We start from the raw sequence: 1,153,433 nt of genomic DNA on the forward strand, positions 1-1,153,433 counted from the left end.
AAACTGGCAGCAGCATTTGGCCCCAAGAGCTTAAATAAACTAGGTTGCTTGCTGCTTTAAATTCACCCAAACAACTCTGTGTTCTAGATCAATGGTTTTCAACCTTTTGATTTGCAAGTGTGGGTATTCATGTACTTTTGATTCATCATTGTCATCTTTCATGGACCCCTAAGACATAGTCTGTGGGCCCCCGGGGGTGTGTGGATCACAAGTTGAAAGCCACTGTTCTAGATAAAGAGCCTGCTCCTGTGAAACTCAGTCTGCCTTTTGCTATTGGCATTACTAGAAATGGCAAGGTGGCAAGGCTGTTATTTTGAAGACTGAAATGACCCAATATTTAGAACTCATATTCCCAACTCTTGTTTTCCAAGCAAACAGGAGCTTCTCATGGCAGTACTTGAGTGGAAGTCAACTCCAGGCTATAGGATGTGGTGGGCCAGCAGCAGGTATATATAACATAACAGGGAGGCCAAATGAGCCAGATGGAAACCTAACGGGCAAACAAAAAGGTAAGACTATATTTTTTTATTTGAAACTACAGGGGCTTGTTTAACAGTTGATTCTCTGCCAGACAACTCACTGTACCTCTAAAAAAATTGCCCTACTCTACAAAGTCATCTGAAAGATCCCTGGATTACAGTCAACTTAATATCATACATACCTGCTTCTTCAAAGCATTCTCTGTGGCTCAGCATAGTAGCAGGAACATAACTTTTAACAGTTAGTTCAACCTTAGGGTAATTGCTGGTCCCACAAGGCCTCCCAGAGAGTAAAAGATTTTGTTGTAATTTGAATATGACAGAAAACAATATGACAGAGGAAAAAAAACCACTGTAACAGGCTTATATTTATCTGGGTGAAAAAGATTATCTCAAAAGCTGGCAGTTAAAAAAATTAATACATGGTATAAAAATAGTATCAACTCTCCATTCCAGCTCTGTATAAATCCACATATATACAGCATCTCTGATGCAGAAGTTGACTCTTCAAAACAATGCTAATGGGCACAAATAGTAAAATAGCTTCCTATTGTAGCACATAATTCTAAAGATGTTCATTTTAGCTAAAACCAGAATAATGTAACTGAACAGGCTACTCGGTGGGGTTATATGCAAGACAGCCATCCAACCCTTCTGACTGTGGGACACCAATGCACTAGTCTACATCTGCAGCAATAGTTAAAGCAAAAGTGGCTATGAACGCAGTTTCTAATGCCTCCTGGGTTTATTTTTGTTGGCTAGTCTATCTCGCTGTGGACCTACTGCCCATGCCTTAAACCCATGGTATATTTCTACCAAAAATTCTAAGGCTTCAAATGCTATTTTATAGAGATGGGACAGGAAGACAATCTCCATACTATTCAGACTTGTTAAGTAGTTTTCCACAGCCTAGTTACCCTTTCCCCTGTTACATCTCTACTGTTTTAGGATTTTCCACAGCTATAGCCGGGAACAGAATTTCACCTTAAATGAATATCCCAGCATTGGGTCCATTATTTGTTAATAATTGTGGTGTGATGGCAAAATAACAGAATTAGGAATCTCTTATAGTGTCAATTACAGTAGGAGAAATAATTCTGGCAAAAATAATGCCAAAAATGCACTTTCACTGGCACTGCAGAATATAATTATATTTTATTACTTCAATATGCAAATATTTAAGGTAAATAAATGGTGGTGCTTCTGTATGATTCATCACTAACTCTTTTCTTTCACGTGCCACTCTGTGCTAGATACATTTTTTAAGTTAAACAAGGAAAGACTTAACGCCATACCTAGTATTTTATTGTGCATTGTCTTTGTATAACTTAGATACAAATCATATGTTGCTAATGAAAATACTTGATCTGAAGTAACTTTTTAAACAAAGATCAACTTGCAAATAGTACCAACAATGTCATACTCTGTGTGTGTGTGTGTGTGTGTGTGTGTGTGTGTGTGTATTTAAAGCACACTTTCAAATTGCTACATGTAAAAAATATTAAGACATTTGGGACTATGATACATAAAAATAATCTAGTGGTGAAACTGGAGTGATGAATTGCACATTTGCCAGCATCAGCTACAGCAAAACTATAATTAGCCACATGGTTTTTCATCACTTTTTAGCATATGCTTTAACTTTTTAGTCTTTGATTTTAAAAAAACAACAAACACACATGCACCAAAATCCAATTTACAACTTAACTGTGTACAGCAAAAACAACAGAAACAGCATATGGACTTAAATGATACATACTGAAGACCCTGAACATGTGAAGCAGAAATTATGATACACCCCATATACAGTCATTTTACTATAGAAGACATTTGACCTGAACCTGCTTTTATTAAAGTCTCTGGCAAAACTTCAACTGATGCCCATGGAGCGGGATCAGTTTCATGAATTTATGAATTTTAAGGCTATGTTTCTATACAGACCTGTCATGGACACTGTAAGATCCACATGTATGGTCTCTATATACAACAGGATCTGTCAGGATTAATTTAGTAGATAACCAAATACTGATATTTTCAGTATATTGTTTTTGGATTACAGTATAATCACTTCTGTCAATTTACTGTGAAATCTACTAGAGACAGAAACCGGCCTATAATTTCCCCCTTTAATATAAAGGACCTTGGCAGGAAAAAACCTTAAAAGGAAATTCAGAGATACAATGTAAAACACTACCTTCTGGTGAGAGGACTATTCACATCTCAGTTGGGGATATAGGCTGCCAACTGGATGGAATTCAAGGATCCATGAGCAATCCTAATCCACTGGCCCCTCCTGTTCTTCCAAGGAGATGTTTTCCCTATGTACTGTGGGGGGCCAGGAGGACTACAAACATTTGTTAAGTTGGGCAGAGAGGAGCATACCACTGAGCTCCCTTCTGACTCAATGTGTCCCCATTTTAATGCTTCCTGCCCCTTGGTTCCCTTCCACAACACCACTGTGTGAGGAAGCAGCCCTGAATGCTGACTCCCTGAAAGTGGAATCTAATTTTTAAAAAGTTTCCCTACATTTCCTGGCACTTCTTCTCCACATGAAACCACATCATGTCCTATTAAATCATACATGGTTGTATCAAAACACATCAGGAACTAGTTTTGCGGTTTCCTTTTCCCTTTCTTTTTTTAAGTATTTGTTTAAAGTCACATATTTATAGTCATGTTAAAGCCAGGTCTTGCAGTCCTTGTATGCCTGGAGTGGGTGTTTTTCCTGAATAAGCACTGTAATACCAGACCCTCAGATAGCAAGCATTTCACATAAATTCACAGCAAGTGCGATTTACAAAAAGGGAAAATACCTTCCTGACTTAAAGTTCAGATTCAGGAAAGCACACAAACACATGTTTAAGCAACCTTCTTGACCTGGGACCACAAACTAGGCTATGTTAAAATATTCACCATCTATCCATGTTCCACTGGGATAGTATATTCCATCTTGTTTCAAGATAACCTAATATCTGTATTAGTTTTGAAATGTTTATTTTTTCTTTTCCTTTCAAGAGAAAACATGGAAAAAATATGTGAATTAGCTGTAAAAACTACAGTTCAAAAGCTGGTACTGTACATAAAATAGTAATATGTGTCTGAAAAACACACAATATAAATACTGAAATAGAAACAGAAATATTATTATATTGCTGATGAGGTAAGCTCTTCGGTATGCAATAAAAACTATTTAAAATGGAATGTAACCCATTGCTATATACAGTATAATGTAATACATATATAGACAGGTAAGACAAAGAGTTCAGGCAGTCCTTTTCAAATACTTCAAGTATTTGTCTCTTGTTACCAGCATAATCCACAGTTGCTTGGCGTACAGCTGTTCTAGTATTGGATAATACTTCAAGTGACTTCCTTCGCTCTTTACATCTGTCCATCTTCCATTTGAAAACCACAAGTCTACAGACGCACATCTTGATTGCATAACATTTAGGACAAGTGTCAAATGTCTCCAGTTCTGCTGGTACATATGCAGCCAATCTAAGAAGCATGTAATAAATTCAGCATGGTCCTTGGACTGTCACTTGGAGAAGTGGGAATTACCAAGCCCTAAACCTTCTGAAAGGTGCTATGTTCCCATAGCCTTCCTTTTATGTGCACATATCCTGCTGAAAAGGATTTCAGAATAAACTTGATTTATTGGACCTCTGACATGATACGGTGACTGAGAATTCATTGCATAGTCTTGCAGTTGTGACAGCTTGCTTTGACTGTTGAAATATTGCCCTAGGGCATAGTGCATTGACAATTTCATTGTTACACGAGGATTTTCTTTAGAAGTTTTAGATTTTACCACCTGCAAAAGAAGAGTGACATTTGTAAATGTTTCTATGTGCCCCGACCCAATATTTCATCAGATCCATGTTTGCCACTGATAAGATAAGCATACTTTGGTTCTTCCTGGGCTAGATTTTCATACACTTACCTTGATAAGCAATATACTCCACAATTAGTTCCATTTAATATAGTGCAAAGCTTATGGTGCTAAGTAGTAAATAATGAGTAAGATGCTTTTCACTCCAGCCCTTAATAGTCAATGGAACAGAACCCAGCTCTCTGGGTACAAAAGTCTGTGACAGCCTCAGAAGTGCCATGTTTTAAAACATTTAAGGCCAAATCCTATTTCACCTTTACATGCTGAGGGAGTACTCAGGTAGCTGCGTAAGTGCAATTATTGACACTCATGTGGATTTTACATTCTCTCTCTCTCTCTCACTCCCTCCCTGCAACAGAACACAATCACCCAGGTATGCACGTGTGCATCTGAAGTTTTAAAAAAAGCCAAAAAAACCCCAACCCAACAGATAGGCCCAATAACGTACTGGTGAAGGTACTTGCCCAACAAGTGAGAGTCCCATATTCTAACCCACATCTCACTCCCATCATCAAGAGACAATCTGAACCTCCATGTCACAATTCCTAGCAAAATGCTTTAACTGCCATGCCATGGACTAGGCCAGTGAGGCCAAGTTTTCTGGCCTACATGCTATAGATTAATCCTGCCCTCTCTGCAAATGCAATTCTGATCCCCTTCTTCTGCTTTCTGCTTCCTGACCAATCTGTTGCATACCACCCACAAAGTCTGCATGTGCCACTTGTATTACAGTTGGCCACTCCTGGACTAGGTATCTCCCAAGCATCCTCCAGCTCTGCTCTTGAAGTGGGCCTATAGAACAGCCCAGAGGGGAAGTATTGTGGGGCCAAGACTGTGGTTCATTGAGATGGGCACTGTCCTACTGGTTTATTTTTATTTTTATTTTTTTGGATCTTGCATTTAATTAATTGGGTAAAGAGCAGTGAGATAGTTTCTGCTCCCTCCAAAGCCCTGTTCCTTTCACTAAACCACATGCTCTCTGGTCTTGTTTTTTCCCTGACTTCATATATCTTCCCCTCTTGTCTGCCTAAGTGGAAATAAACACCACCATGGTCACCCTGAAGCAGGATTCTTGTAGTAGGAAAAAAACAGAAAATCAGCTTGATTCCAGGAAAATCATCTAACCCAAAATGAAACAGTTAACCTACTGAGTCTCTGGACCCACTCAAACTTACTTATAAAATAGCAAAATAAACAAACAAACATAAATAAAGGTTCTTAGGGAAAACAGTGTTCATGTTGCATCCTAGCTCATCTAGTTCATTCTATTCAGCTTGTTTCTATATATAAAACATCCTTTATTTGATTGCCTGACTTGACAGCACGGAGTCTTAGGCTGCTTATCTGTTTTAAGAATAATGCTGAACTTGTGATCTAGTGTTCCTCAATTTGGCTGTAGGTTTTTTGTAAGATGAGACATTCAAAATAAAGTAGCAGATATCTAAAACAATGTGTCATTTAAATAAGATCATAACACATATAGAGGCACTCATACAAAGTGAAATGTAAGTGGGAAAACACAGGTGAAATGTTTAAAGACTGACCAGAGTGAGTGAGAGGGATTGGCTATGTTTGCAAAGGAGCAAGAAATGTCTGTTTAGAAAATTAATACATTCTAAGACTAATTTGATAGAGCAGATCCAAGAGAAGTATTTGTTTTTATGCAATTAGGACAAGCTCATTTGTCTAAATTAGTGCCTTAGATCCAGTAACTGTTTTAAAGTTTTGCTACCTCAAGCCAGTCACTGAAACTGCATTCCTGTAGACAGCGATCTTCACAGAATGCAGCTGAGTACAATTGAGTACTCAACCTGCAGCTAGCCACTGATTAAAATACTAAATCCAAAGGCTGACAGTTTCTCTTCTGTGTACATTAGGGCATTACTATTATGTTATGGAAGAACTCAAACCTGGATGCAGTAAATGCCCTTTTTTGTTCTTGGCCCATCTGTTCTATTCCAAAGCACGCTGAGAAAAAGAAATTAGTTAAAAACTGAATTTATATAGGTTTCCTTGTATCTAACAAAACTAGGAGTAGCTGTGGGTTGGTGAGGAAAGGAGATGTCAGGGAACAGCAAGATTTTGTACTCATCTCTACCCCTACATGGCCTGCCCACATGCACTTGTGGCCAACACTCGAAACTTGGAGACATGCTGGTCTTTGGTGGGCCTGAGAGCAAGTACTGGGAGTAAGTCTGAAGTAACTTCACTGGCAAACTTCCAAGTTTGGAGCAAGTCAGCAAATGTGAGTTTCACTAGCAAACTGGTTTGCCAGTGGTTTAAAGCAGATACAGGTGGGCAGTGCATGTACACTGCATGCTCAGGCCCCTTGGTGCCAGGACCATTGTTGCGGTGTTAACGACAAGCTCTCGGAAGCATGAGTATCCATGGTGCATTGCAGCCAGGACCAGAAAGATTATTTGGAAAGAGTTTTCAAGAGGTCAGTACTGGAGAGTCCAACAAGCAATAAGGAGAAGTGGCAGCATGTGACTACTCAAAGAAGGAGGGCCCCCAGAACTGAAGAACAGTAGACTGAAGTCAGCAACCACTTTCAAGCACTCTGTAGTGGAATTGCTGAGGAAAAGGCGGAGGAGAGGATATCTGTAGGCATAAGGCAAAATAGGCAGCAGACTAGAGAGCAGGAAGTGCAAAGCCCCAAGGACAAGGGCTCCACAACCATTGCACCAAGGAAAAGAAGAGTAGTGGTGGTTGGTGACTCCCTTCTGAAGACAGAGGCACAAAATTGTTGTCCAGATTGGGGGGCTTCGGAGGTGTGCTGCAAGCCTGGAGCCCGGATTCAGAATGTCACAAGCTCTGTCAAAGCTCATCCATCCTTTGGACTGCTACCCCTTCCTTGCTTCTCCATGTAGGCAACAATGCTACTCCCAGGAATGACACTAAGTAGATTGGAGAGGTGACTATGGGACTCGTGGCAGGAGGATTAAGGGGCTTAGAGCACAACTGGTGCTCAACTGGTGTTCTCATTAATTCTTTCTGTGGAAAGCAAAGATCTAGGCAGAGACCACTGTATCCTGGAAGTGAACGTGTGGCTAAGACAGAGCTGTCAACATGAAGACTTTGGATTCTGTGACTGTGGAGGAAGTAGTGGGAAGCAACAGCAGGTATCAAATTAGGTGCGAAGAACTAAAGCACCTTAATACACTTGTAGACATGCTAAAGTGTATTAATGCTGTGTATGTCAACTGACTTTAGTTCCAAGTTGGTCCACACACTGTTAATGCACCTTAGCATGTGCACATGTAGATACATGCCTAAATCACCTTGATGCACATTAAGAAAATGCACATTAAGTTTAGGCATGTGTAAAAGCATGTGTAGACATGGTCTTTGAGGCCTCTAACTTGGGGATGCAACTGGTCACATAAAGGGATTCCTCTTTTCAGCCATTCCAGCTCCCTTTTCAGCCACAGCTAAAACTTCTAAAACTAATGATATAGACCCATTTGGGAATCTCCTTGGACTTTTCTCAGTGACACAGATAATTTCCTTGTGGACAGTGAATCCTATATTAACCTGTTCCTCATATGCAAAGCTATTCCTCTTCCAAACACAGAGACCTCTTATCATCAGTAACAGTTTTTAAAATAAAAACACCCAGAGCCAAAGACACCAAACTTACACAAGACTTCAGCTGGGGACACTCAGTCCTGGCCATATCTGGGCTCTGATGGTCATTTCAATGGAAGCTCAATGTGAGATTCTATCTCCCAATGAAAATAATAGTAAGAGGCATCAAAAAGAAACATGGTAAAAGCCTGGAGGAATAGCCAGTACATGCTGTAGCCCCATTGAACAACCAATCTGAGTTCTGGCTGATTAAGGGCCAGATAATGGCCTGTATCACACAGATGCATGGGGGAGTAAGGGGTCAGAAGGTCCTCTTGCTGTACGAGGCCAGCTACCCATCCCACATGTGGAAAGTGAGGGAGAAACTCTATGGAATTCCTTGATAGCCCCCCACAGATTAGAGAAACTGGAGAGGATTAGAAATGAGCAGAAATGCTGATGAAGGAGTTAGTCTGGAGAAAAGAAGTTTAAATGGGGGATGCGTTCACATTTTTCAAATATTTGAGTCTGCTGTAAAGAAAAGGGAGAACAATTGTTCTCCTTTATCACAGATGGTAGGAGAAGGCAGTAGTTTAAACTGATTTAGATTAAAACCCTGGGAGGAAAAAAACCCTTTAAAACTGTATAAACAGTAGGGTAATGAAACAAGCCACTCAGGAAAGTTTGGAAATATCTTCCATTGGGGGGGTTTAAAAAGTGGCTTCACATGCATTTGTTTGAGTTGGCTTACAAACAGTAAATTCTGCAGTTGTGCAGGGGGATGTACTAGGTGACCCAGCTGTGATTTTATATCACATGGGCAGGAAGGGTTGGGGAAATGCATGGAGGCTTGGCTTCAGCCCCTAAACTACTTGTCACCACTGCCTTGGATTCAGCCCCCAACATACTTATCAGCACTGCTGCACTCCACCAGTGGTCTAGGACTGGTGCAGGGTATGTGTCTCTGGAATCAAAAAGCAAACTGTAATTCTGAGTCTCTGTCTGATTCTGAGACCGCTCCTAACCTGCCTGCCCTAGAGCCATGCCACAGCTGGACTCTAGGACAAAGATCCCAAAAATGCCTGGCTGGTGGTCCCTCTGATTTAGATCAGAAGACTACTAGTAACAGGTGACTGCAGTGCTCACTGAATCCTCCAGAATGAGAGCCCTGAAATTATATGGTGTTTTGCTACCATGGGCCCCTGAACCTAGAAAGAGAACCAGTGATATCAGGACAGGATCACAGCCCAAACTAATTAATCACCCGCATCTGTCTCCTTCAGAAGCACAATGGTCATAAAATCTGTTGTGCTTCTGAGGATACATCTGTGTCAGTGGAACTTAAGCAGAAAAATAAAATTTTTATTTTGTTTTTAAATGGCATCATTTGCATGATGCTGCACCTGGGAGGATTAAATGGAACTTATTGGCTAGCAGGAAGTGGTCAGAATCACTAAGTAAAATGTAAGGGGGGATAGTAGGAAGGCGCCATAAGGACACTCTCGAATCTTTGCTTGTTTGTTTTCAACTGTTGTGACACTGAATTGCTGTTTGCTTGCTTAACATATTCTTAGGTTTGATTAGCCACAGAACAGGATTTTTTAGTCTGTGAAGTGGGCGTATGATGAAGGAAAATCTTATTTCTGGATTTACTTTTTACAGAACTTTTTGGAAAAAAAGATGACACACAGAAAAATCATGACTTTCATTTAGCTCTTAAGATCGCATCGTGCCTTTATAACAGCATGCGTTTCAAGCAACTTCAATGAGAGGCTTGCATGCACGTGTTTCTAGAGAGGGGGCTTCTAGGGAGGGGGGCTGGCTCGAATGCAGGTGAATCGCATGAAAATAGGTGGTACGTTGTTAAACAAGCAGGTGGCATTTATTCCTCTCCAGGCATCCAGAACACATTTGGCAGTCCCCATTATTTGGTGCTTTTTTTTGACTGTAAACACATTCCTATGGATTTTGTCAGAAAAAACAGCTAACATTTCAGTCAAGTGTTGGCATACTCCCCTTCTTTCTTTTTCCATTTTTTTAACCACAAAATAATAATAGCTCTAATAGGAAAACTTATCTAGGTTGTTATCCAAAGGAAATAGCTTGTGGGTCCCTGCCTCTTAAATCAAGAGCATTTATACCGCTATTCTGGTCAGTAATGAAACCCCTCAGTTTTTCTTCAGCTGTTGGTTTATATCTGATGCAAAGTCCCTAAACACCTCAAGAGTCTGGTTATCATTTGCTTAGACACATGTGAAGCCTCAGATGTTAATGGACTTGTGGTTTGCAAATCACATCTTCTGTTACATTAGCAAGCCAATTTTCCTGCAGCTTTGACTTTTCATCTCTCCATTTCTGCCCATACTTTATTTCTGTACGTTATTATCAAGGACTTGCATCTGTAACCTTATTTTAAGGCATGCACTATGAAAGTAATCTGTACACACCTGACACTTTTTGACAGTTCAAGTTTTTAACCTGGAAGGTTAATTTCCCTTGTCAGTAGACTAAAACTTGGTCACCTAAAATGTTTTGCTAGGCAACAACCCTACCCCGTCTATAAGGTTGAGGTGGCATGTATCCTCATAAGAAATTTCACCTTCTGTTGGTCTAAAGATTATTCTGTCTGTAAATGTTTCAGAAAGCTTTTTTGAGCTATAAACCTGGCAGTGAATTGAGGCAATAAAATGTAATCAGAATTTTCACTGTCAACTTTGAGGTAAAAGACGTACCTTTCAGTGATTGTCACAAAAGAAAAACTTGTGATTTAATACCAAGCAATGCTGAAATCAGTGAAGGCTTTCTTTTTGATATATTTATTGTACAAAAAGTGCAAAAGCATAACTGATCTCTCTCTGATTCCTCACTGTAAAAGGACACAGTTACCAACTCAAAAACACACCCTAAGGGAAACCAGAACAATTTTAAATATCTTGTTTTTCAAATTTCCTGCTTTCTCTGGACATTGGTTTGGCAGCTGCCAGGTGATTTTGGGCTTACTTGCAATAGACTGTTTGCTGGTTCTTTTTGGATTTAATTCACTGGCTCTTATGACCGTGATATTGTGAGACGATTCTAGGACTCTGAAAAAAATCTGAAGGAACTGAGTCCTTAACTGCCCCCATCAGAGGTTTTATAATATTCCTATTTCATTTAGTCCAACTGAGCAGATAATGCCTTCCGCTATACATACAGCAGGAAAAAAAACAACCCAAAACCGAGGGCCAGAAACAAAGCTATGTACAGAAATGTGAAAGAATGACTCGCAACACATTGCCAATACAACCACTTTTCCAATATGCATCTACCACACAAAAGTTATAAACAAAACCTACTTATGGCTCCTGATCAACAAATGAAAACATGAGCCATAGACCAAGGTACAGGTGGTAGATTTTCTGAATTTTCAGCTCACGGGGAAGTTAATGCCTAAATATCCTGCAAAATGGAAACTCTGGGGAAAGAAACCTGTTCTAGAAACATCACCACAATGTGGTAAAATCCCTCACCATTCAGTAGCTTTCCAGCAATCGATGAGCATTACATCAGTATTGTCAGAACTGGAAGATCTGACCGAGGCTGAGGCAGTCCAAAGTGGAGGGTGGCCATTCGGTCACTTGGCAGAGCTGTCTCAGAGCCGTGGACTCAGAACGCCCTGGTTCCAAATACATCCCTATGGCAGGGCTGCTCCAAAGTCACAGGCCCTTAGAGCCCATCCCTAGAAGTACTGAGTGCTCCTTGGTTTTCAGGACCCAGATCTTCTGAGTGCCCTGGTAAGAGGGACCCTGGCTCCCAGCTCTGTGGCAGGGAACCCAGAGATCCTGTGGCAATCTGTGTAGTTGTACTATTATGTCTGACTGAGAACTTCTAGGTTCCCAGATGCATGGCATGTACCCCTCAGAGCTTTGGGCTCCTGGCTGCATGGCAGGGATCCCAGGACCCTGGTATCCTACGGTTCCCAGAGCTCTACAGCTAGATCCCTCTGTAGATCTACAGGTCCTAAGATCCTTGGCTCAAGCTGGACTCCTCGGGGGCTCTAGGGGCTCTGTCATACGGAAAGACACCTGGACCCTGACACCCCAGCTAGAGTGGGTCTCCAAGGTCTTACAGGTTTCTGGTTCTATAGAAGGGGGCCGGAAAGCTTTGGGGTCCCTAACCTTGGGACAAACTACATCACTAGGCTTTCCCAAAGCCTAGGGCCGCCAGCAGCTCAGTAGGAAGCCAGATAGAGTATTTCTATCAGAACTTTGCCTATAATTCAAAGAAAGTCCATTGAAAAAATCCACTTCAGGATGAAGTCAACAACGCAGCTAGGGATAAAGTTAGATTAAAAAAAAATGTATGTTGATGAGTATGGTCAGAGTACTTACATCAAATTCAATAGCTCCAGAAAAAAATAAAAATATTCAGTGCAAGTAAGAAAAGCATAAGGACCTGGAAACTATGCAATGCATCACGGAATCCATTTCTAACAGAGGTAAATTTTTTAGATGAGGCACTCATTTTACCTGGTTAGGATCTATAATCCTTTGAGTATTACTCTTTTACCTTTTACCATTACCCAGCTTTTGTTTCCCTCCAAATAGTGAGACATAACATTCAAGTTTGATTCAGTAGTGCATTCTATATTGTGTACATTTTATTAAGGATTTTGACAGTCAAACCCCTTTTAAATTGAGAATGGCATATAAAATAAAGTTACCTCATGGAAATGACATCCACACTTTCCTTGCAGAAATTCTTTATATCGTCCCATTGTAAGGATGAAAGTGTCAACCACTTCATAGCCATATCTTTTTGCAGTGTCCAGTATAACCATATTTTCATTCCATAAATTTTGTACTTCAGTCTGTAACCCAAAGGAAAAACACTGAGGAAATTATACCTTTTTTCCTGAGATGAATTGTAGGAATTTCACTACTAAAAATAGCTATTATTCTAACATTTTCTTAGATTCTGAAGCAATTTTTCAGCATGTTTATTGAAGTACACCAACAACTAAAATTGGACTTAGTTTGTGTCTGTACAAAAGAAAATCACTGGACAAATCAGACCCATTCCACTCTACCCAGGCTCATTCTCGCCATAGTTAGTCTTATGTTGGAGAGCTTCTGGAAGTGCTGGACGTGTTCAAACCAGCAGGTCCAGATGCTCTCCACCTCAGGGTGTTAAGGGAGCTAGCAGGGGTTATTGCAGGGCCCTTGGCACGGCTTTACAAGCACTCGTGGTGCTCGGGCCAGGTGCCAGATGATTGGAAGATAGCCAGCGTGGTCCCCATTTTTAAAAAAGGAAGGAGGGAGGACCCGGGCAACTATAGGTCCGTCAGTCTTACCTCAGTCCTAGGGAAACTCTTTGAGAAGATTATCAAGGAGCACATCTGCGATGGGCCGGCTTCAGGGATGATGCTTAAGGGCAACCAGCACAGTTTCATTAGGGGCAGGTCATGTCAGACCAACCTGATTGCCTTTTATGTTCAGATCGCAAAAGCATTGGATTCAGGTGTCGCCGTGGACATAGTCTTTCTGGACTTCAGCAAGGCCTTTGACACCATCTCCCACCCCATCCTCATTAAAAAACTAGGCAACTGTGGCATTGATGCCTACACAGTCAGATGGACTGCAGATTGGCTGAAGGGTCGCACTCAGAGGGTGGTGGTGGATGGGTCATATTCAACCTGGGGAGCAGTGGGCAGCGGAGCCCCCCAGGGCTCGGTCCTTGGGCCTGTGCTGTTCAATCTCTTTATCAGCGATTTGGACGATGGGGTGAAAATCATCCTGTTTAAATTTGCTGATGATACCAAAATTTGGGGTGAGGTGAGCACGCTAGTAGGGAGGGAAAGACTGCAGCAAGACCTGGATAGGTTACAGGGGTGGGCTAACAAAAACAGGATGCATTTCAATACTGACAAGTGCAGGGTGCTATACTTGAGCAGTAGTAACCAGCAACACGCTTATAGAATGGGAAACTCCCTTCTTGAGAGCACAGAGGCAGAAAGGGATCTTGGATTAATTATGGACTCCAAGATGAACATGGGCCAACAATGTGAGGTCACAGTTGGCAGGGCTAACCGGACCTTGTCGTGCATCCACAGGTGCATCTCAAGTAGGGCCAAGGAGGTGATCCTCCTCCTCTATGCAACGCTGGTCAGGCCACAGCTGGAGTACTGTGTCCAGTTCTGTGCACCCCACTTCAGGAGGGATGTGGACAACATAGAGAGGGTCCAGAGGAGGGCCACCCACATGATCCGGGGACAACAGGGCAGACCCTACAATGACAGACTGTGGGACTGGAACCTGTTCAGCCTTCACAAGAGAAGGCTGAGGGGGGACCTGGTGACCGTCTGTAAATTCACTAGGGGGGACCAGAAGGGTTTGGGAGAGACCTTGTTTCCCCTAGAGCCCCCTGGTATAACAAGGAATAACAGCCACAAGTTGTTGGAGAGGAGGTTTAGATTAGACATCCATAAGAACTACTTGACAGTCAGGGCGGCTAGGATCTGGAACCAACTTCCAAGGGACGTGGTGCTGGCTCCTACCCTGGGGGTCTTTAAGAAGAGGCTTGATGCCTACCTGGCTAGAGTCATTTGAGCCGAGTTTTTCTCCTGCCCAGGCAGGGGATTAGACTTGAAGATCTACAAGGTCCCTTCCAACCCGACTTCTATGATTCTATGTCTGCTCATTACTGATCAAGCAATTTCTGCAGGCAGCTAACCGGAAATGCTAGTTAGAGAGGTATGTACCTCCTACTCCTGAAGAACCTGACTGTACATTACCATGCCTTCATCTGAGGAATCAAATAACATGATCAGGGAATATTTACTCAAAGAAAAAGAAGACCCATCTCCTTTTTTCCCAGTAGTCTACTGGTTAGAGACACAGCAACAACTGAAAACATTTCTTTTATAACAACCTTTTACATACTGAAAGACTATCATTAACTCCCTTTTACTTAGCCTACTCTTTCCTAAACTAAACACACCTATTTTTTCAAACTTTTCTCATGGCTCATGCTTTTATTAACGTCTTATTTGTGTTGCTTCCTCTGGGGATTCGCTCCAAAATGTCCACACCTTTCTTCAGGGGTATCGAAAACTGGACACCACACTCCAACTGAAGTTTCACCAGTGTTGACAAGACGGAATAATTACCATCTTTTACACCTAACACTACTTTTAATACATTCCAAAATAGCATATGTGGATTTTGCAGCAACCTCAGATTGTTGACTCATAATCAGTTTGAAATTCACTATAACCCCCCCAAGATACTTTTATGCAGTTCTGCTGGCTAGTCAGTTATTTTCACAGGTTTCATAGATTTTCAGGGTCAAAAGGGACCTTAGTAGATCATAGATTCCGACCCCCTGCCTTGGGCAGGAAAGAGTGCTGGGGCCAGATGACCACAGCTAGGTGCTTGTCTAGTCTCCTCTTAAAGACCTCCAAGGTAGGGGAGAGTACCACCTCCTTTGGAAGCCCATTCCAAATTTTGGCAACCCTCACTGAGGAGAAATTTTTCCTAACATTTAATCTAAATCTGTTCTCCATCAGTTTATGGCCATTGTTCTTGTTCCTAGTAACCCCAAGGGGTGCCCTGGTAAACAGAGTATCCCCTATTCCTTGCTGCCTGACCCTCCCCCCCCAAATGAATTTGTAGATGGCCACAAGATCCCCTCTCAGGCTCCTTTTGCGGAGGCTGAAGAGATTCAGGTCCCTCAATCTCTCCTCGGAGGATCTTACCTGCAGGTCCTTAACCATACGAGTAGCCCTCCTCTGGACCCTCTCAAGGTTATCCACATCCCTCTTGAAGTGCAATGTCCAGAAATGGACACAGATTTTGCATATCTACACAAATTTTTCCTTTTCCAAGTGTAGTACTTAGAACTTTATTGGATTTCATTTTATTGCTTCCAAATCACTTCTACAATTTATTAAGATTATTCCTAGTTCAGTCCCATCCCCCAAACTACTTGCAGCCCTTCCCAATTTGGTGTCTTCTGCAAGTGTTATAAATATACTATATATTCAGTCACTGAAATGAAAACAATGAATCGCACTACATGCAGGACAGACCTCTGCAGGACAAAACACATTAACATGTGCCCATCTGTTATTCCTGAAGTCTTTGACATGGTGCAGACAGAAGTGCAGTTCCCCATTGTAACTGAGAACACTTTGCAGGAAGCGTTCTGAGTTACAATGGTCTCCTAGAACAAACAGAAGTTCACTGCTGGTTCCACAGGGGAGGGGAATCTAGCTGCTGGGTGGGAGCCTGCAGCTGGCTTCCCCTAGCAATGGCCCCTCCTCTCTCCCTGCCTGCCTGTTTCAGAATGGGAGAGGGGAAAGGGAACAGAGGGGTTCTAAGGGTTCCCCAGCTAACACTGAAGGGTGGGGTGGGTGTATTGGAGTCCTCCTCACCTTGGGGAGGGGCCTCCAAAACACCTCCCCACCCTTCAGCAGAGGCTCAAAAACCCACAGGCTGAACTCCTTCCATTCCCTTTCCTCCCTCCCATTCTGAAAACAGTTTGAGGCTGGCAGCCAGCAAAGACAGAAGTTACAGAACAGGCTCTGTCTTGAAATATCTTCATCTGATCCCTCATTCAATGAGGGGTCAGATTTTTCACCTGATCAGCCATTTTTTAAGCTGTCTGCCACTGTGCACTTGTGTTTGGCCATGGCTATAAACTGCTTTCTGTGGCTAGATCAAGTGGAAATGTTCACTTCTGCCTGCACCCTTAAAATAACTATAATGTGCTATAAACATAAATCATGGTCCAGAATCACCAATACATTCCAGCTGCTTTGCAATGTTCTGGCTTAATTAGCTTGTTAGACTCAATTTATAGACAAAACTGAAAAATGGCTAGAGTGTATTGATGAATCTGACCCAGTCAGCTGCAAAGAGCTTAGAAAGGTTCAGCTATCCAAATGAAAGGAGTGATCTGTCTATCACTCATCCACCTTCACAACTTGGTACTTGGCATAAGGGAGTATGTGCTTTTAGCTGAAATAGTAAATTTAGCAGAGAGCCTGGAGCAGTACATTGCAATCTGTGAAATAAGGGATAATTGCTTTAAAGCCATTATCAGCAAACTATATTAAAAAGTATGCATATTTATCTTTGACTTATTAAATCTTGCTTAGCAAAGGGGAATGTTTTGTAAACAGGCAGCAAAATCATTGTTTAGATAAGTGATTCTTAACCAGGATGCCTCAGTACCCTGGGATGCCTTGAAATCCTTTTAAGGGTGTAGCATGATGCCATGCAATTAGCACTGGTTGGTCTACAAATATACACACGTGCTTCAGAAGATAAACCCAGACATTTCAAACAGGAATCTATAATGTCAGAAAACATTTTTGACCTTTTGTGGTGTTTCTGAGTTCTTTGCAATGGAAGAAACGTTCTATTATTCTTCAGTCAAAAAATGAGCGCAAGCTAAAAGCTGGCATTATCCAATCAGGTGTGCCTTTAATCTAGTGACTGCAGTCAAAACTATCTGTGCCTTACCTGTGATAATGAATGTATTCCATCCACTGGTAGATGAAAGCCCATTCCTACAGATTTGATAACTACCAGGATATTTGATAGATTTTCCCTGTTTAGCAAGTAGAGTAAGGCATGGACATGTCATTTACAGATCTAGAGGGACATTACAAAATTATTTCTTTTATAAGTCACACTAATATGTAAAAACAAATTAAATATGTACATTTGACACACTTTTATCATATCAAGATTTTATGGGGAATAATATCAACACACATAGCACTAAACTTTACCTCTTCAACACCTTTTGGATAATTTGCAGATGATTGGAATTAAGCCACTGAACACCACCTACGACTAACACAGTCTGGTCTGTGTTCTCAAGGGGATGTGATCTGAAACCCAGGAAGAAAAAACAACACATGTTGCCTTAAAACAGATGGCAAATATTTTAACAGCATTGCATTACATTTCAATGAACCATATCTGGCATCCTGATCAGGGGCCTGATGTCAGTTTCGACTCCTTTTCAACCACACAATGTGGCCTACATATCTTATGTTTAATTATTTACTGATTTTAATTGTGAAAATCTGTTAAACACATTTGTGGATGGAATGAGAATACAAACAACCAACAACAGACACTGTACCTTTGGAGCAGTTGTTCTAGTGCTTTTTCAAACGTTGGTCTCTGTTTTACACTGAGCCAAAACCGGGGATAGTAGGAGTAGCTAATAAATGTTTTCCCTTCATTTATATTATGATAAATTTTAACATCATGCGTCTTTTGCCATTCCTGAAGGGTCTCATTCACTCTTTGTATCAGATAATACATAATTCCTCTATTAGTTGAATCACCAATGAAAAGGATCTACAAAGAAAAAGAACACAAAAACTCACTCATGCTGGATATCAGGCACTGTAAAAATATAATGTTATTAAACAACTACAGGTAAATAAATGGCTTATATCCTTTTTTTGAGCCTGTAGACCACTGCTTCAGAAATTCTTTTATGGACCACCATTCCTCCCACCTCCTAATCCTACCATAACAAATTTCTCTCAAAATGTATGTCATTTGGCCAAAGGGAAAAAGGAATATTAGAACAGCATTACAGACATAATAACTGTGGGTAAATAGAATGGTTTATCCACATACAATATTTTATCCTTACTTCTTCTCCATGTGTTTACATTACTTAAGTGTATTGCTACTAAACCTCCTACCATTTCTTGCAGTGTATTGCTAGAATTAGTTATTTCACAGTTGGCTTTTACACTCTATATTTTTGCTACCCTACAGACTTTTGTTTTGCCCTCACCTTTGATCATAGTAGAATTTTCAAAGAAACAAGCAGTAGAGAAATTAAGTAGCTCTATTAGCTGTAAAGAGCTACTTTGTTAAGTTTAGTTGATCAGAAAAGCTACTGGAAATTCCTGGAATCCCACAGTGACACAGCTAGTATGAAGCAGATCAGCTGCATCAATACAATGTAGTAGCTTTAAAGATTACTCACATTTGGTAAGATACCCTAGGTTTGCACTAATTTCAGAAAGCAAAAGTTTAGCTCAAGATTAGGGGGTGTTGTGACAGAGGTTTTTTCTGGGGTTTTCAATGCATGTAACTGCAATGAACAATCAGACAACATGAGGTAGCTCTAACCTGAGACATTCTTTGTTACAGTAATTACAGAATTTGTCACAGCTTTCATATGATGGAAGTGTCCTGCACTGATCTCACTTGCAGCCTCCACCCTATTTTCTAGCTGGCCATCAGAGTACTATTCTTTAAGTCAGATTCTAGTTCCAACCGTTGCTCTGTAACCCATGGAAAATTCCTCTGGTCTAGAAGCAGCTTAGGGCAATGGTTGTGACTCTGAGCTCCCCCTCTCTCAGCGCCAGGCACTGACATGGGACCAGAAATAGGCATGTTCAAGACTGGAGCACTGTGTACTCCAACAATTCTGGGTTACAGAGAAGCCTACATTAAACCAGCTTTTGCTTCCCTACAGCCTCCTTTTGCTTCCCAGTTTCCAGGGCTTCTAAGGATTGCACTACACAATATGGTCCTTGTCAAGTGTTCTGTTTGTCATGGCATCATACTACAAAAGGCATCTGCTTTGTCTACAAGCAGCTCCCCATTTTTATAGTGTATTGTGATATCTTGTATCTTGACAGTATCTCTTTATTCCACAGTCCAGAACTCACACATGCAGAGATCCGTGGTTAAGATAAATCATGGACTGAAACACACATCTGCAGATATTTATAATCAGGCAGATGTTCCATTCTTATTTTAAATTATTTTAAGAAAGCCAAATATAGTACTTAAAATATAAACTCTACAATTCTTTTATTTTTTGAAATACTGTAATCTCTTTCCAATCTGTCTTTATTCATTTTTTCTTAGTTTCCATCTCTCACAAGTCCATCACAATAGTAAATAGTACTTGTACATCTAATTTAAAAGAAAATTTCAGAGTGATATTAACAAGAAGGAAAAGTCACTACACCATAGCATTTCCAGAGAAATGCACCAGGTTTCTTATCACAGGTGGTAGTCTACCAGTGAAAAGACTTATTTGCTCATTAGGCTGTATAGCCCCTATAGGCACTGACAATTTTTTGTTATTCTTGACAGAAGCAAGCCCCTGAACCCTAAACTAGTACTTGTACTTGGCAGGAGTAGTATTTCATTTTTAATTCTGTTGAGACTAAGGTTCTGATAGTTTATTTTCTCTACATAACTATGTTTTGCCATTTTCTACCTACCACGGATTTGAAATCACAGAAGATGCCTCACTGAAAGATCAGAGTGAAAGAATGGCTAAACCAAATAAGCATGGTATGAAGATGCATAATTTTTCATTATGGCTAAAATTATGGCTTGCATCATTTTAGCTAAGATTTGTCTAAGTGCGGTATCTCAACCACTACAAGGCACCAGGGACTGAAACACATCTGGTTCTTTTTTAAAGTGTGATTTTTTTTTCCCTTTTGTGAAAAAGAAATAGGTTACTCTGTTAAATCCTGGAGAGTTCTAGAGCTTTAAAAATGATATCTCCTCTCCACATCCCTTCATAGTATATCTGAATTTGAATTCTGAAGTCTTCACTTTGCAGCATGGGCTGCAGAATTAGAGAACAGCAATATACATAATGCCAAGGTTGGACATAGTTGCTGGGCTGTCATGGTAATGTTCATAATGCCAAGGTTGGACATAGTTGTAACATCATAACACCAGGGTTGGACACAGTTGCTGGGCTTTCATTCTGTAGCCCATACTTGCTCTGGAACTCTGTAGAACCTGTTGCATATGATTAGTGTGGCCATGCCTTCCATGAGCATGAAGCCAGGCCAGGTTGCCCCATGCCTCATCTGCATATAACATTTTGGAGGATCCCAGGACTCATGAAAACAGTAACCTGGTACCTGTCATGACTGGGGGCTAATTAGCACTTGAATCATTTGTGAGGGACACTGAAATAGACCCACATACTAAGCAGTGCTGAGTTGTACGGTCACAATGGCTTGAAATTCTGTTGACTCTGCTGGGGGTCAGCCCAATTAACTATATGGTGAATCATGAGCCTAATGGCTTTAGACTAATACCATGCAACTTTTGTTCTATATAAATATGGTGCTTCTATCTACTGTGAGTATCATAAAACCTGACATATGCACAGAGGCAGAAGCCAGGCAGGGCCTTCTTTGTAGGGCTAAAGAAGACTTGACTTAGAGACAGAGGTTATTGTGAAGCCCCAAAGTAAATTCAGATTGCCATACCAGGCTTTGATCACAAGATCTTTTCTTCTGCAGAGGAGCTAACAGGATCATGCCATTTCTTTATGTAATTTCATTTTATTCCACCTATTTCACAATGAAAGCAAAACATTTTGGAAATGGGTTTTGTAAAATATGGGATTTAGTCAAGCAGGATACAAAATCTGTGCCCTAGGCCCACCAGCCATGGCGTGGAAATGTTGACACCTGCTTGCTGTCTTCTTTAAGGGTTGCCACCAGTCATCTTTCAGAAATGCCACACTCTCATCGAAACACATTAAAATTAAGGCCAACACACAGTGAGGGCTTTAAAGTGTTTTTTTTTTTTTAATCAATCCCAATTCTTCACACTTGGCCACTATAATGTTTACTGGGCTGTACACTGGGACCCTCAGACTGTAAGAATGTATCCTTTTCACAACAGGTTTGGAAACCCAAGAGGCCACTGAAGAGGAGAATATGGCCTACCCAGGAAATACTCACAAACATCAGTTAGCCAGGATTTTTAATTAATCAGTATTCATTAAATGCTTAATAGTTATAGCAACATTTACTTCATTTGCACCACTCTACCATAGATCTATGTCTGACTTCTAATGTTTAATAGAAAATCTTGGCAGAGGGACTCTGGAAGATCATATGCTTAGCTATATGGTATTCACAAATAAAATGATAATTCAGGTTTTCAGGATAAGCTGCATCTCATTTACTTTAGTTAGGCTCACTGCATGTTGGCAGTGCTCAGGTTAGTGCAAGTTCTGTCCACTTGAAGAGTACAGGACCATGCATGAATAAAACTATATTTTCAGTTGATCTAGTGCAATGGCTGTGTAAAGATGGATGTGTTTCAATGTCTTTTGTTGGGAAAGTTTGGTGTGAAAAAAACCCATTATAACTTACATACTTCTATAAATTGTGTAAGCATAGTGGAATTCGCTTCTTAGCCAGACCTATCATTATAAATTAACCACATGTAGGAAATTTAAACACCTTTAAGTCCAAAACACTACTTAACCCAAAACATTTTAAAGAAAATTCTAGCTAGAATTCCTGTAATTCCTGTTTTAACAGCTGAATTTTTAAGTACTTCAGTAAATACTGCCTTTTCATGTTTCCTGTTTTTAATTTACACATGGCTCACTAGTATTTTATTGCGGGACTAAACTCTGAAGAGTATTTTCAAATTATAAACAAAATATATGACTTTTTTGTTAATGCTTTTTAGGTCAGATTTCTATGTACTGCTAATTGAAAAACACAGTCACCTTTTTGAACCTTTTTCCCATGACATATTTTTAAATGGTACCTTGTAGAATAATGATGGCGTTATCCTTTATGTAAGGTCTCATACATCTTAATAAAAGCTTATAAACCATAAAGTTAAATGGGTTTTTGTCACACAAATATAATACAACTTTAACCTTTTTACTGTGCACATTTATGTGATATAATTAGGTTATATACATATAATTCCCTAAGTGACCAGAATATACACTGCAATGTAATCTGCATCCTGTTTGACTTAATAAGGAATTCAAAGGCAAAAAAACTATAGATGTTAAAAGCTGAATGAGTGAAAATCCTCTCCCTTAACCCCTGTCAGACCAGTCACAGAGGGAAGTGGAGCAAGTGAGGCAGTCTCTGTTCTGGACAAGTATGGAAAACATTACCCTGGTGCCTCAGGAGAGCTTCCTTGGTCCCAGTTCCAAGCCTGGCCAGCTTCCCCTTGCCAACCTTGCTGCAGGTGGCAGATGCAGCAATGTGAAGCTGGGGATAGGGGGAAGCAGGCTCAGGGAGAGCTTCCTCAAGCGCAATTCCCGGCTTTGAAACTGCCACCCCTGCTGCACAGTTCAGTGGCAGGAGCAGCAAGGGGAAGTTAGCAGGGCTGGGAACAAATATCAGGGAGAGCTTCTCAAAGACCAGTTCCTGGCCTTGCTACTGCTGCTCCCACCACCCAAGTAATAGTGGTGGGAAAGAGGTGAGGAGCAGCTCCTGCTGCTGCTCCCCACCCCTCCTGAACCAGTCCAGGAAGAAAACATGTACACATTCATTCTTTGAAGGGAGGTTCCTCCCAGAAGGGATATCTTCCAGGTTGATGTTTTCCCCATAGGGGGCATGTTTCCCCAGGAGAAATTGAATGAATACTTGTATGCTTGCAAGGTTCTTTGCGTAGATGTGATATCTTTTATTAGACCAACTGAGTAGCTTGAAAAATAGTAATAAAACCAGCAGATAAAGGAGGGGATATAGTCATCCCTAACTGTGAAGACTACATAAAAGAAGCCAACAGACAACTTTCTGACACTATCTCCTATAAAAAACTTGAGAAAGATCAACTCCCCTTTTCACCTCAAAACTCAAAACCACCATCACATCATTTCCATTTGAACTACAAGAAAAACTTCAGATCCCGATCCTTCCACTACCCAGTCCAGGGACTTTTTACCCACTCCCTAAAATCCACAAACAAGGGAACCCTGGCAGACCTATCATTTCTAACCATGGAACCCTAATGGAAGAAATATCAGGTTTAATCAAATCCATCCTAAAACTGCTTGCTCCCAAAGACCAAGTTTTATCCAAGACACAACAGACTTCCTGCAAAAACTCAAAAACATAGACAACCTTCCTAGCAATACCCTCCTAGTCACAGTGGATGTCACTAGCTTATACACCAACATCTCACACCAGGTTGGCATCCAAGGCTATCTCACATATCTACAAGAGCAAGATTACAACTCAGAGTACAGACCTCAAGATATCATTGAACTCATATACTTCTTCCTCACACATAACAACTTAAGTTTTAACAACCAACACTTCCTCCAAACCATGGGCACAGCTATGGGCACCAAAATAGCCACACAATATGCCAACCTTTTTATGGCCCACCTGGAAACCTGGAAGAAGAATTCCTCAAGAACTTCACTATCAAACCCATGCTATACCTGAGATACACAGATGACATCTTCATCATTTAGACTGAAATCCTGTAGTCTCTGATCAATTTCCATAAAAAAAATCAACAATCCTTCCATCAGAATACTCTACTACCAGTATTTCCTTTTTGGACACCATGATCAATATCCAAAATAGTAAAATACAAATTACCATCTATAAGAAACCCATAGACCATCATATATATCTACACAGAACCAGCAATCACCCTGAACACACCAAGAAGCCTGTAATATACAGCAAAGCCCTCCAATACCATAGAATTTCTACTGAGAATACCTATGATCACCACCTCACAAATCTCAAAAGGGCCTTCACCCAACAAGGACACTCATTCATAAAGATAGATCATACTTTTGAAAGAGCTACCCACATACCACGTGAAGATCTGCTGCAGTACAAAAAGGAAATCCCCACAAATTGCACACCATTAGTTATGACATAACACCCTTCCTTAGAACCTACATGGAAAATCCTCAAACAATTGTAACCCATACTAGAAGAAGACCCCTCTCTTAAAGAGATCTTTCCAGAACCACCCATCCCAGCCTTTAAACAAGCACCAAACCTCACTAACCTCATCACCAGAAGCAAAATCCCTATGACCCAAAACACTCCAAATGGATCCAGACCGTGCCAGGACAAGAAATGCAAAACTTGCCAACACATCTCCGCCACCCCCACAATAACTACACCCCATAACAGAACCATCACAGTTACAACCAAAAACCCAGCTACTTGTATGCTTGTAGTTTCTATCAGGAGAGTAGCAATTCTCAAACAGTGGCCTCACGTTTTCATGGAATAGAGCCCAATTAAGAGCAAACACAATTTCATACACACAAAAGGTAAACAGTAGTTAAATGGCAAACCAAAAACAAATGGAAAATGAAGCTGACAACTAGATTATGCTTATTGGAAAAAGGGTGGGGAAGAGAGAGAGAGACAGAGACAGAAAGTGACAGACAGACAGACCATACTTTATAAATTACCTCTGAAATGCAAACGAATTTTAATACAAGAAATGTCACCAGACTGAAGTTTGGAAAACTAAATAATTTCACATTCCTTCTGTAAGTTTTATTCATAACTAAATTGTGGCATAGGTAGCTAAAGGTCTTTTTGGCTTTACTCTCTTAGAAAAGTGAGTAAATACAAAAAAAGTATGTTAGGGATAATATGTCAATGGATGTGTTCTATTGCTTCTCTATGAAACATGGGTAAACCAGAATTTTTTTTTTCCTAAAACATACCCAATGCTTCTATATATGTTTATTTTCACCCCAAAATGGCCCCAAGATATTTGCTGTACAAACTCCGTTAACCTATTTCTGGTCACCTGTCATTGAAATGCAGCTATGCCATGGGTAAAGTTTAGGAACTATTAACAGTGCTTAATCATATTTCATAAAGAAAAGAAATCAGGAAGACTTTATTTCTTGTTGCATAAAGCTGCAGGATGAATTTAAGAAATTATCTTATAGTTACCATAGCTGGCATTTGACAAGGATACTACAATACTTACCTTTTTTTTAAGTGCCATGTAATCTCAGAAGACCTGCATGTACCAACCCAGAGGTAAGGGCCATAAACACCCCTCTCTGCCTAACCTGGATTTTCCCATTCAGATCTAACCTCATTTTAACCTGTTTATATTGTGCAATATGACAAGACTAATATTATTCCAGAGCCAAGATGGGTCAAGCTAAGTTATTATTTTCATGCAAACCTGGCAAGAGCAATTCATTTGAGGTCATTGCACAGTCTGAGTCAATTACACTATCTGCATGCATACACATGTAGCAGCATTAAAAATGGACCCCCCTGAAAGAACAGGAAGGGCTGCAGTGCTGGGCAGGAGAAACTGTTACAACCTGCAGCCCACCCACTGCTCCATGCCAGGGAAGGGGTCTGGGCAAGAATAAGCTGTCTTGCAGGGACTACAGGGGAGGAGCCACTGCCTGCTGCATGGAGACCCCTGAAGCTCATTCAAAGGATGCCGGCACCAGGCACCACCCACATATCCTGTGCAGGGTCACAGACACAGTTCTGCTCCCTGAGACACCCAGCCAGGGGCTGTGCACACAAGGTCCTCAGTACCCACTATATAGGTTACAGACTATGTAAATAAGTTCTTGATGGTTTATTAGATGGAGTATCAATGTATTTATGTATTTATGTATTGGTTCCTTATTTATCATGGGTAATTTATATACCTTCCCCTAGTGTAACGTATATCCAAGAAGCATCAACTCTTAAGCCACTATCACCAGATCATGCAGTGTAACATTTGTTCTATTGTAGTGGTCATATGTTTACCCTGTAAATAATTAAATCCTGTGAATAGTTTTTTAACGGTCTGCAAGGTTGTTTGATTGTAAGGGGAGGTTCTCCGCTCAGGGACCCTGCAGCAGCTACCCAGGGAGCTGGGTGGGGCCACTTCCTACCGGGTACCCCAGCATCAAACTATTCAGGTGAATGCACGGGTAGTATCGTGCCTAGGGTTACACACATGAGGCACATAGGGTGATAATTTGCTATTGTATATAATACTATGACATTTTACTGCCATACGTTTGAAATTAACTTTAAATAGCAGCTCAAATACTGTGTGATCTATTAGACGGAGCACTAGACTGAGATGTAGGATTTACTTCAAGATCTGTACTGGTTTGCCGGATGATTTGGGGCAAGTCACTTATTCTCTCTATGCTGCAGCTTCCCAAATGTAAAATACAGATGATTAACTTCTTGGTAAAGTACTTTGAACTCTAAAGGTGAAAAGTGATATACTGAAGCTACATTATATTAATACAAAATCCTAGAAAACCAAAGTTAGGTTAAATGAATATATACTCTGGTGGTAGAATCATTAGTGAATTAAACAGATGCTTTGTTTATCTGCAATAGCAATAAAACTCGCACAGTATTCTATACCATATTCACAGGGACCATGCCACAAAGACCATGCCATCATAGAGACTGCTCCACTGGAATTCTCCTGGTTAAATGAATTAAACTGAAAACAGAATATATTCTGTAAATGAAAAAATCACAATGCAAGCCAGCCCTATTCTTGGGGGAAAAATACAGGGGGGGGAAGAAGCTAAAAAGCAATGTAAAACCCTGTGCTTGAAAAGGAGTGACCAGATAAGAAGCAAGTGTCAAAAAACTGATGATTATGATTTTTCTTCTATTTGTCTGAATAGATAAATTCTCTGGGTTAATCTAGAATTTAGTGAACTCCATAAGTGCTTAATGCCAGAATATATAATTAATAGCATGAATTGGGAAATATAAATATGTATTGGATGGTTACTATGTGTATGTTCACTCATATCTATGTGTATGTGTGCACACACGTGTATATACATACATATATACACGCACTTTTATATCTATAAATGTAAGTATATATATAGATATAAATAGATAATTTTTTTTTTGAGTGAACATACAGATGGGCCTATGGATGGATAGGTGCCACCCTGTCCCACAGATATAAATATCTCTTTATCAATATCTTTCTATATCTATGTATAAAGATAGATATAAATATAGAGATATCTATATCTATCTTTCTATAGATATATATATCTGTAGGAAATACTAAGCACAGGCATATGTCAGGATTCCCATTCTTCTGAGGAATTAAGGTACCTGACTTAGGCTGTCCACTAGGGTCTGGTGTTCACTTGGGGTTCACAATACCTAACCTCACTTTTGATACTGCTGTTGAATGAAGCATGCTCACTTTTGCCCAATAGCTTAGTAGTTAAAAAACATTTGATGACTTGATGATAGGAGACATGGGTTATACGTCTTCCTCACCCTGAGGAAATTCAAGCCCATGTCTCCATTCCCCAGAAGAGTCCCTTAATTACCAGATTATAGAAAAGACTAGGTGAGGGCACACTCCGAACACTTCTTGTTGAAGCTGAGGCACTGTAAATCACGGTGTACTTATGAGCTCTACCTGCAACACTTTTGAGCATGCTCAGAAGCCCTGGTGTATATACATCAAGAGTATTTTGAAATCCCAAATGGAAGTGTTTTAGGAGACTGCTTTTTAGGAGTCTGCTGTATGTCTTGTACACTGAGCATCAGACCAATGAGTCTTCCAAGCAGCAAATCAGTTACAAAACTGGAACCTATGAACCACTGTTAGAGGTTGTGGCTAGAGACAGGCATTCAAAAAGCCAGAGCCTGAATTGATTCAGTCTTTGCAGGTTACTCTACCCTGCCTAGTTCGAACCAATTTGCAAGCGAATAGACATTCACTTATAACTCAGGAAATGCAGGCACATGCCTGCAGTGGGTCAGGCCAGAAGCCAGGGGGTGCTAGAGCATGCCCTTGGTTGCAGAGAACCTATGCTGGGGGGGCATGGCCAGCCCTGGCAGTAGCCTCAAGTGACCTGGCCAGGGAGGGCCTTCAATTCCCCCTTCCTTGTCCCACCCGCACAGACCTCAGCTGGGGTCTGCCTGCCGCTCTCCCTTCGCTGCCGCAGCAACAGTGAAGGAGGAATGCCAGACAGCCCTGGCTTGGATCTGTGCTGCTCAGACAGGGAAGAGGGAATTAAACCCCCTCCCTGGCCAGTTCATTTGAGGCTACTGCTGGGGCTGGCCACCCCCCTGCCACTGAAGTATCAAGCGGAGAAATGCCTGACAGGCTGCTGTGCCCCTGCCTGGCAGATCACGCTGGGATCTGTGCTGCTGGGCCAGGGGAGGGAAGGAAAATAAATCTTCCCTTCCCCTTTCATTTTTTGAGGGTCAGCATCCACTGGAGCAGACAGCACAGCCCAGTCCAGGGCTGCAGAGCATACTGGGATGCTGGAGGACTCTGATTTAACTTAAAGCCAGAAGGGGTCTGGGACAGAAGTTCCATAAACTTGTTTGAGCTTAATCTGTAAAACCTGATACTACGTTCAACCAGGTCTCTCTCAAACCGGTATTGTGAAACTGGTTTATGTGTACTGAACTTATGTTCTGTTATAGGTTTAAACCAGTTTCTGATCACTTAAATTGGTTTATGTGTAACTTCTGTCTGTAGTCTGGCAACGAAGGAATCTGCAGTGGCTTGAACACATCGTGAGAAGGTCAGACACCCTTCCCAACACCATAATGCAGGGTGCAGTGGGGGGAAAGAGAAAAAGTGGTAGACCCAAGGAGAGCTGGGGAACAAATATTAAGGACTGGACAGGGCTTCAACTGACAGAGTGCACAAAGATAGCCAAACCCAGGGCAGAGAGGAGAAGGTTTGTTACAGCATCAAAGGTGCCTCTATGGTCATAGTGGCCTTGGAACTGACTTGACTTGATTTGAAATGGAGGTACCTAATAAATTCTAGCTCCTAATGAATTTTGTGTTGGCAGAGGGCCATTTTATTTCTCTTCAATTTAGGTGCCTATATTTAGCAGAAGCCCCATCTAGGCATTGAAGGGACCACTTTGAATTTTGCCCAATGCTCATTTGCATGAAGGCCTATCTGCAGTGCTCTGACAGGGTATAAATTTCATTTACATTCACTTTGAAGCTGGCTTTCATTGCTCTGGCAGAGCAGTATTAAGGGTCCAACAGGATATTCAAGCCCTAATAATTTAATGCAACATACATAGCCATCAGACATTTAGAACCCATGGGCTGGATCTGGCCCCCAGAGCTGTTTCTAGCAGACTAACTAGGGCTTAGTAGTGACAGCACCATACTCAAGCACTAACTACTTCAGAGTCACCCCTGACTGCAAAAATCTTTGCCACTGTGCTGTCCCTTCCCAACCACTGGAGCCAGACGGGGCAGCTGGAGGAAATCTTTTTCAGAACCTCCAGTGCTCCTCACTACCCCCAGGAAGTCTTTGCCATAGCAGCCCTGTACCCAATAACATACTTGGCGTATGGGGAGAGTGAATGATTGCACTAAGGGCAGCTTCCACCAGGGAGCCTGGCCATGGGGTTGATCTGCCTGAATCAGTGCAGCTGTAGAAAGCAGCAGCAGGAGCAGCAACATCAGCAGCCTTCACTCTGTGGAGAGTAGTGGCAGGCAAGACTTCACTCCCCCTCCTCCACCCCCACCAACTCTCCAGGGTCAGCATATCCAGTGCCCTCCTCCTTCCCTGGCACTCAAGGAGTTTGTTACGTCTCTGGCTATTTCATCCACTACTTGCTGCTGGGGTAACCATAGTGATCACTGCCACTGCCGCCAAGGTAGTCACTACAATTTGCCACCACAACCCCATGCCCCAGGCTGAATCCAGACTGCAGGGCTTCTCATGTGTTGGATCTGTACCTGGGCAGCAGCCACTTAGGCAGTTGTGACCACCATGGCAGCAGCTACTTTGGTGCCAATGGCAGCAATGGCTATTATGGTTACCTTGGCAGTAGTGGATCTGAATTGGACACCCCTGGTTTAAAGCAATACAAATTTGGGTCTGCTTCTGCTCATCTAACTTACAAATGAAGTTCCTTTTGCTTCAGAGGATCTACTCATATAAAAAAGGTAAACTAGCATCTATTGCTAGTTAATTTAGTAAGAAACACAAATTTTCTCTCAAAATGCTTCATAGAGCTAAAAGTAATTCAAAGTTAAAGGAAAAATAATACCAGAGGGGAAAATACAATAAAATTAGGTTTAATAAAAGAAAAGACCTCTGGGGAAAAGTCTCAGATATACCTGCTGAGACAAAAGTATTCATTAAGAATATTGTTACCGCCTATGAAAACTATTTGATAAAGCTTCTGGATTTAATACATTTGCAAAGAAAAAAACAGAAATCCAATTAGCTAAATAAAAGTTTTTGTTTTCTTCTTTGGACTGTACCACTAACAGAGACACTGTAGTTCACATAGGGCCTGAGTCTTATCTGATACTTCAATAAATCAGTGCTTTTCCTGGCAATATTCAAGATTTATAACAGTATAATGGAGATCATGTGAATTTTAAATATATATCCTTTGCTTTAATGATGCTTTAACAAATGTTTGTCCGATTTGGCTTCTGGTGACAAAAGGCATGGCAGGGTGGCACCTTAGGGCCCTTCTATAGGTTATATTTGTGCAGCAGTTAATGTGTTAATCTCAGCATAAATGGCAAGGGGGCTACATGTGCACCCAATTTAAAGCACCATAAAATAGAAAACCAACCACAAAAGTGTTCTGCATGAAATGTAGAAAATTTTTGTGGCTGCTTTGTATAGTGCTTTACATTGCACATAGCTTGTCTGGGGGTGCCCTAGAACTGCCCCAGAGATATATGTCTCAACCCATTTTCATGTAAACTAAGGACTGGATTGAGATCAGCCAACTCCTTTGCATTTGTAACCTCACTCCAGAGCTATCTGTCTTATACATAAAACAAAAGTCCATATTCAACTCAATACATTTGCTGTACATATAAAAATAAAATTTGACGAAGCCTTAGAAACTATGCACACTCACTGTCTCACATGGAGTTTAGCTACATGGAACCTCACAATTCAGCAATAGGCAGTAAACTGAAAGAGAGACAGAGACTCTAGCAATAGAAAAAGTACATGAAGTCTCTATTGAATGAATTCTGGTGTGGTCTACAGCTTGAACTTGTGGATTGTTCCTGGTTACATTAATTTAACTAAGAACAGAAGACAGTTTGTAAATGAATCATCACAATCCAAGACAACCCCATTCTTGGGGAAAAAACCACAGGGGAAGAAGCCAAAAAGGCAATGTAGAACTCTGTGCTTGATAATGACTAACTAGGTAAGAAGAAACTATCAAATAAAATATCAGAGGAATGATGATTATGATATCTCTTCTACTTGTCTGAACAAATAAAATGTCTGGGTTAACCTAAAATACATTCATTTTTAAACTTGAAAATATATTTTCATAGATCTTTATAACAATTATTTACTTACTTTCTGGACACTTGTATCCCCAGTTAATGTACCTGAGTCTCAGATCAGAGATCACTCTCTCAAATGTTATACAGTCATATCATGCCTACTAAGGAGACATTGTATTTCCAAGCAATCACCTTAGAAGCTTCACTATAAGAAAAGAATGTGCAAGAAGACTTGGTAAGATTAGTATGCACAAGCAATGCCATGCATTAGGTATACAGCAGAAGAAACAGAGCTTGCATGCAAAGTATATGTCAGTCTTTAACAATTAAAACTTATTTTTCACTTCCTGACAAATACACATTTTTTATTCTGAAATCCCACCAGTGCCAAATGATGGCCTATGTTACTTTCCATCTGCTACTTGGAACAGCCACAGACAAGATTACTAGGCTAAATAAAGAATGCAACACTATTATAATATAATGGACTGAATAATGCACAATTACTTTTTTTTATCTTTGTGGATTAAAATAAAAATAAATAGTTATTTCTTCTTTAATCACAATGTGTATATTCGCACCAGTACATAATATCCGGAATATATATTTCGAAGCGACTAAAAATGGAATCTTCATCTTTTGCTACAGATGCAGCAGATATAAAGGTTAAATCCACCACGTACCTTTCTGCCTTCAACACATTGCTGGAGCTCAGGTTTAGTCAGGACAGCATGATGACAGTTTTGTGGCTGCCACGTTATTGCTCGCCAGTCACAGGTTCTGTTGTCCGAACAGCTGAGGCAAGGGACGATCCACTGCCCTGTAAAACAGCAAAAAGCCTTTTGAATCTGCTGTGTATCACTGTCAATTTTTGTCATCTGTTTAATCTTCCTAGTTTAGCAACATATCATCAAGCACTTTCTTACAGAAATTTTAATCATTGTGGATTCTCTATTATTTGTGATACAGTTTGGAAACTTGATATTACTATTGCTTTTTCCTGTGCTACATTCCTTTTCTTTTATCATACTTCACTTTGTCTGCAAAATGTGGAAATGTCCAGATCTAGTGTTTTTGTTTGGGTCATTTCTGTTCAGTTTTCCTTCCTTGTACCCAGTAAATTAGGTGAGAAAACATAATCATAATGGGTGCATTTACATGTGACACTATGTCGCCATACAAATACCATAACACTGCAGCTGCATTGCTGTAATGATGCACTCCCTTGGTATAGCGCGTCGCTACTGAGGCGTACCAGCTAAAAATAACAGTGCGTCACATGGACAGCACAGTATGGGCTGTTCCAAAAGGAAGGACTAAATGACAGTGCAGTAACAGTGGTGCTATAGGGGCATGTGTAGACGCGCCCACTGAGGGTCAAGCACAAGAAGTGGGACAGAAAAAATTCAAAAGTTCATAAGTGACATAGGGCATATAAAAAACTAGAACTCTTGGTTCCAAAATGATACCTTTTATTAGACCAACTGGAAAATGGCAAGAAAACTGTCCTTTTCTGCAAGCTTTCGGGATCAAAGTCACTTCATCAGGCTCTGCGGAAAAGGTAGATGGTACAAGATGGTAAAAAGTCCCCATGGGGGACTCAGACCAACACAGCTACCAAGTACACCCCTGAAACATGGAAGATGCTCCCTCTGTGCAAAAATGAAGTTTATTTCCTACCTATGGGGACTTTTTACCATTTTGTACCATCTACACTTTTCCCAGAGCCTAATGACAGGACTTTGATCCTGAAAGCTTGCAGAAAAGGACAATTTTCTTGCCATTTTCCAGTTGGTCTAATAAAAGGTATCATTTTGGAACCAAGAGTTCTAGTTTTTTGTATGTCTTTTTGTCTCAGATGAACACAGATACCATGTACACCCCTAAGTGACATAGGCTCCTTCATCCAGGTTTAAAGAATGATTGATACTTTGGAGTTTATGGCCCCACTGTAAGTCAATGGGGCAGTGATTTCCAACCTTTTCTGGGCTGCAGCCCCACTTCTAGACTCATGACCCAACTTCTGGTCAGCTCATATGTGCTTATGACCTTGCTTCTGTGTAAGCCTATCTACAGTCTGTGGATTCTACAAGCCCACTCAAAGTGCAAAGAGGCCCCAAATGGGTTGGAATAGCCCTTTGTTTGGTTTGGCAACTGCTGGAATATGATTTTGGCTCATAAATACCTAAATCACTCTGGAAAACAGATGCCCAATCATTTCAGTGCTTCTGAATACTTTACACTTAAATCTCATTTAAAATCATCCACATCTATTTTCTAGAGGGAAATGAAAGGAGTTGGGGGCATCCAGCACTTCTAAGGCCTAGTCCACACTAGAAATATGCTTTGCCACCATAAGCATGCCAAGACAATGCAGCTTATGCTGGCAAATCCCCAGACAATATAAAAAGTAATTTTGCCAGTATACTTATAGTGGGGTTTCTTTTCTTTCAGCATCACACTTTATCACATCCCTTATCAACATGACTATACAAGTTTAAGTGAAGACTTGGCTTTAGTCTCTGTCTGTGTTTTCCCCTTCAGCTTTCTTTTTCTCACAGTAGCTCCTGGTCAGCAAAGGATGCTGGCAAACTGTTTCTGTGGTGGCAAAAATAACATATTAAATTGAGTTTTGTAAATAGTTGTTGTTTTATTTATTCTAACTTCGCAGGAACAAATTATGTTAGAACTGATTGGCCTTTCCAACCAGATTCCTTTAAGAATAAAATTAGACCTTTATTTTTCAGGCTAGAGGGGACTACTAGATCTTCTGGTCTGTCCATGTTTAGAACACAAGCCATATACAGATGTGGACACATTTAACAGCTGAACATTTCTCAGATGTCACTGATTGGGAACAAGTTCACAGTCATTGCAGGTCAGAGGTGTCCATACACGATTCACTAGCATTCCAGGTGGAACAGCCACCTTTTAGGAGTTGAAGTGCCGTGGTTCTGACAATAGGGCATAGGAGTGAGCACCCAACCCAGCATACTTCACAGGGCCTTGTTACATGTCACAGAGAGCCATACAAATGTTGATCAGTGTTAGTGCTGGCTTGAGTTTGAAGCAATCATGTGTTCAGGCCAGCAGAATCCTGGGGGACTGAAAGGTAAAAATCCCTAACCCCCCTCCCATTCCAGGCTTCCCCCCCGTCACTTGCCCCCCACCATCCAGGGTTCCTCCCTTGACTCCCCTGCCCCATTTACTTGTGGCTTGCCCAATCTGTCTGTCGTAGGGGAGCAGGCAGGGAAGGGAAGTCACTGTTGGGCTGCTGCTCTTCTCTGGATTGAACCCACCCAGGATGCAGCAGTGGCAGTCACTGGGCAGGCAGTTTAATCCTTCCCTGCCTGCTTCCCAGTGTGGGCAGCCACAAGTAAGGGTGGGGTAGGGAGGCACTTAGCGGGGATCTATGGTGCTGAGGAGTGCAGTCTGGGCATGTGGGGGAGGGGGAATGTGGGCCTAATCCTGGCCAGTGGGGGAGGGGGCTGTGTAGAGTGTTTATAGTAGGTGTAGCCTAGAGTGGCTACACCTTAGTATAATGCAAGCTGGGTAACATGGATTGGAAATAATCCTACCCTGGAGTGGTACAGCTTTGAGCCACATAAGGAGTGCTTAAAACTAACTTCAGGTGTTAATATGTTGACAATGCAGGTATTAAGAGCTTCAGAAGCCACCCAAAATTACCATGTAACAAGGCCCTCAGTGGATGAATTGGGGTGGGGAGGTAGGTGCTTTCATCCATGCTTTGGCAGTTCCAGAGGGTGGGTGACATGTGGCTGGGACAGGGGGGAGAGCAGATTTTTCCACTTCTTTGTGTTCCCTTCTCTTCTAAACATAAGCACAGTAAAATTCAGTAGCCTATACTTGACCTAACTCTGCAGCCTTGTTGCCTGATTGGGGTTCCCGGGAGGGGAGGAAGTGCTTAGACCTAGATTTTGGGGTTCCCAGGAGATGGGAAGGCATGACGAGGGGCCACAGTCAAGTAGGAAGTGAGGGCACTGCTAATTGGAAATATAGTTTTTCTTGAACAACCAATGCAAAGAAGCTCACTGACAAAAAGTACTAACAAAAGGGAAAAAAGAGGCAGTAGATTTTTGGCTACGTACCAGAGTGGCCAGTAATAGGTGGGGGGGAGGGAGCAGGGTAGGGAAGCAATGCAGTGTGGGATGCCTGGAGGACCAACTCATGTCACAAAACAGGTGATGTCCACATATAAGATCAACCTGATTCACAGTGAACTTGTCCAAAAAAGTACTTCATTTTCCAGGCACACTTATGAACCTTTCCAGGAATCTTTAAACTGGTTTAAGAGGCTTGTGAATCTATCAACTTCAGATTTAACCTGCACTTAAAGGCCAGGTACAGACATTACACTTTTACGGGTATAAGTGACTGGAAACCGGTCTACATCCATAACAGAACAGAAGTCTTGAACATATAGACTGGTTTAAAAATGGTGGAACCTGGTCTAAGATTAGCTTCCCCTAACAAAGGGCAAATGTGTGCTCTATTTGCTACAAATAAAAATTACACTGCTTACAAAAAAACATGTAATTTAGATAGATTCTGCCTTGACAAACTGGCCTAAGTGTTACTTGTATCCATATTGCAATTTCATTTAGTTACTCCTGTACTGAGCCCAATACCTTAGTATTTGACTAACAGAAATTACTCAGGATATGGACAAATGTACATTTTAGACTCTTTAAAGAGGGGAAGGGGAGCTGCAGCTCAGGAGCATGCAGCAGCTCTTACATTGTTACATCAGTCTGAGTTTGTAGTGATCCAAACCATCCTACCTTTGACCCTGAATGCAACAGGGTTAAAGTTAGATCAGTTTTGCTATACTTGTATTATTGTAGAATCATGCAAACATTAAGAGTTGCATCCTAACAACTTGTATTGGTATCCTTTGACAGCAATATAATTGTTAGATCTGTCTATAATATTAGGTAGGCAGTTACAACATTTGCTCCAGCTCTCATGCTATTTCTGTACGGGTAGGTAGCCATTCACACAGGTAGAATAGAATGCCAATCTGCATGGGGCTTAGAGATCATCATCTAGGCACCCAGAAAACAAACAAACCAGAATGCTACCCTAAGGGGCATAAGCCTTGAAGCACCTACTGCACTTGTCTCTGACCCATCATACACATCCAGCTATTAAATAGCTGAGGTCATCAGTGATAACGATGACCTCCTGCTTTACTGGCCAAAGCTAATGAAGCCACACAGACACACTATGAAGTACAGGACCTTCCATAATACATCTCTCTAGCTCAGGGGTTGGCAATGTTGGCTGGAGTGCTAAAAACATCCCAACTTCAACCACACCTCAACTTGGTGTGCAAATGGCTAGGGAGCCACAAGACGCCTGATCCTCATTGCTGGCAGTGGGTGCATATGTGCCTCCAGGTGGGGGGCTGGGGTTGTACTGCCCTGGCCCCTTCCCCACTGTGCACCCTGAGGCACATGTGCAGCTGCCCCCACCCACGGAGCCAGGCCAGGGCTCGAGACCCTGGTGTACTAGTTGCAGCCTCTCGGCTGACTGCCACAGCTGGCCTGGGCTCTGGGCAGGCCCCTATTGCCTGCCACAGATCCTAGACTGCTCGCAGCAGGGCTTGCAGCCTTCTTTCCAGCTGCTGCAAGCAGCCCAGGTTCTATAACCAGTGGCAGCTGCCAGCTGTGGTGTGCCGAGCAAAATAGCCTCATGTGCCATGCTCTGGCACACTTGCTGGGGGTTACCGACCTCTGCTCTAGGCCAAGATACCTGGGAGGACTCACTGGCTGTTTGACAGAGAAGGGCAGGGAGCATGGTGCTGTAAGTAGACACAAATATTCAGTGTGTGAAGGCCCATAGCTTACCAGAGCAAGTGGGTAAAGACACTCAATAAACAGAGGTCAGATCAGGCCCACTACACCTAATCTAGTCAAGGTAAATAGAACAAAGTCTTGGCTTCAAGTCTATCTAGATAAGACAGAGCGTAGTGTATTTGTTGTACAGTATGAGGGAGGAATCTTTGAAGATAAGTAAATGCCTGTGGATTGTTCAGTCCCTTGCTCAGTACAATTTTTCCTCTTGATTGAGGACAGGAATTCATTCAGTGCTGGTTTATCTGAATGGTTTATTTTAAAACTGTAGGCATATGGGGTTGTGATTTTTAAGAGACCTTTGAACAAAGGCTACATATGCGTGTGTTAAGAAAAACTGAAAAACCGAAGAACACCCCAAAATACTTAAAAACAAATGGGTACTGAGTTACAGTAAAGCAGAAAGGAGGGAGAGACTGGAACAGGATTGGAAATGGGATTTTAGTGTAAGGCTTTTCACTTTATTTTTTTAATCTTGTAAAGGCTGTAGTGACTGGGCCCCTTCCAGACATTACATTTAAGACATGATTAACCAGTTTAACCCAATACACATTAATGCAATAAATGGTGTAACAAAACAAGAAATAAGTCACAACACTATTATATAATAGATGTATAATAACTTAGTGGCTGGTTCCCATCATGCCTTCAAATGTACATGTGGCCTGTGCTCCCAGCCTCAGAAGCACATGGTAATCAAAGGTTCCATTGTGTCCCCGAGACTGGGAGCCATGAACAGCTGCTGTGCCTAGCCATGGGGGAGAGGGATGCACTGAAGTGCTTGACTGCTACACCCTGGCGGCTCGGAGCCTTAATCACCTAATCTGTTCTCCAAGCCTCTGTGGCTGTGTAGCCATTGACTTCAGCTGAAGTCTGGAGGCTGGAAGCAGCAGTTAACTGGGACTCCCAGTGGAGGCATTGATTCCCAGCTCAGAGGCACAGAGTCAAGGGCTCCATGATCCCAGGTCTTCCTTGCATGGTGCATTAGGGATCTGATCCCCAGTCCCGAAATCATGCCTCCTGCCATGCATGAACAACAGGGGCCCAGAAGTTATAAAACAGTTGATCAGGGTCTCTGTGTGAATGACTTGCTTTCTCAAGTCAGTCTTACTGGACAGAATGGCTGCATAAGTACCTGGTAAAAGTGTCCGTCTCAACATAGAGGCCAAGAGAAAATGGGTACAGAAGCCAAGTTGCTCTCCCATGCCTGAGAGTTGTTCTCCCAGATAAGTTCTGAGGCAGTCTTGCATTGGCTGTAACGGTGCTCTTTGAAGAAACTCCTTACATTTCCATCTCTATTGCTGTCAAACCATTTTAAAGAGACTGGCCTGAATAAAACATATGGCCTCTCTGTGCTGGCCCCTCTTTTGTTTGCTAAGTGCTGGCACGGCTTGGCTCTGGGAATCCTATAGCATCAGAGACTATTCCTGTCACCACGTACTTTGCAGCTTGTGGTAGGAGATCAAAGGAAATGTGGTAAATGATCAAATCTCTGGAGCTGCCTGCTATGACAACTGCACCAGGGTGTTGCAAATAAGAGTAGGGAAAGAGAAACAAGAGAGATGAGGCTTCGAAAGTACTGCCTGCCACTTTTCTGGCTCCACGCACTCTAATCTACTCACAGGGATACCCTCTAAAGTGCAAGCTTATTCAAGTAGCTTAACTCCCATTATGCTTATATACCAGATGCCCATGCAGGACTGTATACATTTTGGATGCTGCTGTGGGCATGTTTAATTTCAGCATATAAACCACAGTGCAGGTTGAACAAGATCTAAAGTAAACCAATACTACTGGGTTGTCTACACATGAGCTTAACCACAGAGCAGACTAATTAGCAGTGTACAGCAGTATTGTACAGCAGTGTAAATTAGTTCATGTGCCCTAATAGTGTTGCATGTGTAGATGGCTACACATATCAAGGACAATAAAAAGTCCTTTTTTAGATACATGGGGAGCCAGAGGAAAAGCAAGAGGAACACTGGACCCCTGCTAAACCAGATGGGACAGTTGACAACCTATGCCAGGGTAGTGGTTGACAGAAGTCAATCATCGTGGTGCGCTGTGACAAGTTGAGTCCCTCAAGGCTCTGTCCTTGGGCCTATATTATTCAACATCTTCATTAATGATGTGGACATTGGACTCAGAAGTGGACTGGCTAAGTTTGCCAACGACACCAAACTTTGGGGTAATGCGTCCACACCTGAGGACAGAAGGGTGATCCAGGTTGACCTGACAGGCTCAGGAAATGGGCGGATGAGAACCTGATGGTGTTTAACACTGAAAAATGCAAGGTGCTCCAACCTTGGGAAGAAAAACCCACAGCATGCTGGCACTACAGATGAAAGGAACTTGGGGGTCATGATTGAACACAAGATGAACATGAGCCTTCAATGTGATGCTGTGGCTAGTAAAGTGAGCAAATCCCAGGACATCATTCTCCCCTTGTACTTGGCCTTGGTGAGGTTGCAGCTGGAGTACTGCGTCCAGTTTTGGGCTCCACAATTCAAAAAGGATGCGGAGAAGCTTGAGAGAGTCCAGAGGAGAGTCACACGCGTGATCAGAGGTCAGGAAAACAGACCTTATGATGACAGGCTGAGAGCTATGGGACTCTTGAGCTATGGGGTGATCTGATGGCCACCTATAAGTTTATCAGGGGTGTTCACCAGTATGTTCGTTCACCAGAGCGCCCCAAGGAATGACACGATCGAACGGTCACAAACTCCTCCATTACCAATTCAGGTTGGACATAAGGAAGAACTTCTTTACTGTCTGAGCCCCCAAGGTTTGGAATAGACTGCCGCTGGTGATGGTTCAAGCACCTACTCTGAACGCCTTCAAGACACTTTTGGATGTTTATCTTGCTGGGCTCCTATGATCCCTTCTGACTTCCTGCCCCTGGAGCAGGAGGCTGAACTCGATGATCTTTTGGGGTCTCTTCCAGCTCGAATGTCTATGAAATCTATGAAATCTGCCTACAGATTGTATTTGTATGATACTCAATACCCGTATCTAATCACTTGGGTGCCTAAAGTATTTCAGCCAGTAAAGTTTCATTCTGTGCATGCCTGGAACTGCCATCATTTGAGTAGGGCTAAGCAGCTCAGCCCTTATCTCACATGTAACCTTGATTGTGATTCATAAACTCGGTGTTCTGAGCCTGATCCAGTAGATTTGTACACTACCAGACATGAGCTTCACATAAAATGCAGCGGCCACAATCACTTTTATTCAAAACCACAGCTAGAGAAGAAAGTGATGATGGTTCAGAGAACAAGAGGGAGCATGACATTGCAAGGCAATGACTGGTATTTAAGTGGGAAATGTGAGATTTGGATTCCTGCTCCGTGCTCAAAAACTTGATGATGCTTTTATCCAATGACTTAATTGTAAGATACATAAATATCTTGGTGGTTAAGGCACTGTCCTAGAGACTAGAATACACAAATCCCTTTTTAAAAAATTTTCTCCCAAGCCCTATGCCATCGAGTACTACTGCTTCCCATTTATAAAATACAGTTAAATAGTAATTCCATCCTCACATGAATGCTATGAGGATGAATATGTTAAAGATTGTGAAGTGTTCAGAAACTATGGTAGTAGGTGTCATAAGTATTTCAGAACTCTTACTTATGCTGTTTGCTACATTATGTTCATCCTTTGAACAGGACAGGATGGCTGTCTGTCTTTAAATTTCCTGATCAGTTAATCTGAGCTTAAAGAACATTTATAAATATAACAAGTTCTTAAAGATTATCCTTCAAGTGAAGTCATTTTGGGTGGCGGTTTGGATTTAACAATTATATAATAACTGGGCACTTTATTTCCTGACACTGCAATTTTTCTTTCAAACCAAATACATAACAGCTTTGGCAATGACTGTAACATCTGAGATCTCTCATCTATTACTGAACTTTGTTATTAACATTACATATGTTTATGAACTGCTCTGTTTTTAAGTAATAAACTGAAAAAGCAGAACTACATGAAGTGAATATTATGGAACTGAAATGGTTGAACAATAAAAGCTTAAACTTGGTGACTGAAAGTGATAAGTTCCTTAAGAAAAGCTTCTTTCAAACAGTTTGTGTAATGTATATTCAATAGCACTCTACATATATTAAGAAAGAACTAGATCCATCTTGTGGTGTATGCTAAAGATTAGTGGTAAATGTAAAAAATTAGAGAGTTACAGCCATAGACAAATGCATATCTGTAGGAAGCACTGTTCAATGCTAACAGGATTGCTGGAAAAATAAAACTGGTTACAAACATACACATTTTAAAAAGCTGAAAGTTAATGTATTTTTGTATCAAATTATTTATTCCTTTAGTAATTATGAGTTAGTAATACCAGATGAATTTGGCATCTGTTGAACAATGCCAGATATAGTTTTTATTTAAATCTGAATAATACCAGCTATTAATAAGATTTTGCTAGAGTAGAAGTTTATTTTATGTATAAAAAGAACAGATCCAGAGAATCAGTGTTGGAAGGGACCTTGAGGTTCACCTAAGTCCTTTGCTTTTTGCCAATCCTAAACCATTACAGAATCACAGACTCATAGGAAATTAGGGTTGGAAGGGACCTCAGGAGGTCACTGAGTCCACCCCCCCGCTCAAAGCTTCTTTGAGCAGGGGGTAGATTATATTATTCCAGCCCAGGCTTTGTTTACCTGGGTCTTAAACACCTCCAAGGATGGAGATTCTACCACCTCTCTGGGTAGTCTGTTCCAGTGCTTTAATACTCTCCTCATGAGAAAGTTTTTCCTAATACCCAACCTAAACTCCCCTTGCTACCACTTGAGACTTCTGCTCCTAGTTCTGTCATCTGCCACTACTAAGAACAGTCCAGCTCCATCTTTGGAACCCCTTTCACGTAGTTGAAGGCTGCTAGTAAATCCCTCCATCTTCTCTTCTCTAGACTGAAAAGCCCAATTCCCTCAGCCTCTGCTCAGAAGTCATGTTCCTCAACCCCTCACCAATTTTGTTGCCCTCTGTTGGACTCTCTTCAATTTGTCCACATCCTTTCTGTAGTGGGGGGCCCAGAACTGTATAAAGTACTCCAGATGTGGTTTCATAAATGCTGAAGAGAGAGAAATAATCACTTCCCTTGATCTGCTGGCAATGCTCCTACTAATACAGCCCAGTATGCTATTAGCCTTCTTGGCAACAAGGGCATGTTGTTGGCCCATATTCAGTTTACTGTCAGTTGTAACCCCTAGGTCCTTGCTACATCCCACTACAAATCAAAGGGCATGGAGAAGTTACTGGAGATATTTTACAGTGAAATATTTCAAACGTCTAGCACAATCTGTGAAATTATGTTTATTTTCTATTTGTAATTGTAATCATTTTTTTTGTGAATACTACAATGTCCAGAGAAGCTTTAAACACAATTATAGTTAACAATGTCTGCGTATATGGGGGCAAAGGGGCAAAACCATTTCTGTCAGTTTTACATTGTAAGGCACAGCTTTGCCTCTGCTCCATCAGAAATGAACAACCGAAGGAGAGTAAGAAACTGCGCTGGAGTAAGAAAAGGGCTGAAATAATTTAAAAGAAAGAAGGATTAAAGTAGTTAAAGCAAACTGCTTACATACAACATGGCATTATAAATTGACAGTATCCCTTCAAACTACTACTTAATAATGGCATAAAAATTAATACATTTAAGAAAGTTAGATGGCCTCATACACGTATTTCAAATTATGTAACCATTTGAAAGATCAAGACCTAAAATTCAGAAGTTCTAACTGAAATATGAGCAGCATGCTCCTGTTAAAGGCTCTGCACTTACCTGAGTTAGTTTTTTATCTCTTTCAGTTAATATTCTAAAACTGTCTTCTTACTCAGTATTTTAAACATGATAAATTATATTTAATTAAACCACCAAAAATCATATTTCACTGTTAGAAGCAAAAACAACTAGTTTTAAAGTGGCAGTTGTTACCACCTTTAGACAAGGGGTCATTTAAAAAAAATTCATATCCAATTTAAACCCTGATTTTAATATTTAACCTCAGTCAATACAAACTACAACTTGTTGATTTATGTCTAACTTTTTTTTTTTTTAGAGTCAATATACATTTGAGCGTCTTCAAGTTTCTTTATGAGCATTTGCTCTGTGAACAAGATACGGAAATATTTATTTTCCCTCCATCTTAGTTAATGTTAATGAAATTATAAAATAAACTATGTAATTCATAATAATAATTCAGAATAAAAATCGCAGAGATTGAGGCACATGCTAAATTTTATTCTTTATAGTCAATGAAAACACATCACAGTAGATATTGTAACACATGTGTGTAAGTCTTTGCAATACTGGGACCTAAATCAAGCGAGATTTACAGAAAATATAGAGCCCATAAAATTATGTGATACAATGTTATGGAAATGGAATACAGTTAAAATATGCAAGTATTGATAAGATATACTAGAAGTTAAGCTATGATTAGCTGCTAGGCCTGTTAGGACTGATTCTGCAACTGTCCATGGAAATGCAATTTCCATATACTACAGTGCATATAGTGTATATATGCTATATCCGTATACTACAGTGGCCTGATTTTTGCAAATTGAGTTTGTTTTTTAAGCCTCTGTGGGCAGCTGTTGCATTTCCTCTATGTTCTGTACAGTGCTAAACATGCAGAGGCACTCAAAATCAGCAACAACAACAGTAGTTCTGGATATACAGCTACATTTTCTGATTCAGAAGCTGTAACAGTCAATGGAATACAGATTTTTTCTCATAAATGCTATTTTTTTTCAACCTTTCATCCCAAACTGAAACAGAATTCAGGAAAATGCCCCGTTCTAATTTGAATACATCACATTTATCAATGGAACAAAATGAGAAACAGCAAATTAGGTCTCTGTCCTAGAAAGTGCTCAGCATCTCCTTGATAGTGCTGAGTCCCCTCAGTTCCCACTAAATAATAGCTAAGGGCCTTAGCACTTCTTTAAAGCAGACCCTAAAGGACTTGCCTATGAGCACAGCAAGGGAACAGAGCCCCATCTCTTTTGAGATAGCAGACTCAATTTTTTCCAGCAATCTCCCTAGATGCAAGACTTCATCACAAATCTCTGATTCCAAATCCTTTCTTCCTGACTATGAGCATATCTATACTATAAATCTTTTCCTATCAATATATATCCAACAGGAATGTGAAGATGTGTGCTCTCTGATTAATATGACTGAGCCAGATTAAACCTCTGCTATAGATACAGTTATAGCACTAGTTACTCTGTGCCTTTACCAGCAGAGCTGATTTGACTACTGGAAGTTCTTTTATGGCACTGGGACAGCTTTGCAATACCTCATTCACCTTAATAGCACAGAATATGGTATTCCTATATTCATAAAGTGTAAAGATGGCATTATAACATCATCTTGCCTCTGTAGGGATCTAAAGGTGAGTCAGGATTTCAGTTTGTTTCTTCAAATGTTTTGTATATTTAAAAATAGAAATAATGTTCCAATGATTTCAAAGGATCGTGATTGCCTGTCAAGACTTCAGGCTTGCTCCCAATAAATATGCCTGCAGAGCAATCTCTGCCAGGATCAGGCAGTTGGCAATTACACATTTGGTACAAATTTACATGCAAAAAAAGTATTTATCTACTTAGAGTTGTCAGTTTGTAAAAAGGCACCATAGCTACAAGGAATCAAAGCTCGTGGCATAGGTGACATCTTTTATTAGGCCAACTAGATATTTGCAAAAAATATTCTTTATTTGCAAGCTTTTGGGCACAGGCACCCTCCATCAGGCATAAGAGACTATAAAAATTGTAAAGGTTCTCCTAAGTAGAAATGAAAATTCAGATTTCACAGGACAGCTGCAGGTCTGGTAAAGTCACACAGCACCATAACCTCTAAGTGCTGCAAGCTCAGCCCTGCGGCTGAATGTTATTGTTTAGAACCTACTGGCAACGATTGCAGAGTTAATGAGGAGGGATGCCTCCACTTCTTTTAGGTTTGCACTTTTTTCCTTATATACCAAATTCTGTTTCAATTTTAAATATTTTATTGTATATTGTACTTCATTTAGCTAGACACAGTATTCAAAAATATCCATGGTGTATCTCAGGGGAGACAAACTACTGGAGGAGTCATTGTGGGACAACTCACACTTTTGAGTTATGTCTCGATTTATGAGCTGAATTATGCTTTTTGTGTAAACTGCTACATGGCAAAAATGTTTCAGTAGACACATCAATGCCTCCTTTGTATGCCCCCTTCATTTACTTCACAGTAACAATAAAATGTATCCACATATTTTAGATATAGTGATAACAGATCACACATTGTGATATATTCAGTTAACACATATCTTCATATTGAATATTCCACTGGTTTCTGCAACTTCTTTGCAATAAAAAGTTGCTTTATCTAATTGGTAGACATATCCACAAGCAGATCTAGGATTTTGAACAGGGGGGTGTAGATAGTGTGGTTCATCATGACATAACACAATTTTAATTTTTCTCCAATTAAAAAGAAACTAGAAACTTTACTAATAGGCTAGGGGCCTAGGAATATATTAGAATTTACGATATCATATATTACGTATAAAAACACAACACAATAGGCAAAAATAACTGAAAGACATTTCATTAGTCCTAGAATCGCTGGAATCAAATATATATCTCTTTCAGATTCATAAAACAAAAATCTAGCCTCCCTAAGCATCTTGACAGCATGTCCATTGCTTCACTGAAAATTATTTCCACGCCATAGTTAACGTTTCTAGCTAAAGTAAAAGCAGTCTGCAGGGCTGTGGAATAAGGGCCTCATTATCAGGAGCAGCTAACAGCAGAATTGCAGAACAAAGGATGGCTTGATTAGTGGAACCATAAAAGACCATTAAAGAGATCATTAACGCCTGTGGAATGGAGAGTTTAGGAGGAACCAGGTATAATGAGCCACTACCAATTGACCCCCTCACTGCTACATGAATAGAAATGCTGCTGCAGGCAGTGGAGCTGGGGGAGAGTAAGGGGGGAGGGCAGGAGTGGGGAAGAGAAGTGCATGATGGCACCACTATAGCCCCCTGGAGATATCTGTCCTCAGGCAGAAACTGCATTGCATCAGTAATATGATTTTATTTTCCATTTGTCAAATAAAAAATAATAAAGACATAGTTATGTTCTGATCTTGAAAAGACTTAAGCAGTGTACAACTTCATGTACATGAGTAGTCATTTATAAGCATCCATGTTTGTTAAAGTACACATGAATAAATTTCAGGTCTTGCTCATATTAGCATGCTCCATCTATATTAATGATTTTAAATATAGATATTTCAACCATGATTCCTGCTTTGTGCCTTATGATATTTAGACCTCTCTGCACCAGTTTATATAAAATAATTGTATTCTAGGTTGCTTCCTTGTTTCTTTAAATGTTAGTTTACTTTTTTGTATATATTCAAGATATGAAATAGAAACATAAAACTCAGATTGATCAAATCTATTTATATATTTTTAAACTATTTTTAGTTTTTTCAGAAAACAAAATTAATTTAAAGAAAATGAACATTTTCATAAATAAAAAAATAAATTTCAATAAAAATATTTTGGGTGAGAAATTTGCAATGAACTCTACTTATAACAATGACCCATACAGTAGCAAATAAATCATTTGTGTGTAATTTGCCACAAAAATGATTAAACTAAAATATTACTATATAAATGCACGTTTTATTTTATTAATAAAAATGTAAATAAAATAGGATGCAATAGCTATAATAGTTATTATAGTTTCACTAGTATGTGTTTGCATGCCTGCACAGAAGGAGATGTTCTGTTTTCTTTTTACCAGGCTGCTTGTGGTTGTTTTCAAAGGTAAAAGAACATACTAAAAACAAACCTTTTGGGTCCCCAGTTTCACAAGTCTTAAGTTGTGTCTGTGAAATTGCTGAAAAGTACTCAGGAGACAGAGGCTTCAATCCACAGGGCTCCTTTGGCTGAATTAGAGAACCACAGTCCTGAATTAGAATGAAATAAATTAAAATCAGAATAATACAGGCTATCTTTTTTGAGAACAGTTAAAGGAGAAAAATGGTATTTGGATCTATTCTGAAATCTATTTATCTTTCTCCAATCAACAACATTTCAGAAGAGAAATTTTAACATCCTTTTTCTAATGAAGTATATAGTGATTGACAACAAAATTTGCTAACCCACAATCAATGTGGGAAAGACTGAATTGAGCAGTTCCCTGCACATCATTTGCTGATGATGTGGGATACTGTACTACGATTTATATATATATCTCAGATTGTATTGGCCATGTACTGTCTACTTATCTGTCCATACTAATTTAATGCAAACCTATACACAACCTATTTCTCCCCAGGCAAATGTTCCAGTTTAGTCTAAAAAAGAAAGGAAGACTCCAAAAGAGAGAAAACAGAAAAGAGGGATTTAAGGAAAAAAATGTTTGAACTAACATGAGAGATTTAGAAAGATTATTACCTGGCATAGAAGAGGGAAGTAACTAAATATATCATAAATATAACCACTGGATTAGGTCACACGCAATATAGACAAAACTTAACTTCCCTAACTGCCCCTAAAAGTGTAACAAGAATTAGACACTATGCCAAACAGTGAGCAGCTTTCCTGATAGAAATAGCACTGATTATTGTTTTTCATATCAATGTATAACCAACAGAAATATTAAATCTATGTATGCAGAAATACAGATAATTTATTCTATCCACGTAGTACAATGAAGTATTAACTGCCGTTAAAGGGAAGGTATACACTACAAATACATTTTACTGAACAGCCTGGTTTCTTGCAACCTGATCATTTCTACCAAATTTTACGAACCTCAGCAAAATGCATAATGGAATTTAATGACTGCTTGGTGCTTTAAAAATGTGGCAGTAACAATCTGACATAGGAACCATTTTAAAATCAACATTCTTGAAGGTTCAAGGTAAATACATTTCAGGGATTTAAGAGAAAGAGGCATATTTGGAAATTCCTTTAGCGACCTAATCTGGAGAGATGCTGCCAACTTCCAAAGTTTGCTGTGAGATTATTCAGGTGAATGTTTGTTAACTTTAGTAATGTTTAGCAAGCTCAACTTCATATATTTTAAAAACTCTTTTGTACTGATATTGCATCTTGCTAATGTAAAATACCGCTATCTATGTGATGGCATACCTGACATAATTTGTGTGATGTTTTTTCTGACATCAGATATATACGAGTATTTATATACAACTACTGAGTCAATCACTCTGCTGCAAGGCAGAAGATTTCTAAAATGGAAGTTAGTTCAAGTCATACTGTCCTGTATCTGTACAACATGCTCAACTCAAAATCTTTACACACTTAATTCAACCCTAATCATGATATCTTACAAGTGCCTCCAAAATATATTTATTGGTACCATAACTATGGAGCTAAAAATATAGCATTCTACAAAAAACATTAAGTTATACTTTTATGACATGAAAAAGTCATAGAAATCTGATTGCAACGGCCATTACTTAATTTGTTTCTATATTTAAATATAAAATGAAACATATTTTCTGGATCAATTAAATATTAACTAATGTTAGTTTCAGTACTCTGTAATTTGCTTTTTAATTCTTCATGAGTGATTTACTTTAAAAAAGTTATAAATATACTATGGAATTGCAAACATACTTTAAAGCAATTAAACCTAGGCAAGCTGTTCGAGAAAATTATGCTGGCACACATCCAGGAGGGTCCAGCAGGGGACTGCATGCTTAGGGGCAACCAACACGGGTTCATCAGTGGCAGGTCCTGTCAGACCAACCTGGTGGCCTTTTACGATCAGATCACCAGATCATTAGACGCAGGGGTAGCAGTAGATATAGTCTTCCTGGACTTCTGGAAGGCTTTTGACACTGTCTCTCACCCTGTTCTCATTAAGAAACTGGGGGGCTGTGGTGTAGACACCCACACAGTCAAATGGGTCGCCAACTGGCTGGAGGGCCTCACCCAGAGGGTGGTAGTGGATGGGTCCTTCTCAACCTGGAAGGACGTGGGCAGTGGGGTTCCGCAGGGCTCGGTCCTCGGGCCTGCACTGTTCAACATCTTCATCAGTGATTTGGATGAGGGGGTAAAAAGCACCCTGTTCAAATTTGCTGATGAAACTAAGATGTGGGGGGACGTGGGCACATTGGAGGGATGCAACAGGCTACAATCAGACCTAGACAGGTTCCAAGGGTGGGCGGACGAGAATAGGATGGGCTTCAACACAGACAAGTGCAAGGTGATGCACCTCGGGAGGAACAACCGGCACCATTCCTACAGGTTGGGGAACTCTCCTCTTGTCAGCACAGAGGTGGAAAGGGATCTGGGGGTCATCATTGACTCCAAGATGAACATGGGCTGGCAGTGTGGAGAGGCAGTTAGGAAGGCCAACCGCACCTTGGCATGCATCCACAGATGCATCTCGAGTAGGTCCAAGGAGGTGATCCTCCCCCTCTATGTGGCACTGGTCAGGCTGCAGCTGGAGCATTGAGTCCAGTTCTGGGCGCCACACTTCAAGGGGGATGTCGACAGCATGGAGAGGGTCCAGAGGAGGGCCACTCATATGATCAGGGGACAACAGGGCAGGCCCTATGAAGACAGGCTACGGGACCTGAACCTGTTCAGCCTCCAAAACAGAAGGCTGAGGGGGGATCTTGTGGCCTGTTATAAACTAGTCAGGGGGGATCAGCAGGCATTGGGGGAGTCACTGTTCCCCCGAGCACTGCCAGGAGAGACCAGGAAGAATGGTCACAAGCTGGCAGAGGGTATGTTTAGGTTAGATATCAGGAGGCGCTACTTCACAGTCAGGGCGGCTAGGGTCTGGAACCAGCTTCCAAGAGAAGTGGTGCAGGCTCCTACCCTGGGGGTGTTTAAGAGGAGGTTAGATGAACATCTTGCTGGGGTCATTTGACCCCAGTATTCTTTCCTGCCACGGCAGGGATTCGGACTAGATGATCTGCTCAGGTCCCTTCCGACCCTACCAACTATGAAACTATGAAAATAAAAGAATGCGCTGTCCTCATATGAAAGACATTTTATATTTTGAAATTGAGCAAAATAATATAATGAAATTTTAAAAGGTTAATGTATTCTGTAGTTTCCCTATTCACTGAACTATATTGCTTTTTGTTAGATTCCTTTTAAAGCTAAAGTGAATAGGACTGCTAATGTGTATTTAAAATGTTTAATATTTCTACTGAAATACACAGTAAACATACTAATTTAGGACAGTGTTTACTTTGCCCCACATTCAAATTAAAATCATGAAGAAATAACCATTAGATACTTAGACATTTTCATTAAAATTCTTGGCTTCATATGAGTTCATAGGAATTATGCCACTAATATAAATAGAGCAGTGACTTCACCCTTGAACTCATTAGGTACTCATTAAGTCCCTAATTTTTTCCTGAGGTTTTTTAACACTTCAACACAAAATGAAATATATTTTTCTTGTCAGATCCAATCCAAAAGCACTCAGGTAGACTTTCACTGACTTCAAAGAATTTTGGATCATCTTCATGCACAATACTCATAGTATAGCAGAGGACAGCTACATCTCTGTGCTCTTTTGTACATCCTGCTCCCTTTTTAGTGTTACATCAGTTTTCCTAACCATATAACAAAATGAAACGAGTGGCACTCAGTTCTTCTAGTGTCAAACTGTGATGTCCACTTGGAGCCTCATGGTCTGGACACACTGTGCAGATATTTGACAGTATTACTTAAACTAACATTAACATTAGGAAGCTTCTACCTTGCCGCACAACAATTTGCACAAAGCTTCACAAGGAAGCCCTAAATTCCTAAATAGTCTGCTACTGCTCTCAACAAAGTGTCATAAAATAACAGAACAGGATTTTCTTGTTCATGTTTGTGCACAGTGTAGGTGTATAAACAAAAAATATTCTTTGATTTTAACTGCATTCACCAGGTGATACTATCAAGACCAAATTTGGCTGGCTGGCTTGCTTATATTCACCTGATTAGTTTCACTTGTTAACAAACGTGATCAGAAATGTAAAACCAGTCTTCATGTATTACTTTAAATCTTTACAAGATGTAGAATATAAATATTCAAGGAAATTATGTTTGCTTAATAACAGAATTTCAGTCTTAGAGCTGGTGGATGTAAGAGGTAAGGGTACCTGGATTAAATTTCCTCTTACAGTTTTGTAGACGTACAATCATTTATGATCATGGGCACATATCTCATTATAAAAATTGTTCAGCAGCAGCCAGAAGTCAAACAAACATATACCATGCCTCCACATACAGTACTTTAAGGGCTTTATTAACAGGTTTTCAATTTGTCAAGTTCCCTACAGGTAGTGCAGTGCCATGATGAAAAAGATGAAAAAGCCTTGTGATCTTAAGTATATTTACAAATGATCACTCATTGCAAAGATGAGAGACGGACAAGTAAACTTCAATGATAGTTCTTCCTCGTTGTCTCATTTTCAAAAGTCAGACAAATCGGAGCCTTGAAAATGTCTGGACTGAAATCAAAAGAAAACTCTACGGAAATACGCACTTCAGTACATAGCTAGAATTGATTCTTAGTAAGACTGGTTTGGCATTTTATTAGTAACTTCACTTTTATCTTACAGAAGATTTTCTAGGCACTAGCAAACGAAAAAGAGCAAAACATTCCCATATATATCTAGATAGCTTTCTGTCAACCTCAATTACTATTCACAGAAAGAGCATCTCTGGAGTCCATCTGTTGTATGAAGACAGAACATTTTTCCTCTAAAAGGTCAATAGAAAATCTTGTTTCTTCAAAAGCAACATCAGCTCAGCTCCATGAAACCCACAGATTTTCAGCATGTTACCAGATATTTACATCAAATTATTAATTAGGAGCTTATATTAGGAGTTTATATACATCAAATTATTAATTGGGAACATTTGGATGCTCTCTTAATTTTCTTATGGTCTAGATGCTTGATATAAAAATATTTTATAAGTAAGCATTCAGTAATTATTCTATACTTCACCTAAAATTAAAAGTTAGCTTCTCATTCATTCACATGAACACAAGAGCTAGATTCTTACTATAATCTAGACAGATTAAGAAAATTGCTGAGTGTACATTGAGAATAAATAAATAATAGTTGCACTTTTTGAACACTGATGAAGGTTTATTATATGAGATATGTAATCAGTATGTTATAAAGATGATCTATACTGATGTAATCAGTAGGGCTATGTGAAGCTTTGGTCACTGATTTGATTCAGCAGAGATTCAGCCCAATTAGGTGGCCAAATCTCTGAATCTGAATCCAATAAGGAGACCTTTTAATCTCTCTGAATCAAATCGGAATCCTCCGAATCGATTTGGAGTGATTCAGAAATATTCGATGAGTTGGACATAGAAACAGCTTTAAATGTTTCTTCTACATACCTCAAGACCAGTGTGTCAGAATTTACTAGATTAAACAATAAGACCAGTATTAATTAAGCTCATGGGAACTGCTTTTTAGCATTACAGACCATGGACAAGTAGCCAGAAATGTAATTCTACATCATTCTGAGATTTAAACCAAAGCATGTGGAGACACTAATGGACTCAAAAACGTCATGTACTAAGTCAGGGTTGCCTATCCAAGCCACAGGGCTGCAAAGACCCTACTCCCCACCTTCCCTGTTGCATCAAATATCTGTTTGGGCACCCCCTCCCCTCCTGCCCCCTGCTGTACCACATGGATGTGTGAGAGCAATTCCCACCCCTACACTCAACATGCATGTGTGCACGCATGATCCTCTCCCTCTGCTGCAGTGAGCAGGCACATGAGCACAATTCCCATTTCCCCCCTGGAGAACTCACACCCTCATGGGCACCCCTCTTACCAATGCACCACATGAGCATGATCCCACAGGCAGGGGCCCATTCCTTTGCCTGTATGACCCTGTACTCACCCTCAGCTTCCCACATCACTCAACACACTGCCATGCTTCTGGGGTGGAGGCAGGGAGTGGCAGCCAAAGCAGAGAGAGGGAGCCTGGAGACTCCAGATACTGTTGCAGCCAGAGCACTGCAGTGGGTGGTGGCTAGCAGGAGCCCAGGGGTTACAACCTAAACCTTTGCAGACCTGGCCACTAGTTGGACGGACCTGGACTGGGTTGTGGCAGTAGAATAGAATCATTGCTTATAGTGATAACCCTCAACTAAACTTCCTCTGCCAACATTAGTCATTCATCCTTACAAATTATATCAGCAATGATTGGCTGGAAACAATTATATTTCTTCTAGAGTGGCCCTGGTAAGCCTGTCCCCAATTCAAAATGTTGACATTTCTGACCTCTTATATTTAGCTTGATTTAGATTTTGGAAACAAAAAAATTAAGCTTCTTGAGAAACAGTTACAATATCACATCAACACTTGTGAAACAGGTAATTTTGAAGGCTGACCGACTTCACTTTCTTTGATCTGATTCTATTTAAATTGACCCATGTTTCTTATGAAGTCCTTTCATCTCTCTCTTTAGTCTGTTGTTTTCTACTTGTTTCTTACACATAACTAAAGCTAGACAAAAAGTGATTAAAAGGATACTATGAAAGGAATGTTAATAACTTTAGTCAAAGAATGAGCTCATAAGAAGTGAAACTGTATCTCATTGCAAGGAAATAAATTGTGAGCAGATGGATTAGTTCTACTCGATCAACTTTATTAAAATGGCATTAACAAATGAAGGAAGAGTTGGCATGTTGACTTCTAGTCAGTTTACTCTCTGTATCTGGCTGCATTCATCTATGATAGATAACTCTCCAAAGGTTTGGTTTGTTAAAGATTAATGCCCTATCATTCAGCTGATTAAACACAACCTTTTGTGTCTGCAAAGTTGGGCTGGAAATCTCATGCAGAGGAAACCTCCTGAAAAATTTTAGTTTATTTCTGTTTCTGCAGAAAAACAATTACCAGCATCATTTATTAAGACTGTGAAAGACATAATTAAAGACAATGCCCGTGCCACCACAATTACAACCTAGAAAATAAATAGGTAAAACAGGATTATCTGAAAGATCCAAAGGGAATTATCAATTTTTTTCCCTTCTTCCTTTTTTGACTATTACAAAACGTTGGTGTTAACAACCTGCAAATTGTCTGTGTGTTGAATGTTATTGGTTGGGGAATATTCTGGAAGACAACAATCTTTTGGAATGAGAAAAGGAAGAATGGTGGAGCAGTTAGGTCATTGGGCCATGGGACACATCAACATCAGAGTGCTGTTACAGGTTACCCTTAGAATATTTTATATCTGTAGCGTGTTATGCCATCATAAAGTCAGAACAGTTTCAGAGCAGTCACAGGTAAGGCTTAATGCTGCCTTGGACCTGCACAACTGTGACCTGCCACTAGAGCAGTGGTCTCCAGCCTTTTCAAGTACAAGATCACTTTTTGAATTAAAGTGTAACCCAGGATCTACCTCAAAGAAAATGTACAAATAATAGTTTATATTTATATTTATATTATATAAAGCTGAGATCAAGTGCTTAATATACATAATTATACATTTTTCCGACTTACTGAGTCTTAGTGTGACACTTGTGACTGCACATTATCTGCTGCTCCAGACCAGGCTGTCACTGCTGCAAGGAGCCAGGGCAGAGCCATGATCCCCTGCCTGCCTGCCCCTCCCCGGAGTGTGCAGGCTACAGACTGCGGCTCTGCCCTGGCTCCCCCATCCCAAGTTCCCAGTGGCTCCAGAGCAGCACCCTGCCGCCCTGTCAGCATGGCTCAGGCTGGTCTCCATGGCAACCCCAGCCTGAGCCTGAGCAGATGGGGCTGGGGTCTCCATGGAGACTGACCCAGGTCATGAGGACAGGGGCTGCTGGGAAATGGAATCTGGCTGCTGGCCAGATCGGCTATTTTGTCCAACCCTGTTTTATGCCTAACTGTAGCTTGAAAAAAAATGAGATGGGGGACGCAGACTGAGATTGAGTTTTAGAGGCTCCACAATCGAGGTTGGTGACTACTGCACTAGAGAGTCTGGTGAGCAGGGGTGGGGGCAAAAGCCAGGACTCTCTCTCTCCTCTGGGTTTGGAGAGGAGGAGGGAGGCTGGCATTTAGCTTGGCATGTGGTGGATATCATCTGTGGGCAGAGTTGTGGCTTCCCTCACTTTGCAGCCAGAAGAAGCCACAGGTAGGAATGGAAAAGTTTTGAAAAAAACAAAAACAAAACCTGTTTGAAGTAAACGGGACTGGCGGAGAAGTAAAGAGAAAGGAGTGAAGCTGGCAGGAAGCACAAATACAAATTACAGAGGAGGCTCTGTTTGAAATATCTTCATCTAAACCCTCATGCAATGGAATCCATTGCTTTCAATCTAAAGAGTTCAGATTTTCGCCCAATTGGCCATTTTTGAAGCTGTCTGCAGTAGTACACTTGTGTTTGGTCATGGGTATAGACTGCTTTCTGTGACCAAATCAGGTGAAAATTATCTGTCTGCATCCTAAAATGTTTAGCGGTGTACCTAGCATGAGTTAACACCCTTTAACAGGTGAATACTCCTGTTTTAAATGCCTTTATGATGTTTTAAAGGTAACCTGTAACATCACCCTTACTGAGGCAGGACTTGGAACCCTTGCCATTCCTGAGGTGAGCACTATCATAGAATCAAAGGCTGGGAAATGGATGACCAGTATCATCTACTCCAACTCCTTGTACAGATGCAAGATTGCTGTTCCTGAAGCAACCCAGAGAGATACCTATCCAGCCTATTCTTGAAAAGATCTTGAATAAAATTTGACACCTTCCTTCTGGAGTTTGTCCTATTGTCTTATGGTTAGGCAGTGTCTTCTTGAGATTTGATCTATATCTGCTTTGTTGTAGTTTAAATCTATTGTCTTGAGTTCTGCTGTCTTATAGTAAGAACAGTTTTAATTCAGCCTTAGGAGGGCACGCATTCAAAACTTCAGATATCTTTCTCTACTTTCCTCCTCTACATAGGCCTTGCTTTCCAACATCTTCATTATTAACCCCTTGATACTCTCCAGTTTCTCTACATCAGTGTTCCCCAAACTTTTTAGACTCAAGGCACGCCTCAGAGAATGCCAGCTCCTAATTTTCACTTTTTGACTACAGAAAAATAATAGATTAATACTTTTGTTGCAAAAAATCTCTGAAAGACTTTAACAGGTGAGAATATTTTTAACACAAAGTATACCTATTTGAAATCTCTGGGTATATCTCATAAATTATGTTTGCACACCTAACAAAGCTAATACTGTGTGGTATCTTGTGTCACCCTTGAAAGAACCTGAAGGCACACTAGGGAGTCACACCACCCTGCTTTAAAATCACTGCTCTACACCTTCAAATGCATTGTTTAGACTGAACACGGTATTCCAGCAGAGATCTAACCAGGGCCAAAAAGAGTTATAGCATCATCTCTTGTGATGTAATACTTTTCTTAATGCAACATAAAACTGCAGCTTGTTTTTTTATGACAGCATCACACTGCTGCCTAAGGTTAAGTCTGTCATCCATCACAGTCCCTGGGTCCTTCTCTTAACTTCCAAGTCAATTTTCCCCTATTCTTCATTTGTGCATCTGCTTTTTCCTTCTGTTTACCTGTATTTGTCTTTACTGAATTTTGTGTTTTGTCTACAGTGCATTCTCCAATTTATCAAGCCATCTTTGAATTTTAATCATATCCTCTATTTTTACAACCACTTCCACTTTTGTCTCATCTCCAGATTTGGAGATATGTTTTGTCTTATCTCCAAGTCATTAATAAACATTAGTGGACTAAGAGTAGAAGGCTTTTCTTTGCTTGTAAGTATACAACCAATTTCTTTGCTTGTAAGTATACAACCAATTATGTATTCACCTAATGGTAATTTTACATAGGTATATTTTGTCTAATGCATGCAACAAACTAGCTACCCTGACAAAGGAAATCTAGTTAGTTTGGCAAAATTTGTTCCTAAGAAACCCATGTTGGTTACTAGTGATCACCCCTTTATCTTACAGATATGTACAAACAGAATGTTTTAGAATGTCAGTGATTTCTCAGATATTTAAGTCCCTCTTTCTCCCATTTTAAAGGCTAGTTAGCCCTTCTTCAGACCTCTATGACCTTGTGGCTAGGGACATACATTCAAAAAGCCTGAGCCTGAATTGATTCAATCTTTGTTGCTTACTCTAACCTGGCTAGGCTGAATCAGTTTGTAATTGCACAAAAATCCCAGACATGCAGGCACATGCTTGCAGTGGCTCAGGCTAGAAGCTAGGGGGTGCTAGAGCAGCCCTACCTTCCCTTCCACAGTGCTGAGCTGAGGGGGGCATGGCAAGGCCCTGACAGGATGCTCTGATTAGGGAGGGCCTCCCCTCCACCAGCCCAGCAGGAAATTGATAACAGTGTTTATCACCCCAAACTCATTGTTTATCACCCCATTAAGAAAACAACAGAGGGACTTTACCAGCTACACACTGATTCTGCCTTTGTCCCATCTGCCACAGCAGGGACCGTAACCAGCATGTGGTCTGCTAACTAATACACAGACACCTCTCAGCAAGGCAAGAGGGGAGGGGGGAATTCCTGTTTAGCAGGGAGTGGTGAAGGGGAGGGGGGGAGCAGCCTGCAGTCTCTGCTGAAGCTCCAGCCAGAGAGCAGAGGGGAGGGGCCAGCTCTGCTGTGGAGCAGAGAGCCCTGCCCAGCCCAGCCCAGAGAGTATGCCGGGATGCTGGGGGAGTCTGGTTAAACTTAAACAAGCAAGGGGTCTGGGGCAGACATTGCATAAACCAGTTTGACCCAAATCAGTTAAGTCTGATACTACATTCAGCCGGGTTTATCTTAAACCACTTTCAGCCATTTTGAAATGGGTTTATGTTCACTGAACTTCTGTTCTGTTACAGGTTTAAGCCAGTTTCTGATCACTTAAACTGGTTTATGTGTAATGTCTTTCCCTAGCCTGTTTATCTTCCATGAATTTGCCAATATTATTGTTGGTGGCTCCAAATTCTCTTTCTTCAGCAATGTAAGTGAATTCCACTTAAATTAGTAGTAATTTCTCTGCTGTGTATTTTATTTATCAGGAAGTATGGCTTCTCCCTTTGTTTATTATATCATTATTTGTTGTTGTGGTTTCATTTAATGAAGACTGAGACATATGCATTTAGCATCTTATACCTCTTTGCATCTTCTATTAATAGCTTACTTTCTCCACTGAGTAGCAGATCCAAAATTATTTTCTGTCCTCCTTTTCCATCTGGCATATTTACAGAACCTCTCCTTGTTTTCTTTGACATTTCTTGATGGCTATAACTTATTTTCTGCCTTTGCTTCCTTGTTTTCCTAAGTATTTGTGTTATTCCTTTATATGCTTCCTTAGTGTCATGCTCTTACTCCCACTCTGCCTGTATATAAAAAGGAGGCGCACACCCAATGGAAGGGAGGGGCCATCACCAGGGACGATTATACTGCAGTTGCTCAGGGATGCAGTGGGCCAGTCAGGAAGGCCAAGGCAGAGATGGAACTGGGACTAGCTTCCCAGATTAAGAACAACAAGAAGTCCTTTTTTAAATACATAGGGGGCAAAAAGAAGGTTCCGGGTAATGTAGGGCCCCTGCAGAAGATGCTAGGAAATTTGGTCGTCACACCCTGTTCAAATTTGCTGATTATACTCAGATGTGGGGGGATGTGGGCATGCTAAAAGGAAGGAATAGGCTGCAATTGGACCTAGACAGGTTACGGGGGGCGTGGATGAGAATAGGATGGGATTCAACACTGACACGTCCAAAGTGATGCACCTGGGGAGGAACAACCGGCACCATTCCTACAGGTTGGGGAACTCTCCTCTTGTCAGCACAGAGGTGGAAAGGGATCTGGGGGTCATCATTGACTCCAAGATGAACATGGGCTGGCAGTGTGGGGATGCAATCAGGAAGGCCAACCGCACCTTGTCATGCATCCAAAGATGCATCTCAAGCAGGTCCAAGGAGGTGATACTCCCCCTCTATGCGGCACCGGTCAGGCCACAGCTGGAGTACTGCGTCCAGTTCTAGGTGCTGCACTTCAAGAGGGATGTGGACAACATGGAGAGAGTCGAGAGGAGGGCCACTCACATGATCGGGGGCAGCAGGGCAGACCTTATGAGGACAGGCTATGGGACCTGAACCTGTTCAGCCTCCACAAGAGAAGGCTGAGGGGGAAACTAGTGGCCTGTTACAAATTAGTCAGAGGGGACCGGCAGGCACTGGGGAAGTCCCTGTTCCTGTGAGCATTGCCAGGAGTGACCAGGAATAACGGCTATTAATTAGGCTAGATATCAGGAGGCGCTACTTCATGGTAAGGAACCAACTTCCAAGAGAAGTGGTGCTGGCTCCTACCCTGGGGGTCTTTAAGACAAGGCTAGACAAACACCTTGCTGAGGTCGTTTGACCCCAGTACTCTTTCCTGCCATGGCAGGGGATCAGACTCGATGATTAGAGGGTCCAGAGGAGGACCACTCGTATGATCAGAGGACAACAGGGCAGGCCCTATGAGGACAGGCTCCGGGACCTGAACCTGTTCAGCCTCCAAAAGAGATGGCTGAGGGGGGATCTTGTGGCCTGTTACAAACTAGTCAGGGGGGATCAGCAGGCATTGGGGAAGTCACTGTTTCCCCGAGCACTGCCAGGAGTGACCAGGAATAACAGTCACAAGCTGGCAGAGGGTAGGTTCAGGTTAGATATCAGAAGGCGCTACTTCACAGTCAGGGCGGCTAGGGTCTGGAACCAGCTTCCAAGAGAAGTGGTGCAGGCTCCTACCCTGGGGGTGTTTAAGAGGAGGTTAGATGAACATCTAGCTGGGGTCATTTGACCCCAGTACTCTTTCCTGCCATGGAAGGGGGTTGGACTAGATGATCTGCTCAGGTCCCTTCCGACCCTACAAACTATGAAACTATCTGCTCAGGTCCCTTCCGACCCTAGAAACTATGAAACTATAAACTTTTTTTTTACTTTTAGAAAACCAAAAATCTCCTTGAAAGATCTTTTGTGATTCTTCTCCTCTTTCAGCCATGTTCAGCAAACTATCCTAATGCGATGGAAATACAATGGGAGACTAGCTTGGCTAGACAGGAATTTCTTCAATGATTTGAAATGTAACAAAGGAACCCTATAACAAGTGGAAACTTGGTCATAATACTAGTGAAGAATATAAGAGTATGACATGGGCATGCAGGGAGAAAATTAGGAAGACCAAGGCATGATTTGAGATACAGCTGGCAAGGGACATAAAAGGCAATAAATAGGGATTCTGCAAATGTGTCAAAAGTAAGAGGAAGACCAGAGAAACCATAGGTCTCTTATGAAATGCAAAAGGCAATCTAGTTATGGATGATGCAGAGAAGGTTGAAGTATTTAATGCCTGTTTTACTTTAGTCTTCACAAACAGGGGCAGCTACCAGATGATGAGTGCAGTTGGCAGCAAAGATAGGGAAGGAGACAAATCACCTACATTAGTAGAAGAAAAGGTTAGGGATTACCTAGTTAAGCTAGATGCTTTTAAGTTAGCAGAGCTGGGTGGGATGCACCCTAGGGTACTGAAGGAATTGGCTATGATAATTTCAAAGCCATTGACTATCCTCTTTGAGAACTCAGGGAGATTCTGAATGACAGAAAAAGGGCAAACACAGTGCCTGTCTTTAAGAAAGGGAATAAAGAGGATCCAGGGAACTACAGACTAGTCAGCCTGATTTTAATATCTGGAAGGATCATGGAGCAGCTCCTCAAGGAATCTGATGTGAAGCACCTAGAGGAGAACAAGGTGATCAAGAACAGCCAGCACAGATTCATCAAGAGCAAGTCATGCCTGACCAACTTGATTTACTTCTATAAGGTGACAGGGTCTATGGATGGGGGGAGAGCAGTGGATGTGATATACCTTGCCTTTATCAAGGATTTGGACATTGTATTTCATGACATTCTCATTAACAAGCTAAGGATATAGAGACTAGATGAAAGTACTATAAGATGGATACATAACTGGTTGGATAATCCTACTCAATGGACACATCTACACATGCAAGTAATGTAACTGAATAAACTCTGGTGCAGTTCATACCAGAGTTTATTGCTCCTGGGAGCTACATTTACCTGCACCAAGGACCACAGCACGCTGAGCTGGCTTGGAGCTGCTCCAGCTGGCAGGGGGCCCAGGGAGTCAGCCTACCAGCTTGGGGTTGCTCTGACCTGGCTCAATGTGCTGTGGAGGGGCTGGCTAGGGCACAAAGTTGCTCCAGTCTGGGACTAGCTGGCAGGCAGCCCCCACACTGAAGCACCCTTCTCCCTCAGAAAGCCCTGTCAGTGTCTACATGTGTACTGCGGTGCACTAAATAATGCTGCCATAGGATAGTACTTATGTTGACAAGTCCTATCCTATGGTGGCATTTATTAATTTACTGTGGCCTACTAGGGCTGCAAGTGTAGATGCTGAGACTTTACTGTGGAGTTAATTATGCAACTTGGCAGTAAAAGTCTTGTGTAGACATGCCCAATGGAGTAGTCATCAATGGCTCAATGTCTAGTTGGAAAGAGATATAAAGTGGGGCTCCCCAGGGTTCTGTCCTAAGTCTGGTATTGTTTAATATCTTCATTAATAATTTGGACAATAGGATCAATGTATATTTAACACATTTTGGATGAAGCCAATTTGGGTGTTGCAGACCAAACCCAGAATACTGTACAGTTTTCAGCCCCTTCAAGAAGGGTGTTGACAGTTTGGAAAGAGTCCAGCATAGAGCAACAGAAATGCTTCAAGCCTGAGAGGCAAAACTTATGAGGAAAGACTAAAAGAGCTAGGGTTATTTAGTCTGGAGAAGAGAAGACAGAGTGGGGATTTGATAACAATCTTTAAATATCTGAAGGGGAATCACAAAGAAGATGGAGATGAGCTTTTCTCCATTACAATAGGAGACAGAGCTAGGAGCAATGACCTCATACTGCAGCAAGAGAAATTAAGATTGGAAATTAATAGGAACTTCTGACTATGGGAGTCTTTACATGTGCTCTGGTGTGAGAGGGACTTTGGTTAAAATGCCTCCACTGTCATTTTGAAGCATGGAATGCTGAATACACATGACTCAGAAGCTGCTGCAGCATGCTAATTCAATCATAAGTGTGATTAATCAAGTCTGCTCCGATACATGCTAATCTTCTCTAATTAGCACATATCAGAGCAGACGTCCAGCACATGTATAGGTGCCATGTGGGTTTGGTTAAGCATTGGAACAAGCAGCCTAGTGAAACTGTGGCATCTCCATCCATGGAAGTTTGGAAGAGCAGGCTAGATAGACACCTGGCTCGGATGGTTTAATCAAGAATGATCCTGCCTTGAGCAATGAGCTGGACTAGATGACCCTACTTTTCTATGATCCTATAAACACTGAAATTCTAATATTGCATCCTTTAGGAAATGTTGGCGCTCTTGGACTGTTCTTTCTTTTAATTTGTGGGACCTCAACACTATTCTTCTGAATTGGTGGAGATGTGTTTTAATGTTTGGTGTTGAAGTTGTTTTATATGTTTTGTGCCTTCCTTTCCTTAGATACCTGGCAACTTTGTGAGAAGCATTTTAAGTGCCTGTGGAACATTAGTATTGAAAACTGAGATGCCTGTGGAAGTTAGGTATCCTTGCGGGTATCCAGGTGAATCTGGGGTTTAGGAGATTGCAATCTTAGTCATAAAAACCTGAACTGGGAATTAGGCATAACTTGGCCATATAAATACTTTTGGAGATGAACATTAACAATTCTGAGGATCTCAGATTCTACAGAAACAGAAGAGAGGCCATAAAAGTCCTTTAACTACAGAGAAAACTTAGCAGGCTAAGACTTGGAAGTTTTTTTCACACTGCATGTGAAAAACTGGAAGACTGGTAATATTGGCAGCGTAATAAGAAAAAACATGTGAACAAGATTTGAAATGTGGACAGGTTGAAGTGATACAATTTTATATTGTTTCCAATTAAATAATATTATTGATAATTTACATTAGATTGTGAAAAATTTTTGTCTAAAATCTTCATCATGGCATTTCTTTTCCAAGCCTGTATTTTCACATAGGTTATCTCTAAAATAAGTTTATGTTGATAGAATATGATATGACAGAAATGTGACCCTCACATGCTATTTAGGCGTTTCTGAAAACTTCACTGACTTCACTGCAACTGAAGGTACAAAATGTCTTTGAAAATCTGGCCTAAAAAAACACTTGGCTGCATTCACCTTTCATCTTGATGCCAGAGCAGATGTGCAACAATTCCCTTTATAATGAGAATGATATGCTTAGAAAACAAACAAGAGCTATTTTGATGAGTTAGTTGAATGTTTCTGTTGAAAAGCCAGACTGAGTCAGGGATGTCAAACATATGGCTTGTATGCAGGCAGTAGAGCCACTCAAGCCAGCCCACCACATTTCCAATGGGCTACTGGAAGTTCGGGGTGTGGCTACAAAGGGCCATGACCTGACACAAAATTCAAGGCCTCTGGGCCTTGCTGGACATGTCCCTTGGCAGCAGGAGGGTGAACATAACTAACTTGGCAATGGAAAAGCAGAGGTAATTCATTGAATGAAAGTGATAAATCTCTAAAGGTTTTTATTGTGCTATATTGCGTTGTATCATATAGCCTTCAGTTGCCCTGCAGCCATGTTGGCCTGATACTGCCTGGTACCTCTGCCATTGCCAAACTCCTGCCACTGGCCCATCACTACTGTCCCTGGAGCCTTTCCACTGGGTCCACTGCAGCTGTTGGCTCGGGAGCAGCTTTGTGGTTTGGATCTGGCCTGGGGCGCAGGGTGAATTTGACAACCCTGCAATAAGTCATTTGGAACTCTGTCATTCCAGTGAAGAAACAGAAACTCATTTTAATAGTACATCAGTCTTGTACTGAATTAATTAGATATATTCATGATTAAAATACAAAAGAATTATACAAATGAGGACTAATAAGGCAGCACTCTTATTTCACTACAACCTTGGGACTTCCTTGAAAAGCTCAGGAATAATAATTCAAATAAGACTGACTAAACATCAACCTCTCTATTAAAACAAATTATTATATGCACATTTTGCAGTGTATTTCTAGTGATGTTTTTAACTATTGGAAGGTTTTTCTTCATAAAAGGTAACTTTGACAAGTTTTCAACAGGTTTTTCTTAGTAGTCACTGCTTTTTAATTCAATTAACCTTACTTTACCTCTGCAAAAATAAGTCATCATTCCCTATGTGCTTTCATTAGAAACAACTGAAAAGGATTAAGTAAAAAAGGAATGAGAAATAACTTCAGATCAAATATTAAAGGAAACTAGAACATGAGTGACTGACAAGGAAAGGACTCTGCCCTTATATTTTTGGTAAATATTCATATATTCAAATGAGAAAACAATGAAATACAGCACAATATAAACCTTTAAGAGCTTTAGCAATTTCATTCTATGAATGAATACCCTGCTTTTCCACTACCCAGTTAGAATGTTAATTGACTTGAATTTTGAGAAACTGTGATTGAAAGATGAATATCAGGGTAAGAACATCATGTAGTTAGACAGATTTGAGGATACATACAGAAAAGTAAAAATGTTGTATCTTTAGCCATCGGACTGGAAAGATATATCTATTGCCACACTGTCACCAGCTGACCCGGAAGCTGGGGAAGCCCCAGAGCAGCTCCTGCCCTGCTCCAGTTGGGACTTCAGTGAGTGGCTATTCAGGATACTGGGCTTAGCTGGGGACAGCACCCCAGAGTGGGTTTCAGGAGAATCACCCGCCATCACTGAAGTCCCAGGTCAAACCTGGCACCCTGTGTAGCTACTCCAAGCAGCTGGAGCCCCAAGGATTCTGGGGGAAATGCAGTGGAGGGGGAGGGAGCAGGAAATCCCCTGCTGCCACTTAGCCTGGCACCCTGCACAGCCACTCCCCACAGCTACCTACTGGTACAGGATAGGAGTAGCCCTGGGGCTTGCCCCACACAACTTCCTGTTAGCAGCAAACAGGTTTCCCCATTCTCACCTGCTTCCTGCTTGGTCTCTCCTTGTGTCCCATGCCATCCCATCTTACACTGTGGTCCTGCATTCCTAATGCTCACCGGAGCTACCATTGACTCAAACTGGATTGCCAAATACACTAATAACTAACTTTAGCCAGACAACATTTAGAAGTTTGGAAAGGAAGAATGTTCTAGTGGTTGGCCAATAAGCCTATCATTTAGGACACTTGAATTCCCTGCTTGTCCACAGACAACCTACACAAACCTGGGCAAGTCACTTAGGGGACTTAGATGCCCAAGTCCAAAAGGGACATCCCTAAAAATTGCCACTTAGTTGCCAACTGATCCCTGAGGCACCTAAATAATTCCTGCCACAATCTCTCAAGTCCTGCCCCAGCCCCGGGCATTCACAAATGAGGCATGCCTCTACCTATTACACTTATGGGACCTAATCCAGTAGTGCGAAGTACTGCATATGCACACAGTGAGATCCAGTCTTGCTCTAAATTACTTATTAAATATGTGTGTTTTTTATTAGCAAACCACCAATGGGTAGATTGCCTCAGTGTTTGCTTCTATGTTTACAGTACACAAGATATTATCACAACACAGTGGCATCTTACAGAATGGGGTAGAAAGTAGTTAAAATATTTAAATCTAGCTATAGAGGAAATATCCTAGAGTACCGGGGTATTTATGTTCAGAATCCAATTCCAAACCAAAGTCATCTATAAGATTCATTTTAAATATTCATTATGTGACCTCAGTATATATTAGCAGTGGTGGTATTCAGTCAGTTTACGTACAAATAGTTTTTATGTAGAAACTACTCTCTATAGGATATGCAGATCTGGAGTATTTCCTTTGTGTTGCATAAAGGAGGAGAAGGCAGGTCAGAAATATCAGCTGGATCAGAGTGTTTTGAGTTTATTGTCTCACACAATGCCACAAAGCCAATTAGTTCCTGCCTTTCATGAAAAGACAGAGGCTACATGTGCGTTGAGGAATCACACTAATGGAAAGCATACTTTGCTCTGTTTGACAACAGGAGGCATTTCCTTTTGCTCGTATTTACAATCTGTGTGCTGAAGCACATGTTTGAACAGACCTGCACAGAATCAACTGTATACAGGCATGGACTTTGATGTTATTTTTTATAGATATTGCAGAAACTATATAGGGCCAGCTCCTGGTATCAGTTACAGTGGTGAAAACTAGAGCCATTCTACTGAATTCTGAGTTGTACACCATTCTACTGCCCTGTAGAAAAATTAAAATGCAAGATGATTAAAACTCAATGAAAAGGACCCAGGGTGATTCTACAATAAAAGGGTCAAACACCATTGTAAGGACTATCCTTTACTTTCAGTTGTGTGAGGCTGGAATATCTGCTTGATACAGCAGTATTAGTCTCTTCAGTAGGCAGTTAGCACTGCTGTGGAAAGCCAGAACAAAGCCTCATGCTGCATTAAGACGCAAGGATGTACAGTAACACCACAGAACAGACAAAGCTAGAACAGGGGCATTACATTTTATGAAAGGCCTATCCTGTGTCCATACCTCCCCATACAAGTGTTACAAGAGGAAGACCAGGTTATGTATATACGGGTGTGTGTGTCAGCAGCATTCTTTAAAAGATGTGGCAACTGAGAACACGAATGAACCCTAATTTTTTTTCCAACTACAGTAAAAGCTGTTTTCTGGCACCCATGGAGAATGGAGGGTGCTGAATAATAAAATATGCTGGATAACTGAGCGGCCCAAACAGGTGTCTTTGCCTGTTCAGGCCACTGCCTGTCCCGCTACATCTGGGGTGTTGCCGCCCCTCCCGCCATGTTGCCGCACCACCCATGGGCCCTGTGGGCCCTGAGGGACAGGGAGGAAGGACCCGCACAGGCTGCTATGACCTGGGCCGTGGGGGCTTGGCAGCACAGGCTGCTTTCCCTTGGGACACGGGGGCTCCACGAAACCAGAAGTGCTATGGTGGCCACTTCCGGCTTCACTTTTCCCTTACAAGCCCTTACAAGTCGGCATGCCGATTAACAGAGCTTGCCAGCTTGTAAGGTGCCGGATAACTCACCTTTTACTGTATTTAAGTTGGTCTAATAAAAGACATCATATTCACCCAGTGGACCTTGTCTACGTATGTCCTGAGACCAACATGGCTACAACCTACACCCCTAACCACTTATATTTTCGTAAGGATACACTGGGGCACAAACCAATATAATGTATATGACACTTCATAAATAACTTTGAAGTGCAACAAAATTGAGTGGATAGATGTCACACAGGGTTACAATGCTAACAATTGGCCCAAAACAAAAATCACCCTGGCTGAAACAAGCATAACCCTGAAGCATTTCACAGCAATAATTTAGCCTAGAGGCTACAAAACATAGCTGGGAATATGTCTGCATTCTACTGAAGTGCTACAAATTAAAAGCACTTCTAGAAAAGATAGAGTTTGAAGCAATGTGCATGTCTACATGGGCAAATCTAGGATTTCGAAAAGGTGAATGCAGATGGTGTGCCACATTGTCACATATAAACAACAAATTTTTCTCCAGCTAAAGAGAAACTAGAAGGTTTACTAATATGTTAGGAACCTAGCTCTATAGTATTTACTTTAAGATCAAAGCAAAAAACTTTAACTGGAATGTGCACTAATTTGCTAGCTAATATAGTAAGTTTCAGAAGCACAAATTAGGCAAAAAATAGTCAAATAATCAAGATATTAGAATCATAGAAGCACAGAATAGAAGGGTCGGAAGTGATCTGTAAGATCATTGAGTCCGGTCCCCTGCCATGGGCAGGAGGTAACTAGGCTCAAACGAGCTCAACAAGGTGCTTGTCCATTCTCCTCTTGAACACCTCCAGGGATGGCAATTGCACCACCTCTGCTGGGAGTGTGTTCTAGATTCTAAATACCCATACAGAAAAGAAGTTTTTCCTTAAGTCCAGCCTAAATTTTCCTTAACTAGCTTGTGCCCATTGGTCCTCATCTCAAGGAGTGCCTTTCTTAAGAGTTGCTCCCCTAGATCTAGGTGTCATCAACAAACTTTATCACTGTGCTTTCCACTCCCTTATCCAAGTCATTGATAAAGCTGTTAAAGAGCATGTGTGCAAGCACTGATCCCTGGGGGACACCACTGGAGACAGCCCTCCAGAATGAGGCTGTCCCACTGAGTACAATTCTCTAGGATCAGCTTCTGAGTCAGGCCAAGCCTCGCCCCCTGGCGATCAGCTGATCTTACCCAGATCCAACAGCTAACACCTGCTGCCTTACTAACTGGCAGCTAAGCCATTTCCTATCTTCAGCAGCAGGCACCCTAGTGCCCTGCTACAGTTAGGCATGACCGCCCCTTGACAAGGCTGTGCTCGTTGATTCTTAATACCCCACCAGTTATGGGCTTGTGGTTGATGGCCTCCTCGACAATTTTTTCAAAGATTTTTACCAGGACTGAGTCAGACTGACCGGAATATAGTTAGCAGAGTTGTTCCTCTTCCCTTTCTTAAAGATGGGAAGATGCTACATTAGCATTCTTCGAGTCATTCAGGATCATTCACGAGTTTCATGACTCTTCAGACAACTTCGCCAGAGGCACTGCTATAAGCTCAGCCAGTTCTTTCAGGACTCTTGGATGCAAGTCATCTGGCCCAGCAGACTTGAAGATGCCCAAATATTCTAAGAGTGTCCTTGCCTGTTGAAGACTGATTTCATATGGACTGCTGTCTTCCCTGTATTCTTTGGACTTGTGATGAGTTCCCATTTGATTTCAAGAATACTAATGTGAAATATTTAGGAGCTCTGGCTTTTTGCAGAGATCAGCTGTGGGCTGCCTCCCTCTTCTCCCCCTACCACCCCGTATTCAGTAGGGGTCCTACAGTGGAGCTTGATTTTTTTTTTGCTCCCTATGTACCTATAGAAGGACTTTTTGTTGTCTTTTATTTCGGTTGCCGGCTTGATTTCCATGCATGCCTTGGTTTTCCTTGTCTCATACCTGCAGACCCTGGCCATATGAGTGCACTCCTCTATGAATGTTGAACCATTTCTCCATTGCATGTACACTTCTTTTTATTTTTTCAGAAACTCCCTAATGTCCCTCAGGAGGGACATTAGGGAATTTGTGCCTAGTGGGTCTCCTGGCCCCTTTTCCTCTTTTTGACCACGTGGGAATTGTGGCGGGCCAGTAGGGGGCACTCCTGCATTGAGCCGCCCACCTCCCTGCGCCCGACCACCTTCCAGACTCCGAATGCCTCCCTAGGGGTGCCTTATGCTTGGCCGACCCCTCTCCTGGAGCACACTCGCTAGCCTGGGGGTAACATCGCCGCCACCACCCCGAGAAGGGACTGTCTCGGCCCTGTGTCCTCGGGGAAACACAGGCCTAATAGTCCGAAGGGTACTCGACCCAGTACAGGCACTTGGGGCACTTCCCCAAGTCAAGGGGGCAAAAAGTAAAGTCTCCCTTAGTCCGCAGACCTAAGGGGTCTCTCTGGGGTAATTTAGACCTACCCCTCAATAAGTCTCCCACACCGGTCAAAAAGGAGAACTTATTGATTACAGGGGGTAGGGGAAACTAGGGTACAGGGTTGAGTAATATCTTAGAAATCCTAAAGAGCAAACAGTGTGGCTGTGGTAGCCTTTTGATTACGCATCTGTATTACTGCCAGCTAGATAGCTAATCAGACTGAGTAGCTTACTCACAAGCATCTTCCAGAGTTCTTCCGTTTCCCCTCTGGAGTCTTGGGGTGAGAGAGAGAGCTAGGTCCCGATGGCAAGGCTCCTCTGTCTCCCCTGCTTTGCTGCTGCTTCACCTCATGGCCGAAGAGAGAAGAACGAGCCTCCTCCCCGTCCCAACCTATATAGCCCCTGTGACCTCATTCACCTGGTCCAGTGGAGGTCAGCCCCAGTTAGCTGTCAGCCAACCAATTTGAAATGCATCACCTGTTACCAGGCAGATTCCAGCTCCCCAGGTAGAAACCCCCCACCGGGTAATTGATGCAAGTCATGTAGGCAGAGGGAGCAGGTTTCCCCCCTCCCTCAGGAATGCAGCCAGTTCAAGTTACCTAAAGAGACCGGCCAGGGTGTGGTCCCCTCTGTGCTGACCCACCCTAATCAAATGGTTGCTGCTCAGAGATTTTAGTCACAGTGTCACAGGGCAGAGATTTTGGGGAGAAACAAGGTGGCTTTCTGCCACAGGGATGGCATCTTTCTGAGCAGTGAGAATTGCCTCCCTAAAGAAGCACCACTGTTCCTGAACTCCCAAATCATTCAGTCACTGGTTGAGAAAGGCTTTTCTACCTAGACACCTAATTTTACCAAAGTCTGCCCTTCTGAAGCCTAGGGCTTCTGCTCTGCTGACAGAATTCCCAGCCTCTCGGTGGATGCTGAATCTAATCAGATTGTGATCACTGTCTCCCAGATTACCTGCAATCTTCAGGTCACTTAACATGTCTTCCCCTTTGCACCAAGTCCAGAGTGACTTTACCCCTAGTTGGTCCCTCCACAGCCTGTGTCAAGAAAAGGTCATCGATAGCTGCCAAGAAGTTGGTTGACCCGCTAGAGCTGGCTGAATGGTCTTCCCAACAGATGTCGGGGTAGTTGAAGTCACCCATGACAATCAAGTCTTTAGTGCTGGCTGTCTCGTTCAGTTCCCTGAAGAATGCCTGGTTGCTCTCCTCTTCTTGGTAGGGAGGTCTATATTAGACTCCCACCACCAAGTCCCATTCTCCTGAGCCCCCTTGTATCTTGAGCCAGAGGGTCTCAAGGGGCCTCCCTATGCAATCAAATGTGACCTGCAGGGAAGGGTACCACTCTTTCACATAGAGGGCTACCCCTCCGGCCTTCTTCCCAACCCAATCTTTCCTATAGAGTCTATAGCCCTCAATAACCACTGCCTGATTATATGCATCACCCCACTAGGTCTCTGTCAACCCAGTGAAGTCAAATTCCTCATCTCCTAGAAGGAATGGTAGTTCTTCCAGTTTATTGCCCATACTTCTGGCATTCCCATAAAGCCACCTGAGTTCAACCCTAGTCATCTCAGGTTTTGTATCACTGTGCAAGTGTCTCAGGGTGTTGGTACTCCTCTGAATGTCCCCTATGTAAATACCTACCCCTGGATTTATGCCCAGCAGTGGAATCTACCCTCACCCCCCCCAAGACATGCCCAATTTAAAGCCCTCCTCAGCAAGTCGGAGATTCTCAAAGAGAAGAGCTTCTTCCCTCTGCCCGTAAGGTGGATACCATCTCTTGCATGCAGACCAGTGTCATTGAACTGCATACCAAGGTCAAAGAATCCCAAACTAGCATGGTGACACCATCTCTGACTCTTTGATTTCTTTGATGCATTCCTCCTTCTGACAGCTATGGCCTCTATTATTTCATGAGTCCTGTACTTATTATAGTTAAATGCACATCTCTTATTCAGATTCATAAAACAAAATCTAGTCTTCTTCAGTGTTTTGATAGCTCCTTCAATAGTTCAGCATCTGTCATTTCTATACCTGAGTTATAAGCACCACACCTGAGCTAAGGTTTTTAGCTAGAACTGAAAAACAGCCTATAGGGCTGTGAAATAGCTGTTCCTGGTAATGTCTCTAACAGACAGCAAAATTACAGAAGAAAGGATAGTTTCAATGGTGGAATATCAAGGTGATTAAAAAGAGGGAGGGTCATTAACAGCTGTGAAGTGAAGAGAGATTAGCAGGAATCAGGTAGATTATAATGAGCAAGAAGTCAATTGACTCCCTTGGCATTGCCTGAATAAAAATGCTGCTGACCCTCCCAGGCAGTTAATTTTAAATTTGGAGTGAAACCAAAGTAGTGCCGCTGCACCACTGCCTCCTCCCTCTCCCCTCCTCACAACAGGTCTGTATTTCTATACCCTATGATTTATATATTTTATTCACACTGCTTTTAGTGGCACCCCAGGGCCCATGTTCCCATGTAGAAATCCTGCAATTCTAGATACACCAGGCTATATTTTAAATGGGCATTGAAGAATGAGAGGGGTGTTTGTCCCATAACAGGACTGCTAACTTCTGGCACAGGCCAGATCCAGCCTACGGAGTTTCCCATGGGTCCAGAAATTTGGCAGCAAGGAAGTGGTGGCAGTGCTTTCCTGTTGCCTATTTTCCAGTCCCTTGGGAAGCCCCAGCTCTGCACGTAGGACTAAGTGGAGGAGGTACCAAGCCACAGGGCCCAGTCTTGGCATATGGGGACAATACCAGGCTATAGGGCCCAATCTTGGCATGAGGGGGCCAATCCTAGGATGCAGGGATGGAAATGGGAAGTGACCAGCCCCCAGGACCCAATCCCAGGGTACAGAGGTGGGAGGGGGCAATGTTAGGCCCCAGGACACAATCCTGGTGTTCAGAGTAGGAAAGGAGTGGCACAGGGCTTCAGGGCTCAATCCTGGTGTGTGGGACTCAATCCAGCCAGTGGACCAGCCCCATACCACTCACCTGACCTGTGGAGCCCAAACACTGAGCACCACTGTTCTATCACATACATGCACAAGCTCACAACCACAGCTATACAAACACAGACCTTGTGCTTCTGAGTTGGCTTTTGGATCTTCTCTTCCCTCTCCTATTCCCTGACAGTCCAGTTTCTCTGGAGTCTCATTACTAGGGATTTCCCCTTCTGCTGTTTCTCTGCAGAACTTTTTTTGCACTATGGAGTGTCTCCACAGAAAAGGTATGATAGCCATTAGCATCTTTTCAGCAGATAAAGTATTAGATTTGTACATCAGCAGAGAGAAAATCTGTAATCTTCAACTATATTATTTATTTTGTTAAACCAGCTATAGTCTGTTATCTTCTCACAGCCACAGGCATCATTCACTTTAAGATTTATTCAAAATAGTATAATCTTTGGGGCTTTTGAGACTAGCAGTCAGATCCTGTTCTTGCTGATGTCTGTAGGAATTTTGCCATTCACTTCAGTGGAGGCAGGACCAGACCCCAAGTTCTAGATGAAGCACACATGTAAACTCAGCTCAGATGGGCTGGAGGGTTTGCTCTCTTGGGTAAAATAGGTAGTCAGGCAGGGTGGAAGAAGAGGACTGAAGTTTGAGGATACTGACTATGGAATCTGTTGCTGTTTCTTAACAATGGGGTGTTTGTTATTGTAAGGTTGCTCTGAGATTTTCTGAATAGGACAGGATATAAGTCTAAATCATAACATTAGTAACAATAATAATAATAATCACATACACATACTATATCATGTGGTGAAAAGAGAGAATGTACATCACTCTTTCAAAATGACTAGTAAAATGCATTCAAATCTCTTCAAGAGGCAAGGATTTCTTACAGTGATATCTTTTATTGAAACAACTGTACAGCTGAGACAGAGTTAGACAAGCTTTCAAATTCTTCATGAGGTGACCTGAAGAATGCCTTGCATTATAAAGCTTGTCTAACTCTTTCCCAGCTATACAGCTGATCCAGTAAAATATAGCACCCTACAAATTCCTTGCCTCATTTTTTCTGAACCATCACACTTACACTATGATCCAAATCCCTGTAATTAAAACAAAGGTTTAAAAGCCATGCTGCATAGGAAAAGAATTGGAAAGCTGAAACAAAGGCAAGTAAATGACTGACCAGAGTAAGACATTTGGTGAAGGCCTGTACAAATGCACAGAGTATATGCATGGCATATATTCCAGGGACAAACATTCCCCTCAGGGGAGGAGGCCTGTGTTGGACTCACCATATTACTTTTAGAAGCATTCAAAATTTAAGGTGGCATTGTGAGCCTTAAATGTGGCAGAACATTTTGTTTTCATCATTTTTCATCATTTTGCTTTCAACATTTTGTTGTCATCAGTACTGGAGCCCCCATGCAAGGTGAGTGAGGCTTTACCATCTCTATCTATGTGATATTCAGGGAAGTAAAATTTTTTTCTATCTGCTTATAAAAACAATGGTAAAGAAAAATAAGATACTTGAAAGGAAACTTAACCATGATTGTCTCTGAAGATTAGTCTGTAATGAATACAAACCGTGATGTCTGCATCAAAACAGAAAAACAAATGCAAACATCTTATTGTTTAAAACTGCTCTGTTAGCATATAGGCTTAGGTGGCAGCAGCAGTCCCTCAGAGTTGAGGATGATGTTCATCCGGCTTGATGGGTCCTCAGGTGACTGAGGAGCCCGGTTCTGGATACACACATTCTTTGGCAATGGGAGCATGTTGTTGCATGGGGGAGTGGGATTTGCAGCCCCAGGTTGGTCTCCTTCTCCTTCCTCTGCCACCACTGTTCCGCCTCAGTACTGAATCATTGGGCCTGAAGTGGTGTGTGCCTTGGTGGACCAGGTGGCACCACACTGAACGGTCAGCAGTTTGCTCCTCCCAGCTATTGGTGTCGATGCCTCCATGTTTGAGGGTGACCTTGAGTGTGTCTTTGTATCATTTCCTTTGGCTGCCCTTTGAGTGCAGGCCAACAGAGAGCTGGGAAAAGAGAATCTGGTGAGGGAGGCAGTTCTCAGACATCCAGACACAGTGGCCCTTCCATCGGAGTTGATTTCCCAAGAACAAGGCTTCAATGCTGGTGGATGCAGTTTCATAGAGGACGCTTGCACTGGTCTGGCAGTCCTCCCATTTGATCCCCAGGATTCGACGCTAGCGCTGCTGGTGAAAGCTGTTGAGGGTCTTAATGTGGCATCAGTAAATGGTCCAGATTTCACTGCAGTAGAGGAGGGTGGTCAGCACAACAGCCTTGTAAACCAGGACCTTCGTCGACTTCCAAGGGTCTCTATTTTCAAACATGTTGTCACAGCTTGAAGAGTGCAGTTGACCTAGTGCTGGACTTTTTCATTGATGGTAGGGTATCGTAAAAAGGACTGCTCAGTTGTGGATGCAGCTGCTGAAGGACACTCCTGTCCTGACACAGGTGCCCAACGATGATCGCACATCTGCCGCCTATATGCAGATTCTTGGCTGGAGGCCTCCAGGTATCACAGCCCTGCCTCCGTCTCCAATTCTCCATCGCCACAGGGCTTTTGGACCTGATGGAAGTCTGCATGTGGCATGTATAGCATGGGGACTTCGGTGCACGGTCAGGCCCACAAGGTCTTGGAAGTTGGTGGCCAGGTTCAGTGGCATAACGAACCACAATGACTGGGGTCACTTGTCCACTGCAGCCTTCTTCTGCCCTCACAGCTCTTGGAGCCGCAGCCTTCCTCCGCCTGCTCCACCTTTGAGGACTTCTTGGATCATTCTTTGTCTGGAACCTTCGCTCCACCTTGCCACCATGGGTGGCCCTACCAAGAGCATGAGCTCCAGACAGCATCACTGTCAGGGTCACTGTAACATGCAACCCTCTCCACCACAACAAGATGACAATCTTTGGAGAGGAGTAGGCTTAGTAAAACACCATGAAAAAACTGACATGATGAACTATTTTGCCTTTAAATAAATTAAGTTTTTAAGTTATTTAGAAGACAACATGAGAAAATATCCTATAGCTTGCACTAAACTGAACATACCCTCAGACCCTCATTTAATATACACAGCTAGGAGACCGGAATAAAACATACAGATCTGATTTTCTAGAACACCTACAAATCTGCCCTTGTAGTCATTTATTTTTTAAATTATAATGATGTCTAAATTGGCTCTAATGGATTTGCAGCACACTTGCTGCTTTAATCACAGAAGAGAATTCAGTGGATTTTTATTAATCAACTCTTTCACAAGGTACTGATTAAAGGTTTGCCTTATGGTGCACAGCAGACTGAAAATACAGGCTCCTTATAGATCGATGGCTCACTGAACAGCAGACTGCATGCAGGTAGCTTTCACACATGGACAGAAACAGATTGCATGCAGTTAGTGCCAAATGAGCATACTGAAGTTAGAAATTACCCCTGCTTTCCACATCAGACCACTCACAGCAATCTCCTTTTTCCTTTCCATTTTATTAACACAAAGTAATCAAGTGGCTAATGACTGAATGAGTCCACCATCCCAAAGCCAACCAATTATTTCTGAAAACTGAATAATGTGCTTAGCGGCAGCACTTCCACCACTACACAGACCTTGATAAGCACTACTGAGCTGCAGCTCTGTTTTGTTCAATACTGGGATCAGACTAACAACTTTAATATACTCAATTATTTAAAGTACTACCTCTACAGGATCAGAACCATTACATTAGGGCCTGATTCTGAAAGGTGATAAACAGAAGCAGCCCTCATCACTTCACAGAACTGATCCCTTGTACAGTTATGGGCTTCTCTGCACTTCAAATTGTTGTGGCTTAACCTGAGTTGTTTTATGTTAACATGCCTTGTACCAACAACAAAACATTTCTGTTGAAAATGACCTGCCACTTCAATGGACATTCTTAAGCCCACTTGGCTTAATACGTGGGATAAATTTATTTCAGGAAAAATACATATAGATGCATCTGCTCCCTGACCTTTGGGGTCAGGAGCTTTTTTTTTTTGGTCCTGTTGTCCAGCAGTAACCCAGCATAGGTAAACAAATGAGTATCACAACAAATGATAAATAAATTACAAAGCCTGGACACTCTCCAGTGACAGAGTAAGACAAAGGAGCTCTGGCTGGACTACAGAAATGCAGAGTATGATTTGACAATGGAGAGATACCACAGTCTTCTCTACTATGAGGAACCTGACCATACTCTTGCTAGATGCACCACCACTATATGACACTATGACTAATCCGCAGAAACCAGAGATCACAGAGATCCTAACTTACCTCCAGATCCTAACCAAGCATTGGGGCGGGAGAATGAACTACTGGCAGAGACCCATACTGACGATGAGACCAATCCCAGTAAGTACTGAATGATATATTACAATACAACTTAACTGGGGCAAGGGGTTGAGCTGGGAATGACAGCTTAGACATGCCTGCAAGGATGCTGTCATGTTCCTCTACCTTTTCTTTGACTCAAGGGCATTTACAACCCAATTACCATCACAACCTTATAATCAATGTAATGGTTGTGCTCAGACTACTTATTCTCTATTCCTTTTATGGCAATATACTACATATCACCCTACCAGGCTGCTTATTCATCTTTTTCTTTGTGCTTGGTCATCATTCCCTTCCTGCACAATAAGGCATAAAAAGTCATATCACCACCAAGGGAGTTAAGGAGGGGGAGAGACGCACCACCTTCCTAAAGCACACAGCCGAAGTTTGCATAGCATTCTAAGTGTATGAGGAAAGCTTTTCATCCTGACAAATTTACTGTAGCACAGGGGTGCTCAACCCCAGGCCTATGGGCAAAATCTGGCCTGCAGTGCCATGTCATCTGGCCTGCCAGGTTCCCCACAGGACCAAAGGTTTGGCAGTGAGGAAACAGTAGTAACATTAATAGCTGTTTCCCTACTGCCAAATTTATGGACCCACAGGAAGTCCTTTGGGTTGAGCATACAGGACAAGGTGCGGCAAGATCTGGGAGGCATGAAGTGGATCTAGGTAAAGAGGCTAGATCCAGGTAGCATGGGACCTGACCAACTGTGTGGAGCCCAATCCCAGCACTGCGAGACTGGATCTGAATGCACGGGATCTGATTTGGGCAGGGCAGAGTCCAATCTGAGTGATGACCCTGAGGATCTGGCCCATGAACTGGCCCTGTGATACTCATCTGGCCTGTAGAGCCAAATATTTAAGCACCACTGCTATAGTATAGAACAGTGAAAGTCCACACAGGTGCCATATTACTAGAGGTGAGAAGTTTCTAGAGGGTTTGAACTCTCAAACTTGGTGAAGTCATGACCTACTTTGAAGGTCTGGGTATTTGCAGTGTATAATGGTAACGCAACTGTTGATCAATGTTGATATGTTAATCAATAAGGCAATTATGATAATGTTGCTTTTACTGAGTTGAAATGTTTTGAATTGATTGGTCCTTTTAAGTACTGCCCAGGTTTGAATTTGATTGGGTATTGTGCGACGAGCAATGCTTGGACCATTGGGTGAGTGACAGGTAGCTGTGGCAAAGTGAGGGTCTCTGCCCAGATGCAGTGCTAGTTTCCCCACCTGCCTTTGGGCATGCCACCCACATGTCTCTCCTGCCATGCCTTGTTGTTAATTAATTACATTGTTAATTAAGGCAGGAGGCTGGCCATTCTTGCCCCAATGCCAGGGGACACTATCTGTGGCTCTGCTCCTCCCCTACATCACAGCCCAAGCCTCACAGATGGCATCCAGATGACAATGCTCCCGGCCTATAGCTGGACCAAGCTTAGCCCTCATCATCAGGCCTCAGACACACACACATTCATACTGCCGTCCTCTCACTAGGGCCTCTCACACTCCACCCCCTCCCACAGGGTCTCTTTCATGCCTTGACAACTTATACTGACTTGCTCCCTTTTGGAGCGGGCCCCTTAGGCCATTGACTTTAGCTAGCTCATACCTTGGGTGCCAAACATAAGGTCTTTTGGGCCTCTCCCACAACCCTTACTGGGGTAGTGGCCAGCCAATTACCTGACCGGGTCTAAGCTTGCCCTGGCCCCTTCCCAGGGCAACTCTGTATACCCAGACAATACTGGGCTCCCAGTCCTCTGGTTCCCCCCGCCCTCTCACTGAGGCTCCACATCTTGACCCAACTCACTGGGCCTCCACATCTTAGCCCCCCTCACTGGGGCCACGGGCTTCCCTCACCATGGGCTCAGGTGGCCGCAGCCATGCCTGGCCCCCACTTTTGTTGCTCAGGGTCTTGCACCCCAAAGGGCTCAGGTGTATCAGGGAATTATCTTAAAGCTGGTGCTGCCATTACAGGGAGTTGAAACAGTCCAACTCAGACAGGCCTCCAGCACGTGCCCTCTGAACGACCTCCCAGCTGCCAATCATAAGTGACCTAGTTTCTGGTGCTGCAGACTCAGTCAGCTCACAGCTTTTGCTTTCGCGCAAGCTCAGTCAGAACTCCTGTGAGGTAATCAGTCTGGAACCTTCTCCCTTGGCGGTTCCCTGATTGGCTCAAGGAGAATTATAAAGGGCCGGGGGCCCTCAGTGTGGTGGTGGGCGTTTTTGGAGTTGGTGGGTTGTTCTGGAGTGTGAGCGTTATAGGAGTTGGAGGTGTTGTTGGTGTGAGGATTGTGAAGGACAGCTACTCAATCTCCCAACAGAGGCTGCTCTGAGCAAGGACTGTGGGAGAGCGAGGTCGGGATTTAATACCCCGGCTCTTCTCATAGCTTCGCGCTGCAATAAACCCCTCCGATTTCCTTCACCTCGTGTTGATATCTTCGGTTATTGAATTGTTTCAGCCTGGACTTGGACTTTGACTCTGATCATCCCTTCGGCACTCTGACTTAGACATCGTTCTACTTACCTGGCTTTCAACCGACCTCAGCTTTGTCTTCTTCATCTTCCTGGATTGTGGACTGTCCTTTGGACTGGCGTCACACTCTCGACTTTAACATCGCTTCGTCTCGTTGCGTTACAGTTCCTGTGTTGTTATTTGTTCACCCCTATATAAGCTGTTGACCAACTCTGGGACTAGCCAGCAGGCAGCCATAGCAAGGGTCTGCTGGTGAACCCCGTGAGCCAACAGTCTCCTTTGTTGTTTGTTCAATACGTTCTTAACTGTAACTGAAGAAATCACCTGGGCCTCCACTGCTAAGCATGAGTAAAACAAATCATCTTTGTTTTCAACTCATACATGTGTCCCATACAGCTCGTACTCCACCACCAAGACTTCCGCCTGTTCCGTGTCCAATCCGCCACCACCTGGCCGTCCCACCATGACACCGTGAGCTTGGCTCCCCAGCTCCGGGACAAGGTGGCCACAGCCGTGCTTGGCCCCAACTACCGCTGATGTTACATGAGCCACCCAAAGGTGAGGGCTGGGGTTAAGGCACCCCTACCCACCTCTAACCAGGGTGGTAACTAGCCTGCCATTTCCTGGAGGTTCCTGCACCACTGAGAGCTCCACCAGGCCATCCACTCCTGGGAAGGTGCAGTTCTAAGTGATGCCCAAGACCAGGAGCCTTGTAGCCACCCCCTGCAGGTCCTGCCCTTACCTCCAGGATGACTGCATGCAACCTTGCAGTCAGGCAATGTTTCTGCCTAGCCTGCTAGCAGTAAACTGCTCTATTTATATTGGTGGCCAGAGATCTAAAATGACCACCACAGTCAAGCACTTGCTGGATGCTTGGCTCTGCTCTTAAAGTGGCAGGCACCAACAGTGCCCTGACACACACTAAAATAGTTAAATATAGTTAAAATAGTTAAATATTTAAAATAGTGCTGCCCCTTAAAATAGTTCCTGAGGGAGGTTTCATCTGCTGCTTCTTCAAAGCAGGCTCCCCTCAGAGCCTGTGAAAGCCCTCAAGGGGCGAGCCCCAAAAGGTGCTCTGCCACCTCCCCCCTTAAAATTGACATTCCGGGGTTACACTTGGTGGCCGGCTCTGCTGGCTTTGTCCCAGCCTACTGCAGCCCCTGCCACATGGTGAGCACTCCAAAGGTGCTCCGCCACAGTGGCGTGATTAGAAGGCTATAAATCCTGTCTTGTGCAGCCAACAGGGGCTTGGGCTTGGCCTTGCTCTCACCCTGGCTGGACAGTCCTGACTCCAGGCTCTCAGGGTGCAGGCGTTGTTGAGTGCAGGTTTCTTGCTGTGACCTGGTCATTAGGATTGAGCTTACCTGTCTCACGCTCTTTCCTTTGGGGTTTGGCTGTGGAAGCTGCAGTTGGGTAAAGTATCACCTCTTCCCTATTTGAGGTGCTGAGTACCTAAGCAGGGAAAAGCTAGAAATCCTCAGGGACTGTCAGAGAGCTTCTCCTGCTGACTAGACCCAGGGTGTCCTTGCTGCCATCTGTGCTTTCTGGGTTGTCTATGAAGTTGCATAGCAGTTAACTGTGTAGTGACTGAAGCTCATTGTAACATGTAGTTGATTGGTTATGTGACCAGGGACACTGGGTTTGGGATGTGCATCAGGTTATTGTTTCATCGGGTGTATTTTACTGTGTTGCGACTCAGGTGTTACAGGAATATTGCATTGGGTAGTTATAGTGTGGGTTTTGTTGTGCAATACAGCTTACATTGCTCAACCTACCTGTGTTGTAGTGTGTAGCTACTCTTCCTAACTCTGCATGGGGTCAGGCAATAGATCAATGCTCAAGGAAATTAACTTTAATGCCCTGAACCTGACTACCTGTGGGTCATAGAGGATTAACAACGCTCTGGATTAATTAGTTAATTGGCATCCTCATGGGCAGTCCTTCAGTTGTGCATTAACTGTTTAAAGATATCATATGAATTTTGTATTGATGGTTCTGTGTCTTAGACCTATTCCTATCGTTATACTAGGAGTCACCCAGACTAGTATGAGCATGAAACTAAGCACTATATTAAAAGTAATGCATTACAAAGTCTACATATTGTTATCTTAATAAATATCTAATATATTGCACATAACTGGCTCCTAGACTCAAAATTTGAGCGCTATGTATTCCTCACTTAAGGGCTTGGAGCCGCTGAATCATTCTACAGAGTTTTCTTCTCAAGTTGTACAAGTGTATTCACTCCTTTCTCCCAACCTATATGCAAAGCTCACTCTAACAACAATTTTGCACCACAAAGGGGTCTTCATCAGCATCCAGACTCAATATGTGGACCCTCCATCTACCTGACAATCTTCCAAATACATATTTACAGTCATTCTGCAACTACTTAGGATATAGTGAAAGAGTGCATTCTTCTAACCAAGTGCCTAATAAAAAGTTTCATACCCAGGCAACCACGTGGCAAGCTGGGTTTCCAAAAAAAAAAAGAAAAACTAAGGAATTGCAGCATCATGATATTCACAGAGATCTTTGAGGCAGAAACAGGCTACATAAGTACTAGTGAACTTTCCCTGATGATCAACCAGGCCTTACAAAAGGATGAAAACACACCCTTGTCCTATGGTGCACCCCAAAAGTCTGATGTGAGATGCAAAGAGCATGAATATGAGCCCCACAAATAGCCCCACTATAGTTAAGGAACCCACAACATGTAAATCTACCAATAACTACCTGTGTATTATGGACTAATGAGCAGGTCAACACCTTATTAGCAGCAGCATACACCTCTTATAACAGCCTTGATAGCTATCTACCCAGAGCAAACTGTTTTGCAACCAACTGACAGCAATTCAGGGTGATAAGCTTTCAGCAGTGATGACTGCATGCTTCTGCACAGCTTTAAAGCAGTTTTCATGCAGGCACTCTGCAAGATGTTGCTCTTTCAGGTTTGAGGAATTTGGTTTTTGACATCCTGAAGTTCTGTCACCAGTGCTGCTTACCCCAGATCTGTAGCACTGTACTGTCCCAACAGCCACTGCAAGGTGATCCCCAAAATAGCAATTTAACAAGCCATTCCACAACCAGAAAAGAAAGAGGAAAAATATTTGATTGTTTTAATTCTCCTCAGATGCCTTTACTGCCTGGGTTCCAAACCATGAGATTCTACCAGGGACCTGTTTATATTGATTCCTGTGAGGACTGCAATATTCATCAGTTCTTCCTCTCTGCTGACTTGCAGCACTTTGATAGTGGCACTGGTTCAGAAAAACAAGGACAGTGGGATAAAAACAAGAGGACTGCTATGAATTATGTTAAAGGCCATGCCCCAGGATTCCATTGCTTTCCAGAACCAATCGCATGATGGTGCAGTGCAAAAAATGCAGTGCTGCCCATGAAACAATGGAGGAGCAAGGCACCAAGGACTGTATGACCATAAAGCTAGGTATTTATTGCCAAACATGACTCTCCTGTGTCACCACAAAGATACGAGGCAACGGTAACATGACTGACACAAGTGAACAAGTGACCTCTAGAGTTCAAAATGCAAGCTGTTACAGCTTGATCTAAAGAGATACCCAAAGCTTTGTAAGCTGAGGGTTGTCACATTTCATGAAACCTTCACAGTTTTACAAAAAGGAAGCCAAATTCACCACCCTGGAACCTGAAAGCTGACACCCTGCCTCCTGCCTTTTGTTCAAGCTAAATCAGCATGTTCACAGAGCTCAGAGCTGCCTCAGCACAAAAGAAATTCCTTGCCCAGGAGAGCTTCCCATAATCCCACCCTCCTGTGAAATATGAAACAACATAACCAGAAGGAAGGAAACAAACGAGAAGGAAAGGAAATTCAATATCCTGCTTGACACCAGACAATTTTGAGGGAAATTTTTTCTAATTTTTGTTCTAATTTTTATCTGAGCCTAATTTGCACAAAATGAACTATACCAACCAGGAGATCTTACAATGCCTTCATCTCTCCTGTGAAATATTAATTTTTATTTCCACCTAGGAGAAATTTTACAATCTTTGCATTCTCCTATGCCCAAGCAAGGGCAAATGTGCCTGAAATCTTGCACATAAAGACATTTTTTGGCAAATATCTAGTTGGTCTAATAAAAGATATCACCTCTACCATGCATTCTGATACCCTCTGTGGGAACTTCATAGAGTAGGACTTGAAAAAACACATTTACCAGTACTTAAGAAAGCACAGTCGTCCTAGAGAAGCTTACACTGGGGCTGATTCAGATTTATATTAGGGTTCTAGTGCTTTGGCAATGTAATTTCTACTCACTTTAAAGTCCCTTTACACTGCCAAAGCAGTGACCATAAGAATCTGGTCTATTGTAAAGCACTACTTGTAAGAGTTCACATAATTAATATTTTTTGTCTTAACCCACATTCTGTGCAATCAATTTAAGCTGTTTGAAGTCAGAAGCAGGAAAACCAGGTAAGAGGTTATTAATTAATTATCAACATCACTTGTTGAGTGTTTACAGTCCACTGGCACTATTAGCACTGGCAATAAAATGGCTTAAAGTACTGAATACTTCTCACAAGTAATCTCATTGACTTTAGTGGGAGTTAGTGGCTAGGGACAGAAGTTGTGCATAAACTGGTTTAAGTGATCAGAAACTGGTTTAAACCTGTAACAGAACATAAATTCAGTGCACATAAACCACTTTCAAAATGGCTGAAACTGGTTTAAAGTTAACCTGGATGGACGTAGTATCAGACGTAACTGATTTATGTCAAACTGGTTTATGGAACTTCTGTCCCAGATCAGTGAGTGCACTGTACCTCCCAGACTTAGGCCTACAATTGAGAAGCACACAGGCCAGGAAAAGAATTTCAAAAAGTTCCAAAAGGAACTGTTATTTCCTGGTAATATCAAAGAATATTTGAGAGTGAAATTCTGATATTACTATTAAATTAGCAATGGAATACTGACCATCAAACTAATTGGGGAGGGTTAGTTAGGTCTGGTAGTCTGGAGTCAGGCAAAAGGCAGGGTAGAGATGCACCTTATAGACTAATTGAATCACAGGTTCATAAGTTTTCATGTGCATGAGCTCACTTCATCAGATGCTATGAAAGGACATGCATGTGACCCATTTTTTCCCTTTGGGTTTATTACTTGTTTGCCTCTCTTAGCACTGCTTCCCCCAGCTCTTCACTGTCTTTTTTATTCAAATCACTCTGTTTGATAGCCTGATCGTCATATGTATTTTCATAACATCTGATGTGAGCTCTTGCTCACAAGAGCTTATGCATCTCTGATTCAGTTAGTCTATAAGGTGCATCCCTACCCTGACTTCCACCAAACAACCACTTTAAGGGAGAGTGACATAAATTTATTAAGATATAAAGTTCAAGATGTCTATAATTTGGATGAGAAGTTTTCTGAATGCACACATTGGATTGTGTGACCCTGCCAGATCTCACTGTGGCTTTTGGAATATTGGGCATTCTTTACGCATTCAAAAATACAGCTTTACAAAAAGCCTTCTTCTGCAAAGTGCTGGGGATGCAGTGCAAATTGCTGAGTCCTCCTAACCCCATTGACTGCACACTACACACAATGCTTAGCATTTTGGAGGATCTGTCTTACAAACCCCACTGAAATGAAGTCTTTTTGTATCATGAGCAGATCTCCAGATCGATATATTATTCATTTTTTAAGTATGATAAGGCATTCAAATGAAGCTGCAGTTGCACTGAACATGGAAAAGATCATTAACAACACACTGTTAAACCATGATATGCTACTGGGGGGGGGGAAATTAGAAAAGGAAGAACTTGCCATTTCAACATCCGCACATGTAGTCACTAGGGAGTTTCCTTACCACATGTCTTTACTACACACCTGTCAACTAAAGCACAGAGCTGTTTGCAAAATGTAGCACTCTGCAGCATTATGCGGATTTATGATAGTCTCTAAAGTATCTGGTGCCAATAAAGCTAGACATAGGTTACCTTGAGATTGTAGATGCTATTGGTCTAATACTGTTCACATTAAGTAAACTACACTAGTTAGACCACCTTATAAGATTTCAAAAGCAAAAAGCTCTTCCAAACATTAATAAACTAACAATGTATATTTTAATCCTTCACACCATAATGAAGTATCACAGCTAAGAAGCATGTCTCACTGAAATGCATGACAAGTTCTATTACAAAATATTCACGTCAGTTCAGGTATAGTGCTGTGCAGTACAATTTAGAAACATCTTAATTTTCAGTGTAAGCTTTTCACAGCCATAAATAAAAAATACTGTGATTTTCTTAATACACTGCCATATTTATTGGACACTTTGAAAAGCAATCTATGGTCTAAGAAAGTTTTGTATGATTGTTTAATTTCCAACTAATGTTCTAGAGATAATTCCATTCCTTTTTATGGTATTTTAATGTAGAAAATAAACTGGAGAGAACATCATGTTTTCAAAGATCAGGAAGGACCTGGGGTTAAGGAAAACAAAGCAAAAATATGTTAAACCCCTGAAAATCCTGCTTCAGGTATTAGAAGCAGGATGATCAAATGCCTAACTACATGTAAATGTTTCTAAAGATGAACTCTGCAAATCCCTCACTGGCATCCACGGAGTAAAGTCCACATTATTAAAAGGTCCAAATATGAAATGTTTGGGCAGTTCCTGTGACACTAGTAAAGAAAGGATTGCTAAGAAGTTGGCTTAAACATTTTTCTTCCATATACAACAATTTTTATGTTAAACCCAAAGGCTGTGGGTTATAATCACAAAGAGACTTAGATACCTAGACCACATTTGGAAAAGAATTTAAGTGGCAAAAGTGAGACTTAAGCAAAATTGAGGTCTGTAAGTCCAAAGCTGTGTTCCTGAAATTTCCACTGAACTGGCACCCAAACCTAGAGGAGCCTGAATTCCAGAGGCATTTCAGGGTTGTTGGTTGTAGCCGTGTTGGTCTAAGGACACAGGCAGACAAGGTTCTTTGGGTAGATGGGATGTTTTATTAGACCAACTAAATAGTTGGAAACATTGTTCTTTGCAAGGTTTTGGCCCCTTCTTCAGGCATATAGACAGAGTCAAAGAGGCACAGAAGTGTTTCAGAGTGCAGACAGAAGTACAGCTGCCCACTGTAACTGAGAACGCTTTGCAGGAAGTGCTCTGAATTACAATCATCTCCTAGAACAAACAGAAGTTCACTGTTGGTTCCAGGAGGGAGGGGACTCTAGCTGCTGGCTGCAGCTTGCAACCAATTTCCCCTAGCAGTGGCCCCTCCTCTCTTCCAACCTGGCCCTGTTTCAGAATGGGATGGGGGAAAGGGAGCAGAAAGAGCTTGTTCTTTGGGGTTCCCCAGCTGGCTCTGGAGGGTGGTCTGGGTGAACTGGAGCCTCCACACTTCAGGAGGCAATACACCTACCCCACTCTCTAGCAGGGGCTGAAAACCCCCCAGACTGAACTCCCTGAGCTCCATTTCCCCCCTCCCATTCTGAAAACAGTGACAGGTTGGAAGGCAGCACAGACACAAGTTACACAAGGTGCTCTGATTTGAAACGTCTTAATCTGACCCCTCTTGCAATGAAGGGTCAGATTTTTACCTAATCAGCCATTTTTGAAGCTGTCTGCAGCTGTGCACTTGTGTTTGGCTATGGCTATTAACTGCTTTTTGTGGCCAGATCGGGTGAAAATTGTCATTTCTGTCTGTGCCCTCAGTTTTTGACTGTAAAATTCCTTAAGTCCTAGGGTTGTGCTTTTATGCATGTCCAGAACTGCCACCATCTCTGCTGCACAGCTCCTAGCAAAGATCTAAGCTTGGGCCAGAAAGCTGAGACTTTAGGGCTAGGTACAGGCATTCCACTTTTACTGGCATAAGTGATTGGAAACTGGTCTATACCCATAACAGAACAGAAGTTTGGCATGCACAGAGTGGTTTAAAAATGGCAGAAACTGGTTTAAGATTTGCCTCCCTTCCACCAAAGGAGGCAAGATTTTGTTTGCTACCAATCTAAACCATGCCACTTATAGAAACCCACGTAACCCTCAGGCATTTTGAAAATTTGTACCTAGTCTAGGTCTTCTACCTCAATTCCCTAAGACAGAGTCTCCCACACACTTTCTTATTGTGTACCCCCTTCCAGATTTACCAGCTGCCTACATATGCCTACCAGCATACATTTTATATTTTAATCCCTTAAATGCCAATTATTATTATAATGAAAATTAAATCTGCCATTACACAATTTCTCCCACGTACCTGCTCCCCCAGAGCTGTCTTGTATGCCCCGGGGGGGTACATGTACCACAGTTTGGGAACCCATGGTCTAAGGGGTTCAGTCCCATAAGTTGGTGTTGAAAAGACACCTCTAACATTCTTTTAAAACAGGGCCATGAGAGAAAGAGACATTGTACTTAGTTATTAGAGTATTCACCCAGGAAATGAGAAACCCAGGTTCAAGTCCCTCCTCAGTCTGAGAGGGTTAAACTCCTCCATCTCTAAGGGCCAGGAAAATACCATAACTGCCAAGCTATAGACAGAGTTGTGACAGAATCACCCAATACTCCTCCGCTGAATCCAGGCCATTGTACAGTTGGGAATGCAAGATTTGATAGAGAGATGAAGAAGAACAAGCACAATTTTCTAACTGGTGGTTTAGGGTATTCACCTGCCAGAAGTAAGCCTTACTTACCTAGCAGGCATTCTCAGTACATATTTACTGTATCAGACCATGCACAAAACACAACCAGTGGAAGGTGTTGGCCCCTCTCTACCTGATAGCCTAGTGTCTAAATTATTTGTAACCAAGTACTGGCTCCAAGTCCCTAACCATTATACTGTAAGGTCAGTCTCTTTCCTGTTCCACTGTATTAAGTACATAACAATTCACTGGAGCAGGGATTGCAACTGTGGTCTCTGAGGTGAGAGCACTAACTACCAGGCTATAGAGTTACTCTCATTCTCTCTTCTTCCAAATGCTTAATTGCTCTATACAAAGCAGGACGGTTTTAACAGGGGACATCAAGAGCTTTCCCCACCCTGTGAAACCCAATAACCTACTAAGAAGGACATTCTCTGTCTAGGAAGACTGCAGTTTAAATCCCTGTTTCAGGTCAGGTAGAGGAGTGACTCAAATCTAGGTTTCCCCTAGGCCTGCTGAGGGGTCTAACTGCTGGAATCCTGGGTGTACAGAGGAGATAGCTCCTTCTCACCTTTCCTTTGCGAGTACAAGGTGTCTATCTGCAAGTACTTAAATTTTGGATGGTTCATAGCTGTGAATCCTGAGAGGGGGGAGTGTAAAGCCTCCACTCCAAATTAGGCACCTAAATCCCAAAAACAGTTGGAATGCAGAGCCTATCCTTCTTCTCAGCATTGCTTCCTGGATAGCTTAGACAACTACCTACCCAGTTTGTTTGCTTCTGTGAATCCCATTTTTGGGCATCTAACTCTCCCCCCTTGTATGTGGAACTGAACTCACATCTGTGGATTTCACTATACACAAGGAACCTAAAGTCCTTTTTTTAGATCTAGACTTCAGTGCCTTAACAAAAGTAGATAATCTAATAATTTATCTAAAAATGGTAATACATAAACATGGTACAAATTCCATCTATTAAGGACAGCAAAGAAATGCACGACTCCCACTAAATTTAAATACAAAAGTTTTGTTCAGGGGAATGAATGTTTGGCAAGTGCCTACTTGGACTTACTAGCATTTAAATTTTTCAAATCTCAAATGAAGACACTCCCAGTTAAATTATTTGGCAACTTCAACTAAATAAATAGCTATAATTTAACACTTTAAGCTTAGAATTAAGCCTGGTAATCAGTCACAGTTTTGGTATGTAAAGGCAAGATATTTTTAGGTTTGAAAATGTGTATTCATTTATACTAGCCTCATCTGCCTTGGGAAAAGTGCTGAGGTAGTGAGTGTAATGCTGAGTCTGTCAGAATGTAGTTATTAGAAGACCTTTCATAAACTGTATATCTCAGGCTACATCTTTGAGTTCTATCCTGTTACTTGGTATTATACTCAAGCTGCAGTAGGACATGAAATAGCACTCTACCAAATATAGAGTACTATTATAGAAAAGCAAACAAATCCACGTGGCATTCATCATATGTGAATTCTCTTTTACAGGTTCAATTAAATCAAGGGCCTCATAAAGTAAATGATAACAGAAACAACCTGGCATTACAACCTCACAGAGTGGCACTTCATAATATTAAACTTCAGAACACAGAGCATCTGATCACTGGGTCAACCTACTGGGTTGCAAGTGCTACACCTGGCAGGGATACAGCTACTGGGGGAGTACAGGTCTTCTGTAAATGGGCTACCTGCCTCATGCAACCATATTTTTCTTACAGTGGGTGGGGAAGGGTTGGTTTCCTGGTTCTACCTCAAATCTTCCTCCTGCTAAAAGTCCATGGCATTACTGCAGTGAAAGAGCTAAAATCCTGACACCCCCCCTCAAGATCCCTTAGATCACCTAGTTAAACCCCATGATTATTCAGGTTTGTTTCCTATAGCAGTTTTCAATCGGGGGGTAACAGCTGAGCTAGTCTGTCCTTCCCAAATCCCTATAAGGGAAGGATGTCCTGGCTAGGTTGGTCTTGAAGGAAAGAGAAATAGCATGGTGTTGGTACAGCCAAGGGGCACTAAGAACTGGTGTCCTACTATATATTTTACAATATTTTTTTCACTTTTTTTTTTTAAACATTATATTGAAGAGGCTAACTAGTATGTATATCATTGTCCTCTATTAGAGAGAATGCTGCTGAAAGCTAAGGAAAGACACATTTTTCTCAAATTCTAGGGTCTGTATTTTGAAGTTCTAGGCTCTGCCTCTGCATTTATTGTCAAGTTGCAAATGATATGGATATGCGGCAGTGACAGTTACGAAGTCCAAAGTGGCGACTATGATAGAAATGCATTGAGCTAACTAACTTCACACAAGGGTTCCCCTCGTCTTCAAATTTATTTATACAAAATTGGCACCTTTTTGCCATTTACTTCTTTAAATCAAGTCTCCCAGTTTTTCAAAAAAGCTTTACTTCCACATCTAAAAGCAGGCTGTACCAAATGTTTTTTCTACCTTTTAGACAGACCCCTATCCTATAAGAAACACAAAACATCAAAGTCACATGGACCATATCTTTCATAACACATGGCCCTAGCTTCCAGTCAGCCTTGAAATTTATAGGTTAAAGAACACATTTGTAACAGCCAACCCAGGCCAGACTGGGATTTCAAATTAAAAAAAAAAAAAATGAAGAGAGGATAAAAAGAACCCAAACTTTTTCATGCCCTTGAATTATAGATAAAAGTGAATTTGCTGTGCTGTTCACATTATTGTATTGCAATATAATGAAAGCACACTCAATAACATTCACAGCTCAGACCTTATGCTTTAAACTGTTTTGGACCAACTCAGTCTTTTTAAAGCCTAACTATCTAAAAACAGTGTCATGGATACGTAACTTCAGGAAGTTTTAAAACTTCAGAAAGTGAAATGTAATGACATAAAAATCCCTGATTTCACAGAGACTTAAGTTTTTAGTCTTATCTGAAGTGATTTTCTTTCCTTATTGTTTATTTAAATGAGAAATTGCATTCCTAAAAAATGATAAAATCCTGCATAAAGTATAAAAACCCCAAACAGACCAAAAATTGTAAGCACTGAAAAATGCAAGTCTGTACTTGTCAAAGAGAACTGCTATACGGAAAACCGTGTCATTGTTTTATTTATTTCAGCTTCTTCACAGTTTTCTTTACCCTGGATTCTTTTTTCTCATCAATTTCCCATTTCACAATATGTGGAAAAATACATCTCATGAAGTCTTGATCCTATACTGCTAAAGTCTATCAGAGTTTTGAATCTAACTTTGACAGAGGAGCTGCTCAGGATGAACCACTTAGGACCTTAGCCTTCCATTCTGAAGTAGCATACACATGAACAACATTTTGCATCTTTCTAATCATCTTGTGTCTCAAGGGACTGCTACAGCAGTTTTGTCCTTCGAATGTTCAACTCAGAATTCTGATAACAGGAATAAAATACTGTCGATTTAAAACATTCACATTTCAATAAAGAAGCAAAAAGTCCTATTAACAGAGTTCATTCTACATTAGACACCTGATGGTACTTAAGCAAATGAACAGGCTCGCTAACTTCAATGGGGTTGCTCAGGTATAAAAGTTACAGGGAATGTAAACTGGAAAAACTACACAGGGTAGATAGAAAAATCTTTTCCATTTTGTTTCTTGGCCATGCTTTCTTCTGGTAAAAAGAAGAGAAAGAGAGACTCAAAATGCTTAGCACTGGGGAATATAAGGATGAACAAACATATGCTTATTATAACACCAGAACCATAGAGAAATGTACCACACTAGTCCTGAATGTGCCATCTCAATTTTTGGCACCTTTAAGTTTCTTGCAGAGCAAACACAGAATCCAACTACTGCAATTAGTTTTACTCCTGTTAAAGACACACACTATAGAAGAGCCATTTAATATATATATTTTTTTTTTTACAGAAAACAGAAAATAAAACTTAATGGATAACTTTATACAGCAATTTCTCTCAAAAAATCTGTAGCAGAAGCAGTTAAAGACTGTAAGAGCTTTGAAGGGCCTTACACATGGTTAATAGTAGGCAATAAGTTGCAATAATAAAAACAGTCATAAGGTTAAAATGGAACATTTTACAAATTTCAGATTTCTTGTTTTAGTGTGGAACAACAAAATGCATTCTTAGCAGATGATATACTTCCACATCTTTCTCATATATATATATATATATATATATATAAATTGCTGTATAAAGTTATCCATTAAGTTTTATTTTCTGTTTTCTGTAAAAAAAAATATTAAATGGCTCTTCTATAGTGTATGTCTTTAACAGGAGTAAAACCAATTGCAGTAGTTGAATTCTGTGTTTGCTCTGCAAGAAACTTAAAGGTGCCAAAAATTGAGATGGCACATTCAGGACTAGTGTGGTACATTTCTCTGTGGTTCTGGTGTTATATATAAAAGATCTTTTCTAAAGCCTTAGATTTGTGAAATGAGGCTAATTTATATATTCAAATAAATAAAATGTTAAAGTTTCTGAAGTTTTTTCTACAACAACCTGATTTCCAATTCTGTCAGTTACAGAACAAAATACTTATAACTAGACTCAGTATCAGGAAAATAAAAACCTACTAGAGTGGAAATAAAGAAATTTGGCTCTACTACTTCCTAAAATGTATTTAAAAACTGACCTCATTTTCAACCTTGATCAAAGTGGTTCTGCTTTCAATAAATTAGCAAACACCTGATGAAATGCATTCAGCTCACTTGGTACATACATGTTATTTCATGTTTTTCAAATCAGGAAATGTAGCATAATTAAAACTGAGAAGTCATCATTTATGTATTTGTATGGAGCATCAGGTTCTATTTTCCTGTAGCTTTTACAGCAATTTTTGTTTCAGTTCTGCCCTATTGTTTAAAAAAACAGAATCTTTTATGTGCTCTGGATTTGTTCATTGTACTAGATCTTCCTATAAAATTAACATGTGTGACACAGCTGAGGCTGACTGACATAAATGTCCCTGAAGGTAGATTTCCATATTTATTTTGGAACAGATGTTTTACCTCTTGGTGTCCCTGGATACTGGCCATTCACTGGTCACTGGAATCCAGCTTTAAAATGTAGTAACAACTAAGTGGCTAACAAATATATCTCCCTTTTAGATTGGATCCACTTCCCCAGATTGGTAGTAAATTTAAAATTCCTCCTTTGCCCTAGCAAAGGATAAATAGTGAATAAGTTCTTAAATTTTACAAACATTTGACCAGAAATGCAGCAAATATGTTAAATTCAAAAAGTAGAACTGATACTTTGAAAACACCACTTCACTGGCTCGGAATGCTCTCATACTCTTTAACTAATTTCTCTCTTACCTCTATCATTTTCATGTGATTCAAATTTTTGAGGACAGGTCTCTACTCTGGTATGTGTATTGGACAAAAATAGGGGAAATGCCAAAATGTCATTCTTTGTATGTGAGCATGTTCTCAGATGGAAAACTGGATGAGATTTATAGGTCTAATGAGCCTCACATGGAGAACTTTCATTGTCATCTTTGTTTCACTTTTGTAAACCAATCTGGGATGATACACATTTCTAGTCACAGCTGGTGTAAATCAGTACATCTCCAGATTTCAACTACAGTTTATACTGGCCGAGGATGAGGAAAGAAATGGAGTTAGAATAAAAATTGTAGAGCTAGAACAGACTGCAAGAGGACACCTATTTTATCTCTTTGCTCTGAGACAAGATCAGGTATCCCAGCCCATCCCTGATAGGTACTCATTTCACCTATCTTCTAAATCTCTGAAGATGGGCATGCTACATGTCTAGACATCTTGGACGAAGCCACCTTGTGATTTATTACTCAAGAAAGTGCAAAGGAACAAAGACATATGAAAGACAACTACTATGCATATTTTTTACAAAACACCTACTTCCCATCAGTTTGTCTTTGTAGGAACCATCCATAATTTCACAGATGGATATATTACCAGCCTAAAACATTCAGTTCACCACTGATAGAGTGTTATAAAATTCGTTTAAGAGCAAGAGGGATGGACTTCATTCTACCATACGATATACCATGTCAAGCACTTGCAATAGTAGTAATGATGCTTCTACCTCAGACTTCCATACCCTATATCAGTTGTCAAATAATGTTCTGGCAAAGGTGTCAGGGATGGACTCGATGGTGGCAGCTGAGATCTCAGATTCATGGTTGAGCAAAATCTTGAAGTTCTCTTTACAGCATTGTTTGATGGATATACTATCTGTGAGAAGGGTGGAGCCATCCTGGGATCACAAGGGGGTTGGGCTATTAGAACATGGCCTGTGGATGGCTTTCATTGCTTAAAAGAAGCTTCTCATGTCATGTTGATCAGCGAAACTCTGGATCTCCATGACTTTTGCTTGCCACCATTGGTTCTTAATGTCCTGTAACCTCCTCTGAATGACAGCTTTAAGCCAGTGGTAAGCCTCTTGTTTCTGCTGGTTGGAGGGTGTATTTTGCCAACTGCAGAATGCAGTTTTCCTCTGATGGAAAAGTGCTAGGATTTTCTCATTATTCTCGTCAAGCCAATCTTGGTGACGGTAAGCAGAGTATACAATTGATTCAGAGCATGCCTTGTGAATAACATTCTTAAGTTCCTTCCAATGTGCCTGGATGTCCTTGACATCATCAGATAGGCCAGAGAGCCCCTCAGTAAGGCGATGCTGAAGAGCCTCATATCTAGCTTAGTCTTGGAGTGCCTTGATGTTAAATCTCCTCCTCATTCCTTTTGGTTGTTTATAGTGTTGTGGTGCATGTCCATGATTGATCTAACTAAGCACTGGTCCATCCAACAGTCATCTGCACCTCCCAGGACTCAGGTGATATGGACATCAGTACATCACAGGCTGTGACAATAATATAATCAAGAAGGCCGTGTGTAGATAAAATGACAGGCATGTGTGCACGACACTATAAAGCAGACTAAATACTTTTACACCGCTTTAACGGTGTTGGTGTTTCACACCTTGGCAGCATATTGTGCATTAATTTCAGCCGCTGAAGGGAATTTGGCGGTGTAGTGCACCTTAAATGACTTGGGGCGCAGCAAACTAAAACTCCTCTGAGGAGCTCTAGTTTGCTGCCCTACCAGCCACGGAGCAAAGCACCAGGCTCCATGCAACTTAGGGGCTCTGCAGGAAGACCTGCAGGCAGCCTGGCAGCAGCCCAGGAAAGTTATAAAAATCTTTGTTTTAATAGTTTTATCATAAGTGACAGACATGCATGATCACCTGAATATTATTAACACAGGTGTTATGGCACCACAGGGGAATTACTAGAATTCACTCCTTGAATGGCAACAGTAGATTCCAATGGACCCAATTTATCCAGGTTCTTGCACAGAAAACCTGATAGGCTATAGATTAGATCATGGCTCCATTCAGACTGCCTGAGAAGCACTTAGCACACAGCAAAAGCCAGGGAGTCACTACTGTTTTTCTAATCAGAGGAAAGAGTAAATAAAATAAAATAAATAGATTTATTTCAGCATAGGAAAAGAAAACTGCAGAAGGATTAAGAAACAACAGGAGATGAGTTAATCAGCATACAGAGAGGCTGAGAAGCCACTGCACCGGAGATGGAGAACAGAGAAGCCATGGATATCTTTCACTACAGGTGAGCTTGATTGGGCAGATTACATTTTGAGATGCATTCCAACCAAAAAACTCAGTGTAAAATTTGAGGTCTACAAACCAACCCTCTAATAAAAGATTCCTCATGTCTGAACCAAAGCTCTAAGAACAAAATTTTTAAACTTGTGGACTAAGCCAGGCACCACTATTTAGCATTAAATAAGTGTTCAGGTTTTCAGAGATGCTGGAGTTCCACTGACACTGATGGACTAATCAGGTCTTCCATACCCAAGGCAATATGACAATGGGGATTTTTGCACTAGGCTTGCAGGATAATCTGCGTATTTCGGGTCCATATTTAGAGAGTATATATAATAAAATATAGAGTGAATTTTGAGAAGAGCATTTTGAAAATCTAGGTGATTTCAGATTGATTAAAAATAAAATCATCATCACAAAAATAGCCAAAACTATGGATAATACTGCAAACAATGAAAAAGACCTGTGAGGATCTGCTGAATTTATCAGTGCTCCCAAAGACAAACTAGAAACACAAAAAAGTTATTAATCTTGCTGCATTCATTTTATAGCCGAGTTGGTTTCAAACAGGGATTTCAAAGTTCCTGGTCAATTATATTAGTTAGGGGGGTAACTCTGTCTTTCAGAAAGTGAATGAATGATTTCAAATAGGCTTGATCCTTTGCAAATGTTTCTGATTCAAGGTCAGGTGTGGTATCTGAACTGGTAATGCAGCGTGTTAGAAGCTGGCTATGGGTAAGCAATAGATTCATCAGATTCATTATATTAAAAAAAGAATCCCAGAGGAAGGCAGGCTAAAGTTAAGGACAGAACAAAATCTGTTCTATCGGCTTTGCAATTAAAAGATTAATGTCTTTGGAGGAAAAAAAGAAAATAGCTTTGTTTTATTACATGCTGTAACATTGTCACACAGTAACAACAATATTAAGGAATATTATTTATTTGGTTCCTATCCACTAAAGTTTCCAGATGTTATACAAAATGCACAAGGCCACAATCTGTACTCTGTTATACTGGCATGAGATCCAGTTACTTCAGTGGAGGTCCTTCAGATTGGTATGCAGGCCACTGATCAGCTACAACAATGGAAAATGTGAAGCAGCTTAAGAAAAATGAAAACACAAGTTTATCAAAGATTATGGCGAGTGCTTCAAAAGCATTAACATAAAACACACAAACCAAAGAAACCATTCACAAAACACAAATAAATGTGAAATAAGCAAGCTTCCATTCTGCTACCAATATCTCCTAAAGTCTGAAAACACGTGCTATGTGGAATATGCTGTCAATCACAGCTAGAATTTTCAAAGCTTGGGACCTGAAAGCCTGTATTTTGCTTCATTCTGGGAAATACATTGTTTTTCATATGTATTTTCAGATGCTCTTTTGGATAGTTATTCACTTTGGAAGTCCAGTCCAACACCATAATTATGTGCTAAAGATTTCTGCAATCACACTGGCCAAAACTGAATGAGAGATTAAATCAGTGCTTACAAAACTGATTCAGACAGGGAATGTGCAGGACAACTCATGACACATATAAGGCTTTGACAACATTTAAAAAACCAAAACAACCCAAACATGCTTACCAGTGTCATCGCTGAGTTTTCATTTTTTGGCCGAAAAAGTTAAATTTCCCCCAACATGCTTTGGATTTTTCCCCATAACTAGAGCCTTCATTATAATATCTGTGCTAAACTGTACACATAACCCCATTTTTTTGGTTTAGAAAGACTACCATACTAACAGAGCAAGGCCAAGTTACATTATGTTGAAACTACTGGCAGGTGGAAAATGGGAGGCCTGGATATGCTGAAATGACAGCAGCTGCACAGGCAGACCACTGTATGAGTCCTTGCAGGCTAACAGAACTTCCAATTACAGACACATAAACCAAGCTTTTCTCCCACCACGGGTGTCCTGCCTGGCACGTGAGAGCTGCTCTTCACTATAGTTAATGCTAGGAATTGTCTATTTCTACAAGCTTTTGCCATGTTTCTCCCCTTCTTCCCCTTTGCCTTAGTTCATTGCTTGAGTAAACAGGCTAACCACTGAGGAGTTCTTAATCAGACATAGACAAGTAAATGGAACAGCTGCTTGCATATTGGGCATTTTTGCACCATCTATGCATCTTTCCCATACAGTGGACAACTGGCAAATCTATATTGCCATGGATTCACAAACTGTGTTGTCACTGCCCTGGCCTCCAAATCCTTTGAAGGCAGTGTGGAAACTCAGCCCCTTGGGAAGGTGGGCCTTCTGATGTGTGGATTCAGAATGCAGAAGCTCCCTCCAGCTTAGAAGCATAGCATGAGAACAGTTTGGCAGGCTTTGCCCACAGAAAAAAAGCAATGAGCCTAATCTTTTTTTTTCCAATAAAGCCTGCCTGCCTGAGCTGCTTGGGGGCCTGGTGCTTCCCTCTGCAGCTGCAGTGCCCCCTGGTACCGCCCAAGCTGAGGGCAGGTGCCACCTGGTGGGGGGCTGCCACTGCTGCTAAGGGAAGCACCAGACCCTCCGCCCCCGGCAGCCCAGGGACTGCTCCACCCACTGGCAGTTCGCCCTCCCCTCCTCCAGAGAGGCAGGTAAGTTCAGGAGTGTGCACGACATGGGGGTTTAAAGGGCCTTAAATTGAAGCGGCGTTTTTAAAAACCTATCACTTCAATTTAGGGCCTTTGTTTTGTCTGCACATGCCCCCAGGTTTCAGTGCTCATCTTCAGCCACTTGATAGGACTGGCCCAAAAGTACTGGAACAACACCCTTAAGCTTTGTGATTACAACCTGGGCATGCCACCTACTTTCATTTTGAAAAATAGTGCTATCAGCCTTAAAAATGACGCCCATGTGTAGAAATGCAGTTCTCTCAGTGACTGGATCATGAATTTTTAACTCACTCCCAGAGACTGGAGTGACCATACAAAGGAAAATGCAAAACTCATTCCTTCAATCTACCTACATGTATCTGTCATGGGGGCACTAAGGTGCCCCGTGCCTGAAGAGAAATCAAGGAGAGCTGCCAATCATCAGGGCAGCTCAGGTGCCGGTTGCTGGGGCAACCAGGCAGGTCATGTGGCCAGAAGGGCGCAGGGCCGGGCCTTTATAAACAGCCCAGGCTGGAGCCTAGTGAGCAGTTCCTTTCTGGCAGCTGCAGGGGCTGTGTGGGAGAGCTGAGCAGGCCAAGTTGAGGGTTGCAGCCTGAACACGCTGACTGGCTGTAATGATGCGGGAGAGTGCAAACCCTAAGCAAGGTATGGTTGGGAGCCAGGGTGGCTTGAAGTTTATGCTATGAGCCTGGAGGCTCCTTGTTGTTTATGTTGCAGCCGTTTGCTTCGTGGTTGAGTTATTGTTGAACTGGAGGACCGAGTGAGGCTGTAGGGGTGTGAGGAGGCCTCATGGGAACTCCCCAATAATCTGGGGGTTCCTGGTGCCCAGCGGGGGATAGTGAGCGGTGCCGGGCGGGCACAGCTGTTTGCGCCAGTGAGGCACGTGTTGGGGGGGTGTTGACCCCTGCCCTGTGGGGCGAGTCAGGGAGAAGCCCTAGTAGGGCAAGTGACCTAGACAGTGGTCCGGGGGGCCGGGCACGGCTGCAGCCACCTAAGCCTCAACCGGGGTATGTGCAAGCCCAGGGGCACCAGACAGGGGGCGCTGGTTGTGGGGACAAGCCCAGGGGCACCAGGCAGAGAGCAGTGCCAAGGCGGCACAGCATTAGGTGCCGCAGTGGGCACGGTGAGCGCGCGACGGAGAGGCGCTCGGTGTGTAGGAGCGTAGGCCCCAGAGGGGGCGAGAAGTGCGGGAAACACAGCGTAGGCCCCAGAGGGGCGAGAAGCGCAAGAAGTGCGGTATAGGCCCAGAGAGGGCAAGAAAGCCCAGGGGAGGGCCAGAGGCCCCAGAGAGGGCAAAGAGCGTGGAGAGTGCAAGACAGGCCCTGGTGGGGAGTTGCCTGGGTGAGGCAATCCCAGGGACCCCGATAGAGGGGCACAGGCTGCGTGACAAGCCCAGAGGCGCCGGTAAAGGGGCGCGGGTTACAGGACGAGCCCAAAGGGTGCCGGTAGAGGGGCATGGGTTGTAGGACCAGCCCAGAGGTGCCGGTAAAGGGGCACCAGGTACGTGAACGGCCCAGAGGGGCGCTAGTTGCATGAGCAGCCCAGGGGCGCCAGTGAAGGGGCACCAGGCGCATAATAAGTCTAGGAACGCCTGAGAGGGGTGTCAGGGCGTGACAAGCCCGGGGCGCCAGGAGTGGAGTAAGCCCAGGGGTGCCAGACATGGGCACCAGGGCGTGATGAGCCCAGGGGCGTCAGAGAGGGGCGTCAGAGGGCAAGGACATAATAACGTCCAGGAACAGCTGCAAGGCTTGGGGTGTGCTGAAGGGGAGGTAGGAGGCACGCATTGCCTATAAGGCTGGGGGTGTTGGAGCACCCCACTGGGAATGGAGGTAACACCGGCGCGGTGTCTAAGGTGAAAGTAGGCAGCCTCCCATACTGAACTTCATAACAGCAAAGACGTGGCAGGCGAGTTGAGGGTGCTGAATCACCTAATTGACATGGCAGGAGGCACTAGCGAGCTCACAGCCGCTCCTAGGCCCCACTCCGTGACAGTATCCAACTGTGGTTTCTACCGACACCACAGAAACTCAAAGTAAAGCAAAAAAAGAAAAGGAGAAAAGGAAAAAGAAAACAGAACAGTAGAAGTGGAGAAAGGGAGGAAAGAAACATTTTTTATTTTTGTTCTGTCCATGAACTACCATTTTTTTAAAACCTGTTTGAAGCAGCCACAACTCCATTGTATAACAAAGAATGCACAAAAGAATGAGCAGCAAGCAGCAGTGATGGAAGTCATTCCTCCTGCACAGTAAGGAAGCTTAGAATACCAGCAAACAAATACTGGAATACCAGCATGAGCACACCTGCCAGCAGCTGGGACCTAGTGCTGTAAAAATCTTTCTGGCCTCACTATCCTGTTTATGTTGTGTTCAGCCAACTTGCCATTTGTAGGAACAACTGTATTTTCCTTCAGGGGCTATAACCCGCCTAAGTGTTTTGATCTCAAGGTTACTGAAATATAAATAAGTTCTTCAGTCATATGTTCTTGCCATTTGTTTAAGTGTGTATAGTATTTGCATTTCAAAGGGTCCATTAGGAGACGTATATGCAGAACACATTCTCCGAAAGAGTCCTTGGCTCATGCTTTATTTTGGTCAATGTCATTCTACTGAAGTCTGTGGAACGAGCCAAACTAGCACCATCTTGCTAGTAGCTCTTTTATTGCTACTTTAGTATCTCTCCTCTTAATTTGCTGGCACAGCTAGCAATACATGCCTGAAAACACAACCATCCAAGTAAGCTATTACATTAATTTATAGGGCATATTTTTGTGGTGCATTATTGGAATTATTTTAAGGTGAAATAAACAATTTAGTGTTTAATTTTATAGAACTGAAGAGAGACATGCTGAACCTGCAACTAAAACCTGAGACCTTCCCACCTGGGCATCAGCAATTTTCTAAAGAGAGCAGGAATAAGATTTAAACTGTTTGTATTTACATGCTTCACTGATGTTTCATGTGTTTGTTTATTTTGTAATACCTAAGAGATTTCCAGTAATGTGTTCTTTCTAGTACATAGATAAGGATTAATTTATTGAAGATATCAAAAGAAAGGGTGAGAACCCTCAATGCATTACCTATTACTCCTCCAGCAAAAAGACTTTACATACACACCTTTACAAGACTTTGGACAGATAGGCCACATAGGACCTTAAAAAAAAAATGTTCAGGCTGATATAGGGAAAGCACACTCTTGTACATGGGTATCAGGGAAAAGTACCTTTATGGACTTATCACTGAACAGGTGGTTCTCACAGAAATTCTCAGCAGTAAACAGTAGAGAGGTATCCAAGCCAATCGCCCAGTGCCAAACAATACTTCAAACTCTGGGGCAAAGGAAATCGAATGCTAAATCAGAACCAAGATTCAAATCTCCCAATATTTCTGTACATGAAGTAGAACTGATCTGGCTTTCATACCACAGCCTCAAAAGGAACATGTGAATTTTGAATTCTTCAAAGGTTGCGGCTACAACCAAAACATGCCCTCAGTACCCAAAGTTCAAAATGTACTTTGTGAAGACTAAGAGCAGTTTATCTACTACCTACCTGAATTTCACTTTTCCCCCCTAAGTTCATCAATGGTATATGGTGGTAGTCATAGTTCTTTATTGCAGAGATTCTTAAATATACTAGCACAGATGTGTGATAAGAACAGAAGCTAAACTAACAATAGGCTGCAACTTTCCACATGCTGTGTTTACTCCTAGTCTCAGCTTCTTAAGTCATGAAATGTAAAGAATACAAGGGTTTGGCAGAGAGAAAACGTGAAGAATTTAATTGCAAACAAAAAGGAACAGTGGCAGGAGTGGCTGTCTTCATAATAAATATGAATATACTACAGAAACCTAACTTCTGACCATTCTCCATTGGCAATGGAACAAATGAAAAAGAAAAGAACACATCTAATTGCCAAAATACACAGTGTATTGTGCAATGCTTCAGGGGACTTTACCACTCAAAAACAGAAATTGTTTCAATCCGCAACTGGCCAGGTAATGACCTCACTGAATAACATACTATCTTGGCCTGTTCTGCAAAATTACTGTAGCATAATTGAAAACATTTAATCAAAACTTACTAGCAGATATGCTCTTCAGAAGTTTTAAAATCAAGGTTGTACAGTATGTGTTCTGACTTCAGTGTTCACAATGATTTTGTCCAGGGAACTTAGCCCTTTCTTCTATTCATAAATGATCTGAAAATAGATTGCGATTGTTATAAATTTGTTTACTACTTGAATTTGCCCCACTGTGTCAGGTGAGCAAACTTAAGCTTGGGATTTGCACACATGTATGGCTTGATGCAACTATATACTAAAGTAGGAGATGCGTACAAGCTAAGCTTTGAGAGCAGTCACCTACATCTTGAACTTGTGGGGCTTAATTCTGTCATCAAAGAAAGCAGACACAAGGCTGAATCTTATTTCACCTTTACTCACCTGAGTGGAATTTGGGTAGCTACATAATTGTGTAATTTTTGCACTTACATAAACTGGACCCTATGAGCATTTGTGGAGCTATATTCTACTTGTGCTTCTCTTCTGAGTATGCTCAGAAAGCTGTGCTATAACCACAAAAGCTCCAGAGTATATGAGAATCACCCATGTACAAATGTAAGTCTGTGTAGTTTCCAGAACCTTAGTCAAACAAAAGCTATGACTCATGACTGACAATGGAAATCAAGGAGGGCTGTTTCACCCTTTAGTCCAAGAGCCAAACGATTAGGGCACTTACTTAGGGAGTGGAAGACCTAGACTTTAGGGGACCCCCTTCATCTTCTACTTCCCAGCAAAATGCTCTAGCCACCAGGCCATAGGCTAAAGCTTCCCTGCACACCCTCCAGCCCTTCTCTTGGTTGCCCAATAGGCTAGCTTCAAGAGGAAAAGATAAGTTGGGCCACGAGGAGCAGAGCCAACCAGAGGATATGTGTTTGGCTCAGGGAGCTAGACACTACTTTGAATGGAAGAGGTCACAGAATTTTGGCCCTGATCCCAGCCCCCAGTGGAGGACAAAACTACTCTTTATCCACTGCATCCAAAAACATTAAAAGTAAGAAGTCTTCAGGCACAGGGACCAGAACCCAGGGACTCATCTTTCATAGCAGTGGCCAACACATCAAGCCATACCCGTTTATACTCTTCCTCTTGGCCCTAACCTGTAGTCACAGCACCCCCTACCACGATCCCTCTAGCGCCCCCTACCGTGTCAATTAGGCGATCCAGCACCCTCTTATCTCGCCAACCACATCTTGCTGGTATATATAAGGTTCTATGGGAGGCTGCCTTTTATCTCCTAGTGTACAGTGTTATGCTGAACTATCCCCCCGTTCCGCATGAGGTGACTGGGTACACCCCAGCCTTATGGGCAATGCGTGCCTCCTACCTCCCCTTAAGCATGCCCCAAGCCTCGCAGCTCTTCCTGGACATTATCCGGTCCTTAACCTTCTGTGCCCTACCTGGCACCCCCTGGGCTTGTCACGCAACCGGCGCCCCTTATCTGGCACCCCCTGGGCTTGTCACGCAACCGGCGCCCCTTATCTGGCACCCCCTGGGCTTGTCACGCAACCGGCGCCCCTTATCTGGCACCCCCTGGGCTTGTCACGCAACCGGCGCCCCTTATCTGGCACCCCCTGGGCTTGTCAAAAATAAGTATCCAATCAGGCTCAGGTGACCTAAGCCTTACCTGGCCTCTCTGGCCCTTCTGGGTTCCTGTCAATAATATGTGTACAGCTAGGCTCAGGTGGCCGGAGCCTTACTTGGCCCCTTCGGTTCCTCGGGGTTCCTGCTACAGTGGAAACCCCCCGGAGCACTTTCTAGGCTGCACCCCTCTTGGGGTGTCCGTCAATAATCCACACCCCTCTTGGGGTTGCTTCCCTAAACGTGCCCTCCCCGGGGCTCCTCTTGAGTATCCATTCACTTCTGTGGCTTCTCTCTGCTTTTGCCGGTCTTTCCGTAATCACCGACTCTGCGCCACCTGGCGCCAAACAACTGTGCCATCCCTGGCACCACTCGTTTGCCCACACAGGGCACCGGGAACCCCCAAGCAACTGGGGAGCTCCCGTGAGACCTCCTCGCACCCCTACAGCCTCACCCGGTCCTCCGGTTTTAGCAATATCAGACAGGGAACACAAAAGCTATGAGCCAACTGGCTGCAACATAACAATAAACCTTCTGGCTATAACATAAGGTCCAGGTCCCACCTGGCTTTCCAGTAAAGCCTCCTAGTCAGGGTTCTCTCCACCCACGCCGTGATGCAGCTGCTCATTCTATCAATCTGCTCACCTCAGCTCAACTTCCCTGCAGAGCCCCTTGCTCCTCCGGCTGCCAGAAAGGAACTACCAGCTAGGATCCAGCCTGGGCTGTTTATAAAGGCCTGGCCCTGCCCCTTCTGGCCACCTGACCAACATGGTTGCCCCAGCAACAGGCAGCTGAGCTGCCCTGGTGATCGGCAGCTGTCCTTAACCCTTTTCTAGACACAGGACACCTACGTGATCCTGTGACACCTATCTTTCTCCCTTGGCTGCCCAGTAGGTCAACCACAAAACGATGGCTATAAGCTACTCTAGGCAATGTCTAGTCATGGTCTGGTGATTAGAACAGGGAGATGCAGGTTCAAATTCCCTCTCCCCTAAGTTCCAAGTCTTCTACTCCCTGAAACTAGTTTACTCAGCACTACTATTGGGCTAAAATTAGGTGGGTCCTCTTCCTTCTCGCCCTCCATTTTCATTCATTCAGTCTATGTACCTGACAGACCCTATTTTACTGTAGGTGAAAGTAGAAATTTAAAGTCTGCATAGGTTCCACAAATTGCATTTATGAGAAAAGCAAATGCTACTTACTCATGTAAAAATGAAATAGCATTTGGCCCATTTCTCTCTCTCATTTGATTAATTATCAAGACTATATCCTGGGGGGTTATGAGGACATGCACATACATATATCCTATATTTACCAAGTGAATTGACCAAAATCATAGTTCCCCATTTTATATTTTCATATCATTAATATTCATGGTCAATCTAAGTCACAAATGTCAGTGTGAACTGGGTCCTTCTAATTTGCCTCTTGCTTACTTATGCTCATTACCCATTTCCCTTTTCTCAATCAATTTTTCACTCTTCCATATCTTTACCCTGACTATCCTAGCTCCTCTGTCAGTCGAAAGGCCTGAAAATATATTTCTAAGATAAACATAACACTACATCAAATGGAAGCACGTTTTTCTTTCCTGATATAATAAATTCTTCTATGGGCCCAGATTCATTTGAGGCAAATATTCAGTATACACACTAAAGTTTACCATACAACTGTTCACAAAGAGAAAACAAAAAAAAGTAAAGGGGTATTCTCTCCACTGTATTACCTACTTCTAATTAATATCTTAATGACTTAATATTGTACTTGCAAAGACCACATCAAAAAGTAAGAAGTTAAAACCGGAGCCCCAGAGTGCATAAACATGACTCATTGTGAAAAATGGTAGCTATCTAAAAATAATAAAAAGACAAGCCACAAACATTGTTTATCATCTCAAGCAATTTTTTACAATTTCAGTGGAGTATATTAAACTGGGCTTGTCCAGTTTCATAGTTTCATTTGACAGTTGATCTTACGATACAGGATTGAGACTAAGTGTACTGTTACAGGTTACCTTTAAAACATTTTCAATCTGGTACGCTATCAAAGCTAGAACAATTTCAGAGCAGTCACAGGTTAAGGCTTGATGTCATCTCAGACCTCTAACTGTGACTTGGAAATCGCTGCAGGGAAGGGGCAGATTCCAGCCCCTGCCCCGATTCGCTAGTTCCCTGACTCCCCCGCCTGCTCCACCCCAGCTCTGTGTTCATGGAGCTGGGTGGGGAACAGGCTCCCCTGACCCCACCAGAAGGGAGCTCCTAGTGCCAGCTCCATGATGCAGGGCCTGTGCTGGGAGACCCTTATCTCTCAGCGCTGGTTCCATGTGCTGATATGGGTCCAGAGATAAGGGTCTTCCAGAGCCAGCCCCGTGGTTGCAAACCTGGCACTGGGAGATAAGCATTTCCCAGCACTGGCCCCACAGTCACACTGCCAGTGCTGGGAGATAAGCATCTCCCAACCCCTTACTACCCAATCCTGATGGCAGAGCAGGACCTGTGAGATAAGGATCTCCTAGCCTCCACTCTCCAATTGCGATCTCAAAGCAGGAGGCTTGGAGCTCCCTGCTGCCAGGGAGAAATCTCCTGCCCCTTGGCCGATGGATGACCAGGTGCAGATTTTATTCCCAGTCAGGTGTCTACATGAGCACTACTGTTCTGTTGCTAATCTCAAGTAAATTTGCTACTTGCACTTGCAGGTAGCAAATTTACTCAGGATTAGGGAGGTTTACTGTGTAGTAATCATGTGCATGTGTAGATTTTGCAGTGAGCTATGCTAATGTGCAGTTAAACGTCTTGTGTAGATACACCCTTTGTGATGGTTTAAAAGTAACCTATAACATCACCCTAAATAAATCTGACTTAAAAGTTCCATTTCTTTAAAGTATACATGCATTGTTTATTCACAACAAGCAATCCCAGTGATTTCAATGCAAATGTTGAATGAAATGTCAATACAAACTTGAGCACATATGTATATTTCTGTAGAATAAGATACTAAATCTATAGATTATATTTATATGAAATGTCATCAACCCTTAGAGATTAAATCTTTCCCCAAGAATTTGTTGGAACTTTTTACTGTCACAGTACTTTTGCTGAGTTCTTAGGTGCCATGTTACCATTAAGTCTGAGTCACAGCATCCCAAACATTTTAGGATATGTATGAAGGTGACAGATGGAATCTCCTCTAGTCTGCAAGTCTTGATAAGGGAAGCATGCTTTTAGGGGCAAACACTGTTTAAGTTTTACATGTTTAAGTAACACTTACATAGCCACATAAGTGCCATTTTTGGCACTTATGCAGAGATTAGATACCATTTCTAACTGTCACAGAATAGGATTCCCTGGATATGCAAGTTGCTAAACTAGAACTAAAATGGAAGAAGAACACCCTTCTGTCTTAACTGAGACCAATAGTTCAACAGTCAGGGCACATGCCCAAGGAGCGGGACACCTATTTCTAGGCAGCTCTCACAAGAGAGAGGGGAAAAGTTGACGTTTCATCTTCTACTTCCCAATCTGCTCTGTGCACCAGATCACAGGCTAGGCATTGCCCAAAGCACTATCCAGTCCTCTTCTTAAAGGTGGCCCACTAAGCAACTAAGAAGGAAAGATACATGAAGCAGGATGAGAGAGACTTTAGGGTCATGGCCAAAACCCAGGGTCTCCTGCTTCCAGGGCAGTGGCCAAATCAGTGAGCTACACATACTACCCAGTTTTCTGGTACTCTCTTAAGCCTCTGAAAACTATTGCTAGTGATGAAATGAGAGCTCAGTTCTCTAAAAGGGAAGGTCCTCTATAGTCATTTAGACCTTCCAAAGAATGTTGGACACCTGGAAGAAGGAAGAGCATCATGGAAGTTTTTTATTTCTTTTACTGTTCTCTATATAGTTTGTCCATGACAAGTCAGTTATCCCAGAAGGTACAGTATTAATGTGCCACTTGTTGTTTGAGCTAACCATACTTTCAACACCTGCTTTAAATAAATGTGTTGATTTTGGGATCCAAAAGAGGTAGTTCCTTAAACTTGAAAGCATGGGCATGCTTCCAAATTTGCCACCCACTGGGCACATTTACACATGCCCCCAGCTGCGCAGTTGTCACTGCACAGTAACCACTGTTATTACACAGTCCCAGTTACGCACGGGTCATTTCTGACCCTACTGCACAGTAGCATTGCTGTCACTGTTTGTGACCATCAATATTACATTACCATAGTTTTGAGCAATGTTATCACAGCTCATTGCTACGGTGACATTGTGTCTCATGTAGACGTGCCCACTGAGGAACATTTTTCATATGTCATATTTGCCTTCTTATTGATATCCTGTCCCCCTATCCAAAGATCAAGAGCAATTTATTATTACCTTTCCCAAAGGAGAAAAATCATATTTAGAGAGCAAGACCTAACTACTAGTTACCTCATCTGATGATTGGAAGATGAAACACTCGTTTGTTTTTAATGCTTTCATGAGAAGTGCAGTCTTAGCAGCACTCTATCATTTAGACATTTTCTGGACATGTCCAACTACTACAGAATCAGGTGTTTGTAGATATCTTTAAACCCCTTTTCTGGTTCCTGGTACTTTCTAGTCACCCATTCTGGGGTGCCAGATTGCTTCAGTCTGTTCAAGGATGCCTTACTGTGACCCTGCTTACTGCATGTATAATATGTGGCAATTTAGACTGCTTTTCATGAAATATCTCTTTGATTTCCATAAGGAGATCTTATAAAAAGTCATAAACTTATCCTAGATGACAGAAGAAGATGACAGTGTTTTAAGCCTAATGAAGACCAAGGAGTAACTAAATGAAGAAAATAATTTTTCAATAATTTGAGGCTCAGAAGTTTGAGGAGCCATGAATGTTCTTCCATAAAAAGGGGACATTGATTAGGATTTGATTGATAAAGGCTTCCTGGATTCCTACCACAGAAGGCTAATTCTGGATTCTTAACTAAGGATTTCCTTCTTTCCTCTCTCTGTAAACAGAACTTCAACTGCCCAGTGACATGATGGATTGATTTTCCATGGTCTTTTCAAAGGCAGGAGTTGTGACCACATTGACTATTCCAACAGAAATAATTTCAGCTGGTCTTACCTGATTTTGAGAGTTTTCCTGGAGATTGAATTGTTCATTTAGCAATGGCTGAAAACATCACTCTCTCCGAGAGAGTGTCCATTGTTCATCAGTACAGTGGACCTGACAGGTCATTCTTGAAACCAAGACTAATTGAAATGTACCACAAGGGATACAGTATTCCTCTGTGCAAGGAACTTGGGATGATCATAGTCAAATTTCTCAACCCTTTTTACTGTTCACCAATAGCCAGAACTCAAGACAACCGAATAGGAGAATAAGAAAACTAAGTAACTAAAACCTTAAACTAAAGGAAAATGGTCCCACAAGTAAGCTATATTACAGAAATTGCAAATATTACCCATGCTTTCATCTCAAAAGAATGAAGAAGGAACTCAGTGACTGCTACAGCCACCCCATACTTTATGCTGTAACCACCAGGAATCTACAAAGCATGAAAGATGCTCTGGAGTAGCCATAACAGATAGTATTATTAAAAAAAAAATTAATCATGTATACATAGAGCACAAGCACAATAGTGACTTCTGAGCTGACAATCTTTTGAGGAAGCCAGGTAGTTATAACAGTGCCAATATTATGATCAAAGATACCACAGGAAAGAAATTTCACAGATTTGTGGAAACAACTTTCTTGTTAAGCTAAACATAAAAACAGGAGAACATAAAACCTCTTCAATGAGTGCTGCCCTTTTATGAATGATGCGCTCTATTATCCCCCTGACAAGAAATCTTACTTTCATAAAAGACAGCTAGACCTGGAAGGAGGGCAGTCTTCATTTTACAGAGAAACAAACAGAATTGGTGGGTGACACATAGTACTCATACTCCTACAGAACACATACTCTGCATTTGACTTGGTATCACAGGTGTTTCACTTTTCATACCGTGCTTGCACATTAAGCCATTCACAAGTGGCCCTCCTCAAATATGCTGCAGAAGCCTTTGATCTGGTTCCCACAAGGCTTCAAAGGAGATACTAGTAGCTACTGTGCTTTGCAGATGACACTGCTGGAATGAGGCTTATAGAGAGTACTTCTGGCATCTGAGAAAGACCAGTTGTAAATGGCAGAGCAAACCCAGTTCAAAGGGAGATTCAAGATACGGAATGGAATCTTGCTTAAGATCCCTTCTACCTAAACCTTTTGGGAACAAAAATTTGGCATGTTAAGAATGACTGCCAGGTTGGCTGGAACATACAAGATTGATATTTTGAGTGGAGAACCCAACACCGAACATAGCTTGAAGTCGACAGTAAATACTTTTACCCTGATTATGATGTAAAGGGTCTCCAAGAAGGCAGCATGCTACCAGCTAGAATAAGAAATTCAAGAATTTCACTGTAAAACAATGACGTCGACTTCAGATTAAGGAATTGCTTGGTTCTCAAGATTTGTGACACGAATGACTACCGAGATAAAGGAAAAATAAATTACATATATATTTCAAATTAACTGGCCAAGCACCAGATATTATTTCAGCTTTTCCCATATTGTTACCTTTCACACATAGAGAACCCTGTGTAAAGAGGAAAAATACTTACAGCAACTGAGAGGGAAAGAGACTCCAAGTGGAAAATGCACTTCATCCAACACAAGAAAATCAAATTTTTAGTTCTGTTTTTCGCTTATCATAAATGTAACAAAACAACATTATGCAAGTGAAGTACAATATAGTAGCTCTGAACCAGGGAGACCTCAAGCTATAAAACCTAAGGGAAGAGAGACAGCTTAACTAAAATGTTTTTATCTTCTTTGAAGTTTAGTGAAATATACCTCTAAACCTTGATTTTCAGCATCTTAGTTCAAGCCTTGCAGAAACCAGACAGCAAAAGGGTAAAAGTTCATTTCAAAGATATTACTGTATATTTGAAAGTTATGCAAATGGCTTTCAAATTCTATTAAAAGCTCAGGCTAGATTTATCTCCATAGCTGGTCATACCCCCTACTTGTGCTTACCTATATACTCATACATTCCAATCCTTTCTTTAAAATGAATTCCATCTTTTCCCATTTAAACTGGAAACTGGTTGTATTACAACTTTGCAAATGATTTGTTCAGATTAGTGTAGGTTTTTATATTATTTCAATTAAATTATTTTGAAAGAGTTCATCTAAATAGTTTTTCATTCCTTCCCATTAAGCCTGTGAATTAACGTAATGATTGTGGGGTTTTTTCTTAAAAGAGCTGTTGGCTAACAGCACAACATAGCCTCAAGTCTGTTTTTACTGCTGTTACTGTAATTCCAGTGGCTCAAAGTGAAGTGACTCTTGATCTACACCAGTGTATTTTAATCCACAGTTAAATCAGAACCCACATATCTTGCTTCAGACTTTCCAATTTATTTCCAATAGACTGCAGTTCATAAATACCTAACTTGATGCAAATCACCTTACAGTCAGATATGTTGTTTAGATATTCCAACAGAATTGGTCAAAACAACTAGAAATGATAAAAACATGAGACTTGAATTCTGAATGGCTCATTTTTTTTCCTGCAACTGTATCTGTTGTCATAGTGTTGAAGTTTTTTTCCTATGCCAACCACATGTAGTAGAAAGTTTTGCTCTGCTCTTTTGTCATCATCTTTGGTGCTCTCTTATTTCATGACCTCCAAATTAATCCTTCTATTCTTCCTATTAGCAAGTTTAAGCAGGCAAACTTCAAAAAGACTAGCAACGGGTCACAAGGTTTAATAGGCACATAGATAATCATCTAAATTACATTTCTGGGACTGATGGGCCAGACAGGCTTAGAGAGTAACTTTACTAGCTTTCACTGTTAATCAGCAAGGATTGTGTGTCTCCGTATGTATCTGCCTTTGCCTGCCTCCCTGAGGAGCTGGGTCATACTGACTGATTAGTAAAGGCAGCTGCATTAGTTTTCTTCTCCCACAAAGTGCTTTGTGGAGGCCCAAATGACATGAAAGGCAAATGTGTCCACAGCTCAAACACGAAACACTCTTCTCATCACTGTGGAATTATCAGCCCTCTGCTTGAAGATTGTGATACTCAGCACAACAGTTGTTGCCAATTTTCATGATCTGTTAACACTTAGGAACTCACAGACTGAAGGATCTTCTTTCACAGTTATTGTGTGCATCATACAGAGGGAAAATGCAACAGGCTACTTTACATCTTCTGATGAGTTTGAGACCAGTAACTCTAAACGAACTGAAAGAGCATAGTCAATAGTTAATGTACTAGATTTCATCTTTGAAAATCAAGCTTTCAGTCTCCTACAGTGGGGATGGATAAAGTGACTGTGGATCCCTGTTTTCCTTAGCTAGAGATAAATCAACAGGCACCAAAATGCCTGTACACATTAGACTTGATTCTTATCTACCTTGAAACTTATGCAGCCAATATAGAGCTGTGCAAAGTGAATGGATTAAATCAAAATTCTCCAATGATTTACACTAGAGTTTGTATCTTACACCAACTTTGTAGAAGGAACAAGGGCAATACATAAAAATGGAAAACAAAACCCTAACCACCAAAGAAAAATAGCTTTAAATAACCAATATTATTGCCTTTGGCCACTTTTTAAACAACAACTAAACCAAACCAGCTGAAAAATAAGCCTTTAAATGCCTTAAATGTATAAAACACATCTAGATATCAGCACATGAATGAATATATCACTGAACATGTATAACACTACACAGCAAAGAACCTGCTTAATCTGTAGACAAATTAAGCAATTTGCTATTCTTAACCTGAATTAAGAACATGTCACCATAATATCAAACTCGAGGACTATTCAAGTAAATAGGATTAGAACACTCATTTTATTTACCTATTTACCTTTTAGATACCCTAACTGAAAATGCATGTAAGTTCTACAAAGGTTGATGTTGCCAAGGCAACTAAGCAGTTTACAGAATAATGCAAGTTGAGCAAAAAGATCTGAAATTGGAACTCACATCTTGAACCAGCATCCTGAAGAGCTGACCATGGCAACACAGTCTAACCAACAAGTCAGTTAGACTCATCTCATTTGTTGTGTGCAACATCTCAAGGTCCCAGGGGTGGCCACGATGCCCCCGGTGGCTCTGAGACCATGCCCTGCTCCACCCCTAGGGCACCTTCCTGTCTCTCCTGCCATGCCTTGGTATTATTTATAATACATAGGGAGACTGCTCACAGGCCTTCGCTAGGCCTGAATCCTGCTGGACCCCATCACTCTGGACCCCCACTGGACTGGGAGGGTCACTAATTCATGGCACTTTCTGTGAAGCACCAGGAATTAGAGCAGGATGGTGCACATCTGCCAGTGCCCTATACAGGTTCTAATCCAAGCCCACTAATGTAAGTGGGAGTCTTTTCACTTAGGACAGGGTTGCAATACCATTCTAGTCATGCACATCACAAAACCACCACAAAATTTAGCAGAAGTGGTAGCCTATTCTCAAGAGACCCACAAGTGGAATAATTGAGGAACATTTGCTAAGTTCTACATTCAGTTTGTAATATTAGTCACTCCTAAGCCTGGCTCTACAGTGACACCACAAATTCCTCAGAATATATTTACATGGCAGAAAGCAGAGCTATGTAAGGAGTAGACAGGTGAGCTTGGGTGTCAGAAGCAGGAAGCATCATAAGCACAGTGCCCCATCTGGACTAATTACCCATGCTGAGGAGTGTATTAGCCTGGATCGAGCACTGCAGTAACATGGTATACAGCTACTGGCCCTCAGGCAAGCTTGTTCAGAGTCCTGTGCCATATAGACCCACCCTCTTTTCCATGAACAGCAACTTTCATACACAAAAATATAACCAATATCCCACAATACAATTTCACACACCTGATGGGGCACTTCACACAAACCTACTTAAAGTTAGTCATAAAGAACCATCTTTTCTTCAATATGCACTGCAATTAAGCATTTAAAATGTGTCTCTCACAACGCATGGTAATAGTACTTGTACGCATTTAGTAAAAAATATACCTGAAATGTGCCCCGCTACCTACAAGCCAACAGCTTGATCACTGCTTTAACACCCCTTTGCCTACTATCACACAAATTAAATCACCTAACTGATTAATGAACTCTCTCTCCAGGAATCAAGTATGCTGGGAGAAAATTAAAACTAACACTACTCTCTTTACCCAAAATACAACCTAATATTTCTATGAGGTTTGAGAAACTTTGGATGACCCTCTCCCTCTCCCCACACTCTCCCTATTATTATACTTTTAAATACATTCCTGCACTTCCTGGCCCTAGACAAAGGGAAACGCTGCACTCACACTTCCCAGTTCTTGTTCTATCTACCTGATCCAAACATCTCAAAGCAAATGTTATTGAACTAATTCTTAGACCACCTTATCAACATCATCATTGTAGAAAAGGGAAAGCTCAGACACAGAACAGTTTAAGTGATAACCCAACCAGGCAACTCATGTCACTGAATCTCGATATTATAATAAAAAACTCAAGTATGTAATGTGGTTCATCCTCAGTCAGAAATACTGTATAACAGGTTTAACGCTTTAAATACATAAATGGGCAGGATAGGAAGACACTAAGGCAGGAAGAAACAGTCTTTGGGAAGAGGGTTGAAGTATAAAGAGAAATTCCATGCTGCTGACCCCAGCTACTGCTGGAGGCTAGAATGCCACAAGACTTCCCTCTCCCTCCAGTGGTGAGGAACCAAGCTGTGCCTTGATCAAACACTGATAATAGAGCAGGCTGGAAATGACATTAGTTGTAGCCTGGAGAAAAGAATACTGGAAAACAGGAAAACTATATAAAGCTTTTTGTCCTTACCACAAGTTAAGGCAAAAGTTGGAAGGGTATAGACTCTGCAAAAGTGTCTCTTATACAGTGCAGAATGCACATATTCTTTTCTGAAACTGAATTTTACTTATACAAAGATTTGAGACTGACTTCTTTAACAAAGGCCTATCCTGAAGTGATGTGGAGGTGGTATATCAGTTTCTATGAGCACCTCAACCCTGGCAAAGAGGATATGGTGAGGTCAAAGGAACATGAAATTCCAGTGCTGTGTTGTCCAAAACTGCTATAATAGGCCACTGCAAACTGCTGCAGATGGCACAGAATTCCAAGCAGAAAGAGGCCATTCTGGCAGCTGAGGACAGAAAGACAATAACAAATTGATAACATGAGGCCATACTGGGAGAAAAACTATACAAATTTGATAACACCAGTCAGAGATAAGTAACATCAAGCAATGCAATTTGTGCCCAATCTCAGGGACAGAGTGATGATGATCAATTTACTGTGGTAACTTTGCACTACAAACACATCCTTGCCACTTCCAGCTAGATATGTATTCTTTAGGGCTGCTTCCTGCCAGTGGTGAGACCAGATCCAACCCCATCATGAATCTGCTAAATTAGCCATGAAGTAGCATTTTAAGATTTTAGATCCTACATTTCCCAGGAATGTGCAAAACACAAGAATGGAGGAGGATGAGGAGAGGACCCTCCTACATTTTAGCCAGGTGGGAAGATATATAGAGCCAGAGAACAGTAAGCCAAAGGGAGTGTGACTCAAGGAAATGGGCTGTGCCTTTCATTGCTTTGAGTTCTTTTGATGTCTTGTAAGACACCCTCAGCATTTTGGGGAAGAGTGGCATGTAAATCTAATACATACATATATACATGCATACAGATAAAAAAAAAACCAACCAACCTTGTATTTCCTTTTGATATATTTTCAATCTAAAATCCATATCTCACAGTTTAGAACAAAGACCATTTTCTACTGAGCTTCAAATCGAACAGAACTAGGTCAACAACTGAATAGCTGGGTCAGCTTTTTGGACCTCAGAATAAATTAATAGTTTATATGGTTAAAGAGAAATTGTAACAATAAAGAAATACAGCAATTTTTAGCTGTTTTTTAAAACTTGCTATTATAAAGTGAGTCATTTATGAGCACAAAATGGAAAGGAAAGATGCATAAAAACTACTGTGCTATACTTGGCACTACCAAAGCTCTACCAAAATGTAACTGATTTCAGCACTGAGAGTGATCATAGGTTATTTTAAAAGCATTTGAAATAACAGCAAAAAAGAGGGTAAGCAAAAAATTTATTGCCTGATAACTTAAGACTAAACAAACAAAAAACCATAGCTAACAGGAATTACACAAAAATAGCTTATATGATCCACTTTTCCTGAAACAGCATTCTCTCAGGACCTATACTACTTACCCACTATTTATTATTGTCGGTCTCCCATCACAACCACCCACAATGGTCCATTGATATTATTCATGGCAAAAGTACTGTCTTGCGGTTAAAAACAGGGAACCAGAAAATATGGGGTCTACTCCAGTCTTTGCCAAAGATTCAATACGACTTTGGAGAAATCAATTTTCTCTGTACCTCAATTTCTTGCTCTGTAAAATGGAGTTTAAAATACTAATCAACCTTGCAATGCTATTGTCAGACAAGTGTCTATGTACTCACTAAAGCTAGCTGCATCTTTGTTACCAAATTCACTGACGCTAGTGAATAAATACTGTATAAATACTGAATTACATCTGTACAGGACTTTTGGATATAAGCTTCACACCAGGTGCTTTAGACAAGATTTTGGAAGTATATGTCTCTAAACCAATATCATGCGTGGATCCTGGGGGAAGGCAGGGTGCAGCTGCACCCCCCTTTCCTGTCAAAAGTCTCAGCCAGAGGGTACATGGACCACTGCACAATTTCCACCACGGCAACTCCCTTTTTAGCATCCTGGATCCACTCTGAAGCAACATGCATACCCACGGATGATATAAATAAATAATCAGATTAAGCACAGAATTTATTTAGTGCCTGATAAATCCATTAGTTCTGGGGCAATACAGTGAACATGAAAAGGAATGGAACTTATCTGTTGGTGTTTTTAACATGCATTTTTTCTAAGCCAATTCCCAAGTATTATCTTGAGATGCTAAAAACATTTTAACATGGCAGCATAATAGCAACCAAAGGTCTTTTGTTAATAAACAAAAAAAAAAATGATTCATCTGGTCAGAATCATGAGGCCTAGTACAAGGTTTCTTGAATGGGATGTCTAAAGGCAGCCAGCAAAGGGTAGAAAGAGAAGGAGATATATATAAGAAAGCTCTGGATTGCTGAACTGTGAGGTGCCACAAGGAATGAGGCTCACTGGCATGAATATGAACTGTGATGAAGAGTGAGATCATTGCTAATTATAACTAGTTCTTCACTACAGCAATGCTGTTGCCTAAGGAAAGAGAGGATAAGAGAAAAAGAGGCTAAAAGCCATACACAAAAGGATCTTAAGTGAGGTAAGTGATGTACCAAATTAATCCTTCTACCAGCTGCTGATTGTAAGTGAAATAAGTTAGCTGATGTCACTTCAATCATTAGTAACAATTTAAAAAATAAATAAATAAAATCACTGAAAATTAATCTTATTGTCTGGCTTATAGAGTAGTACTTGCATGAGGACATGGCAAATTAATTCCTTGCATATCCATTGAAGCAATTGGTTTTCCCAACATTCTCAGTACATACATGTGCCCTCAGTTGCAACAATGAGGGTTCTATGCAGGACTTTTGCACCCCTTTCAATCTCTGCCTATGACTGTGAACAAGAAAAGATGGAATATCTGTTTTATTGCAGTTCCTTTTTTATATTTGGTAATAATACTTCATCAAATGCTATACAGGAAATTCCTCGAGTACACAGCTGAAACCAATGAAGTACAACATGTATAATGGGATCTAAACAACAACTCCAAGCATACCATTTTTATACTGCTATCCCCAGAACTAGGGGTGAGGTCCCTAGTAACTTGATTAAAGCAACTATAGACATCTCCCAGACTCCTAATGGATGTGAACTACAAAGACTGTGTTAAGATCCACATCCAAATTATTTACAATTAAGAGGTGCTAGGTTTGGGGGGTTAGTTTTAATCTACTGGAGAGAAGATCTAACTCCAAAGTATGGAGTTGTAGGTTACCATTGATTACAGGTACTTCATTCCTACATACGATCTACAGAAAATCTGACCACAAGAAATGCAAATAATACAGTTCTGTGTTCCTATGTAACAGGTCTAGCGTGCTGGAGCCTTCCTGTTGGTGGCTCTGCCTTCCTGTCTTGGGCTAAACGCCTGCTTACTCACCTGCCATGCCTTGATCTTAATTGATTGAGTGATGTAACTAGTGGGAGGCTGCCCACTTTATATGCCCGGTGTCAGGGGGTGCTACCTGCGGCTCCTTTTTCCTCCCCTACATCGCAGCCCAAGCCTCACAGATGGTACTTGACATGATTTGCCCTATGCCTTGGCCCTCTTCTTTACTTCTGGGGCCCCTCTCTGCCCTCTAGCTCTGGGCTTCTCACTGCCCCCTAGCTCCAAGGCTCCTCGCTGCCCCCTCTCGCTCCGGGGCTTCTCACTGCCCCCTCTCACTCCGGGGCTTCTCACTGCCCCCTAGCTCCGGGGCTCCAGGGCTGGGGCCAATGAGCCCCCAAACAATGCTGAGCCCTCTCCAGTGCCAGAAAACCCCACGCTACCATGGCGTCCCTATGAGGCCTCCTCCACCCCAATAGCCTCACCCGGTCCTCCGGTTAAATAGTAAACACAAAACACAAAGCCCCTGGGCTATAACCTAAACTAAACCACCCGGTCAAAAATCCATGTTCTGTCCCTACCAGTAAAATACTTCAACTCAGCTGCAACCAGGGGATGCTCCTGCAGTCCACCTTCCCCTTTCCCTGTGTACTGGCTGAGCTCCCCCCTCCTTGGCCGCCAGAGGGGAACTGCTCTCCTGGCCTTATGCTTGGGCTTAAGAAGGGGCCAAGCCCTGCCCCTTCCTGTCAGCTGACCCCCTTGGTTTCCCTGGCAACCAGCACCTGTGCTGCCCTGGTGACTGGCAATTGAGCCTCCCCCTTCTCACCACTAGGGGGTCTCTCCTGCCATTTCTGCTTTTAGGCGCAGGGCACCCGTGTGCACTGTGACAACCTATTATTCCAAAGAACTACATTCTAGGCATCTTTAATAGCAGTGTAATGACTGAACTAAAATACCCACTATACATACATTTTTGCCACTATATTGCACTGATCTTTTAGAAGACAACTGCTGGAGCCAGGTATGAAAGTGACTAAGGTATACTGCTCCAGCTCCAAAGGCGTGAGTTGGAATCATACTCTGGACTTGTGTTGAAGTGCCCATGCCCTCTTCCCCTTCCAGTCAACCAAGCAGTAACTGGATAGGTGGTCAATCAGGCTGGAGAGTAAAAGGAAGATGAATGTAATGTTAGCCACATAATTCCCTTGGGGGTCACTGGCTACAGAAACACTTGTGCTTTAATGATGCTGGCACAGTTGACTGCTTGGCTTGGGCAGACTTTTGACTTAGGAAGAAAGCATGTATTAACAAGTTTTATTAATAGTAAAAAAGTTACTTTTACCCTCTGTGATATGAAAGATGGACATTTCTTTTTTCTAATACAATCCCTAAAACTAACACAGTTCTTATATCTATTATCTTATATCAGCCAGAAAGATTTTCCTTCTGCTCTCTTTTCATGCTTAATGAAATGTACAATAAAACACAGAATAATCCATTCCCCTCTTTTATGTTTGTTTTCCCTATTTTACACCTCAATCCTGCAAGCAAACCTACCCAAGCAAACTCCTAAACCTGTTCAGAGCCCCAGTGAAGTCAAAGCTCTGTATTGGCACTACACACTATGATGTAAAATAAAAATATGTATAATGTAGAAGTGTAACTGTCCAGCTGTGGAAAGCAGGCATTTGCTCCTTACCAAAGTAGAAACAAGCATGACACTAATTCCCAAAGCAAGGTGGCTTAATCTACTGCTGCAGGGATTTTCTACATTCTGTTGGAGCAAGCTTTATTGGCCACTATTAGAAGCAGGGTGCATCTACATGAGATGCTTTACTGTGCATTTGACTAATCTAATGCACTGTAAAGTGTCATTGTCTACACATGCACAGCAATTACTGTATATTAGTCTAATGTGGCGTTTTCTAGTGCCTGTATATACAGGTACTAGAAAACCAGTGCAGTAATGTGCCCTAATGCATGTAATGTAGACACCAACCAGGAGCAAGTTACTCCCAGTCAGCCTAGGGGGTTAAACCTCTAAGCTAAAAGCTAAGCCCCCATGTCCCCTACAAGCTCAGGGATGACACTCAAGGTAAGCCTGGAGCTTCCCTTAGCTGCTGTAGAGGGAAGAGCAGTGCAGGAGCAGCTCCCCCTGGGCTGCTCTGGTCTGGCTCAGTTTGCTCCCAACAGGGAGGCATGTGTAGACTTGTGCCAGAGAACACTTTAATGAGCCTGAATTTTCTGTGCAGGTAATTCAGGCACATTAATTGCATGTGTAGACACACCTGCAGAATAGCAAACTAAAATAGTTCACTTATCTAATCTAAGACAATTTCTGTTTCAATTGGAATTCAGTGTCTACTTGCATCATGTGTTCATCTATACAGTTCTGTATCACAATGGTTGTTTCTCTGATTCATCTACAAAGTAATATTTTAAATCATCATAAGAAAGCATGGCTATTTATTTTCTTCCAAATGGTTCTGATGAAGCCAACACATACTGACTTAATGAAATATTCCATTATCTGGAACTGGGACAAAATTAACCCTATAAGCAACAAGCAGTATATTTATAATTGTCATATTTTCCTTTATATCAGAATGTATATACAAGATACATTCACTTCAGCTCAGTTTTGCAATGTTAAATTGAACCTTTAGGTGCCCCTAAGAGATTCCAGGTACTTACATTTATAATCAATAGTATACACTTTAAACAGTCATAGTTTTTTCTTCTTTAAATATTTCAAATACAGGTTAAATGGTCTTCATGTTATCCTGAGTTTTCATTCAACCAATTCATAAATAAGCAGGGCCTGTAATAAATAATTACTGACCTGACAAATACTTCATGTCTATCCCAGTAGTTATCATGCAAGTTCAGGAACTCAGTAATAAAGCATGGAGTATGGGGCTGAGCAGATATGTATCTCTCTCCTGGAACAATACTCAGCTGGTGTAATTTATATAGTTTGACTGAAAATAATGGAACCATGAAGATTTACACTAGCTGAGAATATTTCCCATGTGACCAGCTTTTCCATTACTACTAAATTATTTTTTGGCTTTTTCCTGAATTCATTCCAATTTTTGTAGGAATGAGGTTTTGTTTGTTTGTTTTTTGTAGAAATGGGTTCAAAACTATTTATTTGTCTTCATCGGGTTTATATGAACCAAATTTTCACTGTCTTAGTCAATGTCTTAAACCATATGAGATTTGAGAACTTCATATGTATGATTTAATTTAAAAAAAGTAATGCAAGCACATTTTAGCCTGTTGTTCTTTTCCACCACCACAGCTATTCAGCAGCAATGATTTCCAAACGTAATATTTTCTCTACACATGAAAGTCCTACTCATTAAAAACTAGATATCTAGGTTTTTGTCAGGTATCTATCACTGGAGTATCTTTTTATCTTACAAACTTATTAAAATGAACAGTGAAAATATTGTCTTTCCCTCCCTGTCATCCTTGAACAAAAATCTAAGTTGGAGCATTCACCAGCATCTCACTTCTAATAACCTAAGACAGGACTAACTTCTGAGGGGCAAGGGGCTGCTGATGAATCACATGCTTCATGGCCTCCATCACAGTGGAGGGCATGTTATTATTAGGACTGATCACAAAATTTTAGTTGGAAATTTAAGTTCTCAGCCAAACAAAAATTTTCATGTGAAGTTTCCACTTGATTCAATTTTTTTTCCCCATCAGAAAACTGACCCTTCACTCTCCTGTCCCCCCACCCCAGTTTTTTTATGGCACAAAACCATTTTGTTACCAACCATTTAGTAGCTTAGGAACAACTTTGTTTTTTGACAAGCATTAAAAAAATTCTACAGGACAAAATCATTTTATAACCAGTAAAAGTGATTACATTACTATTACAGACTGTCTAATACAGACTGTGCCAGAAGGAGGACGGTCACCAAAACTTGTTAAGTGTCCCTGTACTGGATGCCATGTTGTAGAGCATCCAGTACTTACCACCACCCACTTTGCCATGCAGTACTTTATACTCATTTCTGATAGATCCTTTTATAATATGAACTGCAGGTTCTCTGATGTCTAACAACAAATCCTATATTTTGGTCTCAAATCCCTCTTACCCTCTATCTTTGCTTTAACTTATCTCTGGAAACAGGCTGTTCCTGTGCAGCTGTATTTAAACTCTCAGATCCTGTCTACACAATTTGATAGTAAAGCTGCAGATCCTTCAAATATGCCAGGCAGGCTGCTTCTAAAAGAAAAGTAGTACATCCATTCCTCCACAGCACTACACATGGGCTAATAACCTTCAAGGTCACTCAACAGGGCTGTCCAACTTCACTGTGGTCAAGGGCCAGATGTGACAGCAGCATTCAGTCCCTGGGATGCACGCAGACCCCCTGGCTCATGGCCATGCAGGCTGTGCTACCAGCACATAGACCAGCCCCCACTTCTGGTAGTACATGGACCCCCTCTGTGTAGGCAACATGTGAACCACTACAAGAAGCAGCTGGTGGGGTCCATGAACCACATGCCATCTTCCTAGACAGCCTTGAATGGGTCCACCTGAAAGCCCAGACTCAACCACTTGGGTGGTTAAGCATGCTCAGAGGCCCTGCTGTCAAACATTTACTGTGCACACATGAATCCATTTTTTTTTAAATTCTTTTTTGACAAACCACTTATATTGTTACCTTCTTTTCATGAGGTTTTCATCCATTTCTGCTCATGTATCTCTTGTTGCCTGTCTAATAAATTATTCTCACTAGGAGTACATTCCTCATTCAGTTTTGGAGCTTGATCCAAGATTCAGTCACTACAACTTCTCTCATATATTTTGCTGTCATTTACACACTTGCATGACATCCCGCACTGCTCTCAATCCTTCCAATCAGTTTAAAGCCTGTCCACATCAGTGTTCATGTTCATTATCTTATACAGTACTAGCGTCCCCATACTCTTCTATACAACTTCCGTCCTATACAATCATCCTGAAGTTTACTTCTGCAGATGAATGCAATTTGTCCTGAGTGGCATATATACCTGAGGTAAGATCCTATTTCTTCTTCTTTATACACCTAACTGGCACTTATGCAGCCATCTAACTGCAGTTAGAAAATTCACAAAGGTTAGGATTCAGCATAACTTTGGTCTCCTCATATTTCCCTTCCAAGTAGCCTGGCGCATTACACCCTGCCCCCAAGTGCTGCCTGCTGCTGGGATGGGGACAATGTCCCCCCGTCCTGGCAGCAGGGTGCTCCTGGCCCTGGTTTCCTGATCAGCTACTTTGTTGCTAATTGCCCCACCGGCACATTGAGGCAGGGGGCTGGTTCCTACCCCATCCCTGCAGCTCTTTCCAAGCCCCAGGCCTCAATCACCCGATCAGGGCATGGGGTTGGGATCTGGCCCTGGCCAGGACAGTTTCCAGCCCCGGCCCCACATGTGGGGCAGATGCTGGGGAGCCTGTTCCCCACTCAGTTCTGGCAATGCAGAACTGAGTGGGGAACAACCTCCCCATCCTGCCACAATTGCAGAGCTCAGTGGGGAACAGGCTCCACACCCCTGGCAGCAAGGAGCTTCCAGCACCAGCTTCACAGTCACAGGGCCAGGACTGGGAGATCCTTATTTTCCAGCACCAGCTCCTCAACCATGGGGCTGGCACAGAGAGACCCTTATCTCCCAGCTCCTTGCTCCCCCAATCCCCTACTCCCCGATCTTGATGGTGGAGGCGGGGCTGGGAGAAAAGCATCTCCCAGCCCCCACACCCCAATCGCAATCTTGGAGCTGGGGGTTTGGAGCTCCCTGCTGCCAGGGTAGGGGAACATAGTCCCCTCTCAGGCTCTGGTGGTGAAGCCTGTCCCAGCAGCAGGCAGTTCCTGGGGGCAGGAAGAAATTTCCCACCCCCTGTGGGCGGCTGACCAGGAGCAGATTTGCTCCCAGTCAATTGTCTACATGAACTCTATCTACGTCATCGTTACTAATCGAAAGCAAATTTGCTACTTGCATTTGCAGGTAGGAAATCTACTCACTATTAGCGAGGTCTACTGCATAGTAAGCATGTGCACATGTAGACGCACATGCTTATTTCACAGTAAACTACACTACTGCACAGTGAAAGCATCTTGTGTAGACATGCCCAGGAAGTAGTAAAAGCATTTATAGTTATGTATATAAGAAATAAGAAAATCTAGGTACAATGCCTGCTCTTTAAAAAATTATACCAGCTGGAATGATTCTCAAGGCACCTGTATAGATTAACTAAATAAAATATATAGAGAGAGCACAAGTGAACCAAAGTTCACTTTAGTGATTCCACCATTATTCCTCATTTTACACATAGGAAAATACTCTCTCAAAACAGTAACAACTTTCAAAGAGGTAGAAACTTATTCTTAGCACTAATCTTTTATACTTTGTGTTTTACAGAAATGTAACGATAATGATAAACACTAAAACTCGCAAATACTACAGTAGCTAACCTTTGCCTCACAGCACAAAATTGTAGACAACTAAATAATAATATTAATAAATATACATGAAAAATAATAAAATATGATAGGAAGATACTGCAGGTAAAAATCCCCAGAGTATTACCATATCTAGTCTTTGCATCTCACTAATCATTTCCATGAAGATATCTAAACCTATATGAAAAGTGAAAGAGGTAATAGTAAGAACATTTTAGTGAGATAAATGAATAATTCGCCAAATACAATGCCTAACATAAAAAATGACTGAACTGGTTGTCTCCATTAGCCCTGCCTTTTACATCAATGCAAGACTACAATATTTACTTGAATATAAGCTGACCCCGATTATAAGATGACCCTCCCAATAAGTAGATTCTATACCTGGAAAATTTATAAATTGTTATAATTTTCCAGGCATGTTATCTAATTATTGGCAGTTTGCCTTGAATATGTCCCCCTCCCACTGCTACAGCTCAGAAAATAAATCTAGAAGAGTCAGGGGGGGCCCTTGCCCTCTGCCACCCCTCTATTTCTTCCCCCTGTCTCCCACACTGTCAGGCCCTGCTCTCACTAAGCACATGGGAATGAGGAGCAAATCTGAAAATACTGACTGATGAACTAATGCATTTTATATATATATTTAACTGATGAAAGTTTTAACACAGGTACCCAGCAAACATACTTTTAAGCAGTACTTTTGTACCTCCTTATATAGAGGAGAGTACAAGCCATATATCATATTAGCCCAGAGCCAAAAGGTTCATGATTTTCTATGAAGTTCATTGGGTGGGCCCCAGTAGAGACAACAGCATTTCAAGCCATGGTGACCTCATAGCTCAGCACTAATCAGTATGTGTAAGGATTCATGTGCTAATTAGCCCCCCAACTCAGTACTGGAACCAGGTGTTCTTGCCATGAATCCTGGGATCCTCCAAAAACATCTATGCAGGGCAACCTAGAAATGGGAAAGAAAGGAATAGCTCAAATGTGGGAGTGAAGAGAAAGTATAAATGTATTCAATGTGGTAGTTCACTGTGCCTTGAAAAAGAGTTAGTGCTGAGGGGGACTGCATGCAATGGGCACTACCATATCATATTCAGACGGGCTGTACTAACATCTTTCTGGTAGGTTCCCATCGGTATGTTTTCTCAATATGGGCCATGTGGTTTATAGTCATTGTCCTGGGGAGAGTGAGGGGCTGGGAAGCCTCACCCACAGGGCTCGATGCGGGAAGAAACAGTAAAATAAAGAAAGAAATACAAAACAATCACTTACCTGCAGGAGGAGCGACACCAGAAGTTCTAAGAGAAAAGCCTGCGCGGTTTACAAACCAGCCTTTATGCAATTAAGGCCAGCGGGTGATGTACAAGGATGCACCAGCTGACAGGGATAAAACAGCCGCCAGCAGTAGGGAGGGGAGAGCCAGTGAGGAGGTGGAGGCTCTCCGTGCCGGTAGTAGGTGGGGCCAGTGCAAATCTGGAACACCCGGGCAATGGGCAGCTGGGGAAGTACCGAGAGCTCCTCATACCAGGGGCACTGAGATCAAGCCCCAAGAGGGGCAAAGTGCTGGGAGTGACTTCCCCCTAGTGCTGCCAAGGAGGTTTGTCGAGGGAGATGCCCAGCAGCAGTGCAACCAGGACAATAAGCTCAAGGAAGAGGCTGAAGCCAACCCTGGGGAAACAAAGGTGTCCCCACACTCGACCGTTCCCAGGTACCAGGTCTGGGAGCTGGGCTAGGGGTGGAGAGGAGAGAGGAACCCCACAGGACCAGCGTTGGGGGAGCACTGCCAAGTTCAGGCAGGAGGGCTGGGAAAGCTGACCAGTAGGACACCAGATAAGAAGACCTTTTTAGGTCCTTTTGGTTTCTTTTCTTCATTTTATTCCTTTACCCCTGCTCGATAGGGGTACCCTCGGACGCCAAGAAGAGAGCCAACCAGCTCATGGGGATTGCAGGCTTAGAGCCTGGGCCAGCTAATTATCCTTCCCCAAAGATAAAGAGGTATACAATAGGGCACAAGGAATATCAACACTGGAGAGGCAGCCGTGTCAAGATCTGGCGCCCCACCAGAGGTTGGTGTAAGGCTGTCATGTAGGGGAGGTGGAGCCCCACAAACATCCTGCAAGTGGAGTGATCATCCCTAAGGGGAACGTCAAGGCCAAACCCCATACTGATATAACATTCAAAGACATGGCAGGAAAGTTTGGGGAAGGCCAGAGGCACAACCAAAGCCCACCTCAGGGAACCCATGAAGCTGGAGAGCATATACCCTCTACCATCCGGACCAAAGCAGCACATGAGCAGGCATTTGAAGTCAGACGGGCACAGTCATGCTTGTGTTGACCATAGTTTAATCATAGTTTTTTTTCCATTCCTGAGCATGTACTGTTTTTGGCAGCAGTTTAACAACAGATGATATATTTAATGAGGTTTTCTTGTATGCAGTTGTAAGCTTTCTTCCTCCATACTGATGAGGAGGAGGGACTTCATCTTATATTTGAGTAAATACAGTTGCTTTGTATTCTTTCATAGGTCAGTTATGCCAATAGCCCTGTATTATAAAAATAATCTCTTGTTTCTACCACCTTGTATTGTGTATTTCTTATACAGATATGGACAAGAGCACTGGAAATATAGCAGTAGTGTCATGGCAGTCAAAATGCAAATACTTCAAATGTTATTAATAATCATAAAATTAAACTAAAAACAAAACAAAAACAACATGTTTTCATTAATGGGTAATACAGAACTGCAAGACAGCAGAATGCACAGTGAAAGGGAACAGAAATCTCTTAAAATGGTGATTCTCCCATTAATTTGGTTTTAATGAGGATATTATGGCTGCTATCAAAAAAAGTGAAAGGACAATAATTTGGTACTTAGACTCTGCAAGGCTCAGAACGACACACTTATTAACTGAATAACCTTGAACTTAATCCAGGATTACTCAAATGCATGAGAATTGTTAGAGGACTGGAAACAACATCCCCAACTCTGTCTTTGTATTGTAACCTTCATCATGGTATCAGCTTGCAGTGAAACTTGAATATCCTAACGGGATTAAACATAAAAGAAAGTTTAAAAAAACCTCTCTGGATTAGAATTTTAACTGAAGTTTACTGTGAGAAAGACCACACCACTGTCATTGACCTTTTCTTCCCCATGCATGATCCCCATTGTGCCTAGTCAAGTGTCCAAAGGAGACTTCATCAGTTCATGCTGTATTTATCCTTTTGCTCCTGAAACAGGTGTTTGGTTTCTAAGAACAAGCACTGAAGCCATTGATCAGTGACTATTAACACACTGAGCTGAAGTGTGATGTACTTGGTGAGACAGAAAGCATAATATACCTACAATATTTAGAGTTCTTCAAATGTGTTTTCTGTCAATAAATAAATCTAAAGAAAATACTGTATAACCTACCTTAACAAACATAGAAAAAAATCAAAAAAGAATTACAATGCTTTGGGGCTCTTTGGGTGCCACTTATATATCTCCAGTTCTAAACCACTGTTTATCTTTTTTTAATTCAACAACATGGTTACTGATAGGTTTGCCTTCAGCATACCTAAAAGAAAAATGCTATTAAAAAAATCACATATGGAATCATCATCCCCATGAGATACCTCAGAAATGCTTTTCATCTCATTTTTACTCTAAGCTATTAAAGCTCTTCCTAGTTTGGAACAATTATGTAATATATTGTTTAGAAAACACCATCTCACATCTGTGCATCAAATACAGTTCAGTCAAAAAAATCTTACAAAGCACTTTTCATTTTAATCATTCCAGACCTCTTTACCACGACAGTACTTGAAAGGTTTTAACTTGGGATCATAAATATGAGAATAAAACCTTAACAGCAGCGTAAATACTCATATGGGAGGACATGCAATAGCATGAATTCCTGTTCCTAATACCAGATACATTCTCCAGACTGGGGGGGTTATAAAGGGGTTGATTACAAGATGAAAGTTTAGTTTCTTAACAGCATGACCCATACTCACCTATTGCTATTCTTGTTTCATTACAACTTGCTCCTGATTACTAAATCAAGTCTGTCACTGAGCCACCTCCAACTGCAACCTGATTTTAGACTTTATAGAACTTATGCTGATATTATTATTTCTACTACTGTAGCACGTAGGAGCTCCAGTCATGAACCACAGCCCCACTACCTTATGTGCTCCACAAACATAGGCTCCTAAAACCTTAAAATTTAAGTATAAGACAAGAAACAACAGGATATAGACAAATGGGGAATCACAAGGAAATAATGAAACCATATCAATCAGAATGGCAAGCAGTGATCATAGGACATCAGCAAACTATGCTGTTGAACTTGAACAATCTTGAAGGAGCACAGTGAGGTCACTGTGTAGAGAAAGGGAGCACTTCTGAGGTATGAGGGACAGCATGGAAAAAAGCATAAAGATTCTTGTTTGAAAATCTATTTTTAATCAGTTCTTGATCCTCTCCTGACTATAAACTAGCCAGATATACTTGTCACTTATAAAAGTAAACCATAGCCTTCATTTAAACAAAAAAATTATGAAAACAGGAAGTAGTATACATCAAGAAAAGTGGAAAATAGAAAAGTCAATTTTTACATTACTTGTATATTTCATTTTATTTTGAGGCTATGTGCCTGTTTTGCTATTGTACATTGCCTAAAATGTTTCCGTGCTCATATTTTTAATAGATTCTTCCCTGACATGCTATCACAATCACTTCTGGTATTGATTAAGAAAACTGATCACTTCTTAGGATAAGCATTAATTCCCGCCCCCCCCCGAACACAGAACAGACCTACCTACGAAAAACATATTGATAGGCAATAAAAACTTAAAAATGAAGGTTTACTGCACAATATATCTTCATTGGAGTATTTGGCTAAGTACAGACAGCCAAAAAGCCAGAGGCTGAATCAATCAAACCAATCAATTAAACTGCATAGATTGACCTGACAAGCAAGTGAACAGACATTCGCTTTTGATTTCAGAAATGTAGCCACATGCCTGCAGTGGCCCAAGCTGGAAGCCAGGAGGTTCCAGAGCATGCCTCCCTGCTTGGCTGAAGCAGACAGCTTGCGCCAAGGCTCTCTCACCTACCCTGAAAGGCAGAGCTTCCAGAGGAGGTACAAAGCATCCTGGGATACTGGGGAACTGCAAGTTAACTTGAATCTGGAGGGGATCTGGGATTGAATAAACCAATTTAACTTAACAAATTAAGTCTGATACTATATTCATCCAGGTTTATGTGCACTGAACTTCTGTTGTGTTACAGATTTGAACCAGTTTCCAATCGTTTATACCAGTTTATGCATAATTTCTGTCCCTAGCCTTTGAGAGCTTAAACAATGAAAGCACTTTTAACATAAGCATGGAAGATGTGCAAGTATAAACCATTTTAGCAGAGATTGTCCCTGGATCCCATAGTTTCGCAACAGATTAGATTAGGCACAGAGACATTAAACTCTGTGAAGAGCTGACTGTTAAACTTTGAGTATGCCAGGATAAACTTTGGTACTATACCAGAGCTCTGTGGCTAGTGCTGGATTTAATTTCAATTTGAGAACCATGCTGTCCTCTCCCATCTATAGTGTAGATCCATGGCACATTATGTACTTGGTTCACATAAGGATTAGAAAAGAGAATTTTGCCATATATTTGTTCTGATTACTTCGTTTTTAATGACTCTGTAGACTGGGATAGTTACTGACAACCATGCAATTTTCTATCCACAGGGATAGTCTCTGGCTTTTGTTCCAAGCTCATCTGTTTATTTCTTCATAATATTAAAACAAATACTCTAACACATTTGTCATCTCCCACTTCAACTACTGTGGCCTCTTTTGTAGTATGCTGAGAGGCTTAGGGAAAGAGAATTAAGTGTTTATGAAAAAGAGACACATCGTAAAACTGGAGGCTTGTGACAGGAGCAGAAATAACAGTCTGCGCATATGATATTGTGTTCAAGAAAATATTATTTCTTGCAGTTCTGCCTGTTTGCTTGTCACAATTTCCTGAGTCTTCATTCTTCCCAAAAGCTCACAGACCCTGGCCCATTATATCAAGTTTCAATTTTTCTAGTCTTTAATCTTCAATCTTCAAAGGTCTGCGTAATACTGTTTGGGGCTGTTTCACACCCTATACCTGTTCCTTTATCACTTTTTCTCCATTAAAAATTAAACCCTCAGGCTGCTGACATATGTGAAACTCCTCACCCCCAAAAAACAAAAACCAGCAATTTACTGGAAGAGGCATCACATCAGTTTGACTTGGCTTGCCCAACATCTGTGTAGATCACATGCTTCAGTGGGGGGTTTTGGCACTTCTATCTAATAGCCAATTCAATCAGCTATTAGATAAAAGTGACAAAAAGCCCTACTGGCACATGCAGTCTTTACAGATGTTGGGCAAGCTGGGTCAAACTGACACGATGCCTCTTTCCAGGCATGCACTGCTGTGCTCAGGGGAACACTGAGCTAAAAGTAAAGTGCTGTTTTGTTTTGGTTTTTTTGTGTCTGTAAGCAGCCTCAGAGTCTCTTTGTTTCCTTCTTTAAAAGTCTCATTAGTGCTACATACAGATTATATTTGCCTATACAAGGAGTTGAAACAAGCACCATCTAAGCTACAACCATTCCTTCCTGTAGCACCTCTAGTAAGGTTTTACTTGTTTGTCTTGGTCTTCAAGTCTAGTTGCATTCAAAAACAGCCTCAATATCTGTCCTGGACACTGTTAAGCATGGTGCAACTATAGCTGAATTGCCATCAAAAAGAACTGCCATCAATTTCACCAGTGGGCCTAGCTACAGAAACTATACCATATCTGCATTAGTACCTTGTTAACTCTAACTCTTCTTCCAAAGAAAGCTACAATATTATGAGTAGGGGGTTGACCAAGGTCATATCAACTCAGCTTGAAGTTTTCAATACTGAATACATAAATACAAAATTGACACTTACAACCAATAGTGCTGTAATGCCATAATTCATTCAATAGGTGGATCAGTGGATTGAGAATTCCTAGAGATTTAGGATCTTGAACTCATTCCACTGAAACTGGTTCTACAATGGCTTCCCTCAATTTACTTCTGACTAAGAAATCAGAATTAGGCTGTACACACACACACACACACACACACACACACACACACACACAATATTAATTTAAAAAAATGAACAGTACCTGCACAAAACCACACACCATATAGTCATCAAACAAAGGCAGACTTGGGCGGTCTTCTCGATAAACAGTGATTATATAGCTGCTCACAATCTCAGGGTTGGGTTGAGATTCATCTGTTACTAGAACACTGATTTTGTTAATTCCCAAGCCAAGAGGGTAATTAGCAACACTGCAAGGAAAAACAATAAATGAGACAGGCTCAACATTAAACCAGGCTAGAGCTGTACCATATTTTCCATTGCAATTTACATATATTTTGGTTCATAATAATGGTATCAAACATGGTTGGCAAGGACATTTTTTTAAAATTACAAAACAAAATAGTACCAGAATCAACCTCAAGACATAATTTTAGCTTTGCTGCTTAGACATGAGAGAGAACTTCAGACTCACTATCAGTGACAACAAATTTGGCAAGAAACCTATGGATGATGCCGCTAGAGTCAATAGTTTCTGGAAGATTCAAGTCAGTGGTTAAGCCAACAGGGAGACAAATGAGATTAGAAGCATTAGCTAATCCTTGAAATTGTGTACCATCCAAACATGACAGCATCCTAGAAAGCCCTTTAGTATGCTAGACAAGCAAAACTGGAGAGGTTTTTGCTGTACAGTAAGCTAAGAATGGCTGAAATGGATGGAATTTAACCTTTCAAAACTTCTCTCTCAAAAAATAGCTACATATTTGTATAATGCCTTTTTCTGAAAAATCTCACAGTACTTTGCACACATGTCTATGTGTATCAGTAAATTAGAGTACCGAGCTCTGTAGTATGATGTGGCAACAGCCTACATCAAAATCATTATTTAACGGGATTTTGCTCATGCTTGTTTTACCACCTATAGTTTTATGGAAAGAATGACAAAATGTCAGTGATTGTGACCTAACTAGTCAAGCCCTCCAGCAGCCCAACCAAAAAAAAAACAAAAATGAAAAAAAAACCAGAACAAAACAAAAACAGCAGGCTTAAATCTGAAAGGCAAGTCTGAAGTGCAAGAACTGTATATTCTCTCCAAATTTGTGGTTTGAGTGCTTAGATTTTTATAAAATGCTGGAATGAGACCCTAGCACTTCTGTGTTTTAACTGGAGTTTAATAGAGACTACAACAAATTATAATGGATACATCTTCAATATAGGGATAAATAAATACAAAATGTAAATGAATAGAGACTGGAGAATACCAGTCTCCTTTTGTAATTTTAATTTTTCACGTGCTCCATGCTTTTGAAAATGCAGAGAAGTATCTGAAAGCCTTTGCCATTTCTCCAGCTTTAAGAAGGTCTAGCCTAGCATGAGTTTTTCAAACCCCGCTACCTTGGTCCTTTCTTCTCATCAAGGTGCACTTGGCACTGACAGTTAGAAGGTTCTGCTCCAATCTTCACTGTCACCATGTCAAATGGGACTTCAAAGTAGTATTCTCTGATCCTTGGGTTAAATTTAGGATTCAGGTCCACATGTGGACTGGTGAAGATCTGCCTGATATGAGACAGTGTATCTTTATCTGTACCAAGAAGGCATCAAGAAAGAAAACTGAAATATATGAACATTTTAAAACATGCAACAGTTGCGACGTTATTAAGCTACAATTCATAAAAGCAGTCTTTCACTTGAACTACAACATGTTAAATGATTTTGTTCTGCCATTTGAGATAAATTTTCAGACCACTACAAGGTTTTAATCAATCACTGGCTAATTACCTCAGTAGGATTCATAACATTAAATATCTGAATAAGACTTTGGAAAGTTAGGGATTAGGATCATGAAACCCTGTCTCCAGTGGGTTAATTGAAACTTACATGGGCATTATGACAAAAATTCATAACCTGCTTAGGTATGTACCAGTCTGTGTGCAGACTTTATATAAAAGTGTAGTTGCCAGGAAAACTCAGTCTGTTGGAAACACCCGTACAGAAGAACTGATCACATGGTGATTTAGACTCTGGGGTCATTTGTAATACAGCAGGATGATTTTTTTTTAAGAATCCTCATTCAGCAAATTCTGCCTTCTCTCCTGTTTGTGAATTATCTACAAATAGATCATAATTTTCAAAACTGTACTCATTATTTCATTATATCTACCAGCTGCTTTCTGAGAATAATTATTTGCCTGGAGAAAATTTGTGACAAAGCTGGTGAAATTATTTCCAGCTGACCTGCTAGAATGATATACTTACAACTTAATTTTGCCTTCCAATATTCTCCAATATTTTTTAAACATCAGTGACTTCTACAAACATTCCAGCCAGTGAATTCTATCACCAAAATATCTGAACAAATCTGGAGGCTGAATACATGGCCAAAGTGGGGCTTAAATGATGCACGTAGTCTATGTTTACTGTGGTACAGACTGAAATGCAGTTTCTCCCATGTTACAGAGGTTTAACCAAGAGCAGAATTTAGGTTATATTTTTATTCAAAGCATCCAGCACAAAGAGTTGAGGTAATACAAGTGGTCAAAGGATATTATTCTTAAGTACAGACCAGTCTCCAAGATGTTATATGCCTCTGGTAGAGCACACATTGTTTCTGATACACTCTGCTTCCCTGAGAAACCATGAATAGCCTTAAGAAAAAGTAGCTCGGGGAAAACCTTAGAAGAAAAATCTTATAATGGGAACAAAACCATGGGGTCAATCACCTAAAATAGGAATGTTCATGGTTTGGAATTAACATCTTCCTGACTGACCTTTGAGTTTAGTAAGAGAGAGGAGATGAGACCCATTGGGTTGAAGATTCCTCACCACTAAATAGCAATTTGTCTTACCCTGTGTAACAGGGGACAGCTCAGGGCCAAGTCTCAACGTCGGCCCACCCAATTTTGTCATCATTCCTGTCTAGGACAGTCTGCCCTGTCTCGCCTGCCACAACTTGTTGTATAAATAACTGGTGTTGAATACAGGAGGCTGGCCATTAAATGCCCTGATGCTTAAGGCATTATACACAGCTCCAACCTCTCCAATACCTTGTCCCATGCCTCACAGATGGCATTGTAAGTTGGTTATAGCACCGGCCCAAAGCCGGGCCAAACTCTGCCCCTTGTAGGGCCTCTAGCATTCAGCTCAAACACTCTACCTTCACAGGGTCTCTTTCATACCACCCCCTCTCACACAGCCTCTGACAAGGCCTCTTTCATACTCTTTCATACTGCTCCTCACTGGGCCACTCTCAGCCTGCCCAAAGGTGTTCTGCCATGCCCTGTTAGAGTGATTTCTATATATAATATAGCACAGTTAAGGAAACAGAGGAAAAGCCCCAGCAGCTGTAATATCACAACATACAGAATCTAAGGAGCTAATTTAGACAAGCTCTTCATCTTCTGAGCAGGTCTATGACATCCACGCATAAAATGAAGTTTTATTTCTTATCTTTGCTTTGACCCACAGAGCTCATTGTACCCCATAATGAACCAACCACCATGTAGCCACATGTAGCTCTTACATAATTTCATCTAGCTATAAAAATAAGAAAGTATATTTGTAAAATTACGTATTAATGCAGTTGACTAGGAAACTGCCTGGCTAGTGATGGCAAGAGATGTTAAACAAGTGAAATTTAATGTTGAAAGGCAACGGTTGGGTTTTAGTCTGATTTTATATTTAAACATCTCATTCCACATCACAGGAGGACCATAAATATTACATTGTACAGAAAATATTTGATCAGGAAGGGTAAAGTACTGAACTAATACTCTTCAGGATACTAGGGAACCCAAATTACTAAAATCATAGAATCATCCATTTTGATTACATACAATGCTGAGCTAAGCCTTTTCAAATTATGCCTTTTCAAACATAAATGGTGATACTCATATCTCTATTGTAGGCAAATAAATGTAATCCATACAACTAAATTTACAAGACCTCTTTATAAAAAACAATTCTAAGTGAATAGAGAAACTGCAATTGTCCTTGAAAAAGTTCTATGTAAAAAACAAATGGTATAACCATAGCATAAAAAGCAACCAAGGCTTTTGGATCATTAGAATATCGCCATTCCAAAAAGCATGATAATTTCTCATTTTGCGCTTGAGGCTTATTTTACATACCTTGTCCTATTATTGACTGATTCAGAAACATTTCTGTTTTAAAAAAAAATCCTTGGTTTAGTTTCTAAGGGCCAAAAGGTACCCCAGTCCCTAAAGAACTGTATACCAGAGCCAGATCCGGCTCCTGGCCCCGTGGCATTTAGCCTGTGAGCCTCCCCAGGGTTGCAGAAGCTGGGTGATGGGACAGCAGTGGCACTGCTCCCCCACTGCCAGTTTCCAGACCCAGGGAGCCCCGGTCCCTGTGCAATGAATCAGACACCTGATCCTAGTACAGGCAGGGCCAGTGCAAGGCGCTAGTGACTAATCCCAGGGGGAAGGGGTGCTAGGCCTTAGGGCCTGATCCTGGTGCACTGGGCTCGATCTGGCCAGTGAGCTGGGACCACCCCACTCACCTGGCCTCTAGGGTCAAAAAGCTGAGCACCACTGCCATATACAGACACTGAAGGAAAATTGTTGAAATGCATCTTTCAAAGCCCACATTCTGCTAATACAAAGATCTTGGCTTACCATGACTGCAGCGTCTTTCTTTAGTCTCATTGAAAAAGTGCAACACTAAAAGACAAACAAAAACAAATGAACAATGTTCTGCTGTACAGACTACATGCAACTACTATTCACAACCCACAATAAAAGAAAACCCACATTGAGAGTTAATTAAAAAATATTAAGTCAAGCTTATTCATTTCAGTTTGGGGTACATGTTACCTGTATTCATTGCAGAAATAAAACCACAAAACCAACTCACTAGAGTTTTTCCCAGTAACACCTGGTGGCTTTTATGTTAAGAAAATGAGTCAGTTCTTTTTAGTTGGAAAGCAGGGATGGAAGAAACATCAGACATATTATCAGAGTTGTACAGAAGAAATATAGGTTCTGATTTCCTACCTTTACTACCCCTTGTTTGGTTGAAAGGAGCTCTCTGTTTAATACTCTCATTTTCCAGGGAAGAATTCCTACAAATGGAACAGAAAAGATGTTTCTTGCTCAATGAAAAGAACAGAACCCCCCAAAATTTTTTTTACAAATCCCTATATATCCAGTCTTAGCATAATGATATTACTTTTGGATATAAGTTCCCAGTACTAACAATCTCATCTGAAATTAACTTCACAGAACAATCAAAGTTCCTAACAAACAAACAGTAGTCCACAGCAAGAAAAAGAGGAAAAGACAAAGTATATCACAAAAGAGCAGCTAAACAGTAGAAGAAAATAAGGGAAAATTGAATTCAAGAATGAAAGCAAAATCCCTTTAACTGTTTGTGTCACTTTTTTTACGAATATGCAGATCGGATTACAATTTGTACACTCTCCCTCGTCCCCCAAACAAATGAAGAGTTGTGGAATGGCACACTCCTAGATTGAGGTCAGTATGGGTTTATACAAAGGAACAAAGCAAACACAAGTAATATTATCCCATGCATTTGTACGTATTGGCTAATCCAAAACTAAATTATATGTTTAACTGTTATGAAACATGAAAATCTGGTCTTTAACAAATGAGGACTAGCTATTTGCAACCACTAATAAATATGTCAGCAGCTCCAGATATGTTAAATCAGCACATTTCTTGTTAAAATTAGTCAAACCCATTTTTGGACATGATTGGAGGCTGGCAATAGGCTTTGTTCTATTTGCACACTATATGACTGATAGCAAGAAATGACAAGGAAAGAGTTTGTATCTTTTTCCCAAAAATGATTCCCTGTGAGGTCCCCCTAAGGAAATTCACTGTCACAGAAACCTGTATCATATCAGCTTAAGATCTAAAAAGACACAAAACCACTGTGAAGGGTGGGGGACATCATAAAAAGTTTGTGGCTAAATATCCTAACTAATATTTTAATGTAAATTGCATAAAGGATTATTAAAAGAAATTGCTGAAATTTTTCACTGCATAATATTAAACCATACAGAATTCTGAGACAGGAAAAGAGGCTACTAACACTTTCGTTGCTGGCAAATCAGGATCAGTAGGTGTGAACTTTGATCCTGTGCTACCTAGATGCTGCCTTATAACTGTTCACATTCACAATCTCCTTTAAATGATGATTACAAATGTAGTGATATCCATGAAATGTTCCTTCTCACCTAAGCTTAGACCGTTTCATAATCATTCTGGATGAGTTTCTGGAACTCTTCTTGCTTCTCCTGTAGAAGGAATTCAGAAAGCTCACTAACTTCGCTACAATAGTTAAAACTGTACAGGGTTCAGGCTAAGGCTCTATTCTCTGGATCCATGAGCAGTAAGCTGCAATACTACATAAAGTCAGTAAAAACAGGACATTTTTCAGTGATTTCCCTTACCTGTCATCTTGTAATATAAAATGAGTAGTTGACCATACAACTGGAACAAAATGGAAATAGATTTTACACATACAGATACAAAGAAACAATTAAAGAGATTCACTGAAAACCTGGCCCCAATTCTGTAAAAACTAGAACAGTCCTGATGAGATACTCATCAAAGCTCTGAACTTCAGCTTAATCAAAGTTTAAAAAAATGCTTAAATAAGGTATGGGATGAAGCTTGACTTACCTCTTTCCACCTTTCCAGCACTCCTAACTATACCCATACAGATAACACCAATGGCAGATGGTTACACACTTGGAACAATGAGGTAAAAAGATCAAGATTAACCATTTCCAAAACAGAAGCATCTATTCAGTGAATCAGCAGAACTTCTCTTTTAGTGCAGCTACTACAGGTAATTTGTGAATAGGCAGGCTGACCTATGGCATGTAATAGAACAGGGGGGTTGACCTTTTTGGCAAGCATACTACAGATCAGCCCCACACCCTTCCTTTGATCCCTTTTCCCTGCCCAGTTAGCTGTTCTGCATTCTGCTCCCTGACTGATCTACTGTTTTGCTTTCTACTTCCTGCCCTGTGTTCCCTGCTCAATCTGCCCCTGTGCTGCGTGTCCCCTCCCCAGTGTGCCACGTTACACACAGAGACTGCCCATGCCACTTGTGATGCACAAGCTGCAAGTTGGCCACCCCCGTAAATAGGTGACAGCACATGACCATACACAAATGTCCAACTTGAAGGAAAAAAAAGTTATGTCACTTTATCAAAGTTGATAAGCGGTGCAGCCTAAATTAAAAAAAAACCTGATGATGACTGGTAAGCTTTGATAGACAAAGCTAAAATATTTTGGCAAACTGGCAGAGATCATATCCCATATATTCTCACATACCATACTCCCCCAGTTAAGACATGTTCCTTGTTTTTGGATTATGGGGGGACGGGGAGTGAAGACGCTATTAATTTCAGATGCAGCATCTTTGACTTGGTTTTTATATATGGGTAACAAGAATAATAAAACTTATTACTTATAGCAATTACTCAGAACTTTACATTTTCAAACTGCTATATAAATATTAGATAACCTGTGCAGTGCCAAGTCACTAACAAATTAAAAAATAGGCCAACTGAAATTAACTTGCTGAAAGTCACCCCTTGAGTCAGTACCAGAGGCAGAACTGGAACAGAAATTTCTGTCTATCCCAAGGTAATCTCTACGAACTCTGGTAAATACTGTACCTAGTTCTTATGGGAGTCAAAAAAACCTTGCATAATTCTGTTGAAATTTTCTAAAAGAAATCCATCACAGTTCCATGTTACTTTCTACACCAATACTACTTGGCATTAGAGGGAAAAGTAAAGAGGCCAAAAATGCACTTTATGTGGAAACAGTTCCAACCTTAAAAACGGAATGGCTTTCATAATTAGTCACAATGACCAGCATCTCATGTTGCAAATAACCACTGAAGTAAAAAGTACCACTGAAGTTACTGGAGCCACACACTATGTAGAAATATTATCAGAAAGCTGACTTACCATCCAACCAAATTTGTGTGTGCCTCTTTATTCCTGAACTGGAACTGTTCAAGTAAACTGGAAAGAAGCCAATGTGTTGTCAGGACTGAACCAAGTCTTCTCATTGGGTCCACCATGTGGTAAAGGTCATGCAGCAAATTTTGAATCTTAGGCACAGAAGATGGGAAAAGCTGAGAAGAGAGATGTTGAATAGGAACTAAATTAATAAAGTAAATTACTACTTATGGCTAAGTACAGACAGTCAAAAAGCCCAAGGCTGAATTGATTCAATCTTTGCAAGTTAGTCTAAACTCTGCAGACTGAACCAATAAGCAAGTGAACAGAGGTTCACTTTTGATTCCGGAAATACAGTCACATGCCTGCAGTGGCCCAGGCCAGAAGCTGGTAGGTGCTAGAGCACACCTCCCTTTTGGCTGGAGCAGACAGCTTGGGCCAAGCCTAACCTGCCCACCCTGCAAGATGCAAAGCATTGTGGGATGCTGGTGGACTAAAAATTGACTTGAATCTAGAGGGGATCTGGAACAGAAGTTCAAAAAACTGGTTTAATATAAATCAGTTAAGTCTGATACTAAATCCATCCAAGTTTATTTTAAACTGGTTTTGACAATTTTGAAAGCAGTTTATGTGCCCTGAACTTCTGGACTAGCGACAGACATTCAAAAGGCCTGCGCCTGAATTGATTCAATCTTTGCAGGTTAGCCTAACTGCTTTGCAAGTGGATAGACATTCACTTTTGATACAGGTAATACAGGCAACATGCCTGCAGTGGCTCATGCTAGAAGCTGGGGGGGTGCTAGAGTGAGCCCTCCCTTCCCTTCCATAGTGCTGAGCTAAGGTGGGGTATGGCCAGGTCTGACTATGATTAGGGAGAGGTGTAAAACCCCATCCTGGCTTGCACAGTCCCCAGCCATGGTGTGCCTGGAGGAGGAGGGGGAAGCAGCCCTCTCCAGACTTTTTCTTCTGCTTACTGCTCAAGGGGTGGAAGTGTTGCCAGACCCCGGCCCCTGGCTAGCACTCTGAGGCAAAGGACAGGGGGTGGGGGTGAGGAAGGACGGCTTCTGTAGACTGAATGCATCTGTTGATGATCCTGAGCTTTTCAATTTCCCTCTCCCTGCCTTATCATACTGTCTATGGGTAAATCTGATATCTTTTATTGGACCAACTAGAAGATATCAATACCCCTATATCTAGCCATGAACTCACTTCCTTTACCAACAATCACCTCCATCTGTCCCATGCCTTTTCTTAAACTGAAATCCCTTACTGGTGTGACAGACTAGCTGGCAGTGACTTAGCCCAGGGGTTTTGAAATGGCAAAAAATGATTGGAGGACTTGGGATTCCCTTTCCTCACCAATCAGGCCCCAGAGACTCACCCCTTGTGTCCCCTGATTGGCCCCTTGGGTCACCTGGTGGGGGGTAAAAAGGGCAGCATGGGCTGACTCAAGAGAGACCAGCGAGGGACAACAAGGAAGGAGCTTCACAAAGCTGGCAAGAGCTGAGTCAGTGGGGCAGAAGCAATGCCCTGGAAGAGCCTGAAAGAGCAGGACCTGCAGGCAGCAGTGGGACTCTCAGCAATGTGGCGTGCAACCAGCAAGAGAGGCTCCCCACTGGGCTCCAGGATCCCCTATGAGAGGCTACAGCCAGCAGAAGAGGCTTCCCTGTTCTAGCAAGGATCTGAGCAGCGACCTGAGAGGTTCCCAGCTCTGCTTCCAGCTCCTCCAGTCAGAGGCCAGGAAGCTCGACATGAGGCTGGGGCTCCAGGAAAGCCAAGACCCCTAGCAGGCTGATACAGTGCCACCACTGGTGGCTGTGTGGCAACATTTCTGCCTACCACATGGGCGATCTGAGTTTAAGTCCCAGCTTCCCTTGCACATCTTCCTCCCCCTAAGCCCATATATTTAGTTGTTAAGCCAATCTATATCATCTATCGCTACTCCCATTTAACTCTTCTTTCCTTCCCTTCCCACTCCGCCCCAGTTTATCATTTCTCTGCCAATCCCAAAATCTGGTATTTAGCAGCCCTGGAGGAGATTCAGAGACCATGTAGACTTCCTGTAGCCCTGATATGGGCTTTGATAATTTTTTTCTGCTTCTTCCTTGTGAAGTCACTTTGCTTCTCCCCTCATTGAATCCCATGCCTATAAATGCCAGCATTTTTTCATATCCACTGATTCTTTCCTAAAGCTGTCACCACTCCTACATTCTCTTCACTCTGCAAAGGATCTCATTGACCAGTCAGTCTTTTCCTTAGACAAAATCTTTCATCATCTCCACTCCTCTTCTCCTCAGAACTTATTTCTCCTGACACTGACAAGTTTGGTTTGTACTCACTCTAGTCTCTTCATCTACCCTATTTCTGCTCCCACTGCCACTCTCTCTTCATCTCTCCCTGAAAGTCTCAATTCTTCTGGGGAAGGTCTTTGAAAAAATTATCAAGGGCCACATTTGTGAGAGCCCTGCAGGGGAAGTGATGTTGGGGGGTAACCAGCATGGGTTCGTGCAACGCCAATCCTGCCCGACTAACCTGGTCTCTTTGTATGACCAGGTAACAAAGACCTTAGATGGGAAGAAAGAAGTTGATGTCATCTTCTTCGACTTCCAGAATGCCTTCGACACAATGTCCCACCCAATTCTGGTGGGCAAGCTGAGGGACTGCGGCATTGACGAATGCATGGTCACATGGGTGGCAAACTGGCTCCAGGGGCGAACCCAGAGGGTGGTGGTGGACGGGTCAATGTCAACCTGGGAGGGTGTGGGCAGCGGAGTCCCACAGGGCTCGGTCCTTGGACCGGTGCTGTTCAACATCTTCATTAGCGACCTGGACGAGGGTGTGGAGAGCACCCTGTTCAAGTTCGTTGATGACACCAAGCTGTGGGGTAAAGTGAATACACCGGCAGGCAGGGACTGCATTCAGGCAGACCTGGATAGGTTAGAGAATTGAGCAAATGCGAACAGGATGCGGTTCAACAAGGACAAGTGCAGGGTGCTGCACCTGGGGAGAGGGAACCAGCATTATGGTTATATGTTAGGGGTTGACCCTCTCAGTAGGACAGAGGCAGAGAGGGATCTTGGAGTCAGGATTGACTCCAGGATGAATATGAGTCACCAATGCGATGAAGCAATAGGCAGACCCAACGCACCCTGTCATACATTAACAGGGGCATCACTAACAGGTCCAGACAGGTGTTGCTCCCACTCTATGCGGCGCTGGTCAGGCCACAGCTGGAGTACTGTGTCCAGTTCTGGGTGCCGCACTTCAAGAAGGATGTGGAGAACCTGGAGAGGGTCCAGAGGAGGCCACTCGTATGGTTGAGGGCCTCCGTGGCCAGCCCTATGAGGAAAGGCTGAGGGACCTGAATCTCTTCAGTCTCCACAAGAGGAGACTGAGGGGGGATCTTGTGGCTGCCTACAACTTTATCAGGGGCCAGCAGCAGGGACTCAGGGAAAGTCTGTTCACCAGGGCCCCCCTTGGAGTCACCAGGAACAATGGCCACAAGCTGAGGGAGGATAGGTTTAGGTTAGATATTAGGAAGAACTATTTCACTGTAAGGGTGGCCAGAGCCTAGAATAAGCTTCCCAGAGAGGTGGTGTTCTCACCTTCCCTGGAAATCTTCAAGAGGAGACTGGATAGGCACCTGGCTGGGGTCTTATGACCCCTGCCACCCCCAGGGCTCCTTCCTGTCCATGGCAGGGGGTCAGACTAGATGATCTGTCTAGGTCCCTTCCAACTCATTGATTCTATGATTCTCTAGCTCCTTCCCTGCTAACCACTAGTATATTTTTGATTTCTTCATTTTCAGGAAATGACCCTTCACACCATGAGCTCCTGCCAGCTCCTGTTTCATTTCCCTCTCTCTTCCTCTCTACTCACTGGGCACATCTACACAAGCTGCGCACCGTGCAGTCATTTAGTATTTGCATAACCAAGTACTAAATGACTGTGCAGTAACCAATATTACTGTACAGTAGCAACCTGGCATGCTCGCCTAGTGACAAGTACTGTGCAGTAGCTCATTACTACTGGGCAGCAGCGTCATGTCACAGGTCATTCCTGGCAATGCTACTGTGCAGTAGTAATGAGCTACTGTGCTGTATATCTCATATAGACACAGCCACTGAATCTGTGTTTTATAACCATTTCCTCAATGTCCTTTTTTTTACCCCGAGCACCCTTTTTTCTCCACCCCATGGAACACATACTCAAAGAGGTTTTCAATTAATCAGTTTCCACCCTCTTAATGGAGTAGTAATACGATACCCTACATCTTCAAAGTAGGAAATACAATAGACAGTTAAGGGCCCCAGGTGCCACCAATGACTGGCAGATCCATGTACCTGTGGACTCAAGGGACTAGATCCTAAAGAGAAGTAAACTGCTATAAACCCCTAGGCGAGATTGGTCTTTCTTCCTGGAACATAGCTGGATTGTCAAACAAATTACCTGACCCATTTTGGAGAACTTTAATGATTTTGATATTGTGATTTTACAAAAGACATAGTATACAGAAATGGTATCCATTCCTCAGCTTATTTCATTTTATAAAAGTGGCTGGAAGGACAGATCCCAAACGGTACCTGCAGGAAGGCTTCATCATTACACTTCTCTCAATAAGGAGTCTGACCGAAGGATTAGAAATTAAAATAGATTCTAACTGTCCACCAACAGTCTTCATTACATTTCATGGTAGACCTCCCTTAATTCACGTTAATGCTTACTTCTCCTCACTCTCACTAAAATCTGATGCAAATTTGAAATGGGAATTGTTATATAATGCTCTTGAGTGTTGTAGATGAATCTTGTAGGGCTAAAAGCAAGGCTTTGTAATGCTAAAAGTAAGGCCATTTCTTTTTACCTTTAACCTCAATACATAGAAATGGACACAGCACATACTAGATGGGTGAGAAGAGAAGTGCTGTGTAAAGGGTTACTAATGAGATATGAAACTAGCTGAATCTGGTCAACAGAGGAGTCTCATCAACAGAGAAACCTTGACGGTGGGACAAGGACTGTTTTCTTTCAAGCAGACAGACTACTTGGCAAGAATGTATAAAACATGTAGTCACGAGAGTTAAACGTCGGTATTCACATGCACAGTGCTACTTAATTAGATAGAATAGTGATTTAGTTAATAGATGATTAAGTATTTTTACGAGCACGAGCTAATCATGAACTAATGCTGACATCCTAACAAAGTATAAAATAGTATTAGAACTAGTAGGTAGAGTCCCTCTCCGGAGGCACCTCGCTCGAGCAAATGAAGATTCTGTATCTGACTTTAAATACTTGCTCTGTGTGCTCATTGCCCCAGCTTAAAGTGAACTACACGTGACTTTAAGAGCGTAATTCATAACATGAGATGATCCAAAACAAATGTCCAGAATTAGAAATAATAGCAGGAGATTTTAATGCTAGAATGGGTGGCACAGACAATCACAATAATGAAGATGTCACTAATGAAATATGGGGAATCCCTGCGGCAACCTTATGTGATAAAAAGCTAAATGAAGGAGGAGGATGTTTCCTGAAATTCATTGCAGAAGAGAATTTTAAAATGCCTAATGGATGAACTGGCAAAGATGTACCTGGGACATTCACATTTGTTACAACTTAAGGAGCAAGCATGATAGATTATGTCATGAGAACCATGTATGTGGCTCAAATATAAATCACTTGAAATATTACCATGTATGGAAAGCAACCACTTCCCTCTCTCTCAAAATTCCATTAGAATCCTATGGGCAGCCTCCCCCAAAAACTATACACATAGCCTCCAGTTTAGAAATAATAAATAAAAAGAGAATTAGTTACAAGAAAAATGTGTTGCTATACTTAAAAACACCTTTTAAGGCCACTCATCTCATTCTCAAAGGACAAGAACACTAAGATGTAATTACCCAATATGAAGCAGTTATCCAACAGCTGGAAAATGTCCCCACAAAAGAGAACTTCTTTGCTGGGAACAGGCAGTATTGGTACCACAAACCCTGGTTTGAATAGGGATGCTCTAAAGTTAAAGATTATTCAACAGAGGCTTTGGAGGAATACAAGGCTAAAATGACTGTACTAGCTTCCAACAGATCAAAAAGACTAACAGGACACAAGAAAATAACGGAAAGAAAAACAAAATTGTATGTGTTAAGCTACAAGCAGATCACTCTCTCATCTCTGATTCTCAAATAAGATCATATATATCCTTACTGAGAAAGGGAAATCAGGCTCCTGGCCTGATTTTCTTCCCTTCAGAAATCTTTGAGGAATTAACTGAGTGGTGATATTCAAATGACCAAAATTTCTAATATATTTTTTTAAAAGACATTTATCCAAAACATTGGGATGACAATAGAATAGACCCAATTTTTTAAAATGGTGATAAGAGATCCTGCATCACATTGCCCCATTAGTCTTATATGTATTCCTGCCAAATACTTGGGAGACATTTGCTTTCTTATCTGCAGACATGGATCTCCAAAAATAATACTTTTTGGAGAAAAGCAGACTGGTTTTAGAGAAGGATTCCTGTAGGGACCACTTGTTAGTCCTGCACTATTTAGCATCTAAATAAGTAAAAAGACAAAAGCATTTGTATGTAGTTTCATAGTTTTCAAGGGAGCTTAAAATTATGGAAGAAACTGGCTCTCCTACAATTAATCATTTTACTATTCAAACACAGCATCTAGGGTGTGTTATGGGACTGGCAGTGCCTTATCCAATAGTTTCCCAACAAAGATAGGGGTATGACAAGGATGTTTGCTTGATCTGCTACTTTTTAATTTATTCTTGAATGATCTAAAACAGGTGTTAATAGGGAATCAGTTCCATGCATCTATGATTTTGAATGACCCCATCCCTGTCTTGCTTTACACAGGTGATACATTAATAATGTCGCAATCCCAAATAAGCCTCCCAATATTACAGGATGCTTTTCAACAGTAATGAACCTTAAGTAGCTTGGAAATCAACACAGTTTAAACCAAAATATTGTTTTTTGGGAATGAAAGGAGGAAACAAAATTGTTATTTACAGGAAAAAGAAACTAGAGGTAGCTTGTTCTTTTAAATACTCTGGGATCTACTTTAGCAAAAATCCAAGCTGAGATAAGCACATTGAAAATGTAAATACAAGAGCAAAATCATCTTTTTACAATAAAACAGGCAGAAGAGTTTTCTTGAAGCAATAAAGATCTATAGATCCAAAGTGGAATCCATTTTATTGCATGGAGGAGAACTTTGGGGTGCTGACCTTATGGTTCACCCCAAACCTAAAAAGATTTATAATTACTCTTTAAAGGATGCTTTTATCTCTACCTAATTTTATGACAGGGGCTCATGTGCTCTGAAACCAGACTGATAAAGGTGAGCACCTCAGTTCAATTAAGAACTCTAACCTACTGAATGAAAATTAGATCTGTTATGCCTACCCAAGAAGTACCTTCTAGAAGCCTTTACTTTCCCAAATAAACCCTGGTCTGAATGGTTAAACAGCTCTATAGCCTCCAAACAAATGACCTGAGAAATGTCTTGAAAGTCATTGACCCAACATTTCCTCTTAGCTTAAAACAAGATATCAATTTAAGAATCAAAGATGTGAGCACGAAGACAGATACGCTGGCAGTGATATTATCTCAAACTTCCAGTTTCCCCCCACCACCGCACACACACTTTTTTTTTTAGATTAATAAAACACTCCTTTGGCCTACCAGAAAGCTGTCTGACTGTGGTGCAAAACTACAAACAATGAGACGTTGTACCTAAATTGAGATTCACTCTTCATGGTGTCAGACCCAATATGCCGACAGAGTACAGTCTTGTGGGAAAAATGAGACTGATGGTTTAAATCCTTGTCTTCTTTTTTTAAAAAAATAAGAGGAAAATGAATCTCTCCATTAATGGGAAATTTCAAATACTGAGCTAATGAAGGTAAAATAGTCTGGCTTCTCTCTAATATTTAGGAGCCTGTCCTGTACTCTGTAGGAATATATGCATTACTTGCACAAAGAAAAAGGGCTAAAATCAAATGGAGTTTTCCTATTTTGTTTTATTGTTCACTACTTCATACTATTTTATCTTTTATATCATCATACACTACGTCCTGTTTTAATTTTGTGTAAGCTTGTGAAATGGTCTGTGTTTCTTAGTAAGAACAGTATATTGTATGCTGTTTTGTGAATTGTTTTAATGTCTGCAGTTTTTATTGCTGATTTTATTGTACTGTTTTGGTAAAATTCATAAATAAACTGCTACTACTACTAGGGGTAAGGGGTTTTTTCATGATATCTTTTATGAGACCAACTTTATACTTGGGAGAAAAGTTAGATAAGACATCAGACAAATTGCTTTTTCTCAGGTCTTGGACAGAAGCAGACACAGCTTGAGGTAATAACAGCATCCTAACCCTTCCTAAAAATTGCATACACATATACTGCCATGGTTGAAAGATGGGTCCTAAAGATGTCTCTCTTTGGTACCCTGCTTTCTTTCCATTACTCTAAAGTGGTGTTGTTTTTTCATAGTTTCATTCATGATATCCATGCCGCAGACTTTCATAACTACACCTAGCTTTCTCTCTTTCCAGTCTTTCAGCTCATCCCTCTGCCTTCCTCTGACGCTTCATTTTGGATATCTCTTGTCATCGTCTGTCTTCCCCTTCCCCACTCCCTCCCCCAGTCCATCCAGAACATAATTCGCCTTCCCCCAGCTTCCAAAATTCTGCTTTGTTTTGACCATATCACACTAATTCAACCGCTCTGCTCACACTTCTTTCTCCATTTCTGGTCATCATGATTAAAAGGTGCTGTGTAACTACTGATCCTGATATATTAATTGCACCATCTTTTGCCTCCACTTCTTCAGGGATGCCACCCTCAGTGCCATATTTATTTACTTATCTCAGAAGCATCGTCACATCTTTTATTTTGCCCTCAATGCCCCCTTCACATTTGATCTGCCAAGCTGCTATTCTCTCCTCACTGAAACTCATCTTTTCCATGAGCTTCAGTCAGTCAGTGAAGTGAAATTCTGTTATGTTATATTCTTCTTGCACTTATTTTCATTTCTAAAAAGATTAACAGAATCCCCCTCAGGACCAAGCTAAATAACCCTTATCTTTTCAGCTTGTTTGCTTTATCCTTTTGGGCAGTACCTTATCAGCCTGTTTGCTGCCCACACATGGCATCAAGGCTAAAGTAGCAAGACTGGTCCTGCAAACACATAAGCACTTAACCTTAGGCATTTCATAGCATCCTTCAAATATAACTGTAAGAGACTTTCACATGATAATATTCTAAAAAGGCAATAAAAATTATTTACACTACCAGCTCAAAATGGCCCAGATTCTTCAACTCTTTTACAAAATCAACGATTGAATTGATTTCTGCCAAAGACAGGCATTGCTCATGTTCCTTCTGGAAGTTTCCATCCTGTAAAAGAAGGGACAGATTAGCTGGTAGACTGGATAGAGAGCAGTAGGCTTTGTCTATTCTTAACTGGCACATGGGAATCACAGCCAGCAAATACAAACTGGATCCCAATTTGTTTGCATCCAGGCCGGGGGAGAGAAAACTGGGAAAACAAAGCCAGCTTCCTGATAGCTCTTTCTCTTCCTCAGTGTGCTACACAGTATTAGTTTCATATAGGAGAGACACTAGGAGGATACAACCACAACAAAGGGGCATAGAAAAGGTATACAGCAGAATGCTGACATGCTGAAATAGTCCTGGTTTTGAATTTCATTGATAATTTGAAATCAGTTCTACATTTGCAAACTTTTTACATGACTAATTCATCATAAAAGACCATGTTAGGGGAAACTGTCACACTGGTAAAAAAACACTAGTTTTACTTTATGTAAAAATTCAAAATACTGCAGTTTTGAGAATTTGATGTTTTAATGGTACAAGATTAAAAAAAAGAAAATTCCATAAGAGATGGTATCATTAAATCTTTCTCATGGCTACATACAGGTCTGGCTAGCATGACATCATACTTGTTCTAAATTTTAATTTTACTGGAAAGCAGAAATGCCCACAGAAGAAAAGGTTTTCATTTAGACTTTCATATTTCCAGTTAAATCATAATAACTAAATCACTTAAAAAATCTCCTCTTACCTTATTCACACTTAGTTTGTGCATGTTTGCTAACACGTCAAAGAAATTGGAAGTTGAAGAGTTATTGGGTAAAAGAAATTTGAAAGCATCTTCAAGGAGAAATTGTTTTACAATTTGGTCCTGAGAATTCAAGTCATCACCAACTTGCAAGTCAAAGTGTTCATGCACCTTAAAAAAAATACAAATTAATTTACAGTGTTTATACCATGTCAATGCTTCAGGATCAGGCTCTCAGAAAACCGGAGATATTTATATACAAGGCACTGTTGTGAATAAGAATAAGATGTATACAGGAATACAAATAAACTAGTAGAATTTGACATATATAATTTCTAATAGATTAGAGGGAAATATAACATGGCAAATACTATTCTTCATACTGTGAAACTATCATACAACACAATGTTTGCTGACATCTAGTGGACTAAGAAGAATATAGCATTGTCAGATCAATGTTTTAAATCTCTTTTTTTAAAAATCTACTTTTTATATACCCAAAAAAGCAGTAAAAGATGTTAGGACAGCTAAAAAAATCCCTAATAAAACTCAATAATTTATGGCTAAGTATAGACAGTCAAAAAGCCCAAAGCTTAATCGATTCAATCTTCACAAATTAGTTTAAGCCAAAGGTTCCCAACCCCTGGGCCATGGTCTGGTACAGGTTGGCTACCAGTCCGCAGGAGGTTGGCTGCTGGACCAGAAGTCTGGAAGTGACCAGCATACTGCAAAGTATAATACTCAGTATAAAAAAGGGTTGGCTGCTGCTCCACAGTATGCCGGTCACTTCCAGACACAGTTTGCCAGTCCTCAGTTTGCCAGTCCACGGTCACTTCTGTTCTACAGTTTGCTGGTCCGCAATTTAGAAAAATTTAGACCCCTGGTCTAAACTGTGTAGATTGAACCAATAAGCAATTGAACAGATATTCACTTTTGATTCTGGATATACAGCCACATGCCTGCAATGGCCCAGGCCAGAAGCTGAGGAAAACTAGAGCATGACTCCCTGCTTGGCCAGGCTTGGGCTAAGGCTAGCCCACCCACCCTGTGAAGGCGGTTTACAGGGGAGATGCTGGGGGACTGTGAATTAACTTGAGGCTGGAGGGGATCTGGGACAGTAATTCAAGAAACTAATTTAACCTAAATCAGTTAAGTCTGATACTACATCCATCCAGGTTTAGTTTAAAGCAGTTTTGGCCATTTTGGGTGCGTCCACACATGCAAGCACGTATGCTTTCAGCAGCTCAAAAAGAAGTGGTGCAAATCTGAGCTGGGGCTTTTTGTCTCAGTGCACGTGCTCGGACTTGCACTTTGGTGTGGAGCAAATTGTGCCACTTGGGGCAAAATAACCCTGCCTGGCTCCTCCCAGATCTGCAGCCAGGGGGAGCTAGAGCCCGGGGCCAGTACCTGTGCTGTCCCCAGCAGTATAAAAAGCTGCCCTGTCCTGGCCCCCTCCATACAAAAAGCTGCCCTGGCAAGCAACTCAGGGCTGCTCACTCTCTGGAGCTTCTGGGGCCCAGCAAATTGATACCTGGGGACACTACCCCTTGTGCCAGCTGGACTGCTGCATCAGCATCCCAAATTAATTTTTTAAAATACCCCAAAATCCATGTTCTTCCACATTTAAAACAAAAAACCACTCTACATATACACATATCTCGAGAGAGAGAGAGAGAGAGAGATAAGTTGGCTAATGCTTTATTGGTATATTTAAAATGTTAAAGCAACTTGGAAGCCTACCAGTGTCTCTATCATCATGAAAAAATAAATTCTAAATACCTATATGTGCTGATCTGTGCTGTTGGTTTTCTTCATACATGATGGGTGTGTGATGGGGGGTTTTGGGGTTTTTAGAAAGGGGGTGATAAGGAGTGTGGGGGAGGTGGGTGGGTGGATGTGGAGGGATGTGGGTTGGTCTGTGGGTAGGAGTGGAACAATTGCTGGGGGCACTGTGTGAGGGCTGCTCGGAGGGGTGGGTCCCCTGGCCCCCACAGGGTGCAGCCCCCCACCACAGCACATGGAATGCCCCCCCACCCAGAGTCCCAGCTCCCCCCTGCAGGGCCACAGCCTCCCTGCCCAGGGCCCATAACTAACCTTTAACCACAGCAGCAAGTGGAACATGTGCCAAGCCCAGCCTGGTTCTGTCGGCCCTGGGGCTGCTCTTGCCACCCAGCCATTCTGGTCTTTTGGAAACAGGACCCAATGAGGCACGAGGGGACTGCGTGCCAGGCCCAGCCAGGTCCTGGGCCCCCTCTCGGGCTGGGTCCATGGTGACAGGACTCAGTGTGGCATGTGGGGACCGTGTGCCAGGCCCAGCTAGGTCCTGGGGCCCCTCTACAGCCCAGCTGGGCTGGGCCCAGATCCCTGAGGCTTGCTAGTCTGGGTTTGCACCACAGTGGGTCACACAGCTCCAGGAGGTGCACATAGGAGCTGCACCTCCTACAGCCCTGTGACCCGCTCCAGTGCAAGGCCAGACTAGCAAGTCACATGGGGCTGGGCCAGGTCCTCACCACGCCACAGGCACAGGGGGCAGAGGCAGGAGCTGGCTCTGGGGTCCGGCCCATGCTGACAGGAGCCAGCGCGGCATGCGGTTCCTGTGTGCTGCGCCGGGTCCTACCCCCTGATCACTTAGTTGTGGCAAAACACAGTTATGAAATTGTCATTGCCTTCTTACCTTGAGAACTATGGGATATATGGAAGTATTGAACCCAATGTCAAAGGTTAACATCTGAAAACAGAGACTGCATCTGAAATAAAATATTTCAAAAATCAAACTTAGTGAGGCGCAGAAGGTAGGGCAGAGTGGCACTTTAAAGACAAATTGCTTCAAAGAGGCATAACTTTTCATAGGCAACAGCTTACACTATGAATGGATTTGCAATAAGCAGGGGTTCTAAATAGAAGGGAATTTAAATAAAAAGGATAGGGGGATGAATCACTGCAAAATGAGGCTAAGGTATATCCCAACAGGAATAAACAAAGTGGGTTAATAGGTCAATAGAAATAAACAAGGCAATCCATGATGTCTGTTACTGCTGAGCATTATCTTTATGAAATATTACTGTATAATAATTTAATAAACATGCATCTTGTAAAATACACCTTAGAATCATAGAATCATAGAAAATTAGAAAATTAAGGTTGGAAGACACCTCAGCAGGTCTAGTCAACCCCTACTCAACACAGGACCATCCCCAGCTAAATAATTCCAGCCACGGCTTTGTCGAGCTGAGCCTTAAAATCCTCCAAGGCTAGAGATTCTACCACCTCTCTAGGTAACCTGTTCCAGTGCTTCTGAGATACTCTACATAAAAGAAAGAAAGATCAGTAGTAATGCAGGCAAACATGTGCAAATAAACAGCTGGTGCATTCTTCCATTGGAGCTACTATAATTTACACAGCTGGGGTGCAGACAAATGGTGGGCTATAGGCTCTGTTACTGGGTAGAGGGGGCAGTTAAAGCTTCTTGTTATAGACTCACAGGTGGGAGTTCTGGCCATACTCTGGATTCATGCTAAAGCTGTCCTCAGTCAACCCAGCTACAATAAATAAATAATCCGTAGCTGGTCATTTAGAATGAGGAGTTGAAAGCAATTGGACTGGATGTCACTCCCTTCTGTTGTACAGACTATAGAAACCGGCATGCTTGAATAATAATTTAATAAACATGCAATAATTTAATAAACCGGTATGCTTTAACACCGTGCCCAGATGGGTCACCTAAAGTTTGGCCTTTGATACATCCCCTTGTGTTATCCATTTTTTTGTTATTTTGTTTTTTAAACTTTTAGTAACTATCATGTAAAGAAGTTAGAGAGAACGAGAAAAGGTCTTGGATGCCATGGATTCCGGCAAGCAGCCACCTGGCATTCTAGGTAAACGTATATTGTAAGAGGGTGAGAGCAGCAAAACTCATTGGTTTCATATGATCCCACTGAGTTTTGTTGCATAGTGGGATTTAAAGAGGCTTCACATCATTCATATCACGTGGGTCAAGAACTCCAAATGGAACATGAGGTCATATACTGGAGGCCACGTACACAAACACATCCGTTTTGTTTGTGTAAAATTGTGTAAACCAAAATTAGCAGCTTTTGCAGAACTCAGAAGATAGCTCTCCAGTCATTACAACTCTCTCTCTCCTTCTCTCTCTCTCTCTCTCTCTCTCCTTTCCTCCCTCCCAGGAGGAGGGGAGTTCAGGAAGAGTGGTTGCTCCTCAAGGGAGCGAACCTCAATGCACAAGCTAATTCTATTCCATCTCGGAGGAAAGGCAGCAGGAGGGCACAGCAGCCCCCCTGGCTCTCCAGGGATCTAGCAGACCTCCTGAGGCTAAAAAGAAAGGCCTACAAAGGATGGAGGATGAGATTCACTTCCAAGGAGGAATATTCTTCACTGGTCTGGTCCAGTCCGGTTCTGCAGGGAGCAAACCAGGAAAGCCAAGGCTGCAACTGAACTCCAATTAGCTCTGAGTATCAAGGACAATAAAAAGTCCTTTTTCAGATATGTGGGGAGCCGGAGGATAAGCAAGGGCAATACTGAACCCCTGCTAAACCAGATGGAACAACTGAAAACTGACGCCCAGGAAAAAGCCAACCTATTAAATGGGTACTTTGCATCAGTTTTTCATCAGTCCAAAGGGACGCCCATGCCCACTATGGGACAGGGAGGTCTGGGTGAGGGAGATTCCCTGTCCTCCATCAATGCTGACCTTGTGAAGGAACACCTTGAGAGGCTGGATACTTTCAAGTCAGTGGGTCCTGACAATCTACACCCCAGGGTGCTCAAGGAGCTGGTGAGCATTATAGCCCAGTCCCTGGCACAGATCTTCGAGAACTCCTGGTGCTTTGGTGTAGTGCCCAAAGACTGGAAGAAGGCCAATGTAGTGCCTATCTTCAAGAAAGGGAAAAAAGTGGATCCGGTTAACTATAGGCCTATCAGCCTGACTCCTATCCTGGGGAAGGTCTTAGACAAGTTTATTAAAGAGGCCATCCTTAATGGACTGGCCGACACCAACATCCTGAGGGATAGCCAGCACGGGTTTGTTGCGGGAAGGTCTTAGTTGATCAATCTCATTTCCTTCTACGACCAGGTGACCTGTCACCTGGACAAGGGAGAAGAGATTGATGTCATATAACCTCACTTCAAAAAAGCCTTCGATCTGGCGTCCCATGATCACCTCTTGGTGAAACTGGCCAATTGTGGCCTTGGGTCCACCATGATCCGCTGGCTTGGAAATTGGCTCCATGGTTGGACCCAGAGGGTGGTAATTTACCAAAGTCAATTGTCATGGTGCCCTGTGACCAGCAAGGTCCCCTGAGGCTACGTCCTTGGACCCATATTGTTCAACGTCTTCATTAATGATGTGGACATTGGAGTCAGAAGCGGACTGGCCAAGTTCATCGTTGACACCAAACTTTGGGGCAAAGCATCCACACCTGAAGACACGAGGGCGACCCACGCTGACCTGGACAGGCTCAGCAAATGGGCGAACGAGAACCTGATGGTGTTTAATGCTGAAAAATGCAAGTTTCTCCACCTTGGGAGGAAAAGCCTACAGCATCCTTATTGGCTCAGCAGTGCTACGCTGGCTAGCACTATGGAAGAAAGAGACTTGGGGGTCATCATTAACCACAAGATGAACATAAGCCTGCAATGCGACGCTGCCACTAGTAAAGCAACCAAAATGCTGGCTTGCATCCATACATGCTTCTCAAGCAAATCCCGGGACATCATTCTCCCCTTGGTGAGGCTGCAGCTGGAGTACTGCATCCAGTTTTGGGCCCCACAATTCAAAAAGGATGTGGAGAAGCCTGAGAGAGTCCAGAGAAGAGCCACGCTGTCCCGGGGAGACAACTAGTGAACTGGGCTTACCTGCAGAACCCGAGGAGGAACACGCAACGCCGCCAAGAGGACCCGTGCGGCGCGTCCACCGCTTGTTTATACAGGTGCGTCCAGCCGGTGACGTCAGGGAAGGACACCAGCTGGGGAAGTTAAAAGCAGCAGCTGTGGCCGCGGAAGGGCTGGATAGCCGCAGGACAGAGCAATTAACAGCTCCGCCAGCAAGAGGGGCTGAGAGCCCCAGGGAGGGGCAGCTACCAGCTCCACCAGGGAGAAAAGCGGTGGTGGTGGCCGACAGCGGGGCTCCAAAGGAGCAGAGGCAGACAGCGTGGCTGTAGGCTGCTCCTGACATAAGAGGAGCAGGAAGCACGGCCATGGAGGGCCCAATGGGATACGAACCCGAAGACAGCGTGACCCACAGGTGGAGTGCCGGGGCAGCGGTGCAGAGACTCTGCCACACAGAGGGGGAGAAGACCCAGGAGAGCCCTGAGAGGGTATAGTCAGGGTGGGGATCGCCGCCAAGCCACCGTGCCAGGAAACTGTAACGGCACTAGGGAGATTAGGGGCCAGGGACAACCCAGGAGGACTGAGGAGGTCCAGATAGGATCCTCAGGCTGTAGAGGGGTCAAGGAGCTGGTCTTTAAGTCTGTTTATGGTTTTGTTTTCCAGATGGCGGATACCTTAGCTGGGATAGCTGAGGGGGCATCTTCACAGAAATAGGGTTGAGGGTGCTTTAGGTGAGTCCAAACCTGTGCTGCGACCTCGTACAGGGTCAAACAGGGAGAAGGAAAGAAGGAACGTGGGTCAAGCTGGTCGGTGAGCACCCGGACAGGGACAGGCCAAGTGGAGAGGGAATATTACCCCACCACCGAAAAATCGGACCCACAGAAAAAGAACGCACTAGAGGTGGCGTTAGGCCGGGATGTGACTGCTGAGGGACCTGGCCCACAGAGTATACAACAAACCAACCTTGACACTGAAGAACATCAAGTCGTGGTGGGCGAGAACAAGGTCGGGGACTTGGGCGAAAGAGAGCTGCTCTGATACCGAAGTGGTCCCAAGAGGATAGTGACACCTACAGGACTACAACTACCTGAGAAAGGGGAATCACAACCCAGCAGTCACACATGCGCATGATCAGAGGTCAGGAAAACAGACCATACCACGACAGGCTGAGAGCCACGGGGCTCTTTAGCCTGGAAAAGTGCAGGCTCAGGGATGATCTGACGGCCACGTATAAGTTTATCGGGGTGACCACCAGTATATGGGGGAACGTTTGTTCACCAGAGCACCCCAAGGGATGCCAAGGTCGAACAGTCATAAACTACTGCAAGACCATTTCAGGCTGGACATAAGGAAGAATTTCTTCACTGTCTAAGCCCCCAAGGTCTGGAATAGCCTGCCATCAGAGGTGGTTCAAGCACCTACACTGAACACCTTCAAGAGTAAATTGGATACTTATCTTGCTGGGATCCTATGACCCCAGCTGACTTCCTGCCTTTGGGCGGGGGGCTGGACTCAATGATCTTCCGAGGTCCCTTCCAGCCCTAATGTCTATGAATCTGTGAATTATGTTTATGTTATTGCTATGAAAACAGCTAGGCTCTCAAATAGCTGTATAAAGCATGCATATTTAATGTCAAAAAGTAAAGTGCCTCCTCCATATAAAACTAAAATCCTATACAAGTGACTGTAGTAGCTTAGTGCCTGATCCAGTTTTGTCTTAAAGGCACCTAGAAATAGGTTAAATGGGATTTAGGTTAAATATACGTGCACTGAAAGAGTAATCCACTTTGGGCATAGTCCATATGGCACAAAATTCATTAGGAGATAAGCTTAGATCCAAGCAATGCCTCCAGTTCAGATTGCAAAATTCCCTAAGCTTCTTTAATTGGGCTTCTGGGTATGAATAAAAACAATATCGTTTGATCAGGCAGACTCCTAACTTTTGCCTAACCCTACTGGAATCCAGTCTGATGCTGAGGTGAAACCCAAGCCCCAAGAAGGGCAAGATAAATTAGCTAGCTTTGTGATACCTTCACCTGAAATCTAAGTTCTCTCACCCTGAGGAGGTATAAATCTATATTTCCAGTTTCCCAGGAAAGTGCTCTAATCACCCTGCTATACAACAGCCCAAATGGGGGCATCCTCAACACTGCTAGTTAATACTGGGCTCCTGGGCAGCTGAGATTACAAGAACCATGGGGTCAGGAGAACAAGAGGGAGCTTAGTGATTATGGCACTCCCCTGGGTAGGGAGAAATCTGGGGTCTGGTCCCTGTCAGTCACTGAGAGGTATAAACCATGTTAGTTTGAAATTAAGCACAAAGCAGGGCATGGTGGCACCTTAGAAAATAAGTGGTTCCGAGAGGCATAAGCTTTCATAGGAAACAGTTTACTTCATTCACAGCAACCAACAAAGTAGGCTGTTGCCCAAGAAAATGTATGCCTCTCTGAACCAGTTACACAGCCACTAATTAAAAAAAAGAAAGCAACCGTAGAAGCACAGACAGCTTCATGGACAAGCGTTCCAAGCACTAAGCAGTTTGGGCACCATAACTGAAGGAGGACGAGGCATTCTGAATTCCAAATGTACAGGGAGCCTAAATATATAGTATGAGTCAAACATGAAAGCACTGATGATGGGTAGGAATTGAGACATAGCTCTGTACTTATATTTCTGTTAGCTACCTGTAGGTACCTCTTGGCTTTCTTGAATAATGCTTTAAATGGACCCTATCTCTGGACAGACAGTCTAGGCATGCAGTAGGCTGTTTGCAGACATTTAAAAAAAAAGTGGCGCTTTACTTTAAACTCAGTGCGCTCCTGCACCAAGCACACTGCATGTCCAGAAGAGGCAGCATGTTAGTTGGAACCGGCTCTGCAGCATCTGTATAAACTGGGAGCTTTAGTGAGGGTTTTTTGGTGCTTTTATCTAACAGCTGATTGAATCAGCTTTAGTTAAAAGTGAAAAAAAGCCCCACTGAAGCACCCAAACTATACAGACACTGCAGAGCCAAGCCAAAGTAATGTGCTGCTTTTTCCAGTAAAGTGCGTGTTTTTTTGGTTTTGTTTTTTTAACATCAGCAAGCAGCCATAAACCAACACTAAATAGTTCACTCTCCCAGGCACACTTTTAGGTAATCAAATGCCTAAATGTAGGCACCTCCAAGGTAAATCTGGACCAGGGCTATAAGCCTCAGAAGCTTCTCATGTGTAGTACTCAACAATTGTGCTAATATCCAAAACAAGTATAATTCCTTAATTCAGCCCAAGTTAGAGCAGCCCCAGCCAGCTGTCTTCTGAACCACGAGTAATAAATTTTTGCATTTCTTTAAGGTGGTGAAGCACTGGAGGTACCTAAAGGTGGCTTTATGTATGTTGGGACTCTTTCATTAAATAGAGCACAATGAGGAATAAGGAATAAAACAAGACAGAGTCTGCCCCTAAGTGCTCAATGAACCTCTTTGACTTTTTTTGAACACCAATGGCATTGGACACCATCTGGTAAACAATGCAGATGTCCTTAATTCAGTCTAAAAGCAGTGTAAAATATAGATTTATTTGTTATATAAGAAGTTCTGTACTCTGTGTTACTCTTCACAATATTCTAAAGAACAACTTGACAATAGCTAATTTGCTTTTTTATTGCAAGCTACTTACCGACTGAAGGTCTTTGGTCCTGAGATGGATGATTCACTCAGTACTTCAGCTATCAGTAAGAGTTTGCTTATAGTTTCTTTCATATTATCAAAGGCCTGCTGAGGAGAACTGGATCTAAAGAACATCTCAAAAAATGTTTGCAGCTGTAAAAGATAATCATAACACAGATTCTTAAACACATATCTTGATTCACTTTTTAAGATCATGTATTAAAGGCTGGCAGAAGTCACATTGTTTAAAATACTCCCTTTGTTTGCTACATGTGCCACATTAAAGAACAATATTAAATATTCCACTCAGTGTGCTAACAGAGACGTATTTGCATTTATAAATAAGCAAATTTGAAATAAGCTGTGCAATAACTGCTATCAAAGAGCATGGCCTGGAGATGCAATAGTCTCTCAGCCTAAATTCATTTTGATAAAATTTTCTGATATCAATCGTGTGTGTACAGAAGCAGCACAAAGTAAAATCCTTTCTTCTTGCTAATGTATTAGGCCAAAATACTGTTCTGCTTCTCCTTTGAATATGAGTAAACAAGTTTAATGAATGGACAGGGGCAAGGATAAAAAGAACAGTTGTCAAAGTAAAAGGAATTTCTCTTTTATGAAGGCTGGTAGCCAAGTAGCTGCTCAGTTACCAATGCTCATACCTTGCAACAATGATGGAGCTCCTGAATGCACCTCACAGGAGGAATTTAGCCTCATGAATCCTCATACACAGGCTCTGTATACACTGCCCTTTTATATACTTCTATCACTCAGCCAAATCCATCCATCACATCACTGAAGCTCAATCCTGCTGTATTAGGATCCTCTGTGCCCACAGAAGGGGCTGCACGTGTTCCATAATTACATTATGATTTTAACATAATACTCTGTAGCAATGTTCTACAACAGAAGTGGTCAATCTGAAGCATGTAGCAACAAGTGGCACGGGCAGCCTGTGTGTGGCATGCAGGAGCTTGGAGAGTGGGCAGGCAGAAGGCAGAAGAGCAGCAGATCAGGTAGGGAAAGGGGATCATGGTGGCACAAGGGGATCATGGTGAGGAGGGAGGCATGAAGCTGAATTTGTGGCATGCCTACTAAAAATCTTGACCCCCACTGGTCTATAATAATTCTATACAGATAAAGGGCTTAGTTCATCTGTCTGTGCGTCTTTCTGTCTGTCCATAATGCTCTTGGAGCACTCTGATTGGTTGTCTTGGCAGCCAATCACAATGCTTACTGAAACAACCAGAGTGCTCCTCACAGACAGACGGCCAAATGTGGGGAAGAAGAAGGGGAGGAGGTGTCGCAGTGCAGGGCCCGGAGCAGGGGGTGGAACTCCAGGAACTCTTGAACTTGAAGGCAGCGGTGGCTACGTGGGGTGGTGGAGAAGGGGGACGGAGAGGACAGTGTGGATGGAATGGGGCAGTGGAGTGCCACCACAATGGCAGGGATGGAAGAGATGGAGCAGGGGGGCAAGACCAGAATTGCTGGCCTTGCTTTTGCCCCCTAGCCCTGCTCCTTGGAGGTGGTGGCAGCGTGGGGTGCTGGCGGAGGGGGACAGAGGGGACAGAGGGGACAGCGAGGCAATCTTCCCCCCTCTCCACCCCCGGCTCCTGGGAGGCAGTGGCGGTGTGGGGTGGTGGGTGGCCGTGCCCATCTCCACCCGCCCCCCTCCCCATCATGCTTAATGGGCAACTTGCTAGTATACTATAAAAACACACATTGTAATGCAATCATTTATTATAAAAGCATTGCTGAGGATCTTCTTTAGAGAATTATTGCACACAAAAAAGCACCAAAAAAGCTATATGTTGATGCCCAAGGATGGCAAATTACTGCTCTGAACCTTTCAATAGCCTCTCTCTATATATAAATATGGATATGGCTACATATTACTACACTGACACTATACATACAGAATTTTCTAGACCGTTTGGAACCTTTCTCCAGTTTGATCATGTAAGCAGTACGAATGATGGGAAGTAGAATTTTTTTGTAAATGTCTTCAGGCACACTACTGCATTTGAAATTGCAAGGGGCTTCCTAGTCTAAATTCATTTTGAAGACACTGGATCACAGACTACATAATTAGTTAGGGGAAAAACTCATTTTTGCATCTTACATAGAAAACATATTTTCCTTCATTGCCAATGATTCCCTCCTATTATACTTGTTAAATAAATGTCATATGGTTCACCTGTTAATCTGCTGTTTTGTTTCAATATAAGCAATTCTCTTTTTCAAATTTTAGTGACTACAAGAAACATGTGCCAAGCACATGTATTAACACTTTGTACATGCTGAGTATTTTAAACAGCTGGTACTCTTCATATTATCATAAATAAATTGTTCTATATTCCTATAGGGAAATTTTAAAAAGGTGACAATGGTAATATATCAAGGCTGTAGAAGTAAATCTTCTATGCACAGGAAGTCACAAAGTTAAAGTTGGGCAGGGCAGGGGGAGGGGCTGGCCAGGGCAGGGGGAGAGGGCCTCGGGGGGGGTCTGGGGCTGGCCAGGGCGGGGGAGGGGGCCTCAGGGGAGCTGGCGGGTAGAGAGGATGGCCAGGGCAGGAGTCGGGGGGGCTGAAGGAGTGGGCAGGTCCATTGGGGGTCCTCCCATGGTCCCCTCCCCCCTTCTCCAGCCCCCCCAACCCCTTACTCACTGACACTGGAGCCCTGGTACTGAAACACGTGGCCTGGCAGCCAGAGTGTCTCCATGGAGGACCCAGCCTGCGATTGTCTCAGGGCACAATCCGGGACTGTGCCCTACTCCACTTTTTTAAACAGCGATTTTTTTAGACCTAATTTTAGGTCTAATTTTTTCCCCATGCTGCAAACTTTTTCGTTCCTGCATGTACCTGTTGCCCTGCCTCAAAGAGGGTTGAGACAGGACAAGAGTCACACGGACACTCGTCTGGATGTGCTCATAGAGTCCAAATCCTCAGAAGCAGGTATTAGATTTTATAGAATCATACAGAAGGGCTGGAATGGACCTCCAAATGTCATGCAGTCCAACCCCCCCTGCCTGACACAGGATCATCTCTATCCAAACCATCCCATACAAACCATAATCTGAATTCTATATAAGACTACAAACAACCATGACAACACAGACCCAAACTGCCAAAGGTAAATCAGGGGAACCATGGCAGCCAATGTCCTGCTTCTATGATATGTTATCAATATATGCTCAAGAGATCTCAGATAGAGGGACTTACCCCCTACAGATGAAGGCAAAACCCCCCCAGAGTCTATACTAATCTGACCATGGGGTAAAATTCCTTCCTGACCCCAAATATGGTGAACAGTTGACCTTGAGTAGAGGGGCAAGACCCTCTAGCCAGGAGCTTCCAGCTTTAGTTGCAGCAGGAGCACTGGCACACCCCAGTTGAAGTCCCCAGCCTTGGCTGTAGCTAGCACCCAATGTTTCTGTGGAAATTTAAAAAACATCCTGACCCAAGCTGCAGAAAGTCAGGGGGGTGGGAAGCAACCAGCAAAGCTCAGAAGCATAGAGATACCCAAGGTAGAACATCCCCTACCAGTGGCTGTCCAACCTCTTCCTGAACACCACCAGTGAAGGAAAATCCACAGCTTCCCTAAGCAGTCTGTTCCACTGCCTCACTGTATTAACAATGAAGAGGTACTTCCAGATATTCAGTCTAAACTTACTTTGCTGCAACTTCATGCCATTGGTCCACATCCTCCTCTCTGCAGCAAGAGACAAAACGTGCTTTCCCTCTTCTTTATGGCAGCCCTTCAAGTATTTGAAGACTGAGATCATGTCCCCTCTTAAGTGCCTTTTCTGTAAGCTGAACAGGTCTAGCTTCTTCAGCCTCTCCTCATATGACTTGCCTTCCAAGCCTTTAATCATCTTTGTTGCCTGCCTCTAGACCCTCTCTCGCTTTTCCACATCCTTTTAAAGATGTGGAGCCCAGAACTGCACACACTACTCCAGATGAGGCCTAACCAGCACCAAGTAGAGAGGCACTATCACCTCCCATGTCTTTCACCTAATGCTTTTATCGATGCAGCCCAAAATCACATTCATCTTTTGTGCAGCTTCATCACACTGCAGACTCATACTGAGTCTGTGGTCTACCAAGACTCCCAAGTCATTTTATATAGAGCTGCCATCCATCCAGTCATCCGTTTTGTGTGGGGGGTTTTGTTATATCTCCTGACGTGTAGCACCTTGCATTTGTCCACATTGAACTTCATCCTGTTAGCTCCAGCCCAACTTTCCAATCTGTCAAGATCCTTCTCATTAAGCTCACATCTTCCAACACGTTCACAATCCTTTTCAGTTTTGTACTGTCCACAACTTGCTCAAGAAGCTTTCTCTCCCAATATCTACATCATTATTAAATACACTGAACAGCTCCAGGCCCAGGACAGACCCCTGTGGGACTCCACTCGAAACCTCCTGCCATTCTGACATGGACCCATTAATAATTACCCTTTGCTTGCAGCTATGCAGCCAGTTATCTACCTCCTTATAGTAGATTTATCCAGTCCACATTTCTCCAATTTGTTTAAGAAAAGGTCATGCGGGACCTTGTCAAAAGCCTTGCTGAAGTCCAGATACACTAAAGCCACAGCATTCCCATTCTACCCAAGCTGTTACTTTGTCAAAGACAGAGACCAGATTTGTTTGACATGATTTGTTTTTCATAAATCCATGCTGCCTGCTTGGATCAGCCTTCCCTTCTCCAGATGCTTATACAAGGCTTTCCTTAAGGCCTTCCTTAAGTAACTTCCCAGGCTGAAGGACTGCTTTGCAAACAGTGTGTCTCTAAGTTGATGAGTGATGAGCTGCTTCCAAGTAGCAACAAGAGGACCCCTGGTCATTCAGTAGAAATGGCATGCTACATGGATTGTGTGTACACATCTGGAAGTGATAAAAGAAACCTCAGCGTTTGAGTGTCTCTGTGTGTCATATGGCTGTGCCCCCAAAAGCCCAAATATTAAAACCTGTACATCTGCAGACCTATCCTCTTAGCTTGCAAAGGCAGTGGACTGTCTGTTTGGGCAAGGCTCATATCACTCCATATCAGCTATTAACATCTAGTTAAAAGTAGTACTGATGAGTATGAAACGCAGGCCTGAAGAGAGATATTTTTTATGCTAATCTTGGTTTGTTGACCAAAAAGTAGGAATAAAGTGTTAAAATTTGATGGCAATCCCTGGTATTCAGTCTAGAAAAGAATAACTCCACTGGCAAAATGTTGAATAGAGAGTAGAAAAGGATTAAGGTTTAGCAAGTTAATCTTCAAAGTGCACTGATTTTGTGGGCACTGAGGGCTTTTGCGAAGACTGATGTGATACAGGTGTGGGAAGCAGGGTGTGGGAGAGGGGAAGAGGAAGGAAGGGGAGGGGGAGGAGTGCACTTGCACAGATGTAGGCATGCTACAGGGCTTTCTTGTACAGGAAATTCCAAAGTTTCCCAGGTGCCTGAAAGTGTTCATTCACATGCTGAATGGATACAGATCCAATGAGTATGTTGCACACATTTATGTAAAATGCATGCCTCTGAGAAAATTTGCAAATTGATACATTTTTCATTAAACCAGTAAACCAGCATCTTCTTTAAAAGAAATAACATCTCAAGACAAATATTCTTAACAGGGATTTAGCTCATTAGTTTTAGCGCACTTGAAAAATAAATCAATTGCCTATGTCAATATTAATATTAAAATGTATTTTCTTATTCCTCTTTGACATTAGATTTAAAAAAACAAAAATATGAATTGCCTTTTCTTAATTCCTCTTTGACATAAGATTTAAAAAAAATCCACAAACCTCCAAGTCATTTAAAATAAGCTTTGTGATTTCAGTGCCATAAATTATTTCATTCTATTGTACTCTGCCAGAAGTACACATCAATTAAAGGCCCGAAAGGAAGACTACATTTGATTTAATCACATAATTCCTATTTGCAATTTCATGCATACATGCTCAAGGAGGGATTAAAAGTGAGGCATACACAGGTCTGCAGATTATTTTAAATTTAGTTATTCCTTTGAGATAGCTTCTTCTCCTGCATGTTCTTTGTCAATGAACCTGCGGGGACAGATTCTTAGGCAAGGTAGTGCCCCTTTGTGTCACCACAGCAGTGTAAAGTCTCACGACATTACCTTAATTAAGGATCTGTCCGATGAACAATAATCCTGCCAGGATTAAATTGGTTTTAGCCTATGCACACTTTCTCCTTCTATCTTCACTTCCTCTTTATGGGCATGTTGAATAGTATGTGTGACTTTTGTTCTGCATACTGAACTTTAATGCCCTCTGGCTGGCATAACTGGCAACACTTAGTAGGTACAAACTGTAGAAGCTTTGCTGAAATACACTGCATCCAGAAGTCTTTGGGACTCGTAATTCCACATCAGCAGGATAAACAGGTCAGCCATATGCCTAATTGTTCTTTGCCTCCCTTCTCGCCTCCTTCCTCTCATCTAGCCCCCACAACTGTTCATTCATCCATCCATCCCCAGACTTGGCTGGCTGGAAGATGAGGAGGAAATGTCACTCCTGCCTTTAATGACCAGTCCATCTCCTTTTGAAGGAGAGGAGTTTGTTACAGAGCAACTGGGGTCAGCAACTGACTTCAGGACATCTAGTTGGTTCTGGGCCAACCAGCTGACATAAGGACAGAATTTGGGGCAGATAACAACAATAGCCTCAAAGAAAGCTAGAGCCCAGGACTGGGAAATCAATGCAAGGAGAACACTTCATAAACAGATACACAATGTTGAATAAGAGTATCTCATCTCAGCAGAGGAAGCCTTCCTTGATCAGCATCATGGCCTTAAGGACCAATTGCTAGGGATGCAACTACTCCAAGAGCACATTAATACGACAAGAAACAAGGTATACTGTTCTAGGACTGAGCACGGAAAACTATTTAGGCTCTCTGCTAAATTATGGTTAAAAATTTGAAGGCGCAGTGCTTCATATTTTTGTAGGATTTATATATGATTTCTCAGAGAAGCTGCTTTGCTGGTCCCTTTTACAAAACACTGACTGTGACCTTCTAGATTAGATGGCAGACAAAACCATTATTATATCTGAGTGTGGTGTTCACTTCTTGTTAAATACCTAAACTTCTGAAGGTTGTAGAAAAATCCAAGAAATTATGTCAATAAGAGTCAAATGGAGGTTTTTCTTCCAAGATGCATGGATTGGAAGTTGGAGATAGTTTTTCAAACCAAGGTGCCCTCAATGGAGAATTCATCTGCGCAGTAGATCTGCCAGTATCCCACCACTAGGGGGATCTGCATAACCACACAGGCTTGTCAGCGAAAGCTTTTCTTTAAATGTGTCTGTGTTTTATCCTACTACAGAATGAATCTTTGGTAAGAGGCTACGCTTCATTTTCCACGTCAGTCTTATATCTGCAGTTAGCTTTCCTTTATCATTGTCTATACTTGATAATTTTTTTTCACCCATGTCTACAAAGATTTGTGTGTGCTGGGGCACACAAAACAACACTGCCGCAGGGTAGTACTTGTGTTTAGCAGGACGACCCTGCAGAGGTGTTTATTAGTCTACTGCAACCTAATAGGGTTGCAGGTGTAGACAGCAATGTTTTACTACACGGCTAATTAGTCTGCTGTGCAGCAAACATCTTGTGTAGACATGCCTCGTACTGCCTATTACTTATCATACACAGGTCTACACGCTGCCTCCTTATCAATCACTGTAGATAGAAAAAGTTGTGAAGTGGGTAATGGGAGAAAAATGTACCCATAATCGAAAACAATGGCTCCTGAATACATCATAAGGAAGACAGTGCAGTAATGTATCACAAGTTTATAGTGCTAGCTGTTGAGTATGTCTATTTATTCCACCCCAAGATTTATTATTATGTGAAACCATTTCCCTGCATCTTTGAGACAGGACTTGAAGAAGGTGGAAGCCAAGATATTATTCAGATATTCTGCATAGTAAATATCTTATTTATGCTATTTTTTCTACATAATCTATTTTTAAAGGAAGACTATTAAATAGTTTCGGCCACAAATTTTCACTGCCTTAAACCCGTTTTAATTCACTTGAATGGAAAATGTTCTGTGGCATCGTTTTATCATTTATGGCATACTGGTAGTCACCAAGGATTTAGTTTTTAAAGCTGCAATACAGGAAGAGAAAGAGAAGTCTTCCAGCAACATTTTCTCTATAGTTCTTGCTAATTAAAGACAAGTCTAATAACGAATGAAGTCAACAAAAATTTTCCTGGTGAGTTCAATGTCTTCTACATTAGTTTTTTGAGAAGTGAGAGGATTAACTGTGGTTTCTTGGACACAATAGTAGTTTTTGGTGGAGTACAGGTGACAGACTAAGAGTTTTCTTCATATTGCTCCTAAAGCAGGATATGGGCCTTCCAAGAATGCATGGGCAGACTTCCAAGGACCCAATTCCTGGAAGGAGAAAGACCTGACAAGTGTTTATCCCCAATTATTAGAAATGCTGCTTCTTTCAAGAATCTCAGATGGACCTGGCTCTCCAGGGATCTAGCAGACCTCCTGTGGCTAAAAATAAAGGCCTACAAAGGATGGAGGATAGGATTCACTTCCAAGGAGGAATATTCTTCACTGGTCCGGTCTGGTCCTGCAAGGAGCAAACCAGGAAAGACAAGGCTGCAACTGAACTCGAACTAGCTTTGAGTATCAAGGACAATAAAAAGTCCTTTTTCAGATACGTGGGAGCCAGAGGAAAAGCAAGGGCAATATTGAACCCCTGCTAAACCAGATGGGACAGCTGACAACTGACGCCCAGGAAAAAGCCAACCTATTAAATGGGTACTTTGCATCAGTTTTTCATCAGTCCCATAGGACACCATTCCCACCACAGGACAGTGAGGTCCAGGTGAGGGAGATCCCCTGCCCTCCATCAATGCTGATCTTGTGAAGGAACACCTTGAGAGGCTGAATACCTTCAAGTCAGCCAGCCCTGACGATCTACACCCCAGGGTACTTAAGGAGCTGGTGAGCATTATAGCCCAGCCTCTGGCACAGATCTTTGAAAACTCCTGGTGCCCTGGTGTAGTGCACAAAGACTGGAAGAAGGCCAATGTGGTGCCTATCTTCAAGAAAGGGAGGAACGTGGAGCCGGTTAACTATAGGCGCATCAGCCTGACTTCTATCCTGGGGAAGGTCTTAGACAAGTTTATTAAAGAGGCCATCCTTAATGGACTGGCAGATGGCAACATCCTGAGGGATAGCCAGCACAAGTTTGCTGCAGGTAGGTCTTGCTTGACCAATCTCATTTCCCTCTACGACCAGGTGACCTATCACCTGGACAAGGGAGAAGAGATTGATGTCATATATCTTGACTTCAAAAAGCCTTCAGTCTGATATCCCATGATCACCTCTTGGTGAAACTGGCCAACTGTGGCCTTGGGTCCACCATGATCCGCTGGCTGGAGAACTGGCTGTGTTATCGGACCCAGAGGGTGGCAATTGATGGAAGCCAATCGTCGTGGTGCCCTGTGACCAGTGGGGTCCCCCAAGGCCCTGTCCTTGGACCCATATTGTTCAACGTCTTCATTAATGATGTGGACATTGGAGTCAGAAGCAGACTGGCCAAGTTCGCCATTGACACCAAACTTTGGGGCAAAGCATCCACACCTGAAGACAGGAGGGTGATCCAGGCTGACCTGGACAGGCTCAGCAAATGGGCGGACGAAAACCTGATGGTGTTTAATGCTGAAAAATGCAAGTTTCTCCACCTTGGGAGGAAAAACCTACAGCATCCTTATAGGCTCAGCAGTGCTACGCTGGCTAGCACTATGGAAGAAAGAGACTTGGGGGTCATCATTAACCACAAGATGAACATGAGCCTGCAATGCGATGCTGCCGCTAGTAAAGCGACGAAAATGCTGGCTTGCATCCATACATGCTTCTCAAGCAAATCCCGAGACGTCATTCTCCCCTTGTACTCAGCCTTGGTGAGGCCACAGCTGGAGTACTGTGTCCAGTTTTGGGCTCCACAATTCAAAAAGGATGTGGAGAAGCTTGAGAGTGTCCAGAGGAGAGCCACGTGCATGATCAGAGGTCAGGAAAACAGACCTTATGATGACAGGCTGAGAGCCATGCGACTCTTTAGCCTGGAAAAGCGCAGGCTCGGGGTGATCTGATGGCCACCTATAAGTTTATCAGGGGTGACCACCAGTACTTGGGAGAACATTTGTTCACCAGAGTGCCCCAAGGGATGACGAGGTCAAACAGTCATAATACAAGACTGTTTCAAGCTGGACATAAGGAAGAATTTCTTTACTGTCCGAGCCCCCAAGGTCTGGAACAGCCTGCCAGCGGAGGTGGTTCAAGCACCTACATTGAACACCTTCAAGAGCAAATTGGATGCTTATCTTGCTGGGATCCTATGACCCCAGCTGACTTCCTGCCCTTTGGGTGGGGGGCTGGACTTGACGATCTTCCGAGGTCCCTTCCAGCCCTAATGTTCATGAAATCTATGAAATTAAATGTATATAACTCTTGGAACCTTAAAGAGAGAAAGAGAGCACAATGGAATGTGTCAGGATGCTCAAGTCAGAAGGCCAAATCCTATTCCATGTATTAGGTACGCAAGTGAACATAAAAGTGCCAAACTGGGTCAAACCAATGGTCCATTTAGACCAGTCTCCCATATCTGACAATACCAGAATGGAGAATGGATGCTTTGGACAGAGAGTACTGAAGTGGACCTACCCCTACAACACAAAGAATGATTTTTATTTCATCCTGCTGGAAAAACATTAACATAAAAGCTGGCTGAGTCCTCTTCCCCCTTGCTGCTTGTAGGCTAAAATGATGATAAATTAATATAAAAGAAAAGGAAAAGATCCTGAACATTTCTATTGCGTTAAACTTTTGCTGACAGGTATTCTGTTTTACATTAAATATCATTGAGGCAATATCAGAAGACACCACTTGAGGGCAGTACAGCAATCTGATTGTCACAACATTAACAAACCAAAATCAGATTAAAATGTGTATTTTCCAGCAGCACTCTGTTTCTGGGTTTTGCACCCATCTTAACTTTAAAAAATATTTTGTAAAAATCTTCCAATGTACAAGACGTGAGTTTCCATGGGAGATCATATTAGTTTATATCATGCCCTTATTATGCTACAGGACTTAACTTCAATAATATAGCCCACTTCATGATCTGAAATTCACCTGTGAACAGTATCTTTAATAGAAGCATCTGCAGCACAAAAAATATAATAAGAATCACTAATTACCCCCAGGAAGCCCTGTTGCACCCAACACTGATATAAGTTAATCTAATTCTTTGAATTCTATGAATAGAATCTTTTTTAAAAAGTCTTTATTAACGCAATACAATTCTTAAGTGATGCCAGAATTCAAAATCCTGTAACTCTGGTTACCTAGCAGACACAATCAGGGTCTTAAATAGCAGTAAGGGGGGGTACTTCTCTAGAGCACAAAAGTGCTAATGTACATATTCGTTAAGTACTATACGAGATAGCATAAAGCAGCACTTGATAGGAATAGGAATCTGTTTCCCTTTGAAGGTTTGGATGGTGGGGGGGAGGGGCGAGGAGCTGATGAGGGGAAGAAAGGAAAGGATGCAGGCTACATGGCCTACCAATCTAAAAAGTAATTTGCTAGTGAGAAATGGTTCACATGCCAGCACTCATACCAAACAGAAAAACCATATAGGGGTTAATTTTCTGCTCAATATGTATGCATAATGGGAAATATTATTATACACACTGACTGGGGACCGACTGTCCTTAATACATATAACATGTAATTATCATTGTGGTAGCTTTCTAATTTTTTTCTTCTTTTTTAGCACGGATGGTTTAGAGAATCATTCTAAACCCCAGTCCCTATCATCAGATTAAGTAAATGTGATTTGCAAGAATAATTTTCAATAGTTATTTTTTTGTTAAGAAATCTTGCAGAAGCTGTGCAATAGTGCTTCACTCTCTACATTTTAAGTCTGTAGATATCTCTTCTGATCCACTGTGTATTTAACAAATGTCAGGGATTTTTCAGCACTCAAAAACATATTATGTATCACATGTAGTAAAAAAATGTTGTGCACATAAGGTCAGATGTTACTGTAAACAGTAATAGGCAATTTGTAGTATATTAACTCTACTGCTCGGGCAAGTCCATTCCAGTAATGAACTAAAAGTAGTTCCAGACTTGCTAACCGGTGAATCTTTATTTCTACTTGAGTAGGTATGCTGTACTTTGCAACATTATTCAAAAGGCAGTAATACAATGCAAAAAACTAATGCCCTCATATCTACATTAAGTTTTAAATAAGTGAGTATACTCATCTCTTCTAGGGGAGAAATCCATTTCAAATAACAATGCCAGCAATTTTTCTCCAGGCCAGAGTCTCCTGTTGTCCGCATGCTCAGTTCCTAATATTAACAGTGGCATAACTGGTGGGGTGGGAGGGGGAGGCAGTGACTGGAGCAAGCCCCCTTGCTGCTGACTTGGCAGGGAGGAGGGGGAAGGCACAAAAGCAATTGCTAATGCTATTGCATGGTGCAGCAGCAACTAGAAGTTGTCCTGTGGGTGGCAGCTGCCCTGGGTGCCCAGCTGTGTCATTATGCCTCTTGATATCACGGGAATTATGACAGACAGACTTCTGAAGATCCATTCTACCATTATCAGCTATTGACAGGTTAGAGTAGTTAGAGTAGGTAGAGTATGAAACAAGCAGTTTTTTCTTCATTCACATCAGAGATAATTCATAGAAATCTTAATCTAAAAAAATGCATAGCTGAAGTTAATAGAAATGTTTTGGACCAAAATTCCTCAGATGGTGTAAACTGACATAGCTTTACTGCCTTCACTCTGGCTCCCTGCAACTAGCACTGGCTGAATACTCCATGAAATGTATTTGCAATATGCATGAAGATCACTGCAAAAGAGAATCGCCAATTTATGGACAGGAAGAACAGTGTCTTTCAATTAAATCTGTAATTTCCCAATATATTTTTCCCAAATGAACTGTCTGTTTCAAGGTCTTCTACATGGTACGATGGCTCGTGGAATTCAGCCTAAGTTCACTTATTTATTTTCCATAAATACTGGCTGATCACATCTACCGACTTCCCATAGTACCTGTATGTTTTATACACATGTTCACATACTCTGGAAAGGGCTGTGTGCACCCCTAGAAAGATTAATATAGACATATCCAAATGCCCATTTTACTTGTACTGATTATATCTTGCTCTCAAGCTCTACATACAGTACATTGTTTATACTTAGAGGCAGCCTTATACATCCTGTTTTCCATCATTTTGTTAATCTGAATTTAAATCAACATCACTATAGAAGTGCTTTTCTGGTTTTTGTATAATTCTTGCTATTCTGACAACTCTGTCTCAAAGTGCGGAAGATATAGTACCACAGGCGCAGTAACCAGATTGGAGCGACTGTATGTTGTGCTGCTATTTCTATCTATCACTTTTATTGCTGCTTCTGCTGCCAGAATGTTCCGTAAGTGGTGGCTGGCGCCCTCTCTCACAGACTTCTCTCAGCGGTGATTATTTTCTAGAGTGCTGTGCCACAATTACTAATGATTATTATCCTCAAAACTAGCAGCTACTTAAGAAATTATAGTGATAATACTGGATGCCTGTAATATTTTTAATAAGCATAAAATGAAACTAAGCCTAGTGGATACAAAAGTTTTGAAGTGACAAAATTCTGTTAGCTGGTTCCCATACATGTAAACCATAAAGTTAAACAAAAACAATGCACATGAGTGCACATGCACACACAACCCTTCATAGGCTCCAAGATCATTCAAGTTCTTAGCATTATCAGCCCAGGATTCACATTTTATAGTGGTATTGGCACACATGTGAATTCAGACCCAAGTCCTGCCCCCTGCCCAAGAGACTCAGCCAGGCTACTTTTATCTTCCTTTGGGCATACAACATGAAATGTTCCCTGACCCACAAATGGACATGTGGGAATTTTGCTATTCCAGAGAAGATCTGAAGAAAATAGCCTGCCACTCTAGAGTCTTCCCCCTGTGACACATAGCACTAGATTTTCAGTCCCTTCATGAGTATCAGCTGTGTTACTTCATGAGTATCAGCTGTGTTGCTGCTTGCATTTTTATGCTGTTTTGTTAGTTATTATTAGACACCATTGCTGCTCATTAAGCAGAACAAAACAGGAGAGAGGTACCCATGAGTAAGCATGTGCCTACTGGCCCAAATTGATCGGGGGGAGGAGCAAGGATTCAATTGTGTCACGTCTAGCTACCTTGAAGTAACAAAATCTGAACATTTAGACATTTCTAAAGCATCTGTCCTCGTAAAACCTAGAATCATTAGGATGGCTCTCAGAAGACCTAGGGCTCATGTACATGATTTTTGCCCTTTCATGCACTGCAACTGCATGTCTGTGTATGAGCAGGATTTCCCAATGCTTTAAAAAAGTCTTTCCTGTGCATTAAACTAAAATTCCTGGGACGTAGTTTACTTTGGCTCGCTGGGAATTATAACGTAGCATCCATGGATTTATTGCAGGCAACCACAAAGGCACTCAAAAAAGTGTAATGAGCCCTTTGTCCAGCAGATGGCACTGTTACTTTTTTGTAGTTCACCCCTTCAAATTGCTTTCACTCATGAATTGCTTCCCCTTTTATTTTTCTTGCGTGGCTTTTTCTGTTTTTTTCTTGTTTGCTGACTCCCTGCTTCCACAGCTGCATAGCAGGGCACGGGCACGGGCTGGGTGGGGGGCCCTGGGCCGGGGGGTAGCACTGGACCATCCCACTCTCCTGTGGCGATAGCCAGGGACCCGTCTTAATTCATTTGAAAACCTAGTGTGTGTAAACACAGATGAGATGTTCCAAGGCTTAATTTATTTGAAAACCTAGTGCATGTAAATGCAGATGCAACGCTCCAAAATAAACAAGTTAAATTTTTATAAACCTATTTAAATTTAATAAGGTTTAAAGCCTGTGGTGTGTACAGGTGCCCCTATACTTCAGCTTAGAGATCATTTACCTGAGTTTCAAGGCCTCTGATGACCTCTCCCAGGAAATGCAGCTCCACAGTATCTAAACAAAATATGGAAGCACCATGGCACTTTTCTTTAATCATGGGATCAACACCAACCCAGAAAAACCTCCAGCATTACAGTACTCATACAGCTGTGCGTTACAGCATAAGAACACCGTTGAACATACTCTCATACCACAGTACTAAAAACTGGAACTGAAATGAGTAATCCAGAAAAACTGTTTCCATGTGATAACTACACTGTGCATAATAGTTATTTCACTTCCTATGTGAACTGCTCTTTTTTTAACTGTATCCAATAAGAACAACAATGAGCAGCAATAGTGTCCAATAAGAACAACTAACAAAGGAGGGAAAAAAAGCAAGCAACGTATTTGGCTTTGGGGACATATAAAGTGACCTCTCAGGTCACTGAGCCAGATGCCCCATCACATAAAGAGGATTATATGATATGGTGCCTAGGTTTACCAATAAAAGAAGAGTTTTACCTTGACAAAAAAGTATTTCCTTTTGAAGGAATTCCAGACAGAAGCATTTGAATGAATAAATGCCCGTAATGGTGTTAAGGATGTCACTAGCACGTATGCTTTGATGATGACAGAAAGGTCTTGAGCTTTAAAGTCATTCTTGTGGTCAAGTTGAGTTGGTATCTGATGCCTAAAAAAGTGAGAACAATATCTATTATAAGAAAAGTGCTGCTGCTTCTCTACTGAAAGAAAAAGGAGCTACAAGAAAACTAACATTAAAGAAAATATTGCCCTATTTTCCAGTTAATATCATTCTGGCATATTGTTTAAGTTGGCTAAAACAAACTTTTCATTAAATCTGCTTTTATTGCTTTAAAATATTTTTTGAACTTAGTTTCCAAACCAAAAAATTAAAAATATTTGGTTAAGATGCAGTTATTGCTAAGTATAAATTTCAGGAACTTAAGGGTAAAAATATTACAGGGATGTTTGTAATCACTCCAAAAACAAGCATTACTAACCCGGGAAATTCAGAGTAAAGGTGAAAACTTTAATAAAATGAAAACATCTTAAGTAATGGAAACAAAGTTAAGACATCCAAACCATGGTAACCCTGCTTGGTGATGATGCTTTAAGTCTGGTAACAAAAACTGTACTATCATTAGAAACTACTTTACTTAAATTGGAGGCTGAAAACAATTGACACTTCTTACTTCTGCTCACGCAGTTATGGCACTGAACCCCTAAAGAAAAGTTCTGACCAGGACCTCCGGAAAATATTACAGGGATGGTGTGACAGGGCACTTGGTGCATCTGTCACTAAGCAAAGGGCTGAGGGAGAAGCAGCTCGCAGGTGAAGCAGAGGCTGATTAGGGAGTCAGCTGCCCAGAAGGGGGCTGGGCCTGAGGCACATAAAACTCGGGGCCCAAGCTGGTCAGGTGTCTACCCCTGAGTACCACAGAGAGGAGCTCCTGGTACCAGGGCTCCCAAGATACTCGCTGAGCAGGCCAGGTCTTGAACAGATAGGCCTATGAACAGGAGTGGAACAGCCCATAGCCTAGAGGAGGGCAGCAGAGAGTGGAAAGCCAAGGTGCCCAAGGTCAGCTAGCACGCAGAGCAGCACCCAAGAGGGGTAAAGCAGGCTTTAGAACAGATAGGCCTGGGAACATGGGCCAAGGGTCTGGTGCTGGAGAAGGGCAAAACAGGTCTTGGAACAGATAAGTCTGAGGATGGAAGTAATGGTCCGAGAGGGCTGCTGATGAAATCTGGTGGTTGAGGAAGGGACTGAAAGGGAGGTATGGAAGTCTCAACTGGCCCAGCAAGAGTGAGAGAGAAGAGCCAGAGGAAGAGAGGGGCCTGAGGCCCACAGAGAGAGCTTGAGCCCAGGAAGGACTAGGTACTTGGGAAAAGGTCCAGTACCTGGGGGGGGCAGCAGGAAGGGTGGAGGGCACCAGGAGGGTCCTGTGCCCAGGGGAGACTAGGGTACACTGAGGAAAGCTCCAGTCCCCAGGGCTTGCAAGAGGGCAGAGTGTGGGGCCAAAGAGCCAGAGCCCAGAGAGAGGGCAGTGTGTCAGAAGGGCTAGAGAGCCAGAGGTCTTGAGTCTAGGAGGGGCAAGAAACCCATAGCCCATGAGGGGTGTATGTCTGTAGATCACCTGTGAGGCATGGAAGTATGTATTGAGGAGAATGGAGCTCACAGAACTAGCCTTTAAGGCAATGACCATGAATAACTGTGGTCCTAAAAGTAGGATCAGGCTTGGCAAGCCCTGGGGCAGCCTCCCTTTTATCAAAAATTAATAACATCAAGGTGTGGCAGAAAAGTAAAAGGGAGAGGTCCCCTCAGGGGAGCCTGGTTGGCAAGGGCTGAGCAGCTACCACTGGGACAGGCACTTGCTACAGACTGCAATAAATGACCCTCCATAAATCAGTTAATAATAAAAATATTTGGGCAGGTTTTGACTGAGAAGTAATATAACTGTTCAGGTATTTATCTATTACTACAACAGTTTGCAAAGAATTAGCTGCAAAATTGGAGTGGGAAGCAATAAAAAACTCATAAAAATATTATTTAAAAAGCTATATTATAGTTACATTTGGCCAGAGTCACCTATTTATTATTCCATCTATTAAGCACTATGCATCTTCATAGTAATTCAATTAAATACATATGCACCTCATAATAAGGAAAAGGTGAAGATGGCTTTAAAAATTATAGATAACTTAGATCAGGGAGGCCAAGCTGTGGCGCACATGCCACAAGTGGCACTAGCAGCCCTTGTGTGTGGCATGTGCAGCAGGGCAGCAGATAGGGCAGGATAGCAGATCAGGCAGGAGAAGGGGATTGGCATAGCACTCAGGGAGGAGGTTGGGCTTATTTTTGGTATTTCTGTCAAAATGTTTGGCACCTACTGGCTTCAATACACAACCTATGTGTGGTTCAGTTTACCTACGTATTTGTTAAGGGAGATTAAAACAAACAAACAAACCCTAAATAGCACATACAAGCTCTGGTACTACAGTGATGATCAACATGTAAGTACATTTCTTGGTGGAACAGTGCTGGATTTCTGAATTTTTTTCCATGACTTACTTCACTGCCTGTTGTAAGAATGTATCATGAAACGTACAAATATAAATAATACTGTGATACAAAAGTATTAACTTACGGCTGTGCATTATTGGTTTGGTTCCACCAGCGCCACAGATGGGCAAAATTTGTCCTTTCTTCCCTTCTCCCAAACTGAGAAAGGTCACTTGCTTGCTTAGATTCTGAAAATGCATGATGATTTGGGCATTCCAGGAAAGCTACTGGAACATGCAGTTCTGAAAACGTTTCAACAAAATAAAAATATATATAGTCAATGTAATGGTTTAAAAAAAGATTATGCATCCTGTCGGTAAAATAAAATACATTCAATAAAGAGGCAGGCAGGAGCTACAGTTATCAAATGACATGGAAAAAAAGAATAAACTTTTCAGCTCTTTAGCTGAAGTTGAACCAAATAGTAGGATCAAAGCCTGTTTCAGCTTTGAAGCTGTATTTTTTCCCGTTCATTCCCAGTTACTGTACTAACACAGGACTCTGGATTCTAAAGTAAACCCCTACATACACGCCACTCTAAATATAGAACACATATGCAAGAGATCCCAGTCTCATAGCTGATGGGGATTTTGTCTGAATTAAAACTGTAGGACTCTCCCCCCTCAAAAAGATATAGAACACAAAAAATTGTTGTTTCTTGTTGCAAAGATTAAGGCTTGCTTTTATAAGTACTGAAATGTATGCCATTTGAGTTTTTACATTTAATTCATTGGGAGCAGAACTACAATACCAGAAATCAGTCATTGTTATCGTCTTCAAAATACTGTGATATGATAGCTACTAGTGGGCACTATTTTCTATTTTTACTTTGCTGATAAAAAGCTACATAGCCCTTACGTTATTACTTTATTTTATCCTGTGTGGCTTTCATTACTTCCAACATACTTCATTTTAGCCACTTTAAACACTTAAGTAATAGTCAGGGAAGAGTCAAGCTGTTCATATTATTCCCAAACTTCATTACTCAACATTTTAGTGTCAGACCACGCTGTGCTAAACTTATTTAGTTATTTGTATAGCTTTCCCTGTAATGCCAATTCATTCCATTTCAGTAGATCAAATTAAAAGTAATACTGACGTTGTGTTTATAGTGAGATATTATCAGCCCTTCAGTAAAAGTACAGCTCATCTCCCCATAAATGGCATTGTGATATTCCATTTAGTGACTCCTTATCACATGAGTTCAGTTTATATTCCTGCAAGCTCAATGGGGATCTAAAATTAAGTTGGGTTTTTTACTTCACCTCTTTATTCACCAAAAATACAAGTTTCAGGGGGGGCTTGTACACATGATGAAAATTGGCCATTTCTGCAGTTTAATCACTTCTGTGGGGGTGTCTCCCCTGGGCGGGCAGCTAGCAAGTGGGCGCAGGCCCATCTTGGGCTTAGGGAACAGTTGGATCAGACTGGGTGCTGCGTAGGAGCTGGGGTATTATCCACCTTATGCCCAGGTGGCCCCAGGGGACACTGCCACCATAGAGGGAATGTCCAGGGACCCCGCAACTCGGGGCTTGCTGGCAGCTTGCTCCCTGCCCATGGGAGAGGCAGGCAGGCTTCACTGGGTTGCGCCCACTGGGCTGCAGAGGCCCTGGGTGAGGACAGCAGGGCAAGATGACCTGCTCACGGCCCTATTCCATTCCCCACCAGGGGCCTGAGGCTGTGCATGCCAGCCCTGAGCCCCAAGCCCCACACACCCCGCAGCTGGGTAGCAGCCCCAGCCCTGCCCAACTCCCTCCCTCCCTATGGGGGCCTCAATCCCCACCCTCCACTTAGCTGTGGGAGCTGCTCTTCAGGCTTCTGGGTGGCCATGTGCATAGACATGCACATGGCACCCCCTGCCTGACCTCCCTTCTCCTCCTCCCCCCAGCCATTTGCAGGCTGTAACACTGCCAGTCTGCGGAGAACTCTTTGCAAAATTGCAAAATCCATGGGTTACTCCGTTAAAATGAGAAATCTGTGTTTTCCTTCAGTAAACAGGAAAATCCACCCTTTTCTCTGGTTTTCCACGGGAAATGGAAAACCAGGATCCCTGCTTATAACTTATCCTGCTTCCATTGAGGCAAGGGGCAAAATTCCCATTAATTCTATTGTGCAGGATCAAGGCCCAACTGAATATCTGGAAATATTTTCATGTCAAAATTCTGTTGGAAAGAAACTATTAAAAGCATTAACATGTAATAATATAAATATTCAGTGACAGAGGCATAATGTGATGAGTACCCCTGGGAAAAGCAGCGCATGGGCAGGGAAGTACAGGCACTTCTTTTTTTAATCCCTCCTCTTCGTTATGCTATTGTTCAGCAACACAAAGCAATTGCTTTAGTTAAGAAGGATTCATAGAAGTTACACACAGTACTCAAATTGAAAGAGGATCTTAAAACATAATTTCCCTGATTCTAATTAAGTCAATATTTCAATGTGAATGAGGAAGGATAGAAGGAAGGGCAGTTCCCCTTGTTTACACATTCCCTGAGAGAGAGGTTAGCATTTCTCTCTTCTAAAATATGGTTTTAATTCTGTTGCTACAGCAACTAACCCAACTGATGCACGGTATGGGCTCATAGTGCTGAGTTTGAAGAGAACATGGGATGAATTTTGTGGCTAAACTTACCCCTTAAAAACAAGAATTTTAGTTGTTTTGAAAAAAAAAAAGAAAATAGAGAAGTTATCTTATCTACCTTGATTATTTTTGCACTATGCAGTGAATCATTTTATTGGAGCAGTGTTTAGCAGAAATGAATTGGGACCGTTTGAAAATTAGAACCACCCTGAAACTGGACATTTAAACTCACTGCAAAGCCCCATAACATTGTTATAATGACAAAATGACCCCAATGTAAAAAAGACATCTTGGTGCTTTTTGAAGCAAAGGAAGTTAAAATCCATTGCCCTTAATTATTAGAACCTTATGTAAATAAAAATTGGACACAATTTATAAATTATATTTTTTTCAAGACAAGCACTATTCCTTACTTCGTACAGCACCTTGAAAAGGAGTTGGTATCTAGTGCTACCATAATAATGTAACCACTATTATGACAGCATAATAGTGATAACAACAGATGAAGTCCTCTTTTAGTATACTGCAGAGAAACCCTTTGATTTGTTCTTCAACTAGAAGACAAAAATGATGTTTTCCAGAGTTAGACTTCATAGACATTAGGGCTGGAAGGGACCTCGGGAGATCGAGTCCAGCCCCCTGCCCAAAGGGCAGGAAGTCAGCTGGGGTCATAGGATCCCAGCAAGATAAGCATCCAATTTACTCTTGAACGTGTTCAGTGTAAATCAGCACTGTTATCAATGAAAATTAGTTACAGGGAAGAAACTGCTTGTTAATACATGACCTTCTTTCAGTCTTCAAAACACTTTATGAACCATAACTATTTAACCAGTTCTTACAAAATAAGTAGTTATTATCATTTATAATAATGATAATATATTATGATAATATTAAAATACTTTAAAATATTAGTATTTTACAGAAGAGAACCTCAGGGAGGCAGGTTAATTAATGTGTCTGGGTCAGTATCAAAGACAGGCCTAGAAGTCCCAGTCTGGTGTCTGAATCACTTCTCTCTCTTACAGAACCAAAATCCTGATGCCAATTACTTCTAGGGCAAATATCCCCCAGGAGTCTGGACCTTTCAGACCTGGAAACCAATGGACAAACTAAAGAAATGCAGGTTAAGAAGAGTAGAATTCTCTTTTCAAAGGAGAAGTCCCGCACTCCACCCAGCCCAGCTGACGTGTAACAGTCTAGTTCTAGGAAATGCAGTAAGGGGAGAAAGTCAAAACTGTAGTCCTTTCTTTAACTCTCAGTTGGAAGCAGGTATCAGTGGTTGGCAGCTTTGAAACGCTGTGTTTGGAAAGACAGTAAATGAGTAAACAAAAGGAGAAGACAGATCTCCAGGGAGCTGCCACAAAAAGTTGAATGCACCCAACCCAGCTAATACTTCACAAGCCTAAGTACTACAGTTCTCGTCTCCCTAATGAAGTCACACAACTAGCCAGAGCAGTGACAGGCCTGGGACACAGAGAACCGAGGATCTACCAAAGCAAATCTACATCTGTGGTCATTAAGATGAACTGGCTCATGAAATACAATATCCATTAAAATAGCAGGAGCCAAGTGGGTAAGGTAATCACCATTATAACAACTTCTAATGGTGACCATTCAAATATTACTGATGCTTTTCAATTATGCTCTTCTATCCCCAGTGTTTAGCTATTCCTAATCGCTCAGCATTGCCGGGCCTATATTGAGGCTCAATACTTTATACAACTGGTAATTTAACAGTTATTATGAACAACAGCAAAGCTGATAAAAAGCTGATCAAAATCTAAAACTGACAGGATTTAACTAAGATTCCCTAAGCACAGCTAGGTCGTTGTTTACATGCTATAGGTGTGACGGGTTATATGGTTTGTTAGATATATTAAATATTCACGTCAAACGGTATTACTGATGATCCTGCTTACTTACTATTAGGGGTGCGTGAAGCAGACAGTATTTGATTTGGATTTGGCCCAATTCGGGGGACAGTGATTCCATTCGCTGATTTAGATCACTGTCCTGATTCGATTCAGCCAAATCTGAAGATTCAATTCTGATTTGGAGAATCAGCGATTCAGCCATAGACACAGCTTTATATGTTTTTTCTATGTACCTCGAGGTACGAGGTGTGGCTCATGAATGCTGAGATGGTGGGGCAGATGGCGCATCCCATGGGAGTGTGGGAAGGTCCCCCATGCACTTGGTGGCAGACTCAGAAATGGACTAGAAGTACTTCCAGTCCACTTCCAGGTCTGCCACCAAGCATGTGGGGGAACCCCCGGTGCCCCTCCTGGCTCAGCTATCAGTTGCAGGGGTACGCTGGGTGCCTCCCCAGACCCAGGAGGCACCAGTCGCTGAGCCAGGGGTGGGAGGGGGGGTCCCCCACACACTCCGCAGTGGGTCTGGAAGTGGACCAGAAGTACTTTGGGTCCACTTCCGCGTCCACCGCTGAGCATGTGGACCCTCCCCCCATGCACTCCTATGGGATGCTCCATCTGCACCATTCAATTCTGAGGCAATTCAGCCCGATTCAGAGAGATTAATAGGTCTCCTGATTAGGTTCGGAGTTTCAGCCACCGAATCAGGCTGAATCTCCTCCAAATAGAATCAGCGACTGAAGTTTCACACAGCCCTACTTACTATCAGTAACAGAATATTATTTTTAAGTTCTCTCTTCTCGATATGGAACTGTAGTTAATTGACTGAGAGCGTGACCTACATACTCAAGTAAATGATCAACAGACTCTGAATTAACAATGTTTAAACTGCAGAAGATAAATGAAACACTGCAAAGGTGTTACAGGTCCTCTCCCTTATCCTTCATTATTATTCTTAGACTTTGAGAAAAATATTTTGGTTTGGTTTGTTAAACTTTTTACACTGTTCATGACGTGAGTTTCTACAGCTGACATTTGAATCTCAGGGCAAAGAATGATTAAGGCTTCCATCTCTGCAGGAAAAAGGCAGTTTTGCTTCTAAAGTGTCCATCAGCTGTCAGGCTTGTTAGAAATGTTCCAAGACCCACTGAGACACCTTGGGAGCTCATGGTTGTTTAATGAAACACAAAGCGGACGAAGAGAATACAAAACTGAACTGAAGATTTTGCGCTTCCCCCGGCTCATCTTGTAAATTGTTTTCCCCCTACACACATTTACACAGAAAACCATAAAATCAGTACATTTAGACTCACAGTTTCCATCTGCCTGGGATTTGGGAGATTTTAGTGGGAGTCGGGGGAGAAAGATATGACAAGGGCTAATGCTAGAATCTTCTCTGCCAGAATTTTGGCCTGTGTAGTTGATTTTCCGTGTGTTTGGGGACTTCACGTCACATACAACTTGGATTCTTCTTCTTCCTGATCAGTGGAACCTACTGGACAAGATCTATTTCTTCCCTGGTCTGCTCCTTGGGCAATGCAGCCTTCATTCTGCTTTGATTCTAGGTAGAGGTGGGTCATATTGTTATAAACTATCTGTCAACTAATAGTTACAGATGGGGCAAAATGTCCAGAATGTCCAAGTCTGCAAAAAACTTTGTATAGATGAAAATACTGGACCACATGAGAAGGTACTTATTCCACCTTCATTTATTCTCTATTGAAGCAGACTCCTGAAACCACGAAAGTAAAACACACTTTGCTTACTCATGTCTAGAAGCCTGATCTACTTCATATAGCAATGTAGATTATGACTACTCAAATAAAAAGGCATGCCAGTTACACAGACCACATGGTAATAGTTGAATAATTAGAACTAAATGGATTGAGGGCATATTGTGTATGTCAATCAAAAGTAGCCTATTCCAGGGTTTCTCAACCCATGCGTCACAACCCAGAAAGTGGGTCTCAAAAATTTATGAAAGGGTTTTGAACAAACTTTAAAAATGGATTATCCTTTAAGAGAATGAGAAAAACATGGGAAACCATGGTTTTTCCCTTGCAGGCTGGCACAGTTCCAGGCTTCTCCCCTCCGCTCCACATGCTTCTCTACCCCACACACTGGGGGATTGGGGCCTGGGGGCAGTAGGGCAGTGAGTCGTGAGTGAGGGACACTGGGTCAGGACTGGCCACTGATGTTTACAAGTGGGTCCTAGTACAAAAAAGGTTGAGAACCACTGGCCTATTCAATTTAAATATCTTCCATGAATCTCTTGACCTCTCTAGCAAAGAGGTCAACAGTTCTGAAGCAAAAAGCCATAATTTCCCCAAGGTTTCTACAGCAGAATCTAAGGGTATAAAGGAAACTGGAAACATCTACAGTTCTGAATTAAACAAACCATATGTCTTAAAACATACCAACTGAATCAGTGTTTCTGATTACGACACAGCACTGGATGTGCCTGTCTCTAAGAAGAGGGGCAGCATGCAAAGCAGCTGGTAGGTGGAGAAGGGAGCCAATGAGGGCATCATCTGACCAGGAGAGGGTCGGTGGGTTATAAGCCCATGTCCTGGTCAGACAGTGTAGCCCAGGAGCCACAAGCAGTGGTGTTCCTGACACCAGGTTTGCAGCAGGGCTTCTGCCTGAACCTGTGAGCTTGGGGGGTAAGCTTTAGAGAGAAAGACAGAGACCTGAGGGGTCTGATATGAACCTGAGAGCTGGGGTGTAAGAGGAGAAGAGACAGAAAGAGAGACAGAGAAAGACCTAAGGGGTCAGCCTAGAAGGGTTGAGTGTGGAAGAGTCCAGTGCCTGGCGGGAACTAGAAACACGAAAGGCAGGGAGAACCAGGAGAGTCCAGTGCCCAGGAGAGGATTAGTGTGCATGACCAGAGGCGGTCCAGGAGCCTATTAGAAAAGCTGAAGTGTGTTGAGATCCCAGAATAGGGCTGAGTAAAAACTAGTGAACATCAAGCAATGACAACACCTGGAAGGCATGGGGCATGGTATAGGGGTGAACTGGAGTAATATTTTAAGGTGAGAATCACAAGCCCCTGGTGCTTGTTAGAGAGAGCAACTTGGGAAGCCCTGGGGCAGCCTCCCTCGTATATAAAAACATAACATCAAGGCATGGCAGGAAAGACTGAAGGGGTGACGGGCCAAAGACAGCAAGGGCCAAAGGGACTTCAGGGGCCACCCCTAGAGTTACTACTGCCTTATACTGACCATGAAAGAGGCATCAACTAGTGCAAGATCCTGGCCCTACTCAAGTGAACAGCAAAACTTTCATTGACTTTACTGGGACCAGGATTCCACCCCTGATTTTTAATATTTTCCTCTGTGTTAGCCCAACACACAGATGATGTTTATCATATATCCCACCTAAATCTTCTAAACTGCTTAGTGATTCAAATACCCTTAAAAGGGCCTTGTACCAAATTACCTTCCATTACTGAAAATTTAAGCAGTCACTCTCTTAATTACACTTAAGTAGAGGGGGAAAAACAAACAAGCAAAAAAAACCCAAAACAGTTCACAACTAACCATATGTAGACTGAAAAAAATTAAAATTCCTGGACTAAAACACACTGAAATCCACTCTAAATAACATTTTCAAACTTTGAGAGTGATAAAGACAGCCACAAATATTCAGTACATCATTTCAAAACTTTAAAAAATTTCTTCCTTAATATTATCAGCAAAGTACCTCAACTTAGACTCAGGCTAAGTATAGACAGTCAAAAAGCCTGGGGCTGAATCACTTCAAACTGGGCAGCTTCCTCTAAGCTGTGTAGGTTGAACCCATAACCAACTGAACTGATGTTCAGTTTTCCACTAGAAAAGGTAGGGGGAGGTCTGCTCTGACCTAGGCCAGCAGGCAGGGAGTGCTAAAGCACGTTTCCCAGCCTGCTGGCCATTGCCAGACCAGTCTAGTGTCCCCAGTCCTCTGCTGTCCCCCCACAGGGGGTTCAGGAGCTCCCTGCCCAGGTGCTGGCCCACCTTGAGGGAGCCTCCCCCTCAGGAGGTTCCCTTCAGTCTGGATTCCCCAGCCCAGGCAGCCCTGGGGAGTTCCCTTCCCCACTGCTAACTGCTTCAGCTGCTGCTGTGGGAGCAAGGGAGAAGAGGACTGCTTCTCCCTTCTTCCTGTGGCAGCCGCTGAAACAATCAGCGGCTGAGAAGGGGAAGGGGACAGGGGTTCCAGGATCTGAAAAGCCAACAACATGTGCTCCTGTCCAGGAGGGCTGGGGGTCTCTTCCCCTGTCCCCCTGTCCCTATGGGCTGACAGACACAGTCAGGAAGCAGGCCAAGAAGCAGAGGGGCAAAGCAGTCCCTGCTCCACTTGAGCAGGCAGCATAACCCAGGGTTAAGTTGAACCAGGAAGGGATTTCAGACTGAAGTTTCATAAACCAGTTTGACCTAAATCAATTGTCTGATACTACATCCAACCAGATTTATCTTAAGCTAGTTTTGATCATTTTGAAAGTGGTTTATGTGCACTGAACTTCTGCTCTGTTACAGGTTTAAACCAGTTTCTGATCACTTAAACCAGTTTATGTGTAACTTCTGTCCCTAGCCAGAACCTACCACATTTCTTGTTGTTTCCAAGATATATTTTGAGCAACTGATGAAGGAAAATGTACCTTAAAATGCAAATCTGTTTCTTTTTACTGTAACATTCATGGTTACAGTGAAAAAAAAAAGATAGTTTTCTTGATATTTCCCCAAAAAGCTTGGTCCAAGAGTAGCTTTCTGTACCATACTGCCAAAAACCAAGTTTTAAAACTCTGGAAAGAGTGACTTAGAATAAAAATTATAGCTCATAGTTAACTAGAGACACATGCACAATGATATACTAATAACAGAGTAGAAGATAGAATGATACATGAGTAAAGACGAAGTAGTTAAAAACACTAATCTTTTTTAACTTTTTGTTTTCAAACTTATCTCATTTATTTATTATTTCAGCATGGCTTCAACTGAGATCAGGGACCCTTGTGCTGACACTGTAAAAATGCATACAAAGAGGGAATCCCCACCCCAAAGTTTCTAATCTAAATATGATAAAACCTGGAAGGAGTTCAGAAATCCTGAGTTACTACAGAGCTTCAAAACAGCCAGTAGTGACAAAATTGTGTTTATATGGAGACATTTGTAAAGGCACACTGGCAAAATAAAGCAATCTATCTTTAAAAATCCTGGTCTTGTCACTGCATTTCAGATTATTAAAGTGGAAAGAATGTTTCATTTATAATTCTGCAATGGAAAGCTCTGCAATAAATCTTTGGATCCAGGGCCCAAATATTAAAGGAAACCTAACACATGGTCAGTTGAAGCAGCTGGTAGTGAGTCACAGCAGTAAGCAGTGCCTTGCAGCAGATTACTACAAGTGAACCACCCACCAGCTACTACAAAACCACAGCTGGGACCCAAGGGGCAATGGATGAGGAATGCGCCCTTGCTTACAACCTCATATACTCGCATCCCAGGGCAAAGGGAGAGGGAGGAAAAGCATTAGATTCCATCCTGCAGCTAATTACTGATAACCAGCTGCCTGCCACAGCAAGAGAAGTGGGAGGATCAGCTAACATAAGGGACTGCACAGCACCCTGCTCCCACTAACTTGTTACTTCACTAGATGACATTTTGAGCACAGAGCAACCAAAGGGACAAGGGAAGATGAAGGCCTGTGGCAGCTGGCCAGTCTTAAGTGACTGCAATACATGAGTGAGTGAGAATGTGGAACACGCTGCCAGACTGCCCAGAGAAGAACTGAGCAGTTGGCAGTCCCTAACACAGAAGGCACAACAATATCAAAAGATACATATGGCAAAAGCATTGAATAAAAAGAATGAAAGCGATGCTGGTTGCGGAGTGAAGAGAGATGTCTAGACTGAAACCCAGCCGAAAGTGTGTGAAACCAGTGTGTTTACAGAGGGGCTGCTTAGGCAAAGGGGAAGTCAGGGAGCCTGACTCATTATTCCCAACATTCCCAATATTGTACTAGAGAAAGCTCTCAAAAAGATAACATTGAGTGGGAGTTATGACTTCTTTCCTGTGATCTATCCACAGAATGAGCCACAGGGTTGCTCTACCTCTTTGCAGGCCTTCTCTGTCTTTTTCCGTGGGATGAAGGATATATTCCTGACTCAACCCAATACAGCTTTGACAACACCTTGCAGCACCAGACACCCTCAAAGTGAAAACAGGCAGTGGCCAAGGGTGGTCTCCTGGATTCTTCTGAAAAGGGATCTGACTCAGAACCCCTTGAATTCAGCATCAGCAGTACCATGGAGGTAAGTGGCAAGTATCAAAGCCTTCCCTTGATTATGCAGCAGCCATGCCAGAGATATCACCAGGGATCCTGTTTTTTCCCCAATATAAAAATTGGCAAATTCTCTGATAAAATCCCCCAAATCCACAGTTAAAATGAAAGGCCCCTCACTCCCCCCCTCCCCAGCCCCCCAACCCTGCTGGTTCCCTTCACTCCCCCCATAGCCTCCTGACCCTACTACTTATGGCCCTCACTCCCCCCCAGTCTCCCAGCCCTGCTGGTGCTCCTTGCCCCCCACCCACAACCCTCTGCCCACCCGAACCCTGCCAGAGGGCCCCCCAGCTGCCAGAGCTACAGGGCCAGGGATCCAGGTGCACAGCCACCTGCCCCAACAGAAGGCAGTGGCTGCTGCAGGGAGCAGAGCCTGGCTCACCCACACCAATGCTGCCTGCCTGCTGCAAGCTTCTCTGCACCTGTGCACACTCCTGGGAACTAAAGGGGGACCCATGCCCCACAGGAGTGTATGGGGTGGTCATGGGCTGCCCGCTGTGGGCTTGAGCTCCTGCCCTGCTGCCCTCTCCTGGGGCCTCCACAGCCCAGCGGATGCGACACAGTGCTGTAGGGAACAGCAGGGTCATGCAGGAAAACTGCTTGCCACTGCAAGCTCCATGCTGCCCTGGCAATGTGTCCCCTGTGTGCACTGCAGCAGCAGGGGCAGTAGCACAGGGTTGTGCCCTACACTGGTGCTGCGCAGGCAGGGGACACTTCACCAAGGCAGTGCAGAACTCACAGTGGCAACCAGTTTTCCTGCATGACCCTGCTGTTTCCTGCAGCACTGGGTTGCATCTGCTGGGCTGTGGAGGCCCCAGAAGAGGGCAGCAGGGTGGGAGCCTGAGCCCACAGTGGGCAGCCCATGCCCACCCTGCACACAGATCTGGGGGGCACAGGTTCCCCTTGCCCCCTGGGAGTGCGCACAGGGACAGGGAGCTAGCCCCCCCTGCCTCCTAATGAACCATCTATGGCCCCATTCAATGCCCTGCTTCTGTACATTGCAGCCCCAGGCCCCAAGCCCCATGCACCGGGCAGCAGCCCCAACCCCAGTCCAAGTCCTACCCAACTCCCTCCTTCCATCCCTATGGAAGCCTCAATCCCACCCTCCCCTCCCCCACTTACCTGCAGGAGCTGATCTCCAGGCTGCTTGGCAGCTATGTGCATATACATGCACATGATGCCCCCTCCCTGACCACACTCCCCCCACTCCCTCCCAGGAACTCTACCAGCCTGAAGAGTGCTCTTTTCAAAACTACAAAGTCTGTGGGCTTCTCCACTAAAATGAGAAATCTGTGGTTTCCTCCCATGAAAGGGAAAATCTGTGTTTTTCTCCATTTTTCTATAGGAAATGGAAAACCCGGATCCCTGGATATCACAGGCCTCCAACCATTTACATGCATCTGAAGCAGGAAGCAAGCTGGAACAGAACTACTATTTAAAAGCTCCCACACTAGAACCCTCTGTAGTCAGCCACCACCAGCAGAAACAGCAGAGGTACACAGTCTTCTCAGCCCAAGGTTTTCCACACTGGACTTTACAATCCATTGTATTACTATTCAGGAGCAACCTGAATCCACCTCTCTCCATCCCCAGGCCCCATCCTCTTCTCTATCCAAACTCTACCTCCCAGCTGTCCCTCTTCTCTCATTCCATCCTACCGAGTGCCATACACAAGGAGGGGACAAACAAGTCTGTCCAGAGTTCAAAGCCTTTTAGCATGGCTCAGGTTGGGTCACAAAAATATCTTTTACATAAAGCTTAAGATTATATTTACTTGAATCTAAGACAAGGATTTCCCCCCAGTCAGCCCCTCATCTTAGATTAATGTACAAAGCAGGGGGGTGGGGAGGGAGGCAGGTGGCTGCTGCAGCTCTAACTCTGGCCTGAGAACAAGTTGGAGCCCAAGTCAGACCCACAGCAGCTTCCTGACCCCTCCTCCTCTTGCCCTCTGCAGCTTCTTCCCCACTACCATCCTCTCTTCCCCCCCCCACCCTTACTGTCAGGCATAGTTTGGCTCAGGCTCAAATCCCTCTCAGGCACAGAGTACACAGAAACTCTGTCCCCTAGTCAGACAATCAGCGGCATTAACAATGCTGCATGGTCCCTGTCCAGCCAGTCAGCAGTGTCGACAGCAGTGTCGACGCTGCTGCATGGCCGGTGGGGGCTGTGCTCCCACGTGCTGTGCTCCAGAAGGGAACAGAGCATGAGCAGCCTAAGGGAGCAGTGGGAGGGGCGGGGGAGCAGAGGTTGTGAGGAGCTTGGAGGGAGAAGGCAGGAAGGCTGAAAGGGGAAGAAGTGGGGGGACAGAAGACAAGGGGTGGCCTGACCTCCCCAGCCACTACTTTCCCTGCTATAGCAGCATGGGGGAGGGTAAATTTAAGATAACCCTCCAATATTTAGATTCTTTACCTGCAAAATTATAACACATTTATACATTTTCCAAATACAGAATCTAATTATTGAGGGGATGACTTAAATTCAAGGTCAACTTAGATTTAACTAAATGCAGGGGGTTTGTTTGGGGTTTTTTGCATTAAAAATCATGATCAATCCACATTACCCTTACTTAAAATACAGAAACAAAACTAAAGACATAATCCTAAATTCAATAGCCCAAAGGAGTGTTTTGGCATCAGGCAGATAGAGGAGCTAGACATAAGAACTTGTCCCAGGCCCAAGAATTTCTGAGTGGAGGACTGATATCACCATCTACTCATGTCATTCTTCTTTTTCTCCCCTGACTTTATTCTCCCACTGCACAATCTGATCACTTTCCGTTTTACTCCACTTCACACCCCTGGGCTTCTGTCTCTCCCAGAAGGAAGTCATTATTAACACTTCTAACATGTTTTCCAAAAGAAAAAGTTCAAACATAGGTCTTCAGCCTAGCTGATGCTATTTTACATTAAAGAGAAACAAAGAAACAAGAACTACTATGAAAGTGGCTGGTAACAAAACAAGGCACAACAGCTTGCAGGCAGGCCAGTGGGCCCCATTTTTAACAAACCTATTGTTACAGTACTACAGCTTTGGTATAGGAACCACAACAAAGAAAATACATCATTTGTAAAAATAAATAACCATTATAAAGTCTGCAAAATATAAGCAATCTGTCTGCTCTAAACCTGTTGCCCCCATCATCTCAACCTTATTGACTACCACCCTTTGCCCTGACTCAGCTTGTCTTTTATTAGACTTCATGCTCTTCAGAGCAGCAACATTGTGTTTGACTTGTTCTGAAAATTACCTAATACCCTTGAGGGGCTGAATAAATGGCAAATATAGTAATAACAATACAACTGCCCATCACCATCAATAATGGGAGAGTTCCCCCATAGGCACAGACAAAATGGGAGCCTAACACTGATTTAAAAAGAGAAATGTGCTTTTGCAGGGAGACAGCCTGGACAGATATTGACCAAAACTGTCTATTCCTAGGATAATTTTAAAATCCCAGCCACTCAGCCAAACCCAGATTATTGCCAGTTCTGTTGTCTGGTCTGGGAGGAAAACTCTATCAGAAGTTCCAACAAGGCAGAAAGAATTAGCTAGCTAGGGGTGCTGTTATAGATTACCTTTAAAACATTTTAAATCTTTGGAATATTATGCCATCATAAAGTTAGAACAGTTTCAGAAGGTTAAAGCTTAATGCTGTCTCAGACGTGCACAACTGTGACTAGCCACTCAAGGGCCTGGTGAGCAGGGACACAGGCACAGATAGGAGCCAGGACTCTCTCCCTCCTACCGGCTGTGAGAGGAGGGTGGAGGGTGGCATGTAGCTCAGTATGCTGTGGCTTCCTTCTAGGGTAGGGGCAGGCCACATTGGGCCCATGGTAGACACCATATCCCAGCAGCTCCTGCCTGTGTTCCTGCAGCCAGTTGCCACTGAGACCCCAGGAACGGCGGCACTGTCACAGCGCAGGGACCAGGGTTTCCATGGAGACCAGCCCGAGCAGTGCTGGCAGGTCACGCAGCTGGGTGAGAAGCTGCTCTGGGGCTGAGATCTTGCAGTGGTGACAGCATGGTCTGGAGCTGAGGCAGAGCTGCAATCCACTGTCCAAACTCTGGACACGCAGGCAGCAAATCATGGCTGTGTCCTGGCTCCAGACCACATTGTCACCACTGCAAAATCCCAGCCCCAGCCCGAGAACAGCTCCCTGCCCTCTGCCCCACATGCCCTGCCAGTGACGCGAGGGTTGGTCTCCATGGAAACTCTAGCCCTGCACTGTCACAGTGCCACCACTGCTTGGGTCTCCATGGAAACTAGCCACAGCGATGCAGGCAGAGGCTGCTGGGAAATGGGAGTCCAGCCACCAGCTGGATCTGCCATTTTGCCCATTGCTGCTCTAGGAGTAGAGTTGTGGCTTCCCTTGTTCCACAGCCAACAGTAGCCAGCTGGAGAAGTAAGGAAAAGTAAAGATAAAGGAGTGAAACAAATAAAAAAGACCAAATTCTTATATGGGTTTCAGTGAATTGGGATTTGGTCATGGAGGTGTAGCCATGCAGCACGAGCAATGGCTTCAACAGCACTATAACTGGAATCAAACATATGCTATCCAAAGAATAACCAAAGTGCAGGGATAGTGTGGATGTCAGGCCTGGCCATTTTCAGGGAACCTAAGTCAAAGCTGCAGAAATATGACTGAACAGCAAGCCAAAGGCTTGTATCCTACATACTCGCATTACAGTTGTGTTACCTAAAACAAAGGTAACCAAATGTATTAATACCTATTTTGTTATAATAAGTGCATTTTGCTAACATGTTCAAATGATTATAGACACAAAGGTAGTCTTGAGGATGGAAAGAGCAAAACAGCCTTGTCAGGCCCACAGGCCACAGTTAGTAAATAACTGACCAAGGGCCAAAAGGCAAGGCATAAAGAAGATAAGAAACCTTTCCTTCTACTCTCTCAACAATATAAATTTCAATTGATTAACATGATCCTGAGTAAAGACTACCAGACTGGGGTCAGACACCTAAAAATAAAGAGCCTGAGCTAAGGTGATCCCTTGATGTCTTTCCCAGGAACACTACCATCTGGTTCCATCCAATTCCAAAAATTCCAATGAAACAAAGAAATTTAAATAAAACCAATCAGAAGTCAGTTATTAGCACATCAAATCAACCACGTATACATATTGTTCCTGGGGCAAGCAACAAATTGGATCTTTCCTGAATCAGCAGGAAAAAAAAAACTCAGCAAGAGTGCCCAGGAAAGCAGAGATGCCTGGCCAGCAGACCTGTTCTTCCTGAATCCAAGGCTGCATAAGCATTGTTTTTATTAGTAGCAATAAGTCTTTGCTATTGCATAGCCTACTAAAGCTTTCAAGTTGTGACTGGAATGGTCAAATTGATCAATTATTCTCACTGCTAAGCACAAGTCCAACAAAAAGATAACAGAGGAGTTGGGTTAACACTCACACCAGGGCAGAGCTGAGAGCCAGTGAGCTCACTGCACGTATGCCACATCAGGCAGAGTTGAGACCCAGCAGGTTCGCAGCATCAGTTGGCTAAGGGGGTTGCTGACAGAACCATTTCAAATTATAGTGGTTCAGTTCAAATCAGTACCATGGAGGAGGGGAAACCATGCCATGGTGCACTGGCCTGAGGTGAGGTGAGGTGGATGGATGCCTAACTCTAAAAACTAATTGTCCATGCTCATTAGTATTTCATTGACATTTTAACTGCTTCCCTTGCACCAACAGCCAGCCAGCCAAGTGACTGGGGATGCCAGAGCAAGCAGCAAACTACTGAGCTGCACCTGGGTCAGGTGTTCTGGGGTCTTTGTGGTTAGGGTGATATGGTACTGGCTTCAAGTGAAAACCTCCTCCTTCCTCCATAACACCCCCTTGGAGGAAGGAGGAGGTGTTCACTTGAAGCCAGTACCACCCCCTTGAGCAACAGCATTTAGAAGGGTTGAAAGTCTGTCCATGGAACAAAGGAGTGGGAAGGGCTGGGAATGGTGCATCCTGGGATGCTGGAGGAATGAAAACAAAGCATTTTATTTCCCCAGAGTGGACTAACAATACCCTGGAAAGGCCAGGGTAAAATGGATCAAGGATAACCCTTGTTTGATTTGGCATAACTTTAAAACATTTAGAGAGTACTTAGCACAGGTTAACACCCCTTAATATGTAAATGATCCTGTTTTACATGCCTTTATGACTGTTTAACAGTAAACTATAACACTACCCTAGGATGGGGAGTCTATTGTCACTATTTATGCTGTTGGTTTATTTCATGTCTTTCACTCCTTTTGACCACTAAATCCAAATGATTGGATTGGGTTCAGTTTCTGAATCTCATGCACAAGTGCAGTGCTGTTGTGTTTGGTTTCCAGAATTGCATGGCAATGTTTAAAGTAAAAAAACTCACAGATTAAACATGTTTCACGGGTTTTTTGTTTTATTTTCAGTCTTGGCAAAAACCTTCTTATACAAAACTTAATGTATGCCACTTGAATAATGAACCCCTCCTCGGGTTTATTTCATCCTCAGATACTGATGTAGGGACCTGACTCCTGAACACCCACAATGCCTAACATTTTCAATAGGACTTCAGCATCTAATAATCAAACGACACGGAAAAGGGACCAATATGGTACCTGTAAGAGAAGCGAAACACTGGCCAGTTTACCACACAAATTGAATGTAGTATGAGAGTGGTCGATACCACAATTTATGAACACCAATGAAAAAGTACATGGGTGAGGGGGAAAGCTCTCTGTGCGGCGAGTGCTTCCTGTGCTTGTGGTTTTGTGGTAGCAAAGCAAGAACACAGTTTTAATTGGCCTTTCTCCAAATAGTACAACATAGTGGACCAAATGGAACAGACCAAACTGTTTCAAAGGCAAACTATTACAAAATGAATATTAATTTTCATATCCTAAAATACTTGACACTTTTACAGGTGCATTCTGACTGTCCAAGATCTAGTTTGTAATCAGGATAGCCTCCAATTCACATCCCAATGCAAGAACCCACACAAAGCACTGTGTCACTGAAAACACAAACATGAACTCAGCAAAAGAACTGAGTGTGATATCAATTACATTGTGTACATCCAGAAGAGCAGCAATAATGTTGGGCATTCCCTGGTATAACTGAGCTCTGAATCCAATTCCATGGGGTTTAACTAGTGCTTAAAACAGCGCATAGGGCTTTTTGAAGCCCCTTAACACTGGGCTAAATTTTAACCATAGTAAATTATGATTCTCTGGCAACAGGCCCAGAACCTTTAACTTCTCTGGTTGATGAACTTAATATACAAAGGCTTTTTTATCAGTAAACTATGTCTGGACAGAAACCAAGCTCCAACTCCTACTCCTTCTCCATGCCACAACATTTTTGTAAAGCTGGATAAACTTACAGCATTGAACTAAGGATTTCACCATGAATACATGATATTAACACATTATATTTTGTATCCTAGAAGCATCAATTTCCCCAGTATGCTCCAGTTAAGTAATGCAATATCTTTAGTTAAAAGGCTACTATGGCCTCATCTATAATACCTCCATGCCAAGCCTAGGACTGCTGCCAAGATAATAAACTCTACCCACAGACTCCCACACAAAACGCCAGCAAATAATCAGCAGAGATGGTTCAGTGTAGCCTTGGGTGCATATCCTAGTGTTGCTCTCCAGTTCTTTGCCTTAGAAAACCCTGAGAGCTATGTTGGGTAGCATATTTGGACCTGCTCTGACCATCTCCACTGTCTGACTGAAGAGCCTGAGTGCACCTGGAGTCCAGGGCTTATTTCCTCAGGAGTGATAGCGGGTTTAACTGGAAGGCAGTTTAGATACAGTTAGGGGTGGATCTAGGGAGACTGCACTGGTACACTTGTATACACCTTTGATTCCTGGTCTACCCAAAGTTTAATAACCAACTCCCTGACAAGTGTCAGCAGCATTTCTAGTGAGGCCATGCTGACAGAGTCAATTTACTTTGTAGTTACTTACCTAAACTTTTCATTCCACAGGTGTTAATGACCCTCTCTTCTTTTTAATGGTCTTGATGGTCTACTGACCAAGCTACCTTTTTTCTGCAATTCTGCTATCTGTTAGCTACTCCTGAAGCTTCTGTTTAACAGAAAATTGTTTTTAACTCACTCCAATGAAGTTATATTTTTTGCTTCAATATTAAACTGAATAATCTAGCCCTAGGCCCCTAATATATTTAATAAAGTTCCTAGTTTATTTTTAAGTGGGGAAAATGTGGTTTTATGTGACATGCACCTCACCACCTGCACTCCCCTTTTCAAAATTATAGCTCTGCCCACAGACAAAGCCTCTAATAAATGCAATTCACTTTTAAGAGATGTGCAAAATAGACAAATACTCTTGTACTGGTTTAATTAGTGTCTAAACAATACTTATACCAGAAGCATGAAACTTCACATTCCAACACACTTTTGCATTAGTCTCACTTCTAAGAAAATCAAAGCACTTTCAACATATATGCAAATTTAAAAAGAAATAAAGGATTACCTGGAAATTTTCTAATTATCTGGCATAATCCTTCTTTTCTGCAAAGCAAATGTTGAATTTCTGGGATTGTATTTACCTGAAAAGAATAAAAAGAAATGCTAGCAACCTAATTGGTAAGTTCATGTTCTTTTAGGAGGTTAGCACAATTTCATGTATAATTTGTCAGGGACAACTCAGGCATGGAAGTGCTGTTATGTTCTTATAACTCCTTGCCACAGCCTGTGACCTGGAGAAAGGACCAATTTAGGCAGTCTTTCTTCACGGCCATCAAATGGCTGTTCCTTCTCCTGCTTACTGGAGTTTTTTAATCTCTCTTTTTCAGTCTCCGTAGCTTCTTTCTCTACTCATCTACCAATCATTCTCATTCACAACACAGGGGAAAAAAAATGCACAGAGCAAAAACAATTCCAGTTTTAGGGTCTAATACCACAATGTGCATGATCTGCCCGAATGCCACTTAAGGAGTTTCGGTGAGCTGCCGCATGCCAGATCAGCAGTCGTGTCCCCACCTCCCCACAAACAGCTCACCAAATCTCCCTAAGCGACTCTGCTCCACACTAGGCCAGGCAGCGGAGGTAGGGCAATGGGCAAGCAGGGGAGCAGTGGAGGGAAGAGGGGCATCTGGCAGCAGCACAGGTGGGCGAGACCAGGTCTGGGTTTGCAAAACAGTGACAGCACAGAGCCAGGGCTTGGTGCACAGCTATTATCCACTCCCTGCACGCCACTGGAACAGGTGCCAGGTCTGTGGGCAGGGGCATAAGAGGACAGATTGTAGCCCTACTTCAGGCCCCAGCCCTGCGCTGTTACTGCTCCATAATCCCAGGGTCTCTATGGAGACCAGCCAGGGCACATGGCCAGGCAGACAGGACGGAGCTATGGGAGGGTGGGGAGCTGCATCCAGGATCTCCCCTAGCACCCCCTACCATGCCAAGGTGGTGTTAAAGCACCCTCACATCTTGCCCGCCACACCTTTGGTGTCGACTATGTATAAGGGGGGCTGCCTTCTGTCCCTTCTGACATGGTGCTCTGATGTATCTCGGTCTCGGTTCTATTCTGGGTGACTCGGTACACCCGAGCCTTATGGGCTATGCATGGCTCCAACCACCCCTGTACCACGCCCCAAGCCTCGCAGATGTACCGGACGTTGTTTGGTTGATTTCACTCCGGCTTGCTTCGCAACCGTGCTCCCTGGCACTCCTCAACAATCTCTGCCCCCGCTCCGGGTCTTCTCGCACTTCGGGCTCAGGTGGCTATAGCCGTGCCTGGCCCCCAAATCCCCTCGGGCCCCCAAATCCCCTCCTGTGGGGCTCAGGCGGCCTTGGCTTTACCTGGCCCCCAATCCTCTGCTTCCCTTCTCGGGGCTGGGGTTAGTGCACCCCTGAATGTTGCGCCCTCTCTGGCACCGGGGTCCCCACACTACTGTGGAGCCCTTATGAGGCCTCCTCCAACCCCTAATAGCCTCACCCAGTCCTCCTGTGTAACAACAACAAAAAAACAATAACACAAGCCCCTGGGCTATAACACAAAGCTAAACCTCATGGCTAAATGTTCTCCAAATCACACCACCCCTCTCACCCGTGTAACTAGAGGCTGGTACATCCAGGCCTTTTCTCTTTCCCACATTCAGGGCCGAGCTCTTTTCCTTAGTCAAGCAGTACTCCTTCTTTCTGGCTGCCAGTTGACAGAGAGCACTCACAGCCTCCAGTCTGTGTCTTATAGTAGTCAGCCCTGCCCCTTCCGGTCAGCTGACACACCAGGTGTGGGCCCTTAGCTCCTCCTGGTTGCCCCTAGCAACCAGCACCTGAGCCCATACTGCTGCTTTTCAAGTAGCAGGCACCTTAGTGCCCTGCTATAAACCTCACCCATGTGGGTCCTGCCACCAGTGATGCCCAGGTAGCAGGGCTGGGACTGGCAGCTGCAGTAACCAGAAAGAGATGCTGCTGCCAGGGGCTGCTGGAAAGCAAGTCTAGCCGTCACATCACCTGAGCCCTGCTGTGCATCCATGGGTAGCAGGACTGGCCACACATGCCACGGCCCGAACTGTCCCCTGCACCTGGGCCAGGCAGGGCCAAGGGACCTACCACAGGCCAAACAAAATTCCTTGGTAGGTTGAATCCAGCCTGTGGGCCATATTTTGCCCATCCCTAGCATAGCCGGAGGTAAACCCCTGGGGTCCTTCCATGCCTCAGTTCCCTACCTGTGACACAGGGCTAATAGCACTTGGCTACATCACAAGGTATTGTGAGGATTAATACATTAAAGATCCTGAAGGGCTCAAATAGTACAACATGGGATGGGGCTGACCAGAAAGCAAGGTTTCATGCTTAAAGGATATTTTTTTTTAATGAGAAGGGAAACAAGTATGTTTTAAATGTCCTGAAAACTGGAAATCTGAGAAAATAAGGGTTTGGAAATACAGATGCATGGCTCCCTACCCTGGGGTCAGGCTGCTTGCCAGATCCAGTCTGGAGTTCAGGATGGTGGACAGACCTAGGATGAACTCCAGGGACGGAAGTAGGGTTCCATGGAAATCCTACCTCATGAAAGTTTCCACAGGGTACCGTAACACTGTTGAATCATAGGGCTGTGAGAAACAGCACTGTTTCATTTCAACTTCCTTTTTGCCATTTTGATGGGACAGTGTTTCATTTTGAGTTTCATTTAATTTCAAAGCACTGTTCCATTTTGTTTTGTCAAAACTGTTTTGTTGTTTTGACGCTGTTTCAACATTTCGCCCATAGGCTATAATGGGGAAGCATGAAACTGCCTATAATTTTGTCATTTTGGGACAGATTTGGATGAAAACAGCAGGGATGGTAGGCCCTTCTGAGGGCATGAAGCCTGCCAACTTTCAAGGAGATAGGTACAGGGGTTTCTGGGAACCTGCACCTCAAGCTGCTACCAAGGAGAACTCATGACGTGTGTGACTATGTGTGCATGTTAAGGCACGCCCTCTACATGACATGGTAGTGTGCTCCAATGAGGTCTCCTTCTCCCCTGCAGCTTCAGTCCAGTCCATCACTTTAGATGACAACAGGTAATAACTTAGTCGGCAGCACAGTAGCACCAGCAGCATCTCAGGCAGCCAGTCACAGTCAATATCAGAGCAGTCCTTCCCCCCTCTTCCCTACTTTCTGTTTCCCTGAAGGCAAGCCAAGCTTCAGCTTCAAAACTCAAAACATTTTGAAGCTCAAAACATTTGACTGCCCTCATTTCATTCTGAGGCTGTTTCAAAGGCCTTCGTTTTGATTTCACTATTTTGAGCTCGAAACAAGTCAAAACAGCATCAAAATGAAACAGCCGGCGAAATTTCACACAGCCCTACTGAATAATAAATAGGTAACAATTCCTACCACTTTTACTCTGAACCTTCAGTTATGAGAGTATAATTTAGTATCTGCAATTAGTATGTGTGCATTTTTTTAAAATTACAAGCTATATTGATATTTACAGTTTTGGACATGTAAATAACTGTGCACAATTTAAGTTATTTAATTGTTTGTACCTGCAAGTCAGATATTTGATCAAGTTCTTTTGATGTCCATGTTACTTAAATTGTGTCTGTATTGGGCAATGTTTAGGAAAGCAAGGGGCAGTTAAGGACATACAGGTCTACAGTCAATTCAGACTTGGCATGGGCGACAAACCCCTCTCTTAACTTGGGCTGAGGTGGCCCCAATTCTAAAAATTCTGGGTGAATTTCCAATTGGTTTTTCTTTTCATTCACAAATTATTTTGTCTCAAAGAGATTTTTCTTTAAGTCTGATGCAACTGCTATAGTTCCTTTGATACACAGCAGTGGAATTCTGATTGTGGGTGATTGATTCCAGAGGACCAAATTAGACCAAAACAAAAGCATAGCACCCATAGGCAACAAATTTTCAATTTCTATAAACACTAAGAGATTAAATTACATGCAAATTATAAGGAATCATAAAGTGCTCTGGTTTCCAAATAGGATAACAGGATATTCTTAAGAACATACATATGACATATGAAAAATGTTCCTTGGTGGGTGGTAATTATGGAAACATGCCCATTCTTTAGAGTTTAATTAACTTACTTTTAAGACCCCAAAAATCAACACTTTAAAGTAGGTACTGAAAATATGGGGTAGTTCAAATAGGAAATGACACATTAATACTGTACCTTCTGGAATAGCTCTAATTGATGCAAGTCATCCATCTGAAAGCAGTTTGTATCATTGGCTTTACTAGAAGACAAGCAAATCAAAAGATCCCAAGGTCTTACTTCACCTATTAAATGGAACAGGAGCATATTAAGAGACAAATATTATGAAGTTCCATGCACATCATGATGAATTGCAGACTTTTGTCATATTATGTATTACTAAGCACAGGCAAGGAGGAGGAAATTACTAGGAGGCACTGCCTTAGTTTCATATATACCATCATAAGTTTTGTTACTGTTGTTATTAACTCTGGACACTGGGGAAAATTAAAGCAGGTATATAAAAAGGTATACATAGGATTCTTACTAACACCAACTTCCTCACTTATGTTTGGATCTAAAAAGTGGCTCTGGAAAGTGAATGTTCAAGTCCTGCTTCTTTTTTAAGCTTCCCCATGCTAAAATTTATGGTAGATGTCAGGATGTTATAAACACAGTCTGCCTAGTTCTTTTCAAAGAAGCAAGAAAAGGTTGCTAAAATCAGTTCTTGGTTTAAAGTTGCTTCCTAGGAACTGGACATTAGATAGCCATCATGCCATTTATGGCCATATTTGTTCCAGGATTCATGTAAATGTGAGAAAAGCAAGTTACAATTAAAATCTGGTGTCAGAGGCAAGACAGTGATGTGAGAAAGGGAAACAATAATTATATCACCATAGCTTCCTAGGTGTCTAAATTAATATAAGTTTGTCCAATTCATACCTATTTTATGCATCCTCTCACAGTTTATCCCTCTTAGAACACATTTACTTAGAAGTGGGAGGGAGGGGGGAAAGGGACAAGGGTAACGATAGCATGCACAAATGCATTTTTTATGAATGCAGAATGTACCTGTTATTACAAAACAAAGTAAAACTTTTTAATTATCATGAGATTATAAAGCTGAGATTTTATTTACATTGCATACACCTGTGGATAATTATGCAATTTCTACATTAGGAAAATAAGTATGGCTGTATAAAAATAACCTTGCGCGTTAGTGAAATTTAGGATCTGGAAGACTTGAGAATGTCCCTTTGTGAACTGAAAAAGTTTAAGTATGTCTTCAAAAGAAGTACACTGCAAGCAAACAAAACACCAGAAAACAAAACATACTAGGAAATTCTTCATTTTAGGTCAAAAGATGTATAACATTAATAAACCATGCTGTGTGTTTCACCACGGATATCCTTGTTTAGTAAGTACAGCTTTAACCTTTTAGTTATAATTACATATAATTACATATAACATATAGTATTTGGCTTTTTGCAAACTGAAGGGATGATGTAGAAATTTCCATATTCCTGATACAGTTCATCTCCTTTCTCTAAATTTTGTTTTGCTCAAGAGGATACTCTGTAGTATAAACTGTTTATCTTTAGGACACAAACTAATTTAGATGGCCTTACCAAGAAAAAGAAAAGGATGCCCTCAGACCTTTTCTTAACTGGCCCTTTCATTCTTGCCAAAGCAGAGTATCTGCTGTACAAAGCAAAAAACTAATAACTGATTTTCCAAGGAACAACTCTTGACATGTATCAATCAACATTTCCATCCGGATTGCTGATGGTGATAAAATAACATTACTTTCATGAGTTCTGCACTGAGCTGACCACTGGGAACACCTAAATATTCAGGGATATGGGATACTAGCAAATATTCAGGGATATGGGTTTTCTGTTGCCTACAGAAAAATGGAAAAAGAACATGGATTTTTCCTTTTAACCAAGAAAAACACAGATTTTTCATCTGAATGGAGAAACACATGGATTTTCCACTTTTGCAAAGAGCTCTCTGCAGACTGGCAGATTTCCAGCCTGCAAGGGGCTGGGGGGAGAGGCAGGAGTGCAGTCAGGCAGGAAACACCATGTGCATATATGCACTCTAAAAGGAAATTTACCTGTGTGAAGATTGTTATCCACTGAAGATCATTCACATTAGATGGGAAGGCCACTGCACCGATGCCTGCATGCTCTCTGCAGCTACCATAACCAGCACTGAGGCAAAGATCATGAAACATCAACTCCGCTGGGCTGGCCACTGTGTGCAGGTGGCTAACACACCTCTCCCGAAGGAAGTCCTCTTCTCTCAACTTAGTTATGGTAAGAGGACCCATGGAGGACAGAGCAAGAACTACCCTGAAAATGCACCTTAAGAAAGGTGGCATCAACACTACAAATTGGGAAGTGCTGGCTGGTAACAGGTCTCCATGGCACTACACCATCCATCAAGCTACAGACCACTTCAAAGAGAACCGTCTTGCTCAGGAAGCTGAGAAATGGCAGAGGACAAAGGAAAGCACACATCATCCTGGCCAACATTTGTGTCCCCCCAAGGTACCACTTGTCATATCTGTGTAAAAACTTGCAGAGCATGGATTGGGCTCCTCAGCTGCCTTAAAACTCACCAGTAATACCTTCACACCTCTGCCAGCAGGCATCATCCTCGTATCAAGGGATAACTAATAAAATTCATTGGTCTCTGTGCTCACTGGGATAGGACAAGTAACTGCCTTAGTTTGCAACCAGAAGACCGAAGTTAGAAAGTTACATTTTTCCTAACATACAGCTATAAGGATAATGAGGCAAGAATAGGTTACCCAGGGAGGATGTGAAATCATATCACTGGAGATTTTAAGGAACAGTCAGGGATGGCTGACATTTGCCACAGAATAAGAAACTTTACTGTAGTTTTAAACACATAAATTCACACTCCAGTTTGCCTCACATAACTTGCTTGTGTAGTTATACCTACAGTTCAGTTTAATCATATGCAAACATGCCCCCCCAAACAGCATGCTCCAAATGACTTGTTGAGACTTGACTGAATTATGGAAGAGCACATTCCAGTATAGTTGACGCTGTATGCTTAGCTCTAAATGCTCTCTGTCCACTCAATTGAGTTTGATAAAGTTTTTGGCACATGAATTAGATTGAAGTGTTATAACTGGAAAAGAAAATACCTTTGATAAAAGTTAAGATGCTTTAAATGTAATTGGTTTATTTGCAAGCTACTTTACATGCCCATATAAGTGATAGAGGAAGAAGTCATAAAAAATCCTGCTTCCTAGAGACACTAGACTCTGACAGACCACTCCCTTATCCCTCTTCTGCACTTGTGGATGATCTGGGCTTGTAAGGAGTTACAACAACAGGGGTGAGCAAAATGTCAGTTCCGCACCCTGCCATTTTGGCAACTCCCCACCCTGCCACACACAACACACACTGCCAGCTGCTGAGGCTGGTCTCCATGGAAACCCTGGCCCCACCCGGCCACAGCTCCAGGGCTCCTGGGGTCTCCGTGGAAACCAGCCACAGCAACACAGGCAGGGACTACTGGGAAATGGAGTCTGCTATGGTCCCAATCCAGCCCATGGGCCGGACGTTGCCTGCCTGTGCCTTAGAGTGCCAAAAAAAATAAGCTGGGCTTGATGTACAGACTGGCACAGATACTTATTCCCACGGTGCAAAGGAATCAATCTAAAACCTTGAACAGCTCATCTGAGTGCTGCCCTTTGCACAGAAATTGATGCAAAACCATCATCAAAAACATTATTTGAAAGATTCAAAGCTAAACCACAGCTCAAATCCTAGCCCAGAAGTAACGCCACTCTTGGATTCAAGTGAGTATTTTGCATCCGTTCTGAAATAGAGACAACAGAGGATGCAGATAAAGACTAGAAGTGAATTTTTAAAATGTGGTTCTTCCTTACATTTTACTATAAATTAGAATAATCACTTCCTACAGTTCAGCACAATCTGTGAAGTCATCAAGCTACACTAAGATGTAAAACATGTGCTTTATAGAAGAATTTTGTATCACATTTCAGTGCTTAATCACTAGCAAACACATCAGGGAAATCTAAACACTCGACACTGTTATCCCCTTCTTTCCAGGTACTCAGCGTTTTGGAGGAATCTCGAGATTATGATGGTATGCTCTCAATATATTGACATTCCACATTAACTTTCTACACAGTCCAGCAAATTCTTGGAGTGTGCTAAGGATAACATTTTGGTACAGGTGACGGAGAGGCCACTTAGGGGGGAAGCTCTTCTTGACTTGCTGCTCACAAGCAGGGAGGAATTTGTTGAAAATGTGAAGAAACTTGGATGACAGTGACCACAAAAAGACAGAGTTCAAGATCCAAAAGAAGGGAAGTGGGGAGGAGACGGGGGGGGGGATTGGGAGGGGAAGGGAAGAGGAAGGAGAGCAACAGTATAAAGATGCTAGATCTCAAAAAGCAGACTAACAACCTCAAGGAACTGGTGGACAGGAATCGCTGGGAAGCAAGTCTGAGGAAAAAAGAAGAGCTGGTTGTACTTTAAAGTCAGCTGTATTAAGGACTCAGGGGGCGCAGCTACACAAGATGCTGACTGTGCAGTTGTCTGATACTACTGTGCAGTACCATCACGTGGCCAAAACCATGCTGAGATGCTACTACACGGTACTATTGGGCTACTGTGCAGTAGCACCACTTAAAAAGCGTTCACCAGCACTACTGTGCAGTAACTCTAGTTACTGCACATCTACTTAGTACTCGCTTATACAAGTAGTAAATAAATGCTCAGAAACCACTGCACAGTAGCATCTCATATAGATGCGCCCAGGAGCAAGTTATCCCACTGTGATGAAATAAAAGGAAGTGCAACAAGAGACCAGACTGGCTACACAGTAATCTCTTCAGTGACTTGAAACTCAACAAGGAATCCTACAGAAAGTGAAAAATTTGATCACAGCCCTAGAAAATAAGATAAGGTTATTCCACGGACATGAAGACAGAAAATCAGGAAGACTAAGGCAGGATTTGAGATGCAACTGTCAAGGAACATAAAAGGCAATAAAAGAGGATTCTGTTAGTAACTCAGAAGTAAGAGCTTCCAAGGAAAATGTAAGTCCATTACTATATACAGAAGACAATCTAGTTATGGAGGATGTAGACAAGGCATTTAATACATTTTTTACTTCAGCCTTCTCAAATAAGTTCAGCTGCCAGATGACAAGTTCAGTTGGCTGCAAAGACAGGGAAGGAGACAAACAGCCTACAGTACTGGAAGAAGAGGTATGGGATTATTTGGAGAAGCTAGATGCTTTCAAATAAGCAGGACACCCTAGGCAACTGCCACACTCCAGCAGACCCGACTGACTGGGTCTGCTCCGACACGCTGGAATTCCAGTGCATCAGAGCAGCCTCTACACTCCTGTATAGGCACCCTAGGGTCCTGAAGGAATTGGCTAAGGCAATTTCAAAGCCATATATTTAGAGCTATCCTCTGAGAAATCCTGAAACTCCTGAGGGCCTGAGTGACTGGAAGAAGGCAAATATACAGCCAATCTTTAAGAAAGGAAAAAAGAAGGATCGACAGAATTACAGACCAGTCAGACTAACCTTGATCCTAGAAAGATCATGGAGTAGGCTGTGCAGGAATCCATTTTGAAGGACTGCAAGGAGAGCAAGCTGATCAGGAACAGCTCATACATATTCTCCACTCTACCTGCCATGCCCTGTTGTTCAGCTATTCTTGGGAAGGTTTGATGGTCCCTCAAGGTGGAGGTCCACTTTGCTAGACAGTCTGTTCTTTGCAGGGCTCTACCTCCCATACACCCTGTCCCTATACTCTCGGGTCTGTGCTCTGCGACACACACCAATCTCAGGTTTGCCATTCCACTATAAGCCTCTATGAGAAATCTGAAGGAAACCCAGTTTGTCATTTGACTTAGTTTCATAGTTTTTAGGGTCAGAAGGGACCTGAGCAGATCATCTAGTCCGACCCCCTGCCATGGCAGGAAAGAGTACTGGGGTCAAACGACCCCAGCAAGATGTTCATCTGACCTCCTCTCAAACACCCTCAGGGTAGGAGCCAGCACCACTTCTCTTGGAAGTTGGTTCCAGACCCTAGCCGCCCTGACCGTGAAGTAGCGCCTCCTGATATCTAACCTAAACCTACCCTCTGCCAGCTTGTGACCGTTATTCCTGGTCACTCCTGGTGGTGCTTGGGGGAACACTGACTTCCCCAATGCCTGCTGATCCCCCCTGACTAGTTTATAACAGGCCACAAGATCCCCCCTCAGCCTTCTCTTTTGGCAGCTGAACAGGTTCAGGTCCCACAGCCTCTCCTCATAGGGCCTGCCCTGTTGTCCCCTGATCATGCAAGTGGCCCTCCTCTGGACCATGTTGTCCACATCCCTCTTGAAGTGTGGCGCCCAGAAATGGATGGAGTACTCCAACTGCAGCCTGACCAGTGCCGCATAGAGGGAGAGGATCACCTCTTTGGACCTGCTTGAGATGCATCTGTGGATGCATGCCAAGGTGCGGTTGGCCTTCCTAACTGCCTCCCCACACTGCTGGCCCATGTTCATCTTGGAGTCAGTTATGACCCCAAGATCCTTTTCTGCCTCCGTGCTGACAAGAGGGGAGTTCCCTAACCTGTAGGTATGGTGCCGGTTGCTCCTCCCGAGGTGCATCACTTTGCACTTGTCTGTGTTGAAACCCATCCTATTCTTGTCCGCCCACCCTTGTAACCTGTCTAGGTCTGATTGTAGCCTGTTGCATCCTTCCAGTGTGCCCACGTCCCCCCACATCTTAGTGTCATCAGCAAATTTGAACAGGATGCTTTTTACCCCCTCGTCCAAATCACTGATGAAGATGTTGAACAGTGCAGGCCCGAGGACCAAGCCCTGCGGAACCCCACTGCCCACGTCCTTCCAGGTGGAGAAGGACCCATCCACTACCACCCTCTGGGTGCGGCCCTCCAGCCAGTTGGCGACCCATTTGACTGTGTGGGTGTCTACACCACAGCCCCCCAGTTTCTTAATGAGAACAGGGTGAGAGACAGTGTCAAAAGCCTTCCGGAAGTCGAGGAAGACTATATCCACTGCTACCCCTGCATCTAATGATTTGGTGATCTGATCGTAAAAGGCTACCAGGTTGGTCTGACAGGACCTGCCACTGATGAACCCGTGTTGGTTGCCCCTAAGCATGCAGTCCCCTGCTGGCCCCTCATGGATGTGTGCCAGCATAATTTTCTCAAACAGCTTGCCTAGGATCAAGGTAAGACTAACCGGCCTATAGTTTCCCGGGTCCTCCTTCCTGCCTTTTTTGAAGATGGGAACCACGTTGGCCCTCTTCCAGTCCTCCGGTACCTCACCAGAGCACCACGAGTGCTCGTAAAGCCATGCCAGGGGACTTGCAATGACCCCAGCCAGTTCCTTTAGAACTCTAGGCTGGATATCATCTGGACCAGCTGACTTGAATACATCCAACCCCTCCAGAAGCTCCCTAACTAAATCCTCGCTAACCTGTGGCCCAGGTGTGCCTCCCCCGGGGCCCGAGGGGGGCCCAGCAGGGAGGTGGCTGTTCTGGTCCCTACTCAGGAAGACGGAGGCAAAGAAATCGTTAAACATGTTAGCTTTGCCGTCTGGTGTGACGACCAAGTTTCCCAACGCATCCTGCAAGGGTCCCACATTACCCGGGACCTTCTTTTTACCCCCTATATATTTAAAAAAGGACATCTTATTGTCCTTAATCTGGGAAGCTAGTCCCAGTTCCATCTCTGCCTTGGCCTTCCTAACTACCCCCCTACATCCCCGAGCAACTACAGAATAGTCCTCCCTGGTGATGACCCCTTCCTTCCATTGGGTGTAAGCCTCCTTTTTAGCAAGGAGACATTCCCGGATGCTTTTGGTGAGCCATGGAAGCTTGTGTACTCTCCTGCTCCCTTTGATCCTCATTGGGATTACCTTCCTTTGGGCTTGGAGGATCGTCTCCTTAAGGAGCGACCACTCTCCTTGGACACCTGGTTCCCCTCCCCTCTGGGACCTCAGCGCTTCTCCAACTATCCTCCTTAGCTCGTTGAAGTTTGCCCTCCTAAAATCTAGGGCTGCTGCCTTACTGCATGCCTTTGCCACCTTGCGCTGGATGGTGAATTCCAGCAGGCGATGATCGCTGTCGCCCAGATGGTCGAGCACCTGCAGCCCCCTCACCAGGTCATCACCCATGGCCAGCATTAGGTACAACAAGGCATCTCCCCTGGTGGGGCTGTGCACCTCCTGGGTTAGATGGAGGTCCTGCACTCTGGCCAAGAACCTACGTGAGCATTCAGGCTTCCTTCCCCAAAATAAATATCCATAAGTTAATTCACTCCTTTTCTCTCAATTAATCATATAAATTCACTTGGAATGTCCATATATTAATTCACTCCTTCTCTCTCAATTAATCATATGAATTCATTCTAAATGTCCGCCAATTAATTTCTTAATTCATCATATAAGTTCACCCGATCCTTGTTCTCCCAAAATAACAGCCTGGATTCTCAATTAGTCATTTGACTTCATCCATCCATTATTTCCTCAACATAAATATCTAGAAATTCATCTGCTCCTACTTTTTCAATTAACATCCATACATTCATTCATCCCTTATTTCTCAAATCAAACCCCCAATTAATTCATTCCCTTGCCACACAGAAATGTAATTTCACCCTATATTTATAAACTACAGTGCATTCATCAGTGCCTTGAGATGCAGCAGTCATCTCTACTAGCCCTGGCACCATCGGCCCTGGCTGATTATTATCCTGGCAGCTCACTTCACTTATCTCTCCCTTGTGCCTCCAGTCGGATTCTCGTCAAATCCCAGTCTCACTTCCCTAGAACTCCCCAGCTCAACCATTTGGACATCTGGGTAGCATGTCTCCACACAGGTCATACAGCTCCCTGGCTCTGCTGTACTTTCCCCTCTCTGGGGGAAAACTGAACCCACGTTTGCCTTCTGGCTCTCCCTTTTCTGCTTTGCCAGCACTCTGAGACCAATGAGGGCAGGCTCCCCCTGGCACGTGACCATGTACCTGTAGAAGTCCATCTCCTCCCCAGACCCTTTTCCCTGGTATACCAGCAGCCATATGACTCCACTGGGCTTTCCCAGGTAAGTTTCCTCCCAACTTTCTATTGTCCATGACAGAGGCTGGCAGCAAGACCCTGTTCCACTGATCTACTTGATTTCTTTAGAAATCAAGTTCTAAAATAAGGTAAGAGGCTCTGTGGATGGAGAGAGATCAGTGAGTGGGATGTACCTTGACTCCAGCAAGGCTTTTGACACCATCCCCTACTACACTCTCATTAATAAGCCATGGAAATGCAGACTAGATGAAAAGTACTATAAGGTGGATACAGAGCTGGCTGGATAATTAAGCTCAACAAGCAGTCACCAATGACTCAATGTCCCACTGGAAGGAGGCATCAAGTGGAGTTCTCCAAGGTTCTACTCTAGGTCTGGTATTGTTTTATACTGTCATTACTGATACGGACAACAGGATTGAGTGTACGCTTAGCAAATCTACAGATGACACCCAGGTTGGGTGGAATATCAGGCACTCTGGAAGGCAGGGCTAGGATCCAAAATGACTTGGCTACACCAGAGAAATCAATCAAAAGAAATTCCACAAGAACAAAGTGCAAAGTCCTACACTTGGGACAGAATAACTGTATGCACAAATACTGATTAGAGAATGACTGGCTAAGGCTGCACTACTGCAAAGAATGAACTGAGGGTTACAGTGGACCATAAACTGAATATGAGACAACAAGGTGTTCTTGTTGCAAAAAGACAGCAGTATACTGGGTTGTATTAACAAGAATTTCTGTTGCAAATAGAGAGAAGTGATTCTTTCACTCTATTAAAACACTAAAGAGGAAGAGACCTGACAGAGTATCATGTTCAGCAATACTTTAGGATGGACGTGGACAAATTGGAAAGAGCCTAGTGCAGAGACAAAAATGATTCAAGACCTGGGAAACATGATTAATGAGGAAATGCTGAAAGAGCTAGGATAATTTAATATAGAGAAGAGAAGACTGAGGGGGATTGGATAACAGTCTTCAAATACCTGAAGGGATGGAGGATGGAACTAGACTTTTCTCTGTGGCTATATAAGACTCAAACTACAGCAAAGAAAATTTAGGTTGGAGATTAGGAAAAACTTTCTAACTATAAAGTGGTCAAGCATTGGAACAGGCCACCTAGAGAGGTGGTGGAATCCCCATCCCTGGAAATTTTCAAGAGCTAGATGAACAGAAACTTGGCTAGGATAGTATAGTCAGGGATAATCCTATATTGAGCAGGGGACTGGACTACATGATCTCATGAAATCCCTTACAGTCCTATTTTCCTAAGTCTAATATGCCCAGGTACTGCGACTTTTACTTAAGTTGGGGTTTACTTAATTTGCGGTTCTGTAGTTTTTGTGGAAATTGTGAAAAGCGACATGGTCCATAATCACTAGGAACTACTGCATTGGCCAAAACTTCCCAAAAACTCCACCTAAAAATCCTAACATATTATTCATATAATATGCTATTTTAGAATGTCCTAATACAAAGACAATGTGACAATTGCTGCAGCCATACATCATGCGATAGAGTTACTGTCTGCTACTGACACTCTAAATGAAGACGCCACTCAGTTAAGTAAAAATGTTTCTATTAAGATTAGAATTAATTAGTATTTCTAAACTTTTTGAAGAACACTACATATAATTTTGTTATGATTACTTACTTTACAATTCATATTGTATATAAATGTATATTTGTAATATTTACATTTAGATTTAAATACATTATTTAATTTATAATATGATAAATTATATGACATAATTTACTTTCTGCAGAATGTGCTATTAAATTATATGGTATATGGCTCTCCACCAATCAGCTGAGGGGGCAGGGCCTCCAGAAAATACCTGCAAAATCAGCTCTTTGTGCTGTGATGAAGCTACGAAAATGGCTTTGTCTTCCCATGTGTTAAGTAGACCTCTACATATAAGTAATTGTTGTTAATTGTTTTCAGGGCCTTATCTTCTTTGGGATGTAAATTCCAAATGGGTAGCTCAGGCAGTACGCTGTAGGTAAGGCTGCATCCAACTTACTAGAATAAAGCCTGTTTTCAGTTACTCTAAGCTTTAACAAACTCTAACATGTGGGCAGAAATCTCTGATGCCATCTGTGTCATTAATTTGTTTTGGAAATTTTCAGTAAAAAAATAGTTTGGCTATTAATCAGAATAAGGATAAAAGAAAAAAAAAACATTTTTTCCCACATTGTGTAGTCAGGTGATCAGAAGGAAGAGGAACAAGAATGTGCCTGACTGGAAATGTTCACGGACAAGAAGTCAAGTGAAAAAAAGGATAAGCATAGAGAGACAGAAGACTGCTACATATAGCTGAGATACATTAGCATGACACAGGGATCAATAGCTATGTGGAGCAAGCACGGCAGTGAGGAGGCAAGGGTAGGACTGAGTGCATCTGGTTTAATTAAATTAACATGTCCGCTGTCCAAGACCCATGCCCCATTTGTTGCACTACTTGGAAAGTATGTAGTAGAAGGCAGCGGACTGATGATGGTCTTGTACTTTAGCCTACGCCGAAGAACTATATTCTCTGTCTTGGTTTCTGTATGATGTTAGACATCACTTAAAAATATATATATACACTGCCTGTGTAGTATAAATTACTGAGTGCCTAACTTGCAATACCAGAAAAAGATACCTGCCTCAAAGAAGTCAATACTAGCGATGCTCTGAAAATTTAAAATGTGATGAAAGTCTCTTCTTTCCAGTCTCAGAATTAGACCATATGCCTCAAGCTCGACCCTCAAATTATTGTGCACTTTTAACACTGAATCTCTGTGCCTTGGTTTCCTACTGTTAAAAATAAATAATATGTAACCCAGGCAGTATTCTAAAATGTACCCCCTCTCCAGTTGAAGGGATCAGAGCAGGTGCACAAGCACTGTGGGTGGTATAGGGACCCTCCTTCCCCTATACAGCAGGGCCAGACCACCAGTGGGGACATAACCATATACCTTTTAATGAGAAAAACAGCAGTGGGAACATAACATGTATAAACCAGGGGGTATGGAGGACACTACAACACCCCAAGCAGGCAAGATTCAATAAAGGTTAGGCACTTACAATCATACACATATTCATCCAGTTGACAAAGACAGGTTTAAGAAAATATAAAAAACACAAACAGCAGAACAAACAATACTGGTTGGTGAAATATAAAATGCACAAAATACAGAATGTCAAATTACAAGAAATATAGGGCCTAGAACTAGAGGGAAGAAAGACGGAAAACACAATGACCCCTTTTCCACTGCAATAAGAACTTCTCCCTGTCACTTCACTCACCCCAATTCACCCCAGCTTGGACTTGCACTCAGATCTCCCACATGGTAGGCAGAAACTCTACCACACAGTCACCAGTGCTGGAACTGCTCCAAGCTGCCAGGAGTTTTGACCCTCCAGGAGCCCCTGCCTCACAACGAGCTTCCTGGCCTCTTGCTGGAGCTGGGGAACTCTCCTGCTGGCTGCAGCCTCTTGTAGTGGGATCCTAGAGCCCAGCGAGGGAGCCTCTCCTGCCAGCCGCACACTGTGCTGCTGAGGGTCCAACTGCTACCTGCAGGTCCCACGCCTTCAGGTTCTTCTGGGGCAACTGCTCCTGCCCCACTAGCCCAGCTCTTGCCAGCTCTTTGAAACTCTTTCCTTGTGGTTCCCCACTGGTCTCCCCTGAGTCAGCTCCCTGCCCCTTTTATCCCCCTCCAGGTAACCCGAGGGGCCAATCAGGGGACATGGAGGGTGAGTCTCTGGGGCCTGATTGGTGAGGAAAGGGAATCCCAAGCCCTCCAATCATCTTTTGCACTTTCAAATCCCCTGGGCCAAATCATTACCAGCTAGCCCATCACAAATAAAAACACATATGGATGATATGAAGCAAAATGCATTTAAAGTTTCAGAAGAACTTAGATGCTACAAGAATGGTTGATATATAGGAAACCGAGAGTTCCATATTAAGAGTTCGGTTTAAAAGAAGAGGCGGGGGGAGGAAGGAAATTGGTCACATATTAACCATGGCAGCATGGAAATGTCAAATAATTGCTCGTTAGTATCTGTGAGAGTAATAAGGACCCTCCATTCTGTGCAATGAATGAGGCGAAGGCTCTATATAAATTGTGTGATCAATGTAACATGTGGCACATGTACAGGATGAGGGGGAGTAAATTAAAGTTCCAAAGGCTAAGTTAATTTTGACATGTACCAACACTTGAGTGCCTGACTAGTGTTCTTTTAATGGAGGTTTGTGCACGTCATACTGTTAAATACCTGCTCTGGTCTAAGGGTTACATTCGCAAAGGGTCTAGAAAGGTCAGTCAATTTTAAAAGTTTCTCTCATCTTTAAATAATATAAGTAAAATCAAAATTGTAAATACCAGAAAAGGCTACAGTTCCAGAATAATTAGCAATTCAACAGTTCTAAGATGACATTTAAATGACCCTTCAGAACAAGGCCATCTTTCCATAGCAAGGTCAGATATTTAAAAACAAATGCAAAACTCAAAGCTACCATGCCAAGTGAAAGGGACCAAGTTAGCAATACTGACTTTAAACAAAAAACAACACAAAGGAAGTGAAGAAAAGTACACAGACAAGAATAAAAAAGACAGGAAAAGTGAAAAACTTCTTGCAAAAATTCAGGTCCATGGGGATTGGGATAGGTAGCACTAGAAAGTGCAGACTAACTGGAATTCATACTTTCCAGGAAATCCCACTATGTACATATTTGGTAGAACTCCAAATTATTTTTGAGAGCTGTGCAAACATCCAGGGAATATTAGCTCTGCAGCTCCTGTCACTCTGCCAGAGCCACTGCACAGAAAATTGGTAAGGATTTTCAGTCCTATCTCTATCCTACTGAGGCAACAGGGACTGGGAGGGCTGCAGGTAACTGTACTCACCCCTTATTCTGGGAAAGGCTGAAATTATTACCTGCCCCCCAACCTGGGCTATTTATCATAATGGCACCAAAAAGGGCTCTCCTCTCTCCTTGGCATCAGTCACACCACTACTAAAAACTCACTCTTTCCCCTCAGCTTTATGAATAGTACCAAAGTCCTTTTACAAATGCATCCCCCAAAAAGTTTGTTTCAACATATCCCAACTTTTTTTTCTGTTCTTTTAATTCAGCTAAAGCTATTTGTCCAATTCCATCCAAACTCTGAAACTCAATTTCCCCCCACCCCCTCCCAAAAATATTTACCCATCCCTGCTCTCTAGCAGTCCTTTCTGTAGACTGAAAACAGCAGGAACTGAAAGACTTGATACTGGTGCCATTAATAAAATGGGAGTTCATCACTGATTTCAGCAGCCAAGAAATCAGCAATCAACCCAATTTAAGGAATAGAGGAACCCCATTCATTTGCTTAAAAAAAGAGCTGGTTGTTACCACTTTTCATTTTAGTATGTTCTCTCTTTTTTTTATGTATTACTGTACTTTTGGGTGCTCTGTATGCAATACTCAGAATATAACTGTATGCAATACTCAGAATATAACAGTCCATAGAATATGGACTCTATGTTCATATATTAAAATTATCCCAGAAAACTTTAAGTAAAACTTAGGAAATGATCTTTCATTTACAGAGTTCAGTAGCAAAACTCTGACCAATATTGATGGTTCCATACACATCCATAGTGAATTTCCTAGTGTTTCCTCTAAAACACTAGCAACACCCTTTAAGCTATCATAACAGTTGTAAATAGATTAGAAAAGACTCTGGAACTGTACATGCATGAAGGTAACATTCTCACTATCTATATCATCCTCCATCAAGGTGACCTAAATATTTGGACCACGCTTTCTGTTTATATGCTATTTTCTTGATATTAGTGTGGGTTTTCTTCATAGTTTGGAAAAGTATAGAGCCTCCTAAGGAGACATAACACCTCATTTAGTTAAGATTTGTTAAAAGGTACCAGAATAGATGACATTCTCAACTTTCAAAATCCTCTGAATGTTAGATAATTAGAAGCAGATTGAGCATTTTGTTTTCCATGATGGATTGACTTCCAGAAAAAGCTCTGCCAATACTCCAGTAGTACTGTATTTATCCTAATCCAAAGAAAGCTTCAAATTTAAGATGAACCACAAAATAATTAGATTCTAGACATGGAAAGTTTATAAACTGTATATGTCTAGAATCTAATTATTGGGGGGGGGAGGGGGGGGGCAACGTAAATTCATAAACCCTGCAATGAACAAAGTAGTACCAGGGAAGCAAACAACAGTAGGGGGGCAAGCAGCAGGGGAAATCAAGTGGCCTGACTGCTGCAACTTGCCCCACCCCACATTGCTCCTTGCTGCCTGCCCCTTCTGCGATGCCTGTGTCCCCTCCTCCCTCCACTGCTTGCTCCCCTACCACTCGATCCCCCAGCTGCCTGGTCTCCTGGTGGCCGTGTCTCCCAACACCTTATAAAATTGCATGTTGGCTTGCGGTTCTTTTTTAAAACAAAGGTGCTAAATAGCTAAGTGTCACACCCATTTTCATATAGTTATTTAATGTGAAAGCACATAAAATAAGAAATGTAAAAATATCAGTCTTCTGTTTCAAAACAACAAAAATCACAAGTTATACCTAACCTCATGATTTGCTCCTAAAAAAAGAAAAGAGAGACTTTCTTCCTTGGCCATTATACACAAACATCCTGTTCCCTAAAGTGCAAATCAATAGAACTATAGTCTGTCAGACCAAAAGTTATTGTGTTCCTGCCAAATTATCTTTTATTTTTTTTAGATACAGAATGGACAGCATATCCTTTTTATACAAGTTATTTAGAAGTTGTTATTAATTAAATATGAAGTTTCTATAACCATAGTTCTACATATGAAATCCTTGTCATATGGCTATCAAAAACAAAATGAATATCATTACAAAGTGAGCTTGTTTTATTCAGAGAAACAGGCAGTGATATTGCCATTAAATCTTTTAAAAAGAGAGAGACCATAGTGTGAAGCGAGTTGCTTTTCTGGTGATTTGATTAAATTGAGTGAAAGTATTATCTCTGCTTATTTTGCCTCAGGACAAGGTGCACATCAACTAGTAAATATTTTTAAAAATGGAAGTGCAATATTTTGGAGGAAGGGGAGAAATCGGAGGGGAAGAAGGAGAGGGAGTAAATAAACTGAATTTATATGATTCAGTTAAATGAGGTCCATCCCCCCAGCCCCATTTAACATGGGAAAGAGACCCCGACTGCAGGTTGGAGCTGCTGCCTACCCTCCCAGCCCCACCCACCCTGCACCCTCTCCTTCCCCCACTACCCAACCTGCACCCAAGTATCGGTTTTCCTCTATTTTTCTGGGAATATAGGTTAAGTACAGACATTCAGGGAGGGTTAGAGGAGGTTAGATTGGGTTCAAAATGGTCACATGATGTAACTTAGTTTGCCTGGGTGCAGACCTTACACTCAGACCCAGTCTCAGTGATCAGAAATCAGTCTAAATCCGTAACCTGTAACTGTGGAAAAGAAGTGCCACACACACAGACCAGTCTAAAATGGCAGAACCAAGTCTAAGATGGACCTGGATCAATGTATACTCAAACTTGATCAACTTAGTTTAAAATGGTGCATTGAATTTCTGTACAGTTCCTACAAAGCCCAGGGGCGGGGAAAGGCCAGCCATTGGCCCCAATTTCCTGGTTGTACTTTTTAGAAACCCCCCAACCCCCAGGCTGGTACCAGGATATTTTTAGCCCCTTGCCCCCTCAACCCCCCAAAAGACAAGCCAGCCCCCTCACCCAGCCCCCATCCTGCACACTGCTCTAGATGTCACTGGAGTGGTATTCACCACTTCCAGAGCCAAGCAAGTAAATCCCAGTGTGGGGGGGGAACAGGAGGGATTGTAGTCAGGTTGGCAGGGGGTGTTGCCAGCTAAAAATAGGCCCTGGTCCCTCCCAACACCCCCACAGACCCTGCAAGTCCCCCTGATCCCAGCAAACCCTCCCAAACCGTAAAAACTCTCCACAGAATACACCTGCCCACCCATCACCCCAGTAGACCCACCAATCCCCGCCCTAGCCTGCTTATCCCCCCCATGCCAACTTACCTTGGATCAGGTAGCCATTTTGAACCTGATCTACCCTCCTCCCAGTGTCCCTGAAGTCTGTACTTAGCCATAATTGATATAATACTTTTCCATAAGAATCTCCTACATTTTTTAAATATTCCTCTAGTTTCTGAAATATCTTTTTTGTCCTCCTCAAATGAAATTATATTAGTAGTCTAGTAGCTACTACCAGGTGTACATAATTCCTTACTTTTCTGAGTGACCAATTCCATTACAAAACTCCATGGATCACCAAACAATTAGATGATAATAAATAACCACCCATTTTCAGCAGTCTGTTACAAATTGCACTCCAAAGTTGTCTAGTGACTGGATATGTTCTTCATATGTGCATAAAATCTTATTTTACTGGATGATACCGGTTATCAAGGGAAAAATGTGTCATTAATATAATGCACGCACGCACACACACACACAAATATAAAATACACATTACTTATCTGAAAGAACATTAAGTCCATATCTTTTTGCTGGGCTGAGATCTAAGCTACGGTTTGAGTTATGTTCTGAATGAGACTAACATTAAAAATAATATTGAGCAAGACATATTCTACTTCTTTCACAAGCTATTGCTACATTTATTGAACTCATTCTCAGTCTTCTTTAAAAGAACTTGTAAATAAACAGTTCATTGTAAATTACATGTATGCAAACCTCTGGGCCAAAAACTCATCCTTAGTATAATTCAATTAACTGCAGTGAAGTTACATATTGCATATTCATCTGGTTCATGTGTTTACTTGCATTCCACAATTTTATTTCCTGAACAATGCTTCTTTTCATATTCTCTTAGTATATAATTCGTTACAGCAAGCTATTCATTTTGGCTCACAGGAAATTGAAACAGTTAAAATATCTTCATTATTACAAAGTATAATTCAGCACACAAAATATCACTAACTGCCTTGGAGATGCAATCACATGTGTCATCACTTTGGATATCCATTTTCATTAAAAATATATTTTGAAACTTTGGGACTGTGTTCGTTTTCAACTTGGTAAAGCACAGTGTCCTCATACCATTGAAATCCTACTATTACTATTATTGAATAATAGATACTCTCCCTTTTTGGGAAACAAATAGCTGATTTTAAAAAATACACATTTTACAGAAGGTTTTTCTAGTACTTTTAACAATAGTACGAAGTAATGTTTTCAGTGCCCTTAGGTTAAAGAAACAAGAACATGTTCTACAAATAGTAAGAAAAGAATATAAATATTGTTTTAAAGAAAGTGCCTAGTACATTCACACGCACTAACATAATATCACAGCATCCTGTTAGAGAACAACATTTACATGAGTATTTAGGAATTAATCTGTCTCCCAGCCAGGTATCGGGGGTGGAAATCAATTAGTGGCAACCCGGTGAATCCAGAGGGGTGCAGCAGCATGGTCACATCCCACCCTTTGGCTGTGCACCACGTGCTGTGCTCACAGACATATCAGAAGAGCTTGTGGGGGCACCACATATGGTATGAGCTGTGTGAGCTCACTGGCTGGTTAGTCAGGATGGGGTCTGCCCAGAGTCCCTGCTTGTATGCAGCTCCAGAGCTCACACTGCCACTCTTTGTTCCTCCCCTAAATTCACCAGCAAGAGAAAAGAGGCAAGGGGCAGTCAGCAGTGATGCTCAGCACCAGCTTTCATGGCAGCTCTGGAGCTAAGGGGTTGTGTGCTACCACTACTCATCCTTTCACCTCCTTTCCCCTGCTGCTGAAATGGTATAAATCACGGGAAGGGAGATGATGAGCAAAAAGCAGCAGTGCTCACTCCCTGGGTTCTGAAGCTGCTTGCAAGAAGGGACTCTGATCAGCTTGTGAATCCCTTGCAGGAGTTCTGATGACCAGGGTTCCTAGTTTTCTCTGATAAAACAAAATCCCAAATTGTATGTATATGTATATGTAGCTGCAATTATTTACTCTAATCCTGGATACTAGTTATCTCTCAGTCCATCAGCATGTCATCAGCAGGGATCCTGGTTTTCTCTGATTTAAAAAAATACCCCAAATCCAAATTTTTCCATGAATAAAATGAAACACCACTCTCTCTCTCTCGCTCTGTCTGTCTCTTCGATATCGAGAGACAGACAGAGCGAGAGAGAGTGGTGTTTCATTTTATTCATGGAAAAATTTGGATTTGGGGTATTTTTTTAAATCAGAGAAAACCAGGATCCCTGCTGATGACATGCTGATGGACTGAGAGATAACTAGTATCCAGGATTAGAGTAAATAATTGCAGCTACATCCCTTTCAGCAGCATGGCACAGGCACAATCAGCTCTCTTCACGATACATGCAACACAGCCAATGAGGATATGGCCCCTATGATCCTGGGTCTGCCCATGGCGGAAATACTCAAATTGACTTCAGTGATAAGCTTCCACTTACTAGTAGTTAGCAAAAATAAATGCTAAAACCATAGTCAAAGTGAGAAAAAGTGCTATTTTAACATATGTTTCTAGTTTATATATTTTCCTCAAAGCTAATAAGGACGTGGAATAAATTAATTAAATCCATCAAGTATGCCATTAACTTAGTAACTCTGAGGTTCATTGAGCCTTTGTTTGTAAAGGCTTTTTTTGTTGAAAAGACAAACAAAAAGGATGCTTTTGAATGTATGTTTTTAATTGTCAAAACTTCACAAAGAGTGAGACACATGTTTTCTATTAAGAAACTAGCCCATTTTGTACAGTATTGGCTGGACTTTTGTGCTATCAGTTAACCAAATATGCAACTTCAGAAAGAGGAGGAGGTTGTGGATGAGGCCTTCTTTAAACGATAAACAGAAGCTTCCAAACTGTAGAATCTGGGTCTTAAGGGCAAATTAATTATTGGGAAGTAGTCCAGCAAATCTGTGGAGTGGGTTGGGGATAACTTTTTGAAACAGAAGATAAACAGGCCAACTGGGGGGAAGCTCTGTTGACTGGCTGCTTACAAACAGGGTGGAATCAACTGAGAATGTGAAAATGGAAGTCAACTAGGGGGACAGTAACTGTGAAACAGAGTTCAAATCCTAAGGGGATGATGAAATGAGAACAGCAGAATAAAGAAACTGGACTGGATGAAAGTACTATAATGCGGATACAAAACTGGTTGGATCGTTGTGCTCAATGAGCAGCTATCAATGTTCAATAACTAGTCAGGTTCACGTAGCAAGTGCGATTCCCTAGGGATCTGTCCTGGATCCGATATTGTTCACCATCTTCATGCGGATGATGGAATCAAATGCATGCTTAGCAAATTTGCTGATGACACCAAGTTGAGTGGAATTGCAGACGTTCTGTAGGGTAGGGCTAGGTTCCAAAATGACATGGACAGACTGGAGAAATGGTCCCCATCACTCAGATTCAGCAAGGACAAGTGTAAAGCCCTGCACTTGGGAGACAAGAACTGCATGCACAAATACAGACTGGGGAATGACTGGCTAGGCTGCAAGGGCCTGAAGATTACAGGGGACCATAAACCAACTATAAACCAACTGTGTACTCTTGTTGCAAAAAAACGCCCAACAGCATACTGGGCTGTAGCAAGAGAAGCGTCACTTGCAAATCCAGGAAAGTGATTCTTCCACTCTATTCATCACTGATGAGGCCTGACCTGGAGTACTATATCCAGTTTTGGTCTCTATACTTCAAGAAGAATGTGGGAAGATTGGAAAGCATGCAATGCATAACAGCAAAAATGATTAGTGGCTTAAGAAGCCAGATTTATTAGGAAAGGCTGAAAGAACTTACGTTATTAGAGAGAAGACTGAGGGGGATTTGATAACAGTCTTCAGATACCTGAAGTCTGGCTAGAGAGAAGATGGATATAGGTTTAGAATTAGGAACAATGGCCTCCAGTTGCAGCAGGGACAGTTTAGTTGCAGATTAGGAAGACTTTTCTGATTATGGGGGTGGTCAAGCACCAGGACAGCTACCTAGAAAAATTATGGAATCTCTGTCCCTGGAAATTTTCAAGGGCAGGTTCGATAGACATTTGCCTGGGATAGTTTAGTCAAGGAGCAAGGGCCATGAGCAAGGGACAGGACTAAATGACCTTGTGAGCTGTTTTCCAGCACTATTTTCTTATTATCCTATGAAAAGCCTCTGCATCAGTCAAGTTTAGAAGATTTTCATTAATTTAGATCATGACAACACAGTAAGTTTCTGGCCACCTTCACAGTCATCATTTTACACAATATTTATTAAATGACTGATTTATTTATGACAAAAGAGGTCTTGTGCTTTTATTGGCACACTAGGTCTTCTGGTCATGTTTATCTAACCTTAACATGACAGGGTTGTTTACACTTCTAGAACTGAGTTCAATTTACTTTCATTTTCTCAGAGACTTTCCTATTTATAAAAGCTGAGCTTCTAGTGACCTCTCTATTCCTGACATTTCCTTTACCCTCCACCATGAAAGAAGGAACAAAAACTCAGTGTCTCATTTCTACTCCAAAGAAACTAAACTGCTTCCTTAAGTGGGATGGTCTTTGTAATTGAAAATGGCAACCAGATGTTTACAGAACACACCAGCAGTTTTCTCCCAACCCTTTGGTCTTTATAATTGTTTGCTAAAGTTAGTCTGATTTCATAAAAATTGGCTGGTGGCTGGAAGTTACCGAAGCAGACTGCTGCTGTTCCTAACATTACTATGGACAATTAAAAATATAAATGAGGAGTAAAGTTTCAATTAATTGTGCTCTCTGAATGAAGAGCCAGGTCTGAATTATGGGGCAGCAGAGGGGGGTGGGGGGGAGTGGGGGGGGCTGAGCCCCCCCATAAGAGATGAGAACCCCTCCCGTAAGATTTGAAAATCATAACCTGGGGGGTCTCCGATTTTATTAGGGCATTGTGATGGGAAGCCTAGGTTTTTCTTGCAGACCTCCACCCCCCAAGAGTCAAAGTGTAATTTGAACCCTGATTGAGAGGTACCTTTAATCTTCTTAATCTGATTAAATTATGTTTTGCATTTTACTGGACAAATTTTCATGCTGAAATTGTATCTCTCAGAAACTAGACACACCTTTTTGTAGTGCCAGCAAGGGCTACATATAGTAGTTTCCAACCAGAGCTTTCTTAAAATGGAAAGAAATAAAAGGGAGATCAACAATAATATTGGTAAAAAAATGTTAGAAAAGAAATAATTTCTCATCTGACAGTTTGTGACACATGCACATTTTAAAAGATATATACAACATATACTCTTCATTGAAATATCTCAAATGAATAAATAAAATATGAAACAGATATTGATTTTGGTGACAATTAATATTAATATTAAGAGTTACTGAATCAAGAGGTAAATATCAACCAAAGTGAGGTTGAGATCAATACTTAACTTATGGGACAATAATTCATCAAAAACAAGTCAATATATCTATTGTAACAATCATTTTCACAGCTGGGCTAGAATTTAATCTAATATGGATGTCACTCAAACAAACATAAGCCACGATTCAGAGTACACACCTTGCATTGGTATTCCAAATACAGGAAATGATGCTGTAAAGTCAATACCATAGAAGGGTACTTGATTCTTTTTTAAGGGGTTTCACTGTAACCACATTAATTTCCTTTACATTAGTAAAAACTAATATTCTAATTGTACTTAACTATGCCGAATTCAGAAGGGGTACATTTATCTACATGAACAAACTGATAAATAGATATGCAATATTTCTATCAACCCAATGACAAGATGTAATATGGGAATTTTACATTTGATTGCTGAGAGTAAATTATGAACCAGACTCATAAAGGGCCCTAAAGCCAATGTCCCTTTTTGAGCCTGAGGCTGTCTGAGATTTGTGGACCTGAAGATGTCTAATCACCTGTTTGGAGACTGTAACAGGGAACCCCTATCCCTGTTATTAGGAAGATCTGAGAGAGTAGGGAAGCTGGGGCCAGGAAAGGCAACAAGCAGGAGCAGCCCAGGTGGTCTGAGACAAGGACTAAACAGGATAGGCGGCTAATGAAGCAATTAGCTGCACCTGATCTATGGGTGCATATCGAATCACGTGGCCAGAAGGAAACTAGGTTTTGGGATATAAACCCAGTCTCTAACCATACAAGAGGCAGCCTCTGTATGCAGCAGGGCGAGCAGCTCCTGGGAAGCAGGAGCAGCTGGAGATGGACAGGTAACTTGAGACAGGAAGACCAAGTTGTGACTACAGGGTGGAGGAGATCATGAGCAGGGGTGCCTGGCACTGCCCTGATACAGGTGCAAGAAGCTAGCCCCAAGTCAGAAGGGCTGAGACTGGAGACAAAAACCCAAGAAGGGCAGCCACCAAGACAGGGTGAATACCTGGGAGCTGAGATCTTAAACAGTGGACTAAGGCTGAGGGTGCAGACAGAAAGGGCACCAGGGATGCCATAGCTGAAGCTCTGAGAGGTGCTCAGAAGTCTCTCGGGGCACTCCCTTGAGGGACAGCACAGGCCCCAAGTGGCAAGAAAACAGACCCCAGGCAGGAAAGAAAACCAGTGAGCTTAGTCCTGGCCCCAGGACTGTCTCCACCAAAAACAAGCAAAATACCATCAAAGTTGTGGCAGGTCTTTCCTCACCAAAGTTGTGGCAAAGTGGAGTGAGAAAAGAGCTGGCAGACAGATCGGACCATGGGGGGCGGGCAGGTGCTAGGGTGGCAGGCCTCCTCCCAACCTTCCCTCCAAAGGTAACATAGAGACACACAACTAAGAAAGCAAGAAAGTAGTTATATAAGAGGGCTGCCATCAAGCTGGTTGTGCAGGGCTACTGTTCTGAGGACAGACAATCTGACTTGGGGAACAAATGTATGCAGTTTTTAGTTTTATGGGGTAAGACTGAAGAAGAGGGTATGGAAATGGAATTGATAATGGGGTTATTAGGCAGCAGAAGACTGGGAACAAATTAAATTTTGGACTGTGAAAAATAATTTAAGTCACATGAACTAGTAAGTAATGCAGACCATTTTTGAAAGAGGCCCTTGTTAAACTTTTGGCAGCACTTTACTGAGGGTGAGGCCCCATACACCCTGTTAATCTTTACTGGCTCCCAAGCATATGAGAATTCCCCATGTAGAAGGTGAGAGAAGGAAAGGTTGAGCATGCTGGAAGAGGCCTACTTCTGCATGCTCTTCTTCAGAGCCTGATACAGTCCCTAAAGTGTAACAATCTCCCTTGTTCATCCAGTAACACTTACTGAGCAGCATTCCACTCAGCTGGGGCAGCAAAGGCCTGCAACACAGTGCAGAAAGGGCTGCAACACAAAAAGCTAGATCCCAACAGATTAGCAGCTACCTAACTGAAAGTCAAGTTGGGCAGGGGGGGATGAGAAGGCAAAGCTACACAAGTGTCTACACTTGGCAACCACGTTGAACCAGATCTTGGACATTCCATCCATTATTAACTTCTGCCTCTTCCTCAGGAGTCACAGAAGGTCTTGACACATGGGGCAAGACCAGCATGCATAGCATTAATGTGGTGAATGTAGCCCCTCTGTGCATGTCATGGTTTAGTGTCTACCCAACTCAAGACAGCTGCCGGATGATTTCATGGGCAAATCATGGGGCCAGCCACCACTTTCACAGGCTTATCGTGGTGCCCCCTCTACCCCAAACAAGGGGCCCAGGGACCCTGCCCCTCACTGCTGATTGGCAGAGAGAGATGTCTGTTGGGTGGTTCTACCCCTTGTCACTGATTGGTAGAGTGAGACAGGGCCACATGACTGGCAGCCCTCTCAGTCAATCCATGGTGAAGGGCAAGAGCAGCAGCCATCCGCCTGTGTGCCTTTGTGATAGCAGCTCCATTTGTGATGGGCTGTACAGCTAGGAGGACTGCTGGCTCCCACTAGGAAGTCAGCATTTTTTTTAGTAAGTTTCTTTCCCCCCTCCACCCCCCATGGCTTTTGCCGAGACTACCCAATTTTATGATTTCTGCAAAATCCATGAAATTGCAATTTGAGTAGGTCCTTAGTCATGGCTTATTCTGGGCCACGGCAGAGAACAGGCTCAAAGCCATTCAAAGGCAAGAATAAGACAGCAGATCCTTCATTACACAGGCCTACTGGCCATTCCCTTTTCATCAAGATTAAGTTACCAAAAGAGTAAAAGATAAAACAGAACAATCTGACACAGAATTCTTGCCCATCAACCCTCCCCGTTAAAAATCAATGAGGCTTGAAAAAATGTTTCTTCAGAAAACAGATTTTTTTTTTGTCTAACATTATTTTTCAGTTTTCAGGTTTCCAATGAAAAAATTTTGTTTTCATTCAACTATTTTCTAATTCTCAAAGCTCATAACATTTTGGCTTTTCCAAAGTTTTCCATTAAAATAACACACTTTCCTCTTAGCTTTATATAGTAGCCAAGGGAGCTGGAGTAGTGGCTACAGTCAGGTAGAAAACTTTTTCACTGGCATTCCAGTATATCAAGCTGCTTAGAAGTTTGATTTGTCCCCAAATTAACTGTCAGCCAGCATAATAATTTTGGAACGTTTTGTAGTGAACTTTTTCCCATATATGACTTCGGCTAAGCTCATTGGCTCACTGCCAGTCTAAACAAAAATCCTTATGAAATTAGTCTGACCTTTGAAAGATACAGAAATAAGACAGTCTTCCAAAACTGAATCTGCACAAAACATAGAAGAATCAGATACAGCCACTAAATTATGACAGACATGGAGGAGCTATTCTTTTTATACATTTTACACTACACTTGTGATCTAGATTTTACACTACAATTGTGATCTATATCTTTTTAATGGTTGCTTCAAGAAGTGTATTTTTATAAATGATAACAGTCTCATTAGGAAAACATTATGACTTAACATAATTTAAAATACCCTTCTCCAAAAAACACTGCATCAAGTACCATGCCATCCAAAACACTAGAAAACATCCCTAACCTACACAAGAAAAATAACTCAAGGCATAGCTTTGTCAGTTATAGGAAAAGATCATCAGCTTGGTATGCAGACATGTTATTTTACTTATCCCTCTGCTCCTCCCCCTCCCCCTTTTTTCTTTTCTTAATATATTCTTAAAGATAGGTATTTTTACTACACTTAGTTAAGTGCATTTTATGATGCCACATGATGAAATTATCAGGGTCTTATTCCATATAAGTGTTATGTAAAGAATAAAGCAAAAATGCAACTAACACATTAAACATTGCAGGTACATCTAGATGTTGATGAAAAAAAGTATAAAACCCTTTTGTTAACCTTTATTTATTACTGGGAAAAACAGTACTGGATTTACTGGCACAGCTTGTAAAAATAAATATGCACAGTAAATCTGGGATGTGAAGTTACACCAACTGCTGGTTAAAAACCTTTGCTATAGAAATCTGATCTGAATTAGTCACCACAGCAGCAGAATTTGGCTCAGTGAATCTTAAGTGAACTTGGGATGCCTGCTCCCTCAAATCAGTGGAGATAAGGGTCTCATGATTCCCAGAAAATGAGGTATTGGCTAGTCTCCAAGCCTCCTTACAGGCTTATCAGTATGGCAGTAACAGAGGCTGCACAAGTATTGTCTTGTTACTCTCAGGTATTGCGCATGTGTGACATGGAGGGAATGGCAAGTTTTTAAACTGAGAAACCAAACAAAAATAACAATGAAAAATGGGCATTGGTCCATATTCTGTTATATGAGATAATTTGGCAGGAAAATGTGTTCATGATTTATTTCCAGGAAGTCTCTTTTTAAGCATTAAACTTAATATTAGAAATGTTTAAATTGGTCCTGCTGCCTTGAGCAGGGGATTGGACTAGATGATGTCCTAAGGCCCCTTTCAGCCCCATTGTCCTATGATTCTATGAAGTTTCTTGTGTGGTGTAGACTGAACCATGAGCAGCACCAAATATACAGAATAGTTATCCAAGTATGAAAATCCACTACTGATTTTGATTAAACAACACCGCAAAACTGAGGTATCTGATAACAGAAGTTATACTCAGGTTTGAATGACATAAATATAATTTTTCTTTAGGAAGAAACAAAATACCATTTTCTTTCACAGAGCCCAGAATTCAGCCAAACTTGCTAGCCATTTCTTCCATTATTTATATAGACTTTCTGTAAAGTTCAACATCACATTAGTCCTTTTCTGGAAGATGCTTCATAGCCTGAGACCAGCACGTCTAAAGATCATCTAGGCTACAGCCCACAACCCTACTCTCCAAGCACAATGCAACTTTCTATCATGAGGGTACAATTCATCCATGAAAGAGTTTCCTCAGACAATCAGCCTGAAACTGTAGAATGAATTCTCATAGGAACCAAACAGTATCACAAACCTTACCACCTTCTGCTGCAAGTACCAGATGCCTTCTTACACACGCACGTCTGTTTAAAAAAACCCAAAAACAAAGCTGTGCCAAAACAAAAAGGACAGCCTGCACACATAATTCTCCACCATGGTGAGAGAATGAGAGAAGGAAGCATATTAGCCATTAGTCATGGCACTTAATGTCTATTGAAAGAGACTGTGGTAATAGGGGTAGTATAAAAATAACCTGTCAGAAAAGAAATGATTTGATCTCTAGAACTAGAATGAATAACGGTTTGGTTAAAACACCAAGCAACTGATGGAAGAATTGTTCCCAAGTTGAAAGTTGGATGACTGGGCAGATCCAGACTGGCTTTAAATCTTGAAATCTTAGTTGCATCAGTCTGTAAATCAGTTTCAGTGATGAATGGATTCTGGATTACTGACAAAAATTCAGTAATAATTTCTTTCTTTCTTACCTAAATGGTGATGCTCATGTCCGAGGCCTCCATTGAGTCCCCTGTTTTCATGAACTATAACTACATATCCATGCTGTGCCAGGATGCGCTGGTATAGCTGAAGTTCTCTCTTACTGTGGGAACGTGGAGCGCACAGAACTGCTCTTTTTGTATGGCTTCCAAAGGACTTAAAAATGGAGTCTTCAACCTAACAGAAAGAAAAGAAAACACCCTTAAAACAAGAAACCCTTCACTATTATAAGATATTGCTGCCACTTTTCACAAAACATGCTATTATCTTACTGGGAATTATGGGGGATAGGTCTACATGCAGCCTATGAATTCTGTCTGATACTGGGCCTCAGCATTTGTGTCATACTCCAAATTATCCCTGCTGTTGGCCTTTACCTCCATGTTGGACTGATATTCCACAGGTAATGGCACAGCGGTAACAATGGAAATTCATTAAACTGTGATGGTTCTACATGCCCAGAGCTGACTCCTAAAAAGTCATCCTGCCCTGTGAGCTGGTAACTGCAAAACAGATTACCTGAAAGGGGACACTGATTCCTGAAGAAGGCTTGGACATGGGGACCACAGGTTATGAGAGAGAGGATCTCTCACTGACTGATCTACTGAGTAAAGACTAGAAATAGATTGTAGGAGTGAAAACAAAATCCACATGCATGAGGCAAATGGCAAAGGAGGGATTCTGGACTCCTTAAAAGAGTCAGATTAAAGTCCAAAGAACACTCCACAGTGGTGAGAAAATGCAGATCCAAGTTTTATTGCTTAGTTGGGCTCTTGCTGTCTAAACTGAACCTGGTTTATCTTCTTTTTTTTTTTTAACTTTTTATATTTGCCTTCATACACTTCAGTTTTCACTTGTCCTTGAAGAGAAAGTGCAAAATTAAGCACATGCTTTCCCAGAGAATAGATATCCTTAAACCAGTGGAGCTCAACCTTCTTATACCCAAGGCACCCCTCAGAAAATGCCAGCATCAGTCTTGGGGTGAGGGAGCTGGACCATGGGGCCACAGTTCTCAGAACAGGGGGAGGAAGAGAGGGGAGGGGGCACAGGGCAGGGAAAGGAACTGACAGACTACCTAGAAACTATAATAAAGCACCTGAACTCTACTCATTTTCAAGAAACTTATAACAAACAGAACCCAAAACCTGACTGATTTTCCAGCAGCAAGAGACTTATGAGGGCCACAATTCTGAGAAAAGGGGATGTTGAAGAATACAAAGAGTAAAACTTGATTTTTTTTGTCTTGCATATTTGTCAGCCCCAGAATCTGCAGAATACACAGACCACCAGGCCAGAGAAGCAGAACCAAATACGAGATTAAGCAAATTTTCTCCTGCTGCTCTTTTAACTACCAACATCTGAGGATATACAACTAGCTTAAGCTCCCTGCAGTAAAAGGGTTCTGTACTAATCAGCTGCTGTGGGAAGACGTGGAGGAAAGATGAAAGGTGCCTGAGACTTCTGGCCCAATAATTCAGGCACAAGATCTCTCAAAATATAGGAGTCTCTCAAAAGCTCTAGATTTTTTAGCTTCTCAGGTAAGGTGCATGTCCATGTTTGTGCTTTGAACAGGACCAAGCACAGAACCAATGCTTAATTTAAAACAAACAAAAAAACCCTTTATGTTATAATTTATAGTATGTGGAAAGTGAAGTCAACAGGTCAGAGGGAACATGACCAGTGATGGCCCATATGTATTACCCAGTACAATTGATATCAAGTCTGAGAGGCAAAATGGAGAGCCAAACAGGTAGATGGTGTAGGGAGCAGGATTAACTGAAAAGATAAGCAGGGAGTCCACACAAACGTGGCAGGAGGGGGGAGATTCTAGCTGTAGGTAAGTATTAGCAGCAATCCAGTTCTGCCTTTTTACATAGCCATGATCATGTACACCATGAACTCGGAAACATGGATGGGCAGCAGAGTCAGGTACACATCAGTAGCAAAGCAGGGTGATAGTTTTCTGTGACTCCCTAGAGGTACTCCCTTCCCTACAGAGATTGGTGTCAGCAGCCTTTAGGGGTACCCATCATCCTCCACTAAACCCAAACAGTCTACATACAGAGTCTGTGCTTGATGGAAAGAGAGCAATCTCCACTCACCTCCAAAAACTGGACAACTTCTGAGTCTGGTATTTATTTTTTGAAGAGGCTAATTCTGTGATTACTAATCTCGGGAAAGAATTAGTTTCATAATCTAGAATCAACTCCTGTGGACACTGTCTCCCACACTCCTGATTCGAACTTTCCTGGCTGCAAGTTTCATTTCTCCAACTGACCACAGGTGTCACAGGGCACCACAAAAATAATCAGAGGCTATTAGTTTTCAAGTGACAAGCCATTTTTACACAGCACCTTATTTGGGAAAGAGAAAATATACACATGCTGTGAACTGCATAGGGCAAAAAAAATTAAATTTGCCACGTAGGGAAAAATTAAACATACCTAGAGAGAATGTAGATGTTCTCTTCAGTAAAATAAAGTGACATGTAAAAAAGAAAAATCCTATCTTTGTGAAAAGTATTTCTACACAGGACTGAAATATAAGTGTTCTATTTCAAGATATAAAATGATCTACACACAAATTACAAGATACCAACAAGCAAAGAAAAAGTTATATTTTTAATATTCAAGTTGTCCTGCAAGTTCCAGTTAAGTAATAAGTTGACAAGTAGAATGCATGTGGGAAATGCTACACAAATGAGGCAGTGGCAGCCTTTAACTAGGCAACATTGAAAGGAGACACAGATGTTTTGATGTAAACAAATGACATTTAAGATGCTCCCAGTTGTTTATAACTAGCTTTCAAGTCTTGCTGCAGTCTCTACAGGATGTAGCTTTATATTACACTTGGCATAAGTGTAAAATTCTTTGCAGCAATGAAAAGTATAAACTATTTTCGGTCTCTGATCACTAATGTTTCTGCTGTTACAGAATACACATCCTCCGTGATGAATAAGCATAACTGATGATGAGAGAAATATGCCTAACTATGATAATGTGAGAGTCTGTATAGATATATTTACTGAACCTTTAATGGAAGAGTATTTGATAAGTAAGGATAGTCAAACCATTCCAATTGTATGTAGAAAGTTTCAAGAATAAAATAGGAAATTATCAGGTCAAAGGAATTAGGTTACATAACCTTGTAATACAGCCTCCCTTGTCCTTGCAGTATTTTTATAACCTATTACTCCACCAGGAAGACCAGAGTGATCAGTGCTACAATGCCTCATAACACTGCTTCCCACCACTCTCTTTTTCTCCCCCATGTTTTTCCTTTTTTTCCTTTCCATTTTGTTCCCTACTCTCCATGTAGTTGCAGTAGCCTGTAACCCTGTTCTCTCATTTCTCACTTCCCTCTTCCTCCCCCTCCAACCTTAAATACAGCCTTTCCTTTCTCCCATGCCCTGTGCACTGTGTCTATCCTCTCCAACTGCCTTATACTAAGCAATGGTACCATTTCAGCAGAGAGAAGTTTGACTAGTTAGTTATGCCCTAATCTCTCATTTTACTTTCATAATGCAAAAGAGTCTGTTTATGAGGTGCCCCTAGCTGTATATTGATTTTCCATACTACATATGTTGCACCTGCAAACACAACAAGATAAATTAAGGACAGATGGAGGGAGTCTATAGGGTACAAATTGTGAGCTACATTCAGGATCTGGCTTAGTTCGGAACAACTATTTGTTTTCCTCTTGGTGTCCATTCCTTTCTGATCTAGATGACAGGGAATAGGTCCTCCTCTTTGTCAGACCACCAGGCACATTCCCAGTACTCAACAACATTAAATGCAGTTTTTTTGCACTTATTATTGGAGGCATATTCTAAACAGGTCTTTCACTTGCACTGAGAGAAACTTTTGTTACATTATCCTACAGCAGCACTAGAGGATTCTCCTGCTATTTTGCTTAAAGCAGACTAACATATTTTCTCCCAAATATCTATGGTCAAGTATATTTCCTTCTTAAACTGGGAGGTACTCCAGGAATGCAACCTTAGTTTCACCTCATCCTTCTCCCCTTACAGCCCAGTCATACCTTCACTAAGCTCCAGGCCACTCTGTTCCTCACCATTTCAGCAGACTCTCCTAGTACTCTTATATCTTCCCTGTCCACAGCTTCAGAACCTTCCCTTTGTGCTCTTATCAGAAAGCCTGTCTCCTCTTTGGAAGTCAGCGCTTCCTTCTCCCAGATACAGATCTCTTCCTCTCTCACTGCCCTCACTCCCTGATCCATCCATCTATCGCAGGGTTACCTGTACAAAAACTGCACTCCATTTTTTGAGGCCCCTATTAATTCACTTCAGGTAACCTACTTAGGGAGGACTTTTTAGGATGATAATAGTAAATCTCTGTTATCTGGAATTTAACTAACCAGAATACTTAATTAACAAAAATTTCAGTGGTGGGGTGCACACAGTGCCGCACACTTTGCTGCCTATTGCACCACTCTGAGGGTACCCACACAGGGTATCTGAGTGTGCACGCCCCTCTCCCCTGCTGCAGCAGCCTGAGGCCAGGCTGCCCTGGCATTCGGGGTGGCTGACTATTATGGCATTTTTATCTGTACACTATTTTATTCTTTTAACAGTCTGTTATACTGTAATGTTTTGTACACTAATTCTTTGAAAAACTGTACAAGTATGGAACCATCTTCCTTGAGTGTAACTCTCAGATAACTGGAATTTGAATATAACTGGCACCCCCCATTCCTCACTCATGCTGCATAACACAGATTTTAGTGTACTTAGTAGTGCTTTCACCCACAGAGCACTCATCTCCAAGAGCTTTAAAGAAGAGTAAGTACTTTCTTCTATTACCCAATGTATGTGCTGCTCACACAGATTCAAGCCTGGAGTTTGCAAGTCATAACAGGGATGCTGCCATGCTATCTTTTCATGAGTGGTTTGCCATAGGTGTGCACAGCTGCACAAAGATGTCTGATAAAACATAAGAAATTTATACAAAGTTGAAAATAAACTAGGGGCATGTGTACATGGTTACTAATATGCTAGGGACCATGGGCTTTCCTATTTCAGTTAAGAATGAAGCAAAAATAAATACAGCTGTATTAAAATGTGCTTTCATTTGTTATATTATGTATAAAACTCTCAACAAACCAGGCAAAAATTTTTCCTCACATATTTTCCTCACATACAATATACACTCTTTGCCTGTAAATCAGCTACTCACCAACTGGGCTGCAAGAATTAAGCAGTGAAGCTAGGGTTTTAACTTTGGTTAAGCAGGAAAGGGCGGGTGAGTGAGCTGAAGATTAGGCTCTCTCTGCAGCCATAGGTCTGAAAAAATATCTTTTCTCCTTCATTCTTCCTTTCAAAAACAAAGCTATACAATATATTCGAGGCTGTATGCTGTATGCAAGAAAATGTGAAACATGTTTTACTAATGCTAAATCACTAGAATTAAATGTACATTTCTTATTTAGATTTATAAAACAAAAGCCTGCCTTCTTGAATGTCTTGACAGTGCACCCAACATTTTACTAACAAATTATTTCCATGCCTAAGTTAATGTTCACTTGAGCTAGGTCAAAGGTGGGCAAAATACGGCCCACGAGTCAGATCTCTCCTGCCAAGGGATTCTATCTGGCCTGCAGCAGGTCCCTTGGGCCTGCCTAGGCTCAGGGTGCAGCCCAGGCCATGGTACATGCAGTCAGTCTCACCACCCTGGATACATAGAAGGGTGGAGGCAGCACGTCGACCAGATTCCATTTCCTGGAACCCCCTGCAGTGTCTCCCAGCCCCACAGCCCAGGCACCCCAGCCTTTCCACCTTGCACCCACTGCTGGGAGCACCAGACACAGTAGGCGGAAGAGGCAGTCCCTGCCCATGGAACTGGTGCCCATCATAGGGATGTGCAAAGAACAAATCCCAGCTCTGTCCTGGGCCCAGGCCCTGGCCCTGCACTCTCTGCCCTGTGACCCTGACCCCACCTGCCCATGGCATTCCCAGACACCACACCCCACCTTTCCAAGGCCCCATCACATCCACCCATCTGAGCACACCCTGCCTGCAGGGGTCCTGGCCAGCTTCCATGGAGACTGCCCACCTGTTCCACCCAGTGCCCCTAGCGGTGGGTGCAGGGCAGATGGGCCTAGGTGGGATAGAATCATTTGCTCCCCACTCCTGCTGCACCAGGCCAGGTCAGCACTTCCCAACCTGCAACAGCTCACCCAAATTCCTAAAGTGGCCCTCCACCCAAAATAACTGCCCACCCCTGAGTTAGATGCTCCTATCTAGAGCTAGAGACAAAAACCTAGAGTTAAAAGTGGTTTTCAGGACTGAAATTGTAGCTACTTTACCAAGAATATCTAACAGACAGCAAAACTGCAGAAAAAAGGTAGTGAAACATCAAACAGGAGATAGGGTTGACATCGGCAGAGTGAAGAGAGGAATCAAATAGATGATAACGAACCATGGAATCAATTGACTCCTTCAGCACTGCCGGAAAGAAATGCCCCTGGGGGGATGTAACAGCATTACTAAATTCAACCCCCCTTTACCTGCACCCAATCTGTTCCTGCCTTAATCCATGCCAGTCTTACTATCATCCTAAACTTTCTCTTATGAGATGTTCCAAGGGAAGGGGCATGCTGGCCAGCAGAACTGACAAAGGAATTCTTTCTCCATCCTAGACTTAAGCAGTAATACATGTGGACTTTTTTTCCTAGATTACAGATTAGCAGGAGTATTTATAATACATTATACTTACAACAAACAAATGAAACACATTATAAGAGAGAGAGAAGAAAGCTCATGGTTATAATAGAGCAATGGGGCAGGTTTCAATTCCTATAATTTTTAAAAACATTTGTCTAACTGGAAGCTAGCCAAGCACATTACCTATTGCCATTAGGAACACCAAACTATTTTCTGATTAGTGTTAAACACTCACCATTACACAAGTCACTTCTGGAAAATAAAGGAAAAAAATTCCAGATCCATATTTTCAAAAAGGAACCTCCCCTACTAATAGCTGCCTCTGGCAGAGGGGTTGATAGAAATTAAAGATAACACAGCCATTGGGACACAGAAGAATCACGGCTCTTAAATTCAACAGCGTGACCCAACATTCAGCATAACATGTTCTATAAGCAGCAGCTCAGCACCATTTTTGTCCTCTCTCTCTCTCTTTTTAAATTATATTTTAGTTCTATTACATGAAGAAATTCTTGCCATCTTCCTTTGTAAAAAGTGATTCCATAATTTTTCCAGCACTTTATATAAAATGCATTACATCCCTAACCACCCCGATTTAGTTACCTGCCAGAGTCTTTCAGAATTTCTATTATTATAACAACACTTGTATTTCTGTAGTTATGGCTCTGCCAGTTTTGCTTCTATAAAACCTTTTCTCAGTCATAAAAATTTATTCTACACTGAGACATGGCATAAAAAAGAAGCAGATCTCAAGAGACTAAAATAAGCTGTTCAAATATTTTATCCTATTAGCTTGACATTTTTTTCTATTCTCATATCTTTAATCTGTGGTGGTATTACTCCAGAAAGTAAGTGGAGTTTGAAATATCCAAGATTAATCTTAAAAGTAGAAAAATGTTTTGAAGTCCAACCCACCCACATTAGAACTTCCAGGCTTTTTGTTACCTACTGGTTTACTATAAACAAGGATATCTATATGTACCAAACCAAGGAACACCATCTAAATTGCCAATCATAAGAAGAGAGCAATGTAGATGGGCCCACTGAAATTAATGAGGTTACTATATGGAAATATGTCTTCATTACCCTGTGATTTCTGAGGCAGTTCAAGTTAGCTTTGACATGATGTACTTTCTGTTACAGTTTACAAAGCTATTACACTCTGAGTCAATGACTCCTGCACTGGCTTAACAGGCTGTTACGGATGATCCAAACAGAGCAGTTACCTTAACAAAAAAAGTTAACTATGACGGAGTCTCATGAACCGTATTCTTTTGAATACGTGATACCCTTAAAAAGAAAATGCAAAATCTTCGGACTCTCGATAGTGAAAAAAAAGAACTTGTTTGGGGTTTTTTTTTTTTAATTCAAATATAGGCCCAGCTCTTTTTAGAAGAAAGATTTCATTTTTAAGGGTGCATCTTGTACTCAAAGAAATACGGAAACAAAAAGGCCTGGGAAATAAGTTTGTGTGTTCTCAACTAATGTAATGAATTAAAAAAAAAGAAAGGAAGAAGGTGTGGGAGGAAGCATCCTAAATCAATTCTCAAAAAAAAAGAATCCATATTCCCATTCCTTTAAATAAAAAAATTAAGTTTATAATTCAAAGCTGTAAATTATCTCTTTTTATATTAAAAAACATTTACTTTAAAGAATGGCTATGAAGTTCTGAATGACAATGACCTTTTCTCCTGGGCTTTTTCCCATTAGTCACTTTTAAGTTATACATGTATAGAAACACAATAGGTTTTACTAATCTCTGATGCTTTCTTAGCTTACATAACTCCACAGCCATTCCGATGTAAAATATGAAACTCATTCAGCAACCAGCTCATACAACATATAATTACTGTTGTTAAAAAAACCCCAGCTTGCATATTTAAAGTAAAGGAAGAAAAATCAGTCCCTTGGAGTGTTTTGAGATTCCAGGCATATTATGTAACTCCACAGATATTAAGCCATTGTCCATGTCTAACAGGCAAGCAAAAAATACAATTTGAATTTTTGCCACAGAATTTTATTGACTATCATTTCAACTTTACAAATTAAACTCTTTCCTAAAACAGTTCAGGATCCAAAAGCTGGAGATCACCTTTTCAGCAGCCTAATTCTAGTCATTTCAGACTCTTGTGCAAGATTATGGACAAACCTAGCAATCTTCTCCTTTCCACACAGTTGCTCAAGACCTCAAGGGACTGTTTCAGCCACTGGAAATACCTTGAGTTTAGTGGTGTTCTAACCACCCTCTTTTTTGCCCAACATGCTGCTTGTATTAAGCTGGCTTTAGATCCTTTCATATAACAGGAGCAACGCATAAAGGCCATGTTGTGCAAAAGAATCAAGTGCTATGTGGGCAATGATGCGGTTAGTCAGTTAGAGAACAGGCTAAATTCCATTAGAAGAGTACCGGGAGAATACTCAATAGACAGCACCTACCACCTCCATGACAGAGGCTCTAAGACAATATTGCAATAGAAAATAAAATAGTACTACTACTACTAATTCAAACTTGTGTATTTCTTTTTAGTTTCTAATGCCCCAGATGTTTAGCCAACAGAACTAGGAAGGTCTTTTATTCTAAATAAGACCTTTATGTATTTGTATGACTTGCCTCATAATGAATAAATGTAATAATGCTAAGTGGTACTACTATTTGATGTTAGTTTTAAATTCACACAATTCCTGTATTACTACAGAGAAATTAATTTCCTGTTTCAGTTTCTGAGGGGGTATTTAAAATGTTCTGATTTATATGCTACTAGATTTTCTACCCAGGAAGGAATGGGTTTTGTATTGAAATGGTTGGAATGTTATTCTACTTCTCATTGTTTCCTAAATAAATACAGAATAGGCAACTAAATTATGGGGCTCTACTTTGATAGTTGGTTTCTGACAACGTCATAAACTGCAAGAGTGAAGCTGAATGTTTTGCACAGTTAGCCAGTCAGTCAGTCACCAGACCTCTGCAATGGAAGCACAGCACTATCCCCCCAAATCCCACTGCTTTGTGATTTAATACAGTTCACGTAACCAAAAGGGCTGTGCGAAGTTTCAGTCACTGATTCGATTTGGAGGAGATTCGGCCGATTTGGCGAATTAATCTCTCCAAATCGAACTGGAAGCCTCTGATTTGATTCAGAGAGATTTGAAGAGATTTGACAATTCAGCCATAGACACAGCTTTATATATTTTTCGACATACCTCGAGGTACCAGGCGCAGCTCATGAATGCTGGATGGTGGGGCAGATGGAATGTCCCACAGGAGCACTTCTGGGCCACTATGGGTCCGCTGCAGAGGACGCAGGGGAACCCCCCGGCTTGATAACTGGTGCCTCCTGGGTCTGGGGGGGGCACCCGGGGTCCCCCATGGCAGATCGCAAGTCAGGGAGCATGGGGGGGAGGGGTTCCCCATGCGTTTGGTGGTGGACCCAGAAGTGGACCGGACCCCCTGCACTCCCGTGGGATGCTTCATCTGTCCCACCATCTCAGCGTTCACAAGTACCTTGAGGTACATAGAAAAAAACATATAAAGCTCTGTCTATGGCCAAATTGCTGGTTCTCTGAATCAGAATCGAATATTCAGATTCAGCCAGATTGAATTGGGACAGTGATCTGAATCAGCAAATCAAATCACTGTCCTCGAATCGGGCCAAATCTGAATCTGAATTGAATACTGCCCACTTCACACACGCCTAGTAACCAAGTACCAGAGCTATAACTGAACACACTATGGAACAAATTCCACTAGCTTTAATTCAAAAGTTGTTTTTTGTTTAGATCTTTTTTTGTTAAGAGAAATGATTCCCCATCAACTTATAATACTACATTAAAACTCTAATTGCAGTCCTAAGGAACAAATATTTGGTGTAAGACAAAATTCACTCCGCAAAAATATTTTTCAGACTGCTTCTCAAGGTTCCTTTGTGTACCTTTGTTCACCTACTCTTCACTCCTCTGTATCATGGCATCCATTCAGCTAAGCCTTCCACCTACCCTTCCACCCTGTCCTTGTTCACCCTCAACCCTTTACACTAACTCTATTGGACCCCTCTCCATCTCCAACCAAATTCCTGTTCCTCCCAGTAGCACAAGTCTAAAGGAGACTATCTTCTCCTTCACCACTTTTTTTATAACATTTGCCCCCCACACTGGCCTTCCTTTATCTCCATCCATCCCAGCCACCAGACCTGCTCTTTTGCCATCATTCTTAAACAAATGCCTACCTATTCTCCATCCACCTTTTCTCTTCTCTTGCTGTCTTTGGAACACCCACTCCATCTCTATAAATTCACAGATATATTCACAGATTCATAGATTGTAAGGGGCTGGAAGGAACCTTGCAAGATCATCGGGTCCAGCCCCCCTGCACTAGGCAGGGAAGATCTAAGCTATCCATGACTCTGAGCTATCCGTAACTTCTTCACAGCTCACTCTCTTTAGCTCCTCTCATGGGGCATGTCTACATGAGACGCTACGGTACAGTAGCAATGAGCTCATTGCTATTGTGCAGAAGCATCTAAAAAAGACTGTGTAGGGACAGTACTGTGCAGTAATGCTGGTTACTGTACAGTCATTTAGTACTCGGTTAAGCAAGTACTAAATCACTCCACAGTAACAGCTTTGCAGTCTGCCACTCATGTACATCCAGCCACGGAGATTTGGATGCCTTCATCAGAAACTGCCACTGCAGCTACACTCTCAAGTAGTGCTTTTTCACACTGCCCACTTGGGATCACATTCCTGAATCGGGATCTTGGATTGAAACAAGAGAAACTGGCAGAGAAGCCCCATCTCCTCTCTTTTCTTGGTCACCAACCATCCATCTAACTTTTGCTCATCAACCTTCCTCTCTAGTTTCAACTCTAGGATCTCTCCCTTCTAGTCAATCTCCCACATCCCATCTGCAATTATGTTAACTTCTATATTGATGATCTGTAAGACCCATAGCCCCACAATGTCTTAGCCTCGTCTCATTTGTCCTCAGTTCCAGTTCCCATTCCTATTCGCTTGGTCGGTCTTTCTCAAGAAATGCTTTCTCTCCCTCTCTCTGATCTCTCCAATTCCATGTTCCCCGTTTCTCATATCCTGTCTAAACCTACATAAACCTACACAGCTCCAAAAACATTGCCAGTGCCCTTCCCCAACTGATTAATTAAAAGATGCCAAACATTATTTAGTCTAGAGAAGAGAGACTGAGAGGGGATTTAACATCAGCCTTCAACTACCTGAAGGGGGGGGTTCAAAACACAATGGAGCTAGACTGTTCTCAGTGGTGACAAATCACAGAAAAGGAGCAACGGGTCTCAAGTTGCAGCAAGGGAAATTTAAGTTAGATATTAGAAAGAATTTTCTCACTAGGAGGGTAATAAAACACTGTAACAGGTTACCCAGAGAGGAGGTGGAAGCTCTATCCTTGGATGTTTTCAAAATCCAGCTTGACAAAGCTCTGGCTGGGATGATCTAGTTGGGAATAGTTCTGCCTTGATCGGGGGTTGGATGAGATGACCTCCTGAGGTCCCTTCCAACCCTAACTTTCTCTGATTCTATGATTATCTTCAAGCCATTTATGCTAAGCCTACCAAAAATGAATAAAAAGTTTTGCAGCATGTGAAGTAACTACAAGTGGTTACTTTACTGTAACTTGAAAGGGAGTCCCAAGAGTTACAAACCCTCTCATCCCCAGAATCTACAAAAGCCTGATGCTAATTGTTTTTCTGGCTGAATAAAGTAAATGGTAACACCTGCACTACTCCTAAACCAACTAAAGGAGAGTCTACAAGACCACACAAGACACTTCCTTGTTCCAGATGGCTTGGCAGCAGCTATTGTTTAAAAGAGAACATCTCTGGCCTTTATTTTTATTTTCCATACAGTTTATGCTTTAATTCTAATCTCGTTGAAGCCCTGGACTGCAAAGTCTGTTAAAAATCACCATCTTCAGGAACACCTTATTCTTTCCAGGGTTTTTGGTTGTAGTCATGTTGGTCTAAGGAAATAGGGAGGCAAGGTTCTTTGAGTAGATGTGATATCTTTTATTAGATCAACTGAGTAGTTATCATATCTACTCAAAGAACCTTGCCTGCCTTATTCTTTCCAGTAAACTCATTTGCTAGAATAGTTTTTAAGACACACTTTAAAGATGAGTTAGTTAAAGCTCAATTTGGGCAGTATCTTGCTGCATTTCTCCAGCAATATAGAAGGATTTAAAATTAAATTATTTTGCATTCTTAACTGCTGTGGGTGGGCATATTCTTGTATAATAAACCTGTGTAAAGTTTCAGCCATAGTAAATTTGTAGTGGGTGCTAGCAGGCCCCCGGTATAATAAATTAGAAATAAATAACTATTACTATATTTCTATTACAAAATTCAACTATCATAATATATTCTAGGTCATTCATTTGTGTTAGTCCTGAAAACCCCACAGAAAGAAGCCCAATGGCAGATTTTTAAAGAGCTGTTTCATCTCACTTTACTAATCTGGCTCATACAATGTTAAAAGTTTCAATGTGAAAAGACTGAGAATAACTTAAAACAACATGTATCACACAGGCAAGCCTTTTTGTTCAGTAAATAGTCAAGACAGTGCTTTGTAGAAAAACAGCAAACAGGCTATGGGCTGTCTTCTGAATGATAAAGAGAACATACGTTAAAGCAGCACATATTTAAAACACATACGTAGGAGAATAAGCACATGCATTTGAAAACTACTTGCATTATAAATTCACTATGTGCATGCAGTATTTACATCTATGCTATAGGGAGATCGTAAACATCACACTGTAACACAAACTTCTCACTCATCCCCTATGCAGAAGGCACTTTTAAATCAGTTTGCCTTTTAAATCAAAAAGTGGGGAGGAAAAAAAATATCAGCTCCTTTCTTCCAAACACCACAGTAAACAAGCCTTGTAGGTCCCCATCAACTCTTAAAATATGAAGCTGCTCAATGTAAAGTGTTCTTTACTGATGATAAAGCATACTTATTGTCTGTTAGTGTACAGTAAGTCATAAAACAAAAGCAAGAGCAAGATCTTGAATTCAACAACAGTATTAAGGAAATTAAAATTATGAACTAGATTTCTGGAAACCATGAGAAAAATCTAAACCTGAAAACTGAAAAAAGTCCCTGCATACATGAAGGTTAAATGTCCAGAGCAAAGTTATTTGGACATACCCATTATTAACTGTTGCAACAGATGCACTTTACTACTGCTGTCCTACAGTCAATACTTTTGACCTTTCAGACTCTGAATTATAATTAAACAACGCAGTGAGAGGGCTTCCAAATTATTATTTTTATCTTTAGAAACCCAAACTAAATTTAATTTTGAGACGGTTGCCCAATAGTCAGTGATGTCACAGAATTATATTTACAGTCAGGTCAGTTTTATTTGTCCTGAGAGTGCTGGCATAATGGCGATTTAGAAGTTAAATCTCTTTTTGCACTGTTAGCAACACCCTCCAGGGTTTAACAAAAACAAATTCGTATGTTCATGCTAGTGCCAATCACAGATTCCTGAGTAAAAATAACTAAAGCAGTGTGGCTCATTTGAGAAGCTACGTTTTATTACAGCTACCAACCAAAACCAAAAAGTTTCACATTCTAGCATTTGTTTCACATTCTAGCATGTGCAACCTTATCCCAAACCAACAAGAGGCCAGGTAACTTAACAGCTCTGCTCAGGGTCAGACCGATCGCCGTATTTGATGTCAGGAAGGGATTCCACCCCATGGTCAGGTTAGTACAGACTGTGGTGGCTTTTGCCTTCCTCTGTAGTAGGGGGCATGGCCCTCTCTACCCAGGATCTCTTGAACATATTATTAACAGCATTTCATAGAAGCAAGATGTTGGCTTCCCTGGTTCCCCTGCTTTACCTATAGCAGGTTAGGAGGTTCAGAGCCTGTGCTGTGTCAAGGCCAATGGTAGTCTTACGCGGAGTTTCAATGATGGCTGGTATAGGATGGTTTGGAGAGAGATGATCCTGCCTCAGGCAGGAGCTTGGACTAGATCATGGGTGCTCAACCTCTGGCTCGTGGGCCTAATGCAGCTCATGGAGCCATTGCATCTGGACTTTGGGGCTCCACCCAGGTCAGGAAATTTGGCCAACAGGAGTAAATACATCCACCCTCTCCCTTGGCAAATTCCCAAACCCTCCTCCACCCAGCTGGATGGTTTCCACCACACCTGCACCGGGTACCAGACTGGGACCACCAGCCAGATCTGGCCCATGGACAAACCAGGCACTGCCCATGCGACCCCTGCAATTAGATGATGGCTACAGTAGGTGACCTCTGGAGGTGCCTTCCAGCCCTCCTTGTCTATGACTAAGGACAACAGCATGTTGTGGGGATAGGACTTCCAGGGAAACAGCGCCCAGACACCTGGGAAAGGTGATGTGCGCCTAGAACTGTGCTTGACTTCTGTTCTTCCACAGAATCCCAGCGGAGGCTGAGGCGGTCCCACAGACCCTTTGACACCAGCAGGGCTACAGCCCTGGTGCCAAGACCCCCTCGCAGATGCCAGTTCGCCGACTGTCCCCGCCTGGGACCAGAGGCTGCCACCGCAGAGCCCTGCACCCATTCCGAGGGGGGCTGCGAAGCGCAGCGGGGCACCCCTGGCCAGCAGACCCCCTCCCCCCAGCGCCAGGAGGCGGCTGAAGGAGAGGCCGGCTCCCGCCGGACGCGGCGCTAGGCTGAGCGGGGCTGGCCGCTGCCCCGCGCGCGGACTTACCCGGCGCAGCGCCTGGGCGGAGGGCGGGAGGCAGGCAGGCTCCGCGGGGGAGGGCTGCGCAGCCAGCCGGCTCGGCGAGATGCCCTGCACGACGGCGGAGAGCAGGCGGCTGGTGCCCAGGGGCGTCAGGCTGTGGCAGAAGAGGCAGATGACGGCCGCCAGCGCCAGCAGCACGGGCCGGGGGCGGCAGAGCCGCCGGCGACAGGGCGCCGGCCCCCGCCCCATGGCCCCGCGCGCCTCTCCTCGCCGCCTCAGGGCGTCAGCGCGGCGCGGCTCGGCTCCCCATGGCTGCGGCGGTGCGGGGGCGGCCGAGAGCCCGCGCAGGCCGGCAGCAGCGTCCTCCGGGGCCGCGGGGCGCCCCGCCCCGGCCCGGCCCGGCCTCGCTCAGGCTTTGTCCCGCCGCGAGTTTTCCATCCTCCCTCCCGGGCGGCTGATGGAAAGAAAGCACTTGGAGCAGGGCGGCCTCCTGGCGCCGCGCCGGGCTTCGCACACGTCCAGGCGGGGCGGCCCGAGGGTGGGGCCAGCTTCCCTCAGCCCGGGCCCGCGGCTACCCCGGGGGCTGCTCTTGGCCAGGCGGGGCGGGGCGGCAGCGGGGGTCTGAGCACTGCAGGGCACGCGGGGAGAGGCAAACTCCCCTGCGGTGCCGGCCGGGCCGGAGTTAGCAACCTCCAGGGCATCCCAAGTATGTCACACCCAGGCATTAAAAGCCCCCTGCTCCTGCTAAACACGGACAGGACGGAAGACAGCCCGCAGGACTCCCAAGCTACAGAAGTGTCTGGTTTCTGCTGCCCTAAGACAAGGGCTGGCCAGACTGGAGCAGCCTGGGAACACGGGGACACAGACACGGGCACACACACTGCTTCAGTCCTCAACCGGAGCTGCTACCTGCAGCCCCCTCCCTGCATAGAAACTGTCAGGGGGATCCTGAGCAGGGTGCACTCAACCCCCTTTGAGTCTTTCTCCACTTAAAGTTTAAAACCGACTGCCTGAAAGGCAGCAGCAGCATTTGTAGTCAGGCTGTGCTGAGATAAGCATAATTTTCACAGAAACAGGACCTTGGCAGCCCTGGGTCCCCTGCTTTACCTGTGGCAGGTTAAGGGATCAGGTCTGTGTTCTGTCAGGGCCGATGGTAGTTTTAGGTAGAATTTAGATTACAAATTGTGTAGGATAGTTTGGAGAGGGATGATTCTGCCTCAGGCAGGGGGTTCACTAGATGACCTAAACTAGGAACAGAAGTTACACGTAAACCAGTATAAATGTTCAGAAACCAGTTCAAATCAGTAACAACACAAGTTCAGCGTGCATAAATGGCTTTCAAAATGGCCCAAACCGATTTAAGATAAACCTGGATGGATGTAGCATCAGGTTTAGCTGATTTAGGTTAAATCAGTTTATTGAACTTCTTTCCCAGATCTCCCTCAGATTTAAATTAACTCACAGTCCCCCAGCATCCCAGGGTGCATTGCACCTCCCCAGCAGTCCCCCCGCACCCCAACTCCCCAGGTAGGTGGGTGAGTTAGCCTTGGCCCAAGCTGTTTGCTCCAGCAGAACAGGTAGAAGTGCTTTAGCTACCCCTGGCTTCTGGCCTGGGCCTCTGCATTTCTGGAATCAAAAGTGAATGTCTGTTCATTTGCTTATCAGTTCAATGTACACAGCTTAGGCTAACCTGCAAAGACTGAATCAATTCAGCCTCGGGCTTTTTGACTGTCTATACTTAGCCCAGAGGTCTCTTCCAGCCCTACTTCTGTGTGATTCTATGGCTCCTTATAATCTCCCTGATCCCTTCTAAATTCTTCCTTCTACAAGTGTTAACTCATAGTTTCATAGTTGGTAGGGTTGGAAGGGACCTGAGCAGATCATCAAGTCCGACCCTCTGCCATAGCAGGAAAGGGTACTGGGGTCAAACGACTCCAGCAAGGTGAGTGTCAAGCCTTGTCTTAAAGACCCCCAAGGGTAGGAGCCAGCACCACTTCTTAGGACTACTCCTCATAGTTAAGTAGATACATATACATTTGCAGGATCAGGCCCTAAGTCATTGTTAACAACTTATTTGCTGCCATAAGTCTGCAGGGAAACACTAGGTGTGAAGATCTGATCACAACTGTTTTCCCCAAACAGCAACATTTAAATTACAAAATGCAGAATTATACCAACAATTTTAGTGAAAAATTAGCTCATCTGAAAAATAACTTCAGTGAATTATGTTAAAGTAGTGATTTTTGAGACTTACTTTGTGACAAAATTGTGCACATGTATAATTTGTTATGAAAGTTTTGCACAAAAGTTTAATTGTTAATAGAAGAGTAAAAGATTTTTAACCCAATTTTATATCACCAATTCTTAAATTTAATCTCTTATTTTAAAACATCACAAATACTTCTAAGGTCTAAAATCTCTGTGGCAAAGCTCCAATTGACATGAGTGGGAAATGGATACAGACATAAGTCAGTAAATAAAGGATCTCCTTGTCCACAGGCAACTGGTAGGGGATGCACGGGGGTGCATGTGCCCCCCGATGGAGCCGGTGGCCCCCCGTCCCCCGATGGCTGACAATGATACTGTTGGAAGGGCTGGTGCCATTGGTGGTTTCTGCAGGTGCCCCCCCAGATTCAGGAGGCACCAGTCACTCGTGCTTGTGTCTTCTTACTTTGTTCAAGCTTGAGTCCAAAAATGGGCACAGACTATTGCTCAGTCTGTAGCCTTAACAAGGTCCTTGTTGGTGCATGGTTCCTCCATATGCAGGAATGCCAGTAGGTCTGTTCTATAGGCTGAAAGTTTCATCCACATTTAAACGTGGTGTTGGCATCATTAGAGTATCCCTATAAGAGGTAGTTCAAAGCTTCTACGCATTGGCCAATCAAATTCTGCATCTACAGGGAGATGTTCAGCAGTTTTAATAGTCATGCTTATTCCTTCCTGGGTCACTTCTGGGCATGACTGCCACATTTTCGTTTGTGTGGCTCCCAGTGTTTCATTCAGTGGCTGCATTGTAAAGAAGAAATTTTCTGTGATATTAGCCTACTGGGAGCCACATAGTGAGTGTCTCATGTGCAATCTACTGTTGCATTGTATTTTGCTTGCTACCACTCTCCTGATGTCTGGTGGGGTTATTCCAAGCAAACAAATGGAAACTGTTGGTGTAAGTTGGTGTAAGGCATCCAGTAATGCACCTGCAACTTTTATTCAGCGATGTCTAGTATCTTTGCATGTGATGATCTTTCCCAAACTGGGCACTCATATTCAGTTGCCAAATAACAAAATACGAATGCAACAGAGCATAAGAGCTTCATATATAATAAACATTAAAATATTTCAGAAAGATATATTCAGTAAGTAATATGGGAGACAAACCATCAAACAAACTTTTGGCTTGCGGTAGTCTAATTATTTGCCAAGAGAGACCCTACATGTCTTGAACTGAGCATATTTTCCTCCTTGGCAGAAAGGGTACTCTGCAAAGATAATAGTGTATTTTTAACAATATGAGAAGTTAATAGAGAAGTTATAGAAAGCAGCCAGAGACATTGATATAATGGAAACCAAAACTTTTGCTTAAAGGGCAAATTGGCTCTTGAGAGGATGGAATGGATCCAGCAATTCTTCAGCCTTTTCTTTCCCCAATACCCGGTTGCCTCTACGTATTCACTGCCTGGTATTTTTTTCTGTCACTCCTTTAAGTTTCAGAGCTCAAACTCTTGATTTCTGCTGCTTTAAGCACTTGCACAGCAGAAGAAATCACAAAGAGCCCAAACAGTCCATCAGAATACAGTTTTGGAAAATTAGTCAATAGTGTCTGTTCTGCGCCCCGCCCCCCTGCTTTATTTCCTGAGTACTAATCTCACATTCTCTTCCAGCATTTGCACAGCTCTAGCTCTTAATACACTTTTTTCTCTCTCAGTAAATGCTTTCATTTTTTTTTCAAGCTACCTGTCTCTTCTCTTTCTTCTGCACACTTATTCTTCTTGCCACCACTCTGAAAAGAAATTCCTATTTATAGTCTCATATCTTAACATAGGCTTTTTCCATGTATTTTTCTTAACACTTATTCTGTCTTTTCTTGTAACCTTCTCCTGTTTGTTTCAAAGAACAGTCTTAGCCCTCTTTTTTTTAGGCCATGTGAACCAAACCTCCATTAAGAGTTTAATCTCCCTGTTGAACACTGGTTCCTTTTCATTTACATTTCCCTGTGATCCACTCACAGCCATTCCCACTCTCTTGCCTGCTCATTGGGCTCAGAGATGCTCTGCCACTTCACTGCTGAAAGCCTCCAAATGCCCTTTGTTTTCTCCCTGTAGTCCTTTGTGGAGTCTCAATATTGATTACTGACTGCTCTCCAGAGCCAGGAAGCACTGCATTGAGACACCCACTCTACAGCAGCTATTGTAACGAAAGCAAGTAAAACAGGTCCCAAAGAAGGGTTACATACCATAAAAGCAGAATGTACTCAACAGGTAGGCAGATAAGTGGCATTTAAGTGCCTATTCTACACTGCTTGAGTCTTTGAAAAATATTAACACAAAAAGTGGGTGTGTTCTCATTCTTCTGGCCATATGTTGTTAGTCATAAGGCTAAGAAGGACCAAATTTAAGTTACTATATTTTTAGGACTCAGGCTGGACTAGATACCCAGTGGATAGAATAGGCCTGGGCTGATGTATTTTTTCTCTCCTTTTGCACTCTTGCTGTGCTGTTTAAATATGTTTAATTGATGTGGTGTCCCACTTGGCCACTCTGGCAAGGTGGACAACAGCAGCAACACAAAAACTACACTTCTACCTTTACTCTGCCCAGCAGTCTGGGAGGTAAGATAAGGTGTTCTCCCCTCCAAGAGCCACAAAACAACACAAAAACTGAGAGAAAAGCTAGAGTATCCCAGAAAATCCATGTCATAGTCTGTGTAAACCCCAGTTTTTTAAATAATGATTTTAGGACCATCTGCTCTGGTATTCCAGAAAACCACAACTCAGACAGTTAAGCATAAAAACAAGATCATCTCTCTTTTATCTCCTCTCTGACCTTGTCTCTTCCTGTTCAACAGTTCATGTCTTATATTCCTTAAATATATTTCTGTCCTACGTACCACTGCCTTCCTTCCTGTCTTTTCTTCACTGCACCCATGACCAGGAACATCCTATTTTAACAGGCTAATTTTCCAAATGAAACCTTGAGACACTTTGGTTTCTCCATACTCAGTGATTCTCTACTCTGTTTATGGGAGAAGGAAGACTAGTACCAACAAAAGATTCTGATATAATGTCACATGAACACAAATGCATTTCTATGTATAAGAAATAAAAGTAATAAAATCATATGATGATTTGGTAGCATGGAATTGTCCATCAAGCCCAGAAGTAGGCTAATCCTTCAAACCCACCACTGGGCTGCTGAAAAGCAGCAGAAGCCTTGCTCTGCTCATTGGAGGTGAAGTATCTCTACCCACAGAGAGAAAGGAGGGTTCTGCTGCCATAGGAGAACTTGGACCGTGGAGGCACTAAAGGCTTTGCTGCCTAAACTTAACATTTTGTAATGTGCAGGAGTCTTGGTTTAGGTGTGGGTGTGTGTGTGGGGGGCGGTGTTTAAGTGTCTTAATTAGCCAGCAAAGTGCAATCATCTTCTGCTCTCCAAATTGCAGAATAACCAGCCTTAACTAGGTGCTTACAAATAGACACAAACTGAATGCACAGTGTTCAAGGATGAAATATCAGACATGCCTAATTTATGGCATATCGTATATTAATATATAAATAGTTAGGACTTGACAAATGGTTTGTGCCCTTTGCTCATTTTAAGCAGCTGCCCGTATTACCTGAAGTGTCTTAAATGGCTTGCACTGTACTTGTGTGGAAATATTTGCAGGACAGGATCCCATATTTCTGTGCCAGCGTGCTCCTTTCTTCCAATAGTCATTAGTTAACAGGATTATTCTGGTACCACCAAGTTTCTATTTAAGAAACCCCTCTTATGCAGAATGTTTAGTTTCAAATTGCCTGCCTGGTAGGATGGACAAGCAAATTACAGCGCATTAACAGGAATGGGAATTTATAATTAATCAACTGCTCCGTGGTAATTGTCTGTGTGCCTGTATTTACTTTTCATTTAGGTGAAAATTAAACTTTGGTAACATAGTCTTTTAATTGAGAGGTGGACTACTGCAGGTTAGCTTTTATAGAATCAAGGTTTGTCTACCTGGATCTTAAAAACCTCCAAGGATGCAGCTTCCACCACCTCTCTGGGTAACCTGTTCCTGTGCTTTACTACCCTGCCAGTGAGAAAGTTTTTCCTAATATCTAACTAAATGACCATTGTTTCTTGTTCTGTTATCTGCCACCTCTGAGAACAGTCTGTCTCCATCCTTTTTGTAACCACCCTTCAGGTAGTTCAGCTGTTATTAAATCCCACCTGTTTTCTCATCTCCAAGCTAAATAAGCCCAGTTTCATCAGCCTCTAGTGATGTGCCCTAGCTCTCTAAACCTTTCTGTGTCCTCCACTGGACTCCCTCCAATTTGTCCACATCCTTTCTGTAGTGGGAAGACCAAAATTGGACACAGTACTCGAGATGTGGTCTCACCAGCGCTGAATAGAGGGGTATAATCACTTCCCTCATTCTGCTGGCAACACTCCTACTAACACTGCCTAGTATCTGTTAGCCTTCTTTGTATCTAACCTAAACCTCCATTGTATCCATCATTCTTTAAATGGATAGAAATAAATAGCTTATATATTTCTTAGCAAAAAAAGTAATAAGATTCGGACCTGAAAGCAATTAAAAAAAAATATCACTTACTAATGTCTAATTTATTATGGAGTAAGAATGGGCACATGGACAATTACCATGAGCGGCTGCTAAGCAGCAGTAGGTCCTTGCCTTTTTTATCTCACTAGTACAATAATTTGTCCACACCTATGTAGTTTACATGTGACCAAAACCTTTTTCTATAATCCCTCTCCAGCTCTCAGACTACCTGTAGATCTATCTAACCATATGAAAAATTGCTTTTCATACTATTACACAGACCAACAATATTGTATGCCAGAATGTAATGTAAATCAATATATTACTATATTTACTCAAATCCAAGCCAATCCTGAACTTAAGACAATCCCCAATAATTAGATTCTATATATGAAAAATGTATACATTTATTATAATTTTCCAGGTATAGAATCTAATTATTGGTGGGTTGTCTTGAATTCATCCCCTTTCCACTGCTATAGCAGGGGAAACTGGGATGATGGGAGAGGTCAGGTAGTCTCCTTACCCTCTGCCCAACCACCATTTTCCCCTCTGCAGACTTCCTCATCTTAGATTTGAGTATATACAGTAGTTAGAATTGGTCCTTAGATGTATGTCACACATTTAAGAAACCTGAGTTTGTCAGTATATAGCACATGTACAATGTCAATATGAAAGTAAAGTGCAAAAGTCTTTATAATAACAGAAGTTGTAGGTTAGAAAAAAGACTTTGTTCAATAAAATGTAATACATAGAGATATCACTATATAGGATATTCGTTTTTTTCCCTGTACAAGCAATGGACATTTCAAGTTATACTTTTAGAAGCATTTTAGAAATCTAATTTAAAAATCTAGTTCAGTAATTTAGTTTAAAAATCCAATGATCAAAACATTTTGTATGGCTATAGGACGAACATTGTTTGAACAGAAAGGAGAATGCTATAGTAGACTCAAGTACTTTGCATATAAAAAGCTATTTATTCTTAACTAATCAATCCATATGATCTTCTGCATCATATGAACATTACATTCAATTATCTGAATTTTACAGATAAAGGAACTGAGGTAGCCAGATTAAACAAATTACTGAAGACCACACTGTGGAGTCAGTAACACAGTTGGTATTAGAACAAAGCAGTTCCTGGTTTCCACGCTAAATCACTACATTGCTTCACAACAGGAGTGTGCTGAACTGTGCAGCTTGTTACCCTGAACATGCTTGACTACTCAAGATATTGAAACTGGCTGAGAGGAAGTGGGTTGAAAGCTGAAACTGAGGGAGAGATATCATGCTGAACTGCTGTGGTAATACATAGAGGAAGTTGAACATTAAATCATCAGTGGATGATTTTAGCTAGTTTGATTGAATGGATCATGTGTCCAGTTGTCATTCAAAGTAAGACTCTTTTGATTAGACAAAGTTTAAAGGAGGTATTTATCAAGGCCAAAATCATAATCTACCTTTTTGTCCTCCACTTAATTTCGAGTTATAATGTACAGACTTTCCAGTGGAATTGAAAAATTTATAGAAACATTTTTATTGCTGCATTTTTACTGTGGAAGTACTTCAGGCCCCAAACACAGATTACAGCCCCCTTCTTTCTGTATGATAATTAATACAAAAGCTTGCCTTTGTCAAAAATGAAATAAAGGCAATTTTGACCTGACAGATAGAAGGCTTATTCAAGTCTGTGTATAAGGGACAGCACACAACGGTGTAATGCGACTAGCATCACCTCCCACTGCCTGTGGCACCCCAGCCCAAATGACCTGTTGTGTCAATTAAGTGTTGACTTTGGCATGAGTGCAGAGTAAGTCTGAACCTCACTGCTCAGGAGCTGGATTAAGGCACCTTAACCACTCTGACACCATCCCTTGGCCCCTCTGAAATACAGTCAACTCTGGTTAATTTACTTTGGGGATAATTTGCTACAGTGGCTCAATTTACCACTGTTTTAATTTCCCACCAGTGTCCCCTCTCCCCCAGTTTCAGTTCCTAATAACTGGTCAGTACTGGATTAATCACCATTCTTTACATTCCCCTCAGAGCAGTGAATTAACCAGAATTTACTGTGCATTAAACTTCATTTTAATTCACAAAGTAGAGGAGTATATATACTTTTAATAATCAAACTAACTTTGGCTAAGTAAGGAATATGGCAGAGCAGGGTGTCAAACTTAGAATAACTCATTGAGAGAATCATGAGCTTTTGTAGGCTACAGGCTACCTCATCAGATGCTATGACAGTTTGGCTAAGTTGTTTTCATACTAAAACTGTTCAAAAACAATTAAAATAAAAAAGACACACTGAAGCAGAGAGCAAAGTACTGTTGGTCCTAGGAGAAGATAAATAAAACCAGACACAAAAACAACCCAGGCATAAAATAAGTAGCTCCATAAGTAGACACACACACACACACACACACACACACACACACACACACACACACGAGGTGGGAAGGTTTTTTTTTCTTTTTTTTAAAGACTCTTTTAAACAGAATTATAAACAGACCTTTTTTAATCCTGCCATTATTAGGCAACATAGTATAGTATCTCTTCTACTGTGTTTCAGAATAAGCTACTGCAATTATGAACCATGTATTTTGAATATATTTTCCCACATCAAAGTTTAAGACTTGTATTTGAGCACACTGGGAACAAATAAAATGTAATATTTTCAGTAAGTTGTCTTTAACCTCCTCACACTTAACAGATGAGTCCATAACGTTTCTTTCAGCCCCTTAGTAGAAAATGTAAAGTGAGTGGCAGTAAACTGACAAGTATTTGACAAGTGCTGTAAAGATGAAGCGTATTCCGGGCTGGGTGAATACTGATGGGAGACCTCACCAGTATCATTTTCCAAACTGTTCTAGGTTTCATGCGTACTGAGATGGATGAGAGAATCTCCTCTAATATTCCTTTTCATCAGATAAAGTTGCAGGAGTATAGTTCAACATTCCTTATTGCATATCGGGGTGCTCAGCCCCAAATGTTGTTTGCAGAGCCATCACATCTGGCTTGCAGGACTCTGCACAGGTCGGGAAATTTGGCTGGGAGTGGTAGCCATTAATATGGCCACCTTCCCTCTTGTCAGATTCCCAAACTCCATGCCCAGCATGGCTGGTTGGGCCATAAGAGTTCCCTTCCCCGCCCTGCAGGACCAGGTTAGGACTAGGCTGTGCCACTTCCCTCATGGGGCTGAGCCACATCTCCTCCCCCACCACAAGGCCAGGTCAAGCCCCCTTCTCCTACGGGGTTGGATCGGGGCCTGGCTGCCCTTTGCCCTCCGCTGTGCGGTCAGATAGTGCCCATGGCACCTGCCTCAGCTGGATCTGGCCCATGGATGGACTGGGCACTGTCCATATTGCCCCCTGGGGGAAAAGGTTTAGCACCACTGTTCTACATGCTTTATAAGAGTTAAAAAACTCGTTGGAAAGGGAGGGTTGAAAAGTACTACCTAAAGTAAGTTACTCTTTCAAAGATAATCATTACTTTTGGAATAAGTGTTTCCGTATACAGAAAAGAGTAGTTTTGGGAATGTTTTAACAAAATGCCTATGTTGGATAAAATGATCACATGAAGCAGTAAGTCTCAAGGGTAATTTTAGATTTCCCTTTAAACATAAATCTCTCTTAGAATAGTTGTGTTTCCTCTGACTCCCCACCCCATGTGTGTTATTCAGCCAGAAAAATCCATTTTAAACTAAGAGAGGATACACTCCCACTGGTGGATAACATGAGTGGCTGATTCACATTACCAGTTGTAAACATGCTTTTGTTCAAGATTAAGTAATAACGGAAAACATGTCTTCATGAACAGTTTTTCCACCGTTGACAAACTAGTCAAATAATCTGATTATGTATAGAAAGCATCTGTGTTATAGATTGTTCAGCTGAAACAAGCAGATATGCTTGACTAAATTACTTATAAATTTATTTCATTAGTCAAGAATGCCAAATGCAGCTAAATTAATCACAGTGGGTAAAAGTGCTCCAACCCTTTACTGTTTTTACCAGACTTGCCATAATTGGTAAGATCTCAATTTAAGTGTGGTTTAAAAAAAATATTAGTACTCATGTTACAGGAAATTTAAAACCACATGAATTACATTCATAGTTCAGGAAGAATTTCACCTATCCTTGCTGAAATAAATGCAATGTTTTCTCTGACATCAGGGGACCAAATCTCATCCTTGGAGACACTATAAAATCACCTTTAAATTCTAAATTCCCTTTTTCATTTATCTTCATGTACACAAATGGGCCAAAAACAGTTTCTACACAGGAAAATTTAATGATGTACTGCTCAGGAGAAAAATGCTGTTATCTGTTGACATCAAAAAATAGCTACACTGTTCAAGTGGAAAATCTTGCTTGGGGAGCCTAAAAAAGGGGCATACTGTCATGAAAAACAATCAAGAACTTAGTGGAAGTCCTGCCATCATACATACTTAGAGTTCACTTATCTAATGAAAACTGCTTAGCTTTTCCAATTAGAGTCAGCTATCTTTAATACTATATGAATGGGAATGCCTATTTTGTTATGTACATATTACATTGCTAGAAAACTTTAAAAAGGGGGGAAATATTCACAAATCTCAGAACACTATAATAGCATAACGCCCCTACAGCCTGTCTTCTAAATTACTCTGTGAAACCAGGATTAAAATGTTAGCACTTTATAAAATCTGAATCAAAACAGTTATCAATTCTAAATCTTGCAAAGAAAGAAACATAATGGACTACAAATTGCAGAGGAAGTTGATAAACAGCATAAGATACAAACTTTAAAAAACATTCTGTTTTAATGTGCACTTAAAAGAGAGGGCATTTAAAAATAACTTAGACTAATATAATTAGTAAGCTATTAAAACAATAGATTTACACCAAGGAGTTCAAATCCAGCCTTTAAGGGAGTAAAGAAACAACTGACTGTTCCGGAATACAAGACATATTGAATGGGAGTATGAAGGTCCCATTTTACAATTAATTACAAAGACATAATTAAGCTGTATTCTAGATTATTGACAGCTTTCACGTTCTCACACATCTCCTAAATTAAACAAACAACATTTTATAATTATTTAAAGAAAACTGGTCTTCATAGAAAGTTATGCCAGCATAATGGCCAGCATAATGACACAGTGAAGATTTAGAACTGCTGTGCTTTTATTGGTTTCACTATGTGGATGCTGATACTAAAATAGAATGACTTCTTGTTTATCTTACCATGCTCTGAAGCAATTTAAGCTAAGCCAGAAACAGACACTTTTGTACAACAGCGGGTGCATCTGCACCAGTGTGCAGTAGAATCAGTCTGCTACGCATTAGGGCATTTATACAAATACCTTTTGGTTCTTGGACACACCAGAGATCTGCTGCTTTGGAGTGGACTTGATTAATGGAGTCTGCTCTGCATGGGAGCTGATGCGTACTGCACTGTGCCAATTCCAGTTGTGTAAGTGACAAAATGTGTGTCAACACAGAGAAAATGGTGGCGGTGTGCTTTTGAACTAAAGCACCTCAAGTGCTGGTGCCCTGCCTGAGAGCAAGTGCTCTCAACTTAGGCAACGGGAGGAGGGCGCAGGTGAAGCGCTGGTGCCCATCCCAAGAAGTGCCACTGGCACTTCCGAGCTCAGCGTTGGGCTGCAGGGGAACCCACTACCCTGCTGCAGCCATCTGCTTGGCCTGCCTGCGTTGCCACCTGTGGGCAGTCATCGGGCCCCCCCAACTTCAGGAGGCTTGTGTCGCCTATGCATACAACTTAAGCATCACAAAAAAGGTTTGCCTTTGCTACTGCACATTAGCGCATCTATTGTGCTTTTATCTAGTATCTCACATTAGAGGTACTAAACTTAATGCACGGTAGCAAAGGTGCATTAATGAACATGTAGGCATGCTCCATGAGTGTCCATGTGGATAGTTACATAGACCTCAGTGACTTACTTATACCAGTCTAACTTTGGGCACAGACAGAAGTGCAGCTTCCGTTTTGCAGGAAATGTTCTGAGTTACAACATCCCCCCCAAGACCAAACTGTTCATTTCAGGAGGGAGGGGAATGTAGCAGCTGGCTCCCAGCCTGCAGCTGGTGGTTTTCTCTAGCAATAGCTCCTCCTCCCTCCTGGCCTGTCTGTTTTCAGAATGGCATAGGGGAATGGGAACAGAGGGAGCATATTCTAGGGGTTCCCCAGCTGGCAGTGGAAGGTGGGATGGGCGAATTGTGCGGGCTGCTCCAATAACCTGCGCCACACTTCAGTGGGGACTGAAAAACTCCAGACCAAACTCCCCCCACCCCCTTTTCCTCCTCCTATTCTAAAAATAGTTCTGAGGCTGAGAGGCAGTGCAGACCCAACTTCTAGAAGACACTGTTTTCAAATGTCTTCATCTGAACTCTTATTCTATGAGTCTGTATTTTTTCAGGATTGGGCCCTCTTAAAGAGCTTTTCAGCCATGCATTTCTGTTTGGTCTTGGCTGTAAAGCACTTTCAGGGGCCAGATCTGGCAAAAATTGTCATGTCTGCTCCTTTTCTGCATCATAGGCCACTGACATTGAATTAAAGGAGCAGTAGAATCTGATCTGCAATCCCAACAACTGTGCCTCCTGCCATATTACATATCTATGGTAGAAAGTGGTATTGTGGTGATTGGGGATCATATCTGGGCTCCCATTGCACCAGATAATAGCAAGCCAGGTGCCCCGTGCACCTCTGGGTGGGAGTGTCAGTCAACTAATGGTACTCCTAGTCCTGGGAGCACACTGGCTACACATGCAATTTATGCAATTTAAAACTTGATAGGAATCAGCCACAAAGTTATTACACATCTTTTGTGTAATACTTTTGGGCACTGACAGATATGGAGGAACCCCCCCCCCCCCAACACACTTTACCAGAAGCAGTAGCATGTTACTTTAATGTGACTCTGCAGTGCCTGTATAGACTGGAAGCTTCAGCAGGGCTTTTTGGAGCCTTTATCTAATAGCTGATTCAAACACCTAAAAGCAACAAAAAAGCCCCACTAAAGTGCCAAATCTATACAGACATTGGGAAAGCCAGGTTCAAGTAACGTAATGCCTCTTCTGGGCATGCTCTGGGCTCGGCGCAGGAGCACACCAAGTTTAAAATAAAGCTCTTTTTTCTTGTATTCATTACCTGAACATGTAGCTGAGATACTGGGTTAATCATGTCTTAAATGTAATGTCTGCCAGGGACCACAGACAAGCACTTATTCACCACACAATTGTGCTTCTCTGAAGATTTCTTTTACTCATCAGTCTTAGCTCCTATGCACGAGATGCCTAAACTCTCCTCATTTTCAGTGTTCTCAAGTAGCTCACTGGAAAACCTATCCAAGGTGTCTTCCTGTCACCTGCCACTGCTATTATGAATAAATGTCACCACTCTAGCAGGACGGAGTAGATGATAAAAATTAGCCAGAAAATGCCATTCCCCAATCAAAATGAAAAAACTTTCCTTAAAAAAAAATTGCTAGAAAACAATAATCCTCCAAACAACCAACCTATACACTTTGAGGTAAAAAGATGAGTGCGATCCAAGTTATGTACAAAGCAGCAGAATTAGAAGACACTTATTTTACACTTTCCTAAGACCACTTGGACAAGATTTTCAATTCTGTCTTACCACCTAAATCCATTGAGTTGAACCTTTAACCAACAGCAATACAAGGCAAATGGCAAGAGTTTGGTCTATCATGACCATATATCAGTAATAGAAAGAGAATACAAATAGACATTTTAGGATGGGAACCATTTTTCAGTTGCATACTTGTACAGTACCTAGCACAAAGGGGCAGTAGTCTGTGCACTGCAACTAAAAATGTAACCCTACCAGATCTGCCTAAACATACAATATTAAAGAATCCAAGGAAAGAAAAAATCCTGTTCAATTACAGGACATCCCAAAGAAAAATCTCTTTCCAAGCTATGATTTAATCATGTATCATCTTGTTTCTTTTCCCAGCTGATGCATAAAAAACCTTGAAAAAATAAAAAAACCCTATAAAAGAAAATATATAAATCATAAATAAAAGTAAACATGTTTAAACATTAAGGAAAATAAAGAGTCTCTAACCATTCTGTTTTCTTTTGGTCATGGGAAAGTTTGAGAGAGCAAGAGCGCTTTATGTTAAACAGGGAGAGCCAGCACTTTGCATGCCTTTAAGAAGTACATAAGTTTCACAAAAAGATCACAGTCCTGATGGAAGCAAGGCTAATAGGCAAAGCCATCTTTGCATCCTCTTAATGCTGAACTGCTGAAGCTTCAATGAGACCAGGGCATTCTTCCAACCTTCTTTACATTATCCCAGTTTTGTCTGGAACCTGCATCCTGCAGCCAAGCTTATGACCAGGGATCCTGGTTTTCTCCATTTAAAAAATGCAAATTCTCTGATTGATATATTTACAGTTTTAAAGCAATGTATAAACCTACCAGTGCCTCAGTAACTATAATAAAATAAATTCTAAAAAACTATAAATTTTGATGTTGGGTTATCATGGAAAATCAGAGCTCCCCTGCCCCCTTTGCTCACCAGGGTGTCCAGCTCACCACTTTGTGGTGCCAAGGAGCCCTGATGCCATTGCCTTGCCCATGCCATTGCCCTCCCTCCCCCAACCCTGCTGGTGCCTTCACTCCTGACCCACAGACTTCATGCCCTGCTGGTGCCCCACTCCCCTCCCGCTGCCCCCTACCTGGGGTCCCCCAGCTGCCAGGGCTATGGGGCCAGGGACCTGTCTGCAGCCCCCTGGCCCTCACAGCAGCACCTGAATCCTGGCTGCCACTCATGGAAGGCAGCAGCTGCTGTGGCCCAAATGGAGCCCAGTTCCCCCTCCCCCATGGGCACACTGCTGGAGCAGAACCCATGGGGGTGGTGGATGTAGGCCAACAGCTGCAGACATGGGGTGGGCAGGACCTGGCACAGCAGGGCAAAGCAGGGCAGGGATGCTCATTGCCACCGCTGGGAGCCCAACACCGCCATGGCAAGGCACTCCCTGCCCACTTGGCAGCAGTAGGGTAGCAGAGTTGTGCCCCACATGGCTGCTGGGCAAGCCTTGCTGGTGCCTTGCCATGGTGGTGAGGCTCCCAGTGACAGCACTGCCTTCCTGTTTTGCCTTGCTGCACTGGGTCACACCTACTGGGCTACAGAGGCCCCCAGGGAGTGGGCAGCAGGGTGGGGAGCCCCAAGCCCATATCCACACCCCACCCCACCCATTTCCATTTCAGCAGTGCTGCCCACGGAGCAAGATCAGAGCGAGGGGCACCAGCAGGGCTGTCAGGGCCTGTGGGTGAAGAGTGAGGGGCATTGCCAAGGCCAGAGGAAGGGCTGGGTGTCCTGACCTTGGGCCCCAAGTACCACCCTGACTGGGCAGTCATGCCCAACTCCCCACTTCCCCCCCCCAACTATGGGGGCCTGAGTTTCCCCCCTTACCTGGGTGGAGCTCCCCTCTACATTGCCCGGCTGGCACGCGCATGTGTGCATGCAGACATGCACGTGGCTCTGCCTTATTGTCCTCCTCCCGCTCCCCTCAGCCCCTTGCAGGCTGGGATTCTGCCAGCTTGCAAGGGGAAACCCGCTATTTCCTGCAATCTGCGTTTTTCTCCTTAACAAGAGACAATCCACATTTTAAGGCAAACAGAAAACCCAGATCCCTACTCATGACTCACCCTCCCACCATCTGTATACAGACATTCATTTTTACCAGAAGAAATTTCTTTCAGTAGAAAACAGCCTAGGAGCTTGACTGTATGCCAGGGAGCTGCCCTTAGAGGAGTCCATTCCCCCTGCCTGGGAAAGGGGCAGACTGTCAGTTACTGAAAAATAACCTTACCTACTCCTCCCCGCAGCACCTTCTCAAGACAGGCATGACCCCAGCCTTCAGAAAACAGGTCCCCAGGAGAAGTTAAGCCAGGGGAAAGTGTTATCTCCCAGGATAAACTATTGTGGCAGGTTAAACTGATATAACCTAGCAACAATCAGGGTTAAATTTACTCCTGGAGTGGTCATTTTTACTCTGGGAGAAAAAGCCTTACTATCTACCCACTTTTGATTTCTATTGGGAGAATGGCAATTCTCCTGGTAGGAAATAAACATCTGTACCTAGCCCAGATTCCCTAATCCAACATCTATTTGTAAAGGGAGTCTTTAAAGGTTCCTGTATAACTCCTGCAGTGCCTGTACCCAGAACCTTTTGTGTCAAATACATGGAAGAGAATTTTTCTTATATATTGCTATCAAATTGCATCTTCCACAGAATATTTTTGTGGTTGTACGTGAAGAAATGTTTTATGCAAATTCAACTATGTTCTTCAAAGAAACATTTCAAGTGACAGGTAAATTCTAAGGTTTTATTTTTTTTCTGACAAAGTATGCAAAGCATCAATATTGGCATTTGAGGGTTCTTCCTTTTTATTTTAACACCTAATACAATTCCAATTTAAAGGATTACTTGCACAAAAAAATAAACACATTTGGTATAAAAAATTTATCATCACTTTAACACCCTTTCTCTTATGACCTGCACCCTGTTTGGGGCAGAAACATATAAAGACTAATGGCACAAGTTTGTATTTTCTCTAAAGAAGTTTGTTTTTATGTACCCATGTACTCCAGAGGACACCAGCCCGCTTTATACAAGAACCATTTTCTTCAGCCTGCTGAATTTAGTTTCACAAAAGAAACAAAGCTATAAAGGCATTTAAAAACCATTGTCTTATATTCTCTCTTTTTTAGAAGCACTGACTTTTTTGCACCATTTATATACATAATGTAACATAACAGCTCTTGAGTACAGTACATGCAGCAGAATGTCTGTTGAATATAAAACATACATTTAAAATCTTCACTTAGAATCCTTTGAAGACTGAATTATTGTAGAATGCCCACTGCTTAGAGAAAATGGTTGGAGAGTACAAATGTCTGCATATGTTGGCCACTGGAACAATCCAAAGCCAACTGGAATATTTGTAGCACATCAATAGTGCATAAATAATTTACTTACAATATTAAAACACAACTAGCAAAATTAATAGTTCAATATCTTATGACTGCTAAATCTTTTAAGTGGTTGCAAAGAAGTGTTTTGTTTTCTTTTATTAAGTCCTCTATAAAATCTTTAGTATGTACTTTGTTTTCCAAACGAAGTTTATTTATGTCTACTGCCTCTTCTCTTCATTGCAGCAGTACATTGTGGACAATACCATTTTCCTTTTGGAGCCTCTGTCAATCCAACACAGCCATAATGGAACCACTCTATAGGGCACTGTAAAACAAATTTACGGGAAAAGTTTTATTACACCTGTGGCAAGAAAAAGATATCATGAAAACAGAAGCACTGCTCTGGATGATATAATGAAAGCTTCTAACATATTTACTATATGCAAATTAAAAAGGGGAAAAAGTCCAATAATGAGAAGGATAGAGGAAAAACTCCACTTCCACATATACATTCATTTATAAATATAAATTAAATGTCACCTACAACCCTGGACTAATGTACCAAAGTAAAAGTTTAAATCTTTTCCTAAGTTTGAATTTAAACAGTTTTGTTGCATGTTATAAAGCACAGCTGTAATCGCATAATTACTCACCGTGTGTAAGTGTGTTAGGATGAGTTAATAAGCTAAAATTGAATATTTAACCAGGAAAAAACCAAACCAAATCACAGAATAATTTTTGCTGAACTATCATCAATAGATACTGTGCCTGAATGAAGTAAAAGTTCAACTGCTTAGATTTGAATGATGATCTCTCAATAATACATAAGAACACGTACCAATGAGAGTACTATAACAATACAGTAAAAAGGGAAGACAACCTGAAGAGCAACTGAACTGGCACACATATTAACTAACATTAATTATGGTATTTCACATTATACCTAGGTAAATTTTAGATTCTAATTATAGAATCACAGAAAGGTAGGGTTGGAAGGGACCTCAAGAGCTCATCTAGCCCAACCTCCTACTCAAAGCAGGACCAGCCCTAACTTGATCATCCCAGCCAAGCTTTGTCTAGTCGGGTTTTGAAAAACTCCAAGGATGGAGCTTCTATAACCTCTCTGGATAACCTGTTCCAGTGTTTTACTACCCTCTTAGTAACATAATTCTTCCTAATATCTAACTTACATTTCCCTTGCTGCAACTTGAGACTGTTGCTCCTTTTCTGTGATCTGTCACCACTGAGAACAGTCTACCTCCATCCTGTTTTGAACCCCCCTTCAGGTAGTTGAAGGCTGCTATTAAATCCCCACCTCAGTCTTCTCTTCTCTAGACTGAATAAGCCCAGTTCCCTGAGCCTCTCCTCACAAGTCACATGCACTAGCCTTCTCACCATTTTTGTTGCCCTCTGCTGGACTCTCTCCAACCTGTTCACATCCTTTGTGTAGTCGGGGACCCAAAACTGAACACAGTACTCCAGATGTGGGCTCACCAGTGCTGAATAGAAGGGAAGAATCACTTCCCTAACAACACACCTACCACCAATGCAGCCCAGTATGCCATTGGCCTTCTTGGCAACGAGGACAAACTGTTAGCTCATATTCAGCTTATTGCCCACTGTAACCCCCAGATCCTTCTCTGCAAAGTTGCTGCCCAGTCAGTCAGCCCTCAGCCTGTAGTGGTACATGGGATTGTTCTGTCCTAAGTGCAGGACTTTGCACTTGTTTTCACTGAACATCATGATATTCCTTTTGGCCCAATCCTCCAATCTCTCTTAGTCACTCTGAATCCTAGCTACCCTCCAGTGTATCTACTACTCCCCCCAGCTTGGTGTCATCTGCAGACTTGCTGAGGGTGCATTCTATGCCATCTTCCAGGTCATTGATGAAGACATTGAACAAAACCAGTCCCAGGACCGAACCCTGGGGCACTCCACTTAATACTAGCTACCAACTAGATATTGAGCCATCATTTACTACTCTCTGAGCCCAATGCTCCTGCCAGTTTTCTATCTACCTTACAGTCCACTCATCCAGCCCATTCCTCCTTAGCTTGCCTGCAAGAATTCTGTGGGAGACCGTATCAAACGCTTTGCTAAAATCAAGTTGCACCACATCCATTTGTCTCCCCACAAAGCCAGTCATCTCATGACAGAAAGCAATCAGGTTGGTCAGGCATGACTTGCCATTGGTGAATCCATGCTGACTGTTCCTAATCATCTTTTTCTCCTCCAAGTGTTTAGAAGTGGATTCCAGGAGGATCTGCTCCATGATTTTTCCAGTGACTGAGGTGAGCCTGACTGGTCTGTAGTTCCCTGGATTCTCCTTCCCTTTTTTAAATATAGGCACTATGTTTGACCTTTTCCAATCATCTGGGACCTCTCCTGATCACCACGAGTTTTCAAAGATGATGGCCAACGGCTCTGTAATCACATCAGCCCTCAGCACCTTTGGGTGCATCAGCTCCATGGACTTGTACACATCCAGCTTTTCAAAGTAGGCCCTAACCTGTTCTTTCAGCACTGAGGGCTGCTCAGCTCCTCCACAAACTGTGCTGCCCAGTACAGTAGTCTGGGAGCTGGGTTTTTTTGTGAAAACTGAGGCAAAAAAGGCACTGAGCACTTCAGCCTTTTCTGCATCCTGTTACAAGGTTGACTTTCCTGACTTCATCCCTGAGCGATGCTCTATATTCTTCCCTAGCTGTCTGTCCAAGTTTCTACTTCTTATAATCTTCCTTTTTGTGATTTAGTCTGCAAAAGAGTTCCCCGCTAAGCCAAGCTGGTCTTCTACCATACTTGCTAGTTTTCCTGCACATTGGGATCATTTGTTCCTGCCCTCTCAGTAAGGCTTCTTTCAAGTACAGCCATCTCTCTTGGACTCCTCTCCCCTCAGTATGGCTTCCCAGGGAATCCTGCCCACAAGTTCCCCGAGTGAGTCCAAGTCTGCTTTTTTGGAAGTCTAGGGTCCTTACTCTGCTGTTCTCCATCCTTCCTTTCCTCAGGATCCTGAACTCAATCATCTTGTGATTACTGCTGCCCAACTTGCCATCCACTACTACATTCCCCACCAATTCTTCCCAGTCTGTGAGCAGCAGGTCAAGAAAAGCATGGCTCCTAGTTGGCCACTCCAGGACTTGCACCAGGAAGTTGTCCCCAACACTGTCCAAAAACTTCCTGAGTTGCCTGTGAACTCCTGTATTGCCCTCCCAGCAGATGTCAGGGTGACTGAAGCCCCTCAAGAGGACCAGGTTCTGTGATTGGGAAACTTCCACTAGCTGTTTGAAGAACGTCTCATCCACCACTTCCTTCCTGGACTGTTGGTCTATAGACCAGACCCCCACCACAACATCACCCTTGTTGCTGTCCTCTCTGACCCTACCCCAAGACTCTCAACAGGCTTATCTCCAGCTTCATACTGGAGCTCTGAGCAATCATATGGCTCTTTATATAAAGTGCAACTCCTCCTCCTCTCCCTCCCTCCCTGTACTTCCTGAACAGTTTGTACCCATCCAGAGAGTGCTCCAGTCATGCAACCTATCCCACGATGTCTGTTATTCCAGTCATATAGTTCTGTGATTGTGCAAGGACTTCTAATTCTGCCTCCTTGTTGCTTCCTACTTGATCAGACAACAGGGTCACACTGCTTTCATATTACCTGAGAATCTGTACTGTTACCTGCCTGATTTTTATTGCTAGTCTCTCCGCACCATGATTTTGCACCACTCAATTTTCTTACAGAGCTCCTCTAGTTTCCAGTTGTGTTGTTAGAATATTCAGCGAGTTATAGAAAAGCAAAATGATAAGTGGCAAATAGCAAAAACAAACTAAGACCAAAGCCCACTAAGACCAAGAGAGTAAAAGTGGTACACCTCTATCAGAAAGCCTCAGACCACAAAAATATGTCACCTTTGTGCTTCCATAAAAAAAAAATTATGGTGGCAGAAAGCTCAGGCAAACAGACATCCAGGCCTCTCATCATGCTGCAAATGCCGAACATTGTGGCCATGACAATAGGTGGTAAAATCTGTGTTTTTTGTGGAGGATACTGATTTGCTCTCCAGCTGCCCCAGGCAAGCACTCCCAGGGCTTCAGGAGCCCCATCTTGTGCAGGATTTGTCTTGTGGAGCCCTGAGAGTGCCTGCCCAGGTTTCTGTTTGCATAGACATGTCCTGGGAATCTCATGGCAGGGGATTCCCCAAGCATATGTACTGTGCTACTGGGTTGACTCAGGGTGTGCTTCTGCAAGTATGGGGACCCTAGGTTCCCTGGTTTACAGAGGGCCACTCCAGCAATCCCTTGGATGGGGGCATGCATTCCCCAGGAACATTAACTGCTCTGCTGCATTCCAACTCACAGCACCTGGGGTTCCCCTGTTTTTAGCTGTCCCACAGATGGGGCACCAGAAGTAGCAGGGGCCTGACCCTAAGGGACAAAGGGCAAGATCTGTGGTGCCCAATAAAGTGTATTAGCTGTGCCAGGACACATCCAGGCACAGATGATCCTACTCTAAGGACAGTGTCTGCTTACAGACTCTGTATTAAATTTATATCCAGACTGATCCCACTCCTTGTAGAAACAGGAGATTAACAACACCACTATTATTACCAGTTTGTAATACTATTAATAGGAAAAATAGTGCTTAGTTGTGGAACTATTTAAGTCTGTCCAATATGAGGGCTTAGGACTGATTTCCATTTTTGGAAGTTTATATTTACCCCCATTTCCTAGGAAAAATATGTAGACGGATTTCAACTATTAAATTTGGATAGAAAACAATTTTTAAAACACTTAGAATATTTTATCTATCCATCCATCCATCTCTGTGCCCATTTTCTACTTAGACAAGAGTCTGCCAAATTACTGCAGGATCAAAGATAAAACACAAGCCCCCTCCCCGACAAAACCAGAAACACAGTGAATACTGGAATACAAACCATAACAGGATGCTGATCTTTCCCTCTTGACATTTTTATTGCAATTCCCTTTCAATTCCTTCTCTACTTTACTGTGCTGCAATCATTTTTTTCATTTCCATACTTTTAAGCTAGCTTTTGAAAAAATATCATGACTTATTAGTTTTCACTTTAGACTGAAAAGTAGAAAAGTTATTTTAGCCAACATAAGTTGCAGTGTTTCGCACACAAAAGCCCCACACAGTGTAGGAGCACAACCCTCACCCCACGTCTTTAGCATTTTGTTACTTACATCTTGGTTATCGCAGCCCACCATTTCACCATACGATACCTAAGTTAAAGAGTAAAATTTAACTATTAATATAGTGACTTATTAGTATTTACAACATTATTTAATTTTTGTATAAACTATTTTTTTATTGACAGAAGTTAAAGGAATACAACTAGTTATCTTTTGCAAAGCAGTGCATCATTGCTATCAATGTACAAAACCAAATGATTTTGGAGATTAAATGTCTTATGCATAACATGAATTTTATTTTTGCATATCTGAGGTTGGATAAGAAAAGTGAACAATTCTATCTGACCACACACAATGACCAACACTGCTTTAAGTCTGAGCTGACAAATATGAAAAGAATGTCCTCAGTTTCCCTGTCAGGTGCACGTTTTAGAACAATGTCAGACAGCACACTTGTTTTTAAAAAAGCAAAATTCTTTCATTAAATTTTATGAAATTCTGAAAACATTGTTATTTATCCTTAGTTGTATAGGAGCTTGTTTTCATGAAACACAGATCCAATGGGACCATTTCCCCATGTTCTTCCTCCCTGAAATTGCCTATTTTAAGTGATAAACTCAGGGTTGCTGGTTGTAGCTGTACTGGTCTAAGGACACAGGTAGACAGAGTTCATTGGGTAGATGTGGTATCTTTTACTAGACCAACTAAATAGCTGGAAAAATTGTTCTTTGCAAGCTTTCGAGCACAAGCACCATTCAGGAACAGGGAGAATCTGTTGGTGTTTTGTGGGCTCTCCTAGGTGGAATAGGAGCCAAAATGCAACATGGACGTGTAAAGTGATAAACTCTGCATTTGTGTTCGCTGACTGTGAACAAAGCAAATTCAGCTGCAAAAAAAATGCTTATTAATTCAAGTGTTGAGAGTATGTTTAAAACTGTTCCTTCTCCCTTCCCCCCCCCCAATAAAGAGGAAAGAATGTCCTGTAAAAAAGACAGTGTACTGGTTGCTGTCACTACCAGTGAATCTAGATTTGAGTCGCAACAAAGTATTGCATTACCGTTGCATCCCAGTGCTTCAATAGTCTTTGTTTACATCACCAATTAGCATATATTGACAATGTTAGATAAAAAAAAGTATGCATTGGAAAGCTGAGCTCTAAACTCATCTGTGGTCTAGAAAAATGATATCATACTGAAGAAGCAGTTCTACTTCTACTTACCTGATTACAAATACAGTAGCGTGGTTCATTTGGATCATAAGTCCAGTCAGCTTGGTTGTTAGAATCAGATTCTGGTATTACTGCTGTTTGCTGCGATAGTTCTTGTGCTAAAGCAGATGACGAAGAACACGATGACAAAGAGGAGGAGGAGGAAGACGATGAGGACTGTTGGCTTGAAGACTTATTATTGTTTCTGAAAGATGAAGAGATACAGTAAAAAGTCTTTTAAAGCAAAACCTGTTCATTATCAAAGATACAAAGTATGGATAGGGCTAGTATTCAGACTGATCTAGACTAACTGGAGGATTGGACCAAAAGGAATCTCATGAGGTTCAACAAGGACAAGTATGAAGTCCTGCACTCAGAATGGAACAATCCCATGCATCAGTACAGCCTGGAGGGCTGACTGGTTGGGTAGCAGCTCTGCAGAAAAGGACCTGTGGGTTAAAGTGGACAATAAGCTGAATGAAGCATCAGTGTGCACTTGTTGCCAAGAAGGCTAACAGCATACTGGGCTGCATTGGTAGGTGTGTGGCTGGTAGGTCAAGGGAAGTGATTCTTTCCCTCTATTCAGCACTAGTGAGGCCACATCTGGAGTACTGTGTCCAGTTTTGGGCCCCCCACTACAGAAAGGATGTGGACAAATTGGAGAGAGTCCAATGGAGGGCAACAAAAATGGTGAGGGAGTTGGAGCACATGACTTACGTGGAAAGACTGAGGGAACTCGGCTTATTTTGTTTAAAGAAGAAACGGAGATGTGACTTAATAGCAGCCTTCCACTACACGAAGTGGGGTTTAAAAGAGGATGGAGCTAGACTGTTCTCAGAGGTGGCAGATGACAGAACAAGGAGCAACGGGTCTCAAGTTGCAGCAAGGGAAGCTTAGGTTAGATATTAGGAAGAATTTTCTTACTAGGAGGGTAGTAAAACACTGGAACAGGTTACCCAGAGAGGTGGTAGAAGCTCCATCCTTGGAGGTTTTCAAAATCCAGCTAGACAAAGCTTTGGCTGGGATGACCTAGTTGGGGCTGGTCCTGCTCTGAGCAGGGGGTTGGGTTAGAGGACCTCCTGAGGTCCCTTCCAACCCTCATTTTCTATGATTCTATGAGTGCTGAAAGGAAAGTCTGAAGTGCTCACCCATGCTATAGTGCTCATGTCATGCTAACGAAATTGTTTCTTGCTACCTTCTAAAATTTAAACAGAATACTGTATGTTCTTGTGCACTACGTGCCTCCAATAACACATGCACATTGTTCTGAGAAGGGCAAAATGATAAAAAAGATTCTTCCAGATTTATGGCTGCATAGATGAGTGACAGAATCTAATTGTCATGTCACGTACACTCCCTTTGCTGCTTAGCCAAAAGGTGAAACAGTAGCTTCTGCTGAAAACTAGTTTCTGTAGGTGGATATATGATTTTTGAAAATTGCTAAAAAGAGTCAGCAGGGTTGTGAAACAGGAGAAGAGACCAAAAGTAACTAGCAAATGGCAGAATTAGGTTAGTGTATTTAGTGGAACTTGAGACTATTAAAAAAGAGAAACAATCTTTAAACACCTGCGGAGTAAAGAACAGTGATCCATTAAGGCAACTGATTCCCTCAGCTGCCTGTACAGAAATGTCAGTGCTGTTGTCAGGGAGTTGGATTTAAACTTTCAAAGTGAGATGCTTCTATACTAGGGAACCCCCCCCCCAAAAAAATCAGCTTAAGATGCACACCCCAATTCTGGAAGAGTAATTTTTGTGGGGGAGGAAAGGCGCACATCATATATAAGTAAATACAGCAGTGGTTTATTATCAGAAAGTGACTGTATTTTTCACTACAGAAGGACATGTTACTCCAACTGATGGATTTTAACAGTGTAAAACTATCAAAACCATTTAAACTTTACCTGCACTGCTTGTAGTGAAAGACAGATGCCAATGATGCATATTCTAACTTGCAAGTTAGAAGTAAAAGAGAACATTCACATAAATTTTATATGCATAATATGCATTAAGCAACTGCTTTTTGAACTAGTCATTTTACATGCTCTTCCACATGTGCGACCACTGATACTCTACAGCAGTGGTGTTAAACTTATGGCCTGTATGTGGCCTATAAGGCTTGTGGAGAGGCCAGGAATTTGGGGGTTGAGTTAGCAGATGCAGGACCTTCTGCTGAAATCCAGAGCATGGAGCTGCCTTGACAATGCATGTCAGCAGGTCGGGGGGAAACAATGGCTGTGTAAATCCCCAGTCATTGCCACATCGGGATCCAGTCCATGAAGTGGAATGAGTTTAAAACACGCTCTACGGTAAAAAGAAAACCGCCTTCAAAGAAATACTTTAAACCCCGCCCCCCCCAACATGTTTTGGGTTAGAGCAGTGGTCTCAACATTTTATAAAGTAAAAGCTCCCCTCCACACCTTTTTTGAGTTTGGCAACACCCCTAAGTTGAAAACCACCACCGTGTACTGCCTTTGCTTACTAGGGCTGTGCGAAATACCATCATTTTGACATCTGTTTTGCCACTTTGAAGGGACCATGTTTCATTTCACTGTTTCGAAGCACTGTCCTGTTTTGTTCAGTTAAAACTGTTTTGCCATAGGCTACAATGGGGAATCATGAAAATGCCTAAAACGTTGTAATTTGTTGCCTGATTCAGATGCAAATTGCAGGGATGGCAGCCCCTTTTGAGGGCATGAAGCCTCCAGAGTTCTCTCAGAAACTGCACCTCAAAGTTTCAAAAGCAAAACACAAGACACTTGGAGGCAGCAGCAGCCTCCTGTCATCTGGGTGCAGATGCGGGGCCTGCACCTCCAGGAGGACTGCAGGGCTGTGCTGGATTCCTCCCAGGGGTGTGGGCCCCTGGATCTGTGCTGGATGACAGGAGGCTGCCACTACTGCTGGGAATGAAGAACCAGTCACAGAACAGCCTGGCAGCAGGGGGTAGGCAGGCATAAGGCTGTGTTCTGCCTCCTGCTACTGAGCTGAGCTCCATGGGGGTTTGGAGCTACTCAGAGTGTAGCCCTGGCTCTCCCCTGCCCCCCCGCCATCAGGCTGCATTGAAACTTGAAATGAAATAAGGACACTCAAAACATTTTGAAAGCTGTTTCAAAGCTTTTTGTTTCATTTTGATTTTGTTGTCTCAAACTCAAAATGCATTGAAACAGCTTTGAAACAAAACACTCAGTGAAATTTTGCAGGGCCCTACTGCTTACCTCACTGGTTCTCAACCAGAGGGCTGCCACACACTCCTGCCTGTATTAGGATTTTCTGATAAACGTAAAGCATGCAGGAGCAGAGGCATAACTAATGAGTTTTATGACCCGGGCAAAATTCCTCCATTTCCCTGTGGGAGGGATGGAGATGGTGGGAATCACAGAAGTAGGGTCGGAAGGGACCTTGTAGATCTTCAAGTCTGACCCCCCGCCTGGGCAGGAGAAAAGACTGGACTCAAATGAGTCCAGCCAGGTAGTCATCAAGCCTCCTCTTAAAGATCCCCAGGGTAGGAGCCAGCACCACTTCCCTTGGAAGTTGGTTCCAGCTCCTAGCCGCCCTAACTGTGAAGTAGTTCTTGCGGATGTCTAATCTAAACCTACTCTCTAATAATTTGTGTCCATTGTTCCTTGTCATGCCAGGGGGCGCTAGGGGAAACAGCGTCTCCCCTAAACCCTTCTGGTCCCCCCTAGTGAGTTTATAGACAGTCACCAGGTCCCCACTCAGTCTTCCCTTGTGAAGGCTGAACAGGTTTAGGTCCCGCAGTCTTTCAATGTAGGGTCTACCCTGTAGTCCCTGGATCAGGCGGGTGGCCCTCCTCTGGACCCTTTCGATGTTGTCCATATCCCTCCTGAAATGGGGCGCACAGAACTGGACACAGTACTCCAGCTGTGGCCTCACCAGCGTCGCATAGAGGGGGAGGATCACCTTCCTGGCTCTACTTGAGATGCACCTGTGGATGCATGACAAGGTCCAGTTAGCCCTGCCAACTGTGACCTCGCATTGTTGGCCCATGCTCATCTTGGAGTCAATAATGACTCCAAGATCCCTTTCGGCCTCCGTGCTCCCACTTCTCCCCAGGTCGAATATGACCCATCCACCACCACCCTCTGAGTACGACCCTTGAGCCAATCCGCAGTCCATCTGACTGCGTAGGCATCAAAGCCACAGTTGCCTAGTTTTTTAATGAGGATGGGGTGTGAGACGGTATCAAAGGCCTTGTTGAAGTCTAGAAAGACTACGTCCACGGCAACACCTGCATCCATTGCCTTTGTGACCTGATCATAAAAGGCAATCAGGTTGGTCTGACATGACCTGCCCCTAATAAAACCGTGCTGGTTGTCCTTGAGCATCATCCCTGAAGCCGGCCCATCACAGATGTGCTCCTTGAGAATCTTCTCAAAGAGTTTCCCAAGGATAGAGGTAAGACTGACAGGCCTATAGTTGCCCGGGTCCTCTCTCTTCCCTTTTCTGAAGATGGGGACCACGTTAGCCATCTTCCAGTCATCTGGCACCTGGCCCGAGGACCACGAGTGCTCGTAAAGCCGTGTCAAGGGCCTTGCAATAACCCCAGGGAAGGAGAAAGGAGAGTGGTATTACATGCCCTGGGTGTCCCTGCACCTAGGTCTGCTGCAAAAGGCTGACTCCAGGGCCCGGTCTGACCTCTCCAGACAAGCAATTTAATAAGGCTGTGGCCAGAGCACTTTAATCAATAATTTTTTTCTGTAACACCCATACCGTAATCTGAACTTGGAATAAGTTAACCAAAGCTAGTTAAATAACAGTGTTGGTAGTATTATCTGTAACTAGCTACAGAACATGTGGGCTTGTTCTGTGCATAAGACCAACAAAACCCTCCATGCACCAAAAGGCTGTAAACAGATGGGCAACTCTTTTGAAAAGCTGCATGCCTCAGTTACCTAGCTTTAACAATATGTGTTACAGAAATTATGTGATAAACAATCAATCAAATTAATGCCAATGCTGGTAGAAATGTGCCTTTTCCAGGAACTAGAATCAAAAGGAGTTTTCCAGGTAACAACACAGTTAAATCATTCTTCTACGGAAATATTTTAAACATAGCCGGATTACGAAGTTTGTTCTAGGAGTCTATTCAACAAGAACAAACATATTCCCAGTATGACCCATCCAATTTAACAGAGAGCTCAGCTATATCCATACTTAATACAGGCATACCTCGTTTTATTGCGCTTTGCTTTATTGCGCTTCGCAGATACTGCGTTTTTTTACAAATTGAAGGTTTGTGCTCATTTACCATTCTGAAAATCCTAGGGCCCTTAAGAATTATGCTAAATCTACTCAGCCTGTGCTCTATAAATGGAACAACAAAGCTGGATGACAGCACATCTGTTTACAACATGGTTTACTGAATATTTTAAGCCCACTGTTGAGACCTACTGCTCAGGAAAAAAGATTCCTTTCAAAATATTACTGCTCATTGACAATGCACCTGGTCACCCAAGAGCTCTGATGGAGATGTACAACGAGATTAATGTTGTTTTCACGCCTGCTAACACAACATCCATGCTGCAGCCCATGGATCAAGGAGTAATTTTGACTTTCAAGTCTTATTATTTAAGAAATATATTTCGTAAGGCTATAGCTGCCATAGATAGTGATTCCTCTGATGGATCTGGGCAAAGTAAATTGAAAACCTTCTGGAAAGGATTCACCATTCTAGATGCCATTAAGAACATTCGTGATTCATGGGAGGAGGCCAAAATATCAACATTAACAGGAGTTTGGAAAAAGTTGATTCCAGCCCTCATGGATGACTTTGAGGGGTTCAAGACTTCAGTGGAGGAAGTAACTGCAAGATGTAGTGGAAATAGCAAGAGAACTAGAATTAGAAGTGGAGCCTGAAGATGTGACTGAATTGCTGCAATCTCATGATAAAACTTTAACGGATGAGGAGTTGCTTCTTATGGATGAGCAAAGAAAGTGGTTTCTTGAGATGGAATCTACTCCTGGTGAAGATGCTGTGATCATTGTTGAAATGACAACAAAGGATTTAGAATATTACATAAACTTAGCTGATGAAGCAACGGCAGGGTTTGAGAGGATTGACTCCAATTTTGAAAGAAGTTCTACTGTGGGTAAAATGCTATCAAACAGCATCACATGCTACAGAGAAATCTTTCGTGAAAGGAAGAGTCAATCGATGTGGCAAACTTCATTGTTGTCTTATTTTAAGAAATTGCCACAGCCACCCCAACTTTCAGCAACCACCACCCTGATCAGTCAGCAGCCATCAACATCGAGGCAAGACCCTCCACCAGCAAAAAGATTACAACTCGCTGAAGGCTCAGATGATGGTTAGCATTTTTTAGCAATAAAGTATTTTTTAATTAAGGTATGTACATTGCTTTTTTTAGACATAATGCTATTGCACACTTAATAGACTACAGTATAGTGTAAACATAACTTTTATATGCACTGGGAAACCAAAAAATTAGTGTGACTCGCTTTACTGCGATATTCACTTTATTGTGGTGGTCTGGAATTGAACCCGCAATATCTCTGAGGTATGTACTGGTAATATCTAGGGGTTTTTTGTTAAAATAAGCCAACTCCAATTATATCTACATTTTAGCACTCTTCTGCCATAACACACAAGGGCAACTCTGAACACAGCTGAACAAAATATAAACATGCCAAAAGAACCTACTTGCTTTTTCGACCACTCCGTGAATCCGTGTTTGACGAACCTAGTGTCTGCGTTAACGTAGATGCCAAAGCTGATGATGAATACCCAGATGAGTCTCTTGATAATGAAAATTCTCTACCAAGTTGAAAGTCATTGTTCTTGAAGGCTTCATAGCTGGCTTTCAGGCTGGATGTTCTTCTTCCTTCCTTCATCTAAAAGAAATACTATTATTAGGAAAAAAAGTGTTCAAATACTATAGTTCCTACATAACCACCTACAGTTAGTCCCATCCTGTTAACTACTAATTGTACAATTATTTTATTTTGATGGTAGCTATCCAGTTTAGACAGCGATAGAATCAGCTGAAGGAATGAACAAAACAAAATGCCATACCAGCCTCCATTTCATGAAAGTCTTAGGATGAAACAGGACCCTCTTAACATAAAAAAGGATGTTTTCCAAAAGAAAATACTGAAGTCAACCGACGTGGATGTGAAAATTCAAACCAAATGAAAGTATACATTTTTTCCAAGTAGCACTAAATAGCAAGCTTCCTAAATTTATCCCCTCCCCACCTTGTATGTACACACACACACAATCTTTTACCTGTGCTGTGGCTTGTACTGCTTGAGCTGCTGCCATGGTAATAGCACCGGCTCCAGATCCTGAAGATAATGAGCCCAGGTTATATGATGTCAATGGCTGAGAAGAGTTTGTATTGTATGCATTGTTGGAAGAGGATGATGAATTACTGTTTCGACACCCTTGATGAATAGAATACATTTATGAAATTCAAAGTGAAACTAAAAATACCTTTAAATCTTAGTAAGCTGAATACCACATATACATATACCAGTTAGTGGAATTTACAAATGTAGGGTAGGATGGCCTGTGCTGAGCTGCTATACTGCCATGATCAATAGACGGTTTGATTTATCATTTGTATTTGCCCCTCAACTGTTCTGGTGTGGAAGTGACCGCTTCATGTCAATCCTTACTGACTGGTTCAATTAACTAAAAAAATTATTTATGATGTTTAGTTTAATTTTTTGGTTGAAATGATGATCAAAATAATGCATGTTCTGAAGAAGGAGAATGAAATATGATAATATATTGATAATATTTCTAACATAATTACTAAAGAAAGCCAAATAGAATTTTAGGTAAAGAAAGCCCAATAGTGAACATTTTTTAATGTAATATAACATTGCAAAACAGTTAATTAACAACTGCTGCTGAAAACTGCAGTTCCATTTTACTTAATGTATTTTGCATAAACAAGGAGCACATTTTAAATAGGATAATATAATGGCTATGAATGTAAGAATATTTAAAATGGCAGAAGGGTATTAAATAACTCAGAAATTCTCAGAGTCAGATAATGTACTACACTGCTCACTGTTAAGTAAACACAGTCCATATTTAAAAAAGCAAAAGAAAAATAAACAAAAATATGTCCTCTTTCTCTTTTAACATTAGATCACCAAGACCAAATAGTTTTCCTACAGATGCCAGCTAGGCCTGCAAAGTGTAAATTACAAGACCATGATCAAATTAAGAGATAAGAGGCAGAAGCAGCAATGAAACCGAGCTGATGCTCGCAAAAGTTCAGCTGGAGTTTAATTTAATTACGGTGCTGCTGGTTTCTGTCCCCCACAAAAACAGGAATCACAAGTGCATTCTTCTTGAAAATGAATTCAGAGAAGTACACAGTTACTTCCACTCTTTTAAAATATCAGACAACTTAAAGGTTGTCCTCTCTCTGTTGTTAAATGATAGGTATCACCTGCCTTCCTGCGAATTAACTATTCTTCTCCACCTTGGAGATAGGATAGATTATTTTTCTCTCAAAAGGAATATGAAGGCATTGGACCTGTAATGTTCTCACTGAGGCCTGAACAAAATTCCCGGAAGCAGAAAAAGTTGTGGTAGTCCTTGCACGTGTCATAAGACAGGACAACTAACCCACAGCTGTGAAAATGGAAACAGACCTGGTATGCTTCAGGGTCAACGGTGAGAGAGGACAATCCCTCCCAGTTACGCATGTTCAAAGAGAAAATTCTAGATTGAAAAATATTAACTTTGGAATTCAAAGACCCAACTGTACTTGAGAAGACAGGTCTCTCTTCCCAACCTCAAAAGCATGCTTTAATTGTATTACCCGGTGTATTTTCTTTAGAGGCATCTGAAGTAAGTGTAGACAGAAGGGCTTCAGATTTAAACTTCTTTTCAGGAACATGATCTGCAGTACTATGGTGAGAAGATGGATTATGTTTCCTTTCTGTTTGAAGAAAGCAAAATGCAATTTCCTATGAGATTTGAAAACAAACAATGCTCGAAACAGAAAGCTTAAGAATGCTGACTATAAATAATGAAAGAATAACTAGGTATTATAACCATATTCATTGACAACTGACACTGTCCCAAACTGTTAAACCCCATCTTCATTCTTGAGCCTCCCTCCCTTAACATACATCTTTGCCATTAAATTGTATCAAATTCTATGTGGAATATTCTGAAGAATAAAAGAATTACAAGGAGCCCTCTGGACATACACAATTCTGACCAAAATGCTACACCAAAATGTTTATAAACGTTTTAGTAATACATATAAATAAAAAAATCCTTTAAAACTTACTTTCTACTGGAGTATGTGAATGAGCATGATGGTTATTCACAGGTTGAGATGGTGTATCCAATTCCAGAGAACCTAAGAGAGTTAAGAAGGTAGTACAATTTAACGCCAATTTTGCATGTTAGTCAAATTTTATCTTGCAAACCATCTTGATTTGTAGATCTGACATATATCATTATCTACAGAAAGAAAAATTAAGAAAGAAGCAGTTATGCTCATTTTCGCTAGAAAGATTTTTCCCTCAGATTTTCCTCCCCAATGAGAAGAAAAGCACTGCAAACCACTATAGATACTAATAATGCATGTCAAGGTGACTCAAAAATAAGTATCCAAAGTGCATTCATGATGAAAGGTTTTTGGTGGATAGTAACAACTCCAAGCACCATGCATGCTCTGCTCCTCCTCTTAGTTTAAAGTTAATTTGAGATGGCCAGAAATTGATTTATAGCTCTCTAATGCCAAACAGAGCTTTTCCACTAACTAAAATGAGTTTTTGATTGGACTCTGATTTGTGCATGATTTAAAATACAGCAGCTTAGACAAGCCATTTTACTATGCAGCAACTGCAAGCTTGTTTTGAGGTCATTTTATGCTAGACTGTAGATTTTTTTAGCATTGTAAACGCCTCCTTAGAAACACAGTATGTCACACTCTGTCACCAAGGAAACGATCGATTAAACAAACAATCAAAATCCAGAAGTCCCTACTGAACTTGACTTGGACTATGTCTTAACTGCATTTCCAAGGCAAGTTTTCTGATATTATCTGCTTTTGGCAGAGAATGAAGATGAGTCCAAAAGGGAACATTTCTAAATACTCCAGAACTTAAATAAGTACAAACAAAAACCATTTTTTGTAGTACTGGAACTCAGAGGCCAGATGATCAAGATAAGAAAAATGTGAAAAAGCAATTTTTTCTAGAAACACAAAAAATAAAAGGATGGAAGTAATTTTTCAATAGGATTTTGGATGAGCAGAAATGTGTTAGTTCATCCAGTCTGAATGTTGTTAATATAACTTTTTTGAATTATAGGCCAAGCAACACCTGTACAGAAGTTAGATTATTTTCTTGACTTATAGTCAGATGCTCAAAAACTGTAGTAATTGCTATTATTGGTTTTATTGCATCTTTCCTGATCACCACTTTAAAAAAAATCATCAATAGAAGTAACTAAATTACATCTTGAAAACTTTCTGTGTAAACTAGCATTATTCAGGTCATGAACTAGTTCAGAGCCTGCCCCCTGGTGGAAAGCATATCATGTGTCCTTTATTCTTTGGTCATTTGAATGTTAGAGGCTCCGACTTTTTGTTTTTGGGTACTTAGGTAAAAACAAACAAACAAACAAAAAAACCAGAGAGATATTAAGATATACCTACTATAGTATATATTTTATATATCTGTGGATTTCTCCAAGATGCTTCTATCTATTCTGCTAGTTCCATGGCTGAATAAATGTGGAAGTAAATTTACTTAAATTAAGAATGTACTCCGTTCTACCTCCACCTCGTTTCCTGTTTGTGAACAATATTTCAACATAGTAAGTACATAAGCATTTTGTTTCTGAATATTTAATATTTGTATAGTTTTATCATGAGTTCTCTCTCTAGTCCCTTCTCACTTAAGTTACAATTTTCCTAATGTTAGGATTAAACACAAATGTACTTATTTTAAGATTTACTGCAGTTACATTTGAACTTGTATCTTTAAATACAAAGAACTCATGTAAAATAACTGCTTCCCAAAACACAGACAACATGTCTAGTGTGATATTATTACCTGTATTATAAATGATGGCATTACAGTGACTATTAGGCATTTGATTACCAACAAGTGTAGCAAAATGTTTCAAGTTCAGCCAAGGAAAAAAAGTAAGGTAACTTACCAAGAACAGACTGGATCTTAAGTTTGAGGAGGAACAGAAAACAGTTTTTCTGTACCCACAGGTACTGAAATCTATATTTTGTGAAATGTGTTTTGGGTTATACTAAGAAGAACCCAAAATTTAGCTAAATGTATGAAATAGTTTATCCATTTGTTATTAAATAAAAAATCCAATCCCTGAAAACAAAAAAGGCATTGAGCCAGTTTTTATTTATATTTGCTCTCAGGCCAGCAGCGCTACTTTGATTTCAGAACACAAGTTACATAGCAGATAAAATAAAGAGAAAGATTTTTGAGGGGAGGGTAATATTTTTTGGACCAACTTGTATAGTTGGGAGTGAAGACACAAGCTATTAAGCTTCAAGCACCTTTCCTTTGGTCTGGTATAGCGGCAATCACTGTCCAAGTTATGTACAGGTTAGGTTAACTAAAAAAATGTTATCAATTATATTAATGAATCTGGCAACCTGAAAGGGGAAGCAGACAGTTGCAAGTACACCAAAGAAAAGTTTGCAGAATGAGACATGAGAGTTACATTATAATGAACTATAAAACCAATGTCAAGATACTGCAGTAACATTTATCTACTGACACCTCCAGGCAATTCAGATTACTGTAGTATTTGTAATGTGCAAACATTACAAGGCAGGGTAGAGATACACCTGTGGTTCTCTATCTTTTCAGAGTCCAGGCATGCTTCCACAACTTCTCTGGATGTGGTGGCACTCCCCAGTTTCAAACCACTGTTGTGTTTAAGTCTCAACTGGATGGTGCTACTAGCAGGTGTCCTGCATGCCTACTGTACAGCAGGATCAGAAAGGACTGTAGCACACGTGCACACTCCTCCCACATTAGCATTCTCCAATAACCCTAAAGCAGGCAGAAGAGCCTGCTTGTGCTGCAGCCCTTTCTGGTCCAACCCTGCATGAGTGCCAGAAACATGAGGTGCACAGGACAGGCGCCAGCTCTCCTGCCTGCTTCAGAGTTATCAAAGAACCCTAATGAGGCAAAAGAGCATGTATACCAGGGGTGGGCAATTATTTTGGGCAGAGGGCCACTTACTGAGTTTTGGCAAGTCATCGAGGGCCGCATAATAGGCAGACCAGGGCAGCTTAATATTCATTTTCTAAATTTTTTAGGGGCCCTGCAGGCTTGATAGAATGGCCTGGCAGGCTGCATCTGGCCCCCGGGCCACATTTTGCCCACCCCGATGTACATGTACCATAGCCCTACACATGGACAGTTTTACCTGGCTGCAAAAATAGTGGCACTTGCATCACAGCACCCCAGTTGAGAACAATTAACTGAATCACAAATACATAAGCTTACATGAGCAAGCATTCACTTGATCAGATGCTATGAAATACACCAACTATATAGTCACAGCAACTTTTTACAATTAATCTAAGCAAGTAGTTTTCTTTTAACACCCAAAACCACAAACAGCACTTTACTCCTTTTTACAGGTATGACATTTCAGTTGAAGTTATTGGAACCAAAACAAATTTTACAAACCTTGATTGGACCCAATCATCTAAGAAACAGAACATGTTTTGGTTACCACTTAACTAAGTAGTAGTTTAGGGAGCAAAGCACATCTTTGTCAGTAAGTTCAAGAAAATTTTCTGCTGTAGGAAACAAAGCATCTTTAGTTTATGATCTAAAGAGTTCTTGGAGAGAATAAGAAACCTGAAGAACTGAAATTAGCTTGCAAGATTTTCATTTGCCAAACTGACAAAGTAACATTTTATAATGTATACTTACGCCTTTCTAATATTTCTGTAATTCCAGCATTATCTGCCTCAAGTTCCATTTTAAATTTAGCTAGTTCTTGGTCCAGCTTTCTCAAGTGACGATCTACCTGTTTCAAAGAAGATCAAAGATCACTTCCAAAATCCCATACTATTTAATGGTATTACAATTCTATATCCTTTCAGAGGATTTAAGAATTCTGTATATTTTAATGAAATGTGCTAGAACACAGAATCTGCAGACAATGCTAACATGTTTAATGATTTCTTTGCCTTTGTCTTCCTAAGTAGGGACCAGAACAGCCACCTCCCTGCTGGGCCCCCCTCGGGTCCCAGGGGAGGCACACCTGGGCCAAAGGTTAGTGAGGAACTAGTTAGGGGGCTTCTGGAGGGGCTGGACGTATTCAAGTCAGCCGGCCCGGACTATCTCCACCCTAGAGTCCTAAAGGAATTGGCCAAGGTCCTTGCAGGACCCCTGGCACGGCTTTATGAACACTCGTGGTGCTCTGGTGTGGTTCCAGAGGACTAGAAGAGGGCCAACGTGGTTCCCATCTTCAAAAAGGGGAGGAAGGAGGACCCGGGAAACTATAGGCCAGTTAGTCTTACCTCAATCCTAGGCAAGCTGTTTGAGAAAATTATGCTGGCACACATCCAGGAGGGGTCAGCAGGGGACTGCATGCTTAGGGGCAACCAACATGGGCAGTGGCAGGTCCTGTCAGACCAACCTGGTAGCCTTCTATGATCAGGTTACCAGATCATTAGATGCAGGGGTAGCAGTGGACATAGTCTTCCTGGACTTCCGGAAGACTTTCGACACTGTCTCTCACCCCGTTCTCATCAAGAAACTGGGGGACTGTGGTGTCGATGCCCACACAGTCAAACAGGTTGCCAACTGGCTGGAGGGCCTCACCCAGAGGGTGGTAGTGGATGGGTCCTTCTCAACCTGGAAGGACGTGGGCAGTGGGGTTCCGCAGGGCTTGGTCCTCGGGCCTGCACTGTTCAACATCTTCATCAGTGATTTGGATGAGGGGGTAAAAAGCACCCTGTTCAAATTTGCTGATGACACTACGATGTGGGGGGATGTTGGCACACTAGAAGGAAACATCAGGCTACAATCAGACCTGGAAAGGCTACAAGGGTGGGCGGATATGAATAGGATGGGATTCAACACAGACAAGTACAAGGTGATGCACCTCGGGAGGAACAACCGGCACCATTCCTACAGGTTAGGAAACTCCCCTCTTGTTAGCATGGAGGCGGAAAAGGATCTTGGAGTCATAATTGACTCCAAGATGAACATGGGCCAGCAGTGTGGGGAGGCAGTCAGGAAGGCCAACCGTACTTTGTTACGCATCCACAGATGCATCTCGAGCAGGCCAGGGAGGTGATCCTCCCCCTCTATGCGGCACTGGTCAGGCTGCTGTTGGAGTACTGCGTCCAGTTCTGGGCGCCGCACTTAAAAAGGATGTGGACAACATGGAGAGTGTCCAGAGGAGGGCCACTTGCATGATTAGGGGGCAGCAGGGCAGGCCCTATGAGGAGAGGCTATGGGACCTGAACCTGTTCAGCCTCCAAAAGAGAAGGCTGAGGGGGGATCTTGTGGCCTGTTATAAACTAGTCAGGGGGGATCAGCAGGCATTGGGGGAGTCACTGTTCCCCTGAGCACCTCCAGGAGTAACGGTCACAAGCTGGCAGAGGGTAGGTTTAGGTTAGATATCAGGAAGCGCTACTTCACGGTCAGGACGGCTGGGATCTGGAACCAACTTCCAAGAGAAGTGGTGCTGGCTCCTACCCTGGAGGTTTTTAAGAGGAGGTTGGATGAACATCTTGCTGGGGTCGTTTGACCCCAGTATTATTTCCTGCGATGGCAGGGGGTCGGACTAGATGACTCCACCCATGACTGGACCACAGGTATAGGGGGCTATACCCTGTACAGGAGGGATTGTGTTGACAAAAGGGGCGGGGGTGTAGCTCTCTATGTGAAGGAAAGCTACATGTCCCTGCAAGCTGATGTTTTACCCTCTGGATAAAAATTCGTGGGGAATACAGCACAGGGGACATAACGGTGGGAGTCTACTACAGACCTCCCACTCAAAGTCCTGAGCTTGACCAGGAGTTCGCCCGGGAACTGACTGAGGCCGCTTGCTCCAGGACCTTGGTTGTCATGGGTGACTTCAATTACCCGGACATCTCGTGGGAAGATCACTCAGCAAAATCCGAGCCGTCACAAAGCTTTCTCTTGTGCGTGGATGACCTCTACCTGACTCAAGAAGTCTACGGGCCAATGAGAGGCAAAGTGCTGCTCGACCTGGTACTGGCTACGGGGGACAACCTAATCGGCGACCTAGTGATCGATGGGAAGCTGGGTGACAGCAACCACGAGGTGATCACCTTCACCATCCGCCGTAAAGCTGGCAAGTCAGTCAGCAACACAGAAGTCCTTGACTTCAGAAAAGCCGACTTTGACAAGCTCAAGAGGCTTGTTGGTCAGGCCCTTAGGGACCATGACCCCAGGGAGATGGGATTTCAAGAAGAGTGGTTGCTTCTCAAGGAAGCGATCCTCAAATGCACAAGCTAAATCTATTCCAACACGGAGGAAAGGCAGCAAGAAGGCACAGCAGCCCTCCTGGCTTTCCAGGGACCTAGCGGACCTCCTGCGGCTAAAAAGGAAAGCCTACAAAGGATGGAGGACGGGATTCACCTCCAAGGAGGATTATTCTGCACTGGTCCGGTGCTGCAGGGAGCAAACCAGGAAAGCCAAGGCTGCAACTGAACTCCAACTAGCTTCAAGCATCAAGGACAACAAAAAGTTCTTTTTCAGATACGTAGGGAGCCGGAGGAAAAGCAAGGGCAACGCTGGACCCCTGCTAAACCAGATGGGGCAACTGGCAACTGACGCCCAGGAAAAAGCCAACCTATTAAATAGGTACTTTGCATCAGTCTTTCATCAGTCCCATGGGACGCCCATGCCTGCTATGCGACAGGGAGATCCAGGTGATGGGGATTCCCTACCCTCCATAAATGCTGACCTGGTGAAGGAACACCTTGAGAAGCTGGATACCTTCAAGTCAGCTGGCCCTGACAACCTGCACCCCAGGGTACTCAAGGAGCTGGCGAGCGTCATAGCCCAGCCCCTGGCATGGATCTTTGAAAACTCCTGGCGCTCTGGTGTAGTGCCCGAAGACTGGAAGAAGGCCAATGTGGTGCCGATCTTCAAGAAAGGGAGGAGAGTGGATCCGGCTAACTACAGGCCTATTAGCCTGACTTCTATCCTGGGGAAGATCTTAGAAAAGTTTATTAAGGAGGCCATCCTTGAGGGACTGGCCCAGGCTAACATCCTAAGGGATAGCCAGCATGGGTTTGTTGCGGGTAGGTCTTGTTTGACCAATCTCATTTCCTTCTATGACCAGGTGACCTGTCACCTGGACGAGGGAGAAGAGATTGATGTCATATCTTGACTTCAAAAAAGCTTCTGATCTGGTATCCCATGATCACCGCTTGGCCAAACTGCCCAGTTGTGGCTTTGGCTCCACCAGGATCCGCTGGCTGGGAAACTGGCTCCGTGGTCAGACCCAGAGGGTTGTAATTGATGGCAGTCACTCATCGTGGTGCCCTGTGACCAGTGGGGTCCCTCAAGGCTCTGTCCTGGGACCCAAACTGTTCAACATCTTCATTAACGATGTGGACATTGGAGTCAGGAGTGGACTGGCCAAGTTCGCCAATGACACCAAACTTTGGGGCAAAGCATCCACGCCAGAAGATAGGCGGGTGATCCAGGCTGACCTGGACAAGCTCAGCAAATGGGCAGACGAGAACCTCATGGTGTTTAACACTGAAAAATGCAAGGTTCTCCACCTTGGGAGGAAAAACCTGCAGCATCCTTATAGGCTCGGCAGTGCTACGTTGGTTAGCACTACAGAAGAAAGAGACTTGGGGGTCATCATTGACCACAAGATGAACATGAGCCTCCAATGCGATGCTGCGGCTAATAAAGCGACCAAAACGCTGGCTTGCATCCATACATGCTTCTCAAGCAAATCCCGGGACGTCATTCTCCCCTTGTACTCGGCCTTGGTGAGGCCGCAGGTGGAGTACTGCGTCCAGTTTTGGGCTCCACAATTCAAAAAGGATGTGGAGAAACTTGACAGAGTCCAGAGGAGAGTCATGTGCATGATCAGAGGTCAGGAAAACAGATCTTATGATGACAGGCTGAGAGCCATGGGACTCTTTAGCCTGGAAAAGCGTAGGCTCAGGGGTGATCTGATGGCCACCTATAAGTTTATCAGGGGTGACCACCAGGATCTGGGGGAACGTTTGTTCACCAGAGCACCCCAAGGGATGACGAAGTCGAACGGTCAAACTCCTGCAAGACCGTTTCAGGCTGGACATAAGGAAGAATTTCTTTCCTGTCCGAGCCCCCAAGGTCTGGAACAGTCTGCCAGCGGAGGTGGTTCAAGCACCTACACTGAACACCTTCAAGAGTAAATTGGATGCTTATCTTGCTGGGATCCTATGACCCCAGCTGACTTCCTGCCCTTTGGGCAGGGGGCTGGACTCGATGATCTCCCGAGGTCCCTTCCAGCCCTGATGTCTATGAAATCTATAAAATCTACTCAGGTCCCTTCTGACCCTAGAAACTATGAAACTATGACATCCAGGGATGGTGACATTTAAGAATACCTTAGAAAGCACTTAGGCTTAAAATAGGCTTAAAAATATCTCATCCATCTGCATACCAGGGAATTAAACATTCTTTTGCAACTGCCAGCTAACCAAAAGTTTAAGAATGCATTAACTCAGGGATATCAAACGTATGGCCTGAAAAGCCATTCTGTCTGGCCTGCAGGGCTTTTGAAGGAGCTGGGAATTCAGGGATAGGACAAGCAGAAATGGCACCTGCTGCTGAAATCTGAGGTATGGAGACCCACTGGGGATGTGTGTTGGCTGCAGGGGGAGAGCAATGTCTGTGCTATCTCCCACAACCACTGCTTGACCCACTGCTGCATCCAGATTCAGCTCATGGTCTGAAACTGGTTGGTGGCTGGAAGGTTGTGGGGCAGGGGGGAAAAAGGTGGGAAGTTTGACATCCCTGCATTAACTATACACTGAGAAGAAATATAGCTGATAAATCATTCATGTATTTTAAAACATACTGTACAAGTTTGTAGTTTAGGTTGCATAGTTTTTTTGCCCCCAACGGATATAAAATTAGGATATTAAAAATAGTAAGTATACACAACATATTAAAAAGACCCTGGCCTGTTTTTTCCCCATCTTCTGATAGTGAATTAAGAGATTTAAAATATTTTGACACTTAAGAGCATCAGTGTACTATTAAAACAATAGCTCAAGTCAAACCTTCAATTAACAAAGTTATTAAATGCATTCTGGCTGAAAAAGAAAAAAAAAACAGTTGGACAAAATCCATCATTCATAGTTCTATAGTTCTTGTACAAGAGGTACCAAAACAAAAGTAAGAGATAAAGTGGAAACATGACTTTTTTGTTAAAGCAAAAAAAAATAAACAACTAGTTTAAAATGTACCTTTCATGTTGAGGCATCATTTTAGTACTTCTGCTGTTATATGCATATAAGTAGGTATTCATCAAATAAAAGTAACTTTAGATTAATCTTAAAACATGCATTTAATATATTCCTTACTTACCAAGTCATATATCTGATTTGCCAACTGTACTTTCTCATCTGCATCTTCCAGAGCTTTATAATAGTCCTGTTGTAAAGAGATTTTTAGTAAAATAATTGAAATTATTGCATTCCCTATCTTCACTCTATCTCATTCTGAATTCTAAGTTAAAAAATCCTATCTACAAGATAACTAGACTCTCCTAATAATTAAATTACATTTTAAGAGCACATACTTGACCTTTTTTATTTTTTTTAGGACAGAAACACACCAAGGCAGCTGTGTACCTGCCTGTTTCCTATACTGCAACATAGGAAACACAGGCTTCAAATCTATTCTGCTGCATGTTAGACAAAAAACTGCAGGGATGAATCAATATTCACCATGCCATCTTTGCCATCTCTCACAGGTTTTTATAAAGTTGTAATTCTTCCTCAATGCATACTGCTAACTGGTCCCCCAAAACAGTTTTGTGGGGCATTTATACACATACTCCAGAAGTGTGGGGGGGAAGCACTTTAATTAGAGCAACTCCGAAAGCCCAGAGTGTCTCATGTATCAGTGTTCCCGTGCTTCAAAACGGAGGCGGGGACACTTTACCTAAAGCTCGCTGAACAAACTGAAATTAAATCAAAATGCAATGAAATCATTAGAAATCAGGTTTAAAACAACAAAAGGAAGATACTTTTCATACAGGGCATAATTAACTTGTGAAATTCATTGCCACAAGATGTTGTAGAGACTGATAATCTAACCAGCTTTCCAAGTGGGTTAGCCAAATTGATGAAGAATAGGGTCTATAGGTGAGTATTAAGCATGACCTTAGGTAACTTGTTAGGACTCTCTAGGCCTTGGAATGCTGGAAGCTGCAAAGACTGGGGCAGGGGAAGAGGCAAATCGTCTGGGTAGGTCCTGCATATATATTCTTCCCCTTAGCATCCATTCTCTGCCACAAATATACCAGATACTCTCCTATAAACAAGGGCCTCTACAGAATCCAAGAGAAAATGCTTCTATTAAGGAAGCATCTTTCAAAAAGACTCAAAAGCAAACATATGGACAGTAGAAACCTGAGACAAGATGATTTGGTGGTTAGAAGTGGTGACCTGCGACCCACTGTATCACTTACCTGACAGGCAGATATCCCATGTATTCCTACAAGTCTTCAAACATTAAGTTTTATCAGGGGGGAGAGGACCAATCCCCTTAGAAGTTTCTGGTACCCCTAACTTCCCCTCTTTGGCAGTTCAACTTGCCTCATTCAATGTCTAATCCAAGCCACAGTGCTGAACACTTTTAAAAAACTAAATTTTCCTTGATTTTACTATAAATTATCAAGCTATCTTTTTGAAAGACCTTAATCTTTCAAATGTGACTGCCTTACTTTTTTGATTGATGTCATTTGTTCTTCTCTCCATTCAGGTTTGTTTTTCTTTGCATTCATAAAAAATTCATTTACTCTCTGCTCAAGTTGATCCATTGCATCTGCAGCACAGAAAAAAATGTTAAGAAACATGTTAATCTCCCAAGTAGATAAATCTTACGAATCTTGAATAAGGTGCCAGGGTTTCTCTTAAACCAAATCGGCATATCTGAGGTGCAAACTATTGTAGTAAAGAAACATGTGACAAAGCAGTGAGGGAGGAAATTGTTTACCTTGATTTCCAAGAAGCAAAAATTGCATTCTGGTATGATTTTCATCTAGAATCTTGCACCTTCCAGCACTGAGCAGGGAGGACTCCAAATTCTAAAGGGTTTTTTAAAATCCCTAAGAGCAGTAGTAGTAAGTTAAAGTATGATCCAAACTCATGACCCAGGTCTGTATATTGCTGACCTTTGACTTTTCTAGCTAGTTACAATTTAAACAAAAAACAAGTAATCCAAAGATTGGCTTTAAAAAAAAAAAAAAAAAGCAAAGAAACAAACAGAACCAAAAAATCCACCACCTCTAAATAAAGATAGCCTCTGAGCTCAGCAAGGAGCTGGAAGAGTACAGGAGAGTCCTGCCAACAAGGTGAGTAGCTCCATATTCTCATTAGGATTTTCATTATGACAAACTCTGCTTGAGACGGGGTTTAAGAAGAAAAAGTAGAGTCACTAATAAAATAATAAAACGAACTATGTTATTCATGTTGTTTTTGTTTGGTTATTTTGCTAAAAGCATTTTCAGTTTAAAAAAAAAACACAACAAAGTGATACCTTTTGAAAGCATCTGACTAATCAAAATAAGAGAGAGCCCTACAGCCCCCCAAAATTACCAAAAACACACAAATGTAGGAATGGGAAGAGTTTATTTCCCTGATTTGGAAATAAAGTTCCAATAAATTCTGCAAGACCTGAAGACTGAAGGAGGATTTCTTCACTGCATGCAAACAATAGTGCTTTGTAGAATGGGTGGAATAAGTACAATGTGGCTACCTGGCACATTTCCAAAACCAGCAGCTGTCTCTATCAGAAGTCAGCCTTAACAGACTTCTAGTTCCAGGCTGGAGAGATGACAAAACTCTTCAGTATATATCTGGACAGCTTTAGTAATGTTCAATAAATGGTGTCAAATGAAACATTAAGCAGCACTGTATAACACAAGGGTGTTAAAAGATCTGCTCCATGGGTCTGGATCCCATGCAGGGATTGAGAGACAGGACTCACAACCAAATTCCAGGCTATGGAGCCTCATTTTGGCAGGGAGGGTGGTCTAATGGTTTCAGCCACCATATATAAAATATCTGAACATCTTTTAGGACCCAGCATAGGGAGAAAGGCCTAACAGAAATGCTCAGGGAAAAGTAGAGACAGACCTACCAACTCACCAGTAAAGAAATAATTTGTAAAATGGTGTCGTTAGTCTTCAAGACAAACTAACCCTTCTATAATTTGGTGCAAGATTAGAGTTGAAAACTTTTTACCTTTACAAAGTCACTACATTACAATAAATTTGGCTTTTCTGAATTTACCAGAAATCACTAAATGAAATGACTCAAAACACACTTTCCTTAACTTTTATCAGAAGCATAGAGGTCCTTAAAGAATTTGACAAGATGCTGCAGAAACAGAAGTCTACTGTGATCAAAAAAGGAATTAGTTCTTAGACTCGGAACCTAGTGAAATACGACGTTACATGTACTAATATATTATGTACAATATATATAGATAAAAAATAAATATAAATAGAAGTTCTCATATTTTCTTTCCGCACTCCAATGGATTGTCTTGCACACTCCACTTTGGAGACCACAGCTTTAGACCACTGAGACAGGTTCCAAAGGCCAGACTGAGTCCGGACATTCAGCGCCTTGATGGCTGTAGTTGTATGCACATCTGAGTTGAACCCAGATCTCCTGCATGACAGGCAAGGATTCTACCACTGAACCATAACAGCGGATTCATGCTACCTGTAAGCACTGCAAAAATAAAATTGCTATTCTTACTTTAAGTCCTTTTGGGAAACGGCCCTCTGTAAATCTCGAAGACAAGTCAGTTGTTCAAATGCTCTACTATGCATGGTGTCTTCTTGGGCAAAAAACCACTAGCTTACAATGTAAAGGCCTAAAGTTACTAACTCTCCTTTTTCCAGACAATGAGGTCTTCACATGACAGTGACATTTTTTAACATTACAAAAAATCATTAGGACCTTTGTCTGTGCTAATACCATTGAGGCCAGATAAGATGTCAAGTGAAAGGTGAATCCCTCTGAAGTTTGTCATGCCTCTAGAAGGTTGTCCTTAAAGCAAAGCCAAGCACCCTTTTTCTTGTGGGTCACTGGAACCCAAGAGAATGCAGGGTGACTTCTCTATCTTTGCTTTCTCAAATCTTCAAAAGGAGTTACTCTTTAGTGCACAAGCTTTTTCTTGACTATGCATCCACTCTGGATGGAAAACCAGAAAGATGATAAATACTTCACTTGAAAAATCTCCACTTTAAGGCTCAAAAGTCTGGATACAATTCAGCTGAACTCCAAAACGGTCATATAGTCACCTCAAATGGAATAGTTGTAACCTGTTTTAGGAGCCCCTAAAACAATTCAGAAAATTAATATTTGCCTGCCCCAGCTTTCTATCAAAGATCACAAGAGACAAGGGCAGTAGGACCCAGGGGAAGCCCCAGCAGGCTCCTGCAATAGCAGGGTCTGCCCAGCCCCACCCTACAACCAGAAGCCCCTGAGCAAGAAATTAAGGTAAAAAAGGGAAAGTGGGGAAGTGGCAGTGGGAGCAGCGGGAGTGTAAACCGGTAGGCAAGCAGGACCCATGTCAGTGTCCCAGGGCCAGTGCTCGCAGGGCCCAGAACAAGCGGCAGGAACATGGGGTGCAGGGGTCTATGGAGCCAGGCTGCACTGTGCCAGCAGGGAGAGGGGAGCTGGCCCAGCTCCACAAAGCCCCAGTCAGCTGGGACTCTGTGCTCCTGCTGCCTGCTCTGGGCCCTGCCGGTGCTGGCCCCAGAGCACTGGTGCAGTTCCTGTGCTCCTGCCATGTGCCCGCTTGCTCCCAGCCCCACAGCACAGGCGGGAATGACCGTGAGCAGCGCCAACCCCCGTACCCCGTGCTCACCCACCCAGGCTGAGCAGCAGCAGGGAGAAAGCTGATGGCTCAGAAAGAGGGAAAAGCGGCCCCTTCGCCTCCTGCTGCCGGCATTCCTTGCCCACATGGGGCTATCCTCTGTCCACCATTTCCCCACCACCCATGGAGCAGCGATGGGAGTGGAGAGTGGGCACAGGCAGCCCTGCGTGGGCTCCAAGCAGCTGCCAGAGGGAGCACCGGTGGTGGGAGGTGAAGCGGCCACTTTTTTGCAGCCCCAGCAGCTGTTTGTGTTCTGCCGCTGCGGCTGCTCAAGACACTGGGTGAACCTGGAGCCACTGCGGGGCCCAGGCCGACAACAGCGGTGAAGAACAAACTGCAGCTGAGTGCAGAGGACAAGCACTCCCCTTTCTGCTGCGCAGTGTGCTGGAGCCTCCTCCACACTAGGCTCTGCTGTGGCTTCTTTGCTGCCAATTCTGTGCTGCCCAACGTGGCTGTGTGAAGCAGCCGCACTGGGCAGCACAGAGCCAGCAGCAAAGGAGCTGTAGTAGAGCCTAGCACGGTGTGGGCTCCCCCAGCAAACGCTACCCAGTGGTGGCAGGGGCCAGGCATTTTCATTTGCCCCGGCAGCTGTTCGTGCCCTGCTACTCCTCAGCCGCCAGGCGAGCCTGGAGCCTGCGCAGGGCCCAGGCTGGCAGCGGCAGTGAGGAACAAACTGCAGATGAGTGTGGGGGGAAAAGCAGCTCCTCCCCCTCCCCCCGGCACTCCCTGCGACATCTGCTTGGAGGCCACACAGGGCTGCCTGTGCCCGTTCTCCATTGCCACAGTTGCCCCACGGGGTGGCAGGACCACAGAAGAGAGGCAGGACAGCCCCGCATGGGCTCTGGACAGCTGCCACAGGGAGGACTGGTGGCAGGAGGGGGAATGGCTACTTTTCTCCCATGCTGAGCAGCAGCTTGTTCCCCACTGCCACTGGTGCTTAGCTGGACGGGCGAGTGTGGGGCATGTGGGGTCAGGGCTCCTCACAGTCATCCCAGCCTGTGCCACAGTGCTGGGGCTGGCGCGGCTGGGAGCGAGCGGGTGTGTGGCAGCCGGATGGGAGCTGTGGCTTCCACTGCTAGTAGTTATGTGTGGGCAGCAGCGCAGTCCCAAGAAGGAGGCAGGTGGCTCCATATGCCCTGTCCCACTTCCACTGTGATGGATGAGGCCTGTAAGGTATGCCCATGCACCAGAGCCCATGCCAGGCTGGGCAGGACCCTCCACCCCTGAGCACAGTTGGGAGCAGGGAAATGCCCACTTTCCTGCCCACCTGCTGGTTGCTCTGCACCCCGTGTCTTCCATACCCAGAGACACACATCCCAACAAAACCTCATACCCACCCACCACAGCTCCCCACAAACCCCCTGACACCCATGCACACCTGACACAATATACAAGTATGACTGTATTTTGAGCTTTTATGCAATCACTTCTACATATATAGCACAAATGCACACCAATCAGATCAAAAATAATATATTTTTAATTTAAATTAAAATATATTATTATCGGTGCCTGACTTTTACTATATATTCCCCCCCCTAAGGTGGCAAACCCTCTTCCCCAAAGGAGTACCTCCAGGGGCAAGGAGAGGGACTTCTGGTGGCAAAGATCAGAGGTTAAACAGGTGGGACTTCCAGTCCCAAGATGGTGACCAGGGGGTGGGGTACCTGGCAAGGGACGAAGCTACCCATGTGGCCCTCCAGCTTGCCAAAACTCAGTAAGAACCTCTGCCTGAAATAATTGCCCACTCCTGTATTAGACCAACTGAGTAGCTGGAAAAATTGTTCTTTGTAAACTTTCAGGCACAAACACCCTTCTTCAGCTTTATCAAGGGTTTGTGTGAAGAGATTTAGTACCTGACACAGCACAAGAGAAAAAAAAGCATAAAAAGTAGGACTAAAAGTCTGAGGATGAATAGATGCAACTTGGCCAGGTCCCCAAACATATTCTGCCACTGATGTGGTCTCAATTTGAGCCTGTTTACTCTTAGTACTGCCTCAATCTTTAAAACAATGCATTGCCTCACATCATGAGTGGAGTCCCATGGATTTCAAGCACTGTAGCCTGAAGAAGATGGAGCGCGGGACGCATAAATGCTATCTGCCGGCAACACAAAGTCTGGAGTTGTGGACTGAGATCTCACCCAGCAAGAACAGGATGATCTTAAGGACCAGAGAAATAGAAATGCTACTTTGAAGTCCAGACACCAGCGTACAAACTCAAGGAAATACACTAAGACCTCATGCTGTAACTGAGGTGTCAGCCCTCAACAGGCATGAGGCTGCTTGGAGGCTGCATACAGAAGCCACCAAAGCGACATGGCAGATGGGGTTGAAATAGGGTTGCTAACCCTCCAGGAATTGGAGATAAATTTCCAGGAGACTACTGAGAGTCACCCAGGAGACAAACCATAGGGCTTTCATTAAAAGAAATATTAAGTGTCAAATCCGATTTCTACAGTTGTCCAATGGGTTTTTAAAATGCAACAATAATGTGCATTTGCCTTTCTGACTGCCATTACATCATGTGATGAAGCCTCCTGGAACAGATTCAAACACACTTGGCGACCCCAAGCAGAAATCAGACAAGTCCATGCAAAGCAACAACACTGAATTGAAACCGAAGAATAAAACAGGGAAGGAGGAGGAGGAAAAAAAGCTGCAGACAGGACCAGGCAGTGTCGCCCCCTCCCGGGTCTTCTGGTCTCCCACGAGAAGACTCCGCTCCCGCTGCTCTCTGCCGCCACGGGGAAACACAGGGGCAGCGCAGCCTGGCGCTGCTGCCCCCACGCGGGCACCAGCCGCTGCCAGGACAGGCGGCAGGGCCGCAGCGCCGCCCCCGGGGTCCGCCAGCACGCGGGGTCCAGCGCTCCGCCCCTCTCTGAGCGCGGCCCAGACAGCAGCAGCGGCGGCACCGCCTTCCCGCAGGGCAGCGCCCGGGGCCGAGCGCGGGGCGGAGGCGGGGGCTGGAGCGGGGCCCGCCCCCCGCGGGCGGGGAGGAGGGGGGAGGGGAGCGCGGGGCGGGACTCACGTACTCTGCACCTGCAGATCCATCTCGCGCATCTCGGTGAACCTGTCGCGCAGATCCATGGGAAGCTGCTCGATCACTGCGGGCACACGGGGGGAGGGGGGTCAGCCGCCGCCGGGGGCAGGGGAGCCGCCGCGCCGCCCTCGCTGCCGCCCCGCGCCGCCACCCCCCCCCGCCGCACGCACTCACTCTCCAGATAGTCCTCCAGATACAGCATGGCGGCGGCCGGGCCGGGCCCGCGCCCGCGCCCAGGGGCTCCTCGCTAACGGGCTCGTCCCTTCCAATATGGCGCCGCCGCCAACAACGCCAGCAGCTCGACTCAGCGAAAACAACATTGGCGGCGGCGGGCGCTCGCCTCGGCCGCGCCGCGATTGGCTGCCGCCCGCTCTGACGTACCCGCACCCCGTAGCATCCTGGGACGTGTAGTCGCGTTGGGGACCCCGGCGGGGAAGGGGGCGGGGACTACATGTCCCAGGAGGCACCGCGCCCAGCTGGGGCCTCGCCCTGTGGCAGGGCAGTGGAAGTTGCTGCGGGGCAGCGAAGTTGAGACTTTCAGTGACTCGCTCGTATTCCTGCCCCAAAGGCCTGAAGCACATCTTGATGGGTCATGTTATTTCAGGAAGATTTCAGCTTTCACATATATTTCTAACCCTCAGGGTTTTTCCCTCCTGGAAGTTGGAGTTGCTACCTCTCAGTATCTTTTGGAAGTACACCCCCCCTCCCCGTTCCTGAGAGCTCTAACTCCTGGGGTCATGTTATTTCAGGAGGATCTCAGCTTTCAGTTTTTACATATATTTCTAGGCCTCATGGTTGGCACCAGGGTTTGAATTACAGGGGGGGACCCCATAAGAGATGAGCTCCCCCATAAAAGATTGAGCTCCCCCATAAAAGATGAGGGTCCCCGGCCCACCCTACACCTTTCTAAGCACTTCAGTCAGCAGCAGTGGCTCCTTCCAGCTTCCTGCTGCCACTGCCACAGACCCCCCACACACAAGAGTTGGAGTGTCATTCAAACCTTGGTTGACGCATCTCCCCACCTGTTAAGGCCCCCACATTCTTCAATGCAAAAAAACTCCTTGGAGCAGAGCTCCACAGTAGGTTTCACTGCATTTATTGCCTTCATCAATCACATCTGCTTTCAGAATTTGCCACTCAATTTCTGCAAATATTCCTACAATATTGCAAAATTCTAGGGTATATGAGACAGAACTGGAAGTCAATCTAAATTTGCTGCTTTTGTTATTTTGATGTGCCTGTGGTACTGAATCAAAGTGCCTTAAAGCCTCCCTTAGCCCCCATCTGCTCCCCAAAATGAGGAACTACATAAAAGGAACCTGAAATATAGTATTATTTAAAAACTTACAATTTGCAGGTGTGTTAAACAAGGTTTCAAGCACAAAATGCCCTTTTCAGATGAGAATAAAGTCAACATTTTTGTGATATATATATATTTTTGGTTGTTATTTCTTAATATGTAAGGTTGATAATATGACACTAATACCACATGAGATGACAATATATATAACTTGCACACATTTTTGTACAAATGTCATGCAGTATGTACCCATTTCATATGCTGTCATATGAGTATAATGGTACACTAGTGTATATAACAAAACATGAAATGGGCCTGACAAAGTCAGCGGACTGCTATTAACTTCCATGAGCTTTGTATGTGCACTCAATGTCTGGTCCAGCAAAGTCAGTGTTTGAGTATCACTAACTTAATACTGGTAACATTGGCTTCATTCAGCAATATCAGGACCTCTGCATTGGCTTTCATTGAGCTTACTAAGGCCTCTGATTCTGCCAGTCACAAACCCCTGTGGAAAGTACTGATTTGGATGTCCTGAAAAGTAGTTCAGGGTTCTACGGCTTCTCCATGACCAGATGACTATGAGCAGTCTTTGCAGCAGATCAGAAACAGACCCATGTGTCATCTGAACTGCAGTCAAGCAAAGATGCATCATTATTCCAGTGCTGATCTCCATTTTTTTGACAGTCATCCTGGTTCTCATTAAGGACCACCTTTCTGCCAGAACTGACACTGAATATCAAATGGATGGATGGAGTGCTCTTCAGTTTGGGATGTTTTCCCTCAAAGACCAAAGTTCTTAAAACAGCCACCTTCAGTATTCTGACAACTGTGCCATCCTTGCATACATTGAGGAAAACCTCCAGACCACACCAGATATCTTTGCAAAAGCCTACCAAACTTTGGGTCTCTGTCTCAATATTGAGAAGAAGGCTCTATCAGACCTCTAGGCCGGTGGTCTCCAAAGTGGGGTGCGTGCAAGAAAAGAGGTGCGATCCATTGGGGTGCAAGAAGAAAATATTAGAACTTCTATTTATATGTATATTTATAGAAATATACATGTATTGGGGGTGCGTACTCAAAAATTTTTTACTGATGCGGTGTGCGATCAAAATAGTTTGGAAACCACTGCTCTAGGCCATGAATATGACCCAAATTACCACCGAAGGAAAGACCTTGGAGGTATTCAAGCACTTTCCCTACCTCAGTAGCCACCTCTCAGAGAGTGAATGCTGATGAGGAGATGCAGCACAGCATGGGCGACTGGTGCCGTCTTATTTGGGGGGGATACGTGCCAGTGACCAGTCAGCAACTGCAGCCAATTTTGCCAACTGTGGGGGAGAGTTCCCCACAGAAAAACTCGCTGACCAGGAAATGGCTGCAGTGCTTCTGGAAGTGGCCACGGTGCTACATCAGTGCCCCCACTCCCCAGCCAGAGTTCGCAGGGGTGGCACTGGCACTCCCACCTGCCCCGCCCCTGCTCATTGCTTAAGTGGGGAGTGTTGCAGGTCACAGGATGCACCAGCATGCTTAGGAGGTGCACGTGCACCCCCATTCTCCCCCTATGTGTCGCCACTGCAGCACGGGATCTGGTGCACAAGTGCCTCCCTTGGAAAATTGCTGCAGCCTATCTTTATTCATTGTGATCTCCAGAAAAACACCAAGATCCAGGTCTACAATGCAGTCATCATTCCCACTCTCCTTTATGGATGTGAAATGTGGATGACCTACCATTGTCATCTCAAGAGCCTAGACAGATATTACAAATAATGCACCTGGAAAATCCTCCACATCAAATTGGAAGATTGCTGTATAAACACCAGCATCCTTGCTAAAGCCAGTGTTACCAGCTTGAGTCAGTAATCCTAAAGCACCAACTTCCCTGGTCTGGGCATTGTATGTGGATGCTTGGCTCTCAATTTACAAAACAAGTGATCTACTCCCAGTTCACTTAATGGCCTGAGAGATTGCAGTGATCAGAGGAAATTCTACAAGGACACATTGAAGGCATACCTCAACAAATGGATGACAACATCAAGAGCTCGGAGGAGCTGGCTGCCATCAGACTCCAGTGATGCCACAGCCTCAACCAAGCAGTTGCTTGTTTCAAGGTAAAGCATCCTGCCCTCAAAGCAGACAAGAGAGAGCAGAAGAAGGAAAAGGAGAGGAACTCCAGCCCGTGACCTACTCTGTCCTGTAGAAAGTTTGCAAGCTGTCCCACTTGTATGTCCTCTGTAACGTGATCGAGAAACTTGCTGTTCCTTCAGTTTATTAATAAAAATGTCAAACAGCACAGGATTCATAACAGACCCTGGTGAGACTTTGGGCTGTTCTGACATTGATCCATTTATAGTAACTCTCTTCTTGTGGTTATTTAGCCAATTATGTTTTTGACTTAGCAGTGATTTTATCTAGCCCTTATTTCTCTAATTTACTTATAAGAATGCCATGTGGGACCTACCAAAACCTTACTAAAGTTGAAGTACATTATGTCTATCAAACGAGTTACCCTGTCAAAGAAAGGAATCACAATAGTTTGACATGTTTTGCACTTAGCAAATACATGCCAGATACTAGTGATCACCTCTTCTTCCTTCAGGTGTTTACAAACTGGCTGTTTTATTGTTTATTCCAGTAACTTCCCAGGTATTGAAGTCAGGAAACCTGATCTGTAATTTCCCACCCCTTTTTAGAGATGGGCATTGTGTTAGTCCTTCTTCAGTCCATTGTGGCAGAACAGATACTTTTCTCATTTTTAAAGAGTTTTGATGTATAACTAGTTAAAATACATTTGAATTTTAAATCTCAGGCATATTTTTAAATCTGGAATATGTGGAAAATAGTTTTCTGTTCACTATTTTTGGACAAACATTATGTAAAAAAACCCCCCAAAGACATTTTAAAAAGTCCTGTATTGTGGTGACCTACAGAGGCTTTTTAAAACAGGTCTGAGAACAATGAATGTTGATTTCTTCAAGAAAGATTGCATTTAAGCATTGGTGATGCATAGGGGTGCACCCCCTGAGAGAAGTGCCGGCAGCACTTCTGGTTTTGCCACTGACACTTCTGCATGCATTTAAGCACCCATTTTTCACACACGTCCCATCCTTGGTCTTTCTGCAAAGACACCCAATGACTAACAATTGGTATCTCCTGACGTTTCTATGGTGTGTACATTTATACATTGAAAATTGGACTGAGAGTATTGGCTAATTCCATATCAGTCATTGAACAGTTGTTAGGTAGAAATTACATCATACTTTTGTAATTAACCAGAAGGCCTAGCTCAGTGATTCTCAAACTTTTTAGACTCAAGGCACCCTCAGAAAATGCCAGCTCTTAGCTTTCACTCATTTTTTACCACAAAAAATACAATAGAGCAATTCTTTTGTTGTAAATGACTCAGGACTGCAATAAGAATCCTCTTGACACCTATTTGAAAAATAAGAATTTTCTTGATCCTATTCAAAATCTCTGGCTTTATCTCATGAATCATTTGTGGGTATTTACACACCTAACAGTGCTAGTATTGCATGGAACCCTGTGGCACCCTTAAAAGAATCTCATGACACTCTAGGATGGGGTGAGCAATTATTTTGGGTGGAGGGCCACTTACTGAGTTTTGGCAAGCCATTGAGGGCTGCATGATAGGCAGCCAGAGGCAGATAAATATTAATTTTCTAAATTTTTTAGTGGCCCTATGAGCTGAATAGAATGGCCTGGTGGGCTGCATCCAGCCCCCGGGCCACATTTTGCCCACCCCTACTCTAGGATGCCACAGCAGCATGGTTGAGAATCACTGCCCTAGATGACAAGCTCTGTACCATATTGCTTATAGGAAACACCCCATTGTCCAAGTGCAATGCATGGAGCTAAAACGACAAACATGGATGATTGTCATGAGACATTTTAATATAAATGAGGAAACCCGGTTTGTTTCTACACAGTTTTTTGTGTGGGGGACTAAGACTCTGATCCTTTCTGCAGCTGAGGATTGATGTATCTTTACCTACTCACTGAAGTCAAAGGGCTTCACATTAAAAGAAAACTCAGCCCAAAATCTCAGGTTAAGATAGTTGTATCCTGTTTTCATCAGAGAAAAGCTGAATGAGTTTTGGGAAATTTGGGGACACAAAGTCATTTTTTAAAAATGTTTGTCATACCATGTTTCTTTTTAAAGTGAGAATATTAACAATTCTTGTAAAATCAATAAGAATTTGTTTTTTCTCCTCAAGAAGAGTGAGTATTATAGTATTTTGGGACAGGAACTTGAGTTACTGTTAAGACAACTCAGTTCAGGTCAAAATCAGTCGTCTAATACAAGCAACAATAGGGTTTTAAGAATATGAGTGCAGGATCTATCTGACTGTATCTATAAAGAGGTATATAGGAACAAGAGTGTCTGCCTTTGGCTTTTTTAATGTGAATTTTGTCTCTAAAGTCTCACATTTTTCACTAAAGTTTCAGTTCTGTTGTTTTATTCATATTAGGTAGTCAGATAATACGAATAGTCAGAATTAGTTCTATCAGATTTACATACAAATAGATCCCACTCACAGGTAAGAGTGGTAGAACTGAGCTATAATTTGATTTTTTAAATGGAATGAGTTAAGGCCATAAAAAGAGACTTTTTTAAAGACGAAAAACTTCCCATTGTACATAAATGTGGGGAATTAACTCTATTGGCTAACCTGGCTTTTGTAGCATCCTAATTGCCTCAACCAAGGAAAAATAGATTAGTGACAGCTTACTGAGATGCAAATAAACTTCAAAGAAAACTGAACCCCAACTGTGAAACATTCATGAACTTGAGAAAAAAGAAGATTCAGTTACTGAATTCATTCCATGCTGCTCAAACATGCCAAAGAACAATCGAATTGTTTAGCACAGAGGAGTGGAGACCGTAAGAGCTGCCATTTCCTATGAATGATTTATATGGCAAAAATACTGATATTAATGGCATTTGTCCTGCAAGCATTCCACATAAATTGTATATTGTCACCTCTATTAGCATGTTACACTATACTTAAAGAATATTACTGTTTTTCTGTGACTCAAAGCAAATTGCATGAAAAAACCTCTTTTTCTGTGAATGGAATCATAACTGATTAGAAAAGTGAATAAATGATATCTTTGCATGTGATGAAATATTCTTATGCACATTTAAAAGCATTTCATCAACTTAAAAATAAAATTTAAAAAAAGTCTTTCTTGATCTCCCTCTGGTCCCTTTTCAGTTCTTCTGTCCCTTTCTAGCTGTCTTCCATCTCAGGTTTGTCTTCACTATTTTCAGAATTTCTTCTCATATCTTCATCATTGCAGCTCTTCATTCCAGCTTGCCTGTTTCTGCACACCCCTTTCAGATCCATTCTCTTTACCTCTCTGACTTTACATTTTCTATCCCCATTTACTGCTCCAGTCTTCTCATTGTCAACTTCTTTCTCTTCTTACCATTATATTTCCCTCTTTGTACAGTTTCTTTCTGGCAAGTCTAGTAGACAGAATCCAGTGGCTTAGTCCAATATTAGGCTGAGGCTGTAGGGCTGGAATAACTACTGCTTTTTGCCTGTGCTTGGACATCTTACTGGGTATCAGTTGTCAGTCTGCTTCCAATCATAACCAGAAGCATCTGATGTGGTGTATGCTGGGGCTGTCCAATTTTTAAGCAGCTGGGGGCCAAATGCCCTGTGGGTGGCACCAAAAGGGTGCGGCCACTATGGGCTTCTCCCCCTGTCCTACAGAAACCTGGACAAACTATGGGCCCTGTGGGCCACATGCTGTGTGAACACCACCCCCATCCTGCACTGCACGGCTATTCCCTCAATTGTAATGGGTACCTGCCCCCCCACTACATGGAGTGCCCATCCCCCTGCAATGCTGCATTGTACATCTTTCCCCACTGCACCATGCACCCTGCATTGGATGCAGGCAAAGAAAGCTGTAGGAGGGAAGAGGATCCTGGAGCCCAGAAGTGGGTGGAGGAGCACCTGGACAAGAGCTGAGGGCCTTAACCCCTCACAGGCCACTACTTGGACCAAGATCTAGTGAAAGTAATTGCTGCCTATCTAGAAGTATAAATCTTGTTCTTACAGGAGTACTTTCTAAGGCTTATAGGTAACCAAGCTACACTAGGGCAGTGGGACAACCAGAGCCTGTGGACAAATACCAGGCTGAGAGGTCCCTCAAATGCTGGTGCATTTTTTTCAACAATATATGACATTTTCCACTGCTGAACTATAGGAATTCTGTCAAATGAAGCTAGATCCATTTACAGCAGTAAATCTCAGCTCCAGTGACAATTTACTGCTGATGGCCAACGTCCGAAGTTTTACCTGAGTAAGAACTGCAGAATCAGGCCCATTGCTATTTTCCCTATTTTATTTTTATTTCCCTTCATTTCCTGTCCCTTGCTGCATCTTCTGCTCAGAAGACAGCCTTGCCTCTTGCTGTGGTGTTTCCACTCCTTCCGGTTCTCTTTTTACTGTCTTTCTAATTGAACTATTACTTTCAGTTGTCACAATCCTACCATTTCCAATAGTCAATCCCTTCTCCTGGTGTATTCTTTTCTGTACAGAGGAAGTAACTGTCATTGCACTGGTGCTGCACTGTACAGCCATTGGGGAACATCAATTCAATAATTCTTTTGAGACTGAGTACCTTTATGAAACTTTATGAGTAATTTTATTAAATGAAAAACTCCATCTAAAGCTAGATCTTACAGAAGCAGAGAAAGAAAATCAAATAAATAGCGTTGCTCTTGACCTATGGAGTGATTGATAGAAACGTCACACTTCTCTGAAATCATCCTCAAAAAGGCAAACTAAGCCCATTGGTATTGTGATTGCAAAGTAACCAAGTTTTCTACATATTAGAAACTCTTGCAAATTCTTTATTTCACATTGTTATTTCAGAAAATAAATACATGGCTTCAGATAATTAATTTACTTTAACAGTTGACAGGAAAATGGAACTGCCGTTTATCTTCAAGCTTCACTCTGTGTACCGACTCAGGCAATTACATCTTCATCTTTTAGTTAATTTTATCTGCCACAGACTCTGTTGAATTTACTTGCAGATTTCAGCTGTTTCCTGCAGGTCTGCAGGATATGAGTGGTCACTGTTTATATATTTACAGCTAAAGTGCTTTTTTAAATGTCTGTTGAAGCTGCCTGAAACAGTTTGGAAACTGGTTTAAAACCTCCTACACTGGACTCCCTTACTGACAAAATAATAAATTACATCTCTTTTTCAGTAAGATGGGATGCTTAGGAATGTCACTGTTAATAAAAAGCATTATTTTCAAATGAATTTTGCTGTTTATTTGTAGTGAAATATACTTCTTGTCTTTTAAGTTGTCGGAACTGATATTCATGCCTATTTTTTATGAAACTGACTTGTTTCCTTGATCTCTGTGAGTGGGAGCAACTCAGAATGCTAACCCATCTTAAGATGAGCATAGAAGAGACAGAAGCATTAACTTTATGACCGTCTCTCTTTTGCCCAACCCTGCTGAAGAGAGAGATTCTGTGAGGATGAGATCCTGCAGGTGTGGTGGGAAAAGAGAAGCTGACACTGCAAGGATAGTGACTTTCACTCCTCTCAGCATCTTTCCTAATCCCAAAGATAATCCAGAGAAAACAAAAGGGGGAAATAGTTTGAGGGGACTTGTCAAGATGGTGACATTAATATTGATTGAAGGCTACAAATGCAATTATTGATTGAAGGCTACAACTCCCCAATAACCTGCCCACTGAAAACTGTTGGGGAGGCTTGCAAACTATGGGGGTAGGGGCTCTAATCCTACGACAGCACAGGTTTTTTAAAACAAACCTTTGGTGAGGAATAAGGTCGAAAGCTTTTTGAAACTCCAAATATATTATGTCCACTAGATTCCCCTTGTCCATGTGCTTGTTGACATCCTCAAAGAACTCCAGCAGATTGGTGAGGCAGGATTTACCTTTACAAATACGAGGCTAACTCTTCCTCAGCAGATAAGATTTGTTGTTATGATTTTCTTTTTTATTATAGATTGTATAAACTTGCTGGGGATGGAATTGAGACTCAGTGGTCTGTAGTTCCCAGGATCACCCCTTCAGCCCTTCTGGAAGAAGCATTTTTGCCAGCATTTGTAATGATAGGTTACATCTTATTGCCAGAAATTCTGCAACTTCACATTGTAACGGCATGGCCTGTCCCCTTAAGAGAAAGCAACTAGTTACACTGAAGGGCTACAGCTGTGGGAAGGCTAATGAGAGTGCTGCGCTCAGAATCCAAAAGCCCAGTAGGCAGAACTATGGTGCAACAGTGAAGGAGAAGCCCTCATGGTCGAGGATGATCACTCCCACAGGTTAAGTAAAGGGTTATAGATGAGTCCATTGATGACTAAGAAGGCTGATCCAAAGCCACAGACTCTATGGCCACAGGTGGTCATTAAAGGGAGGGTCAAACTGGGGTTTCTCGGTCTTGTTTCCTTTCCTTCCATTTCTGTCATTTTTCTGCCTCCTGGGTGTGATGGTTTTCCTCAAAGCACGGTGCTGACTTTGTTTTTTTTGCCAGTGGGTGCATGCAGGTCAACCTCCCCTCCACAACCCCTTCATCCCCCAAAAATATCACTTTATATGTTTAACTCGATATGTTCCCATGCTGAGCCCCTTGCAAGCCCAGAAGAGGCAACACATTATTTCTGCTTGGCTCTGAAGTGCCTTTAAAGATCAGGTGCTTTAGCAGGGCTTTTTGAGACTTTTTTCTAATAACTGATTGAATTAACTTTATCTAAAAGTGCCAAAAAGCCCCACTGAAATGCCTGATCTTTACAGATGCTGCAGAGCCAATTGAAGTCACAAGCTGCTTCTTCCAGTAAAGCATTTTTATTTTTAACATATGCAAGCAGCTCCGTGGGTGCTGAGCATGTGCTATTTTTTTTTCATGGATGCTTGAGCCCTGGAACAGCCACTGTGTCAGCACCTATGCCTCAAAGTCAGATGTATCTTCTCTCACAAGGTGTCACCATGTAGCCTTGTCCTGAGATAGTTTTCTCCAATTTGTGATGTCAATGCCACACTTCTTAATAGTCACCTTGAGATGGCTTTTGAACTATTTCCTCTAGCCTCTATGTGTCCTTTGTCCATGGCTTAGCTGGAAGTATAGCAGTTGTTTTGGTAATTGTACATCAGGCGTGTGCACACAATGCCCTGTCCATCACAGCTGATGCTGAATAATCAATTCTTCCATACTGGTGGTGTTAGCATTGGTGAGGACACGAGCATTTGTATGACAATCCTCCCACTTTATGCCAAGGATCTTCTGGAGGTAGCACTGGTGAAGGCGTTCCAGCCTTTTCAGGTGGTCCCTGTAGGTCACCCACAAATCACAGCCGTAGAGAAGAGTTGGAGTGACCAAAGCCTTATCTAATAGGAGCTTTGTTCTACTCCTAATGTTGTGATTGTTGAACACATAACAATACAGTTTTCCAAAGGCAGAGCTGGCACATCAGATCCTATACTGGATGTCCTTGTTGATGTTGTCTTTCTTTGAGAGATGGCTGCCAAGGTATGTAAAATGTTCAACGTCCTCCAGTTCCTGTCCGTCAGTGAGGATCTTTGCCAGGAAGTGAATTGGCTCGGTGCAATCAGGCTGGCAAAGACCTTTGTATTTCTGATGTTAAGGGCCAGTCCGAGGCACTGGTATACTTGAGAGAAGCAGATAAGTAGGTCTTCTTCAGTATGGCAATGACAACACATAAATCAGCGTGTTAAAGCTCCACAGTTGAGGCTGATATAATTTTGGTTTTGGCATGGAGGCAGGAAGGATTGAAAAGGTTCCCATCCATCCTGTACTGGATACTGATGTCATATGGCAGGTGATCCTGGATGAACATCTTGATGACCACAAGAAAGATGGAAAACAAAATCAGTGTGATATACAGTCCTGCCTGATACCAGTGTGAATGGCAAAGGGCTCCATGGAGCCACGACATAGGATGGAGGCAGTATTCTGGTCATAAAGGAATCTCAGGATGGTGATAGATTTCCCTGGGTGGCCAAACTTCGGTAAGATCTTCCATAGAGCCTCACAGTTAACAGTTGAAGGCTTTGGTCAAATTGATAAATGCCATATAAAGTTCCTTATGTTTTTCTTGGCATTTTTCCTGGACTTGCCAGGGCTGCATGTCCACAGTGCCTCTCAATGGTCTGAAGCCACATTGAGAAGGATTTACTTGGCAAGAGGGAGAAAAGGAGGAGTACCAGAGGCAGGGAACTTCTATGCTAGGAGGAGGACAAACCTGGGAAAGGAAGCCTGAATCTATAATGGACCCATATCAGGGTCCATGACAATAAGGTTCCTCTGTTAGTTTACTTTGTTTTGCGAAGGACTGTATATAACTGGAGCAGGCTGGGAGGCACTCCAGGCAGCAAAGGCCAGCAGAGTGTAAGACTCTATAGTACTGAGGCTTGCTGAGAGATGCTTGGAGGAGAGATAAAGGCTGGTTGAAAGGCTCTAAGGCTGCAACCTGCTACATGTGGTGGAGAATGCAGGCACGGTAGATTTCAGCCAGCAGCATGAACCCTGAGGCAGTGTTAAAATGAATGGAGGGCCTGCAGCAGCATCAACAACAGTAGAACTTTATGTTGCTACTGCTGAAGCAGGTGAAACCCAGCCTGAAATGGAGTGGGTTAGATGCAGGGGATGCTTATAAAACGGGCCAGATGACGAGCCCAAGGCTCTTCTAGAGACTGGGTCCAGATGACAAGCCCAAGGCTTTTTTCCAGAGAGGATGGCTGAGGCATATCAGTGGTCTTGTGATCTCTGGGCTATTAAATTAACTCCTTACCTAACTGGGGAGGCCCAGGCTGCCTAGTGGGCCCTGGGAACCAAGGCTTCACACACCTAGGACACCCTGAAGCTAGGCATTTTGGACCATGTGGGACTCATGGAAAAGACCTACAGGTGGCAATTCCAGGTAGAGCCATTTGACCTTAACTCTTGGCTTTGGCCAGTGTTGCAGTGCTTTAAGGATTTGTGCAATTGGTGGTTAAAACCAGAGATGAACATGGCTGGGAAAATGGTGGAACCGGTGACAGTAGAATAATTTAGGTAAATCCTGCCAGTGGGGGCCCATGAATGGGTTTGTAGAGACCAGATCAGTAGCTTAAAGGAGGTAATAAGCCTCTTAGGAGATTTTTGAAAGGGTAAACTGGAATGTGGAAAAACTGTAACAGGGCAAAAGGAGCAGAACCACCGAAACTATAAACCTCCAATGAGGAAAGGCAGGTCCTGAAAGGGATGCCAAACAGGGCGGAGAGGATCACCACCAGGAGGCAGTAGTACATCAGAGGCCAGGAGAACCTTTGGTCTATTTCTCATGTGACCAGCCTGGGCACTGGTGTAGAGATTTCTCTATTATGGACTGAAAAGATGTTCATTCTGGGATCTCTGAAGCCGTGGGAGAATTTCCTGGGTGGACAGCATATATATTCCCCATCCAGGAAGCAGATGTCCAAGTTCTGGGCCTTGTGGACTCAAGCTCAGCCCAAACCTTTGTACAGGAACAGTTGGTGGACCCTGACCAATGTTCAGTTCCTGAATGTATCTATGTGACCTGTATACATGGGGATACCTGGCTCTATCCTATTGCTGAGGTGCAATTGATGATTGGGGCCCAGATGGTTGAACTGACAGCAGCAATGGCCTGCAATATTTTCCACCCAGTTGTAATAGGTTGGGACTGGAGCCTGTGAACCAGGCTCTTGCACCTAGTGGCAAAGAGTAGATCAGAGAACCACAAGCTCCTCTCTAGGACCAGCCTGGGGACATATTTCCCTTCAATCCCAAGATCCTTGGACCCTGAGCCCTCCCACACTAAGAATACTGGAGGACCCAGAGGGTCCTTGCAACAGAAAGGAGGCTGAGTAAAAGGTCCAGAAAGGGAGTTTAGTGTCCAATAGAAGCTCAGTAGACCTGAGAATAATGTCGAGGATGCAGGCTTCTCTGGAAACAACCCTCCCAGAGAGGGTTTAGAGTACCTATCAGAGGAGGTTCAGAGCCACAGCAGACCCAGTATTTGCATGTCTTTATGGTCAACTGGCCAGAGTGAATGGGAAAAAAGTAGACCTATACCTAGACACTCAGCGGTCAGGTACAGACACTTTTATTAATATAAGTGATGAAAAACCAGTCTATACTCCTATTAGAACAGAAGTGTGGCACTCATGGACTGGTTTAAAAATGGTAGATCCTGGTCTAAGATTGCCCTCTGTCCTACCCCTCCCCCCCACCCCAAAGAGTGTATGTCCGTTCTGTTCAATACCAATCCAAACTTTGTTCCTTACAGAAAACCACATAATTAGATAGATCTGCCTCAGGCTTTTTGAATGTCTGTACCTAGACAAAATCTCCATTTTCAGCAGTGTGAAGAAGTCTTAGTAAGGTCATTAAGGACCAGGCTACCAGAGGCTGGAAACCTCAGTTGCTGGTACCCATGTCACACCAAAATCCAGTCCTAAAACTGGCACATGATATACACTAGGTGAGCCACCTGGGAATAGGGAAGACCCAGGGGAGGGTGCTTGCCTGGTTCTTCTGGCCAGGGATCTACAAAGAAATTAAGAGGTATTGTCAGTTTTGTCCAGATGGTCAGTTGCTGGCCCTATGTCCCAGACATTGGGCCCCTCTAGTACTTCTACCTCCAGCTGGAAACCCTTTTGAACATGTGGCAATAGACACTGTAGGTGCTTTGGAGCTGAGCACCAGTGGGTGCTGCTTCATTACGGTCCTGCTGGACTGTGCAACTCACTATCTGGAGGCCATAACCCATCAGAATACCTCAGCCCAGACAGTGGCAACAGAACTGTTGAAGATATTTTCCTGGGGAGTGCTGCCACAAGAAACACTCATAGACCAAGGCACCATATTCATGTCACAACTGCTACAGGAGGTGTGGTCCCTCTTGAGAACCCACTCAGTCCAAACTTCAGCTTACCATGGCGAGATGGATGGGTGAGGGAATGGTGCAACTAGACTCTAAAGAGGATGTTCAAAACAGAAAAGTGGGAGGGGACAGATTCTTCTCAAAACCCAAAAAGGAGGGTTGCCCTAATGGGAAAACCTGTCCAATGCTGGCCCTTAATAGAGAACTACCGAGACAGCTAAACCTTCACAGCTAAACCTGGGAGGATCCCCTTAATTGCCTACCATATTGTGTTGAAGCCTGGATGCCTGATACAGAAGGGGCTCTCCAGGATTCTGGAACAGTTGCATAAAACCATAAAAAATGAGACATAAGACACACTGGAGGTGGGGGTGATAAAGAAATCCTCCAGTGAGTGAAGTAGCTCCATTGTCCTAGTGCCCAAACCAGACAGGGCAATATGGTTCAGTATAGACTTTTGGAAACTGAATGCAGGGTCAAAAATTGATGCTAACACCATGCCTCAAATTGACAAATTACTGCAGCAGCTGGGAAAGCAAAATATATAACAGCATTAGATTTACTGAAGGAGTACTCGCAGATTCTCGTCACTCCAGGATCCTGGGAGCTGATGGCATTTGTAACACTTTGGGGGGTTGTATCAGTTCCAGACCCTTTCTTGTAAACTCCATTGTGCCCCAGCCACCTTCCAAAGGCTAATGGATAAAGTGCTGCAGCCAAATCACGAGTATGCTGCTGCATATATTGATGATGTGGTTATATTCATAAGCACCTGGGGGGAAACATCTCCAACAAGTCAGGTCAGTACTGCACTCACTATGAACTGCAGGCCTTACAGCCAACTCAATGAAATGCAGATTTGGCTGTGTAGATATAAAATATTTAGGCTACACTTCGGGCAACAGGGAGATCAAGACCCTTATTGACTAGGTAAGGGCCTTAATAGAAGCCGCAGTGCCCAAGACAAAAAAGGAGCTGAAATCCTTTCTTGGATTAGCTAGCTATTACCAACAATTTATTACGTGCTTCTTCACTATAACTGCCTCTCTGACTGACAAACTACACAAATAGCACCCCAGGTTGTACATTGGGTCCTGGCATGTGGAGAGGCATGTGGAGAGATTAAAAAGATACTATGCATGGTGCCTGTATTTCATATCTTGGATTTTGAATGTCAGTTCATTGTACACATGGATACCTTAGGTAGAGTCCTTGAAGCTGTTCTTTCACAGAACTTCAAAGATGGTGAACACCCAATCTTGTATACAAGCTGAAAACTCCTACCCCAAGAACAGAAATATTCATTATTCATTCAAAAAGAATGCCTCACCATAAAGTGGGCAGTCAAGGCTCCACACTATTACCTCCTAGGAGCCCCCTTCACACTGGTGACTGATCATGGACCTCTAACCTGGTTGAAGGAAATGTAGGACACCAACTCTGGGCTCACAGGTTATGGCTGGCTTTGCAGCCATATGCATTTGAGATGCCATTGACCTGGGACTGCACATATGAATGAAGACTACTTCTCTTGTGAATGCAGGGGGTTAAGTTTGGAAAAGTGAGTCTTTGACTTTACTCTTGCGTGGGGAGGTATGTAACAGAATGGCCTGTCCCCTTAAAGGAAGGCAGCTAGTTTATTTAATATAGTTCATAGACATTAGGGCTAGAAGGGACCTCAGAAGATCATTGAGTCCAGCCCCCTGCCCCAGGGGCAGGAAGTCAGCTAGGGTCAAAGGATCCCAGCAAGATAAACATCCAAATGTTTCTTAAAAGAGTCCAGAGTAAGTGCTTGCACCACCTTCGGAGGCAGTCTATTCCAGGCGTTGGGGGCTTGGACAGTAAACAAGTTTTTCCTTATGTCCAGCCTGAAACGGTCTTGCAGGAGTTTGTGACCGTTTGACCTTGTCGTCCCTCGGGGTGCTCTGGTGAACAGGCATTCCCCCAGAACCTGATGCACACCCCTTACATACTTATAGGCAGCTACCAGGTCACCTCTGAGCCTGCGCTTTTCCAGGCTGAAGAGTCCTATGGCTCTCAGGCTTTCATCATAGGGCCTGTTCTCCTGCCCTCTGATCATATGCAGGGTTCTCCTCTGGATTCTCTTAAGCTTTTCCACATCCTTTTAAAATTGTGGACCCAAAATTGGATGCAGTACTCCAGCTGTGGCCTCACCAAGGCCAAGTACAGTGGGAGGATGACATCCTGGGATTTACTTGAGAAGCATCTATGGATGCAAGCCAGAGTTTTGCTCACTTTACCAGATGTGACATCGTATTGGTGGCTCGTATTTATCTGGTGGTCAGTCATGACCCTCAAGTCCCTTTCAGCTGTGGTGCTAGCAAGCATAGTACTGCCGAGCCTATAAGCGTGCTGCGGGGTTTTTTTTTTCCCCAAGGTGGAGTAACTTGCATTTTTTGGTGTTGAACGCCATCAGGTTTTTGTCCACCCATTTTCTGAGCCTGTCTAAGTCGACCTGGATCACCAGCCTATCCTGAGGTGTGGACGCTTACCCCAAAGTTTGGTGTCATTGGCAAACTTGGCCAGTCTGCTTCTGATACCAATGTCTACATCGTTAATACAGATGTTAAAGAGTATAGGCCCAAAGATGGAGCCTCAGGGGACCCCACTGGTCACAGCTCACTATGATGATTTACTTCTGTCGACTACTACTCCCTGGGTCCGACTTCAGAACCAATTCCTCAGCGATCAGACTGCGCTGTAGCCAAGGCCGCAGTTGGCCAATTTTTCTATGAGGAGAAAGTAGAAGGATTGTTAGGATACATGGAGGTCAAGGAGAAAGGGATTTGGTGGTAGGGGTCTGCTACAGACCCCCACACCAAGGGGAAGAACTAGATTTGGAACTCCCGAGGCAGCTCTCGGAAACCATAAAGACTAGGGAGGCGGTAGTCATGGGGGACCTAAACTACTCTGACATCTGCTGGGAGACGCAAACAGCAAATTCCCACCATTCACGCAGGTTCCTATCCTGTGTACAGGACCTCCACCTGACACAGGAGATACGTGGTCCCACTAGGGGGAATGCCTTACTGGACCTGGTATTGGCAACAGGAGATGACATGGTAGGGGATGTAAACATCAGTGGTCACCTGGCGGGCAGTGACCACCAAATCATAGAATTCATCATAAGGTGTAGTGTGGGTAAGGTAACTAGTAGGGTGAAAGTGCTAGACTTTAGGAAGGCTGACTTCAGTGAACTCAGGCATTTAGTCAATGACGTACTGCAGAGTAAGAGATTTGGCAAGATGGGAGCCCAAGAAGAGTGGCTGTGCCTCAAGGAAATGATCCTTTGGGCACAGAGGGAGACGATGCCAATGTGGGGGAAAAGGGGGAAGAGGCTTCCTTGGCTGACCAGAGAAATCCAGAGCAGCCAAAGGACAAAAAGGGAGGCACATAAGCAGTGAAAACAGGGAAAGACTACTAAAGAGGAGTATACCTCCTCAGCTCGCAGTTGTAGGAAGGCAGTTAGAAAGGCCAAAGCTGCCATGGAGCTGCCAAAGCTGCCAAGGATGGCATCCCAAGTTAAGGATAACAAAAAATTATTTTTCAGATACATAGGGAGTAAAAGGAAGGCCCCGGGTGGAATAGGACCACTACTGAATGGGCAAAAGCAATTGGTGACAGACAGGGAGGACAAGGCTGAACTCCTCAATGAGTCCTTTGCCTCAGTCTTCCTAAACGAGGGGCAAGACAACTCTCACAATGGGATTGTAGAGAGGCAGCAGCTGGGCGCTAGACTACCAAGCATTGACCCTGAGATGTTGCAGAGTCACTTGGAAGGAACTAGATGTGTTTAAGTTGGCAGGCCCGGATGAGCTCCATCCAAGGGTACTGAAGGCACTGGCTGATGTCATTGCACAGCCAATGGCAAGAATATTTGAGGACTCATGGTGCACGGGCCAGGTCCCGGGGGACTGGAAAAGGGCCAATGTGGTCCCTATTTTTAAGAAGGGGAGGAAGGAGGATCCAGGCAACTATAGGCCAGTCAGTCTCACCTCCATCCTTGGCAAAGTCTTTGAAAAGATTATTAAGGTTCATATATGTGAGGGTCCAGCAGGAAAATATATGCTGAGGGAGAAACCAGCATGGGTTTGTAGCAGGTAGATCATGCCTGACTAATCTGGTCTCTTTTTATGACCAGGTTACAAAATACCTGGACGCAGGAGTAGGGGTTGACATTGTTTACTTAGACTTCAGGAAGGCTTTTGATACGGTATCCCACCCCATACTGGTGAACAAGTTAAGAGGCTGTGACTTGGATGATTACCCAGTCCAGTGGGTGACAAATTGGCTAGAGGGGCGTACCCAGAGAGTGGTGGTGGATAGGTCCTGGAAGGGAGTGGGCAGCGGGGTCCCGCAGGGCTTGGTCCTTGGACCGATACTCTTCAATGTCTTCATGAGTAATTTGGACAAGGGAGTGAAGTGTACTCTGTCCAAGTTTGTGGATGATACAAAACTGTGGGGAGAAGTGGACGCACCGGAGGGCAGGGAACAACTACAGGCAGACCTGGACAGGGTGGACAAATGGGCAGAAAACAACAGAATGCAATTTAACAAGGAGAAATGCAAAGTGCTGCACCTAGGGAGGAAAAATGTCCAGTATACCTACTGCCTAGGAAATGACCTGCTCAGTAGCACGGAAGCGGAAAGGGATCTTGGAGTCCTAGTGGACTCCAAGATGAACATATGTTGTCAGTGTGACGAAAGTCATCAGCAAAGCCAACTGCACTTTATCATGCATCAGCAGATGCATGACAAACAGAACCAAGGAGGTGATGCTTCCCCTCTATCGGGCGCTGGTCAGACTGCAGTTGGAATACTGTGTCCAGTTTTGGGCGCCACACTTCAAGAGGGATGTGGATAACCTGGAGAGGGTCCAGAGAAGGGCCACTCATATGGTTAAGGGCTTGCAGGCCAAGCCCTACAAGGACAGACTAGGGCACCTGGACCTCTTCAGCCTCCTCAAGAGAAGGTTGAGAGGCAACCTTGTGACTGCCTATAAATGCATCATGGGGGTGCAGAAGGGAATTGGTGAGGCCTTACCCAACAAGGCACCCCTGGGTGTCACAAGAAATAATGGCCATAAGCTAGCAGAGAGCAGATTTAGACTGGACATTAGGAGGAACTTCTTCACAGTTAGAGTGGCTAAAATCTGGAATGGGCTCCCAAGGGAGGTGGTGCTTTCCCCTACCCTGGGGGTCTTCAAGAGGAGATTGAAAGGGCATCTGGCTGGGGTCATCTGAACCCAGCACTCTTTCCTGCCTAGGCAGGGGTTGGACTCGATGATCTATAGAGGTCCCTTCCAACCCTAACATATATGAATCTATGAATCTATCAAAGGCTTTTTTAAAGTCAAGATATATGACGTCAATCTCTTCTCCCTTGTCCAGATGATAGGTCACCTGGTCATAGAAGGAGATGAGATTGGTCAGGCAAGACCTATCCACAACAGACCCATGCTGGCTTTCTCTCAGGATGTTGCCATCAGCCAGTTTGTGAAGAATGGTCTCTTTGATAATTTTTTCCAAGATTTTCCCCAGTAGAGGTGTCAGGATGATAGGCCTGTAGTCCCACCCATCTCAGGTCCAGGACAATAAAGTTCCTTTGTTTGCTTACTTTGCTTGGTGAAGGACTGGGGCAGGCTGGGAGGTGCTACACACCTTTGAGTTCCTTCAGACATCTCAGGTGAATGTTATCTGATCCTGGTGTCTTACCCTGCTTTGGTGGCATGGACACTGGGGCGAGCGGCTGAAAGCCCAGAGACTGAGAGAGTAAGGCCAGACTAGAAGTGTTCATGACACGGCTGTCAGATTCCAACAAATCTGTGAATTCTGCTAAATGTCTTGTCACAAGGACATTAGAAAGAAAAGTTTATTGATTTGTTCTAAAACTTCCTCAATTGTCCCTTCAGCTTTTCAGGCCCATCTACTAGAAGGGACTGATCTGGCATGGGAATTCCCTCAGAGTCTTTGGCAGTAAACGCCAAGGGAATTAATTCATTTAGCTTTTCTGTTCTGGCTTTACCAACCCTGTGGGCACCTTTTTAAACATTGGTCATCTAAAGGTCCCACTGACTTTCTAGCTGGCTTTCTGCTTCTGATATACTTGAAAGTTTTTATTGTCAATTTTACCATATTTTGCTAGATGTGCCTCAAATACTTTTTTAGTCTGCCTTAGTTTGATTTTACTCTTGACCTGCCAGAGATGTTTCCTGTTTTCCTTACTTGGGCACACCTTTCATTTTCTGAAGGATGCATTTTCACCCTTAATGGCCTCATTAACTCTGCTATTAAACCATGAAGGGATTTTATTGGTCTGCTTGGTGCTCTTTTTGATATGTGGTGTACCTGAGCCTCTATTATAGTATTTTAAAACAGCTTTCAAGCTGCCTGAAGGCCTTTTACATTTTTGAATACTCCTTGTAGCTTCTTTCTAACTTCCTCATTTTTGTGTAATTTCCTTTGCTTCAGTTGTATATTGGTGTGGTGGACTTTTTTGGCTTACTCCCTCCTGCTGTTAGAATGAATATTGAAGGTGATTATATTATGGTCACTACTACAGAGTGCCTCACTAACAGATACTCCCCGAACCAGGTCCTGAATTTAAACAGATATCTCTTGAACCATACCCAGTTATATTGAGTACATGCTGGTAAGCATGCTTGGGAAACAAAACCTAGGAATGGTGCTGGAGTCCATGCTAAAGCACTTGTATTGTCTCATCTCTGGAATTTAGCATGTGCAGAGCAGAAGCGGGAATGAGTGGTTTGGTACCTTATGCTGGTGCTCTGAAGCATGGGATAGAGGCAGTGTAAGCAATGCTTCTTGAATTTGGCAAACTTTTGGCAAATCAAAGGCTTTATTCAATAGGAACTTTACCTAGTATCTGGTGAGCTGTAGGGGATCCTAGTGCTTCCAGGGTTCCCAGTGCCCAGTCATCCCTGCCTGCCATGATCTCAAGCCTAACTATCAGCCACTTTCAATCAGTCTGCCTCAGCTGAAGTCAATGAAAGCTTCAACTGGATGAGGTAGCCTGAGGTAAGTACAGGATTGGTTGCCCTGGGGCAATGGCCACTATAAACAGCATCCTACTATTTAGGGCAACAGTCAGTAGCAGGACTCAGACATCCCAATCATTTATCTTTGCTTTGCCTCCTGATCTTTGGCTTGTGATCTGATTCTTGGTGTTGGCCCTGGATCCAGCATCCCACTTCATCCTGGCTTTTGAATTGTTGTTGTCCTGACCTGTTACAGTTGTTCCTGGCCTTTGGTTTGCCTCCTATTTCCAGACCTCACCCCTAACCAGTGGGATGGACTGCCCAGATCTTTTTCTGTTTCACTGCCAGGCTGTCCTGGGAGCTCTAGAGCGCTGCCTCGGGACAGTCTGTGTGCACTCTAAGGGGTGCCTTAGGGTCATGGACCTAGCAGCTGCTCACTGATTTTACATTTTTGTTGGTTTTATTGCTGCTACAATGTTGGTTTCACTCAGCAGCTGGGGACTCGAGAGAATGTTTTGTTTTGGGAACTGAAATACTTTTTTGGAATTTCCAGTCCATGGGAAAATTAAAAAAAAAACCTTTAATTTCTTCCTGATTCAGACTGCAACCAAATACCAAAAAAACCTTTATTTCCTATGACCTTGAAATGCTGGACAACCTTCATCTCTGTTAGCTCTAGACTAAACTATTTTGCTGTGATTTTGCTCCTGAGTACAACTGGTTGGTATTTTTCCAATGAAAATTTTTCATTGCAAGGGCTGATTAATCAAAACTTAACACTGCAGGAATATATCAGTTTCAAAAAAATGTTTAATTAGGAAAGGTACCTTAATTCCTAGTAAAAAATCAGACATGCCAGGACACTCACCTGGTATGTGAGAAACCAAGGTCAACTCCCTGTTCTGCTAGATTCAAATGAGGAACCTGATCCCAGCTATTTGCCTTGACCGCTAAACTATGATGAGGGGAGTACTCTCCCTGTCTCCTGCTGGAGCTATTCCACATTGTATAACCATTAAATATTCATTAGGCCAGAAAGAGAGACACCGCTTCTATAGCTTAGTGATATGACACTCAGCTGGGATGTGGCAAGTTTAAGTCCCTGCTGCAATGACCATTATACAAGGTGGAAGAGTTCCAACAGAAGAAATTGTGAGAGCCCATCCCAGAATAGCAACTAGCTTAGTGGTTAGGATAATCATGTGAAATGTGGAGGAACAGCAGGGCAGAGACTTAAACCAGAGTCTTCTGCTGCCTAGGTGATTCCCTTCACCAGCAGAATACTGGCTGTTCTTGGGTCTTGAAAAGCATTATAAGATTTCTGCCTTACCCCATTACAAAGCAGGAATATTTTAAAATGTGAGCATGCTCCATAGAACTGGAAAACCCTTTCCCACTCAGTTCCGCTCATGAGCATCTTATATTAGTCTAGGGAAGCAGACTAAATTGCCTAAAATTATTTACCATAAAACCCAATGAATTAATGTATAATGATTAATGTTTAATTTCACATGGATTTTAATACTCCTTTAATTTTGTTCATAATATAATATTATTAATATTATTACCATTTTTCTCAGTGGTAAAATCTGCCTCTATGGACAATTGTGTATTGCTTAGGAGATTCTCCTTTGAATATATTTGAAGAAAATGCTTAATCATCTTATTGTGAAAGCCAGTTTATTTAAAGGCATTGCAATAACAGCCCCAATGACCTCTAAATTCTTTCTCATCCTTACAGGTTTGCACCCTGTACTATCAGTTAACACAATTCTGTTGCTATTTTATATTACCACCATGCTGATAATTATAATACTACTTATTACTTTGTTCTGAAATATAGTTCTTTAAAGTTATTTGTAAACCTGAACTTCAACATTTCGTTAAGTCAACGCTGTTTTTGGTCTGTTCTTCTACTTCTAAAGCTACGCTGAAATACAAATACAATATACAATAATTTGTTTCCAAATAATTTATGGGGAACAAGAGTACACTCACCTACATTATGGATGGCATGAAACCTCTTGGTAAAGAGACACCCAGGCTGGGTTTGGATGGAGATCTGGCTTTACATGCCCTATTCTTCTGATTGTTCCCTAGGAAATGTTTCACCTCACATTTTCAATTTTTTATCTCCTAATAATGGGAGATACTGAGAATAATTTGTATTAAGAAGTTACATTTTAAAGAAACTTTGCTGTTATAGCAGATTTCTTCTATTGTAAAGAGGATTAAAACACAAAGGATTCTGCCAAAAGAATATGATGATTAATGATTCTAAATACTATAGATCTGCAGTATGTAACACATCTCATATCTTTGGAATGAGGTCTGCAATTTGTCACTATTGTCTAGAGCAAAAATTGCTACAGATTATTTACAAGAATAGATTCTACTATTTTATAATTGCATTCATTCTCTAAATACACAGTGATGCATTTGAATTCCTCACTGAGTAGGAATTTGTAGATAATACACATTAATGTAGAAAATGTAGATAATACACATTAATTTTCTGAGTAGTGACAAGTAGTGGCTGAATAATCAACTAGAACTTTTGTTTAGAGACGATAACCCCTGATTGGAGTGCAAGATTCATCTAAAATTTCTCATATACTGTCTTACTCTGTGACTAGTCCCAATGAAATCAGCCAAAATGTTCAATGTAACTATCAGACCCTGCCTTGGAGGAGGGAAGGGTGGGCAGGGATTGGATTTCCTAAATGGTTGCGTGAGAGATGGTTGTGCACATACTCTTTGATCTGGGAGAAAACAGTTTAACAACTCCCTAATCTTGCCCTGTAAGAATGGCCGAGGGGAATTCATAAGTGATGCGTGTACCACGGACCTTCATGAAAACATTTTTTGGATCCATTAAGCTATGTCCCAAATACCTGGGGGAGAAGAACTCCCCATTCTCTCATGGTTTTCCAATGATTTGAGAAAATCCAAGGAATTTTTCTTCCTCTTATTCCCAAGATTTCTCTCTTTAGGAGAAGTTTCTAGTCTGATGTACAGAACAGTTGGAAGAATTTTCATCCTTTTTTTTCTTATTAGTTCATAAGCCAAGAACTCCAGACAACAGTAAGCCACTCTAAGTAGGTGTCAGACACATTTCCAGCTTCTCAGCCATCACTGTCCATACAACACGTTTGGGACTGGCTTAACTGTTACTGGATGGAGGCATGCAGAGCACCTTCTCTCTTGCCTTGGATAGTTCTCCTTAAATTACAGCTGTTCTGTGGTAATGGGTCTTTATGGGATTGGGCTATTCCATGGACCCCCTCCATCAAACACCATCTATCCATCTACCAGCTGTGACCATGAATTCTGTAATTGTCCTCTGCCATTTTCTTTGGCTCTAATCTATGTTGAGTTCTCAACAAAGACTACAGAACACCATAAAAAGGGATATACTTTGTTTATTCAGATCTCCCCACACATCATGGAATTATAGGAAATCTAGATAAGAGATTACATTACTTTGTGGTACCCTGTGTGAATACAGTAAAACTTGGCAAACTGGCTTGTAATAAAGTCTAATCTGCCATGAATGTTTGAATGGGAAGTTCCATTAGATCTGTGACTTACAATGCTTGAGTTGCTCAGGCTGCTGACAGACGTTCAGTTAAAGGCGCGATGGGACCTGATCCGCGATCCAAACAACTGCATCTCCTGCCATGCTACATATACATGGTAGGAGACATGTTTGTGGGATGAGATCTCAATCATGCCCTATTGTTAGTGCAGAGGGAGCTTGGGATCATGGTCCTGGACTCCCTCTGCACCAGCAAGTAGCAAGCTGTGTGCCTGGTGCACCCATGGCTAGGGAGTGCCTCTCATCTGATTCGTCCCTCAAGCCATAGAAGCACATCAGAGCAAAGGACTAATTAGCACCGGTCACATGTTCAATTTAAGACAAAAGGGCACACAACTACAAATATTTCATGTATTTTGTGGAATAACTTTTTTGCCTATTCCCATTAATCGGATGATGCGTAGCTAGGTTTCTACTTATGACGTGATTAACTGGTTAATCACATCTTAGATGTAACCTCTGCCAGGGGCCTCAGTGACCTCAAGTGTTAGAAGATAGATGTAGATTGCCCTCCTTATTTACTGAAGCTGGCTTATTAATGTATTTTGATAGTATGGACAACAGACATCTCCCTTGTGGGCAACTTAGTTGAACTTGACTGAAGAATGTCTTCCACGAGAAAAAATAATATTTAGTTTCCAGCAGAGAATTGGAGATTTCTGTGCCAAGTGAGACAATGTTTTGTATGAGCTAGAACAGAATAGGAAGAAAATGAAATCATCATATTATTGTTGTATGGTTGTGTAGATAAAATAGAAACACTACCTGCGTGGATTTTTTGTACTGTGAATATTATTTCCCCCTCTTTTCCATTATTTTTACTAGCATACAGCTAGTTTTTTCATTCCTCTGTAGTTCACGGTACATGCATTATGTTTTACCAACATTTGAGATATGTTGGTGATAGTCGAGGGAAGTATAAAGGCTAGGTGAGTCTCCCTAACTGTGACATTGTAGGGTTCCACAAAATCTAGATCCAGCCCTGAACTGAATATTCTGCTTCATGTATGACTTAAGCACAGTATGCAGATGCTTTGTTTGTGAAATCTGTCACTGAGTCCTCAGCATCCGTACACCATATAAACTGTCAATGTACTATGCAAATATAGTGTAGTGAGACATCCTACTATTGTACAGTATAGTTCTGATGAAGGAAGAATTTGATATATTTATGCTCGTTAATCATTATATTATTTATATGTTTAAAAGAGATACCTGGATGCATACAGTGGATTTCATGTACTAATTTCTAAGCCAAAAGGGTGACTTGAAAAGTGAGCACCAAGAACCATAATTTCTTATAGCAAAATCCTATAGAATTTAATAGAAAATTATAACCTATAATTCTGCTGGCTATTTAAATGTAAATAAATCTTTGTTCCTGACCTCTTAAATAGAAGTCAACCTGATAGGTAATTTAAAGAAGTCAAAATATCCACCACTACATACAGTACTATGGGAAAACGGTTTTCATTTTAATTAAAACAGTTTGATTATCCTCATTGGACTGAGCTATAATTTCTTAATTCAACGTATTGATTTTAAAAAGAAGCTATAGCTTTACAAAAAACTCCCATACGTAAGTTAAAAATAATAAAGAACAGCATTCTCTAATACATTCTGTAGGTTTAGAGTTATTTCTATAGACTGTTGTTTTCATCCCTGTTAAATTCAGTAAGATTTTTCCATAATGGACTCTTTATTCACAGAAGGGCTGCCAGCATGGATACAGCTGGACTATACACGTGCCTTATTCAGTAAATTACTAGTAGCTATCATTTGCTGCTTTGCCACAGCAGCAACAAAATAGTAACACAGAACAGAACTCCTATATCAGATAACACATATATACACACACCAGCTGTCCCTCTAACCCACTATTCCCTTCCTTCTCACATATAATCGTGTCCTTTTGCCTCATAATTTTATTTTCTGTTTTTAACTATTGCTTTGTTTAGGAAGTAACACTGTAAATGATCATTGAACAGGAAACTTGTCATTCTTTATGATGGAAATTTACCTCCTCTATTGACAACTGTGTAACTTTAAGAAATTGTTTTGCATTGTATAACACAGGTGTCATGTGATGCAAGAGTTACCATGGCAACAGCACTATTGCATAGCAAAATCAGGCTCCAGAACAGTTTTATCTTAATCACTTTATTTTTCCATATGTTTCAAGTATTTTTTTGTATTCAACATGGAGCAAAGATGAAACATAATAAATCTGTGCTTTGAAGGATGACAACTTTACTGTCACAATTTACCAGTCTATGTCTCCTCATTTTGGTTGTAAACGCCTTGTGTTCAGATAAATACATGTACAAAAGAAAAGGCATATGTGGGTAAAGCAATATTCACTTCAGAGAAAACGTGTATGAATATCTATGGACGTTATCTTCAGTGAGTCATCTAAGAAAAAAGACTTCAACATTTTAGGCTCTGTATAAATAATATTGGTTATAAAAGTGAAGAGGTTTGAACTCCAATGATACATTATATTTTTATACATCAAAATCTGTCAGAACCTCTTTTGGACAATTATGGAAGAAGCTTACAATTCCAGAAATCCTGCTAATGTTGGTCAGTTATGCATGGCTTTATTCCACTGTGTTAAGTTCTTTGTGGAATGATACTTCCTTCCCTATGATTGTTATCTCATGCAAACAAGCCATTCAACTTTCTCCATATTATAGGAACTTTAACAAAGCAAATGCAGGGACGTGACACTGGAAGTGAATATGTAAACATATTAGATGTGAAAAAAGATTTTCTAATAATGCTGATGTACCTCCTAGCATTCAGAATGATATATTTCTATTATTGCATCAGTCAAGTTAATTTAACAGTAGTAATGAAACTTTAAAGGGGTTTATGCTCTCAAATTTAGAGAAGTATAACAATCAGTGGTGAAAGACAGGGAAAATTGACAGGTATATGGATAGGTAGAGATAATGTTTTATACATTTTTTTGAATATTTTTCTGGTAACATAAGCATATATAAATAAAATTAGGGGTGTGCATGCAGATATTATTCCCCAGAAAACTCCTTTTGTTCAAAAAATCAAGGCGGATGAGGAACGTTCTATTTGTCACATAATTTGAAAAACATACTTTGTATATATTTTGTTTGAACACATAGTTTGTGCATGTTAGAAAAAGACTGTTTGTAATGTTGAGATCACTAATGAAAGAATATCCCAACATCTATTCTGGGTCAGAGGTAAGATGTCCGGCTTGTAATGAAACACACTTTACAGATGCTAAGAACACCCCCCCCCCCATCCATAGCTTCTGTAAAGTGTGTTTCGTGTATATATATACATATATATAAAAGATATGAAACTTTTGTATCCTTAACTGTTCATTTTTCTTACTTGCATATCAAATCATTTACAAAATCCAAGCATGGTATTGTCAATTATCAGCATTAAATTTTGCAAAGGATGTATTTTTTAAATTCTCTTTTAGAAAAAAAAATGCTTTTGTTTTGTGTAGCTAAATGAGAGTGATTAAAAACAAATGTGATGTGATGTATCAGATCGTTAAATTAAAGGAGTGATGATGCTGGACAAGTTAACAACTCCTGGTTAGTCCCAGCTGCAAATTATGCATTTGATGAGTCCAGGGAAGAAGGGAACTGGATAGGCACTGGAGACACAGGTGCAGTGAAAAGATGGATTTTTAAAGGATGGATTTTCCTCATGCTGGAAGGTGGAAACAGGAGCTATTGTAGAAAATAAGAGGATAGACTCAGTAGTGGAGAAACTATAGTAGTAAAGTCTGTGCCCACAAAACCTGTACAGAAGCATTCAAACAGCTCTGGAGCAAAGAAAGTTACTGATGATGAGCTATGTTTGGAAGTCAGTAGAAGGGATGGGAAAGAAGTTAAAAGTGGAAAAGAGAGGCAGGGAGAGGTGGTTGAGTTAATAGGGTCAGTAGAACTGATAGGAGACTGAAGGAGAGAATTGACTGTATGGATGTTGTACTGGAGATCTTTGAAGGTCTAATGGAAGGCCATCATCCAAAGTCACGTGGATTGAGTACATAAAGCAGTGGCTGAAGTCACAGGTAGGTGGTGAGAATGAAAGAAAGAAAATAATATTCAGGAAAAATACATTTGAATATTGAGAGATCAGAGAGAAAGCAACACTTAGCAAAGACAAGGTATAACAGGGGCCAACTTCAGGAGTGGCCATGATGTCCCTAGAACCCCCTCAGCCCTTGCCCAAAGACAGCCAGATTGACAGTGTCCCCTTTCCCTTTACTGCCACGCCTTGATGAAATGCTACTTTTAGAATAGGGCAGCTGCCCCAGGGCTTCCCAAATCAGATCCCACGAGTGGCGGTCACTGCTCATTACCTTAAAGGTGAATTACATGGCTCCAACCACCCATTACACCACACTCACGTGTTGTAGATGATACTCATTCCTTTCTCTCTCTGCTGTTCTTAACACCCCTCTTGAGCTACATGTCCTCTGGCCCTGCTGACACTTGCCTTTTTGGGGCTATGGGCCCCTGGCCCCAGTCCTCACCTTTCTTGGGCTATGGGCTCCTTGGCTTCCTCTGTCTCTGGCTGTGACCCCCAGTCTTTGTTCCCTTTGTCTGGGCCCTGGCCCCACTCCTAGGCCAGTCAAGACTCATGGGACCCCCTGGCACTGCTAATCTTTAGCTGTGGCTCTCCTTGGCCTTCAGTCCATCTCTGAGCTCTGGCCCCACTCCTGGGCTCTCTGACCCTGTCTACACTTGCCTCTCCTGGGCTAGACCTGTGGCCTCCCTGGCTTTGCTGACACTCTCCCCCTGGACTACAAACTCTGGGCTCTCTGGCCCCTTTGGACCAACTGGGACCTTACCTTCCTTTAGTCCCATCCACAAGTCACCAGAGTTGCTTACCACAGCTCAGATGTAATCTGGGAACCTCTCTCTCCACGGGTCTCAATTCTAGAGTACCTGACCAGGTCAGGCCCTGGGTTTATACATTTCAAGCCCGGTCCCCTTCTGGTGTGGTGACTCTTTAATTGCCCCCTGCCAGACTTGCAGGCTGCTTCTCATGCAGGTTCTTTCCCACTTAAAGTGACAGGAGTGCTAAATGCCCTGTCACAGAAGGCTAAATTAGGTGGACCTTTTGGTGATTTGATGACTGAATTCATAAAATCATAGAAAATTAGGGTTAGAAGGAAACTCAGGAGTTCATCTTGTCTCATCCCCTGTTAAAAGCAGGATCATCTCCAGCTGCATCTTCCCAGTCAAAGCTTTTTGTACTTAGGTCTTAAAAACCACTAAGGATGGATATTCCGTCACCTCTCTGGGTAACCTGTTCCAGTGCTTTATTACCCTCCTAGTGAGAATTTTTTCCCTACTATCTAACCTGAACTTCCCTTGCTGCCACTTGATACCATTGTTCTTTGTTCTGTTACCTGCCACCACTGAGAACAGTCCAGCTCACTCCTCTGTGGAATCCCCATTCAGGTAATTGAAAGCTGCCCTGTGGGAAATTCCCACTCAGCCTTCTCTTCTCCAAACTAAATAAGCCCAGTTCCCTAAGCTTCTCCTCAGAAGTCATGTTCCCCAACCACCTAACCATTTTCATTGCCCTCTGCTGGATTCTCTCCAATTTTTCCATGTCCTTTCTGTAGTAGGGTCCCAAAGCTGGACCCAGTACTCCAGATGTGTGCCAAACAGAGGAAAATAATCACTTCCCTTGGTCTGCTGGCAACACTTCTACTAATGCAATTTTGGAATAGAAAGTCAAAATAATCCAAAACCTAGGAGGCAGGAGGAGACAATAAGGCTGGACTAGAAATCAATGTGGAAGCTGAAGTCATGAAGGATGAGAGTGGAAGATTAGAAAAGAAAGGGAGAGCTGAGCTTCAGAAGTAACGTGTTTGCATGAATACAATAATGATTTCAGCCTGAAGTCCTGACCCTTTCTTCAACTCATCATCTCCCTCTAACTGTAATCTCACAGCATGTTTCCTTAGTTTCATATTTTCCATTGTGGAAAATGTAACTCTGCTTTCCTTGGGTAAAATAAATTTATTTAAAACTGAGATTGAATTATTGTCTGGGATTTGATTGTGTGGTAAGAGTGGGGTCAATAACTATCGTGACGATAATAATGAGACCTGAGGATAGTAACCACTAAGAGGCATGTGTAGAAGTTCAAAAGACAAGCAAGAGCTCTTTTGACTAACCTAAAATCGGTTATTGAGAAATGAGTACACAATGATTATGCAAATTTGTTTGCTGATTGGCAAATCATGCTCTTTAGGCAATTAGGACAGAGGTTTGCATATTCTACATAAACTTGGAGAAATCACCATAGAATCCTATGCAAGTTAGAATCTGCCACCAGAATTACAGGCAATTAATAAAGGAAATACTTGTCCAGTTAATGGGGTACCCATATTATAGGGTACTAATGGACCTGGGACCAGTCCTTACTCCCAGGGGCCTGGGACCAGTCCTTACTCCCAGGGTCCACTTCTTCCTGCCATTGTATATCTCTCCTGCCACACCTTGATGACTTCATAGGAGGGCGGAGAAGCATTGTGTCCTGGAGAAGACTTTCCTAGGTATGATCTCCTCTCTGGTCTTCAGCTCTTTCCCTTATCTGTTGTTCTGTGATCCCAGGGCAGATGCTGTCCAGGACTCCTCCACCCCACCCCTACATCCTGGTCTGTCACTCACCCTAATGATCTTGTAAGCATCAATTATTTCTCAGGGAAGTGGATCCACGTACCCCTGAATATGTTTAGAGGGTTGTGGTCAGTGATGATTAGCAGCTGTGCTGGTCTTGCATGTATGAATAAAAATAAAGTAAACAAAAGAATTATAGGTGTGACTGCCTGTACTCAGTCAATTTCACGGAGCCAATCTGGCTCTGTGGGTCTTCTTGCCTTAGAGGGCCACTAGGTTTGGGCTTTTTCCCCACTCTCAGAATATTCAAGTCCTCTCCGCCCCCAACAAACCTGCTGATGGGAATGATTCTTGGCTTACAGTGGCCACTTCTCCAGGCCACGCACAGCCTCAGTTATGGCTCAGGTTGCTTCCTTGCCCACACCTGGCTTCCACTTCTTTTATCTAGGTTTCTTTCTTCCATTCAGAGCTTTTGCTCCATACTCATAGATTTGCTTTAGTCTTAAGCTGCTGCCCTTCTGTCTCTTGCAGATTCCCAGATTCCCTGGACTTCCATGTTCCCTGGCATGGAGGATGCAATTTCCCTGCTCTTGCTGCGCCTCCTCTGGGGCACTCCTCTCCAGCAGTTTGCCCACACCTCTGCACTAGTACCAGGTACCTTCTCCCTGGCCCCTTTTCTTTCTAAGGGAGGCTGCGTTGTGGCCTCCTCCCAGCCTGGAACTTCATAGTCCTTTAAATTTCCATTTCCCCTCTCCAGTCTTAGAGAATGCTGATTTTAAAGGGACTGTGCCTGTGGCAGCAAGGTCTTGCCATAGTATTTCTGGTCCCGGCTCATCAGTGAGGGTGAGCATAGCAGGGTTGAGACCCAGTTCCCTGCTGCAGGTCGTTAACTGTAAATATTCCTGCACTGTGGTTAGCCTTGCCAATTCCATTTTAGTATCATTACTAAGCAGTTGTTTGTCATGTTACAAACTAGAATAAATTAAACTTTTAATACCAAATATTGATATCAGGCCTAGTATTCTGGAGCTGATGAACATGATAAATTTGTTTGTTCCCAACTGGTAAAATTATCATTTTATTTACTCATTCATTCCTAAAATTAACATTTTGAAAAGGTTTATAAAGGACATCTGTTAAGAAGTATCTGTGAAGAAGTATCAACATAAACATATATCATACAAATACTTTATTCAATTCACATTTGAACAACAAAAGAATGAAGTAAACCAATAGAAAATATGTATACATAATCATTACAATGAATATTAAACTGAACTATTAAGCTGTACAGCACATTTGGCTTTGCATATTAATCAATTCAATAATGTTTTTCAAATAGTCTCAAGTAAGCCATTTGATGGAAATCTGATTAGGTTAATATGCCTATCCAGAAAATACCACTGTATACACTTTTACCATAGCTTTATAGTCCATAACAAGTTATTCCAAGGACACCAGACAGACAAGTGACATTTTCCTACTTCAACAGTACTTTTAGTACATTTAGGACACGTCCCAAAGAGCTGTTCATAGTAGTAGTTCAAAGACTACTGGTTCAAGTAAGAAGTATTTTATTTACAAATATAGATTTCATTGGTTTCTAAAGTGAAGTAAGATTCCCTTTGATCCTAAAAAAGGAGAGTCGAACACTCTATACATAGTACTGTGATACAAGTAGAGATGACAGTTTAAACTGAGACATGCCACAGAGTTATAGAAAGAATCCAAACACTGTAGTACTGAAGTAGAAGTCCTTTGATAAACAATATCCCAGAACTGCAATGTTATTTTAGTACATTGCAGGGAAAATCATGGATAAGTGATAGCAATTATGTGACTAAGTCATAGAAGTGATGGATATGAATGAATGACCCTATATTTAAGAATATTATTTTAATTAAAATTGTAGTTGAGTATTACGACATTTGAATTCCTATCATCGCAATCAGTTACAAGGTATCCTCATAATTCCAGGATTCTGACATTTTAAAGATGTTTTTACTAAAGTTGAATAGTATATTGAACTCTGGCCCTTGTGAAGTTTTCTTCAGCTTGTGTGTGTCAAGTTTTGCCCTGGGGAGCCGGGGGCCATGGACTGGCATTATATACCCCACCACCATTGGATGTATCTACATGTCTGCTTTACTGCGGTTGACTAGCTAGCTCCATAGTAAAGCATCACCGTCTACACATGCACCCATATTAGGGCACAGTAAATTAATTAACTCTGCCATAAGATAGTACTGTCCAGGACAAGTACTATTCTATGGTGGAGTAATTTACGCTGACACAGTGCACATGTAGACAGTGACCTTCTGCCACCCAATGCCCGATGCCACCGTCCAGAGCCCGGGGCTGATCCCTTAGGCTCACTGCCAGCTTGGGGTTGCTCAGCCCCAACTTGAAATTGCTGTGATCCAGGGTGCATGTATAAATGAAAACTGCGCTGGAGTTTATTGCATCAGGGTAATTGCACATGTAAATGCACCCACTGGCCACAATTACACAAGATGCTGACTGTGCAGTTGTTTCTGTGCAGTTATTTGGTACTTGCATACCCAAGTACTAAATGATTTTGCAGTATCTGGTTTTACTGCACAGTATCATCCCTGTCTGGCTTCCTGGTGACACTAACTGCGCAGTAGCTCGTTACTACTGCACAGTAGTGTCACATCACAATTCATGCCCCATAACACTACCTGAGCAGTACTAATGAGCTACAGAGCAGTACCAATGAGCTACTGTGCAGTAAACATCTCATGTAGGCGCAGCCACTGAGTGGCAACCTAGTTATGTGTGTCTCTGAATCAGTATGCAAATTCTGCTCTCTTTTTATTAGTTCCTAAGAGTAATTCATTAACATTTCGACAACATTGTTTACAGGGTGACCAAACAGTTTACCCACTCACAAGATGAGATACATTCGTGAACATTTTTATACAGACTTTTTATTGTAGTATTTTAGCCAATACATGCCATTCATCATCATTTACAGACTGTTAGAATTGTTAATACTTGTGAATGTAAAGTGCGTGTGTTAAGTGATGTTTTGTTTTCATAGAAAACTGCTACAATAGATAATACCATAGTATATATTTATGAAATATTACTGTTTGTCTTGTTGTAGCACATCAAGACTTCAAACTGGCTTTTAGTACCATAGTATTAAGCAGTGTGCATGTGTGCGCGCATGTACACACCCACACAATATGAGAAAAGCCCCAGCTACAAACAGCTCACAACCAAGATTCAGAAAACAGACAAATAATGGAGACAGGTCAAAACATTTTCTTTTTAGCCTTGCATAGTCAGAGAACTTGAAATATGATTTATTTGTTCTAATTCTGAACTGAAAATTACCTACCAAGTCTCACAAACAGACAATTTTATTATTATTCAATAACACCAAAGGGCCATTTCTCCCATCTTTTAAGAATGTGGAGCCTTAAAAGCATGTGAAAAAAAAATAAAAGTTGTAACCCCACTCATCAGACCAGAGAGAAAAAACAGGCTTGGCACAGCTACTTAAATACATTCACTGCTTCCATGAAACTCATTTATGTTAGCCCAAACCAATTAAAAACCTGTCACTCAACCATTACAAACATGCAGTAAAATAAACAATGCTCTAAGAGACAGCCTTCCTGTACGACTTCCAATGTTTTTTTATGTTCTGTCTGTCTGTTTAGACAGTAAATGCCTTGGCAAGAATGTATCTTTGTCTTTGTCATGTGTAGACCTAAGTGTCATGGGACAGAGATTCATGGGAGAGTCCTTTTCTTTTAACACTGAGGGAAGTTCATTAGAATCAGGGATATAGCAGCCAGATTCTCTGTCTTCAGTTTAGAACTGTAGTCTATAATCGTCTTCAGCCCCCTCCCCTCTGGCTTTGTGCTAATATGTTGAAGTAAGTGCAATCAGCTGATGGTCAAAACCCTGCAGTGGGCAGCTCTGCCAGGAGCAGGGTATCAGAGGCTCCAGGCACAGGGAGCAGGTTCCCCAGTGAGAGCCTCTGATCATCCATGCCTGACAGCCCAACAGTGCCGGATTTGAAGTCTTCAGCACGGGAAGCCCTTTGGCTCTCCCTGATCCCCTGCACCTGGCAGCCCTACACAATCTGCTAGGTGTGGGGTTTAAAATCCCTGCAGAAGCCCTTTGGCTTCGCCCAGGCTCCAGCAGGGGTCAAAAAAGCCAAACAACTGAGCTGACTCTCAGTTCCAGGGTCTTGCACCAGTCTGGAAATCTCAGCCCTGGGACCAACTGTTTCATGTGACCCTGTATGGGTAACCAAGGAACAGCTCCCTACTTAATCTAAAGAGTGTCTTTATTATAGCAGTTTCTTACAGAGCTGTTACAGGACATACCGTTCTCCTCCAGCCTCTCACTCTTCCTCTTCCTGTCTCCTCCCCCTCATTTCCTGTTCCTCCTTCGGACTCCTCCTTTTTGCTGCTGCTGGTTTTGCCTCTGAGATCCATACATCTTGTTCCATCTTTCCTTTCAACACTTCAAAACAGATGATGAACTTATTCACCTGGTTGGGCCAGAGGTTGCTAGCACATAGCCCACCGTGGGGACCGAGCTTTTACAGCTGGTCTGCTGTGTTCTTTAGGGCTCATAGTCACCCAGGTATGCTGGTCATTGTACCAGCCTCCTACTTCTTAGTTACTTGATTTTCCTGGGTGCGACGCCTGCTTCTGTTCTGTCCGTGTCTTTGTTTTGTGGGGTAGACTCTGCTTGTGTATCTCTTTCCTTTGTGGAGTCCGTGTGTCTTTCTCCTCTATCTGGAGCTCACTGACAACTGAACAGTTGTCGAAGCTGTCTTGGTCCTGATCCCGGAATCTTTTGCTGAATTGTATTTCCGCTCTGCCAGCGCTCCGCAGCTGCTGGTTACGTCTCAGTCACTGTCCACTACCTGTGACAAGTTCGTAGGAACTATCTCCCACTGTACGCTCAACGGTGGCCTTTTGCCATTCTTTCACATGTGGAATTACCGGTTGTACCCAGACCTTTTCCCCTCTGCACAGTGGTTTCAGGTCCCTCGCTCCTCTGTTATACTGTGATACTTGCTGAGACTGTTGCTTTTTTATCTGCTTCTATGTTCTGTCGCCCCTTCCCCCCGGTGTTGTAGCAAACACGAGTGACTGGTGCCTCCTGAATTTGGGGGGGGCACCTCCAGAAGCTGCTGATGGTGGGAGCCCTGTCAGGGGGTGCATTAGCCCTACCAACAGCATCAGTGTTGGCCGCCAAGGGCGGCACTGGCCCCATCGGGGGGGCACATGTACCCCTGTGCACCTTCTACCAGTCTACCATGAGCAAACAGTCTCTCATGGGGAGTGTCACAGGAGCACTGAGGTGCCCTGTTCCTAGAAGTGGAGAAGTGGAGCTGCCAATCTCCAGGGGCAGCTCAGGTGCCGGATGCTGCGGCAACCGGGCGGGCCATGTGACTGGAAGGGGGCAGGGCCGGGCCTTTATAAACAGCCCAGGCCGGAGCCTAGGGAGCAGTTCCCTTCTGGTGGCTGCAGGAGCAGAAGCAGGAGAACTGAGCAGATGCAGTTAATGGTTGCAGCCTGAGCACCCTGACTGGCTGCATGAGGATACGGGGTAGAGAGAACCCTAAAGGAGGTATTGAGGAGAGCCAGCGTGGAACGGAGCTTATACTATAAGCCAGGAGGCTTCTTGTTGTTATGTTGCAGCCGTTTGGCTTATGGTTTAGTTATTGTTATACTGGTGGACCGGGTGAGGCTATAAGGGGCGGAGGAAGCCTCATAGGGACCCTGCAGTAGCGTGGGAAGGGGTCCTGGAGCTGTAGAGGGCGCAGCTTTGATAGGGGGCAGCGGGAAGCCCTGGAGCAAGACACCAGAGGACTGGGTGAGGCTGTAGGGGTGTGAGGAGGCCTCACGGGATCTCCCCAGCTGTGTGAGGGTTCCCAGAGCCCTGTGTGGGCAACAGAGTGGTGCCAGGAGCGGCACAGCTATTCAGTGCTGAAGCGGAACAGCTGGTAGTCCTGGGTGAATGATAGTGAGAGGCCCGAGCAGGGCAGAGGACCCTGCTCAAGGGCCTGAGCACCAGAGTGAAGCCTGTAGGGACTCATGTTGGGCTCCAGGTGTGGGAGCCACATGAGTGGAAGCCTAGGGTGGGTGCTGCAAAGACGATTAGCCTGGTGAAGTTGACCCAGGGGCTATTTAGGGCCCAGAGAAGGTGCCGAGAAGCTGTGGGAGCGGGCACGTGTTGAAGAGAGGCCCCAGGCGGGGCATGTACAGTATAAAGCCACCCCAAGGGGGGGGGCATGTATTATTGACAGTCAGCCCAAGACGGGTGCGGTTTAAAAGGTGTTCCAGAGGGCTTCCGCAGCAATAGGAATCCCAAGGAACCAGAGGGGCCAGGTAAGGCTCCGGCCGCCTGAGCTTAACTCGACTCACATGATTGATGGGACCCAGTAGGCCTAGAGGGGCCAGGTAAGGCTTAGGTCGCCTGAGCCTAATTTGACAATCATTATTGACAGGACCCAGAGGGGCCAGGTAAGGCTCAGGCGGCCTGAGCCCAATTGATACAGATAATGAATACAAATAACTAATACAGATTGCTGCGAGCCGCCAGAGAAGGGCCCTGGTTGTGGGCCAAGCCCAAGGGTGCCAGAGAAGGGCCCTGGTTGTGGGCCAAGCCCAGGGGCGCCAGGTAGGGTGCAGAAGGTTAAGGACCAGATAACGTCCAGGAAGAGCTGCGAGGCTTGGGGCGTGCTAAAGGGGAGGTAGGAGGAACGCATTGCCCATAAGGCAGGGGTGCATTGAGGAACCCCACACGGAACGGGGAATAGTATTAGTGCGGTGTCCAGGGCGATAAGAGGCAGCCTCCCATATTGAACCTTATAACATCAAAAACATGGCGGGTGAGTAGAGGGTGCTGGATTCCCTGATTGACACCCAAGGAAAGCGGAGTTACATTTTCCACAATGGAAAATATGAAACTAAGGAAACATGCTGAGAAGATTACAGTTAGAGGGAGATGATGAGTTGAAGAAAGGGTCAGGACTTCAGGCTGAAATCATTATTGTATTCATGCAGGGGGTGCTAGTGAGATCACGGCCGCTTCTAGGCCCCACCTGTGACAGGGAGTAATTAGTTCTCCAACCCATCAATCTTTGGGCTGGGCTACTGTCCATTTTTTTGGCGGGTGTGTTGCGATGATCCAATAGAGCCAGGTAGGGATCCCCTGCAGTCTTATTTGCCTTCAACAAGAGTCTCTTGGCTGCCTTTACCGCTGATTCAGCCTTCCCATTGTTTTGTGGGTACCTAGATGATGATGTCTTGTGCTGGGATTCCCGTCTAGAGCAGAACTGTTTGAATTCTCTTGGCATGTATTGTGGGCCATTGTCTGAGAACAGAGTGTCAGGTATGCCATGCCATACAAAATAAGCCTTCAGCTTTCTGAATCACTGTTCTTGCCTGAGTGTCTTCGAGGTAATCCACCTCCCAAGAATTGGAATAGTAGTCTATGGTGACCATATAGTTTCTGTCACTGACACTGAACAGGTCAGTCCCTACCTTGTCCCAAGGCCAAGAGGGGATGTCATGAGGGTTCAATGTTTCTTTTTGCTGTTTGTCACTGTATTCCTTGCACACCTCACACTGCTCCATGTAGGTTCTCAAATGGGCATTCAGGTCTGGCCAGTAGATGCAATCCCATGCTCTCCTCAGGTGTGATTCTAATCCCATGTGTGAAGCATGAAGTCGGTTCATGATGTCTCACTGCAGAGCTACTGGGATCGCCACCCTGCCTCCCCATCCTGTGTACAGAGTTCATCCCTCCATTGGTAGTATATGGCAACTTCTGGTGGTACTTGTGCCTTGTGCTGTGGCCAACCCTCTAGGATGGTTCGTTTAACTGCTTGTAGGACACCATCCTGTTCCGTACTCTGTTGTATTGCTTTGAGACTGCTTTTGGAAACGGGTAAGTCTTGTACCATATTAATGGACTCTATCTCCTGTTCTACAGATCCATCTGTGCTGCACTCCGGAGGGTATGCTGTACTTAGTGTGTCTGCCACTTGCAGGGACTTCCCTGGGTAGTACTTTATACTCACATCATAGGCCTGGAGTCTCAGCAGCACACGTTGAAGTCTCTTAGGAGCACTCAGGAAGGGTTTTTTCGTTATGATTTCTAATGGTCTGTGTCACGGAGGCACTGGGGTGCTCTGTGCCTGAGATGAAGAAGAGGTGAGCTGCCAGTCACCAGGGCAGCTCAGGTGAGGGTTGTCAGAGCTTCCAATCATCAGGGCAGGGCAGTTGTGGGTTGCCAGGCCAACCAGCCGGTCAGGTGACCGGAAGGGGGCAGGGCCGGGCCCTTTATAACAACTGAGGCCTGGGCCCAGTAGCAGTTCCCTTCTGGCAGCTGCAGGAGCAGGAGCTCTGCGGCTGAGCTGAGCAACCTGAATTGGTGGTGGCAGCCTTGTGGTGCTGACTGGCTGCGATGATGCCGGGGATGAGAGCCCTTTGATGAAAGGTAGGGTTGGAGGCCCTGGTGGGGGCTCAGTGTTTGTGTTGTGAGCAGGAGGCTCTGTGTTTTGTGTTGAAGCCAGGTGACTTGCGTTGTGCTACAGTTACACCAGAGGACCGGGTGAGGCTGTAGGGGAGTGAGGAGGCCTCACGGGAGCTTCCCAGCAGCTTGGGGGTTCCCGGTACCCAGCAGGGGCACAGTGCCACAGCGGGCACAGCATAAGGGGTGCCAGGAGGGCGCTCGCTGAGTGGGGGTTGTAGCCCCGGGCGCGAGAGGCGCGGCACAGGCCCCAGAGCGGGGCGGCGGGCGCGAGAGGCGCGGCACAGGCCCCAGAGCGGGGCGGCGGGCGCGAGAGGCGCGGCACAGGCCCCAGAGCACGGCAGGCTGATTTATAAAGACCCAGTAGGGTCGGGGAGGCCAGGTAAGGCTCCGGCCGCCTGAGCCCAACCCGGTATTCTTGGCAAAGACCCAGTAGGGTCGGGGAGGCTAGGTAAGGCTCCGGCCGCCTGAGCCCAACCCGGTAGTCTTGGCAAAGACCCAGTAGGGTCGGGGAGGCTAGGTAAGGCTCCGGCCGCCTGAGCCCAACCCGGTAGTCTTGGCAAAGACCCAAGAAAGGGTAAAGGGGGCCAGGCACGGCTACGGCCACCTGAGCCCCAAGAGCGGGAAACGTGAAGCGCGAGAGGCGCAGTATAGGCCCCAGAGGGGGCGACAGCGGAGAGACAGGCCCAGGGCGCCGGTAGCAGGCCGGTGGGTAGGAGCCCGGCCCAGGGGGCGCCAGGTGGACAACGAGCCCAGGGTGCCAGGGAGAGAGCACCTGAGGGGCAGGGGACTGTACAATGTCCCACAGAACAGCTGCGAGGCTTGGGGCATGCTAGAGGGGAGGTTTGGAGGCACGCATACCCCTTAAGGGAGGGGCGCACAGAGGTGCCCCATTTGGAGTAGGGGCAAGAACATACTTACCGTTCACCAAGGGAACAAAGGCAGCATCCCATTTAACCTATTAAACAGCAAAGTCATGGCGGGCGAGGATTCGAGGGTGCTTCGTCCACCCTAAAGTGACGGTAGGGGGCGCCAGGGAGTTCACGGCCGCTCCTAGGCCCCACTCCCTCACAGTCTGTGATCTGATTACACATCTATTCTCTGTCCAAAGGTGAACTGATGGAACCATTCCAGTCCAAACAATAGCGCTAGTAACTCCTTTTCAATCTGTGCATATCTCCTCTTTGTTTCAGTCATTGCTCTACTAGCAAAGCTATGAGCTGCTGGTTCTGCATCAGTACTGCTCCCAGACCTCCTTTTGATGCATCATACTGTAGTACTAGTTGCTTAGCTGTGTTGTAGTGGGTCAGTGTTGGGGCCTCGCTGATGAGTTTTTTTTTTTTTAATTCTTTTGAATGCCTCTTGTTTCTGTGTCCATTCCCAGGCTGCATCATTATGTGTTAGCAACCTGAGTGGCTCACAAGTGTTAGACAAGTCTGTACAAAATTTGGACAGGTAGTTAACCATCCCAATAAGGCACTAGACTGTTTTGACATCCTGTGGTCTGCGCATCTCCATAATGGCTCTCACCTCATCCGGGTCTGGTTGTAGTCCTTCTGAAGTCAGCAGATGTTCAATCTAGGGTACTTTTGTTCTTCTCAAAGGGCAGCGTTTTCAGTGCTGTGATACAGGCCTCTGTTCCTTCCTTTTAGTTTCAGGTGAAAAACTGATCTCTCTCTACAGTCTCATTTTTCCTGGGGTCACACTATACATCAAACACTTCTATTAACTGTTTTAGTGTGTCAGGGCTCCCTAGTATCAGTGTCACACCTATTTCACGGCCTTTCCCCCCACTAGATACTAATACAGCTTTACCTTCATTTACTCTTATTTTTCAGCCACGGTTAACTCTGTATACAAACTGAAGTCTTGCTTCCATTGTTTTCATGTCTGTGCCAGGTTCTTTGTGTTGAAATACAGCTGTCCTGGGGGCTTCAGTCCCTCCATGCTTCTTGCAGTCTGTTTGAATCACTGCTGGGGCCCAGGTCTCTCTCTTCTTGGGCTTCCTCACAGACTTTCTGCTGCCATCATGTTTCATGTGACCCTGTATGGGTCATCAAGGAGCAGCTCCCTGCTTAATCTAAAGAGTGTCTTTATTATAGCAGTTTCTTACAGAGCTGTTACAGAGCCTGCTGTTCTCCACCAGCCTTTCTAACTCTCTTCCTCTTCCTGTCTCCTCCCCCTCACCTCCTGTTCCTTCTTCAGTCTCCTTCTTTCTGCTGCTGCTGGTTTTGCCTCTGAGATCTATACATATTGTTACACTGACAATCTTGGTCCCAGCCACATGTTATATTTATGGCACCAAGCAAACAAGCCATAAAAAATATTCTTCATCATATGTGGAACATTTTTATGCCTTGTTTCCAATTTGATTGTGCCTTAAATCTTGTGCATGTGCAGCACTGCCCATTTATGCTGCAATTAATATATTAATCCTGGCATAAAGGTAATAAGTAGAGGGGGCCTGTGTCCTATTTTCTCTTTCTTTTCCACCAGGCCCCACCCACAATCCTTTGTCCTCTCCCCAAGATTCTTTGTCCCATTATGTTCCCCTTACTCAATATTTCCATCTTTTATCCACTTTACTTTTGAATTGGGGCATCTTCCTGCTCCATGCTAACTGGGCTCAGAAAGGATGTAACTGAAAACACAGGACAGTTTCACCCTGCTTTCATTTTCAGGGCTTTGGCACAGCCCCAGCCTGGAACAACCCACAGTAGCTCTGAAGAGTCAGGGGATGCTCAGTTTGGATACAATTTCAGATATTTTTAGCTGTTCAACTTAGGGAACTTGTGATGAGTACCTGTGAACTGCAATTTGTCAAAAGCTTATAAGTGAACTAGGTGTCTGCAACAGGCAATGATGGGGACACTTCAGATGTCGATGACTCTTTCTCAACAGCTACCTTTGGCAGCTTTTTGTGAATCACCTGCTCCATTTGTATGACTAATGCATACCAAGTACCATGACCGTCCAGGTATGGTAGTCCTCCTTCAGGTCTTGATGCATTCTTTTACCTCTTCTGTAGTCTGACTATGCATCTTCATTCTGTTCTCCATAGCTTTGGGGACCTGTTATCAGGCATGTGGCACACATGCCCCAAGCCAGCATAGCCTGGCTATGCAGATCATAGTTTTCACGTATAATAAGCTGGCTCTTTGTGGTACCTCATTGTTGGACATCCCACGCTTACCAATGGATTCCCAAGATTAGCCTCAGACCTCACTGATGGACCCGACATAGGTTTGCAATACTGCCCAAATTTTACAATCCTAGAGGAAGCAAGGAGGCAACATAACACTAGACTGAGGGCCCTCTTTTGCACACAGGAGATCTCAAGGTAACCAGCCTGCTGGAAGAACTTGCAATCCTCCTCCATGTCTTTGAATCAAGCAACTAATCTGCAGATACTATCAGTTCCAGATAGTGGAAGACAGGTTTACTTCAGTGCTTCATTCTCAATGCCCAGAGGCTGGTACACTTGAGTGATTCATATTATTGCATATGACTGTAGTCTTTTCATAACTGATCTGCAGACCCCAAGCCAAGCAGGTCCAATCTAGGGTAAAAACTACTACAGATTAGCCTGACTTTCAACTACAAAGACAGCATGATCAGCATATGATAAAGCTACCAATCACTGCATTCGGCACCAGTCTTGAGCATATTCTGCTGAGGAAGAACAGCCTACTGTCAATATAATTTTTTGAAACCTCAGCATGAGATGTGGTCAGAGACACGGAGGACATATGTAAGATTCCTCACAAAAAGGGCAGGAGCTCAGATGTAGCTCTATCTGACACCACTTGAAATATTAATGGGGCATGCTTATATACATATAGTAGTATGAGTATTTAACACAAAGGCGGCACCCAGTATTCTAAAGACTCCCTGCACTTGTTCTCTTCTGGAAGCACTTCAGTATATTGATATTGATTTTGAGTTCTGAATATTTTGGGTCAAGACCACCCAGAGGCTGTCTCTTTTCCCATGAACCATCATAATAACTTCATTCCAGTTATAGTGCCTAAAATTGAATATCTGGCCCAGCTTCTCTGTGGAGGGCTATATACTTGCTGCTCAAGCTACAGCACCAGGAACCACACAAAAAAAGAAAGCGTAACTATCGAAGTGTAATAAGCTACTTCCTTCAATGTTCCTTCCTTCCTCCTGGTACAGAGCTTTTCTACTCTGGCCATTTTAGTTTAGGGCCCTGGACATTTTATAGGCTTTCTTATGTCTGGTTCACCAGGAACTGTACAGTGCCTGCCTAAAGCAAGATTACTCTATTAAGATGAGATCAAAACTAATTGAGAGGGGAAGTATCTTGGCTCAGATGCAATAGTGAGTTACTCTGTTCTGTAGAAGGGATAAAACAATCCACCTCCCAGGTTCTGCGGGTCCCTTGGCAGAATGTCATGGGAGTTTCCTGTCTTTGGACTGAAGAGCAAAAGTTGTTCTGTGGTATCAGTAAAACAGCCCCTCTCCCAAGACCAGGCTTAAATGTTATAGGACTTCTGTTTCAATAAAGTTGTATATGTGAGGGTGTGGGTGGGGGTGGGGGGAGAGGAGAGGAGAGACAGAGAGAGTCCTGATTTTAAGAAAGTTCTTGCTCTGTCTGCTTACATCTGTGGGTCTCAAACTTTTTTACTTCAAGGCATACCTCTGAAAATGTCAGATCTTAGTTTTCACTTGCCTTTTGACTTGATCTTCAGAGCATGATGAAAACTCTTTCTGTTTCTGGCTTCAGAAATGGCATTTTTGTTATCCCTAAGACCTTCAAAATGTGAATTGGAAATCAGAAATATACACCAAAATAATGATTTATATGCCTCTGTTTTTTTTAGACAACCTAACCAGAACACATGCACACATAGAGTATTTCTTTACTATGGTAGAGTTAAGGGCAAATTTGTGTCTTCCCTCCCATGTTCTCCCTCCTCATATTGCTGTATATGTATTTTTGGTTTATCATCACATTTTCTTTGTTGCAGAGGCCCTAATCATGCTTAGCTTGACATATTTCATTAGACCTATTAAACACCAGCACTGATCTATCTTGGAGGTGGTTAAATACAAGCTTATATTTAACCATGGTGGAATCTATTCTGATTTTTAACAATGAAAATATTTATGTACTTGAACATAAGCATCTATGTAAATATTTGTAAGGTCAGGGCCCTGATGTTTACTGAAGTGAGGACTTTGTTGTCAATGAATATAAATTACTTCATTTTGCCCATGAAATAACATTTAATTTATCACAGAATATAAAGAGGAATGAATTGTCTTACTGCCCGCAAAATTACACATATATCACTAAATAAGTGGGAGCAGGGAGTCCTGAAAGTTTGGATGAAGTAGGGTGTAGCAGGGTAACTGCAGTGCCTGCTGCTTTAAGGTTTCTAGCTGGCAGTGGAGCAGCCGGCAGGTAGGTACTAGCCTCATCAAGGCTACACATAACCCTAGGAGGACCCTGTGATTAGTTGAAGGGGCAGAGCAACCTCCATTTTAACCCAGGTCATCAGAGAGAGAAGCAGCAATCTGAGCTGAGCAGGCAACATCAAGCTGAGCTGCTCCTGGAACATCTTGGAGGTAAGGGTAGGAGCTATGGGGATATTTTGGAGGTTCCGGGTCCTGAATATGACTTAAAACTGCACCCTGCTGGGGAAGGGTGGCCTGGTGCGACTCCCTGGGGTGGGGGAGTCCCAGGATATGCCAGGGCAACTTACCTCCCTGGTGAAAGGTGAGGAGGAGCACTTGAAAGTCCCAACACCTGCCTATGGGTAGGTGACCAACAAGGGAAGGGACCAGGACCAGGCAAGCCCAGAGGAGGGTACCTAAGCCCAGTGTAGTGTGGCCAGGCATGGTGGTAGCCATCTGAGCCTACAGGGTGAGAGACCCCAGTGTTAGGGGCCAGGCACAGCAGCAGCTGTCTGAGCCCCACAGGCTACAAGACCCCAAGTGGCCTGGAGGTGTTGAGTGAGTGAAGCAGCCCAGAGTGGGGCTGAGTATGGCCCTAGTGAGGGGGCAGAAGGCCCAGTGTGGGGCTGAGTGTGTAGAAATGGCCCACTGAGGTGGCCGCAGTGTAAGTGGCCCAGCTGAGTGTGGTAAAAATGAGTGACCCTAGTGAGGGGCAGAACTTCTGAATTGTGAATAGGGATACTGAATGTGATAACATGTAAAGACCAGATGTGACCATGTAGAATTACTGGATATGAGAATATAGAATACTTGAAAGGATGGAAGGCCCGATGTGTGCCACCCAGAAGGGAGGCCAGGTGCTAGGCTGAGAATCAATATCAGCGAGGCATGAGACATGTGTAAGGGGAGGTCGGAGCGTGTACCAAAGCCCTTGGCATCAGGAGGGTGAGCAATGGGCAGCCTTCTGCCTTAGAAACAGCAATCATATTATTTTTCATCAAGGCATGGCAGGAGAGCAATGCGGAGGTTTAGTCCTGAATAGGCAGGCAGCTGGCATTGAGAACTGACCCTAAAAGGCCAGCCTGTTACACAGGGAAATGCATTAAAATGAGCTTAGAGGTCTCTTTTGGGGGACTGATTCAACCATCAAAGGCATAGCTGTGACTTGGACTTGAACCCTGCAAACCTTTATGCAAATGAGTACCTGTGGACATCTATTTTGCTCAGTGGAGCATCTCACCTTATTAGAGTTAGATGTGCACAAATGAATGCATGTGTAACCAAATATCAGCCTGAGTGCAAAAATACTGCACAAGTAACTTTAATCATGTGCAGAAAGTTTACTGTGATATGTAAAATAAATATTATCACTACCGTTTTTTTGCAAGTACAGAAAGTGTGCGTGCAAGAGACAGACCCATGCTATATGCTCTTACACACTGTCTCTTACACACTGTCTCACACCTATAGTTATGAGCGACTAACACACGTGCATAATTCCAGTCAGCTCAGGTGCTGAAGTCTTACTATCTAAACTCCTTTTTTGTAAATTAAAGAACCATTACTTGCTAATACAAAATCTTTTTAAAAACAGTTTTATATATTCCTGGTTATAAAAATAATTTTTTTCCCTTGGTGGGAAGAATTCTGAATATGTGTATCAAATTACCTTAGAGCAAAACAGGGTGACTTAAACGACGTAGCTTCCTTTGAGTTTTTTGGATACTCATCACTTCCGGTTTAGCAAAAACTACTTTTAGGCGTGGGAACTTTTTGCATATTTTTTTCCTCTGTTTTGGCATCATGGAAATTTTTTACAAAGGTTGACAATCTGGTAAAAGCTGTGTTCCTAAGGGACCTTCATTCGGAACTGTAGGATTTGGCAGATGTTCATTAATGGAACTAGTTTTCTTCATTTGAAATATCCTTTATGTTTTTTTCATTCATTCAATCATTTCACTATTGAAGTAGGAGTAAAATGATGAAAAATGTCTTATAGCAGACCATTAACCCTCTTTTGACTGTAACAGAGTAATAGAATAACACACAATATTCTTCTTCTTCATTAAATGGAATTTTTATGTGATAAATTCATTTACAATAATTCTTAAAAAAATAATATTACTCTGAGATCTTCCCTCATCACCAGTTAAATCAAAATTAATAGCTCACTGGGAAGAAAAAAGTAATATAATGTCTTATTAAAATTGGAAAGTCAGAAACCCAAGATGCTGATGCTCCTCATCCTCATAATGGAATGAAACTCAAATGAGGTCCAATCAAGCAATACCAATTTACATTTGTAACAAGTGAGAATCAGTATTTTGTATTTTAAGAAATGTTTAAAGGAATATTAATAAGTATGCCATAAATAGAATAATATTTAATGTATTTTCTCAAAAAACTTTGAGGCTATAGTGGCCTATCCTCTTTTAAGGCATAAGCATAAAACAGAAAACGTATTATTAATTGTTATTCATTTGTAATACAGAAGGGTCTATAGAACTCTACAAATATATTAAGGCTCCATTACATGCCCATATTGTTTTTAATTCTTATTTACTTTATGAATGCCAATTTCTAGTATTCTATTTGAATGTCTTAAGGCCACTTTTTTTAACTTTGGTTCAGTTTGAGCCCTCTCAGGGATTACAATATATTTCCCATAGCTAACCACCAAGTACAAATTTTGAAATAATATTTACTTATTTAAATGTGAACATGCAGCTGAAATAGTCAAGAGGATTTGCTGTTACTTTATTTGCAGAAACATTTTCATCAACAAGTAATCATCAAAGGAATTCCCATGGGCAAATCAGATTATAGCATCACCAATTAAATAATAGTAGTAATAGAGCAAACAAATCCATTCAATCTAGTCAATGCATGATGAATTTTCTTATAGCATTTGGTGCAAACATTAAGAGACCTTTAAAAGAGCATATGCTTTTCTTTTTGTAACCTCTTATGGTAATGAGAATTTGCATAGTCGGCCTATTATTACATAACCTCAGCTAGTGTTAAGTGGCAATGAGCCATTGAAAATAATAGTCTCTCGACTACTTACACCAGCTGAGGATCTTGTTCATTAGTCATAATACAACTATTTGTTGACATGCTCACCATTATAAAAAATGCACAGTGGGCACATCTACATGAGACCCTAAATGGTCAGTAGACTAATTCTGTTGCACATTAGTATGTCTTGACAAAAGCCGTGCGTGCTATTGTGCTAATGCATAGTAGAATTAGTCTACTGTGCATTAGCATCATTAAAAAGGTGTGCTCCAGTGCTACTGCACAGTAGTGCCGGTTACCACAAATTGGGTATGTCTACAGGTGCTTTTATGTACACTTAAACTACTGCACATTAAGGCGATTTAGGCGCGCGTCTACATGTGTATGTGCTAAGGTGCATTAACGCGGGTGTGCGGACCAACTTGGGACTAAAGTTAGTCCAAACTTAACGGACTCACACCGTGTTAATGTGCATTAGTGTGTCTACAAGTTCACTAATGTGACTTAATTATTCACAATTTAGGCTTGAAAGCCTAAAATCACCATTTTTAAGGTTCATTAAGGGCGTGTGGAAATTGGGCTAACGTACATGTGTAGACATACCCATTGAGTTACACTTAGCAGCTGTAATACCAGTGCTAATGCACAGTAACTGTGGTGCCTTAATGCATGAGTAGACAAGCCCAGTATCACTTAAACATACTTAGAGAAAGGTAATGTGTTAGTTTGAAGTCAGACAGAAAACAGGGCACACTGGCACCTTAGAGACTAACTGGTTTAGAGGGGTATTAAACATACCTGTGTTACACCTTGTCACAGGGGCACTAAGGTGCCCTGCTCCTAAAAGGGCAGAAACTGCCTGGGGAGAGCCCTTCCAGCCAGGCAGGAGCCCAGGTGCAGGTTGCCATGGCAACCAATTAATGCAGAAATTAGTCAGCACCTACACCTGATCAGCTGGTAGGAAGGGGCAGGGCCTTGGGCCCTATAAACCCCAGGCAGAAACTAAGGAGGTAGTTCTCTGCTAGTGGCTAAGGGGGAAGGAGCCCTTTTAGAAGGAGAAGGGAAAGCGGCCTGACTAGCCTCTGCTCCAGGTAATGGTAAAGGGGCAGAGCACACCTTCGGTGGCCTGTGTTCAGTTGTAGCCCAGGGGCTTATGTTTTGTTGGTAGTTTTATAAGACCGGTGGTTTGGGTGAGGCTATTTGGGGAAGTAGGAGGCCTCATTGGGGTCCACTACAGAGTGGAGACCCCGGCGCCAGAGAAGGTGCATTATTTGGTGGGGCACAGACCCCGGCACCACAGAGGGCATGGAATTTTGGGGCGCGGACCCCGGCACCAGAGAGGGCGCAGCATTTGGGGCGCAGAGACCCCGGCACCAGAGAGAGCGTGCCATTTGGGGTGCACAGACTCCAACGCCAGTGAGGGCACAGAGACAGGGCTGTGGAGAGCCCAGTGAGGACAAGGGGCCGAATTATAACGAGGCCAAGGCAAGACAACACCAGTACCACCTACAAGGCTTGGGGCATGGTAAAGGGGCAGTTGGAGCCATGCATATAGCCCATAAGTCTAGGGTGCCCCGAAACATCCATTGCAAAACAAGACCCACAAGGGGTACAGGAACTCATAGGGTTCAGTAAGTCCATCAAACTGTGTCTAAAAGGACTTAAAGGCAGCCTTCCTATCTTCATATTTTTCATCAAAGATGTGGTGGGCAAGAACTGAGGGTGCCCATCAGGCCAAATTGGTACGGTCAAGGGGCCTTAGGAGAACACGGCCATCCTTAAGGACCCCATCCCGTGATGCACCTCTCCTTTAATTATAGAGTCAACAGCATCTACCAAGGACATAAGTTTTGGCATGCAAAACTTTCCTGAAGTCATTTTATACCTTGAAGAATGAGGCCTTGTTTCAAACAAACAACAAAAAAAATCTGAACCTTACATTTTTGGCTGTATTTCAAAATTGCAGAGGAACAACTTTTAGAAAATGATGAGCATCCGATGAAGTAAGCTGTTGCTGATGAAAGCTTATGCATCTTTGATTTAATTAGTCTTTAAGGAATAACTCTATCCTACCTTGTACCTTATTCACAAAACTTTTGCACTTGTGTTAGTCATTTACATGTGTACAAACTGGGTGCATCTACATGAGATACTAATTGCATAGGAGCCTAATAACACTGCACAGTAGCATGCCAGGAAAAAACCATACTTAATACTGCTGCACAGCAAGTGTTATTAAAAAGCCATGTGTCAGTGCTACTGTGTAGTAGCATAAGTTACTGCGCATTGATTTAGTAGTCGGTTTACCTGGTACTAAACTTAATAAGCTGTAACTATAGTACATTAATGAATGTGTAGACATGTCCACTGAGTATAAAACCTTTTGGTTTGTCAATGCCATTCTGCTTTCACTTGATACAGGCAAATACACTGGTGTGAGGAATCAGGCCCCAATGCTTTGTTTCTGCTTTTCATCAGGGGAAATTATGGTAGTGTATGAAAACAACTTAATAAAGTCATAAAAACAGCTGTGTTTCCCAGCATTTGAATGTTTGTGTGTGTTCCAATACAGAATAATGGTCCCATTAGTGCTCACATTTAGTTCATAGATTCATAGATTGTAGAGTCGGAAGGGACCACAATGGATCCTTGTGTCCAACCCCCTACCCCTGGCAGGAAAGAAGACCGAGGTCAGATGACCCCAGCCAGGTGTCTATCAAGCCTCCTCTTGAAGACCTCCAAGTTAGGTGATAGTACTACCACTCTTGGAAGTCCATTCCAGATTCTGGCCACCCTTACTGTAAAAAAATTCTTCCTAATGTCTAACTTAAATCTATTCTCCACTAGCTTGCACCCATTATTCCTAGTTAATCCCTGGGGCGCTCTGGTAAATAGTGCATCACCAGTTCCCTATTGTCCTCCCTTGATAAACTTATAGGCGGGTGCAAGGTCTCCCCTCAGACATCTCTTGTGAATGCTGAAGAGATCCAGATCTCTCAACCTTCCCTCGTGGGGTCTTTCATGGAGACCACTAATCAAGCGAGTGGCCCTCCTCTGAATCCTCTCCAGATTCTCTGTGTCCCTCTTGAAGTGCGCCACCCAAAACTGGACACAGTACTCCAACTGCAGCCTGACCTCCTTTGATCTGTTGGTCATGCATCTGCTAATACACAACAAAGTATGATTGGTTTTGTTAATGGCCTTGTTACACTGCCACCTCAGGTTCATCTTGGAGTCAACTATGACTCCAAGATCTCTCTCAGCCTCTGAGCTGCTGAGGAGGTCATCCCCCAACCTGTAGGTGTGCTGGGGATTCCTCCTTCCTAGGGGGAGGACCTTACACTTATCTTTGTTGAATTGTATCCTATTTCATTCCGCCCATTGATCTAACCTTGTCCAGGTCGGCCTGTATCTGCTCCCTGCCCTCCGGTGTGTTAACTTTGACCCATAACTTGGTATCATCTGCGAACTTGGGGAGGGTGGTCTCCACACCCTCGTCCAGATCGCTGATGAAGATATTAAATAACACTGGTCCAAGGACCGAACCTTGCGGGATCCCACTGGCCACTTCCTTCCAGGCCGAGAATGACCCATCCACCTCCACACTCTGGATGAGGTCTCTAAACCAGCTGGACACCCACCTGACTGTGTAGGTGTCCACTCCAACAGCCTGCTAGCTTCCCTATGAGAATAGGATGCGAAATTGTGTCGAAGGCCTTCCTAAAATCCAGGTAGATGACATCAGCCTCAGCTCCTGTGTCAAGTTAGTGTGTGATCTGGCCATAAAATGGGTTGTTGTTTTTTTTCCCTTCTCTAGTCTTTCATTATGAGTTTCATTAGTAGAAGTCTATTTCTTTACATAATACATTTTGCAGATTCTTCCCCCCATTTTAGGTAAAGAAATATATTAAATATCTTACTTTTCTGGCTGGATAGCATGAAATTTATTGTTCTATTTCTTATTCTGTCCTAGCCGTATTTTATGTTGCACCTATAAAGGTCATCTCTAAACATCTTTATTTACAGTTAGTGGGTAATTGCTGGGCAGTCTGTCAAAAGTGTCTCTCATCTCATAATTCTTTAATATAAAAAATATATAAATACTAAAATACAGATATTAATGGGGGAATATGCCTTTACTAGAGCCGCAGGCAGCATCTTAGTTTTTAAAAGTACAATAAATTTTTCAAGACTGAGAGTCAGTTGTGGAGTTCATAAATACCCTTGACCTTCTAGGCCAAGTCAATTGGAGTTTTGCCTGAAAACTGACTGCATGATTTAGTTCAGTTCCTGAATAATTTATTTTCAATTTGGTCACATATCTAAGTGGTTACTCTTCTCTTTCACAACAAATAATACAAATCTTCAGATTTAAAATTGGCATTCAGTACCTGAGCTGTCTAACCTAAACCAATTTCCCTTTTATTGCCTGAGGTTGAGAGGTAGGTTTACTGCTGATTGTGGGGAAAGAACTCATTTTTGAATATTGAAGCACTTTTTTTTTTTTTTTTTTTTTTTGTAAATGATGGGAAGGCTAAGAAGGTGGTACTGGTCTAAACACAATCGGATCTGGATGGGGTTTAGCCGTAGATTCAGGTTTAAGCAGTGCTGAAATCCTCTGAAATGTCTGTCAAGTCTTGAAGACCAGCTGTTTTTATGAGAGGTGGTTTGTTTGTTTTTCTGCTACTCTCAGTCAAAATGCCACAAAAGTAACTTTTCATGTGAGAATTGTGTCCAGTACAGAATTGCTAACCAAGCATTGTCTGGGGTTGGGAAATCTCAGAACCAAAACTGTGCAGGCAGATTCAGAGCCAGAGAGAGGAACCCAAGCTCCTAACCATAGAAAACTGAAAAAGGTTCAGAACCAAGGTTTCCATTTTGACATATCCATGGGTAGATCTGAGGCAGGAAGGGGTGTAGTAATACATGCGCACCCGCCCTTTGATTCCTGCTCCACCCAAACTTTAAAACCAACTGCTGGGGAGAGGGGCAGCAGCATTTCTGTTCAGACAGCCCCAAGGGAGTCAATTGACTTCATGGCTCATTTATAATCTACCTGATCCTTGCTAAACTCTCTTCTCTCCTCTGGAGTTAACAACCCTCTCTCTCTTTTTAACGGTCTTGATATTCCCTTAAGCAGCCTATCCTTTGGCAGTTTTGCTGTTAGCCATTCCTAGTAACATCTCTTTTCGGTTTTACAGCCCTGCAGACTATTTTTTTAGCTCTAGAGAGAAACCTTAACTCGGGCACCGTAATACTGACTCAGGGGAACTTTAACTCAGGTGTGAAAATGACTGACAGCCAAGTGCTGGCTGCACCATCAATGCTGAAGAAGTGTGGCTTACCAGTCTGCAGAAGAGATTTCCATTTAACTGTCATGCTGGCAGGACTAATGCAATAATAATCTTTTACCTGTTTCCGATGGAGTTTGTTGTGTTTGTTATTTGTTACCCATTATACCCACTTAACCGGAGAGTGACATTATTGGTACAATATAAGCAAACTAGCAATTTGGGGGTTTCTAATTCACTTGTTAGTGTCAAGGTACCCACAACTTCTTAATACACTGAACTGAATTAAATTTCTTGGCACAAGTAAGATTTGAAGTTGTTTATCTATTGCTTTTTAAATGTAGTTAGGTTCGAGAATAATTTAATTTATCATATGATGATAAACATTATGAGGATTATTTTTTGTCATTTATCATCTGATGCCTGCTTGCAGGAACTAGACACTGAAAACAGATGCAGTGGCCAAAGCAAAGTGCTCACACATGTAGTATGTGAGGAGCTCACACACATAGTTAGTATCTATAAAGTGATATTTCATATTTTATAATGAAATATATGTTGTATAATACAAAGCCGTTGTAAAAACATCTGTTTTTTTTATTATTGCTTTGATGTGCAATGAAAGTAGATAGCCCTGGATCCCTGGTGGGTCAGGACAGCTTCTGGTTTCTCTGTAAGGGGCAGAACTGTGCTGTGTCATGTAGGATGATGTGCCATTGTCTGCACAAGGTACACAGCTGAAGTAAAGATAGGGCTGTGACAGGTGTGGAAGGTGCTTGCATGGTGGGATGATATGAGGGACATGACTTAGGAGGAAAGACTGAGGGAACTGGTCTTATTTAGTCTAAAGAAGAGAAGACTGAGGGGAGATTTGATAGTGGCCTTTAACTACCTGAAAGGTGTCTCCAAAGAGGATGGAGCTAGACTCTTCTTAGTGGTGGCAGATAACAGAACAAGGAGCAATGGTCTCAAGTTGTGACAAGGGAAGTTTAGGTTAGATATTAGGAATACTTTTCTCACTAGGTGGGGTAGTAGCATCCTGGGCTGGGCCACCCACTTTGGGGTACCCTGGCACCACCTCCACACTGAGTGCTGGTTCCAGGCCTGCGCCACCAGTGATGATGGGTGGGACCAGATCATTCTGCGCACGCAGGATGATGAAAAATGGGTCCAGACCTTCCACGTGCTCCAGGCCACCTTCATGGACATCACTGCCCAGCTGGCCCCCAACACTGAATGCCATGATGTCAGCAGGCAGCCACTCCTACCTCAGGGAAAAGGAGTGGCTATCACCATCATCCCCTGCCCTGGAGATCGTCCAAAGGAGACTGGACACGTGCCTTGCTGGGGTTATTTGACCCTAGCAGCTTTTCCTGCCCAGAGCAGGGGGGCTGGACCCGATGCTCTCACCGGGTCCCTTCCAGCCCTTCTGTGAATCTGTGTTAAAAAAGCAAGAAACCACTGGAAGAGGTTACTCAGAGGTGGGCTCTCCCCCGCCCCCCAACTAGCCAAGGCTATGGCTGGCACGATCAAGTTGGGGCTGGTCCTGCTGTGAGCAGGCGGTTGGACTGGCCCTCCCAACCCTGCTGTGCTGTGCTGCTATGATTTGCCGACCTGCAAAAGGGGGTCCGAAACGCAGCGCAGCGCAGCTCCCGGCCCAGCGCACGGGGCCAGCTCAGAGCAGCCGCAGGGGCGGGCCGGCGGGCGAGGGGAGCGGAGCCGTGGCCTCTAGGACCCAGCGCGCGGCGGCGCGGAGCATGCGTGGCAGGTTTGTGCAGCTGGTCGCTGCCTGGTGTCGAGGGCGGCGGGCGGAGCGCAGTCCCCCGGTGGCGGCGGCACCTCTTGGGGCAGGGATGCAGCCCTGGCCCGCGCGCGGCGCCCCCCGAGCCCGGCCGCCAGCGGGGCGCCCGGCCCTGCCCCCGCCCCGCGCGGTGAGTGCCCCCGCCCCGTGCCCCGCGTAGCGTCTGTGCCCGGCCCGGGGGCTCCTGCCCGTCCGCCCGGGCTCCTTGCGGGGCCGGCCGCCCCTTGCCCCGCTGACCGCGGGCGCTCGTCCTCTCTCCCCTGTAGAGCCCGGGCCGCGGCGGGAGGATGTGCTGAGGATGGGGCTGTGCCCCGCGGGGGCTGACGATGGCCAGGGAGGACTCGGTGAAGTGCCTGCGCTGCCTGCTCTACGCCCTCAACCTCCTCTTCTGGGTGAGTGGTGCCACGTCGGGGTGCCGGCAGGTGCCACGTCGGGGCCGGGGCCGCAGTGCCTAGGCTGCCCCTTGCCCGGGTGTCGGCGGGGCAGAGAACCAGTGGATATGAGGGATCACGATATAGAGACTCGCTATAAAGTGCCTCATGGGTCCAGCCCCCATTGTCCTAAGTAGGGCTTGAATTACAGGGGAGCTTGAGGGGCAGAGCCCCCCTGTAAGGCTTAAAAATCATAACCTGGGGGGTGGTGGTCTCCAACAGTATTGGGGCATCATGATGGGCAGCACAACTTTTTCTTTTTTGCAGACCTCCTTAAGACTCAAAGCATAGTTCAAACCCTGGTCCCAGGCTGAGGGGCAGGTCCCAGTTTTCCCCAGTGCCTCTTAAGGGGTAACACCAGGCCAGGGCCGGGGTTCCCTTCTTTGTTTTGACTTTAAGCTTACAGTCTCTGCTGTATTTATAGCAGCCTGGTTCCTGGAGCTCCAGTTAGGCGGGGGGACATGGTCAACGCTGGCTTCACAAGCTCTTGCTGCCCCAGACGAAAGTGCCCGATGTGGATTCCTCGCCGTCTTCCGTCCCGAAGTGGGACCAGGCCAAAGATTGCGAGGAATCCACATCGTGCACCCTGCAAGATGAATGTTTCGGACGGCCCCCTGAGTGAATGCCGGGGCCAGCCGACAGCGCAGCACTCGGTCGAAAGCTGCAAGCTTTACAGATGCCCAGGCAGAGCAGATGGAATCCGCACATTGAGGGATAATACCAGGCAGCGGCTCCTAGATTGGGAAGCTGATATCTGACGCCATATGAAAAAGAGAGTTCTTGCTTGCTGGCCCTGAATGAAATCTGTCTTGGGCATCTAACTGGGCTGTAGGTGGATGAAGTATAGGGTAGAAGGGGAAATGCACCGGCTGATTTACGGAAAGGCTTGTATGCTTGTGTTAGCAGCTCATCCCATACCCATTCATGTTCCCTGGCTTGACCTAGGAGGAGTTGGTGTGGAAACTCACTTGGCACATGGGGACTGCACGTGGGTTGGCAAAATTTACAAGCTGACATAATTTAGTGCAGTCCTGAGACAGCTGAAAACGAAATTGAGCTGAGGTAAATTTGCAGCGGGAGAAGAAATCCTTCGGAGATATTGGGAGTACAGAGCAGCACATTCTGGGACACTCTTAAATTTGATAATGAATTTTATATTGCTGCCCTGACTCTTGATTCCTGTACTTATTAGCTGTCTGCTTAAAAAATCCAACTGCTGATGCGGAAACCTTTTCTTTTGTTAAAAGCACATATAATTGCAGTGTGTGTGTGTGCTTTTCCTCTCACGTTACACATGCATAGAAGGAATAATCATAGAGTCATGTGTATAAGAAATAATTATATAAAGGGAAAATAGTTATGAAAAGGAACATGGTCAAGAGGAAGAGTGGTCTGGTTCTTAATGTACTAGACCTGGGTTCAGTGCCTAGCTAAAATCTTTGCTTCCAGGAAGAGCACATACCAACTGCTGAAACTTCCTTAGCCTGACAAAAGGTTTATGAACCCAAAAGCTTGCTTTAAAAATTGTTTTCCAACTATTTAAGTGCGTCTAATAAAAGATATCAGATTCACCCAAAGAACCTTGTCTGCCTAGCTAAAATAGAGCTATATATAATATTTGAGAAATTATTTACATCTCCATGCACGTTATCTGCTTCATCTGTGAAGTAGGTTTAATAACATCTCTTTAACTCATAACAATATTGCAAGAATATACTTTGAGGTGGTATTGGGCACTAGTTGGAAGCTGGAAATGGACTGGGTGGACCCACTGAGCTGATCCTATATGGTATCCCTGTGAAATTTTTATGGTTTCAGATTTTTGGGGGTTTTAAGCCCATTTGGGATGCTCCTGCTTTACAGAAAACTTTTTATTTTTTAAAAATGAGTAAGTGAAATACTATTGTAGTGTGTCAGTGAGAGTGCTAAAATACTGGTCCCATGTGTTCTCTCATGTAAGGTCTTATCAAATGCTTCATTTCAAACAAATATAAAGTGAAACCCTACCTACATGTAGCATCGTATTTGAGTGGCTCTTGCACGTTTGGACATGGTCATCCTACTCTGCTGTTCATTCACTGTCTATGCTCCTGATATATATATCAACTGGTATGTTTCTTGACCTTTCCTTATCAATCCTCTTTCCCGGTTGAAGTGTGACTGCAGTCTGACTCATCAGTTCTCTTGTCCCACCAGTTTGATCCGCTTATTTTGTTCCCTATTCCAGTCAGTCACATCCTTTGACTTCTCTAAAGAGTAGCTTTTCAAAGTAGCCACACACTGTAGAGACCAGCCATACCCCCAATGTATCTTATTGGTAGGTGTCCTGCTACTTGTACTCACTCTTTTTTTTCATTCCTGAGCTTCCCTTAGGAAGTCCTGCTGAGGAACTACAGACCTCTCTTCTCTGTTCTATAGACTAACAATAGGGGGAAACTCAGGGTTGCCATCTTGCATTTTTATTTCCAGTCTTGAGATTTTGGGAGTTGTTAAGCCCCTGACAGCTAGAATCATGTTTTAACTGAGAAAGTCAGGTCTGTGTATACATAAGCATGGTTTTAGCCTTTGTAGCTGCAAAGAAAAAACCCCTGAAAACATGAAACCTCAAATCTCTAACACCAGAAGATGAGCAGAGCTTCATAATTTATTTTATTCATTTTTAAACTGGTATGTTCTAAAAATTAGTCTTGTTTATTTTGGGGATATGACTCATGATGACTGGCTGCTGGATAAGCAGCTACAGGATCCATTGGGAGACGCTTCAGATTTGTCAGTGGTGCTTCTACTGGTGAGTTGAGACAGAATGGAGCTCCTACTCCAGGCTTTGCAGTGTAACTAGAGTAGTTAACCATAGCTAATGCAACACCATAATAGGTTGTATTCAAATTCTAAAGTTTTTCTTTGCAACCTTAAGTGCTATTTTTTAACAAATTAAATTAAGATTCTTTGCAAATGTGTAGCTTAGAAAGCATCTTTTTTTCCCTAGGGAAGTGGGATTGTTCTAAGATTGTCATGGAATAACAGTGATCTCTAGAAACTAAGTTCTCAACCTGACCCACAAGACAGAAACCCTTCTAGTGGTTTTGGTGACCTGTCACGCATACACCATGACCCAGAAAGATTGATAGTTGCCTACCACTACAGAGTTAATGACTGAACCCTGGGCACTGCACCTTAGCAGCCAGGAAAGATAGTATAACATAAAAGCATGTGAATATGCAATCGGATAATACATTTGATAGCATCAGCAGATTTTTCAGAGAATCAAGGAATTTTCCCCAACAAATCATATATGCTACATATAAAATTAAAGGAGTTGGAACTAGAATAAAAAAATGCCATTTTATTTGGAGATGTTTCCTCTCCTATAAAGAAGCAGATGAGTGCAACTGTTCAGCACTTTGAAACAAACAAACAAAATGTGAGAGAGTCAGAGTGGTATGGTGAGAAGCAGGGTGCATGGTAAATGGGCTGTCAGCTGTGGCTTAAAATTATTTGCTTTGTGAACAGCCTTTCTATGTTCCCCGGTTTGCCCTGCGCATATGTTTATTAGATGAGTAAGGAAAAGATTTACAAATTTTCTGTTGTGGGTGACTTGCTACCTTGCTATATGTTGTGGTTATTGTTTAATTACTGTTCTAAGTAATTTTCATTTCCTCTTCTCTCAGGTTAGAACTTAAACTCGCACACATTGATGTCAATGGGAATTTTACCATTAATTTCAGTGGCTCCAGGAACGGGCTCTAGCTGGCCAGGGTTTTCTCCGTGAAATATTCTTTAATTGCAGGTGTTTGCAAATTTGAACAAAGATGGGAGAATTACTCCTGCTCCCCGGGAAGGGGCTGGTTTGCCTTGTAGGCAGTATAGCACTTGTTATGATAATCACTAGCACAGGGTGTTCACTGGATGGCAGGAAGTTTAGATAAGCTCAGCCTCTTGAAAATGTGCAGGCAGCACATTCCTCTTGCACTGTGAATACAATAGAGGTATCTTAAAAATAACTGTGGCATCTATATGGCATGACCTCCAGCTTTGGCACACAGCATACTCTATTTCAGTGCATAACCCCAGGAATGAAAAAAAGGCAACACAATGACAAAATGTGCACTTATTGGAACTCAGTGTGAACAGTGTTAATGAAGTTCTGGAATAGCCTGTGCTAAGCTTTTCCAACCTTGTTATGGATCTTTACCTTGTGTCTCAGAGCTCCTTAATGCTCTAAAAACAGCCTGGAAATTGAGAGGATGCAGTAGTTTAGGGCTGCTAGTAGGTGTTAATAATGATGCAGTGAAAAGGAGTGCAGATATAATACAAAGTAAACAGTGAAGCCAAAAAAGTTCCTTAATTGTTTGATCTACTTAACTGGTATGCAGATAATGATTTTTGTTATGATGTAAGCAGTAGGCAACAAATTGGGACTGGTCTCACATTATACGCTTACCCAATATGCGGATAACTAGAGTTCTCTGTATATGTGTCTGAATTCCTTCAAGCTCTCCCCAAGGGACTTTTCACTCTCTATTGCTGGGGAATTGCCTTTTCTTTCAAAAGCTGCTGCTGCCAGCAAATGACTTCATGTTTATTGGTGTAGGACAGGCTTGTGTGGACAAGGTATAGCTGGTCACCTCCCATCAGTGTTTGCTTGCAGAGACCAAGATATTTACCTGTGCTGTGATTTCTGTCATCTCCCTCTCCTTATGCACGAACATGCTTCCTGTTATATTCTCCTTTTGCAGGAGAACCCAATAGTTCACAATATTTTATCTTACTAACAGAGCTACCTAGCAACATGTTATATTCTTGACAGAATGTAAGGGGGAGGTGAGGAAACACGAATAAAATGTATGATTTGGGGTTTGTGTCAGACCCAGTGCTGTAACTGGCTGTTGCCTAATTGGACCACAAGTGGAAGAGACAGTGTTAGCCTTATCACTACCTTTTATTTCTGGTCGCTTTGGCCTTTCTGCTCTAAGTGGAAACTTTATTGTCTGCTGCCCCACCTCTATGCAGCCTGTGTGCTCCATAGTTATGGGTGTTAATTAGCATTACTGGCACATCCCATCAGATTCCGTATAGGTACTAGGTGGTTAGCGTTAAACTTGTACGTAGTAGGGCTGCATGAAATTTCACTGGCAGTTTTGTTTCGACTCATTTCAAGCTCGAAACAACAACATTGAAATGAAACGGAGAGCTTCAAAACAGCCTCCAAAGGTGGCAAGTTGAAACGTTTCAACATTTTCTAAACGTTTCGAAGCTCAAGCTGGGCTTGCCTGCAGGGAAACAGCAACTAAAGTAAGGAGAGGGAGGGGGAAGAGGAGGGAAGGTGTGGGAAGGAGTGCTCATTATTGACTTGTGTAGCTAGCCAGTGGCTGTCATCCTTTGTTGAGGTCCCTTCCAATCCCAGTGCTCTGGGAGAGGGATGGAAAAACTGCATAAAAGACAGCATTATTTGAACTGCCCTGCTTTCTGCCTTGGTGTCAGTCATGAGTTTTGTCGGTCAGCAGTTAGAGGTGCAGGGCCCCAGAACCCAGACTCTCCCTGCACCTATCTCCTTGACAGATGACAGGCTCCGTGGCTGCACCAGGGGCTAGTAGGTCTGCAGTTTTGACACTGCTGTGGCTTAGCACATACATGTGACATGAGTTTTTTGCTTTCAGAACTTTGAGGTGCAGTTTCCCTGAAACCCCTGCACCTATCTCCTTGAAATGTGGCAGGCTTCATGCCCTTAGAAGGGGCTACCATTTCTGCAAATTTCATCCAAATCAGGCCAGAAATGACAAAATTATAGGCTGCTTCTTCCCCATTATAGCCTATGGGCGAAATGTCAAAACAGCAAAATGGTTTTGACAAAACAAAACGGAACAGCAGTTTCAAATCGAAATGAAGTGCAGTTCCATCAAAATGCTGGTCGAATTGGAACTGTGCCGTTTCACACAGCCCTAGTATGTAGCTCTTCCTTTTATATATAATTCCTCCACATACAGTTATAGAATAATAGAAAATTAGGGTTGGACCATTCCCAGCTAGATCATTTCAGTCAGGGCTGTGTTGAGCTGGGCCTTAATCTCCGAGGATGGAGATTCCACAACCTCTCTAGGTAACCTGTTTTAGTGCTTCACCATCCTGCTAGTGAGAGAGCATTCCTAATATCCACCCTAAACTTTTCTTGCTGCAACTGGAGACAATTGCTCCTTGTTCTGTCATCTGCCATCACTAAGAACAGTCTAGCTCCACCTTCTTTGGAACCTCCCTTCAGGTAGTTAAAGGCTGCTGTCAAATCCCCTCTCAGTCTTTTCTTCTGCAAACTAAATACACCTAGTTCCCTCAGCCTCTCCTCAGAAGTCACGTGCCCCAGCCCCTTAACCATTTTTATTGCCCTGCACTGGACTTTCTCTAACTTATCCATCTCCTTTCTGTAGTGGGGGGCCAAAAACTGAACACAGTACTCCAGATACAGCCTAACCAGTGCAGAATAGAGGGGAATAATTACTTCCCTTGATCTGATGGCAGTGCTCCTACTAATGCAGCCTAGTTTGCTGTTAGCCTTCTTGGCAACAAGGGCACACTGACTAGTATCCAGCTTGGTATCCACTGTCGCCCAGGTCCTTTTCTGCAGAGCTGCTGCTTATCCAGTTGTTCCCAAGCATGTAGTGGTGCTTGGGATTATTTCATCCTAGCTGCAGGACTTTGTACTTGTCCTTGCTGAACCTGAGATTTCTTTTGGTCTAATCCTCCAGTTTTTCTAGGTTTTAGGTCTTAGACTTACCCTCCAGCATATCTACCACCTCCCCCCTCACCTTGGTGTCATATGCAAACTTAGTGAGGGTGCAATCCATTCCATTTTCCAGATGTTTAATGAAGATACTGAACCCAACTGGCTCCAGGACCAACCTGTGGGGCACCCAGCTTGATACTGGCTGCCAACTAGACTTTGCCATTGGTTGCTAGCCATTAAGCCTGACAATCCAGCCAGCTTTTTATGTGCCTTACAGTACATTCATCCAACCAATACTTCTTTAGCTTGCTTGCAAGAATGCTGTGAGAGACCATATAATAAGCCTTGCTAAAGTCAAGGTATATCAAGTCTGCTGCTTTCGCCATATCCACAGAACCAGTTCTCTTGTCATAGAAAGCAATTAGGTTGGTCGAGCATGACTTGCCCTTGGTGAATCCATGCTGACTGTTTCTAATCACTTTCTTCTCCAAGTACTTACAAATGGATTCCTTGAGGATCACCATGATTTTTCCAGGGACTGAGCTGATGCTGACTGGTCTGTAGTTCCCTGGATCCTCCTTCTTCCCTTACTTAAAGAGGAGCTCTATATTTGCCCTTTTCCAATTGTATGGGACCTCTTCTGATTTCCATGAGTTTTCAAAGATAATGGCCAGCACTTCTGCAATCACACCAGCCAACTCCCTCAGTACCCTTGGATGCATTACATGTAGCCCCGTGGACTTGTACATTTCCAGCTTTTTTAAATAGTCCCTAACCTGTTCTTTCACCACTGAAGGCTGCTCACCTGCTCCCCAACTATGCTGCCAGGTGCTTTGGTCTGGGAGCTAACCTTACCTGTGAAGACTGAGGTAGAAAAGGTATTGAGCACTTCAGCCTTTTTTGCATCATCTGTCATTAGGTTGCCTCCCCCATTCAGTAAGGCACTCACACTTTCCCTGACCTTCCTCTTCATGTTTAATAGCCAGCATGAACCTAGTGAGAGTCAAATAAATCATCTTCCAATAAGTACCCCTCACCTCAGTCTGTATTATTCTCTGTCCTTTGTGTGAGTAGTCTATAAATTGTTCCCAAACTCTCTAGGTCAGCAGATCAGTGTCAATGTCAATCTACCAGGCAGTGTCACAGACCAACATACATCCTTACCAGACTTTATATCAGAAAGTGTTTTGGGAGCCAGCTAGGGACCACCAGTGGGACCATGGTTTTGAGAACCACCAGCCTAAAGGCTCTGTCTTTATCAAGTACCCTTATATCCCGTGAGTGTCTGTTCCTGCTCGCTAAATTTGGCAATTTGAATATAAATTTCCTTGCTCAACCAATTCTTTTAGCCTCAGCTACCTAACACGACCAGCCTGTAATAATGGCACAGGCATAATATAGTAGAATGTCAGACAAGTTTGACCTTCAAACACAGTTGATTAGAACATGAAATAATGCTGAGTAGAGGAAAACTCAAAAATGTCTTGGCTGTATAAAGCAGGGCATTAAATAGAGTGATAACCTTTGGAGTGCAGGCTTCCCTGACATTTTTTGGTAGTTCAATTGCCTGTGTTCTTTATGAAAAACTGTAGAGAATCAAATATCAATGGGAAAGGAGTGATTTTTCAAGTGCAATAAAAGCCTCATAACTATTTATTTACTTCCTTACCTTTTTTTTAATATATACATATTTTTCAGAGAAGAGCTTAGCTACAACCCTTCTCAGGAAAACTGATACCGATTCATTAACACTTGTGAATACCTAAACCAGTCAGGGAACAAAGTACAACACCTCATAACTTTAAATTATTTGGTTGGAGACAACAAACACCACTTGAAATTCAAATACAATTAAACTTCTGTTTGCTGCCCAACAATAGGGGCAGTTTTACACCTAACTTAAATTGGTGCTTGAAGAGAAAATTTTGTGCTAAGGTAAAGAGTAGCAAATTTCTGTTAGTTTCACTTCTGCTAGGAATATTTTTGCATGCTTTTTTTTTTAAATCTTTTTTTTGTGTGTATATTCTACCTACTAAGACAGAGGGGTCAGTGATCTATGGCCTGTAGGCTGGATCCAGCCTGTGAAGTCACTGGATTTGGCCTGTGGAATGGAGGCTTCAGAGGCATTTGGCAGTGGGAGTTGTGCCACAGCTGGGCAGCCAGGCACTCCCCCCGCTCCCCCCCACCTTCCCCCGGCGGCCCCCCCCCTCCTTCCGGGGGGGGGGCAGCGCCTGCCAGGGGGACGGGCCCCCTCGCTCCCAGCGCGACTGTCAACCGGGGCGGACTGTCCTCAGTGCGCCCCGACCGCGTCGCGCCGCCGGTAAAATCAACATTTCCTTATTCTCTTAGAGGAAATTCTGAGAGAGGCTGTACTCTTACTGTTCTCCATCTTTCATTGACTTCAGTGGGAGTTATGGGTATTTGGGACCTGTTAGCTTAGAGCCAGATTAATTTATCTTTAGCCCCAAAAAGGATAAGGGATTTAGTCCCTGTGACAGGATTGATACCTGAGGGCTGTCATGGTGCCCCCTAGTGGCTGCCCTGATCCTGTCAGATCCTTGCTGCTGCCTCCCAGGGTCTCCCCTTACTTCCTCACCTGCTCTACTTTGTTGTTGGAAGTAATAGAGGAGGCTGTCATTGCTGAGCCTGGGTAGTCTCTCTCACTTTGTCAGTATTTGTTTCCCCATGCCTTATGGGCTTAATGGCCTCTCTCCACCCCTACATCTGTGCCCACGTTGCTCAGGTGTTACTCTGGCCGCAGTCTAGTTCTTTGGTAGAGGTCTCAGCCTTCTGGGCTTTAGCCTCTCTTTTCTCTGGCTGCAGACTTCCAGCCTTGGCCCGCTGATTTTGAACTTGGTTCTCAGCCTCAGCTCTTTCTGCCCACGGCAAAGCTGCTCTTGGCTCAGCCCAGCCCTCTGACATCTCTGGCCCAGGGGAAGGCAGCACGCAAGTCTGCCTCTTTTTGCAGCATTTGGGCTTTAGCCTCACACAACCCACCGGGTCCCCAACTCTGACGGGTCTGTAGGCTGGATGTCCCTCTAGCACCCCAGCGGCCTCCAGTGCACCCCTTTCAGCCACATACAGTCCTCCAGTACGATCTGAAAATAAACATATAATAGCACAACTAAAACACATGCATATTGCCTTCACAAAGTTGGCATCTCAGAAACTATAATTCCTAGGGCTTAACCTGTCTCGTCCCAATGGCTATCCTGGTCTCCCTGAACACTGCTTCCCTGCAGTCAACTTCCCTGTGGGAGCTCCTGACACAGCAGCCTGCAGGGCCAGAATGCCCGCTTGGGCTTCAGGGCAGGGCTTACTGTTCCTGGGAGTCCCACCTCCTTACAATTGCATGTCTTCCCCTCGCCCTGCACAGACAGGCATTTTCACTCTTTATTAAGGGTCCCTGTATGTGCTTCAGCTTCTGTGTCCTCTTAAAGTGACAAAAGCCCTCAACTCCCTGGTGTGGGTTCCTTCTGCATGGACTGACTGATTCAGTGCCCCTTCTGGCCCAGTGTTCTCTGACAGTCCACCCCTGGATGCCATCTGTCAGAGCTTCCTGCCTTCCTGTAAGCTATTTGGCACAAGCTCCAGGTGTGCTGACTGAGTCTTCCTCCCTCTCCTTTGTCTCCAAGTAACAGGCTTCACATCGCCTGTTACAGCCCCCTACCCAAAAGCTATGTAGAAACTGTTTTCTGACTTACAACTTCAAAATGTCTCATAACAGTTCTCAAAGTTTGTCATTCTATCCCCAGGTATCAAAAATTGCACTTACGGAGAACAGGATGGTTCATATACACAATATGGTAGAGACTTTTTCACTTACGGTGGTGGTTCTCAACCAAGTGCCATGTGATCCTTTGAAGGGTTATGCAGGGTGCAGCTCAATATTAGCACAACTCGATGTGCAAATGCCAGCACAGGATTAATAAGATAAACCCAGACATTTAAATTAGGAATCTGTATTGTCAAAAATATTCTTAACCACTGTGGACTTTCTGAGGTATTTGCATTGTTATTTTTCTCATGTCAAAAAACTAGTGAAAACTAAGAGCTGGGATTTTGTGATGGGTGCCTTGATTCCAAAAAGTTTGAGAACCACCAGTGTAAGTTTAACGTATTCTGACTTTTCTGCTTGTAGTCTGGATATCGTTTAAATATAACTTTTTAAATATAACTTTTTCAGCACCTATCTCTGAAGGGAGGGAACACACATTTTTACAAGAACTCAGTATTATTTAATGGAGTTCATCCCATAGAGCAGAAAATCACTAAGGAGACTAGAAGAATTTTAAAATGCTAGGAATGTATTATAGCATCTATATGCTCAGGTTGTTATAAATGGCAAAGATTTAATTGGGACCTTTAGGCTATATCAGTTATTTAATATTATTTAGATAATATTTGTGCCTTTTGTGCACTACTACAATCATTTTTGGGCTCTGATTGGGTCTGAACAATCATAGACTGTAGGAAGTGTCTGCAATCTAAAGAGACAACACATCAATAAAAGGTGGAGGAAGAGGATCCAAGTGTGCTACAGGTGGGTTCAAAAACATCGCATTCATTTTTATTTATATTAACTTAGTTTCTTTGGGAGAGGGTCAGGAGCAGTTGGGGAAGTTGAAGCTGGTGAGAGGAAGGGACCATCAAATAGAAGAGAGTAGATAAAGGGAGAAGGTCTCTCTCCTGTTTCTATCACCTTGATGTTCTAGGTTGGTCCTTCTGTACTCAGTTTGGAAAAGGAAGATGTAGGTATTTATCGAAAACAGAACTAACAGCAACAACAATAAAAATGCCTATATCGGATTTCTTATTTTGAATCCCTTTATGCAGTGGTTTTCAACCTGTAGTTTGCAGACTGTCTAAACGCTCTGTGGAAGATGCCTATGATCAGTCAAAAGTTTGTGAATACCCACACTTGCAATTCAGAGAGGCTTGTCTGCATTTCCATTTGAAATTTTTAGGGGTCCACAAATGAAAAAAATATTGAAAACTGTTGTCCTTATGTATTATATAACTTAAGTACATTGGTGAGTAACTGACATATCAACCTCTGCAAACAGTGTCGGTGGGAATATTTACAGTGACTTTGGAGGGAGGGACCCCTCTGATATAGGCAAGCACTGCCAGTATGACTACTAGCCTGACATCCACATAGTGCATAGCTGCATAGAGCTCAGTGTATCCACCTTGAGAATGAAGGCATGAACCAACTTTGACTAGATTTGACCTGATGGCTCCAGGGAGAGTAAATATTTCAAACCAGATGTTTAGACCACTAAGCCATGACCTCCAGAAGAGTTTGAAAGGTCCATTACTCCTGTGAGTACTTTCTGTTATTTTCTTTTTAAATCAGCATCGCTTTTTACAGAAAATGTTTTGGCCAAGCACTCTGCAGCCCCAATACATTCCCTCTTGCTATACACTGAAAAGCTCTTATTGCCTCAGGGCTTTGTGAAAGGCAGTAGACATTAGCTAGCTATAGGAAAAATACCATTTTTCCCCTTGGTAGTTTTTTATTTCTCCAAGTTGTAGGGGCACATATTGCTAAATATTTCTACAGAGATGTAATATTGGAAGAAAAGTACAACTTTTTTCTATCAACCTTCAGAGCTGTCTGATGTGCACAACTATCAATAACCTCATCTTAAAGGTAAGAAAATGGGGAAACTAAATGATGTTATGTCAGATTGTGTTTTCCTGGGTCTTCTGGCTCTTTATTTTTCTCTTAGTCATTCTGTCTGTACACATAATCCTCAACTTAATATATTTTGAGTTACAACATTTCGTACTTAAAACATTTATAAATTGACACCCTGTTTCAACGTTCTGACATCAGTTTCGACTTTACAATGCTTGATCCGATGCGACACCATGCCAGCGGACAAGTTTGCTGTTTTGCTCATCTCCTTGGGGAACGTCTATCCAAACTTCCTTGGACACTTTTTTAAAGAAAGCAGCCAAGACTCCTGAGAGAACTCCAGTCAAAAACCTTTAAAAAATTCCAACCAAGAGCCCTTCAAAAAGTCCAGCAAAGTCACCTCAAAGAAGTCCTTCCAAATTAGTATGATTGCTATTTACAATATAAATACATTAATGTAGCTATATTACTCATCTATAATTGATCAAGTACAAAATTCTGGGGTATTTTTGGTGAAAATAAGTTATTGGGCCTTGGTTCAGGAACCAATCCCCCATTTATAACATTGTTTCTTATGAGAAAATTGGTTCCGAGTTGCAACGTTTTGACTTAAGATGCGGTTTTCAGGAACCAATTGTGTTGCAAGTCTGAGGACTGCCTGTAATATCAACTTTAAAGTATTTTACTAATAACATATAGGCAAAGGGTGTCAGACTCACCCTGGGCCCCAGGCTGGATGCAAACCACAGGGGCTTCTTTCAGATTGGATATGTGGAGCCAGAAACACCTGTGCCTGGTCCAAGTCCAGGGCTACTGACACAGTTCCATAAGCGAGTGGCATTGGGGGTCCAGGAGCAGGCAGGGGCACGGGTTGGGGAGTTGGGTGGCAGTGGGTTGTGGGGAGTGGACAACAGTGCAGGTGGGGAGGATTGGGTGTCAGTGTGGGTTGGGGGTAGCAGACGGCAGTGGGGCAGGCAAGGGCTGTATCTGCACAGCCTTCACTTGTCCCACTGGTGCTGATAGCAATGTCCATCAGGGTCCAGGGACCCTGGATTTTGCAGCAGCAGGGCATGCTCCACTGGCCACACCCCTCAACTTCTGGTAGCTAGCTGGCTGCTGGTGGACCAGATGGAACAGTTCTGTGAGCTGGATCCTGTCCTTGGGCCTTATGTTGATGGCCCTGCTGTAGGGGCTTGGGGGTTGATAGAGGTTCTGTTAGCCAGCAAGCCCAGGCTGCCTGATTTAAAAAAAAAATAGAAATTACTCTGGCAGCTGGTACTGGCACTTAGGATTCTCCTTACTGTACCACAGAATGAGGCTCGCTCAAGTTTGCGTTTCTGCTGGTTCCATTAGCTAAGAAGGTTCTTAGCTTCTCAGAGTGTGAAATGGAGGGCATCCTCATTCAGATAACTTTATAGCCTGGTATTTGGGCAGCTCTCTTGGGAAGTGGGAGGTATGGGTTTGAATACTTTCAAGCTAAGGAGGACCTAGAACCCAGGTCTTCTACCTTCCAAGTGTTCTAATTCTTAGTCATAGACATAGGATGGATGTTGCTACCGCAGCATCAGTGTGCTCAATTCTGAGTTGCAGAAATTGCCTAATGATCAGCCTGAGTCAAGCAACTAACCCGAGGTGGACAAAATACAGCCTATGGGCCAGATCTGGCATGCCAAGAGATTTTCTTCTGACACTTATATAATTCTGTCTGCCTGGCCCAGTCACAGGGGGCAGCCCAGCCATGGTGCATGTGACCTGTCCTGCTGCTGCTGGGTGTGGGGTGGGATGGAGGCGGCACTTCCATTGGACCCAGCTCTGCTGCCCAGGTACCCTGGCCTGTCTGCCCTGCACCCATCACTGTGGGTGCTGGACTGGCAGGTAGGATCTCTGTGGAGACTGGCTTGGGACCCTGCAGGAAAGGCGTGCTTGGCCAGGGAGATGGCAGATGAGATGGGGCTGTGGGTAGGCAGGGAGCAGTGTCTAACAGTGGGATGGGTGGGCAGGACTGGGATCTTGGGGCACTGACAGTGTAGGGCCAAGGCCTGGGGCATAGCCACAACCTACTCCCCGCACGTCAAGCACCGATTCCTAAGGCAGGGATGTGCAGGGAGCAGATTGCATCTGTGCTTCAGCCCTGCATTGTCACTGCCTCGCAAACCTGGTCTCACCTGCCCATCTTGCTCCTGGATGCTGCTCCATGACCACCTGTGGCCCCATCTTATCTGCCTGGCTGAGTGAGCCTTGCCTACAGGGGTCTTCACCAGTCTCCATGGAGAACCTGCCTGCCCACTCCATTCAGTGCCTCCAGTGGTGGGTGCAGGCTGGACAGACTGGCACTAGAAAAGACCAATTACTGCCCACAACCTCCTGCCCTGCAGCATGGGCCTGGGTCTGCCCCCCACCTGTGCTGGGCTGGGTCAGCATCTCGCCCCTCACCTCCGGCCTGCAACAGGTCACCAAAACTCTTTAAGTGGCCCTCTGGCCCAAATAGTTGCCCACCCCTGGATTAACCTGTGGAGTGGTGGGGAGGGAGTTCATATCCCCTACATTTTGAGCTGGCCAAGAGGTACTTCATTACAGTGTCTAGGTGCTCTGAATCACTTTTCACAGGTATCTTGAGTGCCTCTGTTGACTTCATAGGGATCCTAGGTACCTCAGTCTGTAGCTTGGGCTCACCATTCTGGTACAAGGTGCCCATTTTTAAGCATTGCTTTGTGTAAGTAGAGGCACCTGCAAGTCTGATCTTTTTCTGGCTTTAACTTTCCTGATCTCCGTTACTCCATCTGTAGGCATAGCATGAGATTATTACGGGAAAAATGGTGAATACCGACATTGAGAATTAGTCATATAAGAGATTCGATCTGGCCTTAAGCTCCAACTCCACAAAACATTTTGTCTCTGTTGCATAGTTTAACTTGGGTGGCTGGCATTCAGAATAGAGTGGCAGGTATATCAGCATTCTACAGCAAAGCCACAGCTGTGTTCGGTGTCCTCACTGTATCTTTCATATCCCCTTGTTCTTTATGCTGAGATGCTGTAAAATCCTTTTTCAGTCTGTTGCAGAACTTGGGTTTTTCTCTCTGGAGGAATTGTGGGAAGGGTGTAGGAGAGGGTTGTCCATGAGGGTTCTGATGTTCCAGGTCCTGAAAATGATTGTGAATCTTCATTGGTATTTTCAACTGCAGTAAGGGTGATCCCATTGAGCGTCGTTATCCATTCAGGAAGAAATACAAAATACTTTATTAGTATGCTTAGGGCACCTTTTCTAGCCCCCGTCTCATGTGGGTTGAGCAGAGCAGATCCTGAAGAGGGTTGCTCAGTCACAGTTACGGCTGCTGACTCACTGCTGTCTCACCCAAGTGCCAGACAACCTTGTAACTGCCCTCTTCATGGCAGCTCATGATGAGCAGCTTCCAGACCTCACAGTCCTGCTCCTCACAATTGCCATTAGCTGGTTGCCAAAGGGTTTCAGGAATGAGAGTGCCACACTGCAATCATGGTCTGAGACTTCAGGTGACATAACATCAAGGTAGCTACGCTGAGTGAGACGTGGCGAGTGGATGGGCAGCTCAGAGAACATGGAGGTGCATAGCTCTTCCTCTGGAAGGGTAAACAGGAAGGAAAACAGTGACTTCATGGAGTTGATTTTACTATTAAGAATGAGCTTATAAACCAACTCAGTGAGTTTACTATCAGAATTAAGGAACACCTCATGATTCTATATCCTAAACTGGTGGGAAGCCAGTATGCCACTGTCATCAGCATATATGCCCCAACTCTTGACACCACCAACGAAACCAATGAGGAATTCTATGCCAGTCTTGACCAAGCCTTTCTGATATTCCAGAGGGAGACAGAATTATTCTTCCTGGTGACTTCAGCACCAGAGTTGGAAGGGACTCTTAACTGCTGGAATGGAAACATTAGCAAGGAAGGAGTAGAAAAGTTCAACTCAGATAGCATCCTCTTCTTGACCAAATGTGCAGAAAGTGGACTCGCCATTACAAATATCCTGTTCTGCCAGAAAAACAGACACAAGACATGGCAACACCCACAATCTAAGTATCAGCACCTGATTGACTATGTGACTGTGCCTGGGATTGCAAAGATGTCCGCATTACCTGAGCTATGCTAGGAACTGACGATTGCTGGTCTGATCACTGACTCAGCCGGTTTATGTCACTCAACCTGGCTCCCAAATGATGGCTGCAGCAGAAGCAATGCTGATGGATGATCAACACTGAAGGACCCAAGCAAGCAACACCTCTTCCACTAGTGCCTCAATGGAAAAACTGGTGAATTCCAGTCAACAACAGCGGGAGAATGTCAGCAGCACGTGAGGTTCCCTCTAGGCCACCATCATTAGGGCCTGTGAAGTGACACTTGGATTCCTTACCAGGAAACATCCAGACAGGTGTTTAATAAGAGTGACTGGGAGATTGAAAAGTTGATCGATCATAGGTGCAAGGCCTTTTTTGCTTGGCAAAACAATGCCAACTCCAAGCAAAAGAAATTGAATCTCCAGTAAGCTAAGACAGAGGTCCAAAGGAGGACCTGCAATATGAAGAAAAAATATCAGGAAGACAGGGCTAAGGAGATTCAACATCTTGGTGACATCCGTGATGTGCAGTTTCTTCAGTGCTAACAAAGTCATCTACTGTCCAAGCACTTGGGGACAAACATCCTCAAGACCTAAGGATAGAGGAGACTTGATCAAGGAAAAGGGAGCCACCTTTTCCTCGTAGGCAGGAACATTTTGAAGACCTTCTCAATCAAGACTCTGCTGTTGATGAGCGTGTTCTCAGTTCCAGCCTGCAACACCCAGTCAGAGATGATCTTGGAGTCCATCCAACCCTTGATGAAGTGAGGAAAGCCATCAAGCAGATGAAGAACAAGGCATCTGGAATGGATGGCATCCCCGTGGAAATCTTCAAACTGAGTGAGAGGTGCTCGCATCACAGCTTCCTGCCCTCATCTTAAGGATTTGGAATGATGAGGAAAACTCAGATGACTGCAGGGATGCCATGATTGTGACAAACTTCAAGAAGGGAGACAAGTCCAATTGTTGAAACTACACATTGCTCGAACCCTCCTGAACTGTCTCCTTCCACTTGCTGAAGAGGTCCTCCCGGAATATCAGTGTGGGTTAAGGCATCAAGAGGCCCAACTGACACGAATCTTCATAGCTTACCAGCTGCAGGAGAAGTGCCAGGAACAACATAAGCCTCTCTAGATGGCTGTCTTTGACCTCACAAAAACTTTCAGCTCTCTCAGCTGAGAAGTGTCGTGGAGGATCCTTCTGAAGTATGGACGCCTGCCAAAATTTGTTGTCATGCTCTCCCTGCTTCATGACAGTATGCAAGCAGTAGTTCTCAGTAATGGATCTATCGCAGATCTCTTTGAGGTTAAAATGGGGGTTAAGCAAGGCTGCATCAACACTTTTCTCAATATTCCTTGCTGTGATACAACATCTGACCACCTACACACTTCCAGCCAGAGTGGAGCTAAACTATCGAATGGATGGTAAGGTGTTTAACCTCAGCTGACTCCAAGCCAAAACCAAGACCACACCAACCTCAATCATTGAGCTTCAGTATGCTGATGATGCTGTAGTGTGCGCTCACTCGGAAGCAGACCTTGGGGCCATTGTTGACATCTCTGCTGATGCACACAAAAAATAGGACTATCGCTTAACACTCAGAAGACTAAGTTTCTCTACCAAAAAGTTCCTAATTAACAGTCTCCAGCTTCAGTAATCCAGATCCACAGTGAGACTCTGGAGAACATTGAGTAGTTCTTGTATCTCAGAAGCTGTCTCTTGCAGAAGGCTGACATCGAAGAAATCCAACATTGCGTCAAATGTGCAAGTCCTCTGGATGCCTGAAGAAACAGCTGTTTGAAGATCACAATGTCAGATCTGAAACCAAGCTCAGGGTTTATCAAACAGTCATGATGTCCACCTTGCTGTATGGAGCTGAAACCTGGACAATGTACAGGAGACACATAAAGTTGTTGGAGAGGTGTCATGAATGCTGCCTGTGGAAGATCCTCTGAATCCAGTGGGAAGAAAGATACACCAATGTTAGAGTCCTCCTGAAAGCAGCCACCACTAGTATTGAGGCAACGGTCATCCAGCATCAACTTTGTTGAGCGTCCATGTCATCTGGATTTCTGACTCCAGACTCTCGAAGCAAGTTTTAAGTTTTATTCTCCCAGCTTAACCAAGGTGTACACTCAAGAGGAGGGCAGAGAAAGAACTTTAGGGACATCTTTAAAGCCAACTTAAAAAAATGCAACTTCGATGTCAACTCATGGATACTATCACCCAGGACCGCTCCAAATGAAGGAAGACTGCTGCAGGGATCTCAGTACTTTAAAACTTTACAACAACAACAGAAGGTGGAAAGGCGGGAGTGGCAGAAACTGCATGTTGCAGACCAAATCAAAAGTCCAGCACCACCCACCCCACATGGAAACACACATCTGAGCTTCAGTAGAGTCTCTAAGCTGGATAAGCTTCATCAGCCATCTTTGGATGCACAGATAAGACGATCATGGAAAAAAATCATCCTCAACTGTGAGTGATTACCAAAGAAGATAGCAGAACTGTCAGCATTTCAGGTGCAATTCCAAGTCCCTGTGTGTGATAAAGCCCAACTTAGGTATTAACTGGTACTCCTTACTGTCCAAGAAGTATTGGCTTAAAACTTAAATAAGCCCATGTGTTTGGATTTGGACAAAACCAGGTAAAGGAACGTAGGCTAAAGTTGCAGTGTAGACCAGGGGTGTCAAACATATGGCCTGGCCTGTGGAACGTTGCCACCTGGCTCCGGGTGCTGCCCCTGGATCTCATCGGATCCAGAGGGGGCACAGCATGTGCCCTTGATGTGGGGCTGGTCTGTGGGCTAGATCTGGTCCACAGGCCCCCCCTGCATCTCCAACCCCAGGATACCTGATTCAGCTGTTGCTCCAGCTGGTCTGGGACCTGTGCTGCCTGTGGCACCTGTGAGCATCACATGCAGCATAGGCCCCAGACTGGCTGGAGCAGGTGCTGTGTGTGGCATGTGTCCCAGAGCATGTGGCACAGTATGATTGGGGTGGCCATTACATGCAACATGGCTGCCATTCCCACCTGACTGCACTGAATTTGGTGCCTGTTGCAGCCACTATGGGATCTATGCTGCGTGCAGTGCCGGTCCCAGATTGGCCAGAGTAGCTGCCAGATCAGTTATGCTGAGAAAGGGAGAGGAGGAAAGTGAAGGGAAAGGGGTCCGTGGGCCATAGCAGGGTCATGAACTGGCCCCGCACCACTCATTTAGCCTGTATAGGGTAGACATGCCCTTAGGCTATGGGTTATTGTTAGGCAATGGAGGAGTATTGTTCCTGTTCCCTGAAATATTTGGAATTTTTCCATAAGTAATTCAGAAAAATAAGAAACAGACCTGGTGCAGTGGGTGTGGTTAAGGAGTGTAACTGAGATCCTCAGTGTAGCTTCTTGGTACGAACCTATGCAAGTGTTGTATGTGTTCATTTGCAGTGGTTTTTTAACTAGATTACTGTTAATCAAACCCAACTCAGTTTTCATGGGAACACTTTCAAGCACTTTTCAGCCAAGTTTTTTTCTGTACTAAAAGTGTGATTCTGATACCTCACACAGGATGACTGTCTCCTTACTGTGTAAGTAATCCCATTGATATTAGAAGTTTGTGGAGGAAGTTGTTACACAGCCTTAGTAAGGGCATCAGCATTGCATGTGACTTTTTTTTTTACTACCGTTTCTTTTGATTTTCTTTCCTTTCAGGTTTGGGTTATATTTCTCATATATTCTTATACTTCCACCTATTTCTCATACTTTGATATACTTCTCATACAGGTTTTTGCTCAAACTTTCAAAGTGTTCATAGCTCTTATTTAGTGGTCTGAGCATGGCAAACTTTATGTCCTCAAATTTTAGGAACTTATGAGTGAATGAAAACAAGTTTCAAGAATAGAAACATATGCAGCCTTAGTTATAGGATTTAGGTCTCCTCCCTCGGGTAGAGAAATGCATGAATATGACTTAACCCAATGCATCAGATTTTTCCAAATTAGCCATAGTCTTTATGACATCACAGGAAGCAGAGGCTTTGTGCAGGACATGCCTAATGATTAAAATAGATTTTAATAATTTAATTTAGCTTGTGTAATATTCAGTTTATATAAAAAACTCCTCAAAGTTCATTTAAACTATATGTTGAAATGCCTGGCTCTACTGAATTATCAGAGTACATTGTTGGAAGTCATCTTTCTTAATTGTTTGAAAGCCATTAAAATGCAACTGAACTCCCAACATTAGTTTGAAAATTTAATCACAATGTGATTTTAGGCATTTATTTTGATGAAGATTATAAATGCTGTTTTCATTATGATCTATTCAGAAGGGTAAAAATATTTAATAAAGAATATGTGATGCTAGGAAATTTTATAAACTTTTCATTTAATGTTGGTGACTATATAATATACTGTGATGGTTTAAAATGAAGCTAGTAGTAACTTGTGCAGCCATCTGTAACGAATAAAAATGCTGAACTGTTTACTGTCACATTATGTTTACAGCATAGAGAATGGGTATCTTCAGACAAATTTTGGATATAAACTTACTGATGTACTGATGCCAGTGCTAATGCCATGGAATTATTTCTGATGCATTTTATTTTGTGCTAAATTATATCCTTTCATACCCAAACTCTATTTGATTGTCTGGTGTGGCTTTCTGGCTGGCTAGAATTTCCATGCTAAATTATTAACACAAACATTTGGGAGAAACTGCCAATTTCTGAGACCTCCTTTTGGCCTTCTTCCACAAAACTGGGTAGGAGAGGAGGAACTAAAACTAAACCAAATAAGCTAATCATGACCCACATCTTCTTAAACATAGGCTTTCATGAAATTGCTAAGATGTTTCTCCTGGTGTTTTTCTTAAGGGCTTGAGGTGTCCCAAGAATTTTTGGGTGACTTCTATTTCATGTTTAAGCTGGCTTTTGAACATGTAGGGCTAGGTGCTTATCTCCTGTACGTTAGTGCAATTCCACTGGTGCTCAGCTGAAGATCTGGTTCAGGTTTTGGTGGTGATAAATCTGATTTCAGCTGGGGACTGAGGAAGCCCAGCAGTGTTGAAAAGAACAAATTACACTGTAAGCACTCTATGGGATGATATATTTTCCTAGAGTCAAAAAGTCGAAGGTGCACACATGCACACAAAATCTCATTTATTAGCTGCCTTTCTTTTCCTTTATAGGGAATTAAAAAAAAAAATGAAATTGGGAGCACCATAACTGTTGGAGTGTCTCCTTTTGACTAGGGGTACACTGAGATTTTTTTGGGTCGATACCGATAGTCGATTTTTAAGGAGGCATATCGGCCAATACCAATCTGATTTCTGTTATGCAGCCCAGCAGCTTAAAGAGCAGTGTTGGGCTGATAAATCTTTTGTGGTGGAAGGGGAGTGGGGGGGAAGATGATGGCCCCTGCGGTGAGGGAGGGAGTGGGGCTAGGGTAGGCGCCGCCTATCCAGGGCGGGTAGGGGTTGGAGCTGTGGCTTATCTGGGGGTGCTGGGGTGTGGCTCCTGCTACTTTGTGCACCCCAGGAGGGCATGGGGGGCATGTGCCTCAAGATCTGTGCATGTGGCAGGGCAGGCTGCTGCTGTGAGCTGGGGCTAGGGCTGTGTCAGGCTCGTCCCAGCAGGAGCTGGGCCAGCTGATCTTGGGGCAGGCAGCAGTGGCCCTGGGAGGGAGGTTATGGGGGGGGCTGCAGCCACCCCAAAATTCACTGTAGGCCCCCCAACCCCCCTCCTAGAACCACCACCTCCCCCTGCCCTAAGTGCATCCCGGCTCAGCCCTCCACTGGGCAGCCCACCCTGCCCCCTGCAGATCTGGGGGCACATGCCCCCCATGCCCTCCTGGAGTACATACCTCCCTCCCTCCCTTTCCACACCCTCCTGATGAGCTGTGGCTCTGTCCTATGCCCTGCCCTGGCTGTGCGGCACCTGCTCCTGTCCCAGCCCAACCCCACTCCCTCCCTCACCACAGGGACCTTGATCTGCATTTCCCCCATGCCCCTTCTCTCCCTCCCACCTCCCTCCTTCCACCACAACAGACTTACCAGCTGGACGTAGCTCACTTGCTGCCTACATGCTGCGCTTCATTGGGCATTTAGCAGCCACATTATCAGCCGTGTCGGGCAAAAAAGCTGATTTCCGACAGAGTCAATTTTCTTTATATCTGTGCTGATCTGATATCGGACTGATGTATCGTTGCACCTCTACTTTTGACTTATCAGGCATTCTTTTTGGATGTGTAGAAATGAGGTAGTACAGTTCTGGGCTTGACATTGTCAGTGTCCTCCAATTTCTTTCTTCCAAAAAAAGGCTGGAGATAAGCAAATTCATAATTTTCAGAAAAAGAAACATAAAAAGGTAATTTTATTCTAAATTATAGAGCCTGCACCATCATTTTCAAAGCTGTCTGATATTTTAAAAAGAAGAATGCATTATTCCTTTTTTGTGACATATAATAAATATGCTGTTTTTGCCCTTAAATATATATGTTAAAGGAAGGCAGGTAGAGAGAATGATTTGGCTCACACAAGTAAGAATGAAGTAGGAAACCTTTGGTGTGTAGTTTGCTCTTACAAATCCGGTTAATGATAGCGATGAAGAAGTTGTTGTGTAGGTTACCATAAGTCACAGGGAAAAAGAGCTGGTAGATTCTTCTCAGTCCCAAGTGCATACATGTCCACATTTTATAGAAAATAATATACCTTCCCAGTTCTTGATACTTAACATTCTTCTTGATCTGCTCGCCATTGAGCTAATACCAAAGAAAAATATTTTCAGCAGATGGGAGTTTCTTTCTGCTGCTGTTTGCTCTGTAATGCCTGTTAACCTCTTCTTCTGGGAGTTGCGAAGTGAAGATTTGATGGCTTGCTTCACCAGATTTGAATATCTATATAAACCCTGTAAATATGGTAGGGTGAATTCCCTCCCGTAGAAATACTGAGTTGTAACATCAATAAACACTTGTATTATTCTGTCACATCTATCCAGGTGGGTGTGGTGGGGGAGGTGTTAAAATAATTTGAATTTACTGTTAACCATGACATAGGAAGGGGAGTCATTCAGAATGTCAGAAGTGCTTGGGACATGCGCTTAGTAGTCTTACATCTTTTTGTAAATACCTAAGTTATATTTCTACTGTTTCCTTCCAGGGAAGATTCCTCTTCCTGGAGTTTGGCTGAGGAATAAACCCAAATCTTCTGTACTCTTTACACTGCTGATAGCTTCCTAAAGTAGCAGTCAAGGCAGAGGAGAAGAAAATCTTGTTGCTATTTCCCCAACCAAAATAGATCCCACGAAGCTTTAAGAAAATGTGCAGTGATACACAGATATGCAGGCTGTGTATCACAGTTGTACTGACTTTTAAGAATATATACATAGCAGATTGAATACCTGAAGCTCCTGCTGATGCTGCTTAGAGCCAGGATTGCATTCTCTATTATGTGCAATGATTTTGAAAAGGAGGGATGAAATAGCTACTAGGATGTATCATGAAATGTTTAAGACAGAAATAGCCTGCTATAAGCATGCTTCAGGCAAAGGCAAAGAATTCCAAGAACTTGATAAGGACACAGAGGAGTTGTTGTAATGCATTAATTTTGCACTAGTTAAACAGTTCCTCATATATGCTTTTGGGCAGTATCAGGGCACGTATAAAGGCAGTAGCTGGCACTGAACTAGGTACAGGACAATCTGGGACTCCTCCAAAAGAGGTACTGTTGTTAATAATTAGAGCCATTTAGATCAGTGGTTCTCAATCTTGTTAGAGTTAAGGCACCCCTTGGAAAATGCCAGTTTTCAGTTTTCACTATGTTTTTCACTACAGAAAAACAATAGAGCAATTCTTCTGTTGCAAAGAACTCAAAAAGACCCAACAGGTCAGAATGTTTAACACTAAAGATTTCTTTTTTAAATTTCTGGGTTTATCTTGTGAATCATGCTTACACACCTAACAGTGGTAACTTTGTATGGCACACTGTGGCCCACATGAAAGAATTTCAAAGCACCCTAAGGTGCCATGGCACGTTGGTTGAGAATCTTTGGTTTAGATGCAGTACTTAGGAGCGCCATTGGTATGTTTGTTGCTGTGTCTCTGAACCAAGGTGGAGGAAACCAGAAGTGGATAAATCTAGAATTGAGTTTTGAGAAGCTGCCAGCAGGCGGAACAGTTTTTTGCAGTATGGTATTCTGAATGAGTTCGTCCGTAAAGTGCCACTCTGCCCTGTGCTCTACATGCAGAAGTTGTAGTCTGTGATCTAAGAAGTGTAGATTCAGATACACAAAGGGTCTCTAGTGTGACCACGCTTAATGTCTACCATGCTTTGTGGGCACCTGGCTCTTGGAGTGGAATTTACAACTGTGAATTAGATGCTTATGACCCTGAAGCAGGGATGGGCAAAATATGGCTTGCCGGCTGGATCTGGCCCACCAAGCACTTTCATCCGGCTTGTGGCACCCACCAACAAATTGTGCCCCACCCAGCCGTTCCACCCACGAGTGTGGGAGCAAAGTGTCCACATGTACGCAGAGCCCCGACACATCCTATTGTCTTGCTCCCACCCTTGTGGGTGGAACAGCCCAGCCAACCAGCACGCAGCCCCCGGTCTCCTGCTGGCTCTGGGCAGCAGGTAGGGAAGTGGTGGGTGCGGGTCTGCAGGTGGCAGGAGCATGGGGCTGGGGCTGGTGGCAGCGTGGAACTCGGTGGGGGGGAGCAGCGTGTTGGTGTGAGGGATATGGGGACCCCCCCCACTTGCCTTATGGTAAGCAGCCCTGTGCTGCTGCTGCTGCCACTGCTCAGGTACTGGAGCTGGCTGCTTTCCCTGCCGGCCCCCCCCCGAGGGAAGGCGCCTGGGGCTTCCCTCCCCTGCAGTGCAGCCCTGGCAGGGAAGGCAGCTGGCTCTAGTGCCTGAGGCATCCCTACTGTGCTGTGCAGCCCCGGAAGGGAAGGTAGCAGGCTCCAGCACATGGGGCTTCCCTCCTGTGCTGTGTGAGCACAGGGGCTGTGTGTGAATGGCAGGGAGCCCCGGCGGTAGAGACAGCCCGGCAGAGATTGTGCCTCTTGCTGTGATGTGCAGTGCTGGCCGGAGCTGCAGCCCTTTGGGCGACTACACTCTGAGCACCCCGCATGTTGCTGCTGTGACATGGGGGCATGTAGGGGGTCCCAACACTCCTTCACCCTCCCTCACACCTATACCCTGCCTCCACAACTCCCCAAATATACACAACCCGCCAATATACCCTGTGCCCCCCCCACATTGCCATACCCCCACATCCTACCACCCCCTACTCCACCATACGGGCGCGCACACACATCCCCATACCCCCCACCATACCCTGCCCTTCAATATATAAAACTAAGAATTTATTTTTGAGTTATTATGCAGTCACCTCTATATACACTACTCAAACATAAATCATGACAAAAATATTTTTTGTAATGCAGTTAAAATATGTTATAGTAGGTGCTTTACTTCTAGTGTATGATTTGGTTTTTTTTCTGGTTCTAAGATATCAACCCTCCACTCCCAAAAGGAGTATTTTTGGGGGAGCAAGGAAAGGGACAAAGGTCAGGGATTGGGGGTGGGACTTCCAGTCCTAAAATGGTAACAAGGGGGTAGGGTAACTGTCAAGGTGCAGGACTGCCTATGTGGCCTTTGACAGCTCACCAAAACTCATTAAGTTGCCCTCCCTTGCTCTGAAATAATTGCCCACCCCTGCCCTAAGGAATGTAAGGCGAGAATTACATGCCCAGAAAAGGGATATACAACAGCTAACACTGCGTATATGTGTTTAAGGGAATGCCTAAACTAATCAATAAAGAATGCTAAACAAAAGTTTGTGTCTGAACTCTTTCCTCTTTCCTTGATTTAGGCATCTTACTGTTGCCTTGATTAGCTCCTGTGTGAGACTGTTCCATACAGTCTAAATAGACAAAGAAAGTAGTGTTACTTTGTTTTACAGATTGGGAAATGAGCATGTGGCATGCCCAAGGACATATTGTCTGTGTAAGAGTGCGGAACTGAACCCAGTTCTTCTGAATTTAATCACCAGACAACTGTGCTTGTGTACTTTAGTCATTAGACCACTGTACTATATTAGAGTAAGGTGACGCCTTATTCTAACACCCGTGTCTGTCTTAGGTGAGCTGGGTCTTGGATTGTCCTTTACTGGTTCTGCACATGTGATTTATAGTAACCAGCAGAGTTCTGTTGGGATCTCCACAGTAATTACTGATGTTAGAAGCAGAGGTAAATCTCCTCCAAAGCTCTTCACTCCCCAGTGTGTATAGTTTTATGGATTCAACCATTATTAGTGTCCATTGCTATGCAGGTGGGAAAGCAAACATTAGACCTTCTAGGCATCAAATAACTGAACCGGCAGAGGGATGATAATTATGCTTCCCTAAATACTTAGGCAAAAACCCAACTTCAGCACGTGAGCACAACTTGAGTATTTTGTTCTGATAAATGATTATCTTTGCAACCAGTATTGGTGATGACTGATTAATCCTGTATTTAATTTTTTTAGATGCTTGATAAACAACAGCGCTTTTTTTTTTTTTTAGTTGATGTCCATTAGTGTGTTGGGTGTGTCTGCTTGGATGAGGGACTACCTGAACAATGTTCTCACTTTAACTGCGGAAACAAGGTAAATCTATCTTTAAAGCTGATATATATGTAGCTGAATGATGCTGCTGTGCATAGTTTATCCAAAGTATCTGGTTTCCTAATTAAGCTTTCTATGGAGAAGCAATCCTTTGAAGTCATTCTAATTATTTTTATTAAAAGGGATATTTTATGATTATTTGTATAGTTCCTGAAATCAGAGAACAAATTTAATTTTTGCCTTGTCCTGCCCACTTTTGTTCTCTCTGCCTTTTTTTTTTTTATTGTCAATGATGGATTTTGGCTTCCTACTCCAGGAATGCAGGTTGGGGGAGGGCTGGGGGATGAATTCTGTGGCTTACCATTTGGTTTCATGGGGTGCTCCTGCTTCCCAGGAGACCCATGAAAATCTGTCTCTTCGAAAAGCTAGGTCCCTGACTAACCCTGCTGGTGTATTACTCTACAGCGTATTTTGAATACTTTCTATTAAATTTAGAGATGCAAGCATTATCTTTAGTTTTATTACTGTAGCATCAGGTGTCCTAGTCATGGACCGTTGTGCTGGATACTGTACAAATGCAGAGCAAAAAGCATGTACATTGTAAGTATTCAACCTTCCATAACGTTCAGGAAATCTGTGATTTTCAAACACAGCATAATTAATTTCTGTGATCAAAAACTGGTATGACATTTTAAACAACGTGACAACTAATAAACATTTTCATTACAGACTGCAGTGTTAATATTCTATTTGTAGTTTCTGTGTTTACAGTGCAGTTCTTTGTTACTGGTTTTTGTCTGTTTTAGGGTGGAGGAAGCTGTCATTCTGACATATTTTCCCGTGGTCCATCCAGTCATGATTGCAGTCTGTTGCTTCCTTATCATCGTGGGGATGTTAGGGTACTGTGGCACAGTGAAAAGAAACCTATTGCTTCTTGTATGGGTATGTTTTATTCATTAACCTTCAAACCCAGTTAACTTCTGCCTTATTTAAACTCAGAAGAAAAGTGTTAATAATCATTGGCTTTGATACGCACCATATCTGTGTAACTTTTTTCTGGTTGAGTTATGATATTAATGTTATTATATAATATACTATTATAATTGAAAAACACACTGTAGGGAAGAGTTTATTGTGCAGAATGCATTAGCTTATGTTTGAAAGATAAGCTATGTCATTTGCAAAAATGTTGTTAGTAGCATAGGAATGATTCAGGGAGAAGAAACCTGGTGCTAATCAGTGCAGGGGCATGGGTAGTTGTGATTTGAAACAAATCATAAGATTATTGCTTTGACTTCTACTTACTAACTTGTTAATTAACCCTGGGTTCTTTTTTCTTCCACCTGCAGTCAATTGTAGGGACAAATAACATAACCAGCTGATTTGGGAGTGCATTGAGGCAGCTGGAGAGCTAAATTATTTTACTAAATTTCACAGTGTGTAGGTTGACATATTGTATAAGCCAACCCCATTTTTCTGATCCAAAAAATTAAGGATTTTGTAGATCCAGTGTATAAGTTGACCTAACTGTTTGGATTAGAAATATGGGGTCGACTTATACAGGCCCCTGTGTGCCCTCACTGTGGGCTAGGCACCCGGGGGGTGGACACATGCCACAGTGCTGCTTGCAGGGGACAGGGCCAGGCTTGGGTGGTGTGGCCCCATCCCCTGTAAGTGGTGCTGCCTGGGCCACACCAGCTGAGCACTGAGCTCGGCCCTGTCCTTGTCCCATCCCCTACGAGTGGTGCTGGGCTTGGTGCTTGGCTGGTCTTGCACCATCCCCTACAAGCAGTGCTGTCTGGGCTGCACTAGCCCCGTGCAGAGTCCAGTGCCGCTTGCAGGGGACAATGATACAGTGTATAAGTTGAGTTTGAATTTTAAGAGGTTGAATTTAAAAATTGGGCTTCAAAACTCAATTTATACATCATGAAATGAAATATGTTACTTGTGTCTGCAGTGGTACTTGGTTGTAGGTAATTTAAAAACCAGTTTCAGGTTGCCAACTTCCTTCTTCCTGTGGATGTTAAAACACTTTGAGGTTGATGTCACTAGATAATCTTGCGCAAGAAACTTATGTTTTAAAATATGTATAGATATTTAATGCTTAGTGAAATCCATGATTTTTTTTTTAAATCTGGTGTTTAGTACCTTGCTGAAAATACTGAACTGAGGTGCAGTATTTTTTTGGACCTGTACTTATCACTGTAATTTTGATGAAAGTAAAAACACAAATGAAATCCTTTAGCTGAAGGAATATCTATGGAGTGATGAAGCTGGGATCCTGCTGTTTCTCAATACCAGGACATATCAGGTACCCTTGCAAATTTCTACTGCTGCACTGCACTGCATGCATGGATTTTTTCTAATATAACTCTATAAAACTTGGGACTTACAATTTTTATACAAACTAGGGAGAAAAAAGGTAGAAGGATATATGAGCTGTACCTAATATCAATTTCTTCTCTCTCTTTAATGTAGAGGCATAACTAATGAGTTTCATGTCTTAAGCAAAACTCTCTTGCACCCTGGAGGAGGGAGGAAAGAGAGTGAAGGGTTGTTTTACCTGCCCTGGCTGTCCATGTACCCAGCTCCACCAGCCAGGTAGTACAGGGCTGTTTCTGCTGTGGTAAAGACTTGAGGCAGCAGGAGGCTCCACTTTGATGCCCCTCAAAGTCGATTCCCCCCTAAGTTGGTGCTCAGGAATGAAGCCCTCGTTCAGTTACACTACTGATTTAATGGAAAAATATTATAAATCTATGCAATATAGTCACAGCCCTCTGAGACACAGCCCCTATAACCCTTGCCTGTTTGAGAGAGCTGCTTTGTTTAATATTTCCATTGAAAGCTCCATAATACCATAATGTTTTGCTAATTGTAGGAGTGGTAAATAGTATTTGCCCTCTGAACTATTTCTTAAAATCTCAGTATGACGAATGTTGTTCACAGTTGTATACTTTGGGGAAATTCTCTCATTTTAACACTAATATCTACTAGTAATAGTAATATATTTTTTAGGACTTGATTTTGCACCGTTTAAAGCAAATGGGAGCAGGTTTAAAAACACATTGTTAAAGATAATGATTCTATAGTGCCTGACTGTATAATTTCTTTGTAATATTACTTACCCAATCTTTGTATTTTTCTCACAAGCATTAGTTGTTGTTATTAGGTTATTTTTTAAAACATAAAAATATTTTGCAAATTATTTTTATTTTCTTTAAATAGAAAAGCTATTAAAATATGATTAAATATATTCTGAAACCCTTAGATATTGTTAGTGAGGCTTTTACCCAGAGCTGTGACCATATTTTTTTTTATAAAACATTTTTATTACATGAAGAGGGAAAAAGAACCACAGCTATTGCACTAAAATAAAAAAATCAGGGAATACATTATGATGCTTTGTATTATATCTTAATATTCTTATTGGTCTTCAATTTTGAAATTGATTTACATTTTTTAAAAACTTAATTAAAAATAGTAAAATTATTAAAACTGTATCAGGTCTTTTTTCTTGGATTATTTAGAATGCCACTGAAAGAGAAGAGATGGTTTATAGCTTTGAACATAATCTGGAAATAAATTTATTTAATGTGTTTTAAGCAGTCAAATTACATTAAATCAAAACAAGACATTCCTAAAGCTTAACTTGCAATATTTCACTCTCAGGAGCCTGAGAACTGGTTCTTGCTAAATAAACTGATAAGCAAAAAATAAATCATATCTTCCTAAGTATGCCACCCTCTTTGACTAATTGTTAAATAAGTAGAATCCTGCTGTACTGCAGAGATGTGCAGGCATGAGTCAATACTTCATTCATCAAACTAGTCAGAAAAGTGATGGATGAACAGAAAGAGCTTTTGTAAGACCAGATGAACCAAAAGATAAGGACAGAAACTTGGCGTAGAACATTAACAGCCTCCTCAATCATGCTTTTATTTTTCCTTGATATATAAACAGCTAACATGATTTAAAGACAAAAATGTGGGATGCAAATCTAAAGTTGTCAGGAAACATTTCAATTGAAAGTTTTGGTAAAGCCTGATAAAACCATAAAATCTTAAAACACAGGCACTAAAAACATGAATTCATTAATATAATTGAGTACTTTAAACTTTTTTAATTAAAAGCCGGTCATGCTATCGTTAGAAAATTTGTACCGCTATAGGCTTTTTGCAGTAAACCATCATCGCGCTAATTTTGTTTTTGAAATTTTACGTTGTGGTAAAAATTCTTTACAGCTTTCAGCTTAATGTGCAATGTAGATGTAAACTAAACTGACATGTTTACCCTGCTTAATAGCAACAAAATGTAATCACAAGAAGATATTTATCATTTTCTATTGCCTACAAATGGTCAGTTGACAGTGATCTAAACTGTGAAAGCTCCTATATGGCTGAAAATAAAGTTTGCATTTGTAGAGAGAGAGAGAGAGATATAGCAATCTCTGCTTTATATATGTACAGAAAGGCTTGATACAGACATTCAAAAAGCCCAAGGCAGAATCAATCTAAGGTACATGGCTTTCCTTTAACTCGGTCACAAACAGAACACACATTTGTCCTTGAGGGGGATGGCGGGAGGACATTTAGACTGCCTGTCTTGGACCAGGTTCCACAATTTTTAAACCAGTCTGTGTGTACCAAACTTCTGTTCTGTTACAGGTTGAGACCAGTTTCTAATCATTTAAACCTGTAAAAGTATAATGTCAGTACCTTGTCAAAATGCTGTGTGGCTCTTTGAAACTCAGGTTCTGAGGTTTCTTGTAGATCTGGGACTGACAGATGCAGTTTTTTTTTTGTTTTTTTGTTTTTTTCAAATAACAAAGACTTCATGTGCATTAAGAGCAACTATAATGTGAATTTTCCTGCTCAGCATCACTAATGACAAAAATCCTACAGTGAAAGTGAATTATTTAGGTGACACAGACTTTTTTTTTGCACTTTTCTGAGAATTTCTTCAGAGGTTGCCAGCTGTGATTGCCAGTGGGTGGGTATTGCAATCTAGACTGTTTGTCACTAAGCATTGAGACAAGACCATAAAATTTCAGCTTGGTTTATTTGCTGCTGATGTTATGAAGCAGGCATAACTCTTAGCTCCAAAAGTAGGGTAGCTTAACAGCACTAGTCTTGCAGTGGAAATGTTAATATGAAAAATCTACCTCTTATCGTATAAACTTAGCTTTTAATTAAAAATAAACAGATATAACAAATCTGTTAACTGAGTAAGTCAACTTGTAATTTAAAAGTACAAGTACAATCATGTTGCATTGCTTGTTATCTTCTAGCCAGAGTCTAAAATGTTTGAGAATGAATAAAATTATAGAGTTGTGAATCTCGGTAAGAGTGTGAATATAAGAAACAGGCAGAAAGAGAAATGGTAATAATAGCAGTTTAGGGTCAGAATCCTGAGGGATCCAGAGTTGCTTTAACTTTTATTGACATCCTGGGAATTTGGGACATTCTTCCCTTTTCTGGGATTGGCACTCTTGTTTAATATACTATATAGGATAAAATGTAATGCATGGTGAAAAGAAATTAATGTTTAATGATTTAGGTCTGAATTTTACTGTTGCCTTATTTAGGCAAAAAATTGCTTATAAACCATGAATTTTTTCTTTAAAATGCTCCATTTATTACAGTAATAAATTCATGAAAGGAACATCAATATATTAGGTCATGTGTAATGCACAAGGGTCTTCCAGGGTTTTCATCTTTCAGACTTACAGGTCGTCTTCTAATATAATTGCTCAGGTAAAACAAACAAAAAATTGCTTTTGTATTTCTAACGTAAATGATAATCTTTTATGTCTCTTCCATATAATCTACAGTGACAGGGTTTTTCAAAGGCATAAAGTGCATTTAGATGTCTTTACTTCCATTAGCTTTCTTCTAACGATACTTTGTGCCTAGAAAACTTCCCTCAGATAGGATATACAGTGGAAAAAAAATTGCCTGAATAAATTATAGAGGTTTGTAAGTAAAAAAAAAAAAAAAAAAAAAAGCTTAATGGGCAAATTTAATTAAATACATTTAACTCTTTATAACACAAGATAATACTATCTTAGATACTATTAAAGGCACAGTGTTTATGTATTATAAAAACACCTTTTTTAATTCTTTGACACACAGAACACAGAAGGGCTCTCCATTAATATTAACCATGTAAATCATTTCCTATATTATTTTTCAGTGCTGGGAATACATATTCCAGAACAAGGAAGTCTTGCTTTCCTGTTGTCTGTTTTTAAATTTAGATTCTATTTCCTGTTGTTTGGCTAAATTATATTTAACAGTATTATAGGTTACTGATAGGATTATCTTGCTGACAAACACACTTTTTGGTACTGCTATTTTTTTATGACCCTGTTGTCACTGATATGCTAACTGACTTTTGATGATTTGGGGCAATTAATTCTGCTGTCCTTATCTGAAGATAACTTCATTCTCATCACATTATATCATAGCAGAAGCAGACGCACTGGTTTATTGAAGTTTTGGCTTACCAGCTATTAAAAATCATTATATAGAGTGAAAGGGTGGGTGAGTGGGTTGGGCAGTAGCTGAGGATGTGGAGATCTGGGTTCTGATCTCTACCCTGCTAAGCTTTCTTTGTGCCTTCATTGGGCAAGTCACTTAGGACAGATGTAGGTTGCTCATGTAGCTATGTACGTCTAAACTGGAATACCTTAGCTAACTAATTTAAGCCTCTTGTCCAAGAGGCAAGGATGTTGTGGGTGTTATTTTTCCCATCTTTAAGAGGGTGGTTTGAGTTGGTCAGATTTAGTTACTGAGGTTATGTATACATAACTCATACATAACCAACAGGGGTACCCCACCTGGCTGCCATTCCCCACATTACTAAAGGCTGCAGCATCAGACTACTCTGGATTTCCCTCCTACAGCTTCCACATACAGCCCTTTCCCCAGGGGGCAACACAGTGTGTTGGGAGCCCACAGCTCCGAATGCCTATGCAGTGTGGTGCAGTGGAGAGAGCCTGTGGCCAGGGAGCTGAGGGTGAAGCTAAGTGCCCATGTGCTTGGTGTAGCCTGGGGGCTTCTGCATGGTATATGACCCAGTGTCTCATGCTGCCCCTGCAGCGTATGGCCCCTGCTGGTGCAGGCTGTGAAGCATGCAGCCATTGGTCACTTAGAAGTTGGAGAACCCTACCCTGTAGAATCCATAAGGAGACTCAGAGCAATTCAGACAGGGAAAGTTCAGCACTTAGGCTCTGCATATAGAGAATGGTGGGAAGTAGATGCTCTAAAGGACAACCCAGAAAACCTGGAGATGCCTAGGGGTAGCTAAAAGGAAATACTAAAACTAGTACTGTGTCTGTGCGCCTTTCCCTAAGTTGGAATGCATGTTCGTTTTCTCCCTTCATTTAGGATCCAGTTACCTTTTGCACAACTTACTGCCAGCTTTGTTTCTGTTTTACTAACCAATGACTGTCAAATTTTAAAATGTACAGATAGTCCAGGGAACAGACTTGACCCTCTGAGCTACATATCACCTAGCTACAGAGTGACATTCTCTTTTGGTTCTTCTCTTGCATTCTTGGTTTCCCAGTTTCAAGAGTGGGTTGAATGTTGTTCCCACACAGCCTATTATATAGCCTGGTGGTTAGGGGTTTCTGGGGGAGTGGGAGATGCAGATTTGAATTCTCTCAGGCTGAAGAGAACCTGTGACTCATGTTTTCCATGTTTGAATGAGTGCCCCAGCTGTAGATTATTGTGCTAAAGGTGGGCCATTGCCACTGCTTTTTTTAATTGAACTTGATGCTTCAGCATCGGTCTGCATTGCAAAACTGATCTTGAACATGCTCAGAAGTCCAAGTCTTGGGACATCTTTACATGTGCTTCAGGATGGGGGTTAGGGGGCACTTTAATTAGAGCAGCTCTCCTGAGCCATTCTCATTAAAGCACCCATAGTGCTTTAACTAAAGGGCAGGATGCTGAATACACATAATGCTGAGACTACTGGAAGGTGATAATTAGCATGCTTCAGCAGACTCAGTTGAGTCTGCTCTGATGTGTGCAAATTAGCACATGTTGGAGCAGGTGTCAGGTACGTGTAAAGGTGCACTAGAAGCCTAGGTAAATAGAGGGGCTACCTCAAGTCATACCTCCTAAGTTTTGTGGCTTATGGAGCATGACCATCTGCATTGCTTTTTGGCATTTATGGAACCTAGTCTGTTGTAGGTGCCTATGGAACAATTTGGCCTGGCGTTTAATGTCTCTTTGTGGCTGAAATCTACAGCAGTAAAATGGAAATAATTTCTCCCCTAATGGAGGTCTTTAAGGTCTACTGCAGTAATAGGATTTATATAAATACTGGGCCATCAACATTATTAGATTTTATCCACATTTTTTCTTGAAAACTAACATTTTCTGTGCATTGATGAATATTAGGGTCAGTGTTTTCAAAAGTGTATGATTAAAGTAGATCACCTAAACTTGTACTTAGGGGGTGAATTTCTAAGGTACAAAGGATAGCTACTTTCCTACATCTCTTTGATTGTTAGTTTGACTGTCTGTCTATTATGCCTTTGAATATCTGCCTTTAAAGTTTATTGTGATGTTTTTTTTGGTTTTATAATTGAAGAGAACCCATAATTCCCAGTCTTTTAGATTATGCTCTGTTTATGGTAATTCAAACCATTGAGTTACCTACCTTATGCATTTTAATTCTAGCTTTATTTCCACACATTTGTAAATGCATATAGGTACATTTTGAATGCTCTTTATATCCAAATGTGTTTTTCATATTCATTATCTAAAAAAAGTGTTCTTTATCTTATATTTTAAATGCAGTCAAGTCCTGCTGTGCTGTTGGATTGAGGCCACACACATTTTGGATTTTTTTAAGGCAAAATTGTTCACATTGCTCATTTACAGAAAAAGATGGGCATGCACAAATCATCTGAGAATTGTCCTAAGGCTGTGCTAGTTTCCTGAAATTTCTTATCTTGTTACAACAATAAGAGTAAAGTGTCACTTGACATGGATGGTTAATGAAGATCTTACTAAAAAAATGTATCCTGGTTTTAAATTAAAAAAAAATGTTTTAATTTCAAATTCTGCTTGATAAGCGAGTTTTTCCCTAATGACAGCATTCAAACAGAACAGGATTAAATATTCCCTGTACTCCTTTTCATTAAAAGGAAAGCTGTGGGAAATATATATTTGATAGTTGATAGGGCAAATCCCCTTACTGAGAACTTTCATCACAAAACTGGCAGGAAAATAAATATTGTTTGGCATATAAATATTGTAAGATCCTCTGTACACGGCCAAAATAACTGTGTGTAATGACGTGGGTTTTACTTAATTACTGCTGAATTGTACAACAGGTTATAATTTGTTTTGCCCTTATCCACCAGCCAGACCAAGTTGGTTAAATAATTGAATTCAGCCATGAATGACTTCAAGCATTGTTAAACTAAGTTCTGTTGTACAGATGCAGTGAAATGTTCTATAATATTAGAGAAAGTCAAAGGATTAGTATTTCTCAGTAGCATAAGAGAAAATATGCTCATGCTCAGACAAACGTGGCCTGAGTTTGAACTAATGTATCATGTCTTTTATTTTGGGGCAGGTTCTTTTACATCCATGCACTTCCATTTAAGTCAGTGGGGAAGGCTGTCAAAGAGAATTGTATCTGACTCTTTATTACAGTGCAAGAAGTCTATTTAAGTCCAGGTGTGGGTTTCTGGAAGGAAATCTTGTTTTCCATAGAATTCTAGTTGTGGAAAACTATGGCAATGCTCGTCTCTCTGCAGCAAGTCATTGCTCTTGCCAGCATGAGTTTGTGGCAGAGACAGCTTAGAAATAAGAGTGTTTGTGGCAGCAGGTATTGCTGTGGTTATATGGATATCCGTTGTGACCAAAGTGCAGTATTAACAAAATCGAAGCTGCTCCATTACCTTGTACAAATATTTGGCCTTGGAATTTTGTAATTTACTAACTATAAGAATTTTCTTATTATTAAGCAACCAACCAGTGAAAGAGAAAAAATAAACAACTGACTGAGATACTTAGCATGAGGTCTGTAGAGATTAGTTAGACAGGACAGAGACTGGAATACCTCAATTTCTGATCCCATTCCTTTCATCAGCTTGTTTATTAAAACTCATGATGTAGCTGGGGGAAAAAAGAGCATGCAGTTTTGCAAATGGCTTTTAAAAGGTATACTCTGGACTTTTAAAACCTTAAAATTATTTGTGATTGCTGATGCTTAGTATATTTTGGCTGTAATGATTCTCAAAGCTTATTTGCCTGTCTTTTGATAAATGGATTGAAGTATTTGTAAGTGCTATAGAACAGTGTTTTAAGAAAAAAAACTACCTGAATTTAAATTCATGACTCTCTTTAAAATACAGGTTATTTGGGAGATAGCTATATTGCTTTTAATAGGTTGTGCTTTTTAGGTTTCTTTTTTCTTATACTATTTTTTTCTTAAATATTTGCAATTTTTTCACTATAACTCTCTACTGTCTGTTCTGCTAACTTTCTGAAAACCTTTCCTTTTGTGCTAGTATTTTCTATATTTGACTTAACTTGAAGGTGAATGTTTTTAGAGGGGTGTATAAGCTAATAATGTTCAGCAAGACCTAAGGGAGAATACTTCCTCCATGAAATTTTGTCTCTATTCCTTCCAACTATATAGTTCTTCCAATAAATGATGCCACCCACAAAAATCATTCCCTCTCTAATAACATTCAGATGTTTTTGTATTAGCATTGGGCCAAGGAAAGATTATTTTAGTCTTCTGGCCAGTGCATTTCCTTCAAGTAAAGGAGTGAACAGTGAAAAGCAGTGTTAACTTGGTCTTTTAACATTGCCTGGCCTCTTCAAAGGGCAACATTTCTCTGTGCAGAAGATGGAGATTTCTCAAGGGCTGGCCCAAAATTGGTATGAAATCCCTCAGGGATTAAGGACCCTTGCCACCTTCCACTTGAATGCAAGGAGCTTTTCTTTAATTCTGCGTTTTTTGTCTTAACTGTGCAGCTCTGTGTATGCATATGGCTGTGTGTAAAAAAAACAAAAACAAAAAAACCCCAAAAAACTAAACGCGCCCCTCCAACCCCAAAGCAAAGGACTCAACTGTATGTACTTACCCCATTAAGGAGATAATGAGAGAATTAACATGTGAAGGATGTTAGGCATATTACGTGATGCATTACTGGAAGGTGCTTAGAGTTGAATGATGAGTATGGCATAAATATACCATATTTTCTCACTTACAACATGCTATGATGGAAAGATGATTGTTAACACCTCTGAAGTGAAGAACAGTAAGCTATTAAGTCAACTGACTCCTTCAGTTGCCTGAATAATAGTGCAACAGGTGCTGCACTGTATGGCAGGAATCAAATCCCAATCAGAAAAAAACATCTTCCCTGTTGAATATATGCACCCCAATCTGGGGGGTGATTTGGGGGCAAAAGGTGCATGTTGTATATAAGAAAAACAGTATATGGATTAGGCCTGTATATTTTACTATGCATAGGATTTCTGGCTCCAAAGAACTGTTGTTTTCCTAGCAGACTGCTTGCTTAAATGGTAGCAGCAGTAAATCCCAATGCCTTCATAGAAAATACTCTGGCAGTTACTGTCTCCAGGTCATGTGTATAACTGGCCAGTACTGTGCCTCCTTTCCTCCCTGCACTTTGGACCTTCCTGGCTCTGGCTCCAGCTCTAGCAGCAGCAGCACTGCATATATAAGAGTATAGGTTGGCGGTTCACTGCATTTGAGAGAGATGTCACCTTCTCTTGCTGCTGATGTGTCAGCAGCAAAAAAACCTCCAGCTGCTGCTCCTGTACATGTGCTGGCACCACTGCTCTGCCCTTCCCACTGCTGGAGCTGGTACTGGAGAGAGAAATGAGGTTAAGGCATGCTTCTGGCTCTATTCTGATGCTGCCCTGCCCCTCTTAGGCAGTGCCATAGACTTCTACCCTGCTTGCCCATCCATTGTTATACTACTCCATGTGCCTTTGCTAATCGTGGCTGCAGGAAAGGGGGTTGTAGCCATATATTCCCATGGAGAGGCCTGCCCACTAAGCAAACTGTAATTTCTGCTTCAGCTTTCAAACGGTTTAAGGTGTAGCATATTGCAGTAGTCTGATCTAGAGGCAACAAGAACACTAAAAACAGCAGCAAGTTTCTCAGATGTGGAAGGAAAGGTTGCAACACTGAGGGCAAATGCAGATGATAGAAAGGAAGAACTCTTCAGGACTGTGGAGCTGTTAAAATGATAGCCACTGCCAGAAATGAGGCAGAGGTGTTGAAATGTAAGAGCAGCTTCCATCACGCAGGTGGAACTGTCTAAAGGCAACTGCATCTTACTCTCTATGGGTAGCTCCTGGTCCAAAACCTAGTGGTACTGGGATTTCTTGAGAAAGTTGAACAAAGGATGTATGGACACTACAGTGCTGGCAGAAAATTATATAGATAAATTAAACACGTAAGAGGAATACTCTAGAACCCAATTGAGAAAAGAGTGTTTAGTCCCTCCCAGTGGACTCATTTGAACTTGGAAATTCAAGGTGTTCAACACCCCATAATATTTCTTCTCTTCACTTAATTATATGGAAAGGTAGGCATTGCTTTTCTGCACAGAACTCTGACTACACAGTACAACTGGAGTAACTCCTGCTTCTCAGTAAAAACGAGTAGTTAACATAGGCAGCTGCATATTCTGGATGGGGTGGGAGATGGGCCATGAGACAGACAGCCTGTCAGCTGGTAGGAGTGTCCAGAAATCCTCTTGCAAATGATTGGGAACTATCCAAGTGCATGTCCTCTGTTCATACTAATCATCTGCTTCCCTCACCCCTTGCGACTAACAGCTGTCTTGGGAACACTATTACATAGTGCAAGGGCAGAGCCAATGCTACTAGGATCCTATTACCCAGACTGCTGGAGAGGGGAGAACTGTGGAGAGGGGAGAACTGTCCAGCAGCCAGGCAATCAGATGGCTGTGTAGGAAAAAGGTTTCTAACTGTAGTAGCAGGGAACATAGTGTGATATAACTACCAACCTAATGGGAGGTTTTGTACATCAGAGTGGGATGCTGAGCTGGTTCTGTAACTTGACCATGGAACAGCATTAAGTTCACTGCCTTTGGGAGCATTATCTGGAAACAGGGAACAACTGAAGCACTTTTGGGGTACGCTTGGGCTAAATGCCTTTGTACATTAGCATTGAATTGAGCTGAAATTTAGGGAAATGAAGATTTTTGTTGTACAAAAAAGTTGTTTTGATAAGAAAAGCAGGGAAAGATGTCTGCATAAAAGAATAATTGGCTTCATTTTATTGTATTTTCCAAGAAGGAGAGCCTTTTGGTTTTAAGATAAATTGTATAAGTTAAGGAAGAGGATGTAAACATCGGTGTGTGATTTCCTTAGGACAGGCACTACCTTTGCCTATGTCTTGTTAAGTCTTTTATACCAATTGTGCAAGGATCTTTGTGTTTGCCCCATTGCCTTGCAGTCTTAGCAAATAAATCATAATTGTTTGAAAGGTGCATTAGTCTAATTCTGATTCATTGATTATTTTCTTTAATGAATAAGTGGTAAAGTAAAAGTTTATATCAGAACAAATTAATGTCTCATAAAAGACTGTGCATGTGACAAGCCTTTTATTTTTCATAATGAATTATTGTTTGTCTCATTTGAAGAGACGTTCTAAAAATGGCAGAGGAATTAATTCAAAAAAGAGCTGGAACATGTCTCAAAATATATATCAAAATTATTCTAATTTTATAATCGGAGATTTCTGCACTAAGAAGTAGCGCAAAAGGTTTGTGAAGACCTGGGGAAAACTGTAGTGGAATCTGGGACTTTAAAAAGGCCAGAGGTTTTTAATGATTTGTGCAGTAACAAATGTGTGGTAGAGATTTGTACTGTTTGGGTGAGTGAGAAGCAGAAATCAAATTACTGGATTTTTCTGTTAATTTTACTGCGACAAGTATTGAATTTGATGGCTTGAGTGGTAGTCAGTAGCTAATGAGCATTAGTGATTTCAGTCTCTTTTCTTGTTGACTTGTCCCCTATCTCTCAGCATTTAATGTCACTAAGCAAATAAAGTGATTTCTTAATGGGAATGACAAATTAACTATTAGTCCCCTTGGTGATGGGTTGAGGTACCCAGACTGGTGGGAAATTTGCACTGCAGAAGCAGAGAAACACAGGATTTTGGTTTCCCATGCTTCTAGTGTTACTCACTTTACAAGTACACAGGGTTGTTTTTAAAACGTACATTAGGTTTTAAAAACTGGACCTGCAAATCTTTGTAGTAGCCTGTGGTTCATTATTATTGTTAGTTCTCATGTCTAACAAAAGTAGCCACAGCCATCAACTTAAAAAACTGTCTTTTGCTGGACTTCTCAAGTAAAGGGTTTGCTTCCCGCTGGTAATCAAGCATTCTGCTGGTGGTCATATGACATTTCTTAGGGTGCAGACAGATGTCTGGAAGGCTTGCTTCTTAAAAGAACGAGGCTGATACTCTCAGACTGTTAACCATAGGGAAATGCTACACATAACCCTCTTAGAATCTTTTGGCATGTGTTTCACATACCATATCCACCAGTCTTTTAGAGTTTCCCTTAAGGTTTCATTCTGCAGCTGCTTACCCTTGGAATCTCCTCTCGGCCCTTGCCTTCCTTTTTCAGACCTTTCTTGATGCTGCTTCCATGTAGGGCATATTACCCAAAAAGATTTTGTAAGCAAGAGAGCTAGTCTGATAAGGTCAAGCCTGCTGCTTATCTCTTGCAGTTTTTATAACTGGGTTGCGATTTTTCTCAAGCCTGCAAAACTCACTTCATCTTTTCTTAGGGAGAAGAAAACCACTGGGGGAGGAGGGGTGGAATTAAAAAGCAAAAAAAAAGGATTTTTATGTAAAGAAACTGCTGTTATTTATAACAAACACAGTTCTTTCAAATAAGGCGGCATATGTTTTATGCCTCCTTAAATAAAGGGAAAGTTGCTTAGTTCTCGCAGATCGGTGCTCTTAATAGTCCACAATACCACCTCTCCGCGGTGTCCAGTGACAGTTGACTTTGTTTGCTAGCCACACCCCTGCTTCCAGTTACCACTGAATTAACCTGGCTTGTACTCTCTCTGTCTTGTTGTGACTGTTCTGAAGTTGTCCTGGTGTAACAAGAAACTGATGTTTTTTTTATCAGGGGATGTATGGGTTTGCAAGTGCCAGGAGCCAATCAAAGTAAATCAGGGTGGAGGGAAGGGCAGGTGAGATTGGGGGATCTGTTTCACCAGGGAGGTGGGGGGGATCGGGGGGATAAAAATAGCCTCTAGTCAGGATGGAGAGAGCCCTCCTGTCCTGTCAGCACCCCCATACAAAACTACCAGCCCCCTCAATCTGCCTACCCCCTCCCCGCCACTCCAATTTACTTTAATTGGGCTCCTGGGATTAGTGAACACTGGTAAAAATGGCCCCAGGAGTGGTTTCCGGGGTTGGGGGACAGTTTGGTTGCACCGAGGGGTGGAGCTGGTGGGTTTGATGGGATTGGAGAGGCTCTCTGATTTCCCCCCTACCCTCCTCCCCCCTCCATAAACACCACTAGCCCACCAGTTCCTCCCCAAACCCTCTCATCCCATCTGCCCCTCCCTTGCCCAATTTACCCTAGCTCAGGCTCCTGGCAACTATCTAATTATTCAGTTATATTGGGTGGTCATTTTTTACCCCACTCTGATCCCAGGATTTCTGGCTAAGATGTCTGTACAAAGCCAGTCTAGCACATGATAAACCAGTGTAATTAAAAAGCAGTATGTTATTTAGGTACGCACCTTCAATTTTTGTCTTTTATTATTGATAGAGCTAACCCAGGCTCTAACCCTGAATGTTGACCCTGTTGTCTTTCTCATCTATAGACAAAATCATTTTATGTGAGTTTGGAAGTGCTTCCAGTTTGGTCTGTCTGGCATGGCTGGGGTTGGGGGCTAGAGCCCAAGACCTGCTTTCACTTGGTCTAGTAACACACCCATTTTATAGTGAGGATACAGACTAAAATATTTTCATGCTAACAGGCCTCCAGGGATGACTTACTGGGAAAGAATCATGGAGTGGTTCAGCTTACTGCATAGCAAAACCCTGTAAAATATGTCTCCATAAGCTTTAGCAATATATAGCAAGGAGCATGGAACTAGAGAAGATACAGAAAATCAAAGTCTTTTTAGTATGGCTGCTTGCACCTGAGTCAATTTAACAGAATGCATGTGCTGAGGCAGAAGCACTGATCACCCACTGTGTGTAGTGAATGCATACCCGAAGTCGGGGGTTCCCAAACTCTGACAGATTGCACAGCACCAACTTAAAATGATGCAACCTTAAGTACCACCAGCAAACTGTTGTCATATAAAGTAATTATAATAAATCTGTTTATGTATACCACTAATAGGTTGTCTGCGTACCACTGGTGGTACACATACCGAAGATTAGGAACCGCTGCCTAAGTCATGACAGCCTCTTAGAGTTCCCATAGGGCTGTGCCTCCTGTCCCCAGCCCAAGTCTTAGCACAAATCCTGTGCTGTGATTTAGCAGGGGGTCCTCAGAAGACCATCTTACGGTGTTGTACTAGTGCTGTTAGAATCTCCCCCAGCTGAAAATAGAGTTATGGATCCCTGTCACACTCACTGTTCCTTTCAGTAAAGGAGGCTACCCAGTGATACTTCTCCTTTAATGCTTTAGTCTTCATTCAGACATTGGAATTAGATTCTGTTATCTCTATATAAAAGTAGCTTTCAAATTATGTTAAGGTCCATGTCAGCAGTGTGGAGTGACAGCCCAAAACAAGAAAAAAACCTCATTAAAATCCATTCAGTTATCACTTCGTTTTCTAAAATCCTAGGTTGCATTTCACCCCATCGTCCAAATCGCTGATGAAGAAATTGAACAATGCAGGCCCAAGGACCAAGCCCTGGGGGACTCTGCTGCCCACTTCCCCCCAGGTTGAATATGACCACTGTCTGAGTACGACCCTTGAGCCAATCTGCAATCCATCTGACTGTGTAGGCGTCAATGCCATAGTTGCCTAGTTTTTTAATGAGGATGGGGTGGGAGACAGTGTCAAAGGCCTTGCTGATGTCCTAGAAGGACTACATCCACGGCGACACCTGCATCCATTGCCTTTGCGATCATAAAAGGCAATCAGGTTGGTCTGACATGACCTGCTCTTAATGGTGGTTAATCGTAGTGGTTGCCCTTGAGCATCATCCCTGAAGCTGGCCCATCAGAGATGTGCTCCTTGAGGATCTTCTCAAAGAGTTTCCCTAGGATTGAGGTAAGACTGACGGGCCTATAGTTGCCCAGGTCCTCTCTCTTCCCTTTTTTGAAGATGGGGACCACATTAGCTATCTTCCAGTCATCTGGCACCTGGCCCGAGCACCACAAGCGCTTGTAAAGCCATGCCAAGGGCCCTGCAATAACCCCAGCTAGCTCCCTCAACATTGTTGTCATGCCAGAGAGTTTTATGGAAATGTCACACACCTTTAATAGGAAAAAAATGGGTAATGTTTAAGAACTGCTTAAAAGAGTTCTGAGCATACATGGTAGTTTAGAAGTCTCTGAGTCTTGAGTATTGAATACTCTGTGCTATTGGTTATTGCTATGGAGGATCCTGTTTGCACAAAAAAAACATTAACAAATGAATTGGTTATAGTCATGCACTTGAGGGAGCAACACAAGCACTGAAATTGTGGTAACATAAGTGATTTGTGGCAAGGTTTTGAGTGTGCCATGACATTCTCCATCAATGGAATACAATCTTCTTCCCATCATACGATCTTCTTTGCAGAATGTAGTTTATCACCCCATGCTACAAAGGAAGAATTAATTAAATCAAATTTTTGTAACTGACAAAAGCAAGATTTTGCTCTTGTAGGAAGAAGCATTTATTATTTGGAATTCAGACTCCCTTGGGAATGTGTTTGGAATCCAGAGACAGGAACTGCAGCCAATAAAAATCTTGTGCTTTGGAAGATTGAAATTATGGGGAATAACTTTAAATAATGTTAGACTTTTTCACACAGCATGTATAAGGGCTGTTTATTTTGGAACTCATTAAAGTCAGGGAGAGTTATAAGATTCTCTTTCAAAAGGTGAGAGAAATTAAGCATATATTTTAATGTGATTGCAGTAGTTAATCAGTGAAGTGTTTAAGAGATAAGGATTTATTCTGTAAGGTCTTGAGGCTTATAGAAACACCTTGAGAGTGCTCAGCATCTCAGAGAATCGGACTGAAATGATTTAACACATTTTTGTTGAACTGTGTTTTATTTCAAGTTGTGGTTAATACAGGAAAATTGTTTTAGTGTTTTTTGTTATTTTTGTTATCCCTCCAAGAAATAATGTTGTTCAATTATTAACTACCAAAAGATGGAATATTGAATGCGAAGATTCTGGAAGAAATAAATTGTTAAAAGCATCTATAAATTCATAATTTATGGTAATGCTTTATTGCTGTGATTTACAAGTACTTATAATATTCCTCACTATGGACTGTAAGGTGCTTCAAGAACAGAACTTGCAAGGTCCACACATACAACTTTGATTAATGTCTGTAGGAGTTTTACAGAGTTGCTATTCCTGTGGGGTGTGGCAATTTAGAAATGAACAGGCAGTTTTCCCTTGAGAATTAAGTTAATCTAATCTAATTTTTCAGTTGTTGAGTTTTTTGACAAATACTCATTTTGTCCTTAAACTTTTTCTCATCAAGTTGCAGATCAGACGTCTTTTTATCTTTTCAGAAGCGACCAAAACTCTTCAGAGTAGTTTTCCATGTTATGGGAAAAATCAGTTCTTAAAAACCATTACTGTACATCCTGGGGATGTATTTTATAGTCTTTGTATTATCTAGAAGCTAATCAGTTTACTTTCTTTTCTAAAACATGTTTCCTAAGTCCTGATGTAAAATATGTCTTAGGTTTTGTCCTCTGTTGCTGATAGTCTGTGTTGGACTTTACCATGTGCTTATAAAGTTGATGATTTGTTAGGAGGCAATATACATAGTGCAGCTTAAATGATGATAAAGATGTAATTACTTCTAATAATTGGATAAATTGGTTCTGTTCTGATTTACTGAGGTCTGTTTTTTAGAAGTTATCTGCACCTGAATTAATGAGCCCAGTTTAAACCTTTTTAATGTCTCTTCCTCTACTTTTGTATCCATATTTGAATCTGTTAAGTTTTTAAAAACACAAACCAGGTTCCCTATAAGACAGATGCTCAAATTTTACCTGTAATTAGTCTAAAAAAAATTAGGTACACAGTTTTTCAATAAATAGGCTGCAAACAATGGGTACAAATTTTGCAGCTATAAACTGTAGGTGAGAGGAAGAAAACTAGTCTTAAATCCTAATTCTCATGTTTATATTTTACAAGCATTGCCAAGAGTTTTGCTCCTTAATAAATAGAAAAAATGTCTTTAGTTATGCTCACTTTTGTATGCTTTTCTCAATACTTCAATTGCCTTTATTAAAACTTGGATCTCTAGAACATCCAGATTTTCTTTATAGTCAGTTAATCTTGGTTCAAATGTGCTTTCCAGATGAGACCGATCCAGTTAGCATTTATGTTCTTATATTAGTGGCTCACAGTGAGTGATTCATTATGTGAATCCCTCTGAATAATAAGGTTGAGATTAAAGTTCTAATTTGCCTTCCTACTTTTTTGTTTATTTGCCTAGCAGGTGCAAAACACCTCTAGAAGTCTTCATGTCCTTGACCATTGTCACTTTTTAATTTCTATTTGTTGGTTTTGTGTCTGCACAGCTGAAGGTTATGACAGTGTGCAGAAAGATGAGAAGAAATGCTTATAATCTAGAAGACCAAATACAGATAATGGACAGGGGACAGAATGTAACAAAGCGAGATGAGCAAGTCAGGGTATCTGGCATAGGTTATACTTGTTCTGTAGTGTTTCTGTTTTACGCATTGAGTTAATGTATCTTTGACAAGAAAAAAACGTGACGGTGTAATGGAAGGAAAAAGAAGCCGATACCGGTATGAAACAGTAATGGTTTTTTAGGTGGTTGTGCAAAAAACCCGTTGTTTCTAACTCCACCATGGAGAAAAACGGTATATGGGTATGCCCATCAGGAGTTGTGGGTCTAGAGACTGAGGAGGAAGTAAGCTGGGAATGAAAACCATAGGAATTGTCAAGGAATGAGGGAAGTCATCAGGGCCTTCTGTCATCAGTTATTTGTGAATTCAAAATCAAGCAAAAGCTCGGGAAGACTGTTTGACCTTTGAGGTCTTGTGCTCTTTTGAGGGCAGGGTGGGATTCAGACATCTGCATGGTAGTGAGCACAGAGACAAAAATGGATGGAAGATGTGCCTTTGTTTTAAAGACAGGTAAACTGAACTACCCTTTAGCAGCATTAAAGCAATTGCTTATGATGCACAGTCTTGCCCTATGTGCTACTTCATCCTGCAAGCTCATGCTAGTTTACTGATATTGCACACAGATACACTCTGCTTTTCATAATTCCCCAAACCAGTTTTATAAATACTATGTGGGCCTAGCAACAGTTAATTAACTTCCTTTTTTATATGTACAATTTTGAATATTTTCCACCCATCCCATATTCATTTTGTTAGCTCAATTTGGGTTCATATTGATTACATGAGGAGCACTGGAAAATGAGGATTTTTGGTGTGTATAGAGAACAGAAATATTGGGCTCTGTGGGACTGTTGCAGTGTGAAACGTCACAATAGTCCTGTTTTATGAGGTAACTAGGAAATTAATTCATATCCCCATGGTAACACTTGATATATTTCATGTTAAGTCAGTGAGGAATAAACCACAACATTTATTTCAATGTGTCACGTTATTTCAACATACTTACAGACAAAAGCTAACTCCAGACTTTGTTTCATGAATCACAACTCCTTAATGCATTGGTTACAAAAGAAGCATTTTCAGTTTTTTCACTGTCAGTTTTGTGAAAAAAACAACATGGTCCTTAAATTAATATGGTAAAAAAGCTATATTATAAGTAATTTGAATGTAGTTATATAACTATGGCTCTTCTGTGTTTTGCAGTACTTTGGAAGTTTGCTTGTGATATTCTGTGTTGAACTGGCCTGTGGTGTTTGGACATATGAACAGGAAGTAACGGTGAGTCAGAAAAGGAGGATACATTCTGAAACAAAAGAAAACAACGATTTTCATTAGTTAGCTGTTCTCTAACTGCTGTATGTGCATCTTTGGTCATGGCTTTCTGTCAACCTAGAATTAACTTCTTCAAAAACAAAAAAAAAAGATTCTTCTGAGAAAATAACTTTCTCTAAAAAATGGTTCAGTCTGACATTTTCTTTTCTTGAGGGTCAAATCCTGAAGTCTTCATTCATGTATTAAATCATTTTTAGCCAGTTTAGCCAGTTGTACCTCTGGCAAATACTCACTGAAATCAATAGCAGCTTTGATTGAGGTGAAGATACAGGTTTAGGGCCTGCCTTTTCAGAGCGAAGGCATGAGAATTTGGGAAAAGCTTATTCCAAGAAGTTTCTCCTTTCTGGAGGGGATACATCTTGTTGTAGTTCATTGTAAATGAACGTTCTTTCCATAAATGACTTACTGCCTGCAGAAGCCTAGCCATTTCTCTTCCAACTATAAATGCCTTTGTTTTACGTGAAACATCCCTCAGCTATAAAATAGGTTTCTGTAAATCTCTGAAGACGTTACATCTCCATCTAGTATTTATAACTGCACTGGTTCTTAATTTATTCAAACTAGAGTCCTATGACTGTTATACAAAATATGCTGAATACTGAGCAGAAAGAAAACTGACACATTATTCTGCTAGCTCTTATATCTTATTCTCTTTTTTTCAGTTCACTTCATTTTTATGAACAGAGGGACATATAGTTCCTCTGAGCTACCAGTGTATGCCTAAGACGCTGGACTTTTCAATAGCAGCCAGTATGTAGCAATTACATTGCAGTAAAAAGGGAGACAGCTCATTTGGTATTTGTGCAGTCCTGGGACCAAAGGAATTTTTGGCAGATCTGCACTCTGGAATTATGTGGCAGCATTTTGCATCAGAGCTTATTCCCTTGCCATACAGATTCCAGAGTGGTGTTATGCTTCTAATATAACACTGATTAAAGATACTGCTTTGCTTAAATGTCAGGTTACATTGATATGTTACATTTTTAAATGGCGAATGCAGATGATAAGCATGATTTACCTTATAGGCACAGCCATTCTTCTTTGGACTTCTGCCACAGCTACAACTACAAAGTAACATCCAGGCCTCTGTAGCACTCCCTTATTGGTGGACTATGTCTGCAGGGTATGTCAAAATGAAGGAACCTTCAAGTGCACTGACTACACCCTCTTTTAGAAAATTGGGGTTGTGCATCCTTTGGCCCACTGTGACCCCACCTTTGAAGCAGATATTCTAAATGCTCTGGAACAGTAGCAGAAGCTAGAATAGCCTGGGGCTGGAGTTAGCTGTGTTGTATGTTGTGGCACTGGTGACTCAGAAATCAAAATAAAGTCCTAAACTCGATCATCTCTAAGGGCATCTATACATGTGCCTGACACCTGTTTCAGTGCATTCTAATTAGCAGATTAATCAGGTCTGTTGGAGCATTCTAATTGGAACACTCCAGCAGCCTTGCTGTCCTATGTATTCAGCATCTCCACATTTCAACATGGCATTGGGGGCACTTTAACTAAAGCTTGCTGAACGAGCAATGCCCCACCACCATTTTGAAGCACGGAACACTGAATACATGAGGTGCTATTGGCATTTTAATTAGAGTAGCTCCTGAGAACTGCTCTAATTAAAACACCTCCCCCCCTACTCCATCCCAGAGCACTTGTCAAAATGCCCTAAAGAGCTACTACCATCTGCTTTGCATCTTGTGTTAGAAATAGCTCAGATTCTTCACTTTCTCCATGTCTTTCTTAGCTCCTAGGGAAAAATTAGTAATAGAGATTATAAACCCTTGAATAAATAGAAGAAAAATACATATGGACTCAGTGTTAAATATTACCTTTCCTATTTACTTTCCCCCCTCCTTCCTTGGTCATACCACTTTGCTTCCTTTCTTTCCTGATTATTATTTTGCACACACTTCCTCATACTCTCCTTCACTTTCCCACATGCCCTCCCCTTTTTGTTCCTTTTTTGTCCAGTCTTTATCTTACTGTTCTCTTGCCCTGTTTGTCCTCATACTAATGCTGCTTGCATTGCATGGTGATCCTAGTACAAAATTCTCTCAGATCTTTGGTCACTAAGCCCAGCTACTGATCACTATGCTCTGAGACCAGTCCTACCTGAAACAGCATTTTTGAAGTCAGTGCTACTTTTTAGAATGGCTCTGTGTTATTTACAGGTCATTTCACAAGGCTGGCTGACACAAAGAATGGTCATTTAGAGTATGACTCCTATTACTTTTTGATGTTGAGTGATGAAGAAAAACCCCTCTGTCAGGGTGTCTTGTTGTCTCATGGGTTCAGTGTTGCAAGAAATCACAGGAACCCCTATTGAGTTATAGAAAACCAATTAGCATTGGTGTGTGTGGGTATGCAATTGCTGTCAAGCAGCATTGGTGTGGCATAACCACATGTGAGCACACTCTGAGCCCTGCTTATCATATGGACAACTCTGCCATAAGAGTTCCTGTATAAGTGGTTTGGCTTCCAGATTATGACAGTTCTCAGTATGAAAAGAGTGCCCCATGACTAATCTATTCTACCCACAAAGTTGAAAAGCTGGCACAGGTTCTCAGCTTGCTTGAACTGCAGTCAGAGTTGCATGCTTATTAGAAAAATAGTATTGTATTAATACAAATATAAATTAAACAGTTGACTATGCATTTTGAGTTTTCATGCTCAAAAATCAAACCATAAACTCTACTTTTAGATTGGTCACACCCTCCATAAAGGTGCCTCTCAAGGAGTGAAGCTAGACATGATTCTCATGAACACATTGTAGTATGCACTGAAGTGCATTGGTTGACAGAGATGTATTTAGTAGGTGCTTTCAAATAATTTGTCACCTTGATGTTCTTGTTGCAAAGGATAAAGATTTTAAAATCCCTTCTTAGCTCTATAATTGTTACTACCTTATTATAATTGGGTTTAGTCTGCTTTGGTTTACTACTTAATTTTCTCCTCTGACTTCCGCATTTGCGTATGCTGCTTTTCATTTTTTTCAAAAAGCTGGATACCTTTATTATACATGTAACTTTGGATTTGATTCAACTAAACAAAGGAGTGAAGCAAGTACGCTCTGAACTGCAGTAGTACCAAGTATTATCCAAAGAAATTAAAGCACTGATTTTTAACTCAAAATAAAGAGAAATATGTTGAGTACAGAGGAAAATTATTTTATTGTCATGACCTTTCATACAATTTTTAAGTAGGAACTGGGACATTCTGGATTTCATAAGTGCTTGTTAAGCGCTGTACTGATAAGATATATTTTAACGTGGATATTTTCAAGATCAAAATCTTTGAAAACAAAAAATAAAAGCTTACAGAATTCCCAGTACCTTCAGGGTGTTTCATGTACTTTAAGGTGTCTTCACGTGAAGACAATGTAGTTTCCATGAGGAATTGTGGAAAAACTCTGTATAGAATATAATGTAGTTAAATGTCAGTGGATGCTGTTGTTTGGACTGAAATAATTCATTCAGGGAATGTTTCTTGTTTTATGTTCGTACAACACCTAGCACAATGAAGACTTGAGGCCTTGGAGCTAGTGTGGTACAACCAAGAAATAATAAAAACCGTTAAAGTTTAGAAAGTATTTAATAGAAAACTATTACTAGAAGCACTCATTTTAATCTGGATGAATCATAGATTTTTTGCATTAGAAGGGACCTCAGGAGGTCATCTAATCCAACCCCCAGCTCAAAGCAGGACCATCCCTAACTATATCATCCCAGTCAAGGCTTTGTCTACCTGGCTCTGAAAAACCTTGATGAATGGAGATTCCCAAACCTCTCTGGGTAGCCTCTTCCAGTGCTTTACTACCCTCCTCATAAATTTTTTTTCCCTAATATCTAACCTAAACTTCCATTGCTGCAACTTCAGACCATTCCTCCTTGTTCTATCATCTCCCCCCACTAAAAATAGTCTAGATTCCTCATTTTTGGAACTATCCTTCAGGTAGTTGATGGCTGCTATTAAATCCCTCCTCAGTCTTCTCTTCTGTAGACTAAGTAAACACTATCCCCTCAGCCTCTCCTTAGAAGTCATGTGCCCCAGCCCCCTAACCATTTTCATTCCTCTCTGTTGGACACTTTTCAATTTATCCACATCCTTTCTGTAGTGGGAGGCCCAAAACTGGACACAGTACTCCAGATGTGACCTCGCCGGTGCTGAATAGAAGGGAAGAATCACTTCCCTTGATCTGCAGCCCAGTATGCTATTAACCTTCTTGTCAGCAAGGACGCATTGTTGGCTTATATTCAGCTTATTTTCCACTGTAACCCCTGTGTCTTTTTCTGCAGAGCTGCTGCTTAGCTAGTCAGTCCCCAGCCTGTAGCAGTGCGTGGAATTGTTCTGTCCAAGTGCAGGACTTTGCACTTGTCTTTATTGAACCGCATAAGGTTTCTTTTGGTTCTTTCCTCCAATTTGTCGAGGCCACTCTGAATCTTAGCCCTACCCTCCAGCATATCTATTACTCCCCCCCAGCTTAGTGTCATCTGCACACTTGCTGAGGTGCACTCTATGCCATCTTCCAGGTCATTGATGAAGATATTGAACAAAACTGGCCCCAGGATCAAACCTTGGTGCACTTCACTTTACACCAGCTGCCAACTAGACATTGAGCCATTGGTCACCAACCTTTGAGTCCAGTGATCCACTCAGTTTTCTGTCCACTTTACAGTCTATTCATCCAATCTGAGCTTTCTTAGCTTGCTTGCAAAAATGTGGGAGACTGTATCAAAAGTCTTGCTGAAGTCAAGGTATATCGCTTTCACTGCTCTCCCCACATCCACAGAGTTAGTCATCTTGTCATAGAAGGCAGTCATGTTGGTCAGGCATGACAGTTCCTAATCACTTTCTTCCCTGAGTGCCTAGAAATGTACTTCTTGAGGACCTGCTCATGACTTTTTCAGGGATGGAAGTGGTCTGTAGTTCCTCCTTCCCTTTCTTAAAGATGGGCACTATATTTACCCTCTTCCAATCATCTAGAACCTCTCCCAGTTGTCACGAGTTTTCAAAGATAATGGCCAGTGGCTCTGCAAGCACATCGGCCAAGTCCCTCACCACCTTTGGGTGAATCGCATCTGGCCCCACGGACTTGTACACATCTAGTTTTTCTAAATAGTCCTTAACCTGTTCTTCCGCCACTGTTGGCTCCTCACCTTCTCTCCAAAATGTGCTGACAGGTGCAGTAGTTTGGAAGTTAACCTTGCCTGAGAACACTTGAGGTGAAAAAGGCATTGAGTACTTCAGTCTTTTTGCAACCTCTGTCATAGATTTCATAGACATTAGGGCTGGAAGGGACCTCGGGAGATCATCGAGTCCAGTCCCCTGCCCAAAGGGCAGGAAGTCAGCTGGGGTCATAGGATCCCAACAAGATAAGCATCCAATTTACTCTTAAAGGTGTTCAGTGTAGGTGCTTGAACCACCTCCGCTGGCAGACTGTTCCAGACCTTGGGGGCTCAGACAGTAAAGAAATTCTTCCTTATGTCCAGCCTGAAACGGTCTTGCAGGAGTTTGTGACCGTTTGACCTCGTCATCCCTTGGGGCGCTCTGGTGAACAGATGTTCCCCCAGATCCTGGTGGTCACCCCTGATAAACTTATAGGTGGCCATCAGATCACCCCTGAGCCTGCGCTTTTCCAGGCTAAAGAGTCCCATGGCTCTCAGCCTGTCATCGTAAGATCTGTTTTCCTGACCTCTGATCATGCGCGTGGCTCTCCTCTGGACTCTCTCAAGCTTCTCCACATCCTTTTTGAATTGTGGAGCCCAAAACTGGACGCAGTACTCCAGCTGCGGCCTCACCAAGGCCGAGTACAAGGGGAGAATGACGTCCCGGGATTTGCTTGAGAAGCATCTATGGATGCACGCCAGCATTTTGGTCGCTTTACTAGCCGCAGCATCGCATTGCAGGCTCCTGTTCATCTTGTGGTCAGTGATGACCCCCAAGTCTTTTTCTTCTGTAGTGCTAACCAACGTAGCACTGCCGAGTCTATACGGGTGCTGCAGGTTTTTCCTCCCAAGGTGGAGAACCTTGCATTTTTCGGTGTTAAACACCATGAGGTTCTCGTCTGCCCATTTGCTGAGCTTGTCCAGGTCAGCCTGGATCACCCGCCTATCTTCTGGCATGGATGCTTTGCCCCAAAGTTTGGTGTCATCGGCGAACTTGGCCAGTCCACTCCTGACTCCAATGTCGACATCGTTAATGAAGATGTTGAACAGTATGGGTCCCAGGACAGAGCCTTGAGGGACCCCACTGGTCACAGGGCACCACGATGAGTGACTGCCATCAATCACAACCCTCTGGGTCCGACCACGAAGCCAATTTCCCAGCCAGCGGATCGTGGTGGAGCCAAGGCCACAACCGGGCAGTTTGGCCAAGAGGTGATCATGGGATACCAGATCAAAGGCTTTTTTGAAGTCAAGATATATGACATCAATCTCTTCTCCCTTGTCCAGGTGATAGGTCACCTGGTCATAGAAGGAAATGAGATTGGTCAAACAAGACCTACCCGCAACAAACCCGTGCTGGCTGTCCCTTAGAATGTTAGCCTGGGCCAGTCCCTCAAGGATGGCCTCCTTAATAAACTTTTCTAAGATCTTCCCCAAGATAGAAGTCAGGCTAATGGGCCTGTAGTTAGCCGGATCTGTCATTGGATTGCCTCCCCCATTCAGTAAGGGACCTATACTTTCCCTGGTTTTCCTCCTGTTGCTAGCATACTGGTAGTAACCCTTTTTGTTACCCTTCACATCCCTTGTTAGCTGCAACTCTACTTGTACTTTGGCCTTCTTGACTTCGTCCCTGCATGCCCAAGTAATACTCTTATACTTTTCCCTAGTTGTTTGTCCAAGTTTCCACTTCTTATATGCATCCTTTTTGTGTTTTAGCTCACTGAAAAGTTCCCTGCTAAGCCAGACTGGTCTTCTGCCATACTTGCTAGTCTTCCTGCACATTGGGATGGTTTGTTCCTGTGTCTGTTCCTTAGTAAGTTTTCTTTAAAATACAGCCAGCTCTCCTAGACTCCTTCCCCACTCAGACTGGCCTCACAGGGGATCCTGCTCATCAGTTCCCTGAGGGAGTCAGAGTTTGCTTTTTTTGTAGTCCAGGGTCCTTGCTCAGCTGCTACTCTTCATAATCTTGAGGAAAGGAAGGAACTCAGTCATCTCATGGTCGCTACTGACCAAGTTGCCATCCACATTCCTCATCATTCCTCATCAATTCATCCCTGTTTTCAAGAAGAACATGGCCCCTAGTTGGCCTCTCCAACACTTGCACCAGGAAGTTGACCACAATACCCTTCAAAAATGTCCTGGATTGCCTGTGCACTCCTGTATTGCCCTCCCAGCAGATGTCAGGGTGATTGAAGTCCCCCATGAGAACCAGGGCCTGTGATAGGGAAACTTCTGCTTTCTGTTTGAATAAAACCTCATCCACCACTTCCTCCTGGTCTGGTGGTCTATAGCAGACACCCACGATGACATCTCTCATGTTGCTCTCTCCTCTAACACTAACCCAGAGACCATCAAGAGGCCTATCTCCAGTTATACAGCTCTTCTACATAAAGCGCAACTCCTCCTCATCCTCTTCCTTCTCCCCTGCCTGACCTTCCTAAGCATTTTATTACCTGTGCATGACAGTACATCAGTCATGCAAGCTATCCCATCAAGTCTCTCTAATTCCAGTTACATTATAGTTCTGTGACTGCGTGAGGACTTCCAGTTCTTCCTCCTTGTTTCCCAGGCTTTGTGCATTCATGTACAGACACCTGCGTTAAATAGCTGATTGCCCTACTTTCTCAGAAAGAATGAGAGGGCCTGTTGCCTCCTCCTGCTTGTGCTTCCTCGAGGTCAGCCACTTCCCAGCTTTCCTCAGGGTATTGGTCTCCAACCCCCAGTGAACATAGTTTTAAAGCGCTCCTCATTAGGTTCGTGAGCCTGTCTGTGAGTGTGCTCTTCCCTTTCTTTTTCAGGCAGATTCCATCTTTTCCTAACAATCCTTCTTGGAATAACAACAGTGGTCAAAGAAGGCAAAACCCTGCTGGCAATACCATCTGTGCAGCTATTCACTGATTTAGCATTGCATTGTCTTTCAACCATTTATTTGGGTCTCTTAATCTGCCACCTCTCTCTTCCTGCCCCTCTTTACAGGCAAATCTTCCCTAACAAACTCCCTTGAAAGGTGGCCTGTTCACTGCTCCTTGGTCTCAAAAGTTCCCCTTTCCCTGCTAAACTGCTTCTGTTCACCAAACTTACAGTAAAGGAAGGTGAGAGAGTTTCCAGGCAAACTCCCTAGCCAACTCCACCTTGTTCTGGACTGTTTAAACAAGGAGATTATATATTAGCCACATGGAAAGGCTGGGTTCAGAACAGTGTGTTCCCTGGAGGAACACATGACATTTCATAGATTTCATAGACATTAGGGCTGGAAGGGACCTCGGGAGATCATCGAGTCCAGCCCCCTACCCAAAGGTCAGGAAGTCAGCTGGGGTCATAGGATCCCAGCAAGATAAGCATCCAATTTACTCTTGAAGGTGTTCAATGTAGATGCTTGAACCACCTCCGCTGGCAGACTGAGATGAGTTTTATCTACTTATATGTAGGTTAGTTGCTCTTAATTAAAGGAAGATCTTACCTTAAAGGCTCTCCTTCAAAAAGGGAGGCAGCAAACTGACCTGTGAACTGCTTATAAACTGCCCTGTTTCTTGCCCCTGTTTGTTCACTCCTTGGTCACTTAGGGAGTCTCTTTTTATGCCCCCCTGGGCCTGAAATGGCTTTACCCCCTTGTTAATACTTTTATGGTATTGAGAAGGTAGCTTTAGAATAGTTGGATTTTTTTTTAAAACAAATATATGAAATTAAAGTTTACTTTGGAAATTATGATTTGTTTCAGTACAGTTAGTAAACCTGAACAAGGGTGAAAATAACATGATGAGTTGAATAAAGTAAAAATAACCTGAATGGTATGTGTACCTGGAGAACTATGTTAAAGAATTCAGCTCCTTTGTTAGCTTGCTATACCGTAAAACTAGTCCAGCTGAAACAGAAGTCTATTTCTGATCTTAAACTCTGGCTCACTTTTGTGCTAAATGCAACAGCTTGCTTATTTTGTTACTCATGCACTGCTGATCAGGTCAGGGTCAGAGACAAAAGAAAAAGGAAACTATTCAGTTTTAAAATCTCATTTTTGAGAATACTTTGAAGTAGCTTTCCCAGTATATATTTCAACACAACATCTGTGTGTACAAAAAAGACTTGCTGAGCAAAAGTTGCTACCTTATATACAGTTAATCACGGATATGTTTGAAGGATGTGCTGAAATGGGATGCACTCAAATGTGCATGTGTGACTTGAGTCTGCATCCACTGAAATCATAAGAAAGACTCCCACTGATCAGTAGGCCTTGGATCAGGACTTTTATCTGATACAAATCAGCAGTCATTTAACTGAATTTTATACTGGGCCTCTGAAACTCTCTAAAATGTGGTATTTTCATTTATTGATATGTTGGTCTCTAATTGTGTCACATAAATGGATTTCTAAACAAGCAAAGGATAGAGATTAGTGTTTTCCTGCTGTTTTTATTAATACTAATAAAGCTGTGAAAATGTTTGAATGGAATCATTTTCTTCTTTTGCTGAAATGAAGCATTCAAACTAATTTATACTAAGTATGCCAGAATAAGTAAAAATACAGATTCATCAGGCACTAGGTTTAGACCAGGGGTACTCAACCTCTGGCCCATGGGTCTGGCAATTTGAGAGCAGGGGAGCAGTGGCTATTAATATGGCCATCCTCGCCCCCCATGCCCCAAACCCTATTCCCTGGGTGGCTGGTTGGAACCAAGCTACACCCCATTCCATGGCAGGGCCAGGCCCCGCTCCCTGCTTCTGGATCAAGGCCAGACCTCACCCTGTTTCCTCCCTGCAGGGCTGGTTGGGACCTGGCCATGCTGCCTTGCCTCCCACTGGGGCAGGGCTGGGTCACACCTCTTCTCCCCCACAGGGCCGCACAATGCCGCCTTTCATTTCTATGGAGTGGGGTAAAGCTTCTTTCCTCTGCGGGGCTGCATTGGGGCTGGCTTGCAGCCTAATCCCCCTCCCCGCCCTCCCCCCATGGGCCTAGATTGGGAGCACTAGCTAGATCTGGGCCACAGATGGGCCAGGCAAAAAGGTTGAGCACCATTGGTTTAGACAGCTCTGAGTCTTTGTAGTTGTTTGAAACATTTTGTCTCTTTTCAGGTCCCAGTACAATGGTCAGATATGGTCACTTTAAAAGCCAGGATGACCAATTATGGCCTACCTAGATACCAGTGGCTTACCCATGCTTGGAATTTCTTTCAAAGGGAGGTAAGAAAATAATTGGTTCATTAAATACAGTAGTGTGAACTTAGTAAGTGGTGCTTTCCTGTTGAAGGAAAAGCTGAAAAGGTGAGACTTTTTCTGTAAACTAAATGAAGGTCTGTGGATTGGTGCTTTCATCAAGAGAGCATTTGACATTAACCATCCTAAACTTTTGCAGGTTCTAAACGTATAGAAATTATGTATGTTCATAATTTCATCTCCCCTCTTCTTTTTTCATAATTTGTTCATTATTCCAAGGATATGCTATGCTATATTTGCATCTGAAGTATATCTAGAGATAAAATTGTATATTTTTAAATTAATGACTCATAGACTTGCCTTATAAAAACCTCACCAACTTTGGGCGTGTAGTTGCCCCTATTTAGAAAACCTAGTTTCTGGATTACAGCTGCAAATCAAGTAACTTTTAAAAACAGGTGGTGGTATAGTATTCATTGTATAATTTGTATTATCATAGTGTGTAGCATTTCCTATACTGTTTTGTAGATGCAGGCATAATCTAATTTAATTTTGGGTGCAGTGCTTGATTAAAAAAAAAATCATGGGAAAAGTGTTTTAAAGCTTTCAATATGCAGCATTCAGCAAAAAATAAGAACACTCTTAATGTGAAATAAGTACTTGTTGGAAACCCTAACTTCCTTGTATTCTTCAGTAAAATTAAAGAACCAAGAATTAAAAGTTGTCTCCTTCTACTTCACATTTAGAAAACAAACATTCTTTGCAATGTTTTAGCGTTATAGCACTCCTTTTCTTACATGCTCTGATTTTTGACTCCCTTACTACAGACTTGCTACATCTGAGTTATTGGCTGGAAAGGACTATGAAAGGCAGTCTAAGCAGTTGCCAGTACTGTCTCTTGGGCTGTAGTTCCATAAAATGGTCAGTTTTTACTTCCTGCTACCAGGAGGGAAAAAAACTGGCTTGCAGTTTCACATCTTTGCTTCATAGCGTGTTGAAATACAGATCTGTTTTTAAAGAATGAACTATTATGTCACAGAAACATGGAAGTGAAAAGGTAAAAGTCATTAACCCCAAATATATGTTCATGTGCAGGAAAAGAACTTCTTAAATGCCTGTCATTGTGTTGCCCATGCTGAAATGTTGAAATCTATCATTGTTATACAGATTTCCTGTTTATTTAAACATTTCCTGACTACATTTGATTAGTCTCTATTTGTGTGAGAACCTGCAAGAAAGAATAAATAAAGGTTTAGAAAACTTTAAGCATTTTTTCTGCTAAAACTGTTCAGATGGTACAAGAAACAAAGAAATTCTTCATGTATAGGTAGACTGAAAGTCTTTTCTTTTTCTCTACCTGAAATGTCTATAAACAATTCATAGTTATAGTGCTTCTGATTTCCATGCATGCAGCTTTACAGTATCCTCGTCTAAAAGTATGGGATGACTGTAATATTGGAAAATTGTTTCTACTCAGACATGATTTTAAACAAAATGAAAAAAAGAACTTCCTTGTCAAAAAATACCCAAAACCCAAACCCTGACTTTTTTGGGAAAAAAAAACCCTTTTATAGTTGAAATTTCTCGTGTTCAGTCTATGACTAGAAGAGACAATTTGGAGAAAGGCTAAAGTTAATTGGACAAGCTGTTTTAGCACTACAGCCTGCTGGCTGCCTAATTGGTGTGGTCTCATTTTTGAGCATTGTGCAAACTATTTTTATCTACTTACTGCTGAGATGTTGTATATGAGAGCCTTGTATGTATTGTGTGCATGACTGGGCACTGTGCATAGGGCTGTTTTTATGAAGTTGGAATGCAAATTTCTTAGTTCATAAAGGATCAGTTTTTATCAGCTGTGAACTTTGTCTTTTGTGTTTTATGACTTCCAGAAGAGATGCTTTATCTGTTTTATCTCAGCTTTTCTGCCTTTCCCTCTCTTGCGTTATTTAAAGACCCATTTGTTGATCTGCTAACCAAAATGGTTGAACCTGAGGCTGGGAAGGCGGAGATTGAGAGAGAAAATTGAGATTGGGAGGTCACTGACAAAGCAGATAACAAGGGAACAGAAACAGAAGAGAAAATAAGTTTAGGAAGGATAACATGAAGGGCTAAAGGTTTGAATTGTTTTCTCCTGAAACACTTCCTATGGATTTGAATAAAAACTTTGCCTGTGTGAAGAGTAGGTAAAAGCTAATTTAGGATTTGGCTTCTGACAAGACAATATGTCAAGGGTGTCAAACTTGAACCAGGAAAGCCAAGGCTGCGACTGAACTCCACCTGGCTACACGTATCAAAGACAATAAAAAGTCCTTTTTTAGATATGTGGGGAGTCAGAGGAAATCAAGGGTAACATTGGACCCCTGCTAAACCATATGGGACAACTGACACCCAGGAAAAAGCCAACCTGCTGAATGGGTATTTTGCATCAGTTTTTCACCAGCCCCAAGGGACGGCCCTGCTCAATATGGTATGGGATGGTCAGGGTGAGGGAGAATTGTTACCCTTCATCAGTGTAGACTATGTGAAGGAACACCTTGAGAGGCTGGACACCTTCAGGTCAGCTGACACCCCAGGGTACTTAAGGAGCTGGCAGGCATCATAGCTCAGCCACAGGCACAGATCTTTGAGAACTTATGGCACTAAGGTGAAGTTTCCAAAGAGTGGAAGAAGACCAGTGTGGTGCCTATCTTCAAGGAAGGGGGGAAAGTAGATCCAGGGAACTACAGGCTTATCAGCCTGGTCTCTGTCCTGGGGAAGATCTTGGAAAAAATTATCAAAGAGACCATTCTTGACAAACTGGCTGATGGCAACATCCTGAGGGATAGCCAACACAGGTTTGTTGTGGGTAGGTCTTGCCTAACCAATCTCATCTCCTTCTATGACCAGGTGACATATCACTTGGACAAAGGAGAAGAGATTGATGTCATATATCTTGACTTTAAAAAAGCTTTCGATCTGGTGTCCCATGAATATCTCATAGAAAAATTTGGCCATTATGGCCTTGGCTGTATCACAGTCTGATGGCTGGGGAATTTGCTCTGAGGTTGGACTGAGAGAGTGATAGTCGATGGAAGTAAATCATCGTGGTGCTTCGTGACCAGTGGGGTTCCCCCAAGGTTCTGTCCTTGGGCCTATACTCTTTAACATCTTTATCAATGATGTGGACATTGGTATCAGAAGTGGACTGGCCAAGTTCGCCGATGACATCAAACTTTGGGATAAAGCGTCCACACCTGCAGACATGATGGTGATCCAGGCCAACTTTGACAGGCTCAGAAAATGGGCAGACAAAAACCTGATGGTGTTCAACACTGAAAAATGTAAGGTACTCCACCTTGGGGGAAAAAAACCCCTGCAGCACACTGATAGGCTCAGCAGTGCTATGCTTGCTAGCACCATGGCCGGAAGGGACTTGGGGGTCATGACTGACCACAAGATGAATATGAGCCACCAATGTGATGTCACAGCTGGTAAAGCGAGCAAAACTCAGGCTTGCGTCCATGCTTCTCAAGCAAATCCCAGAATGTCATCCTCCTGCTGTCCTTGGCCTTGGTGAGGCTGCAGCTGGAGTATTGTATCCAATTCTGGGCTCCACAATTTTAAAAGGATGTGGAGAAGCTTGAGAGAGTCCAGGTGGGAGCCACGCACATGATCAGAGAGCAGGAGAACAGGCCTTATGATGAGAGGCTGAGAGCCATGGGACTCTTCAGCCTGGAAAAATGCAGGCTCAGGGGGGACCTGGTAGCTGCCTATAAGTATGTAAGAGGTGTGCATCAGGATCTGGGGGAATGTCTGTTTACCAGAGCACCCCAAGGGATGACAAGTTCAAATGGTCACAAACTCCTCCCAGACCATTTCAGATCGGATTTAAGGAAGAACTTCTTTACTGTCTAAGCCCCCAAGGCCTAGAACAGACTGCCAGCAGAAGTGGTGCAAGCACCTACTCTGGACCCTTAAGAAACATTTGGATGTTTATCTTGCTGGGATCCTTTGATACCAGCTGACTTCCTGCCCCTGGGGCAGGGGGCTGGACTCGATGATTTTCCAAGGACCCTTCCAGCCCTAATGTCTAGGAAATCTTGGGGCAGAATCAGTCCATGGGTAGTCCAGTCCCACAGACTGGATTGGGCCTATGGACCACCCCCGCTTCTAGTCTGGGACCTGGTATGAAGAGGTGTGGCAACCTGGGTTATTGGCTATTGCCAGAGGAACAAGCCATGGTGCTGGGCTCCTTCCCATAGTGATGCTGGGATTCAGCACTTTGGCTGTTGCCTTGGCACTTGGCTATAGCCACAGGAAGTTCATGTTCCCCCATCAAGTCTGTGCATTGGATGACCTGTCTCTGCAGGCTATATCTAGCCCATGGGTCATATGTTTGACACCCATGGAATAGAGAATTTAAAACTGATAGAAAACAAAGAGAAGAGGAAGTAAGTGCTGGTCAAGCCAAGATATGATGGAGAAGAACATAGGAATGGTGTCTTGTATTTATCCATTGCAAAAGTGGGTCATAAAGGGTGCCTGTACACATGCAGGATGCCTGTTTTGATGTGTTCTATTTGGAACACTTCAGTAGCCTCACTGTCACATGTATTCAACATCCCCGTGTTTCAGAATAGCAGTGGGGGTGCTTAACTAAAACTCGTTGAACAAGCTTTAGTTAAAGCACCCTCGCTGGTATTTTGAAGTGTGGGACACTGAATACACAAGACACTGCAGGCATTTAAGTCAAATGCCCCACCTTCTGCACTCCTCCCCCCACCCCCAGAGCATGTGTATAGACACCCAGAGAGATTGTATGAGACCAACATTTTTCAACTCTCTGGCTTGAATACAGCTTGGAAAAACGGACATTTTTGTGTTGCAGATTTTTTGGTAGTAAATTTGTTTCTTTTATTTTGATGAAAGAATACAAGTTACTCTTCCTGTTGATTCTGAGGGTCTTCTGTTGCTGTAAGAGTTCATACTACAGTGACTTCTTCCATTTTTCTTTTCTTGTTTTAGTGTCTTACCTTAGATTATTTATTTCTTTACTCTTTCTTTTCCCTTATTTCCCCCTTTACTTTCTCTGACAAATCTTTTCCTGTGCATGCTGTCTCCATTCTCACTCAGATTTACTCATAGCCTGTTGTATTTTTGCAGGGATACTCTATGCCATTAGGGCTTTGTCATTCTCCCCATTGTAGGGACAACAGTAATACCTGATGAGATGATTTCTCTGAAACACCATCTGGCAAATTGGTTGAGAATAAGGCTAAGTACCAATAGTCAAATAGCCTGAGGTTGAATGATCAATCTTCGCAGGTTAGTTTAAGCTGTGTAGATTGAACTGATGACCATGTGAACAGACATTCACTTTTGATTCTGGAAATGCAGCCACATACCTGCAGTGGCCCAGGCCAGAAGCTGGAGGGTTCTAGAGCTTGCCTTCCTACTCCACGGGAGCAGACAGCTTGGGCCAAAGCTAGCCTGCCCACTTTGCAAGGGAGGGGGGGCAGAGGTTGCAGGGAAGTACAAAGCGTCCTGGGATGCTGAGGGAATGTGGATTAAATTTGAATTTGGAGCGGATCTGGGACAGAAGTTCAGTAAAACAATTGAGCCTAAATCAACTAAGTCTGATACTGCATCCATTCAGGTTTATCTTAAACTGGTTTTGGCTATTTTGAAAGCAGTTTATGTGCACTGAACTTCTGTTGAGTTACAGACTTGAGCCAGTTTATGTTCATCACTTATACCAGTTCGTGTAATTCCTGTCCCTAGCCTTAAAGGACAGATTGCAGTGCAATGTAACTGGCTATTGGCTACTTTTATCTCCATCTTATTTTAGTTAAATCTCTGGGCACTGTAAAGGAATCAATAAAACATGGCTGCCAGAGAAAACCAGTAATATCCCATATATGTTGGGTTCATGCAAATAATTTAAATAGGTTTAATTTGTATTTGATAAAGTTGTTTGCTGAATAGCTTTTATTAATAAGGAGCATCATAGTGTAATTACTCATTCTGTCTGATCTTTCCTTTGCAGTTTAAGTGCTGTGGAGTAGTGTACTTCACTGACTGGCTGGAAATGACAGAGATGGACTGGCCTCCTGACTCCTGTTGTGTTAGAGAGTTCCCAGGATGTTCCAAGCAGGCACATCATGAAGACCTTAGTGACCTTTATCAAGAGGTAGAGAGAGAAAATACTTGAATATTTCAAATGATATTTCAAACTGTCTCCTGTCCATGTTACTGGTATATTCCAAGCACATAATGTATAACGTAGAAGAAGGGTTTTTACTGAAACATGTTTGGAATGAGGTTGTTCAGGAGCAGACTGTGATCAAAGTAGAAGAGCAGCCAATCCTTGCTCTCTACCTGTTCCTCAGACTGGAGTCCCCGGTTTGAGGAGTGGACAGGGGGCTTTGCTCTGCTGTGCTCCCCTCATTCCCCCAGACATCAGTCTAAAGGATGAGCAGGGAACAATACTTCCTTCCTGGACTACACCAGACTTCAGTCTTGTAAGATAATTTCTCTCACAGCAGAGTTCTTTCAGGTTCACAACTAGATCTTTCTCCTAAAAGGGGCATGTTTCCCCCAGGAGAAATTGAATGAACATTAAACACTTGCGATTTATACTGGGAGAGCAGCAATTCTCCCAGTAGAAACATAGGGTCTGGATTTGGCGAATATTAGATTTTTCTGTTGGCCTTCATAGATGGTAGAACTTTCTTTAGCAAATCAAGATGGTCTAAGTCATGGTAAGAAATTAAGGGTCCAGGCACAAGAATCAAAATGATGAACTTTTCAGGGAGGCAAAATTGCAAAAAAAAAATCATTTCCCTGTTGTAACCTACTACCATTCGAAATAAATGTATGTGGAGTAAGCTGATGATATTGTATATGGTTGTTTTTTAGCATAGAAGTAAGCTTCCAAAACCCGATTCAATAACCTAACACCATTTTTGCGGTTAAAGCAGTAGTAAAAGTGCCCCTCCCCCCCCACACACACACTTTAAGGCCCTTTTAAACTACCATAGGTTTAAAATTGTGGTACAGTAGATGAGAGTAGAACCCTTAATTGGTAACATTATAAACCTGAAACATCAATACCATACTGAATGATCATTACAAGTGGTTATGGAGGCATTGGTTTGTCACTAACATGGGATTTGTTCTTGAGTATATTTATGCATGTATTAATTTTAAGCTACCATCTAAGAGCAGTGTTACTAAGCATAAATAAAGCATATACATGTGGGGGGAAACAGAGATGGCTTGATGTTTTTTGTTTTGGAATCTGATTTTGAATGTGAATCAGAGCAGAAATGCAACAGCATCATTAAGTGGAAGGAGACAGCCTAGATAGATCTGGTATAATTTGTCTCAGTTATATGTCTGTTTTGCAGGAGATGGAGGGATTAATGCTATTGTTCTCCATTAATAGTAGTTTCCTTTAGGCTGCAAATGAACTGAATTTGAATACTGCTGTGGGTGAGCATTTTTTAAATTGCGACCAGCGTGTACCTTAGCCTTTCAGCTTTATCAAAAAAGTATTAAAATACAGCCAATTTCTTTCCAATTAAAAACAAATTTGGAAAACAGTATAATCGCGACCGTGCATCTTAGCAGAGGGAAAGGATGCCCAAATGCCTGCATCAAGTTCAGTTAAAAGTATTTTGCTGCAAAGATATAGTTTTCAAATTAAAAAACCCAACAGACTTGTTTTCTGTTCTTTTCTGAGTCTTACCTGTGTTATTGTTCACAGGATGAACTTGTGGAATGTCTGTGTCTTGTTAATGTGCTTGGCACAAGAAGGATGTCTTCAGTACTTCAATGCATTCTGAAACTTTTTGCAGAATGTGGGGAATTGAGATCAGGTCCTAACTATGAGCCCAGTGACTTCAGTGGGAGTTCTGGAGCTTGTGTAGAATCAGGCTTTTAATCAAGCAAACTTAACACTGTGGCATTTTAAATAAAGATTGGTTTCTGGAACCTTTTAGCATGATTGAAATGCTAACAGGATCATGCTTAGTATTTAGACTGTTATTTTTTTTTTGCCATTGCTCAGATATCATATGAAGACTGTATCAAATAGCTTAGTAAAGTCATGTCACAGAAATAAAATTTTGAACATGATCAATCTGGTGGGTTGTTGATTTTTTTTCCGACTGCTACTGTCTCTTTTTGTGCTTCCATGGCACTGTCTTATGCAGATCTCTTTTTCTGAGTGTTCACGTGCTTGTGCTGTGCTGAAAACCCTCCTAAATCTCTATACAGATCAAGCTCTGTAAAAATCAGTGGTAGGATGGGTATGGGCTAGACTGAAACAGCTGATCTGCCACTCTCCCCAGCACTATTCCTGGTAAGTCGCGGAATTGATTCAAAGTGGAAATCTGGACAGAGAACAGCTTGGAGTTGTATTACCTCCCATTGGTTCTACTGAAGGATGTGGCCAGTGACTCACTGAAGCTATGTTGCTGGAGAGAAAGTGGAGTTGATAGGGTTTCCCACAGGACAGCCTCTATTCCTACAGCTCCATGAGACCCCTCATTCTCTTTGCCCCCTCCCCAGAATCCTCTTTCATAAGTGGAAATGGTTTACAGAAATCTCTGCAAGGCTCCTCTGTACCTTACAATGATTTTTCTGCAGAAAACACGGTCTGACTCATCTGTGCATATTTTTGTTTGGTCTGAGATATCCTGTTCAGTGATTACTGACATTTCTAGAAATGTAGGACATTTGCTGTGGCCTGTAGAGAGCTGATTGTTCAGATGATGTTGGCTCTTTGAATTTGTTTTCAGCCATTTTAAAAATGTTGTACTTCTCCTATAGTACTTTTTCCATGTAACAGTCACTGGGCATTCATGCAGAGATGCTCTGTTATCACAAATGGGAGGAGAGGCAGTTCATGCAGCAATTTTACTATATATGATATTTAGTATGTAAGCTATCTGGGGCAAAAGCCATTTTTCCTTGTTTTTTACAGCACTGGGCTTCCTAGGTGTTCCTGCAATAATAATAATAAAAACCCTTAGAACAGAACAACAGAAATAAAATGATGTAGTCTCCAGGATTAAATGCTTTAACAGCGCTGAATACTATAACACCACTATGTCACAGAGGAGAAAGCATGATTTGTTGGACAGGGAGTTAAATGAGATGGATGATAGTGTTATGCAGGATGGGAAGATGTTCCAAACTATTTCATTATATACTGAAAAGTTTTGGTGCAATTTTTCATAGTATCACTGGTATCATTGTCACTTTTCAGTTATGGTTGCTAATAGTTTATATTCAGCAAACTATAAAAAATGTTATAAACTGAGCACATCACTATATTTAAGTAGAAATAGCAGGTTTGGCCCTGGACAAAGTATCTGAGTAATGAAATAGTTGAGGACTTGAAGGTATCACAGTCTAAAAATCGCAAAACAGCTTCTGTGTACAGATAAGCATCTGAATCTGGCTATTTGGAATGAGGTGCTCCAAGGATCAAATCTAAATGAATTAATTTGTTGTTATTTTGCAATGAATAGAGGCAGCTAGTTTATGAATAAAAAAATTGGACTAGCAAAACATGTATTTGTTGATTAACAGTACTATCTGTACCCAGCATTTTCCAGGAACTGATCAAGAATCCTTCTGTAAAGGTTACTTCTTTGAACACGTCTACAGTCAGAAAGACCTTTTGGTTTAGTACTGTGACTGTAAAGCCTGAATGTAACATTGTTTTCTGCTCTGTAGCCATTTTCTATTGAAATAAAAGTTAATGCGTAATACTTGTAGATAATACAGTAGAAAAGAAAACTCTGAAGAAACATTGATTAGATAATACAATCTGTAGATTATTTAGACTGTTCTTTTAATTTCTGTCCATGGTATTACAAAAATGTGTTGTTTTGGAAAATCAAAAGGATATTAAAATAAAGATGATTTCAGGATTAAAAGATAATGATAGTTGTAGCAAACCTTAAATATGTAGTTTAGATAAAATGGTGAATAAGAAAGAACTTAGTGGAGCAGTTTTAAATATTGGAAATTATTTGATTTTCCTATAAAACCCAGATAGTTGATAGGCATATAGACTAGATGAGCAGGGCTCTGGAGTATAAAGTATAAAACGGCTCACAGGGAGCTTGTTAGATGCTTTAAAGCCACTAGTATGTGAGAGAGGATTGGGTTAGTGGGGGAGGAAGAGGAGCCAGCAAAGTAATTTTAAAAAGTGTGGTTTGAAGGAGAATGGAGATATGCCATGATACATCAGATGGCCAATATTAGCTAAAGGAAGGTAAACCATTGGAAGTCTGAGGAAGGTGCAAGTAATTTTGACTAATTGTTTATTTTGTTTCACAGGGTTGTGGGAAAAAAATGTACACTTTCTTGAGAGGAACAAAACAATTGCAAGTGCTGCGGTTTCTAGGAATCTCTATTGGAGTTACACAGATTCTGGCTATGATCCTCACTATTACTTTGCTATGGGCTCTGTATTATGACAGAAGAGATCCTGGGACAGATCAAATGATGTCCTTGAAGAATGACACCTCACAACACCTGTCCTGTCATTCAGTGGAGCTACTGAAACCCAGCCTGACAAGGATCTTTGAACATACATCCATGGCAAACAGCTTTAACACACATTTTGAAATGGAGGAATTATAGGTGCTGCAAATGATTTGGAGAAGTCACAACTATTTGTTGGTGTGTTTGCCTCTTCTACCCTTCAGGTTCATCTTGGATATTTTTAACTATGTCAGTATTACTCATCTATTTCAGATAATGACATATGAATAGATGGAGAGGCTCACATGCAAGGACACTTGAACCAAAGAACTGTCTTTCAGCTTTTTAGAATAACCGTGAAATAATTATTTTGCATATGAGAAGGATTCACTGGGCACAGTAATATTTAACTTATTGTCACAGGATATAGACTGTGTAAAACACTAATTCTTATGCTGTTAGTGCTAATGACATTCTTAAAAAAATGTATCGCAGAAAAAAAAACTGTCTTCTAAAAAAAATTGCTATATTTGTGGGAAAGCAAAATGTGACTTCAGCTGAAATAGACTTTTAACCACATTTTAACTAAGCCATTGGGAAAATGTCTTAAAATGATCAGGGATATACATTCATATAAGTGTGTGTTTGTGTGTGTGTGTGAATCATAGAATTACAGTTCAAGTAAATGGTTTAAAGTGTGCAACATCTGTTAAAAAATGGGGGGGTACAATTTTCTAACAGCACTTTTATTTTAGCTGTTTCTTTTAAAAATATTCTAAAACCTCTATTTTTAACATAACTGATTAAAAAACATATTAAACAGAGGTTTTAAAAACCATGATTATAGGCTTCATTATTCTAAATGTGATCTAATTTCTAGAAAATCTTTTTTTTAAACAGAGCTTGTTCTTTGGACTGGTTTATGTGGTATGGATCAATTTGGGAATAATGTTTATAGTTTTACCCCACCTTCTCCCATTCCTCTACCCTCCTGAGCAAAAATGAAAGACGGCAAAATTCTTATCTACTGGCTTATTGTTCTGGATGTAAATGCAATAAATGTGAGAGCCTAGAAGGAGAAATTATACTATGTCTTTTTCTTCATTAAGAGCTCTCTGGTGACTCAAGTCACCAAATGGATGCAGAGTTAAAATATATTTATTGAGGTGGGAAAAGTGCATTTTACTGTATTTTTATGAACATTGTGTATTTTTTAGGATTATTTTTAAAATCAGGCAAGCTCTTGAAAAGTGTGTTTGCTCTAACAACTACCATGTTTTGTGGTGAGTGCATTTTTATGAAGTATCACAATTGTATAGTTCTATCCACTCGTTTTGGACTTGTAAAAAAAAAAAAAAAAAAAAGTAAAGCGTGATCTGGTAGACAATAAATCACTATTGTCTTAAATTTTGGTATTTTAAGTTGAAGAAAGTGTTTGCCTTTTTCCAGTTAATCTTAAATTTCCTTATTCATGCCAGTTTATCACAATAATGCAGAAATTGGTTGTTAGTTTTTATGAAAAATCCATAAGGGAATGAAAGCTTCAAGAATTTGTAAAATTAGAAAGTCAGTTCCTCAGTTTCTTTTGAAACTGTACATGTGTACTTGGTTCTTTTGTAGACATAGTTCACTGGGGTAGAGCTATCATTATCTCTGGATTAGATTTTGGATGTTGGATGATGTTGTGAAAAAGTGATTGAATTGATCCCACTCTCTCCTATACCACACCACCAATCAGGGAAGGTTTATTTTGGTCACTGTTTCATTAATATGGTCTAGCATGTTAGGCAATGGAATAATGTTTTCTTGTGGTGCTTGAGGTCAGAGTTGTCAAAGAAATGTTAACCCTTTACCATGTGAGACCTGCTGTAAAGAATCCTGGACCGTAACTGAAGTAAACTTCACTCTGTGTAGCCTGTCCCAGGGAAGATGGGTAGCCTAGCTTGGGTACCTTAGCTTGAGGGGCATGATTTCCCAAACCTTAGGCCTTGGGGATCTCCTGTAGTACTGTGACCCTATCCTAAGCAACCTATACTGGGGAGCACTAATGTGAGTAATTCAACCCTAGCCTGATTGGGAAACCATCTTTACGCTTGTTGTAATACCATTGTAGGTGTCCTGTCACTTCTAACATAATGCTTTCATCTTAGCCCTTTCAGGCTCAGTCCTTAAACCTGTTTTGGGAGAGGCTTACCTTGGGTTATCCAGACCTTAGCCCAGAGAACACTAAAAGTCCTAGGTTGGGAAAGTGTGCCCACGTTTTCTTAGCCAAAGAATTATAAACCTTAACTGAAAAAATTATAAACCTTAGCCTGGGACACCCTAAAAGCTATAACTCAAACTTTTGCATGGAAAATTACTGTTTTTGCCTTCATCATTTTCCTGCATTAAGTCAAACCCTAGCACACTGAGTCCTGATTAACCCTGAAACTAGCCTGAGGAGCCGTACCATGCCTGCCTTGCCACTAACAATTAGCTGAAGAGCTGTATATAAGTCTGCCATAGCCTTAGCCCCTTAACTGTAGCCCAGACAGGCAATTTCATAGATTTCATAGACATTAGGGCTGGAAGGGACCTTGTCTTAATCCTAGTCTGCATAGTGCTACTGGTACTTGCCTTAAATTATGGTACCCCATGCTGTAATCCTACCCTACAGAAAAAAATGCCATCTCTAGCTTTGGGAGCCCTACCATGATTGATCATAATACCCAGAGACCTGGATCTTTGTGCTCTAAGCACAGTCCTTTGGACCTTATTTTGACCAACTCTAGGTTTGGGGGTTTATGTAATCCTAACCCTAGTTTGGGGACAATAATCCTAAATAACCATAGAGATTTTCCCTGAGTAACCCTAGGCCTAATTTCTCTCATGACTTATCCTTGCCCTAGTTCAGACAGATCTTTGAGCCCTGTTCTAATCCTAACCTGGAACCCCTGCCTATTCCTCTTGTAACCATAGCTGGAGGACACCTATTCTGAGTAACCCTAAAAATTGCTCAAGGGGGGTTAGTGTTTAGGTAGACTGTGGGATCCAACCCTAGCCCCTTAGTATCCCTAACCCTTGCCTGGGGGATCCATTCACAAATCAAGCATTTATTGCCCAGGCAGAACTCTCAACCCTTGCACAACCCTGGCTCTTACCCTGGGGGTCTTTAAGAGGAGGTTAGATGAACACCTTGTTGGGGTTGTTTGACCCCAGTAATCTTTCCTGCCATGGCAGGGGGTTGGACTAGATGATCTACTCGGGTCCCTTCCGACCCTAGACACTATGAAACCCCTACCCTGGAGAGCCTTCCTATTATTACTCCTAACTATAGCTTTCCCAGCCATAATGGGTTATTCTACTCCAGTACTGGAACCTCAACTGCCCTATCCATAACTCAGGTGGTGCCATCAGGCACTCTAATCCTAGTCTGGGGAGACCTAACATAGCTAGGTTTAACTATAAACCTGATTATATTAGTGTGAAAAACCCTAAGCCAAGCCTGCAGAACTGTATATGAGCCTGGTATACCACTGACTTTTGAAGCTGGGGAGTCCTGCCATAATTTCACATATACTAGCTTTGGGTTTCTATTTTGAATAATGTTCACCATTGCTTGATAGTACTACTTTAAGTAATGGTAATATTAGCCTAGGCAACACTACCAGTCACTGCAATAACCTTAGCCTGCAGACCTTGAGCCTAAGTAACCCTAAACACCAGCTTAGGGAGTCCTATGAAGTAACCATAACCATAGTCTACTAGTCATTAGCCCTATGATGAGTCACTGTAGTCTTATAATAGCCATACCAGCCTCTTTTAGCATGAGCCCGAGTAGCCTTTCCTGGTCCCTGCCTTAACTATAGCCCAGGCAATGTCACAAGACCTTGCCTAATCCTGGTCCTACTCTAAATAATGCTTACCCAACCTAAAGGCCAGGTCTGTTGCCACAGACTCATTTCCATTCTGTGGCCATGTCTAGATGAGCAGGGGTATGTGTTTACAGCAGCACAAGTAATAGTGGGACAAACCACTACTTTGTGCTGCAGTGTACGCTCCTACACATGCCTTTTGTTGTGGGCTGTGCCCAGCTTCTCCCAGCTCCTTGCTGGGTTCCCTGTGCTGCAGGGAGGAGACTGGCTGGGGCAGAGTTCCTCAGTGCAGTGCTAGCTAGAAGGCTGCTGGGGAGCGGCATGTGGAGATGTGGGAGCAGGCAGGGATGCCTGCTCCCCAGTCTTCCTCTGCTTGCTGTAGAGCCCCCATGCTGAAGCACACTGTGCCTCAGCCAACTGCAGAACAGATGGCTGGGGCACAGTGTGCCTCAAGACGGGAGCAAACAGCTCTAGGCTGACAGCTCCCATGTCTCCATGTAGGCACAGTGTGGGGGCTCTGCAGCACACAGATATGGGGGAACACGTGGAAGTGCTTTGGGCTGTCTGCTCCCCTATTTCCATATTTGGCATTGCTTTGTACCACTTTTTGCCATCCCCCCCTGCCTTTTTTTTTTTTCTTTTGCTACTGGGGCACATTAACATTATAGGCAGTTTGCAGCACCACAAACTGCTTGTGCCTAAACGTCTGGATGCACCCCATGGCCAGGTCCACATGAGCATGCCTTTAAAGCAGCACAGATAGTAGTGGCACAAATTTGTGCTGCCATTTTGTGCCACAGTAGATGACCCTGCCCATGTGCTTTTCAGTGAGACACAATATCCTGCTGCTTTGTGTGCTGTGGGGAAGGGAAGGAGGGAGCAGGGTGGCTGGGGCACAGGGTGCCTCAGCAGGGGCTAACCATCCCCTGTGCTGAGGTGCCCTGTGCCCCAGCCAGCCAGTGAGTGGCATGTGGAGGGGAGGCTTCTCTGTCTCCGTATGCTGCAGAGCTCCTGTGTTGAGACTCTGTGCCCCAGACAGCTGCTCCAAAGTTGGCTGGGGCTCAAGGTGCCTTGAAATGGGGGAGCCTGCAGGCTTAGGCTGGCTGCTTCTCTGTGTGCCTCAGTGCAGGGCTTCACTGGGGAGGCAGCCTGCTCCCCTGTCTCGAGGTACCCTGCACCCCTGCCAGATGCTCCACAGCTTGCTGAAGTGCAGCGTGCCTCAGCACGAGGCCTCCACATGCCTCAGTGCAGGGGCTCCACTGAGGAGGTAGCCTGTTCCCCTGTGTCAAGGCACCCTGCACCCCAGCCAACCAAGGAGCAGCTGGCTAGGGTGCAGGGTGCCTCAGCATAGGGGCTCCACAGCACAGGAACTCGCAAGCATCTCGCTGGTGCCCTGGGTGACCTTGCTCACCCTTGCAATGCCGTCCCCTTTGTCTGTGGCTTTCCTCCACCACTCCAGAGCGCCTTACCCCTGCTTCATGGGGACGGGGGCTTTGGAGCAAGAGTAGGACTTCTTTCTGGGCATGCTCCCATTGGCTGAGCGAGAAACTGCTGAGGAGGAACTGCCAAGCAAGGGGGTGCTGCTTCCTGAGATGCAGCAGCATTGCCATGCTGGTGAAGGCTGATCTGCCTTTGGCAATGCTGGCAGGTAGCATACTTGGAATTATCTACCAAATCAAAATGATCCCACACTACGCTACTTTCCCTCCTTCTGGGTTGAGGGCAGGGGGGAATCCTGCCTTCTCCCTCTCCTAAGCAGCAGAGGCACAACAATGGGGAAACTGAGCCACCTGCCACCACAAACTCATCTGAGGTGCCTTTCAGAGAAGGAGACCTGCCTCTAGGCCCTAGGGGAACTTTGAGGGGTGTGGAGCACAAACTCTCATTCCCCCTCCTTCCCCAGAATTTCCCTGGCTATGGCACTCATCCCTGCTTCCGGATCCAACTTCTCCTCTGGTAGTGAGAGGCTTATGCTGGGAGCTGAAATTGGGGTGGAAGAGACTGTCATTCTGGTACTGGTGCTTATTTCTGGTGTCAGTGGAGGTGGTGCAGGTGCAAGGACAGGTACTGCTCCCAGCCCCTTGCTTCCACTGGCAGAAGAAGACTCATCACTGCCAGGAAAGAGGGTGCGTCTATGTTTTGGGGGCGGGGGGCGGGGGACTTGTAGCTTTCCCCCTACCCCATCTAGTCCCTCTCCCTCCCCTTCCAGAAGACCTGGCACCTTTCTTTCCAGCACACTTCATAATGTTTGCTGTGCTGGAAAATGTGTGCATGTGTGTAATATACTATCTGTTTAATGTGTGTGTGTGTGTGATATGTGCTTTCCTGCAGTGATGGATGATACTGCCAGAGAAAACACGGCTTTCTTTTTAAAAAGTGGGGGCGGGGGGGGGACAGGGGGCAGGAATAAGAACAAATAGGCTTTTGGGGGAAGAATAAGTTGAAAGGAATGGATTGGATAGGGATAAGTAGAGGCATACTAGGTGAGGGTAATTAGTAAGGTGTATCCAATCCTTTCCAAGAAGACAGACTAGCAAGAGACTGACTACGAAGCCAGCCAGTACCTTTGACATGCTGTTGCTTACAGACAGACAGCTCACAAAAGGCAGAGAGAGGCTTCACACAGAGCCTTATATGCTGTTTCTACATCCCTCCCCCAGAGCACTGTGATTGGAAGGGAACTCAGGGAAAGATCACAGTCACTGGCCAGCTACAGTTGTCAATATCAGAGCAGTCTTTCCTTTCCTCCACTCCCCCTTATCAGTTTCTGTTTCCCTGCAAGACCACCTTCCTAATTACTGAATATTTTCCGAATTGATTCGGAAACTTTGCATTGATTCAGAGCTTTTCATGGGTCTCCTGAATCAATTCAGATTCGAAGATTTGGCTGCCAAATTGGGCCAAATCTTTTCTGAATCAAATTGGCAACTGAAGCTTCGCACACCCTTATATTCCAGTAGTAATCCAAATACTGCTGCACTTCACTGGTTTGTTGGTGTGATCAGAGTATGCTTACTGGGATGAGCCCCAGTGAATCCTGATTGGTCTCGAGTGTGAGTTAGGCAGTGGTTTGCTCAGTACACTTAGAAGACCTTCAGATACCTGGGAAACTTTTATCAAGAAACTTAGGTGCCTGCAGAATTAATGCTTTATGAGGATAGGGGAGCAGAAAAACAGGGTGGAGGTGGAAGTGGGGGTTGAGGGTTTGGGATTTCTGGGTGCCTATACACATACACTTACTCCAACTCATTCTGGTTAGAACATGTCAGGCTCAGCCGAGGCTGTTGGAGCCTTCTAATGAGAAAACTCCAGTGTGCTGCAGCATCTCATGTATCCAGTGCCCCATGTTTCAGAGATGCTTTAACAAATGCTTATTGAATGAGCTTTAGTTAAAGTGCCCCCATCACCATTTTGAAAGGTGAGATGCTGAATACACGTGGCACTGTTACTTTTTAATTAGAGTGGTTCTCAACAGCTGCTCTAATTAAAAACCTGCTCCCCCTCACCCCAGAGCATGTGTATAGGCACCCCAAATACTTAAATCCAGTGTTACTTTAGGCTCCTTAACCCTTTTGTGAACCTGGACTTAAATTTTAAGGCTCTTTCTGCTTTTTTAATATTTCTTCTGCAGTATTCTTGCTTTATATTGTCTGTTCACAAAGGAATGAATGGGTTAGGTTTCTGCGTGTGTGTGTGTGTGTGGGGGGGTGGATTAGTATGTGTTCATGACATAAAAGCTTCTGCTGCCTAAAGTAGCTAGGAGGGAAGTAGGAGCATGCATGTTGTTCCTGTCTGGTCTAGAATTCTCTCTAATTATCTATGTTTTATGGTCTCCAAATTGGGCTGCTGCATTGGGGCTATTTACAAATGCTGTTCAGAACTTTAATTAGTGCAGAATGTGACCATCTGTTTTAGGTAGTGGATCTATATCAAAGCCCTACATCAACTGAACCCATGTGCCTATAGGAGTCATTTCCCATTCCATACATCATCTGCCACTAAAGATCTTCTGGCAGTTCCTCTATTGGGATTTGCTAATACTTGCTATGTTTGAAAGTCCCTGGGATGGAAGCTTCCCAGTGGAGGCAGTGACAGTGATGGTAAGAAGGCAAGAGGAGCATCTCTCAGCTTTTGCCTTTCTTTCATCTGCTTCTCTGTCAGTGTCAGGGAGCCCACTCAGAGATACTGGGTCTTGGCAGGCAGCTAAGCCTCTCCACTCCCATTGCCCTGAATTAATATATGCATACTGTTGGCACTAGGTTTCCCATACTGAACTTTAAAACCCTACTCCTCACCCTCAGGTCACTAAACAGGAGCGAGATAAGGAGGGGCATGGACCTGGAATCTCCTGATTCCAGAGAGAACTTTTTTCCAATTAGCACCTCTGTCCTTCATTCTGTACTCCATGCCTTGGTCATGGATTGTTACTTCCACACTTGCCCAACCCCTTCCTCCATCTTTTTTTTCTGCACCTTTGCCTCTCTGTACTTTTTCTTTCTCATACTTGCTGTTTCTTATATTCCCCAGACCACTCCTCAGTGCTCCACATCCCCCCATCCATGTAAATAGATGGGCGAAGGGGAAGTCAATGGCATCATAAGCATGTTTTTTAAGTGGTTGCAAGCTGCAATGGTAACTTCAGGTTATAAAGACCAACTTACATTGGTTCAAGTAGGATCCTAAAGAGATGTTTTCCTTGAGTAAAGTTGTATACAGTCAGAATCAGCTTGTGCTTGCACAGAGCCTAGCACATTTGGGGCACCTATACACATACATCGGCGCTTCTTTGATGCACTGTAATTACAATGTGTCAGAATAGGCTCCATTAATTGAGTCTGCTGGAGCGTGGTAATTATTGTGTTCCAGCAGACTCCAGCAGCACATATATCAGCGTCTCCGCACTGAAAAATGGTGGTGGGGGTGCTTTAAATAAAGCTTGTTCAATGAGCTTTAGTTAAAGCACCCTGCTGTCATTTTTCAGTGTGGGGATGCTGATACATGTAATGCTCTGGGCGCTTTAATTAGAGCAGCTCTTACAACTGTTCTAATTAAAGTGCCCTGATCCCAAACTCAGCTGGAGTGTGAAGTACTACAGGAACATAAATGATGATAAAAGGCAGAGCAATTCTAGGAGGCAGCCCTGGACTCTGGAATTTACTTTCCTCAGTATACTGACCAAGCTTTAGATTATTGGCCTTCAGGTCCTATAACATATTATATATTTATTCAGCTTTTTGCTTGAGGGAGAATAATTATTTACTGCTAACAGAAGCTACATAGCTACAGAGTCTACATTTTCTTAAAAAAATGCTTGCATCTAAGGTTTTATACATAAATATTAGGGCTGTGTGAAATTTCACTGAATGTTCTGTTTTGAAGCTATCTCAATGCATTTTGAGCTTGAAACAGCAAAATGGAAACAAAACAAAAAGCTTCAAAACAGCTTCGAAATGAAATGAGGGCACTCAAAATGTTAGGAAATTTAGAAACATTTTGAGTTTTGAAGCAGCCTGGTGGTGGGAGGCAGGGGAGAGCCAGGGCTATGCTCCAAGCAGCTCTACAGCCCCATGGAGCTCAGCCTGGCAGCAGGAGGCCGAGCACAGCCCTGGCTCTGCCCGCGTCCCGCCACCAGGCTGAACGCCATGGGGCTGCAGAGCTGGTCAGAGTGCAACCCAGTGGTGGGAGGGGGGAGAGCCAGGGCTGCACTCTGCCTCCCACTGCCGAGGCGTGCAGCTGAGCTCCATGGGGCTGCAGAGCTGCTTGGAGCGCAGCCCTGGCTCTCGCCTGCCTCCCGTCACCAGGCCAGAAGGCAGGAGGCTGCCGCTGCTGCCTGGGGCCAGCGGAAACATCAGTCTTCCCCAGCACTGGGTGTGAGCTGCGCCCAGTGCCGGTCCCAGCTGGCAGCAGAAGCCTCCTGTCATCCTGACACAGATCTGGGGTCCTGCACCCCCGGGAGGAGTCTGGTGCAGCCCCACAGCCCTCCTGGAGGTGTGGGCCCCTGGATCTGTGCGCTGGATGACAGGTGGCAAGTGTCACAAGTTTTGCTTTTTGCAGTTTGAGGTCCAGTTTCTGAGAAACCCCTGCACCTATCTCCTTGAAGCCTGCCAAGTTTCATTCCCTCAGAAGGGACTACCATCTCTGTAATTTTCATCCAAATCAGGCAAGAAATGACCATGTTTTAGGCATTTTCCTGATTCCCCATTATAGCCTATGGGCAAAATGTCGAAACATGTTGAAACAGTTTTGATGAAACAAAACAACGAAATGAAACACTGTCCCTTTGAAATGGCAAAACAGATGTCAAAATGAAATGAGGTGTTTTGCACAGCCTAATTAATATTTATACAATTAGCAGGACTATCACAGGTCTTTCATAAGTAACTTTACAGTTATGTAAAGTAGGATCTTAGTGCTGCTTTTAGCGATTAGGATATAATATTTAATTGTTAAGCTCTTGTTGAAACAATATTTAATACATGCAAATCTCCAAATCTGAATTAATTTATTTAAATCAGGGGTTCTCAAACTTTGTGATACTGCAACCCCGTAAGATAATATATAAATTTACCCCCCATGACCCCCCATGATTAAAGCTTTTGATTTCATTAGGATTTGGTAGGGGATAAATAAAGTACATTTACCTTTGTATATTAAATGAAATATATTTGTCAAAAACCCTTTATAAAGTTTATCCAATTCAAAACTGTTTCACTGAAAACAAAACAAAACACTGTCAAATTTAAAACTGTCAATAGTTTTCAATGAGAAAGTTAAGTTTGCTTAGTACTTAATTTTTCAAACCAGGGCAAGTCTCATTTCGCGCTCCACATTTATTTCTGATAGGTATTTGCTCTTTATAGCCTCAACTGCTGAAAAAACTCACACTCAATCACACGCAGTCAATCGAACTGTTGACAGATAAATACTGAGCTTCACTAACCCATACATGCCAAGATTATAAAACAAAAGAGAGACTTCCAATGTGGGTGAGTCCAAGAAGAAGTGCGTTTGCACCGGGGAAGGGAAGCGGGCGGAGCGTTTGTGTGTTGGGGAAGGAAGAGAAGTTTGCAACCCCCTTTTAAGTTGCTCGCGACCCACAGTTTGAGAACCCCTGCTTTCAATTATTTAGAGTGTCTGAAGTACTTCAGACATTTCACATGTCTAGTCACTTCTGACATGATTCCCACATCTTCCTTTGATATTGGTGCAGAGGCAGGCAATGATTTCAGGCGAAGGGCCGCTGACTGAGTTTTGTCAAGGTATTGAGGGTCGTATGACAGGCAGCCAGGGGAAGATAAATATTAACTTTTAAAAAATTTTATGGGCCCTGCGGGCCAGATAAAATGACCTAGCGGGCCACAGTTTGCCCACTCCTGTATTGATGCCTACTTAAGACAAAGATGGGAACTGTAGAAAGAGATTTAAAAAAATAGCCAGATGAATGGCACCTAACTAAGCTAGCTAGAAAATAAGATGCATCTTTCAGTCTATATCAGTTTCGATTAGGCAGGCATTTGTATTGCCCTGTCTACTCATTTCCAGTACTTACCTATACCTTATTGTTTTATTATTTTATCTCATAGTTTCATAGTAGCTAGGGTCAGGAGGGACCTCAACAGATCATCTAGCCTGACCCCTGCCACAGGCAGGAATGAATGGTGGGTTCACAAGACCCCAGACAAGTGATCATCTAACCTCCCAAGGTGCAGCACCCTGCTTTTATCTACGTTGAACCCCATCCTATTCTCATCTGCCCACTTTTGTAGTCTAAATCTAGTTACAGCCTCTCTCTCCCTTCAAGTGTGCCCACCTCGCCCCACATCGTAGTGTCATCAGCAAACTTGGACAATGTGCTTTCAATCCCCTTGTCCAAGTCGCCGATGAAGATGTTAAATAGTGCAGGCACGAGGATTGAGCCCCAGGGGACCCTACTGCTCAGATCTCGTCAGGTTGAGTACGACCTGTCCACTGCTACTCTCTGAGTGCGCCCTATCAGCCAGTTTTTTACCCATCCAACTGTGTAGGCATCAGTGTCACAGCCACCTAATTTATTAATGAGAATGGGGTGAGAGACAGTGTCAAAGGCCTTCTTAAATTCTAGAAGGAAATACGTCCACGATCTGTTTTTATGACTTTGTTATTGTAAGCCACCCTGAGCTTTTTGGAACGAATAGCATAGATATCAAATAAGTAAATAAATTAACAAATCCAGTTCCATTTAGTGATTCCATATAGAAGCTTCTCCTTCAGAAATAATTTAAAAAACATAGGCGTTGAACATGTGACTAACTGGAAAAATAAACAACAGCCACAAGCTCTTTATTTTTATTGCCAATCTTCAACAGTTCTGTCTCCTACCTATGGGTTCTCCTTCACTATGCAATTTTCACTGTGTAATCTTTTGTGAAGAAGTCCTCTAGAAGTTAATATGCTTTTGTTGCAATGATAGTATAAAGAACCTTATAGACCTTAAAAGCTAATGATAATTGAAAAACTTTCAGTAGGTTTTATGGGGCCATTTTATAGTGAGACAATTATTCTCTATTAAAAAGCTATAACATGGTTTAAAAAATCTTGTAGAATGGACTCTCCTTTATAGTCTAAGAGCTTCTCAATAACAGATTACATTAAGAGAATACTCTCTGGGATAGGTAAAATACTACATACACCCAAGGTGTTATATAAATGGTTGATAAGACACAATCATTTGCATTTTGTTATTTTCCCTTTAGAAATGATCGGTTGTTATATTACAGAAAAGAATTTGACCTCATCTTATGAAGACTGTTATGTGAATAGAGCCAGGTGCTCACCTGAAAATAGCATGGTATCCGGGCAGATTCAGCAGAGCCATAGTTGTCAGGATGTTTCTAAAAAAAAAAGTGTCATTCTGAAGGGTGTCTTTTAAAAAGAAAATTATAGATAAAGTTCATGTTGGCAGTAATTTAATGGCCCCAATTATCTGGTCCAGCTGTGCCCATTCTACTTCTGGCATAAATCAGAGCAGCAAACAGGCTATTCTAATTCACGACAGCTGTCAACAGTCTCCCAAAGACTATGGCAACAGTCAGGCACAGAGACACTCTGCCACATATGCCCTATAGCCTAGGCACTACCTGATGTTGGGAGCAAATGCTGGTGGCTTTTTGCCATTGATCGATCATCTACACAGGAAAACTTCAAAGGGCTATATTGTGTGACTGGAGCTGTGCAAAGGTAGACCCATTGCCTTTAGAATGGCTTAGAACTGCTTAAACTTTACACTGTAGTACAATAACAGGCTTGTTGTGCTTGCATTTGCTGGTCTGCACCTGGATGGGTTAAAAATGCTCTGTGAATGATAAGGTATTGCAAACCAGGTTCACTCATTCAAGCATGCAGATGTTTTATTTAAGTATTCCTCAGATGTCCATTTATTCAGCATAATACATATATTATGCTGCCTTCTGAAACACAATATATGAATTTCAAACAAAATTGTCCAAAACAACAACCTTGGTTTTTTTGTATGATACACAGAAATAATTACATTTAATTTACAGTACAGATGCATTTACACAGTCATCAACAGTCATTCACTACCAAAACAGTATTTAAATCACCTAAAACACCAAAAGAATGTTTATTTTTCCAAATTCAGAATAAATTAACAATTTTGCATAAGTGATAGATGGAAATAAGAGACTAGACTGGCATTCTGCAAAAGCTCGACAAATTATTCCTTAAACTGTATTTTAACCATGAAGATAAAAGTAATTGGGGGTGTCATCCTTATACAAATATTGCTGTATTGCATTTTCTTTAGGTCATCTGAACAATGAAATCAAGAGGCCAAATTCTTTAGCCCTGTGCAACCTCAGTGAGGCCAATGAGATTGAACAGGATATGTAAGTCAGTGCAGATCTTGTTCCAAATGGTTTTCAGTAACTGCCACTTTATATTAGTTTCCTGATGAAAGTTGTCAAGAAGCACCATGTGACATAAAGGAGAAGCTGTTGTAGATTGTTAATATCAGGGCAGTTTTCATACAGGAATTGCCTCAACAGAGGCTAGGCACAAAGCCAGTCTTTTAAACAAATAATTATGAGTAGAAAATAGAAGTAAGTAAAATCTCTGGGCTAGTTATTTCAGTCTTAGACTACAGTTAAACTAGAGGAACTCTGTTGGCTTCAAAGGATTTACCCCAGTTCTACAAGAGAGTGGAAGAGATGTTCAAAATAATTGACTTCAATAGTTATTGGAGCCATTCACTGTTGAAAGAGGAGAATCCAGCACCAGTGAGATGCTGAATTCTTTACAAGAAATGTACAAGATCTGATTCCATTTTCAGATAATGGAATCTTGCTAATTTGCACAAATGAATAGGAAATTCATTGCAATTTAATCCATGTTATGGATACATCAACAAATGATATGAAAACAAGAATAACGCATCACAAAATGTACTATTTTTCTTTTGTCAGCTGTAATTTAGCTTTAATGTATGATAATAACTTAGTAAACATACGCTAGCATATTTGGTAGAAATATCAGGCCCTATTACAACATCTTGCTGGCCTTCCCTACCTAAATCTGCAGAGTAAGGAATATCTAGATTATTGAGGTTCTACTTTCACAGTATATTTCTTCTTAATGTAAATGTTGAGATGATAGTAATTGGTACTGTAGTGTATGAAACATACAGTATTTATATTAACAGCATTTCATTTTTACTAGAGGCAAGGATTTTCGATAGGTAATATCTTTTATTGGACTAACTGCATCTTTGGGATAGATGTAGACAAGTTTCGGGATAATACAGTACCCTTCCTCAGGAGACCTGAGGATGTTGTAGCAGTATTCCTCATGTATCCTGATGCAGGGTACTGTAGTACCCAAAAGGAAGCCTTTTTTAAACTATTCAGCTGGTCCAATAAAAGAAATCACCTTCAAATCCTTGCCTCCAGCATATTTCCTGGACAATCACAACTATAACATCACTACAACTTAACTGCTTCTGATAACTTTCTCTAATACACCGAGTTTTTTGATTAGTATGTCTAATTTTTTTTTGTATGGAGATGTGCATTAATTTCCACTTACACAGTATTTTTTTGTACATGAACTACTAGGTGCTTCTAGGAGCAAAATCCAGGACACAATCCCAGATGTTCCACAGACCCCTGAAACCAGAAGTATTCACTATTTGTGATTCTGATTAATCTATTTGCCTTAGCACAGTGCTGCAGGTGGGCAACTTAGCTGGACACTACCCCTGATTCAGAAGCAGTATAACCCTGTTCCGGTGGCACTGTGCTCAAGCTAATTAGCGCTGCCTTTTTAGCAGAGCTAGTTGGTATATCCATGTTCACCTGGCATTGTGCGTGGGCAAATTAGATCTCCTGAGGCAGAGCCCACAGCTATCTCCCAGACCAAATCAGTGGTGATCTCTTCACACGGTGCCAGGCAGTATGTTCTGTGTCTTCTTGGTAGATACAGCAGGATTCTGTGCGTCACCACACAAATGCTTGGGGTTGAAGAGGGATGATTGCCAACCTGGGATCAGCTTTTCAGATTTGGGACCAAAATCCTGTCTCAAGAAATCTTTGGTGACACTGGGAGACAGCCCCACAATTCAGGATGGTTGGATGCTTTATACATAGACAACATTTTCAAGATGTAAACCTCTTAAGGACATTCTTTTATTCCAGCTAAACCTGCTCTTAGGAGAAACCTTAGTGGCGAGAAAATTGAGATTTCCTTAAGAAGTGAAGCACGAGGGCATTATCAACTTGTGAATTCTATCAATTAATGGGCCTTATCTTGCATCAAAATTCCCACTGAAATCCATTACAGTTGTGCAGAATTGGGCCCCAAATCTGTTTTTATCAGTATGTCTCAGGAAAGAAAATATCATTACAAGTTATAAAGCCAAAAAGAAATGTTAGAATGCAGATTTACAGGTAATGACTTATAAGAAGAGTTTCCACAAACAGTTTTCACTAAATGTCTTCCAGTGCTCAGCATATCTAATCCCCTGGATGCTGCAGAATAACAGAGGTTTAGAGATAAGTGTTAGTTTGTCACAAAACCGTCTTTCTTTTAGTTTCATTTCAGATGGGATTGGCATTGTAACACTACACTAGTAAAACCATTGTTCAGGAAATACAAAAGTAAGGAGGCGTTTGCAGAACAAAAGACTACGCCAATTCATGAAAAGCCTAGAAATTCCAAAGAAGATAGTAAAGTTTGAACAGTAATGTACTGTCACAGAGTACTGGGGACAGAAGGAAGCATGATTGAAAATTACACTTGTGGTGCACAGTTTTGGTTACAAGACCATTTAAAATGTTGCCATAGAGAAAATATTTTCTATTGGTGTAGTTTATAGTCTAGATGAATTCTTATTAAGTACCTAAAAGAAAAAAAAATCCTGATTCCTGATACAACAGGTGTACAATGAATTATTGCAGTTGTAACAGTACCTAGGAAGCCAGAGAAAACGAGAATAAATACTGAACTAACTGAACACCTTGAGTTCACTAATGAGTGTCTGAATAAGAAATACTGCAGTTTTCAAAGGGAAGTTATTCGTACAACTACCATGGAACATTAACAATCAGCTTGTTGCAAGTGCACAGAAATGCCCCTGTCTACAGTAATATTTTTCATGCCTAATTTGAAAAAACAACATAAGTAAACCAAGATCACAGCTCCAAATAATTTCAGCATGCATTATGGTTGTATTTCTTTCAGTCAGGACAAACTTATTTCATATGAGCTTTTTCTTTTTTTTTTTTTTTCTTTTTTTTTCTTTTTTCTTTTTTTTTTTTAAACAGTCTTGACAAGTTTATGGTTTAATAACAGGAAAAAAGACATGTTATCAAAATGCTTTTCATTGTTGTTTTGCATTCAGCTGGAACATAATGTCCAACCTTTTTTTAATTTTATTTTTTCTTTAAAAAAGAGCTCTTATGGTAAGAAGAAGCATCAATGGGGACATTTCATTGTGCTCATAGTTAAGTCAAAATTTTGCTGTGTAACAGTTCAAATGACATGTAAAAACTCCATTTGGTTGCCTGGTTCACATGCCACAGCACTGAAACCCAAATTGTTTCGTTTCTCCTGAACCTTTCACTCTGTTGTTGCTGTAACCCCTACCAAGGGCGTGTTGCCTTTTCCAGCTTTGTTTCTCCAGAACTATTTTTTTTCCTGCTAGAACTCAGCCTCCAAGCGTCTATTCTATTTGTTTTATAAAGCAGATACTCTGACAATGTTTCCTCCTGAATATTCGGGAGATTGCGGCCTATCATCCCCTTCAGGTGTGGTGACTGGGGGTGTTGGGATGCTGATTATTGCTGTGGTGACATAAGGCTGCTCACAGTTTAGTTTAACGCAATCTTCCACTTTGGCATTTAAACTGGATCGACTAAAGAGAGAGAGAGAGAGAGAGAGAGAGAAAATAATTTTTAAAATGTCGATACTGTTGAAAACTTTTAAGTTCCATTACCCCAACCGACCAGCTTAATGACTATTATGTCACTAGGCAGGGGAAACATAAATATGCTGCAAACAAGGCTTCTGCCTCTTTAATTAGCAGGGCATGCAGCTCGGGAAGAAATGTCGGAGTCTCTTAACAGTATTCTAATATTATTTAGCTCACTAATAATACACAGACTCAAAGAGCTTCATAAAGTAACTTAAAACTGAATTTGCAAAATAAGAATGTGGAAGCTAGCCCGGAGGGACAAAGTCACCTGCTTGAAGTCAAACAGCAGGTCAGTGGCAGCCAGGAGTCCCCCTTGGGTTTCCTGGCTCCCAGAGCTATCCAACAGAACATGTGCCTTCCTTGTGACTGATCTAGCATGGCTTGAGCACCCACCACCAATATCCTATACTACTGAGGGGCTAAAACCAGCAGAGCTTTTTAAAGATGGATCCCATTTGTAATTCCCTTGCTGTGTCTAAAGACAGAAGTAAGCAAAAATACAGGTCTGGGTAAGCTGGGGAATACAACTGCTGAGTTTTATGAACCCATAAGATATCTGTTGTTTGGAAAGAGACAAAGGAGGCGGGATTCTTTAGCATGGGGCACTCCTCAACATGGCTATAAGTAACTGGTCACTTGCCTGGAAAATCATGACCCATACTGTAAGACTTGAGATAAATACAGATGGTAGCATAGGCTGATAACAAGGAAGGGATAAAATCCTCTTTCCAGCTCCAGGGCTTAGTACAAAGAATTTGCATTATAGCCTCATGAGCAGTAATGGGAGCCAACTTCCTGAACACCCTCTGGGCTTAAAGCTGTGCAGTTGCTCCACTGGCCATGCCCTTGGGCCTTCCTCCACGGTCACACTCCTAAATTGCGGTGCACAAGAGGAAGCAGAACCCTCCCTCCCCACTTTAACCTTTGTTGCATGGCCTAGATGAGTCACTTAAGCATTCCCCTATGTGACCCAAACACTACCTGCTTCTCTCTGATGGACTCAAACTGCAGAATGCAAGAAGGAAAGGATTGGGGAAAGATGGTGCCAGGACTTGTACAAAACAGTAAGAGAGGAATAGTCTCAGTCCTATTCTTATCCCACTAGATCATGTACCAGGCTCAACATGCTGGAGGGGCTGGATGGGGCACAAGGGTATAACAATGTGGGGATAGCCAGCAGGCAGCCCCTGTACTGAAGCACCCAAGTGTACCCACCAGGCCCATCAGTGTGTACACATGCATTGCTGTGTACACACACTAAAGAACTCCACCATAGGAGTTATGCCACTAACTTATGGCAGAGTAAATTAGTTTCCTGCAGCCTAATAGGGCTATACATGTAGATGCTGAGATTTTACTGCAGAACTAATTAGGCAGCTCTACAGTAAACGTCTTATGTACATGTGCCCATTAAGTGTGAGATTTACTCCCATATCCTCATCTGTAAATTATTCTTATATGTTTGTGCTATGACTGGAAAGATATGAAAAAAGTCCCCCAGTGGAGAAAGGCTGTACTGAGACAGAATTAAGCCTGAAGGCTGAGGGTATGGATGCTGTTCCTGCAGTGATTGGGTCACTCCACTGAAGAATAGCAAAAAGAAATATACCCCACCTGCAATTAAGCAAACTTCTGAGCTGCTCCTGGAAGTGAATTCCCCACCTGACAGTTATTCACAAGTTCACTTAACAAGACAATCCCTATAGCAACCTATGCTGGAAAAAGATTCTTTTTAAAATGGAAGTATGTAATTCACCTTCAACATACTTTTACATCTAGTAAGACCTTCACAATGTTTTCCAAAGCTGTGCCCGTATATGTAAACATTAGAGCCAAGGGTTTCGTTTGTGCGGGTGCAGGAAAGTTAAATAAATTCCTTCCTACCCTTTTCTCCTGCATTTATTTATTTATTTTTAATAACTCTCCTACCCAGGGAACATGTTTTTCTTATTCACTAGGCATTCATAGAAAGGAATGACACCCTTATGACTAGGGCACTAGCCTGGGACATGGCATATTTGTTTTCAATTCTCAGTTCTGCCACAGATTCCCTGAGGGAACTTGGGGAAGTCACAATCTTCCTGTCTCTTTATATTTTGTCTATAAAATGAGACTAGTATTCCTTTTCTCCCACCCCTTGTCTGCCACACGTGGATTGTAGACTCTTCCAGTAAATATTGTCTCTTAGTTTGTTTGTGCAGGGCCTACTATAATTGAGCCTCAATTACAGCTGTTGACCCCTAGGTACTACTTCAATACATATAAGCTATTACAAGATCTTTTTATTTTTTTTGTGGTTTGTATTTTTATTTGTTCAACATTAATTTTTCAGGAAGACACTGGTGCACAGACACTGGTATCGGGGTCCCCATTTTTGGGCAAATGATTTACCTTGGCCTGCTCCTTGATCTTACCCACCTGGGCCAGTGTCTTACCCTAATGAACAAGGGTTAGCCAAAGAACCACCTCTCAAATCACTGTTAAAATTTAAATACCTGTTAGATAGAGGTGTTCGCTCCATACATCTGATCTGGATGGTGCTGAGTTCTTGTACGCTTCCTTGACGGCTGCCGGTTACATTGGTGTTTGGGATACGGAATGTCTTTTTATGTCGGCGTGAGCAGCAAGTGCTGGTAACCCCTTGTTGAGAAGAGAGAGAAGGACTGTGGCTTGAGGGCCGATTGACTGTGGAAACCTCCATACAGCTTTCTTCATAGGCTTGTTCATCCACAAATTCATGATTCTGGTCCACAGGAATCCAAAATGTGGCAAAAGTGTATGCACAGAAACACAACCACACAAACATAGTATGATTAGCACTGAGAATATTATTCTGATCAACAACCCCTCCCATATCAGGACATGCTTAAAGGATTAATTTAACATGATCAAAGAGTCTGGGAAAGTGAGAGGATGAAGTCTAGATTACAGTTTTCAATCTGTAGCAGCCTGGGCTGAATATATACTAAAACTGTAAATGAAGAGTCAAAATGATCAAACTAGGAAGTTATTGAGTTATCAGCAATACAAAATCATTCACCAGAACGTAAATCCTTATTCAGGTGGTCATAATAGGTATAATCCTAACAATACAAATATAGTGATATTCTGTAGGGTTCTTTTTTTTTATTATACTTCTGTAAATGCTCTAAGTGACATTTGTAAAAGAAAGAAATCCACACTTCTATTTTAAATATAGTAAAATAATGCTGATTTTGATCTTGGTACCAGTATGTGATGCTCCATTGGGTATACATATGAGAAATTATGACTCAAAATGTATTTCAAGATACAGGAATAAATCTACATTTATCAAAAAGTGAGTCAGAAGCTAAAAGAAATACCAAACATTCCATAGAAAACTTATCTTGGCTAAACATCACGGATCAGTTTATTTTAATCAGTTTAGAAAATAAAAATTTAATTTAATAAAATTAGTCTTTATTCATAGGATCTTTACTTAGACAGCAAGGTATAGGCTTATCATGATCAGTGTCACAGAAAATCCACTTAATACCCATTTTTACTTTGATTCATTTTGATTCACTCTGATAAAGATTTCAAATCTGTATTCATAATATTATGATATTCAGTTTCTCACTGTTTCAAGAAGAGTGACTTGATGTCATGGCTTTCAACAAAAGCAACATATATAAAAATGCATGCAGTAGTCTTAAGGTAGCAGCCCAAGACTAAATGGAAACAAAATGCTGTACACCGAGACAATTGCTGTTTTCACATTTGCAGCTGTTGGTGGAAAAACTGTTTAGTTTGAAAATGGTTTGGGAATCATATTCTGGGTTGCCTTAGAGTCTATGCAATTCCAATTACTTCATTACTGTTGGTTCTCAGCATTTTCATTTTCACTTTTAGGCAAACTAATTTTCTTTCCTAAAGAAATGATCTACTAATACAGAATATCATTCAGATACCCAGAAATACTCTGTATATATTCATGGTTTCCCAAAGATATATAGTATAGCTAGAAGAAGATAAGTACACTTGATAATTTATGAGAAAACACAAATAGCCATTTAATTTTGTTACTACTATACTAACATTGCTAAATATTTGCTAAAAATTGAACTGTCTTCTCCAACATGCTACTACTGTTTGCTTTCCTTCAGACCCACTTTGACTCATGGATAATCAGGTGTCATTTCGTGTGGAAGGAAGTAGTGTAATGATTTCAAATGATACAGGGAGGAAAATACTATCCGTGTAACTTGCTGGAAAATTGATTCCAGGGCACACATCATTCATAAACAAGACTTTAAATATGATTACAGCCTGGCTACAGAATGCAGAAAGAGAATTACTTAATAGCCATCTTTAGCTTCTATATAGTGGCTTCCAGTATGTTTGCCAAGAACTCTGTCAGTTTTTTCAAATTGAAAACAATTTTGTGCTCCCTAAAACTATTGCAGAGCAACCAAATAGAATTCAATTAGTGGGCTCTATTGAAGAGAGATGCTGAGCAAACTTTTAATATAGACTGGTAATATTCTGAAATTATAATAATTACTCAATTTAATATTCAATTATACTTGTCAAAAATATCAAAAGTTAAAAAGTCCAGAGTTCTTCTTTGAGTGATTAACTAACCATCTGTATATCAGATAAATAGATATCCTACATAATATACAACTCTTGGCCTTAGAAATACAGTTTTGGAAAGGAAAGAAAGCTATGGACTACAACAGGACACCAAATGCACTTCTTAGAAGAGATGAAAAGAGAGGAAATTGTATTGCAATGGCCTAAAATGCTGGCAATGAGAAGGAGCCTCAAGCCCTTAAATTCCAAAGATGTTTCTTTGCATGAAATTGCCTTTGACTTCTGCTGTAGAGGCTTAAAAGGATTGGGGAATACTTATCAGTAGATGAGGACATACAAAAGAGAGCCTTTCCTCTTACTTTTAGGAAAAGCACAAGCTGGTCATGTGATTCATATAACAGACTGTATATCTGGGATTAGAAAAGTAGAGGTGTGCCAATGTGGGTGAAAAAGCAAGCAAAATTACATGCATATTCTATAAAACATGATCCAGCTTCTACATTTTTGAATAGTCAGCAACATGTTAAAAAAGAAATGGAATATGTTCAAGGTTTCCACCATGAATAATTAGAGGAGATGGGAAAACTTCAGGGTTGGATCTATGTTTCAAAGTCAATGGCAGTCTTTCTATTGACTTGTATGACAGTTCAACCTGGCCTGGAGTTATGGGTAGAGTTTGGAAACGTGTTTGTAAAAAAATCATCTGCAAAGTGATTTCTAAAGCAAATCACCCCAGATGAGTTCTACTACAGTTTGCCTCAAAAGCACTCCAAAGGAATTTACCTGCAATAGAACAGATAACGTGTAGTCACCCTATCTTGTCAAGTGAGCCACTTTTTAATGTTCATAGAAAGCCAGACATTCTGTACTATTTTTCCCTAACACTTACATCAGATACGAACATTAAAAAAGACAGCATGTAAAAAACATAAGCACCTGTGAGATGACACATCAGTATCTAAAAGACAGATAACAACTGGAGCATTTTAATTACAAGGTAATGCTGTGGAAATAAAAATACAAGTTATATACATGTATAATTTTATATTTATTTTAAACAGCTAGACACATCTTAACATGTTGTATTTTGGGGGTCTGGTGGTGAGAGCTCACTAGAAATGTTACTGGAAAGCCAGCAGTTCTTTGACTCGCACACAGAAAAAGCTTGATTCTCCATCACTGTGATTCCGTCACTATGAGGGGCACTAATAACTGTAAGAGTGAAATTTAACAGGAATTGCTGAATTTTGAAATGATGTCACCTGGTGCATGTGCAAAGACAGAAAATCTCTGATTTTTTTTCCTCCTGTAATGCACCTTCATAGATATATAATTTGGAACATAGCCACAGAGATGAACTCAAATCACAAAATTCAAATTACAATTCAGATTTTCAGCGGCTAAAATTTGACTCATCTCTGTCCTTCAACAGTTGTTAAGAAATGGAAAGAACAGCACAGTCCACACTGATGGTCACTACCACAGATTTTGTTAGGGGTAGCTAGTTCTTACAAATTGGAGGTAAACTTATAAATGGTACCTTTGTGGCTGTTGAACAGCTTATTGATAAGCTGGGATCATCCACAACATAAGATAGACCCTACATGGCAATAGGGTCAAAGGAAAAAAAAAAACAAACACAAGGACAAAAGTAGATTATTTTAGTAATCTCCAACACAAAGTCATTAAATATACAACCGTTAAATTCAATATAATTATTCTTCCTGTAGCTAACTTCCTGAGAAATAATAAACAGGAAGTGATGCCAGAAAAGTAATGTTTAATGTCTAATGTTGTAAAACTAGCCAGAATTGGCCAGAATTGGCCAGAATTGTCTATGTGAACAAGACTGAAGCTTGTAACAGTTACGGGATCATAAATTATATCTTAATTTAACAGTCATAATTACTGTGTAGTTTTTTAGATATTACTCAGTAAAAAGAAGACTGAATGTGTGATTATCAGCCTTTGTAACTGCTTGGAAGTGTTTAATCAATACAGATATATATTGTTGTTTATGAATTATCTAGCCAATTCCTAGAAAGGGGTTTGATGCTTGAGCTGAAGCCAAGAAAAAACTCTGTTCCTCTGTACTTTCGTGTAAGGACATTTCAAACTAAGATGCTGAGGGTTTTTCTCTTGCTGTCACTCAATTAAAGTCGTGCTTGCATTGCAGGACATATCCAGCATCTCACAGGATTGATTCTGAGGATCCAATTGTTCAGCCATTCCTTGGGCAAAAGCTTGGATTGACTGAACTGGGAGATTTACATGAGTAAGGAGTGCAAGACTGTACTGCAGAAAAGAGTGTAAATGTGCACATACAAGAATAACTTTGTGTGTTTATAGATATATAAAAAAATCAGATCCTCAGCTGGTGTAAGCTGGGCTTTCCTGAAGTCAGTGTCCTCACACCCAGCAGAGAATCTGACCAAATATTTTGACAAATTATTAGGTATATTGCATGTAAATAAAATATAAAAGTTTAAATATAAACACAATCTATAGTAGCCCTTGATCCTGGTTAATGACTGTAATGTGACTGATCATTAATTAGAAGAAAGAAGCCACTGCAACCCCCCATATTTATATTATAGTTTACGGAAAAACATTGTTTCCTTTTTCTTACCGTGGTTTTTTCCAGACAATGGAGCAGGTGGTGATGCTGTGTTTCAAAGCAAGAGCCGGATTTGCTAACAAAGGCCTGTTCTTCTTCACTGGAGAACTGTTAATACATAGAATTCCGTATTACTCGTATTTGTGAACAAGAAGTCCTTTATCCAAACGTTTGATCAGAACGGAACTGGGCTCTATCCTGCAACACATCTGCAGAGCTTTTATCAGTTGAAAGCATCATAGTGGGCATATCTGCACGTGCATTTATGCTGATTTAAATTTACTGCGCAGTAAATGGGAATAGGCTGGAATCTACACATGCAGGCATTAAAGCTCATTGACACTGTACGTGAACTGACTGACTTGGAACTAAAGTTAGTCCCATGTTAGTCCACACACACAGTGTTACTGTGCAGTAAGGCATCTATATGTATGTTAACATGCAGTAACTTAATCAGGTGTAAATGTGATACCTGTATCATGCAGGTATCAAATTTATGCTCAAGTCAGCATAAGTCGCTATATTTACTGCACAGCATGGACATAAACATGTAGATACGCATGTGTACCATGCAGTAATTTTGGCTACTGCGCAGCAAATGTGCACATGTAGACATAAGTGCACATGCACCCAGTATGACATAATTTAGTCTGGGCAGGATTACTTTTTGGTATAGGCTTCAAAAATATTTTCTCCCCCTTTTTGAAAGTTTGCATGTTAAACATGTTGGCTAGGTACAGACATTCAAAAAGCCCGAGGAAGAATTGATCTAAGTTACACAGTTTTTTTTCTGTAGTTTAGATTGGTGTAACCCGGTCTAATATTTGCACCTCTCCCCCACCAAAGGGCAAATATGTGTTCTGTTCGTTACTGTTTTTAAACCAGTCGGTGTGTGCCAAACTTTTGTTCTGTTGCAAGTATAGACCATTTTCTGATCACTTATACCAGTAAAACTAATGCCTGTACCAGTAAAACTAATGCCTGTACCTGGCCTTTATGCATTGTTGTGAAGCATACTGTACTTCCACAGTTAGTTAAACTATATAGTTAAAGTGTGTGTGTGTGTAATAATATATAACTAATACATATGTTAAAATATATAGTTAACTAGTACAAGCTGCAGATGCAAACATCATGTAAGGTCGTGAATGTAAAATCAGCACATATTTAAAACTGTAATATATCTAACTGACAGTAAAAGAATTTTCCCCAGGCATGTGCCTTTTTTGAAAAGAAATTACACATAGCTTGCTCGTTTCCTCTTGGGGGTTGCTTCATAATGCGAAGAATTTGTGGTATTACACTTCACACAAAAAAAATCATGTCACTCTTCCCAAGCCGCTGAGGTTAGAAAGCATACAGCAAACAATATAGGCATTTACAAGGTTTACGTGGAAAATATCCATTGAATTTTATTAATCATTTTAATAATTATTCAATAGAGGGAAGTAAACTGAACTTGGATAAATATGGGGATATGTCAAGGTTAGCATTGGACATGAAGGTGGATGCAAGCAGTCCTAGATTATGGGAGGTATGAAATCCATCTTGGAATGTAGTTACCCTGGCCTTGTTAAAATGGTGTTTCTCAGGTAGGTCTGTCCCATAAAGACTGCACCTTTTCTCTGGTTTATTTCAGGGTTCATACAAGTGTTCAAATGAACTGGTCTAAGGTTCATGGTTTAGTCTGAGTAGCCTAAACCCCTATTGATAGAGCACCATGCAAGCATTCAGGGGAGGAAGCATGCAGGGAGTTTGTGCTGGTGAAAGTCTACCAGAAATTGCTGAGAGCAACTGAACATGCAAGCCAACCCTGATCTGGTTGGCTGCCACTGGAAACACTGTCCTTCCAGGGAACTTCTGCCCATAGTAACTCTTTCCTTCTTCCCTCTGTATTTTGTGGCTCCCAGGGAGAGACCCTGAGCGTGAGCCCTCTTTTGTTACTTGCAAGTGCATCATTTTCTCTGCTCTCATCCTGCTATGGATCCCTGTCACTTGCACATAATTCTTCTTGTTTCCCTGTGCAACTCTTACTGGAGGCTGTAACACAGGACATGTGTCAGTGTACAGATAACCTGGGAGATGATCATGCTGGCATACATCTTTTAGCTTAGAACAAGGCACCTAGTTCCTACATGGGGCCTCTTACTGTACTCTAAGTCTATGGCCACTAAGTGCCCTGGAATTGGCCAACTACTTCCACCTGGCTGACAAAACCAAGGCCTTCCCTAGATGCCACTGACTCTGGGGTGCAATGGCAGCACCTCCAGACCACTGAATGGTGATTTGGGGACAGCAACAACTAGTGGGAGCATATCATCCTGGGCATCTGGGATGATGAACAGGGGCTGCAGAACTTCATGGACATCATTGCTGAGCTGCCCCCCGCCCCCCCCCCCACACACACACTGAGTGGCCGGACATCAGCCTAAGCCCATCCCTGACTCCAAGAAAGCACGTCGCCATCACCATCTGGAAGCTCACCACCCCTGACAATCTATGCTACATCACCAACCAGTTTGGCATGGGCAAGACTGTGGCCAAAATGATGGTCTGGGTGGTGTGTGGGGTCATCTAGGACATCTTGGCAAACAGCTTCATCTACCTTGTCAGCCTTCAGGAGGTAATTTCTGGCTTCTGCCCTGATGGGCTTTTCCAGCTGTGCCTGCCCCAAGGTGATTTGGAGTTCATCAATTGCAAGGGGAGTTTTGTCATGTTGCAGTGCATCATCAGCCACTATGGCCACTTCACCTGCATTTTTGCCAGCTGAGTGGGCAGTTCCCACAATGTCACCCCCCTCTAGATGGTGAAGAGTAGATACCACACCTCCAGGACCCCCAGCAGCAAGTTTGATGCAGTTCTCATCTGACCTCTCATCACTGGGGACCTGGCCTATGCCCTCCTTCCCTTGCTCATGAAGTCTTGTACAGTGAACCTATACCACGAACAAGAACTCTTTCACTGCTGCCTCAGCAGGTATAGCATAAGAATATAAGAACTGCCATTTACTGGGTCAGACCATAGGCCAACTTGACAAGTATCTTTTGGCACACAGTGGCAGAGAATGGATGCTAAAAGGGAGAGTGAACTGGGTATAACCAGGGTTTTTTCCACTGTTGCTGTCACTTGCAGCCTCCAGCATTTAAGGGCTAGAAGCTCTGATTCAGAGGCTGAGTCCCTAACTCCCATGCCCAATAACTATTGATGCCCCTTTCATCCAAGAATCTGCCCAAGCCCTTTTTGCATCTTGCTAAACTGTCAGCCTTCACAACATCTGGTGGCAATGAGTTCCACACATCAGCAACCTCAAGGCAAGCTGGAGGGATCTGAGCATGTGCTTCAACATGGCTACTGTTTTTTTCAACATGGAGGATCTGTTTTTTTTCAACACGGTACATACCTGCCATTCCTTAATGCCACTGCTTGTGTCCTGCACAATATCTGTAAGGCTAGGCAGGAAGTCTTAAGCAAGGCTTAGGCAGAGGAGGCACAGCATGCCAACAAAACCCAGTGCACCAAGACAGTGCAGAACTCAGGGGCAAGCTATAGTGTGCCTTTCCCAGAACATGCATTCCTAAGACAGGCTAACTGGCAGAGAGTCCAGGTCAGGGAAACTCTGATGGATTATCTCCCAGGCCACCCAGATGGGAGGTGGTCCCTGGAGGATTAGGGCTTGAGGGCCTTTGGAGGTGAGAAGCCCCAAGCCACTGAGCCTCAGCCTTGGGAAGTGGGTTCTAGACCACCAGAGGGGTGCTATGTGTCCTCGCAAGAATAGAGGGAGGAGGGGGGAATATGCTTTCCTTGAAGGGACTGGGGCTTCAAGGGATCTTGACCATTCATTACAGTGACTGCTCCTGCTATGAGAGTCAGAGCTGCTTTCCAGCCACAGACTTTGCAATGTCATTAAGGACTAAACAGCCAAATGATACCTGCAAACCTCACCAGGATTCTGACCTTGGAACAACCTTGCTTTAGCACAGTCCAGCTGTGTTTGCTTTCTCTTGTGGAACTTCTGTTTCCTCCACAGCGAAGGAGGTAGGGATAACCCTTTCTGGCCCCTGACTTACAACAGTTCTTATCACTTTGTCTTTTCACATGTCCCTGACTTGACCTTTCTATATGTCACCTGTTTCTGTAGTATGGCATGGCGGGTGTAGAACACTAACACCCACTACTGCCCATAGTCTTTCCCTGTGCTGAATAAATAAACTCTTTCGGTCATCTTTTCAGGGCACGGTGGGGGATGCAGGATCCTTCAGTCATCTGCCTTCTATGAGGGTGCTTGGAACAGCTGTGTAATTAGGGTTTGGCCGGGGAACAACAGGGAGCAGAATTCACAAGAAGGTAAATGGAGGAGGTGGCCTTGGTTCCCACCAAGGTGGAAGGGGAGACAGGGTAGAAGGGGTGTTGATGTTGTCCCAGTGTTGGGGGTGTGATTTGCCAGCTCTTCTCAGTGAATAAAAATGGCCTTGAGGGTGATGTGACTAAGCTGGATTTGTTTTCAAATTTGTTCAGGGATGGGTTGCAAAATGTTCAAGGATGTGGGCTGGACATCTCAGGTCACTGACAGAGAAAATGGGGGAGCAGTGCTGCAATCTGGCCAGCGTGGAATGAATGGTTAAGCAATTAACTCCCTGGGCCAGTTGCTTTGTCCAGAGAGGGTGGAAACATAATACCGTCTCCCACTCTCTCTAGCCACACGCCAGATATTCTCTTCAGGGCTTTGGCCGACAGCAGGATGGTTGGTGGTTCTGACCACGAGGATACTCAGTAGTGGCCATGTGCCACAATGGGATAGGAGGGAGGATGGCTACAGCTGGTGGGGCCCCATTGACTTGCTACCACCTTGCTCTCATCAATGGATATTGATGATACTCTGTCCCTGCCCCAAGGGGGCACTCTGTCCCTGCCCTCTTCACTCAGGTCCCTGCCACAAGGGGACACTCTGTCCCTGTCCTCTTCACTCATGTCCCCATCATGTCTGTGCAGTGCAGTATTAATCCTGCACCTCCCTGGGCAGCAGGTTCTGCCTCAGCACCATCAGGATCAGTACTGGGATTGGGAGGAGAGGTGGGTGCTGTTTGTGTCCCCACACAACTAAGCATGGGAGGGGGTGCTCTTTGGTTCCCTGCACCGTAACCAGGAGGCCTGGCATTCAGTCTCTGCATCAGTAGCAGGGACCCTGGGGCACTGTTAGAGGAAAGGGACCAGAACACCTTTGACCCTGACATGGGAAATGGTGTCTCTGGGCACATAACTTCCTCTACATTCAGTGATCTGTTGGGGACAAGGTGCTTGTCCCAAGGTCACCTGAGATGTGATTGGCACAGCATTGGTGTTCATGTCCTATGTTTTGATCACTGTGCTGTCAGAGCTGTTGCCTGGGTTCTGCCTTGGTGCCCATTGCCCTGCCATTGAGGAACAGGTTGAGGGAGGAGCTGAGGTCCAGCTTCAGGTGCAGTGCATCTCCTGGTTCCCCTGTGTTTGCTGGGGAGATGCTGCTGTGCATCCAGTCCCACCCTGCACTGTCTGCTGCAGGTCTCCTTTCACCAGCTGCAACTCCTTTCCAGTGGTAGTATAGGTGTGCAGACAGCCCTATCTCTTGTGAGGATGCAGGATAGCTCCTTATGGAAGAGCATGGTGCCCCCTGCCTCCAGGGGTCTGATTGGTGTGAGTCTACTCGAAGCTGGTCACCACCCATTTGGTTTTGACCCTGCACTGTGACCAGTTCTGGTCATGTCCCCATGCTCTCAGCTCTGTGGCAATCTGCTTGTAAACCTCCTTGCTGCAGTGCATGCTGTGGAGCTGCTCCTGGGTCTCCTCCTCACCCCCAAAGGCAATGAGATCCCCCATTTCCTCATTGGTACAGTTCTGCCCTTGGCTGTAGGTAAGGGAGAAAGATGGGGTAGGCTGTGCCATGGACTTTGGTGGTACCCCTGGGATCTGGGTGTCTGTGGGTGGGTCTGGATATTACAGGATGAGAGAGGATCTGGCTGAGATCCTGGATGTAGGTTGGGGTGGGTTGTTGTGGGTCTTGGCACATGGCTTCCTCTGACCTCAAATGGTTCGGGCCCCAGTGACTTTCCACTCCAAAGTGATTGGAGTATAGCTGGCCATGTCTCCTCAAACCCCAACTTTTGAGGGGCATCCACTTGCTGCCAACAACTCTGCTAGCAATACCCACTATGCCTTGAGCTAACGTGACTCAGGTATTTGTTGGCAATGGTCAGGCTGGCCAGACTCCCCACAAGCCCTGAATTTGGCAGGGTCACCTTTCCATACATGTCTATCTGCCCCTTACCCTGGATATGAAATGCCAGAACTGGTTCATATGTGGAAGTGGGTCCATGCTGGGGCCTGTGCCATGGGGTGTTCAGGTGTACATTTTCATTTCTGGAATTTGGGGTCTGTGTCATAGTCATAGGGTCCTGGGTTTATGGTTCTGTGCTTAAATCTTGTTGTTTTTTTGGTCTGTGTGTTTGGTTCTGCATGTGGATCCTAGGGTGCTTTTTTCTGTTTACATCTTCTAAGAGGCCTTGAGGCCAGGTCCAGAGCACACTTAACACAGATATACAGGACTGGCAACTCTACAGAAAGCTCTTGCAGCTACCAATCATTATGGATTTGTTAGACAATCATTGGTTAAAAACAATAACTCTGGCAGCCATGACTGGTACTCAGGACTCTCCACTCCTAGGGAGGTCTGTAAACACTAGGCTCAAGAGACAAGCCACCTCTTATCTGCCATCTCTCTGCCCCCATGTCTTTGTTGCTCATGCGTGTCCTATGGGCAAGATTTAACAAGAAAGTGCGGAATATACTCACATAGTCTATTTTATAGGTCAGTGGTGAAAGGACTACCTTAGGAAGTGGGAGATGTGGGTTCGAGTCCTCTCAGGGTTGCAGGGGGGTCTAAATCCAGGTCTTCCATTTACTGGAGGAGTGCTCTTGAAAAAAAGGTGGGTGCTATTGCCCATAAGCAGAGGTGAATTCTGTCAGTGTGTGTCAGTGGCAGGTGTGCTTGGAACAGGGCTAACAGATTGGGTCCCTCTGTGGACTTAGGGGCTTCTCCAGACTGCTTACACTGGAGTTAGGTGCCCATCTAATGAAACTGTATTGCTTCTAAGCAAGGCCAGAAATCAAGTCTAGGCACCCGAGGTATTCTGCAGTCTAAAATGGGGGTACCTCACAAATCTTAGTGCTCATTGAGTTTTGTGGCTTGTGGAGAACTGCCAAACTGGATCTCTTTTTGGAATTTAGATGCCTGAATACCACCTCAAATTCTGCTTAAGTTCTGTTACACATTTACAGTATCCAATCGGCTTGGGCTCTGAGTCCCTTATTGGATCTAGTAAAAGTTTAGGAAATGTTTGAACCCAGGGGTTTTGTCCAGCATTTTTCCTCAGTATGTTACAGAGAGTCACAAATCTTGTAATCTTCCTCAGGCAATAATAATTGTTCAATTTATCCTTCCTTAATCTATTTCTAAGGGTAATATTACTTACGGAGTGAGATTGGCTTTTCTTGATGACATATAGAATATACTACTGCTACACTGTTATTAAGCAGATATTCTGGAGGTGGAGTACATAAATACATTACCTGCTGCAGCTGGTTACTCAGTAAGCCATTTCGTTTGCTCTGCATGTAAGCATTAGCACTCCCACTCTTTGCTGCACGAATTCTGGCAAGCCTGGCTTTCTACATAAAGGAAACAAAAGAAAGAAACAGTGCCATTTCTGTTTGTATTCATTATTCTATTTATACAAACAGCTAATTGGAGTCAGCCATTTATGAATACTAATGTCATAATTACCAAAGGGTTGCTTTACACTGGTCATTCAGGTGCAGCAAATCAAGAAAATTTTCCCATTTAAAATGCAAATTATCTGGAAGTTTTTGTTTGTTTGCATGCATTAACTAAGAAGAATGATTCTGGAGAAGTGGCTATACATATTTTTGCAACATTAGCAAGTTATTTTCCCATTTACTGTGCCTGTGTTTATGTAATTTCTTCTGCCTTATGGTTCAGAAATATTGCTTCTATCTCAGTTTACTCCAATCCTGTGCCTTAAGTTAAAAGTTCCTTGAAAGGAAGGGCAATGATCCAAGAGAACATGACATTTCAACTGCTGTGAGCCATCAAGTGCCTCCACGGTTCCTCAGATCATTCTAATTTTCAGAAAACTATGTGTAACAGAAGGATATAGAAAGATGTCATTATGAATAGCTGTTAAATTCCTATGTCCTTGCTAGTGCTTTTCTGCTCGCTGTAAAGAGTCTGACATATCTTGTGACATTAAGGATACTTAATATGGATCACCATTTGTCCTAATCTTATGAATTTAAAATGCAAACGGCTGAGAGGGGGAGATAGAGCTATGTGAGATTATCTCATGTTTGTGCAGGTAGGTTGCATCACATTAATGGAGGGTCTGTGAAAGGAGGACAGTGGAAAGAAAACAGTAGGGAAGCTCAAAAAAATTTCAGTTAAAATTGCCATTTTAAGTTACTGCAGACTGAACAATGGGAAGCCAATGTTGCAGATGAAACCTGGTATTTAAAGAAAAGACTCTTCAAACCAGTAACACAGAAAACAAACAGCAGAGTATCTTTCATTTTGTTGGCTTTTTGGAGAGTGTGGAGTCTTGGCTATTATTCTGCAGCAATTTTTATGCCTAGTTCTTTGCATATGTCAGAGAAAGAGAGTTTGAGATTTGCTTAGATTTCTGGTTCCTAAGGCCAAGAATCAAACAATGACAGCAGCCTAACTGAGGGGGGCAACCAGGGTAGTGGCCCTGGACACCCCTTTGTTGGGGGTGTTGAGATGAAACAAAAGCATCTATTGTTGCAGAGGCAGCTGGTTGCATTTCTACAAGCGGTACGGTAGGAGCTGGCGCTGCCCCACACACCCTGGGTATAGCGCTGCCCCACACACCCTGGAGCTGCACTGCTACACCTTTAAGCAATGGTTTAAAATTAGATTAAAATAAGCAATCTTGAATTACTGCAGTAGAACCCAGAATGATGAACCTTGAGAATCAAGTGTGAAGTTCTGGTTCAATGCATTAAGGATTTTCAGTTTTAGCAATTAGTGAAGGGAAATTTTCAGAAAACAGGGAGAGAAATCTCTGTCCCTTTTTTCTCATATGGCATTATTGAATAAAGCCACTGTCTCCCTCCTATTGGCGTGACATGACGGAGTCCTTGAAGAATCATCGCAGAAGGAAGTAGCAGGATCAGTACATGCTTGACCCTCTCCCAATCTAGTTAATCATGATTTGGTTTTGAAGGACAAAAAAATATGTTTTTCTGCATGTTTAGTGTCATGGTTGTAAAAATAGGGACTATTCTCTGCAGCAAAGCAAAGCAAAGCAAGCCAATCCATGAGGCAAACTGAAAAGAACTATGGAGGCGATCTGCTTTATAGTACATGGCATGGACCTGCAGGTTCAGAGACTTTTTCTGCCGCTGCTACAATTGTTCCAAAAGTAAATCAGACTACGTGGAGCATGCAAGCATCACTAATAGCCAGATCCCAACTGACCTTAAAAGTAAGCCCTGGGAGCACTGCTGAGAAATAAACCCCAGCGCAGGCTGCAGCACCTGCTCCACATGTGCCCAGAGTAGACAGCATAGAGTAGGCAGTGCAGACAGTTTCCAAGTGGGCTTGGGTGCCACAGACTGGCCTGTAGTGTACACTGCAGCCCCATGTTCAGGTTCTCCCCAGACAGGAAATGTATCTGTGGCCTAGTGAAGAGGACACTTCCCCTGCAAATGGGGGGAGTGCAATTTTTCCATCTTGGGCCTACCGCCAGTACCATTTATACATTTTACATCAGGCAGTCACTAGTTACAATACAAAAATACTTCTGGCACCCCAGGACAGAACCTAGGATTTCACCTTTCCAGGGACCGCTGTATCCACTAGGCTACAAAGTGACACTTCCACTTGCTTACTCTTTTCCCTTTGACCCCATGAATCTTGTACACTTGGCTGCACAGTGACCCAAATTCAACAGGAGGGAACTTGTTGAAAACCCAGTCCATCAGTAAGGGCAACCCCTAGAGAGTCACAGGTCTGAGTATGAGTCCTGTCAGGGTGTGATGGGGCAAGAACAGGCAGTCACTTAGTTGTGAGCCTAAGGAATAAAGAACCAAGTCAAGAGTTTAGGTCATTAATGGATAGATGGATGGGTGAGGGGGGCATGAGACCTGAATCTCTCTAGTAGGGGAGCCCCAGAATGGAGCAGGCTCCCTTAGGGACTTCATACTCCTCATACTCCTGCTTCCCTTCTTCCCATGACCTTCTGGCTTTAGCTCCAGCAGGAGAGCAGCATGGTGGTGCAAGAACATGAGTGAGTGAATTAAGGGCAATCTGGGAAATATAGTTCTGTTGAACAGCAGCAGGTCAGGGATAGAAGCTGCTGCTGGGAGGAGATGCCATCCCAATTTTTCGCTTCAGAAAATGGGTGGCTTTTTGGTAGTTTGGCATTAGTGTCAGTGACAAAGCAATAGGGTGACATCTCCGCTCAGGGGCAGCGAGCTCTAGTTGCTCCTGTGCTGCTGGCCACTGCTAGATCCTCCAGAGCCATGGCCTGCAAAGAAACTCTGGAGGAGTCCTGGCAAATTACAGCTCTGGTTCAGGCCCTCCAAGCACTGCTTTAGACTGCAAGCTTACATGGGAGTGAGGTACCTACAGTAGCTCAAGTCAAGATTTCTATGGGTTTTTTTCAGAGCCAAACAGGAACACATAAGTAGTTCTGTGGCTGACAAATAGGATCAATTAGACTCATTCTTTGTGGCTTAGGTGCCTAAATGCCACCTAAGTCCTTATTATATACCTTAGAGGTTTGTTAGGATCTGGCCTCACATCATAAATTTCTTAGGATGTATGACTGGGCATTTCCGACCTATGAGTTAAGAAAGGATTATGATGCCCCTTTCATTAGGGGAACATTCACAAGGTCATAGAATTTAAGTAATTTTCACAAGTAGAGTGGTCATTTGGGAGGCACTGGTGCTAAGGTGCACAATTACCAGCCCTGTGATCATCTGTTTGAGGCTGTAGCAGAAGCATTCATGGCTCTATCAGATTCCAAAGAATCTGCAAATTCTGCTAAATACCTTGTCATGACATGGACTCAGGAAGAAGATAACATGATTTAATAACATGCCTGTGATAAAAACCAGAACCCAGGTATCCTGACTTCCATTTTGGTGTTCTAACCTCCAGAAAATGCTCCTTGCAATGGATTAGCGACAAGCCCTTTGTGGGGAATAGTAGCCTTTTTATTACTTGCACCACATTTTGAATCTAAATGTGTAATACACCTTTCCCCCAGCCTCCCCAGAAAGGAATTACTAAAGTCTCATGCCAGCAAAAGGATTGTAAGTGCTGTACACTATGCAAGGACTTCCCATGAAGTAGGCTGGAATTGTGGGGTGAGAGCATGGACAGAATTCCTTCTGTAAGTTTACAGAACTAGTTCAGATGAAATCCTAAATAAAATCTTAGATCTTATTTCCTCCACACATGTGTCTTTGTAAAAAGAAGAAAAAAATCCTATTAAAAAAATAAAGAAAGCAGAAAAAAGATGGGAAATTACATACACATTTTTATAGGTCTTGCCCCCTTAAGATAGTATAGGTATATTCAGATGTACTTATGGGTATATAGACCATGACAAGAGAATCTCCACTTAAAGTAACTCTCATCTACTGTGTGTCACTGGTGATTGAGAGAAAGACTTTAAATGCCAAGGCTTCTGTTCTATCAGTTTATTGCAATGTACTTTGAGGGAATTGCTTGTATAGAGCACTCTAACATGAAAACATCTTCAAAAACAAATACAGTCTTTTGATTCAACCTTTGATTGAGGAGGCCAAAATAGAGAAAGCAATCCTTTATCTGTGTTCCATCTCTGCCAGGGCAATTGACTACCCGCTCAATCTTCCTGGGACACATGAAACAACATATATCTTGGTTGGCGACCAGTGTTTGAGAACCTAACAGAGGTTGGGTTAACAAGTACAAGACTTGAACAATGAAAAGCTGAGCACAGCAGTACACAGCATGTATTCTGAATGATCAAGACAAAGAGGCGAGGGTTACATGAATGAATGGATCACAGAAATGGGATCCCATGAGGCAGTTTACTACAAAATGTGGAGGCCTCAAAAACATGCCTGAAAAGCCAGTCAATTCACAGAAAAGAAAGAACTGTCTGCTTTTCATACTTCCCCAGTCTTAGGACACTGTGAAGATACCTCTGCAGCCCAACACGTTTTTTGGTGGGAGAAACAGTGGCAAGGCTTTGTTCAACTGTAGCCTTAAGCGGGAGTTGTATCCAGTAAATACTTCTGGTTGCTCTATTAATTACTCCTGCTACTTGTTGTTAAAATTATCAATGCACTGCTGATAACATAGTGTGGAAGTTTAGAAGTGATGTTCAGAGTCACCTGCATTTGATAGAATTCACTGGCACAATTTAACATAAATTAGTTTTTTTGAGTGAGGCAGTGGCATAATGGTGTGGCAGGCCACCTGGGGCACCTGTCACACATGGGCAGCAGTGACTTCTCATGCTGCTGCTTCTTCTGCCACAATTGTGTTGATGTGGTGGTAGCCATTTCTTCCCATCCCTCCCAAGTTAGTGCCGGGGCAGCTGTCCCGGTTGCCCTGTCCTAGTTACACCACTAAGTGAGGTACCATGAAGAGAACGGTCACTCTTGTATGTCACCAGAGTGAAAGAAGCTGTATTTCTTCCTGTTAGCACCTGGCATCTGGGTGCTTATTCAGGTACAGCAGAGAAGACTTCACTCATGCCACTTTCAGTCAATTCAAAGCCTTTCTAAACTCTCTCCTTTTGTGGATCAAAATGTGGGAAAACCAAGAGAGAAAATGAAGCTCTCTGGCAGTAGGGCATAGGACCTTAGAAACAGGACTGAAGGGGTCTCTGGGACCACCACTGTGCCCTGAAGATTTTCCACTCTTCCTCCAGTGAGGAGTGCTGACATTTTGTGAAAGCAGCTGCAGCAATGGAAGAACATGGAGAGTTTTGCAGTTGCTAAAACAAGGACAAAATAGCAAAATTTTGGAAGTTCTTTTGCCCACCCAATACCATTCTGCTGTAATCTTCCATCTGAATCCTTCTAGCAAATGGACCATCAGCTGAGCTCAGATCCCTATGATGTGAAGTTTGTTTTGACACTGTTATGATAGTGATCAATCACATTTCTCTCTGAAATATTTTTACTTTTCTTCTACCTTTGATTTTACTACTTGTAGACTAGTCCCTGAGGGCATTTTTACACATGCTCCAGGGGTGTGGTGTGGTGTGGTGTGCTTTAATCAGAGTGGCTCCAAGAGCTGTTCTAATTAAAGGGCCCACAGCATCTTGTGTATCGGCTTCCCTGTGCTTCAAAATGTTGGAGGGGGTGCTTTAACTAAAACACATTGAACAAGTTTTAGTTAAAGTGCTCCTGCCACCATTTTGAAGCACAGGGATGCTGATACACATGACATGGAGCTGGCTGGAGCATGCTAATTAGCACATTACAGCAGACTTGATTCATTGAGTCTGTTCCAACATGTTGTAATTACAGTGTATTGGAGCAGCAGCAGCCTCCCCGCAGCCTCCCCGCATGCCTACATATTCTACAAATTGTGAGATGCAGCACCAGCACAAAACTTAATAATATGAATGTTATTTCATGATGTGAATCCCAGCACATGGAAGCGTCTTAAATTTCACCAGAAATTTGGTCTATCAGATTTAGAGCGAGAGAGAGAGTGTGAGAGAACAAGAGAGAGAGAGAGAGAGAGAGAGATTTCATTCATTTTAATAAGACTTTAATAGCATTAATATCCATTGTACTGGCCACCATATTTACTATCTTTCTATCTGCCTTTAAAGTCTGTAGTACAGAGTCTTGAATCTTCATGATCTTTTAATGTACAGATAGAAGTGTCTTAGTATATTTTTGTGGACTCAAGATTAATCAAATGACCTGAATTCTCGGTTCTACTAAGCCCCCTTTACGTTGTCCTGGGGCTTTAAAGTGTGCCCAAGGGTAAACCACACCAAATGTAATTTTCTTTATTAATTTCAAATTATTGCAAATATTTCATATTAGATTAATGATAATGTAGATTATGCAAACAGTATAGAAAAATTTCCTTCTTACTTTCTTCCATTTGTAGATCTGGAAATGAAGATCATAAGAGCCTTACCATTTTATTTTTTTATAATCTTTTTAATAGAACTTGTAAATAACATGGTAAGAATTAACCTGAAGAAGAATGCTTTGCCTTCCCAAGCTTGGCTAACTTTATCTCAACTATGCAGTTGGTCCAATAAAAAATATTACCCCAAAAAATCTTTGCCTCTTGAATAATTCCTGTACCAGCACAGTTACAATGACACTCAAATGCTACCATGTCAAGAATTAAGACATTTCTGAGTGCATTAATTCCGTATCCACTAATTGTAAATATTACCTATTTCATTTGAGAGATGGAGGTTCTATTAATTATTCCTCTTAAAGCACAAGTTTATATGCTTTTGGGCTGCATTAAAAAAAATCTGCAGGTTAAATACTTATAACCCCACTGAAGTTAAAACCCATTTACTTTTTAAAATCTTGTATTAGCCAGCATGGTGCCCTATTACAAATGCTCTGCCCTGACTTGCTAGATGCCATTAAGAAGTTGTTGCACTTTATCCTAGAGCTAGTTGTATTTCAGGAATAGCTAAAGCTATTAATAAATTGACAAGCAGATACAGCATGCAAAATCAGTAAGTAAAATAGATCACCCAGTCTTCAGGATAAATTATACTATATAAATAAAAGACCCAGACTTAATTTTGATGTAAATCAATTCTTTGGGTTGCTGGTTGCTAGACATTTTATTACAGCATCATGCAAAGCTTCTGAGAAAGTGTTTGTGCAAGTTGGCAATTATGGATTTCTCTGGCCATTTAGGAATCAGTATTGATAGACTCTGCAGGAGCTACATTCAGGTTTCACTGGCTGAGAGGCAGTAAACATATCACAGGGTTTTTATGGATACAAAAAAGGGATAGAATACAGGGAACATTTAGGGAAGAACATCATGTTCACCAAAAAGAGAACATTACTTAGTAGCTCAGCTCTCAACCCATGATACTCAGGATCAGGTGTATCCATGTGTCGCAGAGCACGCAAGTGCCCTGCTCCTTAGAGCAGAAACAGCTAGGGAGAGAGAGCCCTAGCAGTGAGTGGGGAGCCTAGCTGCTAGTTACCAGGGCAGCCAGAGTAGTAAGAAAGAGGCACAGGTGCTGGTTGCTGGGACAAGTGCTATGGGTCAGCTGACTGGAAGGAGGCAGGGCCTGACCTATATATAAACCTAGGCTGAGGCTAGAGAGGGAGAACTCTGCCGGCAGCCATAGGGGTGGGATCTCTGTTGGAGTGAGAAAAGGAAAAGGCCAGGCTGCATGGGCAGTTGTTAAGGTGAGACAGGGAGACACCCTGTGACAGGCGTGAATGTGGTTATAGCTGGATGGCTTAGTTAATGTTGTAGCCAAGGGGCTTGAGTTTGTGTTGATGGTTTACTGTTTACAACTGGAGGACTGGGTGAGGCTATTAGGGGTTGGAGGAGGCCTCATAGGTGCTCCACGGTAGCATGGAGACCCTGGTGCCAGAGGGGGTGCAGCATTTGGGGGTGCACCGACCCCAGCCCTGAGAAGGGGAGCAGAGAATCGGAGGCCAGGTAAGGCTGAGGCTGCCTGAGCCCTGCAGGGGGTTTGAGACCCCAAGGAGGAGATTTGGGGCCAGGCATGGCTATGGCCACCTAAGCCCCAAGGCTGCGGTAACCCCAGAGCAGGGGGTGGCATGAGGAGGCCCTGATGCAAAGGGGGCAGCGCCTGTGGGGCATGGTACAGGGGCAGTTGCAGCCACACAATACAGAACAGAGGTCAGGATACAACAGGGCACTGTGTCCAAGGGGACAAAAGGCAGCCTCCTTATACTTATAAATGATCAAGACGTGGTAGGCGAGAATGAGGGTGCTTTAATGCAAATTTGGCATGGTAGGGGGCACTAGGGGAGATCATGACTGCCCCTAGGACTCTACACTGTGACACCATGCTTATTTAAAGAAATGTTCTTTCTTTAAATAATAAGGTCTACAGATCATTTACAATAGGTCTTTGAGTCTGCTTTGCAGCTTGGGGCAGTTAAGACAACTTCTATACTCAGGATCATTCAAATAACTCTCGATGAGAAGAGGTTAGTCGAAAGCCCACCAAACTGGTTTACCATGAGTGAGCCCTTCCTAGGTATAGGAGCCACCTTGATAATCTGACTTCCATGTAAGGCTTGGTGTATGGGCAGTGCACATGCAGATGGTGAAAATTCTCTTTGCAATAGGACCAATTGTCTTTCTTATTGGGTAAATCTACATGTTCCCCTGACTGCGCAGTTGGTACTGTGCAGTCATTTCGTATTTTCTAGTCATTTTCTAGAAAGTAATAAATAACTGTGCAGTACCGGTGGGTACTGCACAGTCCTGGCAGTGCACAGGTCATAGCTGCGGCATCACGGTTAGTGCCTGCCAACTCTATGTTACCATAGCTCATCACCACGGCAATTTATTAAGGAAACCCCAGCAGATACTGACTGTGGCAACCAGAAGAGGTCTGTTAACTGTGGCAGGAGCAGTGCTCATTGTGTTTCAGTTGATTGGATGTTGTTCTCTTTTTTCTGGTACTCATTCCCTAAACTGATCTCTGCCAACAGATGAGACAGTTTCACGTGAAGGTGAGAGCTAGAATTATCATATCAAGTCTGGATCACAGAAACAGGTTTGTATATAGCATTTAAATTCCCAACAGCCTCCAATGATTTCTGTTACCACAGGCATCATTATTTTCCCTCATTATGACCATCATTTATCATCTTTAATCTCCTGAGATGTGACACTGTACCAGATTGTATTTATCCTCAACCTCCATAGCACCTTTTAGGTTTATATGCCCTGAATCTAAAATACTCCAGGAACAGCAGCACTCCTTGTGTTTGTTTCAGCTTTCTCTCTGTATAGAATTCTGATCAGAAAAATTGCCAGGATAAAATAAGTAAACTTTCTTCTTCCCTAAAGCCAGTATTATTGCTGCCTGGATCCTGCAGAGAGAACCTGCAAGCAAATACAAGATCAAATGGTAATCGATGTTAGTAAAAGAAAAAACCTGCCATCCATCTGTAAAACTTAATAATTGTCTGAGGACGCTAAATTGAGAAAGCTTTGAAGAAAAGCCCCTGCTAGCTACTCATTTACATGTTCCAGGAGGAGCACTGTTCTGTTTGTCCCTTCTTTCAGGCTTCAGATAGGATGAGCAATGGATGATAGATGATTTCATTCAAGTCATGACCTTTCCATGGTTTGCCGAGACTGGCAATGGGCAAATTTTTGCACATCTCCATAGGTATCTTGCCCAGACAATGCTCAGTGACCACATTTAATCAAAGCTTTTGCTCTATTGAGAGCCTGGCAAGAACTGGAACTGGTAGGAGATCTGCAAATGTTTCTGAGGCAACAGACAGCAGCTACTGACTACACTTGTTTAAGCTACTACTTGCAGGGAGGCATTTTCTCCTGTTGTATTTCATGGACTAATTTAACTTGCCACATTCTATATTAGTGTACTGCATGCCTGTACTCCTTTCTATAGTGCCTGGCAAAAACTTAGGATCATAAAATGACTTTTCTGATGACTTCAAATAGCTTCAGCTTCCCATAGTTTCCCACTTCTTTAAACCTGGAACTGATTTGTCAGTGTCTGACTCTAAGAAGCACACTCCTGCAGAAAACAGTCTTGCTGATGTTTTTTTGTTTTTTTGTTTTTTTGAAGGGCAGCTGGGCAGGGTGGGAAGAGAAGTAGTCAAGCTTCTTATTTTTTTAAAACTATGATTACAATAGTGTCCACCCTTTCATCCTCAAGAAAGCATCATAAGACATTTGGGGTTTCAGATGAGAGTTCATATTTGGTTGTTGATATATTTCTGTTGGTCTGATGCCACCTAAAGTTTTCATAACCAATGGAGCAGACAGAGAAGATTACTCCCAGAACTGGCTACCTCTGAAGAGCCTATATAGTGATGAAGCCACTTTTTCTGGCAAGAATTTCCCAACCTTGGAAACAGTGAGTCATGGATACTTGTGAATTCTCTTCAGAAAAGCTCCATGGCAGAGACATTTGGCTGAGACTCCAGCCACTGTGGAGGCAAAAAGAGTCAGGAGCTTCAGTGCATTAGGCAATCTCCTGTTGCCAGGGGCTGGCAGGCCTGGTTTTGCAGCCAAGCTGTAAGTGTACTGAAATACCATTGTAATGGATGGGTGGACTTAGCATGAAGAAAAAAGGAATAAATTTTCCATAAAAAAATTAAAGACTACTTTAAAATGAGTAAATTGGCATTGACAAACTTATATTCTCTATATATCTTATTTAGTTAGGCTATAAAGGTGCATATCTACCCGGTCTTCTGACTAACTTCAAACTAACATGGTTAACTACCTCTGCTCCTTAAGGAACCTGCCATGATTAGTGAATAGTAATTCTCCTACTAATAAATTACATTCATTTTGGTGCACAGCATAACTTTTGTGAATTCTGCACTGAATCAAAATTGTGAGAGAAAAGTGAGAACATACCTTCTGTGCCCTGCGCTTGTCTGCTCGTTGATTCTGGTGGTAGATACGACTGAAGTTGGAGACAATAACAGGAACAGGCAGAGCAATGACTAAGACCCCACTCAAAGAACATATCGAACCAAAGATCTTCCCAACTATTGTCTTCGGCACCATATCACCATACCTGGATTAGAAAAACAAAACATTTAAAAACATAAGTTAACATGTCAGTTTTAAACTCAAATTAGCTGCTTGTTCTAACAAATAGATGTTTCATGCACATATACATTTGTCCACATTCCTATGCTCTTTTTAAGTACATAATTTCATTTTTAATTTAGTGCTTATGTTGATACAGTGCCTAGAGTTGGATCTCAATGATCTTTTATGCCATAAAAAAAAGAAAAGAGAAAAACCCCAAGCCTTGACGATTCTCAGAGTCTCTGGAGCTTGCGTACATCTCTTTTTAATGCCAGATACTGTTTTTCTAGGTCTGGAGGAATGCAGCAATGCTTAGAATTACTTTGGGGCTTGTAGATAGGGGCTACTGACAGCTTATTATGAAGACTTTGTTCTCTGTTCTTGATAGTTTACTGTACTGTGTAGAGCAGAAATGTGTAACTGAGTATTGCTGTGTTCAATAAAAAGCTAAACTGCCCTTAAAGTTCCATTTTCTTTTTAATTTGTTTGGGTTATTAATTACTATTACACAGTTGAATAGCATTGTAAATTTGCACAGCATATTACAGAACATGGCTTGTTCAGGCAGTGAATGTGTCTTATCTTACAGTCTATGTAACACAAGACTAAACATTCAGCAAGATGCAGGATAAAACTGCAGAAGAGGCAGTGTTTGGGACTTGCTGTGATGAGAATAAACTTGTGTTTGAAGTAGGATTGGAAGTGTGATGGAGGAGGTGTGGAACAGGTGACGAGAGGGAGATTCTTTGAGGCTGCCACGAAGTTCTGGATCTGAGGGGGAGATGAATGAATGGACAGAAGTTTGGAACGGTGCTGGGGGCAGGAGGGGATAGCAGTAGGAATGAGGCAAAGACATTTTCCAGGGACAGATTATGTGCGACTTTGTGAAGGAGGCTGAGGGACCTAAATTTATAGGGTAAGAAAAAAAGGAGTCAAGGATTTCTCTGATGGCCTATCAGGTACTGAGATTAAGGCATACTATAGTCAGTGGCACTGACTGATGTAAGCTCTGTGGCTGGCATCATTCTCTTTGACTTGGCCTGAATAACCTGGGCTGACTGGGAGCAGCCTTCAGCATGGGTCCAGTGTGAGACTGAACTCATGCCTCTGGAGACCAGTGCTACCCAACCGCCCTGGCATCACAGTCCTATATACAGTAAGAAGAGATTACTAATGTTGTGAACTACAACTGCTAACAGATTAGCAAGCATGAATCACCTTTCCAGTCCTAAACTTACCTTTTCCTCGGCCCACCTGCACTTATTTTTAGAGGAAACCCATTGCATTTTGTATTTTTGCATGTCATGAGTTATTAAAAAAATGTGATCAGCAAAATTTAAAATTGCAGATAGATGTTTTTGTTTCTATTAATAGAAACAAAAACCATACCATTGTATATTTTTTCCTGTACATGAGTTGGCTATGTTTTGTAAAGCTACTAAGCATTTCTTTTTGATTAAATAAATACAATTAACCTTAAACCAATAATCGCTGTTGTTCTAGCCTACATTATCACCAAGTTCCTTGAATCCTGTATAGGTGTCTTCAGGGTTTATTTTACACTTATTTGAAATCATCTTCATCAATTTCCACACTACAACAAAACCAAAAAACACCAAGGGAGTTTTTATAGAAAAGAAACTGAAATGTATGTTTATTCATGGCTGTCACTGTCAAGACAAATATGTACAATTAGGTTCCTAAATCTATAATTAAACAACTAAATGTGCAGCCTGATTTGCAAAATGTCTGGGCACCTGTAAACTCTCCTACTTGCCAACAGGACTTTTTGAACAGTCAAAAGGCAGTTGTGGCTCCATTTTAGTCTGCAGCTGTTGGGTTGCGAAATGGTATACCCAGCTGAACACATAAGACTTAAGTTTGTGTGAATATTCTGCAAGTGTTTTATGACTAGTAAAGACTCTAGGCCAACTGACTTCTAATACTTTAGTATCCAGGCATAGTTTAACAGTGTGGCATAGAAATTTTCTTCATAATCATTCTAAAAATTATGAAAAGTTTAACATGAATGTTTGGGATTGTTTGGCTTGTAAAGGTGTTCTCAGTCTGTTGTGAAATGACCAGAGCAAGATCTAGCGGCTAGATTCTAGCCCCTCTCAGAATATTTCAGTTCGGTTTTCTTAATTCTACTTGGATAAGGTGAAACATTGCACCATTTTCCAAACGTAATTTAATCCACTGATCACTTGATGTTAACAATATACTCCACATTCTTGATAGCTCTAATTTAGCCATTCCAGTATTTCATCTCTTTTTTTTTTTTTTTGTGAGCTTCCTATGTGTAGTCAGACTCTTTGCTTGTTTTAGTGACAAAATTGGGCTATTGCTACTTATTTAAGGTTAGCCCTGATCTGTTACAGGACAGTGACCTGGATTGTATTCTGGCAACAATATTGTTTCCCAAATTCCAGTTGCAGACCAAATATTTCTTTCCATTATGTGTTACTGAATGCAAACAATAGAATTGGACATCCCCCCTCCCGCTTTACCTGGGGCAGTTTGGGTGTTATGTCTTGTGGCTGTGTCAGGGTTATGTAGTTTTACTAATAGGTTAGACAATGGATTTGTATAGGATGGTTGGAGACAGGTGATACTGCCTCATATTTTTAGCCCCATGACAAACCAACCCCCCATCCTGACTTATTTGCTTGGCTCCCAACACTGATGAACATTGATAAAACTGACACCAGGAGTGGCTTGCAGGATGAGGGGTTTGCTGGGCTGGGAGGGGCTGTCCATCTAGGGGTGGGGTGAGGGGCTAAAAATAGCCCAGTGCTAGGAGGATGGATAGGGAAAGTGCAGCCCTGGGGCCTTGAAGCTACGCTGGGAACTGTACAGAAGTGCAGGACAGTTAGAATGGTCTAAAATAGTCAGTCAATGATCTAAGTTAGACTACCTTGGAGATTGGGTCAGCCTTTTTGAAATCAATTTAACCTTCTTGAAACTCCTGTACAGTTCCCATGTAGATTCACCTAACTAGAGATCTAAGTGTAAAGTCTGCACCTGGCTGAACTATGTTAGAATAGGTAGCCATTTTTATTGCTGTCTAATCTCCCTCAGCCTCCCCAGATGTTTGTATGGACCCTCTGTATCTATGGAGTATCTATCTGTCATAAGCTGACTTAAATGCCTACTTCAAAATCTAATCAAGACAGCCAAATGTTGGGTCTAAGGTAGAAGCTGTGCAAATCTCCATGTGCAGTACTGAGAAGTCAGAAGACTGAATTACAAGAGAATCATTACTTTTGCCATTCTTTCTTAAAGTGAGTGAAGAAGGTCTCTTAATAATCAAAATGCATGAGGGAGACACTTACATGAATTCCAATTATGATCCAAAATACATATTTGTATTAACACTAGCTAATTGTATAACATATATATTTTTGTGTGTGCATGTGTGTACACACACACACACACACTCACACACACACACACACACTCTGATGGAAGATATCATACGAATTTTCCTTTTTTTTATTGCTTAGTAAATGAATGTGTGTTTAGAACACAAGGTTTGCTATGAAAATAAATTCTAAACAAAGTTTAAGCTACAGCAGGAAACTCCCTGGAAAAATGAAACAGTGTGATAGGCAACCTTTGAGATTTGTCAGGCATAATAGTTATGAATAAGTCCAGCATATGCATTTTTACAGAGACTAAATATTGTAAAACAAGCAGCTTAGATTGCCAACATTTAAAAATATCAATGTAATCATGTCAAAACCCACTAGAGGGCATAAAACACCATTAGAAACCAAATGAACTGATAATCCTTACCATTTTCATATGGCTTCACACACCCCACCCTTCAACACAATTGAATTATATCTCTGTAACAGTATAACATCATTTGGGGTTTGTTGTCTGATTTCTGGTTTATTCACGGAAAAGGAAAAGTTAGTTTCTCTTTTCAGTCTTACGAAAATTATTACAAAAGTATATAATAGTAAATGAAGAGAACCACACTCAAATGCACTCAACAGAATTCCTTTTAAAAGGCAAAGTTATTTCTGACTTAGGTGTGTAAAAATAGTGAAAAATAATATAGCTATGCTTTGTAGAAATGAAGCCCCCTTCTGTAGAAATCAGGATTTCACATTTGCTTCAGGACATAGAGCAACAAACTTACTGTTGCTTAGGAATGACAAGATTTGTTCCTTTCTTCCTTTCATGGTCCTTCATGTTGATTGAAACTTCTTTCAGTCAAGACTGATAACGAAATGTATGATGTTTGGACTTCAGGTTTTAACCAGATCCACTGCCTTAAATTTTAGTGCATAAGGGATGTTCTTTCTTTTTCCTGGTTGACCTGTGCTCTCAGAGTGCTCTAATGCTTTCTCTCCCCTGGTTTCTACTATAAAAAGATCATGGATTGGTTCACGTGCTTCCTTCTATTATGGGTAATGACAGTTAACTAGTAGCCTCATGCACAGGCCTAGAGAATAAAATTTACACAGCTGTTCACCTGGCTATTTCTTTAGCCAGCCAGCCACCAAAACATACATGTAGACTCTAGAACTGGGTGGTAGGAGGCAAAAAAACATATCTTGGTTTGTATGACAGTACTAATTATTATGATGAATCTGCAGCCTAGACTAGATCTTAAAATAGCCTAATGGGTCTGGAAAAGTAATACAGTAATACAAGATACTGCTGTTGAGGTGAGAGTCAAAGCATTAGATACATTATTCTAAATTTTATTCTAACCTAGAGAGCTTCTGTGTGGAGTTACAAACATTTCTTTTTGCAGCTTTTACTGCTTTGAAAAGCCCTATGTTGCAATAACCCTATCTTCTGCTGAGTAGTGATGGACGTGGCTCCCTTCAGAGCCCATGAATGCTGTTCCAAGCACTGACCAGAACGATCACTCATAAATGATGAAAAGCACTTCCTCCTCTCAGGGGCTGATCTGCTCACAGACTTTCTTAATGTACAACACAGGATAATTCAACTTGCATCTCCATATGGTAGTGCATTTGGTAGTGCACTGTATTGTCCCAGAAGCTTCCAGGCGGAGATTAACATTTCTGAAGTACAAAGTTTTTTAATAAAAACTTTCTCTGCAATTATGTCACCCTCTTCATTCACAATCCCTAAAATATTTCTAAAGATGATTAATGTTATGATTTGTGCAGGGCATGTTATGCACAAGAAGGCTGAAAGACTGGCTATGATTGCACAGTGAGTCTGTTGTATAGTCAGCAAAAGAACTCAAGTCACTAAAGCTGTTTGTAGACATGCTCACCATTTTCTAAGCTGTGTTAACTGATTTGCATCACACAGTTTGAATCAAATTTTAATCTGAATGAAGGGTTAATAGATGATCATTGACCATCAGGGAGGTTTCTGTGCATTTCTGCACTTCTGCAGTAGAGATGGCAAGGGGCATCTTTTGCTATACCTGGTGATGGGCACGAGCAACAGCAAGCCCTAGGTACCTGTTGTATGTACATATTAATACAGTTTAAATTGCCTAATTCAAGATGCCCTAGTATGCATTAACTTTAATTCTCATTCAATGATTAGTTCAGACTGCAGCCAATTTTAATTTGGACTACAGACATTCACATGTATATAGTGACAGCTGTAGTCTGAATTAAACCTGGAAAAGCATAATGTCTATAAATGGCCTTTTACTGCCTCATTTTCATTAGCTGGCTAGATTTCTGTCAGAACAAAACAAACAAAAAAACAAAAAAAAACAACAAAAAAAAGAAAACAACCCCCTTCACCTCTCTTGTAGATAGATTTTTTTTCCATGGCCTACTTTTTCTTATTAAAACATAGTGGTGCCCACTTGATGCTAGCCATTGTGCCCACATAAAGGAAAGTATAGGTCAGTCCTGAAGGGCTTATGACTTAAAGCCTCACTCCTGCAAGCTGCTTCATGCATACAGTCTCTTGTGGTCATGGGCAACTATACAGATACTGTGATCTGCATGGGAGGGGTGGGAGAGAAGAATAAACAATCCTGGGTTACACACCCCTAATTTTATTTCTAAAAAACACTCTCTAGGTGCTACAGCAGTAGCTAAAAACAGTCATTCTGACAGATGTTTGGAAGACTGCTATTGCATATAGAACTGGATTAAAGCAAAGGCAGTAAGGACCAATTTCTGCCCATGCTAGATCACTGCCTCCAATGTATTAAAAAAACCAAACCAAACCAAAAAACCCCCCCACCCAAACAATACAAAACAAAACATTCTCTGCATCTAGCCCTTATGCATGCAAAGAAAAGCCTTAAGGCATGAATTAATGCTCACCCACATGTGAGGAGAGCCTGACCTGTGAACTCATCATTGATCTAAGTCTTATTGCTTCTTCTTAGGGGGCAGAGCTTGAAGTGGGAAGGGGTCTATGTGGGATGTGTTATTACTTCCTGATTGCCTAATTTAAGCCTTGCCTTTATACTGTAATGCATTTAGGAATAAACAAGTATCTCAATTAATAGAGATGCTGAGAATAGTACTCTGGCCTAACAAGATACACCATAAGAAAAAAACACTTTCATTTTAAAACCAGATAAAAAACCAAACAAATATATCCCGGTGAAGGATAGAAATGGTCCGTTTTGACTAGAGAACAAGAAATGCCAAACATGAAATAATATAATAGAGATGTCAAATTATGTTTGACAATTACAAAATGGGCTCCTTGTCTGAGGAGTAACAGTAAATTGTGCAGTAAATTGCAGTAGAGCTGTTCCTTAGAGCTTCCAAACTGCTTGGTGACTAAATGCTGGCAAGTGGACACTAATTAGTCATTTATTTCCACATTGCATATTACAGCAGATAATTTAAAATGCCACTGGTAACAAGTTTAACTAGGATTTCTAAGCATGTATATGTACTCCAACTGTGTTGCCTTAAGGATCTAACAGTTTTGAGTTTACTATTTAAACATTCTCCAAGTTGTCATCTGGGACTATTTCAGTTTGTAAAAGGAAAAAGACACCGTACATAAATCGGGGATAATTTGGGGCTAATACTCTTCTATGTCAATGGAAGGCAAAATTATGTTATTTTTTCATTTAAACTAAAATGGGAGAAGCAGGGAAAAGTGCTTTAATATCTAAAATCATTAATAGTAATAAAATAATGTCTGGTTATTATGAAATATATTTTAATTGTAACAACTAGATTATTGTATCTGCTTTCACAATTTTAAAGTTCTTTTTATGAATGCAGGATACATTCCTACTTGTATAATTATTAATAGACCATAAAAAACAAGTACAAGAATTACTACTCCTTTCTAATGTCCTTTCCTTCTGTAGTTCACACAGTGTACAATAGGTACACTGTTGATGCAGGAATGACTTTCATTTTATGTCAAGAAAACACGAACTTGGAGGAAAAAAACACCAAATGATTAGATGACATGACTGACCTTTTCCACTCTAAGTCTGACACAACCTACCTTCTTTAGTAGAACATTTCCAAGGGTCCTGCTCATAGAAACTATTATTTATTTGACCACTACTAATATTCAACAAGATTTTTATGCACAAATGTGTCCAGAGACATGCATGTGTGTGCGTGCACGCACGCACGCATGCACGCACGCACACACACACACACGGGATGTTGTCTAGTTTTTCCAGATTCAGAAACAAGCAGAAAGATGAGGGCTAGGTTTGTGATATATATATTGTAGTAACTTACAATGGTAAGTGCTGCTTTATATGAAACTAAAACAACCATTAGGTGTATTACTAGCATTGATATTAATAGATGACATTGCATTATTTCTAAACACCATCATTCCTGTGTTTCAGCCCTGTAGTATTTGGAATGAACAATATTAATCTCAGTATTTTCCATCACTGGCTGGTAGCTAATAACAAAAATATAGCTGACAGATTGGGTTGTTTTTGTCATGATTCCTATGCTATATGATAGGTTATTACAAATCAGTATTTACAATACAGTATCTCTGTGAAATACCACCTAATACAGTATAATTACTGTGTGGAGTAGCCTCATAAAGAAAATACATATCTACCTGCTATCTTTGTAACAATGTTTAAGGAGATAAAAGTATTGTACATTTTTGGTTCTATGGAAACCATTTTTGACTATTTTTTGTTTAAATCTGTCCTCAGACCAATTATAGGCAAAATATAGGTGTAATATTGTAAAACAAACATAGAAAGAAGAATTAGGGTGAAAGAAACAGTTGGATATTACTGTATATGCAAAAATGGTACTCTTGAAAGGCACTTGATGACTAATGGTATGGTGCATTTTGTTCCCCCGTGGACACTCTCTTATAAGGTGCCATATTTTGAGAGCCATGTACTTATTTAGGTTCTTATGTGGCCCACATCATACTATTTGATAGCTTCAGTGTCAATAATGGATTTTATCTTTTCAACCTCCCTGTGACAGAATATAAACTTTTCCATGCTAATAATCTATAGTCATAAGCTCTATGGAACCTCTTGTAGTAGTCCTTCTACCTAGATCTGTGTGCAAGATCAAGCCTTTCTATCACATGCTTTTAGTTTGGAAGCACATCTTCCATTATGTACGGAAAGCACCTAACAGAGCTTCAAAGCTATCAGAGTCATCATCATCATCATAGTCATCATCAAAATAATGAATTACTTCTTGGTCCTGATCCTGAAAACACATGTTTAACTTGAAGCACGTGAGCAGTGCCAAGATACTGGCTTCAGCTGATACTACCTACAAGGTTCAAGGTAAACATGTGCCTAGGTGTTTGCCTTTGAAATATGAATTCTCTACAGGAGTCAGCAACCTGTGGCTTGCAGAGTCCTTGGACCCAGTCCACAGAGCCAGGGGGCTTTGGTGGTCTTCAGTAGTATAGTGACTTTAGCAACATGGAGCTTTGCCTACTGCCAGAAAATGTGGCTGATCAGCGCTCTAGTACCTTCCTTAATCTTCAGCCCCTAAGCAGATATTCAAAAGATATAAACACTCAGGAGGGTGGCAATGGGATTTTGGTGTCTTTTGTGTCTTTGAAAATTTGCCTTTTACTTTTGCAGTCCTTAATCAAATCTCTGGTACATTTTAGTGGAGCTACACATGAGTAACAATACATTTGGCTGTATGGGATCTCTAGTTCCCTTCTCTCAAGAGCTATAATGATTTATATTCCATTTTTGGACTATTCCTAATCCGTGTCACTCCTAAGGTATTTTATATTTGTCACCCTTCCCTTTAATATAATACGTATGTAGGAAAATAACTTGGAGCATTTCTGCTTATTTTTTTCATTAGAATATTAATACTAAATAATAAAAATTTAATTGGAGGAACTTAAAGTGCCTTACATGCATTAATTAAGCCTCTCAGGATCCCTATGCTGTAAGCATTTTCAAAATGAAATTATGCTGCATAAAAATACACCCTCTCTTAAAGTCTGAGCACCTTTGGCAAACTTGTAACAAAGCCATATATTAATGGACTCCAGCCATTCCTTCCAGATGACATTACTCTGGCAGCAACATAAATAGTACAAAAACAGAATAAACCATATCATCAAAACACTGCTAAGGTCTCTGCCAGTCTCATGCCTCACACTTCACACTAAGAACAGGGAGAAAGACAGGAAGTACACTGTGTTCCCTAGTTTAACAAACTTCAGCTGTTACTGATTGATTGGAAAAATGAGCTCCAGAGGCCTGTACTGGGCCTAATGAAGAACCCATTGTACAGATGGTAACCTAAAGCAGGAAGAGTTTAAGTGCCTTCTCAAGGTCACAGAGCCAAAAAAGGGTCATTCCAGGCTTTAAAAAGTGTCTGTAGTATGCAATAAGGCTTCCTATATTTTTTTAGTGGGAAACAAATTCAAGCAACAGACTCTAAAAATAGATCACTTCCCCAGACTGACTTTGTTTTCATGTATATGCTGTTTGTTCACCTTAAATACCTTATGTGCTTGTGTAAGAATAAAAAACCCACACACTTCTGTTCTCAGCTGGGAATACATTGTGTAATACAACTTGCAAATATTACAACTAAAAATGGGTCCAAGCTGTGAAGTTTAAATCTATGCTCAGATCACAATTGAACTTGATTGTTCTTTTCTGATAGGTTGGTTTCATTAGGGGGAACATCCATGGGCTTTAGAATAACTACTTATTGGAAACTGAATTGAATAATGAACTGAATCACCATGCTTTTTGAAGTCCAGGGAGTCTGTGAAGCTTCAGAATTTATTCTGCCACTACTGACATTAATGCATTTCTGTTCTGTAAAAGATGGTACTAGAACTACATATGATTTTTAGCAGTTTGGTAAGTACCTGGTCTTAATGAACCTATGAAGATTTTTAACTATTATATTTGCTGTCAACAGCAAATTACTAAATATGCAGCATGGATTTGTCTTCTGTAGCAATCACAGTTTAGTATATCTGTTAAATTAAAAACTACTGGGAACAAAATGCCATTAATTTATCTTTATCCCTATGTTATGCACCATTGTACTTTCTTATTATATTTTGACTTTCACTATTATAGGATTTCGATAATCTTAAAATAGTAAGCAGAGTTTTCTCACCCCTTAAGAAACCATCATGTAAAAACAATGCCTTTTTCCTTGTTAGTTGCTCTGCTTTAAAGATTTTCATATAATTTGAAAATAGAATATTAGATCAAATTTAGCAGCTGGCAAATTAAAATATAGTAACTCATAGCTTACCAGCACTACCAGTGATGGAATAAAGTATATCTGAGTTTTATTTCCTCAAGGCAAAACTAGGAAAATACAATGGCCAGGTACAGCCATTACCCTTTTACAGGTATAAGTGATTGGAAACTGGTCTATTGCCATAACAGAACAAAAGTGTAGCATGCAAAAATGGTTTATACCTAAAGCTCAACAGAAGTGCAGTACGAATAGGCTGATTTAAAAATGACAAACCCCAGTCTAAGATTTGCCCCCCACACCAAAAGGCGAATGTGTGTTCTGTTTTGATCTAAACTATGCTGCTTACAGAAAACCACATCATTTCAATCGATTCCACCACTGCTCTAGTACCTTCCTTAATGTTCAGCCCCTAAGCAGATATTCAAAAGATACAAATAGCAGTCAAACACACAGGAGGTGGCAATGGGATTTCAGTATCTTTCGTGTCTCTGAAAATTTCCCATTTACTTTTGCAGTCCTTAATCAAGTCTCCGGTACATTTTAGTGGAGCTACACATGTGTTAAAAAAAAAATGGCTGTATGGGATCTCTAGTTCCCTTCTCTCAAGAGCTATAATGATTTATTTTTCATTTTTGGACTATTCCTAATCCGTGTCACTCCTAAGGTATTTTATATTTGTCACCCTTCCCTTTAATATAATACGTATGTAGGAAAATAACTTGGAGCATTTCTCTTATTTTTTTAATTAGAATATTAATACTAAATAATAATAATTTAATTGGAGGAACTTAAAGTGCCTTACATGCATTAATTAAGCCTCTCAGGATCCCTATGCTGTAAGCATTTTCAAAATGAAATTATGCTGCATAAAAATACACCCTCTCTTAAAGTCTGAGCACCTTTGGCAAACTTGTAACAAAGCCATATATTAATGGACTCCAGCCATTCCTTCCAGATGACATTACTCTGGCAGCAACATAAATAGTACAAAAACAGAATAAACCATATCATTAAAACACTGCTAAGGTCTCTGCCAGTCTCACTTCACACTAAGAACAGGGAGAAAGACTGGAAGTACACTGTGTTCCCTAGTTTAACAAACTTCAGCCGTTACTGATTGATTGGAAAAATGAGCTCCAGAGGCCTGTACTGAGCTTAATGAAGAACCCATTGTACAGATGGTAACCTAAAGCAGGAAGCGTTTAATTGCCTTCCTCAAGGTCACAGAGCAAAAAACACTTGTTCCAGGCTTTAAAAAGTGCCTGTAGTATGCAATAAGGCTTAGTATAATTTTCTAGTTGAATGTCTGTACCTAGCCGATATGGTTGTGCCAGTGTAACATTTATGCTGGCCTCACTCGTTGTAGAAATCTGTGCCAAATATAAAACACTCAAGCAAACAAATTGTCCCTTAATACTAATTCTAAGTCTATTAAATTAAAGGGAATTAAAATAATAAAACTTATTCAATGGAATAAAAACTACTCTCTAGAATAATTTAGTGCAAGTATTTTGATCTAGGTAAGACATAAAAGGAAAGTTCTTAAGTCAGTGTCTTCCTATGTACAAATTGGTTTGCACAAGATGTTCCCATTTGTTATACTCATACATAAAATTTTATTACAAAACCAGTGTCTTACTTTCCAGTCCTGACTGATAGTCACTATGGTATTCCTTCTGGGAATTAACATTATTGTTTCCTCATGACCTCAATGACTCATTTTCTCTATCCTGTGTGTTTCTTCCTACTTAGTATATAATGAAAAATGCTTCATTGAGCTGGAATATTTGTTTTAATTTCACATTCAGAATTTTTTTATGACCTATCCATTTTGTTCTCTTTTGATTATTTTCATAGGTTTCTGTGCCAGGTCACACAAACCAAGGGAAGATGAAACAGCCTACATGTTTCAGATTTAGCAAAATTAAAGTAAGCCTTCTCATAACAAGAGTTCACTCAGGAAAACAACCACCAGTTCTTCCTGCCCAACTTTCCAGCCCAGGTCAGCTCTTAAACCCTGAAAGAGCAAGCAACAATGCTTGCGTGGGCTAGGTATCCAGGTTGTGTGGGCTAAGCTGTTCATGGAGTAAGTTACCAACTACTTTCCTGGATAGAGTCTCCTACTACAATTTCTTAATGCTCCTTAAAATAGGTTATAAACATTTAATTGGGAATTTTTAATAAAGGGCATTATTACTCATTAAAATTACTGGATCAATGGCTAAGAGGAGAAAAAAGTCCTTTGCTAATAAACCTAATGTAGCATGGACATTGTCAGTGAATGCTTTCCCACATTGCCCGCTGAATGCTTTGTCACTGTTCTCAATGAATAACCTTTAGAAATGGAAGGCTAGTTTGTTGCTGAGGCCTAAAATAAGTATGCAAACTACTGCCATGGTGCTCTTCTGTGCTAGTGTACCAACAACTGATCTCCATAACTTAATGCATGGCAATGAGATGGCAGACTTTCTGTAACTACCAACTTGGGCCACTTTTGAATCCATATCCCAGAAATGAAGGTTCTCCCAAGTGACCCAGGTATTCTGTTTAATAGGGCTGCCTACTCCCAATCTTTTCTTAGAAGAGGAATAAAAATTTACTTGGGTTCTCTTCACTTGCTTTTAAAAAAAGTCACTTTTCTCCAGTAAACTTCCCATTATTATTTGGAAACCTTCTAACCAAGAGTCATCCTAAATTATTTTCCCTGATGCTAAAGAATTTAATGTGGGTTTATCTTTAATACTAGTTAGGGATTGATGGTTTCAGCAGGTAGATGACCAGTTTCTCGAAGTCTGAACTATTTACTGCAGGTACTCTGAAGCACAATCCAGAAATTTTTTTGGAAGAATCTTTACTTGTGTCAGCTTTTAGTAAAACTACATTTCATGTCTTGCTCAACATCTTCTTTGACCCAGTCTTCACAAAACAAATTAAACTGGCAGGCACCTAATAGTATTACCTGGATAAGAAAGGGGGAAAGCTGAAGGAAGAGATAACAATAGGGATGATCAGAGAGCTTTTGTTAGGTCTGAATGAATTCAAGTCAGGAGGGCCAGATGAACTTCATCCAGGCTACTGGAGGAACTGGCAGAGGAGATCTTGGTGCCCTAGGCAATGATCTTCATGAAGCTGTGGAAGATGGGCCAGGTACCAGAGTGCTGGAAATAGGCCACCATAATGCCCCTCTTTAACAAAGGGAAAAAAGGAGGACATAGGGAATTATAGACTGGTTAGTCTCACTTCAATACCTGAGAAGTTACTGGAGCATATCTGAAGGAAGGCCATTTGCAAGCATTTGGAGGAGGAAAGGCTGATCACAAGCAGCCAGCATGGATTTCTGAAAAAGAAATCACATTAGATTAACTTGATCTCCTTCTTTGACAATGTAACTACTTGGGTGAATGAAGGGAATTTGTGGCAATGTTGTATCTGGACTTCAGCAAGGCTTTTGGCAAGGTCTCACATGACCTTCTCACAAACAAATTGGAGAAATGTGGACTGAATAAAACTGCTATTATAAGCTTATCACTTATTAGCATCTGGGCCTTACTTTCTTCCTATTGCTGTCTCATGATGTGGTGCAGATGGGTTTACATACTACTCAACTCATAAGGTGAGACTTGAAGAAGAGAAAAAGGGAGGGAAATATTCCAGTAAATCCCAGACTTGCAATAGTGACTAAGTACATTTGCAACTCTGTGGCTCATGTGCTTTACAGGGAGTGATGGCATTCTTCTTGCTCCTGACACAATAATTACACATTTACTCTGGAGACAATAAACTTATTTTGAATTGCTATAAGATGCCATCAAAATATAACTTGGAAAGAAACATCTGTTACTGACTCCCAACACAGGTGTTTGCATCAATAACTGGCATCCTAAATACGATTGGGGAAACAGTAAAGAAAAGCAAAACATTATGACAATTAAAGTAATTGAAACATTTTAGTTTGTATGTAAAGGACTTAAAGAATGTATCTAATCCTCTGAAAATTTTTAAGTAGTTTACAAAATTATATAATGTATGCAATGAAAATAAACTGTGTGACAGGAAATGATGGCTATTATAAATATCTGTTTTTCTTTCTAAAATGTTTTGGACTTGTGAAAAATAATTGCATTTATATTTATTTTATTCTATTCCTATAAAACTTGATGCTGTGGAAGGTCAGGTACTCTGTTATATCCAGTTTTTTCACTAATCTGTTGTTAAGTGGGAAGTGTAATAGAGCCACACAATAGCTTTTGCTAAGGGGCAGAGAAGCATCAAAGCACCTCCCAAATCAGGGACATAGCTATGGTGTACAGCAACAGAACCTTTATGATCACTACTTCCAAGGGAAGTGGTGCTGGCTCCTACCGTGGGGGTCTTGAAGAGGAGGCTTGACAATTACCTAGCTGGGGTCATTTGAGCCCAGTTTTCTCTCCTGCCTAGGGCAGGGGGTCGGACTACAAGATCTGCAAGGTCCCTTCTGACCCTACATCTATGAATCATTAGACCATAGGAAGGTAGGACGTAAGTGACCTCATAAGGTCATCTAGTCCAACTCCCCCACTCAAGGCAGGATCATCCTTGATCTAACCATTCTTGGCAAATGTCAACCTGTTCTTGCAAATTTCCAAGGATGGAGATTACCACAGTGTGTCCAGGTAGCTTGCTACAATGCTTGACCACCCTAATATTCAGAACATTCCTTTTAATCTCCAGGCTAAATTTCCTCTTCTGAAGCTTATGGCCATTGCTCTTCATCCTGTCTCCTGTAGTCACAGAGAAAAGATCATCTCTATCCTCTCTATAATCACTTTTCAGGTATTTGAAGACTGTTATCAAATCCCCCTTCAGTCTTCTCTTCTCTAGACTAAATAACCCTAGCTCTTATAATCGTTCCTCCTAAATCATGCCCCCTACCCCAGGCCTTTAATAATTTTTTGTTGCTCTCTGCTGGACTCTTTCCAGTCCATCCACATACAATGTTTGGGGCCCAAAACGGTACTCTAGGTGAGGTCTCACCAGTGCTAAAATGTGCACAAGTAATCACTTTCTCTCTGAGCTTATGCTTCTCTGAGAGATCATCTATGATCCTACTTCCATATCCTGGTCTGGAGCAGTAGGAGGTTGCAAGACCAGTGTAAAAAGAAGAGAAGGGTATCTCAGTAACTTATATTCATATAAGGGCAACTTGTTCACACTTCTCTACAGCATCTTCTGATGCTGCTTACTGGATTAGTGAAAGATGACAAGGCATAACACCCCTTGAAATCAATAGGACATGGATTAGGAATAAAAATCCTAATGACCTGTTTTCTTCACAGCTAATCTACATATGAATTGAGATTTAATTGTACAGACCAGGAGTGTTCAACTCCAAGCCCTTAGGGCAGATCAGGCCCACAAAGGCAAGTTATTTGGCCCACAGGGTGCCCCACAGGCCTGAAATTTGGCAGAGGGGGAGCAGTGGCAGCACTTTTTGCCATTCTGCTGCTGTCAGTTTTCAAGACCCCTGGGGAGCCATGGCCCTACACACTAGATTGGGTGTGCTGGCTGAGCGGAGGTGGTGCAGGTCCCCATCTGAGTGGTGCAGGTCCCAATCTGAGCACTGCATACACCTTCTGTACATTGTGGGGCCCAGTAGAAGCAGTGAGGTCCAATTTGGCAGCACAGGATACAGCAGAAATGGCAAGAGCCTGGTTTGGCCTGGGGATTAACCCCATGCCAATAATCTGGCCTGCAGGGCCAAAAGGTTGAGCACCACTGGTGCAGATTGGCTCCCCAGTGTTTGAAAGAAATTCATCAAATAGATTTTGAGTTGTAGTATATGAGGAAATTATCCTTTATATAAAATATTTGCTTTTCATTGGGAAACATATACTTTCAAACATTTTTGTTTGATTTAAAGCAAGAATTTTAAACCTATCAGGTCAAAGTTCCAAGCTAAAGTTACAGGAGAGTTTAAATAGGACTTCCCAGTGAAAGCTAGTTGCAATTTTCACTATAGAGAAACAAAAATCTAATCAAGATGCAGGTGCCAATGGGTAAATTCTTTCCTTGTTTGTATCACTGAAACTTTGTTGAAATCAGTGGGCCAGTAACAATGAAAATGATATTGAATTTGATCCTGTAAGTGAATTTCTGTCATCTAGAGTACATTGTCTCTCCTTGGAAAGAGATAGCAAATAATCTGCCAAATGTTGGGGGTGATGATTTATTATTGGCATAGTGCTAATGGTGTGTGCTTATACATAGAAATGAGCCAATGTCCATGCTCTAAAGAGCTTAGAATCCACGTAGATAATAAACAGACAAGTGGATGAGGCTGAAAGAGAGCAATGGAATGAAACAGGACTGAAGGGTGAAGTCAAACACATCTTGTTGCTTACATGATTTCCAAACATGTTTTTCTGTAATACAAACAGTGGTTTCAGTAAGTTAAGAGAGAGGTGCACCCAAAAGAATGTAATTCATAGACTATTATGTTTGTCGGGTGGCCATAAGAGAGGACAGTCTGGTTGTCCTCTGTCCTCTATTGATGTGAAACCTCTATTTTTTCTTGAAGAGAAAAATACAGGACACAAAGACATTTGGTTTTGTATCAGTAGAGGACAGAGCAGCAGAAAACTAGACTATCCTCTATGATGGCCACCCTGTATGTTTGTATTCTTAGGTTTGGGGAGCTCAGTCAGCACCCTGGTGCAGAAAAGTAGGAAATACACACAACTCCTTTTGCTTCTCATCCATTTGCCCCATTTTTTCAGCACATCTGTAAAATATCCCTGAATGACTGCAGTGATACTTCAGATGCCCCTTCTTTTCTTTTTGTGATATATTTTTGTATGTGTATATGTGTATGAATGTATATTAAACATCCATAGTTGAAGTTGCAGGGTCCAATAAATAATACTTTTATTATCTCTTAAAATGTCTGGTATCTGCATCTGGGAAGCTCAGATATAACTTATTTTGAAATAATTCTTCAGTTATGATTACTTTGACCTTATTTTTGTTTTACTGCTCAGGTTGACAGGTCACTTCTAGTCTAAATATATCCTACTGGTTTTTAATTGCATTTTTTATTATTACTCTGCCTTAAGCAATTGAATGTGCACTTTAATATTTCTTGTACCTGGTCTATTAAAATACACATGCTTTTCCCCTTTTCCTTTTCATTTTACATGCTCATACATTTTTATGATACCACTCTAAGGATTATCTGTAAATCAGATCATGCTCAAGTTTTATATCAGTGTGTGCTAAAGTTTATATAGAAGCTCTTCAAATCTGTTTAACATATTAGACCGCGGCACTTTGCAGTGAGGTGTCTTAATGTACATTTCTAAGGTCCTCAATCTCTGCTAACTTAAATACACATAGCACCCCAATAATTGATAAATCTAACATTGATTTTTCATATTGAGGCAGACAAATAGTCATGAAAGCTGGTGTTAATGAATTCAACAGAAAATGGTAAGTCAGTCAATAATGTGTTGACCAGAAACTGAAATATAAATGGTATGACGTAATTCTTATGCTTCCCAGTAAACACATTTAAAAGCAAAATAAAATATAGAAGAGAACAGCAATTATAATGGCAATCCATGTATTCATCAGTTTCTGCTAAAAGTGATCTTCTCCAGAGAACAATACTTTAGTGAAAAGCAGAGTGCAATTTTTTGAGCACTTGGTACAATTATTGGTGGTTGAAAATACCAAACAGTGGATTTTTTTTATGACCTAAGATGCTAATTTCTGTAACTGTTTCTTGTTTTGCAAACAAGACTCAAAACCAGTTCCTAGGAAACAGAAAACCATCTTGCAAGCAGCAGGTTCTCTAAGATGCAGCAAGTGCATCTTATGGAGTTGTATGATATGAATGATACCACCAGGAGACCTAGATTTTTAAGAAGTGGGGTGTGGAGTTGAACAGAGTGGAATAAGAGCAGTATATCATGGGAAAATGTGTCACTGCCAAGAACCAGGTTAACCCCTGGGTTCCCTGGCTGCTGCAGAGCAATGGGAAAAGATGAGAAGCCCTTAATTTGGCTGTGGCTACACAGCTAAGGGAAGGTTAAGCTGGTTTTTAGTGGTAGCACCTCTCACAACAGCATCCTGCCCTGGTCCACCCTGCCCTGCTTCGCTACTGGGAGGAAGAGTCCAAGAGCAGTGTGATTGTACTACTTCACCTTTTCTGGATCTGCCCCTGGCTTATAGCCCTTCTCAAAAATGGATGCAGATGTGCTGTCTATTTTAAGTGAAACAGCCAGTGCTGGAACCTGAAACACCTGCAAGTCATACCTCAGTATTTCATATTGGAGGGGAGACTGAAATCTCCTTTATGGAAATTAAAAAAATACTCCAGACTTTTGTGAGGTTTTTTAAGGATGCCAGTCCTTTAAACACCGTGTAGGACTGTAACCATGTTAGGGGGAGAGAACTGGCTGTGGGCAGCTGGCTAGGAGCTGAAGCTTCAAGCAGTAGCATGGTCGAGTTGTCTGCTACATCTCTAACTTGTAGTTTATTTACTAATGAAGTCAGCCTTTGTTCATGTTTGGAAATCACGTATACAAGATGTGTTTGACTTCACCCTTCAGTCTTAGTTCATTCCATTGCTCCCTTTCAGCCCCATCCACTTGTCTGTTTATTATCTACTTGGATTCTAAGCTCCTTTGAGCATGGACATTGGCTCATTTCTATCTGGAGACTGGAAGCTGAGCATAGCTCCTCTGTTGAAGCTACAAATAACACATGGTACCTGGAGTAGTTTGAGGGAGTGCTCCAGTGTTTTGGAAAAGAACAGACCAGCTAAGAGTCCCAAATGCAGCTGAATTGCTCCAGAAATTCACCACAGAATTGGAAGAGATTCAGGCAAGGGGTTGGATTATCCCTGGAAGCAATTGGAGCTACAAAAAAAGTGAGGAACAAGAGGTACTGGGGTTTTATTTTTTTTTGTTTCTTTTTTGCAGTGACAGAGGTAGCAACTTTATTTAATAGTTTTGCACCAGCTACAATAGAACAAGCCAGTCATGGTACAGTCATAGCTCTACTACAAACCTAAAAGAAATGAGATGTTAGAAAGGCATCTGTATTGGTACAGAAATCAAAGGGAGGGCAAAATTTTAGATTCTTTTCTGAAAGATTTGAATATTGAATCAAACATGCAATCTTTTGTATCTTATATAAATCTTAATCTTATATATAGGAGCAATGGTCTCAAGTTGCAGCAAGGGAAGTTTAGGTTGGAGGAAAAACTTGCTCACTAGAAGGGTGGTGAAGCACTGGAACAGGTTACCTAGAGAGGTGGTAGAGTCTCCAGCTTTGGCGGTTTTTGAGGCCTGGCTCAATACAAACCTGGTTGGGATGATCTAGTTAGGGAACGGTCTTGCTTTGAGCAGGGGGTTGGACTAGGTGACCTCCTGAGGTCTTTTCCAACCCTAATTTTCTGTGATCTTGGAGAGCTTGTAGTTTTGGGAAAACCAGCCAGTATTGGGAATTAGGAACTAAAGAATAAGAAAAATTCTGGAAGAACCATGCTTGGATTCAGCTAAAGCAGTGGTAAGCTACCTTTTTGCCCTGTGGGCTGGATGGACAGTGCTCAGTCTGCTGGCAGGCTGGATCTGGCCTGTGGGCCCCATCTGGCATGCAGGGTGGGCAAGTTGGGACCCAATCCAGCTGTGTGAGGGTGGTCAGGGAGCAGCCCAACCCCAATCTGGCCACACAGGGAGACTGGGTATGTCTCAGCCATGATCCCGGCCCATGAGGGTGGAAGAGGGTATGGCCCTCCCCTGATTCCACCGCATGGACTGTCCCTGAGCTGGGTTGAGAGGAGGGAAGGGAGAGTGGCTGGCCACTATCTGGCCCCACAGTGGGGAAGGGAGCATGGCTAGCCCCAATCCAGTCTGCAGGGTGTGGGAATTTGGTAGTGGGGAATGAGTAGCAGTATTACTTGCTACTGCTCCGCTGCCATCAAATTTCACAACCTGTGGGGAGCCACACTGGGCCAGATGCCATGGCTCTGTGGGCCATATTTGACCCATAGGCTGGAGGTTGAGCACCCTGGGCTAACACGATTAGAAGGTACTGAGCTCAATCAGTGCAGAACACAAGTTTTGGAGTGAAAAAAAGAAGCAGATGTTGTTGACCTGATTAGAAAGCAAATAAAGTTACAGAGTTGAAAGTAGATAAGCAGCTCCAGAAATATAGAGCTGCTACTCTGACGAGAAGCTTGCCAACTTCAAGCAAAGAGCTCAAGCAGCATCTACCAACAGGACTACAGATGCTTTGAAAGAAAACCCAACCCCAGACAATGTCCTGCCTATGGACAGAAATGTCAGCCATGCCTGAAACAAAATCATGTTGTCAAAGTCTGTAAGCAAGGCCAGTGTTCCTGAAAAGAAACAAAGTACGCAGACACTACTCATTGCAGAAAGGAAAAACAGCTCACCGCATAAGGTAGGCTCCAACAACACTGTGCCTGGAAAATGTTGGCTCCAACAACATGGTGCCTGTGTTTCTTCATAGAAATTGTGACAGAAAAATATTCTCAGTGACTGGACCATTGTCCTGAATACAAATGGCAATGTATTACTTATGATACTAGTGCACAGGTGAATATACAATTTCAGAGTCTACCCTTAAGAGTTTAAAGGTCAAGCCTCCTCAAAGAGATTTAAGACAAGTAGACTTGAAATCATATAGTGACAAAAGAATTCCAACAAAGGGTGTTTGTGAAATAGAGTTAAAAGCTTTGTGATTGTAGCTGGCACTGATGTTTCAATACTGGGACTGAAAACTTGTGAAGCTCTAGGCTTAATTAAAAGAGTCTTTATGAGTTTATCCTATCAAAGCACAGCATTTATCAAATAAAGCTACCTATGCTTGTAAGGCCGGAAACTATAAAGCCATGGTCCAAAGTTGATATAGATCTGTTTGTGTATTCAGGCTGTAACTGTATATTTACTAGTACATCTATATGGTATTTACTGGTATATTTGTATGGTACTGGAGTATTTTTCCTATTATTCAGAAATTGCAATACTGAATATTACAACTGCCAAACATGTCATCATGTGTATCAAATCCATATTTGCCAGACATGGTAAAATTGAAATGGTTATGACTGATAATGGACCACAGTTTGATGCCTATGAAATTGCCAAAGACTGTAATTTCAAATATATTACCTCTAGTCCAGGGTAACAAACAAATTACTGGAAAAAGGTGTTAAAATCATAAGGAGGCTACTTAAAAAAGCAGAGGACTCAAACATAGATCCTTTCCAGACTACCTCAGCAGAAATGTGGTATGTGCCACTGACAGAAATCTGAGGAAATGGGAAAGAAACAAATAGAAGAACTATGACAGAGGCAGACTTCTCCAACAGAAAATCCAATCCAAACCAACCGAGGCATATATTATGTCTAGTCAGCATCAATAATAATGTGTTTTGAGATCTTCACTTCTGCTTAGTGTCACACGAGTTCTTTTCTAAAAACAAGAGCAGTTTGTGTGTAGCCAGAGGCTATGGAAATAGTGATACGACTAAATAGCATTCCTGAATTGTTGCCCTGTTTGTTTTTTTTTAATGCTCCAGGCTACTTTCCTAGCTAGACTGTAAAATGAAGCAGATGATGTGACATGAAGTCAAATCAGTAGTGCCAGTTTTTAAAAGGATTAGCTGATTCCCATTGATTTAATTTCTCATTTCATTGTAAGATTTCTTTTTCAACTGCACTGCAGTTCAATCTATTTTTTAAATGTTTGCTTATTCTGTGCATGATGATACCATAACATATGTTTGCTGATGAGTCACCTTGCTACTTCCAAGTGTTTTTTTTAACGTTATTTTTAAAACTTTGTTTCCAAGTTAGTTTCCAAGTTCCAAGGTTTAGTACTGTTTCACTCTTGACACACAAGTTGTTTTGGTTAATGCACTGGCACGGACAGTAAAGGAACCTGTAGAGAACAGCATAAAATATAACTATAGAAAAAATAGATTCTATTCAGCCTTATTCACATGAACAAAATTATCAGGTAAATCACAAGCCACATAACATTTCGGAACAGTTCATATCTTTATTGATCCAGACTGCCTCTAGTGTTCCCTGAAGCAAAGCACAAAGACCATTAGCACATATGGCAGGGGTGGGCAATTATTTTGGGCGGAGGGCTGCTTACTGAGTTTTGGCAAGCCATCAAGGGCTGCATGACAGGCAGCCAGAGGCAGATAAATATTAATTTTCTAAATTTTTTAAGGGCCCCATGGGCTGGATAGAATGGCCTGGCAGGCTGCATGCAACCTGTGGGCCACATTTTGTCCACCCCTGACATAAGGGATACTGTACAGGGCACCATAAAAATGCAGAACTAGAAACATATCCTTGTTATGGAAGTCATACGAATAGTCAGGGCTACCTGCTATGACACTCACCCCTAGCCTTTCTGATGGTAACAAGGTCACAGAATATCTGAGGTCCCTAGAAGTTGTCAAGTCAACACTTCATCTGACAATAGGAACCTACTGCTTTTTATAACACTTCAACTACAGTTATTAAAGAAACCATTACAATATGGTAAAGACCTCATGAGCTATCATTTAATTTCACTTTCAGAGCCTGCTAACTAAGAAATTAGTAGAAATACTCACCAGTAATCATTAGCTGTATATATTCTTAATCTGTTTTAGTCAGATTTCAGGTCAGAGCACTGCATGGAATCAGGAGCTCTGATTTCTCTGGCCCATGAACTGACCACTTAGCAGTTCTGCTCTCTGTCTGTCCCCCCATGAGTTACAGTGCTCAGCACAATGTCTGTGTCCTTTTCTCTTTTAAAAACCCTCTCCACTGGACTGGGTCCTGCTGGTTGGGAAGTTGTTTCTCTCTACACAGCACTCACTTTCCATGACAGCTTTATTCCAGTAGAATAGTGAAATAGCCACAGCTTACAGAGGAATTGAGCCTAGACTATAATGTTTCCTTCCTCACAAGATGAGAACAACCACAGTACCCAAAACTAGATGTAAAGCTCAGTTTAGCTTTCCCTTACAGCACCCCTGCTTATTCTTCTACACATGTAAACCTAAATGAACAAACCAAAAGTAAGCAAACAGACATAGGTTATTTCTCTACACATGAAGAGAAGGGAGAGAGTTACTACTGTTCTGGTTTAAAAATACTGCAGGATGTTTAGACTGTATGGAAATGAGTGGAAGTGTAACAAGCAATTTCTGTGTCCTGAGTGGCAGTGGTGGCCAAAGCCAGCAACAGCTGCCATTCTTGCATTCTCTCTAAATTTACACCGGAGACTGGAAATGGGGATTTCTCTCTCTCACACACACACACGTATTACAAGTTATCCAGGAAGCAGAAAGAATTCAGCTTAAGTTTTGAATTCCAGGAGGTGTTTGTAAGCCTGGCAGATAGAAAAATCTTCTTTGACTTGTAACCTACACATATTTGGTATGAAATCTGCTGCAAGGGAATACATACTGAGCTTCACAATATCATTTGGGAGAAATCCCTGGGAAATGTTTGTAATTTATGGCTAAATACTTTCATTTAAAACTGTGGCCAATTTTCTTTTATCTGATGCTGCTCCTCAGTTGGCATTGCCATTATAGCTCCTTCCCCTAACTTTTTCCTACACCAACATGGGAAAAACTCCCTACTGAAAAAAAAAATCCCTGCAGTCACCTCCGTATCTTCTTTCAATGCTTGTTTAGGACTTAGGCCTGCCCTGAAGCTTGCAAAATCCTGTCTGCTACTCATGGATAAGATTATGAACCGTGACTGTGCCTCTTTCCCCTTCATATTTTTCCTTTTTCCTTATCCATTCTAATTCTCACAGTTTAGATGGTCTCATTATCTGACCTCTACACCCAGGTAGAACAATGTCCTACTGTCTCTTTTTAGTAAGTCCTAGAAATGAGAATGGTGTATATAATTGCATTTGTATAAACCATCTCAAATCCAAAAGAGTCAAAGAGATAAATATTCTGTGCTATTCTAGCATTTACTGCAAGACACACAATCCTTCTACGCACACATACAGAGGTTTGAGAGATGGGAGTCAGAGGCTATCAGGTGTTACAGGTTACTGAGATTACTTCCTTGTGAGGTGAAAACATTGCAGTTGATGCTGGGCTAGTTTAAATTATATTCTTGCTTCTGATGGAAACACTTTGGGAAGTGCAAAATTCAGAAGAGCTGACGTAAGGTCTGAATCATCTGTTCTCAACCCCATTATCTGTTCAATAACTCAAGGCTGCATTTGCCTGCTCTTGTTTTATCTGAGCTTGAATGTGTTCAGTTTTGTGCCTGGTTGATTGCCTACCTGTGCACCACTGACAGCATGTGCCTTTCTGTGCGAGGAATGCATATGTTTGCCTCCCTCCTCTGACGGGAGAATGTTTCTATTTGTCTGTTAGGCTGCTGGAATTGCAATGGGGAGAAAAAATAATCAATCCTGCAGTATACGAATGGGGCTCATTTTAAATTTGTGTAGTACACAATTGGCAAGAATTACTGAAGCGAATGCAGAGAGGTACAGCTTCTCTCTGTGTGCAATCTGTTTTTTTTATGCAGCTGAGGCGCTAGATTATACAGCCTCTTTTAATGCCTTGATTTCTTGTGGGAAACTGTGACCAGAGCAGCTGAAGAGATGCACTGAATCTGTGCTTCCCTTTGCTCCCTGCCATGAGCCCAGGCAGAGTGACCTCTTTTTTTGCTACCCTGGTTAGGTAGGTCCATCAAAGGAGAGGTGGTTATCACAGCTTTCCCCTGCTGAAAGCCTCCTTATGGCAGACTTTCATGCCTTGAAGCCCCAACGAGGTCTCCAGTAAGGATGACTACAAGGATGTCTTAGTGTTATGTAGCCTTCTCCAGAGGCCTACTTGCAAATCCTCCTGGATTTGTTGTGCTTGTGCCTTACACAAAGAAGCTGAACACACATTCTAATACTCTTTGTCAAAAGTACTGTTCAAGAGGACTGGTCTTTTTCTTCAGATGTAGAATAAGCCCCAATACCCCAACCTGGTTTAGCCAACCTTGGTGCATAAAGCTTAAATCATTACTTACATTAAAAACAAAGTCCTGATGAAGTTTCCCTAGAGCCCTCCAGCCCAGAGAAGGTAGAGAATTGAGAACCGCTTTCAATTTCCAACAGGGTTTTCTGAATACACGCACCATGTTCCCTGCTGAACGTTCCTGAAATCAGGGCCCCAAATCACAGGTTTAACCTTCTGGAAAGCATGCAAATTGGATGTGGTCAGGGCCAGATTAACCCTTTAGTGGACCCTAAGCAAACAAACTTGTGGGCCCCTACTTTTTTTTGCTCAATAATTATAAAATGTAAAATAAGCACACCTGGGCCCCTTCTTCACATGGGCTGGGGACAGACATTACACATAAACCAGTTTAAATGATCAGAAACTGGTTTAAACCTGTAACAGAACAGATATTCAGTGCTCATAAACTGGCTTGAAAATGGCTGAAACCAGTTTGAGATAAACCTGGTTGAATGTAGTATCAGACTTAACTGATTTGGCTCAAACTGATTTATGTAATGTCTGTCCCAGACCCCTTGCTGGTTTCTCTAACCCCTGCCGTGGGGTGGGGATGGGGGCTCTTGCGGTGCTACCCAGCCTGGCCCAGCCAGGGCACAGGGAGTGGCTTTAACGGTGCCACAGCTGCCAGGGGTGGCCCCAGCTCTGTCCCCATCCCTGTGGCCAGGCCTGGCCTGGCATCACTCAGCCTCGGCTATGGCAGCCACTTGGTGGGGCTGGGTTGGGCCACGGGGTTGGAGCCACCCCCAGTGGGTGTAGCTCAGTGATGGGGAGGCGAGCACAGCCAGGTAGCTGCTTCCCTTGTCAGCAAACGCAGCTCGGTGTGCACGGCTGGTGGCTGGCCAGGCAGTGGCTTATCCGGGCTCATCTGGAGGCACCACAGGGCTCGTGTTCCCCTCCGGGGCTGGGGCTTAGGCTGGGCAGCCTACACAGAGCCCTCCCTCCCTACCCCTCGGCAGCAGGGACTGGGGGAGAAGGAGGAGGGGAAGAGTTCCCTCCAGCAAGGAAGAGAGTCCTCCTTCCTGCTCCGTGGTGGGGAGGGAAGGCTGAGGAAGAGTCCCCATCTGGGCCCAGGCAGCATTGCATGGAGGGCCCCCTCCCCACCCTTGGTGGTGGAGGAGAAGCAGGGGGAAGAGTCCTGCTCTGGACTGGAGCAGCCTTGCAGTGCCCCCCTGTCCACCCTATGGCAGCGGGGGGTGAGGGGAAGGAGGAAGAGCCCCCCCTGCTGGGGCTGGGCAGCCTTGTGTGGGGATTGCTCCCAGCTGTCAGGGAGCCACTGGGGTGGGAAGAGCTCTCCCATCCTCCTCCTCCTCCTCCTCCCAACCCCCCCAGCAGAACCCTGCAGACGGAGGTGGGGGTTTAAACTTCTCCTCAGTCTAATTCAGGCCTGCCAGGGCCTGGTCATGCCCCCCTCCCTGCCTTAGCTCAGCTTCCCTGTTGGAAGGGAAGGGCTGCTCTAATGCCCCCAGGCTTCAGGCCTGAGCCACTGCAGGCTTGTGCCCAATGTCTATCCACTTGCAAACCAGTTCACACTCTGAAGGTTAGACTAACCTGCAAAAACTGAATCAGTTCAGGCTCTGGCTTTTTTAATGTCTGTCCCCAGCCTTAGGGTCCTAGGCATGTGCCTATTTTGCCTATGCATTAATCTGGCTCTGGCTGTAAAGATATTGCTCAGAGAAGAACTTGACCCTACTACCCCCAAGAAGAGCAACTTCACTCTCCTGCCCTACCTTCTTCATTTCTTAGTTAGCACTTTGGAGCATTATCTCCTCCTCTGTCCAAGGGAAACTGACAACTATAGGGGCCTCTACTATTGTACTGAAGTAGCTATAATTGCTTTAATTGCTTATGTTGCTTTTTATAATAATGAATTATTTAACCATTAAGAAAAGTTCATCTTATTATGATTTACTTTTTATAATAATTTAATTAGTCATTATTGTTCTGGAATTAGCCATCTATTTTAAATTTCCTATTGCTTAGCATAAATATATTTGACCTATGGGTCTCATGATTTGAGAACTTAAATTTGGTATATGGAAAATGCTTATGTAAGGTCTGTGGAATGTCTGGCATGTTAGAAAAGAGGTAATGAAAGAATGAATGATGTATGTATGTGACAATGTGAAGGAAGACAGTCCTCTCGCAGCAGGTGAAATAGTCTTCTGTGGTTTAACAGTTAAAGACTGTAGCAATGTTGAGCCAGCAGTTAAGGATTACCAAATACTATATCATGCTTCACCCTGACGGCTGAAGACTACAAGCAATGACCCCCTTGAGGATTGCAGACCACAAAGCCAGAAGATCATGTCCTACCAATCCCAGCCTGCCAACAGGACAAGGAGGGTGACCTTCACGTCTGACTCTGCAGAGTCCATAGGCTTGCAGAGCCTTCTTTACAGCTATCACTATAAAGAATGAACACAAAGAAAAGGCTTTGGGTCTGTCCACCTGCAATAAGGAGTTTTGGGCGCATCCAACAAGACCTGACTCCATTCCTTGTGGTTGGTTTTGCTGGCCACCAGACTGACCTGAGCAACTTTAGAACTTGGTAATACCTTAGCCTTTGCAGGACTGTCTAACTTCTGCGTGTGTGCTTGCTTCTTTTGTATGAATGAATGAATGAGTGTGTATGGGAAGGAGTGAAGCAGATCATTTTACTGTTCTTTATTCTTTTCATGTTGCATGCTTTATGTTTTATGTTCCAATAAATGCGGCATTGTGCCTTATCCCTGATAAGATTCCTGCTTGTTTTTAGTTCACACTGTACACCCTGTGTGGACAAGACTGGCCACCATGAACCTCCATCTGAAAACAGTTGATCAAAACATCTCTTCATTATTTTTTATTTCTACATTATTTCTTCTTACTAGTCCCAATAACTCATTTAATCATATCTTTTCCCCATTTTGTCCCTCTTCTGTAAGTATGTACCAGCTATGCCTGCCCTATGCAGAATCAACCAGGAGGTATGGGTATATTTCACATTTTGCTGTTTTTCAAATCAGCAAACCCAGTGTCAGTAAATGAAATCCAGTATATAGCTGTCATATTAAAACCAATTCTTCCGGAGTCATCTGAAAAGTAGCCTGTGAAGGGAGACTTCTGTGTCAATAGAAAACTTACAGTTTAACATTTCAAGGTTCTCCCATCATATTTTGTCCTCAAATTCCTTTTGATTTCAGCACAAAATGCATTGCCAACCCATCTGAAGCTGGTAACTAAAGAAGGTAGCCAGCTTAGCATATTTCACTGAATTTTGCCATAGAAATATCTAAATCTCCTCCAAGGTAGATTGGGGAATGCTATCTGAAATGAATTTCAAGAACAGATAGGTGGCATATGTTTCAAAACATCAATTCTTTTTGTAGTGGGCTGTTACTATGTATATTATGTCTCCTCATTGGGAATACACATCAACCACAGCATAGTACAGCTACACAATTTTTTTACAAACTCAACATTCAGCATCACCAGAGTCTGTTATTTTACTGCCACAGGTGACACAATGCCACTTCTGGTATTTTCCAACAGCTACTATAGGAGTGTGTGTACATCTAAATCCAGCCACCAAAAATAATTTCTGACTATCCCTTTCATTTGTACTACCTCTTGGTGCTGCTCATATGATTCCATCACTCTCCTGCTTCATGAGCTTATTATTACTTGCATGCCCCACAGCAAAAACCCATTCTTCATGGATAACTCCCATTTCCTGAAATAGTAAGGCTTAAGTTGCTCTTCAGCTATGTGATATGAACATCCTGAAAATACACAATGAATGACCTTAACCAAAACAGAATCCTTTCCTGTTCTCAAAGCAATTTCTTCAGTTGTAATAGAGAGGTCATTTAGCTTTATACACAGAATCTGTTTTCCATGCATGTGGGACAATGCATTTGCAATATAGTGTATGCTTTTCTGATGGTCCATAATGAATGTAAGACTGGTAAGACTCTTTAGGGTTCATCTCTGCAACCTGACTGTTGCCAGGAGAATGCCTGCCTTTAGCCCAAACATTTTTTACCACCAGTTTATGATCTGTGAGGATGATTTTTTCATTTCTGTTCAGATACTCAAGGAAGTGGGTGATGCCTATTTGGTAGTAGTCTCTCTCAGTCTTTTATTATGTTCCAAAAGAAAATGATCAGGATTTTTACTCCCATCTTTAAAAATGTGTGAAATGTCAAATCCTCCAAGGGAGACATCAAAGGCTACCATTATAGATAATGCCAGGATTAAATGTACCAATAGGCTAGAACTATTCAGTTTCTTTTTTGCTCCCTCAAAAGACCTATTTTCCTTTTCTATCCATAGCCATGCATATTCTTCCCTAACAGGGCAAATGTTGGATTAACCAATATTGATATATTTGGAATGAATCTTCCATAGCAGAAACACAGTGCTGAGACTATGCCAGAATAAGAGACATTCTCAATAGCTTTTGTCTTCTCTGTTAAAAGGCGTATCTCTTTTGTATCTATACAGTGCCTTGAGCAAATAATCTGATTTTGAATAACTTGTTAACTTTAAAACCACATTTTGGCAATCTCTTTAGAACCTCCTCTAAGGTTTGTAAATGCTCCTTTGAATTCTTCCCAGTTATTAGTATGTCATCAAAATAACAGACAATACCATTTACCCCCTGCAGTACCTGATCCATTATACTTAGAAACACAGTGGGTGAGCTGGCTACCCCACAGGATAATCTTTTGTACCTAAATAATCCGTTATGCCTGTTCACTGTCAGAATTTTTTTTTACAATGGCACTATCACCGCCTGCAGGTAATCCTGGGAGAAGTTAAGTTTGGTAAACACCCTTCTCCTGCTAGTTTTGCAAATAGATTTTCTGCTTCAGGAATTAGTTATTAAGTCACTCCTAGCCAGAGGTTTACAGTGAGGGTCCTTATGTCCACAAGTCCTTATGTTGTTTTCACTCTTTGCCGTGCCCACACTGTTGGTGCAGCCTGTAGATGAGCATTGCAATTCATTTAGTTGATTTTTCCGCAGGTGCTTGCAGCATACACAGCACAGGAATTTAGGAAGGACCTCTTTAGCTACCTCCACCCTTGCTTTTATGTCCTTTAGTGACCCCTGTTTTCACTATAGATACACATTTCCATTTTTCTTTTAATTTTCCACACTCCCTGGCAGATAATGTACTGCTGGCTCGTGCAGTTTAAGTTGATATAGATTCTGCTCATGGGGATGGGGAGTGGCAGAGGAAGGCATCTTCTTGACTTACAATTAACTGTAATAGCAAGCAGATATATGTTATCATGGCAAGAAGACTAATACTCCTTTCTTTGCTTTGTTCTAATTTGGCAAAAGAACATTTGTTTCTCTTAATCTTACCCCAGGAAATGTTCCTCTATGCACCCACTCTGAAGCTGCAGAAGCTGCTGCTTAGTATATATTTTCATTTTAAACACCATATCATTTACCCTTATAATAACATAATATGGAATATGATTTGTCTGCTCATTTTTGCCACTTAAGCTTCTGTGAAATGGCATTACACATCTCATCTGTTCCTCCAGGGAACATACTGTTCTGAGCCCAACCTTTCCATAAGGTTAATACTTAAGCCCCTTGCTTAATTAAAGTCCTGAGCAAGTGGGAGTTTGCTAGGGAGTTTACCTGGGAACTCTCTCACCTTTCTTCACTGTAAGGTTGGTGAGAGGAAGCAGGGAAAAGGGAACCTTTCGGGACTGAGGAGCAGTGAACAAGCCAGCTTACAGGGGAATTTGCTAAATTAGGTCTGGTTAGAAAGAGGGGTGGATTAAGAGACCCAGGGAAATGGCTAGAGGATGTTGTAATGCCAGAGCCAATGCCATTGCCAGCTCTTCCTTGGCTTGTATCTGTGAAGTGTCTTCCTAGGCAGGACTCACCCTTGAGCCTTTCACTCAGGTCCTGGTTTGGCACTGGTGAGGCCACATCTGGAGTACTTTGTCCAGTTTTGGGCTCCCCACTACAGAAAGGAAGTGGAGAAATTGGAGAAAGTCCAGTGGAGAGCAATGAAAATGGTGAGGGATTTGCAGCACATGACTTATGAGGAGAGGCTGAGGAACTGGGCTTATTTAGTCTGGTGGAGAGAAGAATGGGGGGGATTTAATAGCAGCCTTTAACTACCTGAAGGGGGTTTGAAAGAGGATGGAGCTAGACTGTTCTCAGTGGTGGCAGATGACAGAATAAGGAACAATGGTCTCAAGTTGCAACAGTTGAAAGTTTAGGTTAGATATTAGGAAAAACTCTCTCACAAGGAGCGTAGTAAAGCACCGAAAGAGGTTACCCCAAGAGGCTGTGACGTCTCCATCCTTGTAGGTTTTTAGGACTTGGATAGACAAAGCTTTTGCTGGGATGATATAATTGGGCATGGTCCTTCTTTGAGTAGTGGGTTGGACTAGATGTTCTCCTGAAATCCCTTCCAGTTCTATTTTTTATGATTCTATAACCATGACTTTTGGTGGGTCATTGTGCATTTGGTTACATTGTGCATTATGATTTCTCCTCTATTGCTCCTGCATTTCTTATGCTGTAGCCTCTTAAAGGAATGTGGCTTCTGTCAGTCTGATGGCTTGTTTCTTGCAAGCTTTTCTGAGCCTCTGAATATCATACAGTCTTTAAAAAAAGTCTGTGTTTAGTTTTGTGACACTTCCTGTTTGGGACATTCTGTGCTTTAAGAGCTGGGTGCTGATGTGGTAACTGATATATTTGAAGAAATAGTTCTCTGATCTTCCAATTGTGATCAATTTCCTTCAAAAACTTGTGTGGACAGAACAGATAAAACAGGTTACACCACAATAACAGGAAAATAAGTTGTTAGGCCCTAAAATCCTTTGGAAGGGAATCCAAGGGAAAATCCTTGAAAAAATTATCAAGGATCACATTTGTAGGAGTCCAATAGGTAATACAATGCTGAAGGGCAACCAGCATGGGTTCCTAGGAGGTAGATCCTGCCTGACTAACCGTGTTTCTTTTTATGACCAGGTCACTAAAAGCTTAGATGCAGGAGTTGAGGCAGATGTCATCTACTTGGACTTTAAGAAGGCCTTTGACACGGTATCCCATCCCATTCTTATAAACAAATTGAACAGCTGTGCCATAGACGATTATAGGGTCATGTGGGTGGCAGATGGGCTTAAGGGTCATAACCAGAGAGTGGTGGTGGATGGGTCGGTATTGACCTTGAAAGATGTGGGGGGTGGGGTCCTCCAAGGCTCAGTCCTCGGGCTGGTGCTGTTCAACATCAGTGACCTGGATGAGGGCATGGAAAGCACTCTGTCCAAATTCACAGATAACACCAAAAATCCAGGTGGGCCTGGACAGATTAGAGAAGCTTCTCAGCATCACAGTGATGGAAAGAGATCTCAGAGTCATTGTCGACTTCAAGATGAACATGTCATCAACGTGCTGAAGTAATTAGCAGAGCTAACTGCACTTTGTCATGCATTAGTATGTGCATCATGAGCAGGTCCAGGGAGGTGATGCTCCCCCATGATGCAGCACTGGTCAGGCCACAGCAGGACTACTGTGTCCAATTCTGGGTGCCACAATTCAAGAAGGATGTGGACAACCTTGAAAGGGTCCAGAGGAGGGCCACTCATACAGTTAGAAGCCTGCAGGGAAGGCCCTATGAGGAAAGGCTGAGGGATCTGTACCCTTTCAGCCTCAGCAAGAGAAGGCTGAGGGAGGATCTTGTGGGAGTATACAAATTCACCAGGGTGGGGCAGCAGGGACTAGGAGATGCTCTGGTTACCAGGGCACCCCTTGGAATAACCAGAAACAATGGTCACAAGCTGATGGCGAGTATCATAGAATCAGAATCATAGAAGTAGGGTCGGAAGGGACCTTGTAGATCTTCAAGTCCGAGCCCCCTGCCTGGGTGGGAGAAAAGACTGGACTCAAACGAGTCCAGCCAGGTAGTCATCAAGCCTCTTCTTAAAGATCCCCAGGGTAGGAGCCAGCACCACTTCCCTAGGAAGTTGGTTCCAGCTCCTAGCCGCCCTAACTGTGAAGTAGTTCTTGTGGATGTCTAATCTAAATCTACTCTCTAATAATTTGTGTCCATTGTTCCTTGTCATGCCAGGGGGTGCTAGGGGAAACAGTGTCTCCTCTAAACCCTTCTGGTCCCCCCTAGTGAGTTTATAGACAGTCACCAGGTCCCCCCTCAGCCTTCTCTTGTGAAGGCTGAACAGGTTTAGGTCCCGCAGTCTTTCAATGTAGGGTCTGCCCTGTAGTCCCTGGATCATGCGGGTGGCCCTCCTCTGGACCCTTTCAATGTTGTCCACATCCCTCCTGAAATGGGGCGCACAGAACTGGATGCAGTACTCCAGCTCTGGCCTCACCAGCATCGCATAGAGGGGGAGGATCACCTCCCTGGCCCTACTTGAGATGCACCTGTGGATGCACGACAAGGTCCGGTTAGCCCTGCCAACCGTGACCTTGCATTGTTGGCCCATGTTCATCTTGGAGTCCATAATGACTCCAAGATCCCTTTCTGCCTCTGTGCTCTCAAGAAGGGAGTTTCCCACTCTATAAGTGTGCTGCTGGTTTCTACTGCCTAAGTGCAGCACCCTGTAGAGTAGATGTAGGTTGGATAATCAGAAGGAACTTCTTCACAGTTAGGGTCACCAGAATCTGGAATGGGCTTCCAAGGGAGATGGTGCTCTCCCTTGGGGGTCTTCAACAGGAGACTAGACAAGCACCTGGCTGGGGTGACATGGCCCCAGCACTTTTTCCTGCCACTGGCAGGGGGTCAGACTTTATGATCATTTGAAGTCCCTTCTGACCCTAGCATCTATGAATTTATGAAAATCTGGAACTCCTTGGCAGAGAATTGGCAATAGACATAAAAATACCTATTTGGTATATTAAACTCTAATATATAGAAATATTAATTATAGAGTAATTTACATACATACATTAAGTCTAGTGGCTAAAGATATACATCTTTCTGGGTCTGATCTAAGATCCCACATATTTAAATGTAATGCCTTTGTTATGTGGGCTTTGGGTCAGCCTTTGAGGCATAAGTACAATAACAGAACTAAAACATCAGAAAACACAATATGCTCTCATTTTGATTAAACTATTATGTATTTAGAAGTTTTTAATAGCAAAAAACTGTATGAAATGTTACAGGAACAGATAAAATTGCCAAATATAATGTCTGCCCACAAAGGAAGAAGAGCCACATGTTATGTGTAAATTAACTGTATTTAAACATTAGCGTAAATGTCAATGTTATTCTAACTAAGGTCATATTATGGTTACTGTCTCAGAGTTAACATGCAAGAATTATAATGAAGTTTAAATAAAGTGCACATTGACAGGACATGTGCACTGCTCAGATAAGACCTATTTTCAATAAATGGAGAAGAGGATGAGCTCAGTTTCAGTTGACTAAAGCCGTCTATTTCACTGACAGTTCAACAAAAATGGTTCACAAATTAATGATTATACTCTCAGTAAAGGATAGAGATGGAACCCTGATTAAAGAATATGGACTGCTGATTTGCTTCATGATTTCAGAAATAAAACATATTAAACACATTTCAAAATGATACAATAAAACAGCAACATTTTCTTTGTAACTTGTAGACTACATTAAAAGCAACAGGTTGTATTTCATATTGCACTTTCCTTCCTCAGTCATATGGTTAGAAGAACTGACCAACCTATTCTAGACAAACTGTGACATGAAGAATGATAACTAATGGGTTGTAACCACTGCTAAAACAGTATCTTATTGTTTGATGATCAGCATTTACACCTGCAAAATTCAATGGTATTCAAAGCAGAGACAGAACAAAATGATTCTTGATTTTCTACTAACATTTGAATCATAAAAGTAGGGTCGGAAGGGAACTTGTAGATCTTCAGGTCTGACCCCCTGCCTGGGCAGGAGAAAAAACTGGGCTTAAATTATTCCAGCCAGGTAGGCATCAAGCCTTCTCTTAAAGACTCCCAGGGTAGAAGCCAGCACCACTTCCCTTGGAAGTTGGTTCCAGATCTTAGCCGCCCTGACTGTGAAGTAGTTCTTATAGATGTCTAGTCTAAACCTCCTCTCCAACAACTTGTGGCCATTATTCCTTGTTATGCCAGGGGGTGCTAGGGGAAACAAGGTCTCTCCCAAACCCTTCTGGTCCCTCCTGGTGAGTTTATCGACGGTCACCAGGTTGACCAGGTTTAGGTCCCGTAGTCTCTCTTTGTAGGGTCTGCCCTATTGTCCCCGGATCATGCAGGTGGCCCTCCTCTGGACCCTCTCAGTGTTGTCCACATCCCTCCTGAAGTGGGGTGCACAGAACTGGACACAGTACTCCAGCTGTGGCCTGACCAGCGTCGCATAGAGGGGGAGGATCACTTCCTTGGCCCGTTATACCTTTAGCATTTAAAATTCTGGTGTAATTGACTGTCTCAGATTAACTATTTCTTCAAACTTTCTCTTCCTACTGAGTTTTCAGGATGTGATAGTTCTAAACCACAAGAGTCTTAGAAGCTCTTCATTATCAAAGTCCAGCATCTGCAAGCCTTGTGATTCATTATATTTTCAAGAGGCCAAAGACAAAGGAAGGAAACACTGTATAAGAAATATAAAATGTTCTGGTTACCATGACAAATGTGAGCACTAGCCTTTCCCAGGAGAAGTATAAGCCATTGATCAGGATTCATGTTTATGTTTTTTTCCTTAACCTGTCTGTGATGTTTTGAAGCACTTCTGTCTTCCAATAAAGTAGATTACAATCATAAACATTTAAAAGTTTATAACATAAATCCATGTTTATTGGCAAAGTATTTTTAAAAGACATAAATACTTACTTTGCAATAGATATAGGGTACCGTCTAGTACCTCTCCACTGAGATACAAAGAAAATGGCACCTTTGAAATCTACAGAAATCTGGGGGAGCTAATTTAATACAGCAGTGATGTTATAAATTAAGAAGCGATACACAGTGGTTTGAAGTGACACAGAGTTACTGCAATTACATACTACAAAATAGGCATATATTAGCTTTATGATAAACAGGCGAGATATTTGAGAGTCAGAAAAAACTGAATGGATAGAAAAGACCAACTGACTTTTAGTTACTTGACAAAAGTAAAAGAAAACAAAACTGTTTCACCAGTTTTATGCTAGCATTAATCCACTGATTTTCATGGAAAGGATGATGATGATGGAGTAATAGATCCAGAAACATGACTTACTAAACATGATTCTGAAAATGCATAAACAATAGTAGAAATACTGATTTACTGTAATAAATTAAGAATTTCTGGAAGTGCCATCATAACAGGTAGACAGTAAATAAATACAATAGACATATGGAAAAACATCACAGCAATTTTTAGTCAAATTTGCTTGAGAAATTATAAAAATACTGAACATAGGAACAGGATACAATGAGAAAAGAAATGTCCACATCCATCTTGAGATAAGTCTTATTCTATTATAATTTTTATTGCCAATAACAATATTGCTGCTCTATACTTTGTTTATTAGCAAAGGTGTACCTCCATGGAGAAAAATACAACTGTCTCCTTGGACTATACATATGGGAAGTAAAAAAATCTCTTAGGAATAGTCAGGTTATTTAACCAGTGAGCTAAATTCCACTCATATTTATATTTTTGTACCTTTTCTATTTTACTTAGCTTGCATGGGTAAAAATGGGAGCAGAATATGACTAAATGGTTCCTTGCTCACCTTACTGCCAACTTCTTAAAATTAGTAAAGGTTTTTAATGTTTATTGGAGAAGCCACTTGAATCTGTGAATGTCCATACCCTGATAAAGACCCAGGTGTCTGCTGTGAAGTTTATTAGGTTATAAGAGTAGCTAGATTTTCCATCAACTGACAAGTCGAATTTTTATGTTTCTTCAAATATACTGTAGAACTGAAAAATCACCTTCTGTTGCTTAACCATGACAGATGTATACACTCTCTTCCTGTAGGACTCCTTTGGATTCCTGGATGTTTTCAGTCTTGGAAAAGGGTATGTCTTATTGTCCTTGAACTGTGAGGTACACTGGGTCTCCAGTGCCCGGGGCCCAATGCTTACATTTGTGCCCCTCCCCCCATCCTTCTCATAGTCACGTCACATGATAAAAACTCCGAAAGGCCCGGCCGGTGCCCACTCCCCTGCAGCCCGGCGCCCAGGAGCCATGGCCCCCTCCTCATCCCCTGCCATCAGTCCGCCACTGCCCTTGAATTATTTGGTTTATTATCCTTTCCAAGTGAATTAATACATTTTTAAAGGCTTCCTCAGAGATAGACAGCTAGAGAGGTCAGTCTCTACTTCTCTATACCATATGGAATAAGTTTTCTTGAAAAGCCCGAGGCTGGATTAGGGCTGGATGTTCTCAGGTTAGTCTAAGCTGCGTAGATTTAACCAATAAGCAAGTGAACAGACATTCACTTTTGATTCTGGAAATGCAGCTATAGGCCTGCGGTGGCCCAGGTCAGAACATAGGGGCACAAGAGAGTGCCTCCCTGCTCAGTTGGAGCAGACAGCTTGGGCCAAGGCTACCTTGCCCACCCTACAAGGTGGGGGCTTGCAGAGGAGGTGCAAAGAAGCATCCTGGGATGATGGGATACTGTGAGTTAACTTGAACTGGCGGGGCTCTGGGACAGAAGTTCAATAAACCAATTCAACCCAAATCAGGTAAGTCTGATACTACATCCGTACAGGTTTATCTTAAACTGGTTTTAGCAATTTTGAATGCAGTTTATATGCACTGAACTTCTGTTGTGTTACAAATTTGAATTGTTTTCTGATCACGTATACCAACTTACGTGTAATTTCTGTCCCTAGCTTTAGAAACGGAATTGACTATCAAATAAATTGATGCAGGTGACCAAACAACAATCCCATGGCAACTATATTTGGCCACTATCAAGCTAAATTGAAGTTGAACTTGTTACCTAAAGCCAGGGACTAGATCATTATCAAAATCTATGTCCTTGCACATTTTTCAGTGTTTTACATACATTAATGTTTTGCTTTTCTGCAACTAACTAGAAATTGTTTCCTTCTTTTGAGAGGTTGTCTAAAAGCCTTAGGACACTCTAAGTTTTATTAGCATTTTCTAGATCTTTATGTCAAACTTTACATTTGTAATTTTTATATTTTGTATTTTTTGGGGAGGGAGGTGAGATATTGCCAGTGGAATGTTTGTCTTTAGCAGATATTATCATTAAGACCCATAACAAAAGAAGGGAGGCATCCTAGGAGTCATTAAGCTCTGTTATGTCCCTTTCCATTTCTTATGACAAGAATGATGCTTGAATGCAGTGCAATCTTGTCCTGAGGTTCCTGGTAAATGGTAGGATCTTCAGTTACTGGGATAGCTTTATCTACTGCCTTTACTTATTGAGTTTCCCTAGTCAAAGCCATTATTCCTTCATTTGTTTCCAGAGAAAGCAATCCTAAAATCTACTCAGTTGGTCTTTCCTACCTGCTGCCTCTGTATTACACTTTCTTTCATCAGAAAATAATTTGTCAATGTTGAAGTACACGATTGTTACACTGTAAGTGTAGTAGCTTCAGAAGCAGCTTACACTGAAGTTTTATAAATCAAACCTCTGGAATATTTGGTGGGTTAAGTTCCATAGGGCACAGGGTTTGCACTATTCAATCTAAGAAAATGGAAAATGTTAAATGATGAAAGGAACGTATACTATGTATACTATGAATGACAGAATTTTAATTTTGTTCTCAGATGTCCAATATCTTTATCGGTCACTGTTCTAGCCTTGGCTTAAAATATATTAGATAATATGCACCTTCTGGTATTTCACCTTTTTATGCAATGCTATAAATTTTATGAATTTACACATTCTTGTTCTGTTCTCATTCCCACTGAAGTAAATGGGAGTTAAACTGGACACATTTGTCCATGTATAAACAATTGCAGTTTAACATGTTTGTGAGGTTTTGCAGAGTTAGGATCACAGGGCTTGAACCTTCTTTCTCCCATTGCAGCATAAATATGGAAAACTTCCATGAAAATTAATAGAGCTACCTTAGTGTGAGATGAGAATCATAGATATGTTATTCAGATACTGTAAAACTTTTTATAGGTCTTAAGTTCTGAAAAAGAGGTAAATAGGCAAAATAATGATCTTGAAACCTTCATAGTTGTCCACCATGAAATTTCATTCCTTGCCAAATTCTTGCTATTATAGTCAGCAATGGCACCATGTCCTCACAAGAACAGGTTTACCAATATTTCTGTACATCATCTGCAAAGAATGGGCAGTAAAAGTTAAAGATATTTAATCAAACAGCTGTTTCAAAACCTTGAAATGGCATAAAGTATTTCTACAAGAAACTGATCATGTTGTACAACAGATCCTAGATATGAGAAAAATGACTATACATGGAAAATAAAATGAAATTATGTGGTATCCCTTTCATCATATATTCCTAAAAGCACCATATTTTAAAATTGATTAAATTAGCACTGTAATTTCATTGATTTGCTGTACCTGTTTAGTTTCTAATGGCATGTTGGAAATATCCTTTACAAAAGATTATTATATGTTTATCCATCATTACTAAAGCTACATGGTATCAAATTCTATGGACCACTAGCCACTGAAAAAGGAACAAAGTTATTACAATTATTATTTCAATTAAAATCCTGTTAAGAACTGAATGAATTTTTAGGAAATTACGTACTAAGTCTTAACCACTAAATCACTGAATTCTATTTACTTGACTTCAGAAATTATTTTAAATAGTGTGAAAACAGACAATATAGTATTTAAAATATAAGTACTGTGCTTTTTGTGTCATATTCAACACAGTGGCTTTCTATTTCAATGCACAAAGCAAGGCAACACCTAAAAGACCAATTTTTTCAGAAAGGCCTAAGCTTTTGTTGGCAACCAAGTTGCCAGTTGTCATTAAAAACCAGAGTAAAACTGGCTGCCAATAAAGTCTCTAAAAAAGTATAGCAGTCAGTACAAACACTAAGCAGCTTCAGTTTAACTGAAGATCCCACAGACAGACAGCAAGCACATATGGTTTCTGATGCTAGGGACAGACATTACACATAAACCAGTTTAAATGATCAGAAAGTGGTTTCAACTTGTAACAGAACAGATGTTCAGTGCATGTAAGCCAGTTTGAAAATGGCTAAAACCGGTCTGAGATAAACCTGGCTGAACCCGGCATGCTCTCTGGGCTCCACAGCTGGAGCTCCGGAAGAGGCTGCAGGCATCTGCCTGGCTTCTGCTTCCCCTCCCCTCTAAGCATGGATTCTGCCATCCCCTCTGCCTTACACAGAAACACAAAGGCAGAATCAACAGGTAGCTGGTAATGTCCCTCTGTTGTTTTCTTAATGGAGTGATAAACACTGAGTTAGGGATGATAAACACGGTGTTATCAGGGGTGATAACCACTGAACCTAATCAGAGTGTCCTGCCAGGTCCTGGTCACGCTGCCCTCAGCTCAGCCCTTTGGAAGGGAAGGATCTGCTGCTTTAGCGCCCCCCAGCTTCTAGTCTGAGCCACTGTAGGCATGTGCCTGCATGTCTGGGATGTCTTTACAGTTACAAACTGGTTTAGCCTAGACAAGTTAGACTAACCTGCAAAGATAGAATCAATTCAGGCTCAGGCTTTTTGAATGTTTGTCCCTAGCCTGCGTGGGAGCACAGTACCTTGCAGGGAACATTCTCTCAATCATGTGTTGCTGTTGCTGAATCCCAGGCTGCCTATAATACTGCTAGGTCACAGGTAGTCTTCTCTGAGAGTGTCTGCTGGGACAGGGGGAGCAGGGCTAGTGGAATGGGTTGGGTTGGGGCAGCATGTATAGGGTGCAGTTGGGAGCAGCAGGGTATGACCTACTGGTGGGAAAGCAGAATATAAAACTATTTCTGCAATCAAATAGGATTGCCAACCCAAGAAATTTATTTTTACTGCAACCCCTGGCATGCGTGCTGAACATGGCACACAAGGCCATTTTGCTGGGCACACCACCGCCAGCCCAGGCTGTAAGCAGCTGCTGCCAGCCATGGAGCCCAGGCTGCTCCCAGCAGGTAGCTGGGAAGCTGCAAGCCCTGCTGCAAGCAGACTGGGCTCCATGGGCTCTGGCATGTTGACACTCCAGCACCTTCCAAGGTAGACATTCTGGTTTTTTCAGCACTCTAGCCAAAAAAAGTTCCCTACCCTTGCTGTAGGCAATAGCATGTTTCATCAGATGCTATTTATAGTATATGTGTTGCCTACAAGAGCTTATTTCTGACTGAACAAATCAGTCTTTAAGGTGCTACCTTGCCCTGCCTGACTTCAGACAAACATATCTAACTACCTCTCTTTACTTTCAATGGTGTTGTAAGCAGGTCTTCTCTCCCTTCCACTTCTAAAGAGCTGTTTGATTAAAACATGCTGTTTACATGTACTACGGTGGAATGATATGTGTAAAAGGTGTTTTGGGTATTTTTAAATCTCTGGATTTTTTTTAAGGCTGAAAATCTTCAGTATTATGAAGTGTGACAGAGACAAAGGATGAAGGATAATTATTACCAGTCATGTGTGAAACCTAGGCCTGAAAATGTATGCTGTTAGGTAGTAGAGGAGACACCAGTTTAATGGATAACCTTGAAGCATGGTAAATATATTCTGAACACGTCTATTTCTTTAGGAGGTATTCATTTGAGAGTAATTCTGTGTAATACAATGATTTTCTTATTAGTTGTTTGATTTTTAGCATTGGGATAGTCTTTAACAACCAGATACTTAGCAGGTCAACCTACTAATGCAAATTAACTCATTGGTCAATTCATTTTTTTAAACAGGCATCTTCCTTTAATGGTTTTTAATATAGAGTCCAAATTCTATGTTACCTTATATATTTTACTTCAGTGCCTAAATAAATGACACAATGCATTTGTAACAATATTTTAAAGGAATACTTCACTGCATTGCAATACTGTACTTATGTATGAAGTAACTGAAGTCATGAAATTCTACTTGAAATTCAATGTTTTTTCACATTTCATTATAAATTCAAAACTGGGCTCATATTTGAAAAGATGCCTTAGGTATGGAACCTTTTCAAGCAAATAATAGGTCTTTTTATCCAGTGAAAAATGGGAACATTTTCAAACAAAAATAACTCATCTCAAAGTCAGAATGAATTCATTTTCAAATGAGAATAGTGTCTGTATTGAGTGTAGGTGAAAATCTATAGTTTTTTTTCTAGCTGTTGCTGAAAAGCTATCTTGTAAATAAAGCAAAATTTTGGAGAGTGAAGAATCTGGTTAAATCTGTACCAAAATAATGGATTTATTTCAGTTTTGCTTTGCAGTGAAATGACTTATATATTGTTTGTAGCTTCTAACTAGAGGAGCCACAATTTTTTGTAGTTTATTTCTTATTTGCACCATTTGAGTATATTGTTTTCATTTCTGACCATTCCTAATTGTTTACTCGTTTCACATAACACTTCCTTTGTATCATTGTTTTCAGCCTTATTTGTAAGCTTCTCAAACAAAAGTTATGTGTATTCTTCCAAGTTGCCCCATAGGTAAGGCTGACCTATAAAACTGAGCTTGGCCCTCTTCATAGATTTCATAGACATTAGGGCTGTAAGCAACCTTGAAGATCATCATGTCCAGCCCCCTGCCCCAAGGGCAGGAAGTCAGCTAGGGTCAAAGGACTGCAGCAAGATAATAGCAGCATTTCTTGAATGAGTCCAGAGTAGGTGTCTGCACCACTTCTGGTGGGAGTCTATTCTAGGCCTTGGGGGCTTGGACAGTAAAGAAGTTTTTCCTTATGTCCAGACTAAAACGGTCATGGAGGAGTTTATGACTGTTGGTCCTTGTTATCCCCGGGGCGCTCTGGTGAACAGACATTCCCCCAGATCCTGATGTACACCCCTTATGTACTTACAGGCAGTCACCAGGTCCCCCCTGAGCCTGCACTTTTCCAGGCTGATGAGTCCCATGGCTCTCAGCTTCTCATCATAAGGCCTGTTCTCTTGCCCTCTGATCATGCGCATGGCTCTCCTCTGGACTCTCTCAAGCTTCTCGACATCCTTCTTGAACTGTGGAGCCCAGAATTGGATGCAGTACTCCAGCTATGGCTTAACCAAGGCTGAGTACAGTGGGAGCATGACATCATGAGATTTACTTGAGAAGCATCTATGGATGCAAGCCAGAGTTTTGTTTGCTTTATCAGTTGCGACATCACATTGGTGATCACATCATGTTTCCTTCTGTGGTTAAGGCTGGTTAGGATTTTGGGGTCATTGGAAATAGTTCATAATTTATTATGATGATAATAAAGCAAATATTTACATACACTTAAAATTTATTTATATTTGATTGTGACCCTACCACTGCACCTTGAATATATTATATGGGCTGTTAGGTCCTGATCTGGCAAACACTTTTACTCTTGCTTAACTTAATGTAATTCCATTGAAATTTATTGTAATAATCACAGTGCATACAGTTGGGCATGCACATAAATGGTTGGGGGATCAAAGCCTTACATAGTAAGCTATACAGAGGAAGGACAGTACCCCCTGCTTATGTGGCCCTCATCACTAAAGTCATTGACAATTTCTTGCAGTCGAGGATAATTATCTTCCATGATTGCCTTATCTGTGGGTCTGAAGATGGCTGACAAGGCCCACCTGGGATTGACAGGTTCAATAAACTATCACTGAACTGCCCAAGCATGATCCAGATAACGCCTTATAATACCCCATAAGGTAGAGTAGTGATATTCCAATTTTGCACGTTGTGGGTCTAAGTATCTTGACTTGCTCAAGATCATCCAAGAGGTCTAAAAGAGCTATACACTGAACTCAGAGTCAGAGTCTTAATATAGCAGCCTAAGCATAAAACTAGAATTCCTCATTCAAATTCATTGGTACAGTGCCTAATACAATGGAACCCATGTATATGAGGGAGTTGTGTCATTCCTATTAGCTTTCTGACAATAGAATTTATTAAAAGAAAATAGCATCATACAATTATAGTCTATTCCATCTGTTTTGCTCTTGGCCTTGCAAGGCTTTTGGAGAAATAAATCACGTGAAGATTCAGTATGAAACAATCTGTTAGTCAATTAATATAAGCAGGAACAGAAATTATATTACTGTAGGTTTTTTTTTTGAATAGTAAAAGCATTCCATAAAAACTGTAAATTCCCTGGGTTTTTGTTAACTAATTTTATTTCAGCTCTATTGGCAACAAAGTTGTATGCATATGCAACACCTTTTCCTCATGCCCTTAAGGAACAAAAGCTGTTAAAAGCATTATGAAGAAAGCTTTATGATTTAAATCTGTTTTGTTTTTCCTAGTGCTATACTGGCAAATAACTTTATAATAATAAAATTAGTTAATGAGGACTTCCAACAATTTAAAGTAGAGGAAATTGCACTGATATATCATGTAAAGCAGAATTCCTCATTAACAAACTTCCAAAATTTCTAGAACATGTTGAATGAGTATCTTTGCAAATACCAAGAAAACAGCTACCGGCATATGAGATGGGAGATACAAATTATTTTTACCTGCAAGAAGAGTCAAAGTAACTCAAGTAATCATCATGTAAATTATAAACATTTACAAACTTAAAACTCATACGTTAATGTTAATGCAAAGGAAGGAGACTGCAGTTAAGACACTGTGGGGACTTTAGTTCCTGACCCAGCCATACACTTCCTGTGTGAACTTGGATAAATCTCTTCACATTCAATCCTGTTTAATCCTCTCCCGCAATTGGTGCAGGACTAAATCCTTATTTTCTTTCTGCTTCTATTTTCCATCTGTTAGGTGGGAATTTTTTCTCTTTCTGTCCTACTTAAACTGAAAACTCCTAGGGAAGGACTCGCTTCTCAGTATGTACTACAACTAGCTGTACACACTAAAAGACTATGTGTATGTACAGCATCTAATATGAGGGGTCTGGATCTCAGTTGGGGCACTAAATCCTACCATTCAAGAAAAACATCTGATCAATGATGCCAACATACTGGGAGCATTCTCCCATAACCACTTCCTTTTGTTTCAAATGTCCTTTGGTGATTGGAAATACATTCTGGCTTAATCAGCTGACTGCATTTGATGCAAGGGCATCTAAAAACTCTATGCAAGTGTACTGTTACACATTACAATTAGCATGTGCTAAATCTATTGAAAGTTAAGCAGTGTTACAGTTAGATTGTGCTCTGAACAGTCTCATGTTAAAGCTTAATACCATCTCTGACCTGAACAGCTCTGACGGCTGCTAGAAGGCTGGGAAACAGGGGTGTGGCTAGGATCCAATTCAGCACATCTAGGAGCACGAGGAATCTTACACTGCAGAGGGGAAATGTTGCTCACTGTGTTCACTGGGGTTTTTCCAGACACTGAGACATAATAGGGAAACTCCCAGCTTGATGGGTCCAGCACATAGAGTCAGATGCTTAGTGGATGGAATAGTTTAAATGGATACATCCAAAAAAGCTCCATTATGTTTTAGGTTCTAATACATTTTTTAATGTCACTTGATTCAGTTCCATAATACTCATGGAAAACATAAGGGTTCATTGTTGTGGGCACATACATCTCACTTGGCAGCAACCTGGGAAGGGTTGGTGAACGACCTAATTAACTCCCCCAGCTGTCCACAAGCAGATGATTAGCAACAGATGCTGGAGCAGCAGCTCAGGAAGCAGGCATGAGGTGACTGGCTGCTGTGGGGAGCATCCAGGGAGGCTATGGAAAAAGCAACATAAAGAGAGGGATTCTGCCAAGCAGGGAGGACAGGAAGCAGCCTGGGGAAATGATGAAGGAGAGGAGGGGGTTTAGTGAAGCAGGGGCATGGAGCTACTGGGAGACGGAAAGTATGTTTCATGCTCCCACCATGCTAAACCCCCGCCTGGCGGGTGTGTCTGTACAGCGGTCAGGAAAGCCAGAGCATGGAGGTGCTGAGAGGGAGGTTGTGACAGCAGGTGCATGGAGCCTGTTCCTCTCTCCCAGCAGACCCACACTCCAACTTCCCCTGTGAGCACAGAGCTGCAGCAGGAGTGACCAGGAAGGAGAGAGGAAAGCTCCATTTGCTGCTTGGCTTGGGGCTGCTGTGTTGCCAGGAGGCTCGGCTGCCAGGGGGTGGGAGAAGTGCATCCTGGGATGCTGAAGGACCCAAATTGTTAATTTTATTTTAGTGGGAGTGGATTGACAATATTTCAACATGAGCTGTGTAGCACAACTGAGAGATAACCATCACCTGAAGTAGTGTAACTCCGAAAAGCTCAGAGAGCATTTAGGATGAATGTTTCTGCTTTAACGTGGGGACACTCATGGTTTAAGTGCGTTTAGTATGTGTTAATTAATTACGATGTGTAACAACACCCCAAGAAAAGAGTGTTCAAACAGTATAAACAATGACTATTCATATCTAAGGCTGAATATTTCAAAGGAGCCTGGGGGAGTTAAGGGCCTAACATCTACAGGCTTCTTTGAAAATTCCAACCTGATTGTTTAAAACAGTAGTGCTCGACTTTTTGGCCTTGTGGCCAGATGAGTGGTGCGGGGCCCATCTGTGGGCTGGATCAGGCCCTAGAGCCCAGCACTGCTCCTTTCCTGCCCTATTCATTCAGATTGGAACCTGGAAGCCTGGGACCATCCCCTCTTGCCCGCCACATGCTGGGGTTGGGTCCCAGGGGAACAGTGCCACCCCTCCTACCTCCTGTGCACTGAGATTAGGTCTGCGGTGATAGTGCCACTGTTTCTTATCCCTTGCACATCAGGATTGGGTCCCAAGGGGTCAGCACCACCTCCTGCCCCCTGTTTTCTGGGATTGAGTTCTGAGGGGCCAGTGCCACTGCTTTCTTCCCCCTCTGTGCTGGTATTGGATCCTGGGGGTTCAGTGTTGTCCCCTCTGACCCCCTGCATACTGGGATTGTACCTTATGGAGCCAGTACCACCCCCTCCTGCCCTGCACACTGTGATTGGGGCTTTGGGGCTGCTCCCTCCCAGCATCCTACACTGGGATTGGGCCCTGGGACCCTGCGCTGCCCCTACCCAGCCCTGTGAATAATATGGTGTTGCAAGGCAGGTATGGCTTGTGGACTGGAGGTTGAGCACTCCTTGTTTAAAATACAAAATATCCATATCTAATATCAATGCAGAAAGTGATGGCTTATATGATAAAGAAGGAAAAGTTTATACTACAAGTAAAATGGTCAGTGGACCCAATATTCACCATCTGGCTATCTAGCAAAAAATGGCTGAGCTTCTCTCATTGCAAATATTAGTACCATTAAATTAAAACAACCCCCACAACATTGGAGGGATAGGCTCACAGGGTTGGAAAGGACTTCAAGGGCCATTGACTATAACTGCCTGAACAGATGCAAGGGTTGCTGTTCCTAATATATGCTTGCATTGCACGAAGAAGGAAAATTATACAGAAAGGTGTAGGAGGTGGAGGGAAACAATGGCTGAAGGGTTGTTTTCCTTCTTCTGCACAAGAACAATGGAAAAATGTGTCCACATGTCAGTGCAGGAGTTGAGGAACAGGTATTCTAAGTGACATGGTGAGCATCCCCTTCATACTAAGATTCAGCTGAAAAATGAGGGAATAGTACTGCTTGGAACATTAATTGTTCCTCCATGTCTCTCTTTGGAAGGGTAATAGTGGACATCTCTTGGTCAGATTTTCACCTCTAATCTCAAAATTCTGTCTAGACTTGAGAAGATTGCATTTCCAAAGTCCTTCCATATTCTCACACTCTTTAATAACCACTCTGTCTCACCTGTCCCTTTTTCTAGACAAAGAAAAGATACAGTCTATAAGTACAGATCAGTGATTCTCAACCTCCTAACACTCAAGGTACATGGTGTTAGACTCAAGGCATCCCTCAGAAAATGCCAGTTCTTAGTTTTCACTCATTCTTGACTATGGAAAAAATAATAGAGCAATTCTTCTATTGCAAAGAACTCAGAAAGACAACAATTGGTCCGAAACATTTTTGACACTATGGATTCCTATTAGATTTCTGGGTTTATCTTGTGAATCACTGCACACTTAACAGTAATAATATTGTGTGGCACCCCAGGGTGGTACAGCACCCTGGCTGAGAATCACTGCTTTAGATACTTTGTAGCTCTAACATTGTTATACAGTTGGATAGAATAAGGAATTTCTTTATTAATTACTTTTTTGCTACCTTATAAGTATGGATTTCTGTAAATCATGTCAGAAATGTCCCCCACAATGGCTCCTTTAATGTTTTTCATTTTGCCACTTGCTCCCCCTGCCCCTGACTGGAGATGCCCCCACCAGCCAGGCTGTTTGCTGCTGATCACAGAGGAAGCAAAAACTGTGGCATAACCCCTGCCAATTGGAAGGAGGGAGGGGGAGCAAGTGGCGAAATGAAAAACATTAAAGAAGCCGCTGTGGGGGGAACTTCTGGTGCAATTTACAGGGATCCCTACTTATCAGGAGTAATCAGAAATGCAGTGCCTTTGGTCAGAGGAGCACAAGGATTGGCCCTTAGCTACTAGTTCAGAGGTGACTGGTGCATCAATGTGGAGAGAGAGAAGAGCCATGATTCAGCTTCCCTCCCACAAACCAGCCGGTGGAGCCAGCAGAACAGAGGAAACATACAGCACCCCTTAGCAGTGAGTACACTCCCTCTGAAGAAACTCCAGGACTGAGTGTTTCTTGCATCCTGCCTGTAGTGGTGTAGCTTCAAACCACTCTGCAGCAGGCCCAAGGCTGTCTGCCTAGTCTCTGGGCACCCCCACAATTGGACTGGCCTGCTCAAAGCTTCCCCAGTTTCTACTCTGCCTCTGATCTCCTGCCTGACACAACTTGATCTTATTTTTGAATTCTTGAGTTCGGAGGCAGCTGGCAGAAAAAGGGTGGCTTCTCCCCAGGTACTACAGCACAGTGCGCAACCAATATGGGAGGAGTCACCCCTTTCAGGGCACTCTCCCAATTCAAGCCTTAAGGGCTATAATCATGACCTCCTTCCACTTCCGTGGTCCGGTCTATGCCTTGCAGGTGTTATTGGATATTGTCCTCTGGAGGCACCTTGCCTCAAGATACCACTTGTCCCATTCCAGTCTCCAAACACTTGTTGGGGTTTTGGCTTTCCCAGTTTCTGCCCCCTTTTTCTCTCAGCCTAGGCCCACCACACTCAGGCCCAGCTTATGTGCTCTGGCCTACTCTGATGTGGGGTCTTCAACCCTGGTTCTGCCCTGTGGGCTATGGTCCCCAGCTCTCCAGACCGTTGGCTATGTCTAGCTTACAGCTGGCTCTGGCAGGCCCCTAAGCCTTGTTGCACCTCACCAGCACCCCACTGTGGCTTCTGCACACTGCCCATTCAGCCTCTCCCAGCACGCCAGCTTAATTCCAACAAAATGTAGGCTGTTGCCTTACTTAAACTGGGGAAGCTTTGAGCAGGCCAGTCCAATTGCGGGGGAAGCCCAGACACTTGGCAGATGGCCTTGGGCCTGCTACAGAGTGGAACTTGCTGGAGTACAATACAGTAAATGAAATCAAAAACAGAAAAAGGGATGCTAGCACTTCAACAGCAGCTCTCTCACGGGGAGTACACAAGCATCACAGGAGGAGTTGTGCTGCTGCTACTGGCGGCTCCTCATGGTGCTGAGTTGAAGTCTCTGATGCCTGCAACACAAGAACTCCCATGTCTTTGCACGACCCAAGAGCGCCTTCTTTCTCCAGCGACTTGGTTTCTCTTTCTCTTCCCTCCTGCCTGGCTTCCAGCTGGGGTTTAAGTGTCCAAGGGCCCTTTCAGCCAGCCAATTGCCTGCCTCATCTTACCCTTCACCAGAGTGTCTTATCTTCGTACCAGCTGCTCCATTTTCTTAAAGGCTCACTGACATGGGTCCCTCCCTTCTAGCCCCAGGGATCCAGCCCCTGTTCTTCCCTTTTTCTTCCTCTCTCACTTGAGTGACAGGGTTAGGGTCCCCTGTTACACGCCCATATGGTACCGTTTAGTGCTTCATCATTAGTTCTGAAAAACAGAGGGGGATCAGATGGGATGAACTGCTTGGTCATTTCTTGCCTTTCTCTGTATGATTCAATGGCAAGTCTGAGTAATTAGTGAACAATATTGTGCTGGCACCAAAACCTCCTGTGCTAAATTATCCCTATTTCATTCTTTAAAAATGAAATGTTTGCTCTGGCCTGACGTGGTTTTACTGGGAGATGGAGGCAGTTACCAGTGTGAGTTAATTTTACAGATTAGAGAATTGATAAAATAATATGATGCATTATGGGATTCACAGTGGCAACAATGTATCAGAAACGTTATACTATGTTGACTAGTATATCTTGAGACAATAACTGTTAGTTTTATGTTCAATAAGTCCTTTATATATAACTGGTTATAAATGATGTATTTATTTATTACAGATAAAACATGGTATATATCATACCTCTGACTTATTAAATCACATTGCAAAGAACCCAAGTAGTTTAGTTCCCTAGATTTTTATGTGCCTTAACAAGATCCAAATTGGAATAGCTATGCTATTTTTATAAATAATTTTCCCTTTATGTCCCTGGAGTCTCTGAAGAGTTCTCTGCCCATTAACCCAAGACACTTGGGATATTTACTACTGATCTGGGGAACATTATATTATTTGTCTTATAAACAGGATGGTTATTGGTTACAGTATATTTCCTACAAAAATATGCTTACTTTCTAGATCATTCGAATTGTGCTTTTTCCACTCATTTTGTTATCTGTTCTATAATGTTGCATGCATATTTTTATATCTACCTTGGACAATAATGACACCTCTAAGGGCATATTTACACTGGAGAGTGCAGTATAGTCTAAAGATACCAGAGTTACTTTTACATGAGCTAGTTCAGGTACCAGAAGCAGGCCAGTCATCGCAGCATGCTACTCCCTGCAGACTAATTTATCCTGCTTTTACTTTTCCTTCCCAGCTGCAAACCTGTATGAAAACTGTATCTCTATGAATGAATGATCTCTAACTCCTGTAAGAACCCCTCCCCCTTGCCTTTCAAAAGATACTATTAAATTTAGTGAGAAACCTAAAAACTGTGTTATTAGAGAGCTAAGGTTATCTGCAGTAACTTGTACCCTTCCGGAACTGTGAATTCATCCAAAACTCAGACGTCTGAAAACAAGGGAATACAGGGCAAAGGCACATTCTGGAGTTAAGGTTCTGCCTTCTTGATGCTCTGATATGCTCATAACACTCCAACTTATTCTTCCTTTGACCTGTAATGGATAGGAATTGACTACATCTGTCTTACAACAGCACACTTTACAGAAAGACAACCATATATGCTAACCATTATGGTCCCTTTATCCTTACTCGTATGATGCTATCTAACACTATATTTCCACTAACTATAATAACTAAAACCATTTACCTCTCCTCTCATGTCTAATTGCTGACAAGCACCATGGAAAGAATATCTATGCTACCCGCACAATGTAATGCTGAAATGAGGCACACGGAATTCCTGAAAGTAGAGAGGCAACCCCTTTCTTTATCACACATACAGCAGTCTGGAATAGGGGGTTACTTGCCACAGAGGGATATGGTCCTTCCAAGATAACCTCGTATCAGAGCTATAGCTCGTTCAAGCTGATCCGGCTAATCCCTTCAATTATAAGTATGGCTATACCTTACACAACAGATGTAACTGGAGAGCTTGCAAATAATTCCCATGGAAATTGCCAATTTAGGAGTTAGCAGGTCAAGGCAGTTATGACTTTGTGAATATGAACTTTAACTCTGTAATTTTTTGTTTTCTGAAGCCTGAGTTTTGCTGAAAGAGCACAAGAAGCCATCAGGCACCTTAATCCTGTGTTAACAAAGATAAGTATTATGCTCAATGACAAATCATCTATCTCATGGACATGTTGTGAAGCTAACATAATATTTATAAAGTGCTTTGAGGTCCTGGGATGAAAATGAAAAATGCTAGTATTAGTATGTATACATTTCTTTTAAAATATAATACTGGTACCTACTGAAGTGATAATATTTCTAGTATACCCTGAAAACAACCAAGCCATTCATAGAATATTACCTAACAGAGAAAGATATTTCTGTCTGATATAAACTTGTAAATGAAGATTTGTTTTTATAAATTGTTTATTTTATGCTCTTTATGCTGTAGTCTACACTTTCCTCTCAGTAAATTAGACTTAGAGTGAAGCAAACACACTAACATTTATGTCACTGTTGTTCAGCCTAGTTTTTGGATAGTTAATTTGTTATAAAACCCACAATTATATCATTATTATTAATTAGTGTAGCCATCTACTTGGCTTTAAAAAGCTATTAAATGCCACATACATAACTACATAAAATATAAATAAGCAGTGAAGTTCTCCAGTACTTTAAAGCCAGAATGAGATTTATATTAATCAATTAAATCTACATTTAAAGGATTCCAGTTTGTCAAATGATGCATCTAATTTAAAGGAAAAAAAACATAAAAATGGAAAAGTGCAATGTTTCCCAATTCACAATAAAGCCACCCTTTGTAGTTCAAACAACTGAACATGACAAAAAAACCAACAAACCCTCCCCCCCGCAAACCTCACCCAGAAACTGAAGAAATTAATTAATATAAATGATGAGTTCCTTTGAATCACTTACAAATGAGAAATGATAGACTTATTTTCATAACCTAATCTCTGGCAATTATGACCACCAGTACTGTCTCAAATGCATAAATTTAAAAAATAACAGCCCCTTCTGTGGGCCTCAGAAGACTTTGATGGAATTATTTACAACATGCATTAAGTTGAACATTTGTGTAAGTCTTTGCAGGACTGAGGTGATTAGCTATGTATCAGGAACTCATTTCTACTCAGGAACAAACTGATGATGTGCTTAACTTAGAGCAGTGGTGTCAAACTCACCTGGGGCCCTTCTTATGGGTTGGATCCAACCTGGGCCACAAGAGTTGCTGCAGTAATTATCATGGTGGTGGAGGTGGCAGGGGGTCTGATGGTGGCAGCAGTAACTCCAGGGAGCAGTGGCAGCAAGCCAAACTCACTAACAATGGCCCTGCCCAGCAGGGCCATGGGCCCCAGATTCTGCAGCAGGCCATTCCTTTCCAACCTCTAGTAACCCACCGGTAAACTGCTGGGCTAGACAGAGAGGCTCTGCAGGCTGGATCTACCTTGTGGATTGTATGTTTGACACCTCTGACTTGAACGTTTGCAAAAGTGCTTTTCTGAATAGGGACAGATTTTCCTGAGTTGAACCTTTTCTGCGATAAGGACTGTCACATGTTGGGCTAAATTCTTCTTTGTTGCAAAAATGTCTTTTAGCTTAATCTCCAGCTTATGGAACCCAGTGGAGACAGGGATACTAGTTAGCTTACGTCTATTCTATTCTTTCAGTAGGGAGCTAATGCACTTCCATTTCAGTCTTTCCATTTCGCGGGTTTCTTACTTTTATTTAAATGGGCAGCATTTAGGCACCTCCAGAGATGGATCCTGTTTCACACAGGAGGCTTGTAACTCCATTGTCAATCTGGAGTTTAACCCAAGCTAAAATCTGTCCATTTGCTCAGAATTCTACTTGAACCTGATGGTGTAAGATAAATCTTAGTAGCACTGAGGATCTGATCCAGATGATTGTATCTACCCTAATGACAAAAGGCATTGATTTCAGTGTATAGCTCTTCCTTCTATAACTTAGAGCACTTGTGCAGTACATGCAAAACCTGGATTCTAAACACCCCTAGGCCTCAGGGAGCTTGAACCCACACCCAGCAGCATCCATCAAGGCTGGTGCTATCTATCAAGGCTAGTGCTATCAATCAAGGCTAGTGATGACTGAGAGCACCCTCCACCCTTTCTATTGAATCTGATCCACTGGACAACCAAGAGGGAAAGATACTTGGAGCTAGAGGGACTGCAAGAAAGAAGGAACCTGACCGTAGGGCCCGGGGAAGTGGGCATGCCATGGCAATTTATGCATTTTTTCCAATGACTATTTAATGCTAAATACACCACTTACAGTATTATAATCTGGAGTATTGGCACCCTAGCTTTAACAGCAGGATGCTCTCATCCCTCCCTGTAACCTGGTGGTTAGGATAACATGATGTGAAAGATTAGAATTAAAATTCCCTCAGAAGGAAGGGCTAGGTCTCCCATGCATGGACATAACCATTCTTGTTGCCACCATTGTGCCTGAGTAGCATCAGAAAGCCATGAGTTGTAGTTTTTTGCTGACTAGAGTTTCAGAGATTTCCACAACAGTTATTCGGTCCTATGGCAAAACTGAACTGTAATGGAGCCAAAAGGGAGTTAGAATCTTCAGCGACCATAATCTTTTCCAAGTGTGCAGAGTAGGACAGGTTTAGCTGCATAGCACAAAAAAGGAGACAAATAAGGCGTTCAGATAGCTTAGCTGGATTCAGCCCATTACATGAGACACAGTAGAATCTTGCTTTGTGATCTGATGCCTAAAAATGTACATGTACAAAACAGAAGCTTGCTCATTGTGTTTTGTAAAGCAGCTCATGCAATGAGGCCCTGACCTTGATCGGGTAACAGTTAGCATCCCCTAATACAAGCAGATAAATTATAATAATCTCCTATTTAAGTGACAACATTAATAATAGAATATGTGTTTGTTCTCTAGATATACCCAGTAGTGGGAATGCCAAGCTGATTTTGAGGCACTTATCTAAAATAAACTGTGTCAGGAAACTGATAGGAGATGAATATGTTTGAAGTAGCTACTGTTTATTTTTGGAATAAAAGCTGAAATAATATTTCTGTTTTTATGCGATTTTTAAATTTAATTTGACTCTGTAAAACAATGCAAACTTGTAGAAAAATGTTATACTTATAGTATAGAAACACCAGGTATTATTTAAGTAGGGGTTAAATTGTGGCTAAGCTGTAATGTACCATAGATAATATAATACCTAGGAATGAGCCATATGTCATTAGATTTTTGATGCAAACATTTTAAGTAGAATAAAAGCAGAGCACAAAATCTGAGAACTATTAAAAAAATCACACTAAGATTCAAGTTACAACCATGAATTGTATTTCTGGCAAAGTTACAGAGCACAGTGGAGAGTACGATCCTTTCCTGAATTAAAATACTGCTAGGGCCAACTAACACGAGCACTCGCCGAAAGTCCATTAATGATGTATGGACTAGATTTGCTATTGCTGCACATTTCATCTGCTGAAGATGGACATTTCACCTTCTCCCATCAGCCTAACCTCTTGAACTGGGGGTGGGCCTCTTGGCTTTGGACAGAGGTTACACACAGCTGGCTTAAGTGATTAGTAACTGGTTTAAACCTGTATCAGAAGAGAAGTTCAGCACACATAAACTGGTTTCAAAATGGCTGAACTTAATTTAAAATAAACCTGGATGGATGTAGAATAAGACGTAATTGATTTAGGTAAAACTGGTTTATGGTACTGTTGCAGATCCCCTCCCAACTCAAGTTACTTCACAGTACCCCAGCATCCCAGGATGCCTTGTGGCCCTGGGCTGTATTGTCTGCTCCAGCAGGGCCAGCTTTGCCACAGAGCTGATACAGTAAAGCTTCTGTTCCCCAGCCTGCTTTTTGCCTCTGCATGCCAACCTGGTGGATGGAGAGCAGGGGAAGGGATTCCCAGTGTGAGGGGAGGGAACGACCCTGCAGTGGGGGCTTTCTGTCCCCACACAGCCTGGTGAGCAAGGCTGGCATTGCCCCAGCCCCAAGTCCCACTCCCTCACCAGCTGCTTACCTCTTTGAGAGGGGGGAATGCACCCCCATGGCCCAGTATCATCCTCCCCTACATGGAGGGAGCCACTGGAGGTATCTACATGGAGGGAGCCACTGTAGGGATGGGGGGCTTTTCTCCTGGCCCCCCAGGCTCTCTGAGTGTGGGGGGGTAGGGGGGCAGAACACATCCCCCAGCCCAGCACTGGCCACTTGCAGCAGGGATCTTCATGGTGTGGGGCTTTCCCCCCAACCTGCAGCCCAGCAAGCCAGGTGGAGAAAGTGCCAGCCCTGTCCCCTCACCAGCTGCCAGCCTCTCTGAGAGATGGAGGAGTGGGGATATGATTCCCTGGCCAGCACCAAACCTGCCCCCATCAGGGGTCTGCACGGTGAAGGTGGGGAGATGCTGGTGACTGATGAGGGGGCAGGGCTGGGGCCTCCTCTGGCACCCCACAGATCTCTGGTGGGAGGGCAGGGACAGTGTCAGGAAGCAGGGTGCAATCCCCCTCCCATGCTTGCCAGCTCTCAGAGAGGTGGATGGCTGGTGAGCAGGTGGGGCTGGGGAGAAATTGTCTGCTGGCCCTCTCCCTAAGAGCTGGGAGTCGGGGTGGGGCATGTGTCCAGCAACCAATTAGGCAGTCCAATCAGCTGGGTTTGGTAGCCTTTGGCAGAGTCTGAGGGGAGGTGTGTGTGAGCCCCCTCTGCAGGCTTCTGCCTGCTTTGGCCGCCAGAACACCGAACCTTAGTTTAATTCCTTATTGGTAGAATCTATGCAGCTTAGAACAAACTGCAAATATTGAATTCATTCTGCCTTGGTATTTTTGAACCTCTGTACTTAGCCCTTGAGATCAAGTTGTCTGTCCTTCTATGGGCCTTCCACCTGGGGAAGCCAACTTTCAGTTTTGATCAGGGCTCTGTAGGAGAAGTGGCTAGCATATGCAGCCAGGGCAGTTTGCCTTTTTCCCCCTCCACACACATTTTAAAAAAAATGTAAGCAATCCTTTCAGTCTGAGTGAATATTGGTTCCAGGGATAGCCCATCTAGAAGAAATGAATATCTTTTGGATAACTTATCTGTGGGACAGTGTCACAGTATTTAAGACATTTTGCTCTGGCTCCATAGGCAAGAGTTTGAGCACTCTGGGCTTATGATAAAGGCCACACCTGGTTGACACAACTGTAAATAGGCTCTTGGTTATTCAGGCTAAGCAGCCAAAAGTATCCAGATGTTTGCTGTTAGCCTTACTTGCCAGTAAGCACAGGAGGACTCTTGACCTTGAATCTGAACGGTATGTGAATCACTGATTTGTGTATAAATATTTATATAAGAAAATGCATATGGATATTGTTACACCATTTCACCCACCAACCAGCCACATAGGATTCCCTTCTTTTACAGAATTTGAATTTGCTCTATGCAATTATAGACCATGCTAGAACACCAGGACTTGTAACACAGAGCCACATGGCTCTCGACTATTATTCATATAATTTTTGTTTCCAATACTACAAAATGATGTTGGGAAGAAATTCTTTACATGTGCTTTTTTGAGGAAGAACTTTGTATCAAGACTATTTCTACCATATAATGAAAGCACTAATCACTATGGTATAATAATTATCTTTTTCTAAGGCATAATTAGGAGTGCAAGCCTGAATAAGCGATGGTATACAAATTACTACTGTCCCATAGATCCAGTGGCTTACACACAACTTTCTTTTTAGAAGTTTTCACTTTGATCAGTATGCCTCATTTATGCTATCAAAAATAGGAATCATCCCCCACTTTTCAAGGCTAACTTTGTCTCTTTGGAGTAAAGTAATTACAGCTCAGTGATACAGAAGAAAAATGGAATGTAAAAAATTCTTAATGTAAGGATAAAACATTTCTATACTTTTTTATATAAAAATGTGATAAAATAGCTCAAATATCTTTTGATACTTAAAAAGGAAGAGGAAAATTTATCTGTAGAATCACTTAGTAAAGTTACACTGAAAACCAGAATTGGGTTAAAAATGGATTTTTTTTGTTCAGTGTCTGGACTGAAGCAGAAAATTCTCCAATTTTTAGAGAAGAAAAGAACTACAATAAAAAACATTTTGGATGCAGCTGAAATACATTGTTCAACTTGACTTGGAATGCTTCATTTGAACTTGGATTACTTAACACTTTTTAGTTACTTTTTCTGTTCAAAATTTAATTAAGATTTTCACACAGATCAAGCCTTACAGAACTTTAATCATGATCTGGTTAATGTAATCTTGTTTTAGCTGCAACAGTTTAACTCTGTAGGAAACACTGTTGGTCTGTTCAAACTACCAGATCCAAACTGAAAAGTACCAAACTCCCAAGTAAACTAAAACAGGATTATAAACGAAATTGTCAAACTCCTACTCCAGTAATATGCTTACTTTCATGACAGCCAAAAAAACTTCAAGGCTGACAAGCAGTTGACTTGGACAAACTGTTTAGGAAACAGGTGAAATCTAGAAACACATAAAGTTGGCTGTCATTTAATGATCGGAAAATACCCTCTGGCACTATAGTGCATTGCATATTGGAACAGATAATAGAGGAAATATTTCACTGAGATGAACCATTCTCTAGCTTTAATTATGGCCATAAATATGCTTTTCTCAACATCAGTATGACAGCCCGATCAGTACCTGTATAACAAGGCTTAGGTCAGACAGACATTCAGTTTCTCCAGGGAGAGTCCCTGCTCTCTCAGGAGAAACCACAAGTGTACATACATTTATAATTTTTCTCCTAGAATAAAAGTGGCCACTCTGGGTGAAAAATAACTTGAGAACAACGCGATGAAGTGGCTCCCTGGATAATCTCTCTCAGGAGACAGAACGTCTATACAAACAGCAGATGCAGAACAGTCCTCTAGAGTCCCAATGTGCTTTTCTGCTTTCTTCCTCCCTCTCCCACAGGGCCAGGGAGAGTGTCCCTGCCAAACAGGGAGCAGAACATGCCCCCTGGGTGCATCCAGATGATAGCAGATGTGTGGTATAGGGTGCCATAGACCCATCTGCAGTGCCATATACCACACATGCGCCATGCCAAAAAAAGCAGGGTGGCGCACATGGCCGCTGGGCAGGCTTCCTGCTGTGATTGAAGATCCCTGAGACCCCCAGGACCCCAGATAAGACAGCTGGGGCCAGCACAGTTGCTGGCCCCAGCCTCCCCTATCCTACCCAAGGTAACCTGCTGCATGCCAAAATGCTTGGGCTGCTGCTACTTGTCTCCTGGGAAACAAATGTTTGTGCTTGTCTGGATGCACCCCCTGGGTGCTTCTGGCTGGAAAAGCCCAGGCTTAAACACTTAGGTGGCATGTTCTGCTCTTGGCTTTTTCAGTGGCTCACGGGCCATTCAGGACAGACCAAAACCAGCCAATCCACTCCCCCATACCCAGCCCTGACTGCAGCACTCGGGTGTGGGAAATACAAGTCCCTGGCCAGCTGCAGCTAGACTGGAACACAGTCGGGTAGCTCAGGGAGGAGAGCTCTGTGCAGGGGACAGGCATAGAAGCACCCCTCCCCTCCCTAATGTGGCAACCTCCTGCCCCCTTCCCTGACCCAGCAGACCCTCCTGAAACTGCAGCATTTTGTTCCGGGAAGCACAGTTCCCTGACAAGAGAGGAGAGAAGCTCAGGACCTCCTCTGTTAAAGCCTCACTGGAGAGAGAAAGGATTTTGAGCTGGAGTTCCTCAGGGGCATGGTCTTCTGAGGCAGCAAGCCAATCAGTGCTGACCTGTGCCCTTGCTTATGTCACTGTTGCTGGGCAGAAAAAGCCTGCAAAGCTTCTTGAAATACGTGCTCTAGGATTGGGGTGGGCAAAGTCAGGCCTGTGGCGGACTCCATTTCCCAGCAGCCCCTGCCTGTCTTGCTGTGGCTGGTTTCCATGGAGACCCCAGGAAGGGCAGAGCTGTGACAGTATGGGGCTAAGGTTTCCATGGAGACTGGCCCAAGCAGTGCTGGCAGGGTGCATGGCTGGGTGGGGAGCTGTGGATTGCCCTGGGCAGGGTCATGCAGGCACTGGATCGTGGCTCTACCCCAACTCTGGACCACACTGTCACCTCCATAAAATCCTGGCCCCAGCCCCAGCCCCAGAGCAGTTCTGTGCCCAGCCATGCACCCTGCCAGCACTGCTTGGGCCAGTTTCCATGGAATTGGGCTGGTTTCCATGGAAACCCACACTGTCATGGTTCCCAGGATCTCCATGGAAACCGGCCACAGTGATGAGGACAGGGGCTGCTGGGAAACGGAGTCCAGTTGCCCATTGGAGCTGCCATTTTGCCCAGCCCTGTTCTAAGGACACCTGGCAACCCAGCGCTCACACTGCTGACTCTTTGCTTCTCTACTTGAACTTCTGTACAGGTAAGTCTTCATCTCAGGAAAACAAACCTGGGAGAGTTCTCCTAAATTATTTTAATGTGTATGCAGCCTTAGTCCCAGTATAAAGTTAAGACTTCTTTCAACCATCATCCCAAATTATGCTAAGGCTTATATCATCAAGAACAGGTAATGCTTCATGTCCTTCTTCAGCAGTCCCTTGCAGTCAAGGATGATTGTCTTCCATGATTAAATGCTTCTTGTAGCTTGGTGTTAAATACAAGAATGAGGTAAGAGACATCCACATAGAAACCTGATACTCCCCATACTCTAACCCACAGTTCTTACCTGCCCTGTTGATTTATCTCTTTCTACATTGACAAATGAAATCAGGTGCTTGCTGCCAATTAGTCTGGCTAAGGTAGCTAGAGTTTTGGAGGGGAAGAATGTTGAAAAACATAATTGCTTAAAGCAGCTCCAGGGCTTCTGACTACCTGAGCTCAGGTTTTTGCTTGAAAAACTTGTAGTTAAACAATCAAAATGTCTCTAAGGAAGTAAATATTAATGAGAAACATACCTGTTTATGTTTTACATATGATGCTCTGATTTAGCTTTAATAAGGCCTGTCAAATTGAAAAGTCTACCATAAGACCCATGACACTGAGTCATATCCTATCACAAACAGAGATCAGGAGTTCATTTTTATTTAGTTCGTCTAATAATTTCTCAACAAATACCAAATCTGCAAATATACAGTCATGCCTGGATATCTTCCCCCACAGTTATTCTTTTTTACAGAAGAAATGGTCATATAAGAAAGAAGCCTGCCTCTGCTTCAGATACGGACATTATATCAGGATGTCCCATTTGAAGAAATTCGGGTCTGTCTTTCCAGCAAAAGCAAAACTCCAACATGTACAAAGGAAAAAATATATTTTTCCTTCTTTCTACATTTTATTAAAATGTTCTGATTGTTGCATAAGGTAGTTCTCACATACAAAGAGTTATCTTCAGAATTTAATTCTAATGCTTCAGGCAATCATTTCTGAAAACATCTGCATTGTCATTCCTTTTAGTATCACTGAAACATGCATAGTATCGGCTGTAGCTTAATTTACTAGTTGTTCCTTAACATTATTTAAAACTATTTTAATTAGCTATACAGTATTTCTCAAAAGTGCTTTTTCCCTCTAGCAGCTTCTCAAGTAACCATTGCTTGGAGACTGTATGCACTGGCAGAAATCTGCCATCAATATCCCCTACTTTAAAATCTAAAGAACAGCGTTTGTTCTAGCCATATTATCTGAGAATGCCCCATGGTGAATATAACAGAAAGCATGTAAGAAAGAGCATTGTGAAGAACTCTAATTATATCAGCAGTAAAACTACCATCCTGCTTAAAACTACTAGATACTTCTTAAAACCATCTACTTATGCCCTCTGTTGACATACCCTTTTTTCTTAATAATGTGCACTCTGTCATTTGTCAATTATGTTACATTTAGGCACTCAAACAGGAATTTCCTTTTCCCATGTTTGAAATCTGATCTCAAAATGTGTAGCTCTCTAACACTTACTGAGATACTGCTATGATGCTTCCCATTTCTTTATTTGATTTTTATGCATATATACAGCAACTCCAATAAATCAAGAATACATCAACTCCCAAGTAAAAGATAAACAGCTATATGGGACGAACAACATAGCCATATCGGGTGGATTGACTACAGTAACTACTAAATTGACTAGAGTAGAATTATATTAGGAATAAATTAGGTTTAGTACATTTGCTTTGTTCGTCAAATTTAGTTTTTTTTTTTTCAGTAGGATTTACCATGAGTAACTATGAGCAAAATTTGGCCTTATGATGTGACATGAGAGTTAAAACAGAAACTTTTTTGCTTTAGCTTCAGAATAATATTGCTGATACTGTTACTTATTGGTATTACTCATCATTTTTATGTTCACAATATCAGTTTCAGTTGAAGGTGTGTTAGCTCCCATAGAATGAAAAATGTATTAAGACAAATAGACAGGTAATGCATTTCTGGTATAATAAAAATAAAGCATGATAGAAGTACAGACCCAGCTGAACATCTTGATCAGACCAAGAGCGCAACATATTTCATTGCTTATTTTTTCAGTATTGCTTGCTCAGTTCCTGGACTCTATCTTGTGGATTTTCCCTTTGGTCACAACCCCCTGAACTCTGACCTGGCCTGCGTTTGGACCTTGCTTCTGCATTGCCCATTGGATCCAGTAACTTGGTCCCTGATTCCTGGTGGGACCTGTAGTTTGGCTCTTGCCCTTCCCCAGTGGCTTAAATACTAGGATAGGTATTTTACATCCTGGTCCCTTACAAAAGGGAATTAGGCATTGCAATGCTGAACTTAGATGTCTGCCCCCAGAATGGAACCTAGAATGCTGTGTTAGTAAATACACAAGACATGGGGAGAGTCAGGTGCCTCAGAATGGGACCCCAAAACAACCGACATACTGAGGAAAAAGCTAATTAAAATAGCCGAATAGGGATATGCCTTGAGATTCAATACCCATGAGTCCCTGAGGGGATTCAAAACCATATTTCTATTTTTAGGAAGTGGACCTCGCCATGAGGGAGTTCTATTCCACTGTGGGGAGTCCTAGTCCACTGTGGGAGTCTGAGCTGGGGGGCATTCTCCACTTCTGTAGAAGCCATGCCATTTTGCCAAAGAATATAAAATAGAATGAGCCAAAAAGAAGGTCCAGCAATGAGCCACACCTCTGCAGGCACTCAATGGGACAGAGAGACACCTGGTTTCTGGTTTCTGGTCCCTGCTCCCTGCTCCAAAGAATGCTTATATATTTTATATTCAAGGGTAATTAGATACAATGTATTAGTGGTTCTTGGAAGAGAAATAAGAACACAGGTCACTCCTCCAGATGAGAGCTGTAAATTCAAGGCTGGTGTTACACTCCCACTTGTGTTCTCTCCATGGTCTGCTTAATCTCGAATTCTTTTCTGTACAGTGGAACAGTCTGGTGTAGAGAAGTTGTGGGTGTGAATCCCATTCAAAAATTGTAAGGTCAAAAGGTACCTTGAAAGATAATTGGGTCCAGCTGCCTGCACCAATCAGGAAAAATAACTGGGGATCAGGTGACCACAGCAAGGTGAATGTCTAGTCTCCTCTTGAAGATTTCCAGAGTAGGTGATTGCACCACCTCTGGAGGGAGCTTATTCCACAGTCTGCACACCCTAACTGTGAAGACGTTTTTCCTAACATTGAATCTGAATTGATCTTCAAGGAGTTTGTGGCCATTACTTTTGGGTTTCCCCTTGGGTGCCCTGGTGAAGAGTTGCTCACCAAGCCCTTGACGAAGTGATAAGGTGCTACCTGGTCCCTTCTCAGCCTTCTTTTCCTCAGGCTGAAGAGTCCCAGATCCCTCAGCCTTTCCTTGCATGGCTTGCCTTTTACGACTCTGATCATACAGGTGGCTCTTCTTTGGACTCTCTCAAGCTTGCCGACATTCCTGTTAAAATGTGGTGCCCAGAAGTGGATGCAGTACTCCAGCTGCGGTCTCACCGTTGCAGAAGAATCACCTCCTTGGTTTTGCTGGAGATGCATTGATTCATTGGGGATGTGTAAAGGGTGCACGTGGGTACACATGCACCCCCTGAGTGTGGTAGTGCATCCCCTATGAAAAGGCACTGCCAACACTGCCAGCGCTCTCTCTCCCCCGCCATCGACAGTGCTGCGGCTTCCTGTGGCAGCTCCATACTTATCACCACCACAGTCCTGCTGCCAACCATGCCGCCACCACTGCCTGCCGGAGCTCACCTTGCCCCGCCCCCCCCAGCTGCTGGCAGTGTTCATGCATTGATTGATGCATGCCATAGTATTATTTGCCCTACTGGCTACAGTATCACACTGCTGACTCATATTCATACTGTGGTCTATTATTACCTCCAGGTTCCTTTCATTCATGGTGCTAGTCAGTTTGGTGTTGCCAAGCCTGTAGGTGTATTGGGAGTTGCTTGTCCCAAGGTGGAGCACTTTACATTACTCAACATTGAACTTTATCAAGTTCTGATCGGCCCATCTTGCTAGCCTGTCTAGGTTTGCCTGTAACTGTAGTGTATCTTCAAGTGTGACCATGCTGGCCCATAACTTGGTGTCATTGATGAACTTGGTCAGTGAGCTTTTCACCACCACATCCAAATTATTAATAAGGATGTGGAAAAGTGCTGGACCAAGCACTGACCCCATGGGACACAGCTGCCCCCTTCTTACCAGGATGACATAGGTCCGCTCACTACAACTCTCTGGGTTTTATCCTGCAACAGTTTCTCACCTACCTGACTGTCTTGGAGTTAAACCCACAATCCTCCAGTTTTCTCATGATGATATTGTGGGATACTAGATGAAAGGCATTTTGGAAGTCAAGGTATACAATGTCAACCTGCTCTCGTGTCCAGGTGGTGAGTTACCTGGTCATAGAAGGAGATGAGGTTGGTAAGGTAAGACCTGCCTGCGACGAAGCCATGCTGGCTGTCATTCAGAACCTTACCATCTGCAAGTTTATCACAGATAGACTCCTTTATGAACTTTTCTAGGATTTTCCCTAGGATGGAAGTTAGGTTGACTGGCCTATAATTACCTGGGTCCTACCTCCTGCCCTTAGACATAGACATAGATATTAGGGCTGGAAGGGACCTAGGAAGATCGAGTCTAGCCCCACTCCTGAAAGACAGGAAGTCAGCTGGGGTCATAGAATCCCAGCAAGATAAGCATCCAATTTACTCTTGAAGGTGTTCAATTTAGGTGCTTGAACCACCTCTGATGGCAGGCTGTTCCAGACTGTGGGGGCTCGGACAGTAAAGAAATTCTTCCTTATGTCCAGCCTGAAACTGTCTTGCAGTAGTTTATAACTGTTTGACCTTGTCATCCCTTGGGGTGCTCTGGTGAACAAATGTTCCCCCAGATACTGGTGGCTACCCTGATAAACTTATAGGAGGCCATCAGATCATCCCTGCGCTTTTCCAGGCTAAAGAGTCCCGTGGCTCTTAGCCTGTCATCATAAGGTCTGTTTTCCTGACCTCTGATCATGCGCGTGGCTCTCCTCTGGACTCTCTCAAGCTTCTCCACATCCTTTTTGAATTGTGGAGCCCAAAACTGAACGCAGTACTCCAGCTGCGGCCTCACCAAGGCTGAGTACAAGGGGAGAATGATGTCCCAGGATTTGCTTGAGAAGCATCTATGGATGGAAGCCAGTGTTTTGGTTGCTTTACTAGCTGTAGCATCATATTGAAGTCTCACGTTCATCTTGTGGTCAATGATGACCCCCAAGTCTCTTTCTTTCGTAGTGCTAGCCAGCGTAACACTGCCAAGCCTATAAGGGCGCTGCAGGTTTTGCCTCCCAAGGTGGAGAACCTTGCATTTTTCAGCATTAAACACCATCAGGTTCTCATCCGCCCATTTGCTGAGCTTGTCCAGGTCAGCCTGGATCGCTCACCTGTCTTCAGGTGTGGATGCTTTGCCCCAGAATTTGGTGTCATTGGCGAACTTGGCCAGTCCGCTTCTGACTCCAATGTCCACATCTTTAATGAAGATGTTGAACAATATGGGTCCAAGGACAGAACCTTGGGGAGCGCTGCTGGTCACAGGGCACCATGACGATTGACTTCCATCAATTACCATCTTCTGGGTCCAACCACAGAGCCAATTTCCTAGCCAGCGGATCGTGGTGGACCCAGGGCCACAATGGGCCAGTTTCGCCAAGAGGTTATCATGGGATACTAGATTGAAGGCTTTTTTGTAGTCAAGATATATGACATCAATCTCTTCTCCCTTTTCCAGGTGATAGGTCACCTGGTTGTAGAAGGAAATGAGATTGGTCAAGCAAGACCTACTCATAACAAACCCATGCTGGCTATCCCTCAAGATGTTGGTGTCAGCCAGTCCATTAAGGATGGCCTCTTTAATAAACTTTTCTAAGACCTTCCCTGGGATAGAAGTCAGGCTGATGGACCTATAGTTAGCCGGATCCACTTTTCTCCCTTTCTTGAAGATTGGCACCACGTTGGCCTTCTTCTAGTCTTCAGGCACAACACCAGAGCACCAGGAGTTTTCAAATATCCATGCCAGAGGCTGGGGTATGATGCTCGCCAGCTCCTTGAGTACCCTGGGGTGTAGATTGTCAGGGCCAGCTGACTTGAAGGTCTCCAGCCTCTCAAGGTGTTCCTTCACGAGGTCAGCATTAATGGAGGGCAGGGGATCTCCCTCACCCAGACCTCCCTGTTCTGGGGTGGGCATGGGCGTCCCATGGGACTGAAAGACCGATGCAAAGTACCCATTTAATAGGTTGGCTTTTTACTGGGCATCAGTTGTCCGTTGCCCCATCTGGTTCAGCAGGGGTCCAATGTTGCCCTTGCTTATCCTCTGGCTCCCCACATATCTGAAAAAGGACTTTTTATTGAAGCTAGTTGGAGTTCAGTTGCAGCCTTGGCTTTCTTGGTTTGCTCCCTGCAGGATGGGCACAACATTGGCCCTCTTCCAGTCCTCAGGGACTTCTCCAGAGTGCCATGAGTTGTGGAAGAGTTTCACCAGGAGTTCTGCAATGATTTCCAGCTCTTTTAGGACTCTTGGATGAAGATCATCTGGTCCCACTGACTTGTATATGTCTAATTTTATTAATTAGTCATACACCAATTCTACGGCAACAGTAGGAAGACAACAGAACATACTGAATCTGGAATTTACAAGTCCTGAGCTAGGGCTCTAACCAAAGTCAATGGAATTGACACTGTCCCTCATTTCCTGTATGTGAGAGCTAGTCACTTAGCTACTCTAAGAGTAGAGAAGAATAATACAGTGTATTGTCCTAAACCAGATCAAGTTCCTACAGGGATTAATGCTGATTTTTGTAGATTCTGAGATATGAGAAAGGTTCTGTCAAGACAGAAGCACTTCTAGATACATCAAGAAGCAGTCCTCTTTGTGCTAATTGCTTCTTTTTATTGGGCCAAAAAGTCATAGTCTTGTAACCATTAACATTCAAAAGGGATAAAAATAATTATATTGCTGCTAATTCTGAAGTTATTTTAAAGACTCTCCAGTCTTCATTTTTTGACAGGTAGTTTGAACAGCTATCAGTCCATCCATGCATAAAGCAGTGGAGGTTAACCAGGAGTTTTCTGGAGTCTACTCAAATACATCTACCAATACAAAGACATCTTTCTACTGCTTCATTTTCATTTTCATTCAAAGAATCTGATTTAATTTTATTAATCAAACTTCATGTATTTTGATTTCTCAGAGTCTATAAAAAAAATGGTAAGCTTGGGAAACCATGCTGTAGTCATGTCAAAAATTGGTTCTTAAAGCCCAATTCTGTTACTTTGAAATATCCTCCTGTTGTATCAAGATGGAACGTGGATTTAAATGATAAATATTTTAACAAAGGAAACAAAAATATTTGGTTTAATGTAAAACCAGTTATATTAAATGAAAGATATTCATGTCAATGTTGAAAAGGAAATACAATAACAATAGATGAAAATTTGAATATTTGATTTGAAGAATTAGGCCAGTGGCCTTCCTACATGGATTGTAATAAAAAATAATGAGGTTAATGTGGCATAGTGGAAGATACTGAAGAATAAAGCTGATATTAGCCAACTAAAATTTTTTGAAGCTCGGGAAAAGGTGGAGTCTCAGATTTCAGAATAAGAAGCAAATCAGTAAATCCAAATGAGTATAAAAGGGAAAGCAGTAGATGTTCTTGCGCTGTTTTAAAATTATGATCGCAGCATTTCTAGCCTATCATTTGGAAAACTGTCCTGTTGTACACTTCCTGTTGAAAAATAAGTCATGGCTCATGATTTCAAACAAATGTTTGCCTAAATATACCCAAGAAGGTAAAAGTGTAACAGATCAGCATCTGTGTACTTTTAGCCAGTGGAAGACTGCTGATTGTGGAGGTGTTTCTCCCTGGCAGAAAAGAAGGGAATTTTTCAAGAAGAAAGTTTTCATTAACCAAGCAACTTGTAGGAGCTAGGAGACACCAAACTGTTATTATTTGTAGTGCTTTTCAGAGTGTTAATAAACAGGGCATTACTCAGTTGCCTTGACCATACCATCTTCTTAGCTGAAACCTACTCTTTGGACTGTACTTAACCACAACTATACAGATGATGTACCTTCCCCTCTGTGAAGACTTGCTAATAGGGCACATTAATGCTAGGCAGAAGCCAGTTCATATTTGGAATTAACCTACTGTGTTCTTTGTCCAGCACGTGTAGATAAAAGTATAATTTAAGTACAGAATATTTTAATTCATAGAAATTTAATTCAGAAAAGATAATACTTTGACTTGAAAGTGTAAAATGATACACAAAAGATTTTAATAATTTATTCTTTTTTTAATAAGACATTGACAAGGAAAAAATAGAATACCCATTTTCATTGCATTACATTGTACAGGGTGGGCAAAAAGAATTTTCAGTGTGAGGCAGCCAAAAGTAGGTAGCTGAAGAACCCTAAAGAATAATATTTAATACATTAATTAGTTTTTATTAAAATATCACCATAACTTACTAGTTTAGCACATTCTATAGAGAATTATAAATCTTTTTATAACACAGAACAACATAATGGTAACATATAGGATTTATAACATCTCTTAACTTTAAGAAGTCTTTTTACACAATACAAGCATTTAATGAAAGTGTTCAGTGAAGCTTATTGACATTTACTTTTCTCTTTACCATACATTTATTAAGCTTGAATATCGCATTCGCATTAACATCAAACACACATAAAATATGAAATAGCTGCAGAGAACAGAAGACATATTTTAGTGCTCTGATGTTGATGCCAAAGTTTTATTTAAGATATTTATATGTCGCCTAAAAAGGATAATAAATTTCACTGAAGGCTCAATATATTACCAGAGTTTCCATCAACAAACTCCACAGGGTAGACTGAAAGTGCCTAAAGGGAAAAATAGAAATACTACTGAATAATCAATCTTTGAAAGCACTGAATGCTATTACGAAACCACATTTAAGATAGCCATGATTTAAAATTTGATTTGTGAAAACTGGAATGATGCATAAGCTAGAGTTTTAGGCTAGATATGAGAATAGGTTCATATTATGTTTTATCTTTTTTGTTTTCTAACATGGAGACCATTTGCTTCATAAGTACTAAATGAGCACTGTGTACTAATTTAGCAATATAAGGTTGTGTCTTTGTGAGACAAAAGCAAGGATGGTTTCCTGAATGAAGTAATTGCTGTTTATTATATACTGCTAGCTATTTTAAATATATCCATCCATAGATTTGGAGCAAGCACATGTTTAACTGAACAGGACAGGAACGTATCCTTGTTAGATTAAATTCGTCCCTGTGTTAACTGTACTGGCAGAGCATGGATGCATGGCATTAGAGATGAACCAAATTAAAAAAAAAGAAATGAACTCAACCATCATAAAGCAAATTTCAGAATAATAGCAGGGGCTATGGGGAATTTTAGGGTGGCTGCAGCCCCCCCATATCCCTACCACACTGCGCTCTGCGGGTTGGGCAGAGCCAGGGCTGTGCTCCAGGCTGCATCTGGAGCTAGCTGCCTGAAGCACGGCCCTGGCTCCACCCACCCTGTGGAGCGCACCTTGGTGGTGAGTGGCTGGGCCTAGCCTCTTGGAGCACAGACCGGCCCAGTGTGCCCCGCACAGATCCAGGGGCACATGCCTGCTCCCATGCCTTCCTGGACTGATGGCGATAACTGCCAGAGGTGCCACCAGAAGAGCAGCTCCTGGACCAGCAGTGCGCGGCAGTGCGCACTGGCAGGATTCCCCCTTCCCAAGTACCGCGCCCTCAACCCCCATCTGGGCGGCTTGTCCCAGCCCCAGCCCCAGCCCCAATCTCTCCCTCCCTGTGGGGGCGCTGATGGTCCCCCCTCATGCCTCCTCCCTCTCGGCTTTGCCCACCACAACAGTACCAGCTGGAGACTACTGTGTCCAGCGTAGTTGAGGACTACTGCCTGTTTAGTCTATGGCTGAATCTCTGAATCGGTGTCGAATCTCTCTGAATCAATTTGGAGGTTTCAGAATCAATTCAGACTTTTTAATGGGTTTCCTGATTCGATTTGGATTCAGAGATTTGGCTGCTGAATCGGGCTGAATCTTCTCCAAATTGGTTACCAAAGCTCTGCACAGCCCTAACAGACACCCTAAGCTTTAAGACTCAGCAGGTGTGCTCAGTCCTAACACTGAGCGTTCAGGCCTTATAGTTAGCATTAGAAACTGGAGTTCCAACAATAACCATTGGTTACTATAAGCATGATATGCTCAGACAAGGGGGCGTGGAAATAGAAATGGGAAAGTATAGAAAACAGGGTGGATAAAAACACCAAGATATAGGAAAGGACAGCTATAGTACTTTTTGTAGTCACTCAGTCCAATGCATAATGGCAGAACTGGTGCAGAGTCCCTTGGGTTCTGCCTTCTTCCTTCTCCACCTGTCAGTCAGGGCACAACACAGCTTTATGTGTCTGAAAGGATGCTATAATGTATGTAGGTGGGGGTGAGGGGTTGCAGAAGGGAGGGGGGGAATAAAAAAAGCAAGTAACAACAGAACAGCTTACTTAGCATGTACACACCTATTCATGTTTCAATAATCCACTAGTCATCTGACAATATAGTTTAGGTTTTGATTTGGAGCTCTGATGCACAACTGTCCCTTTGGGACAAATGAGGAATTTTGCCTTTAAAAAGCGCTTCAAAAAATTAGAAACTTAACTGAAAAAAACACTGTCTTATATTTGTATAGGTTCCTTGCTTTTCTTCTGATAGTTGGGCCAGTCTGGTTCCATGAAGCAATTTAGGATAATCTTAGAACTGCTCTAAATTGCAATCACAATAAGCAAACCCAGGAGGTCAGTCCAGCATCTGGGAATTGTTGGATTGTAGCAACAATTTGGTGACCCCTCTTTTTCCTGGGGTCATTCATCAGCTCTACCTCCCTAAACTATTAGATGAATGCTTAATAGTTAAGCTGGCTATAAAGATTCTGCATACTACCAAGGCAGTGCGAAGTAGCCCTAAGTAGGGTCAGGACCTGGCCAGTGTATCTTAAGGTTAAGACCTCAAATATTTTGATTGTGTAGAAGTATATAGCTTTTCACTAGGAGTCTAAGGGAAATCAACAAGAACTTTTCCATTGGCTTCAATGAAAGCAGGATCAATTATTGAACGTTACTAAACACATGATACTCCCAATCTATGCAGCAGTGTCTCAACACTGAATTTAGACAGAAGCATGAATGTTTAGTATTCAGAACAAATATTCCTACACTGTCTGTGCAAATATTACAAATTTGCCTTCTCAGCTCTGCTTTCCAGTACCTTTTATAGTCCACATTGTAGATTATAACTTCCAAGCAACATCTGATTTCTTTGCTTGTCAATGTGTTTAATATTTTAATATCGCTTCTCTCTATTTAAGGTTTGAATTGGCTTTTATGTTTCAAAATGATGTAATATTCTAAATTCCATGAAGAAAACTATATTAATGTTCCCTTAAATGGCCTAGATAAGGAATGATTAAATAAATGAAGTTTGTAAATCATTATTTAAATTTGTACAAAAAATATTTTATGGTTCCCCATATTTGATTTATATTCCATCCTAGTAAAAGTGAATGAAAATGTTACCTGGATCATAGTTTGAGATGTACTTTAAGATATCAGTTATAACCTTTCTGTCAACAGCTTTGGAAACAGTTGTTAGCAAGACATATAATCTCTTTTAAACAGCAACTCCTAAAGGCTGATGTGATCACTAAGCCAAAAGATTTTCTAATTTACAGATTTAGTTAGCAGATGTAGTTAGCAGCACTCTCATAACATTAACAGTCATATACACCTAATTTCAAAATCTGCCATATGAGATTATATTAAAAGCCTGCTTCTGGCAAATATCATTTGCATATTAATATGCTAAAAAAGGAAGAGGAGATGTAAAATTCTGCTTTGAAATAGTCCAAAGCTATTGGCTTTATTTTACAAAGAGTTAGCATGTATAATTAGCATAATTCAAAATGTTGACTTTGACATCTTTTATGCTTTGGATCCTATCTATCTGTGAAACTGCCTCTCTGTTTGCATCCTGTCAGTCACTGATATTAGAGGAAACATTTGATATAAAACGTCATGCATCTAAATGTCAGAAGCACGCGTGACTGGGTGTTGGCCAGTGACTTTTCCCTCTGGAACTCAATTCTCCCTCTTGACACAGAGATCAAGTTTACTGACCTTGAAGGAATGTCATAAGACCTAAGCATCTGTAAAGACACTTGCATGAGGAAGAAGCAAAGGTCTTTAGGGGGACACTGTAGTTTGCTGATTTTTATTTATTGGAAAAAGCTTGCCTCATTTATTGGCCTTGTGTCAGAGTGTTAACCTTAGGATCTAGTCAGGCAAAAAAATCCTAGGCTGCACCCGTCTGTACGTTCCCACACATTCAGGCATTCCTCCCACAGCTACCTTGCAGTGCAGGGTTGTTTTTTTTCTGACCTTGGGAACTTCTGGGGTCAAAAAAACCTGTGCAGAAAACAAGTGGGGTGGTGCACATGACGGCAGCACATGCTGCCCAAAACTGGAGCCTGGCCCACCAGACCCAAACTCCAGCTGCAGAAGCGCCTTGGTTGCAGCTTCCCTGGCCCCAGTAACCCCAGGTAAGGCTGCTGGGGCCAGCGCAGTTGCTGGCCTCAGCCTCCTGTACCCCACCTGGGTTAAACTGCTGCGCACCAGAGCATGTGTGGCACAAGCATTCTTTGGAGACAAGCAGCAGTGGCACAAGGTGTGCTGCTGCTACTTGTCCCCAGGGAACCAAATATCCATGGTTGATTGGATGTGATCCTAGTGTCTGTGTGGGACTCCTTTCAGTGGAATTTTGCATGGCTGCAATCATCAACTCATACACAACAGGGTAAGCAGATCTGGACCTTATTTTGGATAATCAGGATCTTATTTTGTTATATTGCAATTTAATTTCCCTTTTGCATACACAGATCCTGGGAGAAGTCAGAGATGAACTATGTAAATGAAGAAACTGGATTGCTGTCTCCTACCATATGCTTGTCATTTTATGAAAGACTATTAGACGTCAGGAACAACTTCTTTTTTTTAAAATCAGTCTAAGGACTAAGTATTTCTCATCCTTGCCAGAGAATGATAACAAAGCCCAAAGCAAACAGAACTTACTTAGTACCTCAGATCTTCAGTTTTGTTGGATGGTGTAGCAAACATACAGTTAAGCTGTTTTAGATGATGTGGGAAGAGGGTTAATAGTTAAAAAACAAGGTATAGAATTTTTTTCAAATGCTGCCCCAGACAGGACAAAGTGAGGAGTTCTCAAATAAGTAGAGGACTTCACAGAGAATAAACTTTTTGTTGCTATTCTTTGTAACAATGTGAGGCTCTAAAGACAGCAAAGTAATATCTTAGAAAAACGCATTTTCTACTAGCCTATAGCCAGGATTCTTTCAGTAAAAGTCACCTTGGTCAAAGATCAAATATCTATTGTGTAGCAACAACGGAACCTGGATAGAAGTGGTACACAGGTTGTGCATACAAAATCTTTCCTTAAATGGACCAGTATGAAGCCAATTATGTCTTGGATTGAACTGTGATATATGAAGTCAATTGACAGTCCTTCCCTTTATGTACTGCTTTAATGTAAAGAATCATAGACTTGGCAATTTAAAGTTTGGAAGCAGGTGAAAAAATCTTTTCAGGGGATCTAAAAGAACAGAACCTATCTAACATAGGGAAGACTCTTTCCAAATAAAATTTTAGGACTCTCTTGACATTTAGTGTGTGGAGAGATTTTGCTTTTAGATTCTTTAATTTAGGACTACAGGATGGGAGTGTAATTGCTTTGTGCCAGAGGAAGTCTGAATTAATATTAGGGGACTACGCTGTCTTTGTGGAAGGGAAGCAGAGTTCTCAGACTGACAGAGCTCGAGGCTTGCCAGTTCTCTTCATAGAAGACAGCACCACCAAAAAGACAGCAGTTATGGATGTATAAGAGAGAGATCTGTAACTATATGTTCAAATGATGTTGTTTAATAGCTCAAAAAGACAATTTCAGCTCTCATAGGATGGTTGGAATACTTCTGGAGTCTTTTTACAGTAGAGATTAGTTATTTTTCTGTGACTGCAGGTTTCCAAAGTTGTTTTAAAGTTATTTTGTTTTTCTTTTGTTATTTTGTTTTGGGATTTTTTGGTAGATAAAAAATATTTATAAACCCATTAATATGACCAAAGAGAACATCAAATGTTCCATAAATGGAACTTCAGTACCACTGTCATCACCTAAGATGATCAAGTAAGCTAAGCAACTTAACTTTCCCTCCACATTTTTAACACAGGAAAATACTCAGCTCATTCCATTAAAATACAGTTCAAACTGAGCACATTTAAAAAGTTCAGTCTAGGTTTACAGATCGTTGACTCCAGTGGTATTCTTTATACTTAATATGGGGAATGACCATAATATCCAGAACTGGAACGAACATTTTAAATGCACCCACTGTATTCTAGACACAGGTATATGTTATTTTGCAGCATAGAGTGGTTTCCAGAAAGCAGATACTCTCCTTTTCTTTGACACCAAACTCAGACATCATGAATCAGATTTTTAGGAGTCTAAACACCCATACTTTCCATTGATTTCAAAAGGAATTTAAGAAATTAGTAAATTGGAAAATAAGGTTCAAGCTGTCCAAGGTGGTGGAGGTGCCTAATGGCATGTTTACACTGCTACTTAGACTCAAAGCCTAATCTAGACCCATTCTCTAAGCTTTACACACTAATCTCCTAATTACCATCCTACAAAAGTCCAGCCTGAGTATACTCAAACAAGCTGGCCTGAGCATCAGCAATAAGGGAAGGAGTTATTCTTTCCTATCCTGCCTTTCTCTGTTGGTGTCTTTGATACGGACCAAGCTACCCATGACAGAAGAAAAGGAAAGTCCACCAGTGGACTTTCTTCAACAACGTCTCTTCTATTTTGCCAGTAAGAAAAGCAAAGCACAAAAGAAAGGTCAAGTAACTGGCATGATACTTAGCTGATCTCCTGGTTTGCCGTTCTTGTCCAGGGAAGCCATTTCTATGGATCAGCTTGCCCTCACTTGTCTCTCCTTCTATGCTTCCCACATGCAGAGAAGCAAGGGGTGGGGTGTAGTTTGCGTAGTTGGGAATAGATTTGGTAAAAAGTTACCTCAGAAAGACACATTCTAAAATTGCAGCCACTTTTGAACATTTTTGGCTAAATGTCCCAAAATAATAGGGTCAATAAAGTGTTTGTTTTGGTGGCACTTCTTAAATTTGAAACTACAAATTAGTTCGATATGAAGAGAAAGGGGACAGTTTTATTAGAATATTTGGGGACAATATTATGAGGGTAGAAAAGCAGCAAAGGGAATGAATGAGAAGGAGGATGCCTAACTGCAATAACAAGAGTTATAATTCTGATTCTTTCAGATGCCTGGGACATGCCTTTATTGAGGAGGGACTCACTGCTCAGTATTATCCTTGTGATTTATACTGATCCACTTTTCTTTTGGGACATATGCATCTGCTACGCAGCTACTACTGAGATTCAGGATAGAACATGGATGAATCCAGAACATTTGGTTGGGGACTGAATGTTAGACTGAGTAATTTTTGCCAGGACTTGTTTAATGAGACCATTACATTTTGCTATTAATAGTTATTGCTTTGCTTTGCTATTTCGCTAGTGTTTCTTCAATTACTTAATTTGCTTCATTGGCTCTAAGTGATAGGATGTGCTAAATCACTTGATGCTGTGCATTGGGTATTAAGAATACTGTCAAAACACCATCATTCCATATTTATTATATGCAATGTTACATGTTAAAGATATGTAATGGGGTACAAATGGTTTTCCTTCCTTATTTTTTTCTTCAGTTCATTATAAGTATGTTGGGTTATAAAGTCTAAAAGAAGAATAGGTGCCACAACCCAAGAGATTTCTCTCTTCATGAAGAAGATATTTAAATATTTTATATTTATAATTATTTTCTTTAGATTTGTTTAAAAAGTGTTCAGAGGTTTGGGTACCCATACAATTAACCCAAATCGAAATTAACTGAAATTAAAAAATACAAATGTCCAACACAAAAACTTAAACTGATATAAAATATCAGATTTATTGTTTCTCTACTGCTCAGACACACTCACTACCTTTCAATCCTACCCCCAGGAAAGGCCTGAGGAAACAAATAGAGAACACAAATGAAAAGCACAGCACAGATGCACTGTGCAGCTTAGCCTGAAGATCAATATATGACAGGGTCAGTGTCTAAAAATGCTAATACAAGCCCAGAATCAAGGACCTATGGGAGAGAACTTTGTAAGACCAAAGGGCAGTTAGGCACTTTATTCCCATTTATTTTCAATAGTAAATGGGCACTTTTAATTGCTCTTGCCTCTGAAAATTTACCCCATACTGAAAAGGTACAGGCTTATAGCCCTCTCTTGTGAGCTAAAACATCAGCTCAAAGAATTCAGCTAATCATAGCTGCTGAAGCAGCACACAAAGAGAGATGTTAGGCTTCAAACGATTCAAGGAAGGCTAAACTAAAAAACTGTGAAGCAAACCAGAAATCATCCTAGATTAAGAAACCGTTGTAATATGTCTGTTGGAGAGTTAATAGTTCTGTTAAGTCAACCACATTCAGAAGCTTCCAAATGCGCTTTCACAGATAACCTCACACAGAACACATACCAATGATCCAAGTTGGAGTCAGAAAAAACTGCTGTGAGGTTTGCATCTGAAGGAAAAGATCAGAAACTCCTTGCCAAATGCAGAGTAAAAAAACCAAACCAAACCAAAACAAAAGAAAAATAACAGCAAACCTCATTCATCTCTGTTACAAGGCATCAGGCCATTTTGAAACAGCCAAATTCCCCTAAACAACAAATCTGAGTGACAACAGGCAAATTACTTCTCTCTTGCCTAATTATAAAACAAAGCAAAGCAACCTGTTAAGAGACTTAACAGTGGGGGTCTACTACAGATCTCCCAAACAAGGGGAAGAGTTCGACCAGGAATTCTTAGGTCAGCTCACAGAGGTAGTGAAGTCTAAGGATGTCATGGGGGACCTGAACTTCCCGGACATCTGCTGGGAAGAGCAGTCAGCCAGAACTGACCGCTCATGTAGGTTCTTGGCCAGAGTGCAGGACCTCCATCTAACCCAGGAGGTGCACAGCCCCACCAGGGGAGATGCCTTGTTGGACCTGGTGCTGGCCATGGAAGATGACCTGGTGAGGGGGCTGCGGGTGCTCGACCACCTAGGCGACAGTGATCATCGCCTGCTGGAATTCACCATCCAGCGCAAGGTGGCAAAGGCCTGCAGCAAGGCAGCAGCCCTAGATTTCAGGAGGGCAAACTTCAATGAGCTAAGGAGAATAGTCAGGGAAGCACTGAGGTTCCAGAGGGGAGGGGAGCCAGGTGTCCAAGGAGAGTGGTCGCTCCTTAAGGAGACGATCCTCCAAGCCAAAAGGGAGGTAATCCCAACGAGCATCAAAGGGAGCAGGAGGGCACAAAAGCCCCCATGGCTCACCAAAAGCATCCGGGAAGGTCTCCTAGCTAAAAGGGAGGCGTACACCCAATGGAAAGGAGGAGACATCACCAGGGAGGACTATACTGCGGTTGCTCGGGGATGCAGGGGGGCATTCAGGAAGGCCAAGGCAGAGATGGAACTGGGACTAGCTTCCCAGGTTAAGGACAATAAGAAGTCCTTCTTTAAATACATAGGGGGTAAAAAGAAGGTTCCGGGTAATGTGGGCCCCCTGCAGGACACATTAGGAAATGTGGTCGTCACACCAGACGACAAAGCCAACATGTTTAACAATTTCTTTGCCTCCTTCTTCCTAAGCAGGGCCCCCACCCAGGCCCCCCTCAGGCCCCAGGGGAGGTGCACCTAGGCCAAGGGTTAGTGAGGAACTAGTTAGGGAGCTTCTGGAGGGACTGGACGTATTCAAGTCAGCTGGTCCAGATGATCTCCACCATAGAGTACTAAAGGAATTGGCTGAGGTCATTGCAGGACCCCATTGCACTCGTGGTGCTCTGGTGTGGTGCCAGAAGACTGGAAGAGGGCCAACGTGGTTCCCATCTTCAAAAAGGGTAAGAAGGAGGATCTGGGAAACTATAGGCCAGTTAGTCTTACCTTGATCCTAGGCAAGTGTGGAAGAGCCCCGACCCCAGGCAGCCCCGGGACTCACTGGGCTGGGCGGAGCACGCCTGGCCAGAGCCGGCAGCACGGGAACATGGGACGTGAGAGGCACGGCACCCCCGGAGCTGGCACGAAAGCCCGGGAGGGAATCTCCGCGTGGAGACCGGTGGCACACACTTTAATTAACTCTCCCAGGTGCCGCGAGGAGCCGGAGGACTCAAAAGCGGCGCCGGTGCAGATCAGCGGGGGCCGGAAGGAGTCAGAGGAGGAGGAGCTTCCCGGAAGGGGAGCAGCAGCACGGCGGGTGGCAGGAGGAAACCCGGCAAGGACCTTCTGGAGCCGGGTAGGGCCCCACAGGGCGAGCTACGAGGGACGGAGGGCCCTCAGGGCCACTGATCGGGTGGTGGGGGCTGGGAGTGGGGAAGCTCCCCCACCACAGCCCCGGCCGGAGCGGCCTGTGGCCAGAGGCGGCGGCGCCAGGCTGACCCAGGGAGGACTGTTGGGCGAAGGACCCCTGGCAGGAACGGCGGGCCCCGGCTATACATAGGGGACCCTGCCGGGACTTACCGAGCGACCCGGGGGTCGCTAAAAGGACTTTCTTTTTGGGGAGAAAAGAGACTCTGACCCTCACTGAGGTAAAGGGGACCACTATTGGGACTCACCGTGCGGAGGCTCGGGCGAGGGTGTAGGGGAGGCAGGAGCCCTCGAAGACCCCAGACCGGACTGGACAGGAGACCCATTTTTGGACGTGCACCCGCCAAGGAAAATCACTGAACCAATACCATCAAAGTCGTGGCAGGTGGACTTGGCGGGAGCCGACTGGGAGCGGGAGTCACTCCAGAGTACGTAAGGAGGGGCAGGACCCCACGACGACCCATGGGGGCTTGATTCGTGCCCTTACGGGTGGACCCGTGGACAGAAAGCTGTTTGAGAAAATTATTCTAGCACACATCCATGAAGGCCCGGCAGGGGATTTCATGCTTAGGGGCAACCAACATGGGTTCATCAGTGGTAGGTCCTGTCAGACCAACCTGGTGGCCTTCTATGATCAGATCACCAAATCATTAGATGCAAGGGTAGCAGTGGACATAGTCTTCCTGGACTTTCAGAAGGCCTTTGACACTGTCTCTCACCCTGTTCTCATTAAGAAACTGGGGGGCTGTGGTGTGGACACCCACACAGTCAAATGGGTCACCAACTGGCTGGAGGGCCGCACCCAGAGAGTGGTGGTGGATGGGTCATTTTCAACCTGGAGGGAGGTGGGCAGTGGGGTTCCACAGGGCTCAGTCCTCAGGCCCGCACTGTTCAACATCTTCATCAGTGACTTGGACGAGGGGTTAAAAAGCACCCTGTTCAAATTTGCTGATGACACTAAGATGTGGGGGGATGTGGGCATGCTAGAAGGGAGGAATAAGCTGCAATCAGATCTAGATAGGTTACAAGGGTGGGCAGATGAGAATAGGATGGGATGCACGACAAGTGCAAGGTGATGCACCTAGGGAGGAACAACTGGCATCATACCTACAGGCTGGGGAACTCCCTTCTTGTCAGTACAGAGGCGGAAAAGGTTCTTGGAGTCATCATTGACTCCAAAATGAACATGGGCCGGCAGTGTGGGGATGCAGTCAGGAAGGCCAACCATACCTTGTCATGCACCCACAGATGCATCTTGGGCAGGTCCAAGGAAATGATCCTCCCCCTCTATGCGGCATTGGTCAGGCTGCAGCTGGAGTACTGCATCCAGTTCTGGGCGCCGCACTTCAAGAGGGATGTGGACAACATGGAGAGGGTCCAGAGGAGGGCCACTCGCATGATCAGGGGGCAGCAGGGCAGGCCCTACGAGGAGAGGCTACGGGACCTGAACCTGTTCAGCCTCCAGAAGAGAAGGCTGAGGGGGGATCTAGTGGCCTGTTACAAACTAGTCAAGGGGGATCAGCAGGCACTGGGGAAGACCCTGTTCCCCCAAGCACTGCCAGGAGTGATGGGGAATAACAGTCACAAGCTGGCAGAGGGTAGGTTTAGGCTAGATATCAGGAGGCGCTACTTCACGGTCAGGGTGGCTAGGATCTGGAACCAACTTCCAAGAGAAGTGGTGCTGGCTCCTACCCTGGTGGTCTTTAAGAGGAGGCTAGATATACACCTTGCTGGGGTCATTTGACCCCAGTACTCTTTCCTGCCATGGCAGGGGGTTGGACTAGATGATCTACTCAGGTCCCTTCTGACCCTAGAAACTATGAAACTATGAAACCCTTTCCCCATGATACAACACACACCACAATATTATATCTGCTATTTATTTACTTTTTAACCCAACATTCCAAGATTACTTCCAAAATAATTGGATTGTGTTTCATCCAGCAATCTGTAATTTAGATACTACTTCAGATAGACAGTGACAAAAAATCAAATGGCTGCACTTCTGAGTTTGATGGAGTGGAGATACTGAGCCAGGCACTCAGCTCTGATCAAGGCTAGAGGTGGAAAAGTGGCATTTGTATCATGTTTGTCCTCTTCCAGTACTGGGGACATTATATAAAGTGCCACTTTTCTGACATAATTTAAAGCAACCTGACACCTACCACCAATTTTGACACCTTAACATGCTCAGTGGTCTGAATATTGGGTGGTGGTAGTGAAGAAGCCCCTATTCGGCACTGCACAATGCAAGAATCTTCCTTGCACTGGAATGATCCTATCTAAGAAGGGCACAGCAAATACATGGAGAGATGTTCTACTGCACTACACTTCATAGTTTCACCCAGAGGTAGTCGTGATCTACAAACTGAAAACACTATAAAGCATCTAGTACTTTCACCTTGTCACAGAATCAATGGCCCTTTCAAGACTCATCCTTATTTCATCTCTGTTTGTTGAGAGGACCCCCTGCAGCCAGCAATAGCATGGCGACAAAAGGGGCAAGCCTCTGCTTTTGAGACCTTGGCTCTTCTCAGTCCCTGGCTTTCCTGGTGATCTGTAACACCCCCACCTCTGTGACCTTTTTTTTTTCAGTTAGTTCCTGGAAAGATGGGAGTGTTTTCTTTTTCTTTTTTTAAAAGGAGGGGGTCAGAGTGCCGACATGCACTCTGCCTTAAAAAAAAGTCTTTATTGTGCCATTTCAATTGCCTCTGTCCTTACTTGGACTTTAATCTGTCCTTCCTGGGATTATTCCTTTTCTCTCTGTCCATCCCAGGAACTTTTATTTCTTGACCTCCATCCTTCTCCTCAGGCTCACTCAGGCCCACTCTCAATAAAAGAATTAGCAAAAATATAGTAACCTGGGACAACAGTCACCGAATACAATGAAACAAAGTCATAGGGAACCAATCAGGGGGCAGTGTCTGGACCCCGCTGCCAGGTCCAGATTGCCATCCTCAAGGGCATAAAGGTGTCCTGCTTATGAAACTATGCACAATAACAAATGCTCACACTACGCCCCCTCCCCACAATTGCTCCCCAACAGAACTGCAGGCTGGAATCCAGCTAACCTAGATTCACTCTTTCATCACACTTCTATAGCCAGATGTACAGGCTGGAGACCAGAAGGCACAAAAAAGTCCATGTGGAAATGCACAAGACAATGGAGTCCTTGTGGCAAATGAGCAATCACACTTTGATTCCTCTTGAGAGAAACTGGTGGATTCCCCACACTCAGTGCCACCTATCCTTATCAGGTGAACATAATCTCATAGCCAATAGTATAAGAAATCCAACAGCATCACCACAGCCATCTATGTGTCATACCTGAACAAGATAAATGACACCAGAGACTAGTACATTCTCCATATCATATCCTGACCTAAAAACAAATTGTCCGAATGAGAACTATGTATGAGAGTTGATTCATGATACGCTTTTTAAATAAGCTTATCAAAAGGAAAAGGAAAAGAACAAACCCAATGAAATTGTCCATGTCAACTGAAGTATTACTTTCTAAAAAGATTCTGGCATATTGCCCTCCCAAAAGGAGGTCTAGCCATTGGATTTTAGACATACAATGTACAAGGTTTTTATGGTATCTTTCACACTGTTCCTCCAGTGCATATACTTTTTGTTGCATATCATTAAACATGTTCTAGAGTTATTCTTATGTTTACATTCCTGTGCATCTTCATTATAAATGGACAGGCCAACAAGATTAGGGATCTTCTTCCCTTCTGTCTGTGTAAAAGAAGAGGCAATGATCAATATTAAATGTATCTGATACCATAATACAATTTGCCTTTTGATAGGAAAGCAGTTAGAAGAGGCATTCTAGTTTGTTGCTCTATAACTGTAACCAAATGAAATAAAAATAAAATTATTAATTTATTTTCCAAGTGTTTCTGCCAGAGAGCCAGAGGAGCCGAGTCATCCACATGAAAAACTGTTTCAGAGCATGAATTGAGAGATTCCTGATAATGTTACTACTAATGAGTCTTTTCATCTTGAATTCACTATATTAACATCATTAAATAACTTGTCAGACCAAGGAGATAATATGTAAATAATAACGTCTTTATTTTAAAGGTGGTGAAACCTAACCAGAAATCTTAAGTCAGGAAGTCATAAAGGCTACTCATGAAGCTACCCTTGGAAGTTGGGAATTCCTGTGTGTCTGCACTATGCTCATTCTACTGGCTAATGTGTCTCTTTTCTCTGAGAAGGCAGTGTAATAGTAGTGTAGCTATGATAGTTGAGAAATTAGCTGAGTGGCAAGGATTTATTAGGTTATATCTTTTATGAGACCAACTGTGTAGCTGGGATAGTTAGACAAACTTTCAAATGCAAGAAATGTTTCCTCAGGTCTGACCAGAACAAGCTGAGAACAAAGAGCTGTCACCTATATCCTTAAGGAGCTAGCTTTCTGGCACAAATCTGCTTGTTGCACATAGTAAAAATCACATGATCTTTACTAATATTCTTGAAAGAAGGCAGAAATCACTGAAAATCCCTAATGTATGAGATCCACTTTACATTATTCTCGTGTGTGTTTCCTATTTTAGTTTGAAATGTTAGTTTATTTACAACTTTTATAGCATGTGCAATCAGTCCAAGATAAAATTTCAAAATTCTGAATGCAAGATGTTTGGTATTATTCTTTCAGATTATGAGCTACAGCTAGAAGGTTTAATAATAGATTCCGGATAAACTTTGAAGTCAAGAATACTTTATACAAAAAATCAGATCCTTTCAGTACAGTCAAAACTAGTTTGGCCAATTCAGAATCTCACTGAGTGATCTTCAGTAGTTATTAATGGTCAGAAGAGCTTCATTCTCTCTAAAGAAACAGCTTCCAATCAACTTTACCTCATGTCTTTCTCCTGATATTCCTCAAATATAAATAGGAAGCAAACTTGAAATAAGAGTTAATAGGTCTTAATAGGGCTTTACTGCTTCTAGCTTCAGTGGTTCCTAACTGCTCAGGGGTGTGGGATGTAATCCTATCTCTTACAAAAGTCAACGTATACTCAGGTTTCCCATGGCTGGATGAGCCTCTTGGAGTGCAATTAGAGCAACATTGATTGTTTCATTGAAATTCCATTTTTTTCTAGTATTTCTGATGATTTTGAAGAGCTAAACATGTCATGTATGTTGATCATAAATTGTGATCCTTTTAGTATTACAGAGTTTTGGTTGATAACTCTATCATAGAAGTTGTGCAACTCTGTAGATTAGCACCCATCTGTTTAGATTTTTTCCTCTTTGGATTGTGGCAATGGGAATATTAGACAAAACCAGTACCACGGACAGCTCTGCATCTGCTGGTTATTTCCTAGGGTGCTTGTACATGCCGTGGGGGTATAATTCGGTTTAGTTCTACCAAAATTGAAATGGTGGGTTTTTAAAAACACCACTTCAATTTAAACCAAACTAAACCCCTGTGGTGTGTACACAAGAATGGGAGCCCAATCTTTATCTGCCTCTCCAGTGGTGGTGGTGGTGGGGAGTGCAGAGGGTGAGCTTCCGGCAGGCTGAGTGGTCCCTGAACTGAGGATGGGGGAGAGGGGGAGCACTGGATCCCTGTGTAGCTCAGGAAGGCAGGCAGGCTCCAGAGAGAAAAAAAAGGAAAAGATCAGGCTTGCCACTTTTTTTTTTTCTTCAGTGCAGCCTGCCTGCATGGGCTGCCACCAAGTCACACAGCCCTTGAGCTGTGTGGGGCCTGGTGCATCCCTCCATGGCCCTCAGAGGTGTTTTATCTTGCTGCATACCAAAGTCATTTAAAGCACAATGTGCCACCAAGAGTGTAAACAGCCACGCCATTGAAGTGCAACAAGTCAGTTAAGCCACTTTAAAGGCCAATTTTGTGGTGTGTACAAAGGCCCCTAGTGTCTAAATAGTGGAATTATAAAATTAAACCTTTTCTTTATACTGAAACAAGAATTACGTTGGATATTAAGGTAAAAAAAAATGAGTATTTGCATGCAACAGCATTAGAAAGGAAGTAGGTTGAGTATATTTAAGAAATAGTATTCATTGAACAAACAATCAGAGGATGATATAAAGTACTGTTTTGTCCAAGGTTGGTCTCCAGGGAAGGTTCTGTGAATCTCAAAGGGTGCCCTGTTCTGGTAAGCCTAATGGATCCATAGGGAAGCAATCCATGGCTGAGAAAGGTGTACTGCTATAGATAATTGTCTCATTTCTTAAACTGCAGATAGGAAAGTATTAAAGTAATGTATCCTCTTCTATTTTCCATCTGTGCCAGCTTTTACATTATGCAGCTTACATTGAAGGGAGACAATGTATGGTCAAACCCTACATTTTTTATATTTTAACTTGCTTTTACATCAAAATATGTTCTCACTGCTATCCTTTTTGTAAGAAAAATTAATCTTCACCAGTTGTTCCAGTAGTTATTTCGATAATGTGTTGCATAAAAATAGGAAACACTCTACAACAGTACTCAGATAGTAGATATATAGAAAATGGCAGCTACTCATTCATGGAACAGCAATCAAATAACCTGCAGTATCATAATACTTACAAACACTCCAAGTCAGCTAAGTATCTATGTGAAAATAATTTGTTATTAAAACATGTTTATTTTGCAAGAGACTAAATAGGAAGGAGTTGATGGCTACTAACCTCAAATGAAAGCAGTACTCGCATTACAAGAATTAACACTCAATAGCACCAAAATGAGTAGATTTCTGCTTACAGGAGAGCACGATTGACATTTTTAAAGCAAATAACTCATTGATGCAACTTTGAGAATTGCTTTTTCAATAGTCCCCACTGGTCACTAATTAACTGGCTCATTTAAGTGTTAGTAATGAGAATGTTTTATAGGGAATCCACAGCTCAAAGTGCTATAGCTAACCACACTACCTGCCTTTCAAATTTACATGTTAACCTACCTGGAATCAGACTGCTCAGGTTTCTTTGGATAGGAGGAAGACATTCCATCGTATAGATAATTATGATCACATCTACAAATTCTATGTCAGATTCATAAAATACATCTGTCTGCATTAAAAGACATATATATCTTATTTTTGTTTTTCCATCTCTTGCATGTGCATGTACACACACACACACATGCACATGAGCACACACCCCTGCATGGGTATGCACACAGGCACACATTCATACATGTGCACACACACATATATGTGTAGACACAGGTGTGTTTTCTGTACCTTCTGCCCCTAGCTAAACCCTTCTCACATATGGAGTAGCCAATTTTGATGCTTGTTCTTTATAGCAAGAAGAGTACAGCTCAAAACATCATTACTATGCATTTAAAATCCAGTGCAGATGAAGGAAAGATATTTTGTTTGGTCTACATTATATGCAGAATCTAATGAATACTGAATTTTCTACTAAAAGCAATTTTCCCCTCTGGAGATGCTTGATGATAGGTAATTACACAACTATGGGTATAAAAAGCATGTATATAAGTGATGCTGTACCTTCTTTTAATCATAGACATTTTCCTGATGTACAGTAGGAAATTCCTGATAGAGGTCAGGTTTTATTAAGTCCTGCTATTTCCTTAACATTGTCTGATAAACAGATTAGATACTTCAGTACAGTGATGATCTTGTGTTTATCAACTCCAGTGGTATTAAAAATAAGTTTTAGGGGTTTTTGGAAGCATAATTCCAACATGAATATACAAAAAGGGTTTTGTGCAAATATGATACAAAGGAAAACACATGTAAATAGACTAATGACCATACATCTGGCTGGGCAAGCTGGATTTAGTGCAAGATTGGAGGGGAGAACCTCTAGGTCACTCTAAATTTCCTGGTTCATAATGAAACTCTGGGCAGTTTGAAACTACCTTATTTTACCTTAGCTTATATTATACTAGATGCCAACAGTCCATGGACATTCTTTTGGCAGTCATGATGAGCTAGCTAGCTGAATGTGAACTCTTGCTCTATGCACTGTGCTATGTATGAGTTAGGAGTGAAGATGGACCAGGAGACATTATTGTGACCTGGAAGCAAAAGTAGAAGGCTAGAGACCTGGGTTTTCCAGGCAAAAATTCTAAGAACAATAGGTGGCTGGACTCCAGGGCTAGTGTTTGTGTTGCACCTTATTTCCTACTTTTTGTAGGAAGAGAGAGGAGGCCAGGGAACAAGACTGACTCAGTCAGAGGGAATCACCTTCTTACCAAAACAGGATGGTAAGCAGTGGGCAGTATCTAGGGGATGGCCACTTTTAATAGTTGGCAGCTCCCTTTCAAAAGACTTCAGGACTCTTTTCGAACTTCATGGTCTTCCTGGCCATTTTAAAATTTCATGTTAGTAGTCCAAGGTTTAATAATTTACTAGACAATTCTAATTGAGTAATAGGTGAATAGATACAGGAGTAACATGCATAGGTAGTGAGGCTGTATGGGGGAACAAAATTGTAACTGCCAAGCTACATCATAAGGGCCTTCTGGGGAAGGTCTTTGAAAAAATTATCAAGGGCCACATTTGTGAGAGCCCTGCAGGGGAAGTGATGTTGAATGGTAACCAGCGGTAAAGTGAATACACCGGCAGGCAGGAACCACATCCAGGCAGACCTGGATAGGTTAGAGAAGTGGGTGGATGTGAACAGGATGCGATTCAACAAGGACAAGTGCAGGGTGTTGCACCTGAGGAACCAGAATTATGGTTATAGGTTAGGGGCTGACCCTCTCAGCAGCACAGAGGCAGAGAAGGATCTTGGAGTCAGGATTGACTCCAGGATGAATAGGAGTCACCAATGCGACAAAGCAATAGGCAGAGCCAACTGCACCCTGTCCTGCATCAACAGGGGCATCACTAACAGGTCCAGAGAGGTCTTGCTCCCCCTCTATGCGGCGCTGGTCAGGCTGCAGCTGGAGTACTGTGTCCAGTTCTGGGCGCCGCACTTCAAGACGGATGTGGAGAACCTGGAGAGGGTCCAGAGGAGGCCACTCGTATGGTTGAGGGCCTCCATAGCCAGCCCTATGAGGAGAGGCTGAGGGACCTGAATCTCTTCATTCTCGGTAAGAGGAGACTGAGGGGGGGATCTTGTAGCTGCCTACAACCTTATCGGGGGCCACCAGCAGGGACTCGGGGAAAGTCTGTTCACCAGGGCTCCCCTTGGAGTCACCAGGAACAATTGCCACAAGCTGACGGAGGATAGGTTTAGGTTGGATATTAGGAAGAACTACTTCACAGTAAGGGTGGCCAGAGCCTGGAATAGGCTTCCCAGAGAGGTGGTGCTCTCACCTTCCCTGGAAATCTTCAAGAGGAGACTGGATGGGCACCTGGCTGGGGTCTTATGACCCCTGCCACCCCCAGGGCTCCTTCCTGCCCATGGCAGGCGGTCGGACTCGATGATCTGTCTAGATCCCTTCCCACTCATTGAGTCTATGGTTCTATGAAATTTATTTCTCTGTGCCACATGTTTTGCTACTACTAACAGTGAAACTGAAGGCTTGACAAAGGCAGCTGTGAAATAACTCTTTACTGCTCTCATCTGTGCCAAGTGTAATATTTTGCTATTAGCAGAAATTTCTAATGTCTTCCCTCAATGACTACTATAGTGGCTTGGCACATATTGATGCATTTGAACAAGTCATACATGACCTTAATGATAGTGTCCTGTAGATAATTTCAGGGAAGCCTGATTAATTTTTTAATACACTTTTAAGGATTCTTCTGATGTATATATGAAACTGATTTTCCTGTGCCTCCTGGGCCTTGCACTGTTATCAGAGATGCAGCAGCCTACATACATACAAAATAAATGTTACTTATATTTAAATGTATATGTGACCCGTCTGACCTTTTCATTTAAAAGCAACATGTTTCCTGTGACATAGGGATCCAATCTTGATATGAATTTGAGCCTCTCCACTCTGTATGATGAAAGAAGGTGTTATTACTGTGGAGACAGAACTGTAATTCAGTGCCCTTTGGGTGAAAAAAATCCCAGCACACTGTTGGCACTATAGAAATACATCAATAATATATAAATGGCACTGAGCTCCAGCTAGGATTGGGTTCAATATTCTTCAGCTAGTAGGATGGATCAAGCTGACATGAGGCCTTTGAGAAGACAATCAGCAAAGGAAAACAAAAGATCCTTCAGGCCTACTTTTTATTTAGATGATGTTTTCTGGGTCTTCATTTTGTGTGTCTTTTTCTAATTAATTGCAGCCTCTCTGCTCTGCATCTTGTATATAAATGTGTGAAAGGTGCCTTTTTTTGCCATATAATTGTCACTGCAATGACATTTTGGGAAGTGAATATAATATAAATTGTCTGAAACACCATGAGGATTAGAAGATGCAATCTGCAGGAAACTCAACATATTCCACTATTGTTCACAACCTGTTTTTTAAAAAATATGCATGGTACTAACTTTCTCTTGCTCTTTTCAAATTGCTTGTGATAAAGATATATGGGTGGCTATATCACATCCCTTCAAAAAGCCTGCAGGATTCCAAGAACCAAAAACCCACTGACCTTAATTACCACAAAAAAGGCGTTCTGTCAACGCTCCTGATTGCTGACTATTGTTCTCTAGTTCCCTGTATGCATGGTCTCACACTAAAATTTCCTGGTGTGCTCACATTTTATGGCTGGTTGAATGTAAAATAAATATTAACAATAAGAGCTACTACAACTGTTTCATGTATAGAAAAAAAAATCTTTCTTTTCTTTTGCTTATCAGGGATTAAAAGCCCTCTCTATATATAGGCTGACTACGAGATTACAAAGAAAAAGGACATAGTAACAATCCACATTGTCTTAAATTATAAACACCAGCAATGAAAATCTACCTTTATTAATAACTTGGCTATTATTTCATTGCATGGGTGGCAAATCATTGTTTAGAACGGTACTAGGGAATAGAACTAGGAACAAGAATGCAAATTATGCAAGGGAAAATTGGAAAACGCAGGCCAATTAGGTCAAACCCAAGGAGAAATCATATGACAATAAAATGTAAAATAGCATCCCAATGGAACTGGCAATATCTGGGATACTCACAACTTGCCTGTTCCCTGCAATACATTTGGAGTATTTTCCCTAGTCTTGCATGGATTGAGAAATAGACAAGAACAAAAAGTTGACCCTTTCCATCTTTTTATCTTTTTATGTAAGGTATGTCTTTGGGGTTGCCAGCCAGGAGCTCTTAACACCTGGACTGTCCGCACATTAATACCTTAAACAAATTTTAAGAATTCATTATGCAGCTAAAAGTTAAAATTCTTTGTACTAAACACAGAGTGAGAGTCTGTTAAACCAACTGGGTCTACACTGCTCTGTTTTTTAAAATATAGAAATTCCCCTTTCAAAATAATTTAAAGTAATGTTTATTGGAATATTAAGGCAACTGAAATAATCTCATCATTATTGCTAGCACCAACACGACCTCCTGAAACAGCTTCTCTTTCCATTCCAGGCAAATATTAGTAATGAGATGCAAATGTGAGTGTGCGTGTATATATACATAAACCATGTATATGTATATATAGGTTTTATTAGGTTCTGTGAAGCTGGCCCAATAACCTTTCGGCAAGTCAAAAAGAGAGAGAGACCTTTTCAAATTATTCTAATCCTAGCATCTTAATCTAATCACTAAAAACATTACCAGATGAGCCATATGTAATCCTGATGTAAACAGAGCAAGCACTATTCAATGGATTTGGATGACATTTACTTGGTAGGAGAGGAATCTTCTTGTTGTGTTAGTCTAACAAATGGATAAAGCATAAACAAGGAATAAAAATACCAAGCTCTTTGCTCTTTAGGAAATCAACTTGCAGATATAAAATACCAATTACTTTTGGTTGTGTGTTACAAATGAAGTGTATGCTTTTGTATTTTGTTGCTATTTTAAGAAGTGAACTACACAATTAAATTCCATGACTATTGTGGTCTTGAGACAAGTGAATACTTAAAGATAGAATGTAATTATGAGCATAGGATCTTCTTGCTGGAAAAGAACGCACAGCTCAGAGTTATTTTACCACTTCACCCACATACAAAGGGATGTTTTTTATATGTAGTGCTTTACAAAAAAGGCAAATGATGTTTAGAATAAAGGATATGAGCATACAGTAAAGTCTCTGGTAACAAAAATCGTAGAGCTGCATCTTTCATGAAAGAGAGATTTATGTGGGAGAAGGAACTGTGTCTAGGAGGTGGAGATTTAGTGTCTTTCCCAGGAAAGCAAAATAGGGCACACATCAAGCCTCTTCAATTTACACGTGAAAAGACAAGGAGCTTTAACTGCCAAACTCAATCTAGAATGAAACTGAAAGCTGTTCTTCTTCTTCCTCTTCCGCTCGAGCACTAATAAAGAATTTGCAGTTATGAACACGGGGTGTGGAGATATGATACAATCGCCACAGAATAATATACTCCATTTTTTACTCCACAGAAAGGAGTAAAAAAAGCTCTTCAAAGCTACTTTGGCCATGGTCACTGGGTGACAGGGGAACCTAACTGCGTTGAGCAAATTATTCTCCTCATTTGAAATTGTCAACATGTTCCATGTAATAACATAATAAAGTTAGCACACATTTTTCAAGCGGTAAATTTGAGCTTGGAATTATTATGCAGAGTGGTGCACGGTGGGCACATCCAGATGAGTGGGAACATCTTTGAGATGCTGCAAAATGCACACGGTGCATGTGAAAAGGTTCTCTGTGCTGCATATTTGGAGTGTGGAGCCAAAATTAGATACCTGGAAATCACAGTATCTAAAAAAAAAAAGCACCAAAAAAGCAGGGTGGCTTATGTGGCTGCAGCATGTGCCACTAGGCTCTGCACATCCGGATTGCTGTGGCTGCAGTCCTGGGAGGCCCCCAGGACTACAGGTAAGGCTCCCAGCCTCCTCTACCCCACCCTGGGCTATTTGCTGAGTACCAGAGTGTGCAGGAGCATTCCCTAGGGACAAGTAGCAATGGCACAAGTGCATGTTTGTCTGGATGCACCCTGTGTGTTCACTCCACATGGTGTATGTCTGAACACTTAATTCTCTGGACCATGTGTGTGATTCAGAAAGGAATCCATCTCATTTTCTCAGAGGCCCTACACTGATCCTTTTTTGCTACTGAAAGAAGCTGAATACATATAGGTGTTAGTTCAGTCGAGTAAGATTATACATTTTACATACACGTGTTTTGATCATAATGGCACTTGAAACAAATTACTGAAGAAACGTTAATTACACCATGCCTCAGTTTTTAGTCAATTAAAGCACTCATGCTGAATAAGAAATTTAAGAAGAAGGAGACTAGAGTTTAAATTGTTAAATATAATTAATTAATCCCTAGAAAACATTAGTATACATAGGGTGCATGTTTAAAAAGTGCCTCTAAATCTTAAGAGACTGTCACTTTCAGTGAGTCTTATTTAGGGTAAATGTCCTTAAGCAATGAAGTTTCATGGACTTTCAATGGTATTTAGGTTTGTAACATCACTTGGGGCTCTTAAGGAGTCCTCCTTGCCTTTCACCTTTATTTCCTGTCACTGTTTAAAAGATTGAACCAGTCACCTGTATCCAAAGATATAACTTTGGTCCCTAAGGCTACACTGGGGCAGAAACAGATCCAGGATGTTACAAAAGGGGGTGCAGTGGTTGTGACCAGTGCTGCAGGGGTGACTGCACTCACTGCTCCCAGCCTCTTCCCCTTGCTTCCCCACACCACGGCAGTCAGATGGCACTGCAGGAGCAGCAGCTATGGGCTTGAGTCCCAAGGAAAAAAAACATTTCCCTGTCTTATTCTCTGTACTGAGTGGTCTGTCCCCTTCCCTTCCCTTCCCTCTCCATCTCTTCCCTTCCCATTATTCCTCCTCTCCTATCTGCCACTTTCAGGTGCTGTCCTGGAGGTGAGAGGAGCTCCTGCCTGCTCCAGTTGGGCTGCATAGGGGTTGTATTCGCTGGGGACTGTGGCAGCAGCAGCAGTGGCCAGGGAGCATGTTGCCAGGCTGGCAGGCAAAACTAGGGAAGGAGAAGACAGGGTAGGGGAAGGCACCTGCCTACCGCCACTACTGCGAGAGTCCTGGACTGAGCGCATCCCCGTGTAGCCCATCTGGAATGGGCAGAAGCTCCCCTCAGCTCGGGATGTTGGCTCAGTGGCAGGCAGGGGTGGGAAGAACGGGTGGGGGGAAAGAAGGGAAAGGGTAGGGGGAGACATACCTTTGAGACGAGAGGGAAAAAGGGGGTGCGTGCTTACCTTCTTCAAGATTTAAGTCTCCCCCCTGCTGCTCTGAGAGCATGGTCAGAAAGTGGGGGTGCAGCCATGCCACTGCCCTCCCTCTGGATCCAGCCCTGCACCAGGAGTTTCAGGCAAATAAGAAGAGGATTCATAGCAACTAGAAAGTTAAGCAGGAATCGGTCTAAACTAGCCAGTAAGAAACACTGAGAAGAGGGGTGAGGCTTGGTGCTGGGAAGCTCAGCAGGATCCAGTTGAAGGCAGTTTTGTACATAGTTTCATGGTTGATTCATGCCAGTAATCCTAAATGTTCAGAAAAAAACATTCAGTGGCTATACACTTCACTTACACAGTTGACTCCATATATGTCTTAAAAACTCACTGATCTCTTGGCTATATTTCCTTACCACTTCATGCAAAAAAGTAAATTCATACAGTGTTACATTGGTACAGTTTTATACGCAAGCATCAGAAAATGTCAAAGTAACATTCCTCATAGGCGCATCTACACATGCCCCTGACTGTGCAGTTGGTACTTCAAAGTCATTTTAGTACATTTTTGACCCAACTGCGCAGTAGCAGCGGCATCATGGTTAGTGCCTGCTGAAGCTTGTCACTACGGTGACGTAGCATCTCATATAGATGTGCCCCATTTGCACTACTCTTTGCAGTTTTTATTTCCATGTTCACATGCTATGTTTCAAAAACAGAATTATGACATTAATACTAAAAGCTCAGCAGTGACTAAGGCAAGGAGCCCTTATTCATCTTCTTCATACATTATAATGTTTTCTGAATGAGCCAAGACCTTTCTTGCTGAGCTCAAGGTGAGCCACTCATCCCCAATTCTCTCTTCCAACTTACAGGTTTTAGGGGACTAGCCTGACCATCAAATAAAAAAACTAGTCAAAACGAATAATTTTATGTGGTCTCAGAGGAAAAGCTGGGATGTTCTGCACCCTGGACAGCAGTAGCACATAGAGGTAGCAACTGCAGCCAGGCTGCCAGTAGCAGCACTGGCTGGGCCAGCAGCACAAGAGCTGCTTTTTCTGTGCTACCCCACAAAGTTGGAGCCTGGGACTGGTGCCTGGCACCAGTCCCTTCCCTCGCTTACTGTCTTCCCCAATAGTTATGTTACTGCATGCTCTTTTGTGTGTATATATGACTTTCCTATGCTTCTGACTTGGTTAAATCAAAATCAATTTCCCTTACAACAAAGCCATTCCCTATTCCACAGTGAAGTCTATTTCTGTGTCAAATTTTTATGTTCAAGCCTAAACCTTTCTGGTGGATGGCAGTTAAAAACAAATTATAGTAATTTGTTTTTAACAGGAAAAGAATCTTTTTTGTCCTTGTATTCAAAGGTGTCTAATCTTTTTTTTTTTTTTTACTTAAATTTACAAAAAATGGGGGAAAAAATCACTTGCATGTATAGCCTGAGCATGGAAAGCTTCCACCTAACATAACAAGACTGCTTCATTTGTTATCTTGTTAAAATGGGATCATGATGCACTGTGACAATGCAGGGAGGTGCCTGGGGTGGCTGGCACACATTGGGGCAGTGGTGGCTTCTGGTTGCTGCCATTGCCATGATTGTAATTGCATGGCTGTGGCAAAAGCTATTTTTTTCACTGCCTGGCCCCATCAGCTCCTGGGACAGTCGCTGCTCCTGTCACTGCCCGAGTTACACCATTGGACCATGATGGAAGCTGCTGTCCCATCTCATCACTAGACAAGGTGTTGGTACTATGCTTGGGCCTGGAGGACTTAGTCATGTTGCAGGTACCTTTTAAAATTGATAATACAGTTTTTCCTTCTCTCACAGGAGTAATGACAGGAAAATGTACATTATAAGGTGCTAGTACACTGGAGTAGTGAAAACCAAAAATGGTCTAAGATGTAGAGCTAATTTTTACATTTTTAGGCATGTAATGATACAGCATCTGTCAAATTACATACACTTCTGAGTTGTAACAAAGAACAGTAATGTATTTAGAGGAGCCTCATGTCATTCAAGACAGACAGCACTTTTTTCTCAGTTTTCTACTCTGAGAAACATGAGAGTGGAACAAATATAAGTTGTCTCCTATGATACAGACTCACAAATTAAGCAAAATGCATTCACAGAAAGACACAACTTTGTTGTATCTTATGGCTGTGATCTATAAATAACACAACAACAATCTTTTGGAATGTGGGCACAGACAGACAAGCCGAGTGCATAATTTTTCATAACCATTTTTTTTGTCTAGAGCTGGATTTGGCAGACTGGTGTCTAGAAGAAAACAAAATGTGATGTCAGGAGCTGCTCTCGGCCTAGACAGTTCTGTTAACAGAAAAAACTCTTGATTACTGTGCTGCTGTAATATGGGAGTTCCAGCAGTATTGCATTATATTTTGTGGGGTCTTTTTTTGGAGTCTTCTGAAGCTTTGCTGGATTGCCCTGCAGAGCTGTAATTCAAGCACCTAACTAAAACAAGTCTTCTTATTCAGGAACCACACAGTCATCACTTTGAAAATACTGCAGCAAGCTGCTTAAAACCACTGTAGTTACCTCTTTTTGTCTCTAGTGATTTTTAATATAAATATTGATTTTATAACTACTCACATGATGAACCAAGTCCTCATTGTAAAATTTTCCTGTAACTTTTAAATAAGTCATTTATTTTAAATGCGCCATTTTATTTGGAGCGAACTGCATTCTCAAGCACAAAGCTTATTTGTAAAAAAAAAAAAAAAAATCAAAATTTTTCTGAGTTACAATTTGAGGCTCCTTTTCAATATTTTCTTTTCATATAAAAATAAATGGATATAGACAGATGGAAGCATTTGCATTTTTATAGGATGCAGGAATGAACACTACGCTCAATTAAACTGTTTCATTTAGTAGCAGGCTGGCTCTAAAAAATCCTGACTATATCTTTGGAAACTCAAAACTTTTCTCTGAGTCTTTTTCTTCTTCCTGAGTAGAAAAGTACCTTTAAAATAACAATTTCTTTTTCTCTATCTACCATGTTATTCAGTAGAGGTTATGATATTGGCTTTGGGCTGTGTTGACAGAAACAATGTTTTTCAATACATCCCATGAACAACCTCAGTTTTCATTCTCTAATCAAGGAAACCCTTGTGCTTTTCATATAAAGGTGCAGAAATCTGAGATTCCTCATTAGCTAGTATGATATGATAGATCCTGTTTATTTTAGATCTCACTGTGGTTAAATTCCTATCTATGGACTCTGAAATCTCCTTTTCTTTGGTGACTATGGCTCCCCAGTGGGTTATGTAATTTTAATTATATTTGGTATACAACTTATACAATTAATGGTCCTTAAGGAAAAATCTTGCCTTCTGTTTCTATAGATTTATATGTTTTTATGGCTGAAAGGCCACAGATTTGGCCAATATCCCAACAGTCTTATGAAAACAGGTGTCTCTACTGTTTTATGGTTAGATTGTGATATTAGAAACTTCCTTGGAAAAAAGGAAAGGCATAGCCCCAGAAGCAGATGACAAGACAAGCTGTGATATTAGCAGTCAACATTTTCTAAATGATTTCCCCTTTATTCAAGTCAAGAAGCAATAGCAATCAGCTATTACTCTATCCTAGTAGCAGCTCACTTCCCACTGCAGGGTGGCTCAGCTCTGCTGGCCAATGTGTTGTAGAAATGAGTCAGTATTCTGCTGATTCCTTACCTACTGACGTCTTGCTCGCTCTTGCAAAGAGCAACCCCCCCCCCCCCCCCGCTCAGCTTGCCTGCCTTTTCTGCAGCTGGGGGGTGAGCTGAGCTGCGGGGGGCCCCAGACCTTGATGATTTCTCATCACTTTTTATCACATGAACATGGCCACACCATCACATGTACAAGTGCCCTTAAAGACTAAGAAGAATGTCTCCTATAAACTGAGAGTTCATCAGGTAGAAATAATTAAGAAGTAAAATGACCCATGACCATTGTTGATTACAGGATGACTTAAACTGATATAAAATGTGGCTATGTATAAAAAATAGCAAGTGTAAGCATGAGCTTAACATGGGTCAGTTGAGGCATTTCCTGTATAGACAATAAAGTGTTAATGCCATTGTATAAGGCCCTGTTATGACCTCATTGGGAATACTGCATACATTTCTGGTATTCTGTATTCAAGGAAAATGAACTGAAAATAGAATAGGTCTGAAAAGGTTTATTATTATTATTATTATTATTATTATTATTATTATTGGAGTGCTGCAAGCTTCATATATGGAACAACTGGAGTATCATGTGACCATCATTTTACCTTTTTTGAAAGCCTTGGAGATTAAATTTGAAAAACCTTGCACTCCAGTAGTCTATGGGGTAAAACCCCTAGAAGAAGATTTCTCTGGGAAGGAAGGCATCTTAACCTTCAAAAGTGAAGCAAGATAAGCTGCATTAACAATTGTAAAATAAACCAACTTGTGTTCCATTTAGCAGTTAGAAAATAACGATATATAAATAGTACAGTTCTGTGAAAAGGTGTATTTAATAGAAAACTACATTTATGGTTTAATACCTATGGTTGAAGAGAATTCTAATAAACATATTTAGTCTTAATGTTTTTTTTTATGAATATTGCTACCATAAAAATAATGCCACGTTCTTAATTAGACTTTTATTTCTTTGTATATTTATGTACTTAGTGAGTGTTCCATGGTAAACTGAAAATCCATTCATGTTTAATAGCTGCAAAAATTGTTAATATACATTCTACTTTATTTACCTCTATAATTTTGCTGCTGCCAAATTAAATTTTCTTTTTTTTTAGCTTTTCTAAAAACCATAAGAAAGGGAACGTGAAACATAATGCTTCAAATTAGACCAAACCATATAATCTCTTATACTATTTTTCCAGAGTTCTTTGGATATGTATGTAATTATGATGCTGAAATACCAACACTGAATAATGAGATATAGCTTTTACAGTTTTTATTTCAATTAATTTCATCATATTTGCCTACTGCCGCTATAAATGAACTATTAAGGCCCACAAATACCCACAGGGCCATATTTGACTGTCCTTTTATACTGTATGCTGAATATCTAACATTTTCATTTAATAAAAATAGGAGGATGAGTTGGGGCAAGAGTTTATTTCCAAGTTTCTCATGTAAATATGAAGGCACATAGTGAAGCTGGTACCAATAAAAGGTGAGTTGCAATTTCATCCAAAGGCTTGATAAGTGCCTTACAAAGCTTAAGTAGGACTATGGAATCACATACATTTGGAGCTATTTCAAGAGGGGAACGTTTCAAAAGCAACAGATGTCCACACATAACAATTAGAATACAACAATCTGGGAATGATACAAATGTAGCAAAAGTGCTCCAGCTTTACTACTGGGTGAAGCAGTGTAAAAGTTGAGGTGGTTTTGCTATACATATCTGTATTATTCCACACCTGTGTCCATTCCCCAGTAGCTGTTGGGGTAGATGGAAACCTGTGAAACATTGTAAGGCTACAGGACAATCTAAGACTTCCCCTATATGAAAAAAAATTCCTTATGCCTTGGAAAGGCAATTGATATTTCATCATTCTTCCAATGTGATGACTTCTAGCTACTGGATTTGTAAAACTGCAATGACTTAAGTTATAAATTATGAAAAATGGAGGATAATTAAATATATTTTGCTGCTGCATAGTCTCTTGAAACAAACAGTAAACATTTAAATCTTTTAACAATGATATCTCAACTGCAGAAAAATCACAAGAAAATGGCTTGTTAAAAAAAATCAGTAACAGCAGAGAGCTAGACAAGGTGGTCCAAAGGTCTTTCCTATCTCTAGTTCTGGCAATCAATTTCATAAACTTGATTAGGCATATATATCCTTCCCTTTGTCCAGCCTTCTCTGCTTTTTTTTTCTTTGAAATAAATCATTTGTCTGAATTGGAGTCTGGTGAGATTGCTGATGGTTAGCTATCAGGGAAATCAGTCCCATCCTTGCTATGTTAATCTAGTTCTAACATTCTGCTTTGTGTATTTGTTCAGATGATATTGGCTACCCTAAAAACATGGCTTGTAGCTCTTACTCCAAAATCCAACAGAGGAAAATGATATTGTTTTGTAAAGATTTACCAAACTGGTTATGGAAAGAGCCTTTGGTGGCACATTTGTTTACTGCCCATTAAGGTATTCAAGTACTCAAGCTTTGTGGCTTATTAAACAACCATGCATATTATTGCCACCATGCATGATATAGCATTACAATAGGATGATATAGGAAATTCAAATAAGGATAAAACAGCAGATCTAAACAGATATGCCAACAGCAGATATGCCAACAGCAAGAAGAGAATAAACATAAAACAAGTTTTGTAAGACAGTGGGTGTTTTAATATGCAGTAGCTTATTTTACTGCACATTAATGTAATAGCTGTGTGCATTTATTGCGCATTAATGTAGCCTAATGCACGTCTGTTTAGTACCTCACATTGGAGATACTAAATTTAATGAGCATTAGGAAAAGTGCCTTAATGCATGTGTACACGCCCACTGATGCACAAATATCATAGCCTAGGTCCAGTAATAGATTATCTGGTACACTTTTATGCCCTTCTAGATAACCCTTTCTCCTTGCAGACACAGCTCATCAATGCCTTGCAATAGGGGCTCCTTCATTACGTTTGCAGATTTCACATCAAGGTCTATGTAGGAGAAGATATTTGAAAATAAGTGGAAGAGGGGCTCTACACCTTTTTGCTTCCTTAATTTATTATATTGTCAATAATAGCCAATAATTTTCTACTTCCTCTCTGCATCTGATATTCTTTCTGGATCAGAGCAAAGCTTAGAAATTCTTTGAGAGGAGGGGGCTAATTTTCCCTATGTAGTGGTCATGTCTATATGTGCAAATAATCTGAGAACAGTTTACTTTAATGTACTCTAAAGCAAACTCTCCCAAGCACATGTCTACATGTTCAGGGATGTGGGAGCAGATTTACTGCTCCTAGCAGTAGACTGCTCCCATTCCTTGAAGCCCTACACTGAACCCCTGCAGCATCTAGGGGGAGCTCTAGGCTCCCACTGAGTGCTAGTCCAAGGTCTCTTAGGGAGCATGGGACTAGGAGAGAGCTGTCTCCTGGTGGTGACTGGGACATTGATCCCTGCTTCCAGGAGCTTTCTGCTGCTGGGGCAGGCTCTGCCACCAAAGCCCAGATGAGGACAATGTACCCCTCCCTGCCCCAGCAGCTGGGAGCTCCCAGCCTCTACTCCACAATCATGGGGTTGGGAATGGGAGATCCTTATCCCAGCACTGGCCCCATGTCTACAGAGATGGTTCTGGGAGAGAAGAATTGCCCAGCACTGGCTCCACAATGATGGAGCTGGTGGTGGGAGATGAATATCTCCCAGCTCAGGCCCCATGACTGTGCTCCCCAATCACAAAACAGGCCTGGGAGCAGGGAGGCATAGTCCCCACCCAGACACTGGTGGCAAGGCCTGCCCTGGCAGCAGGAAGCTCCTGGGTGCAGGAAGGAATCTCTCACCTCCTGGTGCTTAGCCTAGCTCCCAGTCAGGCATCTATGTGTGTGCTACTGTGCAATAAGTAATTGAAAGTAGATTTACTACTTGCAATTGCAGGTAGCAAATTTACTTATGATTAGCACAATTTCTATGTGTTAAATATCTGTACATGTCGACTGTACGGTAATTAGCTCTAATTTTGAGTAAAATGTCTTGTGTAGAAGCACTCACAGAGAGGTAGTTAGCCATGTTAGTCTGAAATTAGGTGGAAAGAAGGGCAGAGTGGTAAATACTGTATTTATTTGAATCCAAGATGAGGGGGTTTTTTCCCCTCTCTGTCAACAGGGGCAAAACAAGCCTCATCACTCTGCCTCTGCCTCAGGCCTGAATTTCAGCTCAGGGCCAGAGCTGGAGCTGCCATGACTGCTGCTACTGCAGAAACCCTGAATGCAAGTCAGGGGCCAGGGCTAGCATCCAGGATGGGTGGCAGGCTGAGTTGAGGATGGGCAGACGATGGGTGGTAGTATGGATGAGTGGGAGATAGGCCAGCAGCATGGATTGGGGATTGGGCCAGGGATCAGGCAGGGAAGGGGCAGCAGCGCAGCTGGGAGACTAGGTTGGGAATTGGATGGGGGATACATACTGCTGCCTCATCCTGCCAGCCATGCTACTGCCCTGTCCCTTGATTCATGTTGCTGACTGGGCAGCAGCGCAGGTCAGGGGATGCGGCAGCATAGTGAGAGTAGGATTGGGCAGCAGTGTGTTGGGAGATCAGGCAGTAATATGTGCTGCTTCCCTAGCCCCTAACCCATGCAGCTACTCCATCCCTGTCCTCATCTCCATTCCCATCCCCTGACCCATGCTGCTAATCATCTGGGATCTGGGTTTTCTGTTCATCATGGAAAAATGCTATAAAACCTGGATTTTCTCACTTGAAGGACAACCCCCCAGATTTTCTCCTTTAAAGGAGAAAAACACAGGAAATGGTGGGTTTCCCTTTGCAGGCTGGCAGAATTCTAGGCTGCAGGGGGCTGGGGGGGAGGGTGATCAACAGGTGGCAACATGTGCACGTGTGCACATACACATGCACATGGCTGCTAGGTAGCATGGAGAGCAGCTCTCACAGCTCCCTGCAGGTAAGTCTGGAGGCATGGGTGGGGAGGGAAGGAAGGCTGGTGGTGGAAATTAAGGCCCCCATAGTGAGGGAGGGAGGGAGTTGGGCAGGGCTGGGGCAGGGACCTGGAGCCTGGGGCTGGAATGCATGGCTGCAGGGCCTGGGTGGGGAGCAGGATGAAGCTGTTGGTGACTCACCCATGGGGCTAGGTGGGGGTGACTCCCCACTGTTGTGGGCACTCCAGGAGCAGGGCCATGGGGGACTTCTACCCTGCAATTTGTGCATGGGGCAGGGGTGGGCATTGGCTGCCCTCTGTGGGCTCAGGGCTCCCTGCCCTGCTGCCCTTCCCCTAGGGACTATGGCAGGGCAGTGGGTGCAATGCCACTACTGCAAGCCTTGCGTTTCCATGCCTATATATATAGTGGCAAAGAAAAATGTGGATTTGGGGGGTTTTAATCAGAGAATTTGTGGGTTTTTATCAGAATTTGTGATTTTTAAATAGAGAAAACCAGGATTGCTGATTGAGCAGCAGTGGGTCAGGGATGTGGCAGCAGCAGGCATTGCTACCTCATCCCCTGACACATGCTCTGGCTGCATCTGACATGCTGCTGCCCTATCCCCTAACCTGTATTGCTGCAACATGCCCTGAGAGGAGAGCAGGGGATTGGGCAGAAGCATAGTTCAGGGGATGTCCAGCAATGTGTCAGAGAATTGGACAAGAGTTCGCATGGAGGATCTGGCAGCAGTGAGGGCTGGGGATCTGGTGTAGGGACAGGTGGCAGGGACACAGGGGAAAGCAAGTGACGGGGGGAGAGGGGGATAGGGTGTGTGCATGAAGAGCAAGTGTAGGGGAGCAAGGTGCCAAGCTCAGGCTGCCTGCCCCCCTGTGCCTGGGGACATATTTAAGATAACACTCCAGTAATTAGATCTTATACACAGAACATTATAAGCAATTTATAATTTTCCATTTATAGAATATAATTACTGGGAGTGGTCTTAAATCAGCATAATCTTGGATTTGAGTAAATACAGCATATGGAGATCTCCCATAACAATTCTGAAATTGTGAAAGTAGCTTGTTGTTCCATTCTGGGACAAACCCTCTGCCATAATTTTGCAGGACACACTCCTCTGTTACTAGCTGTCCGTATTAACACTAATTATCAGACAACTCTCTGGATGCTTCTCTGCAGCAAGAAGCTGTGGGGCTGTTCATCACTAGTTTCTGTTGTGTGTTATTCCTCGGTGTCCCTCGTAACAATCTATCTCTCTGCTCCTGCTTCTAATAAGCAGATTTTTCTGAATGTCAGCCTAGCTTCCTTAGGGCATGTTGGATATAGTAGAAATGGGTGGTTTCTTTCCAGTCAAGAGAGTTATCACTGGTAGAATTTGTATCCTAATTCTTTTGTGAGAAGAGTGGCGCTCTGTCTCAATTAAGGTATTGGTACAATTCTGATATTTGCGGACATTTTTTTCCTCTCACTAAAACATTAGTCTTTTCTCATTGACCTTCATCCTCCTTGCTAGGATAAATAACTCATAGGGCGTGTTCACACGTGCAAGCACATGCGCTTGCAGCAGCTCAAACAGAAGGGGTGAAAATTTGAGCTGGGGTTTTTTGCTTCAGTGCACATGCTCGGACATGCACTTTGTTGTGGAGAAAATTGTGGCACTTGGGGCAAAATAACCCTGCCTGGCTCCTCCCGGATCTTTAGACAGGGGGAGCTAGAGCCCAGGGCCAGCACCAGTGCTGTCCCCAGCACTATAAAAAGCTTCCCTGTTCTGGCCCCAGCAATATAAAAAGCCACCCTGGCAAGTAGCTCAGGGCTACTAGGTCTCAGGAGCTTTTGGAGCCCAGCCAGATGGTACCTGGGGACACAACCCCTTGTGCCAGCTGGACTGCTGCAGCAGCCCTGAGAGTTCCCTGCACCCTCTACCCACTGCAGCAGTCTGGCAGCGGGGACTGTTGCCTGGCTGTGACTTGCTGTGCACCTGTCAGACTTGGATGGGGACTGCAGAACCAGTAGAGGCATCTGCCCCTCTGGGCCAGCTGCCATTGGACTGTGGTTGCAGGGTTGGCCTTTGTGTGGCACCACTGCCATTTGTGCCCCCTGCTCAGTCATTTGGGCAGCTATCACCAGGAAGATGTTCTGGGTGTGGTGGCCTGCTTTGAACTGTCAAAACATGTCCTCCCCTATTTGGCCAGGAGGTCAGCCACAGCCAGCTGGGTCCAAGGTGCCAGCTCTGACCAGGCAGGGTCCTGCCACTGGCCTCCCTAGCAGGAATTCTGGTGTTCCCTATTGGAAAACTGAAAAATCCCCGATAAAAAAAATCCCAAAGTGACTCTCTAAAATACCCTCAAATCCATGTTCCTCCAGAAGTAAAATAAAGGACCACTATAGAGAGAGAGAGAATGAAACAGAAACAGCGATCCGTTGGACGATGTTTTATTGTTATATCTACAGTGTTAAAGCAAGTCTCTTATCATAATAATAAAGTGAACCTTAAATACAGGTTTCACGAATTCATATTTTTCTCCCCTCCCACAGGGCAATGGCCCCCACATAAGGGTTGGTTCCCCTCACAAAGGCTTCCCCCCAACACGGGTTTCATCCCCCCAACAGGGGATTTGGCCCCACCAAAAGAGGGTTCAGTACTTTCACAAGGGGTACAGCCCCCCAACAGGGGATTCATCCCCCACACAAGGAGTACAGTCCCTCAACAGGGGCCAAATGGCCCCCACAGGGGCTACCACCCCCTCTGCAAGTCCCACATGCCCCACCCTATCCCCCCGATTGTTGCCCCACCTGGCCTATCCCCCACCAGCTGTTGCAGCCCCCCCAATGGCTTTGCCACCCAGTCCCACCCCCCAATTTGCACCCCCAGGTTCCCAAGGCTACCTCCACAACCCCAGGCATCATTACTTACCCCCCCCCCCGAAAAAGAACAGAAAAAAATGGGGGAAAAAATCCTCTGCTTACCATAGAAACAGGGGTGGGGTGGGCTCCGGGACCTCCTGGCAGAGGCCCCCCAGGCAGCACAGGACAGCAGAGGGGCAGGAGGGCCTGGGCTGGGGCTGCTGGGGCTGTCAGCATGCCTGGCAGTGTGTGGGTGGGGCCCCAGTCAGCAGCCAGACGCAGCCAGATTGGAGGTAAGTGCCAGTTTTTTGTTTTTGGGGTTTGGTATTTTTAGTATGGGGTGGGGGGCATGGATGGGGGGTTTGGGGGGATGGGGCTGGAAAAGTCAGGGGTCAGGGGCCGGGGAGCTGGGGGAGTGGATGGGGCCATCTAGGCCCCTCCCCCCTCCTCCAGGCCCCCTGACTGCTTACTTACCACGGCCTGGCTGGCCGTGCGTTTCAGCACCAGGGTGAGGGCGAACCATGGAGATGCTCTGGCAGCCAGAGAGGCTCTGTGGAGGACCCAGCCTCTGGTTGCCTCAGGTTGCCTGCCCCGCTTTTTTATACTTTGCTTGTTTTAGACCCCTGGATATCCAAGGATCTACTTTTCTCCCTGTGCTACAAGTCTGCAGCGCGGGGAACATTTTTTTGTTTCCGCATGTGCCTGTTGCCCCTCCTCAAAGGGATTTGAGGTGGGGCAAGAGGCACATGAACACTCGTGTGGCAGCACCCATAGTGTTCAATGCTATTTTTGTGCATATGTAACTCTTGACTATTAGCTCTGCTGAGCACATATACCAGGTATAGCTGAAACAGTTTTCAGTGTGCTTAGTTCTTCCTCTAATCCATTCAATATTATTTATTTTCTCTTCATGCTCTACCTTGTTTCTATATTTTTAAATGATAAAGAAAACTGACTCAGATAGCCTCACTGCTCTGTGGCAGTGAGGGAAGTATGGAGCATTGAGTATTGACAGCGCCTATGCTACCTTAACATGTATTGCAAAGTGTTATAGCATAACACTGTAGTTTTGAGAATGATTCACAATAGCTTCTTAGATTCATTTGATAGTTCTTTGCTGACTTTATCCCTTTATTTTTAGGGTGATGAGAATTTACATTTTTAGTTCGACCAAAAAAGTTAAAAAATAGGAACATTTCATTATGACTTTATGTGAAATAATAGCTGTAATCAGCACTAAATAAATCAAAGCCCAGAGTGCTCACATATATTTCTCTGGTAGAAGAGCAAAATGTCATGCACAATCTATCTGACAAAGTCACATAAAGGATTTGGAGGGAACAAAAGGAGAGAACAAAAGATCGAACAAGAGCCCTAAATTTGGGATAAATGGTGGTAATTTCGCACCAGCATCTTACTGGAAGGTAACAGTGCTCATCTGCTATTTATTCACTTTTGCTACATAATTGTAACCTTGCCTCCCTATTTTTAAAAATCAATTTACAATTTACCTGCACAGTCGGCCGATTTCCTTTGAAAGGACATTTATGAGATTATGTGAAATTAAAAGCTAATGAAGTCTGCAGTCCACTTGGAAATCACTAGCATCCTCAGATAATCAGTGCTTCCAAAGAAGCCCTTCCAGACTTCCAAACTACTGGTGTACACCAGGATGTGTGCCTAAGGCTATCCTAGTTAAAATTACATTATAGGCATATACAAACAGTTCTGGAGACAGCCCCGTACTCATAAAAGTTCTTAATTGAACCCTTCCTAGGAATGGAAATCAACAGCTGGGATCCAAAGTCTCTTTTTTTAAAAAGTGAGTCTTGTTGAATTAGTGCATGGACAGGCAATTATTTGGGCTGGAGGGTCACTTAATGAGTTTTGGTGAGTTGTTGAGGGCCACACACATGCACGCATCTGCTCGCTCACTCTCTCTCACACACTCACTCACTCTTATACAAACACTTTCCCTTTCTCTCTCTCTCTCTCACACACACACACACACACACACTCCCTGCAGCTGGGTTGAAGCTGGCACCAGAACAGTAGTGAGAGTAGGAGCATGAGCCCACCTGGAGCTGTAATGTCTTATACCTGCTCCCACCCCATGCTGCTTGGCTTGGCTGACACTGGCAGGCAGGAATGGGGCTAAGACCTGTGTTGCACTGGGGGGCAGGGCAATGGCATTTGCAGTCTTGTGAAGCCAGGCTGCATGGGTGGGGAATGCCTCTGTCACTTGGCCGCCCCTGCAAATTCACTGACTGGTGGGGGCTGGAGTAGGGGCTCAGTTCCCCCCCTCACCTGCCCTGCCTACTGTGCAATGCTGGCTGGGCAGGTAGGTGGGCTCCAGCCTCTGCTGGTGCTATGGGCTGGGCAGAAGCAGATTCACCCACCTGCCTGCCCACCCAACACTGTGGGGTTGGACTTCATGTCCCAGGCTCCCACATGGTATTGGGAGGGAGGGACTGATTCCACCCAACATCCCCCACTGCACAAACAGAGAGCAGAGCTGGAGCCATCACCCCTGGGCCCAGAAATTGATTCTGTCCAGCCTGCGGTTCTGGTTCTGGCTTCTTCTGGCACTGTGGGCTGGATAGAGGCAATTGAAGGCCGGATATGACCTGCAAGCTGTATTTTGCCCACCCTTCAACTAGTGTCATATTTACAAGAGTAGTTTCTTGTGCATTTTAAGACATTAAAGACTACATGTTACTTGTTTATGCATGAGGGGAAACCTTACAATTCCTGAAACTATATGTACACCGATATATCAGTCCATGTGTATATAAAAGAAAAATTGACAGTATTGGCAGTCAGCTTTTTTTTTGGCTCATGTGGCCAATTCTGTCATCGATAAATTACATATGGATGCATGCAGCAGCAGCATGCACACAACCAGGAATACAGCCTGGCAGCTTGGAGACCAGTGTCTGGCAGGTGGGGAAGGGGCATAGGGGTGCAGATTGAGGCCCCCATGGTGAGGGAGGGAGTGGGGCTGGGGCAGGAGCAGGGGCAGGGGCAAGTCCTGCCCACTCAGGATAGGATGGGACATGGGACGGAGCCATGGGCGGCTTCTGTGGGGCACATTGGGTAGGGGGCAGGGAAAAAGGGGTGATTCCACCATTGTGTGCACCCCCAGGGGAGGCATGGGGGATATGTTCCACGCAGATTTGTGCACAGGGTGAGGGTGGGCTGCATGCTATGGGCTCAGAGCTGGGGGCTGCACTAGCCTCTTCCCAGTGGGGGCCTGGGCTGGGGCTGGGGCTGTGCTTGGGTTGGATGGGGTGGGGCAGGCAGCAGAAACACAGAGGAGGGCTATGGAGTGGCCATGGCAAATTTTGGGGTGGCTGTAGTCTCCCTTCCCAGTGCCACCACCACCAACACTGTCCCTGCCCATCCTGATTGCAACCACAGCCTAGCCCCCCACAAGGAAGAGGCCGACATAGCCCCTAACCTGGGAAGTTCACTCTTACCCTGTGCACAAATCTGGGGGGCATGTGTGCCCCATGCTGCCCCCAGAGCTGTGTGCAGCAGCAGGAGCCACCTCTCCCTTTCCTCCCCCTGACCCAAATGAGCCACCTGCAGCTCAGTACTGCATCCCGCCCTGCCCTGGCTGAGTAGTGCCTGCCCCTGCCTCACTCCCTCCTTCACTGTAGGGGCCTTGATCTCCACCCCTCCCATGCCTCTTCCCCACTACCAACTTACCAGCTAGATGCTGCTCTCCAAGCTGCCAGGCTGCATATCAGCAAATGCATCAGTATCGGCTGATATGGCTGGTAATAATCAGTCATTGGTATCACACCAAAAATGTTTATTGGTGTACCCTTACCTGAAACTTCAATTGGACGAAAAAGCATACAGAGAATTCTTGTGACCCACAGATAAGTTTGGGCTAGCATGATACTTTGCATAAGTCAGTTCTGTTCAGTCCTCTAATTGCTATGGGCACAAGAACATGGAATGAACAGGCATCTGGTATGCTTTGGGCACCTTTTTGTGACAAGGAGTATCTTATTGCACGTTTGCCTATCCTAACACAATATAAACTTTGAAAATAAGAATTCATGTATTTATTAGCATTTTCATACGGTCTGAATATTTAAGCTAAGGAAAGATTTTAATGTAGGGGGTCCCTGAGCCAGCACAGTTCTGGGGAGGTAGGAACAAAATGGAACCAAATGTGCAAGTAGCAGTTCTGCTTCCATGGCCAGCTACTACAGACAGTCATGCTTCATGGCTTCACTAACCGAGTGCAGGTAGTGGAGGATGACTTGCCAATGCTCACACAACCAAGCTTCTTAGAAAAACTCTATGGACTCAATTTGTAGACTTTTCGGTTAGCAGTAAATAAAATCCTTGCACTGCTGAACTTAGCCATAATGCCTGACTCAAAGGTGATTGAAGTCAGTGGAAAGACTTATATTACTTCAATAGCCCATTAATCATGTTCCCAGCATGCAATGAAAGGGGTTATGGAATTCCACAAAACAAAACCAGATGACCAGGCTTCAACTTTTCAAAAAAACAGTGCTGACCTAAATGTCACAAGGGCAGCAGAGGTAATTTCACAGGCAGCCTGAAAGAAAGAACAGCTCATCACTAAAGCCTAGTAATGATTAATTTCCCTATGTACAAGTCCAATTATTCAACAAAGAAAAATATGTACAGTTTTAAAAACGGAAGTATCAGAGTACTATGGCATCTGTATATACTCAGACATATTCCAAGTTCCCTGCAAAGATACTATTCATATTTAAATCGTGTCCTAAGATACCCAGTTGGTTCACCAGAAAGGACAGAATCCAGCAGCCTATTGCCTCATCACATTTGAATATTCAGAAGATCTGTTGGATCCCCCTTTTATTATCAGTTAATCTTTCCTAGGGTTGAACATTTTTATATCTAGCACCTCCTGTATTATTACACAATTTTCTTAATGCTAACAACAACAACAGAAAGGGGGGAATGGTTAAACTCATAGATAAAGGTATGTTTTAAAGGTATACTTCTTAGTGCTGAGAATTTTTAAAATATGGATACTTCCATCTATGTGTTGTTCCTACTTATACAGGTTAGGAACACCTGAACTAGTGTAATACCTGCCTCTGATGTTCACCATCTACTTCCACAAGCTATTGGTGCCCTCACTCAAGATATTCTGATATTAGGAAGTTAATATACCAATATATGAATGATAATACTTTGATATAAATTTCAGTGCTTACTGATAGATTATAACATAGCCTACATATTTGCATGTCACAGCACCAAAAGGCAATGTCAGTGGGTTGGGGTTTTTTTGTTGATGCAGCTATCTGCAGAAAGGTAATTCTGCTTTGCAGAGCATTTCAGTATTTCAAATGTGGTTTCATACATATTTACCTGCAAATTAAAATTACTAATTCCACAGTTCTTTGCAAGGGGAATGCAGCTGTGACACTGGGACAGACCTTAAAGATCTCAGAGCAGCATTTTCAGGAGGAACCACTGGAAACTTAGTGGTCCTGAGTAACTGGATGGCTCCACTAAAGAAGGAAACCAGACAAAACTGAATACCTAAGTGGCAGGTCATTTTCTCTTGGACACATATGTGAGGTCTATGGTACCAACTTTGAAACTTAATGGTCTCTAGTGAAAAGTGTCAGTTTTGCTAATACCATAAAAATACTTACATTACTTAATACCCCTCTCCCATCCACATACGTGTTTGCATATGTATCTGTGCTTGCACAAATAAAAAAACAGGTTTCTACAAAGGCTGCAAATAACGCATGGTTGAATGATTCTTTTGGATTAATGGCAAATATTAGCAATGATACTTCTTGTTACTATAGGCAAATACAAAATGTGGCTCTACTTAGCATTTAGCAAGGCACAACAGCGTCTACATGAGATGCTGACTGGGCAGTTAATATGCAGTCTAGTACTTGCATACACAAGTACTGCATGACTACACAGGAACTGGCATTACTGTACAGTAGTGTCCTTGCACAGTTGCCTGGTGATACTTACTGTACAGTAGCTCATTACTACTGCTCACTAGCATCGCATCATGATTCGTGCCCCACGACACTACCGTGCAGTAGTAACGAGCTACTTTGCAGTAAGTGCCTTGTGTAGATGCAGTCAGCATTCACCTAAAGCAGCAGCTCTCAGTTTTCAATATCTTTCACAGACTACCAAACACCCTTATCAACAAGCCTTAACTTTGCTTCACTGTGTATGAGTGGAACTCTGATGAGATAATATGGACAAGTGATAATCAACCCGTACTAGAGCAGTACTAGTGATGGAGTGAAATGCAGGCTGGTTTAATTTTTTTCTCTGCTGCAATTCCTGCAGTGGGCTGAGTAAGTCTGAGTGAACTGGGTAAATGCCAAGCAACGGATAGCTGCAGTTGATACTTTTGGCCTCACTCAGCAATTTGAAGACTGAAAGACTCCTTTGTTAAAACAGTTTTTTGGTATGGAGCGTAGCTATGGGATGCTTCCCTAAGACCATTCTTGATCAATCAGTTACTGAAGCCAGATTGGTGTGTTCAGTATATTCAGCATGTGAGGTTTCAATTAGTTATTACTGCTGTACTTAAATAGTGTTTACTTTACCAATTTAGGTATCACCTCTGTGAAGGTAACAATTATAAGACATCACCAGAAGAGACAAACTCATATCATTTTAATGGTGCTCCCAGAGCCATATCATGACCCTGTCAGAAGTTTTCTTTCCTTGTTTTTCTTTTAATTAGTAAGAAATGCTCTTAAGCCTTTGTAAACTGTTTTTTTCCTCTAAAAGATGAAAGGATTTAGAGTAGAGCTATCAGTCTCAAATGAGCCTGAATTTTAATCTTCTCTAGCTGAGGTGAACCTGGAAGGTTAATACTTACTACTCCTTAAAATTCATGTGAATGCTTTCAACCAGCTGTAAGATGTAGTAAAGGGAATTATGAATTAAAGGCTGATCAATGGTATAAGTGTCTTTCGCTGACTTTACAAGAAAATTCACCCATTTTTCTGTTAATTTCACATTTTATTATACCCAAGGTAGGTTAATGGAACATTACATTTAATTTACCTTTTATTTAAGTAAAAGGAGCAGTATTGTGTTAAACTGCAAGAGCCATTCCTATTATGATTGGGTTACTTGGTATGGGGTCATGCTATTTTGTCTCTTCTGTACCTCCAGTTCTGCAATACTGCTGCATTAATATTTTAGGAACTGCAGTCTTAAATGACCACATTTTGTGGCCAATTGTTACTCGCATGGTCAGGGACCAGCAGGCCAGGCCCTATGAAGATAGACTAAAGGGCCTGAATCTATTCAGCCTCCATGAGAGAAGGCTGAGAGGGGATCTGATGAACGTCTTTAAACTCTCCAGGAGGGACCAGTGGAAAATAGGTGAGGCTCTGTCCCTCTGGGCACCACCTGGGATAACAAGGAATAACAGCCACAAATCAATTGAGAGCAGGTTCAGGCTTGATATCAGGAGGCATTACTTTACGGTTAGGGCTGCCAGGCTCTGGATTGGGCTTCCAAGGGAGGTGGTGCTCTCCCTTACCTTGGGGGTCTTCAAAAAGAAGTTGGATAGATATCTGGCTGGGGTATTATGATCCTAGCACTCATTCCTGCCCAGGGCAGGGGGTTGGACTTGATGATCTGTTCAGGTCCCTTCCGGCCCCTGCCCTTGTGTATTACATGGTCCCAGAATTATTCCTGGGAAGAACTCCTAGATCCAATCAGCATTTCTTGCCCAGGTAGAAATCCAGACCTCTTCCCTATGCATCTAAATTAGCTTTCTTGTCCAAATGTGGCATCCAATCTGCTCTTCAAACAGAACCCTACTGAATTGATTCAGGAATTGTGCAATTCTCAATAAACCCTATTTTTTAAAATTTGGTCTTAATAAATTGGGCCATGACTAAAGAAGCAGACAGTTGTGCAAAATACCCAGCCCAATGACACTACTCAGATTAGGATATTGTAGACAACCAGATTTGTAATTCAGGCTAAGTAATGTAACCATCTGGGATGCCCCTTCTAGCCAAACCCTACCATCCTGTTAATTTACCAGCAGCAAGCAGATACCAGCTCTATATCTAACTCAGTTTCCAGATAAGCTGGCCCACTAAGAGAAGGAGTATTTGTCTTTTGCTGACAGCAACTGCATCCTTCTAGCCAGCCTGCCATGAGGCAATGGCTGGTACCCTCTCTTGAATCTACCCTGTCTAGCAATAAAGATGATGAAACACTGGATACACTTGTATACTGCCAACACAACTTCCATGCCAATCTCCATCTTGACATTGTACTAAAATTTTGTGTTCAAAGAGTCAGCATGATTAAGAGCTTTCAGAGACTTGCCTTATAGAAGTAACTTGACACTCAAAAGCAGCAGATTGAAGTCCAAGGAGATATTGGGAATATCTAGAAATGTAAACCTAGCTTCTCATCTATATACCCTCACCATATTTGCAGCAGAAAGAAGGAGAAAGAAGAGGGATTGCTACTATAGACTTGCTTATCAGTCACTAATCCCTGCATATGAAATTAGGGAATCTCATATCACCCAGGTACTTTTGGCACACCTGAAAGAGAAGCTCTCAGATTCACTTTAAAAAGCCTTGCAATGATCCTACATCATACTATGTGATATGAGCACTCTACAGTCTTGACAGTTTGGAATCACTTCATCCATGCCTTTAAGACAATATCTTTGGGCATACACCTTTCCTACATTGTATATTCCTTCGCTATAGCAAACCTATTATACCTTGAGCTCCTATGTGGAGAAAGCCGTTCTCTTACTTCCACTACTGGTCCCAGGCTGAGATGGGATGGATGAGACTCACCAGTGCACTATTCTAAAGGAACGTCCTGTTCCACAAGGGCTGAAGCAGTGTGCCCCATGAGTCACTTTTTAAGAAGTTTTGTACTGTATTATATTGCATAAATTCCAATAAGCTTTGACCTCAATAAAGCCCCAATTTCTTCCTAAACTCAGATTTTTGGCTTGTCTTTTGTGGATACTATAACGTGCTGTTGTGCAAAAAACAACACTAAGTAAGCCAATGTAATCTGTTCTGACTGCATTGCAGTATCAGCCTGGGCACATTTCATACTGGTGCACATTGAAACCATCAATCTAAATTCCTCTGGATGGGACATGCCTGAGACCTAAATGCACTGCAGACCTGACAGACTAACTTGCTATAATTTGATGACGTCAAATATATGTCTAAAGATCTGTGTAGATATTTCCCAGATCCGAATTACTCCATTAGTCTCCATGCCCTTCTTATCTGTTTCTGCCCTGGCTTGTATCATGGCTCCTTCCCCCCATAATGAGATGGTTTCTGCACACTGCAGATAAGAACCGTCTCTACTGTCTGCACAATAATGGGTACAGCCACTCTTGAAAATTTTGGACTGTAAACTGCAGTTACACTCACCTCATCATCTATACCCGTCTCACACAGAGCTTTAATCCTATCCCTATGTTCCCCTTTTGAATTGGATTCCTGTCTGTTTGAGCCATAACTTTCTGTTGTGTGGAAGAACTCACACTCTTGACTGCTGCCAACACGCTAATGCTGTGCCTGTGCCTGGCCTACAAAACCATGTCTGGATTTTGTTGCAGGGGGTATGCAGGGGTGAGTGCAGTGGCTATGGTGATGTGATCACAGCTCCCTTTGACTGTATGCTGTCTGTGTGTTGAACTGCAGTGCTTTCATAGAGCTCCAGAGCCCAAGTGGTGAGCACAGCTGCTGTTCTGCTGAATTCAGTGGCAGGAGAAAAGAAGGGATGACCAGTAGGAATGCTCACCCCTGGACCCTGGAGCTGTTTGAAAGCAGGGACTCCGCCCAGACCTTGCACCAACCAACTGGTGGGTTCAGAGCTCACAGTAAGAGCTGTGTTGACACCCAGGATCGTGGCAAGGGGGTGTGACCACACCTGGTTTGGCTGTGCGGTACTATGCAGTGAGTTCTCTTTTCTTGCAGATGCCACACTGCTAAGGGAGTGTGGCCACAGGCTAGCTCTACAGAGGTAGAAGAGAATCCCTTCAGTACTCAGTTCTCATGCAGAAAAGCCTTTGGTGCCATCCTCCCAAGTTCCCTAGGAGGAATCTTCTGGCTCCCTCATGTCTATGATTTCAGGCCAAATTCTTTTCTCTGTCTTCCTTTCCTTGTCCCAGCTCTAGGGGGGTGGATGGGAGTGGGGCTAGGATTTCCAAACTACCTGCCACTCCAGGGCCAAGTCCATACCTCCAGATGAAGTGGAATCTTATACCTAGGCTAGTTTCAGACTTTCCCCACAGGGTCATTTGAATCCTATCTGAGCCTGTGATTCCAGCTTGAGAATGTCTCTCTCTCTCCCCTGTTTCTCCTTTCTTCCTTCCCTTGCCTGTTCCAAGAGGGAAAATAGTCCACCAGAGGAAACACCCTCACCTGCTACTCTCCCCTGCAAGGAACAGTTTTATGTCCTGCAAGGTGTAGGGGCCAGGTTCCTAGGTTGCTGCCAACCTGTTTATGCACTGTAAATGCTCTCCACTTTAATTTAGGTGATTTTCAGCCCGTCCATGTTGTGTCACCTGGTCCAAGCAGCCACATTAGCTGCAGCAGGCTGTTCTTCCTGCTTCCTCACAGATGCTTCTTCCCAGTACAGAATATCACCCTTCCCTTTTTATGGGTGATATCCAGTAATTTATGCTACTCGTTTTTGTCTGACAGTTAGCCACAGAGCCCTTCCAAAGCCAGTGGGGTGAGGGTTGGGCATGCAGTCCTTAAAGGACTTTGAATTCTTTCCTTTCTGGCTCAGACAGAGCTTCTCCATCTACAGTGGTGGTGGGTATCCTTTTGCTTCTCTCCTCTCTCTCATTTCAGGACACAGTTTTTGCTGCAACCTAAAAATCTCATTAATTAAAAAGCACATGTTCTGTCATATGACAGGTTTTTAACTCAGGAATATGTTCTTAACTTGATTAAATTGGCTTTAGAAGTGTAACCCCTATTAACATTAATCGCAGTCTTGTGGCTGAAGCACTGAATATCAACTTGAGAATAAATCGTTAAAATGCAATTGTTTAACTTTTATTGCCCTGTATGTCAGGGCTATCAAAAGGAGTTCTGGTTGGGCTTTTGCATTTCAGGGAAAAGGCAATTTCATCTTTTGTTGTTACTATTCAGATTTTTCATTTAAAAATCAACTTTCTTCTTTAGATCTACTGTATTTCCAAAATGGTTTCACCCTGTAAAAAGGGCCTTAAATAGATATAGATCTATTTAAGGTCTTAGGATCTTCCATATGTTTAAATTACATTAGTTGAAGTGTTAAGGAACAAAATCACTAACCAATTCAAAATACTGAAGTTATTTTTAGGTTCTGACATTGACCCATGTAAAATAATTATAAAAATGCCTGGTTTTAAAATAGTTAAAATGTGAATAGCGTAGGAAAGGGCCATTTTTAAACGAATAAATTGCTTTAAAATTGCAACTAGATTTACAAGAAAGCATACAAGAACCCTGTTGAGATGAGCAATTGAAATGTGTTCACGTATCAGAAAATAAGTTACTACAGCTCTGAACTGAAAGTGCTATGTAAGTGCTAAGTATGGTATATTAACCTTCAGGGTACACAACACTTCATTTTCAAAAAGCTGGGCAAGCATTAGTAGGCTACTTCAGGGAAGTGTTGATTTTCCTCAATTCCCACTGAAATCAGTAGGAATTAAAAACCTACTCCAACTCCTACTGGAAAGATATCCACTGACTCAGCAGGATTTGGACTGAGACTATGGGATGAAATCAGTAGGTGGTATGTGTGCTGAGTTCTCATGATGGATATATCCACACCCTGCTGAACTGGTCCTCAACCTACTGTGAGATTTCCGCACATACAAGACATATTACTTGGGAGTTGATCTTCTCTCTGGTTAATTATTCTCTGATTTTGGGGTAAGGAGCAGAAGTTCTTTTACATTTTTGATGCAGCTATATTCTTAATTTATGTTCTTAGCTACCAAGAATGTAGGAAACTTTATAATATGAATTAAAGGTACATTGATAAATAAACTGTGCTTTCTTATAAAAATATGGGAGAGTACAAAATAAGGATTTTTGTATTCCTTAAATATATATATTTGATTAGGATTTGGGATGTATTAGGAGTGTAGGATAAGGTAACAATATTTATATTTTTCTCAATATTACATTAAAAATTTAGCACTCTCACTGCTTTGTCCACATCTACTTCTTTATATTAGGATATGTGAATGTATTGAATTCTTCAGTATTCCATGCCAAATCCCTTCTCAATTGGAACAGTACTGCATATTTCAAAAGCAGCTGGCGAACAGGTAGGCAGTTCATTTAAAGCTTATTATGTAAAACTCAGATTTTGATCTCATGGCTCTAATATGTTTTATATATCCTATACAGTACAAAACCCATAAAGGATATTTTTTTTTAAATGTAGTGCACTTCATAAGCTTTTTCTCTACTCTCTGTATATTACAATGTTCCCAGTTCATGACGTTTGTTTCAATTTTTGTTTTTAGAAGAGATGCAATTTTACACCATTTATGGAGTAAATTAAGTATATAAAATATAATCTGACCACAAAGATATACCATCTCAGTATTTTGAAAAGACCTAATATTCGCTTATTTGACCCTTGGACTAGAGGAAAATGTGCTTCACTTCTAAGGAGATATTCCCAACCAGTGCTTTACAACTTGAGTTTATAAATACCATCAAACAGGAAAAGGCTGGCATTGTACACAAGATTCAAAGAATGAGGAGTAGAGCCAAGGAGATGATCTATTCAAGAAGCCATTTCAAAATGCCTCCCATCACTAAACACAAGGCTAAGATCTCACAAAATGTGACTGAATTTAGTAAAATGTTATTGTTCTAAGAAGTTTAAATAAAATGTGTAAGGTAAAATGTTAATACACATGTAATATTTCTGTTACTTATCCAATCATGAAAGCATAATGCAATCTTTCTCTGTTTTGTACTGGACCAGGAGGTTTTGGGCCAGATCAAACTTCCATCAACATCAACAGCCATCCTTCCAATGAATATGGAGACACTTGGATTGGTTCCAAAGCATAGCTGGGTGAGGATGATTTATTAATACTTTATTTATTAATCAGTTTTAGGGTTACCGTATGTCCAGGTTTTCCTGGACATGTCCTCTTTTTTTAGATCATCTAATCTCCATGTGTTTTTTTTTTTTTTTGAAATATGATCAACTGTACAGGACTTTGGTCAGCTCAATTGTGAGAGTGGGGTGGGTGCCTGCCAGCCCTGGGAGAAGCTGTCCAGGCACTAGGGCTGCAGAAGGGCAGGGGAAGTGGGTAGAGGGCCCTTTAGGAGCAGCAGGGAACTGTGTGACCCCCAGCAGCAGAGATGATGTCCCCAGGGTCCTAGAACCTACCAAGTTTAGTTTAGTTTCTCTGCTGCAGCAGAGCAAGCACCCCCAGGATCCTAGCACCTGCCTTTTTTCTATCTATTCCTCTTGCAGCAACATCGGATCTCAATGCAGGGTGGGACTGCAACTTGTGGAGGGGGCTGGGTTGTAGGCGGCAGCCCATTGTGGGTAAAAGGTTGCAGGGGTGGGGCAACTGCGAGATGGAGGGATCAGGGCATGGTGGCTTGGAAACGAGAGGTGGGGGACTGTGGGTTGGGGGTAAGGGTACCAGCATGGCCCAGGGGGGCCAGGCATTGTGGGTTGGGAGTGAAGGGCACTGACAGGGTCAGGAGTTTCCAGGTCAGGAGTGAGGGACAGCAGCAGGGCTGAGTGAGGGGGAATGGAATGGTAAGGGCCAGGTGTCCTCTTTTCCTGAATGGGAAATATTAATAAATAAAGTGATTAGGCTTACCATAAGTGATTTATGAGTCACCAGAGGCAAATATTCTTGTGGGGAGCTCATGGTACAGCTTATGAATTTGGGTTAGTTTGTGTAAAAGTGCATAGATTGGCATTCAAATAAACTAAATTAAAATAGCTAAATGTGGCCAGTCTGTCCTGCTATATTGATTTGTTAATGAGCTCTAGTAAGAAAAAAAAAAAAAAAAAAAAAAAGGAAGGCTTATCATAGAAAAATCAGGGTTAGAAGGGATCTGAGGAAGTCATCTAGTCCAATCCCCTACTCAAAGCAAGCCATCCCAGCCAAGGCTTTGTTTACCTGGGTCTTCATAGTTTATACTTTCATAGTTGGTAGGGTTGGAAGGAACCTGAGCAGATCATCAAGTCCCATGGCAGGAAAGAGTACTGGGGTCAAACCACCCCGGCAAGGTGTTCATCCAGCCTCCTTTAAAGATCCCAGGGTAGGAGCCAGCACCACTTCTCTTGGAAGTTGGTTCCAGATCCTAGCCACCCTGACAAGGAAGTAACGCCTCCTGATATCTAGCCTGAATCTACCCTCTGCCAGCTTGTGACTTATTTCTTGTCACTCTTGCTCAGGGGAACAGGGACTCTCCCAATGCCTGCTGGTCCCCCCTGACTAGATTGTAAATGGCCACTAGATCTCCACCCTCAGCTTTCTCTTGTGGAAGCTGAACAGGTTCAGATCCCTTATCCTCTCCTCGTAAGGCCTTCCCTGCTGACCCCGATCATGTGGGTGGCCCTCCTCTGGACCCTTTCCATGTTGTCCACAGCCCTCCTGAAGCACGGCTCCCAGAACTGGACACGGTACTCCAACTTCAGCCTGACCAGTGTTGCATGGGTCTTAAACACCTCCAAGCAATATTCCCTTTAAGGAGCAGCAGTCCATGAGTGTGCCACCTTGGTCCATGAGCATGCTGCCTCCATCTGGTGTGGGACATTTACTGAAGGGAGCTGAGGGCTGGGGTCCGGAGGCATCCACGGAGTCAGTCACCTCATTATAGAAGGCAATCGGGTTGGTCAGGCATGTGTTGCCCATGATGAATCCAATGCTGACTGTTCCTAATCACCTTCTTGTCCTCCAAGTGCTTAGAAATGGATTCCTTGAGGATCTTCTCCATGATTTTTCCAGGGACTGAGGTAAGGCTGACCAGTCCATAGTTCCCTGGACCCTCCTTTTTCCCCCCCTTTAAGGATTCGCACTACATTTGCCCTTTTACAATTGTCCGGGACCTCTTCTGATATCCATTAGTTTTCAAAGATGATAGCTAGTGACTCTGCAATCATACTGGCCAACTCAGCTCGGATGCATCCTGTTCAGCCCCATGGACTTGTATATATGTCCAGCTTTTCTAAATAGTCCCTAACCTGTTCTTTTGTTGCAGTGGGCTGCTCACCACCTCCACAAACGTCTGGGAGCTGTCCTCGCCTGTGAAGACTGAGGTGAAGGAAATAGGCATTTCACCTTTTCTGCATCCTGTCACTAGGTTGCCTCCCCCATTCAGTAAGGGACCCACACTTTTCCTAATCCTCCTCTTGTTACTGACATATTTGTAGAAACCATTCATGTCCTTTGCCATCTGCAGCTGTAACTGCACTTTGGCCTTCCTGACTTCATTCTTGCATGCCCAAGCAATATTCTTATATTCCTCCCTACTTGTTTGTCCAAGTTTCCACTTCTTATAGGCTTCCTTTTTGTGATGTAGTTTATTGAAGAGTTCCCTGCTAACCCAAGCTGGTCTTCTGTCATACTTGTTAGTCTTCCTGCTTGTTGTATTAGGCCAAAGAACTCTAGTTTTAGTAACATTCCTGTTATTTTTACTTGGAGAAGGAGATTTGTGCCAAAGATAGACGAGCTTTAATAGTTCATGTTAGATGCATGTTAAGTTACTTCATGAAGGATGTCCACTGAATTTTATTGATACATCACTTTTTATAACAAAAGTATTTGCAGCAATGAAATGTTGCAACTGAAGTAATGCAGTGCAATTTTTATTATATGCTGCTTTTTTCGCCTTTCATTTTTTTTACCACCCTGAAAATTATGTTCATAAGAATTTTGTCATGTGATCCAACCTTGGCTGTTCTTTATAAGTAATTACCTGCTCATGGGTTTGACGTGGTGTCTACACTTGTAATGATGTCCCTAGTGTGATTGCCCAAAGATAAATTTAAACATGATGTCAGTATCTAATAACACAAGTCTGAGTTAGACCATGAAGTCTACTTGCTCAGGAACAACAGCAGATTAATAACATTTCTACAAATGGTGTAACCACTAGAGAGGAACAAAAAAAGTAAACTAGTGTGTATGTGTAGACATACCCACAAAGTGCATTAGCCTATTCTAATGTGCATTAAAAAGTGTCATTAAAATATGCTATTTTGTTAATGCACACTAGAATAGGCTAATGAACATTAAGCATCACTTAAAAACCATGTGCTGTAGTTAATATGCATTGAGACAGGCTAGTGTGCATTTTCCTAATACCTCACAATAGAGGGCATCTATACACATGTTCTAGGGTGTGGGGGGCACTTTAGAGTGGCTCCGACATCCACGCTAATTAAGGCACCCACAGTGTGATGTATATTCAGCATCCCATACTTCAAAAGTGTTGGTTGCCCACTACCATTTTGAAAATGTGACAGAGGCTGCTTGCACAGGGGCCTCTTGAGAGGCAAGGTAAGCCCTGAAAGAGGGGCTGAGTGTTTGAGAGACCTGGTGGAGGGTCTGGGTGAACCCAGTGAGTGTGGCAGAATACAGCGGCTTACTGAGGAGGCCATGTAGAAAGATCTACAGAGGGGTCCAAGCTCAGAGAGTGGGAGTGATCTTTTGAGGGGCCTGAAAAGGCAGATTCACAGAGATGAGGAGGCTGACAGAGGGGAGGACTCGCCCTGGCATCTCAACTGGCTTGTGCAGGGCCAAAGTCCCGTAGGAGCCAAAAGGGTGATGTAGACCACAGCAGACAGACTGTCAGAGCTGGGAGAGCCTGGAGTTCTCAACTGGCCTGGAGTGAAGCTAGGGCCTAGGAGAAGCCAAAAGGTCTTTGTGGTCACAGCCAAAAGAAAAAAGGGTCAAGGGCTGTGCAGCCTGGGATGATGATGACTGGTCCTAGGCCATCTGATAAGGAGGGATCAAGGGAAGAGGTCTAAGAGAGAGAGTGAGCTGGGAGCCAGAGATGGGGGAGTTGGATGGGAGATGAAGCCAGGGCCAGGGGTCGCAGTGGTTACTAGCCCAGGAGGGGCATAGGACATCTAGAGGAATCCCAGAGGGGGACAAGTAAGGTCCAGGGGGAGGCCAGGGAAGCCCAGGAAGATGTGGGTTCAGAGGCCCAGAGAGGGGCCAGGGAAGACCAGGACCATATGGGTTCATAAACCCACTGAGGGGCCTGTGGGATAGAGTGCAGTCCAGTGAGCGAGGAGGGGCCAGAGGGGTCCAGCAGCCCAGCGAGGGGCCAGGAATAGAGAGATCTGAGGGCCTGGAGGGCAGCTAAGAAAGTGGAGGACTAAAAGGGTTCAGGACAAGAGACTAAAAGGGGTTGGCAGCCTGGAGAGGTGCTAGGAGAGAGACTGAGGGACCTGGTAGCCCAGGGAATGATTGTGCAAGACCAAGAGGTCTGAGGGCCCAGAGACTGAGGGAAACCATGGGGTCTGGCAGCATGGGAAGTGGTTGTGAAGAGAGACTGAGAGGTCCGAGGCCCGAAGTGGGGCTGAGAGATGCTGAAGGGTGGGAAGGCACAGAGGGGCTGCATCAGCAAGTTACAGAACTTCTGAAAGGATTCCACCTGCAAGGCATGGGGCATGGTGTAGGGAAGGTAGAGCCATGCAATTGGTCCTGGCCTTACAGGCCAATCTGGGTGGTCACTGTAATAAAACCAGGGTAGTCTCTCACACTCAATATCAACTAACATCTAGGCGTGGTGGGTGACAGCTGGGCAGATTGCCCAGGGCATTTCAAAAGAATTTTTGGGTTGCCTGTGACAGATAAATACAAAAATAATAACAATCCCTGCCTTGCCCCTTTTCTTGTGTAAGAGAAAGTGCTCAATATTTGATATCTGGAAGTTTTACAATTGAGATCCTGATAGGCAAAAAGTCCTTTTATCTTTATTTTCTTGACTCCTTTTTGCTCTGCAGATTTGATGTGAAAGCATCTATAGGTATTTCTGGTAGAAGAAACCCCAAATCTTTACAGGTACCAGGCACCAATCCCTTATACTTCCTGTAGTAACCTATTCTTACTGATCTTGACACACATCTGGCCTTGAATATATTTGCCTTGAATATATTTTCTAAGGCTTATGATGCAATAACGTAAAAGAAATTCAAATATTTTTCTACCTGGTAAGACAAGTAGTTTTGGAAACCATGTAGTTGTGAGTAATTTAACTGATCAATAGATGGAATCAGTTCTTCAAAACAGAACACTGCACATATAATTACATGGCAATAAGTCATTTAAAGTATTATTGTATGTGATTGAGCTCTGAAATACTCAGATACTTTTCTAATCTCTCCAGAGATTAGAAAATTGTTTTGTTATAAACTTCCTTTGAAGTTTGAACCTGTTAGATTTTGCTTCTGAGCCATCATTTCCCCCCCTAAATCTATGAGGAAATGCTTGTATTTAAGACAACAGCCTACCCTACACTATTCTTCAACATTAATCAAGCAATTATTTCCCTTCATTTAGTTTCCAGGCCCTTGTTTAGATAAAAATAACAGCTTTTCACCCTATTATCAAAGCATAGCATCTTCAAGCTACGAAGAATGTTTAACACAACAAAATCTTACAGGCTGAAAGCTAACAAGGCTGCTAGTATGACTAGCTCTGATAGAGTGTCCAGCTAGGTTTATGAATGATTCTTCGGCAGACTTGTGACAACAATTTAAAATTCTGCTCATGTAAGAATGGGGGAAAAAAATAACACCCTTCAAAGCCAGGAAGCCACAGAGAAAAGCTGATTCTAATATTGGTATTAAACTGGAAGCATTAACATATTGCCAGTCACTGATGATGTTTCTTTTGATATTTGACATTTTGCATATAAAATACATAATTATACAGAATAGTATAATGCAAGAAGCAGGATGAACTATTGTTGATATATGACAGGATGCTTCCTAATGTTGACCTGACAATTCCTAATGTAGGTTCAGCTTACAGTGCTTTGTTAATTGGATTTGTGTGATAATGAGCAATTACGAATGAATGATTGGGTGAATGGTACATGAGAACAGAAAGCTCTCTCTCTGTCACTTAGAGAAACAATGATCAGCATTTTTTTTTCCTAGAAGATTGTTTTGAAAAATAAAATAAGAAAATGAAAGTTAAAAATAGACATTCATGTAATTCTGACCCTAGGTTAAACTGAGGATTATAAAACCAAAGAAATGATAAAACAAATTTAATTTGAACAAAAATTAAAAATATCTACACATAATATACCGTTAAAACAATTGATACATTGTTATCTAGTTTTTAACTTGGAAAAAAATCATCAAGCGACTCCAAGATGCACAAGATTACACAGGCTTTTTTGAACCATTGAATATATTGTTCTTCTGAAAGAGGCTCAGTCTAGAAAATTTGATCTCTTTCAGGTTTAATCTAGGGGGAAACAGTACTTTTCAGAGATCATTCTTGAATCAAGGTCTAGCAATAGCTACAAAGTACAAGTGTAAAGTAGTTCAACTTCCCCAGAATTAATTATCTCTTTGGGTCATTTGTTCAAAATGCAGGTTTTTGTTTTTTTTATTGATGGTCACAGTTTCTGCTGGTAGCGCAAAAAAAACCTGGTGGATCTCGCTTAATGGACAGTTGTCACAAAACAATCAAAGTTGCGACCTTTGTTGGTAAAGCTCAATGAGACATGGGGAAACTTATATTATCCATGTCCAGGCTACTAAACCTCAGAATAAAGGGAGGACTTCGTTCTCCAGAAACATCTGTATAATATATCTTTCACAATATGATATTTACACAGATGTTGGGCCTTTCAAAATTTTTTTAAAGTCCTTTCTTTTGCAGACCTCCATATACGCATAGCAAGAACACCTAACAGGTTGATATCCCCTTTATCCAAGACAGGACTTAAAAACAGGAATACTAATTATTCTTGCCAAGGAACTGAGCAATATTGCGTCTTAAAAAGGTACAATTGTATCTAATGCCAAGAAATATTAATGGAAAAATGGAGACCATCTGAGATGATCAAAGGTTATATAAAAAGATAATTACTACTGTATTATGAGCAGAAGAAATGTTGAAACCATGCTGTTTAAAATTAGTCCTTTATAGTCCAAAAAATATCTATGCTAAAGAAGAAAGAATACAGTTGTTACCAGAGCAGTGCTGGATAGCAGATGCTAAAGATTCTTGAAGTAGAACTACAAACAAACAAGTAAATGTGATATACATGAGACTAAAATCATCCCTTCAAAACATGCTGGAAGGCAGGCAGCTGTGGATCCTGGAATCTGTGTTAAAATACACTAAAATAGGAATTATAGATGAGAGCAAACTTATTCTCTTTCAAAGGAAAGCCACCACCTGCTTCCTGCACTCTGCAACAAGGAATGACTGTGACAAACAGTGTAGAGCATTGGCTGTGAGTGATCCTCACATAAAACAACCCAGAGAAACACTGCAGATAGATGTCTGGAGACACGAGTTGCCAGAATACGAACTTAAACTAACAGGAGAGGATGGAGTTTAAAATCCCTCTGTGCAGGCTCTGCAGTTATTTATTTCTTCCTTCCAATGACAGCTGTAAGAAGAGGATGTTGCCTACTCCCTCCCCCTATAGACAGCAGGGAATTGTAGGAACCGGCTATGGCAGGCTGAGGGAAAATGGAAGTTTGAACACAGGCTCTATAGTTCCACTTTTCCCTTCCTGGCAATAGCAAAAGGAAAAAGAAAACATCACCCTTCCCAGCCTGCCTCCGAAACGGGATGGAACAGCTAATGCAACCTAGGAAGAGTTTAAAAGCTGCACTGGATGCTTTTACAGAGACATCTCCTGCAAAAGATATTTAACCTCCCACATCAATGAGAAGTGTCCAAAGGATAAAAAAAATACCCTGTCATTTTTCTCCTTTATCCTCGCAGCAAACAGAACAAGAGCACCTCAGTGACTGCTCCCCCTCTGCCCCCAAGCTACACGTCTTACATCTAATACTTATGGTCTGCAAGCACCATCTTGCTCTTTTCTAGCCAGAAGAAAATAATCTCTCCCACTTCAGCTACTAGCTTCTCATCTCTCTTTATGCTATTAACCCATTCAAGTTATCAAGTGTACTTTAGAAAAGTATTGGGTTTCATTTGATTTATCAGTTTATTTTACAACAGAGACAAGTATACAGTCATACAGTTGGGACATCACAACTTCATGCACAAACTCAGACTAAGGAATGACTTGTTAGGCTGCAGAAAAGAATCTATGGGTCACAGTGGACCATAAGCTGAATGAGCCATGAGCATGCTCTTTTTTTTTTTCTTTTTACAAAAAGCCAATATCATACTGGGTTTGCAAGTTACACAAAGTGATTCTCCCACTCTAATCAACACTGATGAGGCCTCACCTGGAGTGCTATATTGAGTTTTGGGCCCTGCACTTTGAGAAAGACAGTTAGAAAGAGTCCAGCAGAGAGAAATGAAAATGAGAGCCTGGGAAACACGAATTATAAAAAGGACAGGTTGAAAGAATTAGGATTTAGTCTAGAGAAGAGAAGATTGAGGGCAGATTTCATAACAGTCTTCAAAGACAGGTATATAGATTATGAAGATAAGAGTATTTTCTGTGACCACAGGAGACAGGACAGATAACAAACAACTTAAAATGCAGCAAGGAAAATGTAAGCTAGATATTAAGAGCTTTCTGGTTACGAGAGTGATTAAGCATTGGAACAGGCTAACCAGAGAGATTGTTGAATCTCCATCCTCAGAAATTTAAGAGCAGGCTAGACAGACATGGCTGGGACAGCCTTGAGCAGAAGATTGGACTAGAATAAGCTCCTGAAATCTTTTCCAGCCTTACTATTTTATGATTCTATGAACCCCAAACAGCCCAACACATTACACTTGTGCTCAAAATATCAAAGAACAAAAATTTGCTTTCCATTTGCAATCCCATTCTTCCTTTCTCTAGAGATTGCCTAGCTTTATCCTTTCCAAAAGCACAGAAGCAGTGTGGCACACCCAGACAGGCCTCTCTTACAGAAACATTAAATCACACGTTTCACTTTTGCAATGCCAGAGACCAGCACCAACTGCTACCATGGATTCTTTCAGTTCCTCTCTTACCCGAGCCATGTAATAGTATACAGATTTTAACCTGTCTGGGAAAGTACATCCAAGACAAAAATGTTGAATTTGTTATAGACTTGCATATTTACCCCTTGTCCTATATTGTTTTATTTTACTTGCCACCCTTTTTTGCAATACTCATATACAAAAATGTATACTGTCAACAACTGTTTATTTAGCATTTAGAAACTCAAATAGCTAGTTTTCTACTCATTCTACATAAAAGAAGGTTGCAACATTTTAGTCATTTTTAATTCTTTCCCTTCCATTTATGGCATGTTTATTTTACTGTATTGAGAAGAGTTAATATTAAAAAATTGTTCTTAGAAAACTTGGAACAGGGATTTAGATTATCATTGTAGCTGTGAAGTGATGTCAGTAGCAGTGAGAATGTCTCATTTGTAGGATCATCAAACTCATCAAGTTCTGCTCTTTCACTTTAATAGATAAAATTTCATTCAGTGAAACATTTGATCTTGAAAAATCCAAGAAAACCAATTTTCTTACTTTCAGAGATAAGAGCAAAGCCTTTTCTCTTACTACTCAAGAACTCTTGAGTGTGTTTACATTTTACTTTAGAAGAATTGTTTCCATTACTACAGTCAATTCAACCACTTGTTTCCTTAGAACTTACTTTAATTTTAGGCACACCAGTTAAAAAAAGGACTAAATCCCAACCCCTCAAACAACATTGATGCAACCCAATGAGTGAAAAAAAAGACTCCATGAACTACTATACCAAGGACTTACTTTGTGTCAATCTAATTAACAAGGGGATCTTTCATATAACTATTACAGATATCAGTACAACTTCTAAGGCAGGCTCAATTTATACAAAGTTTGTAAGAACTGCAAACTAATTTTCAAATACTGGTAGTCTTTATTATTTAAAAGTAAGAAATACTAATCATCTAGGGAAGTCAACATTATAAAAAGCTAAAGTTTAGGCAAAGCCATCCATTCTTATCTAGAAATCATGATAATAGATGTTAAGCTTACTGAAATTGTGTATAAAACCATGGCAGCCTAACAGTTCACAAATCCATCTAGTCCCCTTTCCCAAATATTTAGTAACAGGTGTTGCCACCTACCAGCACACTACTCTCTCTAGTCATTAACTATACACCCATTCCTAGTACTTTCTAGACAAGTAGACAGTTCTGTAACTTTATTTTTCAATAGATATAATCTTGAACAACATAGCGAACTCATTGCCCTCATAATTGTCACAATAACATGTCTATTGGACTTAAAGTTAATGCATACTGTTTCTAGTATCTAATGCTTTCAAAACACATCATCTTTGTGGAAATGCTGTATTTTAGTGACATTTAAAAAAAAACGCTGAAAGTAACTGGGTTGCTTCTACTTTCCCTGAAAAAAAATGGTTATTTTATAATCATCAACATATCTCTTTCACTCTTTTTTCCCAGTGTTAAAAGGGGCTAATGGTAGAAGAATATCCTAAACTTTCTCCAGTTTAATGTCTCAAACACACACTGGTACTTCATTCCTACTCACGTTTGTCCAGTGAAAAACCGAAATCTTTTGCATCACAAGTCTCTCATCCTGAAGTGATATCCTACAATGAATACTAAGCCTTCCAACACTGGATCTGGGAGAAAATAGCAGCCCCTTCTTTGCTGAAACCAATTGGATTCAAATCCATTTGTGACTTTTTTGGGACATAGCCACTTTCTCTGGATCACAATTAATCCCACTACTAAGTCACACACTGAGGCATCTATAGACAAACCCAAATCACAGCACAGTTAATAACTTAGACGAGTGTTTTTCAAACTGTTCTACTGAACCCTGGGATTCTACAATAGGCCATCAGAAGTTCCACAAAGACTGGGGAATGGTGGAGAAGGTTGAGCTCTGCCATTGGCACATTGAGGGCCTGTCTACATGTCACTCTGCGTCACTGTATGGCATGCTATGGTAATGTAGTGATCATGTCAGTCTACACATGATAGGCATCTACTTTGCCATCATGGTGTGCTCCTCGTTTTAGCGCACCACTACTGCAAGTACTGGCAATCAAACTGTGTGCTGCATGCATGGTGCATGTTAGGGTGACACTATTTGGATTTTGGGGAGCACTGATTTGCAGCTGAATAAAGGCTTTTAATCTGTCCCAGCAAAAGCTACTGGTCACAAGGCAGAATGATGTATTAAAAATAACTTTGCAAATGCTTAGGCAAGTAGTTTCCTAACAATGGGATAGTGTGCAGATTGTATAATTCCTTGTGTAAGAATAACAAGATGTAGCCCACCAGCTACTATCAGGAGATAAAGTAGAAGCAAGATCTTGGAGATGAAGGAGGAGTCAGCAAAAAACCAGAAAGAACCAGCAGGTGACCAAAGGAAGCGGAGGTCAAAGTCTTAAGCATGTGCTCTTAGCAGAGAGGCATGTAAATGAAGGAAATGCATAGGCAATTTCATGTTAATGAAGTAAACAGTGGCAAAGCTTGAGATGGGAGGAGAAATGGGTGGAACAAAAAAAGGAGAGCTGAAATTGGAATGGATGTTAATGAGTATGAACCAAGGTGTATAAAAATGCGAAAAACAGATGTTCAGTGCTACTGTGAGGGAGCTTACCTGAAGCGGTCTCTGTTCTAAATAAAGCTGTTGTGAGCAACATGTGCAAGTAGTGTTTGCTCCTTGCTTGCCCTGGCTAATGGATCCATGAGCATTTGGGTTGTTGTCTCCCTAGTCGTTGGGCACCACATGGAGTTGGGGTCTAAAAGTGCAGTGTGGGCGGTTACTGCATTGTGCTTTAGTACTTCCAAAGGTACTAAGGGAAGTACTTCCAAAGGGAAGTACTAAAGCATGGCACCATAGCAATGTTGCCATATGACGACGTATAGACGAGCCCCAAGTCACCAAGCTCCATGTCAGCTCATGTTTCCCGCAGAGCCAGAGTTAGGGTTTCCATGGTACAAGAAGTTATAGGAAACAGTTCTGTGACCTTACAAAGTTTGAAAACCACTGCAATAGACTTTTTAACAGTTAAATAGATTTCATAGACATTAGGGCAGGAAGGGACCTCGGGAGATCATCGAGTCCAGCCCCCTGCCCAAAGGGCAGGAAGTCAGCTGGGGTCATAGGATCCCAGCAAGATAAGCATCCAATTTACTCTTGAAGGTGTTCAGTGTAGGTGCTTGAACCACCTCCGCTGGCAGACTGTTCCAGACCTTGGGGGCTTGGACAGTAAAGAAATTCTTCCTTATGTCCAGCCTGAAACGGTCTTGCAGGAGTTTGTGACCGTTCGACCACGTCATCCCTTGGGGCACTCTGGTGAACAGACGTTCCCCCAGATCCTGGTGGTCACCCCTGATAAACTTATAGGTGGCCATCAGATCACCCCTGAGCCTGCGCTTTTCCAGGCTAAAGAGTCCCATGGCTCTCAGCCTGTCATCGTAAGATCTGTTTTCCTGACCTCTGATCATGCGCGTGGCTCTCCTCTGGACTCTCTCAAGCTTCTCCACATCCTTTTTGAATTGTGGAGCCCAAAACTGGACGCAGTACTCCAGCTGCGGCCTCACCAAGGCCGAGTACAAGGGGAGAATGACGTCCCGGGATTTGCTTGAGAAGCATCTATGGATGCACGCCAGCATTTTGGTCGCTTTACTAGCCGCAGCATCGCATTGCAGGCTCATGTTCATCTTGTGGTCAATGATGACCCCCAAGTCTCTTTCTTCTGTAGTGCTAACCAACGTAGCACTGCCGAGCCTATAAGGGTGCTGCAGGTTTTTCCTCCCAAGGTGGAGAACCTTGCATTTTTCGGTGTTAAACACCGAGGTTCTTGTCTGCCCATTTGCTGAGCTTGTCCAGGTCAGCCTGGATCACCCGCCTATCTTCTGGCGTGGATGCTTTGCCCCAAAGTTTGGTGTCATCAGCGAACTTGGCCAGTCTACTCCTGACTCCAATGTCCACATCATTAATGAAGATGTTGAACAGTATGGGTCCCAGGACAGAGCCTTGAGGGACCCCACTGGTTACAGGGCACCATGATGTGTGACTGCCGTCAATCACAACCCTATGGGTCCGACCACAAAGCCAATTTCCCAGCCAGCGGATAGTGGTGGAGCCAAGGCCACAACTGGCCAGTTTGGCCAAGAGGTGATCATGGGATACCAGATCAAAAGCTGTTTTGAAGTCAAGATATATGACATCAATCTCTTCTCCCTTGTCCAGGTGATAGGTCACCCGGTCATAGAAGGAAATGAGATTGGTCAAACAAGACCTACCCACAACAAACCCATGCTGGCTATCCCTTAGGATGTTAGCCTGAGCCAGTCCCTCAAGGATGGCCTCCTTAATAAACTTTTCTAAGATCTTCCCCAGGATAGAAGTCAGGCTAATGGGCCTGTAGTTAGCCGGATCCACTCTCCTCCCTTTCTTGAAGATTGGCACCACATTGGCCTTCTTCCAGTCTTCTGGCACTACACCAGAGCACCAGGAGTTTTCAAAGATCCGTGCCAGGGGCTGGGCTATGACACTCGCCAGCTCGAGTACCCTGGGGTGCAGGTTGTCAGGGCCGGCTGACTTGAAGGTATCCAGCTTCTCAAGGTGTTCCTTCACGAGGTCAGCATTGATGGAGGGTAGGGAATTCTCCTCACCCAGATTTCCCTGTCCCATAGCAAGCATGGGCATTCCGTGTGACTGATGAAAGACTGACGCAAAGTACCTATTTAAATAGGTTGGCTTTTTCCGGGGCGTCAGTTGTCGGTTGCCCCATCTGGTTTAGCAGGGGTCCAACATTGCCCTTGCTTTTCCTCCGGCTCCCCACATATCTGAAAAAGGACTTTTTGTTGTCCTTGATGCTTGAAGCTAGTTGGAGTTCAGTTGCAGCCTTGGCTTTCCTGGTTTGCTCCCTGCAGGACCGGACCAGCGCGGAGTAATCCTCCTTGGAGGTGAATCCTATCCTCCATCCTTTGTAGGCTTTCCTTTTTAGCTGCAGGAGGTCCGCTAGGTCCCTGGAGAGCCAGGAGGGCTGCTGTGCCTTCTTGCTGCCTTTCCTCCGTGTTGGAATAGATTTAGCTTGTGCACTGAGGATCGCTTCCTTGAGAAGCAGTCACTCTTCTTGAACTCCCATCTCCCTGGGGTCATGGTCCCTGAGGGCCTGACCGACTAGCCTCTTGAGCTTGTCAAAGTCGGCTTTTCTGAAGTCAAGGACTTCTGTGTTGCTGACTGACTTGCCAGCTTTACGGCGGATGGTGAAGGTGATCAGCTCGTGGTCGCTGTCACCCAACTTCCCATCAATCACTAGGTTGCCGATTAGGTCATCCCCTGTAGCCAGTACCAGGTCAAGCAGTGCTTTGCCTCTCGTTGGCCCATAGACTTCTTGGGTCAGGTAGAGGTCACCCACGCACGAGAGAAAGCTTTGCGCCCGCTCAGATTTAGCTGAGTGATCTTCCCACGAGATGTCCGGGTAATTGAAGTCACCCATGACAACCAAGGTCCTGGAGCAAGCGGCCTCAGTCAGTTCCCGGGCGAACTCCTGGTCAAGCTCGGGACTTTGAGTGGGAGGTCTGTAGTAGACTCCCACCATTGTGTCCCCTGTGCCAAATTTCCCACGAATTTTTACCCAGAGGGTCTCTAGCTGTCCATGCCAGTCGCCAACATCAGCTTGCAGGGACATGTAGCTTTCCTTCACATAGAGAGCTACACCCCCGCCCCTTTTGTCAACACGATCCCTCCTGTATAGGGTATAGCCCTCTATATCCGTGGTCCAGTCATGGGTGGAGTCCCACCAGGTCTCTGTTATCCTAATGACATCATATTTCTTTGCACTGAGCAGGAGGACAAGCTCATCCTGCTTGTTGCCCAGGCTCCTGGCATTAGTGTACAGGCAGGCAAGTGTGCCCTTGGGGGCTCTTGCCCTGCCCACAGATTGTGCCAGGGCTGAGGCAGGGGTGAGCTCCCTTAAGTGCCCCCTTAAGTGCCTTGGTCCGCTGGCTTTGCAAGGGCCGTTAAGCGGGCCAGCAGGGGCAGTAGTCCCCCCATCCCCCAGCAGGCTTAGTTTAAAGCCCGGTGGAGCAGGTCAGCCAGCCTGGCTGAGAAGAGCCTCCTCCCCAGGGGAGAGAGGTGGAGGCCATCTCTTCCCAGCAGCTTGCTGCCTCTCTCTCCAAAGAGCGGGCTGTGGTCATGGAAGCCAAAGCCTTCCCGATAACACCAGCACCGCAGTCTTTGGTTCACCACGTGGATCCTCCTCTCCCTCCTCAGCCCATAGCCTGAGACTGGGAGGATCGAGGAAAACACCAGCTGAGCTCCCAGACCCCTAAGCCCCGCTCCCAACTCCCTGTAGCGCCTCATGACCTGGCTGGGGGTGGTCCGAGCCGTGTCATTGGTGCCCACATGAATAAGGAGCATGGGGTAGTGGTCTGTGGGCCGGAGTGGATATGCAACTTTAAGAAACCACAGTAGAGATACTGAAAGCGAAATGTTTAGATTATTACTTTTAGAATCTACCTAGGCTTCTAACCAATCTTGAACAAGAAAGGGCACAGGCAAATCCAATAATTAAATAATGCTAACTCACATTTTGCACATTGATCTGACCAGAATGCCAAGATACAGCACATCAGAATGGTAACATATGTTCTGAGGCAATTTAAATTTTGTCTCATGCAGCCCAATGAAGAGACAAAGCTGACTCATGTCACTAAAACGTTCTGACCATGTGTCTCCATCAATTGTGCATTCTAGGCTTTTTCCTCTGTTTCATCATACCTTTTCCAGGGGAAACGCCCCCCATAGAAATGAATAAACATGTGATAAAATTTTCATGTTCTAAATGAGTGAAAAGAGCTTTTGGGGGATAGTTAGGAGTGAATAGGCTACTAAGCAGAGCATCTTCCTCATGCAGAAATTCTCATAGAATATAATGCTGCTTCTGGAAAGATTAACTCCCTTGAACACCTGCTCCAGGTTAAGAGGGTGAAGGAACTGGAATAGGTCAGTAGGTTCCCTCAGATACTGTTCTGCACATAGCATCCATTATGCAATATATCTTGTAAGTTGGCCTTAGCCTTTGTTGGGAAGGCAGCATACAAATCTAATAATAATAATTAGCCCTTGATGCTCTTTCCTTCCCCTTATCCCATGTAACTCTGGATTTTTGCAGGATTAATCATGCATTTTTCTACGCAAACATAAAATCCTCACTGCTTACTATTTCTATTCCTCCTCCAAACAGACAAAATAGGGAGATGGACTTGCAGTCCATGTTCAGGCAAGACATCAGGCCTGACATATCTTAACATTAAAAAAAGCAAGCATCACCTTGGCATGTCCATTTCAGTGGTGCAATTATGCACTAATGCAAAGGTCCTTGATTTATAACCAAAGCAAAGACTTTGGATGCCCTTAACTTGAAACTGAATTTGTGAATAAAGGAGCAAGTTACTCATTCAGTCAGTTTCAAGTCACAAGTTACCCATTGTTCAGAGATGGAAACAAATGCAAATCCACTTTTGCCTTTGTTCTCTTAACACATGCCTGCTCAGGATGTGTGGAGGGGGAGAGCTTTACAAATATAAAATGTTATTTGAATTCTTAAGATAACAAAATGTACATGATCACCCAGGCAAAAACTGGCCTATTTGGGACCTTGTTAGTCAACCTGAAAAAAAAGCTAGGGGGATGCTATTCTCCCTCATTAATTTTTAAGGTGCATATGATGAAACTTAATGTTGAAAGTGACGGACTGTATAAAGACAGCTAGAAGGACAAGACAGAAAAATTTAGTCTGTAGCAGTCTAGCATAAAAAGTTATTCCAACCCTATTGAAGGGGACAATATAAAGAATATATTGGAAGTGATGTATATGCCAATAAAATATATTTTATAACACGTACATTTCATCTAAATGAATGCACCTCAGTAGTTGGAGGAGTCAAACAAGAGAAATCATGATGACCTTTCTAAGTATTACTATTTCTAGAGTCTTCCTTACCCTTTACCACATCTATTATTATAGTCTATCTGGGAAAGCCAAATAAGAACCTGTAAACTATCAAATGTCAAATGAAATATCATCATTAACTTTAATGTGTTACCATTCCTGATTGTAAGCCTGATTCTGATGCAACTCATAGCTGCGTTAGATTGACAACTCCACAGTCAATGAAGGTGCTCTGAATTTAAATTAGACTTGCATTAGAATCATACCATATATACTAAACACAGCAAAACTTGTCCTCTTTGCTCTTCCTTCTAGTGGTTTCTCAATAGATGTGGTTGGATCACTACATTATTATTATTTTTTTTTAGATCAGCCTTGGAAAATGCATCATTTTAAAATAATCTTACCATTCCCCATCCATAACTCAGATATAAGTCGTGATTAGTCCTTTGTAATATTAGGCCCTGTACTACCCTGGACTGAAACATTTTAGGAAAGTAAATAAAAGCTATAATAATAGTTCAGTTTAAAGGCCCTTTCCTAAAGTTACCAAATAAGGATTAAAATAGAGCAAAGTAACTCATTGCATTTGGACTCAGCCATCAGAGACCTTTTCTGTTTTCCACAGGGGAGAAGATATTCAAAGGAAAAAGGGAGTACCTTATCTCTTATTCCTCATACAAAGCAACAAGGAGACACTGGGCATGTCTACACATGCAATTACAGCACCTGAATAAACCACTGAGTTTATTGCTCCAGAGTGCATACCATTTGAACATGTAGCAGGCAGCAATAAGCTCCAGTTCATTCTGATGCAGCACATGGACCCTGGGCAGAGCAGCCACAGCTAGCAGGGGCCCCTTAGGTCAGCTGCCAGCTCGGGGCTGCTCCCCCCAGCTCAGTGTGCTGCAGAGGGGCTGGCAGGAGCACAAGGGGGTTCAGTGTGGGGCTAACCAGCTAGCAGCCTCACACTGTAGCGCCCTCATGCCCCAGCCAGCCGGGCAGCTTCTATACATGTTGTATTGTGGAGTTTTTAAACTGCAGCAGGACAGTACTTGTAAATATAAGTACTATCCTACTGTAAAGTAAATTAGTTTACTCCAGCCTAATAGGGGTGCACATGTAGATGTTATGTTAAACATCTTATAGGCATGCCCACTGTTCTCAAGTCTGTGCTTCAGCCCTCATCTCTCTTCCTACTCAACTCATGTTGACAACTCCTGGGAGTGGAAATTAGCCAGACACACTTAAAAAAAAATCAAAAAAAAAAAAAAAAATCACTGTACGTTGCCAAGTATACATTCTGAAGTTGTCAGAAATGTCACTAGATAATTTATCAAGTACTACATATATTAAACAGACACAAGGTCCTTCATTCATATACCAGAAGTTGCTATTTTGAGCAATAAAATGACTAAGTTGGCAGCACAAAGTGCTGAGCTTTAGCATTTTGTGCTCTTGTAGGGATTGGGACTAGATGACCCTTGATTCTGTCTATTGTATTGGCTCCAGAGGAAGATTCCTGATCCCTTGGTCATAAGACCACTAGAATTTCAGTCCTTTCTGAGCAATGATGTTACATAGAACATCCAATTTTAAAACACCTCCAAAGATCATGTTGCTTATTATAGGCCCTGACCAGTTAATAAAGTATAGTAGTTAATATAGGTAACTTCTGCAATACTTTTGATTAAAAACCTAATCAAATGTTAAATTATACATTTTTTGCTTCTATTCTGCATTTTTCTTTGGAGATTTCAGCAACATAACTTTGCTCCTTCTTGTCAGTAATGTAAATGGGGAAGAAACATCAACCTGCCCATTTCTATAATGTATAATATATTTACAGCCAATGATGCTTCTGCTTTTAAAAGTCTACTGTATTATCTTTATTTTTTTTTTACCTCTTATACTATTGCTCCTCTTACATCTTTACTATCGCCCTACATTGTATTTTTCCTTAATGCAGTGATGCTTCATCTGTTTGGCCCTGTGGGCTGGATGAGTGCTGTAGGTTTGGTCTATCAGCCAGATCCTGTATGTGGAGCCAGTCTGTGGACCTTATCCACTGAAGAGTCAGTGTGCAGGGTCAGTTCATGGGTGTGATCCAGACTTAGCTGCAGCCCACTACTATGCACTGGATCTGGCTATAGTATATCCCTGCATGCTGGCCAGATTCTGCATGCCAGAACTAGAGCAACTCCATGCATCAGTGCAATTGAACAGGTGAGGCCATGTCATCCGGCCTGTAAGACTCCCCACAGGTCCAGAAATTTGGCAGTAGGCAAGAAGTTAAATGCTGTAGCTCCCAGAACACCACCAATTAACACAGTCACGTCTCTGCTGCCAAATTTCCAGTTCCGTGGGGAACCCCATTTGCCAGATGACATGGGCCCATGAGCTTGACCCAGCCCACAAGATGTAGGTTGAATACCACTGACTTATTGTATTCACTTCCCAGTTATCCCCCATTGCAGAATTAGAGTCATTCCACAGAATCATGCAATTGTAATGGAGTTTTTGCATGTTAAAGTTATATCAAGTAGTTCAAAAGTGCTTTGCATAATACTTTGAAGAACCAATTCAGCTGTGGACATTAAAAACAATTAGTTTAGACACTTTAGATATCATATTTAAATAAGATATTGTTTTCTTCTTCCAGCCAGCATAAAATAAGGGGCTTCCAAAACAAGCCCCTTATTTTACATTCATATACAAGGAAGCCACACTAAATACATTGTCTATGCATTTGGTAGCAGTTTAATGATACATAAAACATCATACACTCAGTAATGGAAACAAGCTATGAAGCTGATTAAGTGCAACCAACATAGAGCATGACTATAGCATACATGTCCCATGTCCTCACTCCCACAGCTGAGCTGCATCTCTCTTTTCCATTTCCAGTTATTCCTGTTCCTTCACCAGCCTTAAATGTCTGGAAAACCTCACCAAACATCACCAACTGGAGCTCCAAATTGTTTACCCAGAATCCCTCTGTTGTCCCCTCTCTCAGCCTGTTGCATACAATTTGTGTGGCCCCACTTCCACAAGATCAAGTAGGATCAGGCTGCCTTGTGCCAAAACAGCACAATTTTTTGGCAGACAAGGTTCTTTACGCAAATCTGATATCTTTTATTAGATCAACTGAAAATAGTTGTTCTAATAAAATAGTTAGTTTAATAAAAGATATCGGATTCACCCAAAGAACCCTGTCTGCCTATATCCTTAGATCAACATGGCTACAACCTACACCCATATAATTTTTTGGAGCACCCCAGGACTCATGACAAGAACATCCAGTCCCAGTCATGAGTGGAGGCCCAACTAGCACATGGATCCTCCTTGGATCCATCTGGAATACACATACATATTGAGTTGTGGGATCACCATGGCTTTAGATCCTGTAAGGGGAACAATAGCATAAGAGGTAAAAATAGAGTTAAAAATCAGTAGCCCTTGTTAGCAGTACGAGGGAGGGGACACAAGTCCCCATTAAGTGAATTTTGGTTCCTATTCCACCATGCAGAAGTAGACTTGCACTACTATGCACTCTCAGAAGCAATTCAATATGGTCATCTAAGCAACAAACTCTACTTGTACTCTTTTGTGATCCTATTCTGACTGGAAAAGTATCCAAGTTGGTGCGAGTTTTGCATAGGTCCATAAAACCTTATTTGGAGAAAAGTATGTCACAGGTGTATTTGTAAAGTGCTGTAATCATCAGGCTGTAAGTTGGCAGGGCAGAAAGTACCATCTATACTTCCTGTTGAAGCTAGTCTTAGGAATTGTAGCTTCTGGTTGTGGGAAACTTCCCAACTGACTGCCAGTGATTGAAGAACTGATGTGTATAGATTACTATAACAGGCTGAGAGAGAGCAGACTGTACACTGTATGGAGAAATCTTTTAAACTGAGAAGCCCAAGAGCCACAGGAGAAGAAACAAACATGACTGAAGATAAGTGAAGGCTGAAGATAAATGAAGCCCAGTGTCATCTTAAGCCAACAGGAGTCCTTTGATTGGATCAGACCCAGTCATCCAAAAAATGGTACTTCTACTTGTAATAGGCATCAAGCCACCTCTTTTGGTTCAATCGGATTCAGGTCATCTCCCATGGCTCTGGCCACCACGAGGCTAGGGCTTCATAAAATTGTCATAAATAGCTCTGTAAAATTTATGTTTGCTTTAACTGAATTTTGAACAGCACAGACTGTTTCCTTTGTGTCGCTGCATATACCTACAGATTTCAGTTTATTTAGATTTAACAAGTGTCATGCTGAAAATACATTAGTCTTGTAACCATATTTACTTGAAAAAATATGGTAAGAAATGAGACCTTTTTGTACACAACTTTCCTATCTTCACTAAACATGCATATTTTAGCAACATCTTTACCTAAAGGCCAGTTTTCAAGCTCATAAAATGAAAAAAAAAAATCCCCCAAACCCTTGAATTTTAAGGAGATTTGCATGGTCTTACCATTATTTTGCCCCTTTCTATTAGTATCAAGTCAGAATAGTTCTATTTAAGTGCACCAAAAGATCCCCCTTTAGTACCAGTTTCAGTTAAAGTCATAGAAACATCCCAGTAGTCCCAGATTAGAGAGACAAGTTTTATTAGCCCTTCACTAGACTAACTAGCATCCAGATACATTCATAGTCCAGGAAGTTCCAGGGCTCCTTTTGCCACTCATGTGAAGTACACATGAGGATCTTTTGCAATGGGACTTCTCTTCGATAACAACCCTTAGCATAGGACCTAATTATAGCTGCGGTTGCTTTGTGGAATTACTTACCACACATGTATCCTAATGACATCATACTGATTTAATGCAAGTTCCATAGAATGCATACCCAGATACCGTGTGAAGAATTGCTGCATTATAAAAAGAAAGTCCCCACAAATTGCACACCGTTAGTTATGACATACCATCCTTCCTTGGAACCTATATGGAAAATCCTCAAATAATTGAAACCCATACTAGCAGAAGACTCAATTCTTAAAGAGATCTTTCCAGAACCACCCATTCTAGCTTTTAAATGTGCACCAAACCTTGCCAACCTCATCACCAGAAGCAAACTTGCTATGGCCCAAAGCACACCAAATGGATCCAGACCATGCTTGGACAAGAAGTGTAAAACCTGCAAACACATCTCTGCCACTCCCACAATAGCTACCCCCCCCCAACAGAAGCATCACCATTCCTGGATCTTATAACTGAACCTCCAGAAATGTAATCATCATGGTGTGGGGGCCCTTGGGATGGCTGTGATGACCCTAGGGCTCTGTGGCCATGTCTGCTGTGCCCTGTAGGTGCCTTCTAATCTTACTTGCCATGTCTTGTTGGTTGAAATAATACATTGGGAGGCTGCCCATGAGTCTGTGTAGTCATGGTCCTGCTGAACCCCACTAGACCCCGCTGATTTTGGATCCTTTACTGGGTCTCACTCAAAGTCAATGCCTCCGGAGATATCATAAGCCTTACGGGCTAGATATGTGGATCCAAAACCTCCTCTTTACCATGCCCCATGCCTCACAGGCAGTATTCAAACATTGTCCCTTTTCAACTAAGCCTCAGTCTGGCTCAGCCTCCTGTCATCACTGGGCCCTTGGCGCCTGTCCCTATGCCCTCTCTGGGGCTGGGGCTCTACACAGTAGTGTGCCTCAGTGAAGCCTCTTCCTGAATTAGCCTCCTCCTGGTCCAAGTAATAATGTAAATATGAGCCCCTGGGCTAGAATATAACAATAATAATAACAATGACACCGGAGGCCACACTCTTCCTGTTTAAGAAGGCAAGCTTCTCCTCAGCAATGTGTGCCTCCTAGCTCCAGGTACTTCAGGAGCTCCTAGAGCCCAGTCTTACCAGGAGCAGAACAAGCACCTCCAAGGACCTTTTCCTGCATCAGCTTTTTTTTCCTCCAGCTGCAGCCAGAAAACTAACTCCAGCCAGCCCCAACCCTGGGGCTTATATGTGCCCAGGACCCTGTCTCCTTCTGGTCAGCTGACCAGGTACAGGTGCTGGTTAATTCCCTCATTAGCCTGCTGCCAAGGTTATCTGTAGCTGTGGAGCAGTGCCTAGCTCTCAGGGCTTTCTAGCTAAGCTGTTTTTCCTCATAAAGGAGCAGGCACACCTTAGTGCCCTGCAGCAGTAATACATCTCATCCAGTGCACTAAATGCTCTGATGGAAAATATATGGAAGAAACCAAACAATAACTGGGTACCAGAATGAACGCTCCAGTCTCTCAGCTCTAATCCTCAAAGGGAATTCACAAAACACCTTCACTTCATAAATCTACTGGATACAAAAAATCATGGACACAATATAGACATTGGATTTATAGCACATTATAACCTGCCTGACATCTGTTAACCCCAGGTAACCTGTCTGAATTTTACCAACTACATCTATCACCAGCTCAGCATTCCCCCTTCCCCCCTCTAGCTTCATACCTGTTGTCTCCAATTCCCTCTAATCCTCATTATCACACATTTACATTTTTCACTGCATTTTGCCTATTGGCTTCCATTCCACCCAGGAGAGCACACAAAACACCACCAGACTCTCCTTATGCCTGAAGAAGGCTGTTTATGCCCCAAAGCTTGCAAAGAACAATTTTTCCAAACAGATGGTCTAATAAAAGATATCACATTTACCCAAAGAACCTTTTCTGCCTATGTCCTTAGACCAACATGGGTACAACCAACAACCCTTCCATCACATTTATACTTAAATTATGCAACATTTGTACAGATATAAAAGTGGTTAGATGAGAGTTCTCATTATAAGTCCTGTTTCAAATGTTATAGTTTACCATAAATCCCTATGCATTTCAGTACAAAATATGTATTTATTGTTCTCAAATAATTTATAACACATACATCTCTCTGATACACAGGTATTGCATGTGCATGCATATGTCTCCAATACCTAGCACCTATTAGACTTAAAACAAAAAATAAAAGGTTCTCCATATAGAGTACTGTTCTTATCTGTGAAGTAGATGCCAGGTAATTCAAAAGTAAATCATAAAAGAATACACATTGAATTAAATTTTTTTATGTCAACAGAAGTCTGAGGCCAATTAAAGAAAAATTAACTGAGCTAGAGAGAATAGGCTGCTTACTGTGCAAGCAAATGCAGAAAAAAAATTCACAGAATTACTACTGTAATTTTCTTTACATATTCCAAAAAATGAACTTGTCCAGTACAGTTACAAATAGCACAATACCAAAGTCATTAAATCCTTGCTTCCAAACTGCCTGCTCCTGAGAGCAAAGCCAGAGCTTTGAGCAAGGATAGAACAAGAACAGTGGTCAAAGAAGGTAACAGAAGTACGAAACTTGATTTCTCATGTTCTTTGCAGGAAGAAAATTTCTAATATAAAATTCTTTCTCTCTCTCTCTCTCTCTGACAAGGCAGTCATTCTGTGTACAATTATCTCTTCAGCAGTGGGAATGCTTAAGTTGAGTTTTAAATAATATTGAAGTAGTACACCAAACTACCAGCATTGGAATGGGTTGTTATAGGCAGTCTTCAGTCCCTGATTGCTACTAGAGCAAGTGGAAAAAAAAGGCAAGGGATAAAAGACAATAGAGAAAACAGGTATCTATTTAATCATACTGCAGGTTAGGACCAAGTAAAAAATTAATTACCAGAACTTAAAAATGACTAACAGTCTGAGTGCCACATTCATTGCTTTGTGACACACTGTGTATTCTGTGTACATCAGGCAGCAAGCGGGCAGTTAGTATTTCTTTTCTACTTCTGTGTTTAAAAACATGTTCTAAGAATGCAGGGCTGCAAAAATAGCACAATTATTGGAAAGAATTGGGACTAAAGCCACAGTCTGATATTCACTCTTAGCAGTACTAGTTACATCTAGATAACAAAATGAGTGAGGTATTCATACCCATTATATGCTTTTGAAACATAATCTTTAACTGTTTATATACCTTCTTCATCAGCTATCAGTCTGCATCCAGTATGTATGATCTTCCAGAAATGTACGCATGTGCACACAGATCATAGAGAAATGTATCTGGACCAGCAATTTTCTGGGTCTCAGTTGTGTATATGTAAAATAAAAGGACATAACTCTTTTTTGTCCATCCTTGTCTCTCTTGTCTATGTACGCTGTAAATAATTTGGGGCAGAGACCCAAAAGTATTTTGGGGGTAAAACATTTCTATTACCATATGTATTTGTATTAAGTACAATGACACCCCATTTCAGGTTGCTGCCAATGTAATGCAAAAAATATTTACAAGCCAATTGTCATGATAGATGCAGTAGAGGTAAGATTTTGCAGTCAGAAGGGTAGTTTGCACATAGAGCATAGAGCAGTAGAGTTGCTGTATGGATTTGTGCTGTGGTAAACAAAAAACAAACTCCTAAAGAACATTATATTTGCTTTGTAGTTAATTTTCATGCTACTGCATCAAAAAGAAAAGTTTTATAAAATGACTTCTTGATCTCTGCAAGTAAAAGATCTGAGGTTGATTCTCTCTGCATTGCAGTTGAAAAATTTGAGGATACAAGACAGGGAGTTTGGGTTCTATTGCTGATATTTGCTGTTAAAATTGCTCAACAAATTTTGGATAAATATCTCAGGCTAACTTTGTTTCAGTTTTCCTATCCAGAAATAGGGCTAATAATAGTTGTTTTCTATCCGTTTTGGGTGTTGGAGGCTTATCCAGTACTTCAGCTGTAAAGTGCTTAGGGAGTGAAGATGCACGCTAGCATAAATATCATCACAGATGCTATGACAATTCACCAGAAAAACTTAAAATTACATTAAATAAAATCTACCTCTGCTCCCTTCCTCATCCCCAATTTGACTATATAATCTGTCTTGTTTTATACTTTCATTTCAGACCCTTTTTAACAAAGTCAGTGGCATACATTTTGGATTTTTATGTCTCAAGCTTGTGACTGTTTCTCCTCGATGTTTCTGTAAATCCATGCCTGTCTTCTTGACCTTAGACTATGACAGTACACTCGATGAAGTTGCACTCAAAAGTCATTCTCAAAAAGGCAGCAGCTGTTTAGTAAACATCTTAGATGAAAGCCTGATCCCACTGAAGACAATAACTAAACTACTTCCATTTAAAAGAAAGGGAATTTTCCATAAGAGTGTTGCAAGCTTTGGAATTCATTATTTCCCTTGGTTCAGTATAACATGTAAGGCATACCATAAGGCTTATTGTTACACGTTTTTGGGAAAAGGTTTGCCATCTCTGGGTTTGGTAGGTGGCATTTATGAGGTTTTTTTGTTTTGTTGGGGTTTTTTTGTTTATGGCTTGAGTTTAAAGGCTGCTGGTTTTCTGTTACTGCATTCTCTCATGAGGGACAAAAGCCAACAATAATCACTTGTTTCTCTAAGTCTAAGTAAATATGGGCAAATAATAGGCAATAGCTTTAAAAAGCTTTAAAATATTTTGATATCTGCGGTGGGAGCTGTTAAAATTTGTTGCTATTTAACTAGGATGTAGTATTTCTCCTACAAAACAATGAATTGTAATGCAAATTTATTCGATGTCCTGAAAAATCTCACTACAGGATGACTCCTGCTAACAGCATCCAATACACTATTGTGAAAAATTTATAGAAGTAATTCACAAGGCATTCTACCAGCCAGAAAAGGGAACAAACTGTCCAAAGAGGTGAGTTGCAGGCTGATATCTACATTTTGACTAAAATGATTGTAACAAAACATCAAGATCTGATTAAGTGTAAAAACTTATCGAAATATGAGCTAATTATCCAAGTTCCCTGTAACCAGCTTTGAGTCATAAATGGGCAGCTTGTCTGCAGACCAGTTTTTAAAAACTTTTTAGTGCTGTTTTAGAACATATCAGACAATGTTTAATTTGCTATTACGCTCTGATTCTTAATGCATGCAAAAGTTTCATCACTATATAGCTGCTTCAAAGGAGAAAAAACTATAGCACTATGATTTTTAATAGCAAGCAGTATGGTGTCAGTTTACTGTGTTAGGACAGAGAGAAGCATGGCAAAAAATGGCAAAACATCAGTTGTAAACATCAAGGGTATAAATTAGTTCCACATGTCTTATGTATTAACCAAAAGAAAGAGGAATTAGAGTTTTAGCACTCTCTTAACTTTCTGACTAAACACATTAGGCGAAGCACAGATAATTCCTCTCTAAACTCTCTTCCATTCCGACTACATCCTAATCAACTAGTCAAGATACATTTAGATATTCTTTATGCTTCATTTGAATGACATCTCTTTCTGCAGCTCTTGGTACCTTTCTTTCTTTTTTGTATTTTAGTGATGGCTCTTCTCAACAATGTTGTAATGGTACTCTAGAGATAATTAGTATGGTGAAAAAACCCCTCTTGAATGAACAAATGTTTTATTCTTTTTTCTATGGAACAGCTTATGCAAAAAAAGGAGAGAAGTATATGGAAGTTTTATTTGAAATGATAACTATTGTCCAAATATCAGAAACATCTCTCTCTTCAGGTATATGCCAATATTTTATACCTGCTGCACCTAGAATCAATTTTATAAAAATAAATTGACTACATCTTAAACCTTTTAAAGACCATTAAATGAAGATTTCAAAAGTTGTATTAAAAAGCAACATTAGGAAACCCGGTGTTTTTTCCTGTAAAAATGAGGCTTTTTTTCAGAGAAACTAAGAAATATTGCTAATAGCTGGATGCAAGTTATAAATGGAAGGAGATAGTTATGAGCAAATTGGATAAATAGCCTTTAGAGAGAGAACAATCTTAATCTTTTATGATGTAATTGCACAACAAAATTTCAGTGCTGGATGCACTTTGCCTTCCCTTTTTGTTAAGTTATAATATCCAGAATTACTCTTCTGCATTACTTACAAATATTCTTTACATCATCTTGGGAAAAAAAATCATTCTTACGGGGTGCATCTACACGAGACACTTTGAGCAGAGTAGACTAATTCTATTGCAAATTAGCAAAGTGGGCAACACTCATGCTAATGCATTATTGTACAAAAGAATTAATCTACTGCACATTAGCATCACCAAAAAAGACGTGCTGGCGTTAATGCGCAGTAGCGCTGATTATAGTGTATAAAGGTAGTATCTGTAATTACAACTACTAAACTCAATGCACTGTAATTACTGCACATAAATGAATGTGTAGACATGTCCACAGAACTTCATTTAAATTAACATTAAGTGATAACATTTAATGGAAAGGCAAAGAAGTCATCCAGCTCTAATCATTTACTGCTCTTTAAAGAATTTTTTTTTGATTGACCACACTTTTCAAAGTTCTGTATTCTTTTAATTACTGTCCCTGGAATACAGACAGACTACAGACTAGGTTCCCCCCTCAACTTCTTTTGAGGATGAGCGTATTAGCTTTAAAAGCATGAAATAGGTATGAATACTTCACTCACTTTTGTTATCTACATGTAATTAGTACTGCTTGAGTGAATAGACTGTTGTTTCAGTTCCAATTATTTCCAATAATGTTGCTACCTTTGCAGCCCTGCATTCTTAGAGCAGTTTTAAACACAGAAGTAGAAAAGAAATACTAACTGCCCACTTGCTGCCTGATGTACACAGAATACACAGTTTGTCACAAAGCAATGAATGTAGACTCAGACTGTAATTTCTAACTGGTGGTAATTAATTTTTTACTTATTCCTAACCTGCAGTATGATTAAATAGATACCTCTTGTCTCAATTATCTTCCATCCCTTGCCTTTTTTTTCCCCATTTGTGAAGATAATGCAAAGTCTTAGTAATACTGAATATTTAAAAAGGGGTGCTGAGATCCTGGACTTTATTCATAGTTCGTAACTTTATGCTTTGGAGCATGCCTGTATAACTAGCTGCTTTAGAGAATACAGTTTCTGGAGTGCCTTGCCTGACAACAACTGAACATTACTCTTCACCAGCTCTCCACTATGCATCTGGGCCAGCAGTTTTCTGTGCCTCAATTGTATATATGTAAAATAAAAAGTCAACTCCTTTTTTGTCCATTTTTCTCTCTCTTGTCTGTGTAGACTGTGGGTGGGGCAGAGACCCAAAAGTATTTTGGGAGTAATACACGTCTATTACTGTATTTATTTGTATTAAGCGCAATAACACCCCATTCCAGGTTGCTGTCAGTGTAATGTAAAAAAAAATTACACGCCAATTTTCGTGGTAGACACATTATAGATAAGGTCTTGCAGTTGGAAGGGTAGTTTGGATTTGGATAGCTGCTTGATTTACATGAACCACTTTACCCTGCCCCAAACCTGAAGGGGCTCTATTTCAGACCTTCAGTGGAAAGGGGAGATGCGAACAAGTGCTGAATCATACTGGGAAGTGGGTTATTCTAACAGCTCTGGAGATACCAGGCTTTAAATAGATGTATTGTTATGTTTAGAAGAGCTCCATAACTCATTTTAGAGGTTTTAATGCCCCCCTCCAAGTGGTTCACAGTTGGCTTCATAATAACTGAAGTACCTAGCTTTACAAGTCTAGAAATATAAAATAATTACAACACCTTTTAAAAAATATCTCTGGGCAGCATTTGAAATTTTTTTTCTGTAGTGCATGGCATTTACAGAATATCTACTAGTATAGCATTGTATTTAGATTTTGTCAAAATTGTGTGAGAAAATTTGTATAACTCACTTTTATTATCTGCAAGTAGGAAGATTTCTCACTCTCACTCCACTCCACTCCACACATACAAAACTTGACTTAGTGGACATCACACTACATTTCTGGAGTTTGCTTTCATTATTATAAATAACATTATAATAAAAACTCTTTAAAAATACACTAAGAGTAGGAAGCCAACTAGAGAATCAGTGGGACCATTAGATGACTAAGGTGTAAAAGCTGTAGTCAGGGTCATTAAGGCCATAGCAGAGAAGCTAAACAAATTCTTTGTTTCAGTGTTTACCACAGAAATCACTGAGGATATTCCCATGCCAGATCAATCTTTTTTAGTAGATGGGCTATGATTAGAAGAGCTGGATCATATTGAGGTGACTACAGAGGAAGTTTTAAAACAAACTGATGAACTAGATACTAAGAAGTCACCAGGACTGGAGGGCATTCACCTGAGAGTTCTGAATGAACTCAAAGGTGAAATGACAGAACTGTTGGCAATAGTATGCAAACTATCATTACAAATGGACTCTGTGCCAGCAGACTGGTGGGTTGCCAACATAACACCCACCTTCTAAAAGGGCTACAGAAGTGATCCTAAAAATTACAGACCAGTGAGTCTCATTTCCATCCCTGGCAAGTTGGTAGAATCTATAATAAAGAAGAAACTCAGAAATTGTATATAGACAAACATGATCTGCTGGGGAAGAGTCAGTGTTGTTTTTGTAAGGGGAAATCCTGCCTCACCAGTCCACTGCAGGTGGATCCCTAGCTTATGGTAGGAGCTGGCTCAGTCCTGTTTGAAGGCATGCACCAGTGGGCCGGCCTGGCCCTGTGCAGCACCATGTGCCACCGGGGGCCTCTGCCTGCAGCAGGCCATGAATGCCCCAATGGCCCACTGCTGGCTGCTGCTGTAAGCTGGGGGAGGGAGGGAAGGGAGGTGGATGCGCATGTGGTGGCTCCCCCACAACCCCTACAAATACTACCCCCCACATACCCACTTACAAACCTTGCACCCATGAACCCCTCACATTCCAGCCACAACCCCCCTGCCCACATATCTCCCACAAACCCCATCCCCACAAACCCTCACAAACCCCTACACCCACCAACCTACCCACAGCTTCCCAAACCCCCCACACCCCTTTCCAACCCCTGAACCCCACTTCCCCCCCCACAAATCTCACATCCTGTGTGCCCAGCCACCGGATGGGATGAAACCTGCTGGCAGGAGCCACAGCTGCCCAGGCAGCTGCAACATTACAGCCCTGTCCCATTCCCACACCTATGCTGTGACATTTGGCCCCAGCCTGGGGGGATTTCTCATCCCAGGAACCACTTGAGGGGGTATAATGGGCTGGGGGAGAAGGGGGAAGGTGGCAGCAGGGGTATGTGTGAGAGAGAAATGGAGGTCAGGGATGTGGGAGTGCTCCAGGTAGGACCGGCTGCCAGAGCTGGGCTTAGAGAGCTCTTGCCACCTAGAGCAGCTTGTGCAAGGGAAGGCAAGCTTGGAAGGAAAGGAGCCTGCCCTGCCCAGTCCAGTTCCTGAGCCCCAGTCACGGGCTGCCCATGAAAGGTATGGGGACCACTGGGGCCTAGGCACAGGTGCAGGGAGCAGAACAGCAAGGGCCGGCGCTGCTCAGCATGACAAAACAGCTTCAGGTCCAGCTCTAACTGTCCCCACATCCTGGTGAGTGAAGGTGGTAGGGGCAGCTCTGATTTTTCTATGATACAAAACCAAAAGCAAACGCCAAGGTGTATGAAAATTTAGATTAATTTTATTACGATGATAGAGGCACTGGTAGGCTTCCAAATTGCTTTAAAAGTGTAACTATATCAATAAAACATTGTCCAACTGATCTCACTATATATAGTGGCATTTTATTTTAATTGTGGAAGAATTGTGCTGATTTTGAGTATTTTAATCAGAGAATTGGGGAGTGGGTTTTGGTTAAATCAGATAATTTGCAATTTTTAACCAGGGAACACCAAGATCCCTGTTGGTGAGGCAAGTGGTGGGACCCGAGCAGAGGAGCCTGCTTAGGGCCAGCACCAGAGACCCAGCTGGAAGGCAGACAAGGTGGCTGACCTCTTGGCCATTTGGGACCAGGAGGACATGCTTTGACAGTTCAAAGAGGGTCACCACAATGTATCTTTGGGGGAATACCTGTCCAGATAGCAAAGTGGGAGCACTAGAAGACATGACAGCAGTGCTGCCTGAAGGTCAAGTGTGCAGCCGTGGCCCACTGGCAGCTGACCAAGAGGTGCAGGAGGCTCTACTGCAGCGCCCATACCACAGCTCAGGTTGCCAACCAGTCCCCATCTCAGTCTGGCAAGCATGCGGCCATGGGGCCACAGGTCCAAGCGGGGAGATGCTGTTGTAGGTGACTGGTGGTCACAGCCAGGGAGCAGCCCCCACTGCCAGACTGGTGCAGGGGCCACTCTAGGTTAGGGCTGCTTCAGCAGTCCAGCTGGCACAAGAGGCTAGTGTTCTCAGATATCAACTGCTGGGCCTCAGAAGCTCCTGAGGGAAAGTATCCCTGACTTGCTTGCCATGGCATCTTGTTATACTTCTGGGGCCAGCACAAGTGCTGGCCCCAGAATCTAGCTCCCTTTGGCTGAAGATCCAGGAGGAGTTGGGCTGGGTCAATTTGCTCTATGTGGCACAATTTGCCCCACACCAAAGTGCATGTTCAGGCATGTGTGCTAAGGCACAAATCTCTGGCACAAATTTGCGCTGCTGCTATTTGCGCTGCTGCAAGCACATGTGCCTGCATGTTTGGATGTGGCAGCTGGGTTTATTTTATGAATCATGTATAGGTATTTCCATGCATAACTGTGCTAATATCATACAACACTATTAAAAGGATCTCATTATGCCCCAGGATGCCATGTCACCCTGTTTGAGAATCACTGTGCTAGGCTAATAGGGAATGCTGTTATGACAAATGATCCCTGCTCCCTTGCTTTCATGTCCTATGTGACAATAAAATGTCCTGTAGCCACTTTCTGATATACCCAGCGCCATACTAGACCTTAGGTATACTCATAAGATCTGCACTAGACGTGTCCAGTGCCCAGTGCCCCTCTAACAGCATATACATGACATTTTTTTCATCATATACATAGTCCTGTGGATATAAGGTTTCCATTCAGCATGATGTGGAAGAGACCATTAAAAGCTAACATGTGACTATTCACTAATTGCTGTGGGTCCATACCTGGAAGCATTTTAGGAAGCGTGAAGTATATTTTTCAGCTGTAACTGTCAACATTACTGTCATGTTTAATTTTCTGTATTGTATTAATTTAATGAGGTGAAAAATGCAATGACAATAGCACCTTTTAATCACAGGTTCACTGGTTTGTTCAGCTGCTTGTAAGAAATCCCTTTTGGTGGGATAATTTTTCTTTTCTCATACCTATCCTCGAGTGCTCATTTGATTTCCTTCTCCTGAGGTCGTGACTCTTTTCCATTTGCTTCTTAATATTTCTCTTTACTGCTCTTCTCTTATGCAGCATCCTTGATTTTTGATCTTCTGATCTTACCCCTTTACTACTTCTTTCCCCCCTTAGCAAGTTTCTTGAATTTGTTGTAAAATACATTAGTGATGTTGAAAAAGGTGTATGGGAGAACAGATTTTAGCTTCTGAGGCCTCCTTTTGCTTCCTACATGTAATCCAAACAGAGCTTTACATGTTTCATGGTGGTATTTGTTTTAACTTGTTAGCTCTCCATAGATACTTTGCTAATTGCTTAGTATATGTCATGTAAAACTATAATTTACACTAATTTGCCATACTCTACAGTTAACAGCAAGCTATCAATTTAAAACTGTGCTGGACATTCGTACAACCACAAGGAAAGAAGAAGAAGTGAAATAAAAAGAGGCACAGCTGGAAAGCAGTTTGGGAATGCTACCAGTACTGGTAGAGAATGTTTAGCGCGTCTTCATCCAGTGACTAGTTTTGGGAAAGAACTATCTATTATTGTTGACAAAACAAAAAACTATAGAAATAACCAAAGAGGAGGGGAAGCTACAGAAGCAGATGCTGTATCCTTCTACCGCAAAAGACGAATTCATTTATTTTTTATTGAGAAGCCTCCATTTGTTTGCAGCTAACCTTTGAATTCTTGTGTAGATACTTTAAGTGCATGATCTATTTTATCTGTAGTGCTCCTTCCTGCCTCATTTAGTGCACAGATTGGGTGTATAGGTGAGCAGAAATAAGGTTGCTGAAGCAACCACAAATTTAGTGTCTATTAACTGTCTATTAACAGAGTTTTTTATGTTATACAATATAATTTGTTCTCACAAGAAGGATTTTACATAATACAGTCACATTTAGGTACCCAGTTATCAAAGCAACTACACCCAAGTTTGTATTTCTTTAAAACTGCTGACATCTGTTTAAACACACTAATACCTCCTCAATCACATCACATTAAGGCTTAAGATTGGAATCATTTTACAATTTTCATTCTCAGCTGTGAAATAACATCACAGCTGAAGTTCCAAACGTTTGCAGAAGTGTTACTATAACTGCCTCTTTATCTTGTAGGAGCTTCTTGGATTTAACTGCTCATTTGATTGAAGGTTTTTTAATACGTATAAAATTATTTTAAAAACCAATACTTTAATTTATCATTTCAATGGTATACAGGCTACACACATAAACCAGAAAGCATTTTAAGTATTATTAAACTGCAAGAGACCAAAATTGTCTTTGGTTGATTAATCTGTGGCACGCTTTTATGTAATAAAACAGCCTGCAAAAATGATTTCAGGGTCCCAGGAACAATTTTTTTCTCTGGAAACTAAGAGTGTCCAGAGTAATCACACACTAGGAAGAATTAATTTAAACTGAATATAGGACAGGCTATTTCACCTTAGTTTTTCCTTTCAATAAGCTACATTTTTTTCAAACTGTATAGTACCATGTCCAATTTAACAGTAGTTCTGTCATATATAATTGTCTTAAAAGACTTTTTAACACTTATTGCTTTTCATCTGTGTGCCACAAAAATGGATTAAGCGATTCTGAAATTGTAGTTTTCTGTATTAAAATGACAGCATGTAATTTTCAAAGCTGACTTGTTTCAACTCTGAGAAACACAAGTCCTGGCTCCTACCCTGGGGGTTTTTAAGAGGAGGTTGGATGAACATCTTGCTGGGGTTGTTTGACCCCAGTATTGTTTCCTGCCATGGCGGGGGGTCGGACTAAATGATCTACTCAGGTCCCTTCCGACCCTAGAAACTATGAAACTATGAAGTCTACTCTGATGGTCTTAATTCTGGCTACAGATTGCCGTCAAAGCTGGAATATCTCTATGTTGACAAGTCAATTTTGAACAAATGGGGTGAAGAATGGATATACAATGGATGTATTGTGACTAATAGCACAATGAGAACAATTTACACAGACACTAGTTCCCAGGGATGAGCGAGTGTGCAGTCTTGGCACCCGCAGCACTGTATACCTACGTCTAGTGGTTTGTTCCAAGGAGAAACTAGGGAGTCTGATGTTTAGGGGAATAGAAAAGCAGGTCTGATAATAATACACACTTTTCTCCTAGCATTTGTTCATTGCTTCTACGTGACACAAAGCATCACTGTCTAATGATGACATTAATGATCTATCTTTACTTGAGTTTAAAACCCAGCTCCAGTGAAATTGATAGTAAAACTCACTTTAATTTCAACAGAACTAGGATTTCATTTTATTTAAAATTTTTAATTGTATCAAGGTGGCATGAAATAGTAGGAATAATGCTGAGTTTTTTTTAATGAGTTAATTTAAAATTGTATCTGTCTCATGTTATTTATCTTTACAGGTGCTCATAATATAAAATTCTATAACTCACTTTTTATTTTCTTTCAGTTACCTGTGATTTTTTTTTAAACTGCTATCTCTAGCTCTTTTACCGATTTCTTCTTTTTGTACAGACACTGGGGTTTTTTGCCTCATTTGGATACTAGGGCTTATTATTTTTCTAAGTGTAACTTTCATGAAGAAATTTAATAAAAAATTCTAGAAAGATCAATATTAAGACATGTTCATAGAAATGAATATCATTCATGAGCACTCTCTTGCAGACAGCCACATAAAAGCTGAACTGCAGAAAATACTTATTATAGTCTTTGATCTTACTTCTAGTGGAGATTTAGGAATACACTGTTTCTAAGGTACCAATGGTCAACTCTACTTGTACCTATAACAACCAGCTAAATGCTAAACTTCACAGTGAACCTTAGCCTGGAGCTATTTTTTCTTAAACATGCATTAGACAATGTTAATATGATTTTGCAATTTCATTGCCTCAGATTACCCTCTCCTCCTGAGGGACTAAAGAGCAAGCAAACAATACTTTGGCAAGCTTTCCCTTTATAGCACCTTTTCAAAGGTGAAGGGGTTGGGCTGGCAACCCAAGTTATAATCATAGAGTTGAAGGGACCATGTGCACTGACGCAGAATGCTTGTATTGCCAACCCTCATGACTGGGTGTAACAAAATGATTTTTCTTCTTGGGCTAAGGGATTATGTGAAAAATAATCTCTTAAGAAAATGAAAAATTTGTATTTTGCTTTTATGGCTGTGTACAAAATTAGTGCAACAGAATGCATCCTGAAGGCTAAGAAACAAGAATGGTGACCCTCCCCAAACAATTATTTTATAAAAAGCAACCCTCATGGTTTCTGAAGCCTGACTCATTGTCTAGATATCGACATTACATTTTACTGTTCTAAGTGATCAGAAACCAGTCTAAACCATAACAGCACATGGACTGGTCTAACAATGGTGGAACCCAGTCTAAGAAAGACCTGGAACGAGGTGCACTCAAACTGAATTGATTTAGGTTAGACTAGTGCATCAAACTTCAGTACCAGTTTTCCTATTCAGGTTAGGTCATTGTCCAGTGGCATCCCAGGCTACTTTGTAGCCCCCACCTTGCTTACCTCTAGGGAGAGGCACCAGCACTCAGCCTATAGGTGGCTGCAGTGGCTGCTCAGGTTGCCCAGTGGGTCTCACCCCGCAGCTCTCTCAGATTCACACCAGCACAGGCCCTCTCCCCAGCCCCACCTCCTGCCTCTAGCCATCTCACAGCCAAGCAGTAGGGTGAGGGTTGGCGGAGAGTGAGGGGATCAGACTTCTTTGTCCCTTACACATGCCTTGGGACCTGGGCACCTGTGTTTCTGGGCCGTGTCCCAGCACCCCATCACAAAGCGTTCCACAATGTACACGCACACCTGACTCTGAGTCCAGGAAAACCCACAGTCAGGCAGAGCCCTACAGACCCAGCCCTGGCTCCCACACGGCATTTTTTAGAGGCCAGAGACAGGTGCCCTGTCACCCAGAACCCAGCATTTAACCACCCCACAGCAGGAGACGGTGTAGGTGGTTCACCTCTGGTGGGCCAGGGTGTCAGGGAACAGAAGATCAGGATTGGAGCTTGGCTATTGCTGTACCTGAGCCATGGGCACCTGACATGCTGTAAGGCTTTTGTTGGCCTGCAGCTGCAAGGTCCCAGAACACTAGGGTGAGGGCAAACCAAGCATCCAAGCTGGGTCAAGCAGACAGATGCCCCTGGAAACCTCAGGAGCAGGTAGAACTTGGCCAGTTGCCTCCATGTTGCAGGCAGAGGACTATCCATGGTGACAGAGGACAGAATTAGGAACTATGGCTTCAAATTGCAGCAGAGGAAATTTAGGTTGGAGATTAGGAGGAACTTGCTGACTATGAGGGTGGTTAATCATTGGAACAGGCTAAAATTGTGGAATTGCTATCTTTGGGAGCTTTCAAGAGCAGGTTAGACAGACATTTGGCTGGGATGGTTCAGTTAGGGATGATCCTGCCTTGAATTGGATGCTATACTAGATGACCTTATAGTTTCATAGTTGGTAGAGTTGGAAGGGACCTGAGCAGATCATCAAGTTCGACCCCCTGCCATAGGCAGGAAAGAACGCTGGGGTCAAATGACCCCAGCTAAGTGTCTATCTAGTCTCCTTTTAAAGACCTCCAGGGTAGGAGTGAGCACCACTTCCCTTGGAAGTTGGTTCCAGATCCTAGCTGACTGTGAAGTAGCACCTCTTGAAGTCTAACCTGAATCTACTCTCAGTCAACTTGTGGCCGTTATTCCTTGTTACTCCCAGTAGTGCTTGAGGGAACAGTGACTCTCCCATTGCCTGCTGGTGTCCCTTGGCCAGTTTATAGACAGCCACCAGATCCCCTCTCAGCCTTCTCTTGTGGAGGCTGAACAGGTTCAGGTCCCATAGCCTGTCCTCATAGGGCCTGCCCGCTGCCCCCTGATCATGCGAGTGGCCCTTCTTTGGACTCTCTCGATGTTGTCCGCATCCCTCCTGAAGTGCGGCGCCCAGAACTGGATGCAGTACTCCAGCTGCAGCCTGACCAATGTCATACAGAGGGGGAGGATCACCTCCTTGGACCTGTTTGAGATGCATCTGTGGATGCATGACAAGATGTGGTTAGCCTTCCTGACTGCATCCCCACATTGGCGGCCCATGTTCATCTTAAAGTCTATAATGACTCCAAGATCCTTTTCTGCCTCTGTGCTGATGAGAGGGGAGTTCTCCAGCCTGTAGGTATGCTGATGGTTCTTTCTCTTTAGGTGCAGTACTCTGTACTTGTCAGTACTGAATCCCATTTTATTCTCATCTGCCCACCCCTGTAACCTGTCCAGATCTAATTGTAGCCTGTCCCTCTCCTCTAGCATGCCCACCTCTCCCCACATCTTAGTGTCATCCATGAATTTGAACAAGGTGCTTTTCACCCCCTGTCCAAGTCGCTGATGAAGATGTTGAACAGTGCAGGCCTGAGGATTGAGCCCTGAAGAACCCCACTTCCCGCGTCCCCCAGGCTGAAAATGACCCATTCACCACCTTTCTCTAGCCAATTTGTGACCCATCTGACTGTGTAGGTTTTGACACTACAATCTCCTAATTTTTTAATGAGAATGGGGTGAGAGACAGTGTCGAAGGTCTTCCTAAAGTCCAGAAAGACTATGTTCACCATGACACCTGCATCCAAGGATTTTGTGACCTTCATAGAAGGCCACCAGGTTGGTCTGACAGGACCTGCCTCTAATAAACCTACCTTAGAAGGTCCCTTGGAGCCCTACTTTCTAGTCATCCAATACTGAAGTTAAACATAGGTTATGTAGGTTAGTATTCTTCTCTAAACAAACTGGCTACAGCAAATGTTGTCAATGTCTCTATTTAGAGCACATAAGGAGTTGGAAGAGTTACTGTTCTAGGGGCTGATCTGTTTATCTGAATGGATACAGAATAAATAGCAGTGGTATAATCATCTCCAGTTTTGCTTTATGACCAAAAACATACAAATAAAGAAATAGCTTAACAATGATGAGCTCAGTTTCTGCAATGTTGGGACATCCCATAAATTTTTTTTCTGATAGCTATAGCATGAAAATTTCAGAGTAACTCTAAACACTGGTAAAAGGATAGAGGCAAATACCTTTACACAATGTCCCTAGGTCTCTGAGCACTTGAGAAACTACTGGAAGGATGGTTTATGGTGGCTGCAGTGTGACACTGGCAGCCTGATGGGTGGTGGTGGGAGGGTCATGCTCTGAAGAAGGAAGGATTGGGCCCCTTGGAGCTCCAGCAAATGGCAGGTGGCAGCAACAGGCTGGGGAGCCTCCCTTGTCCTACCACCTGGCATGAGCCTCCTGGGAGGCTGGACACCTCCTGTTATCACCTGCTGTACACTAGAGCTCCAGGGGCCCCAATTCTTCCTTCTGTGCAGTGCACCCTACCTGCCACTGCCAGCCAAACTGCCTGGCTGTTGCATGTGCCATAGTGACCCACTGCCGCATCATGTCTAGATGGGCACGTGTAATCTTGCAGCCTCTGGTGAGAGTCATGCTGGGTGTCAAACAGGGCACACTTCAGTTCCTGAGTCCCTGTGCTTGGGTGTGGGCAATGTGAACCATGGCAGGGTGTGGACAGGCTGGGACATGGAGGGACATTCGGCTCATGATGGAGGGCACTTGCATTGTGGCTGTCCAGCCTGCTAGCCCAGGGCTGGGTGCTGGGGAGGATATGTGGTGATGTGGCAGGGGGTAGGGTTTATTTAGTTCAGAGAAGATAAGATGGAGTGGGGATTTGAGAACAGTTTTAAAACACCTGAAGGGTAATTACAGAAAGGTTGGAGATGAGCTGGTAATTTTTAAAAGCAGGTTAGACAAACTTTGGTTGGTTGGATGGTTTAATCAGCGGTGATCATGCCTGGAGCTGGGCTAGATGACCTCATAAGGTCCAACCCTACTTTCTTATGATCCTAAGCATGTCTAAGTTTAGATGTAATCACCTGACTTTGTGAGATCTGTTTCTTTGTAATGTACCCAACACCTAATAATTATGACAGAAACGGTGCTGTTCAGAAATGGAGTTTGGGCATGTGCGAAAACTGTCTTTATTGGGCAGGCAGTACAACAGCTTACATAGGAAAGGTGGCAGTGCTTTGGTTGCATACCTCTCTCCCAGAAGAAACTGAAGTTTGCTTAATTTTGAAGATACGAAGGGGGCAATCTGAGTTAAATTATTTCTTTATATGTCCATCCTCACTCAACACCTTCACTTTCTGTCTTGTAATGCCATGTTTTTAGCTCTAGAATGTTCCAGTGTGACAATAAACTATTTAGGGAAGCACATAAACTCTTCAATAAAGAGGTACATGGTTTAGGGTAAAAACTAATTTTAAGCACATTTTTCACCAAGAACCATATTGATGAAGTAATTGTACTGTTGCTACTTAGGAGATTTATGCAGAAAACTGATTAAAATGTTATGTGAACTAGGTATGAAAAATATATATGTGTTGCATTTAAAATGCAGCCTGAGTTTTAAAAGAAATACTTCAATATTGCTGCTATAAGGCTGAATGCCTCTGATTGCTGATTTTGCCATCTGTTGATTTAAAAGATTTAACCTACTTAGAATCCTGATTTTCTGGTCGAAGGGCATCTATACATGTGCTCTGGGGTGAGGGGAGAGGGGCGCTTTAATTAAAGCGGCTCTGAGAGTGCCCACAGTGTCACGTGTGTTCAGTGTCCCACACTTCAAAAGGGTGGCAGGGGAGCTTTAACTAAGCTCCCACTACTATTTTGAAATGCAGGGACACTAAATACATGTGATGCAGAGGCTGTTGTTGGAGTATGCTAATTAACACGTTTCATCAGACTTGCAGGAGACACGATTAATACAGTCTGCTCTGATGCGTGTTAATTAGCACGCATCCAGGTAGATGTTCATCACATATATAGGTGCCCTAAGTGCATAAAACATATTTTACTAAATACAAAAAGATAATGTATTTTAATTTGTTTGCTTGTAGATCTTTTATACACAGACATTTCTCTTTGGGTTCTTGCACACTATTTAACAAAAAATACAGCCAAAGCAAGCATACCAGGTACCACTCTCCCCTTGTACATAATTGTTCCAGTTCTAAACAACACTCTTCTATCATAAAACTAAACATCTCCAGTCACTTTCCATTTTATTTTGAAATAACAAATGTAATATTTCTTAGCTCTCAGCAATTCTGGTTGCTGGCTGGATTTAGTAAGAAGAAAACCAAAATAAAATGGCAGCTTGTAAGAAATCATCTCATTCATAAACAATGGAGAACATTTTTTAAGTTTCATTTGGCATGTGATTGCATGGTAGTGGTACCACATTTGTTTTTCTAACTAGTCAGAATAATACAAGTTAATAATATTACAATGACCATCTATCATTCCTCTACACCACAATTCATCTGATAAAATGATTAAATCTACATTAGTCATTTGGTATAATAGGAATGAAGTCATAGTAATAGAACATTGTCAAAAGATCGATGTCTCCAACTTTGAAAGTAAATGTTTTGGCTTTGCCTCAGCATTTATGTAGCAGCTGGAGACCATTAACCTAAGACAACTTTCTTTTCACTGACATTATCTCTTAATTAAAAGCACACTCTTGAGCATTTTTGGGGGGAGTTTAAACTTTTTCAAATTAATTTTAACAATACAAGAACATGAACTGTATGGTAATTATATTACTCATAGCAAGTGATTGCAAATGAAAGGGAGACTTTTTAGAAAGAGCAAACACATCTACAAAATTAAATTACGGATATGAGAAGCTTCAATATATGAATATGAATATTAATTGGAAAATATGGCAATGCCATAGGAACAAGGGACAGGGCCAATAACAAAGGATTCCAGGCATGCTCTCATTTCAAATTACTTGTGTAGAATGAATAGCAATTTATTTTAAATATTTTTAATGATTCAGGTTTTTAATTTATTTACATTTTGGCCTTTTCACTTCAGTTGTGTTTTATGTCACTTATTCTCAACATTTTATTTCTCTTTTTGCTTCTGCCTAAGATCATTTCTGATGTAACATGGAGTAATGACAGCAATGCATAGGGTTTATTAACAAAAAGGCAAATAGAAGCTTTTCCCACCAGTTGCTATATATGGATTTTAAAAAATGCTTGGAATTTATAATTAGAGATGACTGAATAACGTGTTTCACGATTCTGGGCTTTTTCTGTTGACAAATTGTTTGTATAGTTTGCAAAATGTTCATGTGTATTTGTTATCCAAAAATATCGAAAATTTCGGCAACAAGTCATTCTCAACCTGCAGGAAGTCATGGAGTCTTATTTTTTGTTTCCCCAGTTCTGATCAGCTATAATCACTGAATGGAAACAATACCATACAACATATGTAACTAGTTAATAAAGGTAAACTTGCTGACACTACACTCTGAAATTCACTTTTGGGAAATATCCCACTATTTGTACTTAAAGTTTGCTTGCCCAGATTAACACTGTCAATATGCTAATAAACCTTTAGTACTGAATATTAATAGGAAATGACCATGAACAGTGCATAGCTGAATCAAAATTTGTTTTCTGTAGCTTGCACCATCCAAAATGACTAAATTACTCTCCTTTGTGTTTCTAACACATCTGGCCTCTTTTCTACTGCTTTATAAGTAGTATCAGGCTTCATATTTTGGAAAAAAACTGTAGAACTCAGTGTTAGAATGGGTGATATCCTAGCTTTATTCAAGTACGAGGCAAAATTCCTATCAAATGAAACAAGACTAGGTTTTTTACCTAATTAAAAACCTTAGTGGAATAAAAAATTCAAATATATAGGGAAATAATATCTCAAACACAAAGGCATAGGCTATACTAGGTCATTTGGAACCAGACAGTTTATAGGGCTAAGTATAGAAAGTCAAAAAGCCCAAGGCTGAATCAATTCAATCTTCGCAGTTTAGTCTAAGCTACATAGACTGAACTGATTAGCAAGTGAACAGACATTCACTTTTGGTTCTGGGAATGCCTACAGTGGCCCAGGCCAGAAACCAGGGGGTGCTAGAGCACACCTCCCTGCTTGGCTGGAGCAGAAAGCTTAGGTCAAGGATAGCCCATGCACCCTGCAGTCATGGAGGGGCTTGCATGGCAGATACAAAGCATCCTGGGTTGCTGAGAGTTAATTTGAATCTGGAGGGGATCTGGGACAGAAGTTCAATAAACTGATTTAACCTAAATCAGGTAAGTCTGATACTATATCCATTGAGGTTTATCTTAAACCCCTTTTGGCCTTTTTGAAAGCAGTTTATGTGTATGAACTTCTTTTCTGTTACAGATTTGAACTGGCTTCTGATTACCTATACTGGTTTATGTATAATTACTGTCCCTAGCCTAGCTGTTGTCCAGGTCAATCAGTTTTCAGAGCACTCCTCATATTCCAAGGGCAATAATACTTCCTGCATTCAAGTGTAGGACTGCTTATTTAGTGACTCTGCAAGAGCACACTGAGACACAGTCAAATGGGACAAGTAGTAAAAATAGTGGATTGCCTCTCTTTGTGCCACTCTAGACAAGAGCAGCCTAAAGGCTCTTCAAACCTTATATGCACTGAGTAGCTGAAGGGTGGAGGGGCAGGGAAAGATGCAGTGCAATTCTTCACCTCCTACTGGTCAAGGTTATGCTGAATACCTTAGAAAAAGCTATTATTTTAATCATTATTCATGCCATATACTACTATATTTAATAACTTGCATGACTCTGCACTGTTGAAATGATCAAATGATAGCAGCAAAGAACAAAGTGATCTTAGGTATAAGGGGAAGAAGAGCAGATCTGGAACCATCTGACAGAGCCATCTTGAATATGGATCGTAAACATTTTTCTTTAATTCTTTTATTAAAAGGAAAAAGTTTAATCCTGTATAGAGTTTAACACTAAGCTCTTTGTATTGAGATGTATAAGAGGTTATTTGCATTAAAAAAAAACAACCTTTTTATTAGCACTTCAGTTCCTGCTTTTTTTCAATTATACTACTAGACAAAAGTCTGAAAAGGAGATGCATGTCTCAAGATCCAACAAAGCTGTTTTAATAAATAGAAGGTTAAATGATAATGAATGAATGTTTTGAATATGTCAAGAATGAGCCACTGGGATAAAGGCAAAAATCTGATATAATTTTGTTAATTTAAACATTTCTAAAGACATTCTGCTTCCTAAGACACAGATCCAGCTAAGTTGTGAGCAAGCTCAATTTTCATTAGCTCAGTAAGAGGAATGTGACATATTAGTTAATCATCACATTGCACTGGCAATCCTCTTCTAGACCTCACACATAAACATGTATATTTTGATTAATTTGCAGAAAGCCTCATTTGTTTATAGCACATGACAAGCCAGGGAGCTAGGATCTAATAATCATATTTCATACTGTTACACCAATTGTACATCAATAAAACGCTATTAAGATAAACAGCTAATACTACTGCTAAAGTGTTGAATCTGGTTTTCATTCTAACAATGCGGTTGCAAACTGTAAAGGAGGAATACATTCTCTTTCTGAGTATGCAAAATTAGGATGCAGCTAGAAAAGCATGAATACCACACTCTGCTTCAATCCCTCTTTACTTAATAACTTTCTGAGTCCAGAATGCTATAAAACCTGTATTTGTATTATCATTTTTTCCAGTCCATAAAATAATGTGAACACATTTAATTAGATAAGACTAATCAGAAATGTAGATATTAAATTAGAACAATGTTTCAGTTCCCCCCACCCCAAAAATGCTATTATGTGATTTTTGGGATAAACTTGGCCTCAAGTAATCTTATGAAGAGTGTTGCCTACCATGTTTCTGCAAGGTGAGTTTAACCATATGTTATTTATGTATACTTTGTGAATGCATGACCCCGAAATACATTTACTCAAGTGCAAACCCAATGTAATGTCTAAAACTAAAAAGCTCTAGAAAAAAGAAGTCAACATAGTTTCTTCTCTTTGCTCCCTCTTCCTTTTCTTGCTATGGTCTCCAACATCCATTCAGAACACATTAAACAAAGTTTTGATGATTTACCTGTGTCTTGAAACATCAGTGTTCCGATGAGCTCCCTATGGTTCATTTGCATTCTGCCATCAGAAGGTAGCCGAACCCAGGCAATAAACTATAGGCCTGTGCAAAGTGGTTGGTATTCGCTTTGGTTTCAATTGATTTGGGGGACAGTGATTGGATTCAGTGATTCAAATCACTGTCCCAAATTGATTTGGCTGAATCGGCTGAATCTCTGCATCAAACAGGCCTCATCCCCTGCCCATGCTTCCAGACCTGTCAATTGCTGCCCTGCCTGGCCCCAACATCCCTGCTCTTAAAAAAAACCCAAAACATCCCTGCACTGACTGGCTGCTGCCAGGTGGGGAGGGTGGGGCGGGGTGGGGAGATCCCTGCTACCCCCACTGTCCTGAACTGCATGGGGGGGGGGGCTCTGCCACGAGCCCCCAGAAGCTCTGATGGCTGCTGCTACAGCTGGTGAACACAGGGCTTTTTTTTCCCTTTTTCTAAAGAGCTGGGAAGCTAGGGCTGGGTGGGGCACCCATTGATGGGACTGGGAGAGCGGGCAGAGGTTGGGGGTGCTCAGGGAGGCTAGGGGAGCATGCAGGGAATGAGGCCTGGCAGGGGTCCCCCATGGTCTTTCCCCCAACCTCCCCTGCCCCCTACTTACTGGCATGAAGCCCAGGTCTAGCTTCCTGAGGCAATGAGTGGGCACTGCCCGAATCACTGAATCTCTGAATCTTTCTCTGAATCTTTTCTGAATCAATTCAGAGGCTTCGAATTGATTTGGACCCTTTTACTGGTGTCTCAATTCGATTTGGATATGGAGATTCAGCTGCCAAATTGGGCCAAATCTCCTCCAAATCAAATCAAATCAGCATCTAAAACCTTGCACCGCCCTAATAAACTACTGTATTGTCATCTACTGTCAGTATCTTCCAAGAATCTCTACTCCAAGAAAGTCCTAACAGCTTCTTTTGCGGAAGCCCTTTTCAGGACTAGGTGCAATGAACTTTGAGAACATCTGCATGTTCCCTATGGCAACATCGTTACTGTGCTGTGCTTTACTGTGCTGTGCTTCCAAAAGGAAGTACTAAAGCATGGTTCAGTAACCACCCGTACTGCGGTGTACACACAGAGCACGATTAGTTTTAGCTGCTACTTTGCCATAGCGGTGTGCTAAAATGAGGCAGTACACCACTACAGGGAAGTAGCTGCTGGTTATACATAGACTCATGTGATTGCTATGTCACCGAAGCACGTCATACGGCAACATAGGGTGATGTGCAGATGTGCCCATTATGTTGCAGCTTCAGCCTCTAGGTGGCAAAAGCCAAAAACACTGTCTCATTCTGGGCAAGAAAGAAATTGCTTGCATTATGAAGGCATGAGCTAATTGGAGCAATTTCCTTTATGCCTTTCCATTATAAAAACCTGAATCCAGAGGGAACAGGCACTCTGACTTAGATGAAATGAGAAGCAGTATTAATTGAAACTGACAAATGCTTTAGTCACAGGTAGATTTTTTCAAGCCTTCTAAACCTGTCTGAAGGAGCATAAGCAAGACATTAATCCATTCACACTTAAGCAGTTTGCTTTACTGGCCATCTTTAAATTTAATCACAGTCTGGACAGACTGTGGACCTCAGAACGTGAGGTCCCCTTCAACTCCCTGGACACTATGTAGTCCCCAGTGCTTAAAAAACTATGAATCTGACATGCTGGCTGGAACTTTAGATACCTAATCCTAACTTTTCAAAACCCTTGTCTTAGGATGCCACCTAGCCTTTGGAAGCACCTAAATTCCCCAAGCACCTCCAGGTTTTTCATCAGTAAAGTTCATCAGTAAAATTCTTTAGATAACTGATTTCTGTTGCTTTCTCTATGCTGCATAGATTGAACTAATAACCAACTCAACTGATGTTCAATTTTCAATTGGGAAAGGCAGGGAGGCCTGCACTGGCCCAGACCAGTGGGCAGGAGGGCACTAGAGCACATCAAGCCTGCTGGTCATTGCCAGCCCAGGCAAGTATCCCCAACTGGCTCCCAAGTACCCCAGTACATGCTCTGAATCCCCTGCTCTTCCACCACAGGAGGTTAAGGAGACCCCTGTCCAGGTGCTGGCGCACCTTGGGAGAGCCTCTCCTTAAGGGGTTTTCCCCTATCCTGGGTTCCCCCACCCAGGCAGCCCTGGAGAGTTGAGGGAAATTCACAGCCCCTCCCCCCCAGTTGCTGACTGCTTCAGCCACTGCCACAGGAGGGACAGAGAAGTCCTCTGTTGCCACCTTGGGGAGCTTTCTCCAACTCCAGCTGAGGGTACCCCAGCCTGGTGCAGCCCCAAAGAGCTGAGGGAATTCTTCTTCTCCCTAACCCCAGGGCTGCTTGTCTTAGCTGTTGCATGTCCCAGAAATAGCCTGGGGCAGCCTCAGGGAGTATAGGGAAATTCTTCCACTCTGGATGCATGGGCAGGCACTTGGCCAGGAGGACTTTTTCTCCCTCCCTCCTACAGGTGAATCAATCAGCATCTGGGAAGGGAGAAGGGGGGAGGGCTGCAAGGGTCCAAGAGCCCCCACCACAGGGTCTTTTTCTCCTGCCATGTGCTGTGTAGATCCAGGCTGGGGGGTGGTGGTCTGTTCCCCTGCCCCCCATTCCTATGGGATGATGGATGCAGGCAGGAAAGAAGCGGAGGGGGGAGGAAGTCCCTGCTCCACAGGAGTAGACAGCATAGCCTGGGGCTGCAAAGCATCCTGGGATGCTGGGGGACTGTGAGTTAACTCAAACCAGGAAGGGATCTGGGACAGAAATTCCATAAACTGGTTTGACTTTATCTTAAACCGCTTTCAAAATGGCCAAAACTAATTTATGTGCACTGAACTTCTCAGCTAGGACAGATAGTAAAAAAGCCTGAGCGTGAATTGACTCAATTGTTGCATGGTAGTTTAACCTGGCTAGGCTGAATCTGTTTGTAACCACACAGAAATGCAGGCATATGCCTGCAATGGATCAGGCTAGAAGCTCAGGGTCACTAAGGCAGCCCTCCGTTCTTTTCCACACTGCTGAGTGGAGGGGACATGGTGAGGCCCTGGCAGGACACTTTGATTAGGGAGCGCGTATCACTCCTTGATAATAGAGCATTTATCAGCTCTGTTATCAGTATTTATCACCCCATCAGAAAACAACAGCCTGTCTCATTAGATCAAGTTCTTCTTAAACAACTTGTTCCAAAGAAGGAACAGAGGGAGATAAGCAGCTGACCTGTTGATTAGCTCCAAATGCCCTAAGCAGACATAGTCCTGTCTCCCACAGTATGGATGTAGCCAGCATGTGGTATGCTAGCTAATGCTGAGAGGTGTCTGTGTACGGCAGAGAGGAGAAGAGGATCCCAGCTTAGCAGGGAGTGGTGAGGGAAGGGGGAGAACCAGGAGGAAGCCAGGCAGACACCTGCACTCTTTGCCACAACTCTGGCCATGGAGCAGAGGGGAGGAGCCAGGCCTGCTGTGGAGCAGAGAGCCCCACCCAGCACAGAGAGCATGCTGGAATGCTGGGGGGGTCTGGTTTAATTTAAACCAGCAAGGGGTCTGGGACAGATATTGCATAAACCGGTTTGACCGAAATCAGTTAAGTCTGATACTACATTCAACCAGGTTTATCTCAAACTGGTTTCAGCCATTTTCAAACTGGGTTGTGTGTACTGAACATCTGTTCTGTTATAGGTTTAAACCAGTTTCTGAACACTTAAACTGATTTATATGTAACTTCTAGTTTATCTGTCATGCTTGATCTGGTAGTCATGCCTAACAAATCATGTCCTCTTTTAACCCAAAAGACCAGGGATTAAACACTCACTTAGGCTGCAAGTGACCTAAATTTAAATCCTTCCTCCTCCTAGTTTAGATCAATCAGGACCAGATCTTTGGTTTCCCAGGAAAGTGCTAACCACTGGACTGCAAGGTATTCTGGAGTGGGGGTTCTTTCAGTTTCTCTTTGTGAATGTATTCCATTTTACTCAATGTTAAGTATTTACCAGCACATGGATCTTGACCTGATATGCCATGAGTGCACTAAACAGCAGCTGTAGTTACTTAATCTTTCTCCGTCTGTGGTTCTGTGATTATTATAAACTGGAATGTCTTCAGCAGGACAGGTTGAGACTATGCCCCCCCAGAACCCTTATGGCCCAGTTGCTAGGGCACTTTCCTGGAGACCTGGGTTTAAGCCTTCCTCTACCTTGCAGTCAGTCTTAATTTCCTTCTTCCCAGATAAATACTCTACCCACTAGAATGAGAGAAAGAAGCTCACCAGCTGTGCTTTTTGTGAATCCAGTCTGGCAAGCACGATTTGAGGATGCCTCCCAGATCAGGCCTTCCAAGAGAAATAGATGTGGAATGCTTTGTTTGTGAATCCTGCTAGGGCTTAGGAACTTCATCCTGTCAGTGTCTGAACAATTGTGCATGTGCCCAATAGCAGCAACAGCCAAAGAAATTTACTGTTGGAAACTTGGGCCTAAGGAATTCAGCTGCCTGGGTTGGATTGCAGCTGAATGCTAGTTTTAAGTGTAGTTGCTTAATTGCTACTTTAGGTATTCAATTCCGTTTGTGGATCCAGTCCACAGTGTACCAAAACCCAATATCAAACTGATAACTATTATGAACGAAACCAGATATGCTGTGCTGTTATATCAAACTGGTTCTAAAATAGTTTAGTAATTTTCAAGTTTTTGAACTTTCTTATTGTGTAATTAATATACTCCATAAAGTCTACCACTTTATAAGAAATCAAGTATAAAAGAGCTGGAAATATTACCAAGGGAAATTAAATGAAATTTAATTAATACTTTTCTTGATGAGTTCATATAATTAGTTTATTAATAATTAGGTTTTATTGTTCATAAATAACAAAGTACACTTTGTTATACATGGTTTTCTTGACCTCAAGATGCCTCAAATTATTAACCTGTCTCTCAGAGGATCCACATCCTCCGGCCATCATGAATTGGTCCTTCTGTTAAACTGATGGCTTTAAATTGTTATATTGATTTTGAGATTTAACTAGGACACTTAACTAAATGCCCTGAGGTCTCTTGGCTTTGTTAAACAGACATAGGACTGCATCTAACTTCAGTCTGGCAGCTTAGTATTGGCTCTGAGAGGAATAACTTTATTGTGGGAAATATCCCTGTGGGTTTCCTTCTTCATATTCTCCTCTTTCCCACTTCTTGCCTATTTCTCTCATTTACTGAACCTGGATCTCTTTCAGATGATACCTGACAATAAGGGTGGCATTAAATAGCTTGACAGTCCACCAATATAGTCAGTCCTTTGTAGCCATCAATAGTCATTGTATTACATAAACTTGAGTATTTCATCGTTTCATAGTTAGTAGGGTCGGAAGGGACGTGAGGAGACCATCAAGTCTGACCCCTGCCATGGCAGAAAAGAGTACTGGGGTCAAACGAGCCCAGCAAGGTGTTCATCTAGCCTCCTCTTAAAGACCCCCAGGGTAGGAGCCAGCACCACTTCTCTTGGAAGTTGGTTCCAGATCCTAGCCGCCCTGACAGTGAAGTAGTGCCTCCTTATATCTAGCTTAAATCTACCCCCTGCCAGCTTGTGACCGTTATTCCTAGTCACTCCTGGTAGTGCTCAGAGAAACAGGGACTCCCCCAATGCCAGCTGGTCCCCTTTGACTAGTTTGTAACAGGCCACTAGATCCCCCCACAGCCTTCACTTATGGAGGCTGACTAGGTTAGGATCCCATAGCTTCTCCTCGTAGGGCCTGCCCTGCTGCCCCCTGATCATGTGAGTGGCCCTCCTGGACCCTCTCCATGCTGTCCACATCCCTCCCGAAGTGCGGCACCCAGAACACGGAGGCGGAAAAGGATCTTGGAGTCATCACTGACTCTAAGATGAACATGGGTTGGCAGTGTGGGGAGGCAGTTAGGAAGGCCAACCATACCTTGTCATGCATCCACAGATTCATTTCAAGCAGGTCAAAAGAGGTGATCCTCCCCCTCTATGCGGCACTGGTCAGGCCGCAGTTGGAATACCTTATCCAGTTCTGGGCGCCGCACTTCAAGAGGGATGTGGACAACATCGAGAGGGTCCAGAGGAGGGCCACTCGCATGATCAGGGGACAGCAGGGCAGGCCCTATGAGGAGAGGCTACGAGACCTGAACCTGTTCAGCCTCCAAAAGAGAAGGCTGAGGGGGGATCTTGTGGCCTGGTATAAACTAGTCAGCGGGGATCAGCAGGCATTGGGGGAGTCCCTGTTCCCCCGAGCACTGCCAGGAGTGACGGGGAATAACGGTCACAAGCTGGCAGAGGGTAGGTTTAGGTTAGACATCACGAGGTGCTATTTCACAGTCAGGGAGGCTAGGGCCTGGAACCAGCTTCCAAGGGATATGGTGCTGGCTCCTACCCTGGGGGTTTTTAAGAAGAGGTTAGATGAACACCTTGCTGGGGTCGTTTGACCCCAGTACTCTTTCCTGCCATGGGAGGAGGTCGGACTAGATGATCTGTTCAGGTCCCCTCCGACCCTAGAAACTATGAAACTATGAAACTGGACACAGTACTCCAGCTGTGGCCTGACCAGCGCCGCATTGAGGGGGAGGATCACCTCCTTGGATCTGCTTGAGATGCATCTGTGGATGCATAACAAGGTGTGGTTGGCCTTCCTGACTGCATCCCCACACTGCCAGCCCATGTTCATCTTGGCATCAATGATGACTCCAAGAACCTTTTCTGCCTCTGCATTGATGAGAAGGGAGTTCCCCAGCCTGTAGGTATGCTGCTGGTTCTTCCTCTCCAGGTGCAGCACCTTGCACTTGTCAGTGTTGAATCCCATCCTATTCTCCTCTGCCCACCCCTGTAACCTGCCTAGGTCCGATTGTAGCCTATTTCTTCCTTCTAGTGTGCCCACATCCCTCCACATTTTAGTGTCATCAGCAAATTTGAAAAGGGTGGTTTTTACCCCCTTGTCCAAGTCACTGATGACGACATTGAACAGTGTGGGCCCGAGGACCGAGCCCTGCAGAACCCCACTGCTGACATTACTTCAGGTCGAAAATGACCCATCCACTACTACACTCTGGGTGCGGCCCTCCAGCCAGTTGGTGACCCATTTGACTGTGTAGGTGTTGACACCACAGTCCCCCAGTTTTTTAATGAGAACAGGGTGAGAGACAGTGTCAAAGGCCTTCCGAAAGTCCAGGAAGACTATGCCCACTGCTACCCCTGCATTTAAGGATTTGGTGACCTGGTCATAGAAGGCCACCAGGTTGGTCTGACAGGACCTGCCTCTAATGAACCCGTGTTGGTTGCCCCTAAGCATAATCTCCCCTGCTGGCCCCTTGTGGACATGTGCCAGAATAATTCTCTTAAAAAGCTTACCCAGGATTAAGGTAAGACTAACTGGCCTATAGTTTCCCGGGTCTTCCTTCCTCTTCTTTTTATAGGTGGAAACCACATTGACCCTCTTCCAGTTCTTTGGCACCACACCAGAGCATCATGACTGCTCTTAAAGCTGTGCCAGGAGTCCTGCAATGACCTCATCTAATTCCCTCAGTACTCTGGGGTGGAGATCATCCAGACTAGGTGATTTGAATACATCCAGTCCCTCCAGAAGTTCCCTAACTAGTTCCTCACTAACCCTTGGCCTACGTGCACCTCCCCTGGGGTCTATTTCTTGTTCTATACTAGGACATGTATTTCATAATATAGAATCCCTTTTTTAACCTTTAAACCCCACACCACTAGCAGGAATGTGACTTTTCTGGGGGCTGTTACTATTTGTCCCAGGAGAATGCCCATGGTATGTGTGCTCTGGTGCACAGCACATTGCCCTGTTTGGGGTAGGGAAGGCTGGGGCTAGCAACTGTGATGGCCTCAGCAGCCTTAACTGGGGTCCTAGGGGCCTTCTGGAACTGCAGCTGTGGTGCTCCTGCAGTGGGTAGCCTGGCCAGCAGCCAGTATGGCTCTGGCTGACCAGGCTCTGGCTTTGGTGGCACACACTATCACCAAGTGTGCTTCTTTGTTTTTAGGTGTGGAGTTTTTTGACCCTGGGGTCTCCTGGGGTCAACCCCTACATGCTACAAAGTAGCAGGGTGTGAAATGACTACATGTGAACCATGTGCCATGTGGTGCTGTAGATGAGACTGCGGAGCCACATACTGCACATCTGCACTCATCTGGACACACCCTGCATGTGTAAAAATATCCTAGCACAACTTATGCTTTGCTATACTTTATCAGTCTAATAATTTGACTAACCCAATTGGCTCATTATTAGGTTATACATCAAAACTTTCTGCATGCATGCACATTGACACAAATAAGGTAACTATTACAAATATACTTATCTATTTATTATGTAGTATACACCTACAAATGCTTAGGCAAATATCAACTGAACTAAAAAAAACAGAGGTGTAACTGGGCAGTTCTGTGCTCTGGGTGGTGGCTGTGCATGGGTTAGCAGCTGATATTTTTGTGCCCCCTTTAAGTCAGTGACTTGGGCTCATGCCCTGATTGTCCCTCATCCCCCCACTTTTATTACATTACTGTGTAGAACATTTTCCTTTAAAACATCAGCTCTTTAAAAAAAATGGTCAGGAGTATTAGTTGGAGAATTGAAGAATTAAACTATAAGTTAGAAGTAGGTACATAAAACAGATAGATATATTTTAATTAAAGACTTTGATTCAACTTATAAAAGACTTAATTTATGTTACCTATAACTCAGAATCAGTATGTTTCTTCTATTTTAAAACTGCAGTTCAGTGTAAAGTAGTATTTGTATTGTTCTCCAATCAGTGAGAGCACCTTAGAAGACTATTTAAAAATAATAGCTCAACAATTGTCACCTTATCAAGAAGAAATCACCATGATATATAGATTATATATATTTACATAGACATTAGGGCTGGAAGGGACCTTAGGAGATCATCAAGTCCAGCCCTCTGTCCAAGGGGCAGGAAGTCAGCTGGGGTCAGATCACCCCAGTAAGATAAGCATCCAAGCATTTCTAAAGGTATCCAGAGTATGTGCTTGCACCATTTCTGGGGGATGTCTATTTGGGACTCTGGAGAGTCAGATGGTAAAGTTTTTCCTTATGTCCAGTCTAAAATGGTCTTCAAGCAGTTTGTGACCATTAGACCTAGTCTTCCCTTGGGGTGCCCTGGTGAACAGATGTTCTCCCAGTTCCTGATGCACCCCTTATATACTTATAGGCTGCCACCAAATCACCCCTGAGCCTTCGCTTCTCCAGGCTGAAGAGTCCTATGCCTCTCAGGTTCTCCTCATAAAGTCTGTTCTCTTGACCTCTAATCTTTCACATGGTTCTCCTATGGACCCTCTTAAGCTTCTCCACATTCTTTCTAAAGTGTGGAGCCCAGATTGAAAGTAGTGCTCCAGCTGTGGCCTCACCAAGGCTGAGTAAGGCAGGAGAATGACTTCTTGGGTGTTGCTTTAGATGCATTGGTAGATATAAGCTAGAGTGTTATTTGCTTTGCTGGCTGCGGCATCCCATTGGTGGCTCATGTTCATCTTGTGGTCAGTTATGACCGCAAGTCTCTTTTGGTCATGGTACTAGTGAGTGTAGCACTGCTGAGCCTATAAGTATGATATAGATTTTTTCTCCTGAGGTGGAGCACCTTGCATTTATCTGAGTTGAATGTCATCAGGTTTTGATCTGCCCACCTTGCAAGCTTGTCCAGATTGGCCTGAATTGCCAGCCTATCCTCTAGTGTGACCACATTTCCCCATAATTTGGTGTTGTCTATGAACTTAGGCAGCCTGCTTCTAACACCCAAATCCAGATCATTTATGAATATTTAAAGCGTACTGATCCAAGTACAGAGCCCTGGGGGATGCCATTGGTCACTATGCACCATGTTGACTTGGTTCCATTGACTATCACTCTCTGGGTCCGACCATGGAACCAATTCCCAGCCTTTGGACCATAAGGTTGTCAAGGCTGCAGTTCCCCAATTTTACCATGAAGATATCATGGGAGACCAAGTCAAAGGCTTTTTAGAAATCTAAATATATGACATCAACCTCTTCTCCTTTGTCCAGGTGATGCATCACCTGGTCATAGATGGTAATGAGGTTGGTCAAGCAAGACCTACCCACAATGAAGCCATGTTGGCTACCTCTCAGAACACTGCCTTCTGTTAGCCTGTTGGTGATGGCTTCTTTGATGATTTTTTCCAAGATCTTTCCAGGGATTGAGGTCAAACCATTTGGCCTGTAGTTCCCTGCATCTTCCTTTCTTTCTTTCTTCAAGATAGGCACCACATTTGCCCTCTTCCAATCTTCAGGAACCTCCCCAAGTGCCAAGAGTTCTCAAATATACTCACCATTGGTCATGCTATGATATCAAACAACTCTTTTAGCACTCTTGGATGCATTTCATCCAGGCCAGCTGACTTGTGGATGTCCAGCCTCTCAAGCTGGTCCCGCACAAGATCTTTGCCAATTATAGGCATATGATCACCCTTACCCTGCTAGTCCTGTGTCCTGTCAGTCAGGGAGATCCCCTTGGGATGGTGGAAAACCAATGGAAAGAAATCATTGAGGCGATGAGTATGGGGAGATTACATTGCTCCCAGGGGGGAACTGGTACTAGGAAAAAAAACTTTTTGTCCTTGTAAGTGTTTTGTCTAGTGAATATATTTGAAAAATTTTGAGATCCCTGGTAATATATAATGCGTTGGAATGATTGAGGCAGATTATTAAATATATACTTAGTATTTAAATTCAAATTAAACTGCATGAATATATGCAGCATGCAGACATTTCATTTTGTCTGTTGTGGGAGAACTTCCAAAAGCAGTGGGTATATTAAATGAACCTTGGAACTAGGCTGCTGATCTGATGAAAGCATATTGCAAAGTTCTGGAAAATGTCCTAGGTGTAGAAATAAATTCAACAACGTCCTGAGTTTACCCATTTGGAGAAGTTGTATACTGCATAAGTGAATATAATGCAGGGGTGGGCAAAGTCCAGCTAACGGGCTAGATCCAGCTGGCAGTGGACTCCATTTCCCAGCAGTCCCTGCTTGTGTGGCTGGGGCCAGTTTCCATGGAAATCCCAGCACCAGCTGTGCTTGGATAGTTTGGGGCCAGGGTCTCCATAGAGACCAGCATGTACAACCCCTGCACCCAGTGTCATCAATGACCTGGAAGATGGCATAGAGTGCACCCTTTACAAGTCTGCAGATGATACTAAGCAGGAGGGTGTAGTACCAGCATGTGCACCCCCTGAGAGCACCAATGCACCCTGCATCAGGCTGCAATCCCTGTTTAGCTGGTGGGCAGCCCCCCCTGTGAGGGCTGCCTGTGGAGTGGCTGCAGTGCTTCCGGGAGTGGCCACAGGACTTCCATAGCAGCACAGCCACTTTTATGGTGAGCAGAATTGGCCGTGGGGGGGGACTCTCCTCCTGTCAGCAGGATCAGCCACCCGGGGACCCAGCCACTGCAGTCACTGACTCAAGAGACACCAGACACCCATGGCCCTGCAGTGCTGGCAGGGCACATGGCAGGGTGGGGAGGGACTCCAGGGCCAGGCTGGGATCTTGCAGCGGTGATATCATGGTCCAGAGCTAGAGCAGAGCCATGATATGCAGACTGCATGCTCTGGGCAGGGGCCTGCAGGCAGTGGATCATGGCTCTGCCTTTGCTCTGGATCACTGCTGCAAGGAGCCAGGGCAGAGCTGTGAACTCCTGCCTGCATGCTCCTGCCTGAAGCATACAGGCTACAGATCATGGCTGTTCCCTGGTTCTAGACCATGTTGTCAGTGCTGCAAGATCCCAGTCTGGCCCCAGAGCCCCTTCTCACCCTGCTGCATGCCCTGCCAGTTCTCCTGGGGCCAGCCAAGGTCCATGGAAACCCTGATCCTGCACTATCATAGCATAGCTGCTGCTGGGGTTTCCATGGAAACTGGCCCCAGCCATGTGGGCAGGGGCTGCTGAGAAATGGAGTCTGGCCCCTAGCTGAATCTGTCATTTTGCCCACCCCCGATATAATAGTTGGTAGGGCTGGAAGGGAACTGAGCATCAAGTCCAAATGTAATACAATACTTAGTTTCCCAGTACCATGAGCCATACCATAATCTGAATACCTTTGATAACTAATTAAAAGGAGAGGCATCAAAGAGTAGGGGGGTGAGGGTAGGGCAGGGAGAAGAACTCTGTCTAAAATGTGGAGTTCTAAATTATTTTCTAATATACAGAAATCAGTAATCCAAAATAAAATTCAATGTATTTACCCATTGGCCCCAAGATGGTGGTGTTATTCAGGGTCTTAGTTTGCGGTGTACGGTTTTCAGCAAGTCAGTTAGGGTGTTCACAAAAGTGTGCATAAACACCAACAAACTGAAGATTTGTACTGGGAAGAGTATAAAAACACAAAGTTAATATGAAATATCTTAGCTTGCTTTTTATTTATTAAGTCCCTAAAGCATGCAAAACATTTAAAGATATAATGTCAACATGGTCCTATCCCAGAGAGTTTAAACACTATATGAGTAAGATAAAGTTGAATGGCAGGCAAAAAAAATCATAAAAAAAAGAGACTTGAATACAGGAGTGGGGGAAGAAGTCAGGAAGATGTTGCGAGCAGGAATAATCTGTCACAAAAGAAGTCACTAGGTTATGCCATTTAGTTATAGCAGCTTATGTCAGCTGAGGACCTGTACTGGCATATCATTCAAAATAAACTGAATGGCATCTGAGTGATGGGGTGTTCTATATGTACTTAAATATAGAATGGTTGTAAGTGTAAAAATAGGAAGCAGGTATTTTACTTAGATATACCATTTTCAGTAGGTGAATGGCCACATTACAGTTTTTATATCAAAAGAAGTACTATAGAACATATAAGACTCAAGAAAGAGCATGAAGAGCCAGAAGCCAATAGAGTAAAAAGTGTACTCTGAAGAATCACCTCTACATAAGGAGCATTTTCTGCCTAACCTGTCTGCAGCGTTAACAAGGGCATATGATAAATGAGTTCTGGTTTCCTTCATACATAACTCTGTCTTGGCTACCCTTATCTCCCATCTATAGCCCTTTCATTTGGGACTGGCTTTCTGGTGGAGATGCATGGGTGAAAGCCTATTGCACCCCTGAGAGCCGTAGACCTTAGCAGACTCACAAGTCCCCAGCGTGGAGCCAGGAGGTAAGCAGGGACCGCGGAGGGTAGTGAGAAACAGTGGTGGGAGGCAGCTGAGTGGATCTGAGGAAGGTCACGCTCTCCGCCAGCTCCTATTTAGCCCAACCCCCAGGGATCCATGTGACTGGAGCTGTGCAAACAGGCATGCTGTGGGATGAGCACACAAGTTAGTACAGGAGTGGGGGGTGGGGTTGAGAACTTACTGGCCCTCTTCTTCCTGTAGTTAGGGCAGGGTACAATACTCTGGTAGGCACACTGGATGAGTAATCTCACGAGACTCTTTCTGAGAGTCCATGAGATTTAAACTTTTAAAGGGTACCAACTGAAGTTTTTTCTTCATTTGGGACCAGCTCTCTGGTGGAGATGCACAGGTGAAAGCCCGTCGCACTCCCAAGAGCTGTAGACTCCTGGCAGACCTCCAATCCCCCAGCGTGGCGCCAAAAGGTAAATGGGGACCATGGCAAGTAGCAAGGAGCAGTGGTGGGAGGCAGATGAGTGGAACTGAGGATGGTCATTCCCCCCGCCCCCCAGCTCTTACTTAGTCCAGGCCCCAGGGAGCAATGCAACTGGAGCTGTGGAGACAGGCACGCTCTGGGCCCAACACACTAGTTAGTGCAGGAATTTGCATGGGAGGGTGTGTGGGAGGGCTACCAGTGGGCACTCTTAGTCCTGAGTTGTCCCCCCATTGCCTTTAGTTGCCCCACACACAGCAGGGCACGCTCTGGGGAACCGAAGCCCCTCCATGCCAAGGAAAGTTCCACTGGCACTGGACGTTAGGCAAAGGGGACAGGGACCAACCCTCCCCACCTTCGGAGAGGGACCCAGGGACCCTGGGAATGCCCTGGCTGCTTACAAAACCATGAAGCTATGGGATCTCCCTACAGGCAGCTGCTTGAGCCTGCCTGCTAACTGCAGCAGCAGCAGCAACAGCTGGTGGAGACCTCGTGGAGGCATTAGCATCCACCTGGTCTCCTACTTATACAAGCACCTATGCAGCCACCCAACCAGGGTCAGCCTGCAATATGGTGATAGGTACGTGCCTCACCCATAGGCTTCCTGGTCTGGATGCACCACCCCCCTGGTACCTTGGAGGCCGACGGCCCCAACCACCACACAGATGGAGCTCTTGACCCTAGGCTATGGGGGCTTCCTGGCACATCTGTTGGTTGCTGGGATCCCAGCAAGGAAGTAACATAGGGGTGATAGGCATAGGATATTCCCTGCTGTGAGGCACAGAAGGAGCCATTTGCCATCCAGACTCCCCTGAACAAGAGGGTGCTGCCTTCCAGGAGGCAGGATCAGAGATGTTACAGCAAGAATCCCTAAGCTGGACCACCCTACTGACCATAACACCATGATCCTTGTCCATGTGGGCACCAATGACACAGCAAGCGCCAGCCCTGGGGGGATCATGAGAGACTACAAAATCATGGGGGTTAAGCTCAAAGGCCTAGGAATGCAAGTAGTCTTCTCCTCAATCCTCCCAGTCATAGGCTCTGGATGTTGGATAGAAGAGTGCACTGAGGAGGTCAACTGAAGGCTTTGGAGATAGTGTTACCATGTGTGCTTTGGATACCTTGACCTTGGTACACAGTTCTACAACAGTGGTCTACATGCAAGGGACACTATTCATCTCATGAGCAGAGGGAAGAAGCTTTTTGCTATGAGATCACTGACTTGTTGAGGAGGGCTTTAAACTAGGCATGTCTGGGGGCCAGGGAGACTTTGATTTTTAATTACTTTATTCAGGGGTTCAGGTATACAACAATGGTGGCTGCTTACAAAGCAAAAACACAAACAACTCACTACCAAACCAAACCAAACCAAACCAACCAGCACATCACACCATGACAGACACCTTCACTGCGTTTCATGTCGTGTCTTACATGCTAATTATGCAGTCGGCGTGCCGGCCACACAGTCATAACTATATACATAAACAATTCAGATCCTGCTCCATCCCATCATACACGTAACAAAACCTTCAACTTCCACACAAGAAGAAAGCAAAAAAGCAGCCTGGTGAGGGCCCAGGACGCGGCACGAGCTAGAAGTCATAGTTCGACACTGAGCCAGCCCGGTCGCCCAGACCGGTCATGACATCAGAGCACATATTTGAGACGGCTGTCCTCCACCTGGCACAGCGCTCCCTCAAGGGCCCAGCGTGTCTCAAAGGCGGGCACCGCCCACCAGAGCACAGCGTGCTCAAACTCCAGCGAGAGCCGTGCCTGCACCAGGAGGCGGAAAAGCCACAGGGCATCATCTGAGCCGGTTCCGGCAAGCCGGCTCCGGTGGCTCTTGAGGACGGCCAACTTGGCCTGACCTAGTACAAAGTTGGCCAGGTGGACAGGGCCCTTCTCAGCTGCCCTGTACAGGTAGGAGCACACGTACGTTGTCTCCGAAAAGCTCCTGCCCAGAGCCTGCAGGAGCGGCCCAAGTGTGACAAATAGTGGCTGCAGGTGGGGGCAGTCCAGGAAAGCATGAAAGAGGGTTTCCTCAACACCCCCCAGGCCGAAGGGACAGGCCGTCGAGGCAGCTGGGTTCAAGTGGGATGCAAACGTGCCAGTGGCTAGGATGCCATGCAGCAACCGCCACTGCAGGTCGCCAGTCTTCTTGGTGATTGGTGGCTTATACAATGTGCGCCACGCCGGGTGGGCCGGTGGGGAACCTGGCGGCCCCTGGCGCCATTGCCACGGTGTATCGGGGCGGCCTGCCAGCACTTGGGCGTGGCAGATGTGAACCACCCAGGCGTATAAACCTCTACTTGACAGAGAAGGAAAAGGACAACCCGTGTCACTGCCAGGAGGCACAGGGAGCATCAGCAGGGTGCCAGGGCCGCCAGCCAGATCGTCGGCCATGGCTGGGATGACTGGTAATGCAGCGAAAGCCTTGCTTGGGGCATCCTCAGTGCAGGGGACCTGGCCTGCCCGGAGGTGGTTCTCCAGGGCGGCTGCCACCTCCAATGGGATGTCACGCAGGAGATGGCCCACGCTGCGAACGGAGCGCATGCCCAGCTGGCTGCTCAAGGCCTCGGGCGAGAGCCAGGCTGACCAAGTGGGGTCAAGGAGGTGACTCAAGCAGAGAACTCGCGCCTGAATGAGACTGGCAGAGGCCAGGTTCGGCACAGGGTGTCTCAGCGCTGGGTTGTGCACCAGGGGTTCCCCCAGCAGCTGCGGGAACTGGAGGTGACGGGCCTGGGATTGGAGGTGGAAAGTGGCTTGCCAGGCTTCTACCACGCTACGGTAAAAGGCTGGAAGCACCGCCCAGTTCAAAAGCATAAGGTCCAGGGGGCCAGGGAGAAAGTTCCACTGCTGTACATGAAGCAATGATTCTAAAATAAGTAATGCTCTTGCATGGGTGTATTGAGGAAGAAGGATCAGCTTCCTTTCCTCTACAGGTCACACTTGCAAAAAGGAGCCACAACTGGAGACAAGTTGTTGACAGAATTCCTACATAGCCTAAACAACAAATACAGACACTTGTAGAATCCCCAAGCTTACTAATGCAAGTAGACTGGAAAACAATACCATTTGCATCTCTTCAAACCAGTCCTTGAGTTCCTTTACACAGCTAGGCTTTCTTCAGAAACTTGACTTTTCTACCATTCCACCCTCACAAAATATCCACCTAACCCAAATGGTCCCCCCATTTGGCTTATTTATAGGGTGAAGCCTAATGACCCACAGCTGTTACTATGAGACAATGGTAATGACCCTACAATTCCCTGCAGGGCTGGATCATTTGTTAACGATAATCGTGCAACAATAGAAACATGCACTTCTGTTAACAGCTCACATTTATTTCTCTAAGGGAGGTGGACAATGTATTTGCATATCTTTCACACTGCTCTCCAGAGAGCAAGAATTACACAAAACTATGGGTAAAGCTTGATGATGGCATCATTTCAGGTGCTATTAACAGGATGTACAAACTGACTCCTAAATTTGCAGTTTTTAGTAAAAATATAGCATAGGCCAATATGCTAAACTGGAGACATGCACCTCTGATTTTAAAGGTTTTCAGTTTTAGATGTGTTATAATATAAAGCTAAATAAGCTACAAATATAAACAAAGCTAAATATAAAACTAAAAACTACAGCTATAAATCTAAGTAAAATATGTTGATTTTGGATTCTGTAGTGTCTTTTCAGGTTCCTTCATTTAGGATGGGATTTTCAAAAATGTTAAGTAGTAGCCAAACTTTGCTGAATGCTCTTGAAAATTCCATCCTGAATGCTAACTAATTTCAGGTGAAATGATGCAGTTTGTATTATTTTGTCTAAAAGTTTATCTTCCACCACTTTACTAGAGGTGACCTACCCTTACCTAGGACCTATAGCTATTCCTGCTTATTTTATTTATAAAAAGCCCAAGCTCAGGTCTGATGGCAGCTAACAACAACATCACCATCACCATCACCATCACCATCACCATGACCAATTACAACGTACACTTGTGACAAAGCTACAATGGTGCTTTTAACAGACAAGCACTGGCACGAGGAATGGAAATACAGACTTTTCTTTTAAAAAGATTCTTTGTTATGAGGTCTGTTCCTTACTTCATATGTATATTGTAAACTTCTATAGAACAAACTAGTAAAGTATAGTAATTTATAAAGCACTCTGAGATCTTTGAATGAAAGATGCTAGGAAAGAACAAAGTATTTTTGTTCTTATTATGCCCAAATATATAGAAGTATAGTGCTGCATAGCTCACCAGATAAAATAACTGGAGCTGCAAAACATGCTTTTCTTATGAAGCAGATTACTAAAAGTAAAGTATTGGCACTTGACAGTGGTGAAATTTTGTACCATGCTGCATTCTAGAGTAACAAACAGAACATTTCATATACTGTACAATATTTCCCCCTTCAATAAATTTAAATGTCTCAAGTAAGCACACAAAGAGAGAAGAGACTACAGTAATGAATGAATATGCACAGACACAGTAGATCATTCCTTTCCTATTAAAACTGTATTGGATGCTGCAGTAATGTTTTGGATAACTTGATGCTTTTTCTCAGTCAGCAACATCTCTCTCTAGGAAAGGTGTTTCTGCTGTTGGCCTGAGTTTTGTAATTTAACTGACATAGTTGAAACCTTGCCAAGGTGGGGGAATATTTCAAGTTCAGCAGTGAGGAAAGCAACTTGGGGCAGTGCCATGAACAAACAACTTTTGGAAAAATAAGGAGCACAGGTTCAGTATAGGGTATTCTTGAAATGAGGAAAGTGCTCATGCCCTTGCTCCTATTCATACTAAACCTTTTTATGGGGAGTCCACACACAGACTAAAGAAAACCTTATTTTTTGTTTAGGATTTTTTATAAGTGCTGAATAGCTACAGATAACTCTGAGTTTTGAATTCTGTACTTCAAAGCTTCAGCTTTGAAGATGAAAGCATTCAAGGAAAATTATTTTTACAGAAAATCCCATTTATAGACAGACAATTTCATTACAGAAGTAGAAAGTGGTTTATCTCTTTCCTCAGAGGTAAATTTGATCTTTTTAGGACTGATGCAGAAAGGAAATAAAAGTCAGAGTACCTGAAAGGTAAAGCTATGTTGTCTTAATAAAACCTTGATGTTAATCAATATTTCACAAAATGCACTGTGTACTCAGAGCAGGAGGTAAAGCCACCAATATTATCTTTTTATTATTCTAAAGCTAGGAGCATCACAATTACGGACTAGAACCCTGTTGTATTAAGCGCTCTACAAGAAGAGCAAAAAGCTTAATAGCAGTCTAATGGTTGTCAAGTTTTTGTAGGCATTACAGCAAAATAAATGTCTAAAGAGGGATTCAGAGGAAAACAATGAAGTATCTTTGTGGTTATTTCCATGTGCTCCAGGAGGGGGAGGAGGAGTTTGACCTGGCTCTGCAGCATCTATATAGAGCACAAGCTTCAGCAGGTTTTTTGGCACTTTTGTCCAAAGCTGATTCAATAAGGAGCCACTCTAGTTAAAGTAAAAATCTAGTTAAAGTGCCCCTCTCTGACTCTCGGAGTATGTGTATAAATGCCCCAGAATGGGTCCCCCTTTGGGCATGACCTTGATAGAGAAGCATGGGTCAAGCCAAACAGGCTGAGATCTGGATATGGATGCTTCAAAACAACACTTCACAAGATGCACATCTTGGGCAGCGCCTTGTGTGAATGCGGTATCCAGCAAATAGCTTAGTGCTTAATTGAAAACTGCAGTCTTTACAGTTGCTCAGACAGGGTATCTGGAATCTGTACATTGAGCAATAATACCAGACAATGGTTCTTAGATTTGGAAGTTTATAACTGATGCCATAATTTAAGACTGAAAAGGAATGGAGACCTATCTAGGTGACAGAATCCTGGTGGAAATCCACAATTCACAATATTCAAGCATTGACAATTAATCTTAGACTTCATCTTATACAACAAAGATAATTTTTTATCTGCACTGGGCTCCCTTAAAAAATAACTTAAAAAATTAAATACACTGCCAGTAGATAATATTGGAGATGGGATGAATAGCAGGAAATGCTTGATCACATACTTTGGTCATGTCTTATTATCAATTCTTTTTGGAAAGAAATTATAACTAGAGTGAATGTGGTTTTGAACACAGCACTGGTATCTTTTGGCAAATATATTCATTCTTGGGCATTTGACCATGGTATTTAAGTGGAATCCTTCACAAACTGCACTCTAAGCGTAGCCCTTCTTAGTAACATTTAGGACCATATTGCTGCATTGGAAACAGGACATTTCGAAAAGTTAAAATTCGGTAACCCCCCTCTCACAATGCTTAACTTTAAATTCAGTGCGCCCCTGTGCTGAGCCCAGTGCATGCCCAGAAGAGGCATCATGTTAGTTTGGCCATTGGCTCAGCCAATGTCTGTATAGATTGAGTGCTTCAGTATGGCTTTTTTCATGCTTTTATCTAATAGTTTATTGAATCAGCTTTACACAAAAGTGCCAAAAATCCTGCTGAAGCTCATGATCTATATAGATGCTGCAGAGCCGGGTCAAACTAATGTACTACTTCTTCCAGTAAAGCACGTTCCCCCTCCCCCCCATGTCTGTCAGCAGCCTATGATAGCATACCTGGCATCTATGGAGATAAGCCAGTTTAGCAGGCTTAACTGCTTTGAAAATTTTGGTGCAATTTGGAAGGAATTCTTGAAATAATTCAGTAGCTAGATTGCTCATTGTGCACTTCTCTTTTTCTTCTTCTCTCCTTCTTTCCTTCTTTTTTCTTGTTCCTTTTATTGCTTATTGTTTGTAGCATGGTTCATTTTAGCATGTGCAGCTGATACAGATGTTTTTCTGATTACTATATTTATTTTGAAGAATCAATACACATAAAAAAGGAAAGAAAAACTAGCAAGGAAATAAAGGAAATGGTTACTATGCACTGACTAGAAGCATCTTAATATTGAATAAAAGATGAGGATTTTATCTCTTGGGGTCAGGATAAGTCATGAATACTCCTGAAAGCAGAGACATGGGCCATGTCCAGATGAGTGTGCCTGTGCAGTATGTAGTGCCGCAGACATACTGAACATTCAGCTGTTCTTTGTGCTGCAAAGGAGCAGCGTGGGTTTTTTTTTGACCCCTGGATATCCATGGATCAAAACAAGCCACACAACAACAAAAAAGCAGAGCTGCGCACGTGGGGGCAGTGTGCATCACTCAAAACCAGAACCTGGCTGGACGGAGCCATGCTCCAGCTGCTGGCCAGGCTCCGAGTGGCAGGATTGCTACTATTGCAGCCCCAGGAGGCCCCCAGGGCCCTAAGTAAGGCTGTTGGGGCCAGTCCAGTGCTGGTCCCCATCTCCCCTACCCGACCTGGGATAACCTGCCATGTGCCAGAGGGCATGTAGCAGAGGTGTTCCACAGGACAACTAGTGGTGGCACAAGGGCTTTCAGTACAATTTATTCATTGTACTGGCCTGCTTCCTAAAATAGCCTCCCAATCAGGGTCAAATATAGTTGTGATCTGCATTTTGTAAAGACTGACAAGCCAGCTGAATGGGACAGCTGGTACATGATACTCAGGCTTTATAGCATTCTGTGATTTCAATTTAATTTCAAAGGGTTCACTATGAGTAGGTATCAAATAATTTGAGAGATGACAAGAATAATCTTGTAAAATAACTGTGCTATTAGTAAGTTACATAGTTATAGCACAATAAGTAATTATTTTTTAATTGGCTGGAACTCAATAAAGTCGGTGTGGATACAATATAGTAATATTCGTATAATAAATGCCTCTATCACAGGCATTTTTGGGATTATAAGTATGAAATTATGAGATAATATTTGTGATGTTGTCATGTGAATGATTATATAACACAAATTGACACGTTTTATATAATTGAAAGACACACATTTTACCTTTGCCACTATGCTGCATGAAATATGTGTATTTAAATATAAAAACAGTAGAAATTTCTGTTGAATAAAGCTGATTTGTAAGCAAATGATTAGACTAAGGTAGATTTAAGAATATATCTTAACTGCCTACTTTTTTGAGGGCTTTCACTCATTTAGGCTTATAATTGGTTCTTTTCTACATACTGTAATTTGAGTATACACATTTTTACAGCTGAGAATTATTTCCAGCAAAAGGAGATTCTGTTTACACTGAAGGAATGAGTCCCACAAGTTTCTTGTGCAAGCCCCTTCAGAGGTCCTTTCAATCTATATTTGGGCCTTAGGTGTGACTAGATGTCACAGTGTTATTAGTTTGGTCTTCAATTGGTACAAGGCAACCTGGTGAAGTTTCACGTGATCTCATCTCGGTTGACTCCAGTAGGGTTTAGGGCATTTGCAGGTTCACAAAACTACGCTTTCAGGAGCAAGCTAAAAAGCAACAGGAGCAAATAGAGTACAGCAAATTGTAATTATGAGGAAAACCAAAAATATTACCATTAAGCCAGTGACATTGCAAGTGTTTTATGATGACAGGTAATTTCTTACATTTCTGCTACTTTAAATCCCATGTGAACATGGATCATCATTAATGTGAAATCCTTCGTTTTTGATAAGCTTTCACCTCAATGGGTTAGTCATGCTTATGTGTCTAAAAAAGAGGAAGGCCAGATTGTGCCTGCATACCATGTATGTATGTAGAAAAAGCGTAAGAAACTTCTTACACTGTCAGCTTTTGCCAGTTATTGTGCTTCTGGGACAGATCTCTCCTAGGATTCCTGAGAGAAATGGAGGCAAAAGTAGCAAACCGAAGCAGGAACATAGTCACACTCTCATCTTTATGTTGGAGAGTACTCTTTGCCTGGTTTGAGAATGGTATTCATACTGCATATACTGGAGAGAAGTGGGAGTGTGGACTCCCATCAAGTCTTATGCTCTGGAAAACAAGAGCTTTCTGGAAACACAGTGCTCCCTGATGTTCACACAGGGCAAGCCAACTATGCAAAAATATGTCAATACCCAAAGGCACAAAAGAATATATAAGAATGATATAAAATTATTTAAAGAGCCTGACTGTGTTCCCATTTAAGTCAACTGCAAAGGTGGGCTGGGCCCAAAGTTTGAGGTAGAAGTTAAAGTGGTTTTGTTTTGCAGGTATTAAAATGTCATTCTCTTCAAAACAACTCTCTTGCTGCTATTTAAAAATCACTCAAAAAGGTCAAATCATAAGCTGACATATAGAAGCTTTCTCCTAAAATAAATAATACATGAAACCCTCTTAAAGATAATGAGACAAACTATTACTTCTACAAAAATATTTTTTCTCCATGCAAATATTATGATCTTTAATAATTATGTTAATTTGTAATTTATATTCATGGCTCATCTGGTAAAATTATTATATGTCTTAACATTACCTTTGATTGCATAAATATTACATTAACTTTGATCACACAGGTATTGCACAATCACTATTTTAAATAGTTATGAAGGTGATTGAATAGGTTCTAACACAGCTTAATTTAACTGGATTAGAAAAAGATTTTACTTTGACGTTTAAGTTATATTTTGATTTTGCTCTTTTGTATAGAGTCTGTTAGAAAAGTCTATTCAGATGTAAAGCCAGAAAAAGCTTAAGATAAGTTTAAACGTTTTGTAATACAGAACCATTATTACAGTAACTGAGATCAGATCATGGCTGACTTTCCAATCTTTGATTAAGTGGGCTATGTTACACTTTTTACAAATATGCCATATAAGGGACTGGAATCTCAGCCTCCAATCCAGGAAGGTATTTAAGTATGGTGCATAGCTTAAGTACAGGTTTACTATTGTACTATTGACTTTAATGGAACTACTTAGTTACTTAATGCTACACATAAGCATAATGACCTGTGCTTGCTGAATATGAATGGATTTAAGTACATCTTCAAATATTTGCTGGGTCAGGGCCTCAGGAAGCTTGCAGTAAGAGAATTGCCTGCAAATTCTACCATGGTGTGGGAAGGTCTGGTGCTGTAGTAAATGTAGCTGGAGATTAGGCTACAGAGCCATGGACCATATATATCTGGCCAAGGAAGCAAAGCAGCCATGGGTTCCCTGATTTTTTTAGCAGGATATGTTTCACAGCACAACACAGGAAGCTGTAGGACAATAATGCTGGTTAGTTGCAGTAATTTGTTCCAGTATTCAGGGAGAATGTGATTGACCCCTCTATCCTACTTTAGCTGTCTAGTCAATCTATGCAGATATTTAAAATGTGCTTATCACCATGATAGATGAGTGGCTTTTGGTTCTGAATCCATATCTTCTTGATCTTTTTAAACTGAACTCTGCAGAACACTCATATTGGGATATCTGTGGTGCCGGGGAAAAGCAACCTACTGAAGAGCCAGCTTCTTTGTTTCTGGACCTAGGCTCCTTGGGTACAGCTTCTTCTACCTCTAAAGAAGAGCAGAAAGTTTGCCCTAAACATTCATCATGCAGACAGAAGTGACAATTTTCATTTGATCTGGCCACAGAAAGCAGTTTATAGCTGTGATCAAACACAAGAGCACAAGACTACAAACAGCTTAAAAATGGCTGAACAGGTGAAAATATGATCCCTCATTGCATGAGGTATCAGATAAAGATGTTTCAAAATGTAATGTCTTTTGTAACTTGTGTCTGTGGAGCTCCCAGCCTGTTACTGTTTTCTGAATGGGGGGGGGGAAAAAGGAGCAAGAAGGAGTTCACCTGGGGGGTCAGCCCCCCTTGGAGGGTGGGGCGGGTGTACTTGAGCCCCCCTGAGGTGAGGGAGGGCTCCAATAAACCCATCCCACCCTTCAGCACCAGCTGGGGAACCACAAAATGAGCTCTCTCTGCTGCGTTTCCCTCCTCCCATTCTGAAAACAGCAAGCACTGGCAACCGCTGTGGGAACCTGGATGCAGGTTCCCAGTCAGCAGTGAGATCCCCCTCCTAACTGGAACCAACTGTGAACTTCTGTTTGGTCTGCAGTAATGCTGTAACTCAGAACACTTTGCAAAAATCATTCTGAGTTACAGCTGGGAGCTGCATTTCTGTCTGTACCCTGAAGTAAACATTTGCCTCTCCTATCTCTTCCCCTCTTCCTGCTATTTAGCACTCTAGCCACTTCTGTAATATGGCCAGACATATAAATGGCTAACAATCTCAGAAAGCAGATAGTCAGAACAACAGAAACAAATTCTCTGCTATACTGGAGAGCTCCCTTTCCTAGTGTAATCTGCTTTCCTTGTTACTAGGAGTTTTCTAAAGTCTTTTTGCTTGCAAAAGTTCAAAGCAGACAATGTCCAGCCAATTCCTCAGCTGGCTGACTTCTTGCTACAAACATGACAATTCTTACCTGACTGCACTGAGGGTGTGTCTACACATGTTATTAAATGCAGAAAACATACTAAGTAGTAAAATACTGCACCGTAAGCTTTCCCTGGCAGCACATTTACATGTGCACTCATCGGGCATGTCCAGACGAGCGTGCATGTGCTTGTTGCCCTGCTTCAAACCTCTTTGAGATGGGGCAACAGGCGTGTGCAGAAATGAAAAAATGTTCCCCGTGCTGCAAGTTTGCAGCATGGGGAGAAAAACTAGATCCCTGGATATCCAGGGGTCTAAAAAAACTGAGCTATAAAAAAGCGGGGCAGGGCATGGTCCCCAACCATGCCCTGAGGCAACCGGAGGTTAGGTCCTCCATAGCGTCTCTATGGCTGTCCCAGCCAGGCCACATGTTTCAGCACCAGGGCTCTGGTGCCAGTGAGTAAGGGTTCAGAGGGGGCTGGAGGAGGGGGAAGGAACTGTGGGGAGGACCCCCAATGGCCCCATCAGCCCTCCCAAGCACTGGTGGGGCCAGCCCCTCCCTCTGCCAGTCCTCCCTCTCCCCTGAGCTCTGCTGGGGATGGCCCCTCCCCTGTCAGCCCCTCCGAGCCACCCAACCCCTGCCCTATCCAGGCCCATCTGCCCAAGACCCCCATCCCTGCCTCCCACCCCATACTTAAAAACAAACAAACAACCCCCCCCCGAACTTACTGGCAGTTGAAGCTGCAGCTGCTGTGTGGCTGCCTGGGGCCCTGCTCACACAGTGCGGGGCAGGGTGACAGACCCAGCGGCCCCAGCCTGAGCCCTCCTGACCCTGCACTGTGCTGTGCTGCCTGAGGGACTCTGCCAGGAGGCCCTGGAGCCCCCCCACCCCTGCTTCTCAGGTAAGCAGAGGCTTTTTTTCCCCCATTTTTTCCTGTTATTTTTCTGGGTTTGTTTTTAAATGATGGTGCCTGGTGTTGTGGGGGTAGCCTTGGGGACCTGGGGGTGCAATTTGGGAGGTGGGGCTGGATGGGAGCCATTGGGAGGTCTGGGGGGGTGGGGGTGGGTGGGGCAGCCATGGGGGGGCTGCAGCAGCTGGTGGGGGATGGGGCCAGGTGGGACAGCAGTTGGGGGGTTGGAGTGGGGCATGTGGGCCTTGCAGGGGAGTGGTAGCCATACCCCTTTTGTGGGGGTGAACCCCCTATTGGGGGACTGTAACCCTTGTGAGAGTTCTGATCCCCCTGTAGGGGGTCTGAACCCCTTTTGGTTGGCTGAACTTCCTTTTGGGGGGCTGAATCCCCTTTCAGGGGGTGTAGCCTTTGTGTGGGGGCTGAACCCTCTGTTGCAGGGGCTGAATCCCTTGTGTGGGGGGTTAACCCTGTGTTGGGGGGCCATGGCCCTTGTGTGGGGGACCAACCCCTTCTGTGGGGGCCATCACCCTGTGGGAGGGCAGCAATATATGTATTCATGAATTCATGAAACCTGTATTTAGAGTTCACTTTATTATTATGATAAGAGACTTGGTTTACCACTGTAGATATATCAATAACATATTGTCCAACTGATCACTGTTTCTGTCTCACACTCTCTCTCTTCATAGTGATCTTTTTCTTTACTTGTGGAGGAACATGGATTTGGGGATATTTTAGAGAGTCACTTTGGGATTTTTTTTTATCAGGGATTTTTCAGTTTTCCAATAGGGAACACCAGAATTCTTGCTAGGGAGGCCAATGGCAGGATCCTGCCTGCTCAGAGCTGGCACCTTGGACCCAGCTGGCTGTGGCTGACCTCCTGGCCAAATTGGGCCAGGAGGACACATTTTGACAGTTCAAAGCAGACCACCACACCCAGAACATTTTCTGAGTGATAGCTGCCAAGATGGCCCAGCTGGGGGCACAAATGGCAGTAGTGCCGCACAAAGGCCAACCCTGCAACCACAGTCCATTGGCAGCTGGCCCAGAGGGGCCGATGCCTCTACTGGCTCTGTAGTCCCCATCTGAGTCTGGCAGTTGCACAGCAGGTCACAACCAGGCAGCAGCCCCCATTGCCAGACTGCTGCAGTGGGTAGAGGGTGCAGGGAACTCTCAGGACTGCTGCAGCAGTCCAGCTGGCACAAGGGGTAGTGTCCACAGGTACCAGTTGGCTGGGCTCCAGAAGCTCCTGAGAGCTAGTAGCCCTGAGTTACTTGCCAGGGTGGCTTTTTGTACTGTTGGGGACAGCACAGGCGCTGGCTGCTGGGCTCTAGCTCCCCCTGGCTGAAGATCCGGGAGGAGACAGGCAGGGTTATTTTACCTCTAGTGGCACAATTTTCCCCACAACAAAGTGCGTGTCCAAGCATGTGTGCTGAGGCAAAAAGCCCCAGCTCAAATTTGCACCGCTTCTGTTTCAGCTGCTGCAAGCGCACTTGCTTGCATGTGTGGACATGCCCAACAAGAGCAAATTTGCTCCCAATGGGAACAATTCAGTGTATGGCTACTCCTGCCCTGCTCTGCTCCCATACAGCAGCTATGGGTGCCAGCCCCTGGTTGGCAGGGAATACTGGGATCAGGCCAAGGCTCTGGGGAGAAGGGGAATTGTCCTCCCTTTGGGGTGGTTGCTTCACACCCTGCACCTCTACCCCACCAGCTGCCTGCTGCTAGGGCAGGAGACAATGCTCCACTTCCACTCTGAGATTGAGTAGGGGCCCAGCAGCAGGCAGGGGATGATGATCAGCTGATTGAAGCAGGTGTGGGAAGCAGGTAACTGATTGGGGGAAAGGATCGTTCTCCTTCCCCCTGCTGCCTGGTCTGACTGGGAGCAATTTGCTTCTGATCACCTGTCTACCTGTGTGCTACTGCACAGTGGCTACTTTGTGGTAAATCTACTACCTGTAAATACAGGTGGTAGAATACTGTGCAGTATACTAATGTACTGTGCAGTAGCTGCCGCGTATGTTACAAAATGATGCTTTACTGCGCAATAGATTAGTCTACTGTGCAGTAAAACATATTATGTAGATGTGCCCTGAGGAAGTCTTTTTCCCATCTTTTCCTTAAAATCTCAATAGCAGATTCATTAAAAGAAACAGACAATCTTCATCCTATATTTTCTTCATTGTTCAGGGTACTTTCATTAACCATTTCACCATTTCTATACCAAGATTCTGCACATCCTCCCTGACCCTTTTCCAGACTTTTTCTATTCCCCAGGCTGTTCTCTGTGGGGGTGTCTACATGTGCAATTAATGAGCATGAGTAAACTCCAGAGCGTATTACTTTGGAGTGTTTTGCTTCCAGGCTTGCTATCTGAAAGTGTGCCTGCTAGCAAACAACTCTGGAGTATATTGCTCTGTAGTTTATTCAGGTGCAGGACATTGAGCCTAGTTGGAGCAACCCTGGCATTGCTTTTATTGGGTTCAATGTGGTCCAGAGGGGCTGGCTGGGGCATGTGGGGGAATGTGGGTGCTTCAGTGCAGGACTAGCTGGCAGGCAGCCTCTGTACTGGAGCACCCTCATGCCCCAGTGAGCGAAGCAGCATCTACATGTGCACTGCTGCACATGAAAAAACTCCAGAGCTGGGTAGTACCTGTACTTACAAGTACTAGCTTGCTCTTCAGTTCATTAGTTTTGTGTGCCCTAATAGAAGCACACATGTTCAGGGCCTGTAGGGGGGCTGTCAGGAAAGCTAAGGCAGACATAGAGCTAGGACTTGCATCCAAAATCAAAGATAACAAAAAGTCCTTTTTCAAATATATAGGGAGGATGAAGAAAGCACTGGGAAATGTGGGGCCCCTGCAAGATCCTCTGGGCAACCTGCTGGCTGCACCAGAGGAGAAAGCAGACCTCTTTAACCATTTCTTCACCTCTGTTTTCTTGGGCAGGGACCGGGACTTCCCCACCGTGATGCAAGATGGACTCGAGGGGAATGCCTCCAGACTTCAGGTTGGGGAGGACTGGGTTAGAGAGCGTCTGGAGGGGCTGGACGTGTTCAAATCAGCGGGTCCAGATGCTCTCCACCCCAAGGTGTTGAGGAAGCCAGCAGGGGTTATTGCAGGGCCCTTGGCACGGCTTTACAAGTGCTTGTGGTGCTCGGGCCAGGTGCCGGATGATTGAAAGGTAGCTAACGTGGTCCCCATCTTTAAAAAAGGGAGGAGGGAAGACCCAGGCAACTATAGGCCCGTCAGTCTTACCTCAATCCTAAGGACACTCTTTGAGAAGATCATCATGGAGCACATCTACGACGGGCCGGCCTCAGAGATGATGCTCAAGGGCAACCAGCAGGGTTTCATTAGGGGCAGGTAATGTCAGACCAACCTGATTGCCTTTTATAATCAGGTCACAAAAGCCTTGGATGCAGCTGTTGCTGTGAATGTAGTCTTTCTGGACTTCAGCAAGGCCTTTGACACTGTCTCCCACCCCATCCTCATTAAAAAATTGGGTGACTGTGGCATTGATGCCTACACAGTCAGATGGATTGCAGATTGGCTGAAGGGTCGCACTCAGAGGGTGGTGGTGGACGGGTCATATTCGACCTGGGGAGAAGTGGGCAGCGGAGTCCCCCAGGGCTCGTTCCTTGGACCCACACTGTTCAATCTCTTTATCAGCGATTTGGACGATGGGGTGAAAAGCACCCTGTTTAAATTCGCTGATGATACCAAAATTTGGGGTGAGGTGAGCACGCTAGTAAGGAGGGAAAGACTGCAGCAAGACCTGGATAGGTTACAGGGGTAGGCTAGCAAAAACAGGATGCGCTTCAACACTGAGAAGTGCAGGGTGCTGCACTTGGGCAGTAGTAACCAGCAGCACACTTATAAGATGGGAAACTCCCTTCTTGAGAGCACAGAGGCAGAAAGGGATCTTGGAGTCATTATTGACTCCGAGATGAACGTGGGCCGACAATGTGAGGTCACGGTTGGCAGGGCTAACCGGACCTTGTCGTGCATCCACAGGGCCAAGGAGGTGATCCTTCCTCTCTATGCAACACTGGTCAGGCCACAGCTGGAGTACTGTGTCCAGTTCTGCGCGCCCACTTCAGGAGGGATGTGGACGACATTGAGAGGGTCCAGAGGAGGGCCACCCACATGATCCGGGGACAACAGGGCGGACCCTACAATGAGAGACTGCGGGACCTGAACCAAGAGATGGCTGAGGGGGGACCTGGTGACCGTCTATAAACTCACTAGGGGGGACCAGAAGGGTTTGGGAGAGACCTTGTTTCCCTTAGCGCCCCTGGCATAACAAGGAATAATGGCCAGAAGTTGTTGGAGAGGAGGTTTAGATTAGACATCCGTAACAACTACTTCACAGTTAGGGCGGCTAGGATCTGGAATCAACTTCCAAGGGAAGTGGTGCTGGCTCCTACCCTGAGGGTCTTTAAGAGGAGGCTTGATGCCTACCTAGCTAGGATCATTTGAGCCCAGTTTTTCTCCTGCCTTGGCAGGGGGTCAGACTTGAAGATCTACAAGGTCCCTTCTGACCTTACGTCTATGATTCTATGATTCTGTGTAGATTCAGGGGTATTTACTGTCGAGCGATTTAGGTAGCTCTGCAGTAAAAGTCTCATGTAGGTGCACCCTGCATGGTTTAACTTAGACACCAGCTAATGAAAAGAGCCACCAGCAATTTCTTTTTCTCTGGATCCCACTTACCAGACAGAACATTGGCTCTAAGGTCCCTCCTGACTTTAGATCTTGTGGCAGCTGTCAAGTATGTGTCTGTCATCTTTATGAGGGTGGATCATTGAAACTATAGCAGCTCCCTCCTTCCCCCCTTTTCTTTCTTTCTTTTTTTTTTTTTACACACTAACAGGCTTTAAGCTGACAAGTTGAAGCAATACAAGGCTACACTTTTATTCCAGAGAAGTGGAGACCAGTCTCAGTTGATAATCTGCAAATGTTTCTATCCCCTGAAATATATGGGATTTCTGTATATATGTATCAGACTAGAATTTATCCCTGAATTTCTAAAGCAATAAATAAATGAAAGACATTACATGTTGTCTCACTTCACTTTTTTTCTCTTTTAGAAAGAAATTCCTGGTTTTAGTTGGTGGAGGGTAAATTTTCTTCATGAGACAAAAAATAATGAAACAACAGTTAAAAAATACTCTGTGGTTCTAACTTAACAATGTTGCTGCAAAATGTTATCATTTTTTGTATTATCTCTCTTTTAAACTCAAGTCAGTGTTTAAAAAACCCATATTAATATTTGCAGTATATTTGACTTCACATGATCTCATTTTTGAAGGCTGTAGACATTAGGATGTAAAAAAGAATAATATTAAATGCCTGCCTGCATTAAAGTCAGTTTGCAACATGTATTTTACTTCAGTTCTTTTATTGCTGCATTCTGCAGGTATCATGAGTAACTCTAGTAAACAGATCAGCAATACAAAAGAAACTAGAGAGTGAGAAGGAACAGCAGCATAGCAAGTCTCTGTCTAAAAAGTATATAAGCTATCACATAGAAAGTGATAATGCATTAATTTACCCAGCTATAATTTTACATGCTTTAAACTACCATGTCTTAACCTTGTTGCCTTTCAACAGAAAAAAAATCCTTACTGATGTAAGTCATAATTGATCATAACAAGCAGGTATTATCTATAAATAACCTAATCAACATGCAGCAAGGGCTGCATAAACGAATCCTTCTACATACTGCACCTTATAATGAACCACTATGAGACTAATGACTTATTAGTGCCATGGGCAAAGAATGATTAATTAGTCAATTCAAAAGTGACTTTTTAAGGGTCTAATTGCTACCTTATCTAATTTCTGAAGGTTAGACAGAATTAATGCCATGTTGACATATTAGAACTGATATAATAATATCTTTTGTTTATCAACAATGTACTAAGAGCAGAGGGTAGTTCCAAAGAGTTTACTGTATGATACAGATTTTGTGTATTTTGGTAAGAGTTGTCTAAATTATACTCAAAGCACCACACTGCATCTGGATGTCTTGGAGAAGTTTGCAAGTGAAAAACAGCCAACTTTGGAACAGATAGGGAATACAAAGCAGTAGATTTTTTCTACCACAATCCCCAGGCCATAATGTAGTGTGTGCGGTTGTCCTGGAGCTCGAGATGAGATTTATTCACTACACTAGAAGCTGTTAAGATGCTTAGCTTTGTCTTGCCTCCGCTCATCTTGTCTCCCATCTTTCCTACAGTGCAGGCAAAGGTAAAATGGAAGAGCACACTCCTAGTCATAGCCAGTATTGGGGGATATGGAATAATGCATTTGCCAATCAGAATTTGGCATTTGTTCAGAATTTTAACAGTTTTGCTTCTCTCCTTACAGGGTTACATAAGTCAATTAAAAAAAGTCTTCAAAATATTTTAATTGAAATTGATTCAGATTTGACAAGACAAATGTATGAAAAATTTCCATTTTTGTTAAAATCAGCATGGAGTTTGATGCATTTATCTTTAGAAAAGGTACGTCAGTGCATTCTTCCCAGTAATGTCAGTGCAGAGACCAAGGCAATTGAATCTCAAATTAATACATCTAATTAACATCTGTGCCCTCTTTTAATGTAGGTCATTTGTTGGAAAAGCGCTGAAATCAGTGGACAAGCATGTGACAGGAAAATAAAAACAAATGACTTAGAAAAAGTTTGCAGATGGACAGGATTGATCTGCAAATCCTTAAAAATAGGCTCGTTATAGAGACCCACTCAGCCCAGTCCTGAAGGCTTATTTTCTATCACATCTATCTGGATCTAAAAGTTTAGCTGAGGTGTGTGAAGCTGCAGCTGGTAGAACTGGAAAAGAGCCACTCTGCAGCACATTTCCATCAACAAGTCTAAAGGGAAATCTAAGCAGTAATTAATACTACTCCAAATAGAATTAACTCCATATAACTCCATTGCTTCAGAGATAACAACAATACTTCACTCTTGCATAGCACTTTCATCAGTGGATTGCAAAGCACTTTACAAAGCAGTTACGTTTAAATTAGCATTAAGTCCTCTACCTCTAAAAGGGTGTGCCTATGGGAGGGCAACAGGCAACTGATTTCAGGGACCCAATAGCACTCTGGAGTTAAGAGGGTGTTGAATGGAATGGCATCCCTCATTGGCTCATAGATCTCTCCTTGAAACTTAAATGCCACATTGAATGGTACCTTCTTACAGTTACAAATGCTTCTCCCACAGTGGAGAATTTTCTGATAATTGAAAAAAAAAGTTTCCCTTCCTCCCCTGGGTTTATTCATGGGCTGAGAGCATTAGACTTCAAAAGAAGGTTGCCATATCTAATTCTCCAAAAGTGAACCTAAATTTCACTGATACATTTCTCCCACTCAATTCCTGACTCTTTTGTGTTCAGTACATGTTTTAACCTAAGATTTCTATATCACCAGAAAATGATGTTTTATGGCTATTTTTTTTCTGTTCACATGGACTATTTCATGTATTTCCCAGCACTACTTATGAGGCATTTTTAGTGCATGTTTTTCTTAAAGCAAAGGTCATTTTATAGGATTTTTCTTTTATTTTTTATGTTGCTGTACCTCTGGCTCCTTCAGACTGAAGGAAAATAGTACTTTGTACTACAGGTTTCCTCACTTTATGCTGTACATGCATTCCTGGAAAACAGCGCATAACTCAAATTCGCATAAAGGGAACCTACTTTACAATGTAACAAATAGAGATACATTCCAAGACCTCGACTGTACTGACCCTCCCAAACCCATTTCTCCCACTTTTACAAGACTATTTTGGTACTCACCAACAGCAGGTGGTACACGTAAGCACAGGGTGGAGGTGAATGTTACCATAATGGGAACGGCAGCTACAGATACACGTGTCGCAGACAACAAGTGAAGAACACAGATCCACACAGCAGACTATATTTTGGTGTAGGTCACTCCCACAATGCACTGCAGAAAGCAGCTGACTGCGGGCTTCCACCACACGGATTGCATAAGAGTGAATTTACCTCGTTATAATGAATTTTTAATAGGGACATCGCATAAGAGTGAACTTGAACATACAGAACCCGCATAAAGCAAGAGAAACCTGTATTACATAAACATTTGATTTCCTCCCAAACATTTCCATGAGGTAGGTCAATATTTTACACATGAGAAACAGGCAAAATGAAGATGGTAAAAGGATCAACATGTGGTCCATAGCAGCCCTCTCAGTATTGCTCGAAATAATTGAGCTGCCCTGGTAGAGGATCAATGGTGGGAGAATTTCAGAATTTCCTCAGAGTAGGAAAAACAAGCAAAAAGTATGTCATGCATGAATCTCATGCCTGGATGGACCTAAATATAGAAGATAATAGAGTATCTAAATAAAATCCTCCCAAATCCTAGCACTGAGGCGACGCTAACATTCATGTGGTATTGTAATTCAAAGGAAGCATCTACTTCACATAACAGGACTATCTATAAATATAAATGCAGCCAGACTAAATCTCCATAATAAGGGATACATTTCACAAGTAATTAAAAAGGATTTGCTGTCCTTTGATAACCATATGGTTTTGAAAAATATATTTTCTAAATCATGATGTAAGTTGCTTTTATGTTTTTTTCCCTGAGTAAAACTCTAATTAGTAGGTAATAGACAGTTGTGCCATGGTTTGCATGTAAGTGAAGAGACAATAAAAACACCAGGGTTCATTAAAGTGATCAAAGAAAACTACATACTCCCCACTCCTTTTAATAACAGTTCTACAGCAAGCTAGAATGTTTTTTAAAAAGCCTGAACAGTCCTCACCATTAACGTAATAAGTGACTGTAATTACCTAAATCAAGAAAAGACAACTTATTTGCAATGAACTTTCCAAATTAAAATCAACGTTTGACTGCTAACACAATGAGCTTCAGCTCATGAAATGCTAATTATAATGAGGCAAAAACTATTACTTTAAGCAGTGCATGAACCCTTAGGACAATGACCTACCTTGGGCTTTGGGGAACTGGTCTTTGAATTATAGAAATCATCAGGCTAATTCTGATTAACATTTTTTCACTAAAAATGTGTTCAGTTTAAAACTTGGGGTTTAAATAGCTACTGACACCAACTTCTGTTTGACTGCAAAGCATGATAGCAAGGATATCAGAGACCATTTTTATAAGCCACTACTACCATGATGTTAAAAATGGAAATTACAACTCTGCTAGCTTTTATCTAAAACCAAGTGAAAATTGCTAGGAAGCCCATATTATGCTGAATAGCCTATGTAACACACCTGTAGATGCAAAAATAGTCATGCGGAAATAATATGTAAGTAAGGAGATATCTGAAATACTGAACATAATTAAAAGTTCAAAACTACCCACAGCCAGACCCATCCTAATAAAAGATAGAGGTCAACATGTCTTTGTAATACAATCAGCTTCCATACTTTTCTCTTTGTCATGTGTGTCTTAAAAGGACTCGTTTGGCAGGAGTAAGATTTAAGCATGCTTATAGTGCTTAGCTGAATAATGATGGCTTGATGCACATGATTAGGTACCTTCTAAATCAAGGGCTAGGTACCTGATCTGGCTGCCAGTGAAGTCATTGGTCTTTTTCCATTCACTTAAGTCAAAGTTAGATTAGGCCAAAATTGGCAGATTTGGGCCCAAAATGTTTTGAAGACTGATATGCAGTCACTTGGCTCTGTGTGTCAGACCTAGCTATGGGACATCTCACAGGCTGAATCCAGATCATAGATCTTCTTGTGGGCCAGGCAACATAGTTCCAGATCCCGCTTTGGGCCTATTCTCTGTCACTGCCAGCAGTAAAGGGCTAGGGACAGAAGTTACACATAAACCAGTTTAAGTGATCAGAAACTGGTTTAAACATGTAACCAAACAGACGTTCAGTGCATATAAACCAGTTTCAAAATGGGTGAAACTGTTTTAAGATAAACATGGTTGAACATTGTATCAGACTTAACTGATTTAGGTTAAACTGGTTTATGAAACGCCTGTCCCAGACCCCTTCTTGGTACAAGTTAAACCAGTCCCCCAGCATCCCAGGATGCTTTGCAGCCCTGGGCTGGGATGTGCTGTCTGCCCAAGCACAGCAGGGTTGGTCCCACCCCTCTGCTTTCTAGCTAGAGCAGTGAGAGCTGGCTGACAAGGGGGCAGGTGTGAGGAACCCAGCTGGGGATGCAGCCTGGTCTCCCTAGTCAGGGTGGAGCAGCCCCTGCCAGACTTTTCCCTGCTGGAGTGGAGGAGGAAGGGGTGTGAGCCAGTAGGCTCATGAAGAAGGAGGGAGGTGGGGTTTAAATCCACTCCATGGCCCATGAGACTGTTGGGGGGCTGCCACCCTTCTGCCCCCCCACTTCCTGCTCCAGTGGAGAGCAGGGGGTGTGGCCACACCCTGGGCAGTGTGAGGCAGGGAAGCCTTCTCCTCCCCCTCCCACTACAATGCGTCCCCAGCATGGCCAGATGGCAGTGAGGAGGAGGGAAGGAGGAAGGAAGGATGGAGGAGGTAAAAGCTGAGCAGACCCTTGTTGGGGTCCCATGCTGGTGGGAGAGGGGAGGCAGCGGGGTTTAATACCAATCTCTCCCCCACTTCATCTCAGGCTGCTGCCCAGCCCTGAATCTGGCTGGAGCCCCTGCTGCTTGGGGACAAATTTGGCAAGCACTGCTTCCCCCTACTGGGGCCTGGCCATGTCCTCCTGCCCCTCCTGCCTCACCTCAGCTTTCTTCCAGGCTTCTGGCACTGCCAATGGGAAAGGAGGGCTTGCTCTCCCCCACCTCCCTCCACAGCTTGTAGCCTGAGTCACTGAAGGCATGTGGCTGCATTTCCACAATCAAAGTGAATGTCTTTTCACTTGCTTCTTAGATCAATCTATGCAGGTTAGATTAACCTGCAAAGATTAAATCAATTAAGGCTTGGGCTTTTTGGATGTCTGCACTTAGCCAAGGAATTAAGAACATGGCTGCCAGAGCCATTGTGTCAGTGCCAGCAGCCAAGGTGTTAACATGCCCTTTGTGCTCAACATACTTCTCTGCAGGTGTAGGAGCTACTATGTGGGAGTAGAGTGACAGGAGTTGAGTGGTGGCAGCATTAACTCCTTGGCTTCTGGACAAAACATCTCTTTCAGCCATGCTAAGAAGCCCTAAAGACCAGATGACACATTTCTGTAGGATGGATCTAGCCTGTGGGATTATAAGTTTGACATCCCTGGAGTAAAGGAAACAGTTGTGAAAATTTACAGTATTTTAAAGTAAAATTGTATAGTTATAACAATGAAAACATGCATTGTGAAAATAAGATGCATAATAATTATAGTTTGGTTATTACTTCATCAGAGGCAATGTTCCCTAAAAAGGCACTGACAATAATATCAAGTTAGTTGAACTTTTATTGCCCTTATTTGGCTCCAAATATAAAAAAAGAATTTGTAATGAAACCTGTGAAATGAGTCCATTTGTAATTTCTGAAGGAGTTTGATTTTTTTACATTATTTTATTAACATACAAAAGGAACAACTGAAGTCTATCAAGTCTGTTAAAATGTAGTAGGACCAGAAAATAAAAAAAGTCTATCTAGATTTATAACATCTGATCCAGTGAAAAGAATGCCGTGTGCTTATCTTCCTGTGGTTATCTTCACTCCTATGGCATTTGCAAGATTGAAATTCTAATCTTTACATATTATACCTCTGATAATATATAAGTACATCTTTATCTATAGATAAAGTTCCTCTAATCCCTTTCATTAATTGGATATTTACTTTTCAGTTTAAATTGTGCATTAGAAGGTATATTGATCTTAATTTTGCAACAATTTCAGACTACTCACTTTTGTGTTGACAGATCAGGCCCTTTGTGCAAGATCCATGTTTTCTGTAATGTCCCTGCCACAGACTCATCTGTATAGTCAGAAAGTGTCTTTAATTAATTTCTCTGATAGTTTGTGTGAATCCTTCTCACAGTCATAGGGGAAACAAAACCACTCATGAGAAAACAGTTGTAAAACCACAAAAATTGCCTTGGGACCATCAGAAATAGCTGTAGCTCTTTAAAATGCTTTCAGTTGTATTTATTGTCTGGATTCATTGTTTGCATTGTCTCTAATACTAGATTCTAACACATATACATATGGGCTAGGTACTAAACCGGTATAAGTGATCAGAAACTGGTTTATACCCATAACCAAACAGAAGTTCGGTTTAAAAATGGCAGAACCTGAGACCTGGAATGACGTGGTCTCAGACTTAACTGAACTTCTGTAGCAGATACCCTAATGACTCAAGTTAGGTCATTGTCTGCCGGCATCCCAGGCTGCTTTTCAGCTCCCTGCTAACCCTGCCCCCACCCTTACAGGGAGGCATGCTAGCAGCCGGCTTGCACTTGGCTGCTTCAGCCAAGCACCTATCCAGCCTCACCCGCATCCCTTCAGAGAGCTGAGTCAGCATAGCCCCTCTGCCCAGACCTACCTCCTACCTTTGGCCAGCTGTCAGCAGCAGGCAGGGGGCAGGTGGGTACAGAGAGTGTGTAGTTCAGTATTTTTCTATCTTTATACAGTGTCCCTAGGCAGGGGGAGGGCACTCCACAGAAGGAAGGATTGGGCCTCACAGAGCTGTGGTGTATGACAGGCAATGGCAGCAGGCACTTGGTGTGATTGCAGGAATGAGTGGAGCTCCTTTCCTGCTGCTGCCAGCTGGGCTTCTGTGTGTGCCATGGTAAGCTGCGTTGGGGCTCTCCTGGAAGCCTAGGGCTGGGCACAGGGGAGGATCTGTGGTGACAGGGTTGGGGGCATGCTTGTCCATCCCTGGGCATGCTTGTCCATGCATTCTTTGGCAGCCCAGGGAGCCCTATGGGCACAGCAGGAGGTATGGAGCACCCCCAACCTGCAGGCCTTGGTCAATGCAGACAGCTTGCACAACCCCTGCCCCCCCACCAAAGGGTGTTATGTGTAGGTTAGATTGATTCTGCCTCAGGCTTTTTGAATGTCTGTACTTAGCCACAGTTTTCATAGTGTATTACTCCACAGCAAAGGAAAGTGGGATTGTAGCACAGCTAGGCATATTAGTGCTAGCTTTAAACTTGCTAGTACATGTAACAAGAGCAGTGGTGATTTGGCAAATTTGGCATGAGATAGCAACTTGAATATGCACCTAGAGCCCCTGGTAATTTTGTGCAGCCTGGCAATAACTCTTCATAACTGGTATTACTCATATTGTTTCAAATAAACCTAGCATGGAGATAGTAACTATGTGACAATGACACTGTCAATTTGGGAAGATGAGTAGAGATGAAAAAAGTTGTTTTTTGGAGGAGTGAGAGAGGAAATGTGTTCCCTGGTGGTAGAAGTGTATGTGAAGCTTTTGCTCAGAGGGGACTATATTCTTTTGTATCATGCTCTTATGCATCTTGTAGCCTTCATGTCCCTTGTTAACAACATTGTGGGAAGTAGAAGAGGCTGCATTTTCACTTATGTGGATCCAGTTGCTGGCAATCCCTCATAGCTGATGTAGGCTGGAGAGCAAGTTGTGGTATGACTGATTTTTATTTAGAGAGTAGATTTGGTCTGCCAAGACTTTGCACAGGACATCTAGAAAAAACCCAGCTTTACTGAATGTTACCCTAATGATATGAATCTCTCTGTTGCAAAATAGTGTGGCTTACAGTGTAATGGGGCCATCCTTGCCTAATGGCTGCTTCCAAAACAGTTACTTGAGGCACTCACACACCTACGCACCTGCTAAAAAGATGCTTTAAATATTCATTAGAGCTTTCTATCAGCAAGGGAGGCAACATCAAAGACTCACCATCATTCAGAGACATGCACAGAAATTAGGCCATTGATTAAAAAAAGCTCTTGATCAGATTAATAGCACTTTCAGAACGCTATGAAGCATTTCTTTCCCTTTATACTTAATTCAAATATCTATGATAATATTTTGCTAATTTTAATGACAATTGTATCACATGGCTTTGAGGATGGCAGGATGCCTGGAAACTGTTTCAGTAAATTACATACCAAGATGATCTACTCTTTGGATGATCTCCAGGACAAAGGCCATGGTGTATAATTAAAAACAACTAACAATTAACTCCAATCAAATGTAACATGAAGGATAAGCATGATAAATTTATTTATATCCCTTATAAGTAGCCTTGTGAGCTTTTTCAATAAATCTATGCCAGTTAGATACTCCTTTGATTATTATTTAAAAGGTGTATTTAAAACTACTGAGCTACAAACATACATGGAGCACTTTCTTTACTTTAATATATTAGATCAATAAAAACAGTGATAGTAAAGCAGCTATTTAATTTCATTCCTTATACTTCATGCAACAAAATATCAACATTGTGGGTGTGTTTACACATGCATATGTCGGCTTAAATTTACTGCACAGTAATTTACTGCACAGTAAGTGGCAACAGGCTGGTGTCTACACATGCAGATGATTTGGGACTAAATTTAGTCCCAGGTTAGAGCGGCCTGCCATGTGCCCTGTGGCCACTGGGGAACTTCAAGCTTCTGGGTACATGGCTGCCAGTCCTTGGGACTAACTTTAGTCCCAAGTTGAAGACAGGAGAGATGGCCAGCCAGCAGTCCTGGGGCTGGGCTCAGGCTGGTTCTCTAGTGGCTGGCTGGGGAGACCCAGCAGGGAGGCCCCTTGGGTTACTGTGCAGTAATGCCTCTACACATGTTTTAGTATGTAGTAACTAATCAGGCATAAACTTGATACCTGCATCAGGCAAGTATCAAATTTACACTCAAGTTGGCGTAAGTCACTATATTTACTATGCAGGATGGACATGCATGTGTAGACATGCACCTATACTGGGTAGCAATTTTGGTTACCGTGCAGTAAACACACACATGTGTGACAGAAGGGCACCTCTGTTTCTCCCCAAAAACTCTGCTCTGTGACAATTTGGTTAAGATTGGGCCCTGCAGAGGGTACACACCTTACCTTATCTCTTTAGGTAACCTGAGCTGGATACGTTCCTGAGGGACGGGGAAAACCTGCCTACGTGACTGGCATCACATACCTGGTGAGGGGCTTGGATTCCCTGGGGAGCTAGGAACTGCCAGTCTGCCCAGCAGTTAGTGATGCATTTCAAATTGGTTGGCTGAGAGCCAACAGGTGCTGGCCTCCATTGGACCAGGAAAATGAGGTCATAAGGGCTATATAAGTTAAGGACTGCCCAGGAGTAGGAGGCAGCAGTCACAAGGAAGACTTAGAGAGAGAGAAGAGCTGAACCATCTGAAACTTGCTCTCTCTCTCAGAACTCATGATCAAGGAACTGCCTGTCTTCAGAGGGAATCTCCACCAGCCTCTGGATGATACTTGTAAGTAAGCTACCTGAGAGCTAATTAGATATATAGCTTGCAGTAACTCAGATGCGTCATCAAAGGCTACCCAGCCATGCCAGTTTGCTCTATGGGATTTCTCTGATATTGCTGTACCCTGTACCCTATTGCAACCCTACCCCTTGTAACCAATAAAGTTCTCCTTTGTACCTAGCGTGGGAGACTTACTGGGTGTCGGTCTAGATTATGCCTTGGGGCCCCCTTGGTTCGGCTGACTAAGGGAGACCACTACTTGTGCTTCTGACTGAGGGAAGCATCCCAAGTTCTTGAAGTGAATCAAAAACCCTTGAGGGCTACTAGGCCTGTGTTTCCCAGGGTGTGCAGAGCCAGAATCAAGCCTAGCCCTGGGTGGTGGCAGTGGAACCCGCAGGCTAGTGGGTGCGCTCTAGGAAGGGGGTTGGCCAGATGTGAGTCACCCCCAGGGAGGCACTCGGAGCCTGGAAGGTGGTCAGGTGCAGTGAGGTGAGTGGCTGAATGTAGAAGCAGCCCCTACTGGCCCGCCACAACATGCAGGTGTGCTCTGTAATGATCTATTTTAGAAATTTCATAAGAAAGCATCAAGAAGTCATATCTTAAGTAACTGTAATCATTTTTATAGGGAGAAGAGAGAGCAATTGACATATTAGGAGAAATATACAAAAATGTATAGTGACAAAGACTACTAAGACATTAAAATTGTATTTATGTTCAATTTGCTTTCTCCCCCTTTTTATACAAACCCACACACTATATACACAGGGAGTGTGTACACACATTCATTGCACCCCGTTTATGTTCACATGGCTCATTTTAAGCCCATATGACAGTAGACTGAGAGCAGCATATACAGGCATTTGCCAGTCCCAGGATCTGTGCAGGGAAACCAGAGCAAATAACTCAGGGTAAGAGAGAGTCGCGGGGGATCAAGGGGACTAGCAGGCCTGCAGGGGGGGTTGGCAGGTCTGGGAGGGAGGGGATTGGTAGGACCAGGTGCTAGCAAGTCCCTGGTAGGGGGTTGTTTAAGGGACTAAAGATAGCCTGGTCAGGATCAAGGGCATAGGAAGATTGCAGCCTCAAGGCTTGGGTGAATGTTTGGGCTTTCACAGCCCTAGGGTTGTACTCTGAATGTGTACAGATGCTCATTGGATTGAGCTAACCTGTTCCTGATATAAATTAGTTCACCTTCAAAGGTGAACTAATTTAGATTAGACCTACCATTTCCCCCCAAATTAACCTCTCTGAATGTCTGCACTATTAGGCATTTAGATCGACCTAACCCTAGTTAGGTCAATCTAAATGTAACTTCTGTACATACATGGAAGGACCAAAAGAAAGATTTTACTTTCAGGTACATTAAAATGTAAATCAGGAGTAATTCCAGTAATTTGGATTGCGTTTCTTTGTATTTACAAAGTATCATATTCATGGTGTATAAATTGAAGTTTGAAGTCCAAATATTGACCATTAAGTTTCCACCTCAACTTATACACCTTATCTAGGGCCCAGCCTGGTCAGCATGGAGCTTCTGGGCAAGACTGCTGCTGTCACTGCCACAGCTGCCAGGGTACTTGACTTCCCTGGCATCCAGCAGTTCCTTGTCTTCCTGCTACAGTGCTTGGGCCATCAGGTAGGGAAGTGGAGGAGACTGGGGAGCTGCAGCACAGAGCATGGGGCTGAGGCTGGTGAGAGCATAAAGCCTGTGCTCAGTGGGGTGGCAGGAGTGTGGAGCTGGGGTGGGCAGGGCATGGATGCGGGGGAATATGTGTAGTGTGAAGGAAAGTGGAGGGGTGTGAAGACCTCCAACATACTCCCCCCATGGTGCACAGCTGCTGGTAGGCAGTGGGCACTTGTTGCCTGTGCAGGTACTACTGCCTTATGTTACGTGGATCTGCTGGCACTCATGCATCACTGGTGGAAGCCATGCACACTGCAACTGGCTGCCTTCCCTGTCCCCAGCCTGTGCATGGCCCGCCTCTATCATGCTGCTTGCAGGGTCTGTGGCTGTGGCCAGAGCCAGGTTTTGGGTCAGGGCCAAGGTAGTAAGGTCTTGAAGGGTCTGGTATAAGTTGAACCCATATTTTTCATCCAAAAAATCAGGTTGATTTATACACCTGATCTATGAAAATCCTAATTTTTTAAATCAGAAAAATGGGGACAACTTATACACTGTGCCAATGTGTACACCACTAAATATGGTATATAACAAAGCAGATCTAGGTTCACTTGTTTCATAGTATCTAGGGTCGGAAGGGACCTGAGCAGATCATCTAGTCCGACCCCTTGCCATGGCAGGAAAGAATACTTTACTGGGGTCAAATGACCCAGCAAGATGTTCATCTAACCTCCTCTTAAACACCCCCAGGGTAGGAGCCTGCACCACTTCTCTTGGAAGTTGGTTCCAGACCCTAGCTGCCCTGACTGTGAAGTAGCGCCTCCTGATATCTAACCTAAACATACCCTCTGCCAGCTTGTGACTGTTATTCCTGGTCACTCCTGGAGGTGCTCAGGGGAACAGTGACTCCCCCAATGCCTGCTGATCCCCCCTGACTAGTTTATAACAGGCCACAAGATCCCCCCTCAGCCTTCTCTTTTGGAGGCTGAACAGGTTCAGGTCCCGTAGCCTCTCCTCATAGGGCCTGCCCTGTTGTCCCCTGATCATGCATGTGGACCCTCTCCATGCTGTCCACATCCCTCTTGAAGTGTGGTGCCCAGAACTGGACGCAGTACTCCAACTGCGGCCTGACCAGTGCTGCATAGAGGGAGAGGATCACCTCTTTGGACCTGCTCGAGATGCATCTGTGGATGCATGACAACGTGCAGTTGGCCTTCCTAACTGCCTCCCCACACTGCCGGCCCATGTTCATCTTGGAGTCAATGATGACCCCAAGATCCTTTTCCGCCTCCGTGCTGACGAGGGGAGTTCCCTAACCTGTAGGTATGGTGCCAGTTGTTCCTCCCGAGGTGCATCACCTTGCACTTGTCTGTGTTGAAACCCATCCTATTCTCGTCTGCCCACCCTTGTAACCTGTCTAGGTCTGATTGTAGCCTGTTGAATCCTTCCAGTGTCCCCATGTCCCCCGACATCTTAGTGTCATCAGCAAATTTGAACAGGGTGCTTTTTACCCCCTCGTCCAAATCACTGATGAAGATGTTGAACAGTGCGGGCCCGAGGACTGAGCCCTGCGGAACCCCACTGCCCAGGTCCTTCCAGGTTGAGAAGGACCCATCCACTACCACCCTCTGGGTGCGGCCCTCCAGCCAGTTGGCGACCCATTTGACTGTGTGGGTGTCTACACCACAGCCCCCCAGTTTCTTAATGAGAATGGGGTGAGAGACACTTGTATTTTATATCATTGACTTATAGAAAAGTAAGGATAAAAGAAACTTGAGGGGGTTATATATTTGAAATCCCTACTCAGGGCAGGATCATCCCTATCATTATCTTCATCTTTAATCATTATAAATAACTAAAACATGGGTATATCACTTACTAAGCATCACTCATTATCAATATATCAACTTTTTCCTGTAGGTAACTCCATAAATAACTCCAACATCTAGAAATATACTGAAGTCACAAATAACAAAGCATGCATATTTTACTTTCCTAATATTCATACATGGCAATCCTTTGAAAAGAGATGGGCCGACTGTGGGCCTTACGTATCATACTCAAAAACAAAGATGATTCTTTTATTAACACGTTTAGCAATATTAATTGCACAAATAGCACTAAATTGCTTTTAAAATACATGGAAGACATCTTCTACGCAGTTAATTTTGCAAGGTCTGTGTGTCATTTTGGAGGCAATCTTTTGGGAAATTGGTGGCTGTGAAGCAAAGCAAAAATGAAACGAATAATTAAAGATATTACAAAAGAGCTGCAAGCTCTGATTCAGTACTAATAGAAACTGATTTACTTACAGTATGCAGTTAATCTCTCCTAAAACTTTACCACCACCTCAAGGGACCTGCCATATAAATATTTCTAATGATCAGTCAATACTGCTAGTGTTGTCATCCATCATTTCAGAACAAGTACTGTTTAACACAGTAATCACATAAATCGTGTTCCAAGGAATTATAATTCTTCTAGACACACCTCTTGATCTTTGGCAAGGTCACCATAGCTATGTGAGTTTCTGCTGCAAGACAACATATGTCAAAATATGAAGACAAATTAATTGATGAAATAAAAAAGGAACAAACATGAAAAAAGTTAGAGTAAGCAATCTTACCTCTTTAACAAACAATAGATCAAAACCATATTTTTAAAAATTGAAGAATCTGACAATTGTTGGTAATATTTAGTAGAACAAACATTTTGTTTCATATATAGAGAAATCATAAGCACGTGTTTAGAACATTGCAGAAGAACTACTTATTGTTTTGACACAATACCCAGAGAATGAGGTTTGGAAATTTTCAATTAAGATTGGAAGAAATATATACACTATGCTTAGAGACGTAGCTAAGTATCATTTACCCAAGTGGACAGGAATACATTAAAATAATCTAAAAAAGTACTTCTACTTGAAGAGTATATGCCACTATTGTGTCTGACATGCTATGAGAAATACTACTAATTGATGCAAATCAGGGATATGATTTTACAACTTTTCTCATCACTTGAGATCAACTTAAATTTTGCCTGGAGAAGGACTCAATAATTAAACTTGTACCAGGTGGTCCAATCCTAGCCTCTGAAATAAAACTAAGTTGATAGGCTTCAGATGGTGAAGTATGGGGTACCCACAAAACTGTCTTGTATCCAGTTGCTGGGCACAGAAGTAACAATGGGTTATCTTGTCCCAGCGTGTACAACTTTTCTCTGCCTAGATCTGTGCTATTCCATTGCGTGCTTGTATTTCCCTCTCCAGAGAGAGCTGTATAGTGCCCCTGGTAGACATGATGGCAGACTGCACCCTTAAAATAGATTCCATTGGGTATGTGGCAGGACGTGACCTAGGGGTGCCGTGAACTCCCCTAGTGCCCTGCTACTGTGCCAAATAAGTTTCAAATGCACCCTCTCTATTTCATCTGCCACGTCTTTGATGTTAATTATTGGTAAAGGGAGGCTGCCCTTTACCCTCTTTGCCTTAAGATGTCCCAGTCCATGCCCTGCCTTTGGTGACACGGTGCACTCGAACCTCTGGGCCACACGTGGGCCCTATGGTCACCCGGGCCCTCATGGGCTTCCTGCCTCATCTCCGTTGCCCGCCTGCACCCTCACAGGTGCTTTCTGGCTTCTCCTGTGGCTCTTGCCCCCACCAGGGTCTGTCTCCTGGGCTCTCGCCCACACCAGGGCCTCGCCTCATGATTTCCGCCCACACCGGGGCTTCTCACAATTGATACTGCCCACGCTGGGGCCGGGGTTGATACACCCCAAAACACGGCGCCCTCTCCGGTGCCAGGAACCCCCACACTACTGGGGAGCTCCTATGAGGCCTCCTCCACCCCTACAGCCTCACCTGGTCCTCTGGTCTTACACAACAACAAAACAGAAAACTCACACTCCTGTGTTGCAACATAAATTCCAAGCCAAACTGGCTAACCTTCCTTCATGTCCTTACTAGGGTTTCCTCCACCCAGTATCCTCCTGCAGAAACTGCTCAGACCATAAGGCTTCCCTGCTCTGCTTGCTCCAACAGAGCTCCACCTTCCTCAACTGCCAGAGGGAAACTGATCTGCGGCCTCAGCCTGGCTTGTTTATATAGGCCTGGCCCTGCCCCCTTCTGGTCAGCTGACCAAATTGCGGTTGCCCCGGCAACTGGCACCTGTCTCTCTTTCTAGGAGCAGGGCACTTTCAATGCCCTGCAACACACCTCCCCCCCCTTAACTCCAACTCACCGAACCGAGTCTTCATTCCGGTCCATTGTGCCTTCTATTATAGATCTCTCAGGCCACGGTTCTTGTCCTTGGATTGTCTCAACCTGTGGTGGCGGAGGTTTTAAGGCGCCTCCTATCCGCCTTTTGCCCAAGGCGCACCATGTGGGATTTTCTGGGATTTGCCCCACTGCAGGCAATCCCCCCCACACTAGCTGACCTTGGTACATCACCTCCTTTGCTGGTCGAGACCCAGCCTACCTCCTGGGGGTCTTCTCTCTCTCTCTTTCCTCGGGGCCATCCACTTTCTCTTCGCACACCCCCGGGTCCCTTCCTCCAGGCAAGCTGTACGTTCTCCTGTCTCTCTCTGGTCCCTTGGAGATCTTGGAGCCTTCCCCATATCTCCCACTGCCTCCTTAATGCCATCTGGGCATATTCCTCTTTCCAAAATTCAATCGTCTCCTGGATCATGGATCTTCCTACCGAACTTTTTAGATCTTAATATCAGCTACTCCCCCAACTTTCTCCTCAACAATGCTTCTCAGCGTCCACAAGGTGACCTGCCTAGGGATGTTGTTTACATAGACCCGAGGTCTTTTCTCAGGCTGGGATCCCCTTCCAGCTGGTCGTATCCTCCTCCTTATCTCCTGTCTCTGGGGACCAGCTAATTCACTGGGCTCAACTGACTTCCCACCTGCCTGATCTCTCTTGGGCTCTGAGTGCCCTCAGCATAGGGCCGTTCACACCTCATCTGGGTTAATCAAGCAGTAGGCCTCACTTTCTGGGGGGAACTTGTTCCTCCTGCTTGGTCACCTCTACATTCCCCACGTCTCCCCCTATTCGTTGTCCCTGGGTGAGCCCTATGCTTTGTCTCTCCACTTGTAGGCAAGCCCATTCCTTTAGTTGTTGCCATAGCTGGCTCATCTCATTCATGCAACTCCTCTGCCACTGGTTCCATTTATGGTCCCAATGTTGCAGGAGAGCTAACAGGGTCTCTGCTCATAATAATACCAGTTTCTCCTCTGTGGGACTCCCCTTCCTGACACTTTTGCCCAGTTGCCCTGGCCCAGCTTCCTCTTTAGGATCTTCTATACCCTTGGCCCTGGAAAACTCCTCTGGCTGCTCCTTTGCTGCTCTTAGTGCTATCTCTGTGATCAGTCTGTCTTCCTGATGGGTTTCAAAGGATGGGACTTGTCCCACCAGCTGTTCTTTTCCTTCCTTTACCCTCTGTAACTGGTTACATAACTCATAGTTTTCTTGCAGATCCTCTGAACCTTGCTGTCCGGGGAACTTTGCTGGCTTTGAATGGGGCAGCATCCTAGCCTGGGCAAGTTCTAGGAGACTCTTTACTCCTTTCAAAGCTTCTTTCAATCCTTCCAGCTCTTGGTATTGCCCTTGGCATTCTGCCTGGGCTGCTTCCACATACTCCGCCAGTTGCTTCCCCAGTACCTCCAACCTTCCCCACATTATGTCTGCGGTGGCTATGGCTTGAGGTGCCCGTTCTACTTCTACCCGGTTCGTCACCCTGTCTTTTGGCCCCTCGAACCTCCCCAGGTCTTGTGTCTTTGCTGTCATCTGGCCATTTGCCTCTCGCAGTAACCTATTTTCAGTTTCCAACCTCTGGATCTCTCTCTGTCTATTCTGCATTTCCATCTGTAACTGCTCCTTTCCCCTGTTCATCTCTACCCCCTTAGCCTGGCTATCTGCTAAGCGGATTTCAATGCGCCAACTTATCTCTGTCACTCTCCACTTGCTGAAGTTGGGTGCCTATCTCCTCCTTTTGTCTTTCTATGACCTTTAAATCTTCCTCCAGGGACAGCCGCTGCTTTTCCAACAGTTCATAGTTTGCTTGGAACATCTTAACCTGTTCTACCTCCTGCAGGATCAGCTTATCCATCTCTGCAGTTTGGGCGTCACTTTCCTGCAGTTTGTCCAGAAATTCCCATACCAAGTCTTCTGCCTGGCTACCTCTCTGTTGCCAACTCTCTAATTCCTCCTGTAGTTCCCTTATCCGATCCTCCCCCTCTCGTGCTCTGCCGTCTGCATGGACTCTTCACGTCGTTTCTATCTCCAGCTCCCACTTGAGCTGGTCTATTTCGTGTTCTCATTCCTTTCTTTCTCTTTGTTCGGAAAGTGGATTGAACTCCCCTGTTCCTTGCTGGCATCATCCTTATCTCGGTCCTACCCTCACCGGGTCGGCCTCGGTTTTCACTCTCAAAAAAAATCTGGGCAATGGGTATAATCCCTTCAGACCAATCTATTGAGCCATGGTCCCACTGCCTGCCTATCACTGTCTGTCTGCAATTACAGCCCCTGGGTTTGCTATCACTCCTACTTCAATGCACGGCTAAGTGGTTTCCCGGCCAATGCACCACTCTGGCAGGACGTGACCTAGGGGTGCCGTGAACTCCCCTAGCGCCCTGCTACTGTGCCAAATAAGTTTCAAATGCACCCTCTCTATTTCATCTGCCACGTCTTTGATGTTAATTATTGGTAAAGGGAGGCTACCTTTTACCCTGTTTGGCACGGTGCCTTAAGATGTCCCAGTCCATGCCCTGCCTTCGGTGACACGGTGCACTCGAAACTCTGGGCCACACGTGGGCCCTAGGGTTACCCGGGCCCTCATGGGCTCCCTGCCTCATCTCCTTTGCCCGCCTGCACCCTCACGGGTGCTTCCTGGCTTCTCCTGTGGCTCTCGCCTCCACCGGGGTCTGTCTCCCAGGCTCTCACCCGCACTGGGGCCTCGCCTCGCAATTCTCGCCCACACTGGGGCCTCGCCTCACGATTCCCACCTGCACCAGGGCCTCTCACAATCGATACTGCCCACCCTGGGGCCAGGGTCAATACACCCCAAAACACAGCACCCTCTCCGGTGCCAGGAACCCCCACACTACTGGGGAGCTCCTATGAGGCCTCCTCCACCCCTACAGCCTCACCTGGTCCTCCGGTCTTACACAACAACAAAACAGAAAACTCACACTCCTGTGTTGCAACATAAATTCCAAGCCAAACTGGCTAACCTTCCTTCATATGCTTACTAGGGTTTTCTCCACCCAGTATCTTCCTGCAGAAACCGCTCAGACCATAAGGCTTCCCTGCTCTGCTTGCTCCAAAAGAGCTCCACCTTCCTCAACTGCCAGAGGGAAATCCGCCTGGCCTGTTTATATAGGCTTGGCCCTGCCCCCTTCTGGTCAGCTGACCAAATTGCAGTTGCCCCGGCAACTGGCACCTGTCCCTCTTTCTAGGAGCAGGGCACTTTCAGTGTCCTGCAACAGGGTACAACATGAAGATTCTGATTACTGCTCTCTATTGGCAATTTTCACTAAATGTGCTTTGTCCTTCAAAAGATAGAAAACAAATCTAAATTATTTTTGATTGTGTCTTTTTTAAATTTCAGAGGAAAACAAAAATTATGGATAAATTACCTTTGAAGTAACATTATTATAAGCCAATTGCTAGAAAATGGCTTTTGTAAAACTGCAGTATAAAAGAAATCATCCAAATACAATGCAGTATAGAGGAGATATATATTTTTAAACTTCAGATGAAAAACTAATGATATAAAACATTGGGATGGGAGGCAATTAGTACATGATTTATGAAAAGATGCCACATGCAGGTGTACTACTTTCTTCCCATAATCTTGTATAAAAGAATGAAGCTACCTGTACCATTCATGAGGAAAAAATATCAAGAGAGCTAAGTGACACAAAGAGTAAGTAAAATCTTTCATCTTGGAGAAAACAGATTGCAATCAGTCATTTAAAGTCGCAATCAGTCATTTAAAGTCACCATCCTGTCTTGGGCAGAGATATGTTAACATAAAATAATAACATGGTGAGGCCTAACAGACAGTCTGATTATATAGTGCTAGTAAGGGAGGAGGCAGGGCAAAACTCAGGGGTACTAAGTGGAGTAGAGGACCTTCATGATATTTCTAGGCATAGCCAGTTCTCTTGGTTAATACTGGTGAAAAAATAAGCAATAAGCTATCAGGTATAAGTCGGATTTAGTTGAGTGCCAATATTTACACATTAATGTAATAATCCTTATCTTTCCCTGTGACACAACTAAACATAGATAATACATTAAAGCGGGTTCTAGAAAAATATTGAAAGATGCTACTAGTAGTTGTGTTGGGAGAATATCTTCAACTTGAGAAAAATCACTGACTTTATAGTTTAGTTATATGGTTCACATGTTTAAGCTGCTTATTGTGAGATAACAGCAAATAAAAATACAAATAAAACAAATATAGAAGCTAAAGCAGAATACTTTTTCTTCTAGTGAGAGGTGTTCTGTAGGGCTGTGCCAGGCTTTGGACAGAGCTTCAGATCCGGAGAAGATTCAGGTGCTTTGGCGTCTGAAACAGCATGTCTGGGTTGAAGCACTGGCCTCGTTAGGCTTCCCAAAGCACTTCGGAGCTGCCTCAGAGATCTGGCCATTGGGTATAATGAGGAAACAATAAAATATCTATAACTTTGTTGATTTGTGTCTGATATGGATGAAGTTTTCAGAGATGGTAGACTCTGCAGAGAGCATGAAGCCTGCCAAGGTTCAAGAAGATCGGTGTAGGGGTTTGGGGGGAACTGTCCCACCTTCATGCCCCAGCCAGCAGCTCCACGGCACATTGAGCCCAGTAGGAACAACCTTGGGTTTGCAGGATATGCTCCCCAGGTCCCCTGCCAGCTAGGGCTTCTCCAACCCAGCTCAATGTGCTATGGTCTGGGCACATGTGTAGATGCATGCCCCAGAGCTTCCTGGGAGCAATAAACCGTGGAGCAATAAGTTCCACAGGTTATTGCTTCTCCCTAATGGCATGGATAGATGCAATGAGACCCAGGATATTGCTGGTTGAGCTTGTGACTATTAAAGGGAAATATGAAACCTTAGTGTACTGTCGTCCCACTTTGTTATCTTCTACACCTTTTGCTGGATATAGGGGAGAGGATTCAAAAGTGATTTGAGACTTAAAGTTTCAAATGAGGAGGGCTTATCTCAAAATATTCATTATAGAGTGCAAGACCTGAAATCTGCATTGAAGTGAAATATGAAAAGTTAAATGAAAGGCTTATACAAGCATTTATATGATGTGAAGGCCTAGATACCAGGGGACTGAACTCTGACTAACAAGAAGCAGGAGAGAAGGGAGAAAGCTGGGGCTCTGGCGGGCTCCAGAGACAGATTTGTGACAGTGGCCTAGTATGTCTCTCTTACTCACATGTTGCAGTCTTTCTACAGTATGCGAGGGCAGTAGGTAGGAATGTTATTATAACAACAATGGCCCTGAAAATATGTGAGAAACAAGGTTTGTTTTGTAATATCTTTTACTGTATTGACTACATAGCTTGAAGAGATGTTAGACAAGCTTCTGTGCACAGTGCCATTCTTGACATCTGGGAAAGAAGCAGACACAGCCAAGCTAAATACCAGATAAAAGAAAAATTACTGATGCTGTCAAATGTTGCTTGGTATGTGAGAGACAGATATGGCCCTTCTCTACAATAATATTAACTAAGTTTCAGTCTGCCATTTAAAATTTAACTCTTGTGTCTGTCGTTTATTTGCTTAAATATCTTGATCAAATTAAAGATGCCTATAGTATATTATGCTTATTGGGTATTTTACTAGAAAACTAACTTGAATAAACTTCCTAATCAGACATTGAAAAAGAATTGGACAGTTGATTTATAAATGAAATCCAGAGCTCCATACCTCTTTTAATGGGCTTTCACAACATAAAGAGATTTCTTGGATGGGAGTATGAAAGATTTATCTGAATGTGGCTGTGACTAGGCTATCTTAGCATAGCCTATTTGGACTTTTTAACAATTCTTTATTAACATTAAAGTTTTTAAAATGTAATGCATGGTCACAAGACTGCACTTTTACATCTTTTAAAAGTTTCCTGGTTGGGGTTAACAGATTTGGGCAACTGTGGTGCTGTGCGATGCTGTAGCCAGGGCAGCAAATAATAATACTCTGGCATGCATTAATCAATGCATCTCCAGGAAAGCCAAGGAGGTGATTCTTCCACTTTACTCAGCACGGGTAAGACTGCAGCTGGAGTACTGTGTCCAGTGCCGGCACCACACTTTAACAAGGATGTGGACAAGCTTGAGAGAGTCCAAAGAAGAGCAACTCATATGATTTCATAGATTTCATAGACATTAGGGCTGGAAGGGACCTCGGGAGATCATCGAGTCCAGCCCCCTGCCCAAAGGGCAGGAAGTCAGCTGGGGTCATAGGATCCCAGCAAGATAAGCATCCAATTTAGTCTTGAAGGTATTCAGTGTAGGTGCTTGAACCACCTCCGCTGGCAGACTGTTCCAGACCTTGGGGGCTCGGACAGTAAAGAAATTCTTTCTTATGTCCAGCCTGAAACGGTCTTGCAGGAGTTTATGACCGTTCGACCTAGTCATCCCTTGGGGCGCTCTGGTGAACAAACGTTCCCCCAGATCCTGGTGGTCACCCCTGATAAACTTATAGGTGGCCATCAGATCACCCCTGAGCCTACGCTTTTCCAGGCTAAAGAGTCCCATGTCTCTCAGCCTATCATCGTAAGATCTCTTTTCCTGACCTCTGATCACGCACGTGGCTCTCCTCTGGACTCTCTCAAGCTTCTCCACATCCTTTTTGAATTGTGGAGCCCAAAACTGGACGCAGTACTCCGGCTGCAGCCTCACCAAGGCCGAGTACAAGGGGAGAATGATGTCCTGGGATTTGCTTGAGAAGCATCTATGGATGCAAGCCAGCATTTTGGTCGCTTTACTAGCCGCAGCATCGCATTGCAGGCTCATGTTCATCTTGTGGTCAATGATGACCCCCAAATCTCTTTCTTCTGTAGTGCTATCCAATGTAGCACTGCTGAGCCTATAAGGATGCTGCAGGTTTTTCCTCCCAAGGTGGAGAACCTTGCATTTTTTGGTGTTAAACTCCATCAGGTTCTCATCTGCCCATTTGCTGAGCTTGTCCAGGTCAGCCTGGATCATCCGCCTATCTTCTGGCGTGGATGCTTTGCTCCAAAGTTTGGTGTCATCGGCGAACTTGGCCAGTCCACTCCTGACTCCAATGTCCACATCATTAATGAAGATGTTGAACAGGATGGGTCCAAGGACAGAGCCTTGAGGGACCCCAGTGGTCACAGGGCACCACAATGAGTGACTGCCATCAATTACAACCCTCTGGGTCCGACCACGGAGCCAATTTCCCAGCCAGCAGATCGTGGTGGAGCCAAGGCCACAACTGGCCAGTTTGGCCAAGAGGTGATCATGGGATACCAGATCAAAAGCTGTTTTGAAGTCAAGATATATGACATCAATCTCTTCTCCCTCATCCAGGTGATAGGTCACCTGGACGTAGAAGGAAATGAGATTGGTCAAACAAGACCTACCCACAACAAACCCGTACTGGCTATCCCTTAGGATGTTAGCCTGGGCCCGTCCATCAAGGATGGCCTCCTTAATAAACTTTTCTAAGATCTTCCCCAGGATAGAAGTCAGGCTAATGGGCCTGTAGTTAGCCAGATCCACTCTCCTCCCTTTCTTGAAGATCGGCACCACATTGGCCTTCTCCCAGTCTTCGGGCACTACACCAGAGTGCCAGGAGTTTTCAAAGATCCGTGCTAGGGGCTGGGCTATGACGCTCGCCAGCTCCTTGAGTACCCTGGGGTGCAGATTGTCAGGGCCAGCTGACTTGAAGGTATCTAGCTTCTCAAGATGTTCCTTCATGAGGTCAGAATTTATGGAGGGTAGGGGATCCCCATCACCTGGATCTCCCTGTCGCATAGCAGGCATGGGCATCCCATGGGACTGATGAAAGACTGACGCAAAGTACCTATTTAATAGGTTGGCTTTTTCCTGGGCATCAGTTGTCAGTTGCCCCGTCTGGTTTAGCAGGGGTCCAACCTTGCCCTTGCTTTTCCTTCGGCTCCCCACATATCTGAAAAAGGACTTTTTGTTGTCCTTGATGCCTGAAGCTAGTTGGAGTTCAGTTGCAGCCTTGACTTTCCTGGTTTGCTCCCTGCAGGACCGGACCAGCGCAGAATAATCCTCCTTGGAGGCGAATCCCATCCTCCATCCTTTGTAGGCTTTCCTTTTTAGCCGTAGGAGGTCCGCTAGGTCCCTGGAGAGCCAGGGGGGCTGCTGTGCCTTCTTGCTGCCTTTCCTCCATGTTGGAATAGATTTAGCTTGTGCATTGAGGATCACTTCCTTGAGAAGCAACCACTCTTCTTGAACTCCCATCTCCCTGGGGTCCTTGTCCCTAAGGGCCTGACCGACAAGCCTGTTGAGCTTGTCGAAGTCAGCTTTTCTGAAGTCAAGGACTTCTGATCAGAGTCTTAAAAGGCAAGCCATGCGAGGAAAGGCTGAGGGATCTGGGACTCTTCAGCCTGAGGAAAAGAAGGCTGAGAGGGGACCTGGTAGCAGCTTACTGCTATACTAGGGGAGGACTTCAAGGGCTCAGTGAGCAACTGTTCCTCAGGGCACCCAAGGAGAAAACCAGGAGTAATGGCCACAAACTCCCAGAAGACTGATTCAGACTCAACGTTAGGAAAAACTTCTTCACAGTCAGGGTGTCCAGACTGGAAAAAGCTCTCTCCAGAGGTGGTGCAATCACTTACTCTGGAAATCTTCAAGAGGAAACTGGACAGTCACCTTGCTGGGGTCTCCTGACCCCACTTATCTTTCCTGCTTGATGCAGGGGGCTGGATCTGATGATCTTCTGAGGTCCCTTCTGGCCTTACAATCTATGAATTTATAAATATATGAGCTCTCAGCTTGACAGTAACACACCTGCAGAAAAATACCACACCATTATTTTATATTAACATTATATTGAAATATTCAGAAGGATGCTCAAACAGTAGTAGAAGAAAAGCTTCTAAATGTTAAAAGTGTGTGTTCAGATATGAAATTATTATTTTGTTTCTATTCTAACTGCAGGATAATGTCCTATTATTAGATCAATTTTTTTGCCTTGGTATCTAAAATAATTTGCAGTCTGAGATTTTATTTACCCACTTACATTTTAGCTTCGATAATGCTACTCTTGGAAATCATTTTTTGCTATATACATGCATATATGAGAATCATATTCAATGAAAATATAGTTTTAAAACCTTAGGTTGTAAAAGGATTTAGAATAATTCCAAAAGATATGGAACAATAGAACAGGAGTTATTCTTTTACTCAAATAAATCATACTTGAAATAGCCAAAATTCCACTTACATTCCATAGGTATTTTTGTCTACTTTAGGACTTCAGGATTTGGATTTAATGATAACATTAATATATTCTATTCCTCCCTACTTTCTTGTAATGGCTACTCATGCTGGGTGGCACTTAGGTGAAAAATAACATTAAACTTAATGGGTTTTTTGGGAACAATTAAATACAAGTCAGTGTAAATGATGATATTCTTCATACAAAGACATGTAATAATGTGATAAAACCTGTAGAATGTGGACTTCAGTGAAAAAAATATCAATCTCTATGGGCCAGATTTTCAGAAACATTGAACCTCTGCCATTTTGAGCAGATTTTCAAAACAGCTTAGCTTTCATTAGACATCTAAAGGAAGTGGCCAAATTGTCAAAATGCCTAACCATCTATAATCCCAGTTCTTATAACTCAGTTATAATACAGTTCTTATAAGTCAATTTGGCAATTGGGTGGTAGGGTGATGTGGGTGCTAAGGCACCCAGTTAACAGCCCAAGAGGTTGCAAGCTTGAGGCCACAGCAGAAGTGTCATGACATGGCTTGTCAGATTATAATAAAACCTACAAATTCTGCTGAACAACTTGTTACAAGGACACAAAAGGAAGGAAATTTGAACCTCATTTCTCAAGGTTTTCCTTGCCATTAGATTAAGATTTAATTCTTAGAAAGTACTGTGTGGTTGCTGATGAGAATACCTGAATTAAAAGAAGACACAGGCAAGCATCTTCCCTCAATAGCAAGTCTTATGGTGATGGATGAGTGGTGACGGTGGCACGTGCTAGTTATTACCAGAAGCCCCTAGTCAGGAACCTACATAGGGGGTGATAATTGTATGATGGTGATTTTGTACTCGTAACTGAGATAGTTGTGCAATCAGCAGCTACAACTCTACCTCAGTAGGCATTTCCATTCTGTTCACTGCAGAAGGAGGTGCTCTAAATATGGTCCCATTTCACCTGACTGGAAAACCATATCTAGTGGGATCACTATATCTGTGGTTCAAATAAAGAAATAAAGTTTTCAACCTGGAATGTTGGCACCCTGGTGGACAACCCTAACAGTTGGCCACACATGTTGGCATTCCCCATGCTTCTAATTTATAGTGTGGGGTGTTTTTGTTGACACCAGGAGATCCCAGGGTCAAAAACATCAATGCCTGAAAAAAGCAGGGTGATGCATGTGGTGGCAGCATGCACCGCCCAAAACTAGAGCTTGGCAGGCTAGAGCCATACTCAGGCTGCTGGCCAGGTTCCCTGCTGCTGGATCACTGTGGCTGCAGCCCCTGAAGATGCCCGGGACTTCAGGTAAGGCTGCTGGGATAGCTCAGGTGCTGGCCACCACCTCACCTACTGTGACCACCAGAATCAGAGGGATTAATAAGCAATAAATATGTGCTTCTTGGAGGCATTTAGTATTTTGCCTATAGGCAAAATTAGCTAATATAAAGCTTGTAAGTTCATAACCTGCAAGTGTAACTTGTCTATCATAAGTTTAACCAAAATGATAAAACTAACTGTTTGTGGAACTGACTGGGCCCCAAAGGCAAAGCTGTAGCTGCAAGATTAGCTGACCTAACGGTTTTTGCTCAGGGTTCAGCCTTGACAATAAAAATGGGATCCAAGTGCCTGGGACACCCAACACGTTCCAGGAAAGCACGTCCCAAGAAAGCATATTCAGAAAAACCTAAAAAGGTTTCAAACTTAAAGATGCTGCATTGTAATTTGCTTATTGGATAAACCCGAGTCTGGGTAATAATCTTTTATGATAATTTTTAACACCTTTCAATCCCACAGGGTAACAGCTATAGGGAAAGATTGTGAGTGGCTCTAAAGCCAACAGATTAACATAAGACTAGGTATAAAAAGCGTGTGCGTCAGGTGACCAGTAGGAAGGAGAGAACGGAACGGTCATTGCTGTTCAAAGCCCAGGCTCTGGACTCCCGGTGTGAGTGAGGATTGGATTCTGATCAAGGGACCTTCCCTGGTAATCCTTCTGACAGTGTCTATCGAGTACGCCTGACTTCACTGGAATTACCTGGCGTGCACCTGGCATCGAGGGACTATCGGTAAGTTGCCAACCCATGTCTGGCTATCTGTTGTTTTGACCAGCTCAGTGGGCTGATACCTTCAGAGTGTCCAGTTGGCCTGTGAAAGACTTGATTCATCTATCTGTTGGTGTTATTTACCATTAGCTCTTTAATATTGCATTATCTGCTTATCACATTTATCTTTCTGTTAAATGTTGTGTGTGTAAGCTATAATAAATTTGCCTTTGCTTCACTCCCAACTCTGCTTCCTTGATCTTGAATCAAACAGCCCAGTGGCTGATACAGTTGCAGTACCCAGTCAGCCTGCAACTAAATTGACACACTCACAGTGCCCAGCTGGCCTGTGATACCTACTCCACCTGGAAAAATGTGTTGTGCACTAAAGTGTGCGTGCCTGAGTGTTCCCTGGGGAAAACTAGCAGTGGCATATTGTGCTGCTGCTATTTGTCCCTGGGGAAATGTATGTTACTACTCATGTGATGAACTCAGTGAGATCAGACATGTAGGGGAGGGCCAGCTCACAGAGCACAGTAGTGGTTACACCTTTTTTTGGAAAGAAAAAAGGACACTCACTTTCACGGTGCTGGTTTTCACTGTCAAGAGCAAGATTGTTGCTGAGATGCCAGAAGATTCTTACTCTGAGTTATGGAATGGAACATTTGGAATGGAGGGTTGAAGAAAGTCAGTGCAAGTGAAATTCTTTTCCTGAGCAAGTGTTCAGACTGCAATCTCATCATCACAAACTTCTTATTCCACCAAAGCAACAGATCATGGATGCACTCCTGCTCAGAACCCTAGCATCTGATTCACTATGATATAATTCATGCCCAGGACCGTTGAAACATCCATATCACCAGAGTTAAGACCAGCATAGTCAACCAGCATTCCCTTTTCTTCACAGGCTGTGCCGTGTGTGTGGCTGTGCAGGCACACTCATGCCACGCTGCCAGATGTGCCTGTGTGGCTGTGCATGCCGCGCAGATTAGAGGGGCTGCTGCAGGCAACTGCTGGATGGATCATCATTTGACAATTCTGTCATTTTAATTCATATCAGCCCCAAACAATATAAACAAAAGAAGAAACCAAAGAAGAGGTTCAATATTAATAATTGAAAGGCCCTCCTAAAATCAATCATCTTCAGCAGTTCAACAGTGAGAAACTGTCTGACCTCCTGATGATCTTGATACCACTGATTGCTAGGTAAGTCTCAATCAAGGCATCCATGGGGAAGAATTTCTAGATTTCTCCACAAAGAAGATCAGAACTGATTCAATGAGAATGTTAAGAAAATTCAAGCTCTCATTGACAGAAAAAGAAGAGCCTTCAAAGCTTGACAGAAATACATCAACTCCGAACAGGAGCAAGACATTTATCACCACATTAAAGCTGAGAGCAAGACAAAAATTTGAGAGCAAAAGAACTGGTGGGAAGAGAAGCAAAAGAGATTCAAAAGTTTGCTGACAGCCAGGACATGCTTAGTTTCTTCAGTGCAACCAAAGGTATCTATGGGCCGAACACAAAAGGAACTATCCCTTTGAGGTCCAAGATGGAACAGTGCTCTTTAAAAACAGCTCCCCCATCAATGCATGGTGGAAGGAACACTTTCAAGAGCTCCTAAACTGAGATTCTAATGTTGAAGACAATAGCATCAAAGCTATTTCACAACACTCCCATAAGGATTACCTTTCATATTCACCAATTTATCAACAGATATTGAGATCCATTAAGTGGATGAAGAACAGCAAGGTATGTGGTCCTGATGGCATATCAGTTGAAATTTATAAGTAAGATGGAAAAACATTTTCTTACTGACTATAAATCATTATTATGAAAATCTGGAAACAGGAACAGATTCCAAATGACTTGAGAGAAGCTAGAATCATTACCAGATTCAAGAAAAGAGATAGTTCTGAATGCAGCAATTATCATGGTGGTACATTCCTATCTATACTTGAGAAGATCCTTACCTGCATGCTCCTCAATAGACTCAGTTTCCTCTTTGAGGAGATTCTACTCAAGTCCCAATGTGGTTTTAGACCACTCAGAGGTACAATACACATCTTTTTTGCTAGACAGCTGCAGGAGAAGTGCCATGAGCAACACAGAAATCATGGCCCTCATTGACCATATGGCCTTTGATACAACCAATAGAGATGCCCTATGGAAGATCCTGATGAGCTCTAGATGCATGCTAAATATTTTTTCCATCATCAGACTTCTTCATGATGACTTAACAGCCACTGTTCTAAGCAACTGTCCTAAGCAATGGCTTGGAAATAGACCCCTTCACTATTAGAACTGGAGTCAAGCAAGAATGTGTGATTGCACCAACACTCTTTTTTATTTATGTTGTAGTTATTCTGTATCTCATTGCTGATAGGCTTCCATCTGAAGTCAGCAGCCATTATCGTATAGACAGGAATCTCTTTATCAATTATCTATGTTCCAAATCCAAGATAACCAACGCTGATCTTCACTATACTGACAATTGTTATGTGTGGCCACTCAATTGATGTCACTCTTGATTGCTTCCAGGAAGCATATGAAATGCCTGGACTCAGTATTAACTTCACAAAAAGCAAGATATTTTACCAACCCACCCTAAACCAATGAGATGCTTCTCCATACATTACAATTCGAGGGCAGTGTTTGAACAATGTGCAGCATTTCCCATACCGTGGCAACCACCTTACTCAAAAAGTAAATATGGACAATGATTATTCAACACCACATAAAATCTGCCAGTGCTACCTTTAGAGACGAGATCTCCAAAACCATGCCTTTGATGATGGTGACTTCAGGACCCAAACCAAACTTCTCATTTACCAGAGCTGTCATCATCTCTAACATGTTGTATGAATGTGGAGCTTGGACAACACATTGGAAACACCTGAAAGTTTGGAGCGTTACCATCAGTGATGCCTTCAGAAAATCATCCATGTTAATTGTAAGGACAGATGAACAAATTCCAGCCTTCTGGTCAAACAAATACCACTGGCATCAAAACCATGCTTATATGATACCAGCTCTGTTGAACAGGACATGTCATAAAGACATCTGACAACTAGCTCCCAAAACAGGTCCTCCCAACTCAACTCACCAATGGTCACTGTTCTAGAGGTGGGCAAAAGAAGAGATTCAAAGATTCCTTGATGGTGAATCAGAAAAATTGTAATAGTAACATCAATACCTGGGAAACTCATTGAATCATTGTGGTGCTGTGAAGTATGATAGGGCTTCAATCATTTTGAGCAACCTTACCTCACTATGGAGGCAGATAGATAAGATAGACAAAGGAAAAAAGCTGTAGCCCAACATGTCCAGGATCTACTCTTTCCTCTTGGAACTATTTGAAACATCTGCAATTAAATATGCAGATCTAGGTTAGGTCTCCTCAATCATCTTCAGACTCTATGACTTCCCTACTTACTGGAAGACTGTCATTGTCATTTTGAGAGACTGCTGCTGCTGGCAGTTAAAAACCGTGGGAATATGATGAATGGAATGACTTTGAAAAGTCTTAATAAAATGCAGAGCTTTTCACATTTGGGTGTTTTGTTGGAGGAATATGGCCAAGTAGTATCAATTAAATGGCTCAGTGTAGCTCTTGGTGGACTTTTATTCATATGAATGGTGGATGTTTTATTAATATAAAATGAATAATATTCTAAAACTGGATCTGTAGGGGTAAAGCATTTGCCTTTGGGAACCTCCTATAAAGTCAATGGGGTAAACATAGTTGGAGGAAGTTGCTCGTAAAGAACTGTTTTTAAGCTTGGCACTTTTTGTAGGACTGGAAGGAATTTTCCACAAAGAACTGACATGGAAATTGAACTAATTTTGCATTCTGAGGAAATATCCCCTACAGGAATGGAAGATGAGTGATTTGAGTCAAATCATGTCTGTGAGGAATGCTGCACTGTGAATATCAGTTCTGGGTATCTTTTATAGAGACAGGACTTCACTCTCTATGACAGGTAAACATACTATTATTTATTATTTGTCTGGTATCAATCTCAATGTTGACAATAAGCAGGAACAATGTTGATCATCATCTCTCACCTATGAGCACTAAGACCATTTTGAAATTAAAACAATATTGAATAAGAAATCATTTAATTTGTCTCAGTTTACATCAATGAACATAGTCAAAGAACCATACTTTTCTGTGTGTAAAAATGTAAAATTATTATAATTAATAATCTGAAAACAACACAAGTTAGAATGAATCATTAATTGCTAACTGGCACTGTGTGAAGTAATTGAAAAACAAGAAGTGGCCTTAAAACTGCAAATATATTTCAATGAATTGGTACTGAGATTCAGAGATTCTCATATTTTTCTTGCTGTCTCAAAGTCAGGCCTGAGAGGCGGTGGTAGAAAGTCTTTACTAGAGTCTATCAGGAAATATTCTCCTGTCTCAAGAAGATTTACAAGATTTCAATATTTTTTCCAATTCTGTATCAGAAAAAGCCTATGATATTTTCCCACAAAAGACATATACAGAGAAATAATGACTGATTTGGGAATAGTCAATAGTCTGGGTGAGGAGTTAAGACCCTTAAGGAATGGAAGATCTTGGTTCAAGTTCCTGTTCTTTTTGATTCAGGTCAGGGATGAAAACTGTGGTTTCCTACATTTAGTGTGAATGCTCTATGCACAAGGCAATAGGTATTTTGGTTTTGACCAGAGATTACATCCTGGTCCTAAGATAATTTCCAGATACAAATTCTTACAAGTTCCAATGAAAATTCCCACCAATCTCTATTCATTACTATATCATAATTATTTAATGGCCTATATATAATGAATTTGGTGATCTCTGTCTAGACCTCTAGACCTCAAGAGTCAGGCATTAACATCACAGAAGAACTTCAGACAAATGGTATCCTTGTTGGCAGTGATGGAACAGGTGCTCAGGGGCTGAGGTTAGGAGATCAAAAGGCTTTCCTCATAGTCATCTCTCCATGTCAAGGTTGAGACTCACTAGAGCAGCAGTGCAAGGAAACCTGTGTTATTTCACTCATGTTGTAGCTGTTTATACAATATATGAAAGGCTTTAACATTTGAAGTTTTTAATTCAGTACTGAACTGGCATTCAAGAAAACAAAACAAAACCTCTATATTTTAAGTGACTGATTGGGCGTGTTTACACATGCATGTACGCTGTCTTAAATTTACACAGGATTAGGCTGGTGTCTACATGTGCAGGCATTAAGGTGCATTAACGGGGTGTGTTACTATGCAGTAGGAGTCTACACGTGCGTTACTGAGCAGTAACAAATTGGGCATAAATTTGATACCTGTGTGATGCAGGTATCAAATTTACACTCAAGTCAGTGTATGGTGCCATATTTACTGCACCGTATGGGTGTGCACATGTACATGCACACCTGTACTGCTAAGTAATTTTGGTTACTGCACAGTAAATGCACATGTGTAGACACACTCACTGATACCTAAGCCTTTGGGGTTTTTTTGTTTTCCTGATTTTTATACATTTCTTTAACCACATGCCTGGAGGTAGCAAAGAAAAATTCCCTTCACTTTGTGGTTGATGCCATAATACATGCACCAGTTGAACAGGTTTGAACATAAAATGTTCTCCATTGCACTGTAACAGATAATACAGACAAGCAGGCTATTCATTTGAGAAAAAAAATATTTGAAATGGTCTACTACCTTTTAGCCATTTTGCATGTGGATTACATGATTTCCATAAAGTTTTGCAAAGTTTTTATACAATCTAAAACATTCTAATGATGATTACATCTATTTATACTAATTATATAATTATAGCAATTACACAAATAGATTGCAATACATAAAATGTACTGAAATCAACAACTGATTAATACATCTATAACAAAGTGAAATAAACATTGCTGTCATAAGTAAAACACAAAGAACAGTTAGGTGTTTATTTCAATGCCCATGCATATGGCATTTACATGTCCTGCACAGCAAAGGTGGACTTAAGTATATGTGTGTCTATACTAATAAAATTTAATTACTTTGAATATCTTTTTCAGTTATTGAAGAACAGATCCTCATTTGCTTTTTCTTACATACTCCTGTTATCTCATTTGCAATTTCATAAACACTAGGGGCTGGAAGGGACCTTATGAGATCATCGGGTCTTGCCCCCCACCTTTGGGGGGGAATTTGTTCCAGTTCCTGGACATATGCACTGTAAAGAACTTTTTTCTTATATCCAGTCTAAAATGGCCTTCTTGTAGCATATGGCCATTAGACCTGGTTATCCCTTGGGGATCTATGGTGAACAGACGTTTTCCCAGGTCCTGATGAACCCCTCTTATGAAGCTGTAGGCTACCACCAAGGCTCCCCTGAGCCTTCTTTTAAGACTGAAGAGTCCCAAATCCCAAATTCCTCAGCCTCTTCTTGTATGGCCTTCCCTCCAGGCCTTGGATCATATGAGTGGCTCTCATCTGGACTCTCTCAAGCTTCTCCACATCCTTCCTGAAGTGGGGGGGGGGGCAATACTGGATGTAGTACTCCAGCTGTGGTCTCACCAGGACTGAGTAAAGTGGGAGGATGACTTCCCTGGTTTTAATTGAGATGCATCAGTGGATGCACACCAGAGTTTGGTTAGCTTTGCCTGCCAATGCATCACATTGGTGGTTCATATGCATCTTGTGGTCAATCAAGATCCCCAAGTCCCTTTCAGTTGTGGTGCTAGCGAGTGTAGCACTGCCAAGCCTGTAAGTATGCTGAGGGTTCTTCCTACCAAGGTGCAGCACCTTGCATTTCTCTGCATTGAAGGCCATCTGGTTTTGGTTAGCCCATCTTGAGAGTGCATGCCTGTATTCCCAGCCTGTCCTGTAGTGTGACCGCCCTCCTCCATAATTTGGTATTGTCTGCAAACTTGGCCAGCTCACATCTGACCCCTGAATCTAGATCATTGATGAAAATGTTAAAGACTACTGGCCTGACTACTGAGCCCTGAGGGACTCCACTGGTAACCCTGCACCATGTTGATTTTCTCCCTTCAATTAGTACTCTTTGGGTCTGACCCCATAGCCAGGTGCCTAGCCATATGGCCATATGATGATCAAGGCCACAGTACCCCAGCTTAGCCATGAGGACATCATAGGGAACTAGGCCAAAGGCCTTCTTGAGGTCCAGATAAATGATGTCCACACCATCTCCCTTTTCCAGGGCATATATTACCTGGTCATAGAAGGAGATGTGGTCATAGAAGGGGAAGATGAGGGCAGAGGAAACATCAGACTGCCAGACCAAACAGCACCCACAACTACAGCCCAGCCCAGCCCAACGAGTGAAGTGAATAAACAGGTGAGAGATAGGGGCCAGGGTAACGCTGGGACTAAGGGGTCAGTACACACACCCACAGGAGGCCTCAAATGCCTCTACACAAACCGTAGTATGGGCAACAAGCAGGAGGAACTCACCCTCCTGCTGGCTAACACCAGCCCGGACATAGTGGGGATTACGGAAACATGGTGGGACACAACACATGATTGGGCAGTGATTGTCAAAGGCTATAGGCTGTACAGGAGGTACAGGATAGGAAAGAGAGGTGGGGGCATGGCGCTCTATGTTAAGGAGAAATACACATCATCGTTAATTAGTAAGGAGTCAGGGGAGGGGCACTCTGAAGTGCTTTGGGTTACAGTACAAGGTAGTTGAGGGGAAAGGGACTTAACGGTGGGAGTCTACTACAGACCTCCCAACCAGGGAGAAGAGCTTGACCAGGAATTCTTGGGTCAGCTCACAGAGGTAGTGAAGGCTAAGGATGTGGTAGTCATGGGGGACCTGAATTTCCCAGACATCTGCTGGGAAGAACAGTTAGCCAGGTCTAAACGCTCACGTAGGTTCTTGCCCAGATTGCAGGACCTCCATCTAACCCAGGAGGTGCACAGCCCCACCAGGGGAGACTCCTTGTTGGACCTAGTGCTGGCCATGGGTGATGACCTGGTGAGGGGGCTGTGGGTGCTTGACCACCTGGGCGACAGCGATCATCGCCTGCTGGAATTCACCATCCAGCGCCAGGTGGCAAAAGCATGCACTAAGGCAGTGGCCCTAGATTTTAGGAGGGCAGACTTCAACGAGCTAAGGAGGATAGTTGGAGAAGCACTGAGGTCCCAGAGGGGAGGGGAACCAGGTGTCCAAGGAGAGTGGTCGCTCCTTAAGGGGACGATCCTCCAAGCCCAAAGGAAGGTAATCCCAATGAGGATCAAAGGGAGCAGGAGGGCACACAAGCCTCCGTGGCTCACCAAAAGCATCCAGGAATGTCTCCTTGCTAAAAAGGAGGCTTACATCCAATGGAAAGAAGGGGTCATCACCAGGGAGGACTATTCTGTAGTTGCTTGGGGATGTAGGGGGGTAGTTAGGAAGGCCAAGGCAGAGATGGAACTGGGACTAGCTTCCCAGATTAAGGACAATAAGGAGTCCTTCTTTAAATATGTAGGGGGTAAAAAGAAAGTCCCGGGTAATGTGGGGCCCTTGCAGGACGTGTTGGGAAACTTGGCCATCACACCAGACACCAAACCTAACATATTTAATGATTTCTTTGCCTCTGTCTTCCTAAGTAGGGACCAGAACAGCCACCTCCCTGCTGGGCCCCCCTTGGGCCCCAGGGGAGCCACACCTGGGCCATGGGTTAGCGAGGATTTAGTTAGGGAGCTTTTGGAGGGGTTGGACGTATTCAAGTCAGCCGGTTCGGATGATCTCCACCCTAGAGTTCTAAAGGAACTGGCCGAGGTCATTGCAAGTCCCCTGGCACAACTTTACAAGCACTCATGGTGCTCTGGTGAGGTACCGGAGGACTGGAAGAGGGCCAATGTGGTCCTCATCTTCAAAAAAGGCAGGAAGGAGGACACAGGAAACTATAGGCCGGTTAGTCTTACCTAAATCCTAGGCAAGCTGTTCTAGAAAATTATGCTGGCACACATCCATGAGGGGCCAGCAGGGGACTGCATGCTTAGGGGCAACCAACACGGGTTCATCAGTGGCAGGTCCTGTCAGACCAACCTTGTGGCCTTTTACGATCAGATCACCAGATCATTAGATGCAGGGGTAGCAGTGGATATAGTCTTCCTCGACTTCCGGAAGGTTTTTGACACTGTCTCTCACCCTGTTCTCATTAGGAAACTGGGGGGCTGTGGTGTAGATACCCACATGGTCAAATGGGTCGCCAACTGGCTGGTGGGCCGCACCCAGAGGGTGGTGGTGGATGGGTCCTTCTCAACCTGGAAGGACCTGGGGAGTGGGGTTCCGCAAGGCTCGGTCCTCGGGCCCGCACTGTTCAACATCTTCATCAGTGATTTGGATGAGGCTGTAAAAAGCATCCTGTTCAAATAGCTGATGACACTAAGATGTGGGGGGATGTGGGCACACAGGAAGGATGAAACAGGCTACAATCAGACCTAGACAGGTTACAAGGGTGGGCGGATGAGAATAGGATGGGTTTCAACACAGACAAGTGCAAGGTGATGCACCTGGGAAGGAACAACCAGCACCATACCTACAGGTTAGGGAACTCCCCTCTTGTCAGCACGGAGGCAGAAAAGGATCTGGGGATCATCATTGACTCCAAGATGAACATGGGCCGGCAGTGTGGGGAGGAAGTTAGGAAGGCCAACTGTACCTTGTCATGCATCCACAGATGCTTCTCGAGCAGGTCCAAAGAGGTGATCCTCCCCCTCTATGCGGCACTGGTCAGGCCGCAGCTGGAGTACTGTGTCCAGTTCTGGGTGCCGCACTTCAAGAGGGATGTTGACAGCATGGAGAGGGTCCAGAGGAGGGCCACTCATATGATCAGGGGACAGCAGGGCAGGCCCTATGAGGACAGGCTGCGGGACCTGAACCTGTTCAGCCTCCAAAAGAGAAGGCTGAGGGGGGATCTTGTGGCCTGTTATAAACTAGTCAGGGGGGATCAGCAGGCACTGGGGGAATCACTGTTCCCCCAAGCACCACCAGGAGTGACCAAGAATAACGGTCACAAGCTGGCAGAGGGCAGGTTTAGGTTAGATATCAGGAGGCGCTACTTCACGGTCAGGGTGGCTAGGGTCTGGAACCAACTTCCAAGAGAAGTGGTGCAGGCTCCTACCCTGGGGATGTTTAAGAGGAGGTTAGATGCACATCTTGCTGGGGTCGTTTGACCCCAGTAATCTTTCCTGCCATGGCAGGGGTTGGACTAGATGATCTGCTCAGGTCCCTTCCGACCCTAGAAACTATGAAACTATGGTTGGTCAGGCAAGACCTGCCAGTTAAAGCCATGTTGGCTGGCAGTCAGAAGCATGCCTTCTGTTAGTCTGGCATCGATGGATCCCCTGATAATTTTCTCCAGGTTTTTTTCAGGGATGAACATCAGACTGATTGGTCAGTAGTTCCCCAGGTCATCCCTCCTGGCAATGTGATCCCTGTGAAACGGTGAAAAACTGATTCAAAGAAGTAATTTAGGAGATTGGCCCTTTCTTGGGCTTCTGATCCCGTTGGATCTCTCAGGGGCCCAATACTGTCCTTTTTTTTATTTCCTACTTCTGCCATATCTAAAAAAGGACTTTTTGTTGTCCTTGATCCCCCTAGCTAGCCTAAGTTTGGTTTGTGCCTTGGCTTTTCTCAACCGCTCTCTGCAATTTATTTTTGTTTTATTAAAAACCAGTTACAGTACAGAGGTGGGGATCTAGACAACTTCAAAATTAATCTTACCTTCATCCAGCAAGGAACATCTCAGGAACATATCTATACATTAGCTGCTGGTTTCAACCTGTAGCAGAAAAGACCTGTGGGGTTTTGTGGATTCTTCTTCACATGCATCCCTTTACATAATAGACATGATATCACCTTAAGTGGGGTATTGTAGAGGGCTAAAAGTTACTAACTCATTTCCTCTCCCATAATTCTCTTCCTGACTTTTTCCAAAATCCTATAGATAATCCTAATAACAATTACATGATGCTCGTTTATGATGAAGGTGAAAAAATGTCAGTTCAGTGTGAAGGGAGACAAAATGTTTTATCAATCAACTTCAAAATGATAAGATTGAATGAAAGTTTGCAGGCCAAGGTATATGTTAGAGTTTTAGCATAAACTAAGGTCTTTATTATAATTTTTAAAGGAGGAAATATAAGTCATTCAGTGATATACTCCCTCTATGCCAAATCATTTAATCTTCTTCTTAAAGTTATCTTTGCTTTGTTACAATTTGATTCATTTTTAGAATCAAGCTTCTAGTATTTATTGCCTTTCTATGTTATATCATGTAGACAGACGAAAAAGATTGAAGTATTTGAGATAAGATTCTATATTTTTCTTTATTTTTGTAGTGATCTATATTAACATGTTCTTCTAAAGACAGATACAGTTAATTTTTAAAAGAGCAGTGGTACTTCTAATTAGGGCACTCAATGGCACTTGCTTGCAACATTTAACTCTAATCGACAACTTGTCAACATGATCTAACATTTCCTGCTTTCAAATGACTATAGAAGAAAGAAGTACTGACATTACTTAATGAAACTGCTAAAGGAGTCACGATTAGTTTATGTAGCTGAAGAAAAGACTCTAATGAACATACAGAATTTAAGGTTCCCCTTGAGTTCTTCACAGAATAGGAATGTGGTTATATACATGTAAGTAGGGAGAGTGGATTTTAACTTTTATTATTTCGATAGCATTTTTCTTATTTCTGTATAACAAATAAAATACTTGAAATATATGTTAGACTGGACTTCTGATTATGCTGTTGACTTAGACTATAAGAAGAAGAAAAAGAGGAAAAAGGAGGAACAGCAGAAGAAGGATAATGTAACATGAATTATATGAATTTAAATTTTCCTGCTTATTGTTATTTATTGTTTCCATTAGTTTAGTATTTAACCAAAATCAGGATGCCATTCTGCTATGTAATATAGCAGAATACAGCATTCTTTATCAGGCATGTGCTAAGAATAAAATGTAGAACCAGAGGAAAAAATAGTACATCAAAATTCTTGTTTGGGAGAAAAGAAAACTTTTCCCTTCTCCATTTTCTGAAAAGTTTATTGAGAAACAGAAATTATTATGAGATTGGAATTCAAAATAGGGGAAGAGTGGAACTATAAAGTAAGCAATTAAGAAAAGAAATAATCATCAGTTGTTTATTATCACAGTTGAAATAAATTATGTCTAAGAACTTTAAGGGGGTGTAGAGCACTGGTGACAATCTCTCACTTCAACAAACTATCAAAATCAAGATAGAAGAGCATATTAGGGTAGATAATATAAACATAATCAAAACTAGAAAACAACAGAGTTAATTAAATCATCATCAGAGCCAGGTGAGTCACATAATAAGCTTTCAGTAACTTCTTTGGGAATGAATGAGAAATCATGTTTGATGGACATTATCAATTCTGGAAAAAAATTAATTGCACATTTAGAAGTAGACATACTTTTATTGTATACTTAAAAATTTGATTGTTCTAGTTCTACAAAGGAAAATTCAATTTTAGTACCAAGGATTTTTTCCTGGGAACTTAAGTGGGTTGATATAGGTCAAGGAATATTTTCTATCAAATTAAAAAAGAGGTCATGAGACCTTCTATATTCTGTTTCATACTTGCTATATCCCATATGATGTTTAAGGGCTTGTCAGCATCAGAAAACAGTCCAGATAGCTATTCCACATCTGCAGTTTCACAATTACTATTCCACCATATCTCCCTGTGTGGGATATTTTTAGTTCATACCAAGATTGTCTTTGTGAACATGGGTTAGGACACTTTTCTGAAGGATACGAGTGTTCACACATGAGGAGTCTGTGTTGAATACCTATTATATTTTCAGTTCACACTCTATGATAGTTTGCAATAACCTCCTTGTGTAAACAAGCCCTAAAAAGTCACCACTCATGACAAATTCTGCTGTCACTTGCACTGAACATTTAAGTTTTGTTTTAAAATTTATTTTTGAGAGTTTAAGAGGGGTTTAAGTAAGTGCGCAAGTTTCATTCTGGCTGACTGAGCAGCTATACTTTAACTTTAGGCTAGGAGCAGACAGTCAAAAGCCTGAGGCAGAATCATTCTAAGTTATGTGGTTTTCTACAAGCGGTGTAGTTTAGATCAGTAGCGAACAGAACACATATTTGCCCTCTGTTAGTGAACAAACCTTAGACTAGGTTCCATCATTTGTAAATCAGTCTGTGTGTGCTGAACTTCTGGTCTGTTATGGGCATAGACCAGTTTTTGATCACTTATTCTTGTAAAAGTGTTATGTCTGTATCTGGCCCTCTGTGACTATTATGTAACATTTACTTTAAGTTGATATGTCAGTGTCCAATTCAGCAACTATTTAAATATATGTTGAAATCCATACCTATTCAGCAGCACAATTAATTACATGTTGAAATTTAAGCAAACACTTAAATCCCTTTGGGTGCATCCAGACAAGCGCAGATGTTATATTCAGGGATCGAAAAAACCCCCACGGGACCGAAGCAGTGACTGTCTCAAGTGAAGCAACACACCCTTGTAATGCAGAAAACACCAGACTGTGTGGTATGTGGTATGTTTGCAGTGCCACATACCACATGACTGCATTCATCTGGATGCCCTTTGAGGTCAATGAGGTAAGGATCAGAATAAAATTAACCAGACAAAAGTTTTTTTTACTGAATATGGATGAACTGCTTAACAGGGTTGTAAGTGAATTTGCTTGCTTTTTGTTTGCAAGAATATTTGTGGAATATGAAATCACTAGAGCCACAGACCTAGTACAAGAGAATTGTTTTAAAAAAATCATGTAAGTGTTCATGAATGACTACAGTAGTATTTTTCCAGTTCTTTCAAGAAAAGTAATTTCCTTTCCACCTTGTCTCAACATCAGTTTTAATGAAAATGGTTGGCATATATAGCTCTCTCAGAGGAGTTGATGTGACAATGAAATAAGAAAGGTAGATTGCAAAATACTAATATATGTCTTTAGCCTTTTTTGGGAAAGTTTTCCTTGGCTGATACCAGCTAGCTTGAAAAAATTATACCCACGACTAAGGCATCTGGGGGGCTCCCTCCCTTACTGTTGCTTTAATTACCATATTGAACTGGAAAACTATGCAGTGTAGTTGAACACTGCTTATGAGAAAAGAGTGGCTTCAGGGCATCAAGGAATGAGACTTTCTAGCACACGAATGAGACTTTCCATGGTTCATCAGCTGCAGACATTGATTTCTAAAGACCTGGACCTGAGCTGTACAGATAAAACGTTCAAATTATAACAGAAGGAATAATAGTGTAGTTTCAAATCTGCAGCAACTATATAGTCTAAACAAATCTCAATAAAATATGTATTTTATACTTTTTTAACTGTTTATTTTACATCTTATATTCCCAGTGAAACAAAAAGAGCTACATAAAAACAAAGCAAAATAATGTAAAAGGATTACTCCTGGGATTAGGAAAAGTATGTGAAGTCTTTCCCGTTTAAGTCAATGACTTGAATTCATCCTGATATGATACGTATGAAAAGTCATTGCCTACTGGCAATTATGCAGTGCTGTCCTAATCTTATGAACTATGTGACAGGCATGGGTAGATGTCTCATGGTTAAAAGTATCTCAGATATCACAGCTGGAACAACTGCAATGTCAGTTTGAACAGGAAAGGTAGATTACTGGACGAAGAAAATGAGCTACACTTTACTTTTTAATGGTGCTCTTTTCAAACTAGGGTTCAGGCACAGCAGTGTGGCTAAACATAAACTGCAGCTGCCTGTACTCTGTCTGTTTGATGGATAAACAGAAAGGTTCGTTTGCCATTGTTGACAATCAAAGACCTTTCACCAGCACTGTATTCATTTAGGATGATATCCTGCCTTGCTTTGCTCTGAGAGGAGAGCATTGTCACATAACCACCAGATAGGGTTGGAGAGCCAGGAAGCTGCTCCTTCCCTATTCCCTTGGGATCCCTGGCAATCAGAAAGGTGCAGAAAAGTGGGCAGAAGCCAGGAACAGGCTCTGATTCCCTCTGTTCATTAACTCTAAAGCTTCTGGAGACATTTCTCTGAAACCTCTCCTTGGGATGATGTGACTTCCTGAACACAGAACAGTGACAAAATGGCACAATCCAGCTCTCAGGTGGTTGCCAAAGGTCACACAAAGAATCTGAAGAAGCAGCAGCGACTGTGTGTTTCCTCTCAAGGAAAATAGGTTAATTAATTATTCTAATATTTTTCAAAATGTTAAATTTTCATAAATGTCCATGATTAGAGTCTGAATTTCTCATGTACTCCTGGCTGAGTGTTTTTTTTTTTTTGAAATAGGGGAATCTATCCTTTTTAACAGACAAATCTATATGGGAAGACAACAAGGCCTGTTCATATGACTTGCCTTCTAACCCTAGGATTCCTACCAAGGAAATAAGCTTGTCTGGTTACTCCTACTTCATGTGCACCAAGGTCCATCATTTAGATGGCATAACTGGCTTGGGGGTATTTCTGAGCAGTTTGGAGTGGACTTGAGCAACTATCCAGTTCTTTTGTAAAGCTTCTGGTAACAGTGATAAGAGGAAAGCATAAGAGCAGCAGTAGGAGGGTTTGGGTTCACCCTGATCTTTGCAAAATTGCTCCTGAGTTGTCTGCATTGTGTAACTGCTGGGTTGTATCTAATGTCTGGTGTGGGAATGAGTGGCCAGGGTTTACCTCTTTAGTGATGGTCCTGTAGTCTTCAAGGAAGCTATATAGACAGGACCTAAAACAAGTTTGTATTGGATTGAGGTATGGGTAAAAGTACATTTACTACAAATAACTATGCTATATAAAAAGTGTAGTTATTTTCTTCTCACTCTATTTATAATGCTGAGGCATGGTGAGGGGTAATAAAGGGAAGAAAATCCCCTGCTCACCCTCTCCCACTCCTTGCCATTCCCCATGGAATGTAAACAGGCAGCCAGCAGGGAGTGAACCGCACAGCCCGGGATGGGCTGTCTGTACCCTAGCAATACAAAGAAATGCTGTGAAGCTGCATGGCAGGGGCAAGACTCCCTTTGTTTCGATTGTCCACACGAAGGTCGTGGCAGGAGCATAGGGGAAGGAGGAGCCCCATGTGACATTGGTGTGCAGAAAGCTGTTTACATATTTACAGTGTGAGTTGACTAAAGAGAGATTTTTTTTGAGTGAGGCAACACTGAACCTGGGGCCAATCTGTTTTCTGGTCTCAGACACAGTGAACTCATACAATATACACACCTGTTCCCCTTAAAGGGGACGGTGCTGGAACTAATGACAGAATTACTGAAGGGAAATAAGCACCCCCTTTGACTGTAACATATTGAAAGGTGAATTGCCTCCCTCTGTACTGGTAAAGTTTAACATCAATTCGTGGCAGGTGAGAAAACAGAGGTGGGGATCCCCTATGGGCCAAACCAGGTCAGGGAAACAATTCACAAGCACCCACCCCTGACCCTTCAACAAATTTATTGATTGATAATTTAACAAAAATTGCTCACAATATGAAAGATATTTTAAATGCTCAAGATACCTCTAAGGTAAAATTTGAATATTGGTACAGAATATTTAGAAAAGAAAAATAATTTAAGCCCAAATAGGCCAACTACTGAATTAAAGTGAGATTGATTGGTAAATTATTGTGAGCAGTTTGGTACAGTTACAAGCCAGAAGCCTCTAAGGTTCTAGGGTAGAAAGAGTGATTTATGATTAATCTTAAACTATTGAGCCAAAAGGCAAAACCTTTGTGAAATCTAATGGTAAGTACTTGCTGGTTATATGAATTATATAACCTACTAACTATGAAACTATGAATTATATGATACCTGGCTACTATGTTTTCTAAGTAAACAAATCTATTTGTTAGAACTAATTATATCAGACACATGGCTAATTAGCATAATTAATCCAGCCCTTTAATTACCTCAAGGGGAAAGTTATTCTTGAATGCATAAGGTGAAAAATAGGAACCAGCCTCTTAGTGAAAGGTAATAAAACAGCATGGTGTAAGATGCTTTAGATTTAAGAATGGTTGATGGCATAGGACATTTTAGAGATAATATGGGAAACTGGGTGGAGATAGATTGGGGTGGGCAATTATTTTGGGTGGAGGGCTGCTTTCTGAGTTTTGGCAAGCTATTGAGGGCTGCATGACAGGCAGCCCGGGGCAGATAAATATTAATTTTCTAAGTTTTTTAGGGGCCCCATGGGCTGGATAGAATGGCCTGGCAGGCCGCATCCAGCCCATGGCCCGCATTTTGCCCATCCCTGGGAAAGATAGTGCTGAAGCAGGAATATCAAACTCATTTGGCCTTGTGGGCTGGGTCTGGAACAAGCTCTGATGGTTAGACAGCTTCTGTGGTTAAGACTATCATTGCTCACTCTACCCTTGTTGAAATGAGTCCAACAGGGATTTGTACCTGGATTTTAGGTGGCAGGAAAAGTGACAGTACAACTGAAATGAGTCCCTAACAGGGATTCATACTTAGGATTTCTGTGGTATGTGATGGCGTGTTAACTCACACCACTCTGTTAGGTTAGGGAAATCACATAGGTTGCTGCTGCTATCTTTCATTCTGCTGCCGAAATCTTGGCCCCTCCAGGAGCCCTGTGGGCTGGACAACACCTGGGCCAGATGTTTGACACGCCTGTGCTAAAATAAAGCGAGCTTTGTACACAAAAGGGTAAAAGTTTCATGGACCATAATGAATATGACTACAGACTTATACTTCTTGCATCAAAATTAATTTATGCTACTGATCTATGACTTGGAAGTCTCTGACAACATGAAGTGTTGACAAAAGGAGAGGTCCCTATCTAAAATGTCTGCAGTTCCCAAATATCTAAATAGTATTGTACTGATGTTGCATTCTGTGTATTGGTGAAAATACCTTGTACATCCCTAATGAAAGACAAGCCTGTTATTTATACGCCTACTTTCCTGGTATCATTGCAGTCAATTAAAGTTCTCTGTCATATAACAGTGGAGGCTGGTTGCCAAAGCTGATCAAACACCTATCCAATTACCGTACCTCAGTGGTTCCCAAACAGTGGTTGCAGGTAGAAGGGATACTTTCATTGTCTGCCATACATTTTAAATTGTTCTCCACAAGTGCTTATGCTCTGAATTGTAAAGAGGTGCCTAGATGCCTGCAATAGCAACTGGAAATAAAGGAAGTGGAATCTAGGACTAAAAAACAGTACAACTGTAGTAATAATAATCTCTCCACAAGGGCCAGAGCTGCCAGCAGAACAGTTTAATTTACTTTTTGCTGATTACCACTCCACCACATTAATTGCTACAGATGCAGTTGCAGGGGTGCTCCACTATTATGAATGAGAGAAGGGAAAATCCATGCAAATGTGAGTGGGGAAAAGTAGTCACTTGCCTAATACTTTTTATTAAAATTTAGTCAAAATATGGAAACAATTTTAGGTCATCATTTGCCCTTGAGTGAAAGCTTACTTTGATTGAAGTTAATGACAAAACTGCTATTATCTTTGATTGGACACCAGTAATGTAACTAGAGGGGAGTGAGCGGGGCACCAGCCTCAGGTGCTGATTATCAAGGGGGTATCAGAATCCCCCCTGGAGTCTTTACCATGGTAGGGGCAGTTCTGCACTGTCTGATTATAGGACCTAGGCAGTGCAGACCCACACCCAGACGTGTATCAAGGGGGTGGGGGCAGCGATGAATGAAAGGGTGCTTCCCTGTGGAGGTTTCCACACAACATGCACAGCCCTGCACCCAGCTTCATATCTGAATTGGAGCGGGGGGAAGGCAAGAGGGCTCCAGGAGCAGGGCATGGATGCCCTACTGCCACTGGGCTCTCTCTGTCCTCACTGCTGCTGCCTAGCCTCTCTGCACAGAAAAAACAGCTGGTACTATGACTGCTGCCACTGCTGGTCCTCCTAGAGCTGCTGCTGCCTTCCCTGTAGAGAGAGCCCAGGCAGGTAAGACTTCCCTCCTGCTGGGTTCCTCTCCATCCTGGGTGCTGAATGAGCTTGCTATGCCTTGGTTGGACAATTGTAGTTATGCTATAAATATGCCATGCATGGTATGTATGCTATATTTTGGTTAGACATTTGTCTTTTTATTTGTAGTTAGAGAACTACCCTGTTCTATAGATGGATTACTTGTTGGCAATGTTGAGTGAAGGTCAAAAATGTAGTAAGTGATGGATATGTCAGACATATAAACAGATGAGACTAGAAGGAGGTTGCACTAAGCTGAGCTCTGAGTTTTGGGATAAATATCCATCAAACTGTCTACCATGCTTACAAATCCCAAATCATTCCTGAGGCTCTGCAGTGAAGATATGGGAATTTCTGCCATGATAGCTGCCCAGTTATGCAATGGCCTTTGACATTAGCAGATGAGCAAGCTCCTGCGCACACCCATTCATCCCATTACATATCTATAAAACCTATCTATATCTATAAAAATATTGCGGATTACATTGAAAATGTTTGTTAATCATCACTGGTATACATCCAGAATGTTTATGTGTGCTTGTGCTGATATCAGTAGCCCCATGACCACTTGGGAAAAGCTCAGATTGATATTTGCCAAATATGGTGATTAGACCACAACATTTTATAAACATGGAAGTGGAATATTTCCTGAGCAAGCATGGGGTTTTCTTCAGATTATTTTTACTGACTTTGTAGCACCACAAGACCACAAGCCCAGCATTACTTAAGCCTCTCTCCATCTCTTGTCTTGAAGTTGAGATGAAAAGCAGTAGGGAAGCATTGCCCCATTGAGAACAATGACCCAGGTGGCCTCTTTTGCAGTGGAACAGCTATTTCACTGAGCTTGTCCTCCTTCTTCTGGGCCTACAGAAGGAGGAGGGCAAACTCTTTTTGCTGACCAGAACCAGGCTCAAGAGAAGAGCTGGATAATGCCTATTTGTGGCTTGGTGCCTAGACCACTGCATTGTGAACTCAGAGCAGTATAGATTCAAAGCCACGTCTGAATAAGGGAGGCCTAGAACGTGTCTCCTGTTTCCTAGGTAAGTATCCTAACCTCCAGCATAACAGGCTAAAACCTAGGAGTTCTTGCCTCCTTTTGTGTCTAGCATCTGCTTATCGCAGGTTTTTGCACAACCACAATTTCAGGACTTTTGCTTCCTGAGGTATGTGCATATAGAGAGGCAGACCTGCCTGAACAGAATGCAGCCTATTCTGCACGCTCATCCACACTGCATGTAGAACAGGATTGGAAACTCAGTGTAAGGGCCATTTGGGTGTGTAAAGTGAGATATGATTCTATCCTAGGATTTCTTCCCTTTTCCCCTGCCACTGTGTTAGGTGGGAAGCAGATGAGTAACATAGCAAGCAACTCAGCCTGAATTGTTCCTGTACAAAATACTACTTTGACCTACACTGATTTTATAACTGAAAACTAGAAGAGAATGTTACATATCTGTAAACTGAAAAACATTTATGCATTCAGAGTGTGTGGATATCTTGAAAGCTGTAAAAAGAACCTAAGCGGACAAGGTTCTTTGGGTGAATCTGATACATTCTATTAGACCAACTTAAATAGTTGAAAAAATTTTTCTTGGCCAAAAAATGGAAACTGTACAACATGAAAGAGAAAGAAGCCAAACTCAACAACAAAGAACCTTGTCTGCCTATGTCCTTAGACCAACATGGCTACAACCTACACCCTTATAAAAAGAACCTAAATGTCACTGACTTACTACATGTCACATACATGTGATAGTATCATAAATATGAGGAAACAAACCAAAGAAATAACACATTGGATCCATGTTTATTATGCAAATAGGGGGAAATATTAGCATATGTTCCTTGCCTTATTAGCTTGGGACAAAGAGCACAAACTAAGGGCCCAATCCAAAACTTAATGTAGTCAATACAAAGAGTCCTATTTATTTTGAACTTACTGAAGGAAGAACAAATTAACCTTTCCATTTAACACATTTTAAGGCAGTGATGACAGTTTTTTTTTTCAAAATAAAAATACATGAACAGAATTATCTGGGATAAAAGTAAATCACAACCTGTGAGTTTCACAAACGGACACTTCCAGCCCTTTAAGAAGCTACAGATACATCTTCCTAAAGCTTTAAAAGCTCATGAAACATCTTCCTAAATATTCTGTTAATAGGTCTGAAATGTTGGAATTTTACTTGTATATGTTTTCATTGTAATACCGCAGGCAACGTAAGTAATTTAGGACTGGTTCAGATTAAGCATATGCTATTTTGAGATTTTTTTTAAGAAACAAAAATGTGTTTTCATATCCTATAATTTGTATTCTAGTCAAGTAAACTAATAAGTACTACATGCCCATCTGCCAAGATCAAATACCTTTATCTTGTTTTGGATCACAGTATAAGAGGAAAATAATGATATCTTTCTACAGCAGAAAAGGAGGTGGCTGACAAAAGATAATAAATTGAAGTGGTATATCGATCCTTCAACAGTACTAATTAGGGAGTGAAAATGTAGTATCTACTTAGATGAAATAACAGAATAGCATTTTTATCAGATACCAACTTTCATAGTAAGTACAAATACAAGCAAGAAAGGCCTTTATACGAGTTCTCGTAACTGAGGGTCTTGCTATATATTAGGTGGCTCCTGGAGCTTTTAAACCCTGGATCATATTACACATTAACACCTGAAATTAGTTTTAAGCTCATTTCAAGTGGCTTAAATTTCTGCCACTCCAGGGCAGGTTTAGCTCTCATCCGTGTTACCCACCTGGTGTTTTATTAATGTGTAGCTACTCCCCACAGATAAACCACCCAAGCTGCAGTCTCTAGCATCCCGTGATGCAGTGTCCCTTCTCCAACCCTGCTGTGTGGACAAACTTTCCATCTCCTGAACTCTAGTGCCCAGGGGGAGGTTTTGGAGCTAAGCCAACTCACTCTCCCACTCCCCGGGGTGTGACCTTACCACCTCCTGGGTTGCAATTTTACAACCCCCTGGGGTGCAACATCATGCAAACAGACTGCAGAGCACATGTCAGCAAGCCAGGTTGCAGGGAATGGATGGGCCCAGGTGTGGGGTGTAGGTCCCTGTCAGGCCCCTGCTCACCAGTCCTTAGTGGCAAATCATGGCTGTGCTGGTGGGGGACAGTCAGAGAAAGTTTTTAGCCTTAAAGTGTGACTGCTTCAAACTCCAGCTAGCACTAACACTGATCAACAGTTGAGCAGCTCAAAGTGCAACGTGTAATAATGTCCTAAGTTTTTTATGTCATAGAATAAACTAAATATTAGGAGTATGGGAACAATTCAGATTGAACACAGAACTCACTTAAAGTCAACTTGGGTGCTGGAGTATATGGACAAATTTGCACTATCAGCGGTAGGACTGCACTTGTGCAAAGTCCAGATACAAAATCCATTAAAGGGTATGAAAAGTCAATGAACTATATCCAGATAGAACTGAAGTTGGCCTCACATGGTGGGTTGCAAAACCATGTGATTATGCTGTTTGCATCATCTATTGCTTATCACCTAGTCTTGTGTATGTTTTAAAAATAAAAAGTTGGGTTTATACAATAGTCTTTCTTCTTATAGAGAGATGAACAATTAATATTTGTACCCAGCTTAGTGAAGTCCCTGCATCCTGGGTATTAAATAAATAATACTTCAATACCAAGGTTAATGTAGAGACAATGCTATGACGCTGTGGATATATACACATAACTAAACATTAAATCTAGGCCACTGATATATTCACAAAATAAGAATGCCTCTGTGGTTTGTATTTATCTGCAAAGGTTTTACTTTTATTTTTTATACTATTTTATTTTATCCCCTGGCTACTTCTTTCATATTTAGTTTTGTTTTATTTAATCTATTTTATTCTAAAGCTGTGGAGCTCTCTAATGCTATATGTGTAAACTGGGTTTATGAATCAATCAATTAAAGACTTAGGTAACTAATGTGAAATTTACAGAGCCTGTTTGAAACACCCTCATTGACTTTTGTAAGAGTTATATCAGGCCCCTAATCTTCTATAAATTATGTACTTAAAGAGATTGCAATGTATAGTTTTACTGGGATTGTTACGAAAATTCAGATAAAATCTTTTTATAGGTATAACAATGAAAGCACAACATGATTTTACGGTGTTGTTAAATATATTTTAGTGTGAAATACACATCTTATAAATTATTTGAAGATTAATAGCCATGTCCATTTCATAACAGTAGCTTGACAGAGATGAAGTGCTAAGCTTCATAAATGAAGGGATATAATTTATCTAAGTTTGTGCTCTTCTCATGCTCAATATCTTAGGAATTTACACAACGAAGTGCAGAATAGGTCAAAGCCTAGTAAATCTGCAATGTAGTCTCTAAAGAAAGGACTACATCTTCCTGTCAAGAGGATCTGAAAGGAGATCATTTTAGAATTGCAGAGTGCTGCCCGCCACCATGCCTACAGAATCCAATTTGAATCCTTTTTGGTATGTAAGCAAATTGGTCTGCTATCGCTGCTTCTAGGAGGGCTGTTCAGAGCTGTTCTCTTATGCATATGGTAAGGATTCAAAGAGCATCTAAATTCATTTATAGGTTTATTGTTATGCAACACGATGCTTAGTTTGAGTCAGAAAGCATAGACCTCATTCTTTAGTACATCTTTTCTTGACTTTGCATAGATATTTTAAATTAATTAATGTAATTTTTTTTCTTTTAAAAATCCATAGCAAAAAACTCATCCAAAAGCTCTGAACACTCTTCCACTGCATACTAATGTCAAAACCATAAAAAGTCTCCAGAGAGTTTACCTCTTCCCAGGGAAGAAGTACTACCACTATACTGCAGAGTCGGTTTGGTTTGTTCACTTCCTGGCTCTATGACCTTTCAACTCTTGGCTACCCAAAGGCCAGCTATAAAAGCAAGGATGGAGAATGCCTTCCCCTTCTCTCTCCTTCTCCTGGTTAGACATTCTCTTGGGAAAAAGTAGATGTGATTTTAAATTCCTCTAGGATAAGAAAGGCCTAAGACCCAGACCTCTCCCTTCCAGGAGAAAGCTCTAACTATTTGGCAATGATATTTGGCTCTTACCACTTACGTGGTCACACTAATGTTAGTGGATTGTGACTGAACAGATATGCCTAAATTCCCAAGAGTTGAAACAGCTCAGACAAATCTTTGTCATAGTACTGATTATCTCTGGGCTTTCTGATTTGCTCTGTGGCACCTATGGCTGTCCATTGACTGTACAGAAACCATAGACGCTTCTAGTTCTTTTGGGAAGAGGTGCCGAGGCATTGGGAAACCTGGGTGTAGGTGCTTGAGAAACCAGTCTGAGACAGCACTAGGAATAGAACTCTATCACACTTTTTGTGCCTAAATGGCAGTTTTCCAGTCAAGTAAGTGAAAGTCTTGGCACATACATATAGATTATGACACTACTACCCCTGCACAGTGAAGCTGTGCGAAATTTCACTGGTAGTTTCATTTTGATGCTATTTCAACTCATTTTGAGCCTGAAACAATGAAATCAAAATGAGAGAGAGAGCTTTGAAACAGCCTCAAAAAGAAATGAGGCAAGTCGAAATGTTTCAAAATTTTCAAAATGTTTCAAGCTTTGAAGCTCAAGCTGGTTTTCCTTGCAGGGAAACAGAAACTAAAGTAAGGAGAGGGAGGTGGGAAAGGGGGGAAGGAGTGCTCTCATTATTGACTGTGTAGCTGGCCAGTGACTGTCATCCTTTCCTGAAGTCTCTTCCAATCCCAGTGCTCTGGGGCAGGGATGGAAAAACTGCATAAAAGGCAGCATTGTTTGAACTGCCCTGCTTTCTACCTTGGGGTCAGTTACTGAGCTGTGTGTCCCAGTTTTGCCTGTCAGCAGCTAGAGGTTCAGGGACCCAGAACCCAGATTCCCCCTGCACCTATCTTCTTGACAGCTGGCAGGCTTTGTGGCCTTAGCAGGGTCTAGCATCCCTGCAGCTTTCATCCTGCTTTGCTTTAACACACACACAGTGTCACCCATGTCACGCGTTTTGCTTGTCTGCAGCTTGAGGTGCAGTTTCCCCAAAACCCCTGCACCTATCTCCTTGAAACTTGGCAGATTTTGTGACCTCAGCAGGGGCTAGCATGCCTGGAGGTTTGACCCCACTGTATCTTAACACATGCATGTGACATGAGTTTTGCTTTCAAGACTTTGAGGTGCAGTTTCTCTGAAACCCCTATACCTGTCTCCTTGAAACTTGGCAGACTACATGCCCTCTGAAGGGGATACCATTTTTGCAAGTTTCATCCAAATCAGAATAGAAATGACAAAGTTATAGGCTGTTTCAAGCTTCCCCATTATAGCCTATGAGCAAAACGTCAAAACAGCATCAAAACAACAGAACTGTTTCGATGAAACAATATGGAACGGCGGTTTTGAATCTAAATGAAATTTGAAATGAAACACTATTCCATCAAAATGCAAGTTGAAATGAAACGGTGCTGTTTTGCACAGCCCTACTGCATGGTAGACTGAGCATTTAGGCTAGGCTCCCCAGGAAGGTACGTGGCTGGGTATGCATGTACCAGAGAGTAAGTCATGGAAAACCAAGAAAGAAAATCCTCCCATGCTTTTGCCACAGTTCAGGGTAATTAGGGAATTTGCCCAGGAAGCAAGAGACCCAGGCTTCGGGCCTTCCTCACTCAAAGTAGGTTTGACCCTGTACCTCTCTGTTTTCCTAGTCTAAACATTATGCCACAAGCTGGACATTAACTAGTAACCTGTATAGTACTCCTTTTGAAGATGAGACATTGGAGCTTGTATTTAATATTCATTGGATAAGATTGATAGTGGGAATTGCAATGGGAAATTTTGGCTCAACTAGGAGCAAGGTTCTAGGCTAAAGCCCAGGACTTGCTCCCTGTAGAGCAGCAGCAATATTACTGAACCACTCACCCTTTAGCTTGTTCTCTGGCACCTGACTCCACCTACTCTCCCTCTTTTAGCTGCTTCAGAAGGACTACAGGAGAAAACGCTATATGGACATGTCTATATGTCATTAATGCACTTCAATAAACTCCGGGGCTTTATTGCTCCTGGGAAGCTCCAAGGTACACAGTTTACACATGCACCTGGACTGCAGCACTTTGAGCTGGGTCAGAGCAGCCCCAGCTGGCAGAGGGTCCCGGGGGTTAACTAGTCAGATTAGGGCTGCTCCAAACAGGCTCTATGTACTATGGAGTGGCTGGCTAGAGCACGAGGGTACTTCAGTTTAGGGCTAGCTGGCAGGCAGGCCCTGCACTAAAGTACCCTTGTGCCCCAGCCAGTTCTGTCAGCATCTACACGTGTGCTGCTGCACACAGAAAAACTCAACAGCAGGGTAGTACTTGTATTTACAGGTATTACCCTGCTGCACAGTTTATTAGTTTCCTGTGCACGTGTAGATACTGAGACCTTTACTGTAAGGCTAATTAGTCAGTTCCACAATAAACAGCTTGTGTAGATATGCCTAATGATGCCTAATTTGGGGTCTGCTGGTTACAGCACTGTACTGGAAGCTGCAGGTTCAAACCCTCTCTGGATAAGTGGGCTAAAATATAAAATGATCAACATCCTTCTCCTTTCCTCTCATTGGTTATGGGTTTTTGTCCAGTTATATTTTCATGACATTCACTTACGCGTCTACAGTGGACATGAAGATTTAGCTGGGCACTTGCCCAGCCAATGTGCAGCTTCTAGGGCTGGGAAATTAGGATCTCTCAGCATGGTCCCCCTGACCACAGGGCTCAGGCTGGCAGATAAGGATCTCCCAGCCCCATGATTGTGGAGCTTGGGCTGGTAGATAAGGATCTCCCAGCCCCAGCTCCATGATTGCAAAGCTTGGCTGGAAGCTACCTAATTCTGGGGCAAGACGACATAGTCCCCACCTGGTTTCTGGTGGCAGAGCCCACCTTGTCAACAGGCAGCTCTCAGGGGCAGGAAGCAATCTCCCACCCCTCACTGCCCAGCTGACCAGGAACACATTTGCTGCTGGTCAGGTATCTACACATGTGCTACTGCACAATAAGCAATTGAGAGTAAAGCTGCTACATGTAAATAGATTTAAATAAATTTACTCATGATTAGAGCATATAACTATGTAGTAAGCATCTGTACATGTAGGTGGTGACGCTTACTGCACGTAATTGGCTCTAATCTCGAGGAAAGCATCTTGTGTAGACATGCCCACTGTTATGAATTTCCTGATTTATAAACAGTACCTCATTATAAACATTTAAATCAATTTTGAAAACAAGACTTAGGCTTTTAAAGGTACATCTATACTCTGGTGGCAAAGTGACCTGGCTGGGAAATTTCCAAGCATTTCCTACCCACCCTTTTCTGCTTGGATGCTCCAAACCTGGAAATATGCCTGTGGAGCTGTTCCAGAGTCATCTCAAGCGCCCTGAAAATGAGAACTCAGGAGTAGCTGCAGAAGAAGGCCCCAGAACAAATTCGGAGATGCCTTTCAATTTTGACTGTGAGCTCAAGTGGGTGGGCAGTATGCACTCAGGGATATCCTGCCTGAGGCACAGAGCTACTGCAGTGTTGACATGCCCTGTGTTACTCAGTCCTTTTGAAAATTTTTCCTCTGATCATTATGATTTCTGCAAATGTCCTTGGTGAAAAACATGACTGCCACTACATACTCATCCACACTGAAATCCTATCAATCCAAGGCTTTTTCTACCCATTGATAAAGTAAAATTGTGGGCTCCCTCTTTTTTGTTGGTTTCACTACTTGAGTATTAATGTTTGTAGTATTCAAGTACAGTCACTCAGAAAGTGAAATCAATGTTGTAGTGTAATGCTCTACTTCAGATGTCAAATCCCAAACAGAAATGGATAGCCTTGCACTTAGGACCCCTGGGTACTAAAATTAAGCCTTTTTATTATTTGGTACCTGTAGAAGCAGTAAAAGATTTCATAGATTTCATAGACATTAGGGCTGGAAGGGACCTCGGGAGATCATCGAGTCCAGCCCCCTGCCCAAAGGGCAGGAAGTCAGCTGGGGTCATAGGATCCCAGCAAGATAAGCATCCAATTTACTCTTGAAGGTGTTCAATGTAGGCGCTTGAACCACCTCCGCTGGCAGACTGTTCCAGACCTTGGGAAGAAATTCTTCCTTATGTCCAGCCTGAAACGGTCTTGCAGGAGTTTGTGACCGTTCAACCTCGTCATCCCATGGGGCGCTCTGGTGAACAGATGTTCCCCCAGATCCTGGTGGTCACCCCTGATAAACTTGTAGGTGGCCATCAGATCACCCCTGAGCCTGCGCTTTTCCAGGCTAAAGAGTCCCATGTCTCTCAGCCTGTCATCGTAAGATCTGTTTTCCTGATCTCTGATCATGCGCGTGGCTCTCCTCTGGACTCTCTCAAGTTTCTCCACATCCTTTTTGAATTGTGGAGCCCAAAACTGGATGCAGTACTCCACCTGCGGCCTCACCAAGGCCGAGTACAAGGGGAGAATGACGTCCCGGGATTTGCTTGAGAAGCATCTATGGATGCACGCCAGCATTTTGGTTGCTTTACTCGCCGCAGCATCGCATTGGAGGCTCATGTTCATCTTATGGTCAATGATGACCCCCAAGTCTTTTTCTTCTGTAGTGCTAACCAACGTAGCACTGCTGAGCCTATAAGGGTGCTGCAGGTTTTTCCTCCCAAGGTGGAGAACCTTGCATTTTTCGGTGTTAAACTCCATCAGGTTCTCGTCTGCCCATTTGCTGAGCTTGTCCAGGTCAGCCTGGATCACCCGCCTATCTTCTGGCGTGGATGCTTTGCCCCAAAGTTTGGTGTCATCGGCAAACTTGGCCAGTCCACTCCTGACTCCAATGTCCACATGGTTAATGAAGATGTTGAACAGTATGGGTCCCAGGACAGAGCCTTGAGGGACCCCACTGGTCACAGGGCACCACAATGAGTGACTGCCATCAATCACAACCCTCTGGGTCCGACCATGAAGCCAATTTCCCAGGCAGCGGATCGTGGTGGAGCCAAAGCCACAACTGGCCAGTTTGGCCAAGAGGTGATCATGGGATACCAGATCAAAAGCTTTTTTGAAGTCAAGATATATGACATCAATTTCTTCTCCCTTGTCCAGGTGATAGGTCACCTGGTCATAGAAGGAAATGAGATTGGTCAAACAAGACCTACCCGCAACAAACCCATGCTGGCTGTCCCTTAGAATGTTAGCCTGGGCCAGTCCCTCAAGGATGGCCTCCTTAATAAACTTTTCTAAGATCTTCCCCAGGATAGAAGTCAGGCTAATGGGCCTGTAGTTAGCCGGATCCACTCTCCTCCCTTTCTTGAAGATCGGCACCACATTGGCCTTCTTCCAGTCTTCGGGCACTACACCAGAGCGCCAGGAGTTTTCAAAGATCCGTGCCAGGGGCTGGGCTATGACGCTCGCCAGCTCCTTGAGTACCCTGGGGTGCAGGTTGTCAGGGCCAGCTGACTTGAAGGTGTCCAGCTTCTCAAGGTGTTCCTTCACGAGGTCAGCATTGATGGAGGGTAGGGGATCCCCCTCACCCAGATTTCCCTGTCCCATAGCAGGCATGGGCATCCCGTGTGACTGATGAAAGACTGACGCAAAGTACTTATTTAATAGGTTGGCTTTTTCCTGGGCGTCAGTTGTCAGTTGCCCCATCTGGTTTAGCAGGGGTCCAACATTGCCCTTGCTTTTCCTCCAGCTCCCCACATATCTGAAAAAGGACTTTTTGTTGTCCTTGATGCCTGAAGCTAGTTGGAGTTCAGTTGCAGCCTTGACTTTCCTGGTTTGCTCCCTGCAGGACCGGACCAGCGCGGAGTAATCCTCCTTGGAGGTGAATTCTATCCTCCATCCTTTGTAGGCTTTCCTTTTTAGCCACAGTAGGTCTGCTAGGTCTCTGGAGAGCCAGGGGGCTGCTGTGCCTTCTTGCTGCCTTTCCTCTGTGTTGGAATAGATTTAGCTTGTGCACTGAGGATCGCTTCCTTGAGAAGCAACCACTCTTCTTGAACTCCCAACTCCCTGGGGTCATGGTCCCTGAGGGCCTGACCGACTAGCCTCTTGAGCTTGTCAAAGTCGGCTTTTCTGAAGTCAAGGACTTCTGTGTTGCTGACTGACTTGCCAGCTTTACGGCGGATGGTGAAGGTGATCAGCTCGTGGTCGCTGTCACCCAACTTCCCATCAATCACTAAGTCGCCAATTAGGTCGTCCCCCGTAGCCAGTACCAGGTCAAGCAGCGCTTTGCCTCTCATAGACTTCTTGAGTCAGGTAGAGGTCATCCACGCATGAGAGAAAGCTTTGCGCCTGCTCAGATTTAGCTGAGTGATCTTCCCACGAGATGTCCGGGTAATTGAAGTCACCCATGACAACCAAGGTCCTAGAGCAAGCGGCCTCAGTCAGTTCCCGGGCGAACTCCTGGTCAAGCTCGGGACTTTGAGTGGGAGGTCTGTAGTAGACTCCCACCATTGTGTCCCCTGTGCCGAATTCCCCACGAATTTTTACGCAGAGGGTCTCTAGCTGTCCCTGCCGGTGGCCAACATCAGCTTGCAGGGACATGTAGCTTTCCTTCACATAGAGAGCTACACCCCCGCCCCTTTTGTCAACACGATCCCTCCTGTATAGGGTATAGCCCTCTATCCCCATGGTCCAGTCATGGGTGGAGTCCCACCAGGTCTCCGTTATCCCAATGACATCATATTTCTTTGCACTGAGCAGGAGGACGAGCTCATCCTGCTTGTTGCCCAGGCTCCTGGCATTAGTGTACAGGCAGGCAAGTGTGCCCTTGGGGGCTCTTGCCCTGCCCACAGATTGTGCCAGGGCTGGGGCAGGGGTGAGCTCCCTTAAGTGCCCCCTTAAGTGCCTTGGTCCGCTGGCTTTGCAAGGGCTGTTCAGCGGGCCAGCAGGGGCAGTAGTCCCCCCATCCCCCAGCGGGCTTAGTTTAAAGCCCGGTGGAGCAGGTCAGCCAGCCTGGCTGAGAAGAGCCTCCTCCCCAGGGGAGAGAGGTGGAGGCCATCTCTTCCCAGCAGCTCACTGCCTCTCTCTCCAAAGAGCGGGCTGTGGTCATGGAAGCCAAAGCCTTCCCGATAACACCAGCACCGCAGTCTTTGGTTCACCGCATGGATCCTCCTCTCCCTCCTCAGCCCATAGCCCGAGACTGGGAGGATCGACGAAAACACCACCTGAGCTCCCAGACCCCTAAGCCCCGCTCCCAACTCCCTGTAGCATCTCATGACCTGGCTGGGGGTGGTCCGAGCCGTGTCATTGGTGCCCACATGAATCAGGAGCATGGGGTAGTGGTCTGTAGGCTGGAGGAGCTGCGGGATCCTCTCCGCAATGTCTCGGATGCGGGCCCCCGGGAAGCAGCAGACTTCCCGGGCTAAGGGGTCGGGGCGGCAGATTGCCCCCTCAGTGCCCCGCAGGATGGAGTCTCCCACAACAAACACCTTTCGCTTTGTCTCGGGGAGAGCGGGGCCAGTAGCTGCGGTCGAGCCTGGGTTGCCTGCGGGAGCTGGCAACTGCGTGGGCTCTGCTGGGGCTGCAAGAGGTGCGAACCTGTTGCTATGTTCCGGTGGGGCAGGGGCCTTGGGGCCCTTGACCACCTTGGTCCATGCCCCTGACTGGGCAGAGCGGGAGGTCCCAGAGTCCTCCTTAGTCACGGAGGGAGACGGAGCTCTCCCCTGCGGCTCCCGGGGGAGAAGGGCCTGGCAGTAGGAGTCTATCTCCTGCTCGCAGTCCCTGATGGCATGCAGTCTCTGGACTGTGGCCTGGAGCTCCTCCAGCTGGCGCGCCAGAGACCCCAGTAGGGAGCAGACCCCGCAAGGGGAGGTGGCCATGCTCCCGGGCCCCAGAGCCTGAAAAAGGGACAGGCAGCCCCCGCAGCCAAGAGCCAGGGGCTCCGTCTGCGTGGAGCCCGGAACCATGGGCTCTGTCTGGGTGGCCGTCTCTGAGGCGCCCAATGGGGGGGGCCGCAGAGCCCGAGGGGCCCTCGGGTTGCGGCGCGTGCCCATCCGTGTCATGCCTCTGGGTAGGCTGGCTACAGCTGGGGCTGACTACTCTGGGGGGGGGGGGGTCGCAGGCAGGGTCTCGTGCCCTCCCACGCCCTCCCCTGCGCGAACTCCGCGCTAACTCAAGCGCCTGTTTACGCAGCCTGTTCGCGCAGCTCCGGTCGCAGGGCTCCCTGGGGGGCTGGGCCAAGTAGGGGCCTGGGCATGGGGCTTGACCTGGCCCAGCACCAGGCAGCGGCCTCCTCCCAGCAAGCGAGGAGTTAACCCCTTCCCACCACGAGCCCGCTTACCTCCGGCTGTGCTGGGGGTCGGCAGGGGGCTTGGCGGCTGCTGAGGGGGTGTCTGGGGGGCTTCGGGGGAGTCGGGGCGCAGCAGGCTTCACCCGCACATCTCTCACCGCTCCAGATCCTACCTGATGCATCACTAACAAAATGTACAGACAATTCCAACAGCTAGAGTGAAAGAAAGAATCAGTTTGCTATAATGGTGAAATTTTATTTAGTATCATTTACTTAAAACATGATTCTGGATGGATATCATAATAATTCTACGCCCCAAAAAGAAGGGCTTGAAAGGTTAAAAGAATAAAAAGGCATATATATATATATGCTGTATTAAATCCTGCGTTGACTTCCAATCTGGGCAGTCTCTTTATAGGCAGTGGAAGTATGGGAGGTGTAAATTTGTAAAAAAAAAAAAGAAAGAAATATGCATTTCAGTTTGTTTGTTAGTTTGCTTACCTACAGGATTTATTTTATGGATCTGTGATTGAAAATACAAAAAATAGAATAGAAAACCACAAGGTTACATTTGTCAATAGATTCATAGAAATTAAGGCCAGAATTTAAGTGATTATAGTAAACATCTAATCTCATTTTATTAATACAGGTCATGGGACTTATTTAGACTAATTCTTACTATAAGTCCAGGAGATGTGACTGAATTAAAGTATACTTTTTCTAGGAAAACATTCAACCTTGATTTTAAAATTTTCAGTGACTAGGAATCCACTGCAATCTTGTTAAGGTCTCATAATGGTGAATTGCTAGAGCTGGTTAGGACTTTTCCAGCAGAATACAAGGAAATGTGACTGGTTGCCTGTCAAGTCCCCTGCCCCATGGGTGACTTCAGAACTGGGATTTGGGGCAGTATATTTACAGCGTAGTAGCAGAATGTTGTGGGTGCAATGTTCCACAGGACCCTTCACCAAAGTGCTCCAATTCCTTTTTCTAAACTCAGAATTATTCAGGTGAAGATATTTAGAGACTTCCCTGTGAATCTGCTCTTGATAATTTAGAACCAACTTGCTCTCACTGGCAAAGTACAGACAGTCAAAAAGTCCAAGGCTGAATCAATTCAATCTTTGCAGTTTAGTCTAAGCTGTACAGATTGAACCAATAAGCAAGTGAACAGACATTCACTTTTGATTCTGGAAATGCAGCCACATGCCTGCAGTAGCCAAGGGGGGAAGTCAGGTGGTGCTACAGCATGCCTCCCTGCTCTGCTGGAGCAGACAGTTGGGCCAAAGGTAGCCTCCCACCCTGCAAAGTGAGGCTTGCAGGACAGGTGCAAAGCATCCTGGGATGCTGGAGGATGGTGAAATAACTTGAATTGGGAGCAGATCTGGGATAGAAGTTAAATAAACTGATTTAACTTAAATCAGTTAAATCTGATACTACATCCATCCACACTTATCTTAAAGTGGTTTTGGCTTTTTTGAAAGCAGTTTATATGCACTGAACTTCTGTTGTGTCACAGGTTTGAGTTGGTTTCTGATCACTTATACTGGATTATGTATAGTTTCTCTCCCTAGACAGTGTGGTAGTTTGGTTACCTATCTGGCTACCAGCTTCTTGGTTGCCTGTCTACCACTTCACCTGGTAGTTTGCTGCAGTAGATTGTCACACTCAGGATGTGTCCACACATGCAGTCATGTGTGCTTGTGCCACTCCTATTTGAGCAGCTGCACATTTGTGCCAGGGATTTGTGCCTCAGCACACATGCCTGAACATGCACTTTGGTGTAGGGCAAATTGTGCCACTTGGGGCAAACTGACCTTGCCCATCTCCTCTTGGATCTTCAGCAGTATAAAAAGCTGCCATGGTGAGCAGCTCAGGGCTATTTCCTCAGGGGCTTCTGCGGCCCGGCAGGTTGACATATGGGAACACTGTGTCAGCTGGACTGCTGCAGCAGCCCTGACTTAGAGTGGATTCACCACTCTCTACCCACTGCAAAAGTTTGGCAGTGGGGGCTGCTGCCTGGCTGTGACCTGCTGCCACCTGTGCCAGCATCCACCCCCTTGGGCCTACAGCTCCATGTCTGCATGCCTTCCAGACCTGGACAGGGACTGCATAGCTGCCTGAGCTATGGCATGGGCACGCGGCAGAGCTGTCTGCACCTCTGGGCCAGCTGCCATTGGGCTGTGGTTGCACAGTTGGCCTTTGTGTGACACTACCCTGCCATTTGGGCAGTTATCACCTGGAAGATGTCCTCAGTGTAGTGCCCCACTTTGAACTGTCAAAGCGTGTCCTCCTGGCCCCAAATGTCCAGGAGGTCAGCCACCTCATTTGCCTCCAGCTGGGTCCCAGGTGCCAGCCCTGGACAGGCTCCTCAGCCTGGATCCTGCCACCTGCCTCCCTAGCAGAGATCCTAATGTTCCCTGTTTCAAAATTGTTAATAAAAAAAATCCCAAATTCACTCTTTAAAATACCCCCAAATTTGTGTTCTCCCACAATTAAAACAAAATGCCACTATATATACAGTTCCGACCTGACCTGGCCTGCCCTGCCTCGCTAATGCATGACTAGCAGGGCAGCCTGGGATGGGTCAGGTCTGTTTGGCATAGATGGACCCTGCATCAGGCAGTGCTATGCCCCACAGGGCTGTGCCTGCAGCCAGGCCCATGGCCCTAACAGCCCAGCTGGTGAAACTGGTTTAGGACATGGCAACAGGCACAAGTGCACTCATTTGGATGCTCCCTCAATGTTCAAAATTTGTACCTAATTTTCCATTTGAATTTATAGGCTTCCAGCCATTGGTTTCTTTATTAGACCTTTCTCTACTGGAAGAATATCTTCTACCAATGAAAGTACTTCTACAATATTATCAAGTCACCTCTCTCTCTTGCTTCTGATAAGTTAAACATATCAAGCACTTTAATTGTATTATTGTAGGGGACTTTTCCAGTTCTCCAGTTTTTGATATTCTGTTTAAACTGTGAACACCAAAACTAAACACTGTATTCCAGGGTTGTGTCTTACCAATGCATTATACATAGAGGTAAAATTACCTCCTTTCTCTGACTCATTATTTACTAGTAAGGACTGCATATATAAACAAGTTATGGCAATACCATATATACCATCTCTATTACTATATAAACATAAGGATGAATTTCTGGCTCCTCTGAAGTCAGTGAAAATATTCTATTGACCTCAATGTGTACAGGATTTCATTTTATAGTATTATATTATAAGAGATGATGAATTCACATGAATAGGAAGAAATACCACATACAAAGCCAGAGGTGAGAGCAGTGAATTGCTTAGAGATTCAGTATGGGTTTAATAATAAAACACGTGGCAATGCTTCTGCAAGCTATACTGCATGTAGGAGAACGGACAAGTTGCAGTAACATAACAGAGGTATCAAAGAAAAGTGAAGACATTTTTCCTTGAAAGTAAACGTTTTAGGTATTCTAGTAAGGAAGTTATGAACCATTCCAACATAATCATAATGATAAACTTAGCACATGCCTCATCTAAATGGATAATACTAAAATGTAGAATGTAGATGCAACATACACAACCCTGACATGAAAACTGAACTCGTGGACAGTGAAAACAATTTAGTTGTAAGCATAAATGGATATTCCTTATTGCAGCTGCCTACCTGCACATTTTAGGAGTAAGTATGAGTAAATTATATACATGTTATAAACATAAAGGGTCAAATCCAATTCCTCTTCTAAGAAAGAGTCACATATGCAGCTTTTACATACCTAAATCACTACATGGAATTGTAATCCAGCAAGAGCCACCAAGTCGAATGGAGAAACATAAGAAATTTTAAGCCAGAGCTGGAAGTGCACCAGTGAGATGTTTATCTTCACTTACTCTGCTGTGATCCTAATTTGTTCTGGGAAGCTTTTAAATTCTGTGTAAGCTACTATATTATGTGTAAATTCTGTGCAAGGCTGGCAGAAAGACCAGAACTAGGGATAAAAAGGGTCCACCTATCTTTTGGCTCAATAGCCTAGTGGTTAGTTCACTTATATTGGGAGTGGGAAACCTAGGTTTTAAGCTGTCCTCAGGCAGAAAGAGTTTGAACCTGCATCTCCAATTTCCTAGGTCACGACCATGACCTGGCCATGGGCTAGACAAGAGTCTTGTCTAACTCCCTACATACAGCACACACATGTTGTCCCCCTTTTGAATCTGGTCCTCTGGAGAGACCACAAGGGAAAGAGCAATAGGGCCAGAAGTAGAGCATGCAAGAGGGTGTGTGAGTCCATACCCCAATGACAGGGGGATTGACCAGGGAGGAAGCAGCACCCGGGCTCTGGTTCCTGGTTCCAATGCTATTTCTAGGTTTTATCCAATGACCCTTCAGTACAAAATGTGGGAACACAATTGGAAGCACAGCCTGAGAGCTGGCACTCAGGCAGAATGAAAAACTCTACAGTACAGATTACAGTCATCCTCAGAAGTGCTGTGTTGCCAGTCTGGGGGAGGCAAAGGAGTGTAGACACCTTTGTAATGAACAACTGGTATAGTGAAAAGACTGAAGAACTACCATACAGAATTAATGGTAGATCAACTGGAATTTGATTTCTTGTGGCTTATTTGTGTATTTGATTAAAGAGAGAGAGGGGATGCTGGTCCTCAGCTGGAGCACAGGTAGCTGGAAAGTGAGGTCTCAAAGGTACAGAGTATGAATACAAGGAGGAAAGAATCCTGTTCTTGTAAAACTTCACTGTTTTGCACTAAATCAAACCTGGACTTAGTGACAAACTGAATAAAAGTAATTCAAAACTTTCCACATGAAAACCATAAGTTTCTTTTATTACACATAGCCTGCATAAAATACATCATTATTTGATGAGTCTGAACACTTACGAGTCATTCAGAGTGGTGACCCGTGAATATCTTGAAAATGCCAGCAAAGCTTTTACTGCTTTAAGCAAATTGAAAAATTTTCTCTCTTTCATAGCCCTGCAGCTATTCACACAGTTTAGTTATAAAACATTTGCTTTTACTGCTGTTTGGATGTTTATTCTTCCTGCATGGTAGAACTGGTTATGATTTTGGGGAACAAAATTATAAAAACCTTTTAAATTGTTTTAAGTGCTGAGGAAATTGTATCTACTTTACAAAGATAACTTATGATAAAATACTTGCTCAAATGGACCCACTCCTGAGCTACTGAATTCAGTCAGTTTCGGTCATGGATCATTATCATTCATCTTGTATATACATCTAGGTTTATAAGAAAGTAAGATTGCTAAAACATGGCAAAGAATTTCTTTCCACTGATATTGTATAATATTTAAATTTGTTGTATATGCAAGGAGCCTTTTTTCCCCTTTATCCTCTGTCCCAGAGAATACATGGACTATGACATTCTGGGAAGGGATGGCAAAGAAGAGAAGTACATGTAACTGTTTCTTATTTCTCCGCTGCTATATAAGTCGCCAGAACCATTCTTCTCTCTCTCTTCCCTCCCCTGCCTCACCTCCACCTCCTTCCCCTGCCATCACTAGGAGACTTTTCTCTCTCCAAACTGGGAAACCCATCAATTAGTTCAGTGATCCTTGCTATTAAGAGCCTACTTGCTGGTTCAGTTAAAACCAGGAGGAACTGGAATTGTTCTTGCTGTCTGTGCTTTGTTCCCTGTGTCTAGCAGGGACTATCCTCTACTCAGTCCAGTAATATACCCAGTTTTCCATAAGCTTTAGGTACAGAGAATAAAAAGGGTAGAATCCTGAAATGAGCTGGACACCAAGTAGAATATTTGTGCCCCAATAGTGATCCCTCCAGTCCTCCTTAATATATATGTTTTATTTCTTATCGTTGCACCACAAAGACTGGTTGATCCCGGCAAAAAGGGGCAGTTATGGAACAGGCTCTTAGTAAGGAATGCAAGCACTTACTAAGACTTGACCAAATAAAAAGGAGTAATTATGGTGATCAATTGGAACATATTTTGTCTTGTTGATGTTCTAACCGTCTAAATACTATCTGAAGGTGTAAGTTGCAGCAATCAAAAAAGCAGACACTGTTTATTACTTTTTTTAAAACAACTGTGAAATTCCAAGTCTGACACTCTACTGAGTTCAGCTGTGCATCTATCACCTCCAATCATTTCTTAGATGATTAATTTTCTAATTCCTTTAGATATGAACACTGAATATCTTTCTTCTTAACTGAATTTCTGAACACTTACTAAATACAAAGAGACAAACATAATTATTCTGTTTATTATAACTTCAAGCTTTACCCGAAATAAGGCACAACATTATAATGTTTACATAGTAACTCCCATGATCTGGAAGGGAGAACTATGTTTCCTGGTCCAGAAAAATGTGGAGAAGGCTAGGGTGAAGAAAGGCCAGGAAGGAATAGATTTTAAATAGCATTATAGACCATTATTTAAGGACTTATTTCAGGCTGGCATTTCAGTTACGTTTTTTATTCATTGTGATCTGCTACTAAAGTTTTTAAGAGGGACAGTTGGACTGCTAGAAAACTTCCTAAAAGATAAATTCACAGACTTTGTGTGAAAAGGAGAGCTATGTTTTGGAAAGAGCTATACTAAGGGATGAAATAATTCTGGTGAAGGTGTATCTAATACTAGTATTAAGAATCCAAAGATTCACTATGTATAACGGGACTCTGATTCAAAGAAAATTCAGCATTTTACTGAAAGCATGGGTTTTTAGTCAGAGAGGCCTACCTTTACTCCTGTGAATACCATTGGTTAATGGAGCTTAAGTACATGCTTCAAGTTAAGCTTATAGTTAAGTGCATTGCTAGATGCTTTCAGAAGTCTACCCTATGCTTACTTTAAACTTTTACTCTCTTCTGGGTGTGTCTATATGATACACGAACTGTGCAGTAGCCTAATAACACTGTACAGTAGTGTGCTGGACAAAACCCATGCTAATATGCTACTGTGCAGTAGTATTAGGACACTGCACAGTTAGCATCTATAAAAACCTGTGCACCAGTGCTACTGCACAGTAGTACCAGCTACTGTGCATTGATTTAGTACTTGGTTTTCCAAGTGCTAAACTTAATGCACAGATACTACGGCACATTGATGAACATGTAGACACACCTACTGAGTTCTTATTCAGTGAATAAAAGTGATTTGACTATCTGTCTCTTTAATAGATACTAGACTTACATGTCCTTCTTTATAGGCTTGGTCAAAAAAAAAGGTTTCTTCCTGTCCAAACAGTTGTATCTTTAAGTTAAACCATACATTAGGAGCCATGGGGAAGCACATCACTAAGTGGTGTGTCTTGGATGTATTGCTCAGGTAGACTCCATGATTGTAAAGATCTGGAAAGGCTGTCCCAAACAAATAGGAATAAAGACAAGATGCAAGGTGGAGGTTTTAGTTAACATAACTCATTTGGAAACAGTCTGGCAATAACTTATGCAGTGAGGATCGTGTTTCTATCTAATCATTTTTGACCATTGGAAGGTTGACTAAGGCCTATAACCTGTTGTCCCTGCCCACTACTAGCACTCAACCTTCCTGTCCTCTGAGAGAACTTTAGGAGGACTACCCTGGAAGAATGAGATGGTTGCATACCTACTGAATTAAAAAATCCTATGAAAAACTAGCATAGTTTACAAACATAACTGTGATTCCAAAACACTGGCACCCATCCAATATCTTGCAGAAAAACATAAATGGTCACTCTCTTACAATTTCATCCATTGTTCTCTTATCTAGTTCATTACTAGAATCTGACAAACTAAAGCAGTTAAACAATTTCTTCCCCTTCCGTGTTGCAGTTCAATATTACCATAAAATAAAAGCAGTCAATTGCCAAAACATCACACCCTATCATAATTCAGGGCAGCATGAAAAAACTGCAGTTTCCAGAAACTAGCTACACTCTTCCAAGCATGCACTACAGTACTATGCTATAGCACTCTGTGGATGCATCTACATGTGCACTTTAAAGTGCAGTAGCTTATATTACTATGTTGCGTAAAAAATCCATGCTATTACACTAATGCACAGTAAAATAGGCTAGTGTCATCTAAAAAGCTTGCGCTTTCCTACTGCACATTAGGGCAGCCTAATGCACATTTATTTAGCACTTAACATTGGAATAACAAAATGTAATGCACATTAGGAAAACCACATTAAAGCACATGTAGCCCATGTGGGTACATCTATACATGTAATTAGTATGTAGAAATAAACTCTGGCACTGTTTGCGCCAGAGCTTATTGCTCCAAGGCACAGTATTTACACGTGTACCTGGGACCACAGCATATAGAGCCAGGGCAGAGCAGTCCAGGGCTGCTCTGCCCTGGCTCAACATGCTGCAGAGGGGCTAGCTGGGACACAAGGGTGTCACAGTGTGGGGCTAGCCTACAGGCAGCACCCGCACTGTAACCCTCTTGTGCTTCTGCCAGCCCCAGTCTACACATGTATTGTGGCAGTGTAAATTACTGCACTGTAGGATTCATAGATGTTGGGGTTGGAAGGGATCTCAGTAGGTCATCGAGTCTGACCCCCTGCCCTGGGCAGGAAAGGGCACTGGGATCAGATGACCTCAGCTAGGTGCTTGTCCAGTCTCCTCCTGAAGACCCCACAAGATAGAGGACATCACCACCTCCCTTGGATGCCCATTCTAGATTCTGGCAATCCTTACTGTGAAGAAGTTATTTCTAATGTGCAACCTAAATCTGCTCTCCGTCAATTTTTTGCCATTGTTCGTAGTTACTCCAGGGGGTGCCCTAGTAAATAGAGCATCTCCTATTCCGTGCTGCCCCCCTCCACCCTTGCCACAATGAATTTATAGGCAGCCACAAGATCACCTCTCAGCCTTCTTTTGCAAAGGCTGAAGAGAACTAGGCCCCTCAGTCTCTCCTCGTAAGGCCTTGCCTGCAGGCCTCTGACCGCACAAGTGGCCCTCCTCTGGACCTTCTCAAGATTCTCCACATCCCTCTTGAAGTGTGGTGCCCAAAAGTGGATGCAGTACTACAGCTGTGGGCTGACCAGTGCCGCATACAGGGGAAGCATCACTTCCCTGGACTTGTTTGTCATGCATCTGCTAATGCATGATAAAGTGCGGTTAGCCTTGTTGATCACTTTGTCACATTGACAACTCATGTTCATCTTGGAGTCAAATATGACTCCAAGATTCCTTTCCACCCAGCCTGTACATGTGTTGGTGGTTCTCTTTGCCCAGGTGCAGCACTTTGCACTTGTCTTTGTTGAACTGCATTCCTATTTTGTCCTGCCCATTTTTCCAAACTGTCCAGATCATCCTGGATCCGTTCCCTACCCTCTGGTGTGTTAACTTTGCCCCATAATTTGGTATAATCTGTGAACTTGGACAGGGTGCTCTCCGCACCCTCGTCCAAGTCACTAATGAAGACATTGAATAGCACCAGCCCAAGGACCAAGCCTTGCAGGACTCCACTGCCCACATCTTTCCAGGTTGATATTGACCTATCTACCACCACACTCTGGGTGCGAGCCTTAAGCCAATTTGCCACCCACCTGACTGTGTAATCATCTGCATCACAGCCTGTCAGTTTATTTATGGGACCATAATGAGATATCGTATTGGAGGCCTTCTTAAAGTCTAGGTAGATGACATCTATTTCAACTCCTGCATCTAGGCATTTTGTGATCCAGTCATAAAAAGAAACAAGGTTAGTCGGTCAGGATCTACCTGGAATGAATCTGTGCTGATTTCCTTTCAACATTCTTTCTCCTGCTGGGCTCCCACAAATCTGATCCTTAATAATTTTTTCCAGATTTTTCCCAAGGATAGAGGTGAGATGAAGTGGCCTATAGTTTCCCAGTTTCCTCCCACCTCCCCTCCTTGAAAATAGGGACCATATTGGCCCTTTTCCAGTCCTCCTGGAAAAGGGCCAATGTTCAAGCCCTTGAGTGTCTTCTTCTGTGTTAGCCTTTCTGAAGTCTAGCACTCAGCCCTGCTGGTTAGTTTACCCACCCTTCCCCGGATAGTGAATTCAATCAATTGATGTTCACTATCTCCTAGGTTACCTTGTATCTGCAGATTCCCCACCAGGTAGCTAACACCAAGTCCACCAAGGCATTTCCCCTACTGAGATTGTATACCTCTTGCATTAGTTGGAGGACCTGTATGCAGGTTAAGAACCTATGTAAGTGGTTAGATTTGGCCGACTACTACTCCCAGAAGATGTCAGTGTAGTTTAAGTCACACATGACAACCATATCTCTTGACCTTATGGCCTCTGAGAGCTACATGGAGAATTCCAGGTCTAGTTCATCCTCTTGGGTGGCCATCTATAGTAGTCCCTTTCCCCTTGACCTCCTTGAATCCTGACCCACAGTAACTCAGTTTGGCCCTCCTCTGATCCCATCTTTGATTATAGAGGATGCATATTGTTCCTCAACATAGAGAGCAACTCCCCCACCTTTTTTTCCCCCACTTTATCCCATCTGTACAACAGTACACCATCAACATATAGATGGTGATGCTGTTCTGCAGAGCTAATTAGTCAACTCCACAGTAAAGCGCATGTGTAGATGCACCCAGTGGATCTGTCTACATGAGGCACTTTACTGTGCAGTAGCAAAGTAAGTGTGTGTGTGTCTACACCTGAAAACACTTACTGTGCAGTAAACCTTGTTAATCATGAGTAAATTTTCTACCTGCAAATGCAAGTAGCAAATTTACTTGTGATTAGTTACTGTACAGTAGCACTCATGTAGATGCCTGCTTGGAGCAAATCTTGGCTATGTCCCACTGCCACAGCAGCAGGGAGCTCCAAGCGCACTGCTCCAAGATTATGATCAAGGAGTGGTGGGTGGGAGATCCTTATCTCCCAGCCCTTGCTTCACCATTGTGATGGGGGACCAGGGGCCTGGGTGATCCTTATCACTCAGCCTGAGCTCTGCAACTTCAGGCCCAGCTCTGGGAGATCCTTATCTTGGTCATGGAGCTGATGCTGGCAGATAAGGATCTCCCAGTGCCAGCTCCATGAATGCAGAGCTGGTGCTGGAAGCTCCCTGTTGGCAGGGGCAGGGAAGCCTGTTCCCTGTCCAACTCCATGATTGTGGAGCTGGTTGGGGAACAGGCTGGGATCTGTCCCTCCTCTGAAGCTCTTTCCAGGGCCCCTGTGGCTGATCAGGAAACTGGGGACAGAAGCTTCATGCTGCTGGGGCAGGGGGACATTGCACCTGGGTACAGGGTGCAATGTCTCACTCCTGGCCAGGAGATAGCTATCATCTGACCTGGTGCTTCCTGCTAGCCCCTGGTGTCAGCAGGAGCCCATTGCAGGGCCCCAGGAAGCAGAAGCAGTTTGTTGCCATTAGTAGCAAACTGCTCCAATTTCCCTGCACATGTGGACATCTGCCGGGAACATTTACTTGTGTGTAAACTGCTCTCACATCTAATGCACATGTAGATACACCCAATATCTGCTATCCTGTAATTTAGGAAAATTTTAATTATGCATTCTGACCCACTGCATCAAGGTCTCTGACTTGTTATGGAAAGCTGAAAAAGTCCACTCAATCCTGGATAATCTGGTGGTGAAGGGAAAATCTATTTCAGTCCAATGAAAGACCACTACTGCAATGGCTGCAGAAGTCCAAATATCCTGGTCCTAATTACAGGAGTGGAAGTATGGGAGCTGTTAATTCAGGTATGTGATGGAATCAGACTGAAACAGGGCTTTATATATCCTCCCCCAGAAGCACAGATAATGTTTTAGCTAAGCCCTAACCCATCTGTTCAGCTGAAGATTTCCCTCTTGTCATCTAACCCACTCATCTACCAACTTCAGAGGAGGACATTAAAGGAGACACCACCCTCTTTTCTTCCCTGTTCAGAGACAGACCCTCAATTTGAGGTTGTGGGGATTGCAATGTAACTATAGACACAACTCTGAAATGCTGGAGCATTGGTCCCTTCCATGACCAGTTAGTGTGGAGTAAGGGTATAACCATGACTGAGATCCCTTTGGGGAAATGAGCAGAGCTGTATTAACTAGACACACATAAGTCATAGACACACAGAAGTCAGTAGTTTTGTGAGGGTATAAATAAGTCCAGACTTTAGCATATGAATTTCGTAACATGAAATGTTTTGTTAAATTTTCAGATTCCAAAAGCCAGTTTGAACTGTGAAATGTTAACGTGATACAGAGGTTTGGAAAATGGTGTGAGCTACTTTGCTGTACCTTGATCTGGCCAGCTGATTTTATTTGCCCTCTTGTGGGCATTAATGTTTTTATGATGTGTCGCTATGAGAGTGTCAGCTGCATAGTTCTACAGCTGTGCTAAATCCTTCTTCACACAATGATGTCCATTATGGTTCCTTGATACTGGTACACTGAGTTATGAGCTGAAGGTGGAGTATAGTGGAGTGCTAAAGTGGTTTGGCAGTCAGCCAGGGTTATGCTACAGTAGTGTATGCTTGGCAGAGTGTAGCAAATGATAGCCAGTTGCTGGAAATTGCAGCTTTCTCATGCTATCCTGAGTTATGATAGGGTGTGATGTGTTGGCAACTGATGGCTATGATTTTATGGTAAAATTGAACTGCAGCATGGAAGAGGGAGAAATTGCTTAACAGCTTTAGTTTGTCAGAATGTGACTTCAGCCATTTTTCCTAGTAATGAACTAGATGAGAGAACTATGGATGAGAACTGTAGGAAAGTGACTATTTATGTCTTTCAGCAACATGCTGCGGGGTGCCTTTGTTTTGGAATCATGGTTATATCTTTAAACAGATACTAGTTTTCTATGGGTTTTTTGGATTCAGTGCGTGTTCAACCATTTAATTTGATTTTTGAAAGTACTGTAATCTTATAGTAAAGAATAGAGTCAGATGACTTGTATCTATCTTTTTATACAATGGTTATTACATTATTTTTAGCCATTTTTTTTTGTTCCTCACTAGATTTTTGCTGTCTACTTGGACAGCTTCTGATTATCCACTTAGGATCTGTTGATGTTTTTGCACCTGTTTGCCAGTCCCTTATGAGCTATAGCTAGTATTGCCTTAATTGAAAAATATAAAAAGTTCCTGCTCTTATTCCATGAAATGATTTGGGAGGAGAGGAGAGAGCTGGTAGCCTGGAGGTTCAAATTCTTTGCTTTGTATTGTGACTATAACACTGTATAATGAACAAATTCCTATTCAAAGATATCCAAAGATGCCTTTGTTTATGCTTAGAAAATAGCCTCCTAAAGTCCTAATATTAAGATGATGAAATTCTGTTCTTTTGTGTTAAAAGAATTTTGGGGTAGGAGAAGAAATTAATGCCTTATGCTAACTATAACTGAAATTTAGAAGAAATTTGTATTTACCTTGTCAATAACTCAATCTCAAAGCAAGGGAGTTCCAATGCCATTTTTGGTAACTACTGCAACAGTATGATATGTAGGTATGATGCCCAGATCTTTTATGGATTTATAGATCAAAGCCAGCATTGAAATGATGCCTAGCAGCCCATATGGATCAGGGAGAAATAAAATCATGTATTCAAAGTAATGAGTGATTACTGAGTTCTACGCCAGCTTCATATTTAATCTGTAAATCTATGTAAGAGACTGCAACATTCCCATCTGAAGGTGGCAAAAGCATGGACCACAGTGGTAAGGTTCATATGTGAGAGAAAAGAGTACAACCCCCTTACCAAACGAAGATAAAGTGGCAGACTAGTTAACTATTCTCATTTAACTTTTAAAAGAAGCTGGGAATCTAATCAGGTCCCCAAGTCACAATTTATTATATCAATTGATGGACAAACACCTCAAATCAGGAAGACTGGCACAATATCAGTCATACATATTCACAGAGCAACATAATCATATTGGTCCTTTCCAAAAAGAATCTCAGGCAACTTACTTTCACTGATGCTTTAAAGGTACTCAGATACTAACAAAGACAGTCTAGATATGCTGAAGATATATAGTTGGTTGTCATCAGCATGCTGTAATGAACTCCACCAATATGTCTCTAGATCTTATAACTGTGTTGTGTATACATTCAAGAGGAGAAGTGGTATATTATGATTGTATCTTCTGCCTAGAGCAATCAGGTCCAGAACCCCACTGGATAACACTTGTTAAGATTAAAGCAGAGAAGAACATTTATTCCCTTCAGGTACTATCCTGCAGCTTCAGATGAAAGCAGTTTTACTTAAATATAAGAGATTTTCTTCTCAAGTAATCTCTGTTTTTCACAACTGCATTAAAGATCTTGTTTGTCATTAATTACTGACTTGGCCTTTTTTTCCTTTGGTTTGCAGGAAGAATTTTCCCTAGTTGATCAAACTATGTCCTTTGATGTGGGTCCTTTTCCACATGAAAGACATTATTACACTTTCTGTGGTAGGTGGTTTCTTTTGCCATGCCATCTTTTTCCATGCTCTCCAATGTTAGAGTATTTTTATCTCTCAGATTACAGAAATGTATCATATTATTTCTTTATTGCCATGTCTATGTGTTACAATTATCTACACTGAACAGTCCTTCCTAAGACTTGGAAGAAACACAAGCCTGTAAGTCTGCAAGCAGACTGTACATTTATCCCAGGAAAACCATTTATCCTAGGAAAAGTGCAAGTATACTGATGTCCATATTTGTTGTCCTGGTATAGTTCCTAAAAAGTTTCCCAGATAAGAGGTAGGAACAGTTTATCCTGGGATATTGCAAAGTATATGGGTGCTTGTACATGTGACTATGTTACCACATATATGTGATGAAAATTTCCCTTTATGTGGCTTACTTGCATCATGCTTTACATATACATGAGTTTTGGCGGTTTTAAATGAGTTTGCATCATCACAAACTAAACCACATCCCAGTGTAGTTAATTTGCAATGTTGCAACTTGGAACATTGCAGCCATTAATCTGTCAGCTTGCCCTGCAGCCACAGAAGAGGTGGGCAGGCTCTGCCAAAAAAAAAAGAAAAAAGGATTCGGTGCCTCACCACTTCTGCCTTCAGCAGACACCTGCGGCCACCAGGGTATCTGGGGCTGCCTGGGAACAGGCTGGATTGCCCCTGGAGCAGGACAGGGAGGTTGCAGAAGGGTGGCTGGGTGTGCTGGCAGCTGGAGAAGGCAGTGGGGATAGTACATGGGATTCTGGAAGCTCAGATGGGTTTGGGGAAGAGTTGGATGAGGAGCCTCCAAGCTGGGGCAACACCTGATTCATTGGCATCCCACTCATTCATTGGCTGGACCCAGGGTGTGCCGCCACTGCAGAGGGAAGGACCAGGGCCTCTGTAACTCAAGAGCCACTCAGACAACAGGCAGCTTGGCCCCCAGCCATGGGATAGGTGGGCAGGCTTTTCCAGGAAACCCCCCCAAAGGATCGAGCCCCTTGCTTCTTCTGCCTTCAGCAGTTGCCTGTGGCTGCCAGGACAATGATGTGTGTACAGTGACAGAAAAATAAAACCCATTGTTTCAATTAAAAACTCACCTTTTCAATTTAGAGGGCATACAACATGACCCTGAGGGACTAAACCCCCATCACGTGTACAAGCACCCTGTCCATATAGTTCTCTGTGGATTGCACCAGTAAAGCAATGACAGAAAAGTGGCATGCATTCAGCTGCTCACTAAAGGTGACTTATCCAGGGACAAATACAATGTCTGTATCTAGCTTAAAATTTATATTACCCAAAAAGGGCAAGCAGTAAGGTCAGTCATCCTGAAGCTTCTGAAATTGAAAGGACTGAAGAAAATAGCTGGCTACAGCTGGGAGAAAGTCGTCTTCTATTCAAAACATATGCATATACCCCCAGCCAAATGGAACTGAAATTGATGTAATATATCTCCTTTTGGATCCTGAAGTCACAGTGAACCTTTGGGTTATTTAGCCCATCTTGTAGGATGAGGAAAGATTTTAGGCAATAACTGTAGTGGCATTCTCAACCAATTCTTGAGAATCTGGTCAGGAATTATGACAAGGACCAGGTGCTCAATCCAACTGCAACTGAAGTATTTCCACTGACAACAGTGCCTATTCAGTCACAAAGGGCACATACACACATGCATGTGATGCAGTGCCAGGTGCTTTCAAAAGTGCCCAGTGCTGTGTTGCATGCATTTGTATAAATGACAAAATGCACATCAGTGCTGAGAAAATGGCAGTGGTGCACTTTTGAACTAAAATACATGGAAGGTGTTTTAGTTTTAAAGTGCACCACTACCATTTTCTTCATTAAATCATTTGTACAAATAATATGTAACAGCACCAGGCGCATCAATTCGTGTGCTCTGGAGACTCAACTGAGTCTGCTGCGATGCACTGGATTTCTGTTGAGTCGTAGCAGACAAAGATATATGTATAAGTACCCAAAGGTAGTTACTAAAGCTGCTATCCATCCATATTAATAATAATAAAATGATTTTGTCATCTCTAAATAAATTTTTTCTCCTCAGCCATACAATTAAATAGCAAAGAGATTTTTAATATGAGGAAAGTTTGGACATTTAACAGAAGATTTTTACTTAAATTAAAGGTAAAAACAAACATGGAGTCATAGAATCATAGAACATTAAGGTTGGAAAGCACCTCAGGAGGTCATATAGTTCAACCCCTTCCTCAAAGTAGGACCATCCCCAATTAGATGATCCCAGCCAAGGCTTTGTCTAGCCGGGTCTTAAAAACCTCCAAGGATGGAGATTCCACCACCTGTCAGTGTTTTACTACCCTCCTAGTGAGAAAATTCTTTCTAATATCTAACCTAAACTTCTCTTGCTGCAACTTGAGACTGTTGCTCCTTGTTCTGTCATCTGTCACCACTGAGAACAGTCTAACTCCGTCTTCTTTTGAACCCCTCTTCAGGTAGTTGAAGGCTGCTATTTAAATCCCTTCTCAGTCTCCTCTTCTCTAGACTAAATAAGTCCAGTTCCCTCAGTCTTTCCTTGTAAGTCATGTCCCCCCGTCCCATCACCATTTGGGTTGCCCTCCACTGGATCCTCTCCAATTTATTCACATACTTTCTGTAGTGGGGGGCCCAAAACTGAACACAGTACTCCAGATGTGGTCTCACCAGTGCTGAATAATCACTTCCCTTGATCTGCTGGCAACATTCCTCCTGATGCAGTTTAGCCTTCGATGTCATTAGCCTTCACTGCAACAAGAGCACACTGATGCCTCATATATAGCTTATTGTACACTGTAACCCCCAGGTTCTTTTCTACAGAGCTGGTGCCCAGCCAGTCAGCCCCCAGTCTGTATTGGTGCATGGGATTGTTCTATTCTAAGTGCAGGGCTTCACACTTCTTGTTGAACCTCAAGAGATTTCTTTTGGCTCAATCCTCCAATTTGTCTAGGTCACTCTGAATCCTAGCCCTACCCTACAGCATATCTTCTAATCCCCCAGCTTGGTGTCATCTGTAAACTTGCTGAAGGTGCACTCTATGCCATCTTCCAAGTCACTTATGAAGACAGTGAACAAAACCAGCCCCAAGACCAGCCCTGGGGCACTCCACTTAATACTGGCTGCCAACTAGACATTGAACCATTGATTACTATCCTCTGAGCCCAATTCTCCATCTAGTTTCCTATCCACCTTACAGTTCATTCATCCAGCCTATACTTTCTTAGCATGCCTGCAAGAATCTTGTGGGAGACCATTGTAATGGGGGGGAGAGGCAGAGGTCCCACTTTTTAGGGCAATCTGCCCCTGCACTTTCTTACCATGCCTTGATGTAAATGGATTGATGTAAAATGCAGGAGGCTGCCTCAATCATATGGGCCAATCATAAGGTTCTGATCCCTCCTACATCATGTCCCATGCCTTGCAAATGGCATCCAATTCTCCTTACTACTTCCCTGGCCCCTTACTAGGCCAAAGTTGGCTTTGGGCCAGTGCAGGCCTCAGGTCCCTCTTGGTGGACCTTGGTCTCCTGGTCCCTCTCTGGACCACACTATGACCCATGTCTGGGGCCACACACTCACTCTGCTCCCTTATTGGGTAACATGCTCTCACTCTGGGCCTTTCACTCCTGGGGTCTCAGGTCCCACTTGGTTGACCTTGGCCCCAAGCCTTTCCCCTCTATGGGGTGACTCACAAGGCAGTGGGGGATGAAGTTTTACAGCTCCCCATCCTCAGCTTTCACTGGGGTGGCACAGGCATGGCATTTCCTGGGGGCTGCCCTGCCACACCATCAGACCCCCAGCATGGTGCGGTTTCAGATCTTACTCAGGACCAGAAAGAACCTCCTCCATTACTATATTTCCTACCCTAGCCTCCAGGTCTTACAGGAGCTGCCCTCTTCAGGCCGGGCAATGTTACTCCATCATCCCCAGATGTAATTGCTGGCCCAGCAACTAGGGTCTGGGCTTATACTCTGGCTGCCCATCCTTCCTCCAATTAGGCACTCCTCTGCAGTCATGTGGCTGTCTAATTGAGCCTGAGCCTGCTTGCCAGCTGCTCCACAGCCTTCCTGATGGTCTTAAAGTGGCAGGCACTACCAGTTCACTGCCACAACTATATCAAAAGCCTTGCTAAAATCAAGGTGTACCACATACACTGGTCTACCTGTATCCACAGAGCCAGTCAGCTCATCATAGAAAGCAGTCAGGTTGATCAGGCATGACTTGCCCTTGGTGAATCCATGCTGACTATTCCTAATCATCTTTTTCCTCTCCAAGTGCTTAGAATGGATTTCTTGAGGATCTGCTCCATGATTTTTTCCAGGGATTGAGGTGAGGCTGACCAGTCTTTAGTTCCATGTTACATCCTGAAACCCAGATGAATGGCCAGGCCATCTCGGCATCGCACAGCTAAGCCTAAGAGGCTTCTGGGTGTTTACAGGTCACAATGGGAAGCCGGCATGACCCGTACACCATCGCAGGTGATGCCTTATCAGGCACAAACAAAAAGCACATAGAGAACTTCCGCAAGATGAGGGTGGAGGAAACATCAGAGTGCCAGACCAAACAACACCCACAACTACAGCCCAGCCCAGACGAATGAGTGAAACAAGCAAACAGGTAAGCAATGGGGGCCAGGGCAATGCTGGGACTAGGGGGGGAGTACACACATCCATGGGAGGCCTCAAATGTCTCTACGCAAATGCTCATAGCATGGGAAACAAGCAGGAGGAACTCACCCTCCTGATGGCTGAAACCAGCCCGGACATAGTGGGGATCACAAAAACGTGGTGGGACTCTATGCATGACTGGGTGGTGAATGTCAAGGGCTATAGGTTGTACAGGAGGGACAGGATAGGAAGGAGAGGTGGGGGCATGGCACTCTATATCAAGGAGCAATACACATCCTTGTTAATTAGCAAGGTGTCAGAGGAGGGGCACTCAGAGGTGCTTTGGGTTAGAGTACAAGGCAGTCGAGGGGTGAGAGATTTAATGGTGGGGGTCTACTACAGACCTCCCAACCAGGGAGAAGAGCTTGACCAGGAATTCTTAGGTCAGTTCACAGAGGTAGTGAAGGCTAATGATGTGGTAGTCATGGGGGGCCTGAATTTCCCAGATATCTGCTAGGAGGAGCAGTCAGCCAGGTCTGACCACTCACGTAGGTTCTTAGACAGAGTGCAGGACCTCCATCTAACCCAGGAGGTGCACAGCTCCACCAGGGGGGACTCCTTGTTGGACCCAGTGCTGGCCATGGGTGATGACCTGGTGAGGGGGCTGCGGGTTCGACCACCTGGGTGACAGCGATCACCGTCTGCTGGAATTCACCATCCAGTGCAAGGTGGCAAAGGCATGCAGTAAGGCATCAGCCCTAGACTTTAGAAGGGCAAACTTCAGCGAGCTAAGGAGGATAGTTGGGGATGCACTGAGGTCCCGAAGGGGAAGGGAGCCAGATGTCCAAGGAGAGTGGTTGCTCCTTAAGGGGGCGATCCTCCAAGCACAAAGGAAGGTAATCCCAATGAGGATCAAAGGGAGCAGGAGGGCACACAAGCCTCCATGGCTCACCAAAAGCATCTGAGAATGTTTCCTTGCTAAAAAGGAGGTGTATACTCAATGGAAGGAAGGGGTCATCACCAGGGATGACTATTCTGCAGTTGCTCAGGGTTGTAGGGGGGCATTTAGGAAGGCAAAGGCAAAGGCAAAGATGGAATTAGGACTAGCTTCTCAGATTAAGGACAATAAGAAGCCCTTTTTTAAATACATAGGGGGCAAAAAGAAGGTCCCGGGTAATGTGGGGCCCTTGGAGGACATGTTGGGAAATTTGGTCGTCACACCAGACGGCAAAGTTAACATGTTTAATGATTTCTTTGCCTGTGTCTTCCTAAGTAGGGACCAGAGCAGCCACCTCCCTGCTGGGCCCCCCTCAGGCCCCAGGGGAGGCACACCTGGGCCAAAGGTTAGCGTGGAACTAGTTAGGAGGTTTCTGGAGGGGCTGGATGTGTTTAAGTCAGCTGGCCTGGATGATCTCCACCCTAGGGTCCTTAAGGAATTGGCCGAGGTCATTGCAGGATCCCTGGCACGGCTCTATGAGCATTCGTGGTGCTCTGGTGTGGTTCCAGAGGACTGGAAGAGGGCCAACGTGGTTCCCATCTTCAAAAAGGGGAGGAAGGAGGACCCAGGAAACTATAGGCCAGTCAGTCTTACCTCGATCCTAGGCAAGCTGTTTGAGAAAATTATGCTGGCACACATCCATGAGGTGCCAGCTGGGGACTGAATGCTTAGGGGCAACCAACCTGGTGGCCTTCTATGATCAGGTTACCAGATTATTAGATGCGGTGGTAGCAGTGGACATAGTCTTCCTGGACTTCCGGAAGGCCTTCAACACTGTCTCTCACCCTGTTTTCATTAAGAAACTGGGGGACTGTGGTGTCGATGCCCACACAGTCAATTGGGTCACCAACTGGCTGGAGGGCCGCACCCGGAGGGTGGTAGTGGATGGGTCCTTCTCAGCCTGGAAGGACGTGGGCCACTTGCATGATCAGGGGACAGCAGGGCAGGCCCTATGAAAAGAGGCTAGGGGACCTGAACCTGTTCAGCCTCCAAAAGAGAAGGCTGAAAGGGGATCTAGTAGCCTGTTATAAACTAGTCAGGGGGGATCAGCGGGCATTGGGGGAGTCACTGTTCCCCCGTGCACTGTCAGAAGTGACCAGGAATAACGGTCACAAGCTGGCAGAGGGCAGGTTTAGGCTAGATATCAGGAAGCATTACTTCACTGTCAGGGCGGCTAGGAACCAACTTCCAAGAGAGGTGGTCCTGGCTCCTACCCTGGGGGTTTTTAAGAGGAGGTTGGATGAACATCTTGCTGGGGTTGTATGACCCCAGTATTGTTTCCTGCCATGGTGGGGGGTCGGACTAGATGATCTACTCAGGTCCCTTCCGACCCTAGAAACTATGAAACTATGAAACTATTCTGCCAAAAAAGGGAAGAAACGGCACGAAACAAAACAATTGGCTACCTGTATGTACATAAGCCCCCTCACACAAAAGATGGGGAGAGTTTTTGAGACCAGACTGACATCACCAAAATCCAGGTCACTAGGAGAAGAGACTGATCACCCCAACTCTCCGCTCTCCCTCTCTTCGGAGCAGTGGTTTCACAGAGTCCTCGCGTGTTATCGAACCAGGTCATGTATCAGCAATGCTTCTCCTTTTATTGATCGCAGGCTTGCTTTGGGCAGTATGTATTATTTAATTAACTTCCCCTTTTTCCTTTCTCTCTCCTTCCTTTTTCACCTCACAAGATTTAACATGTGTTTTGAATTAAGTGAATTAGATTTATTTGCCTTTGCTTTTATTGTAGCTATGATTTTCTGTTCTGTTATCATTTGGCTCACAACCTTATCTATAATCTAAAAATACCTAACCATGAGTTGTTGACCAGGTCTGGGACTAGAACTAAACTCAGCTGTCCTAAGACTACTCACAGGGTAGTTTTGAACGCAAGGGAGTTTAGTTTGAACCTCGTGACCCAATGGACACAATTCCCCATTGTTAACTGTTTGTACCTAATTGTTAAATAGCCTATGAGCCTATGAGCCATTGACCAGGTCAGGGACTAGGGTCTTGGCCAGCCACACCAAGGTCGTCCGCGATCTTGAAAGCAAGGGGCCCTGACTCAAACCCCATGACCCAGTGGACCTCCCTCTTTTTCCTTCATTTGTCTTTGTCTTCATTTGTGACTTATAAAATAAGGCCTATTTTTCCAACTCGTGTTTTGTCTCAGTTCAAGGACACCTCACATTTTGAAACTGTGCTCGATACCCTGGATCCTCCTTTTTCCCTTTATTAAATATGGGTACTACATTTGGCCTTTTTCAGTCATCCAGGACCTCTCCTGATTGCCATGATTTTTCAAAGATGATGGCCAATTAGTATGCAATCTCATCCGGCAAGTGCATCAGTACCCTTGAGTGCATCCTGTCTGGCCCTATGGATTTGTATATGTCCAGTCAGTACACACCATGAAGCAGATCCTCAATTATTGCAGCAGAATCAGGTATAAGTGGCTATTTGCATTAATGGAATTATAACAATTTAAACTAGCTGATGATTTGCCCCAGCTTAGAGCTGTATATTGCTTTGAAAGCTTCATTCTTAATGTACTTGCATTCTTTCTTATTATTTGTATTATTATTTTGAACAGCCACAATACTGGAGGCTCTTTCAGAAAACCATTGTGCACAAAAGCTATTTTTAAAAAATAGATCAGTCGATCAAATTACCAGGATGACTGAGAAGGATATTTTTAAGAGGTGAAGAGCCCTAAGGCCTTTATATACCTTTGTAGTCATAGGAACAATGTAATAAGATCACATTTATGCTAATAGTACAGGAAAAGCAACACTTGACTTACATTTTTTATTTGAAATATTACTATTATTTCCTAGCAACATTTTTAGTTGCTTCAAAAATGTGATTTTAAATTAAAGTCTTCATAACTTGTGTCTTGCAGTTTCTGTTTTGAACAGAAACCTTAGATCCCCTTTTACTAAGACAAGCATCATGGGCTTGTCAAGTGGTGTCTTCTATTAGGGCTGTGTGAAATTTCACTGTGTGTTTCATTTCAAAGCTGTTTCGACATGTTTCAAACTTGAAACAGTGAAATCAAAATGAAACAAAAGGCTTTGAAATTAAACAAGGGCACTCAAAACGTTTCAAAATGTTTTGAGTTTTGAAGCCTGGCTTATTTGGCTTCAGTGCCAGCAGTGGCAGCCTCCTCTCATTTGGCCCGCAGGTCCAGAGGCCAGTATCCCCGGGAGGGCTACGGGGCTGTCCTGGATTCCTTATGGGGGTGTGAGCTGCCAGAGTTGTGCGCTAGATAAGAGGAGGCTATCTTCCCCAGCACTGGGCATGGACTACACCCAGCACCGGTCCCAGGCAGCAGCCTGAGCCTCCTCTCATCCGGGGTGCAGATCTGGGGGCTCATACCCCCAGGAGGAATCTGGTACAGCCTGGCAGCCTACCCAGGGGTGAAAGCTCTTGCATCTGCACTCTGGATAAGAGGAGGCTGCTTCTCCTGCCTGGGACCAGTGCCAGGTACAGGCTGGGACCAGCACCAGAGAAGATTGCGGCAGCAGCAGCCTGAATGACAGCAGCAGCTTGAGCCTCCTTTCATCTGGTGCACAGGTCTGGGGGCTCATACCTCGGGGAGGAGCCTGGCACAGCCCTTCTGGGGGTGTGGGCCCCCAGATCTGAGCTGCTGGCAAGTGTCAGGAGTTTTGCTTTGAAGAGTTTGAGGTGCAGTTTCCCAGGAACCTCTGCATCTATCTCCTTGAAACTTGGCAGGCTTCATGCCCTCAGAAGGGGCTACCATCCCTGCAATTTTTCCTCCAAATTGGGCAAGAAATGGCAAAGTTTTAGACATTTTCATGATTCCTCATTATAGCTCATGGGCAAAACATCAAAAATGAACAAAACAGCAAAATTTTTTCGATGAAATGAAATGGGACAGTGCTTTGAAATGAAACAAAATGACAAAACAAAACACTGCTCCTTCAAGATGGTGAAATGGATGGCGAAATGAAATTATGGTGTTTTGCACAGCCCTATCTTCTACTATGTAGAAATAAATAGCAAGCAAACTTTATGTGCTGGCAGAGCACTAGTACACTGCATTATATAAGAGTTATGGATTGACTTGTATTTAACTTAAAAATAAATTGGCATAATAAAGTAACCCTCCTTCACCATAATTAGCTTCACTTCTATTGAAATCAGTTGCAATTGTCCTATTGAAGTCAGTGGCACAGGACTGAACCCAAAGTAGCCACAAATATTTGATGCAGGTTCATTCATGCATCATACATGCTCATTGATAGATTCAGTAAGCAATTTTGAAATTTTGATGAAAATGTTAATGAGACTTTGCCAAGTATATAACCTTTTTCAGTGTATACATTAATAATGTACAAAGGGAAGGATAATAAAGAAAGTTGTAGTAGTTAATGATTTTTAAAATACAAGATTAGTCCACTATATTGTTTTCCTAAATAAATCTAAAAATTTCTCTACTTTTCTGCATAAAAACTGAGGAGGTTTCCTCAAACAAGCTCTTTTTATTTTAACTTTTTGTTTCTTCTCCAAGAAGAGGAGAATTATAACCTCATCATCAGGTTTACTGCAGAGTGAAAGAAACAGAACTTGAGTCTAATAGATTAACTTACTGTATGTTCAGAAAAAGGAAATTGCCTTAGGAAGGATTCGGAACATAATAAATCAGTTTCAAGAATAAAACAGAACCATTTATTGTTATGCCACAAAGCCTCTTAAGGTTATATTGATGTATTTCTACTGTCTACATATGGAAAATCTAACCCCAGTGATGACTGTAATAGCAAAGAAACATTTCTCCTGAATATTCAAATAGATAGGTTTAACGGAGGGCTGCCCACCTCTATTTCCAGTCATCTTAGGAAAACCTGACTGTGACAGATGGAGTCTAGCCTGTCTGATATGAATTTTACCTGCTGTATAAACACTGATGATTTAAATCATTGTGGTGTATGTGTGCTTCAACATACATATTTTAAGATATTTTTTCTTTTCTTGAGTTTTTCTGCTTATGAAAGGCATACTCCAATGGCATGATAATGATATACAGTGGAAATTTATTACACCAGAACTTTTATTTCTTGCTTTCTTTAAAAGGAATATTCTCAGCCAGGGTTCAAAAGCTCTTTACTTTTGTAGCTTTGGGCCTTTGTCCATGTCTGTGCCTGTCAGACCCACAGACTATTGCTACCCTCTCTATTTATGTTTGTTTTCTATATCTCCTGCTATATTCTGGGCATGTCTACATGAAACATTTACTGAGGAGTTGCCTAATTAGGTCCACAGTAAAGCCTCAGCATCTACACATATGGCCCTATTAGGCCACAGTAAACCAATAAATGCTGTCTCAACACAAGTACTATCCTGTGGTGGTGTTGTTTACTCTTCTGCAATGCATGTGTAGACACTGACAGAGCTGGCTGGGGAAGGAAGGTGCTTCAGTGGATGGTCTGCCTACCACCTGGCCCCACATTGTGGCACCTTCATGCCCGGGACAGATGCTATGCACCATGTTGTGCTGGGTCGGAGCAGCCCCAGCAACCCTCCTCTCCTCCCTTTCCTCCCTGCCCCCTGGGTCCTCTGCCAGCTGGGGCTGTTCTGATCCAGCTCAACATGCTGTGGTCCCAGGCACATGTGTAAATGTTGTGCCTAGGAGCAATAAACTCCAGTGTCAACTGTGCCAGAGTTTTATCAGTTGAATTAATAGTACATGTAGATACACCCTCTATATGTTATTTTGGGTGATTGGCTGTCACCTAAACACCACTAAACCCTTGAAAAGAAAGTAGGCAGAGTAGCATCTAAGTGTAGCCCAGATGTACTCAGGTATGCACTCCCCTTCTCCAACTGAAGGGAATTGTTAGCTGGCAGGTGTACTGTGGGGGAACTGCAGGCCGCTCACAGTTTCCCTCTGTCCTTATTGAACCAGGCCAGTGCAACATTGGATACCTCTTACTCTATCTTGGCCATAGACGTGGGAAACTTTATTCATAGGGTAGCACAACCACTATAGGGGTAGGGGTCCTGGCTCAGACCACAGAGCCCCTGACCTGTGAGAGGGTGCAACAGCAAATGTCTGAAATGCTCCCTAGAAAAGACATGAAAAAATGGTGACTTGGGATCTGCTATCCAGAATAGTGTGACATTCATCAACCTTAACTGGGACCTCAGCCCTAGGCCCCACTAATTCCTCCAGCAGGAACTTCAGGGTTGGGGTTTAGGAGCCTGACAGGGGCCAGAGCAGAGCCAAGTCCCTTGCTCCACCCCTTCCCTGTTTCCCACCTCCTACTGGGTCTTCAACTGTTGGAACACCAGGTCTGGGTTCTCTGGCAGTGAACATTCTTGGGCCAAATGCCCAAAGTCCCCACACCTATAACACATCCCTGGGTTCCAAGAGTGGGTTCTTACCCTGATCCTGGCCGGAGCATGGAGGCTTAGTCGGAGGTGCCACCCCAGGAGAAGCCTTGCTGACAAAGCTGCTAGTATCGGGGACAAGGATCCTTCCTCAGTCCATGGATGGGCCTCTTCTTCAGGAGTTACCACCAAGACTGGGTTAACGGGTCTTCTTTGAGGTGAAATGTCCTCTGGGGCCCACATAATTTTTCTCAAGTGGAGGATTTCTTCCTTCTCCCATACCTCCTTCATAAGTTGGCCAAAACTGGATGGGTTATTTTTATGTCCAGCCAAGTAAAGGTTCCTGATGAGGGGTAAACTATATTGAGTCCCAATCTCCACATGCCAAAGCCTCATATCATTGGTGTCTGTCATGCTGAGGGCTCCTTGTCCCACTACTCACTACAGCACCTGTTCCAGTTGAAGGAGATACAAGGAAGCAGTCTCGCCCTTGTACTGGAAGGTACTGAGCAACTCATAATATGCACCTCCACCCTGGGAAGGTTGTCCAAACACATCTTGGCTCCCAGGGTCTTGGTCCCACTGGGACCCTCCATGCAGTGCTGTCTGTACTGAGTGGGGGGATGGAGACCTGAGCCACCTTGTGCAGCTCCCAGGGTCTCACCACTGTGCACCGCTTGTGCACTGAATGGAGGTTGTGGCCATCTGCTGCTCTCATCTCGCCAAGGGGGTCTTCAGGCTATTCAGGGCAACGGCATCTGCCGCGTTAGCCAGCTCTTCCCCGGCTCTTCTTAGCCCCTCTTTCACTCTTCTCCATTCCCCAATGCATCTGCTGCATGCTGGGCATGCATTTCCTTTTATTCTCTTCGGGGGCTCCACCTCCAAAGTTCTGCTGAACCGGCAGAGCGCGGTCTCAAACCAGGTCTGAAGCTTCTTTTTTCCCCCCTTTTTTCCCTGAACGGGGCAGGGCAAAGCCCCTCCCAACAATTACCTGATTGGTGGATGGGCTCCACCAATCACAAAGAGGATTCTCCATGTCTGGACATTCCAGGCTGTATCGGTAAGTTTGCCACATATGTTTCTTTAAGTAATTCAATCCAGTTATGAGTGCTTTGAGCACACCTGATACAGACAGACAGACAGCATTGTGGTAAGCAGAAAATACAGCAGTCATGATCACTTTTATTAAAAAGACAAAACAAAACCACGGCTTCAGGAGGTGGTGGTGACGACTTCCTTTTATTAAGATCACTTGCCTAGGAAGTAGGAGATGTGAGTGCTATACCCACCTCTGCATGCGGGCAAATTAAATGTACATTTTTCACCTCTTGGGAAAATCTTCTAACCATCAAGCTTTAGGCTACAGTGGATGAGGGTATTCTCTAGCTCTTCTGTTACAGTTGTACTAGTGTACAGCCAGAAGTGCAAGATTCATGAAGACAGAGTAAGGTAAACTAAATCAGCCTGACTTTGTAGCCTACTGATTACAGCACTCAATAGGAAGAAGGAAACCCTTGCTTTCCTCAACCGTTTTTGCATTTTACAACTTTTACATTAGACAATTGTTAGTTAAAACAGGCAAGTACCTGCAACCCCCCCCACAAAAAACAAAACAGAAATAAGTGTGAACAGTGCATGCTGGGGTTTGCACAAGGTGGGCACACAGCATGAGCCAGGAAGGAGTCTTCAGCAGCAGAGAGAGGAAGACTCACAGCTCCACAGACATGGTAGAACATGGGGAGGAGCTGCTAGGGACAATGACCTGGTGGTAAAGACAAGAAGGGCGGCTGCTAGGGACTCTTCCCCGGTCGTGCCACCTACCCTAAGCCCCTATGAGGCCTCCACCCAGATGGAGCCCATGGTGGTACTGGTGGCCCCTCCCCCCCATCCGTGGGGGCTGCCTGGTGGGCACCCAGAGGCCGTGGGTGGGAAAGGAGTCTGGAGGCTCCCTTGACTGTCCCTCTTGTACCCAACTTTGGGTGCTGGAGGAGCAGGTGAGGGAGCTCCAGGCCAAGGTTAGCAGGCTACAGGGGATCAGGGCTGAGGAGGACAAAATTGACACATATTTCCATTCTCTGCAGGATCAGTTTTCCAACAGACAGACCTCCAGGGAGAGATGCACAGCTGAGCAATGGAAGAAGGTGACCACCAGAACCAGGGCTGCTCGGGCTGGTATTACGGTGGCTGCCCAGGTATAACTGGGGAACAGATTCAAGGCCTTGGCAACCTTAGAGGAGAAGGTCAGAGGAAATGCTTCTGCGGGGGGTGGTGCCACCCTACACATGGCACAGTCCAAACAGGGCCAGAACACCATGAGAAAGAAGTGCCAAGTCCTTGTCATCAGAGACTCCATCCTGAGGGGGATGGAGGCTCCCATCTGCTGATTCGACCCCATGGTGCATGAGGTCTGCTGTCTACCTTGGGCTTGGATTCAGGATGTTATAGGCATGATCTTGAAACTCATTTGACCCTCGGACCAGCATCCCATGGTCCTAATCTATGTGGGAAGAAATGATGTGGCGGGGAGCAGTCCAGACCACATCATGAAGGACTACAAGGCCTTGGGAGCCAAGCTTAAGGAGATGGAGGCACAGGTGGTATTCTCCTCTATTTTCCCAGTAAGTAGATGTGGACAGCGCCATAAGGCCTGCATTGGAGTGGTCAACCAGTGGCTTCAGAGTTGGTGCTACCAGGCAGGCCTTGGTTTCCTTGACAATGACCCACATTTTTGTGCAGTGGCATGCTCGGGTGGGATGGGTTTCACCTCTCCCTAAAGGCTAGCGTGTCTTTTCTTCCAGGTTAACTGATCTTGTATGACGTGCTTTAAACTAGCTTCTCCGGGGGATGGGGCCACAGGGGGAAATGACACTTCCCAGCCAAGACAGGTGACAAGCACAAGAAGTACCCAGGTAAGTGGCAGGGGTCCAGACAGTCCTGGGATCAGGGGGGAGGTGCATACACCCACAGGAGGCCTTAAATGCCTCTACACCAATGCTCATAGTATGGGGAACAAGCAGGAGGAACTAGCCTTCCTGCTAGCTAACACAAACCTGGACATAGTGGGGCTCACTGAAATTTGGTGGGATTCAACCCATAACTGGATGGTAAATATCAAGGGCTACAGACTGTATAGGCGGGATAGAATGGGGAAGAAAGGCAGGGGTATGACGCTCTATGTCAAAGAGCAATACACATCCTCAACAAACAGCACTGGGTAAGAGGAGGGGCAGACTGAAGTGCTCTGGGTTAGAATATAATGGAGTCAGGGGGAAAGGGACTTAATGGTTGGTGTGTACTACAGACCACCCAACCAGGGGGAGGAGCAGTCAGCCAGGTTTGACCACTCATGTAGATTCCTAGCCAAGATACAGGACCTCCAGATACAGGACCTGCACCTAACCCAGGAGGTGCCTTGCTGGACCTGGTCCTGGCCACAAGCGACGACCTGGTGAGGGGACTGCAGGTTCTCGACCACCTGGGCGATAGCGATCATCACCTACTGGAATTCACCATCCAGCACAGGGTGTCAAAGGCCTGCAGTAAGACAGCAGCCCTTGACTTCAGGAGGGCCAGTTTCAGTGAGTTAAGGAATTATTCGGGGAGGCACTGAGGTCCCGGAAGGGGAAGGAAGTTGGGAGTCCAAGATGCATGGTTGTTCCTTAAGAAGATGATCCTCTGAGCCCAAAGGGCGACAATCCCAATGTGAATCAAAGGGGGCATGAGTGCTCAAAAGCCCCTTTGGCTCACCAAAGGCATTCAGGAATGCCTGAAAGCTAAAAAGGAGGCGTACAGCCAATGGAAGGGAGGGGCCATCACCAAGGAGGATTATACCTCCATTGCTCAAGACTGTAGGGGGGCTGTTAGGAAGGCTAAGGTGGAGACAGAACTGGGACTAGCAACCCGGATCAAAGATAACAAGAAGTCCTTTTTTAAATACATAGGGAGCAAAAAGAAGGTACCGGGTAACATGGGGCCCCAGCAGGACATTCTTGGCAATCTGGTGGTTGCACCAGATGATAAAGCTGACCTCTTTAACAAATTCGTTGCCTCTGTATTTCTAAGCAGGGACTGGGACATCACCCCCACTGAGCTCCTGGATGAACTCAGGAGAGGCACAGCTGGGCTCAGGGTCAGAGAGGACCTAGTCAGGGAACTCCTGGTGGGACTGGACGTATTCAAATCAGCAGGTCCAGATGTTCTCCACCCAAAGGTGCTGAGGGAATTGGCAGAGATCATTGTGGGACCCGTGGCACAACTCTACAAGCACTTGTGGTGCTCTGGCGAGGTGCCGGAGAATTGGGAAAGGGCCAATGTGATCCCCTTTTTCAAAAAAGGGAGGAAGGAGGATCAAGGAAACTATAGGTCTCTTAGTCTTACCTTGGTCCTGGGGAAGCTCTTTGAGAAAATTATCCAAGAACACATCTGTGAGGTACCAGCAGGGGAGATTATGTTTAGAGGCAACCAACATGGTTCATTAGAGGCAGGTCCTGTCAGACCAACCTGGTTGCCTTCTATGACCAGGTCACAAAATGCTTGGACGCAGGTGTCGTGGTGGATGTACTCTTTCTGGACTTTAGAAAGGCCTTCGACACTGTCTCTCATCCCATTCTCTTTAAAAAACTAGGTGACTGTGACACTGATGCTAACACAGGTAGATGGTTCACAAATTGGCTGGAGGGCCACACCCAGAGAGTGGTGGTGGATGGGTCATTTTTGACCTGGAGTGATGTCGGCAGTGGGGTTCCCCAGCACTTGGTCCTCGGACCCTCACTGTCCAACATCTTCATCAGTGACTTGGATGAGGGGGTGAAAAGCACCTTGTTCAGGTTCATGGATGACACTAAGATGTGGGGAGAAGTGGGCACGTTAGAAGGGAGGGACAGGCTACAACTAGATCTGGACAGGTTACAATAGTGGGTGGATGAAAATAGGATGGGTTTCAATACTGACAAGTGCAAGTTACTGCACCTGGGGAGGAAGAACCAGCAGCGTACCTACAGCTTGGGGAACTCCCTTCTCATCAGCACAGAGGCAGAGAAGGATCTTGGAGTCATTATTGATTCCAAGACAAACATGGGCCAAAAATGTGAGGACGCGGTCAGTAAGGCTAACCGCACCTTGTCATGCATCCACAGATGCATCACGAGCAGGTCCAAGGAGGTGATCCTCCCCCTTTATGCGACATTGGTCAGGCTGCAGTTGGAGTACTGCCTCCATTTCTGGATGCTGCACTTCAGGAGGGATGTGGACAGCATTGAGATGGTTCAAAGGAGGGCCACTCACATGATCAGGGGGCAGCAGGGCAGGCCCTATGAGGAGAGGCTATGGGACCTGAACCTGTTCAGCCTCCACAAGAGAAGGCTGAGAGGGGATCTGGTGGCCATCTATAAATTTATGAAGGGGGACCAGCAGGGAATGGGAGAAACCCTGTTCCCCCAAGCATTACCAGGAATAATTAGGAATAACGGCTATAAATTGACTGAGAGTAGGTTCAGGCTGGACATCAGGAAGCACTAACTACTTCACAGTCAGGGTGAATGGGATCTGGAACTAACTTCCAAGGGAAGTGATGCTCACTCCTACCCTCGGGGTCTTCAAAAGGAGGCTAGATAATCACCTAGCCGGGGTCATTTGACCCCAGCATTCTTTCCTGCCCAAGGCAGGGGGTCAGACTTGATGATCTGCTCAGGTCCCTTGCGACCCTACTAACTATGAAACTATGACACCAGGAATCCTGAAAGCGTGAACTGAAGCAAAAACTCCTCCCTCCCAGCTGAGTGCCATAAACAATAGACTATATAACCTTGCCTTACTCTCTTTCTTATACCTTGACACTGATTTTATTTATCAACGGCAACCAAAGACCCCAAATTTGGTGGAATTCACCCTTTGGGTTATGAAGCTATGCCAGGTACAATGGCTCTGGAAAGAAACCCCACAGGCCATGATTTAACCCTCCATTTGGACATCTCTGCTCTAACCAATAAGCTACTATATAGAAAGCATCTTCTTCCTCCTGTTATGTTTAAAAAAAGAGTGAATCCTGATCATTTCTTTTAAATAATACTTGCAGACACCTATTCTCAATGTTAAGTGGTCTGTGGTGACTACTTCTAGTCATGAACTCCTGAGTACCAGTGTGGTTCAGGAGTTCATACACAATGCTGCACATAGTAGCCATGTCTACATGAGCCGCTGACTGTGCAGTTGTTACCGGACAGTCATTTAGTACTTGTGTAAACAAGTACTAAATGTCTGTGCAGTAACATGAGTTACTACACAGTAGCACCAACTCATGGTTTTTTGTGAAGCTACTGCAATCGTAGCCCGATACTACTGTGCAGTAGTGTTGCATCGCTGTTGTTGCCATGTGATGCTACTGCACAGTGGTGTCTGGCTACTGTGCAGTCAGCGTCTTGTGTAGATGCCGCCAGTGTTTAGTATTGGCTGATTATAGGTGACTCCCCACTCAGTTTGGGAGTTTTTGGATCACTTTTGAAGTGCTTAACTCTCCCCAGTCACTGTATAGGAACCTAGGTACCTGTCTCAGGGTTTTGGATTCTTCACTGGGGTGTCATTGCACTTCCTAACTTATATGACTCTTAAGTCCTTTATTTAGTTTGGCTCTAAACCTTGAGGTCTTCTTAATACATATCCAATCCTTACTCAGGGAACTCATAAATTTCATATGGTAACAGAGGGTTTGTACAGGTAAAGCCTGGGTAAAACCTCTGTAAAAATTTCAACAGAATCTATGTCTTAGTTTCACATTGGCACCCACCTGTGGGTGAATTAACTTCTAAAGTTAATTCAGCTGTCATAGTCCCTAGCACATTTTGTGAACTTTTTTGGATCTCCTCTTTTTCTGACTAAGGGAAATTCTTTTTTGAGGTAGCTAAAAGATTTGACCCAAAGTTTGATATTTAAAAAGACAAAGGAACCTCTAAGTAAACATGCAAATCAACACTGAAAACAATAAACAAGTGTACCCTTCTTTGAATCACTAGTCAATACCTACAATACTATGACTGAAAACAATACAAAGTTCAATGCAATTTATAGTCTATCATATGGTATTTCCCTGGGAGTTTGTTTCCTGAGATTTTAAATGTTACAGTGAAAATGTATTGAATACTCCAGTTCCATTCTTCATTTAATAATCTGTCATGAACCTGCCTTTAGAAAGACAAATTAGTCATATGATGACAAGTATTGTGGGTAACTATCTGATGGAAGTCAGATGATTCTAGGCTGTTCAGTACAGTTGCAATGCAGGTTTATACTTTCGCTTTATATTTTTCTTTGAAAAGAAGATTATGTTATAATTCAGTTTTTAAACAGGAATGTTTAGGATTATATAATGGACAGTGAAAAGTTAGGATACCATTTTCCTAGTATTTGCCAACATAAGGTTTTCCTTCCCCCTCCCTTATTTTTATGTTTGCTGTACCTCTAAAACAAGGTTTGATTTCCCAAACTGTATGTGTGTGCATGTGTTCCAGCAAGTATTTAAAATGTTATATGGAGGTAATTAAACATCCAGTAATTTTCACTTCACTCCTGGCTATTATAATGGTGTAAAAAAACCCTCAACCTCACTCCCCGCATCCAGCACAGTCTGACCTATAGCTAACAGCTCATCATTGCCAAAAGGTTCAAAGCAGACATTTGAAACCAAATGGGATCCATCTGTAGAAAAAAGCTTTCTAAAGTAAGGCTTTTAGTAATGCACAGTAACCAGGATTTCAAATAGAAAATCCAAAAGCATCGCAATGTTGCAAATTCAAATTGAAAATCATTAGACAAATGCAAAAACTATTAACAACTTTTAATGTTATTAAATCATTTATACACATGGTTGAAATAAGCCTTTGCCCAAGTCTTATGGATGGCACAGACAGTAACACCTACTGATAAAACTGCTGAACGCTTTCCGAATGTCCTATTTAAGTTGCTCATACATTTGTTCAATCTTAATAATTTTGGCTGAGTTTTTTTATGTATTTTATCCTCAGATTGAATTTTTTTGGGGGGGTGATGTAGTGTCAGTGGGCATGAACCACGATGCCACTGGTACATTGCTACTGCACAGTAGGGTCAGAAATAACCCTGTGGTGCTGGGACTGTGCAGGACTGGTGATTAGTAAACATACTAAAAGACTGTGCAGTAATAACTGCACAGTTGGATGCTCATGTACATGTGCCCAGGGAGCGGAGAAACATGTTTGGAAAAGGTGGAGCAGAAAGATCTGCATCCATTACGTTACCTTTCCTTCTACACTGGGAATAGAATTTACAGTCCTGAATCTCAGTATTTCTGTGTTGTCAACAAATAGCTGTGAAACTTGTTGGCAAAATGCATGCCTCTAGTGAAGGGATGGGCAAAGTCTGGCCTATCGGGCAGGTGGGGCTGGCAGTGGACTCCATTTCCCTGCAGCCCCTGTCTGTGTGGCTGGGGCCAGTTTTCATGGAGACCCCAGTAGCAGCCCTGCTGTGATAGCACAGGGCCAGGGTTTCCATGGAGACTGGCTCCAGCAGTGCTGGCAGGATAGGTGGTAGGGTGAGGAGCTGCTCCAGGGCTGGGCTGGGATCTTGCACTGGTGACAGCATGGTCTGGAGCTGGAGCAGGACTGTGATCTGCAGCCTGCATGCTCTGGGCAGGCGCTTGCAGGCAGCGGATCATGGCTCTTTAAGGCGCTGGTCGCCCTACCCAGTGGCGCCCCATGGTGGTTTTAGGCTTTTAGCTTTTTATGCTTTTAAGCTTTTAGCCTTTTTAACTGCCAGAAGACAGCGAGCGCCTGATGCCAAGAAGGATCCCCATTCCGAACCGTTTTACTTGATGTCTGCTGGTGCTGGTCATCCTTTGCCGCAGCAATGTCAATGACCAGAGGGACTCACGCCTTCATGGATTGTTTTTAACTTCAGGTCCCTGCCCGCACCCCATCGGGGGTACGGGCGCTACACTCACTGCTGGCCGCCATCCGCAGGCAGCCCAAAGAGACTGGCAGCATTGCCATGATACATCAAGGACATCAAATAGTCCCAGCTCCCTGCAGTGGTGACAGCATAGTCCAGAGCTGGGGCAGAGCCACAATCCACTGCCTGCACACCCCTGCATGCAGGCTGTAGATCATGGCTCTGCCCTGGCTCTGGACCACACTGTTACTGCTGAAAGATCCCAGCCTGGCCCTGGAGCAGCTCCCCGCCGTGCTGTGTGCTACTGGGTTCAGTTTCCACAGAAACTCTGGCTGTGAGCTATCACATCACAGCTGATGCTGAGGTCTCCATGGAAACCAGCCCCAGCCACATGTGCAGGGGCTACTGAGAAATGGAGTCCAGCTGCCAGCTGGATCCATCATTTTGCCCACCCCTGCTCTAGTGGCTGGCCCATATAGGGGAAAATAATCTACTGCTGCTACTCTTGTTAGTTCAAATAGAAAAGGTCTATGCTGTGACTTAAGGATTTAAGCCCTGCTGATGAAACATGGGTGCCAACATGGTTCCACTAGATGCAATTTCTGTTTTGATTTGTTTTTTTTAAAGCTATTGGGACCTACACAGGGAAAATAAAATGACATTATAAGAAAGAAGAGCATTAAGGTTGTACGGTCAAGCACTCAAAAGGAGAGAATTTCCAGAATTAAGATTGCCTAGTCCTATCTTAATTTAGACCCCTTCTATTTCTTTAGATGCATGATTTTGCTACATATTATAATATCTAAGTCAGCATAGTCATTAATATTTTTATTCCCAAAACATCCCTGTGGGGCAGGCCAGTACTGTTATCCCCATTTTTACAGACAGGGAACAGACATGGAGAGACAAAGGGATAGATCTGCCTTAGAAAGTTGATTTTAAAAAATGCATAGAGCCAATCAGTAAAACACTGAGGATTGGGATGTCTCTGAACTCCTGCTTCCCAGACTCTTGCCAACATGAGTCAGGGCTGCAACCCCATCCACATCAGATATTGGGTGTGCCTACCAGTCAAACTTGAGTGCAGAACTGTGGTGTGGCTAAATCTGCAGTGTATGATCAAGCATTTGATGTACTCATTTTAGGTGTAGACAGCTTACTTGAAGTCATGTAAACCTAACCCGGGAGCAACATGGGCAGTCTAATTTATCGGTTGAAGGGGCTGACAGGATCAGAGGTCCCTGGAGGGAACTGGCAGGTACAGGGGCAGCTGGCAGATCTGGGAGGAAGGTTGATGGACAATTATGGAGAGGACGGAGATGGGCTTTTCTCTGTGGAAGTAGGGAACAGGACTAGGAACAATAGCCTCCACCAGAGGAAAAATCCACCAGATGAAATTTAGGTTGGAGATTACGACGAACTTCCTCTAGGATGGTCAACTTTTGGAACAGGCTACCTGGAGAGCTTGTGGAAGGAATATATAGGATTATTGATCCCATGAGGTTTTCAAGAGCAGCCACTTGATTGGGATGATTTAGTTAGGAATTTAGTTTAGTCAGGGATGGATACCAGGGGGAGCTCCAGCCCCAGCTGCCAGCACCTGGCAGCCATTTTTGAAGCCAGCTCCAGCTGCCAGCACTTGGCAGCTATCTTTAAAACCCAGCTGCACTCTGTGCTCTCTGGGCAGCCCATTCCTGTGCTCAGAGAAGCAACGCAGCATGTGCAGAGGAAGCACATGGCAGCTGTGTTAGTGCCTACTATGCCTCCCTGCACTATGGCTGCCCCAGCCCCTGGCCCTGGCAGTGAGGAACAGGGTCCCAGGATCCTGCTGGCCACCTGCATTGCCCTGCTGGCCTGCTGCACTGACTGATGGCTGGCCCATGGATGCCCCACCCACTCTGCTCCAACACATGCAGTGACCACCTGCCTGCCTTCAGCATGCCCTCCCAGAGCCCCCACCACTACTGTGCAGATGCTGCTTCCAGGGATGCTGATGAGGAGCTGCAGAATGCTACTTCTGGGCCTGCAATTGCTCTCTTGGACTTCCAGCCCCACTGCCTCTGGGCCCACTGTACCAGCCATAAATGGTGGCACCACCTGATCCTGCAAACCTAGGATGATAAGTAGTGGGTGGATGCCTTTTAGCTGACCTGGGCCACCTTTGGGGACCTGCTCCATCAGCTGTGACCCCATATGGAGTGCCAGGACATTGGCATGCAGCTGCCCCTCCCTGACAACACCCACCTTGCCCTGGTGCTGCTCAAGCTGGTCACGCATCCCAGCCTCTGGTACATGGGCCACCTGTTTGGCATGGGCAAGGTCATTGCCAGGGAGGCCATCCTGGAGTTGTGTGGCACCCTTCAGGATTTGCTGCTGGACACCGTCCTCCATGTCCATGACCCCTAGGTGGAGGTGGCAGAGTTCCATGCACTGGGGTTCCCCCGTGTATCAGGGCCCTGGATGGGACCCACATACCAGTCACCTGCCTGCTCCATGGAGACTGCCCCCTATTATAGCTGCAGGGGATTTCATGCTGTGGTCCTACAGCCCATTGTAGACCACTGAAGGATGTTCATGCATGTGAGTGCCAGTTGGGCAGCCAGTGCCCACGATGCCTGCATCTTCAGGCATTCTGGTGTGGCTGTGCTGGTAGAGAGTTGGTGCTTCCCACAGGGGGTGCTGGACCTGCAGCTGGGTACCATTGCTCATCGGGGACCCTGCTCTGGCTGATGGGACCCTACACTGGCCACCTGGAGCCCCATCAGGCATGCTTTAATTGTTGCCTGAGCTGTACTGGGCTGATCTGGGCTGACAGCAGAAGTAGCAGTTATGGCAGCAGTGGCAGTGGCAGAGGTGGTTCCCCCCTGCTGAGGCTCCAGAAAAGCCATGCACCTGCCACCGGGGTCCAGGGCATCACATGTGGGAGGCTCTGGTAGACCACCTTCTGGAGCACTCTCCCCTCTAGCCCACCTGCCCCACTGCCCACAGACCCACTACCCCCTGCCAACCCACAGCACCACTCTTATGGCAGGCATAGATCCAAAGAGCATATCTTTATCCCCTTTATATTTCAAATCCCCCATCCCATCCCCCCCAACACACAGAGCCCCCTCTCCCTCTGGCTGGCGGAGTCCAGGTCCAGCAGGGCCAGTGTCCCATTCTGGCACCAGTCAAGCCACCTATGGCTCCACGCCTGTATGGAGCCCAGAAGAATGGTGGGGCTGCGCCCAGGCAGGTGTCAGTGTACCTGAGGCAGAGGCCAGGCTGGGGGCTCTAGGTGGTAGCAGGCATCAAAGGACCTCCTTCCAGGACCAGGTGGGGGCCTGCTGCAGGGTAGCAGGAGGCTGCCATGGGATTGGCAGGGCTACAGATGGGAGTTGGGCAGTGGGTGGCACACAGAAGACTGTCAGCCCAGGACAGTGTCCGGGGTCTGATAATAATTGTCTGTGGCCTCTACTGCCCAGTCCAAGATGGCATTTTACTTCCACAGGACCTGGATCTACTCGAGCTTTAGGGCCAGGAGCTTGGTGCAGAACTCTAGGTCCTCTGCTTGCCACCTGTCCTCCTGGGCCAGGTCCTCCTCCCACCAGTCCTGAGTGCACTCCATCTGTTCCTTAGCCAGCTCTACCAGCTGCTGGAGGAAGAGATTTCTGTCCTGTGTGCAGCTCTGGCACAGCTGGCACATTCAGAGGGTGGCAGTGACCTAGAGTCAGCATCTTTGCTGGCTGCTGTGGCATCTCTCCCACATCCAGATGCTGGGCCTGCAGAGCCAGGAGACAGAAGCCTTTTGTGAGTGTTTACAACATTTCAGAGATAAGATGCTTTGCACTATGGGCTATGCGCTGCCCAGCCCCAGAACAGGGGTTGGACATGCACAGGTGCCCAGGTACCATGGTAAGTGCACAGGTGCCCAGGCCCAGGTGACCACTGCCCAAGCCCCCCATTCCCATTCACTCCCCTGGGGCCAATGGCCCACTGGGTGCTGGCTGGAGGCAGCCTGCCTACCCTGCCCACTTCCCAGGATGGGACAGGCCAGGTTACTGGCAGCACCTGCTGCCACAGCTCCAGACCCCAGACCTCTCCTCTTCCCCTGCAGGCCACCTTCCCTGCTGTGCTGCCACTCAATTCATGGCACCCAGGCTTAGGGCTTGTGGGGCTCTTAGATAAATGGGATGAGGAACTGGTCATGCCCCCACCCTCCCAGCAGGGTTTGTCTGCAAGGAGGCACCCAGGCTGGCTCCCCTTCCCCCCATGCCACTGCTGTACCCTGACATGCCCCTGCTGGTGCACAATGAGCTGCTTGTACAGGCTGAGGAATGCCTGACCCACTATGCTCTGCTGCTGCTGATCCTCCTGGTGCCCCATGCAAACCTGCACACATGGTATTGGACTGTGAGGTATGACGGCACAAGGGGTAAGCCTGGGGCCCTGAAAATTCTTCCACTGACTGGAGGGTACCCGTTGGAGCACCACATGTTGCTGCTCCTTGCTGCTGAGGAAGACATCACTGCCAGCATAAACACCTTTCTTGGGGTGTGAGAGGTCTGTGCCCACCCAGCTGTTGGGGCACAGTTTGCTCAATAAAGTTTTTAACTATGTCCCACCTTTCTGCATTCTTTGCAGGAAACCTGGGACCAGGGGAGTGTGGGCAGGCCAGATAGGGAGTAGGGGCAGGGGCAGGGGCAGGGGCAGGGGCAGGGGATGAGGCCAAGGCTGGAACCAGGGGCAGGGGTTGGGGCAGGGAGGTCCCTCCTCCCAGTGTGGATCTTACCACATGTCCTGGGCTCATGAGGCTGGTGGCTTGATGTGGTCCTCCCCACTGGTGATGGTGTCCAGCTTGTGTCCCCATTGGTGATGGGGTCCTTGGCCTGTGGTGCATGGTGGGCAGGCGCCTAGTTGGGCCCCCCTCTGGGGATAAGCTGGTGCTGGTGACAGTTGGTGGTGTCATGGCTGGCAATTCCTTGTGGTCGGATCAGATGCTATGCAGCTGCCGAGGCAGCCACTGGCCAGAGCTCCCTGAACTGCTAGTGGATTGAGCAGTCATGGAGCTGAATGGGTGGGATGCTGAATTCCTGAGGGTCCCTCCTCCAGTGATGTGTCACTGAAAGGGTCAGGGTGGGGTGGGAGCCCAGGCAGGCACTTTTGCTGGTGTAAACCACACAGCTGCAATGTGGTTCCTAGGGCACCACCAAAATGTGGGCCAGCTGCCACATAAAGGGCATGGTTTTGTGGACACAACTGGACTGACAATTGTGGTCGGTCATGGCCACCCACTGTGCCCGCAAGGCCTTGAGCTTGATGCAGCACTGCTGCACTGACTGGGAGTGCCAGCGCTCCTGCATTCTTCCCAACAATATGGGTGTTCAAGCACCAGCCCCACTCAAACTGCCTTTGCATCTCTGTGTCACCCCAGAATACCACAGGGTCAGCAACCTCCTCCTGGCTCTTGCTGGGGCACAAGTGGAGGCCACAGGCATGTGCACACAGGTCAGGGCAGGCCTGGATGGGGAGGATAAGGCCAGGATGCTTGGTCCCAGTCATGGGTGACTGGTGCCTCCTGAGTCTGGGGGGAACACCTGCAGAAGCTGGTGGTGGCATCAGCAGTGGGGATGGGGCTGGTGAGCACCTGCAAAAGCTGGTGGTAGCAGTGGTGATGGGGCTGGTGAGCACCTGCAGAAGCTGCTAATGGCAGTGGCAGCAGGGATGACCCTGTCAGGGGGAGCACGTGCCCCCTTGTGGCTCCCCCCATCAGTCGCCTATGGTCCCACCCCAGCTGTCTAGGTCCCTGAGTGGTTGTCCTTTTATTTTTGGCCCTGGGCAGCTGCCAGCAGTGCCTAGTGCATGGCAAGGGATTGGCAGCTGCACAGCAGAGGCTATGCCCCACAGCAGGCATGCTGACAGGGCTGGCAGGGCTACATCAGCCTGCAGCAAGTGGTGTCCACCCTGCTGGCCAGGTAGAAGTGCCCTGGCAGCTGCAAGGCTGAATAGGACCAAGCTGCAGCGTGGAGCTCCAGGCAGGCAGGGATAGCAGGGCTGTGGCCTGCCCAGGGGGACTGTGGTGTGTGTGTGCCCCAGGGCATAAAATGGCTTAAGGCTTTTACAGCCTGTAGGTAGGGGTTGCCACAAATGCAGCCCAGCCCTGGGTCAGGAGAGATGGCCAGTCAGGAGCCCTGGGGCTGGCCTCAGGCCGGTCCCCTAGTGGCAGGGCAGACCTGGCAGCAAATTTGATGCTGGGTTGCTTCTACACTTGCATTACTGTGCAGTAACTAATTGTGATTAAATTTGCTACCTGCATTTGCATTTGCAGGTAGCAAATTTAACCATGATTAGCAATTTTTACAGAGCAGTAAGGGTGCACTTGTGTATATGCTTGCCCATACTGTGCAGTAAACTAAGCTAGTGCGCAGTAGCATTTCTCATGTAGACGAACCCTTTCTGGAATAAAAATAGCAGATCTGAACCTAGCAGTAAATAAATCCTGGAGAAGAACCTTGAGAGAGAGATAAGTGGTTATTGGACAAATTCACTTTAACTAACCAAGTAATCTAAAACATTAACCATTTATTCATTGAAATTATATTCAGTGCTCTTTCTGTTGTAAAAAACCAAATGTTTTTCACCACTTAAAATCTTATATTAAATGTTTATTGTTTACATGGATCTTTTTGGTTTTCATTATTTTTAGCAGGAATGAAGAGAACATAAAATATAATGTTTTTTAGTAGTTTGCCTACTATCTGCTTAAGGCTGATTGGATTTGTAGGCTAGATCCTATTCTCCCTTATTATACTTACTCTTTGCCCAAACCAAAAATACACATCTGGCTCACAAGAGAGAGACTATTTTAGTGGGAGATGTGCAAAAGTATGTCTTAGACATAGTTGGGAAAAAGCACGATCTGGGCCTTAATGAATGAGTGACATAAAAGAACCACAGCTACTTTTTGAATGAAATGCAGCCTAGTATTTTTATTCCCTGAGGAAAATAATAAAGAAAAAACATGCTATAACTCTATATTTGTTAAGTGAAAACCCACTGCCAAGCAACATGCATAGCTCTCAACTTCAATGAGAATTTGAAGGGGTGCTCAGTACCTCAAAAGCTTGAGCCTTAAATGATCAAGGAGCTCTGTCCATTGATGTACTCAACCTTGGTTGATCTGAAGCAGCATTATTACAAGAACAAGTATTACCTATCATTTCCCTCTATAGCACCATGAATTATTTAATCAATGTACTTTATTCTGCAAGCCATCCCAACCAAGCTTGTAAAGGCTTAAATCAAAAGATTGCATTGTTATACTGGCAGTCTTTAGAAGAACAAAGCACCCTGCTGTATTCTATTTGAGATGTTGTAAAGGTTAGGGAAGTGAAACATACCATTAAGACCCATGACATTAATGATAGTTTCTGGTCTGATATATTATCCTAATATTCTCTCAGTTTTCATTATGGTGTCATGTTGATCATGCTGCTGTTAGTAAATTTTGGAATGACTCACTTCCTACAGACAGGTATAGTAAGGGACTTGTTACACCTTATGGTATGAGCTGAGCCACACAAATGTTGATGGGTTCCAGCTCAAGTTTGGAGCCATCACAGGTTCAGGCCAGCAGGGGCCTGTTGGACTGAAAGGTGGGAAACCTACCGGCACCCATTCTGAGCTCCCTCTGTGCCCTGGGGCTCCCCTGGTTCCCACCCCTCCTGCCCTGGGGCTCCACCCTTGCCTCTTGGCCACTACTTACTTTGTGGCTCCCCACACTGTCTTTCCCAGGGGACCAGGCAGAGAAGGGTTAACTTGCCTCCCCTACCACCACTGCTGCTGGGTTGAAGCTCTTCTGGCCTAGACAGAAGCAGTAGCAGTAGTGGTAGCAGCTGGACAGGCAGTTTAAACCTCCCCTGCCTGTTCCCTGGGGACAGACAACATGGGCAGCTGCAAGTAAGTGGTGGAGGGTGGAGCAGAGGGTCAGTAAGCAGGGCTCTGGGGTGCTGGGGAAAGCAGTGGGCCCAATCTAGGTCATCAGGGGAGTGTTTACACTAGGATGTAGCCTAGAGCAGCATTTCTCAACCCATGGGGTCATGACCCAAAAGTGGGTCACAAGACTATACGAAAGGGTTGTGAACAAACTTTAAAAATGGATTCTCCTTTTAAGGAGAAAAACATGGGAAACTGTGGTTTTCCCTTGCAGGCTTTCAGAGTTCCAGCTTGCAAAGGCTTGCTTGGGGCTGCTTGGGCCTCCCATGCCTCCCCTCCCACCCCACACACCTACCCCCTGCCCCGCACACTGCCTGGGGCCTAAGGGTGGGGTGGCAGAAGATTGGGAGTGAGGGACACTGGGGCAGGACTGGCCATTGATGTTGACAAATAAGTCCTGGTATAAAAAAGGTCAAGAGCCACTGGCTTAGAGTGGCTGCAGCTTACTGTAACATGAACTGGATAACACAGATCAGAGATAATGTTGTCCTGGAGTGGTATAACTTTAAACCACATAATAAGTGCTTAAAACTAGTTTTAGATGCTAATGTATAGACAATCCAGGTGTTAAGAACTCCAGGAGCCACCCATGATTACTTGTAACAAGGCCCTAAGAGAAGATACTGCTACAGCTGACACAAAAGATCTGTTAGTAAAACTGTCAGGAAGTAAAACACTGATGGGTTACATCAGCTCAGCCCCTGGCACAGATCTTTGAGAACTCCTGGTGCTCTGGTGAAGTGCCCAAAGATTGGAAGAAGGCCAATGTCATGCCTATCTTCAAGAAAGGGAGGAAAGTAGATCCAGCAAACTACAGGCCCATCAGCCTGACCTCTATCCTGAGGAAGGTCTTGGAAAAGATTATCAAGGAGGCCATCCTTAACAGACTAGCTGAAGGCAATATCCTGAGGGATACCCAGCATAGGTTCATTGCGGGTAGGTCTTGCCTGACCAATCTCATTTCCTTTTATGACCAGGTGACTGATCGCCTGGATAAGGGGGAAGAGATCAATGTCGTATACCTTGATTTTAAAAAAGCCTTCGATCTGGTATCCCACGATCTCCTCTTGGCTAAACTGGCTAACTGCGGCCTTGACATCACCACAATCTGCTGGCTGGGGAACTGGCTCTGCGGTAGGACCCAGAGGGTGGTGGTCAACGGGAACCAATCATCTTAGTGCACTGTGACCAGTGGGGTCCCACAAGGCTGTGTCCTAGGGCCTATACTGTTTAACATCTTCATCAATGATGTGGACATTGGCGTCAGAAGTGAACTGGCCAAGTTCACTGACGACACCAAACTCTGAGGTAAAGCATCTACATCTGAGGATAGGAAGGTGATCCAGGCGGATCTGGACAGACTCATGAAATGGGTGGACGAGAACCTGATGGTGCGCAACGCTGAAAAATACAAGCTTCTCCACCTTGGGAGGAAAAACCTGCACCATGCTTATAGGCTCAGTAGTGCTACACTGGTTAGCACTGCAGATGAAAGGGACTTGGGGGTCATGGTTGAACACAAGATGAACATGAGCCTTCAGTGTGATGCTGCAGCTAGTAAAACGAGCAAAACAATGGCTTGCATCCATAGATGCTTTTCAAGCAGATCCTGGGGCATCATTCTCCTGCTGTACTCGGCCTTGGTGAGGCCGCAGCTGGAGTATTGCATTCAGTTCTGGGCTTCGCAATTCAAAAAGGATGTGGAGAAGCTTGAGAGGGTGCAGAGGAGAGCCACGTGCATGATCAGAGTCAGGAAAACAGACCTTATGATGACAGGCTGAGAGCAATGGGGTTATTCAGCCTGGAAAAGCACAGGCTCAGGGGTGATCTGGTGGTCACCTATAAGTTTATCAGGGGTGCTCATCAGGATCTGGGGGAACGACTGTCCCCCAAGGGATGACAAGATCGAATGTTAACAAACTCCACTGTGACAGGTTCAAGATGGACATAAGAAAGAACTTCTTCACTGTCCGAGCCCCCAAGTTTTGGAACTGACTGTCACCAGAGGCGGTTCAAGCACCCACTCTGAATGCCTTCAAGATACATTTGGATGCTTATCTTGCTGGGATCCTATGATCCCTGCTGGCTTCATGCCCCTGGGGCAGGGGGCTGGACTCAATGATCCTCCAGGGTCCCTTCCAGCCCAAATGTCTATGAAATGTCTAAGAAATAAAATGTATTTATATTTTCACAAGACTGCTACACTACCTTTTTTTTCTCTGTATCACAGTAAAAATTATTCATTTCCCAGCATGAAGGCTTACTTTACATTACATTCAACATCACAGAATGGTATTATGGGGTTTTATGCCCACTTTTACCACAATCTCTTTCCATGATCACAAACAAATCACTTAATTTCTCTCGGACACAGTAGTCCATCAGCTAAATGGGATGAACAATAATAATTACTTAATGTATTGATACTTGTAAAGTGTTTTGAGATTCATAAAATTAAAGCTCAAAAAATGTCCAGTTCTATTATATCAATACAGATTGAAATTAAGGATTTCAGATATTCTAGTTTCAGAGTATGACAAATACTGTAACACATAGTAAATACCTAACATAATAGGCAGAAGGGGGCAGAGGGGTACCAGTCCTGGATGTCAACTTAGAGGGTGTATCAGAATGGTGTGTCCCCAAAGAGTTTTTGCCATGGCTGGAACAGACCTGTGCTGCCCAGACATAGGAGCTGGGTGTGGGAAAACAGCAAGAGTCCCTAGGCTGGTAAGACTGACAACCCCGCTCCTCCACCCCAGCACTCAGCATCTCTCCACTGCCCAGGGTGCAAAAGTTATGTCTCTGTTACACACTGTGTGTGGTCTCAGTGCTAGGTCTTTATTTGTTGATTTACATTGATGTCATGTGGAGTACTACTCGCAAAATATTTTTCTTCAATATTTTGGCCTTCCTAGACTGCCACCATTAAGGTGAATCCATTCTTTATCCTATGCTTTACCTGTGGCCGGTTAGGGAGTTAGGTCTGCATTGTGTCACTATTGATGGTAGTCTTACATGGAGTTTGGGTTATGGATTGTATAGGATGGCTTGGAGAGGGATGATCCTGCCTCTGGCAGGCGGTTGGACTAGATGACCTCTGGAGGCCCCTGCCAGCCCTGCTTCTCTATGAATCTGTGATGCTATGAAATATTAAACCAAAAATAATCAAATAATATTATAAAAATATCTACATATTTAAAACTTGATCCTTTCATTAATTTTAATGCAGTTTTGGTTGGATTTTATGCAAGAAAAGTTGCAGATCTCACTTTACAGAGGCATGAAACTGTCTGATACATGGTGGAGTTATTTATATTTGTCCAAAAAATAAAATACCACAATTCTGATCTGTTTGTGCATGGGTGTTAAGATTTGTACAGAAAGTAAGGCTTTGGAGAATCTGTCCTATAGTGTATGAGAGAACCTTAGGTTAAGCAGGATATGTAAGATGATTTCACACCTCTTTGAAGTAAATAAACTTCTAAAATGCACCAGGGGAGAGAGCTGACTTCCAATTTACTCAGGGAAACAAGGTGCCATTCAACATAGGATGAAACTGAAATAGAATAAAATAGCTAGAAACCAGTTTTATTAGACGCACCTGTTCAAATAGCTTTTTTCAGCGTGCTAAATATAGAAGATTCATTCATTCCTGATATAAATGAAGGTTCAGACCTTTTATTTTAAAACTCTAAGGGGTATAAATAAGAGAGGTGAAAGAGGCAAGGGAGGGGGCAGGATTCCAGTGTTTGTGTCAATGTTTATTAATGCAATTAATATGGAGCAGTATAGGTCTTTCTGATCTAAGGATAAATTCCTAACATTCTGCTGTGCCAAAAGACAGCAAATTTGATAGAAGGAGGATGACTTTAGATGCATTTAATTGGAGGATATTTATTGTCTGCATGGATACAACTATACCTATATGAGCCTTACTTTTTTCTTAGGCTGGATACACATATTCAAATAATCTGGGAGAATTCTCCCAGGTTTCTTTTCCTGGTAGGAAATGTACCAAGAGCTGTGTGCAAACATTTGGATCCTTAGGCCCTGAAGTGAAGAGAACTTTCAGTGTTGATACTGTGCAACCCATGGGAGGGCCTGTACATACATCTCAGCATGCTCTTCAGATTCTCTCAGTTTGCCTGGTGACTGATGGGAGCAATGCATAGGGCATTAGCTGACCAAGACTGCCAATAATCAGTCTGTTTCCCTGCAGCACAATGTGAGGCTTGTGAATGGGGCATTTTCTATTCCTGGTTGGAGCCGCAGAGACCAATTGCACGCTGTCTCGTCAGATGGGGGGGGAATGTGTGTGTGTGGTGTAAGGGTGGGTGGGATGCTGAAGGACTATGCTCTCTTCTGAGGGAAGCCATGACATGTATAGTTTTTTGCTCTCCCAAGAGAAATTCTCTCAGGAGTCATTTAACCCTGCTTGTTCCCAAGGTAATTTTCTCTGGAAGTGGCCATTTTTACTCTGGGGAAAAAAGGCCTGAACATCTGTACACTCATGGGTTCTCCTGGGAAAGCACTGACTCTCCCAGGAGAAACTGAATGGTTATACAAGGTCTTGGTAAGGCAAGTGACCAGGCTGAGGTCAATATGGGTTAAGCTTATTTTTTATTTTGATTTCATATATTTTTCTCATTTTAAAATGGAAAATATATATTCTTTATGACATGTGTCCAGCTATTTATGGTAAATTTCTGAAAAGTCTTTTTCTTGAGGGAAGATAAATCAAAACTTTGATATCTGAGGAGATGTAAAAAAGGAGGACGTACTACCTGTCCCCACAGCTAAAGAGTATATCCTCATACAATTGATGATGCTAGGGCTGTGATCAGTCCAATGCACAATAAATCTGTTTTGCTGCTATGTGAGTTTTTAACTGGAGACCTGTTTGACCTGTTGTATTTACTGTGTCTGTGGCACAGTATAATCATATGGAATTTCACTTTCTGAACTGCTACAACTGTAATCAATATCCATGAAAATTTTTCCTGATATACTGGTATTAAAAATGTATGTAACATTACCAAAGAGAAAAATATTAACAAGTAAAGTGTTTCTGGAATGATGCTGGGCTGAAACTGGGGTCCCAGCATGGCCTCCTTGTATTGCTACTGTGAGTGATGCAAAATGTTCATTTCAGTGGCTTAAAACTGTCAGCTAGAGATTAACCTAGAAAAGTGTGGAGATGTGTTGGCAGTTCTGAGATGGCAGATGGCCTCTGGTTGACTCCTTGGTCGAGGAGCTGAAGATCAATCCTCCACTATACTTGTGGCATGGGAGACTAGGCTGGGTGGTTATTTAGAGTACAAGTATAGCCCAGTTGGATAACCTTTCCTCCTTTCCCTAATAGTTTTTTAACTTCGTATTAACTCAAGTGATCCTTGTTTTATAAAATATTTCGTATTCAAAAACCTAATAAAAATAAATGATTTAGTGATAATCTAAATTATAGTTTTAAATGGTGTCATTTAACATATTTTGTGGTTATATTTAAAGCTTAAATCCATTGCTAACATTGCAACAACACTGGGTAAGTTGATGTTAAATTGTTCACTGAGGAGGTTCTTTATGTAAAATCAGTGGCCCATGCCTATCTATAGTCTTTTATGAAGCTGAATCACATAGTTGCTTAAATCTACATAAAGTTTTAAATTAAAAATTTCAGCATCATTATCATGAGACACTTTAGGGTAGGGAAGAGTAGAACACTAGAAGTCAAGAGTTGGTCCTGGTTCTTATTAACTTGAAGTTCCTGATGCAGCAGAGCACTTACTGGTAAATTCATGTACTTAACTTTGAGCATGCGACAGGTTTCACTGATATTAGTAGGACTAATCATGTTGTTTAAGTGTTTTGCTGGCATAGGGACCCATACCACAGGCCAGTGCTGGCATCATATAAACAGAGAATTGGATCTAGGTCTTATCCTCAAGTGAACTGACCACATCTTCCTGGAGTGAATAAATGCAGATAGGCAAAATACCTGCTCATTCTCCCTCCCTACAAGTAGTACACAACAGGCATGCAGCAGACTATCTAGCCCTGTTTCTGCCCTCTTCCCCATAATGCTCCCAAGCAAAAAACCCCAGAATTCTGTCCTAACACGTACCTCAGATTGTATTCAGTTAAAATAAACAGAAAAAAATATCCTTAAAGCACTGAGGAAACAAGCACAGTGCTTGTTTATGTTTAAAAATTTTGTTTGTTACAAATCACAGAGTATGACACTACAAGAAACAGCTAAAATATAGGGGAAAACAATAGCTACAAGGAAGGAATCTTTGGGTGTGTCTACACATGCTTTTATGCATGCCTAAACTTAATGAGCACCTGCTTAATGCTCAATAAGGCATAGATTTCATAGACATTAGCACTGGAAGGGATCTCCCGAGATCATTTGTCCAGCCCCCTGCCCAAGAGACAGGAAGCCAAGTAGAGTAAGATCACCTGAGCAAGGTAAGCATCCAAGTGTTTCTTAAATGTAGGTACTTGCACCACTTCTGGGGGTAGTCTATTCCAGACTCTGGAGACTCGGACGGTAAATAAATTTTTCCTTATGTCCAGTCTAAAACAGTCTTCCAGCAGTTCATGATTGTTAGATCTTGTCTTCCCTTGGGGTACCCTGGTGAACAGATGTTCTCCCAGTCCCTGATGTAAACCCCTTACACATGTGTAGGCTGCCATGAAGTCACCCCTAAGCCTTCACTTCTCCAGGTTGAAGAGTCCCATGCCTCTTCGCCTCTCCTCTTAAGGCCTGCTCTTTTGTCCTATAATCATGTGCATGGGTCTCCTCTGGACTCTCTAAAGCTTCCCCACATCCTTTCTAAAATGTACAGCCCTGAACTGGATGCAGTACTCCACCTGCAGCCTCACCAAAGCTAGGTAAAGTGGGAGGATGATTTTTTGGGTCTTGTTTGAGATGCATCAGTAGATGCAAGCCAGAGTTTCATTTGCTTTGCTGGCTGCGGCATCACATTGGTGGCTCATGTTCATCTTGTGGTCTATCATGAACCCAAGTCTCTTTCAGTCGTGGTGCTAGTGAACTGCCAAGCCTATAAGTATGATGTGGGTTTTTTCTCCTGAGGTGGAGCACCTTGCATTTCTCCGTGTTGAATGTCATCAGGTTTTGATCTGCCACCTTGTGAGCCTGTCCGGTTGGCCTGAATTGCCAACCTATCCTTTAGCGTGACCACATTTCCCCATAATTTGGTGTCATATGTGAACTTTGCCAGTCTGCTTCTGATACCCAAATCCAGATCATTTATGAATATACTGAAGAGTACTGGCCCAAGTACTGAGTCTTGAGGGACACCACTTGTCGCCATGTGCCATGTTGACTCAAATCCATTAACTATCACTCTCTGGGTCTGACCATGGAGCCAGTTCCCCAGCCATCAGACCATGAGGTTGTCAAGGCCACAGTTCCCCAATTTTACCACGAGGACATTATGGCAGACCAAGTCAAAAGCTTTTTTGAAATCTAAAGATATGACATCAACCTTTTGTCCTTTGTCCAGGTGATGCATCACCTGGTCATAGAAGGAAATGAGGTTCATCAGGCAAGACCTACTCACAACAAAGCCGTGTTGACTCTCTCTCAGAATGTTGCCTTCCTTTAGCCTGTTGTTGATGGTGTCTTTGATGATTTTTTCCAAGATCCTCCCTCTTCCAATCTTCAGGAACCTCTCCCAAGCACCACAAGTTCTCAAATATCCTTGCCATTGGTCATGCTATGGTGTCAGCCAACTATTTTAGCACTCTTGGATGCATTCCATCCAGGGCAGCTGACTTGTAGATGTCCAGCCTGTCAAGCTATTCCCTCATAAGATCTTTGCCAATTATAGGCATATGATCGTCCTTACCCTCGTAGTCCTGTGTCCTGTCAGGCAGGGTGATCCCCTTGGGATGGTGGAAAACCAACGGAAAGTAATCATTGAGATTAATATTTTGGGGGGTGTTGGTTGTCAGCTGCCTCATTTGGTTCAGCAAGGATACAATGTTGGCCTTATATTTTTCCAGTTTTCCATATATTTGAAGAAGGACTTCTTATTGGCCTTGATTCCTGTAGCCAGTTTGAGCTCCCAACAGTTGTGGGCCAGTGCTACATAATCCTCCTTAGTGGCAGTTCCTGACTTCCATCCCTTATAAGCTTCTTTTTCAGTTGAGGCAATTGAGGTATGTGTCTATATGTGCACATGCTAAGGTGCATTAATGCGGTGTGTGGACCAAATTGGGACTAAAGTCAATCATTGCCATTTTAAGGCACCTTAAAGCACACACGTGTAGACCTGTGCCCCTAATATGCCTTAAAAATGGCTGATGATCTAAATCTGCATATTTAGATAATCCCATAAATTACAAAAGTTTTGAGTATATTACATTTGGACTTGGTTGCGTCTATAAGCTACAGTCTTTTGTTATGGAGAATGTAGAAATGTACATTCCAGCAAAGGGAAGCACTGGGGTCATAGTGTCTCAGTGAAGCAAGAGAACTACTGGGCCACCCTCCTGCAGTGTCTTTTCACTGCATGCAGCTTACTGGCAAAATATGTGGTCAGAACTCCTATTTGGTGCATAAGAACTCAGAGCCACAGCCCCTGCTCCCCTTCTCTCTCACCCCCATTTCCCATATGCTCTTTAATATATGGGAAAGAAGGGTTTCACTGATATCAGTAGGACTAATCATATGGGTTAAATTGCAAACTAAACTATGCATACACACATGTGCACGCACACACACATACACACACACTTCACATCAAAACTGTTTGAGACTGGGCATAATGCTGAAATGACCTGCAAAAGCTCAAACACTCTGAGATCTTTGCTGTCTGAATCAAAGCTCATGAGAAGCCAAGGTCATGCTTCAGATGTAGCATACAAATTACACTCAGTGTCCTTAGGGGGAAAAAAACAGATCACGAACACAGAAAAGCAGAACAAGATACCTCAGCAAATATTACTTAAGCTTTTAAAAATTACTGAAGATGTAGTGAGTGAAACAGATATAATTACGGCTCTACTTATAAATATATAGTACATATTGCTATTCATCCCTCTGTTTTGTATTATAAAAAATATTGGATTGAGCACATGCTAAATGTGAATGGGGAGGTGTGAAATTCATGTTGGCCAAGACAATGTATTGTATACATTTAGGCAGTGAGAAGGAAAGAAATGAGAAGGACTAAGATGAAATTCTATCCAAATTCTGTGCTCCTTTTAAACTAAATACACTTACTCCAGAATGAAGCCAATGACTAGTCAAAATATATGCCAGTGTAATTGAGCATGAAATGTGGCCCTTGCATAGTAATACTTTAAAGAACTGCATGAAGTCTACATTGCATATTTGCAATTTCAGTGCATCAAGTCAGATTTTCTAATACATGATAATAAATCAAGCAGAAACCTTTTACCTCTTCCTCTTACGGAATTCTTGCCAGCAACCAACAACATAAAATGCTGGGTAACCACCTGAAGTCTGTATCAGCCTCTGACATATTTTCTACAGGAAACTCTTCTTCTGAGCACTTGATGGAACTTTTGTCTACAGCAAGTGATTCCTTCTATATCATCTTTTTTGCCTGAGAAGATGGGTGGAACAGAAGAATCCCACATTTTAACTGTAGCTTTGATATTGACTACCTGTGTGATGTTAGGCAAGTCCACATCTTGTCTGCCATACTATATTTGCAATGGGACAATAGAGTACAATCTTTCAACTCATGGAGTAGACAGAGGTTAATATGTGAAAATTGTTTGTACATGCAAAGTACAACAGAGAACACAGTCTTTTTGGGGCAATGGCTAGCTGAGGACCACTGGGGCAGATCTTGGCAGAACTTCTGCAACATAGGCTATGAAGTCTGAGGGCTAGATTGGATTATTGCTGTTGTCAGGGCAAACCCTTATGATCCTTAAAAGAACAATATAGAAGGAACTATAAAATGTGAAGTTTGATGTGTTTCCATTTCTTTGATTCCATGGGCATGTGCGCACACGTGTGTGTGTGTGTGTGTGTGGGTTTGTGTGTATATGCCTGTGGATTATAAAGGATAATCCTGGAAATAGACATGAGGTCAAGAGGTGTGGGCAGATGATTGCCAGCCAAATCACTGTTACTGTTAACTATTGCTACATATTTTTATGACATAGCATAATATAGTATTTCTTAGGTTTTAGGAAATTAATTTTATCTTTAGTAAAATTATCAGGCTTTCATATTTTGCCTAAGAATGATCACCATTGCAGAGAAAGCTGAAAAATAAATGTATTGGCTATCATTTCTCAGTAATTGCTTTTGAAAATATAAAATCCATCAATTTCCTTTGTGCTCTAGATTGCAAGTTTACCATGGAAAGAAGGATATTCTATTTCTGAAATTATTGAACTATATTATATAGTCAATCTTTAATCAGAAATCTCAACTGATATCAAAAGATAATTCTGCTTTAAAACTGGTGGCCTGATCTGTCCTACTCTTTTTAAAACTCAAAATAGAAGTCTGTGCATTCACTAGACACATTTAGCATATTTTTGGAGAACTTCCATCAGGGGATGGAAGAACTGAGTACACAAAACATGCTATCAGTAACCTCAATGAAATGAAGCAATGATCTTGAAACTTTAAAATCTTTAAATTGGCATATATTTACATAATCAAAAGTTGCACGAGTGGTTTAAATTAAATTTGTTTTAGTAGAAAATAAGTTGATCAATTGTAAAGAAGAAAGGAAAGGATACTACTCCCCCCTCAACCCCCCCCAAAACCCCAAATCAGACAGTGTTAAGGCAAAGCATCGGGCACCACTGTCTCACAGGATCAAGCCTCTGATACCCAAGGTAGCTGCAGAATATGGGTAGCAAATAGATGTCAGTTACAAAAAGGCAGCTGTGGCAGGGCATTTGCAGTAAACGACTCATATAGCCATGTCCACTTCTGTATAATGCAGCCCCATGCTCACCATGCTGCTCAACATGATGTGAGTGCACATGCAGATGCACACCTGGCAGCAATAAGCTCCAGAGTGATAAGCTCTGAAGCTTATTGGTGCGCATTAACAGGCATGTGTCGATGCACCCAGAATGTGCATACCTAGCCAGCCAGTGCATAACCCAGTGCATGATCTGTATATTTGCAGATGCTTATGGCTAAGGACAGACATTCAAAAAGCCTGAGCCTGAATAGATTCAATCTTTGCAGGTTAGTCTAACCTGGCCAGGCAAATCAGTTTTGTAGCCAGACAGACATGCCAGAAATGCAGGGAGATGCCTGCAGTGGCTCAGGCTAGAAGCCAGGGGGTGCTACAGCAACACTCCCTTGGCTTCCACAGGGCTGAGCTGAGAGGGGTGTGGCCAGGCAAGACTAATTATTCCCCCCACCTCCAAAGCAGCCCAGCAGGGAATGTTTATCACCCCTAACACAGTGTTTATTAAGAAAACAAAGTCTCTCTACATTAACTAATGGAGCTTTTCTAAAACAGCTCTTCCAAAGAAGGACGTTAAGTTACCTGTTGTTTAGCTCCAAAAAGCCTGTCTGACTGTCTTCTCCCACACCATGGACTGTAGCCAGCATGTGGTTTGCTAGCTAATGCTGAGGGGTCTGTGTAAGGGAGAGGGGAGGGGTAATAACCCCTGTTTAGCAGGGAAAAGCCAGGCAGATACTGTATGCCTGCAAGTCTCTGCCAGAGCTCTGGTCAGGGAGCAGCCATCTTCATACTGGTTTATGTGCACTGACATCTGTTCTGTTACAGGTTTAAACCAGTTTCTGAGCACTTGAACCAGTTTATGTGTAATGTCTATCCCTAGCCTATGTGACCATAGCACATTGGCAGAGTCAAATATATCTAAGAACACAGTTAGAAAACTGCTATTCATATGCACAAAGGGAAAAAGAAATCCACCCCATATTCACCCCGCATAAATAACAAAGATGAATCTACTACTGAGGCTGCTTAAAATACTTGCTGTGCTATGATCACAATGGCACAGGGGACAGAAAACTCTATTACAATGTATGATTCTGCATCAAGGCTACTTCATTTAGGCAGCGTTCATGGTAAAAGGTAGAATTAGGTCACCTAAGATTTATAACACAAGCTTGAAATGTTGGCATTATAACAGTTACTGAATTACAATTTCTCAAAAATCACTGTAAGAATCAAATTAAGGATGTCTCTTAAATTACCGTGGCTTAATAAGATAAATCACAAAGTGAGGTCATCATTATTGGGAACAGTAATACCAGTATATAAAAGACAAGGTCACTTCTATGTAATAATGATCACATAAATCCTTCAAATATGACTGTTACAGTAAGTAAGTCATTTTATGGATCTTAACATTTTAGGAACATTGACTGTTGTATGACCTTTATTTGTTTTAGTGTCATAACTAAAAATCCATTAAAATATGTTACCATAAAAAAGTCAAATTTTATTCTTTGTAACATTGTATTTTAAGGTTCATTTGCATCACATATTGTATACCATAAAATCTTTGTAAAACAAGCCTGATAAGGTACTTGGCAACATGATACTGATTCTGGTAGAATTGCATTATAAGCATACATCCTACAGTTGCTACTACAGAACAATCACATTTTGGAGTACAATAACATTTTCAATGTAAATCACCTTAGAAGGAAAATAACTGAGATGACATACCCATAAAAGTCTAGTAGTTAAAGGCTATTTTCTCCCACCATTAATTTGCTCATTTTTCCCCCTTACCATGTATAAAGGGAGAGGCTGATAATTCTGTTTGAATTGTATCTTATATTATGCCACATGAATGTAACACACATCTGCTGATAAACTAGTCTAAAATGATCTTAAATCTTACTGATGATACTTCTTTGGAATTTGTAAGGAAATTACTATAAAAACCTATCTGAAAGCATAACTAAGTTGTACAGCACGATTGCAGAGTAGATTTTTTGGAAGAGTATTTCACTGACATGATAACCGTAGATGTTTTCAGATATACTGTAAATGAAAGGGAAAGGTCAGAACAAAATTTAAATGTAATTTTCATGCAAATTATCTAAAGTTTTTCTTTGGGTAATGGCTCCACAGATTTTTCACAGAGAAAGAAAAGTCCAGAACATCAAATATTTTGTCAGCAGTTTAAGTATCCTGTGAAAATAGTATAAAGTGCACAGATAAATATTTACATAAATAAAGGGTTTTTTTTAACAAAATGACCATAATTTACTGAGTTATAACTGAATAGAGCATGTATGCAAAATTTATTTCATAATTATTTTCCTGAATGGGCAAATAATCTGTAAGTCATAAATAAGGTTGAAAATGTAAAGTAAGGGTAATTGTTGTTGACATTGATTATTGTGAGTGCTCAGTAGTGTATTAGGCTATAAGTAAAGACTTAGGATGAAATTCTAATTCTCTTTCTTCATCTAAATTGCTGTTATCTATCCATCTATGTAGGTGGTTTTGGCTCTCACTTCAGGTAAGTACATGTACACTGAACATGTGCAGCAGGGTTATACAATGGCTAGGTATATATGCAGCCAAACGTGTGCATACCTGAGTATAAATTCCAGAAAAATAATATTTTAGCCCCATAGGTGAATGCACTTGCCAAGAGAAGTGGAGACCTACATTCTAGCACCAACTCACAAAGTTTTAAACCAGTATCTCTCCAAATCAGCATAATCCTGTAATTGATACACTGTAAATCAGGTATTGTCTTTCTCCTGACCCAACATAACTTTCCTCTCCTTGTGGCACAAGAGGCTAACTTTAATGGGAGCAGTGAGAAGCACTTGCACAATGCCTCACCTGTAGCACTGCGAACACTTTGGGAGATACATGTTCAAACTTCCCCTAACTAAAGGGAGCCCAGAGCTTATGTGAGTAGCCTATTTTGGCTAAACCATAACAATACCCTCCTCTTCCTGGGTCTACAACCTACTAGCTTTGTGTTTGTCCTACATTTTCTTGATTTGGACACAGGTACACATCCACATCTGGTACGTATGTACCAAGCTAGTGTCTCGCCTACTGTTCTTGCTTAATCTACATGCTTAAATTTATGCATTCACACTGAAGGGTAGAATTGCCACCTGTGCGTAAGTTCTAAATACACCACTTATGTAGCTAGACAGCTGCTGTTCAGAGGCACAAAGGGAAGTAAAATTCCATGCACTTGAACTGTAAGGATGTGCAATTCAGGTCTCCTTCACTGGAGATAACAGACTAAACCTAGAGCTGTGTATGTGTATATATATATATATATATATATATGTATATATATATATATAATATTTCAATATGTATATATGTATAAATGTATAATATTTCAATTACAAAAGTCATAGGCCTGCACATGTGAAGCCATAATCAATTAAGTCCTACCACCTATATACATTTAATTAGGGCTGTCAATTAATTGCCATTAATGTGAGCAATTAACACATTAATTGGTTCTTGTGTTAATTTTTTAACATTAATCATGCATGTGCTTTTGGAGTCTGCGCCTGGACTTCACTCTGCTGCCATTGCCACCACATCTGGGCTGCACAGAAGGCAGACATGGCAGTGCAGAGGACCACAGGGCAGCCTGGGAGTGGGCTTCAGGCTGCTGCAGTAGGAAGGCGGGGGGGAGGGAGGGCGTGCGCGCACACACACACGCGCGCGCGCGCACACACACACACATACACACACACACATGCACACACCTGCAGCATGCATCAGGCCAGGAGCACACTCTGATGGCTTGTAGAGCAATGCATGCCCAGCCAGTAAGTTGGGTGGTGGGGGAAGATCGAGACCCCCATGGAGAGGGAGGGAGTGGGAAAGGGGCTGGAGTGAATGGGCCCCCAGGGCTGGGACAGGTCATGGGATGGAGCTGCAGGTGGCTCATCCATCCCATCCCATCCCATGACTCCCTGCTGCTGCATGCTCCCCCACGGGGGGCATGTTCCCCCTGGATTTTTGCATAGTGCAGAGGTGGGCTGCCTTCTGTGGGCTGGGGCTTTATGCCTTGCAGCCTTTGCCTGGGAGGTGCACAATAGCTGTTCTACACATCCCATGTACACCTGGTGGTGGGAGGCACAACATAGTGTTGCGTGGCTCATGGGGCAAAGGCAGCAGGGCACAGAGTCCCAGGCTACAGCAGGCAGCCTGCCTGTGCCCCATGCACAAATCTGTGGCTCCCCATGCCTTCCCCCAGGGGTGTGCACAGTGATAGAGCTGCCCATGGCTCCATCCCACAATCTGCCCTGGCCCCGGGGTCCCATTAAACTCTGCCACAATCCCTCCCTCACTGCAGAGACCTTGATCTGACTCTTTCCCTCTCCCCCCACACCTTGCCTTCCACAGACTTATCTGCTGGGCATGACCTGCCTTACATGCCACTGGGCTGAATTTCTTTAGAGTTACCATATTTCATTTAAAAAAAGATGACACCCGTGTGTGTGTAATACAATGGATGGGGGAGAAGTGATATACTCGTGCCCTTCCCCTGCCCTTCACTCTCATGCCACAGCCCCTGCCTCAGCCCTGCTGCTGCCCCTTACTCCTGTTCCACAGTACCCCACATCCTTCCAGGGCATGCAGGGACCCTCTCTCCCCAGGCTCCAAACCCCTCACCCCCCCACACCCACAGCCCCCACCTCACCTTCACAAGTTCCTCCCCCACACAAACCCTGAAACCATACATAGTACCTTCATCATTTTTGCATACTTTTGTGGTTTTAACTGTGTGATTAAAATTGTGATCAAGTGCAACTAATTTTTTTAATTGTAGAATTTCATTAACATTAGGGGCTGGAAGGGACCTTGTGAGATCACTAAGTCCAGCCCCGCTGCCATAGGCAGGAAGTCTACTGGGGTTAAAAGTTCCCAGCAAGATAAACATCCAATGCCTTTTGAATGAATACAGAGTAGGTGCTTGCACCACTTCTGGGGGGAGTCTATTCCAGACTCTGGAGACTCAGACAGTAAAGTTTTTCCTTATGTCCAGTCTAAAACAGTCTTCCAGCAGTTTGTGATCATTAGATCTTGTCTTCCCTTGGGGTACCCTGGTGAACAGATGTTCTCTCATTTCCTGATACGCACCCCTTACATACTTATAGGCTGCCACCAAGTCACCCCTGAGCCTTCAGTTTTCTAGGCTGAAGAGTCCCATGCCTCTTCACCTCTCCTCATAAGGCCTGCTCTCTTGTCTTATAATCATGTGCATGGCTCTCCCCTGGACTCTTTTAAGTTTATCCACATTCCTCCTGAAGTGAGGGGCCCAAAACTGGATGCAGTACTCCAGCTGCAGTCTCGTTAAGGTGGAGTAAAGTGGGAGGATTACATCCCTAGTTTGGCTTGAGATGCATCAGTGGATGCATGCCAGTGTTTTTTTTGCTTTGCCAGCCACAGCATCACATTGGTGGCTCATGTTCACCTTGTGATCTATCAAGACCCTCAAGTCTCTTTCAGTTGTGGTGCTAGGGAGTGTAGCACTGCCAAGGCTATAAGTACGACGCTCCTCCCATGGTGAAGCACGCTGCACTTCTCTATGTTGAATGTTATCAGGTTTTGGTCCACCCATCTTGTGAGCATATCCAAGTCAGCCTGTATCCCCAGTCTGTCTTCCAGTGTGACCACCTTCCCTCATAGTTTAGTGTCATCTGCAAACTTTGCTAGTCCTCATCTGACACCCGAATCCAAATCATTAATGAAGATGTTGAAGTGTACTTGCCCAAGTACGGAGCCCTGAGGGACTCCACTGGTCACCTCGAACCATGCTGATTTGCTGCTGTCAACTAGTACTCTTTAGGTCCTACCCTGGAGCCAGTTCCCCAGCCACTGGATCATGAGATGGACTTCACTTGTGCTTTGAGGATTTTATTCTTATAGGAATAACCATTCCCCATGGTTTCTTAATGCCTGACTGACCAGTCTCCTGAGTTTGTGGAAGTGATCCTTCCCAAAGTTGAGGATTTATGTTTTACTGAGGGATTTGCCCACCCTGCATTGGACAGAGAAAGTGATCAGTTCATGGTCACTGCCACCTAGCTTCCCCTCAATCCTCAGATTGCTCACCAGATCATCCCCATAACCAGATCCAACAGTACCTCTCCCCTAGTCAGTCCATAGACCTCTTGCATTAGCTACAGGTTATCAATGCAAGTGAGAAAGCTATGTGACCACATCAGATTTGGCTGTGTGCTCTTCCCATAAGATGTCAGGGAGGTTGAAGTCCCTCATGATGACCATGCATCAGTCTCAGCTAGTTCCCGATTGAATTCAAGATCAAGTTCTTCTTCTTGGTTGGGAGGTCTATAATAAACTTCTACCATTATATCCCCTTCCCCATGCTCTCCCCACATTTTAACCCAGAGTGTCTCAAGATGCCCTCCTTGGTTAGTGAACTTTGTTGGAAGGGAAGTGTACTGCTCCTTGACATAAAGAGCTACACTCCCACCCTTCTTCCTAACACAGTCTCTCCTGTACAAGGTATAGCCTTCTATACCTACAGACCAGTCATAGGTGGAGTCCCACCAGGTCTCTATTATCTCTACGAGATCGTAATTTTTATCGCACAAGAGGAGGGTCAGTTCTTTTTGTCTGTTTCCCAAGCTCTTGGTGTTTGTGTACAGGCAGTTAAGTCTGACATGGGAAGCCCTAGGCTTCCTTGTGTGATGGGATGTGACCTTTCCTTGTCTGTTGGCAGGGTGGGTTCTCCTGGGCTACCTAAGCTGTTACTACTGTGGTTGACATGACCTAGGCTAGAATTGTTAATTGACTGCCCATTCCCCAGAGATCTTAGTTTAAAGCCCTGTGAATCAGGTCAGCCATTCTGGCTGAGAAGAGCTTTTTCTCTTGCAGGGTGAGGTGGAGGCCATCCCTTCCCAACATTCTGCTACCTCTCTCAATGAAGTATGGGCTGTGGTCAAAAAAGCCAAACCCCTTGTGATGGCACCACTGCCAGCGTCTTCTGTTCACCTACTGATGCATCTTTCCCTCTGGGGCCTGTGGTCCATGACAAGAAGGATGGAGGAAAAAACTACCTGTGTGCCTAGACCTTTGAGCCCAGCCTCCAGAGCTCTGTAGACATGCACGACGAGGCTAGGATTGTTCTGAGCCATATCATTTGTGCCCACATGGATGAGTAGCATCTAATTGCAATCAATTTTTTTAATCATTTGACATCCCTAAGTTTTACATTATGCCCATCTCATTATTAGTGGGCATATCTACACATGCACTTGAATGTCCAGTAGCCTATTATACTGTGCAGTAAAGTGTCATGTAAAAATATATGCAAATATGCTAATTTATAGTAAAATAGGCTACTGTGCATTAAGCTTCACTTAAGCATACACTTGCAATACTGCACATTAGGGCAGCCTAATGTGCATTTATTTAGTAACTCATATTGCAGGTGCTAAATTTAATGCACATTAGGAAATGTGTGTTAATGCATGTGTAGATGTGCCCACTGAAATAGGAACTTAATTTAAATGGAAATTCAGAATCAGAACTAAACAGTAGAACAGAAGAGTCTCAGTAACACAGGCAACAATAAGTAAATTCATTATTGCTCTTACTATTTCTTCACTACATATTTTCACTAACTGAATCTTTAAAACCATTGGGACAATTGTAGCAGGAACTGAACAAATGTAGCGGATGTTAACATAGAGTGTAATAATAGTGAAATGTAACCATGTTAATCTTGTCCTGTAAGCAACTTGAAAACTCCATTTTGTATCCTTCTGCTTGACACAAGTAAATGAACTATGCGTAGCTTTTATGTATCAGTGTGTGTAAAAGGGTGAATGGTGACAGAATGGCATGCAGATGGGAGAAGATTTAACTGTTTATGTACGCAACAAGGTGCCAAATGTAAGTTACCAGTCAGTAAACTAATTAATGAATGGCTGAAGAATCCCTTTCAGGCATAGGGCACAAAGAAGATAATGAGGAGAAGGAATGCAGCCATCCTGCCAGACAGGCAGCAAGAACACTCCAAGGCTGAGATAAGCTGAAGACAAAAGAAGAACAACTGCAAAAATGGAAACTGGGTATAGAAAAACCCCAAAGCACTGAAACAAAGGATGCCAATTCTTATAAAAGAAGGCTTTAAAAATGCCAAGTTGGGTGAGTCTCTCTCTCAACTGCTGTTTCATTGGAGCACAGGCGTGTCTGTTTCACCCCGCTACAAGCTGTTATCTTCAGGATCTTTCTCTCGTAATAACCACCCTACCTACTATCTGCATCTTCTCTCAATAAGGCCCCGGCCGGCCACCCAGTGCTATTATTGAACAACTGCTGCTGGTAACTATAATGTCTAAATGGAATGGTTGTTTTGTGTTTATATGTGCCTGTGTGTAAGTTTTGTGCGCGATGTTTTGTGTGTGTCTATATGAGTGATGTGTCCGAACCTCTTTGTCTAATTCAAGTAATCAATGAATGCAGCATTTTCCCTTATCCCCGCTTATAAGGTCTCGCTCATGTTTTGAGCCATTGGAAATTTGTTAACACAATCATTCTAGAGCTAAGTTGACCTTGTAGAGTAACCTGAAAAAGGGTATGGGCATAAGGTAAGACAACTATATAGCTATTTGGAATATAATATAAATTGTCATTAGCTAAGGATCATAAGGAGTTAATTGCCTTGGTGGTGCAAATTAATCAATATAGGGTGAGATCCTACTCACTTTGTTCATATGAATAGCCCAGCCAAGGTTATTAAAATCAAAGAAAGAAGTTGCTGAAGGATAAGGTGTTGATAATAATTTACTGAAAATTTACTGAAATTTTGTGTTGCTCGAGGCTTTAATTTAATTGGAAGGTCTGTAGATATATGGATCAGTCCTGAAAAATTGCCTATACATCTTGAGAAATAAGTAAGTACCTGGTCATGTCCAAAAATCTCTGGACCTGATTTTCTTCTTCCACCAGTTTTACAACATTGTAGGTCTACTGACATCAGTGGAGTGATTTGTGACTTTTACTGATATAAATCAGAAGAGGATCAGAAGATTGAAAATGGAATAAAAGAAGTTTTAACAAAGATAATATAAGATAATTTTTTACTGGATGCTTAACTTGCTGGGGTCATCTGACCCCAGCTGACTACCTGCCCTTTGGGAAGGGGGATGCACCTAATGATCTCATGATGTCATCCAGCCCTTCCAACCGTAGCATCTATGACATCTATGACATCTATGAAAAATTTCAGTTGAATAGTTTTAAGCAATAGGACCAAAAGGGTTGGTTCTTCATCAGCTTGTACAGAGCATGGAGGAGGTTTAAACAACACAGTTGGTGTAGAGACCTGCACAAGCATACAGTCCTTTCTGATGCACCCCAAAGATTTTTCACTAGCACAAACAAGCATGGAATAACAGGGGGATTATTTACAGTTAGGCTACCATATTCCTAGTGTCAACATCCCAGAAAGTTAATTTACCATAAATACAGTTGTTCTTGTTCTGCTGCATGAACTAATACTAGACACCTGAACCACCTAACAGGAACTGAAATGAAGAGTAGGTTTGCCAGTTGTTTGGATTAGTATGTATTCCCCCTTGCCAACACATCTCCTCAAACCTTGGCAAATACAGTCAGCCACAGTGCTTGCTTCTTCTATTTTATAGATAATAAAAACCCACTAGAGGTAGTCTAGTGGATAGAGCACCAAACTAGAATGCAGGAGATATGAGGTTAATGTGTGGTTCACTTCTGACTTACAGTAAGACTTTGGGCAAGTTACTCTCCTGCATGCTTAATTCCCATCTGTAAAATGAGGATAATCATTCCCTGCTTCACAGGTGTGTCCAGCTGGGCAATTTTTTTGGATGAATAGTTTATTCATGGACAAATGTTATATCAGATAAACTGAAATGATTTATAAGTTTGTGTTGAAATTGGTGAACACTTTTGGAAGAAAAATGAGCAAAAAAATGAAAAGTCAAAATCTTCAACATTAAAAATGTTTTGACTTTTTAGCTTGAAATAATACTTCATTTTGAAATATACCTAAATCTTTTATAAAGGTTTAAAAACCACTGGAAAATTAACTAAACATATAGATTTTTTTTTTCATTTCTTCAGTTTACCCAAGAAGCTGAAATATCAATTATTTAGTGTTAGTTGTCAGTATAAAATCCATTAATGAGTGTAAAATGCTTGGGTACTTTGAGAGCCACAAAGTCCTAGAATAAAATCTAGTCAGTGTATGTAAGGTGGTAGATAGACAAAATAATTATACTGATTTAAAAGGAGGGTGGGGACTTACCAGTCTTGATATATTCAGTTTAGTGCTTCTGCTACTCTCCCATAGTAAGTGGAAATTAAACTGTGGCACCTTATCTGAGACTGGACAACCTATTAAATTACTACACTTTAACTTCCACTGACTGCAGGATAGGGTGGAAGTTAAAGTGTAGTAATTTATGAAACAGTTAAAACAGATAAGCCTGAATTATGTTAAGTCCCCCCTCTCTTACATATTGATATAATTGTTTAAACTTTTCAGACTTGAAAGATTGCATTAAGTTATTTACAGACACAGAGCCTTTGATAATGGAAATATTTTTGTATGACTTTACGCCAGCTTTTTAATTAAATATGGTTAAGCCTATTTGAAGGTAACTTTCATGTTGACCCATATTTATTTAAACTTAGATTTGTTATTAGAAAAACCATTAAAGGCCTGCTCTCCCTCTGAATACATTTACGTTCCATTATTATATTGGGAATTTATACCTGCACCAGGAGAAAAGCAATCTCTTTCTACAATACATTTTAACATATTATATATTTTAAATAAATGTGGAAATAATTAATGATGGAAAATTAAGTTTTACTTTTTAAACTGATGCTAAAAGCATACATGTGAATATTTTGCAAATATTTTGAGGCGAGATGGCTATAGAATGAGATGATAATTGAATTTAAATACAAACTATGTAATATTAGTGACTGCACTTTGTTTTTCTATAAAAAGACAGACCAGATGATAATTGAGTTCTCAGCTCTGCTTTCACATATTGTTAGTTCCATGGTTCAATGGGACATAATTTATATTAAAATATTAACAATCTTCCCATGTATCTGAAATGGTGCCTGTTTTATGTTGGGGAAAAAGGTAAATGCTATTTAGGTAGTCATCTGCACTAATTTGGAATACTTCTGAAAATGTCATAGGTAGAAATTATTCTCTGTGAATCAGCATGCTATCTAATAGACACAGGAAGAGTACTTTACTATCTATCTGATCTCATTTATTTCAGTGTACTAGTACTATATTACTCAGTTTGTGGACCAGTGATGTCAAGAATAACTATCAAGGGTGTGTGAAGTGGGCTCTATTCGATTTGGATTCAGCCCAAATCAGGGACAGTGATTTGATTTGTTGATTCGGATCACTGCCCCGATTCAATTTGGTCGGATCCGAAGATTTGATGCTGATTTGGAGAGTCAGCGATTCAGACATAGACACAGCTTTAAATGTTTTTTCTACATACCTCAAGGTACCAGGGTGGCTTGTGACTGCTGCGATGATGTGGTGCATGGAGCATCCCACAGGAATGCAGGGAGGTGGCCCTCCACGTGCTCAGCAGTGAACCCGGAAGTGGATCAGAAGTACTACTGGTCCACTTCCAGGTCTGCTGCCCCCCTGAGGCACCAGCTTCTGGTCCACTTCTAGGTTTGCTGCCATGTGCTGCGGAGCCCCCCGTGTTTCTGTGGGACACTCCACGTGCCCCAGCATCAAAGTGTCCATGAATTGCCTGCTATCTAGAGATATGTAGAAAAAACATTTAAAGCTGTGTCTAAGTCCAAATTGCAGAATCTTTCCGAATCTCTCCGAATTGATTTGGAGGGTTCTGATTTGATTCAGAGAGATTAAAGGGTCCTCTGATTCAATTCAGATTTGAATCAGCCTGAATCTCCACTGAATCGAATCAGGGACGGAAGTTTTGCATAGCCCTAATAACCATGCATTGAATAAGTTCCTACCATTTCTGACATGGCCAGGTTTAACAGTGTTTTCATCCATAATTCCTAAAGATAAACCACAGACTAGAAAGTGTTTCTAAAGAGCCTCTGCCTTATGCACACAATTCATTCTGAGCTGTAAGAGCAAAGAAAGATTTCTGTAATTCCTTGGATCAAAAGAGACATAAAAATTAAAAATGACAGAGCTATTTGAAAAATCTATCCCATAATGCATCATTATTAGTTGGTAAGCCATTATAATGAATTAACCAATTGATCCTTTTTTTCCAAGTTGTAATTTTAGTTTTCCTGACATAGGGCTACATTTGATCATATTAAAAGAAGATATCTTTGCAAATATGTAAAACAATAAAAGGCTTTTATTACCTTAGAAGAGCAAATGCAATGTTACTTCTGTATAAGGATCTTCTATGCAGCAACTTAGGCTAAAGCCATGAGGGTTAGCATCACTTAACATAATGAATAGGTTAGATTTTACTATAAGTGATTTTAGGTTCACTAAGATGTGCCTGGACTGACTGCTGGATAATTTTTCAGGCACAGCATCTTCAAGTTTGGGAAAGAAGCTGACACATACTAAGCTTCATAAAAGAATAAAATAAATTACTTGTGTTTAATTGCATGTACATGAAAACAGTCACCTAAAGCAAGGTTGGCAGTCTTATGCTAGTGCAGGCTGGAGCCTGTGACTCATCTGTGGCTGTGAGTCTCCACCCCATCCTGCAGTGGCCAGCTACCTGCACTCACTCTTGCTGCAGATTCCTGACCCCCTGCAGTGAGGAAAGCACAGACACCACACTATATGGGGGATGGGTGGCATAATGCAGTTCTGTGCCACCAGTCACCAGTGTTGGATTGGACTCTCACAGGGCAGACAAGACCTCAGAAGGGACTGTATACATTCATGGATGATAGATTTATTAATGGCTGTTGAACAGAAGGGTTGGAGATGCTTCCTCTGGCATCTCTAACTCAAGAAATGGTGGATGCAAGGGAGGGTTTTAAGTAGGGGCTAGATCACTCTAGAGCAAGCTAGGAAGCTTCTGGTTGGGCAGAGCCCTTCTGCCCATGAGGGTGGGAGCAAGGCCCAATGGGGCATATGGGGGGCTTGTACCTGTGGGTGCCTCAATCCCATCCTCATGGGGGGAAGGGCTGGGTGGGGTGCTATTAGCTGGGGGTACCAGGCTGGATGCAAGTGCCTGGTGGACTGGATTTATCCTGCAGGCCATATTTTGCCCACCCTGATCTAATTACACATTCCCTATTTCAATAAATCTGATAAAGCAGTTCATTGACTATGAAAGCATAATGTCTCTCTGAACCAGATCCTAAGGCTAGGTACAGATGTTACACTTATTGTAGAGTAAGTGCACAGAAAGTACTCTACTGCTATAACTGAACAGACGGTCAGGGCACATAGAGTGGTATAAAAATGGTTGATCCCACTCTAAAATAACCTTGGATGGATGTGGTATCAAATTTCAGCACTATAGGTTAGAGAACTATAATTAACATCTGTACCAACTCCCATTGCAACTCATGTTAGGTTGCATTCTGGTGGCATCCCATGGGGCTTTGTGGTAACCCACTCACCTCTCTTTGTAGGGTTGTGCTTTAGCTTTAGCCAGAGCTCATCTGGTCTGTTCGAATGCTGGGTTAGCCCAGCCCCAGGGCTGTCACTGAGAAGAGTCAGTGAAATCATTGTCCCCAGGCCCACATCCTTTCTTTCCATCTGGCCTGGCTGACTTACAATAGGGGTGCAGTCTTGGCAAGGATGGTTATTGCTCTTGCCTGATGTCTTGGCTTGGTCCATTTTCACTTTTGAGCTTACCTCTTCCCCCTCTGACCCTTCCAATTAGCATAGATCCATCCACACAAAGAAAATTGATTATTGCTTAATTTCTTTTATTGCCTATTGTCATAGGTGCAGTTCAGCAAATGCTGAATGTGGTTTAGCTACTATTGTAGATTCAAAGAAACCAGGGCCACTTCTGTTCACAGTTAACCTGTCTTAAGAAATGATTCATCTGCTCTTGTTTTTGGAAATGGTCATTTTCCCTAATGGACATGAGGTTCTTGACATAAAATTGTGTTAAATCCTGACTATTTAACATGGCTCAGAATGGAACCAAGATAAGTTTGGTGAAGAAAATGCCTTCTAACCCTGATTTCTATCAAGGTATGTAATAGTTCTGTAACACGGTTAACTTGTATCATGCTTTTCAAATGCTGTTACGGAGTCCTTGTTGTAGAAAGGAACCCCAACTCCTATTACTATAAAAAAAATACTTGAACATGCCCAAAATGTACAGCAGCACACTCACACATACTAGTATGTAGCATCACTATTTCCTAACTGATCTGGGGAAACTAAATGTATGTATAAAATGTAGAATGTGAGAAGCACTTACACTGCCTCTGCTTAGTAGAGGATGCAAGACCAGAAACTCATGGGTCCAACTTACAGACCCAAAGTCATAGAAAGCTTGGATCCTCTGTACATGTGCTTGTAAGACATGCTTAGCTGAACCTAAATTTACCTTTGTGCACAAGGCACATGTGACAGACTCCTGCATTCATTCATCTATTGTATTCAGATCATAGTTAGCTGTGTGTTACAACCTAGTGGGCAGGTGGAGTGTTAACGGGTCCATGCACCAAACCTGGCAATGGGCCACCCTCATATCTTGTTGTGCTCTCCCCAGTTATGAATCACCCCATGGACCTGATACAGAGCCCAGGGGAAACCCCAGCACATGGGCACAGGCCTGTGGAATCCTGGCCCTGGAAAACCAGTCCAGCGAGCTGCAGGGCTAGATACCCTGCCACCCAAACCCCAGCATGGTGTCCCTCTTCCCCTCCCCCACCATACAGGATCCAAGTGGCAGGGGCCAGGAAGTCAGCACTGGGCCTGTATGGGGTCAACCCTGTGGGCTCTTCAGTTTGGGCAATATTGTCAGGTACCAAGGCCATGGGTGCATAGTGTACTAAAAGGTTTTTCTGGCTGCAGGTTCCCATAGTGAGTGCACATGAAGCGATGTGGTTGGTGTGGGGGAGGGGACTCCAAGCCAGGGCAAATAGACAGACACCTTTGGAAACTTCAGAACCATGTGGGGCATGGCCAGCCACCTCCTTGATTAGTTGAATTTTACAGTCCAGGCAAAGTGTGTGGTGTTGCCAGAATCATGGGATATCTTCTGAAAGCTATTGCAAATTTTGAGATTTTGGAGGTAACCTGAGCAGTAGATCCCAGGTAATATAGGGGCAGAGGCCATAAGCCTCTGAAGTGACAGCGAGAGCCATGTGCCAGGAACCACACCTATGCACGTCTGCTACTGCTTCCATCCATCCAGCCTTCCATCCACCCTTTTGCAGCCAGAATCTTACCCATCCACAGATGTTGACACCCCAGTTACCACCATGGACCATGGATGAACTTGCTCTGTTTACCACCACCAGCCAGACCTGGGCACACAACTGGCAGCTTGGGGAAATAAAGGATCTCATTGCCAACTGGGTCAAGGAAGACATCCAATGTCAGCTTTAGAGAGGGAATCAAGTCAGAGATGTCTTCAACCACAGTACCCTGTAGATGCAGGTGTGGGGACGTTACAGGGACTGGTCACAGTGCCTCACCAAGAGCACATTGATGAAGAGGCATTAGCACCACATGCTTGACGCTACAAGGTGGTCTGGGTGCTGAAGACAGAGCATGATATTCTACAAGGACCTGTGCCACTTCCTCACTGAGAACATGGAAGTTGACACCCCCACACCCACGAGATAGGGGTGTTCTGGAGGAGTCATTTTCAGGAACCCCATCGGATGAGGTACAGAGAGGCCCTGGTCACTGTTCCACACAGGGGCTGGGATTATTCTGAAGCAAGCACTCTTACATGCCATTCGGCCCTTCCCAAAGGCCTGAAGCACATACCAGACACCCCCGCCTCCAATACCAGCACAGTTCCTGTTGTGCCACAATAACGTACAGGACCCATGGCCAGTCCTATCAACATTTCTCCTGGAGAGTCAGGCCTCATGCAAGGATGACCCTGATTGTAAGGTTCTCTACAGCACCAAGAGGCTGTGAAAAGGACCCAGGCCCTGGGAGAAATGTGGGCCCTGGGAAGAAAGGAAGGGGCACTGGGGGGAGCTGAAGTCACCACAGGCCAGACCTGCAGTCACAGCTCTCTCTTATACCATTAGGGCCGAAAAGCCCACAAAGGGGTTGGGGTGCGGGGAGGGTGGGAATGAGGGGGAATAGGTGTAGGGAGCATTATCCTGCTTTGCCTCACTTATAGTGTGAGGCCACTGGTCAGTAAATGCTGCAAAGTTTGGTGTGTGCCCTGGATTGGGGGAGGGAGGGGTTGGGAAGGGAGAGGATGTGGGGGTGGGGAACTGTGCCTGGGTTGTGGGCAGTGCTGTCTGATGCAGGGCCAGAGGAACCTGGGGCAGAGGACCCATGGTCAGGTGGCAGGGTGGAGGCACTCAAAGCCCTCTGGCTCTGCTCATCAAGGGAGGGATCCTGGTCCATGCAGGTGAGAAGCTTGTTAGCTAGGGCTTCATGGATCCAGACAGCCTGCCACTGTGCAGGGATAGGGCCACCAACATTGGTGGGGGTCTCACCCTCTCCCCTATCCCTGTGCCATGTGTTTTCATGCTCCTTCTGGCAATCTAGCTGCCCCCAATGGGGCTTTATGAGCCAGGACAAGAGGGGGTAGCCTGGGCCCCTCATAAGCACTGGGGGGTGATGACATAATCAAGGATGAAATTGTGGACCCTGGGAGCATAGTGCCCATTCTTCATCAGCCCAGGGAACAAAGAATTGCCCAAGATGTGGGCATCATCCTCATGGCTGTGTGAAAGTTGTTGGCCCAGTTGTGTCCCAGATGTCTGTGTTCTGTGTGTGTGTGTGCACCCCAGACACCTCCACTGTGTGTGTGTGTGTGTGTGTGTGTGCACACGTGCACATGCCCTAGATGCCTGGGTTCTGTGTGTATGTGTAAGTGCACACACACATACACACAGAACCTAGTCATCCAACACACACACACACTTTGTAGGCACATGGTGCTCTGGGTGTCCATGTGCAGGTTGGCTGGCAGGTGGCTCATGGCCATGAGGGTACATGCCATCTACATCAGGTCCCAATGGGCAGTTGTGATATCCCACAGCCTCCAGTGAGACTCACACAGGGTGACCAGCAGGACCAGTTGCAGCTCCTGGGTCTCCCTGCTTGGGCACGCAGGCCAGAAAATGAAGACACGACTCATAATGTGGGGTTGGGAGCATGGTGACCTGTGCCCAGCAGCCAATCAGGGGTGGCTTTGCTCTTTGGCTCTTTTTGGGAGTCTTCAGTGGCTCAGGGAGCCTGTAGGGCACACTGGGAGATGAGCAGGAACCCCTGCTACCTGCTGAGCTTGGCCCGTGCAGGCAGGCTCCAAGCCCTGCCCCACTGAAGGGCTAACTTGTTTTATGTTTGCTTCTGAACTAAGCATGGATGCTTAGAATAAAGATCGAAAGTTAAAACACTTTCATCTCAGGCTTCTTGAATATCTGTACCCTAGGGTGCCACCTTGCCCTCCCTTTTGTCTGATTTTAGACTAATGTGAATAACTATCTCTTTATAATTATGTAGAAGAACAAGAACATTCAAAAGGGAAGAGTGGAGTGCAGAGATATTAACAGAGAAAGACTAATGAGTCATAAAAGCATTGTCCTTGTATAGTCTGTATTTTTTAGCATCCAGGAAGCTTACTAATTTTTGTTTTCAGGTGTTTTGTAGATGTCCCTTGAGAAGAAGGATTGTTAGTCCAGAAAATGAGTGGTTGTTCTGTGAAAAGTGTTCTCCTGTTGGTGCCTATATGTCTTTCTCCTTTCTCTTGGTTTGTTCTGATTGTTCATTTTAGAGTGTAGTCTTTGTCTAGTTTCACCCACAGATGAATATGTGGCCCAAATTCTGCAACTGATTTTATGGAAAGCTTCTAATGACTTCAACAGGAGTAATGAATGGCTGGATGTGCCCAGAATCTACATTTAAATCATACCACTGGATCACTGAATATATTATAACATGAAAAAGAGTTGGCTTAACTTTATTTTAGCCTTAGGTAAAGCAATTAACCTTATGTTGCTGAATTCTCTGAATATTACTGAAAGAAAATACTTTGCATGTAGAAAAAATGTCCGTCTTTCTTTAAGTGACTATTACTATTGACTGATCATTTATTTCTGGTTTATTTTATTCTGAGCTACAAATGAGCTGTTCATTTAAACTGGCATATAAATGCTCTTCACAGGTTAAAGTGGAAGACATGAGCCATTCACTATGGCAAAATATAATCTTACAACTAAGATTATATCTAAGTTACAACTAAGTCTCTAATAGCCCTCTCAATGTGTCAGTTTTATTTTAAAAGTTCACAAGTTTATCAAAATACCAGTCAACTAATGTCAGTCAATGGTAGCAGGTTTGGTTTTCACCCTGTATTTAGTTTGGGTTTCACTCTACTCTAGGGACAAAAGAGTATTAAGATAATACATGGGGAGCATTTCTACACAAAATGGTACATCACCTTAGTTCGTTACTACAGTGACGTAGCGTCGGCAGGCATGAACTGTGATGCTGATGCTACTGTGCAGTACCAACGAGCAAGTGTGCAGTAGCTCATTGTTACTGCACAGTAGGGTCAGAAATGACCTGTGCTACGGTCAGCCACATGTTACTGCACAGTCATTTAGTACTTTCTAACAACTGAGCAGTCATTTAGTATTTGCAAAGCCATTTAGTACTTTAGAAACAACTGAGCAGTCGGGGCACATATAGATGCACTCAGGGGGAAGGAAATTCTTGATATACAGTCATTTTGTTTAGGAAATCCCAATTCCCTTCTTTGCAAAAGCAGAAGCCCAGATCTTCTTTTGTATTTCTTAATCTGAAATTGTGGATTGAGTCCCTCCAGGAGACAAAAGGGATGATGAGGTCTCAACTCCTGGCCCAGTACTCTAAAAGGTTATAGGATAATATATATTCATATATTATATATATGCCTAGGAAAAAGATCATGTCCTGCATTTAGCAGGGAAAGCAAAAACCTCCTCAGTGTTTGGCAGCCTGACTAGTGGACAGATTTCCTTTCTGACCCCAAATCTCTCAACCAGTTTGACCTTGAGTAGAAGAGCAAGACCTTCCATCCAGGTCCCTGAGATGTTTCTAAATGCTAATGGGTGAACTAGGAAATCTCATTCAAAACTTCACTTTTAGCTGTGGCCAGTGCCCAATAGTTCAAAGGATTGCCAACAACATACAAACAAACAATCAAAACCATCCAGATCCAAATACAGCATTCACAAGGCAGGAGGGGGTGTGGATACACTGAGATGATGTGCAGGGATTTTTCATAGTGTATCCATTTAACAGGCTTCAGGGAAAAATATTTAAGCAGCCAGTAATATAGTAAATTAAGATATTTTTATCCAGCCTTGAAAAATGGAAGGACTAAAATCTGAAATAGAGTTTAATATCATGTTTAAACTTTTATTTTTTCATGACATACTATCCTAATCCAACACTATGTTTTATAAAAAAAATGCACAAGTGAAACATTCTCTTCCCTATTGACTTTTGAAACTCAACAATTCTTAGTTCTTTTCAAAATAAAGAATTCAAATCAGACTATTTTAACTTTATAGTGCCCATTTCATTGTTCATTTATCTCTGTTCATCTGTAGGGCTTGTGGTTGTCCTCACAAAATTAAAGAAAGGAGTTTACACAAGTTTCAAATTTTTCAATATGTTTTGAAAAAAAAATCTACAGTCACTATACCACCAAAATAAATGGAAAACTGGATATTATGAAAGAAGAATATCTAGGTGTCCTCATTCTTCATTGCCCTGAACTAAAGCAGAATCATAGCATTTATACCTGTGGCATGGAGGTAGGTGACTACTTAAAACAAGTATCAGAATATAAGAATTCAGGATTATTACACAAGTTGAATACATTGTTGAAATACATGCTACTAAACTGAAACTGAACTGAATCAACTGCATGGACAAAAATAATGTAATTTTTAATTTGGGAGATGTGGCATTTATTTGAGCATTTCTAAAAAAAAGTAAAGGCTGAAACTTGATTTGATCTTGCATGACAAGGAGACACTGACTCATTATTTTGTTTAGGAGTCTCTTGTGTTCTTTATTTACTATGAACTGAATTATGAAAAGGAAAATAAATCTAATTTTAGATTTGCTAACAATGTTAAATGAATAAATATTGTTTGGTTGATTTAGTTTGAAACTATAGCTTGGGCATTGCTTGTGGCTTTTGTTTTGTTTATCCTCCCATTTTGCTATTAGAACACAGAGTGGTTTTGGTGTACTATTCTGCTGATTACTGAAAGGATATTGTAAGCTCCAAATATAATTTGTATGTTCTTGTTGAAAGGAAAATTATTTTCTTGCATTAAATAAATAGATATATTGGCTCTGATCTCAGAAAAGGACAGAAACCCCAAACCGGGAAACATTGTGATCCTAATTTATACATATTTCTTCCATAAATACATAGACAAGTTGGATAGTTCATAAATTAATTTTATGTTTCCTAACAATCTATTTTTTAAATTTGAAAATCCAGTTTATACTTACAGTTATGGTAGTAAGGTAGAAACATTTAAATACAAAATTAAAGTAGTATTTTTTGTTAGCCCTATTATTCTACACAGTTAAAACTAGAGGCAAAATCCAGATTGACCCTTTAGTACCTCCAATTTAGGCTCTTAGCTCCAGGAGAAACATTGTTAAGCAGATCATTTTCTCATACAGTCAATAGGGAGAGTTATATGCCTCCAGAGGGCAATCACAAGAACCAACATGCTGAGCCAAGAACCACTTGGAGCTAGCTAATAGCAAACACAAAAGCCACAGCCCAGAGGCTTGTCTGGATTCCTGGCTCACTCTGCAGTTTAGGTACTTCATTGATCAAGGTTCATGTGGTGGTTCTGTTGGTCCTGACCACATTTATATAATAGTTTTGTGATTAAAGCACTTGGCCAAGAAGGGGATTCAGGCTCCTTTTGATTCTGATTCAAATTAACATTTCCCACTTCCCAGGAGGAGAGTACCACCAGCATACAGAATAGTTTGGATCAAGGTTCCCTCTAAGCTGTGTACATTCGTGGCATCACACAAGAAAAAATTACGCCACGCAGTAACTTTTTAATGACATGCACCCTCCCCAACCTGGCCACAGGCTGCTGCAGGAGTGGAGAGGGGCAGGCACACTGAGATACCTGCACACTCCCAGCCAGGATTGCAGCCACAGGCAGGTAAGTTTCACTGGGCTGGGGCAGGAGGGAGTGCAGTAGGGGCAGGGTGCTGTCCCGCTCCCTCCTGCACTGTGAGGATTGTCCCAGGACCCAGCCCAGCCGGAGCCCCATTCATCATGAATGGGGCCCCAGCTGGGCCGAGGCAATCAGAACCCGGCGGTTCATCCCGGGGTGTGTGTGGGTGGCTGTGGCTCCCGCTGCTGCATGCACCATGGGGAGGGGGAGCATATTGCCTCCCCCGGCCAGGCGGGGTCGTGGGGCCATTGGAGCCTGGTGGCCCCTCCAGATGTGTGGTACAGGTAGTCAAGTGATGGCATGTGGCCCGGCCCCCAATCTTTGTGTGGGGCAAGGGCAGGTAGGATCTGCACTCTGCCTGCTCCCTATCTCTGAGCCTTGCTGCAGCCTTTGAAAGTGATGCTATGTGCCTCACTGCCTGGCCCATCCAGTGGCAAGATGCACATGGCACCCTGCTGCTTACAAAGGCTGCAGTGAGGCATGGAGGCAGGAAGCAGGCAGAGTGCACAGACTGAAGTGGCGTGCTCACGGACCAAAGCGGGGCGGTCAAGGATCACTACAGCTTAGAGGGAACATTGATTTGGATAGGACGACCCACCATCCCTTCTCCTGAAGCAATCCCATCATGCAGTTGAGAATGAAAATGTCAGGGAGCCAAAAGGAGAGTAAGAATGGGGTGAGGCTACATGTTACAATCAGACCATATTAAGGGTATTTAAAATTAGAGTAAATGCATGTTAAAGCTTGTTAACAAGTGCTAAGTGACCTCTACATATCTTAAATGTATGCCATTTTGTAGATTATGCCGTTATGCAGATTATCTGTGAACCATGCTACCTAGCTCAAGTTGCCTTAACTTCTGGCTGCTTCATTGAGATAAAATGATCAACTTGTGCAGCAGCTCCCCACGTTTCCAGATCAGGCCTGCACTACCCTTGTCAGGCCCCGTGACTTCCCAGCAGCTCCTCACCTCCTATCCCCTCCATCCTGCCCCTCCTTTCCCCACAGGGAGCTGTGGGAGCTTGTAGGTAAGGAAGCAGATGTGCAGCCCAGTCTGGATCCATGTGTGTGGAGGCAGTGCAGGCTGCAAGGAAGCCAGGCAGGTAAGGAGGGTACCTCCACTGATGCTTCTGCTGCCATTGTCAGGATGATTGGGAGAGGGTTATAAGGAGGAGGGGGAGTGATCCAAGAGATGATGATCCTGGAGGGTGATGGAGGGATGATCTGAGCAGTTGACAGGGAGTGATCCAGATGGTGCGTGTGGAAGGTGATGAAGTCAGTAGAGGGATAATTAGGGGGTGATTCAAGCAGTGCTGGGACGCAGATGGCTCCTGACCCCTTTTCCTTCATCCCCTGGTCTAAACTGCAGCTAGAGAGCTGGCAAGCTACGAAGACTTGGCAGCTCCAGGCCATGCCCCTGCTCACCAGTCACCTAGTGGTAGGTCAGAGCTGTGTGCATTAGAGAGGGTGTTAACTTTTGATGTGTAACTGCTCACAGCACATGCTAACTTTAACACTTAAACATTCCTTACAGTTAGCATGTGCTAATTGTAATGTGTAACTACACCCCAAGAGAACTGACAGAACAAGAAACAACTTTTTCAAGTTATAGCAAGGGAAGTTTAGGTTAGATATTAGGAATAATTTTTTCACTAGGAAAGTAGTAAAACACTGGAATAGGTTACCTGGAGAGGTGGTGAAAGCTCCATTCTTGGAGATTTTCAAAGCATGACTATTCAAAGCTTTGGCTGGGTTGATCAAGTTGGGAATGGTCCTGCTTTGAGCAGGGGGTTGGACTAGATGACCTGCAGTCTCTTCCAACCCTAATGTTATAGGTGATGCATAAGGGGGAGTACAGGGTGGGGGGACACTTGTATCTCCTGAGATTGGCCCTCACTGGCCAGGGAGTGGGGGCACTGAGAGAAGCACCAGCCGGTGCCCCCCCTGAGATTGGCACCAGCTAGGGGGTGGGGGTGCTGAAAGAAGTGCGGGCGGCACTTCCAGTTTTTCTGCTGGCACTTCTGGTTTTGCTGTTGGCATTTCCAGGGTTGGCAATTGGCCACTGGGGGACTCCTTCCCCGGTCAGCAATCGCCTTCTGGGACCCCCCGAGACTCAGGAGGCACTAAATTTCCATGCCTAATGTTCTAGGATTCTAAGAGCGCGACTTTGTAGTCTAGTAGAGTACTTAGGGTGTTTTTACAGGTTACCTTTAAAAAATTTTAAATCTGTGGACTGTTATGCCATCATAAAGGTAGAACAGTTTCAGAGTAGTCACAAATTAAGGCTTAATGCTGTCTTAGACTTGCACAACTGTGACTTTCCATTAGAAGGCATGGTAAGCAGAGGTGTGAACAGAAGCCAGGGCTCTATCCCTCCTCTGAGGTGGGAGAAGAGGGGGCAGCGTCACATATAGCTCAGAGGCAGAGAAACCTCCATGGGGGCTGTGGCTTTCTTCACTCCACAGCCATGAGGAACCAGCTGGAGCCACACATGGTAGGGGAAAACATCTTTAAAAAAATGTTTTAAGTGAATGGGTAGGGGGGAGGAGTAAAGAGAAAGGATTGAAAAAATAATTAAAAAAAAAACTTAGAGGACCAGAATCTTACACATTTTGCTGAACTGGGATTAGGTTTTGGGAGGTGTTAGGTTAGTAGTCACACCAGGGAGAAACTGAAATCCAGCAGGCTTGCTGCATGCATGTCTCATTGGGGCATAGCCGAGACCCAGCTGAGAATGATTTCCATTTTGGGGTCATTCTCTCCATAGAGGTAAGTAGCAGAATTGTTCTTGCTGTTTGTACAGGGCTTCCAGAGCAAGCAGCAAACTGATGAGCTGCACCGGGTGCTCAGAGAGGTCAAGGTGTGTTGGGATTGCACCCACTGAGGGTGAAAGGGGGCATTGGTTTGGGGCCAACAACACCTCCTTGGGAAGTAGATTTTAGGAGGGTTGGTTTCCCCACAGAGCCAAGGAGTGGGAAGAGCTGGGAATGGTGCACCCTGGGATGATAGAAGAATAAAAATAGAGTGATTATATCCTAGAAGCACACTAACAATTCCCTGTAATGACCTGGGTAAAACAGATCAAAGGTAACCCTCATCTGACATGGCATAACTTTAAAACTTAGAGGGTACTTAGCATGGGTTAATACCCTTTAATGGGTAAATGCTCACATTTTAAGTGCCTCTATGCCAGTTAAAAGTTAATCAGTAACATCAGCTTTAGCAGTGACTGGAGAGAGTTGGTCAGGATTGTTTTTGTATTGACTGTTTCAAATAAAATGCATAAACAGGCCGAGGCATAGAGACACAGACCCAGGTCTCCCCCTTCATAAATAAGTGTCCTAAAACCTTAGTTATCAAGGCAGGCTCCCACATGCTGGGCACTGGCAGAACACAGGCACTGTTCTGCCCCAAACCTGAATCAAAATGGAGCTTAAGTGGGAGCAAAGTGCCCAGCTGTGTGCATGTGTGAAAACCTGAGTGTATGCAGCTCAGGAACTTTGCATAACAAAATTAATTTAAGCAGTTTTGTAGTTACCTGAGTGGTGCGATGTATTCTGAGTCGCTTTTTGGCAAGTCAGTTTTGCTTACATTCTATTTAAGTGTCTGTTTTACCACTTTAGATCTATTCCTTAATCTTATTTATATAGATGTTGCATTAGAAGACTCAAGTTATTCAGTATATAAATGTCTATGTTTGATTTTTTTAAAAGGAGAAACTGTCAATGGAGGCACCAATAGTAATTTACTAGCTACCTGCATTTAGGTAGTATATCCCAGTAGTGCTCAACCTTATGAGTGGTATGGGGCTGGTCCACAGGCTGCATCAGGCCTGGAACCACCTCCTCCCCACCCATCATGCTAGGAATGAGCCCTGGTCACCTGGTACCAACCCTCCTGCTCCTCCATGCATCAGGATTGGGTTAACTCTGCTATAGTTCATCCCCGTGCGCCAGGATCTGGCACCTGTCAAGCACTCAGGGCCTGGAGGTCCCCATGGAAATTTGGCAGCAAGGGAGTTCTCCCCACCTTATCACCAAATTACTGGACCTGGGGGAGAAACTTGTGGGCTGGATGACATGGTACTGAGGGCTGGGGGTTGAACATCCCTGGTATATCCTATTAAAATGTAAGGGTAAATGATCACACAGTGTACACTTACCTCATAGCTTTTTTTTCTTTAGCAATAAGTTTATCTTATCAAAGTCAGAGAATATATATAATACATTTTGAGGCAAGTTCTGTCCTCCACAACATCATGCAATTGCAACAATTATGGGCCTACTCAATTTGCAATTTTGTAGATTTTGTAGAAATCACAAAATCGGGCATTGTCTGCACAATTTGTGGAAAAAAATTACTAAAAATAAAATGATGACCCCGCTGTGGGAGCCAGTGGTCCTCCTGGCCACTGTGGCCACACAGCCTATAGGGGGGAAGGGGCTTCCTGGTGTGAAGGGGAGCAGCCAAGATTGTGGCCACTCCCACCCCTCACTTCTGACTGGCTGAGAGGGCTGCCTGTCATAGTCCTCTTGACCAATCAGCAGCAAGGGTAAAGGCCATCAGGCACATCAGACAATCAAAGGTGTGTGTGATAAGCCTACCTAAGTGGTGGCATACCCTGTGATCTGCCCACGAAATTGGCTACCTGCTTCTTTGATTTTGGTTGATCCCTAGCTATAATGCTATATGTAATCATGAATTAGGTGAAATTTGTATATCGTTCTATGCTTATGCTTTTTTTGAAAAATATGGCTTTATTGGATTTCTAGCTTTATAATTGGGGACATAATTTTCTTTACTGTAGTGCAAAATCATCTAGCTCTAGAGTGAGGGCTGTGGTGAATAATATTATTTCAGGCACAAATGGACTTCCTACTGATGGGCAAATCTTGCTTGTTAAGCAGACAAAACTTTCTTGTGGGGCTAAGTCCATGAATATGAACTAACATAAATACATATCCCTGAGTGCAAAGTAAATCCCTCCTCCTAAAATAGCATGTTTGAGACTCAGACACAAACATTCAGTCACTTCACTTCAAGTACTCCTAGAAGATATTCAGTTATATGTGTGATGAGTCTTAAATAAGAATACAAGAAAATGGAAATGTACTTTAAAAAGGCATAGATTCCTAGCCTCTCAAGCATTCCTAGCCTCTCAAGCAATGCCCAGACATCATGGAATAATTTAATAGCTTTTTAAAATGCCATTATATAACTTGTATTCAAGCTATTAATATGAGATGTTTGCCACTGGAAAAAGTGTAACTCCCAGAAACATGACAGTTCTTAAAAAACATATGTCTTATTTTGAGTAAATGACTAAGATCAATTTCTTTTTTTGTAGAGTAATTTCTAAGTATGTTACACAGACTTTAATAAGGAGAAAATGATTCTCTAATGCTTAGAAATAATTCCAGGATACTTTTAACACGCACAAAAAAACCCTGATTTGATTAATTCTGCACAAGCTTCTGGAAGAAAATGGCTTGTTAACTGGCTTTTCAAATGCTAGTCAATGGTTCATAAGCTTAAATTTTAACAGCGTGGTAACTATTCATGTCTGAGAAAAGGGAATTTTTACTCATGCAAAAATGTGTTCCACTATCATTTGGCTACATAAATAAATGCTTTATTTGATTTGTTTAGTTAGGATTTTTCTACAATTTTTATTTTAAAAAGTTTTATTTAAAAAAAGAAACAGAAGAAAAAAGTTACCTTCTCTACATGAATGATTTATATTTGATTCATTACATTTTGTTTATGCTGTAATTATACTGGAAAATAAAATGAAACAAGTTCAATAAGACTTTTACTGAGGTAGGTCTGTGGCTTATACTTGAACAGTATCTGAAGCTCTGATACCCAGAAGTAGATGCTTTATTCCCATTGAAATCAAAAGGAGGCAGAACCTAAACACTTTTGAGGTTCTGTCCTGCTGACATTTATAAAATTATGTTTTCAAGACTAATTCCTTAAAGATGTTTACGTCTACCACTTAGATATTCCTAAACCACTCCCAAATTGGTGCCAAACATCAGGTCTAGGGATGGAAGTTGCACATAAACCTGTTTAAGTAACCAGAAACTGGTTTAAACCTGTAATGGAAGAGAAGTTCAGTGCACATAAATCAGTTTCAAAATGGATGAAACTGGTTTGAGATAAGTCTGATATACTACATTGAACCAGGTTTAACAGATTTGGGTCAAACTGGTTTATGAAACTTCTGTCCCAGACCCCTCCTTTCCTGGTTCAAGTTAAATCACAGTCCCCCCGCATCCAAACATGCTTTCAGGTCCTGGGCTGAGCTGTGCTGTCTGTTTCAACAAAAGGGTTGGGAGGGGAGAAAGAGAGGCAAGGACTGTGTCCCCCTCCTGCAAACCTGCGCTGGGATCTGGGGCCAGGTACAGAGTACAGAGCTGCCCTGCCCTGCTAAACTTGCTGAAAATTACTGCTGGCTGTGACTGTGGACTACAGATCCCAGAGTCACCTGGAAGCAGGAAGAGGAAGCGATGAGCAAACCTGCAGAGTCCTCCTTCTCTGATGCTGGACTGCAAATCCCAGAGACCTTGGGGGCAGCATGAAGAGGAAGTGCCAGAAAGGTTTGCTCTAGCAAGCCCCACAGCTTCTGGCCTGAGCCAGTGCAGGCATGTGACTGTGTTTCCTGAATCAAAGGTAAATGTGCATCTAGTTGTTTTTCAGTTTAATCTGTGCAGCTTTGACTAACCTGCAAAGTCTGAATAGATTCAGCCTCGGGCTTTTCGACTGTCTGTACTTAGCCCAAAAGTGCTTAAGTTTTTATGAATTTACTTGTACAAAGCTGCCTATATGTTGATGGTGCCCTACAGCTAATGAGCCATTTAGAGCATTAGATCAAGGAACCACAGAATTCTCTCATGGGTGTTGTCCATGGCAAAGCTTAATATAGATATGCTTAGGACATGTCTAAGAGATGGAACCTGCACACAAGACAGCTCGGAGGAGGAGGCAAGTATGGATGCCTCAGTGCTTAACATGAACTTAGACTGTGGAGAGGTAGACTAATATTTGTCCTCTGCTTGATCTGGAACAGGGATTTAGACTCATGTTTCCAAGGTTCCAGGTAAGTGCCCTTTCCAGCAGGCTATTTAGTGTTTTAGTGTGAAACAATCTAAATCTTTCCTCTTGTGACTGTTCTACTAAATTAATTATTTATTAGAGCAGGTGAAGGCCTTTGGGCTATAAAATACATCTGTCATTTGCTGTGCCCAATGAATGTTTAATTATATAGACAAAATGGAACTGCTTCAACAGCAGTTGGCTATTAAAGTGGGTAAGAATTTCCTTTTCTGGTTCTCATGCATAGGAAAACCAGGATGACCTAGCACTAGCACTTAACTCCAGAACCTACATGGCAAGGTTGCTAACTTGAGACATTTTATTTTACTGACAATCTGCAAACATTTTACTGATAACCTATTTTTTAAAATATATATATATTACATAATCTAAATGTAACTCTTCTGTCAGGCCCTGGAAAAGGGGTAGGTTCAAATTTAGGGGTTGAGGCCAAATATAGTAAAAATGTTTGGTTGTCAGTAAAAATTTTGCAGATTGTCAGTAAAAAAAATTCCTTGGGTTGGCAACTCTGCTTGATTGCAGCAATGGTTTTATACCATACTGCCCCCATCCCAGAGGTCCCCAACTTACCTCCACACTTTTATAACCTTGACTGTACCTCAAACTATACTGCCATCCCCCCCAATAAGCCCCCACTCCTTCTGTCCCAGCACAGACTCCAAAGAAAAACTACTGTGTACTTGCAACTCAGCAGCATTATAGGTACATGATAAGATGCAGCAGCAGCAGCACAACACAACTGAGGAGGATGAGAAGAAGTGATGGAGACTCCCATGAGCCATAAAGCTCTGACAAGACCTCATTGTTTTGTTTCCAGTTAGACTCTAGGTGGTGTTGCTGTACTCTGTTTGTCCTTCAGCACTGCCTCTAGCTTCCTTCCAGTCAAGCTCCAGGTTGATTAGTTTCTTTTATGGACTGCTGTGGTGGTGGGAGCCACTTCCAAGGACTGGAAGTGCCGAGGTTTGTCCCCTGATGCTCTGGGAGATAGGCCCGGGGACCCTAGCCCTACAGAAAACTTACCCGAGACACAGGCCATGTCAATGGGTGAGTTGCAGAAGCCAGCATTGCACCGGCTTTTCAAGTAGCTGTCAATCAAGTTCCTCAGTGGCCGGCTGATGATGTCAACCATGGCCACTACCATGGGGGATTTAAAAATGCCAGCAGAAGCCAGCAAGATAGAGAGAGGCAGGATCAAAGAAGCCAAACTCACCGGGGTGTGACCTGCCCGAGCACTAATTACCAATGACCCTGCCCTGCAGAGGGTAGTATGAGGGTAGTATCTGGGAGCCAGACAAGGCTTGTTGACCCCAGTCTCCACAGAAATGAGCTTGGGGTCAGCCACCAGCTCGAGAGCACAGGTGGGATTTATTCAACCCTGAGCTTGTGGAGGACATTGCAGGTACAAGCCTGGCACTGGGGTCAAGTAAGGTCGAGGACCAGGAACGGACAGCAGGCTGTAACCATGAGTCTGCACTGTGAACAGAGGCTGAAGAGGCTGGGGTCCCTCAGCTGGAGAAGAGAAGCTGGGACCACAGGCTGGCACAGTGGCATGACAATTCCGATGGTTGGTGAGTAGATGGGGCGTAGGGGAGGCAGGACCCCAGGAACAACTGTGATGAGGCAGTGAGTACCTCTGTCTCCAGGTCTGGGCTAGGAACACTACTGAGCCCCTCCTCTTCAGTTAAAAATCCATCAAGTCATGGCAGATGAGTCAGGGGGGCCCATGCCAGGAAGTGGAGAGATACTCATGGTGCCTACTGAGGTTGTGACAGTGGCTCTTTTTCTTTTTTAAAAGGTTTTTATGGACAAACACGTTTAGCCTTGTTTTTTGCAGACTGTCCACACATTTAGAGACAGTTGGCAGCTCTGGTTCATAGTTGAGGATGGTAAGTGGAGGTAGGCATTTGTCTGGCTAGACATTTCTTATCAGCTGGCATTCCTGGAGAACTTATATGAAACTCATCATGTTTATATGTCCAGTTTATCTTTAGCAAGAGAAAAAAAGTGATCTAAACTTTGTGGAGTGGTCAGCTCCTGAGAATTTACATTTCCTGTCAGAAGATGATATACCTTATTGTAAAAGAACCGGCAAAGAGGCAAACAGCCCCATAAAGCAGAAAAGGGATCCAGAGTGCAACTGCAGACTGGATTTAAGAGGAAAAGAGAATGTTAGCTTAGAAAGTATCATTTTTGTTTGTATTCTTTATCTGTGATGGGCTTTCAACATTTTTGTTTGGAGCTTACACAATACTCCAAGAACTCTATGACTAAGCATTTGTATAACTAAAGTGTATCTGTATAATTACAAACATGTACTGCTCAGAAAAAAATATTTAAAAAGATATATATTTTAGCACAATTTCCAGATACTGCTCAACCCAAACTCTGCAATCTACTCCTATGTATAAAGGCCAGAAAAAAATGTTCTTTATAATATTAAATTCAGAATTTCTCAGTAGCATTGACTTGTTCTCTTAGGCAAAGGCTAACATAGTTGGTGGTCAGATGGAGCTAAATTTTGTGCTGATATTTTTGGATTCTGTAGTATTTTGGTAAAAATGCATTTAATAATTGAGACACTAGGATTTTTTGTGATATCTTTTATTGGACCACCTATACAATTGGGAGAACTGTTGCACAAACTTTAGGGCATCAAGTGCCCTTCTTCAGATCTAAAGAAGAGGCAGGCGTAGGCTGCTTAGCAAACCAGCAGACAAAAGACTCTGAAAATGCAAATAGTATGACTACAGGGATGGAGGAGGGCTGTGGACTAGGAGTGTTGGCAAGGGCTGTTGAGGAGGACCTCATAACTAACAATATTCACTTGTTTTGAAAAGCATTATCAAATCCTTTCCACACTAGTTGAAATACCTACAAGAACATGGACCACACTCAGATTTACAACCCCACTATATTGCACAAATCATCTATTGTAGCCTTACCTACAGCAATTTTACTTTCAACTACTGTCACTTCCTACAAATCATGGCCACAGCTATAGGCACAAATATGCCAAGCTCTTCATAAGGTTGGCATATGCCTCCCAATATGCAAACCTTTTCATGAGCCACCTGGAAAAAGAATTTTTAGAAAACTGCGCCATCAAATCTGCACTATACTTTTGCTACATAGATGCTATTTTATCATCTGGACTGAACACTTGGACTCAGCATGTATTCAGCTACTACCACCTTTCAATCACATTTTCCTTGGAATGCTCCTACACCAACATCAGCTTTCTGGATACCATGATCCATGACCCAGATGGCACTGTAGAAACCACTGTTTATAGAAAACTAATGGACCACTACATTTATGTCCACAAAATCAACAACCACCTGATGCACCAAGGAAAATGTAATATATAGTCATTCCCTTAGAATCCACATCTGTTGTAAGGAGAATATTCATTACACCCACCTCACCAACTTAAAAAAATGCTTCTACCTGGCAAGGACACTCCAGCAGAGAAATAGATCATATCTTTGAATGAGGCACTCACATACCCCACAATATCCTACTACAATACAAAAAGAAACCCCCATTGGCTGTATTCCCCTTATTGTTATATATAAAGAAAGACACCAAGATCCAGGTCTACACAGCAGTCATCATCCCTACTCTCCCCACTGGATGTGAAATGCAGGAGACTTACTGTTGTCATCTCAAGAGCCTAGAGAAGTATCATCAATGATGTCTCTGGAAAGTCCTCCACAACAAATGGGAATATCACTATACAAATGTCAGTATGCTTGCTGAAGCCAATGTTACCAGCATTGAGTTGGTAATTCTCAAGCATCAACTTTGCTAGACTGGTGTGTGCAGATGCCTGACTTTCTACTCCCCAAACAAGTGCTCTATTCTGAGCTTAGTTACAGCCTGAGAACCTGCAGTGCCCAGCAGAAATGTTACAAAGACACATTGAAAGCATACTTCAAGAAAATTATGCAACTTTTTTCAAGAAAATTTGCAACTTCTGCAGATGGGTCTGTGACTTAAGGATTGGGCTCTTAAGTCACCTCAAGACCCATAAATGAGCTGTGGTAGAGTTCATCCTTGAATCAAGGGATTGCCAATGACATGGACAAAGGTGGTCAAGGAAACTAGGGGTTCTTAAGAGAAAGCGGGATAAACATTTGATAGGGAGAGTTTAGGTAGAGCACTTCTGAATTTGTGCAGGGGGTGGACCAAATGTTTCCTGAGGTTCTTCCCAAACATATGATTTTATTTGATATTATTGCTGAAAAAGAAGGATTAGAGCAGAAAAAGAGATGGAGGGGGAAGAGGAAATCCTAGAGAGGAAAGCAGGGCTGTCAAGCTTACCTGGGACCCCGGTCTAGATATGGATTGCAGAGCTCCTTGTGGGGTAGACTAAGACCAGGGAATGGGGATGGCCACCGTTACCATTGTGGCAGTGGTGACTGTGATAGCAACTGGTCCAGAGGTGGCAAGGGTTCTAGACATGGGAGTCCAGCAATGGTGGGAGGGCTCTGGTGGCAGCAGTGGATATGGGGGCTGTGTTCTGGCAATGGCAGGAGGGGTTCAGTGGTGGAAGGGTACAAGAATACCCTTGTAGGTATTCAGCAGTGGTGGAGGGATCCAGCAGTGGTGGAGGTCTGAGGAAGTGCGAATGTTTTGGGGATGGCTACTGAGGGCAGCCCAACGTGCCACTGATACCCATAGCCAGAGGGATCAAACAGCCCCACATTCTCCAGCAGACCATGCTGTCCAACTCCTGTTGCCCATTCATGGATCGTATGTTTGGCACCCCTAATGTAAATGAGCAGAGAAAGGAGAACAGCAGGAGTAGGGAGAGAAAAATACAATGGTAAAAACAGAGAAAGGGAATGGTAGGGAGTTGAAAAAAATTCAGGGATGGAAAAATAATTATGAGCATCCTGACTCTGGCATACTTTACTATCGCTCTACCAATCATTTTTTGTAACATTAAAGCTTAAAAGGAAGCCCCTGTATTGTGTGATTTAGCTTAAACTATCTTGACCAGACAGCCAGAACGTTATTCTTGTCTTGGTGAAATTGTTATCTTGTTTTAAGGTATATGAGTCATTTATTGCAAGAAATCCTGGAGACTAACAAATAAGAGGAAACATATCTAGTACAATCAAATAATGTTTTCATTCATGCTTCCTAATGTTGGGTTCTGTGGGAGTTACGGTATACTTTAATAAAAAAAGCTTAGAGAAATCCAGCACTTGCTTGAGATATGGCTGGGGTGCTAGCACTCTGATTGTAACAACTATATTTCTTCCCTAAAATGCTGGGTGGAACATGTTTTTGAGGAATGGACCAATTTAAAAATCGGTATTATAATTAAATCTGTATTATAATTAAATGCTGCTCGGGAGCTAGGAACAGCGGGGAGAGGAAGGACATAGGCACACGTGTGTCTTACACACACGTGTGTCCCCTTACCTGACCCGGAGTGGAGGCGAGAGCAGCAGAGGCAAACGGAGCAGCAGCTGGGGCAGCAGCAGTTGATCCCCCTAAGGTGAGTGGGGCAGAGGGGCCGACGCAGCTGAGCCGGATCCGGAGGGGAAGTCCCCCGGATCCCTCTTAGCTGAGCCGGTAGGGAGACGTGCTCCTGAGCTGCGTGAACAGAGCGTGGCAGTGTTTGCGCCAGTGTTCGGGCCGGAGGGGGAGCAGGAGGGGCCCAGAGGCCGACTCGTGTTAGTGCGGGCCAGAGGACCCGAACTCAGCTAGAAACTCCTATGATGGTGTCGACACGGAGTGCTACTAGGGCCCCTGCCCGGAGGGTGCGGCCTTCCCGGGGCTTGTCTGAGGCTTCCACCCAGATGGAGCCCACGGCGGGGCTGGCGACCCCCAACCCCCTGGCCTGCGGGAGCTGCCCAGCAAGGCCTGGGGGGCAGGGACTGGAGACCCCCACACCTGTCCTGCAGGCGCCCGCCTTAGGACCCTGGAGGTGCAAGTGAGGGAGCTCCAGGAGGAGGTTAGCAGGCTGAGGGGAATCAGGGAGGCAGAGGAAGAAATTGACAGCTATTTTCTTTCCCTGCAGGGTTGTATGACCAAGGAGGATGCACCTCAAGATGAGCCCTCCACTGCTAAGTGGCAGACGGTCACCTCCTGTGCCAGGGCTGTTCGAGACACAGCAGCACCAGTTCCTACAGTCTGGCTGGAGAACAGGTATGAAGCTCTGGCAGCCCTGGAGGAGGAGGACGGAGAGGATGAAACCGGGGAGGAGGCAACTCCACACACACCGCGTCCCATGCAAGCTGAAGGAGGCAAGAAGGCCAGGAGAAAGAAGTGTCACGTGATCATCATTGATGACTCCATCTGGAGAGGTACGGAGGCCCCATCTGTTGCCGGGACCCCTCGGCATGCGAGGTATACTGCCTACCTGGAGTGAGGATTCAGGACGTGAAAGGGATGCTCCAGACTGTAATCCAGCCCACCGATTATTACCCCATGGTCCTAGTTCATGTGGGCACTAACGATGCGGCCAGGAGGAGCCCTGATCACCTGATGGAGGACTACCACGCTCTGGGGTGCGTGCTGAGGGAGATGGGCGCACAGGTGGTTTTCTCTTCTATCCTGCCAGTGAGTGGAAGAGGCAGACGGCATGAAACGTGCATCGTGGAGACCAAGTGGCGGCTACAGGTATGGTGCTTTGAGGAGGGTTTGACTTCCTCAGTCACAACCAGCACATCACAACGAGAGACATGCTGGGATGGGACGGGCTCCACCTTTCCCCTAAAGGTAAGCGTGTGTTCTCTTTTAGGTTGGCGGACCTCCTCCAGCGGGCTTTAAACTAGGCTCACTGGGGGAAGAGGAAGATGAGGGCGGAGGAAATACCAGAATGCCAGACCAAACAGCACCCACAACTACAGCCCAGCCCAGACCAACGAGCAAAGCGAACAAACAGGTAAGAGAGAGGGGCCAGGGTAATGCTGGGACTAGGGGGTCAGTACACACACCCACAGGAGGCCTCAAATGCCTCTACACAAACACTCGTAGTATGGGCAACAAGCAGGAGGAACTCACCCTCCTACTGGCTGACACCAGCCTGGACATAGTGGGGATTACGGAAACGTGATGGGACAAAACGCATGATTGGGCGGTCAATGTCAAGGGCTATAGGCTGTACAGGATGGACAGGATAGGAAAGAGAGGTGGGGGCATGGCGCTCTATATTAAGGAGGAATACACATCCTCGTTAATTAGCAAGGAGCCAGGGGAGGGGCACTCTGAAGTGCTTTGGGTTAGAGTACAAGGCAGTCGAGGGGAAAAGGACTTAACGGTGGAAGTCTACTACAGACCTCCCAAGCAGGGAGAAGAGCTTAACCAGGAATTCTTGGGTCAGCTCACAGAGGTAGTGAAGGCTAAGGATGTGATAGTCATGGGGGACCTGAATTTCCCCATGACATCTGCTGGGAAGAGCAGTCAGCCACGTCTGAACCCTCACGTAGGTTCTTGGCCAGAGTGCAGGACCTCCATCTAACCCAGGAGGTGCACAGCCCCACCAGGGGAGACGCCTTGTTGGACCTAGTGCTGGCCACGGGTGATGACATGGTAAGGGGGTTGCGGGTGCTCGACCACCTGGGCGACAGCGATCATCGCCTGCTGGAATTCACCATCCAGCGCAAGGTGGCAAAGGCATGCAGTAAGGCAGCGATGCTAGATTTTAGGAGGGCAGACTTCAATGAGCTAAGGAGGATGGTTGGGGAAGCGCTGAGGTCCTGGAGGGGAGGGGAGCCAGGTGTCCAAGGAGAGTGGTCGCTCCTTAAGGAGACGATCCTCCAAGCCCAAAGGAAGGTAATCCTAACGAGGATCAAAGGGAGCAGGAGAGCACACAAGCCTACGTGGCTCACCAAAAGCATCCAGGAATGTCTCCTTGCTAAAAAGGAGGCTTACACCCAATGGAAAGAAGGGGTCATCACCAGGGAGGACTATTCTGTAGTTGCTTGGGGATGTAGGGGGGTAGTTAGGAAGGCCAAGGCAGAGATGGAACTGGGACTAGGTTCCCAGATTAAGGACAATATGAAGTCCTTTTCTAAATACGTAGGGGGTAAAAAGAAGGTCCCGGGTAATGTGGGGCCCTTGCAGCACGCCATGGGAAACTTGGTCGTCACACCAGACACCAAAGCTAACATGTTTAACGATTTCTTTGCCTCTGTCTTCCTAAGTAGGGACCAGAACAGCCACCTCCCTGCTGGGCCTCCCTTGGGCCCCGGGGAGGCACACCTGGGCCACGGGTTAGCGAGGATTTAGTTAGGGAACTTCTGGAGGGGTTGGACGTATTCAAGTCAGCCTATCTGGATGATCTCCACCCTAGAGTTCTAAAGGAACTGGCCGAGGTCATTGCAAGTCCCCTGGCACAACTTTACGAGCACTCGTGGTGCTCTGGTGAGGTACCGGAGGACTGGAAGAGGGCCAATGTGGTCCCCATCTTCAAAAAAGGCAGGAAGGAGGACCCGGGAAACTATAGGCTGGTTAGTCTTACCTCGATCCTAGGCAAGCTGTTCAAGAAAATTATGCTGGCACACATCCAGGAGGGGCCAGCAGGGGACTGCATGCTTAGGGGCAACCAACATAGGTTCATCAGTGGCAGGTCCTGTCAGACCAACCTTGTGGCCTTTTACGATCAGATCACCAGATCATTAGATGCAGGGGTAGCAGTGGATATAGTCTTCCTGGACTTCCGGAAGTCTTTTGACACTGTCTCTCACCCCGTGCTCATTAAGGAACTGGGGGGCTGTGGTGTAGACACCCACACAGTCAAATGGGTTGCCAACTGGCTGGTGGGCCGCACCCAGAGGGTGGTAGTGGATGGGTCCTTCTCAACCTGGAAGGACGTGGGCAGTGGGGTTCCGCAAGGCTCGGTCCTCGGGCCCGCACTGTTCAACATCTTCATCAGTGATTTGGATGAGGGGGTAAAAAGCACCCTGTTCAAATTTGCTGATGACACTAAGATGTGGGGGGATGTGGGCACATTGGAGGGATGCAACAGGCTACAATCAGACCTAGACAGGTTACAAGGGTGGGCAGATGAGAACAGGATGGGTTTCAACACAGACAAGTGCAAGGTGATGCACCTCAGGAGGAACAACCGGCACCATAGTTACAGGTTAGGGAACTCCCCTCTTGTCAGCACGGAGGCGGAAAGGGATCTGGGGGTCATCATTGACTCCAAGATGAACATGGGCCGGCAGTGTGGAGAGGCAGTTAGGAAGGCCAACCGCACCTTGGCATGCATCCACAGATGCACCTCGAGCAGGTCCAAAGAGGTGATCCTCCCCCTTTATGCGGCACTGGTCAGGCCGCAGCTGGAGTATTGCGTCCATTTCTGGGCGCCACACTTCAAGAGGGATGTCGACAGCATGGAGAGGGTCCAGAGGAGGACCACTCGTATGATCAGGGGACAACAGGGCAGGCCCTATGAGGAGAGGCTACGGGACCTGAACCTGTTCAGCCTCCAAAAGAGAAGGCTGAGGGGGGATCTTGTGGCCTGTTATAAACTAGTCAGGGGGGATCAGCAGGCACTGCGGGAGTCACTGTTCCCCCGAGCACCACCAGGAGTGACCAGGAATAACGGTCACAAGCTGGGAGAGGGCAGGTTTAGGTTAGATACCAGAAGGCGCTACTTCACGGTTAGGGTGGCTAGGGTCTGGAACCAGCTTCCAAGAGAAGTGGTGCAGGCTCCTACCCTGTGGGTGTTTAAGAGGAGGTTAGATGAACACCTTGCTGGGGTCATTTGACCCCAGTATTATTTCCTACCATGGCAGGGGGTCGGAGTAGATGATCTGCTCAGGTCCCTTCTGACCCTAGAAACTATGAAACTATAAAGGCTGGGAAATACAGCAAAGTGTGAATTCTGTCCTGAATGGAACTAGTGTACTAGGTTTTTTGTAAAGCTAAATAGTCATAATGAGGCAAGTTGAGCAAATCATTTATACAAGTACCTCGTACCACGCACAGATGTCAACTTTCACTTGTGTCCTTTATTAGCACAGATGTCAACTTTCGTATGTGTCCTTTATTAGAAAATGAAGGAAGTTTTGGGGTTGGCTGATTTTTCTATAATTTTCATCTCATATTCTAGGAAAAATGAATACTAGCACAAATGGCACTATAAAAAGTCAGCTGTAACAAGAACTACATTTGTAACACACGAGCATTTACCTGCTATAAGCTAATGCAAAAATATTAAAACTTATATAAATTTAAAGTAATGTCTATTACAACATTTTAGACTTCATGTAAATAAAAGGTCCTTTTGTTGTGACTGGTGTTTCAGAGAGCCAAACCAGAAATTATTTATTTGTCAAAATAAGTTGAAAAATGTAAGGCTCTTTGATCGAGACTTTTTTATGTGGGTTAGCAAAGACTACGGGACCTCCCTCAGTTACGAAGAGGTGTTTGCAGACTGTCAAAGTAGCTGAAAATTTCAAAGATGGACAGTAGCTTTTAGATTGCTGGGGCAAAATCTTTGGCAGCAGTGGAAAAAGGTGTGGAGGGTAGTGTCTGTAAACTTCCTTTTTAGCTGTCATGATCAAGGGCATTCCAGGGGTATAGAGCAAAGTTATCAACATAAGAAGAGTGGAGTATATCTGAAAGAGTAGCGAAGTTTAAGTTATATGAAACTTTGCTATAGAAATGTGCTGTATCTTTTTGGAACATGGAGTAGTCAGAAAGCTTTCTTGTTAGAATTACTTCAAAAAGCAGTGTGGAAATTAGAAAGCTTTAGCTGCATGTCAGTGTCCTTATGGGTGCTTGCAACACTTCAAATGTAGTATCATCTGTACATTTCATTTCTGTGGTATTTAACTCCCTTTTCCAGATCATTAATAAAGATGTGAAATACAACTGGACCTAAAACAGACATCTGCAGAGTTCCACTATCTACATATTCATACAGCTTGGTGAATTGTCTCATATCTTCCTCCTCTTATCCAGGGTCCACAAATTAGCTTGCAGTCCTGCTGAGCGTGTTTTTATGTGCATCTTTCCCTTATTTCTGGACTAGCTCTGTGAATAAGATTTTTGTGACAGAAGATATAAAAAAGCTTTTCTATATTCTAGGCAGAGTCATAGGAGTTGTAAGTGGTGAAAAAGCTTACCATCAACCAAACAGACTGAAGATTCTCTAATATTCAAGAAAAATGACTTGTAACATATCAGTTGTGCAAAATCCTTTAGTTCTTTTTAGTGATTTAAAATATTGCTTCCTAACATATTTTGCCTCAACTGAGTAAGAAAATTACACACGTGTGGTCCAATGAGCCAGTTTCGTATAGAATTTCTGAATTTCAGTTTTAAAGTGGAATTTTCAAAGCCTTCAGTGAGATTTGGCAGTCCAAAACCTATTCACTGCTAAAGATAATCTGGCATCCAAATCTCTTAGGTAATCTTGAGAAACTGAGCCTTAATGTTTAACAAAGAAAAAAGTTCATTGCACTAGGTTCAATGAGAAAAATAGCTGCAACAGAAACAAAATGTGAACTTGAATATTCCAAATTCATGCCTGTAATTAAAAAAATTATTACAGTCCACACCCACAACACATTTATGTTAGTTTAGCCCAAACTTACATCAGTGTAATAAAGGAGTGGATGCACATGCATATTCCTATGTTGGCATTACTTCCTATAATCCAGTATTTGAATTAGGAATAACATTATACAAGTATATTTTACACTACTGTGGGAGCATCTACATATGCAGTTAATTCAAATCAATAAGCTCTGGAGCAGTTTGAGAGAGAGTAAACTACTCCCAGGTGCAGCATGTAAATATGTACCCACAACAGCAGCAATTTGAGCCAGGGTGGAGAAGTTTATGCCAGGGCTGGGGACAAAAGTGGTAAGCCCTGGGCTCTGGGTGGTGGCATTAGGTGGTAGAGGGGCTGGCTGGGGCATAAGGGTGCTGAAAGTCTGGAGGTGTGTAGCTATGTGGCAGGTAGGAGTTTGGCCCCTTGCTGGCTGTGCTGACCAGGCACAATTTATACCCACAGTCAGCATCTATATGTGCACTTAATTTCAGTTAATTACTCCACCATAAGATAGTACTGTCCCCAAAAGTACTATCTTATGATGGTGATTAATTAGTTTACTGAGGCCTAATAGCATTGTGTGTACATAGTGATGCTTTACTCTACAGCTAATTAATCTACTCCACAGTTAAGGGCATGTGTAAACATGGCCTGTAGGTATCATGTGTCTGCTTCTGTTTTCAGGTAACAATTTACTCAGTGCAGAAAGTTTAACATCATATAATATCATATCAGTTCCCCCATCACTCTGCTGTGTCTTGTACAATACTACCTATGGCAGTTATCACTGGGCAGCTGGTCTTCTGTCTGTTCTCCACACTGTTATAATTTATACTGCTTTACAAACCAGAGTAAGTGATATTAGACATCAAATGCCAAAACCTTGTGAAGTTGTAATTTGTTTGATATCAGGGTTAGGTGACTGGAGATAAGCTTAAGAATGTGCAAGAAGGGTATAAATAAATATTCTGGTATTAGAATACTTATAAAAGGGAATAACAGCTTGGTTTAGTTGTCATTTCTTTCATTTCTGTATACAGATATTGCTGAGGATTAACATCTAAAAAGATTAAACCTTGGGTAAAATTCTGGGCCTGGTTCCCCACTCACTTAAACCAGTACATCTCTATACCTCCGTCCGCCCCTCTCCAGGCTTATTCTCGTGCGCCTGCCCCTCTCCGGGACTTTAATCGCGCACTCGCACTCGCCCTTCTCCTGGACTTTATGCCGGTAGGGTGCCATTCGCTCACCCTGGAGCCTCCTATTCTAATCTGCCCTCCCTGGGGCTTCCTATTTCCATGTGCCTGCCCACTCTGGGCCTTGTCTCGCACTTCTCGTGCCCCTCGCCTGCTCTGGGGCCTACACGGTGCTTCTCACGCTTGGGATCAGGTGGCCTATAGCCGTGCCTGGCCCCCTGACCCTCCTTCTGGGTTGCACGCCCCACTGGGCTAAATACCGCCCCACACGGGGCTGGGGTCACGAACCCCAAAATGCCGCACCTCTCTCCATCGCTCTCCCGCAGTGCCAGCTCTGACACCAATCGCTGTGCCCTCCCTGGGCACCAGGAAACCCCCTCCCTCTATTGGGGATCTCTCCCTTACCTGTCCCAATAGTTGCCACTCTGGGCTGGGGTTGGGACACCCCAAACTTCAGCGCTCCCTCCAGTGCTGGGAGCACCCCCACTTTACTGGGGGAGCTCCTAATGAGGCCTCCTCTGTCCCCTTATAGCCTCACCCAGTCCTCTGGTCTTATACAAATAGCCCAACAGCAACTCAAAGCTATCAGCCAACTGGCTCTAACTCAAAATAAGCCTACCGGCCATAACATTCCGCACCACCCTGGCTCTCCTTCAAGCCTTTGTAACAGAGGCCTCTCCATCTCGTCTCAACACATAGGCGCTCAAATGTTCAGGCAGCTCTGCCTTGCTCTGCTCTGTAGCAGGGCTCCTGCCTCTTAGGCTGCCAGAAAGGAACTGGCTCTTGCCTCAGGCTCTTCTGTTTATATGGGCCAGGCCCCGCCCCCTGGCTGTCAGCTGACCCAATCTGTTGCCTAAGCCACCTTCAGCTGTGCTGTCCTGCTGATTGGCAGCCCAGCCCTATTCCCAACGCCAGTAGCAGGCACCCTAGTGTCCTGCTACACCTCTCCCCTTCCCGGGGTTGAGCCTCCTTAGGAGCAGGGCACGGAAGTGCCCTGAGAGAGAGACAATCCTGAAGATGATGCTGTTCCTATTACAAAGCTATGTAAACCAATTCATATGATCTGGGAGAAATCTCCTAGGTTTGTTTTCCTGGTAGAAAAACATAACTGCAGATTCCTGAATAGGCATTCAAATGTTGAGCCCCTGAAGAGCAGATAACTTAAACTGCTGACACTGAGCAGCCAGGGAACCCCTGTACACACGTCAACATGCACCACAGGCTCCCTCAGTCTGCCTGGAGACAAATGATAGCAATGTACAGGGCTGATTGGCTGATCCAGATGACTTAGGGTCTGGGTTTCCCTGTAGCACAATATGGAGATCATGAAGGGGACACGTTCTTCTTCCTGCTCAGCTGCAGCAGAAGAGTCCAGCAAACAACAGTGTCTCCTGGGGGGAGGATCAACTGAAAAGCAACCTGGGATGCTGGAGGTCTGTGCTGTGGCTTCTCTTAGAAGGAAATGTGTATAGATATTACTCTCCCAGGGAAAACTCTCTTGGGAATGATTTAACTCTGGTTATTACCAGGCTATTTTTCTTCTGGAGTGGGCATTTTTGCTCTGGGACAGAAATCCTGAACATCTGTACTCATGTTTTCTACTATGAGAGCAATCCCAGGAGAAACCAAATGTCCAAAGTCTTGTTTATATAATACAGAAAACAATGCTGAGACCCTATGAAGGGGTCAATATGTGTGAGACTGAGAAGTGAGTTTTTATTATTTCCCTTGATCTCCCCCACCCTTATTAGTGGGGAAGTATGCCTGAATTGCATCGTTTTATTTCCCCATGCTATGCTCAGCACAGCTGTTTCTTCCTGCATGATTTTTCACTTGTACCAAAGAAATGAGGAAGAGTAAGAAAAAGGGAGTTTGCAAGAAACAAAAGAAAACTCCATATAAACAAGTAAAATTACATTTTGAATATTAATGACAAATTAGACTTGCAGGCAAGAAACGTTATGAGAATTCCTGTATTTGTTCAAAGGAGTATTGGAAAGTAATATGACAGTTCTAATAGGATATTTGTACATGTCACTAAAAGATAATATATGCCATTATGATCCAGTGAATTTAAGAGTTTCCTAGAGGGAAATGCTTGCACAATTGAAAACAAACATTCCTTCCTGAAACAAACCATTATAATGAAAGGATTTAAATGTTTTAAAACAGTAAATTAGTTAAAAGATCTTTGAGTGCAGTTCCATGTCAGAGTGCAGCATATACCTATGATCATCTATTCAATAGTACTAGGCTTAGTTATATTGGGCGTCTTTTTCTATGGGAAACAGGAGAGGAAATAAAAGGAGCCTATCTAAAAAATCAAAAACCAATGTTCTAGAGCAGGATCTGCCTGTGCTATGCTGTTCTGCGTCCTTATATTAAAAGCAAGGAATAAGTGAATTTCTAGAATAAAATTCAGTGAATATTTTTAAACACGATTAGAAAATTACATGTCTCCACTTTTATGTATCAGGGTAAGGCAGGTTTAAGACAGATCTTCAGTGAAGCATGGTTTTAAATGCTGTAATCCCAACATATGTCAGTTTTTGGTATATAAATAAAGCACTACTACTTGACTGAGCTTTCACAGAGCTGTCACAAAGGGGGATTAAAAGTATGCTCCCTGTATTTCTGGAACATAGGAAGAGAGAGAGCTACCTTTGGTGTATTGCCACTCCTGGTCTTTCTCAGGTAGCAGCGGGGATGAAGAAGCGAACAGATCATTTGTTCAATACCAAGCACGATCCCAGAAACTGGACCTGATGCAGTGGAGCAAGTTTATTTGTATGCTAGAGAGGTACGCTGTGAAACCCCTATCAAAACGATTGCACACACAATTCTCTCTCAGGGGTAAGGATAATAATAAGCACAGTGAATAAGCATAGTGTGAGAGATGTTAGCTGCATTAAATACTACAGGAAGATACTCAAACAGAGCATCTACAAGTGTGGTACAAGAGCCTATGCAAAACAGAATAAAACAAGCAGCTCCAACAATATGATTGGTGTGGATTACTGCCTGGGGCACAGGAAAAACAGGGATCACATCAAAACCCTCTCCTTCTCTCTATCACTGGAGAGTGATCCTAAAATCCAGTCCTAAATGAACAGAACAAAATCAAATCCTTTACTCATTAAAAAACCTTTTCCTTTGTCATCATTCCCAATGGCAAAATCTATTTTTTATTATCCATTGCTTGATAACAGATAACTCACTGTATGGTAGTTTCATCTGAATGCTGTTAACATCTGTTCATGCATTTTATGAAAAGTGTTAATAACAAGATACGTAAATAAAACACTTATATGGACTAGCATTATTTATTGGTTTGGCACTGAATGTGGTTTTGGTACTTAGTAATTAATAAAACAAGGAATGGTTCTGTTTAGAAACTGACTCATAAACACAGGAAAAAAGACATATAGGGAAGTCTAGGGAGAATAACCATGTCTCTTATTCTGCACTTTGCTATGCATGGATATACCCTTGTGACAGTATGAAGTCTCGCTTATGAAAACGAGCCACTAAGTTGTCTCCAGGGTACACTTTGTTAGACCAAATTGCCAAGTCAATGGAATATAATTTGTTTGTTTGTTGTCACTTTTTTAAGCCCTGTGGAAGACAGTCTTTTAAATGGGAAATTAATGAAATGAGGGTGATGATTTAGCAAAGTGGCTGAGGCTGGAATGAGAAAGGCAGCATTGATAAAAAGGCTGGAGAGACTGTGAAAGAGGACAAATGGGGCACTAAGACAGGTGTTGCAGGCATAAAGGAAAGCCTAAGGGGAAATCAGTGGGAGATGAGGTCAGAGATCTAGCTTGAGGAAAAACTGTAAGGTCCTATTAAGGCAAGGACATAAAATATATGAGCTGAGTGTGTAAAATTAGATGGCACTAACATTACTATGGCATTTCTACAATAATATTTGTGCTCATTATGCTTTACTTGCTTAATAATCAGAATATTTGTGTTCCTCTGATATTATCCTCTCAGTCACTCTTTAAATAAGATACGATATATGAGAGTATTATAAGAAGTTATCAATTAGCATAAGAAAAATCCTGGTAAGTTAAATGAACATTATATATTTCCCCATAGTTAAATCATGAAAGGAAGAACAAAGATACCAGGAACAAGTCTGAGTTTTCAATTAGTAATCCCCACAGGAAAAGGAGATTCCGGAGCTAAGTATTCAGAAAATGTTCAAATGGCGGCCTTGGAGACATCGAACTTGCCCCCAGTTCTATGGAAGCGGTGCTCGTAGAATTCTACTCTACCGTTTGTACGTTCTAAACACTTCTTTCCAGGAACATGCATAAAGACACAGAGCAGAAATCAATGCTGCAAGAAGCCATATTAATTTGTTTGGTTACCTGCCATACCTTCCAGCATAGTATGAAAGTATGCCACACAGAGTGGCAGCTCTCAAGCCCCACAATCTCAATCTGCCAGTTTTTATGGAAGTCCAGCTAGTCCTCTGCTGTACACCATGAGAAACAAAGCCCAAAAGACGCTTGTACATGTGATGAAAATTGGCGTATGAGTTTTTAAAGATTTAAATAAGTTTGTGTCATCATAAACTAATTCACAGCCTGATGTAGTTTACTTTGTGATGACACAACTTGGAATGGTGCAGCCATTAATCTGTCATGTGTACATGGTTATTAACTAAATGACATGTGGTAAGTCCCTTTGTCCATCGGCTGTTGCTTCAATTTTTGTGTAGTGAGCCCCCTTGTCTACCAAGTGTTGCTACAATTTGCAGGTATTTGTGAATGTTTTAGGACACCAGGGAGGGGCTGCTGACTGGTGCCAAAACTTGCAACAGTCACCGCTGAGTGGCGCCAGAACTCGCAACAGTCACAAAGCATAACTCTTGCATACCCAGCAAAAGTCCCCAGACTTTGCCCAGAAACAGCCATGAGGAACCCCTGCTCCATTCCACTCTGCACCTCTAAAACATCCTTTTTTGGCATCCTGTATGCATGTTGACATGTGTGTGGTGTAATTGTCCCCCTAATTAATTTGCCATTAATTTGCTCGCTGGTTTTACATAAATCCAACAAGTGGAGTTCTGTGAACCCACATGAGCCTTAAGCACTCCTACTTTATGAATAGCAGGTGAGTTCTGTCATCAATCATTCCCTCACTGGCTATGTCTGAATTGCTCAGCATAGTTCATACCATGTCCTGCTGTGAGCAGTGTCTTGACAAATGGGTCACTGGGTAGCCTCCCATTGTGCCATGCCCCAACAGGGAGCCTGCGGGCACCCATCAAGGGCCCAACTCTCAGTACATGGCTCCTTGGGTAGCCTGCTAGTGTGCTAAAAGGTCTAGCTGAACTAAAAGACATCCAGAACAAGTATGCCCATAAGACACAAAGTTGCCACTACCTGGCACCAGCATGTCTGATATTCAAATTTTGCCCAGAAACAACAGGCTGGTAGGGGGGTTAACTTCTCTTGGCCCTGTCACCTCAAGACTTATAAATTGAGTGCACTGCTCCCTTTATTGATTCAAGATGTCTGACATTTGGGGGAGAATGGAGTGGACTGGGGCACGTAGGTCTACATCTAACTGGACCTTTGCTGAAAGAAAAAGCCTGGTGTGGGTGCTGGGGGACCCTAATGTCATGTGCCAGTTCATCTACAGCTTGTGGGCCAACCGGCATGTCTACATTGATGTTGCCAGGAGAATGGGTGGGTGATGGCGGTCCAGTGCTGTGTCAAGGCAGAGATAATGTGGGCTGCTTTCTACAGAGATAATGTGGGCTGTTGCCAGATCACAGTGGCAGGGCACCCCACTGTGTGACATGGCCCATTACAGCAGAGCCCCTTGCAACAAAGAAGGACCCATGCTCTTGAGCAGCTTCCCATGGCACAGTGAACCCAAGGAGTGGCTCATAGGATTCTCCACTGTGGGCCCCCTTCTCCAGGTCATTGCTGAAGGGCAAGTATAAGGATACAGGCCCCTGGAACTACCCTTTGGGGGACCCCAAATCCCAGATTGCCTGGAAATAGGTGAAGCCTCCCCAGGAGGGTGCCACTTACAGACTTTGCTTTGTAGTTAACAGTGTTTTAAATTGCATTTGGTGTTTTCCTTTTGTGTTTATACTGCTTGTGAGGATGGGGGTGTTGTTTATGTGGCACACCTTAGTAACTCATTTAGTGTTTCCCAGGTGGTCTGGGTAGGGGTTCAAGCCAAGGTAAAATATATTTAGTACCCCAAAACTGAACCCAGGACTTGCTGCTGCTGACCAGTGCCTGGCAGAAGGGTTACACACACAGAGACACACACACATATGCACTGCACTGCATTGCATTGCACTGCATTGCAAACAGCCGTGCAACCTAAAGCATTGCTACTTAGCTACAGCTGATCAACCCTTTTTGAAAATAACTTGTACAATTTTTTGCAACAGGTTTGATTTTTAATGACAATAAAAAATTTTCAGTTAAAAAGGCATGCAGGTCCCCAAGACCCACATAAGCTTTAATGAACACTAACTGAAAACATTACTATCAATAAATGGGAAACAAGAGTAAGTTAAATGTTTATACAAAGGGGGTCTGAGAAGAAAACTGGTATGATAAAATAATTCTACTTCTAAATAGACCACAAGTGTTAAAAGTTAAAATACTTGCATACATTCACAGTAGAGCTAATCAAGCATTTTTCAACACAAACGGTTTCTTGTTGGAAAATGAGAAACTGTCTAAACTGATTTTTTTTTTTTTTGTGAAAAGTTCTCATTTCTGATAACATCTTAATTGGAAAAAGCCTTCTTGGTCATCCAACTGAAATATATTACCAGAATGAGAATGCACCTGACCCTCCAATAGCCAGGGAAGTCATTTGGGAAAAGGAATACCCTTGGTCAAGTCCCTGGGTCATATGCAAGCACAGTTACAGCTGTTTTGTACTGCATAATTAATTACTCACCAGGTTCCCCACTCCCTGTCCCTGAAAAAGAGAAATTGATTCTACTATCTATTAGATTCTTGATTCTTGATTGATTCAAAGTAGAAAAGAAATAAAATTTTTGGCTTTCCTTCCAATTTCGGACAAAAATTGGAATTTTTCACTTAACAAAAATCTGTTTTACAACCATCTTGACTATCACCTTCATTGCATAAGTGGAGAGACAAAGCGAACAGAAATTGTGCTAGCCAAAGCTATGTAGTCTGTGGAAGAGTAGGGCACTGAACTCCAAACCCCCAGTCACCAACTCACCTTTATCTCTTAAATACTGCTCTTTGTCAGCCATGTTTCAGTATCCTCACTCCTCCCCTACAAAAACGGGAGAGTATGCTAAAGTAGAGAGGGCCAACATCTTGGGATTGCTGCAAGAGAACTGAGCTGTTCTCTCCCTCCCTAAGTTGCTTGGATGAATACAAACATATATACATGTATATACATGTAAACCGAAGTTCCTCTGACATGTAATCCTTAACAATGTTCTTTTCTGATACTGACAGTTGCCTCACATTACTCTTTATCTCCTCTTTTCTCCATTGCCCCCTGCCCCTAAACAGCAAATTTTCAGAGCCTTTTTTGTTCCAGATTTCTTCAACAGGGGCCTAGTGAAAGCACATGGAATAAGATAGTGCTGTAGAACTGTCACAGTATGAAATTAATTATGTCAATCACTTTATTAAAATATAACTCAAATCAATTATTTAATAACGAAATAGGAAGAGTGAATATTAAGGGTCTTTGCTACTGTCATCAAGCTGAAAGTTACAGTTTACAAACGATTATTAAACAAGAGGATCTTACTGTTAGCTTATCTTACTTGCATGTTTGACACAGTTTTGGGACTATGAGTATTACTTACAAATGTCCAAAAACTTTCATCCTATAAGTGCAATTTTCTATCTCAGTAAATGTAACTGTCTCAGCAGATTGTTAAAACATCATTTATAAATGAATTTTTAACATGTTACTGTATTTGACCTGATGTTTATCTCTATTTAGTAGTAAACTGTCATATTGGAGAAACTCATCCCAGGAGCTGCTATTTGTTCTTAAAAACGGAGTGAGTCAAAGACCTAATAGTGAGACCTTTGAGAGACTTCAGTGGGAACTGAAGATGCTGGAATACATGTACTTAACAATAAATAAATATATAAAGAAGACCACATACAGATCTAGAACGAGTCATTATATATCAGCTATAGTTGCAGCTGAGAAGGTCAGTTCTTTCTCACTAAGATGAAATCATGCAATCAGTAGCTATGGTCTCTTAACACTGTTTGGATCCGTACTTTAATACTTAATTTAATATTTTTCCTAAAGGGAATTGATTAATAATTGCATTCACTGAAGCATATACTTTAAGAGATTGACCCCCGCAAGCTGTTGTTTTTTTCTGAAGATTAGAAAAAGTAGCTATACTTTCACTAAAACTAGTCACTTATGTGACATCTTTTGCACTTCATAAAGCTTTAAAATGTACTACAGGCAAAATTTTAAAGATAACTAATTAGACTAGTGGTTTGCAATTATGTCTTAGACCAGTCAGCAGCACGTAAAAATGAAATTATTTGATATTGAACATGATATCAGACCAGACCTTGCTCCCATTAAATTCAGTGACATTTATCATCTGTGACTTACATGAGACCAGAAACAGGCAGAATATAATTACTGATATTTATTCATATTTATTCTTTGAACAATTTACTCAAAGCCTTAGTGACTTGAAAAGATTTAGTCCCATTTACAAAAAGGTTACACATGGCCTAAAATATAGGCTGTGTACATTTTTGGGAAATAAGTAAAATGTAAACAACAGGAGACTTAGGAAAACAAATTATGCATCAGAATAGTAAAAAGAAATATACTCTATAGAGCTGAAACAAACAAAGTTAGAAGAGAGCTTAGTCAGTTTTCTAAGGAATGTTCAAGGGCTAAAGCACAAATCAAGAGTAGTGAAATATATTTAGAGCCCAAGAATTACTGTTGAAAGAATAAAACAGTAAATTCTAAACCATTTTAATAGCAATACCTCAATTATAATAATTAACATTTCACATTTTCAATGCACTTAGCAAACAATAATCATGACAACAACTTTATAAAGTGGTTAAGCATTATTATTATTATTTTTATGCAACAGATGGGAAAAATGGAACAAAAGGGGATTAAATAATAGAGTTTTACAGGTTTTTAGTCATGTAAAGATGGAGATCTGCACCTATTGGTACTTACCAGCCCTTATTGATTCCTGAAAAAATGGGCTTAATTCTTAAACTGAGCTGAAGGTTTTCATAGATGCATAGATGCTGGCGTCAGAAGGGACCTCAACAGATCATTGAGTCCTGCCTAGGCAGGAAAGAGTGCTGGGGTAAGATGACCCCTGCCAGATGCCTATCCAGGTTCAAGGATCATGAGCAGAGAGAGACAGCACTTTGGGCAGAGACCTACTGGCAAATGCTTTTGAGTGCAGACAGAAGTGACAATTTTCACCCAATCTGGCCACAGAAAGCAGTTTAGAGCCATGACCAAACACTCTGGGAGATCCCAGAGTCAAAAAAAACCATGCCAGAAAAAAGTGGGACAGTGCAAATAGCGGCAGTGTATGCTGCCCAAAACAGGACCCTGGCTGGCTGGAGCCACACTCTTGCTTCTGGCCAGGCTTTCTGCTGCAGCTGAACCCTGGGAGGCTCCCAGGACCCCAGCTAAGGATGCTGGGGTCAGTACAGTTGCTGGCTCCAGCCTCTCCTACCCAATCCAGGGTAACCTGCTGCACCAGAGTGTGTGGCATGGGCATTCCCCGGGGACAAACAGCAGTGGAACAAGGTGTGCCGCTGGGACTTGTCTCTAGAAAAACAAACATCTACACTTGTTGCCCTTTGTGTCTTATCCCTTAAGCTATAGAAAGGCAATAGATTTCAGGCTTATATATGTAGTTCTGAAGTAGTCTGAAGTTCCAGACTGTATTGATAGAAAGACACTAAGCATGTGTTTCAGTTTAATCTTCAGGGCTACTGAAATTTTGCCTTTTTTGTGAAACTGCCTAGAATGTGTTTCTTAAAATTATGGGTCTTGTGCCATGATGCCATGTGCTAGTGCTAGGAAGCAGACCTAAATGTCTAGCTCATGTGGGCCACTGAAAAAAAAAAATCAAATGACAATAACTGTTGATCTATAACTATTTAGATAATTTAAATGCTAACCTGGAGATGAAAGACACCCTACTCCTTGCTGAAGCTCTGACCTATTTTGGGTCCCAGATAATTTTAGTATATTCAATTTACCTTACCTAAGTCCAAAAAATATTAAGGTAATGCCTTTAATGCACTATCCTGAAAATACCTAGCTTTGCAAATTCTTAAACTTGTTAACTATTAAAACAATCTCATCTGTAATCTAAGTAAGTAGAATGGATAAGGCATGTAACTGAAAACACTTTCTATTGATATAGTGGTAAACCACAAACTGAAGTTTTGAATAAATATACCTTACCTGAGTAATCAATAGTAATACATCTAAAAACAGATTTTTTTTTAGCCAGAAAGCATAATTTAAAAAAATACTATTCATCTTATTGCTCTGAATGGAATGTGATTTGTGTAGACAGATGCTGCACCACATACTACATGTTATTTCACATTAATTCTCTGAAGTTATCAGATTTCATATTTTGATGGAAATAAAAAAAATACAAGAAACACTATTTCTATTTCCATTTTATAATTATCACTAGCTTTATAGACACAGTGCTTTCAGACAGTATTGCTTAAACTGTTTAAAAATGTAATGCCCAATTGACCATGCTTCACATTCATCCCAAATAATTTTTACCCTTAGGGCGCATCTACATGTGTGCTTTACTGCACAGTAGGCCAACTTACTGCTCAGTAAAGTATCACCATCTAAATGTGTGTGGCAATTGGGCCAGTGTAGACTAATTTGCAGTGTTATCAGATAGCCCTGTCAGACACAGGTACTATCTGATGGCAGAGTAAATAACCATGCTTAAATGCATGTATAGACAGTGACATTGAGATTAGTTTACTCCACCTCAAACTGCACTGGTATATTCAGTTGCATTAACTAAACATGTAGATACTGTCTTAGTGGGCCAGATTTTCTCATCCATGCCAACCAGGTAGTGATGAGGAGGGAAAGTCATAACTCTCCATAAAATTATGCCCCTTCAGCACACCTGCATGAGATGCTTAATGCACAGTAGACTGACTGACTGTGCATTACAGCATCATGGCAAAAAACATGCTATTATGCTAATACCTAGTACTATTAGTCTACTGTGCATTAATCATCATGAAAAAGCACGTGATCACATTAATGCACAGTAAGCCTGCTATGCATTTATTTAGTACTTCCTTTTGCAAGTACTAAATTTAATGCGCAGTAGGTACTGCACATTAATGGACACACAGAGAACATAGAGAACGAGGGAACTAAAACTGGTCATAACTCTTAAAGTTCCCTCATCCCATGTGCACACATTTTGCTATGCTCAGCAGAGAACCTGGTCCATTTAACACAATGTGATTGATTGCATAAGGCTAAAAGCAGTGAAGAATCAAGCCCTTACTATCTATACCTATGAATCCTAATGTTATAGCACTGAATTATGCAACTGGAATATAAATGTCAGAATTAGACTGGTTTGAGGGAAATGATGGTAGAAAATCAGAGCAAATGGAGAAGATACAGCCTATATTTTGCCTTGAGCCAAAATGCACTAAACAGTTGGATGGTGATTGCTATACCTACTCTGCCTCTGCTCCATGGGAAAGGGAACAACAGACAGTAAGATGAATATTTTCAACAGCATTAATTCCCACAGAGATTTTTATTCAAATGCAGAAGTGAGTTCATATGGATAAGAGCTTCAGCTTGGTTCACCTATTTCCAGACTCATTATGCCTTTTTGAGAATCTGAACCCCAAATATTACTATCCAGTCTATAGGATTCCTTTGGTTTGGGGACTGCGAGAGCCTAAAGATAACTACCATTTCCCTTCCCCACTTTCTCTCCCAACTTTTTTACTCAGAGTGCATTTTAATGCATATTAGCTTATTTTAATGCACATTAAAGAGACCTGTAAAAATGTGTTTACCTAATATGCATTAAAATAGGCTAATGTGTATTAAAATCACTTTAAAAGTGTGTTCTTTAGTTAATACACATTAAGGCAGGCTAATGAGCATTTTCCTAGTACCCCACAATAGAGGGCATCTATACATGTGCTCCAGAAGTGGAAGGGGTGCAGCGCTTTAATTAGAGCATCTCCGAGAACTGTTATAATGAAAACACCTGGAATGCTTCATGTATCAGCATCTCTGCACTTCAGAATGGTGGCAGGGGTGCTTTATCTAAAGCTTGTTGAATGATCTTACGTTAAAATACCACTGCCACCATTTTGAAGTGTGGGGATGCTGATACTCGAGATGCAGAGGCTGGCTGCAGCATGGTAATTAGCATGTTCCAGCAGAATTGAGTCTATTTTGATATGCCATAATTAGATTTAATGAGCATTAACTAAAGTGCATTAATGCATGTATAGATGTGCCCCGTATAAATTATATGATTATAAGGTTAGAAGGAACCTTATAACATCATCCTATTCGGTTTTATGCTCAAGGCGGTATTGTCCCCATCTAAACCATCCCAATGTGTCTGTCTAGCCTAGGATGTTTGAGTGCTTAACTACCTTCATAGTGACAACATTCTTCCTAATCTCTAACATAAATTTCTTCTGATTTAGTTTGAGACCATTACTTCTAACCCTGTCCCCTATGACCTCAGAGAATAGTCTGTCTCCATCCTCTCTATAATCGCCTTTTGGGGATTTGAAAACTATTATCAAATCTCCCGTTTGTCTTCTCTTCTTCAGACTCAATAATCCTAGGTTTTTCAGCCTTTCCTCATAAGTCATATTTTGTTGCTCTCTACTGGACTCTTTCCAATCTGCCCCCATCTTCCTTGATGTGTGGGGCCTAGAACAGGACATAGTAGCCATGTCTGCAGAAGACACTGGCTGTGCAGCAGCTCGTCACTACTGTGCAGTAGCTCATTATTACCGGGCAGTAGCATCACATGGCATGAAGCATGACACTACACTACTGTGCAGTAATAACGAGCTGCTTCACAGTTAGTGTCACCAAAAAACGGTTTGGGGATGCTACTGCATAGGAATGCTGGTTACTGTGCAGTTATTTAGTACTTGTGTATGTGGCCAGTATTCCAGATGATGCCTCAGTGCTGAATAGAGCAGAAGATTAACTTCCCTTAAGTTATACTTCTGTCAATATGGCCCAGTATGCTTTTGGGTCATATTCAGCTTCTGGTCCTAGGTCTTTTTATAGAATACTGGTTCAGATTCAGCTTCCACTCTACATTTGTGCATATAATCATTCCATCCCGAATGCAGAACTTTGTGTGTGTCCTTGTTGAATATAACTTAGATGGGGAAAATACTGCCTTAAGCAGAAAACTGAATAAGATGACCTTATGAGGTCCCTTCTACCCTTATAATTGTATAATTTACACATAACTCAGAGCTTCATATGTCAAGAAAACACCAGCCTAAGAAACAGGCTGACGCCCTGTAGTGCTTCCAGTTCTTAAGGAGTTAAGGGGCTTTTATACATCTTCCTGTGTCTTCGTTCAGTAGGGAGGGAAATATTGCTCAAAAATTATTAAAAATAATGTATATCCTCCCCCAATCTGGTGTTCATAAATCTCCTCCAAGGCAATAGTTTGTTGGCTTTTCCTCCAGCCATCCCAGATACTGACTCATTGGTGTAAACAGAGATGACAGAGCTGTTTAAGATGATCTGGGAGCCAACTGTCTTCAGTACACAAAGACATATATACACTTTGTACTTAGTGGGCATATTTACCCATGCAATTATGGTGCCTGAATAAACTGCAGATTTTATTGTTCCAGAATTAATTGTGCCCAGGTGTGCCATTTGAACATGTGCCCAGGAGCAACTAACTCTGGACCAATTAGCTCCACAGTTTATTCATGTGCAGCATGTGGAGGCTGGCAGGGGGCTCTGGGGGTCAACCTACTAGCCTGGGGGTGCTTCCCCTAGCTCAATACACTGTGGAGGGGCTGCCTGGGGCACAAGGCCGACAGGCAGCTCCTGCTAGCTGGCAGGCAGCCCCTGCAATGAAGCACCCCCATGCCCCAGCCAGCCAGGAAGCATCTACTTGTGCATTGCTGTGGAGTAAATTAGTTTACTCCAGGCTAATAGGGGTGCACATGTAGATGCTGAGAAATTTACTGTGTAGCTAATTAGTCAACTGCATAGTAAATGTCTGGTGTAGACATGCCCAGCATCTCTCATTCTAGCATATCATACTGTCTGACCTTTGAGAGAGAGAAATAAGTTCACTTCAAGTTTTCCAGTGCTGTATACCTTTGTTCTTAGAAAGATGAAGCACATAATCAGGGCCTAAATTTATAAGACCTGATCAGGACAATATCCAGAGTAGGTTGAGGTAATGCTTTACCACACTAACCTGATAAAGAATAAAATTACATAGCATAAAGTATGTACACTTATAATGCTTTTTAAATGTAATTTTAAAAAAATCCTCTTTTAGGGCTCCATAATACTTAAGAATATTTTTAAATATAATTATGTTAAAGGTTGATTTAAAATACATGGAGAAGTGCTGACTAATGGATACAATACATGTAATAGGGGTTCTCTGGATCATCAACAGCCTGTTTTGCATCTGAGGTGTGAATTAACACTATTGCAGTTTGTCATCTTATTTCTTAATTGTAGTACTCTCCCTTGTGGATTATAGTTCATAACTCATCAATATTCTCATTAAAGCATATTCTATTTAATGCCAAACAATACATAAAAAATTACAGTGAAAGGCTGGTTGTGTGGCTTAAGCTGAGTTCCCCATAACTTTCATTGTAATATGGTTAACATTTCTGTCCCTTCCAGTCAACATTCTGAATGTAAAGCTCTCCTGGAATCTAAGACCATAAAATGGGATGGTTGCTTAAATAACCTATCTTACCACTTTTGTCACTCTTTTGTTAATCTGTTTCAACATTTAAGCTAGAAGGATAAAGAATTTACATTTCCTTGTGATAAATAAAACAATAATGCTAAATCTCCACTTCCCTTCACTTGTAGAATATTCTCTTTCTGAACAAGGATTTTGTTTTATGGAGATGAAAAAGATTTCTCATCAGCTCTGAATAGGAAACAGGAGGAATAAAATTTTATAGTGTGTACCAATTGAAATCCATTGGAAAGAATAAAAGAACTGGAATATGTTAGAAATGTTAATTGAACTTACCGCTTTAAAAGCAAACTTAAAATGTACTATCATTGCAAAATATATTCATGAAGGACCATTTCAGAACTGCTGACTACAATCTTGCAAGCCATGGGAGCAAACCCAGTGGACTTCACATTAATGTAGGAGTCAGGGTCTATGAGAGGTATAGCTGTAGCAGGAGTACCATTTGACTAGACCTCCAAAGCTCAGGGAGTCCCACAAATCAGATTATTCTCTATTTTCTATTTCAAAATGGGAAACAGGGATCCCCTAGTAGGATGTAAGCCTCAGTAATGTAACTAGTGGATAATTAGCATACATAGGTGTTTACTACACCTGCGTGAATAGGGAAGTATTAGATCTGGATTTGAATTTGGCCAATTCGGAGGACAGTGATTTTATTTGGTGATTCGAATTCCTGTCCCCATTCAATTTGGCTGAATCAGAATCAGAGATTCAGTGCTGATTCAGAGATTCAGATCAGCAGGGGAGAGGCAGGCACAGCCGGGTGGCTGCAGGTTCTCCCTTGGCTCCTCCAGATGTGCCTGCCTCTCCCCAGGTAGGAGAAGCCGTGGGAGAAGCCCCCATGGCTGCCCTGCCTGTCCCCAGCCTCCTGGCACTTAAAAAAAAGCAAAAAAAAAGCGCCCCTCACTCACCGGCTACAGCAGCAGCATTCAGAGCCTCTGAGGGCTCATGGCAGAGCCTCACCATGCAGCATGGGGCAGTGGGGGGCAGTGAGGATCACCCTTCCAACTGTTGGGTGGGTGAAGCATGGCTTGGCAGGGTGCTGCATGGTATCTGGGAGCTGGGACAGCTCCAGCAGTCAGCTGGACCCCGGCAGTGCTCAGCCCCAGTGGCCCCAACTCCCAAGCTGCTGCATGGGTGCCAGGTCGGGGGGAGGCAATCCTCACTGCTGCGTGGGGAGGCTCTGCCATGAGCCCTCATAGGCCCTGATTGCTGCTGCTGCAGCCAATGAGTGCGGGGCTTTTTATTTTTTTTAATTACAGTGCCAGGAGGCTGGAGCCAGGTAGGGCAGCCATGGGGGCTTCTCCCATGGCTCTTCCCACCCCAGAAGAGGCAGGAACAGCTAGAGGAGCCATGGGAGAACCTGCACACACCTGGCTGTGCCTGCCTCTCCTTGGCCAATCTGAATCTGAATTTCTCTGAATCTTTTCCGAAAATGATTTGGAGGTTTCAGATTTGATTTTGTCCTTTTAATGGGTCTCTTGATTCAATTCAGATTCAGAGATTCGGCCATCCAGTTGGGCTGAGTCTCCTCTTAACCAAATTGGAGACCGAAGCTTTGCACAGCCCTAGTGTTTACTTCTAGGTGTATGTGTGAGCATTCACATACAGTTATTTACTTTTAATATTTCAGTTTCATGTAACAGATTGTGATAAACCCCTGTTCAAACATCTATTGAAAAAATATATTTTTCTCTTACTTATTTCTATGTTCCTGAAAACAGGATGGAATATGAACCACTGGCAGTCTCAGGATGAGATGGGCTGGTAACAGTTTAATAGTGTCAAAAAAATGTTTCTAAGGTTTCCACATACAAAACTAGTTTCTATATTTCAAATGAACAAAATATTTGTATTCAATTATGCTTTTATCTTTTTCCTGGCAGCATAGGAACAAGCAGAAACATAGTCAAACATTATCTCTTTTTATTGGTTGAAAAGAGTTCTATGTGAATTATATAAATTACTGAAAACTCCCTGAAAGAAATGGCCTTGTAGTTTTGTATCATTCTAAATTCAAATACTATTACCTGAATCAAAAAAGGGAAATTTAAAACTATGATAACTAAATATGTTTATGGATGTCAAACTGCCTACAGCAATCTGACTCCTCTTCTGAGAAAAAAAATCAAAAAACCATATCAGAGGATAAATTAACTTGGCCTTGATGGGATTGCTTTTGCCAGTGAAGTTATAGGTAGCAGCTGTAAAACACTGCAGGGAGGAATCCAGTGTATAAATCTTGAATACCTATTATGACATATAGTAACTAACAAATACAAGTTCAAGAACAGAAGACAATAAAGCATAAAGAATGATAAACCAATGAGTGATAAACAAATTATGAAAATCTTTTGAAAAAGGTAAATTTTGACTTGCTTGATTACTTAGGAACATAACCTGGCTTCAGCAGAGGGCACCAAACCTGGATGAAATGTGTAGTCTGTCAGGCTCCAAAGCCATGGAAATTTAAGCAATATAGATGCCTTGCCCATGAGACAAGCAAAAGGGGTTTATATCAAAACACCCTTCTACATTTCCAATGACACAGTGAGATAATGGTGCATGGAAAAATTGCATGGAACAATTTCCTTAAATGTTCAACAGTCCTGTGGAACCTATGCTGGGATATCTGGGAAATATAACTCAACTAAAAATATCTGCTAGAAAGCTGGCCAGTGAGAAAACACCCCAAGGGAAAAGAGATCCCTACTTTCACATACAGAATAGGGAAATAAACAAGCAACTATTGTAGTGATCTTGAGTATTCTCCAAATCCTCTTTTGATAGGAAATTCAATTTTAAAATATAATAAAATAGGATTCTGATAACTCTTGGTTTCTTCCACAGATAAACTCAGACAAGATTTATTCTAACTTTAGGGATCTAACAGTCTCAGCAAGGGAAAAGAGGTAGCTTTTAAACATCTAAGGGTGCAGACAGAAGAGCAGCTCCTCACTGCAACTCACAGCACTTTGCAGGAAGTGCTATGAACTGCAACAATCCCCCAGACCCAAAAGAAGTTTGCTGTTGGGTTCAGGAGTTGGGGAGTCTAGCTGCTTGCTTTGAGCCTGCAGCCTGGTCTACATACCAATGCCATTCCTCACTCCCAGCCCAGATGCTGTTTTCAGAATGGGAGGGAGGAAAGGGAACAGAGAGAGCTCATTCTTGGGGTTACCTAGCTCCAATCCACCCACCCCATCCTCCAGAGCTGCCTGAAACCCCCCAGACCAAACTTCCTCTGCTCTTCTTCCCCTCTCTCATTCTGAAAACAGTGACAGGTTGGGAGCTCCACAGACACAAGTTACAGAACACGCTCTATTATGGAGTTTCTTCATCATTCATTTTCATGATATTGGGCCCTTTTAATCAGGTACAAATTGTCACTTGTGCCTGTGCCTCAAGTACCTGATCTACAGATGCACATTTGCAGTTAATTGTGTCTCCAAAATGAGAAGTTTTTTAATAGCCTTAAATGTATAACTAAAGAATATTATACTTGCCGCAGAAAACAATTAAAGCAAGGTGAAATTTATCAAGCAGAATGTCACTAAGGCAAGAGGAAATAGAACCTAAGTGGCTCCTATAATACACTTCATAACGTTTAGATGCCAAATAGCATGTGGTCAACTAAAAGCACTTCATTCCCACGCTGTGGAGCATTGAATCATGCTGGATTTTGTAGTTTTCTTTGCTGGATTATGCTTGGTTTTATAGAATTAAGTAACTGCACTGTGATATGAATTTCGATTATTTCTGTGGCTTAGTCTTTCTATATTGACATCACATTGGCACTCTTAATTCTGAATACTATTGTTTTTATTTTTCTTGTCAGAACCAACATTTTTGTAGGCTATTATATTGCTATTTTAGCTGGAAGAAAAGAGGTGTTAAATTTTACTTTAACTTTGGGGAACTAATTCAGTCCCTGTATAAGTGGATTCAGTTCTTGTTGTCTCCAAAGAGAACTGCAGCAGGAATAACCTGGCTGATTTGGTGTAATAAGCAGGGCTGGTAGCACTGCTTAGTATTAAGTCTGCCTGGCCCTCCTCTATTTTCAGTTGCTTACAATTTTTCTAAAACAACCATTCAGGTTAAAAATGCCCATGGTTAATGTCAGCAACACATTGATTTTTTTAAAAATTGTAATGAAATATATTGTCATTTCTGAACATACGAACAGGGGGAAAATGTATATATTCCTTTGAAATGCTTAAGAGCTGGGAGTTGAGCTTTGGCAAGAGAGTGGCCTGTATGTCAGGAATATACCTTTTGTTGTCTTCACAAAAAAATCTGTTAAGGTTCTGAGACTGAAAAAAATCCACAGTTCAGATGTGTTTGTTCCAAACTTGAGGTTAATTTGATATCTAACTATCTATATATATATAAAGAATCCATTGTTGCTGGAACCTCTCACAACTCTTAGTGTTAAAACCCTGTGCATGCATCCTCTCCAAAGATTATATGTTATCCTCTCACAGAACCTTCCTGTGACCAGATTGTAGATGTGCCATCCCCACAAAGCACCTCCCCCCCCACAAAGCTTTCTTAGGCAATACACTATATCATCAGATGACATTTGATGAAGTAGGCTGTTGTCTACAAAAGCTCATACAGCATCATGTGTATTCACCATCCTGTACTTCCGAATGGCAGCAGGGGTGCTTTAACTAAAGTTTGTTTAATGAAAATTTTGAAGGATGGGGATGCTGAATACATGTGACACAGGCTGCTAGAGTGTACTAATTAGCATCCTCTAGTTAATTAGCATGCAGGTATTGGGTACATGTATAGGTGCCCTGTGGTGCTATCTTACCTGAATTCAGGTTAGACAACTAAACGCCTTTTAACCATACCTTCAGATCCCAGACAGGTGCTCAGTGAATCTGACATTGGAAGCTAGAAGGTCCCAGAAACATAACTCGTTTCAGAAACAGCATATCTGTATGCTTCAAAAATGAAAATTTTGTAATATTTATTTGGAAATATATATATGAAAATATTTTGTTTTTTGGTCAAACTTGGACAGAAACCAAACTTCAGAAAGATGAAATTTCCCATAAATTTCCCGCTTTCCCACTAGCTCTGGTTTGTAGTTATGAATTACTGTTAAGAATGCCATTGACTCACTTCTTGAGGAAATTCAAGAAAGAAATTCTCTGTACAGGATTTGAATGAAATACATCCTTATGATAGCCATTAAACTCTGTGGACAATATATTTCTCATGTATGACTGCTCTTGGTTGGATGTTTAGTTTATTGGCCTTTTGTCTCTTGCCTTATATTACCCTACAAAGGTTGCAATTATCACCCAGAAATGTACTGTATCTGTCTTGTTGTTAAATGAACAGTTTTCTTTTATCTAAAGATAAGTGGGCATGGGAATTTCAAAGATGACACAAAAACAAAATGTGCATTTCAAAACAAACCATGAAAAATAGACTACACCTCCTACTCATAGCTGTACTAGACGTGATAAAATGGATAAAAATAGATATTCATGCAAGGAGAACACAGCTGTTCAAGATTCAGGAAAGAGAAGAGAAGCAAACTGAAGATAACCTACAAATAGTAGAAAGATGAAAAAAGGAGCATGAGTATACCTATAAAATAAGAATGGCTTTACTGTTGAAAAATCTTTTTATATGATAAATTTTACTGAAGAGATAATATATACTTAATGTAGTAAGAAAGAAGGATTAAATTATGCAAATGGATTGTATTATTTATTCTACTCACTCTTTGTGAGCAGATCAGCATGTATGAATCCAGGTCTTCCAAATATCCTGTAAGTATGTTTCAGTGACAAGAAAGTATTCCATCAACAGCCAAAGGTAACTATTTAATTTTAAATTCTCCTCTTATATCTTCTCAAACTACTTAAAAAAAACTCTGCTACTAGAATATACTCTTTATATGCACATGTACTTACAAACTACACTATAGTTTCACAGTTTCATAGATGTAGGGTTGGAAGGGACCTAAGTAGATCATCAAGTCCAACCCCTTGCCCTGGGCAGGAATGAATACTGGGGTCAAAGACCCCCAAGGTAAAAGCCAGCACCACTTACCTTGGAAGTTGGTTCAGATCCTAGCCACCTTGTGAAGTAGTGCCTTCTAATGCCCAGCCTGAACCTACTCTCAGGCAACTTACGGTTATTATTTCTTGTACTCCAGGAGGTGCTCAGTGGAACAGGGTCTCTCCCATTCCCCACTGGTGAGTTTATAGAGAGCCACCAGGTCCCCTCTCAGCCTTCTCTTGTGAAGGCTGAACAGGTTTCTCCTCGTAGGGCCTGCCCTGCTGTCCCTGGATCATGCGAGTGGCTGTCCTTTGGACCCTCCTGATGCTGGCTACATCCCTCCTAAAGTGCGGCGTCCAGAACTGGACACAGTACTCCAACTGTGGCCTGACCAGTGTCATATAGAGGGGGAGGATCACCTTGGACCTGCTCATGATGCATGTGTGGATGCATGGCAAGGTACAGCTAGCCTTCCTGTCTGCATCCCCACCTTTGTAGCCCATGCTCATTTTGGAATCAATAATGACTCAAAGATCCTTTTCTGCCACTGTGCTTACGAGAAGGGAGTTTCCCAGCCTATGGGTATTCTGCTGGTTCTTACTGCTGAAGTGCAGTACCCTGCACTTGTCAGTATTGAATCCCATCCTATTCTCATTTGCCCACCCCTGTAACCTGTCCCAGGTCCAGTTGTATCCTGTCCCTCCCTTCTAGCATGCCCACCTCGCCCCAAATCTTGGTGTCGTCAGCAAATTTGAACAGGGTGATTTTCACCCCCTCACCCAAATTGCTAATAAAGAAATTGAACTGTACAGGTCTGAGGACCGAGCCCTGGGGGGCTCCACTGCGTACTTCCCTCCAGGTTGAATATGACCCATCCACTACCACTCTCTGGGGGCAGCTCCTCAGCCAATTTGTGACCCATCTGACTGTGTAGATATCAATTCCACAGTCGCCTAGGTTTTAGTGAGAAAGGGGTGGGAGATAGTGTCAAAGGCCTTTCTGAAGTCCAGAAAGACTACATCCACTGCAACACCTGCATCCAATGCTTTTGTGACCTGATTGTAGAAGACAATCAGGTTGGTCTGACAGAATCTTCCCCTAATGAACCCATGCTGGTTGCCCCTGAGCATCATCCCCCTTGCTGATCTTTCACAGATGTGCTCCTGGATAATTTTCTCAAACAGCTTTCTCAGGATCAAAGTAAGTCTAATGGGTCTATAGTTTCCTGGGTTCTCCCTCCTCCCTTTTTTGAAAACAGGGACCACATTGGCCTTCTTCCTGTCTTTTGGCACCTGGACAGAGCACCATGAGTCCTTGTAAAGCCATGCCAGGGGGCCCATAATGACCTCTGCCAATTCCCTCAGCACCCTGGGGTGGAGAGCATCTGGACCTGCTGATTTGAACATGCCCAGCCCCTCCATAAGTTCCCTAACTTAGTCCTCCCTGACCCTAGGCCTGGCAGAGTCTCTCCTGAGTCTGTCCTGAATCCTGGTGGGGGAGACGTCCCGGTCCCTGCACAAAAAAAGGTTAGATCTTGTTTATCCATTTTTGGCTAATTGAACTGTATATATATCAGTAGTTTTCAATCTTTTCAGAATCCAGGTACCCCTCTACAACTTTTCTGAATATGGTGGGACCCCTGGTTGAGAATCACTCCTGTGCACAGCTAACCTCAGTGGTTCTCAACTGGGTGTAACTGCCATGAGGTAAAATTGCCCTGTGTGCCTGGAGCACAGCCAGCCAGGAAGGGGTGTGGCACAAGCACACACTCATCCTGAAGTAGAGTTTTCTGATCAGCCTAAGGCAGGAAGGAGAACTGGCTTGTACTGCAGTCATTCCTGGTCTGATCCATCACAGTGGATGTGTCTACACATGCATTTGATCTGGGATCAGTTTATTCATGAGTAAATGCTTTCAGGCAGGTGTCTACACTGCAGGGAAATGGAAGCAGATTTGTTGCTAATGGCAGGAAACTGCTTCCATTTCCTGTGGCCCTGGAATGGGCCCCTGCCCCCTCAGTGCTAGGTAAGGGGCTGGCAGGGAGCAGCAGGCCAGGAGATAGCTGTCTCCTGGAGGGGGCTCAGACATTACATCCTGCCACCAGGGACTGCCTACTCCCAGGGCAGGGACACTGTCCCCCTGTCCCAGCAGCAGGGAACTCCTGGCCCTGGTTCCCTGATCAAGGGCAGGGGACTTGCAAAGAGCTGCAGAGAAAGGGCAGGTCCCAGCCTTCTGCGGAGGCTGAGGAGGTTCTTCCCTGCTCAGCTCTGCAAGCATGGAGCTGGGTGGGGAAAAAGTTGGAGAGCTTATTCCCTGTTCAGCACCATGAACATGTAGCTGGGTGGGGAACAAGCTCCTCTGCCCCCACCAGCAGGGAGCTCCCAGCACCAGCTCTGGTGCTTGTAAACCCTTATCTCCCAGCAGCAATTCCGCAGTCATGGGGCTCAGACTGGAAGACCTTTATCTCCCAGTGCCAACTCTGTGACTGCAGAACTGGTGCTGGGAGACAAAAGTCTCCCAGCCCTTGCTCCCTGATCATGATCACAGAGCAGGGGGCTTGGAACTCCCCGCTGCCATGGCAGGGGTAGACCCTGCCTAAGCTCTTGTGGTAGAGTCTGCCCTGGCAGCAGGCAGCTCCTGGGGGCAGGGAGAAATCTCCCACCCCCCAGTGGCCAGGTGACCAGGAACAGATTTGCCCCTGGTCATTGTCTACATGAGCACTACTGTACTTTTACTAATCAAAAATAAATTTGCTACTTGTATTTGCAAGTAGCAAATTTATTCACAATTAGTGAGGTTTACTACATAGCAAGCATGTGCACATGTAGACCCATGTGCTTACTTCACAGGAAACTATGCTACTGCACAGTTAAGAGTCTTCTGTACATGTACTTGGTGACTCCCAGAAACTGAGGCATGGAGAGCAGTTGGAAGTGTCCCACACACCTCTGTTTCCAGGAGCAGTGTGATGGGAGCCCACTTTATGTGGGTATGAAACTGCTACTAGATCATGTAAAGTGAAATAAATTTCTGTCTTAGTGTGACTCTATTCTATCTAGAAAAGCAGCCAAAAGAACCACTAAGATGCTTTGCTTGTCTCTATTTTTATTTGAAAAAAGACCAAAATGTCTAAACTTGGTTTACTGTACATACTCAGAAGCCGTTCAGAATGGCTGCCTCTCTACCTTCACCTAAGCTCTCCCACGACCCAGTTCCGTCTGGGAAGAATATAAACACTCTCAATTCTTATGGAAATAGAGGTTATGCATGTGTAGAGGAGGAGCTTTCTGCTACTCTACCTTGCGCTCAATAGCTTAGTGATTAGCGCACTTGTCCAGCAAGTGGGAGCTGTGTGTTCTAGTCACCTCATACAGGAGAGTTTCAAATCCAACACCTAGCAAATGCTTTAACTACCAGGGCACAGGTTAGATGAGGCTGAGAGTGATTATCCTTCCTGTTTAAGTTTGGATCACTGGTTGGAATGGAATGCAAGAGTCATTGTATCCAGAAGAAGCACATGTATGATGAAACCTAACCTTTGTAGTCAAGCAAGACAGGCATTTATGGGCAAGGAAGCTTGGGGGTTCTGGGCTCTGCTCCCAATGCTGTTTATACATTTTGCATTAAATAATAATTGGATAAAATGCCTCAACAGTACTGCGAATAGGGACCGGAGCCAGAACCTAGGGCTCCCTCCCAACAGAATGCTTCCCTCTACTATGAGGGAAAAGTCACACAGGCTCATTTCTATTTCCTTTTTTCACTGACAGCAAAACTTTAATGGAAATTAAAAGCAGTTTCTAGTCTTCTACCTGATCATAATTCTCCTGAGTAGTGTTCTTTATAATTAATAGGCAGAGCAATTTGTTTTAAATTATCATGAGAATCTGAAAGAGAAGATAAACATTTGTATTTTTTCTAAGGCTTTCTAAAAGTTCACATAGGATTTTTGCAACCAAAAACATGATGACTTTTTATTATACTTTCTTAGACTACTGTAAGTGCTACAGCCAATTCAGAAGACTAGATTAAATTCTACCCTTATTCACACCCATAGGTGTACAGGAAAGCTGCTATACACTTATTTACAACATAGGAGACCTGTATTCAGTTTCTAGCTCTGCTATACATTCTCTCTCTAAACATGGCCAAGCAGCATTTTTTCTGTACTTCAATTCCTCACCTGTAAAATGGAGATAATACTTCTCTTCTTGAACATTTGGCTCTGAACAGACATAACATTTGAAGCAGTGGTGACATGTAGGGGGTGCACCCCCTCACAGCCGGCATTCCTGGGCAGAGGGAGCAGGTGAGAGCGATGGTGCCCCCTGAGAGTGCCGGCTGGGGACTGGGGGCACCAGGAGAAGCCGTCTCCACCACGGCCAAAAGCGCTCACCTGGAAGTGCCAGCAGTGTGCCTGGAAGTGCCAGCAGCATGCCGCTGCCACTTGTGGATTGTGGTATTGGCCACGACCTCCCCCCTGGTCTGTACAATTGGCCATGGGGGAACCCCCCACCCTGGTTGGCAGGATCAGCCACAGGCATGGGTGACTGGTGCCATGTACTCCTCCAGTGACCAGTCAGCTACCAAGGGGGTCCCCCCACAGCCAATCTTGCTGAACAGGGGGGTCCCCCCATGGCCAATCTTGCTGATGGGGCAGGGGGACCCGGGTGATCACACTGACTGAGAAATTGCTGTAGCGCTCCCAGAAGTGGCCATGATGCTTCATCTGGTGTTCCCACTCCCCGGCTAGCACTCGCAGGGGGGACATCAGCACTCCCGCCTGCTCCCATGCCCATTGCCTAAGGGGGAGTGCAGCCTGTCAGAAGGTGCATGTGCACCTCCATGCATACCCCACATATCACCACTGGCTGCAGGGGACCCCCCTGGTCATTGACTGGCTGCTGGGGGGCAAGTGACTCCCTGACTCAGGAGGTACCAGTCACTGATGATTTGATGCATTCCTAACATTGGTACACTCCAAACAGCAAGTGTATAGATGTACCTAACTGAAGAAGTGATTAAAAAATGGCCAAAGTGCTTCAAAATTATCCTCATAAAATTAGGAACATCTTTGAAATGCTTCTTTCTGCTGCACTTCCTGAAAAATCTTTTACACTCCATGAAGTACAATAGAAGGGCTACTTGGTCCATTAGCACCCTCCTGTGTGCTAGGCTGTTTCAAGAACCTCTGTATGCTTTTGGCCTTTGGTTTCCTGAGGCCCTTGTTTATCTGGGAAACCAGAGGCCGAGAGACATGAAGGGATTCCAGCTCTCCATCCAGAGGAATATAGAAATGATACCCTTGCATGCCATTCAGCCTCCAGAGGCTACCGAGGTCAGCCAAGTGCATGTTGGCTGTGTGCCTTGTTTTCTCTTGCCCTAGAAGGAGGAAGAGGAACACTGAGGGATGCTGGAGGACTGAGCAATCTCCTGTTGTGTCCATTGGCTGGGGAGTTCCACCACAGCATTATGTTATGGTGATTCTGAAGTGCCCCAGCAGCGTGGTAGGGTAGAGGCAGGCATTTGGGGGGCTGTGTACAGCACTCCAAATTTGGCACATTCAAAACTGGAGTGGAATTTGGAGCACTTCAAAAGCATGGCTGCCTGTGGCCTTTGCCTCTCATTCATTTTAGGGTAAGCTTTTTTACTATGAATTTACACAGTCCACAGTATGATAATTTGTGCAGTATAACCATATAAATAGATAGTGTTATGTTCAAGATAGCAACTAAAGACTTTGCAAAACACCTGAGGTTGAATGTTACTTTTATCTTACTATCATTTTAGGAGCTCTAATGAAATATAAGTAATTAAAATCTTCCCAGATATGTTATACTATTTATTGATAAGTAGACAATGTGTCTTACCATATTCTTATACGTAAAGAGTATTAATATAAAGTCAGTGGGTGAATTCCTGGACCCAGCGAAGCAGAACACTGACTTCAGTAGGGCCAGGATTTCACTCAGCAGGAACATTTCTTCTGTGAATCTTGCTATTTTGATTCAAGCGTCCCCAAAAGGGCTTGAGAACTAGATGCAAATAACTTCACGTGAAAGAATTAATGTCTGCAGAGAAATTGATTCATAGCACCCTCTCCATATAACAACATTTTTGCATGAGTATGTACTTATTTTCCAAGGCTGAATGACAGCTAGAATAAAATGTAAATTACTTTTAAGGCAAAGCAAAGCAAGATCCCATCATTACTATCAGTCCAGAAATCCCACTACAAACATGCAGTAAATAATATTAGGAAATGTCAGTTTCAGAGGGGATGACGCCATGGAAATAAGCTTATAAAGCAATGAAATACAAGTGGTGTTGCTTCTAATTTTGGACTTTGACATCAAGCCAGTTCAGATGTACATTTCATAGCAGATGGGAAGAACACGTTCATAACTTAGAAATAATTCAAATAAGTAAATTCCTGCAGCATAAAATGTTAATAGTGCTAATTTAGGGTTGAAAATTTAAACACAAATATGTCAGGCTTTTCAAATATGCATAGTTTAGGATCACAAATTAGCCTGAATTCCAATTTTGGAAGTGCTAATTTTATCTAGAATTCTAAGTCAAAATAAAACCCAATAGTCTTCAATCTTTCTCTAAACCAACCCAAAACCCCTGTGCAAATTTAAGCTGGTTCCACTAATTCTCAACTTTATCTTTTGTTGATGGGAGCAATATGACTGCTGTTGCTTTACTCAAGCCTGAGACAAAGCCTGCTTAAGTCAATGGAAATATTTACAGAGGGTTTTTTGTTACGCTTTTCTGGCATATGGGGAATTTTATTTAATGCAATAAGGTACATGTTCTATGAATCCCAAATCTCATGCTCACACCAGAGCACTGAGCAAATACTGAGCAAGTGTCAGTGTGGGTAAGTTTAAAAGGTGTCATGAAGAGAGCTACAGAACCTCTGTTAAGAGCTCCTGCATGTGGCTGGAGGGTGGGAGACTTTTAATAAAGAAAACTTCAGTGAAAGGAAAAAAGGAAGGCACTACTGCAAAACATAGTTACTGAACTGTTTTTAATGATCATTGAATGAAAGATGTCATTGTAACACATTGCACCTCCAAACAGAGAGAGAGTTAATGTACAGAATCATAACAAATAAAATCCTTAGCTTTCTCTCATATATTAGTTCATAGTCATAATTTATTAACAATGTTCATAGTGATTCCATGTGAAATTTTAAATAATTTGTTCTTAAAAGTGTTCCAATACAAAAGATGTCCTACTTTATTAATGCGAGTTCTATGTTAAAGTTTGGGCTCCAGGGGTGCCTATACATGTGATGATTTTGCCACTTAAAGCATTTTAAAGATGTCACTTAATATATGTAGAAAACTTTTTTAAATGGTGGAAGTTGCCTTAATTAAACCTTGTTGCATGTTTTTTAAATGTAAAGCAAACTGCAGTAGTGCGTCTCAGCCTACCTAGTTTGCCTTTATTGCATGTACATTTAACCTGTGCTTTTCAAAGTGGTGATTACTAATTGCTACCACCAAGTGAAGCTAGCTCTGGAGCCCAGTATTGGCATGGCTCAAAACAATCTCCTTTGCATACTCTAGAAATACAGCAAGGCATGAAACTTGCACCAAGCTGTGGAACATCCATTAAGTTTTAAGGTGCTGTACCTAAAGTGATTTAAGTAAAATTACAGTGACTTTGGGAATGCCTACCCTGCACATGTATAGATACCCCAGATGATGAAATTCCAGACTGAAAGTTTGTTTTCTCTCATATGGCTCATTTAGGCCTAACCAGCAGCAGAGGAACTGATATATACTAATTTTATTGCAATCATTATTAGAACATTTTTAATTCTTTGCAAAATCTTTTATGCAAAATCTATTTCTTTCCAAAATTGCAGGTTCACCAGCCAAATCTAAAACTGTAATGTTTTTCATTAACTTTCAGACTGATTTTGCTAATAACTATAGTAGTTTCTAGGGAAGACTAACTACATAGTAAGTTTGGAATGATAACCCTGAGCAGGGTTTGAGCTATGTGCTGACAAATGCAGTTAGCAAGAAACTGCTGAGATGTGACTAAAGGGTAACAAAACAACAATAAACATACTATATTTTAAGACTGATATGAATTTAATGTGCTGAAGGAAGGGACACTTTTTAGAAGTTTGTGTGTCACAAGTAGGCCTTGGAAGTGAACATGTTTTATAAAGCTATGATTATAGTTCAATGTAGTCTAAAAAAATAGTTATAAATTGTACTTATAGTTAGCTTATTTCTTCCATCATACTAGAAAACTAAATAATCAGCTTTTTTATTACTGGAAAAGTTTCTATACCAGTGGAAATACATACTCAGGAAAGTTCACATTGGGTGTGTCTACATGTTGCTGTATGGTGACATACTACAGCACTCTGCTTTAGTACTTCCTTTTGGAGGTACTAAAGTATGGCACAGTCGAGGAGGTTACTGCACCATATGCGTGATGCATGGGTAGATTTTGCTGCTACAGAAACATAACTGGCAATCACATGTAGACCCGTGCGATCACTATGTCCCTGTAGTGCACCATATGTCACTGTATTGAGTCGCTACATCACCATAGGGCAACATGTAGACGTGTCCATTAATTCTATCTGAAGCATTTTGACTGGAAGATCACAGATCAAGTGCAATACATTACCCATGGAAAATATCCTCTCGAATGACATATGGTATAAGCTTTAACTTCTAATTACTCCTACAGAAGTTCAAGGGTAACTGTGCACTGTGCACATAGCTAACATCAGTGATATCAAGGAGTCACAAAGGTATCTTTTCTAAACCAAATCAAAGTTGATGTACTTAAACAAGAGTAGTCAATATTCAGAAGACACACCATGGACAGAAAAACTGTACAAATTTAAATAACCAATTATTTAAAACTGGTTAAAGGTAAAAGGACACATACAGGCCAGGTGCAGACATTATACTTTTACTGATATAAGTGATCAGCAACTAGTGTATACCTAAAGCAGAACAGAAGTTTGGAACAAAAAACAGTGTATATCAGTAACAGAACAGAAGTTTGACAAACATAGACTGGTTTATAAATGGCAGAACCCGGACTAAAATATGTTCCCCCACAAAAAGGCAAATGTGTGTGTGTGTTCTGTTTGCTATCAGTCTAAACTATGCCACTTACAGAAAACCGTGTTACTTAGGTTCTGCCTCAGACTTCTGGAATGTTTGTACCTGGCCACAGTGTTTCATGTGTTATACTGAAATAACCCATAGCTTTAATATTTAAAGGAGGTCAAAATGAAGCTGAGTTTCTTTAACTCTACAGGAAACATAATCACTGTATTATAATACTCCCTAGATTATGCTGTTATACCTTAACTACAATTTAAAAATAGAAATGGAACAAAAATAAATTGTTAATAAATATTCTCTCTTTATAAAAGATGCAGTTAGAAGGTAGCCTTCTCATTCTGCTCCTAATATAAGTTTGCACACATTAAAGTTTACGTGCTTTCTATACAGGCTAAACAAATATACTCCCTTTTTTGGCTGTAGCTTCACTGGGTGGGAATTGAACCCAACCTTTACTTTAAAGTTTACTATTCTTAGCATTTTTTTCTCTATAACTTCTTTGTTGCAAAATCTAGACCAGTGGTCTCCAGCCTTTTTAAGTAGGAGATAACCTTTGGCATTTAAAAGCAACCCAAGATCTACTGTGCACTGGCACTACCTCCCCCAACCCAGCACGTAAAATCTGTGGGGAGGGAAGTGGGGGTGGGGCGGATTGAGGCAGAAGGAAAAAAATATTACAGGAAACCCTTGCTATTTGCAGGTTCAGCATTCACAGTTTCAAATATTTGTGAATGCCAAACCTGCATTTTAAATACACTTTATACACTTATAGGAGCTGCTTGGGAGCTCCATGCTTACTGCCACTACACTCCTGCCACTGCTACCATCACTGCTGGAGCTGTGCCCCACCCCAGCTGCCGGGGGCACTGCATTCATGAATGCAGCACCTTATTCACGGATTTTGTCATTCACGGGGGATACGAGAACATATCCCCCGTGAATGGTGAGGGTTGCCTATATTCGGGTGCATGCCTCCCCAGCAGGACCCCATTCAACTTAACCCTGCTCCTGCCTCTGTGGCACTGTCTCTTACCACGGGGGTCTCAATCTAGCCCTGCCCCTTCCGTCTCCCACGGACTGATCTGCTGGGCTGGGGTGTGTGTGTGCATGCACATGGGCACTCAGCCCCCATCCCAGCCTTGGATTGACTCCAAGAGGCTCCGAGAACTACCACAAAAGGCTCCAAGATCTACCACTGCTCTAAACTATTACCACTGCTTTAGACTATTGTCTAGGAGAAGATCTATTTCCTTTCATATCCTGACACACAAATTCATCTGCTTGTAGGATTGCAATAAAAATACTGTGCCTTCATGCAGGATTCAAACACTTGATAACAACATGATTAGGGGAAGCCCTACTTAATGTCTTATGTTTGGCAGTTTCCTTAACAACATTCTTCACTAAAGCTGTGAAAAAAATTAGTAAAATTTCTTAAAAATAAAAACACTGTTATTACTACAGTGATTTAGTATAAAGGTCATACAAAGACTAGATTACTAACTTATAATCATCATACAGAGCCTCCTTTTACAACCAGACCGAGATTAAAATACTTTCAGATGTTGAATTCCTATGTTGTATCCCTTTTATTCTATAACAAGGGGGAAAATAGTTTCAGAATAAGAAGATCCTCCCACTTAATTTCCCTTGAATTTTTATCCAAGTAGTAAATGACAGAGGTTGTCAATTACACACCTGCTTTTAGATTGCACATAGAGTAGTATAGATTCGTCAAGTGATCAGAGTAAATAATGGAGATGTTATGGGGAGAGAGAGAGAGAGAGAGAGAGAGGTAGAGGCTATTCATACTTTATATGCTGCAGGGCAAAACACCCTGATACATGTCCTTATTTCTTCACTATAGAAGCACTATATCAAGGACATGGCATAGAACCCAGGAAATAATTTTCTTACTTTTGTGTAGAGCAGCAGTACTCAAGCTCTGGCCCTTGGAGCTACTCAGAGGTACAGAAATTTGTGATGGGGGACTAGTTGTAGCATTAATTCCTCCTAGAGCCACAGCAGTGAATGTTGCCGCTACCCCCTTCCTCCTGCACCAAATTTCTGGGCCCATTGAAGTCCTCTGGGCTGGATGACATGGCTCCATGTGCCAGATCCTACCAGCATGGGCTTGGTCTATGGCCAGATTCAATGCATGGAGTCCAACTGGTGCTTAGGGCCATGCCATTGATGGATCTTGTATGACAGGTATGTGGGGTCATGCCATGGCTGGATAGGGTATGTAGGGTGGGACCTACACATGAAGGTGTGTTGTGATCAGATCTGACATTCAGGGTCATGCTCGATTGCACCTGCAGACTGATTCTGTGTACCAACTCAATGCTGGATCAGGCCTGTGGACTGACTCTGCAGCACTCATTTGGCCTGCAAGACTGGAAAGACTTTGAACATAAATGACAGAGTGTTATGCATATATGTTATGCACTCCTGCTAGTAGGTGGTGCTTCTGAGCATTGTGGTTATCTCCAGTTGATTCCTGCTGTTATGCTTGAAAAGCATTCAGTTAAGGCCTTTTGTCTGAACATTAAATAATTTGTTCTTGGGACTCCTATGCCAGCTGGTTGGGAGAAGAGCTGTGTTGCTACACAGCATGTCCACAGGTGGTAGATAGTGGACTGACCTTCAGTAACAGTTAGATGTTAAATAAGTAGGGTTAATGCTGATGGATAAGCAGTCATGGACCAAGCAGTGGAAACACCACATAGATGTGGCGGGGACAGCAGATGGCAATGCTGTCCCCCTCCTGAAAAGCCACATATATCCTCTGACAGTGCTGTGACATGGTAAGTTCAGATCATCACTCTAATAAGTCTGTCTAGCCCCCAGCCATGGGTCTACCAGTCCTCAATGGCAGATCAGGCAGAAGATGTTAGAATCTCAATGGCTGAGAATGCAGACAAAAGCTGCAGTGGAATGAGATCTCCAATTGTCTTGGCCTCCTTGACATAGGATCAAGGTCCCGTGCTCTCACAAATTACATGGAAGCTGATGTGCAGCAACCTCTCTTAGATAAAAGAAATCACGCACAGGCATCTTCCATGAAAACAGCTTTAGCATGCTTTTACACCGTTCAGCTAGTGATAATGGGAGCAAGGTTATGAGGTCTGGAAGGTCCTAGTCATGAACTGGCTTGAAGAAGGCAGTTATAAGAAGGTCATCTAGCACTTGGAGTGGCAAGAGTATGATTCAGCAGCTGCAACTGTGACAGAACAGCCCTATTTAGGATCTGCTCTCCTCACCCCACACAGAAAGGGGTCTAGAAAAGGTGTCCTAAACATAGCTTGCCTACCCACCTTTTTCCTGACTGGATAACTGCATCTAGTGGGATCACCTTACTGCAGTCAAAATAAGTGAAGACACACGATAATTTTTGGGACCTGCAACATCAGGACTCTCACGGACAATCCTAATAGTGAATGCCTAGAATGCAGCACTCCAGTTACGGCTTGAGAACTTAAGTGACACAATATTGACATTGTTACACTAAGTGAGACCTAGTGAGCAGGAGCTGGGCAACTCAAAGAACAAGGAGGTGACTATACCTTCTTCTGGAAGGGTAAACAGGAAGGAGAATACCAACTTCATGGAGCTGGCTTTGCTATAAAGAATGAACTCATACATGAACTCAGTGAGTTCCCTATCGGACTTAATGAACACTTCATGACTCTCCCTCTTAAATTGGTGGGGAGCCAATATGCCACTCTCATGAGCATGTATGCCTCAAATCTTGACAGCACTGATGAAACCAAGGAGAAATTCTATGTCAAGCTTGACCAGTCCTTTTTGAAGCTTTGGAGGGAGACAGACTTATTTTGCTTAGCGATTTCAATACCAGAGTTAGAAGGGACTTGAACCTCTAAAATGGAACCATTGGTAAGGAAGGCATAGGAAAGGTCAACTCCAATGGCAGCTCCTCTTGACCAAATACATGGAACATAGGCTTACCTTCACCAACACCCTCTTCTGCCAGAAAAACAGGTACAAGACATCATGGCAACACCCACAATCTAAGATCTAGCACTTGACTGACTACATCATTGTTAATGCCCAGGTTCACAAAGATGTGAGGATCACTTGAGCTATGCCAGAAACTGACAATTGATGGACCAAACACCAACTCATTAGCTTGATTATGTCACTCAAACTGGCTCCCAAATGATGTCTGAAGCAGAAGCAATCCTGAAGGAAGTTCAATGTGGAAAGACACAAGGACCCAATTAAGTGAGAACTCTTCCACTGGTGCCTCAATGAAAAACTGACACATTCATTCAACAACAATGGGAGAATGTCAGTAGCACTTGGTGCCTTCAGTTCTGCCATCAGCAGTGCCTACAAAAAGACACTTGGACTCTCTACCAGGAAACATCAAGACTGGCTTGATGAGAATGACCGGGATCCAAGAGTCGATTGACTGTAAGTGCAAGGACTTTTTTATTTGGTAAAACAACATCAACTCCAAGCAAAAAAAAATTGAATCATCAGCAAGTCAAAGTAGAGGTTCAAAGGAGAACCCACAATATGAAGAACAGACGGTGGGAAGACAAGGTGAAAGAGATTCAACATCTTGCTGATATTCATGATATGTCTGCTTTCTTCAGTGCCAAAGCCATCTATGGTCTGAGCACTTAGGGACCAAACTTCTTGAGACGTAAGGATGGAGGAGATCTGATTAAGGAAAGGAGAGCCATCAATGCCTGCTGGAAGGAGCATAGTAAAAACCTTCTCAATCAAGACCCTGCTGTTGATGAGAGTGTTCTCAATTCCACCCCACAACACCTAGTCAGAGATGATCTTGGGATCCCTCCAACCCTTGATGAAGTGAGAAAAGCCATCAAGCACAGGAAGAATGACAGGGAACCTGGAGAAGATGGAATCCCTGCTGAAATCTTCAAGCAGAGGGGAGAGGAGCTTACATTACAGCTCCATGCCCTCTTCTTAAGGATCTAGAATGATGCCATGATTGTGACAATCTTTAGGAAGAAGACAAGTCAATTGTGGAAATTATAGAGGCATCACCTTGCTGTCTACCACAGGAAAGATGATTGTGAGAACCCTCCAGAATCATCTCCTTCCACTTGCTGAAGAGCAACTCCTGGAATTTCAGTGTCGATTCAGAAGACATACAAAAAACTAGAACTGTTGATTAAAAAATGATACATTTTATTAGACCAACTGAGAAATTGCAAGAAAACTATCTTATTCTGCAAGCTTTCATGATCAAATGCCCTTCATCAGGCTCTGGGAAAAGTATAGATAGTACAAGATGGTTCCCACAGGTAGGAAAAAGTTCCCATAGGTAGGAAATAAACTTCATTTTTACATAGAGAGAGCTGAAGATGGAAGGCTTTCTCCCTCTGGGTCCATGAGAGTTTCTTTGTGAGTTGTGCTGAGTAGCTCTTTGATGTGTAAATCAGGTAGAATTCTTTCCCTGGAGGTGTCAGGCAGGCAGGGAGGTAAAACAATCTTTCTTGTTGTTCTGCAATGAAGTTTAAAATCCAAAATCAGCTAAAATTCAGGATTTTTAGCGTAGGTTTAGGGCATCAAGAGGCACAACCAACATGATCTTCACTGATCACCAGATACAGGAAAAATACCAGGAACAACATTCCTCTACATGGCCGCCTTTGACCTCATGAAAGCCTTCAAATCTGTCAACCGAGAAACACTGTGAAGGATCCTTCTAAGTTAGAGATACCCACCAATATTCATCACCATTCTTCGCCTACTCCATGATGGTCTGCAAGCAGTGGCCCTCAGTAATGGATCTATCACAGATCCATTTGAGGTTCATATGGGCAAAACTGCATCATCACTCCAATGTTCCTTGCTATTTTTTGTTGCAATGCTGCATCTGACCACCAACAAGCTTCCATTTGGAGTGAATCTAAACTAACAAGCAGATGGTAAACTGTTTAATCTCAGTGGACTCCAAGCCAAAACCAAGACCACCCTGACCTGAATCATTGAGCTCCAGCACACTGATGATGCTGTAGTGTGTGCTGACTCAGAAGAAGATCCTCAAGCAATCACAGACATCTTTACTGAAGCATACAAGAAAATGGGACTCATATTTAACATCCAGAAGACTAAAGTCCTCCATCAACAAACCCTCAATGAGCAGTCCACAGCTCTGGTAATTCAGATTTAAGGTGAGACTCTGGAGAATTCTGAGTATTTCCTGTACCTTAGAAGGCATCTTTTTCAGAAGGCTAACAGTAATGAAGAAATCCAATGTCACCTCAAATATGTAAGTGTAGCCTTTGGATGCCTGAAAAAATGAGGTTTGAAACCAAGCTCATAGTCTATCAAGCAGTAGTGATCTCTACCATAATGTAAAGAGCTGAGACATGCACAGTGTACAGGCCTCAAGTTGCAGGAGAAGTACTATCAACATTGCCCATGGAAGATCATTCAAATCCAGTGGGAAGACAAATGCACCAACATTAGTGTCTCTCACAAGCAAAAATGGTGAGCATTGAGGTGATGATCATCTGACATAGGTTTGCTGACATCATCTGGATGTCTGACTCCAGCCTGCCAAAGCAAATTTTATTCTTCCAGCTCAGTCAAGGCATGCACTCAAGAGGAGGGTAGAGATCCTCAGGACCAACTTGAAAAAATGCAGCATTGACATTAACATGTGCGAGGCTATCACCCAGGACTGCCCCAAATGGAGGAATAGCTTGCTGCAAGGATGTACTTTGAAACCTTATGACAACAAGAGGAGATGGAAAAGCTGGAGTGGCAGAAAAAGCATGCTGTGGACTGAATCAGGCATGCAGAGCCATCCACCCCACACAGAAACACATGCCTGAAGTACAATAGAACATTTTGACCCTGGATAGGCCTTGCCAGCCATCTTTGGGTAAGAACCATGGAAGACAATCATCCTCAACTGATGAGGGATTGCTGGTGATGCCAACTGATCACTGAGGCTAACCAAAAAGATATAATACTGCTATCACTGGCTCAAGTTTTTGAAATTAGGTGCATCTAGACAAGCATGCTTGTGCAGTATGTGGCGCTGCAGATGCTTCTGCAGAGGCACATACTGCACAGTCTGCTGTTCTCTGTGGGGTTTTTTGACCCCCTGGATATCCAGGGGGTCAAAAAAGCTGCAACCCCGCCCAAAACCTGGAGCAGCATATGCTTGGGCAGTGCCTGCTGCTGAAAAGCAGAACCGGACCACCTGGAGCTGTGTTGCAGCTGTTGGTCAGGCTTCACTCTACAGGATCACCACAGCTGGAGCCCCAGGAGTGCCCAGGATCCTAGGTAAGGCTGCTGGAGCCAGAACAGTGCTGGCATCAGCCCCCTGTACTGCCTCCGGGGTAACTTGCTGTGCACCAAAGCATGCATGGCATGGGTGTTTCCTGGGAACAAGTGGCTGCAGCACAAGGTGTGCTTCTGCTAGTTGTCTCTGGGGAACCAAATGTCCATGAATGTCTGGATGCACCCATTGTATCTGTGGTCAAACCCAGTGGACAAGTCCTATGATGAAATTCTCACACTACTAAAAAAAGAAATCACTCTGTACTGACTCCATCTGCGACAGCTAGACAATTCCATTCAAACTAATGCAATCAGCTGCCAGATGAAGGTATTTCAGCTGAGTTGCACTGTTTTTCGAAGAACTGTAATTTTGGTATCAGTCTTGTGTCTTTGCCAGGGCATTGACTGACATATGGTGTTTGAGATGAAGCCCTACCATGCAAAATTTAATATGCAATATTGTTTAAGAGGAAACATTTGCTCAGAAGTCTGCATCTTTCCATTTAAAGGAGATCCAAGCAGCATCTGAAAATGAGACTCACCAAGTACAAATGAAAGGGGATTGTCTAAAGAAGACACCGCAAGTGCATAAAACAATACTTTCTTCATCAGTGGGAAGCTACTCTGTAGCTGTGGTAGGAGCCAAAGGTGGGGCACATGACCTATCCATGATATTGAATGACATCATTGCAAACTCAAGGTTCACATGAAATGTATCTACCATCAGAAATTCAAGTCACATGGAAAGAAATTATTCAAAGAGAGTATACCTCCACATGCCACACATATTGTGAAATAGAATTTTGCATGAAATCTCAGCCTGTGAAATGCTCACAGATATCTATGCTACCAGACTTGTCAACAGTGTAGAAACACCACCCCTTCAAAAGAAGAAAGCCCACACAAGGTGTTTCACGTGTCATGAAAGTAGACTTAGGATCTGAGTTTACCTTAATTTCAGAAAAGGCCAATATGGTCCCTATTTTCAAGACGGGGAGGAAGGAGTATCCAGGCAACTATAGGCCAGTCAGTCTCACCTCCATCCTTGGCAAAGTCTTTGAAAAGATTATTAAGGCTCATATGTGTGAGAGCCCAGCAGGAAAAATTATGCTGAGGGGAAACCAGCATGAGTTTGTAACAGGTAGATCATGCCTGACTAATCCAGTCTCTTTTTATGACCAGGTTACAAAACATCTGGACACAGGAGTAGGGGTAAATATCATTTACTTAGACTTCAGGAAGGCCTTCGATACGGTATCCTTCTCCATACTGGTGAACAAATTAAGAGGCTGTGACTTGGATGATTACACAGTTCAGTGGGTGGCAAATTGGCTAGAGGGTGGTACCCAGAGAGTGGTGGTGGATGGGTCGGTATTGACCTGGAAGGACATGGGCAGTGGGGTCCCGCAGGGCTCGGTCCTTGGACCGATACTCTTCAATGTCTTCATCAGTGACTTTGATGAGGAAGTGAAGTGTACTCTGTCCAAGTTTGTGGATAATACAAAACTGTGGGGAGAAGTGGACACATCAGAGGGCAGGGAACAACTACAGGCAGATCTGGACAGGTTAGACAAATGGGAAGAAAACAATAGAATGTGATTTAACAAGGAGAAATGCAAAGTGCTGCACCTAGGGAGGAAAAATGACCAGCACACCTACTGCCTAGGAAATGACCTGCTTGGTAGTGTGGAAGCAGAAAGGGATCTTGGAGTCCTAAATATGAGTCATCAGTGTGACAAAGTCATCAGAAAAGTTAACTATACTTTATCATGCATCAGCTGATGCATGACAAACAGAACCAAGGAGGTGATACTTCCCCTCTATTGGGCGCTGGTCAGACTGCAGTTGGAATACTGCATCCAGTTTTGGGCGCCACACTTCAAGAGGGATATGGATAACCTGGAGAGGCTCCAGAGAAGGGCCACTCATATGGTTAACGGCTTGCAGGCCAAGCCCTACAAGAGAAGGCTAAGAGGCAACCTTGTGGCTGCCTATAAATTCATCATGAGGGCGCAGAAGGGAATTGGTAAGGCTCTACTCACCAAGGTGCCCCTGGGGGTCATAAGAAATAATGGCTATAAGCTAGCAGAGAGCAGATTTAGACTGGACATAAGGAAGAACTTCTTCACAGTTAGAGTAACCAAAATCTGGAATGGGCTCCCAACGGAGGTGGTGCTCTCCTCTACCCTGGGGGTCTTCAAGAGGAGGTTAGATAGGCATCTGGCTGGGGTCAGCTGAACCCAGCACACCTTCCTGCCTATACAGTAGGTCAGACTCGATGATCTATTGAGGTCCCTTCTGACCCTAACATCTATGAATCTATGAAAAGATAGAAATTGTGGCTTCCATCTTTCTTTTTATGAACAGGATGGGGGCTCCTGTGGGTGAAGTGGACCTACATATAAAGCCCCAGACCAGGTTCTCATTTAAATACTTGCAGAGGGTGCAGAATTTGGGTTCTGACAGCATAAATACATCCCACTGGAATTTTTGGTCCCAGCTGCAGATCAATGGGACAACTGTAATCTCAATGAGGAGGAAGAATATCTGCATTTTTCTTTTAAAAAACATCCATAAACTCCTGATATTTTCTATGTAACTTGATTTCAGATTTTGGATATGGTACCTTCTTTGCGGGGCTGGTGCAAGCAGGCCTCCAGCTTGGGTCACGGGGTGGTGATGCTTCCCAGGATTTCCAACAGTATTATTGACAGCAGTCTGAGTTCAGATGGACCTCCTGAAATTTTCACCTGATTAGTGGGTTGTCCTGGGAAGCAGAGCAGTAAACGGGACTCACCTGCAGCTCCCGATGAGAGGCACATGAGACAGAGGGAGGAGCCCACGCGGCTCGTTAGCCACCCTTTTATCCAATTACACCCAGCTGGTGACATCATAAAGGGACGCCGGCCAGCAGGGATAAAAACGGAGGCTGCAGCTGCGGAGGGGGCGGATAGCCCTGGCAGGGAGTAACCATCAGCCCCGCCGGTGAGAGGAGCGGCGGCGATGGCGGCAGCAAGCAGCGTGGAGCCAAGAGAGCCAGTGGAGACACAGCTGGAGTGGGAATGGATCCCTCAGCTGGAGACTGCTCCAGACAACGAGGAAGCTGAAGGGACGGCTCTGGAGCATGCGGCGAGACAGAAGCTAGAAAGCAGCACGACCCACAGGTGGGGTGCTGGAATGATGGTATGCAGAGACAGCTGCACTAGGGAGGAGAGACCCCAGGAGAACCCCCAGGGGGCATTGCCGCCAAGCCGCTGGGGTACTAAGCAGGAGGAGGGACCAGGGGAAGCAAGTGGCCAGGGACAGGCCAGAAGGGAGCTGAGGAGGGCTCAGAGTAGACGGCTCAGCAAGTGACGAGACTTGCTTTTGAGGTTGTTTTGTTGGTTAACCCTGGCTGGGAAGAGAGGGCTAGGGGCAGTGTGCTTACAGAGTGAGGCTGAAGGGAGCCTCGGTCAGACCAGGGTTTTATTTGGAGTCCTCGTTCCTTGAAGGGAGTGGAGTAGGCAAGGTGGGCCATGGGTCGAGCTTACTGGGGTCACCACAACAGGGGGTCATGGCCACTTGGGGGCAGGTCTGGTGGTGGCATTCCACAGCTGGAGAACAAGACCAGCGGAGGAAGGACGCACTGAAGGTGGCATGAGGCCTGGGTATAGGGGTGGCGGAGCCCCGTGAAGTGACCGCTGAGGGATCCTGGGCCACGGAGTGTCCCACGAACCGACCCCTTACACTGAGGAACATCGAGTCATGGCAGGCGAGAATGGGATTGGGGACACGGAGAAGCAAGAGCTACTCCGACACCAACAAGACCCCAACAGGTGTTTGACATCTACTTGCAAGGCTAAAACCACCCAAGAGCAGGTAATTGAAGCCCAGTGGTCACATGGGTCAAGGAGCATGAGCTAGGGAAACTGCAGAATCAAGGGGTAGCGCAAGGAATCAACGGTCCCAAAGTGTATAGTATCCCAGTGCCCAAAGAGATTCATCTCTACTGTGGTAGTTTCCCACTCCGTAGGCCCTGAAGTCAGGGGTGAGCCACCTCTATTGTTTCATGTTTGCACTGCCACCTTAGTAGGATTTGTAGATTTCACACAACAATCTTATCTATGACAGAAGCTATGACAGAACTTTCCCCTTGACTCAGAGACCACAGCACAATCTCTACCATCTGGGCCAGGTGAAGATCTCTAAACATTGTAATTAATTCCTTGAGGATGTGGGGGACTAAGACTATGTGCTCCACCAAGAATGTAGCCCAATTCAGGCATCTCCTGTTAAGAACCTAACCACTAGGCTAACCCTTGCTGAGTCTTGGGAGTAGAGGTCAGGTTGGACTACAAAAATATGTGGCATTAGAGCAGGAACCCACAGAAGCTCAGACAGTCACTATCATATCTCTCTGGTAATGGGATCGGTAGACAGGGTTCCAGATGGGAGGTTGATGCATGGAAACCTTGCTACAGAGAAGGTATACCTGAAAGTGAAGAAGTGAAGAATCCTGTCTGTTGGCTACCTCACAATTTATCTTATGTCCTTTTTTATTTACTTATGGAGTTTTACATATGTTTCTGTTCCATTTGCTACTTAGCTCTCCTGTGTCTGATTCTCTCCCAGAGATCTGAGGAAGGGTACTGTGGTACTCAAAAATTTGCCTATGTCTATCCCAACCATTCAGGTGGTTAAATTAAGATATCACTCATAAGAATTCTTGCCTCTCCTTAGAAAGATAAATGTGCTTTTTGAGTGACCAATGTTGAGTTCCTGGAATTCCGAGTTGAGGCAAATGAAATTCACTGAAAGAATGTAAAAATAGAAGGAATTCATGGAACTCTAACACTCAAGAACAAGCAGAGACTACAAAAATTCCTATGTTTACTTCATTTTTACCATTTCTTCTTGAAATGGTAAATCCCAGGATGTCATTCTCCCCTTGTACTCGGCCTTGGTGAGGCCGCAGCTGGAGTACTGCATCCAGTTTGGGGCTCCACAATTCAAAAAGGATGTGGAGAAGCTTGAGAGAATCCAGAGAAGAGTCATGTGCATGATTAGAGGTCAGGAAAACAGACCTTATGATGACAGGCTGAGAGTCATGGGGCTCTTTAGCCTGGAAAAGCGCAGGCTCAGGGGTAATCTGAAGGTCACCTATAAGTTTATCAGGGGTGACCACCAGTATCTGGGGGAGCGTTTGTTCCCCAGAGTGCCCCAATTTTTGATGAGGTTGAACAGTTATAAACTACTACAAGACAGTTTCAGGCTGGACATAAGGAAGAATTTCTTTACTGTCCAAGCCCCCAAGGTCTGCCATTGGAGGTGGTTCAAGCACCTACATTGAACACCTTCTAGAAAAAACTGGATGCTTATCTTTCTGGGATCCTATGACCCCAGCTGACTTCCTGCCTTTTTGATGATCTTCTGAGGTGTCTTCCAGCCCTAATGTCTATGAAAATCAATGAAATCTTAAAATACAAAGCTACGGTTGCTGAGCCTTTCCATCGTCTATTGGACAAGGATAAAATGTGGAAATGAACTAAATGCTATGACAAGGCCTTCAGTGATGTGAAATGCTGCTGGATGACAACAATTATGCTGGTTTATTATGATACGGAGAAATATTCAGTTGATGGCTATCTATGACGGTTTATAATTTGGAATTGGGGTTGTCCTGAGTCATCTGCAGAATAATGGAAAGAAACGCCGATTACCTGAATTACGAGTTCAACTGAGAAGATTTATGTCCAAATTGACAATGAAGCTCTTATGATTGTTTCAGGCGTAAACACAGTCTAAGATTTCTTTTTGAACTGAGAATTGTGACAGACCACAAGCCACTACTGAGATTATTCATCTAGAACAGGTAAACTTCCTAAATTATTTTGCCATTTGTTCCATTGGTCCATATTTTTTGGTGTATATGAAAGCAATACTCCCTCCCTGGGAATTTGATAACCGATGCAGATGCAATTAGCCAATTGTTATTATCTAGTCCTGTATTCACTGTTCTGCCAGTATCTGAATTCTAATGTTAGAATCAACTTTTGATCCTCTGCTTCAAGCAGGTGACATTGCTTGCAAGACTACCAAAAATCCAGTGTTAACCGGAGTGATAAATTGTCTTTGGAAGCGGTGGCCTATAGTAAAGTTAGAAGACAAATTGAAGCCATTTGTTATATACAAACATAAACTTTCTATCTTCTATGAGGTAACAGAATGGTTTTGCTCTCTGTGTTGGATACTTGGGAACTGTCTGCATGGAAGCATTTGTTAGAAGTTATGTCTGGTGGCATAGCTCTGAATTGACTCAGAAAGCCTAAAGCTTCCAGCGATTCAATTTGGATTCGTAGATTCAGCCTCCAAATCATCTGAATCATCTCCAAATCCGAATCATGATCTGAAGCTTTGCACAGCCGTAGCGACTAGTTGATGGAAACTATTACGCAATTAATTTGGAAATGGGTGAAGTTTTATGGTTTGTGCCATGCAAAGGATTACAATAGATGATTATAGTGGTCCTTTCAGGTCTTAAAATTCGTGAATGTAAGAGTGTAAAGAGGACGTTAAATAGTACCACTGCTGAAAGTAATGAAGACTGGTAGCACTGTATACTTACCTTGCAATTATTTGACCCAGTTGTAAATGACTGCACCTGGTCTAGAGGAACAGACCCTAACCACCTGCTTTGCCTCTTAGAGACAGAAATGGACTATAGGCTGACAAATGCTCTTTACTCAGAAAGCCTACATTTAAAAATTGAACCTGCACTGTCTCTCTTCGTTTTCATTAGGACATGGTATCTGAGTGGTCAGATATGCATAGAGGAATGTCCAGGGGATTTAATTATTTAAGAAACAATTTATAAAGGGACCTAACAACTATCATTTCATTATCCTACTCTTTGCTTAATTTCTGATTATGTTATTTTTCTTTACAGTACACTTGACTAGTGTTTATCAATTAACTGATATATTTGTAGATAAGCAGAATTCTTAATTAAATTAAGACTACTCAAATATTTAAGCTCATGTAGAATTTATATGAAATGAATACATGAGTACATTGACTGAATGAAAGTAACATTTAACAAAACAAATAATTTAAGATAATCAAAACTGCCAACTCATATTAATGAAGCAATGGAGCCAAATACCAAAATACAAAAAATAAAGGTGTAAATAACTGGTGGGCAGGTATTTTTACAAACAATTAAAATTTTCAGTGCAAGGACAACTTCTATGGAGCCTAAAAGTGACAAAGGATATGGATAAGTATACAGTTTCTGTATTCTACAGTGCAGTATACAGAATATAAATATATTTTATATACAAACATAAAAGTATATAGTGCTACATAGCAGCTTTAATGTAAGGCAGGATCTGGCCCTTGAACTTATCTTTACTGCCACTCTTGATCTGCCTGACATTACCTGGAGAACATGATTACTGTATTTAAGCATTTAGGCATAAAGTAGATAACTAAAAAACTAGGACTAGTATCACCACCATGTACTGTGCAAGGGAATTTTTCAAAAGGTATCCATCTTGGGAAGGTCAGTAAGACCCTCTTGAGAATGCTCAGTGGTCATATGGCAGCCAAGCTGGGTGTACCACTGATGTGTAGGGGGGTAAATCATTATACTGGCAACTAGGGCTCAGAGGGTGTATCTGAGAGAACTCTTTGTACATATATACATGTGCTCCAGGAGTGGTGCTGGGGTGGGGTGGGGTGGGGAGGGAGATGCGTGCTTTAGTTAGAGCAGCTCCAAGAGCTACTCTAATTAAAGTGTTTGCAATGTCTTGTGTATCAGCATCCCTACACTGAAAAACGGCGGTGGGAGTGCTTTAACTAAAGCTTGCCATATAAGCTTTGTTTAAAACACCCCTGCATTACCATGCTCCAGCAGACTTGATTAATCGAATCTGCTCTGATGTGCTGTAATTACAATGCATTGAAGCAACCTCACTGCTTGTGTATATGCACCCTCTGTGAACAGGGGCAGGGGCTGGTTAACTGAAACATACTTTCTTTTTGAAAACATTGACTGATCAGGGCTGGGTGAGCTCTGGCATTTCTTGGTAGAGGAGTAACAAGTCAGTCCAGTATGCCAGGAACTGAAGGAGGCTGATGAGAAATTTGGATGACTTGTCTCTCAACTAGAGAGGCATGCATCCTGCTCTGAGTGCAGGCTGGGAAAAAGAAAAAAATACAAGCATGTTGTATCCAACCAGAGGCTTCAGAGAAGGTGGATTCAATCTGCTACTAACAGGACTCAGAATACAAAGAGTATTAGGGATAGTGAAGCTAGTTAGCAGAGTATTCACTACCAAAGAACAATATAAAGTATATATTGTGATTTTTAACATTTTTCTTTGTAAGGTTTTTATTTGTTGTTTGGTATTCATTGGTTTCTGTATTTTCTATTGTAGTAAAAAGATAAATTTGGACATTGTTTTATTCATTAGCATTTGCTAAGGAAAATTTGATGCCAAGTATCCCATATTAGGTGCTGCTGGTTTGTGCGTGTGCGTGCGTGCGTGCATGTGTGCGCATATTTGGTATTGCATAATCCTGACACTAGCAAATGACAATCCTTTCTGAAACAGATATCCAAAAACTTGAATCAACATGCTTATTTTACCTTGCCAAGCACAGTAAATATTCACATTTAAGTATAGCCTTTGTATCTGGGATACTGCATTTTGGTAGACTCTATCTAGACTATTTTATAAATTACAGAATTATACAAAATGAGGGATTAAGAACAATGTTATTAATTTGGTAAGAAGAGATCATGTCAAAGAGAATCTGTGAATGATGGAAAGGGATGTGCTGTGGGGATGCTGACACAAGGTAACTATTGATCTACTTGATCACTACAAGTTCCCTGCTCAAGGCCACGGGTTTGGTTAGGATTTTAAGACAATAAAGAGTATGTGAATGCAGGCCCAGGAAGGTGAAATACAGTCAGCATTAATAACTGTAACAATGAGAAATGGTTCATGCATATTATAGCTACAGTTTATTTTTAAAGATGATAATTAATCAGTAGAGCCTATTTTATTTTGAGATGAGCCAGAATAGTCAGTTGCAGAAATACATGATGGGAACTATTATGAGGAACAGCTTTCCCTTTCACATCCTTCGATTGATAAATGCTAGAAGGTTCCACTTTGCTTTGTTTGAGCAGATGTCAATGAACAAAAAAACCCTCTCTGATCTGTTCTCTAACATAAAGCAATGAAATATTAATTGATACTAGATTTAAAAGGCTATTCAGTATATCACAGCTCATTTTTTAAAGGCAGAGAAAAGGAAGAATAACTGATATCCATGAGCAGGTGCTCTTTGTACCAAAAATCACCCCACTTTTATTTAGAATAGCTGCAAACGGCACATGTGTTTAGAGATGCCATGTATCCAGAGAGATCTTTAATTACATGCGCCATATAGCAGCCCCAAAATATTATCTTTTAAGATCTGCAACTGCAGGTCATTGGAGAGCATGAATAGCTTAATTTCACTAGAGAATAACAGTGTCACTACTTTTTATCTGCTCTTGCCTGACAGCTATGTATGAACAGCTATGCTACTATATGAAGTGAAGGGCACAGATGCCACATGACTAGAGGCAAAACACTGCATTGTGTCAATGTCAATTCTGTTGAATATCTCCTTGTACTGAGACATCCGGAATGGAGTCACATGCTAGTTTTCAATGGACAGCACTGCTGACAATATATTCCCTCTTGCCTTGAGTTGATTACTGCTACCAGTTAAAAAAAGAGTGATTGTTAAAAAACTGTCTGTCTTCTGTGGAGTCTGCCTGAGGAAGGACAGTACAATTGGATCATTAGCACTGGGCATATCTTAACTTTATAGTTGTCCTACTTTGGATGCTGAATGCAATTCTATTCCTGTGTGTAGTTTTTAAGTTAAGAGTTGAGTTGGCCCCAGCTTAAAAAGACTCCTATTCAGATTGCATGCTGGAAACCAGCTAGAACCTTAGTTAGCTCACCAAAACTCTGAGCGACATCTATACCCTAATTTGGATACAAATGAGTCCAATTGATGTCCTCAAGAGTGCTATTCCTGAACACCTATCTTCTGAGTAGGGAAGATGACCTGCAGGAATATGACCATCTATCTTGAACACCAGAACATTTCTGTTGAATAAAGACGTTTCAGACAGGTGCCACCCCAAAAACTAAAATAAAGAAAGACTATTAAGAAACTTCCCAACTGGCAAATGCATCTTAGATTCTGAACTTCCACAGACATGCCAGACAAGGAACAGTTACCTCAAAGCACATCTTTATCTAAAATAAACCTATGCAGTTTTAGAATGGAAAAATCAACATCTGAATCCAAAAACTTGGAATCGAAAGAAAACTGATTAGGGACACTGGGTAGACAAGAGTAAAAGAATACAATAAGATTTTCTAAACTAAGGAAGAATTCTAGAAAGAGAGAAATTGTGGAAAAAATCGAGGGCAAAGTTTCTTTATGGGCTGAAAGGAAATATTTGAGAAGGTTCTGGGTAGAGCTGTGTTGTGGTAGCTGGACTGAAATGTGGGATGAGATAGGCTGGTACTTTACTGCTAGCACCTAGGGAGCCCCAAGTGTGTGTAAGAAGAGTTCTGAATTATGTTACATTAGTGAACTAAGATCTATGTGCAGGACTCCCTTGGTTTCTTTACATAACAATAATTATATCTATTAAAAAATCCTCCTAATAATGTTAAAGTAAAGGGAAAGCAAAATTGCTGTTAATTTTAGTTGAAATAAGATCTGTTTGCATATACTGGCATCTATCTAATGCCAGTATATGAAACAATCAGTGGGCTCTACAATTCCTGCTATCCATTTTCATGCTGAAAATCCTTTGGGCTTGGACTTAGGATCCACCATCAAAATCTCTCCATTGGGTCAAATATTGGCATAAGATGTGAAACCACTGAAGTAAATGGAGTTTGGCTAGAGGAGCAAAGCTGTTTTACATGTTTGCATAAATCTAGCTTACAAGCCTGACACCATTAACGTAGTATTGTCCAGCTTTTTTTCACTGTCCCCTACCCTCCCACATACGAATGAAGTAGAAATCCTGTTTTATATCGTTATCCTTGTATTTTATCAATAATTTTCCCTCAGCAAGTTTTACTATGTCTTCATACAATACTATTTTGTTTTTTTCAAGGTTATGTATATGCCTGACATTATCTACCAGATTTTGTTGGACATGGGATACTATTATCAAACTAAAATGCAAGGCCTATGGGATCAGATGTTACAGCTGCTACTTGGCATCTGATCTGGTAAAACAAAGTTTGACTATATACGTACTTTTGAGTTTGCCCCCAAGTAACCCTTTCTCTGGGCTCTGTTTTGCCCCTCCCTCTCAGGAAAACCTCCATTGAAATGAAAGGGCAAAATCTTGCAGTCCTTACATTGTTATTATTCTGGGGAGGTTTGCCAGAGTAATAATTCATTTTTGGTTTGCTCAGTCCCGTGTAAATGTGCCTACTTCCTTCCAATGAATACAATTTTCCTCCCTATTACTGTTGGTTTTAAAGGAATCTTCTTCTCATTGATGTATATATTCCTCTTTCAACCTTAGGAATCAGAGCTCATGGTAGAGGTGATATCTTTTATCAGACCAAGTAGATTTTTACAAAAACAATAATTTATTTATTTAGCAAAAATCTACTTGACCTAATAAAAGATATCACCTCTACCATGAGTTCTGATTCCTTTTGCTTCTAGACCAATACGGCTACAACTTAGATACTCTTTCAACTTTAGGAATTCGGCATATATTATGCCAAAGAGTCATTTTTTGCTTTTACAACTCTTATCTTTACCTTCATTACCTTCAAACTTACCAATTTCTTTGGACCAGTGAATGCTGTTTTACGTGGTGGAGCTTGCCAAAGGCACAAACAGTTCTGGATTAATGATATACTTGGATGTATAAACAGAAGAATCTCAAGCAGAGCTTCTCCTATTTTGGCACTTGCATGACTGTGTCTGGAATAGTGCACCCACAATTCAAGAGGGATGCTGATCAACTGGAGAGAACTCAGAAAGAAGCCAGTAGAAGGATTAAAGGGTTGGAAATGATACCTTCAAGTGAGAGAATTCAGGAACTTTATCGATGTCACTTATCAAAGATAAAATTATGGGGTGACTTATCACAGTATATTACAGGGGTTGCCAAACGTTCTAACTCAGATGCAAACAAAATCATAAGATGGTCACAGAACACGCTGAGATGTGCATGCCCTTACTGCATACCTGAATTTTCACTCCAGTTCATGGACTGCATGACTGTCTTTTTGCAAATCACAAATGTTAGAAATAACAACCTTCACCCTGGCTCAAACATTAATCAGTTGTTTAATGACATCTTGGAATAAATAATAAACAAAACATGAAGAAAATAAAAAACAAAAAAAATAATCAATGAAGGTTGGGGAGAGGAGGGAAGAAATGCATTTATTTATCTATTCATCTTTCTTTAGAAGCTGCATTTAAACTGACCAGGTAGAGTGCAGTTTGTGAACTGTGGTTTGGCTACCCCTGCTCTATCCTAGAAGTACTTACATTAGAAACACAGTTTAATAAATAGGCTCTTCAGTTTAGTAGACAAAGGCATTAAAACTGCCAATATCTAGAAGTTGATATTAAACAAATTCAGGATAGAAATAGAATAATTTTTTTTAACAGATATCAAAGGGCTACGATGAATTCTCCATGGCTGGTAATTCACATCTAAACTGGATGCTTATCAAAAAGATATTCTTTCTTTCAAAGGCAAAATAATTCAGGAAAATTATATGGCCCATGTTACAAGAGCTCCTACTAAATAGTCCTAATGGTCTCTTCCATCCTTATGATTTACAAATAAGCATGGTCTAAATCCAAACATGCTACTACACCCATTTAACTAGACTAGTTTGAAATTATGCCATTAATTAAACTTGTACAATTCAGTATGTAGGCAAGACCTAAATTCCTATCTATTGTGACTTTATCCCTTAGGATCCAACCTGCTACTTCATATTTTAGGAATCCCTGAAGCAAAACAACATACATTGATATCAATTATGTTTTCACTCAAATTCAAGGACTTCATGATTATCTCTTGCAAATAAAAAATGTTAGAAGTAACAACATGGCATCAGTTCTTCAGTACTTACAGTTCTTAATGTTTCTGCAGAGATTTTCAGCTGCATTTCACTTATGCCTCAGCTTTTTTGTCCCTAAGTGAAACCCATGACTTAGTATTATTCGTTCATCCATCTAAACAAGTTCTCACTTCTGTGTTGGAAAGCACATTATAAGGGATAATATAACTGTCAAATGTAATCATAACTGAGAACTGCATTGCCGTCTTTTCATATTACCCTTAATTCAAAATAGAATTTCTTATTTAGCCTTCCCTCTTGATTTCTTAGTCTGTTTAGTAACCTTTATTATATGCCTACAGAACTAGCTATTCCATGCTGAAATAATTCATTATATGTAAGACTACAGTACAAGCTGTGCTCCTGCCAAAGCAGTTTTAACTCAGAACATAAAAATCCTCTCTCCTGTCTAAAGAGTAAACTGAGAATCAGTTTCAACCTCCTAACCACGCTGAATTATAAATGCAATAGAATCCATCATATATTTAACATCTAAGTTCTTAATTCATTCATTAGTTGCAAATACTTTTGGCTCTAGTATTCATCTTCAGCATTCTCAAACCATTTTTTTCAGGTTTTAATTAATCCTGTATTTTAGAAAAAATTACGTTAGACTTTTTTTTTTCCTTTAAATGAACTGGCGGAGTATAATCTTATGTTTCAAACCATACAGTTTAAACGATATGTGGTAAATTAAAGGTCCAATCTCCCCATTTATATTCATGCAGGAGTGTCTCTGACTTAAGCTCATAAGTGCTAGGCAGGTCCAGAGGTGGTTTAGAAACTTACTACCTTCAACTTCAAAGTAGTAAAATAAGCTAGTGCTTACAACCATGTGGGATTTGCTTTGCTCTGGGCACATTCACTGTGTAACCTACATATGGCTAATAAAAAATACCCATTCCTTTTTCCACAGCATATTTTCTACTTCTACACTAAATTCCTATGAGTAATGAGACTCACAAAATACCATTTGAAAGAATTTTGAAATGGAAGAAGTTTGATTAAATTAAGAAAATGATAAAAACAAATATTTTGCTTACCCAACTGTACCTCTTCTCTACATGGGAATGTGTTGCTCCCTGAGGCTTATAACTGTGGCATTATTTTCTTGTCTAAGTTGGAGATAGGCAAGAGGTTTATCTACTATCATCCAGTTCTATTAGCATCTTGTTACCATCGACACATATGCCTGGTGAACTGTGGCCTAGAGGCAGAATGAGTAGCATCACTGCAGTTATTTAACATGAAAACCTGGATGGGGAAGTGGCAGCCACATCACGTTGGGGGAACAGTTACACTTACTCTGAAAACCAAATCTGCACTCCACATGAGTGCAGATGTTCATTTCCCCGGGGACTAATAGCAGCAGCACACCTTGTGCAGCTGCTAGTTGTCCCCAGGAAACACCCATGCCACATACTCTTTGGTGCATAGCAGGTTACCCCAGGTGGGGTAGGGAAGGCTGGGGCCAGAAACTGTGCTGGCCCCAGAAGCCATAAAGCCATACCTAGAGTCCTGGGGATCTCAGGGAGCTGCAGCTGTGGTGCTCCTGCAGCTGGGAGCCTGGCTTACAGCCAGAATGTGGCTTTGGCCAGCCAGGCTTTGGTTCTGGGTGGTGTGCGCTGCTACCACGTGCACTGCACTGCTTCTTTTTGCCATGGATTTTTTTTGGTGCCAGGATCTCCTGGAGTCAAACCCTCCCCTCTCCTCCTCTCCTGCACTGCAAGGTAGCAGCACAGGACACACCTGCATGTGTGGTGGGTGGTGCTGCAGATGGGCCTGTGGAGCTACATACTACATGTCCACGCTGATCTGGACGTGGCCCGTGTGGCAAAATCTGACACAGAAGCTTTATATTTATAATTTTTTGTGCACTTAAATTCAAAGTGATTAACGAAATTGCAGTAGTGCAGAGAAGGACCAGGATGTTACAGTGGACCAGAAGCTGAATATGTACTCTTGTTGCGAAAAAACCCAACAGTATATTGGGTTGTATTAGCAGCAGTGCCTCCTCCAAATCAAGGGAAGTGATTCTTCTAATTAGTTCAGCACTAGTGAAGACTTACAAGGATACTGTGTCCAGTTTTGGGCCCCACACTTCAAGAAGGATGTGGAGAGATTGAAGAGAGTCCAACACAGAGCAACAAAAAAATGATTAGAGGCCTGGGAAGCATGATGTAAGAGGAAAGGTTGGAAGAACTAGGAAAATTTCTCTGGCAAGGAAAAGGCTGAGGGGGAATTTGAGAACAGTCTTCAAATACCTGAAGGACAATCACAGAGAGGATAGAGATCAGCTTTTTTTCTGTGATTACATGGGACAGGATTAGGATCAATGACCTCAAACTACAGTAGAGAAAATTTAGGCTGGAGATTAGGAAGAACTTCCTCACTTTGCGGTTGGTCAGCATTGGAACAGACTACCTAGAAAAATTATCCCCATCCCTGGAAATTTTCAAAAGCAGGTTGGACAGATACTTGGCCTGGAAGGTTTAGTTAGGGATGAGCCCATCCCTTCTTAAGCAAGGGGCTGAGCTATATCTCATGAGGTCTTTTTCAGCCCTACTTTCCTAAGATTCTATGGAAAATAAATACTGTATAAGGTAGACTTTCTACACTGAATTTATTTAGGTTATTTTCATGTAAAAAAAGGAAAGAAAAGGATAAAACTTAAAAGTTACATATTTTGGTCACTTATGTTCATAATCATACATAAATGTATCAGCAGTAAATGCTATGAGATGGCTCTGTTGAAAAAGAAATGGCAACCTGTGACTGTATTTCTATTTTAGGTATCTGAATTGGCTCAGCTTGTTCATTTGCTCAGTTCTAGCAGGAAACATTTTGACAAGTTTCTCTATGATCTATGAAGAGTTCAAAAAATGGGGAAAGTAAAAATTCAGCTCTTCTGTGTCTTAGACAATAGGTTCTTTAACCTAGCTCATCAAAAAGACAAGATGAGAATGACAGCGTGCAGAGCTAATGCATGCTTTGTTGGTTACTGGGTTGGGTGGGGAGAGAAATGGACAGGACCTACTTAGACATCCTTACCGTACATTTGGACAAATGAGAAATGCATCATCATAATCTCATACTTATCTGGACCAAGCTACAGATATATTGTGGCTTATATATAACCCATAACCTGTTTTATAATATTATGTTTAAACTGAGGTTTAAATCCTTTAATAGTAATGTCCGTGTATTCCTAAAAGCAGGAAAGAAATATTTTATAAAGATAAAATATTTTTTACTTAGGAGTCAAAACTGAGTATAGATTTGTTGTAAAATTAAAAATATTTTATATTTGTATTGGATGTGAAACAACAATCCAAATTTTCATATTATTCTTTGTCTAACAGGTGAATGAAAGATATTATATACTTTTTACAATAGCAGGTTATTTGAAATATAGGAAACTGGACCAGGAAAAACTCCTTAGTCTAGCAAAAGTTATCCCCTCAGAGGTACCTTTTTGCTATTTGCTGTTAAAGAGAGATTCTTCCTTTTAAAAAGTAAATATGATGTATTTGACCTAGCAGAGTACAAAGTGTACAATACCATTTGGTGGCTTAGGGAAGATGTAGTTACTGGTATTATGGTATGGAGCAAGAATAACAATACAAGTAAAATCTCATTCCTAGCATATTTTAGTAACTTGTCTGTGATTTTTTAGAGAATTTTCTAAGCACACAGGCATCTGCACATTAAAGCTTATCTTCATCCCTTTTCAGATTCTGCTAGGCTGTGTTTTCAGGCAGATATAGTTTGGATTTGGGTTAGCTGAAACGGAATTCATAATTTGAACACATCTGCTTTGAAAGTTCAGACTTAATCTAGTCATTCTCCTTAGTCCAGAAAGTTTATACAATATTTCCCAAAATAATAGCGGACACCATTTTCTTCAATGGAAAGACAGTTTACTCTAGCAAGGCATGTATTGTTCTGTACATCAAATAACTTCAGAGGAGAGAATATTCCACTTCATTAAAGAAGTTCCAAGCATGACTAATAATACGTTTTTGAACATGTTGATCACCCACTGTTATTGAAGAAAAAGCCATGAGGCTAGGTCAGTATATTTCACCAAAATATGAAATTGATATTACATATGTATTCTGCTTTTGAGAGGGAGCCTAGGATGGGGAAAGGGTGATGGTGGGATAGGTGTAGAGATAAAAGTTATATTTTAGAAATGCTTTCTAACATAGTAGTTTGAAGAAGTTGGAAATTGGCAGCTGATTCCCGACTTAGGGATTAGCTAGTTAGTTTGAGACAAAAGGTCTGCAGAAGCTTGCCTCCTGCTCAACAGTATGAGTTGTTTAATTTTTCTAATTCATGCCAGTGGGTGTATCTACATGTGTGCCCGACTGTGCAGAACTGCACAGTCATTTAGTAAGTCACTTGCTAAGGAAAGTACTAAGTGACTACACAGTAACCACCATTACTGTGCAGTCCCAGTGATGCATGGGTAGTTTCTAAACCTACTATGAAGTAGCAATGAGCTACTGCATTACATACACAGTGTATGGTGGAATCAAGCAAAACCAATGAAAAGAACTGGATTCTTCCCATGCAAGTGCACAGAACAATGGTTTCATAGATTCATAGATTATAGAGTTGGAAGGGACCCAATGGATCATCATGTCTGACCCCCTACCCCGGCACGAAAGAGGACCAAGGTCAAATGACCCCAGCCAGGTGATTGTCAAGTCTTCTCTTGAAGACCTCCAAGTTAGGTGATAGCACCACCTCTCTTGGAAGCCCATTCCAGACTCTGGCCACCTTAACTGTAAAAAATTTCTTCCTAATGTCTAACCTAAATCTACTCTCCACTAATTTGCACCTGTTATTCCTAGTTACTTCCTGGGGTGCTCTGATGAACAGCACATCCCCAGTTCCCTTATTCCTCCCCTGATAAACTTATTGGTGGCTACAAGGTCACCCCTCAGCTGTCTTTTGTAAAGCCTGGAGAGATCCAGATCCCTCAACCTCTCCTTGTAGGGTCTTTCATGGAGACCACTAATCATGTGAGTGGCCTTACTCTGAATCCTCTCCAGATTCTCCGTGTCCCTCCTGAAGTGCAGCACCCACACAGTGATACAACGGTGGCCTGACCAATGCCGCATAGAGGGGGAGCATCACCTCCCTCGATCTGTTGGTCATGCATCTGCTAATACATGACAAGTTGCGACTGGCCTTGTTGATGGCCTCTTTACCCTGCCAGCTCATGTTTATCTTGGAGTCAACTATGACTCCAAGATCTCTCTTAGCCTCTGAGCTGCTAAGGAGGACATCCCTCAACCTGGAGGCATGCTGAGGATTCCTCCTTCCTCAGTGGAGTACCTTACATTTATCTTTGTTGAATTGCATCCTATTTCATTCTGCCCATGATCACCTCTTGGCAGAACTGGCCAATTGTGGCCGTGGGTCCACCATGATCTTCTGGCTGGAAAAATGGCTCCGTGGTCAGACCCAGAGGGTAGTAATTGATGGAAGTCACTCATCATGGTGTCCTGTGACCAGAGGGGTCCCCCAAGGCTCTGTCCTTGGACCCATATTGTTCAACATCTTCATTAATGATGTAGACATTTGAGTCAGAAGCAGACTGGCCAAGTTCACCAATAACACCAAACTTTGGGGCAAAGCATCCACACCAGAAGACAGGAGGGTGATCCAGGCTGACCTGGACAGGCTCAGCAAATGGGCAGATGAGAACCTGATGGGGTTTCACACTGAAAAATGCAAGGTTCTCCACCTTGGGAAGAAAAACCTGCAGCATCCTTATAGGCTCCGCAGTGCTATGCTGGCTAGCACTACAAAGAAAGAGACTTGGGGGTCATCATTGACCACAAGATGAACATGAGCCTGCAATGCGATGCTGCGGCTAGTAAAGCGACCAAAACGCTGGCTTGCATCCATAAATGCTTCTCAAGTAAATCCCAGGACGTCATTCTCCCTTTGTACTCAGACTTGCTGAGGCCGCAGCTGGAGTACTGCGTCCAGTTTTGGGCTCCACAGTTCAAAAAGGATGTGGAGAAGCTCGAGAGAGTCCAGAGAAGAGCCACGCACATGATCAGAGGTCAGGAAAACAGATCTTACGACAACAGGCAGAGAGCCATGGGGCTCTTTAGGCTGGAAAAGCGCAGACTGATCTGATAGCCACCTATAAGTTTATCAGGGGTGACCACCAGTATCTGGGGGAACGTTTGTTCACCAGAGCTCCCCAAGGTATGACAAGGTCGAATGGTCATAAACTACTACAAGACCATTTCAGGCTGGACATAAGGAAGAATTTCTTTACTGTCCAAGCCCCCAAGGTCTGGAACAGCCTGCCATTGGAGGTAGTTCAAGCACCTACATTGAACACCTTCAAGAGCAAATTGGATGCTTATCTTGCTGGGATCCTGTGACCCCAGCTGACTTCCTGCTGTTTGGGCAGGGGGCTGGACTCGATGATCTTCCGAGGTCCCTTCCAGCCCTAATGTCTATGAAATCTATGAAATCTATAAACTGTCCCTGCCCTCTGCTGTATTAACTTTGCCCCATAACTTGGTATTATCTGTGAACTTGGAGAGGGTGCTCACCAGACCCTTGTCCAAATTGCTGATGAAGATATTAATAACACCAGTTCAAGGACCAAACCCTGCGGGACCCCACTGTCCACCTCCTTCCAGTCTAAGTATGACCCATCCACCACCACTCTTTGGTGTGGTCCCTGAGCCAGTTAGCCACCCACCTGACTGTGTAGGCATCCACTCCACAGCCCGTTAGCTTCCCTTTGAGAATAGGATGCAAAACTTTGTCAAAAGCCTTCCTAAAATCCAGGTAGATGACATTGGCCTCAGCTCCTTTGTTAAGGCAGTGTGTGACCTGTTCATAAAAGGCTATAAGGTTTGTCTGGCAGGATCTACCTGTGATGAACCCATGCTGATTTCCTTTCAGCATTGTTTCCCCTGCTGGGCCATCACAAAAGTGCATTTTGATGATTTTTTCTAGTATTTTCCCAGGGATAGAGGTAAGACCGACTGTCCTAAAGTTACCCAGCTCACTTGTACCCATCCATCCCTTCCAAGTGCTCTTTAACTAAGTCAGCACTAACCTTTGGTGGTCTGGTGCCTTTTGGACATCTGTCTATGCTCAAGGTGGGGGAATTGTCTTGGTCAGTATTAAGGAATACAGAAGCAAAGAACTCATTGAAGAGCTCTGCCTTTTTCTCTGCGTCAACAACCAACTGACCTGATTCATCCTGCAGCGGCCCTATGCTACTCTGAACTTTTTTTTTGTTTGCTATGTATCTGTAGAAGGACTTTTTATTGTCCTTAATTGTTGTAGACAGCCTAAGCTTCAGTCCTGCCTTGGCCTGCCTAACTGACTCCCTGCAATAGTGCAGCAGGATGGTGTATGCCTCTTTGGTGGCTGCCTCCTGCTTCCACTGCCTATACATCTCTTTCATTTAAAATCAAACACTGTGGCACAAATTAATATTTTACCAGAGCATGAAGAAAGTGAAAATTGAAACTAAAAGTGACAACAAACATCAAAATGACTGGCTATTTAGGAATAAATATATGAGAGCAAGGGAGATGCATTGCTAGCATCCAATATAAAATTAGAGTACACAAACTCCCATTCATTGTGATACCTACAGTGGTGAAACCAATTTTGGGTCTGGCAGCTTGTGAATAACTTTGCCTGCCAAGTGACCATACAATTCAGATAAGCAAGTGTCTCCTTTTATGCATCCACTCATAAAAGTGCTTTTTAGTCTCTGTGACAGACTTAAGGAGGAATTAGCAAGAATAGAAAAATTACAATTGATACAGACATGCAATGGGCTTTACCTATGCAATAGGTAAGGCCCATAGCTATTGTGGAGAAAAATAATCTCCAGTTGTGTATATGCTTGGATCCAAGGCACCTCAACAAGAGTATCAAATGAGAACATTTTAAATTGCCAACTAGAAAAGAGATTATGACCCAATTTAAAAATGTCTGATTTTTCAGTAAACTGGATACCTCATCAGCATCTTAGCAGCTGACATTTACAGAGGAAGCTCTAAACTATGTACAGCAAAAGCTGTGCTATCCGGCACTTTATTAATTGGCATGTTCTATTAACCGGCTTGCCGATCAATGAGACAAAAGTGAAACTGGAGTACCACTGTGGCACTTCTTGTTTTGCTGAGTCCCACTTTGCCACAGCAGCCTGCACAGGGCCCCCCTCCTTGTCCCCCAGTATGCCGATGCCAGAGAGTGAAAGCCCTGGTGCACTGGATGTGGCGGGAGGCGCAGTGGCCAAAACAGGCAAAGACACCTCTCAGGTAACTGGCATATTTGATTAACCAGCACTCCCCATTCCCCCTGGATGCCAGATAACACAACTTTTACTGTACATTTAATGCTCCTTGTGAAACATACATATTTCTTTGTCTGTCTTTAGGTATTGCCTTCACTCTCAAAATGTATCATAAAAACATACACATAATTTATTGATATATTCCTGGTGTGGACACCTCTGTGGATGATATTATCATCTGGGGCACAAACAAAAGAAGAACTGATCAAAGGCTTTGAGAAGTGTTGGTGACTACAAGAACTGCAAATTTGAAATTGAATAGAGCAAAATGTGTGCTAGGAGTCACTGAATTTGGGCACCACACTTTAAGAAGGATGTGGAGAATCTTGAGAAGGTTCAGAGGAGGGCCACTCGTATGGTCAGAGGCCTGCAGGCAAGGCCCTATGAGAAGAGACTGAGGGATCTAGATGTCTTCAGACTTCACAAGAGAAGGCTGAAAGGTGACCTGGTGGTTGCCTATAAATTAATCAGAGGAGGGCATCAGGGAATAGGAGATGGTCTATTTACTAGGACACCCCCTGGAGTAACTAGGAACATGGGTCACAAATTGATGGAGAGCAGATTTACTTTGAACATTAGAAAGAGCTTCTTTACAGTAAGGGTTGCCAGACTCTGGAATGGGCTTCCAAGGGAGGTGGTGTTGTCCCCTACCTTGGGTGTCTTTGAGAAGAGACTGGACAAGAACCTAGCTAGGGTTGTCTGACCCCAGCACTCTTTCCTGCCCAGGGCAGAGGTTTGTACTCGATGACCTTCTAAGGTCCTTTCCAACCCTAACATCTATGAATCTATGAATTTACTTTTATACAGCTATCACATCTACCAAAAGGGTGAAATGGGACAAGTCAAAAAATTGAGGCCATTGGAATGATACCACATCCCTAGTCAGAGAGAGTTATATAATGTTTCCTGGGAAAGATAAATCATTTTGTCAAATTTATATATAATTTTTCAGTAAAACACCACCATTGAGAATGCCCTTGAAGAATAAAAATTACACATGCTAGAATGCAGAACAGGAGAAATCATGGTTTGTTTTGAAGCAACAGCTGGTATAAGAGTCCGTAGTTAAATATTATGCTCCTGGAAAACCTATAAAAAATTTCAGAAGATGAAACAGAGTTAGGGATTGGTGCAGTAGTTTTGAAAAATGTATGATGAAGATTGGCAACCAGTAGCCTATGCATCCAAATTGTTGACTGAGGCAGAAACCGGATATGCACAAATTGAGAAGGAGTTATTGGGAATATTGTTTCCCTGTGAGAGATTTCTCCAATGTATCTATGACCAGATAGTAGGGGTACTCAGGCATTCAGAGAGGTTAGAGGGAGGTTAGATTGGGTTTCAAAATGGCCACCCAATATAAGGTAAGTAAGGATGGGGGGATAGTGGGGGTATATTGGGGGGTTAGGGGGAAAAAGCAGGGTCTGTGGGGGGATTGTTGAGCTTGGGGGGCAAGTGGGGTCTGCAGGAGGGATTGGGGAGGAAAGAGGAAAGTCAGGTCCATGGGGAGGTTGGGGGGGGGCTCTTCCCCCCCAGAACCAAGGGCTGTTTTCAGCTCCCTAGCCACCACCCCAAAGAACACCCCCTCAAGCAAACCAGCCCTCCCAATCCCATCTACCCCAGCTTACTTCAATCATTTCCCAGCAGTGGGAGCAACTTGCAGGATGGGGGTTTTGATGGGCTCGGAGCAGACTGGTCTGTCTGTGAAGGGAGAGAGGATGGCCATATGGGGTAGGGATGAGGGGGCAGGGGCCTAAATTGTGACAAGAGGGCTGGTAGGAAAAGTGTGGTTGTGAGGCTGTGGCCAGTTGCTTGGCTGTATCAGCTCCAGGACTGTGCTTGGACCAATCGGTTAGACTCAATCTAAATTAGACTACCTTGGAGGCAGGGTTAACTGAAATCAGGTCAGCCATTTTTAGACTAATTTAAACTTCCTGAACTTCCATACAGTTTGCACTCTGATCCCTAATTTGGTCAATCTATGTGTAAGGTCCTGGGTGAACTAAGTTAGATTAAGTGGCCATTTTAAACTGGATTTAACTTCCTCCTAACCTCCCTTAAAGTCTGGATATAGTCTGTATGTGGAAACAGACCACAAATTCCTGAAAGCAGTGTTTAACAAATCATTAAATGATTGTACTTTGAGGATTCAAAGAATGATGCTCAAATGGCAAAACTATGATTTGATTGTGACCGACACACCAGGTAAAAATTTATACCTGTGTGCATGCTCTCTCCAGCCATACATCCTGCTATGACACAAGAAAAAGCCTTTGAGACAGAGATGCAAGCCTATATAATTGCAGATAGGAAATTGCAGAAAATAGGAATGGAGAAAGACGTTCTGTTGGGACTCTTGAAAGAAATTATATTTAAAAGTTGGGTAGAATACAAAAGTGATTGCAACATAGCTGTTACAGATTACTGGAATTGCAAGCATGAACTTTTGGTGGCAAAAGGGATAGTTTTTAAAAGCAGTAAGTTAGCAATACTAAGTAGCCCCCCAGAAGAAAATGCTACAGAATTTCCATGAGAATCATTTAGGAATAAAGATCCGTTAAAAAGTGAGTATGTGAAGTGGCTCAGGATGAATAACAACATTGCAAACAACAGGCAGGCTCAGGAAGCGGTGAGAGATGCATGGATGCAAGCCTGTCATGCCTCCACACCCCAAAGCCCCCCAGCAACCCCCAGTAGCTGCAGAGCATCCCGCTGACCCCCAGCATAGCTGGAGGTAAGTGGGGCCCGTGGTGGGAGGGACATAGCCCAGCTGCAGGGCAGCTAAGTGGAACCGAGAAGGGTCTCACCCCACCACGCCCCAGCTCCTACTTGGCCCAGGCCCCCACGGAGAGAGAACAGGTGGGGAGAGGGTACTTACTGGTCCCTCTCTGGTAGGTCAGGGTCCCCCAAACCCTCAGGTAAGGCCCTCCCTTGCCCAGGAGCAGCGCAGTGCTGGCAGTGGGCCTACTCCGCATACTTGTAGTTTAAAAGCACCCGCCAAAGGAAAAAAGCCTCAGTTAGGCTCCACAAGCAGTGAGAGATGCATGGGTGCAATCCTGTCATTCCCCCACACCCTGAAGCCCCCAGGAATCCCCAGTAGCTCCACAGCACCCTACCGACCCCCAGCACAGCTGGAGGTAAGTGAGGCCTGTGGTGGGAGGGACATAGCCCAGCTGTGGGGCAGCTGAATGGAGCCAAGGAGAGTCTCACCCTGCCCCAGCTCCTACTTTGCCCAGCCCCCCAGGGAGCCAGGCAAACAGAGCCTCGTGATCAGGATGCACAAACGGGTGCGCTTCTGGGCCCAGTGCACGAGTTTAGCACAGGAGTTCAGTGCAGGAGGGTGAATGGGAGGGCCTATGACCCTACCAGTGAGCCCCTAGGGTAGATTGTCGCATCAGTAGCCAGACTCCCAGTGGCAAAATGTGGATGGGCACATGCCACACCCCAGGCAGCCCCTCAGAGTCTGCAGCCTCCTGCTCTGGCACCTCAGAAGATTATCTGGCCCTCCAACCACTACCCTATGCTTCTTATCCATGTGGGCATGAATGACATGGCTCAGAGCAATCCCAGCTGGGTCATGAGAGACTACAGGGCTCTGGGAGTGGGGCTTAGGGATTGGGGGCACAGGTGGTTTTTTCCTCACTCCTCCCGGTTGTGGGTCATGGGCCAAGGAAGGAGATATGGGTCGAGGTAGTCAATCAAAGACTGTGGTGCTGGTATCATTGTGAAGGCTTTGGCTTTCACAATCACAGTCCACTCTTTGGTGAGAGAGGCAGTGGTATGCTGGAGAGAGACAGCCTCCACCTCACTCAGCTGGAGAGAAGGCTTTTCTCAGCCAGACTGGCTGACCTCCTTGACTGGGCTTTAAACTAAGCCCTCCAGGGATTGTGGGGATTACCGCCACTGCAAGCCCACTGGGCAACCTTTGTAAATCCAGCAGGCTGAGGCACTCAGGGAACCCACCTCTACCCTAGCCCCAAAATAATCTGTAGGGAAGGCAGGGGTCCCCAGTGGGACACTTACCTGTCTGTACACCAATGCCAGGAGCTTGGGGAATAAACAGGAGGAGCTGGTCCTCCTGCTTAACAAGGATGACTCTGACATCATAGGGATAACAGAGATCTGGTGGGACTCCACCTGTGACTGGGCCACAGGTATAGATGGCTATACCCTGTACAGGTGAGATCGTACAGACAAATGGGGTCGGGGTATAGCTCTGTATGTCCCTGCAAATTGACATTGGCACCCAGGAAGGATGACTGGAGTCTCTCTGAGTTAAAATATGTGGGGAATATGGCACAGGGGACATCATGGTAGATACAGACCTCCTAACCAGAAACAAGGGCTGGACCAAGAATTCACCAGGGAACTGGCTGAAGCTGCTTGCTTTCAGTGCATGGGAGACCTGGACATCTCATGGGAAGAGCACATGGTCAAATCCAATTGGTCGCAAAGCTTCCTCGCTTCCTCAGGATAAGCCCTACCTGACTCAAGAAGTCTGTGGGCTGACAACAGGTAAAGCATTGCTGGACCTGGTATTGGCCAAAGGGGATGACCTAGTTAGCAACCTAAGAATTGATGGGAAGCTAGTGACTATGGGCTGATCACCTTTACTATCCACTACAAAGCTGGTAAGTCAATCAGCAATGCAGAAGTCCTTGAATTCAGGAAAGCTGACTTTAACAAGCTCACAAGGCTCATTTTCATGGCCCCAAGGGACTATGACTCAACAGGAAGAAGAGTCCAAGACGAGTGGTTGCTCCTCAAGGGAGCGATGCTGACAGCACAAGGGATGGCCGTCCCATCTCGGAGGAAGGGTAGCAAAAGGGCACAGCAACCTCCTTGGCTCAGCAGGGAACTTCAGGACCTCTTACACCTCAAAAGAGAGACTTATAAAGGATGGAAGGCTAGAATTACCACCAAGTAGGAGTACTCAGCACTGGTCTGTAGCTGCAGGGAGTGGATCAGGAAAGTCAAGGCTGCAACCGAGCTCCATCTGGCTTCACATATCAAGGATAATGAAAAGTCCTTTTTCAGATATGTAGGGAGTCAGAAAAAAAGCAAGGGTAACATTGGACCCCTGCTGAACTAAACAGGACAGCTGATAACCAACACCCAGGAAAAGGCTAATATGTTTAACAGGTACTTCATGTCAGTCTTTCATCAGTCCAATGGGACCGCCTCACCTAGCAAGACGCAGGATGGCCAGTGTGAGGACGTATTTATACCCAGCATCAGTTTTCATCTAGTAAAGGATCACCTTGAGAGGCCAGACACCTTCAAGTCAGCTGGTCCTAACAGATTACACCCTAGAGTACTCAAGGAGCTGGCTGGTGTCATAGCCAAACCATTGGCAAAAATATTCAAAAACTTGTGAAACATGTGAAGTACCAGAAGACTGGAAGAAGGCCAATATAGTACCCATCTTCAAGAAAAGGTGGAAAGTAGATCCCAGGAATTAAAGGCCAATCAGCTTGACCTCAATCCCTGGTAAGATTCTGAAGAAAATTATCAAGGAGCCCCTTCTGGATAAGCTGGCTGAGGGCAACATCCTGAAGGACAGCCAGCATGGGTTTGTCATGGGTTTGACATATCACCTGAACAAGGAAGAAGAGATTGACATCATATATCTGGACTTTAAAAAAGCTTTTGATCTGATGTCCCATGACCTTCTCATGGAAAATTGGCCAACTGTGGCCTTGGCTAAACCACAGTCTGATGGCTGGGAAATTGGCTCTGAGGTCGGACCCAGAGAGTAGTGGTCAATGGTAGTGAATCATTATGGTGCTCCATGACCAGTGGTATCCCCAAAGGCTCTGTCCTTGGATAGGTTCTCTTTAACATCTTTATCAACAATGTGGATATTGGTGTCAGAGCGCACTGGCTAAGTTCACCGATGACACTAAACTTTGGGGCATAGCATCCACACCTGAGGACAGGCTAGCAATCTAGGCGAGTGATCCAGGATAAACTTAGTAAGTGGGTGGATACAAACCTGATGACATTCAATACTGATAAATGTAAGATACTCCACTTCGGGAAAAAACCCTGCAGCATACTTATAGGCTTGGTAATGCTACATTTGCTAGCACCACTCCTGAAAGTGTTGTAGCTGATAAAGCAAACAAAACTCTGGCTTGAATCCATAGATGCTTTTCAAGTAAATCTCAGGATATCATCCTCCCACTGTACTTGGCCTTGGTGAGGCTGCAGCTGGAGTACTGCGTCCAGTTTTGGGCTCCACAATTCAAGAAGGATGTTGAGAAGCTTGAGAGAGTCCAGAGGAGAGCTATGCACATGATCAGAGGGCAGGAGAATAGGCCTCATGAAGAGAGGCTGAGAGCCATAGGACTCTTCAGCCTGAAAAAGCGCAGGCTCATGGGAACCTGGTGGCTGCTTATAAGTACATCAGGGGTGTACATCAGGACCTGGAAGAATGTCTGTTCACCAGAGCACCCCAAGGAAAAACAAGGACCAATGGTCACAAACTCCTCCAAGACTGTTTTAGGCTGGACATAAGAAAAAATTTCTTTACTGTTCTACCCCCCAGGGCCTGGAATAGACTCCATCCAGAAGTGGTGCAGGCACCTACTTTAGACTCATTCGAGAAATGCTTAGATGCTTATCTTGCTGTGATCCTTTGACCTTACGTGACTTCCTGCCCCTGGGGCATGGGTTGGACTTGATGATCTTTGAGGTCCCTTCCAGCCCTAACATCTATGAAACATAGTAGAAAACTGTTATACGGTTAAATGTTAGAAGTTCTAGCCATGTCAGCAGGCTAAGGTGCTATAACCTCAACCAGTTCCATCCAGGACATACTTATGTGGAATTCAAAGACATACTTAATAGTTACAGACTATAACGGACTGTATCCAGAACTATGCACTTTTGTCAGTAGTACTGGGGAGTCAGTGATAGACAGCCTAAAGGCCATATTTACAAGGCAAGATATTCCAAAGGAAGCTTTTAGTGACAGTGATCCTCAGTTCTCTGGTTCTAAGCAAAGGTAATTTGCTGAAAATTGATACTTTTGGCATAGAACATTGAACCCTAATTATCCCCAATCAAATGTCCTTGTGGAACAGTCTCCTCAGATAATAAAAAACCTATTGTAGAAATTATTTGACAATGAGAATTATTTTCTGAAAGCATTATTGGCCTATCAAAATACACCCATGACAAATGGCTAGTCACCAACACAGCTATGAATGGGTTAACAGATATGTTCAAACTCACCAATCTGTGACAACTTACTGAAAGATCAGGATAATGACGCCGTCAGACAGACAAAATAATTTCAGAAACAAAAACAAAAATAACTTGGCCAAAAAGGAGCCAGGAGGGTTCCAGTACTAAAATCTGGTGACGTATTGAGTCTGAGGAATTACACCTCAAATACATAGGACCAGCAGGGCCTTATCATGTGCTTTGTACAGTGGTTTTCAACCTTTCTAATCTCGGAGCACCCCTGAATATACTTAAGACACCATTCATAAAATACCAGTTCTTAGTTTTCACTTATTTTTCTGTAGTTAAAAAACAACAGAGCTTTTCTGTTGCAGAAAACTCAGAAAGACCATAGCAACTCAGAATGCTTTTAACACTACAGATTTCTATTTGAAAACTCTGTGTTTATCTTGTGAATCATGTTTGCACACCTAATTGTGCTAACAGTACGTGGAAACTTGTGGCACTCTTGAAAGGATCTCAAGCACCCCAGGGTACAACAGCAATGTATCTGAAAGGGCAAGAAACAGGGCCAGGGGTTCAAAGCCTCAGAGGGGCTAAGCCACAGCCTGATAGGGCAAGACTAGGGCTAGAGCTCAAGAAACCATATTCAGTGCAGTGGGCTTAGGCTAAAAACGGGCCAGACAGAACAGAGGAGCAGAAGCCAGGAAGGCCGAGGTCCGAACAAGGGAGCAGAGGCCTGAAGTGGTCTGGTGATCTAGGGGCAAAGTGCCTACTTATATGATGATTGGTAACACCTGTAAGGCTTGGCCATAAGAGAGGTCTGAGGCCATGATGTTTCACATGTAGGCAATAAGTTCCCTGGGTCATGGACGGGCTAGGAGGGCCCACCTAATGTTTGAGAGATCACTCTGGGATCCTGAGCAGCCTCTCTTTTTCTCAATAAGTTTATAACAGCAGGGTGTAGCAGATGAGAGGGTAAAAGAGGAAGGATATCCAGCAAGGCTGAGCAAGGCAGGAGTCATGAGGCCACCACTGGGCATCATGGCCTTGGATTCCACCGCTCAAGTTGGCAACATTAAAAACAAAGGAAATGCTAGTCAGTCAGTTCATTCTTCACATGGAGGCCACTCTTGACTCTTCCAGCAGTTCAAAGGGACATTAAAGTGAACACAAATGTATTTATGGATCTTCAGTATAAATTCAGGTTTTATTAGCATATGTATATGTGTATATGAATGCACATATGTATACATACCTAAATATAGGTACATGTATACACACACAGACACTCACACACACCATTTTATTTTACAGGCTGAGGAATTTCATCAAGGAAATACCACAGCAACAGCCTCACAAGGAATATATAAACCCCTCAAGGTGCAGAGAAGACTAGATTTTCCAAGACCCACATTATGAGGCTGTTAAGGGGTATATTGAATAGGCTGGAAGACCAGGAGACTGGCTAGGATCCCTTTGATAGGCTTTTGAACAGAGAGTGAGGAACTGACATACCCACCTCTCACATGTCTGTATATTGTTACATTAAATGGCACAGTGATTTGGGAAATCATGCTGGTTAAATCAAATCCTCATCTTTAAATGTTGGTTTTTATTTTACTATATTACTAAAATTATTAAGAATGCTGAGGTAATACAACATGTCTCAAACTTTGTGAAGAAATTCATAGCTTCACATTTCTATAATCCTTTCTGTACTGATGGATCTTAAATAATTGGTTTTGGAGTCAAACAATTAACTTTCCATTTTCCCAGCTTTACAGATAATAAAGTCACTAAATTGAATCCCATGGTCATGGTAGTAATACCTTCTTAAGACAATTTAATTTTAAAACATGTTCTGAACCTTACTCAGCAATCAGGCTTTCAAACAAATCAACCTGAAATGATTCTTAAGACCCTAAAACATCTTCTTTCAATATGACATCTTTCTAATCTGTCCTTAAATCCTATGTAACCTCTAACTTTACATTATAATCGAGTGAGGAAAATGGCTATTTTAATTACAATAAAATGTTCTTTAGAATAGCTATGCAAGTGAGCAGTGTACGTGGTACTGGTTAGAAATTATCTGACAAAACGTTTCGTCAAAAAACTCTTGCCTGTTTGAAGTATTGTTTGAATTCAGTGAACTAGTTCTGACTCCAAGGCAGAACATTGAAAGAACTCTGCCTAAATGGAGATGGAGAACTTTGCCAAAAGGCAAAAAACCCCAACATTTATTTCCTGCACACTGTTGCCACTTCTTCATGTGTACAGCTAAAAGAAAAAGGGAGAGTCAGGCTAATCTGCATTTCCATTTTGAAAGGAATATAGTTATATTTTAGTATATTATAGTGTGTTACATAGCTATAAAAACTACAAATGAATCTAATCCATGATAAAAGTAAGGGTTAATGAAGCACTAAAACATACATAATCATATCACTAAAAATTTCAGTGGAAATTAAGAATCAGCATTTTTTTCCATACAATTTAATCCAATATTTCTTAAACTTCAGAGAACTGGACTTATTTAGTCTGCAGAAGACAGAGAGGACAATCAATATCAGCCTTCAACTAACTGTATGGAGGTTCAAAAGAAGTTGGAGCTAGACTGTTCTCAGTGGTGGTAGATGACAGATCAAGGAACAATGGTCTCAAGTTGCAGTGAGGGGAGTTTAGGTTAGATATTAGGAAGAATTTTCTCACTAGTGGGGTAGTAAAACACTGGAACAGGTTACCCAGAGAGGTTGTAGAAGCTCTGTCCTTGGAGGTTTTTAAGACCCGGCTGGACAAAGCTTTGGCAGGGATGATCTAGTTGGGGATGGTCCTGCTTTGAGCAGGGGGTTGGACTAGATGACCTCCAGAGGTCCCTTCCAACCTAATTTTCTGTGATCCTATGAATCTGAGTTCAAAGCCAAAGACAGGTTTCCAAAACTGCATTAAGAGCTGTCTCAAACTAGCGACCAGGGCAGAGGGCAATCTCTCCTGCTGCTTAGCCATATAACTTTGAATAAAACAAAATTAAAAACACAGAATGTGTTCCCAAAATTGATCATGTGGTCATAGACAAAGATTTGAGAAGATTCTGGGTACCAGTACCACCTGGTGATATTTGTCATAGATAGCTATAATTGTTGCCCTTTCACTTAGTATTCATTGTTTCCTCTTCAATCTCTCTTTTTCTCAGGAAAGGAGGCCAGCTGTCTTCTATAATCTTTAGTTTCTTTAACATCACCATGGAAAGAAAACTATCTCAGCTAACTCTTCTTCCAGTCTAAGGTCTTAAGCCATCTCCTTGAAGTTTCTAAGTCTCTATTTCTCTTTCTGGCTTCCATTATCATTATAACATATACCTCTCTTTCCCACTTCTGAACATTTCCCCAAATAAGTTCTATCACTTCCATGCAACCTAGAATTTTGCATCTTCATGAAATGTCTCAAAATCAGTAACTTGGCTGCAAAACTAACAGGGAGACCACATTAAAAAATAGTGCTAGAAAAATTATAAGAAGATGGCTAGAAAAATGGAATAGATATTTAAAAAATGTTTTTAATTTCCAAGAACCATGATTGGAGGGAGACTTATAATGCAGCTACTCCTCCAGAACTACTTACACACTGAGTATTCCCTCTTCATCTATGATCCAAAATGCAATTAAATCAATAGAAATCTTTAATGGGCTTTGAATCAGGCACTCATTTCCTTACTAGTTGTGTGAATGGCATGAACTTTAAAAGTAATTATTTGTATTTTATAAATAAACAACTTCATTTAGAATCAAGATGTTCAAAGTTGATTTTGTGACTGTTACTTTTAGCTTTAAAGAACAGGAGGTTCTAGTGGGGTTTTTAAAATTATTTTTATGATTCAAACATCAGATACAAAAAAGTAGGCTAAAATCTGTGACCAAGCTTTACATTTGGCTCTGGGTCAGTTTTAAAAGAAAAAGAAAACTCCACTAGGCACATCTATTACTATGATATAGGCTTACTGCTCATTAAAATACGATGCTGTAAGACGTTCCAGGAACACATCTATATGTGCACCCTGTTGGAACCAAATCTGTTCCCAATAGGCACATCTCAATGAGTGCACACATATAGTTTGCAGCACCTCAAAGCAGTTTGAGGTACTGCAAGCCATGTGTAGTGCACATGCACCCATTCACTGTGCTGCTACTTAGGTTTTTTTGACCCCAGTGGAAAAAAAACCACCACTAAAAAAAAACAGTGCACACAGCAACAGGTTTGCCTGTACCTTCTAAACCATGGTAAACTATTTCACTTACCTACTAAAATCAGCTTTATTCTACTTTGTATCAGCTTGTGCTCAAAGTATAATTGCCAAAAGGAGATTAGACTACACTACCATAGTAATGTGACTATTGGCTATCTGGTCTGATAATTGTTATCTCTAAAGAAAGAAGAAGCAAAATGTGATAGTATAAAACTACATGTACTACTTTATATGATTAAAGAATATCTATTATAATGTATAATTAAAATGGTTACATGGTGTTTTAACAGACACTCAATATTCATTCAAGAAAAACTGGCTTAACTTTTAATTAAAATATATTAAGCCACATTTTTCCTTGATCATAATATTCTGCAAATATAATGTCTACTAAAACTCCTTGTAACAGTATTAAAAATAGAGAATATCAGCTATGTATTAATCTATCACAAACTACATGTAACAAAAAATATAACTGTTGTAACCAATACCTTATCTTACTGGGAAAGACCACTATGAGACTCAGATGGGGCTAGTTAGCAAAACAGGTTGTCAACAGAAATACTGCTATAACATCTCTGATGCAGCCTCTGCCTTCTTCAAGCTAATGTGACCAGGCAGAGGGAGCAATTCTACTCAGCTTGTAGTACACACAGCTGTCCTGTTTTTCCTAACTCCTGTTAGAAGCTATTGTACTTCCAGGGGTGTATCTTATTTCACCCTGCAGTTACAGTTCTACAAAATTATTTTCAGCGGACAGCAGTTTGGGTGCCTCCAAAGACAGCTTCTACTTTATCTGAACAACGGCATCTACATAACAAACAATAGCATTTACTTCGGTGTTAAGTAACTCTTCCTCTTCTATAAATAGTCTAGTTAGAGACAGAATCTGGTTTCTTGCTCCCCCAGCTTCTTGACCTCATGAGGTCTGTACCCACATCTCTAGTGCTGTAGACGCTAAAGGGTGAACCTATATGAGATGCTTTACTGAGCAGTAGAGCAGTTTACTATGCAGGAAGCGAGCACATCTGCATGAACACATGCTTACTGCTCAGTAAACTGCTCTAATCATGAATACCGTATTTTTCGGACCATAAGACGCACTTTTTTCCCCCCAAAAGTGGGGGGAAAACGAGGGTGTGTCTTATGGTCCGAAGGTGTGTGTCCCGGGGAGACGGGGCGGAGCTTGCCCGCGGAGGCGGCGGAGCCTGAGCGGGACACCCGCCGCTTGTTTATGCCGTGTCCCGGGGAGACGGGGCGGAGCTTGCCCGCGGAGGCGGCGGAGCCCGAGCGGGACATCCGCCGCTTGTTTACATCGGAAGCTGGCGCCCGTGCTGGTGGCCGGGAGCCGGCAATAAAAATGGCCGGCCACCGGCACACAGTCTCTCCTGCCATAAAAACTGGGTGCGTCTTATGGTCAGGTGCGTCTTATGGTCCGAAAAATACGGTAAATTTGCCACCTGCAAATACTAGTAGCAAATTTACTTGCAATTAGTCATGGTGCCTTAGCACTCATGTAGATACCTGCCTGGGATCATATCTGATCCTGCAGCCAGCCAGCAGCGGGGGGCAAGATTGCTTCCTGTCCCTGGGACCTGCCTGCTGCTGGGATGGTCTCCACCACCAGAGCCTGGGTGGGACTATGTTCCACTGCCCCAGCAGCAGGGAACTCCAAGCCCCCTGCTCAGAGATTTGTGATCAGGGAGCAGGAGCTGGGAGATCCTTGTCTTCAGGTTCCCACTCTGTCGTCGCAGTTGGGGAATGTGGGGCTTGAAGATTCTTATCTCCCAGTGCCAGCTCTGTGACAGCGGGACTGGAACTGTGAGATCCTTATCTCCCATCTCGAGCTCTGCAGTTGCAGGGCTTGGGCTGGAAGAGTCTTCTCTCTTTCTGGGGCTTTGCTGGGGAGGCTGTTCCCCACTTAGCTCTGTGAGCATGAAGCAGGCTAGGGAACAGGCTGGGGAGTGGAGGCTGTTGCCCAGCCTTGTTCCCGCCCAGCTCCATGCTCATGGAATTAAGCAGGGAACAGGCTGCTCAGCCTGCTCCCCACCTGGCTCCGTGATCACAGAGCTGGGCAGGAAACTAGATGCCCAGCACCACACCAGCAGGGAGCTCCCAGTGCCAGCTCTGTGATCATGGGGCCAGTGTTGGGAGATCCTTATTTCCCAGTGCCAGCTCTGATACAGTGGGGTTGGTGCTGGGAGACCCTTAACTTCAAGTGCCAGCTCTGCAGTCATGGAGCTCGTGCTGAGAGATAAGATTCTCCCAGCCCAAGGCCCACAACTGCGATCTCAGAGCAGCGGTCTTGGAGTTGTCTGCTGCTGGGGCAGGGGAACATAGTCCCTGCCCGGGCTTGGGTGCAGAGCCTGTCTCAGCAGCAGGCAGCTCCTGGGGGCAGGGAGCAATCTCCCACCCCCTGGTGGCCATCTGACCAGGAGTATATTTACTCCCAGTCAGGCATCTACACAAGCACTGCTGTGCTGTTACTAATCAAAAGTAAATTTGTTACTTGCATTTACAGGTAGTAAATTTACTCACACTTAGCGAGGTTTACTGCACAGTAAGCATATGCACATGTAGATGCTACTGTGTAACACATCTTACGTAGACACGCCCTGTGACTCATGGAAGTAGGTACTGCCCTTAGAAAATATTCTGGGTTCTGGCTCCTGCTTCCAAGGCTGTTCATTAATTGGACTAATGGAGGTATCAGTTAAAATGAGTGGGGTCTCTGGTCTGGCACACAGTGGATACTCTGTAAGTAAATTCATAAGCAATAAATTAGCATGCCTACTTGATCCTTCTAAATACAATGGTTAGAGGCATCTCAAGAAAATGTTGATTTCTAGAGATATTTGAGAGTTTAGAAAGTAAAGCAGGGTGGGCTAATGGCAGAGGCCTGAATAAACCTGAATAGGATTTTTTTTTCCTAAAAGGAAAGTCATAGTCTTCAAAGTTCGCTACTACAAATCCACTGGTTTTCTTTTACTGTCTCCATACACAGAAACATACTCCTTGTTAAGGATATCTAGTAATGTCTTCCAATAGGCATTTCCTGCATGAAGAACTACTGAAATAAGGACTGGTACTAAAAGGCTTTCCAAATAGTTCAGTATGGATATATATTACTTCTCCAAAGAGACAAAATTTTAAGTACATGGAGCACCATATGAAGAAATTTGTTTTCTGTGCTCCTCCTGACTAATGCCAATGTCTACACAGCCTTGAAGGTAAGAGCTCCATCCCTGGTAGAACAGTATCTAGCTCAGTGGGCCACAGATTTGGGTTTCCTTTGATATGCGTACTCTGCCTGGTTTTTCTACAGGTGCCACCTTTGGCACTTTGAAAATTGGATCACTTTTTTAGTTTCCTAAATAGAAGTTTCAAAATTGAACCATAAACCTCCACTTTGCCTGCAGAAATATATGCTAGTCATTTTAGAGGGTTTTTTTTTTTCTTTTCACCTAGGTCAAGTGAAGCAGCTTCTCTCCCTACACTTCTAGATTGTATTTTAAATTAAGTTCATAATTTAACATTTACTGATGCCAGGAACAGAATGTTGATTCTAATTCTTTAATTAGAAAAAATAAAGCATTGTTATCTAACATTAGCTTATCATTCTGAAAAAAATTAATGATTTTGTTCAATCTCAAGAAATGCAAGGTGATTCTTGAGAGTACAATAAAGAATGTATTCCTACAAATCTTTTTTTAACATCAGTACAGTCTGAAAAATTGGAAACTGTATTTCAATACTATAAAATAACAAAATAACATAAATATTTATTTTCTATTTTCCTAATAAAGGGACCAACACCTCATTCTTTCTGAAGCAAAATTCTCATTCAATTCAATCAAATTTGTTTTAGTCACAAGGGAACCATCAAACCCAAAGAGAAATGTTGATTTTTGATAATAAACAGCATATAAAGTGCTGTTTGATATATCATATGATATATAATTTTATTCTCTCAATCTAGATCATCATAATTGAATGTCACCAACACCCAACTGTTTGAAAGAGCAATTAACAAGGACCACTTGCTGGCAGCAATAAAGATGATAAAGTATCAAGCCTTATTCTGTCCCCACCCTAATGTTAATTAGAAGTTACTATTGAAGCCAATGGATTTACACTACAATAAAACTGGTGGAAGCTAGATCAGCAATAGGCTCATCATTTCAATATAACAGTGTTTGGAACTGCTTCATTGCAGGCTGCACAGGTGCCACATGCAACTGCAGGAGAAGCAGCTGCTAGAGCCTGGGGGCAGCATGTTAAGTGCTTGTGGGATGTGTGTTGCCCATGGACCATGAGTTGGATAGCCCTGAAATTCACACAGTAACCTGGCTGCAGCGATCCACATATTTGTGACCTCAATATGTGTCTGAAAAACTTCAGTTTGTTCAAGGCCAAATAATTAGTTCAACATGTGGAAGTCTGTCTACGAAACAGATATTCATTACTATCGGGTAATTGGATGATGGTCATAGTGTAAAAACCTAAATACAATAAAAGACATCATTCTAAAGCTCTGCTTTCTTCACTGATTGATCCCTAAATGCAGAGTCAAATTTAAGCTTCACGTATGGTATTCAAAGCCCTTCCCAGCACTAAACCATGAAATCTAATAAACTGCTACTTTCTTTGTGACCATGGTCTAGAACAGGGGTCAACAACTTACAGCCTCCAGGTATGCAAAAAAATCTGGTATGGGAAGGTACAACCCCATTCAGGGCAGCACTTAGCTGTGCCAAGCCATCTGTTCCATATGCAGCACCCTGTATAGCTGTCTTCCATGCTGCTCTACTCTATTTGCAGAGGGCCTGGGTATCTTCAGGGAGGGAAGTACAGGCAGCCTGAATTTTTCTTTGGGGGGGGAAGGAAGGGGGCAAGGGGTTGGAGATTTGTGGTCCATAGCAGGGAGCTGGGTTGCAAGCTCTGACCTGAGATTGTAAAATATTGCTGATCCTTGTGATTATCAGGAATGACAAATCTATCAGCCGTAATGCTGCATGAGTGACTGTACACTTTCATAGTCAGGCCCAAGGTTGTAGAACTCAAGAGATCTGTGTGACTATCAGAATAAAACATTCTTCTTATACATCACTTTTCTACAATAAAAAGAAAAAAAAATAGGGAAAAGAAAGAAACAGGTATCCTTCACGTTAACAATTTTTTTAAGGTACTGAGATATTATAGAGAGAACTACACATTTATCTCTGTGCAGGTCTGAGGTAGAGCTTATAGTGTTTATGAAAAACCCATAAAATGAATGTTCAAAACAAATATTAACTGAAGAACCAATGCACTACATTTTGCATTAAAACATAATACTTTACATAACCCATATACTGTAAAGAACAAAAGTAGAAGAGAGGAAAGGTTTTTTCCTTGTCTCAAACTTTCAACTATTATTACAAAAGAGCAATGCTGAGTTAATTCACAACTTAAGATATCCCCATCCAAGTAGCTGGCACACCAACTTGATAATTGTTCACAAAAACATTTAAAACATTTTTGTTTGTTTTACATGTGCTGGTAAAAGAAAACTGGCACCATAAAATACTAAACCCCACAAGTTTTTAGCTTTTCTGTCACATCTCAGTGAACTTAATATCCTTCTGTCATATTATTTATGGCTTCACAAGGAAACTAGTTATTTCCTATTATCTCTTCAATAAATAAGTAAAGCAGCGCATGCTGCAGAGTTACAATTTGTTAATGAGATGCCTACAAAATCGTCACAGCATCTAATCTCAGAAGCTGGCACAGCATCTAACTATGAGAGCTTGCCTCAATCCTAAAGAGTAATTGCATTTTTTACATATTGATATGTTTCAATACAATGGCAAAGACATACATTTTGAAGTGGATTACATAAACCAGGTAAAGCTCTCCGTGAAACATTAAACTCTGATCACAATAAAAATGTGAATTGTTTTATGTTTTCCCTTTAATTAGCATTGCCATCAATCCAGGTTGCTTTCCTTTCTGATGATAAGGAAAGTAAATCAAAACTTTAGGTCTGGATTTCACATGGGAAAAGCTCAACATGCCAGTTCTCATCAGAATGAGTTCTTTCAAAGCTATAAACTAATGACATAAAAATATAAGGTTATTCTGTAAAATACAACTAGAAGCTTGATCTAAAGCTCAATGAAATAAGAGTATTTCCATTGACCCCAATGTGCTTTATTTCAGACGCAAAATGCTGGCAGAAATAATTAACTCCCTTGACCTCTTTGATACTATGCATGTTTCTAGATATGTTATTTAGATACAATATATTCACAGGGAAAAAAAAGGTTTTGTACGATAAGACCATAAGAAGTAATAGCATGAAGTTGTTTGTAAATTTAGAAAGGGAGAAAAAAATTATCGAAAACTACATGACTATTTCTCTCCTGCAATAAGTACAACTCCCCCTGCTCAAGGCACAAAACCAAAGGCCAAGCATTAGGCAGGCCCTTCTTCAGCAGTCCTTTTGAGCTGAGCCACTGCTTCTTGTATATAACAGTCTTTGGCTAAAATGGTCAGTGAGTAGTAGGAAAGTTTCTGTCTCATGGGGAAACAAGGCCAGGCTATCCAAGATCTGCTTCTTTCCAGAACAAAAACCATCTCAGTGAGCCATGCGTCCTCTAACTCAGGGGTGCCAACCTGTGGCTCTGGAGCCACATGCAGCTCTTCAGAAGTTAATATGCATCTCCTTTAATCTTTGCACAAGCGCATAATGTGCTATAATGGCTATGGAAGCTGGTCACTGTGTGCTTGTGCAAAGATTCAAGGAGACATATACTAACTTCTGAAAAGCTGCATGTGGCTCTGGAGCCACAGGTTGGCCACCCCTGCTCTAGCTCATTCTTCTCTACCTAGTCCCACATAGCTCTCTTGGGTGCCCAGTTTGAAATGGGGTGGGGCTGATAAATGCCTAACCTGTAATCTTGTGCTTAGAACACTATGCTAAGAAGTTTGAATCTCCTGTTTCAAGCTTAGCCTACTAATCATGGACATTAGTTGTATGGATGCTTATCCCATCACTTATCTTCTAGGACTAAAACATGGGAGGACTGTCCCCCACCCCTGGCCTCCCAGCCTTTCAGATATTTGGGCTAAAATATGAAATGGCCTCCCTCCTACTCTGATGTCTAACAACTGTTAATTATAGGCTCTTTGCAGGAGGATTAAGGAGCTTGGAGCACAAGTGATGCTCTCATTGTTTCTTTCTGTAGAAGGCAAGTGTCCAGGCAGAGACCATCGTATCCTGGAAGTGAATGTGTGGCTGAAATGATGATGTTGATGTGAAGACTTTGGTTTCTTTGATAACAGGCAGATGTTCTTGGGAGGAGGACTGTTATCAAGAGATAGGATCCATCTTATGAGAATGGGAAAAAGAATCTTTGGGAGTTATCTGGCCATCCTAATAAGAAGGGTTTAAAACTAGGTTCCACAGGGGATGATGATCAAAATCTTCCAAGCAGTAGCGCACACAATTCATGGGGATTCAAAAAAGCAACTTAAGTCTGGGAAAGGGCCAGAGAGCTACAGGACTGCAACAGGTGGTGCAAAAGGGAAGCAAGCAGGTCAAAATGCAGAATATGTCTGATGCATGTATAAAAACGCAAGAAGTATGGGAAATAAACAGCCTGTGAATAATCCTATGATCTGATTGGTATCACAGAGACCTAGTGAGACAGGTCTTATGATCTGAATGTCAGCACTGATAGTTACACTCTGTTTTGGAGGAAAAGGTGGTAGTGTTGCCTTGTATGTCAAAAACACACAAACTTGTTCTTCCTTGGTTGAAGAAGAAAAAGACAGAAAAGCAGAATGCATTTGGGTAAAGATAAAAGGTAAAAGATGCAAAACTGATTTAATGGTGGGGATCTATTATAGGCCACGAAATCATGAAGACATGATAGACAAGGCACTCTTCAAGCAAGTGACAAATTAATCCAAAAATCATTGGATGGTACTGATGGGAGACTTAAAATTTCCTGACATCTGCTGGAGGAACAATGCATCTAACAATAAAATCTCAAGCCAGTTCCTAACTGGTGTGGAGGACAAATTTCTGTTCCAGAAAGTGAAGGATATAAGTAGGTGCTCATGTCTCATGTATATTATCCTGATGAACAGGGAAGATTGGTATGATATGTAACATGATATGTAAGTTCAAGGAAGCAATCATGATACAATAGAGTTCCAGATCCTGGGGAACAGGTTCAACTCCGTGGCAGCTGTGATGGAGAAAGACAGAGGAATTGCCTCCAGCGAGCCACTCCCCACATGACAAAGAATGGGCAGGGAGCAAACACCAGCAGGAAGAAACACTGGGTCCTCATCATCGGAGACTCCATCCTATGAGGACTGGAAGGTCCCATCTGCCGGCCTGACCCCATGACGTGACAGGTCTGCTTCATGCCTGGGGCTCGGGTTAGAGACATCACGGAGAGGATCCCAGCCTACATCTGACCTGCAGATGGTTGTCATCCATGTGGAGATGAATGACATGGCTAGGGGCAACCCTGACTGCATTATGAAGGATTTCAAGGCTCTGGGGGACAAGCTTAAGGAGACAGGGGTGCGGGTGGTATTCTCCTCTCTTCTTCTGGTGAGTAGGCAGGGACGGCGACACAAGGCCTGCATTGGTGAGGTCAACCAGTGCTTATGCTGTTTGTGCCACCAGGCAGGCCTTGGGTTCCTAGATAATTACCCATGCTTTTGGGAGGGGGACTTGCTGGGGTGGGATAGGCTTCACCTCTCTCCTAAAGGCAAGCGTGTCTTCTCTTCCATGTTGGCTGGTCTTGTATGATGAGCTTTAAACTAGCCTCACTGGGAGAGGGGGCCGCAGGAAGATGAGGAGACACCACCTGAGCAGGACAGGTGACAGATGCAAGGAGTGCCCAGGTAAGAAACAGGGGTCCAGACAGTCTCCGAAATCGGGGGGTGGCACACACAGCTAGGCAAGGCCTTAAATGCCTATGTACCAATGCTCGTAGTATGGGGAACAAACAGGAGGAACTCGCTCTCAGAATAGCCCATTCAGACCCAGACATTATAGGGCTTACAGAAATGTGGTGAGATTCATCCCATGACTAGGCAGTTAGCGTTAGGGGCTATAGGCTTTACAGGCGGGATAGAGAAGGAGGGAAAGGTGGGGGTGTGGTGCTTTATGTCAAGGAGCAATACACATCCTCTGCCAGCAAAATGGGGTCAGAGGAGGAGCAAGCTGAAGTGCTCTTGGTCAAGATACAAGGGGGCCATGGGGAGAGGGATCTAACGGTGGGGGTCTACTACAGACCTCCCAACCAAGGGGAGGAGCCGGACCAGGAATTTTCAGGCCAGCTTGCTGAGGCACTTAAGGCAAGGGATGTAGTTGTCATGGGTGATTTTAATTACCTGGACATCTGCTGGGAGGAACAGTCAGCCAGGTTGGACCATTCGAGGAGGTTCCTGGCTGAGATACAGGACCTCCACTTAATTCAGGAGGTGCACAGTCCCACCAGAGGAAATGCCCTGTTGGACCTGGTCCTGGCCACAGGTGATGACCTGGTAAGGGGCCTTCAGGTTCTTGACCACCTGGGTGATAGCAATCATCGCTTTCTGGAATTCACCATCCAGCACAAGGTGTCAAGGGCCTGCAGCAAGGCGGTAGCCATAGACTTCAAGAGGACCAACTTCAATGAGTTGAGGAAATTAGTGGGAGAGGCGCTGGGGTTCTCAAGAGCAGGGGAACTCAGTGCCCAAAATGAGTGGTCATTCCTTAAGGAGACGATACTCAGGGCTCAAGGGGTAACCATCCCAACAAGAAGCAAGGGGGGCAGGAGTGCACAAAAGCACCCCTGGCTCACCAAGGGTGTCTGGGAATGCTTGATTGCCAAAAAGGTGGTGTACAACTGGTGGAAGGGGGGTGCTATCTCCAAAGAGGAGTATACCTCCTCTGTTGGCCTGTAGGGGGGCTGTCAGGAAAGCTACGGCGGACATAGAGCTAGTACTAGCGTCCAAAATCAAAGATAATAAAAAGTCCTTTTTTAAAAATATAGGGAGGATGAAGAAAGCACCCGGAAATGTGGGGACCCGGCAAGATTCTCTGGGCAATCTGGTGGTTCCGCCAGAGGAGAAAGCAGTCCTCTTTCAACCAATTCTTCACTTCCATGTTCTTGCACAGGGACTGGGACTTCCCCACCATGACACAAGATGGACTCAAGGGGAATGCCTCCAGACCTCAGGTTAGAGAGCTTCTGGAGGGGCTGGACATGTTCAAATCAGCGGGTTCAGATGCTCTCCACCAGAGGGTGTTGAGGGAGCAGGGGTTATTGCAAGGCCCTTGGCATGGCTTTACGAGCGCTCGTGGTGCCCAGCCCAGGTGCCAGATGATTGGAAGGTAGCCAAGGTGGTCCCCATCTTTAAAAAAGGGAGGAGGGAGGACCCAAATTTCTATATTTGGGGCCTGTCAGTCTTACCTCAATCCTAGGGAAACCCTTTGAGAAGATCCTCAAGGAGCACATCTGTGATGGGCCGGCTTCAGGGATGATGCTCAAGGGCAACCAGCAGGGTTTCATTAGGGGCAGGTCATGTCAGACCAACCTGATTGCCTTTTATGATCAGGTCACAAAAGCATTGGATGCAGGTGTTGCCATGGACGTAGTCTTTCTGGACTTCAGCAAGGCCTTTGACACCATCTCCCACCCCAACCTCATTAAAAAAACTAGGCGACTATGGCATTGATGCCTACACAGTCAGATGGATTTCAGATTGGCTGAAGGGTCGTACTCAGAGGGTGGTGGTGGATGTGTCATATTTGACCTGGGGAGAAGTGGGCAGTGGAGTCACCCAGGGCTCGGTCCTTGGGCCCATGCTGTTCAATTTCTTTATCAGCTATTTGGATGACAGGGTGAAAAGCAACTTGTTTAAATTTGCTGATCATACCAAAATTTGGGGTGAGGTGAGGATGCTAGTAGGGAGGGAAAGACTGCAGCAAGACCTGGATAGGTTACAGGGGTAGGCTAACAAAAACAGGATGCGTTTCAATACTGACAAGTGCAGAGTGCTGCACTTGGGCAGTAGTAACCAGCAGCACACTTATAAGATGGGAAACTCCCTTTTTGAGAGCACGGAGGGAGAAAAGGATCTTGGAGTCATTATTGACTCCAAGATGAACATGGACCGACAATGCGAGGTCACGGTTGGCAGGGCTAACTAGACCTTGTTGTGCATCCACAGGTGCATCTCAAGTAGGGCCAAGGAGGTGATCCTCTCCCTCTATGCAACACTGGTCAGGCTACAGCTGGAGTACTGTGTCCAGTTCTGTGTGCCCCACTTCAGGAGGGATGTGGACAACATTGAGAGGGTCCAGAGGAAGGCCACCCAAATGATCCGGGGACAACAGGGCAGACCCTACAATGAGAGACTGTGGGACCTGAACCTGTTCAGCCTTCACAAGAGAAGGCTGAGGGAGGACCTGGTGACTATCTATAAACTCACTAGGGGGAACCAGAAGGGTTTGGGGGATACCTTGTTTCCCCTAGTGCCCCCTGGTATAACAAGGAATAATAGCCACAGGTTGCTGGACAGGAGGTTTAGATTAGACATCTGTAAGAACTACTTCACAGTTAGGGAGGCTAGGATTTGGAACCAACTTCCAAGGGAAGTGGTGCTGGCTCCTACCCTGGGGATCTTTAAGAAGAGGCTTAATGCCTACTGGCTAGAGTCATTTGAGCCCAGTTTTTCTCCTGCCCAGGCAGGGGGTCGGACTTGAAGATCTACATGGTCCCTTCTGACCCTACTTCTATGATTCTATGATTCTATGACAGGGAAAGCATGAGGTCAGCAAAATTAGGTTGTTATATTTAAAGAAGATGGATTTTTTCCGACTCAAGGAGTTAATAGGCATGGTGCCATGGGAAGACATACTGAAGGATAAAAGTACCCAGGATGGCTGGGAGCTTCTAAAGGGCACAGTGTTGGAAGCCTAACAATGGGATGAAAGCTGGGGATTCGTTTCTAGAGGGTCTTGCCCTTCTGCTTATGGTCAGATCTATTTCTATATTTGGGGTCAGTAAGCATGTTTACCCCATGGTCAAACTGGTATGGCCTACACAGGGGGTTTTGTCTTCCTCTGTATTGGGGGTTATGGCTCTCTACCTGGAATCTCATGAGCAGGGATCCTGGTTTTCCCTGATAAAAAAGCACAAATTCTCCGAGTAAAAAACCAAAATCTGTGATTAAAATAAAACACCACTACACACACACACACACACACACACACACACACACACACACACATATAGGTATCAACTGAACACAATGTTATATTGATATATTTACATTTTTAAAGCAATTTCAAAGCCTACCAGTGCCTCAGTCACTACAGTAAAATAAATTATAAGAACCTATACATTTTGGTATTTGATTTGGGGTTTTTTATCATGGAAAATCAGCTTCCTCTGCCCCCTTAGGTCACCAGGACACAGGTCCAGGCCCCTCAGTCCCAAGCCACAGTTTCACAGCCCTGCTAGCACTCTCCACTCTCCACCACAGCACCCTAGCCCTGCTGTGCCCTTCACTCCCCACCCACAGTCCCTCTGGCACTGCTGGTGACCCTCACTCCTAATCCACAGCCCACTGGCTCTGCTGGTGGCCCTCACTCCTGACCAACAGTTTCGCAGTCCTGCTGGTTCCTCTCAGCCCCCTATACACAGCCCTCTGCCCCCTCAGCCCTGGCAGAGGGGGAACCCAGCTGTCAGGGCTACAGGGTCAGGGACCTGAGTCTACAGCCCCCTGCTTCCCACAGCAGTGCCCGAGTCCTGGGTGCTGCCTGCAGGAGGTAAGAGTTGATGTGGCCTGATCAGGGAGCCTAGCTCCCTTTCTCCCCATGGGTGGCACAGCCAAAGCAGAGCCCATGGAGGGGCAGGTGCCTGCTGGGCCTCAAGGGAGGGGCAGCTCTCCACCTCTGTGTACACTCCTGGGGGAGCAGGTAGGATATATGCCCCCCCCGATCCATACATGGGGCAGGTATGGGCTGCCTGCTGCAGGCTCAGGCTCCCCGCTCTGCAGCTCTCCCCTGGGGCGTCTGTGAACCAGTGGGCAGGACTCATAATGGCATGGCAGAGCAAGATCAGGAAGGGAAGCTCATTGCTGCCACTGCAAGCCCTATGCTGCCTTGGCAATGCACCCTCTGCCAACCTTGGAGCAGTGAGCAGCAAAACCCTGCACCATTGTCCCTGCTGCTGCCAGGCAGGCAGGGAGAGCATTGTCAGGCTTGCAGCAGCAGCAATGAGCTCCACCTGGCTCTATTCTGCTCTGCTATGTCAGGTCCTGCCTGCTGGGGTTGTGGAGGTCCCAGGGGAGGGGAACAGGGTGGGGAACATGAGCCTGCAGCAGGCAGCCTGCACTTGTTCAATACACAGATCTGGGGGGCACATTCCCCACCCCTCCTGCCTCTCTGAGAGTGCAAGCAGCCATGGAGAGCTGTCCCCGCCACTGCCCCCACCCCCCAGATTAGCTACCCACAGTCCTTCCCTGCTCCCCATCAGGGCCCTGTGGCTGCACACTGCAGCCCTGCACCCCAAGCCCTTTTCACTGCCCAGCTGGGAAGCATGCCCCAGCCCCAGGCCAACTCCCTCCCTCCCAATGGGGGCCTCAATCCACCCCACCCACTAGACTTACCTGTGAGAGCTGTTCTTCAGCTGCCTGGTGTTCATGTGCACTCATATGCACATGGCACCCCTGCCTGCCTGCCCTCGTCATGCTCCCTGCAGTCCCTTGCAGGCTGGAACTGTGCCAGCCTGCAGAACAATCTTTGCAAAAGAGCTAAATCCACGTGTTTCTTTGTTAAAATGAGAAGCCTGCATTTTTCTTGGATAAAAGGGAAAAATCAGTGTTTTTTTTCATTTTTCTGTGAGAATCAGAAAACTCAGACCCCTCTCAGAAGCATATACTGACAATATGCTTATTGTGCTTCTGATGATCACCATAGATGAAAATTGTTCTAGCCACCATCCTGCTGACCATATTTATCTATGAGCCTGACTTCAAAAGATTTTGGATCAGGATTATTGGACTCAGTCCAGCAAGGTGTTGAGCATTCAGGAGGTGCTGAACCCTTTTAACTTCCTTTGGAAGCCTACTGAGCTGTGGGTATGAATATGAATACTTAGCAGCTTTAGTAGATCTGCGATCATACAATAAGCTGTAACCCTACAGATATCTGAAAAATGTAAGAGTGATAAGAGAGCACTATTTGGAAGAGCCATTTCTTTCACAAAGTTTTTCCTAATGAACCTTCTGAGCTTTTTGAAGATTCAGCTCTTGTGAAATCTTAACCATTGTCATTTTGAGGGCCGTAATGAACAAAAAGTGGTTCTTTATGTAAACATTCTGCAAAATTTATCTACTGACTAGTCATCTTATTTATTTCACCAATCCGAGAGCTGTCCCAAATTGAGAAGAAAATCTTTAAAATGTTTGCAGATCAAAAATCCAAAATAAATTTCAGAGCAATTCAAACAAAATTTTTAGTTTTAATAATTTTTAAACATTTCACTTATATTTTGATCATAGTATCATAGTGCTTAGGGTTGGATAGGACCTAAACATATCATCAGGTCCGACTTTCTGCCCCAAGCAGGAACAGGTGCCAGGGTCATATCACCCCAGCCAAATATCTCTTTGAAGACCCTCAAGGTAGGAGAGAGTACCATCTCACTTGGGAGCCCATTCCAGAGCCTGGCAGCCCTAACTGCCAGGGCAATGCTGTGATTAGGGGGCCAGTGCACACATCCACAGGAGGCCTGAAATGCCTCTACACAAACACTCATAGTATGGGAAACAAGCAGGAGGAACTTACCCTCCTGCTAGCTGACACCAAACCAGACATAGTGGGGCTCACTGAAACGTGGTGGGACCCAACACATGACTGGGCAATGAATATCAAGGGCAATCGGTTGTACAGGAGGGACAGGACAGGGAGGAAAGGCGGGGGCGTGGCGCTCTACATTAAGGAGGAATACACATCCTCATCAGGTAGCACAGAGTCAGAAGAGGGGCACACTGAAGTGCTCTGGGTTAGAATACAAGGCAGTCGAGGGGAAAGAGACTTAATGGTGGGGGTCTATTATGCACCACCCAACCAAGGGGAAGAGCTAGACCAGGAATTCTTAAGTCAGCTCACAGGGGTAGTTAGGTCAAAGGACGTGGTCATCATGGGTGACCTGAACTTTCCAGACATCTACTGGGAAGAGCAGTCAGCCAAGTCTGACTGCTCACGTAGGTTCCTATCCAAAATGCAGGACCTCCATCTAACCCAGGAGGTGCACAGCCCCACCAGGTACGCCTTGTTGGAGCTGGTGCTGGCCATGGGTGATGTCCTGGTGAGGGAACTGCGGGTGCTCAACCACCTGGGAAACAGTGATCATCAACTGCTGGAATTCACCATCCAGCACAAGGTGGCAAAGGCCTGCAGCAAGGCAGCAGCCCTAGATTTCAGGAGGGCAGACTTCAATGAGCTAAGGAGAATAGTCAGGGAAGAACTGAGGTCCCAAATGGGAGGGGAGTTGGGTGTCCAAGAAGAGTGGGTGCTCCTTAAGGAGACGATCCTCCAAGTCCAAAGGGAGGTAATCCCAGCACGGATCAAAGGAAGCAGGAGGACACAAAAGTCCCCATGGCTCACCAAAATCATCTGGGAATGTCTTCTAGCTAAAAGGGAGGCGTACACCCAATGGAAGGGAGGGGCCATCGCCAGGGAGGACTATACTGCGGTTGCTCAGGGGTGCAGGCGGAGATGGAACTGGGACTAGCTTCCCGGATCAAGGACAACAAGAAGTCCTTTTTTAAATAAATAGGGGGCAAAAAGAAAGTACTGGGTAACATGGGGCCCCTGCAAGACACGCTGGGAAATTTTGTCATCACACCAGATGACAAAGCTAACCTATTTAACGAGTTCTTTGCCTCCATTTTCTTGAGCAGGGACCAGATCAGCCCCCCCACTGGGACACCTCAGGCCCCAGGGGAGGCTCACCTAGGCCAAGGGTCAAGGAAGATCTAGTCAGGGAACTTCTGGAGAAACTGGATGTATTTAAATCAGCTGGTCTGGATGATCTCCACACTGGAGTGCTGAGAGAATTAGCTGAGGTCATTGCAGGACCCCTGCCATGGATTTATGAGCACTTGTGGTGCTCAGGTGTGGTGCCAGAGGACTGGAAGAGGGTCAATGTGGTTCCCATCTTCAAAAAAGGGAGGAAGGAGGACCCAGGAAACTATAGCCAGTTAGTCTTACCTTGATCCTGGGTAAGCTTTTTGAGAGAATTATTCTGGCACGTGTCCATGAGGGGCCAGTGGGGGAGATTATGCTTAGGGGCAACCAACACGGGTTCATTAGCGGCAAGTCCTGTCAGACCAACCTGGTGGCCTTCTATGACCAGGTCACCAAATCCTTAGATACAGAGGTAGCAGTGGACGTAGTCTTTCTGGACTTCTGGAAGGCCTTTGACACTGTCTCTCACCCCGTTCTCATTAAAAAACTAGGGGACTGTAGTGTGGACACCCACACAGCCAAATGGGTAACCAACTAGCTGGAGGGCCGCACCCAGAGAGTAGTAGTGGATGGGTCATTTTTGACCTGGAGGGATGTGGGCAGTGGGGTTCCACAGGGCTCGGTCCTCAGGCCTACACTGTTCAACATCTTCATCAGTAACTTGGACAAGAGGGTGTAAAAAGCACCCTGTTGTAATTTGCTGATGACACTAAGATGTGGGGGGATGTGGGCACGTTAGAAGGAAGGAATAGGCTACAATTGGACCTAGACAGGTTACAGGGGAGGGTGGATGAGAATAGGATGGGTTTCAACACTGACAAGCGCAAGGTGATGCACCTGGGGAGGAAGAACCAGCAGCATACCTACAGGCTGGGGAACTCCCTTCTCGTCAGTGCAGAGGCAGAAAAGGATCTTGGAGTCATCATTGATGCCAAGATGAACATGGGCCGACAGTGTGGGGATGCAGTCAGGAAGGCCAACCGTACCTTGTCATGTATCCACAGATGCATCTCAAGCAGGTCGAAGGAGGTGATACTCCCCCTCTTCGCGGCACTGGTCAGGCCACAGCTGGAGTACTGCATCCAGTTCTGGACGATGCACTTTAAGAGGGATGTGGACAACATGGAGAGGGTCTAGAGGAGGGCCACTCACATGATGAGGGGGCAGCAGGGCAGGCCCTACAAGGACAGGTTAGGGGACCTGAACCTGTTCAGCCTCTATAAGAGAAGGCTGAGGGGGGATCTAGTGGCCTGTTACAAACTCATCAGAGGGGACCAGCAGGCATTGGGGGAATCCCTATTCCCCTGAGCATTGCCAGAAGTAACTCAAAATAATGGTCACAAGCTGGCAGAGGGTAAATTCAGATTAGACATCAGGAGGTGCTACTTCACTTGCAGGGCAGCTAGGATCTGGAACCAACTTCCAAGCAAAGTGATGCTGGCTCCTACCCTGGAGGTCTTTAAGACAAGGCTCAACAATCACCTTGCTGGGGTCATTTGACCCCAGTACTCTTTGCTGCCATGGCAGGGGGTCGGACTTGATGATCTGCTCAGTTCCCTTCCGACTCTACTAACTATAAAACTATAAAGTAATGTCTCCTGATGTCCAGCTTGAACCTTCTCTCTTTTGTGGCCGTTATTCCTCGTAACCCCGGGTCGTGCCCGGGGGAACAGAGCCTCCCCTAATTCCCACTGGTCCCCCCTGGTGAGTTTGTAAACCACCACCCCTCTCAGCCTTTTCTTGTGGAGGCTAAATACATTCAGGCCCTTTAGTCTCTCTTTGTAGGGCCTGCCCCACTTTCCCTTAACCATGCGAGTGGCCCTCCGCTGTCCCCACATCCCTCTTGAAGTGCGGCACCGAGAACTGGATGCAATATTCCAATTGCAGCCTGACCAGTGCTGCATACAGGGGAAGGATCACCACCCTGGACCTGCTCGTGATGCATCCGTAGATGCATGACAAGGTGCAATTAGCCCTACTGACCACTTCCTCGCATTGGCTGCTCATGTTCGCCCTCGAGCCAGCCCCTCCAAAAGTTCCCTAACTTAATCGTCCCTGACCCTAAGCATGGTTGGGTCTGTCCACAATTCTAGTGGGGGAGATGTCCCAGTCCCTGTTCAGGAATATGGTCCTTAAAATTCATTTAATATCTTCTAAGGGAAATTCCATAACTACATTAAATTGCTACATACAAATTAAATTAAACTCTAAACTATAATTTATTTTTGAAGGTTTGAAATGAAATAAAATATTTAAAAGTGAGTAACCATTTTAAAAAAATGTTTTGGGAACAGGAACTCCTTTAAAACCAATCCATCCCCACCATATACACACAATTTTGGTTTTGAAAAATCCCAATTTGTCAACTACAACAAAAAAATAATTCCTCCCAAGATTTCTGACAAGTTATACTATTGACTTATATGTTGACTTGATAACCCCTTAATTTTGATGGCAAGAAGCTTTACATAATGAATATTAAGAGTATCTTGGACTCTGAATTGGAAAAAATATCTGCCATACTGGCAGGAGATCTAAACAGCAGGGAGCTAAACATTTTAGCTTGAAAAGCTCTTGCACCTTTTATTTTTTATAACTTGCTGGTCAAATTATGCAAAGAGAATTAGTAAATAATCAAAGTTAACAATATAGTAAACAAAATTTGAGAAGAGAGATATTTTTCTTTCACATCATAACACTAATCTGTCATTAGCAGGTTACTTTCTTGTAAGACAAGCAATTCATAACATTATTGTTTCTTTTCATTTTTTCTTCTTTCTAACAAAGTAGTTATATACAATAACTTTCTTTACAGAGTTGTTGCATGGTTCCATTTTCTCACCCACTTTCTCTAACATCAAGTCAAGTGAGTAAAAATACCGAATCATCATCAAGATCAAGATTCATACCAAATTGCAGCATTTCGCCTACCACAAAAGTTCATATTCATCTCAGAGAATCAAGCAAAATCAGAAGACAAATGAACAAGGCAGGTACTCTGCAGTAATCTTGACCTCAAACCTTTGGCAAAGCCCTAAGGATTCTGTAGTGCTTCAGTGCTGCAGGCCAAAAATTCTGAAGAAGCTTTAAGTTAGGTTTATATGTTTTTTATTGAATTAAATATGAAAATAAATAATGCAATAAATATAGTGTCCCTAGTGTAGTCTAATTTAGTACTGAATTCGATTTATTTCCCTTTGCTTCTAATTTTTCTGTCTGCTGCATATTTTTGTATGGACAATGCATAATTGCATGAAAGAAGTTCAAGATTTTGGTAATTGGGTAGTGTATGATTATACTCAGTCCCCAGTGCTGCAAGGGAAGGTCACTTTTGCACATACCCAGTCTATCACTCCCTGCTCACACATGCCAACATGAAAACACAGCAGTAAAGATATGCCAGAGACCTTCCCAGACCTGCTTTTGAGATTTTTGTCTTCGGCATGATGCAGAGCAACTAGAAGTGCAATCACTAGACCTCTTTTACTGGTGTATTTCCAGGTCTGGTGCATACAAGAAGGTTAGTGGGTGAGTGCAACAGCATTTCTTCTCAGAAGAATGGGGAATCAGCATAGGCATACCTTTGAAGTCATGTACACCTGGAGTAGGAGACAGCTACTCATAGGTTAAGATTGTGGAACACAATAAATTAATTGTGTGATATTGCTATAATGCTCAGTAATAAAAGAGCTAAAAAAGGTTGATATATACATCATCCTTATTATATCTTTCACTGCAAGCAATAGAAACAGTTTATGTGTCTTTTAGAGTTATTGTTTGAGGCTATCCATTTGCTGACTCAGAAACAGTGTTGTTTAGAGAGGCATTGTCTTGCAAAAGCTTTTTTAAAAACTGGACTGGAATTTTTCTTTTTTTTCCCTAAAGTTTTCAGGGGGAAAAAAACTGTAAATGTGAAAGGTGAACACAATTTTAAATAGCATTTTATATGTGTTGTCTAGAAAAGGCTACACAGTTTGGCAAATATAGGAAGTGGCCCTGTTCAAGATGGACAGCTATTTCACTTTTATGATCCAAGAACAGAACTCCTAGGCAGAGAACATAGTTTCATAGTTTCATAGTTTCTAGGGTCGGAAGGGACCTGAGCAGATCATTTAGTCCGACCCCCTGCCATGGCAGGAAAGAATACTGGGGTCAAATGACCCCAGCAAGATGTGCATCTAACCTCCTCTTAAACACCCCCAGGGTAGGAGCCTGCACCACTTCTCTTGGAAGCTGGTTCCAGACCCTAGCCGCCCTGACCGTGAAGTAGCGCCTCCTGATATCTAACCTAAACCTACCCTCTGCCAGCTTGTGACCGTTATTCCTGGTCACTCCTGGCGGTGCATGGGGGAACAGGGACTCCCCCAATGCCTGCTGATCCCCCCTGACTAGTTTATAACAGGCCACAAGATCCCCCCTCAGCCTTCTCTTTTGGAGGCTGAACAGGTTCAGGTCCCACAGCCTGTCCTCATAGGGCCTGCCCTGTTGTCCCCTGATCATACGAGTGGCCCTCCTCTGGACCCTCTCCATGCTGTCGACATCCTTCTTGAAGTGTGGTGCCCAGAACTGGATGCAATACTCCAGCTGCGGCCTGACCAGTGCCGCATAGAGGGGGAGGATCACCTCCTTGGACCTGCTCGAGATGCATCTGTGGATGCATGCCAAGGTGCGGTTAGCTTTCCTTACTGCCTCTCCACACTGCCAGCCCATGTTCATCTTGGAGTCAATGATGACCCCCAGATCCCTTTCCGCCTCCGTGCTGATAAGAGGGGAGTTCCCCAACCTGTAGGTATGGTGCCGGTTGTTCCTCCCGAGGTGCATCACCTTTCATTTGTCTGTGTTGAAACCCATCCTATTCTCATCCGCCCACCCTTGTAACCTGTCTAGGTCTAGGTCTAGGTCTGATTGTAGCCTGTTGCATCCTTCCAGTGTGCCCACGTCCCCCCACATCTTAGTGTCATCAGCAAATTTGAACAGGGTGCTTTTTACCCCCCCCGTCCAAATCGCTGATGAAGATGTTGAACGGTGCGGGCCCGAGGACCAAGCCCTGCGGAACCCCACTGCCCACGTCCTTCCAGGTTGAGAAGGACCCATCTACTACCACCCTCTGGGTGCGGCCCTCCAGCCAGTTGGCGACCCATTTGACTGTGTGGGTGTCTACACCACAGCCCCCCAGTTTCTTAATGAGAACAGGATGGGAGACAGTGTCAAAAGCCTTCCGGAAGTCCAGGAAGACTATGTCCACGGCTACCCCTGCGTCTAATTATCTGGTGATCTGATCGTAAAAGGCCACCAGGTTGGTCTGACAGGACCTGCCACTGATGAACCCATGTTGGTTGCCCCTAAGCATGCAATCTCCTGCTGGGCCCTCCTGGATGTGTGCCAGCATAATTTTCTCGAACAGCTTGCCTAGGATCGAGGTGAGACTAACCGGCCTATAGTTTCCCGGGTCCTCCTTCCTGCCTTTTTTGAAGATGGGAACCACGCTGGCCCTCTTCCAGTCTTCCGGTACCTCACCAGAGCACCACAAGTGCTCATAAAGTTGTGCCAGGGGACTTGCAATGACCTCGGCCAGTTCCTTTAGAACTCTAGGGTGGAGATCATCCAGATCGGCTGACTTGAATATGTCCAACCCCTCCAGAAGCTCCCTAACTAAATCCTCTCTAACCCGTGGCCCAGGTGTGCCTCCCCCGGGGCCCGAGGGGGGCCCAGCAGGGAGGTGGCTGTTCTGGTCCCTACTTAGGAAGACAGAGGCAAAGAAATCATTAAACATGTTAGCTTTGCCATGTGGTGTGATGACCAAGTTACCCATGTCGTCCTGCAAGGGCCCCACATTACCCGGCACCTTCTTTTTACCCCCTATATATTTAATAAAGGACTTCTTATTGTCCTTAATCTTGGAAGCTAGTCCCAGTTCCATCTCTGCCTTGGCCTTTCTAACTACCCCCCTACATCCCCGAGCAACTACAGAATAGTCCTCCCTGGTGATGACCCCTTCTTTCCATTGGGTGTAAGCCTCCTTTTTAGCAAGGAGACATTCCCGGATGCTTTTGGTGAGCCACAGAGGCTTGTGTGCTCTCCTGCTCCCTTTGATCCTCATTGGGATTACCTTCCTTTGGGCTTGGAGGATCGTCTCCTTAAGGAGCGACCACTCTCCTTGGACACCTGGCTCCCCTCCCCTCCGGGACCTCAGCGCTTCTCTAACTATCCTCCTTAGCTTGTTGAAGTCTGCCCTCCTAGAATCTAGGGCCACTGCCTTACTGCATGCCTTTGCCACCTTGCGCTGGATGGTGAATTCCAGCAGGCGATGATTGCTGTCGCCCAGGTGGTCGAGCACCCGCAGCCCCCTCACCAGGTCATCACCCATGGCCAGCACTAGGTCCAACAAGGCATCCCCCCTGGTGGGGCTGTGCACCTCCTGGGTTAGATGGAGGCCCTGCACACTGGCCAAGAACCTACGTGAGCGTTCAGACCTGGCTGACTGTTCTTCCCAGCAGATGTCCGGGAAATTCAGGTCCCCCATGACAACCACATCCTTAGCCTTCACTACCTCTGTGAGCTGACCCAAGAATTCCTGGTTAAGCTCTTCTCCCTGGTTGGGAGGTCTGTAGTAGACTCCCACCATTAAGTCCCTTTCCCCTTGACTGCCTTGTACTCTAACCCAAAGCACTTCAGAGTGCCCCTCCCCTGGCTCCTTGCTAATTAACGAGGATGTGTATTCCTCCTTAATATAGAGCGCCATGCCCCCACCCCTCTTTCCTATCCTGTCCCTCCTGTACAGCCTATAGCCCTTGACATTCACCACCCAATCATGCATTTCATCCCACCACGTTTCTGTAATCCCCACTATGTCCGGGCTGGCATTAGCCAGCAGGAGGGTGAGTTCCTCCTGCTTGTTGCCCATACTACGAGCGTTTATGTAGAGGCATTTGAGGCCTCCTGTGTTCACATTTCCCTGAAAACCTACACATAGAAATTTACTAGAGTTGAGGGAACTCAGAGGACAGACTGAGTGGCAAGGGTCAAGTGCACTAGTACCATCAGCCTGGATGAATCTAGTTTATCACAAGAGAGAATTTTAAATTCTGAGAACAAAAATATGTCTTGGTTGAGAAAGCAATTCAGAACTAGGTTGGAGTTCTGAAGCCATTGCAATGGTCACTGCAAGTCCCCTGCAAGTCCCCTGGCACGGCTTTACGAGCACTCGTGGTGCTCTGGAGTGGTGCCGGAGGACTGGAAGAGGGCCAACATGCATGTGTTCATCTATGAGCAGAAAGAATCATAAGGAAAGATTGGGGACCATATCCCTTCAAACAAAGGAAAGGTCATGGAGAAGGTTATGATGCTTGTTTTGTGAAAATGTTTCTGATGGTTTTAGATTTTTGCTTTCCTAGGTTGTGGAAAGAATCTTTAACAGAAAAAGGAGGAAACTACATAAGTAAACTAAGTCTGCATACACATGTTCCAATAATTCAGGAAAGGGCTTGCAGTGCTGATACTGTACAGCCAGAGGGGCCCTGTGCACAAATCTCAGTGTGCTCTGCAGGCTACCTCAGTCTGCCTGGAGACAGATGGCAGAAGTGCACAGGACACCTGATTGTCTGACCCAGAGTGCTCAGGTCAGCCTGTGTCTCTGTGCAGCACAGTGTGTGCTGCTCCCTGTTCAGCTGGATCACTAGGGTCCAGTAAGTGACACACTGTGCATGTCTACATGTGAGCTTTAATGTGTAGTAGTTTATTTTACTGTGCATTAAAGCAATGTGTTAAAAAATGCGCTATTATGCTAACGTGCAGTAAAATAGGCTACTGCACATTAAGTGTCACCTACTTTGGAGGTATATTTAATTAGGAAAAGTGCATTAATGCACACCCACTGTCTCCTCAGTGGTGATGGGGAGGCAAGAGCAAAGAACTCTGGGACGCTGAGGGATTGTGCTGTATCTTGTCTCAGAAGAGAATGTGTACAGACATTCACTGTCCCAGGAGAAACTCTCTCAGCAATGATTTAACCTGGGTTGTTTCTGAGTTTTTCTTTTCTCCTGAAGTGGCCATTTTTTATCTGGGAAAAAATCCTGAATACCCATACAGTCCTACTTTCTGCTGGAAAAGTGTGACTCTCCCAGGAGAAACTGAATATCTGTATGCAGCCTAAAGTATAGAAAGAACATAACAACAGAAGGGTAAGCCACTCACCTGAGCTGCCGCCACTCTCTTCATATGAAATTCCCTCACAACTGCTTATCATTTGGTTACATGCCTAGTAATGAACATGAGTCTGCACTCTTCTCCAAATTAAATATACTTTTCTTATTCTTCTTCTAGAAGTATCCTAACTGATCACTGCAATTTAAGTGTGGTCTAGGCATGGAAAACACCAGATGGCTAAAGTTATGTCCTTTTCAAATGAAGTAGCAATTGGCCTCTTCACTACTTTCACAAACAACTCAAATCAAGATATTAGCCATCTTTACTATACTTCCATGCAATGGATAAGGAAAACCTAGTTCTATGCATTAAGGCATTTTTTCATATATCTACTCAACCTTCTGTCTGTGGGAATATTTCACCTGGTTCTATTTTTTTGTGATATTTTTCTACAGAGATGTAAAACAGAATAATGCTATTAACTGCATATTAACTAAATTTTCTGTTTCAGTTTGATTTGAAATACAAACATTTAAAAACTTAGCTTACTGCAATAATATTAAAACACAAAAACACAACTAAGTTATTTATATTATCTGAATTATTTAAACACCCATAACTTTCCTATCTACCATCTGGTGTGTCTTTTCTGTCTGTTTATTCCCCTCTGTCCCCCATATTCCTTATTACCTTAGTCTCGAGTGAATTAGATTTATTCATGTAAACCAGTAATCAATAGTCAAAGGCACTTCAAAAAGCTTAGAATCCTAAAAAGCCCCACATCTCTTTTTTCCAACTATTTAGTTGATCTACTAAAAGATATCACATCAAAAAACCTTACCTGCCTATGTCCTTAGACCAAAAGGGCTACAACCAACCCCCCAAATTTCTTAGCATTCCAACAATTTGCTGTGTAAATTAAGAAGCTGCTACTAAAGAAAGCACAGGGAGTTCTTAGTATTACTGTACTTTCAATGGAGAGAGATACATTTTTGAACTTCCTACTTCTCATCATTGAAAAGACTAAACTTCATAATACAACAAAAACATACACTCTTCTTCTTAGTTTGAGCAATTAATCACTTTTTCAACCTTTCTGCCTTCTGCTCCTCTGTGGGGAGCTTAGGAATCAGCATGATGCAACTGTAAATTACCATGGGAAGCAGTATCAATTTTATTCCAAAGCATTTCAACATAGTGCTGTAGTTGCTGTCCACAGATGATAAGGGTGTTCATGCAATTGTTAACTGGCTACAAGTGGTAGTAGAGATACAAGTTATAGAACTGGAAAGTTTCTCCCATGATGATATGTTTCTTTCTTCTAGAAAAAAAGAAAAGAAAAGAAAAGAAAGAATAAAATGAAAAAAAGGGCTCCTTATAGATGAAACTTTGTTTTTTTATAGAAAACCGTTTTTTAGTTTGGTTTACCGAACCCTCTGGATCCTCCAGAGGGTCAGACAATCTTGGATGATTGTTGAGTGACACCAATAAGATGAGCAGAGAAATTATTGCAAGGATCCAGAGTGGGAATAAAACAGCTACAGACCTTAATAGACATCTCCAGTCCAAGATACTATCCAGAAGAATGAAATTGGGGCTATTCAACACAATTATTAGATCTGCATAGATGATGGGGAATGAGACTTGGTGCATGATGCCGAAAGACCAACAGAAATAGATTTGTTTTGAAAATAATATTCTCAAAAAGATAGTTGGACCAGTGAAAGACCCAGCAGGGGGGAAACAGAGGCAAAACAGTAAGGAATAATTAGGAAATATCACAGAACAGCCCCTGATTATAAGTGTGGTGCATTCTCAGTGGTTAGTGTGAATTTGCTATGTGGTGAAATATAAAAATGATCTATAAGCATCAACCAACAGGAGTACCTAGAGGTGCACCCTTCCAAGCATTGATGGACAACATAAGAAGAGACCTAAACATACTTAATGTAGGACAGGATTGGGAGGAGATAGCTCATGACAGATGAGAGTGGAGGTTACAAATGCTGGTTGACTATCAGAAGTAAGCAGTAAGAAGTTTATTGAAGGAAGCTAACTTGGGTCTAGGACAGACATTGCATAAACTGGTTTGACCCAAATCAGTTAAGTTTGATACTACACTCAACCATTTATCTTAAACCAGTTTCAGCCATTTGAAACTGGTTCATGCACACTGAGCTTCTGTTCTGTTACAGGTTTAAACCAGTTTCTGATCACTTGGGCTAGGGACAGACATTCAAAAAGCCTGAGTCTGAATTGATTCACTCTTTGCAGATTAGTCTAAGCTATGCAGCTTACTTAAAGTGATTAATAACTAGACAGACATTCTCTGTTAAACCAGAAAATGCAGGCACATGCCTGTAGTGGCTCAAGCCAGAAGTTGGGGAGCATTAGAGCATGCCTGCCAGCCACTGCCAAAGGAGAAGGAAGAGAGATGCCCTCCAGGGCTCTCACCCCTCCCTGCTGGAGCACAGGGGGCATGGCCAGGTACCAGCTAGGGCTAGCATGACACACGGGATGCCTGCCTGGGGTGGGGCAGCTGCTGCCAGACTGAGGAGTGTTTATGGAGAAAAAGTCCATTCTCTGAAGCAAGCATGTATTGAACACAGCAATTTGAAAAGTATTCAACAAGGAACTACCAAAAATCTTCCCCTAAGCTAAGATACAGTCCAGTAAAACACAGCATACACAACTTAGTTTAACATAAGATGGAAAGCAAGAAGACAAGAGAAAGCCTTGCATAAGTCTTACTAATCCTGAGGGCAGAGTATCTGCATAAGATTTACTAATCCTTAGGGCAGAGTGTCTCCTTACAGCCAGGCATTCAGAAAGGCTTTATTTAGGCTTTACAGGTTCTGCTTTATAATACAAATGTAGCTCTCTGCATTCTTTGGTCTGCAACTTCCAGCCAGGAGCCATCTGCAACTTCCCTTAACTCCATCTTCAGCACATATCTGTGATGATTGTCAGGTTTTTGCCAAAACTTGCCACCACTCAGTCTGGTCCTGCAGGTCTTAACTCTGGGCTCACAGGTGCAGGGCTTGCCTCTCTCCCCTGCTCCAGGACCTGCTGTGGAATTAATCCCATTTCTAGCTGCAGGCAAGCTGGATAGAGGAAGGAATTAACTCTGTCTCTGCTTGGCTGCAGGAAAGATGTGGAGGTCTACAGGGTTTGCCAGCAAGGGAGCAGGAGTGTGGGGGGAGAGGGGACAGAGGAAGGAAGTTGCCTCAGGGGCCATGACAGGCCAGAGTCTAGTCACACTCAACCCCTACTTTGGCTAGAGAATGGAGGGGAGGGGCCAGCCCTGCTGTGAAGCAAGGAGGCCCACCCAGCCCAGAGAGCATACCAGGATGCTGGGGGGTTGTGATTTAACTTCAATCAGCAAGGGGTCTGGGACAGACATTGTATAAACTGGTTTGAGCCAAATCAGTTAAGTCAGTGACTTGGATGTGGGTGTGAAGTGTACTCTGTCCAAGTTTGTGGAAGATAATAAATTGTGGGGTGAAGTGCACACACCGGAGGTTAGGGAACAATTGCAGGCAGACCTGGACAGGTTAGAAAAGTGGACAGTACACAGTAGGATTCAGTACAACAAGGACAAGTGAAGAGTGCTGCATGTAGGGCACAAAAATATCAAGCACACCTATTAGCTGGGAAGTGACCTTCTCAGCAGCACAGAAGTGGAAAGGGATCTTGGAGTCTTAGTGGACTCCAAGATGAACATGAGTCGTCAGTATAACAAAAATCATCAGCAAAGCTACCCACACTTTATCATGCATCAGCAGATGCATGACAAATAGATCCAAGGAGGTGATACTTCCCCTCTATGTGGCGTTGGTCAAACCACAGTTGGAGTACTGTGTCCAGTTTTGGGCACTGTACTTCAAGAAGGATGTTGATAGACTTTGAGAGGGTCCAGAGGACGGCCACTCATATGGTTAGGGGATTACAGGACAAGCCGTATAAGGAGAGACTGAGGACCTCTTCAGCTGCTCTAAGAGAAGGCTGAGAGGTGATCTTGTGGTCACCTACAAATTCATTAGGGAAGGGATCGGAGATGCTCTGTTCACCAGGGTGCCTCTTGGGGTAACAGGGAACAATGGTCACAAACTGACAGAGAGCAGAGTTAGGATAGATATCAGGAAAAACTTCTTTATGGTAGGGGCGGCCAAAATTTGGAATGGGCTTCCAAGGGTTGTGGTGCTCTCCCCTATCTTGGGGGTCTTTAAGAGAAGGCTGGGATAGTCTGGCTGGGGTCATCTGACCCCAGCACTCTTTTCAGCCTAGGCAGGGTGTCGGATTCAATGATCTGTTGAGGTCCCTTCTGACCCTAGCATCTATGAATCTATGAATAAATCTAAGAATCTACATTCAACCAGGTTTATCTCAAACCAGTTTTGTCCATTTTCAAACTGGTTTATGTGCACTGAATGTTTGCTCTGTTACAGGTTTAAACCAGTTTCTGATCACTTAAACAGTTTATGTATAATGTCTGTCCCTAGCCTTGAACCGGTTTATGTGTAATGGCTGTCCCTAGCCTACATGACGATTCAGAAAAACTTTGTAGACTCCTCACCTAGCAAAGAATGCCTGAAAGACCAAGGTCACAAATAATAATCTGAAAGTTTGTTCCAAATGCATTTGTCACAGTATTATCCAATTGTATGAAATATAACATAAAGTTAACAACTATGTAAATAATGTGCTGGGTTTAGGGTGAAATCTCAATTTTGATAAATAAATGTTTCTTAGTAAAATATTATAATTTATTTTAGGTCATACAACTTGCTTCTGTGTTTAGCAAATTTTGAGATAGCAGCAATTATTTTTGTGCCCATGATGCTTATAATTTTCATTCTTATTTAATTACTATATTTACTCAAAGGTAAGATGAGGGGTTTTTTTCCTGCAAAGAAGCATGGGGAAAAAAAGACCCTTGTCTTTGATTCATAGATTCATAGATTCATAGTTTGTACAGTCAGAAGTGACCAGAATGGATCATCATGTCTGACCCCCTGCCCCTGGCAGGAAAGAGGACCGAGGTCAGATGATCCCAGCCATGTGACTATCAAGTCTCCTCTTGAAGACCTCCAAGTTAGGTGATAGTACTACCTCTCTTGGAAGTCCGTTCCAGATTCTGACCACCCTTACTGTAAAAAAATTCTTCCTAATGTCCAACCTAAATCTACTCTCCACTAGTTTGCACCCATTATTCCTAATTACTCCCAGGGACGCTCTGGTAAATAGCCCATCTCTAATTCCCTGTTGTCCTATAAACATATAGGTGGCTACAAGTTTTCCCCTCAGATGTCTCTTGTAAAGGTTGAAGAGATCCAGATCCCTCAACCTCTCCTTGTAGGGTCTTTCACGGAGGCCACTAAACATGTGTGTAGCCCTCCTCTGAACCCTCACCAGATTCTCTGTGTCCCTCCTGAAGTGTGATGCCCAAAACTGGACACAGTGCTCCAACTGTGGCCTGAACCAATGCTGCATAGATAGGAGCATCATCTCCCTTGATCTGTTTGTCATGAATCTACTCATACATGACAAGGTGCGATTCACCTTGTTGATGTCCTCGTTACAGTGCCGGCTCATGTTTATCTTGGAGTCAACTATGACTCCAAGATTTCTGTCAGCCTCTGAGCTGTTGAGAAGGTCATTCCCCAAACTATAGGTGTGCTAGGGATTCCTCCTTCCTGGGTGGAGTATCTTACATTTATCTTTGTTGAACTGCATCCTATTTCATTCTGCCCATTGATTCAACCTATCTAGGTCAGACTTTATCTGCTTCCTGCCCTCCAGTGTCTTAACTTTGACCAGTAACTTGGTATCATCTGCGAACTTGGAGAGAGTGCTCTCCACACTCTCATCCAAATCGATGATGAAGGTATTAAATAACACCAGTCCAAAGACCGAACCCACTGCCCACCTCCTTCCAGACCAAGAGCAACCTGTCCACCACCACCCTCTGGCTGTGGTCCCTAAGCCAGGTGGTCACCCACCTGACTGTGTAGGCATCCACTCCACAGTCCGTTAGCTTCCCTATGAGAATAGGATGCGAAACTGTGTCGAAGGCCTTCCTAAAATCCAGGTAGATGACATCAGCCTCAGCTCCTGTGTCAAGGCAGTGTGTGACCCAGTCATAAAAGGCTATAAGGTGTGTCAGGCAGGATCTTCCTGTGATGAACCCATGCTAGTTTCCTTTCAACATCATTTCCCCTGCTGGGCCTTCATAAAGGTGCACTTTGATGATTTTTTCTAGTATTTTCCCAGGGATAGAGGTAAGACTGACTGGCCTATAGTTACCCAGTTCATCCCTTCTCCCCTTCTTAAAAATGGGAACTACATTGGCCCTTTTCCAGTTCTCAGGGACCTGGCCAGAACACCATGAGAGCTCAAACACCTGTGCCAGTGGCTCAGCTATGACACTGGCCAATTCCTTCAGCACCCGTGGATGGAGGTCATCCAGGCCAGCTGACTTGTACCTATCCAGCCCCTCCAAGTGCTCCTTAACTAAGTCAGCACTAGCCTTTGGTGGTCTGGTGCATTTTGGACATCTGTCGATGCTCAAGGTGGGGGAATTGTCTTGGTCAGTATTAAGGAATACTGAAGCAAAGAATTCATTGAAGAGGTCTGCCTTTTTACCTGTGTCAACCACCAACTGTCCTGATTTGTCCTGCAGGGGCCCCATGTTACTCTGAGCTTTCCTTTTGCTTGCTATGTATCTGTGGAAGGACCTTTTATTGTCCATAATTGTTGTAGACAGCCTAAGTTCCAGTCCTGCCTTGGCCTGCCTAACTGATTCCCTGAAATAGCATGCCAGGGAGGTGTATGCCTCCCTGGTGGCTGCCCCCTGCTTCTACTGCCTGTAAATCTCTTTATTAGCTCCCAGTCTTTCCGAGAATTCCCTGTTTAGTCAAGTGGGATTTTTTTATCCCCTTACCCCCTTTCCTGTGTAAGGCTATAGACTCCTTTTATGCCCCAAGGATCACTCCTTTGAGAAATCTCCAACCCTCCTGGATCTCTATTTGCTTGATGTTCTTGAGTTCCTTCACCTCACCAACTAATCTTCTAAGTTTACTAAAGTTGGCCCTTCTGCAGTCGAACACTTTAGCTTCACTGGATATTTTTCCCACCCTTCTCTGGATAGTGAACTTTACCAAGTGATGGTTATGATCTCCCAGGTTACTGTGTACTCACAGGTTCCCCACCAGATCATCCCCTGTTGCTAAGACCAGGTCTAGCAATGTGCTACCCCTGGTGGGACAGAACTCTAGAACACCTGGGTTAGGTGGAGGTCCTGCACACAATGTAAGAACCTCCATGAGCAGCTTGTTTTGGCCATCTGTTCCTCCCAGCAAAAAAAAATCTGGCATGCATCAGGCCAAGTGGAGGTGTAGGGGTCTCACCCAGCTTTGAACTGACAATCTACTGGTCTACAACATAGAAACCACACCACAACACCAGGCCTCAAGAGCAGCTCCTGCTTCTGGAGTTCCTATAGTTCAAAGCACAGGTTGGAACAGGTGGCTGATCTCAGATCGGGGTCCAAGTCAGACCCACAGCAGCTGCCTGCCCCGCCTTCACATGTCCTCTGCAGTTTCTTCCCCCTCACCTCTGCCAATCCCCAACTTTACTGTCAGGCACAGCTCAGATCCAGCTCAGGCTGGATTCCCTCCCAGGCAAAAGTACAGGGAAACTCAAACCCATGCCCAAGCAATCAGCAGCACCAATTCTGCTGCATGGCCTGGCAGGAGCTGTACTTCCACATGATGTACTTTGGAGATAAAACAGAGTAATGTGGGATGAGGCAGAGACTGCTGGGGGTGGGAGAAGAAGCAGAGACTGAGGGGAGGCAGGGGTTGGGAGGTGCAGTGGGGACAGGAAGGCTTCCAATAATTAGATTCTATACTTGGAAAATTATGACAAATTTATACTTTGTATCTAATTATTGGAGATATTGTCTCAAATTCAGGGTCATCCTAGATTTAAGTAAATATGGCAAATGAAAATTATTGGTCAATTAAAACATTACTTGAAGTTTCCACATTCTGTCACCACAGAACAAGCCTCAAATGTTAAAGCATATTAATACTTATAGTCACAAAATACTCAAGTACATTTACATAGATTCTAAAAGATAACTTTTTAAAGATCCATTTTGCTTTGAATTTTATTTTTTTATGACATTTTTTTTCAGGCTAGATTTTGGAAAACATATCAGAATTACTTAGTGGGAGTCGTGTTGGTATATTTGATAGGCGTTTTTAATGGTAAGTTGTAAATGGTAGATTGTAAAACTAAAATAAACAGCTGGACAATTCATACAATCACTGGCAGTTGATCTCTGCAAAGAGCAAAACTAAACATCATTTTGGTACAGAGATCTTTATCTGAAGAAAATATGATAGATATGTTCTGGAAAGAGTCCAGACTATAAAAGAATGGAAGAATGTTCCATTTAGGAGTAAAGATGAAGGTAGGGTAAGTTATTAGAACCATAATTGTGTCATATTTCCCCTTTAATGATGTCTCATTGTGGAGGTATGCTTGACAACATTTTGTAAAACCTTTATGTCTGGGTTCAGAGCTACTCATTAGTGACAATCCTTTGATTCCAGGATGATCTCTACCATGGCTCATTAATGGGTCTTGAGATGATGTAAGAGTCCAATCCTTGAGCCACATATCTATGCAGGGGACAGTAGGCTTCAGTCTGGGATTCTTTCCCTTTTCCTTCCTCCGCTCTTGTTTTTCTGCTTTGAGGGCAAGACACTTTACCTTGATACACACTTCTGCTGGATGAGGTTGCAGTGCCCTTGGAGTCAGCCTGTAGCCAGCTCCTCCTAACTCTTGATGTTGGAATCCATTTTCTTGAAGTATGCCTTCACTGTTTCCTGTGGCCACTTTGAGAGCTCAGGCCATTACTAAGCTGTGAGAAGAGCACTTGTTTTGGAAGTCAAGAGACAGGCATCCACACACAATGTTTGGTCCAGTGAAGCTGGTACTTGAGGATCACTGGTGACATTGCTGGTGACATTGGCTTCAGCAAGGAAGCCGGTGTTTGTGCAGTGATCTTCCCATTTCATGTGGAGGATTTTCTGGAGGCATCATTGGTGGTACTTCTCCAGGCTCTTGAGATAATAATGGTAAGCCATCCACATTTCACATCCATAGATCTTAGTGTTTTTCTGGAGATCACGATGACTAAAGACATGCCAAAGCAGTTTCCCAAAGGAGGAACTTGTACACTACTCCTCTATGTTCACTCTGTGAGAGAGGTGGCTATTGAGATAGCGGAAGTGCTTGATTACCTCCAAGATCTTTCTCTCAATGGTAGTTGTCAAAGATCAAAGTCTTTGATTTCAGATGCCAATGGCAAAAGGTCAGATGGCAAAAGGTCAGAAGCTAACACAACAAACTCTGTAATTGTAATTTATCCCTCTGTATTAGCAGTGTTGCATATACACACCCCTGTCTGTGCCTCATTTCAAATTACTTGAGTTCCGACACAAGAGAAAGACACTAACCTTGAACAAATTGCAGCTTGGTACCGTGACGTCAAAAAAAGATATTAGTACCCATGGTGACCAGATAAAAATGAAACTACTTTAGTGAAGTTGTAAAATTAAATAATATACTATGCACGCCATCCTGTGACCAAACAGGACCAGTACCACCCAAGTAAAAATAACCCCCGCCTTTCTGAAACCTGAGCAAACAAAGAAAGCACAAGTGCCAACTCATTAATTATTCATGTCTAGCGTATAGTAATTGGTCACCTTTGGCAAATATAACTTTGAAAGAACTTCCGTCCAAAGCAGAGAACTGTGTATACACTCAAGAAGAACAGATCGTGCACAAATATTATCTCTCCGCCTACATATCTTTCTGGCGTATCCCCGTCTTGCCGGCCTGATTATCTCTTTATCTCTGTCGTAATCTTTCTTATCAAGAGCTCTCGGTAATCTGCAGACTGCAACGACTTATGTGAATCGCTCGGAATCTGTAACAAGCAACTCTCCTACCCACCCTGTAAATGCTGGGTAACACGATATCTGCATGCTGTAACTGAATAAATCAACTCCTCTGCCTACGCTGCAGCACATCAGTAGCGTAAGTAAAATAAACCTTTTGTGTAACCATACGCTGCGTTTAAATCTTCTGACTCCTGCTCACTGTTATCTGTCTGGTTATAAATCCCCCTCCTCGCGCCAAGCCGGTCATGCCGACCCAGGCTCACAGGTCAAGGGTGCACCGGCATTAGGGGCGTGACAGTAGTTTGGGGAGGGGGAATCACATTCATGGCCCAAGGCAGATGGATACAGCACTTCTGTCTTCTCAACATTGAGAGAAAGGCCCAAACTTTGGTAGTCTTCTCTGACAAGATCCATCATGGTCTGGAGGTTTTCCTTGGTGTGCACAAGGATGGCATGGTCATTGGCATATTGAAAGTCAAAGATGGTTGTTTTGAGTATTTTAAATGAGTTAGGGGGCTTCGCTGATTTTAGCTAAATTATTTGTGGTCATGTAGACTCTTGTTTGACATTTTTTCCTTGAGAAAGATTGTGTCTGCCCAAAAGCTTGCAAATAACAACTTTTTTTGGCAACTATTTAGTTGGTCTAATAAAAGATAGTGTTTCCCAAATAGACTGGGCAGAGGCTCAGGCCATGGTAAAATATATTTATTCCCAAAATTGAACCTGGCCCTTGTTGGCTGCTTCATGGGTCTACGGCACTTCAGGGAGAAGCTAGAGAGCATAGGTTCTTCTGCATTGCAAAGGACCCCTCATTACTCCCTGCAAAACTGTAGCACTGATCTTCACTTCCGTATAGTGGATTTAAGAGTAAACTGTAGTTTTCATCAGCATATCACATCCCAAAGTTTTTAGTTCTAATCCCAGTTTTTCTGGGGCAGGAAACTGCAAGAGAACTCAGAGAAAAGCCAGCCAAACAGCAAAACAGCTTGACCAGCAACCAATGCCAACCGTTCTGCATTGGTCAGGACGTAGAGCCACAAAAGCAACATGCCGGGCCCAAAGTGTGCCTGGGCCAGACATACAGCAAACAATCGTACATTGGGTCTCAGCAATACAGCTATGCTGAAACAGAACTGCTGTAAAACAATAAAAGGGGGACCCAGGCCTGTCCTTCAGCCTGACTAGACAACAAAAGAGAGCCAGACCTACTTGGCTTTGGCTTAGACACATAGTCTCAGCCACACTGCTAGGCTGCGATCTAATAGCTATGAAACAACAAAAGGGAGGTCAGGTCTATTTTGGTTTGGGCCTAAATTAGAACTAGCGCCCAACCACAGTGCTTGGTTGGGGTATAACCTGCAAAAGGGACAAAAGAGGGCCCAGGCCTATTTCACTGGGCCTGGACTGGGCAGCAAAAAGCCAACCAGGCCTATACACCACTGAGGCCTGAATAAACAACAAGAAGTGCCAGAGCTTCACCATGGTCCCAATCTGCCAACCAACATATGGCTAGGGTTCAGCCCCACACTAGTGGGCTGAAATGCAACAACTGTAAAACAAAAAGGTGCTGCCAGCAGTGCCTGTGGGTGGTTGTTGACCCCTGGTCTGCGATCACCACCTCCACCCCCCGCCACCAACAGTGCCAGTAGTATCTGCGGGAGCTCCCTGCTCACCAGGCTCCTGTCACCAGCATGTTCCTGTTAGAAATGTGCAGCTTGCATCTTGCACCTGATAAGAAAGAAATACTGCCCAAGGCTCCTTTCTCCCCCTCACCCGCTTTAGCCTTTCTCGTGCTGATTACAGAAGCTGGAATTCAATTGACTGTGGCCTTGGGGTATGAACTTTTGGCGAACTGTTGTAGTTTCTGGGCATGCTTAATGAACTGTTGCATATTCATCTCTCCGCCCCGCATACTTAAGTAGCTAATTATACTATACATGCGATGTATGTAATGATGTAACTACATGTATGCTTGTATGAAACGGAAGTAGCTGTAAGAGTTCCGGTGTCTGCACACGTGCTCAGGAGAGAGAGAGCTCCCTGCTCACCAGGCTCCTGTCACCAGCATGTTCCTGTTAGAAATGTGCAGCTTGCATCTTGCACCTGATAAGAAAGAAATACTGCCCAAGGCTCCTTTCTCCCCCTCACCCGCTTTAGCCTTTCTCGTGCTGATTACAGAAGCTGGAATTCAATTGACTGTGGCCTTGGGGTATGAACTTTTGGCGAACTGTTGTAGTTTCTGGGCATGCTTAATGAACTGTTGCATATTCATCTCTCCGCCCCGCATACTTAAGTAGCTAATTATACTATACATGCGATGTATGTAATGATGTAACTACATGTATGCTTGTATGAAACGGAAGTAGCTGTAAGAGTTCCGGTGTCTGCACACGTGCTCAGGAGAGAGAAGAGAAATTCTGCTTGAAAACACAATTAGTTTGTCAGAAGCTGATTTGGGCATCAATGCCCCACTCTGACCTTGTTTGCAAACAAATACATCCTTTTGTGCCGGCTGACGTTTGTGTGTCTGTGATCTTTGCGGGCCTCCAGAGAAACGAACTGCTTTTGTGCAACATTCCTGCCAGCACCAGCATAACTGTGCTTCCCCAGCTGCCAGGGGCATGCGTTGTTCATGGAGGGGAGAGAGAACAGGGGAAAAAAGTTCAAAGGGAGACATTACAGTGATAGACTACAAGGTTGAAAAGAAGCTGTCTATGAAAAGGAATAGTTGGAGATCAGGAAAACAGGAATGAGAGAAGATAAAAATTTACTGGATACAAAAAAATCATGGACTCAATATAGACACTGGATTTATGACACATTACAATCTGCCTGACATCTGACTCACCAGCTAGCTGACTGACCTGACCTTTTATGTTTTTCCTTTGCCCCACCTTTTCTCCATTCCCCTCCCTGACTCTGTTGCCTTTGTCTTCCTGATTTCCAACTATTTCCCTTTTCATTGGGAGCCTCATATTTACCTTGTATTATCACTGTATTGTTTCCCTTTGGCCTTTCCCTCCCTGACTTCTCCCCACTTCCTTCTCTGCTTTACCTCATGTTTTCCTATTTGTACCTATTTATATTTTCACTGACATCTAGTCACACTTTTAGGCAGCAGGCAGACAGACTTGAGCAAACAGCATGCAGCCTGCCTATCCTGTGCACAAATCTGGGGGGCACATGCCCTCCCCATTCCTCTTTTGGCCCAGGGTGCATGCAGCAACAGAGAGCTGCCCCTCCTCCCCAAGCCTCCACTCTGCTCCTGCCCCAGGCATACACTGCCGTGGCTGGGGCTGAGCAGCAACTTGGCCCCAGCCCCATCCCCCTCCCTCACCATGGGATCTTCTATTTGCCCCCACCTCTAAGCCCCCTTTTTACTTCTATGAACTTACTGGCAAGCAGTAAGTGGGCTGTGCAGCTCTGCTCCCTCCTTTCTGAATGCTGAATGCCTGTAGCCAGCCTGCATATGCACATATGTATGCTGGGCTGCCTGCTTTTCCCTCCCAGGGGCTCCCATTTCCTGAAGGGCCCTGGGCAACTGCCCACCTGGCCCGGACATTAATCTGCCTATGCCCCTCCGTGCAAAGTTACTGTGTCACTCACTAGACTCTGCTGCTTTGCTGCAGACATGTGTGCATAGATGTCTCTCTTGGCTGTACAGTGTCAGCTCTGAAAGCTCTCCAGTCTTCAGGGCCTCAGAATTTGAATGTCTGTACCTGCTGCTCTAGGATAAGTTTTTCTACCAGGAGAACAAAACCAGAAGAATTCTCCCTATTCATTTGAATGTGTGTATGCAGCCTAAGAAAGGCAAGGACTCCTCTCCAAAACTTTTAAGAAACAGACAACAGATAAATACTCAAATTAAAAAAAAAACAAACCCTTTAAGCATTAATTAATGCTGCACTTGTGCAGGAACATGGTTTAGATGACCCTTAAGGTCCCTTCCATTCCTATGATTCTCTAATTATATGAAAAGTTAACAACTAACAGCTAATTATGGGCATGTGTGAACTACTGTCTGTGGATTGGTTTCTCCAGTTGAGGAATGAAAAGCTTAATATCAAGAGGCTACAAAATCTGATAATTTCAGGAAGGATTGCTGATTTTGCTAGAGCTAGTGGAGGGTGGCTTTGAGTGTTTCTGCTACATTTCAGGGTAGACATTCTCTATGAATCCTGGTAACCTTGAGAAGTATCTCATGAAAATTAGGGAAACTGAGGGTTATACAACTCTCTGAATTGTGCAGCTTGCTCACGCTTTCTGCTTAAATCCTGAACTTCCTAGCACTCATCACAGCTCATTCTGTTCAACTTTGCCAGCAAGCAGAACCCAGACAGCTAAGAACAGAAAATGAAAGAAGCTAATACATAACATGAAGAAGCAACAGCTATTCAGTTTAAACTCCTTCTGTACTATAAAGACATCACCGAGACTTACATTATAATGACTGTAACAAAATCATAAAGTACACCACAGAATCAGAGTTCAGTTTTATTCCAATGATTGTAATGGGACTCCATCATGTTTTTGTCATTTGGGACACTAAAAACCCACCCCTGTCACTTGGGAGGGACAGACCTACTTCAGTGCACATTTATCATTAGACTAGGCATCACCCAGACCACTTCTTAGTCTTCCTTTTGAAATATGACCCACTGAACCTTCCATTTAATATCAATTGGATAATATGGATGGAGAACATTGGGCAAGTTTCTTTCATGTTAGGAGTAAAGATCCAGATTAGAACCCAAGTCTTCCTCCCATCCAGGGCAGCAGGGGAGCCGCACATTGTCTTGACTGCTTCCTCCTAGGTCTGTCTATCCTCCTCTCTTGGCTGCCCCGTGGGCAAAAAAAAAAAATAAAATAAAACTTAGGGTTACCATACATCTGGGTTTTCTAGGATATGTCCTCTTTTTTGGATCCCTGTGCTGCATCCAGTGGGTTTTTAAAATAAAAGCAAATGTCTTGGTTTTCTGCTCTCCCAGGCTGGCTGCTTGGGACTGGGAGCAATGGGCAAGCTGATTGGCTGTTGGGGGTCATGTGCTCCCTGCACGGGCTCCAACCACCAAGTAGAGTGAGTGAATGAGTGTGTGAGCGAGAGCAAGAGCAAGGGTGCATGCGTAATGAGGGTGTTGTTTGGGCAGTGGGACTGGGTGGGGGAGAGGGCTGTGGGTCGGGAGTGAGGGGCACCAGTAGAGCTGGGGGGACAGAGGATGCTTGTCCAGAGTGCAGGACAGCAACAGTGCTGGGGGGCAGGGGCTGTGGGTTGGGAGTGAGGGGCACCGCCAGGGCTGGGAAGGGTTCAGGAGGCTGTGGATCAGGAGTAAGGGGCATGGGGGATGGGAGGGGCACCTGTGGGTTGGGTGTACAGGGCACTGGCAGCATGAGGGGGCTGTGGGTCAGGAGTGAGGGGCACCAGCAAGAGATGGGGGGTAAGGTACTGCTGTTTGGGAGTGAGGGGCACTGGCAGGGCTGGTGTCAGCAAATCCAGAGTGAAGGGCAGCAGCAGGGTGCAGGGCAGGTTGGCTCATCAGTGAGGGGCAACAGAATGGGCAGAGGCAGAGCACTGGCATGTTACTGCTGTCCCCTCCCCCATCATATTCCCCCTGCCTGCCATACCCCCACTTGTCTTGGTGACTATCACTTAGGTGCATAAAGTGAAAAAGGGTTCTGTCCTTTAAGTGCACATCAGCCTTTTTTTACTACACATCATCTTTCCATCAATTCTGTCTCCACCAAATCCTTGTCCCACTGAAATCAATAAAATCTCCAGACTTGGCTAGTTTTCAGAATTGGATGCTTAAGTTGTGGTATTTCCTCTCTTTTAAAATTTCACATTTAGTTATTGGAAAACATTGTAATTAGTCCAGAACTAATGAACATGAAATTCTAAAGCATGCATAACAAAACAAACATTTCTTGAACTTCCGGTCCTGCTCAATTAAAATTACAGGCAATGACAACCAAACACTGTAAACCAAAGGCTAGATTTTCCCTTAGATGTGATAGCAAATTTCTCTCAAAGGCTTTGACTGCTAAGTTACACCACCTTCCTTAAATATTATGCACACATAATTACTCTTCTGTGGTATTACATAAACATAGATAGGGTGTGTTTTCACATGTGCTGAGTACCCATAAACCCCACTGCTTCCAAAAGGACCAGGTAGTATTTAGCATCTTTGAAAATCAGGCTATTTAATCATTGCCTGCATTATAAACTTCTGACTGCAGAGCCGTTGGCAAAGGATGAGAATAGCTCTCATCCTGTGACTGAGGTAGCTTTACTAGCAAAATCCTCAGTGTAGATGCAGCTGAGATGACAGAAGGTGGCTCCTTTCTGTTGGAACTTTCTATTATTTGGGGGAACTGGTGCAGCTTTGGTAGCAAAAAAACCCTCCTTCTGCTGGCAAGTGATTCAACCTCAGGAATGTGGCAACTGTAGTTAAGCAGCAGCAGCTATTTTTTTGGTCCCAGTTCCAGGACTGCACTGGAGCTGTGTGTATGGTGGTAGTGGTGGGGGGGAGGGGGAAGGGATGTAAAACATGAGTGTATTCATAGTAATAACATAGGTATGCAACATTTTCAACTTTCGCAAAGCTCCTAATCCTGCTTTCACTGAAGTCAGTAGAAGCTTTTTTTTAAACCTTTACTTTAATAATGATCAAGCCCAAATTAAATGCATATACACAGCCCCCTTAAAATGCTGATACCTTGAGGATATAGAATTCTAGCTAATCAGTGCAAAGCACAATGCAGAAGTGTGTCAAAAAGGAAACACTGTTTTGCCAAGGGCATCAGAGCAAATTATTTTTCTCATAAAAGTTGTCACTGGATCTTTAATATTCACAGAGACAGGGCTTTGGTTTGCAAGGTCTTATCCAAGCATAGCAAAATGTTTATGCTTATTTATCAGCTTTTGATAGTGTGGAATGGGATTTGAACGTGTGGTAACTCGGGGCATATGCAGAATGGATCAGAATACTTAGACCAGCTAAAACATGCTTATTACCTTCTCTTATCTTTTGAAGTGCCATTTTGTAGTGGGAGGAAATGGGTATAAAATATGAGAGTGCTGGATTATAATTGTTTCAGGATGTCTGATAAGCAAATTTTATTAAATATAGACCAAAACCATTCACAGATGGACCAATAGCTACATAATTTTCATGAGTGCTAATGTTAAGTTTGGTCCCTTCCCTCAACAGATATACATGTGAAAAGATTTGTATTCAGATATTTCTCTCTTAATGTTTACATTCAGAAGCATACCACTTGTACCTATTTTCTCTCTTATCTCATATTTATTTAAAACACTGTTTGAAAAATTGGTATTATTTTCTCAGTGTTGCAGTATGATTGTTCCTTTTTTGGCTTTTTTTGTACACATTAAGTACCAAAAAGCATGATTATAAATATTATCTAGAATGTGTTAGACTCAAATAATATCCTTCAGTAAAAAGTTACTTTAGGTGTATATACTGCAAATGTGATGGTAGAATTAGGCTGTTTAATGTGGTTAAAGGTAACAGTCCAAGTATAGTACTTATTATTGTTCCAGAATAATGCAACAGAACATAGAACTATCATTTTAATGTACAACCTGTGAATTTAAAAACCTTTTCTCTATTTCACTAGCAGTGCAAGGAAATTGTTTTATAAACTATGTCTTAAATAAAAATCTTTGCTCTCACTCACTTCCTGATGAGTGATTGGTATAAATATATACAGAATATCTTTTCCAGCACTGTGTTAACAGCTGATGAAATGTGATGAGCCTGAATTTAAACTATGTCTGTGGGTTTCCTGCAAACACTGCATTTGTTTATTACCTATAGAATATGATTCTCCTCTTACTTACATTGTACATTAGAAGTAACTCCACAGTAGTTAACAAATTATCCTGGGATAAAACTTCAGTGAGGTGAAAAACAGATTATACTTTGATTTTTTCAAATGTTTGTTCTGGGGAAATGAACAACATAGTAACTTAAATTCTTTTCTTGTGCTTGTGAAATGTCATCATTTTGGATACATATTTTATTTCAAGATTCTTTACAAGTTTCTGTGTTAATCAGTATAGTACCCTTTTCCAAACACCTTCATATGTAGCAGGCCTATCTTAAAGCTATATTTAGATATTTATGTTTTAAAACTTGTCTTCTTACCTATGCAGAGGCAGAGAAATTCATAATTGTATGAGTTAAAAATAGTGTGTCACCATTCAATGTGAACTTCTTGAATTTTTTATCACTTAAGTCAGGCCTTTAATATCATTTGAATATTAGCTGAGAATCAGGCACATGGGGTATTTTTACACATGCAAGTGCCTCAGCGCTGGGCAAAGCGCCTGGAGCTGCAACGCTTGCACTTATATAAGTGGCAAAATGCATGTCAGTGCTGAGAAAATGGCAGCAGCGTACTTTTGAACTAAAACACATTGGAGGTGTTTTAGTTCAAAAGTGCACTGCTGCCATTTTCTGTGTGCTGATGCACATTTCACCGCTTATACAACTGCATGTGACGCAGCACAGTCTGCTTCAGCTCCCGTGCGATTAATCGAGTCTGCTCCAAAGAGGCGGATTTCCATCACATTGCAGGAGAAAAAAGTATGTGTATAATGGCCCATGATGGACTATAATCAATAAATGGGATGCCAGTTGAAATTATGCATATCAGTTCTTTCTATTTCACTGTGTTGGCATATTTTTGTTGTTGCCTCCTCATCACCACCAATATAGGTGTTATTCTTGACTCATAATAATGGCAAGAAAACTAATTTCCATCTGTTTCCACCACACAAAGTAAATAAATTAGAATGACAGAAAATTCGTTTTTCTAAACACCACTTGTACACACTTTGTAGCTGTAAGAAAATTCATGCTCAAGGACATTGCATTAACTAAACAAATTGTCTTGCCTCCAAGAACTCTGCATGACCTTTAAGTCATACAAGTTGTTCTCTAGTGAAGAACACTGAAGCCATATATAATAACCCATGCTTTCTTTCTAGCTGTACAGCTAGGCAATGCAGGCTGAATCAGCTTTGTATTAGAGGATAAAATATTTTTTATTATAACCAAAGTGACCATTTATTTTCCAATATTTTAAATTTTCCCTGAAACACTTCCTGAATTTTGAGTAGTGGGTTTTGAAGGTTGTTACATTACAATCTAACCATCCTCTGATTTATGTTAATCTAGCTATTGAGGGGGGAGAGGAGGAAAACTCAAAATGTAAAATTTTTGAGAGTCTGATATTATCACCCGGTTTTGTACAAGAATACAAAAACAGAAAATTGCTATTGGAAAAAGAAAACTATCAAACATACAAGTAATAACAGAGCAAGTAGTTAAAAATAGAGAAATAAGGGGGCAGTTTTGCAAATCTTTACTCATATGAAGAGCTCTTACACACAAAAATAGTTTCATGGGTTTTAATGAAACTACTGATGAAGTTAGGATTCACAAGTTCTTATTCTTTTTTTGCATTTTTTCTCATCTGTGGGTGCGTTTGATATCTGTCTTCTTCATATTAGGGTGTTTGTAAGAAAACACACTAAGTGTGAAATGCTGAACAAGATTTTCTGGTGATTGAGAAAGTGAACATTGCAGAGGGGAACTGACATGGGTAAAGATCAGATCAGAAGAACAGCAATAGCCACAAATGGAAGATTTGGTTCAGAGATGACAGATAAATAAGGAGGCTGGTGGAACGAGGCAGAAGGAAATAAAGGCAGTGGGGTCGTTGACATGAAATGTAAATTTGTCTCAAATGAGGATAAGAGAAACAGAGAGAAGACATGGTCTGAGTTGGTCAAAATCAGAGCTGGTGAAGTCAGATGTTAGCACTGTAGAAGAAAAGAAAGAACTATGTAGAGGGAGTATACTTCAAATGTGCAAAAAGTGTGGGGGGAATGGTGAAGAGGGAGAAGAGACTTTACAAGATTAGGAAAGCAGGAGGCCTATCATCCTACTCCCTTATGTCAGAATCATAGAGTCATATAAAAGTAGGGCTCCTGAGGTCATTTAGTCAAATCCCCTGCTTGAGGCAGGATCATCCCTATGCACATCCAAAAGTGCCTGTCTAATTTATTCCTAAGAACTACTTGATCATCCTTGTCATATAACTACAAAGCTATTGCTCCAAAAGACCAAGAGCACCCTAACCTACCACAGGTAAAGCTGGGGGATATGGGCTGTCAATGTTCTTCCAACTCAAGGGTTATTAAAATGCATTCAAGAGAGCCAAAGAAAAGGGTCATGGCTGCCCTACCCCCCAAGCAGAGCCCCCCCCCCATGCAAAGTCTGTATCAATCTGACCATAGGGTGGAATTCCAGCCTGATCCCATAGGTCTGACCTTGAGCAGAAGGGCAAGATCCTCACCAGGACCCCTGGATTATAGACCCAGCAGGAGCTCTGGCACACCAGCCTTGGCTTCAGCCAACACCTAAAGTTTTGGAAGAAGGAAAATAAAACCATGACACCTTCAGTGAAAGATGGGGGGGAAAAATCCTTCCCAAGCTTCCTGCTTTCCACAAACTTCAGAAGTAAAGTTCAGAACCAAAGCCCTTCCAATCTGTCCTGCAACCCGGGAACAACAATCATGACTGTCACACCCCTTTCTGTAACCCTGCATAAACTTATTTTAGCTCCTTTAATCTTCTTTCATAACTAAGCAGACTGTGGAGCTCTGCTTCATTCTTCTGCTACTGAGCACAGTCTTTTCCAACATCCACATGTTCTAGGATGCAGGGCTCCTCCCATGATCTCTCCGCAATCCATGGATGTATGTCAGGGGATGATTCTCCCTGGCCTTCCAAGTGTTGCTCTTCACAGAGCATTTGAGACGTAGTTATTCTAGATCATCTCTGACAAAGACCCTTGCTAGATGTGGAGGTAAAGGCACAATGAGATCTAATGCGCCATTCACACAGTCATGCCTTCTACCATGCTATACGTGTATGGCAGGAGGTGTGATTGTGGGGTATGCATTACAGTCCATCATATCTTCTTGCTGGTGCAGGGGAAGCCTGATACCAGGCTCTCCCACCACTGGCAAAAAGCAAGCTCCCACAGCTGGGAGCCCAACAAACCAGTTGAGGGATTCCTAGTCACAAGGGCTGGACTGACTGGAAGATTGCAACAGGGGTGAGCCTTCCACCCCAGGGGTATGGGAAACAATTGGGACCAAAGGACTGATGCTGAGGCAACTTCCCTCTCCCCTTTGGAACTGCTAGAAACCACTGGGAAAGAGAGGGGAAGGGAATTTTTTAAAAATGCCCTACATCGAATTTTAAAAAAATGCCTAAACTATCTAACTTTAGTTGCCCTGCCCCACACCCTAGAGCCCTAGGAATTGTAGCAGCCATGATCGCCAGGATCCAGGGGTTTCATGTACCTCCTTGAACCCTAGGAATAACAGCAGTTGCAATCTCCAGGGTACAACCCTGGGGATTATGGCTACTGTAATTCCTAGGGCACAGGGGTTTTTCCACTGGATATGATGTACCCATGGCTGGAAGCACACAGCTGATGGGTGTCCCAGCAACAGAGGAGACACTGCTACATGTGCAAATTGAAACTCAGCTATAAAGTTAGACCTGAAATGAGGTATAAGGCTAGACCTGAAAAGTTGTGTGATAGTTGCCTTGCAAGTGTAGCTAGTCACTACACTACTCGGTAATTGTGCAATACCTAGAACTTGTAGAAGAGGCTTAATGTTTCTCCAACTTCTTCCTGAAAACCTCCAGTGATGAAGACTCCACGGTTTCCCTCAGCAGTGTATTTCACTGCCTCCTGATTCTAACAGTGAAGCTCTTTGCAGCTCTTTCTTGCCTAGGGAGATGTGCACATCGTCTTCTTAGCTGCTAAGGGTAGGAAATGTGTCCGTCTGCTACTTAATACTTCACATTGTTTGCATTATGAATAAATAATACTAATAACAATAATAATGATGATGGAAGCTTTACATTCCCATTTTCTTAGTTTTAAACAGCCTTCTGTAAAGTCTGTAATTCACTTATGAAAGTGTTATATGATCTGACAAAGCCATACAGTGTAAGGCCTATAAATATGAAGGTACTATTTCATATGCCTGTGTGATTGCTTTTGAACTAGTCACAAAAGATCACAACATTCTTTATTTAAAGCACAATATATAATACTACATACAAACCGTTGTACAAAAACTGACACAAGATCTACAAAGAAATACTGCCCCTCCACCATTACTACAAAACCTTGACCCAGGCTTCTCCAGCTCATTTGTTGTCTACAGCACTGGCAGAAAGAAAGCCATTCGTTTATCAAACTGCCGGATGGCACAGAAGGTGCCACTACTGAGTCACAGAGGGTGCGAGTGTTCCAGAAGCATTCACGTACATCTAAGAGCCACAATTCCAGCAAACATTATTCTTTTGGTTCTGATTCTATTCCTACCCATTTCTTGATCTTTGCACCTCCATAATGCAGCTGATTGCAGTTTCTCTGGCTTTCATTATTGCCCTGAACTTCCACATTTTCCTGCAATACCTTCTCTAAGTTTTTATCTAGTACTTGCTATTCACTCATCTCTCTCACTTATTATTTTGGTTTAAAAGCTGTCCTGTTATTTAAATACATTTTTCTTAACTTAAATATGTACACATGCTGTATTTCTAAACCACATTTCTCAATTCAGATTTTACTGCAATTCTCCATCTCTATGAACAATCCCAACCACTTAAGATCAAGATGTTGGGATGTCCTTGGAGTCTAAAAGTGCAGCAATATTTGAAGTCATCGGCACTCTGCAGAGAAAATTAATCTATGTTTTTTTAAGATGGTTTAATTGCTCAGCAATCATGCAGAACTGAGAAATATAGCTCTGCTTCCAAGATAATAACTCCCCAAATTGCTAAGGTTGCCACTCAATACCCTTGCTAACTCACAAATTGTATAAATATGCCTAGTCTCCAAAACTCAAAAAAAGTTAGATTATTATTGAGCATTACAGTCCATGGCATTTTATAACATTTTATGTAACTTGCTAAGCACAGTAATCATTAAAAAAAGCAAAAAGAAACAAGAGAGTATAATTCATTTTGCTTGCAAGTAAAGAACTTGGCTCATGTCTGTCCACCTTCTAGAGCATATATTTAAATAAAACTTTAAAACTTCAATTTTGCCTAAGTGAGGATGGCAAGATGTGACCTTTCATCCAAGTTAACACTAATAAGAATATTCCACTTTGATTTAGCTTTGCAGTTTTCTCTTGTAATTTCCACCCTTTCCCTATGCTTACAACACCAAGATGAAACTATGTCAGTGCTTGTAATGTTATTAATTCTATTCCAATTATTCATCACTATTTAACATTTTAACACAGTATTTACATGGCTAACAAGATATCAAAAGAAGAACATTATCCAGTTTGCATGCTGATTAAAATTCTTCCGAAATGATGTGTTATCAAAAATGTTAAAGGACAAATCTGGGTCCCTGTATAATTATCCTCCAAACCGAGTTAACTGCCTAAGCATGTTTAACGTACTTGAATTTTTGGATGTGAAAATACTAAGTGATTTAGGAGCCTGAGGCACTTTGAAAACAGGATGTAGGTTCTTCAGTCCCAGTAGCTTTCAATGAGAATGAGGCTCCCAAATCATCCAGGTGCTTTTGAAACTTTTATCCAGAGTCTCAAATGCTTTTAAAAACCTGGGAAAATAAAATTCAAGAGGAATTCCAACCATATGAAAACAGTATACTGTTCAGGACCATGGACAAGATTTTCAATAACTATTCGAGAAAAATAAGTCATTATTAACAAATACAGATTAAACTCTGCTGTTGGTATTTCATATTCAGTGATATTTTTATCAGTTTTTAAAATCTGTGAATAATTTTGCTGAATAAGTTTAATTAACAATAATATACAGAAACATGATTTAAAACTGGAACCAGAATAAAACTTTTGTGATAGAGAAAATAAATAAATAATAAAATAAACTTGCCAGAGCCTCCTGGCATTACACACTATTACCAAAAGTATGGACAATTTACATTTACAATATTTGTCTTTATTTGGTATAGCGTACTAAAGATAAAAGCTCTGTATAAAAATTATCACATAATGCAGCTCCTTTATCTTTAAAGTTTTGTATATGGTTTTCCAATCTCTACTACGATTAAAGGAAACAAATAAACTATCTTATAATACAGGCTTCTTTCACTTTGTTAAAATAAGCCAGTAATGCATGTTTCATAAATCACAGCATTTATGATGACAAAATGTTTAACTAATGAAACTGGTGACAATGAAACTTTTTCATCTTTTAATATATACAGATATAAAACAACTAGCAGTAGTAATTTTCAGTGAAAAAACCTACTTTACGTATTCAGTCCCATAGCTATGACAAAACAGCTCAGAACTGAGGACAGGATGAAAAAATGCCTTCTTAAATTAATCAAGCTTCCTAAATCTCTGCTAGCCACAGACAAAAATATTTCTACAATTTTCTCTAAGCTGGTACAATACGACATCAATACCATTAATATCTCCGTCAGCATTTTTAAATAAGTAATCTACCTTACTACAAAAAACCATTGAATCTTAATGTCAACAGTGGCATTTTATACTTTCAAACTCTAAGGAAGCAACTAAACTCTGACTGGCATATATAACATACTTTTAACATATATATTCCTGAATTAGATCTGCTGCACAGATTAATCAGACTTCCTCAATCAGCTTCACAGGCACTTTCATAAGTATACATTGAATGACGTATGCCATTGACTTGGGGCTAAATACTGGTGTCACTGAAATCAAAGGGAAATCTGCCAGTGATTTAAATTACATCAGGGCTGATCCTTTGATAAGTTTAAGGTTTACTTATTATTTTGTGAATAATGATTACTCTACAGTATTCAAGACAATACCTTAGGAATTATTTGGTAAGTACCACTACCTGGAATATTCAAATAACAAAACATGCACTCACACTTTGCAGAGACTTTGAAAAATATTCTAATTTCACTGTCAAATTGAACAAAGTGCAATAACAACATGCAAAGAAACCTGTCTTAATTTTTATTTTTAAAAAGTTCAAATTTTTATCTCTGGCCCCCTTCATTTTTACAGCACTCTGAAACCGATTCACATATGTAAACTGGTTCATAGTTTTAAAAAGTACCTGCTCAAGTCCCTACAGTTTCTGTAACAAAAATGTATGTCTTGCATCTTCTAATAAAGTTTTTGAAATTGAACACTGCCCCACATGTGCCAATAAATTCAGTGAAATGTTGGCCCTGGCCAAACCCATCTCCACTTACCCCAGTGTTGTCATAGTGACAATGGTGTACCAAAAAGCAGCAGGGATGCTGGTGAACTTGCTGGCTGATGAACCTTTCTCTGCATAAAACATGACCGTGGCAAAGATGATAATGGCCATGGTAAGTGAAAAGAGGAGAAAGCCTAACTCTGAGGCACAACTCTTCAGCGTGTAGCCCAGGATACGCAGCCCCTGTGAGTGACGGGAAAACTTAAAGATCCGGAAGACACGGAAGACACGCAGTGTCACAAAAGCCCCACTGACATCCTCATTATCTGTCATCACCAGGCCAATGTAATACGGCATGATGGCAACTACATCAATAATACTCATGACACTGCGCACAAACTTGTAGCGGCTGGGAGCTGCCACCAAACGCAGCAAATACTCAACAGTGAAAATCATGACACAAGCTGTATCCAGGCAGAAGAAAGCTACGGCATAGCGCTCTCCACAGGGCAGCTCCTTGATACGACCAGGACTTATGCCACAGGGCACTGTTTCCACCACATTGGCGATGACAGAAACAGCAATGAAGAAACCAGTGACATAGTAGAAGACCAGGGCCAGTGTACTGGTGTGTGGGTTTTCGAAGGCCCGCCACATCCTCTGCCGAGCTGTCATGGAAGGCAGGGAGTTCTCGGCTGCGTGATCCTGGTCAGCATCATCCTGCAGGCGCTCGGCGTTCTCACGCCGACGATCCTTGTACTCCTCATAGCAGCAGTCGCCAATGATCTCAGGGATGATGCCAAAGAAGGCCAGCTCCTCATCGTACGCCGAGATACACTCTTGCCGGGGGTAATGAAGCTTCCCTGTACGGTAGAAATTGAGTATGTGCCGGAAGATATCAGGATCTCGGTCAAAAAAGTACTGCTGCGTTTCTGGGTGGTAGAAGAAGTCTCGCTCTGAGCTGCCCAGCAGCGTATCCGGGTAGCGCTCCAGGGTATCCAGCCAAGTCTGGAACTGGATGCCACTCACATTCAGCACAATCAGAGAGTCCTGGCTTCGCTTTCTCTCCTGCCGGGGAGCAGCTGGCATGGGACTTGTGGCCACTGGCATCCATCCTATGGCTGCTGCCCGGGCAAAGGGCAACCAAGCTGCTACTCCTGCTGCCATGGTCCAAGCTGCTAAGGCTGCCTCTGCTGAGGGATCACTTCAGAGCCAATCCTGGCTTGGCCACTAAATACATAAATTTAAAAAAAACACAAAACCCTGAATGAGACACAAATGCTCCCAAAGCCACGGCAGGTCCTGCAGGCTCCTAAGCGCTGTTACTCTGCCTAAACAGTGAAGGCTGTCCTGAAAATGTTGCTTGCTCCTCTTTTGTCTCCCGACCACTGCCTGCTAGTCAGTCAGCAGAAGAGATCGGGAGACAGGGAAAGTCATGATGTCCCCGTGTGCAGTGAAACCAGTGCCTCCCCCTCCTACCAGCTGGCTCTTGTGGAGAAAAGCTCCATATGTTGCATGTAGACAGAAGGGAGAGGTGCAAACGGAGTCACCAGCGGATGGCTCTTGCTTCCTCAGTGCAGCCACCTGAGGAGACGGGGGCTCTTCTCGGCCCCTCCGCCAGAGCCCCCAGCCCGGCTCTTCTCCGCCGCTCCTGCCCGAGCCCCTTGAGCGGGATGCCGGGCGCTGGCGAGCCCCTCCCACGCCCCTCCCCTCCCCTCCCGCCCCCTCCCCGAGAGCTGCGGGGCCCCGGCGGGGGCGGCCGGCCGCCCCCTCCCGAGCGGGCCCCCTGCGGAGCCGGCGGGCGCTCCGGGCGGCCACGTTCAACTTCCAGACAAGTTTTGCTGGGAGGCAGCGCGGCGGTGGCCGCGGCCGGGCGCTGCGGGCGGCGCCTGCGGGGCGCGGGGGGCGGCCGCGCTGATCCCACGGCGTCGCGGGTGCGGGGCACGTACCTGGCGGGTCCGGCGAGCGCGCTCAGCCGCATGGAGCCTCCGCGTTGCGTCCGCGCCCCGCGGGGAGAGGCGGGCGGGCGGGCGGCGGGGACATGGGGGGGGGCGCGCCGGGCGGGAGGGAGCAACAAGTTCCCGGGGGAGCGGCGCGGCGCGGGCCGGGGGTCACGCCCCGCAGCGGGAGGCGGCGCTCGGGGCGGGGGGTCCGGCCGGCGGTCGTGCCGCGGGGCTGTGGCGGGCCGAGCGCGGGGCGGGCAGGCGGCGGCGGCGGCGGCAGGGGCGCGGCAGGGCTGCCGCGTCCGTCCCCTCCCGCGGGTGGGCCATGCCGCCGCCGCGCCGCGCCGCGCCAGCCGCTGCGGCTTCCTCCGGCCCCGGCCCCGGCCCCGCTGCGGCGGCTGCTCCTTCGCCTCCCGCAGATGGCTCCGGCGGCGGCGGGCGGCTCCGCGCCGATCCGTCCGCTCCGGGCTGCAGGGCTGGGGCGGGGGCGCGGGCGCGAGTGACTGGGCTGGAGCAGCGGGCGCGGCGGCGGCGAGGGCAGCCCCGGCCCGGGAGGACCTCGCCCCCCTCCCGCGGCGCCTCCGGGCTTGGGAGCGCGGCGAGAGCCGGGACGGGGCCGCGAGCTGGTTCCCTCCCTCTGCGCCGCGCTCCGGCTCCGGCTCCGGCTCCGGCTCCGGCCCGGCGCGGCCGCCTCTCGGCGCTAGATGGCGCGGGGGTGCCGGGAGTGGGGCCCGCGCTCGCCGCCGCCGGGCTGCAGCCGCCGGAGGAGAAGGGCGAATCGGACCCGAAATGACCCCAAGGGGGCTGGGCGTCGTCGTTTGAAGCCCCCCGCGTCTTTCTTCTGTAAGAGCAGCGCCCCCCGCCTCTGCCGAAGGGCTGCGGCTTCCTCCCAGCGAGGCGCCGGGCAGTGCCCTGGGCGGGAGCCGCCCCCGGGGACGTGCCTGCTGTCCCGGCTGCCACCCCCGGGCTCCCCTTGGCCGCGCTGGCGGCGGGCAGTGTCAGCTCTGTCTCAAATGTCTGAGGCTAAGACATTTGCCAGCCCTACCTTATTATCCACAGCCAGAGAATTAGGCAAAAGAGTTTGGAGAGAGGCGGGAAAGCAGGCAAGGACTATAGGTCTCTTAAGATCAGGCGAGAGAGGGGGGGAAATCCTCAGGCCTGGGCCTTCTTGCATGTAGGATGCCTGCCTGGATTTCGGCAGTATCTGAAGCCCCAGAGGGATGGGTCTGGGAGGGAGGATACCAGCCCAGTGGTACTTTTACAGTCTGTTCTCTAATGCCTGATGAAGGGTGTTTGTGCCTGAAAGCTTGCAATTCAAATACATGGTTTGTTTTGGGGTTTTTTGGCAAAAATTTTGTTGGTCCAATAAAAGATGTCATCTCTACAACGAGTCCTGATTGCCTTTTTCTCTAGACCAATAGGGCTACAAGCTGGATACTTGCCCAGCGGTAGAGTGCACACACTTGACAACTGAGCTTTGCTCAGTCAAATTTTGAAACCTAACTATTGGGCTTTGCCCCACTGAAGTTGGAACTGATTTGGCCTTGAACAAGTGTGTGTGTGTGTGTGTGTGTGTTGCTTCCCGGGAGCTGGGGTTATGGAGTGAAGAGGAGAGAGAACTCTATCTTAGCCAGTAGGTCAAGACCTATAGTCCTTGCCTGCTTGCCCGCCTCTCTCCAAGCTCTTTTGCTTAATTCTCTGGCTGTGGTAGGGCTGGCATCTCAGCCTCAGAAATTTGAGACAGGGCTCCTGGAGAGACAGAGCTAGAGCCCCACAAGGCATTTAGAGACAGAGCTAGAGCCCCACAAAGGCAAGAGCTGAAGATTATGCCAGTTTAAGTAAACTGACAAGGTTCTTTGGGTAGATGTGCTATCTTTTATTAGACCAACTAAATAGTTGGAGAAATTGTTCCTTGCATGCCTGACGAAGGGTGTTTGTGGCTGAAAGCTTGAAAAGAACAATTTTTCCAACTGCTTAGTTGGGCTAATAAAAGATATCACATCTACCCAAAGAACTTTGTGTGCCTATGTCCTTAGACTAATACAGCATCAACCTACAACCCTTTTTATATTTTGAAAAAGGTAGGGTTCACTTTTAACATATGTCCCTTTTCTTTTTCTGTTTAGATTCCTATTCATGGTTTTACCCAGCTCTTCCACAAAACTATCTTCTTGTGTGTGATATTCCTATTAGAATTGCCCATTAGAAATGAGATATTGCCATTAAAAATATGTGCGGAGAAAAATTAAGAAAATTAATATAAGGAATGTTAGCAGATGCCTCAACAATCCACAAAACAGAGCTTTGACCAGTGTCAAAAGACCTCGGTCTAACCATGTAGAATGTTGCTGTCTAAAGAACAGAAGCTATTCCACTCTTTCACAATAGTTTTTTGATTCAGCCCCAAAGACTTGGTGCATTATTCTCTTGTGTCATATCAACAAGTGTGTAGAAGTACAGCATTTGCTGAATTTGACTTTCAGTGTTGCAGAAAACTTAAATTGTTTAATATTTTGCCTTTTAGAAAGAACCTGCTGTATCAAGCTTTTTATAGAAACTGAAAAAAACAAAAACAAAAAGGAGGGGGAGAGGGGGACAAAAAATTGATTAAGATATAAGAAAGGACTTTAAATGTCAAGGATACCATTTCCCCAGTCTGACGTCCTCTGACCTAGTGATACCAAAACAGTATAACTAACAAAATACCCATGACAGTTTCATCAATTTAGCAGCAAGTTACAATATAATGAAATATCCTTTCAGTCCACTAATCAAAGGATACATCCTTCTTTTAATCATTTTATATGATCAGCATTTTCATATAAAATAGTTACAATTTTGTAATGATTTATGTGTAGCATTGTTACAGAAATAAACTGCAACTGGAACACACACGTTTTTCCCTGCATGAATGAAGCAGTTTCTTTTAAATGATTCAGTGCCACCTTGTTGAAATTCTGACAATGCCTTAAAGACTTAGTTACATTTCTGAGAAGAAGATCCATGTAAAACCAATTCAGTAAGAGTAGGTGGGTCAGAGTAGCCTGGTAATTATATATTGGGCTTCCACCTTTAAGGATAGGCTTGAAGTCAAAAGTCATTGAAAATCTTTTCTTTGTGAGATCTTTGACTGTGAGAAATGTCTCTGGTCAGTTTAGTGAACACATATCCATATTAGAGAAACCTGTTTGAAAAATGGTTTCCTGAGAAAAGAAGCCAAAGAATGTCTTGGGGAAACGCATTCTACCATCTTCCCATTCCAAAAAGTATCCATTAAAATAGTATTACGATGTAGTTGTATAGAAACTTTAAGCATCACAGCTGGTGTTGTCCCTATTCTGTGCCTAGAAAATATCAGTTTCCAGTATTCTTAGTTCAGAACCTTTCAGGAAGACTAATTTCATGTAAGTAAAATTTGCCATATAATCAATTTGTTTCCTCAAGTCAAAATCCTCTTTCTGTGACATCACAATCAACTACTAAGAAATTGGCATAATGTGCTAGACAGGATTATGACTTTGAATAAGAATTAAGCAACAGGAGCTCTTAAGATACAAATACCCTGTTTTCATGCAAAAAACCCCATTCCAATAATTGCCAATAATTGCAATGGTGGGAAAATGGTGCTAGAGAATATAAGCATGAAATATCCAATAAATTGCTTCTAAGTAGTTTTCAAAGTTTTCTTGTTAGGTGGCACTAAAGAAGCTAAAATCTGAGCTACTGAAGAGTACACAAATGCATTTAGTATTTTTTTTTTTAAGATATCCTAGATGCATTTGAAGACTTTGCACTAAAGGTTTCCTCTGATGCACAAAATTATATGGTCCTTCTTAATAATTAATTCAATACTAAGTTAACAATCTATCCTTAGCAAACATTAAGGTAAATAACAAAAACACCAGTATTATTTAAGCACTCTTAATGAGCCTTTGGCCATGTCACAGCTATGGAGCTAGGTAGATGCACCTGTGACCCCTTATCTGGTTTGGGGTGGAACCTTGCAGTTCTTCCACACTTGGGTAAGTCTGATGTGGGTTTTAGACACCTGTGTTTTCTCCCTTCAGGAATTTCCCAGTGAATGTGAATGGCTTAAGAAGGCTGTCAGTCAATGCATTTTAGTGCTCTGGACAAATATCAGAGGAAAAAAAAATCCACATATTTAGTTAGAGCTAAATTTATAGACATAGATTTCATAGACATTAGGGCTGGAAGAGACCTCAGAAGATCATCGAGTCCAGCCCCCTGCCCGAAGGGCAGGAAGTCAGCTGGGGTCATAGGATTCCAGCAAGATAAGCATCCAATTTTCTCTTGAAGGCATTCAAAGTAAGTGCTTGAGCCACCTCCGATGGCAGGCTGTTCCAGACCTTGGGGGCTTGGACAGTAAAGAAATTCTTCTTTATGTCCAGCCTAAAGTGGTCTTGCAGGAGTTTATAACCATTAGACCTTGGGGTGCTCTGGTGAACAAACGTTCCCCCAGATCCTGGAGATTGGATAGGCACCTGGCTGGGGTCTTATGACCCCACCCACCCCCAGTGCTCCTTCCTGCCCATGGCAGGGGGTTGGACTAGACGATCTGTCTAGGTCCCTTTCAACTCATTGATTCTATGATCCTGGTGGACACCCCTTATAAACTTATAGGTAGCCATCAGATTACACTTGAGCCTTTATATTGACAGCAAAATAAATTAGAAGGGCTTTCCTCAAGGTACAGGAACAGAATTGACCTATTTTTCTAGCTAACACAGAGCTTTATGACCCTCCCTGGTAATTATTCCCACCAAGACCAGCTGTTTTTCTTTTTCCTACTCCTCTCTCCTTTGATTGCCTGTGGGATTCTGAGGGGGGTCTCAGTCTAGGTCTGTTTGTTTGTTTTACTTCTCAGTCATTAGAAGCAAGCCTCAGATATATCAAGGAGAATTGCTGATTAAGAAAGTAAAGCTGATGAGCTACTTAGATCTACTGACTGAGAATTTAGATCCAATGAACTATTTAGTCCCTATGAATTGTAATCATGAATTTTATGACTATCTTCCTGGTAGATGAGAATATTAAAATGTCTGATCCCATTTGAGAAGTTAAGCAATTAATCAAGTTAACATAACAATGTGCAATTAATATGGGTATTTGTTGTGCTATTTCATCCCAAGCTGCAATTTTGTGACCTTTATCAATTGGTCTGATTTAAATAGTTTGTTTTTCATTCAGACAAAGGATCAATATGGTGTGATACAGAAAGAAAAAATGTAGTACAGGCTCCATTTCCTTCACTAGTTCCATATGAATTCTAATTTAATGTTCATATATACAACTTAGTTTTAAAATGGTGCCCTTCTTTCCCTGTGTAAGATACTGCTGAGTTGGAAAAAGCAGCTGGTGGCCTCAGAGCTGGAGACAAACTTGTGGAATCAATAAGTTCTAGGGACTGAGCATCTTCTCTTTTCTGCTCAGTGATGAGGGAAAATACCTGAAGAGAATAATCTCACAAAGATTTTTCTTCCCTGTGTTGTACTGCAGGAGGGGTGCATATACTCTATATATGTTTATACTTAGGCTGTTCTAAACAAAAAAAATAATTTGGCCATTAAGTTTGTTATATGTAGTAGGTTCTAGGTAATATTTTTTTAAATAAAAAAGTATTACTCCTAATAAGCCTCAAGACTGCCTTTTGGAGCCGGTCATATTTTACTGTCCAATAAAAAGGTAAAATATTTTTTTCACTTTACTCAAAAAGAGAAAAAACTATATATAAAGAAATGTATAAATGTATCTCTTTGATTGTAAATGACTGTTTTTAACTAATACCATATCTTCAAAGAAAAGTATTATTTCATCTGTACACAGACTGAGGGCCTGATCTAAATCCCAGTTAAATCAATGGTAAGACCTCCAGTGAGGTTTTTAGAGAGGGGTCCTTAGAGAAAAGAGAGTGTAAGAAGGCAGAAAAATCAACTCACCCCTTCAGATGGTACCTTTTGGTCAGCACTGAGACACATTAAGAAGTCCATATGGAAACCCACTATTCTTGAGAGACCTGTTCTTTGCTAAAGGGATGCAATCACCAATATTATAAACCAGATTTCAAGAATGGTTTGGGTAGTCATGCCAGGCATATTTGCACTTTCTAATTATTTCTAGAAAAAAAAAGAAAAATTAAGGATCCATATTCAAGTGTGCGCTAATGATCAGAGCCACTGTCTTCTCTCACAGAAGTTTAACAAGCTAATAAAGTGCTTCATTTAGAAACATCTCTGGTTTTAATAGAAACTAATTTAATCTTACAACAATATACCAGACATATTACAGACATACACAACTGTATTCCACTTGTTATCCTTCTATTCTTAGAACAGTTATTATTATTATTATTTTAAAAAGGATCTTCCAAAATATGCCTCTTACTGGGTACATCTACATGAGATGCTTTACTGCGCATTAGATTAATCTGCATATGCACAAATATTACTGCACGGTATATTACTCTAATGCACCATTTTCTAGTACCTGTAGATTGACGTACTAGAAAAATGGTGCATTAACTAATGCACTATACTGCATGTGTAGATGGTGACTGGGAACAAATTGCTCTTGGTCAGCATCAGCAACAAGGGACCACAGCAGGAGCAGGGAGAGTTGTCCTGGCTTCCAGGCAGCTGCCTCCCTGCCTCATGCAGATGGAAATGGGTAGGGAGGCAGCTGCCCACCCAGCCAGCACAGCTTTCCCCCTCTCCCTCCTAGGAGCCAGCCCAGTCTGCCCCCAGCTGGGATGGAGCTGCCCACAAAGCTGGGACAGGTTTCCTCTGCCCTCCAGAGCTTGGGGCTAAGCCTCTGTGCTCCCTGCCAGCACAGGGCTGGCACTGGACGGGCCTGGAGGTTCCCCTGGCAGCTGCAGGGGGGCAGAGCAGGGCAAGAGCAGCCCTGGACTGGATTTCTCCTGTTGGGCCCAATTTCCTTCTGGTGGGGGCCCACATGTAGATATGCACCAGGGAGTGATTTAATGAGCCTGAAATTAACTTGCAAGCTTAGAGCCAACACAATTAAAATCAAGTTGTTTTTCTTCTTTAAAAGTATGAGAAGATAAAGAATTCACGGTAAAAAACAGGTTGATTTAAATATCAATAGCTCTAGCTGTCAAGACTATTTACATTTTAATCTGCCTCACATCTTTCAGACCTGTCTAGCCTTCTCTAACTCCCAAAGCCTCTCACCACTGTTCCCACAATCCAAGCCATCTATAGCACTTTTGTTTCTATGAATCTATCCTTCTGAGAATGATGTCTCTCTCTGGCAGAGCTATATTGATTCCTTGTGTTGCAGATATCCTATACTTGTTGCAGATTTTGCAACCTTCAATGCCATAACCATCTTCTCTAATCCCTCAATAGCAACCTCGCAGTACCACTCATATCCTGCCATGTTGCAAAACTGTTGAGGCAGACTGCTGACTGGAGAAGCAGTAACTGCAAGTAACTGCTTTCAGTTACTGCAACTAAATACAGTAAGTAATATCAGTGGGAAATTATGTAGTAATATACTGTCCCAAACTGCTATTTGTGTGGTGACAGAATCCCATAGAAACTGTGGTTTTAATTATTTTTTTTAATAGCCCCAATGAATGATCAGGAACTTCTTAATGTAACTAGGTCTAGTTTCATTACTTGGCTGGAGAAACACAGAAGGGACTGGTATCTGTAATCCTACTTCTGTTGCTACAATGTAGGCAGCATTGATTAAAAGGCCTGAAATGATGCTAATTTTCATGGGAATTGTAGATAATCAAATCATTCCATATGTAGCTCTCCTTTTTAGAGTGAGCATATTATAATTCTTCTTAATTCTACTCTCCGCACGGAAATGGTCATACTTTCAGGTTTTTGTAGAGCTATAATAAATATAATGCTGTCTTTGTTTATAAACATTAGGGAATTAAGAAGGTTTTCTTTTGATGTCTTTGTTTCCTTTTTTAAAAACATAAACATTAAAAACATATCTCTGTCTCTGTCTTTGTTTTTGAGTTAGGGAGTTAGTTGGCTAGGTAAATTGCAGGTTCCAGACTAGTATAATTTTTCAATCAAAAGAAAAAAACAGAAAAAGAAAGAAAACCTTAAATTTTAAACAACTTTCTTTTACTACATCAATATTTTTTCTTCTCTAGTCTCTAGTGTACTCATATCCATTCTTTATCAAATATGGTAATTTCAAGCCATATGCAAGCTCTCGTATTCAGCTATATTTCTATTTTATGTGCTACAGGAAATGCAGATGTAAGTGTCAGCCTACCACCCTGAAAATCCTGGACCTATGCTCATGGTAAAGGCTCTTTGCCCACTGTACTCTTCCAGCATATTCCCTGCTGTTGTGTCACAGCAAGGAAATTCAAAGTACCAGGATCCTGGCTCTTGAAATGTGGCTCTTCAGGCTGTGCTCTTTTTTCTCTTTATCTGAGACCATGCCACAGAAGGAAGAAATAAGGGACTTTCGCCTTCTCTGAGACTAGCTGCAGACCATGTGCTGCCACTTCTGGGACTAAGAGATAAAGGGCTTTGGTACACATTACATTACACTTGAAGCTTCTCAAGTGTTGATTGGTCTTACTGTTAGCTTGAGTTTAGAGCAGTCACACGTTCAGGATAAAAAACCTTTTTTGATTGTCCCCGACATACACAGCTGTGACTTGTCACTAGGGGACTGGTGAGCAGGGGCCTGACTAGGAGCTACAGCTGAATTGCCACCGCAGGGCTGGTGAGCCAGGACAGGTTTCTGTCCCTGCTCTCAGTGGGCATGGGTTGGTCGCGATAGGAGCATGAGGCTGAAAGGGGGAGAGTTTAATGACACGGACTGAGTAGTGAAATGGGAGGTGGAGAGGCAGTGGGTAGGAATGCCAGCTGGGGGCTTAGTTATGAAATGAAGTAAAAAAGCCACTTAAGTATAAAATAAAAAGAAGTAAAAAAAAAAAAAGAATTTAAAAGAAATAAAGAGTAAGTAAATGATGTAAATTAAGTGTCATGTTTTAATAAATTGGGATTGGGATTGGGATTGGGTAGCCTCATCCCACAGGGGCACTATCCCTGCCCTAAGAGGGGAGCCCCAGCTCAGAGTGACCCCATTCTGGCCCCCTACCTTGCTCCCTCCTCCAAGCCCCCAAGCCTTCTGTTGGTCTGGTCTGTACCCATGAGAGCTGCCTGGCAAGGTCATACCTTTGGGGGTGGGACAGGGAGTTTGCTTGGTGCTAGTATGACTCCCTGGGCAGTACAGCTCAGGGGGTGGAACCTTTGTCCACACGGAACAGGAGGGGAGGGAAAGGGGCACTGAATTCTGGGATGCTGGAGGACTGAAACTTGGGCAGCTTATCTCTGGGGAGTAGCCACACTTTGTTGGAACAAGAGCTGGGTAACATGGATCAGAGATACACCTGCCCTGGAGTGGAGTAACTTTAAGATGCCTAAAAAGTGCTTAAAGCTAGTTTATATGACTTAATGTGTGGATAATCCAGGGTATGGCTCCCTGAGACATAAAATGAATGGGTAACAAGGTCCAAACACTGACTCATCAAAGTAGATAGTCCTGAGGATGTGGGATGATGAGCAATGGTAGCAGAATTTCTGGGTGACCAAGGCCATCTTCATGGAGATCTCCACCGAGCAAACTGATGTGGGGTTCAGGGTAATGGAAAGTGACAAACTAGTACTACCTCTGCAGACCTGTGAAAAATTAGAGATCTGCCTGTGGAAGGCACTTTTCCTGCCAGTAACGCTGAGAGTATCCCATACACTGCAGTACAGAAAATAAGCTAATAAAATTTTCAAGGTAATGATTTCCTTTAAAGCTATATGCTGTAAAAGTGTAAGGAAAAAGTATGCTTGTATTCTAAACCACTTTGCAAACTTAGTGAGGAAACAGTTTTTGAGACTGCAATGTTGGCATCAGTGCAGTGAATAATGAATCCAAGTTTCAGAAAGAAAGAAAAAAAGAATGAATATAATACAATGCCATCTATTCTGCTTACTAAAATGAAGTGACCCCAGAATAATTGTTTTTGGGAAATTAATTATTAATAAACAGTCTGAAGATTTCAAAAAACCATGGAAGTTAATACTTTTTGTATCACATATAAACCTGGTTTCATTCCACTTGCAAACAAATAAAGCTTCAGGAATGGAAGTCTAAAAACTCTTGACAACTGGTTAATAAGCCATGAGAACATGGGTGCTAATAATAAATATATTAAATTTCCTCAAGAGTAGGAAGCTACAATTGGAAACTGTTTTAAGCTTTGAGTTCATTATGTCACTCATGTTTGTTAAACAAATAGGTTACAGAGATGCATTGAATCTATGCTTTATTAAAACTTATCACTAAGTTAAACAAATGCATTAACATTTCCTAGTAAAATGGACGATATGTTATTTCAAGGGAAATTTTTTAGTACACATTCAACTACAGGTTATCCTCTAAAGACAAGCCACAGCTATGAACAAAATTGTCTTACAAGTTAGGGGTTTTCATAAATCAGGCTCACCTTACAGACAGACTATATCTTTATTTATCAATTAAAAGAATGATTTTCTTGTAGCAACATTGCTTATAAATCTCAGTGACAAAATATCATTCTGAATTACAATTTTCTTAAAGCAAGATGCTCAGATACACAATTATCACCCTGACCAGGCTATTACCATATTTTCTTGCATATAACCCCTGCACCTTGTTTTTGGAAAACTCCCAGAAGGAATCTTACCTTGCAGTAGATGTAACTGAGGTGTGAAGTAGCTGGGTCTGATGCTGGCTCTGATGCTGAGTGTTAGGTCTAGAGTATAAGCCAGGGGTAGCCATGGACTGGTCCCATTTGGCAGGCTGATGCAGTACACAGGGCCATGTCATTCAGCTAAGGGGATTCCCAAGGGTCCAGAAATTTGGTGATGGGGGAGCCCTAGCATCATTAATTGCCATGGCTCTCAGATCAATTCATGCTGCAACTGCTCCATACTGCCAAATTTCTAGACCTCTGGGAATTCAAATTTCTTACATATAATGCACATTCCAATTTCTCTCAGTTGGTTTTGGGGAAAAAATTGTGCATTTTGTGTGAGAACATGTGGTAGTTTCTTTTTTGATGGGCATGCAACATTACTCTGTCACTTGAAAGAACGGTTCTACAGTTTAATACAAAGCAGGAAAATAAGATCAAGACTACAATTATAGTCTAAAAAATGTGGATGCCATAGTAAATTTGAAAAATATCTGTTCAATATAATTCTAGTGTAAGCAATAGAAACTAGATAAACTGGAGTACAAGTATAAAATACCTCTCTATAAATATGGTTTCATTAAAAGAAAACTCCTCTAATTCTGGGTCTTACAAGTTGTGCCATGGATCAAGGTATGTATATGGCCACTGTTACATATGACCCTATTTCACTCCAAACAATTTGAAGCATATATATATTCAGCGGTATTGTTCCTGGGCTTAATTGCATTGAGGACATGAATACGAGAAAAGAAAACAATATATATCTTACAGTGTTTTTTGCAGGGCTTGAAGAACCTTATTCCAAGAGGATGATGAGCATCTCCAATGAGCTGAGCATTTTGCAGTCCTTGGGTTTTCAGCATCTTGCATGAGAGGACCATTATATAATGTAATATGAGAAGACATGCAAGGGCCCCATAATTATTACATTAATCCTACTGGTTTATAATTACCATTAATTTTAGTAGCAGCAGGAACACATCCTTTATGAGTTGTATATTTTCTTATGTTGCCCACATCATCACATTTCCAACTCAGAATGCAACAGTATGTTTGCAAATAGCTTTCCTTAGTCAATAAAAAAAGTTTTATTGATCCCTGAAGCATTGTATCAATGTTTTAATAATTAAATCTTTATATTAACTGAAGATCATTCTTTTTTTTAAATATGAAGGTAATGTATTACAAAGGCCAAGCCAGATTAAAATAAAATATTCCAAATACCAAACATTTAAATGCATAAAGTAAAAAATGCAATCCAAACAAAATAAAACTGATATTATAGAATGAATTCCGTAAAGAGACTACTCATACACAAATCTAATTAGAGCAAGCTTTCTTGAATTAATTTGGCAGAAATGAACACTTCAGAATGAACAGGCATCATTTGCTGTATGCTATATTAAGCAGGAAAATTCAGCAAGTAAGGATTTTACTGTTATGGGCCAAATTTACTGTAATTTATTCTGGCGTAACACTGATTAAGCCTACTAAAATGAATGGAGTTACTGGGATTCAGTCTGGTGTAAGTGAGAACAGAATTTAAAGCCTTAATATCATCTGACATGAAAAATCACTATGTCAGAAACAATACTAATGATAATTGTCATTTGTATCAGTGACATGAAGAATTATAGAAGCTTTCAATCTGCTTGGATTGTCTGTGCTACTTTTCCCTGCTCGTCATAAAATAATAAAAGGATAAAAAAGAATTTGTATCACTTTGTCTTTAGATGGTACAATATCAAATCATGCTTTTCTATTGCTTAGACTCTTATGTTTCCTCATATAGGAAAAAAATGAGTTAAGCAATTTGGTTAGACCCACACAATCATTCAGAAAACAATTCAATCCAATAATGAGTTATTTTGAATAATAAATTATTTTGCCACCTAGTTTGCTAGAAGTGAAGGATCCCACATGGAAAAAAGACAATGATTTAAAGAAAAAAAGAGTGATTTGAAACATTTTTTCATCTTGCAAAATACATCTTTCAAGCCAGTAAATGTTAGCTTGAATGCTTCAATTCCCTTTTGTTTTGCTTTGTTTATATTGTATGTATAGCTGAAAAGCTGATATTTTCCAATGAAAGAGGTCAAGGTAGAGAATAAAGCAAGTTGATTTATTTTGTTAACTGGAGAAACTGAAAAATTGAAAAAAGAAATTGGGATCAAACCAAATCTATTTTTTGTCTGTTATGTTTTTTGGTCAAATGAAAATATAATTTTGGGTCAACCAAAATAATTTTTAGACCCAAAAGAAAACAATTGTATGTGAAGATTTTAATCCATCTAAAAATTAATTTACAAGTTTTTAAAATTAAGCACTAGAAGCAAGGTTTTTGTGGGTGATAGCTTTTATTAGACCGACTGAATCATTGGGATAGATTTAGACAAACTTTTGAATGTAAATTTAAAAGCTTCGTTAAGTCTATCCCATGAGGAGACAGCAGAGCTGTCCCTGTAGCTGGTCCAATAATAAATATCATCCATAAAAATTCTTGCCTTTTGGATAATTCCTGGAGCATCACAGGTATAACATCACAACAACACTACCAAATAAAACACAGGATTTCAAAACTAAAAATAGAAATATTTCATTTAGTGTCAGAAAACAATGTTTGGGATTTTTTACTTTTTACACATCTTATTTTAGTCAAAATTATTTGTCAGATTTGATCAAAGGTCATGAAGAGTTTTAGTTCCCTCAAAAAAGATTTTTTTTCAGTGAATACACTATTTGCTTATGAAATTTCACCCATCCTAGTTTGGAGTCCAACTTTATCATGCATTTCTGGGTTTCTTGTTAATGGGGTTTATAAGCTTCTTGATTAAAATATAAATTTAAATTTGGGCCCTATGTATGGTTTTGATTCTGCGATGAAAATCATGAAAGCATAATTTTGTGTTGCTTGAAGCACCATTCAGTGTGACTCTACATAGGTGTAGAAGTTCTTCCACACACAGCTGTCACTGCAGGATCAAGGCCGAGTGATAATCCTAAATCAAAAGTCGCACAAAGAGAGAGAGCCTTACCACAATGTATGCTCCTGTGGGAACTAAATTTACAAGCTACAGTAGGCAATCTTACAATTCATCACTGTTTAAATCTCCATTACATGTTTTCCCTGTATCTTCTCTCTTTGTTGCTCAGCTAATTTAATAGCTGAGAAAACTAATAGCCCTTAGGCCCTGATCCTGCAAGCAATTACGCACATGCTTAACCTTACACATCTGAGCAGATCTTTTGCCTTCATTGTGGGTGTTCATGTGCATACATTGCAGCCCTGGGTGCTCAGACAGGAATCTCTTTGGAGTAAGGACTGTTTCTCTGTGTTGTATAGTGCCTACAACAGACTTCTCTGATTGAAGTCTATGTTGTAATATAAGTAATAGATATAAGAATCTAAAGTGTTTAGAATTCATTATACTGATATGACTATTCCTTTTAATAAACTCCTTCTCTTCAAGCTAAAGGCTAATATCTAATCTTGGATTTTCATTCATGTCCCTCACTGACACCTGTGGAAGGCAAGAATGCATATTTAAGGTCTTAAAATTTGACTCTTAATGGCACAGTAAGGTAAACATCTTTGTCTGCCACTCCTGTTTCCCATTTATAATATACTGAATTTCAGTGATTGCCTGATTTTATTATTCAGGGAAACACAAGCCGTAGTGGGAGAAGTATGACTAAGTTGATTGTAAATTAGAGTAACCATTATTTCTAAGTAGCAATAATAATGTTTAGCATTATGTGTCGCATATCAGCTACTACACTGTTATGTAGAGCTTTACTTGGTTAAAGTGCTGTATAAATATTAACAATTTAATCCTTCCAATGTCTCTAAGAGATAGGTAAGCAAATATTAATTTCATTTGATCAGTGGAAATATACACTTTCGGGCCCAATTTTGCTATCTTTACATGTAAATTACTTGCAGACTACAGTATTGCATAATTTGAATAATAGCAGCACAATGAGGCTCAGAGAGCCTAAGGGCAGAAATGTATTTACCTTTGTGACTCTAAATGGCAGTTTTCTGGCCACGTAAGTGACATCATTGCCACTTATCAGAGTTTGCAGTGGCTTTTCCCTTCCAGAATGGAAGTATAGGGTTGTATGCGCAAGCAATCCCCTACACATATGCCAGGCAGATAAGAAGTGATATATGCACACCCATTCCAGATGTGTACATATAACTAAATCATACAATGTAGCTGGTCAGAAACCTATTACTAGCATGGTGGTATAGCTAGGAGGAGGGCCTTTCCATTTTCTTAATCCCAATAGCTGAATGATTAAGGCACTTCACTCGGAAGGCAGAAAATATGAGGTCAGAAGCAGGGGATGGTTAATTAGAGCAGTTCCCGGACAGCCACTTTAAATAGCACAGCTCACCATCTCGTGTATTAAGCCCCACCCATTTCAAAATGACTGTTGGGGCACTTTAACCAAAGCTTATTTGGTGGGGTTTAGTTAAAGTGTGCCACAGCCTTTTTGAAATATAGCAGGGCTTAATACACGTGGCAGTGAGGGGATGTTGGAGCGTTCTAGTAAGAACTCATAGCGGACTTGACTAATCAAGTCTTCTCTGACATGTTCTAATTAGGCACCCTAAGGATGTTTGAATTTGCATTTCTTTGACTACCTAAAATAGTACTGTAACTAACCACTGTGCCAGAGCTTAGGCATTACTCAATACATGGTCTATTTGAAGCTGACCCCCTAGACAGTGAAGAGAGGGCATATGAATGTGAACAAACTAGCAAGCAAGCAGGCCATGAGTTCCAGTCTGGGCATCTACTTCTTATGAGACAGAAACTTCACTTCCCTCCATCCATTCTAGTCAATGACTATTAGGTGCAAGTAGCTGTGGCACTGGATAATGCCTAACCAAGTGATTCTCAAACTTTTTTTAGACTCCAAAAACCCCTTGGAAAACACCATCTCTTAGCATCCACTCAATTTTTGACTATGGAAAAATAATAGAGCAATTCTTCTGTTGTAAAGCACTCAGACCACAACAGGACAGAATGTTTTTGACATTATGGATTCCTATTTTGAAACTCTCTTGCAAATCATGTAGGTGCTTGCATTGTTAATAGTTGTATGTTACCCTGGAACACCCTTAAAAGAATCACATGGCACACTGGTTGAGAATCACTGGTTTAACCTGCTTGGTAGTGGTTCAAGAAGTGATCTGAGAAGTCAAAAAGAAATAGGTTCATACCCCCTCTGGGCAAGAGAAGCCTAGAATCTGGAGCTTCAGCTTCCTGCTCAGATGTTGTGAGTAAGGCATGTGAGAGTCCTCTGCTCCTAGGACTTACATTCATAAACACATACATATAGCCCCATGCATATACTTGGTCTGTGCATAGCAAACTGTGAAATACCAAAATTCTACTCACATGTCTAAAAAACTCCTATTTAGATGCACAAGTCTATCCTAAAATGATTGCCAAAGGTCATATGTTAAATCAAGAGCAGGACTAGGATTAGAATCAGGTGTCTCTAGCTCCTATATGTATGGTAAATCCTTTTTGATCACAGTCCTCTTTCTTCTTATGTTATTTGGTTGGCAACTTCTATGCCAAAGGATCATTTTTGTTAATGCATTCCAAGAATTAGTGATGCAGAAGCACTTTAAAATCAATGGTAGTTTTGTAAGGACACAATAGCTTTAAAAATATTCTTCAGCATCATGATCCTAAAGAAATGAGATGTCCAGGGAGTTAAGGGCTAAGAGTGGGAATGATCCTCATCTCCCAAATCAGCCTGCTGGTATCCTCTGACAGGCATTCTTTCAATGCTGGTAATGAGAGATGTTCAAGTCATGTGCCACCATTAAGTCATTATAACTTGAACCAATTTAGACAAAAAGGTACATTTCAGGTTTTTTTGAAAGGATTAAATTATGCACCGAGACCTTTCCAGACATTTACTCAAAAAGACCAGTCTGTCTATTCGAGATCGTGTATATAAATCAGCCAAATCAGAGGCCTCAAATGTAGAATCTGGCATCCAGGCACATAATGTTTATTTGTGACCCTACAGGTTTAAGCTCCAACAACTAATTTATACAGATTCCCTGAAACATTTTTTCTCATTTGTTATACCTGTAGCAAGCATTGTTAATATTCCTCATTTTACTGACAGATATAAGAACTAAACAATTACAAACTGTTTATACCAAATGATGGAGGGAATTCAACTTTCCATGGCAGGTAAAAAGCATATCACACACACTGACTTTCCATCTGTGGCTGCATACCTAGATTGTGCCAAAACGGAAAACCAAGCAGTATGCAAAAGCCAAAAAGATGGGGTGTAACAAGCATCTGATTTCACCACGAATTGTTACATATTATGAAATACTTTGAATTCTGCTTCACAATAGCAAAATATATATTGACTGTGTAGCTACATCGTATTGATGGGTTATAGATACATTGCGTTAATAACAGTTATAGAATTTGGTGATACAGCCCTATGTAGACTTACCAAATCTTAGAACTGTATGTATATATATGTAAGGTATGCTGCTTTTGTAGTGCACAGAATCCAATTGCTATATTGCATGAGTTTTACCAAAAGATATATTAAGGTCTAGATATTTAGGGTTTCTCCCCCCACCACACTCTTCTCTTAACACTAAATAACAAAACCAAACAAACCTGGAAGCATTTATGAAATGACTAGAAAGTTTTTTACTTTGCTACTACAAATTTAGCTAGCAAAAGGAGCACAACTCATCTAAAACTCAATTCTGAGTTCTGCTGATATTAATGAAATCAACAATTATGATAGTGCATAAACAAGGACAGAACCAAAATAAGATAGCAAAAAGTTAAGTTTAATTTATGCTCCATTGAAAAGAAAATAAAAAACAATGTTTTCACCAAATGGGAAAAAAAATTGGTGATTAGGCAAAATAAGCATGTCAGCAGGCACATCTACATGAGCCACTTAATGGTGAATTAATATAGTTTACTGTGAGGATCAACATATGTACATACTTACTTCACAGTAAATTTCCCAAATCTCAAGGAAATTTAATACCTGCAAATGTGTGACAGGGCACCTTTGGAGCCTGCGACTTTTAAGGGCAGAAAACAGGCAGCAGCCAGGTGCCTGATGAAGGCAACCATTTTGGACCCAGGGATATAAGCTGGGCTGCAGCTTGCTGTAGGAGGAAGGAGGTGATATCAGGTTAAGAGGCTGCCCTGGGAACTATCAGGAGGTAAGGGTAGGGGCTCTGGGGTAGAGGTGGCCCCTTGTCCTGGGTAAGATGTAAAACTCCACCCTGCTGGGGAAGGGTGGTCTGGTGGGGCTCTTAGTGGTGTGGGAGCCCCCAGGAAATGCCAGGCCAGTTACCTCCCTGGTGAAAGGTGGGTCAGGGTGTCTTAAAACCCAAGCCCCACAACCCTGGTGGTGTTCTAATGAGCAGGGGGAGCCCAGGCTCATGAAGGAGCCCTGAGGCACAGCTCAGGCTGGAGGAGGGACCTGGGACCTATGTGGCAGGGTAAAGCCTGGTGATGAGCAGTGAGACCCTGAGTGAGGAAGGAGTGATGATTAGAGTGGAAGGAGTGATGATTAGTGTGTGTGTCAGCAGGTGAGGAAGCCCAGTGGGGACATAGTGGCCTGTGAGGGGCCTGGAGCAGAGTAGACTAGCAGTTGTAGAATTGCTTGGTCAACATGCAGGTGAGGGTAGTGGGAGACATCCAGCAGACTGTGCTGGGTCTGACCAAATCATGGAGAGCTAAGCCTGAAGCCGAGTGAGGCTGGGTGGTATGAGTGTGGCCCAAGAGAGAGGGTAGTATGAAAGAGGCTAGGTGAGAGCCAGTAGAGTGAGTGGGACCCTCATGAGAGATGGGTGGTGTGTGAGTGGTCCTCTGGGGCAGCAAGGTAAAGTTGTAACCTTGTGCCCAGTTTGCTCTGGCCATAGACCAGACAGGTAATACACACCCAGCAACATCTGTGAGGCATGGGACCCATGGAGGGGAGGTTGGAGTGAGTATTAAGGCCTTTGTCAGCAGGGCAAGTAATTTCCATCTTAGTAACAGTTCTCATATTTTTTTCCATCAAGGCATGGCAGCAAGCATAGTGGGCAGTTACCCCAGGAGCAGGGCAGCCAGTGGAGACTCAACAAGGAGGCCACCCTGTTACAAAATGCAAGTAGCAAATTTACTTGGCATTAGTAATGGCACTGTAACGCTTATGTAGATGCCTGGCTGGGAGCTAAATCTGCTCCTGGTCAGCCATCCACTAGGGGGTAGGAGATAGCTCCCTGTCTGCAGGAGCTGCCTGCTGCCAGGGCAGGCTCCACCACAGGAGCCTGAGCATGGACTATGTCCCCCTGCCCTGGCAGCAGGGAGCTTCAAGCTGCCTGCTCCTAGATCATGATTGCAGAGCAGGGGTTGGGAGACCCTTATCTCCCAGCAGCAGCTCCACCACTGTGGAACCACTGCTGCGAGATGCTTATCTCCAGCATAAGATAAGGGCTTTCCAGCCTGAATCCTGCAACTGTAGGGCTTAGACTGGGAAATGAGACTAATTCTACCCCAGATCAGGGAGCTAGGGTCAGAAACTCCCTGCTACTGGGGCAGGGGACACAGCAGTAAGCAGCCCTCCAGGGCCAGGAGACGGCTGCCTCTTTGCCTGGTGCACACTGCCAGCCTCTGGGCTAGCACTGGGGGAGGGGGGACGGGTCTGGAGCTCCCCTTGTTGGCCGCAGAGGCACATTTCAGGGCTACAGGATACTGGGAGCAAATCTGCTCCCTAATTCCCAGATGTATAGATACCTACCCCAAATCACTTATGGCAAAGTAGTGGTGAAGACTGTGTGCCATGCATATGGTGCAGCATGGGCAGTTACTGTGCCATGCTTTAATACTTCCAAAATGTACTAAGCATGGCTCCATAACAATGTCAACCATAGGGTAATGTATAGAGGTGCCCACTGTGTAGTGGGTTAATGGAATAAATGCAAGTGTAGATGTTCCCAGCTAGGCTTAAAAATTAAAAAATAATTCAAATTGTAAGTATTAGAAAAAGCTATGTAGCATCCATTTACTTACAGCGACAGATAAAGAATCAGGAGCAGTTACAGTGCCTGTTCTTCAGATTATTTGTGTGATCTCCTGACTGGGTTTGGTGAATTGTGGTTGTGAGATCCAACTTCTCTATCCCTTGGTTGTGTGGCGTTTTGAGTGTTTATTTTAATAAACTTATAATTACAGGGGAAGCCAGTTTAATATACCATTGAGAGTTTCCGGGATTCTATAAATTCCCTTTTGGCCACCTGGGAGCTGTTCACTGTTGAAAGTTCCCTGTAGAGATGTTAATGTGGTGGTTGCAAGGGGGCCAGCTTATTAGAAGAACTTGGCTGTGACTTGGCAGCTGATTTCAGCAGTTGGACTTTACTTTTTCTGTAGAGAAGGCTGGTGATGGCATGACAATTTCTCCATAAACTGAAGGATTAGCAAGAAGGAAGAATGTAGTTGAACCATATTTTCCACAGTGATGGCTATCTCTCTCCACTTTGTCACACACCTGGAAAAGAACCGTAGACAATGTTTTCTGAAACTTCCCCTCATATACTTTATCCATTGGAGGACTGGTATTTAGGGGATAGGCCCTAGGTGGAAAAGGGGTGGGGGGAAACAACTCCAGAAATAGGGTATTTGACAAATAGGGAAAAGAGAGGTTGTAGAAAAGAATATAGGATCAGAGAGATGTATAAGGAATAAAGGGAAAGAATCCTTGGAGAAAATGTATGCAAAAAAGGAAGAGGGGTCTTTTAGGAGATTAATTCCATTTGGGAAATCCTAGAGCTGGCCCTTTAATGTTTTATTACACTTAAGGGAAACTGATACAATAATCTATTTATTATTGGTCCATAATCCATAAACTCCAGACTTTTCCTTTCTCTGTATGGTTTCAGTTTCTTCTGAACTCAGTCTTCGTTAACTTGGATCATATTTTTTGCCCCTTCCAAAAGTAACACTTATGTTACTGTGATTATGAGGAGAATTATACACCTCTCAGTTTCTGCTAGCCTTTAGGAAACAAAATGTGTTGAAGCCTTTGTCTTCTATTTTTAAGTATCAGGAGGTAATGACATCATGAACTGTGGAACACACCAACTTCTATAAAACTGTAACATCCTATTAGATATAAGATGTTCCCACTATGTACATTAGAATGAAGCTATTTAATAAAGAACTACAACAGCGAAATATAAATTTCCACTTACCTTATTTAATCAGGCATGCAAACTCCATTTTAGCAGTAACCAGAATTGTCACCTAATGGTGTTGCCCTCAGGTTGAAATGGCAATCAGACACATTATTCCTTTTATTTTGTTCTGTGAGTTCCTATGCAAATCAGTAGACATATATAGTCTGAATCTAAAACAAATAGCCATGCCTCAGTGATGAAATGAAACATGAAGCTCTTAGTTTGAGCTGTTTGGTGTTGCTATTACTGAGCCTCATTGCCTGAACAATAATATGCATACTATTACCATAAAAGTTTGACATTGTGTTGGTTGTATAATGTGTTGGTGGTGAGTTCATTGTAGCCTTATTGTGTCTTTATTTTGAGGGATTGAACAAAAGCTTTCTCTTGACTGCAGCTGTACCATAATGAAAAATCTCAAGAAAACAGATTTCAAAATTAGTATTTAAACATGAATCAATAAATAACAGTTCTTTAACTGGCATCCTATTACTGTTTATTGTTTAGAAACTACAAATCACTATATATTTTTCTTGCTATACAAGATTCAGAAAATTCACTTGTAAAAGAACTTAGTTTTTTTCTTTTCCATTATGGTCTTTTATAGGACAACCTTAATTGAAATGGAAAAGAAAAAATACTTATGGCTGTCCTCAGTAAAGCTGAGCAGATAACTAAGGGAAAAATTTTAGGTATTCACTCAAATGAAACACTAGATTTATTATGGTAATATTAATATTTGATTCATGTTCTTTTTCTGAGAATATTCTACTAATGTATTTACTAAAAAGTAACTGAAAAGTGAATTTTAATGGAATGTTAGATAATATTTGAAAAAAAAAAAAAAAGTGCTCCTAAATCATAGAATCATAGAAATCGGGTTGGAAGGGACCTTGTAGATCTTCAAGTCTGACCCCCTGCCTGGGCAGGAGAAAAACTGGGCTCTAATGACTCTAGCCAGGTAGGCATCAAGTCTCCTCTTAAAGACCCCCAGGGTAGGTGCCAGCACTGCTTCCCTTGGAAGTTGTTTCGAGATCCTAGCCACCCTGACTGTGAAGTACTTCTTATGGATGTCTAATCTAAACCTAATCTCCAACAACTTGTAGCCGTTATTCCTTGTTATGCCAGGGGGTCCTAGGGGAAACAAGGTCTCTCCCAAACCCTTCTGGTCCCCCCTAGTGAGTTTATAGATGGTCACCAGGTTCCCCCTCAGCCTTCTCTTGTGAAGGCTGAACAGGTTCAGGTCCTGCAGTCTCTCATTGTAGGGTCTGCCCTGTTTGTCCCCGGATCATGTGGGTGGCCCTCCTCTGGACCCTCTCAGTGTTGTCCACATCCCTCCTGAAGTGGGGCGCACAGAACTGGACACAGTACTCCAGCTGTGGCCTGACCAGTGTCATGTAGAGGGGTAGGATCACCTCCTTGGCCCTACTTGAGATTCATCTGTGGATGCACCACAAGGTCCGGTTAGCCCTGCCAACCGTGACCTCGCATTGTCGGTCCATGTTCATCTTGGAGTCAATAATGACTCCAAGATCCCCTTCTGTCTCTGTGCTCTCAAGAAGGGAGTTTCCCATTTTATAAGTGTGCTGCTGGTTACTACTGCCCAAGTGCAGCACCCTGCACTTGTCAGTATTGAAAAGCATCCTGTTTTTGCTAGCCCACTCCTGTAACCTATCCAGGTCTTGCTGCAGTCTTTCCCTCTGTGATGGGGCCGAGGACCCAAGGGGCCAGGGTTGATCGGGGAACCCCGGAGTTCCGCCCAACTTCCGGGGCCCAACCCGGAAGTTTGGCCGGGAGCTTAACGTTTCCCGGAACTCAGAGCGGGCCGGAGCGGGACCGGCCCGGGAGAATAAAAGGAGCCGACCTACCCCAAGCAAAGAAAGATGGAGGCTCCTGCGGAGCCGGGAGCTGCGGAGCCAGGTGCGGCAGAGCCGGAAGCCATGCGGCGGGAGCCGGCGGCGGCGAAGCCGGGAGCCGCGGAGCCGGAAGCTGCAGGGCCGGGAGCTGCGGAGCCGGGAGCCGGCGGCAGCAAGGCCGGCAGCCGCGAAGCCGGGAGCCACGCTGCAGGAGTCGGCGGTGGCGGCCCGGGGAACTGCGGAGCCCAGGACTGCCCCGCAGGAGCCAGCGAGGCAGGGAGCTGTGGAGCCCGAGGCTGCAGCGACCCTCGACGAGCCTAAGGTAACAAGGGGGCTGGCGGCCGCCGCGCCAGAGGAAACCGGGAAGGGAGCCTCGGACGGAGGTACTCTTCTCCGGCGGCTGTGGGCCGCTTGGCCGCGGAAGAAGACCTGCGGGCAGGGAGGCAATCCTTGTAGCCCCCCCCGGGTCTTGAGAGACAATTCATAGGGGTAAGGACACCCCAGAGCCAGAGGAGTGATCGGCACCAGGGTAGACTAGGTGCTGTAAGGACTCCTGGAGAGGGTCTGGCAGTGCGAGGGTGCCACCCCCACTGCAGGACTAGGACACAGACAAGGGAGCCCCTATGGAGGCTAACCCGGAGGACCGGGCAAGGGTGTAGGGGAGGAGGAGCCCTCAGACCCCTGGACCTTGGAGACGAGGTACCCCATTCGGACCGCCAGCTTCCCCGCACGGGTGAACCCCCATATTCCAGCAAGTCATGGCAGGCGAGACCGGCGGAAGCAAGACCGGCCCGTCACGTACCCCCTCCTCTCCAGGGGCCGTCCGGGGATAGGGGGACTCACGGTAGGTGACGCAACCCATCCCCTCACACCCTCCCTACTAGTGTGCTCACCTCATCCAAAATTTTGGTATCATCAGCAAATTTAAACAGGTTGCTTTTCACCCCATCGTCCAAATTGCTGATAAAGAAATTGAACAGTGTGGGCCCAGGGACTGAGCCCTGGGGGACTCCGCTGCCCACTTCTCCCCAGGTCAAATATGACCCATCCACCACCACCTTCTGAGTACAACCCTTCAGCCAATCTGCAATCCATCTGACTGTGTAGGCATCAATGAAACAGTTGTCCAGTTTTTTAATGAGGTTGGGGTGGGAGATGGTGTCAAAGGCCTTGCTGAAGTCCAGAAAGACCACGTCCATGGCAACACCTGTATCCAATGCTTTTGTGACCTGATCATAAAAGGCAATCAGGTTGGTCTGACATGACCTGCCCCTAATGAAACTGTGCTGGTTGCTCTTAAGCATCATCCTTAAAGCTGGCCCATCACAGATGTGCTGCTTGATGATCTTCTCAAAGAGAAGAGAAAATAGGATGCAGTTCAACAAAGATAAATGCAAGGTACTCCACCTAGGGAGGAGGAATTCCCTGCACTCCTATAGGTTGGGGGATGATTTCCTCAGCAGCTCAGTGGCTGAGAGGGAACTTGGAGTCATAGTTGAACATGACCCAGCAGTGTAATGAAGCCATCAACAAGGCCAGTTGGACCTTGTCGTGCATTAGCAGATACATGACCAACAAATCAAGGGAGGTGATGCTCCCCATCTATGCAGCAATGGTCAGGCCGCAGTTGGAGTACTATGTCCAGTTTTGGGTGCTGCACTTCAAGAGGGACACAGAGAATCTGGAGAGGGTTAGAGGAGGGCCACTCACATGATTAGTGGTTTCCATGAAAGACCCCACAAGGGGAGGTTGAGGGATCTGGATCTTTTCAGCCTTCACAAGAGATGTCTGAGGGGAGACCTTGTAGCCACCCACATGTTTATCGAGGGAAGACAACAGGGAATTGGAGATGCGCTACTTACCAGAGCACCCCTAGGAGTAAGTAAGAATAATGGGTGCAAACTAGTGGAGAAGATTCAGGTTAGCCATTAAGAATTTTTTTTTACAGTAAGGGTGGGCAGAATCTGGAATGGGCTTCCAAGTGAGGTGGTGCAATACCTAACTTGGAGGTCTTCAAGAGGAGGCTTGATAGACATCTGGTTGGGGTCATCTGACCTCAGTCCTCTTTCCTGCCAGGGGCAGGGGTTGGGCACAATGATCCTTTGTGGTCTCTTCTGACTCTACAATCTATGAATCTGAGTCCATAAATATGAATACTTAGAACTATGCATGTGAGTAAGTGAGAGCTTGAAATGATGGCTCTTTGGGACAACCTCTGCCTTTTTCATTATTTGGTCAGCCCCTAGCACTGTAAGGCCTTTGTCACTGTGTTTGTTTTTATGAATAAATAATGAAAAGCTTAATTAAATGAACCAATGCTCCTTGCATAACTTCCTATAACAAACAGCTCAATAACTAAATTCAGAACAATGTTTATTTGTAAAAAGTGTTTTAGCAAATAATTATTAATAACCTTATACTGTTCACAAACAATATATAAAAAGGATGGCTACATTCACAGAATAAATTATTCACTGAGCTCTTTGCCTCAATTATTGCTGCCCCTGTTTCTGGCCCATGTTAGATCCCACCTGGACCCATGGGAGTTACCAGTGTGACAGTGGGAGTAGGAAAAATAAATGTTGCTATGGGTGTAAATGAGGAGGAAATCTGTAGGAACAGACTTTCAGAGTCTTTCCCTAGTACAGGATTAAGCTGCATTCTGAATTGCTGTGTTAAATTGGAATAGGGGAAAAATGTAAGGAAAAGTATGAGATGAGGTAGGAGTAGAGGGGCTTTTGTGTGCTGGGACAAATGCCAAGGACTTGAGTCCATGGGTGCATCTATACCTGCATTTGATCCAGGATCAGTTTACTTGCAAGTAAACTACTCATGAGTAAATGCTCCCAGCAGGTATCTACATGTGCAGGGATTTTTCATAGACTTTCATAGACATTAGGGCTGGAAGGGACCTCGGGAAATCATCTTTGCTAATGGCAGCAAACAGCTCCTGCTTCCTGGGGCCCTGCAGTGGGCCCATGTGGCCATCAAGGGGAATTCTAGATTTCCCCATGGTGCTAGCCCAGGGCTGGCAGGGAGCACCAGGTCAGGAAGATCTTTTTTTTTTTCTTGAACTGGGTTGTTGCTTTTATTCTTCCAGGATAAGGATTTCCCATTACTGGCCTTGTGACTATGGAGCTGTCACTGGGAGATAAGGGTCTCCAGCCCCCCAATCTCTGATTGTGATGGTGAAGAAGGGGCTGGGAGATAAGGATCTCCCAGCCTGACCCTGGAACTACCATCTTGGAGCGGAGGTCTCCTGCTCCCTGGTGGCCAGCTGACTAGAAGAAGTTTTGCTCCCAGTCATTCATCTACATGAGCACTATTGCTCCTTTATGAATCAAAAGTAAATTTGCTACTTGCATTGGCAGGTAGCTATGTACTCATGATTAGTGAGGTTTACTGCACAGTAAGCCCTTGCATGTGCAGACACACATGCTTACTGCACAGTAAACTATGCTACTGCACAGTTAAGCATTTTATGTAGATGTGTCCTGTATCTTTCATTTGAGGAATTAAACTATCAACCCAGTTCGAGGGGAAAAAACTACATTATTGATGACTAGAGTAGCTGAATTCAGTCAGTAATGGGTCCTGTGAGGCAGGTCTCTTTTGGAACTAAATCCATAGTTCCCTTATTGTCCCTCTGTTAAAGTCTGCTGCTGCTCCTGTTGAACTCACAGGGAGGTTTGCTACTGATTTCAGGGTAGCAAGTATGGGCCTTCAGTCTCTCTCTGACACATGAAGCTCTGAGTTATATACATCAGCAAGAAAACATTGAGATGATGATAATTTATGGTCCATTGATATCCACTTTGATTCACCAAACATCTGGCCCCATGCTTAAAAAAATTTGGCATATTTAAGTGATTCAGTAATATGATTTTTCACTACAGGTCTGACAGATGAATAGCGTATAACACCCATATGGTAAATCTATGTTGATATTTAGGTTTGACTTGGGTCAAAGCAGCCTAAACCACACAAGCCACTTCAGTTGTGGCCAGTACTAGAAGTATCCACATAATACTTTCTGTATCTTAGGTGAAGCTGTTTTTGGAATCAGTCAGAAATATTGGCCATGCCTTCTGTGCATGGTTCTACATTAAGGGCAGCATAGGCAAGAAGTAAGGTACAGAAGTACTGGAAACCAGAAAACAGGAAGTTGTGGGACTGTTGCTAGCAAGTCAACCAGGTGGGTTACAAGCAGACTACTAGAAGAGAAAAGCTAAGAGGCAGACTCAGCCTTGAGCCCAGCAATGTTTCCAGAGTTGGTTTTGACTACTGCAAAGGTCTGAGGGGTTCCAGTACAGCTGGTCAGTGTTTATAGGCTTGAGGGTGGCAATAAGGTTGGCACTAATTAGCAGTATAGATATACACTAGCTTAAGTAAGCAGACTTGGAAATTCCAATGGGATCCTGAGCAAGCAAACACTTATACAAGTGACTGTTATCATTGTAACCCATAAAATTACTTACCTACATAAAGATAGCCATTTCTTTAGATGATCAGGATATAGAATTTTAGTAATTATACTTCGTACTGGCCATATCTGAGTGGCGGACTGTGCAGTTGTTACTGTGCAGTCATTTGCTACTACTTGCATAAGCAAGTTAAGAGCAAGTGTGTTACTTACATAAGCAAGTACTAAACCAGGGTTACTGTGAAGTACCATTGCCACACATTTTTTTTTTTCAGATGCTATTGTGTAGTAGCTTGTTGCTTGTTACTACTGGGCCATAGTGGTGCATTATGGTTAGTGCCTGCCAATGCTACTGCGCAGTAGTTCAATCTAAAAATGCTTCCATCATGTTATAGTACCTAATTCTTACATAGTTATTTCCATCACATAGTCTTATTGCTTCTTTTGTACAGACAAGGAAACAGAACTAAAGATGGAAATGACCTAGCTGAGGTCATCCAGCCAAAGAGGGAAATGAACAAACTCTCTCAACCCAGATACTGTAGAGAATTCTGAAGTCTTAGCACTTGCATGGACACTACCATGAGTCATAAAAAATTAGAAACATTTGGACCATAGGGTGAGCAAGATATAGTTAACAGTATTAGTAAACTGTGTATAAAATGTATTTTATACTGAGCTTATAAAGTATAACATGTAAATACCTATTTTATTATCAAAAAGTATTGGCTGAAAGGGTAGTCAAAATGATGTCTAAGTCAATTAGGGTAGCTAGGATTTCACACACTGATGACACTTATTGAAGTTTATTAATTCAGAGAAGCATGAGAATATTCAGGGAATGCTGAGGGATATGTCACAGAGCACTTATTTTCAACTCAGCCATAAAATAAAATGCTTTATCTGCATATTTCCCCGTGTTAATAAAGACAATTAAGACTTAGAATTCAGTGCATTTTAGCTTAGTAGCTACTAAAAGGGGAAAAAAAATTTGGGGGGCTCTTTCAGGAAGCTCACACAAAAAAGAAATGTTGAATTACAATGTAAACTCTGATTTATTTATTTGGATGGACACACACACACACACACACACTGCTGACTCAGTAAAATGATTGCAGGGTAAGAGTGGATGTTACAGAGCATTAGGCCATGAGAACGTAGAGACATAGGAGGTCTGACACTGGGGCTAAGATGGGAACTGAAGTTAGAAACCCAAAGGGAAAACAGCTGAACAGCAAAACAGTTGAGTACCAGGAGTGATGGGAGCTGGGAGACCAACCAAGCACCAGAAGCCTGAGGAATACATGTTGACTGGCCTGAGTCTACTGCCAACTACAAGTGACTCTCAGCAGACAATGCCTTAATTATCCAAGACACAGTTGTGAAGGCTGACCAATTTAGCTAGTGGGTCGGTGGCACCAGCTGAGGCACACCCTGGCCTTAAGCCAACCCCGAGAATCTGATATCTTCTTGTTGTCCCCTGGGCCCTCCAGTCTAGAGGAAACATTCTCACTCTTTCCCCAGTTTAACCCTTCAATGTGACTAAATTTCTATTATAAAATTTAATAGGAAAGGTGGAATATGAATCTTGTGGTAAGTGAAGGAAAGTCTGGATTTGGGGAAGTTAGTGACAGGATTTTAGGAGGGGAAACGAGGCTGAGTAGGTGGGCAAAAAGAAAAATGTTTTCCCCTACTGAAAATCTTTTAATAGCTTTTATCTAGTTTTTTTCATACAATTTCATAACACATTTGATTTGCTCCAGCTAATGCAGGTCCATATAACTGATATAAGCACCTACTGCATGCAACGACATTTGATTCAGATTTCCACAAAATAGAGATGATATCGCTCAAAAATACACACACTATACAAAGCTATTGCTTATTTTGCTGATTCTGTTTTCTGTGCTTTATTAGGTAGTCTCCTGTGCTCTGTACCCTGCTCCTTACTTCCTGTAGCCTTCTACAAAAAATAGTATTTTCTTCTGCTCTGCTGGGGTCGGGGAGGGAGACTCTACTCTCACATTGCTCCCTAGGCTTAAAGTGGAGATTGTCAACTGGGAGTATGAGTACTCCCAGGGGTGCTTGGAGAGGTGCTGGGGGTACACACAGGCAGATGGGGACAGAGTGTTCCCACCCACTACCCTGTGCCGCCACCTCTCAGGAAAGGGCTGGGTTGGGGCAGGGGCAGTGGCACCCCTCTGAAGGCCGCACAGGTGCTGCCTGGCTGGCCAAATGTGGGGGGGGAGGCAGAAGGGGGGAGCTTGCATGCAGTAGCTGCTGCCATCCACCACATGCAATCCCCCCCACTCTGTACCCACCCGCTGGCTCCCCCTGCCACTCTCCTAGAAGTGTACCCAAAAGTTGAAAGCCCCTGGCTTAAAGGAATGCCACATTAAGTGCATCCCACCCCCTTGCCTGGATTGGGTAGCCCTGATGTGTGGGAACCCATGCTCTAAAAAACTTATTGAAAGCACTAGTTGGATCTGCATGTTGCCTTGTGTGATTCTCACATAACCTAGTACTGATTTTTTTTTTTTGGATGCTCAGTGGGCATGTGTACACATGTGTTTTAATGTACAGTAGCCCATTTTACTGTACATTAAAGCATTATGTAAAAAAATACAATTATGCTAATGTACAGTAAAATAGGTTACTGCACATTAAGCATCATTGAAAAACTGCACACTCATTACTGCACATTAAGACAACCCAATGTGCATTTGTTTAGTACCTCACACTGGAGGTGCTAAATTTAATATGCATTAGGAAACGTGCCTTCATGCACTTGTAGATGTGCCCAGTCACTGTCAGTGAAGCAGACTTCAATTAGGTTCCTTGGCTTTGCGTGATCAACACATGATAAATTGAAAAGCAATGAAAAGCCCCATAAGATATAAACTCTTGTGGTCTATGCAGGACATCTAGAAAAGTCTGAAGCACTGCTTTCCCCTGTATCAGTAAGGAGCAGATGCCAAAACAAAGAGAGACCATGGGAAAGTAGCTATATTTTTTACGCTAGCAGCTTTTGATGGGCTTGATGTTTTTAGTTAACTCAGGTGGGGAAAGGTAGGTGTAAATTTGTATTACAGAAATTTGAGGAGCTCTGTTGTCTTCCATGTAAAAAGCATATGAGTGCAGCAGTTTTTAAACAGAAGATCCAAGAGGATAAAAAGAAAGGAGGGATCATGACTGATCTAAGGCTGAACATCTGATGTGGCAATTTGAGGTATAATTTGGGGATAATTCAGTACCCAATAAGAAAGCATGGAAGGCGAGTATTAGTTGAAACTGATCTTAATCTTTGCAAAAAGGGACTTAGCTCATACTTTTGCTTTCTCACTTGAAAATAAAGATTTTTTTTTTTTTCACAAGAAAAAATTACATATAGATCTGAGAGAGACTTGGTGATTTTAAGACCCACATTCTAGAGACATTTACAAAAGTTTCATAGTTTCATAGTGCTTAGGGTCAGAAGGGGCTTAACAGATCGTCATGTCTGACCCCCTGCCCTGGACAGGAATAAGTGCTGGGGTCATAACACCTCAGCCTTATCTGTCCAGCATCCTCTTGAAGACACCCAAGGTAGGAGAGAGCACCACCTCCCTTGGGAGCCCATTCCAGAGCCTGGCAGCCCTAACTGTAAAGTAATGTCTCCTGATGTCCAGCCTGAATATTCTCTCTAACCATTTGTGGCCATTATTCCTACTAACCCCTGGTGGTGCCCAGGGAACAGAGCTTCACCCAATTCCCACTGGTCCCCCCCGCCCCCCGAGAGTTTGTAAACAGCCACTAAATCCCCTCTCAGCCTTCTCTTGTGGAGGCTGAATAGATTCAGGCCCTTCAGTCCCTCTTTGTAGGGCCTGACCTGCTGTCCCTTGACCATATGAGTGGCCTTCCTCTGGACCCTCTCAATGCTAGCCACATCCCTATTGAAGTGTGGCGCCCAGAACTGGATGCAGTAATCTATGCGGCATTGGTCAGGTTACAGTTAGAAGAGAAGGATCATCTCCCTGGACCTGCTTGTGATGCATCTGTAGATGCATGACAAGGTGCAGTTAGCCTTACTGACCGCTTCCTTGCATTGGCAGCTCATGTTCATCCTGGAGTCAGCAATGACTCAAGATTCCTTTCTGCTACCATGTTGACAAGAAGAGTGTTTCCCAGCCTATAGGTGTGTTGTTGGTTCCTTCTCCCTAGATGCAGTACCCTGCACTTGTCTGAATTGAATTCTATCCTATTCTCATTTGCCCACCTCTGTAACCTGTCTAGATCTAGCTGAATTCTATGAATTCTATCCCTCCCCTCCAGTGTGCCCACCTCACTCCACATCTTGGTGGTGCTGGCGAATTTGGACAGTGTGCTTTCCACACCCACATCCAGATCGCTGATAAAGATGTTGAACAGTACAGGCCCCAGGACCGAGCCCTGGGGGCCTCTACTGCCCACATCCCTCCAGGTCAAAAATGACTCATTCATCACCACTGTCTGGGTGTGACCATCTAGCCAATTTGCCACCCATCTGACTGTGTAGGCATCAATGCCACAGTCGCCTAGTTTTTTTAAGAGAATGTGGTGGGAAACTGTGTCTTAAAGTCCAGGAAGACATCACCCTCATCCAGGGACTTTGTAACCTGATCATAAAAGGAAACCAAGTTAGTCAGGCAGGATCTGCTCTTAATGAACCCATGCTGGTTGCCCCTGAGCATTACCCCCCCTGCTGGGCCCTTGCAGATGTGCTCCTTGATAATTTTCTCAAAGGTCTTCCTAAGGACCAAGGTAAGGCTGACTGGCCTATAATTGCCAGGGTCCTCCTTTCTCTCGTTCTTGTAAATAGGGACCACACTCGCCCATTTCCAATCCTCTGGTACCTGGCAGGAGCCCCATGAGCACTCAAGGAGCCGTGCTAGGGGCCCCACTATGACCCCTGCCAAGTCCCTCAGCACCCTCAGGTGAAGAGCATCTGGACCTGTTGATTTAAACACATCCAGCCCCCCCAAAAGTTCCCTAACTAGGTTGTCCCTGATCCTAGGCATGGCAATGCCCTCCCTGGGTCTGTCCATAATCCTAATGAGGGAAATGTCTCGCTCCCTGTTCAGGAATATAGAGGCAAAGAATTTGTTAAAGAGTTCAGCTTTTTCATTTGCTGCTATCACCAGATTGCCAAGCCTGTCTTGTAGGGCCCCCCCTCCTTACCCGATGCCGCCTTCTTACTCCCCATGTATTTGAAAAAGGACTTTTTGTTATCCCTAATTCTAGACATTAGCCCTAGCTCCATCTCTGCCTTGGCCTTCCTAACAGCCTCCCTGCAGTCATTAGTGACAGAGGTTTAATCCTCCTTTGTGATAGCCCCTTGCTTCTATTGTTTGTACGCCTCCTTTTTTTGCCCTCAGGCATTCCTTGATGCCTTTGCCGAGCCATGGGGTTTTTTTTAGCACTCCTGCCCCCCTTGGTGCACATTGGGACTGACTCCCTTTGAGCTCGGAGCATTGTCTCCTTGAGGAACAACCACCCATCTTGGACTCCCAGCTCACTGAAGCTCCAAGACCCAATGCCTCTACTACTAATCCTCTTAGTTCAGTGAAGTCAGCCCTCCTGAAGTCGAGGACTTTTGCCTTACTGCTTGCTTTCACCACCCTGTTCTGGATAGTAAATTCCAGCAGGCGATGATCACTGTCACCCAGGTGGTTGAGCACCTGCAGATCCCTCACCAGGTCATCACCTATGGCAAGGACCAAGTCCATCAACGCATTTCCCCTGGTGGGACCATGCACCTCCTGGGTTAGGTGGAGGTCCTGTATTCCAGCTAGGAACCTACATAAGCAGTGGGACCTAGCTGACTGCTCCTCCCAGCAGATGTCTGGGTAGTTCAGGTCACCCATGACAACCACATCCCTTGCCTTTACAGCTTCCATGATCTGACCTGAGAATTCCAGGTCCAGCTCATCTTCCTGGTGAGGTGGTCTGTAGTAGATGCCCAGTATCAAGTCCCTTTCTCCACAACCCCCTTGTATTCTTACCCAGAACACCTCAGTTTGCCCTTCCTCTGACCCCATCCTGACCATTGAGGATGTGTATTGCTCTTTGATGTCGAGCGCTACGTCCCCCTTTTTTCCCTGCTGTCTTGCCTGTACAGCCTGTAGCCCTCAATGTGCACTGCCTAGAATCCCACCAGGTTTCCGTGAGCCCCACTAGGTTTGGGTTTTTCCTAGCTAGCAGGAGGATGAGTTCCTGCTTAAAGTGCAGCAGAAAGAAGTCTAAGGATAGGTAGACTAACCACTATGCTCTTGTCTATTCTGCAGTTGGTAAAGTGTCTCTGACAAAACATTTTTCCCTGGACCCAAAATATTTATTTTCTCACAAAAAGGGTACATCCATTCTCATATTTTGGGTTTTTTTTTTTTTTTTATTTTTAGTTTCTATGAGAGAGAATTCATTGGAGAATTCTCCAGGAACTGCAATTAGACCCTCATTTCCTTTTTCTTCTCATGCCTTGTCACCTTCTTCTGCCTATGTGCATGCTGCTGTACATTTTTGTTGCATCACTTTCCATGGCATGAATGTCTGTACTCTCCCTGTTTTAACATCCATATCTATTGTCTTCTTGCAGGGTATAAACTTGCTACTTCTCTTCCTTTCAGAGCCTTTTATAGCCAAGGCTTCCATCTGCATTTGCAAGAACAGAAAGAAATAGGCTACACTAAAATGTTTTCAGTCCACTTACTTTATAAAAGAATGATAAATGAAAATAAAAAGGCAAAGTATTATTGGCATGGTCACAGTAGCCAACAAGTACAGATTTCAGATTTACTAGTTATTTAATATGCTTATAATTTTAGAAATGTATATATGCTAATTAAGTAATAAAAGAACTATGGGGTCATGCATTTCCTGGCAGTTAATGACTGGCCATTGGCACTCAGAACCTGTCGCAAAGCTGAGGGCCCTTAACCTTGCTTATCATTAGCTGCCAAGAAATCCCTGACCTGCAGGTCAAAACTTCTATTATAAACCATGAAAATGTAAAGGAAAATACAGTAATTACATTTTATAGATTGTCCGGCTTATCAATTCAAGTTCTGTATTTTCACATTCAAAGCCCCAGCCTGCATCCCTACTCTTGTCTCCAGTTGTACTTTGCCTGTTGAAAAAGCAAGTACCAAACTTCTTGCAAGGAAGCTCCCTGAGTCAGTTCCCTTTAAAAGTTTTGTAAAATCTGATTTACAGGATTTGTGATCCTGTCTATTAGATGAAGTGTTGTATAGTGTTAACTGATCTTCATATCTTTCCTTCTTTAAGACTTCAAACCTTTGTTTAAATCTACAGACACAGACCATGACATGTCACCTTTCCCCAAGCAATGCAGAGAATACTTTGGTTTTTCATGGCAAGTGAAATATTTTATAATCTATTTTAACTTGATAACATAAATGCAAATAAAGATGAAGGGGCACATTCTCCATAGATGCAAATCAGCAAAAGTCTACTGACTTGTATGAACTTGAAGTCAGTGGGATAGGTCAGTTTGCATCAACTGAGAACCTGGCCCAAATATATTTATGAGAGAGAATCAGTCTTCCAGATCATCCTAATAGAGTTCCATGTACAAGAGACTAATTTCTAACAAAGTATTTTCACCCTCTGCTGTCCATTCTCTTTGTGCAGTAATGTACTGAAAGTGAACTATGTTTTTTTTCTTTTTAATAAAAAATAGTCACATCAATGTGTGTGTATATATGTACATATATATTAGTTTATTTGGTTATCCAGCTCAACATCATGACAAAGCATTTCACCAACACTTTTATATTTACATTCCCAGAGTCACATTCCCTTTAACTTAGTTCCTTCAGAGAAGTAACTTTGGAGTCTCCGTTGAATACAGCCTGGGATTTGGAACTGGTTCTGTTGATTTCAGAACTGTTTCTGAAGTTTGTGGTTGGGAACTGTGCTTATTTTGTCTAGAGAAGGGAGAACTAGACTCCCTTCAAATACAAAAATGGTTTTTATGTAGAAGATAATGATCAGTTTTTCTTAATGTCACCAAGGGTAGGACAATAAGTAATGTGTTTAAATTGTAACATCAGAAATTTAGGTTAGATATTAGGAAGATCTTTTGAGCTACAAGGTTAATTAGAAAGGCTCTGGAATCTCCATCATTTAAAGTTTTTAAGTGCAGGTAGGACAAACATTTATTTGGTATAGTTTAGACGGAGATGATTCTTTCTTGAGCAGAGTATTGGACTGGATGATCACCTAAGATCCCACCCAGCCCTGCTTCTCTACGATTTTACAAAAAATTAATATGTTCTTCACTTTGTTTTTATCATAAATTCTGCTGAAGTTAGAACTTAACATCAGGAAAGGATTTTTATATCCTTTATATAACTAAATGGCACACTGTCATAAGTCTAGGTGAGCCAAGGAGGTCCTCAAGCTGGTGAACTGGGTTATAGGCCCAGCCTCCACCAGACAAGGCTTGGATTTGTGTTTATCTGACTTCCAAGCATTGTATGCTAACTACCATACCACAGATGAGTCATTAATATGTCCTGCTTCATCTTCCTTCTTGAAGCTGAGTCATAGCACCCATGATTTGCTTCTTTCCAGAGCAGAAGCCATTTCATTGAGCCATATACCCTCCAGCTTGTCCTGGCCTCACATATCTTGTTCTCTTGGCTGACCATGGAGCCATCTTCAGAAAGAAGCCGGAGGAGAGAGTAGATAATAGCTTGCCTCAGCTTTGTGTTTAGAGTACTATGTGAGAGTTGGAGAAACACAAATTCAAACACTCCTGCACAAGGGGGACCTAAGATTTAGATCTCCTGCTTCCTAGGTAAGTACCCAAACCATGCAGCTATTGAGACTAAAACATGGAACTGTTGCCTTTCTCTTCCTACCTACTAGGTTTTCAATCAGCTATATGTATAAACGTAACTGTGTGCCTGTCCAGCCAGTGCATGGCCTGTTGAGCATGTGCTGTAGCTGTGTGGGCACTTACATGTCCACACTGAACAAGAAATAGAAGGTAATAGACTGACAAACTTGTGTCAGTGTAAAAAAGGACATTTTATACAGCTGAAAACTGGTTTCCATCCCAGGTCTCCTTTGTGAATGCTTGCAACAATAGTCTTCATAAGATCTGTACTGTTCACTATCTTCCCCATGACTTTGGTGATAATATATGCTGCTAGCATCATGTTCAAAATACAAATCCTGTGGAAAAACCATGAATTTTGATGCTGTACATTGAGGGCCATTACCAGAAAGCTAGCCTTCAGGAACTTCACATTTTGCGAACAATAACTTTCATTTATTTATAGCTTGCATAAATAAGGCCTGTCTATGCAGTGCCAAATAGCATACCTGAAAAAGTAATCAGCCACAACAGATAGATAGATATTTCCAGTCTAGGAAAAATAATGTTACTAGTTTTCAGTGTTTGACAGGAAATAGTGGGAAGCAGGGCTGTCCAACTGGAAGTCTGAAGAATGCAAGTAACCTGTGAATGATTAACATGTGGTACCTGCAGCTGCCTCTTCCACTGCCACACGGGGGGGAGGGCTTGGGGGCAGGATTGTGCACTGCTGGTACAGCCCTGACTCTACTAAAGATGATAGCCTTGCTGTAGTGTAGTAGTTTTTCATAGGGGCTACACCAGAGGTCTATAGTAGTCTGAATTTGCCTGACCCACCCGTGGCACCTACCTGTACTTACTTCATATGTGGCACCACTTCGGATTTTTGGAGAAAGTCTCTTTGTGAAATATTTTAGTGGTAAAAATGCTCCGTGCTTCCATGAACAGGTAATCAACTGTATATAGATAATTGTAGTCTTACTAATATACTAGTAGGCCTGCTACAAATTTTATTTCTTTGATTCAAACCTCTGTGGCAAAGATTGACAGGTTTCTTTCTAGCTTTATGCTTTAATTGTGTATATCTGTTGCTGGCACCATCTGGCTAATGTTGAAATTGTTACTTTTACAAGGTCATTGTTGATTTTTACTTTCAGGGTCCTTTTATCTTCTATTAGCTTTGCCTGTTGCTTTGAGTGCTTTCCTTGTGATATGCTTTATTTTGGAAGAAAATTGTGAAAGCTGCAGCCACAGCATTTGTAAATTGAGTAGAAAATAACCTAGTGGTTATGAATCCAGTAGGGTGATGCGAGTGCTTGTAGCTTATATTTCCATAAAATTCCAATCCAGTAAATATAGAGGAAGGGTTAAATACACTAAATGATTTAGTTGGGTAACTGAACCTGATTGCCACTTTAATATAATCTTTAGATCCTCAAAACTCCTACTCATCTGCTGCCTAATTCTGTAGGTGCCAAGAGTCCCGTTGCCTTTGTTTCTGCCAGTAAAATTCTCTATGTTCTAAATGCCTGTTTCTTGGTATCCTTAAGACTATCTAGGCTTGACAGTAATGAACAGCAAGGCACCTAGCTTACCCCAAAGCTCCATCAGGATTTACAACGTAGGTATTCTGCTTAGCTTGCCTCAGAGCCAGATCCAATACATGTTCTCAAAGCCTGCCTAAAAGACTGGACCAATAACATTTTTCATGCCAGAATTAGGTGCCTAAGCCCCAGAGAGGGACAGGGCCCTTCTTCTCAGGGTTCCCATTTGGTAACCACAGGTGCCTCCAGCATTCTGGCTCTTGTGAATCCCAGTCTGAGATACCTAATTCTATCTAGGCATGTGCTATTAATGCACAGTAAGGTTATTCCACCTTAAAAAAGGTGAAGTAAATTGCTCCTGGGAAAGGGTCTACAGGTGGGCCAGCTTGGGACCAAATTTACTCCCAGATGGAGCAGTTGAGACCAGGGATGTTCCTGCTCCCCTGCCCTGCTCTGCCCTCTTGCAGCATCCAGGGGGAGTTCCAGGCTGCCCCAGGTGCAAGCTGCCAGGGGCATGCATCATTCATGCTTCTGATCCCCATTTGGTAGGTCCTGACCTGATCCTCACCTCACTGGGATGTAGCAGTCCTGGCTGCTGGGACAGCTGTCCTAGCCAGGTGGGGATCAGGATGATCCCAATTCCCATGTGGCAGGGAGACAGCTGCCCCTGCAGCCAGCATGCAGCATGGCTCCCTGCCACATAACACTTAGCCATGCAGCAGTGCACCCTCTGCTGCCTGGGCTGAGTGGAAGCAAATTGCTCTTGGCCAGCCTTTACACAAGTGCTACTGTGCAGTAACTAATGTCCAGTTAATTTACAACCTGTATTTTCAGGTAGTGGATAATTGTGCAGTAGCTTATTTTACTGTGCAGTAGTAGCCCAGCACACAGCTAAATAGTGATGCTTTATTGCTCTACTAATGAATTGCACAGTAAAGCGTCTTGTGTAGATGCCCTCTGTGGATTATACAGGAAGCTTGGGTGCCTAATTCAAGGAGGATTCCACTTGGGGAGCCAGGCACCAAAAGGCTAGGCAGCATGACATGGCATTGCAATGACTAGTTTTCTTTCTGTCACCCTTTTTCTTTTGCATTTAGCCCTACATCTTCACTGACTCAACCAATTGCTAATGTCATCTTTCCCACACACATACAATGCTGTTTTGTATCCATGAAGCTTCACAAAGAAAAGAAACAGTCCACTACTACTTCTGGATGCTTCTGTGTGAGCACTGCTCCAAAACCAGCTAAAGAGGACTTTGATGCTACTCAACAGTGTGCCAGAGCAAATGGAGATGTCAGTTGTTCAACTATTGTTTTATGGATTCCTCAACATTCACATATTACTGCCATCAATATCTTTTTTTGTATTAGGTAAACTTTCTGTGAAGTGATTTGCTAGTCTCCTGAGTCTTTTTAAACTGCAAATATTTTAGGTTTGAGATGAGGTGAATAATGGATCTGGCTGAGCCTGACTTATTATGTGCATTACCAATCTTACCTGCTGTTTTCATAGTCACAATCCTATAGTAATCTATTTTTGTGCAATCTTTTTTTCCCTTCCATGTACCTCCATATCTTCATGGTAAAGGATTCCAAACAGTCATGTAGTGATTTGAGAGATTCTGTTTTGACAAAGTTCCAGTGCTGAACTTAGGCCAAATGGGAACCAATTAAAACAGTATCTTCCAAACGTGGTGATTAATGCTTCAAGAGGGATTTGGCAGAAGCCTGCAGAGGCATTTAGCCTTAAGAATAAGGCTCTAATATAGCTAGCGTCTGGTCAACTGCAGAAAGTATTCATCTTCACACATGCTATTATTTAGTTCAGAGAAATATATGCTACAGATTTCAATTTCTGGATTCTCTGGCTTGTAAATAACACCAAAGTTTTCATTCTCTTCAATTCTTTGAATTTTCTAACAGGTACATCAGAATGTATCAATGACCTGAAAGAACAATATAGGCTGCTGCTAGCATGAGTCTTTTATTTTTGTACTTGCTGGCACCAGCTTTCCTTATCATGTGAATACTTTTTATATGCATCTACTTTATAGTCTGCTTCTTTCATCAGTGCAATCAGATTTCTCTACAATGAGCAGAACTTGCACCAGTTACTGGCCTAATTGGTGACTCTGGGTGGGAACAAAGATTTGCCACAACTGGTCTATGTGGAGCTTGCTTTAAGCAGAATGATTATTGATCAGGAGCAGTGCATACAGACATCTGCTGGTGCTGAGAGCTGCACTGGAAACCCAGTATAACTAACCTGTGCTTGGCAGGGGATGGACTAGCAGGTCTGTGGGGGGAAATGGCAAGGTCAGGGAACTGGCAGGTCTGTGGAGGATGGGTGGGTTTGGGCAGCTACAGATAGTTTGGTCAGGGTGGGTCACATAGCAAAATGCAAGCCTTGGGATGGGGGGAGTGGCTGGGCTTTCCCAGCCTCAGGCCTCTGCTTCAAATGCGTTCAAATGTTCACTGGATCAGATTAAACCGTTCCCAATCAAAGTTAGGTCATATACCCAGGTGACCTAACTTAGATGGGGCTCATCATTTTTGGTCTGATTTCAACCACTTACACCCACATGTCTGAACAGATCATTTAGATCAACCTAACCCTAGTTAGGTCGATCTAAATGTAACTTCTGCATACACCCTTTCAGTCCTTGTATTTATAATACCACCAACATAGACAGTTAAACCAGTGTATAAGGCTGTGGTCAAGAAAGTAGTAGGTCTGAGGCAGGAGGCAGCAGTTTGGAACAATCCAGAGGTCTGAAGAGAGGAGTGGCAAGTTAGAAGCAAGGAAATACAGCAACCACACTCACAAGTGTAGGAAAGAGTTGAATCAGCACCATCACTGTGGTTAAATAGGACATCTTCTGCTCTTCCTAGACATCGGGTATTGGGCAGACATAGCCAGCCTGATATATTGCAGCTGATTAATCGGGCCAGGTGGAATTTAGCTCTTCAAGGACTAGCCATTCTATTTGTTAAAAAAACTTTCTGTCCTCTAGTTTCCATAGGAACTAGACATAAAATCCAATATGATGATGTATCTGAGACCACACAATATTTTATGAAGTCCTTGAAATATTTTTTATTTTGTTTTGAAATGACAACAGGTGGTCCAATTTCAGTTTAAAATTTAAGTTTTTGTCCATTCAGATTAATTCTGTGTAACATTGGCTGAGCTCTTTTCTACTGAGGATATTTCCCAAATGAAGATACAGTTATTTAATGATAGTGATTCTTCCTAAATTATTTCCATTTTTTCTGCACAAACTTCTTTCTGTTACAAATTGACCTATTTTATGACATCTACTGTCTGCCTTTTCTGTTGTACATAGTTTTCAGTTGTTGCTTAGTGTATTGATACCTCTTCCACTTCTGATCTTTTTTCTTGTAAAGATATATTAGTCTCCCACTCTCTGCTAGTATACTATTTTTATATTGTAAACTTGCTCCTTTTAGATTTATTTGGTTCATCATCAGATGTATCAGTGCCATCTGATATGGTACCTCTGCTTCTAGCATGAAAATAACATTGCTATTTCTGTATAGCTGCTTGCACTCTGATATGAGTTGTAGCTTTTGTTCTGACAGATCAGTATATAATTATTCTTTCTCTTATTTGTTCTTTTTAGTCCTTGTATTAGCAACAAGATAGTTTTATAAAAGCTTCATACTTTACCCTTTGGGGGGCATAATGGCATCTCATGTTTTCCTATTTGATATTTTTTAATGAACTAATTTGAAGAAATAATAAGATAAAATAGTTAAGGACAGGAAGTCCACAACTGCACCTTAAAAATGCTTCAGTCATAGGCTGTTTTTTAATTAAATTACAAGTTCTCAATCAACATCTTGCCACTATGCCAGTCTTGAATTAGTTTGCCTGGTCTGATTAATGAGATCCATCCCTCTAGAAAGCTTTGCCTACCTTATTACCTTTCTGCAATTAGTCCAATATAATAAAAGCTAATACATGCAGTTGTGTGTGACCTTTATTGTATATAACAATACAACTTGTTATCTATGAACAATATATATGGAAAATCCAAAGAGAAGCTAATTTGATCTGACACACATGCAGCAGAAGGTAGCTACTGTATGTCTCGGATGGTATGTAATAATATTATCTCATTCAAATCTCTACCATTAATATTCTCTACATTTAAGTCAATTTTACAGTCACTTCTTCTTGAGTATGGATTATTCTATTCTTAGGAAGACTCATCTATGTACCAGAAAACAATATTGGTTAACATCTACTATCTGTAATTTTTTTCAAACTGGTACCAACTATAATCTAATATCCATATGCTGAAAAAGTGCTTGAATGAAAGTGGTATATTTTTCATTGAAAAATATTTTCAAAAGACATTTTATTTTTAAAAAATAAGAAACACTTTATTTGGTTTTTGATGGAAAACTGGAAACTGTAGGAGTCACATTAACACACTTTCTTTGGGGAGAAGACAGCTGCTGAAGGGCATCTCTTCTGAGCAGTTGAATGGGAAAATGAAAAGCATGAGCAGAGATTATGTGGCTCTAATTTTCTGATTGCCATGGTGGAGCTAGTGTAAAGTTGGAAATAATCTATACTAGCCCCCTGGAGAAAGAGCAAGAATGTGATTTCATACATTTCCCCCCTTATTAGGCTGGCTTATGGTTGCAGTCTAGTTTCATAGTTGGTAGGGTTGGAAAGGACCTGAGCAGATCATCAAGTCCGACCCCCTGCCATGGCAGGAAAGAGTACTGGGGTCAAACGACCCCGGCAAGGTGTTCATCCAGCCTCCTCTGAAAGACCCCCAGGGTAGGAGCCTGCACCACTTCTCTTGGAAGTTGGTTCCAGATCCTAGCCGCCCTGACCGTGAAGTAGCGCCTCCTGATATCTAGCCTAAATCTACCCTCTGCCAGCTCGTGACTGTTATTTCTAGTCACTCCTAGACTAGTTTGTAAACAGCCACTAGATCCCCCTGCAGCCTTTTCTTGTGGAGGCTGAACATGTTCAAGTCCCTTAACCTGTCCTCGTAGGGCCTGCCCTGCTGCCCCCTGATCATGTGAATGGCCCTCCTCTGGACCCTCTCCATGTTGTCCACATCCCTCTTGAAGTGCATCGTCCAGAACTGGATGCAGTACTCCAGCTGTGGCCTGACCAGTGTTGCATAGAGGGGGAGGATCACCTCCTTGGACCTGCTTGAGATGCCTGAGATCACCTCCTTGACCTGCTTGAGTTCATAGGGGTCTGAAAGTAGCATTGTGTGATCTTCAAGGGCCCACCATTTAGAAAGACACTTGTTTAGGAGAGAATTTCAAGGTGTGATTGAACATGAAGATGGCATCTTAGATAACTGGTCCACTCTATACTTCAGGTCAGGGAAGAATTACAAACAAACAACAAACAAATGGAAACAGGCCAAATTCAATCCGTTGTTCTTATGGATACTACTGAAGGACTTGAGCTATTCCCTTTGCATCAGTGGTAAAAATCACCTAACTTGAATATGACCTGAATGTCACAGAAAGGAAATCTTTTGTTCCTTACCCATACAACTCCTGTTGAAATCAATAGCTGTTTATGGAGTACAAGAAACACAGGACTGTACCCCAAGATATATGTTTTCCAAAGCTGACACAATAGTTTGAGGAGTTTAGTTTCAGAATGCTATGAAAGTCTGCTGCTGATTGATACAGGACTGAAACTGCCTTTATGCACATAAGGGGCTTATTCATGGTTTAATATATTTTTTTCAGTGGCAAATACATACATGGCATTACAGTTATATTGTGAAATGACATGGAAAATCAGTTATGACAGAAAGGATAAAAATCCACACACTTAGGGTGCCTTATTTAATTTGTCAAAAGCACTTGAACTGTTGAGTGAATCTAATGAAGTTCAATGAATTTACAAGTACATCTTCAGTCTGTTAAAATGACTGTCAATTCAAGGTTACTTCATAAAACTGAAATGAGAACAAAGATTATTTGGAGAAGGTTAAACATAAGGAAGGTGGTCTACCTAAGTTTGGAAGCCAAATAGGTCCCGGGCTCCCTGGTTGCTTGAATAAGTTGTGTGGCCCTCCTTGATAGGAAAGCCATTTACATTACTTCTGAATAACTCATTCTTGTAGACATGGAGGAAATGGTGGACTTCAGAGGGAGATGTAGCATACAGTGACGGGGCATTGGAAGACAGTGATAGGCAAATTAGAATATAATATTCCAACAAACATAACCAAATATATATATTTTTTCCAGGAGGCATAGATATAGTTGCCTATGTTTGAAGTCAGATAGAAGGTATGGCAGGGTGGGACACTGGAGTGGGAACAGGTGTTGAAACAGCCTGACTCAGGGTCTTGTTGCATGGTAACTTTGGGTGCTCTTAACACCTGGCTTGTACGTACAACAACACCTGAAACTAGTTAAGAAACACAGAGTTATGTAGTTCACAGTTACGCCACTCCATGGCAGTATTATCTCTGATCCATGTTACCCAGCTTTGGCTACACCTTAGTGTAACACATCTAGGCTGCATTTTAGTGTAAACACCCCACCTGCTCCCCTCCCCTGCTGGCCTGGATCAGGCCCCCTGCACTCCCCGCCTTCCCTAGCACCCCAGATCCCCACTCATGCCCCTGCCCCCTGCTTACTTGTGACTGCCCATGCTGTCTGTCCTGAGGGAGCAGGCAGGGAAGGGTAAACTACCTGCCTGGCCACCACTGCTGCTCTCAAGGTGGGCTCAGCCTGGAGAAGAGCAGTAGCTCTGCAATGGTGGCAGAGGTGGCAGCGGCAGCTGGGCAGGCAGGTTAACCCTTGTAAGACTGATCTGGTTGTGAAGGTACAGTATTACATAAGCCCTGGTAATAAAAAATTGTTGCCCTTTGGCCCGTTTCCTTACTTATTTTAATAAACCGTATAGTCAGGAAAGAGAAACCACAAAACTGATTAATTGAATTTGATAGTCTATATCAAACATATCAATTTCTTTAAGAAACGTAGATCTCAGAACACAAGATTTCTAAAGTAGTTACTTCTCTGAATTTTAAAGTAATTGAAATCACTTACATAGCTGGATCACAAATAAAACCAACTCTAAGACATCCATAATGTAAATCATATCCATCCATCTTGGCACTGCAGAAGGGGAAACAACAACATTTACCCTCTCTGATCTGAACTCACTGCCTTTAAGTCAGGGAATTCAAGTCCAAGTTCTAGGGTTGTTTATAGAACCCTTAATAATTTAAGCCCAAGGCAGTTGAGCAACACCCTTCCCATTTATGTCCTTCCTGGACAATCAAGGCTGATGGACTACCATTGCTCTCCACTTTAAGCTTCCATCCAAAATGGGAACAAGGCCTTCTTAGTTCAAGACCTTTATTTATGGAAGTCTTTGCATTGTCCAACTGTAACTGTTTTGAAGGTAAAGTAAAAAACTGCATAGTCCTCCTTTAAACATTTCCACACCACTTTTTGTTTTTGCTTTTGCATACAGTTTCTCTGCTTATGGAATTTATTACAGTCTAATTTTTTATTACTTATTTTACAGCAGATAACATTATGATAGATGCAAGAGCATTATAAATAAACCAAACAAGAAGGTTAATTGTATTCTTTTCAATTGACTTTATCTTTGTTTCCTTCTGTGACATTTAGGATCGCAACAATTTTAACCAAATATATTCGGGAAATATGTTTGATAGAAAAAATGCAATTCTTGACTTTATTTACAGTGGGTATTTTTCAGACAGAATGAAAAAAATGGGCTTGGTAGGAATCTGTATTTATTTTTAATTTCACTGGTATTTGACATCTCCTATTGGCAATCTTCTTTGTATTTTGTTTTCAATTTATATTCATTGTAAAAGTGGCTTGGGGAGAGAATCAATCCTCAAGTTTGGAATGCTGCTGCATTTCTGAGGCAGCTATTCAGGTTTTATACCTTGTTTACTTTATGAAGTACCATTTCTAGTACAACACCACCTGTAATGAGCACATACAGTGCATAGATATGTGCCTGTGCTCTTTTTGTAATGAAATCAGGACCTCCACAACACTGGTTAATAAAAGACTTATAGAGAACTGCAAGAGTTTCAAACTGCAACATCATATTTTCAAACTTAGTTTGATAGGGATCTAATTAACGAAGGGGATAAAATAGACAGCTGACTGCTTTGAATAAGAAAGACTTCTCTGCTTATTCCTTTGTTGTTAACATTCTTGTTGGTTGACAGTACAAACAGTTAATCATAGAAATGTACCATCTCAGAACCTGTTGAAGCAAGAAATGACAGTAATCATCTTTTTATTCTTCTATTCAGACCTAGCAGCTGCCTGCAGCTCATTCACATTAGTGGAACCTTTTCCTGAGGTCTAGATGTCTTTTACTGTATTTTCAGCTTCTCCAAGTGCAAAGTAATTACTTTATTTACACTTTTCAAAGAAGTGGTTTGTCAGAGGCTTCCAGTTTTAACAGAAATACATGCTCCCACACATTTTTGTTCAAAGTTATTCTGTTGAGCAAATGGCTAAATGATAATTTTTATAATAGTAATTCATCCAAAGTAAGTATGTCACTCCTGGATACATAGATGCCAAGGCACTATTTGTTCTTCCAAGTGAGATTAGCTATCGATTGGGGGTGGATTTGTCCTTTGGTTTACTACTTTTTGTTGCAATAGCAAGAAAATGCAAGAAACATAGATATTGATTGGTTGATAATAGGCTTATATGTCACATTCTTATTTTAAATTATGAGGTTTTCTAGAAATATTAGTACTTTTTTGTAGGTAGAGACTTTTAGAAATGAGAAATATCTATGCATCCGAAAGTTGTGGAGTTGAAACAAATGCAATATGATTTATGGAGCTAAAATGTTTATTTGAAAAAGGAATTAAATATAACAACTGCATATTTTTTCCCTGATCATGTTCAGATCAGAGTTAATTGTTATGCAGTCTTAAATACTTGCAAGTTATTGAATTTTAAATAAATATTATCCATAGCAATAACCGGGGTAGAGACAATCTTTCTGAACCGGTGTAGAGACAATCTTCCCTCAGAACAAAAGAAGGACACATTTGTGAAAGGCTTGAGCAATAGTATGTTTGAGGGAAGTTTTAAAATAATAAAATAGGGATTACCTCTTTCAGAACCCAAAAAGAACAGTGATATTATTTTTAATGAATTTAGTTCGTATGACAGATGCTGAATTTTCCTCCACAGAATGTAAACTCTTGCATTTAATATCTGCAGATTGTGTACAGAAAGGAAGTGGCATTGTACGATTTCTCCTACTACCTGACCCTACCATATACCTTATCTGCAACATGGAGAAACATGGTTTATTTTCCATACCCTTTTAAGTTTTCATGTCTGTCCTGTGTCAGCCAAATAGACTATCAGCTAGGTTTATGAATTCTTGATGTGGGCATTTCTTGAGACAAGTGCTAAGAAATCAATACAAAGAGAAAAATGGTAGTGACCAATTAGTGACCAATCTATTTGTACCATTATTTTGTTCCTAAAGATGAAAAAAATCTTCACTTTCTTGTTGGTTCCCTAAATCATACAGTCTTCTTAAACAGAAAAATACATGTACATATTCTGACCCAGAAACATGTAACTTCTTAGCTTCACACTCATGAGGTGGTAAGAACTGCTTTAGTATTCTGTTTGGGACCATACAATAACATGTACTGTCACCAGAAACATTACATCTGGTGCATCTACTTTCATTTTTTCAGTTACTAACAGTTTTGGTGCACAGGGTAAGGCATTCTATTATGTGTTAAGATTTATTTTTCAGTAGGAAATTTACATACACAAAGCTGGAGCAAATCCACTCCCATCCCGTCCCATATTAAAGGTAAGCAAACAAACAAACAAAATGTGTTTTAGCCCTTAATCTCTTTAAGGGGCAAAGGACAAACTATGGAGCAGTTCTACCTTCCCTTCCAGAAAAATGCAGGCCTGCTGCCAGCATAGTGATTCTATCATAAATTGTCTGACGACATTTTTGGCAACTTCAGAAGGCCTGCCTAGCAACATCTAGTGCCTTTTTTGTACTTGCCTGGCAAATTTTTGCTTTCAAGTAATGCTGTTTCCTGATACAAACATTTGACATTATGTCAGTGTAGTAGTTCTTTTACAACCAGAAGTGAAATTTAACATGGAAAAGTGAACTATATCAAAATAATTTTAAAAGTGAGACCCTGATTTAGCAAATCTTGTACACACATGCTAAGTCCCATTGACTTTGATGAGCACACACTTAAGTTCTTTTCCAAAACTAAAGTGATAAAAAGATTAGATAGAGAAGACTCTTACTTGTCACATCCCCTTGGAACTAATCAAAGCATATCCTGGTATCTTATTCAGGCTGTTTGCTGAAATGGAGATTAGGACCCAACTATATGAGATACTTAAAGCTCTTGTACCTCGGTGTAACTTTTACATGTGACAAAATTTGCCTTTGAAGTGGCTTACTTGCCTTTTTGCACTGCTTTAATGGCATCACTGTTTACACCTGCAGCAGCATATTTTGGTTTAATTTGTCACACTGTATACATGCAGCAGTGTATTTCACTTTAAATGATGCTGTTACATAGCAAAATAAAACACATTTGATGTATTTTAGTTTGCTAAGTAAATTGCAACGGTGCATGGAGCACTGGAAGCTCAGGTGTGCTCAGGGAAGCGTAGGCTTTGGGCACCCCATGCACTGTCCCCACCTCCTTCTCCAGTTGCCAGCATACCCCGCTGCCCTCCTGCCACCTTCCCGCACTGGCCCAGGGGCAAGCCAGCCCATTTCTAGGTTGTCCCAGGTGGCAGGCACAGTGCACAGGGTGCTGGCAGCCTGCCAAGCCTGAGCTTCCCTGAGCACACCCAGTCTTCCAGTGCCCCATGCACTGTTGGATCCAGTGGGTGCTGCCTGCAACCTGGAGCAGCACCTACCCACTAGCACCCCTTCTGGGTGACCCCGAGGGGCACCACTGGGGGCAGCTTGTGTGGGCAAGCTCCACCAAGAAATAATAGTAAAAAAAAAGTGGTGAGAGGCCTGGTTTTTGTTTTCATGGTTTTTTTCCCCCTGCAGAACCTGCCTACTTCTCCTGTGGCTGGGGGATAGGCTGCCAGTGGACTGAGTGGTCCCTGAGCTGTTGGGGGCCCTGGACCTTCCCTCCATGGTGGCGACATCCCCCAGACAGCACCTGCCTGCTAGCTGCACACCCAGGAAGTCCCAGGGACCACCGCCATGGAAAAAAGTACCAGGCCCCCCTGAAGCTCAAGGGCCACTTGGCTCACCAGCAGCTCGCCCCGCAGCCACAAGAGAGATGGGAAGGCTCCATGAGGAAGGAGTGTGGGGGAAAGGGATCAGGCTCCTCACTGCTTTTTTTTGCTTTTTTCTCAGTGAAGCCTGCCCATGCAAGCTGTGGCCAGGTCATGCAGCCCCTGAGCTGCAGGGGGTGAGACTGGTCCTTCCCTCTACGGTGGCAGTGCCCCATGGGGTTGTCCAAGTGGGGTGCTAGTGGGACGGTGCTGCCTGGGGGCCACTGCTGCTGTAGAGGGCAGGTCCAGGGCCCCCCACAGCTCAGGGCCCATGGGTAGCTCACCCTCCAACTGTGGGAGACATAGGCAGACTCCAGGAAAAAAGAAAAAGGATCAGGCCCATCACCACTTTTTTTTTTTTCTGGCAGAGCCTGCCCACGGTGATGGGGGCGGGAAGGTGAGCTGGCACGGTGCCATCACTGTTTTGTCACAATTAAAAATCCACACAGCAATTAATCAACACAGTTAAAAACCCACTGTTTCAATGTAGGGAGAACTAAACCACCATCATGTTTACAAGTGGCCATGATTTTGTTCCAAGATTTCAAAATATTTTAGCATCTAGAAAATGCTTACTTATGGAATAAATATGCTTGTTCCTACCTTTTCTAATACCTGTGAGTGCTTTATCCATACTACCTCTTTCTCTCAGTTTATGTATGTGGTGGCTGCAGATGCATAGAAAATATACGGTGTGTGAAAAAATAGAATGATGAATGTAAGTAACTTAAATAAAAGAAATACATTCACAATTTTTTTATTTTTGCAAATGGGGAATTTTTAGAAATAATGGGCTTCTTTCATTTCCCTTCCCCCCTTTTTTCCCTCAAAAGAGGAAAAATGTGACCAGCAGAACTGCAAGCTTTCCAATACCCCTCCATCAATCTATATCAAATCCATTCTGGAGGAACTATAACTAAATAAGGAGCTTTTATAATTCCCATTAATCTTTTCAGTCCTTGGTTTTTTCTCTGAGAATGACAACTTTTTGTGATGTGTTTATGCATCTGCTAGGACCTGCAGGTGTTGTTCGACACCGCTGAGATCACAAGATTTCTGACTCTTGTCTGACCATAAAATCATAGAAAATTAGGGTTGGAAGGGACCTCAGGACCATCTAGTCCAACCCCTGCTCCAAGTAGGACCACCACCAACTATATCCCTGTCCAAGGCCTTGTCTAGCCGGGTCTTAAAAATGTCCAAGGATAGATTCTACAACCTCTCTGCATAGCCTGTTCCAGTGCTTTACTACGCTCGTGAGAGTTTTTTTCCCTAATATCTAACCTAAACTTCCCTTGCTGAAACTGGAGACTGTTGCTCCTTGTTCTGTCATCAGCTACCAGTGAGAGCAGCCTAACTCCATCCCCTTTGGAACCCCACTTCAGGCAGTTAAAGGCTGCCATGAAATCCCATCTCAGGCTTCTCTTCTTCAGACTAAATAAGCCAGTTCTCTCAGTCTTTCCTCAGAAGTCATGTACACTATCCTGTAACCATTTTTGTTGCCTTCTTCTGGACTCTCTTCAGTTTGTCTACATCATTTCTGTAGGGAGTTAGGGAGATGGTGAGGGGTAAAACTGCGCACAGTACTTCAGGTGTGGCTTCACCAGTTCTGAATAAAGGGGAAGAATAATTTCCCTCCATCTGCTGGCAGCGCTTCTACTAATGCAGCCTAGTATTCTGTTAGTCTTCTTGGCAACAAGGGCATGTTGTTGGCTCATATGCAGCTTATTGTTCACTGTAACCCCCAGGTCCTCTTCTGCAGAACTGCTGCTTAATCAGTTGGTCCCCAGCCTGAACCAGTGCATGGGATTGTTCCATCCTAAGTGCAGGACTTTGTCTTTGACGTGAATCAGCATACTAAAAGTGCAGAAACTCCTTTTCAGGTCACCAATCCTTGGGCCACACAGGTTCCATAGCATGACTTTCTATTTATGAAAACATGCACACACATATTCACAGAGTGTGTGTATAATAATATGAAAGTGTCACCCATTAAATGCCTGTATTATTCACTTAACTAGCAAGAGATAAAAAGGCAGCTAAAATCTCAATATAGCATACATTATTGACTATCATGATAGACAGCTGTCCAAGTACCTAAAATGAATTATTTTCATTACCAGGGTTTAAAAGGTCTGTGCTTTCACAAGAATTAAATACACTTAATCTGCATCATCAGCATTAAGCCTTAATCTATCGTAAGAGATAAAAATGCTGGTACTTGATGTTTAGATAAACCAGAACACTTTCAGGATGATGGGATAAGGGTAGAAAAAGAAGCCATGCCCTTCAAGCATAAAATTAAGGCCCTGAACTATTGTTGCTAGAATTGTATCTGAGCCCATGATGACTCCTCTTTATGTTAAGCAGTTGAAATGTCAGAAGAAAATCATAGGTTGCCTTTAGTGTTGAATCTTAAATTAAATGAGATAAACCCTTTTGAAGTATAAACTTATAATTTTAATTTGTGACTCTCTTTATTTCATATCACAGCCTCAGGAAACCTTCTTTTACTTTGTGAACATTACCTGGTATCTGATCTGCCTTTAAATGAGACTTCATCTGTTTCAGAGGGACCAGCACAGAATCTTCTTGATTTTTGTTAGCCAACAATTGTAAAGAACTATTAAAGTAATTATTATTTTTAAAATTTAATTGTTTATCAACGGTACCCAGAAGACCACATAAACTACCTTCTGCAACTCAGTGTAATCAGATACAAGGAAATATCTCTTGAAGACATGGTAAAATGATATTTTAGTACTAGAATTGCTCTTATGTTTATTTCTGTATTAGAATGACAGACAAAAATGGGTTTTGAGCAAAATTGTAATAAAACAGCATCCAAAATAAAAGAATGTAGTTGATGTGATATAATATTTACTGTATCAATGCAATTATACTGATATGAGCAGTGCTTTTATTTTTTTCAAGTTTGCTGGAAAATTATAACAGCATAGAGTAATAGATTAGTATGTGCGTTACTGTGCATCAGGAAGTATATTGTAGTATATCGTATTAGTATTGTGTTCTATTTGTTAATCACATTAGAATAGCATATTTTATCACGTGCATATTTATCAACACAGTAAAATACACTAGGCTACTTGGTATAGCACAGTTGTTGCCCTGTGGGGTCAGGCCAACTCTCAGGATCTCAATATTGCGCTATTAGACAGGAGGGCATGGTATATAATTGCACATACACACACACAAAAATCAATTAGGTGCACACACACACTAGGCACATACACACACTCTAGGTGCATGCGCCCCCACCAGGTGTGCACACACACATTACCAATTCAGGCACATACACATCCAAAATTACCAGCCTAGGCACATGGACACCTATCACCAATTCAAGCACCTACACATACTATACAGACCAAAAGAAATTAGATCAGAATCAATTACCAATACCTGCACACCCAATACAGATACACGGATCACTAATTCATATGTCATGCACACAGTGGTATACATGTATATCAGTTCACATACATACTACTCACCTACACACACACAGGTGAGTTCCTAACTTGGGTGATGTGGTGTGTATGTATGTGCTTGGTGTACTTTGGATACCTGGGGGGAAGGTTAAGGTAAGAGAGAGAGAAAGTGAAAGCATAGCGGGTGAAAGTCACCAGGACCAGGATTAGAATCAGTAGACTAGAAAGAGAGCTGGGCTGAGGACCTGAAGCTTGGGGTTACCTTAGGTTACTGCTGGTGGAGACTGAGATGAAACTTGCCAGTGCTGGGATTAGAACTGGCAGACTGGAGGGAAGTTGGGGTAACTTAAGGTTAATTGGCGTTAATTGAAAGCAGAAAGCCAGGAGAGCAAAGGAGCAATGCTGGGGAGAAGCCTAGAGGCTGGAGTAAGGAGGCTACAGGGGAGCCGAGAGGTACGCGGGGAGAGGAAAACTGGGAATGGGGCTGCGGGGAGGGAGGAGGCTGGAGAACACAGAGACAGAGAAGGCAGAGAGATAGAGGGATTGGCAAGAAGCAAAAAGTGGTGGGAGCAAGGCCGAGAGCCTGCAGAAAGCAACAAGGCTGAGAGTCTGCAGAGAAGGGACAGAGAGGAAGCAAAAAGTGATGGGAACAGGGCTGAGAGCCAAGAGGAAGGGAGACAGAGACTGGAATTTAAGATAGGGAAGGGATCGAGGCTTAGTAAAACACAACCCGACTCGGGGTTACAAATGATAGTGGTTTTATTGAACAGGGGAGATGGTGACATGATATTTTATTGGTTCCTTTGCACACTCACACAGACACATGCACAGACAATGGCAGCAGGGGTTAAAAAGGCTTGGTACAGGGACTGAAGTCCGGGAGGAGAGAGAGAGTCCAGATTGGAGGAGGAAATATTCAGCCTATCTATCCCAGGCTGAAAGTGGGTCCTCAGTGGGCAGTTGCGGTCTCCTTCAGCTCAGTGTTGTTGCCAGGACAGCCTCCAGTGTGGATAGGTGGTGTGACATGGAGCTGGTCTGGTCCAGATGGAAAGGGCATTCCCAAGGAGTCAGTCTTCACTACCCCTTTTTATGGGGCAGACTACCTCTGATCTCCTCTGGGGAGGGCCTGTCCAGGCAAGGTCAGTCTTGTTCCAGAGGGTTTCAGGTGTTCAAACTGAGCATGTGCAGCCTTGGCACAATGGTGGGTTGCCTTGTCTTTTGTTTCTTGAATGCTGAGGGTGGTTCCAAGGGCTGGGTCTTTGGTCCAGGTATTGGTGTTGATGGTTCGGTCATTCAGAGGGAGCTATTTTTAGACCTACTGCCATTTTCTCTCAAGCACCCTCATTTATCCCCATTCAAGTTTCATAGGAGGGGTAGTATGAGTCATACGTTGCACAACTGGGCTTGGGGATAAGGTGGAGGCTTGACATTACAAGATAGAAACTTGACATGACTTATGTTAACTTACATATATAGGCCTAAAACAGTAATCACACAATATAAAAACAGTAAAAAATCAATGCAAACATAATAATTAGCACTTATAAAACAGTGGATATCTATGTCAAAATAGCAGGGCACTTATTTGCAGAGGGGAGAGAAATAAAACTTACTAAAAATAAAATGCTTATCCTACCTTTTAGCTTACTTATACTTATCTATAAGGAATAGAGAGGGAGAGATAAAGTCAGAAATGGTTGGGGAAGGGAACGGAATGCATTTTAAAAGAAAAAAAAAGAAAAACTGGGGGTTTTGCTATGCAGTCATTTGTGCTACAATGCTTAAGGGTCTTATCAGGGTTTTTGTTATGTTTCTCTATTTTCAGGGGTGTATACCTTAATAATAAAACTTTGCTCCAAGTTGAAACTTAGCATAAACACTCAACACTGAGGAGCATATTTTTTTCGAACAAAATTGTAAAAGGGAAACTCAGGTCAGCTATCATTGTGCTGTATGATTATTTTATGTTTATTGTTGCTTATAACAACAGAGAGTTCCACTGGTAAATGTGCTAGGATCTTATTCTCCAGGCAGTTACACCAGTGCGGTGTTGGTGAAGGCAACAGAGTTGCACTGACATAAAACCGGTATAACAGAGCCACATCTAGCCCATATTTTATTCTTTTTTGCAGTTTTTTATGGCTTGTATATAGTCACTTTCCAATGCATGAAAATCAAGAGGAGAAAGATTTAACCAGGACAAGTACGTTGTCAAGTTTCAAGATGGAATTAATTCACAATTGTTTGTTTTTTCTGGGTATTAAACACAATCACATATCAAGTGTGGATACACACTCTTATGGAAAGTGATGTGGGGAAAAAGATATAATTAGGGTACAAGTAAGCAATCTTTAATGTAAGTGTGTCTAAGGGTAGAAATTAGCAGCCTTGCACATGTTTTTTAGATCCAGTGTGAGGTGGAGAAGAGGAGAGAATGTGTAAGTGGTCATGGTGACCCAGTCATTGTAATCCCCAGAACCTCTTAGGTGTCCTTCCAACATGTGTCTGGAAGGAACATAGGTCATCTATATAAACTCAGATCAGGCTATAAGGTGTCTGATTTATTTTGCTAGATTCTACACCAGGTTCCATGCACATGTGAAGCCAGCCAGATGCTTCCTGACAGTGAGTCAAGTCACCAGCTAACACCAAAAAACATTCTTAGTAGCCCTGGGACTCCAGTCCCTATTCCGCAGTGCCTAAATGAGTATTTTCCCAAATAAAAGTTTTTAGTTCCTCATCTAAAGCATGTCTTTCCCTCTGAACTATGATTTTCTGCAAGACTTCATTTATACTTTGTAGGGCTTACTCCTCAGACCTTTTTTTCCTGGTGATAAGCCTCCATTTTATGTTGAAGCTTCCTTCAAAAGACTGGCTTTCAAGTTACAGTCTCCTGGATTACATTCAGAAATAACCTGCCTGGGAGCTGAGAAAAGCTGCTCTGTTTTCTTCTCTTTCTCTCCTTGAACTCAGGATACCTTCTGTATCCCAGAAAGATTTGGCCTGAATTGGCAAGCTTGAGCCATGTCAGCCCAGGACACCATGAAGAGGTGAATCAGCTGATCCTAGAACGAGGTACAGCCAAGGCACAGCTCCTTTAAAAGGCTCAATGTAAATGACACACATTGTCTACTTATGTGTCTATGGTTGTGGTAGGATCTGTGTCAGAGTCATACTCCCCATGCTTGTGACCAGGTCATCCTTCTAATCTTTATCAGTCACAAGCATGGAGAGTATAACCCTGCCACAGATCCTGCCACAACCATAGACAGACAATGGGGAAAACCATAATCTGGGCAACTCTGAACTTGAATTAGGAGAAGTAGACAATGTGTGTGACCAACATTTAGAACAGGTGCTATAGTAGCACAGGGAGGAGAACCTCCCATAGATATATATGTCTGGCTTATGAATGGATCTCCAGCTAATTGCCACATCCTTTTTTCATCTTCAGCAGATGCAGATAACAGTGCTGAATTTATACATGTTCCATGGGAAAAAAGCATCAGAGTCAAGTTTATGTGTTATTACCATGCATGTGGTTGATCAGATCATTTGTGCAAATGTCTGAATTCCCACCATATTCATAGGACCACAGTCTTCATGTAAACTGCTTATAAGGATGCTGTTCATTACTGAAGTTTGTAGCGTGGGTTTAGAATCAGCATAGTTCAGCTGCTGGGGAGGACCACATGAGGGTAATTAATTATACCCACCTGGTCTCCTACTCAAACAAGCACATAAGGAGCCACGCGAACAGGGACTACCCTGCAATATGGTAATGGACACGTTCTGCACCCCTAGGTTCCTGATCTGGATGGACCACCCCCACTTGGTACCTCAGAGGTCTTTACCTAGAGGGAGCCTATGGTCCCGGCCTCCACAAAGATGGAGCCCTTGACTCGAAGCTGCATAGGCTGCCTTGCACGTCTGCTGGATGCTGGGATCTGGGGTTCAAGCACTCCCACCTGTGGGATGTGCTTGCTGGTGGAAACTCTGGAGGGCTGGGTGAGGGAGCTCCAGGAGGAGGTGAGCAGACTGTGAAACACCAGGGAACACGAGGCAGATATTGATGCTTACTGCCAAGCCCTACTTCTGGAGAAGGATGCCGCGGAGACCAGGCAGAAGAGTGGGCTTGAGCAAGATGTCCCAACTGATGGTGGGTGGAAATTGGTCACATCAGACCCAAAGCCATGATGTGCATCAGTTGCTGCACCCATAGCCCTGCACAACAACTATGCAGTCCTCACACCATCAACGGACAAGGCCTCCACATCTTCTGAACTAAAGACAGGACAGGAACAGCTGTCCCCACCAAGGAAGCAATGAAGGGTGATTGTTGTGGGAGACTCCCGACTGTGGGGACCAGAAGGTACCATTTGTCATCCAGACCCCTTTGCTTGAGAGGCTGCTGCCTTCCAGGAGCCAGGAGCCAAGATGTGACATTGAGGATCCCAAAGCTAGTCTACCCTATGGACAATTACCACATGCTCCTTGTCCACCTGGGCACCAATGACATGGTGAGAAATAAGTACATGAGTAACTACAAGAGCATGGGGGTGAAGCTGAAGGAGCTAGGAGCACAAGTGGTCTTCTCCTTAATCCTCCCAGTTTGAGGCTGTGGTCAGCAGAGGGAGAAGTGCATTGAGGAAGTCAACTGAAGGCTTCAGAGATGATGTCACTGTTTTGATTTGGATTTCTTGACCTTGGCATGCAGTTCAATGGCACTGGTCTACATGCAAGAGATAGTATTCACCTCACAGGCAGAGGGAAAAAGCTCTTCTCTATGAGAATTGCTGACTTGCTGAGGAGGGCTTTAAATTAGACCTGTCCAGGGAGAGAGGGTAGATTCCACTGCTGTACACAAATCCTCTGGCGAAGATGACTTATGGGAGGGCATTCATGTAAGGGACATCCAGATGAGTAGTTTCATAGTTGGTGGGGTCGGAAGGGACCTGAGCAGATCATCAAGTCCGACCCCCTGCCCTGGGCAGGAAAGAACGACCCTGACAAAGTGTCAATCTAGCCTCCTTTTGAAGAGCCCCAGGGTAGGAGCGAGCACCACTTCCCTTGGAAATTGGTTTCAGATCCTAGCCACCGTGACTTTGAAGTAGTGCCTCCTGATATCTAGCCTGAATCTACTCTCTGTCAACTTGTGGCCGTTATTCCTTGTTACTCCTAGTAGTGCTTGGGGAAACAGGGACTCTCCCATTGCCTGATGGTCTCCCTTGGCCAGTTTATAGATGGCCACCAGATCCCCTCTCGGCCTTCTCTTGTGGAAGGTGAACAGGTTCAGGTCACATAGTCTCTTCTTGTAGGGCCTGCCCTGCTGCCCCCGATCATGTGAGTGGCTCTCCTCTGGACCCTCTTGATGTTGTCCTCATCCCTCCTGAAGTGTGGTGCTCAGAACTGGACGCAGAACTCCAACTGCGGCCTGACCAACGTCATATAGAGGGAGAGGATCACCTCCTTGGACCTGCTCATAATGCATCTGTGGATGCATGCCAAGGTGCAGTTAGCTTTCCTGACCGCATCCCCACATTGGCAGCCCATGTTCAACTTGGAGTCTATAATGACTCCAAGATCCTTTTCTGCCTCTGTGCTGATGAGAGGGGAGTTCCTCAGCCTGTAGGTATGGTGCCAGTTCTTTCTTCCTAGGTGCAGTACCCTGCACTTGTCAGTATTGAATCTCATCTTATTCTCATCCGCCCACCCCTGTAACCTTTCCAGATCCAATTGCAGCCTGTCCCTCCCTTCTAGCGTGCCCACTTCTCTCCACATCTTAGTGTCATGTATGAATTTGAACAGGGTGCTTTTTACCCCCTTGTCCAAGTCACTGATGAAGATGTTGAACAGTGCGGGCCCAAGGACTGAGCCCTGGGGCCTCCACTGCCCACATCCCTCCAGGTCGAAAATGATCCATCCACCACCACTCTTTGGGTGCGGCCCTCCAGCCAATTGGCAACCCATCTGCCCATGTAGGCATCAACACCACAATCTCATTTTTTAATGAGAATGGGGTGAGAGACAGTGTCGAAGGCCTTCCTAAAGTCCAGAAAGACTATGTCCACTGAGACACCTGCATCCAAGGATTTTGTGACCTGGTCATAGAAGGCCACCAGGTTGGTCTGACAGGACCTGCTTCTAATGATCCCAGGTTGGTTGCCTCTAAGCATACTTTCCCCTGCTTGCCCCTTGCAGATATGTACCCGGATAATTTTCTCAAAGAGCTTCCCCAGGACCGAGGTAAGACTAACAGGCCTATAATTTCCTGGGTCCTCCTTCCTCCCTTTTTTGAAAATGGGGACCACATTGTCCCTTTTCCAGTCCTCTGGCACCTCAGCAGAGCACCATAAGTGCTTGTAAAGCTGTGCCAGGGGTCCCTCAATAACCTCTGCTAATTCCCTCAGCACTCTGGGGTGGAGATCATCAGTACCAATATCCCAAGGCACTTGCACAGTTACAGAAAACCTGAGGTGACTAGGGGTGAACTCAGGTGTCTTTATGGGAACACCAGAAGCATGAGCAATAAACAGGATGAATTGGCACGCCTTCTGGCAGATGATGAATTTGACCTCATTGGGTTGACGGAGTCCTGGTGGGACAATACATATGATCGGGCAGTGGACATTGAGGGCTACAGGCTTTATAGGAAGAATTGGGTAGGGGAGAAGGGAGGAGGTGTGGCCTTCTAGGTGAAAGAGCAGTACCTCTCCCTGCAGGTCATGTTTCATTGCAGGGAGAGGTCCCTTGAGACCCCCTGAGTCAAGATACAGGGGGGGTCAGGAGAGGGGAACCTGATGGTGGGAATCTACTATAGACCTCCATATCAAGACAAGGAGAGTGATCAGGCATTCTCCAGGGAACTGACTGAGGAAGTCAGCACTAAAGACCTGATTGTCATGGGTTACTTCAACTACCCTGACATCTGTTGGGAAGACCATTCAGCCAGCTCCAGCAGGTCAATCAACTTCCTGGCAGCTACTGACAACCTGTTCTTGACACAGGCTGTGGAAGGACTGACTAGGGGTAAAGACACTCTGGACATAGTGCTGACCAAAGGGGAAGACATGGTAGGTGACCTGAAGATTGAAGGTACTCTGGGTGACAGTGACCACAACCTGATTAGGTTCACCATCCACTGAAAGGCTGGGAATTAAGTCAGTAGAACAGAAGTCCTGGACTTCAGAAGGACAGACTTTGGTATACTCAGGAGCCTAGGTAGACAGGCTCTCCGCAACCAGCAACTGGACAATTCGGGAGTTCAGGAATGGTGGTGCTTCCTTAAGGGGGAAATTCTTACTGCTCAAAAAGAGGCCATCTGTACCCTATAAAAAAGTAGGAAAAGGGACAAGAGAACTTTTTGGCTCAACACGGATATTAGGGAACTTTTGAAAAAGAAAAAAGAAGCATATAAGCAATGGAAAAATGGTTCAGTATCCAGAGAGAAGTACAATCATATGGCCAGTGTCTGCAGCTACGAGACACAGAAAGTCAAGGCAGGCATGGAGATCAAGCTGGCAACTGAAATAAAGGACAATAAAAAGTCCTTCTATAGGTACATAGGAAGCAAGAAAAAATCAAGCTCCACTGTGAGACCCCTACTTAATACGGGGGGAAGGCACAGCCCACAATTCATCCCCACAAAAAGGCAGAGCTCCTAAATACTTACTTCACATCAGTACTCCTGAATTAAATGGCAACTGTTCGCCTGTGCAGACGTCCAGGGAAATGGGGAAGACAACAGCCCACATGAAATCAATCCCAAACAGGTGAGGGTCCTCTTAGAATATTTGTATGTGTTCAAATCTGGTGGGCCAGATGATCTGCATCTGAAAGAACTGGCTGAGCTCATAGAAGGGCCTCTGGCAAAACTGTTTAAAGAGTTATGGAACTTGGGAGTGTTTTCAAATGACTGGAAGAAGGCTAATGTGGTACCCATCTTTAAGGAAGGGAAAAGAGGTGACCTTGCAAACTATAGGCCAGTCAGCCTGACTTCGGTCCTGGACAAAATATTTGAAAAAATTGTCAAGGAGGCCTTCAATGACAAGCTTGTAACTGGTGGGGTATTAAGAATCAACCAGCATGGCTTTGTCGAGGGTAGGTCACGCCTAATAAACCTTGTGTGCTTTTATAACCAGGTAACTGGACAAGGGACATGAGGTTGACATCATTTACCTAGACTTCAGCGAGGCCTTTGATACTGATTCCCATTAGATTCTTTCAGTGAAGCTGGAGGGTACTAACCTAGACCAGCCTATAATGCGGTGGTTGGCAGCTGGCTTAGAGGCCAATCCCAGAGAGTTGTAATTGATGTGATGGTCTCATTCTAGAGGGCTGTCTCCAGCGGTGATCCCCAGGGATCCATACTTGGGCTTATGCGCTTTAACATCTTTATCAATGATTTGGATGAGGGAGTGGAAAGTGCAATGATTAAGTTTGCAGATGACACCAAGCTGTGGGGAAATGCGGGCACATCTGAGGATAGAGTAAGGATCCAGACTGGTCCTATGGGCTGAATGCAATCAGATGAGGTTCAATAAGGACAAGTGCAGGGTCCTTCATCTGGGTAGGAAGAATTTTTACCACAACTATACGATGGGTGGTGATCCACTGGCTGGCACTGCACCTGAACGGGACATGTGTTGCGAATAGATCTAGAGAGGTGCTGTTCCCCCTCTCTGTGGTGTTGGTGAGGCCACAGCTGGAGTACTGTGTCCAGTTCTGAGCACCACGCTTCAGGAACGATGTGGCTAAGCTCAAAAGGGTACAGAGAAGGGACATACGCACGTTTAGGGGCCTGGAGAATAGGCCCTATGAGGAGAGACTCCAGGAACAGGGTTTGTTCCATCTGATCAAGAGAAGATTGCGAGGCGCCTTGATAGCTGCCTACAGGTAAGTTAGTGGTGAAAGCCAAGATCTAGCGGAGCAACTCTTGAGAAAGACACCCCTTGGGAGGACTAGGATCAATAGGCACAAGCAAACTGAGGAAAAATTTAGGCTGGACATAAGGAAAATCTTCTTTTCCGTAAGGGTATCTAGAATCTGGAATCACACACTCCCAGCAGAGGTATTCAAAAGGAGGCCGGACAAGCACCTCGTTGAGTTTGTTTGAACCCAACAACCTCCTGCCCATGGCAGGGGACCTGAGGTGAAAATCTTACGAGTCCCTTCCATTTCTGTGATTCTGTGATTCTATAGTAACACTAACAAGGTAAATAGTTACTTTAAAAGCATGCTGTGTAAGGTATGCAAATCAAAACATTTGCCTGAGATTTCTCTATTGGTATGGCAATATAAATTAATTTCTGTGCAATTATTTTTAATATAAAATAAACCCAGACATGAAATGATGTCAGCTATTAGCAAGGAAATCAACAATACCTGTGTGCTAAAGACATGATTGTGTTGAGAATAAGCTTCTTAAACTGCAGCAAAAAATATTTATCTATACAGCCACGTGGATAAATGCCATTGCTTTATTTTACATCAGTATTGGTTGTCCACTTTATTTGAAATATCAGTGCAACTAAACATTTATTTCACTAAATTAAAGGCAACCAATATCAGCTGGAGAGCGCATACACTCATTTTCTTTTTTATGGTTCCCAAAATTGATGTTGTTCTTTATGTTGGAAATATAAAGAACATCTGTTTTAAATAATATCAGCTAGCATTTGAATGGCTTAAACGGAAACAATTGAAGGAAGTGGATTTTTTCATGTGCCTCAGAGCAGAAAAGTTAGTGCTACAGCTAAATATACCCATAAAACATACCTGCATGCAATGAACACAAACATACATACAGCTGTAAATTCTTGTTGTGAAGAAAATCATTGCAGTGAAAACACGCCCCCTCCCCTCCACACACAAACATACAGGGCAAATATATGTTATTAAAAACATATCAATGGATTAAGAACAATACTCCAATACTTTTTGTTAAATAGAACAGCATGTAGCTAACTCTATCTTACCATCATAGGAAACAGACACAATAACAACTGTTCCATATGGTTTAAGAATGGAGGCTGTAAATGGCTATACTCATCACCATGTCATAAAAATCTTTAGTGATACTTCTCAAGGACCCCCAAAACACAGATTGACCATAACAGAACAATCAGCTTCAGTCTTAGAGACCTCTTATAACATGCTAATCACTGGAGTAGCAAAAGACGCTGGCTATGTTGTGTAAATGGTTTTAATAAGAAACTGGTATATTGGTTTTACTAGGTTTCCTTAGTAAGCAGTATACTCGTTTTCCATTATTACTAGTGCTTGGGTATCACCAGCCTCCCAAGATAACTGTGCATATAAAGCTGCAAGTAGTAGTAGTATCAAAGGATACTTAAATATATATACAGGGAAGAGGACTGGAGTCTTGAATCCCAGAAGAAAAGCCAACATATTAAAAGTTCATAAAGTATAGGAAGATATAATCACCTGACTTAAGGGCAAATTCTGCAGATCTTCTTATTTTAGTAAGTAATTATTCTTCTGCTTTGAAGTTAAGTGAGGGATTTCAGCCTGAGGACCACTAGTGTGACTGGAGGGGAGTAGCCCTGGGGATGGGGTGCAAAAATAGTAGCCACTGAAGATGCCAGCCACAACTTCTGGCAGGCCAGCTGATGTTGCTACCCAGGGTGCAGAACTGCCCTGTTATGCCTCTACTGGAAAATTTGTTATTAGTTAGCAAGCCTCAGTAAATTATGACCCTCATCTCCCAAATTAAGCATAATTTTCCTTTGGCAGGAGCAATGGTAACATGTGGGCTAGATGCACAGGAGAAGTGAAGTCTGGCATTTGTACTATTCATAATTTTGTCACTGTGCTGCCAATGGAACTCACTGCCCTCAAGCCCCTCAAGGTTTGGTAATCAATGCCTGAAGAAAAGTAGATATATAAGAAACAGATCTGCAAAAAGTAGCGTGCGGAGCATAAGAAACAATGAGGACAAGTGTGTGTCTTACGTCTAACTTCTCTGAAGGCCTTGTTATACCTTGGACTGTGAGCTGCACAAATGTTGATCAGTGTTAGTTCTAGCTCGAGTCTGGGGCAGTCACATTTCTCAGGCCAGCAGGGACCTGGAGGACTGAAAGGTAAGAATCCCTCCTGCCTCCCATTCTGGGCTTTTCCCCATTGTCCCCTGCTCCCTGCGGCTCCCCTGGTTCCCCCTGCCCTCCTCTCAAGGTTCCTCCCTGCCTTCCTCCCTCTCCTACCCTTCCTCCCCCACAACTTATTTGTGGCTGCCTGCACTGCTGTCCTGGGGGAGCAGGCAGGGAAGGGTTAACCTGACTGCCCAGCCACTTGCCCAGAGTGACCATGATTTACACACATTTATGCACCTAGAATGTGTGTGCATATGTACTTACCTGGCCAGCATGTAGTCTGCTGCACACATTCCGTCTAGTTGTCCACCCTTCCATGTCCATGCTGCAGGGCTAATAGAATTGTAATCCATACGTAAATGTGAAAAATGCCATTTACCCAGCTAAAAAACCGCCATTGTAGGCAGACAAAGTGAAGTAAAATTCTGACCTAGGTATGATCTAAAAATGCTTACTAGCTCGTGCCTCCTAGATAAGAAAATTGGAGAAATATACAGCAGCTTAACACTACCAAGATTTACAAAATTCTTGTTATGCCCAGAAGCAGATCTTTTAATTGCTTAGGTGACTTAGATTTCTATAGAATTTAAGTACCTCCAGGGTGGCAAAAACCCCTGCCTCAGCTGAGCAGGGGTTTTGAGGATCTAAGTTAGGAACTTAAGTGCCAATGGGAACAGCATTATAGGACACAGGTGTAACTCTTTTGCTGGGCACCAATCAACACCAACAAGGACTGGGTTCACATTTCAGGGTACCCTGTAAATTACACCAGTGGCTCAAGTTCCCCTCCAGAAATTCTGGAATACTAAATTTGCTGGGGCATCCCATATAAACAAAACCCCCTTCTTGCAAGCAGTCTACGCACAAAACCTCAAATATATTACAAATAATAAAAATCAGAAGAAAAGAAAACATTAAATGTAATTTTAAAACACCATTAACTACAAAGCAAAGTCTATAGGTGGCACCCTTTTGGGGGAGGCTTCACCCATACTCAGGCAGTCTGGGACTTCCCAACGGTAGTTCTAGGGGTCTGCACCCCTATACCTGCTCTTCAGCAATGGGCTGGAGAGGGGGGGCCCACACCAGAGAGTCCTATGAACTGCTCCTTGGGTTCAGTGTGCCATGGGGAACTGCTCAAGAGCATGGGTTCTTCATTGCAAGGGGCTCTGTTGTTCTTGAGAAGTGGTAGAGTGCCAGTCTTTCTTCCCACGGAGAAGCTGTGTGTATATGTGGGGGGTGACTGTGGCTTCAGCCGGCATGCATGCACCTCAATATTCCTGGGCTGGATTATATGGCCTGCTGAAATGAAAACTTCAGGACAAAGTCAAAAGGGAACCAGGTTGATTACCGGCTACAGCTGGCCTAACCACACAGCTTGACCGGAGTAAAGGACTATCAAAAGGAAAAAGGGAAAACTCAGGCCTACCTGCTAGGCCTGGGCTACAGGTAATTTTGGTCCACGTCTCCACTGGGAGTAGAAAGTTGCAAACCTCAAATGTGATCCAAAGCTGGAAGGATGAGAAACTCCCAGGTTTCACCCCTGCTTAGAACTGCCAGGCCTAATTCCTAGCTAGCCACCCCAATGAATCGATACCCTCCTCCCTGGTATTAATACCTTAAAAACTCAGAAAAGGGGAAAGAAAAGGAGGAGAGAGAAGTTCCTAGACACTGGGACAATTCTCTCTCTGTCCTCTACCTGAGTTTCTCCTTTTGCTATCTGCAAATTCCTTCTCCCTTGGAGGAGACTTCACTCTTCAGCAGCCCCTAGTACAGGGGTCGGCAATGTTTTTGGGCAAAGTGCCAACCCCCCACCCCCCTGCCTTAACTTGTAAGATGCTGGCATGTCATGTGGTGGACAGTGGGAGAGCTGTGAGGGGCCTGATCCCTGCTGTGGCAGTACAGCCTTTCCTCGCTGTCTGACTCCAGGTATGTGCCAAGCAAAATGTCTTTGAGTGTCATGCTTTGCCACCTGTGCCAGGGGTTGCCTACCCCTGCCTTAGCAGCTTCTCCTCTTTCCCAAGCTAGCCTCATTCACCTTGTATCCCTCTGCATGACATCACTCTGGCTGTGTCCAATTAGGGAGTGCCACACTCAAGGCTTTCTCTTAATCAATCTTCCTGAAAACTCTTTGCTCCCCAGCCAACCAGGCCAGAGGTTTTTACGTATTTTGCCCAGATACAAGGCTATCCATGTGCAGAGCGCATAGCCAGAACAACAGGGAGCATTTTGCCCACATAACACGCCCCCCCAATACACAATAACCAAAAGCACACACTTTGCCATACACAACCCAAGTGTTATGTAGGCAACTACATCTTTTTATGGATCCAGTCCTGGGTGTCCTTTGGTCACATACTTGTCACACAGAAGATAAGAGAACTGAATCAATTAAAGGAGAAATACAAAATTTATTTTCTGAAGACAGGCATGACCACAGAACAAGTTTGGTGAGTATTAAAGGGCCATGAATGATTTCTGAATACTCAAAACAAAAAATGAATATAATCAGCTCATTTCTATTCCTTCCCATTCTCTTTTCATTTGTAACAGGGTGTTAAGATAGAAACCATGTTACTTGGGGAATAGTTAGAGGATGCACATAGTCAAAGGGGATGGGGTCATAAAAAGGACAAGGTCAGTAGCCAACTGAGCCCAGCTGATGCGGATCAGGACTCTGAGTGAAGATAAGGGAAATGAAAGCAGCCGCTGCGCTTAAAAGGCAGGAGGCGAGGGACAGAGCCATGTCCTCTAGGCACTTGGAGACAGGAATATGCAGTGGATGACAAGCAGAGCAAGGACACGTAAGCCTCAGGAACTATGTGCCAATGGCTGACCAGCAGGGTGAGCAGCAGGGTACCTACCTGAGGGGTTGCAGGCAATGAGGGTGGCTGAAGACAGGTCTGGGGAGCCTGGAGGACAAATGTTGGAAAAGGGAAATGAGGAAGAAAATATGAGAAGCTTGGCAGGGTGGTGAAGAAACCATTCCCCGGGTAACAAGCAATAAACATAGCCAATAAAGACTTGGTAACCAGCACTCAATAAATGTAACACCTTGTTAAACTACTATCTGGGTGGTCAATGGTATCTCACCTTGTTCGGGGAATAACTCAGATCATTTCTCCCATCTCAAGTCATGGTAGGCAAGCTCTGAGTGAGGCCAAGGAGTCACGTTTATCCGCCCACACCATTAATTTTTTTCCCTTGTCCTAGCAGATGTGTTCCAAAGGTGGAATAATTCTACTGAAGCACACATGAATCAGTATTGCATAACTCTCATGATATGAATAGATACAATTATTCACACTATTTTGAAACATTAGGGGCAGAATCTTATTTCAGTTTATCGAATTGTAATATCATAGAAAATTAGGTTTGGCAGGGACCTCAGGAAGTTACCTAATCTAACCCCCTGCTCAAAGCAGGACCATCCCCAACTAGATCATCCTAGCCAAAACTTTGTCTAGCCGGGTCTTGAAAACCTCCAGGGATGGCATTTCCACCACCTCTCTAGGTAACCTGTTCCAGTGTTTTACTACCCTGCTAGTGAGAAAACATTTCCTAATATCTGACCTAAATTTCCCTTGCTGCAACTTGAGACCATTGCTCCTTGTTCTGTCATCTGCCACCACTGACAACAGTCTAGCTTCATCTTCTTTCGAACCCCCCTTCAGGTAGTTGAAGGCTGCTATTAAGTCCCATCTCAGTCTCCTCTTCTCTAGACTAAATAAGCCCAGTTCTCTCAGCCTCTCCTCAGAAGTCTTGTCCCCCAGCCACCTCACCATTTTTGCTGCCCTCCACTGGACTCTCTCCAATTTTTCCACATACTTTCTGTAGTGTGTGGAGGGGGGGCAAAATGGAACACAGTACTCCAGATGTGGCCTTTATGTCACTTACCCAGATACCTAACTGCCATTTTGGGTACTTATGCCCAGTTTGCAGCCCTACTGCACATGCTGTTTGGATGAGTAGGTGTCCATGTAGCTACTAAGCATGCATAGTAGGCTTTGTTCTGGCCAGCCAGGTAAGCAGCTCTGTACAAATGCACCCAAAGGAAAGTCCTGAATTGTAGCCCAGAAAAATGAGGAGGGCCTTCTTCTGTTTTAGCCCAATTGTCTAGTTGGTACTATGGTACTCACAAGAAATGTGTACTATACGGGCCTAGGAGAATGAGAACAAGCCAGAAGGGATATGGGTCAATGAGACAGATGCTGCTCTAGAAGGGAGAAAGCTTTGAGTTCTGTCCTGGACACTTTCTTCCAGTGTGGCAGAAGCTTCCCCATTCCTCTCTATTCAATGAATATTAATATAAGGTGCAATAAACTGCCTACCGTATGGGTTGATGGTTAAGCACTGTTCTAGGTAAGTCAGAATGATGAAAATTCAAGCCCCTTGTGGGTGAGGGAGGCCTAGAATGTGGATCTTCCTGGGTAAATAGGATAAAAGATGGAAGAGCCCTCCTCATTTGCTCAGTCTTTCTCCAGCTAAAAATTTGTGACTTAGTTTGCCCAGACTAGGGAGCTGTGAACCCGCTCAACCAGAATGCAGCTTACTGTGTATGACCAGTAGCACTGTGGATGCTTCTGCGTAAGTGTAACTGCCATTACAGGGCTCATGCACATGAGCATGATGTTTATTTCCCTGGAGACAAGTAGCAGTGGCACACCTTGTACTACTGTTACTTGTCCCCGGGGAATGCCCATGCCATGCAGGCTTTGCTGCGTGGCAGCTGGTGCCCCAGGTGGGCTAGAGGAAGCTGGGGCCAGCAACTGTGCTAGCCCCAGCAGCCTTACCTGGAGTCCTGGGGGTCTCAGGGAGCTGCAGCCATGGTAGGAAGCCTGGCCGGCAGCTGGAGTACAGCTGGTTGGTGTGTGCTGCCACTATGTGCACCACTCTGCTTTTCTGGCATGAGTTTTTTGACCCCAGAGTCTCCTGAGGTACAACCCCCTGCTCCTTCCCCCACACCATGCTACAAAGCAGCAGCAGGGGGAATGCCTGTATGTGTAGTGTGTGGTACCACAAACAGATCTGTGGTGCCATATACTACACCACACATCTGTGCTCATCTGGACATGCCGTGAGTGTGTAAAATGAAATAGGTATCTGCCTCTGCTTATTCCTGTCCTCATTTTGGTCTTGTGCTTCTGATGTGTCCTTTAACTCTAGTATTTCAGTCAGTGTTACTGACTATGGTCAGAAGATGAATCAATTTGCAGCATTTTTGCTCAGCTGTTTAATGTCAAGCTCAGGTCTGAACCATTTAATGGGGAAGCAAATTAAAAGAAAAAGAAACAATGCTTGAAAGATTTGTACTTTCTAATAGCAAATTTGAAACTATGAATTCTACAGAGTCATAGAGAAGTAGGGCTGGAAGGGACCTGCAGACATCATCTAGTCCAACCCTCTGCCTGAGACAGGATTGTCCCTAACCAAACCATCCCATACAACCATAATATGAACTCTTTATAAGACTACCATCTACTCTGACATAACATAGCCCTAACACCCTAACCTGCCACAGGTAAAGCAGGGGAACCATGGCAGCCAACATCCTGCATCAATGAAATATTGTCAATATAAACTCAAGAGGTCCTGAGTAGAGGGCCATGTCCCCTGCTACAGAGGAAGGCAGAAATCCCTATGCCAATCTGGCCATGGGGTAAAATTCCTTCCTGAACCCAAACTTAGTGATGGTCTGACCATGAGCAGAGAGGTAAGACCTTCTAGCCAGGAACCTCTGGCTTTGGTTCCAGCAGGAACATTGCCACACCCCAGTAAAAATCTTCAGCTTTAGCTGTAGCCAACACCCAATGCCTCTGAGGAAGGCTTTAAAACCCCGTGACACATGTAGCAGAAAAGTGCGGGGAGGCAACCAGCAAAGATCAGAAGCATGAGAAATACCCATGGTAGAACATAGACATAGCTATGCTTAGATCTTCCTTGACTAGTGTCCAGTCTCTTCTTGAAAACCTCCAATGATGGAGAGTCCACAGTGAGTCTGTTCCACTGACTCACTATTCTCACAGTAAAGAATTTTTTCTGAATATTCAATCTGAAGTTATTTTGCTGCAAGTTCAAGCCATTGGTCTGTGCCCTCCTCTCTGCAGCAAGAGAGAAAAGGTGCTTTCCCTATTATTTATGGCAGCCCTTCAAGTATTTGAGGACTGCTATCATGTCTCCTCTTAAGTGCTTTCTGCAAGCTGAACATGCCTACCTCCTTCAGTCTCTCCTCACATTACTTGCCTTCCAAGTCCTTGATCATCTCTGTTGCCTGCCTCTGGACCCTCTCTAAGTTTTTGTCCGTTTAAAAATGTGGAGCTCAAAACTGCACACATTACTCCAGATGAGGCCTAACCAGTGCTAAGTAGAGAGGCGCTATCCTGTCCTACTTCTTGCACTTAATTGATGCAGCCCAAAACCTGCATTTACTTTTTGTGAGGCTACAACACAAGGCAGACTCACATTGAGTCTGTGATCTATCAAGACTTCAAAGTCCTTTTCCAAATTGCTGCCATCCAGCCAGATGTCCCAATCAATAGTGGCCTTAGTGTTGTTGGAACTTTGGGCAAGAGTCATATGGGGCCCCTTAAAGGATTAATTTTGATGACCAATAAGCAAGTCGGACATTTTTTATTTCAATTTCACTTTGCCTTATCCATGAAACTGCAATGGAAGTATCTTAATACAATATTGATAATACAAATGTTCAGTGCAATTAATTTTTATTTTTATGAAGTTTGGGGACCTGGGCGGTCACCCAGTTTGCCTTCCCCTAAGGCCACTACTGCCCTCATTTTGTATTTGTGTTCTTTATTACTCCTTCTGAGGTGTAGCACCTTGCATTTGTCTGCATTAAACTTCATCCTGGTAGCTCTATCCCAACTTTCCAATCTGTTGAGATCCTTCTGAACTGTGTCTGCATACTTCAACATGTTCACAATCCTTCCCAGTTTTGTGTTATCAATAAACTTGCTCAAAAAGCTTTCTATGCCAACATCCAAATCATTAATAAACATGTTGAACAACCCTGGGACAAGGACAGACCCCTGTGGGACCCTACTTGAAACCTCCTGCCATTCTGACATGGACCCATTTATAGTTACCCTTTACTTGTGGCTATTGAGCCAGTTGCTATCCACCTAGTAATAGTTTTACCCACTCCACATTTTTCCAGTTTGTTTATGAGAAGGCCATGCAGAACCTTGTCAAAAACCTTGCTGAAATCCACATATACTATACCCATAGCATTCCCTTTGTCCACATAAGTAGTAATTTTGTCAAAGAAGGAGATCAGGTTAATCTGATAGATTTGTTTTGCATCCATCCATGTTAGTTTCTTGTGCTCAGCCTTTCCTCCTCCAGATGCTTGGAAATGGCCTTCCTTCAGATATTCTCCAGTAACTTCCCAGGTATTGAGGTGAGGCTATAATTCCCCAGGTCCTTCTCCTTGCCTTTTTAAAAGAGGGGCACTTCAGTGTCCCTTTTCCAGTTCTCTGGTACCTGTCACATCTCCTATGACTTCATGAAGATGCTAGTTCCTTTAGGACCCTGAGATGGAGCTCATCTGGCTCTGCTGATTTTGATTAATTTGGACCCAACAAAAGCTCTATCTCTTTTGCTCAACTTGCCCCCTTCCTTATCCTGATAATCCCTATTAAGTGTCTGGCAGCTTAATTTTTTTGTGAGGATGGAGACAAAGTAGCTGTTGAGTAGCTTCACCTTCTCTGTATATTTGTTAACACAGGACCCACAGCTTCCTTCATCCTTCTTGGACAAGCTCTTCATAAAACCACGGCTGTCCATACTTTAATATTTTCCAATAAATTTTTCCCTTACATTTCCTGTTTTTTACTGAAAAATACAGCTTGCACTAATGGAAGGTATTATGTTAGAGTTGTGGGGAAGACAGTGATTTTAATTTGAATGTGTTAATACAAGCACCCCTTCAACTTCAGGGTATGTAGGTTCAGAAATCTCAGACGCTTCATTTTTTAAAGGGAATTTCGGTTCATAGATGCCTTTTGTGATGCGTAGGGGTGTACGTGGGTGCATATTCACCCTGTGAGATCAGCCACGCACCGCCTGGAAATGCCAGCGGCAAAACTGGAAGTACACTTCTGGTTTTGCTGCTGGCTCGGTGATTGGCAGCTGGGGAGCCCTTCTCCCTCAGTGGCAATCGGCCACTGGGGGATCTCTCCTCCATCAGCAATCTGCTGCCCCTCCACACTCAGGATGCTCATGATAGATGCAATAAAACTCAAAGAGAAACCTGCCAAAAACATAAGCACCTTTGCTGGTTTGAAGTGGTGCCTGAAATCATAACAAAGTACCAAATTTCACATGAGTTCTCTGGATGTCTAAGGGGAGCTCCCTCCTACACTCCTGACTTCTTTTTGAAGAGATCCTAGTGAGCTGCAATTCTCATTATTTCCCTATCACTGGAATATGCTTGTGGACTTGTGGAAGGAGATAGTTTGCTGTAAAGGAACAGACTGCTGAGTAGAAGTTGTGCAGCACTTTGGAGCCTTGAAACATTTTTCAAGGTTGTCTCCCTTTCTATCAACTCACTTTTCTCCTAAAGAATGGAACTTTATTTCTAAATGTTGTAGTTCAGAAGACTATTGACTTTTGAAGACTACTGAGTAGTGGTTACGTTGGGATGGACAGAGTGCACTATTAGAGGAAAAGATCATAAGAACAGCTGGTATCTGAAATAAGCTACTAAGAGAGACTATGGAATCACCATTATTGGAAACATTCAAGGATAGACCTAATTCCAATTTGTTTGTAAAGATGAATCGTAAGTGTGGTAGACTGATAAATTCTGACCCTCTTATTGACCATCTTCAGGAGCAGATCCAGAGGGAGTACAGTAGCATGGTTGTACCCTTCCCTTTCAAACTGATCTGGGTGCTGAGGGGAGGCATGTCCCCTCACCTCCCTACTTTCCCTGCCTGCTGCTGGTGCTTTCCCCACTGTCACAGAGGTGGGGAAAGCTTTGCAGTCACTCTTGCCCATTACAGCCTCACTTTATAGGATCTCGGCTCATCTAGGACAATAACAGTACCTGCTCCTGGGGGATCAGGCAGGGTTTTGGCAATCCCTCTACCCTCCACTATCACCAGTGTCATTGTCAATGTACCAGCTGGGACCACCCCCAAGCAGACCAACTGGAGCAGACCAACTGGAGCAGCTGTGAAGTTTTCCCTGCCCCCAGGACAGCAAGGAAAGCAGCAGTGGTAAACAGGGGAAGTGGGGAATGGGTGGTGGGAGGAAACTTACTCAGCACGAAGGGAAAGGTGCAGGGATTTTTACCTGTTTTGGGGGTTTAAAAAGTCCCTGAAGCTTTCACAAGTCTGTCAACACTGCTGGGGGGGCAGTGGTAGAGGGTGGGAGCAGGGATATAGCCACCCCTGTAGAACGGGTTGCACCTTCTGCACCCCCTTTGCCAAATCCTGGATCTGCCCTTGGCCACCTTCATAAGACAAAGACATTTATTAGCTAAGACAAGGCAATTTTATGAATTTCTTTATGATTCTAAAAGCAATAAGAAACTCAGATTATCAGTGTGCACATACTATTACCTACTACTCATTTTAAAAAAAAATCATTGGATACTATTGATATTTCATAACTTGAAGAGAATTAAATGCACAGCCTTTAGAACTCTAACCTCTCTGTTCCAATTTAAGCACAAATTTGCCTCTGTATGTATTTTTAAGGAATATAAGAAGTATTCATACCTTGAGACTATGGATTTTTATATGTTTTTTGGCATAAAGAGAGTTGGGGGAAGGAGAAACAGTTAAATAAATCACTGGGAAAGGGATCGTACATCAAAATTCCCACACCAGAATATAAGTCCATCTAAACCAGTATCTTCTCTTTGACTTGGGTTACCTCTGAGGAATGCAATTAAAGAACCCATAATACTTCTAATTGTGTTATAGTAAAGCAATAGTCATTCTGCATCTGTTTCCATAGCAACAACAACATTGCAGAAACAAGTTGTTCAGAGTATAGGTTATGTCATAATAGTACAGGGAACTCTTACTGACAGGATAATAAAACAATGAAAACTTTCTAGGTTTTAAAATATATTATTTACAATTGTACTACTGAAACAATGAATACTCTACTGAGAAGCTCATAGCTCAAAAAAGGTATAGGTATAGATGAAAGCATTCCAACCTATCTTGTGACAACTTTTTATTAGACAAATGATATAATTTTGCAGGCTTTGACAGGCAGAAGTTTTAGAATCCTCTTAATTTTGATCCCCATGAATGATCTGAAAAGGTGTAGTAAATCAAAAAGGGAGAGGCAATTTTTAATTTGGATTTCAAATGACTATATCACTTGTATGTTGTTAGAAACTGTTCAGTACATCAGGTGGTGTTCAACTGAGAATGCCATGGACTGAATCTTTATTGATGATTTGCTTTAGAAAATTTGAGGTTCTTATTATATAACCATTTCCTCCCATTAGATTCATTACATAAATTGAGAATTGGCTGAAAAATGCAGCTTTTTTCGTCATAAATAACCAGTTTTGTATTGGTTTGCAGTGGCTAGTTTCAAGTTCAACATAACAGAAATGAATGGGAAAAGCATTTTACTGAGAATAATAGATAAGCCTTCAAATGAAGGAAATGAGAAAATGCAAGGGGCTTTCTTTCTTTGAAACATTTAGTTGAACTACCTTAATGGTTAAAGAAAAAGGTACCAAATTAGAACACATTATCTTACTGCATTTGTTACACAGGAACCAATACAGTAGTTAAGGATGCAAAACGGCTTTTATAAAATCCCTAATTTTTACACCTTCATAATGGTATTAAATGGCCCCTTTCAGAGGAAACCTTCCATACTGGCCATTGTCCAAATGTGTGTGTGTGGTGGGGGTTGAGTCTGAGGTTGCTTCAGTCAGCTGCTTTTGAGTTAAAAGGAGTTTCTACAAAAAACTGCTGAAGAAAATTCAGAATTAAATCTGCAAAAAGGACTTGGGTTCAGCCTTGTAACACCTAAAATGTGTTCCTAGCTTTCTATACATTGTGTAAAGAGAACTAAGGGCACCGATACATGTGCCTGTCATCTGCTTCGACTAACTGAGTCTGCTGGAGCATATTAATGTGCTCCAGTAGCCTACGCATGATTTCTGTTCAGCACCCCCATACTTCATAATGGCAGCAGGGGAGCTTAAATTAAAGCTCACCACCATTTTTAAAAACAGGATGCTTAATACATGTGATGCTGCTGGTGGTTTACTTAGAGTGGTTCTTGGAGCTACTCTAATTAAAGTGTCCCCACCTCCGACCCAGAGCACATGTATAGGCGTCCTAGATGTCACAGAATAAAGCCACTATAGCCAGAACATTGAGCACGGAGCTACCTCAATTAGCCAACAGGGAAAAGCAGAGGGCAGGTGTGTCTCAACTTTTGCCCTTCCATAAAATTAAGCTATCTTACTTCCCACTATTGAAAGATGCCTCCTTTCACTCATAATTAATGGTGGTGAATTCCTTCCTGAAGACAAGTGTTATTCACTTCTTTCATAAACTGATCAGGGGTCAATTAAAACACTGGTGGAGGTGCTCTTTTACATCATAGTAGTTAAATGATTAGATTAGAGCTCTGGCTCTGGAGCTCTAATCCTATCCTGACTTCAAGCCTATCCTCTGCTTGAGTAGGTAGTGTCTGTGTGCCTGCTGACACCTCAACCCACATTTCCTAAAAGAGTTCCCTAATCACGAAGCTATAGACTATTCTTGGTGGAGGGGAGAAGGGAAGGGGGGGACACTTTCCTACTTTTGAGGCTATTCTGCTTTACATGGAGTAATGAAAGATTAATTAGGTTATAGAAAAACAGGCATAAAGAGAGCATGATTCTCTAACTAGTTTAAGCACTCACCAGGGAGAAGGGAGATATTGGTTCTACCTCCTGCTTTAAGGAATGTTTGTATGTTTTATATGAAACATCCAGGGGATAAGACAGTCCAGGTAAAAGACTGCCAGTTGAGTGTCCTGGTGACTGGTCCAGAAAGCTACTGTCACACTTGCTGTCTCTGCCTGGCTTTATGAATCTCATATCCTTTTCTACACAGTGAAACAGCTTCAACAGAAAGGATAGAGTTTTTCCATCCCTCTCTTACTAACAAAAAATAGAATGAGATATAGCCCACTACTCCAACGGCTAGGCCATGCCTCCTAGAAGATGGTGACATTTTTGTCATATCCCCACTCTATCTTATTTAGCAAAATAATGTTTACCCACATCTCTTGTTTTCTAAGAGTGTACCTTAAACACCATGGTGTTGGATTTTAATAATAATTAAGGCCAATTTGTCTTAGTGAGGCTGTTGTACTTTATATACTAATAAATATTGTTAGTAGTAATTTTTTGAGTGGGATCCTTGCTAGTAGGTGTGTTTTGTGACCAATTAGGTCATGTCCTGAAGTGAAGATGGTAAATCTGAAAATACTGTTAGGACTTAGGTGCCAAAGACCTTAATGACATTAGGACCTTGAGGTCATGTGCATACTCACTAACAGAAAAAGGTTAAGTGGCTGCTGTGTGGGATTTGTGCTCTCAATGGTGCCTACAAGTTGGGCCACAGGCATCTAAAGTGACACTTAGGCACCTACAGCCCTTTGTCGATTTAGTCCTTAGGCTGAAAGTCCACATATTTCTCAATAGGAATGTATACCTTGTTCAGTTTGAAAACAAAAGAATGCATTTGGATATAACAGTAATTATGACTATTCGGATATTGAATACTGATCACACACAGTGGACTCCATTTTATTACATTTACAGGGGAATACTTTTATACAAATAAAGGGCTCCTCCTGAATGCTGCATGCCCTGAAAGGCTGGGGGGGTACGGCGAGCTTCTGCAGATGGTGATGGTGCTGTCGGGGTATGGGGGGTGGCAAGCACCGACCAGAGGTTGATGACCACCCACAGATGCCACTGGCAGTGGCAGTGGTGGCCAGTGGCAATTACAGACTGCCCACAGACACTGACAGTGGCGTCAGTGGTGCCTTTTTGTAAGGGAGTGCACTGCCACACTCAGGGGGTGCACGGGCACCTACGTGCACCCCCTATGTGTCGCCGATGGGGCTCCTGCATATTCAGAAATAATTAAACCTATATCCTTTAGCTCTCTAACCAGTTCTTGCTTTCTTTATTTTTGCACAAAATAATGCTGATATAGAGTTTTACTACTCAATCATGTCCTCAATTCAAAGTTTTTGGGCTCTCTGAAATTATGCATTAGAATACACTGACTCAAAATCAGCAGATGGTTATATTAGTGTGGGGGAGGTGAACATGTGGAAAATGAAAATAGACAGTTGCACTGGTGGGAAGGATGGAGGAAGAACATTGTGATGTCTGATGTTTGGGTACTTAACTGCTGAGCAGAATCCACAATACTGTGTTAAATGCCAGTTCTCCTTATACAGATATATAAGGACAGATAAGCATGTGAGAACAGGGACCACAAAAGCACTGACCAGGGAGCCACTGCAGCTAGTCAGTAGGAAATGCAGAGGAGAAGGATAAATATTAAGCTATGTCCCTCTTAGGTGTCTTACTCTGGCTGAAATAAAGCATTTCCTTCTACTCACAATTCACAGCTCTGAATCCTTGCTTGGTGCTCTTGCCAATCCTTTCTCAAATCATGACTATAATTTTACCACTCTCCTTTCCCACATGTCCATTTTATCCAATAGCTGATTGCACTGGCAACATGTTGTGGGGGCAGGGAGGGGCACAGGCCCCCCAGATTTCTTCACCAACAGAGGGGTGCAAGGCATAGAGCTGCAGCCTGAGCAGACCCAGTGCCTCAAAGTAATGGGGATGGCAGTATTGGCATAGAGTTGTGTCTCTCCACTCTGGCAACAGCATAGAAGGACATGGTAGTTCTGTGTTAATTCAGGTTGCAAAGGCAACCCATGTACAGGCAGGTCAATTCCTGCTCACAGTGAAATCAGTGGTACTTCACCCTCACTCCCCATCAGCACTTATGTATCACCTCTGGTTTTTCATTCCTAGTGCTCACCCAGAAAGTATAGGATGAGGGTTCAGTTCCCTCCTCTACCTGAAGGTATTTGAACTTGTGTTCCACCTCTCAAACCTGACTACATGGAGATAAGATGTTGGGGAGTTCTTCCTGTTGAAGAGGTGCCATTTTGCCTGACATAATAAAGTGTTCATTTCGCCAGCAAGAATGAGCACAAAACCACGTGACTGCAGAGTCAAGTGGCCAAAGTTTCTTTTTATGAAGTTCAAATACCCTTAAGAGGAGGAAGCAAAATCAAAGCCATGTCACCCTCATCTTGTGTGAGCTTCTGGAGAAACACCGTCTACTCTAGCCATGATCTGTGTGGTATCCATTAGGTATTCTCAAAGCACACATATTAGATAGGCAGAGGCAATGATTCCTCGACATTTCTACTTGCTCAGGACTGTTAAAACTAAAGTATTTTTACATATGGCCAGAAGCAAAACTGTGGGCACCTAGGAAAATTTGCTAGGGAAATTCAGGTATGTAACAGGGCCAGGCCCTGTTACTATGGGTGTGGGGGATCCTGAACAGTCCCACACTTTGGGAGCACTTCTCTGTTAGAAATGGAATATTGTTAGAAATGGAGTATTGTTAGAAATGCACAGCTTGCATCTTGCGCCTGATAAGAAAGAAACACTGCCAAGGACTTTTCTCCTTACCTCAGCCTTGCCACAGCTCTTCTTATACTAAATCACAGACTCTCCCCCAGCTTCTCCTAGCCTTTCTCATGCAGATTACAGAAGCTGGAATTCAACTGACTGTGTCCTTGAAAGGGGGGGGGGTTTAAACTCTTGGTGACCTGTAATAGTCTCTGAGCATGCTCAATTAGCTAATGCATATTTACTTCTCCGCCCTGCATACTTAAGTAGTTAATTATAATATACATGTGATGGATGTAGTGATGTAATCACATATATGTTTGTATGAAACGGAAATGAGCTGTAAGAGTTCCTGTTTCTGCACACGTGCCCAGGAGGAAAAAGATAAATACAGCCTGCAAAAATTCCTTGGTGGATTCAGAGTAATCTGAGTCTTTGACTCTGCTCTGACCCTATTTGCAAATACACCTTCTGTGCCATCTAATGAGTGTGTGTCTGTGATTTTAGTGGCCTCCAAGAAACAGACCGCAATTTTTTGTAACATCCCTATACCCATCCCAGACCTGGAAGACAGCAGAGGATCCAGATTCGGGGACACAGTGAACCCCCCAGCAAGGGAGCTAACCCAGGTGTGGCAACTCAGGAAGATCCAGCTATGTGGACCAGCAGAGGTCAGAATAAAAGATGCTGAAAACAGCATCAGGGTGGCTGCTCCAGCAGGGAGCAAGGATGCCTGGGGCCTGGTTTAAGTTACCACGAGTCAAACAGCTACCAGGAGGGGCTGAGGGCAAGGCTTCTCCTCTGTCTGTCTGTCATTGGTTAATTTTGTTAGCACAAGCCAGGCAGGCTCTTCAAAGCCTCTGAAAGATAAGAGGCAACCCAGAAGGTGAAGCCTGGGAAGAGCCACATAAAGCCAGCTGCAGAGCAAAGTGGCAGTTTATTTGTTTAACTTTGTTTGCTTATTTTGCATTTTTAACAAGCCCTGGGTGACTTCATGGTGTTATCTCCTAGCTGTGCTGCAGCCCTTGTTAAGTTCCTTCCTTAACAAAGAATACTGAGACTTACTTTTCTCCAGGCCCAAAACAACAGGCTGTTTTATTCAGGAACAAACAACACCTAACTGGGAAGACAAAAGTAACTCTGGAACATCAGAGGGTGGAGTTCTAGCTCTCAAGCTCCATCCCATAATAATAAGGACTAAAATTTAACCCTTTAATTGCCTAATTACTCCAATCCTTCCCTCTTAATTTACAACCTGGGCTGGACATAAATGTTCCAGTAACTGGGAGCTCTCCATTCTCTGGCTGGATAACACCCCTCCTCAGGAACAGGCTTCTCCTCTGGCCAGGAGAGTATATGTCTGTCTCCAGCGTTTCTGACCTCTGGACTAGGAGTGTTTGTGGCTAGCTCCACAATACTGGGCTCAGAATTCTGTCATTCTACCCAATTTTGGGTCCTCTGAAAACCTGTCCTTCTCAGGCAATGGCTCCAGTCCCTCAGGTAGGTTGGTTTGTAAGTGGATCTGGTCCTGATGTCATCTCCCCATTTGGCCATTACTGACTCCAATTTTAAAAGATAAGGGTCCCGTTTGTTCTTGAATCCTGCCTGGAATCCAAGTAGGTTGCCAATTACTAACATTTTTTGTGTAGACTCTCTCTTCAGCATGATACTCATGGCTGTGTTTTTGAAGCATCTGTTTTTTCCACAGTTCTTCCTCCATATTGCGATACAGTAAAACCAAACGAGACCTGATTCTCCTTCCCCTTAATAGCTGGGCAGGGCTTATGCCTGTGGTGGTCTGAGGTGTGACTTGATATTTCCAAAGGAATTGAGCCAGTTTTGTCTCCAAACTTCCTCTGGTCATTTTTCTCATCTCTTCTTTGAAGGTCCTCGTGACTCTCTCTGCAAAACCATTCGAAGCTGGATGGTATGGTGATGTTTGAATGTGCTTAATTCAATTCTTACTAAGGAACTCCTTAAATTCATGACTAGTGAAATTTGGTGCATTATCTGTGACCAATGCCACAAGCAACCCGTGTGTGGCAAAAGTCTGCCAAACCTTGTCACAGGTTGCTTTTGAGGTTGTTGAGTTCATGGGGTACACTTCCAGCCATTCTGAATAGGCATCTATTATGATCTAAAAACTTTTTTTCCTAAATAGGGACAGGCATAGTCTATGTGCAGATGAAACCAACGCTGTCCTGGCCATTCCCAGGGATGCAAGGGTGCCTGTGCTGGAGACTGTTGATATACTTGACATTGGGGGCAATGTTTGATCACTCTTTCCAGGTCTTCATTTAAGCGTGGCCACCACACATAGCTGCAAGCCAAAGCTTTCATTTGGGATATTCCAGGATATGCCTCATGTAGTTCTGCCAGCAGTTTCTGTTGTCCTTGAAGGGGGGACTACCGCTTGCATGCCCCACAAAATAGAGCCATCCTCTATGCTCAGTTTGGTACTTCTGGTCCAAAAGGGCCAAAGCTCTACTCCCGGATTCGGTTTTGGCCAGCCCTGTAAGGTGTAGCGCATTGCCCTAGACTGGATAGGAACCTGCCTAGTCCACATTTTGATCTGAGAAGCCTTCATCGGTGTCTGTTTCAAATGTTCCAATACCAAGACTACTTCCTGGGGGCGCTCTTCTGTATGAGCTGAGTCCAGTAGTGGCAGTCTGCTCAGGGTGTCAGCATTCCCCTGCTGATGGCCCACCTTGTAAATAATCTTTTACTCATATGTGGCTAGGGTCAAAGCCCACTGCTGTAGACATGCCACTGTCATAGTACTGCTTTATTTTCCTTAAATCCTACCAAAGGTTTGTGGTCTGTTGTGATAGTGAAAGCCTTCCCATACAGATACTGTTGAAACTTCTTTAGGCCAAATATAATAGCTAAACTTTCCTTTTCCAACTGAGAATAACTCCATTCAGCTTTGTTTAGTGTCCTCGAGGCATATCTAATAGGGCGTTCTTCCTTATTGTTCAGTTTGTGGTACAACACTGCCCCTACTCCATAGGAAGAAGCATCACAAGACAGGATTAATTCCTCGCTGGGATCAAAATGAGCCAAAAACTCTGATGATTTCAGTAGCCTCTTAGATTCTCGGAAGGCTTCTTTTTGTCTGCCTCCCCAGTGCCGTGAGGTTCCTTAAGAGGTGATGTAAAGGTTCGAAGAGAGCTGACAGGTTTGGAAAGGACCAATGATAATAATTCAGATATGCCTGAAGTTCTGACGTGTTTTGTGGGGCTAATGCCTTTGCAACAGCCGTGACTTTAACTGCCGTGGGCTGAACTCCCTCCTTGTCAATCTTATATCCTAAGTACTGCATTACAGGCCTCATGAAAAAGCATTTCTTTTGTTTCAAACATACCCAGCCTTTGAAATACTCTCTTGAGTGTTGCCAGGTGTTCCCTATCACTTTTTCTGTGATGAGGTTATCGTCAGTCCTCATCACTACCCCTGGAATCTCCTTTAAGATGTTTTTCATGACCAATCTATTATATTGGTACAAGCCCTTGGTGATTATGGTGAATTTCTTACAGTCACCCTCAAGTTCCATCTGTTGATAAGCCTGGGACATGTCCAGTTTGCTAAAATGCTGGCCTCGTCCAGGCACTGCTAGCAAGTCCTCAGTGCATGGAATCGGGTAGAGTCTAACTTAGAAACTTAATTGACTGACTTTATAGTCCCCACAGATACAGGTGGTTCCATCAGGCTTGGGCACTGGTACAGTGGGTGTTGCCCATTCAGCAAACTGCACAGGGGAGATGATGCCTTTTAGTTCCAATCTATCCAATTCTGTTTCAATTTTCTCTCTGAGGGCATATGGAACTGGCCTGGCTTTGAAATACTTTGGCTGACTGCCCTCTTGGAAATACATCCTAGTTTTTATTCCCTTCAGTGTGCTTAACCCCTCTTGGAATACTGCAGGGTAGGCCCCCAGGATTTCTTTTAGGGCTGGCATTTCCTGTAAGTCTAACTTACATATTCCTTCCCAATCTAGTCTGAGTTTTTTCAGCCATGTCCTACCAAACAAGATGGGCCTTTCTCCTTTTACTACTCGGGCCTTTAAGGTTTTCTGTTGTCCTTTATATGTAACAGGGACACTTACTGATCCTATTACTGGGATGTTTTGCCCAGTGTAAGTCTTTAGTTTCACTCTTCTCTTTCCCAAAGGACCCCAGCCTGCTATACATTGTTGACATGTCTCTTCATTAACCATTGTGACAGAACCCCCTGTATCTATTTCCATGCATACAGGTTGATTATTTAACTGTACAGTTACTCTGTAAGGTTCCACTTTATCCTCCATTACACATGTGTACCTCTTCATCTGCCTCCTCTCCCTCATCCTCCTGTATATGATAAGAATTTTGCTTTCTTTCCTTTTCTTTGGCTTGACCTTGTTGTGCAGCCAGACAGCCCCCCTTGCATTTTTTTGCTAAGTGTCCCATCTTAATGCATTTATGGCACTGGGACATTTTGTGTCTGTAAACTGAGGTTGAATTCATGCCTCCACAGTGAAAACATCTCTCCAAGTTGCTAAACTTTTGTTGAGAGCTTTGCACTTGGTTTATGGGCTCATGTTGAGTTTCTTTATTGCCTAAATGTAAACCCTGTACATTTTTCACTGCTGCTTCCATGGCAGTTGCCAGCTTTACAGCTTTGTCCCAGGTCAGGTCCTCATCTGCAAGTAATTGTTTTTGGATTTTTACATCAACTCCACAAACAAATCTCTCTCTCAACATATCCTCTAGGACATTTCCAAAAGTGCAGTGTTCAGTTAGCTTCCTTATTGTTTTGAGCGCAGCAATATATTCTAAGATTGATTCACCTTCTTTCCTCATTCTGTTATGGAATTTGAATCGTTCTACAATAGAGTTTGGCTTTTGAGTATAATGTTCAGATAAGATCTTTTCCAACTCTGCCAAATTTTTATCTCCTGGCTTTTGAGTTTGCAACAAATGTCTTAAAATGGAGTATGTTTTGCTGCTACAAACACTGAGAAATATTGCTTTTTGTTTGTCCCTATCAGTGATTTCATTAGCTTGAAAATAATGGCCCAATCGCTCAATACACTGTTGCCAATCCTCAGTGTCTGGATTAAATTCTTCAGTTTTTCCATGAAAAGACACAGCTATTTTCTCATCGCCATTGTTAAGTTCCTAACTTAACAAAGAATACTGAGACTTACTTTTCTCCAGGCCCAAAACAACAGGCTGTTTTATTCAGGAACAAACAACACCTAACTGGGAAGATAAAACTAACTCTGGACCAGCAGGGGTGATACAGGCACCTACCCAGGAGATCTTCAAAAGGAGACTAGACACACAGGGTGCTGGGGTTATTTGACCCCAGCAATCTTTTCTGCTCAGAGCAGGGGTGGGGCTGGACCTGATGAACTCACAAGCTCCTTTCCAGCCCTAAACTTCTGTGAATCTGTGAATCTGTAAACAGAGGGTGGAGTTCTAGCTCTCAAGCTTCATCCCATAATAATGACTAACAATTTAACCCTATAACTGCCCAATTACTATAGCCCTGAACAGTATCCATAGCCAAAGCCAGCAGCAAAAGTAAAAGTAGTCAGCTCTGCTAGCATGATCAAACATATCTGCTTGTGATCTGCCCAGAAACTACCCATAGCAGTGTACAAGGTGCCTATAGATTTCTAGTGATTCCAGGGTTAGGTAGCAAATGTATGGACATTTTACAGATCTAACTTTTGAACTCTGAGACCTTAAACACCAGTTAGCTACCTGATTGCTACATAAGTCCCTTTATATACAGTATGTTTGGACACACAAAACAGTAATTTTGTTACATTACAATTTAGGGACTAAATCATTCAAAAAGGTTTAAGCTCTCAGAGGCCTACTTCATTAGATGCTACTTCAGAATCAGGTTTTTGCTTGTAGCCGTGTTGGTCTAAGTACATAGGCAGGCAAGCTTCTTTGGGTAGATGTGATATCTTTTATTAGACCAAGTTCAGAGTAAGTATTCTTGAACAACAAATTTTTAAAAACCAACTTGAAGTTGGAATTGCAGAATAAGAAATCATCCACAGACTAGATTATGTTAAGCATGGTCCCAACAGAGATTCTGGATTCTTCTTCTGTTATCAAGACTAGCTTTTGTAACACTTATGTCCATCTATAGGTTAACTGATTTTTTTATCCCAGTGGTTCTCAACCATTTTAGACTTGCAGCACCCCTCCATAATTTTTGTGATTTGAGTGGCACCCGATTTCAAAAAAATGTCTTCTGAGTTGTAGTTAAATTGGTTTATTCCTTTCTATTTAGTATTCCTTCTAAGTCCATTAATAGCATCTGACAAAGTAGGCTGTTGCCTACAAAAGCTTATACATTTCTGAATGAGTTAGTTTCTGAGGTACTACCCTGTTCCACCATCTGCAGACTAACTTGGCTAATTACCTCTTTCCCTTACCTTTGAAATACTTTGACCATTTTCCTGCTCTTTTTTTCTAAATAAATCATCACAATGCTTTGTATTCTTTACTTTCTTTTCAAATGTGCACACAAAGGAAAATGGAAAACTTTCAAGCTCAGAATTTGCACATTATTATGTTTCAGTGTAGAATTAATCTTTATATTAGGTTAAAATGCCAATACAACTTTATAATAAAAGGACAGGACCCTATTAGAGTAAACAAACAGCTGTTTGCTGAAAAATTGCAGTTTTAGATCCCAGCCTTGTCTCCAACAGAAGTCAGGGGCAAAAATGCCGCTGATTTCACTGCAAGCAGGAATTGACCTGCCTGTACATGGGTTGCCTTTGTGGCCTGAATTAACACAGAACTACCACTATTTTCACAGTGCCATTGGGATATGTGGAACTTCCTAGAAATGCAGGAAGCCTTCCTGCTCTAAAAGAGTTTACATTCAAAATTACACAGACACAGGCTGCATCTACATGAAAAGAGACATTTGTTGGTGCTACTATGCAGTAACTTGGGTTACTGTGCAGTTATTTAGTACTTGTTTATGACACACACACACAGACACACACAGACACACACACGAACACAGATACTATGTCAACAATGAGAGGAGGATCAAGGAAAGTGTGGCTTCTTTACTGAATAGGGGAGCCAACCTAGTGGCAGATGATGCAAAAAAGCCTGAAGTACTCAATGCCTTTTTCTCCTGAGTCTTCACAGGCAAGGTCAGCTCCCAGATTACTGCACCTGGCACCACAGTTTGGGGAGCAGGTGAGCAGCCCTCGGTGGTGAAAGAACAGGTAGGGACTATTTCAAAAAGCTGGACAAGTGCAAGATGCAATGCAGCTGAGGGTGCAGAGGGAGTTGGCTGATGTGATTGCAGAGCCACTGGCCATCATCTTTGAAAACTTTGATGATTTGGAGAAAGCCCAGATGATTGTAAAACGGTAAACATAGTGCTCATATTTAAGAATCCTGTGGGAAGCTGAGCTGGGGCCAGGAGATGGGGATTGGGAGGGAGCAAGGAGAAGTAATGGCTGCATGGACACTTAGCAGCTGCCCAGCCCTGGCATAGCTTTCCATGAGCTGGAAGCTGCACTTGCTCGACTGCTGGGAAGGGCAGGGCTGGGAGAAGTAGCAGTTGGACAGCTGCAGCTCCCAGCTGTCTGGACCTGATGTAGGTGCAGGGAAATCTCCTTGCCTTGGATGCACTGCTGAAACCACCTGGCCCATGTTGGACCACAGTCAGGTTGTTCCTGCCCACAACTTCTTAAAGGTTGCCAGCCACTTTAATAGACTATTCTTTTTAGCTACAGAAGACAGGACAAGAAATTATGGTCTAAAACTGCAACAGGGAAATTTAGATTGGATATGAGGAAGAGCATTCTAATTTTGATGGTGATTAAGTGCAGGAATAGTTTACCTAAAGAAACTGTGGAATCTCCAAATAAAAATGGCTTGCTGATACAACCCAAGGACTGAGTTAACACCATGACTGGATCAATAAAGAAATATTTCATAGATTTCATAGACATTAGGGCTGGAAGGGACCTCGGGAGATCATCGAGTCCAGCCCCCTGCCCAAACAGCAGGAAGTCAGCTGGGGTCATAGGATCCCAGCAAGATAAGCATCCAATTTACTCTTGAAGGTGTTCAGTGTAGGTGCTTGAACCACCTCCGCTGGCAGACTGTTCCAGACCTTGGGGGCTCGGACAGTAAAGAAATTCTTCCTTATGTCCAGCCTGAAACGGTCTTGCAGGAGTTTGTGACCGTTCGACCTCGTCATCCCTTGGGGCGCTCTGGTGAACAGATGTTCCCCCAGATCCTGGTGTTCACCCCGATAAACTTATAGGTCGCCATCAGATCACCCCTGAGCCTGCGCTTTTCCAGGCTAAAGAGTCCCGTGGCTCTCAGCCTGTCATCGTAAGATCTGTTTTCCTGACCTCTGATCATGCGCGTGGCTCTCCTCTGGACTCTCTCAAGCTTCTCCACATCCTTTTTGAATTGTGGAGCCCAAAACTGGATGCAGTACTCCAGCTGCGGCCTCACCAAGGCCGAGTACAAGGGGAGAATGACGTCCCGGGATTTGCTCGAGAAGCATCTATGGATGCAAGCCAGCATTTTGGTCGCTTTACTAGCCGCAGCATCGCATTGCAGGCTCATGTTCATCTTGTGGTCAATGATGACCCCCAAGTCTCTTTCTTCTGTAGTGCTAACCGACGTAGCACTGCCGAGCCTATAAGGGTGCTGCAGGTTTTTCCTCCCAAGGTGGAGAACCTTGCATTTATCGGTGTAAAACACCATGAGGTTCTCGTCTGCCCATTTGCTGAGCTTGTCCAGGTCAGCCTGGATCACCCGCCTATCTTCTGGCGTGGATGCTTTGCCCCAAAGTTTGGTGTCATCGGTGAACTTGGCCAGTCCACTCCTGACTCCAGTGTCCACATCGTTAATGAAGATGTTGAACAGTATGGGTCCCAGGACAGAGCCTTGAGGGACCTCACTGGTCACAGGGCACCACGATGAGTGACTGCCATCAATCACAACCCTCTGGGTCCGACCACGGAGCCAATTTCCCAGCCAGCAGATCGTGGTGGAGCCAAGGCCACAACTGGGCAGTTTGGCCAAGAGGTGATCATGGGATACCAGATCAAAAGCTGTTTTGAAGTCAAGATATATGACATCAATCTCTTCTCCCTGGTCCAGGTGATAGGTCACCTGGTCGTAGAAGGAAATGAGATTGGTCAAACAAGACCTACTCACAACAAACCCGTGCTGGCTGTCCCTTAGAATGTTAGCCTGGGCCAGTCCATCAAGGATGGCCTCCTTAATAAACTTTTCTAAGATCTTCCCCAGGATAGAAGTCAGGCTAATGGGCCTGTAGTTAGCCAGATCCACTCTCCTCCCTTTCTTGAAGATCGGCACCACACTGGCCTTCTTCCAGTCTTCGGGCACTACACCAGAGCACCAGGAGTTTTCAAAGATCCGTGCCAGGGGCTGGGCTATGATGCTCGCCAGCTCCTTGAGTACCCTGGGGTGCAGGTTGTCAGGGCCACCTGACTTGAAGGTATCCAGCTTCTCAAGGTGTTCCTTCACGAGGTCAGCATTGATGGAGGGTAGGGGATCCCCCTCACCCAGATTTCCCTGTCCCATAGCAGGCATGGGCATCCTGTGTGACTGATGAAAGACTGACGTAAAGTACCTATTTAATAGGTTGGGTTTTTCCTGGGCATCAGTTGTCAGTTGCCCCATCTGGTTTAGCAGGGGTCCAACATTGCCCTTGTTTTTCCTCCAGCTCCCCACGTACCTGAAAAAGGACTTTTTGTTGTCCTTGATGCCTGAAGCTAGTTGGAGTTCAGTTGCAGCCTTGGCTTTCCTGGTTTGGTCCCGGCAGGACCGGACCAGCGCGGAGTAATCCTCCTTGGAGGTGAATCCCGTCCTCCATCCTTTGTAGGCTTTCCTTTTTAGCCACAGTAGGTCCGCTAGGTCTCTGGAGAGCCAGGGGGGCTGCTGTGCCTTCTTGCTGCCTTTCCTCCGTGTTGGAATAGATTTAGCTTGTGCCCTGAGGATCGCTTCCTTGAGAAACAACCACTCTTCTTGAACTCCCATCTCCCTGGGGTCATGGTCCCTGAGGGCCTGACCGACTGGCCTCTTGAGCTTATCCAAGTCGGCTTTTCTGGAGTCAAGGACTTCTGTGTTGCTGACTGACTTGCCAGCTTTACAGCGGATGGTGAAGGTGATCAGCTCGTGGTCGCTGTCACCCAACTTCCCATCAATCACTAGGTCACCGATTAGGTCGTCCCCCGTAGCCAGTACCAGGTCAAGCAGCGCTTTGTCTCTCGTTGGCCCATAGACTTCTTGAGTCAGGTAGAGGTCATCCATGCACGAGAGAAAGCTTTGCGCCCGCTCAGATTTGGCTGAGTGATCTTCCCATGAGATGTCCGGGTAATTGAAGTCACCCATGACAACCAAGGTCCTGGAGCAAGCGGCCTCAGTCAGTTCCCGGGTGAACTCCTGGAATATTACCCTGGAAGTCAGTTAAACAAAACTGGTCTTAAGGAAAATAGACCTATTTGGTAAATAGAATGCAGAGAATGGTATTTTCCACTAATCAAACCTTTTGGGAACCTCAACATATCGGGTCAACCAGGGTAAGGCATGGTTTGATGCTGATACCAGGGCAGCTAGTGTAAAAGGAAGATGGTTTGCTATCACTCCAAAAATCTCCAGGGATTGCAAGTTTCTCTCTAACACTATTGACACTTAATTGTCTTGATCTTGAAAGGTATTCTAACTACACTAGGAAAGAGGGAGAGAGACCTGGATGACATAGAATTTCTAGTGTCCTCTACTAAGACATGAACGTCACCTGGAACCAGAGACTTGGATTCGTCCTGTTACTCTCTCAGTTTTGTGTCCTACTTCTTCCCTTCTTTTCTCTTCTCTCCTTTTGCCTTCTTTTCTCTAAGGGTATAATTCTATTTCACTTTATGGGTTCACTTGCCAGGTGCATAACTGTCATTTTTTGGCTCATGCACAGTTTGTGCATGGGTAGCCGTAGATAGATTCTGGATGGGTAGCCATTACATCACAGCTACTGAGCATGCACAGTAGGCAACACACAAACCAGGCAGGCACATGACCATATATGCATGTATGCTGGAAATACGCAAGTTGCAACATTCTATTCAGCAAAAAGCCATAACATATGCATAAATAACCCTCCCATGATTTATTTCAATAGGCAAGGACAAAAGGCATTTGCCCAGGAAGTTGGAAACCTAAATTCTAAGCACCCCCCACCCCCCTTTTCCAACACAGAGAAGGCCTGAACCTACTTCTCTTTGACTTTCCCAGGTCAGGTGTTTACCACAGCCTTGAAGCTGAGCCCCTGCACTTGCCAGTTAATATTCATTGGATACAATGGATGGAGAGAACTGCTGTTTCTGCTCTGATGGAAGCAAGAGTGCAGGCCTTGTCCCTTGCAGGGTACCATCCATCTCACTAAGCTATTCTAGTTTATTCATATCTTCCTGGTCTCATGTATCTCCCTGTGTTGGTTCACAGGGGGCCAGCTTCAAAAGGAGAGCTAGAGAAGGGGATGTCAATAAAATGCAGCTTATATTTTGGTTGTTACACAACTACTGTAGGAAGTTAGATAGTTATAGGTTCAACCACACTCTGGTTGAGGGGCAAGTTAGAATCCAAGTCTCCTGCTTCCTGGCTATATGTCCAAAGTATTCAGATAGTAGGGCTAAAGCACTGGAGGATTCTTCTCATTTTCTTTTTTTAAGACTCATGCTCAGGTATGCACACATGTAGCAACATGCCTAAAAGCTAGTGTGTAGACTATTGAACATACTCAGCAGCTGTGTCCTTGGATAACAGAACTGCAAACTGTCAAATGCCAGAATTGCCACTACATAGCTGAAAAGATGCCATTTGTGTGCATACGGTGAAATAGAACTCTGCCCTAACCATCTGGTTTACCTGCTCAAGACTGCATTTATTGCAATACTGCTGTAAGCCCATGACCAGAAAGTCAGCTATATAACCTTGAACAATTTGATGCTGACACAAATTTAGGAAGTCTTAGGGTACCTGCTAGGACAGTGTGCTCTCCCTATATTTCTTCACTAGTAATCATGCAAATAAGAGTCAGCACCATAGGCAGAAACTATATTTTTATCTTTCCTATTCTTCTCTCTCTCCCTTTGAGAGTCTAGTCTTAAAGGAATCAGGACTGGCTTTCAATTACAATAGCAACAAACAAAGATCCAGACTGTCTCAACTAATTTTTCTCATTTTCTCCAAATATGACAGTTATTACTGCCTAAAAATTGTCAAACAGAAGGTTTGGGTGTTTTTCCCTTACGAAAGCTCTCTGCCACTAAAAGGGAAGGGAATAAGGGATAATATAAAAATGAAGACTTTCTTTATGCTTTCTAAAGACTGTTTTTTCTGTTCTTTTTCAATATCTTTCACAGAAAGTTAAAAAAATTATGAATGCTAATTGTTGCCATAGGGAAGGCACCAGTAGAATGGATAAGTGAGCTCACTGTGTATATTCATTTCTCCAGACTTGCACTAAAGGCTACTCCCAGTTAACCCACATTGTAAATAGAAAGCTGGGCATTCAGGCCAACGAGTCAAATGCAGCCAGATAGTGTGTATGCCACTGGCTACAGATACATAGTGAGACTTACTGGGGGTAACCTGATGGGCCATCAACATTCAGAATGCACGTTGTCTTTTTTCTCCCTCTATATTGTTGCTACAGGATTATTCAGACCAATGTCTGTGCTTAAAATTCCAAAACCTTGAATCTGTTCCATAAAAATAGGCACAAAAACATTAATTAGATTAGGATGCCAACTTTGAAGCACTTAGGCAGTAATACAACAATTGGTAACAATTGTGGCGGGGTGAGGGGAGGCACAGAAAGAGCAGTCCTTGTGATTTTGGGCAGGCCAATTCCACCACCAGCTGGTCCACAGCTTCTTCATATGTAGGTCACTGCAATCTAGAGTACAGAACCACCCAGCTATGTGCCTGCAATTAGAACCTGATTTTTAAGGGTAATTAGTGTGATACAGTAGTTTATATTTCACAGCCCAACTCCCTTTCACCTCAGTTTATAGCCGAAAGAGCATGGCACTTCTGTAAATCAGACTTAATCTTCTCAAGTTAGCACTAGAAGATGAGGAATACACAGAAGTTTTAAGTGACTGGTCACACTGAAACACTAATTTATGTAATGACAGGTTCAGCATGCAATTGCCTTAACTAAGAGCCTGCCCTTTCTCCATTCACCTTCCTTCACTATACACACTCACTAACTTGTGCAAGAAGTGATGCAGGAATTCTACAGACATTTTTTATTACTACAGTCCCGACTTATCCCCAGCGGAAGTCCATTCTGTGCACTGAATGAGACATGGATTGTATACAGTGTATAAGATGAAATCATGAAATTAAAGACTATATCATAATGTATGAACACATGGGCCCTAATTAAGGTAGCACATTTTTAAAAAGCCAACTACAACAAGAAAATCAATCATGTAGCATTGTACTATCATCCACCCAAATCATCATTAGGATGAGGACGTTCAGAACCTCTACACAGATTGCTGTGCTCTAGGAGGTTCCATTCTGCCACCCAATCTCCAAGTGGTCCTGGTGACTTTTTCTCTCATTTCCTCCAGCCCCATCCTCACCAGACGTCTTTCCCAAACCAGCCTTCTCCCTTTGAATCCATCTGACTTGAAATAAGATAGGTTCCTTCTCCACACTGTCTGGGTACAAGCAAGAGTATCACTGACAACCAGGAGAGACATTCTTATTGATCTCTTTTGTACAGCCTGGCCCCACTCAGAGTTGGATTGGCTGGGAAGAACCGAACAAAATTTGTATTTGTTCCATAATACTGAGTGAGCATGTGTTCTCATACTTTTGGGATAGCTGTATGAACTGGTGGTCATCATTTTGAGCTGTAAGAGACACATCATACTGAGTGGAGATGGAGTCTTAGATTTTTTTCTGCTTTATTATGCACCTGAAAATAGATTTTTTTTCATAATTTGGTCAGTCCAGTGACTAGAGCTGATTTTTGTGGACATGGTGTTATCATTAACACAAAGGCTAACTTCTTGCCCAAATTCAAGCCAGAGGGCTAAACCAGAGGAATGCTAGAGATTTTCAAAGCAAAAGTCTAAAGAACTTCAAAAGACTACACTTCTTCATAGCCATATTCTTGGAAATAGCTGAACTCTTTTCCCCGCAAATAAGTTTAGCCTTAGGTAGGCATTCAGTGTGTTAAAAAAATCCATTCTGAATGGTTCAAGTTTTGCAAATCCTAAACAATTGAAAATGTGATGGGAAGTGTCTGGCAGTCTCATTAAGATGTAGCATTACCAGCCCTACTTATAGTTGGACACACAACAGATGAACAGACATTTGAAGACATGATAAACAGAGGCAGAAGAATGACACCAGCTAATAGGTGGAGAGGCAGAAAAGATCCTCATCTTTTACAAGGCAGGCACACTGTTTCTTTCATATCTTTCTTGTATGTTTATACATTTTAGTGGTCAGTTGCAGAAGTGGTGGTAGATAGGGTCAGAGAAGATTAATAATGGAAGAAAGCTGAAAGAAACACAATTTTTAGTACCAAAGTCTAGCATTTGTAGAATATCAGTAGGCCTGATAAAACAAGCTGTTACAAAGGTTCATTTTGTCCTGGGTTTTGAAAAAGACTAGCTATCTCAGCATTTCATCGCTATCTGTTCAGCAAAGTTTTGATGAGATTTAGGACATTTTATGACTTAGTTGCTTTGGCAATAACATGGGAGAACAAAAGTATGGAAAAGGTCAAGAAAAGCGCTCAGCACTTTCATTTTCTCCGCACAGTACCATGTATTTTATTTACATCTATATTATTTGCATTCTATATTTTGCTTGCAATTTTTGGAGAGTTTGCCTTTTGGCATTTCTACTAAATTAGATATCTGCAAAATTGTTCACTGCTATTAGCATCATTATTTAGATATGGTAGGCTGTTTACAGACATGCAGGAGAACATCACTCTTGTCACAGAAAAAGGAATTCTGGAATTTTCAACTTGGGTATAGCAGAGCTGCCTTCTAATCCTCAGGTGGACATTTTCTTGCCCTATAAAAGTGGGTCAATTGCCTGTTTGTAGTATTGTTATCCATTTGTAAATGGCAGAGTGGGGGTCAGGAGCAGTGAAGTGTTTTGCAAATCTGAGATAAAAGCAGCTTACACAATGGCATAGCACCCCCGACTCAACATCCAGGACTAGTACCCCTGTCTTTTAACTTGCTCCTTCTATTTGATAGCTTGCTCTCGGCTTCAGATTAACATGGCTAACTACCTTACTCCGCTCAATATATTTTCAGTGACATTCTACTGAAGTAGCTGGGGACAATATATGCCACCCACAGCACTAGGGGTAGCAGTGGATATAGTCTTCCTGGACTTCCGGAATGCTTTTGACACTGTCTCTCACCCTGTTCTCATTAAGAAACTGGGGGGCTGTGGTGTAGACACCCACACAATCAAATGGGTCACCAAGTGGCTGGAGGGCCTCACCCAGAGGGTGGTAGTGGATGGGTCCTTCTCAACCTGGAAGGACGTGGGCAGTGCGGTTCCGCAGGGCTCGTCCTCGGGCCCGCACTGTTCAACATCTTCATCAGTGATTTGGACGAGGGGGTAAAAAGCACCCTGTTCAAATTTGCTGATAACACTAAGATGTGGGGGGACGTGGGCACACTGGAAGGATGTAACAGGCTACAATCAGACCTTGACAGGTTACAAGGGTGGGCAGATGAGAATAGGATGGGTTTCAACACAGACAAGTGCAAGGTGAAGCACCTCGGGAGGAACAACTAGCACCATACCTACAGGTTAGGGAACTCCCCTCTTGTCAGCACGGAGGTGGAAAAGGACCTTGGGGTCATCATTGACTCCAAGATGAACATGGGGCGGCAGTGTGGGGAGGCAGTTAGGAAGGCCAACTGCACCTTGTCATGCATCCACAGATGCATTTCAAGCAGGTCCAAAGAGGTGATCCTCCCCCTCTATGCAGCACTGGTCAGGCCGCAGCTGGAGTACTGCGTCCAGTTCTGGGCGCCACACTTCAAGAGAGATGTCGACAGCATGGAGAGGGTCCAGAGGAGGGCCACTCGCATGATCAGGGGACAACAGGGCAGGCCCTATGAGGACAGGCTGTGGGACCTGAACCTGTTCAGCCTCCAGAAGAGAAGGCTGAGTGGGGATCTTGTGGCCTGTTATAAACTAGTCAGGGGGGATCAGCAGGCATTGGGGGAGCCCCTGTTCCCCCGAGCACCGCCAGGAGTGACCAGGAATAACAGTCACAAGCTGGCAGAGGTTGGGTTTAGGTTAGATATCAGGAGGCGCTACTTCACAGTCAGGGCGGCTAGGGTCTGGAACCAACTTCCGAGAGAAGTGGTGCAGGCTCCTACCCTGAGGGTGTTTAAGAGGAGGTTAGATGCACATCTTGCTGGGGTCGTTTGACCCCAGTACTCTTTCCTGCCATGGCAGGGGGTCAGACTGGATGATCTGCTCAGGTCCCTTCCGACCCTAGAAACTATGAAACTATTCCTCCTATGCATTTTCCACATACACTATGCCCAAATGGAGAAGCTTGTTCTATAGGGTCTGGGACAAGGTGGGTAAGACACTTGTCATATTTCTTCACAGAGGAGTGAGACCTGTGTAGAGAAGAGGGTTCCCTCTCATGTGTTGATTTAATTTCTTCCCTGTTTAGGAACAAATGATTGAAGAAGAGATTTTCATTACACTAAGAGATGAATAATGGGTGTTTTAATGCGTTTCTGTATATGGATTATACCATCAATAGAAAAATATAGCTTTACAGTTGTTTTGATTGCATTTTCAAAAAAGACTTGACAGATACATGCTTTGTTGATACATTGGTTCTTGGGAATCCTCTCAGTGTCTCTGCCTGTTTGTATAGTAGCAAAGATAAAATCATCCTATTAAATTTCAAAGCAAGGTCTTAACTTCAGCTCTCACACTGTTTAAGATGAGCCACCAAAAAGAATGGAAAATATGTTTATCTGTATTGTGCTGGAAAGCTAAATCCTTTGTTAAACTACATCAAAAACAAACAAACAAACTTCTTGAGGTTTGTTGTTCAGATAAAAAATACAAATTTTAAACATTCTGTCATTAGTAAAAATATTTTCCTTAGCACTTTCCAAACCAACAAGGCCTGTCTGCATGCTGTCTTTTGGAAAGAAGTGAACAGTATTACCACTGTCAAGTCCCCCATAGAATCTTGCAATTGATTGCAAAAGCTTGGAATTAAAACATAACAATGAAATAAATTGTAAATAATGTAACAATGAATTAATTGTAAATAATGAATAATGAACTCTCCATTTGCCTAGTAACTTTTGCTCTTGCAAAACAAGTCTCCATTCTCCTGATCACTTCAGTGCAGCAATTCTCAAATCAGATTGTCATGATACCCTGCAGTGCCATGAGATCTTTTTAAGGGTGCTGAGGAGCAGTGCAATATTAACATTATTAGGTGTGCAAATAACTACACATGATTCACAAGATAAACCCAGCGATTTAAAGTAAGAATCCATAGTGTCACAAACATTTTTATCCCCTACCTATTGTGGTCTTTCCAAGTTTTAGATATAGCTATACACATATATACATATACACAGACATATATATATCTCCTCTCTCTCTCCTTCTCAGACACACACACGTATATATGTATATACATATATGTGTGTGTGTGTGTGTTGTATGTATATGTGTATATATGTATATATACTATATGTATATGTATTTAGTTAGTTATAGAATTGTTCTATAAGTTTTTAGTCAGAAAAGAAGTGAAAGCTAAGAGCTGGCATTTTCTCAGGGACACCTTGAATCAAAAAGGTTGTGAATCACTGCCCTGGTATCACTCCTTTGCACCTATTCAATTTTGCATTCAACCTCATTGACCGTAGGTGATCAGAATGGCATGTAGTATTTCAGATGAGGTCTCACTAGTGCCTTACACAATACCATTAACAATTATCTTCAGAGGCATAACAAGCATGATTTATATTCTAAGCAAACCCTGTGAGAGAGTGGGGGAGTATAACAAGGACTCCTAACCCCTGCTACTTGAGAGATAGGGAACCAGCATTGGAGGGCTGCAATGAAGTAGGCAGCTGGGCAGGAGTTAGCTGCAGAAAAACAAGCAGTTAGGGAAAACCCTTAGGTGTAAAGGATGGCAGGGGACATAGCAGTCGCAGCAACTTAATTGGTTAAGCTATATCACCCGAGGGCAGGCTGGGTATTTGGCTAATTAGGAATCCCTGGCCAAGGTGAAAGTCATATGACTCCAAAGGAGAGAAGCCCAGCATACTAAAGGTCTGGCCCCTCAACCAGAGAGTTCAGTATGGCCTTGACTCCCGCTTAGACTAGAACTCCTGCTGGCCTGAGTGCCAACCAAAGGGAGCCCAGGCAGCACAAGACAGGGGCCCAGAACACACGAGATGGGGTGCAGGGGCCCAGTGTAAGATACATGGGTCCAGAGCACATGGGGAGGGTGGCCAGGGATCAATAGCACACAAAAAGAGGGGGCAGGGGCCCAGAGCACAAAAGATGGGGTGGGAGAGGGGGGACCATAGCCCCATAGTACATGAGATGGGGGAGGGCAGGGGCACAGGGTATGCAAGTGCAACATGGGGCTGGGGCCAAGGAAATAGGGCCCAGGGCAGTGGATGCTGGCTGAAGGGTGCAGCCAGAATAAAAGGATCAAAGCTGAGAAGGCTGAGGCCTGGACAGAGGTTCAAGACCTGAGGGCCAAAAGCTGCTTTGAGGCCAGGGTTCTTCCTCTGAATGAATTAGAGTAACACCTGTGAGGTATGGACATGGATCTAGGGGAGGATGGAGGACATCAATTGCTCCTTAAGGCACTTAGTGCCAGAGGGGTCTGAGCCACAAAAAAAGACTGTTTGTGGTGGGGTTGGAGCCCTGGGGGGGTGGAAGGAAGGGGATGGAGAAAGAGAGAGACAGAGAGAAGACTGTGTGGCAGAGTCAGAGCCCCAAGTCAAGTAGGTAAAGTTAACACCAGTGAGGAGCAGAGAACTAGAAAGACCACCCAGAGCTCACTAGACTTTGACCCCTCTTCATTAATACCATCAAGGCCTGGCAAGCAGGGCAGCAGGGTGAGCAGGGCAGAACTAAGTTGGCTACCAGGGCTCACCACAGATACCCTTAGGGCATGTCCTGTCATGGGGAGGCCTTGAGTGGGGGGTGGAAGAAGGGGTGGGGAAGAGATTTGCACAGGTTCTGAGAAAAGGGGTAGGGGGGTGCACAAGAGTTTTACTCATTCCAGGATCTCCAAAACAGTGTCCTGCTGTACTGCTGACACTATTGCATGCTTTGCCCCCACCTAACCCTGGGTTTTGCTCTTAAAACAGCAGCATCAGGGTGTCTGTGTTGATGTAAGAGCAATGGGATGGGGCTGCTTTTGCTGACAGGGCACACACTGTATGGGAGTGGGGGACAATTCTAGCACTTCTCCTAAATTGGTGCTTGGGACTGGTGCGCCTTTCATCCAATCCTTGTTACACTACTGCTCTTCTTTTCTGGAAATATTTTGTTTAATGCATCATTTTTCTTTTTTTTCACAGTCACATCACATTGGTGTTCATTCAATCTTTGATCAGCTAGTACCAGGTTCTTCTCCTTATCTTTCATTTCCAGCTGATAAGCTCTTGGTTTCTAGCAGTTCTTGTTATTAGTCCCTAAGTGTATGACCTTAAAACATTTTACTTTTAAATTTCATCCCATTTCTATTACTCCAGTCACAAGGTCATTACATTTTCCTGTACTCCACTCCTCTGTATTAGCTTTGATCCTTCCAATATGGGTCACCAGCAAACTTCTTACCACATTACTACTTTTTGTGCCAAAGTCATTAATGAAAATATTAAAGATAGGTCTCTGAGGAACTCCCTTAATATTTTCCTTCCATCCCAATAGTTCTCCTGGCACAAGCAGTTTTTATCTCCACCTTATGGTTCTTGTACTAATATCAGTTGTGTTGGGGTTAAGTAATATTTCTTCCTGTGGCATGTTATCAAATCCTGCATTTCCATAGCCTAAGCAAATCAGTTATCTAACTAAAGAAACCAGGTTTATTTGTCACAATGTAGCTTTGGAAAATCCATATTGTATTTTTGTCTTATTTTCTATTTATTACAGTAGCTTCATCCTGAAGCAGCAGCAGAGAAGGGGCTGAGTCCTGACTACTGATCCCCCCGCCCCAATCCCCACAATTTGTTGATCTGGGCAGTTGATCCAGAGGTATGCGCCAATGTTAAATCATTAGCAAGGATCCTGGTTTTGTCTGTTTAAAAATCCAAGATTCTCTGATTAAAAAACCCCATGTAAAATGAAACACCATTCTACATAGATATCAGTTGAAGACAATGTTGTATTACTATATGTACAATTTTAAAACAATTTGGAAGACTACCAATGCCTCAGTCATTTTAATGAAATACATTTTAAATACCTGTCGATGTTAGTATTTTAAATTGTTTTTTTTATCATAGAAAATAAGAGCTTCCCCTGCTGCCTTCACTCACCAGGAAGTGGTTCCAGCTGTGGCTGTCTTCCCCATTGCTTTGTGGCACTGGGCAGCCTTGATATGCTGATGGCCTGCCCCTGCCCATGCTGTTGCCCCTCACTCCCAACCCATAGCCACCTACCCCCTCCAGCCCTCACTCCCAATCCACAACCCCCTGGCCCTGCCAGTGCTCATTACTCCTGATCCACAATCTCCCATCCCTGCTGGTGCCCCTCTCTCCTGACCCACAGTTTTCCACACCCCAGTGCCCCTCACTCTTGACCCCTGGCCCCAGCCCCTCAGTGTGTGGGGAAGGGGAAGTGTGGGCACAGGTGATGCCATAGGGAGGGGGTGTCAGAGACCCATGCTTACACAGATTTCTGTGCCCACAGTGGGGCATGGGTCATGGGGCTGCAGGAGCCACCTCCATGGCCCAGCAGGTGGGACCTGGTGTGGGAGGGAGTGCCACACTGCCATGGCCACTAAGGTGAGGGGTGGCGATGGTGGTGGTGCAGTTGTGACCCCCCATTACTGCTGGGTGGACAAGGGGTGCCTTACTTTGGTGGCCATAGTGATGAAGCACTCCCTCCTGTGCTGGGTCCCACCCATCGGGCCATGAAGGTGGCTCCTACCTGGAGCTGGTCCGGCCAGGCTCCAGTTCTGCACCCTGCTGTAGGTGCAGAAATCTGGGGGGAGGGGGGTACACGACCTCCCCACTCCCATGACACATTGTCTGTTCCCCCCTGCCCCCCATGCCCCTCTACCCTCCCACACATTGCCTATGCCCTCCCTGCCCCCATAGACTTACCTGGAGAGAGCTGCAGGAGCTGCTTTCCACCATAATACCTGATTATCACATGCATGTATACATGTGCATATGCATGTGGTGCCCACTGCCCCCTGTGTCCCTCTCCCCGCAACCCCAGTCACTCCCCGGCAGGCTGGAACTCTTCCAGCCTGAAAGAGGAAACCTGTAGTTTCCCGGATTTTTCTCCTTTAAAAGAAAATAATTTGCATTTTGCTATGTTTTCTATGGCAAGTGGAAAACCCAAATGCCAGATCATTAATTAAAAGCTGTGCCATATAGCAGACATTTTGTTATGCAGTGTAATACAACAACTTTATTGGTTCAACAGTCTTATGAACAATGTTCATATACTTATGCACCAGTAGATGGAGCTATTTATATTAACTAGCTATACATACTTCCATACATGCAGCTGTATCATTTTTATATATAAATGTGTTTAGTTTTCATCTTCTTGTAGTAAGGGCAAAGCAAAGAGGAAATAAAGAATCAGAGGCAGCATACCTTCTAGTTTACTCCTGAGTTGGTGGAACTCACATACCACCCTTTACTAAGTGTGTAGTGCAGCCTAATATGTGCTTTATCAGGTGATATGCTGAGGGATGCCTTGCATTTGACAGCTTGTCTAACTTTGTCCTAATCATGTAGTTGGTCCAATTGAAAGGTATCACCCAAAAAGAATCCTCGTGTCTCACACTGGAAGTACAGGCAGTTTAAAAACATGACTAATGAAACTGAGCAAAACCTGGGGACTTGACACTAAGATGTGACACAGGAGCCAAAAAATGTCACAGAAACAGATAAATGCAGTTAGGAAAAGCTAAAAGGCACATTAGAGAAGTCAACAGTTTCTGAGAAGGGGCAGTTACAGAATTAAGTACTTATTTAAATGGCAAAAAAGGCAAGCTAAAGAAGATTGACCAGGAGGAAGAATTATATTTATATGTAGACAATTTTCAGAATTAAATTCTGAATTTACAACTGACAGACAATTTAATATTAAATGTAGATGAGGGCTTAACCTTTGGTCTTCAGCCTGTGATTGCCCACAACTCATCTGTATTTACTGGGAGATTCTCTCATTGTTTCTTTTATCTGACACTCCAATATTATAAAAAATGTAGAAGTGTTTTCAGACTAATTTTTCAGTCCTTATTTAAGCATAAATCCAATGAAAGTAGTGGGAGTATTTTGTAAAGATTCCAAAGTCTACTGAGATTTGATAGAAAGTGGAACATACATTTATTACTTAATGCTATGTCTGATGAGTTTACTCCTGCAAAACAATTATTTGAAATGAAAAACTGAATTAGGCATGATTTTTTTAGCTTTGCTTGCTGCTTTTGTCATAAAGACATATTGTTAACTTGTCCAAATTCATTCTTTTCAACAGATCTTTTCTCCCTTGCTCTTTGTTAATGTATAAGTATTTAATCTAAAGAAAATATAGACACAGATAGAAAAGTAATCTTTTGGGAAGGTATCAATACTCGGCAAAAATTAGTATAAAATAATAATTATGTACTACTGTTTACTAAATGTTTGGCACATTATCTCTGTTGTTAGAGCATTTGTAACAGAGAAGAATGGTTCATCAATAAGGTACCTCTGACAGCATCACATCAGATCATAGATTATTGGGTGACCATGTTAATACAGTAACTAGATTGATTTAATCGTGGCATAGATTTTTAGCCTAGTACAAAGCAGAAGCTTAACAAGAATAAAGATAAATCAATTGAAGGTATAAACAAATTCACATGATTGCTAATTTGTCTGGCTCTACTATAATCTTATCCTTTGGTGGTTACTATTATTATTGCAGTTGTATATAGTGACAGTGTCCAAATGCCACAATTGGGATTGATACCCTACTGCACTAGACCTACTGAGCTACTTCTAATATTATAAAAGCCTGAGTCTACCTGCCTGTCTGTCTGTCCATAATGCTTTATTCATGCTCTGATTGGCAGACAAACAGCCAATCAGAGTGTGAACAAGTGTTGGAACAGGAGTTGGTGGTGTGGTGGAGCTCTGCCATGATGGCAGGGGATGGAGGGAGGTGAGTGCAATGGAGCAGACTGAACCAGGGGGTGAGACCGGCAGCGCTGGCCTTGCCTCCCCGTGCCCTGCTCCCTGCAGGTGACAACAATGGAGCAGGGGGGCTGAGACCACTGGAGCTGGCCTTGCCCCCCCACCTTACTCCTTTCAGGTGGCAGCAGCAGCAGTGCAGAGAGGAGGGGAGTGGGGTTAGGACACAGTGGGGGTGGTGAGGCCACCAACCCTGGTTTCAGCCTGCCCCTCCCTACTTCTGTTGTTGCCATCTGCAGGGCCTGACATGGGATGACGTGGTCGTGGTGGGGAGAGGAGCAGGCCCAACATGGGTTGGGGGAATAGTAGGTGCACTGCAGCAGTGGTAGAGGGGGGAGGGGAGGAGTGGGCCCAGGCCCCATGCAGGGCAGGGAGGAGGACCGAGCTGGGGGAGAAGCCGGCCCAGTGTGGCGGGGGGATCAGTGGGTCCTGGCCAGCCTGGCAGTGGTGGGGGAATGGGTGGACTGGGCTTGGAGCCAATGGCAGGGAGGGGAGGGGTGGGGGAGGAGTGGGCCTGGGTCTGAGGTGGGGAGGAAGATTGCTCCTCCCCTCCACCAGCTGCTGCCATGTTGGGCCAGGCCTGATGCTGCCCTCCACCACTGCGGCAGGCCAGCTTCTGCCCCTGCTCAGGCTTGGGCTTGGGCCTCCTTTTGTCCTCAGGTCTGGGCTCACTCCTCCCACACCCCCTGCCTCCTCCCTTTCGGCTCTGAGCCTGCTCCTCCCATTTCTCCGCCGGTACCAGTTCAGCCCAGGCCTGTTGCTTCCCCTGCCATTGGGGGCTGGCTTCTCCCCACCCTTGGGCCTAGTCCTCCCCCACATCAGGCCCAGGCCCACTCCTCCCCAACCTCCATCACTGTGGCAGGGAGGTGGGGAGCAAGCCTTGACCCCAAGCTGCAGAAGGTAAAGAGGGAGAGAGCCCAGACGGGTTTTGGGGGCACAGGGCTTTGTCCCTGCATGTTCTACCCCTCCTCATCATTCCTTATGGGCTACTGGCTAGTAAAGCCAAAAGAGACAATTCTTGCATTGAAGGGCTTAGTTATGGGCCTAGCCTAGCATTAGGACAGTGAGATAGCGCATCTCCCCAACAGAAAGTATGGGGAGGCTTTCTACATCAGGAAGCCACTCAAAATTTTTTTTCTTTTTTTCCCTTCGAGACATGCAAGAGTAATATGCCATTGTTACATTTGTTAACTGACTGTGTCTTACTCCCATCACTAAAATGACCGTACTCCATGGAAATGCCCAAAACAAAATTTTAGGTCCATATTCGAAAGCATGAAGCTGCCACAGTTTCCTAACGTAATATTTATGAGATTCTTTTCTTTTCTTTTTTGCACAGACAAAACTATATTTTATTTAAGTCTTAAGAAAGACTGAACCATTTTTCATAAAACCTTTCAAAGTAATTCTTATCAAGGCAAAAGCCTAGCATAGAACATTTCAGTTCAAACCATTAAAACTCAGTTAAATTATATACAGCTGAAAGCAGTGTCTTTTTAATTGAAAATGTCAGACAGCTCTGACTTCAGGTGTAGATAGCACCTTCAGCTACAGGTATGGAAAATGTATGTATTACAGACAAGTAACTACACTAAACAAATAGTAAGATTGAAAAGGCAAGCCCTCAAAAATTAGGGAATGCCATAGTTAGCATTGCTTTTCCAACTTAACGTGGTTTTTTTGCTCATATGTATTATGATAAATGTTTAAAATACATGATCATATGCTATTCTTTCAATGTAACCTTTACTTACATATGTTGTTTTACCCTCATTGTTCAATGTGTGGCCTCCATGCCATGTTTGCTCTGTGCTATTCAAACTCTGCTCTAAAGACAGAATCCTCAGTATCCTCATGGCTTTTTGCTGGGGTTTTGGTTGTAGCTGTGTTGGTCTAAGGACATAGGCAGGAAAAGTTCTTTGAGGAAATGTGGTAACTTTTATTAGACCAACTGGGAGTTTTCTTTTGGGGTCAGCTGTATTGGTCTGGGGCTATAAGATAGACAGAGTCTTTTGGTTTGAGTTGATATATTTTATTAGACCATTGTGGAGGTGGGTTGATGTTTTTAGCAAGCTTTCTTATAACACAGTATCCTTTTTCAAGCTAAGTGGAGCGGAGATGGGGGTGGACTTTTATATGGCTGGGGTTCAAGCAGACTGTAGTGAGGAAGATAGCTCATGTCTCTATTCAGTCCATGATTTTTTGTGTCCAGAATGGTGATGAAGTTGAGTTCATGGGCACATCTTTTGAAGGTGTTTTGTAGATTTCCTTTGAGGATAAGGACTGAGAGATCTGACAGAGAGTGGTCATTTTGGAACAGATGTGCCTCTACAGGCAAATGTGGGTTTCTGTCTTTGATGGATTTCCTGTGTGCATTCATTCATAACCGCAGGTTCTGGCTTGTCCTTCCTACATACCTACTGTCTGAGCATTTTGTGCATTGGAGGAAGTATATCACATTCTTTGATATGCAGGTGTAAAATCCAGGGATGATGAAGGTTTTGTTTTTTTTGGTGTAGATATTGTGAAGCCTGAGAGGATGTGTTGACAGTTTTGCATATCTTTTCCAGGCCTGGTTTGGATCCACTGGTGGTGATTTGGGCTGTGGGAAGACTTCTGATGAGTCTTGCCAGATTTGGAGCCTCTTTAAAGGCTTTTTAAAGTTAAAAAAAAATTCAGTCCAAAACATTTTTTTAAAAGCCTGTTTAAAGGCTGTTTAAAATCCCCCCCAACCCCCTTTCTCCCCTCCAGTCCCCTGCTTTCTGCCCATCTTCCTAATCTCCAGCTATTTCCTTTTTCACAGGCAACCTCTTTTCTACCTTGAATTACCAGTACTGTAGCATCTCCCTTACTCACCTTTGCCTTCCCCTGGCTATTTCTCCCCCTTCTTTCCCTGCTTTACCTTTTGTTTTCCTAATTTCTACCTATTTACATTCTCACTGACATCCTGTCACACTTTTAGCTTCTCTCATTCCTTGGGTCTCAGACCAGCAGAGACTCCCTATGCCTGAAGAAGGGTGACTGCACCCAAAAGCTTGCTAAGAACTTTTTCCCAGCTACTCAGTTGGTCTAATAAAATGTCTCGCATCTACTCAAAGAACCTTGCCTGCCTCATGGCTTTTTGAAGCTTATTACTTTGTTATGTCAATTATTAATAAATATTAATTTGGTCCCATCTTATAGGTGAAGAGTTGGTATTCATCCTGTTTCACAGATGGAAAACTGAAGCATAAAATTTCAGGACAAAAATGTGTATTCATTTTGTCTGCCCAACATGAAATGCCTAGGAACTAAAGGCCTTCACACAGGTTACCTTAAAACCAGCATAAAGGCACTTAAAATGAGAGGAGTCATTAGTTAATGGGTGTTAAACTGCCATAAGTACTCTCTAAGTATCATTTTAAAGATAAACCATTAAAAAGGAGGTTTATCTTGGAAATGTTTTACCCATGCTATTCCAGGGTATTATTTGAATGATCAGGGGAGGTAAAACTTCATTTCATTCCTTTAGCATCTCAGGATACACAGATCCCAGCCGCTCTACGCCTTCCTAGCCTTCAAAACTTGATTTAAGTGTTGTCCAGCACCATATAGGCATGCTTTGGCAAAAGGCCAGGATATAAACCAGCCATCCAAACCAGAATTCAATTGCCACAACTATCAGATCATTCTTTCTGTTCTCCAGTCCCCTGCTTTATTCACTATATGCACCTTCCAACTTCTCCAAAAAATGATGTGGAGCTCTATAGCATTAAAGTGATATTATAGCTGTGATGATCCAGAAAATGTGAGAGACAAGATTTTTTGTGGGTGGTATCTTCTATTGGACCAAGTGCACAATTAGGTCTAAAAGTATCCCAACTATGCAGTTGATCCAAAAAATGATATAACCCACAAAAAATCTTGCCTCTCATGGAATTCTGTGAACAACCTTCTTTCTTGCACAGACCCTGATTCATCTCCATACCAGGTGCATTATGTACACTGAATGAGACAGAGGCATACTGTAGGAAAAAATAAGTATGTGGCATGAATTTAAAGGCTGCAATATAATACCCTTCTGCTTAGCAGGGGGCTTGACCTGGTGCTGCAGCTCTCAGTAGAGGGCACTCATTGCATAGGTGGATGTCCCAGGCATGATTCTGTGCAGCACATCCATCCGCCACATGCTGCCAGGGCTGGGAGGAATGCTATGGGTACTTCCTGAATGCAGCTTCCGGGGTCCAGGGGGGTGGAGAAGGGGGTGGGAGGAAGGCATTACCCAGGGCTCCAGGTGCCTATGGGTTGGAGGCTCCACCTAGGCATGGTGTAGCATGGCTGAAGGCCCCGTGGATGCTATGGGGAGAGGTTCCTGGCTCCATGAAGCCTGTCCCTGTGGAACCCAATGGCTTCCCTGTCACTGTGCTGGCTCCTATTTAAGCCCTGCCAACTCTGCTGAACAACGTTGCCTGTCTCTGCTCCCCAAGGCAAAGTTGTCTCCTTGCTGCAGCAGCCACACAATGCTGCAGCCTAGATCTATGCCACCTCCTAGGTAGCCCCTGCCAGAGCCACTCCCCCTACAGCAGGTAGTACCACACTGGGAGGTAAACAGTAAATGTTAAATGGTATAAACATAATTACCCTATAAGAAATGTTTATTCAGGGTATGTTATCAAAGGCTGTAAGCTGATTGAATTTGGAAGAATTGTCATAGAAACAAAAAAATGGCTACTCCTCTTCAAAAAAGAGCTTTTGCTTCACCAAATTTCAAGTTCCTTCTCATCCAGATAGGGAAGAAAAAGGGTGTGAACCCCTGAACCGAAAGGTGAACTTACCTGTACTTACTACAGGAGACTGGTGGGTAGCCACCAGTGCACGCGGCAGCCAGCCACATTTCTAGAGTGAATGCTCACTCTAGATTGGCTCAGGATGAGCTGTGCGAAGTATTTATAGCCCTATAGAGGAGCAGCCCATGGGAGAACCCAGTGTTGGGAAGCCAGAGATGCTAGGGAGCTCCCCCGCTAACACCGATCTGCCGAGAGCCAAGAAGGATCAAAGCACTGGGGAGAAGGCAAAGGAGATTCAAGGACCTCTTCCAGAGGAAGTATTGCCATGGAAGTCTAGAGTGATGAGATATGGACAGGCAGGAGCTTTTCTCTCAAAGTAAGTGAGAGAGAGGGGAACAGGGAGGAGCTGGAGAGCTCAGCCCTCCCAGAAGGCAGGATTACTCATGAAGGACTAATCATAGGAGTCTGGAGGGATGGTATTCATTTTTTTTTTCTTTGGTACACTTACCTTGGCTGAGAGGGGTTTCCTCTCCAGACCCCCTCCCCACACTGATATACAAGTGGACCTGCCAGATTGTCCGAAGTGAGGTCAGTGGCTGGGTTGTGACCTAGACCCCTTAAATCCAGAGGGACTGGGTTTGTGTAGTCTTGTCCTAGGAAGAAGTCACTCCAGAAGTTGTTATGGTTTCTTTTTGATTTAACAACCTATGTGTGGTAAGGTTGGAGGGAAGGGGAAGAAGAATCCATCCACCCAGGTGGTCCATGGTGATTTTTTCCCCTCTTTCTTTGTAAGAACCTCTCCTAATACTAACCAGAAATGTCAAAGATATGGCAGGTGAGAATATAACATCACGGAGGGACAAAGGAGATAATTAGCATACCTCCTTAGCCCACTAACAGAGGAGGGGAAGACATCATCACACTGAGGACCCAAAGCCTATAGCACTTGCCACTGACACCTCTTCTAACACAGAAGTATGTGAATACCGCAAAGAAATGGTTGATCATCCTTCCTGCAACCCCACCCTTGTCAAAACAATATTGTTTCCCCTTTATTTTGTTCTCTGAAATGAAATGGCTGAGCCATTTTGGCTGAACCTTCCCAAAACAATTCACCTTAGGCATACACCTGGCCCCCCAAAAAATTCATCTCAAATGGTTAAGCTTTGGCAATTTAAAAAAACAAAACTAAACTAAAAACTTGTGTCATTCACAAAAGGAAATGTTAATCCTACCAGCTCCACCTATAATAGTTTTTCTTAATATAAAATTTGACCTATATCCTTCAGCCTTCCACATGTGGACTTCTATTAATTGAAGTTCTGAATAAAGTTCAATAAGAGCTGTCTTGAGGGGACTATAGACATTTATAGACAAAAATTAATGGAATAATCATGCAAAGAAGTTTCCTTTTTCATTTCCTTACTTTCTATCATTTTCAGCAATAATAATAATATGACAAAGGTTCTTAAGATGTCAAATGCAAAAATTCTTCTTTAGTTTTTTTAAAAGAATATTATCATTTAAATTGTGATCTGGTAGAATTTTTGAGGTGTTGCCTCGCTTTCTCATACTAAAGATACTAAGTTTATTACAGCATGTTTTGTGTCTCTGATGTGCAAGTAAGAAAACCATTTGAACTAAGGGTCTAATAAATGGTTTGGTACTGGACATGATGACCCAGGTAGTTCTTTCCAATTCTGTGTTCCTATAATGGGGCAGGAGACAAAACTTTCTTGGGAGCCAATCCAAAACCACGGACTGAACTCCCACCGGAAATAAGGACTCTCATGCCTCCATAATTTATGATTCAAATGGAAGACATGTTTCTCTAAATGAAATACACGGCAACATGAGCACTTAAAACAACAATGAAAATCTTAAAAATCACTTCATACATTTATCCTCATAAGAAGAAGATAATGAACAAGCCAACACAAAACATGCTAGTCACATTGTATAAATGGACTTCTGGAGGGCATTAAATACTATTGTAAGGAACATATATAAAAATCAATATAGAACAAAACAGAACTAGGGCATTTAGATTTAAATATTCTTTATTGACAAAGAAATTTAAAGTAGAGTTATCAAAAGTTCCCAAGTGCCAACAAAAGGCCATGAGTAAGGCTCCTAAGTCACTTACACATATTTTAAAATATTATCCTTATCATTATTCTATTTACCCCCTCTGACACATCATTGATGAGAATATCAAATAAGCCCAGACACACAATAGGATGAGGTTTTGACTATTTTATGTTTATGACTTCCAGTGACATTGAAGTGAGTACTAACCATTTAAAACTATAGAGAGGTACAGATATAGAGAATGTAACATGCTTAAGATGCTTTTATTCCCTCCTTTTCACATTATTATTCCTATTCCTATTTCCCATTTCTATTTTAAGGAGGAATAGCTAAAAGATTCAGATAAGTGCAAAAAATCAAAACCTTGCCTTCTTTTATTTTTCTTAATGGAATATCAACAGAGTTTGTAAGATAATAGAAGCATTTCTTACTATTGAACTAAGGCTGAGGACCTCAGATGCTGCTGAAGAACAGCTTTCTATTTACCACCGTACTTACAGGATTACATCCTGAATCTGTAATCTCATACCCCAGAGGGGAATGAGTATTGGAATTAGTGACAGAGCACCTTTGGTGCCTGTCACTTTAAGGGCTTTGAGTGACAGCAGGGCAATCAGCAGGTGCAGGCCAACCCTGATGAGGTGGTCACATGACCTGGTAAGGGCCTTGTGATTAGAGGGGAGAGCTGAGCAGACTCAATTTTAGCTCGGGCACTCGGGGCTGAGCCAGCAGTCTGCTGCTGGCAGCTGTCAGAACAACATCCAGCTAAGTGACTGCTCAGGAACACCTTGGAGGTAAGGGCAGGAGCTATGGGGATGGCAGGAGGCTCCTGCTCCTGGGTATGACTTGAAACTACATTCTGCTGGCAAAGGATGGCCTGGTGGGGTTGCCAGTGGTGGGGTAGCTCTCCCACAAATGCCAGGCCAGTTGCCTCCCCAGTGAAAGGTAGGTAGGGGCACTTTATAACCCTAGCTTCCACTACTCAGTGGTGATAGAACAGTCAGTGGTGCCAGGCATGCCATGGGAAAGGCACCTGAGTCCCTGGGGGTGTAAGACCCCAAGCCCCAGGAAGGGGGCATAGAGTTAGCCCCAGTGAGGCGGTAGAGAGTGGCCCCAGAAAGGGGGGACAGAAAGATCCTAGTTGCCCAGTGAGAGGATAGGGGCAGAGTCAGTTCAGTGTTTGGTGAATCAGCTGGTCATCGTTCACATGAGGGTCATGAGAGGGCCCGAGAGGTTGCATGCTGACCAGCCAAGGAGTGGGAGTAGGCAAGCCTGATGGGCTATGTGGTTGCTCAAGGGAGCAGGGCAGGTTGGGTGTGGCCCAGTGAGGGGCAATATGCAAGAGGCCCAGGGAGAGAGGAGTGAAAGAGGCCCCAGTGACAGGGGGGCACTATAACTGAGACCCCCTAACAGGACAGTATGTGAGAGGCCCAACAGTGGACCAAGTTTGGCCTAGCCTTGAGCCAGACTAAAGTAATAATTTGGATGCCATCTGCAAGGCATGGGACACAGTAAAGGAAGGTTGGAGCCATGTGTAGAACTCATGGCATTGGGGCATTAAATGGGCAGCCTCCTGCTTATTTCATCTTGTATTATTAAACAACAAGTCATGGGAGCTGAGACAGGGTTGACTGCCCTAGACAGAGGGGTGGGCCAGCACTGCGACTGGCCACATGATCTTCCCCCGTCACAGAATCTCAAAGGGCTTCAGCACATGTTACATTTTTCATGCTTTACCTGTGAGAGAAATTCTGTAGCCACACATTTAGTCCTTTAGTTTGACTGATACTGCCCCACAATGGAGGATCCATGATGAAAACTATTTCTGTTTAAACCAGCAACTATTATGTTCCTAGAAAGTTTCTCCACAACAAATTGAATGTGTAGACATCTAATTCTGCCCTCAGCATTCCACAGTGCTCCACTCTCTCTCCTCCTATCCAAGGACAAGGGAAAAAGAGAGTGGCTGGTCACCTGAAAGCCCACCCAGGGGCAATCCATGAGGGGCTCACTTGCAGGCAGCACTGTCACCCTTGTTGCCATGCAACACAAGTGATGGGGCTGCCTGCAAGGAGGAGCAGGGGCTGATCAGGGGTATATACCCTCTACCCCAGCAGCTAGAGAGTGAAGGGAATGCCTGGAAATGGTGGTGGCAGGGACTGGAAGGGAGGCAGAAACCCTTAATAGCCTGTACTGCTGTGGGGGAGTAGCCTGCCTTACATACCTACAAGAGCAAGATGACAACTCAGAGTATAGACCCAAAGATATTACTGACCTTATACACTTCATCCTCACATACAATGATTTCACTTTTAATAACCAACACTTCCTCCAGACCATGAGCAGAGCTGTGGGCACCAAAATCACTTCATAGTATGCCAACCTTTGTATGAGACACCTAGACTGAAACCTTGCAATCTCTATTTGAGTTCCATCAGAAATTCAACAATCATCACCCCTCCATCCAACTACGTCTTGAATACTTGAGCACCAACATCTCCTTCTCAGATATGATGATCAGTATCTAGAATAGTAAAATACAAACTATGTTATACAAGAAACCCACAGACCAACATACACATCTGCACAAAACCTGCAGTCACCTGAAACACACCAAGAAAGCTGTGATATACAGCCAAGCCCTCAGATAGCATTGAATTTGTACTGAGGAGAGCACCCGGGATTGCTACCTCACAAATCTTAAAAAGGCTTTCACAAGGGCACTCCTCAGGAGAGTTAGATCTCACATTTGAAAGAGTCAGCCGGATACACGTGAAGAACTGCTGCAGTAGAGAAGGAAAACCCCCATGAATTGCACACTGCTGGCGGACACTGCTGGTGGACATATCACCCCTCCCTTCAACCTATATGGAAAATCCTCAGACAATTGCAACCCGTACTAGAAGAAGACCCAATTCTTTAGATCTTCCCAGAACCATCTATTCTAGCCTTCAAACAAGCACCGAACCTCACTAACCTCATCAACAAAAGCAAACTTCCCATGGCCCAAAATACACCAAATGAATCCAGACCATGCCATGACAAGAAATGTAAAACCTGCCAACATATCTCCACCAGCCCCACAATTACTACACCCCACACCAGAACCTTCAGGAGTCCTGGATCTTACAGCTGCACCTCCAGAAATGTAATATATCTCATCCAATACACGAAATGTCCCAATGGAAAATATGTTGGAGAGACCAAACAACAACTGTGCACCAGAATGAACGCACACTGGAAATCTATTAAAGACAAGAATACTCAACTACCTGTGGGGGCACATTTCTCACAAGAAAACCACTCCCTCTCCAATCTCTCAGTTCTAATCCTCAAAGGAAATTTACTAAACGTGTTTCTCAGACAAGCCTATGAACTTCTTTAAAGCCTACTTTATCAACCTCCTGGATACAAAAATCATGGACTAAATATATACATTGTATTTATGACACATAACAGCCTGCCTGACATCTGACTTCTCAGGTACCTCTCCACTATTTACCTGCTACATTCACTACCCTCCTACTCCTGCCCCCCTGCACCCTGTCTCTCACCCGCTGACTCCTCAATTTACATCTTCACTGACTGCCTTTCTTGCATGCATACCAGTTTCTGGCTTCTTTATTATTCAATTCTATCCAGGAAGAGCACACCAATTTCAGACGCTTCCTCAGCCTGAGGAACAGTATTTAAACCCAACAGCTTGCTAAGAAGAATTTTTCCAACTATTTGAGCTGGTCTAATGAAAGATATCATATTTATTGGAAACCTTGTCTCCCTATGTACTGCTGTGGTACACTCTCAGAAAGTCCCATCATCCTTGCTCCCAGGTGGCAAGGGTGACAGGTGCCTAGAAGCAGAAGCCACAGGGGCTGATCCATATGTATGTAGAGTGCGATGGGTGTTTCCACCCATATTAACCCTTGCTGTTCCAGAGGCTTCCAGGGAGCCTCATCCCCCATGCCACTCAGCAGCAAGGATATGGAGCATGCCTGGAAGCAGCAGTGGCAGGGACTGATCGTGGGATGGAGACCTCCTCAATCAACCTGTGTTGCTATGGGGATTAAGGGTGGACCTGGTCCTTCTGTTGCCATGGGGACCAGGCAGCAAGGGTGAGGGGGCTGCCTGCAAACAGTGGCAGAAGAGACTGATCAGGGGTCTCCAATACCATCCTAATTAGCACTTGCCCTTGCTGATTAGGATTCCCTTCCCACCATGGGTGACAGCCTGCCAGCAAACCCGCAGCCCATGAAAACACCAAGAACTATGAGAGAGCAGCACAGTTGCAACAACTAATGGGTGTAAGTTTGTCTGTGAACTTAGGCTGCTCACTGACACACTCCCTTGTGGGTCAGGGCAGCTAAGGAGTAGCCCCTTACCTCTCTCCTGTCTGGAGAGTGTGCCTTTGTGGTAACTTTTTCATGTGCACACCTCCTAGAACTTTCTATTTTTTATAGTGCTACAGACTCTGCAGCATTACAAAAATAGTAGTGTGCCTCAGCGGCCTAATATACATTCAATACAAGTATTCTTTCCTTCCTGAAAACAAATGACCGAACACAATTAATGTGCTGGTGACATTTGGGTGGTTATAAGAACTAACAATACTAAGATTTGGGAACTTGATTGACTGATCATTTTGCCCTTTCACCCATACACCATGAAGCTAGTAAACTCTCTGAGGGACAAAAATCTAGTTAATCCATAAATATCATATTGTAAATGTCACAGTAGTATTGTGCATTAGATTTCTCACACAGTACATAATATATCAATTCTGAAACTATTTTTTTTTCTAAACTATCAAGGGTAATGTTATTAAGCTTACACAGTTTAAATGTCTTCAGAACCTATGTCCATCACATTTAGGCTTATTTTATTAATGTATTGGAAATATATCTCTTTTCACCTGTTCTTATCAATCAGATTGCAGTAAAAACACAAACAGGCACAAAATTAGTCCATTGTCATGACACAAAGAGTTATGTTACGGCTGAAAATGCCACAACAGCTACTTATTTTATGGTGGTTGCTGAAAAAAAAGGAAAAGGGAAAAATGCAGATTAATCACATTCTTTTAACCCTAATATTATGCATCTTTTCTGAGGCTAAAGTGACTGCAAATGGCCATCACAGCTTCTATACAAAATCTCATAATGCAAATTGACAGTTAGTGCAGTCATACTGTCAAGTCACAATCATGCTGTTCTAAACAGACTGATGGATCACAAGAAAATAATATCATAGTAAATCTTACTAATAATAGTTTTGAATATTCTCTGTAAAGCTGACTTTAGAAAAATGGAAAGTAGGTCTTGAATATTTGGAAAAGCTATTACGTGAAGTGAAGATTGAAATACATTTTTTTGTATTCGGTAAAGTAGTTGTCTTTAAAATCCATAACTAATACTGTTAACTAGCTTTTATTTGCTGTCCATTACAAGTGCAGAAAATAAAATACTTCTGGCTGGATTATAATCTGCCTAATGCAGGTTACACAATCAATAATATACAGCCAACATGTATTATCAACATACTGTTTGTTGAGGAAAACTTTTCAACTGATTTTTACTCCAAATAAAGGCTAATACAATAGTTTACCCTATGTCATCAGAAAAATTAGGGGAGAAGGTTGGCATTCTAGATAAAATTTTCAAAGCTTTCTGTGGAATTTGGATGCCCACTTCCCATAAATTTAAATCATTCCTTTAAAGTTTAAAATGTTTAATTTTATTAGATTTATGAGAAAATCTCAGTCTTCCTTTCTTCCTCTTTTTTTTTAAATAGACGGAAGCCAGGGTTTGATCAAGCTGTCTGCAACAGAGCTAATGTTTTGTTTGATTGTCATTTGAATGACAAAAACCTGCATCTGTTGACAAATCTCCAGGTGCAATGACACTGGTAAAACTCAATTAAATGGAATTTGTTATTATGTTGCCAGCAGTTGTTTGCAACAAGAAAATTGCTTGTTTTCACCACTGCCAACTGTAAAAATAAAAATATATAGGGCTAGATTCACAAAAGGACTTAAGTGCCACCTGCAAATACCCATAGGTATGGGTTGGACTTAAGTGCCACTCAAATACACTATGAGTGCCTCAGTCCAAAATTTAGATCATCAACTGCTCAATTTTGCCTAATCCTGAAGGCACCATGGGCACATCCCCATGAGTGTGCACATGCAATTTGCAGACCCAGAAATCACAAACTGCATGGGCACACATTTACTGCATTGCTAATCTGCAGCGTGGTGGCGGGGTTTAACACTAGGAGCCCCTGGTGTCAAAAAAAATGTGCCAAAAAAAATGTTGTGGCTTCAGCATGTGCTGCTCCAAACCAGAGCCTGGTTGGCCAGAGCCATGCTGTGGCTGCAGACTGGGCTCCATGTGCCCAGATTGCTGCTGCTGCAGCCCCAGGAGTCCCCTAGGATTTTACGTAAGGCTGCTAGACCAGCCCAGGTGTCCCTTACCTCTCCCCAGTCTCCCCTATCCCACCCAGTGTAATCTGCTGTGTGCCAGAGCACTCATGCAGGGGCATTCCCCAGGGACAACTAGCAGTGGCACAAATATGTGCTGTTGCTATTTGTCCTGGGGAAACACATGTTCCTGCTCATGGGGGCATACCCCTAGTTCAATAAGTACCTAAGTTTTCACCAGGACAATGTTCTATGTAACCAAGGTCTCCATCTTGCCATTCCTAGAAGTTCCCAAGTCTTGTCAGTGCTGAGCAACAAGTGACTGATCCCTGCCAGGAACCACAAACTAGGTGCTCTTTCATCTATTTTACCTGTAGGGACCAATCCACCACACATTCTTGTAGAATACCTACCAGGTCAGGGCTGAGCAAAACATAGTGGAGAAGGTTGCTGTACCCCTTCTCCCTGCCCTCCCTGATAAAGGGATGATTTGAACTCATGCCCCATGTTGTGGGTGAGTGCTCAAATCACTGAGCTATTGGAAAATGGGGAGGCATCTCTTTCTCCAAATTTGTTCTGGAAGAAAGAGTTGGCATAGATGTTTAAAGGCAAGTGTTCCAGGTTGTTAATGCCAGTCTGAGAAAGGCAAAGCCTTGTCAGAAAAGTTTATTTTTCTATGGTCCTACTGATTGTCTATTGGTTCTGTGGTTAGAAAAGGTATTGCATCTGTGCCTGGACAGGTTGTGACTGTGGTTTTCCCAGAACAGAAATATCCCAACATCAGCATGTACACACATCACCCTTTTAATCAGGGTTTAGTCAGCAACTGAATACACTGCTGCTTTTCTGGCATTGATTCAATGATGCAATTTTGGGATAACTGTTCAGCTATACTTTGTGATGTCCCAGGGTAAAATATTAGCACTTCCTACCCTGTGCTAATGGGATTAGATAATGGGATAAAATGGTTTATCCTGAGACAAATGTGACATCTCTTCATAGTCTATAGAGAAAAAATGCTGGGGCCTTTATGATCTCACAAACCAATTTCTATCTTAAGGGAAAAAAAAGTAAGTTTTTCCAATGACTATATCCTTTTTACTGTGAATCATTTAAAAGAGGGGTTCTCAACCCCTGGCTCTCAAACCCATGCCATCTGGCCCACGGGTGTCTCCATAAGTATGAATATTTGGTGGCGGTGGAGGAGATGCAGCAATTGCTACTTCTTTGTTGCCAAATGTCCAGACTTGTGGGGCCCTGAAGGCTCAATAACATGTTAGATTGGCACACAGAGGTGGCCTGGAGCCCTATCTGAACATATAGGAGGTTTTTGGAGGCAGTTCAAAGCCAAGGGAGGCAGCACAGGGACAATCAGAAGTGGTGTGGGGCCAATCAGGCCCGTGGACTGGACTACAGCACCAAAAGGCTGAGCCTCATTTGATCTAATCAAATATACACAGGAATCCTGTACAGTTGTAGAGAGGAGGAAGATTTAGTTCACAGGATGAATTTAAAATCTGAAAATAACTTATCAGAAAGTCTGTCTTCTAAATTCTAATCTATATATCCTAAACATAAATGAGGAACATCTTTGTCATTCCACTGGAAGATCATCAATGTTAGATGACTAGGTTATTTGCAAAAAGGAAAGGGACAGGATCTCTTTGACAATTCACTATATGGGAGAGCTTCCAAATGTCTGAATCACTGATGCTCAACCTGTGGCCCATGGGCTAGATCTAGCCCAAGGGGCCAGGTCATCTGCCTGTAGGTCTTCCCCCAAGCCCAGAAATTTGGCAGCAAGGGAGCAGTGACAGCATTACTTGCTGTGGCTTCCAGAGCTGTGGCAATTTACATTGCTATCCCTCCCCTGCCACCAAAGTTCCAGATATGTGGGGAGCCCTGTGGGGCAGATGACATGGCCTTGTGCACCAACCCCATGCTAGAATCAGCCCATGGACCAGCCCTGTACCACTCATCAGGCCCACATGAACAAGAGGTCGAGCATCATTCATCTAAATCATATGGATTCATGATCATGAACACTTTATAATGAATACAGTGGAACCAAATTAATAAAAACATGATTATATGATGATCATATTATCAAAATATCTATTTCTTTTGGTTGCTGATAACAATCCTCTGTAGCTAACCAGCATCCCTACTGTCACTTTTTTATGGGTTGGCATTAGAAATGGATCCTTCCAGGAATGACAGTTCAGCTGACAGCTGAAACTTTCCTTTTATGTCAGCCATTCCATTCCTTGATTCCAAGACAACACCTACCATGGCTCAGCCCTGGGGCCTGAGGGGACTCTAGAATCCAGGCCATAAGCCACAAGCTCTGAGTAGTCAAGAGCAGGTTGGACAGGCACTTGACAGGTATTGTGTCATGGTCCATGAGGCTGGCAGCCCAGTGCATAGAACCAGGCATGGAGCTGGGGATGGCAGGGGTAAGGGTTAGGACCCAACATGCCAAGCCAGTGTCAAGGCGCCATAAAACAGGGAATCTAAACCCTTGTACTTGGGAGCAAATGAAGGAGAGAAGAAGGGAACACATCCTATATTAATGGTAGGAGCATGGGGAACAAGCGAGAAGAACTCGCACTTCTGCTTGCAGATAATAATTTTGATTTAGTGGAGCTAACAGAAACCTGGTGGGACCCTATCCATGACTGGGCAGTACACATTGAGGGCTACAGATTGTACAGAAAGGACAGAGTAGGGAGGAAAGGGGGCGGGGTTGTTCTCTATGTAAAGGAGCATTATACATCTATCCTAATCAAAATGGGATCAGAGGAGGAGAAAGTTGAGGCATTGTGGGTTAGGATACATGGAGGTTGAGGAAAAAGGGACTTGATGGTGGGGGTCACACCAAGAGGAAAAGATAGATTTGGAATTGTTGAGGCAGCTCTCAGAGGCCGTACAGTCTAGGGATGTGGTTGTCATGAGGGACCTAAACTACCTTGACATCTGCTGGGAGAAGCAGTTGGCCAAATCCAGCCATTCACACAGGTTCTTAACCTGCATGCAGGACCTTCACCTAATGCAGGAAGTATATGGTCCCACTAGGGGAAATCCTTACTGGACTTGATGTTGGCTATGGGGAATGACCTGGTAGGGGAGCTGCAGATTTGTGTCACCTTGTCAACAGTGACCACCAATCAATCTAATTCATTATATGGAATAGAGTGGGTAAGATAACTAGTAAGGTGGAAGTGCTTGACTTTAGGAAGGCTAACTTCAGTGTGCTTAGGAGTTTAGTCAATGACGCACTGCAGGGTAGGAGTATCGGCGAGATGGGAGTCCAGGAAGGGTGGTTGTTCCTAAAGGAAGCAATCCTTTGGGTGCAAAGGGAGATGATCCCAGTATGAGGAAAAAGAGGCAAAGGAGCCAAAAACTTCCTTGGCTGAACAGGGAAATACATGGGAGCCTAAGGGCAAAAAAGAAGGCATATAGAAGGAGTATACCTACTTGACCCACCCTTGCAGCGAGGCACTTACAAAGGCCACAGCAACAAAAAGTCTTTTTTCACGTATGTAGGGGGGAAAAGGAAGGCACAGGGCAGCATAGGACCCCTACTGAACAAGAAGCAATTAGTGACAGACGGGGGGATAAGCTATTTAATGAGTTTTTTGCCTCAGTGTTCTTGAACAGGGGTCAAGAGAAGTCTCGTAATGGGTTCTTAGATGGGCATCAGAGGGACACCAGCCCACCAACTGTTGATACTGACTTGGTGCAGAGTCACTTGGATGGACTGGATGTGTTCAAGTCAGCAGGCCCAGATCAGCTGTATCTGAGACTACTGAAGGAACTGGCTGGTGTCATAGAAGAACCACTGGCACGGCTGTTTGAGCACTCATGGCACTCGGGTCAGGTCCCAGAGGACTGGAAAAGGGCCAATGTGGTCCCTATTTTAAGAAGGGGAGGAAGGAGGATCCAACTAATTATAGGCCAGTCAGTCTCACCTCCATCCGTGGAAAGGTCTTTGAAAAGATTATGAAGGATCATATTGTGGGAGTCCAGTGGGAAAAATAATGCAGCAGGGCAACCAGTGTGGATTCATAGCAGGTAGATAAATCTGGTTTCATTTTATGACAGGGTCACAAAACGCTTAGACGCAGGAGTAGAGGAGAGTGTCGTTTTCCTGGATTTTAGCGAGGCCTTCAAGAAGCTGTGAGAGGCGTGTGGCGGTAAGCACAGACCTCCCACAGAGGCTGTTTGGTGTTGGTGGAGGTGGGGGAAGGGGTGGCGAGTGACGACCAGGGGTCAACGACCACCCATAGGTGCCACTGGCAGCATTGGCAGCATCTAGCAGGGATCACAGACTGCCTGCAGATGCCACCAGCGGTGTCAGCATTAGGGTGATGAGCAGCAACTGCCTGCAGGCACTGCCGACAGTGCCAGCAGTGCCTTTTTGTAGGGGTGTACTGCCACACTCAGGGGGTGCATGTGCACCCACGTGCACCCCCTACGCATTGCCCATGGATCGGGATGCTCCTGCCTCAGACAGGGGGTTGGACTAGATGATCTCTGGAGGTCCCTTCCAGTCCTACTCTATTCCAATAGGTGTCAAAATCCCCCAATTCAGTTATGCATACTTCAGGAGTAGTCTACTGGGGCAATAAAAATAGTGTTAAGTAGCAGAGGAAATATATTCCACTAGTTTGAATGCAGGAAGCATTATGCAGGATCTCTGGAACTTAAATGCATACTCTGTAGAGAAACAAACCTGGGAAGCTATTGCAGAAGTCTTTTATGCTCGCAGCAAATAGAGGGTCTAACGGTAGTGTAGACTTATCGTGGAGATAAAATTGCATTGTCCCTTATATTGATTCAATTTTATTTTCAAATGCTCAATGATGTGCCATAACTGAAGTATCAGCATGTTGCTATTGCATAATACATATAAGGAAACATTGCCTAATGTAGTGGTTAAATTAGATTTTCATTATTATAAATCAAAACGAAAAAAAAAGGGTGAGTGGTTTTAGTAGGTTTAAAATGCAACATGTTCTATGGAAGCATACCAGTAGATATGATAGGTTAGCTGATTAAGGCCTTATATTGAAACTGTCACAATAATAGTTTCATCAAAAATGAGGTTAGGGAATACTGAGCCAAATAACTCTCTTACCTCGGCAGACCTGTCTACTGATGAATTCTCAGAATTTTCTTTCTTTCTTATGACTTTGTGTTTCATGAAGAGACGGGGGTGTCTCATTGCCTTTAATTTTATGTCTTTAAAGTTATAAGAATCTTTGTAGGCTCCTATCCTATACTCTGAGAATCCATCTTGTGACTTGAAATATTATGTAAAGGCCTATAGCTATAACTAAACATCCACAACTTTCCTAACCCTCAGACTACCAGCTTCCAAAAAAGCTTTAGAAAAAAAAGATGCATTTTGCAAGGCTCTTAGAGTTTATAGTTTAATCTTTTTCCACCCCAGACGTTCAAATTTACAGCTTCTGCTTTCACAAGCTCAGTGTTCTGTACAGAAGTAACTTACTGCTATATTTCTCCACAAGCTGCCAGGAGCTGACTTAAGTGCACTTACGAGCACTGGAATCTAGTGTCCTATGTTTATCGCTCTTCATTTGCGAACTTTGCTTTGCAGACATGACTATTGTTTGAAGATGTACGAGACCCTATCTTTAATGGGTTTGTTAAATGCCACATCTGCACAGCAGGCCCACATATACAAGCTGTTACATGTTTTGATTTTAGATTTTAGTTGCTCTGTATATCAGTTTACTTTGAAATATAGAGAGATTCTATGCTAATATTTAAAGCCAAATTTTCAAAGGTGGTTTCTGAAATTGCACCTACAATTGTACCTTATATCCTGCCCTTTGTGGCAAAGGAAGCAATTTCTCTCTCTCTTTCAATCTCTCTCCCGCCCCCCCCACCTTTTTATATAGCAGCCCTTGAAAACTGCTGTCACATCCTTCCTTAATCTCCTTGTCCTCAAACTAAATATGACTAGTTCTCTCAATCTCTCCTTGCATGGCTTGTATTCTAACCCTTCCATCATCTCTATCACCGGCCTCTGGATCCTCTCCAATTTGTCTACACCCTTCTTAAAATTGGTGCTCAGATCAGGACAAAGTATTCCAGCTGAGGCCTAAGCAATGCAGAGTAAAATATACTACTATCTTATGTGTCTCTCCTAGAATACTTCCTTTTTAATACAACACAAAATTGCATGTCCATTTTTTATGACAATATTTTCAGCAATCCCTCACAATTGAGGATAATTGTCTTCCATTATTGTCTTATCTGTGGGTCCAAAGATGGCTGACAAGGCTGATCCAGAAATTCTGCTGCAACTTGGGTACATGTTACCGTGCAGGGTGGGTAGCTCCAGATTCTTGATTCGGTCCATGGCACGCTGTTTCTGCCACTCCCGCTTTTCTGTCTCCTGTTGTCGTCATGAGGTTTTGAAGTACTGAGATCCTTGCAGCGTACTCTTCCTCCATTTGGAGCAGTCCTGGATGATAATCTCCCATGAGCTGATGTTGAGCAGTACTAGTATTAGTACCAGTATCAATGTGACAGTATCACATTTCTAACTGGTGTCAAGTTTGTGATCTCAGCAGTGCTGCTGTCAAACCACTTATTTGTGCATTTATTTTTCTTTTGTAGGCATAGCAATGTATATTGGTCTTTGTTGACTTCCATGTTGCTTGAAACTTAGTTCTATGTTTTATTATCAATATCCTTTTGAATTTTCACCCTGTTCTCAGAGGGGTTTATAATTTTGTGTTATCTGCATATTTGATAATTATACTCTATTTCTGTGTCTGAGTCATTAACACAAATGTTAAACATGCTGGACATAAAACAGGCATCAGTGGAAACCCAGTGAAGATCACCTGGTAGTCTGATATCAATCTGTACATATTTACTCTGCTTGTGGTTATTTGACCAATGATATATCTAACTAGTGCTGATTCTCATTCTCATTTCTCAATTTACTAATGAGAATGGCATGTGGGACTTTATCAAAAGCTTCACTAAAGTCCATATATGTTAGGCTGACCTCATTTTCAATATCCACCAACTCAGTTACCTGTCAAAAAAGGAAATCAAGTTGGTTTGGCATGATTTGCTTTATTTTAACAAATTCATGTTGGTGACAAGTAGACACTTCTTCTTGGTTTAGCAGAGGAAGGGGGCACAAACTTTCCTTGACCCTTCTTTTTGGTACGATATATATGTAGAATCCTGGCTTGTCCTTAGCATACATTGTTAGTTGAAATTCATTTTCCCCTTTGCTTTCCTGATTTTGTTGTACAGGTTCATGCTATTCCAGTGTATGCATCCTTAGGGCCCTGCTACACTTTCAAATTAGAGCTGGATAGAAACCAGCTATAAAGTTGTTACTCACTTTCAAGCACTAACTTTATAGCTGGTTGGATCTTTTTAAGATAGTCATTTTTATTGTGTAATAATTACTTTAAATGCGTGGCTGGCCTAAAGTTAATTATGTAATAAATATTTTGCATTTGTGGCCAGTCTTACTTTGCATGTGAGGCTGATCTAAATTTATTGGATTATTAACTAGTTAATTGTGTAATATATGTAATGTGTAGCAGGTATCTTAGTAACATGTCCTGTCTCTCTTGATTTTCAAATCACTAAAATACTATTTTGACAGCTACATTTATCTCTCAAGGTTCTTCTTATTTTTCCAGTGCATTGGAAAAGTTTGATTTTGAAATTCCAATGTCATGTCTTTTAGAAACTGCCAGCCCTTTTAAATTCCTTTTTTCTTTCAATATTTCTATCTATGGAACCTTAGATATTACAGGTATTTCTCTGAGTTAAATCTGTCCTTTTTGGATTTAGCAGTGTTGATTTGCAAGCTATTTGTGGTGCAATGCTGCTGAAAAGCATCTAATAATGTTTGGAGGCCTATTTGGGATTGGGATTTTATTAATGCATCAACTGCACAAAGCAAGACAGGGATATTGCATTACATTAAGGGGACTACTACCCCTTTTGGCTTTTTCAGACATGCTTTTGGTCCCTAAACCATTTCCTAGATAGCCCCAGCACTAAACAGTCTTTAAATGGGCTGGCTTTTGTCCCCTAAGCATTCCCTCAGCAGGCCCCAGCAATAAACAGTCTTTAAAACATAGGGAGTCCTGGACACTGGTTGGGGTTGAATGTGGCTCTGGCCTTGATATAATGGGCTTGCTCCCCATAAAGTTCAGCTGACCTGCTTCTCCCACATTTGCACTCTCTAGGGCTCTACGTTCTGGGATTTGTGTTCATCCTCAGTATGCCACTCCCTTATTAGCAGCCTTCTCACCACTGCAGTTCCTCAGCCAGGCTGGCTGACTCCTCTTAAGAGAGCAGGTCTCCCTGATACCATCATTTAATATCATGGGTGTGTGGAATTGATTCCCTGTTAGCACCTGTTTTAGATCATTCAGGAATAACTTACAAGGTAGCAGAGCAAGCAAACATCCTTGGCAAACCCCTGCCTTAGTTGTGAAACTACTGGATAGGACACTGACAATCCTATAATGTGCCCTAGATGCTTTATTTGAATAATAAGTAATGATTACATTGTAAGAGAATTTTATCCATTGATATTCTTGCCAGTTTCCACCATAATTTTAACCTGTCAGTGGAGTGAATAGCTTCCTTTAGATCTATGAAGGCTACATAAAAAAGATTTTGCCTTTTTACATATTTGTACATATTTAGAATTAGCAGCACTAAACAATGGTTCCATGCAAGAGTAGCCTTCTCTAAACTGCCAGTTCTTCTCCCAAAATATTATTTTCAGAAATCCATGTCTGCTGATGAAAAAATAAATGTCTCCCTTATATTTTGGCAGGAATACACATATGAATAATAGGGTAATATAACACAGAATCTCTTTTATCACCATTTTTTAAAATTGGAAATATTACATTTTCTTTCCAAGGCTTTGGATAATTACCTTCTAATATAAATATATATTAAAACTTTTGGCTGAAACTGGACACCAGAAGTCAGTGGATTCCTTGAAGATTGCTGGAGGAAGAAAATTAAGGGAAAGGGCTTTTCCATTTCTCAGTAAAAATATATATGATCTTACTTGAGGTTCAGGGAGAGATAATGATTTGCTTGGCGTTTACCAGATACAGTTTCCTTCAGCATGAAACCACTATTTTCTTCCCTATCTCAGAGTAAATTGGTAACTTATTTTAAAAAAAGCAAGACCAATTTATCTTCAGGAATACGTACACTTGCCAAAAACATGGCTTTTTATTTTTTTCTTGCAGATACCAGTTCCTTCTATAGCCTCTTTTGATATTGCTTTTCTTTCTGTTTATTAATTCTTTATAATCTATTTTAATCTTCTTGATTTTTTGAAAGCTGTTTAGACTTGTATTTCTCCAAGGCATCTACTTTAGGCATCATCTTAAGCTTTAGAGCAGTCCTCGTCAAACCATAGTTTGTGCCATGGACACCACCCACCCTTGACAAAGATGCTCTCTTTTGGGAGGACATTTTCCAATTGTTGGACAACTGCTGAATTATTTTGTCTTGAGGTTATTGTGCTTTGAGACTATAAGATGTGATCTGAGAATGTACTTTTTATAGAACAGTATATTTCTCTTGCAACTCATTATTTAGTTGAATTCTTTTTTTGATTTAATACTTCTAATTCTGAGGCAAGTTGCATAGTTTTTTGGGAAAGGTTCCCCGTACAATTCTAATGGAATTTTTAGAGAGAGGGGGAAGTGGTCACTTTCCATATGTGGTAAAATTTCAGATGATATTTATACTATGTATGTAGTTCTATTAATATGTAATCTATTATACTTTCTCCTTTAATTGTAACACATAGGAATGCCCAGGTTCATCTTTACTAGTTTATCCATTAAGCATTCTAAAATAATCTTTGGTGATACATTTCAAGAGGTATCACACTTCATTTATTTACTTATCACATAAAGTTGCTGGGGGGGATTTCTCATATTTCTGTTATGACATCTTTATTATCATGAGTGTCTGTGCCTCCAATTCTCCAATTATTGTTTCTACTTCTGGAAACTTATTTTGGATCATCTCAAGAGCATTATATAACAATTCACATTTCAAGATTGCATCAGATCTTAATGTGAGTGGTGGGAAATAAAGTTTAATAAGAATCAAAGGAGGTCTGCCACAAAATTTAATGAGGACTACTAGTAGATGGTTAGAGTCTATTTCAATTTCCAATCCCTCAATCAAACCTTTGTTACATGCTACTCCTACAATGTGCTAAAAACATCTAAGATGCTATTATGCAAGTTTTAAAGAGAGAAAATCCATATTTAGTATTCTCTCAGCATCTCAAAGTTGTACCATTTTAGGTGAGGAGCATCTATGGGTTTTGCTACTCAGCTTGTGTTATGGTAATGGAAAATGAAGTGAAGCATTTGCAGAACTCCAGCATCCCAGGACACACTGCTCCCAGTAACCCCACTTCTGCTCTTTGCACAAACTTTCTACTCTCCTGAACAATCCTGCCCAAGGGGTGATATTGTTCCATAGTTTCATAGATGTAGGGTCAGAAGGGACCTAAGTAGATCATCAAGTCTGACCCCCTGCCCTGGGCAGGAATGAATAGTGGGTTCATATGACCCCTGGTAGGTTTGAGCTCATATAACCCCAACCAGGTAATTATTGAGCCTCCTCTTAAACACCCCAAGGCAGGAGCCAGCACCACTTCCCTTGGAAGTTGGTTCCAGATCCTAGCCTCCCTGACTGTGAAGGAGTGCCTTCTAATGTCCAGCCTGAACCTACTCTCAAACAACTTATGGCTGTTATTCCTCCTTACTCTGGGAGGTGCTCAGGGGAACAGGGTCTCTCCCATTCCCCTGAGTTTATAGATGGCCACCAGGTCCCCTCTCAGCCTTCTCTTGTGAAGGCTGAACAGGTTCAAGTCCCATAGCCTCTCCTAGTACGGTCTGCCCTGCTGTCCCTGGATCTCACAAGTGGCCCTCAGTTAGGCTCCGGAGTGGTGAGAGACATGCGGGTGAAAACCCGCTGCACACTCGCTCTCCCAAAGTCCCCCAGAAACCGCCCCAGCAGCCACGGATCCCCCCACCAACCCCCAGCATAGCCAGAGGTAAGTGAGGCCTGTGGTGGGAGGGGGTTAACCCCTTAGTGAGTGGGAGGAGGCAGCTGAGTGGAGCCAGGCTGGGTCTCCCCCTGCCCAGGTCCCTACTTCGCCCAGCCCCAAGGAGCCATGCGACCGGAGCCTCGCAAACAGGCTGCAAAAACAGGCATGCTAGTCTGCTGGTGCATGAGTTAGCATGAGGGTGCTTCAGTGTGGGGGCTGCCTGCCAGCTAGCTCTACACTGAAGTATTCTTGTGCCCCAACCAGCCCCTCTACAACACATTGATCCAGGGGGAACAGCCCTGGGATGGCAGGTTGACCCCTGAGGCCCCCTACCAGCCAGCGCTGCTCCGACCCAGCTCAACATGCTGCAGTCCTGGCTGCACATGCAAACAGTGCTCCCAGAGCAATAAACTCCAGAGCAATAAGCTGGAGTTTATTGCTTTGTATTAATATGCACCTGTAGATATGCCTGGGATGTAGCAATTTGCTTCTGCTTCAGATCTAGTCAATCACTTGAGTCTATGACTTGAGTTTACAAATACCTGAGTAGGACAGCAATGGAGACCCTCAACTCTGTATTATATTTCCTACTCTGGAGAGGTAGGGTATTTTTCTTAATCATTACCCCATTAAGAGGACTACCCCAGTTATCACCAGATACCTAATATATACAGTTTTAAAACCAACTCTTACAGAAGGTATCTAGCTGTGCTTTTCAAAAACCCAATTCTGGATACATAAATAATATTATTTTCCAATAGCTGAAGAGAGAGTTGAAGTTTTTTTTTTTTTACCAAAAAATCATGCAATTCTCTCTTTCATATTAAAAAGTTCTCTTGTTTATGTTGTTTAAAATTGAATTATAAAATATTTTGTTCTCTTAGCATTTTATTTCCAATAGAGCTACATGTAATAAAAATAGAGGAAGAAGTTTTTCGTTGGTTAGATTCTGAATCTATCACTTTATCAAGTGCAATGAAATAGTGTTCAGGGTTTTGTTAATATTAGGCCTATTCCCTGAAATGTCATTGTTTATCAGATTTCAATCAATTGCCTTAAATAAAATAGAATGTACTTCTAGATGTGATTTTAAATCATAGATTGTTTTCTTAATATTTGTTAATTCATTTAAAAGTAGACTATTTCTTCATTTTCTTTGATCATAGGAAGTATTAAAGACATGGGAGAGACTTGGGTCTGGACAGAAGTTTCATAAACCAGTTTGACCCAAATTAGTTTAGTCTGCTACTACGTTCAACCAGGTTTATCTTAAACCAGTTTCAGCCATTTTAAAACTGGTTTATGTGCACTGAACTTCTGCTCTGTTACAGATTCAAACCAGTTTCTGATCACTTAGACCAGTTTATGTGTAACTTCTGTCCCTAGCCTTTGTGGGTGCATCCACAGGAGTGCACACGTGCCTCTTGCCCTGTCTCAAACCCCTTTGAGGTAGAGCAACAAAAATGATGCTCTAGAGAAAAAAAAAAATGTTCTCCTGACTGCAAACTTGCATCACGGGGAGAAAGTTAGACCCCTGGATATCCAGGAGTCTAAAAAAAGCAAAGTATAAAAAAGACCGTGCCCTGAGGCAACCAGAGGCTGGGTCCTCCACAGAGACGCTGCCAGAGCGGCTCTATGGTTGCCCCTCACCCTAGGACTGAAACATGCAACCGGCCAGACCATGTGTTTCAGCATCAGGGCTGCGGTGCTGGTGAGCAAGGGGTCAGGGGGGGCTGGAGAAGTGGGGAAGGGACTGTGGGGGGGTACCCCAATGGCTCTGCCCAGTCCCCCAGCCCCCCCCCAGCCCCCCAGCTCCCTGCCAGTCCCCCAACCATTGCTGGCACTGGCCCCTCCCCTGTCAGCCCCCCGAGCTCCCCAAGCCGTGCTGGGGATGCCCCCTCCCCCACCAGCCCACCCGACCCCCCCAACCCCTGCCCTGTCTGGATGCATCCCCCCAAACCCTCCCATCCCTGCCCCCCCACCCCATACTTAACCCCCCCAGCACTTACAGGCAGCTGTAGCTGCTGTTCCACTGCCTGAGGCCCCACCCACTCAGTGTGGGGCAGGCTGACAGCCCCAGTCTGGGCCCTCCTGCCCCTGCACTGTCTTGTGCTGCCCAGGGGTGTCTGCCAGGAGGCCCTGGAGCCCCCCCACCCCTGCTTCTGAGATAAGCAGAGACTTTTTTTTTCCATTGTTTTTCTGTTCTTTTTCTGGGGGGGGGGGTTAAGTGATGGTGCCTGGGGTTGTGAGGGTAGCCTTGGGGGCCTGGGGGTGCAAGCTGGGGGGTGGGGCTGGGTGAGGCATCCATTGGGGTAGCTGCAGCAGCTGGTGGAGAATGAGGCCAGGTGGGGCAGGAATTGGGGGGGTTTGGTGGGGCATGTGGGCCTTGTAGGGGGGTGGTAGCCTCTGCGGGGGCCATTTGGCCCCTGTTGGGGGGCTGTACCCCTTGTAGGAGTGCCAGTTCTCCTGTTGGGGGTCTGAATCCCCTTTTGGGGGCTGAACCCTTTGTATGGGGGATGAACCACATGTTGGGGGCCATAGCCCTTGTGTAGGGGCCATCGCCCTGTGGGAAGGCAGCAAGATATGTATTCATGAATTCATGAAACCTGTATTTAGAGTTCACTTTATTATTATCATAAGAGACTTGCTTTAAGACTGTAGATATATCAATAAAACATTGTCCACCTGATCACTGTCTCTGTTTCACTCTCTTTCTCTCTATAGCGTTTTTTTGTTTACCTTGTGGAGAAACATGGATTTGGGAGTATTTTAGAGAGTGATTTGGGGATTTTTTTTATCAGGGATTTTTCAGTTTTCCAATAGGGAACACTAGAATTCCTGCAAGGGAGGCCAGTGGCAGGACCCTGCCTGCTCAGAGCTGGCACCTTGTACCCATCTGGCTGTGGCTGACCTCCTGACCAAATGGGGCCAGGAGAACCTGCTTTGACAGTTCAAAGCAGGCCACCATACCCGGAACATCTTCCAGATGATAGCTGCCCAGATGGCCGGGCAGGGGGCACACATGGCAGTAGTGCTGCAAAAAGGCCAACTCTGCAAGCGCAGTTCAATGGCAGCTGCCCAGGGGGCAGATGCCTCTACTGGCTGTGCAGTCCCCATCTGAGTCTGGCAGGTGCCCAGCAGGTCACAGCCAGGCAGGAGCACCTACTGTTAGACTGCTGCAATACATAGAGGGTGCAGGGAACTCTCAGGGCTGCTTCAGCAGTCCAGCTGGCATAAGGGGTAGTGTCCTTGGGTACAACTTAGCTGGGTCCCAGAAGTTCCTGAGAGCTAGTAGCCCTGAACTACTTGCCCGGGCAGCTTTTTATACCGCTGGGGACAGCACAGGTGCTGGCCCTGGATTCTAACTCCCCCTGGCTGAAGATCTGGGAGGAGTCAGGCAAGGTTATTTTGCCCCTAGTGGCACAGTTTGCTCCATACCAAAGTGCATGTCCAAGCACATGTGCTGAGGCAAAAGCCCTGGCTCAAATTTGCACCGCTTCTATTCGAGCTGCTGCAAGCACATGTGCTTGCATGTGCGGACATGCCCTGTGAATTGAATAGTCTTGGGTATGCTTATTGCTTTCATTTTCCCATTGTATGGGCTGTTTCATGGATCCGGCTCTTATCTCCTGGGAGGATAAATCCAGGCGAGGAGTTAAAACTCTCATTCAAGTTGAAATCAAAAATAAGGATTTCCCTAACTGTGGATTTGATAAATTGGTATTAAAATTTACTTTACCCACAGTGTCTATAATTGGTGACATGGAAAGTAAGTTTTCTTCAAACATCTCAATTTGTCTAAATTTTGTCATTTGACTATTAGAGGAAGTGTTATTGCATTGAAAAAAGAGGTTCTTAGGCCTTTTAAACAAATGTAATTTTCACCTGTGTAGACAAATCTATTTATTGTCAGAAAAAGCGTAGCAATAAAAGGTGCTTCCATTGTGGTTGGACTACAATGGCAAGAGTTCACTATTATAAGCCTATTACCAAGTCTGAGGAATTTCTTCCTTAAGGTACACTGGATCTTTAACACTTCTCATTACGACTTGGTACTTTTTAATTCAGAATGGTAGCAGATATAGTTGAATGATGAATCAAGCTCAGGTCTGTGTGCTACAGATCTGTGTAATAGTTGCAGCCACAGTAATGATACCTGGGAAAAGAGAAACACTCAGCTCCTGGGCCTGCAGGATCAGCTGAAAACCATACCTGTGCAGCAGGGTCCTGGCTGTCAAACAAATTTGTTATATATGGCTTCAAGTTAGGCAAGACAAAACTGGTAAGGGCAGTGAACACACTGAGGGATGTGAGTGCAATTCAGGATACTGACAGATCAGAAAGCTGGGCTAGAGCTAACAGGATGAAGTTCTATGTGGACAAATGTGAAGTGCTGCATATCTGGAGGAAAAATAAAAAACATGAACATAAAATGGCTGACACCTGGCTGGATGGCAAGACTGTGGAAAAGGACTTGGGAGTCTTGATAAATCATATACTCAATATGAGTCTGCAGTCTGATGCAGTTGCACAAAGGTGACTATAGAAGCATTAGATGCAAGACACGGGAAGGGATAGTGCCTCTCTACTCAGCACTGGTTAGGCCTCATCTGGAGTACTGCAGGCAGTTCTGGGCTTCTCTTAAAAGGGACATGGAGAAATTAGAGACAGTGTAGAGGTGGGCAATAAAGATGATCCAGGACTTGGAAGGCAAGTCATATGAGGAGAAAACTGAAGGAGCTAGGCATGTTCAGCTGTCAGAAAAGGCATTAAGGAGGGGGCATGACAGAAGTCTTCAAATACTTCAAGGGCTGCCATAAAGATGAGGGAAAGCACCTTTTCTCTCTTGCTGCAGAGCAGAATGCAAACCAATGGCTTGAAGTTGCAGCAAAGTATATTTAGATTGGACATTTGGAAAAACTTCTTCATTGTGAGGTAGTGGAATACACTGCCTAGGGAAGTTGTGGGCTCTCCAGCACCGGAGATGTTCAAGAAGGTATGGATAGCTCCTGGTAGGGGATGTCCTAGGGGAATCTATTCCTGTGTTCTACCATGGGTATTTTCCATCCTTCTAGACTTTGCTGGTTGCTCCTGCCCACTCCCTCTCCACCCCTCCCCCCATCTTTTGTTATGTTTGTATTTTAAGGGTATTTTTAAGCTTCCCTCACAGGCATTGGGTATTAGCTACAGATAAGGCTGGGGACTTCAACTAGGCTGTGCCAGTTTTTCCTGCCAAGAGCAAAGCTGGAGGTTGCTGGCTAAAGGGTGTTGCTCTCGTGCTTAGGATCAGGCTGATTGCCATATTTGGGATCAGGATTGCCATATTTTACCTCATGATCAGATTGGTACAGACTCTAGGCCCCTCTATCTGAGGTCTCTTGAGCATATATTGGCAACATTTCATAGAAGCAGGGTGTTGGCTGCCATGGTTACCCTGCTTTAACTGGGGCAGATTGGGTCTGTACTGTGTCATGGCTGGTTGTGGTCTTATGTAGAGTTCAGATTATGGTTTGTATGGGATGGCCTGGATAGGAATGATCCTGCCTCTGGCAGGGGGCTGGACAATGTGACCTCTGGAGGCCCCTGCCAGCCTTACTTCTCTATAACTCTATGACTAAATTATATTGCCATGCCTAATACTACATGGTCAAGTGTTAACAAGTTTAGGCCTAGATATTTTTCCAGTGTAGACTTCTCTTTGGATACTTTGTTTACCAAGTCAACTGATCCAAGTCTACTGAAAAATAAGGATTTTTTTTCGCTACAGTAAACACTGCCCAAGCAGATATTTTCATGGTACTTTTGCTGAGTGCTTTCAGATTTCACAAAATCCCTCATCTGTATTTATAATTAAAGGAAAAGCAAAGACTACTTGTTTGATGGTAATATCCTTGACATAAAAGGAAAGCTGAACCAGGGATCTGAGCTTGCTCTGATCTCGTAAAGGTACCTGAAAACAACTTAACTGTGCTTCATGACTGGCATAGAAAATGTTGTGGATAGCTGTCTCCCCAGATTCAAATTAGAAAGAAAAAGTGAAATAATGAAGGAAACTGGCTAAAAAGGTATGTTTTTATTGATAACAACATAATTTATAGTTGCTTCTAATTTTAGGTTTGCTTAAATGGGCTAATTAGGACATCCAAATAAACACTTTTAGACTAAAAACCTTTCATTCCTGTAGACATACTTTTCAGTGATGTCTTTTACTCTAAATGTTCTTTAGGGAATTAATGCTTAAACAGCTAATTAGCAATGTGGCTAAATATCCATGGTTTTTGTTAAACTTAACTTTTGATTAGCTTTACTATTTAGGTTTTTTCCCCTCATGTTGTTACTCATCCTTCAGTTCTCTCTGTCTTAAGATGTACTTCAACACAATCAGAGCTGGTCAAATATTAGCAAAACAGCATTGAAAACAATTTTGAATTAAAAATGCCTATTCACTTCAGCCAAGTTGGGACTTCCTTATTTTGTTAATGATAGATATTGACCAAAGAGATTTTCATTTTCACTCATATTTGGGGAATAGCTGCATTTTATACAAATACCTATATTCATAAGTGTTATATTCATAAAAGTTTATATTCATAAAAGTTCCAGTGTTTGTCACTCTTTATCAGTTGTGCCTTATCCTCTTGTAAGTTTTTTTCATCTGATTAGGAAACAAAGACAGTACTGTATGACTTGCATGACAAGTCACAAATGTTCAGAGCATTTACTCATGAACAACACATTAGGTGAAATCTGAAATATTTACTCTACACAAGCTGCTTAGTAGTGCTGTGTGAAATGGCACTGTTCCATTTCACCTTGAGTTTTGAGGTTTCCGTGGAACAGCATTTCATATCAAATTTTATTCTGATTTGAAACAGCTGCTCTGTTTTGCTTTGTTGAAACAGTGAGGTTGTTTCGACTCTGTTTCGGCATTTTGCTAGATTGGCCAGGGATGGGGAGTCACCCCAGCTGGCCTAAGCTTCCATCCCCAGCACTAGATCTGGTGATTGTCAGCCCAGTGATGGTGGTGCCAGGGATGGGAACTCAGTCCACCTAGGCTGAGTTCATTTCCCCAGCGTGATCATTGAACTGGGGTTGGGAACTCAGCCCAGCTGGGTGAGTTCATTTCCCCAGTGCATTTGTTACCCAGCTGGGCTGCATTTCCGCAGTGTGATGGTGGTGTTGGGGAGGGAAACTTAGCTCAGCTGGACTGACTTTCCATCCCCAGCACTATGGTCGAAAGTTTTCAACTTTTGGAATGTTTTGATTAGCCTTATTTTGTTTCAAGGCTATTTTGAAGCCCTTTGTTTCATTTCAATTTTGCTGTTTTGACTTCAAAATGAGTCAAAACCATGTCAAAATGAAATGACTGGTGAAATTTTGCACAGCCCTACTTCTTAGCTATTCATGTAAAGAAACGACTTCCCCCCTCACACATCTCCAGGAGCTGAGATTAGTTTACAAACAAAAAAGCTGCAGTGCTCAGATATTTATTTGCAGTGAATAATTCAGATCTCTTCACTATAGATCAGTTGGCACCCCTTTCTGAAACAACATTCAAGAGTGCACCAATAGGCAAAACAGCTACATGCTTTTATTGCTATTACCTTTGTTTTCCTTTCTTTCATCCTCAAATGCTTACCTCCCCTCATTGCATCAGCCATAGACTTAGACTGTAAGCTTTTTTGAGAAGGGGATACTGAGCTAGATTATATTCTTAACCTCCTTAACCAGCCTGTATAACATTTAAGTTGATCTTTGATCCAGAAGCACTAAAAAAGTCATATCTGCAGCATGCTGCCTTCACAAGAAACCTCACTACAGTTGAATCAGTGAGTGGAGAGGAGATAAGCTGCAGGGATAGCTCCAGAGGTAGCCTTTGAAGCCTCATGAAACTGTGATGAGTTGATTGGTCCTAACAGGAGTCATATGAATAGAGGTAGTTAATCATGTTAGTCTGCATTCAGGCAGAAGGCAGGGCAGGACAGCACAGTACCTTAGAGACTAATTGATCCAGAGAGGCATAAGCTTTTGTAGGCATGCGCTTATTTCATTAGGTGCCAGGAATGTATGTGACTTACAAATAGCTGGGATTTTCTGTGCCCTGGCAGCATCAGTGTCAGTTAAGCCAGAAGGGCAGGGGCTGCACTTTTTGTGCCCCTAGAAATCAGCATGTGGGCCTGGTGTCCTGGTCACCTCCCCCCCCCATAGTTGTGCTATTGGTATTTGAGGTGAGTCTGTCCCTGGTATAAGAATGTACAAGAGACTGTAGGTGGGGAAATTCATTGGATTTCCTTGGCTGTATACTGGTCTATATCCTTTGAAGAGATGATAGTTTCTATTGTCTTTTACAGATATCATCCCTCTCCAAAGCTGGTCAATGAGGGTGTAGGCACACATAATAAGTGAACCTTTTCAGGAATGTCACTGATTGGAAATTGATCCACCATTATTATGGTTCAGAGGTGCACTGTGCCCTAGGGTGCTAAGTAGAAGTTTCCTTTTAGACATTGTAGTGCTGTGAGTTTCCAGTGAATGGGTATCTAATTCAGCAGCCTCCCAGTGGCAAATGCTTGGAGTTTTCCCACGATTTCTAGAGCTGGGAGGAAGACCCCCAGTGGCTGTATGGAGGTGGGGGAGAAGGGTTGCCTCGACCCCTGCTTCTGTGTTCTCAGGCCTCTGGGTATTCCAGGGGCTGCACAAGGTCTCTGCCTCAAGCTGTATCTTTAAAAAACACTTTCCTTAGAAAGCTGCTTCATTCATTTCAATTCTTTTCCTCTTGACCCCACAAAACACACACACAGTAAGGTTGGTGGGTGGTCAAGTGCACTGTTAATGATAAACACCTGTCAACTGCTGAGTGAGGGAAAACCAAGGCACTGCATAATGGAACTTAATAACACAGTACACTCTCAAATTCATGCTTCGTCAATGTGAACTGGCCCACTAATTGTTAATTGTTCTTCACCTAAAAGCAGGAGTACTTTCCCAATCCTCCTAAGCAGTGAACATTACCAGAAGACCCAGTTACTGTGAGGGAATTGAGGTGGGGAGAGGGAGGGTGGAGGAATGATGCAGTGTGGAATGTCTGGGGGAGCATCCAGATATTAGTTGCAGAAAGCTTTGCATCAACACATGACACTGAAATGGCTTACAGAGAACAGGTTCAAGATAACACCTAAGTATCCAAGTATACTTTTGAAGTGCTCCAGAAAGTTTAAACTGTTTACATTTGGCTTGTATGTCTGGACACTTGGGGTGTATCCCAGGAGCACGTTTTGCACTATTTCAAAGCTGTTTGAGATGCCACAAACTGCATGTGGCACACATGTATAGATGTGCTGCACTGCTAATTTGCAACATGGTGGGTTTTTTGACAGGATAAAAGAAAAAAGAAAACCCTGATAAAGGGGGCAACAGTGTGCACTCTCCAGAAATCAGAGCCTGGCCAGCCAGAGACATGCTATGGCTGCCTGCTGGGCTCCAAGTGGCTGGCTCAGTGCCGCTGCTGCCCCAGGAGATCCCTGGGACCCCAGGGAAGGCTACCTCCCCTACCCCACCTGGGTCCCTTTGCTGTGTGCCAGATTGCACATGCAGGCGTGTGCCTAGGGACAAATAGCAGTGACACAAATATGTGCCATTGCTATTGTCCTGCAGGAAACACACACTATTGCTCATGGGCATGCACCATTGCAGTTTAAACAGCATTTCAAATATTCTATATGTCATGTCTGTCCACATCCTTACAAGGAATCTTTCACCATAGTGGGTAACTCAGTTTATCCAGAAAGAGCAGAGGTAAATGAGGGGGGCTGATTTACATGTTGTTATCCTTCCTACCCTGTCAGTAAACCCAACAGGAAACATGTTTCACGCTGACCTTCCTGAGAAAGAAAAAGTTAGTAAGCTTGACCTAATATGTCCATCCAAGAGACCTAGACATTTCTCTCTGATTTAAACTACTTGCAGGCAAGGGAAGAAAGTAGGAAATGAAGATGCCTCAATTTAAGAACTAGAATAGAAGCACTTAATCTAGAAATGTAGGCAAATGTGACTGTAATTTTTTTTAGATATCTAAATATGTCTAGCACCCCTAAATGAGGAAATCTGTTTCTAAGCCCCAAAAATGTCCAGAGAAAGTTTTGTTCTGCTACAATGTTTTATCAAGAGATATTATAAATCTAGGGAGAGCTGAAATATACCATGTCATATAGTCTATAAAACCATGGCATACAGCCTTTCACTAGGACACTTAATTGTCATTTGTTTACTTTTTTCAAAGTTGATTTTTCATTTCCACATGTCTTCCCTTTCTGGGTTACATCTGTTCTCTCAGCTATTATTTATTTCCAAGTTACCATCAATGTAAAACTTTGCTGACAGGGAACTGACCCACAATAAGTTAATTGTACACATTATACTCCATTTACACTATGACTCTGTCTGTTTTCCCACCTTGTCAAAAGCAATTGGAAATTTCACCTTACATTTAGAAGGACTTGAACCTGATTTCCATGTGAAAATTTTATTTATTTCTGTTCATGCACTGCAGTGAGTCATTACCTATTTGTTAAAAACTCCTTTGGTGTGTGGATTAGCTCTCAAAGTGACAGGCCCTTTAGCTCTCATGTCTGAATTTCAGAGTTCAGTGCCAAAACAATATCAAAACATTGATTTCTTCCTGTCATGAAAAGCAAATGAGACTTCCTCATGTCCTGTTTAAATTAGCTTTAGCTGCTTGTTCTTTGTGTACTGTAGATTGGACACTTTATCAAAAGCTCTATTTTCTATCTTATTTTTTATAATATCTGAGTTGAAAGATTATGGCATACATGATAAAAATAATGTATTGTACTGTAGACAGGCTTTACACAAAATGCTCTGTATGATGGGACTTATTTTTTGTACCCCATATAAACTATAGGACTATGACAATAGAACAAAGATTACAAAACCTTGTCTACAGAAGCAAGTAGGAGAAATGAAGTAACCAATCATTGTTGCTAAATAGAATTAAGATTGTGATACAAATGGAGTATTGTGACATGTGCCAGAAATAGTGTCTGATTCTGCAGTGCTTATTCAAGCAAGCCTTCTGTTGGAAGGCAGTTCAAGGAACCTATAACGCTCTGGTTCACATAACACAGGATTGGGATTCTAGCATACAAACAACTAGATTACCAGGAACAGTGCTTAGAAGAATTTTGTTAAAGTCAAAGGACCAGCTCCTGGAAGGAATCTGTATTTTTAGTACTAGATGCTCATAGAGTTATACTTCATTAATGAATTGGAAGGGGTAGGATCAGAAGAAAGTAGGGTTGGAGGGGATATCATGAGGTCATTTGGCCCAAACCTCTGCTCAAGGTAGGATTGTCCCTGACTAAACTATCCTAGCTAAGTGTATATTCAACCCATGCTTGAAAATTTCCAAGGATGGAGATTCTACAATTTCTGTAAGTAGTCTGTTCTAATGTTTGACCACCTCCATAATCAGAAAGTTCCTCTTAATCTCCAACATAAATTTTCCCTGATGAAGCTTCAAGCCAAGTCTTGTCACCTACACCCACACAGAAAAACCCCTTTCTATCCTTTCTATTCTGATGCTTCAGGTATTTGAAGAGTTATCAAATGGCTACATGTATCAAGGACAATAAAAAAGTCCTTTTTAGGTATGTGGGGAGCAGGAGAAAAAGCAAGGGTAACATTGGACCCCTGGTAAACCATATGGGATAATTGAAAACTGACGTCCAGGAAAAAGCCAATCTGTTTAATGGGTATTTTGCATCAGGTTTTCACCAGCCCCATGGGACTGCCCTGCTCAATATGATACAGGATGACCAGGGCAAGGGAGAATTTTTACCCTTCATCAATGTTGAGCAAGTGAAGGAACACCTTGAGAGGCTAGACACCTTCAGGTCAGCTGGCCCAGATAGCTTACACCCCAGAGTGCTTAAGGAGCTGGCAAGCATTATAGCTCTGCCACTGGCACAGATTTTTGAGAACTCATGGTGCTCAGGCAAAGTGCCCAAAGATTGGAAGAAGACCAATGTGGTGCCTATCTTCAAGAAAGGGAGGAAATTAGATTTGAGGAACTACAGGCCCATCAGCCTGACCTCTATCTCGAGGAAGATCTTGGAAAAAATGATCAGAGAGACCATTCTTGACAAACTAGCTGAAGGCAACTTCCTGAGGGATAGACAGCATGGGTTTGTTGCATGTAGGTCTTGCCTGATGAATCTCATCTCTTTCTATGACCAGGTGACATATCACCTGGACAAGGGAGAAGAGTTTGATGCCATATATCTTGATTTAAAAAAAAAAGCCTTCAATTTGGTATTCCATGATCATCTCATGGAAAAACTGGCCATCTGTGGCCTCGGGTATATCACAGTCCACTGGCTGGGGAACTCGCTCTGAGGTTGGACCCAGAGAGTGTTAGTTCATGGAAGTCAATCATTATGGTGCGCCGTGACCAGTGGGGTCCCCTGAGGCTCCGTCCTTGGGCCTATTCTTTTCAACATCTTCATTAATGATGTTGACATTGATATCAGAAGCAGACTGGCCAAGTTCACTGAATACACCAAACTTTGGGGTAAAGCATCCACACCCAAGGATAGGATGGTGATCCAGGCTGACCTTGACAGGCTCAGAAAATGGGTGTATGAAAACCTGATGGCCTTCAACACTAAAAAATGCAAGTTATTCCACCTTGGGAAGAAAAACCCGCAGCATGCTTATATGCTCAACAGCGCTACACCTGCTAGCACTATGGCCGAAAGGGACTTGGGAGTCATGATTGACCCCAAGATGACTATGAGCCACCAATGTGATGTTGCAGCTGGCAAAGTGAGCAAAACTCTGGCTTGTATCCATAGATACTTCTCTAGCCAATCCCAGGATGTCATCCTCCTGCTGTATTTGGCCTTGGTGAGGCTGCAGCTGGAGTACTGCATCCAATTCTGAGCTCCACAATTTAAAAAGGACGTGGAGAAGCTTGATAGAGTCTAGAGGAGAGCCACATGCATGATCAGAGGGCAGGAAAACAGGTCTTATGATGAGAGGCTGAGAGCTATGGGACTCTTCAGCCTGGAAAAGCACAGGCTCAGGGGGGACCTAGTAGCTGCCTATAAGTATATAAGAGGTGTACATTAAGATCTGGGGTAGCACCTGTTCACCAGAGCACCTCATGGAGTGGCAAGGTCAAATGGTCACAAACTCCTCCAAGACCCTTTCAGGCTGGACATAACAAAGAACTTCTTTACTGTCTGAGCTTCCAAGGCCTTGAACAGACTGCTGCCAGAGGTGGACATTTATCTTGCTGGGATCCTGTGACCCCAGCTGACTTCCTGCCTCTGAGGTAGAGGGCTGGACTCAATGATCTTCCGAGGTCCCTTCCAGCCCTAATGTGTATGAAATATATGAAATATATGAAATCCCTTCTCAGTCTTCTCTCCTCTAGACTAAATAACCCTGCCTCTTTCAGCATTTCCTAATAAGTCCTGCCTCCCAGGCCCCTAATTGCTCTCCAGTGGACTCTTTGTAATCTGTCCACATTGTTCTGTATTGGGTATATGTATATGTGTTCTGTACTCCATCAGCAGAGGGTGTCCCCTTAATTGCATTACTTTGTGTTGCTGTTTGCTTTTCTGCTTTAGTGTTATGGGTAGTTAGTTGTTGATAATAAAGGCAGTCCCCATATTCTTCCCTGTGTAATCATTCCAGGACAAAAACCCCACAGATATACAACAAGGAAGAATCTTGGTAAGTAGGAATGCTTCCAGTGCTTCTGTCAAAAGAAAACTTGCAGTGATCTGTGCTGAATGTGAGAAAGTGTTGGGGCTCTTTTCCTCCCATGTGTTGGCCTTTGCAGTTGCTCTCTAATATTGCTACTCTGAGCCACAGTAAAGAATTTGATAGTCCAGTTAATCCATCTCGGACACTTATGCTGACCGGCTAGACTTCTATCTGGAAGGGAATAAGATTACTGATAATAACCAAAATGCATCATGGGCTCAAAGACTTTTTAGATTATTTTTTTCATTTGTATTCCCAGCCAAGGCTTGTAACAAATCATACCACAATTGCCAGAAGAAGGAATTGCTGCATACGTAGCAGACTTGTGTTGATTGTTTGAGAACTGCAATTTTGGTACAAGTTTTTAATCTCTTCTTAGGGATCATCTTATATGTGGGATTCAAGACAAAGCCCTACAATACAGACTTCTTGCAAAGCATAACTTAACATTTGGCATAGCGCAAGAAGAAGCCCTTGCATATGAAGCCGCTTTACTCCATTTAAGGGAAATCCAAGTGTCATCAGCAAAACTGACATCAGCTGAGACATACCAAGAACATTATAGGGAGAAATCTCCCAGGAAGGCATCATCTGTGCACATGAATACAATTCCCTCTTCCTAAAGAAGCTGCTATAGCTGTGGTGAAAAGCACAGATGTGATATGTGCCATTTCCATGATGACAACTGTTGCCATTGCCAGTGCAAGGGTCACATTGAATGTGTATCTTCTGAAGTTCCAGACATCAGGGAAGCAGATGACCAAGGGGAGTGTGCCTCAAGTTATCACTAAAACTATTGCTGATTTGAATGAAATACTAGCAAGTGAATTGCCCCCTCATGCCCACAATACTGCATTTGTTAATAATGTGGAAACAACAACCCCACAAAAGAAGACCTAGACAACTGTGATTCTCCAAAGTGCTCTCTGTGCTGTAGAGATAGACTCAGTATCCAAGTTTACCTTCATTTTCAGAAGAGATGTACAAATTCAGTATGACCTAGAAACTTTCCACCTATTGTGTCCAATTATTTTGCAAAGCCAAACTTGTATAACTTGTATAACAAACAAAATGGTTTGAAGGGTACATGCTATGTAAATATCCACTATGATCAGGAACAAGGGGTCCCAATAATTGTCAAGGATTAGAGGGTAAGCTTATTAGGAGTAGAATGTTTTGAACCATTGGATGTCAAATTAACAGGAGTGCACAGCGTCATGATGCACATTTTGCAAAATGTCCTAAGGGAGTTCAAAGTCTTTGATGAACAGCTTGATGCCTATAAGGGCCAGCCTATGCCATTTAATTGGATCCAACTGTGGCTCCAATTTGAATGAAGCCTTATCATGTTGCCTTCACCCTTCATCCAAAAGTTGATGAAGAGATTTTGTTTTTGGAAAAAATATATATATATATATATATATATTCTAATATAATAAAACACTTAGTATTTCCATCTGTCTGTCCATAATGTAGGGGGCCAAATGTGCATGTGCCCCCAAGAGGGCAGGTGGCAATTGGCTGCACAGGCCCCACCCTCTCAGGCAGGGAGGCAGAGGGAGCCCTTAGGCTTTAGTATTATATTGACATGCCCCTGGTTCCAGCCAAAGCTGACAGGAGCCAGGGGTACTAGGACCCAGCAGGAGCTTCAGCAAGCCTGAGCAGCCCAGCCCGCCCCACTCCCAGCCATTGCACTCACTGCCTGCTGGCACCATATGGTTTGGCTGTGTTGTGGCAGCAGGGAGTATGGAGTTCCCTTGGTGGGGGGCGTGTAATGTGTGGTGGGTGTCTGTGCAGCCAGTGGCAGAGTGGGTGTGTGCGCATGCAGCCAGGGGCAGAGTGGGTGTGGTTGTGCAGCCAGGGGCAAAGTGAGTTTGTGGGTGTGGAGCCAGTGGCAGAATGGGTGGATGGGTGTGGTTATGAAGCCAGGGGCAAAGGGGGTGGGTGGGTGTAGTTGTGCAGCCAGGGGCAGAGTGGGTGAGTAGGTGTGGTTGTACAGCCAGGGGCTGGGTGGGTGGGTGTGGGTGTGGATGTGGATCCAGGAGCAGAACGTGTGAGTTGGTGTGGGTGTAGGTGTGGTTGTGCAGCCAGGGGATGGGTGGGTGGGTGAGTTGTGTGTGTGCAGACAGGGGCAGAGGGTGTGAAATGTGTGTGTTCATAGGGTGAATCACACACACACACCACACCATACACATGCAACCACACTCCCCTTGCACTGCCATACACACAGACTGTCAAAAACCCCATACTCACTCACACCACACATATCCACACATGCAAACCCATATGCTCCTTTACCCCACATTTGCACACACCCACAGCCCCCCACAAATCTATAGTCACCCCCACAATATACAGGAGTAAGACTTCATTTTAAGTTGTTGTGCAATCACCTCTATGTACACTACGCAAAAATATTTTTGCAACCAAATTAATAAATTCTGTAAATGTTTCCTTTTTAGAGTATAATTTGGTATTTTTCTGGTTCTAAGATGGCAAGACTCCTTGCTGAAAGGAGTACTCCTGGGGCCAAGAGGTGGGACTTCTGCTGGCAAAGGTCAGGGGTTATGGGGTGGGACTTCCAGTCACAAGATGGCGACCAGAGGGTGGGGCACCTGCCAAGGGGTGGAGCTACCCATGTGGCCCTCAGTAGCTTTCCAGAACTCAGTAAGTGGCCCTCCACCCAAAATTATTGCCCACTCCTGGTTTACATAGCTGGCCCCAATGTGTGAGTTGCAGGGGGCGGGGAGCAGAGATGTAAGATCTCCCTGAAACACTCCGTCATTCATGATGGGCAATTGGCTAGTATATATACACAGTTACATATATCTACACTCCTAGTATCACACTACAAAGACAAACTGTAATCCATTACAATATCCACACCTGTGATCCCACACACCTGTACAAAGACCCGCTAGTCCCCTGACATGGTTACAATATCCACATCTGCGCACCACACTCACCAAAATGCTGATCCATAAGACCAAGCAGCCCATTCCTTTCATCCCCATGAGCCCCACATTGTGGGGTCACAGACTCCGTTCACCAGTTTTCCATGTTGCTGTCACTCCAGCCCCTGCTGGAGGAATCGCTATGGTTGTTGCTGTCGCTATCCTCGGTTCCATTTGTCTCTTTCTCTTTTTCACTTTCCTGCTAGGAGGGAGTTGGAAGATCCTGTGCCAAGTGTCTCTGTGCCAGGTGGCTTTGGCTGCATCCTCAACATCCTCTACTACCAATTTCTCATAGTAGGTCTGGAGTTAGCTTAGAGCCATTTTCACAGAGTCTACAGGACTGTGCAAAGCAGCTATGCAAATTCTACTAGGGCCATTTTCACACAGTTTACTAGGTCTGTGCGAATTCACTTCAGATTCAGATTTGGCTGATTCAGAGGACAGTGATCCGATTTGGTGATTTGAATCACAGTCCCAAATTGATTCGGCCAAATCTGATTTAGAGATTCAGCCACAGCCATATTGGCTGAATTTCCTAATTGGCCCCATCCCCCACTGACTCTCCCAGCTCTGTCAATGGCTGCCCCACCCAGCTCAGCCCCAGCTCCCAGCTCTTTGGAAAAAAAGGCCAGCAATCACCAGGTTCTACCAGGCAGGGGTTGATCCCCGCTGGACCCCGCTGCCCGACACTGCATGGGGGGCTCTGCTACAATCCTTCTAGTCCCTGCTCGCTCTCCCAGCTCTCCCCATGGCTGCTTTGCCCGGCCCAAGCTCCCAGCTCTTTAAAAAAAAAAAAAAAGCCCTGACTCATCAGCTCCTGCGAGGTGAGGGGGGTGATCTCTGCTAACACCCACTGCCCCACGACGAGTGGGAGTCTCTGCCACAAGCCCCCAATAGCCCTGAGAGCTGCAGCAGCAGCCAGTGAGAACTTGCCTTTTTTTTTTTTTTAAGGAGTTGGGAGCTGGGGCAGGCCAGACAGCCATGGGGGATTGTGAGAGTGAGTGGGGTTGAGGGGCTCATGTCAGAGCCCCCCCATGAAGTGTGGAGTGTTGAGGGGCATTGGGGATCATCCCCCACCCCACCTGGCAGCATCTGGTGAGTAGGGGCTTTTTTTTTAAGAGCCAGGAACTGGGGCCAGGCAGGGCCGGGGGGGGACTGGGACAGCAGGCAGCTGTTGGAGGGTGTTCAGGGGCTGGGGGAGCAGGCAGGGGATGGGCACTGGCAGGGGTCCCTCCATGGTCCCCTCTTCCCTTTTACATACCCCCCTGCCCCCTACTTACCAGCACAGAGTCTGGGTTCAGCTCCCTGTGGCAGCAAGCAGGGACTGCCCGAATCTCTGAAGCCCTCTGAATCTTTTCTGAATTGATTCAGAGAGCTTTGACTTGATTCAGACCCTTTAATTGGTCTCCTGATTCAATTCAGATTTGGAGTTTTGGCTGCCAAATCGGACCAGATTTCATAGTTTCTTAGTTTCATAGTTTCATAGTTTTTCAGGGCTGGAAGGGACCTGAACAAATCATCTAGTCCAACCCCCTGCCATGGCAGGAAAGAGTATTGTGGTCAAAAGTCCCCAGCAAGGTGTTCATATAACCTCCTCTTAAAACCCCCCAGGGTAGAGCTTGCACCACATCCTTTGGAAGTTGGTTCCAGGCCCTAGCCACCCTGACTGTGAAATAGCGCCTCCTGATGTCTAACCTAAACCTACCCTCTGCCAGCTTGTGACTCTTATTCCTGGTCACTCCTGGTGGTGATCAGGGGAACACTGACTCCCCCAATGCCTGCTGATCCCCCTTGACTAGTCTATAACAGGCCACAAGATCCCCCTCCATCCTTCTCTTTTGAGGCTGAACAGGTTCAGGTCCCGTAGCCTCTCTTCATAGGGCCTGCCCTGCTGTCCGCTGATCATGAGAGTGGCCCTCCTCTGGACCCTCCCGATGCTGTCGACATCCCTCTTGAAGTGCGGCACCCAGAACTGGATGCAGTACTCCAACTGCAGCCTGACCAGTGCTGCATAGAGGGGGAGGATCACCTCTTTTGACCTGCTTGAAATGCATTTGTGGATGCATGACAAGGTGCGGTTGGCCTTCCTAACTGCCTCCCCACACTGCCGGCCCATGTTCATCTTGGAGTCAATGATGACCCCCAGATCCTTTTCCGCCTCCATGCTGACAAGAGGGGAGTTCCCTAACCTGTAGGTATGGTGCTGGTTGTTCCTCCCCAGGTGCATCACCTTGTACTTGTCTGTGTTGAAACCCATCCTATTCTCATCCACCCACCCTTGTAACCTGTCTAGGTCTGATTGTATCCTGTTGCTTCCTTCTAGTGTGCCCATGTCCCCCATATCTTAGTGTCATCAGCAAATTTGAACAGGGTGCTTTTTGCCCCCTCGTCCAAATCACTGATGAAGATGTTGAACAGTGTGGGCCCGAGGACCAAGCCCTGCGGAACCCCACTGCCCACGTCCTTCCAGGTTGAGAAGGACCCATCTACTACCACCCTCTGGGTGCAGCCATCCAGCCAGTTGGTGACCCATTTGACTGTGTGGGTCTCTACGCCACAGCCCTCCAGTTTCTTAATGAGAACGGGGTGAGAGACAGTGTCGAAAGCCTTCCAGAAGTCCAGGAAGACTATGTCCACTGCTACCCCTGCATCTAATGATCTGGTGATCTGATCGTAAAAGGCCACCAGGTTGGTCTGACAGGACCTGCCACTGATGAACCCGTGCTGGTTGCCCTTAAACATGCAGTCCCCTGCTGGCCCCTCCTGGATGTGTGCCAGAATAATTTTCTCGAACAGCTTGCCTAGGATCGAGGTAAGACTAACTGGCCTATAGTTTCCCGGGTCTTCCCTCCTCCCCTTTTTGAAGATGGGAACTATGTTGGCCCTCTTCCAGTCCTCCGGTACCATTCCAGAGCACCATGAGTGCTCATAAAGTTGTGCCAGGGGACTTGCAATGACCTCGGCCAGTTGCTTTAGAACTCTAGGGTGGAGATCATCCAGACCGGCTGACTTGAATACGTCCAGCCCCTCGAGAAGCTCCCTAACTAAATCCTCTCTAACCCTTGGCCTAGGTGTGCCTCCCCTGGGGCCCGAGGGGGGCCCAGCAGGGAGGTGGCTGTCCTGGTCCCTACTCAGGAAGACGGAGGCAAAGAAATCATTAAACATGTTAGCTTTTTCATCTGGTGTGATGACCAAGTTTCCCAACGCATCCTGCAAGGGTCCCACATTACCCGGGACCTTCTTTTTACCTCCTATGTATTTAAAAAAGGACTTCTTATTGTGCTTAATCTGGGAAGTTAGTCCCAGTTCCATCTCCGCCTTGGCCTTCCTAACTACCCCGCTACATCCCCGAGCAACTATAGAATAGTCCTCCCTGGTGATGACCCCTTCTTTCCATTGGGTGTAAGCCTCCTTTTTAGCAAGGAGACATTCTCAGATGCTTTTGGTGAGCCATGGAGGCTTGTGTGCTCTCCTTCTCCCTTTGATCCTCGTTGGGATTACCTTCCTTTGGGCTTGGAGGATGGTCTCCTTAAGGAGCGACCACTCTCCTTGGACACCTGGCTCCCCTCCCCTCTGGGATCTCAGCGCTTCTCCAAGTATCCTCCCTAACTCGTTGAAGTTTGCCCTCTTAAAATCTAGAGCCACTGCCTTACTGCTTGCCTTTGCCACCTTGCGATGGATGGTGAATTCCAGCAGGCAATGATCGCTGTTGCCCAGGTGGTCGAGCACCCACAGCCCCCTCACCAGGTCATCACCCATGGCCAGCACTAGGTCCAACAAGGCGCCCCCCCCGGTGGGGCTATGCACCTCCTGGGTTAGATGGAGGTCCTGCACTTGTCTAAGAACCTACATGAACGATCTGACCTAGCTGACTGCTCTTCCCAGCAGATGTCTGGGATGTTCAGGTCCCCCATGACTACCACATCCTTAGCCTTCACTACCTCTGTGAGCTGACCCAAGAAATCCTGGTCAAGCTCCTCTCCGTGGTTGGGAGGTCTGTAGTAGACTCCCACCGTTAAGTCTCTTTCCCCTTGACTTCCTTGTACCCTAACCCAAATCACTTCAGAGTGCCCCTCCCTGACTCCTTACTAATTGACGAGGATGTGTATTCCTCCTTAATATAGAGCGCCACACCCCCCCTCTCTTTCCTATCCTGTCCCTCCTGTACAGCCTATATCTCTTGACATTCACCACCCAATCATGCGTTGAGTCCCACCACCTTTCTGTAATCCCCACTATTTCCTCGAAATCAAATCAGTGACCAAAACTTTGCAAAGCCCTAGTAGTTTTAGGCTACTGCTCAGTAGTGTCACTTAAAATGTATTCACTGGTGCTACTGCAGAGTAAAGCTTCTGAAGCTTCACACAGCCCTACAGTCTACCACCTGTCCATGTGTCCATGCGTCAGGAGGTTTCTGGCTTTCCACAGGGTGCTCCTGATGCAGGATGCAAACTGGTCAAAATGGGTCAATGGAGATTGATTAACTTGTGGAACTAAGTGCCCTAGTAGTAAATTTAAACCCAACATGGGCCTTTGAATCCCCCTTAGTGTTCTCTTCTCCAGATTAAATAAACCTATTTATTTCAGCCTTTGCTTATAAATCTTGTCTCCCAGACCCCTAATCATTTGTATTACTCTGCACTGGACTCTCTGCAATCTCTCCACATCTTTCTTGAAATGTGGGGTCCAAAACTGGACACAATACTTCAGATGAGGCCCAACCAGTGTAATAGAGAGCAGAAGAATCACTTTCCTTCATGTGCAAGTGGCACACCTGTTGACACAGGGAGTTGACACATGTGTAGGCCCCCACTCTAACTCATGGTGCTTTATATAAAATGGTATGAACTAGAGTGCTCCCCCAATGCAACCGACGTTTGCCTGTTGGGTGGTGAGCCTGCCTAGTAAGCTGAGGAACCCCTCTGCCCAGCCACACCCTCCACTCCCAGCTCCAGGTTTGTCATCAGGGAGGTAGGGAGGAAGAGGGAGGGGGAAACCTGCAGCAGGGAGCTTCTCCTTTCATGAGCTGCTAGCTTGCCTGATCAGAGTGGAGGGGATGGGGGGGTGGATCGAAGCCCCCCTGCCTTGCAGATCCAGCATGGCTCCTCTCAGCATCACAACTATGGGGGCTAGGACCATGAGGAGGGGAGGACCATGAGGAGGGGCTCCAATCCACTCCCCACCCACTTCTCAGGCTGGGCAGCCAGCATCTCACTAAAGAATCAGCTGCTGGTTTGCCCCTCCCTCTTTCCCCCTCCCTCCCTTATGACCCCTTTCATGATTGCATGAAAAATTAACACTAATGTTAGCAATCTAGTGGTCAGTGATGCTAACACTAGGGTTAATTTTTCATGCTGACCACTAGATTGCTTAGGGATTGTTAAAGCACAATTAACCCTTAAATGGAACATGAAATATGAACAGACAACTCAGTGTCCTAAAATCAAAGTCTAACTTTATTCATACAATTATTAATTTAGCAGCTTCTATATTCAGAGAGAGAAAAACATTTAGTACAATGATCTCACCCAATCCCAGATGGTACTTTGCTCAACAGAAAAGGCTGGCCACACAGTTCCTGAAGCAAAGGGTGTGTCTTTGGATGCGATGGCTCAGATGGATTTTGAAGGCTAGATTTATGTTGATGATGATGACACTTAACTTTCTTGCTCCTCCCTTTTATGCTTTTAACTTCACTCCTTTGATGACTTCTTGCTTTCAGAGTGGTCTCTCTGCAGTCAACATATTGTCCATATTTTATCCTGCCAGCATATTCCTATGTTCAACTGTAGGCCTGAGGGGTCAGGCCATCACTCAGGATCTCAATATTGTGCTGTTAGACAGGAAGGTGTGGTGTACAATTGCACTTATACAAACAAACAAATCAATTAGGTGCATACACATACATACTACCAGCTCAGGTACATACACATTCAAACCAGCCTAGGCACATGCATACCTATTACCAAGTCAAGCACATACACTATACACCCCAGAAGTTAGACACAGATCACTAATTCGTATATCATGCACACAATGCCATATATATATATATATATATATATATGCACACACACACACACACCACTCACACTAGCAACTCAGATACACACACGTTCAAACTAACTAATCTAGGTTCATGCACACTTATCACCATTTTAAGCCCATACACACTACACACACCAAATTTAGACAGAATCAGTTACCAGTTACCAACACCTGCACATCCAATACACATATGTGGATTACTAATTTATATATCACACACAATGATATCTATATATGTATATATGTGTATTCACTAATTACACACATACCACCCACCTACACATACACACAGGTGAGTTCCTAAGTTGTGTGTTGTGATGTATATGTATGTATGTGCTTGGTGTACTTGGGATAGCTGGGGAAAGGTTAAGGTAAGAAAGTAGAAGTATAGGGAATTAAAGTTACCAGGCCCAGGATTAGAACCCGTAGACTACAGGGGCCTGGGCTGAAGAACTGAGGCTCGGGGGTAACTTTAGGTCAATTGATCTTAAGTGATTAAAAGACAATGCCCAAAGCCTGCAGAACAGGGAAGCAATACTGGCACAGAGTCTGGGACTGGAGCCAGAGCTCCAGGGGAACTGAAAAGGTAGGTAGGAAAAGGGAAAAATGGGACTAAGGGAAAGTGTGGGTGTTAAACAGGGGCTCTGGATGTGGGGAGCCAGAGGATGGCTCTGGGGCAGCTAGAGAAGTTGAAGGGAGTGGCAGTAGGTGCTGGGAGCTGAAGAAAGGCTCCAGCTGCTGGAGAAAACTGCAGGACAGCCACAAGGAGCTGGGAAGCTGCAAGGGGGGTGGGTATAACTACAGAAGGTGAGGGGGTAGCCTGAGAACAGAGAAATGGACAGCAGAAAATCACAGGAAAAGCAGCAGGAGAGACTGAAAGGCAGCAGGGGCAGTGGGAAATCAGAGAAAGGCAGCAGAAAGTCACATGGAAAAGGCAGTAGGAATTGAGAGGAGATCAGGAAACTAGTGGAGAGGTGTGGGGGATAGAGCTAAAAGAGAGAGAGAGAATAAGGCTGGAATTTAAGATAAGGAAAGGACTGGGATTTAGTAAAACATGACCCAACTCAGGGTTGCAAATGACAGTGATTTTATTGAACAGGGAAGATGGTGATACAATGTTTTATTGGTTCCCTTGCACCCACCCACCTACCCACACACATACACAATGCCAGCAGGGGTTAGATAAACTTGGTGCAAGGGCAGAAGTCCACTGATGTCCAGGAGGAGAGAAAGAGGCAGACAGAGAGAGAGAGAGTCCAAGTTGTAGGAGGAGGTATGCAGGCAATATCTATCTATCCAGGCTGGAAAGGGGTCTTTTTCCAGTAGGAGTTGTCCAGAGGGTTGCCTGAAGGGCCTCTGGGTGGATAGGTGGTGTAGGCATGGTGCTGGTCCAGATGGAGAGAGCATCCCAATGGGTCTATCTTCACTGCCTCTTTTTATAGGGACAGACCTTGTGTGACCCTGGTGACAGGAGGCATGCCCAGGCAAGGGTCATCCCCTGCCGTACTGAGCATGTGTGCTCCATGCAGGGATGTGCAGTTTCGGGTGTCTGTAATGGTGAGAGTTGCTGGTTCTGCAGGGTCTTTTGTCTTTCAAATGCTGGGTTCTTATCTCTGTTCCTGGGTGAGGTTCGTGATTCCTGGATGAATCAATGCGAGGTGATGGCCCAGTCATTACAGGCCATTTAGTAGAGAGGCCTGCTACCATTGTATTTCAATCATTCCCAATCATTCTCATTCATTGGGGAACCAATTTACATGGGAGAGCTACGTGACTCATACCATTGCAACATGAGATGCCCAGGCAGAGGACAGAAGATGGAGGCTTGACATATAAAATGGAAACTTGACATGACTTTGATTCACTTACAAACACAGGCCTAAACCATCCAATATCCATATGAAACAACAAAAATCAATATGAAAATGATAATAATACAATATACAACAGTAAGAATCAATACAAACCTAATAATAATACAATATAAAACAGTGGATGTCCAAAAACAAAAACTTGCTACCAAAATAAAAATGTTTAATGCTTATCCTAAGTCTGAGCTCACTTATACTTATCTATAGGGAATAGAGAGGGAGAGAAAAAGTCAGAAATGGTTGGGGAAGGGAGGGAATGCATTTTAACATAAATTAAAATACAACGAAAAAGTGGGTTTTTTTGCTATACAACAGACCCATCAGCACACCTCTTACTTTGGCCTTTTTCTGGTGTCTTATTTTGGGCATTGTCCATTGGTCTTCCTTATCACCTTTCATTAACATATCCAATCATTTCATCCCTCTGATTCAGCCTGCTAGTGCCAGGTTCAGTTAAATTGAGCTGGTAACAAAACTACTATTGTTTTGTGTTAGAAAAACTTCTCACTGATAAAAAAGGAAAGAAACATCATGCAAGCAAACTCAAGGCCAGAAGCTGCTTGCAAGAGGCAAGGCCAGCTGATATTGAAAACACCAGCAAAATGAAAAGTTCAGGTAATAACGAGGCTATAGAGAACTTAAGCAATGATTACATAAGGCTGCATATAAAAGAAAACTTTAATCAAAACTGTAATTCACCACTATAAACAGGTGAAACTTTAAAGCATAAGATAGGACAAGCTACCCTAACACTAGGGAACACAAGTTCCCTAAGGCACTTTAAAGTAGATTGCCTTCACCTAATACCTCATTTGAGGAGGGTTAATTTTTCACATGATCAGCCACTTTAAAATGGTCTGCAGCCATGCCATGACACTCAGAATGTCATGGCATGGCTGTAGAGTGCTTTCAGGGGCAAAATTGCATGAGAAATGTAACTTCTGTCTATGGCTCCAATGCGTTGTTGGCGTCTTTTTTTTTTTTTTTAATTTTTTGCAGCAAGAGCTCACTGTTAATTTATATTCAGGTTATAGTCTACTGTAATCCCTAGGTCAGATTGGTAAGGCATGACTTGCTCTTGAGGAATTTATGATGACTGTTCCTAATCACCCTGATCTCCCTTAGGTGCTTCATAATAGATTCCCTGAGTATCTGGTTCATGATCCTACCAGGTATTGAGGTCAGGCTGATTACGCTGTAGTTTTCTGGATCCTCCTTCTCTTTCTTAAAGATGGGCACTATATTTTCCCTCTTCTGGTCATCCAGGACATCACCCAACTTCCATAAATTCTGAAAGAGCACAGTTAATGGCTCTGAACTTACCTCAGTCAATTCCTTGAGTTGTCTAGGGTACATCCCATCCAGGCCTGCCAATTTCAAACATCTAGCTTTTCTATACAATTTATAACCTGTTTTTGGTACTCTAGACTGCTTACCTTCTTCCATATCTTTGCTGCCAACTACAATCTGCTAGCAAGACTAGGTGCTGTGTATTTTACTTCATTGAGAACTGGGGGCATGCAACATTATTCAGGATTGGACCAAAGAGATTAGCTTGATATTAATTGTCTGTAATTCTTGCTCCCATGTCTTATTCCTATCTCTTAGTTTGAGCAGCATCACTATTTTTAATGTATTTTCTCCATATCTACAGAAGGGAAAGCACATCTATTATTTTTCTTTCCCCTTTTATGTCTAGAAGAGAATAGCAGCCTGGCTGATATTATACTCCAGATTTTCTGAGCTATTCAAATGTAATGACATTAATTTGCACATTATTTACATGCTCAATAGTTATGGTTGCCTGCCTAAAACTGGTTATTTGAGCATGGAGCATCTGACTGTAAAATTATAGGAAAAGAGTATGATAATCTGAATGAAGGTTTCTGAAAGACTTTTAAAGAAGAAGGATAGTTTTCTAGTTCAAGCATAAGACTAGAACTCAGATCCTATCTGGGTTCAACAGTAAACTCCAGCACAAATTTCCTGTGCGCTTTTTCAAGTTACCTAATCTCTCCATGTCTCAACTTTCTGTCTCTAACATAGAGCTAATAACAGCTGTTTACTACCATATTTAGATTGCAAGGTCTTTGTGGCAATTACCATATTTATTGTGGGTGATATTCTACTTCTCTTTGTGTACCTAAGTTACTTTCTAGCAACCAAATTTTACTTTTGACCCTTTTGTACTCATAACAATTCAACTTCTCCTATGATATGCACATGTGAGTATGTGCACTTGGGTTGAAAATGTATAGTAGACTATGTGCTAACCAGGTATGCATTCATATATACAAGTGTAAGTCCAGGAAAAAGCACAATAGGTGAGCTGTTAGGGTATGTGGTTCCAGGCTTCCTTCACCTGTCAGATTGTGGACCTGTCTTTCTCTGATTTCCCAGCACAGTATTCTAGCCCCCATTCCACAGGTCAGATGTAAACTAGTCCTCTCCCCAGTGTTCTGTTTGAGGCTGAGCCTCTGCTTCTTCCATTTAACTTTCATTATATCAAATGAATGAGTGAAGTATACAGGTTCCTGCTCCTTTGCAGGGCAGGGGCAGGAGTGTGCATTCAACCTAGAACCAATGGTCTGCTCCCTTTGTGTCTCACTGAACCACGCACTCTCTAGATTGTTTTCTTTCTCCTTGCCCTGCATACCTCCCTCTCAAGGGGAACACTCTCAAAAGCACTGGTAAGCAGGCTGGATAATGCCTAACTTATGGTGTAGTGCTTAGAGTACTGTACTGAAAAGTAAAAAAGATCGCAGGTTTAAATCCCCTCTGGGCAAGGTGGGGCTAGAGCCCAAGACTCTGGGTTCCTGCCTACTGCACATATTCAGTATGTTCATGTATGCTTATGGGTCCATACTGCAGAAGAAGCTGAATTGCTATCTGCATGTAAGTGCCAAAGGCACTTTTTATACATAAAACACATCTGTGAATAAAGGAAGCATGCAGTCCAGACCAGAAGCACACAGTTCAAATACTTGAAGGCTGCCATAAAGAAGAGAGAAATCACCTTTTCTGTCTTGCTCCAGAGAGGAGGACACAGTTCAGTGAACTGAAGTTGCAGCAAAATAAGTTTAGATTGGATATCCAGAAAAATGCATCCATTGTCAGAACAGTGAGGCAGTAGAATAGACTGCCTAGAGAAGTTGGTGACTCTCTACCACTGGAGGTGTTCAAGAAAAGTTTGGACAGCTACTGGTTGGGGATGATATAGGCATTGCTATGCCTATGTTTTTCTATGAGTATTTCCTCTGCTTCTGGGCTTTTCTTGTTGATTCCTCCCCTCCTCTCCCTGTTCTGCTACATGTGTCAGGGTGTTTTTAAACCTCACTCAGAGGCACTGGGTGTTGGCTACAGCCAAGGCTGGGAACTTTGACTGGGGTGCAGTGCCATTGCTCCTGCTGGGACCAAAGCCAGAATTTCATAGGTAGGGGGTCTTCCTCCTCTGTTCAGGGTTAGACTGAGCACATTTAGGGTCAGGAAGGAATTTTACCCCATGGTCAGATTGGTATGGTCTCTGGGAGCTTTTGCTGTACAACAATCTCCAATAACTTGGTGTCATCCATGAACTTGGCCAGTGAAATCTTTACCACATATCCAAATCCTTGAATAAAGATGTTGAAAAGCACTGGACCAAGCACAGACTCCTGAGGCAGTGTTACCCAACCTTTTCCAGCCTAAGGCACACTTAAATTAATAAAAAATTTCTGTGGCACACCTGTTAAGGCATTCCCCATCCTCATACCTATTATAGCTCATTGCTGTGGCAAAATTACGCAGCACACCTATTCATTTCTGACAGCACACTTTTGTGCCACAGGATGCTGGTGGGAAACACTACCTTGAGGGGCACCACTGGCCACGTCTCACCAGGATGACACAGATCCATTCATTACAACTCTCTGGGTCCTACCCCAACTTCCTACCCACCTAACTGTCAAGCAGTTAAGCCTGCAATCCTTCAATTTTCCCATGAGAACATCATGGGATTCTGGATCAAAGGCCTTTTAAAAGTCTAGGTATACAATGTCGACCTCCTCTCTCTTATCCAGGTGGTGAGTTACCTTGTTGTAGAAGGAGATGAAAATGGTAAGACAAGACCTGCCTGTGGTGAAGCCATACTGACTGTCATTTAGAATCCAACCTTCTGCAAACATATTGCACATAGACTCCTTGATGAATTTTTCCAGGATTTTCCCTGAGATAGAAGTTAGGTTAATTGGTTTATAGTTTCCTGGGTCCTCTTCCATTTAGTCCTGCTGACTTATAAATGTCTAACTTTTCTAATCGATCATGTACCAGCTCAATGTCAATGCTCAATGTCAACGGTAGGAAGGCATTCAGGAGTTCAGTTTTCTCCTGAGTGTCAGTAACAAGCTGTCCTGAGTTGTTAAGCAATGGCCCCACACTACCATTTATTTTCTTCCTGTTCCCTACATACCTAAAGAAGGACATCTTATTATCCTTGATTTCTGTTGCTAATTTAAATTCAGTTGCTGCCTTACCCTTTCTAAACTGCTCCCTACAAATGTAGGCCGTTGTTGTATAGTCCTTCTTGGGGACTGTCCCAAATTCCTATTATTTGTATACCTCTTTCTTCTTTTTCAAGAGGACCATGATAACCCCATTAAGACAGGAGTGAGTACCAGTCTTTCTGCTATCTTTCCTCTGCATGGGAATGACCTTCTTTTGTTCTTCAAGGATCATGTCCTTGTGGAATGACCACTTTTCATGAACTCATTTCACCTTTGGTCCCTGGTCCTGCAGTACTTCCCCCCTACTATTTCCCTGAGCCCATTGACATTTTCTTTTTTGAAGTCCAAAACTTCGACCCTGCTAACTGATTTGCCTGCCTTGTGATGGGCAGTGAACATGGTGATTTCATGGTCACTGTAAGGCAGGCTACCCTTTAGATTAAAATCGCTCACCAGATCATGTCCCCTGACCAAGACTAAAGGAGATTGCATGGATGAGTGGAGATAGGGGTTTAATGACTTGTGATGGGAAAGGCTTGGGTCTTACATCTTTAATTGGGATTTCCCTTTGGCCATCTTAAATGGCTCTCCACTTAGCTTGCAGACCTCTGTTAGTCACAACCATAAATGTATTGAATGGGAGACATGTGGCCACCTCATTTGGGCTTCTGAACTCTCCTGCACAGCAGAGAACTGAAGAGGGAGACACTGTAGCACCTAAATACCTCTCCCTATGTCCAGCAGAATGCAGATCATTGGTCTCAGCATTTTTAACATACTACACATGATTTTAATTTTAAATTCTGCCAAAGAATATTACTTACCATCTCAGTTGCTTATTACTTGTATATGCAGTCATTATTCTTGGATAAAACTGAACAAAAACAATGCCCATATGATTTTCTGACCTGTGGAGATGCACATATAAAATGCATGTTTACTATTGGCCATAAAATTAACCAAAAATTCTGTAAATGAAAGAGGGAATCAATACTTCTTTTATGATGCATATTCATATTTATACCATATTCAAAGGAAATTGAGTTAAGTTTCAGTAGCAAATAAAATAGAGATAGGCCTGAATAATGGTAAAATCTAGATTCTAGCTTTGAAGCTCAAGATCCATAGCTGTAAGGTTCTTTGGTCTGTTATTCATAAATCTCTCTTATATCCTGCCTTTTTCATATATACATTTCTATCAGGTATGATGTAAACATCAACATCTCAAATGTTATTCAAAAGCCTAATATGAGCATGGCATGCAAATGATTAGATGGATAGGTGACCTAATTAACAGAAGGAGTTATTTATTTACAGTTATAAAACACATATCATAGAAAAATCTGTTTCTCTATCTAAGAACCTATACCAAATTTAAGATTCAGGATAATCACAAAAATTAGCTTAAATTGCTGCCAATGCTCATACAGTCTACAGATTAATTCCAAAAACTAAGTATCTATTACCCATAAATAACTGTTAAACCATAATTATAGTCTCTCTTTAAACACTCGTGAAAACAATGGACAAGCTAAAATACAGAGCACAACCACTCCTGTGGGTGGACTGGGAATATACTTCTTTTTCAAATTAATTTAATCACACAATTACTTAAAGATCTATTTCTTTGAAGTGTGTGGATAAGGAAGATAAAAGGTCACAGTTTTATAAATGAACAGAAAAAGCATGGAGGGTTTGAATGTAGCCTTCTCAAAGACAGGATGACAGATGCTATTGAAAGCCACAAGCTGTTGATGTTGGTGTCTCATCTGAATATTGTTCTTGATGTCTAAATTTATTCCTAGAATATGTTTGGAATCAACAAAAAGGTGATAAAAGCTGATTGCTCTATAGAATTCGGTGAGCTTTCATGATTGAAACAGCTGGTCAAAAAGATGAAAGAAGATAATTTTACAATTTATAAAATGAATGAGAAACACAGGACAGTCATGCATGTCAGTCACTGTAAAATGATAGTGATTGAAGATTTATTTCTCTGGGTTACCTAAATAATAGCTTTAGTACTACAAAGAAGAACATGGAGTGGTATTTGCTGGCTGTTATGGCACAAAGTTAATGATTGGACAAAATATGTGTAGATGGAAAGCTTGTTAAATATAAAATTCTAATTCTTATTTTTTTCTAGAATATTCAAAGTAGACAATGTTGATCATAGTTTCCTTGTAATTTTTTTAGGTCAGTCTTGATTCTACTAAGATCAATAGGAGTTTTGCTAATTTACTTTGGTGGGACCAAGATTTCACTTAATTTATTTACACATATAACAGAAATAAACTTGAGGGCTGAATACAGACAGTCATAGTTTCATATTTTCATAGTTTCTAGGGTTGGAAGGGACCTGAGCAGATCATCTAGTCTGACCCCCTGCCATGGCAGGAAAGAATACTGGGGTCAAACGACCCCAGCAAGATGTTCATCTAACCTCCTCTTAAACACCCCCAGGGTAGGAGCCTGCACCACTTCTCTTGGAAGCTGGTTCCAGACCCTAGCCGCCCTGACCGTGAAGTAACGCCTCCTGATAGCTAACCTAAACCTGCCCTCTGCCAGCTTGTGACCGTTATTCCTGGTCAGTCCTAGCGGTGCTCGGGGGAACAGGGGCTCCCCCAATGCCTGCTGATCCCCCCTGACTAGTTTATAACAGGCCACAAGATCCCCCCTCAGCCTTCTCTTTTGGAGGCTGAACAGGTTCAGGTCCCGTAGCCTCTCCTCATAGGGCCTGCCCTGCTGTCCCCTGTTCATACGAGTGGCCCTCCTCTGGACCCTCTCCATGCTGTCGACATCCCTCTTGAAGTGTGGCGCCCGGAACTCGATGCAGTACTCCAACTGTGGCCTGACCAGTGCTGCATAAAGGGGGAGGATCACTTCCTTGGACCTGCTCGAGATGCATCTGTGGATGCATGCCAAGGTGCGGTTGGCCTTCCTTACTGCCTCTCCACACTGCCGGCCCATGTTCATCTTGGAGTCAATGATGACTCCAAGATCCTTTTCCGCCTCCATGCTGACAAGAGGGGAGTTCCCTAACCTGTAGGTATGGTGCCAGTTGTTCTTTCCCAGGTGCATCACCTTGCACTTGTCTGTGTTGAAACCCATCCTATTCTCATCCACCCACCCTTGTAACCTGTCTAGGTCTGATTGTATCCTGTTGCTTCCTTCTAGTGTGCCCACATCCCCCCACATCTTAGTGTCATCAGCAAATTTGAACAGGGTGCTTTTTACCCCCTTGTCCAAATCACTGATGAAGATGTTGAACAGTGCGGGCCCGAGGACCAAGCCCTGCGGAACCCCACTGCCCATGTCCTTCCAGGTTGAGAAGGACCCATCCACTACCACCCTCTGGGTGCGGCCCTCCAGCCAGTTGGCGACCCATTTGACTGTGTGGTTGTCTACACCACAGCCCCCCAGTTTCTTAATGAGAATGGGGTGGAGACAGTATCAAAAGCCTTCTGGAAGTCCAGGAAGACTATATCCACTGCTACCCCTGCATCTAATGATCTGGTGATCTGATCGTAAAAGGCCACCAGGTTGGTCTGACAGGACCTGCCACTGATGAACCCATGTTGGTTGCCCCTAAGCAGGCAGTCCCCTGCTGGCCCCTCCTGGATGTGTGCCAGAATAATTTTCTCAAGCAGCTTGCCTAGGATCGAGGTAAGACTAAAAGGCCTATAGTTTCTCGGGTCCTTCTTCCTGCCTTTTTTGAAGATGGGAACTATGTTGGCCCTCTTCCAGTCCTCCAGTACTTCACCAGCGCACCATGAGTGCTTGTAAAGCCATTCCAGGGGACTTGCAATGACCTCGGCCAGTTGCTTTAGAACTCTAGGGTGGAGATCATCTGAACCGGCTGACTTAAATACGTCCAACCCCTCCAGAAGCTCCCTAACTAAATCCTTGCTAACCTGTGGCCCAGGTGTGCCTCCCCCAGGCCCCGAGGGGGGCCCATTAGGGAGGTGGCTGTTCTGGTCCCTTCTTAGGAAGATGGTGGCGAAGAAATCATTTAACATGTTAGCTTTGCCATCCGGTGTGATGACCAAATTTCCCAACGCGTCAAAAAGCCTGAGGCGGAATTGATTCATTGTTCTCAGGTTAGTCTAAGCTGCGTAGATTGAACTGATGAGCAAGTAAACAGACATTCACTTCTGATTCTGGAAATGCAGCCACATGACTGCAGGGGCCGAGGCCAAAAGCCAGGGGGTACTAGAGCACACCCTCCGCAATGCTAGAACGGACAGTTTGTGCCAAGGCTAGCCCTTCTGTGTGGGAGAGGTTTAGAGGTGAGGGGTAAGCACCCTAGGATGCTTGGAGACTGTGAATTAACTTGAATCTGGAGGGGACATGGGACAGTAGTTCAAAAAACAGAATTAAACTAAATCAGGTATGTTTGAGCCTACATCCATCCAGGTTTATCTTAAACCAGTTACATTCAGTTTAAAATCAGTTTATGTGCACTGAACTTTTGGGCTAGGGACAGATATTCAAACAGCCTTAGCCTGAATTGATTCAATCTTTTCAGGTTAGTCTAACCTGGCTAGGCTGAACTGGTTTGTAACCACACAAATATAACCTCTGGACTAAATAAATTCAGGGACATGCCTGCAGTGACTCATGCTAGAAGCCAGGATGTACTACAGCAGCCCTCCCTACCCTTCCACAGTCCTGAGCTGAGGGAGGAGTGGCCAGGCACAAATAGCATCGCTCAGATTAGGGAGCCGCCCCCCATCTGTTGATAACAGAGCATTTATCAGCTCTGTTATCAGCATTTAGCACCCCATCAGAAATCAAAGCCTCTCTCATTAGTTCAAGAGCTTTTTCATAGTTTCATAGTTTCTAGGGTTGGAAGGGACCTGAGAAGATCATTGAGTCCGACCCCCTGTCATGGCAGGAAAGAGTACTGTGGTCAAACGACCCCAGCAAGGTATTCATCCAGCCTCCTCTTAAAGACCCCCAGGGTAGGAGCCAGCACCACTTCTCTTGCAAGTTGGTTCCAGATCCTAGCTGCCCTGACCATGAAGTAGCGCCTCCTGATATCTAGCCTAAATCTACCCTCTGCCAGCTTGTGACCATTATTCCTGGTCACTCCTGGTAGTGCTTGGGGGAACAGGGATTTCCCCAGTGCCTGCTGGTCCCCTCTGACTAGTTTGTAACAGGTCACTAGATCCCCCCTCAGCCTTCTCTTATGGAGGCTGAACAGGTTCAGGCCCTGTAGCCTCTCCTTGTAGAGCCTGCCCTGCTGCCCCCGATCATGTGAGTGGCCCTCCTCTGGACCCTCTCCATGTTGTCCACATCCCTCTTGAAGTGTGGCACCCAGAACTGGATGCAGTACTCCAGCTGCAGCCTGACCTGTGCCACATAGAGGGGGAGGATCACCTCCTTGGACCTGCTTGAGATGCTTAAACAGCTTTTTCCAAGGAAGGAATGGAGGGACCTTACCAGCTACCTGTTGATTAGCTCCAAAATGCCCTAAGTGGACACTGTCCTGTCTGTCTTTGTCCTGTCTGCCTTACACAGACACCTCTCAGCATTAGCTAGCATTCAACGGTCTGGCTATGGTCCATGCTGTGGGAGGGAGAGAGGGGGGATCCCTGCTTGAGCAGCCAGCAGTGAGGGGTGGGGTGGGGAAGGGAGAAGCTAGGCAAATGCTGCTGTGCCTGAAAATCACTGCCGGACCTCCAGCCAGGGAGCAGAGGAAAGGGGCCAGCCCAGCTCTCTGGTGCAGAGAGACCCACCCAGCCCACAGACCATGCTGGGATGCTGGGGGACTCTGCTTTAACTTAAACCAGGAAGGGGTCTGGGACAGACATTGCATAAACCAGTTTGACCCAAATCAATTAAGTCTGGTACTAAACCAGGTTTATCTCAAACTAGTTTCAGCCATTTTCAGACTGGTTTATATGCACTGAATGTCTGTTCTGTTACAGGTTTAAACCAGTTTCTGATCACTTAAACTAGTTTATGTGTAATGTCTGCCCCTAGCCTTTTGTATTACAGATTTGAACTGGTTTCTGATCACTTATACTGGTTTATGTTTAATTTCTACCCCTACCCCACCAAGATTCTGATACTGTTTTCTAGTTAACCTGAGTAGTCAACTAAGTCTGCAAGTTATCCTATTGCAATTTTATGAGCAGGCATTGAAATAAAGTAGTACTCAGTTTGTATAAAGGATATGAGGTGACTTGTGTAATTTAAAAAACCTGATTTTCCAAAGGGCAGGTGTTCTTACATATGTATCAGTTTACATAGTTCATGCACACTTTTGTGCATGTTCACCTGCACTGGTAAATTTTTCTTATGAATATTCTTTTTATCATTTTTTTTGCATATTAATCACTAACTATAGCACAAGCACTAGAAAGTATATATTTATAATATATGTATTTGTTTAAAAAAGCCCTTTGACTTTTTTCACACATGGGTCTATGCACCTCAAAACATGTAACAATATTTCCCTAAAATTTCACTGAATAATAGAGTAATAATATCCCCATCTTACAGATGGGACATTGAGGTACAGGTGGTTAAATAACAGATAAATTAATGCTAGAATTCTGTGTCAGAGCCAAGAACAGAATTCAGTTTTTCTAGGTCCCATGTCTGTACCTTTATCACAGGTCAAACTCCTTTCCCACATGCTTATAAATTATATGTTATACAAGTGTTTTGTGTCCATTGCAAAGGAAAGGTCAAAACCCTCCTGAAAAACCAAGCTGTAAAGATGAATCATTAAAAGACAAATTTCATAAATACTTAGGGATCTCTATTTTGGGATCTTTTAAAAATAATTTTTCTACAAAATTAATATAAAAAATGATAATCAACCACTGCCATTTTGCATATGCATTCAGATATTTTAATGATACAACTTAGGTACCCATAGGTAACTATTAGGGCTGTGCAAAGCTTTGACTTAATATTTGATTCAACAAATATTCGACATATTCGACCTTGAAAAGTGAAAGTTGAGTCGAATAGCAGCTGGTTGAATAGCTGTCGAATCGAATACTGGAAATCGAATATTAACAGCGCAGGTCAAATATTCGACAAGGGTTGAATATTTGAATTGTCTATACTGAATTTACTGTGTGGGGAATAAAAAAGGAAAGTAAGGGGAGGGAGGGGGAGAAGGGGAAGGAGTGCTTTCATGGCTGACGTGTGGCTGGCCAGTGACCTGTCAGCATTCTCTGAGGTCCCTTCCAATCCCAGTGCTCTGTGGGAGGGTCAGAGAAAATGCATAAAAGGCAGAAGTTTTTCAGCTGCCCTGCTTTCTGCCTTGGGGTCAGTTTCTGAGCTGCTGGTGTTCTCCGGCCTCTGCGTCAGACCACGATGGCTGGAAGCCCTGATCTTCAACAGATTCCCTGCTTGCAACACTAGCAACAGGGATTTCTGAGAACTTGGTGCTTTTATTTTATAACTACTTTTCATATTAGTTTATGCTTATATTGGATAGGGTTAGTAGTGGCCTAGGATCTATTCTATATATAGGAATTTAGATTATATATATATATATTTTATACATCATTCATTCTTTCCACCACACCAACACTTCTCATTATATTATCTACACACACAACCATTTACATAGTATCCAGAAATCTAATCTGCAGCGCACAGCACACTTAGAGGTTCCAGTTTACATACGAAGGAACACATTATGAAGCGGGGTGGAAAGGCAGGTGGCCACACTGGCCAGCCTGCATGAAGGGGAGCAAGGGGGGTTTGCAAGTGGGAGAGCTGCAGTTTCTCCCCCCACCAAACTCAGACGTAGCCTCTTTCCTCCTGCTACAAGGGATGAGGCTGCTACAAGCAGTAAAGAGAGGGGAGCAGCAGGGCCACCAGAGCCACTACCTGTGCCTGAGACTCTCTCATGTCCAGACAGCAGCCACAACCTCTCCCACCATAACCGCAACCAGCACAGCAGCGCACCCCACCCCTGTGTCACTGCCTATGCTGAGCCTTCCAATGCCACAAGAAGAGCTGGTGCTGGATCTGGATCTCAGTGCCCTGGCAAGGGAAGTTCTGGGGAAGGAGGGGGAATCAGTCGAGTTTGTGTGTGCTTGACACCCCTCAGGTTTTTTCCTTTCAAGCCATGAGGTCTTTCCCAGAAGGCACTTCAGAAGGTGCCTCTGTACAGGTGAAGGCAAGTGGCTCACCTGAATCCACTCTTTCTCTTGCTGTGCCTCTGACTGCTGAAGAGGGGGAGAATTCAGCAGCATCCACAGATGCACCCGCATGCTAGAGGGAAAGGCCTAGTACTAGCATGGTCTGGGATCATTATGTGCTGGCAGATGATCCCATGTTTGCTATCTGCATGCACTGCCGAGCCAAAATCAGCCGGGGCAAGGGAACAAAGTGCATGACCACCTCGGGGATGCTGAATCATCTCTGCAGGTACCACCCCTTTGCCACAGGAATGGTCCCCGCTCGCTCCACAGCCCCCATCCCCCCACAGCATAGGCAGGGCACCCTGGAACACTGGGAATGAAAGGGACAGTTGCAAATGCAAGCAAGGTCACCCAGGCCATTGGGGAGATGCTTGCTCTGGATGGCCAGCCCTTCACCTTTATTGAGTGGCCAGGGTTCAGGCAGCTCCTGGCACTGCTGGCTCCATCCTACCAGGTGCCCACATGCACCACCTTCAGCAGGACGGTGGTGCCCTCCCTATATGAAGCATGCAGGGAGCACTTGAGGGAGGAGCTGCACAAGGCAGGTCCGCAGGTGACTGTACACTTTACCTTGGACATCTGGAGCACCTGGGGTGGAGATCATGAATACCTCTCCCTCACAGGGCACTGTGTGGCCAGTCAGGCCATCAGTGGGCTCTCCTTCAAGCCAAGGTGATGGATGAGTCCCACACAGCAGCAGAGATAAGGGGGAGCCATGAACTGCATGGTGTAGGGGTGGCTGGGCGTTGGGCAGGCTGAGCTTACCTGCAGCTTCATGGCCACTGACAATGGGACCAATATGGTCAAGACAGTCCGTGATGCCAACTTTGCTGGTATTCGCTGTGTGGCATACAATTTACATCTGATTGTGAGGGATGTCTTGGAGGGGGACACAGCTGCCAGTGATGACTCCAGCAACACCAGCAGGCTCATTTCCAGATGCAGGAAGGTGGCAGGCTACTTCCATTGGAGCAGCAAGGGGGGCAAGATGCTGTGAGACAAACAAGCAGAGCTAAATGTCCCGCAGCACAGAATCACCCAGGATGTGGAGGCTCGGTGGAACTCCACATACCTGATGCTCGAGAGGCTGGTTGAGCAACAGAAGGCCATCTATGACCTGGCCTTGCTCAGGGAGTTTGGGATCAGTGGCCAAAGCTGAGTGAGATGCCATTTCTCAGATTTTGCTAGTCCTCAAGCCCTTCCTCGAGGCCACTAAGACCCTCAGTGCTTCTGATGTCTTCCTCAGCCAGGTGGTCCCCATAGTGAAGGAGCTCCACAGCCAAATGGAGAGCTTCCTGGGGGCCAGTGTTCCTGGCTGGGGCAGGCCGCTTTCACCAGATGTGCAGGCACTGGTGAGGCGGCTGAAGGAGAGCCTTAGGAAAAGGCTTGAACCCTTGGGGTTCAACACAGTGCATATGCTGGCCGCCATCTGTGACCCAAGGGTGAAGGGCACCATATGTGGCAGCTAGACACTGAGTCACTGGAGGGAGGTACTTATTAAGAATGTGATGGAGGCAGAGGCAGGGGGAAGTGGAACAGGGGGATCCACTGCCTGAACCCAGCCTGCCATCCATGAGCCAGTCTTCCCCTCAGCCCATATTGGCAGTGCCTGTGGTGAGGGTCATGGCAAACATTAGGGGTCCAGACCCACCAGACCACCAGGATCAGGCAGACAGCCCTCACGCCATGGTGTCTGCTTATCTTGCCAAGCCTGTGGAGTCCCTGGACTGTGACTCCTTGGCCTACTGGGCAACCCACAGCCTGATGTGGCCGTATCTGGCCACAGTTGCCCGAGAATAGTTATAGCCTGCTTCGATCTTCCCCATTATAGCCTATAGGGAAGTCGAAGCTGCTTGAATATTTGACTGAGCTTCGAACTCAACTCGAAGCGGATGGCAAATCGAAGCGGGACCCAGTTTAATATTTGACATGGCTGTCGAATCATATATTACCTGCTCTGCACAGCCCTAGTAACCATGTTCATAAAGTCACTTTAGGTTGAAAATGTTTGCTAACTAGTAGATACTCTACATTCCTTTACAAGTTTTGCTAGAAACAATCTGTAAAAGTCAGTTGTACAAACGAAACTGAATTACTGAATAAGCCAGAAACTATGTACTTGTGGAATTCCCATATGAATGTTCATTAAGAAGAAAGGTTTAGGAATATTAGATTGATTAAAATTGAAGAGGTTTCTCGTATCTGTCCATTAATACCTACTCTCCAAGTCGTAACAGAATATTTTAAATAACTCATGTCCCTACAAAGTGCTACAAAGGCAATGTGGTAAAATGGGTTGTGAGATAACATTGAAATGTGGATATAAATAATTTTACAAGTATAGAATCCAAGCATGGCAACTGATTGCACCAGGTGGGAAAATGATTTATTCAGGATTTTTTAACCATACCATCAAGTATGTTTTTTTTTTCCAGTCTGACACTAGTGTATAGATTGGCATTGATTAATGCTAGAGATGACATGCCTGTACATTTCTCCCAAAGCGGAACTAGGATATGACTGGCTCAAAAGAGCTTGACATGAAGGGGTGTGGATAAGACGAGATCCCCCTGAACCTCAAATGATTTTCAGAAACCAACATTTTATCCTGTTCTGAAATGTTCATATAGTCAGAGATGTAACAGGGTAACCAGGGCAGCTATGATTTATGGATGCAGCAGTAACTTCCAGTTTTAGTTGCAGCTGTGCCCCTATGTGATTATAAGGCGGTGTCAGCAGCTGCAATTTTTCTGCCCCTCTCCAGGTTGGTGCCCATGGCTGCTGCTACTGCAAATAATTTGAACTTGAAATTTTAGTTTGTGGTTATGACCTTTTTAATAAAAGCTGAAATAACACAAGATTTGATGAACCCGGAATCATTCTGGATAGGACTGGATTCTTTAGTGCTAGAACCTCATAAAAATACTTTCATAATGTAATTTCTATGCCAGCTTTGCAGAATCAAAGTTGGCATATACAGCTTTGGATAAGGAACCAAATATTTCACTGTGTATGCAAACTCCACCTAAGGCCTGAGACCTTTGAAGTATACGCTTCACTAAGTGATAACAAAAAGCACAAATACAGACATAATTCCAGGAATGGAAGGAAGAGAAATTTGTGGCTTTTAACCTCTACAAGCTCAACATTTCCCTACCTTAACCACATTTATTTATAGACACATTCAATGTCACTGCATCTTTCTTTTTCAATAAAAATCTTTCTTACTTTTGCACAGCAAGAACTTTCCTCGCCTTTCCTCTCTTTCCTTTCCTCTTTGACAGGTATCTTATCTGCTAGATGTAATAATCATCATCCCTTATTTTAACAATCTATCCTCCTTGTTCTGAAGAACTGCTTTATTATGAACTTGCTGTGTGAATGAAGCACAGCTCCTTTCAGGCTTTTCTACAAAGCATATGCATAAATCTCAGGGTGCCTCAGAAAATATAAAGAAGCAACGTATCATCACCTTTCAAGCAAATTCCATACCATGATTTTATTAAAAGCTGGATCCTTTTTAACTGGAAATCTAACATGTTAATTTTCACATAGACTTTTCTCTGCTAGATGTTAAAGAGAATAAATCAATGTCATCAATAATTCATTAAAGTAAATTAACAGAATGGGACTATCTGAAAGAAGTTGAATACATTTATGATTTTTAGACTTTTAGTGTTTGGAATCATGCTGGCCTCCATGACTGCAGAGAAGTCAAGTAGAATTAGACCCAAATGCTCAGTTTGACTCTCCTGTGCCTTTCCCCTGAGATCCTGAAAATTAAAGCACCCCCATTCAATCTGCAATTTGCAGCTTATCACTAGTACATTGGCATCATTAATCATCCCATACGCTTTATCAATTGCTACTGGCTTTTTCTCAGCAAAACACATTTTACCCCACTCCACATGCAGCCATTTTGACATATGCTACTGCTGTCACATTTGCAAAAGATTTCAATTAATGTAAAATGACCATATGGTCCTGACAGGATGAATCTTTCCTAGTCCTTTTTTTTTTCCAAATATTTCAGTTTATGATATTGAAATCAAAATAATATATTGTGCAAAAAGAAATGTGCTGTTACTTCAGCAGCTTTATATAGAATTTTTTCACAGTACCGTACACCCAGAGGGTACTGTACAGCCCAGTGCATTGGGGATGTGTTCATGCATCTGTCTATGGCTGTAACAAATTGGGTTTCAGTTTGCAAAATTTATTCCCAGGACAGAGTGGCTTTGTCTAATCCTGCACCATTAAACAAAGAGAAAATTATTCACTGACTTGAACAGAAGTAGAATGAAGCCAACTGACACTAATAGGTCCTTAATTATGAGCAATAAAATAACATAGATTGCCTCAGTAAATAGAAAAATAGTCTTAGTTCTTAAAAGAAAGGAATGACCAATTTGGATGTATCCTTTTGTATCCCTGTATATCACCACAAGTTATTGGCAGCCACTTGAAAACCTAAGGAACTGTTTTTTTATTATGTAGCTCTAGTTGTCGCAGACACAGAAGCCATAAATTACAGAAACCCTAATGTTAACAGTACCCTGTTAATAAATGCAGAGGCTGTGAATTTATTTAAAACTGAGATATATAGTTATAGCTCATCCTAATACAATGCTGTGCCCAGGATTAATGTCCAAGGATTAGGACTAATAGTTCATACAGTAGTTCTTAACTAGGATGCTGCAAGATCCTTTTATGAACTTCACATCAGACCTAAATGGCATCTGCCTATTTTGGTGGATCTTAATCAGCTATCTCTCCAGGCTGGCATGCCACTGCTGTCACTGCTGCCACCAGTGAAACTGCCCCATGCACCTCTGTTTTCAGGAGGAGCATACAGGGTTGGATGAGGAAGTAGCTGTGGCAGGAGGCACTCCTGGCTACATTTAGTTTATCTGCAGGCTTTATCAGAATAACATAATGCAGGCAGGCACAGCACCTCCAGTGTAGCCTCCTGGAAACAGTGGTGTGTAAGACGGTTCCAGGTGGCAGAAGTGGCAAAGAGAGAGCTGGTTGAGAACCACTGAGATAGGCACATGCCATTTAAGTCTCATATGAAATCTAAATCGTAAGTGACTAGGTGAATTATTATTCTAAGTGTGTGTGTGTGTGTGTGTGTGTGTGTGTGTGTGTGTGTGTGTGTTAAGGGGAAGAGTTGTTCCCACCCTCACTTAATTTAAGGTTTCAGTAACAATTGCATGCTTCCTTTTGGTAATAAAACTGCTCCTGTGAATCCTTGTAGAAATTGTTCATAGTGGTTATGGGGTAAGTCATGTGACTCCAATTCCAGGGTTATACAGAGGCTGTGTTTTGAATTCAAGTTACTGGTAAATGGCCCTTATTGCAGACAGCCATTGTCAGACGGGTGCAGCTGAATACTAGTATAAGCTAGGAATACAGCTGGAAACTGAATTTAGGACAATTTTAGAAATCCTGATTAGAATTTTTTCAAGTAGATCCAATTAAATTGATACTTAAAATGCTGCTGACTACTGGTAGGCTTTCCTTGCTAGAAGTACCAAGCTTGATAATAATTAAAGGAGTGGTTCTCAGCCTGGTAAATCAGAAAAGTAATGTAGAGGGGCCTTAAGTCTAAAAAGGTTGAGAACCTGGTGAATTGGGCTACAGAGCTATTACTTGTTCTCTTTCTAAGCTACCAACTACATTGGAACCTGCTGAAGTTTGATAATTGTAATTTAATGCCCCCAAACCAGATGTCTTTAATGTTGGATGGAAGGTGTAAGGCTGTACACAGCAGTCTGTCCATATTGCTGACGATAGGAAAAAACCCTTCTAGAGGCTAAATTGGCAATTTGTCTAACCTGGAGCATCTCCAGAAATTCAAAAACAACCTGGAGGGCAGGTCTGAAACAGAGCATCCATGATAGCTAGCTAGTATCTGTGCAGCAAACTCTATGGAATCCTACCTGTATGCTCCACGACCAGTTCAAAGCCAATTACCTGATTCTAGCACTACCCTCACCTCCCAAGGGCAGCAGCAAAATCCTAACTCCAAATATTGCATGCCGTTCTTCCTCCTCACACATACCATGAGGTAAGGAGAAGGAATTGAGTTGGAAAAGGAGGAAAGGCGGCAATATTCATACACTAGAAGCAAAGGAAGAGAAAAGTAAAAGAAAGATGTCAGGAGAGTATAGCTGTAGCTGCATTGCTCCCAGTTAGATTTTTCTACCCCTGCCTAATCCTAGCCATGTCTCTAGTGCTCCTGATGCACCATTGCCACATGCTGGTTAGCCAGGTGATCAGTTTACAGATCCATAATAAATAACTTCCTGCTTCCTGTCTTGTACCATTAGAAATAATCATTTATTGCTTTTAAATTCTATTTTATGTATTAAAAAAGGAATGGGCAAAACTGAGCAGTGGTAGAAACTGGTATAATTTCCTTGACTTAGATGAAGGTTTAGCCCATTATTTTGTAATCAGTGAAAGAGATAGGCTGGCTCAGAAAATAATAACTATGTTTCTAAGTCTTAGGATATTCAGAAGTCCCTGGATAAAGTAGGGCCAATCATCAGGTAACTTGTAAATGTTCCTACTGAAAGACCTGCTCTGGAAAAAAATATTCTAGTATACTAGTTTGAAATGCTGACTGGTGTATCAGAAATTTAGAAGCAGCAATGGTTAAAGCAGTAGCATAACTAGGACGCTGGCCACCACTGCCCCCCTGCTTTATGAATGGAAGGTTAGGGTACTACACCTTGTAGTTAGGGTTGCCAATCCTCATGCATTGGCCAGGAGTCTACTCGAATCAGCATCGATTTTCTGGTGATTATTGAAAGCAATCTGGGAGACTGATTTTGTGAATGGATTGAACAGTACAAGTAATGACTAGAGGTGCACCAATCCATCAGCCCTGTATTGGCTCAGCACCAAAAATTGACAGTATCAGCAATCGGCTTTTTTTTGACTGACGTGGCCAATAATGTTGTGAATAAATGCCCTCTTCATGCATACAGCCACAGCATAGGAGACAGGTTGCCTGGAGTGCAGCCTGGCAGGATGGAGAGAAGCCTGGTCTGGCTGGTAAGTCTGTTGTGAGGGAAGGGGCATGAGGGGGTGAGGTGTGGGGCAGATTGAGGCCCCAGTGGTGAGGGAGGGAGTGGGGCTGGAGCTGGGGCTGCCCAGATGGAGCAGAGTGGGGTGTAGAACAGAGCTGTGAGCAGCTATTCTGGGGTGTGTGGGAAGAGGGTGACAGCTCCCACCACTACATGCAACCCCTCCCCTTCCCACATCCCCCCACCCCCAGGCTTAGTTGGCTAACATTGTATCGCTTGTAACCTAGTCGCCTTCCCCTCCTCTTCCCCATCCCTCGATTGTTAGTCCCTCACTCGAGCGCTCTGTATTTCCATCTCAGCTTTGTCATCTTTTTTCTGGATTCCGCATCCAAAACATCTACTAATAAAAGTCATTCTCTTGCACCTGGCTCCCAAATAGCTGCCTTGTCAGCTTTCCCTGACTGCTTATGCTCCTGCAGTTAACCGTTGTCTAGCTGCCTGAACCTGCCAGCAGGTCTTTCCTGCAGTGCTTCCCTCTGCAGTAACAGGGGCTCCTTGTTACATGCCCATGTGTAGGGAGGTAAGACTCTACCACTCAGCACTCTGCTCTGACCAGGGTGCTAAAATGCTTAGTTACTCCTCTGAGTTGAATAATAATTTTCAGCTGTCTTCATTATTCTGAGATACTGGGAAAATAACCTAACAGTGTATATCTATGAACTGGTAAAATAATCACCTTCATTAATGTGAATAATACTACAAGGATGATATTTAAACAGTACATTGTAAATGTTAACATCAAAAAATGTGTTAAAGGGAATACACCTCAAACCAGGCAGTGTATGATGTAATAACTTCCTGTTTCATGTACAGGAGTCTGAATTCCACGTGTAAGGCTTCCCTTTCCTTCACTCTATCATTTTGGAACCAATCTTATTCTGAAAACATTCCTTGTAAACTGATTCCACAAATTGCCACTAATGACTCATTGCTTTTCTCTTCCTGTTTTCACAGAATGCTTATTCAGCAGATGACAATTAGGGCTCCTACATGGCAGTGATGGGGCTGTGTAGCTGACAGAGACAGGATAAAATGGCACTAGGCCTAAATGTGCCAGGATGGCACTAGGATTCATCTGACTGTTTTCCTGGGGGTTTCAAATTGCTCAAAGTCATAGGAAGTACAACATATTCCACATGGTCATTGGCTTATACTGTTGGTTGTCTGAGCTGATTTTCTTTTCACCATAGGCTGCTAATGGCTGACAGGAGACATACTTACAGAGAGTAGATACAGGGCAGCCATATGTGAAAGTACACAATCTTGTTAAACTACTAGTATATCTGTAATAGATGCCATATCACGATTAATATAATAGTAATGGCACCTCTCCAGGGTATTCTGAACAATATACTCAAAGTTCACATTGTTTAATGAAAGAATTCATGCAATAATTTTGACTTGAGTATGTCTTTACTTATAAATCATTGGACCATTAACCTTAACAATGCCAACTTGCTGTCACTTATCATGCTCATCTAAATTATTTAGTATTGTAATAATAAAATGCTTCATGATGAGAAAAGTATGAATCTTGAAAAATACAGCAACTTCCTAATGCACTGTAAGCGTCTTCTAAAGCACAAGTACATGATAAAAAAGGATGATGTGGGTGCTTAAGACTTAAGGAAAACCATATATAGTTAACCATACATCAGGAAAAGAGTGATAATACAAGGAGATGTGCATGCATTGTATCCAGACAGAGAGATACCTCCAATATAGAAAACATTTATTATTATTATTTTTATCATCATGCATAATCACGGGTAGCAAAAAATCAGCCAGATAATTGACTGAGGTAGGTAGATGACATATATAATCTACAGTGATTGATGCAAACATACATGAAGATTGAATATGATTTAGTAGCTAGAGTATTTACTATACTCCGCTTTATAAAACTTGATACACTTGTAGGAAAAGTAGAAACAGTGAAAAGAAAACATATGGATTTGTTTAGTAACATACAGATAATGCACTAGGTCAGAAGTCTGATCTGACCATTTTATAGAGGTGGGACTTGTCATGGAATAACAATGGAAAACACAACTAATCATGCCATCCTCATGATGTTACTATCCCTGCTTAAAACACTTCTCTCTATTTGAAAATATTTAATGCCATTCTAGGTGTTTTGGTTTGCAATTATTTCCTTTAAAAATAACTAATGCATATAATTGCACATTATTATGGCATATTATCTATCTATTATTATTATTTATTTACAATCTGATTTTTTACAGTATAGATTATACACAGACCCAAATGTAAAGCAAAAAAAAATGAAGATTACAGTACTTCAGAAGGTGAGATGATTGAAAACAGCAGAGCTATTTCCAAAATAATAGAAAAACTACTCTCTTCTCATCTTTTACTCCGCCCATCCTAGCCATCAACAGTTGGCATATATTTTGGACCCTGACACACATGTGGGAAGCCTGCTCTGACATACTGTAATTCCAGCATGTTGGAGCAGATTCAATTCATTGAGTCTGCCAGAGTGTGGAAATTACCATGCTCCAGCAGACTCCAGTGTCATGTGTATCAGCATCGCCAGGCTGAAAAATGGCAGCATGATGCTTTAAAGCTTGTTTGATGGGCTTTAGTTCAAAGCCCTGCCACCATTTTCCAGTACAGGGACACTGATACCCATAAAACTTCAGGAGCATTTAATCAGTGTGGCCCTTGGAGCTGTGCTATTTAAAGTGCCCCTTCCCTCACCCCACCTCCTGGAGCACATCTATAAACACCCTCTGTGTTTCTAGAGTTGTAAAGTGTTTCATATTAGCCTAGAAGCAAACCTAATTGAATATCAAGTCAAAGAAATCCTAAGGTTATTTAAAGATATTGAGCCCCATCTGGCATATATTGGTGTAATTCCTTTTAAATCAAGGATGTAAAACATCAGGCCTGTGGGGCTTCTTTCTGGCCACATGATTCACCTCCAGAGCCAGCTTGCAGGGATTCTTGCCCTCTCTCAAAGAGTCACTGTACCAGTTAGGCTATCACTCAGGGGCTTATTGCCACCTCCCTTCTCTTCCACCTGCCACTGACTCTCTAATTTTTTATCAGTGTTCATTAGGGTTGCGCAAAACAGCACTGTTTGATTCCAACTTCAGTTTTGACGTCTGGATGGAACAGTGTTTTGTATCGAATTTCATTTTAAGTTGAAACACTCTCACTGTTTTGCTTCGTTGAAACAGTAAGGCTGTTTTGACACTGTTTCGACATTTTGCCCAACTGTTGGGCTGGGAAAAGGAAAACAGCCCATCGGGGCAGAGTTCCCAACTCCAGTCCCATGATAGGGCTGGGGAAACTGGGCTGGGCTGAGTTTTGCTGCTAGGCTGAGTTTCCCCATCCCGATCATGGGGCTAGGGTTGGGAACTTAGCCTAGCTGGGCTGAGTTCCCATCCTCTATGCTAGATTGGGCTGGGGATGGGCTGACTTCACATCCTCAGCCTTACCTAGCATGGGGGATGGGAAGTCAGCCCAGCTAGGCTGACTTCTCATCCCCTGCTGGATCTAGCACCAGGGATGGGAAATCAGCTCAGCTGGGCTGCTTCCCATCCTCTGCCTGATCTAGCGCTGTGGATGGGAAATCAACTGGGATGATAGCTGGGCTGACTTTCCATCCCCAGAGCTATGGTCGAAACGTTTCAACTTTTGAAATGTTTCAGCTAGCTTCATTTTGTTTCAAGGCTGTTTCGAAGCCTTTTGTTTTATTTTGATTTTGTTGTTTTGACCTTGAAATGAGTTGAAACAGTGTCAAAATGAAACAGCCAATGAAATTTCACACAGCCCTGCTGTTCATCATACAAACTGGTGGTGGGGTATCAAGCAGCTGCAGCATTAACTACTGTGCGCTGGCTAAACCAGTACAGTGGCTTGGGAGCCCTGTGGGCTGGATCTGGATTACTACTCACTTTAGCTCCTGTCCCCTTCACCCTTGTACCTGGAACTGGGTGATCTACTCAGTGTTCCCCTCTGGCAGCTTCAATGGTGCCCACATGGGTGAGAAGCATGAGATAGTAGTCAAAGAGCTGGATGAGTCTTGGTAATCCTTCCATTACTTGTTGAATCCAGGCTTCAGACCTGCAGCAGACCTCCTGAGACAACAGGTCAGGCTGAAAGATGGAACCCTCCATCTCCCACAGAAGGGAGTCACCAACCGCCAACAGCCATTGCTTCCTCTTGGTGGCAATGGTCTCATCTCTCCCAACCTTGGGGATGCCTGGCTTGACTTTTTTGCTGATGGAACGTGGTACTGCCTCTTTGTTGCTTTCTTTTCTCAAGGCAAACCACAGGAGGTAGAGATGAAGACTTCTGCTTGCTGCCAGAGGCCACAAGTTTCCACCTTCTGCCTCCTGGGAGTCCATGTTCTTTTCTTTCTCCAGTGCCACCTTTGGCAGTCCTTTCTCCACAGTCCTAGCCTTGAATTGATGAACTCCTCATGGCTGAGGATGCATTGGAGCATCATCATCTTCTTCTGTAGCTCTATCTGCTCCCTGAGGGACACCACCAGGAGACATCTCTCATATCACAGATGCTTTCCCATCTGGCTATCATTGGAAGGAACCTGAAAGCTGCAGTCCCCATGACACCAAACCAGAAGCTGGATGGAAGTCTTGACAGTGAATGGTGCTGCCTGGATAGATACCTCACAGGTGCAAGCAGAGGCAGAGCTGGCAGTGGCAGTGGCCATGTCCTTCAGCCATCTCTCTGGGTCTCTTAAATATGCTACCAACCTCTTCTTGTAATTCTCTCTAAGCAGACCTTCCCTAGCAAACTCCCCTGAAAGCCAACCTGTTTACAGCTTCTTGGTCATGAAAAGGTCCTTTATCCCTGCTAACCTGCTTCCTCTCACCATGCTTACAGTGAAGAAAGGTGAGAGAGAAAGTTTCCAGGAAAACTCCCAAGTGAACTCACTTTGTAGAGCTCTAAACATTGACAGATGAGTAAATATCCTAGCAGTATATATATATTGCACAAGTAACCCATGTCATATTAATCTAAAGTAATGATTTCACAAATGTTTTGCTTTCTTTGCCATTATTTCTCTGTTTAGAGACTATCATGGGGTATATCATACAGTGTAGTAAAGCTGCATATGGTACAAGACTAAAGGAGTCATATGAAGGAAGGTCAAAGCCACTATGGCAGGTAGGGATGGTTGGGAAATAGTGTGACCATTTTTTCCTGCCTTTGATTCCTATTCTGGGAGTTTGGAAATTGACAACAAGAGCCAGAGCATAGGAGTTCTTAATGAGTTAATCTATTGGCTTACTTGTTGCTCCCCATCAAGCTAGTATGGTTAAAAACTGCCAATCTCTATAGCCAACTACACTCAAGGGATGTGTTTCAGATCCAGCTATCTTTGACTGCCTAGTACAAAATTTGAGTCCCCCAGCCACATTTACAGATAGATTGAGGCTAGCTTCCAGTACAGGCCAAATGCAAGACTTGAACTCAAACTTCTGGAGATTTTTGCAAGACACTTTAACTTTTATAGATCTCTTATTTGCTTCCTGAAGGACTCCATCAGAAAGATCAAAAGAGGGCCAATGTGGTGCCTATCTTCAAGAGGGAAAGAAGGAAGATCCAGGGAGCTATAGGCCAATCAGTTTGACCTCAATCCCTGGAAACATCTTGGAAAAAATCATCAAAGAAACCATCAACAACAGGCTAATGGAAGGCAACATTCTGAGAGAAAGCCAACATGGATGTCCTGTGGGTAGGTCTTGCCTGACCAATCTCATTTCCTTCTATGACCAGGTGACACATCACCCAGACAAAGGAGAATAGGTTGATGTCATATATTTAGATTTCAAAAAAGCATATGAGTTGGTCTCCCTTGATATCCTCATGGTAAAATGGGGAACAGCAACAACCTTATGGTCTAATGGCTGAGAAACTAGCTCCATGGTCAGACCCAGAGAGTGATAGTCAATGGAACCAGGTCAACATGGCACATGGTGACCAGTGGCATCCCCCATGGCTCAGTACTTGGAGCAGTACTCTTCGATATATTCATAAATTATCTGGATTTGGGTGTCAGAAGCAGACTGGCTAAGTTGGTGGATTACACCAAATTATGGGGAAGTACAGTCCCTCTAGAGGATAGGCTGGCAATTCAAGGCGAACTGGACAGGCTTTCAAGGTGGGTGGATCAAAAGTTGATGACATTCAACACAGAGAAATGCAAGGTGCTTCACCTTGGAAGAAAAACCCAAATCATATTTATAGGCTTGGCAGTGCTACACTCACTAGCACCATGACCAAAAGAGACTCGGGGGTCATGATTGACCACAAGATGAACATGAGCCACCAATGAAATGCCACAGCTGGCAAAGCAAGTAAAACTAGGGCTTGCAACTACTGATGCATCTCAAGCAAGAACCAAGAAGTCATCCTCCCACTTTACACAGCCTTGGTGTGGCTGCAGCTTGAGTACTGCATCCAATTCTGGGATCCACACTTTAGAAAGGATGTGGAGAAGCTTGAGAGAGTCCAGAGGAGAGCCATGTGCATGATTAGAGGACAAGAGGACAGGCCTTATGAGGAGGGGCTGAGAGGCATGGGATTCTTCAGCCTGGAGATGTGGAGGCTCAGGGGTGACTTGGTGGCAGCCTATAAGTATTTAAGAGGGATGCATCAGGGACTGTGAGAACATCTGTTCACCAGGGCACCCGAAGGGAAGACAAGGTCTAATGGACACAAACTGCTGGAAGACCATGTTAGACTGGACATAAGGAAAAACTTCTTTACCATCTGAGTCTCCAGAGTCTGGAATGGACTCCCCCCAAGAAGTGGTGTAAGTGTACCTACTCTGGATACCTTTAAGGAACATCTGGATGCTTACCTTGGTGGGGTGATCTGACGCCAGCTGACTTCCTGTCCTTTGGGCAGGGGGCTGGACCCAATGATCTCACGAGGTCCCCTCCAGCCCTAATGTCTATGAAATATATGAAACTATTCCACCACCACATAAAAAAAGGAGATTGAGCCTAACTACTTTTCAGTGTGCTGTTACAATTATAACATGGGGAAAACTTTCTCTTGGGATATCACTTGTCAGCAAAGGAGCTTCAAAACTTAATGACGAAAATCTCCACACATTACAAAGTTGAGCTAGAAGACTTAAAAGCAAGATATTTCAGGATCTATGTCAAATTTGGGGCAAAAATATGAAGAGGAAGAAAGAGTGGTCTTTTTTATTCAAATCTGTTTCCCATCCTTCCTTTAAATGATTTCATATTGATCTTATAATTATTTAAATTTCATTTTCCCTAAAAAATGCTGCATTTTTTTGTATCAAGTACATATTTTTTAACCACTGGTGAGTAAAAGAAAAAAAATAAGAAAGTTGAGAAAGTTAACACAAAAACAAATCACAAAAATAAAAGTATAAAAATATTAAAATTACATTTCAAGCCAAAGGTTAGAATATGAATAATCTGTGTTTGTAAAACATAATAAATATTAACTTCCTGGAAATTAATACTGCTTTACTACTATTTCTGAAGGTATCAAATATCAATCTTAGCCTGTTTACTAATGTGTCTCAAGGGCACAGTTTCAAAACACTTTCAGTGGTAGTTATATGTGAAAGACCCATTAATAACAACAACTTTGTTCCTTCCTCCTGTTCACAGCTTGAAAAATTTATTCCTAAACATTTACTGAGTGTCATCTGTCATTACTTTCCATTTTTCTCATGTTTATACTGGTCTGTAGAGTATTGTTGATTAGTGTGCACTAGTTCTAATGACATCAGTGTGTGAATAGTCTAAAGGTATTACATTTCTTTGTCCTCTTTATTTTTTACTGGGTACACATTTGATTTTTAATCTGATTAATTTAAAAGGTTTTCTCACTTTACCATTAAAAATTTCCCCTATCTTTGTAAGAGTCTGTTCTGCGTGGTTAAATGAGGGCCAAAACTGAAGGTAAATCAATTCTGCTCACAGGTAACATGGTTGTTACCTCTGTTGTCCTAGCATTTCTGAAATAACCACTGGAGGTAATACTTTCACTAGTATGAAACTACTGTATGTGAATAGGGAATGGATGCTCTTCCTCTATTCATGATCAGATCAGATTATTATTTTCACTGTCAATTGTTTACATATTGTCATCAGTGTGTACTGGGAAAATAGACTTTATACATAGATCCTCCTCCATTTAGCATCCACAAATTGAATGTAGCCTTTGCAAGTGACCAGAGAGCCAGCAAACTGGAGCTGCAAATAAGCAGTTTTCATTGAGAGGTGTTCATTGATTTGATGCTGGAGGAGACCTCCAGGATTGTGGAGGAAGAAATGCCAGATGCAGCATTAAACAAGAGAGAGGACATGGACTCCCAAGAGGGTGGAAGCTAGAGCTTTGTGACTTCTGGCAGCAAGTAGAGATTTCATAGATTTCATAGACATCAGGGCTGGAAGGGACCTTGGGAGATCATCGAGTCCAGCCCCCTGCCCAAAGGGCAGGAAGTCAGCTGGGGTCATAGGATCCCAGCAAGATAAGCATCCAATTTACTCTTGAAGGTGTTCAATGTAGGTGCTTGAACCACCTCCGCTGGCAGACTGTTCCAGACCTTGGGGGCTCGGACAGTAAAGAAATTCTTCCTTATGTCCAGCCTGAAACGATCTTGCAGGAGTTTGTGACCATTCGACCTCGTCATCCCTTGGGGTGCTCTGTTGAACAAATGTTCCCCCAGATCCTGCTGGTCACCCTTGATAAACTTATAGGTGGCCATCAGACCACCCCTGAGCCTGCGCTTTTCCAGGCTAAAGAGTCCCATGTCTCTCAGCCTGTCATCGTAAGATCTGTTTTCCTGACCTCTGATCATGAGCGTGGCTCTCCTCTGGACTCTCTCAAGCTTCTCCACATCCTTTTTGAATTGTGGAGCCCAAAACTGGACGCAGTACTCCAGCTGCGGCCTCACCAAGGCCGAGTACAAGGGGAGAATGACGTCCCGGGATTTGCTTGAGAAGCATCTATGGATGCAAGCCAGCGTTTTGGTCGCTTTATTAGCCGCAGCATCGCATTGCAGGCTCATGTTCATCTTGTGGTCAATGATGACCCCCAAGCCTCTTTCTTCTGTAGTGCTAGCCAACGTAGCACTGCTGAGCCTATAAGGATGCTGGAGGTTTTTCCACCCAAGGTGGAGAACCTTGCATTTTTCGGTGTGAAACACCATCAGGTTCTCATCTGCCCATTTGCTGAGCTTGTCCAGGTCAGCCTGGATCACCCACCTATCTTCTGGCATGGATGCTTTGCCCCAAAGTTTGGTGTCATCGGCGAACTTGGCCAGTCCATTCCTGACTCCAATGTCCACATCCTTAATGAACATGTTAAACAGTATGGGTCCAAAGACAGAGCCTTGAGGGACCCCACTGGTCACAGGGCACCACGATGAGTGACTGCCATCAATTACAACCCTCTGGGTCCGACCACGGAGCCAATTTCCCAGCCAGCGGATCGTGGTGGAGCCAAGGCCACAACTGGGCAGCTTGGCCAAGAGGTGATCATGGGATACCAGATCAAAAGCTTTTTTGAAGTCAAGATATATGACATCAATCTCTTCTCCCTTGTCTAGGTGATAGGTCACCTGGTCATAGAAGGAAATGAGATTGGTCAAACAAGATCTACCCGCAACAAACCCGTGCTGACTATCCCTTAGGATGTTAGCCTGGGCTAGTCCATCAAAGATGGCCTCCTTAATAAACTTTTCTAAGATCTTCCCCAGGATAGAAGTCAGGCTAATGGGCCTGTAGTTAGCTGGATCCACTCTCCTCCCTTTCTTGAAGATCGGCACCACATTGGCCTTCTTCCAGTCTTCGGGCACTACACCAGAGCGCCAGGAGTTTTCAAAGATCCATGCCAGGGGCTGGGCTATGACGCTCGCCAACTCCTTGAGTACCCTGGGTTGCAGATTGTCAGGGCAGGCTGACTTGAAGGTATCCAGCTTCTCAAGATGTTCCTTCACGAGGTCAGCAGTTATGGAGGGTAGGGGATCCCCATCACCTGGATCTCCCTGTCCCATAGCAGGCATGGGCGTCCCATGGGACTGATGAAAGACTGATGCAAATTACCTATTTAATAGGTTGGGTTTTTCCTGGGCATCAGTTGTCAGTTGCCCCATCTGGTTTAGCAGGGGTCTAACGTTGCCCTTGCTTTTCCTCCGGCTCCCCACATATCTGAAAAAGGACTTTTTGTTGTCCTTGATGCTTGAAGCTAGTTGGAGTTCAGTTACAGCCTTGGCTTTCCTGGTTTGCTCCCTAGAGGACCGGACCAGTGCAGAACAATCCTCCTTGGAGGTGAATCCCGTCCTCCATCCTTTGTAGGCTTTCCTTTTTAGCCTCAGGAAGTCCGCTAGGTCCCTGGAGAGCCAGGAGGACTGCTGTGCCTTCTTGCTGCCTTTCCTCCGTGTTGGAATAGATTTAGCTTGTGCATTGAGGATTGCTTCCTTGAGAAGCAACCACTCTTCTTGAACTCCCATCTCCCTGGGGTCATGGTCCCTAAGGGGCTGACCGACAAGCCTCTTGAGCTTGTCAAAGTCGGCTTTTCTGAAGTCAAGGACTTCTGTGTTGCTGACAGACTTGCCAGCTTTACACCGGATGAAGAAGGTGATCAGCTCGTGGTCGCTGTCACCCAGCTTCCCATAGATCACTAGGTCACTGATTAGGTCGTCCCCCGTAGCCAGTACCAGGTCGAGCAGCGCTTTGCCTCTTGTTGGCCCATAGACTTCTTGAGTCAGGTAGAGGTCATCCACACACGAGAGAAAGCTTTTCGCCTGCTCAGATTTAGCTGAGTGATCTTCCCACGAGATGTCCGGGTAATTGAAGTCACCCATGACAACCAAGGTCCTGGAGCAAGTGGCCTCAGTCAGTTCCCGGGTGAACTCCTGGTCAAGCTCAGGACTTTGAGTGAGAGGTCTGTAGTAGACTCCCACCATTGTGTCCCCTGTGCCATATTCCCCATGAATTTTTACCCAGAGGGTCTCTAGCTGTCCATGCTGGTCACCAACATCAGCTTGCAGGGACATGTAGCTTTCCTTCACATAGAGAGCTACACCCCTGCCCCTTTTGACAACACGATCCCTCCTGTACAGGGTATAGCCCTCTATAACCGTGGTCCAGTCATGGGTGGAGTCCCACCAAGTCTCTGTTATCCCAATGACGTCATCATTCTTTGCACTGAGCAGGAGGATGAGCTCCTGATGCTTGTTGCCCAGGCTCCTGGCATTAGTGTACAGGCAGGCAAGTGTGCCCTTGGGGGCTCTTGCCTTGCCCACAGATTGTGCCAGGGCTGGGGCAGGGGTGGACTCCCTTAAGTGCCTTGGTTTGCTGGCTTTGCAATGGTTGCTCAGCGGGCCAGCAGTGGCAGTAGTCCCCCCATCCCCCAGCGGGCTTAGTTTAAAGCCCGGTGGAGCAGGTCAGCCAGCCTGGCTGAGAAGAGCCTCCTCCCCACGGGGGAGAGGTGGAGGCCATCTCTTCCCAGCAGCTCGCTGCCTCTCTCGCCAAAGACCGGGCTGTGGTCTCCACCTTGCTGTTTTTCATCTGGAGAACAGATATGCATCTCTAGTAACAGAGAGGAAGGAGCACGTTCTTTTGGTGGAGTAGGACAGGCCAGGCCACACCAAGATGGGAAGGATTGCAATGACCACCAACAAGAAGAAGCGACAGGTGGTAGTGGTTGGAGACTCCATTCTGAAGGGGACAGAGGGATGCATCTGCCAGCCTGACCTGTTGTCTCAGGAGGTCTGCTACTTGTGCAGAACCTGAATCCAAGATATCACAGAAGGACTGACTACTAAGGCTTATCCAGCCCTCTGACTACTACCCCATGCTGCACATCCATGTGGGCACTAATGATACTGCCAGGAGAGACCCTGAGCATATCAAAAGTGACTACAGGGCTCTGGATGCAAGGGTGAGGGTGTCAGGGGCTTCCTTAAAGTACAGCCAGATCTCTTGGACTCCTCTCCCCCTCAGTCTGGCTTCCCAGAGGAACCTGCCCATGAGTTCCCTGAGTGAGTCAAAGTCTGCTTTTCTGAAGTCCAGGGTCCTTACTCTGCTGATCTCCATCTTTTCTTTTGCCAGGATCCTAAACTCTATCATCACTGCTACCCTAGTTGCCATCCACCACTACATTTCCCACCAATTCTTGCCTGTTTGTGAGCAGCAGGGCAAAAGAGCATGCCCCCTAGTTGGCCGCTTCAGCACTTGCACCAGGAAGTTGTCCCCAGTACTCTTCAAAAACTTTCTGGATTGCCTCTGCACTGCTGTATTGCCCTCCTAGTGTATGTGATTGAAGTCCCCCATGAGGACCACGGCCTGTGATCGGGAAACTTCCGCTAGTTGTTTGTAGAAAGCTTCATCCACCATTTCCTCCTGATTCGTTGTTCTCTCCTCTAACCTTAACCCAGAGATGTGATTTATCTCAAGAGGCCTATCTCCACTTTTATACTGGATGTCTTAGCAATCATATGGGTCTTTTATGTGCAACTCCTCCTCCTCTCTTCCCCTGCCTGTCCTTCCTAAACCATTTGTACCCATCCATGACAATGCTCCAGTCATGTGAGCTCAGGGGTGATGTGTAGGGAGTGCACGGGGGTGCACGTGCACCCTCTATCAGCCTGCTCTCCCTGTTTAGCCAGCGGGCAGGGGGGCAGGTGGGAGCACCAGTGCCCTCCCTGGGAGTGTTGGCCGGGAAGCGGGGCCACCAGCAAAAGTGGCCGTGCTGCTCCCAGAAGTAGCCGCAGGAGTTCCAAAAGTGGTGTGGTTGCTTTTATGGTGAGTGAGATTGGCCACAAGGAACCCACACTCCCCCTGGTCACTGACTGGTGCCTCAAGAGGCACCAGACACCCATCTGAGAGCTATCCCACCAAGTCTCTGTTATTCCAATCATGTCATAGTGCAATGACTGTGCAAAGACTTCCAGTTCTTCCTGCTTGTTTCCCAGGATGCATGCATTTGTGTACAGGCAGCTGAGATAACTAGTTGATTGCCCTGAGTTCCCATGAAGTATGACAGCACCTCCCCTGTTGCCCTGTCTTGCTTGCTCTTCCTCCAGGTCTCCTGCTTCCCCACTTACCTCAGGGCTTTGGTCTCCATCCCCTGGTGAACCTAGTTTAAAGCATTCCTCACTAAGTTAGCAAGCCTGTCTGAGAAGGTGCTCTTGCCTCTCTTCATCAGGCGGATCCCATCTCTTCCCAGCACTCCTTCTTGGAATGACATCCCATTGTTGAAGTAGCCAAATCTCTGCTGGTGACACCACCTGCACAACCAGGTGTTGCTCTTCAGGATGCACCTGCTCCTACCTGGGCACTTTTTGTTGGCCAGAATGATCGAGATACCCTGGATGCATTCAGTGTGTTTTGGGCTATAGGAAGTTGGCTTCTGGTGATGAGGTTAGCAAGGTTTAGTGCTTCCTTGAATTTACAAACCATTTCTTACAGACTAGCCTATGAACTGCTTCATCAACCTCCTAGAAACAGAAATTCATGGACTCAATATAGACATTGGAATTCTGACACACTATTACCTGCTGGATATATGACTTCCCAGGTACCTCTACACTTTTACCTGCACTGCTACATCCCCCATCACCCCTGACCCCAGCCTGCCCTCACCCCTGGATCCTCCATTTCCATTTTCACTGACTGGCTTTCTTCCCTGCATTGCATGCCAGCCTCTGGCTTCTTTACTATTCCTTCCATCCAGAAAGAGTGCACACACAAACTGCAGGTGCTTCCTCAGCCTGACAAAGGGTTTTTCAACCTGAAAGGTGGCATCCTGGGCAGCTAACCTGAGCTCACCTGGAGCCTCACAACTCTAGTGCAACCAGCAAAGACATGACAGTTCTGGGCTTTCCGCAGCCAGGACTGTGTGCATGCGTGTGGTAGCTGGAGGTTATGGCACCTCTTACCCACCTTTCGCTAGGGGATTCCTCAGTCCTGGCATTTCCTGGAACTGCCGTGCTGCCAGCAGTCCCAACAGGCCTCTCTGACCCTGGCCATGCCCAGGACCTGGGGATTTCTCCTTCCCTGTAGCCCCAGCCCATACTTCCAAGTTCTTCCTGGCATGGGAGCTCAGCAGGAACATGTTCTTCCCCTGCTGGGTGGTGATGCAGTGAGTGCCCCCTGCAGCTCTGAGAGTGGGGCATTAAATGGTTTTTAAAAAAGGGAAAAAAAGGAAATAGGTATGGATGGAGTGAGGAGGGTGGCATTCACTCCAACTGCACCTGAAGCTTGGGGAATCACAGCAGCAGGAGGTTCACCTTGAGAAACACCAGCTGCTCCACCAAACCAGGATTCAAGCAGATGTGGTGGGATTTCACTACATCTCCAGAAATGCTGAACACCCTCTCACTTGGAACACTGGTCAGTGGACAGGCCAGGCGTTCATGGGCACCCATGGCCAGATCCGACCACATCTGGCTGCAGCATGCCTAGTAGGTCAAGGGGTCACACAGCAGCAGTTCCACATTTTCGGTGAGATAGGCAGCCACCAAAGCCTGAGAACTACCTGCCTGATGGTGGACTCTGGTGCCTCTGGACCCCACCATGGAAGCCATGCCCTTGGCCCATATTGGAAGAACCTGTGGTGGAGAGGAAGACTGGCTGGTGGATGGCATGCCAGCATGGGACAGTGGATCCCCCTCTTCCATGCTCCCCTACCTCTTCCATTCTACCTCCCTGACTCTCTTCACCAGCACTGCCATCCACTGAGTCAGGCTTTGGCTGCTGAATATGCTGCCCTTCATCCTTGGGTCATACATGGTGGCCATCATATGGACTGTACTAGACTGTAAGGGATCAAGCCACTTCCTGATGCCCTCCTTCAGCTGCCTCACCAGTGCCTGCACATCTGGTGACAGTGGCTTGCCCCAGCCAGGTACATTGATTCCCTGGAAGCTCTTCATTTTGCTCTGAAGTTGCCTCACTACAGGGATCACCTGGCTAAGGAGGGCGTCCAAAGTACTGAGGGTCATAGTGGCCTCAAGAAAAGGCTTGAGGACCAGCAGGATCTGGGAGATGGTATCCCACTCCATTTTGTTAAGGTGTCCAGTGATCCCAGTCTCTCTGAACAAGGCCATCTCATGGATGGCCTTCTGTTGCTCCACCAGTTTCTTGAGCATCAGGTATGTGGAGTTCCACCAGGTCTGCACATCCTGAATGATTTTGTGCTGTGGGATGTTCAGCTCTGCCTGTTTGTCCCACAGCATCTTGCCCCCTTAATGCTCTGGTGGAAGTAGCCTGCCACCTTTCTGCATTTAGAAATGAGCTTGCTGGTGGTGCTGGCACCATTGCTGGAAGCCCTGTTCCCTTCTAAGCCATCCCTGACAATGAGGTGGAATTTGTGTGCCACACAGCGGATGCTATATACCTCTCTCTCTACCCCCTCTTCTGTCCCTCCCTGAAGGCTTGCCAGCTGCCTTTCCAGCACACTTCATGGTGTGTTTCATAGTGTCTTGTCTGTGTCTTGCCTAGTGCTGGAAAAGGTGTCTCTTCTTCTTCTGTAATGTTATGTATCTGATTTATGCAATATATGTAGCTATTAAGATAATTGTATGTATGTTTGTAGGTATGTATTTATATAATGAATAAAATAAAAATATATAAATGTATGTTTTCTTATATAAATTCTATATTATAATATGCAATATAATTATGCTGTGCTTCCCTGCACAGTGAATGGAATGAACACTGTGAGAGAAAGCACAGATTTGAAAAGAATCCAACAAAAAGGGGATTTTGGGGAAGGAATAAATTGAAAGGAATCAATCAATGAATATAATACTAAAATAAAAGGGTCTAGAAAGAATGCAAAATACATTATGGAATCCCATTTGCTAGGCTAGCAAGTAGGTAATCAATGGTACTAACCTTTGTTGTCTGACACTTCTGGAAGATAGCTCAGTAACTGACCCCAAGACAAAAAGCAGCCCAGTGCAAACAATTCCACTTTTTATGCTGTTTTTTCCTCCCTCTGTCAGAGCACTGGGATTGCAAGGGGTCTCAGGGAAGAATCACAATCACTGGCCAGCTACACAGTCGATATGAGAGCAGTCCTTCTCCCTTCTTCCATATCCCTCTCCTTATTTTCTGTTTTCCTGCAGGCAAGGAAATGGCTATGGCTGCCACACCTGGCCCAGCTCCTGGCCCTTTAAAATTGATTCAGAGAGCTTAGAATCAATTCAGACCTTTGAATTGGTCTCCTGATTGAATTTGGATTTGGAGATTCAGCCACCAAATCATTCCAAATGTCCTCCAGATCGAATCAGCACCTGAGCTTCACAGAGCCCTACTATCTATCTATCTATCTATCTATCTATCTATCTATCTATCTATCTATGTACAAGTATAGATATAGATATAGAGATCTACAGGTCCAAGCCAATAGATCTGGTTGTTGCTTTTAATTTTTTTTCCACATAATCTAATCCTATTAGTATTACAGTACTGGTAGCACACTAGCAATTTTATCAACATTCAGAAAGTATAAACTGGGAGATCAAAAATATGCATGAATTTACACACATACACAAATTATGAGTTTGTGTGTATGTGTGTATGCATACATGTGAGAGGGAGAGACAGTAAGCATGCAACATGGAGAAAGAGACAAAGCAAAATGGATGTGCGGTGAAGTATACTGCTTCACCATTGCTACTGGAAAATCCAAGAGCACTGATGAAGATAACAGGATCCAAAATCTGCAAATCATTTTGGAAATTGTATGTCTGAATAAACTCTCTTTTTATGAAGTCCCCAGAACTTTTCAGTGTTTTCTCAGGATCTTCCACAACTAACTATTCAACAGAAGTCTATTTATATAGCCCTTACAAAGCAGTATTTCTAGGCACTGGCATTGGTTTGTTGCCAGCACAGTAACAAGGGGGTCCCACAACAGTGTTTCTATTTAGTTTATGATGAACTCTGTGTACTATTTGTGTGTGTGTACTGTACAGACAGGGCAGCTGATGGACAAGCAAATCCATTTGTTTTTTCCCAGTAAATAAAAGTGCTTTTTAATCATTTAAGGAAATAATAAAACAGATTAAATGCACATTCTGGAGCTATATATACTTTGAACTTGAAAAATATACTGCCAATGTTTGAAGACCACAGCATGCTGTAACATTTATGTAGTTTGAAAGGCAAGGCTGCTGATCAGTTATGAAGCAATAGGGTGAGGAGAAGGGTAGTTCTAGCCATATTATTAAGACTTAGTAGGTACCTAGATACAGCATTGATGGATGGTTTATTAATAGTTAAAAAGATGAAGCCAGATTTTTCCTTATATGCATTTTTGTTGTCTTCCCTATTATAAGTGAACAATAAATATGATTTTTGATTGTCTAGTTTTAGTAATGTTAGGTAAGGATTTGTACAAGATGGTTTGGATAGGGATGATTCTGCCTCAGAAGGGGGGTTGGGCTGGGGGAGTCCCTTTCAGCCCTACTTATCTATGAGTCTAAGATTTCCTTAATTATTTGGTGATAGAGCAGTTGTCATCTCTTGTGATAAAGCATTGCCTCTTACAAGCTTTCCTGTTCCCATATGCCCGTTTGTGTCTTACCAATATTTCCCTTTGAATTTCATTCCCAAACAGAAATTTTATGAACGCTGGAAAATTTAAGAGGGAAAAAGGTAGGTGTTGTAGCAACCAGATGTGTTGGAAATGACCAAATAACCCCTGAACTAAATGTGTTTTTTATCCATATAGTTCAAAGTTGTTGCTAAGTCTCATTCATTAAAACTTTCTTAACAAGTACTTTGATTTCTTAATGATTTGTTGTCTTCGTGTTTGAATTATGAATGAAAACATTTTTTCCACAGTACTGAATCATAATTTCAGCACATTCATATTACAGCTATCTCTACAGAAAGCTTCCAATTGCAGCTTTATGAAAGCAATTCCTGTTAGCTATGCTTGATTTCTAGGATGTGCATGCATATAATCATATTAGCTGTCTTTTTTATGTATGAGACATAAGACAGTGAACTGGAAAATTCATTAACAAGGGGTTCTAATCCTTCAAAGATGTTTTTGCTGTGTGAAAGAATGATTTTTCTGATGGAGAAAGGTTTCAGTGAGTTGCACACTGCTTTTCATATAGGAACCCATGCTATATCTCAACTGGGTTTCATTTATTCTTGTGCTAAAAACATCATTGAGAGGAGGCATTAAATGATTCTAACCATTTCAGTTTCATTCTGACGCAGTGGAACAAATCCAATGCCTTTAAAGAATATAATACATGCTAGGAGGATGAAGGTGGTTGTAAGGAAGCGATAGCTTGCAGAAAATGGCTGGGATTTCAAGATTTCCTCATTAATGAAATAGGTAACTAATTAATTGCACCAGTAGTCACAAGAATCCTACATTTTATATAGAACATGAAGAGGAGGTGCAGTAGAGAGTTGCTCTCTGAGGCAGGGAAAATTCCTCTGGAGAATCTGAGAAATTATTATATAATATTCCTGGACTGAGTGGCTGGTTTTGTTTTCTTTAGTTGAGTCCTAAGTGACTTGGCATACTATCACTATAAGCTAGATTTGAAAACTCCATTATATTGACCATTAATTTATGAAAGGACATTTAAACACAAATACCTCTTGTTTGGAAGCTGTTCTCTTTTAAGAAAAACAGAACAGATTTTATCTGGTTGGGAAGTATCTTCTGCAAACTGTCTGCAATACTGACATCCAAATCTGTACTTTCCTTGTTTTTCACTCTAGTTTTTGCACACTTTTGAACTTTAAATGTTTTGTGATGTTTTATTTTATTTTTAGGAGTAGTAGTATTGTGGTGGCACCAAATTAAATCACTTTGCCATTTTGATAGCTGCTGTAAATATATATACTAAGAGACAGAAGACTTACAATCTAAATGGGCAACACATATAGAGGATAAATATTACAAGAGTAAAGATAAAGGGCAGAATTGTATGTGCTCAGAATCAATTCATATGCTCAAATGCTGTTTATCTAGTCCAACCCCCTGCCATGGCAGGAAAGAGTACTGGGGTCAAACGACCCCAGCAAGGTGTACATCTAGCCTCCTCTTAAAGACCCCCAGGGTAGGAGCCAGCACCACTTCTCTTGGAAGCTGGTTCTAGATCCTAGCTGCCCTGCCCGTGAAGTAGCACCTCCTGATATCTAGCCTAAATCTACCCTCTACCAGCTTGTGACCGTTATTCCTGGTCATTCCTGGTAGCGCTTGGGGGAACAGGGACTTCCCCAGTGCCTGCTGGTCCCCTCTGACTAGTTTGTAACAGGCCACTAGATCCCCCCACTAGCCTTCTCTTGTGGAGGCTAAACAGGTTCAGATCCTGTAGCCTCCCCTCATAAGGCCTGCCCTGCTGCCTGCTGATCATGCGAGTGGCCCTCCTCTGGACCCTCTCCACATTGTCCACGTCCCTCTTGAAGTGCGGTGCCCAGAACTGGACACAGTACTCCAGCTGTGGCCTGACCCATGCCGCATAGAGGGGGAGTATCATCTCTTTGGACCTGCTTGAGATGCATCTGTGGATGCATGACAAGGTAATGGTTGGGCTTCCTGACTGCCTCCCCACACTGCCGGCCCATGTTCATCTTGGAGTCAATGATGACTCCAAGATCCTTTTCTGCCTCTCTACTGACAAGAATGGAGTTCCCCAACCTGTAGGTGTGGTACCAATTGTTCTTCCCCAGGTGCATCACTTTGCACTTGTCGGTGTTGAATCCCATCCTGTTCTCATCCACCCACCCTTGTAACCTGTCTAGGTCCGATTGTAGCCTATTCCTCCCTTCTAGTGTGCCCACATGCCCCCACATCTTAGTGTCATCAGCAAATTTGAACAGGGTGCGTTTTACCCCCTCGTCCAAGTCAGTCATGAAGATATTGAACAGTGTGGGCCCAAGGACTGAGCCCTGCGGAACCCCACTGCTCACATCCCTCCAGGTCGAAAATGACCCATCCACTACCACTCTCTGGGTGCGGCCCTCCAGCCAGTTGGTGACCCAGTTGCTGAGCCATGCAGTTTGTCTTAGTTTAGTCCTCCTGGACCTATAGATCTCACTCTTTTGGTTGCCCAGGGTGTCATATTCAAGGGGAATATTAAAGAGGGCTCAGGACAGTGTCTAATCTGTGGCCTGCCTGGTGGTTAGAACACTTAGTTGGAAAGTGGTAGGTGGTGGTTTGAGCACCTTTGGTTACAGCCTAGAACCTGCTTTCTGGGAAAATATCTAAACTACTAGCATCCTGGGCTAAAACATAGGGGGGGCTGCCCTTCTTTTTCAGTAACTAACACCCATTAGTAGCGGGTGGGTTTGCCTCACTACCATTTAGGAATGTACTCAGCCTTACACAGTGAACCTGGGTGAGCATACAGCCACATATACCTGCCCAGGCACAACACAGCCCTTCTGAGCACGTTCTGTGGGCATGTTGCCATTTGGAAACCAAGAGCTGAATCACAAATAATACCATGAAAGCTGTTGTTACATGACTGCATAACCACTATGAAAGTGAAATAGTATTTAGACCTATACAACCTGCCCAAAATTACATATAAAGTGTGTGGCAGAACTATGCATATTACTACTTTCTCTGTGTTTCTTATAATTATGTGGCTATTTTTAGATTAGGTGATTAACCAAATTCCTTTGTAAGCCCCAAAGAAATGTGGCTCAAGATATTTTCAGCTTGGAAAGCATTATAAACTTGAAATATTTTGACAGAACGAACTCTCTCAATGACCTTAAGTTGTTAGAAACTTAATTTGTCAGAAGTCAGATGACAGAGGACATGGTATTCGACTCACAATTCTGTCACTGCTTTCAGAGCTAGCCAATCAAATGTTTGTGAGTGGCTTGTTTAGGGTAAGTGAGGACAAAACAGAAGAAGCATTAATGATGAACAAAAGACTAGGAGATGGAGTGGTGTCACAGCTGAGGTTACATAGGTGAGGGCTTTAAAACAGGAAGAGAGACAGAATTGCAAATGGAAGGAAAAGTTTGTGATAACAGGAAGAAAAGAGAGAGGAATATAGGGATAGGCCTGTGAAAATAGCATAACAGAAACAGGTTGCTGCCTTTCAAGACAGAGTTTTAACAATAAGTAAACCAAGATAGGCCACTGAATAAAACATCAGTGGTGATCTGGTGGCTAGATTGTAGTTAACTCTTCATGCTATCATATGAACTCATCTATTTAGTGAAATGCTTGCATTCTTTTCCAAATGTTTCCATTTTAAGAAATGGTATACAGATATAATGCTTATTTAAAGACTAATAGAACTGAATAAGGTTCTTGGAAAGCATTCTGTGCTCTTTGAATGTAAAATGTTATACAAGAGCAAACTAATATTTATCACTATGGACTGCAGCCATGGTGCACACAGACACTACTTAAATTACCTCAAAGCTCCAATCCTCCAGTGTTTTGCTTCAGAAAAGGGTGCAAAGTCATGTTAAATAATCCTAAATTGCATGATAGTTTCAGAATATGCATGAATGTGAAGACAACTAAATAGGAACTGCTAGACAATTCAACTTGTTATGAAAGTCACATTTTATTTCCATTTTTTGAACATCAAAAAAGTTCCCAATGTTTTGTAAGGCGCTTAAGTCTGTAGAGCTCTACAAATTTTTGCGAGTCCCCAAACTTGCAAAGCTGTAACCTTTAACATTGAGTTTGGCAAACTATGCATTCATTGTAAAGCACATTTCAAAAGGTAATTTCATAACCTGACAGTTCTTCACTAGAAGTTTTTGTATAAAAGTCGTGAGAAAGAGAAAAAAATATCTTTCAGTGAAGGAACTGAGGCTATTACCTCTGTTATTTATTCCATTATTTTAAAGGGCAGAGGGTGAGGGGAGGAGTCATTGAGTTACTTACTATATTAAGGGTGTGTCTACATGAGATGTGTTAATGTGCTTTTGCCTTGTTTACTGCACAGTAAGGGCACACGTCTACACGTGCACACCCTTACTGCACAGTAAAAATATCTAAATGTGACTGAATTAGCTACCTGCAAATGCAGGTAGCAAATTTAGTCATGATTAATTAATGCACAATAATGCACATGTAGATGTGACCCAGCACTAAGTTTAGTGCCTGAACACAACCCCAGGGCTCCTCGCTGGAAGCCCCTCCTGTCCTAGGGTTGAATTGTTCTCTGGCGACTGCTAGCTGCAGGCTATAAAAGCTTGCAGCCATGTTGTGCCTTGGGGCACACTGCACAGAAGCCTGGTAGGTCCTGTGAAATCCCTAGGACTGCTGTAGGCCTTCTGTATATGGCCCAAAATTGAATGCCAAATCTCTGTATGTGTAGATACCTGCCAAAATTGCTTAATGTGCAGTAAATTTAGTTGTGACTATTTGCATGTGTAGATGCAGCCAGCATTACCTAAAACCTAAAAATCAATGCTGTTTTTTTGTTTTGTTTATCTAACAATATTTTGTCTCTTCTGTCCAAGAAGGTGCAGACAATAGTAGCTTCTGCTAGCTTTTGGGCACAAACACCTTTCATCAGGCATTGGAGAAAAGATTGTAAAACTTCTCTTGGGTAGAAATGAAAGTTCATAGTTTATAAGATTTCATGGAGGAGTCAATAGATGGAAAGCTACTCTGGGAAGTCAGTTCATAGCTGGTATGGAGCCTCTTACTTCCTGTGAGGATCTGTGATAATGCAAATTACATTGAAACAAAGGCAGGAGCAGGATTTCAGATTTCAGATGGTCACAGTTGCTTCCTGCTTGGGAAAATATGAAGTTTTCCTTTTAAAAAAATCAGCTAAAATTCGATATCTTCCATGTGTCAGGTATGCCTGTTGTTCTAAATGTATTAATTTAGAACTTCTCACATCAAACTTGCCTCATTGTTAGATGAAGGAAGTAAGCTTAATTCCTGCCCTGCTTCCCAGGATCTTGGAAGTTCAACTTCTCCAACCCTGGGTAAAGTGAAAGGTATAGAGATGAGGAGGAAAATGAGCACACAAAGATGTTGGCTCCATAAGTTTAACATGCCTGCATCTGCCTAGGTCAGCAGAAATTACTAGTGATCTTACTGCTGGGAGTTTTTCAGTCTGTGGGCCAAAAAGCTCTCCTTGCACTGCTTGTAGGGCAATGCAGCTATACAATGCTAAGAGCTAAACTCTAGGGACATAGGGGCTGTGTGACTTTATTAGAAATTTTACAATGCATGTTGTTCTTTTTTTTTAAATAAAGTTTTCAGGTTTTATGGTTGCAGGCAAACATTTAAAATGCAGCCTTTGACACCTCAGAAATAACAAAGGAAATGAAAAGGTTCCAGATTTTTTTTAAATTTATGTTTTTGGGGCTTGATTCATGAATTTTGAGTACTTGAGATTGGTAGCATTGTAAATACATTGAAAATACTCTCTTTTAAGACCTGATGTTGCTTCTGTTGACTTTAATGGGAGCAGATACAGGTTCATAGTATATATAAAGAACTATTTATCAAATACTAAATATCTGATTATTCAGAACTGTGATTTCTTTATGGGGATGTGGAAGACAGGTAACTTTTCCTTTTATAAAATATCAGATCTCTTGGCTATAAACAGACGATAACTTCCCAGCTGCAAAGAATGTATTTTCTTTTCTGCTGTACATTTTTCTGTGGTTTGTATTATTGTTCACTAAATATATCAAGCCTCATTATTTACTATTGTCTGTAGGTATTGAATGGGTTTTTTTTACCTCCAGGTATTTCATATCTAAATCACTGACTGAGATTTACAGTTTGTGTATGAGAATGTGAATTTAAAGTAACATCCTAGTATTTTATATGAATGACTTCCAAAAAGATGCTAAAACTCTCCATTACACTGGAAATCAGTTTTCCCTCCTTTTACAGCATCATTCAGAAACATTAATGCACATTCACAGGGTAAGTGCTAGCTTACAACCAGTTGTAAAGAGCCATACATGTTGGGTTCATGTGAGTGGTTGTTCTGCTGATGACACTGGCTATCAATAAATGTAGTGGCTACTTACTGATATAGTCAGTCATTTCCTATGTTGGTAAAAAGTTGAAGGCAAATATTTTCCTGCTTTTTCAAGTCCTCCAAATTGTCTATACTCCCCAGTGTCTTCTACAGTGGAAACAAAGTCTCCAATGCACAAAACAGTTTAAAAGCATTTTAAAAGCACCAAACCACATAAGTAGAATGGCCCTATAACTAAAGTCAACATATCAGCCCAACATATATTATTTCAAACAGGACATTGCTAATCCTGGGGTCAGCCTAGGATATACTAACCTGGTTATGCTAACCAAAGATTATACAGTATTATTAAATACCCTATTAAGCAGAACAACATTCTTCCAAGTCAAAGAATATAGGGATTTTTAGAATAATTCAAAGCACATTGTCTTCTTGTTTGTTTCATTTGTAAGCGTTTCTGTTTAATTCTCAAAGTTGTATGCCTGTAATATTTGTCTTGTATGCCTTTATATGTTAACAGTTTGTATTCTTTATTGTTGATATAATTTAAGCACTGAACAAATCTATTTTCTGGATGGAACTCAAGTGCTAATTTGAACAAAGGTACTAACTATAAGGAATATGCTTTACCCTGATAACAAAAGAAAGCAAATGCATGTGTGTGTATGTGTGTGTGCTGATGTTTTATAATGTCACTATTTGCTACAGAACTACTGGCTTTTTCCATTTTTTTACTCTAAAGTGAGTCCTCAATAAATTAGCACTTACATTGCACAAAGTGCCAAGAAAGGGAACAAAGCAAACACTTATGATGAAAGCTTTGGGATCAAATGTTGATAGCTGAAATTACTGAGGCTTATTTTTAATGTTTATGATGCAGCAGTTTGTCTCTCAGAATTTTTATGGAGTGGACAAAGTTAGCAAAATGTCATAAAAGTATCTGGGAAGTTAAATTACCGGCAATGACTCTATTGGCACTTGTATTTATTTAAAGGGCTAAGAGAGATATAACCCATGTTGTAAGGCGGTTTCCTTTTTACTATTAAAAAGCTTCCTAAGCTTACAGTCATCTCAAGTTGCTATTTCTTTAATGTATAATAGACCTTAACACCACATATTTGCAACCCTTCTGGTAGGTACAGGATCACAGTCAAGGGCAGATCCAAATGTGGGGGAGTGGTGTGGTGTGACTACACCCCATTTCTGGATTGCACTTCACCATGGGAGCCTCTGGAGACTTTTTATAGTCCCTAAAATGTGAAAATCCTCCCTACCTTCCCCTTCCTGCTTATAGGAACTCCTTTCTGCCCCTTCTCCCCTCTCCCCCACATAATTTTACCTGGTGTCACAGGGGTGGGAAGCACTAGAGCAGTTCCTGCTTGCTGTGCAGGGGCTAGGTTCAGCTGGAGATGGGAACAATGGCAGCTAGGGATTCCCCTTCCCTGTCTCTGCTCCAGATACCATTGGGGAAAGTATCCTCCCACCATTGAGTTACTGCTGTCCCCTCCAGAGCTGAGTCCAATTCCCATTCAGCCTAGCTGGCTCTGGATCTTCCCCATCCCCCAGTGGTGGAGAAAGCAGCAGCAGACAGGGTATTGGGGGAGCAGGGGAAGAAGGGAGGGGTCTGACTGTGAGCAAGAAAAGGAAGGGAGGTGGGATTTTTATCTGCTTTAGGGACTTAAAAAAGTCTGCCTGCAGTGTTGGAGGTGGAAGAGGTGGGGATCAGGTGGGTGCAGTCACCCCTACAGTGTGGCTTGCTGTTCCTGTGTCCCCCTTTGTGAAATCCTGGATTTGCCCTTCACAAGGGCTGAGTTTAATTTAGAGGTTTTACACAAATTTTTGCCCTTGCCTCAAACCACAGCCCAGAAACCTAGGAAAATAAACGGTACCAGAGTGTTCTAATGTGAACAATTTCCCCACTCAAAAGCAATATGAAATGGTAACATAGTTTATTGAAGGGGAAGTAAATGGGATAAACAGTCTTGGGAAGCCCTTAATAGTCAGTAGCCCACCTCAATCATTAACAATCATAGGCAACTGGTTCCTCCTGATACTGTGGGGGTTACCAGCTGCCAATCGCTGACCTAGGGGGGTCCCCCAGCAGCTGATCTCTGAGACAGTTTCACTGCCAGCACTTCTCTTGCTGTGGGGGGGGGGGGTGGCATGCCAACACTTCTCCTGGTGCCCCCACTTCAAGGGGCCAATCTCAGGGCAGGCATGTGCCCCCCACATATCCACCCTACACATTGCCAATGTTAACAACTGTCGGTTTGCTCACCGTGGGCACATCTACAAGAGATGCTGACTGTACAGTAGCCTGATACTACTGCACAGTAGCATTGTGCGGCAAAAACCATGGTGAGACGCTACTGTACAGCAGTTTTTAGGGATGTGAAAAGTGGGCTGTTGGCTACTGTGGCAGGACTCTGTTGGTGCCTGCCACTTTAAGGGCCAAGCCAAGCAGCCAGCAGGTGCTTAATTGTGGCAGCCATTTTAGATATATGGCTGCCTATATAAACAGGGCAGTTTGCTGCTAGCAGGTCAGGCAGTAACACTGCCTGGCTACAAGGTTGCTTGGAACACCCTGGAGGTAAGGGCAGGAGCTGTAGGGGATGGTTTGGAGGTTCCTGGTCCTGGGCATGACCTAAAATGTGGCCAAGAGTGGGTGGCCTGGTGGGGCTCTCAGTGGCATGGGAGCCCCCAGAAAATGCCAGGCCAGTGATCACCCAGGTCAACGGTGAGTAGGGGTACCTTAACCCCAGCCCTCACCTTTGGGTAGGCCATATTCCATTACCATCAGAGCAGGGTAGGCCAGGTAAGCTTTTGAAGGCACCTGAGTCTGCTGGGGGAGTGACCTCACAGGATCGGGCACACTTCCAGGATCACCTGAGCTCAGAATGGGGCACCCTGACCCATAATTGTAGGCAGGAAGCAAAAACCCTGATGAGGTACTCGACTGGTCAATGCTGGGGCCAGGACCAAAGGGTCAAAAGGGCCAGGGGCCCACCTCAAGACATGCCCACAGAGCGAAGAAGCTCTGGGTCCTGACTGGTCCTAAGATGGGGCCAGGGTTTATGGAAGCTGCAGGTCCTCAGGGTTGGGGGCCACAGCTAATGGGAGAAGGTGATGGTTGAGCTAACTGTCTGAGATGCCATCTCCGAGGCTTGGGCTGTGGTGTAGGGGTGGAACGGAGCCGTGGATACCACCCCAATATTGGGGTGTAACAATGGACAGCCTCCCACCTTAACTAACAACATTATTAGTTAACAACAAGGTGTGGTGGGTAAGACAGGTGGGCGGCATGGCCAGAGGCAGATGGAAAGCTAGCTCTGTGGCTAGCCAGAGACTCCCACACTGCCACAGCTACAAATGACCAACTCCCAGGATCCTTAAAATTTTGATTTATTAGATGGGATATGCAAAGTTGATAGTCAAAAACCATAAATCAAACCTTCAAATTATGAGGGGTACTGATACACACATGCAAACATGTTGCAATAGAGCACTGGTGCTGGGTATACCTATCCTAAGTGTTGGAGTCGGCTGTCAGTGGCCATTTGAGGTTTCCTCCAAGTGATGTTGCTTCCAGAAGGTGGTCACCAGCTGTTTCTTCTGGCTGGACAGGTAAAGTGCTGGTCAGGTCAAGAGGGCACCTCCAAGGGTCCCTCACTCTTCACTGCTTCTTATCCTCCTCTGGCTTCTGTGCTCCCCCCAGTTTTTAGATGTGCCCAATCCAGGGGTCCCTGACCCTTGTGGGATGTCTTTTGGGCACCTGCCAGAGGACAGCTGTCAGCCCCCAGGGTCATGTCTTGTACGTGCCGTTCCAAGTGTCTGTTGATAATTCTGATTAATTTAGTTTTTGGCATTGTCCTGGCTCTAAAAGTGGCCAGTTGGGAGGTATTCAGTCCCAATAGCTGGTCTCCAGCATAGATTAACTCAAGCCAGGGCTTCTGTTCCTTTAAGAAAGAAGTTTCAGGGAGATCGTGGGTCTGCTTAGGAAGCTTTTTATTGATCCTTTCCTTTTGTTAGTCTGCAGTTTGGTAGGTGTTAATCCTTGCTTATTATCTCATTATTGTAGCTAGCTACTCAATCACTCACTGCCATTCATACAGAGATCAGCCCGATACATAGGTACTATTGTTACAGGGTACAACCTACGTCTAAAAAAAAATACATTTCTTACAAGGTTGAAAGCATAAAATATAAAGTATAAAAGGTGAAATTCCATGGCACATAGATAGAATACTAAATACAATGAGGGGAAAATACTATGTACAATACCATACTATATTTATATAAGCCCTTATCAAATGTGATTGCATAAAGCATCAATTTTATAGAATACCTACATAATACCATATCCTTATCCTTATAGTGAAAAGAAGGACAAGAAGAGAGGCAGGAAGAAAAGGCAAAAGAAAGAGAAATACCCCAAGGAGGGGCTGGCAGTGCAGGCAAGAAGCCTTTGTTACGTGGAGGGGTGGGGCTTAATGGCACTGGGGTAGGAAAAAAGGAGGATTCTTTTTACAGGGCCATATTCGATTTGGATTTGGCTTGATTCAGGGGCCAGTGATTCAATTCGCTGATTGGGATCACTGTCCTGATTCAAAATCAGAATCCGAATCTGAAGATTCAAGTCCGATTTGGAGAATCAGTAATTTGGCCATAGACAGAGCTTTTTATACATACCTTGAGGTACCACGAACAGATCATGAAAGCTGAGATGGTGGGTGGATGGAGTGTCCCACAGGAGTGTGAAGGGGGCCCTCCGTGTGCTCGGCTGTGGATCTGGAATTGATCAGCCATGGGTGCATCCCAGGTGCTCCCCCAGACCCAGGAGGCACCAATCACCAAGCTGGTGGGCAGGGGGGATCCCCTGCATGCTCTGTGGTGGACCTGGAAGTGGACCTAAGTGCTTCTGGTCCAATTCCAGGTCCACCACAGAGCACGCTGGGGACCCCCTCCATACTCCCATTGGACGTTCCATCCATCCCACCATCTCAGCATTCACGAGCTGTGCCTGGTACCATGAGATATGCAGAATAAACATATAAAGCTGCGTCTATGGCTGAATCATCAAATCTCTCCATGTTGAAACATAGGCTTCAGATTCAATTCAGAGAGATTAATGGGTCTCCTGATTCAATTTGGATTCTGAGATTTAGCTGCTGAATCGGGCCGAATCTCCCCTGAATCAAATCAGTGACTGAAGCTTAGCACAGCCATAGTGGTTTTAAGCTACTGCTCAGTAGTGTCACTTAAAATGTATTCACTGGCACTACTGCACAGTAACTCCAGTTACTGTGCCTTTATTTAGTACTTGCTTATAGAAATACTAAATAATGGTGCAGTAACCATTGCATCATGGTGTCTTGGGTAGATGCACCCAGTCACTACGTTCAGAGGTCTATCTTAGTTCCATACAAATTGAACTCGGTAGGTAGTGGAGCTAGTGTAGCTACTACTTTTCCCCTTACCTTGCTGCCACTGGGGGTGCTGCTCCATAGCTCTTCAACACTGCTGGAGGAGGGTATGGCTCCATTGCAGCTATCACTGCTCCTCACTACCACTGAATGGGCTCTGCTCCACCACTGCTGTTGCTCCTCAGTACCACTGAGGGTTGTACTCCACCACTGCACACCAACCACTGGTGGATGCTGTTTCACCACTGAGAGGTATTGATCTACTTCTAGTGCTGATATAACCCACAGGTTTTAGACCTTAAGCAAACTCATGGATTTCAGCTCTTTTAGAATCAAGCTGTCACAGGACTCCATCTGATGCATTAGAAAGGAATTAATTTCTTTAGAAACAAGCAGGTAACAGATCACAATCTGAACCTGTTGCCCTGTGGGGTCAGGCCAACTCTCAGGATCTCAGTATTGCACTGTTAAACAGGAGGGTATGACACAATTGCACATATACAAACACACAAATCAATTAGGTGCATACACACACACACATTACCAGCTCAGGCACATACACATGCAAACCAGCCTAGGCACATGCATACCTATTACCAATTCAAGCACATATGCTATACACCCCAAAAGTTAGACACAGATTACTAATTCATATATCAGGCACACAATGCCATATATACACACACACACACACACACACCATTTCACACACATACACACTGTACCATCCAAGTTAGGAACTTACCTGTGTGTATGTGTGTGCTTGGGGTACCTGGGATACTTGGGGGAAGGTTCAGGTGAGAGAGAGAGAGTTAAAGTGTAGGGAGTGAAAGTTGCCAGAATCAGGATTAGAATTGGTAGACTACAGAAAAGCTGGCTGAGGAACTGAGGCTTGGGTTTACTTAAGGTAGACTAGGGCTAGACACTGAGGCAGACAGCTGAGATATTGTGGGGGGCAGATAAGTGGTGGTAAGGAGGAGACAGCCAGGAAAGAAACTAAGGCAAAAACCCGGTTGCTCCGGGGAAAGGGAAAAGGCAGTGCAGATAAGACACTGGCAAAGAAACAGGGGGTTTGAAGACAGAGAGGAGCTCAGGACAGGTGTTGGAGGTGGTAGTGAGCCAGAAGCAGGAGAGGAAGAAATGAGACAGAAGTTAGTGGGGCAAGGAGCAGAGATTGGAACAGGGCCAAACCATAGTAAAGCAAAACCCAACTTAGGGGTCCAAATAACAATTTTATTACACAGACAACACACTTCACCGCCCTATGAAGTTATTGGTTCACACACACAAGCACTTACAATGGCAGCAGGAGAAAGAGACCCAGTAGAAGGGCTGCAGTCCAAGTAGGGAAGAGAAGCAGAGTCCAAGTCCTTGGTTGCAGAGGGGGCAGGGGGTGATAGCTACATATCCAGGCTGGAAAGGAGTCCTTGTCCAGTAGGTGGTGTCCAGAGGGGGGTCGGCGGCAGGGCCTCTGGGTGGATAGGCGGTGTGGCACGGTGCTGGTTCAGATGGAAAGGGTGTCCCACGGAGTCAGTCTTCACTACCCTTTTATGGGGCATACTACCTCTGGTCTTCTATGGGGAGGGCCTGTCCAGGCAAGGTCAGTCCTTTTCCAGAGGGCTCCAGGTGTTCTTACTGAGCATGTGCAGCTTGGCACAATGGTGGGTTGCCTCATCTTTTGTTTTTTGAATGCTGAGGGTGGTTCCAAGGATTGGGTCGTTGGTCCAGGTATTGGTGTTGATGGTTTGGTCATTCAGAAGGAGCTATTTCTAGACCTACTGCCATTGTCTCTCAAGCACCCTCATTCATCCCCATTCATTCAGGAACCAAGTTACATAGGAGAAGTAGGTATGAGTCATGGGTTACACAACCAGGCCTGGGGACAGGATGGAGACTTGACATACAAAATGAAACTTGACATGACTTATGCTAACTTACATATATAGGCCTAAAACAGTAATCACACAATATAAAAGCAGTAGAAAAAAATCAATACAAAACATAATAATTATCACTTATAAAACAGTGGCTATCTATATCAAAATAGTAGGGCACTTATTTGTAAGGAGGGGAGAGAAAAATAAAACTTACTACTTAAAATAAAATGTTAAAGCTTATCCTACATCTTAGCTTACTTATACTTATCTAGGGAATAGAGAGGGAGGGAAAAAGTCAGAAATTGTTGGGGAAGGGGAGGGAATGCATTTTAAAATAAAAAAAGAAAAATGGTGGTTTTGCTACAAACCCACTGTAGAGATTTGTACATCATAAGTGCTTGTTTCTGTGTGGCTTGATGGTAAACTGCAATGCCACCCACAGAGATACTCATGCTCGAAATGTGTCCTAAGCCCCCTTGTCATTCCTGAGCTGAGGGTCCTTCCACATAAGTCATGGTGGATGTTGACCCCTCAGCAACATTTGCCATAGTTTTTCTCACATCCTTGGTACTCTTATAAAATTTACAAATTTTGTAAGGGAAGGCCAGTGCAAACAAAACCCAACACACTGTACCCCTTGGATCTTAACTGTAAAACTACAGTTAAAATGAGGTAATACAGTTAAGAAAAATGCAACGAATTCCTACTTTGTTGATCATGCATGCCAGTTGGGATATGTAGATGACTATCACTAGACACATGTACATGTGATATTTATTTTCATTAGACTTACTGTGCAGTATTTTACTAATTTAATTAGTAAGTCCTCCATGGGAGCATGTCTACACATGCACCCTGTTGGGAGCAGATTTGCTCCAAATGGCAGCAGCCCAGTGTAGGGCTGATCCTGTCTTGCTCTTCCCTCCTGCAAGAGCTAGGGGCAGCTCCAACTTTCCCTGGGAGCTAGCTGAGGGGCTGGCAAGGGCACAGGGCCAGTCCCAATATGCACAGGACCAGGAGAGTTTTGCCGGTTGCAGCAGCAGCTATTGCCTTTTCTCATGCACATCAAGAGGTGACCTGATATGTACAGGCTGGGAGACAGCTGCCTCTGGAGTAGGCAGAGCTCTTTTGTCCCTGTACTCACTGGGGGGCACAACTGCCAGTTAGCCCTCTTCTGGGTGAGATTTCTCTGCTGGGCAGGGGGGTTGCAAGGAGCTGTCCTGGGTATAGGGCAGCTGCTGGCAAGCCTCCTGTTGGGTGGCAGGGAGGCACAAGGCTTGCCAGCAGCTGATCTACTTGGGTTCCAAGTCCCTGCCCACCCCACAGAGAAGCTCTGCATGGCATAGATTTCCAGCCCCTGCTTACCCTCTGGAGCTGCCAGCTCAGTGCTGGGAGCTCCCCAGCACTTATTGGCTTCCAGGTGTTGTGGGAAACTGGGAGCTGAGCAGTGGCAGGACCAGGGAGAGAAAACTACCTATCTTCTGTGGCCCCCTTCTGCCTAGGCTGACTAGGAGCTAATTTGCTCCCAGTCAGCATCTACATGAGCGCAGTTGATTTACAGGTACTAGCTAACTGCACAGTAGCCTAATTTACTGTACAGTAAATGCCCTGCATTTGTAGATGGTGATGGTTTACTGTGCGGTAGATTAGGGTAATGTGCAGTAAAGCATCTTATGTAGACACACCCACACAGAACACAGGTATATTAACTGAGTACATATTTTTAAAGTAGAATTATACTAAATAAATGTTTAGAGTATTTTTTGCCTATTTTCTAAGGAGAATTATGTCTTGTTACTCTGCACATATATTGTACGGATAACATTAACTCCTTTTTTTATCTTATTCACCAAAAAATATCTTTCTGCTGCCTACTATCTTGTCCTTCACCATGTTCAACAAGCTCTTCATCTATAGATATTGAAGAGGCCATGTATGGTTTTATATGATTCTGGGCACACCAAATGAGTAAAGAATAGAATGCTAATATAATTAAAAGTCCACACAGGAATAGTAAACAATGATCATTTTGGCCATGTCCTTGAAATACAAATTATCTTGATTTGGCTGCCATCTGCCACTAGATTGGGTCCCAACGGCGTCACAATATTTTGGGATAGGCTGCATCTGGAAATGACTAAAGCACCTTTTCTCTAAGAATCAGACTGATATGGTTAGATTATGAAAAAATCACCTCTGTTCTCACAGTCCCTCATGAAGGATTTCTCTGTGGCTTAGGGGACAAGACTAGGAGCAATGGCTTCCAGCTGCAGTAGAGGCTGGAGATTAGAAAGAACTTTCTGATTATATGAATGATCAGGCATTAGTACAGGTTACATAGAAAAGTAGTGAACTCTCCCTTCCAGGAAATTTGCAAGAGCCAGTTGGACAGACACTTGGCTGGGATGGCTTAATCAGGGATGATCCTGCCTTGAGCAAGGTACTGGTCTAGATCCCATTACGAGGTCACTTCCAGCCCTACTTTCCTATGATCCCATATGGAAGAAAGTATTTTCTTCTTTATTTTTTCAGAGAATATTCTAATTTCTAATCTCAGAGTTATACATGATCCCAAGCCTCTAATCATGCTTCCCAGGCCTCTAATCATTTGTTTGCTCTGCACTGGACTCTTTCCAATCTGTCCACATCCTTCTTGAAGTGTAGGGCCCCAAACTGGACACATCCTCTCAACTAAATATTGAACCATTAATGACTACCAATTCAGCATGGTGATCTGAGCATGTTGTAGGAAACAGTATCAAAAGCCTTGTTAAAGTAAAAGCCTCTGCTTACCTCATCATAGAAGGAAATCAGGTTGATCAGGCCTGACTTCCTCTTGGTGAATCCATGCTGGCTGTTCCTGATCACCTTGTTTCCGATAGATTCTTTACAATAGATTCCTGAAGGACCTTGATCCTTCCAGGTATGGAGGTTAGACTGACTGGTCTGTAATTTCCCAAATCTCCTTCTCACTCTTAAAGATGGGTATTATATTGGCCCTTTTCCAGTTATCTGGACATCACCCAACCTTCATAAGTTCTCAAGAAGGATAGCTAATGGCTCTGAATTTACCTCAGCCCAGCCCTTCAGTACCCTAGAGCATGTCTCCTCTGGCCCTGATGACTTGACTAGCTTCTTCAAATAATCCCTTACCTGTTTTGCTGGTACTGTAGGCTGTTTGACCAGGAGAGCAGTAGTATGGACCATGGATTTCAGGAAAGCAGACTTTTACACCCTCAGGGAACTGATGGGCAGGATCCATTAGGAGGCCAGTCTGAGGGGGAAAGCAGGCCAGGAAAGCTAGCTGTATTTTTAAGAAACTTTACTGAGGGTGCAGGAACAAACTATCCCAATGTGCAGGAAGAAAAGCAAATGTGGCAAGTGAGCAGCTTGGCTTAGCAGAGAACTCTTCAATGAGCTTAAACACAGAAAAGAAGCTTACAAGAAGGGGAAGCTTGGACAAACAACTTGGGAGGAGTATAAGAGCATTGCTTAGGCCTGCAGGGATGGAGTCAGGAAGGCCAAAGTGCAATTGGAATTACAGCTAGAAAGGGATGTAAAGGGTAAGAAGAAGAGGTTTTGACAAGTATGTTAGCAATAATAGGAAGGTCAGGGAAAGTGTGGGTCCCTTCCTTAGTGGGTGAGGCAACCTAGTGATGAGGAAAAGGCTGAAGTACTCAATGCCTTTTTCACCTTAATCTTCACAGGCAAGATCAGCTCCCAGAGTACCACCCCTGGCAGCACAGTGCGGGGAGATGAACAGCCTTCAGCGGTGAAAGAACAGGTTGGGGACTATTTAGAAAAGCTGGACATGTACAAGTCCGTAAGACCAGATTTAAGGCATCCAAATGTCAGTAGAGAAAACCATAGTGTCCCCTGACCTAGTTGGTAAATTGTTTGAGTTATAATTAGCTTATAGTTTTGTTTAAGTATAGTCACTGGGGTCCAGTTTTTAGAAGGGCTGAACTTTTCAACCCTGACCTACTTAGCTGGTCCTGAGCATACTTGGTTGAGTAGCCCACACTTGGCAGGAAAGTGTGAGGTAAGAACCCACTTTAAGTGAGTTTAAGCAGCCACTTTGAATGTCTTCAAGACATATTTGGATGCTTATCTTGCTGGGATTCTATGATCCCTGCTGACTTCCCCAGCAGGGTCTGGAATTGATGATCCTCCAGGGTCTCTTCTAGCCCGAATGTCTATGTAATCTATGAAAAAGTGAGCATGCTGTTTGAGTGACAGCTGAGTGCCATGTGAAAGGACATGAGTGACATGCACAAACATCTGATTGGCTGTCTGGATGATTAAAAGGTGTCAGTGAAAGTTGTGTATAAAAGGGAGGAGGTCTAAGAGATCTGTGTTCCTTGCACATTAATCCTATTCCCTGAGATTTGCCTGCAAGAGTGAGTGAGAGTCTGGGAGACAACAACCTTGCCATGCAACTGGTGGGTGTGTTCTTGGATCATTGTGCCTGGAGGGCCTGGGGTAGCCAACAGCCAATGTGGCCCAATGTATGTGTGTGCGATGCACATTTGGTGAGAGAGTGACAGGGAATCAGTGGCTGGTTGAGCTGGGAGTGCTTGATAGTGAGTGGATGTGCGAGGGTGGGGGACACCAAATGCATGTATGAGGTTCTGTGGGTTTTGTTATTTGTGTGTATATAGAGTGAAGATCCAGGGGACCAAAGTCACTGCTGTGGATTGTTGTGAATGGTGCACCTGCAACAGTTGCTGCCTGCATATCAGAGACCAGTAGTGCTCTCTGGCACCATCTGTTCAGGGTAGCTGGGGTTATTGTTGTGGCCAGCTGTAGTTGTTATTGATTATTGTTGTTTCTTAATACACTTTGTTGCTGTTGCCCCTTTTACCACCATGTTTGTGTGTGATCATTTTAACTATTTCTTATCCATCTGCTAGTGTAAGCCGAACTCATTCATTTGGACTAGAGATATTAGGGCGCCACCTCTTTTAAAAAGAGGGAAATTCTTAATAGGGTTAACAACCCCAATTTACATAATTAAGAATTTTCCATGTTAACACAAGGGTGCTGAGGAAGTTGGGTGATGAGACTATAGATCTCCTGGCCATTGTCTTTGAAAACTTGTGGCAATCAGGGAAGGTTCTAGACAATCAGAAAAGGACAAATATAGTGCTCATCTTTAGAAGAGGGAAGAAGAAGAATCCAGGGAACTACAAACCAGTCAGGCTTACCTCAGTCCCCTGAAAAATCATGGTGAAAATCCCTAAAAAATTCATTTCTAAGCACTTTGCGGGGAAAACAAAGTGATTAGGAATAGTCAGCATGGATTCACCAAGGGCCAGTCATGCCTGACCAACCCAATTACCTTCTATGATGAGATAACTGGCTCTGTGAATGTGGGGAAAGCAGTGGACGCAGTGTTCCTTGACTTTACCAAGGCTTTTAATACCGTCTTACACAGCATTCTTGCAGGAAAGCTGAGGAAGTATGGGTTGGATGAATGGACTGTAAGGTGGGTAGAAAGCTGTCTGGATTGTCAGGTTCAACAGGTAGTAATCAATAGCTCAACATGTAGTTGGCAGCCAATATCAAGTGTGATGCCCCAGGGGTCAGTTCTAGGGCCAATATTGTTCAATATCTTCATTAACGATCTGATAGATGGGATGGATTGTGCCCTCAGCAAGTTCACAGACAACACCAAGCTGAGAGATCTAATAGATACTTGGGAGAGTAGGATTAGGATTCAGAGACCTAGGCAAATTGGAGGATTAGGCCAAAAGCAATCTCATGAGGTTCAACAAGGACAAGAAAAGAAGCTCCACCTCCTTCTCTTGGTTTGGTCCCTATAGCAGACTCCCACCATGATATCTCCCCTGCCTGTTATTTCTGAACAAGTTGCACCCATCTATAACTGTACTCCAATCATGTGAACTATTTCACCATGTCTCTCTAATCCCAGTTACATCATAATTCTTTGATTAAACATCAGCTCTTCTGGTTAATCTCCCACACTTCTTGCATTAATATCTAAACACGTTGGGTATCTAACTGATAGTTCTACCTTCTTCCTGAGAAAATTGCTAAGGCTTCCCCTTCTTACATTTTTACCCAGGTCCCTTCACTATTTACTTACCTCTGGGCTTTTGTCTCTATCTCCTGGTGAACCTAATTTAAAGGCCTCCTCAATAGCTTAGCTAACCTGTACATGAAGACTCTCTTCATCAGGTGGACCCCATCTCTTAGTAATCTTTTTTTTTGGAACAGCATCCTATGATTAAAGAAGGCAAAGAGTCACTGCCAGTATCATGTACACAGACATATGTTGATCTCCAGGATGCACCTGCTCTTAGCTAGGACTTTTTATCCCTGACTGAAAGAATTGACAAGAACACCATCTGGGTTGCCGTCCTTTCCCCCTTTTTGCACCAAGAGCCTTGAAGTCACTCCTGATCTGATCTGCTCACGGTCACCCCTGGTAGTACCATTCTGCTCACATGGATGAGCAGGATGGGATACTAGTCAGAGGGCTGGATGAGTCTTGGCTGTGACGATTCAGATGTGGGCTCCTGGCCGGCAACAGAGGGAATCCACCAGGAGGTGGTTTTCATACCTCAAGCACTCCTCCCCCTGGTTATCCCTAGCAGGGACATTTGGGCTGTAGCCCTGAAAGCCACACCAGAACACGGGGAGCAGCCTTGCCTGGAAGCGTAACATGTCAGTGGCACAGGAAGAGCTGGCAGTGGCAAAGACTTTGGCACTGCAATATCTACCAACCATTCTATCGATTCTCTTGCTGGCTCCTTTTTCCCCTTTCCTTGGTATTCCTGGAAAAAAAATCCCTCTTCCTCCTTCATCTCCTTTCATTTAGCAAGCTTTTGGTGAAGGAAGGGAAAGAAAAAAAGTGTCCAGGCGAAGTCCTGTGTATTGCTGAGAACTACACCCTCTGCTCTCCTGTAGACTTCCAAGTGGCTCCCAAACTAAATCAACTCAAGCAAAACCAAATCAGGAAAGCCTTCCAACTCCCTAGCACTAACATACCGTCTCCCTAGGAAACAGAGTGCACAGAATCACTTATCTTGAAGTATGATGTTTGTGAGATCTATGGAACTTAACTAAAAGAATCCAAAGAAGCAGATAAGCATGATCTCTAAAAAGGAGTAGTTTTAAAGAATTTCTAAGTTAGTAAGATTTTTCAACATAATATTTGCTAAGATAAGACTTCTGGAAAGTAATTGCATCAAATATGGAGATTAAAGTCAATCATCATTGTGACACTGAATTGTAATAAATCTGCTTTAAGTGTACATCTCAATGCAACTTGCAGTTTGGAGCTGCTACAATTACTTTTTTAATACATAAAATTGCTGAAGACAACAAGTGATGAAGAACGTTAATTAGCTATAAGCCGAAAAAGCCTTAATACAAGTATGGATATTATGTTGCAATTAAGCAGTAAATAATATTAGTGATGAAAAATGTTCCACTGTTGCTCTGTGGTTAAATGGCTGAAATGCAAACTTTTTAATGTACTTTAGGAACAACTGTTAATGATTCATTATTTAAGGTTACAGGCCAGTAGCTTGCTCTAATACACAAGTTCAGGAATATAAAAGGACTGTAAATAAACTGCTGTGAAAGGAATGATGGCCTTGTGCTTAAAACACAGGACTTCAGGAGCCTTACTTTTTATTTCTGGCTCTATTAAGGATTTCCTGGGGAATCTTTGGCAAGTTGCTCCAACAACAACAACAAATAAAACAACTTCAGTAGGGTTCCATCAGCTGTGAATCTAACCTATCATTCTCCTGCACCTCAGTTTCCTCATCTGTAAAATGTGCATAATAAGAAAAGTATCATTGTTGTAGTAGTGGTGAAGATCATTATTTGAACTAATGTTTTACTGTTATTTAGTGTCTGTCACTTGACTTCCCAAATATCCAGTAGTTTATACTGTTCCTGTTCCTCCCCCTTATATTAAATAGTTGGCATTCCATGTTAGCTTCCGAAGTAGTGAGACAGTGCTGTAAGTTTCTGATGTTGTTAAATAAATATGCAATCTTTTGAGCTGGAATATTGCTGCTTTTAACTTTGAATAACTTTTGCAAAAAAAAAGTTTGGAAAACAGCTGCAGTAAGTTCACTAGCAACATAACAAAGGCAGCATTTTCCTTTACCATATAATTTTACAGCCACCCAAGAACAGAGGAAAAACATGGAGACAAAAACATTTAATAAATCATAAACATTTTGGAAGATTGAAATGCTTGGAAAACAGCAGCAGAATTATATTAAACAACAGTCATAAAAGAGCACTGGTGTGAATAAGACTTTTTTTCAAACTGCGTTTGAATTCAAAACTTGTACTAAAAACAAAGTCATTTTGTCTACATGCTCTATCTATTTACTGTCCAATAACACATAAAATTCCATGAAAATCTGGATATGTGCACATGGAGCAAATTAGAAGCTAACCATTACTGTTTTCATGTTGAAGAATTTACTTTCTGTGTTTCATAGTTTCATAGTTTCTAGGGTCGGTAGGGACCTGAGCAGATCATCTAGTCCGACCCCCTGCCATGGCAGGAAAGAGTACTGGGGTCAAACGACCCCAGCAAGGTGTTCATCTAACCTCCTCTTAAACACCCCCAGGGTAGGAGCCTGCACCACTTCTCTTGGAAGCTGGTTTCAGATCCTAGCCACCCTGACTGTGAAGTAGTGCCTCCTGATATCTAACCTAAACCCACCCTCTGCCAGCTTGTGACCGTTATTCCCCGTCACTCCTGGCAGTGCATGGGGGAACAGGGACTCCCCCAATGCCTGCTGATCCCCCCTGACTAGTTTATAACAGGCCACAAGATCCCCCCTCAGCCTTCTCTTTTGGAGGCTGAACAGGTTCAGGTCCCGTTCCTATCTCTTTTTTGAAAAACTACTACTGGAACTGACCTGTACTGCTAACATACGTTGAAAGCAGCAACTTAAAAAAATTTCAACATTAAAAAAAACCAGTACTGACTGTTTGGTAGCTTTTTAGTAGAAATGCCAAAAATAGTGTAGTATGAAATAGGGTGGGCTGTATCACAAGAATAAATGGGGAAATCACAACAAAAGAAAACCTATAGGGACGTTTTGTTAAAGTACATATTTTCACTGAAGCAGGTCTGCTTTGGCCATGGTTTTCTATCCCTATAACCTCTCAGGACTGTTCATCCATTATACATGATCTTAGGTTACATAGTGCCTGGTCTTACAGGGCATTTGTAGCATGAAGTGTTTGAGAATATTTGTTATACAATGATGGCATTCCAAAAAAAATAAATAAATAAAATCATAAAATATCTGTTTTTCCATTTTCAGAATTTTCAGTAAAATATATTTTTAGATAAACTGAATCTAAATTTGATTTAAACTCCACTTTGAATATCTTGCTACTCTTTGATTATCTAGCCATTTGTAAAATGGAGAAAAGGTCACCATATTTAGTAATCATGCTGAGTATATTGCATTATTGTACTTTTTGCAAAAACAAGATTATTCTTTCTATTGGAACTTCTTGTTGGTTTTTTTCCCATAACCAATTTAAAAAGTAGTTATTTTTTACCCTTTACTTATTTATTTGGCCTTCCTTCAGAAGACTAAATGATTCAGTTTAGTATTTTTAAGTGTTTAGTAAAACTTATATCACTTTCTATTCTGTATGTATAAATAGGTAAAAGACTTCTAGCAGTTTTAACTACCATCAGCACTAAATATCAATTTTCTTTTAAGGCTTATAAGAGTATCTTTTAGCTTAATTAGTCTCTTATTACCTTTACTGAAAATGTATTTCCTGCTATCACTGAGTATCAGTAAAGCTCTCAAACTTTCTCATTACACCAGAACAGCACTAGGATTTACATTCCATTTTTACTCTATTTTTAGAGTTGCTTAACTTGCAAAATGTGCCTCATTTCAGACTATTGATGCTTTTCTGTTTAATTCCTTTGAAACAAAGGTTCTATGATATTTGTTTTGGAATCAGAAGTTATTTTCTTAAAATCGTTTCAATTAGCTTTCAGTGTTATTAACTACTGCTGATGTGCACTCACTTCTAAGAATCATGTGGAATCAGATGGCCTTGCCTGCAGGAAAGCTGCAACAGGGGAACAGAAAGAAATGGCTCTCCCTTGTTTTTCAACTCAATTTTAGCTCTTGAAACCATTTTTTATTAATTGAATTTACTAGAGGAGCATACAGAATCCACATCTAGGTACTTCATTGTGTTAATTGCTCTACCAGCTCTAAATAACAGACAGTTTCTATCTAGCCACCCACAAACTAATCAAGCTGAGGCACAACAAGTGGGTGTGATTTATAGCTGTGCAAATAATAGTAATAAAAACCTTATCTTTAAGTAAAACAAAAAAAATATTTCAAGCTCTTAGTTTTCATCTCTTTGTAAATGATTACATTTAGATAAGTTTTGAGATGAGACATCATTTCTTAATGAAGAAATACAAAACACTTTGCTTCAAGAATGTCAAAATAAAGCACAATTTTTACATCTGCCCAGTTTTTTATCAAAACAAGTCAACGAATTTGGAAAAAACATGCAAACACTTCTGTTGATTTTTTTTTGATGACTGAAATATTTACCTGAAACATTTAATTCAGCTCCTGTGTAATTAAATATTCAGAATGAATAGGGCAAAGGAGTTTATTAGTGGTTCTTTATGTCATTCTCAGTAAGCCCTTTTTTTTCAGAGTAACTGTTAGGACTGCTGTCTGAGCTAGCACAGGGGCTTTGTAGAGCTAAAAGGCTGTCGCTGGTTGAAAACAAGAATATTGGCAGTAGGGAACAGAACCCAAGCCTTCCTATTTCTGAATGCCATAACTTCTAGGCTTTGAAGGCAGGGCCCCTCCTGTTTCTTCTCCTTCTGGTCCTATGACTCTTGCAGTCATGGTTGCACAGTAGAGCCTAGCTTGAACAAGAGGGATGTATGGTACCCTCAATGAAATGATTGCCTACCTTTGTGGTTAGGGCAGTCTCTTGAAAGGAAGACGTGAATTTAAGCCTCCCCAGGGAGAATGGGACCTAGAACAAGTCTCTGTTTCCTAAGTGAGGGCTCTAACCACTGTTGGCCAAAGAGTAGGGGCAGCTGTGTTTTGTATTGATCTGCAGGAATTCTTTCAGTGTCAAATGGTCACTAATATGCTATGTTATTAGCTAAAAAAAAGGAGACTTAAATGGGTTTCACGCACTTTACACAGTGATTAGTTTGCACCAGAGTTTAGGAACTTAAATGGCTGTTATGGAGTGCTTCCAAGCATGCACAGCTAGTCCAAATCTGTGTACCCTAGGGATCTTTTCAGGCCAAAATGAAGTCAACTAGGATCAGGTACGAAAAGCTGTTTAGGTGTCTGAAGTACTTAAATTCTCACTGAAATTAATCCTAATTTTGTTTTTTTGAATAATTGTGGGGTCCAGGAAGCTAACTTTTAGGTACTGGGATATATAAAGTGAAAGAGTCTCAAGGGCAATCTGGATTTTTTCCCCGAAAGTTTAGGATTTTAAAGATTAAGGGGATAATGGTGGAGGTTTGGACTTTGGCATCTAAATATCACCTAAATCCCACCTTAAGGGTCTAAGTACATTATTAGATATAACTCAGAGAGCTGCTTTCAAAACTGCACTGGCAAATGAGAGTACGTTGCAGATTATGGCTATTTTATTAAGCATCTAGCTGCCTGAACTAAAGTTCAGAAAAATTAGTCTGATGCTCTTTCATCTGCATAAATACATTTTTACACGACATTAGGCCTTTTTCATTCCTTCAGTTTTCTAATACAGATTGAATTTCACAGAAATGGAGGAGGACAGAGCTTCTGAGTGGAATGAGTAGAATGCTGGGAAATGACTCTATCCAGATCGATATATTCAATGTATATGGCTCAGATTATAATAAACATGCTATTAAGGATAGAGACATTGGCATTGATAGAGGGAATAAAAGAAACATATGAAAATTGAAATAGGATTATTTGTCATTGTAAACTATGTTAACATTCATTGGTTGGGGAAAAAAATCCCAATCTTACAAATTTATATTGAACATGCAGAAAATCCTGTTATTATTTAAACATAGCTATAATTCACATTCCCCGTCCCCCGTACAACACTTTTATTTTACATCATAATCCCAATGCACCTAGCTCAGTCTGTGTAAAGCTGAACAAGAGAATTGATCAGATGTACTCTCCACCACAAAGCACTGTTCACAGATCTTTTGAACCAGCTCTTTTTCTTCCATTTATTCCTTCCAAACAGCTCTCAATGAATCTAGATTCTGTAATTCACTATGGGCAGGTAAAAGGGTTCAGTGCTGTTATCTGAGGATGTAGTTGCACTGGGCCAGCTGCCAAGTTTTGAGATTTCCTCTTTTCTTTTTACATTACTACACAGGTTTTGACTTGAAACTCTCAAAGTAAACTTAGTTAAATTGTCTGTTACAAGAGCTACTCATATATAGAAGCCTTGATGTCATTAATAAACTAATACAGAATTAAAAGTTCTGCACAGTCCAAAATGTTAATGAAAACAATTAGTTTGAGAAGGAAAAAATATGTGAAAAAGTTTAAATTGGTTAACTTACTTTAGGACTTTTAAAAAGGATTAAGATAATTGAATCAATCCCATGACACAAATTATTACATAACATTATTTAAAATTAAATATTACTTATGATGTAGTTTTAACTGTAAAGCTCTGGGAGATGAATTAAGGAGAATGCACCTGAAGAATATTTTTATTCATCATTTACTATAGTGTATGTATGCTTTCCACAGTGCCTTTCATAATGTGTTGGGGGAAAAAACCCTTTACTATAGGAGTCAAGTATGGGGAAGTCATAGAATGAGATGTAAAGAGAAGAATTAGGCATGGGAGCAGACAGATAGTTGGTCTGGATAAACTGATGTGAGAGAAGAAGAAAATAGGATTAGAAATAACATGAGATTGGAGTGAATCCATGGAAACTTTAAGCAACAGGCAGGATGTCTTCTTTACTCCAAACCCATATAGAAGTGCTTTTACTGTGAGAAAACTACCACTAAAAATACTCATGTTCCATTATTTCTTCCAGGATCTTAAAATCTCACCAAGTGTCTTAAAATCTGTGACTGTATGACACAGGGGCAGCAGTTATTATATTGAGCTCCCTTTCAAAATGGAACTTGGCACTCAGAAGTCCTAGATTTCTAAACCACTCGGAGTCACTGGAAAGCTTTTTCTTGGTATGCTGTGAGGTGCAGAATGCCTCTGTGATAAGCTTAGTGTCTACTCCACAAACGCAAGAGAAACAAGTATTTCTGCTACATGTATATCTTATGTGAGTGCAGTACCTGCAGGGTTTAGCTAATTATACTTTTAAATTTTGAGATGGGCTACTGCCTTTCTATTTTCTGTCAAATTAAAATATGGCTGATTGCCTCTTCATTCAGAATCACCAAGCATAATACAACCAATTTTCTGTCACTCGCTCAATCTAATTCCAAAAGGCTAAGTGCTGGACTAAGCCCTGCTCCACAGTCAGTAAATTGGGAAGCTGGTATCAAAGGATATAAGACCTATACTTGCTCTGATTCTTCTCTGTTGTACAGAAGCTATCATTACATGTAGTGGAGATCTAATTGAACCAGTGTGGAAAATTACAACCCTAATAGTGAAATAAGAGCCAATATCATTTTTGTAGTGGTAGCAGCAGTATTCAGTCTCATAATACAAATGTAAAATGCCATAGAAAAGCAATTGCCAAGATAGATGGAGAATGGTTACATATATTCTGAAGTCACTTTAACTTAGCAGATCTGATAGCTATCAAAAGCAGACACTTTTAAAATGGAACATTTACATGTGAAGCTTCTTGAAATTGTTCATACCACTGCTTCAAGGTGTAAAATCCCTCATAGAATATCATTAGCCATTGCCACAGCAGATCACTAAACATTCAAAATATTTGGGTAGAAAAGTAGTTCTCAACCTTTTTAGACTCAGGATATCCCTTGAAAAATTCCAGCTCTTAGCTTTCAGTTATTTTTTGATTAGGGAAAATAAAAGAGAAGTTTTTCTGTTGCAAATAATTTAGAAGACCATAACAGGCCAGGAATATTTTTGACAGCGTGAATTCCTATTTGAAATCTCTGGGTTTATCTTGTGAATCTTGTGCAGGCATTTGCAGACCTAACAGCGCCAATTACATGTAGTACCCCACAGCACTCTTAAAAGGGTTTTACAGTATCCCAGAGTGCTGCAGCACCCTGTTTGGAAGTCATGGGGGTAGAATGATAGTGGTTGAAAGGGACATCAATGGTCATCTAGTCCAATCACCTGCACAGATGCAAGATTTGTCATCCTAGATAATTGTCTTTCTAGCCTCCGTTCAGAAACCTTCAGTGGATGGGATTACACATTTTCCCTGGAGCAGCTTGTTTCATTTACCCTGCCATTCCTCTTTGACCACCATTTCATTTCCTAAGCTACAGTCAAATACATGTCTCTACTAATTCTTTACTCACACCTAACCTTGTGTTTTTTGAAGTTGTTAAATGCCTATACCAATCTGCCAGTGAATCTATACCAACTTCTCTTTCTCCTCCTTAAAACTTTTAAAAATAAACTTGTTCTATAAAACATTCCAGCTACAGAGACCACAGACCAGTTTCATTTTACTACATAAAAACTGGCTACAAAGTACACTAGAGCTGGCAAAAAGGAAAATATTTTTCACTAATTTCTTTGCCCACATTCTTTGAAAGTTTCCAATCTTCTCTGTTGTGTGACCTTGCACTCTGTTAGTTAACATGTGAATGTTGTTTCTTTCTTTCATCCACTAAGCTCTATTTCACATGGTTTTTCCTGTTTAAAGTCTAGCTCTTAGCCAACAGATACCTGTTTTTGAAAATCTTGACCTGTATATATATTCTTCTGTCAGATGAAATTACACATTAAAAGGGCTGGATGGATCACAGAAAAAAAAAAGGTGGGGGGAGGAAGGGTATTCACATTCTGCTCTCGTTTTGTAATTCAAACAAACTTTTTAAGTTTCTGAAATATTAAGACTTTTTTTTTTGGCAGTAAGCATTTCTGGATAGATCTTGCAAAGTCAAAGCAAATACTCTGGGAACAAACTGTTTCCATGGCACTGTATTTCTGCCCGGGACCTGAAGCAGAAGTGTCAAGAGAGAGCAATTCTGTTTTCATGGGATTTATAGTCCAATTTGGAAGGCTCCAGAACTGTACTTTATTTTTATAAGTAACCTGTAAAAATGCAAAATTTAGTAATCTGTAGAATTACTAGAAGCAAAGAAGAAGGTAGGTCAAGGTATCACCCTGTCCAATCTTTAGCTACTTCACACTAACACAGCTAATCACCTCTGTACAAGCACCTCTGTCATTTCTAATGGATCAAGGTCACATTAGTGGAAGGACTCAAGAGTAGTTCCACAATTACTTTCCTTTTTTTCCAGTATTATTTCCTATTTTTAGTACTGTGTCTAGTACCATTTTATATTTTTATAAATTATTTTGATTCAGAAATAGAGAGTATATTGATCAGTCCTGCAGATAAGTATAATAAAAAACACAAATACAAAATTTGTGATACCTGGACTGATGGCAGCACTATGGAAAAGGACTTGGCTGTCTTTGTAAACCACAGACTCAATATAAGTCTGAAGTGATGCAGCCACTCAAAAGGCAAAAACAAGTTTTGGGATGCATCAACATAAGCATTAAATATAAGATATACAAGGTGGTAGTACCCCTCTATTTGGCACTGTTTAGGCCTCATCTGGAGTACTGTGTGCAGTTCTGGGCTCCACATTTTAAAAAGGACATGGATAAGTTATGATCCAGAGGCAGGCAATCAAGATGCTCAAGGGTTTGGCAGGCAAGCCATATGAGGAGAGGCTGAAGGAGTTAGAAATTTTCAGCTTGCAGAAAAGGTGCTTAAGGGGGGACATAATATAAGTCTTTAAATAATTGAAGGGCTTCCATAAAGAAGAAGGAAAGCACCTTTTCTCCGTTACTGTAGAGCAGAGGATGAGGACTAAAGGCTGGAAGTTGCAGCAAAATAAGTTTAGATGGGATTTCCAGAAAAAACATCTTCACTATTAGAAGAGTGAGGCAGTGGAATAGATCGCCTAGGGAAGTTGTGGACTCTCCATCAATGGAGGTGTTCAAGAAGAGGTTGGACAGCCACTGGTTGGGGGTCATCTAGGTGCAGCTATGTCTATGGTCTACCATGGGTATTTCCCAACCTCCTGAGCTTTGATGTAGGGTTTTTTCCCCTTCTTCTATAGTGGGGATTATGTCCCTCTACCTGTGACATTTTGAGCATATGTTGATAACATTTTATAGAAGCAGGACATTGGCTGCTGTGCTTCCTCTGCTTTACCTGCAGCAAGTTAGGGTGCTAGGTCTCTGTTGTGTCAGGGTTGGTGGTAGTTTTATGGGCTAGGGACAGGAGTTACACATACACTAATTTAAGTGATCAGAAACTGGTTTAAACCTGTAATAGGACAGAGGTTCAGTGCACATAAACCAGTTTCAGCCTAAACCACTTCCAAAATGGCTGAAACTGTTTTAAGATAAACCTGGCTGAATATAGTATCAGATTTAACTTATTTGGGTCAAACCAGCTTATGAAACTTCTGTCCAAGACCCCTTCATGGTTTAAGCTAAATCAGAGTCCCCCAGCATGCTTTCCAGTCCTGGGCTGGGCTGTGCTGTCTGCTCCAGTAGAGGTGTGCTGGAGATCGGGGGGCAAACCTTGGCTAGGGTCTGGATTCAGGAAGGGCAGTTAAACCCCACTTTCCCTGGCTAAATCCCACTTCCCCTGAGTACAGAGATGTCCTGGCCTGCTAAATTTACTTAAAGTTACTGTTGACTGTGGCTGTGGACTACAAATCCCAGAAGCACCTTGAAGCAGGAAGAGGAAGTGATGAGCAACCTGCAGAGTTTTGCTGCTGTAGTTCTGGACTGCAAATCCCAGAGACCTTGGGGGCAACAGGAAGAGGAAGTAAACACACAGCCAGAGAGCTGTGCTCTAGTGTCCGCCAGCTTCTGGCCTGAGCCACTGCAGGCATGTGGGTACATTTCCTGAATCAAAAGTGAATGTGTGTCCAGTTTCATAGATTTCATAGACATTAGGGCTGGAAGGAAACTCACAAGATCATCAGGTCCAGCCCCCTGCCCCAGGATCAGAAAGCCAGCTGGAGTCAGATCACCCCAGCAAGATAATCATCCAAGCGTTTTGTAAGGGTATCCAAGGTGGGTGCTTGCACCACTTCTCGAGGAAGTCTATTCCATAATTTGGAGACTCAGATGGTAAAGAAGTTTTTCCTTATGTCCAGTCTAAAATAGTCTTCCAGCAGTTTGTGACTGTTAGACCTTGTCTTCCCTTGGGGTGACCCAGTGAACATATGTTCTCTCAGTTCTTGATTCACATGCCTTATATACTTGTAGGCTGCCACCAAGTCACCCCTGAGCCTTTGTTTTTCCAGGCTAAAGAGTCCCATGCCTCTCAGACTTTTCGTAAGACCCGTTCTCTTGGCCTTTAATCATGTGCATGGCTACCTTCTGGACTCCCTCAAGCTTCTGCACATCTTTTATAAAGTGTGGAGCACAAAACTGGATGCAGTACTCCAG

General features: G+C 43.0%; 4 protein-coding genes and 1 pseudogene across 11 annotated transcripts; 2 read left to right on the forward strand and 3 right to left on the reverse strand.

The window, feature by feature from the left end:
- Positions 1 to 1,615: 1,615 nt before the first annotated feature.
- Positions 1,616 to 245,023, reverse strand: CPED1 (cadherin like and PC-esterase domain containing 1). Of its 3 annotated transcripts, XM_090042203.1 has the most exons (23): positions 244,495 to 245,022; positions 229,070 to 229,256; positions 201,378 to 201,484; positions 197,229 to 197,304; positions 178,055 to 178,211; positions 175,410 to 175,578; positions 159,895 to 160,037; positions 153,069 to 153,141; positions 150,398 to 150,565; positions 149,605 to 149,709; positions 140,292 to 140,461; positions 138,540 to 138,599; positions 137,335 to 137,402; positions 136,957 to 137,001; positions 133,718 to 133,904; positions 132,405 to 132,573; positions 47,731 to 47,848; positions 32,665 to 32,801; positions 18,076 to 18,296; positions 17,717 to 17,818; positions 17,445 to 17,532; positions 12,641 to 12,787; positions 1,616 to 4,293 (listed from the first exon to the last, which is right to left on the reverse strand). In XM_090042203.1, exons 1-23 carry the CDS (start codon positions 244,717 to 244,719, stop codon positions 4,066 to 4,068), a joined length of 3,150 nt encoding a protein of 1,049 aa, XP_089898329.1. In that variant the 5' UTR covers positions 244,720 to 245,022; the 3' UTR covers positions 1,616 to 4,065. The 3 variants fall into 3 exon arrangements, with proteins under 3 accessions (XP_089898329.1, XP_089898330.1, XP_089898331.1); XM_090042205.1 differs by lacking the exon at positions 17,445 to 17,532 and having other exon boundaries at positions 4,157 to 4,293; positions 244,495 to 245,023; XM_090042204.1 differs by lacking the exons at positions 197,229 to 197,304; positions 201,378 to 201,484 and having other exon boundaries at positions 244,495 to 245,023.
- A 16,554-nt stretch (positions 245,024 to 261,577) lies between these two features.
- ING3 (inhibitor of growth family member 3) lies at positions 261,578 to 295,065 on the reverse strand. 3 transcript variants are annotated; one of them, XM_090042208.1, is made up of 12 exons: positions 294,885 to 295,065; positions 294,710 to 294,774; positions 288,499 to 288,599; positions 287,136 to 287,201; positions 281,484 to 281,580; positions 277,838 to 277,909; positions 277,361 to 277,480; positions 275,806 to 275,963; positions 275,221 to 275,411; positions 268,554 to 268,746; positions 267,386 to 267,424; positions 261,578 to 262,505 (listed from the first exon to the last, which is right to left on the reverse strand). In XM_090042208.1, exons 1-12 carry the CDS (start codon positions 295,028 to 295,030, stop codon positions 262,389 to 262,391), a joined length of 1,365 nt encoding a protein of 454 aa, XP_089898334.1. In that variant the 5' UTR covers positions 295,031 to 295,065; the 3' UTR covers positions 261,578 to 262,388. The 3 variants fall into 3 exon arrangements, with proteins under 3 accessions (XP_089898334.1, XP_089898333.1, XP_089898332.1); XM_090042207.1 differs by having other exon boundaries at positions 275,806 to 275,864; positions 294,703 to 294,774; positions 294,885 to 295,053; XM_090042206.1 differs by having other exon boundaries at positions 294,703 to 294,774; positions 294,885 to 295,053.
- Positions 295,066 to 350,218: 55,153 nt separating this feature from the next.
- Positions 350,219 to 421,149, forward strand: TSPAN12 (tetraspanin 12). 3 transcript variants are annotated; one of them, XM_090042210.1, is made up of 8 exons: positions 350,255 to 350,394; positions 350,531 to 350,656; positions 377,710 to 377,792; positions 378,557 to 378,692; positions 398,817 to 398,891; positions 409,180 to 409,287; positions 415,286 to 415,429; positions 419,596 to 421,149. In XM_090042210.1, the coding sequence occupies exons 2-8, from the start codon at positions 350,591 to 350,593 to the stop codon at positions 419,899 to 419,901; spliced, it is 918 nt and encodes a 305-aa protein (XP_089898336.1). In that variant the 5' UTR covers positions 350,255 to 350,394; positions 350,531 to 350,590; the 3' UTR covers positions 419,902 to 421,149. The 3 variants fall into 3 exon arrangements, with proteins under 3 accessions (XP_089898335.1, XP_089898336.1, XP_089898338.1); XM_090042209.1 differs by lacking the exon at positions 350,531 to 350,656 and having other exon boundaries at positions 350,219 to 350,394; XM_090042212.1 differs by lacking the exons at positions 350,255 to 350,394; positions 350,531 to 350,656; positions 377,710 to 377,792; positions 378,557 to 378,692 and adding an exon at positions 380,007 to 380,061.
- Positions 421,150 to 432,970: 11,821 nt separating this feature from the next.
- Positions 432,971 to 934,089, reverse strand: KCND2 (potassium voltage-gated channel subfamily D member 2). Of its 2 annotated transcripts, XM_090042213.1 has the most exons (8): positions 933,955 to 934,089; positions 932,058 to 933,235; positions 462,933 to 463,095; positions 451,841 to 451,939; positions 444,251 to 444,346; positions 443,162 to 443,221; positions 439,560 to 439,807; positions 432,971 to 437,004 (listed from the first exon to the last, which is right to left on the reverse strand). In XM_090042213.1, exons 2-8 carry the CDS (start codon positions 933,170 to 933,172, stop codon positions 436,827 to 436,829), a joined length of 1,959 nt encoding a protein of 652 aa, XP_089898339.1. In that variant the 5' UTR covers positions 933,173 to 933,235; positions 933,955 to 934,089; the 3' UTR covers positions 432,971 to 436,826. The 2 variants fall into 2 exon arrangements, with proteins under 2 accessions (XP_089898339.1, XP_089898340.1); XM_090042214.1 differs by lacking the exon at positions 443,162 to 443,221.
- A 110,981-nt stretch (positions 934,090 to 1,045,070) lies between these two features.
- On the forward strand, positions 1,045,071 to 1,045,985 carry LOC149865685 (uncharacterized; annotated as a pseudogene).
- Positions 1,045,986 to 1,153,433: the final 107,448 nt, after the last annotated feature.

This window comes from Crocodylus siamensis, chromosome 4 (assembly GCF_052110815.1).
Source record: "Crocodylus siamensis isolate JL-2025a chromosome 4, ASM5211081v1, whole genome shotgun sequence".
NCBI classification, from domain to species: domain Eukaryota; kingdom Metazoa; phylum Chordata; order Crocodylia; family Crocodylidae; genus Crocodylus; species Crocodylus siamensis.

What these genes read in the sequence shown, in the direction of transcription:
- KCND2 (XM_090042213.1), bottom strand. Translation starts at nt 933,172, where the DNA reads ATGGCAGCAGGAGTAGCAGCTTGGTTGCCCTTTGCCCGGGCAGCAGCC. An exon ending in TGAGTAACCAGCTGCAGCAG is followed by an intron (nt 444,347 to 451,840) that starts GTAATGTATTTA and finishes ATGTATTAACAG; the next exon opens with TTCTCCAGTGAAGAAGAACA. An exon ending in CGAACACCTCTATCTAACAG is followed by an intron (nt 437,005 to 439,559) that starts GTATTTAAATTT and finishes CTCTCTCTTTAG; the next exon opens with TCGATCCAGTTTAAATGCCA.
- TSPAN12 (XM_090042209.1), top strand. Translation starts at nt 350,221, where the DNA reads ATGCGTGGCAGGTTTGTGCAGCTGGTCGCTGCCTGGTGTCGAGGGCGG. An exon ending in CCCTGCCCCCGCCCCGCGCG is followed by an intron (nt 350,395 to 377,709) that starts GTGAGTGCCCCC and finishes TTTTTTTTTTAG; the next exon opens with TTGATGTCCATTAGTGTGTT. An exon ending in CATATGAACAGGAAGTAACG is followed by an intron (nt 398,892 to 409,179) that starts GTGAGTCAGAAA and finishes GTCTCTTTTCAG; the next exon opens with GTCCCAGTACAATGGTCAGA.
- CPED1 (XM_090042203.1), bottom strand. Translation starts at nt 244,719, where the DNA reads ATGGGGCGGGGGCCGGCGCCCTGTCGCCGGCGGCTCTGCCGCCCCCGG. An exon ending in ACATGAGCATCACCATTTAG is followed by an intron (nt 201,485 to 229,069) that starts GTAAGAAAGAAA and finishes TCCATTTAATAG; the next exon opens with GTGAAGTAAGACCTTGGGAT. An exon ending in ACAAACTAAGTGTGAATAAG is followed by an intron (nt 149,710 to 150,397) that starts GTAAGAGGAGAT and finishes CTTCTTTTACAG; the next exon opens with GATGGAAACTTCCAGAAGGA.
- ING3 (XM_090042208.1), bottom strand. Translation starts at nt 295,030, where the DNA reads ATGTTGTTTTCGCTGAGTCGAGCTGCTGGCGTTGTTGGCGGCGGCGCC. An exon ending in CTCTAAAGAAAATACACCGG is followed by an intron (nt 275,964 to 277,360) that starts GTAATACAATTA and finishes CTATTCATCAAG; the next exon opens with GGTGTCGAAACAGTAATTCA. An exon ending in CAGTACAAGCCACAGCACAG is followed by an intron (nt 275,412 to 275,805) that starts GTAAAAGATTGT and finishes TATTTCTTTTAG; the next exon opens with ATGAAGGAAGGAAGAAGAAC.